Here is a 1,153,433-nt window from a genome sequence, read left to right as displayed (position 1 = left end):
CACCATCTGGGCCAGGCAACCGGGGCTTTGAGGTCTGACTGGAGTCTGGGAGAAGGAAGGCTGAATGCCTTCCCCACTGTTTACACCTGTGCCTGCCCGCTCCTCCCAGAGGGCCTCCTCCCTCCACTCCTGCCTTCCCCGGCCCTGCTCTTTTTCTTGAAAACTCAGAAATATTTCTCCTGCACCCTCCTCAGCTTCTAGGGGCCCAGAGAGCCAGCACATCAGGTTATTTCCATGTTATGAATATGCACATACAAATCTCACGCTAGTTTCTGAGAGAAATGGCAAATTTGAGCTGCAGAAGCCAGGCCGCTTTTCTGCCAGTGGGGAGAAGCCGCTAGGTCACCCAGGGCAGGCTGCTCTGTGCCCTCCGAGAGCATTTTGCCTTTGGGGAGCAGAACTCCTTTGTCAGGGTGCCAGCGCTGTGGGAAAAGTTGCTTTCCACTCCCCACGTAAGCAGATCAAACTGGGTTTGTGCCCTCCTCCAAAATAGGTAGGAGAGCGAGGTCCAGCCTCCTCGCCCAGAGGCATGTGAAGTGCGGGCTTCAGGAATCCGTCTCCCCCGAGCACCCGGACAGCACTCCTTCCTCCTGCTCAGTCCTCTCTGTGCAGCCGGAGAAAGCGCCACAGGGGACACTACATTTCAGGTCCCTGCAGCGCCTCTCTCCAACCTCCCCCCTCCATGCTTGTTTGAAGCACCATTGCACCAATAGGAGCATATGAAATAGACCGAGAGAAAATGGTGGGAATGGGCCATGGAATCGCTTTAAAGTTACATTTATGCCAGTTGAACTTTCTAGCAGCTGACTAAGGTAGGCCGGTATGAAGTCACTCATGTGACTGTTCTATGTGCCTTCCCTGCCTCTCCTAAGCAGAAAGACACCCTTACTTTTTACTTCTTTGCCCTCCCATTTCTCGACACAGTGCACATGGCAGCTCAGACTGCGGGCTCTGAGGACACACCTGGGTCTGGGCCTTCGTTCTGCCGTTTGTTAGCCGTAGGACTTCAGCTAAGTCCTGAACCTCACCCACTCTCAGCGCCCGCCTATGAGACCAGGAAAAGAACAGTCCGGTTGCAGAGGAAGTCTGTGGCTGTTGGATGAGCCAATGCAGGGAAAGCATTTAACACCATCCCTGAACCACAATGTTCAGCAGGGTCAGTGGTTCCTGCTAATTTCCATGCAGCTCTGAGAGCAGTGCCCAGGGGGAGAGCCACCTGGAGACGTATCCTCCCTCTGCCAATGGGAAATTTGTTCCAAATTTGATAGACACTTCCACTGTGTTTCTGCTTTTATGTATCCTGTGCCTTAATGCTTTCATTCCCAGGATTCTCTAGGCCTTTCCTTTATTGAGTGCTGCTGTATTCTAAAATGTTCTGCCTTTTCCTTAAAGCCACACACACACTGAAGTGTCAGCACATCTGATTGATGGCTAGAGCATCGTGGGTCTTCTCCATCCCAAACGGGAAAGGCCCCGACTGCTTTGGGGCACTGGCAGGTCTGCCTTGTTGTCGTTTTTGTTCCCAGCCCTGGCCCAGTGCCATGATGTCACCTGCATTTAAACAGTGGCTGCCTCACTTTTGACCTTAAATGACATCCCCCTTTCGTCTTCTATCTCACTGCTGCCTTGTCTCGAACTACATTCTAGTCATTCCTCTGTGTTGTCAGACAGTTTGTACAAGAAGCAGAACATAAATTTTTAATCTTAATGGTTAAATGTGCTGCTATTTTTTATTGAAATTATTCAGCACCTATTACTAAGGGCTGAGGGCTTTTTCTTTCTAATTTCTAGTTTATTGGTGCACTCAAAATATCCCTTAAAAATAGATGAAAATGAAAGGTCATTAAAAAGAACTTAAAATTCAAAGTAAGTGTTTTCAAAAGAGTGCTATATTTATAAAATATGTGTATGTAAAAAGAATAGTGATACACTTGATACCTGTACATCAACCAAGTTTATGGAAGGCAAAATAGAACCTTTGCTTTGAAATCCCATTAAGTGCCCATCCGGAAATCATCTCATTCTCTCTCTTTCAGAGATCATGCTGTCTACTAAATTTAATGTATCATTTGCATTTACTTTCATTGCAATGTGTAAATGAATATATTTTTGCATTATACTGTTGATGGACATTTGAGTTCTTTCCAGTGTTTTCTAAATTAAACGTTTTTGTTCTGAGATAATTGTAGACTAGCAAGAAGCTATAAGAAATAATACAGCCCTAACCGGTTTGGTTCAGTGGATAGAGTGTTGGCCTGTGGACTCAAGGGTCCCAGGTTTGATTCCGGTCAAGGGCATGTACCTTGATTGCGGGCACATCCCCAGTAGGGAGTGTGCAGGAGGCAGCTGATCAATGTTTCTCTCTCATCGATGTTTCTAACTCTCTATTCCTCTCCCTTCCACTCTGTAAAAAAAAATCAACAAAACATATTAAAAAAAGAAAGAAAGAAATAATACAGAGAGGTCCCACATAAACCCAATTTTCACTACCAGAATATCTTACAGAACTCTAGATATACGGCCAGGATATTGACATTAATGTAGATACAAAACATTTCCATCAGCCCAAGGATAGCCACATGCACTTCCCTCAGACCCCATCTCCATCCTTAATGCATGGGAGGCAGCCAGTAATCTGTTCTCCATTTTTATATTTCTCTTTTTAAGAAGGTTATGTAAACATAAACATATAGTATACAACCTTTGAGGACTTCTTTTTTACTCAGCATAATTTTTTGGAAACTTATCAGCTTGTTGCATGTAACAGTAGCTCATTATTATTTTTTTTAAGTGCTGAGCTATATTCCATGGTATGGATGTACCATAGTTTGTTTCACCATTTCCTGCTGAAGACATCAGGAATATAGTTTGAAACCTGGGCAGTTTTGCATTATTTTATGAGACTCTGGGTCTTGTTTAAACATCCTGTTTTAGCTGCTGTCTTGACACTCCTCCAGCAGGGGAAGGAGGAGGCATGGTCTTGTAATAACCGGGCAGAGGTAGAAGTCAAGGTTCTCCATGCAGCCTCTGTGCTCCCTGTGGTAGGCTTCCTCCTCTGTGAAGGGTGGTTTGCCTTCTCTCCACTGTTCAGATCGTGTATATCTCCCCCATGTCCCCACCAGAGTTTTAGTTACACTTAATGAGAGGAGTAGGAAAAACTACACCTTTTTTTCCCCTAGAAGTTTAACTCAGCTCTCCCCACTCCCCATCAGGCCTTGACACTAGCACATGTGGCTATTTCAATTGAAATAAAAATAAATTGAAATAAAATATGTCTTTATCACAGTAGCCACATTTCAAATGCTCAATAGCCACATATGGCAAGTGACTACTGTATTGGACAACCAGATTATGGAAAATTTCCATCATCATCAAAGTTCTATTGGAGAGCACTGGCCAAAAATATCTACCTAAGAGCAAAGTTGCTGGCTTGAAGATAATGAGCGTCTTAACCTTTATTAGGTAATGCTAAGATGTTTTCCAAAGTAGTCATATTGATTTATACTTCCATTAGCAGTGGGAGAGAATTCCTATCGTTCTACATTTGTATTAACACAGGGTAGTGTGAGGCTTTAAAGTTTGCCATATTGATGGGAGTGAAAATGATGAGGTACCATTTTTCCCCATTTGCTAAAGAGAATGGATACCTTTTTATGTCATTATTGGCCATTATGAAATAGGCTGTTCAAATCTTTTGCCCATTTTCTATTGGGATATTTATCTTTTTCTTATTAATTTAGAGGAGCTTTAAAAGATATTGGATAGTAATCTTTATCAATTAGATATACCGAAAATGTCTTCTCTACTTTGTAGCTGCCATGTTTGCTCTGGAGTCTATTAGACAGTATACGATAGACTAAACTCGGGGTAACAAATAAATATTGAATCTTAGTGGAATAACAGAGTCTGATGCTAGTTCTCCATCTTGAGGCTGTGCTTAGAAAGCCCATGGCTGGGTAAGGGGAGGAGAACTGGAGAACGGCATGGGAAGTCTTCACACTGTAGGCCTGGAGGTGGCTTCTGCCACTGCTGTGCAAATTGCATCTGTTTATGAGGCCCCGAGGGAGGATGAGAAGTGTAGAGAAGCACAAGAACAGTTGGGCTTACTCAGAGTCTCAACTATATGGTAGTTCAATGTAGTTGAGCTTAACTCTCTTTATAGGTTCTGCTTCTATTAAGAAATCCTTCCCCACTCCAAGATCAGCTCCAACAATTGGAGAGTTCCTTGAGTGGAATGATGAAGACTGATAACAATATACCTTTTGTGTTCATATTTAGATTTTTAACTCATGTGCAATTATCTTGTTTAAGTTAGGTATCAATTTTATTTTTTACCGCTGTTTATAGAAAAATCAATATTTCCCACTAATTTGTCAATGAAACTTTCATGTGTATGGATATATTTCTGGGTCTTGATATTGTTCCACTAGTCTATTCATATATCCCAGGACCAATACCCCCTTACCTTAAATATTAGGTTTTTATAACTTTTGAAACCTGATAAGGCAAATATCTCCACTGTGTACTTTCTGTTAGAGGCTGCTTTGACTATCCTTGGTCTTTGTTCTGCTATTTAAACTTCACATTCTTTTGTCAAGCTTCAAAGTAAAACCCATATATAGATCAATTTGGGGAGAAGCGACATCTTTACAATTTTGAGTCATCCTATATGAACCATGGTAAATCCTGACATTTATTTAGCTCTTATTTGATATGTTTCAATAAAGTTTCAAGGGTTTTTGATGTTGTCAAGGTCTTGTACATTTTTGGTTAGATTCATTTGTTAGTATTCTTGCAAACGCTATCTTTCAAAAATTACATATTTCAACTGTCATATATGGAAATCATATTTCTTTGTATATGTGTGCTCTTTACTTTTTAGGTATTTCCTCCTGGCTTCCATCCAGAAACAAGATGTAGATAGTTAGTTTTATTTCTTAACCCTACAAGGTACAATTTTATTTCTTATTTGCTTGCTTAGGATATAATTTTTTTTAAGTCATGTATAGGTTTAGAATCTCCTTTTAGGCTTTCCACTCTGAAAGATTTTTCTCAGCTCTTCACTTTCTACAAGGCGCCATGAAAAGTGAAGCCCAAAGTTAGCTGCTCCCAGATGTTCTCAGGGTGAGAGTTAGCTCTGGTCTTCTGCTTACCATGTGGGCTCCTGTTTTCCTTATCATTTCTGGAGAATCCTTACCTGCTTGCCAGTTTGTCAATGCAGTAAAATAGATTTTCATGTTTTATTTAGTTTTAGTCAGTAGAGTATTTAGTCTGCCATGCTACCAACAACTGAAATTGAGATAGATGTATTAATACATATATAATTTTAAACATCTTCAAAACAATTAAGTGTAAATATACATCTCTGTAATTATAAAGAGATAATTCTAAAGATATCTCTATAATTATTTTTATAATTATGTTAAGGCTTTATTTAAATGACTTAGTCCATTTGAATTACAAATCTTGGTAGCAAAATTAGTCACTCAACCCTCTTTCACTCATTACTCCCCTCCCACCCCATTTTTTTTTTTCTTATTTGACTGTTAAGTCAATAAAGTGCTCTAAGGCTTGTGGTCAACCATATTATCCTTCTTGTTAGATGAATTGACATTTAAAAGATTCCATTCAGCCTCCTGCCACTTCAGCCTTTATTCTGTGCATTGGGAGAGGGAGAGTTGATGCCAACCTCACTGGATCTTGCCAAGTCAAGTTGTCTCTGATGTAAACTCTCCTTCCTTTCTTGCCAATTAATCAACCTGTAGCTATTGAGTTTCTACCACAAATCTGTTATGTGATAATGGCAAGCTTGTTCTGATAGCCATGGGTATTCAACCAGATTTCCCCACGGGCAGAATCTGATTGTACAGACATTTTTTTTAATCACCCTATTCCTGCCTCCTTTTTTTACAGAAATGCTTTAGAAATTTCTTAGGGAGACTAAAGGGTAGAATTAATTGCTTTTTGAGACTCTTCCTCTGTGGATGATCAAGCCAACACATCAAATATAGAGATGATGATTTAAGCTCTAAAGAAAATTCTGCCAATTGAGTTACAGAGAATTCAAAATTATCAGTTTATTTGGTGCTTTATCATTATAATTAGTATTAAAATACTTAAAGCAATATCCCAATTTATTAATTTTCTCTTTCTTTTTAAATAATTTTTATCTTTATTGTTGAAAGTATTACAGATGTTCCCATTTTTCCCCCCGTTGACTACCTCCACCCCATCCCTGCCCCCAACTCCCTGCCCCTAGTTCACAGAACTATTATCTGTGTCCATGGACTATGCATAGGCTTTTTTGTTAATCTCTTGCCCTCCTTCTCCCCATTCTCCCTTTGAAATGTGTCAGTCTGTTGCAGGCTTTCATGTCTCTGGATCAATTTTGTTTGTCAGTTTATTTTGTTCATTAGATTCCACATATGAGTGAGATCATGTGATACTTGTCTTTCTCTGACTGGCGTATTTAGCTTAGCATAATGCTCTCCAGGCCCCTCCATGCTGTCTCAAAGGGAAAGAGATCCTTCTTCTATATGGCTGCATAGTATTCCATGGTGTACATGTCCCACAGCTTTTATCCACTCATCTACTGATGGGCACTTGGGCTGTTTCCAGATCTTAGCCATTGTAAATAATGCTGCTATGAACATAGAGGTGCCTATATTCTTTCTGATTGGTGTTTCTGATTTCTTAGGATATATTCCTAGAAGTGGGATCACTGGGTTAAATGGAAGTTTCATTTTTAATTTTTTGAGGAAACTATACTTTTTCAAAGTGGCTGCACCAGTCTGCATTCCCACCAGCAGTGTACTAGGGTTCTTTTTAAATAATCTTTTTATTTTTCAATTACAGTTGGCATACTATTATATTGGTTTCAGTGAACCCTGGCCCATAACATATCATATGTGGGATTATATTCTCATCATTTAAAATCTGTCTATAATTTTTAAAAATCTGATAAATATTACACATAAAATTAGTCTTTGCCCAGATAATTAAAACACCTCCCTTTTGAGTGGTTGATAGGCTGACATATTTTCTTATTAAAAAATACTTATATTTTAACATAATTGATCACTGTTTCCCATTGAAAAGAAAATAGAGATAAGGAGATAGGAAAAATTTCATTACTTTATTATTCCACTATTATACTATACTGTAAAATTTACTGTATTATACCACTATAATATTTTAAAAAATGTTTTATTATAATGTAATTTCAAATTTACAGAAAGTTTGTAAAAATAACACAGAGGACTCCCATGTAACTCTCACTCCAATTTTATATGTATACTAGATGTCTGGAGCACAGATTCATGCACTGGTGGGGTCCCTAGGTCTGGCCTGCAGGAATCGGGTTGAAACCAGCTCTCCAACATCCCCCGAGGGGTCCCAGATTGCGAGAGGGTGCAGACCAGGCTGAGGGACCCCACTGGTGCATGATTGGGGTCAGTGCACATCATAGTGACTGGTCAAAAGGTTGAATGAATGGTCGGACACTTCACATATTAGGCTATTTTTTGTGTTCTTCATGTATATATTTTATATGCATAGTTATTGTTTCATATACATATATATGTATGTATATGTACGTTTCTTCTGAATCATTTGAGTGACAGTTGCATCCATCAGAATCTTTTACCCCTATATGCTTCAGAAAATGTTTGCAAAGAACAAGGGCATTTCAATTATATAACCACAGTTCAGTGATCCAATTTGGGAAGTTTAGCATTGATACAATATCTTCATTTAAACTTTGGTCCATATTCAAATTTTACCAATTTTTTCAATAATGTTTCTTTTCTTTTCTTTTTTTTAAGCATATTAGACTTTTATTATATAGGATACCAAATGGACATTTGATTTATTTTCAGGTTTTGGCTATAACAAATAGAACTGCAAATATAAGTCTCTTTGTATTTATATGCTTTCATTTTTTTTGGGTAAATATCCAGGATTTGAACTGCTGAGTCATATGCTGGATCTATTTTAACTTTTTTTTTTATTGCTTAAAGTATTACAAAGGGTATTACATATGTGTCCATTTTCCCCCCCCGCCCTAGACAGTCCCCTAGCCTCCCCTATCCCCCGGTGTCTTATGTCCATTGGTTATGCTTATATGCATGCATACAAGTCCTTTGGTTGATCTCTTACCCCCCTACCTCCTGCCCCCCAACCTTCCCCGGCCTTCCCGCTGCAGTTTGACAATCTGTTTGAGGCAGCTCTGCCTCTGTATCTATTATTGCTCAAAAGTTTATAATGGTCTCTATTATGCATGAATGAGTGAGATCATGTGGTATTTTTCCTTCATTGACTGGCTTATTTCACTTAGCATAATGCTCTCCAGTTCCATCCATGCCGTTGCAAATGGTAAGAGTTCCTTCCTTTTTAGAGCAGCATAGTATTCCATCGTGTAGCTGTACCACAGTTTTCTAATCCATTCATCTACTGATGGGCACTTAGGCTGTTTCCAGATCTTAGCTATGGTGAATTGTGCTGCTATGAACATAGGGGTGCATATATCCTTTCTGATTGGTGTTTCTGGTTTCTTGGGATATATTCCTAGAAGTGGGATCACAGGGTCAAATGGGAGTTCCATTTTCAGTTTTTTGAGGAAACTCCATACTGTCTTCCATAGTGGCTGCACCAGTCTGCATTCCCGCCAGCAGTGCACAAGTGTTCCTTTTTCTCCACATCCTCTCCAGCACTTGTCGTTTGTTGATTTGTTGATGATAGCCATTCTGACAGGTGTGGGATGGTACCTCATTGTTGTTTTGATTTGCATCTCTCGGATGATTAGTGACTTTGAGCATGTTTTCATATGTCTCTTGGCTTTCTGAATGTCCTCTTTTGAAAGGTGTCTATTTAGGTCCTTTGCCCATTTTTTGATTGGATTGTTTATCTTCCTTTTGTTAAGTTGTATGAGTTCCCTATAAATTTTGGAGATTAGGCCTTTATCAGATATGTCATTAGCAAATATGTTTTCCCACACAGTGGGTTTTCTCGTTGTTTTGTTGATGGTTTCTTTTGCTGTGCAGAAGCTTTTTATTTTGATGTAGTCCCATTTGTTCATTTTCTCTTTCGTTTCAAGTGCCCTAGGAGCTGTATCAGTGAAGAAATTGCTTCGGCATATGTCTGAGATTTTGTTGCCTTTGGATTCTTCTAGAATTTTTATGTTTTCCTGTCGTACATTTAAGTCCTTTATCCATTTTGAGTTTATTTTTGTGTATGGTGTAAGTTGGTGGTCTAGTTTCATTTTCTTGCATATATCTGTCCAATTTTCCCAACACCATTTATTGAAGAGACTATCTTGGCTCCATTGTATGTTCTTGCCTCCTTTGTCAAATATTAATTGAGCATATTGGTTCGGGCCGATTTCTGGGCTCTCTATTCTATTCCATTGATCTATATGCCTATTCTTGTGCCAGTACCAGGCAGTTTTGAGAACAGTGGCTTTGTAATACATCTTGATATCTGGTATTGAGATCCCACCTACTTTGTTCTTTTTCAGGCTTGCTGCAGCTATTCGGGGTCTTTTTTTATTCCAGATGAAATTTTGGAAAGTTCGTTCTAGATCTCTGAAGTATGCTGTTGGTATTTTAATGGGAAGTGCGTTGAATTTATAGATTGCTTTGGGTTGTATGGACATTTTAATGATGTTGATTCTACCAATCCATGAACACGGTATGTTCTTCCATCTGTTTATGTCTTCCTCTATATCTTTTTTCAACGTCCTGTAGTTTTCTGAGTAGAGGTCTTTTACCTCTTTAGTTAAGTTTATTCAATAATGTTTCTTATAACATTTTTTCCCTTATCCAGGGTTCAATCAAGAATCAGGTATAGAATTTACTAATCAAGTCTCTTTAATCTCTTTAATCTGGAACAATTGGAACAATTTCTCAGCTTTTTTAAAAAAAATCATTTACTACATTGATGCTTTCATCTGGAGTCCATCTCAATTTGTTGTTATTTCTTAATGTTTAAAAGGCTTTGAGAGGGTTGTACAATCCTACTGCCAGCCCTGCCAATTCATTGCATCCTTATTCTTCTAAGACTGCTTTTATTCAGGTCACCAGTTACCTTCATGTCACTAAGCTCAATGGTCAATTCTCAGTCCAACTCTTAGTCAACTTTTTGGTAGAATTTGAGAGCATTTCCCTGGTGCTCCTCATTGGGAGTGCCCAGCTCTGTTCACAAGGCTCTCTTCACCTCACTCTCTCTTGTTCCTCTCTCCTCAGCTATCCTTTCTAAGCTTTGCAGACTCTCCAGTTTTCCAGACCCATAAATGATGGAAGGCCACATGGCTCAGTCCTCAGACCTCTTTGCCTTCTACATTCGCTTTCAGAGTAATCTTAACTACCTAGAAAATAGATTTTAATACCATTTATATTCCAAATTTATAATACTGGCCTAACCTTTACTCCTGAACTCTAGATCATGTATTCAACCGTCTTCCTCCCATTTGGAGCTCTGACAGGCTTCTCAACATATCCATTGCCAAACTCTTATTTTTTCCTAAAGTCTGACAGTCATCTTGTTCTATGCAGCATGGTTTCCCACTAGTTCTCTGATTTTATCTCCTCCCGCCCCTCCTTCTACTTACTCTATCCCCCCACACCAAGTACACTTGCACTTCAGGACTTTGACACTTGCTGTTCCCTCTCCCTGGAATCCTCGTCCCCAGGTAACTGTGTGATGTATGTTACTGGGGAAATAACTGCTCATATAGAAGTGGTTCATGATTACTTTTGTAATACAGAAATGTTCCCCACACCAGCCCTATCACTTCATTCAGTTTTCCTACTTTATTTCTTTTTGTTACACTTATTGTCCTACATATGGTTTTGTCTCTACCCCTTCCCCACTAGGATGTTAGCTCCATGTTCATTGCGACTTTGCTTTGTTTAATTCTGTGTGTACAGCCCTCGGAGTGGACCTGGGCTCAGAGTAAGCATCAGTAAACCTCTTCTCAGACCTTTTCTCTACACAGAAATGTCTCCCTACAAATTGTTTGGATAATGCTCCTTCCACGGTTCTGCCAACTGCTCTCTTAGTAATGTGTCCTGGACATCTTTCTACATCATCAAATAGTTTAATAGTCTCAGAGTACTCCGTTGTATGGATGAGCCATAATTGATTTATTCAAACTCAGCTGATGAACAGCTGGATTGTTTTCAAATTTTTGCTATGTCAAACAACGCTGCAATGAATAATTTTATATTGAAGTCTTTTTGTAATCAAATTCGTCAACCAACTATTGAGTATCTGCTACATGCAATTCACTAGTCTGAGCAATGGATGGCAAAGCAGAAACTAATGGGACATGGTTCTTGTATTCAGGGAGCTCCTCACCTGCTGAGGGAGACAGATCATAATAAGTAAGAATGATGTATGGAATTATGAATACTGCAAGGACAGAAGAGGGGTAATGTACAAGTAGAATTCAGGGATAGGGACCATGGAAGTGATAGAAGAAGATACAGAGAAGCCTTCTGGAAGGTCTACATATTTAAACTGGAATTTGATAAAGTTTTTATTCAACTGGAAGAAGGGCTGGAGTGTCACATATTCAGAGGATGGAGGCAACTATTGCTGGATAAGTTAGCTCTCCAGTTGGCTAGAACAGGAGGTGGGTCAGTGAAAAGGCCAAAAATGAGTAGGAGCAGATGGCAGGTCCATAACCACTGTAGATTCATTGTGAAGACCGCATCATAAGCTTTGTGTGATCGTCACCTTTTCTGGTTACTAAGAAACACAAATGATTTTAGTTATCTTGGAATTAAATGTAGCCTAGAACATTCAATATTTGTCAGGTTGTGTTGCAAATGAGCTTCTGTATTCATAATGGATGTGCTACCATCATAAATATGACAAAAGGACATTTCAGAAATATGATTATCTACACTGATGGGAAAGAAATACAAGCTGAAGAAATTAACATTCTCCCCACACTCTGGCCTATCTTTGCTTTGCATTGTTTAGGGATCTTTGGTGACTTGATTGAAGTCACCCCTCCCCCCCTCAAACGAAGAGCTTCTGAAATATACCCCACCCTGATATCAAAGGAAGGACCTTTTATCTCTGGGTTAATGGGAAGACTGGTATTCAAAGCCACCTTCGTCTCAGTGGGAGCACTGTAGACATCTTTGGTATTGATTTATATAGGTAGCAAGTACATCCTGTATCAAAGCAGATGAGAGAGTGAGAAAGAAGCCAGATGCAGAGTAGATCCAGGGGAAGAACTAAAATACAGAATGTTCTACTTCTCTGTTTAGCTAAGCTGTGCAATAATAGCTGGCCAACATTTATAATTTATTATTATATTATTTACTATAACATTTATTATTCATTGTTATTATTTATTATTGAGCACTCACTGAGCAGAGGAACAGTGATCCCCCAACCCTCTTGTTCACTTGAATCCCATGTGGGGGGGTTTTTGAAACTGTTGTTCTGGCCTCACCCCCAAAGACTCTGGTTTCATTGGTCATGGTGGGGTCCAGGCAATGGCTCCCAGGTGATTCAATGTGCAGCGAGGATTGAGAACCAACTGTTAGCTGCTGTTTTAAATCTTTGAAATTAGTGGCTCAAGCAGTCCTCATAATCCATATACGTAAACAGGTAATATGCAAATTAGCCAGGCATCACGACCCGCTCGAGGAGGCTGCATCACGACTGCTCAGGAGGAGCTGCGCGTGCAGATGGGCAGGAGGGGACTGCGTGCTGCCCCCAGGCCCAGTGGACACACACACACACACACACACACACATACACACACACAGCAGGACTCCAGCGGCATGCACTCAAGTGCAAGGGGAGCAGGGTGGGATGGGGGCAACGAGAGAAAACAGCAATATTCTGAAGACAATCCTTTCATCTTTCTAAGTAATAACTGTTAACATTTATGAAGTGCTTTCTGATTCTAAGCACTGTTTTATGGGTCTACATGCATTGTTTTCTTTAATTTTCACCACTTTAGGATATAAATACTGTTATCTTATCACCTTTTTATAAATCAGGGAAATGAGACATAGAGAGGTGAAGTAACTTAGCCAAGGTCACAGAAGGTTCTAGAAAAGGAGGAACTGAGGTTTTATTTATTTATTTATTTATTTACTTATTTATTTTTATTTTTGCAACTGAGGTTTTAACCAGAGTCCTTCCCCACTGCTCTTGGGACATGATGGGCCTGAGCTTCTGACCATTTCACTCTCCAGAGTCCTGACCAGCCTCCTCATGGTAATTCCTGTATGTGGAGCAGGGCAGGTGTCACAGGCAAAATTAAGAAAAGATCAGGAGTTAGGAGACCCAAGTTCTTGTTCAGTTCCTTCTCTGCTGCTTCCTAGTCAGACGACTCTACCCACATTATCTATTAACTCATTTATTTTTGCCCCATAATCACCCATTCAATATTCATGGGGCACCTTTAACTCCTTACTTGACTCAATAGTAAATAAGAACAGGTCTCTTTCCTGTGAGAACACACCTCATTTTGAAAATAGATACGAAGTACTTAACTACCGGCCTAAGTTTCCCTGTTTGTTAAAAAGCAGGCATAAGTGAGTCAGGTTAAAGATGGGGGTGAGGGAAGTTAATAGCTATTTAAATTTTAAATAGAAGGGTTTAATAAGATGATGTGCAAATATATTTTCTTATTACATATCCCCCCTTATCCAGTGTGGGCTATTTACTGAGTTCCTAAGTTTGACTTGTGATTACATTGCCAATTTGAAGACAGACCAAATTTCATCTACTTTGATTGACTTATTTTTCTGGGATTTTGTAAAATGGAATCATACTGAGAATGGTGATTCTAAGACTAACTAGCCTTTATGGAACACTTACGATATTCCAGACGTAGTGACAGCCCTTATCTGCACCAGCTCATGCAATTTAACTCTTACAGCAACCCAATGAGAGAAGTACATTTTACAGGTAAGGCACTAAAGTGAGGGGAGGAGTAATAAATTATTAAGTATCACTCATACTTAATAATTTTAGATTCTAATCCTAAAGCAAGGATTCAAACTGTGCTCTGCAGAGCTCTAATGCACAGGCTCTTAAAAACACTGCTGCAATGAACCAATTATTTAGCATTTCTATTATTATGTATACATATTTGCATTACACACAAATATTAATATTTAACTTATACTGTTATTTCATGTTGATACAGCTCCACTTATATAGCACCAACATACATTGTTATTGAATGTTGCTCTAGAACACGTCACGAGTTAGCCTCCAAGCTCTTGGATGAAACTATACTTTTGACTTAATGTCTTAGAAAGCATTTTATTTTATTTTATTCTTTAAAATATATTTATTGATTTCAGAGAGGAACAGAGAGGGAGGGAGAAAGAAAAACATCAATGATGAGAGAGAATCATTGATTGGCTGCCTCCTTCATGCCTCCTACTTGAGATTGAGCTGCAACCTGGGCAGGTGCCCTTGACTGGAATCAAACTTGGGACCCTTCAGTCCATAGGTCAATGCTCTATCCACTGAGCCAAATCAGCTAGGGCTTAGAAAGCTATTTAAATTGTGTGTCTCATGGTGCAGATACTAAAACATTGACCAAAGTCTAACTAGAATTTTTTTTACTCTCAGGTCAAGTAAAAAAATCTACAAAATACTTTATATGAGCCCATGTTTTCTCTTGGTTTGACATAAATTCTTTGTTGCCCAAGCTTCTAGAATTTTATTTAGAAAAATAGATTAGTTTGTTTTAGTCCCAACGAAAGAATGGTTAGTGTTCTTGAGTATTTTTGTATATCCCAGACATTGTCTGAGTGCTCCATCTGCCTTAGCCATTTACTCTGTATAAATGTAGTGGGCATACTGCCCCTTCCTGCCTGACTTACTCTTTGGTATTTACATGTCCTCCTTGGAACCCCACCCGTGTTCCAGGGGTAGCAGGACCATCTCCAGCTCCCACATGAGTCTGATTTGTCTCCTATCTCTTTGACAGTGGTTGGCATAGGAATTTAGGCCTAAGACAACCAACCATTCCTGGATACAGTAGGTCCTCGGGTTACATCGGAGGTCTGTTCCTACGGGCGACGTAACGCGGTTTTCACTGTAAGTCGGAACCCACCCAGGTAAGGACCTACGTCACTCACATGGAGCACATACACAGCAGTAATGAAGTGAAACAGTAAAAAACATTTAAAAGAAAGGTAACAATTCCTGACCTTTACTTGTGGTAAATACAGTAAGTAATAAAAAACATTAAGCACATATGTACATATGTCGAAATGACGGAACATTTTTTTATAAATAAATGGGAGATGGCGATGTAACCATGAAACGATGTTCATCGAGTCCAACGGAACCCGAGGACTGTCTGTAACGGGTTCAGAAGTGGCATGTGACTCAGTGCATGTGAAGGACTGGTTGGCATGTTTGCTGGGGTCATTTGGAAAAGAGAAAGCCTTGGAAAGATGGACTCCCTTAGCTGTGGACACGGTCATGGTTATGGCCTTTGTGGAACACAGTAAGTGCTCCACAAAGGCCATAAAGATACAGGTAGCTCCTTCAAATATGGTAGCACTGTGGAGAAGGTCACAGCCTTCTCACTACCAGCTCACAGATAATGCCAACAGTGACAAAAGGGAGAGGCAAGAGAGTCACAAAGAAACAGCCTGGGCCCTGATCAGTCTGCCCTACCTGGGGGACTTTTCTCATATGTGAGTCAGTAAATTCTCTCTATACTCTGAGGTGGGTGACATGGATTTTTTGTTCTTGCCTTCAAGAACAAAACTACTTGAAGAACTACTGTTTGTTATATTATGTACAGTATTAATGTATGAGGATACACCGAGAATAAAAGTATGAGAATAAAAATACTTATATATCACATTTGCATGGTTCTTGATATTTTTAAGTGCCTATTATACATTTTAATCTCAGTGAATTTCTATAAGCTTAAGGAGTTAGGTTACACAAATATGATTGCAGTGGAATTATATTTTTCTCAGGAGATGGGTTCTAAATATACAGAGTGAAAACTGTGTAGTCAAAATTATTCTTTGGAATCCCGTGTTCCCATATGTCAGTCCCCCCCCCCCTTTCTCTCTCTCTCTCTCTCTCTCTCTCTCTCTCTCTCTCTCTCTCTTCCACCATTCATTCCATTCGTCAAAAATGGTTATTGAGCAACTTCTACGTGTTACAAACACAGTATGGAGTAATGGCAAGATCTCTGATCTCATAAAATTTACTTTCTAGTGGGTGAGAGAATGATTAAAAAGGTAATTGAGCTCATTATATACTGGGGTAGTTTCTAGAAAGGTTGAGATTATTGAGATTAATAAGGAGCAGGAGACTTGTTGAAGGTAGTCAGGGGAAGCTTCTCTGAGAAGTGACTGAGCTCTGAAGGATGAGAATGAGCTAATCTGTTGATCAGTGGCCAGGGAGCCTTTTAGGCAGAAGGAAGGTCAATAGTGACAAAGACCTCAGTTGGAAAACTGTATGGTGTGTTTGGGGAACAGAAGAGCTGTCTATTTGAACAATAGTGAGTGATGGGAGAGGGTAGGAGATGAAGTCACAGAAGTAAGTGACCCTTAGAATATGGGAAATATTTCTTAGGGCATGGTATGGATGTTTTGATTTTATATTAACAGGAATGAAAGGAAAACAATTAAAAGGCTGATTTGAGGTTGTAAAGTAATTATTGTGACAAGGGATAAGAGAGGAAAACTAACTAGTTAAGTGGTTTTGTAGTTCAAAAAAAGTTATAGTGGTGTGTGGTTGGGTGATGGTAGTGAATATTGAGAGAAGCTTTTAGAAATGAAATGTATTTTGAAAGAAGAACCTACAGAACTCAGTGATCTTTGGATGTTGGGAGCAGGTAAAGGAAAGGAAGGCATAAATGACTCCTAAGTTTTTGTCTGAATTACCTGGGGGTAGAGAGATGCCATATACATGGATAGGACAGCAGTATGAGCATTAGTGTGAGAGCTGCAGAGTTCTATTTATGACCTATTAAGATTGAGATTCATGATAGACATGTTATTTTATTGTTGAGGAAGAAGGCACAGGGAGGGTAAATGACCTATTCAAACTCATAGGACAAATAAGTAGAGAACTTCTACTTGATCTTAGATCTGCCCAAAGATACAGGTAGCTCCTTTAAATATCAGCCCACTCTATTTTTTAGCATTGACTGACCAATTGAGTTGTCATTAGATTACAAAACACCTCACAAATAGTAATGAATGCAGGCTTAGAAGTTTAACAATGGTAGCAACAGCTTTTAATTGTTTGTGAGCATGTCTATTGACAAGCCCCACAGAACCAAGATGGGAATGTCAATAGAGCTACAAGGCTAAGGTGGTTGATGGAATGAGTAGCTGGTACTCCTTAGTCAGCGAATTTTCCTATCCCTTGGGTATCATCATCTAGCAGTTCAACTGTAGAAACTCCTTTTGCCAGGCAACTATAGGAACTATGCACAGTAGTTGTTATGTGCCAGAGTTCCATATAAAAGGATATACTCGTAGTGAAGTCAGAAAATGATTTAAATTATTTTACCTGGCATTTTCATACTACAACACTGTTATGCTGAATGCCAGTCTATATTTTAATCTTACTTAGTTTTATGAACCTAGTGCAAGCATCGTTACAATTATTATTACAGCAGAGTTGCATCTTACTTGGCAGCTGTGTTCTAAAGTACATAAGCAGAAATTGTTTATGTTGCCAAAATTACCCCCTGAGGATTCTCTTTCAAAGGTTCAACACAGCTACTTTTCATGCAAGTATTAGGGTTCATTGCTCTTTGTTCCACTCACACCTAGTAAAGTAAATGACTTCTCTTTGGGGTCATGTCATATAAAAAAACAGACTCACCCAATACAACAAGATCCTATTTTCTCTTCCTTCCTTTTTACTTCCCTTCTCCCTCCCACAAATATTTATGGACTTCTACATGTCAAGTGTTATTCTAGAGACTGAGAATACAGTGACTAGCTGAGACATGAGTTCTTGACCTCATACATGTGAGAGGGACATGGACACAGGAAGAAGTTTGCAGCCTCCAGAGCACCCAGCACAGCACTAAAGGCTGGCAGAACCCGTGAGCTAATTAGATTGTTTCTCTCTCTCTCTCTCTCTCTTTGCTGAGCAGTTATATTTAAATTTGCATAATATATACTATTAGATACAATTCTGTATTCTCATTATACATATGAAGAAACAAGCTATAAGAGATGACTTCCCAATAGTCTTCTGATTGTAGTAGAATTAGGTTTTGAATTTAGGTTTTTGTTTTGTTTTGTTTTGTTTTTAATATATTTTATTGATTTTTTACAGAGAGGAAGAGAGAGAGATAGAGAGTTAGAAACATCGATGAGAGAGAAACATCGATCAGCTGCCTCCTGCACATCCCCCACTGGGGAAGTGCCCACAACCCAGGTACATGCCCTTGACCGGAATCGAACCCGGGACCCTTTAGTCCGCAAGCCGACGCTCTATCCATTGAGCCAAACCGGTTTCGGCTTGAATTTAGTTTTAAATTTAAAGTCTTAATTCCCCCCTCCTCCACCCTCATAAGCATCTTTCTCTCTCCTCTGGCTTGGTCAGTATTTTAGGTCTCAAGCCTATGCTTCCCCTTGTCCATCCTAAATTTGACCTCTGGTGTCCCTGCTCTTGCCTTTTGTTTACTGGCATCTCCCCTGCCCAGATGTACGTTTCTATGCTTCTGCCCTGGTCTTAGCCTTACAAAGTGTGGGGTGGGGGTCGCTCCTAATGCCTCTATTGCTTAATGTTTGCTTTTGAGATCTTTAACTCTTGGTCAGGATTGGCTTAAGAATGGCTATTTAACAGGGAGGACCTGGATTCACTCTACTGACATTGCACCTTTCCAGCTTCCCCGGAGATTCCATTAGATTCGTATATCCCTGTAAAACATTGCCATTGTTACTGAGGCTAAACCTATTTAGGTGAATGTCCCTCTGCAGAACCATTTATCTTCCATTCCAATTTATAGTGGAGACATGGCTCAGATCCAAAACACAGTGATTTATTAGGGTTTCTATTTAGGATTGTGTTTAAAGACACTATGCCCTACATTGCGGGCTTGTTAAAGTAAGAAATACCCATATAATTTAATTTAGAGCAGAACAATTGGTAGGGGAGGAAAGAGTTACCTGAAGTACATAGAACTCCTACTGTTGGGGCTGTGGAAACCTCTGACTGTCATGTCAGGCTATTCTATTACTGGGTAACAGTGGAAAGTTTAAGCAGTGTTATCTCATTTATCTTAATGTGCTATATTATAGATCTGCTTCAATGTTTTGGAGTAGTTGCCACTGTAATTTTATGTAATGACTTGATTTAATGTCCTGACGTTTGGTACAATTTTTACCTTTACCTAAGGTAAGCTATGAGAGGGAACAAATATTACTTGCAAATTGGTTTTTAAAAATAAGAGAATAAAGTGGTGAAGTGTCCTCCAAATAAAGCTGTATTTTTGGTAGAAAGAATACAGGACTGCTGTGCCCTTGTTCACCGTGGAACCTTGGGCATGCTCTTACACTTCTGGGCCTCAGTTTTCTCAGTGTCAGTCACACTAGCTCAATAACAGCAACCTCAGCATTTCAGTGGTTTAGCGCTAAATTTCCGGAGTTTCTTTCTCACTCACTTCAGTCTAAGGAGTGCATGTGGGGAGGGAGTTCTGGCCTCTCCATGTTGTGGCTTCACAGTCTTTAGCACGTAGTCTCAAATCAATACCTTTGGGAAGTTTCTAAATGGCTGACATCACTGCCCCAATGAGGAAATCAGCTTTCATACTGTCTTATCTTCCTCCTACTCCAATAGGTGACTACAGCTTTAACTTGGATACTAATGAATCTTATCTTTGGTACTAAATTATTAGTTTCCAAAAAAAATGCATAGTAGTAGCTTACCACAAATTACATAATATTTTAGTCTTCTTAATTATTTAAGTATTTAAAAGAATGTAATAACTTTATAATTCTGGAAGTGTTCTTCACAAAACCTCAGCAATGAAAACAAAGATCTCTGCTTACTTTAAAGAAAAAAGTTATTTTTTCCAAAAAATGTTTTCCCCAAACAGTTACTTTATGGAATTACAATATATACTTTTTAAAATTTCAAATTACTTGCTCTTTTGTTTCTCCTCTTCTTTTGTTTCTCCTCTAAGAAAAAAACAACAACCCTACAATACCAAGCCTTTTTTATTTTGTTTAAATATAATAGCTATTAACATTTCAAGAAGCACATTTTATTTATTTATTTATTTTTTACTTTTGAAATGTTCCATTTAATAGTCTTGTACCACAGTTGACCAGAGGTAACTGAAACTGTGGAAAGCAAAACTGTGTATAAAGAGGGACTTCTGTAGTATAAAACCTCTATTGTATACACACTTATTTGGGTGGCATTTTTTTAAATGAAATCTTTATTGTTCAGATTATGACAGTTGTTCCTCTTTTTCCCCCCCATAGCTCCCCTCCACTCAGTTCCCACCCTACCCTTTGCCCTTACCCCCTCCCCCACTGTCCTCATCCATAGGTGAACGATTTTTGCCCAGACTCTTCCCGCATCCCCCCACCCCTTCCCTGCCCCCGAGAATAGTCAGTCCACTCCGTTTCTATGCCCCTGATTCTATTATATTTACCAGTTTATTATGTTCATCAGATTATTTATTCACTTGATTTTTAGATTCACTTGTTGATAGATGTGTATTTGTTTTTTTTTGCATATTTATAATATTTATTCCTTTCTTTGTTTTTTTTTTCAACTTTGTTTGTCTTTTCTTTTCTTTTTTTAATTAAATCTTTATTGTTCAGATTATTACATTTGTTCCTTTTTTTCCCCCCCCATAACTCCCCTCCTCCCAGTTCCCGCCCCACCCTCCGCCCTCACTCCCCACCCACTGTCCTCATCCATAGGTGTAAGATTTTTGTCCAGTCTCTTCCCACATCTCCCACACCCCTTTCCCCCCCAAGAATAGTCAGTCCATTCCCTTTCTATGTCCCTGATTCTATTATAATCACCAGTTCATTCTGTTCATCAGATTATTTATTCACTTGATTCTTAGATTCACTTGTTGATAGATGCATATTTGTTGTTCATAATTTGTATCTTTACCTTTTTCTTCCTCTTCCTCTTCTTAAAGGATACCTTTCAGCATTTCATATAATCCTGGTTTGGTGGTGATGAACTCCTTTAGCTTTTCCTTATCTGTGAAGCTCTTTATCTGACCTTCAATTCTGAATGATAGCTTTGCTGGATAAAGTAATCTTGGTTGTAGGTTCTTGCTATTCATCACTTTGAATATTTGTTGCCACTCCCTTCTGGCCTGCAAAGTTTCTGTTGAGAAATCAGCTGACAGTCATATGGGTATTCCCTTGTAGGTAACTGAGTTTCTTTCTCTTGCTGTTTTTAAGATTCTCTCTTTATCTTTTGCTCTTGGCATTTTAATTATGATGTGTCTTGGTGTGGTCCTCTTTGGATTCCTTTTGTTTGGGGTTCTCCGCGCTTCTTGGACCTGTAAGTCCATTTCTTTCACCAGGTGGGGGAAGTTTTCTGTCATTATTTCTTCAAATAGGTTTTCAATATCTTGCTCTCTCTCATCTTCTGGCACCCCTATAATTCTGATGTTGGTACGCTTGAAGCTGTCCCAGAGGCTCCTTACACTATCCTCGCATTTTTGGATTCTTTTTTCATTTTGCTTTTCCGGTTGGATGTTTTTTGCTTCCTCGCATTTCAAATCATTGACTTGATTCTTGCGCTCCTCTGGTCTGCTGTCGGGCGTCTGTATAATATTCGTTATTTCAGTCTGTGTGTGCTTAATTTCTAGTTGGTTCCCCAATATAAGATCGAGGGTCTTATTAGTTTTCGTGTAGATCTCATTAAGTTTATCGGCAGCTTCTAAACAGTTCTTGAGAGACCTTAAAAGTGTGGTTCTGAACTCTATTTCTTCCATTGACAATTTTGTCCTGTTTCTTTGTCTCCGCATTTTGTTATGCTTCCTTGGTGCACCCCCTAGTGGTCTTTGTTCGCAGTCTTATAGATAAATCTTGATTGTTGTAGCTAATTCCAGGGAGGGTTTGACCTCCAGGCCAAGTGGCTATGAGAATCAGCTGTGTCAGCAGTGAGAGAACTTCTGTCCTCTAGGGAGGTGCTAATCTAGCCTTTGCCTGAGGCTATCCGGCAAATGCCTTTGCCTGAGGCTATCCGGCAAATGCCTCTGTGCAGGGCTTGGGCGGGGCGGGTCACACAGGATCAACAGGGTGGGCCGGAGAGAGCAGTTATGGCGGCTCTCAGTCCTGTCCCAAGGGGCTCTGCCTCTCTGAGTCTCAGCACCCGCTGCAAAGCTCGGAGAGAAAGCTGCACTCGCTCTGACCGAAGCCAGACAGTCCCGCTTCTCCCGTTTGAGTCTGGGTCCCTAAAGACTCGCCCGGATCTGGTGCTCAGAGTCTGCGACTCCCTCCCGATTGAAAACAACAACCGCGCCCTCCGCACCTCAGAATTTGACTTCAGCACTGCGCCTCCTCTGAGTGTCCGTATGCGTTTCTCTTTCCTCCTAGTTGTAGGACTTCCACTCAGCCAGCGTTCCTGTGGTTCTGGGTGATGTCCCTTCCGTTTTTTGGTTTCACTTTTGAAGTAGTTGTTCAAAGCAGCAAACTCCGGCGTTAACCTATGTCGCCATCTTGGTTCCTTCTCGATAGATGTGTATTTGTTGTTCATATTTTGTATTTTACCTTTTTCTTCTTCTTCATCTTCTTAAAGGGTACCTTTCAGCATTTCATATAATACTGGTTTGGTGGTGATGAACTCCTTTAGCGTTTTCTTATCTGTGAAGCTCTTTATCTGGCCTTCAATTCTGAATGATAGCTTTGCTGGGTAAAGTAATCTTGGTTGTAGGTTCTTGCTATTCATCACTTTGAATATTTCTTGCCACTGAGAAATATTCAGCTGACAGTCATATTGATACTCTCTTGTAGGTAACCTTGTAGGTAACTGACTGTTTTTCTCTTGCTGCTTTTAAGATTCTCTCTTTGTCTTTTGCTCTTGGCATTTTAATTATGACGTGTCTTTGTGTGGTCCTCTTTGGATTCCTTTTGTTTGGGGTTCTCTGCACTTCCTGGACTTGTAAGTCTATTTCTTTCACCAGGTAGGGGAAATTTTCTGTCATTATTTCTTCAAATAGGTTTTCAATATCTTTCTCTCTCTCTTCTTCTGGCATCCCTATAATTCGGATATTGGTACACTTGAAGTTGTCCCAGAGGCTCCTTACACTATCTTCATATTTTTGGATTCTTTTTTTCTTTTTGTTTTTCCGGTTAGGTATTTTTTGCTTCTTTGTATTTCAAATCTTTGACTTGATTCTTGCAATCCTCTAGTCTGCTGTTGAAAGTCTGTGTAATATTCTTTATTTCAATCAGTGTATGCTTAATTTCTAGTTGGTCTTTTTTCATATTCTTGAAGGTCTCACTAGATTTATTGAGGGTCTCACTAAATTTATCAGTGGTTTCTAGAAAATGCTTGAAAAACCTTATAACTGTGGTTTTGAACTCTATATTCAGTAGTTTTCTTTCCTCCATTTCTGTCATTTATAGCCTGCTTCTTTGTCTCTGCATTTTGGCTGCTTCCCTGTGTTGATAGAGTGGCTTTCTGTGCTGGGTGTCCTATAGGGCCCAGTGGCTCAGCCTCCCCATTTACCTGAGGTGGACACTCTTGGTGCACCCCTGTGTGGGCTGTGTGAACAGTCTTGTTGTAGTTAAGCCTGGACTGTTGTAGGTATCACTGGGAGGAATTGACCTCCAGGCCAGTTGGGTGAGAATCAGCTGTGTCTATGGTGGGAGAACTTCTGTGCTGGAGACACCGTTATGGGGCAAGACTTGCTTCAGTTGGGCTTTGGTGCTCACTGAGTCTGCCTCCTGAGTGTGTCCCTTATGGATCTGAGGAGTTGTAATCTGGATGGTCCCACTCTGACTACTGGGTAAAGTGGCTCTTGGATCTCTAAGGAGGTGCTAATTTAGCCTCTGCCTGAGCCTAGCCAGCAGAAGCTATGGAGAGATCTGCAGATTCCTCTTCTTTGTTTGTGGTTTGGAGGTGCCCACATGAGGCCCAGCTGTGAAGCAATGCAAGCTGCTGTGGAGCCTTGGGCCTTCTTTTGGATGTTTTGGGTCTCTCTGACCCACCTGCAGTTTGTTAGATAATTTCAGATTGCAAAGGGCCAGGCCATTCATATGCAAAAACCTCTGTGTACAGCTTGGGTGGGGCAGGGTCTCAGGGAATTGACAGGGCGGGGCAAACAGCTATGGCTGATCCTCAATCCTGCCCTAAGAGTCCCCGGAGTCTCAGTGTAATATAATGGGGTGACCTGCGGAGTTGACCACCAGGGACTCAGATCAAAATTTAGGAGCCTTTATTAAACTGGCCAGCGACTACAGTTACAGCACCCTGCCGAAGCAGAGGCTGAACTGCAGTGCTGACTACAGGAGTTACATTTTATTATTAAATTCTGTGGAGGCCAAGAGAAAAATGTGTCTTTCAAATTCTGGGCCCCCAATATGGAGGAAACTCTCTTTATTTATACTTTTTTCCAGTCCTTTGTCTCCCTAATTTGGAATGAGACTTCCAGGCCTTCTGAGAAAGAAGGCTTGCATGCTGGGAAGGGGCCATGAGACCATATCTCAAGGCCTGGTTTGATGTCAGCACTGACAACTCTGTCTGGGGCATAGTTTATGGCCTCTCTGGAATGGGAGTTGTCTTATTTTCCTTATTATTTAAGACAGAAGCCAGAATAGTAGGGTTAAAATTTCAAACAGCAGTTTTTATATAAGATGGATAGTTCATTCCCCACTGGTTTTATGTACATGAGTCAAATCATTGACTCTTTTGGGACATTGTTGGGGAGGGAGTTATATTAATTGACCACTCAGGACTATAAGCTTGATAGAATTAATTCTTCCCTGAATAAAGTCAGTGGGCCTGTTTATAAGATAAGGGCCTGGAAGGAGGGTCCAATGAGTAATCTTTAAAGGGTTCAAAGAGTCCTGGACTCTCTATTTTGCCTGGTTGTCTTGAGGCGGGCGTGATGAAGACACGTCAGGATCCTGTCAACCTTGACTGCCATGGGGGTGGTCCTTTCCAGGTGGGAGTCAGTCCTTGGGTGGCAAATTTCTTTACCCAAACAGCGTCACCAGGTTGGAAGGGATGAACTGGATACAGGCAGAGCATCTCAGACGTGCTTCTGGTCTGCTTTCTAGGTAGGCTGTAAAGCCTGAAAGAACTTGAGTAAAGATTGGTTATGGATTTCAGCTTTTCTAGATTGGGTTTATTGTAAGTTGGTGAGATGGGTAGTTCAGGGTCTGGAAGAGTCACGAGAATCTGTAGAGGTCCCACTCACTGGTTTTAGGGCAGCCTCCTGGGCTGCTTCGTCTGCAGCCTAGTTCCCTCTTGCTTCTGGGGAGTCCCCTTGTCTTACATACATAGAGGTGGAAAGACTTAGTTACATCTGGCAGTGCCAATTGGCCCATCATCCTTGCTCTGCTCATGTCTGTCTAACTGCCTACTATATTAAAAAAAAATAAATCGCTGTAAGCTCCTCTGAGAGAAAGCCGCCCTCAAGTTCTGCCTGATGCCAGACAGTCCAGTTGCTCCTTGTATGAGTCTGGGTCCCCAGAGACTTGCCTGGAACTGGAGTTCAGAGCAGTCGGGAGCTTGAGACTCCTTCCCGATTGAAAAAGACAACCACATCCTTAGTTGCCAGCCCTTTCGGCGTGTGCCTCCGTACCTCTGCACTTTACTTCTGCACCTCCTCCTAGTCTCAGTGTGCTCTTCTCTTTCCTTCTAGTTGTAGAATTTCCACTCAGCCAGACTTCCTGTGGTTCTGGATGATGTCCGTTTTGTCTTTTAGTTGTATTTTTGAAGTGGTTGTATGAGACAGCAATTTCTGGTGTTTACCTATGATACCATCTTGGTTTCTCCTCAAGAAGCACATTTTAGATAATGCCATTATAGAAAGTAAGGAGAATTAGGAGATTATAAAAAAAGGAAAAGATGAAAAAATTGTATTAAGGGTAGATTAATTTTATAGGTATGTTTAAAAGATTCATGGAGGGTGGGCAAATATATTTGGAGTCTTTAGTTAAAAGCAGAAAATAAAATAACCAAATAAAAGTAAAAAAAATAAATAAAAATCAAGGGACTGTTGCATATGCTATTTTTAAAAAATCAAAAGAAAAGAGTAAGTGATAATTCACAGTGATTAAAAGGAGGAAACTATATAAAATGATAGAGAGGAGAAGAGCAGAATGGTTAGTTAATGGTGTTGAGTAAAACATACAATGAAAAGATGTGAAATATGACATCAAAACCACAAAATGTTGGGGGAATGTAAAAATCTGGAGTTTTAGAATTTCTTCAAACAAAATTTGTTATCCACAAAAGAAACTGTTATAAGTATAAGTTGTGATAGGTAAACCTTATGGTAACCACAAATAAAAAAAAAACCTATAGTTAATATGCAACAGATTGTGAGAAAAGAATCTAAGCCCATCACTAGAAAAAGTCATTGAGCCACAAGGGAAGAAAACAAGAGAAGAAGAAAGGAACAGAGAGAAACTACACAACTGCCAGAAAACAATGAACAAAATGCCAATGGTACACACCTATCAATAATTACTATAATGTATTGGATTTAAATTCTCTCATCAAAAGACATGAAGTTGTTCAATCGATAAAAAACAAACAAACAAACAAGACCTATCTACATAATGTCTACAAGAAATTCACTTCAGATATCAGGACACACAGACTGAAAGCAAAGGAATGGAAAAAAATATCCCATTCAAATGGAAACCAGAAGAAAACTGGGTAGCTATACTTATATTGCTACAGTAGGCAGCTAGTCAGGTATTAACAAAAGAGAAGGGAGCAAACCTGGCTAAGAGTAATTAAGTGTGGAATCTACAGCTTCTGGGCACTCCAGGGTTCAGCTGCATTGCCCAGCCAAGGGGATCAGCATCCCTTCCCCCAGGGGCAGGAAGGACCAGCTTTGCAATCTCTGGGAGACAAGCACAGACAGCAAGGGAAATCCCTCTGCTGAGACATGCACAGCAGAAGCCAGAGGATGAAACAAAATGATGAGACATGTTTAACCAAGATGATGACTAAAAGGGAAGAGTCTAGCCTGGGAAAAATCTGGGAAAAAGACTGAATAGGATAAGGTCACAAGACCTAGAAGACCCCAATGCAAGCTCATGAAGAATTAGGAGAAGATTGGTTAGTTTGAAAGAAATATTTCTGTTTCCCCAAACCAAGGAATTATAGGGAAAGCTTAACAAGGCCTGAGGTTGGTTGGTGTGCTCTCTCTTCATAGAAGCTGTGTGGACCCAGCCTGGGCTGAAGCATGGCGCCGTTGGGGCCGGAGCGTAGGGTGGGCACAGACTATGCTGGACTATCTGAGCCCAGTGGGATGGTGCTACACTTCTGGATCCTGGCCCTCCTGCTGGGCCCTTGTGCTCACCAGGCTCTGGACATCCATCCACGAGCTACCTGGTCATGGGTGAGACACTGGCATCTTGGGGCAGTCCTTAATTTTTGTTCCAATAAATCTTACCACTGCACCTCACATCTTCCTATGTGTGAGCCCCGAAATGCTTCTCTGGCAACTCCGTGGAAGAATCCTATTTCCACCTTCAACACAGATGATGATGCTTTGGGGGTTCCAGCCTTTCTCTACTTTGGAAGCATCAGCTAACAGCCTCTGTCCCAGTCTCAGATCCCCGTCCCTTTCCCCCTAGGTCAGGCAGGGAGAGGCTTCCACACCCTGTGTAGGCATGAACCACAGCCCTTGTCCACAGGAAGCTGTTACTGAAGACCTACCATTCTGTCTCATCACCCCTAAAAGATGTCAGGGGTGGAAGTCTCTGAGGGGGGAAATGAGACAGGCCAGTAAGCCAGGACAAGAGGGATAGAGAAGCTGAGACAGATAGTTAAATAGCCAAGCAGTTTACAGCCATCTAGTAAATCACAAAATCCTATCTTCCCTAATCAAGGACACTTAAGAGTAAGAACTTGTATATATATATATGCATAACCCATGGACATAGACAATAGTGTGGTGAAGGCCTAGGGGAGGGGGCTGGGGGAGAGGTGAAGAGGCCAATGTGGGAAATATTTTCAACAATAAAGATACGTTTAAAAAATAACAAAAAAATAAAAATATTAAAACACCAAAAGAAAAGAGTAAATAGTTTACACTTCTCCCAAACCATAGTGTAAATAGCTTAAATCATCCTACTGGGGAGATGAATAGCAGAAATCTAATTAGTGCCACCATTTGTGCCAAACACACTCAAGGACAGATGAAATTAAGGGAATAATCTCATTTTGGTGCATCGCAAGAAGCTGATGAATATTGTATTAAGATCTCCCATAAGACCTTCCCTAAACTCTCAGCCTTTAAAAACCCTCAAAATGAAGGGCCCAACATACACCCTCCTTCCCAGGATCATGCCTGTGCCTTTCTCTTCCCCTTCTCTTCCCCAACATGCGTGCATCTCCTAAACTCTAAGGGATCCCATGAGACTTGCAACCAGGGGAGCAATGGGTAGCAGCAGCTCGTCCAGGGCTTGCTCCCAAGCCTGTCTCCAAGTCCCCCTTTGTCTCTGACCTGCTCTCAGGACTGGTCCCTTTCTGGTAATATGTCTATTAAAGACAAAAATGACTTTAAAACAAAGACTATAATAAAAGACAAAGAGAGCATTATATCATGATAAAGGGGTCAATCCAACAAAAGGATATAAGATTTATAAATACTTATGCACCCAACATAAGAGCACCTAAATATATAAAGCAAATATTAACAGACTTAAAGGAAGAGATAGACAGTCTTACAGTATTATTAGGGGATGTTAATAACTCACTTGCACCCATGGGTAGGTCATTCAGACAGAAAATCAATAAGGAAATATCAGCTTTAAACAACAGATTAGGCCAGAGGTACCTAAAAGATATATATAGAACATTCTATCGAAAAGCAACAGAATACACATTCTTCTCAAGTAAACATGGTACATTCTCCAGGATAGATCACATATTAGGCCATAAAATAAGTCTTAGTAAATTAGAGAAGATTGAAATCATATCAGTCATGTTTTCTGACCACAATGGCAATAAAAGCAAAAATAAGCAACTATGACAATATCAAACTAAAAAGCTTCTGCACAACAAAGAAAACCATCAACAGAATGAAAGCCAAATTACTGAATTGGAGAAGATATTTGCAAATCATTTATCTGACAAGGGATCAATTAACTAACTAAATAAAGAACTCATACAACTTAATAACAAAAATACAATTGAAGTATGAACAGAAGATCTAAATAGACATTTTTTTCTAAAGAAATATAGATGGCCAAAAAGCACATAAAAAATGCTCAACATCACTAATAATCAGAAAAACTCAATGAGATATTACCTCACACCTGTCAGAATAGATATTATCAAAAAGACAAGAAATAACACGAGTTGGTAAGAATGTGGATCAAGGGAGCCCTTCTGCACTGTTGGTGGGAATTTAAATTGGTGCAACCATTATGGAAAACAGTATGGAAGTCTGTACAAAATTTAAAAATAGAACTACCATATGATCCTGCATCTCCACTTAGGGTATACCTGAAAAAAGAGAAAACAATCATTCCAAAAGAGATATGCACTCTTATGTTTATTGCAGCATTTATGCAATAGCCAAGACATGGAAACAGCCTAAGTGTCCATTAATGGATGGATGGATACAGAGTTTCTTTCACACATACATTTATCCACTTCCTTTATCTTCTTGCTTCATCATTCATTTATTCCTCTGATAATTATTGAGCATCATTAAATGGCATGTGTTCAGTGAGCCACTAGGGATATTGAGAATGAATAAGTCCCAATACCTGCCTTGCAAAATTACAATAAATATTATGGAACTAAATTTTTATTAGGAATAATTAAAACAAATTCTAACCGGTAGTCAGGTATATTGCTCATTCACTCTCTCTCCTCTGTAGCACTTGGAATTCAGATTTTTCATTTGTTTTGTTCTAGATGCTTCACATTGGATAGGATATGTTTATTTGTCTCTGCCTAGATGTGGTCTATTATGTAATTAATGCCCTTCTTTGTTTTTTATTATGATATTTGTTGTAAATTTTATCTTATATTGGTCCAGCTACACCAGCTTTCTTTTCTATTTGCATGGATTTTTTGCTATCCCCTTACTTTTAGTCTGTGTGTCTATCTTTCTGAAGTGAGCCACTTGTAGAAAGCACGTAGATGCATCTTGTTATTTTTATACATTGAGCCACTTATGCTTTTTGATTGGAAATTTTCTCTAATACATTAAAGTAATTACCAACAGGGGTGTACTTATTGACATTTTGTTCATTGTTTTCTGGTTGTTTTTGTAGTTCCTCTCTGTCCTTTTCTTCTTCTAATTCTCTCTTCCTTCTGGTTTGATGACTATTTAGTGGTATGTTTATATTCCATTCTCATTTTCTTTTGCATATTTACTGTAAGTATTTGCTTTGTGGTTACCATGAGGTTGCATACAACTTTCTGTGAATATAAGAGTCTATTTCAAATTTATAGCAACTTGAATATGAACATAGTCCAAAGCTATATTTTAATTCTCCCAATTTTGTTTTTTGATGTCACATTTAACATCTTTTAATTGTATGTATCTCTTAACTATTTGCTGTAGCTTTACTAGTTTTGTCTTTTGACCTTTTTACTAACTTTATAATTTATTAATACCCTACCTTTATTACATTTCCTTTACACTCATATGATTTCTTGTTATTAAGTAGTACCATTTCTTTTCAGTTTAAAAAGACCCTTCAACATTTCTTGTAAGGCCAGTATAGTGGTGATGAAGTCTTAGCTTTGCTTATCGGGATGACTATTTCCCCTTTAATTCTTTTTTAAAAAACAAATGTTTTATTGATTTCAGAGAGGTAGGGAGAGGGATAGAGAGAGAGAGAGAGAGAGAGAGAGAGAGAGAGAGAGAGAGAGAAAGAGAGACATCAATGATGAGAGAGAATCATCAACTGGCTGCCTCCTGCATGCCCTCTACTGGGGATTGAGTCTGCAACTTCTGGAATGTGCCCTGACTGGGAATTGAACCATAACCTCCTGATTCCTGGGTGGATGCTCAACCACTGAGCTACATTAGCCAGGATCTCCTTTAGTTCTTAGTAATAACCTTGCCAGGTAGAGTATGGTTGGTTGTAGGTTTTCCCCTTTCATCACTTTGAATGTATTGTACCACTACCTTCTGGCCTGCAAGATTTCTGCTGAAAAATCTGCTGATACCCTTATGGGGTTTTCCTTGTGTGTAATAAGTTGTTTTTCTCTTGCTGCTTTTGGAATTCTTTCTTTAGTTTTAACTTTTGACATCCTATCTAATAAAAGAGTAATATGCAAATTAACCATCACTCCACAACAAAGATGGTGGCGGCCATAGCAGCCAGGGCAGGACACTGGCGGTGTCACCCCGGCAATGTGAGCCCAGCAGGCAAGTGCACCAGTGCCATGACCCGGGAGCAGGCAAGCACGGCCCGCAGGCAGCACCCAGCAGGGCTTGCGTGGCTATTGCTGTGGCCACCCGCGAGCAAGCAAGCGCGCCCACAGATAGCACCCAGCAGGGCCTGCTTGCCTGTCACTGTGGTGTGGAGCAGGCAGGCCCTGCAGAGAGCAGAGAACCATGGGGCATAGGCCCAAGCCATCAGTAGGACATCCCCTGAGGGCTCCTGGGTTGGAGATGGTGCAGGTTGGGCTGAGGGACCACCCTCCATCCCCCCCCCCCCCCCCGTGCACTAATTTCATGCACCAGGCCTCTAGTTTTGATTATAATGTGTCTTGGTGTGGATCTGAGTTTTTCTTATTTGGGCTAATGGACTTAATGTTTGTTTCCTTCCCCAGATTAGGAAAGCTTTAGTCATTATATCTCCAGATAAGTTCCCTGGTCCTTTCTCTTTTCTCTTCCTGGGACTCCTATAATACAAATTTTATTCTGCTTAATGATGTCCCATAGATCTTATGATGTGTCTTCACTTTTAATTTTTCTTATTTTTTTCTGATCTGTCTAGATGAGTTTCCATGCTTTGTCCTTCAGTTCACTGCTTTGTTCTTCTGTTGCATCCAGTCTGACATTGAATCCCTCTAGTTACTTTTCAGTTCACTACTCTTCAGCTTTGTTTGTGACTTCTGTTAGGTGCTTTTTCTTTTTTACATTTTCTCTCTCTTTGTTGAAGTTCTCACTGTGGTTATCCACTCCTCTCCTAAGTTCAGTGAGCATTTTTATGATCACTACTTTGAATTCTTTGTCAGGCAGATTACTTATCTCTGCTTTACAGAGTCTTTTTTTTTTGTTGAGGTTCTATACTGTTTTGTTTTGAACATATTTCTGTCCAGTTTTGCTTGATTCTACACGTTAAATGAATCAGCTACCTCTCCCAGTCTTGAAGGAGATGCCTGTGTAGGAGATGATATGTGGGGATTATAAGCACAATCCCCCTGGCCAACAGAGCCAGAGTCCCATGGGTGTCCTTGTGTAGGCTGCATGCCCACCTGCTGTGGTGGGGTGGAGGATGCTGTGTGGGTGCAGGTGGGCCGCTTGCCCAGCTGGCTGGGACATGATTGTGGCATGCAGGTTGCTGGGGCACTCTCACAGCTGCTAGGGAGGTGAGAGGAAGAATTCTAAAATGGTGCCAGGCAGCCAGGACTAGCAAGATAGGATCAGGTTGCAGAAATGGTGCCCATTAGTGTCTCTGTCCCTGGAGAGGATCCCAACAGGTTCCCGCTTCTCTGAAGAAGCTTTAAGATTATCAATTGTGTCTCTTTCACATGTATTTAGGTGCTTTTCAAACTGCTGCCTTTGTGCTAGGTCAACAGGACAAGCTAGTCTGCATGCACTCCCGTTAAAGTGACTCTCCATTCCTTAGAGTTCCATGATTTTCCTGGATGTAATCCCCACTGGTTTTCAAAGCAAAATATTTTGGCAGCTTGTCTCTGTAGAGCAGAACCCAGGATTTGGGGGTGCTTGATGTGGGGCACGAACCCTTGCTTCTTCTTCTTCTTCTTCTTCTTTTTTTTTTGTACTTGGGCCTTTTATTACAAGCACTCTCTATTAACACAGGAAGAGAGTAGAATGCATCAAACAGATTACACGGCAGTTCATCATTCATCTTTGACTATATGCATTGCAAGTGATTTTGTAAAAAGTCCTATGCAGAAATAGGGCAGAAGTTTTACTGTAAACCTTTCACTGAAAGTATACAAATGTGATCTAGTTCTCAAATTATAAAATGAAACTTCTCCCAACTCATAGTCCAGAAAAATGCCTATCCGTTCCCAGTTGCCTGGATCCCATGTGTCAGATGTATTTTTCCAGAAGTGAAGCTGCCAGCAGCCATTTCTTGGGAATGGTGGCATAGGAGCATTCTTGGGGAAAGATTCCTTACACACGCCTAAGGACCATGCCCCTGTGCCTCTTACTTCTACCTGCCAAAAATGCCTGCCAGTATCAAATCCCTTAGAACTCAGGACAGCTGGGTAAGAAGTACGTGCCTGAAGATTATGAAGACCAAATGATGTCCTATAGGTCACACTTTTTCTATCTCTTGAGATAATGAGACTTGGATGGGCTGTTTCAGGATCCAGTGTCAAATCTACCTGAAACGTGTGGATCATTTTATGCAGGCCCAAATAATGTGGGGGGAGAGAGCAACTCTTCTCCTTTAATTCATATAAAAAGGTGGCCGGGGTCTCTAGGTTATCATACCTGTTGTGGATACTTTCAATACCAGTGAGTAAATCCACGTGTGTCTGCAAACACTTACTGATAATATCACTAAGCTGACTGTTCAATATGGAGCTGTGGTTTGATATTTGGTTTTTCTCTTCCATTAATTTTTCTTCAACAGTTGTTGTTTCAGTTAGCAAATTGCTAAGCATTGCATTCTGTTCCTTTTCCAAAAAATGTTTAAGTTGTTTAACTTCAGAGTGCAATTCATCCTTTTGATGTTCGATTCTCTGTCTCAATTCAAAACATTTCGACACTTGCATTTCTGACCAATTTTCAGTATCTTTAATCTGCTCGGTCAAGGACTCAATATAGCTCTTGAGCTTCCTCCTGTGAGTAGCTGCAGCTTCTTCAATGGGCATCAGGGGGTGATCCCCATGATCAGAGGAGACACTGCACTGGGCGCACAACAGCTGCAGGTCCTTCTCACAGAACAGGGACAGACCCTCATGGTGCTTCTTACACAGGGGTTCCTCTTGCCTTTTCCTCTTTCCCCTCATGCTGGGAATCTGCTGAACAATCTCAGTCATGTGACACAATTGGGCGTTCCTCTTCAAGCTCCTGTCAGGGCAGTGGTGGAGGCAGACAGGGCAGGGAAAGGTGCCCTGTAGACCTTGCCAGCGCTGGTGGATGCAGGAGGAACAGAAGTTGTGCCCACACTCAGTGGTCACTGGGTCTCTCAGGTAATCCAGGCAGATGGGACAGCTGGCCATTGTGCAGTGAGGGTGTCTGTCCCAAGATAGTCTCGTCAGTCCGTGTGATCCTCCAGGAGTGAGGAAAAGTGAGAAGCTGAGGTCTGCTCAGGCTTCCCTCCCTGTGGAAGCCACTAGGAGTTTCCAAGAAGAGTTCCAGCCACCAGCTGTAGTCCAGTCTTCTTGTCGCCCTCTCCTGTATTTAACACCACTTTGCACAAGGGATGTAGAGTGCTCCTGGTCAAAAACCAAGCGCAATCCAAGTCATATGTCGTTTCTAGAGCCTGCTCCTTTGAGTGAGTCCCTGAAGTGTGTCTCCAAGAAGAGTCTCCGAAGCCAGTCTCCTACCCGTTAAATGCTTAGTAATGTGAGCCTGGCCTATATATACCACTAGGAGGATTAATCTCTTTAAGACCTCACCCACCAAAGGCTCCTCCTTGGAGGTGGGACTTGTGGGAAAGGGTGGTACTAGGATGATCTTGAGAAGTATGGTTGATGGGATCTCCTCTTATTCCTGCAGGCAAAGAGGGACTGACCTTGTTAATATGCATAATCTAATTTGTACCTTTATAATCCTCCCTTGAATACTTCAACACCCTTTAATCCCATTTGGCTGAGGAGCAAACTAAAATGAACAGTAAAATCTTGCCGTAGCTTAAGGGATCAACCCTTGCTCCTTGGTGACAAGTTCTGTGTTTCTGAGGTCCCTCCCAATTGTGGATTGCCCCACGTGGAGCAAGAGCGTATCTCTGCCTCTCCTGGCTGTCTCAATGTGGTTCTTTTATCCCATGTTGTAGATTTACTGTTCATCTAGTTTTCAGCTCTCTTTCCAAGAACATTACTCCGTATGCAGCTGCAGATGTGCTGTGTTCGTGGGAGGAGGTGAGTTCAGGCTTTTCCTGCACTGTCATCTTGAATCCCTTTGCCTCTTTACATGACAATTTGTATGTAATTTTTTTAGCACCTCCATGATATAGATCTGGGATTGGCAAACTTTTTCTGTAGGGACCATATTATAAATATGTTAGGCTTTGAGAACCATACAATCCCTGTTACAAAAACTCAACTCTGCTTCTGTAGAGGAAAAACAGTCCTAGATGATACAGAAATGAACGGGAATGGCTTCATCCCAACAAACTTTATGGCACAGGCCAGACTTGCCAACCCTGGATGCAGATGATCATTCCCATTTATTGTCTTTTTATCTACAGAGGCAAGCCTTCAATGCAACTCTGTCTGTGCCAGAGCCCGCCCTCTTAAACACGCCATTATATTACCTGCAATCAGGCTTCAGGAAGGTAGCATAGGCAGAGGGTTAATGGCTGGCTGGGAAGGAAAAACTGAGTGTGAGAAGGGAGACCAGATGGCAAAAACCCAAAGACAATCCATAAATATCTAAAATTAGGGTGGAAAGGCAGCAATGGCAGGGAGAGGATGGGTAGAGGGTCACTGTAGGAATAGATTGCAGATGAGTTTGTAACTGATTGATACACGACAGGGCACTCAATCTGGGGATGCACATATAAGGTTGCCCAAGCATTATGTAACCCAGCTCCTGGTGGGGTGTGCATAACCTATGGTACTGAAAAGAGAAAAGTCCAAGGTGAGGCAGCCTGCCTTGGGAACCATACAGCTGCCCCACCCCAAGGATGAGAGACACAAGGGTTTGGCCGTCAGTGAAAACCCCCTGAGTAAACAGCCCCTTTCCAGAGCCATGGCAGTGAGTCAGGTACCGGCCGCCTTCTGACTGGGATGGTGCTGACCCTGCACTTAATCAGCGATGTAACTTGGGTAGCCATTCAGCGCGGTTGTCCACAGTTGTGCCCTGTAAACTCATACCCAGCTCGCAGCTGCAGGTTTCCTGCAGAACCTAAACATTTGTTTTGCATGTTTTCAGATTAGTGCTTATGCTTTTGTTGGCCCTGTTACCTATCTCTGATGCACAAGCTTTTTCTGATGTTCTGATCAAAAGAAATCCATTCTTTTCCCAGTTTCCTGCCCTTTGTACCTATGTTATAGCACTAGAGTCATTCTTTTTTAAGAAAAAAAAAATATATATATATATATATTTTACTGATTTTTTACAGAGAGGAAGGTAGAGGGATAGAGAGTTAGAAACATCCATGAGAGAGAAACATCCATCAGCTGTCTCCTGCACACCCCCTACTAGGGATGTGCCCGCAACCAAGGTACATGCCCTTGACTGGAATCGAACCTGGGACTCTTCAGTCCACAGGCCGACACTGGCCACTGAGCCTAACTGGTCAGGGCTAGAGTCGCTCTTAAATATAAATATTTTTATGCACATAGTTGTCTCCAAAATTTGATTGCAGGCAAGTTGAGGGTGTAAGTCAATGTCTCCGTTTTTCTTCCAGCCTATGGGTTAGCGAAAGTGGGTCTGCTGGCTGAATCCAACATCCGGTCAAAAGGCCCAGGAGTCTCATGAGGACCAGGGAGTGGACCATAAGCACATTCAGAACCACAGCAGCGGAGGCAGTGGTGCTTCCAGCTTCCCGGCACATTTCTATGCCAGAGAACATGCATTCAGGGGTACTTTTTTTTTTTCTGTTGATAAAAGAAATATTGGGTAGCAGGTGTTTGTTAATTTTAATGTATACATTTAAAAAGGTGTCAGCTGCTAAGTGAAATAAGCCAGTCAATGAAGGAAAAATACCACATGATCTCACTCATTCATGGACAATAGAGACCATTATAAACTTTTGAACAATAATAGATACAGAGGCAGAGCTGCCTCAAACAGATTGTCAAACTGCAGCGGGAAGGCCGGGGAGGGTTGGGGGGCAGGAGGTAGGGGGGTAAGAGATCAACTAAAGGACTTGTATGCATGCATATAAGCATAACCAATGGACATAAGACACTGGGGGATAGGGGAGGCTAGGGGACTGTCTAGGGCGGGGGGATAAAATGGACACATATGTAATACCCTTTGTAATACTTTAAGCAATAAAAAAAAATAAAAATAAAAATAAAAAGGTGTCAGCTGCTTAAAGAATATAGAAAATCAGGATGCTGCAGAGGTGGAGCTGACATGATTGCTCTCACGTGCGAACTGAAACCGCCAGCCACTTGAGTTTCCAGTCCCAGACAGCGGACAATGACGGCAAAGGCCGGTAAGTCAGGCACGACCACCTGGACTCTGCGGTTCTTGGTGTGGGATCTTCCGACAACAACCCTTGACATGTGGTTTGTTTATTTGGGAAGTAAATCCCAGCTTCTGAGGAGATCTCATTCAATCCTCACTACAGCTCCTTCATAGTGGGTGGGAGGAAACAGCCCTAGGGAGGAAAACTAACTTGGTCAAGGTCATGCAACTAACTTGGTCAAGATCGTCAACAAAGAGTGGCTGTTGTTAATATTCGGAGATTGAGAATGCTGTAATAATAGCAACAATCCAGTCCTGTCTTGGTAGAGCACGTCAAGGTGCTTTCTCAGACGCTGGCTTATCTCGCTGCATTCACGAGAGGAAGCTGTGGAGTTGATTGCAATCCCAGGGCCCTTGTCTGAGTCTCTTCCCCACGGGCTCCCCACCTCCTTGGAGGCCTCAGGGACCAGTATGCGGTGCCAACTGGCAGTTCGGCTCCCTTCTGGGTGTGGCTGCTTGTGTTTAATTCCCAGAAAACATTGCAGGAGGTTAAAGTATCTGTTTGCAGAAGTTTGGAAAATCTCACTGTTGCTAAGGTAAACACCAAACCTTCATGCGTGTTCCAGTCTCCCTCTTGCAGGATGGAGTTAGCAAACAGTCCACGTAACCACTGCCATTCTCTGGAGAGAAGGAAGATTCAGAGGGGCCACGAGGTCTGGAGAAACAGCCGCTACAGGATTAAGACTTTGAAAATCAGCCTCTGGTGTTACACTGACATCTATGCGTTTTCCTCAGGGGTTAAAGGGGAACAGAACCAGGTTTTACAGAACCTTACACAGGACAGTTTGCTGACTGGTACATGAGGGCCCTGTGTCCTTCCTCTCACTTTGGGAAGACTACTGGTAGAAATGAGTGCATCACAGAGAAAGCGCCAGAAATCTTCACTGTCCACAGTTGTCCCCTTAACCGACAGACATGTGAGTTTCTCCAGGCAGGAGACAGCACGGCCGGACGGTGAATGGCTCACTGTGGAGTCAGTTCTTTTTGTCACTAGTCCCCAGTGCACTGAGGTACACACAGTTTTAAATGCACACAAAACCATCGGGATAATTAGGTCATCACTTTTGTATATTTGACCAGTTTTTTTCTGATGCTCTTATGATGAACATGAATGTGAGACATAATTAATTGCCAGGTCTAGATTATTGGACTGTCAGAATCTAATAATAATAAAAATATTCCTCTTGGGTTTCTTCCTGATATAAAAATCAACCCCAAAGGGGTGAGAACAGAAGAGTGCAAGAAGGCTGCGATCGGAAACGTATCAAATAACGTGTGTTTCCCACGGCACTGCCGGCGGCCTTGGCTCGTTAAGGCTGCATCCAGATGCACACTGCACACCATCCTCGGCCGATCCATGCTGGCTATTCTTTGAGTTACTCTCCCGGTTATCTGTTGCTGCTTAATAAGACCCGGCAGCCTCAGCAGCTAGACAAGAGCCACTGTACTTGCTCCCAAATTGCAGCTGGGGTTGCTGACTGAGGCTGGAGATTCCACTCTAGGATGGCCTCAGTCACCAGCTGGCAGGTAGGTGTGGCTGCCGCTGGGAGGCTGACGGGCCCCTGGCTGGGGCCTGGGTTCTCTTCCACATGTGCTTGTCCACGTGATGAGGTTGGACGTCTCTCAGCATGGCGGTGTAGGGTAGCCCGATCGCACATGAGAGCAGGCGCAAAAGCAGAATCCACAGACACACCAGCATCCCTGCCTGGTCCTGCTGGTCACAGAGCTGGCCCCGCTTCAGGGGGGTGGGCTACAGGTGAGCATAAATGCCCGAGGGTCACTCACTAGGGCCAGGACAGTCTGCCGCACCACTCCGTGTGCTATGCTTAGGACACCTTATCGCTTCCCTTTTGGGAAATAGTTTTGTGTGCAAAGACGTGAAGTCGAGGCCATGCCACAGGGACCTGGGACGGGTGTGCCCCCGTGCTTGCAGGCTGGGGCAGGGTGCGAGTCCACAAGAGGTGTGGGATGGGACATTGGCAAGATGCTGAACTGGCACTGGGTGACAAACTGTTTCTAAAAATCATAGCACTATGGAGAACGTAGGGTAGTCAAGCTTCTAAAAATCATAGCACTACCTGTTCACTTGCATAAAATGCCAGGGACAACATGAGCCCTAGTAACAGTTGCAATGAATGCTTAATTTCCCCTTATGCTTTCACAGGGGCAAGCCATGGAGACTTTAGACATTCCATGTCACTGGAAGAATTGTGGAAACGAGTAAAATTTCAGCATACTCTTGCCATTTTACATGTCCACAGGTCCTTTCTTCCAGCTGGGGAACAAATGGAACCCAGGGATGGAGAAAACCCTTTTATTAAAATTCAGACTTAAGTATTGCTGAATATACTGCCGTCAGACATAGTTATCCTTGCCAGCATCATTAAAATTTGATGTTGTTACTTAACTCTCTGTAAATGGATCACAGTTAGGTCACTACCCTCGCTAATGGGCTTGTACCGCAGGACTTGGAAGTTCATATCCTAGAGCAGTACACCCGCTGATCACAGTTTCAGGGCCGGCGAGCTCCACGATCACTCCCATAATTAAGCGTTCCCGGGGACCACAGGCTTCTCAGAAGCGCTATTTCCTAATTTATGATGCCGTGTTAGGGAGGCGCTGTAGCATCGAGGAAGACTGCTAAGCACGGTCACCTGCATCAGGACAAAATGAGGGTGCCAACTACTGCAACTCTGCCACACACTGTGACGTTATCACCATCATCATCCCTGTTTTTTCAAAAGAAAAACATTGAAATATAAAGGAAGTAAGTGTGTAAATTGGCAGAGCCAGGAGTCAAAGCTGTGCGGCTTTATTTGCAGGTCGAGTGCCTACCTGCTGTAGGACCATCCGCAACTGCACGGCCTTCTGGTGGCCACTTCTCAAGTGCGGTCCCTGGAGCAGGACTTGTGCAAACACAGAATGGAGACTTCACTCCAGATCTGTTGAATCAGAAACTAAGCAGGGGAGGGGAGGGAAGGGGAAGGGAGGGGAGGGGAGGGGAGGCTTGGGGTGCTGCCCTGACGGGTGCTCTCTCCCTCCTGGTAATTCTGATGCAGGTTCAAGTGTGAGAATCACTTGTTTGGACTTTCACTTCAAGAACAATGCTATAAATCACAGGGTTCACTGATGAATGATCAAGAGCCATGGGTTTCTCAAGGCACCTACTTGCAGAGATCAAGGCACTTCAGAGAAGGGATCCACATCCAGCAAACATGCAGCCACAGCTTCCCTTAACGATCACGCCTTCACATTTCGCTGGACCTGAATTTGCTCTGCATCCCAACTCTCCAGTGGGTCCTATGCTTCCATTTCCTCGTATTAAAAAGTAGATACTGATGCTTGCTTTCGTCCCTTCAGAAATAGTCCAAGAATTAATGGCCTGTATTAAACTCTTTTAGTTCCTGGAAAAAGGGCAATATACAAGCAGTATATTAATATTTTAAGCAGGTTAACTTTTTCTATTTGTCTTTTTGGATGATCAGACATATTGCCTTTTTCCAAAATGATTATTTTATTTTAAAAAATTGTCTTCTTTAAAGGCCTTGCCCAGACAGAAGCCTGTCTTTGTAAGAGCTGAAGCTTTAAGATGGCTGGTTTGGCCTGTGGTAAGAGGCACTGCAGTGCCGAGCAGGAGTGCGGGGTGAGAGATAGTAATGCCAAGTTTAAGCTCTCAATGTTACTTTCAGCCATGCAAATTTGGTGGCCTCTTCCTGCTTCTTGGCTTCAGTTTATTAAATTATAAAAGGTGACATTACAGCACAGAGTCACACATGACAGGCCCTGGCTTCACAGAGCTGGGTGTGAGTCCTGACCTGCTGTTCACCAGCTGTGTGACCTCAGGGTAGTTAGTTACCCTCTCTGACCTTCCATCTCCTTGTATGTAATGAGGTAGTGATAGGATTAAATGAGGTATTAAAGCTAACGTGCCTGGCACTTCCCAGTAAGTGCTGGCTATTGTCATTATTCACAAACATTCAGGGTAGTCAGGATGATTCCAAAGAGGCCTTGCTGGTTTGGATTTTTAGGACATGACTTCCGGAAGTTTCTCCCAGAACTTCCAGTTGTTTTCTTTCCTAAGAGCTCAACATTCATCCTTATTCATGATTGAGCACCTACTATGTGCCAGGACCATTGGCAGCACTAGGGCTCCACTGAGCATAGATATAACTCCTCGTCCTTCAGGAGTTCACATGCTGAGGGCTGGCCTGTCTTGAGCGGTTCTAGGTGCATGGAAGTTCTCAACACATCTTTGTCCCATTGAATGGAATCCCCTTCTGGACTGAAAAGCCTTCAGCACCGACAGGAAGCTGTTTTTCTTAGCCTCACCTGTTCAGATACATTTCCCCTGGGGAGTGCTCTGCGCGGTTACTTTTGTGAAGGGACGGCTCACCTGGCAGCACGTGTAGAGAACCGTGGGAAGGAGGTGGGTGTCTCCACTTCATCTCGCCTGAGGGACTGAGGGGAGACTTGACAAATTGGGTGGGTGGGAAGGCGGCACCGCAGCTTGATTAACAGGAAGCAAAGGACATTTTGAAAGCCACCTGCTTAGCTGTCAATCGCTGTTTGCTGGCTAAGGGAAAAGGGGTGGAGACCACGCCTCCTGTGTGCCTGGGGGCATCGCTCCAGGGGGAGGTCTGCGGAACTGAGTGCCACTGCTCCCACCTTCGGGGAGGAGGTGTGTGAAACCCTTTTGGATCCAGACAGCAAGCCTTCCTCCTGGCACTTGGTCTCCCCGGCCTCAGGCCAGCAGTGCCAGCAAGCGTCTGAGGCAGGATGAGTGTACGCCTTCCTCTTCTTACAGCATAAATGAAACATCACACAGGCGTCGGCTGGAACAGTGACAGGAATGAAGGGAGCTCCAGTGCATTAATGCAGCATGGCCAATGGGTCCCAGGGCAGCGAGAGCACCAGCAGGTCAGAGCCCTGGAGGTATCAGCCAGGCCACAAGCAGGTGGGGCCGGAGAGCCGTGGGCCTGGCCCCTATCCCACAGCACCTCAGCCCACTCGGGTCTGGAGTCAGGCCCGAGAGCCTTATCAGCCGCTCACAGCCGCACTGCTGTGCCCGGAACAGGCCAGAACGCTCAGGACCACAGGCCAGGCTGGCCCTGTGAGGGAAGCCGTGCCCAGGCAGAGCGGAGGCTGAGCCAGGGCACTTGTCCACCTGGAAGGGTGTGCAGTTACGATGAGGCCTGCTGGCAAGGTAAGGTCAACTCCAGATTGCTGGGCCAAACTGGAGCCCAGTTCAGTGTCCAAGGAGACATCGGGCTCTGGTGTCTGTACTACTTTCCCAGCGCAGCCATAACAAGTGATCACAGCCTGGCTGGATGGCTGCAGAGTTCTAATCCCTCCCAGCCTGGAAGGTGGAGGTATGAGATGGAGGTGTGGTGGGGCTGCTTCCTTCCAGGCCTGAGGGCAGCTCTGGTGGCAGTCAGCAGTCCGTGGTGCTCTCGGCTTGTAGCTGCATCACCCCAGTCTCGGCCACCACCTGCACATCACCTTCTCCTCTTTGGAGAAGGACACTGTCATTGGGTTAGGGCAGTGGTTGGCAAACTGCGGCTCGCGAGCCACATGCGGCTCTTTGGCTCCTTGAGTGTGGCTCTTCCACAAAATACCAACTTCTGTGCATGGGCCATGAAATTTCAATCGCACTGTACATGCGTGCCTGCACATGGTATTTTGTGGAAGAGCCACACTCAAGGGGCCAAAGAGCCGCATGTGGCTCATGAGCCGCAGTTTGCTGACCACTGGATTAGGGCCACCCCAAATTCAGGATGGTTTCATCTGGAGATTCTCAATTACATCCACCTTTACAAGCCTGCGGGTTAGGTCCTATCTTTTTTTAGGGTCACTGTTGAACCCGTACAGTAGATATAAAGTAAAAAACTTGGATTTTAATCCCAACTAATAATAGGATAACAGCTACACTTTAAGTTTTACCATTTGTCAGGCACTCAGTCATGATCACCAAACATTTGTGGAACTTCTACTATATGCCAGGTTCCAGTCTAGATTCTGGGGCTTTTAGTAATAAACTAAACTTGTGTATATCTCGTTCTCACGAAGTCCACACTCTAAAAGGGGAGAGGGTGGATACAGACAGACAATGAACTGAAGGGCCTGGTGTGGGAGGTGCTGAGCACTACAGAGACTGTGGATTAGGGGAGGTGGTGAGAAAGTGCTGGGTGCAGGGAGGGCTGCAATGTTACATAGGATGGTCCAGGACAGCCTCAGTGAAAACTCTCATGGGAGCAAGGTCTCTAAGGAGGGGAGGCAATGAGCCTGGGAGCCACCTGGAGAAAACGTCTCCCAGGTGGAAGGCAGGGCAAGAACGAAGGATCCTAGGCTGGATGTGAGTAGCGAGTCCAGCAAGGCAGAAGGGGAGCAGGAGGGGAACAGAGAAGCAGCAGAGGTCAGAGAGCTAACAGAGGCCAGGCCCTGTGCACACGGCTGGCTGTGCTTTGGCATTTGCTCAGAGTGGAAGGAGGAGCCATTGGGATTGTGAGAGGAGGTGTGAAGAGACTGCAAGGTCACTTCTGTGTCTGTATTGAACATAGGGTCATGGGAAGGCAAGGGCAGGCCAGGGAGACCACGGGTACTGCTGTGCCTACTAGTATGTAGGCTGGTCACTCAGCCTCCAGCTCCAGGATGCTGGGCTCACACTGGATGAGGTTTCACATGTATTGTGGAGCTGTAACTACTAGAATATGCTGATGGTTGGATCTGAGGCATGATGGAAAGGAGTCAAGGATACTGCCAAGGTCCTGGGCCTGAAAACTGGAAGCATGTACTGAGATGGGCTAGTAATAATTACTTCACATGCATTCAACAGCCCACTGCTCAGCCCTGCAAGGCTCATAATAGTATTGTACCCATTTTCTAGATGAACTAGAGGCCCAATGCATGAAGATTCGTCCAAGAATGGGCCTTCCTTCCCCTGGCTGCCAGCACCACCTTTGCTCCAGCTCAGAGCCGCCTTTCCGCCTTCCCACGCTGCCCAGAGGCCCAGAGCAGCTGGGGCGGTGTGGCAACAACCCAAGAGTCCTGCCCCGCCCCCAGCCGCTCAGTGCCTGCATATGCAAATTAATCCACCATCTTTGTTGGGTTAATTTGCATACTCACGCCTGATTGGCTGGTGGACGGCACAAAGTTATGGTCAATTTGCATCTTTCTCTTTTATTAGTGTAGATAAACTGAATCTTTCAAAATTTAAGTGAACTGTCTAAGATCATGTAACTAGTAAGTGCTTCAAATGGGATTTAGATCCAGGTCTCTGATATTTATAATCCCAGACTCCCAACTCCCAGAGCCTCAGTTTTTGCCTCTCTAAAAGGAATATTATCTTATTATTATGCCTTATTATCTTATTATGTGCCTTATCTATACCCACAGGGTTGTAACTATTATATGAGAATGAAAATAAAAATGCTTTATAAATTACAATGTACTGCACGATTGTGTACAATATCTATAATTATGTAATAAAATACCCCAAACTTTGTGATGTAAATTAACAATGATATATTATTCCCTCTCATGGTTCTAGAGGCTGACTGGGCTTGACATGGTGGTTCTGGCTTGGGTCTCATACAATGTGGGTCAGATAGTGCGGGGCTGGGGTCATCCAAAGACTTCCTCATTCTCATGCCTGGTTGGTGATGCTGGCTGTTGGTTGGGACGTCAGCTGGGAATGTTGTCTGGAACACCTACGCATGGTCTCTCCATGGCCTGGGCTTCCTCACAGCATGGCGGCTGGGCTCTAAGAGCAAGCATCCCTAAGAGGGAGAACCAGGGAGAAGCTCTTCTGTTTCCTGGAAAGTCATGTAGAATCACTTCTGCCACACTCTTTGGACCGAGAGAATCACAGAGTTCCACCAGATTCAAAGGAAGGGGGTAGACACCACTGCTTAATGGGAGAGTAGAAAGTCACATGTGAGTCACATGTCAGGAAAAGCATCGGGGTGAGAGACAGTTATGGCCATCTTTGGAAAATACAGGCCACAGCAAAGTAGAAGATATTATTCCAAGGGACGTTCAATCAAGGAAAGAAGGCCTGACAGAGTTAGACAGACTGGGCCGCAGGTTTACGCAGGCAGAAGTGGAGAGACAGGCAGGGCAGGAGCTAGACACGGCCCCCGGGGGTGCAGCAGTAAGCAGACAGCTTCGCTTGGCCACACGATGATGGATGTCTGGGCCCAGATCAGAAAATTCTGCTCATTGTTATATTTTTTTCCTTTATGATTTGTTCCTAAACTTATAAAAAGATCTGTAGGTAACAATGTAGAAAACAAATGGAAGCTATAGGGAAATATAACAGGAAAACAGTTACCCACCATCCCTGCACACAACCAGAGGAAGGAAAACGTGCTGAGGCTGGGTCCGGTAGTCTGCCTGCGGGGGCCCAGTGCAGAACACAAGGGCTTTGCGTTTAGGAATCTCGCAACCTGGGTTTAAATTCTCTTAAAGCTGGATAATCTTGGGCAAGTTTCTTCACCTCTCTGTCCTCAATTTCCAGGATAGAAAATGGTGGTAATTATAAAATAATCCTATAAGGTTTCCCAGGGGCTGGAAATAGTAAGTTCTCAATGCATGTGAGCTTGCAAAATCACCATTAAGTAGATATATGGTGTGTTGTTTTGTTTTTGTTTTTTTTAACAAAAATGGCATTATTTACAAAAAAAGCATACATTTTACATATTTTTTTCACATGATTTCATCTTCAACACTTTTCTGTATGACTTTAGAAAGGGACTCCTATATCATTCTTCATGAGATGCATACCTTCCCACCGCAGGCATGAACTACAATTTGTTTCTTAGCTTCTAGTAGTTGGATATTTAGCTTTTTTAAAAATTAATTTTCACCTATTATCTATCACACTGTGACAATCAACTTAAATACTTGCCGAATTATTTTCTTTCTGCTTGACACTTTTGTTCACCAAACAAATAAATATTGACACATTTCTAGATGTGGATATGATAGGCCCAAACTGTCCTATTTAAGTTTTGAAAAATATACTTTTTATTATGAAAAATTGCAAGCCAACGTAAAATTAGAACACCAATATATGGTTAGCAGCAATACTTAGCCTTTTAACATTTTGCCATATTTGCTTAACCTATGTTTTTATGTATTTGAAAATAAAACACATTTATAATGACATTTTGCCCTAATACTGCAGTGTGTCTCATAAAAATGAGGTCATTCTCCTATATAACCATCATTATCATACACAACAAAATTAAGTATAATTCCCTAATATCGTCTAACACACTGTATTTAAACATTTTCTAATTTTCCAAAATTATTTGTACATCTTTTACAGTTCAGTATATTTTCCAAATAAGGACCCAATTAAGAACCCACATGACCTTTGGTTGTTACAGACTCTTAAGGTCTTTGAATCTAAAGTATCATCTTTGTTTTTCCCTTTTGACCTTGACCTACTGAAGAGCCCAAACTGATTGATCTTGTCATCTTATGAGCATTAAAAATCCTGCCTCGGAAGGAAATTCCCCAAAGTGAAACTGTTGGACCAAAAGGCGATCCTGGCTGTCGGCAGCCCTGGTGTGAGCACCTAAGGGACCCCGGTACCTAGGCTGCTCCAAGCCAGGTCCTACCCACCACCGCTGGGGACGCCCCTCCCTCCCAGCAGGGGCTCAGGTGTCTGCCCTTCAGTACTAAGTTTCCTAAGGGTAAGGGGACCCTGCTAATTAGTCCAGAAGTGGCACTCTGGTTTAATGGAGAAAGTGTCCTGAAATCAAGCGTGAGATGCTTTGAGAGAGCTCGCTCTGCTCTGTATTCAGAGGTGAGCATCTTCCGGACACATTTCTGTCCCTGTTGGTGGAGAGGCTGAGAGCCCACCGGAACGTCACAGATGTGTTTTGAAATTCTGGTTCTGCCTGTTACTAGGGTAACTTGTCATCTTGGAAAAACCACTTGAGATTCCGTTCTATTTGGCACTCTGGTAGGTCAAGGAACTGCGTCCTTTCTGAGGGACCTGCCTGTCTTACCGGCTGCTGCGCGCAGATACCGCCTCGCGGCCACTCATGTAAGTGAGGATCGCCGGGGCAGGCAGGGCTTGCAGTTACCACAGATCCCCTGAGACCCGGTTCAGCAATGGAGGCCTGGGAATCTCCTTTCCTACCAGACATCGGAGTAAGATTGACTCTGGTGGTCCCGGGACCACATTTGAATAAATCTTATCTGGGAACCTCAGTTCACTTATCAGGAATAAGTAACACTTTATAGCAATTATTATGTGCCTTAGAACCCTCCCAACTACACACATTAACTCAATTCTTTTCTTTCTTTAAAAATCTTTATTGTTGAAAGTATTACATAGATACTCCTTTTCCGCCATTAACCTCTTCCAGCGCACTCCTGTCCCTCCCCCCATCCCCCACACACACTCCCAGGCCTTCACCACCCCATTGTCTGTATCCATGGGATGGATATATCTACACTAATAAAAGAGAAAAATGGTAATTGGCGTACGATGATACCCTTTTCATTGGCTAATCAGGGCTATATGCAAATTAACTGCCAACTAAGATTGGCAGTTAACTGCCAACAAGATGGTGGTTAATTTGCATATGTAGGCACAATGCAGGGAGGCGAAAGGGAAAGCAGGAAGAAGCCCCCTGCCACTGACAGTGATCGGAAACCCAGGGGGGAGCTAAGAGCTGGGGGGCAGGGCAAAGGCGGCCCTGGGGTCGCCTTTTCCCTTCCCCCCAGCCATGATCGGAGAATCAGGTGCCTTTTCCGCCCTGGCCAGTGATAGTAGGAAGTAGGGGTGGAGCCAGCGATGGGAGCTGGGCACGGTCGAAGCTGGCAGTCCCAGGAGCTAGGGGTCCCTTGCCTGGGCCTAAAGCGGAGCCCATGATCGTGGGGCCGCTGCAACTGCGGGTCCCCGCTGCCCGGGCCGGATACCTTATCCAGAGGCATCCTGCAGGGGCAGGGGTGGAGCCTGCGTGATCGCGGCGCCCCCCACTGCCACTGCGGGTCCCCGCTGCCCGGGCCAGACGCCTAGTCCGGAGGCGTCAGGCCTGAGCAAGGGGCCGATCCTGCGATTGGAGGGTGATGGGGGTCAACGCCTGAGGGCTCCCAGTATATGAGAGGGGGCAGGCTGGGCTGAGGGACACTCCCCCCCCGCCCCACACCCAGTGCACGAATTTCATGCACCGGGCCCCTAGTATATATATATATATATATATATATATACTAGAGGCCCAGTGCACAAAAATTTGTGCACTCGGGTGGGGGGGATCCCTCAGCCCGGCCTGTGCCCTCTCGCAGTCTGGGACCCCTCGGGGGATGACCACCTGCTGGCTTAGGTCTGCTCCCTGCGGGATCGGGCCTAAGCTGGCAGTCAGACATCCCTCTGGCAGCCCGGCAGCCCTCGGGGGATGTTCACTTGCCAGCGGGGAGCAGACCTAAGCTGCAGTTGGACATCCTTAGCGCTGCTGAGGAGGCAGGAGAGGCTCCCACCACCACCACTGTATTGGCAGCCGTCAGCCTGGCTTGTGGCTGAGCAGAGCTCCCCCTGTGGGAATGCACTGACCACCAGGAGGCAGCTCCTGCATTGAGCGTCTGCCCCCTGGTGGTCAGTGTGTGTCATAGTGACTAGTCATTCCCAGACATTCTGCTGTTAGGGTCAGTTTGCATATTACTCTTTTATTATATAGGATAGAGGCCTGGTGCATGGGTGGGGGCTGGCTGGTTTGCCCTGAAGGGTGTCCTGGATCAGGGTAGGGGTCCCGCTGGGGTGCCTGGCCAGCCTGGGTGAGGGGCTGTTGGGTGTTTGCAGAATGGTCACACCCCCTTCAGGGTGGGGGTCCCCACTGGGTGCCTGGCCAGTCTGAGTGAGGGGCTGAGGGCCGTTTTCAGGCTGGCCAAGCCCCATGGCGACAGAAGCTCCCAGCCTCTCCTTTCTTTTTTTTTTTTTATCCTGAGATTTATTTACCTTCTATAATTGAAACTTTGTTGGCTTCAGTGGAGTTCAGAGCCAGCCAGGACGGGCGGGAAGCTTGGCTTCCTCCATCACTGGAGCAACCAAGCCTCCTGCTGACTCCAGCTCTGTGGGCAAGGCCGGCTGATAGCAGGTATCTGGGTTGTTGCCTTCAGCGGAGCTCAGAGCCAGCTGTGGCAGGCGGAAAGCTTGGCTTCCTCCATCACTGGGGCAACCAAGCCTCCTGCTCGCTCCAGCTCCGTGGCTGCTGGCTGCCATCTTGGTTGGGTTAATTTGCATACAGTCGCTCTGATTGGCTGGTGGGTGTGGCTTAAGGCATAGCAAAGGTACAATTTGCATGTTTGTCTTTTATTAGATTATATATATATATATATATATATATATATATATATATATATATACAAGTACATTGGTTGATCTCCCCCTCCCTGAGTCTCAACAGTCTCTTCATGCTTCTATGACTCTGGGTCTCTATTTTAAAAATGTTTATTTGTTTTCTGGGTTTATTTTTTTTTTAAATTAAATCTTTATTGTTCAGATAATTACATTTGTTCCTCTTTTTTCCCCCCATAACTCCTCTCCTCCCAGTTCCCACCCCACCCTCCGCCCTCACTCCCCACCCACTGTCCTCATCCATAGGTGCACGATTTTTGTCCAGTCTCTTCCTGCCGGGAGCCGGTCCATCCTTGCTGTTTCAAAGGACCTGGCATATATGGCATACTGTTCTTAAAATGTTTGCTCACCTTCTTGGCACTATGTGTTTTAACCAAGGTCTCCTCTCTGAGAAAGGTTGTTTCCCCAGGTAGGGATTTTCCCCTGAAGTTAGGGAGGGAATAAAACCCCTCAACTAAGTGCCAGGCAGGTAATTAATCACTTTAACTACGAACAATCATGCTTAAGCTACATAATCTTTACTCCCTGGAATGGAGATAAGAAACGCCCTAACCTTTGTAATAGAGATTGATAGGATTGAATCAACTGTTATAAATATAGATGTAACAAGACAGCAAGACACAGGACTTAGAAGACAGAACCAAGAGGCACAGGACCTAGACCAGAACCTACACAGAACCTAGAGACAGAACATGGCAAAAGATCCTGGACAGAAACTGGCCTCAGAACCTAGAGACAGAACCTAGCGAGAGAACATGGCAAAAGATCCTGGATTGAACCTGACTACAGAAATTGGCAAGAGAACCTGACTAGAACCTGGTGACTGAACCTGGCTGGAGAACCTGGACAGAACATGGCTGGAGAACCTAGAGAGGGAACATGGCTACAGAACCTGGCTGGAGAACCTAACAAGACAACAGGACACAGAACTTAGATGAAGATCCTAGAGACAGAACTTAGAAGACAGAACTTAGAAGACAGAACCTACACAGAACCTACACACAGAGCCTAGAGACAAAACCTAGGGAGAGAACATGGCAAAAGATCCTGGACAGAAACTGGAGACCGAACCTAGAGACAGAACCTAGCGAGAGAACCTGGCTGAAGAACCTAGAGACAGAACCTGGATAGAACATGGCAAGAGAACCTGACAGAACCTGGCGACCGAACCTGGCTGGAGAACCTAGCGAGAGAACATGGCTACAGAACCTGGCTGGAGAACCTGGAGAACCTGGCTGGAGAACCTAGCAAGAGAACATGGACACAGAACCTGGCTGGAGATCCTAACCAGAACTTTGCTGGAGATCCTGACCAGAACTTGGCTAGAGATCCTGGCTAGGCTGCTGATCAACTGAACACTGTCTCCATGTCATTCCTTCTTCGCCGACTCCGTCTATACCTTTGGGAACCCCTGGACCTGCTGGGGTTGGACCCCAGCATCTGGCGCCCAAACAGGGACCCTTAGGTAAGTCCCCCCGTACTTGGGACGGATAGGACTGCACCGTAGGGTGCTGCAGACCCCCCCCCCCCCCCCCCGTATAGAGGATAAGTAGGGTAAGCGGGTAGTTAGTACAGAACTTAGATTGACAGGATGGGTCATACTGAGTCTAAAGAAAAAAGACTCTGTATTAATCTTTTAATGCATATGCTTGCTAGCAGAGGAATTAAGGTTACTCCCAGTCTGACAGAAAGTTTTATAGAAGACTTATGTCAATGGCTTCCTGAGGATGGAACTGTTAATTTAGAAACTTGGACTAAAGTAGGAGAGCAATTAAAGAACTATTACAGCTACCATGGATCTGAGAAGGTCCCGGCAGATACCTTTTCTCTCTGGAATTCAATTTGTGAAACCTTGGCACCAGAGGCAAAAATGGTTGAACTTTCTCAAAATTTAAATAGTCCCTCGGCTCCACCCAGAGAGGATACATCATTATTGTCTTCAGCTCAATCTAAAAGCAATTTAGCTATGCCTACTGATCGGGAGGAGAATAAATATCATAAACATGACCATTGGTCCTTTCCAGTCAGTAGAGAGGAGAGAGGCCCTCCCATTCAAAACACAGAACCTAGAGACAGAACATGGCAAAAGATCCTGGACAGAAACTGGCCTCAGAATCTAGAGACAGAACCTAGCTAGAGAACATGGCAAAAGATCCTGGACTGAACCTGACTACAGAAATTGGCAAGAGAACCTGACTAGAACCTGGTGACTGAACCTGGCTGGAGAACCTGGACAGAACCTGGCTGGAGAACCTAGTGAGGGAACATGGCTACAGAACCTGGCTGGAGAACCTAGCAAGAGAACATGGACACAGAACCTGGATGGAGATCCTAACCAGAACTTCGCTGGAGATCCAGACCAGAACTTGGCTGGAGATCCTGGCTAGAGATCCTGGCTAGGCTTCTGATCAACTGAACGCTATCTCCATGTCATTCTTTCTTCGCCGACTCCATCCACACCTTTGGGGACCCCTGGACCTGCTGGGGTTGGACCCCAGCATCTTCCCGCATCTCCCACACCCCTTTCCCCCCAAGAATAGTCAGTCCATTCCTTTTCTATGTCCCTGATTCTATTATAATCACCAGTTCATTCTGTTCATCAGATTATTTATTCACTTGATTCTTAGATTCACTTGTTGATAGATGCGTATCTGTTGTTCATAATTTGTATCTTTATCTTTTTCTTCTTCTTCCTCTTCTTAAAGGATACCTTTCAGCATTTCATATAATACTGGTTTGGTGGTGATGAACTCTTTTAGCTTTTCCTTATCTGTGAAGCTCTTTATCTGACCTTCAATTCTGAATGATAGCTTTGCTGGATAAAGTAATCTTGGTTGTAGGTTCTTGCTATTCATCACTTTGAATATTTCTTGCCACTCCCTTCTGGCCTGCAAAGTTTCTGTTGAGAAATCAGCTGACAGTCATATGGGTATTCCCTTGTAGGTAACAGAGTTTCTTTCTCTTGCTGCTTTTAAGATTCTCTCTTTGTCTTTTGCTCTTGGCATTTTAATTATGATGTGTCTTGGTGTGGTCCTCTTTGGATTCCTTTTGTTTGGGGTTCTCTGCGCTTCCTGGACTTGTAAGTCTATTTCTTTCACCAGGTAGGGGAAGTTTTCTGTCATTATTTCTTCAAATAGGTTTTCAATATCTTTCTCTCTCTCTTCTTCTGGTACCCTAATAATTCGGATGTTGATAAGCTTGAAGCTGTCCCAGAGGCTCATTACACTATCTTCGTATTTTTGGATTCTTTTTTCATTTTGCTTTTCTGCTTTTTCATTTTGCTTTTCATTTTGGGTGTTTTTTGCTTCTTCTCATTTCAAATCTTTGATTGATTCTTGTGCTCCACTGGTCTGCTGTTGGGAGTCTGTATAATATTCTTTATTTCAGTCAGTGTATGCTTAATTTCTAGTTGGTTCTTTATCACAACATCAAGGGTCTCATTCGATTTCTTGAGGATCTCACTATATTTATCGGCCGTCTCACCAGTCTTTTCAAGGGCCTTACTAAATTTATCGGCGGCTTCTAGACAGTTCTTGAGAGACCTTAAAAGTGTGGTTTTGAACTCTATATCCAACATTCTGCTTTCCTCCATTTCTGTCATTTGTGTCCTGTTTCTTTGTCTCCGCATTTTTTATGCTTTCTTGGTGCACCACCTAGTGGTCTTTGTTCGCGGTCTTGTTGTAGTTATTCCTTGATTGTTGTAGGTAATACTGGGTGGGATTTGACCTCCAGGCCAACTGGCTGTGAGAATCAGCTGTGTCTGCAGTGGGAGAACTTCTGTCCTCTAGGGAGGTACTAATCTAGCCTCTGCCTGAGGCTATCCCGCAAATGCCTCTGTGCAAGGCTTGGGCAGGGCGGGTCCCAGGGAATCAACAGGGAGGGTGGAGTGAGCAGTTATGGCTGCTCTCAGTCCGACCCCAGAGGCTCCGCCTCTCAGTGTCCCAGCAACCACTGCAAACCTCGGAGAGAAAGCTGCCCTGGAGTTCTGACCGATGCCAGAACTGCTTCTCCCGTTTGAGTCTGGGTCCCCAGAGACTCACCTGGAACTGGAGCCCAGAGCCTGAGGCTCCCTCCAGATTGAAACAGACAACCGGGCCTTCAGGTGCCAGCCCGCTCTTCAAGCACCTCCGCACCTTAGTAATTTTCTTCCACACTGCGCCTCCTCTGAGTCTCTGTATGCTTTTCTCTTTCCTTCTAGTTGTAGAATTTCCCCTCAGCCAGCCTTCCTTTGGTTCTGGGTGATGTCTGTTCTGTCTTCTAGTTGTATTTTTGAAGTGGTTGTGCGAGGAAGCAATCTCCTGTGTTTACCTATGCCGCCATCTTGGTTTCTCTCTGGGTTTATTTTTGATAATCAGTTTATTTGGTTCATTAGATTCCATATACAAGTGAGATCATGTGATACTTATTTTTCTCTGATTGGATTATTTCAGTCAGCATAATATTCTCCAGGTCCATCCATACTGTTGTGAATGGTAAGAGTTCTTTCTTTTTTACAGCAGTGTAGTATTCCATTGTGTAGATGTACCACAGATTTTTTTTTATCCACTCATCTGCTGCTGGGCACTTAGGCTGTTTCCAAGCCTTAGCTATTGTGAATTTCACTGCTACGAACATAGGGGTGCATATGTCCTTTCTGATGAGTGTTCCGGGTTTCTTAGGATATATTGCTAGAAGTGCGAATACTGAGTCAAATGGAAGTTCCAAATTTAATTTTTTGAGGACGCTCCATACTGTTTTCCACAGTGGCTGCTCCAGTCTGCATTCCTACCGGCAGTGTACTAGCGTTCCTTTTTCTCCACAACCTTGCCAACACTTGTTGTGGGTTGATTTGAACTAACTGAATTCTGGCAGCCACCCTCTGAGCTAGGTAGTTTGTGTCTGTACCCATATTTTATAGATGAGGAAACTGAGATTCAGAGAGGCTAAGTAACTTGCCCAAGGTTTATACTATTAGTAAAGTCAAGATATTATAATACATAATATTTGAGTGCTGTAAAACTCAAATTGATTTGGAATTCAATAATTCTTAGAGCAAGAGGTTACTTTTATTTATTTTAAAAATATTTTTATTGATTTCAGAGTGGAAGGGAGGGGAAGAGAGATAGAAACATCAATGATGAGAGAGAATCATTGATAGGCTGCCTCCTGCATGGCCCACACTGGGATTAAGCCCACAACCCGGGGCATGTGCCCTGACCGGGAATCAAACTGTGCCCTCTTGGTTCATGGGTTGATGCTCTACCACGAAGCCATGCCAGTGGGCTAAGATGTTACTTTTATTTGGTTTGTAAGAAATATTTGCCATTATGGTCAAAGTGGTTTGTATACGAACTATTTGTCATTTTATTGAAACTGAGCTAGACTCTCTAGAGTAGTGGTTCTTAACCTTCCTAATGCCATGACCCTTTAATACAGTTCCTCATATTGTGGTGACCCTCAATTTCATTGTTACAAATTGAACATAATTAAAGCATAGTGATTAATCACAAAAACAATATGTAATTATATACGTGTTTTCCGTTGGTCTTAGGTGACCCCTGTGAAAGGGTCGTTCGACTCCCAAAGGGGTCGCGACCCACAGGTTGAGAACCGCTGCTTTAGAGAGTAGATGAATTCGTGGAAAATAGATAGCACTCAATGCATGCTTGTTGAATGAATGAATGAATTTGTTGTTATTGTTAATCCTTACCCAAGGATATTTTTTCGTTGATTTTTAGAGAGTGGAAGGGGCGGGGGGGAAGAAAGAAAAACATCGATGTGAGAGAGACACATGATTGGTTGTCTCCCACACACACTCTGACTCGGGCCGGGATCAAATCCGCAACCCAGATATGTGCCCTTGACTGGAAATTGAACCTGCTATCCTTATTTTGTGTGGGCTGATGCTCTAACCACTTAGAAACACCGGCTAAGGCTAAACATTTCTTCATATATTATGCTGCAAATATTAGTCCTTGAATCCTTCCACTGAGAACACCTGCTTTTTCTTACTGGTCCAGGTCTGCTATATCCACATCATCAACTGGAGGCCAGCTGATCAGTCATGGCAGGCGGGACTGCTGCCTTCATTTTTTCCTATCCATGTTGATAGAGAGGGTGCACATTTGACTGGAGTTCTTCAATGCAGAGTTCTAATACTGACAGAGCTGCTGGTCATTCTGAAGCTAGAGTCTGGTCCCTTAGTCACTTAAGGCTTCTAATTTGCTCACATAAAAGATGGTGTTTAAAAGCACAGGCCTGAGTTCAAATTTCACTTCTGGCATGAGGGAAATGGATTAAGTTCTTTAACTATGAGTTGCCTACTCTATCCTCAAGTGAGGAGAAATTGTCAGTAATTAGTAGTGAGATTTTGGGGATGTTTTGCCTGTGTTTCAAGCTCAACTCAATTGTTTATCAGTTCTGTAAACTTGGAAAGATAACTTGCCTTATCTGTAAAACAGGGACAATAATAATATTTACTTTAAAGGATTAGTGTGAGGACAGAATGAGTCAATGTAACAAAGCACCTTAGCACAGTGCCCAGTGAGTAATCACTAACATTAGCCATGTTATTGCTGTGAAATTAAGGTCAGCATACCTTCTCTTTTGGGAGTTTGAAAGAACACTTGTAAATTATTCTGATGTTTTATAACTACTCTATAAACAGCAATTGTTATGACTCCTATCACTATACCATGAGGTTAAATTCAGAGATTTACAATGATTTTTTCAGTGCTAACATTCTGTGATTTTAAGAAAATACAGTAAGTGACCTGCCATTTTAACCTGGAGAGCTAGGGCACCACTACAAGAAATAATCACTCGATGTTTTTGAGGCTGTTTGGGCGACCAGGAACTCTGAAATCAGGGCTGCCTTCCAGAAAACAAGCTGTCGGCTTTAAGGGTAAGGATTGATATAGATGTTTCCAGTGAGAAATCTCAGTACCTGAAGATTAGACAAGATCACTGAGATTTCCTATTCTTTCCACTAATGGAAATGTCATTCCTTTTGAGTGTTGTTACATTATTCAATTTGGGGATAAGAAACACAATCCTGAAGGATGCTTTCAGAAGCCGCAGCTGAGTCTTTGACTAGCCTATCCTGACTTCATTCTGGTGAACTGATCCAGTTCCCTGCTGTACCTGGAAGAGGCCACTGTGGCAGGGTTGCCAGATAAAATACAAGAGGCCCAGGTAAATTTGAATTCCAGGGAAACCATAAATATGTTTTTCTATGACTAGATCTACTGATGTATGTATGTATGTATGTATAAAAAAGTATGTCCCAACAATTATTGCAAATATTTATTAGCTAAATATAGGGATGCCAGACTTTAATGCATGACGAGTGCTTCTCCAATTTTGCTGTGCGTAAAGGTCACCAGGGAACTTAGTTAAAATGCTGATTGTGGCTCAGTGGCTGTGATGTTGAGGCTGCTGCTTGGAGGATCACATCTGAGTGGAAGGGTGAAGGGAAGTTCTTAGACTTGCTGCAGTGGAGGAGTCACCTGCGGTGCCAACTGAAAATACAGATACTTTGTCATAGCAGCATACCAGACAGGCTGGTTCAAACAACAGGAAGTCTGGGAATCCAAGAGCGAGGTACTAGTGGGGTTTGGTTTCTTATGTGGCTGCTCTCCTTGGCTTGTAAATGGCTCTCTGCTTGCTGCATTCCACATGACCTTTCTCGTACCCTGTGGGACCCTGGCGTCTCTGTGTGTGTCCTGTTATCCTCCACCTTAAAGGGCACCAATCAGGTTGGACTACTACCCGCTGTAAAAGCTTCATTTTAACTTAATGATCTATTCAAATTACTTTCTTTTTTTCCAAATAAAGTCATATTCTGAGGAACTGGGGATTTAGACTTCAACTTATGAATTTGTGGGGAGAGGTGGTGGACACAATTCAGTTCATAACACTATGTGAGACCCGCTGAGAAAATGTCTGTGGGAGGTGTTTTCACAAGCTTATCAATCACACCAGCTGGAAGCTCTGGTTGAAGAATAATGTCCCAGGTGAGTTTCATCAGGCAAATTAAAGAACTCTGGTCTGGAGAAATGAATCTTAAACTTGAGCATGAATCAGAATCACCTGAATAACTTGTTGAAACCCCCAAGTTTCTGATTCTAGAGATTGGGGTGAAGCTCCAGATTCCGCTTTTCTAACGAGCTGCCGCTCTTAAGAAACACCACCTTAGACAAAGCCACAGACCTCGCTGAAAATTGAGGGCAGTAGTAACATGCTCCTTATATGGCTGCAGGGTGAGTTGTCTGAGATTAGGAGGCAAAAGCTCTTGGGAACCTTAGAGCCCTATATGAGATGAAAGTGAGTTACAATGATGCATTTTCTACAATTTTGGTGACATAGGACACAAAGTCAATATATTTTCATAAACAACAATAAAAAATGAGTTTTTTTAAAACTTTTGTAAATGTTTATTGTATTTTTGAAAGTCAGTGAACTGTATGTCATTCTTGCCACTATAGTGGTCTTTATTAATTAACGCCTTAAAAGGTTCCATGGGCCAGGCTGCGGTGGCTCAGTGGTTGAGCATCAACCTAAGAACCAGGAGGTCACAGTTCGAGTCCCAGTCAGGGCACAGGCCTGGAAGTGGGCTCAATTCCCAGTGAGGGATGTGCAGGAGGCAGTCGATCAATGATTCTTTCTTATCATTGATGTTTTTATCTCTCCTTCCCCCTTCCTCTCTGAAATCAATAAAAATATATTTTAAAAAAGATCCCATGAGGCCATTTTCCCAGATGTGATAGGAGGTTGACGATCAAATCTACTGGCCCTAGAAATCCAACATGGCTACAGAGTAGCTGGAAGCTGTACCCACTTGCTCCCAGCCCCAAATGGGATTTACAGCTAAATTACAGCGCAATCAACCTGAAAAACCACCTGAAGACTAGCTGATCTGAAATATTGTAATGAAGGAGTTCAGATGAAACCACATAGAAACTGGTAAGAAGGGTGGAGACATGGGGAGGTATAGGCCCCTCATGCAAGTACGGCAGCTGAGAAGCTGGAGGAATACCATGGCTGAGGAACTCCTTCCCTCTAGGACAGGGGTGGGGAACCTTTTTTTCTGCAAAGGTGGATATTTATAACACCATTCACGGGCCATACAAAATTATCAACTAAAAAATTAGCCTGCTATATTTGGTCAAACATTTAATTAACTCACCATTAATGCCTTGGCAGGGCCAGACCAAATGATTTCATGGGCCTTATATGGCCCTTGGGTCAGGTGTTCCCCACCCCTACCCTAGGAGCATAGCATCTGGTGGTGGCAATAAGTGGGGATTGTCGGGGTTCAGTCTACCTGGGAGACTCAGACCATACCCTCTTCAGCGGTTCTCAACCTGTGGGTTGTGAACAATGAAAATACATCCTGCATATCAGATAATTACATTATGATTCATAACAGTAGCAAAATTACAGTTATGAAGTAGCAACGAAAATAATTTTATGATTGGGGGTCACCACAACATGAGGAACTGTATTAAAGGGTCGCGGCATTAGGAAGGCTGAGAACCACTGCAAGGGAAAGAGCACTCCTAAAGTTATAGCATCAGCCTGGGGAGTTCATTCAGGACTCCAACTCCTGGAAAGGTCACACTGCCATACTAAGGTCCTGTGGAGGGGTCTTCTGGCTACACCTAGCAGTGACTTTAAGGGGCTCTCTATTTGGGGAGAGGTTTTTAGTGGAGACCAGACAGTTGTGTGGCTTGGAAAAGAGGGATGCAGGGTGGGGACATTCAAAGTGTGAGATACTTGGATAGTATTGTCTGGGACGGGGACAAAATGCTTAGCCCTCTCCTGTGGGCTGGGCGTCATCCTCAATGGGATACTCTTTTGATCTATTATCTAAGTGGAGGGCAGCTGAGCTTGCTCCTGCAGAGGGGATGGCTGTCTGTACCCAACCTAAACCTGCAGTGAGACCCCCTAGGGCAGTGGTTCTCAACCTCCTGGTCCTTTAAATATAGTTCCTCATGTTGTGACCCAACCATAAAATTATTTTCGTTGCTACTTCGTAACTATAATGTTGCTACTGTTATGAATCGTAATGTAAATATCTGATATGCAAGATGGTCTTAGGTGACCCCTGTGAAAGGGTCGTTCGACCGCCAAAGGGGTTGCGACCCACAGGTTGAGAACCGCTGCCCTAGAGAGAACTGGAATTGGAGACCGGCAGAGACTGAAGGGTTTAACTTTTAGGTAGGGAGTACTTTCACCTCAATGAGTACTGACTGCATGATCCCCAAGCAGGGGGCCCACTAGCCCTATCTTGGCTAGCCTGGGCTCATCCTACAGTTTCTCATTGGAAGGTTCTTGAGAAAGACCAGGCAACCTCAAGGGGAGAAAAAGTAGCTGACAGATGGAAGTGGACTTCAGGGAGCCTGGGTCCTTTAAAAGATCTGCCCCCAGCTCTAAGGAAGCCAATCCTTTTATACAGGTTGCCCCCTCCCATGCACACAGGTCCAGTAGATGCAAACAAAACACATTTGCGATAGCATGAATGGACCTGGAGATTATTATACTAAGTGAAATAAGCCAGTCAGCAAAAGACAATAGCATATGATCTCACTTATATGTGGAACCTAATGAACAAAATAAACTGACAGACAACATCGTTCCAGACATGGATGCATGGTACAGCCTGACAGCTGTCAGAGGGGATGGGAGTGGGGAAGACTGGATGCATGAAGGTGCAGAGATTAGCCAAAGAACATACATGCATAACCCACAGGCACAGATATCAGTGTGGTGATGGCCAGAGGAAAGTGGGGGGGGGGGGTTGGGTGGAGGTGGGCAAAGGGAGGGAAAATGGAGACATCTGTAATAGTGTCAATAGTAAAAATAAAGTAAAAAAAGAGAGAGAGAGAGAATCTACTTACTTTGGGGATGGAAAAGAGTTATAAGGACCCCAAGTCATGCGGTTAAAACTTTCAGAGTTCTGAGAGAGTGCTTTCTTGTTACAAGTAGAATTCCTGATATTCGAGTTACTTTGATGTCAGTTGCGGTAATAAACATGTAAACAAAGACTTGCAAAAAGAAAAATCAACAGCTTTTTATTGTTTTCTGTTTTATTGAATTTATTGGGGCAACACTGGCTAATAAAATTATACAGGTTTCAGGTGCACAATTCTATAGCACATCATCTGTACACTGTATTGTGTGTTCACGACACCAAGACAAGTTTCCATCCATCACCATTTATCTCCCCTTTATCCTCCTCCACCTCCCTGTCCCTAGGCAATCACCACATTGTTGTCTGTACCCATGGAAATTAATAGCTTTTTAAATGAATCACTAAAACAGTTATGAGACTGGCCCTTTCTGGAATATTAGAAATCTAGAATGTAGCCAATCCAGAGGCCTTAAGAAAACGTACCTTTCTCTATATGGTAGTTTCATATGGGTCTGTCATTAAAAACAAATAGCCTCTCATGTCTTCTTTTTTAATGAAGTCAGATGTAAGTGATTGGTTGGTAAGCAGTTTTAAAGGTGGTGTTTATAATATCGGGACCATAAATAGATGGTTGTACTGTCATAAGTTGCGGGTAGAACATCTGTCTAAGGGTAATGCTTTAGTTCTCCGATGAAAAAATTCTGAGACGTTTAGGGCAGTGACTGTGGGTATGTATCCATTTGAGAGTCTGGGTTCCTAAATATCTCTATTTCTTTGGATAATCAATAAAAATGCTGTTAGTGGTACAAAGACAAATTCTCTGCACCAAGTTTTTAAAATTTTTTTGTAAGAGCTGTAAAGGTTAAAATTAGAGGTTTGAATGAAGATGCCAGCTATTCTTAATCAATGGTATGCATCATAATTGTCTGCAATTTTCCTAAAATTCCTGTGCCTGGGGTCATATTGCTATGATTTTGATTTAGTAAAAGTGGAATTGTTTCTGGAATCTGTGTTTCTGTGAGTCTTCCCTACATGCATCTGATCTTTGATATATTAGATATCGTCTATTTTACCCTCCAGTATATATATCAACACTTTTGGGGACCATGCTCTATTCCCAGGCCAGGTTCTGTGGATTGCCTTTATTAACTCCCTTAATAAAGCTTTCTGGCTTCCTGTTGGGAACTGCCAATGGGCAACCCTAGGATACAGGAGGGCGGGAGGAGAGGAAGACTGGGAACACTATTTTCCTGGCTCCCCCTACAGGGGTCACTTTGGACTGGGTGTCACTTTGACCAAAAGTCATAGCTCCTTGGAAGGTGACCTCTCCATATTTTTCTCTCCAAGTTCTGATAACTCCTCATGCCCCTTCCAGCTCAGGGGTGGGCACAGCTCTGTTGGCACTAACATCAGGGCACTGTTACGGCTTTTCTGGTTTGCTCACACTCTTTGTAAATAATTCCTTTATTAAAAGTCCTCGCTGCCAAAACCGCTCTATCCACTGAGCCAAACCGGTGCTGGCGAGCTGTCTTATTATCAACACTTATGTTCATGCCCAGCAGATCATTAAAAAGTGTTTCCATGCCCTAACCGGTTTGGCTCAGTGGATAGAGCGTCGGCCTGCTGACTGAAAGGTCCCAGGTTCGATTCCGGTCAAGGGCATGTACCTGGGTTGCGGGCACATCCGCAGTAGGAGATGTGCAGGAGGCGACTGATTGATGTTTCTCTCTCATTGATGTTTCTAACTCTCTATCTCTCTCCCTTCCTCTCTGTAAAAAAAATCAATAAAATATATTTTTTAAAAAAAGTCCTTGCTATTTGATTTCACTGTGCCACTGTCCTCCTGCTGGACCCCTGTCTAGTAGACTGCCCTATTCGCTTCCCCAGCCTTTCACTGGACTTTCTAGTAGAAGATCTTCAAGAAAATTTCCATGACCAAGTTCAGTGAATAAAGGGCCAGCCTTTAGGGGCAGGATTTTCACCTGTATCCGACACACAGTGGGCAACTATGCAGGGTTTAACATCATAATTACCATTTTAACCTCCTTCTTGCCCCTTTGTGTGGCAGGGCTGCAGCAGGGCAAGGGTGGAGGATGGTCCAGGTGAGAGAACATGGGCTTAATTCTTACCATGACCCTGTGAGGTACATACTTACATCCCCATTAGCAGATGAGAAAACAGACTCAGGAAGCCTGATGACTTGGGAAAAGGTCCAATTGTTAGCAGTGGTAGAACCAGAATTCAAACCCAGGCAGCCCATTACCAAAAGCCAACATCAGTTCTTCCTATGAGCACACATAGACCTCTGTACCTGAGCCTCTTCAGCTTCAAATTGAGTATGTGTCACCTGGGATCCTGGTAAAATGCAGCTTCTGGGGCTTGGGATGGGGCCCCAGTTCTGCCGGTTCATGGACTCCACTTTGAGTAGCAATAGAGCATGATTGGCATTTAGTGAATATTTATTCAAAAAATAGTGAATAAAACAATTCAAGGAAAGACATTGCTAAGATGGGTCTATTAGTGATTTCTTTCTCTGGAGATCCTGTTGCAGCCTGACACCTATGGTTCTCTGAAATAACTTCTCAGTGAAGTACTGATGGAGCGGCCACAATGAGTGGGGTACCACGGGAGATGCAGGGACAAGTGCGAGAGGACCTCTCTTCTGGGCCGGAGGCCGAAGGGCATCGCCAGGCAGGCGAGGTCTCCGGCTCAGCAGTGAGACCCCGGGATGCAGTCACCCACCAGCCTCTTTCCCGAGCCCTAGTCATCAGGACAACTACCAGGGCCAATCTCAGTGCTCAGTGTCTTACATGCACCATTTTATTTGTCCCCTTCAACATCCCTACACTGTGGGTACTATTGTTTCCCCCCTTACACCTGCCACCGTGGCAGAGAGAGGTTAAATCAGCCCAGGCACCTGGCGAGGCGACGTTGGAATCAAAGTGCTTTACCATGATGCTTCCGCCAGTCCAGAGTCATGAAGTACAGACTGGGGAAGAGAGAGAGGAAGTTGCAAGCATAGAGAGGAGGTATTGTTTCTTTTTAAAATTTTGAGAGATATCTATAATAATAAAAGGGTATTATGCAAATTAGACTGGACATCTCCCAGGCTTCATTCCGAACGTCTTTCCTGACAAAACCAGGGCCCAAGGGAAGCAGCCCGGGTCCCAGGTGCCAGAGGGAAGTCAGTGCTGGCAGCTGGGGGAGGGAAGGCCTATTCTTGCATGAATTTTCATGCATCAGGCCTCTAGTAGAAAAATAAAATATAGAAAATTATGTAACAATCACTGGGATTTTCACATTAATAAAAAATTACTTTTTGTTAGTGTTTCATATTTTTTAATATAAAAGAAACAAAATGTAACATGCATTACTGACATTCCTGTTATCCCTCCCTATTCCATTTCCTCTCCTACTTGTGCCTTAGTTGGGGAGATGAGATTTTTTATTTCTAGAAAATATTTTTCTATTTTCCAGAAAATTTTTACTGATATAAAATATATAATTATGGGGGGGCGGAGGGGGAGGTTGGGGGTTAATGGGGGGGATGAGGACACATTTGTAATACCTTAAATAATAATAAAAAATATATATAATTATATACACATAGATATATAATTATATATGTATACATATACTATTGTTTGAGCATTTAAAATATTTAGAAGTTGTAATATGCCATATGTAACCAGCTACAATGTACATTTTATTTGGCATTATGTTTTGACATCTGTCCAGACTGAACCACACTGGCATAGCTTTTTTATTTTAATTTTGTGGCATTCCGTATAATTATCAATCTTACTGTCGATGGATTTTTAGGGTGTTTATTATACCACTTTGTGAATGCTGGTGTAAACATTCTGAAGCAGTCTTCTGGGACACAAGTGCAAGAATTTCCACAGGGTGTACAGGTAGGGATGGGATTGTTGGGTGTGAATTATGTTCTCTTTAAAAATGTCTAAGATGGCGCCAAACTATTCCCCAAAGCGGTCGCAGCAGCCAGTTCCTTCCAGAAGCAGACTCTACTTTATACTTTAAAACTCCACCCCTCCCCCCCCCCCCCATGCACACTGCTTTGTGAGGTCACCTCGCCTTATTTGAGGAGTATGAAATGGCATGCTATTGTTACTTTAATTTGCAGTAATTAGGCTGCCAGATAATTTTTAGGGGGCATTGGGTTTGTATTTTGCCTATTCATATCATTGCCTTCTTTTTCTACCTCATTTATAGAAATTCTTATCTGTTCTGAAGAGTGTCTCCCATGTGTACCAGTATATGCATGTATAACCACTTGTCTGCTGTTGCTTGTTTCTATCATCTTATATTATCCATAAATTGATACATTTCATCTGGGTAAATCTTGGTTTTTCTTGTGTGAATTTTACTTTTTCTTTATAAAGCCCTCTTTGCTGAGAGGCAACAAAGCAGGATGGTTAGAAGCCTTGGCTCTGGAGAGAAAAAGACTGATACAGGAGCTGGGCTGTCATTTGATTATATCGTGTCCTATCTTCTCCTATTCTGCCCAGTTCTGGCCTGTGCTGCCCTGTCCTGTCCTGTCCTATGTTGTCCTGTGCTGTCCTGTCATATGTTGCCCTGTGCAGACCTGTCCTATGTTGTCCTGTCCTATGTTGTCCTGTCCTATGTTGACCTGTGCTGTCCTGTCCTATGTTGTCCTGTGCTGTCCTGTCCTATGTTGACCTGTGCTGTCCTGTCCTATGTTGTCCTGTGCTGTCCTGTCCTATGTTGTCCTGTGCTGTCCTGACCTATGTTGTCCTGTGCTGCCCTGTCCTATGTTGTCCTGTGCTGTCCTGACCTATGTTGTCCTGTGCTGTCCTGACCTATGTTGTCCTGTCCTATGTTGTCCTGTGCTGTCCTGTCCTATGTTGTCCTGTGCTGTCCTGTCCTATGTTGTCCTGTCCTATGTTGTCCTGTGCTGTCCTGCCCTATGTTGTCCTGTGCTGTCCTGACCTATGTTGTCCTGTGCTGTCCTGTCCTGTGCTGTGCTGTCCTGTCCTGTGCTGTGCTGTCCTGTCCTGTCCTGTCCTGTGCTGTCCTGTCCTGTCCTGTGCTCTCCTGTGCTGTGCTGTCCTGTCCTGTGCTGTGCTGTCCTGTCCTGTCTTGTGCTATCCTGTCCTATGTTGTCCTGTGCTGTCCTGTCCTATGTTGCCTGTGCTGTCCTGTCTTGTGCTGTCCCATGCTGTCCTGTCCTGTGCTCTCCTGTGCTGTGCTGTCCTGTCCTGTCTTGTGCTATCCTGTCCTATGTTGCCTGTGCTGTCCTGTCTTGTGCTGTGCTGTGCTGTCCTATCCTGTGCTGTCCCGTGCTGTGCTGTCCTGTCCTGTCCTGTCCTGTGCTGTCCTGTGCTGTGCTGTCCTGTCCTGTCCTGTGCTGTCCTCTGCTGTGCTGTGCTGCCCTGTTCTGTCCTGTCCTATGTTGTCCTGTGCTGTCCTGTCTTATGTTGTCCTGTGCTGTCCTGTCCTGTGTTGTGCTGTGCTACCCTGTCCTGTCCTGTCCTATGTTTTCCTGTGCTGTGCTTTCCTGTCCTAGCATCTTATTGTATCACATTGCATTCATGAATACATTCACTGCAATGTTGGACAGTGGAGGAGGTTGGCAGAGGTGGCGTCAGTGGGGTTCTTTGTGAAGTAGCAGCATTGTCTCCACTGGGACTATAGCATTCCTTTCTAGGCCTGTCCTGTGTAGACTCTGACATGAGGATAACTTTTGTTGGTTGTGCCTAAAAACGGGGTTTGGATCACATGACTGTTAGCATATTTGAAGAGAGCAGACTCAAGTCAGAAATGCTGAAAACTATTTTGGGTCCATCACTAATTTGCTGTTTGACTTCATATATTTTTTAGTTGCCATTTTATTTATTGATATCCTTCACTAGACTCATAAAGATAATACCCAGGTCAATGTAATTGTTCTAAAAGTGCTATAGGTGGATACTTATTAACATATATCTGGCATAATATCTGGCATTTTATATGTAGACGTTTATTGAATGATTAAATTCTTGCTCTCACTTTACCTTTCTGTTCAGTAATATTTGTGAAATGGGGTCAGTGGACTTGTTCTACCTCTCACAATGAGTTGGGGAGATTAAATCAGATCATGTGCCTGAGGCTTTATGATGATCTTAGGTCATGCTGGATAGCAGCAGGCAAAGAAGCACAAGTAGTGGTGCATTTATCTGTCTCCCCCACCAGAGTGTGAATTCCATGAGAACAGGAATCTTATTTGACTTGTTTATGGCTTTGATCCAAGTGCCTAAAATAATGCCCACAACTCAAATATTTGTTGGATAAATGGAGTAGAGTGGAATTTAATCAAGGACTTTATTTGACTCAGAGAAAATAAAATAGAACATTAAATTGAATTCAAGCATCTGACATGAGAACAGATATATGAATGAGAGTGTATATGAGAAGAGCAGAAAAGTAGAAGGCAGAAGGAAAAAAATGAATGAGACAATCATTTATGAGAATGAAGAAGACATGGTCTAGGAAAAGTCCTAGACTAGAAAGATCAATTTAAAGTTTGGGGTCATCTTTTTCACGGAAAAGAATCAATTGAATGACCAATTTGATTGCATTAAACTGGTCATTAAGTGTAACTATAAATGCTAGATTTCGTAATTCTAAGTCTATGAAGAGAGACAAGAGTCTGCAGAACTCTGACCTTTGCACTTTGCAGTGTTTTATGAGTTTGGACAGTTGCCTGTGCTTTGAAAACAGTAATGGTATATCCTGAAGAACTTTGAATTCATATTTGGGTTTCGTCCATAGCAGCATTCTCGCTATTCTCATAAAAGCAGTTTTGGTAGACATCTGCTGATTTTGGTTGCCCTGAATCTATTTCCTCTTTTTCCTCCTAAAAGTATCTCAATTTGGACTGCTCTTTCATCTCCAGGGGTGGCCACTTACCCAGCCCAGGCCAATCAACATTGACTATTTTTCTGATCACAGTGCTTGACTTAGAGATGGAGCACAAAGTCCAGCACAGGCAAAGACTCTCAATCTTGGAATTTTGGGTCTAATTGTTATAGAGAGAAGTCATCCTTCAACAAAGGCTGCTGCATTGACTATTACCCAAAAGAGAGAACCTACTTCAAAGAGGCCAACCCACAGGAAATGAAACTAATATAGAGAAATTGAGTCCTGATGATAATGCTTGAGTATCTGAATTTGTTTGAAGCTCTTCTATCTTAGCCATTTCAGTTAGGTCAGCCAGTAAATTCTCTATGTCATTTAATATGAATGAGTATTCACTTGCAATTCAACTCAGGATCACCTGGATTAAAATCTGCTCTGGAGGGGAACAATAGCGGTCTCAGGTGATGATGAGCACTGCTTAGATAACTTAGCTGCTTAAATATATGATGCAACTTTACGTAAAAGCCTTGAATCGTATATACAATATTGTCAGGTTCTATCTAGAATTCAGACTCTTCTCTTAATGTAGTTATTGACAGATGGAAAAAGCTAAAATTCTAAAATGGCTTTATGTGTGAAAGACTGGAGGATGCTATTCAGAGACGTGGAGACCAAGGTAAAGACCATGCTTGCTCCTGCTAGGTCCTGCTCCTACTCCACACTTGATGTGTCATGGAATTGAAGATTGTTCTTTCTCAAATTTGCTTTTTCTTCACTACTTTCTATAACATGGGAAAGGGAATTACTGTTAAGATTAAAAGATAAGCCCGGCCGGCGTGGCTCAGCAGTTGAGTGTCAACCTATGAACCTGGAGGTCATAGTTCCATTCCTGGTCAGGGCACATGCCCGGGTTGTGGGCTTGATCCCCAGGGTGGGGTGTGCAGGAGGCAGCTGATCAACAATTCTTTCTCATCATTGATGTTTCTATCTCTCTCTCCCTCTCCCTTCCTCTCTGAAATCAATAAAAATATTTTTTTTAAAAGAGAAAATTACCACTTAGCTCTGAGGTTGATACATAGTAGGCTCTTAATAAATCGTGGCTTAGAGTTACAGTGATTACTATACACCGCTTTAATCTTTCAAAGGAGCTTATGAAGTCAGTACCACTATTACCTACATATTTAGATGAGAAAATTGAGTGTCAGAAGTTAGTGGTTGAGCAAAGACAATGTAGACATCGGAGCAGGAGGAAAACAGGCCTCTGACCTTAGAGAAAGCTTATACCGTCAACCAATCCTCTGGACCTCTGCTCTGCATGTCATACGCCAGGGTAACGCCTCTGGAGAGCGGTTATAACTCCATTTCCTTGTAACTTGTTCTGAACGACCTGCTGCTTCACTCTGGGTCCTTCAAGCACCCAGCGCCGCACTTTCATACTGAGAAGGTTCTTCTCAACTAGATACAGACCTGCACTAGCTCTTGATTTAACTTTTTAGCACTTCACAGACAAAGTATAGTTTAATGGTGTTTTCATTGTCACTGGAATGAAAAGTTGAGTGCCACTGAGTGCTGGTGTTTGCCCCACTTCGGCTGATAGTTAGAGAAGCAATTATTCCACTTGAGGCTTGCTAGGATGTGTGTTCTGTGAAACCAACAATAAGATCGACCTCTTGAGGTGGCCATGGATTAGTTATCATTAATATCACTTACTGGGAACAACTTATTGCCTACATTTTTGACCCACTATAACATTTTCCTTAATAGAAAGGTAAAGAGACCTTAGATCTACCATCACTAAATCACACAATAAATAACAACAAAAAGCCCACTTCTAGTCCTTGAAGTTGCCAACACAGGAGTGAAAGCAGACTTAGCTATTGTCAGACGCTGATGAACCACCCAAAGAGGTCATTGCCCAAAGAGGCTGGGCTGACTCGCAGCGGCCCAGTGAGGAATGCACATCCTTGTGTCTCCCCCCGCCTTTACCAAGGGGGAGACATCTTTTCCCTGCTTACATTTTCCAAGCAGTTGTGCCTTGTATTTTGCAGTTGGGTTTTCTCTCCCAGTTAGAGCAGCAGGTCTTCTTGCTTTCCTCCATCTGGGAAATGCTTAATAGCTAGTTGTTAACTTGATATGCTTAAAGACAAGGTAAGAAGGTGGTGAAGCTCTGATTTTGTCCCAGCAATAACTACTGGAGGCTTTCTGAATCCAAGCCACCTGTGGTCTACTGATCAGGCTCAGCAGGAGTGTAACCCATTCAAAGTCAGGATTCTGGCTGTGTTCTGGGAGCTAGGCACCAGATAGGTGATAAATGGGTGAAGGGAACTGAGCTTTAAGCTAGGAAGAGTTGTGGGGTTTGTGAGAACTGATTTGGTCAGTTATTAAAAGTATCCAAATCAAATCTCTAAAACAAAAGGGAAAAAAGTCCACACACCTGTAGGCTGCTAGGCCTCTGATTACAGAGAAACTGGGGCAAGTTAAGAGGAAAGCATCAAGGATGTCAGAGGTTCAACTGTGTCTTTTGAGGCACAGTTCGAGCTGGATACTGCACCCTACAGAAGAGAGAATCAGATGGTGCTTTCTTCAGATAGCTGAGAGACCGATCAGAGTGGGATATGTCTAAGACCAGTATTTGGGAGGGAGAAAGGGAAGGAGGGAGGATAGGAAAGAAGGAGAGAGAGAGGGAGGGAGAGAGGAAAGAGAGAGAAGAGAGAGAATTTTTCTTGAATAAATTTGCTTGAAATTTTAAATGAATTATGATGAGTAATGAGTTCCTGTCACCAAAAGCATCAAGCTTAGCATGAAGAACTTATAGCTGGTATGTTGAAGAGGAGTTGAATTTGAGGCTATTTATAGTCTTTTACAAGTTTTACTACTTTATGAATCCTTGAAGGTCAAGGTGCAGAGAGACATTCTAGGTTCATGGATAGGTGTGAGCTTCTTTTACAGTTTCTTGCAGATGGACTAGATCGGTTATTTGTCATTTGCCAAAGTGTCCTAGGAATGGGTATGTACAGAAAGGAGTTGCAAATGCCTTCAGTCTCAGGAATCTGCCAGATCCCAAATGTTAGATACATAGACCATTGAAAGAATATTATGGGATTTGTATCTTAATAGTCAGCAACATTGATGGATATTTAAAACAATAGTCACCCTATTATTAAATAAATAATAGTTTACAGTCTAGAAATAAAGAAATTAATAGGTCATTTGTCTAGTGAATTATCTAGGTTTATTACCTGTCATTACATAACAAATTATCCCAATCATAATAGTTTTAAACAGCAATAATAATTTATTATCTCGTGGCTTCTGTGGCTCTGGAATCCATGAGTAACTTAGCTGGGTAGTTCTGGCTCTGGGTCTCACGAGGCCATGATCAAGCCTTTGGCCAGGGCTGTAGCTGTCCGTAGGCTTCCAAAGTGCTTTGCTCAATGGCTGGCAAGTTGGTGGCAGCTACAGATGAAAAGCTTCAGTTCCTTCCCACGTGGCCTTCTCCTGGGGGCTGCATGAGTGTCCTCACAGTATGGAAGTTAACTTTTCCTTGAGTGACTGATCCAAGAGAAAGCAGAAGCCACAACATCAGTCTGACCTCAGAAGTCACACTCCTTTATTTTTGTATCCTTTTGGTTTCACAGGCCAGTCCTTTCATAGTGGGAAGGGACTGACTACACAGGACATAACTACCAGGAGCCAAGAATCGCTGGGGGTGGTTTTGGAGACTGGCTACCACATCTGATCAATCCTACCCTTGTGGATTCATCTCTCAAATATTTCTCCAAGTTTGAAATATCTCAAAAAGAGCTTCATCATAATTCTGTGTTTTAGATTTCTTTTTAATTTTTAAGTCACTATAAGGGTGTTTTGAAGGACAGCTTGACAATATTTCATTGTGGATCTCTTAGAGCGCAATTCCTTACAAAATCTTTTCTACTTAGCTACCAAAAGGCAAATGGATTGGGAAAAACTCCTCTGACCAGATATTGAGCAATCTAATATTGATCCTTCATTTGACATTTTTTGTAAGGTTTGAAAATGTCCAGTTCTTATAAATTCTGGCATGTAATTAATGTGTATATATAAAATACATGGAAATTTATGATGTCCTTTATTGGTTACTGATATTTAACCTACTGCTTCAAGCCTGACCAACTCTGCTATTTTCTCAGTAAAAGAGCCATAAAAGGAAGGTTTTATTGAGTCCATTCTATTAGCCTTTTGATGGGTTTACTAAAACTATCAAACATTTGCTGTGTCAGCATATATCACTTTAAAAAATGGGCACTTGGATGAGATATTTTTGTTTTCCTGGGTACAATTTTATAGCATGTCAGTTGCTGAATTTTTCCCCTCTACCACAGATTGTGATAGTATTTAACGTTTATGTGTTCTCTCTCAGTACCAACTGGAGCCATGGCCAAAATTCTGATTGGGAGCGGGTGGTGGGTTGGAAGCTAGATATATGGTGGCTGAACAGCTGTGATAATCTATGTTTTTTGAGGCAATAATCATGAATAATGTAAATTTAGCTATTAAAATAGAATGAAGAAATGATATCTTACTGGGTGGGAATTTTAAGGAAAAGCAAAAGTTTTAGAGTTATAGAGATAATACCTATGGCTAAGTGTCAACATTATTGACTCATTGCTCTCAGATTGAAATGAAAATGAAGCATCTTTGATTTAATCCCTAAAGAACAGGTGACATTGTCTTCTGTGAGAAGTCTTCCCCTGTTGGACTCTCTGAATTGGGTCAAGTTGAGTGCTCCCATAGCCCTCTGTAGTTATTCACTGTAAGAAGTTTATTATGATGTTGACTCAATGAGTTGGTATCACTGCTGAATGTTCAGCACTGAGCATACTGTAGGTACATTAACAGTAGACTTCTAGTAGCAAGTGAGGGAAAAGAAACTCAAGCAGGCTGAAGCATAAAGGATAATTTATTGCTCAATATAACTGAAAAGTTTCTTGGTACATGGCTGCGAGCATGACTGTATTTAAGCACTCAAAGAGGTGTCTCCATCTCTTAAACCTTTTCCCCTCAATGCTAGTGTGAATTTTAGTTGCCAGTACGGCTACTAGGAAGCCCCAGGCTTACTGAGAAAAGGGTTTTACTCCCCATTATTTCTAGATGAGTGTCAGGTGCTAAAACACTTCGCTTTAATGAGACTATCTGGGGTCACATATTCTCTTGAGTGATTCACTGTCATTGGAATGATAGAAATACAATTGAGAAGAGTTGTCTATAGATAAAGGGACCTAGAACTTGAAGGCATTGCCTAATCACTTGGCTTAGGTGAGAGGAGAGAAGGGGGATTTCATTCAAGCCAGGCAAACTCCATGGGCAAAGACAAAGAAAGGACCATAGATATGGAGAAACTAAAGAGGCAAGTAACTGGTGGAAGTACAATTTGAACTGGTTTTCTGAACATGAATAACATCTATCATTATGCCACATTGTTCGCTTGGAAAAGCTCTATTATAAATGGTATTTTATGCTGATCTTTAAACCTTTCTAAAGTAAGGCAATTTTAAACACTGGGTAGGGTAAGACATCTCCAAACCATCTGGAGAAGGCAGAAGGAATTGATGGTTTTAGCATTCTGCATCTTTGTTGAGCAGATTTTACCACCTGGGTGATAAAGTTAGGTATAACTCTAAAGCTGCTCAAATAACAAAGGAAAGATAACAAGTGAGTCAGTGTAATTTCTGAAAATAGAAAGCAGATATATTAATCTATAAAGACAATGATTTTCCTCAAATGAATCTCAAAGCAAAAACTAACTTATAATTCTTACACAAAAGACACTGAGACAAAATAGTATGTCATTGCTTAATCCATAGTTTAAAGATTTAAATGTTATTGGTTCATTTGCTATACTGTTTCCACAAAGGAGGTAAGTGATGGGTATTTCATATTTCAATTTTACCCCCTTACCTCCATAGTTGTTGATGCTGTATCTGTCCTCCCCCAAAACATATCCATGTAATGTTCCTACATGTGCAGAAGCAGAATACCTGATGTCCCCAGATGTGTAAAAGATTACATGATGACTGATGTGTTTACAAAGAGCACTTTGGGTTGATGTGTTTGCACTGGGGTCATCTTCTCTGTTGGAATGTTAAATACATGCAAAATATGATCGAATTATTTAGAATATGATCTATTATTAATTGTCATTAAGATTTACTGGAAGCCTTACCATGTGTTAGGCCCTGGTGCCAAGCACTTTAGAAGTGTAATCTAATTTAATTGACCAGTATTTGTATAGATTAATCGTGGTCTGGACAGAGTAGAGGAAATTTATTTAGCTCCTTCTTTGGAATTTACATTAGGAGCAAGGTTATTACTTCCTTATCTCCTTTTGATTTAAAGTAAGTGCCCAGGACATTGGTGTGTGTTTCCTCCCCAAACCTGTATTAATTAGGATCTGTCTGCAACCATGAGCAAGGTAGCTGTGAGTTCTGTCCCAGCCAGATGTTTCAGGCCACACTCAGAGGCAGACAAATGTGTCCAGTGGAGCAGTCACCACTTGTACAGGTGACCTTCACAGGACAAAATAGTTTCACTGAGTAGTTAGGAAAAGACTGAGCTGCTCTTTGTTTCTGATAGGGGGCAGGGCCCTCTCTTAAAACAATGCATTTTGTTCCCATTTTGGTGCCAAGAAAAAAACAAATACACAAAGTTTCTAAATCCTAAATATTTAGGTAATGTGTGCTAAATGAATTCCCTGGTGTGACCAGAGACTGTTGTCAAGCTTGGAACACTAAGTTCCCACTTAGTGAATAATTCTTATACTAAAACAAAAGTTCTGATTTTCCAACTGCCAATGTTCATCAAATAAAAGAAATTTAAAGAAGAAGTCCGAAGAATATCCGTTCTGGGATTTTTACAGAATGATCTACTTCTGTAGTTACAGAATGATCTACTTCTATGACTTGACTTGCTTCACAGGAAGGGAGAATCACTCCTAGCCAGCTTTGCTACTGAAGGATCTTAGCTGTCTCTGACAGGAGGGAATGTCTTTCCTTCCTTGAGGCAGAAAATAATTTGGAGTTTTGGGAAGCACTGAGGAAAAAATCAAGTCTGACAGGAAAAGGCATGTGAAACAGCTGGTGAAGGCTACTTTTGCTCTTATGAATCACTGGTTATTTGATACTAGAGGCCTGGTGCATGGATTTGTGCACTGGTGGGGTCCCTGGGTCTGGCCTGCAGGGATTGGGCTGAAACCAGCTCTCCGACATCCCCTGAGGGGTCCTGGATTGCAAGAGGGTGCAGGTCAGGCCGAGGGACCACACTGGTGCATGATTGGGGCCAGGGAGGGACTGCGGGAGGGCTCCAGGGTGTGTCCAGCCCATCTCACCCGGTCCTGATTGGCTGGACCCCAGCAACAGAGTGTCTGCCCCCTGGTGGTCAGTGTGCATCATAGCGACTGCTCGAATGGTCAAATGAATGGTCAGACACTTAGCATATTAGGCTTTTATTATATAGGTTATTAGAAAACACCTATAAAAATCTCTGAAACTTACATAAAAGTATTGGTCTTTGTTATTCAAAATTCAGATTATAAAGTTTGTACTGGTGAACTTAAAGTTTCATAATGATAATCATTTTCAACTTTCTTAGGTAAAGTAAAATAATGAATCACTTAGCTAGTGAGTGAACTTAGCTCATTGCTCAGCGTCAAGATCTCAATGAGGCTTTGATATCTTTGACCGTTTCTTATATTTAGTAACATTTATCAACTGATTAAAACAATAATAGCAGAAGCTGTGTTTCTTTGGGAAAATGGCTACCAACTGAAGGTGAATTTGAGTAAAAGTTGGAAGGGTTGAAGTCATACAGAGAAAATATGTTTTCCTGGATGTGATTGGTCAAACTCAACCTGTATTTATCAGTCTGAGCATTTGTGATGGTCTCATTATGTATCACCTTTCAATGCCAAAACATCAATCTCATTTAATGTGTGTGCTTTAGTAGATAGTTTTCTTTTAGTGCAAATAACAACACAGTTAGTAGAATAATCATCAGTTGGTATGAGACAAAATGAATAAAAAATGACTTAGCCTGAAATGATTCTGATCTTCTTAACCCTGACCAAACTTGACACTGGTGTCTTTATCCAACTCTAACACTTTGTGTTTTCCAGAAATAAAATAAGGGGGACAATTAAAAAGAAAACAATAAAGAAGAATCAGCACAGCAAGCCAACACTCAGTTCGTAGATGAAGAAAGAAGGACACATGACTACAGACGATAGACTACGGGCTCCCAAAAGTTCTCTCCTCCTTAAAAATAATGAGAAAATTGGCAAAAATTGTCTGAATGTCTGAATCAACTTTTCAGAGCTGTGGAAATTAACAGACTTTCAGCAATCTGGGGAGTATTTATTCAAGAAAAATGGGTAAATCTTTTTTCCTTTTTATTGAATTTATTGGGGTGACACTGGTTGATGAAATTATACCTGTTTAAGGTGCACAATTCTACAACACATCATCTACATTGTATTGTGTGTTCACCAACCCCAATATGCCCAAGCAGGCTAATCTTCATAAGAAGAATAAGCTTTGTTGTATTTTAACTTACTCTGATATTCTTCTCTACAGCTCCACAAGGAAAGCTGAAAGCAAGAGATCCGAATCATGCTGAAAACCATCCGGCTGGCCCCTGCTGAAGGGGCAGCTTGTAGCTGGAGCTTCTTTGAAGCCACATTCCCAGAGAATTACCAATATTTGACCTATTCAGTGTTTTCCAAGAAGACCTTACTTGCAAAGATGTCTTTATTCAACCTGACTTACACCTTATCCAGTAAAGCAAGCCTCAGTGAAGCCTGGGGACATTTGTTTAAAATATGTAGAGGCCAATGTTTAACTTGCCGCCTGAGGCAATGGACAACATTTGGAAAAAAGCTGGGAAGTTCATAAAGCCTTTGAAAAACTTCAACACATTTCTGAGACTTTAGAAAACCATGCACAGGTGTAGGATTATACACATGCTCAGGGCTCTGTGCATGCTCAGGAAATACCTGGGATACATCGCCTAAGCTTTCACCTTTAGCTGATATTGAGGCGCTATGCAAGCATTAAGTAAAAACTTAGGTAGAGTTGTCAACAGGCTGGCTAAGCGTTATGGTGTGCCCCAATATGCATACAGAGCCCCTCAGCAAAGATGAGGACACCTGTTGGTTTCAAGTGCTTAAATAAATGTCTGTTTAATAATTAACAACCACTAAGATAACTGAGCAGATATTTCATTGACCAAATAAGACAAAGACTACAGATTTTACAGAGTTAGTTCAGAAAAGTCACTAAGCGAACAAATAACTATCAGCAATAACAACAAACCCTGGAAAGGGGAGAAAAATCATTTTTCAGAGTCTCCACATTATGTTATTTAAATGTCTAGTTTTCAACAAAAATGAGGAGATATGAAAAGAAATAAGGATGTATAGCCCAAACATGGGAAATAAGCAATTTACAGGAACTGTCCCTGAGGAAGCCCAAATGTTAAACAAAGTAGATGAAGACTTTAAATCAGCTATTTTACCATGTTCAGAAAATTAAGGAAACCATGTTTATGAAACTAAAAGAAATATGAGAATAATTTCTCACCAAACAGAGATTCCCAATACAGATATAGGAATTATAAAAAAAGAACTAAATAGAAATTCTGGAGTTAAAAAGCATAATAACTGAAATAACAAACTCATTAGAAGGGCTCAGTGTAAGATTTGAGTGGGTGGAAGAACCATTGAACTTGACAATAGGTCAATTGAAATTATCCAGTCTAAGGCACAGGAAAAAAAAAAAAAAAGGGAAGGAAGAAAAATGAACAGAGCCTCAGAGACCAGTGAGACTCTCAATACATTAACATACACATAATGGAATCCCCAAAGGGAGAGAAAGTAGAAAGAATATTTGAAGAAATAATGGCTGACACATCCCAAAGTTGCAGAAAATGCTTATCTATACATCTAAGGAGCTTAATGAGCTCTGAGTAGGATAAACTCTAAGAGATTAAACCTGGGCAAATAATAATTGAACTGTTGAAAGGCAAAAATAAAGAAAAAATCTTGAAAGCGGCAACAGAGAAGTGACTTATCACTTACAAAGGATCATAAGATTAACAACTGATTTCTCATTGGATATCATAGAGGTCAAAGGCAGTAAGATGGTTTGTTTAACATGTTCAGAGAAAAAGAGTGTTAACCAATAAATTCATCAAAACTATCTTTCAAAAAAATTTCAGAAAAATTAAGACACTCTGATATAAAGAAAAATGGAGACTGCTATACGTGAAAACAAGCTCAGGATGGATCAAATACCTAAATGTAAGATCTAAAACTATAAAACACTAGAAGGCATAGATCTAAAGCTTCCTGACCTTGTGTTGGGCAATGGCTTTTTAGGTATGACACCTAAAGCACAAACAAACCAAAGAAAAAATAGATTGAAGAACACTATCAAGGAAGTTAAAAGACAACCCCAGAATAGAAGAAAATATTGGTGTGTGCACACACACAAGGTAATATACCCTTTTCCAATATATGATGAGTTCATTTATGTATATGGTATGAGTTGTTTTGCATGTAGATATTCAGCTGACATAGTACAATTTGTTGAAAATACTACTATTTTCTAATTGAATTATTCTGGCACCCTTGTGGTAAACCAATTGGCCACACACGAATGGGTCCTTTTCTGGATCCCCACTTTTATCCCATTGATCTCTATGCGTATCCTTTGCCATTACCACATAGTTCTGATTACTGTGGCTTTACAGTAAGCCTTGGAATTGAGCTCTGGAGACATTCAAAGAGTTGATTTGAGGGAAATGATCATCAATTTAACAAGCAGCTGCCATGAAGACACATTATAATCTTAGTTCATGCCCCATCTGAGGAATTTCCCAAACTGTACTTTGAAAATTGGATCCATGTCAAGACATATAGCAATAATAATAGTTTGTGTGACAGGATGAACAAAAAAAATCATGTGGGCAGGTATTATTTCTGAAACTTGATCACGCAAGTATGACTGCAGGATTTTTTTGCTATAGCCATTTACTAACTCTTTTCTCTTTCTCTTTTTATTGATTGTTTCAGCTAAGTACTTAATTGTTTTAAATGGCAGCTTTATATTAAGCATATCCTAAGTGTTATCTATGAAATCATGGTCACTAACACATATTAAAGTAAATACATAATTATTAAAAATAAAGATTGTCTACTTAACACCTAAAAAATATTTAGGAGCCATAATGCACATATATACCATATTTTGGGAGACACTGCTATACAGAAAGAATCTTCCTCCTATGAGGGATTATTTGACCATAATTCTAATTTCCATTATATTAATTTTGTGATTGGTGAGCAAGGCAAATTCAATGGCCTTATCTGAAAACTGTGAACAAAATAGGTCATCCCCCATTATTTATTGAGGGCCTCCTGGAAGCAATGATATTGGGATGGCCTTTCAAACATTACCCACTGTTGTGGGATGAATTGTATCCCCTCCAAAAATAATTTGAAGTCCTAACCTCTGGTATGTGTGAATGTGACCTTATTTGGAAATCAAGTCTTTTAAATGGATCCTCCCCTTGCGACAAGTCCTAGTTCAGCATTTTGCAGCCCAGGAGCCCTCCTTTCATGGCCTACACCCTGAGGTGTATTCCTCATGGGCACCACTCCTCTGGCACTTCTCTACTTTGGCAGGTACCTTGTGTACTAGAGCCACACCCTTAGCCTCCCGAGCTTGCACCCGGCAGGTACATAATCAAGGTGGCCTGAGTTGGTGATATAAATGACGCAAAAAAGGTTTTGCATGGACACATGAGACACATTTTCCAGATTTCCCAGGATGACCACATTCTGAACATGTTCAAACTACCATGTTGCCTCCGACCTTCTCAAAGTTTTTAATCACTTGCAGTAGAATCCCTTAGGGCGCTTTTTAACCCCGGGCTTATTGAATCAGAATATCTCAGGGTGGAATCTTCCCAAATTCAGCCTATGTTGTTCAAAGTGTTTTCACTTCACTGGAAAAATTCTCTTTGTGTTTCAGGTGTTAGCTTAGAAGTCTCAGTGTCTATGAATAATTCCTTCTGCCCCGGGCTAGAGGTGAAATGCTCCTCTTTGCTTTCTGTGCTCTCATTGAGCTCATTGGTGTTTAGCATCTGCAATACACTTACATCTTTACTTGTAATTCTCCCTTTGACATTCCTATGAGCTCCTTGGAACCAGTCTCTCCAAGTTTCTGTCACAATCCCTGGTGTATAGCAGGTGGTCAATAATAAAACAAAAGGAGCTAATGGAATTAATGAGAAGTTAGGAACACGTCATTTCTACTCAGATTTCTGCCAAGAATGCAAAAGGAAACAACATGTAGTCCTTTATGTTAGCGTGGAGATCCACACTGCCCTTGCCCCACCCCCAGCCATTTTCTCCATTGCAGGATTCAAGTTAGAATGAATAGTCACAGGAAAGCAGACGGAAACCACCAGAGTTGATGGGATTGTTTGTCTTACTCATCTAGTTTGAGAAGGACACAGATGCAGTAAATTTAGATGTTAATGGGCCAACAGCACTAAATAGCTCCTGGGCAAGCGTGGCGTGGCTGCTGTGGAAATGTATAATGAAACCAGTAATGACAAACACATAATTTTGCAAATCACAGTATTTCAAACAAAACACACCCCTTTGGCAATCCAGGCTAACTACAACCGAAGGGAGCCAACATCCTTTTCTCTTAAAACGGAGGTTTTCATTTCCTGATTCCATGTGGCAGGTGCTCCATTCATTATGCAGGTGCTTCATAAACGCTTATGCACTGGACCTAAGTAGCTCGCAGCCTTCATACTCATCTATGTGGCAAAGACAAAATGCCTTTGGGATTCCTTTCCTTTGTGTCTTACACGTTTACACAGAGCTGTCTTTGGAGAGGAGAGGAAATCCACTTTGTTCAACTAATCAGTGAGCCGGTGGTTTTAGAAAGATTCTTGCAGCATGATAGAAAATATGCTTCGGTTTGGTCTAGAGTTCGTTTCTAGGCAGCCAAGTGGTCTCAGATAAGACATTTGACTTCTCTTATTTTTTTAAATATATTTTATTGATTTTTTACAGAGAGGAAGGGAGCGGGATAGACAGTTAGAAACATCGATCAGCTGGTACATGCCCTTGACCAGAGTCGAACCTGGGACCTTTCAGTCTGCAGGCCCAATGCTCTATCCACTGAGCCAAACCGGTTAGGGCTCTCTTATTTTTTTTAATTCTAACTTGTCAGAGGAGGAAAATTCCAGACCTTTAGTTAACTCATTTATTTTGAGGATTTAATAGACAATGTGCTAATAAGAGTTTATCTTGTTAATAAGCAGTCATGTAATAAATCTAAAAAATAACTAAGTAACTCAAAAATGTGTATGAAAGAACTTTAGAGGTATAGAATTACCCAGGAATATAAAACTTGCATAAAGATCAGAAATTTCCAAAGAAAATTATTTCTGAAGGATTCAGGCTTCTTCCTACTTAGACAAAACCAGTCAATCATCATCTGAGCAACTGGCTATATAGGCCACGATTGGATAAGTTTCAATAGAAAGAGACACAATAAAGACTGAAAGAAGGAAAGCTCAGAGCCCAAGTGGGATGGTTCAGGGTGAGGCCATGGATTGCCAAGCCTTGGGGCCTGAGGCCACTAAGAAAAGGTGGTAGGCCGGGGAGAGCGGAGGAGCCCCACTGAAAAGCCAGCTTCTGGGCTTCTGGTGGGAAAGTTCCCCAATTAGGTACAGAGTTCTGTGCATTGGGCATGAGGTCATAAGCAGTTGTGTGCTGGTTACTGTTTAATAATGAATTCTTTTTTTTTTAAAGCCTTACTTGAAACATTAACTGGTTTCCATGGTGTAAGTACACCCACTACAACAGATTTTTAAAATTTATCTTTATTGTTGAAAGTATTACAGATGTCCCCTTGGTTTTTTTTTTTTTCCAATTGACCCCCCTGTACCCCACACCCACCCTTCCCAGGCCTTCACCACACTATTGTCTATGTCCATGGGCTATGCATGTCAGTATATAAGTTACCCAGTTAATCATTCCCTACCCACCCCAAAATGAAACTGCACCACCAACTTACACCATACACAAGAATAAACTCAAAATGGATAACGGACTTAAATGTAAGTTGTGAAACCATAAAAACCTTGGAAGAAACCATAGGGAGCAAAATCTCAGACATCTTTCGTAGCAATGTTTACTGATAGATCTCCTACCTAGGGCAGAGGAAACTAAGGAGAAAATAAACAAATGGGACTATATCAGAATAAAAAGCTTCTGTATACGGGCTGTTTCCAGATGTTAGCTATTGTCAATTGCATTGCTATGAACATAGGGATACCCAAGGGCCCATCAGTAGATGAGTGGATAAAAAATCATCTGAGCACTGTGTTTTATAGAGTAGGCCGTGAAAGCCACTGATCGGATAAGTTTCAGTAGAAAGAGACACAGTAAAGACTGAAGGAAGGAAAGCTCAGAGCCCAAGTGGGACGGTTCAGGGTGAGGTACATTTACACCATGGAATACTATGCAGCAGTAAAAAAGAAGGATCTCTTACCCTTTGAGACAGCATGGAGAGACCTGGAGAATGTTATGCTAAGTGAAATAAGCCAGTCAGAGAAAGACAGGTATCAAATGATCTCACTCATACGTGGAATCTAATGAACAAAATAAACTGATTAACAAAATAGATCCAGAGACATGGAAGCAGGGAACAGACTGCAGAATCTCAGAGTGAAGGCGGGGGAGGGTGGGAGGGTGGGAAGAGATCAACCAAAGAACTTGTATGCATATATGCATAACCCGTGGACACAGACAGTAGGGTGGTGAAGGCTTGGTGCAAGGGGATATATGTAATACTTTCAACAATAAAGATTTAAAAAATAGTTTACAACAAAACTGGAAAACAAAAGTTTCTGCACAGCAAAAGAAACCATCAACAAAGTGAAAAGGAAGACCACTGTATGGGAGAAGATATTTGCAATGATACATCTGATAAGGGGTTAATATTCAAAATATATAAAGGACTCATACAATTTAACAAAAGTAAGACAAACAAAATCAATTAAAAAATGGGCAAAGGACCTAAATAGACACTGTGGATGATTTTAAGCTACCAATGGTTTAACAATAGGTATGTAAAACTTCTAAAGATTTAATGATCAGCTCTCATGAGCCAGTGTAAGCCAACTCCAGTGAAACACTGGGTAAGTTAACTATGAAGTTATAAAAAGTTATTACAGAATATTTCAAAGCATAGAGAGAATTGGCTAACAGACCCCCGTTTTCCCATTACCTTGTTTCGGTAATTATCAAACAAGGCAACATTTTGTTCCATCTGTGCCCCACCTGTTCCTTCCATCCCCAGATGGATTATTTTGAAGCCTGTACTTCAATTTACATCTCTGAAATATAAAGACTCTTTAAAAATATAACCACAATACAAAAAAACTAACAATAATTCCACAGCACTATCAACTATTCACTCAGTGTTGAAATTTGCCTGATTGCCTATTTGCATATATATACTAGTATATATTAGGGAGGGGTGTACATTTGGTTTATTCAAATCCTGATGGATCTACACTTAGCATTTAGTTGATAAATCCTTTGTCTATTTTAATCTATAGGTTCCCTTCTCATTTCCCCACCCCGTTTATTGTCTTTGTAATTTGTGTGCTGGGGAAATCAGGTCACATGTCTTGTAGTTTTCCAGTATGGATTTGCTGTTGCACTTCATGGTGTCACTAATGTGTTCTCCTGCCCCTTGTTTTTGTCTACAGAGCAGTAATTAGATATAAAGGCTATCTAATTTATGTTTGGTGTGTGTGTGTGTGTGTGTGTGTGTGTGCATGCACACACACGCATAAGGGTCTTTCAGGGAAGGGTATAACTTCCCCATTGCCTCATATTGGGGGGCACATTGGGCCTGGTTGTCTCTCTTTTAGTGACATTAAGATTGATCAGTGGGTTGAGTATAAAATGAATGACATTCAATGTTGCCAAAAGAAACACCCAAAATCTGAGATATAAATATTTTCTTAGTCTTGAAGATGGCTTTTTATCACAAACACATACATCAATATACAAGTATAAACAGCTACTATATCAACCCATCTATTTTATTTCATGATCACTCCACATTTGAAAACTCTTGCTGTGTTTATTTTCTTTGAACTGAATTTGAGGCTTTGACTAGGAAGCCATAAATCCAGTTTTTGATGGAATACGACTTCATTAGCACTGGCAGACTGGAAAGCGTTCCTGCAGAATTTTCTTGTTAGCAAGATCTGATAAGTCGTGAGCACCCACTTGCATTCCTTTCAGGGCAAACACACTACCAGTTTGGCTTCAACCTTCTGTTTTTGATGGGCAACCTATTACTGGGGACATTTGAACCTGCCAGGCTGTGCAGGCAGAATGCGAAGGGAGCCTAAGGTGTGGGCAGGTGAGCAGGTTCTATCACCTGGACTTTGGCGGCTGCTTCTCACAGGCTAAGCCACTAGGTAGGCCTCATGCACTTCGAGGTTGCGCTTCTAATTTGAACTGTGAGAGGCACTGGCTGGAGGGTAGTTCTGTGTCCCAGGGATAAAAGAACACACAAAACAGCCCAGTGCCTGATCGTTCTCTCTGGCTGTGGGAGAATCATGTCTAATAGCATCTCCATGCAGTTTGCGCCAATTTGCCTGCAATGGTATCCTTTTCCGTGGGCTTGCTGCTCAGCAGGCCCCGAAGCAATCTATGAATAACTTCCCAACAGATGCTGTTTATGAATTGAAGCAAATGGCTTCCCTGTTTCTCTTTTTTCTCACTTCAATAATTTTCAGTTACATTACGATGAATATTTATAGTCCTGTAGCCGTGCATAAAAATGGAGAACAAGCCGACCTGGGCATTGTTTCATACGTGAGTGCCGTTCTAATGGGCTTTGGCTGACTGGTTTAATAATGTTCTCTTGATGGACTGAAAACAGGATGCAAATTGTAGATCAGTCATTTTCATTCACTGTTTTCGCAGGTTGGGCGTTGATGGGGCGCGGGCTGCATGCCCCCACACACGGCCCCTACCTGGCCTAAACAACCCTGTGTGTAGTATGTCTGTCTCCTCTTTAGGCTTCTTTTGAGTAATTTCAAATATTTGACTTCAGAAGAGACTGGCACTAATATAAGGGCTCATTAGGTTTATGGTTAGCACTCTACAGGTATCACTGTTTGTAATTCAAGTGACTAACTGCATTGAAACTGCAGCCCAACTAACACATTCCCAGGAATTAAAATGTAAAAGCCCAAGGAACATGTTGGTTTTGATTTGCTGGCTTCTTTTATAGAAAGGTATTGGGCCATATCTTACTCTAAAATATCTTTCTCAAAATGTTTCATAATTCCATGTTCTCTTAAGTATAGCAAATATAAGAGGCCTTATATATAAACGTATCGCCTAAATTTGATTCCAAGGTAACTACTCTGTCTTCAGTGGCTTATGTTTCAAATAGCTGATATACCTTACTTGCATTTTCTATTTACAATAATGAGTTACTTAACTAGGCTATATTTTCCAAACCATTGACTGTATCATATTGGCCCACAGACAAATAATTGCCTGTTTTGCTACTTGCTTATAAATAAGAGTGATGAAAATTATATGTAAATATGTATATGCCTGCACCGTGAATATATATTGAAGCCTCCCAAAATATTAAAATTCTCCCATTTTCTACTCTTGCATTATGAACTACTCACCAACTGCTGAAATAAAACCATATTCATTATGCATGCACACCTCCAATACGGTGACCATCTCGCATTGGTATGCTGTACACAGCAGGTTGTACTGTAACACAATAAAAAGTAAAAACGGCAATTTGAGGAGGAGTATGCTTCTTGCTCTGACTGCAAAAGATGTAAAGAGAGATTTTCCTTTGAAAAAAGGAAGTTTGACCCACAGTCCTGATATATTCTAAAGATTCATGAAAAGCCGAAGAATTTAATATTTGATAGAGCGATGTTATTTTTAAAGAAACAAATATACAGCATAATGTCTCAAAGTTATTATCCTGCCACAAAAATATAAAAATAAGGAACTCTGGAAAGATTTCCTGAAGCAAAAGGACTAAGAATAGACTGAGGTCCCTACTTTTGCAGAACAATTCACCCTGGTACTTTTCCATTTGTTTTCAATAAGAATAATATATTGTAAAAGAAACAAATGCAAGCAGCACCTGGAGCTAATGTGAGAATTGTTCCCCTCACTAGGATCACTATAGGTGAGAGCGATTTGTATGTAATTTAGATGGTTAGTGAATATGTAGCATTCACATAGGAATGCTTTTCTTCATATGCCATATTTTCTTCCACTATTGGAAAATTTTAGATCTTTATTTCCTTTTGCCTCTATGTCTGTGATCAACAACTGTTCTGATTTCTAGGTAGGCAAGCCTTTCATTCAATTTGGTTCCTTCCAGATTACTCCTTCGCCCTAGAGTAACTTAAAGCTTCATTTTAAGTGTGATTTTTAAAAAGCAGGAGGCCCAGCCAGTGTGACTCAGTGGTTGAGCACAGTCCATGAACTGGGAGGTCACAGTTCAATTCCAGGTCAGGGCACATGCCTGGGTTGCAGGCTCGATTCTCAGTAGGGGGCATGCAGGATGCAGCCAATCGATTCTCTCTCATCACTGATGTGTGTATCGCTCTCTTGCTCTCCCTTCTTCTCTCTGAAATCAATAAAAACATATTAAAAAAATAAAAAGCAAGGGGAGGCTTTGGGGAAAATCATGATTTGCTGATGGTCCTTTTTATAGTGGACACAACATGAGGGAATGAGTTCACTTCGCAGTGAGTGGGTGCTGCAAACTGCCATTTGGGTATGAAGAGTGGTGTGTGAGAAACTGAGGCCTAGAATGTTCCAAGGTCATGCTGGCTCTGCTGGGCCTTGAATGTAGGTCTGTGTGACACCAAAGACTATCCTCTCGACCAGGGTGCTCCACCAGCCTGTCTGGAACTCCCCAGAGGCTGGAGTGGGAAGAACACATGGTATAAGAGGCCATCCCATGGTAGCATGCTCCAGATGAATGAACAGAACAGTCTGGATCAACCTGCTCCTATCAACTAATCCTCCCTTACCCTGACTCAGAGGGCTGCACGTGTCCCCACATTAGGCAAGAATTGGGGCAGCATAATTGTGAAAATCATCTGCATAATGCCTGGGTGTCCCCAAAGTCTAGAAACCTACTGGTAAGCAAATGTTTCACTGTTATTATGTAATGTCATCAAAGAAATCTCCACATTATAGAAAATAAAATATTATCTGTGTTTCCAGACTTTATGGAAATCCTTTCGAGATAATATGAAGAAATAGATATTTTTTTCTTAAAAGTATGCTTTGCTACATTATGAAATTAAATGTGTTATTCTTTGATTTCCTAATCTAAAGTGACTCAACTGCTTTGTCAGGTTTTCCATATCTATCCTTTCTTATCTGTCCTGTCAGATTCTCCCCAGTAATCCATTTATCCATTCATCTTTCAACTTATTTGACAAATAATATTTGTTGGCCAATCACTGGCAGGCAGTGGAGCAAGCACTAGGGATTCCTAGTAAATAAGATAGACCATGAGCCCACCCTAAAGAAATCGCACCTCTGATGGGGTTTATAGTGACACCTCAAGCTTATTATGATACAGTGGGATAAATGTTAGAATAAGTAAGGGGAACACTATATAAATATGCCTGGGTAGCTGGGCCTGGGGTGGGGAGGCTGGTATCTAAACAGAGACCTGAAGGATAGGTAAGAGTTGGCAGTGAAATGAGATAAAAATGAGATAAGAATGAGATAAAAATGTTCCATGCAGAGGAACCAGGGTATCCAAAGGCCAAGTGGGAGAAAAGAACATGGTCTTGGGAAGAAATGAAAGAAGGCCGTGTGTCTGGTGTCAGCGTGTGATGGCTGGAGATGGAGTCAGAGGAAAGACATCATTAGAAATGAAGACTTAGGTAAGGAGGTGTGATTGGGCCTGTATTTCGAAGCCTGAGGAAGCCCTGGTAAATATCTTGGGTTCCCTTACCCTCAATATTGGGAAGTCAAGATGGGTTTCATGCAGAATAATGACATACATTCTCATTCTGGATGGAGCACTGTGATGGCAGGTAAGTTGGGAAGTGATGCCTGAAGGCACAGAGACCACTTAGGATGCTATTGTGGTCCAGTTGGCAGGTGATGGTGGTCAGAACTGAGGGTTTCAGAAACCATATCATTGCTTGCAGCATTTTCCTCAACCTGACGTTCAAGATGCTACCCACGAAGAAGCTCGCTCGCTCAGGTAAACCTGAAACACAACAGAAACACACAGCTGGGTCTATAGGAATTCTTTAGAGTCTCCTGAAAAATTCCCCTTTGTCTTCCTGCCTTTTCATATTGTTCTTCTCTCCCTTGTTTGTGTTATCTATGTTCTCTTTCATTCTTCACATAAATTTGTAAATATCATGTACGTTTGGTATACCTTCAAGCACTGTGGGGAAGGGTATAGACTGTGATGTTGGGCACCCAGGGGTTTAAGTTCTGGGCCTGTTACTAAATATCTAAGTGACATAGGACAAGTTTCTTAATCTTCTGAGCCTCAGTCTACTTTTAAAATGGACATTGTCATCATTATCATCACTACCTCCATCATATTTGTCTTCCAGCTTTAAAACCACACATACTCCATCACAATAACCTTTATAGTGTCTGGTTCATTTGTCCTGGAGAGGGGCCTGTGATTTACAACAAGCTCACCCAGGGAATTTCAGGTCATGGGAGAGAAATGGAACATTAGGCCGTGTTTCTTTTTCATCAGATACACATACTAACTTAAATATTTTGACATAATATGAATGAAAAATTCCATTATTGGGAAAATCAGTTAGACTTTGCAAAACATCAATGCCAATTAACTAATATAGGTTTTAAATTATTTTAGAAATTACATGGAAATCTTATATTATTTTACCCACATAACCCATTAAGTAGAAGTTAGATAGTTAAAAATTATTATTGCCCCAGTCATCATAAAAGCATACATTTTTTAAAAAACATATTTTAAATAGCACTTTCTGTAACTAATGGCAATTTCTCATAAAAATTACTTTTTGTTCCTGGACAAAGAGTTCAGAGCCAATCAAAACCAATCAATATAAATGATAATTTAAACCATAATTAAGGATGGCAAATAGGTTCTTGGATGATGGTAAGTAATGTATTTATAAAAATAAATATCTAAACAACAATTAAAAAGCCAAACCATCAAAGTCTAAAGGATGCATGCTGGTAACATTCCTGCCAATTTCTATATAAACTTTTATGGATACCAGCAACTATTATGGGATTGCAAATGCTGGTAGTGAGTCCTGCGATATTTTAAAGGTAGTCTAGGTTTTCATATACAGATGAATCATTTTAGCCAACTCTTGAGATTCACTTACTGTACTGACAGTGCCATGTGGACGGGCAGGGAGACCTCCGCTGTGTGTGGGGCTCTGAGAACCTGGAGTGCTGGTGGGCATCGCTCATGTGTTAGCTGAAGTCAACACCTGAAAGAACTGACACACAAAACATTCTGTCCACTTCAAAACAAGGGTTTCTAGGAAAAAATAAAACAGGCAACCAAAGCTTGGAGTAAATTTGGATAGTATGTCTAAAAGGAAGCCATCATTTGGCCTCAAATAGGACTGTCATACTGCACACCTACAGGGGGCACCAGTTCCATTGTGCTCCAACAAACACCATTCACACTGGGAAGTGATTATTCTCATCGTATACAGTACAGAAAGTGGAGGTGAAACAGCATGCATTCAGACCTGAGAGAGGTGACATGCAGATCAATGTGCTGGTAAAGGGGCTGAGCATTTGTGAAAAAAGTTATGAGTTTATTACACCGTTATATCGGGTAGTTTGTATTTAAGTAGGAGTCATGTACTAGCAGTACAACAACCCTTCTAAGCTTTCAGTATTTCTAATGAGTTAATGTCTTATACCTCTAAATGGGCTGTCTGATCAATAAAGTGGAGAGAAAGGTACTATACAAAGTTACAGCTTTGCACACACATTTAAGTTGATGACTCTAGTTTGTATTACTTAAAAGTAAATTTCTGTTTCGAGTCACCAGCTGTTTATTTTGTATTTCCCTGTTGGAAGGTAATGTTCAAAGGGCTCTGCTCACCCAGTGGAGGCTGTGTACACTGAGTTCGTTTCCTTTAAAACATTTTATCTATGGCTCTGACTGCATTTGCCTGTGAGAAAGCCTTTTGGGATTTGGTCTCTTTGCTTTTGCTAGGGCGTGTGGGGAGGTTGAGGCCATTTGTGAATCAGATCTCCTGAACGCAGAGTGGAGCTGTGCCAAGCCAGCTGGCAAGATTTTGCTGGTCAGGAATAGATTACAAATACTTTGTTCCTCTCTCCCACAGAGAGTTAGGCGGCAGGATCATCCCGTCCATCTAGTTAGCTCTTTGCACGCTGTCCATCCTCAGTCAGGTTATGTTTGCTTTGTTCTTTGCATTACTCGGGTTGGAAGATGTTGTTAAGTAACGTGTGATTGAAATAGACTTGGGTGTATTGCTAACCCTCTGAAGCACATGCTTCTCATGGGATTGGAAGCTATACCTGGGAAAACTGATGGTTTCAAATCTATACTTCTTTCATTTTCTTTCTCTCTTTACTCTACATGCAGAAATAACGACATGGTGAACTGTGGGTCCTACTTTTTCCCTCGAGCTGATAAGAACTATGTATTGAGTATCTGCTGTGAGCAGAGTGCTGTGCCCTCACTCGAATATATTGCCTGGTTTATTCTATTCAAGAACATTTTGAGAAAACTCTGTAATGTTTTCCCCTTTTATAGACAAAGAAACTGAAGCTCAGAATGATTGAGTAGTTTGTTGAAGAACACACATTCAATGTTTAAATCCAGGTATGTTGTTCCTCAAAGTTTTTCTGTAACTGACGGCCCCTTTCTAACTGGTAGGCTTGGTGGGTGGTTTCATTCCTGGGCATGTCTATCACCAAAGTCCTAACAGAGTAACAGTAAGTTATTCGAAAGCTTCTTCCAACGATCCAGAATCTGGATTTCATTTATTCCATATTCTCCAATAGGAGGTAATTCACTGTAATGAGCGTCTTTATTCAAGGGGGCTAGTTAATAAATTACTAAGCGCCTCATTAGTATTTGTTATGGAGGGAGTTTTGCCTATTAGGTAAGCTTCCTCATGGCACGTACCTGGAAAACAGCATTATTGCGTGTTTCTGATTTTTTGGGGGAAAAAATCCTCCCCCAAACTAGAAATTTAGAGGCAGATTTATATAATTACAATACTTTAGGTGCTCATGTTTTAGTCTAGGAATTGGAAGGACAAAAATAAATTAAGTTGGTTGTAAGGCCTAATTTTCACTGAACTGTAACAAGCAGTTACATTTTTTTTTTTTTGACACCTGTGGCATCTGGGAAGATAAAACCAGCCCTTTCTCAGCTCAGCTCAGAGCAGTGCAAGCGGCTCTCCATTCCCTGTTTTCTCCCGGCAAGAGATGACTCAGCCACACGCAGCGCCACACAGCGCAGATGTTCCCTTGCTCGGCTAACCGGTTATTGCTTATCTAGGCGATATTTTAATACAAACACACAACTGTTCATCCTGTTTTATGGCTGTCAGATTTTTGCTTCATATTTAACAAATGGAAGTTTATGAGCACATGCATTATGGAGTCGGACTGACTTTTCCCCTCCTTGCGTTGCCTGGAAAAGCTAAACGCTGGCCGGAGGGCTCGCCAGTCCCTGACGGTGGGAGGCGGGCCATTCCTCCGCCTGGCAGTTCCTGCGGCTCCAAAGCCCCATGAGCTTTACTCTCCACTGTTCAGATCCAAAGATCAAAAATCGATTCCGTGATCCTAAGCAAAAGTCTCGTCCATTCGCGACCGTGACCTGTGCTTGCTGCACCACCTCTCCCTCTGCATCGGGTACAACTTGACAGAAACGCCCAGCAGTTGCCTCCACCATCGCCGCGTGTCAAGTGATGCCCAGTGAGCAGGACTGGGTGGGCCCACGCGGCTTCGGGGGTCCCCTCCTGCTGACCTGGGGGCCTGGCTGTGGTCCACTCGCTCACGCTGGTCTGCCCCTGCCTGTCCTCCGGCCTCATCCGGGCTGTCCTCGGGTCTCCCCGTCACACTGTCCTTAACCGCCTGATGGAAGAGAGCCGCCAGGATGCGTGTTCGCTGGAAAGGCCCTGACAGGCCTGCGCAGGACTGGGCTGTGGACCGTGACTTCCACCTGCTGGAGCCAGTCTTCAGCGGAGAGGCCGGAGGTTATTAAACAAACAACCAGCAAAAAGAGCGAGACCATCAAATAGAGACCCTGGCAGGTGCTGGCCTGCCATTCTTGCCCCCAAGCACAATCTGATCAGAGCTGGGAAACGCCAGGGGGACGATTTAAGCCAAAAACACTTATAGCGCTGGCAGCGGTTCTCAACCTGTGGGTCGCGACCCCTTTGGGGGTCGAACGACCCTTTCACAGGAGTCGCCTAAGACCATCAGAAAACACATATATAATTACATATTGTTTTTGTGATTAATCACTATGCTTTAATTATGTTCAATTTGTAACAATGAAATTGGGGGTCACCACAACATGGGGAACTGTATAAAAGGGTCGGCATTAGGAAGGTTGAGAACCACTGGCTGACAGGATCCTGGAAGTCTGGTTCTAGGCCAGCATTCTCGGGGTGACCTTTCAGACCCCACCGCAGGCAACCACGGGGTCCCAGGCTAGGGGAGTAGGTCCCCCGCGGACCTGTGCGCTCGCTGAGCACACTGTGCGCGGGTTCAGCAAGGAGCTGCCTTCCAGGCGGCGCTGGGCCCTGCCGTGCTGTCTGCATGCCTATCCCCCGGCCCCTGCGCTGAAACCTCCTGACCAGGGGCCACGGCTGAGTCACTCCTCTCCACTTGGACTTGGTACCTTTCCACTCCCACCCTTTCTCCCCTCTCCTCCCTTGCTCCTCCCCCATGGGCCCAGCCACATTCAGGAGCCTCTGTGGTCTTCTGGGCGGGAGGTGAGGAGGTCCCCAGTCTGCATGTCCCTGAGCCTCGCCCAGGACAGTTCCAGGGGGAAATGGAGCAGCTGGGAGCCAGCCCTCTCTGCTGCATCTGCCTCGCTGGCCATAGTGATTGAGGGCTTGGTTGTGACTGTCTCTTTAAGGGCTCATGTTCTAGTTGGCTCAGCAGATATGCGAGTGCTTCCTGTTCTGTGCGCTTTGGTAATAGCAGAAGGGACCCCAATCTTCCCCGAGCATGGTGAATTGAGTACTAGGCACCATCTCAGTGCTTCACGAAAATGGGCTCAGGTTCCACAGTTCTAAGGTAACTATCATTTCTATTGCCATTTTGTGATGGAGACAGCAGACCAGAGGTTAGATAAATTGCCTTATCTCTTGTACAGATAGTAAGTAAGTGGGACAGACAATGAGGATTTCAATTCAGCAATGCAGGCTCAGAGCCTGTCCCCTAACCCCAGGCTACGTGACTGCCCTCTATGTCCCTTAAAGGAACGCACGTCCTCTGCCTGTGACTGCAGACCTGTCGCCACCCATCCCTCCTATGACTGCTGCTGGGAACCCAGCAACGTGTCATTTCCCCTCAGGCCATTTGCACATAAAGTCCTCCATACACTCATCCTGGCTCCCGTCCTACTACTGAAAGTAAACTGTGCCCTGGCCAGTGTGGCTCGGTTGGTTGGGCGTCATCCTATGCACCAAAAGGCTGCTGATTCAATTCTGGTCAGGGAACATAACCCGGTTTCAGGCTTGATCCCCGGTTGGGGTGTGTGCAGGAGGCAGCCAATCATTTCACTCACATCAATGTTTCTCTCTTTCCCTCTCCCTTCCTCAATTTAAAAAATATTTTTAAAAGTAAACTGTAATTGAAAAAAATTTAAATTATTTTCTCAGAGAAACTTTCCTTGACTTGTTCGAGAATTTATTCACATAGCATCCTATACCTCTTTGTTGAGGACTTGTCACAAAGGGAATGAAATAATTGTTTGTTATCTTCTCCTGTGCTAACCTCAGGTGCCCTGTGGTAAAGGCCATAACTCTCCTGGTCATCAATGTCCCTCTACAGTGAGGTGCAATGCAATGCCCATCACAGAGTTGACTGTACAAACTGTGGTTGAATTAATCACACTTTTCTGTGTATAAGCTTCCTTACTTTAGAGAAGATACAAAAACAACTGTCTTATAGGGATTTGCAGATCATGAGATATAGTGTGTCTAATAGCATATAAAGTATGGCCTGACATATAGTAGTTGCTCAATAAATACTGGTTATTATTAGGTATGGTAGCAATAGGATTGTTCTTCAAATGTCTTCCACTCTTCCCTGTGGGATGATAATGCCTTCCTGAACCACTGAATTTAAGCTGGGCCTCGTGACTTGTTTTAACAAGCAAAATTCAAGTGGAAGTGATTTGTGTTGCTTTCAAGTCGAAACGGGAAAGGTCATTGAGTGATTCCTCAGGGCTCCCTTTCCTCCTTTGCCAGCCAAGGCCTGGACGCGGGCTGCTCATTCAAAGATGCAGCGTGCCTGGAGCGATGTGCAGCCCAGCTCCAGTTGTACTGACACAGATGGGCAGCGCTATCCACAAATTAAACGTTGTCATTGCAAGCCAAGGAGATTTGGGGATTGTTTTATACAACAGTAAAAAGTTGCCCTACCTAACTAATATCTCAGACCTATGCCAGTGCTCATCAGTTAGAGGGTATATAGTGATTCTTTTTGGGAGTAATTTTCTAAGGGTACGTTTTGAAAGTATAAAATACTCCCTTAACAATTTGAGGCACATCCCTGAACTTATATACAACATAAAAACAATAGCTAACATTTATCAATCATTTATAATAATTGAAGAACTTTAATAAGCATTTTGCGAGCACTAACCAGTTAGTCCTCAAAAACACTGTGAAACCAAGTAGGGAAGGTGACACTCTTTTCACAGGTGAGGACACTAAGTCACAGAGTACCTAGATTACCTCCTTCCAGGCCACACCACTGGTGAGGGGCAGAGCCCGAATCTGAACTCCATTGCTATGAGTTCAGAGCCTGGGTTTAACCACTGTGCTCAATTGTGGGAAGAGCTCAGGAGATTTATCTCAGTGCAGTGGCAGATGCAATGGCGTGAGCACACTCCGCCTGTACAAGCTTCCTCGGCACACCGGGAAGTGGCAGCGCCCGCCTGAGCAAACCTCTTAGAGCCCCTACATAGTACCCTGATCTTTCCTACTATTGGCTGCCCTAAGGATAGTGTAAACTTCTGATTGGTCCAGAATGTTATATATGTTGCTGCACTTACACAATAAACTTAGATCTGTGTCACTGAACCTGGTCTCCGGAATCGGGCATGCTTCGTTAGGGCTCCGTCGGACTCACCCCCGCAGGACCCCCTACTTCACTCAATTGTGTCACAGGTATAGGTGCTCAATGTGCAGACCCAAAACACCTGCAGAAGGCTAAGAAGAATGCACATCATTGGTTGAACATGATTATGCTTCTTCACATGGAAATGAAAGGATGGACTGCATTGAGAATGTCCCCAGATCTCAAGTTCTGTCATTTAACTTTATTTTCTTCTATAAGAAGAGTGTGATGTAGGAAAGAGAAGGACCAGTCCCACTCGTCATCTGCTCTCACCTGCTGCCCTACAAGAGAGTGGGGGGCACCAATGGTTCAAGCCTGCAGGTGCTTGGAAAGCCAGCATTCACCAGCATCGTTGCCAAAGGGAGTATTCCACACTTTCCCTTTATTTACCGACTTAACAATGTACCGAGGTGTCCACAGTGAACATCCAAACAACTACCCTGGAATGGGTCAGACGGCCCAGGGATTTAAGAGAGCCGACCCTCAGCTGATAAGTTCTCTACGATAACTCACAGAAAGATCTGTGCTTTCATTTTGTTGAAAGTGTAATATATGAATATACACACATTTTGAATCATTTAGGAGCTAAATGGAAAGTTGAGAAAAAGCCAAATGTTAGAGGTGTTGGAAGCAATACGTTCTGAGTCATCAAATCTGGTCTCAGATCCTGGCTCTGTCTGTATGAGTCTGCAGCCTGCAAGCTTCATGCTCCTTATCTCTAAAGTGAGCGCGCTGAATTCCTAAACCAGACGGCTGCTGTGAAAAATAAATGTAATTTTGTCATTACCTAGCATGTAACAAATGCCCAATAAAGTAATAAAGTAGCTATTACTTATAATTAATTATTAATTAAGGAACACATTTATTAAAAGAATAATTCTACATTGTAATATGGTGGCTAGGTCCTTATTAACCCAGATCTCTCCCAAAGGACTTTTCCACAGAGGGGTAATGTCATGCATGTTACTGCAGGAAACCGGCTTTCTTTTAAAGGTGTTAGTGCTATTTGGCAACCAGCTCAAGTCCAGCGTGCCCAGCTATGACTGAGCTTCGACACAGGGCCTGAAAAACAGATAAACCAAGGCAGACACTGTCTTAGCTTAACAACAGAATCAGGTAAAGCAGGGACACTGTGATAGAGCAAAACAACAGGCTTTATAAAGATTAACTGAAAAAACAAACCACCCTGGCAATTATGGCTTTCATGTGATTTATGCCCTTGATTTGTCTATATCAGTGACCCATGAGGTACTGGCATAAAAATGTCAAATTCGGCAAGAACCTAAATCACTATAAGGAAACACCAAATTTGTATTAGTTATCTTCCTGTCATTGACTCCTTCCAAGCGAAATGCATTCTTCCTGGAGTGAGGTGCATGAAGCATTATGCTTTACTAAGATGGTATGGATCTGTGATTGTGAGCACCCAAAACGTCATGGAAACCCAGAAACGTGACTTGGCCGTGAACTCCACAGAGCAGAATCACTATTTAAAGCATGTCCCCCTTTGCTCCTGTTTCATATTAACACCAGCTATCACATTTATTTGGCAGAAAGCAACAGAAATGGACTCTGGCTAAGTTGGGTTAAAAAAAACACAACTTGGAAGGATAAGGCTCAGAGAGTGAAGAGGCCTCAGCAGGGACAGACATCAGTGCCTGCGATCTGGTCGCACAAATGAGTGACCAGCCCTTGCAGGTGCTCTCAGATGAGATGAAATAGCTCCAATAGGTTCCAGCCTTGACTGTCTCCATTTAAAACGTAAACACTTGGGGGACACTAGTTGTCCTTCATTGGCCAGAGGAGGACAAGGCGCCTTGATTAACTGTCTGCTCGAAGGAGATGTTTGCCACATTGGGGATCCCCACCAGCCTCCAAAATGATGGCACCCCTGTCAGCTAAAATCTTCATTTTACCCCAGTGGGACCCAGGTTGGAGTCCTAACCTTCACAGCTGTGAGATAATAAATGCCTGTTGCATTAAGCCTCTATATTGTTGGTAACTTGTTATGGCAGCCACAGAAAACTAGCACAGCCATTTTTTAGTATAAAAATTATTGCATGTGACACACCTATATTAAAAAAGACAACAGACACTGAGTGCCCTCACCGCGGATCACGAGCCACATGTGGCTCTTTGGCCCCTTGAGTGTGACTCTTCTACAAAATACCACGTGCGGGCGTGCATGTACAGTGCGATTGAAACTTCGTGGCCCATGCGCAGAAGTCGGTTTTCAGCCTGGGCGAGTCTATTTTGAAGTGGCGTTAGAAGAAGTGCGGGGTGTCGGTCGGTCCTGCGACTGGAGAAGAGGAGCAGGCAGGATACGCAGTGCGGGGGAGGTACATTGCTTTGAGGTACATTCGCTGAGGTCGACCCCTCCAACTCTCCCATCCACACTCGTCTATCTGAAACAAGTAAACAAGACGAGTGTGGATGGGAGAGTTGGAAGGGGTCGACCTCAGCGAACCTACCTCAATCAGACTGAGGACGTTTTTTAGCAAAGGCCAGCTTAGGAGTACCCTAATTAAGTTAATAACAATGTACCTACCTATATAGTTTAAGTTTAAAAAAATTTGGCTCTCAAAAGAAATTTCAATCCTTGTACTGTTGATATTTGGCTCTGTTGACTAATGAGTTTGCCGACTAATGCTCTACATGGAACCCATCCATCACAGGGCCAATAAATGAACTATATTTTCTTTCTTTCTGTATTCTTAATGCTTTGGCATCTGGGGTCCTGGGGAGAGATGCCCACCGCCCAGGGATAGGCGATTCTTAGAGATGGCAAAGACTCCACCAGGAGCAAGGCTCTCTTATGCAAACCATCCAATCCCAAGTGTGCAGCCCCAACCACCTCCTCATCCAACCCTCACACACAGAGCTGACATTTCTGGCCCTAAATCATTCCAGGGCCAGACAATGAGGGATGGTCCCTGCGCCTCAAAGCCCGCTGGGATGATCCAAATCCTGATCTGTTCATGCTGCCCTCCCTGGCCCTTTCCACTGAAACCTCAGGAAGGGCTAAGGGCCCTGGCCTGGATGTCCCCTCAGCCCTGTCTTCTGCCTCCTGAGCATCCTGCTGCTCCCCCTGTGGTCCTGTGTGGCATAGTGTGTCCCCGTCTCTTGAGAAATACAGATAATACATCCTTCTTTCCCTGACATTGGCCTCACCATACTGTTACTCAGTCAGATCACTAGACATTAAATATCAGCTATAATTTTAGAACAATGGCAAACCTGATTCTGCCAGGTTTTGAAAAAAGAAGGGGCATAGTCTTGGGTTGGGAGGAAAGTTAAAAGTGTCAGGGGAGCTGTAGTCAGAAGCTCCCCATAGGAGGGTGTCCCAGGCTTGACTCCTAAACCACATCTCCCTGCTTAGATTCTTCAGGCCTCAGAGCCCCTCTGGGGAGGGAGTGGTGGGAGGGTGGGCTGGTTACCACGCCAAGCCAGCCCTTTGCTAACTACAGACCTCTCTGCCTGAAACCTATCTGAACCTGGGGGGGGGAGGGGGGAACAGTTTAAAATTTAGAGTTAGACTGGACATTTTAGTCCCTGAACTAAGACAGCTCTTGTGACTTGAAAGGGATGGGAGAGGCTATAGAACTTGTCCAACTTTTTAAATATGAACAAGATAGGATTAGCACATAGGACAGGTCAGAGAGACAGAGGGAGGAAATATACCAATTTTTTCATGATTGCATCTTGTTGAATCCAGCTTTCTTCATAATCAGTTAAACAATAGAGTAATTAGCAGACCCAAGGAAACAAATTTGTTTTAGGAAACAATGTCATTATAGGACAGAGACATAATTCCCAATACTAAGTAAGAGAATCAACATTGAAGGTTAAATTATTATATATTATTGACATAGAAGGTAAAGTAGATAAAGTCATAATGAATTCTGATGAGATTAAAACAATGCAAGTGTTATCAGATATAAATAAGGCTAAGACAACCAGCAGAAGAATAGCTGATCTAAGGTAGCTAGCTATTCCTCCAGGAGCAAAAGAAAAAAATTGTATTCAAAGATATATCACAAGAGAATTTTCCTGAAATAAAGAAAGAACCACATCTACAGATCAGCGAGCACACAATGACTCAGCAGCACATTCCATTCTCCAGGTTTCTGGGCAGAAAGAGAAAACCAGGTCCTGGAGGAAGGACTCTGGCGGCCTCAGACCGCCCCATAGAACACCCAACGTGAAGACGCAAAGGAATGTCTCTAGTTTTGACGGGGAGAGTATAATACCACCCAAGGAAATATTACCTGGCAAAGTGGCTTTTATTCCTGATGGTTACAGAGAGACAGTATCAAGCATAAATCAGGATGAAGCCCTTGTTGGAGGAAAAATACCTTGAAAACCAAAGTCAGCCAGTTGAGAGACTAAGAATTCAGCAATGACAGAGTCAGGAATGATAAAGTTCCCACAGGGAGCACTGGTTGCATTAGACCTAAAAAGAATCTCTCTTAGATCGAGGAGAGTATTCAGCCCACATCCAGCCCAAGTATCCTCCTGTGAGAGTGCACAACTGTGGGGTGAGGCCTTCCCCTCCCGGCATCCCTTGGTCGAGGTTGTGCTAACTCCAGAGGGAGGTTCAGAAAGCAGATGAGAGGTATAGGCACACTTTCCTGAGTCCTGCTCTTCTGTCCACGGGCCCTAAAGAGGAAGCCTGGACTTGCCTGTCAGCATCCTCAGTGAGTAATCCTGAGACTGGTTTCAGGCGGGGTGAGGGCGCTCCGTCTGTCTTCTTAGCAATGTGCATCTAGGAGGCAGGTGAGGCCCTGAGGCCCATGGCTGGGCTGCAGTGATTTTCTGCTGTCTGTATCTGGCCCTGCCTGGAGTTGGCCATTCCAGTGCAGTTTCCCAGTATCCCACTCTCCTGACCTGTTCTTTCCTATTCTTAAATAGTGTTTCTCAGCCTCATTATTGCTGACATTTTGAGTGGAGTCATCTGTTCTGAGGCTGTACTGTTCTTTGTGGCCTGTTGCGCCTCTACTCATTAGATGCCCACAGCACCTGCCCCCTGCCCAGCTGTAACAAGCAAAAAGGTTTCTAGATCTTGCCATATGTCCCCTGGGGTTCAAATGAAGGCCTACGGAAAACCCTTCGTTTAAAATTATACAGGAGAAGATTTGACTTTGGGTGGTGAGCACATGGTACAATAAACAGATCTTGAAACATAGAAACCCACACCTGAAACTTATATGTTCATGTTGACCAATGTCACCCCAATACATTTAATAAAAAACAAAAATCACAGAGCCTGCACAGCAGCCCTTCAGATGCCCTTGTTTGGTTTTGTGTTGTGTAAGATTTAAAGAATGGGAGAAGGTTCCAAATGCTTTTACAGAGCAGGAATGTGGAATGGGGCGCACAGCATAGCCTGTGTCCCCGGGACAGCAGGCTCGGTGTCAGGAGACGGAATTAATCTCTAGCTGGTGCGCAGCCTGGGACGTGGCTGTGCCTACGATTCCCCCGAATCCTCCTGGCCCCACCCCTCAGGGGTCTCTCCCAGGCCCACCAAGCTGGTGGGCAGGTCTTGAGAGTTAGAGCGCCACACAGAGCCATACAGCAGGGGCATCTCCACGCAAGGGGTGGACTCTGCCGCAGCCTGGACAGTATTTTATAAAGTTTATCATTAGCAGTGGTACCCTAAGAGGTGCAGTTCTTATATTTTGTTAAATTCTAAAAGGATTATTTCTTATTCTACTCCCCTTCCCTCTATTGAATTTTGGGCAGACTTTTTCTAGCATTACTTTTCAAGTTATAAATTATAATACATGTTTATTTTAGAAAAGCTGAAAAATAAACAGAATACAACAAAAATTACCTGTAAGCTAACTGGCCACAGATGCCTACTGTTCATGTTTTGCTGCCTTTGCTTTAAGGGCTTTCCTTCACATGGTTCTACATGTGTCCTTGCATAGGTTTGTGATTATCAGCTTTTCAAAACAAAATGGCCATGTTGGCATGTTGGTGGGTTTCATCCTGCTTATTCACATACCTGTCTCTTATGTAATCGTCCACACATTATAAAAGTATGAGTTTCCTTCCCCTAGCCTAAGTTTGTGCTTTTGGGGCCAGTCTCCATCTTGTCTGTGCCACTCATTATTCAGCAGCTATTTATGGCGTTTTCGGTGTGGGGACCGGGATCCAGAGCTGCTCGGGAAATAGCTGTGCCCTTGAGGAGACACTCGCAGAAAGAAACAACTTCAATGCCATTTTCGTTGCTGCCACTGCCAGCAAAGCAGCTCTGTTGCCATTTAAAAAAATAAGCATTGAGCTCCGGATTGCACAAAGGACTGATTCAGGCAGGAAGCGGGAAACAGGCGGACGTGCGGGTGCAGAAGGACGGACATCTGCAAGTCAGTGAGCTGCTCGCATCCCTGGGAGGCTGAGGAGGAGCGCGTCCCAGCAGGAGGCAGGGCCGTGCTACCCGGGGGGCCGCTGGGCGAGTGGATGCAGGCACCTGCCCGGCCAGTCACGCACAGCCAGACCCAGGAGGCTGGGAGCGGAGGGCTGTCAGGAGAAACACCAATGAGCGGCACCCACTGGGGAAGCTATTGCATGCAGAATGCTACTTGTTGCTTTAGACTTCCCTTAAAATAGAAAAGCAGCAAAAGTCATTTGCATCCATCGCCCCCTCCCCTCCCCCGCTCCAGAGTCCCTCAGCCGTCCCAGCAGAAATGCCCGCCTGGGCCGCAGCAGATGTGTAGAAGGAGACATTCAAAATACAGAATTCAAGTGGTTGAAACTCATTGTGATTCTCTGTTTCTGGGACTTAGATGGGCTCATCAGCAGTGTAACTGGTCCCACTGCGTGTGATCATGACATTTTGTTGCTCGATGGTATCTTCAAAATTGTCCTTGACTGGAGTCTTCCATGCGAGGAAGAACCGCGTGTCCTCTCTGTGGACCCAGGGGCCATGTGACCCAGGGACATGCCTCCTCCTACCTGCTCAGCCTGCTGCAGACCTGTAGGTGTGGGCTGCTTGCCCAGCTTCCGTGAGAACGGCCCCAGTGGAGGCTCCTGTTCTGTGGACACAGGCCAGACTCCGGCATGTGCCCGTCCTGCTGGCTGTGTGAGAGCACAGCAGTCCCAGTGCCCAGGGCTGGGCCCCCAGCTGCCTGGAAGGGGGTCGCACCTTGACCCAAAGGGTCAGGGGACAGGGTGCCCCAGGGGAGAATGCTGGCCAGTAAGTGACCAGGGAGGGAAAAAAGCCAGCAGATGGTGCAGCCACTCGTGGCCTTGCTGACTGTTCTCTGAAACAGCTGTCCCTGCGGTGGTGACGGGTCTCCCTGGTCCTGGAGGGGAGCTGAGGCCGGTGGTCACATCCGCTCAGCCCTGGTTTCCTGCTCCCCTGCCTCACTCCCCCTCTCAGCCACTGGCTTCCCTAGGACCAGGCACCTCTCCAAAAGGTTGGAAACACTTTTAAAAACATGTCCCATCAATCCTGGTTGGATAGTTAGAGATACTTCTTCATTTTGAATTTTAATTAATTTCAAAAACGTAAATAAGGAATGTACAGTATATTTTCCTGAACATTATTGCAAAAACAACGATTTCACCTCAAACCCGCAATGATACTGTAACAGAACACCCAGTGGCAGCACTTTGCCCACAAGGTCACCGTGCCAGTGGGAAGGGACGCCCGGAATAAAGAGCCTCCATCTGTAGCTGCAGGCTCTGTAGGGGGGGTGTCGGGGGATGCTAGCATGAGGTCAGTGGCTCACTGCTGGGCATGAACATAAGTGCTGATAATGAGACAGCTCAATACACCACAACATACATTCTTTGATAGAAGTGAGCTTTGTGCATTCCAATTCTTAGCATCTGTCCCTGCAAAATGAGTCATTAAAAGATGAAGACCAGTGCATCATAAGGGTGCATACCATTTTCTAAACAGCCATCTGGGCATTTCTATCAAGCTTTCTCATATACCTGTTAACTATATGTTCCAACAGGGAAATGGCACCAAGAGGAAAAGTCCTCAGGCATAAACTCATCACCTCATAAATGTTCAATACTCAATGGGATGTTTTCAAATTAAAATAATGTCCTACATCACAAACTAGCATTTTACCAGATGAAGTAAGTTGAGGATATTAGCTGCGGAGAAATCTTGGAGAGACTGGCCGAGGTATGTGATATCAGTATAACCGCATTGCCAAATTTCACTCCTGTTGAACGACTTAAAATGCTTTTCAGAAGCTGTAGGTTAAATCCCTAGCTTGCATCCACTGTGGACTTGGGAAGCAAATCAGAGCTCCCGTGCCTGTCCAGCCACTGCTCTATCTGCTGGGGGCAGACTTTTAATTTAAATACTAGAGGCCCAGTGCATGAAATTCCTGCATGGGGGTGGGGGGTCCCCTCCACCCAGCCTGCACCCTCTCCAATCTGGGACCCCTCATGGGAATGTCCCACTGCCGCTTTAGGCCCAATCCTGGCAGTCGGACATCCCTCTCACAATCCTGGACCACTGGCTCCTAATTGCTCACCTGCCTGCCTTCCTGGTTGTCCCTAACTGCCCCACCCCCACCCCCCGCTGGCCTGACCATCCCTCACTGCCTCTGTGGGCTGGCCTGATCGCCACTAACTGCCTCCCATGCCGGCCTGGTCTCCCCTAACTGCCCCCCACTGCCAGCCATGTTGCCCCCAACTGCCCCTCCCTGCTGGTCTGGTCATCCCTTACTGCCCCCCTGCTGGCCTGGTCGCTCCCAACTGCTCTTCTCTGCTGGCCTGGTTGTCCCCATCTGCTCCCCTTGCTGGCCTGGTCACTCCTCATGGCCCCCCCACACTGGCCTGGTCACCCCATGCAGCCTGCTGTTCAGTTGTTTGGTCTTCCCTCACTGACCCCCATGCTGGCCTGGTTATAGGCAGCCATCTTGTGAAGGCGTGAGGGTTAATTTGCATATCACCTCTTTATTATATAGGACATATTTTATTGATTTCAGAGATGAAGGGAGAGGGAGAGAGATAGAAACATCAATGATGAGAGAGAATCATTAATTGGCTGCCTCCTGCATGCCCCCTACAGGGGATCCAGACTCAACCTGCTCATGTGCCCTGACTGGGAATTGAACTGCGATTTCCTGGTTCATAGCTTGACGTTCAACTACTAAGCCACACCTGCTGCATATGGGGGCAGACTTTTAAGCACTAATAACAAATTTTCTTATTCCCCTATTTAGTCCCAGTCCCAAGATTACTTTACTGTAACTTTTCTTTGGCAGCTTATTTCCTTTGAGTAGTTGTCTGTTATAAGAGACCAATGGGAAATGAATAATATATAAAATTTTAAACCTAACCTTTTCAACTCACTCATCATGGCCCACTGTGTTTTTAGGAGCATATCTGCTAGTGGAGTGTTTGTAGGATTCATGACTTGAACTTCTAATTTATGAGCACTTAAAGGTGCACTTAATCATCAGCTCACTAACTGTTAATATTGTACTTGAGGATTTTCTCTCCAATTCTTATTCCAGACAAAAAGAAAACTCTTAAAAGTCATATCCAACAACTTCAATAAACAGGCAGGTCGGGTTGGAACATGGGCCACTGTCATTGACATGTGGATGATAGTGTTCTAAAAAGGTTTTTACGACATGAAATGCCAACCTTGCCAATTTTTAAATGTTAACAGCCTTATGGTGCAGACAAAATTTTATGCACTCCACCAAGGGATTGCAGAATTTGTAATCTTGGTCTGAGAATGGCTTTTTTTTTTTTTTTACTTCATAGGTCATTTTTACTTCTTTTTAAATTATAGGTGTTTATGAACTTTTATAAATTTAAAAGCAAAACTTTCTGGAATGTTTTATATAAGAATTGAGTCTAAAAGACAATTTAATATACTAGATTTACAGATTGGGGGGGAAAGACTGATTTCTTTGTTGGTCCTGGAGGAAAAATGGGCCAAAATAAATTTTAAATGGATTATGTGTAGCTCTTTAAGCAAAGCCAGAATGTTCCGCTGCATTTGCAGGCAGTTCTATATGACTCACTATAATGTGAATGCGTCATCTTTAGCAAAGTAGAATGAGTTGTCTAGGGCCCAGCTTATCTGGAGAAACTTTGCCTAAATGCCTATAAGCGTATAGTTCATTACTTAGCTATTATTTATTCTATTGTATGTGGAATTCTTTTGAAAATGTTCCACTAAAATATACTTCATATTTGGATAACATTCCATAGATGAATTTTATCTTAAATTATTGCATATGAATTTACATATTTTAGGAGGCTAACCTTAAATTTCTTATTTGAAGATATGGTTAAAACTTGCTGAAATTATTCATGACACATTATTATCATTAATATGTTATGTATATGTTATGTGTATGAATGAAATTACTAAATCTCTTAGAACTCATTATCTGAACACTTCCTTAATAATAGAAACATTATGTGCTCTCCTCTGAAGTTCCTTGTGGTTTCAGGAGGTTTAGGAAAATATGTACTAGGGATCAGGTAGAAAACCCTGTATCTAAGCAAAGCATTCAAGCTGTAATTTTTGTTAACCTCTTTGAGAAACACATTTTCAGCAATGATTAAATTGTAATTCATAAAAGTGATGAAATAATTTTGTAATTATAGTGGATAACTTTCTAACTACCCACTAACATACACCAAAAAATAGAGAGACAAATATGACTCAAGTTAGTGTCATCAAAGATAATCATTGTATCTTTTAATATATTTGTTTTTAGCTTTTATTTACACAGAGATTGTGTTTTTAGTAGTGCTATGTTCAAATCTATATATATAAAAGCCTGATTGTATATGACAGTTGCTATGATGAGCACTGACCACCAGGGGGCAGTCGCTTAATGCAGCAGCTGCCCCCTGGTGGTCAGTGCACTCCCACAGCCAACTTCCCATGGCTGGCCAACCTTCCATGTCCCTCTCCACCCCCGCTTCCTCCACTGGCCACCCCAATCAGCCCTGATCTCCTGCCAGGCCGAGGGACCCCACTCATGAATGAATTTGTGCACTGGGCCTCTAGTATAAAATAAAATTCCATTCTTCCATTCTACATTATACTTATGCTATCCATGTATTTCTATGTAATTCAGCAATGATGGCCTAAAGATGTCAGATAATTCCTCATGCAGAAAAAAAAGTTTAAAAAGAATAATCTCTAGAATTTGCCATCTGTATATCCTCTCCAGTGAAAAGTCTTTCATGTCTTTTGCCCATTTCCTAGCTGAGTATTTGTCAAGGTTATCTGTATAGTCTAGATCAGGGAAGTGCAAATCAAAACCCTAGGAATCTGTCACTGCACACCTAAAGGAATGGCTCAAATCAGAAGAGTATGACACCAAATGTAGGTGAGGACATGAAGAAACTGGATCGCTCATGCTGATGGAAATGAGAAATGGTGCAGTCACTCTGGAAGAAAGTTGGCAGCTTGTTTTGAAACAAAACAGGAAATTACCATATGGCCCCATAATTATTCTCTTGGGCATTTATCCTGGAGAAATGAAAACCTGTGTTCACACACACCACCATGCCACCTCCACCACCACCACCACCACCTTACCTCCAGCACGATCAGATTAGCTAAAGAATGGAAACATCCCAGGTGTTTTTCAACAGGTGAATGCTTACATAAACAGTAAGCAGTGTGTTTATTTTATGGAATATGACTATATAATAAGAAGGAAATAACTACTGAATCTATGCTACAACTTGGGCAAATCTCAGAAATTATGTTAAGTGAAAGAAGCCAATCCTAGATTACATAATGTATGAGTCCATTTTGAAATAACAATATTCTAGAAATGGAATACAGATCAGTGGATGTCAAGGGTTAAGAAGGAATGGGGGTGAGAAGGAGGTGGATGGAGTCACAAAAGGGCAACAGAAGACATCTTTGTGGCGGTGGAGCTGTTGCGTGTCGACTGTGGCAGTAGATACAAAGCCTTACACGTGTGATAAATTTTATAGGATGAAATACACACACACGTAAAACTGAGGAAATGTGAGTAGAACAGTGTGTGCATCAGTGTCAACAATACCTTCCCCTGCAACGGCCAAGTGCAGCGCTCCTACAAAACCTTCTATCGGTCAGAGGGCACGGAAGTGAAGAAGCCCCTACCCGAGGCCAATGTTGGTAACAGATGCAGAAAACAAACCGGACACAGCCAGGTGCTCACAGATAGCTCCCCGCTCTGGAGCCCGGGTGCTGCGACCTGGGGGCCAGGTGCTGACCTGGGGGCCGGGTGCTGAGACCTGGGGGCCGGGTGCTGACCTGGGGGCCGGATGCTGGGACCTGGAGGCCGGGTGCTGCGACCTGGGGGCCGGGTGCTGACCTGGGGGCCGGGTGCTGAGACCTGGGGGCCAGGTGCTGACCTGGGGGCCGGGTGCTGCGACCTGGGGGCCGGGTGCTGACCTGGGGGCCGGGTGCTGAGACCTGGGGGCCGGGTGCTGACCTGGGGGCCGGATGCTGGGACCTGGAGGCCGGGTGCTGCGACCTGGGGGCCGGGTGCTGACCTGGGGGCCGGATGCTGGGACCTGGAGGCCGGGTGCTGAGACCTGGGGGCCAGGTGCTGACCTGGGGGCCGGGTGCTGACCTGGGGGCCGGGTGCTGAGACCTGGGGGCCAGGTGCTGACCTGGGGGCCGGGTGCTGCGACCTGGGGGCCGGGTGCTGACCTGGGGGCCGGGTGCTGAGACCTGGGGGCCAGGTGCTGACCTGGGGGCCGGGTGCTGCGACCTGGGGGCCGGGTGCTGCGACCTGGGGGCCGGGTGCTGGGCCCTGGGGGCCGGGTGCTGGGACATGGAGGCCGGGTGCTGACCTGGAGGCCAGGTACTGACCTGGAGGCCGGGTGCTGGGACATGGAGGCCGGGTACTGACCTGGAGGCCGGGTACTGACCTGGAGGCCGGGTGCTGGGACCTGGAGGCCGGGTGCTGACCTGGAGGCCAGGTGCTGGGACATGGAGGCCGGGTACTGACCTGGAGGCCGGGTGCTGGGACATGGAGGCCGGGTACTGACCTGGAGGCCGGGTGCTGGGACATGGAGGCCGGGTACTGACCTGGAGGCCGAGTGCTGGGACATAGAGGCCGGGTGCTGACGTGGAGGCCAGGTGCTGGGACATGGAGGCCGGGTGCTGGGACATGGAGGCCGGGTACTGACCTGGAGGCCGGGTGCTGGGACATGGAGGCCGGGTGCTGGGACATGGAGGCCGGGTACTGACCTGGAGGCCGGGTGCTGGGACATGGAGGCCGGGTACTGACCTGGAGGCCGAGTGCTGGGACATAGAGGCCGGGTGCTGACCTGGAGGCCGGGTGCTGGGACCTGGAGGCCGGGTGCTGGGACCTGGAGGCCGAGTGCTGGGACCTGGAGGCCGGGTGCTGGGACCTGGAGGCCGAGTGCTGGGACATGGAGGCCGGGTGCTGACCTGGAGGCCGGGTGCTGGGACATGGAGGCCGGGTACTGACCTGGAGGCCGAGTGCTGGGACATAGAGGCCGGGTGCTGACCTGGAGGCCGGGTGCTGGGACCTGGAGGCCGGGTGCTGGGACATGGAGGCCGGGTGCTGGGACATGGAGGCCGAGTGCTGGGACATGGAGGCCAGGTGCTGGGACCTGGAGGCTGGGTGCTGGGACCTGGAGGCCAGGTGCTGGGACCTGGAGGCTGGGTGCTGGGACATGGAGGCCGGGTGCTGGGACATGGAGGCCGGGTGCTGACCTGGAGGCCGGGTCCTGGGACCTGGAGGCCGGGTGCTGGGACATGGAGGCCGGGTGCTGACCTGGAGGCCGGGTGCTGGGACCTGGAGGCCGGGTGCTGGGACATGGAGGCCGGGTGCTGACCTGGAGGCCGGGTGCTGGGACCTGGAGGCCGAGTGCTGGGACATGGAGGCCAGGTGCTGGGACATGGAGGCCAGGTGCTGGGACATGGAGGCCGGGTGCTGGGACCTGGAGGCCAGGTGCTGGGACATGGAGGCCGGGTGCTGACCTGGAGGCCGGGTGCTGGGACATGGAGGCCGGGTGCTGGGACCTGGAGGCCGGGTGCTGGGACCTGGAGGCCGGGTGCTGACCTGGAGGCCGGGTGCTGGGACATGGAGGCCGGGTGCTGACCTGGAGGCCGGGTGCTGGGACATGGAGGCCGGATGCTGGGACCTGGAGGCCGGGTGCTGACCAGGAGGCCAGGTGCTGGGACATGGAGGCCGGGTGCTGGGACATGGAGGCCGGATGCTGGGACCTGGAGGCCGGGTGCTGACCTGGAGGCCGGGTGCTGGGACATGGAGGCCAGGTGCTGGGACATGGAGGCCGGGTGCTGACCTGGAGGCCGGGTGCTGGGACATGGAGGCCGGGTGCTGGGACCTGGATGCCGGGTGCTGGGACCTGGAGGCCGGGTGCTGACCTGGAGGCCGGGTGCTGGGACATGGAGGCCGGATGCTGGGACCTGGAGGCCGGGTGCTGACCTGGAGGCCAGGTGCTGGGACATGGAGGCCGGGTGCTGGGACATGGAGGCCGGATGCTGGGACCTGGAGGCCGGGTGCTGACCTGGAGGCCGGGTGCTGGGACATGGAGGCCAGGTGCTGGGACATGGAGGCCGGGTGCTGGGACATGGAGGCCGGGTGCTGGGACCTGGAGGCCGAGTGCTGGGAATTGGAGGCCGGGTGCTGGGACCTGGAGGCCGGGTGCTGGGACCTGGAGGCCGGGTGCTGACCTGGAGGCCGGATGCTGGGACCTGGAGGCCGGGTGCTGACCTGGAGGCTGGGTGCTGACCTGGAGGCCGGATGCTGGGACCTGGAGGCCGGGTGCTGGGACCTGGAGGCCGGGTGCTGGGACATGGAGGCCGAGTGCTGGGACATGGAGGCCAGGTGCTGGGACCTGGAGGCTGGGTGCTGACCTGGAGGCCGGATGCTGGGACCTGGAGGCCGGGTGCTGGGACATGGAGGCCGGGTGCTGACCTGGAGGCCGGGTGCTGGGACCTGGAGGCAGGGCGCTGCGACGCTGAGTGTGGCTCCTGGGGCAGGAGGTGGCGGTCACGCCCGGGCCGCACCTGCCTCTGTGACAGCTTGTGCAATGCAAGTGCCGAACGTGTTTTCACTTTCACCTTCCTTCCTAAAAGCAAAAATCCTTTTTGGATTTCTGTGAGTGAAGACAGCAACTCGTAGGTCATTCATAAAATGGAAGCGGTGGTGTAAAGTGCACTTTTGAAAGGCGGGGGAACACCTGTGCCCTGTTGTGATCGCGTACCACAGTTTTAGAAAAGTCATGGGGGACACTGAGTATGCATGTCTACAACTTCCTACAAATTCCTTACAACTTCACAGAAACTGGAATTATCCCATGAGAACTCCCCGAACCTTCCCAGTGAGAGTCTAAGGGTTAGAAGGCACAGACATAGAGCTCAGGGAACAGGAAAGGTGGGCCTTGAAAGGGACACCGTGGGAGGGAAGGAGCTGTGGAGGCCCCCAGCCCTAATCTGAGTCCACACTCTTCCCAAACCCCTCGCCGAGCACAGCGCTGCACATGCTTGGCGCCAGGGGGCCCGGGGCAGATGCAATGGGCTCTCGAGGGTCAGCGACCACTAACATTCAGAGCTGCTGCTGCTACTGAGGTTGGTGCGTTTGCTGCATTTTGACTGAGTGTGTTTCCCAAATCACATCAAGTGCCAGAAAGTAGAATCCTTCCTCATCTTAGGTATCAGAGGTAGGAAGTAGAGCCTGGAAATATATTGGAAATTTAGAGAAAAACCCCTAGAAACAAGAGAACCTCAAAGAGAGTGAGCCCTAAATTCTGAATGTGAAGTTTTCCCAAATCTCCGGCTGGAAGCTAAACTCTGCAGGCACAGGGGCCACTCAAGGGCCAAGCCAAAAAGCAGGAGGGCTGGAAGCCAACGCTAACGGGCCCTACACCAGCCGCTGGGCATAGCAGGGGGGACGCCTTCATAGCTCCTCTCTGGGCAGGTCAATTGCCTTCTACTACAGCAACAACAGCAAAATGAAACAAGCAAACCAACAATCCTCAGAGGATCCCAGAATCACTACAAGGTATAACCAACATGTAGCTTCAAACCCCAAATTACTAGATATGCAAAGAAGCAGGAAGGTTCCGTGACAATGGCATACAGACTTGATATAGAGCTTCTCGTAAGTTTTTCTCACAGTTGGGGCTCCAGGCAGCAGTGGCGACTGTTTTATGTTTCCATAAATGCGGCTGTGCTTTCAGAGGGGCCTGCACCCAGGGGGCCAGTCACCGCCTTCACCATGAGGATGAGCTAAGACAGGGGTGGGCAAACTTTTTGACTTGAGGGCCACAATGGGTTCTTCTTTTTTTTTTTAATTTTTTTTAAAAATATATTTTATTGATTTTTTTACAGAGAGGAAGGGAGAGAGATAGAGAGTTAGAAACATCGATGAGAGAGAAACATCGATCAGCTGCTTCCTGCACATCTCCTACTGGGGATATGCCCAAAACCCAGGTACATGCCCTTGACCGGAATCAAACCTGGGACCTTTCAGTCAGCAGGCTGACGCTCTATCCACTGAGCCAAACCGGTTTCGGCCACAATGGGTTCTTAAACTGGACTCAGAAGAAGGAGCTGTTGCCATGTTAACACTGCTGCTGGTGAAGGAGCGGAGGGGAGAGCAAGAGAACCCTCCGCTCTTTTGGCTCCGAGGGCCGGATAGAACAGCCGAAGGGGCCGGATCCGGCCCGCGGGCCATAGTTTGCCCACGGCTGAGCTAAGGGGTCTGTGCGTGTCTCCTCGGCCACACATTGTCATTTGCCGTTAGTGGAGATGAGGCTAGTTACCAGGGGAGAGGAGAGTCTAAGTTATAGTCTGTTCTACAAGCGTCATGAGCAGACCTCCATCAACACTGGGATGCACGAGGGCAACTCTTTCAATGTGGAGATAAAAATGTGTCCCTCTAGTGCAGGGTTATGTTTTATCCATGACTGAATAATCTCGACTCAAGTGGCCTATATTGAGAAATAGATTTAATAGTGGAGAGACTGTGGGTGGATGGGTCCCCGCTGGGCAGGAGCAGAAAGCTCAGAGCCTCCACAGTCCCAGAGGAATGTAGGACATGATATTATTTCCAAAATTATCAGAAGAGAAAATATAATAGAGGGAAAAAATAGCGAAGCTGTTTCCCACGCCCACCTTCCGGATGCTTCCTTGGATGCAGTTTTTGTTTCAGATTTCTCTTTGGAAACTCTCAGTGTTTTATAGGTTCCTGTCTATTGAGAAATCAACCTGAAGCTTTTGTTATTTTTGTAGCAATCACCTTGTCCTCAGTATGTAATTCTCGGAAGCCCATCTGCTGGTGTCTAAGGAAATGTGCTGCCTTATCTGTGACAAAACCAGCATCCACAGCCATCGTCCAATTCAGTGCAGATGAGGGTGTCCACCTGTGCGTGGGAGCAAGCTGAGGCGCTCTCTCCAACGCACTTGCTTCGTCCTGGGGTTACTAGTTTGGGGAGTAAAATATCTTGATTCTCTTCTGCCCTCCCTCTCCCCCTTCCATCTCACCCTCCTGCTGCCTCCTGCTTCCTGTACCCCCCTTCTTCCCCCTCCTTCCGTCTTCCCTTCTTCCTTTCCACATTAGTTCCTGTAACATTGCTAAAAAAATCTGTCCCAGATATCAAACACTTGGAAAATGTACCCAGAATTTAATCTGATTATTTAAAAAAAGAACTGAAGATTCAATTTCTTATAATAACTTGCTACTGTTTTATTGACTTTACTAGAGGCCTGGTGCACAAATTCGTGCATGGGGATGGTGAGTGGGGGAACCAAGGGAGGTTGGTCAGCAGGCCCCAGTCTGGTTGTGCAGATGTGCTAAGGTAGCGGCAAGCGAAGACCACAGGCAGAGCACCCCAAAGTGGTCTGAACACCAGCTATGCTCTGAGGTGGAATTACAGCTCTACTCCATTGCCCATGCTCTCAGGCTGCCTCACTCTCCCTGGGGTGGAGTTGCTGACAGACAGACAGGTCATCTCTCCTACCTCAGTTGCACACTTTCTCAGGGCTCCACTTCCAAGCATGATAGGTAGTTGACTTTAGCCAATGGTGGCACACCACCATAGGAGCGCTAGCCAATCAGTGATTGGGAGCCTGGAAAGGTGCGGGGCTGAGCTAGAAGTGGCTGATGGGGGCAGGAGGGCAAGTGGCGCGTGGCGAGGTGGCAAAGGTAATATGGTGGTGGTGCTTATTTACATCTTTGCAGTTGGGCTGCTGCCTTGCCTCTTCTGCCCACTCTGAGCTGCTACTCTGTCTCAATCAGTGTCAGGGTCGCTCTCCTCCCACAGGCTTCCTGGACCCAGATTCTCTGGTGCCAGAGCCTTAGCCCGGGGGGGAGGGACCAGCTGGAAGGAGGGAGCACAGGAGGTTGGCTGGCTGCTGGCCATGGGAGGTTGGCTGTGGGAGCACACTGACCACCAGGGGGCAGCTCCTGCATTGAGTGTCTGCCCCTTGGTGGTCATTGCATGTTATAGCAACTGGTCGTTCAGTCTTAATGGTCATTTAGGCTTTTATATATATCGATGTTTTTAGGAATTAGCTAGCATCATCTGAAGTAGGTGGTGAAATGAAGACAAACCAACAAGCAAAAAACAAAAAACAAAAAATGAAACAAAACAAAACAAAACAAAACAAAACAAAAAAAACAGCCTGAATTTTTTCAATGTCACAGACTGTTTCTAAAATTTAGGAACTGTATTACTAATTTTTTTCTATACTGGGTGCTAAAAGAACTTAGATGCATTTATGGTGCATTACACTATCTTTAAGGATAATTTTGAGAAGGGCCATCATCAAGCCGCAAACCTTCCTGGCAGGATACAGGGTCCCCCGCTGTATGAACTTGGCTTCTGAAGAACCAAGACTGGCACCAGCACCGGCGTGATCTGCGTCTGGGCTTTGGGTCTACACCTGAGACTCTGCCAGTCACCAGCACAGCTGCTCCCTGAGCACCTAGTTTTCTTGTAAGGGTGCAGTCTGATTCAGCATATAAGCATTCTTAGAAATGACAAGACTGGCTAATATTGTTATAGCAATAAAAAGCTTTTTAAAAAAGGAATTGTGCCTTTAAAGGATTTGATCTAAATTCAAGTCCCATTCTCTCTGTCCTGTCAAATTTGGGGCTGATTTTATTTAAGTCAGTGACTCCTGCATGGCTAAGCATCATATGAGGTCATCAAATATTGGTTGAATAGAGGGGGAGAAAATTAACCCTGACTTTCGGCAATCATACCCTGTCTCTTCTGCAGTGAAGGGAATAAAAAGAGTGAAGGTTGAATAGAAGACTGTGCTTTACCACGTTCCAGACACCACAGCGGCTCAATGGCATTGGCCTCTGTGCACTTGACTGGCTCTCTTCCTTTCAGGTTCCGCCTTAAATCTGTATATGCTGGCATGATGTGATTTCCAAATAAACTAATGCGAAATGCACAGGAGCGAGGAGGTGGGGCAAATACACACACATGCACACAAACACACAGATGTTTACTTTTGTGTGTACCTATTATGTATACAAGCAGATTCAGTATCTCTGAAAGGCTAGATAAGAAATAAACTGAAATTGCCTTTAGAATGAGACAGAGCAAGAATCTGAAATTAATTTTCATTATATGTGCCTATTTAAATTTTAAAATATTACTTGTAATTTGAAGTTCAGATACAGCATTGCTACAGATTATGTACTATGTTCAGGCATTCCATTTTAAAAAGGAGGTTAAAGCTGATCTCAATTAGGTGTCTCCTAATTATACATCAAGACTGAAATAAGGTGCTTACCCCAATACCTTCACAAGAATCTCTTCTACTTATGTCAATGAGATGATTTATTTATAACATGACAGAGAGACAATGACCAGATCAAATGCTGTTGGCTTTGTCACAGTAGGTCTACAGGAGCTTCATTGAGAAATAGATGTAAAAGATTCAAGTCAATGACAGGCAGTTTTATAAAACCAAGTTCAGGTTTGTGTGTACATACATCTCACTGGAATATTATGGAATGCCTGAACATATTACGTAATCTGTAACAATGCTGTATCTGAGCCTCAAATTACAAGTAATATTTTTAGGGCTAAAAGAAAATTTTGAAGAACTGATGACAGACTACCTGGTCTGCATCGGGTAGGTATGACTATAAAAACACCCCAGCGTGGTGACTTAGAATAACAAGCACTGCTTGGCTCACGGTTCGGCCGGACGGTGAGTGTGCTGGCCTCCCTCATGTCTCTGTGGTCAGCCGGGAGTGACCACAATGGAGCCGCAGGCTGGCTGTGCTCATTAGTTTGGGGTTTCGCACATGTGTGGGAGTGCAATGGGCACAATTAGGCTGACTGGTCACTGACCCACACTGCCCGTATCTCCTGCAGGCTGGCCCGAGGTGGTTCTCTGGCAGGCAGGACCCACAGACACAGAGTGACAGCTTACACAGCCACTTGAGGCCCAAGCCAGGAACACAGCCCCTGCCCCAATGTCTGCTTTCTGCTGCCCAAACGCGCCCCAAGCCAGCCTGGGCCCAAGGGGCTGGGGACAGACTCACCCTTCCTGGAGGCCTCCCAAGCGTGCGTCAGGGGTGGATCCGGAAAGAAGCCCGCTGGACACGTGGCCTTGAACTTTAGGAGAAGGATCCTGAATTGGGGGAAATGTATATAATTAAAATTTAAAAAACTTTCCCCCAAACAGTTGAAAAAGAGTAATTAATTTTAAATGAGCTTTATAATAATAATTCTGTCTTTTATTTATTTTCTTATTCTCCCATTGTAATAATGGTTGTAATTTACTGAGTACTCCATTGTGCCAGAGACTATCCAATCCATAAGGTATTTCATATACATTTCTCTCTCATATTTAGCACTACATGGAAGGTATTCTTTCCATTTTTCAGACAAGCAAACCAAAGTTCATCAATAAATGCTAAGTGGCAGGTCCAGCCATTGGTTTCAGATCTGCTTGGCTATAAAGTTTGAGTCTTCTCAAAGCACAGTAGAGTTCTATATCTGGGCTAATTTTTGTAAATTCGACTGTGGGTGCACCACATTGGAGCCAGGGATGGGGACTGGAAGAGAATGAAAGAGGAAATAATTTAAATAAGAAAGATAATCCAGCCACGGCATCCAATGAGTGTGAGTGTGTGTCTGGGGAACTCTGAGTTGGACACTTTAGACCTGCTGTTATTCAGGTAAAATCAGCTCCCAGGTGCTTCTGAGGCTGGTGTGATTCTGATAATTTTGTTTCCTTTTAATAATATGACTCTAAATGCATGCCAACTCCTTTATCTCATGTTTAATTAGAGAAAAATGATCAAATTAGTGTTAGAGGAAAAATCTTCTCGTGTATAGAATGTGAGTTTAAATTCAATGTCTGCTGTGCCACATTTTTGGTGAATTTTCAAGAATAATTTTGATCCTACATACTTTTTGTTTTAAGGGCCGAGTTCTGGCCTTGAACTTTAATAAGATGCAAATTCAGTTAGTTGTGTCATATTCTCTGGAGGAATGGATTGTGACTTTTATGTATACAATGCCTTTGTAACGGGGTGCATAGGGTTTATTCTGCCCTCGTCAGGTGTGTCCATCTAGGTCAGCCTATCAGAACCAGTGACGTCACTAAGGCAGAAACCCCTCTGTGGTCCTCGACTTTGCCTCCTGCTTTAGGAATTGGTCAGTAGTTAATTTATAAAAAGTCTTCTGCAAGGAAGATGATGGCTTTGTTATTAAGTACATGTAACTGCTAATTATCATAAAGTTTACATGAAAACAGTATATAAAGTGAAGGGAGCAAACAAAATCACCTTACCAGAAGCATTTTATTTTATAATGCTAATTTAAAAATATTCTTACCAGAGGATATGTTTTTTTATTGATTTGAGAGAAGGAAACATCGATCCATTGACTCCTATAGTCACTCTGATCAAGGTTTGAACCTGCAACTTAGGTATGTTCCCTGACTTGGGGAATCAAACCCCTAACCTTTTGGTGTAAGGAATGGCACTTCAACCAACTAGCCACCTGGCCAGGGTTATAATGCTAAATTTTTATTTTTTTATTGGAATATAATTAACATAGAGACATGCACATAAACTTATACAACTCAATATATCTTCACACAGTGTGCACCTACCTGTAAACAGCTCCTACAAACAAGCATATTAGAAACCTCTTCATTGTTCATTCTAGGCAGCACTCCTCCTCCTACCCTCAGAGAAACCACTATTCTGACCTTTGACTGTAAGAATACATTCATCTTGTCTACATTGCATTTTAATTCGTGAAATCATATGGAATGTACTTTTTTGTGTGTCTGACTATTTTATTCAGCACTGAGTTTGTCAGTTGATGCGTGAAGCTGCACACCATTGAAGATGGCTCATTCCCATTGCTGAGGAGCGAATAATCCACTGGAATGAACATTTGGGTAGTTCCCAGTTTGGGGCTATTAAAAATTATGTTGCCCACTTCTGGGAATTTATCCAAAGAGACCCAAAACACTAGTTCGAAACAATATATGCGTCCCTATGTTCACAGCAGTGTTATTTACTAGGGCCAAGATTTGGAAGCAGCCCCAGAGTCCATCACTAGATGAATGGATAAAGCAGCTGTGGTACATTTACACAATGGACTACTGCTCAGCCATAAGAAGGAAGAAAATCCTACCCCTTGCGACAGCATGGATGGACCTGGAGAACATTATGCTAAGTGAAACAAGCCAGTCAGAGAAAGACAAGTACCATAGGATTTCACTCAGATGTGGAGTTTAATGAACAAACTGAATTAATAAGCAAAATAGAGACAGACACATAGAGAGCAGGCGGACAGCTCTGGTGTGGGTCTGGGATGCTGTGGGGGTGGGGGGTTTGAGCAAAAAGAAGAAAAGAAGAGCCCTGCTGGCGTGGCTCAGTTGATTGGGTCAAGGCACATGCCTGGGTTTCTGGGTTGATCCCATGGTACGGGCTTGATCCCAGCTGATAGATGATTGATGTTTCACTTTCACATCAATGTTTTCTCTTTCCCTCTCCCTTCCCCTCTCTCTCAAAACCAATTTAAAAAATCTTAATTTTTTTCCTTACAATTTAACCCAATTTGCAAAAAAATAAAGAAAGAAAGCGAGAGAGAGAGAGAGAGAGAGAGAGAGAGAGAGAGAGAGAGAGAGAGAAGAAAGGAAGAAGGAAGGAAGGAAGGAAGGAAGGAAGGAAGGAAGGAAGGAAGGAAGGAAGGAAGGAAAGAAAGAAAGAAAGAAAGAAAGAAAGAAAGAAAGAAAGAAAGAAAGAAAGAAAGAAAGAAAGAAAGGAAGGAAGAAAAAAAGAAAGAACTCATGGATGTGGACAACAGCGTGATTTCGGGAAGGAGTGGGTGGGTGGAGTTAGAAGAGGGTATGGGGATAAATGGGGAGGGCAATAAAATAAAGAAAAAATTAATGTTGCCTTGAACATGACCTTTATGAACACATGAGCACTTTATTATTGTGAATGCACCCAGGGATGAAATTTTGGGGTAATCTCAAGATTCCAAGTTAGCAAGTCTAAGAAAATAATAATAAAAAAAACCCTTTGATTTTTAGAGGAAAGATATTGTTGACAGAGTTACACTGAAACTAACCTTCAGGAAAACAGAACCCAGAATGTTTATAGATTTAACTGAAGTGATGGTAGCTGGTTTGTATTTATTTTGGGCCTTCTCCCTTATCTTATAAAACTGCTAGCAATGACTAACCCATGCTTTATAGTATTAATTTTTTTAAAAACAGACTTTTAATGCAACAATCTTTTTTTTTTCTCGTGTCCAGTGACTTTTGGTTTTATTTCCTCAATATGATTGAGGTCTGATTAGAGTTAGAGAACAATGCTTTCAAAGCAGTCTCCTGCATTACAATCCTAAGACAAAATTCTATGTAAAAGAAAAACCTGTGCTACATTTTCTTAGTACTGTATGTGCTTAAAGAAGACCCTTTATTACACAAGTTTCCCTTTTGCATCTCAAAACAAGTATTTCTCTAAGTAGTAAGTCTCTAGAGAGCATGCACTTTTCAAAGAATTAAATTTTTTATAAGTATTTGGTTAGGGAGCTATGACTTATAAAGTCAATAATAGCATTTTTATGAGTTTCTCAATAAACTATAAATAGATAATAAAAGCTTAAAATAATAAGAATTATAGAAGACATTATCACTCTACAAAATCAATGGTGATAGAACTTGGAAAGTTGGTGTTTTCCAATTGTAAGTTTTATGTTTCCAAAGGCTTTATATAGCCATTTGCAAATGTTATTAACTGTTTTGACTTGATTGTATGAATTAGTTCATTTCTGGTAACTGTAATGGAAAGGACACAAGAAGTAATGGGTTGTGTACAGTTTAATCACTAATTATTTTAATTGTTCCTCATAAAAGAGACTATTCATAGTCATATGCAGGTAATAAGTTTTCTGAACAGTGTACTTACAACTTATGAATGAGCCCCACTGGTGTGACTCAGTAGTTGAGCGTAGACCTATGAACCAGGAGGTTATGGTCCGATTCCAGTCATGGCACATTCCCAGGTTGTGAGTTTGATCCCCAGTAGGGAGCGTGCAGGAGGCAGCTGATCAATGATGTTTCTATCTCTCCCTCCCTCTTCCTCTCCAAAATAATAATAATAAAATATTAAAATACACACAAAACAAACCAAACAAAAAAAACTCATGAATGAATGACAACTGGTATGAGCAGAGTTCAAATTATTAAACAATAGAAATGCCATCTTTGAACCTAGTTAGATGTGCAGTAAGAGGAACTTAGTGAAGGCCAACTAATCAACATAAACGAGGAAAGTGTGACAAAAGTATGAAAATGTCCAAAAGGAAGTGACATTAGAAAAACAACTCATATTAAAAGAACTCTTGGAGATATTTAATGCCATTAAAGCTTAAAAAATGTTGAAAGGTGATTCACACTTAGAAAGGAGTATGATAATTTGCCAAGGCATGGAAAAGATGCTGGCTCAGTATCATAGTCTATGATGAGAAGAGGAAGGCAAAGACTGTTTAAACTATTCTTAATACGATTATTTTTAAATATGTTTTTATTGATTTCAGAGAGGAAGGGAGAGAGAAAGAGAGATAGAAACATCAATGATGAGAGAGAATCATCAATCAGCTGCCTCCTGCATTCCCCCTGAGGATCAAGCCCACAACCTGGGCATGTGCCCTGATCTGGAATCAAATCATGACCTCCTGGTTCATGGGTCAATGCTCAACCACTGAGCCACACTGGCTGGGCACTGTGATTATTTTTTATGAAGATATAGAAAACATCTTATTTTATTAACTTTGGACTCCCATTTCAAAATACCGTATACTGTGTGGTTTAAACAACAGAAACTTATTGCTCGCAGTTCCGGAGGCTGGAAACTCTAAGACCAAGGTGCTGGCAAGGTTGGGTTCATTCTGGTGCCTCTTTCTTGTTTTGTAGGTGACCACTATCTCCCTGTATGGGCACTGGACCTCCCGTCTGTGTCCTTGCACTTGGACAAACGGTATCTCTCTCTTCCTCTTCTAAAGATGAAGGCCCCACCAAAGCTATCTATCTTAAGAATGGGGACGCATTTATCCATCTGCTCCCAGTCCCAGTGGTCAGAAGTAGCCCCGTGAACATTAACGACCTCACACTTGCAGGCTTGTTGTAGGCACCCAATGCCACGCTATCGTACAAGTATCATGGGCTAGAAAGCAAGAGGGACATGGAGTGTGGTAAATCTTCACAATAAAGGGACTCCTGGAGCTGGTCATGACAATGAAGTGCCAAAGATAAAATGTTGGAAATGGATTCAACTTTAGAAACGAGTGAGTCACTGTGAGGTTGCACCAGCACAAAACTGGTCAAAACTTAGAAGAAGCCATCCTTGTGTGAGTGGCTGGGGTGGGCGGTGGAACAGGGTTTAGAAGTGCTGTGGAGCAGGTCAGATACACTGTCAGGATTATGCATGTATGCACTTGCGTAGTGTTTATCTCCACATTTCACAAGAAGCGACTGTCCAGGGTAATTAGGTGACCAGAACCGGAGCTTCCTGAATTAAGCCTGTGGCCTCTGAAAGGCCTAAAGTTATCTCAGGTGGTAGCATCCCTGGTTCTCAGCAGCTTCTCAGTGGTGACCTTCCTAGTAAGCAGAGAAATGCAAGTTAATATCACAATAAATGTTATTTTGCTTCCTCTAAATTATGGGCCTGACAATACCCATGCTGGCAAGGATGTAGCATAGCAGGAACTCCTACATTACCGGTGAGATTGTTTATACAAGCATTATTTTTAATAGCAGAACATTAGAAGCAGCCCAATATTTGTTGGTGGAATAATTGATATATTGTGATATATTTACTAAATGCACTATTATACAACAATAAAACATGAATTGACTACAGATTTATGTGACAGCACAATTGAAGGTTCAACCAAGCAAAACTATATGAATAATCAATATTTTGAAAAGCAAGAGAATAATAAACATAAAAATCAAACTAGTGGGTTACCTTAGGAGGGATACAGAAGTTGATACAGAGAAAGAGCACACAAAGACACTGGTAATATTCATTTTATCAGGCATCATATGGCAGGTGAATGCTATAGATGCAAATATTTTGTCATGTAAATAAAACAAAACGCGTGTATTTTTGAAGCGTCATGGTATGAAAACCCAGGTATGTTCAACGCTTTGAAACCAGCCCCATTTTAATCGCAGTGCTGGGCGACTAGGATGTCAGCTGTCGATAGGATGTAGTGGCAACTCTACCATCCCCGGAGTCCCACTGCCTGTGTTGGAACCTGACTGCCATTTACTATCAAAATTATACCTGATTTTTTGTAATTTCAGCAAAAAATATGACATATATTTTATGTGCTGGGAAAGTTTCTCACCTTCTTCACCCCCATTTCCTCGCCTTTAAAATGAGGAATAAAATGGGCCCAGCTTCACAGGGAGATTGTGAAGATCATGTGAAAGAATGTAGGTAAAGCTCTTAGGGTGTGGTTGCTTAGCGCATGGTCAGTGCCTAGCGAATATGACCCACATAGGTCAGATTGGAGGCCTGGAATGTGATCACATACATGGTCTCTTGCACGCCTGCCACTGCCCTACACGGGCCTGGCCCCAGGTACCACAGTGAGAAGCCAGGGCCAATGGACCTGCAGCCTGAGGCCAGGCTGCCTATGTGCGCCCTGCCTGGACGAACGGGTTCCCACCCAGCCTGGACGACCCAGTTCCCAGCCCAGTGCAGTTAGTTGATAATAATACAGGGTGTCCCCAAAAATCTATACACAATTTGAAAAATTATAAAGGCAGTGTTTATTAAAATACATTTCATTTTCAAAATGTAATAGAATCCGCTGTTAGACTGTGCACACATTTTTTGGGGGACACCCTGTAATTGTTTTCAAGGCTATGATTCATAGAGTATTTTGTTTGCAAAAATAGTTGACTTATACATGAGATGCTATTATTATTGTTCTTATTGTTATTAGTATTAAAGATTTGAAAGACGGTTGCTCCTGGGTTTCAAAATTTATCTCACTCAAGTTGAACCTAGACGGGTTGAAGTAGTGCCTTAAGACAGCGAATTTCAATCTTTTCCATCACTTGACACACATAAACTAATTACCAAAATTCTGCAGCACATAAAATATATGTCATATTTTTTGCTGAAATTACAAAAAATCAGGTAAAATTTTGATTCATTCACACTGGATGGCTTTTGTTGTGTTGGCGGTTGTTATTTTTTTGACAATCTAAGGGAAAAGTACCAGTGCCCTGACTAGATATTCAGGTATTGCATGTTTTAAAAATTCTTGGGGCGCACCAGCACATGCAGCACACCGGCTGAAAATAGTTGCCTGGCGCTGGCAGGTTCGGCTCAGTTGGTTGGATGTCCTCCAGTGCTCCGAAAGGTTGCCATGCATGCAGGAGGCAGAGGATCAATGTTTCGCTCTCACATCAATGTTTCTTTCTCTCCCTCTCCCTTTCTCTCTCTCTAAAAATCAATAATTAAATAAAGAAAAGAAAATCACTGCCTTAAAACACTGAGGATTTTCAGTTTTCATCTTGAGTAGCTGACTCCGGCATAAACATCTGACTCCCATTGGCCTCCTCCTCTAGCACCAGAACACACAGGCTAGCACAAGCGCTGCTTCAGCACACGTCGCTGTCTAAAGACCTGAGGACAGAGAAGAGGCACGCTATCCCTGGGTCAGTAAACAGTCAGCTTGGTAACCAGCTGTTTGACATCGCCATGGCAATGTCTCCTTTGCTGTCAGAGCGTAGTACAGTCCACAGACCCCCCGGCACAGATGGTTTTGTTGATGTGCACTGCAGCCTGCCTGGTCGCCAGGGTCAAGGTGATGTTTCCTCCTGTGCAGTGAAGAGCCCTAGTCTCAGAGCGTGATGTCACTTGCCCAAGGCAACAAAGCTTGTAAAGATACAACTGGACCCAAACTGGAAACTTCTGATGGTAAACGCTGGTTTTCTTTCATAGATGCCTTTTATTTATTTACTAGAGACCTGGTGCACAAAAAGAGACCGAGAGCACTCGGGCGGGGAGGGGGATCCCTCAGCCTGGCCTGTGACCTCTCGCAGTCTGGGACCCCTCAGGGGATGATCACCTGCTGGCTTAGGCCCGCTCCCCGGGGGTTGGGCCTAAGATGGCAATCAGACATCCCTCTGGCAGCCCGGCAGCCCTCAGGGGATGTCCACTTGCCAGCGGGGAGCAGGCCTAAACTGCAGTTGGACATCCTTAGCGCTGCTGAGGAGGCAGGAGAGGCTCCTATCACCACTGCTGTATTGGCAGCCATCAGCCTGGCTTGTGGCTGAGCAGAGCTCCTCCCATGTGAGAGCTCCCTGACCACCAGAGGGCAGCTCCTGCATTGTGTGTCTGCCCCCTGGTGGTCAGTGTGTGTCATAGTGACCAGTCATTCCCAGTCCTTCTGCTGTTAGGGTCAGTTTGCATATTACCCTTTTACTATATAGGATAGAGGCCTGGTGCACGGGTGGGGGCTGGCTGGTTTGCCTGAAGGGTGTCCCGGATCAGGGTGGGGGTCCCGCTTGGGTGCCTGGCCAGCCTGGATGAGGGGCTGATGGCTGTTTTCAGCTGGTCACACCCCCTTCAGGGTGGGGGTCCCCACTGGGGTGCCTGGCCAGTCTGGGTGAGGGGCTGAGGGCCGTTTTCAGGCTGGTGGGTGACTGAAGCTCCCAACCTCTTTTTTTTTTTCTTTTTTCTTTTTTTTATTCTGGGATTTATTTACCTTCTATGGCTGTCACTGGAACTGAGAGCCAGCTTTAGCTCTGAGGCTTGGCTCCAGCTCTGAGACCTCGACTGCTGAAAGCAGGTATCTGGGTTTGTTTGCCTTCTATAATTGAAACACTGTTGCAGCTCCACCTCTGAGGCCCAGCTGGCTGAAAGCAGGTATCTGGGGATTGTTTAGCATCTATAATTGCAACATTGTTTCTTAGAGTGCAGCTCAGAGGCCGGCAGCAGCAGGTGGGGAACCTTGGCTTACTCCATCACTGGAGCAACCCAGCCTCCTGTTCGCTTTAGCTGCCTGGCTGCCGGCTGCCATCTTGGTTGGCAGTTAATTTGCATATCGCCCTGATTAGCCAATGGAAAGTGTGTCGGAGGTACGGTTAATTACCATGTTTGTCTATTATTAGATAGGATTTTCTATTTATTGAGGTTGTTAAGAGTATTACAGATGTCTCCAATTTCTCCCCCTCTGCCTAGCTTCCACCCCACCCCAGGCCTGTGCTGGACTATTGTCTTTGTTTATGGGCTATGCATATATGCATGTAAGTTCTTTGGTTAATCTCTTCACCCCTGCACCCCTTCGCCTGAGATCTGTCAGTCTGTTCATGCATCCATGCCTCTGGACCTATCTGTTCATCAGTTTATTTTGTTTATTAGGTTCCACATATAAGTGAGATCATGTGATACTTGTCTTTCTCTGACTTGCTTATTTCATTTAGCATAGTAATACTCTCCAGGTCCCTCCATGCTGTTTCAGAGGATAAGAGATCCCTCTTTTTTATTGCTGCATAGTATTCTATGGTGTAAATGTCCCACAGTTCTTTTATCCACTCATCTACTGATGGGCACTTGGGCTGTTTCCAGATCTTAGGTATTGTAAATAATGCTGCTATGAACATATATTCTTTCTGATTACTGTTTCTGGATTCTTAGAATATATTCTCAGAAGTAGTATTACTGGGTCATTTTTAGTTTTTTGAGTAGTCCCCATACTTTCATTGAGTAGTTCCCCATAATGGTTTTGTCAGTCTGCATTCCTACCAGCAGGGATGCAAAGGATTGTAAGAAAATACTATGAACATCTATTTGCCAAAGAATCTGGAAGAAATGGATACATTCCTGGAAATATACAATCTTCCAAAAATCAATCAGGAAGAATCAGAAAACATGAACAGGCCAATAACAACTGATAAAATTGAAGCAGTAATCAGAACACTCCCAGCAAAGATAAGTCCTGGACTGGATGGAATCACAGGGGAGTTTTATCAAACATTTAAAGAAGAGCCAACACCCATCCCCCTCAAATTATTTCAAAAAATTCAAGAGGCAGGAAGACTTCCAAGCTCTTTTTACAAAGCCAGCATTATCCTAATTCTAAAACAAGATAAAGACACTACAAAGAAAGAGAATTACAGGCCAATACCCCTGATGAACAAAGATGCTAAACTCCTCAACAAAATATTAGCAAATCAGATCCAGCAATACATTAAAAAGATCATACACCATGACCAAGTGGGATTTATTCAGTGGATGCAAGGCTGGTACAATATTTGAAAATATTGTATACATCATATAAATAAAATGAAGGATAAAAATCACATGATCATATCAATAGGTGCAGAAAAAGCATTTAACAAAATCCAGCACCCATTTTTTATAAAAATTCTCAGAAAAGTGGAATTAGAGGGAACACACCTCAACATAATAAAGGCCATTTATAATAAACCTACAGCCAACATCATACTCAATGGGCAAAAACTAAGTGTTTTCCTTAAAAGCAGGAACAAGACAGGGATGTCTGCTTTCACCACTCTTATCCAACATAGTACTGGAAGTCCTTGCCATAGTAGTCAGACAAGAAGAAGAAATCAAAGGCATCCAAATTGGAAAGAAGGAAGTAAAACTCTCATTATTTGCGGTTAATATGATATCGTAGATAGAAAACCCTGAAGACTCCACCAAAAAAAAACACACCTACTCAATTTAATAAATGAATTCAGCAAAGTAACAGGATACAAAATTAAAATCCAGAAATCAATGGCATTTTTATATAACAACTAGAGGCCCGGTGCATGAAATTTGTGCATTGGCGGGAGGTCCCTCAGCCCAGCCTGCTCCTTCTCACAGTCCGGGACTCCTTGGGGGATGTCCACCTGCTGGTGGGGAGCAGGCCTAAGCCAGCAGTCGGACATCCCTCTCACAGTCAAGGACCCCTGGATCCTTACCACCTGCCTGCTTGCTGCTCCTTAGCACTGCCACGGAGGTGGGAGAGGCTCCTGCCACTGCCACTGTGCTCACCAACCATGAGCTCGGCTTCTGGCTGAGTGGCGCTCCCCCTGTGGGAGTGCATTGACCACCAGGGGGCAGCTCCTGCATTAAATGTCTGTCCCCTGGTGGTCAGTGCACATCATAGCGACCTGTCATTCTGGTGGTTCTGCCGTAACAGTTGTTTAGGCTTTTATTATATAGATAATGAACTCTCAGAAAGAGAAACTAAAAAAATAAAAAATAAAAAATCCCATTTAGCATTGCAATGAAAAAAAAAAAGAAAGATACCTAGGAATAAACAACCAAAGAAAACTCAGAAAACTATAGGACATTGAAAAAAGAAATAGAGGAAGACACAGACAGTGGAAGAATATACTGTGTTCATAGATAGGAAGAATCAACATCATTAAATGTTCATATTACCCAATGCAATCTATAGATTCAATGCAATCCCTATTAAAATACCATCAGCATATTTCACAGATCTAGAAAAAATATTCCAAAAATTTATATGGAACAAAAAAACAACAGCAACACAAAAACCTAATAGCCACACCAATATTGAGAAAGAAGAACAAAGTTGGAGGGATCATAATACCAGATATCAAACTATACTGCAAAGCCACTATAATCAAAACAGCCTGATACTGGCACAATAACAGGCATATAGATCAATGGAACAGAACAGAGAGTCCCGAAATCAACCCAGGTCTTTATGGTCAATTAATATTTGACAAGGGAGGCAAGAGCACACACTGGAGGAAAGACAGTCTCTTCCATAAATGGTATTGGGAGAATTGGACAGGTACATGCAAAATACAAAACTAGACCACAAACTTACACCATGCACAAGAATAAACTCAAAATAGATAAAATACATAAATGTTAGTCACAAAATCATAAAAACTCTACAAGGAAACATAGGCAGTAAAATCTCAGACATCTCACATAGCTGAATTTTTGCTGACACACCTCCTAGTGCAAGAGAAACAAGGAAAAAATAAACAAAAGGGACTACATCAAACTATAAAGTTTCTGCGTAGCAAAAGAAACCATCACAAAATGAAGAGGGAACACATTATGGGAGAACATATTTGCCAATGACATATCTGACAAGGGGTTAATTTCCAAAATATATAAAGAACTTATAGAACTCAAAAAAAGGAAGGCAAACAGTCCAATTAAAAAATGGGCAGAAGACCTGAACAGACCAAAGAGGACATACAGGAGGCCAAGAGACATGTGAAAAAATGCTCAGCGTCACCAGGCATGAGAGAGATATAAATTAAAACAACAATGAGGTATCACCTCACACCTGTCAGATTGGCTACCATATATAAATCAACAGACAACAAGTGCTGGTGAGGATGTGGAGAAAAGTGAAACATAGATGCCTTTGGTGACTCCAATTTTCATGAGAATACACACCTTTCAACAAATTGTGTCACTAACAGCTTGTTCCAATTGTTCACATCGAACTGGGGCCATGAAGTGTGCCAACACAGGTACCAGCAGTGTGTCATTCCTATGTCACGGGAATGCCGACAGATACACAGATTCCAAAACAGTAGCTTCTGGAACTCTAGATCTGTTCTGATTTTTCAAATGTGTCTGATTAGAAGACCGGTAGGTGCGGGTGCAGGTAGGGTAGGAAATATCCTTTACCTAAAGGAACTTGGAAAGATCTGAACTTATTAACTATCCTCTGCATGAACAAGAGATTACACAATCAACAACCACATCCTCTTTTTATATATTTAATTGAAAATTAACATAACATGTGAAATAGATTGATACATTAATTTGTTTTATTTTTAAAAAGAAATTTCTGCACAAACAGAAACAAAACAATGGAGGCTTCCCAAGGGATTGCCTCTGTTTAGAACATTATCAGATACTAGAGGCCTGGTGCATGAATTTGTGCATGGGTGGGGTCCCTTGGGGTAGTCTGTGGTGATGGGGCCTAAACCCGCAGTCCAACGCTGCCGGCTGCTCCTGCCTGCCACTTCTGCTCATCCCGGCCCCACTGTACCTGTTGCGGGCTCGCGCCCAGGCAGTCCTGATTGGGAGAGGCTTGCACTGTCACAGCAGTGTTCGCCAGCCTTGAGCCCCATGTCTGGTGCCCATCCTGAGGGGGCTGGAGGATGGCCAGGATGTGATCAGCCCTCTGGGAAGGTGGTGGGATGCCCTTGCCAGGCCAGAATCTGGATCTGTCCTGCTGACATTCATGCCGGTTGTCGGGAAGCTGCCTGGCAGCCACTTTTATGTTGTTTCTTCCTTGTGGAGCCTCTAGGGAGGGGAAGCGGCCATGGTGCCTGAGGCCGACTTCCAGGAGGCTGGCAGAGCTGGCACGGTCAGAATCATGCTGGTGGAATAGGTTCATCATGCTGGCAGTGCCTGGTCCCATTCTCTAGAGATTGAATTTGCAGGACTACTGAAGTAGTGAGTGGCTGCCACCAAGCTGGTGGGCCACCGGGACAGGTCGGTCAGCTGAGTGGCGCTCCTGCTGTGGGGTGCACTGACCACCAGGGGGCAGCTCCTGCATTGAGCGGCTGTCCCCTGGTGGTCAGTGCGCATCATAATGACCGGTCGTTAGGTCGTTTGATCGCTTAGGCTTTTATATATATAGACTAGAGACCCGGTGCACAAAAATTTGTGCACTCAGGGGTTCTCTCAGCCCAGCCTATGCCCTCTTGCAGCGTGGGACCCCTCGAAGGATGTCCACCTGCTGGCTTAGGCCCGCTTTCTGGGGGATTGGGCCCAAGCTGGCAGTCAGACACCCCTCTGGCAGCCCTCAGGGAATGTCCACTTACCAGCAGGGAGCAGACCTAAGCTGCAGTCAGACATCCTTAGTTCTGCTGAGGAGGTGGGAGAGGCTCCTGCCACCAACGCTGTGCTGGCAGCCATCAGCCGGGCTTGTGGCTGAGCAGAGTTCCCCCTGTGGGAGCGCCTGACCACCAGGGGACAGCTCCTGCATTGAGCATCTGCCCCCTGGTGGTCAGTGTGTGTCATAGTGACCAGTCATTCCCAGTCGTTCTGCTGTTAGGGTCAATTTGCATATTACCCTTTTATTATATAGGATAGAGGCCTGGTGCATGGGTGGGGGCCAGCTGGTTTGCCCTGAAGGGTGTCCCAGATCAGGGTGGGGGTCCCACTGGGGTGCCTGGGTGAGGAGCTGATGAGTGTTTGCAGGCTGGTCACACCCCCTTCATGGTGGGTGTCCCCACTGGGGTGCCTGGCCAGCCTGTTGAGGGCTGATGGCTATTTGCAGCTGGTCACACCCCCTTCAGGGTGGGGGTCCCCACTGGGGTGCCTGGCCAGCCTGGGTGAGGGGCTGATGGCTGTTTGCAGGCTGGTTAAGCCCCCTCCGCCCCCGGTTGGGACCCTCACCCCATGGAGGTTTGGCCAGCCTGGGTGAGGGGCTGAGGGCCATTTTCAGGCTTGCCAACCCCCCTGGTGATGGAAGCTCCCAGCCTCTCCTTTTATTCTTTCTTTCTTTTCTTTTATCCTGGGATTTATTTACCTTCTATAATTGAAACTTTGTAGCCTTGAGTGGAGCTCAGAGCCAGCCAGGGCGGGGTGGGAAGCTTGGCTTCCTCCATCACCAGGGGCAACCCAAGCCTCCTGCTCACTCCAGTTCTGTGGCCATGGCCTGCTGAAAGCAGGTATCTGGGGTTTATTTATCTTCTATAATTGAAACTTTACTGCCTTGAGTGGAGCTCAGAGCTGGCTGCAGCAGGCGGGAAGCTTGGCTTCCTCCATCACTGGGGCAACCAAGCCTTCTGCTTGCTCCAGCTCCATGGCTGCCTGCCATGCCACCCTCTTGGTTGGGTTAATTTGCATATAGTCGCTGTGATTGGCTGGTGGGTGTGGCTTAAGGCATAGTGAAGGTATGGTCAATTTGCATGTTTGTCTTTTTTTAAAATTTTTTTTATTATTATTTTTTTTTATTGCTTAAAGTATTACAAAGGGTATTAGATATGTATCCATTTTATCCCCCCGCCCTAGACAGTCCCCTTTCCTCCCCTATCCCCCAGTGTCTTATGTCCATTGGTTATGCTTATATGCATGCATACAAGTCCTTTAGTTGATCTCTTACCCCCCTACCTCCTGCCCCCCAACCCTCCCCGGCCTTCCCGCTGCAGTTTGACAATCTGTTTGAGGCAGCTCTGCCTCTGTATCTATTATTGTTCAAAAGTTTATAATGGTCTCTATTGTCCATGAATGAGTGAGATCATGTGGTATTTTTCCTTCATTGACTGGCTTATTTCACTTAGCATAATGCTCTCCAGTTCCATCCATGCCGTTGCAAATGGTAAGAGTTCCTTCCTTTTTAGAGCAGCATAGTATTCCATCGTGTAGATGTACCACAGTTTTCTAATCCATTCATCTACTGATGGGCACTTAGGCTGTTTCCAGATCTTAGCTATGGTGAATTGTGCTGCTATGTACATAGGGGTGTAGATACTTCTTTGTAAAATTCTTCAAATTATTTCATATGATTTTAAATAATACATCTTATTTTTACCAAATAAGATTAAAAGAGTTTCTAAAAGAGTTCCTTGTTGTTGGAAGAGAGCTGGTTCTATTATTTAGTGTTAGGAGTGAAGGTCTGCACATTTGAATGCTAAATTACAACCTTAATTCTACCACTTGCAGGTTCTATGACTTTGGAAAAGTTACTTAAGATCTCTAGCCTTTGGGCTTCTCATCTATAAAATGAGACAACTAGTCAGACATTTCTCACAGGTTTAATCCTGAAGATTAAACAGGAGAATTCATGTGCAGTGCTTAGAAAAATCACTGGCACTAGTAGGTGTTCAGGCCTAGCAATTTATTACCGGTTGTTCCTCAAACAGGCATTGGTTGGATGTGACCTTTGGCAAGTGATTTCATCTTTGTCAGTTCCTTCACCTGAGCAGTGCATGGAATTGATTGCTTTATCTGATTGTTATATGGTGGGTAAGAGATTAGACTTAAGACAGACTGTTTAAGTTTCAGGTTCCACCAGCAAGCAACACATCTCTAGGTTCCAGTGCCCTTTAAAAAAAAAATAAAAGGCTGAATATAAGATAATCTATCTTACAGGATTGGTCAGAAGGTTGGATGAGGAAATGAATGCAAAATGCTTAGGACAAGGCCTTACACTTGCCAGTAGTTAAAGACTGGTTGCAGTGACGAGGGAGTTGGAATAAAGAGCCCCAGGTTATACCCTTGTCTCCAAAGGTCTCAAAGGGTTGCCTCTGCAAACCTCTAACAAGAATATTTTAGAATCAAGTCATTGACATCTCTGTGCTGTTAGTCACCTGCTCCTGGGTTGTTGGTCTCTGGCTCCTGTTGGGTAGCTCGTCCTGCACTTGGCTTCAGGCCCACCTTCCCTATGGGGCACGTTGGAGGCTGAGCCAGAGTCCACACGCTCGCAGTGGGTCCCACAGATCGCAGCTGCTGGCAATCTGTTCCTAGAACACACTCTCCTTGAGAGAGCTCCTGTGGTTGGAGGCAAGATGTCCCTCCAAAGCTCCTTGTGCCTGCCTTGGATCCCACAGGTCTGACACTTCTGGAATAGCACTCCTGTGCAGCCAGGCTCCACCATCTGTGATCCCTTATCTGTCCCAGGAATACTCTGTCTTCATCTCAGACTGTGAAATCTAGGTCTCTCCACCTTTAAAGGCCCAGCTAGAGACAGTTTGTCCTCCACAACTAATCAGATACTCTCCACCGAAACTTTTTATAGCATTAGCAAAACACAACTAAACGCTCTACTATGGCCTGTCAGTCTTATGTGATCTTATGATCTGTTCTTGTCTGCTTCTCTGATACCTTCTCTTACTCTATACTTTAGTCACAAAAGCCACCTGTCTGTTCCTTTAGGACTCCAATTTTATTATCACCTTTCACCTATTACTTACTGTTCAACTCTGCCTGGAAAGCTTTCTACAAAATCATTTCCTGGTTGGATTTTTCCCCCTTTTACTTTTAAGCCCTCAAAGAGGTCTTTCCTGAACATCCAATTAAAGAAATTCTTGCCCTGCCAGTGTGGCACAGTGATGGAGTGTCGACCCAGGAACCAAGAAGGGCACATGTCCGGGTTGTGGGCTCAATCCCCAGTAGGGGTGTGTGCAGGAGGCAGCCGAACCACGATGCTCCTCGCTCATCAACGTGTCCATCTCTCTATCCCCCTCCTTTCCTCTCTCTCTAAAAATAAATAAAACCATGTTAAAAAAATTCTCATCCCTTTGCTCTGGTCACTTGCATAGCAGTTCTCAACCGGGAGTGATTTTGCCCCCCAGCGGGCATTTGGCAATATCTGGAGATGGTGTCAGTTGTCATAACTGAGAAGGTCTTACTCTTGGAATGTAGTGTGTGGGCTGCTATAAGTATCCTACAATGCCCAGCACAGCCCTCACAGTATAGACTTTCTGGCACAATGTGTTAGTCGTGCTGAAGTTGCAAAATTGCATGCAGCATATAGTCTTGACTTACATTCACCAGTGAATTGGGCACTCATTGGAACTACCTCACCCACTTATTCCTTTCTTGGTTTTGCTTGAATCCCAAATTAGATGGAAGCGCCACAAGCGCAGGCATCTTGCCTGTCCGGGTCAGGGCTACATTCCAGTGTCTTTCACGGCACCTGGCGCTTGTAGAAGCATCAAAACTATTACTCGAATCAATAAACCACTCAGTGAATAAATTTTGGTAGAAACCTTTACTGAACACATTGAGTACCGAACCACATAGGGTCCTGCCTGGTGTGCGTGTGCTGGTTCGTGGGCATGTTCTTGGATTATGTCCTTGGTGGCAGCAGTGTGAGCCCACAGGGCCCAGCATGACGACTAAACACATCATGGCTGAAATGAACTCAATAGCAGGAACTACCACTGCAAGGGCATGTTGCTTCCCCCGTGTCCGCAGAGCCATGGAGCAATGCTGTGTCCGCCGGGCGGTTTTCTTAACTGTGCTCTGCTGACAGTGCCTTAGGGCTCTTGGTGCACTTAATTCTGATTTTATTTTGAGCTATATTTTTAACTACTTAAAAATTAATTAAATTCAACACTCAGAATGCTTGTGAACCAGTTTTGAACACATTGGAATTGCTAACACTGAACTTTTGTGACCAGGTTCACGTATTCTTTTTGTGTAGGTTTTGAAAGACCCCTGACACACGCGCCTTATTTCTGTGCATATGCATTGTTGGAAAACCTTGAGAATATTTTAATGATTAGGGATCACTTAACTCTGTTCAGTGCCATTGGACTCAAATTCAGAAGTGAACTGTCTGCTTATTTAAAACTAGAGGCCCGATGCACGAAATTCATGGAAGGGGCTCCGAGGGCTGAGACAGCAGCCCCAGCCACCGCCCCGGCCCTCACAGAAGCAGCCCGGGAAAGACGTCTGGCCTAATTGGTGTATTACACTTTTATTATTATAGACCAGGCAGGTGAGAGCGACCTCAGTGAAATGCCGGTGACGTCGCTTTGGCATAGGTCTCCTAAGGACAGACTAGCACACTGAGCGGTGGTAAGAATGTGTGCAATGTGCACTGGCACTGTCCTGTTCACGATAGTTCCAGCAGTTATTTGAAGCAAGATAGAATGTGGAATTGGACTTTAGTTGTTGTCATGGGATTGGGGCACTCTGCACCCCTCTTTTCATAGGGAGCCAGCCGGGGGATCCATGCGAGGCTGCTAAGTCCTGGCCATACCCTCGCATTGCCACACCACTGCAGGCTATGCAGGTGGAAGATTGGACGTTCATGGAAACAGCGCTGGGCTGTGGGTTCTCCCCTCACTCTGGGAGGGAGGGAAGGAACTTCAAGAAGATCATGAAGAAATTGGGGATATTAGATCAAGCTTGCTAATTGTATTGTGTAAGTTTTCTGTCTCTGCTCTGTCTTTCTCTGCTGCAAAAGGTACATCATCCTTTCACTCTAAAGATGAACTTGCCTATCCTTCATTTTGTAGTTGTTATTTTTTACTTTATGGGTTTTGAAGTTAGGTTTTTAGGTTTATACTAGTTTAGAATTGTTTATCTTCTTAGTGAATTAAATTTTTATTACTTAGTATTAAACTACTACTATTTGTATGAATTATTTCTGTCTTGAACTCTATTGTGTCATATTATTTTTTCTATACCCATTTTCTTTCAGTTATTGTTCACCTGATATGTCCTTTGTCTTTCAATCCCCTAAATGTTTAAATTTAGATGTATCTCCTATAATAGCAGATAGTTGCTGGATTTTAAAAAATCAGTAGAATAATTTTTAAAAACTAGACGGGAGAGCTTACCAAAGAGCTTAGCCCATTTACATTTGTATGATTTCTAAAAATTAGCATTAATTGCTGTCATTTATGTGCAGTAGGTCTTATTATTTTTACTATTTTTTCTTCTCTTATTTTAGATTCATAAAGAATATTTTCTCGTTCCATTTTATCCCTTTATTTTTTGGGAACATCTGTGTCATAAATCCATTATTTTAGTAAGCGGTAGTAACATGCTTCCCTGTCTTAATGACATCTGAAGTTAATCAGTATCTTTATCATACTGCAGAATAATACAGGACCTTAAATATTACCACTACCCAGTGCTTTGGTTATAATTTCTTCCAAATTAGACAATATTATATTTTATATTGTTACTGATTTTTTAATTTACCCATATATTTGCCAGTATGTTTTGTCACATTGTTTCTTGCAACCCAGCCCTTTTGTGTGAGGTATACATCCTTCTGCTTGATATACATCCTTTAGAGTTTTTCTTAGTGAGTGTCAGAACCTTCAATAAAACACTAAGTTTTAGTTGTATGACACTACTCTTATTTTTTTTAATTAAATCTTTATTGTTCAGATTATTACATTTGTTCCTCTTTTTTCCCCCCATAACTCCCCTCCTCCCAGTTCCCGCCCCACCCTCCGCCCTCACTCCCCACCCTCTGTCCTCTTCCATAGGTGCACGATTTTTGTCCAGTCTCTTTCCATATCTCCCACACCCCTTTCCCCCCCAAGAATAGTCAGTCCATTCCCTTTCTATGTCCCTGATTCTATTATGATCACCAGATTATTTATTCACTTGATTCTTAGATTCACTTGTTGATAGATGCATATTTGTTGTTCATAATTTGTATCTTTACCTTTTTCTTCTTCTTCCTCTTCTTAAAGAATACCTTTCAGCATTTCATATAATACTGGTTTGGTGGTGATGAACTCCTTTAGCTTTTCCTTATCTGTGAAGCTCTTTATCTGACCTTCCGTTCTGAATGATAGCTTTGCTGGATAAAGTAATCTTGGTTGTAGGTTCTTGGTATTCATCACTTCGAATATTTCTTGCCATTCCCTTCTGGCCTGCAAAGTTTCTGTTGAGAAATCAGCTGACAGTCGTATGGGTATTCCCTTGTAGGTAACTGGGTTTCTTTCTCTTGCTGCTTTTAAGATTCTCTTTGTCTTTTGCTCTTGGCATTTTAATTATGATGTGTCTTGGTGTGGTCCTCTTTGGATTCCTTTTGTTTGGGGTTCTCTGCGCTTCCTGGACCTGTAAGTCTATTTCTTTCACCAGGTGGGGGAAGTTTTCTGTCATTATTTCTTCAAATAGGTTTTCAATATCTTGCTCTCTCTCATCTTCTGGCACCCCTATAATTCTTATGTTGGTACGCTTGAAGCTGTTCCAGAGGCTCCTTACACTATCTTCGTATTTTCGGATTCTTTTTGCAGTTTGCTTTTCCAGTTGGGTGTTTTTTGCTTCTTCGCGTTTTGAATCTTTGACTTGATTCTTGCGCTCCTCTGGTCTGCTGTTGGGTGTCTGTATAATATTCTTTATTTCAGTCAGTGTATGCTTAATTTCTAGTTGGTTCTTTATCACAACATCGAGGGTCTCATTAGATTTCTTGAGGATCTCACTACATTTATCGGCGGTCTCACCAGTCTTTTTGAGGGCCTTACCAAGTTTATCGGCAGCTACTAGACAGTTCTTGAGAGACCTTAAAAGTGTGGTTTTGAGCTCTATATCTTCCATTTCTGACATTTGCGTCCTATTTCTTTGTCTCCGCATTTTTTTTATCTTTTCTTGGTGCACCCCCTAGTGGTCTTTGTGCACAGTCTTATAGTTAAGCCTTGATTGTTGTCGGTAATACCAGGGGTGATTTGACCTCCAGGCTAACTGGCTATGAGAGTCGGCTGTGTCTGCGGTGGGAGAGCTTCTGTGCTGGCTCTCTAGGGCGGTGCTAATCTAGCCTTTGCCTGAGGCTATCCGGCAAATGGTTCTGTGCAGGGCTTGGGTGGGGCGGGTCCCAGGGGATCAACAGGGCGGGCAGGAGCGAGCAGTTATGGCTGCTCTCAGTTCCGTCCCTAGGGGCTCTGCCTCTCAGAGTCCCAGCAACTGCTGCAAACCTTGGAGAGAAAGCTGCCTTCGAGTTCCGACCGAAGCCAGACAGTCCCGCTTCTCCTGTTTGAGTCTGGGTCCCCAGAGACTCGCCCGGATCTGGAGCTCAGAGTCTGAAACTCCCTCCTGATTGAAAACAACAACCGCGTCCTCCGCCGCCAGCCCGCTCCGCACACGCACTCCGCACCTGAGTATTTCACTTCAGCACTGCGCCTCCTCTGAGTCTGGCTATGATATTCTCTTTCCTCCTAGTTGTAGAATTTCCACTCAGCCAGCCTTCCTGTGGTTCTGGATGATGTCTGTTCTGTCCTTTAGTTATATCTCTGAAGTGGTTGTTCGAGGCAGCAATCTCCGGCATTAACCTATGCCGCCATCTTGGTTTCTCGACACTACTCTTATGTTAGTGTGAGAATATTCTTGATATAGTTAATGATTAAACTTTGAAACAAATTTTTACCATATTTCTAATTTCTGGATACTGTAAATCAAAGAGAATGGAAAGATCACAGGTGGATACAGGTAAGAAACATAAACAAACACAACTATTACTGTTAGTTAAAATACATGATGTTGTGCTTTTTGGTCAATATTGGGAATTTTATATTATTTACCCTAGTATTTATAGTTATTCACATGTAAAATTACGGAGAGAATGAGATGCCAAAATTGAAAATAATCTTAAACGTACTAAATATTTTAATTTAGCAAACCTGCCTTCTAATTAATGGACATTAATAACAAAATATAAATATGAACATAAAATTAACTTACATTAAAAAATATTACTTCAGTTTGTTTTACATCTTAGAGTTATTCAAAATATTTCATTTGAGAAGACAACTCCTGTAAACCAAACCAAGGGGGAAGGATGTATTTTGTTCTTAGATACATTATCCTTTACCTGTTTATTATCCTACTAGTGACCTGGTGCACGAATTCATGCACCAGTGGGGTCTGTCAGCCTGGCCTGCGGGATTGGCTGAAACTGGCTCTCCGACATCCCTGAGGGGTCCTGGGTTGCGAGGGGGTGCGGGCCAGGCCAAGGGACCCTACAGTGCATGATCAGGGCTGGGGGGAGATGTGGGAGGTTGGCCAGCTGGGGAAGGACCTTGGGAGGGCTCCAGGGTGTGTCCAGCTCATCTTGCTCAGTCCCAATCGGCTGGACCCCAGCAGCAAGCTCACCTACCAGTCAGAACATCTGCCCCCTGTTGGTCAGTGCTCATCATAGCGACTGGTCGACCAGTTGACTGTCTGCCCCCTGGTGGTCATTGCATGCCATAGCGAGTGGTTGAGCAGCCTTAGCATATCATTAGTACATTATGCTTTGATTGGTTGAAACAGACACCAGACAACCAGGCACTTAGCATATTAGGCTTTTATTTTATAGGTTATAGAATCTTAATATATACTGTTTGTTTCTTTTTAAATGAGAGTAAACGTTCTCTGTTTTACTTTAACTAGTAGATCTAAAGCTTTTAAAAATCCTCTATCAAAATGTGAGTTAATTCAGACTTTTTTTCTCATGAATCTATGTCTAACACTTCTCTCACCAAAGTGGAGGTTAAATATAATTTACAACTTAAAACCCATGCTTTCCCTAAAATTACTTAACTACTTCTAGCATACAATTATGTACTCTTGCTTACAAGAGGATTTGTAGTTTGTGATAAAGCAGTCTAGAATAAATAGTTATCAATCCAGCTGACAGTAATGACTTAATTAAACTGTTTCTTCTTAAAAGTTCATGCTTTCTGGTAAAATATAATCTCTCTCTAGTTTATTTCATTGACACAAATGTTGACATCATTATTCATTATATTAACATAGTCAAAATAACATTTTCCTTGCCTATAGTATTCTTCCAAATATAAATTACCATTTCCAATATGGTCTGCATGCCTATCTCCTTTATCTCTTGACATATTTTTAGAGCTAAATATTTAATTTTGGTGAATAAATGAAATAAAGGCAACTGTTAAGAAAATTCGATAATTATAAAACTGGTTGGTAATTTTAGTTTTACTAAGTTAATAATTTATTATTTAAGTAAAGCTCTATTTTTTAGAATTATGTTTCTTTGGAAGGATGATTTGATCTAGGTTATAAGGGACAGCAATGCTGACATCATCATCATCACCATCATCAACAACAGCAATCACAGTTACTGTTTTACATTGTAGTATTCTCTACAAGTTCACTTAAGTTTTTTATTCAGTCCTCAAAACAATGCAGGGCGGGAGGAAAAGCATGCAACATTCCACAATTGAGAGATGAGGACAATGAGCTGCATGAATTGTGATTTAGTCCAGCCACAGCTGGATTCCAGGCCTCCCATCTCTGCCTCATGTTCTTTCCCCTCCCTCGTGCAATCCCAATACTTGTGAAAGCCCAAACCATCACCTGTAACAAGCAGCGGTTTATATAGAAGCTTATTAAAGCAATTCTTAAATCTCAAAATATAAGTGAATATATAATTTTCATAGATTAACACATTGTTACCCCTTGGACATTAGCCACAGTTTGGAGAGACCTAAAACTATATTGTCCATCACTAGTTAGTACATGTAGCTGTTGAGCTCACGACATGAAGATAATCTGAACTGAGATGTTCTATAAGAATTAAAAACACACCAGATTTCAAGGCTTACTATGACAAAAAGAATCTAATATATCTCATTAATAATTTTAATATTAATTATACATTGAAATGAAAATAGTTCAGATGTAATGTTTAACATATTATTATAATTAATTTCACCTGTTTTAAAAAACTATTTTAATGTGGTTACTAGATAATGTAAAGTAATATATGTGGCCCATGTATGCCTCACTTTGTATTTTTATTGGACAACGTTGTTTTAGAATTTTCATTTGTCTTGGGCATATTTCCCTGATTTCACTCTTTAGTTAGCATACTTTCCTCTTTAAAATGATTGAAACTTTTATGCCAGCATGTAAGCCTCATTTTAACACAGTCATCTGTTTATGTCCTGAATCTGGTTCTCTACTCTTTAATCTCTAGACTCTCACGTTTCTTAAAAATTTATTAAACCTTCTTGTTTTTTTTTTAATTAAATCTTTATTGTTCAGATTATTACATTTGTTCCTCTTTTTTTTCCCCCCATAACTCCCCTCCTCCCAGTTCCCGCCCCACCCTCCGCCCTCACTCCCCACCCACTGTCCTTATCCATAGGTGCACGATTTTTGTCCAGTCTCTTTCCACATCTCCCACACCCCTTTCCCCCCCAAGAATAGTCAGTCCATTCCCTTTCTATGTCCCTGATTCTATTATAATCAACAGTTCATTCTGTTCATCAGATTATTTATTCACTTGATTCTTAGATTCACTTGTTGATAGATGCATATTTGTTGTTCATAATTTGTATCTTTACCTTTTTCTTCCTCTTCCTCTTCTTAAAGGATACCTTTCAGCATTTCATATAATCCTGGTTTGGTGGTGATGAACTCCTTTAGCTTTTCCTTATCTGTGAAGCTCTTTATCTGACCTTCCGTTCTGAATGATAGCTTTGCTGGATAAAGTAATCTTGGTTGTAGGTTCTTGGTATTCATCACTTTGAATATTTCTTGCCACTCCCTTCTGGCCTGCAAAGTTTCTGTTGAGAAATCAGCTGACAGTCGTATGGGTATTCCCTTGTAGGTAACTGAGTTTCTTTCTCTTGCTGTTTTTAAGATTCTCTCTTTATCTTTTGCTCTTGGCATTTTAATTATGATGTGTCTTGGTGTGGTCCTCTTTGGATTCCTTTTGTTTGGGGTTCTCCGCGCTTCTTGGACCTGTAAGTCCATTTCTTTCACCAGGTGGGGGAAGTTTTCTGTCATTATTTCTTCAAATAGGTTTTCAATATCTTGGTCTCTCTCATCTTCTGGCACCCCTATAATTCTGATGTTGGTACACTTGAAGCTGTCCCAGAGGCTCCTTACACTATCCTCACATTTTTGGATTCTTTTTTCATTTTGCTTTTCCGGTTGAATGTTTTTTGCTTCCTCGCATTTCAAATCATTGACTTGATTCTTGCGCTCCTCTGGTCTGCTGTCGGGCGTCTGTATAATATTCGTTATTTCAGTCCGTGTATGCTTAATTTCTAGTTGGTTCCCCAATATAAGATCCAGGGTCTTATTAGTTTTCGTGTAGATCTCATTAAGTTTATCGGCAGCTTCTAAACAGTTCTTGAGAGACCTTAAAAGTGTGGTTCTGAACTCTATATCTTCCACTGACAATTTTGTCCTGTTTCTTTGTCTCCGCATTTTGTTATGCTTCCTTGGTGCACCCCCTAGTGGTCTTTGTTCGCAGTCTTATAGTTAAATCTTGATTGTTGTAGCTAATTCCAGGGAGGGTTTGACCTCCAGGCCAAGTGGCTATGAGAATCAGCTGTGTCAGCTGTGAGAGAACTTCTGTCCTCTAGGGAGGTGCTAATCTAGCCTTTGCCTGAGGCTATCCGGCAAATGCCTCTGTGCAGGGCTTGGGCAGGGCGGGTCGCACAGGATCAACAGGGTGGGCCGGAGAGAGCAGTTATGGCGACTCTCAGTCCTGTCCCCAGGGGCTCTGCCTCTCTGAGTCCCAGCACCAGCTGCAAAGCTGGGAGAGAAAGCTGCACTCGCTCTGACCGAAGCCAGACCGTCCCGCTTCTCCCGTTTGAGTCTGGGTCCCTAAAGACTCGCCCGGATCTGGAGCTCAGAGTCTGCAACTCCCTCCGGATTGAAAACGCCAACCGCGCCCTCTGCCGCCAGCCCGCTCTGCGCACTCCGCACCTCAGAATTTGACTTCAGCACTGCGCCTCCTCTGAGTGTCCGTGTGCGTTTCTCTTTCCTCCTAGTTGTAGGACTTCCACTCAGCCAGCGTTCCTGTGGTTCTGGATGATGTCCCTTCCGTTTTTTGGTTTCACTTTTGAAGTAGTTGTTCAAAGCAGCAAACTCCGGCGTTAACCTATGCCGCCATCTTGGTTCTCCTAAACCTTCTTGTTATTTGAAATGACATTCAAATGAGAATTTCAAGTATATTAAAAAAAAACAAAGATGGAGAGATTTTGATTATAAATCATAATTTTATCCTGCAAAAACTAAACTTAAAGTAACATTTTATTGAATAACTAGAGGCCCAGTGCATGAATTTGTGCACCAGTGGGGTCCCTTGGCCTGGCCTGCGGGACCAGGCTGAAACTGGCTCTCCAACATCCCCTGAGGGGTTCCGGATTCCGAGAGGGTGCAGGCCAGGCTGAGGAACCCCACCAGTGCACAATCAGGCCAGGGAGAGATGCAAGAGGTTGGCCAGCTGGGGAGGGACTGCGGGAGGGCTCCAGGTGTGTCTGGCCTGTGTCGCTCAGTCCCAATCAGCCGGACCCCAGCAGCAAGCTAACCTACTGGTCAGAGCATCTTCCCCCTGGTGGTCAGTACAAGTTATAATGACTGGTCAACCGGTCGACTGTTGCCCCCTGGTGGTCAGTATATGTCATAGCAACTAGTTGACTGGTTGACTGTCTGCTCACTGGTGGTCAGTGTACATCAAAGTGAGCAGTTGAAAAGCCTTAGCATATCATTAGCATATTACGCTTTAATTGGTTGAATGGACGACCGGACGACCAGACACTTAGCATATTAGGCTTTTATTATATAGGGTTCCACTGAGAAAACTCTGCCTGAGTTATCTCATTCTCTCTCTGTGTGTGTCTCTCTCCATGAGTTAACACATATAAACCACCTAGAACAGTACCTGTCATCAACAATAAGTGCTAGATTTTATCCTATCTAATAAAAGAGAAAAATGGTAATTGGCGTACGACGATACCCTTTTCATTGGCTAATCAGGGCTATATGCAAATTAACTGCCAACTAAGATGGGCAGTTAACTGCCAACAAGATGGTGGCTAATTTGCATATGTAGGCACAATGCAGGGAGGCGAAAGGGAAAGCAGGAAGAAGCCCCCTGCCACTGACAGTGATCAGAAACCCAGGGGGGAGCTAAGAGCTGGGGGGCAGGGCAAAGGCGGCCCTGGGGCTGCCTTTGACCTGCCCCCCAGCCATGATCAGAGAATCAGGTGCCTTTTCTGCCCTGGCCAGTGATAGCAGGAAGTAGGGGTGGAGCCAGCGATGGGAGCTGGACACGGTCGAAGCTGGCAGTCCCAGGAGCTAGGGGTCCCTTGCCTGGGCCTAAAGCGAAGCCCACGATCATGGGGCCGCTGCAGCTGCAGGTCCCCGCTGCCCGGGACGGACGCCTAGGCCAGAGGCGTTAGGCCTGGGCAGGGGCGGAGCCTGCAACCGCGGGGAGCTGGGGGTCCCCTGCCCAGGCCTGACACCTCTGCCAGAGGCCTCAGGCCTGGTCAAGGGGCCGATCCGGTGATTGGTGATCGAAGGGTGATGAGGGTCAACTCCTCTGGCCTAGGCATCAGGCCTGGGTGGGGGGCGGAGCCGGGGATTGGGGGGATATGAAGGTCCCCTTGCCCAGGCCTGAAGCCTGGGTCAGAGGCATCAGGCTTGGGCGGGGGGTGGAGCAAGAGATCAGAGGGAGATGGGGGTCCCCTGCCCAGGCATGATTCCTGGGCCAGAGGCCTCCGGCCTGGGCGGGGGCCAGAGCCAGTGATCGGGGGAGATTGGGGTCCCCTGTCCAAGCCTGACACCTCTGGCGGAGGCGTCAGGCCTGGGCAAGGGGCCGATCAGGCGATTGGAGGGTGATGGGGGTCTACGCCTCTGGCCGAGGCATCAGGCCTGGGCAAGGGGCAGAGCCAGCAATTGAAGGGGTCTGGGTGTCCCCTGCCCAGGCCTGATGCCTGGGCCAGAGGCATCAGGCCTGGGCTGGGGGCAGAACCAGTGATGGGGGGAAATGAGATTGGAGGGTGATGGGGGTCAACGCCTGAGGGCTCCCGGTATGTGAGAGGGGGCAGTCTGGGCTGAGGGACACTCCCCCCCCACACTCCCCCACACCCAGTGCACGAATTTCGTGCACCAGGCCCCTAGTTTTATTATAAGTTTTGATTGAAGAAATGTCACAGATCAATATTCCCAAATGATCTATGGCACAACAGAACTTTAGAGCTATTATAGTACTGGTTTTAATAAAAGGCAGTTGTAGAAACACATCTAATTACATTATTGTCCTTCCATATTCTTTTGCCTAAATATCCTCTCACTTTTACAACTGTGCAGTTTATATTTCTAATATTTCAATTGTTCTTAGAATAGTAGAATTTCATTACTAAAGGATAAGTGATTATTACTGTAAATTTCCCTACTTAACTGAAGAAGGTTTCACCCAAAGAATTTAAGGAATTTGTCTTGCATCCAAATAGTTAAGAAATGCAAGAGTAAGAGTGGGACTTTATTGAGGAATAGCAGCAAGACTAAGTAAAAGCTTTGAAGATTGTATCTCATTTAATTCTCCTAACAAACAACTAAAATAAAGACTGTACTTCTCCTTTGTGAAGGTGAGAAAATGAGAGCTGAAGAGGTGGAGTTAGCTGCCCAAGTTCAGGGAGATCAGGGCCAGGGTGTAAACTCCGGTTTGATTTCAAATCTGTGCCCTCAACCTTGTGGTGTGCTGCTTTTCATGTTACTCTTGTTTGTTTGTTTTAAAATCAAAGTGACAATATAAGGGGAACACAAGCAAATGATCTCTTTCTGGTCAGTCTTGAATGAAGCTGAATTGAAGGTATTTGACAGATCTAGACTGTCATAGGGGACAAATGCCAACAGGGAGAGGAGGCAGCTCAAGTTTCACGGTTCTGGAGCCCTGGACACACAGCCTGGGAGGCTGTCTGTTCATTCTGTGGGAATAAATTTATAGGATGAGGAAATAACTGGGTTATAGATAAAACATACAGACACACTTCCTGGAGGGACATGTGAATGCATTTAAAGAGTGAGACAGAATGTGTAATAGGTGGTGAAAATGACATTTTGCTTTTCTGTTTAGAGACAGAGTTTAACTCTGATCAAACAGATCTCAGGAACTTTATGACAGACCCAGCATTAACGGATGAAAATAACTTTAAAATTGTGTAAAAGACAATTAAATTAATTTAATTGTTCATTAATTAAATAAAAAAATCAACTTCTCGCATTATTATTAAACTGTTTCAAAATTTATCTTAAGTAATTTATCTAAAGTCATTTGAGGTCTACTGGGTTTAATGATTTGAACAGCCACATTTGATTTGGAGATGAAATGATTCTTTGGATTCTTCTAGGTTGAAAAATATTCTCCACAAATAAATAAGTCTTTCAATCCTAAATTGAGGGGTGCAAGGAGGAATGAAAGCTGAAGAAAATTTATTCAGACAAAAATATTTGTCTAGTTTACTGGATTCAATGAGTACAACATAAGATAGTTCCAGAAAATTCACATGAAAAGTGGCAAGAATGGGCCTGTTGTTTTCTCTTGCTATTATAATAAACTGGAGGCCCAGTGCATGAAATTCTTGCACAGGTAAAGTACCCAGGGGCATCAGGGCTGATTGGGGCCTTCTGGTTGCTGGCCGGGGCCTTCCTTAGTTACACGCCGCCCCCTGGTGGTTGGTGCACATCATAGCAAGCAGTTGAACTCCTGGTTGGTTGAACTCCCGAGGGGACAATTTGCATATTATCCTTTTATTATATAGGACTAGAGGCCTGGTGCACAAAAATTTGTGCACTGTGGGGGAGGGGGGTCCCTCAGCCCAGCCTGTGCCCTCTCGCAGTCTGGGACCCCTCAGGGATGACCACCTGCTGGCTTAGGCCTGCTCCCGGGGAATTGGGCCTAAGCTGGCAATCAGACATCCCTCTGGCAGCCCGGCAGCCCTCGGGGGATGTCCACTTGCCAGCGGGGAGCAGACCTAAGCTGCAGTCGGACATCCTTAGTGCTGCTGAGGAGGCAGGAGAGGCTCCTATCACCACTGCTGTATTGGCAGCCATCAGCCTGGCTTGTGGCTGAGCAGAGCTCCCCCATGTGGGAGTGCACTGACCACCAGAGGGCAGCTCCTGCATTGAGCGTCTGCCCCCTGGTGGTCAGTGTGTGTCATAGTGACCAGTCATTCCTAGTCTTTCCCTGCTATTAGGATCAGTTTGCATATTATCCTTTTACTATATAGGACAGAGGCCTGGTGCATGGGTGGGGGCCGGCTGGTTTGCCCTGAAGGGTGTCCCAGATCAGGGTGGGGGTCCCGCTTGGGTGCCTGGCCAGCCTGGGTGAGGGGCTGATGGCTGTTTTCAGCTGGTCACACCCCCTTCAGGGTGGGGGTCCCCACTGGGGTGCCTGGCCAGCCTGGATGAGGAGCTTAGGGCCGTTTTCAGGCTGGACACACCCCTTTAGGGTGGGGGTCCCCACTTGGGTGCCTGGCCAGTTTGGTTGAGGGGCTGAGGGCCATTTTCTGGCTGGCCGGTGACTGAAGCTCCCAGCCTCTCCTTTTTTTCTTTTCCTTTTTTTTTTTTTTAATTCTGGGATTTATTTACCTTCTATAATTGAAACTTTGTTGCCATCACTGGAGCTGAGAGCCGGCTCCTACTTGCGTCAGCTCTGAGGCCACAGCCTGCTGAAAGCAGGTATCTGGGGTTTGTTTAGCTTCTATAATTGAAACTTTGTTGCTGTCACTGGAGCTGAGAGCCGGCTCCTACTCGCTCCAGCTCTGAGGCCATGGCCTGCTGAAAGCAGGTATCTGGGGTTTCTTTAGCTTCTATAATTGAAACTTTGTTGCTTTCAGAGCTCAGAGTCGGGCCACGGCAGGCGGGGAACCTTGACTTCCTCCATCACTGGAGCAAGCAAGCCTCTTGCTCAGTTCAGCTGCGTGGCTGCCCGCCGCCATCTTGGTTGGGTTAATTTGCATATTGTACTGATTAGCCTATGGGAGGCATAGCAAAGGAATGGTCAATTACCATGTTTGACTATTATTAGATAGGATTACCACAAAGTTCATAGCTTAAAACAATAAAATTTGCTACCTTATAGTTCTGTACTCCAGAACTCCCCCTGGGCTCCGAATCAAGGTGAGGGCAACTGGGATGCTCTGGATCTTTGGAGAAGACCCATTTCTCTCCTTTCCAGCTTCCAGATCCCACCTGGATTCCTGTGCTTGTGGCTCCATTCCTCCATCTGCAAGGCAAGCCAAGTAGCATCTTCAAATCTCTTTCTCTGGCTTTCACACTCACACTTTCTCTCCTTCCCCTCCCTTTTCCATATACTGGAACCCTCGCACAATCAGCCTTCACCACAGAGATACAGTCCATTTGTGCTGTCCCCGTCTCCCCATGACCGGCCTTCCCCATCTTTCTTTTTCCACTTCCGCTGTCCTCAAGTCATAGGAGTCCCAGAGGCTTTGTCCACAAGGAAACAGATTTATCCAAGATGGTGTTTCTTTGGTCCTCTGTCCTCATGGGACTTTTGGCTAACCTAGAATCTTGCAACAATGACTTTGAATTCTTTTTCTGATGGTTGTGTGTCACCACTGATATTTTTCATTCCATCCTCACCATATAATTCCTACTATTCATAGAGTTACCTGGTTAATCCTTGTTCTCCATTTCTGTTTTGCTGTGTGTACAGTCGCTTACAGTGTCTGTGTGTCCAGACCCACACAATATCTGAATATATATATATATATAATTTATGGACAAAAATTTTTGGCAAGAACATACTCACTTAAGAGAAGAATAATATCCAGCACTTATTCCATATATTTAGAAAGTTTGGAACCAGTTATGGTGAAATTATGTAAATAGTTTTCTCAAATGGCAATCATTGACAGAGGACCATTCTCTATGTATAAAGAGCTAACTTTGGTCTCTGGGACCCAGACAACTTTCATTGACAGGAGGTAAATCCTATCACAAGAATCTAGGAATAGTTAATCACCAGTGTGTCAGCTCAGAGAAGCAATGCAGTCCTATATTGACACAGGTCACTACTTGTGAATCAATGGTAGACACTAGATGTTATTCTGATAGGTGGACTTATAATCTGATAGAGCACCTGTATTAATCTGAAAAATAATCATATTATTTTAAATCTTAGAACACATGTACTTATGTGAATAGGGGGTTAAGTTTCTCATATGTGAATAGGGGGTTAAGTTTTTCTTAAGCAACCCTTTGAAGGCCTGTGCGAAGCGATTAGGGAGGTGATTCCTCTGTGAATCCAACAAGCAGAACCAATAAGCATGGGCAGGTCGACCCACCAGGAGTCAAAACATCATCTCATCAACATCATCTCATCAATATCATCTCATCGCCTGGCAGTTAAGGACAATAGCTGATGTCTGCAGACCCCCAGGACTGTACATAGCACCCTAGCCCCTTCCCCTTTCTAATCCTGTCCCCTGCACCTTGCTGGAAGACAGGATTTGAATGCTTGTAAGCACCCTGTTTTCTTGGTTGACTGGCCTTCTCAATAAACGCCTCATATGATGCAACCCTGTCTTTGTTATTGGACACAGTAACAAGCAGCCCGAGCCCAATCGGCGGTCTCCCAGTAACAATTCTACCATGTATGTTATCACTAAGTATAAAGCATTGTGTGAAAGAAATAAGCCTATAACTGTTATATTCAGATTCAATAAATGATCATTTTTTCCCTTTGAAGTTTGGTAAATAATTTAATAAATCTCCTACCAGAATTCCATGTATTTACAAATGAATCACCAGATTTTCAGTTTAGCTCTTTAGTACTCATAATGAATCCTTAATGTCTAACAGCATCCACTGTTTACATTTGCCTGGGGTCTCTAAAGCATTATGAGATGAAATGATTTTCTGGCTGTCTTAGATTTAAAGCGTTTCATGAATTTCATATTCGAGTGAATAACTTCCTCTCTCCGTCTCTTGCGGGAAAGGAGAAATGGGTGGAGCTGCATTGAATGGCGTGCTGTGTTGTGTAGATTGAATTTGTTATGAATTGCATGCTCTCAATTGTACTCTCATGCATCCTTAAAACAAACCACAAATTCTATGGGACACATATTTTGTTCTTTGCTGAACACTGAGAGTGTATAAATGATGATTTAAGTGCCGTGAAAGTGAAGCCGGTATAAGGCTACAAACAGCATGTTAATTTTCTTTAGAAACATAAAGGAAAGCTTGCTTTGAATAGCCTTAAAAGTTTCATAAGAGTTTCTCTCAAGGAACTATAGATGAGCAGCTCCACAGAAAAATAACTAGGTAGCCATTAGCCTTGGCGAAGATGTACCTGGATTTTCAATTATAAAATTCTCATAAAGCCAATGATTTCCTGTTTATAGAATCACTTAAAACAAGTCCTAAGACTTACATTGTTATTTAAGTAGGAAACATTCATGTATATAGAACAGTGATGGTGAACCTTTTGAGCTCCGCATGTCAGCATTTTGAAAAACCCTAACTTAACTCTGGTGCCGTGTCATATATAGAAATTTTTTTGATATTTGCAACCTTAGTAAAACAAAGATTTATATTTTTGATATTTATTTTATATATTTAAATGCCATTTAACAAAGAAAAATCAACCAAAAATATGAGTTCACGTGTCATAGGTTTGCCATCACTGATATAGAACATATTTCTGTCTAAAAGTAAGAGGTTGCAAGAATGAAACATGATTCTATTCGAATGCTTTGGAGAATTCATCAGGAGAAATCAAAACAGCATAGAGCGCTGAGTTAGCTGGCTGGGCTCTGGGAGTAATTGGTCACTAACCTTTTCCACAAACTCAGATAATTAAGTTCATGTAGACAATCTCCACTGAGGTCCTATCAGGGCTATACTTTGCCCCAGGTGCTGGGGATACCGTGCTGGACACATTAGGCAATGTCCCCCCTCGACAGCATTCACCTTCTATTGGGGTGACAGACAAAACCTCAACAAATCGGTATGTAATATACTGTCAAGTAGTTGTTTACAAGTGCTACACGCTAAAATAAAGCAAGGTTAGGTACAAAAAATGATGGAATGTGACCTAACTGCCCAGGTTTAACTTTCTCACAAGAATCTTATGCTTTGTATTTGCACAGGAGTCTAAAGCAACTTACAAAATACAAAAGGCACAGAATAATTGCACCAATATTCCAGGAAGTTGGCCATAAGGTTAGGGAAATGGTTACTTCCAGGGTTAAATTAGATCACAGAAATAAGGGTCTTAGGGCCTGGTCTAATTGCTGCACGTGAACCGCAAACTTGGCACTAAGCCTGTTGGCCAAAGCAAAGAGGAATATTCCAGCATTTTGTAAGACTGGCTATTTCCAAAACATAAACACTGGCAGGGCTTGCTGAGAAAAATGTTCTATTGAGTAGGGACCCAGGAGATTTTCTGGTATGGAACGAAGACCATGCCATAGAGTGGGTGGACTCTGATAGCCCTCAATGAAGGCCAGTGGTTCATCACTATGACCAGCTTGACAAAAGTAAAGATCACATTATTTTAGCATGCTTATTCATTTTCTTTTTTTGTTTTATTTTTATTGGGGGGGGGGCTGTATGTTGGGTTTTGTGTGCATGTGTGTGCATGTTTGTGCGTGTGTGTGTGTGTGTGTGTGTGTGTGTGTGTATGCTATGGAAAAATGTCTAAGACCCCTTTGAGATTTTAATGAAAGCTACAACACTGTTCCCAGATTATATCCATCTATAATTTGGCATACAGCATGATGGTGTTAAGGGGATTTTGAAGATTAAAAAAAAAATCCCAAGATGTCCATTTTCCCCTTATAATATCATTAAAGAGAGAGAGAGAGAGAGAGAGAGAGAGAGAGAGAGAGAGAGAGAGAGAAACATGCTCATTGTTGTATGCTCTGATTTAATATTTCTTATTTTTTAAATTTATTTCTCAATTACTATTGACATACAATATTATATTAGTTTCAAGTATATGACAGAGACTGGGCATTTATATTATAATATTACAAAGTGATCACTCTGATAGTATAGTACCCACCTAACACCATACATAGTTATTACAATACTAGAGGCCCAGTGCACAAAATTCAGGCATGGGTAGGGTCCCTAGGCCTGGCCGGCTATCAGGGCTGATCTGCAGGGCAACCAGCAGGGTGATCAGGGGGCCCACTGGCACCCACCTCGGCTGACCTGGCACCACCCGGCCAGGGCTTGTGGGTTGGGGGCAGCTCCTGCATTGAGCGTCTGCCCCCTGGTGGTCAGTGCACATCATAGTGACTGGTTGTTCAGTCGATTTGCATATTAGGCTTTTATTCTATAGGATTATTGACTGTATTCCCTATGCTGTACCTCACATTCCCATGACTATTGCATACTTGGCAATTTGTATTTCTTAATACCTTTCACCCTTCTCATCCATTTTCCCAACTTCTCTCTCATCTGGCAACTATCAATTTGGTCTCTATATCTGCAAGTTTGTTTCTGTTTTGTTTAATTTTTAGATTCTGCATATAATTGAAATATATGGTATTTACTTTTTATGTCTGACTTATTTCACTTAGTATAATACCCTCTAGGTCCATCCATATTGTTGCAAATGGTAATATTTCATTCTTTTTTATGGCCAACTAATACTTCATTGTATATGTACCACCTCTTCTTCTTTTTTTTTAAAAATATATTTTATTGATTTTTTACAGAGAGAAAGGGAGAGAGATAGAGAGTTAGAAACATCGATGAGAGAGAAACATCGATCAGCTTCCTCCTGCACATCTCCTACTGGGGATGTGCCCGCAACCCAGGTACATGCTCTTGACCGGAATCGAACCCGGGACCCTTCAGTCCGCAGTCCGATGCTCCATCCACTGAGCCAAACCGGTTTCGGCTGTACCACCTCTTCTTTTCCCAGTCATCTACCTACGGACACTTAGGTTGCTTCCATATGTTGGCTATTGTAAATGATGCTGCAAGGAACATAAGGTTGCATATCTCTTTTTGAATTAGTATTTTGGAATTCTTTGGATAAATACCCAGAAGTGAAATTTCTAGGTTTAATAGTAGTTTAATTTTTAATTCTTTGAGGAATCTCCATAATGTGTTCCATCTTGGCTGCACTATTTTACAATCTCATCAACAGTCCATAAGGATTCCCTGTTCTCCACATCCTCTTGAACATTTGTTGTTTGTTGATTTATTGATGGTAGCCATTCTGATGGGTGTAAGATGATACCTCATTGTGGTTTTAATGTGCATTTCCCTGATGATTAGTGATATTGGGAATCTTTTCAGTTGTATATTGGCCATCTCTATGTCCTCTTTGGAGGACTATAAGGTCCTTTGCCCATTTTTAAATCATGTTTGTGTGTGTTGAGTTGCATGAGTTCCTTATATATTTTGGATATTAACCCCTTATCAGATGTATCATTAATGAATATCTTTTCTCATTCAGTAGGTTGTCTTTTTGTTTTGTTGGTGATTTCCTTTGTTGTGCAAATCTTTTCAGTTTGATGTAGTCCCATTTATTTATTTTTCCTTTGTTTTCCTTGCCTGGGGAGACATATCCAAAAATATATTGCTAAGAGCAATGTCAAAGAGTTTACTGCCCATGCTTTCTTCTAGCAATCGTATGGTTTCAGGTCTTACATTTGTTTTTAATCCATTTTGAGTTAACTTTTGTGTATAGTGTAAGGAAATGGTCTCATTTTATTGTTTTGCATGTATCTGTTCAGTTTCCCAAACACCATTTATTTAAGATACTGTCTTAATTCATTTTATATTTGTGCCTCATTTGTCATAGACTAGTTGATCATAAAGGTATTGTGTTTATTTCTGGGCTCTCTAGTTTGTTCCATTGATCTATGTGCCTGTTTTTATGCCTGTACCATACTATTTTGATTCCTATGGCCTTGAGTAGTTTGATATCATGTGGCATGATACCTCCAGCTTTGTTCTTCTTTCTCAGTATTGCTTTGGTTATTCGGGCTCTTTTGTGGTTCTATATAAATATTAAAATTATTTTTTTCTAGTTCTGTGAAAATGCCACTGGTATTGTGATAGGGATTCCATTGAATCCATAGATTGCTCCTGGTAGTATGGACATTTTAATGATGTTAATTCTTCCTATCCTTTAGATCAGTATAGCCTCCACTTATTTGTATCTCAACAAAATGGCAGTGGTGCCTGCCAGGGCTTCCATCTCTGAGAGAGTTGCCTGACCCAGTCCCTCCAGTCCTCATGCTGAAGTTATTCAATGTAGTTTTGCCCCTCACATCCCTGGCCCTTTCTGAGCTATAGCCCTTACACTGGAGCTTAGCACGCATGAGTCTGTGAGTGAGTCTGTCCTCAGCCCTTTCAGAGCAGCACCTTGGTCTCTAGTAGCCCTTTGTCTTTCTCAGAAGCAATCCCTGCTGGTTTTCAAGGCCAGATGTTATGGGGCTGGGGGCCCTTGCCCCTCAGGAGGGACTTCTGCAGCTGAGATATCCCTCCAGTTTCTTAATTTCACACTGTGGCTGTGGGACCTGCCCATTCTGTGTCTCCACCCTTCCTATCAGTCTCCACATGGCTTCTCCTTACATCCTTCATTATAGGAATTCTCCAGCTAATCTTCAGCTGGTTTTCAACTATAGTTGCTCTATAATACAGTTGTAATTTTGATGTGATTATGGGAAGAGGCGAGCTCAGTTTACCTACTCTGCCATCTTGACTGGAAGACTCCTGTCTGCTCTGATATAAGAAAAAACTCACATGCATATATTATTTGGTGAGGTATTAATAGAACCAATGCTTTGAAATTAAGACCATCTGATTAAAATTAAGAAACCAAGTAAAAAACTAGTATCTGACAGTATGCTAATAGGTTGGACAAGACATCTCTCTCATACCAACTAAGTCTATCACCTCCTAAGTTCATTATGTCTTTACTGTCTAGTGCATTCTCTTTCTATTTTGTTCACTTTTTTATTTTTTAAGGGAGGTAGAAAGGATTTCTGTGACAGTCATATCCATACCTTGGTATGGATGAATTAACCTTCTAATATAATAAAATTGAATACAGTTTTTAGAAAATTCCTCTAGTTGAGCCAAAATTGAAACTCAAATCATTGAAAGATCTATCATGAACAGGGAAGAAAATTGTACCAATCTAGGTGGATAAATGTCTTAATTGTCAACCAAACTTTTGAACAGTTTCATTTCGGTATCATTAAAGGATTTCTAATGATTTCACCTCCTGAGGCTCATTCAACCAAGCCCACAACATTTACCCACTTTGCCTGCCTAAATAAAGTTAAATTAATCAAAATAAAAATGCTCATTGTAACATGATATAACTTTACCCATTATGTTTCAGCAGTTTATTTTCTATTTTCTCCATTTTCTTCCCGTTGGTATTCAAAACCTGTACTGAAAGCCAATAAAGCAGAGGGTGGGGGAGTCGTTAGTTAGTTACCATGAAAGAGAAGTACATCTCTGCGTGGGGCACACAGTCTTTGGTGCGCTGGTGGTGTGGTGGTGGTACCAAGCCATCAAATTGTAAACGCCTGCTTCATTTCAGAGCCCCACAATGGGCATACCCAGCAGGAGAGAAAAACACTTTTTTGTACATAATTCCTGTTAGTGTGGCTTTCTCTTCAGGTACACTTGCATAGCACTTGCTTTATATGAGTGAACCTTTTGTTATACAGTAGGTGTACTTCTTGAAAATTAGTGCCCACGAAATATTTTTAATTTGAATCCTGTTTTCCCAGAGAATTTGACTACATGTTCAGAAAACTTTTTATTCGTTACTTGCTTAGTGTGCTGATCATTGCTTAGAGAATCAGAAATTGTAATAAAAAATATCCTTACAGCCACTGGTTGGAGAATATTCTCTAGGGTTACCCACATGAAAAGCAGTTTGTAGCCAATCAGTGCCTGAGATTCAAGGTGTCTTCTCTTATGACTTTTGATTTGGGTGTTGGTTTTGAACTACAGTTAGTGTTTACTTCCCTTGGTATATTAAAATGCTGTGACATACTTTTCCTGATTATTAGTTTGCTTATTACAAAGTGGGATAAAAACAGTGCCGTGGCACAGAATTGTGGGAAGGATGAAATGAACTGACACCTGTGAGTCCCATGGAACAGTGCCCCACCTAGGAAGCACCCAGCAGAGCTGACAATCATGATCTGAGGATCGTAGCGTTTCTCCTTTGATTGGTAAACTCATGAATTTCTCTGCATACCTCAGTCCAGTTATAGCTGCGCTGGAGGACAGCATCCTATCTTTCTTATGGGTCCCACTGTTGCATATATAATTCAACAGTTCTCTATCTAGTGGTCTACCGGTAATTATAAGCGTAGATGTGACAGATGGTTTCTATGAGGCTGATGCCATCTTACAACAAATGCCCCTAGGATCTCTCTTCTCTACTGTCTTAAGACTTTTCCCAAAGCCATGAATAGTTGTCATATTCAGGGAAGATTATATTCATGGCAAATCTTAACCATGAGGATGAGAGTCTATGTGCAAATGTCCCCACCTCTCTGGTTTTGGGAAAGACCATTCTGAAACACATTCCACATGGTTCTCAGCTGTTCCCCACTAGGAATGAGGCCGGGTGCTTACATTAATCCCAAGTTCAATAATGTAGCTTAATTGGCTTTTTCTCCTTCCATCTTTCTGCTTCCTGGAATCATCTCTCAAGTAAATTACTTAATACTTTATCTTGGGCTCTTTTGTGGAGAAATCCAACTTTAGATGCAGAACATATTTTTATGCATATCATTGCAACTATATTCTCCAAAATTGGTGAAAATACATCCAGATTTTTTTGTGTGTGTAATTCAGTATTAAGGAGACAAACTGACAGAAATCTAATTTTGTTTACATAGAAAAATCCAAAAACCTAAGTACCTTTTCTTGAAACATTTCCTCATATTAAGTGAATTCTCAGTAAATAAACACTTACATATCTTAAAGATAGCCTACACAGCCTGCTTCTTAATTATTAATCTTTCTATAAAGCAATTCTATTTTAGTGTTAATTATGTGTTTACTTCTCTATTTTCTAGGTTTAGGTATTGGGCAGTTCTTGTGATTTACACCCAATGAGTAATTTCACTGAGGAGCTGAACATGAGTGGAGTGTGTGGGGGATATAAATTGGAGGTGGAAAAAATAAAAATAAATTTTCATTCTGTGGCCAGGTCGATTGATCAGTCAGCTCAACCATGACTTCTGCTGTTTACCACTTGGTCAATGGAACTGACCAATATTGATAATATCTTGCTTTAGGCCTAGATAGCTCAAATCTCAGTTGGCTAATGCTCCTCTGCAAAACCAGTTTGTGTTGCTCTGTAGGCATTTTACAGTTCCCTGTGTCTGCCTTATTGTTGGTCTATTTTTGTCTATTATGAATGCTTTATTTAACTTTTTCCCTGGAGGGGCATACATGAGATTAGCAGTTATTTTTTAGAGAGAAAATTAATAAAGATTAAGGACTCATGCAACCACAATCCCTTAAGGGATAAATGCTAACCAATATTGCTTTCATCATGCAAACTAATAACGCGTAGATTGGATTCTACTGGAAGACATGTTGGCTTGGCCCATACAGTGATAGTAATGTTTTTAAGTTGAATTACTTGTCATTTAAATATCAAGAAGTTTTATTTTATTTTATTTTATTTTAATATATTTTATTGATTTTTTACGGAGAGGAAGGGAGAGAGACAGAGAGCCAGAAACATCGATGAGAGAGAAACACCCATCAGCTGCCTCCTGCACATCCCTCACTGGGGAAGTGCCCGCAACCCAGGTACATGCCCTTGACCGGAATCGAACCTGGGACCTTTCAGTCCGCAGGCCGACGCTCTATCCACTGAGCCAAACCGGTTTCGGCTAAATATCAAGAAGTTTTAAACAAAAATGAATATTTCTAGCTTCTGACACATGGGAAGCTCTAACAAACCGCTGTCTCTTCCTGCAATGCACACATAGACTCAAGCTCAGAAAGGTGTCCTTCAGCCAGAGGTCACCATGTCCCCTCTTCGGTGGCCACTTCTTATTCTTGACTTTACATTCCTTGTCCCTCATCTGCTTCCCTCAGTTATATTACCAGCCTAGCCCCTTTAAGATTTGAATAGGATCTCAGTTTTAATATCAGAGAAGGCACAACTTAAAATAACTTTCCTATTTTAAAGCCCAAATAAATCTAGGATACAATGATACAATTTAAATGAAGTGACTTTAAAGCCTACTGGGGCTTTTATGACTTTGTCCAGACCTCATTAATTTACTGATATGACTCCTGAGGAACAGAGAAGTTAGTATCTGCGTTAGGGTCACACGGCTAATGACAAAGTATGTCAGCACTCAAGTGGTCTAAATGCATTTTGAAGAAGCTTCACTTTTGCTCTTGGAGTAGAAAGGTCACAGGCCATGTCCTCCTCCAAGATTTTGGTTATTTAAATAATTACCCTCTTAAAAATCAAGGTATTCATAAAACCCAAATTACAAAATCCAGAAAGTCTTCCAAACAGCCAAAAAATCAGACATTTAGGGTTTAAAGCAGTCTGGGCAGATGGTATGAGTATATTGTCAAGATGATGGGTCGACAGGAAAGTGAGAGCACTTACTGAGTTAAGAGAATGTGTTAATAGGAATCAGATGCTTTAAAAGGTGAAGTGCATTATTCTCTTCTAAATATTACTTTTTGGGTTATGATTAACCCTAGTATTTTGTTTTATTTTTCCCATTTGAACTTTTTTCCACTGTAAGATTTAGGCCTTATATAAAAATACAATGTATGTTCTAATATATTTTAGGACCTTCTTAAAGGTCATACTGAGAATGATCTGAGAGATTTAACAAAACCTGCGTACTAGAGTCCTCATTAGCTACTCAAACAAAAACTCTTACAACTCAAAGAATTCTGGGTTGATGTTAGGATGAGGTAAGGGACCCTTGTCTCTTTCAAAAACCATTCAAGAAATCAAAACTACAGTGGAGGCCCACGGAGCCCATTAATAATTTCAAGATGTGACGTGTGGAGAAGATGCCACACAGAGGTAGTATAACTCATTTTAAATAAGTACTGTTCTCTAAGAATTCCCAACTTTCAAGGCACTAAGTAATTCAAATTTCTTATTTTTTAAAATACTTTTTTATTGATTTTAGACAGGAGATAGAAACATTAATGATGAGAGAGAATCATTGATTGGCTGCCTCCTGCATACCGCCCCCTCCCGCCGTCCCCCCCCCCTCCCCCCCCCCCCCCAGTGGGGATTGAATCCAAAACCTGGGCATGTATCCTCACCAGGAATTTCACTGTGATGTCCGTGTTCATAGGTTGATGCTCAACCACTGAGCCACACCAGCTGGGATCAAATTTCTTATTTATAATCTTATTTTTTGTGAAGTAACCCACATGCTCTTCTCCCCTCCAAAAACACCCTGGGTCACATGTAGCATATACCAGCTCATGTATTCTTTTAAATAGGTGCTTCACATCATGCACTCTTTTTCCTGTAGTCTCACAACTGGTCTCTCTGCTTCTGCCTGTTGTCCCTTACAGACGAGTCTCAACCCAACAAGCTCAGTGTCCTGCTCAAACAGAAGAAATGCTGTGTCACTCCTCTGCTCTCACCCTCTATGAGCTTTTAGAGCTAACTCATTGTTATACCCTACAGCAATGGTTCTCAAAATGTGGTTCCTGGACCAACAATATCAGCATTAGAAACTTGTTAGACATGTGTATATACTCTCAGGTCCTACCCCAAATCTATTAAATCAGAAACTCTGAGGTTCTGGAGGTGACCCCAGCAGTCTGTTTTAATAAGTCCACCAAGTAATTAAGATGCCCAGCTAAAGTGTGAGCACTACTGCACTGTAACACCCCATGGTATATAGGTCACATTCCCCTTGGACTTCATGGACTACTCTCCCTGTCCCCAGACACTCTGGCCGCCTGGCAGCCACATGAATATGCAAAGACCAATCCTACTTCAGTGCCTTTGTGCTTACTGTTCCCTCCCCCCACAGACAGACACATGAGTGTCAACTTCATCAACGGTAGGTCTTTTGTCAGATGTCATACTCACAGTTGAGGCCTTCCCATACTTTACATTAGATTTGTAGGGCTGCAGTTGTACGATACAACAAACTGGTGGCTGAAAACAACAGATAGGGACTCTCCCTAGTTCTGGAGACTAGAGGTCCCACAGTCAGTGTTTCAGCAGGGCCATGTTCTCTCTGAAGCTCATTGGCTTTTCCTAGCTCCCGGTGATGGTCAGAAATCCTTGCTATTCTTTGGATGGTACCTGTATCTCTCTAGTCTTTTCCTCTGTCATCTCATGGCACTCTCCCTGGGTGTCTCCATACTATCTTTTTATAAGGACATCAGTCATATTGGATTAAAAGCCCACCTTACTCCAGCATGACATCATCTCAACTAATTACATCTGTAAAGGCTCTATTTCTAAATAAGGTCAAGTTCTGAAGTGCAGGGGGCTAGGACCTTTTGGAGGGTAACCCATAACACCCACCTATTTAAAATTGTTCCCTGTAAAACCAGGAAGAATCAGAGAATCTGAATAGACAGATTACAACTAGTGGAACTGAAGCAGTAATCAAACAATTCCCAACAAACAAAAGTCCTGGACTGGATGGCTTCACAGGTTAATATTATCAAGCATTCAAAGAAGAACTGACACCTATCCTTCTCAAACTGTTCCAAAAATGTCAAGAGGAAGGAACACTCCCAAGCTCATTTTAAGAGGCCAGCATTATCCTAATTCCAAAACCTGTTAAAGACACTACAAAGAAAGAAAATTATAGGCCAATATCCCTGATGAACATAGATGCTAGAACTCTTAACAAAATATTAGCAAACCAGATTCAGCAATACATTAAAAAGATCATACACCATGACCAAGTGAGATTTATTCTGGGTATACAAGGTTGGTACAATTTCCTCTAATCAATAAATGTGATATGCCACATACATAAAATAAAGGATAAAAACTACATGATCATATCAATAGATGAAAAAAAAAGCACTTGATAAAATACAGCACCCATTCACAATAAAACTCTCAGCAAAGGGGGAATATACCTGAATGTAATAAATACCACATATGACAAACCTACATTATATTCAATGGTCAAAAACTGGTAATGTTTCCTTTAAGATTGGGAACAAGGCAGGGATATACTCTTTCACCACTCTTAGTCAAGATAGTACCGGAAGTCCCACCCACAGCAATCCGACAAGAAGAAGACATAAAAGGCATCCAAATTGGAAAGCAAGAAGTAAAACAGTCATTATTTTCAGGTGACATGATTTTGTATATAGAGAACTCTACATATTCCACACAAAAAGACCTATTAGTACTGACAAATGAACTCAGTAAAGTAGCAGGATACAAAGTAAATATCCAGAAATCAGTTGCGTTTTTATGCACCAACAATGAACTATCAGAAAGGGAAACTAAGAAAACAATTTCATTTACAATTGCATGAAAAAAATCAACACACCTAGGAATATTCCAAAAATTTATTTGAAACCACAAAAGATCCTGAGTAGCCATCATAATCTTGACAAAAAAGAACAAATTTGGAGGAATCACGCTACCTGATATCATGTATATATCAATGGAACAAAATACAGAACCCAGAAACAAACCCACACCTATATGGTCAATTAATATTTGACAAAGGAGGCAAGAATATAAAATGGGGTAAAGATAGTTTATTCAATAAATGGTGTTGGGAAAATTGGACAGATAAGTGCAAAAAAAAAAAAAAAAGAAACTAGATCACCTTCTTACACTGCACACAAGACTAAACTCAAAATTGGTTAAAGACTTAAATGTAAGTCTTAAAATCATAAAAATCCTAGAAGAAAATATAGGCAGTAAACCTCAGACATTTCTTGTAGCAATATTTTTTCTCATATATCTCTTGGGGAAAGGGAAACAAACAAACAAAAAATAAACAAATGGGAGTACATCGAACTAAAAAGTTTTGAACAACAAAGGCAACCACCAACAAAATGAAAAGACAACCCACTGAATGGCAGAACATATTCGCTGATACATTTCATAAGGGGATAATATCCAAAATTTATAAAGCTCAACACATAAAAACCCAACCAATACAATAAAAAAATGGACAAAAGCCCTGAATAGACACTTTTACAAAGAGGATATAGAGATGGCCAATAGACATGAAAAGATGCTCAATATCACTAACCATCAGAAATGCAAATTGAAACCACAATGAAATACCTGTCAGAAGGGCTATTATCAATAAATCAACAAGCAAGTGTTGGCGAGGATGTGGAGAAAAAGAATCTATAATAATAAAAGGGTAATATGCTAATTAGTCCGGATGTCTTCCAGACGTCATTCCGGATGTCCTTCCTGATGAAGCCAGGGCCAGAGGGAAGCCAGCCCTAGTCCCGGGTGCCTGCTGGTGGCCAGAGGAGGGAAACCCGGGTCCCAGGTGCCAGAGGGAAGCCCAGGTCCTGGGTGCCTGAGGGAAGCCGGTGCCAGCAGCTGGGGGAAGGAAGGCCTACTCTTGCACAAATTTTCGTGCTTCGGGCCTCTAGTAATAAAAATAAAATTGCTCCCTGCACTCATCACTTTCTATTTCACTTCTGTTCTTTGTTTCTCTTTTGCTGTTTGTCACCTCCTAACACACCCTATGTTTTACTTATTTGGTTTACTTTCTGGCTTTTGCCTCTGCAATCTCAGTTCCATAAGGTCAAGAATTCTTTCCTGCTGTGTGTTCATCCACATAGTAGCTACAGCTCTTACAACATACCTGGAACATATTAGGAGCTCAATAAATATTTTCTGAATGAGTGAAAATGGTAGACCATTAAAAAAATTATTTCATTGCTAAAAAGTTTGATTACTTGTCTTTAATGTAAAGCATAAAATCTACTCCTGGCAGGCTCGGCATCGAGAGGTATATAAAGGTACCACATGAGAAAAGTTAAGTTCATTCTGAAACTTACGGTACTCTTGTGGGTGGGCAGGGCTTTTTATCAGGAAGAAAGAGTCAAGGGAAGCTTTGGAGCTGGGGATCCAATTGGTTTAATAACTAAACTGGCAAATGAGGACCAGGAATGGACTCATATATCAGCAGTGTCGTTGTTTAAAGCAACTGGGTCATGAAAACAATGCTCATTTATTCATTCACTTATTGAATAAATACTTGGATATCTAAATGCCAAGGTCTGGGCTCCAAACTTGGGATATAAAATTAGGTCTCTGGCTCAACCAGCATGGCTCAGTGGTTGAGTGTTGACCTATGCACCAGGATGTCATGGTTTCATTCCCGATCAGAACACGTGCCTGGGTTTTGGGCTCGATCTCCAGTTGGTGGTGTGCAGGAGGCAGCCAATCAATGATTCCCTCTCATCATTGATGTTTCTATCTCTCCTTCTCCCTTCCTCTCTGAAATCCATAAAATATATTTTTAAAAATTAGGTCTCTGAATTTATGGACCTTGGACTGTGGTAAGGGATTAAATATTAGTGAGTACATAGTTGTACCACATACCCCTTTTTTAAGGGGCAAGGCCTGCTTAAACTGTCTTTATATCCAACCAAAGGAAATCAATTTCTTTTCATCCAGGCAGGCACAAAGTAATATCAGTGTTTAGTCACCAGGTGGAAATTCACCAAAATAGAAGCCTGGATTGGAATGTCAAAGGTAAGGCTGCTGCTGCTCAGGCCTTGATTCTAAAATCGAAGTTCCAGCGTCCCCTGAATAATGGGATTAAAGGAGCTGAGTAGTAACCTAGGTGAGAATATGGGCGTTTTTTTTAAAAATATATATATTTTATTGCTTTCAGAGAGGAACAGAGAGGAAGAGAGAGATAGAAACATCAATGATGAGAGAGAATCATTGATCAGCTGCCTCCTGCACATCCCCTACTGGGGATCAAACCCAAAACTCTGGCATGTGCCCTTGACGAAATCAAACCCAGGACCCTTATCCACTGAGCCAAACTGGCTAGGGCAGAATATGGGTGTTTTAACTTTATACCCAAGTTTGACTTTATGATCGGCCATTTCTGAGCTGTGTAATTTTGGAAATGGTACCTAATCTATATGAGACTTGGTTTTCTTATCTATAAAATGGCATTGATCACTCAGTGTTGTGAGATTAACCCAGAGAAAGAATAAAGCATTTAGCACAGAGGCTGTTTCGCAATGAGCATGTAGTACACTTGTTAAAGCAGTAATGGCGAACCTATGACATGTGTGTCAGAGGTGACACGCGAACTCATTTTTTGGTTGATTTTTCTTTGTTAAATGGCATTTAAATATATAAAATAAATATCAAAAATATAAGTCTTTGTTTTACTATGGTTGCAAATATCAAAAAATTCCTATATGTGACACGGCACCAGAGTTAAGTTAGGGTTTTTCAAAATGCTGACGCGCCGAGCTCAAAAGGTTCGCCATCACTGTGTTAAAGGAACACACATCGAGATGTGGCCTAGTCAAGAGCATGACGGCTCTTTGCTTCTCTTCAGGGGCATCATGGGATAAAAGAGATGGAGCCCCTAGAACAATATGAGCTAGAGAGAGGAAAATGGGAAACACCTCCACAAATCAAGAGGCAGACAATTAGGTCAGGGACGGCACAGAAAACAAACTTCTCTTTTATTTTTCTTTAGCAGAGTGTCTGAACTTGAACAGTTATGAGTTTTTGATGACAAATTTAAGGCAAGTTTCATAAACACTACAGGAAGTTACCCAGGATACTAAAGCATGAGGTTTCATCCTAGTGTGAAAATTAGGCAAAATGGCTGTGGAACCTTCTCCTTAGCAGTGCGCTCCCCCGTGCTGCTTGCAGAAGACAGCAGTGAATGGGAGCTGAGCGGTAATCGCTGCTCCACCATCTGTCTAGGACGTGTGCCACAGGAGTGGCTGTCCTTCAGGCCGTTCGGGAAGGAACAGCATGTGTAAGTGTCCTGGCCTCGGATAGAAAGAACACTCAGTACAGAGTTGAAACCAGACAACTAAGCCTGCCTCCTAAGCTTATTTCCAGGACCTGCCCTTCAATGAGAATTCTTTGACAGTGAGTCAAGTCTCAGCTGTTCATTGGTAACTCAAATTACTTTATTAAACTGTGCTAATTAAAACACGAAAGGTTAGAAACCCCCGTTCATTCCCCGTCCTGTTTCTCCTTCAGATTTCTCCCAATTGATCACTAAAATTTGGATAGCTTATTGGGGGAGCCTCTAGTCATCAATAATGAACAACCGTGGTCTTTTGCTAATCTGGTAGCTTTTGAAAACGTCCATCGGTAGCCACAAGCAGGTTTGCAGCTATGCAAATGATAGCATATTTTTAAAAATTCTGGACCTAGCCAGACAGGTGTACTTCTTTAGTTAGAACAATGGTTCTCAACCTTCTGGCCCTTTAAATACAGTTCCTCATGTTGTGACCCAACCATAAAATTATTTTTGTTGCTACTTCGTAACTGTAATGTTGCTACTGTTATGAATCGTAATGTAAATATCTGATATGCAGGATGGTCTCTTTTTTAAAAATATATTTTATTGATTTTTTTGCAGAGAGGAAGAGAGAGGGATAGAGAGTTAGAAACATCGATGTGAGAGAAACAGCTGCCTCCTGCACACCCCCTACTGGGACGTGCCCGCAACCAAGGTACATGACCCTGGCCCGAATCGAACCTGGGACCTTTCAGTCCGCAGTCTGACGCTCTATCCACTGAGCCAAACTGGTTAGGGCTGCAGGATGGTCTTAGGCGACCCCTGTGAAAGGGTCGTTCCACTGCCAAAGGGGTTGCAGCCCACAGATTGAGAACCGCTGAGTTAGAATGTCATCTGTGTTTTAAGGACCAAGGCAGGGAATGACTAAGAGTCCACATCCCCCACCCTTTTTCCTAGATTCTGCAGCACGCTGTCAAGATAGCAGTTTGCTGGCCCACTTCTGACAGAACGCAAAGGTCTTTTCTTACAGGTAAGGTATTGATATCCATTTTTCTATTCTGGAAATATGAGCAGTGGCCTGTTTAGGTCAGATATATAGGTCTACATTATGGATGGCTCACCGCACCTGCTTTGATAAACTGATTGTTCTTCTCTCCTTGCTTACCCCAGAACAGAGATCTTTCTGCTAAATGCCCTCTGCTCAGTCTTCCTCTGGTTCTAACTTCTCGGCGTGTCTACAGCATTGCATTAAGCCAGGCTTGGTGTCTATTCAATACTTCCTTGAGCAGTGGATTTTTATTTAAAGCAACACAGAAGAACTCAGTTTTGTTGCCAGTACCATGGGGACAGTTTTATGAGGAGACATAATTTGACTTAGAATATTCCCACTTCTTATAACTGTGTGCTGTATTTTAATAAAGTTCCCATATATTATGCAAATGAAATGTTTTACAGACTTGTCACAGATGGCAGTTGGAAGTGACTACTGCACGATCACTCCTTACCAAACTCTTCCTAAAAACCAGGAGCTTGATTTGTGTCTCCATGATCCCTAAGTTGAGGAGCATAAGCCATAGAATTAAGAAACACTTCTAAGAGTTAAAGGGGATGGAAAACAGTGTTCTTTACAGAAGGACTAGGAGAAAATGCCTTCCTTTGTGGTTCCTGAAAGAATTGATGCCTCCACTGAAAGGACCCATTTTTTACTATCTATTACATATCGTGCTGGGGAGAAGGTGGGAGGAGGGGGAGACAAATAAATGTTTGAGAGCTTCGGGCTGTTGTTTTCCTACACTGTTAAGTGCTTCTCATTAGCATCATTGAAGATCAAATTCCCCATCCTGGTCATCTCTTGGGGTCCTCCCAGAGCAAATTGAGGTCATGTTTTCTGGAATCCACTTTCTGCTCAGGGCCATTCCCATCTCCCTGGGCTCATGGCCATCTGACCTCTGTTTCCTGAGGATGGGGCCTTTCCGCCATTTTTATTTATTGCTCTGATTTCTAAATCTGGTTACGTTAACATTCCCATGGAGATTAGCTTATTTATTGAATGAGCCACTTTTTAAAAAAATAAAATATGGCTGAAAGAAATCTAGTTAAGCTGGTTCAGGTAGAAATGGAGGCTGTTGACAGGACCCAGAAACATTGCACAGCGATGAGGATTGGAATGCTGGCAGGCTCACGGGAGCTAGAATGGGACAGTGGGTGTGGATCTGCACAGCTGGGAGCCTGCACCATCCCACCACAGTCACAGAGCCCTCAGGCTTCTCTCAAGTGCTCTGTTGTCATTATGCTCTGCACCAAGCCAACAAAGAGTCCCAACCCCCAAACCCAATTCTCTATAAGCAAATGGGTTGGCCTGGCTCTCCTGCTCTCCTTACTCCCCAGGTCAGTGACCAGCCTGTGGCTGATCCTTCTGGTCCATTCAGATGGAGCTGCCTTGGCGGCACTGGGGAGAGAGTCTGGATGGAGAGCTGCCTGCACTGGGAGTATAGGAGGCTATGGGGAGCAGCAGGTCCTTTGAGAGAGGATGTGGGTGTGTCCTCGAAGATAAGATGTCACATTTGTCCCCAGAGGTCTTTATGGAAAGGCTGACGTGGTATTTCAGCAAAGGCGGAGTTTTTGCAAGAGGTTAGATGTGGGCAAGGTGGCTTTCACCAATAGTGAAATTGTATTGAACAAGTACTTCTTATTTTGCAATGAGTTGATTCCTGACAACAATAGAAGACTTTTATATGTCCTGCGTGTGTGTTTGTGCACATGCTCATATGCACACACATGCAGTAGAAACAGGAGAGAAATCAGTATGAACTTTTAGTGCCAAGAGACTAGCGATCCTCTGGCCCAGCCCACACATTTCATAGAGAAATCGGACTCACCAATATTATGTGGCCAGCTTCAGGGCATACAGCTATTAAGTGGCAGAAAAGACACTCGGATCTCTTGAGTCCTCACTCAGTGAGCTTTCTAACTCAGCTCTACTATATTTTATCTCCAGAAAGAAAATCTTTATTAATTAAAAGGCCCAACTATATATCATACCTTATCATCATTACCTTATAGATCTATCTCAAAGGTACCCACTCCAAAGTGGTACCTGACCACTGCCTAAGGTCGGTCCTTCCTCGTCCCCAGATTTTCTATTACATCATCATTCTATCACCTATCCCTATCTTTAGTCACCTTGTTTGTTTGTTTGCTCATTTTCTCTAACACTAAAACAGGGGATTCCACAAAGGTAAAGATTGTTTTTCTTCTTCCTGTCTATACCCTCAGCTCCTGTAATCATGCCCAGCACATAGTAGGCACACATAAATATTAATCATGTTTGTGTGCATTTAAATATATAAACATTAAAGTAAATATTTGGGGGGAACACATGGACTTCTCTGGGCATACAGAGAATAATTTCCTAATTATTGAGGTCTTGCCAAGTTTAATATTCCTGTGATATTAAATTTCTCTAAAGTTCTCTCCATAGTTTTGTATGCCATGTCACAGTTAAGGCTAAAACCATACCTGGAATTCATAGCAAAGGGAGCCAGCGACATCTGAGTCAGACCGACTTCACCTGTGTGGGTGTCTGCCCCAGGAACTGAGCGAGTGCGCCCCTGACAGAGCCTCTTGGCGGAGAGACGCTGCACCCCAGCTCTCGTCTTTGTTTGTGGATGTTCCCGTGACTCACTGACAGTAAGAGCTGCTCATTCTTATTTCTGGCTCTTGGCAGCCTACAGATGCTTCCTGTTAGTGCTGCTGGCAGGTTACTGGTGAGGCCTGTTGTTTATTGCCCCATCTATCAAGTCCTATTTATTTTTAAAATAAACTTTGAGCGTACTGTAAACTCCCCTCACCAGCAGAGTTTTCCTCCTCTTTTATGCTTGACAAGCCTCTAAAAGGAACAGTAACTCTGTCTCATAAATATTTGAACTTGAGCCTTTTAGGAAAGAATTATATTTAAGATATTCAAGAACAGAAATGGCCTCAATCTAAAATCTCCCTTCCAACTATTCATTCACATTATCATTCTCTCTCTCTCTCTCTCTCTCTCTCTCTCTCTCTCTCTCTCTCTCTCTCCCAATGCCTCCTTTTCCTTTTAATTGCATTACCTTATTCCTGCCTCTATATGCCCTGCCTTTCCCCAAATTATCCCGTCTATGCCCATTTCCCTAGTCAAAACTTCCATCCATATCTTTATTACATCTGCTTACATAATATAAACATCCTTAACAAACGGTTTTAAAGCGTTTCCTATTTCAAGCTCATCAAGCCCAAATATTTTACAGCCCTTTCCCGGTCCCCTATCATGTGAACTTGCTAGTACTTCCCTCAGTAATCTGGACCATTTTCCAACACAAAGCTGAGGAGGAAGGGAATTGACATGGTCTGGCATAAAGAGCTTGGAATTTCGAGTTGTACTGACTTGGGTTCAATTCAAACACCACTGCTTATTAGCTTATGGCCCTGAGGTAGCCTCCTACATTCTCTTACTGTGTCTCCTCAGTGGAAAGGTGAAGATGAACACTGATTTGGGCAAACATTTCTGGTATCTCTAAATATTCAGTTTGTCTCCTTCTGAGCACTTGAACATGCAAGTGCTTTTTAATTTGGGCCTGGTTGTGTGATTCCTTTGGTTAATGACATATGAATGGGGACTGGTACGCTTCACCGTGGACAGAAGCTTTGAGAGGCAGTGAGTGATTTGCCAAGGTGCCTTCTCTCAATGAGGCAGATATGGGCACGTGTATTGAGAAGACTCCCTCATCCTGGGATCCTGGCTGTACAATAAGCAGAGCTTTTTACGGACCGACCATGAATATGTAGCATGAGATATTGCTGTGTGTTACTGCAGCAAAACTGAACTTATTTGGACTGATGTATTTATTTGGCAAGGTTATTTGTAGAATGAGTGACAAGATGTATAAGTAGAAACATAACATGTGATCAGTAATTGGTAGCTTCCACTACCGGGAGCATTGTTATCATTAGTATCGTTGCTATTTTATTAGGGTTATGTGTTCTTTCTAGTGCATATTTTATTTTTCCCCATTGTCTTATTGTGCCGTAAATATGTACTTGCCTTTCTGGCCCTCCAGTAAAGTGTACGATCTTTGAAGGGGACAAGGTACCTCATGTGTCCTCATCAGGCATACTCACTTAGGTATGGTGTCTGTACCAACTAAACTCTGCCGCTGCAGTATGAAAACAGATGCAGACAATATATAAACAATGGGTGTATTTGTGTTCCAATAAAACTTAATTTATGAAAACAAAAGGCAGACCATTAGCTTATGGATCCTGATTTAGATTCTATTCTTCTTTCCCTCCTTTGTTCTCTTTTTACATTTTGCAGCCCTAGTTTATCTGTGTCTTTTCCTGGTGTCCCTGTGTTCTCTGCTGCCACAGGCACATTATTTTTCCTCATGGCAGGTAGAAATGGCCACCAGGAACCCCAAGTCTATGTTATAATGGAAGTAAGTTCCTTTCTCCCTAGTGTTCCTCTTGCTTAATATGCCCACACCTGGGCCAGTCTCTGTTGACAGAACATGGAAATTCCTGATTGGTCAGCCCCTGTGATCAGAGAATGGTTGAAGCACTGTGATTAATGAGCACTTCACAACCACCAGGGGTGAGGGTAAGAGAAAGAAGGATACTTGGTAATACAACAGGATGCTCATTACAAAACTCCATTTCCTACATGTGCAGAGAAACAGCAAAGAACCTACTTCAGGGGCCATCCTTAACGACCCTCATTGTGTAGTAGACGTGTGCTTAATAGCCAGTCTCCCTGGTCATTTGTCAAAGACCTCCCTTGGGATCTGGAAACAAAAGCGTTGACTATGACTTCTGATGGGTTGCATGTGGGACGCAGGAAAAAGAACAACCTAGGAAGACTCTTAATTTCTGTCCTAAGCACTTGGGTGAGTAGAGTCACCCTGCTTTTAGGTGGTTAAAGTCATTTCCAGAACTGTAGAGGGAAGGCAGCAACATGGACAATCCCCAATTGGCTGGTAAGTATTTTTCTAATAATCTGAGAAAACTCACAAAACTTTGCAAAAGTTAATAAACAAAGCAATATGATGGCATATGAGTCAGGACTCCCTGGAAGCTCTCCAAATTCCTCTCTGCAATATGGGGAACACCTGCAAATTCCTAATATAAAATGCCATAAAAAGAAAAAAAACTTTTGTTATTCCTGGCCATATAAATTCTGCCTAAAGGGCACTGCTGGCTACCATGGCTATTGGGTGGGCACTCTAACATGAGTCATTCTGATATACCAGTACTTCCTCTATTTTTACTTGGCTCAGAAAATTTAATGAAATTATACAAATCCCCGAAATCTAATATTTTATGTGATAAGATTGTGTAAGAGGAGGGGGTGGAAGAGAAGTTTGGAGAATGTGGTGGCAGATGGCGAGTGGGCTCGGCACATAGCGTTCCTATATATAGGGGAGGGGGGACATTTTTAAATTTAGATTCAAGTATTTTATATATATTCAGCAACATCATTTACTGAAGCAGCCTAGCTGGATAGAACTTTTAAATATTTCTTTTGGTTGGGGGTGGGTTGTGATATATATTTTCAACAGTTTTACATATTCTTTCATTTAAAAATCAAATGATATCTATAGGCTTTGAGTATGTCTTTTGAGAGAGGGTTGAGAATATCTATTTCTAGAGAGAGTTTCTTCCAAGGAAATTTAATAACATTTTAAAAATTAGGGTTCTCACAGCTAATTTACCAACAATAGAAAATCAAAGTGAATGTTCACAATGAAGATGAGTACAGTTTAGTAGAATGAACAATGAGCTGGCAGTTAGGACAGTGGATATCAGTCCAGTTCTGGGTAACAGGAGGTCGGGTAGAAGGTGTTACCTTACACAAATCACTTCAGCTCTTTGGTCTTAGTCTTCTTTTTAAAACGAGAATTTGGAATAAATGATCTTTGGGGGTAGTTTTTGTTTTATATTTGATTGTTGTCTCTTAATGCTCTGTTAATTAGGATGCTTTTGGTTGCAAGTAACAGAAAGCCAACTCAAGCTGCCTGAACCTAACACAGGGAAAGCCTGGTGTTGAATGGATTTTAGGGTGGGTTTGAGTCAGAGAAAGACATCTCCCCACCTGTTCACTCTGCTTTCCACGGTGCCAGCCTCACGTAAGGTTGGCACTCCTTCAGGATCTCCAAATGCCTTTAATGGCTCCCGTCAATGACCTGGTTTCCTGTTCAGGTTTGGACAAAAAGGGGAAATCATTTCTCAAAGCTGTTTGAGATGGACAAGGAAGTGTCTTTCCATGAGCTCTTTGCAGACCTGTCCTCAGATATTGTTGGCACCAATTGGCTTTTGTGCTCATCTCTGATGATGGCCAGGGGACAGGGCTACCTTGATCTGAGAAAACTCTGGAACCAGCAGTTGGCTTGGCAAGGGGAAATGCGGCTAAATGACTGAAACTCAAGAAGGGGGCTGCAAGGAGGTACCATGTAGTCTACTAACCATTGCTTGGAACATTAGTGTTCCCATAATCTTATGCAGTTAAATTAATGAAATAGAGGTTTCGTATCATAACCATTATCATATCAAGCACATAGTAAGCATGCAATAAAGGCACCTACATTGGGCTACCTTAAATCTGTTAAACATAGAGAACACGCCTCTTAGTTGGCAACTAATTAACAAGAAATCACAGGTACTTTTGAGGTTGCCATAGTGACCAGAGGCCTATAGTAATTTTTTCTTTTTGTGCAGTGGTTCTCAAATGTGGATGCAAATTGGAACCACGTCGGGAGCTTTGAAAAATACTGTCACCTGCGCCCCACATCCAAAGACGCTTATTGGATTAATCTGGATGGGAGCCTTAGAGTTTTAAAACTCCTCAGGTGACTGTGACTCACAGCCAAGCTTGCGGACCTCGGGCATAGGGGAGCCCAGCATGGGCATGTCCCAGGGCAGCGGGCAGGCGTGTCCAGGGCTTCCCTGGAGCTCATTTTTATAATTCTCTTCTCTTCTGTTCCAAACTAGTAACTGCCAGATTCTTCCCTCTGTGCTGGGACTCCCAGAGGTACCACATCCTTTCCATTTCAGTATGAAAAAGAAAAAAAGAAAAAACGAAATGTGAGGGTGGAAGCCAAGAGCGGGGAAGGCCTACTGTCAATATGGTGTGTTAGGAGAAAGGGACAAAAGGGTGGTGAGAGAAAACACGAAGCAATGCAAGAGTCTTTCTCTTTGGCACTGGAATGTGGTTGGAGATGCACATTTAGGCTTTGCCTCAGACTCAGATTCCCACACAAACACCCATACACATACAGACACATCATCTGAAATGTCTTCCTAGCCTCCTCCCTGCTCAGCCCACTGCCAACCACTTGCTTAGAATATTGCTGCAACTTCCTAAGACGCCTAAAACATGAATAAAGGAGAAAGGCTATGTTTATGCATTCACTCACACTCCTTTATTCATCTATTCTATAAATATTGATTGAGCACCTACTATGTGCCAGATACACTGCCAGGTGGTAGAACAACAGTGAACAGAATAGGAGCTTATAGCTTGTATAAGGGCCCTGATCTGGAAAGTTTTTGAAGTGTGTGAGAGGGCAATGATTATCTTGTTCATGAGTTCTTGAGTTCCTTTCTCTCTACCTTGTTTTTTGAATGAATACTCACTGAATGAATTAATACCTGAGTATATTACCGAGAGAAGACCAGAGTAACTGGAGCATGGTAAATGTAGGAGTGAAATTATATTTAGGTTGGAAAAATGGGCAGATAGTTATCCTAAGCTTTGTGGTCTATGGTTGTTTTTTTTTGTTTTTTTAATGAGACATTATTTTCTGTGCATTAAAAAATGATTGCATGTCTTCAAACAGGGACTAAGGTCAGGGAAAGAATCTCTGAGACCAGAGGGATAAGGAAGAGCCATTTGGGCAAAGAATAGGCTGGAAGAATATTCTGGAAAGAGGAAACAAGATATGCAAAAGCTTGTAGTCAAGAAAGGCATGTTGGAAGAGTGAAAAGCACTGCGCTTTACCTGGAGATAGGAGTTGGAAGGTAGTCCAGTGCAGAGACAGGGGAATGGATATGGCACAGAGCAGTAGATGCTGCTGCAAGTACATTTGATGCTGAATCTTACAGGAAAGTAGAGGAGGGCTGTCTAACCCAGACTTGGGAGCCAAGAAAAGCTCCTTGGAGAATGAAACGGCTGAACCAAATCGAGAAAGTGGATTGATTTAGGAGAAAGCAGGTAGAGGCAAGGTAAGTGAAAATGGAAGGGGAAGCAAGGATGTGGCAAATAGAAAATGCTGAATCTACATAAGCATAAAGAAGTAAGAAAGCATCTTAAACTTTAGAGCTAAATCTTGGTTATGTCAGAGAAATCAAATTTAATTTTAAAAATTTATAGAGACTTACTTGCATAAGGTCACAATTAGTAAGTGATGTTGAAACAAGGCTCCACGCGGTCTGACTCCAGAGTCCATGCTCTTAGCTCTTGTGCTTCTGCCTCATCAACGTCACGGGATAAAGAAATAAAAGGAGGGAGGCCCACGAACATATGGATTCACATATATATGTATTTCTATTTTCCTACATCTTCTCTATTTCTGGGAATTATCTCTTTCCTGTAATTGAACTTCAAACAAGATAAAAGAGACCAGGTGATCAGCCATATTGATAATAAGACAAAAGCCAGAGGAAAAATTTACTGGAAGGCAAATCAGATATAAACATAGGGTGTCAAGAAAAGCTAATTGGATTGAAGCCTATACCAAGCAAAGGAGATTTATGTTTTTCTGTTGTAGTTAACACACAGAAACCTACAGAAAAAGAAAAAACGTTCTTGTTAATTTTCTGTCTTGCATTGTAGAAAATTTACTGCCAAAAAAGTAAGGTCACCACAATTTATAAGCAAATGTAAACTGTAGGATATTTAGAGAAGCAAAGTGCCATAAATTGGTTAAATATATTATGGTCCCCATTAGAGGAATAGTTACTGACATTGGAAAATGTGATATTTTTATTTAAAAAAGCAAATCAAAAATCATATTACATATTAAAGTATAATTTTTAGAGAAAGCAACAGAAACAAATAGGCATGTGTGGAAAAGTATTAGGGGTTTGTATACTTAAATGTGAATACTGTTAACTTTTTGTGGTTTTGATAACTTTAAAATTTTTCCTATTTAAATCTTGAGTTGTTTACCCATAAAAATATGAATATATTACTTTATCAGTATAAAAATTATGCAAATATCAGAGTACGTTAGTCAAAAAAGTACATATGAAAACATTTCTAGCTTTAGTCAACACTGACTATGTCTTTAATATGTGTTCCCTCTTTCTTGTTATGTGTCCTAATTTCTTTCACTCCGTGCATCTCTTTGAGGGGAAGCTAATTTCCCTCTTGATTACACATGAGCATGTGGTACAGCTCTCAGAAAAGCAATGTAAACTTTTCCCTTGACCAAGGTAACTGGCTCAAGTTGTAACCAAAGTGAAGCTAAGAAGACATGAGCAGTGGTTTGCTGGGGGAAGCTCTGAAAGAGTCTTCTTTGCTTATCTGAGAGAGCTTCTCAAAGCAATCCGTTCTCTTGCCATTATGTAGATAACGAAGCACGTAGTCCAGAGAGCTGTCGGCAGTCATGTTTCATCCATGGTGGGGAGCCTGCCTCAAGATAGGCACCTTGAAAGGCAAAGAGAGAGTTGCACATGAGCTGGACTTGATGGCTGAGTGGAGTTGCTGAATCCAACCCTCCTGGAGCTGAGCCCCACCTGTTGTCATCCTGTAAGAAACCATGCATCCTCTTCATTATTTACTCTAGTTTGAATTGTTTCTCTGTTTGTTTTTTCCTGTTAATTATAACCAAGCACAGTCTACCTTCTGGAACGTTACTAACAGGCCAGTTAAGATATTTCTTCTAGGTTACTAAAAATTATTGAAGTTTTTTATTTTTCTTGACCTAGCTGGTATATCCTAGAACTATGCTGTCCAATGCAGTATTCACTAACCACACGTGGTTATTTAAATTTAAATTAGTTAAAATAAAATAAAATAAAATAAAACATAAATTTCCTTAGTTGTACTAGCCACGTTTCAAACGTTTCATAGGCACATGCACACAGTGGCTGCTGTCTTGGCCAGGAGAGGTGGAGAGCATTTTCAGTGTCACAGGAAGGTCTACTCCCCAGTGCTTGGGAGAGCAGAGAGGGAGGCGGCAGGGAGTAGAGAGAAGACCCTCAGAGGAGGAGACTGGTACTCACTGGGGGATGGGGCTCTTCTATGTTCAATATAATGGAATTCTAAGTACTTTCATTTGATTTTGAATATTTGTAGAATTTTTATTTTTCAAGACTGAGCTGTGAGCTCTACCATCAGGTCATCTTTGGATATCAAATACTGAGAACCAGGGCTAAAAATTCAGGAAAGTTTACTTTTTTTTCTTCTAGCAAAAATACCCAACGTAAGTTTAGTAGCAGCTAGGTGTGGATTTAAACTAATGTATCGGCCAATTTCCTTTCCTTACTGACATAGCAATAATCTCTCACAGAACAAGGTGGTCACCTGCATAAGTGTCACACTTCACAAATGCATGCTACTGGCTAGCAAAAGAACCAGCAAAGGCTATTGGGGGTTGAGAGTGCACAAAAGCTACTGATTTCTAGAAAAACAGTTCATTATGCATGCCATCTTGATAGTGAACTCATATTTTCTTTTGATTCATTCATTATTCCTCATTTATTCACACAAACATTTGAATGTCTACTATATACCAGGTAGTATATAGTATATATTTGATTTTAAAGATACAGCAGCAAACAAGGTGCTGGTTCTCCTTGCCCATGGTGATTCTACTGAGGAGATAAAGCAGATATCAAACAGAGAATTCCAGAAGCAGTTAATCACAATGGCATTTAAGGCTACACAGATGATATTCTGAGAGCCATAGGAGTATAAACCGTATGATCTGGTTTAGAGCATTAGAGAAAGATATTGAGGGAAGTTTCCCTGTCTCATTTAAGGACTCTAGAAAAAAGTAGAGTAGGAACCAAGAGTGACAGTGTTTATAAGAGATGAGGCTAGAAAGTAGACAGGGGCCGCAGCTCATGCAACATACTGTAACTGTGGTCATAAATTTGGACTTTATTTGAAGCTTAGTAGGAAACCATTGAGAGGTTTTTAAATAACAGAAGTGGTATGATTGATATACATCTCAAACATATTCTGTGTGGCTGCAGAGATGGGTGGGAGACACAGCTGAGGGCAAGTGGACTAGTTAGGAAAGTACTGCTGTAGTTCAGGTGAAAGATGATGGGAGCCTAGGTGCTGAAGCTTGAATGGAGAGGGACAGAATGAGCAGATTTAAGGCATGTATAGGAAGTCAAATTAATAGGAAATGACATGGTATGTGGGAGTTCATGGAGAGGAGATGGCAAAGAGAGTCTTCATTTCTGGCTTGAATCAGTGAGTGGGTGAAGGGCCATGTCATAGAGTGACTTTGGGGGATGGTGACTATGAGTCCAGTGATGGTTCAGAGAGTTTTATAAACCATGTTATAAATCATGTTATTGCTTTTATTATCATCAAAGCAGTCATTTTCATGACCTTCATGTGCTTATATGTTTATACTCTTGTAATAAAGTGACCACTCAATGTCTAACATAACAATGTATTTATCACTTTTATTAGAGAGAAGTTGGTGAAGTTCTTATGGTTTCAACTCTCTGTTTTAAAAGAAGAATAAAGAGAGAAGTGGAAGAACAAAAGAAATTACCTTATTCTTTCTTTTTCTTCTGAGAGACAGACAAGATAAGCAATGAGGAATTATAATTGATAAAGTAATTGCAGAGATAGGCTGCTAGAGGTGAAAAATGAGTCTCCTAAATGAAGGTTATCTTTTCTTCCAGCCTAAGAAAAATCTTGTCTTCCATTTGCCCTTTTTCACAGTTACAGGAAATTCTGTTTTATATTTCAGATCCAAATTATATCATTGAATATCGCCAGCTTGATAGAAAATTATTTACTTTTGTTCATTTTGTCTTATTGTTAATGATTTTTATTTTTTCTTGACCAGCAATTAGGTTATTTGTTTGTTTTGTCTTGTTTGCTTTTGCTGTTTTTTTGTTTTGTTTTTTACCTTGTGGATTCTGTATAATTTAAAGAAATAATTGTTTCCTTCTTCACTTCTACCTGCCAGGAAGATTAGAGTTAAATAGTGCTTCCACTATATCAGTAGATGGTGTGTATTTTATGTTCAAACTTCACAGTAGGCTCATCTTTCTTTGCTTACTTGGCCTTTTATCTTTATCATGTAAAATTATTACTTATTTCTAATTTGTTTGCCTAGAATTTGGTTGCTTAGAGCTTAGAGCTCTGGGAATCAAAGATGAAAATGATTTATAGTTCTTCAACCTTATGACATTAGTTCAGTCTCTTCTCTGAAATTTAGGAATTCATCCACAAAACAGAAATAACTGTAATACAGACCCATTAGCACTTTTGTGAGTATTAAATGAGACACTGATGTATTGGCTCAACTGGTGCTTGGCACATAGAAAAAGGCCCCCCAAAGTAAGTATTAATAAATACAATCCTCCTCATTATTATATGATCATTAATCATCATCAATATTATATATTACTAGAGGCCTGGTGCACAAAAATTTGTGCACTCGAGGGGAGGGGGGGTCCCTCAGCCCAGTCTGTGCCCTCTCGCAGTCCGGGACCCCTCGGGGGATGACCACCTGCTAGCTTAGGCCTGCTCCCTAGGGGTTGGGCCTAAGCTGGCAATCAGACATCCCTCTGGAAGCCCGGCAGCCCTCGGGGGATGTCCACTTGCCAGCGGGGAGCAGGCTTAAGCTGCAGTCAGACATCCTCAGTGCTGCTGAGGAGGCAGGAGAGGCTCCCACCACCACTGCTGTACTGGCAGCCATCAGCCTGGCTTGTGGCTGAGCAGAGTTCCCCCTGTGGGAGCGCACTGACCACCAGAGGGCAGCTCCTGCATTGAGCGTCTGCCCCCTAGTGGTCAGTGTGTGTCATAGTGACCAGTCATTCCCAGTCTTTTTGCTGTTAGGGTCAGTTTGCATATTACCCTTTTACTATATAGGATAAAGGCCTGGTGCAGAGGTGGGGGCCGGCTGGTTTGCCCTGAAGGGTGTCCCAGATCATGGTGGGGGTCCTTCTTGGGTGCCTGGCCAGCCTGGGTGAGGGGCTGATGGCTGTTTGCAGCTGGTCACACCCCCTTCAGGGTGGGGGTCCAGGCTGGGGTGCCTGGCAAGCCTGGATGAGGGGCTGATGGCTGTTTTCAGGCTGGCCATACCCCCTTCAGGATGGGGGTCCCCACTGGGGTGCTTCGCCAGTCTAGGTGAGGGGCTGAGAGCTGTTTTCAGGCTGGCCGGCGACTGAAGCTCCCAGCCTCTCCTTTTTTTCTTTTCTTTTTTTATTCTGGGATTTATTTACCTTCTATAATTGAAACTTTGTTGCCGTCAGTGGCGCTCCCAGCTCTGAGGCTGAGCAGGTATCTGGGATTTGTTTAGCTTCTATAATTGAAACTTTGTTGTTTTCGGAGCTCAGAGCCGGGGCCACGGCAGGCGGGGAACCTTGGCTTCCTCCATCACTGGAGCAAGCAAGCCTCCTGCTCACTTCAGCTGCGTGGCTGCCGGCTGCCATCTTTGTTGGCAGTTAATTTGCATATCTCGCTGATTAGCCAATGGAAAGCGTAGCAGAGGTATGGTTAATTACCCTTTTTGTCTTTTATTTGATAGAATTATTATAATTCAGATTTTCTTGTTGTACTTCATCTGCTTTCTATTCATCATCCTTTTCCAATTCTTAGCTTAAATATATTTTGAAACAATGCATGGTACAGAATAACGCTGTAAATAAGGGAAGTATACTAGTTTGTACCATAGTTAGATCCCAAAGGGAAGACTGACAAGCTAGGGATGCTGCTGTGTACCTGGTATGGGGCACATGCTAGGTAGGATTCCATGAGAGATGGGAATATTTCAAGTGAGTTCTATAAAAGAGGTGATAACAGAATTGATTTATGCAGTTGAGCTATGGAAAAAAAATAGGGTAATATTAATACTTACCCAAGGGAAAAGATCTATTATCACCAGGGATTTAAAACAGACACACTGTCAACCAACTGATGGGTAGTCCCAGTTACTCAGAAAACAGAAGTTGGGCTTCAATGCTACAGCAAGCATAGAGATTAGAGGTCAGGTGCCATGACAATGGTCCTTTTATCCACGCCTCCATTCACATTAGTCAATTAAATGGAACAAGAGAAAACATCAGGGTTGTGAAAACCCAACCAAAATGTGTTTTCTCAAGAAATACTTAGAACTGGTTTAAGTGCTGTGCATATAAGGCACTTTAGTTTGACTGAAAGTTGGCATGTTTCTCAGTCCAGATGTAATTTATTTAAATTCCCTTACTTGCTTTTCAATTTAGAAATATGCACAAACATAAAATCTTGTACATCTCATTTTTTTCTGCACATTTGTGAATTAAAAATAGCCAAATTATTAAGTGGATTGTTCCTCAACTAAGCTAAAGATGCCAAGAAATGGGAAGTGTGGTAATCATGGGAATGAGGGAGTTTATGGTGGTACTTTGAGCCTTGATACAGAATTCAGGCCCTCCCATGGGTCCCCCCCCACACACACACACAACTTACTACTACAAAGTACATGTGAGGGTATTTCCCCTCCCCCCCAGGTTTTCATAATTATTTGGAGAGAGACAGGAAGGAGTCACATGCCACAGGATATCTTTTTCCACCAAAATATTCCCAGTGGAAACTCCTGCCCTCAGAGCTTTTATTTCTGCGCCTCTAATGTGTTTCTCTCTAGCTCTGTCTCTCTGCTCCTCACTTTTTTTTTCTTCCCTCCAGATTTCTACCCTATTACATACTGGAACCCCATCCCTCCTCCCCCTGCCTTTTACTATGCAGGCAATTTGCTGGATATTCTTGTTTCTTTAAGAATTCTGAGTGTGTCAGCTCCCCCACCCCCTTACTTTCACTGAGCCTTTCTTATGACAGAATGTGGATTCCTCCATAGGGAGGAGTTCTGGTGATTGGGATTTTCTTTCTGTAATGTATACACAAGTGTGCATTTACGCAGACACTGTATTTGAAAGGTGTATCTTTAGGGATTAAGCATTAGGTAGGACTCCATGAGAATTAAGCATTAGGGATGGGCTATGGTGCTCTGGTCTTTTGCCTTTTGAAATATTGTGCTGCATAACAAAATGGCTGAACAGAGCATGCTCATGGGCAACGTAAGTGATCAGCTTATAACTCTTGGTTTATGAGAACCCTTAGATACTCCAGCTGCAACAATCAATGCTTTGGAACTAACACTCCTCTAATAAAAGACCTCCAAAGTATTCCTATTGGGGAGGGCTCAGTGAAGGTAGGAACTTGGTGAGATGTAGACACTGCTATCTCCTCAGTGCTTAGAACAGTGGCTAGGACATAAAAATTGTTTAATGAAAAAATGTTATATGAATAATACTGGCTAAAATCTTCATCAGTCAGGATAGATTTGGATATGCTGTAATAACAAGTAGCCCCCAAGTCTCAATTGCTTAAAGAACAAACTATTGCTTATTCATTATGTACATGCATTATGGGTTGGTACGGGAATGGGAGGCCTCTTCTCTTTGTAGCCAGTCATGGATCCAGGCTGAGAGAGCAAAGAGAGACCTGGGGAGGGAGAGGTGCTTCAACCTTTAAATGTTCCAACTTTAAAGCGGTACCTCATTGGCTGAAAGTTTACAGTCCCCCCAACCATGAAGGATCAGGAAGTGCAAGCTTACAGTTGCAAAGGTAGAAAGGCCCACACTTCTTTGAGATGCGTGAAAGTAGTTCACTTTTAGTTGGGAGAATGGACTAAATTGTCTTAAATATCAATGTGTATGGATGCTTATATTATTAGGATAAATGATAATTGGCTGCAATATAATCAACTACAATGTATTTGATAGAAAAAAATGGAAGTGTTGATATTCTTGTTTTATTACATACATAGATAGAAATTCACTTAAACCTTAAAGGGCAAGTCTTTCTTCCAATCTTTTTATTTTTTTAAAAATTTTAATTATCAACAATTCTTATTTGAGTGGCTTGAACAGAATCCATAGAACATGTTTCAAGTTTGTTAAAATGAGTTGAATTCTAGATAAGGAACTATATTGAGCCTTAATTAAATCCATAGAAATGAAGGAAAGAATGGTTACAGATTTTCAAAATGGTAACCTTTATTAGCAAATGTAAACTTCCTTTTCATTTTAATTCATTAGCATAGCAAGAACAAAAACAAGAGCAATCATAGGGCAAAGACCAGTCTCCACACTGCTATTTTCCAAATGCCTGGAAGGGACTCAATATTTGCCTCTTAAAAAAGTGAGTAATTTTTTGAGAGTGTTTTAATGTTAATGTACACTAAATGGCCAGATTATTATGACCAGCCAGATTATTATGACCACCCCATCAGTACTTCATTGACACTTCCAAAAATACTGAATATTGAAAACTTCCTAAGCAAATACTCTCAAGGTTTTTATTATTATTATTATTATTTGCATAACTAATTCACTTCATTGTATTGATGGGGTGGTCATAATAATCTGGCCGGTCATAATAATCTGGCCACTCAGTGTATAATGTAATAATTAACTTCGTGTAGTTTGTTTTTCCCAGAAATTGTTTTATCCCGGTATTTAATAGATGGGCTCCTAACCTAATCACTGGGGTTTGCAACCTTCTTTATCACTTACTCGCTCTATTACCTTCAGCAAATTTCTTAATCTCTCTGTCCTTTCTCAAGTTCACCGTTCATGAAATGGAGATAATAGCAATATGTTCTGGGGTCAGTGAAAAGGATTGAATTACACCTTACAGGAAACATACTATTAGCTGCTGCTGTTATAACTGATGTTATTATTTTAGTCTTGATATTGCCCAGTCTGTGTCAACTTTCTATATATATTCACCAATACAACAATAATGAACCACAGAAAGGACACATACAATACCAAGTAGAACTCTGGTGTTTGACTTATTTTTAACTGTAAGATTAGTAGTCACTGTTATCTTGAAATTTGTTTATTGGTCTGATTCACTAAACAGTTAAGTTACAAAGAGCTATTATGCGTGCACGGTGCAATGAGGAAGACCAGTGGGAAAGACTGATGAGTCTGAGGGCCCGCACTCTCTCATTGTTTGTAAAACGGGAAGAGACAATGGCTTCCAGGTATCCATTGCAGCAGCAAACCTTCTTTATAATGCCTGCAAAAAGGCAAGAGAGTGTTCTGGAGCATTTCAAAAGGCTCCTGAGGAGGAAAATTATGAGAATTAACTTGATTTTCAAAACAACACGAAAGACTAGAATCTTTGACCATGGAGATCACGTCAATCGTGTTTTCTGCCTCGTCCCAATGCATCTGCACACACTAGGTGCTTTATAAGGGATTTGTGAAAGAATTGGATGAGTATTTCTGAGAATCATGGCTGGTGCAATGCCGTCTATAAGTGGCCTTACATTGTTGATATTTAGGTACAATCCAAACACAATAGATTTCCAAAGAAGAAAGTGTTCAAACCTTAGCACTAGAACAAAATATTGAACTTTTGAGTATTTCCTCTTCCCATCTCAGCATTTTATTTGAGAAGGAGGGACATTTAAAGATAGCGCTTTCGGTATATTTATTTGTCAAAACCCAGACTTCAATACTGGAAATGACATATTTCTATTTATTAAACATGTTAAAAAAAACTCAGAAGGTTTTTATGGGGCTTATGCAGATAAACATTATATTGTATTCCAGATATGCCATATTCCCAGATTTAGCTGTCAAAACATTTGAGAGACTTGAATGTATATGAACTTACCAACATTTTTTGTTAACTTATTGGTTATAAGAACATTAAGGGGTTAGAAATGGCTCATATTTCACTTTCCCATTTACTTTAGAAGTCTAATACCCATTAACGCTATCAATATTTTGCAGAATGCTTTTTGCTTTTGTTTCTCCTTCCTTCTTTATTCTTTTGGCAAATGAGTGTTATTGATACAATCTCTAACCTAACGTACCAGGCACTACAGTGTTACAGTGCTGCTCGAGTTGTGGAAGAGTTAGTGGGCAGGTAGTACAACCCACTGTAGCTGTAATAGAGGTAATGTCACTTTAAGACATGTGATACTTTACAGAGGAGGGATGTATTGAAACAGACTCCTGCTACTTACAGCACCGTGTAGCAGCCCAGCTCCTACATTTTGCTGCCTACTCTGCCCTGAATGCACCGGAGAGGGGATGGTCCGTCATTAATTATAAACTGATTCTCATCAGGAAACTGCACATTATCTCACCATCACTTCAAAGGTCTCGTCAGGCAGAGGTGACGCCAGGAGATGATTTAAAGGTGAAAATGACAAGGTTTCCAGCCTCAAACCTTGGCTCCTCTTTTGACAATACAGTCTGAATGAACCCGATGTCTCCTTTATTGTGGAAATAGCATCAGAAAAGAAGAAACATTTTTTTAAAAATCCTGATAAAGAAGACTATTGGAAGCTCTCTTTAAAAATATCTCGAATTGTGGCACAGATGGGTTTTAGAAAGTGGTAGAGCTTTCCAATGAACACTAACAGAGAGCTCTGCTCCTGGCTGGATTTCTCAGGTAAGAAGCCTCTTCTCAGGATTTAAGATTCAGAAAGCAGATTTGTAACCTATTCAGTCTTCTCTAGGGAACTCGGTAAGGCTGCATGCATTATCTGGGGGAAAGCACCTATCAACATAGAGAGTAAGCTATGGAGCGATATGTAGGGACCTTGAAAGTAATGCTGAGAATGAAAGAAAGTTAAATTTAAAAGAAAGGAAAAGAAAGAAAATCCTGTAAAGGTCAAGTCACAGTAATCTTTCTGAGTGCCAAGATCAAGTGGGTGATGAAATGAGCAAGAGGCACTGGACAACTGTGACATTTTGATTGTGGTAGGCTTTTCCAAGTTTAGATTAATTCCTGCTGCATTTTAGCTGAAATTCACAAGCAGTCAGTGCGTGCCACGGTCACCTCTGCTTTGTCTTTCTATAATTTTCAGGGTATTTTGCAAAGACCCCAAAATGCATTCATTCAGGATTCCCAGGAGGGGTGTTGCTATTTAACTGCTGAAGAGAATGAATCTATGTTACACTGATAGTTCTGGAGACAATGAGCTAAATCTGTTGTATACACAAGTAAACAGTGGGCAGTGAGACAACTAGAAAGTGGATGGTCCATCTGAATCCCAGACTGGGGCCGGAAAAGCACAAGCTGTTGAAAATAATGTTTTCCTACTTTGCACTTAATTATGGTTGTCACCATTTGTCTATTATAGTCCTAAAACCCTTCTTAAAGACATCTCTCTCTTAAAACCCATAAATTAGCTTGTACTATGTCTGTACACACACATATAATGCATATTTTTGCTTTCTAAAATTACAGTCTCTTGAAAGAGTACTAATTTTCCTGAGTAAAAAAGCCACAATGGGAGGTCACTAGCAGGTTTTAAATATATAGTTGGAATACTTGAAGTGTATGATTTGACAATGGGAAATTAAAAAAAGAAAAGAAAAAGAAAAAGAAACAAACTTGGTTCCGAAGCTCTCTCTACCTAAGAGAATAGCATACACTTCACTGTATTCCTGTGTAGAAAATGCTTCCCTATCACTGGCTGAGTGAGGATGATGTTCAAATTGATTAATCTGGCAAGATGAAGTGCGGCAGAAGGTGTTGTTTGAGAAATTGGACATTATGTAGCGTAGCTGAGCCTTTGCAGCTCTAAGGTCCGTATGGGTGCAGATAAGACTGTCAAAGTTTCGGTGCCTGTGAAAAGGTGTGTGCTCATCCATAAATGCATACACCACCTGTATATGCATATTCATCAGCACTGTACCTCAGATGCCACAACGGGATCCGAGGCGGCGAAGCAATATTGTAAATTACGGCTTGCTCTATGGCAGACGCACAGGTCTTGCATGTGAAACTCATTCTGGCTGAAGACAATTCCTTCTGATTTTAAGTCCAGCCAGAGAGACTGATTCTATCAGGAGATTACAACATGCCTCTGAGAAATGATTACTTAGTTTAGAAGATAGCATAGTGATTAAAAATTCATGACTGTAGAATTAAAAAAAAAAAAAAAGAATCCATTCTTTCCTTTCATTATGTCAGACTTGCAATGAAGTTAGAATGAGCAGGAGTGTGCAGCTTTCCAGTGCCTGGAAAAACTGTCACTTACAGATCAGTGTGTCAAGCAGGAAGGTTAGTTAGGATACTATGTTTCAAACTGCCTAAGCCATAGGCAAACTTTAATTTATTTTTGTCTTTTGGCAATTCCTGGAGTTTGGTTTTGCTGAATTTCACAAATGAATGCATGATCTTCTGGAGAGTACTTTTCTTCAGTCCTGCTGCGCAGCATGACCTCTGCTGGCCTTGTTTTCTAGCAGCAGAGGGGCATGAGCCCCAGGCCCCCTGCTCTCCTCAGTGGAGCTGAGTGGGCTGGGGCCTGGGAGCTGGGGCTGACCCTCCCTGTCTGCTGTCCCCTCCAGAGCATGGCGGTGGTCTCGGCGATGTCCTGGGCCCTGTACCTGTGGATAAGTGCCTGTGCCATGCTGCTCTGCCACGGAGCCCTCCAGCACACTTTCCAGCAGCCCCACCTGCACAGACCAGGTAAGCCGCTGGCTCCCTGCAGCCCCAGGCTCGCCGCTGTCTCCTTAACAGATGGTGAAGGCAGGCGACTCCTGTGCTGTGGTCTGGGCAGCTCGCCTCTGAATTCCAAGACATATTGTTGGCTAGAGGCCTTGGGAAAAGGGGGTCACTAAAATGGCTTGGCGGGGTTGTCTCTAAGAGCCTCTCTCTCTCTCTCTTTCTCTCTCTCTCTCTCTCTCTCACACACACACACACACACACTGAAAAGTCCTTTGTTTTGTGTACTTTGGCCAAAAATAGAATATTCTGTAAGAGGTGGGATAATTTTCAAGACTTGGAGATTGTTTTTAGGGGGACAAAATATGATCTTTGCAACTGACGAAATAATGTGTGTGTATTCTTGGATGCATTTTTATCTAGTGTAGATGCTATCATCTTGGTGTGTAAGGGGCTAAGAATTTTGTGGGAATATTCGTGCCCAAACTGACTTTGGAAATAGTTTGTCAATGAAAAAGAAATTAAAAAGTAACTTACTATTTCTTGTCTGGTATAATCTGTCTTCCCTCCTTTCTCCCTTTCTTCCCTTTCTGTTCACCAGTATCTCCGCGGCTTCTCTCGGCAGCTTCAGGGGCCAGTTCCCCCGAGCCTGGTTGGGTGTTTTCCCTGTATTGGATTTTGAGTTCTGGAAGCATTTTTGCTTTCTTGGTCTTTCTGTTCAGAATATGTTGTTTACCCTTTCGTGGCCTCGCTCTGAAATCTGGGGGTTTCTCGCCTCCTTTGCCTCGCCAGCTTTCTCATCACTGTTCCCCAGCTCGATCGTCCGCACCCGCCCAGCTTCTCAGAGAGATTTCCGTCCATTTTCGGTTTAGCTTCAGCCTCTGCGTCCATTTCCTGCACCCCCGCCTTCTCCCGCCGTCTCCGGGCGCCGCCCCCAGGTCAGAGCTCCGGGGACCAGTTGCGCCCGAGCTCGCGAGCCGCAGTTCTCATGGCTACCGGCCCCGCACCCCCCTCTCCAACCACCCCCCCCCCCCCCCCGGCCTCCCGCCTCCGCCGGCTTCCTCCGCCGCGTCCACGCCTCTGCCTCCCGGCTCCGCAGCCGCGCTCGGGTCCGGATCCCGGATCCCGGATCCCGGGTCCCGGCGGGTCCTGTCCTCCAGCATCACCTGCCGGCGCCCCTGCATCCGGCTGGGCGGCCGCCAGGAGCGGGTGCGGCAGGTCCTCCTGCGCGCCAGCTGCTCCCGCGGAGCCCGGGTCGCCCGGGAGGAGGGTCGGGGGCGGCCCGAGGTCCGGGCTGCGGCCGCCGGGGCTGCCTGGGGCCCAGCCACCCTCGCTCCCCACGCCCTGGAGGAGGAGGGAGGCGGGGGCCGGGGACCCCGCCGGTGGGCCTGGGTCGCGCTCCATCGCGGGGCGCGCCCGCCTTTCTGCCGCGTGGGTCCGGGGCCCGGAGCCGCACCGCCGGGCACCCGGGCTCCGGTGCCAGGCGGAGGAGCCGCAGACGTGGGTTTGGGAACCCGCACGTCGCCTCCAGTCAGTTAGTCACAGATCCGTTCTGGCAAAAATGGCTTTGACTTGTTACATAGTCATACAAATCGCGCGGGGAACCTGCATCCCTGATCCTTCTTAACCGCAGGGACACTTAACAAACGCAACTGCCGGAGTTTCAGTTACTCCCCAGGTTAATGCCGTGGCTCCGCTTGGCCCTTGTGCAAGTCTGTGCAAGCCCCTCCCCCTCCTCTGGCAGAGAGGGAAGCTCTGAGGGACGGGGTGGCTGAGACCACAGGGCAGTGACGGCCATTGGCGGCCAGGCCAGCCATTTCCCCGGAGCCTGGTCCCCAGGAGGCTGTAAGCAATGCCTCTCAGGGCAGAGAACAATGCCAAGTAGCCCCTGAGGAACTGGCAGTCCCTTGGCAAAATCTGTGAAAACTTTCAAGTTATGTCAATGCATGGACTCACTTGAACTGCAAAGCCATTGGAAAGGGGGCGTGGCGGACGGGCGGGGGAGGGGGGTTAGGGGGAGGGGGTGGCAAATAATGAGGCAGAGAGCAGAGCTGGCCATCGCCTTTTAACATTAGTGCCCTGACCTTGGGCAAGTCCCTTTTCTTCCTGGGCTCCATTTCCCTCCCCTCGAGGGATGTTTCGGGGTGTAGATGGAGCAATCTCCTCCGAAGTGCTTTGTAAGTTGTAAAGCTCTTCATTAATATCAGGAATTACTGACATCGTCCCACTTACCAGCTGAGGAGAGAAGGCCAGGGATGTTGGTGACCAACATTTGCTGTTCACACATCTAGTCCATCCACTGAGGTCAAAACTTCGTTTTCACTTTTGCTGTTGTGTTAAACTACATGGTACCTGGCTAGCATAGTCACCAAATATGATGTGTCTTGTTTCCCTCTCGATGCATACAGCCAGGAGAAACAGCGCAGTTTGCAATAAGCTCCACATACACTGTCTCTGGTAATCAGTTAATCTTCGAGGGTTTTTTTTTTTTTTTTTAATGAGGGGTTATGACTATGCTACGTAATAAACTCATGTCTTTATGAGGCTTATTATAAAAACGTTATAATTTTAAACTCAGAAACACACCATTAGGTTCTGGCTGAAGTGAAACCTCGTATTAGTTTTCTCATTGTCTACCCTCAGAAACTGCTTATGATCACCAATGCATAGTGTTATGTCATCAATCTGTGCTTCAAATACCCCAGGAAACCAGCACTGACACCAATTTCAACCCCAAGTGCTTTTATATCTGAGACTCATTTCAGATTCATTGATGAAATGAAGAAACTATAAATATTCTTTCCAGACACAGAAAGATTAAAACGATATTAAATTGAAAGTCCAATGTATGTAATATGTTTATTCAACTTCCTTGGGGTTTTAAGAATAGCTGAAAAGATTAAAGCAATAGATCTTGGACATGGCAATATTCTAGATTATTTCATTCAGAAATGCTCTTCTTTAATGTGGCCTTCTGTTTTGATTTTAAGAGTAAATCTATGCTTTTTGTGATGAGATCTGGGATGTTTCCCTTTGGGGTCTTAAATCTTCAGGGACACTAATGAAATGTGTATGAAAACAAGAGAGAAATCGGGCCAGTTCTCTGTGACAACCCACCTCTAAATGAGCAAATAAATAAACAAATAGCTGGATAAAGGAGAAAAGAGGAAAAACATAATCTCATTTTCTCAAATCCGTTCAAACCAGTGACATGATGAGGAAAAATGAGACCCCAGCAGACCCTGCGCTTTGCCACATTTGCCTAAGCTTGAAAAATCGCCTCTTTCCTGGAGCAGGAGCAGGCAGACACCGTGTGCATACCAAGCACCAGGAAATGGGAGAGATGACAGATCTTTCACTCAGCGCCCCGGAGGAGGGAGAGCGGGGCTTTAAGGCCCCCTCCTCCGTGCTGGACGGGCTGGCCCTCTTTCAGCCTCTTACAGGCCGCCCGGCCATCCCCTACCCGGTAAGATTGATGGCGCTCGGGTCCCAGGCAGCCAATCGCAGTCTCTCAAGAATGAGCCACTGCACTGACAGATGCGTGGAACTGTTCCCAGGCGCCCCTGTTCCGAGTGTGCGGCACCTGGACGGCACCAGCCAGGCTGGGTCTTCCGAGGAAATGGCTCGAGATGTGGGCCAATTTCTGCTGTCAACACATGGAGCCAGCGCGGTGCTTTGGTGAGACCGCGAGTTGAGGCTCTGCCTTCTCACTGCAGTGGGTTTGTACACACACAGAATGAGAATATGTAAACGAGAAAACGGACAGATTTTAATATATCCCCCTGCAGTCCCTAAGCACTTCCTATTTTTCGTCCTCGCAGTGCTAGGAACGAACCCTTTATTTTCAGTTACTCACTAGTTAAGGGAGATTAAAACAGTCAATCAAATGAAAGTGAATTTTAAAGTTACACAAATGAGTAAAATGTGCGCTAGATTAACAGATTTGTAATTGCAATAATTTAATATTTGGCTAAATCGCATTTTTATTGCGGGAATAATGTAGGAAATTGCTATCCCAACTTGAAGAACACTCACGCCTATTATATATGCAATACAGCGAGGAGGAGGGCACTCCATTGAGAAAGGCAGCCTAACCAAGGATCCTTGAAAGTGGATCTCGCTGTCCAGGGGGTTAAAATAGCTTCAAGTCCTTCTAATCACCAGTTGTTGGGTAACAGATAAAAAAGGATGAATGGTATGCTAAATGTAACTTTCTAATTTAGCATTAGTTTCCTCCCTTATGAATATATGAATTATGACAGCAATTTAAATGGTTACTTAATTTCAAATGTGAGGGTGTGTGGGTGTGTGTGTGAAGGGTTGTCCTTGAAACTTAATAAAATATGGATAATTTCAAAACACTTTAGTGAGAAAAGATCCTTGAGAGTCTCTAGTAATTTAAAATTATGTAGATAAATTACATGAGACAAGAAGTTATAAGAGCCTAATGAATCATTTATTCTGCAGTCACTGCTATTTTATTGACAGGGATGTAGGGAAATGATGTATAAAAAGATTGCTCTGAATAGAATCATCTGTGTAACTTGCACCTAGCCTGATTTAAAGCTATATTAAGCAAACTCTATATTTAGAGGTATGCATTTATGACTTAATTATTACACACTAAACATTACCATTCATTTTAAAGTGTTTTTTAAATTAAAATATTAAAAAGCATTGCTTCATACTTATTTTTACCTCATTGTTCCTTATTACTTTATTGAAAGCTGCCAGAGGCTTACGCATTAGAATGCCAAGGCATTGCAATGAAGAGTTCGTTTAGCAATTGTAATAGAAATAGAAATAGTGAGGACAACAGTGGCAGCATATTGCTTTTGAAGGATTTGGACTAGTACAAGGCTGCTGAGTGAGTGAATTGGTGTGAAGTTTAGAGCAGACAGGTTGATATTTGGTGTAAGCTGATGCTTGTGATAACCCATTGATCATCTGTTTGCTAATACTGACCTCATCCCAGAGTCAGAGGGCAGCTATGGACATTTGAGAAGACCCCAAATTTCAAAACCAAGTAAGAGATGCAAATAAATATTTTCTGTCAAACTCACGAACTTAGAATTATTTCAGTGCTATATAAACACTGTTACTCATGTGAACTCAACCCTATGCCCTCAATTCATAGGTAAGGGAAATAGATATTATACCATAATACAAACAAATATTTGGAAGTTGTACAAATGATCATTAGCTTTCATTTGTTAATTTCTTAAAGTAAAACCTCTTCCAATTTTAAATTTTGTATAAAATTCTCAAAGCTCCAGTGTATAAACTGGTACAACATTTTTAAAAAAACACAATTTGGCAGTGTCTCCCAAAATGTAAAATGTGCAAATCATAACAATTTCATTTCTAGACATTTATCCTAATAAAGTGATTGACAAATATGAAAAGATGTATGTTAAGGTTTAGTTATTACAACAATGATCTCAGTAGCAAAAAGTTAGAGGGGAGTCTCATTTCTCTCAGAAGCACATTGATCAAACAAATTCTGGAACATCTACGCAATGGGATTCACTGTGGCTACTGCAAACGATGACATGTTCATACTCCTGTGCACAAAAATGCCCATGATCTACTGTTGACTGAAGAAAACAAGGAACAGAAGACTCAGCATCGAAATAATTTTTGTGGAAAAAAATATTTGCACATGCATAAAAATGTCAAAAAGAACATGAGCATTCTTTATAAGTGTTCTCCGTAGTGGGAGAACTAAAATAAATGAGTTTTTTCTCTAATTCTCTAGTTTTTAGATTTGTTTTTAGTATGGGTATATATTGCTTTTTTAAATGAAAAGCTCAAAATATTTCCTACAGATAGTTTTATGGTTACATTAGAAATATTATCAAACAATATTTCCAATTTAAAGAACAGAAAGAAGGATAAGTAGGGAAATATCATGAAGCCCTTTTCTTTTCAAGAGCTTCCAATATTCAATATTGAGTGAAATGTCTAGGCTAACATTTCCCAGCTCACAAAACACTGTCTCCTCCAGATGCCCCTTGGAGACAGCTGCTGGGGGGCGGGGTGGGGGACGCTCACTTCCTGGCGTGTCCTCTCTTGGGGGCTGCAGTGTGTGTTGTGTGTAGAGGTTTTGGGAAGTTCGCCAGTAGGAAACCTGATTGTGTTTAACTTATATTTCCAAACATTTTTAATTTGGTCAACATCTACAGTGCCTATTCATACCACAGATGTGTGTTGAGGAGTGTGCGCCAAGGTAATTCTGGAATCCTGTGCTGCTCATCTTTTTATCTCTCACTTCTGGTAAGAAACTTGACATGTAATAGGTGCTCAGGAAATATGTGAAATAATAAAGGAAAGAAGGAATGACTGTTCTGGTAAAATCTTAAGCTTTTCCTTATTGGTTACTACCTGTAAGTGAATGTGTGTTTATAATTAGGAGCTACCTCCAATGAAGAGTGATGCAAACATTAAGTTGGCAGTAGAACTTGTGTGTATCTGTGCAATATCTTTGAGTAGATATTTGACTTTATTCCATATTTGACAGCCATTCCATTAATCAAAATAACCCAAAGAATATTCTTACAAATGTAGTAAAAAATTAAATCCTTATGGGTTTTCAGTCATGGCATGATTTTTTCCCTCTATCTAGACTCTAGAGTCTAGAGATTTAAAATCTTGGTCTTGGGGGACTGGAGAGAAAATTCACTTAGCAAATAGGGAAAGGATTTTTGCTTTCAAATTTTTTGATATCAAGAGAAAAATTCACTGTATCTTTGTAACAGTGAGAAAATAACTCTACACAAGCATTTTTTTTTCCTTCTTTAGGGTAAAATGAAGGTTAACGTTCTCCCGCCACAATATTTTTCTCATGGATTTTTAGAAAGAGTGGAAGGGAGGGAGGAGAGAAAAAGAGAGAGCGAGCGAGAGAGAGAGAGAGAGAGAGAGAGAGGAGAGACACATTGATTGTTTGTCTCCTGCTCGCCCCTGACTGGGGCCCAGGATAGAACCTGCAAGCCAGTAGGTGCCTTTGACCTGGAATCAGACCCTTTGGTGTGGGGCCAACGCTGTAACCACTGAGGAACACTGGCCAGGGCAAGATGATTTTTTTTTAAACGATTTGTGTAAACGAATAGAATTCTCAAAAGATAATGTCTTCAAGGCACTTAGGGGTCATCTTGGCCCACTATTTCTCCTTCTCTGTCTTTATATAATAAAGTTGCAGAGAAAGAAAGAGAAGTAATATTATTACAGTGACGCACGTTCTCTCAGAAGGTGGATAGGTATGCTGCAGCGGATTCTGCATCCATGTAGGGAAGCGGGCAAACCAGTCCTCACTGAGTATGGGAGGAGGAAGACCTCCTACGTCCTCAGCCAAGGTTGTTCTGCTGGTGCAATTACCTGCATTCATCTTATTATTCCTTATTAGACCATCTTTTCTAGGGATGCTCCATTTTACCCACAAATAAAACCATGCTGAGTCTGTTCACATCCATGGGATTTTCCTAATTTCCTCTTGCATGGATGGAGAAAGGACTAAGAGTCATGTGCTTTGAAGCGAAGACAGAATGCCAGGGTCCAGATTTAGATGAGCCACCACACACAGTGGCGGGAAAAGGCAGGTCAAGACTCTTGAAATTGATGGTATATCTTGGGTTGGGGTCAGTAGGCCAGCTGGTGATATGTCCCGCTGAATACATATTGAGTAAGTATTCAATAAATATATTCTGATCAGCAAGCAAGAATACTATATGCTTTCAGGATGACGTACTACCAGGCAAGCAGCACATTAAACTAAGCCGTTTGATTCCTAATGCCAATGAGGAGAGAGCACCGGAGTGAGGACGGGCTGCTGGAGCTCCTAGGTCTCCCTTAAGGAGTCAGTTGCAAGGCTCCAGATGAGAGGGCTGGACGGAATCAGGGATTTCACACGGAGCCTAGCAACTCCAAGAATATACCTCACCGAGCCGTAAGGTATATTCTGCCACATAGTGAAGCTCTGAGCTGCCCAAGGAACTGATTCATTGATTTTATCTATTTGACAGAGCAAGATTCAGGATAAAATCATCTTTGTATAATTTTCAAAACCTTCTGCTAAAACTATTTGAAAACGTTCTGGATGATTTCATCAATGAGCGAGCCAAATGCCTTCATAGACCAGTCAGTTAACAAACTGATTGGATCAGCTGGAGGACCAGACAGACAGAATGCTGGACTGTGCCTACTGAGAAGCATAGGCACCAGTAGGGGGCACATCTGAGATGGGCTCCGTGCGACCAGAGCACGCAATCTTTTCAGGTAGGATGGAAACCTAGACTTTTGGGTACAATTTCCTTATCTTTTAAACGCCAGGTGGGCCAAACAAAAGTTGACTCACTGCCGTATCCCACCTGAAGGCTGTCTGTGTGGGACAGACACGATTATCTCCAGCTCCAACTGTTCGATTCCTAAGAAATTTATCAAATCCTTTTTTGCAGGCAGGGTGGAGAGAGGTGAAGGCAATGGAGCCCGAAAAGGAACGTTTGTGCACATCTGTCTTGGCCTGCTTTACAGTGATGCTCACGGTCTAGTCCTAGCCTGAGTCACAGCCAGCATGCTGAAACCCTGGGTTTCTGCCCCCTTTGTCTGACACTGGGGATCTGAAAGCAGTGAGCATTTATCGAATGAAGGCAATGGGCTGAACAGAGGTCTCATTTAAATTTTTGCTAAAAGTCCATTAATTCTCCTCTAGATTAAGGTGTGGGGGAAATACTAATTTTCAAATGTAATAAGCCAGAGGGAAGCAGCAGGCCTCATAGTGATACCTGTATAACCCTTAATTGAACATTTTATTAAAATTTTCAACATCTTCTCTAAAGTCCACTAATAGGTTGTAATTTATCTTAAAACCCAAAGCTTTTTTTTGTGATTCTTTTGATCAGGTGATTTAAGATTTCATTTGTCTTGCCCTGCCGATGTGGCTCAGTGGCTGAGCATTGACCCATGAACCAGGAGGTCCCAGTTTGATTCCCTGTCAGGGCACATGCCTGGGTTTTGGGCTTGATCCCCAGCATGGGGGTGTAGGAGGCAGCCAATCGATGATTTTCTCTCATCACTGATGTTTCTATCTCTCTCTCCCTATTCCTTCCTCTCTTTGAAATCAATAAGAAAACATAAAATAAAAGATTTCATGTGTCTTCATTTTGTATATGAAAGTACAGACTACTTATTAGTACCCCAACTGAATTATGATTCTACTAGAAACGACATGTAACTAAGGCTGGCTGAGCTTCCTCAATTCAGTATTTTACTAGAAAAAATAGAATACTTTTCTCTTGGAAACATTGAAAATACCTGCGTGCAAATAGAATTCATGCAATTTGGGGAAGCACAATTTATCAGTGTATCCTGAGAGTTGTTTGAGTTGTTAGTGATTTTCAGTTATAGTGTGGGTCTAGTTTCATTATCAATTAAGTTTGCTGTGGGCTATTTGGTAGTCTGTAATGATGCATATTTACATATTTTGGATTTTAAATTTGTTGGAGACTGGACTTTAAGACATTCCTGAATTGTGGTATCCTTGTGTGAAACATGTATATCCAAACCAGTCTCACACTGATTTGTATGGGGACAAATCTGTACTGCCTAAGAGCCTATGCAAGCAACATAAGTCAAGGTAAGTAACATTTTATGTTTATTTTTATGTCTATCGGGCTCCATTTTATAAAATATGAGCATGTTAATAGGCTTATGTTATTTTATAAAGGTAATTAGTGATTCATAAATGTACCCTCTAGGTATTTATTACTAAGTATTTTTCCCCTGGGAAGTGGACTCTGGTAGGAGTTTGATATTCCACTTCCTCAATGTGCTGTGGTAAGGAACGTTTGAACACCACTGTTCTATGAGGAAACTGTAACTAGAGACAAGTCCATCATCGAACTCTGACAGGAGACCATGCTATTCGGAAGCCTCCCAGATGATGTCTTGTTAAATTCAATTGTCTTCGTGGCTTCTTATATCTCTGTATCTGATGAAAATGCAAGATGCCGCGCTCCGGACATGTGTTTGAGAATCTAGGTCACTGGGTGAACGTTTGTAGGACAGCAGTTCTGACAGCTCCTCCCGGGGTTGTTTGGAAGTGAAAGCAGATTGATGGCGTCTGTGCTGCCAGCCCCCTGCCCTCTCTCTATCCCAGGCCTCGACAATCAATCACAGTGACTGTTCCCACAGAGCCTCGATGTGGTGTCAGAATGCGTCTCAGCTCTTCTCCAGGCACCGCCTGTGAACCGACTGACGCTGGTGTGCAGGCGAGAGTCTATGACCAGCTCTGCTGTGACTTAACTTTCTCCAGAATCCTTCTCCTACCCCCAAAACGCTGCCATAAAACACTTCATTCGAAAACGGGAAAATGAACCAAACTGCGGTTAAATTTAAATAGCAACAGGTGTCTAGTGACTACTGTTTGAGAGTCTGGCATTAGACAATTCTGTCGCCTTCCGAGGGTCGCAAGGCATTCTTCTCATTACTTCACAATGAGCTCAACCCCAACAGCGTGCTGTGTGACCCTAAAGCAGGAGGCAGTCATTCCAAGTGGAGAAGGTTGGGGAAACCCCCATGAAGTGGGTAAATCTGTGTTGGGCTTCGGATGTGTGGGCTTAGAGACTGAGCTGGTAGTGAAGGATCAAGGGCGGTCTATTCCACTAAAGGGAACAGAACAAGGGAAGGTTAGAGGCAGGTGAGGGGAACAAGGGTGGAGGTGCAGGCAGACCTGAATTGCTATAGGCCCTAGACTATTAGAAAAACTTTATTATTCCAATGAAAGAGAAAGCAAGGTTGTTTTCTTTGTTACTGTTTTGTAATCTAATGTACACAAATGACCACAGATGTAGAGCTAGGTAAGATGAAAGGAAAGAGTCCCAGTATCCACAATTAGAGTTTCTATGAAAAGCAAGTCTGTTAATTAACAAAAATGCAGCAACAGCCAGACTCCGAGTCCCTGAGGTCTCCCACAATGCTCTCCTCCCAGATCTCCACTCCCTGCAGACCAGCAGTCGGCAATTCTGCAGCACATAGTCAGGGCCAAATAAATATTCACTGGGTGAATTAAAGAATGAATGCTCCTAAGTATTTAATGTTTCATTGAATCCTCCCAATAACCTTGTAGAATTTTTTTCCATTTTACTGATTAAAAATATCTTAAAGAAGAGATCATTGACTTTTTTGAGACATGGAGTTTGGGAGGGCAAGTTGAGAGCTTCCCATCTATATATATATAAAAGCCTAAGCGACCGAATGACCAGTCGACCAGTCAACCGGTTGACACTGGTCACTATGCCATGCACTGACCACCAGGGGCAGATGCTCAACACAGGAGCTGCCCCCTGGTGGTCAGTGTGCTCCCATAGCAGGACCTCCGCTCAGCTGACTGACCTGTCTTGGTGGCCCACCAGCCCAGTGGCAGCCACTCCCTCCCTCAGCAGTTCTGCAGGTCCAACCTATGGACCTGTGCTGCTGGCATGATCCTGACAGCACCTCCGGCCTCCTGTAAGTTGGCCTTGGGCACTGCAGCCACTTCCCCTCCCTAGACACTCCACAAGGAAGAAACTATATAAAAGCGGCTGCCAGGTGGCTCCCGACAACCAGTGTGAACATCAGCAGGATGGATCCGGACCCGCAAGGGTGTTCCACCGCCCACCAGGTGGGCTGATCGCATCCTGCCCTCCCCCCTCTCAGGACAGGCGCCAGATGCAGGACTCATGGCAGGCGAGCACCACTGTGGTGGCATGAGCCTCTCCTGATCGGGACTGACTGGCCGTGAGCCCCAGGCAGGCACAGCGGGGCTGGGATGAGATGGAGCAGCAGGTAATAGCAGCAGGCAGCATTGGACTGTGAGTTTTGGCCCGCAGGCCAACCCCAAGGGACCCCACCTGTGCACGAATTTGTGCACCGGGCCTCTGGTCTCTGAATAAGGTTCCGTTTATTGAGTCTGTGCTGTGTATTGACCCTAGTACAAGCTGTTTCTTAAGATAAGATGTTTGATCTGTACCGCAACCCTACATGGTTGGTACTGTGACCTCAGTGTACAAAACCCTGCAAAATGTGGGCAATAATGATAAAGCTGAGAGGGTCCCCAGCCGGCACTCCTTCCCTCACGGCCAAGTCTTGCTTTTAGGAGCATCAGCCAGCTGGTCGTGGTCAGTCTAACTCACACAGCGCATTTCTCTGTGAGGGCCTAGTTCTGTGTTCGCCAGCAACTGTCTTGGGCACTTAGCTCAGCATGTCCCGCAATAATTTTGAGCACTGTGGCTGAGTAATGCTTCAGTCTTAACTTTGTGTGCCCACAGGCCTGGCTGGAAGTGTGCTTTCTTTTCTTATTGGGTTAACAGAACCTCATTTTCAAGTATTTGTAATAGGCTATTGTCTCCCAACGCATTTTTTTTTAAGAGTCTGGGAGGCCCTTTTTGTGGTTCCAGGCAGAGAAGTAGCAGCAGAGGATGAATCTACATTTATTGGACTCATTTCCCCGGGAAGAAAATTCTCTATAACTGCAATTTAACTTTTTGATGAGATTGTTGGCATTTATCATGTGGAAACTTTATAAATTATCTAGGATATTGTAAAGTGGGCTGACCTTTCCAGTAAGTGGTTTGATCGTTTGCAACAGTGTCTTTTTGCAAACATATGAACTTGCTGCCTTTCAGAGAAAACTTTCTAGACCTGCAGCCCAGTAGCATGTTAGGTAGAAATTGCTTATGTAATCAGACCTGCGGTCTCCCTTTGAAAGTCCTCTTACCAGCAAAATACATTTCTTCCTCTGCCCTGCAATATCCCCACAGCCAGTGATGGCAGGTTCCTGACAGTTCACTCTTCCTAGGACTCCACTGCGGTCACTGCTGATCAACATGGCGCCCTTTGTATTTCAGTCGATTCAACCTCTGAGTCTTTCCAAGCAGTGCTCAGGCACTGAGCTGGTAAAGGAGAGAGGAATGATTTCAGGAAATTAACAACCACCACCCTCAGGACCGCTGGCCTGTGCTTATAGGTAACTGATTTCTCCTCAAAGTGGACCATGCTATTCATTTAAAAATAACGATTTAGCTCTAACAGGTTTGGCTTAGTGCATAGAGCATCGGCCTGTGGACTGAAGGATCCCAGGTTCGATACCAGTCAAGGGCATGTACCTTGGTTGCGGGCACATCCCTAGTGGGGGGTGTGCAGGAGGCAGCTGATTGGGGCAGCTGTTTCTCTCTCATCGATGTTTTTCACTATCTCTCTCCATACTCTCTGAAAAAAATAAATACAAATATATTTTAAAAAATAAATAAAAAATAAAAATACCAATTTATATGATTGAACATGTTGATACAAACAAAGTATTTAGAATGAGTCCTGAAACAGGGTAAGTACTCGTCGTTGTGTTGCATACCTCATCGGGAATTAAAGAATTGACTTGCTTGCAGGATTTTTACCTGACCTCACCCTCCTTGGCACCAGTGACCCTGGGCCAAGTGGTTGTAGGGCTAAGAGCAGATGGGTGTATAAGTAAAAACAGGAGTTCATATATCAGCTCTATTTTATCACGTTTTTAACTCTAAGTAAGTGTGGGCAATTCAATGCCACTCCCCCTGCCTCATCTATGAAATGGAGATTCCTGTTTATAAAATCTCTACCTTAAGTGAGAATAGAGAAGATGTCTGTTCTACACCTGAGTAGGTGTCTAGTATTTGGCATCTCTTTATATTGTTATATAAATATATGAATGTCAAAGCAAAGATGGTATAGAAGGACTACTTGATACTAACACATTCACCCATAATAGTTTATTGTATAAAGGGATGCACATAGAAATTTTACAACTTGGGCTTTTTTTACTCTCTTTATGAACCCATCCGAGTTTTCTGATACTTTTCCATGTACTCAGAAAAGACAATAGATAGGGATTTTATGGCTAATCTCTGTTCTGGAATCCGTAATGACTAGCCTTGAGTTCTAAGTCAATATAAACAGGCCAATACTTATAGCATCCTTCCTTCCAATAGCACTCTAATCAGTAAGTTTGGTAGAGTCTGTATGTTCCCAAGTAATAGGGAAGTTTGACTAATTAATTTAAACATCTGGCCAATAACTTATTAATAGGAAAAAGTCTAAAATTTAGCATCAGCCCGAAAGTCAGCATTGGTGCTTTATGATTCTCAAAATGGATCATACGTTTATTATAACTCTACTAAAAGAACTACTAGTCAAATGAAATATAATAAAATCCATCAATACTTCATCAGCTGCCTTTCAAATTAACTGTGTTGTTTTTATAATAACACATTAGCTCTTTATCAGAGGACCCAACTACTAAAGGAAGAAATACAGGTACATACTGATAAACACAATGTTACCTAAATGTCCATGGCTTGCATCCTAGGGTTCCATTTTTGTATACTCCTATGTCTACCCCATATTTTCTGCTTGCTCTGAATACAAAATGATATCTTTGTATATTAAGAGTTGCCTAGGAGTCATGGTGGCTAATATTTTGAACCTTAGCAAAAAAAAAAGTGCCAATGTTTCTTATGTTTTAAGCCTCCAGGTAATTTGTTTCAGCATGAGAGACTGGCCTATACAGAGAGAAGCATGGATTGAAGATATTAAAAATGATGATACATTTGCAATTAGTGTTTCAGCGTCTCCTGAGCACCATACCCAACAGGCAAGGGTGCTCCAGTGACGAGGTCAAAGCCTCACAGAAGCCTTGCAAGTTAGTTGATAAAACTCAATCTTTTTTACCGTCCTCATTAACACACTTCAAAATGCTCTTAAGTATTTGTGGTGAGCAGAGGATTGGAGTAATTTTACAGTAGTGTAAAGAATTTATTATAATCTTTTCATAAGTCTATTTTTATTCAATTTGACATTAATAGGTTGGCAAAACAAACCAGAGTTAATTGTATTTAATTAAACTGTTGAAAAGAAGGGTAGTTTGTTATTATAAACAGAAGGCTCTATGGGTGTACTTGTTTGTATGAATAAGATCGGGTGCAAAGTTCTTTCTTTTGGATGTGGCATTAGTTATCAACAGAAAGCAATATAAAAATGCTAATTCACGGAAGTTGTCATTGTAATAGAAGCTTCACATAGTGTTTGTAATATACATCCAGTGCTAGGTAAAGGCAGTGGGGTTCCTGCCGGAACAGACATCCCTGTTTTTCTCCTGTGCCTCCCGAGGAACTCCAAGACCATCTATCCACCCTTCTTTCCTTCTTTGGAGGGGCCGTTTGGGATGGTGGGGTAAGATCTTGGTCAAGGCTTTCATTAAAAATATGTATATTTCAAATGAGACCTGAAGAAGTAGGAAGGACTAAACAAGACCTAAGGCTGGATTTGGGGCAGCAAAGAATTCTAGGCAACATTGACAGCATTATGAAGACCTGGAAGCAGAAAGGAAGATACACTAGAAAAATCTGAGGAAGTCAGAAGCTCAGGGAAAAGGTACAACTATGTCACGGATTAATGAATGCAGGTAAAAAATGTTTGAAGACAGCGGGAGACAAGCAGTGGAAGCTGACACTGGAATAAAGAAATTAATTCGCACTCCTCCTCAGTTGTGTCTGAGATTTATATATACACTGAACACAGGTTTTTATTGAGTCTGTACTATATGCCTGGCATGTGTTAATTATTCAATATTATCTCATTAATCCTGACACTGACCATGCTAAGGCAGCTCCTCTTATTCTTTTCTTTCTGCTGGAAAAGAGGGAAGTAAGGTTCAGAGAGCTTGAATATCCGGCCCCAAATGCAGAGTTAAAAGAGGTAAAGCCAGGCTCTGAACTGCGGTGATTTGGTTCCAGAGCACATGCTCTTACTGGCTATAACACATAAATTCTTTGTCTCTGCCAGTACCATTAGTGTTAGTTGTGATGGACATTATTGAGATAGAAATAATAGGCGAGGTTAGCGATTTTCAACTGGTGTGCTACAAGAAATTTTAAAACCTGCAATACCTGACTGTTTAGTCAGGGGCACTGACCTCTTTTCCCTTAGATTGCCAAATAAAAAAAAATGACAACAGCCAACACAACAATAGACATCCAGTGTGAATGAATCAAAATTATACGTATTTTTGGTTAGATCAGCAAAAATATAATTTACTAGAGGCCCAGTGCATGAAATTTGTGCAGGGGACAGGGGTGGAGGGGGGTGGAGGGTGTCCCTCAGCCTGGCCTGTACCCTCTCCAATCTGGGATCCCTCTAGTAATCCAGAACCCTGGTACCTAAGCGCTTACCTGCCTGCCTGCCTGATGCCCCTAATTGCTCTCCTGCCTGCCTGCCCCTAACTGCTCCCCTGCTGGCCTGATGACCTTAACTGCTCTCCCCTCTTGGCCTGATCCCCCTAACTGCCTATCTGCTCTCCCCTCCTGGCCTAAACCCCCTAACTGCCCATCTGTTCTCCCTTCCTCTCCATGCCTTCAGACCCCAGCACAGGAGTGCTGAGAGCTCTCTGCTGAAGCCCTGCCCCCATCCTGACACCCCCCCCCCTCCAGGGCGGGTGGCCTGTGGGCCTGTGCATGCCTCTGTTGGGGGGGTGGGGGGCTGTCGTGGCCTGTCCTGATGCCCCTGGTGGCAGCCTCATGTCCTGGTGGTGCAAGTCCCCACCCCCATCCCCACCTACTAGCTCCTATGCATGCACAACCTGTTGAATGGCCATGACTGGGACACCGTTAGGACCAATTAGCATTAATACCTCTTTATATATATAGATTTTTTGGTGTGCCACAGAACTTTAGTAATTAGTTTATGTGTGCCATGAGATGAAAAATGTTGAAAATTGCTCGACTAGGTGATGCTGTGGTAACCTATCAGCTTCAAATCTCAATGGCTAAAGGCAGTAAGAGTTATTTCTTGCTCATGCCCCTGCCCACTGAGGCTGAATGGAGTATGTGCGCCACTCAGCCCACAATTAGGAGCAGCATCCATTTGAAATAGCATAGTTCATCATGGCAGAAAAAAAGAGAGTTTGAAGGGATAGAGGGATAGAGGAGGAACAGGAATTTCCTCCTACACTTCTGTGTTCTTCGGACTGGACTAATAATCACATTAACATGAGGAGACAGATTAATAGGAGAAACTGACCACATTTATTACATATGCATGTATGGGGGTTTCCTAAGAACATGGGTCCTGGGGCAGATGAGGCAATTCAGACCTCTAGGCCACCATGAGCCAAGGAGAAACGGGAGGTAGTGGTTTGGGACTTCAAAGACAGAAAGGCAATTCACATGGAGAAGGAAGAGCAGAATAAACGTTTGCTGGGCATCTTCAGCCCTGGGGCACAGTGGAGACGGATCACAGGGCCTCCCTGGGCCCTCTAACACACAGTCCCGGTTACACTGCTCCTCTGTGGCGACAGCTCCCCTCCTGGAGCAGCTCCTCAAGCTCCATTGTTTAGGCCAGGGGTCCTCAAACCTTTTAAACAGGGGGCCAGTTCACTGTCCCTCAGATCGTTGCAGGGCCGGACTACAGTTTAAAAAAGAAAACGATGAACAAATTCCTATGCACACTGCACATATCTTATTTTGAAGTAAAAAACAAAATGGGAACAAATACAATATTGTATTTGCATGTGGCCCGCGGGCCGTAGTTTGAGGACCCCTGGTTTAGGCAGTTGGGGGGAAAGTCAAAGTTTTCTGATGAGTCTTTTGTTTCTTGAAAATAACAAGTTTAAAACAATCAAGATCTTGAAAAGGCATATTTGTGGGTGGCAGATTCTGCTCTGCCTCAGTCCCACACTGAAACTTCAGATAAGAGGTTCCACAGTCCAAAAGCGAAGCTAGTAGTTTGCTCCATACCTTATTGAACCAGTGACTCAGCTCTGAGAATAGGTCGGTTGCATTAAACAGCTGTGTCTCTTCTCAGGAGGGTGATGCAGGTGGGCTCCCCAATCAGGCCTATAGGTGTAAGCGAGCACTCAGCCATTTAAGAAGAGGCATTTCTTATTATGGAAACAAACACATTGGAGAAGGTTATAGGCTGCGTCGGAGCCCTGAGAGCCCCAATGGGCAGGAGGTCTGGATGGCAGGCTCGCGTGGTATTTTGCAGTTTCCCATGTCCCTGGTGATGTCACTGAGTGTCAGGCAAACTTGTGAGTAGCTTATACAGCAGCAGGCCTGATTGTCTAAGGATGGGCACTGCAGCAATTTCTCTGAAGTTTATGTCAAAGTGAGCTGGTGTTTGCAGGGCTTTGGGAAATAGGCAGGTTTTAGTTTTCAATGATTCCAAGTCAAAAGTGAGAGAAAATTAGAAATGTTAGTTTAGAAAGTTGGAAACAAATACTTGAGAAAACTCGAAGAATTCAGGACCCAGTCCAGTATACAGCTAATAACAAAAACCTCAAGGAAGTTAATAAAACTAGAATTTAATATCCACAATTGTATGTTATAGTTTCTATTGAAACATAATTTTTCATTCTGAAACCCTCTCTATTGTACCAAAGATAGACAAATTGAGACTGATTTATTTGCAAAACTAGACTAGTTTTAATAAACCTGTCCTGGTGTTTGTATAAATACAACAAGAATAGCAATTGATGTTATAGGCTCTTTTAAGTCTGTCAGCCATCAAACTCGCCTACAGTACCTCTAGATTTGGGTGAATTCCTCTCTTTTCAAGGTTCCCCAAATATCCTGAGGTTTCTGAATCTGGCAGGAAGTAACTTTTCTGGAAACCCTGTAAGAAAGGTACCAGGCTGTTTTCCAGGGTTTTTCAGGGCTTTCATGAGTCCATCCTTGTTGCTTAAGGCTGTCTGGTCACATCCGGGTCTACGCATTCTCAGACATGACATTCCCGTCCAAACCTTGGGGATATGACCTGTTCCCAATTGTGCTCTGCTACAAAGACAACTTGTTCTTCTTAAACTTATGCAAATAACTATAATGCCATGAAAAATAAGGATACTCACTAAGAGTTTCCAGATTCTTCAGTGATCAGGTAGGGGAAAGGAGTTAAATGTTTTAATTCATTAAAAGGTGTAACTTGTTAAATTGTTCTAAATCATAGATAGCTTAAGAGAAAAAGTTTCCTTAAATCTGCCAAACAGAGATTTTAAAAATCAGTAATATTTCAAAGAAAAGTCATAAAAATTATAATCATCCTCATCAATTCATTCAGTCCCACATAATTAATTCTTGTTTATCTTGATATTTTATCAGTAGCTTTATGAAGCCATCATTTCCCCCCACTAGATTTCTGTAACTTTTTACCTGGTTCAATGTATGATCTGAAAGTGTATCAGAAACCTGTATTTTATAGTGTCAGAGTCTTGCCATAAGTCTCTCTGAAGATAAAATATATATGCAAAACCATCCCAGTAATACAATGGCTCTCTGTAAGTGACAATGACTGAAAATACCCAAGGTTAAAGATAATGCAATTGACAAGGGAATTTGTTTAAGACACAAAACATTTTAAGGAAATAACTAGAATTATCTCTCTCTATATAAAACCCTAAGCAACTGGCTGACCAGATGACTGGACGATGGCTGGTAGCTATGACACGCACTGACCACCAGGGGGCAGACACTCGATGCAGGAGCTGCCCTCTGGTGGTCAGTGCACTCCCATAGCAGGAACACCGCTCAGCTGACCTACAGGCGCCAGACACAAGCCTCTCCCGCAGATATTACCCCTGTGCGCTCCTCCCCTCCAAGGAGCTGGCCGGTAAGGCCCGGCTGCAGCAGCACAGAGATCCACTGATCCCCGCAGGCCAGGCCAAGGGACCCCACTGGTGCATGATTCTGTGCACTGGGCCTCTAGTAAGTGATAACATTATACCAGGCATTTGAGAATTTCAGAAATTTCATATAATTTTTGGAATATTTATATTAATATTACCCATATAATATACCCTAGAAGTTTATAATCTTGTATTTGAAAATGATTCAACATACCCAATAAAACTAATTAGTTTAACATTTCCCTTTCATAAGGAGAGAGAATAAATCTCTTGAAGTGTTCCAGGGGCCTCTGGAATACCTCAGAATTATTTCCAGGTCAAGAAAAATACCATTTAAAATTTGAATATTGGGAAGTAGGTTTTTTTTTTTTTTTTTTGGTCGAAATATGTTCAAAATCTTTGGACATTTAATGAAAAAGATCACAGATTATTATGAAACAATACTTAACTTAAAAAAGGTGGGGAACCTTTTTTTCTAAAAGGGCCAAATTATCAACTTAAAAATTAGTCTGATATATTTAGTCAAACATTTAATGAACTCCCCCTAATGCCTTGGCAGGGCCAGACCCAATGGTTTTGAGGACCTTATATGGCCCGCGCCAGATGTTCCCCACCCCTGATGTAAACAAAGTAACAAAAAAATATTCAAATGCAAATACATAAGGTTACATTATTGTTAGCAAAACTTTAGCTTTTACTATTGAGAATATTCAGTTCTTTAAGTAACCAAGGACCTGATTAAGACAACATAAACCATAGAAAATTATTTTGATAAAATACAGATACTTGCTTTCTAGGCAGAAAACTTTTCACAATATGCTATCAGTATGAAACCAATAGTCCAGAAAAACTTTGTCCTTTTTTTAAAAAGGAGAAAACCATTTAGATTCATGTGCTTAACTAAATTTGTTTAAATCACAAACCATCTACAACTTTCCTTATGGAATTTAGTTAGTCTTTTATTCAGAAATAACCAGCTTATTTTTTAGGACAAATCACTTCTAAATTCCCTTCCCAAAATGTATCTCTATAACTTATACCTTCCATTACTAAAAATATTATTTTTCTTTCATTTCAATTAGAGTTCTTAACACTTAGCAATCTTAATTCCTAAAGACAACTAAAAGTAAGCAATTATGAATCAGCCAGTATTCTATAAATTGGCAAATTCATGAATACATTTCATGATATTTAGACACATAGGCTTTTATTAATAGGCAAATGTTATATCATAATTTTTAGAAATATGTGCTTCCTCAATGAAAGTGCAAGATATTTTTATTAACAGATCCAAAATTTATCTTTTAATGTCTTTCTAATAAGAAGCCAAAAATAAACTTAGACTTATTTAACAATTAATGTTACTAAATAATCTTATTTGATAATGAGCTACATTAGTGATTTTTAACCTCTTTCATCTCATGGCTCACATGAACTAATTACTAAAATTCTGCAGCACACCAAAAAAATATGTTGTATTTTTTGCTGACTTAACAAAAAAAGTAAGTATAATTTTGATACATTCACATCAGACAGCTACTTGTCATTTTTTTTTTATTTGACAATCTCAGGGAAAAGAGCTCAGTACCCCTGACTAAATAGTCAGGCATTGCATGTTTTAAAAATTCTTGTTGCACGCCGGTTGGAATTTGCTGACCTAGATAGTCAATAAATTCCATCATTTAACTTAGTAAAATGCTATGTTTTCAAGTTACCAAAAGATTTTGGAAACTACTCTGAAGTACATATACTATGACATGTAATTATTGCTAAAATGTTTTTACTTTGAAAATCTTTTTATCCTACTTACACTGTTTAGTTTATTAATCCTGAACAATTTTGTTTAGATTACCCATGAAAACTCCATGAGACATCAAAATCATTTATTATTCCAAGCTTTTTCCTGCTGATATATTTTGTAAGAGATAATATGAACCTATTTTTGTAAACCTAGGTAAAATAAAAGTATAATACTTAAGTCTGATTCTAATGACATGCCTATTTTAATGAAACCAACAAATTATAAATTAAATTTTATTCTGAATATTTTCCCCAAATCACAGGAACCTGAAGAGCATTTTGGGTTAGTTTACATTATATATTTGGGAATTTTTATATAACTGTTTATCTGTTTAAGTGATTAAATAGTGCTATTTTACAAATTAGCAATATCATCCACAGGTAGAAAAATAGCACATCATACATAAAACATGCAGCGAAGCAAACACAGAGACCACAAGCACAAATAGTTACTAATATTTGTAGAGAAGACACTTAAGATTTTTATTTGCCTTTGAAAAACAATTTTTAAGGAGGCTGGAGGGGTAGATTTAAGCTAGGAAGACATTTTATAGTCACTTGTGCTATTAAAAATCTCCTGATCTCTCCCCGCCCCCCACACACACCTTTTGGGCAGTGTTTATATCCCCGATTATTCACAGGAGGGTCTGGGGAGTTGCTGAGGAGACTCTAAAGTTTTCCTATCAGACGTTGAAAAATCAGCTTCAAATTTTGCCAAACTTCTGATCACAGAGTTATTAAATCCTTTTAAAATATCTTGCTAAATATTTCATTGTAATCTCTGCCAACCAGTCTTTTAAATTTATCCAAACTGGGGTAAATAGGCAGTACTTGTTTGGGGCCCTGTGATTTAGGGGGACAAGTAGGGGCTCCCTTTGGCCCATCCAGCCTCTGGTAGTGCTGTTTTAAAATCTTTATTTTGACATTTATGTTCATTTTGTTTATCCAATTTTTTAATAGCTACCTAAATATTTCTCTCCTGCAGGGATTAGTTCTGTAACTATCCTTTTTATATTTCTTCTTTGTTCCATATTCCTATCTAATAAAAGAGAAAAATGGTAATTGGCGTACGACGCTACCCTTTTCATTGGCTAATCAGGGCTATATGCAAATTAACTGCCAACTATGATTGGCAGTTAACTGCCAACAAGATGGAGGCTAATTTGCATATGTAGGCACAATGCAGGGAGGCGAAAGGGAAAGCAGGAAGAAGCTCGCTGCCACTGACAGTGATCGGAAACCCAGGGGGGAGCTAAGAGCTGGGGGGCAGGGCAAAGGCGGCCTCAGGGCCCCTCCCCACACACACCTCAGGGCCCCTCCCCACACACACCTCAGGGCCTCCTTTGCCCTGCCCCCCAGCCATGATCGGAGAATCAGGTGCCTTTGCCGCCCTGGCCAGTGATAGCAGGAAGTAGGGGTGGAGCCAGCGATGGGAGCTGGGCACGGTCGAAGCTGGCAGTCCCGGGGGCTAGGGGTCCCTTGCCTGGGCCTAAAGCGAAGCCCACGATCGCGGGGCCGCTGCAGCTGCGGGTCCCCGCTGCCCGAGCCGGACGCCTAGGCCAGAGGTGTTAGGCCTGGGCAGGGGTAGAGCCTACAACCACGGGGAGCTGGGGGTCCCCTGCCCAGGCCTGACACCTCTGCCAGAGGCCTCAGGCCTGGTCAAGGGGCCGATCCGGTGATTGGTAATCAGAGGGTGGTGAGGGTCAACTCCTCTGGCCAGAGGCATCAGGCCTGGGCGGGGGGCTGAGCTGGGGATTGGGGGGATATGATGGTCCCCTTGCTCAGGCCTGAAGCCTGGGTCAGAGGTGTCAGGCTTGGGCGGGGTGTGGAGCAAGCGATCAGAGGGAGATGGGGGTCCCCTGCCCAGGCATGATTCCTGAGCCAGAGGCCTCAGGCCTGGGCGGGGGCCAGAGCCAGTGATCAGGGGGAGATGGGGGTCCCCTGTCCAAGCCTGACACCTCTGGCAGAGGCGTCAGGCCTGGGCAAGGGGCCGATCCTGCGATTGGAGGGTGATGGGGGTCAACGCCTGAGGGCTCCCAGTATGTGAGAGGGGGCAGGCTGGGCTGAGGGACACTCCCCTCCCCACACACCCAGTGCACGAATTTCGTGCACTGGGCCCCTAGTCTATTAATATTTGCCTTATACACCTTATTTTTTTCTTCTTAAATGACAAGCAATTATACTCTCCAAGTCCTGGAGAGTATAATTATTTATTTCCTGATTTATTTCTTTACAATATATGCAGATATCTGAAGGCCAATTGAAAGGGGTCTGAGCAGACTTTGATTTTAGTTCTAATTTCTGTCCTTTCATCTTGTTGAAGGAGTTTTAATGGCTATTCATTATACCAAATGAGGACTCTATGAACAGTTTTCAAGTTAGAAGTTTTTCTAGTTCAAAGAATCCATCACTTGGCCCCTGACAATGAGTAGGACTTTAAAAGAAATTCAGCCCAGCCGACGTGGCTCAGTGGTTAAGTGTCGGCCTATGAACCAGGAGGTCAAGGTTCGATTCCAGGTCAGGGCATGTGCCTGGGTTCTGGGCTTGATCCCCAGTGTGGGGTGTGCAGGAGGCAGCCGATCAACAATTCTCTCTCATCACTGATGTTTCTATTTCTCTCTCCCCCTCTCCCTTCCTCCCTGAAATAAAAAAATATATATATTTTTAAATGAAATTCAAACAAATAAGCCTTTTATGAGTTAACCAAGGAAGCAGGAGGTGTCCCCAAGAGAGTGCAGATGATGAAGTGCCACCAATCTATAAAAATTCCCGCCCGTGTTCTCTTAAGAAAGATGAAGTGTCCTGTCTTTCAGCAGCTGTTCCAAAGCCCGAGAAATCACGTTCCCCCTTTGAACAGAATAACATTTTATTTTTCCCGAGCTTGGACCCACAGCCCATTCAGCTGCCCGTGCCAGGGGCATATGCATTCTCCAGCTGGCCAACAGAGGAAGATGAAAGGATGCACAGAAAACAGAACTCAAAATCTTTACCAGGGCCACACTTCCCCAGTAGACTAGTTTCACCAGTACTTTCTCCAAATAATCTAAATTTAGAAATGTCGAGTATGACTCCCTCCACGTTCTGGGTGGAGTAGGGTTCGGTATCTGAAAGAGGAGCCACACAACAAATGAGAGAAAAAGACACGAGATAATTTTGCAATATTGGGGGACCAGGCGGGCAAGTCCCGAAGGACTTCCACCTAAGCTCAGGCCACTCCGATCTTTTATTGAGGTCGGGGTAGCCTTAGGGTAAGGAGGTCTGTCTGGGGTAGCCCGAAGGTAAGGTGGTTTGTTTGGGGTAGTCCTAGGTTAAGGAGGTTTCAATGACACACGGATTAGGTCATAACATCACCCTTAGGCAATTTACATGATTAAAGGTAGGGAGGTTGCTTCAGCTATCGTTATCTAGATTAACTGGGTGGTGCACAGTTCTGACCTTTGCTAGAACTTCAAAGGTTACTAGCTTTTGGGGGGTCTCTGTCTAAACTCAGCTAGTGAAGACAATGAATGGTTTCCGGCATAGAAAGATACAAAAGTTTTATTGCTCTCCCCCTCCCTCCTCCCTCCTCCTTCCCACTGTACCCACAGAGATCCCGGGAGACCAAAAAGGTGAGGAAAAGCTTACCTGTCGGCCAGTTCCATTGTCAGACACTCAGGTCCTCTCAGCTGCAGTGCCCTTAGGAAAGGCGGTTTTTCAGGGGGAAGTTCCCCTGCTGGCTCACCACACTGTCGGGGAGGAGAAACACATTTCTTCCCACCTTCTAAGTTCCCCTGGCTGCTCAAGTCAGCCTGAGACACAGTAACAGGAGAAAATGGCCAAGTATATAATGTATTTACAAAAGCGTTTCCCTAAGAATACAGGATCCAAGGGCAGATCAGGCAGACAGACTTCTATGCCTCCTTGAGCGAAGGAGAAGGAGAGGGCGTATTGGTTTGGGACTTCAAAGGGCAAGAGGCCATTCACACAGAGATGGAAAAGCTGGGCCATCTGTAACAATGGACCCAAAGAGGTCTGTGCTCAAAGGGGCCTTGCTAGGTTCCTCTCAGTCTCTTACACACGAGTTCATATTAAACTATAGTTATCTCTAATGATCCCTCCCTTCCTGGATCAGGTCTTTTACCTAAATTCTTTTAGGCAGTAAGGGGAAAGTTCTAAGATTTTTCTGAGTATTCACTTTCTTGAAAATAATATCTAGAAAAGGCATACTTTGGGATGGCACACTCGTTCCTCTACAGATAACAAAGCAAATAAGTGCTTCTGCTTAGAAGTAGCACATCTCACTTCTGCTCCCACTCATTGGCCAGGGGTCATAATACTCAACTCAATTGCAAGGGCCCAGGCAGAGCGATGCGGCCATGTGTCCGGAAGGCAGGCAGTGAGAGGCATTTGGTGAACAGCATTCACGGTAACCATAAAATGCCTTAGTGGTTAGGAAATGATATTTTCTTTATTACAGTAGTCTTCCTATTTTAGATATCCAAGTTTAGCGATCTTAGCTTATTTTAGTATTTGGTTTTTAAATTTTAAAGTTTTATTTTTTTATTTTTATTAAATTTGCTGGAGTGACATTGGTTAATAAGATTATATATGTTTTGGATGTACAATTCTATAATACATCTTCTGCATATTATACTGTGTTCATTACCCCAAGTCATGTCTCCTTCCATCACCATTTATTTTGCCTTTACCCTCTTCTACTTCCTCCTACCTCCCTTTCCCTCTGATAATCACCATACTGTTGTCTGTGTCTATGAGGTCTTTTTTGTGCTTAATCCCTTCACCTTTTTTTTTTTTTTTACCTAGCTCTAGCTCCTAGCCCCTAGCCCTGACAGCTGTCAGTCTGTTCTCTGAATCTATGAGTTTGTTTCTGATTTCTTAGTTTATTTTGTTCATTAGATTCCACATACGAGTGAAATCATGGCACTTTTCTTTCTCTGACTGACTTATTTCTCTTAGCATTATACTTTCCAAGTTGATACATGCTCTTGCAAAAGGTAAGATTCCCTTCTTTTATATGGCCAAGTAGTATTTCACTGTGTAAATGTGCAACAGCTTTTTAAAATCTATTCATCTACTGATGGGCACTTGGGCTGCTTCAAATCTTGACTTTTATAAATAACACTACAATGAACATAAGGGTGCATATATCCTTTAAATTAGAGTTTTAGATTTCTTTGGATATATTCTCAGAAGAGGAATTACTGGGTCATAAGCCAGTTCCATCTCTTTATTTTTTGAGGTAACTTTATACTGCTTTCCACGGTGGCTGCACGAGTCTGCATTCCCACCAACAGTGCACAAGGGTTTCCTTTTCTCCACATCTTCACCAACACTTGTTTGTTGATTTATTGATGATAGCCATTCTGACAGGTGTGAGGTGATATCTCACTGTGGTTTTAGTTTGCATTTCTCTGATGATTCGTGGCTTTGAGCATCTTTTCATATGTCTATTGGCCATTTGTATGTCCGCTTTGAAGAAATGTCTATTCAAGTCCTTTGCCCACTTCTTAATTAGTTCATTATAAATTTTGGATATTAAGCCCTTATAAGATGTATTGGTGAATATGTTCTCCCATTCAGTGGTTTGTGTTTTAACTTTGTTGATGATTTCCATTGCTGTGCAAACACTTTTTAGTTTGATGTAGTCCCATTTGTTTATTTTTGTTTGTTTGTTGCCCTTGCTCAAGGAGATATATCAGGAAAAAATATTGCTACAAGAAATGCCTGCTATTTTACTGCCTATTTTTCTTCTAGGATTTTTATGGTTTTGAGTCTAATATTTATGACTTTAATCTATGTTGAGTTAATTCTTGTGTATGGAGTACTAAGTGGTCTGGTATCATTTTTTTGCATGTGTCTGTCTAATTTTCCCCAAACCATTTCTTGAATAAACTATCTTTACCTCATTGTATATTTTTGCCTTGTTTGTCAAATATTAATTGACCATAAAGATGTGGGTTTACTTCTGGGCTGGAGACTGTGAAGATGTGGGTTTATTTCTGTTCCATTGATATATATGTCTGATTTCATGCCAGTACCATGCAGTTTTGATTACTGTGGCCTTGTAGCATAGTTTTGATATCAGGTAGCATGATTCCTCCAAATTTGTTCTTCTTTCTCAGGATTGCTGTGGTCATTCAGGGTCTTCTGTGGTCTGTATACATTTTTGGAATATTGGTTCTTGTTCTGTGAAATACCCCATTGGCATTTTCATAGGAATTTTATTGAATCTATAGATTGCTTCGGGTAGTATGGACATTTTGATGATGTTAATTCTTTCTATTCATGAACATAATATAGACTTCCACTTACTGGTATCTTCTTCAGTTTCTTTCTTTAGTGTCTTATAATTTTCCGAGTACAAGTCTTTTACAGCCTTGGTTAAATATATCCTAGGTTGTTGTGTTTTTTTTAATGCAATTGTAAATGGAATATTTTTTTTAGTTTCCCTTTCTGACAGTTCATTATTGGTGTATAAAAATGCAACTGATTCCTGGGTGTTTATTTTGTGGCCTGCTATGTTACTGAATTCATTCTTTAGTGTGTTTTGTGTGTGTGTGTGTGTGGAATCTTTAGGTTTCTCTATATACAGTATCATGTCATCTGCAAATAATGACAGTTTCACTTCTTCCTTCCTAATTTGTATGCCTTTTATTTTCATTCTTTTCTGATCACTGTGGCTAGGACTTCCTGTACTATGTTGAATAAGAGTGGTGGAAGCAGAAATCACTGTCTTGTTGCCAATTTTAAGGGAAATCTTCTAGGTTTTGTCCACTGAGTATGATGATGCCTGTGGGTTTGTCATACTAGTATATAGTCTTTGTTATGTTGAGGTGTGTTTTCCCTATTCCTACTTTGCTGAGAGTTTTTATCAAAAATGGGTGCTGGATTTTATCAAATGTTTTTTTCTGCATCTATTAACATGGTTATGTGATTTTTATACTTCCTTTTGTTCATGTGATATATCACATTTATTGACTTGTGAATAATGTACCAACCTTGCATCCCTGGAATAAACCTCGCCGATCATAGTGTGCGATATTTTTAATGTATTGCTGGATCCAGTTTGCTAATATTTTGTTGAGAATCTTAGCATCTATGTTCATCAGGGATATTGGCCTATAATTTTTTGTGTTTGTCATGTCTTTATCTAGTTTTGGAATTAGGATAATGCTGACCTCATATAATGAGTTTGCAAGTCATGTCTTGAATTTTTTGGAATAATTTGCGAAGGATAGGTGTTAATTCTTCGCATATTTGGTAAAAGTCACCTGTAGTGCTATCTAGTACAGGACTTTTGTTTGTTGGGAGTTTTTTCATTATTGCTTCAATTTCACTAGTTCTAATCTATCTATTCAGATTCTCTGATTATTCCTGATTCAGTTTTGAAGATTGTATGTTTCTATGAATTTACCCAATTTTTCCAAGTTGTCCAATTTGTTGGCATATAGTTAGGATCCTTTTTATTTCTTTGGTGTGAGTTGTTACTTCTATCTTTCATTTCTGGTTTCATTTATTTGGGCCTTCTGTTTTTCTCTTGACAAGTCTGGTTAAAGGTTTGTCAATCTTATTTATCTTTACAATAAAACAGCTCTTGGTTTCATTGATCTTTTGTATTTCTTTGACTCTATTGTTTATATCTGCTCTGATCTTTATTATTCCCTTCTTCTACTCACTTTAGGCTTTGTTTATTGTTCTTTTTCTAGTTCCTTTAAGTGTAAAATTAGATTTTTTATTTGCGATATTTTTTATTTCTTGAGGTAGCCGGTAATGCTATGAGTTTCTCTCTAGGATAGTATTCCAAAATTGTGGGGGGGTGTGTGTGATGGGTTGTTCTCATTTTCATTTGTTTCAAAGTATCTGTTGATTTCTTCCTTGATCTCATTATTAACCCAATTATTGTTCAGTAGCATGTTATTTAGCATACATATCTTTATGTTTTTGTGCACTTTGATGCTTTGTGGTGAAATGATCTGGTCTGGAGATATTAATTAAGTTTATCTGAGCTAGTGTGTCATTTAAGGCCACATTTCCTTGTTGATTTTATGCCTGGAAGATCTATGTATTGATGTCAGTAGGGTTGTAAAATTCCCTACTATGATTGAATTACTGTCAGTCTCTCCCTTTATGTCCATCACAATATGCTTTACATATTTAGGTGCTTCTATGTTGGGTGCATAAATGTTTACAAGGGTTATATCTTCTTGTTGGATTATTCCTGTTATCATTATGTAGTGTTCTTAATTGTCTCTTACTATAACCTTTGTTTTAAAGTCTATTTTGTAAGATTTAAGTATTGCTACCCCAACTATTTTTTTCATTTACATTTGCATAAAACATCTTTTTATATCCCTTTACTTTTAGTCTGTGTGTATCTTTCATTCTGAGATCGGCCTCTTGTAGACAGGATGCATATGGGTCTTGTGTTCTCATCCATTCAACTTCTGCATGTCTGTGACTGGAGCATTTAAACCATTTACTTTTAAAGTGATTATTGATAGGTATGTATTTATTGCCATTTTATTCTTTATAACTATTTTTTTTCTTAAAAAAGACCTTTTAACATTTCTTGTAATACTCATTTGGTGATAATGAACTCCTTTAGCTTTTTCTTGTCTAGGACGCTCTTTATTTCTCCTTCAATTTTATATAATGGCCTTTATGTGTAAAGCAGTCTTGGTTGTAGGTCCCTGCTTTTCATCACTTCTGTCCTGAAATGTTTCTGTTGAGATATCAGCTGACAGTCTTATGAGAGATGGGTTGTAGAGAACTGTCATTCTCATTTGTTTTTAAAATTCTCTTTTTCTCTTTAACCTTTGCCATTTTAATTAGGATGTGTCTTGGTTTGGACCTCTTTGGGTTAATCTTGTTTGGGACTCTCTGAGCTTCCTGGAATTGTGTCTTTTTCCTCACCAATTTAGGGAAATTTTCAGACATTATTTCTTCAAATAGGTTGTTAATCCCTTGCTCTTTCTCTTCTCCTTCTGGTACCAGTCTGATGTAGATGTCATTGTGCTTCATGTTGTCTCAAAGGTCCCTTAAGTTATCCTCATTTTTAAATTCTTTTTTCTTTTTGTTGCTCTGATTGGGTGTTTTTTTTCTACCGTGCCTTTGAAATCACTGACAACCTACTGTTTATTCCTTCTAGTGTACACTTTATTTCAGAAATTGTATTCTTCATTTCTGATTAGTTCTCTTTTATGGTTTCTAGGTCCCTTTTCATGCTACTGTAGTTCCACTAAGTTCCTTGAGCATCCCTATGACCATTGTTTTTTTCACTCTGTATCTGATACATTGCCTCCATTTCATTTAGCTTTTTTTCTGGAGTCTTCTATTTTCTTTTCATTTGGGGCATGTTTCTTTATCTTCCCATTTTGGCCACCTCTTTGTACTGGTTTCTATGTATTAGACAGATCTGCTGTGTATAACTCCGGGTCATGGTAGGCTGGCATAATGTAGTAGGTACCCTGTGGGATCCAGTGGTACAGTTTCCTTGATCATCTGAGCTGAATGCTCCAGGAATGTTCTTTGTGTGGGTTACATAGGGCTTCCTGTTTTAATTGAGTCTTGATTGCTATTGGCCAGTTCACGTGTGAAGTCCACCCTTAGGCTGGCTGAATGTGAGGATCAACCCTGACCACAGTGTATGAGCTGCTGTGCAGGTGCTGACCACCAGCTGTGGTGCCTGCTGAGATCTCCCTGTGAATATGCCACTTACATGAAGCTTATTGGATGCTGCTCTGATGCTGTATACGCTGGCCACCAGGTGCATTGATTCTGGGGCCTCTTTGCAGAGACTCTGGTGCAGGCCAATGTCAAATGCTGCCTGTGACCGGCCCTAGACAACCTGATTTGAACTACGTAGGGATCCATAGTTTGTGGCTGCCTCTGCTGGGCCTGGATGTGCACAGGAAGGACCAAGCTATGCACTAAGGCTGGCTTTTACCTCCACTGAGCTCAGGGAAGATCAGCAAAAGGCACAGGACACCCTGAGATCCACCTCTGCCTGTCTCTGCCTGCTGGCTGCCTATTAGGCTCAGTCACTGCAAGTGCCTCTGGCGGTACTTGACTTGCATGAGAGAGGTTCTCAGGAAGGGGCAAGTGGTGTTCACCAGGTTCATACAGGTTCGAGCTTGGTGCCAGTGCGTGGTTCGAGGCTACTTAGAAATGCCCCAGGGTATATATACCAAGTCTAGCTTCCACCACTGGGTTCTCACACGCATTTTCATGGGGGCAAGGTCTCAGGGAGTAGTCTGGAGGAGGCCAGCAAAGTTGATCAGGCCTCAAGAGACCAAGATTTGGCTGTGTGAAGGGAAGGTTCTGCATCGGTCAGGTGTTTCAGGGAAAAATGGCTCCCATCCTAGAGCTACATGACTTAGTCTGTCCTAGATTCTTCCCAGACCTTGACAGGATGGAACCACTAGGAGTCAGGAGCATGGGGCTGCCAGGAACCCTGAGCCGGGGAGAGTCTATCTCCTTTGAGGGGAAGCACCAGTTAGGTTCACAGGAAAGTTGGGAGAAAGCCACACAACTCAGTTACCAACACCCCCTGAGTCTGCCCAGAAGGCTACATTCTACTCAGGCAGCTTATGCCTCAACAGGTGTGAGCTCCCCAGGGTGGGGAGAAGGGAGTCCGGTAAAGCAATAGCTCCACCCCAGGCTGATGTGGTGCTGACAGGTGCGTTCCACCCAAAAAGATGACATCTGCAATAGGGAAGGATGACTCAGCACAGGGATCCTGGCAGTTGTTCCCCACCTTCTCTGAGACCCACAAACCCCAGACTCTCTTTAGTGACTTTAGTCCACTCCACCCTCCCTCTGCTGGAGTCCAGGGTGAATGGCTACAAATGAGATTTTGTGTGCTGGCCCCTTAAATGGGTTCCTTAGTTTCTAGCAGACTCTGTCTCTTCCTAGGGGGCAGAATTCCTACTATTTTCATAGCCAGATGTTATATGGGTGCCTCTTCCTGGCTCTGGTGTTCTGGGCTGGGGAGTGTGGCTTGGGGTTGAGTCCCCACACTCCTCAGGAGGGACCTTTGTATCTGAAATGTCCTTCCAGAATTTCATCCACTACCCACGGGGGCAGGGAGAGCCCTTTTTCCGTTCTCCTTCCTATCAGTCTCAATGTGGCTTCTTTTGTTATTTCAGTATTTGGAGAAAGCTCCAAAACTTCAGTTAATTGATAAAGAAGAGGATAATCCAGTTAGTGAATGCAAAAGCTTAAAGGAAACCAAAATAAAACAAAACAACAGGACACAAGACATTCAGTTTTATTTTGTTTTGTTCCCCGCCCCCCCCCCCCATTATCCCCAATGACACAGATGAATTTTGAATGAATGAGTGTCATAAGGTTCAACTCCACTTTTGAGTGAATGTGCAGCAAACCTGTGGGGCTATGGGAGTTCCTGCCCTTTTCTCCATTGAGTCTCTTTCCTATAGAAAACCCCCAGGGTCCTGCTTCCTCACTTTCCTTTCTGCATTCTATCCTCTCACTTGTGTGAATCTAATCTGTGAACGGATTTCCACTTTTAAGAATTGTCACCTATGAATTAAAGGTCAAAGCCGTCAATCTATACTATCTGGGATGCTGCTGTTTGCTTTAGAGCAGTGGTTCTCAACCTTCCTAGTGCAGTGACCCCTTAATACAGTTCATGTTGTGGTGACCCCCAATTTCATTGTTACAAATTGAACATAATTACAGCATAATGATTAATCACAAAAACAACATGTAATTATATATGTGTTTTACGATGGTCTTAGGCAACCCCTGTGAAAGGGTCGTTCGACCCCCAAAGGGATCGCGACCCACAGGTTGAGAACCGCTGCTTTAGAGGAAACTTTTACAGGGCATATTTAGTAAGTAGATAATATTTTTATATTATCCTAGGTATTTTTATTTTTTTAATTTTAATTTCCATAACTGTTTCTGTTTCTATTTGGCAGGCTAAGTAATTAGCTAAGGATCAAATGCACCCACTTGCCATGGATTAATGCTTATAAATGCCTTGATGACAGCAGGAGACAGAGGCTTGTAGGGTGGATGCTGACTTTGGAAGACAAAAATTAATTAAGTTAGGAAAACAGTGATAGCAGAAACTTTTCCGTTTTAAGTGCTAAATGAATTATTTTCAGACTTCAGGAGTATGCTGCTATGATTCCTCTCCGACTTTTTTTTTAATTAAGTGCCCTCATAATCCATAGTGATCTCAGCTGAAAAAAAGTTGGTTTAGGAAGAGTTAGGCTTCCTGAAAGCTGTTATTTAATGAACAGGGTTTTATCCTCATTAGCTGAGCAAGTCTGTGGTCATGAGAAGAAAAGGTTGTAATTCACCTTGTGAGTCTAAAGGAAGAGGAGGAAAATAGGGAGGTTAGCTTGGTCTGTCAACACTCCTCTCTGTCACAAATGCCATTAGCAGGTGTTGCTTCCCAATGGAGCATTCAGGAAGACAGTTCACATATCAGGCTTTGTCGTGTGAAACTTGGCTTTACTACCTAACCTCCCATTTCTTAGAGATGGACTAAGGCTGAAGAAACTATTTTGTTAAAATTTTACAGGACTCCAAAAATGAGCTCCTTCACACACACACACACACACACACACACACACACACACACACACACCATCATATATTGCTAAGATACTTGAAAATTATACGTAGATAATTTGAAAGTTAGAAATTTCCTTTGCAATCATCTAAACCAAGATTACATCAGACACTTACTTCATTTGCCTCAAAATATCCACTGTGGATTGAATTCTCTGGTCGGATCTTCCGCCATATTGTTTTGGGGCATGCTGAAATTGGACTCTTTTCTCTGGCCTAGATAAATTTCTTTAATCAAAACCTGATCTGCTCCTGCCCTAAAATCTCTTTCATTCATAGTTTTCTTTATCTCCGTTAATGGTGATTTCCTCCTTCTCATTCTTCACATCAAAACCTTAGTATTACCCTCAACTCCGCTCTTTCTCTCAGATTTCTACTCAACCTGTCAGTGAAGGTATTTCCCCCTACCTTCAGAATATACCCAGACTCCACGCTGCCCTGGGAGAAGCCCTTGCTTCCTCTCAGGAGGTTTATTACAGACACCTATGGTGGGTCTCCTGCCTTCACCTTTGCTCTCTGCAGTCTCTTCTCCACTGAACAGGCAGAATCATAGATGAAAGGTGAATCAGATCTTGCCACTCATTGGTCTAAACCCTCAGTGGTTTCATATTTCTCTCCAGGTAGCAGTCAAAGTGCTCACAATGGCTCTACACAAGTGCCTTCCCCTGACCCCCATTATCTCTGTGGCATCTTTGCCACCCTCTCCTTTGCTCATGCCCCTCCATCCATCCACACTGGCTTCCTTGCTGTCCCTTCAGAGACAAACACGCTTCTGTGCATATTGGCTCTTGCTCTGCCTGGAATGTTCTTCCCCAGATATCTACATGGTCCACTTCCGCACCCCACCCAATTTCTGCTCAACTATATCGTGTCCTCTGGGAGGACTCACCTGACCACTTATTCAGTTTCCCCCTCCTCGCTGCATGCAGATCTTCCTTGCCCTGCTCTGCTTTTCAATAGCATTTGTTGCCTTTGTTGCACCATATCATTTACTTATTTATTATATTTATTATTTTTTCTCCCAAATAAAATGTAAGTTCCACAGAGGCAGATATTTTCATCAGTTTTGGTTCCTAATGTATCATAGAGCACAAAGAAGGCTTTTAATGAAGATTTTTGACTGAATAAATAAATAAAACAATTTTAAGACCTCATGAGATACAGACCATTCTCTCCACTCCCCATCAAATGTAGTATAATAGGTGTTTTCATATCTCCACATGCTTGTAGACCTGCTGAAAATGAATTTTTTTTATCTTCAGTGGACTTGGCCCCCTGACATGGCATTGGCTCTGTTGGCTATGGGAGTGGGCCCGCCCATGGCCAAACCTTATAACAATAACCTGAGAAGGTAGGAACTTTAACTATCCTAATTGGTCAAGTGAGAAATTAGAAGTTCAGAGAGGGTAAATCCAATGCCACATAGCTATTAACTGACAGAGCTAGGATTCAAAACCAGGCAGTCTGAATCCACAGCTTATGCTCCTAAACACTGTCCTATAACCTCATTTGAGTGTATTTTCTTTCTAGAAAAAGGTACACAGTTATCTTGGGATATCACTCTTAAGGGAAATGAATTATATTCTCAGACCCCATAAAAGGCATTTTCTTCAATCTGTTCTAAGACATGGGAATTTATTTACTTTTTTGGCAGCCTGGTTCATGAATGGATAGCCAAAATTCTTAGATGCCACTCCCCCCGTCCCCACCCTTCCCTCCCCCATACTTAGCAGAATCCAGAGGGATTGGGCTGGAGAAGAACATCTGGAGTGTTTTTAGTTTGTGGCTGGTTACAGAGCCAGTTGGATGTCTTTTCTGTACAAGAGCCATTCAGATGTAAAGGCGATGTTTCTCCAGGTCATCCCCTTTCTGTCTAATTGATTTCGTAGGAAATGGTGCAGCCGTGGGCTAGGATGGCACCATCACTGTGGAACTCTGGTTTTTATTGAAACAGCCCAAGGTGACAATAACTCCCTTGGCAGCTCTACCACCCTGCCACTTCGGATTAGTTTATCATCAGCAAAAGCCCCCGGGCCTCTCTCACACATGCCACCTGAAGTCACAGCTCCCGAGATTTCTCACAGCTGGCTGTTGGTACCTCAGTGTGGACTTTAAATTTGTCTCTTTTCTAGCATGTTAGATTCCAACCTTCATTTCGTCTTTTTTGGAAACTTTCAAAATTATCTCGTTGATTATATTAACTAGATTTCCCAGCTTACTGTTTTTGAGTGAACAGAAAAATCTACAGATTAAATTATTTTGCAGTTTTATAACTTTATCATACAACCAACAGTTAGTTCTCATCCACATTACCTGTTCGTTGATTTTTGAAAATGCTGAGAGGGACGTAGGTGACCAACGTGTAGAAGTCATTTGGTGACTCATCACCCTCATTATGTTTCCTGGACGACCGTACCCAGATGTGGTCTCGGACAGTGCAATTCCTTTGGCCCAGGCAGCTTTGGTGACCTGGTGCCAATGAACTCATCTGGAGTTTCCATCTCCCTCGTGGCAGATTCCAGATCTCTGAGTGCCTGAGTGGTACCCTTCCTGGAACCCGCTCCCTGGACGCTCGTGTGCACGTAGGTGGCAATGTTTCCAAAAATTTCCAAATATTCCAAGAACAGTGTTAGCATGCCAACATGTTATCATTTGTAAATTGAGAAGGTTTTTAAGCTTCTTACATATGCGACCCAAAAGGTTCAAATTCCAGGAAAAACATGACTTGGAAAGGTAGGTAATCTCTGATATTTTATTCTAGAATAGTATGGTGTAATAAAAATATAAAGAGCCTATATTCTGTATATGTATGGCCTACATTCAGTATAAATAAGTAGTAGCCACAGTTAGAAAAGTTTAAAAAATATAAAATTAATAATTGTAACTCAGTATGTTCAAGATATTATTTTGTTCCCTGTTGCTGCTGTAACAAATTACCATACACTGGGTGGCTTAAAACAATAGTTTATTCTCCTATAGTTCTGGAGAACAGAAGTTCAAAGTCAAGGTGTAGGCAGGGCCCCAGTGCCGAGACTAGGCTCTAGGCAGAGTCCCTGCTTTTCCTCTTCCCTCTTCTCGTGGCTCTTTGCTTTGCTTCCATAGTCACATGATCCTCTTCTCTTCTGCCTGTCAAATCTCTCTTGGCATCACTCTTTTTACACAAAAGTTTAGTATAGTTGGTATACCATGTTACATTAGTTTCAGGTGTACAAGTAGTGAGTCAACATTTTTAGACCTGACAGTGTGATCACCACACTAATTCTAGTAATCATCTGTCACCATGCGAACATCACAACATTCTCCACCTTCTCACCCATCCTGCCACCTCGCCCCTCCACTCTGGCAACCATCTGATCTCTGTTTCTATGAGTCTACTTTTTCATTTTGTTTTTTTAATTTCACATATAAGTGAAACGATATAGTATTTGTCTTTCTCTGTCAGAGTTATTTCCCTTATTTTAATACCCTTTAGGTCCACCTATGTTGTTGTAAATGGCAAGATTTCATTCTTTTTTATTGCTGAGTAATATCCATTGATATATGCACTACATCTTTTTTTATCTACTCATCACTCTTAAAGGACACTCCTCATTGGACTGAGCCCACCTGGATAACCCAGGATAAGTGCCTCCTCTTGAGAACCACATTTGTTTTGCCATGGAAGGTGGCATGCATTCACCCATTTACTACGTAGGTAATATTCACAGATTCTGGGGGTTAGGACATGGACATATCTTTTTGGGGATCACCATTCAGCCCACTACAATGATCATGTCCATATGTAATCAATATAAAGAATTGTTAATGAGATACTTTGCATTCTTTTTTTTTCTGTACTAAGTTTTTGAAATCTAGTGTGTATTTAGATTTTATAAAATTTAAAGAAAAAAATCAATTCACATATTCAAGTTTCAATTATATTTTAAATTTTCTAGTAATAAATAAAATAATTGTTTTAAAATTTAAATTAGATAAATTAAAAAAAATTAAAATATATTTCCTTGGTTTCACTAGACATTTTTTAAGTGCTCAGTAGCCATATGTGGCTAGTGGCTACTGTCTCATATAATACAGTGCTAGAGCTCACTTTAATTATTAGATACTAGAGGCCCAGTGCACGAAATTCATGCACAGTGTGTGTGTGTGTGTGTGTGTGTGTGTGTGTGTGTGTGTTCCTCAGCCCAGCCTGCACCCTCTCCAATCTGGGATCCCTTGAGGGATGACTGACTGCCTGTTTAGCTGGACATCCCTAAACAGGCAGTTGGACATCCCTCTCACAATCCAGGACTGCTGGCTCCTAACTGCTCGCCTGCCTGCCTCTCTGATTGCCCCTAACTGCTTCTGCCTGCCAACCTGATCAACCCCTAACTACTCCCCTGCCAGCCTGATCGATGCCTAACTGCTCCCCTGCCAGCCTGATTGCCTCTAACTGCCTTCCCCTGCTGGTCTGGTTGCCCTTAACTGTCCTCCCCTGCAAGCCTGGTTGCCCCTAACTTTCCTTCCCTGCAGGCTTGCTAACCCGCAACTTCCCTCCCTTGCCATCCTGGTTGCCCCTAACTGCCCTCCCTTACCAGCCTGGTTGCCCCTAACTGCTCTCCCCTGCAGGCCTGGTCACTCCTAACTGCCCTCCCCTGCCAGCATGGTCACCCCTTACTGCTCTCCCCTACAGGCCTGGTCCCCCACAACTGCACTCCCCTGCTGGCCATCTTGTATCCACATGGGGGTGGCCATCTTTGACCACACCGGGGTGGCCATCTTGTGTGTTGGAGTGATGGTCAATTTGCATATTACCTCTTTATTATATAGGATTAATTAGAATGTAGAAGAGCTGATGCACTCTGGTATATAATGCTGGCATAAGTTTAAGTGGCATTAAGCTTTATTTACTCTATGAGTATTTTTGAGCACCTGCTGTGTGTCAGGACCTGGAGCTCTTGGTTTTATTTTGCCGATGCCTCAGTTATAAGAAGCTAGTATGGGATGATAGATAAGAAAATCAATGGGAAAAATACATCTGAGAATGTTTGACTAAGGTGCCAATGTAATCTAAAGAGAAGCTGTGCTTCTAATATGGTAAGACTCTGTTTCCACTTTTCATTGAGCATGATCAGAATGCCCTTCTAAGTTCCTCTAATGAACTGCTTTTCATGATGTTAAGTTGATTTTTTGTAAGGTGAAGAAATAAAAGAATATACTTAAATGTCATGAGAATAAATATAACTGGAAATAAAATGGATAGCATTATTAATAATGGCAAACAGTAAAGCCACATCAGTAAAACATGCTATAAAGATACAATAAATTCATGTTGTTGTTTTTTGTTTGCTTGTTTGTTTGTTGGTCTGTATGTAGCTTAGTGGAGTTGTAAGCCATCTATCTTTTACCCAGTGCATTCTGCCGGAGGTCCCCAGAGGAGATGCGACTGCTCCCAACAGCAATCCTGGGCTCACACGCACCTTCTTAGGAAGAGAAAAATGTCTCCTTTGCAGTGGTTTTAAAAATACCACTAGCCAGCTTCTATGTTACATTATAAGAGCTTAGATTCAATACTGGAAATTGCACCAACAAAAATATCATGGATTTAGAGATGATCGGGCTACAAAAACATGTTGCTTCTATGTGGCTGGCATGCATCCATTCCAAACTTGTTTTCTATCTCAACTCAGAAGTTCCTGTCCAGAATCAGTCCCCAGAAGAATTATAGGGTAAAAATGCTTATTAAAGATAGAAATTTGAAGGTCTCAGCTGGGAATATCCTATATAATAAAGAGCTAATGTGCTAATTAGACTGGATGGCGAAAGGACCTTCCGTAATGACCAGTGGGTGGGGTCATGGGGCTGTGAGGCAGCCAGAGCTGCAAGGCAGCCAGAACTGTGAAGGCCTACACTTGCACGAATTTCATGCATCGAGCCTCTAGTTTAATTATAATCACTATCAGAAAAGAATAAATAGTCAGTTCATCTTGGGGCCTGGAATTGTCTATCTTGAGAAACTGGTGTTGATGTAGTTTTCTTTTGGAATGGCTGGTCACCAATTTGATGTCCTACCCGGTTCCTGATGTAATGCGCATCATTGATGTGGTGCTGTGCTAACACTGTTAGGTGGCTGGGAGAGAATAAAAGTAGACCTTAACCCCAAAGCTCTCACGATGCAGCAGGCGATGCCTAAAGAATGAACGATGAATTGAGGTAAGGACAAGAAGTGCTGGATGAAGGTGTGAGGGAGAATGATTCCAACAGCGCCGGAGACCTCAGTCATGGAGGAGACGGCAGAGCTTTGGGCCCCGAAGAAAGAGGAAATAATCATTTGCACTTGCCGGTTGTTTCTATCTGAGGGGCCTGTATAAATCCCAGCGCCCAGAGTAGCTAATCATTTCAAAATGTGTTGAATAAATAAAATCATTTTTAATTAAAGTGATGTTCTAAGGATTCTTTCTTTTTAATATGCTTTTTACATAAATTGATTTTTAGAGATAGAGGAAGGCAGAGGAATAGATAGAAACATCCATGAGAGAGAAACATCATCAATTGGTTGCCGTCTGCATGCCACCTACTAGAGATTGAGCCTAGAACCCAGGCATGTGCCCAGACTAGGAATCAAACCAGAGACTTCTTGGTTCATGGGTTGACGCTTAACCACTGAGCCAGACCGGCTGGGCTTAAAAAACATGTTAACTTCACTGTGTAAGCATTAAAAATAATGCAGAGCCACTATTTCTGTGAGAGGGTGAGTTTCCATGACTTGTATTCTCCATTATATTTCCAGTGGCCTCCGGTTCTAATCCAAATACTGCTTGAATCCTATCCCGTTGTGATAAACAAGCCAGAATCGAGGGGACAGCGTTTTCATACCCAATCTCTAAATTATACCTGTTTGAATCTTCTTATAGAATTTCCTTCTCTGAGCCACAGGGTTTATTTACTTATTTGCTTACTGGATACACTGAAAATTGAGTCTTGGTATTTTTCTTTTCTCTGAGATTTCTTTGCATTTTTAATCTTTAGCCTCATGCAGGTGCCATCATGCTTTTAAGACTATTTTTGGGTTTGGGCTGCCTCATTTGCAGAACAAACCAAGAGCTTATCTGGTCTGCATCTGAGGCTCATTAGCTGAGGCTCTGAGAGACTTTGTATTGTTACCTCACTCTAGCAGGAGGCAGATCTCCATAGATGGGCACTGCACTGAGACACAGGGGAAATATGCAAGACATGCTACAATGAGCAACTGACTGCCTATTTGGTTTTCTCTCTCTTTTTTTCTGTTTGTTTGTTAATCCTCACCCAAGAATTTTTTTCATTGATTTTTAGAGAGAATAGACGGGAGGGGTAGAAGGGTAGGGGAGAGAGTGAGAGAGAGATGTGAGAGAGGTACATTGATTTGTTGCCTCCTGCATGTGCCCCAGCCAGGCCTGGGATTGAACCTGAAACCCAGGCAGGTGCCCTTGACCAGGAATTGAACCTGCGACCCTTTGGTGACAGGGTGGAAGCACTAACCACTGAGAACCCTGACCAGTTTTATCTCTTATTCCTCATCTCCTCCCTCCACTGTCCTTTGCCCAGTGGAAATCTAGCTCCCATCCAAAAGCCCATCCCATCCCACTAACACATCCAAATGACACAAATCAAGGGCAGACGTCTTAGAAGGAAATGCAGGCCTTTGCTGACAGCCTCCGGAAGTGATATCAAAGGAATTGCACTTATAACATGGAGGGAGACTTGGCTCCAGTCCTCCTTTCAGCCCAGTCCTCCCAGCAGTGGCCTTCATCCTTGTCCGTCTTTCTTCAAGCCCCAACCCACCCTTTCCCAGTCCCCTGGCTCACCTTTCCTTCCTGACCCTCTCTCCCCTCTACTAACTCTGCTTCTCCCCTTCTAGACTCTGTTTCCTCCTGGGAACCAATCCATTTTCAAGTACAGAAACCTGTTCCTCTTGAACGGAACACTCACACCCAGTAAAACAAAAGGGTTTCCCTTAGGACCCACATACCTCAGAACTTGGGGTATGTTAGTGTTTGTGAATGAATTGTTTGTTCTGTTACTCACCCTTCTTTACTTCCTCACCCTTACTCCTATCTCCCCTCCCAATTCTTCATTCTATTCCTGCCTTCCTGTGAAACAGCCTTTCATTTCTTCCAAAATTAAGTCAGAGGAAAGAATATATACTCAATGGTGACTTAGAGAGAATGCCTAGTTAGGAAGCACTTTTACAATAATGAAAATGTGACCAAATTGCCTTCCGTTTTCAACAAACATTGATAAGACATTTTGTAATCTTCCCGACTTTGTGCTGACCTAGTTGCTGTTGGCCTGCATGAATCGGGGACTCACATTGTCCTGTGTCTGAGCTTTCCTACTCACTTTCTCTTCTGCCAACTTGCTCAGCTCTTCCAATCGTCACCTTCTCCCTTCTCACAGTCGGGGACTGTACTTCTACTTCAACCCCTGACAGATCTGGAACAGGCTGTCTCAAAGTCCTTCTTCCAGGGGCATTGATTAACTGGGGGTTATTTTTAGTTTATTCTTTTGTATGTGTGATTTTAAATCCATTCACAACGCAAGTGTTTAGCTTCTGACATTTATACTGACTTTGTATTATATGTTCGGCATTTCTCTTTTAAACAAGCACATTCTCCATCCAATTTTAATACCCCCCATGACAGCATAGTACTTTTGTATGCATTTAAGCCAATATGATGTGGCAAATATTAGTTTATGACTTGCTGGATTAAATTGATGCTGAACACCTTTTTTACTAAGGCAATGAGTGGAATGCAAAAATTAGTACTTAAGGAATTTTTTAAGTAGGCAGTAATTATTCTCCTCTATAGAACGTGTAACAGGAATATATTTCTCTGTTTAAAAAGTCTTTCTTAGAGGACATCTTTATCTGTGTATAAATGCTGGAAATATAGTTTGCCGTCTCTGTTGAGTTAGACTAGGTGAACAAATAGGCACTATCTTTGGGTTTCTGATAACACCTTTCAGTTGGGGTTTGGTGAATTTTTAAATCAGTCCTTTTAATAACATGATGGATAGGTGACAGCATCACTGTAAAACCAGTGGAAACAGGAATAGACTAAAGAGGAGCAAAGCAAGCCAGGCAGGAGCGAGAAGAGTCATTGGCTGGTGTCCACTCACCTTTGACCTACGATCTTATCATGTTGCAGGCACTACTCAATCTCCTTGTGTAAATTCATTTAATCCACAAACCTGTAGGGCGATACTACTCACATTGCACTGAAGAGGATCCTGCAACACAGCTCTTCAGATCTTGCCCGGCAACCTCACACACTGTATGTGGGAGAGGAGTTTGAGCCCAAGCAGTCTGATTTCAGACCCAGACTCTTAAAGAGGGCCTCGGATCGACTCCACTCCTGCCTGGCCTGTGGCAGGAGGCCTAAACGGTTTTCCTTACGAAGCAATCCTTCCATCTTTAGTTCTCATCTTCCTTGGACTGGAGGGCTGGACAGCACTATTATCCTTTCACGGTCTCACTTGGTGCTGGGCGAGTGAAAGCACTTTCTGCCCCAGGACATGAGGCCAAGGCCCGGCAGTTCCCGTGGCAGATGGGAGGAGAGAGAAGCTGGGAGCACCGCAGGCTGGTGAGGACGGAATGCTGAGGCTAATGCTTGCTGAGCAGCGAATGCACAATATCCCGCACTTAGAAAGGGGGAAGTGCCCTCTAAAGCAGGGGTATTTTGTACTTATTGCTATTTGCACATCCAGCCTGATAGCGGTGCCAGGTGAGAGCCATCAGGGAGCTTACTCACCAATTCTCTCCTTTTCTACTTCAAGGTTTGCCTCCAAGCCACCCACCAACATGAATGGATCAGGCCGCTGAGCAAACCTCTAGTCCACCAGGACTCGAGCTTGCCTGTTTGCTTGTTTGTCTTTAATTGTGATTCCTTTCCAAGATCATGCCTCATCTTGGACAGTTTTTTAGAAACCAGCATCGCTCTGACTTATCGTCAGAAATCAGACCCCCTTCCCAGAAATGTGTGCTCTGGTCCCGCCTGTGCTTTCGTCAGCCCAGCAACGGCTCTTTCTCATGTGTAAGCCTCGGGCACCTCTCAGTAGCACAGGCTTCATGTCCCTATACTTATCTCCTCTGTCTCCGAGAACCCCAGACTCTCGATGTATATATCTCCTCACATGTTTCCTTGTAGTGATGAAATACTTAGCATACTTGGTAAAAAGAACACTCCCCATTGTTACTACCGTATTACTACTACTACCTTATTTTATCACATTATACATATTTTTGTTCCCCCTTTTAAAACTCCACCTTCTATTTCTAAAAATCCCACCTCAGAGATCCTCTGACTAGAATGGCGAAATCCACTCTATGAGGCTGGCAGTGCCAACTGCTGGTGAAGATGTGGGGCAACTCGCTGTCTGGGAATGGAAAATGGCATAATTTCTCCAGAAAACAGGTTGGCAGTTTTATAAAATTAAACATATACGTACTTTCTATATGACTCAGAAATGCCACTTCTAGGTATTTGCCCAAGAGCAATGAGACTTACCTTCACACACAAAAAACATATGTGAATACTTATAGAAGTTCTCTCCACAGTCACTCCGGAGGGAAAATGCCTCAACTGTCCTTTAGTGGGCCAGGGTGTGTGGACAGACCAGTGTTGCAACTGCAGGACGGAGCAGTGCTAAACAGAACAAACTGCTGGAATGCATCAACATGTGTCTCCACCGCATTAGACCAAGTGAGGCCTGGCACCTGCATGGCTCCGCCTGCAGCCATCCTGGAAAGGCAGCATGATAGAGACAAAGGGCTGGTACAGGGCTAGGGTTGGGAGTAGGGGTTGACTACAAGGGGGCAGCTTGAGGAAATGTGGGGGAGGAGGGTGATAAAATGCTCTATATTTGATAGTGGCATTGGTATGTGACTATGAATTTGTCAAAACTCATAGAACAGTTCACCAAAAAGAATGAGTTTAACAGTAAGTAAATTTCAAAATAGTGAATAAAATATAAAACAAAAAGATGCCTTGGCATCATTTGTAAGTGAATGTATGTGTTGTCTAAGTCAGGGATCCTGTCACTGATCTTGATTTTGATCTTCCATATTCTGAGTTGCATAAAGCTCTAAGAATCTACCAGTTCCTGGGTGTGTCACCATTTGGTTGTAGAAAGGTACAGTAAATCCCTGTGAGGTCTGGCTAGTTGCACAAATATTGGTGAAGGTGAACCACTTACTTTTTAAAAATAATGGGTGTCCCAAAATTCACGCAAGAAGTAATTTTGATGGAAAACACAGGTTTATAATTAAAAATTGTAAATTTTTTATTGATTCATAAAGTATAAAGTGTAGGGTTATATAAGGAATAGCATATAGGGTAAATGGCCTCCACAGCTTTGCTGGCACATACGCACTCTTCTGTTGAAATTTTCCATGACCGTTTTGCATAAATGTGGCTGAATTTCGTTGATACAGCTCTCAATTTCCTTCTTCAAGGCGTGGATGGTTGTGAGCTTGTTGGCGTAAACCTTAGATTTCAAAATACCCCAAAGAAAAAAGTCCAACAGCATTAAATCACATGATCTGGGCGGCCAATTCTGATCACTGAAACGGGAAATTACATGACCAGGAAATGACTCATGCAGTAATTGAATTGTTTCTCGGGCTGTATGGCATGTGGCACCATCTTGTTGAAACCACATATCATCCACATCCATATCTTGCAATTTAGGCACAAAAAACTGGATTATCATGTCAAGATAGTGAGCACCATTAAATTCAAATCTTGCGTGAATTTTGGGACACGCTTACATATTTTTATTGATTTTTTTTAGAGAGAGAGCCATAGAGAGGAAGAGAGAGAAACATGATGTGAGAGCAAAACGTCAGTGGGATCGAGCCTGCAATCCAGGAAGACGGGGACTGGAGTTGGAAACCTGTGGGTGCAGGGATGATGCCCAACTGAGCCCCCCGACCAAGGCTGAACCACTTAATTTTTCTCTCCTACTCATCTGCTCTGCTCCCAAATCTTAGCCCTTTTCTCCCTAGTAAGTGTTAGAGCATGAAGTCTACTTTATGGATCCCCCCAAAGATTTTGACTTCTAGAGCAATCCCTCCCGTGGCTTTGCTACTAAGCTTCTCAGAATTCCAGAAATAAAATTATTTCTTTAAATAAGAAGAACTTGGTCTCTGGTCACTTTGACATCAAGAGGATTCTGAATACTTTCCTGTCACATTGGGATTCTTTTTTCTATTCCATTTGTGCAATCATTCATTCACTGATCACTCATGGAGCACCCCTAAGTGCCCCATCCTGGGCCAGGCCCTCTGAAGCCCACAGCCGGTGGGGCAGCCAGACAGGCAATGCTCAGATGCAGCATAGTAACTGCAGGGAGTGCGGGGAACTAGGAGGAGGCAGTGAAGCCCTGGCGCGCCCCCCCCCCCCCGCCCCCGGGGGAGGTCAGGGAAGAATGAACAGAAATGATGGCAGCTGCAAAGTCTTGAAGGATGAGTACATCCTTCTCCAGGCAGAGAAAGGTGGAGGAGGGCACTCGGGTGGAGGGAAGAGCAGGTAGAGAAGCAGGGGGCGCGGACTGGCACTTCGTGTCCGTGTCCGGGAAGCGCGGTCCGCGGAACTGCTGGCAGGGGACGCAGCTGGAGATGGGGCCCAGGGCCCGAGGGCCAGCTGGGCAGGGCCCTGTGTGGGATGTCACGCGGAGGAATTCGTGCTTTTTATCACAGAGGTCTGTGAAGAGGACCCAGCCACAGGTCCACAGGATGCTACTGGGCGCGCAGCCTGGTTTCAGGGTGAAAGATTAGAAAGCTACCCTCTTTTGCCCACTTTTCAAAAGGTATTAACTCCTGTGTGTCAACTGCAGCGTCAATGTTTTCCAAGGACGTTTTTCTATTAAGTAACCTAGTAGTTCAGTTTCGGAGGAGTGTGCAGTGAATGCATGGGCTTCGGTAAAACCATTTTCCATTTTAGTGGAAAAAGCTTGTACATATTTTACTGTTTTCCTGTGGTAGGTGGAAGGGGGCCTTTGAAATGGTTTTAGCAGGAAGAGACACAGTGAGATTTGCATTTTAGAAAGATCACTCCAGAGGCATCGTGGAGGGGAAGATATATTTTATTGCTCAGAAGGCTCAATTTAAGCAAATCTTTGTAAGCATCTGATGGCCAGGCAGGACAACAGAGGAAGAAAACATATTCTCACTCTATTTCATTCTCTGCAACTGGAAATGCAATCCTAATAAAATTGTGTGGTCTCTCTCTCCCTCCTGAGACAGAGAAGGAAAGAAATACAAAGAAAACCACAAAGAACCTTTCCATGTAATTGCATAAAAGCCTGATGTCATTTGAATTATTATATTATACATGATTCTCAACTGATTGTACCATTAACAGACCACAGAAGAAGCATTATAAAAATTCCAGAACAATGCTGAATTTTGCCGACAGTAAATTTAGTTTAATGTATTCTTGTTTTGCTTGTAAAATACTTTACTATATTTATCATAATTTTAAAGACTATTATTGTCACATTTAAGAACTATAGAATCTGCAGAGTTTATATATATATACTAGAGGCCCAGTCCAGGAAATTTGTGCACTCAGGGGGGTTCCTCAGCCTGGGAGCCCTCAGGGGATGTCTGACTGACGGCTTAGGCCTGCTCCCCACCAGGAGTGGGTCTAAGCAATCAGTCAGACAACATCCTTAGCACTGCCACGGAGGTGAGAGAGGCTTCTGCCACTGCCGCTGTCCTCACCAGCTGTGAGCCCGGCTTCTGGCTGAGCGGTACTCCCCCTGTGGGAGCGTACTGACCACCAGGGGGCAGCTCCTGCATTGAGCGTCTGCCCCCTGGTGGTCAGTGCATGCATAGCAACTGGTTGTTCCACCATTCTGTCAATTTGCATATTAGCCTTTAATTACATAGGATGAATATACACACACACACACACACACACACACACACACACACACATACTTTCATTGATTTCAGAGAGGAAGGGAGAGGGAGAGAGAGATAGAAACATCAATGATGAGGGAGAATCATCCATGGGCTGCTTTCTGCATGCCTCTTCTTGTGATGGAGCCTGCATCCCAAGCATGTGTCCTGACCTGGAATTGAACTGTGACCTCCTGGTTCATAGGTCAATGCTCAGTCACTGAGCCACATGGGCCAGGCTTCCTTATATTTTTTTAATGAGTCACTTTGGGAAGGTAATGGGAAACAAAGGACTTAGAAAATTGACACAAGTAATTAAAAGCTTTTGAAAATTAAGTTTTTGTGTCACAGGAATCTTTAGCCAATGTTGTTGGGCAGGTCTAATTTCAGTATAACCAACACAAAGTTCTCTTTTGAGGTCAGTGTGCTAGTTTATGGAATGCTTTGCTTAATCAGACTTCTTTCTCAGACTACAATGTCTATGCAGCTAGAAGCCATGTCTCTCTCTGTTAGAACTGAATCCACAGCACATGGCATAGAGCACTGACTCCAGCAGAGATGCAGAAGTGCCCACTGCATGAATTAATGTCGCCTGGAGACAGCAGTATTTATCTAACCTCCAAGTGCTTTGAAACAATGCTGAGGTGAAGGAAGTATAAGCTCAAATCTGATATGAGGTGAGATGCAGGTTGGCCAAATCTTCTCAGCTACAATTGGCTTAAAGTAGAGGCCATCTTTAAAAAACAAAACAAAACATGTATAATCTACACAAGGGTCAATGCTTGTAGGAAACATTTACATTAAAGGTAGAAAAATAAACAACTCTATTTCCTTTTAGATGTTTGACCAAGATTGTTTTGAATGATTCTCAGTACCCAGAGGTCATTACTGTTACTCTCTCATTACATAATCTCCCATCTTCTTCATAATACATTAATATATTTATTTTGTAAATGGGATGCTTCTGTGCCTACTGTTTAATAGCCTGTTTCTTCCTACTGATCTATCACAAATATCTGAGTATTTAACTCAGAGGTAACTTGCAATGTGATCCTGTGTCATCCTCCCTCCACAACTGTTACCCCAGGTGCCGGGAGACATGCCTCCAGCCCTCAGGTCTGCGCCAGGCCCTGCATTCAGCACTGATTGATTGGTGGCGAGTGTTTTGTTCATTTTAGTTGCAGGTTTCTTATTTTCTAAATATACCATCATTCATTTGTTTACGCTTCTGTTGTTAAAATCTTAGACTTTTAATAAACGTTTTCCACAGGAGTAGCTGTGAGTGATTTCTCTCACATCAACATTAGGACTTATGCACACTTTAAATTATTTTAGTAGTTATGAGCTATGGAATAATACATGACTGCATTCACCATATAAAAATGGAAACATTACATATAAGGCCCAACCTCCTGTCCTTGCAGGGAATCATAGTTATCAGTTTAATTGTAATTTTCTAGATCATTTTCTCAGCTTCTATACAATACTAGAGGCACAGTGCACAAAATTTGTGCACTGGTAGGGCCCCTAGTGGCTTCTGGCTGCCAGCCGGGTACTCCCTCCCTTCCCCTGTCACCTGCCACCACTGGCCAGGGCCTCCCTCCCTTCCCCTGGCTGGCCCTGCCCCCTGGTCAAACTCCCAGACAACTTCCTGGTCAAGGGGACAATTTGCATACTACACTTATTATATAGGATAGCTGCAGTTATAAAAGTATATGCTATTGTCTATGTGTATTATTATTACACATTTTTATTATTTTTATAAATCATTACTTATTCTATAAATTTCTGCCCACTCAATGATTATGTTGGGTTTCATCTTACAGATATACCATAATGAATAATTCGTTTTTCTTTCTCAACAATGTAAACATTTCAGTGAAGAGCTGAGTTTCTTCAGCTACAGATCTTGAAGCAATAATTGAAGCATTTACTTGATCTCAGGGAGCACCAGCCGGCAGTAGGAAATGGGACAGGGAGGGAGGGAAGCCCATGCCTGTTTCTCCCATAAGTAGCTTGTTGCTTAGGACACCTGGGACTCCCTCCCACTAGGCCTCCTGCAGGGCTGTGCAGAACGTGCCTCAGATAAGTCCCCCTGGGGAGTGAATAAACAGGTATGAACCCACCAACTCCAGCTGGTCATTGGTGTGGGCTGCTGCCCTGGGCACTGACTCCTCCACACTCTGCCGCCCGGGGATATGCCCAGGAGTGTGCACGGGGCGTGTGGGGCGTGCGCTGCATGCAGGGCCGTGGAAAGTTCTCCCTCAGGTGGGCAGGAACCGAGCACCCATAACTTCTGCTGTGACATCCTTCTGCGCCTTTGTATGTGTTTGTGTCCAAATTTTAATAAGTATTCTAAGGAAAAAATTAAATAATTATTTTAACCTTCTTAACTGGACCCCATGCCTTTGCTTGTTTTGTTTCCATGGGAAAATGCAATTGTCAGGCACTCCTCCACGCCCGCTCCCCCGTTCAGCCCCTTCTGCTCCCTGCGCTTCGCCAGCTGACACAGCCATGCACGTGTCTTGAACACTCTCTGCCTCAACAATGTGACTCTGGAACTTTCTCCCGGGGAGCTCACTGCTCCCACAGGTGGGTTTCAAATGAACAGAGTCAGGAAACCCAGCCACAGCTTTAAAGACTTAGAACTTGAAAGCAGCATGTGTGTCCAAGGAAAGGGTTTTGTTAGTGCCAAGTAGCAGAGGTCCTTGCTGTAGGTGCTCCCAGGGCGAGGGAATGACTTACCCACAGCCCCTAGAGCTTCCCTCGAAAAGGGTGTCATGGTTTCCTTTAATCCAGTGGCTCAGGTGATGTGGACGCCAGCAGCATCAGTGTCACCTGGGAATTTGTTTGAGGTGCCCATTCGGGGGCCTCCTTCCTCCACGCCTACCGAGTCAGAACCTCTGGGCTGCGACTCAGCAGTCTGCTCTACCGAGCCCTTCAGGAGATTTTGATGTTCACTCAAGTTTGATAGCCACTGTTGTTGTCATTTTTAGTTTATATTTGCCCCAGTATTTATGGGAAATTGATATTTATTAAATAATCCTTTTTTTAATAAAACAGCAAACTCCCTCTTATTTTGAAAACTTATTTTCTCTTTAATAAAGCATCACAATGAAGATCGGATGTCCTCAACTTCTGCACATTTATAGATCACGCCACCACGAAAACAGAATGTCTTTTTGAAAATTGTATCAAGACAATGCCTGTTTCTTCCAGTACACCAAAGATTATTGCAATCATACAAATCAAGATAAGGTCATGATTATATCTTTCAAATTATTTTCATAGAATGACATGATAATATTTGCAAGTATCATGGCTAGTAATTAAAAGGCACGTATCTCACTATAAAGAAAACTGTATCCAAAACAAAAAAACTTATGTGATAGTTCACATTCCCAGTGGTTTCTTTGTTGAGGTTCCTTTACATAAAACATATCCTTCTTGTTTATAAAATGATCTGGTTAATGAATAATGAAGCAAACTGGTTTGTTTTACCGAAATTTAGTTTGCATGCTCTCCAAGAGTTTATACCTAGATTCATGTGAAGGAACACACTTATATGCCTTTGCGTTGTATGGAAACACTTTTGTTGAGAACATGAAGCTGCTCGTGTAGAGTATTTTGCATCTTTACTCTATTCTTGTGAAAAATACACTTTTTCTCTTCCATCTTCCCAATAGGAATAACTCGAATATGGAGCAGTTCAGAAAACGAACTTGGGTTGAAAGGTGTGGAACCTAACACTGCTCATTGCATCATTGCTGAGTGTCTCCTACATTGGGCATCTTGCTAGGTGCTGGGGCTGCATACGGAATTCCCAGTCCCAGATGGACAAAACCACGCTCCCTAGTACCTTCCCCTGGACACACCAATGTTTTCCCAACTTCTCACAAGAGTGGAACCTGCCCATTCAAAATGTTTCTTATGTAGAAGTTCAATATACAGAAGGTCCAATTTAAGTTACTCTGTGAAAGGGAGTAGAGAAGGACCCAGGGAGGTATGGACTGTTGAACAAGTCCTGGTTCCTGATCTTTCAATCTACTCTTGATGTGTCTGTAGTACGGTTTGAAAATATTTGACCCAGACTGTAAGTTGCAAGCATATCTTAGCGAGCGCTTTTGCTGGATACATTCAATGTTGTCATCAAACTAAGATTTTTTTGAATTATTTGCCAATATTTTAGAAACTCATAAAAATCCAGAGTTCCAGCTTTTCTGGAAACATGGGCAGATCTGGCCACAGTAAGCCTTCATTTTCCTATGATTGGCCAGGATCCACCATAGCCCCCACCATGCCCAGTTTCATGGCTGCTCTTCTTTTACCCAAATTTACCCCCTGCTTTGAGCCTGGAAGGCATTCTGTTTCTAGCCTTTACTTCCTATCTGGAACCTAAACAGCATGTAATCTCCCCAGTTGTTTGAGATCATTGTAATCCTTTACATTTGTTTTGTGATTACATTCCTGTGAGCTTTGCAGGGAAGACATTGTTTTCAGTTTGATGAATGGAACCATTGACATTTATCTCTTCGTCTTTAAATGGAACACCTGCTACAGCTGTGCACAACCCGCCTCTCGGAGCACACCCAGCCAAGCCTCACAGCACAAGGCAGAGAGCAGCACCGAGTCTGTTCACAGATGAGAGGCAGATGAGAGGTGCAGAGGCTGGTGACTGGTTGAAGTCCCCAGACGTCAGGTGCACATTCATTTCCATTTGCATGACCATTTCCATTGTGCTGTTCTGAGTGTATATGTTAACCAACGGAGACTGCCGCATTGTATGTACAAAAACAACAACTAGCAGCAGATTCTGCCTTTGCCTCACCATTTGCTGTGTGACTCTGGTACTCCTTGCTGGGAGGAAGGCCTGGTGAATTCAGAGGGAGAGAGACCTGTTAAAACTGCCTTCCCAACAATTTCCCATTTCTGTTTATTTGAAATCCACCTCAGTCCCATGAGCCTCTGAGTTCTTCTATTTGAGGTGGGAGAAGAATTGTTTTTAAAACTTGATTGAAAGAGAAACTTGCTAAATGGGTTTTCTTCACAAGTAAAGAACAATCCAGATAGAATAGGCAATGTTACTCATTTTCTAAGATATTACTCAGAAATTTTTATTTTTAGTGGAATATATATATATATATCAACACTAATAAAAGAGAAAAATGGTAATTGGTGTACGACGATACCCTTTTCATTGGCTAATCAGGGCTATATGCAAATTAACTGCCAACTATGATTGGCAGTTAACTGCCAACTAAGATTGACAGTTAACTGCCAACAAGATGGCGGTTAATTTGCATATGGAGGCACAATGCAGGGAGGCGAAAGGGAAAGCAGGAAGAAGCCCCCTGCCACTGACAGTGATCAGAAACCCAGGGGGGAGCTAAGAGCTGGGGGGCAGGGCAAAGGCGGCCCTGGGGCCGCCTTTGCCCTGCCCCCCAGCCATGATTGGAGAATCAGGCGCCTTTGCCGCCCTGGCCAGTGATAGCAGGAAGTAGGGGTGGAGCCAGAGATGGGAGCTGGACACGGTCGAAGCTGGCAGTCCCGGGAGCTAGGGGTCCCTTGCCTGGGCCTAAAGCGGAGCCCACGATCGCGGGGCCGCTGCAACTGCGGGTCCTCGCTGCCCGGGCCAGACGCCTCAGCCAGAGGCATTAGGCCTGGGCAGGGGTGGAGCCTGCAACCGCGGGGAGCTGTGGGTCCCCTGCCCAGGCCTGACACCTCTGCCGGAGGCCTCAGGCCTGGTCAAGGGGCCGATCCGGTGATTGGTGATCGGAGGGTGATGAGGGTCAACTCCTCTGGCTGAGGTATCAGGCCTGGGCGGGGGGCGGAGCCGGGGATTGGGGGGATATGATGGTCCCCTTGCCCAGGCCTGAAGCCTGGGTCAGAGGCGTCAGGCTTGGGCGGGCGGTGGAGCAAGCGATCAGAGGGAGATGGGGGTCCCCTGCTCAGGCATGATTCCTGGGCCAGAGGCCTCAGGCCTGGGCGGGGGCCAGAGCCAGTGATCGGGGGGAGATGGGGGTCCCCTGTCCAAGCCTGACACCTCTGGCGGAGATGTCAGGCCTGGACAAGGGGCCGATCAGGTGATCGGAGGGTGATGGGGGTCTACGCCTCTGGCTGAGGCATCAGGCCTGGGCAAGGGCAGAGCCAGCAATCGGAGGGGACTGGGTGTCCCCTGCCCAGGCCTAATGCCTGGGCCAGAGGCATCAGGCCTGGGCTGGGGGCAGAACCAGTGATGGGGGGAAATGAGGGTCCCCTGCCCAGGCCTGACGCCTCTGTCAGAGGCGTCAGGCCTGGGCAAGGGGCCGATCCTGCGATTGGAGGGTGATGGGGGTCAACGCCTGAGGGCTCCCAGTATGTGAGAGGGGGCAGGCTGGGCTGAGGGACACTCCCCTCCCCACACACCCAGTGCACGAATTTCGTGCACCGGGCCCCTAATATATATATATATATATATATATATATATATATATATATATATATATGCGGTTTTAAGAAAGATGATTAAAAGATTAGCCAAGTCAAAACACATATGCATTGTTTATTTTAGAAACTAAACACATTTCCCTTCACATGTATCAAAATTCTTCAAAGTAGGTTGATATTGCTTTTGCTGCTGAAGATAAAGCTGAATCTACAATATAAAACATAAAAATGTGAATTCATTATTCACAGAACTTCCCTTTCCATGAGTTCTTTTCCTCTGGCATCTAAGGTGAGCCTGGAGTTTGCTTTTTTCCTGCCTCGGAATCCTAGAAGAGGCCTGGCAACTTGTGCGATTGAGACATTTTTTGTCCCCCATCGTTCTCTTTTTCTGGTCATTCTACATAGGCTCCTGGGTGCTACTTGGCAGAGTCAAAGCCTGCCTGCACTGCTGCTGATGGCATTCATTCGGAAGTAAACCACCTCTGAGGGTTACCCAGGGGCTTCTTGAAACCAGGAAAACACACTCCTGGTTTCTGACCTGGTTTCTGACCTAGAGCCTCTTTCCATGATCCCAGACACCCTTTGTATCAGACCTACAGGTAAGAAAGTCCATCGCCCTCAATTTCAGGATTTTACTCTTTAAAGACCCACATTTAAAACCATGTATGACAAACATGGCACACCCTTAGGCCTGGATGGGAATCCTTTCTATTAGTTCCTTCATTCATTCAACTTCTTTATACTTTGAGTTCTCAAAGAATTATGTACTTCTCTCTTCTAGCACTTATGACAGTTATTTTTTTTTTTTTTTAGGTTTAATTTTGGTTCTTCAAGTACCATCTTGCTCTCATTCCCTGTGCTGTCAACTCAGTGATGGTAGGGACTTTTGTAATATTATTGATCACGATTGAAACCTTAGTGTCTGGCAAAGTGTTTCTTAAATACATGGGTGAACCCATGCTGTGTTCCTTACTTTGTGGCACTCCATTTGGCTCAGAGTAAAATCTGAATTTTCTCCAGTGACCTGGGAGGTCCTGGATGACCAGTCCCTCACCTCATGTCCTACTACTTTTCCCTTTGCGCACCTCACTCCAGCCTTCGGGATTAAGCTTTTATTATCTTCAAGGAAAATTTATTGTTTCACATTGATATATTGACATTGATAGGTAAATAGGAGATAAAGAGAAGGTGAGAGAGTAAGTGGGGTGTTTAAGAAAGAACATGGAATTTTGCTATTATACCAGAATTTAAAGCATAGACCAGCCACTTACTAGATGTTAGACCCTGGGCAACTTAAAACTTTTTGGGTCTCATTTCCCAGTCTCTACTGTGGGGGTAATAATACTATTTATTGAAGAAATGTTGTAAGGATTAGACATAAAATGGCAAAATGCATACCAGATAGAATTTATTTGAGATAGTAATAATCATTATCACATGCATCATAATTATATTAATCAGCTACTGCTGTGTAACAAATATTCACATCACCTCAGAAATATTAACATCTTCCCCCTCAGGCTTCTGTGGGTTGATTGGGGGCATCTTAATGACTAAAAGCTGACTTATTTATGTGACTGAGGAGTCAGCTGATCTTGGATGGGAAGAATTGTTTGAGCTGTGAGACCAGCCAACTTGGATTGATTGTCTGTCATAGGCACCGGGCAGGGGAGTGATGGCACTGATGTTTTGTATTTATTATCTTATTATGTAATATTTAGTATTCAACCTCTATTCATATATGATCTCTTAAGTCTTCAGCTCTTTAATCATTCATTGCATTATTCTTTCAAGTTTCATCCCATTTTCAAAATGAAGTGTCAAAATTAACAAAGGAGACTATTTTTATGGTGAGAACACCTTGTGTCCTAAAGAAAATTTCATTCATAAATGACCATAGCATGAAGTAGTATTCCAGTGATAAATTAATTACTAAAGTTTTGGGAATTAGCTTAGTGCATGTTTTAATTATCTGCCCCATTGGCAGCATACTTCCCCAATAGGATTACAGTAATTCCTTCATTTTTCTCCTATCTCTGTTATTTATATAAGCCCTATTCCCATTGAGGATACTCACTTTTGAAACTGCAGTGTTGGATAACGGTTACTTTGGAAGTAGTTTTCAAGATTTGAAACAATACATATCTTTATTTAGTTTCTATATTACATAAGAAATTGAAATGCTAGTCTAGATAAATATTTGTGTTGTTTTCTCTAACATAAGGTTATATTTAAGTGACTCTGATTGCAGAGTATAAAATAATTTATACTCAAAACAAAGACATGGTTAGGAAAACCCTTCAAAGTATTGTAGCTCCCTTAATTCTGGAATTTACTTAATTTTCACTTTATTTACATTTTTTTACATTATTAAAACCGTCTCCTATAACTGTTTCTGAATTTGTAATGGTACACTTTAAAATTTTTAAGTAATTGATTGGTTATAAATAAGCATTCTAGAAGTAAATTAGTAAAATTGCTGAAATTAGGGTCTAATTATCTTATTGCTAAGATCCATGTTGAGCATCTTTGATGATAATAAATATTGACTATGTTCAAGCATCATGCTAAGTGTGGTTTATGGTTTACCTCATTCAGTTCATACAACACTCTATATCGTGGGTCCACCTGTTGAATTCATAAGTAAACCAAGATTCAGGCAGGTTGACTGGCAGTGGGAGCTGAAGGCAGGTAGACAGAATCTGAGCTGTGCTGTAGATGCTGCTACTGTAGGTAGCATGACCATAACGTGAAAAACCCCAGGATAGGACTGTGTCCTTGGTAACGAGTATCACATATGGCATATTGATTTCTCAAAGGAAAACACAACTAAATGTGCACCACTTGCATGAGAAGCTGTTAGAAAGATTATGCAAGTGCTGTACTTAAAGGTTTGTGAAAAGCCTTTGCTCCTTAGTCATTCCAGCGTGATATCTGTAAAAAACTGTCTTAATATTGAAAATAGTTGAGTTTTATCTCTCCACCCTGATGCAGGTAATCCAGCTGTGGGTTTGCACACATCAGCTTCACAAAGTGCCTGCAGTCAGGGCAGCCTTCCTCCCCTTTAGAAAGTCCAGGATGTGGCACGGGCACTATCACATCCTTCAGCATAGGAAGCTCGTGACACGTTCAAAATGGCCCTCTTCAGATGGGGATAGAAAACCACATGACGGGCCCTAACCGGTTTGGCTCAGTGGATAGAGTGTCAGCCTGCAGACACAAGGGTCCCAGGTTCGATTCCAGTCAAGGGCATGTACCTTGGTTGTGGGCATATCCCTAGTGGGGAGTGTGCAGGAGGCAGCTGATCGATGTTTCTAACTCTCTATCCTTCTCCCTTCCTTTCTATAAAAAATAAAATAGAATATATTTTAAAAATAAATAAATAAAAGCACATAACTGGACCCAGGGATGAAATAGTTGTGAGGCAATCTTCCAGTTCAAATAAACACACAGAAAACATAAGAAAAAATAATAAATTTAAGGAGGGGCTCAACACAAAGGAATAACAGAAACCTACCAAATTTTCATAGATGATCACAAGGGAAAGTTTATTTTACATGGGTAGCAGTACTCTTAATGAGGACTGAAAGCCTTCACCTCTGGAATGCTAGAATGAATGGATTTTATTCTTCCTTTTGGAATGCCATTTAGTTTAAACTATAGTGGGAGAAACACCCCTTTCTGGTAGCTGACAACTGGATTGTTTTAGCATTTTGATTATATTAAGAATGGGGAATGGGGATACATTAGAGACACTTACATATACAGAACAAAGGAACACCTAAGCTTCAGGAAGATAACTATTGGGTGATTCTAGAATGGGATAACCTTACAAAACTCAGAAACTTCTGATGGTATTACTTTACTACAATAGAGGGTACTCAATTCCTGCAAGGATCATGTGAATTTGACCAGGTGTTTATGAAAGATGATGCTTAGAACTTGTGACCAAGAGTCAGAGACATGATAATTTCAGATAAATCAACCTGGAGCCTAGATCTAAGGTAACAGACCCCTAAATTACCCTGATACCTTTCTCCCTGCTTTACGAAACATAACTGCCATTGGTTGAGTACTCTTTACTGCCAAGAAGAAGTATTCTGATATTCTCTCAGAAAATCATTAATACTCAATAACATAATAGTTACAATTATAGGAATATCTTCGGAAGACAGATCCAAATGAGGTTCATGGGCCTTGGATATGAGTGTAAGGTAATGGTGGCATGTACAGTTGGACAAAATTTTCACTACAACTCTATATATTAACCCTGGATTAATTCCTCATTTTCTCTTACTGTGACAACTTATGTTATCAGAAATTTACTTTTTACAACACTTAGGCTTTTAGAAGAAAATAAACCCCAATTCTTTTCCTATAGTGTCTGCAGTAGGGACAAGTTAGGGTGGCTCTTGAAGGGACTTTTTCCTTGGAAAGCAGCTCTTACTCAGCCACGAGGCAGGATGTATGTGTGACGGGCAGCATGATTTTAATGCCTCTCATTACATGAGGACTGGGGGCTGTGGATGAGGAATTATGGTAGTAGTATATCAGTGAAATGTGTGCTTTTTTAATCCCTCAGAGAAAAGAGAAGGCTATTCTGTTTGTTTTCCCACCCTGAAGAGGACTAGAGCACACATGGATTCTGCATCTCAGTAATGGAATCCGGACAGAGTTTCATATCTATTATAAGGCCCAGGGAAATGGTAATCTTGATCGTTTACTTGGAGCTGGAGGGAATGTACTGGGTCAGGGATGGTAATGGAGCTCAAACAAAAGGAGTGTGTGGATGTTTCTTTCTAAGACTAGAAAGTTTGCCTCTGTCCCTCTCTCTCGGGTGTTGGTACAGAAATTGACTGCCCCTCCTAGTTAGGGAGGGGAAGAAGCAGAGAGAAGGCATTGGGCATGTGTTTGCCCGAAAGGACTGGCAGCACTTCCAGAATAAATTGAAATACATGCTTGGCTATCTGTTTTCTGCACAGTGAAGAAAGGAGAAGAAGAATATCCAGGTGCCTCATGATTGACTATTACTTAGCAGTGGTTTGGTGAAGAGTGTGGACTGTGGAGCCGGATGGCCTGGTTCAAATCCTGACACACCAATTACCAGTTGTGTGACTTTAGGTTAGTTATATAACCTCTCCAGGCCTTAGTTTTCTGCCTATAAAAATGACATATCTTGCCCTAGTTGGTTTGTCTCAGTGGTTTGTCCTTATGCATCAGCCTATGGACTGAAGGTTCGATTCTGGACAAGGGTTTCAGGCTCAATCCCCAGTAGGGTATTGCAGGAGGAAGCCAATCAATGAGTCTTTTTAATCATTGATGTTTCTATTTCTCTCTCCCTCTGCCTTTCTCTCTGAAATCAATAAAATTATATAATTTTTAAATATGACATATCTAGGTTTTAGTTCCCTCAGACACTGATTCTGAGATAAGAATTCAAGTACAGGTTGTTTATTAGGGAAATGTTTCTGGGAATCATAGGTTGCGAAACGGAAATGAGAGAGGGAAGGAAGAAAGCCAATAAAGGATGTGTTATCACACCAGTTACCACTGCAGGGGACTGGGACCTTGGGGAGTGTAGAAGAGACCTCGACTTTATCCCAATCCAACACCAAGACTGTGGAATTTGTCACTAAGCCTTTGAAGCTTCCTTATGTCACTCATTCTTTGGTACTTGCCATCTTCCCTCTCCTTGGGCCACATGTGCTTCCAAGGCAAGGGAGAAACGTCCTGATGGTGCAGATGGGAATACTGGGGGGATATGGGCTGGGAACCAACTACGTCATTTACACACACCCTGGCCCCTTATTGGGTTTTTCAGAAGATTAAATGAGTTCCCACATATGAATGCTTCGGGTGCCTGACACAGAGTGAGCTCTCGCTCAGTGCTGGTGCCATTCCTACTGTGCTCAGCAGAGCTCTGTGGATAAGAGTCTGGGTGAGCAATCGGGCTGGGTTCAAGTTCTGGCTCAACCAGTTACCATTTGAGGGGCCAGCTTCACAGCTTAAAACAGAGGTTGGCATAGACAAAGTGTTTATGCAAAAGACCAGAAAATGTTTTTTCATCTTTATGAGCCCTACAGTCTCTGTCTCCCCTACTCAATTGCCTTTCTTGAGTGAAAACATCTTCAGGCAAAATGTAAATGAATGGGCGTGGCTGTGATCCCATTAATCTTTACCTCTAAAACAGGAAATGGGGCTGGCTTTGACCTATGGATCATTGTCTGGCCCATGAGCCAAAGTATCTTTGTCCATAGCTGTCTACTGAGATAAAGACTGTACTTCATGGAGAAAATAGAAAATAGACATTGGAAATAGAATCTTTGGTTAATCTCTTCCTGCCCCACTCCTCTCCTCTGAGATTCATCATTCTGTTGCATGCTTCCATGTTTCCTGATCTATTGTTTTTTAAGGAGGACATTATAATACTTTCAACAATAAAGATAATTTTTTTAAAAGTAGAGTCTTTATCATCCCGCCTGGTTTTGAATCTCTGCTGGTACGCTTTCTACTTTGGTGATTTTAAGCATTTCTATAACCCTCCATTTTCTCATCTTCAGCATGGTCATGATAAGAATACTTGCCTCATAGAGTTGTTGTGGGGATTGGAGGAGTTAATCTATGTACTAGTCTTAGCATAGCATCTGGCACATAATCAGAACTCAATAAAGGTTTCTACTACAGTCCCTTTGATTTCTACTGTTCCTCTGTTTTTCATTAGAAGAAACACTGAGATTCTGTTGGAGAAAAGATAACAAGATAGTTCTTGATATCCTTGCTAAGATTGGGATCTGGTACAAATATGTACCAGTTAAATGTGACTAACTTATTAGAAATGCATGTGTTTTCAGTTAGTGGCTCTTAACGAGGGGTGCTTTCTGTCCCCCAGAAGTCATTTGGCCATGTCTGGAAATTTCCTTAGTGGTCCTAACTATGGGAGAGAGGACTACTGATACCTCATGGGTAGAGGCAAGGATGCTGCTAAACACTCTATAGGGCATGGATAATTCTCTACAAAAGACTTCTCTGGCCCAAAATATCACTCGTGCTGAGGTTGATAAGCCCTGGTTTAGATTGGATATGTCACTTCTGAACTTTTACCCTCTAACATTTGGCACTGGGTGCACTATGATATTTCAGATGATTTAAAACCATCCTCATGACTTGTCTGGTTTACCAGCTTCAGAAAGATGCATGAAAATATTTTGGCAAGATAAATAGGTTTAGGCATGGAATGTTATTTTTTTGAATAACCTATTATTTTTTTTTAAATGTACCAGGTTCCTAGTTGACAAAACCATTATTTTATTTTCTTCTAAAATAATTTTAACCATTGAAAATCTTTTAACAATACAAATGGTGCTCTTTACATTCCATATCTTTCTATCAATCTCTGACAGTTTGAGGTGACAGGAGACAGCCTACCAAATCCTTCATCTTTGTTGTGATCCAAGGAAGACTTTCTCCATAAATCACTGAAGTATCTGGCAATGAGAAGCACGCAAGGCTATGATTTATACCTGTTTAACTCTCAATATTATGACAGCATGATTTTTAAAATGGACTATTCCAATTCAAAATGCTTCCTGTTCTGAATCTCACCACAGTGAGTGATTGTTAATAGCTCTTCACTGTTGAGAAATCACCAGGACTTCCTCTTTCCCTTATTTTTAAGTGCTGAGTCTTCCTTCAACTTGAAAGATGACTTTTCTGGATAATTTTTATTTAAAAGGCCCTAAATAGTTCTCTCCATCAAAACATCCCTTCTCAATGACAGTCTGTTTTGTTTTGGTCCTGAATTTTCACCTAGATCTCCAGATTTCTATGGCCACTCTGGGTCTTCAGCATCCGCACAGTGTTCTCAAACCCTCCCCTAGTCCACGTGAGCCTTTGGGCTAATTGCAGAAAGGCATCCTTTACCTGAGAAAATACATCCCCATAAACCAGGACATAGACCTTGAGTTGGAAGCTCTCGGACAGTGAACAGCTTGGAATTTCTCCAGAGCAGTCCTGAAAGTCCTAAGCTTTCTCTCCTGGTATGCCATCTCCATTTATTTTAGTTATTCATTTATCTGATCATTCATTCATTTAGACAACAAGCATTTATTGAGTTTCTTCAATGTGCTTGGCACAACATCGAACATGACAATGTCCCCTATCTGGCTCTCTTTTGGATCTTGTGTCCAGTGTTAAAAGATGTTTCAAAAAGGTAAAACTATGAATCTGACAGAAGTACAAAGTGACCACATCAAAGATTTTATTTAACTTATTAATTTTGGAATTAACCAGCAATACTGCACATTTCATTCTAATGAAAATAGAACTTAAAAAGATTTATAATCTCTAACGGACAATATTTATTTGCATCGCTACAAGCAGGAATCATTTGCCTTGCTCTCTAAAGAAAACATTCATTTCACCAGCACTATCCTCAATTTAACTTTTTCTCCTTAGAGTTGCAAAATAGATTGGCAAAAGCAGTCAAAGGTGTCCACGCTGCACAATCAGAGGATCCCCAAAGACCCACTAGACATCACCCAGAATTCTACAGCAGCCATTTTGGGTTCCTGTCAACATCTTCACACCTTCTTCAGCATCAGCACGGGCAACTTTCAAATATACAAACGTTTCAGATGACTCTGAGTGCAACCACAGAGATAAAGCAGTGTGATTTGAAAGAAGGTGGTTGGGTGGGGATGGGACCTTCTTCAATGGAGAGCCAAGGATAATCCCACTGTGAATTGTTTAAAGTAATACTCCAGCAGAATTGCCTATTGAAAATGTAACACCTGTGATAAAGGCCGTATTGTACAGATGAAAATGTCAATATTTAAGGCCTAAGTACAGGCTACTGCTAGAGTCTGCTGGTATTTTTCCAAGTAGGAATAAAAACAAAATCAGGTTTATTTCATCTCTTTGCATTTTACCTCCCAAAATTTGGTGTCCACATTTTAATGTATGTGTTTATTTTACTTTTTAAAAAATACATTTTTATTGATTTGAGAAAAAGAGGAAGGGAGAGGGAGAGAGAATCATCCATCTGCTGTCTTCTGCATGCCCCGGGACAATTCCCATGTGTCCTGACTGGGAATTGAACCAGTGACCACCTGTGCATGGGACAACGCTCAACCAACTGAGCCACACTGGCCAGGGCAAGAAATCTGTACCTGGCTTTGATCAGTTAGTTGTGGACACCACTGTGCTTAGACCAGCCTATTTTATTTTTTGCAATGGAATCTGTCTCTGTTCTTCATTTTGTGATTTTTTTTTTATTTTACAGTAATTTGTGTGGTATAGAATTACCAAAGTAGCAAACTAACTTCTCCTCAGAGTTGCAAAATAGACTGGCAAAGGACAGTCAAAGCAAAGCAGGGCCATCAAAAATAAGTTTTTAAACATAATAATTTTATATTTCAAAAAGTATCAAATTAGCTATCAAAACTATTTAGTTAATATTGATAATATTATAAATACTATAAATATAGATAAATGATACAATTAATATTAATATAGTCATCAATAAATCAGATAATTGATATCAGTAAATCAGAACATTTTCTGTGCTTCCCTTCCCTTATTTGAAATTTTGGCATGGTTTTAATTTCGGTTTGCACCAGAGTTTGGCAAACTATGGCCCATGGGCCAAATCCGGCCTTCTGCCTTTTTGGTAAATAAAATGTTGTTGGAACACAGCGATGTTCATTTGTTTACATATTTTCTATGACTACTTTCACCTTTTAAGAGATGAGCTGCCTGGTAGTGGCTGATACTGTGTGACTGAAAGCCTGAAGGACTTAGAGTACTGTCCTGCCCTTCACATGCAACATTTTGTCACCTCCTCAATTACCTTGTTGGTGGTAGTTAATCTTTTCACTTATTCATTTGTTTATTCATTTATTGACTGCATACTTCATAAGGAGCAATTATGTGTCAGACAATTTCTAAGATCTGGGGTGATAGCATAATGGCAGAGAGTTTTATTACCTTCAAATTTGTAATCTGGTACTAAATATATTTCTCTGCTTCCTTTTAATTTTTGAGATGTTAGATTAAAGAATGTGCTTAAAGTTTTAATAATGAGATACTTGCCTCCATGCTCAGGTCTGGGTTCTCAGAGAAGCAGACTCTCAGGCAAAAATTTGGATGCAAGCATTTTACGTGGATGTAAAGGAAACACCCCAAGGTGTGGGAGGAAGGGAAGGGAAGGGAAGGGAGTCAATACAGGGACATTACTAAGCCACCTGCCATTGTGGATGACTGGAGCTTAATTCCATGGGGAAAAATGCAAAACACACACCGCAGAAATGGCCCATCAAATGGGCGTATTTATTTACCAATTCCAGGGCTCATTGAGAGAGAGAGAGAGAGAGAGAGAGAGAGAGAGAAGGGGGTGTTTTAATTTCTTAGCATCTCTGGCTTGTCTTGTATGGGAATGCCTTGATATCTGTCAAATCGCCTGCATCTGGGGCTTTATTTCACTCCCCTTCCCTGCCCCAGGTGCAGCACCCTCAAGGGCCTGACCAGGCATCTCGCCCGGTTCTGCAGTTGCCTATGGCGAGGTCCTGAAGCTCTGTGAGCAACTCCTTTCTTCCGGATGCCGGGTTAGCACTTCTCCCGTCAGGCCACCGGAAGCCCTCCTTCCTGGCCTCTGTGGGAAGCGCGGGCAGATCTTCAAGAAGGAGAGAGCTGCAAGGTCTCCTCCCAAGTGAAGCTTCTGCTTGGTCTGCAGACAAGGAGGGGATGTTGTCTTCTCACCCTGGGATGGTGGTGGCTTCTTCAGTCCCGGGGTGTTGGCAGGAAAGTGGGAGTTCCTGTGCCCAGAGATCGTTTACCAGATGGCCCATGCCTTAGGGTCCCCTGGTGTCTTCATCACGGCCCCACCTGCACCGTCAGGCTTGCTGAGCCCGTGACTTAAACACCCCCTTTCCTCTCCCCGCCAGGTCCCGGCCCTGATGCTGCAGGCTCTCCCAGCCTCCCAGTGCTGGCCCAGAGTCCTGGCGCCTGCTGCGCTTCAGCCGGTTGTTAGCTCCCTGGCGCCTGTTATTTCTTTTGTAAGCCGCTTGGTGGTACGTGACACCACAAGCCAAGTCCGCAGCCCTCACCCTGGTCATGCCAGTGTCTCTCTCTAGTGCTGGATGGCGCTTAAGCTGGGTGTCCTCCCCCAGCGCACCCTCCCACTCCACTCTCCGGGAGGTTTAGAACTTATGACACTATAGCCCCGCACCCCACTTGCTGCCAGCAAAGGTGATTGTGCCATTTTGCCCGTTTCTAGCAGCAGAAACCGATTCCAAAGATTTGTGAGGGCCAATCATCCCACTTTCCCCAGCACGTTCTCTGAGGCAGCCCTGCAGCTCCACATCCTGAGAGGCCTCGGCCCCAGGCCCCTGCGAGCTGGTGCCCAGGACTCTTTTAGTTTTAAAATGATAAGTCCCACCTGGCCAGTGTAGCTCAGCAGTTGAGCATCAACCTATGAACCAGGAGGTCATGGTTCGATTCTGATCACAGCACATGCCCGGGTTTCAGGCTCTATCTCCAGTGTGGGGAGTGCAGGAGGCAGCCGGTCAATGATTCTCTCTCATCATTGACGTTTCTCTCTTTCTCCCTCTCCTTTCCTCTCTGAAATCAATAAAAATATATATTTTTAAAAGTCCCATGTTCCAGGAACCCCTCAGTCCAGAGCAAACAGGGTGGTTGGTCACCTGCTTCCATGTCTTTTTACCTAGTGGTAGGTCCGGTAGGTCCCGAGGCGATCCAGGTTGGCCTGGGAGGTGCAGGAAACGTCATATGATACAGGAAAGGACAGACGACCAGTCAGACCACAGGATAAAGCCAGACACCATAGCGAGCCCTCAGACCTTAATCTCATGGAGACTGGGAAGTAGGGCAACCCCCGCACCACAGACTTGCCAGCAGAGAAGCAAGAGCGCTGCACAGTGTGCGCCCCAGTTCCATTCCTGCGAGACCGTGGGAAGAGCGACTCTGGAAGTCAACTCCAGGCACGTCCAGCCTGTTGACTTTGGTCAGGGGGCCCTGATCATAGTTCCAGAAGGAAAGGCTTTCAGGATCAAAGATGCAGAGATTGGCAACTAGAATTCACTGGAGACATGCACACATCTGGCAGGTGTGAGTAGGGTGATGCAACATGTGTTATCCCTCACCCTGGCCACACTCGGATCCACTGATGACCCATGTGAAGTTGACTTTGTCACAGGAAAGGGGTGGCTGGGCACGACTCGCAATGGGAGGTGGAATGGGGAGGAGCTACCATCCTGGCTGCTAGGCTTGAGCCACAAGCGAAGTTCATGATCCCACTCCTCTCCCACAGCTGTAGGCTCCTCTCACCTCGGCCAGCAGCTCTGCTGATCTCGGCGGTTTCCCCAGGGCTGGTGCAGGGTACTTACCTGGGTCAGAGCAGGCGTGTAGCCCACAACCTGAATTGGGAGCCTGGCATGGAGAGCTACTAACATAATGTGCAGATTTGCCGCTGTGATAACTCAAATAGTAGTTTCTCATGGTTCATTGCTAGAGATAGTACAGTTAGCCTTATCCAAGAGCCAAGCCTCGTCACCGGAAACAGAGCTCCCCTGCTCCCCCCAGCCAGCCTCCTCCCTTCTGTGCATTTGCCTCGCTGTTGCTACCACATCAATCATTTCACTAGGGTGGTGAGACAACATACATGTCCCGCCACATTGAAGCACGGATCTTTGTCACAGAAGAGATGCTGTTACTTCCTTTCCATTTTTATGTATTAGAAACAATTCTTTATTGTAATTTTATAACTTGGCCATCGCAGGGTGTGGTAGGTAGGATGATGGCTTCCCAAAGATGCTCCCATTCTAATCCCCACAACTGATGAATATGGTATTGGACCTGTCAAAGCAGACTTCACAGACATGATTAGATTATTCCGGATTATCTGGTCAGGCCTGAGGTAATCACAAGTGTCCTTGTAAGTGAAAGAGAAAGGCTCCAGGCAGCCTCAGGGAAGATGTGACAAAAGCAGGGGCGGTGTCCTGGGATTGCTGGCTTTGCAGACAAAGGAAGGAGCTAACAGCCCAGCAGTGGGTGGAGCCTGAAGCTGGAGAAGGAAAAGAATGCATTCTCCCCAGAATCTTCAGAAGGAATGCAGCCCCACTAACACCTCCATTTTAGCCTCCTAAGACCCATTTCAGACTTCTGACCTTGAGAAATTAAGATAATACATTTGTTTTGTTCTAAACCACTTAAGTCTGTGGTAGTTTGTTACAGCAGCAATAAGAACCTCATATATAGGGTATCACAGATGATAATCATTTCTGTATTTCTGGTGGAAGTATGGGTAATGCTGAAAACCTAGTGAGAGAATTCAAGTTCTAGCGCTCATGTGTAAACAGGAATCCTAATGGCATCTGATTTTGTTGTTCTGAGCATTGAATAAGACAATCTATATAAGGCATTTAAAAGAGTTCCTGGCACATAATAAGAACTAAAAAGCACTGACTATTATTGTTGTAACATGCCAATAATGGTCTGTATGCTTGTGTTGACTGCACAGCTCACAAAGTGTTTCCATATGTCTTAGTTGAAACTTAAATCAGTTCTGTGAGATTGTTTCCCCATTTTCTAGACAAACATGTAGAGTTTGGAGATTAATGGATATTGACAAGGTCTTCCAGTCTTTGCCAGGCATGGCTGAGACTGACCCCAAACCCAGCACTCTTTCCCTCCTGAATCGATATTGAGAATATAATCAAATGGGTCTTAAATCCCAGAGGGAAAGGAAAAACAAACATGCTTACACAATGGCACATCAGAGCCCACACTTAATAATGTCTCAGAACTCAATTCACTTCTCTTTGTTGAACAAAAGTATGTACTGATATCTAAGTTTTAGGACTTTGGGAAACTTTACCGTTTAATTATATATGTGTACCAGAGGCCCAGTGCATGGATTCGTGCACATTGAAAGGAAATTAATTAGAAGAAATATTGTAGAGGCAGGGGAGGACCGAGGGAGGGCTCCAGGGCGTGTCCGGGCCATCTCACCCAGTCCTGATTGGCCAGACCCCAGCAGCAAGCTAACCTACCAGTTGGAGCATCTACCACCTGGTGGTCAGTGCATGTCATAGTGACTGACCAGGGTCACTAGGGAGTGGTGAGGACTGCAGGGTCAGACGATTGGATGGATGATCAGACACTTAGCATATTAGGCTTTTATTATGTAGAATATATATACTTTATATATGTTAAATATGTATGATATTATCTGTGGCTGCTTATCATTCAGTTCAGTCACTGAGTATCTAGATTCTAGAAAGATGAATTCTGGTGGTAGAAAAGTATCATAAATTGAGAAGTTTCAAGATTGGAAGCCAACAGAGATTGTTGAAGATGGGGCCAAATAGTGGGGTGTTTGCCATTATGTATAAAATCCCACATGCTGAGTGAGTAAGAGGTAATTGTTCCCATCACTTTCAGGTTGTCAGTGACATCCAAGTGCCTCCTTTTCTGCAACTTCATATTTTCTACAGGAGCCGAGAAGAAGTATTGGGGAGCATTTGTGCTAGTGGCTTGAAGATGACAGTGTGGGAAGAAGAATATTGTACTAGATGACATTTATAAAAATGGAAGCTAATGCTTATTGAGGATTTGCAAATTGCCAGCACTGCTCTAATTGCACTAGGCATATAAATATTCGTATTTCTCCAACAACCCTGTTGTCTGACTTACACATGTAGAAACTGAGACGGAGGGCTGGATAACTTTCTCAAGGTCACAGAGTTAGCAATAGCAGAAGTGGGATTTGAGCTCAAGTGCCCTGGCCCCAGATCCTACATTCCTACCCACTAAGTTCCCTGGGAAGGTAAAGAAACATCTCTGCGAGAGCAGAGGACAGGCTAGGGGACTTCTGAGAGCAAGAAGGGAGAATGCGGGGTAGAGAGCACAGGCAGGTGAGGTTCCATCACAGGGTCCCTGATCACTGGGGTCAGCAAGAAGCACCCAATGATGTATTTTGTGCAATGAAAGAAGTGGCCTGGGATATATGGAAGCAGACTGAGAGAAGAGGCCCCATGCATAAGCTTGATCTATTCCCCAATCTAGCTGAGGGCCAGCTCTAACTAAATGAATTAAGGATTCAGAGGAAATAAGGTCTTTGTAAAAATAGGCTTGTTTGGTTTACTGACTCAGTTGGGAATTATTAACTCAACGCCATGGCAGAGTGAGTGTAATTGTTATTAACTTAGAAGGGCACCTGAGCTTAAGTGACTGGGTGCAAATAAATCTATTTCCGCGCGGCAGCGGCTCCACGGGCTTTTCCTGGCATCCTCAGCTGGGGCCTAAATGAACCCGCTCCTCTCGTCTCATTCAGGCAACTGAAGTGAGAACCTGCTCTGAATGCTCAAGAGGGCATGTTCCTTTGTGAGCAGGGCTTGCCAGGCGGACACATTGATCTTTGTTGCCTCTGTATTGTCCTTCAACCTACAGGCTCTCCTGCCTCAAAAGTCCACCACTGCAGCCCTAGCCAGTTTGCTCAGTGGATAGAGCATTGGCCTGTGGACCATGTACCGGTCAAGGGCATGTATCTTGGTTGCAGGTTCCTCCCCAGCTCAGGCCCTGGTTGGGGCTCATTCAGAAGGCAACCAATCAATGTGTTTCTCTCACATTGATGATGTTTCTCTCTGACTCTTCCGCCTCCATTCCACTCTCCTTAAAAATCAATGGAAAAATATCCTTGGGTGTGGAGAAAAAAAAAAAGCCCACCACTGCACCCGTGCCTGTGTCTGCCTGCATGTGTGTATGTGTGTGCGCACATACATACAGCAGCCCAAAGTGCTCCTGTCCTCGTCATGGCTGTCATACCCACTGGTGGGAATGCACATGGGCAGACACGTGTACAGATGATGAAAGCAACTTTATGTGACGCCCCAGGCAGGGTATTTCTATATCGAAAGCATCGTGAGGCCATGACACCATACTTTGCGGACTAAAGCCAGAGAAGTGGTATTTTAGCAGTGAAGTAGGTAGGTGGGGGGAACATTCTGGACATGTGGTCCCTTCAGGGGAAATCAGTGCATTGTTATAGTTCATGTACTTATTTTTATTTTGGCTAATGAATCACAGTCCCCTGGCCTCCGTGGATGTGGATGAGCTGGCTCGACTTCCAGCGCTCCTGGGCCAGTTCTGGGTTGAGCCATGAGCCCTCATCCTGGGCTCAGATGCATGTGCCTTAGAGGAAAGATAAAAGGGTGAGAGGCGGGCTTCAGGGAGGCTGGGTAATTTTATTGAGCAGTATTTCTTCTTTAAACAGGCTCCCGGGTAATCCAATTAGCTGGGCTTTGGTTGCTTGTCTTAGAGGGCAGGCCCTATTTAATGAAAGCCTGGATTCTTCAAGTCCCACTGTCGCTCACCATCTTGCTGAGATGGATGATGGAACTTGACCCCGTAGTGTGGTTGAACCAAGGTGCAGATTTGCACTGACTCTACACCCTCGCTCTCCTTGCTGTCTCTCTGGATGGTTTTAACTTTGTTTGGAGATGGAGCTAACAGTTGGAGAAAGTAACCGCTTACACCGCGTGAACAGTTGGTGAAGAGGCTGTGAACCCTTCCCCGGGGGCGGGGTCTGTGACAGGCGTGTGATGCCGGCCCTTCTCATCAATGCTGTGTGCACCTGGTGTGTGTCCGTAGCGGAATCGGAGGGTATTTATTAAGTCTCAGTTGCCTTAAGTTTTGCATCTTGATTATGAAGAAGACAGACGTATATTTTAAAAAATATGGTGCTTGATAAATTTCTGCTTTCCTTACCAAAGCCTCTACATTTAATTCCGTTTGTGTGCTTTAAGGAGACTCAGGTTCCCACTCGGATCCTCCGTCTGAGTAAGAATGGTACACCGTCCTAGGCATGGGCGTTAGAAAGGGGCCAGGGACGAAAAGTTCGCTTGTTCATCTCATCCCCCAAACTGAGGGTTTTGCTCGAAGCCTGAAAGCGATCACGTAAGACCAGAATCATGGATCGTTTGCACGGGCTGTAAGCTCTACTGACCTTGTGCAGCAGCTTGGACCTGGAGTGGGTTCCACCAGCAGGTGCATGAGTGAGGAGCAAAGCTGTGGCTGATGACGAAAGCTGCATGAGGGACATGTAGGAGCGTCTGTATTTCTGAAGATGAGGTCATCTTTCTCCCCAGATACCCCCAGGAAGGAGGGGAAGCTAAGCCACCAGCAAAGGGGAGTCTCTCGTTTTGTGTTCCCTGGATACATTACCTGTATTCCTCATCAAAATGGGATTTCCTTCCTTGTGGCAACGTAGACATGATGCCCAGATAATCTAGTCTGTGTTCTCCAAACCATGGCAAGTTTCCAAGCATCCGGCAAATGTATAGGCATAAGAAAGAGGTATTTTATTTTGAAATCTGTCAATCTATCTAGTGCTACCTCACTACTGACAGGGAACAGCTCTTAGTTGACTGTCACTTATGTGTGGACCAGGTGGTGTCAAACTGAGGTGCTTCCGCTGGGGTGGGCAGGCAAGTGAGGGGCTGCTGAGGTGAACTAGGGTCGCTAGGAGTGGTGAGGACTGCAGCAACCCGGAGGGCATGTTCCGGGCTCAGGAAGACTTGCTATTCAGTTTTAGCCAGTAGTTGCCATATGAGGCTTCAGGCCCACCGTCTGCCGGGGTCCAACCCCAGCAGGTCCAGGGGTTCCCAAAGGCGTAGACGGAGTCGGCGAAGAAGGAATGACACGGAGACAGCGTTCAGTTGATCAGCAGCCTAGCCAGGATCTCCAGCCAAGTTCTGGTCTAGATCTCCAGAGAGGTTCTGCTCTGGATCTCCAGTGAAGTTCTTGTCAGGATCTCTAGCCAATTTCTGTAGTCAGGTTCAGTCCAGGATCTTTTGCCATGTTCTCTCCAGTGAAGTTCTTCTGTCTCCAGGCTCCGTGTAGGTTCTGTCTTCTGAATTCTCTTCTAAGCTCTGTCTCTTTCTGTCTTGTTACATCTGTATTTATACCAGTTGATTCAATCCCATCAATCTCTATTCCAAAGGTTAGGGCGTTTCTTATCTCCATTCCAGGGAGTAAAGATTATGTAGCTTAAGCATGATTGTTCGTAGTTAAAGTGATTAATTACCTGCCTGGCACTTAGTTAAGGGGTTTTATTCCCTCCCTAACTTCAGGGGAAAATCCCTACCTGGGGAAACAACCTTTCTCAGAGGTGACCTTGGTTAAAACACATAGTGCCAAGAAGGTGAGCAAACATATTAAGAAAAGTATGCCATATATGCCAGGTCCCTTGAAACAGCAAGCATGGACCGGCTCCCGGCAACCGTCATGATTCTGTACAAATGTTTTTGAGAGATGCAGAAATATAGACAAAGAAACAAAATTCCCTGTCATTTAAAATGCCATCGAAGCCCTGAGACACTACACTGTGGCCTCTGGAGAAGGATCTGTCAAGGGTCTATTAACACCAAATAAACTAACAGCAATAACAAAGTATCAGCAAAACAAAACAGAAAAACAGGTTCTGGACCAAACCAATTCAAATAAAATCCACTAGTAATCCGTGTCTTCCTAGATGTGAGTGAGACCCTAGTGTTTATCTACGGAAAAAGCTAAACCATGAGCCCACATGGGTGCTTTCTGCCGGCTTCACTGGGAGCCTAGAGGAAACCATTCCAGTTTGCAGTGGGAAATGAGGGTTCACAGGGGAGGGAGTGGTGGAGTAATGACTTGAAATATAAACATGACCTGGTTAAGGGCTAAGACAGGGAAGCAGCAGCCCTGAGGAGTGGGATGTCGGGAAGAAAAGCTCCTTGGTCTGCCAAGCTTCCTTTCTTGGGTCAAAGGTAACATCACTTTGATTTTAGCAAAAACTTGTGAAACAATGAGTTGAAGTCAGTAGTTGAAGGCACTCGTTCAGAGTCTTACATGACAGGCTAAGGCAGTGGTCAGCAAACTGCGGGTCACAAGCCACATGCGGCTCTTTGACCCCTTGAGTGTGGCTCTTCCACAAAATACCACGTGCAGGCGCGCACATACAGTGCGATTGAAACTTCGTGGCCCATGCGCAGAAGTCGGTATTTTGTGGAAGAGCCACACTCAAGGGGCCAAAGAGCCGCATGTGGCTCGCAAGCCACAGTTTGCCGACCACTGGGCTAAGGAATCTGAGCTTCATGGCCCAGCAGTGGTTGCCCTCTCAGGTGTCCACAGAGCCAGGCAGGTGACCTAAAGGAGAACTGACTTTGGAGAGAGGGTTACTACGTGTAGGAAAAACCAGGCTAGCTGCAGTGGGTGGTTGCCATGGAGAAATGCAGATGCAACATTGCCCAGGAGAAGGGGGAAATCTGGGCTTTACACGTGGGCAGCAAACTCACATTCAAGAAGAACAGTGTGAATGGAAGCTCATTGGGAAGCCCGCGTGGGAAATAAACGCCAGCTGCTAGGGCGGGGTTAAGTGACCACGTCCAGTCCTGCGTTTGCGTCTTTCCCCTTGCTGAGCTGGTGGTGGGCTCGCCTCTGAGAGCATATTTTCAATATTACGGCCACTGGCAGTGGGAAAGCATGGACCTATGATAAGCTTGGCATGCACCACAGTTACAGGTACGTTAACATACGTGCACATGGACAAGAAGTGTAAATGAAAATACTTTTTGAGGGTAAAAAGATTTCTTTTCAAAGGTTATATTTCATAATGAAAGAGAGCAATATTAAATTAGGAAAGCATGAATTACAAATCTTTTTAGAAGTTTAGAAAAAACTGTCTTCCCAATCAGCAGGTATGTGAACCTGACCCAATGCATAATCACACCTTTAGTTTCATGATCCTCGAACAACGCGTATGGTCCTCTGGCTTCCACAGGCGCTTCAAGGGGCCCATGACCGTGGGGTGGGAACAGGTGAGCTCCGCTCTGATTGGCGTGGGAGCGGACAGGAAGCTGCCCCGCCTGGGGTGCCAGTGCGGGTTTCCCTCCTGCAAGCTGTCCCGCCTGGGACAGGGACAGGGACACCTTTCCCATCTAAGTTCCCCATCACTTACAGGAATTCAGGCGCCAGTGCGATCACTCATCATGCTGGGACAGAATAGAAATAAATGAGAAATGAAGTTTAATTCTGGGAAAACAGACAAGGGATGCTGTTGTGTGGTGTGTCTGTAGAGAGCTGAGGTGGAGACAGAACCACGACAACGTGGGCTCACGGCGTCAGGCTGGGTCATGTAAAAATCATGGAGGAGCACGTTTTCTGGCAAAAGCAAGCAGGGCGTTAATTTTTTCCCCCCCGAGTGGTGATTAAAGGACAGCTTCTTCTATCAGGGAAATGTACTGACTGTGACCACATTAGCTCAGAATTTGCTATTATTTAAATGCAGTCTCTTGTATTTATTAAAATAAAGTGACTATCATATTAAAATTGAAACCGAGCAGTTGCACATGCAAATTATTTCTAAAGTTCAACTGCTGCTAAATGAGACACAGTCTCCTAAACTTAGAAATGCTTAGCATAAATTATGACCTAATTAACATTTGCATGGTAATCCGGACTTCCTACAGCTTATTCTGCTAATTAACACATGACAAATGAGCACACATTAATATTTTATTGCGACATAACTTGTCAAAGAAAGCTTCCTAACTCCTTAGAAAACATCTTGTGTTTTTTTTTTTCCATTTTCTGCCTGAGAAGCATCCTGTTGTATCTGATGCTACTACAGTATATAATTTAGATGAAAAAAAATATTTCTCATTGTAAATTTAACAAGAGGCAAAGATGCAAGCTCTAGGAGTGTCTTTTTTCATCATTGAATTATTCCCCCTTACTCTTTCTGGGAAATACCTGCATGTACAGGATAGCTAATTACCACTTGTCATGGTAGGAGTCCGTTGTACCCGCTCAGTGTTGTCTCCCAGACCTGTGGGTCATGAGTCAATCCAGACCCATCACAGACAGAAACTTGTAAATGCTGTGGATTTGTACTCTGCAAATGACTTCCTGTTGGTCATGTGTTCAGCTAATTTGTGTTGTCTCTTATCCAAATTACAACTACCTTCAGATGAGTGAGGCCAGACCACTGCTCTCCCCAAGGCCAGGGAGCACCTCTCCCACCCCCTGTGACTCTGATTGTTGCTGGTGGCAGTTTTCAGTTTCGATTTGCTTTCTTAGCATGTGGTAGAATTTTTGGTTTAGTTTTTTTTATTTAGGACTTTCCAAGAATGATTGCAAGCTGGTTTCTTACATGATCGTGTAAATGTGAACGCCTGATCTTTGAGTTCTGGAGATTTTCTAAACTAGAATGAAACTAGTTGACTATGACTGGGGATGTATGGGGTGCTTTGGAAGCACAACGCAAGGGCGCCTCCTGAGCGCCTGAGAAGGTGCCTAGTGTCCTGCCCTCTATGTTTACAGTTACCATTGAGGAAATTGAGCAACCTGTCCTGCCTGGTGGTGGATCTTACTCACTGTCTCCCACACCTATTACTTTGGAAAGTGTTTTCACCTGCACTTCTGACACCAACTACGTGGGATATTTCCCCCCACATCAATCAACACTCCAAAATTTCGGCCACCACCTGGGCGTCCTACAATTCAATTCAATTCTGATTACCTGGAGTTAGTGCAGACTCGACAAGTTAAGGGCTCAGTCCCCCAAGACTGCCACCTATTTCACGTGCCAGTCCCAAGTCCCAGGCCTCCTGTGCTCTGACTGACTGTGTACATCAGGGGTGCCCACAACCCCATCCTTGGGCCGCACAATTTGCTGGAATTATTCACAGAACAACAACAACAACAAAAACTACACTTGCTAGTACCCGTTTATTATAAAGGCTATGATAAAGGACATTAATGGACAGCCAGAGGAAGAGGTAATAGACTGAGATCCATGGAATTAGGGTGTCCCGCTCTCCTGACACATGGATGCATTCACCATCCTGAAAGGTTTTTGAGCCCCATTGATTAAGGATTTTTATGGAGGTTTTATTATATTGGAATTGTTGACTAAACCATTGATTTTTGGTGATTGGATTCAACCTTCCGGTCTTCTCCACTCAGTGGAATTGGGGGTTGGGACTGAAGTTTTCAACCCAGTAATCTTGCCTTGGTCTTTGTGGTGTCCAGCTCACCCTCCATTCTGAAAGTATCTAGGGCCCCGAGCCACCAGTTATCTCAGTACAAAAAGATACCATCACCTTTGATAATCTAAGCATTTTAGGGACCAGGCCTGAAGACCAAGTATATATGTTTTATTATATCACAGTATCGCAACTGACAACTCTCTTCTACTTAGAACTCACAAAAGAGCCAGGTAGCGTGCTGGAGAGTGAAAATTGTGAGTGGAGACATAGACATGTCGCATTTAATCTGTTAATATGCGTGTAAATCTTTTTTTGTGCAGGTGGATAGACAACTACATACATACATGTGTAAATAGATAGATGTACATATATGTATATGCATCTGTCTATCATCTATCTATCTATCTATCTATCTATCTATCTATCTATCTATCTATCTACCTAGTGTTCATCTAACTGGAAACAACTCAAATGTCCATCAACAGGTGGATGGAGAAAAAAACTGTTTAATATCCATACAATAGGAAGCTACTCAGCAATAAAACGATGAACTATTGATACATGCAACACCACGGATGAATCACAAAATAATTATGACAGACAAAAATAAGTACATACTTTATGATTTCATTTATGTAAACTTCTAGAATATATAATGTGATATGTAATCAGGGTAAGGGATGCTATTATCCTGTTCTTTTTACTGACAGCATTTAGCAAAGTGTCTTGCACCTGCTGAATGCTCAAAAACATTTACCAAAAGAAGGGATTAGCAAGTTGTCATTGTCTTCTGGACACAAAATTGGACCCAATTCTTCAGATACGGACTCTCTTTTGAAAAAATGCTGATACCTTTCATTTGAGATTTTATATTTCTGTCAATGCAACCTAAGAACTTGCTAATTTTTTACATCACATTTTAAAATGTATGTCCAACTTACCAACTTACATTTATTGCCAATTTATATCTTGATTTTGTGGCCAACTTAAGTTCTTAAATATCTTCTAAATGAGCTTCTCTGAGCCATTTTCTTGTCTCATTCTCGAGCAGTGGAATTTGGAAACTAAAGTGTGTGATTAATAGATAATAGAAGCACTGGGGTTTAGCACATTACCTGGCACACAGTAGGCGTTTCCATTATTGTGGACATAATGGTTTTACAAAATTGTTTTTATTATGTTTTTATTGCAAGTCTAAATTTTACACCAACATTAATTATAAATTGCTAAGCATCAGGACCATACAGAAATAAACTTTTCCTTCCATTCCTTTCCTTTCCCTTCCTTCCTTCCTTTCCTTCCTTTCCTTCCTTCCTTCCTTCCTTCCTTCCTTCCTTCCTTCCTTCCTTCCTTCCTTCCTTCCTTCCTTCCTTCCTTCCTTCCTTCCTCCTGTCTTCCCTACTTCCCTTTTCTCATTCCACAAGCACTTGCTGATTGCCTGTTCTGTGTTAGATGTTAAGACACAAAGTTGAGACCTGACTTGCTGCCAAAGAACTGGCAGGAAGACAGATGCACAAGCAATGGCAGTGTCATCAGGAACGTAATTCTAAAAAGGAATTAGGAAATGCTTAAGGAAAAGTGTAAAGACACTAGTAAGCATGGTTACTCTTCTGTGACCACATCCTCCTCCCTTTTGCTTCCTGTGATATGCACCATCCTTGGGATTCTTCAGGCGGCAGCAAAGCCTTTGCTACCCAGGAGAAGCAACTCACAGGTCCTTGGCTCTACCACCAGGGACTGGAGGGGAAGAGCTAATCACATTGAGCAAAGACTCTGACTTAAATAATTCAAACAAACTGTTAGATACCAGACAAATTAAATAACTGGTTCCAATAAGTGATGTGCATAAAGTAAGAAATGCAACATGCAGCGAGATGTCCAGGCTGTGAACCACTCTGCTCAAGACGTCATTCAAGGGTTAACATTATTGTACATCTTCTCTTCTAGGATCAGACACTTATTTCTGGCTCAGACAGACTTGTCTTGGTGTTAGCTGGCTTTTCCTGCTGTCCTGAGGCTTGAGACATCATAGCATGACAATGCTGATGGCTCTAAGCTTTTAAATCTTTAATCACCCCAATTCCTGTACTTCAGGTCATGTTACTTAAGTAGGCGCCACTATGCTCAGGAATAGAGCTTCTAAAATAAAAACGTATCTGTGTCTTCTCTTCCCCTGTGGTTTACCTAAAACAAACCCCAAAAAACATAGAACTGGAAACCACAAACTTCTTATTTCCTCCAAAATTATTCTTTGTCTGATCAAGTAAGATCTTGTGTTATGGCTTTAGCAGCATGGCTTGCAGTCTGCCTTTTCCCACCCTATTTCTATTTTAGTAAGTAGAAAAGTGGTTCTAGCTTATTCTCCGTGGCTCAAACAATACTAAAAAAAATCATTGCAATAATAGTCGCTAACCTTTTGAGTAGTTGCTATGTGAGAAGCCATGGGCTGAGTTCCTCACATGCATTATGTGATTTAATCCCCAGGTAGGTTGTAGGTAATGCAGATTCCCAAGCCAAGCCCTTAGAAATTGCCAATCAGTAGCTCTGATGTGAGGTGGAGGACTGCAGTTTTGAATAGTTTTAAGAAAGGGAGTGACTCAACTCCACAGTTTTTAACTCACATGCTAGATTATTCTGATGAAAGACATGCTAGGACTACACTTTGAGAAACAATAGTGTATATGTACTATAATTGACAAATTGCTGGGATGGAAAAAAGAGCCTTGGTCTTCCAGTAACTATATCTTACCAGTGGGATGGGTGAGGTGATACTGGTAAATCAGGGGAGGCTTACTGGAGGAAGTGTGATGCAGTGGTTAAGAACAGAACTTGGGAGCCAGGCAGCCTCAGTTCCCATTTCAGCGCTGTCATTTGCCATTAGTTGTGTCACCTTAAGTCACTTAGTTTATCTGTTCCTCACTTTCCCCACATGTAAAGTGCGAATATAAATAGCACTTGACTTATATGGTCATTGGACAAATTGAATGGGTTAATATTGGTAATTTGCTTAGTACACTACCTGGTCCATTTTAAGTACTATTAATTATTTCTTCTCATTATATCTGAAGGTATATCTTTGAGCTAAAGCTTAAAGGCTGAGAAGTGCACCAGGTGAATTGTCCGATGTGGTAAAAGCAGTGGCATCCCCAGCAGACTGGATGTGCACAAAAGCCCAGAGAAGACAAGCTGCCCCATGTTGGGGAAACAATCTGGGATGTGAGCCTGGAGAGACGAGCAGGGGCAGGTTTGAAAGGCCCTGGGTTTGTACTGTGGGTTTTAAACTGATGGAGAACCTTCCCAGGAGTGCCCGAGAGCGGTGTTTTCTATGTCACTCCACAGGATCTGTGGAACTTGAGTGTGAGGAAAGTAGGAAGACCTGCAGGGATCCAGGTGACAGATGGTGAAGAGGTGGGACATGGACGAGGGGGCAGGGTCTATCTATATATCCTATCTAATAAAAGAGTAATATGAAAATTAACCGTAACTGTGACAAAGATGGCGGCACCCATAGCGGTGGGGCAGGACACTGGCAGTGTCACCCTGGCAATGTGAGCCCAGCAGGCATTGCCTCCACGACCCGCGAGCAGGTCGCCTGGCCCTGGAGCAGGCAAGTATGGCCACAGGCAGCCCCCACCAGGGCCTGCTCCCGGGTGGCCGAGGGGATCTGGGAGCAGGAAAGTGGGATGCACAGGCAACCCCCAGCAGAGCCTGCTTCCGGGTTGCCCCAGCGATCCGTGAGCAGGAAAGTGCTGCCCGCAGGCAGGCCCCAGCAGGCCACACCCAGCAGGGCCTGCTCACAGGTTGCTGTGGGGATCCGGGAGCAGGAAAGTGCAGCACAGGAAGCCCCCAACAGGCAGCTGCCAGCAGGGCCTGCTCCTGGGTCACTGTGGCGATCCGCAAGCAGAAAAGTGATCTGTGAGCAGGAAAGTGCTGCCTGCAGGCAGCACCCAGCAGGGCCCGCTCCCTGGTCACCGTGGCAATCTGCGAGCAGTAAAGCGTTGCCTGCAGGCAGCACCCCTCTCTGGCCACAGCTCAAGGGAGAGAACAACATGCAGGTAAGGCCAGGAGCCTGAGAGATCAACACAGAGGGGTGCCTGCTCCAAGCTTCCACAGTGTGGCTGGGGGCAGGCCCCAGCAGACACACACACACACACACACACACACAGGGCGCCTGCTCCGAGCCTCCTACGCAGCTGGGGGAAGGCCCCCAATGGACACACACACACACACACACACACACACATATACACACAGGATGACTGTTCTGAGCCTCCAACACAGCTGGGGGCAGGCACCCTGTGTGGACACACACAAACACGGGCACCTGCTCTGAGCCTCTGCTGCCAGACTGTGGCTGTCAGTAGAACATCCACTGAGGGCTCCTGGACTGTGAGAGGGGCAGGCTGGGTTGAGGGACCCCCCCCCCAGTGCACAAATTTTGTGCACCGGGCCTCTAGTGTATATATATATATATATATATATATATATATATATATATATATATCCCTAATATGCAAATAGACCACATGGTGGAACAACCGAACAACCTGTCACTATGACGTGCACTGACCACCAAGGGGGGTATGCAAAACATATCAGATATCAGGCATTGGCAGCAGGAGGCAGAGTGCAGAACATGGTGGGCATCAGCCATGGCAGGATGGTGGAGCAGGTGAGTGGGGGACAGAGGCCCAAGATGGGGCACTGGCCACTGTCATCAGGGAGAGCCTCTGGTGGTTACTGAAAATTCTTTGCTCCCGCACACCACAGTCCCACCCAGTGCTCGAACCTGCTGAAAGCACTGGCCTCATTCACAACCACTGCCACCGCCGGGGCCGCTGCTTGCACCCGCTGCCAGCGCCTGGCACCAGCCCTGATCGCTCAGCATCATCAGCAGGTGTGAGCAGCGGCTGCTGGTCCCGATCACCCCTGAGGGCTTCTCCACCTCCCCCTGCTCCTGAGAGGTGATCGGGGCAGCAGCTGCCACTCACACCCGTTGATGGTGCCAGCCCCAATCACTCTGTGCTGTCAGTGTGTGAGAGCAGCAGTGGTGGGAGTGGGGCTGCTGGCAGACAGGGGACTGGGCCTGGGTGGGGGCATCACAGTTCCTTTTAAGGTGCATGGATTTGTGCGCTGGGCCCCTAGTATAAATATAAAAGGATCTATATATATATAAGGCTAATATTCTAAGTGTCTAATGGTTTGGCTGTTCAACTGTTCAACCGGTAGCTATGATGTGCACTGACCACCGGGGGCAGACATTCGATGCACAGGCATGGAAACATGGAACAGACTGATGAATCTCAGAGGGCAGGGGGGAAGGAGGAGGGCAGGAAGAGATTAACTAAAGATCTTATATGCATACTAGAGGCCTGATGCATGGATTCGTGCACTGGTGGGGTCCCTCACCTGGCCTGCGGGGATTGGGCCAAAACCAGCCCAGTGCATGGATTCATGCACCAGGCCTTCAATATCTTTCAAGGGGTCCCAGATTGTGAGAGGGCACAGGACAGGCTGAGGGACCCCACCAGTGCACAAATCTGTACACCAGGCCTCTAGTATTTAATAAATGAAGGGAGATGAAGTAGACAGATCCAGTTTAATGAGAAGAAGAGAGGGACGAAAGTCAGGCTTCTGATTGGGGAATTGGTTGAACAGCAAGGCCACTAACTGAGCTAAAGCACCAGGGATTGTTTCCAGAGTCAGTGAGTTCAGTTTTGGACAGTGGAGTGGGTGGTGCCTGTGGGATGTCCACACAGAGATGCTTACAGGCAGTTGGACACTAGGGGTCCTAAGTTTGAGTCATTGGTGTAGTTTGAAGCTTGGACCACATAACCTAATATATATGAAAGCTCTGGCAAACTACAAAGACCACTGCAGGTCTAAGACATTCAGAGCAGAGTTATCCTATTCCTGCAGTTTTTAGCAATCATTAGTTTATGTTAAAATACAAAGAATTCCAATGAAATTTTTTTAACAAGAACAATATACTCAGCTCATTAGAAGGATTTCTGAAGAGAAAGCACTGTGTGAAGTGACATGCATTTAAATTCTAGGCTTCCAAAGGACATTTTCCGGCAGCCATACTCGTGTTTGGTTGATTATAAAACAAGGAGAGAAGCCAGCAGAAGAGCCCTCCTTTAGGTAGACTTCCATTTGCTGTGGGCTTCTGGAAGGCTTGCTTATACCTACGGCTTTATAGACATACAGAAGAAACCCATGGAAGAAGCCATTTGTTTATAGATTTGCATCTATATTAGAGTTAGAAGCCACCTGGTATATGCTATATGTGGGGAAAATACAGCAAAGACATGATGGGACCAGGCCCAGGAGTCAAGTTCACTGGGTTGCAGCAGCGGGCTTTGCCAGTGTTCAATTCTTTTCTTCTCTTTTACTACCTGCCTTACAGCGAAGGGCGACATAAACTATGAGTCCATGCAGCACTGCCAGGATGGACGTGTCAGCGTGGAAAGTCTCCTCAGTGAAACACAGCAGACTGGTTTCAAACCATCCAATGAAGTGTGGCTAGGAAGTTCTGTTGGATTAAAATGTTTCCATATTTAAAAGACAAATGTCACATCCTCCCTCACAACCCTTCTTTTCCCAAATGTGATTACTGACTGCGGTGCTGGCAGGACCAGCAGCAGGTGGTACAGGAGCCTAGAGTGACAATAGTAGGTGGTGGTAGTGGAGGTAATGATGACAGAGCATCGTCCGGTACACCAAAAGGCTGCAGGTTCAATTCCCAGTTAGAGCACATGCTTAGGTTGCGGGTTCAATTCTAAGTCGGGGTGCATTTGGGAGGCAACCAATCAATGTTTCTCTCCCCCTTCCTCTCTCTCTCTCAAATCAATAAGCATGTCTTTTGATATAATTTTTTTTAAAGTATAATTGAAAACTTTAATGCTCATGTTCAAATTTCTGGGAATGTATCTCAGTGCCAGCATTTTCTGGCTGCATGACTTTGAGCAAATATTCAAAGTCTTGAAGTCTCAATTTCCACATCAGTGAAAATAAGAAAAATAAAAGTGCTTTCATGAAAGAGATTTAGATTAAAATAAAATAAAAAGTGTAGCAAGCATCTGGCAAAGGTTATAATCTTGACTCTGTGAAAGAGGCTTTATTATTAATCCCATTTTCCGTATTTGGAAACTGACACTCAGGCAGGTGAAATAACCCACAAGGCTGTTTTCTGGTAGAGATGGGATTTCAATCAAAGTCTATTTGTCTCCTAAGTTTGTCTCAAAGCCACCATATACATTTTGTTTGAGTACATAACTTCAATCTTGAATCTTGAAAATTGCTTCTAAATCTTAAACAACATCTTACTCAGGCATATGTATTGGTCTTTGTTATCCAAGGACAGTTTTTATATAGAATGTTCCATTCTGAACCCTCTGGAATCCTTGCAGCGAGATGACTCTGCTGTAAACATGTGTCTCTTGGATCATGGGTGGTTGGCCTTTGCCAGGAAAATGACAGCTGACAAAAGGTGCACTTTAGCCTGTAAGACAGAGGACTAGACAAGGTGGAATAACATAGGATAGATCCAGGGTCAAAAATACTGCTGTTAGAATAGTGTAGACAACATACACTGACTGCTGCTTTGCATGCACTGTTGCATTGAGGTTGGCCACGGTGGGATCCTGCTTTCCAGGGATTGCAGTTACTGCCTTCCCTGCTAATGGACAATGGCAGGGGGCGGGGAGGGGGATTACCTGCCTTTTGGCATCCCTGCACCCCCTGCGGCTCTGACTCTTACTCCTGGGCTAACAGACGCTAGCCACCTTCACTGAGCTTTCTAACTCTCTATTATTTTTCCATAAGCTGATTTAGAAACCAACTTGTGGTTTGTGATAAAAGTATTGAAAACCGAACTAGAATGTTACATTTAACTCTATACATAAAAGATTGCCTCAGTAGAATTATAATGGATTGCTTTCATTTTATACCATTTTAAATCCCGAGGACTGTAACAAGGGGGTTGTTAAAAGTAAATGCTGTTCTGTTGCACATTGTGAAGAAGCAGCATTAGGATATTGTCTGTAACTTAAATCCTTAGACCTCGTCCAAGTGTCTCAAGTGGAGAGAAAACTGAAGCCGAGATCAACATTAATGCTGATGGACCATTCTTTTTTCTCTTTCACAGAAAAAAATCCCTCTCAGTCATCTGGGAAAAGCCTCCATCCGCAGAATTAAATGAGAATCACAGCAATGTTGTGAGATGTTTCTTTCTGTTAGCGGTCTACTGCCATTTAAAACGTCCCAGGAAAAGCTTGGTCTGACTCTTGGTCTCATTGTCTTTGGGGGCTCAGAGTTTGATAAGAGAAATCAAGACTCTATAAAAACCTAGAAGCGATAAGGCATCTTTGCATTGTTCCTATTTCCTCATTAACTTAGCCCTCATTTTTGTTCCTGAAGCAATGTATACGAGACTCAAATGGTATAACCACTCAGTACAGTGGTTATAGGTGTGAGCCAGATCCTAAAGCAGTGGTTCTCAACCTTGGCTGCACATTAGAATCACCTGGAATCTTTTTAAAATCCTGATTTCTGGGCCTCATCCTTCGGAAATTCTGTTTCTTTGTTATGGGGTGGGGCCACAACATTAGTAACAAAGAAACAGAATTTCCGGAGGATGAGGCCCAGGTGATTCTAAGGTTGAGAACCACAGTCCTAAAGCATGACATTGTTTAGCTTTGAGACATGAAATAAATTATTAACCTCTAAAAGTCTTGTTTCCTCACAGGGGTTTTTGATAGTGAAGAAAAAACTAGTTCCAAAGGGACTGCATGCTGTTGATTATGGCAATGATGATGATGATTTCCTGTGTATAGTGTGTTGGGATAATTTTTTAATGTATGCCTGTCCCATTAACCAGTGGACGAAAGTGGGAGTGAATTGTGTTCATGTTGTGTCATCGGAGGCTGATTGGTTTTGGCTGTCTTGGAGGCATCTTGTAGGTGTAGGACTAAACAGAATGAATGGAGCTTAAGAGCCATAAAGACTTACCTTATAAACTGCTGATTACGTGCTGTTTGACACCAGGGAAGTCACTGCCCCTCTTGGTTTATCCTTTTCCCATATAGAAGGAGGGGGTGCCTGTTCAGAGATGCTCTAAGAATGCATTTAACATTTAAGGCAACTTGTACCTTAATTTGTGAGAAATTAATATTCAACATGAATGAAGTTCATGGGCTCCATTTCATGCCTTTTGTAGTTGCAAAGTGCTTACCAGCATACAGGGGCCTAAATGAAAGAGAATGAAGGCCATGCTGTATGTCACGCTGAGTGAAAGTGCCTGTAAGCCAGAGGAGGCGCTAATGAGAAGGAAGGCATTGCGAGCAGTCAGAGAATGAACTGCAGCACGTAACTGCACCCAGCCCCCACCCCCACCTATTAGTTTCTACGTAAGTAAATATTTTAGGTGATAATCACTTTTATATTTGCTTGAATTATCTGGATTTTTAAAATCCTCACCCGAGGATATGTTTTTATTGATTTTTAGAGAGAGAGAGAGAAACATTGATGTGAGAGAAACATCGATTGGTACCTCCCATAAGTGCCCTGATCAGGGATCAAACCCACAACCTAGTACTGGGAATCAAATCTACAACCTTTTGGTATACAGGACAGTGATCCAACCAATGGGCCACCCAGTCGGGGTGAATTATCTGAATTTTAATGGCCCGTTTCCTATAGATTTTATGTGAAAATAATTTATAATAATATTATACATCAAAAAGTCTGGCTATAAATACACCAAAATGATCGTTATGTGTGAGCAGTGAGGTTATAAATGATTTCTTTGTTCTTTCCTATTCTAAACTTGCTTCAATGTAGGCTCCTGTAGTGGCATGGACCCGACTTACACAGAATGGGACGGTGCATGGGTGCTGGGCTCCCCGCAGACTGAGCAGCATCGTCATGCTGTGGTGCAGGGCGACGGGCCGAGGGACAGCCTCACCACACAGGGATGGGACAGCCTCACCGCACGGGGATGGGACAGCCTCACTGCATGGGGATAGGTCTAAGGGACAGCCTCACTGCAGAGGGATAGGACAGAGGGACAGCCTCACCACACAGGGATGGGACAGCCTCACCGCACGGGGATGGGACAGCCTCACTGCACGGGGATAGGACAGCCTCACCGCACGGGGATAGGACAGCCTCACCGCACGGGGATGGGACAGAGGGACAGCCTCACTGCACGGGGATGGGACAGCCTCACCGCACGGGGATGGGACAGGCTCACCGCACGGGGATGGGACAGAGGGACAGCCTCACTGCACGGGGATAGGACAGCCTCACTGCACGGGGATGGGACAGCCTCACCGCACGGGGATGGGACAGCCTCACCGCACGGGGATGGGACAGAGGGACAGCCTCACCGCACGGGGATAGGACAGCCTCACTGCATGGGGATGGGACAGCCTCACTGCACGGGGATAGGACAGCCTCACTGCACGGGGATGGGACAGCCTCACTGCACGGGGATAGGACAGCCTCACTGCACGGGGATAGGACAGCCTCACTGCACGGGGATGGGACAGCCTCACTGCACGGGGATAGGACAGAGGGACAGCCTCACTGCACGGGGATAGGACAGCCTCACTGCACGGGGATGGGACAGCCTCACTGCACGGGGATGGGACAACCTCACTGCACGGGGATGGGACAGCCTCACCGCACGGGGATGGGACAGAGGGACAGCCTCACTGCACGGGGATGGGACAGCCTCACTGCACGGGGATGGGACAGCCTCACTGCACGGGGATGGGACAGCCTCACTGCACGGGGATGGGACAGCCTCACTGCACGGGGATGGGACAGAGGGACAGCCTCACGGCACGGGGATGGGACAGAGGGACAGCCTCACTGCACGGGGATGGGACAGCCTCACTGCACGGGGATGGGACAGCCTCACCGCACGGGGATGGGACAGCCTCACCGCACGGGGATGGGACAGAGGGACAGCCTCACTGCACGGGGATGAGACAGAGGGACAGCCTCACTGCACGGGGATGGGACAGCCTCACTGCACGGGGATGGAACAGCCTCACTGCACGGGGATTGGACAGCCTCACTGCACGGGGATAGGACAGAGGGACAGCCTCACTGCACGGGGATGGGACAGCCTCACTGCACGGGGATGGGACAGCCTCACTGCACAGGGATGGGACAGCCTCACTGTACGGGGATAGGACAGAGGGATAGCCTCACTGCACGGGGATAGGACAGAGGGACAGCCTCACTGCATGGGGATAGGACAGCCTCACTGCACGGGGATGGGACAGAGGGACAGCCTCACTGCACGGGGATAGGACAGCCTCACTGCACGGGGATGGGACAGAGGGACAGCCTCACTGCACGGGGATAGGACAGCCTCACTGCACGGGGATGGGACAGAGGGACAGCCTCACTACTAGGCGCAGGGCCGTCCTCCCTGGGCCGCGGATGACGGGCTTCCCCTCCGTCTGCCTTGCTTTCTGTCCCTGTGCTTTCCTGCTCTGGCCCCTCATCAACTAGCCTTCATGCGATCTTCGTTCGATGTTTTCCTCCCTCGGCTTCTGTGTGGAGGGCGCCGCTTTTCCATAATGCAGCTCACTCCCCAGCACAGAGTCCGCAGCCCACTGTGAAACTTGGCCACTGACGGCCAAGGCCATCGCTGACCCCTTCAGCAACTGAAGAGCAAGCCCGTTGCTCTCTGCAGAGCACAGAAGCGCATTTTATTTGTTTTTATTGTTTTGCTTTTACCCATTCTAGAACGTGTATCTACCTGTTCCAACAATGCAAGTGTCTGTCGCAGGTTTAGAATTCCCTGGAATTCCTTGTCACTAAGTGACTAGGCGAAAGGAATATGACCCTTTGCGATATTCTGCGGTCGGAGCCGGTTTCAGTGAACTGCCCAGTGTGAGGACCGCTCTCCTGGGGAGCACTCCTCCAGAGGCGGGGTCCTCCACTTCTCTTTCCTCGGTTGACGGTTGACGTGTTGAAAAGGCAGCACATGCCTCCCGGAGCAGACTGCCCAGCGCGGCCAGCTCAGCGCGGGTCCTGACCTCCACGCGGAAGCTGAGCCCTTAGGGGGGAGGGAGAGAACCAGCCTGAGACTTTCTGAAGCGAGGTTCTCCCCGCGCCCCGAGGGGATTGCTCTGTCCACTAGAGGCACAGCCGGATTGTAAATACTAAAGCGGCCAGTCCTGAACCCTGACACGTGGAGGTGTAAGATCCCCTGCTGTTCTGTGATGAGTGGTGCAGAATGAAAACCTCCCGGAGTCGCTTCCTGTCCTGTCCCACAGCCTCTGTGGTCACAGACCCCTCACAGTGCGGGCCAGGTGGGCAGGAGAGGGCCTGACCGGCCAGGTGCCCATAGCTGGGGAGAGATCGGGGTATGTTTGGAGCTTCTTCTTGGAGACGCAGGTTATTTTGGGGGGTGGCCTATCATCACTGGCAGAGCCTCTTCTGTGCCCATTCATTTCAGCTGAGAGATCTCTTCTGCCATTGTGGTAGGTGTGGCTGATTGTTGTGTGTTAAAGCAGCATTCTTGCTTCTCATTTCCACTTATTCTTAAGTCATAAGATCAGCCAACTGCATAAAAAAGCATTTTGACTACTCTTCCCCTTCTGATTTCTAAATTCATATCTGAATTGTTGGTTTATTTTTTTAAAAAAATTCTTACCCAGTAACGAGAATGTGGGTAAGGCAAGATACACCACTATTCACTTTTAATTTAGCCTAAAGAGTGATGGCAGCTTATTGTCAATAATGATTTTGAAGCTGTTGGACTTGTGGCCACAGAGCCTATTGTGATATAAACACATTTTCCCAAACAGTGGCCTGTGAAGAGGAATTCTTTGATATTTTCAGACAACAAAAGGCTTTAGTTAGTGTACTGTTAAACGATTTACAAAAAAACAGGGCCATTAAGGTTAACATGAGATGTTTTATCAAAATAAAAAGGGTCTTCAACACGACACCCCACAAATCCCAAGACAATCATTACATTCTTGGAACTGGAAATCTTGGATGTTTGCAGACATTTTAGAGTTCGGCATTTGTGGCTTTTCGCACACTATCAAATATTTATGCATTGTTCAAACAGCCCTGCTTAGTTACCATTGGATACCTACTGTCAGACAGGAATTGCATTTACAAAGGGATTGAATCTAATTTGCAAAATACATAAAGCTCTCATTCCCAGATATTTTAGTGGAAAAAAAAATTTTTTTTGCAACAACAGTTGAAAGTGCTTGGAAACAGATGTTCAGTGTAGAGTGTTTTTGTTATTTGTGGTAATGAATAAAACAATTACTCATTTTATATTTCATGTAGATGACATTAGGTTGCCAATAAAATTTGTCCACCTATACTAATTTTTCTAAAACAGTATTTTGTAAAATTTATTTTTCAATTGCAGTTGACATACATTAGTTTGAGATGTATGACATGATTATTAGACATTTACTAGTGACCCAGCACACGAAATTGTGCGAGACCCCAGGCCAAGTCCCGCCACACCGCGAGACCCAGAGTCAAGTCCTTGCCCACCCGTACGCGTGCCTCGCCGCACACGCAGCCTCCTGGTGACCGGTCTTTGGTCGTTACGGCGTTAGGGCCACTGGGTTTTTATAATATAGATATATCTCACACAGTGATCACCCTGATAAGTTCAGTCCCTGTCTGATCCCCTACAGTTATTACAGTATCATTGACTGAATTCTCTATGCTATACTGTAGGTCCTCACGACTATTTTTATAACAAAAAATTTGTACTTCTTAATTTCTTTCATCTTTTTCACCCATGTGCCCTAAACCCCTCTCATCTGGCAATCATCAGTTTGTTCTCTATGAGATTGTTTCTGTCTCATTTGTTTGTTGATTTTCTTTTTTAGAATCCACATATAAGTGGAATCACCTGGTATTTATCTTTCTCTGTTTGACTTATTTCACTAAGCATAATTGCCTCTACCCATGTCATCACAATTGATCATGTTTTATTCTTTTTATGACTGAGTAATATTCCACTGTATAGATACCATCTCTTATTTTTATTTTCCAGGTAGCTATTGCTTTTATTTTTGTAAAAGAAATATTTATTGTTTTGAGCATTACAGACATCCCCCATTTTCCCCATTGCCCCCTCTACCCAGTTCCTGCCCAGCCCCAAACCTTCACTACCCTATTTTTTGTTTCCATAGGTAATATGCATAAGTTCTTTGGTTAATCTCTTCTCACCACCCTCCCCCCTTTCCCTCTGAGATTCTTCAGTCTGTTCCATCCTTCCATGCCTCTGGTTCTTATTTATTCATCAGTTTATTTTGTTCCTTAGATTCCTTTTGTTTATTTTGATTTTTAAATTTGATTGATAGATATGTATTTATTACCATTTTATTGTTCATATTTTTATCTCTCCTTCTCCTTCTCCTTCTCCTTCTCCTCCTCCTCCTCCTCCTCCTCCTCCTCCTCCTCCTCCTCCTCCTCCTCCTCCCTCCTCCTCCTCCTCCTCCTCCTCCTCCTCCTCCTCCTCCTCCTCCTCCTCCTCCTCCATCTTCTTAGAGAATACTCTTCAACATTTCATGTAATACTGGTCTGGTGGTGATGAACTCCTTTAGCTTTTTCTTTTCTGTGAAGTTCTTTATCTGACCTTCAATTCTAAATGATAGCTTTGCTGGGTAGAGTAATCTTGTTTGCAGGTCCTTGTCATTCATCACTTTGAATATTTCTTGCCATTCCCTTCTGGCCTACAAAATTTCTGTTGAGAAATCAGCTTACAGTCCTATGGGCACTCCCTTCTAGGTAACTAACTGCTTTTCTCTTGTAGCTTTTCAGATTCTTTCTTTATCTTTAACTCCTGGTATTTTAATTATGATGTGTCTTTGTGTGGGCCTCTTTGAATTCCTCTTGTTTGAGACTCTGTGCTTCCTGGACTTTTAAGTCTACTTCTTTTACCAGACAGGGGGATTTTTCTGTCATTATTTCTTCAAATTTCAATGTCTTGCTCTTTCTCTTCTTGTTCTGGCACCCCCATGATACGAATGTTGGTATGCTTCAAGTTTTTCTAGGTTCCTTACACTATCTTTATATTTTTTAATTCTTCTTTCTTTTTGCTCATCTGAATTTTTTTGCTTCCTCATATTTCAAATTGCTGATTTGATTCTCAGCATCCTCTACTCTACTGTTTTTTCCCTGTAAATTATTCTTTACTTCAGTTACTGTATCCTTAATTTCTGATTGGTCCTTTGTCATATCTTTGATATTCTCACTAATTTCCTTGACATTCCATGAAGTTCTTTGAAATTCTCACTAAGTCCCTTGGAGCTCTCATTAAAGTCCTTAAGCATCCTTATAACCATTGTTTTGAACTCTGTATCTAATAGTTTGCTTGCTTCTATTTCATATAGTTATTTTTCTGGAGATTTCTTCTGTTCTTTAATTGTGACATATTTCTTTGTCTCTGCATTTTGGCTGCTTCTTCTTTTTCGCCCCCCTCTATGTATTTGGTAGAGCTTCAATGTCTCCTGGAATTGGTAGAGTGGCCTTGTGTAGTAGGTGTCCTGTAGGTCCATGTGACTCAGCCTCCCCAGTCACCTGAGCTGGGCACTCCAGGTGCACCCCTGTGTGGGCTATGTACACAGTCTTATTGTAGTTGAACCTTGATTGCTGTTGGTGTTGGTTAAAGGAGTTGACCTCCTGGCCAATTGGCTGTGAGGACCAGCTGCAACTACAGTAGAAGAGTTGCTGTGCAGGAGACAGCTGTGTAGAGAAGGACTTGCTTCAGTGAAACTTTGGTGCTCACTGAGTCTGTACCTTGAGTATGTCACTTATGGAAGTGTAGACTTGTAATCTGGTGTGGTCTGAAGCTGTCCACTGGGTGCACTGGCTCTGCAGCCTCCTGGGAAGTGCAAAATCAGCCATTGCCTGTGTCCTGCTGGAGCTAACTGGCAGGAGCTACAGAGTGATCTGCAAATGGATGATACTTGTGTTAGGCTTGAAGGTGCTGAGGAGAGGCCAATTTGTAATAAATATAACCAAGGAGATAAAATACTTACACTTGGAAAATTATAAGGCATTAAAGAATGAAATTAAGAAGACACAAATAAATGGAAGCATACACTGTGCTCATGGATAGGAAGAATTAACATCATTAAAATGTCCATGCTACCTAAAGCAATTTTAGGTTCAATGCAACCCCTATCAAAATACCAATGGAATTTTTCACAGAATGAGAACAAATAATGCTAATGTTTATATGGAAACACAAAAAATCCTTAAGTGCCAAAGCAATATTGAGAAAGAAGAAACAGTTAGAGCAGTGGTTTTCAATCTTGGCTGCACATTAGAATCACCTGGGAATCTTTTTAAAATCCTGATTTCTGGGCCTCATCCTCCAGAAATTCTGTTTCTTTGTTACTAATGTTGTGGCCCCACCCCATAACAAAGAAACAGAATTTCTGGAGGATGAGGCCCAGAAATCAGGATTTAAAAAAGATTCCCAGGTGATTCTAATGTGCAGCCAAGGTTGCGAACTACTGAGTTAGAGGTAACACTAAGGAGGCTGCTGCTACTGCGGGGCCTGGAGCCTCTTATTGAGAGGTATGATGCCAGCTGCTGCTTGTTTGAAAGATTTTAGTAAAGTCTAAAGCCTGAGCCAGGACAGGCCATTCATATGGAAAAGCCACAGCAAGCAGCTTGGGTGGGGCTGCAAGTTGGAAGGGGCATAATCTCAAGGAATCCTACAGTGGAGCGAACCGTGTGAGCCAGGTTGATGGAGGTGAGCATGTGTAGGCATGGGTCTGTTTCTGAGTTCTCTCTATTCTGTTCCATTCATCTATGCACCTGTTTTTGTTTGTTTGCTTGTTTTTCTAACACCATGCTGATTTGATTAATACACTCTTGTAGTATAGTTTGATATCAGGTAGAATGATACCTCTAACTTTTTTCTTCTTTCTCAATATTGCTTTAGCTCTTAAGAACCTTTTGTGGTTCCATATAAACATTAAGATTATTTGTACTAGACATGTGAAATATGCCATTGGTATTTTGATAGGGGTTGCATTGAATCTCTAGATTGGTTTGGGTAACATGGACATTTTAATGATGTTAATTCTTCCTATCCATTAGCACAGTATATTCTTCTATTTACTTGTGTCTTCTTCAATTTTTTCTTCAAAGTCTTACAATTTTCTAAGTATAAGTATTTTACTTCTTTGGTTACATTTATTACTAGGCATTTTATTCTTTTTTGATGCAATTGTAAATGGGATTATTCTCTTTATTTCTCTTTCTGATAGTTGGCTATTAATATATAAAATGCAACTCATTTCTGAATATTAATTTTGTATCCTGATACTTTACTGAATTTATTTATTAGTTTTAATAGGTTTTTGGTTGAATCTTTAGTGTTCTTTCTCTTTAGTATCATGTCATCTGCAATAATGATAGTTTTACTTCTTCATGTCGAATATGGATGTCTTTTACTTTCTTTTTCTAACTGACTGCTGTGTCTAGAACTTCTAGTGCTGCATTGAATAGAAGTGGTAAAAGTGAACTTCCCTGTGTTGTTTCTGATATTAAAAAGCTTTCAGCTGTTTACTGTTAAGTATGATGTTAATTGTGGGTTTGTTGTATATTATTATGATTATTATGTTGAGGTATCTTCCCTCTATCCCCACTTTGCTGAGAGTATTTATCATAAATGGATGTTGGGTTTTGTCAAATGCTTTTTCTGCATCTATTGATATGATCATATGATATTTATCCTTCATTTTGTTTATGTGGTGTCATGTTAAATTATTTGTGAATATTGAACCAAACTTGTATACCAGGAATAAATCCCACTTGATCTTTTCACTGTATTATTGAATTTGGTTTGGTAATATTTTATTTAGGATTTTTCTATCTATGTCCATCATGGATATTAGCCTGTGATTTTTAAAAATTTTTTTCTTTTTGTTGAATTTATTTGGGTGACATTGGTTACTAAAATGATATAAATTTCAGGTATTGATTTCTACAATACATTTCTGTATATTGTATTGTGTGTTTACCACAGTGTACTTTTTTTTGTAGTGTCTTTTTTTTTTATTTTGGTGCCAAGATAATACTGGCCTTGTAAAATGAGTTTGGGAGCCACCAATTTCTTGAAATAGTTTAAGGAGGATAGGTATTAATTCTTTGAATGTTTGACAAAATTCATCTATAAAGACATCTGGTCCAGGATATTTGTTTGCTCAGAGTTTTTTATTTCTGATTTGATTTTGTTATTAATTATTAGTTTGTCCAGAATTCCTGTTTATTCCTAATTCAATCTTGAAAATTTGTATGTTTCTAGAAATTTATTCATTTTTTCCAGGTTGTCCAATTTATTACATATAATTGTTCATAGTATTTTATAATCCATTTTATTTCTGTGGTGTTAGTTGTTACTTCTCTTTTATTTCTGATTGTATTTATTTAGGGAGAGAGGTAGAAACATCAATGATGAGAGAGAATAATTTATTGGCTGCCTTCTGTATGCCCCCTACTGGAGATGTGCCCTGACTGGGAATCGAACTCTGACCTCCTGATTAATGGGTTGATGATCAAACACTGAGCCACATTGGCCAGGCTCCTCCTCTTTCTTAATTGCCACACCATGGGTGTGGGACCTGTCCATTCTGTGATTCTGCCTCTCCTACCAATCTCCATTTGGCTTTATATCCTTAGCATTGGGATTCTGTTCAGCTAGTCTTCAGATGGTTCTCAATGATGGTTGCTCTATAACTTACTAGTAGTTATAATTTTGATGTGGTTGTGGGAGAAGGTGAGCACAGAGTTTATGTATTCTGCTATCTTGACCAAAAGTCCTTAAAACAATCATTAATGTTATGCAAATGATCAATTTTAACACAAATAGAGAAACATCCATCAGGTTGCCTCCTGCATGCCCCCTGCAGGGAATTGAGCCTACACCCGTGTGCTAGGCCTGATCAAATGACTGAATCAACTTCCCTTCGGACCACTTCACAAAGGATGTTCCCTTTCACTTAGACGAGATTCCACTTGCTAAGATCACATTCCACTGGCTAAGACCATTATCCTTCTCCTCCAGAGCTTTCTAGGATCTGGACCTGCCCAGAGAATGATCCACCCAGAAAAAGCCCACCCAGATTCCCTTAAAACCTCTGATTCCCATCCTTGGGTGCTGGCGCCATTTGGGGCTCAGCCCATCTGGTATCCAGGTGACCTAATAAATTTATAATTCCTTACCACGTCGGCCTCAGGCATCCCTCCTTCCAATGCCCTGGCACCGGCATGTGCCCTGACTGGGAATCAAAGCACAACCTCCTCGTGCATGGGTCGTCACTTAACCAACTGAGCCGCACCAGCTAGGCCAGTCTGTATTATTAAACAGAAATATATTTAATGACATGGAATACCTTCAAACTATGTTGCTTCATGTCAGTAAATATATTTCTGGAAATTTCATTTCATTGTATAAGTTTTTCATAAATTATATATTCAAATTCTTATATTGGGTATTTATATTGTTTCTAATTTCAGTCTATTCTAAATATTTCTGTGATAAAGAGCATTCGTTTGTTCAATAAGTCATTATTGAGCTCATATTGTGTCCTAGCTCATAGAGACAACAATATCAGACACAGCTCATGGTTCTGTTTTCCTATGCTTCCATATTAAACAAATAAAAGAAGATAATTAAATTTACTTTAGAGTAAAATCATTCTTTTTTTGTTGAGACAGTCTTTATCATCATTTAAAATGTTAATACTTGTGGTTACTATTTCCCTAAGTCATTACACGATTTTATATAAGTAATACTCTAATACAGACTTGGGAATAACAATATTTACTCACAGGGCATGTGTAGCCTTATAGTAATTTAACAGAAAAACTACATAGCAATTATATACCTGATGCTCTCCACACCTGATGCTCTCCACAGCCAGAGTGAACTGCTAATATCAGCAAGCAGACAAAATTTATCTTTCCATCAATTTTTATTTGATTGATCATTTGTGCTTTTGACACATGTGTAAGTTTCTACTCATAGCCACTAGCGGATGAAGACTGGGTGCTCTCCTGTACGCAGCACTGGCCAGGAGCCAGGAGTCCTCAGTATAAAATTGAATTCAATTACCTACCGGCCACTTGAACTTTGAAAGTAATCAGATATTCCTGAGCTTCAGTTTCCTGATCTGTAAAATAAAAATATATTACTAGATAATTTCTCAGTTTCTATCATTCTAGCAATTCTGAACCTGTGGGATTTTCATTTTTTTCTGCTGGAAGTTACTACTGAAATAGTCTGGGACACTACTCAGAATATTGATTCAATATATCAGAGCTAAGCTGAGAGATGTGGATAACGAAATAATAAATACAATGAGAGCTTTGAGCCAAGAAGTAATTTGATATATAAAATTTTGAAAGATTAATATTATTATGTGTTTGAATAGACTATAGATAGCCAAATGTGGAAGTGGGAAGACCAGATGGGAAGCAATTGCAGTTGACAAGGTGAGGGATTATGATGGTATCACTGAAGAAGGGGTGAAAGAGTCACAGGCTGGCTCCATTTGGAGGTGGAGCTGATTGAACATGCTGACGGAGGTGAGAAGGAGAGACATTTAGGGTGACTCTACAGCCAAAGCCTGAACGACTAGATGGATGCTGGTTGTCAGCTACTGAGGTGGAGGACAGTGAGGGAGCAAAGGTTACCATGGAGGCGGAGGGGAGCATGTCCGCATTTGGCTTTGTACATGCTGTATTTCAGGTGCCTGTTGGACATGCAGCTGAAGCTGCTCAAGTGCAGAAATGGATATATTGGTCTAAAACTCAAGAGAGGGCAGAGCTGGCTATTTAAATTTGGAAACTGTCAGCATTGGATACATGACCTTAATCACAACAATTAATATTTCTATTTCTCAACTTATTTATTTTTATGTATTTTTATTTTTTAATTTTTTTTTAATTGTTGACAGTATTACAGATGTCTCCAATCTACCCCCCCCCCCCCCAACCCTCCTCCACCCACTGCCTCACTGCCCCAGGTCTTCAGGACCCTATTGTTTGTGTCCATTGGCTATGCATATAAGTATGTAAGAGGTATGTAAGTTCTTTGGTTTCTCTCTCCTCATCACCCCACCCTACATGGAGGTATGTCAGTCTGTTCCATGCCTCCCTGCTTTGGGTCATATTTTGTTGGTCAATTCATGTTGTTCATTAGATTCCACATATAAGTGAGATCATGTGATATTTGTTTTTCTCAGATCGGCTTATTTTGCTTAGCATAATTTTTTCCAGGTCCATCCATGCTGTCCCAAAGGGTAAGATCTCTCTCTCTCTCTCTCTCTCTCTCTCTCTCTCTCTCTTTCTCTCTCTTACAGCTGCATAGTATTCCATTGTGTAAATGTCCCATAGTTGTTTTATCCATTCATCTACTGATGGGCACTTGGGCTGTTTCCAAATCTTAGCCTTTGTAAATAATGCTGCTATGAGCATAGGAGTGCATATATTCTTTCTGATTGGTGTTTCGGGGTTTTTAGGATATATCCGAGAAGTGGGCTTGCTGGGGCAAATGGCACTTTCATTTTTATTTTTTTGAGGAAACTCCATACTCTTTCCAGAGAGACTGCACCAGTATGCATTCCCACAGCAGGGAACTAGGTTTCCCTTTTCTCCACATCCTCGCCAGCACTTCTTGTTTCTGAGAGGCATGAGGTGCTACTCATTGTGGTTTTCATTTCATTTCTCTGATGATTAGTGACTGAGCATTTTTTCATATGTCTATTAGCCATCTGTATGTTCTCTTTGGAGACGTGTCTATTCAGGTCCTTTGCCCATTTTTTAATTAGATTGTCTTCCTTCCTTATATATTTCAGAAATCAATCCTTTATCAGATGTATCATTGGCAAATATGTTCTCCCATACAGTGGGCTCCCTTTTCATTTTGATGGTGGTTTCTTTTGCTGCGCAGAAGCTTTTCAGTTTGATGTGGTCCCATTTGTTTATTTTTTCCCTTTGTTTCTCTTGCCCTAGGAAAGTATTTGCAAAAATTCTGCTACACGAGATACCTATGTTTTCTTCTAGGATTTTTATGACTTCATGGCTTACATTTAAGTCTTTTATCCACTTTGAGTTTATTCTTGGGTATAGTGTAAGTTTGTGGTCTAGTTTAATCATTATGCCTCAATTTAATCATCTATAAGATGTACATAATGCTTTTTGTAAAGATTAATGAGATAATATGAATTTTAAAAATTACAGCACACTGACTAATATTTATAGTAAGAGGGGAATAAACATTAGCTCTGCCTCCTCATTATGATGATGGAGGGATGGGTAAATGGATGGATGGATTGTTAATCAATTAATTAACATGAATACTTTTAAAACTCAATTCAGAGGCTTGGCCCATTTTGGAGAAGGAGAAAACATGTATTCATCTGGCTTCAGTGTAAGTCATGGAGAGCACAGGAGAAAAGGCAGGTCCTAAAGTTGATTTAGAGGTTGAATAAATATGGGTTATTAACTATACTTTCTAGGGAAACCAAGCTATGAATCCCCAGAGTCCATATTATCATGGTGGACTGTTTCACAATCATTGTGTGGAGCTGACAGCAGTCCTAACCCTCACTTGCTTAAATGGAAATGTTAACTAGAAAAGCCTGGTGCAGTCTCTGAGGTGCTCAGAGAGAAAACTTTTAGTGATTCAGTCAGCTGTATTTACATGGTCCTCGATGTCTGAGCTGGGCCTTGTTAGGCATAAAAGATAAAATATTAAAGAGAGATATATAAACATTCCTGGCTTGGATTATAATTTCTAGTTAAAAACATGTTCATGACTCACAGAAGCTACTGTATGTATGATCTCAAAAATGAAATTGTCTGGTTGACCTCAGGAGAGGCCCTCTTAAACACTAAGTGAGTGTTTCATTGTAATGACCAAGACTTTGCAATTGAGGTTAGCAGTCTGAGTCCATCTGCTCACTGAGAATCGCCTCATTCATTTAATCATGAGAGCTGTGAAGAGCAATTCATATGAGCCAGATATCACACTGGCTGAGAATTTCAGTGTTTTGGAGTGTGATGGTTGAATTGTCATTGGTTGATGACAACTCAAGAGTCTTCTCTCCAACCCAGTAAACAGACAAATCCCTGCATGATATAAGCTTCATTGTTTAAAAATTAAGTACTTTGAAATTTTTATAGATTCATATACAAAGAGATCCTGTGTACCCTTTACCCAGTTTCCCCCAATGGTAACACCTTGAAAAACTATAGTTAAGCCCTGGCTGGTTTGGCTCGGTGGATAGAGCATTGGCCTGCAGACTGAAGGGTCCCAGGTTCGATCTGGTCAAGGGCACATGCCCAGTAGGAGGGATGAGAAGGCAGCCAATCAATGATTCTCTTTCCTCATTGATGTTTTTATCTCTCTCTGCCTCTCCCTTCCTCTCTGAAATGAATTTTTTTTTAAAAAGGGAGAGAAACTAAAAAAAAAAAAAGCCCAACATTTACTCAATAAAATAAAATCTTGTCTCAATTAGACATGTGTTTCCTAAAACAAAACAAAACAAAACAAAACACACACACACACACACACACACACACAAACACGCACACCAAAAGAACTATAGTTAATATCACAGCCAGAATATTGACAACTCATTTTTGCCTTACATTTTGGAATCTTAAGATTACACTAAGATTTAAATCATTGAAGTTAGAAATGTAAGAGTTGAAACCATAACTTTAAAGATAGGCAAAGGCATCTATTTTCCATGTTTTGTGGCCTCTGCTGTTCCCTTCCAGCCATGACCCAGGGTCTGGATGGGCCGTCTGCAAGTGCTCCCATTGTCCTGGGTATGTCTACTTCCAATGCTCAGCTCACTTGTTCAGTGTCAGCTTTTCTTTGTGACTGTGACCTCAGAGGGCAAAAATTACATCTGCTCTTCACTACTGTTTCTATGGCATCTGGCTAATATCTGGCACCAAGAGTTGGATGAGCAAATCAATTAATCTACCTAGCACAGGTCATAGGTTCCTGGGACATTAGCGGTGGTGCTACTGAAAATCAATGTCAGCAAGACCTTTGCTTCTCAGAGCCCAAATATGTCCTCTTTAGAAAGACTACTTTCTGAAAAACAAGCAAAATACATGTGTTTCAACACATGGAGGGAAATTACTGTTTTTCTAAACAATCTAATCTGAGTTGAATATCCATTATCCAGCTACTGAAGTGTCTTGAAATCAAGCCTGCAAAAAAGCATCTATTTCAGAATAGTTTTTTTATATAAAGAATAATTTTTTGGTTCTCTAATGTTATTCTAATCAGCTGGACAATCTTAGCCGAGAAAGTTCCCCACTTAAATAACAATCTAAGTTAATGTTTTCTGAAACCTTCCCTCTGATCACTGGGACACCCACAGGTTCTCTCTAGGGATAATGGAACATTGATAATTGGGCATTTTAAATAGCTTGTCAGGTTATCTGAAATAAATAGTCTAATAAAGAAATATGCCGTCATGGCTACCTAAGAACATATGGCATATTTTAACAACTTTTTATTGAAAAGCTTGCTTTTTGGAATCTGAAAAAGCTGGCTGACTTTCTATCCACTCTCGTTTCTTCAATGCTCTGAGCTATAAGATTTAATGTAATTATTAGTGTCTGATTTGAAACCTTCCAAGATTTCTCAGTCTCCCAGGTGCTTTGTTCCTTGGACCGAGCAGTCACTTGGGATAAAATGATGAAGCAGATAGGCATGGTATCTGTCTTTGTAGAGATTACTTTTAATATAAGTAATAATAAAATATCAAGTAAAAACAATGAACTAAATAATTGTTAATTTTTATAAACTATTACAAATGAGTGAATGAATGAATACTGAGAAAGAGAAGAGCAGCCCTGAGGCCAGAGCTGCCTCAGACACACAGTTGCTCTTTGACTGGAAGGCATTGACGAATGAATGAAAGACGGAACTATTTGCTGGGTAAAGATTTTATCACTGATTAAATTGCTGACTCAGATTTGGAATAAAACCTACTAAAATGAAATACACATGAGGAGGAAAATAGCTTAGTCAACAGTAACTTGTTACAGAGAAAAAGTCAGAAAGGTCTAGAGGCCCAGGAGGTGCTCAGAGAGGAGGCTCTGAGCAGACGAGACCAGTGCATGTTTGGAAAGAGGTCTGCACATGTCTAGGGAGGTGCTGCGGAGAATAGAGACCTACACGAAGACAGATTTAAACTCATTCAAAGAAGCGTTTCAGACTGATGAGAAAGCTCTTGTGAGAAATGGGCAAGTAAAGAAAATGATCGAGCCAAGTTCTGCTCATCTGTCGAGTCAATCTTTCACGGGCTTCTGAGCAGTTTCCCTCAGAGTTTACAGGTGTATCAACAGGCAAGAGCACTTCCTCCTCCCGCACGCAGCTCTCAGAAGCCAGACAGAGCTGAGTACATGGACGCCCACCAGAGTAACCACTGCGCAGCCGGCGCCACTGGCAAACAGAACCAGGCGGGGGAAGTCCAACAGCTGGGCAGCAGCCCTCGGGCCCAGCGATCACCATTTATGCACTGCAACCCCGCTTTATTGTCTCTTCAGCGGTTCTCAACCTGTGGGTCTCAACCCTTTGGCGGTCAAACGACCCTTTCACAGGGGTCGCCTCAGACCATCCTGCCTATCAGATATTTACATTAGATTCATAACAGTAGCAACATTACAGTTATGAAGTAGCAAGGAAAATAATTTTATGGTTGGGTCACAACATGAGGAACTGTATTTAAAGGGCTAGAAGATTGAGAACCACTGCGCTGAACAGGTTGGCTGGGAATAGCTTAATTTTAGTCTTTCGCTTATTGCTAGTTTTAAATAGTTGCTCTCAGATTAGCTCACTCTCTTTGGGATAAATATTCATAAATGAATGGTTGATATTCACTTTTATGTAAATTATTTCCTCTCAAAAGTTTTCCCTGTCCTTCCTCCAAGTCCAAGATGTTGTTAGGGATAGTAAATAGTTTCTGTGTACTCATGGTGATGGAGGAAGGAGAGAGGGACTGTCACTGAGTTCTTATTGGTCTCCACTGAGGTCATTTTTGTCCAGTCTGGTTGCTGAACATCTTTCTTTATGTCTCTCACATTCACACTCGGAGAGACTGTTCCCTCCACACAGTGGGCCCCAGGGGCTCTCCGTTCCTCTGCCCCTTTCTCATCCTATAACTTGGTCTTGCTTGGTTTCTGTTGCTTAGAAGATCCTTTAGGGGCTCAGCTATGATCATGTTAAACTGATGCTCATCCCCATCATTTCAACTGTCAGACAGACTGGAAAACATCCTGGCAGATCCAAGGTGCTTCCTGGCTCTTAAAGCTCAGCTTGCATTTCTTGGGGTACTGGCAGACCGTTCCCATGCCCTGAGCATTTCACGAAGCTCCATGGTGGGGTCTGGGAGGGTGGGGCAGTCTGATGCAGTCACTTTCTGACCAACTTCCATTTATATTCTGTGGCAGCTGCCCCAGGTCTGAGGATGCACACGGCTAGCATCATTGTCCCAAGTTACAGAGGGAAAGTTGCTCATGACACCTCGTATCTGCAGATCTGTTGTTTTTATTAGCCCCTTAAGGCAGTGATGGCGAACCTCTGACAGGCGTGTCAGAGGTGACACGCGAACTCATTTTTTTGGTTGATTTTTCTTTGTTAAATGGCATTTAAATATATAAAATAAATATCAAAAATATAAGTCTTTGTTTTACTATGGTTGCAAAGATCAAAAAATTTCTATATGTGGCACAGTACCAGAGTTACGTTAGGGTTTTTCAAAATGCTGGCACGTTGAGCTCAAAAGGTTCGCCATCACTGCCTTAAGGACTGTTCTCCAAGAGTGATAATGGTCATGAAAAATAAGAACCCTAGTTCTGACCTCTCTGGAAGCATTCTCTATTTCCCCCTTAGATGACAACTTACAGTAGGTTCTATCCTGAGTTTTCTCTACCCATGGGGTATAGAGAAGCCTCATGAGTACAGACACTAAACTTGTCTCTTGAGACGGGAAAGGGAGAATTGAGATTTTTCTTTTCTCTTTTGACAAGGCCCAGCTGTCAAAAATATTATTGTTATGGAGTCACAATTAGTCTAATTTGACAGTCAACATGAAGCTTAGATTTTATTCCCCTAGAGGCCTAGATGATGCCTGCTCTTTCTCTGAGCCACTGAAGTCCATTAGGGTAAGGAGACCCCAGGGTATCGTGATGTAAGGTGAATGAAAAGTACTTCAGTTTAATATTTTAAAAATTATTGTGTCTATCAAAATTCTAATTCTGTCCAGTCACAATTTCCAACTTGGATGGGTTTGTGTGTGCTTACATCATTGATCTCCTCTGGGTCAATGAATCTTGACTATCCTAAGCTAGTTGTTTATTTATTGATATTAGTACTTATTTTCTCCCTCCCTCCTTTAGAATATAAGATACACAAGGGCAGGGATCTTTGTTTTATTCAGTGATATACCTCCAGTGCCTGGACCACAGTCAGGTCTTATAACAATTTGTCAAAAGAATGAATAATGATAAATAAAAGAAACAGACCCCACTTTTCTCATTTCACAACAGACTCCATTTTGCTCACTTCAGGTCTTGTTACAAGTGAGAAAGCAAGGTGTCTTAAAATATTCATTGAAGAATGCTAAGAAAGTGTCAAGTATTGAGGTTACAGTATAGAACAGACATGTGCCAGTTCTCACAGAAGGAGGAAAGAGAGAGATGCAGTCTAATCCTGGATCTGCCAGTTACTAGCTATGTGATACTGGGCAAGTTATTTAACCCTCTGAGCCTCAGTATTCTCATCTGTAAAATGGGGATAGGGTTACTGCTCCTATAGTGGTATGCCTGGCACAACACAGGTACTCAGTGGATGTTAGTTTTATACTTTCCCAGCTATGCGCCTGTAGGGTGATGTGAAACATTAGAGATAAAAAGGTAGAAAAAGGAAATTAAACATGGGCTCTGTTTCTCAGCCATAATTGGAGTTGCTTTAGCTCTCACGGGTCATTTTTCTCGGGTTAACGAGGAGTCGTCTTGTAGAATTACTGTTGGTAGTCCCAAAGAATTACTCCTTCAGCAGAGTGTGCAAGGCCACCCATCACCGGTAATGGGCCGTGACCCTCTCAGAGGTCCTTCAGCGTCTTGGCCTCAGGCAAGAGGCATTCTGGCCCCTTGACTTTAAGCACGAGCGATCTGATTGGCTGCTTTCCAATGTGTTTACAGCTCCCTGGACACTCCTGCACACACTTGATGTAGCTCTGAGGTTCTAAACTCTGCTGCTTACAGATTCTCTCCTTTCTGACCTTCTATGAGATGGGATTGCTGGATCTTAATCTTAGTTCAAATGGAAACAGGCCCGAGTTTCTTTTAAGTGGTATTGCCATTTTAAAAAGTTTTATTAATTCCAGGAGTACCATTCATAGATAATTTTACACTGAGATTCCTTTGCCTGGTGCTGTTCAAGCCTGTGCACTCAGACTGGAAAAGCCTTTTATATTAGCTGTGGCACTCGGAGCCCTTCAGGGTATGGGTTTAATGCCTGATTAGTTGATATCAGGGCCTTCCTTCCCTGGTTGCATGTCTTTATTCTGTAGAGATTTCACCCTCAAATTTTCACGACAACCATCCACAAATACTAAGCTATAGTTAGCTCCCAAAGATCTGGGCTGAGGAATGATCTGTAAGCCATGTTCCCCGCCCTCCAGCAGATGATCAGGTAATGATGATGGTGATGATGACGATGGTGATGATGATGCCGATAGTAATAGTACAACAGTAATAAGAGGTAACATTTATTGAGCATTTACTAGGTGTACCAGTTAATAATGCAGATTTTGTAATCAAAGAAAACACAAGAATTTCAGAGAAACATCAAAAATGCTTTATTCAAAGTAATGTCCATCGCTAGCTACACATTTCCCTCATCTTTCAGGTAATTTGTGGATACCGTCGCCATAGAAGTTTTCTTGTTTTGAGGCAAACCATTCAGAGACCCAGTTTTGGCTCAGAGAGGTGAGGTAACTTCCCCAAGGCCTCACAGCCTATAAACCACAGAGCTGGGATTTGGAACAACAAAGCCTGTACTCTTACATTTTAGTTTAAAGTTTAAACTTTAAAAGGAGCTTGATGTGTAACAATGACACCATCATTACCGTGGGGCGTGTGTAAGTGATGCGCAAACACATTCACATACCCCACGCCTGCAGAGAGTTGTAATCCCAAAGCACTTTCCCGTAGCTTAAGTGCGCGTTCCAGCGGGTTTTTTCTCCGAGATAATGGTGGAGGCTGTCAGATGGATTAGAGGGCTTTGAAAATAGCTGATTACCATAGCAGGTGTCCCCCGGGCACGCTCAGCAGGTGGGGCGGTGTCTGGGGACCTGGGTGAACCCCGCTTTCTGGAAGTGTGCCTTGCTGTCTGCACTGCATGGTGAGCCCAAGGATTTCCTTCTGACGCTGTTGCCATGGATGCGCTCCCCGCCCTGTGATCACCTCCCGAGAGAAATGAGGGTCTGACTCGGAGCACAGCAGCCATCACCCAGGAAGCATGGCCCAGGGGGGTTCTCGTGATGATAATTACCGTCTCAGCTTCATTAACCCGGAGTCTTACACACGACCCTCCTTCCCCATAATAACTCTCATTTGAAATAAACACCTTTCAGCCGCGGGGCCACAACAGTTACACTGAGGTGGAAGAGCAATTAGCTTCTACTTATGGCTGAGTAAACAAAATGCTTCTTGGTCTCCATTGGTTTACCTTCCCATCAGTGCTCCCCCGGGTCCTGGCACACCACTTCCCTCTTCTGTCCTGAAGGGAGGTGGGGTTCCAGCCTGCATCCCGCGGCCTGGGGACAGTCACTCGTGCTTCACCCCACATCCTCTCTCTGTATCTCATCCCTTTAGGAGTGATAGGCGAGGGAGAAAGGCAGGCATGTCCCTGTTCCTATGTGGCTTACAGTCTGACGGCAGGATAGACTGTCTTGTTACTGCTTGTGCCTGGCACTTAACAAATGCTCAGTAAGTACTTGCGTGAGTATATGCACAGTGGGATATAGCAAGGACTATGCCACAGGGACTGCCTGAGAGCCATGGAAATGTACAGAACTGGACCGATGGCCGGGGGAAGGGAACAGAGGCCAGGCGGGAGCGCTCGCTGCCAATCTTGACAGGCTGCTGGCAGAGCCCCGCATCGCTGGTCCAGAACATGCCTCCCTGTCTGATAATAGGGGCAGTTCTGGGCACGAAGGCCTCGGCATGTTATCCCTCCTGAGCCTCAGTGGCCTCGCATGGAAAACGGCAAATGATTTGTGGAGGCTGTCAGCGCAAGCCCGTCAGTCAGGGTCTGCCGTACCCACGGACTACAGAGGACTGGCGGGGTTCTCACACAGAGTATGTTCCCTTTTCTAATGAAACTTTGCAGGGGACTCCATGTCTTCACAGAATCCCAAACAAGTCAATAACTGACTGCATTAAATAGAAAGAAAAACCCGCACAACCATCCAACTCAAGACATTTTAAGGTGTGACTATTTCGTAAACATGCATCTATCCCATTATGAAATAGATAATAATCTACTCTAGTGCATGAATCCGCATGAATAGTGTTCTACCAAGAGGCGAACTTGTTGTTATGCTGAGATGAGAACCAGCGAGCCTGGTGCGGCTGCTGAGCTCTGTTGGGGTGGTTTCTCATGGGAATTCGGGGATATTAGCGGAGCCATTTCAGTCTCAACATCCATGCATCCAGGCAGGTGTTCCTTAGCACCAGACAGCTCCCCATGTGTGCGGCCAGTTCCTCCCCAAGTACCTTTCTGGGGACCCAAGTTAACACGGATCTCAAAGTGGATTGCTCTGATTGGAGGAACCTGCACAAGAAGTGCTAAGTGAGGGACCCAGATGCTTATTTTGGGGAAAGGGTAGGTCAGGCAATTTTAAAATCAAGTGCCTTGTTAAAGACAAAAATGAATCACAGACTCTGTTTTACTTTTTCAAGAAATATAGACAAGTGACTTTGATATTTCAACTCTGGACGTTATCCTGGCTTAGATTCAGTGGAAATGCTTCCTTTTCCCCTCTCTGTGCTAATTCATTTCAGATAGAAACATCAGGGTTGGCTTGCACTGTGAGGCTGAGGGATCTCTTAAAGTTTAGAAGACTGTAAACTCTCCCAAGATGAAAGTTCCAAGATGGCTTTCAAATTCTTTAATATCATGTGCTTAGGACTTAAAAGGCTGCTCTTTTGCTACCACTTAATTACCCACCTTTCAGGCAACTTTAATATTACAATTTTGCAGTATCCTGTAGCTCTGTCCAACCATTCAATTCAGTGTACAGCAGATTTCCCCACTACCCTAATTAGAAGAGGAACTGCATGGAGCCATTGTTCGTTAACTAGTAGCATGGCTTTTCCTGTACAGAATTGCTATGCAAGCACATGAAACTTTAGGTAGGGCTGTCTCGGCCCATCCATATATATATAAGACTAAGTGACTGTTATGGCAGAACGACTGAATGGCTAGAATGACCGGTCGCTATGACGCACACTGACCGCCACAATTGCCTGATCAGGGCCTGCTGGCTAACCTCCCAGTCCCTCCCCCCAGCTGGCAGGTGCCAGTCACTTGATGGGGAACAGGGATCTGGAGGTGGGTGGCAGCAGATGCAGGCAGTGCCAGGCCAAGGCGGTGTAGGTGGGGGGCGGGCCTGGCTGCCAGCAGCTGGGGGAAGGAAGGCCCTGGCCAGCCAACCTCCTGGTCACTGAAGGCTTTTGAAAAACCTTTTTCTGGGGAGGCTTTTCTTTTCCCCCCAGTGGCACACAATTCAAAGCTGCTAGCCCTGGAACTGCCCAATCTCTCCTTGCACCCAGTTGGATTGAGTCTGGCATGTGGTGGTGGGGGGGGGGGGGGCAGTGCAGAACACCCTGAGTCACTGCCCGCAGTTTGGAAGCTGGCAGGGTGGGGCATGGATACAGGGGCCTCAGAGCTGGACCACCCGGACCCCAGCATGCTCTCCACCTGGAGGCATCCAGCTGCAGACCCTGACCCCATTTACTGGATCAGTGGAGGGGTGAAAAGCGACACGTTATTGTGAGGAAATGAAACTTGGGGCGAGTGCCGCGGATGCAGTCCCAGTGACCTCCCCCTCCCAGGATAATGCTGTGATCCCTAACCTCCCACACACCAAGAGATAAATGTGGATTCGCAAAGAGGCAGGCCCCCGAGGAGCTTCAGCTGTGGGGGATGAGAGGAGGTACTCACTTCTGACACCCCCAACCTTTGCTTTAAGGCTGCATTCTCCTTTCCTAATACATGTTGCTTGAAGTACACAATGGTTTGTGTTTAGATATGTGATAAATGTGGGGAAAGCAAAGTTTGTGCTTTAGAACAAGAGTCTAGAGTCTTTGGGCTCTCTCTCTCTCTCACACACACACACACACACACACACACACACACACACACACACTCACCCCTTCCTCCCCTCTTCCCTGGCCTGGAAAATCTTCACACAGAAAGTTAACCCTAGCTCCTCAGAACCCACCCTCGATGGAGTGACCTCTGTTTTGTTTTGTTCTTTTTCTCTCCAAGGTTTTTTTCTTATCTCTAAACTAGCAGTCAGACATCCCTCGAGGGGTCCCAGATTGTAAGAGGGCACAGGCCGAACTGAGGGACCCCCCCCCCACCCCGCATGAATTTTGTGCACCAGGCCTCTCGTTCCATTATAATTCTCATTAAGTTCCTAATAATTCTCATTAGTTGCTTATGGTTCTCACTGAATTGCTTGAGCACCCTTATTACCATTACTCTGAATTCATCATTTGTCAAATTATTTGCCTCCAATTCATCTAGTTCCTTTTCTGGCCATTTTACCTTTCCTTTCATTTGGGGTTGTTTCCTTGTCCCCCCACTTTTGCTGTCCCTTTGTGTTTGTATTAGATCAAACTGCTATGCCTCCCAGTCTTCATGGGTGGCCTTATGCAGTTGGTGTCTTGTTGGACTCAGTGGTGCAGTCTCTTAGATCTCTTGAGCCGGGTGCTCTAGGAAAGTCTCTTGCTTTAATTATTTGGATTTTCCTGTTGTAGTTGGGTCTTGAGTGTTATTGTCCCATTCATGAATGAAATCTCTTCTCAGGCTCAATGGTTATGTGGCTCACCCCTGACCATGTTGTGTGATATGTTATGAAGGTGCTGACAGAACAGAAAAAAAATGCAACAGAACAAAATGACAAACAAAAGAAACAAAAATAAAACATATACAAGATTCCTACAACAACAAAAGCAACCACCAGAGAAAAGAGAAATAGAAAACAGAGAAGAGAACAATAATGACAGAGGAAAGAAAAAATATGAGGAGAAAAATAACAGAACAACCAAACAAACAAAAGAAACCCGCACAAACAAAAAACAAATAAAAAAAGACAAAAAGAAAGTGTTTTGGGGAAAGGAATATGTAGATGTAGATCTGAAATAATAAAAGTAAAAATAAAGAACTAGGGGAATAGGTGAAGGAAAAGTAATCCCATCTAATAAAAGAGTAATATGCAAATTAACCATCACTCTGTCACTCCGTCACAAAGATGGCGGTGCCCATAGCCACAAGATGGCAGCGCCTAGTCGCCTCAGCCCCACTGCTGAGGTGTCCAGGAATGTTGTCCAGGCAGGTGGCAAGGGAGGCGGGACGGGGGGTGAGCAGCGAGGCATGATCTTTCCACTCCGGAGGCCGATCCAGCCTCGCCGCTCGGCTGCCGATGGAGTGTCCTGAGTCAGCGGACACGGGAGGGAGTGAGGCAGCGGAGAAGGGCAGGCTTCGCTCCCTTCCCTGCTTCGCTCCAGCCGCAGGAAGCCCTATTCTTGCAGGAATCTTCCTGCAACGGGCCTCTAGTTTAAAATAGAGGAGGAAGAAAAGAAAAGCAAAATATTTTTGAAAAATTTGAAAAGGGAAATAGAGAAGAAAGCAGATAGACCCAAAATAAAAAAAGGAAAAAAAGATGAGTTTAGCAGGAGAAAAGGAAAGAGAAAAAGTGAAGAAAAAAAAGATTGAGTAGGAAAAGGTAAGAGGAAAATTAGATACGTGAATGAAACAATATAGACTAGAATAATAATACATACAGCAGATAGATAAAAAAGATAAGTTTAAAAAGAAAAAAAGAAAGGAAAGAGAAAACATTTATAAAGGAAGAGAAACACAAAAAAGGAAATAAAAGGGGAAAACAAGGTGAATTGAAGTTCCTTCCAGTTGAGTTTAGTGCCCCATGGGAGCTCCCTTGGATCCTACTTTTCTGATGACCAGCTGACTGTTCTGTTGGCAAATTCTGGGCTTTCTGTGAGATCTTTGGTGCTAACCCTTCAGACATTGTCTTCCTTCGGCTCTCAGCAACCTGCTTGAAGTTCAAGCGATCCACAGTTTGTGTCTGTCTCACAGGACTTGGCTGCACACAGGAGGGGCCCGATCTGCCCTCTAAAGCAGGTTTGCTAGCAGCCTGGGGCCCAGGGCTGGGTCAGCAAACTTCTCCTGGTTCCCTGGACTCCGCCTTTGCCAGCTGTCAATCTTAATCACTCAAAAGCCTGTTTCTGAAAGGGCTTTAGGCAGGGAGGTGCTGTTCAGATTTCAGGAATGTGGTTGGTGTGTTTCCCTGTCCCAGAGCTACTCCTGTGCAAGTGGCCAAAAATATTACTCTGCCCTCGGCCAGGCAGAGATCCTTGTATGCAGTCCCGTGGGATCCGCTGGAGACCTGGAGTTCCTATCAGCTCTCTCCTGCGGGGAAAGTGCCAGTCTGGTTTCCAGGATAGTGGGGCAGATGGCCCCTCCCCATCCAAGTCTCTGATGCTCCTGAGACTGCTCAACCCCATAGGCCTGGCCTCTGCTTTTGTTTCTGAAACGCTCACAGTGCAGGTGTCCAGGCAGGGCTCCCGAGGGTGGATTGGGCTGCATCACCTGTGGCTACTGGGAGTGACTAGCTCTTCTCAGGAAAAATGGCCTTTCAGTGTGGGGGCCTGTGACTAAATGCTCTGGCTGCTATTTTCCCAAGTCTTTCCGCAATGCATCCCACCCCAGCCTCTCCTTAGTCACCTCCAGTCGGCATCTCCCTCCCTGTACCAAATCCTCGGGTGAGTAGCTACAAATGAAAATTCCTGTGCTCTGAGTTTAAAAACAAAACAAAACAAAATACCTAAAGAAACTGTGGCTTTCTCTCCGACCAGCTCCAGTCTACTGGCTCTAGACTCCACATGGCCAGCAGCCCTGCCGCCTTTCACGGCTGGACGTTACAGGGCCTTGGGACTTAGCTCTGGTGCTCGGGCTGGGCAGCCCACCTGGGTCCTGGCCTCTATCTTCTGGGGGAACAGACACTCCTATAGCACAGCACTCCCTCTTCTCTCGGCCCCCGCTGGCCTGCTGCCCCTGGTAGCTGGGTCAGCTCCTCACTGGACCTCACCCTTCCTACCGGTCTCCAGATATTTTCTGTCTTTCTTGAATTTTAGAATGTTTTTATCACCCCAAAAGGAAGGAATAAAAATAATTCCAAAGGGAAACCCTACTGTCTTACTCCTATATGGTAAAAAATAGTAAAAGAATGCAGTAATAAGAATAAAATGGGGACTCTCTCATTTAAAAATAAAGCTACAAACATGAATTAAGCTAATATTTTACTTGGGACCTGAATCCATAATATTTTCTTCTAAGGTTTCACATTGCTCCAACTGTTAAGAGTGTGAAAGGTAATCCTGAATTACCACATAGATTATAGTTGCTGTTAATCCATCAAATGGGTTTTCAAAGATATGCCATATCTTACATCAGACTGAAGAGGTCAGAATTCTCCCTCCTGATCAAGTTCCTAGGAGTGGCTTATTTCAAATGGTTTCTGATACTTGGACAATAATATCAAATAACAAAGTCTAGTTTTACATACAAATGCAAAAAGGCTAAAGTTTTCTACCATATAATTTGATGTCTTTTCTACTTGCATTTTAAAAATCAGTTTTAGATGGTCTTGCCCTAGTTAATATTAGGGTATTAATTCCATTAAACACTTAAAAACTAAATTACCTATTTGAGTCTAACCCTGGTGGTTTGATGCTAAAATGTACGGGTGAAGAAATACAAAGATTAACAGGCTTGTTGGAATTTTTTCTAAAAATCTGTTCTAATATTTCACACCAAGTTTTTTTTAAATCATTTTGCATTAGTAAAAGTAAAATCATCCTTAGTAGATAATTATTGTATAATTCTATGGGATAGGTACAGCAAATCATGTATAATAGCTATTATTTCTCCTCTAAAGTGTTTGTCATGTCATAAAATGTAGAAACTTGCTCGAATAAGGTTTGTGGAGCTGTTTTAAAATATAGTATACAAGTTGAACTGAACTGTAATAAGTTTTTCTAATGCATCAATAGATTTCAGTCCAGAAAAAAAGGGAGACCAAAATATGTTGAAATTAGGTAACTTTTCTTTCTGGAATTTCCAGTGTGATGAAGCCATGATAGGTAGTGGGAAAGATGTCCCATTGAAGATTGTTTAATGCAGTGGAGTTAAGCACTCTGTATGCTCTGCTGCTGGCTGTCTTGTCTACCTCCTGGGCTTGTGACATCACAGCATTCGTTATTGAGTGGTGTTTCCTGGAAGAGCTTGCTAGACTAGACAGGAAGTGAAAACAAATTTATCTAGATAGCATAGAGCTTAAAAGTGCATTAGTAATTTTTGACACCTTGAGAATGGTATCATTACTGATTAGATAAACATATAAAAGTACAGCTAAATGAAATGATCAGCATTAAACAAGGTATGATTTTTAAAATTTCTAAGTAACTTTGTTGGTCTTTTGTTATTATAAAAAGAACTAGAGACCTAGTACATGAAAATTCATGCACTTGGGGGTGAGAGGGGCATCCCTCAGCCTCGCCTGCACCCTCTCACAGTCCAGGAGCCCTCAGGGGATGTCTGACTGATGACTTTAAGAGAGAGGTGATCAGGGGAGATGCCAGTGGCAGGCGGCCAGCCCGGCCCCCCATCACCCCACCACCACTGACACCACTGCCACCAGTGGCCTCCCTCTGCAAGAGGCAACCAGGCTGGTCCATCTGGGCCAAATGGCTGGCCCCGACCCGCGCCCTGATCACCTCTCCACTGCCACTTTTCGCTACCACCCCCCTGATTGCCATCCCCTCCCTCTGCTTGCTGGCATGCACCTTGGCTGGCCTGGCGCTGCCTGCTCGCCAACCAGTCGTTCCACCGTTTGATCACTTTACATATTATGCTTTTATTATATAAGATAATATATGTGAAATAAAATATTAACACAAGGCAAAGATATAAAAATAGAAAAATGATAGTCTTCTCTCAATGCCAATTTTCCTCTGTAAACATAACTGACTTATACGTGTATACATAGAAATATATTTTTAGAAAATATCATATTATTCATCTGCTTCTACAATTTCTTTAATAAAACAAATTTATTATTAACTTTTTCCATGAAAATGCCTACTGGTCTTCTTCAAGGTAGCATATAATTAGGCTCTTTGATACATTAGCCACTCCTCTCTTAAAGATTACTTAGATTTTCCACTTTCCCCTATTACAGTTCACATTTTTGTACCCAATTATTTGCTTACTTGTATGACTATTTCTTTGAATATGTTACTAGAAGCAGATTTTTTGGTTGAAAAAAACGCTGTTATCTTGAGAAGGAAAAAGATATATATTAAATGACAGATTTAAAATTAAGGATGAAAGGGAAGGAACTCAGATTGCTATATGAAGGATAAATTAATAAGAACATGATTGGATTAATGACTTATATGTGATATCCAGAGTTCTGTGTTCTCAGTTTTAGCAACTGTACTGTATTCAAAATACTTTCATGTACCAGCATTATGCCACATGCTTTTATGTGCTACTTGTTTCTTTTTGTTGACTTAGTTTTATAATTAATCCTGACATGTTCAAGCAGTCTTCTCTATATTGAAAAGAGATCTTTTCATATTATCTTTGACTGAGGCCTTTTGCACAGAATAAAAAGAATAATTTCAGAGACTAGTGAATTCTAAGAACAAAATTAAATGGAGTAATGCACAAGAGAGTTGCTGAAGGAGAACTTCAGCTGGGATGTGAGTGAGGGCCTGAAAGAGGTAACATTTGAGGATTGATTGAATGAGGAAGAGGAACCAGCCATGAGAAAGACAATGAAAACAAAGCAACAAAGGCAAGAATTAATTTGGATTATTCACATGATGAAAATTATTGTAGTATGTCTAGAGAAAAGTGCGGGAGCTAATCCATGGAATGCCTTGAAGGCCAGGGTAAGAAGTTTGGAAGGTAGAAAAACAAGGCACTCCAAGTTTAGTGGAAAGCTATTTGAGAGTTATAAACTAGGGGCATCATAATATAATTTATGCAATTGTGGGGCTAATTTTAAATGTTTGTTCAGTGGATGGGCTATGGAAGGCACGGGTGAACACAAGGAGACAAGGTAGGATGATATTGAGGTCATGAAGGTGAGAGATGGTGGTGGCATTGCAGATACAGACCAGGCATGGATTGAGTGTATATTTTGAAGGTAGAATACGAGAACTTGCTGATAAAGTGGATGTGTAGTGCAATTCAAAGAGAAAAATTGTGGCTGTCTTCCAATCGAGAAAATGAGGTTCTCGGAGATGTACTTCTAACTGCTCATAGTGCTGGGGAGATGGGAAAAGTTGGAGACCTACTGGCAATGGAGTCATTTATATGGCTGCACCTGCTTTATTTGGTTGCTGTTTTATGGCGCCATATACTTTTTATTACAATTCCTCATGAGCTGTATGATTGCTCAGTGAGTTCTGGTGAACAGTGGAACATTTCAACACCTCTTGCTCAGTAACTAATATAACAAACAGGGCAAAACTCAGCGAGGGGATAGAAGACTTGAAAACCTCAGTGCATATATTGAACACTATATCCAGTAATTGTAAGAAACACATTTTTAAGCACATATAGTACAGTTATAACATTTTACAGTATCTTATAATAAATCTCAACAAATTTCAAAAAGTTAAACTTATAGAGCAAATGTCCTCTGACCAGAGTTTAATTAGCCTAGAAATTAGACCAAAAAGATAACTAACCATTCCCCAAAATTAAAATTAAGCAATGCAGTTTGAAATAGTTCATTGGTCAGAGAAATAAATCAAAATGGTAATTGGGAAATAATTTTACTTGAATGATACTGAAACCAGCATCAGAAGTTGAAGGTGCAGCTGCAGCATGCATAGAGGAGTCCATGTGAGAAGGGAAGATTACTCAGTTTGTCTCAAAAATTAAAAATAAAGAACAGAATAAATTCAAAGAAAATAGAAGGAAAGAAATAATAAAGGTAACATAACACAAACAAAATAGAAAATAAACAACATAATGAACATTATTTAGTACAATCAAAAGTGAGTTCTTTGAAAAGATTAATTAAATTGATAAACTACAAGAGAGGTTAATTTTAAACTAAGGGAAATAATATCAGGAATAAAAACAGAGACCTCATTATAGATCCTACAGATATAGAAAAATTTAAGCTTTATGTCAGAAAACTTGACAATGTAAGTAAAATGAAAAAAATCCTATAGAAATACAATTCCTTAAAATGGACACAAAATATTTATACTAACTATGAATGGCCCTACAGCAATTAAAGAAATTCAGTTTTCAATAAAAATAAATCTTCCCAAAGGAAGAACGATACCCGTTTTGTCAAATAATTTAACCAAACATTTGGGGAAGAAGTAACAATAATCTTAAAATTTTCCACAAAATATAAAGATGGCAACAATCCCCAGTTTATTTTAGGATGCCGGCATAATCCCCCAAAATCCAAAAAGGGAATTATAGGAAAGGAGAATTGTAGGGCAATCTCATTCATAAGTATAATAAGTGCAGAAGTACTAATTAAATACTAGCAAACTGATTCCAGCCATATAGAGTTTATTCAGAAATTCAAAGTTATTTAAAGTTGATTGATTTTAAGTGTAATGTACCACATTATCAGATTAAAGGAGAAATTTAAATTTAATTAATGCAGAACAGTGACAAAAATTAAATGTAATTTCACAGTTTACAAATTTTTTAGGAGAGTGAAGGTGGAGGAGGATGGGTGGGTGGGAAGAGATCAACCAAGACCGTATATAAATATATGCATAACCCATGGACACAGACAATAGGGTGGTGAAGTCCTGGGGTAGGGGGTGAGGAGGCCTGGAGGAGGTCAATGGGGGAAATAGGGGACATATGTAACATTTTCAACAATAAAGATTTAAAACAAAATTTTAGGAAAAACAAAAAGAGAATTTATTTAATCTAATACAATTATATTGACCAAAAACACAAGTAGATGTTGTACTTAATGGTTAAATGCTGAAAACTTTCCCTTTGAGTTTCTTTTAAGTTACTAAATTGTGGAATAGTTTGTCACATAGTGAGTTAACTGATACAAATAGGCAATAGACTTCAACAGGTACTGTATAAAAGAGCGTGCATGAGCAACCAATGAGCATATTAGAAGATGTTCAACCTCATGAATCATTAGGGAAGCACAAAACTACGATAAGACTCCTGCCAGAATGGCGAAAATTAGAGTAACAATGCCAAGCAATGAGAAAGACATGGAGCAGATTTGATTTTCATGTGGTGCTGGTAGGGCTGTAACTTGGCACAAAACACTTTGACAAACCGATTGGCATCAGCTAACAACTGAAAATTCAAATATATTATAGATCAACACTTTAATTTTTAGATGTATATTTAAAAGAAACATGTATTTTTATACTAAAAAATACAGGAATTTTCACATCAGCATTATTTATAATAGTCTTAAGCTGTAAACAACTCAAATATCTGGCCATTTATAAATGTATAGTGATGTATTCTTACACTAGAATACAATTATGAAAAAGAAAAAAGTCACAGTTAAAAAGCAACAACATGTTGAATTACACATGTTGAATTAGTACGCAAAGAATTCAGGAATAAACTTTTATTATGAGAGGCCTGATGCACGAAATTCATGCAAGAGTAGGCCTTCCTTCCCCTGGCTGCCGGCACTGGCTTCCCTCTGGCATCTGGGACCCTTGCAGCCCTGACTTCATCCGTAAGGTTGTCCAGAAGGACGTCTGGAAGGACATCCAGTCTAATTAGCATATTATGCTTTTATTATTTTAGATAGATTATTTCAATTATGTAAAGGTCAAAAACAGGCAAAACTAAACTATACTGTAATTTATAGTTCACAGGAGATGAAAGCATAAAGAAAAGCCAGGAAGTGGAAACTATAAAATCCGAGTAGCGGTCACATTTATCAGGAAGGGAGAGCTTGTAATTGGCAGGGACAGCCAGGAGTCTTCTGGAATGCTGGCAAAGTTAATTTCTTGACCTGAAGGTGAAGGTTATATGAAGGTTTGCTGCATGATGATTTATTAATAGTTCAGTTATGTTTTATATACTTGCTGTGAGCATGTTATATGTCAATGAAATTCTTAAAAAAATAAGGAAACATCATGAAAGTTCAACAGCCTTCATCAGTCTGTTACTGCTCTCTGGCCTTCACCACCACCACTGCTATCTGTGAAGCAATAAGCTGGTTGACCAGATGGCTTCAAGCCATCCTTTAGCATTCCACACTATGTTAAAGTATAATGCTAGTACAGTGGTGCTGACTCATAATCCAGTAATAAGACCGATCATTAGTGAGAAATGACTTCTGAGGGGCCAGGTGGAGGTTTTGATGGGATCTGAGAAGCACCGAGTTAGTTCAAGGACCCCTTCGTTCCTTGCTCCTGGGTGGCTGCAGTCACCCAGGAGGTGTGTACCTGTCTCTCAGTTTTATAGACTGGTCAGCAGAAAACACAGCAGGTGCACATGAGGGGGAGCCTGGACCTTTTCACTTTGTTCCCTTGAGGGGCTCTACTATCTCGTGTGTGTGTGTGTGTGTGTGTGTGTGTGTGTGTGTGTGTGTGTCTGTGTATGTGACAAATAGTGTTTTTATTTAACTCGGAGCCAGCTCAGTATATCTAGGGGTGATTTAGAACTGCTTGTGTAACAGGTGTTCTATTGTCACCAAAAATCATTTTTGGTAAAGACAAATTTGAGGACGCACTACCCCCTGGTATTGGTGTGAAAAAGTAACTTCTTATAAAAATGTCAGTGTCAGAAATTCTTAAAGAGTAACTTGGAGTGAATATCATTCACATAATACAAATGTATTCAGATTTCTTAGGTAAGAGAAGTATAAGTATCCCAGTCAGCTGTGCTGTTTATATGTATGTGTTCTGCATTTATGTATTGAGGAAGCTGATTCATTAGTAGGCCATTGATTCAACTTTCCTATTTTCTGTTTCTCTGTCAATAAGATGAACAATAATTTTACAATTCTCAAATGAACTTACAAAAACAAAGGTTGTTTGACCAAAGGTCTCACCTAGAGAATTTTTTTAAAATAATGCCCTCTGGTCCCTATGCTGGGCCCACTCCATTCAAATGTGTCCTACAGCTGCCGCCCGGCTCCCTAGTGGATCCTCAGGTTGTGTTGCGTGGTGGTGAGGCTGTTAAAATTATTCACTAAAAAAGTGTTGACTTTTTCGGATGAAGCCCTGTAATCTGATATTTTACAAATCCTTCTGAAAATCTGTGGAATTGCCAGACCTGAAAGCCATTAATTAGTTTGGAAGATGTTGGGAACAGACTCTCTAAAAGGACATAACTCCATGCCACCTAATAGCATCTTTAATGAATTACTTAATTTCTGCTTTTCCGTTGCGTCTGCTGAATTATAAACTTCATGAAAACAAGTCCTCAGGCCCAGGCCACCACTGTCTTCCAATATATAGGACAGATGTTTGCAACTATGGCCTGTGGGCCAAACCCAGCCCATCTGCCAATTTTTATAAACAAAGTTCTGGAACACAGCATTGCCCAAGGATTTACATATTACCCATAGCTGCTTCCGGTCTGGCCTGCGGAGCTTGACATATGCACGCCTGCCCCTTTCCAGAAACCGTGTGCTGATCCCTGATCCAGAAGTGTAACTACAGTAGCGAGGGTTCTCAAACTTATTAAACAGTGAAGGAATGAAATAATCATTTATTAGTGTCTCTAAGCAGCTCTCTTTTGCCCAAGTACATTTCTTTTTGCATGTTACCCTTAATTGTTTTATTGTATTGTGGTTTTTCTCTGGAAACTTACCTTACTCATTGAGTGATTATGTGCCCTTCATTTTCCCTTGGGGTTTTGGTTATTCTAAAGTACAATAAGATGGGCATATGTGAAGCAGTTTCAGCATAACTTCTCAGGAGCACATTAATTACGTGCTATGAGGTGTGTTCCAGCGCCTTCATTCTCAGAAGAGTGGCAGCAGTGTGCCAGGTTAGGAGTTCAATGGCAAGCCACGGTAATGAGGATTGGTTGTGGTATATTAGAGTGGCCAGTGCGATTTGTTATAACCCCTAGTTGGATATAACAGGTTATCAGCACCCAGGGATGAAGTACCCTATCTTATGATAGTTAACAGGAAGTACGGTGCCCTGGTTTCTAGTTTTGTTATCCCATTAGCTATGTATAAACTTGAGCAGTAGACCACTTCTCCAAGTTAGTGTTCCTCAGTTTCTTCTTCAGTAATTAGAAAAATCTGGGCTAGTTAATGTTTATAGTTTTTTATAATTCTATTGCTTTATTCATAGAAACCTTCATAACAATTAGCAAGAAAATACAGTAGAATCACAGCTTAATGCAAGGGTTAGGTTCAAAGGTTTTCATTACTTCATAATGACTAATTTCATATTGTCAAAATCACCTATGATTTTTTTCTTAAGTGACCCATACATTTTTAATGGTAAGATACACATCACATAAAATTTGCCAACTTAACCATTTTTATGTATTGTTAAGTACTGGGCATTGTTAATTATTTTCACATGGTTGTGCAACCAATCTCCAGAGCCTTTTCCTCTGTAACAACAGAAACTCCATACCCTCAACAACAATTCCCCTCTCCTAGCTTTGCAAACACATTCTGCTTTCTGCTTCTATGAATTCTGTTTCCTGTGCCTTTGGTGTCATACTCAAGAGATTATTGCCAAGTCCAATGTCAAGAAGCCTTTTCTCTATGTTTTATTCTGTGTTTTATATTTTTAGCTCATACCTTGAGTTATGGTCCATTTTGAGTTAATTTTTGTGTATGGTATAAGGTTAGGATCAAACTTCATTCTTTTTCATTTGGATACCCAGTTTTTCAAACACTATTTGTTGAAAAGACTGTCCTACAATAATCTTGGCACCTTTGACAAAAATCATTTGACTATATATGCAAGGGTTTATTTCTGGGCCCTCAATTCTTTCCCATTGGTCTCTATGTCTGTTTTCATGCCAGGATCACACTGATTACTGTCGCTTTGTAATAAGTTTTGAAATCAGGAAGTGTAAGACCTTTATTCTTGTTTTTCAATATTATTTTGGTTATGTGGGGTCACCCATACAGTTTAATATGCATAGTTTGTTGCAGCCCTATGCAGTTATTCGGGCATATTACAGTTAGAGGACTATGGACCTGGGTTTAAAGAGTGGGGGGAAAGGAAGTCCATAGGCAAATGTTTGGTAGGAGATGCCAGTCCATTTTTCCTTTAAGCAAACTGTGAAACCCTTCCTACCGGTGGGGGTGGGAGATGGAGTGAAGAAAGTCAAGCAGCCCTTTTTGCCTACAAGGCTGTGCCAGTCAGATGTCATGGTAAGCCTGCATAGCCTTGACATTTGTGTCTAGGTCTCTTTACCCTAGTGAGGAATACGCAGGAGATACAGCCTCACTTTACCTAAGGTGAGGTTCATAATCTTGGGGTAAAGGACCATTTGAAGACACCATTATATACCTTCATGTTTCTATGCAACTGAAAGTCATTGTTCTTTTATAACTATTCATGCAGGAAGCTGGTTTTTCGCAAGTCTTTTGGGATCATTATTCTAGAACCTATTCTAGAATAAGAGTTATTCTCAGGGGACTGAGTTCTCCTAAGAGAATAAAAAGGACTATGAAGTACTAAAGGGTCAATGCACTTTCCCAAGTTCCTGTCACCTTTAATAATGTGAGGGTGTGGCCCCAATTTTATGGATATATGCCTGTAAATTAATTAAAGGTGATTTAAGAACTTTATCTGTAGTTGGGATTGAGAGCTACATGGAAAATCCAAAGCCTGCATTATGTCAATAGCCTCTTCCTTCTTCTGGTAGCTTTCTGTTTTGTCTCAGCTAATCTCCATTACCAAGTCAGCAGTAACAAGCCAAGAAATGCTTAAATTTCTCTAAGTATTAACAAAAAAGAGTATATTTTAGATCCCTTGGTAATAATGTTTCCATGTAGGCTGAACATGCTTTTTATAATACATTCCATTATTTTAGGACGTAATTTGATTTAAAATTTTTTAATGTTATACATGAATATATATATACAAATCTCCCTTATTACAACGAGGGCCTCATATGCATGAACTCAGGATATTCTGGCTCAATAGTTATTAAAGATAGAGAGGAAATAAGAATACTTCCCTCTGTTTTTAAAAAGCTTAAAAGAACTCATTATTCTGTCTGTGGATCTTGTACACATGCAGGCTTATTTTTGGTGTTCCAAGAAATCTGAAGTTCACTAGCAAGGTTTTTAAAAAACGCTCTTGAACTGAATGTACGGGCTGTACTTGAATAAGAACAGTACATATTTAGGGTGTGAATGAACCAGCTGGGATACCAAGTTCTCCATGGTGTCCCTAATTCAATTATCACATGTTTTCCAGTTCCTCCAAAATTAGGCAGTGTTTGTGTTGAAGATAAAAACACTAACAAAAAGGACACAATTTACTATTCTGTGTAATATCTTACCTTTGTCAACAAGATCAATTCAAATACAGCATATGCTATGATTTCTAACAACAAATGATAATGAGCTCAAAAGGGAGTATCCTTCCCTTCAGAAGCACTGGTATGAATCTTGATATGAGCCTGAAGTTTCTAGGGAGTCATCATTTGGAAGCACAGAGGAAAGATTAATTGCAGGGTGTTTATAACTATATTGAGTTCTTTGTGTTTATAGGTACCCACTCTGTGCCAGGCACTCTGCTCAGGCCTGTTCCTTTATGTTCACATCTATCTCATGAAGTGGCTATCATTTTTATCTCCATTTTACAAAGAAGGAAGCTGAGGTCTGCTAATAAGACATGGATCTGGGATTCAAACTGTATTTCATCCAACTCCAGAGTCAGGCTTTTATGACGTTCCTATTGTGCCTGGGCCTTGGATAGAACTCTTCTGTTATCACTTAGTTCTGATGTTTTCTAAATAATTAACTTTACTACTGACTTTGAGGATTTCCCACACAGTGTGCAGCTGGTCCTCCCCGCCTCCATGGCAGTGACGCCGATACTGGGAGGAGCGATCTGTTGTGGACAGACGTTGTAATGCTTACAAACACACTGGCCCAGAGGAGGGTGTGTCGTTTTTTCAAACTCTGATAAAAGATTAAATAATCACATATGTCCCGGGAGAAGAGCAGATTGGAAAAGAATCATAAACGAGATGGAGATAATAGAATGAACTGATGATATGGAGCTGAACATAATGTGCAGCTTAAGCAATCCGCATGACCCAACACTTGCTCCTGTGGGAGGAAAGAACATGAGTTAAATGTGAATTTAGAACCATGTTCTAATGAAAACCAATGTCAAGATAAACCTAGTCGTTTGCCGTTGCCATAGTTTATATGTTCATTGTAAAATGCAAAGCCTATAAAGAAAAAATTCCATATGCAGAACTTGAAATAAATAAGGAATTTATTTATTTTTATATTAAGACTTCAGTTGTGCTCATTCACCATAACTTAACTCCATGGTGCCTGTGTGTGTGTATTTTCATGACTCATTAAAATTCCTTTGGGTAGTGAGGACTGATTCACTGAAATAGAAGTAAAGAAAATAAGGTTTAGAATCTTTCAAAAATATTTCTGTAGATTGCTTCCTACTTCCCTTGCTTTCCTCCCCACCCCAGTCAGCTCTCCACATGTTTCTCCTGCTGTAGAAAAATGCATTGTTTCCCCACCTTGACATTCCTCCGTCAAGCTCATTTGCCGGGGTTCATGTCCCAGCACAAGAAGGGTTCAGGAATCTGGAAAAGGGTCTGTGCATAGATGACATAGGAATCCAGAGACTAATAAAGAGTCCGGAGATGAGATATAATTTTGAAAGGCATTGGGGGTCAGAGGACCTTCAGCCAAAGGAACTGAAGACTCCCTCCTTGTCTAAGACCCTTGCTTTTATTAACACAATTTGTCCTAAGGCAAGGTGGAGATAATACACTTCAAAGGGTAAGGTTTCAAAGGGCACAGAGTCCATTGTCAGAATGGGGGAATAGCCTACGGCTGTTCAGGTGTTTGGCCAGTAGGAGGCAATAACATGTAGATTAAGATGCCCTTTATCTGTCTGGCAGCCACAATCAGTTTCCTGTTCAGGTTTGGGGAAACACCTTTAGCCATTCCCCAGGTGACTACATGTGTGACTCAACCCTGTTGAGTCCCCAAGTTTCATCAACCTTTTGATGGAACTCTTAAAATTATGACCTGCTGGAATTGGTTTACGGCACTCATTCTCAAGTCCACCCCTTAGAGGCTCTTTTGGATCCTGACATGTCATGGCTGGGTAGTGACAAAGCTGGTTTATGGAACCTTTGTTCAATAAGGGACTAGAGGCTCAGACTCTGGTTCAGACTTCCTGGGTTCAAACACTAGTTCTCAAAGCATTGGCTCCCTTAGCTGCAACATGGGCATCACAATAGTGCCTGTGCATAAGGCACTATTTGTAAGTGTTATAGCATAGCGCCTTACACACGGAGAGCATTGGCATTTCGTTATTTCTCCATCGCCAAGCACCCTTTGTGGGAGGAGCCCATGATTTTAATTTAGAGGGTGGCCCTGTTTATGTGTTCATGATGTAATAGACAGGCTTCCCTCACAAATGCACACATACACCTGCTGTTACACACAGTCTCAGAGACAGAACAACCCACTAAGCAGACCCTCTGAAGATATCGCCCACATTACCTGGCCCCTAGGAATCTTACCAAAGGAAGTGCTGCAGTAAGTGCATGGGACCAAACACGGCAACAACTGCTAAGAGCAGTGGAAGCAGAAAGAAAAAAGAAGGTTTTCTCTTTTTTATAACCTCTACAATTATAAAACCTCTATTACCACTGAGTGGAAAAGCTTACAACCAGCTCAATTAAAATTTTAGTTAATTAAGTCAAAGGCAATATTAACTTACTCCACAACCCACCCGCCCCCAACATACGCTTTATACATGATTAAGATAGGTCAGAAAATTAGCAAATCATGCAAGAATGTCAACATTTAAGGTCTCCAGACCCTCACACATGACCTGACTTGTCCAATGATCAGACATAAGGATATTGTGACAAAAGCCAAGACTACAGTGATTCCCAACATTTCTGGGGAATCAAACACATTTTTTAAAGTATTGTTTTTATCCAAGTTTAAAAGCGATGTAAACATTCTCATAGCAAAGCAGGTTAAAAAACCAAAGGTAATACAAATATCAGTCTTTATTATGAATTCCACAACCAAATTTCAGGTGAATAGCTAACTGTATGGATTTAGAAATATTTCCAGTGGATAAATCATTAAACCAGTTAGTAATTAAACCAACTGCAGACCAAGCCACTGTGTTAATTGGGAAGCGATGAACCTATTCTGAATGAAATAGACTCAACCATTTAACAAAAACTATCACCAAGTACAGCCCATCCACCATTTCAGAGAAGTGAATGCTCTCACTGGACAATAGTGCCTGGCGCATGAGATACTGTTTGTAAGTTTTATAGCACTGCAACCATGCCTATCCACCACTCTCTCGGCATGCAACAGGGAAAGTTCTGCATTCTCTCAGGCAGGGCTCCTCACTTTCTTCCTCAGCATCCCTCCCATCTCTTCCTATGAGACTGCATCCCCCTGAGGCATCTAGGAAATATTGAACCTAAGTGGTGCCTTTGGCAAACCTTTAAGTGATACCCTAAGGCAGCAGCAGCCCACTCTTCCTAGGCTTCTTGTCAGTCCTGTTCCCCTTATGCACTCAAACCACATCTCAGCCTCTAAGGAGTGAGCCTGAGAATGGCTTGATGGAGGATTGTCAAGGTGGGGAAATAATACACTTTTCTACAGCAAGTGAAACACTTGTGGAGAGCTGTCTGGGGTGAGAGTGAAGCAAGGAAGGAAATTGGGATGTACTACAGAAATATTTTTGAAAGAGAAGGTTCTAAAGCCTTACTTCTATTTCAATGAATCAGTCCCTAATGAAATTTTAATGAGTCATGAAAACAAACACACACACACACACACACACACACACACACACACACACACACACACTCGCATGAAGTTAAGTTATGGTGAATGAGCACAACTGAAGTCTAAATATAAAAATACTAGAGGCCCGGTGAATTAAATTTGTGCACCAGGGCGAGGGGTCCCTCAGCCTGGCCTGCGCCCTCTTACACTCCAGGACCACTCAGGGGATGTCCACCTGCTGGCTTAGGACTGCTCCCCTTGGGGATTGGGCCTAAGCTGGCAGTCGGACTTCCCTCTCACAGTCTGGGACTCCTTGCTCCTTATCGCCTGCCTACTCACTGCTCCTTACTGCTTAGCTCACAGCTCCTTAGTGCTGCCATGGAGGCAGGAGAGGCTCCCACCACTGCCACTGAGCTCAACAGCCATGAGCCTGGCTTCTGGCTGAGTGGCGCTCCCCCTGTGGGAGCTCACTGACCACCAAGGGGCAGTTCCTGCACTGAGCGTCTGCCCCTTGGTGATCAGTGTGCGTCATAGCGACCAGTCGTTCTGGTTGTTCTGCCGTAACCTTTGCTTAGGCTTTTATAACATAGATTAACTAACTTTTGACTGGAGGTCCTGAGCAGATCCGTGACTCACTTGGCTGCTAAAGAGGAGGAGGTATTTGTAGATAAAGTTTTAAAAGAGAATGAGTCTTATTTAAGTGACTAATAATCTATATATATAAAAGCCCAGCAACCAGAACAGCAGAATGACCAGAACGACTGGTCACTATGACATGCACTGCAGCGGCCAACCGGCCCAATATGGGCCCCGATCGCCGCCTCCCCCGTCCTGCTGCAGACCCTCCCCCTGGATGTCCCTGCCCCCTGGGTGATCCCTCCTCCTCCCCCCCCAACCAGTCCATCCCTGATTGGTCCCCATCAGGGCTGGCCGGCCAGACCCCACCTGTGCACAAATTGGTGCACCGGGCCTCTAGTAAAATATAAAGGCCATTAACAATGAACCAAAAATATATTAGGTGCAGGACATTGGGATTAAGCTATTTAGAGGACACAAAGGGAAGTGTTAAAGTTCTCTGCTAGCTGCCACAATGACTTTTGCTTAAAGTCTTGTTAGCTTTAAAGCTGCTTTTAGTTGTGATATGGAAAACATGAGCATAGGTAAAATGGACTTTGAAAAAAAGAAAAATGTCTGGGTGCAAGAATAAGAGAGACATTAAATGTGTCTTAAAAAATTAGGGTAATGGATTTGGGTAGACCATGACCTTATTTTTTGCCACTGTTGCTGATGATAATGGTGGTGGTGATGGTGATGATGCTGCTGATGGTGGTGATGATGCTGGTGGTGGTGATGCTGATGGTGGTGATTATGATAATGATGGTGATGATGGTGGTGGTGATAGTGACAGCTTTAGTTATGATGTTGTTGGTGCCGATAGTGATAGAAATGGTGGTGGTGATGATGCTGATGGTGGTGCTGATGGTAGCAACAATAATGACAGTGAGTATTTATGGTCCAGGCTCTCTGCTTCTCCTATAATCCTCATAACCAGCCACTGATGTAGGGTAGGTATCATTATTATCATTTTCTTCAGATTTTAAAGTGGAAGAAACAGGCTTGGATAGGTTACGTAGTTCATAGTGGAGCCAAGACTCACACCCAGGCAGGCTGACTCCAGAGGCCGACACTTAATTCCACAGTCTTAATACTAATTTAACATCTTGTGTTTCAATTTAAATGCATCAAGATCAGAGACCATCCACATTCAATTCTAAGCAAGACCCTACACCCCACTGCTAAGGGACCAAGAGTGTAATGAATAGAAAAATGCACTCAGATCCTGAAGTTGATGGCTAAGAGTCAGGACCTCAATCACAGCTTTATTAACCAAGCAACAATTTTATTAAGTAGACAACCAGCTCGCAGGGGGACTGAAAGCAAGAGGATATTGTCTTCGAAAGGTCAAACGCTGGTTTCCTGTAGATTTCACTAAGGTGAGAATAAGGTGTGATTTGAACCAGAGTGTTTGTGTAGTCAAAACAGACCCCTCCTCACTGACACAGCAGGGCCATTCCTGTTGTCTCCTGCCTTGTCATGTTCTGCCTCCTGTTTCTGCCCCCCCTGATGGGACCTGGGCAGGCTGAATGAGAGGAAATCTGCGGTATGTGAGCAGCCCCTTGGGAACCATTCAGACATCAGCTAAAGTCTGTCTCACTAGGATTCTAATTTCCCTCAGATTTCTCAGTCTCCTGAGTTCACTCCAAACCCAGTGCTCTGAAAAGAGGAAGGAAGGAAGGAAGGAAGGAAGGAAGGAAGGAAGGAAGGAAGGAAGGAAGGAAGGAAGGAAGGAGGGAGGAAGGAAGGAAAGAAGGAAGGAAGGAAAGACCTTTTCTTTAAAACCGGTTTCTAGAAAAGATAGTCTCCCTGAATTAAATGACAATGGGCAGCTTTTGTCCTTTGTCATTTAGTTATGGACTTGTGGCATCAGAATAAATGATACTAATCAAAATGCTGAAAGGGGTGAAAACTTTTCCTCATCTTTTCGTACCCAACATCCCCTCAGGAGTTCACGGCTCCTCAAAAATCCCAAATTACACACGTAATATGCTACAAAATAATCAGCAAGCCTAAGCATTTAATTGGGCTCCCGATGTGCCAGGACCTGGGCTAAGTACTGGACTTGTAATTTCCTAGTTCACCCTCATGCCACGCCTTAGGGTGGGTGGATGGGGGCATTGTGTCATCTGTCCGATGCAGGTGAGTTAGTCAGGGCCCAGAGAGGGCAAGGGCTTTGCCTGTGTCACACAGCACACAGTTGGCAAGTGGCAAAGCCAGGGTTTAAATGCCTAGCCTGCTCTGCGCTCTGCTGCTCCTTGTGGTTAGAATTAGAACAGATGCCACACTAGCCCCGTTGGTGCTGCATCTAATCCTGGAGTTTAAAAAGAGCCCTCCAGTGCATTGGTGAGAAGTATCATGTTAGTTAGGCGCCAGCTGGGTGAATTTATGAAGGTTACTCAACCTTTTCAAACCCCAGTTTTCTCATCTGTTAAATGGGGATTGTAATGGCTACTTCACAGATTTCTTAGTGGATTAAGAGAAACTGCATTCCCAAGATGTCTCACCTACGCATCCCTTTTCATTCCATTCCGTAACCATGACCTAGGTAAGATGTGGGCTCCCTAACCTGGCCATTCTTCTCCAAAGCACTAATAATTATAAGTAAGTGTGCAATATATTTTCCCTGCTGCAATATATTGTCCCTTCTGAAATATTTTGAATTTTGAAAGGCTTACAATAGTCCTTGACATTTCTGTAATGCCATGTTGCCAAACTGGGTTCTACAGGGGTTGTAATCAGGTGGTCTGGTTACAAAAATGTCTTCTTGGAATAAGTTTGAGAAATATAGTATACTATTGGTGCTACCATACAAATTAGTTCGTTAAAGGCTCTGGTAAGTCCTGTAATATAAAAGCCTACATATGCATTGGACTGTGAAATGCTTATTTTCATATTTTTTTGAGCAAATATGTTTCCATTTGGGAACTATTGGCATGGAGCCTTAAAGGTTTTACTTCATTATTAGCTAATTTATCACAGCAGCCCTGCCAGGGAGCCGGGGCTAACAGTGCCCTGGCATCCGGAGCCCACTGAGATTAAAGAGTTGCCCTTTCGTTTAGAAAGTTGAAGCTGGAAGCAAAAGTACTTAAAATCCCTATCTTAAGCTCATTTTGAACATAGCCTATTACCTTCTCAATTCTTTAGTTCCAGAAACGTGAGGCGCGTGAGCCGTTGCTGCTGACACTGGGGGCGGTGAAGCCTTTGGGCGAAAGGCGCCGCGGTTCTTCCTCCGAGATGCAGCCCAAACCCCTCTCATCTATCTGCATTTCTTCTGCCAAAGTTGCCCGAACTACACAGGCCTCCACAGCAGCCCCCTAACTGTGTGTTTCTCTTCTTGTTCCATTGACTACGTCTCCCAACATACACCCCTGGCAGAGCCTGGTGCTCTTTCTGAAAACCCTGGAGGCCTCCCCTTAGAATAAACCCCACATGTATACCCGCCTACAGAGCTCTTCCTCTCGGGCTCCCCACTTCAGTCTCTTCACCTGGTTTCCTGGCCAGTCCTGTGTCTCTTCCTCCGCACATCAAGCCCTCTTCTGCCTCAGGGCCTTTGCACCTCTTGTCCCCTTCTCCCGAAAGGCTTCTCCACACCAGGTCTGCTGAGGTGGCTCCTTCCCACCCTCCCGTCTCAGCTCAGGCATTACCTCCCCATTCAGCCTTTCTCGTCGCCTTTTCTAGCTCATCGCACGCCTTCTCCTTCATGACACAGGGATTCATTTGCTCCTTTGTAGGCTGGCTCTTTTGCTGTCTGCCTCTCCCACAGGAAAGGCGAGCTCCGCCCAGGCAGAGACCCCTCTGGCCTCGCCGCTGTGTCATTAGGAGCTGGAATGCATGCCACAGACTGGGCTCTTCCTTCCTAGTTTAGGAAATAGATCCATCAGGAACGGATCCATTGGTGGATTGCGCTCTCCCACGGTGATCATTTGCATCGTGCGTGACTGGTCACGGAGGTGATTTTTGAAGCCATTGCTGAGGGGCAGTTATTGTATGGCTCGTCCGTGACTCTGCTGGAGCATCTCCTGGGGGACGCCACATTCTCCCGCACCCATGACGTGCAATGTGTGACCCACAGCCGTCGGTGACACGGGCACAGCCCGGCGACAGTCTGGCTGCAGCGTGGCCGTGGGAACTGTTCAGCTGACCCAGTGGCTGAGCTCTGTTCTCCCTGGAGGAAGAGCGTAGGGTAATCACCTTCAAGTCTCACCCTTCCTGCAGCCGAGTTTCACTCCCCGGCACCAAGCCCCAGGCCTCTCAGACCCGCTGCTATAGTTACTCCTGCTGCTCTGAGTGGAGTAAGCGAGCCTTTTAGCCGTGTCTGTGACTGTTCCATACAGGGGGTCAGTGCCGGTCTTAGCTACTGAGCAGGCTGAGCCGGCTGGTCTGTGAGTCCTGCTGCCTGGGCTGGGCCGCCCAGACCCTCAGCACCCCAGGTCCTGCCTTAGAATCACTGTGGTATGGTGTTCAGGGTTTAGTTTTCAGGGCTCACGGGCCTGGAAGGAAATCCTGGCTCTGCCATTTGTCAGATGTGGACCAGGGTCTGTTACTTAGGGTCTGTGCCTCAGTTTCTTTATCTGCGAAATGCGATCAATTGTAAACCTCCCATCTGTTGAGAGGCAGCAAACCTTTAACCCATTGTCTGTACATGGCATCTACAAAGCGCTGAAGTCTGACTTAGGAACTAGGAAACACTAACATTTCCTTGGATCAAATGTGTTTCTGCTTTCTACTCATAGAAGCTACTTCATTCCCAATTTCAAAGAAAATGAAATTCTGAAGCAAACAATCAAATTGCCCTTCTTTAACAGAAGCTTTTTGGGTACTGGGCCCTGTGTCGGCCAGTGGAAAGCGAAGAGGCAGAGGACACGGTTCTTGCTCCCAAAGTCTTGGAAACTTGCTGAAGAAACAGGATATTCACATGAGAAAGGGCAGTTCTAAGTAACGATGTGATTGCTTGGACGGAGAGCTAAGGTGTGGTGACATGGAGAAATGACGCTGGAGACATTTCTGAAGGGGTGGGACTGGCCTCGGACAGTGTGGGTTTGGGGCTGCTCCTCAGAAAAGCAGTGGGGCTTAGCTGAAATACCCAGCTCACTGATGACTTCACTGGCAGCTCCTGATTGATTGATTGATTGACTGATTGGAGTAAAGGGAGAGCTAAAATGGTTAACCCTGTGGAATGGACTTCTGATTGAGTCATACCACCAAGGCAACCCGTAATTACTGATAGAATACACCTCATAAAGCAGACACTGCTCCCAGCATGTTCATCTGGGACCTCACAGAATCTTCCCAGCAGCCAGATGAGGTGGTGTTCTTGGGGCCCCCTTCCCGCGGCGAGATGTGGCTGCAGAGGAAGCCTGTGGAGTGGCGCCTGCGCAGGGGAGAGGGAGCACGTGAGCCGGCACCTGTGGAGCCCGCACCTGTGGAGCCCGCTGACAGCAGCACAAACAGACCCCGGTGTCTGAAGGGGAACAAGGGCGCAGTGGGCTTCATGCAGGAAGGAGGCATTAACTCAGGGACCAGCACTCAAAGCGCATCTTAATGGGATGAGCTTCTGCAAGGTCCTCGGTGTGTGTGTGTGTGTGTGTGTGTGTGTGTGTGTGTGCGCGCGCGCGTGCGCTCTGGGGCCATGGCTCCTGCTGACCAGTTGCAGGCACTTTTCTGTGGTGACTCGTCTTCACCTGGCATAGCCTCTGCATGGCCACCCCGCTCACAGAGCTTCTCCTTCTAAAAGAACTCCTTGGGGGAAGGGGATGCAGGGAGGAGGGAGGGCGCACACAGCTGGGAAGACAGCAGAGGACTTTTTGTCGTTTTCTTCGTTTATCTCCTTCTTGGGTGGATGTGGGTCAAAAAGAAACGATTGAAAATTGCCTGGTTCCTTGGGTTCTCCCTTCCATCGGGGAGCTTACTGATGAGAAGTGGTTCGGATCAATTAATTGGTAAGTCCGTTGGTACTAAGTTTTGGCCCAGCAGTTTGCTGAGATTTCTCAGGATAGCTCAGTCTCCTTTTCACCTGTGCACTGGGGGCCACCACTAGCCCCTCAGACAGAGGATGTGGCTGAGGGGACCTCACAGTAATGTTTCCAAGGATGTGAGTTCCACCCACAGGAGCAGAGTGAGAGCACCAGGATACTTCCCCATTGTGTCAGGGAATATTGTTCTCTAAGCTCCTTTCGCAAGCTCTAGAAACAGGAGTACTTTGTAGGGAAATCTCTCTGTTCACATGGAATAACCGAAGAGATGCCTCTAAACAGAAAAACAAAACAAATACTTCAAACTATTTTATACAGATGCTCTTATTTTTTTCTTCACAAATCTTCTATTTTTATTATTCTTTCAACTTTATGATTAACTGGAAGAGGCGGCATTGACTAGGCATCGGCCTTCCTTCAAGGCTATGGCTTTCTGTTTCTGTTTCTTATATTTTAAAGAAATATATATATATATATATATCAGAGAGAAAGGGAGAGAGAGAGAGACAGATAGAAATATCAATGATGAGAGAGAATCATTGATCGGCTGCCTCCTGCACGCCCCCTACTGGAAGATTGAGCCCCGGGCCCTTCATTCTACAGGCCCTATCTATAGAGCCAAACCAGCTGGGGCCACTGTGGCTTTCTTAATTTACCCCATCAGACTATATCCAGCCAAGGTGAGTTTGTTTTTAAATCAAGAGAAGTATATTCCACATTGCAGCATGTCTGTAAGTGACAACAGCAGCAGATGGGACTGTGCATTACTACACCATAGAACGTCCTAGAAGCTTGATGGGTGCCCAGAGCAAACAAATAGCGAAAGAAACTAAGACCAGTGACTGTTTGGACGCAGAGGCTTCCTACTTTAAAACCTTGGGCCTGGGTGTGAGTGAAGTAGAGAAGGATACGGGGAAAGGACGCCTATCATACAAGCTATTGCCCCTGCTTGGATGCCTTTGGACGTGTCATCGTGTTGGTCAGCTGCATGTGCGGGCATGGACAGGAAATTGTGGTGGAAGGGGTGTACAGAAAGGTCCCGATAGGTCATTACATATGGCTGGCACCCATATTTATATTTTTCATAAAAACAGTTGGGAGAAAATAGAAGCTGTGATATTTAGCAAGAAATGGCAAAGTTGTTGTCTTGGCAGTAAGATACTAAAGATGTTCACACCCATTTCTTTCCACCCCATAGTTCCCTTTACTAAAGGTATGTCCTCAGAGCCAGACATACTCAGTGCCAATATATGACTAATCTTAGTTACTATTTAGAGTAAAAGATGTGGATTCAATGAACAGCTATTTACCTCCCCCAAATTAAGGAAAATTACTTAAAAATACCTAATGAAAGCCCTAGCTGGTTTGGCTCAGTGGATAGAGCGTCGGACTGTGGATTGAAGGGTCCCAGGTTTGGTTCCAGTCAATGGCACATGCCCGGGTTGTGGGCTCGATCCCCAGTTGGGGGTGTGCAGGAGGCAGCCGATCAATGATTCCCTCTCATTATTGATGTTTCTATCTCTTTCTCCTTCTCCTTTCCCCTCTAAAATCAATAAAAAATATATATTTTAAAAATACCTAATGAAATATTTTTGCAGTGCCTACAAGTCTTCTTATTTAGGAGTCATGGCGAGGGTTATGTGGTAGGGACAGTTGTTCTTCATCGAATGTCCATGTAACCTCCCACACTGTCCAACCTTCTTGCACTGGGCAGAGCCATGCTACTGGCAGTGGCCGATGGGCTCAAAGCAGAGCTGATGTTCATTTGGAAGCTGAACTGTCAAAGAGCCAGTGCAAGGTCCGAAAGCTTTACCTCCCTGGCCTTGGGAATCATGTTACATGGTGGCGCCAAAGGTACAAGTATGGAATACATCCTCAAAACACACACATAAAAGTACGGTCCAGGGAAGTTGTCTATCTTGTGGCTCTTGTTAAGTCAAAGATCATGGGAGTCGTCTGTTACTACAGCACAGCTTCTTCTGTCCTGACAAATAAACATGAATGTTTGTTACCAAGTTGGAATTTCTTCAACATTTTTTTAAAATATAAAACAGGTGATAGAACGATTAAGACTATAGATTGCAGAGTTATAAAAAGCAATGGGTTGGAGTCCTAACTCAAGCACTTATGAGCTGAAGGACCATGGGCAAGTTAGTACCTCAGTGCCTCAGTTTCTTCCTGTGGAAGAGAGAGACTGCTGCTCACAGATGAAATAACCAGAGTAAAGCATTAAGCACTTGGTGCTGACCACATGGTGTGTATTCAATACTATAAGTCAGCAATTTTCAACTGGTGTGCCCCGAGAATTTTTATCACATGCAAAACCTTACTATTTAGTTAGGGACACTGACCTGTTAGATTGTCAATTTAAAAAATGACAACAGCCAACACAACAATACTGTCCAGTGTGAATGAAGCAAAATTATACCTATTTTTTAATATTGGCAAAAATATATTTTTGGTGTGCTGCAGAATCTTAATAATTAATTTATGTGCCATGAGATGGAAAAGGTTGAAAATCGCTACTGTTGGTAGTTGTTACTGTGTCATTATCAATAGTTGGTCTCCATGATAGTGAGGTTGCATTTATTGTGAAAATGAATCATCGCAATTTTCTAGGGTAGAGCTGGGAGATGTTTGACATTGCTGGGAGTCTCCAGGATGGGTGGGACTGTGCCGCACTCAGCATGGCTAGGGGTGAACCTGAGGGGGGTGCGGTGAAGGATTAAAGAAGACAGACAAGAGAATAAAGCTGGGGCTAGGTGGGACACTGCTCTCGGATAGAGAGACAGTGACACAGCCTGCAAGCCAAGTCTTTATTTTATAGCCAGATTCCATGAGGCAAAGTAAGGGCATGGTCAGGATAGTTACAATGTTCTCACAGGTTTTGAATCTACTCAATTAATGCACCTGAACTCTATCAAGCCCACATCACTCAGCCATCTGGGACCATAGGTTCTGACCATAAGGTCAAGCTTACAACAATAGCCTTTGGCTATCATTGTGCTGGGAGGGCTTTGCCCTCCAAGTTGGGACTTGCACGTGGTTTTGCAACGGGAAGACTATGCCCTGTCATTAGTCTGAGGCTTGAACCTGTCCAAACACTGTAGCCGCTCTGTATGTGGGACTGGGGCTCTGAATGCCACTGCAAAGGAAGAAATGCCAAACGAATCAGGATGTGAGCACTCCTCTGCTCTGGGAATCACTGCCCTTGAGTGTGACCATGTAGAATCAGATTGTTCTTGTCCTATATTTTAGAGTTGCACTGAGGTACCCTTAGAATTCTGGGAACTAGCAACATGTTTTAATTGTTGATTTCCATTGAGAAATGAATTTTTACTGCACTGTTATATCCATCACTATACGTAATATTTACTTATGTTAACACATGCAAACATTGACATACCAAATACCAGGTCAATTAACCTTAGAAATTAATTGTGTATTTAAGGAGCAGAAAAGAGAAGAAATACGCACTATTGGAAATTAGAGTTGGGAATAGGTTCCATAAATTGAGTACTGTTTCGAAAATATGTAGGGATGAATAATTCCCCTTGAAACACCAAAGTAATAATGTACTGCAAGCATTGCTCTCCTCTGTGGATTTTGTGAGGAAATCTGTGGGAGACAAGTAACATTATGGAGAAATATTGATTCACTGTGGGCACAATGAGTCTTGTTATGAAAAAGACAGCCTGCGGCCATTTCTTTTTTCATTTTCTTCTTTTTAAAAAGTGAAATATCTGGAATTGCTTATTGTAACTGGAGTATTTATGTTGCTTCTTTTTATAGGATGAACTTGAAAATTTCTTGGGCCTTAAGAATTTTTACATGACCCGGACGGTCTTGAAAAAGTTGAGGTCATGCAATTACGACAGAGCAAACTTTTGTATTTCTCTGATGCCTGGTGTCTGGTTTAGGAATCTCTTCTAATCAATAGAAAGGCACATCTTTCTTATTTGAACTCATCTCCTGCTCTGCCTCAACCCATGTCAACATGGGAAACTGAGAATGTGGTGGTGAAGAGTAGAAGCTCTGCACCATAGGCTGGCTCCTCTGCTTACTCTACGTGACCTTGGACCAAGTCCCCCAGTGAGCTTTGTTTTTCCTGTCTTCAGAATGGGGTGGTTGAGTACATGTGAAATTGTAATAAGTCCTCCATAAGCACTAGGTGTCGTCCAACTTGACTTTCCTGCTACATTGGACTCAGTTTCACTCGTGCACCGGAAATTGCTGTGAATATTACATAATAGATATGAGTTAAAGCAATCTTGTCTTCCAGCCTGTCATGCCATCTGTCTAGACACAGCTTAGGTGAGAGGGCAATTTGGTGACAGCAACACTTGACATCAGTCATCAAAATTGATTCAGAAGATGCAGCCACTCCATGGCCCAGTGGCCCTCTTCGCTCATTGCATGTAATGGTTAGCTATTCCTACAGCTTTGAAGGGAGAGGCCTGGGTCTTTTTCAGAATTGCTCGGTATGATGCTCTGTTAGTAAAATATGAAAACAAATTTCCTCTTCCAAAATCTTCCAGATTAAACTACCACATTTCCCAATCAAGAATCACACCCTTTCCTCCTCAGTCATCTTCATGAGAAGCACTAGTTCTGGATTGTACCTTCCTAACGGAGAAGCTGCATGTGTCTCTAACTCTCCCCCCTCCATGAGCGGTTTTTGAGCTACTACTATGTGCAAAGCCCTGTGCTGAATGCTGTCCCGCCACTCCCAGAGGTGCAGCCTCGGTCAAGTTCTTGGCCCTCTAGAGCCACCATGTGAAAAGTGGAGACTGTGATGTCCTTACCCCATGGAGTTTGGCGTGAGGACTCAGAGCAATAAGGCACGTATTTAGAACTGCACGGGGCACATGGAAAGGCTCAGTGGGGAACAGCCAGGGTTACTGTGATCTTATTCCATTAGAGGCAATGGTCTCAGGACAGTTAAACAATTTTCTCAGGGTTTTGGAGCCCCATCTGCCTGCCTTTGGAGCCTCAGGCTTAGCTCCTCTCCTGCCCTCTCCTGGCATCCTCCTACCAGGCCACGAGTCCCGCTCCTCCCGTCCTTCAAAGCCACCTGGTGCTGGCTGCTGCAATCCCTGTGCGCTCCAGGAGAAACACTCCAAACCAGTTCTTGGAGAAAACGATGGCAGAAATGTTCTGGAATAAGTTCACATTTCTGCGTGCCTAGGGGGCTAGCAGACCATGGATTTATGCTGAGCATCTCACACCCACGCAAAGCCCCCCTTCTTGTTCTGATAGATCTTAGCTCTCTGGAGTCTTAGGATAAATAAAGGTCAGGTTGGCGGGAAATGAAGAATCTACTTTTCCCATGTGGCCAAACTGCTGTACAGAAGAAAGGCAACATGGCATGTGGCACCTGTTTCCAAGGAAGGCTTTTATTTTATTTTATTGAGACTTAAATAGCTCACAAGAAAATTCTCCCAGTCCAGCCGTGTATAATCTGCTCCCTCCTATCTGTGCTCGCTTCAGTTCCATCACCACCCACATAATGTAACAGGAGAGAAGGAGGGAGGGAGGCCCTGTATCGGGAAGGAGAACTTGGGTGGTCAGCAGGGGCAGCGGCTGCTTCCATTCTGCTGGAATAGCATCCGTTTCCCCTTTTCTGGTTTCTCCTCTGCCCGCCCAGTTGACCTGGTTCAGGTGCAGTGCCAGCTGCAGGAGTCTGCACGTGACCCAGGCCTGAGACTTTCCCCAGAGTGACTGGGACGGGTGCTTTTGGGTCTGTTGGCCTTGACAGTGAAAGGATGTGTGCTTGGAGCTCTTGGGAGCCACCGCTGCAGTGGCCTTGCTGCGAGTGAAGCCAGAACAAAAGAAAGCAAAGTGGAGAGATGGAAAGACAAGATTTCCCATGACCTCTTTCCATCAGCGGGCTCCTGCCTGGCCTGGATCTTCTCACTGGACTTCTTACGTATGAGAGTTGATAGGTGTCTTCCTGTTTGTTCCTTCACGCAGCTTTTAATCACCTGCCATTGAAAGAGACCAGGTTAGCAATTTCACCCTCATTCTGTGTTATCTGTGCTCCCGGGTCTCTTAGCTTCTTGCGAGCAGCTGACCTTAGGTGAGACTCCAGTTGTCTGGAAAGAATCTGAGGTCGCCCAGCTTCTGACTCTGGGGTTCCGCCCTCTCCGTCTACGTTAACAGAATGCCTAGATCCTGCAGGTTGTAGTAGGAAAGGTAAAAAGTCCTGTGGGACAAGGAGAACAGGTCCTCTTCAGGACAGTTCTGTTTCATGCACAAGGAAATACTAATAATTAATAGAAACTTGCTCTATATCTCATTAAAGCTCCTCAGAATTTCAAAAGGGAGATGGTAGTATCTCTATTGCATACAGGGAAAAGCAGAACGTGGAGAAGTTAAAGAAGTTGCCCTAGATCACACAGTTAATAGCTGGTGTCTCTGGGATTTGAAACCATATAGAATTATTTGCACATGACAAAGGCAATCTGGAAACCTGTAACCTTCCTCAGGCAAGGGCACCGTTAGTCCAGACCCCTTATGCTTTGGGACTGAGCCTGGAGCTCTCCCCTCAATCCTGTTTCCATGGTGCACCCCACATCTGCGTTCCAGAGCCTTCTTATATTTGCTGGGGGTGGGAAGCCTTTCTCCAGACCTCAGCTTCAGATGCTGCCCACCCAACCATCTGTGGCAACAGATTTGTGTGTTATCAATTAAAGTCAAAAAGGAAATTGGCAAAACCTCCTACTCTGAACAGGATTGGCTAAAGCAGTTCCTGTTAAAACAGAAATGGGTTGTGTCTGTGATATTGGTAGTTGGTAGCTTTCCAAGAGCACTTTCTATCCACCCAGGCCGTGACTTGCTCAGCTCTGATGCTCTCTAAGACATTCCTCTCAGAGGGGCTCGTGTCCACGGCGTGGACCAGTGCATAACCAATAGGGTTGTCGTCGTGGGAAGCAGAGCAACAGCCGCTATTTGGAGAATCTGTCCCTACAATGTTCTCATTGCATTTATTTTGGAAACCACAATTATTTTTAATCTACAAAATCTTCATACATATGGCATGCTATGCCCCATTTACAGTCACAAAAGCTCCTTGGTTTCAGCTACACTGGAAAGTCATCCATCTTCTTGGGATGCCTCCCCCAGAGACGGCCACAATTTCAAGTACTATACAAAGTAGCCTGTGCATCAGATAAACCATCTCCAGCACGTGCCCTGAATTTTGTGAAAATCCATCTAGTTGTTTGTACCCAGCTAGATGGTTTAAGTTTGTACATAGAGATTTGCAAAGCACATATGAAGCATCTGCTACATGCCATTCCCTGTGGTAGGCAGGCCCTGGAGGAGCAGAGATTAGCCATAGTGGCTTCTGCCCTCAGAAAGCGTACTGGCCAACAGCTAAGACTAGTTATTCAATGGAGAGTTAGGTAAGTCTGACTAAAAGAAAAATTCTACATTGTCTTATGAAGCAATGTGTTTCAGAACCATGGGACTTACTCCACTTAGGTAGGTTCTTGTAGTGACAAATATCACATTATCTGCCCTCCCACCAGCACTGACAGCAATATGCAAGGAATGTTGACCTCCCGGTTTGTTTCCCTGCTGTAGTTTCTCAACCTCTGCATATCCACTGTGGGGCAGCTGGTCTGGGCATTGTAGGGTGTTTACCAGGTGTCAGTAGGGACCTCCCTTCCAGTTTACATAACCAAAAAGATCTCCAGAACTTTTGTCAAATGTCCAATGTCCCCTGGATGGGTGAGTAGTGGGGAGGAGCGAGGGCAGACTCACTTCCAGGTTGAGAACCAGGCCCAGAGTAGGTGTGTAAGAATGGACAGGTATTTCCAGGTATTGATCCACAGAAAACCTTCCCAATGTTTCCAACAGGATGAATTTGTTCTATCGTGGCTCAAATTAATAGACAAAGGGGGGGGGGGTCATTCCTGGAGATGGAGGAAGGGACTGACTTCTCAAGATCCCTGCTGACCCTCAAATTCTAGGGCCACTCTAACCAGGAGCTGACCCCACCCCTCTCGCACCCTGTCCCTGTGAGCCTGGACTAATGACTGCATGCCAGGCGGCCCTATGTGCCACAGGAAGCACGGAGGAGTCTTTCTTTCATAATTTTGTTCTTTTTTAGAAAAGTTGGCAGGAACATTTTTTTTTTTTGAATAGAGAGAAAAAATAAACAAAAAATTAAGGGTTGTGGAAAAATAACTTTCTGTGCTCTTAGGTACCAGAATCAACCATTTGTTAGAATTGAACATCTGCTAAAGTGTGAAAAATTCTTGGAAGGCATTTTCTAAATTTTGTTATTGTTGTTTTATCGGTTCATTTCCATGAACCCTCTCATTCACTGTCTGTCAGCTGCCCAGGCCAGGCCAACACAGAAGTGTTTATCCTCTTTTATTCTGAAGGTCCTAGCTTTGATCTGGTGGTTGAGAAAGAGAGCTCATGGGCTGAACATTTTGAGCTGGTTTTGAATTTTACCACCATTACTTCTGTTCTTTGAGATCTTAGGAAAGATTCTTAAATTTCTATGCCTTATCTTATCCCTAAAAATGTAGAAGGGAAAACTTTCCATCAGACTGATGTGAGAATAAAACAAGAGAATATCTATTTGTCGATTTATGCAAATTATTTGTCAATATGATTGGACATTGTAACCATGTAGCAAATTTTTGTTTCACCATTGTTTACTTATGCAGGGTTCTTAATTTCAAATTGAGCAAAACCAAGACCATGTCTCCTAAAAATATATTCTGGCCACACTTTTTATATGAACCTCTCTCTTCAAATAAGATCTCTCAATTTTCCTGTAACTTTCTATCTCAATAGTATGTCTTACAAAATCTTTGAATTCAATTCTACATGTAGTGAAGGGCATGGTTTCTGGGGTTAGATTTAGGATCCAATCTCAACCCTGCTATTTTCAAACTCTTTGACCTTGTGTGTATCTTCAATCAACCCATAGAAACCTCCATTTCCTTATCAGAAAATGGGGATAATGAGAGATTGTATTTTAGAGCAGTATGGCCACAACAGAAAATAATGACTGTAAGCTGGCATCAAGATGACTGGACCTAGCCTGGCTGGGTGGCTCAGTTGGTTGGAGCAGTGTCCTGTACACCAAAGGTTACAGGGTCGATTCCTGTAAGGGCACATACCTAGGTTTCAGGTTCAATCCCCAGTCGGGGATATATGGGAGGCAACCAATGGATCTCTCTCTCTCTCTCTCTCTCTCTCTCTCTCTCTCTCTCTCTCCCCCTCTCTCTCTTCCTTCCTCTCAAAACAATGAAAACATACCCTCAGGTGAGGATTAAAACAATAGAGATGACCCTATTAAGTGCTCAAATGTAAGGACTGATAAACTTGAACTGATTAAACTCTTTGACAAAACTAATATGCAGGGGCTCTATCCTCCTTACGGCATAGTGTCCATTTTGAAAATATTCCTCTAGGGCAGTGGTCTCAACCTGTGGGTCGCGACCCCATTGGGGGTCGAACGACCCTTTCACAGGGGTCGCCTAAGACCATTGGAAAACACATATATAATTACATATTGTTTTTGTGATTAATCACTATGCTTTAATTATGTTCAATCTGTAACAATGAAAATACATCCTGCATATCAGATATTTACATTATGATTCATAACAGTAGCAAAATTACAGTTATGAAGTAGCAACGAAAATAATTTTATGGTTGGGGGTCACCACAACATGAGGAACTGTATTAAAGGGTCGCAGCATTAGGAAGGTTGAGAACCACTGCTCTAGGGGTTGCCATCCACATGAAGGCCTACGTGCCTGGAACTGCTGGACTTTAACAGCCATGACCGACTTCTCTTGCCTCCCGTGGGATGTTGAAGATGAGCTGCAGAAGCACCTGCTGTTGAGTGTTAAACTTCGGGAATGGTTTCCTCAAAGCCAAAATGATGAACCCCGGGAAAACGTTGAAAAAAAATAAGATGTATTAGAGCAAGGCTTCTTAATTTAACGTGAATGCCTCCCTTGGGATCCTATCAAAATGCAGACTCAGGTGTGACAGGTCTGGGATGGGACCTGAGATTCTGCATTGCTAACTAACACGCCCCTGTGATGCCGCTGGGGCTGTGGCAGGGCCCGCACTGCATAAGGAGCTCCAGACTGGGAAGGTTGTCTCCATGGCATCTTTCTTTGGATACAGTTCTCCTATGGCTCTTACTGAATACAGAGCCATCAAAACAACCCCTTCCTGTCCCAGAATTCTTTAGGTCAGCGTGGAACTAGAGCCCCAGAAGATGTTCAGCATGTAAAGGACTCTGGAGTGAAATAAATTTGCCAAACACTCCCGACTTCACTCCCCTTCTTGGAGAGCCATGTGATGCATCGGTGTATCACATAAAAAACAAACAAAACAAAACACCTAACAAATAAGAACATTTTAGGTGGCTTAGTGTAGAATTTCCTTTACATAGTCTACCGGTGTCTTTAGATCAGTTACATCACAGGCGTGGGTGGGGACCCAGGACCAGCAGTCTGAACGCCCCCAGGTGACCCCAGTGTGTAGAGGAGGCTGAGGATCACCGGGTGGGAGGAGCCTCTAACCCAGCGCTCACAGACAGCCCTGTAGATGCAATAGCTCACCTGATTTTCCGTTGATGCTCAGATGATAAAGAAGACAACTCCTGAAGTGGTAGGCCTACATGTATACAACAGGGTTCTTGTTTAAACGGACTTAACTGGCTTAAAGCAGGCTGGGAATTTGGGGGCCCTGGGGGTGACAGACTGGGCAGAGAAAGAGCACAAGGAGTGTTCGCCTCCCGCCCCCTCGCTGTTGAAGGCATGTCTCTGCTGTGCCTGTTGCAGGCTCTGAGCTGGGAATTCCTTTCCAATCCTTGAAATGTGTGAGAGAGAAATACTTTTCATGGCTGTCCTGGCCATGAGTTCCACTCCTGGCTCTTTCATCCACGTGAAGGTAGACTTTTCGCAGACATTTAGCCTCGTAGGTGTCATTTTCTTGAGTACACAATGCGGCTCACACCTGCCCTGCCTGCTTCTCAGGCCCACCGTGCAAATTAAATAGGACGCTGTGTAGAGAAAACACTCGGTACCCTGTTGTACCAAACACATGGACAAATGCGAGGACCTATTCTTCTCATGAAATAACTGCCCTTTCTGAGAATGAGGCACATTGTGTGGTGTCTCGGGTCGCATGCTGCAGAAATCAGAGAGAAAGCAGGCCCCGTGCTCTCCGCGGGAGAGGCCGAATCTGTTGCCTGGCATATCTAATTAATAGCTGCGGATAATTTGCTTACCATTTGCTTCTCTTATAGATTACCTGTTGTTTCTGATTAATGGGTCATGTCTGAAGATGGCTCCATATTGTGCCACAATTTTATCCTAACACTCATATACTCATTTATGCCTATTTAAAGTGCACAGTGGTCCAACCCTGCTGGAAGTCTTGTGTAATTAACTTCCCTTTCCCAAAGCATAGCATTTTCCACAAGCATTTTCTTTTTTTCAAAATGTATTTTTATTGATTTCAGAGACTGAGAGAGATAGAAACATCAATGATAAGAGAGAACCATTGATCGGCTGCCTCCTGCATGCCCCCTACTGGGAATCAAACCTGGGACCCTTCATTCTGCAGGCCAATGCTCTATCCATGGAGCCAAACCAGCTTGGGCTCTATGAGCATTGTCCCCTTAGGTCCTTCGGGCAGGAAACTTGCACAGATCAGCCTGTTCAGACCGGTCTAAGAAATTCTGCGCCGGCGATACTGTGGATTTGCGCTGTCTTGTCTCCACACTTCAGTTACAGGAACCGAAGTACTTAATATCGGCAGGCCCTCAAATTCTCACCTGTGACATGATGGGTGCTGAGAAGTCAGTCCTGGGACCATCACAGATATTTCAGACAATCATTTGCCCTGTGTCCCTGCAGCTTCCCGGCTCTGCCTCTGTCGCCCCTCGGCTGCGTTCAGCTTTCCTCCGACTCTGGCAGCGTCCTGAGCGGCCTCCAGCGGCCTCTGCCTCGGTGCGGAGGACTCCATGTGCAGGCCTGGTCGGCGTCTTTGAGGAGGTGGATGGATGGAGGGCCTCTTGGCAATGCACAGGGCATCCCTTCATACAGGGACTTTTACTGAAGGCCAAGCTGCTTTGTAAAAGCCTAGTCCCTAATGGTGTCTGCATCGGAATACCCGAGTGAAAAAGAAAATTCTAAATGAGCCCTGGCTGGTGTGGTTCAGAGGTTAGAGTGTCTGCCCGAGCACCAAAGGGTCTGGGGTTCAATTCCAGGTCAAGGGCACTACCTGGGTTGCTGGTTTGCTCCCCACCCACGGTGGGGGCACAGGTGGGAGGCAACCAGTCAATGCGTCTCTCTCACATTGATGTTTCTCTCTCCCTCCTTCCCTTCCACTATCTCTGAAAAAGAGATGGGGAAAATATCCTCAAGTGAGGATTTACAACAACAACAAAAGTATTTTAAATAAGTTATAAGCCCAAGACTTGGGATTTTCACATGAAAGAAACTTTTTAAATATTAGCAATATCGAGGTGTTGTGTCTATTATCGGCACGGCGGCTGCTGTTCCCGTCTGTTCCTGTGCCTGAAAGTCAACCAGGCGCTTCCCGCGCGTGATCTCACTCCCCTGTCCTGACAAACAGGCACTAGGCAATGCTTTTTATTGTTCTTTCTTTCCCCCCGACGGACTATGTTTTTCCCCCCACTTTATGGTTAAGAAAACGGCAGCTTGGAGATGCTAATGAACAATGACTAAGTGCTTACTCGGTGCCAGCCATCGCTCTGAGCACTTCACGTGCATCAACTCAACCTTAACTAACTCAGTTCCACTGAGGGATATGCAGCAGGCACTGGTATTCCCCCAGGTCACTGATCAAGACATTGAGGCCTACGGTTTTAAGAAACTCACCTCAGATTCCTCATTCAGGCAGCAATGTTGACATTGACTCAGCTTGTGTATTTCTAAAGCTCCTGTGTGAGTTCAGTTCTCTGTGGACAGGGATCCAGAAGTTAGATGGGGGAGGTGGGATGGGGCTGGGGTGTTGACAGCACTTTGGTCCTTTACCGTGAGGCCCAACTCCACCTGAAAACTGTCATTTATTGCATTGGAGATGCTGCATACAAGATGAAGCAAAATCTCTAGCGCTGAAAGGCAAACACTGTAATCATCTGCCTGACTTGATTCTTTATTCCAATAATATGAAAATTGTCAATTATGGGTGAATTATGGATGCGACGCAGGCCTATAATTTTCAGCTGCAGTTTTGTAAACACATGCAGCTGCCTTTAATTTCATTTTACCCGTCATGTAATTCATTCACACACACCTGCAGTTACCTAAGATCCAGAAACAAATGAAGCTGATTTTCGGTTTCTACCATTTGTTTCGTACACCTCTCTGTTTAATTACCACACTCAGGGACTGAGCTATCTGTTAAACACAGATGCATCGCAGGAAGGAGCCTAGCGATTATCCTTTAAGAATATACTCAAATTCCCTCTTCAGCTATTGACTTAAATCATTGCTTTATCAGCCAAAGCACAGGCATTTTGGGAAAGGAGAAAATTGTAAAATTGATTTTTCTGCAACCATTAAGCCAGCAGAGGCTAATCATTAACAAATGGATTTGAGAGATAGTACTGGAGACTCCTTAACATCAGAGGCATGGCCGGTGCTGGTGGGTCCTTGCTGCTCCACTGTGTCCTCAGCAAAGGTCGAGTCCTCACCAGGGAGGGAAGTCTTGTTTTAAGCCTCTCTCTCTCTTAAGAAAAATATTTTTATTGATTTTAGAGAGAGAGGAAGGGAGAGAGAGAGAGAACGTCTCTGTGAGAGCGTAACATCAGTCGGCTGCCTCCTGCATAACCCCTTACCAGGAATCGAACCAGCAACCTTTTGGTGCACGGGATGACACCAAACCAAGTGAGCCCCACAGGCCAGGACTGTTTGGCTTCATTCTTCAGTAGCCACTTCTTAACCTCCCACCACTTCTAAGCTGACATTCTCCAGGTTAGAATTTCCAATAGCAAGAGTATATCTTTCAACATAATTCCTTCAAAAGTCCTATGGATTTGGGTTTAGATTACTACCATAACCCCATGAACCAAGCAGAAGCCAAGGGAAGACATGCTATCCAAGGCTGGCCAAACTTTGGAAGGAAAGTTGGGGTTGAGCGTAATACTCCAATTAAGAGGAATGAATGCTGGGCAAGCAAATCAATGAATGTTCTCACCCATGAGTAGATAAAAGGAGCCTACATTCTTCGCTCATAGCTCAGCTGTAATGTTCTCCTGGGTAGTTACATGTAGCATAATTGCCTTAGAAAATATTTTAAATGTTATAAAATCTAATGGGATCTAGTGTTCTGACAGGTGTATCTTCCTATAGATCAGTGGTTCTAAACCTTGGCTGCACATTAGAATCACCTGGGAATCTTTTTAAAATCCTGATTTCTGGGCCTCATCCTCCGGAAATTCTGTTTCTTTGTTATGGGGTGAGGCCACAACATTAGTAACAAAGAAACAGAATTTCCGGAGGATGAGGCCCAGAAATCAGGATTTTAAAAAGATTCCCAGGTGATTCTAATGTGCAGCCAACGTTGAGAACCACTGCTATAGATCAACAGTGAATTATTCACATCAGATCTGATTAGTGTTCTGATGGAGTTTATTTCCCAAATGATTCAAGTCACTGATGGACAAAGTGGTTTATGACAGGTTCAGGACACTTCCTAGGAGCAGTTAGAACCTGCTGATGATTAGGAGAAGCAGATTGGTCATGATTAGAAGCTGAGAAGGTGGCAAACTGAGGGGCTGGAGAGAATGGGAACTGTGTTGGGAAAGCTGAAAGAGTGGGTAGAGATGAGGGTGTTTCTTAGACCTAAGTTGAAAAGCTCTCCTATAACTTTGAAGGGCTTTGGAATTGGGTTCACAAAAACAAGTTTATTTTTCTTACTTTAAACGTCCAGGTGTTAGCATCATGCATATTAGGAGAGAGGACTTGATGGTGGGTTGAGATTCAGACGCTGGTCTGACCAATCTGTGGTGCCCTCCTTGTGGTGAGATGGCTAAGACGTGCCACCCCAGCCTTGATGTTTCTGAGTGAGAGAATCCTGTCACACAGCTCTTCTGATTTAGTTATCAGAACAACCCATGGTGGAAAGTCCTTGCCTTTTGAAATTCCTATTGCCCACATGTTGCTTAGATTGCTGGGTGGAAAATCAATTTTTTAACAATAAAGCTATGAAAAAGCCTAGGTATGAGTCTTAGTATAGTCTTTATTTCCCTTAATTACTTTAACTCTGCTTTCCAATCTCCACCTTTTAGGGCTGATGAAAAAATTTATGCCAGGCATTTTATCAATCAGAGTAATTAATGCTAGCTATTTTAATAAACAGCATCCAATTCTTTATGGCTTAATATCATATAACTAGGGCCCCAGTGCACTAATTTGTGCACCTTGAAAGGAACTGTGGGCTGTGAGGCTGTGGTGGGCACAGGGGCGGGTCTTGGCCCATCCTCCGTGCCCTGGCTCAGCCCCTCCCCCTGTGGCCCCTTGTCCCATCTTGCCAGCAGCCCCACTCCCACTGCCACCATTCCCATATGCTGATAGCACTGACCCTGCTTGTACCCACTGACGGCATGAAGCAATTGGGGCCAGCACCAGCAGCAGGTGCGAGTGGGCCAGAGCTGTCAGTGGGTGTGAGTGGTGGCTGCTGCCTTAATCACCCCTCAGGAGCAGGGGGAGGTGGAAAAGCCCTGAGGGGCAATTGGGGCTGGTGCTGGTGCTGGCAGAGGGTGTGAGTGCCTGGTGGAACTGCTGTGCATGGGAGCAAAGAATTTTCAGTAACTACCAGAGGCTCTCCCCGATGACAGTGACCAGCGCCCTGCCTTGGTCTGGCGCCCCCGCTCACCTGCTCCACCATCCCACCGCGGCCGATGCCCACCATGTTCCATGCTCTGCTGCCTGCTGCTGACGCCCGCCATGTTCTGTGCATGCCCCCTGGTGGTCAGCGCATGTCATAGTGACCGTTGTTCGGTTGTTCCACCGTTCAATCTATTCAAGTATTATATATAGAGAGAGATTTTATTTCTCAATCCTATCAAAGTCGGATTATGTATTCAGCAACTGACTTTTCATGAGGTGGTTCAGAGGTTCTGGAAGCTTCCAACCATTTATAAGACATCCTTAGAGTCTCTGACTGGGTCTATATCTTCATTTAGCTAATGAGGAAAGAGAAAGAATGTGGCACGCACCTGAAGGGTGCTATAGGACTGGAAGTTGTGTACGCCACTTCTGCTCATATTTTATTGGTCAAGCTGCAAGGCCCCACCTTAATTACCAAGAAGCCTAGCAAAAGTAATTTCCGTGGGCACCCAAGAAAAGGAAATGGTTTAGTGAGTATTCAGCATTTCCTGATACAATCATTACTGGGTTTCCTTTGACTTCTAGATTATAGTAAAATCTAAGAAACTTAGCTGCCAAACGGGGCCTCTTTAGCCTAATCGGATTGCAGCTAGTAGGTCTCTTATCCTCTTACCCAAACCCGGGGCATTTCTTCTCTCGCTGTCCCACGGGGACGCACGCCGAGCTGGAAAGCAGGATGTCCTCAGGCCACTCTTTCCAGGGAGCCATCTAGCCACCTATGTAGTGTTGTTTCTACTTCCCTGGGCTTTTGGGCTCTACCCTAGAGACCCAAAGTGTCCTTTCTCTTTCTGGGGTAATTTTCATTCTCTCCTGGAACTTTTGTCATTTTCAAATAACTTCTCTTTCCCCAGCCTTCAGCTCAGGAGCGTGCAAGTGCAAGCACGCACGCACACACACACACACACACTTATATTGTCTCTCCACTGTACTTGAGACATTAGATTGACTTCTAATTTCTGCCCTACCTGAAGCCTTGAAGCAAGATGCATAGAAAGGCTTGGATGGGAAAAATACCAAGAGTAAATGATATAAATTATAATTCCAATAAAGTCATCATGTCATAAACAAATGTTAAAATGTATTGCCTATAACAGTTATGTACATCAGGCCCGTGTCTTATTGCATTTAATCATCAAAACAACCCAATGGCCCTAGCCAGTTTGGCTCAGTGGATAGAGCGTTGGCCTGTGGACTGAAAGATCCCAGGTTTGATTCTGGCCATGGGCACATGCCTGGGTTGCGGGCTCAATCCCCAGTAGGGAGCATGCAGGAGGCAGCCGATCAATGATTGATGTTTCTATCTCTCTATCCCTCTCCCTTCCTCTCTGAAATCAATAAAAATGTAAAAAAAAACCAAAAAAAAACACAACCCTATGAACTAGGTAACATTTCTCACCTTAGCTGTGGAAACTGAGACTTGAAGAAGTTACAGTAGTGGTTCCTGAACACTTATCTCTAGGAGACAAGAACCCACATACAGCAGGCTCCAAATCCGGAGTCATTAACAAGTAGATCACAGTGCCGTGCCTGGTCACGGGGGACTGGGACCGAGCCTCCATGGAGACTTACCCCTCCCTGAACCATGCAGACGTCAGCAGACAGTGGTGTTGCTCTAGTGCTGATCAAGCACTGACTGTGCCAGACATGTGTCAATCAATGTGTACACTCTGTTTCACTTACTTTTACCTGAATTAATATGATCCCTATTTTACAGAGGAGAAAATGGAGGCCAAGTAAGTCCATCACTTTCCAAGTTACTTAAGAGCAAAGTCAGGATTCAAACGCTATCCCTATGACCCTATAGACATAATCTCCTTCTGTCTCTCCTGTACCTCACTGAAGACCTATCACAGAGCTGCCTAGGGGAGAAGTCATTCTCCCTCATGGTCTATGAGAGGAATAGCCACACCTTTTTAGTCTTAGGCCACAAATTGAAAAATAACTAATTATTTAATTAATAATGGGTAAATACAACAAGCTGGGCTGCACATGATATATGAGAATTAAGTTTGATCCAAACCTGAAGAAAGTATTTACAGAAACCGTATTCATGACTGCTCTTCTTTATTTGCTGCAATATTCATTTCACGAAGTAATTTTGGGGGTAGTAAATGTGAACAGCTTAATGCAATATAATTAATTGCAGTGAGCTTCAGTTACTACTGCTAATTGATCCAACCTGCCAGCTTAGCACCTGGCAGCCATGGTGAGCACAGCAGTGATGGCAGGCAGGTGGTTGCAATAATTAACTTTTACTTCTTTTCCCCCTTCAAGTACCATGTGGTCCAACCCCAGGGCAAGGCAGGCTACAATTGGCCCAAGGTTACCGGTTCTGATTCTGGAGTTCTTTTGAAGAAACTAAAAGCAATGGCAGAACAGACTAGTCTATGAGTATAGGGTAAATAAGCGCACGTACCAAACTGCTTACTGAGGCAGAATCAGGAAGGGGAGCCAGGATCCTGAGGTAGGTCTGGAGAAAGGCAGAGACTGCTAGACCAGAGGCCATTGTACCTGAGCGTTGACTTTCGAGCTCCCTCCTAACCGGAGTCTCTGGGAAGCAAGGGAGGGTGGCAGCCCCAAGGGAGGCTCGGGCTCTGCATTATGGACAGGGGCTGCAGTGCTCATGAGCTTCGGCAGGGAATCAGGTGGAACGTTGTTTGTTTGCTCGATTGCCCCCCACCATCCTGGGACTTGCTTCTTAAGGTGAGACTTTAGGAAACGTATGTGACTTTAGGCCTCAGTTTCCTCATCTGAGGAAACGGATAAAATAGAAATGGATACTATGGCTGCAGTGCCCACTAGATGAGAAAATGCACTGCTTAGCACATTGTCTTCTGTGCAATAACCGATCCATTAAGACTAATCCGTTTTACCTGTATTACAACCAAGAAAGGAAACAGTTCGGTGACTGACATTTTGAGCTAGGATGATTCACAACTAATAAACTTTGAAATGCTAAACACTATCATCTTCATCTTCATAATAATAACAGCCACAGCTTATTGACTATAAATTATGTTCTGGGGAAACGTTAAGTCCCTGTTAGCTTTAATTTAAGCCATTCTTAACCTTGAGGTAGATAGTAACATCCCTATGTTATAGATTAAAATGGAGACGCAGAGAGGTGATGTTACTTCCCCAGTGCCATACCTACTTTTCGGTGGCAAATGTGGGAGTTGAATTACAACTCCGCTATTTCAATTCTGTCACCATTATCCACTGTGCTTTCCAACTTTATAAACCCTCAGGGAAATGTGAAAAGGTTCTTTTTATGCCATATTAACAAAGTTTTATCTTGGGGTGCCAGCCTAGCCTGTGGATTCAGAGTGAAGTCAGAGCAATTGGTATGGTTTTGAAAATATGTTTAGAGCATATTTAGAAAGGACCTGGAAAGTTATCATTTATATTTATTTATTACATTTATTTATTATTTATTAGCTTTTTTCTATTTTTGTTTGCTGTCTTTGCGCTTTAAAGCATGCTCTTGACCATGCCTTGTTGCAATCCATGCTGAGGTCAATGTTTAGCAGCAGGTAGAAAAACTTTGATAAGTCTGTGATCTTAAATCAGAAAGCCATTGCCACAAGATATTAAAAATAACTGCAATAAAGATGATTATCACTCTATCAAGAAAATAATAAATAAGCTTTTCTTTACTGGAAACAAATCTCTCCAACGGCTGTAGAGGAGGAAAAAAATAAAATAAAATTAGCTAGCCTTGCTTGCAAGGCACACAAACAAACAGGAAAATATACAGTTGTTTGTTTTTAAATAGTTTCAAGTCCTTTGGAGCTTCCTTCCAATCAATAGACATGACTAAGAAATCCTATTGTCTCATCTCCCAGGTTTTATGTTTCCATTTACTTAACCAGTATAATAAAAGCTCACCTGTGGGCTCTTAAGTCATTTCCAAATTGGACTGGCATCTTTAGTTTATCTCCAAATAGCTCGGGCTGCACATTTCATTGTAACACGTCTATGTGCTAATGACATGCTAGGTGGATAGCCAGAACTCCCCTCAGTTTCCTTAGTAATGAAAGTAAGGCTTTGTGGCTGGGAAGTCTTGGGTTGCAATAATAAAAAACTGTATCTTGTGTTTGCCCAAGAGGAGCCCCTGGAAGACCTGGGCAGCGGTCACATTTGAGTCCCTTCCCTCTCGGATGCATCCTCTCAACCTTAGATTTAACAGGTTCCGGAGCTCAATAGCTTCTGTAAGAATTGGCTAAAATTAAAAGCTGTGATAAGACTTCAACCAATTTCCTTGCGAAGTCGGCCCTGAAGAGCAGCCTGGATATCGCATCAAGGTCCTCGTCAAATGCTTTGCAGGACCTTGATGGTCCTGGCAGCCCGAGATTGATAGGAAATAGGCTTCAGATGTTAACAAATCTCTCACGCTGGCTTCGTCCTGCGGCCCGGCTCTGCGGCGGTGCTGGTTCAGTGACTGGCCCTCTCACGCATGGGCCGGGCGCTAGCTCCCGGCATGTCGTGGGAGTCCCTACTTTTCTGCCAACACTGAGCAGGTGACACCTTCAGAATAGTGAAATGTGTCTCTTCCAGGTGTTGATTTCAAATTCAGCTTGTGAAAACTGTAACTTGCTCAAAGGTGATTTAAATTTATTTTTATTGAATCTTGATATTAGATGTAATGTACTTAGATTGACCCAGGTAGGAGATAGGTATGAGGGGTTATCAATCAAGAAGTCCTACCCAGCCAATCATCAGGGCTAGGAAACCTCACTCTTCCTCGCATTGCATCTAAGGTAAGTCGTTGGCTTGCACAGAGGGCCATGTCATATGGAAAGTACGCCATGAAACCCTGGCGCATTGAGATGAGATGGCCTAAATCTCAGGAATTTGCAGCTGAATTATGTTATTTTTCCCCTCTTTTCCTCTCCCATCCGCACATTCCTTCTTTCTTTTTTACAAAGTAAATGCCTTTGATGTCATGCAATTTAAATAAATGTATGCTATAACTCTAGGTATACATATAACTGCATCAGGAGAAGGCATTTTGCATATATAGAGGTGAGGGGAGAATCTTGTAGTTTGAATGGGGAATATTCACGTCTTCGAAGTTCACCAAGACAGAGGTTGGATGAAAGAAGAGATTACAATCACTGCAGTGGTCCTGCTTCCCTCCACTGGCCCACTCATTCAACAAGCAGAACTGAGCGCTTCCGTGCTCTCAGCATTCCTCAGTTTGATGGGACAGAGATGAGAAGGCAGAAGCTCTGGTCTCAAATAGCTCACAGTCTTGACCGAGGGAGGAAATGGTTGGTAGGCAGCAAGGAAGCCACGTGACTGAAGGATCTGGATAAAGGGTGACAGCAGACAGGCAGGGGTGAGAGAGGAGCTCCTGGAGCTCACAGTCCTCTGGAGTCTGGGCAGCCACCGGCACCCTGCTGACCAGATCCGGGCCACCCCTGGTCTGTGTAAACAAAGATTTACCAGAACAACCACACCCGTTTGTGTTGTCTCTGAGCAGCTGCTTCCACACAACCACAGTAGAACTGAACAGTTGCAACATGGCGGAGTGGCCCACAGAGCAGAAATCCTTTACTATTTGACCTTTTGCAGAAAATGTGTGCCAATTGCTGGTGTAGAGACAACAGATGCCTCTCATGACTTTTGATTGAAAGTAGCAGAAGGGAGGGCCGTTAACATCAGCTTCCTAACGTCTCTACAGTAGCAGAGGTGCCTCAACGCTTCTGTGCGTGTTTCTCAGCCACCCTACTCGCGGAGGACCACATTTCCCACTTGAACCAGTTAACACAGTTTGTTTTCTCCTTCCCCTTTGGCTCAGTACTGTAGGCTGCATCAGTATTCTGACTCTTAACTGACCTCAATTAAGTATTTCCCAGTCATTCTCTGGAAGTCCCATTAACTGTGTGTGTACCAATCTGACACAGTGAAATTCTGGAAACAAAAAGAGTATTTTGAGCCAGGCAAGAATCAGAAGAGGAAATATAATATACTCTTGCCTCAAGGATTATGTTCTCTGAAAAACCTAAAGTGTTTTATAGTGAGCTCTGTGTCCAGACTCAGAATGAGGAATGACAAACTTGGAGATAAATTGGTTTGTGAAATATTTATGTGCGCTTTGTGGCACAGACAGGAGGTGATCTGTTTTGTATTGAATCGGCTCGGGACAGGAAAAAGGAGGCAGAGCCTTAATGAGATTTTTTAAAGCCGCTTTTGAATTCATGTTGGCAAAAGACAAATAGTCAAGACTTTTAATTTCTATAAACTTAATGGCTAGAGAACAAATAAAGCTTTATTAGCTCAAATAAACGTAGCTTTTATTTCAAGGGCATGCTGATGTATTTTTCTTTCTGTGTAATTTTCTGAAGGACTACTCTTGCCTATGTATTGCTCAGCCTTTTCTGGTATGTTTGGCTGAATTTTAACAAAATACTGTTGATTGAAAGAAAAGAAAAGCAATAAAGAATTTAGGGTGACTGCAGCTTGATACAGCGGGCAAGCCCTTGACCTGGGAGTTAGCCAACAGGCATGTTCATACCAGTTCTGTGATGGTTGGGCTGTAGAACCCTGGGTAGATTACATACCAGGTGGGGCTCACTTTCTTAATTACTAAAGTTAATGTATGAACACAATCAGTGGCAAGGAATATAAACATCTGCACCACAAACTTGATGCTTTCACTATGACAGACATTACTAGTCCATCTCTGTTCATTATTCTCCATCAAGCCAATCTCAAAATTTTCCTCAATTTCGTGTCCTGAGCAGCGAATATCAAGAAATAGGAGCTTTTGAATAAATCGAAACTATTTGTCAATAAACAAGTAGAGTGTCTATTGGGTTCTGTGATGGTGTGTAGCATCATCATGGCTTTTTTCCTATGTATGTTCTGTAGTGTCATCTTCTGCTAATGTACCTTTGTTTTAAAGACTGCACAAGAAGTGGATAGGACACAGAAGAATAAATAATTGCCCTTTGGTTACTTTGGGGACAAGAAAATTACAATGAAAGCTTTAACTTTGCCTCATCCTTAAATAATCCTGAGCGCTATGGGAGATATAGCAATTATAATTGTTAAAATACATTTGCCATTGATTATTGCCGAAGCATGATTCCTCCATGCCGCTCCGATTAAACATGATATACTCTGTTTGAAACCCAGTGCATAATATACTAGGATTAGAGAACCTTGTCTAAGGTTCAAAAAATGGCGAGGATAAAGAAATCGGCCCCGGGGTAATTGCTGTCTTGGTAAAATTGTTTTTCTTATTATATAAACCATATTCTGAGACAAATATTTATGTGCTTATTTAAAAATACTGTTTACTTTAAATCTTTATAAATATTTCTCTTTTCCATTCCCTGTTTTCTGCATGTGTAGTGTGGAGGAGATCCCTTCACATCAGGGACTGGAAAACCACAGCAGATGTCGGCAGAATAGAAGGTGCCCACAGAGACTCCTGAACTTACTAAATGATAAGACCCAGAGGTGAAAGGCATAGCTTCCATGTTTAAGGAATCAACACAAGTTTCATTTTAGTGCAAAAGCTTGCACTGAGCACAATATTGGCACTTTACCTGAGTACTACATGCTTCTCACTGGTTCATGCAGGCCATACAAAATTATCAACTTAAAAATCAGCCTGCTTTATTTGGTCAAACATTTAATTAACTCACCCTAATGCCTTGGCAGGGCCAGACCAGATGATTTCGGCCTGTGGGCAGGACAAAGTTTAAATAAAGGAGCAAACTGTGACCTGAAGGGAGAGGATTCTCCTTGTCTGCAGTGGCCCCACACAGGCCATTTTGGTGCGGGCTTGCTAACCTCCTCGACCCCATTATTTTTCTTGTTGATACTGTGATTCCACCTTTTGAGTCTTAAATATAACTTCTGCAGTGACTATGAGGCTAGTATTTTAATTCAACTCAATTGAGACCTAATGATTTCCTCTGACCCCTGGATTCCACAGCTGACGTTAACACCACTCCCTGGTCAGCATTAAGTAGATGATCAATTAATAGTCACTACAATTAGTATCCCCTTTTTAGGTTGAGGAAAAAAGGGCTGTTAGTGTTTTCCAGTTATCTCTAACTGTGCATTCTCATCACACTCACTCTTGCTTTTTTGGTTTCTGTTTTCATGCTTGCCTCCTCCACATGGTGTCCCTGCCTAACTCCACAGCACAGTGACCCTCCACATGTAACCTCTTCTGTACAAATTAATTCTTTATTGTTCACCCTTATACGAGTTTTTCTTTTATAATTATTGCATATGTCTTAACTAGGCTGCAAAACACCAATAGTTCCTTTAAAATAGAACACAGAACTTACACCTAAGTTCTGTTCTGCTTACAGTGCCTTGCATAGAGATACCCTCCAAGAAAATATATTTCATTTAACTAATAAGCTCAGGACCCTTCTACAAACCCCTGGCTGTGAAATCAAAACCATAGAGAAATAGCACAGTAGCTCTCAATATCTGCTTGCTTACGGTTCACCTGGGGTGTTGGTAAATATGCAAATCTCATCATTCTTCCAGATGAACTGGGCCAGCAGTATATGGGCATTTTTATGTCACAGAACTTCAATGTCCAATTCAGTAGCCAATAGCTACACATGGTTTGTCTTAATGTGTTTAGGCTTCTGTACCAAACGCCACAGGCTGGGTGGCTGATGAACCGCAGACATTTGCTACCTTTCTGGAGGCTGGAAGCGCATTCAGGAGAGGACCCGTTTGGGGTCGCAGACTTCTCATGGCATCCTCATGTAGCAGAGGGGCTAGGACTCTCCCTGGAACCTCTTTCATAAGGAGGACACTGATCTCACTTCAAGAGGGCTCTACCCTTATGACTTTCCACCGCCCAAAAGCCTCACCTCCTGAAATCATCATTGGGGCTCAGTGCCAACATATGAACTTGGGAGGGGCACAAACATTTGACACAGCATGATTATTTAAATTAACTAAAATCAAATAAAATTAAAAATTCAATTTCTCAGTCACAGTAGCCATCTTTCTAACCTTCAATAGCCTCATGTGGCCGGTGGCGACTAGATTATATAAATATTTTCATCACAACAAAGTTTGTTAGAAAGAACTGCCTGATACAATTTTGATGAACAGTGTCCTTCAATCATATATAAAAAAAAGAGGCAGAGCCATGAAAATTCTCCGTTAGCTGGTGGTTTCAACTTGCAGAACCTGAATCACTTATGTCCTCATACGTAGCCATTTATGAAATAAGTTGGCGGCTTGGGAAGCATAGCACCAGCAACAGCAGGAGCAATGTTGCAGTCACCTTCCCGTTGATCACAACCTGGGTGCCCTCTCTCAGTGCATCACACACACTCACTTCATTCAAATCTCAAAGAAGTCAGAAGAATTGGTGCTGGTGTTCCTAATCCATGGAACGCAAGGCTAAGACACTCAGTGAAGGTCATTCAGCTAGTAAAAGTGAACAAGCTTCAGCCCTGATGATTCTCAGGTCAATGCTTACTCCCTTCTTGTAATCAGCTGGTTCTACCCATGTATAGACATTAAATTGGTTTTAATGACTGAAGAAGTTAATGGTTCACACTGAACCTGCTAATCACTATAGGAAAGTGTGCTAAAGGCTGAGTTGGCCCTAAGATCTGTAGGCCAAGGTTTAAATCTTTAATTTCATTGACATTCCCCAACCTGGGGCAAATGTTTCATCTCTGTGTTCTGTTAGTCTGCTCTACTTATCTCCATTGTTACATAATTCACTGTGGGCTAAACTTATTTGCTGTGCTGGCTGCATTCCCCTTGTACACTATGACATTCTTGAAGGTTGGAGCTAGATCTTGATTATCAGGGTATCCCAAATACCTGAGGTATGGTGAATGCTAAACACATTTCTGATAGATGAGTGAATTAAAGAGGCAATTTTTACTGCAAAACTGAAAAATCAACGAGGAGGACGGAGATGACAGTGAAGTAATATCAAAATCTGCCAGGGACTATGTTAAAGGACATGCTGCCGGAACACAATAGGCGAAAAGAGACTGAATCCAACCTGGAGTTCTACAGTTCAGACAGTTAGGTCTGTAAACAACTTAATCCCTTTTATGTCTCCTGACCTAATCTCCCAATCTCCCCACCGACGCAAAAATTCCCTCTCTGCTGACCACTAGCAACATGCTTTAGCTGGGTTGCTGAATATTCTTATTTTAATGTTTAACAGATGTGCTAATCGCAGGAGTGATCCATGTCAACTCGGCCTCATTAAGGCAGTGCCCGTTCCCTTCCCATTCGCTGCTGAGTGAGCACCTCCACTGCAATCTCTAGGTCCAGCTTTCTAATTTGGCCATAAAAATTCACTCAGGGTAGAGACTTGTCACCAGAGGTCTTGCTTCTGAATAGTACATTTTCAAACAGGTCCTTAAAAGACATTGTTTAGTGTAAGTGGACTGTTTTGGAGTTGACAAACATTCGAGTGGAATTCTAGAAAGGGCCTTTAAGGCCTTGTAACTTCCCTGTTACCTGAAATGTTGACACTTCATCCTGGAGGTGGCCTCAGGTAAGTTTACAATGAATCCTTTTCTCACCTCTGGGTGATTGTCGTAGTTACATTTATAGAATATTCCCAGTTTTTATAAACTCAACAAATTCTCATTTTTGCAGTATCTCTTCTTTTTTATGACATCCTCTCTCCCCTTTCCATTGGCTTTTGCTCTTATTCAGCTTTTTCCTCACCATCTCATCCGCCAAGTTCATTCTCTTTGCAACACAAACATGTGTGTGTTTGTGTGTAGGTCCATGTGGAAAATTAAATTAATATTTAGTGTTTATGGTTAGCTCTGAAATTTTCACATATGCATACTCACTTTGGAAATTATCTGATACATTTGTCCTATAATTTTACTTTTCCATCCATTTAGATTTAACAGAATTGACTCTTCCCCATTATAATACACGTGGAGTTGAAATGGGAAAACTGAACTAGAACACGTGATGTTCCTCTGGGCAGGATGATTCTGGTTCTTGTCCAGTGGAGTCAAAGAATGAAACCAAGACAGAAGGTGGTACAGTAAAAGATGGAAATGTATTGAGAAACAAGCACAGACTCTCAGGTGGGGCGGGGGAGAGAGTCCCATTAAGTCCCTTTTTCCTACAGTTTATGAAGGCTGCAGATATTTGTGCCCTGACATCCCCTCTGATTGGACACCATCTTCTCTGATTTGGTCACTAGAGCAACTTCAGAGCTCAGACCTCACGTGAGGTACACGAGGTTCTCCTCTTCTTCTCCCTTATTGTTTTCCTATTCCTTTGGGCTTTCCTCTTCCCTCTCTGAATTCGGGTTTCCTTCCCTTTGTTCTGTAAATGTGTACCTTCTGCAGCTCTCAGCTCCCTTATCTTATGGAAATGTACCTTCTGCAGTTCTGTATCCCTGTGCTTTTTCCATGGATCCCTTAATTACTAAAATTCCCTAAAATCTGCCTATTTTACCCCTAAAAACTCCTTTCAGAGTGACTATAAAGTCCTTGTAGATCCTCCAAGGTATATCATTTTAGGAATATATTTTGTCCCCTAAACTCCATGAAATACGTTTAAAATTAATTTTTTTAAATGCTGCCATGTATATGCAACTACTATGTAGTATCTGGATCCCTTTCTTTTCACACTGTGAACAACAAAGGGCGGCTGTTTGTGCATGAACTCTTTGCACAAACTTTCATCATGGAGAATCAGGGGGATAAAGCTCAGGCCACATGCAATACCCAAAAGGGAAGTTGAAAATATGTAGATCTAGAGGGAATTGTGCTGCGTGAAATAAGTCAGACAGAGAAAGACAAATGCCATCTGATTACACTTACATGTGGAATCCAAAAAACAAAATACATGAACAAACAAACTCATAGATACAAAAAAACAAACTGATGGTTGCTAGATGGGAGGGAGGTTGGGGAGGTGGGTGAAAAGATGAAAGGGATTATGAATTAGAAGTTGCCAGTCAAGGAAATAACAAGAGTCAAGGAAATGTAAAGTACAGCATAGGGACTATCGTCAATATATACACTCACCTTATTGGGGTGATCACTTGGTCTAATTACTATGTTGTACACCTGAAATTAATATAATATTGTATGCCAACTGTAATTGAAAAATAAATTTAAGACAAAGAAAACAAGTAGATAACACACAAGTCTATATTGTTTTATGCAAGAACCGTGGACTGTTGGGATTTCAGAATCTCACCTTCTACCTGATGAGTGACGCCATGAATCAACCATCACCTCTAACGGTGCCTTTAAAGTGCTGGTAAACAAGCAGCAGCCTTGATGCTCATAAGGTGGGAACTTCCAAAGCCCTTTCTGCCTCTAGCAAAGCTGCCTAACCAGCAGTAATGAGACCACGCCCCCCCAACACACACACACACACACACACACACACAGATTCTGCCCACTCCTAAGTCTGTCTGAATGATGAGTAAGATCAAGGATGTGAACTGCACCTCTAGCAGATGCCTCAGCTGAGAGAGGATATTACTATCCTTAGCGGAGGTTTTGGGCTCACTAATGCGGCCTCTTCTGTCTTCACCACACAGGACAGGGGTGTTAACATGATGCAGAGGCGTCCAGGAGGGTTAGGGGGACTACCCAAGGGCACCTGGCCAGTCAGTGGTTGGGACGTGAACTTAGGTCAGCTGGATCACAATGTCGGCTGTTCCTTCTGTGCTCTGAGGGGACAGTGTCCCACGCAGCAGCTCTCTAATTCTCAGTGTGGCCTTGAATAACTGCTTTGAAATCAGCTTAGAGGAGGCAGAATGCAGATTCGGGGGACTCACCTAACCAGCCTTTCTGGAAGTAGGCTCCCAGGAATCTGCATTTCCGACAAGAGCACTAGAGAAATCTCACCACACAAAAGCTTAAGAACTGCTGTACCAAAGTACATCTAACCTAGGTTGAAATAGTTAATAAAACTATCTAAATCATTCCCAAGGTAGAGCTTAAAAATAAAGGAGAATCCACGTAAATATTTTTTCAAGAAACTGCAAAGCCAAACGTGGAGGTAGGTCTAAAGGTCACTTTCATTATCATTGGTCAAGGGACAATGTTCTCTATGTTTTTATTCAGTTCTTTTTCTTTTCTATTTTAGTTAAGTTTTCATTTTATTTTAGGAACAACTGACTACTACTATGAATTTAGAAATTTTTGTCTATTTATTGGTCCTAATATGCTTCTTTTCAGATACAAAAAATAGGCCTGATCTGTTTGGTTCAACAGCAAATCACAGGAACTACTATACCCTGTTTAGGTTCCATTCCTCCTCACCTAGCAGCATTTGCTGTAACTCTAGGTTCTTTGTTTTCAAAATATGATGAGTAAGTGCCTATGAATCAGGTTTCACAGACTTAACATTGTTAGAGCAAATTATTCCCTGAAATGAAGTCTTAGAATGTTAAAGCAGATAACAGAGTAATCACAGTTTCATTCACAGTATACATTTGCCAGTTTTCAAAGAAAGTAGTTAGACTACACTTCTGGAAAGAGTCACGGTTTAGATGATGATTGGTTATAAGCACATTTGACTAATCGCTATTCCAATCTATGAAGAATGAAATTAACAAGACCCTGGTTTTCTTCAGATCCTGGTGGGAGTTTATAACTATGGTCGTAAAGCCTGGTGTCAGTGGTTTAGCTAAAAATTATTCCTGGTATTTTGAAGTTGTCTCATTCATCATGAGGTTGAAAGGTGATTTTTTTTTTTTAATTTAACAAAAGTTTAGTTCAAGGAGTCTAAATCTGCTTCTGAATATATATATATATATATATATATATATATATATATATATATATATATATATATATATATTTCCCTGAAAAAGGAATTCATTGGTTCATTGGGACTAGAACATAGAAAATTGTTTTCTGACAGCTCACTCATAGCCAGGAGTCTCTTTTAGTTCACATCCCTATAATGGGTGCTAGATGCAATCCCTACCCTCTCTGAATTGTCAGAGTACATCATCTTTCACTTATGACACAACATTTACCTGTAGTAGTAGTGCTGTTACTGAAACATATACCTTTTTCTCTGCAAACAGGTTTGCACTTCTTTAAGGGATGGGTCATATTTATAAAAGTTTAATTCCTATACAGAGTCTTAAGCAAAATAGGTGCTGTAGTAGTTAGCCTCCATGGCATCTTCAAGTGGTCATGTGTCCATGTCTGTGGCCTTCCCTCATTGAATCGGAGTTGGCCTGTGTGACCAACCGACTATACCGATGTGCTGATGCATGACTTCCAAAGCGAGGCATCAGAGGCACTGGCTCTTCTTCCTCGTTTTCTTGGATCACTCACTGTGGACACCAGCTGCCATGTTACGATGCCATTTAAACAACCCTTTTATGATGCCCATGTGGAGGGGAAACTAGGCCCCTGGATATAAGCCAACACTAAGCTACCGGCCTTGCAATGAATCCCCTTGGAACTGACTCATGACAGACCCAGTCAACACTGATTGCAACATGGCAGGACCCAAACTGGAATCACCCAACTAAGTAGATTCTTTCATTTCCCACAGAAACTGTGCAGCAATAGCTACTTGTCCCCACAACCCTGAATAGTTGTTTAATAGATAGGATTTTATGACTAATACATGGTAATGATTGTTCTAAGCTAATGCATTTTGTGGTAATTAGTCAACAATAGATAACAAATACAAAAATTTTGTCATCAAAGACAAGAAAGAATTTCAAATTACTGGATGCATGCCAAACTCCATGATGATCATGACCTGTAGCTCACTCTGTTGGTTATGTCAAGGATTTTAGAGAAAAGTTAGTTGTTAGCTGGGTTTTAGAAGAAAAGATTGTGATGGTGAGGTAGAGAAAAGCAACTTATATTTCTGGCTGCCTTCAATGATTGGTCTGAAAGTTTAATGTCATATATATATATAAAGCCAGTGACCAGAGCAACCAGAACAACCAGTCGCTATGACACCCACTGTGGCCAGCAAACCAGCCCAATCTAGGGTGGGGCTGGCTGGCCAACCTCCTGGCATCCCTCTCCCTGGCCATCCCTGCCCCTGATGGGCCTTCCCCCACCCTGATTGGCCCATAGCCCTCCACTTCTGATCGCCCCCCTACACCCCAGTAGGGGGCAGGGCCAGCCACCCAACCTCCTGCAGCCTCTCCCCCCAGCCAGCCCTGCCCCAGATGGGCCCTCACCACCCTGATCAGGGCAGGGCCGGCCAACCAACCACCCATGGCCCCTTTCCCATGCTGCTGGTCCCCGATTGGCTCCCCCCACCCCATTTGGGAGAAGGGCCAGCTGGCCCACTGCCCACAGCCTCTCCCCATGGCTGGCCCCACCCTCGATCAGCCCCCACCACCCCAATTGGCCCACGGCCCCAACCCCAGCCAGCTCCACACCCAATCGTTCCCCCCAACACACCAATTGGAGGCAGGGCCCACTGGCCAATTGCCTGTGGCCCCTCCCTCAGCCAGCCCAGCCTTGATCATCCCCCATCAGGGTGGGCTGGCCAGCCAACCTCCTGCCATCTCCTCCTCTCCCCAACAGTCCAGATTGGGGCCGGGCCGCCAGACCCCACCTGTGCACGAATTTGTGCACTTGGCCTCTAGTAACAGATAATGTTAGTTGCAGAAAACATAGATTTTGAAAGTTAAGAAAACCTTTCAGAAGTTTCTTCCAGAACAACAGAGTAAGGACCTCCCAAATATGCTTCTTAGTAAAGGTGATGAGAGCCCTTGCAAAAACGCCTTACATCAAATTTTACAGAACTTTGGAGATAAACTGAAGGCTTGTTAACAATCCCAAGATCACTTACTCAAGAAAAGCAGCAGAAAATTGGTAAGAAAAGCAAGCTTTGTGGTATTTTAAATTGCCTCACTCCCTTCTCCCTGTCCCAGATCTGCAGTAGCCTTGACAACTAATCACCTTACAAACATGATTTTTGTGAAAACCAACAGTATATAAGCCACAAGAAGGGGTAAAAAAATAGTTTTGGAATTCCCTGAAAAGCCCCATCCCTAGAGAGTTTTCACTATTTTGGGGGGTGGGGGGTGGGGATAGAGGGGAGGCGAATGGCTTTTCTATAGCCTGAGTCTCTGTGCAAACAGCTCTATTCTCGAGGTGCATGTTGAAAACCTTCATCTGCATTTATTTAACACTGCAGCTCCTTGAGGCAGTGATACAAGTATTTGACCCAAAAACTTAAAAGGAAAAACTGGGGAAAGGGATAGACATATAGGCATCTCAAATGCTCCAACGTTTTAAAATGCTCTGACAAATGTCTAGATGGCAACACACATGTGTAAGACTGTGGTCATATCAGAAGTAAACTAGGAAGTCCCCAAGTTTTCATCTCTGGCTCATATTGGGGCTCAGCACAGACAGAGAGTAAAAGCGAAGGCAGACCTGTAAAAGCCAGAGCACTGGAAGCATGTCCCTAAAGCACACTATCCCTTGGCAAGACTGGGAGACTTGTTAGTTCAGGCCATTCAAGGAAATCTCTGTCTAATCACTAGCTGACAGCTAGGCAGATCAAGCAGAGACTAGTGGACACACACACACACACACACACACACACACACACACACACACACCAGACTTTAGGCAGTTAGATCAGGAAATTCATTGAACCAACCAACCAACAATAATAACAGCAAATACCAGGAAGTTGTGGTAGGCAGTGTAATGCCCCTTCCCCAAACATGTCTATCTCTTTTACCCCCGGGAATTGTTCATCTGTTTTGTGACCTTGCAAGGAGGAATTTGGGTTGCTAACAGATGGCTTTAAATTAAAGTGATTACCCTGAATTATATAGGTGGTCCAATGTTCTTTGAATGTGGAAGAGAGGAAAAACATTCAGTGTCAGAGTGATAAAATGTGAGAAAGACTCAAATAGCTACTAATAACTTTGAAGATGAAATAGAGCTAAGAATGAAAGAATTTGAGTCGTATCTAGAAGCTGAAAAAGCAAGGCAACAGATTCTACTGTAAAGCTTCCGGAAAGGAATGTAGCCCTGCCAACACCTTTGTTTTAGCCTAATCACACCCATTTTGGATTTATGACCTGCAGGAATGTAAATTTATATATGTAATATATAAATTTTAGTTTTAAGCTACTAAATTTGTGATAATTTATTTCAGTAGCAAGAGGAAAATAATATAGATAATTGGGAGACACATGATTTTCAGAGTTGCAAGATTATATATTTAAAATGTCCAATTATAAAAAAAATCAAAAGTATGGCCCTTAAACAGGTAAAAGGCCAGTCAATAAAAAATATTTCAGAGGAAGTACAAACATTGGAATTACTAGATGAAGAATTTAAGTAAGCTATTAAAATATGTTTAAATAAAATTATGTCTAGGTATATAAGCCAAACCAATGGACATGGACAACAGGGGGATGGGAGCATGAGTGTGCGGGGAGGCGGGGGAGGTTGGGGGTAAATGGGGGAGATGAGGACACATTTGTAATACCTTAACTAATAAAAAAAAATAATTAGTTAAAAGTATAAAAAAGTCTCACCAAATAGGTAATCAATAAAGAGATAGACATTATAAAAGAAAAAGCCAAATAAAAATCCCTAATTTGAAAAGTCCAAAAAAAAAAAAAAAAAGAAAAATTGACTAGAGGGATCAACAACAAATTTTATCTGGCAGAAAAAATAACAATCAAACTTGAATATAGGTCAGTCAAAAAGCATCCAGTTTGGCCAGTTAAAGAGAAAATAATAATTGAGTCAAGAAAGAAGATGGGGAAAAGCAGAAAGAATGTTGAAAACATCAGTCTCCATATTGAAGCAGTTCAATGAACTCCAAGTATGATAAACTCAAATAGACATATAGTTAAATTGCCTAAAGACAAATAAAAAGAGTAAATCTTAAGAGAAGCAGAGAAACAACTCACCATGTATAAGAGCTGCTCAAAAAGTTAATTTCTTATTAGAAATTATGGAGGCTAGAAAGCAGTATGATATATTCAAAGTGTTGAAGGAAAAGTTTTGTTAACTAAGAATTCTATATCCAGCAAAGTTATACTTCAAAAATGAAATTAAGACATTAAGAAAGTAAGACATTGCCCTGGCCAGTGTGGCCTGTGCACCAATGGCTCATGGATTTGATTGTGGTCAAGGGTACAAATCTGGGTTGCAGGTTCTTCCCTGGCCCCCAAGTAGGGGTGTATGCAGAAGACAACCAATCAATATGCTCAATTTAATCTCTCTCTCTCTCTCTCCCCCTTTTCTCTCTCCCCTCCTTCTCTCTTCACTATCTCTAAATATAAATGGAAAAAATATCCTCAGGTGGAATTAACAAACAAACAAAAAGACATTTCTAAATAAACAAACAGTGAGAAAAACTATGACTAGCAGACCTTTCCTATAAGAAATACTAAAAGGAGCACTTCAGACTGAAATAAAAAGACACAGACAGTAACTAGAAACCACATGGAAAATAAAGAACACTGATAGAGGTAACTATATAGGTAAATAAAAAATAGAGTATAAATGCTTTTTTTGTTTGTAACCTTTTTTTTCTATAAGATTCAAAAGAAATTTGTGTAAAATCAAATACTGTGCTGATGGGCTTATAATGAACTAAGATGTCTTTGTGATAATAGTAACACAAAAGAGTGGGAAGAGATTAGAGTAAGACTTTTCTACATTATTAAATTGATATTTATCCAGTATAGATTAAGTCAAGTTGTTAGTTGTAATCCCAGGACAACCACTTAGGAAGAAATTTTTAAAAAATGTGGTATAAGAAACAACAGGTTTTAAATTGTATACCAGAAAATACTTATTTAACATAAAAGAGGCAGAAATGAAAGACTAGAGAAAACAAAATGAAATGTCATTGAAAAAAAATAGCAAAATGGTAGACATAAATTTTACCTTATCAGTAAGTACATTACATACAAATGGAGGTAATATTCTCATCAAAAGGCAGAAATTGGCAAAGTGGATGAGAAAAATATAATTCAATTACATTATATTCACAAGGGATACACTATAGATTCAAGGTACACAAATAGGTTGAAGGTGATTGTATGGAAAAAGGTAAGTCATGCAAATATAAACAAAACAGAGCTGGAGCTGCTAGATCAGACAAAATAGGATTCAAGCAAAAATTGTTACCAGAGGCAGAAAAGATATTTTATACTGATGAAGATCCGTTAGGAAGACAGAACAATAATAAATACATATATACCTCTCAATGGAAGCCCAACCTACATGAAGCAAAAACTGACAAAATTGAAGGAAAAAATAGACAATTCAATAATAACAGTTGAAGATTGCAACCCCTCACTATCAATAATAGATAGAACAATAAGGAAATAGAAAACTTGAAAGGTTCAGTAAACCAGCTAGACCTAACAAACATCTATAGAACACTCCACCCAACAACAATAGAATACACTCTTCTCCCAAGTACAGTTGGTACATTCTCCAGGATAGTCCATATATTAGACCATAAAAGAAGCCTTCAAAATGTTAACAGGATAAAAATCATACAAAATATGTTCTCCAACAATATGAGAATAAACTTATAAATCAACAGCATTAGAAAATTTTGGAAATTCACAAATATGTGGAAATTAAACACCATAGTCCTAAGTAGTCAATGGATCAAAGAAGATATCACTAATAAAGTTTGAAAATACATTGAAATGGATCAAAATGAAGATGTAACACACAAAAAGGTGGAATGCCATGAAAGCAGAAGAAAAAATAAGATTTTAAATGCCACCTTTAGAAATAAGAAAAATAAGAGAAAAACTAAGTAAGCAAAAGGAAAAAAATAACTATATTATAAAAGGCCTATGGCCATAACACAGTAACGCTTAACGACTAATGACCAGACTCACCAGGTGGTGCATTGATCTGTCCTGTGGTGGCCACGGTGGGCGGGACTTCTGGGTCCCGTGGTGCCTGTGGTGGGCGGGACTCCGGGGTCCCAAGGCGGCAGCAGAAGGGAGTCTGGGGTCCTGCGACACAGGGGGGTGGGGGGTGGGGGAGCAGTCTGGGTCTCGCGTGATTTCATGCGCTGGGCCTGTAGTAGAATAAATAAATTAAATAGATTAGAAAAATAAGGAAAAAGAGTTGGTTCTTTGAAAAGTTAATAAAATGCACAAATCATTAGCTAGATTGACCAAGAGGAGAGAAGACACACATTACTAGGATCACTACCCTTATTATAAAACTAAAAAGGATAGTAAGAAAATAATATCAATAATTAATATGCAAACCAATTAGATAATTTTGATTAAATAAACAAATCCTAGAAGGACAAAGAAGTACTATAAGTGACTAAAGAAGAAATAGAAACTGTGAATATACCAATAAGAAGTAAGCATCTAATAATCAAATAACTCCCCAAAAATAAAATGCTAGGAAAAAATAATTTCACTGCTGATCTAGCACACTTTCAACAAAAGAACACCAGTCCTTCACAACATCTTCTAAAAAGAAAAAGAAAAAAATTTTTCCCAACTCATGCTATGAGACCAGTATCCTCTGATACCAAAACCAGATAAAAATCAATATCCTTTGTGAATAAGACACAAATATCCTGAATAAAAATACTAGTTAGCAGAAACTAGGAAAGTATAAAAAGGATTATATTCCACGATGATAAAGTGGGATTTATTCCTAGAATGCAAGATTGATTTAATATACAAAATTAATCAATATCATACTCCATATTTATAGAATAAATGATAAAAATCACATGATCGTCTCAATAGACACAGAAGAAAAGAACTGACAAAGTTAATGGCCTTTCATAACAGAAACACTCAAAAAACTAGAAATAGAAACTTCTCAACCTAATAAAGTTCTTCTTCAAAAACCCCATAGCTAACAGCATACTTGATAGCCAAAGACTGAATGCTTTCCCCTTTATCAAGTATAAGATAAGAATGTCTGTTCTCACCACTTCTATTCAATATTGTATTGGACCTTATAGCCAGATAAATTAGGCAAGAAAATGGAATGAGTCATCTAGATTGGAAAGGAGAAAGTAAAACTATTTCTAAATGCAGATGACATGATCTTGATAGAGAAAATCCTAAGTAATCATTAAAAACCCATTAGAACTAATAATGAGTTTGGCAAAGTTGCAGGATACAAGATCAATATAAAAAATCAATTTCATTTCTACATACTAGTAATGAGAACTCCAAAAATAAAATTAAGGAAGCAATTCCATTTATACAACCAACAAAAAGAATAAAACACTTAGAAATAAATTTTAATAAAGAAGTGCAAGACTTATATACTGAACATTACAGACTATCATTGAAAAAACTTAAATATCTAATATATTCATGATTGAAAGACTTAATATCATGAAGAGGAAAATACTCTCCAAATTGATCTATAGGTTCAATATAATCTCTATCAAAATTCCAGCAACTTTTTTTAAATCCTTACCCAAGGACATATTCATTGAATTTTAGATAAAGGGGGAGGGAGAAGAGGGAGAGAGAGAGAGACATTAATGTCAATCAATATGAGAGAGAAATATTGATTGGTTGCCTCCCCTATGAGCTCTGAGGGGTTGAACCCACAACCTAGGTATGTCCCTTGACTGGAAATAATTGCACCCTCAACCCTTCATTGTACAGGATGCCACTCCAACCAACCAAGTTACCCAGCCAAGGTCTAGCAACTCTTTTGCAGAATTTGAAAAGATGATCTTTAAATTTATATGGAAATGCAAAGAAGACATTGTGTTTCAAGTGTAAGGATGGAAATATGTATGTATATGTAATATAACATATAATAAAATATTACACACACACACACACACACACACACACACACACACTAGTAATGAGTCCAGAAATAACCCTTACTTTATGGTCAATTGATTTTTAGAAGGGTGCTAACTCAGTTCAATGGGGGAAAAGACCTTCTATTCAACAACTGTAATGCTTCATGCAAAAGAATGAAGTTGGACCCCTGCCTCACATCATGTAAAAATGTAACTCAGAGAGTATTATGCTAAGGGTAATAAGCCAGTCAGAGAAAGACAAGTATCACATGATCTCATTCATATGTGGAATCTAAAGAAAAAAATAAACTGATGAGCAAAAATAGATCCTGAGACATAAGAAACATCAAACAGACTGTCAAACCTTAGTGAGGGTGGGAAGAGATCAACCAAAGAACTCATATGCATCTATGCATAACCCTGGACTCAAGCAGTCATGTGAAGGCCTGGGGCAGGGGACAGGGACAGAAGAGGTTAATGAAAGGAAAATGGGACATATGTAACACTTTCAACAAAAAATATTTTTTAAAAAAGTAACTCATAATGAATAATAGAACTAAATGTAAGAACCAAAACTATAAAACTGTTATAACAAACATAGGAGTAAATCTTTGTGACGTTATGTTAGGCCTAGGGGTGGTGAATGTCCAGCCCTTGAGCCATATAAGGCCCTCAAAATCATTTGGTTTGACCAAATATAGAAGACTAATTTTTAAGTTGATAATTTTGTATGACCCATGAATGATGTTATAAATGTCCATATGGCCCTTGGCAGAAAAAAGGTTCCACATGCCTGTTAAGCAATAGTTTTTTAAAAATATTATATGAAAAATAGAAGCAAGAAAAGGAAAAAAATAGATGGGTTTGATTTTTATCAATTATTACTTATTTTTAGCAACACTTTTTGTGTTTCCAGGGATACCATCAAGTAAGTGAAAATAAACTTCATTATGGGTGAAAAAATTTTAAAATCATATACCTAATAAGCATCCAGAATATATAAAGAATTCTTACAATGCAATAATTAAAAGACAAATAATTCAATTTAAATATGGACAAAGGATTTAAATAGACATTTTTCCAAAGAATCTTTATAAATAGCCAATAAGCACATGGAAAGATGCTCAACATCATTAATCATTAAGGAAATGAAAATCAAAATGATGTCTACTTCATACCCACTAAAATAGTTAAACTTTTAAAAAATGACAATAGCAAGTGTTGGGAAGCATGTAAAGAAACTAGACCCCTCATGCACTTGTGCATTGATGGTTGGATTGTAAAATGGTGCAGACACTGTGGAAATAGTTAAGCAGTTACTAGGAATGCTAAACAGAGTTACCATGTGACCCAGCAACTCCCCTCCCTGTGTCCATCCAAGAGAACTAAAAACTTAAGTCCATATAAATTCGTGTTGTGGGAACCCTGTCAGAGTTCGCTGGATGCTCAAGGCTAATTGAAGTGTAGAGACATTTTTCAGAGTACACAGGATGTCCAAAGCCACTCTGAACATGGGAATCTTAATCAGGGTGTCCAAGGCTAAGATACTATACACAGGTCAAGGATGCAGCAAACTAGACTGCGAGAGTGCCCTTCTATAACCCAAAAGACTGAGGTTACTATTTGGCAAAAAGCCTCTTTTGTTTAAGTAGTATATAGTTGCCACTGACCAGCCAGTATGGGGCTAGCTGCATTATGAGGAAGATATGTTACTGACCAGCTGGCAGCACTCAGCTGCTCAGATAATGGCTGTCAGTACAGAGGCTGCTACTATGTAGGAAAGATGTATTGTTACCTAGCCAGTGTGCAACTACCTACTTATGGGAATTTACTTTGAAGCTGTTTTGTCTAGTGGCTCCTTGTTATCAATGGCTACCTGGCTACTGGCTCCTGCAATAAAGACCCCCTTATATACCTACAATTTCTCATGTCTTCCCCATCTACCACCCAACGTTCAAGAAGGTCCAGCCCCTGGCAGATAAGCTCGGACCTGTGTACTCACACTTGTACACAGATGTTTACATCAGCATTATTCATAAGACCAAGAAGTAAAGAAACCCAAATGTCCATCAACTGCTCTATGAATAAATAAAACGCAGTTTATACATAGAAGTGAATATTTGACCATAGAAAGGAATAAAGTTCTGCTACATACTATAACATGCATAAACCTTAAAAACATTATTTTTAGTGAACGAAGTCAGTCAAAAATGCCACATAATATTGCTAATCTGAAATGTCTAGAAGGGCAACTCCATAGAGCCAGAAAATAGATCAGTGGTTTCCAGGGGTTGGGGAGGAATAGGGAACAGCTGATATGAGTTGATATGGGGTATCCTTTGGGGTTGATGAAATATTTTAAATATGATAGCAGTGATGTTTGCACAACTCCATGCATACACTAAAAACCACTGAGTTTTATACTTTAAAATGGTGAATTTTTGCTATTTAAATATCTGAATAAAGCTATTTTTTCTGAAAACTCCTTTCAAATTCCTAATTAATATGTCTTTAAGTCATTGCCCTGGTGTGTACATTGGGAAAAATGCTTTCTCTAACCTTCTCAATAGAGCTAGCCAGCTGTGCTCTCAAGGGAGCGATGCGGTATTCTGGTACAGCACTGCTGCGGCCCAAGGAGAACCAGCTAAAATTCTAGTTGAAGTTCTCCCAGCAAGTACATGCGTGCTATTTGACAAATCATTTCACAGGTCTGGAGTAAAATGTGGGGGCGAGGGTTAGACCCATGGTGGAACAGTCTACTCCTGGGTGTCACCTTCAGGAGTTGTCACAGGTGTAGCAGGTGTCACACTGTGGGGGCAGGATGAGCAGCCCAGAGACCAGAGGGACCCCAACAGGAGAAATTTCAATTTTGTCTTTTTATATATTATAAACTCACCCAACTGGATGGTTCTGAACGTGTTCTTCAGTGGGTGGCTCTAAGGTCTCTACAGCACTGACTTTATTGAGGTGGTCTGGAACCCAGCCTGCACTACCTCGGAGCTGTGCCTGTGTAGGACTTCCTATTTCAATACACAGAGAACTGTATTGAAATCCTCTGTATTCAAATATCTTCCTTGAATCCTCTGCATTCCTCTTTTCCACAAGAAAATTGCACTCTTCCTGAAAGGTAAGAGTGCAATCACCACCAACTTTGAGTGCACAGAATTTCCATTAGTCTGCATGTTGCTTTATCACTAACATTTCATTTAATTTAATGTCAAAGTTATGAATCGCATATGTCATTCAAAAGCCACTTTGCAAATACTTGAGTGGCAGTTCATACCCAGAAATACATGTGATTGCTGACAAGTTGGAGATGTAATTCATCCAATAAATGTGACGAAACATATATTCATTTCTAAAGGGCCTCTTCACATTCCTGTGGTGGTTGATTTTTTATTCTCCCAGAGCATTTGAATAAAGGTACATATTTTGAGCAAACTCTCCTAGCTTAGTGGCATTGTTCTGTGTTTACTATTTTGGGATTTTGTTTCAGAGTAGAAATCTGAGGTCACATAATATGGCCTAATATTTCCTCTGCGATGCTTTAATATATATAAATATATATGTGTGTGTGTGTGTATTTCAGAGAGAAAGGGAGAAGGAGCGATAGATAGAAACATCAATGATGAGAGGTAATCATTTATCAGCTGCTTCCTGCCTGCCCCCTACTGGGGATGGAGCCCACAACCCAGTGTACCCTGACCAGGAATCGAACCATGACCTCTTGGTTCATAGGTCAATGCTCAACCATCTGAGCCACAGCAGCCTGACTGAATGCTTTTTCATACTGAGCCTAAGGACTGTAGCTTTGGAGCCAACCACCCCTTCTGACTTTCCTTGGAGGTAATGGAATTTCCTCAGGCTGCAAAAAAGCAAATGTGGTCATCTTGAGATGTCAGACTTGAAAGGGGAAGAAGAGAACCAGGGAATAGCATACTGTGAGGTGCCTTGTTTTCTCCTCAGCTTGCTTTTAAATATGGAAGGGTCCACATAATTATGCAGAGGTTATATTTTGAAAACCTCAACACTTCAGAAACTTACAGGATTTGAGACTCATTTTCCTATAAGAGTGCATTTGAGGAATGGGGCCTATCAACACTAATAAAAGAGACAAATGGTAATTGGCGTACGAGCTACCCTTTTCATTGGCTAATCAGGGCTATATGCAAATTAACTGTCAACTAAGATTGGCAGTTAACTGCCAACTAAGATTGGCAGTTAACTGCCAACAAGATGGTGGTTAATTTGCATATGTAGGCACAATGCAGGGAGGCGAAAGGGAAAGCAGGAAGAAGCCCCCTGCCACTGACAGTGATCGGAAACCCAGGGGGGAGCTAAGAGCTGGGGGGCAGGGCAAAGGCGGCCCTGGGGCCGCCTTTGCCCTGCCCCCCAGCCATGATCGGAGAATCAGGTGCCTTTTCCGCCCTGGCCAGTGATAGCAGGAAGTAGGGGTGGAGCCAGCGATGGGAGCTGGGCACGGTAGAAGCTGGCAATCCCAGGAGCTAGGGGTCCCTTGCCTGGGCCTAAAGCGAAGCCCACGATCATGGGGCCGCTGCAGCTGCGGGTCCCCGCTGCCCGGGCCGGACGCCTCAGCCAGAGGCGTCAGGCCTGGGCAAGGGACCGATCCTGTGATTGGAGGGTGATGGGGGTCAACGCCTGAGGGCTCCCAGTATGTGAGAGGGGGCAGGCTGGGCTGAGGGACACTCTCCCCCCACACACACCCAGTGCACGAATTTCGTGCACCGGGTCCCTAGTCTATATATATAAAAGCCTAAGAGACCATTTGACCATTCGACCGGTAGCCATGATGCGCAATGACCACCAGAGGGCTCTGGCCAGTAGGTTAGGTTGCTGCTGGGGCCCTGTCAGCCCCGAATCTGGTTCAACTGCACCAGATTCCCTTCCCTTTCAATGTGCATGAATCCATGCACCGGGCCACTAGTAAATCTATAAGTGTTTGCTTTTATGCTGCTTTTTGTCTTCTCAGCATTAACTTTGATATTTCTTAGGATCCTTTTCCTAAATTAGCAATGTGATGTATCACACTGGTTGTTTGCCTTTCCTCATGGTATTTTAAGCCATTCTTTTCACTTCCAAAGCCATTAATTTTCAGAAGCTTTTCAGTTTTATGAAACAGTACTAGAATGACTACTTAAAAATCTTTAGATAATAACTTAGAGAGATTTAACTTAAAAACAAATACCTTTTCTGACTTGCGATAAATATATATTTCTGGTATGAATCTCTCACCCAACATATTTTCAAAGTGATTTTTGAATGTTATTTTTAAAAGTACAGTGGTGACCCGAGTCTCCTGTAGAAATCCCATACCAAGCACCTGTGAGAAACGCACAATGCAAAGCTCCAGTCCAGGCATCCAGGATCCAGATCTGACATTTAAACGGCTTGTGCTGTGTGAACACATTACGTTTTGAAAAGCATTGGTTTGCAAGGAACTGGGAAGTGCCTGCTATTTCAGTTTGAAAGCCAAAATATTGCCGTTAATGCCAACAGAGGAAATGATCTATAATAATAAAAGGGTGATATGCTAATTAGACCAGACATCATTCTGGAAGTCATTCCAGATGACCTTCCGCACAAAGCCAGGGCTGGAGGGAAGCCCAGGTCCTGGGTGCCAGAGGGAAGCCAGTGCCGGAAGCCAGGGGAGGGAAGACCTACTCTTGCATGAATTCCATGCATCGGGCCTCTAGTGTAAATATAAATACCATTACAGAACATTTCATCTCCTTTTTCATTTTGATACATTTTTTACTCAGATTAGCATTATTTCAAGTGTATTTTTATAATAGTAACTGGTGTCACCATTTTTATTTTATACTCATTACAATTTACATAATTCACATTTGCACTAAAAGCTACACACACACAGACACACACACACAGACAGTCGCATGCACACAGTCACCAACACTCTATCCCCCAGATAGCCCACTACAGCCTGACCAGTGCGTTTGCACATTTAGACAACGCTCCTTCTGGGAGCCCAGCCTCATCAAGCAGCACAGGGTTCATTAGAACGGTGTCGCCAGCATAGCGATAATTAAAGTTGTATCAGCAATTTAGGGGCATATAACTCTGCTGTAAAGTTGTGCTCAGGGATAAAACTCAGCACAAAAGCTCAACCTGGGAGTAGGTTATTTGCCAGGTCTGGTAGGAATGTGAGGGGAAATTTATATGGTTGTTTATGATCTGCTATCCTGCTCATCTGACTCTTGAATTAAGATGTTTTATGGACTGGAGATCATTGAGAACTGGTATTTTCACTGATGGCTTCGCAGGCCTTTCTCAAACTGTAAATATTACAGTAACTCAGATGGTGCCACTGTTTATATTACATAAGTGAGGACAAATCTGCATAGGAATGCAATTTAAAAAGGAAAAAGAGTAATTCTAATTAGGCACAAATGGTAACATATTTCACTGGAGCAGGATGCAGGGAATTCCTCAGTTGCCAGTATATTTCTACCAAGAAGATGCCAAGGTATCTCCTGGGAAAGCTGCTATTTATGTTAGATTTCTCTTCGATGTAGGTACAGAGCTGGTGGTGAAAGGGGAAACCTCACTAAGGGGGAAAATCCGGAGGACCTGTGCTCCTAGACTGATCTTTTGCTCTTTTGAAGAGAGAAGCAGAGCATCCTGAACCCTCCAGCTGTAGAAATCAGGAATAGCCCAGGAGTGCGTTCCTATCAGAATTGATTTGTGATTAGGTGCATTGTCATCATAGGTACAAGTTCAAATGGGATTTTAGGCAGTTATCTAAAATGCAGTCCCAATCTACATAATCAGAAACTCCCGATTTTCAACAAGGGTCTCGATGTCAGTGGTGTGGACTGTTTATAAGCTGGAACTCTTGAGTAAGATGAACTGGGTTTAAACGATGTTCCTCCTCCCTTCACTCCCTGGGCTTTGGGCAAATAGCGGCAAGACTCGGAGCTTTGGTTTCTCTTTCTATAACATAATGGTGATAATAGCAGCTACTTCAGAAGATTGTTATCAGATGTAAAAAGGTAACCCTGCAAAGCACAAAGTACATGGTAGCTGCTATGATGTTAAGTTATTCAGTAGCCTAATCAAAATTGACTTGCAATTTGTCATTTATTCATTCAGTGACTCCACACACTTGCCATTGTTCCCATTATTTCAGACACACTGATGAGATGCTCAGTACAATGGTGAACTGGGTGGGCAGAGTGCCTTGCTCATTAAGCTAATAATCTGGTGGGAGGAAGTCATCAGGCAACTAACCATGAATTATGATAGGTGTTAGGAAGGGAGGAAGCAAGCCAGGGATTAATATAGAACACTGACAATGGAGAGAGGGGTGTGATAATTAATTCAGGGTGTTCCACAAAGGTTTTAAGGGGGCAGCATCTATAAAGCTGATAATTTAGGGACAAAGGGAGTTTGGAAGACGAGCTTGGAAAAAGCATTCCTTGACGGGTCAGCACCGTGTGCTCCTTGAGGCAGAAAGAGCGTGGTCTGCACAGGTTCTTAAGGCCAGCCGGCTGCACCAGAGGGAGGGGAGGCAGACTGATGGGATCGACGTGGAGCAGGAAACAAAGGCAGGTTAGCACAGGGCTCTGTTCCCCACTTACACAGAAGTTTAGATTGCACTTTGAATGTAGAGAGAAGCCCTAGAAGAAAAGATGTTATAAGGTTGATGTTGTAAGAAGGTGCTTCAAGCTACCCTTGGAGAATGGCTCGAAAGCCATTGAGTGTCGTGAGTTTTCCCCGTCCAGATTGCAGGGGACATCCCGGACTTCCATGTCGGGGACCCCTGTGTAGCTGACGAATTCTGAGATGGTAGATGTTTTCATTTTCCACATGTCAGGGAGGCGACGCTCAGAAGGCACTTACGTAGTAAGTGCACCTTTTTATAGCGGAATCACTTAAGATTGCACTTACTGTTGCTTTGAAACTCATCTCTTTATTCATAAGTTCATTAGGTCATAACTTATTTTCAGGGAAACTATATTTTACATCTCCCCACCTTCCTTGCTGGAAAACATGGTATTTTTAAAATTTAAGTACATGTAAAGATCAGCATTTCCTCTGGTGTTCTCCTCTCTGGGGGAGGGGGCGGGGGGGAGGTTTTTAGGCCTGTAATGACACTGTAGATTAAATGACCTTCAGGAGGTCATCTGGGGGCACCAGTGTCGCAGAGGGAAAGCGGAGGTCTCATTAGGAGCGGCTGGGGTGCACCAGGTCTTTTCTGCTTATTTTGTTTACCTTTCCTTTTGGCTCATTTTACTGAGGCTTGGGCGTACAGAGTAACTGAAGTTGTAAACATTGAACTGCGGGTTTTCTTTTTTGTACGCCACGTGTTGCTGAATTATTAAGTAATTATGTGATCACAAGCACTTATCTAGTGCTTTATTCAAGGACTTATTTACAACTCTCCCCTGAAGAACATGAAAATGCTTTCTCTGTCAAGTTTCCAAAGTAACATCAGCTAATCTGCAGCCCCGCAATGCTAGACTTTTCCATTTATTAGTTTTCAAATGAATGAGCTTGATGACAGGCATCTGTGAAGTAGGAATTAGCTTCTCTTGAATTGGGTTTTAAGTTAAATAAGACAACTTTGCTTGAGCGTAGGCTCTTGCAATTTGGGAGGACAGCGTCCTGCATGCTCTTCCCCACCCCTTACCCACTCTGTGTGGCTTTAGGCTGTGAAATTTCAGAGTAATCTGTCATGCCGCAGCAGATAAATCATGTACCTTATTACTTCAGAGAAAGCTGGGTCACTGACTAGCACTTCCAAGCAACTTTCCTTGGGGTTGTATACATTGAGGCAGTGACCTTTCCTATTCCCAGGGCTGTAGGTTACTACAGTGGCTGACATTGGGGTGCAGTAACTATGAAATGAATAAAGCGTGACCAATGGTGGGGTGAGGTGAGGTGACTGTGGTGAGATACTGTGATACTAAAATGTTGCTTACATGAGTATTACTTTGTCAGTAATGTTTGAGTTTCTTTTTCTTACAACCTTTCAGATGTGTTTCCAAGTAGTCAGATGATCAAAAGTAGGTCTCATACACAAACATGTTGGACAGTATTAACATGGTAAGTTCATACCACACCTCCCCGAGGGGCCAGTTAATGACGTAGATCCTGGAGGTCTCCTTGGGAGCACTGGGAGAGGGGGTGCAGCTCCTAGGTCTGTAAAGTAGGGTGACATCTAGTCGGAAAGGGGCAGAGCAGGGCTACCACGTCCTCTAAGGTCCGGGTGTGATTCTGTACGATAAGCTATGGAATCCTTAGTGGGTTGCTCAATGTCCCCTTTTCAGCTGGAAACAGCATACTGTTCATTTCTGTGGTCAGCGAGCTCTGTGAAAGCACTGCATTGAGCCAGTTACTGTGCTTGGTTTGGAGATAAACACGAATAAGATATAGAGTGCTATGCATCATGTCTTAGCTTCCGAGGCTGTGATATATGAATTGTAAATGCTATATACAATGCAGTCATATTTTATTCAAAACTACTTTAACAGCTTAACATATTCAAATATCAAAATGGATATTAAGAATTATTAGTGTGAGGTTGTTGCTTAAACTTATACCTCTGTTATTAATTTCCCTGCTCCTACAGAATACTGAATCATCCAGATTAACCTGAACATACTTTTAAAGTGCTTAATGATATTTACACAGGCATACTTTAATGTGTTTCATAATGTAATGTCTAGTAGACTTTAAACCATTTCTTTGTATAAACTTTGCATTTCTGTAAGCCTTATAGAAGTACATTGCCTTATGCATTATGTACATTTATTTTGGCCAGTTCAATTTCTTGTTTAGTAATAAAGTTATATTTTATGAAATAGTTTACATTTAATGTATATGGTGGTGATAAATATGGGTTGGAACTCATTGAAAATAAAAAGAAATGTAATTTGCATCTAGATTTAGTTTACAGATGAACTGCTAAAAACATAAGTCATCAAAATGTTATTTCTGTATTATCTGTTGGTTCCACAAACCCTCTCAAATAATTATTCTGTCATCAAATTCTTGCAATTTTCAATACATTTGACCTGAGGGGTGTGTATGTAATTTTATCATCAATCAGTATTATCACCTGGCCCTTGTTTTAGGTGAAAATGGTGGTTTGAGAGAGCTTTCACTCTTCAAAAAAAATCCGTTGACTAATTTTGCCCAATTTCACCTTTTAAAGTTTTTCCAAGACCACTGATTGTCTGTGAAGTATGCAGAGTAGATCAAAGGTTAATGATTCTTAATTGGACTTCATTAAGTGATAATACAGGATCTCGAGCTCCTCATTACGCTCTGGGACTGGACAGTAATGTCATAACATCAGGAAATAATGAACCAGGAGGCAAGCATCACCATGCATTAGAGCACTCCAGCAAGTCATTAGGTTTCAGATGCATTGTCTCAAGTGAGGTATTAAGTGAGGTGCATATTAATAGCCTGGTCCAATTCCCATTTTGAGAATGAACTGTATTTTTGGCATAAGGACGACTTGCTGATTTGAACTGTTATAATTTGGAAGACTCTATTGGATGCTGTTTATCCTTTATTACTATTCATTAGCTGCCCTCAACCATGACAGACAAGGTGATACGATCATTGCACAGCTTCTGCAGTCACCTGAAACAGCCCCTTGGTCATGCATCACTTTTGAATTTAGGGCCTGTCCTTTCCTTCATTTTCTACGTGGTGATTTCAAACCTCACTTTGGTAACACAGGGGATTAAGATAGCATGTTTGCTACTAAGCAATTCTATTATTCTACTTAGAGCAAAGTCAGTTCTATAGTTTTCATTTTTCTCTGAGAACGGGAATCTGTGCAGGCAGAACAGTCATAACTGTAGTTAACATGTCAGGGAAAATGAATGCACAATTGTATAGTATAATGCCATGTGCTTTAGAGATAACCACAATGAGGGATAATGAGCTAATCTTGGTCTTCTGTATTGCAAAGCTAATATACTCAAAAAGATATTGCCTTTCATCACAGTTTAATGTAATTGCTTCTAATCCATTACCTGAACAATAAACTTAAATATCTTATTCAAACACTAACATTAAGCTGCTTTTCTCCAGGATGTCAATATGACATTTTGCATTCATCTGCCTCAAGAGGAACTGGACAGTAAAATGTGCCTTACGTGTTTGTTCTTCCTGAACTTTTCTATCAATTGCTGTGAATAAGGAACCAAACGACAGAGTCGACACTAACGTTTATAACTCCGATGATTTATGAAAGATGGGTTGCCAATGGAATAGATTGCCTCCACAAGACACATGACAGCGTTCTCACCCTAAATCCTGCCTGAAAGCAGATATGAGAGCAGATATCAAGTGCGATGGGCCTTGCAGAGCTAGAGGCTTGGAAACTGATTAGGGTTCATATTTTAAAAACACATTCGCTGGAAGGAATACCAACATATTCTTCACATCTAAGATGTTAAGCTCTGTGTGTGTACACATGACTGTGTGTGTGTGTGTGCATATGTGTATAAGAGAAACAGAATGAGAGTTGATTTTATACTTTTTAAATATAAAAATTATTTTCTACTCCAAGAAAATAATCCCAAAATGCTCCAAAGGTGTTTGGGGGGAGGAGGGGAGGAAAGAAACACCTCTTTTTTCTATCCCTAAGTCAAAACTATTGATTAACTCCATCGAAGTTCCCCTTTGCTAACAAAGCAGGTGTTGAATAAATACTAGATTTGAGTAAATGAACAAAGATTAACTACTTACTCATGTGGGATTGCTCTGGGAAAAGAAAGGTAACAGGCCCAAAGGATATTGGCTGTTATATGAATAGTCAATATTTCTCAGAGTGGTGCATGGACCACCATTTTACCCTTAAAAAACATTGGCCCCTGAACCCAACATAGTAATGTAGGTTCTCAGGGGCAGAGGCCCGGGAAAGGGCCTTCTACAGCAGCACCCAGGAAGGCGTCTGCACCCTCCAAGTGAAAACCATTGCTATAAACTCCATTGCCCACTTGGGATGCTGTTTTGCCCCCATTCGATTCAAATCAATAAATCTGTAACTCTGCTGAGTGACAGAGACTCTGCCCGGATAGCTGTCTCACAGGCCCCATCCTCATGCAGCCCCCAGGCCGTCAGGGAGACACACCTGCACGGGCCCTGCCATGCACACGCCCTATTGGCATCGGGACAGCGGGAAGGGTGGCTCTGAGCTGTGACACCGGAGGGCTCTGTGGGGAATGAATCGGAGCTGAGCAAGGGAAGTCAAGGAGAGGAAGAGGGAGAAGGGACATTTCCAAACAGCAACACTCATCGTTGGGCCAGAGTCAATAAAGCAAGTGATTTGAATCCTGGGAAACCTTAATGGCTGGGAAAGCGGTAGGAGACATTTGTGGCTGAAAGGGGTTTGTTGGGGGTGAAAATTACAGCAGATTCTAAACTTGTGTTCACCCGTCTTTGGAGTTTTCATACAATTTTCCTGGTTTTGTCCCACTTTAATAGCACTTGTACTATTATTTCCTTAATATGTTGCTTTTCCTCTATTTGGCTTTTTTCTTAAATGAATTTATTTTAAAAGAAAACTTCATATCACTATATAAATGCAACACCAGTATCGTCTAACATGAAGAGAAGAGCACTTTCTTATTGTGGCAAGTTTGGTATACACATTACATACATTTTCAGGTACAACACTATAAGTAGGTATTTGTATACATTATATAGTGATCACCAATGTAAATCTAGTTATCATCCATCACCACTTCACCCACTTCATCCTCTCCAACCCTCTTCTCCTCTAGTGACCATCAATATGTTCTCTATGAGTTTGTTTTAGTTTTAGATTCCACATATAAGGGACATCATATGGTATTTGTCTTTCTCCATTTGAATTTTTTCACTTAGCATAATATCCTCAAGTATACCCATGTTGTCTCAAATGGCAGGACTTGATTCTTTTTTAGGGCTGAAACATATTCTATTGTATTTATCCATTCATCTAGAAATGGGTACTTAATTTGTTTCCATTTCGTGGCTATTTTAAATTATGCTATAATGAGCATGAGGGTACATATATCTTTTAGAATTAGTGTTTTAGTAGTATTTGAATAAATACACAGAAGTTGAATGGCTGGGTCATATGTTAATTATATTCTTAATTTTTGGAGGAATCTCCATACTATTTTCCATAGTGGCTAAGAGTTTACATTCCCACCAGAATAGTTCTCTTTTCTTTATATTCTGTGTGTGTTTTTCACCTTTTTGATAGTAGCAAGTCTAACAAGTGTGAAGTGACAGTTCTTTGTGGTTTTTTTAATTTATATTTCTCTATAATTAGAGCTGTTGAACATTTTCCCATGTGCCTTTTGGCCATCTGTACATCCTCTTTGTAAAAATGTCTATTCAGATCCTCTTCCCATTTTTTAAATTGTTTGTTTTAGGTTGTTGAGTTATGTGTTTCTTTATATATACTTTATATTAACCTCTTGTTGAATGTATAAATTTTAAATATTTTCTCTTATTTAGTAGGTTGCCTTTTTATTTTAATGACTAGAGGCCTGATGCACAAAATTTGTGCAAGTGGCTCGGCCCTCACAGCCACGGCAGCTTGCCTAGGCCCTCACAGCCCTGGCTTAGTCTGGAAGGTCATTCAGAAGGACGTCTGGAAGGTAGTCCGGAAGGTTATTTGGCTGTCCAGTCTAATTAGCATATTACACTATTATTATAGATGGTTTCATTCTTGATACAGAAGCTTTTAAATTTGATGTAGTCCCATTTGTTTGTTTTTGCCTTTGTTTTCCTTACCTTTAAAGTCATATCCTGAAAAAAAAAGAAAAGAAACATTGCTAGACCAATGTCAGCGAGTGTACTGCCCTTGCTTTTTTCTGGAAATTTTATAATTTCATATCTTACATTCAAATTTTTAATCCATTTTAAGTTTCTTTTGTGTATAACTTAAGATAGTTTTATTTTTATTTTTTGCATATGCTGTTCCATTTTACCAGGACCATTTATTAAAGAGACTAACCCCGTTGTGTGTTCTTGGTTTCTTTGTCAATAATTAATTGTCAATATATGTCGATATATATCTGGATTTATTCTTGGGCTCCCTATTCTGTTCCACTGATCTATGTGGCTATTATGCGAATATCATATTATTTTGATTACGATGGTTCATAGTATGGTTTGAAATCAGAGAGTGTGATACCTCCAGGTAAGTTCTTCTTGCTCAATATTGCTTTAGCTAATCAGGTGTTTTGTGGCATTATACAAATTTTAGAATCACTAGTCTAGGTCTGTGAAAAATGCCATTGAATGTTTGATAAGGATTGCATCTAATCTTTAAATTGGGTTAGTGTGGACATATTAACAATGTTAATTCTTCCAATCCATAAACATGAGCTATATTTTCATCTAATTGTGTCTTCTTCAATTTCTTTCATCGTGTTTTTAGTGTTTAGGTCTTTTGCCTCCTTGATTCAATTTATTCCTAGATATATTATTCTTTTTGATGCAATTGTAAGTGAAATTGTTTTCTTAATTGCTCTTCCTGATAGTTTGTTATTAGTATACTAGAGGCCCTATGCACGAAAATTCATGCAAGAGTAGGCATTCCTTCCCTGTGCTGCCGGCACCAGCTTTCCTCTGGCACCTGGGACCTGGGCCTCCCTCCTCCGGCTGCCGGCAAGCACCCGGGACCTGGGCTGGCTTCCCCTGGGCTGCCTGCAGGCACCTGGGACCCAGGCTGGCTTCCCCTGGGCTGCCCACAGGCACCTGGGACCCAGGCTGGCTTCCCCTGGGCTGCCCGCAGGCACCTGGGACCCAGGCTGGCTTCCCCTGGGCTGACTGCAGGCACCTGGGACCCAGGCTGGCTTCCCCTGGGCTGCCCACAGGCACCTGGGACCCGGGCTGGCTTCCCCTGGGCTGCCCTCAGGCACCTGGGACCCAGGCTGGCTTCCCCTTGGCCCCAGCTTCCTCAGGAATGACATCCGGTCTAATTAGCATATTACCCTTTTATTATTATAGATACAAATTCCATAGATATTGATATATTGATATTGTATTCCTCAACTTTATAATTGATTTCTTAGTTCTAACAATTATTTTGGTAGCATCTTTGGGTTTCTACACATAGTATTATGTCATCTGCAAATAGTGACATTTTTAGTCCTTTCTTCCTGATTTTAATGCTTTTACTTCTTTTTCTTTCCTAATTGCTGTGGCTAGCACTTACAATACTATGTACAATAAAAGCGGTGAGAGTGGGCATCCTTGTCTTGTTCCTGATCGTAGTGAAAAAGCTTTCATCTTTTCACCTTTGAGTGTGATGTTTGCTGTGGGTTTGTCATAAATAGCCTTCGTTATGTTGAGGTGCATTCCCTTTACAGCCACTTTGTTGATTTTTTATTATTATAAACAGATGTCAAATGCTGTTTCTGCTGCCTTGCTTGCCTGACCATAGGTAAGAACAAGTTGGCAATGTTGATTCCCCACCTCACCGGATACATTAATTATTGTTTAGTCATTTGGCTTTAATAAAATATTTTAAAATGCATTATTTTCCCTTTACACCTATTCTGCATGTTTTATTTTAAAGTTCTTTCCTATTTTCAAGCAATCTCTCTAAATAGTTTCTGTGTAACCACTTGAAAACAGCACGTCGTATACTGTGTTAATATGTACAGTTGCAGCCCTGACCCTTGCAACCCGTCTTTGTGTTCCCATCAATTGTTGAGTGGTTGGCAGGGAAAGCACAGTAGGTTTCATTAACTCTGAATTCCATCCTTTTTTTCCCCCAATGATAACAGACCCATGATGGGGAGGGAATGATGGCTTTTTAACACTGGCCACCATTTTCTGCGATGCTGCTCTTGGTTAAATTGTATTATTCATGATAATCTTGGTCAGGAATATTTCTCTTCCCTGAGGATGTGGGGCCTGGTGTGTGTCACGAGACGGGAAAGCTGGTGACCACGATCAGGTCTTCCCGGGCCCAGGCTGTAGTCCATGTTAGACACTCAGATCTGCAAGTGGGATCACCACTAGAGATCAAGTTCTCAGGGGCTGGTTTACACCAAATAAAATCCTTGGAGAGGGACCTAAAATATTGGATGGTAAACTTACAGAGTGGACGTTCTATGAAGGTGGGGCCTCTATCCTGTTATCATCATATTCACAAAGGCAGGTGCTCAATCACAGTTCGCTAATGACAGCAAGGAGGAACAATGTGCAGACACAGTAAGTAGTAGGCCTGTCCCTCCCGGCCTTTCCAATCCCACACACGTACACATGTCGCTGTTATCTGGCAAAGGAAATACAGCCCCACACAGCAACTTCTGTTTTAAATGCTGCTTCATCCTGACCTGTGATAACATTCAAACCTGCCCTCGTTGTTACTATCTGTCTCCTCGATTCCGGACTCTGTCCTCCCAGTTTATATATCAGCTCTGGGTTGGCACCCATTTCAGTCACCCTCATGCATATCAGCCCGGCTGCCACTCAGAGCTCTGCCCAGCTCGCTGGTTTCATGGCCTCTGTGCGAGCTTCCACTCCCAGCACTGGCCCTTCCGACAGTCACCAAGTGGGCCAGCAGCAGGTGCTCAGGGGAGGGGAAAAGCTGCAAATCACAGGAAGTGAATTCTATGATCAGATTGAACAGCCTGAAGGGACCTTCATGCAAATCACTCCTTTACTCTGAGCCTCAGTTTCTTCATCTCTAAAATGTAGATAATAATTACATCTCCCTCAGAGGGCTGCTTGGAATATGAAATGGGACCGTGCAGGGTAAGGGCCTGGCATGAAGGGAGCTGCCATGCGCATGGCCCCGTCACTCCCATGACTCCAACGGCACCGCTGGCACTGTCAGTCTCTGCGCCAGGGAGCTGCTCCGGTCGTGTGAGCGAACTCTGAACACCCAGGGACAGAGGAGAAGGAGGCTGGTGAGCATAAGTTAGAACAGAGGCAGCTGGTGAGCGTCAGAGATATTCTATCAGCTACAGCGGGTTAAGGCTGTCTTTCTCCAGCTGAAGGAGCTTCTGTCAAGAGAACCGCTATTCATCATGTAGAGTCAGCCTGCTCTCGCCTTTGGATGGTGTCAGAAAGAGATGCCAATGGATTCCAGCATTTTGTCACTCTTTTGTTTTTCCCCTCCAGTATTCCTTGTCAGCTGCCAAAAGATTCTTTCGTGGCCACTTTGCCCGACAGGGAGAGGCGTGATTCATTCGATCGCAGGGTGTGAAGCCTGCAGCCGGTGCTGGCCACTGCGGGGCGTTGCCCGTGACACCAGCGCACTGCGAAAGCACTTCCAAGTATTTCCTGAAGCGCTTCCACTCATATTTTCAGAAATTGATTTTCATGAGTTTTTTTCCTGAAGATGAAATATTGATGCGAGGAAAGTCCCTCTCGGAGTCTGTCACCCTGTTGCTCCCTGTTTCTCAAAATCTGTTCTGCAGACCACGTGTGGCGGGGGCTGGGTGCGAGCAGCCATGCCAGGCTGTGGCTGTGCCCAGTGCCAGCTCTTCCTGTGGAGCCAGCGGCTGTGTCTTCAGCAGACAGCCATGGGCTCCTGCTGCATGTTCAACCTGGACCCCCGGCCTCCACCCCTGACTCTACTGCAGGGGTCTTCAAGCTTTTTAAACAGGGGGCCAGTTCACTGTCCCTCAGACCGTTGGAGGGCCGGACTATAGTTTAAAAAAAACTATGAACAAATTCCTATGCACACTGCACATATCTTATTTTGAAGTAAAAAAACAAAATGGAAACAAATACAATATTTGTATTTGCATGTGGCCCGTGGGCCGTAGTTTGAGGACCCCTGCTCTACTGCATGAATGTATGTGCGTTGGGGGGAGTTTGTGAGAGCAAAGAGGAAATTCACCAGTGGGCTGTTAATATTTTTAATACATCTTTATGAACCAGGGAAACATAAATTTTCCATTTATTCCCAATTTAATATGTTTCTGGGTCTTCCTCAAACAAAATAATATGAACTTCCACTGAGACCAGAGTGCGAGTGAAATAAAGTACCGGAACCCAGGTACAATCTTAACAAATGACTCTCACCTCACATTGACATCCTAGTGATTTCAGGTACTGCCTGTCCAGGGTGGGGCACAAGTAAGTTTATAGTTGTGAGTACACGGCACTCAGAGTTTATTCTTGTATTATTATTTCTTAACTAGAGGCCTGATACACAAAATTTGTGCACGGGGCGGGGAGGGGAAATTCCTCAGCCCTGCCTGTGCCCTCTCACAGTCCGGGAGCCCTCGGGGGATGTCCGACCACCTGCAGGCCTAAGCTGGCAGTAGGACATCCTTAGTGCTGCTGTGGAAGCAGGAGAGGCTTCCGCCACTACCACTGCTCTCGCTAGCGTGAGTGCAGCTTCTGGCTGAGCAGTGCTCTCCCTGTGGGAGCACACTGGCCATCAGGGGACAGCTCTTGTGTTGAGCATCTGCCCCCTGGAGGTCAGTGCGCATCATAGCGACAAGTCGTTCCACCATTTGGTCTATTTGCATATTAGCCTTTTATTATATAGGATTTTTGTATTATTTTTCATACAAACAATGTAAACTTACTTTTGCTCCACGCTGTACTATAGTTCTTATAATTTATAAAAACGTAAAAGCTCATCAGCACAGCTGGTTTAATTCAGAGATTTGGCTCAGCTCACCTGTGGGGGGACTTCAAACACACCCTAGAGGAAGGCCCAGGTGCACGGTCCTCAGGCTGCACACAGAGGAGGGAAGAATGATGCTGTGTTATAATGAGTCTCTAGAGTGCCCATCTTGCTTCTGTTTTGTTTTGTTCTGTTTTTTTTTTTATTTTTAAAAAAATCAGTGGCAAACACAATGTAACAACACATTTTATTTGTATGGGTAGTTTCTCTTCTAATATCCCTCCCCTAGAATCCCCAATAACAAAGGGATGAGTGTGTACTCTATGTAGCATCTTTTAGAGTTTGAAAATATTTCCCACAGGACATGTAGAACTATCATCACAGAAGCATTTAGTAAGCCTGTTCAAGCAGCGGAAAAGCATGAATAGAGTCAAAATAAAGTGAATCATTGAGGCTGAAACTTGTGGTTTTACTAAAGTTGCTAAGCTGAAGTTGTATCCAATTATTTTTCCCTTTCTTTGTGTCTCTATTGGTTTGGGTTTAGTGTGTTTACCTGCAGAACTGATGGAGTGAAATATCTGAGGAAAGGCATATGGATAGGTCAGGTTTCAAACTATAAATTAGACTTTACTCATCAGCTAAGTCCAAACTATAGTTGCCACAAAAAATTTTAATTACAGCAAATATAGTAGAATCAAGAAATAGAAGAGACACCTTTTACAGTAGGGCCACTGCTTGGCTTAATGTGACAACATGATCGGTAAATTGCGTTTATTGTAGGTTTGGTATAAATACTCTGGGGACCATAAGCAGTGCAGTAATGGGCACTTGCTTCTTTCCCTGGGGCATTTTAGGAGGCCTGATGATGTCGTCATTACCTGGGATGTAAGCTGATGGATGGTGTTCTATTCATCTCCTCAGTGTCACAAGAGCTGTTGAATGAATTGCGCACGTCCTTTGCTTCAACTGTTGTAAGGTGAATTCTCATTGCGGGACTCCTTCCATGTTCTCATTTCTGTGCTTTCGCTTTTGCTTCCCTTTCCTTTTCAAAGTCTTAATTCCTAACTATTGGCCTTCTGAGCTACGAGAGTTCTCTTTACTGTAGCCCAACTAGTTATTGAGTGACTACTATGTACCACGGAGATCACTGTGATTAAAAATAAACAACAATCATTTAGTTATAAGACGAATAAGTTCTGAGCATCTAAAGTACAGAATGGTGACTCTAGTTAATAATATTGTATTGTATGCTCTTCCATTTGCTCAGAGAGTAGATCTTAAACATTCTTTTTTAAAAAGGCAACTATGTGAGATGATGGATATGTCAATTAACTTGATTATGGGAATCATTCATAATGTGTATGTATATCAGATCATCACATTGTATAATTTAAATATATTATAGTTTTATTTGTCAATTATACCACCATAAAGTTGGAGGCAAAAGTACACAAGTATGATTAAAATTATAATGAATATTTTAGTAAAGAAATAAAGGATACCCTAAGAGAGTATAGCAAGGAATTATAACTGGTCTTAGAATGTAAAATATGTGGTGCTGAAGGCTGTGATAGATTATCTGAAAACTGCAACTTTACTAGGAGTTACCTCAGGAAGACAGGGATGCACCCAAGAGGTCCGGTGGGGGCAGGGGGAGTGTGCAAAGCAAATAGGATGAAGTGAAATAGAGCATATCTGGGGAGGAGCCCAGATGGTAGCTGAGGCAGTTCATTCAGGGCTTCTTAAACCTTATGAGAGACGCTGAGCTTTATCCTGTGGGGATGAGGAGCCATTCAAGTAGTCTAAGCTTGAGAAATGAGTCACAGTGCCTGCCGCACTCTGCTAAATACAACAGAAACCTCAGTGTACATCAGAATAACAAAAGATTTGGAAGTCTTTTTAAAATTTTGACATTTTATTTATTTTTCATTTATAACTGGTGTGCAATATTATCTTAGTTCCAGGTATACAACCCAGTGATTAGATATTTATATAACTTATGAAGTGATAATCTTAGTCAAATTAGTACCAACCTGACACCATACATAATTATCACAATATTATTAACTATATTGCCTATGCTATAACTTATATCACCATAACTATTCTGTAATTACCAATTTGTACTTTTTAATCCTTTCACCTTTTTCACTCATCCTCCAACCTCCTATCCACCTGGCAACCATCAAAATGTTCTTTGTGTCTTTGAGTCTCTTTCTATTCTGCTTGTTCATTTATCTTATTTTTTAGATTCACATATAAGTGAAATCTATGGCATTTGTCTTTCTCTGTTTGACTTATTTTACTCAGCACAATACTCTCTAGGACTAGGTCCACCGTGTTGTTGCAGATGGCAATATTTCATTCATTTCTTTTAAGGCTGAGTCATATTCCATTATATATTGGCATCTCTTCTTCTTTATCCATTCATTTATTGATGGACACTTAAGTTGATTGCATATTTTGACTATTGTAAATAATGCTTCAATGAATATATGAATGCATGTGTTTTGTTTTTTTTTCAATTTAGTGTTTCGGGTTTTTTCAGATAAATACCCTGAAATGAAACTCTTGGGTCCTTCTTTCTCTTTCTCTCTCTCTCTCTCTTCCTCTCTCTCTCTCTCTCTCTCTCTCTCTCTCTCTCTCTCTTCCTCTCTCTCTCTCTCTGTTAATCATCATTGGATGATATTGTCCCCGTTGATGTTTAGAGAGAGTGGAAGGAAGAGAGGGAGGGACAGAAAGAGAGAGAGCGAGAGAGAGAGAAATATTGATGTGGGAGAGACACATCAATTGGTTGATTCCTGTATGCACCCCAACCGAGTCCAGGGATTGAACCTGCACATGTCTCTTGTTATAGCCTTTGTTTTAAAGTCTATTTTGTCTGATATAAGTATTGCTACCCCAGTTTTTGTTTATTTGTTTCCATTTTCATGAAATATCTTTTTCTATCTCTTAACTTTTGGTTTGTGTGTGTGTCTTTTGACCTGAAATAAATCTTTTGTAGACAGCATATATAAAGGCCTTGTTTTCGTATCCATTCAGTCACCTTATGTCTTTTCACTGGAATATTTAATCAATTTGAATTTAAAGTAATTGTTGATATATATATATTTCTTGCCATTTTATTATTCATATTATTATATCATTTTCCCCTTATTCTTAAAGAAGATGCTTTAACATTTCTTGCAGTACTGGATTGGTGGTGATAAATTCCTTTAGCTTTTTCTTGTCTGAAAAGCTTTTTATCTGTCCTTTAATTCTAAATGATAACTTCACTAGGTAAACTTGGTTGTAGGTTTGTGCTTCTGATCATTTTTCTAACATTTTGGGCCACTCGCTTCTGGCCTGCAGAGTTCTTGTTGAAAAATCAGCTGACAGTCCTATGGGAGCTCTTTTGTAGGTAACTGACTGCTTTTCTCTTGCTGCTTTTAAGAACTCTTTGTCTTCAGCCTTTGCCATTTAATTATGATGCGTGTGTGTTTTGGTGTGGGCTTCTTTGGGTTTATCTTGTTTGGAACTCTCTGTACTTCCTGGTCTTGTATGCCTTTTCACTTCACCAGGTTAGGGAAATTTTCAGTCATTATTTCTTCAAATCGGTTCTCTAGCCATTGATCTTTCTCTTCTCCTTCTGATTTACCTATGGTGCAGATGTGGCTATGTTTGATGTTGTCCCAGAGATCCCTTAAACTATCCTCATTTTTTAAAAAAAAATATTTCTTCTCTTTGCTACTCTATTGGGTGTTTTCTATTACCTTGTCTTCCAAATTGCTAATTAAATTATCTGCTTCATTTAATCTGCTCTTGAATCCTTTTAGTGTATTCTTCATTTCAGTTATTATATTCATCATTTTCAACTGGTTCTTTTTATGGTTTCTATGTCCATCTTTATGCTGTTAAAGTTCTCAATAAATTCCTTGAGTCTCCTTGTAACCATGGTTTTGAACTCTGTATCCTGTAGTTTGTTTGCCTCCATTTCATTTAGTTCTTTTTCTGAATTTCTCCTGTTCTTTTACTTTGGAGATTATTTCTTTGTCTCCCCTTTTTGGCTGCCTCTTTGTATTTGTTTCTATGTATTAGGTAAGTCTTCTATGTCTACCAGTCTTGGTAAGGTGACTTATGTAGGGGTCATGGAGAACCCTTTGCACAGCCTTCCCAATTACTCTAGCTGGGTACTCCATGGGCACGGCCTGTGTAGACTGTGTGAACCCCCTGTTGTGGCTGAGCCTTGATTACTGCTGGTACTTCAATAGGAGACATTGACTCCAAAGCAGATCAGCTATGAGGACTCTCCACAAATACAGCAGAGGATCTGCTGTGCAGGGGATGACTTCATGGAGAAGAACCTGCTTCAGCAGAGAACTGGTGACTGCCAAGTCCACTTCCTTGAATGTATTGCTTGTGGAAGGAGACTGAGTGGTGCTTCCGTGTTGTCTGAAGCTGGTTACCTGGTGTGCTGGCTCTGAGGTCTCCCAGGAGGTGCCAGCTAAGGGCAGCCACTGACTGTTTCCTGCCAGGGCCTCTCAGCACAAGCTACAACGTTATGGACAGATGGTTGCTACTGGTGCTGTATTTGAGGCTGCATGAGAGAGGCCAGGCTGAAAACCACATTTGGGTGCCACTAGTGCTGGGCCTGGGGCCACTTAGCATGTCTAAGCCAGATATTCCTTGTTTGGGGTTTGAAAGCTGCTCAGAGAACTTAGGAAAATCCAAAGAATAAGCCAAGACAGGCCATTCATCTGGGAAAGCCACTGGAAGTGGCGTGAGTGGGCCTGCAATTTGGGTGGGGCAGGTCTCATGGAATCATCAGAGCAGGGCAAACAGTGACAACCAGGCTGGTGGATATTAAGATATGGTGCCTGCCTGCCTGTTCCATGTGGTGAGGGGATCTCAGAACAGCAACAATAACCTCTGTGAGCACTTCTGTTTGGCAGCTCTTGCCCCAAAGCCAGACAATTCAGTTCCTCTCTATATGTCTCTGGAGCCTTTTCAGCTGCTGCCCCAGCGCTGGAGCTCAGAGGGAGTAAGTCTAAATAAGTCCATGTGCAGGCCCTTTATGAGGAACTGCCTGGGACTCTAGTGGCTTCTGTCTCCGTCAACCATAATTCTTGCCTTGTTTTATAGCCAAAAGTTATAGGGACTTCTCCTCCTGGTCCTGGAATCCAGGGTTGGGTACCTGGTGTGGGGCTGGGACCCCTCACTCCTCAGGGATCCTCCGAAGCCAAAATATCCCTCTCATTTATTAACAACCACATGTGGGTGTGGGACCAGTTTGTTCTGCATCTCTGTGCCTCTACCAGTCTCAAAGTGGCTTCTCCTGTATATCCTTAGTTGTAGGACTTCAATTCAGCTAGATTCCAGTAATTTTGATGTGGTTGTGGGAGGATGCAAGTACCATGTTTACCTATACTACCATCTTGACCAGAAGCCTGAAAAAGTCTTAATTCTATATGTCATGTTATTAACTGTGGTGCTTGGGGGATGGGATCTGATAGTAGACAGATATCTTATTTTTATTTTGGGTATTTCCCTGTCATTTAAACACATAAAGCCATAATGCCTTTGCATTAAAAAATGTTTTTTAGCCCTGGTAGGTTTGGCTCAGTGGTTAGAGTGTCTGCCTGAGAACCTACTGGTTGCAGATTCAATTCCCAGTCAAGGGAATGTACCTCTGCTGCAAGCTCAATCCCCAACCCCAGTTGGTGTGCAAACTGGAGGCAACCAAGCAATGTGTCTCTCTCACATTGATGTTTTTCTTTCCCCCCTCATTCCTCCTCTTTACTTTGTCTAAAAAAAATCAATGGGAAAAATATCCTCAGGCCTGGCTGGTGTGGCTCAATAGTTGAGTGCTGACTTATGAACTAGGAGGTCATGGTTTGATTCCCAGTCAGGGCACATGTCAGGCTTGTGGGCTTAATTCCCAGTGGGGGGTTTGCAGGATGCAGCTGATCAATGATTTTTACCATTGATGTTTCTATCTCTCCCTCTCCCTTCCTCTCTGAAATCAATAAAAACATATTTTAAAAATAATCTATCCTCAAGTGAGGATTTAAAACAAAACAAAACAAAGCAAAGCAAAAAATGTGTTTTAAATGTCAAGTAAAAGAAATAGTAAAGCACTGTGCTCTGGTTTCAATATTTTTACCAAAAATGTCAAGAAAGGGACCCACAAGTTAAATAGAATTTACAGAAAGAAAACTTGTCTAAAGCAGCTACCTTTGAAACTTAAAACAAACAAAAATACAGAAAACACAAAAGCCAGACTACATCTTCTTCCAATGAACCTTCTTACCTCAGCACGTATTGAAGCTCAACAATTTCTTGCAGTCAAGATCAGGATCCAGGCAGAGTTTTGTTTGTTGAGTCCACTGCATTCTTCAGAGTGTGGCTTTCATTATCATTTTGGAGGCAAAAACATCTCTGAAATGATGATTTAAGTCAGTAGGAAAGATAATTTTATTTACAGAAATTCTGTTTTCTCCAAGTTTTTTAGTTTACATAGGTTACCGATGTTTAAAGCTAGGTTGTAAAAAATGAACAGTTCTCTTCTATATCTACTAGAAATGGTGGCTGGTTTAGGCAGGTTTCTGCTACTCTAATGCTGTGTAACAAGCAATCCCCAAATCCCAGTTTCTAACAACTGTAAGCATTGGTTTACAGGTTTAGGGGCTTGCAGTTCAGTTGTGGTTCAGCTGATCTTGGCTGAATTTGTCTGGGCTAGGCTGTCAGGCTTTGAGTCAAGTTTAGGCCATTTTAATGTCTTCATTAAGACTCGGGCTGAAAGATCTGAATTATGGTTTTCCTGTGGCAAAGGCTGGTGGAATCTTGCGGTGCCTCCTAAAACCATGGTTTGGAACGAGAAGACTGTCACTTCTTCTCACTGGTTAAAGCAAGCAACATGGCCTAGCTCAAAGTCAATGGGACAGGGATGCTTACTCTGCCTCAGTAAAGGGAGTCACTACCATGTCACATGACAAAGGGTATGTGAGTTCTATCATGGGAGAAAGTTAGGCATTGGGAGCAATATTCCAGTCCCTTGATGACTAAAATAGCCTTAAAATGAGAGTCTCCATTGCCTACTCCACTTAGATTTATACTAATGTACAAATTAGAACTCTTTAACCACCATAAAAAATTAAAAGGATTTTACTAAGGTAATTTCTTTTACAGAGAATTAACTTTATAGATGTGCTAATGGAAAAGAAGATGGCTATTGATTAAACAGAAAATGTTGGGTTATGATTACCAAAAATATACTGTGCTCAAAAATTCTATCAAAATCATATGATCAAGCAATATAATTTTATTTTACCACATAATGTCCATTCAAGAAAAAATGTTATTTCAGGGATTAAGAATATTTGTATGCAGTAAATCATTTAGAAATATGAAATGAGAAATAAATTATTTTCAGAAATACTATAAACCAAGAACCTACTGAATATAACAGGCTTGTCATTTTTAACTAATATGGGCCTTATACCAGGATTGAATTGAGTTAGGCTTTCCACAGAATAATAAACAAGGCTAAGAACATTATTTTTGGATGAGCAAACATGGGTAGACTCTAGGTGTACTCAATAAATGCACTCCTCAAATGCTTAAGAGAGGGATACTGCTTTTTAAAATGGTAATGGAGTGATCAGGACTAAATGTGACTTTATGGGCTAGCTGAGCTAACAAAACAAAAAGAATTAAGGGTTTTGATATAAATCTTGTATCTTATGCACCTAGACACTCTTTTATTGCACTCACAGATATATTTTTAACCTGGAGTAACTCCCAATTATATCAGATGCTTCAACTGTAATTTAGAATTCAGCGTGCAAATTGGGAAGTCAGGATTGTGGAATGAGTAAGGGCCAGACTCGGGATACCTTTGCTGAATTCTGTAGTTCTCTGTGCCTCAGGCATCTCCTGTGAACACTGGGGATAATGATAGTGCCTGAGGCTCAGGCATGTGAGATTAGCAGAATGACTACTTAGAACCCACTTAGGAAATTTGTTAGCATAGGGTTAGTGTTTCTTAATAAATAAGCACTTGCTAAGTAATCGGGAGACCTGGTTCTGCCTTTTACTTGCTGTTGTGGGTTGAATTGTGTCCCTCCCAAAATATGTTGAAGGCCGTACTCCCAGTACCTTAATTGGAAATCTTATTTGGAAATAGGATCTTTAGATGTTAGGAAGTTAAGAGGAGGTCATATTGGTTAGGGGTGGGCCCTAAATCCAGTGACTCAAAGGGGACTGGTGTCTTTATAAGGGGAGGAAAGTTTGGAGTTAGACACACAGGGCAGAAGGCCGTGTGAAGATGGGGGCAGGCCTTGGGGTGCTGCCGCCACAAGCCGAGGAATGCCAGGCATTGCTGGCACCACCAGCAGGCAGGAAGAGGCAGGGAGGATGGGAGGATTCTTGCCTGCATGCTTCAGAGGGAACATGGTCCTACCAACTTGATTTTAGACTTCTAGCCTCCAGAACTGTGAGAAACAAATTTGTTGTTATAAGCCACTGAGTTTGTGGTAACAGCAGACCTGGGAAACTAGCAGGCTAGCTGTGCAACTTGGGACAAAGTACTTCAATGTTTGAAACCTTAGTTTCCTCTTTTTTGAAGTGACAATGACACCAGTACTTGTCCCTCGTGAGGTTCTGTACTGAGAGTGCATAGCACAGAGATTGGCACCTAGGAAGTATTCAGTACCCATGAGGCTTTGCCATCATTGTCCTCCTTGCCATCGTCGTCGTCATCATCATCATCATCGGATCGTCCTCGTGGAGTGGTCCTTGCCTTCTCCCGGTTTCTCTGCAGTAGTCACTCTTCAAATACAGCCCTTTCATGTGCTAAAGTCCTGTGTAAAGTGCAGGGTCTCCTGGGTGCTAGTCACCTCTGGGTCCTCCTGGGCTTCCTCTGTCCTCATGATGGAAGGGAAGGTGAACGTGTGCTCGAAGGGGTTGGGACAGAGCTCCAAGAACAGCCCACAGCATTTGGAAGTCTCCTTTCAAGCTCCCACTTCATTTGGGTTCCCCTGTGACATGTACATTTGCTTAAATATAAACATGGTGGTCTGATTACTACCCAAACTGCTATTTTCCTCCTGATCCTCGAAGGGAGCCAAGCCCTGGGAAGACACACCATAAGGCTCCTGTTCCTTTATTCTGCTCTATCCCCCGGGCACCGCGACTGGGCTTCTCTACATCCGAGTTTAATAATCATTTTGAGAACTTCCTGTGTATAGATGCTTATTACTGTGTCTTATCTGGAACGATAGGCTATAACATTTCCATTTCTAAACATCATAGGCCAGTGGTTCTCAACCAGGCTGATTTGCTCCCGGCTCACGGGCAATGACTGGAGGCCTTTTGGTTGTTGTAACTGAGGATGCTGCTGGCACATGGTAGGTGGGGGACAGGGATGCTGCACAGCATCTTACAACGCACAAGACTGTCCCACACAGCAAAAGCCATCTGGCCAAGATGGCAGCAGTGCTGAAGTTAGGAGGCCTGAACTCATGCTTACGCCCCAGTGTAACTGCTGAGTATGTATGAGTGTGTACTGATTAATAGGGTAGGTGTTGCCACACGCCTGTTTATTTAGCATGAGGCGCCAGCACAGGGCATGAAAAATTCCCTAGCCCTTAAAGAGAACATTTATGCTCTGCTGAGAAAGTTTTCCCTAACATACTGGATTGCTTTTCTTAACAATAACGTGATGAAGTTTAAGAGAAATAAATGAGAATGGTATGGCGCATGTGCTTTCGTTGGATCAGGTGTATCTTTTGGAATTACCTGACTGTTGCCTGGGAGGCTTATAACAGAGGTTCGGAACATGCATGGAGCATCGCACCAGGCGACAACCGAAATTCAGGACAGTGTCTTCATTCAGGGGCAACAACAAATTATAGAGAAGAAAATGTGGTTTCTTTTTTAAAATTCTTTGCTGGCAGTGAACTAACTTTAGTTCACAGGGGCTACACAAAATTAGCCTACAGAAATGTGTTATCGGACAAGGCATGAAGATATCTTTGTCAAAATAGCAAGCAGGAGCTCTTATTCAAAACTTAACTTGTTACCAAATTTGCTGGTAAGAGAAAAGCCTTTGGGAAGTTGAGGCCCATAAGTTACACGGTGTTATTTTGCACCCTGCGTCTAATTGTTCCTGAATATAAGTGGACTGAATGTTTCTAAGACTTGAATCAGATGTAATTAAGTATAAGGTAACTCAGGGCTTGCTAGAATCTTGGCTCAGTGGTGAAGACATTTTTGTCTGTTTTGTTCGGTACTGCATCCTCAGGGCTTAGCATGGAAAACTGTCCAGTCAGTACTCAGTGAATGAGTAAAGGAATGGTGAGTAGTCGTTAAACATGAAAGTCTTCAGGTCTTCCTTAATAATGTAATTCCATGTAATAATGTAAATATGTAAATGCAATTAATGCAAATATTTTAATATAGTAAATATTAGACATACATATATTTCCTAGCATCATAGAAACATTCATAGCATATATCAATATATTCAATTTACCAGCACCTATTTAATGAGCAATTACTTTGTTGCAGCATCACACTCCATTCTAGTGATTAAATACCATAATTTCTGGATGTACTAATCAAAATTCAATCAGTAACAAATGACTAAAACCCAATTCAAATGATCTCAAGTGGTAAAAGGAAGCTTGTGTGGTTATGTTTGTGAAGTCTAGGGGAATAAACCTGACCTTGGGTATAGCTGGCTCCAGATCCTAATGATATTACCTGGATTCTGCCTCTCTCTTTCCATTTTTTTAAATGTTTTTATTGATCTTTAGAGAGAGAGGACGTGAGAGGATAAAGATAGAAATATCGATGGGGATCAAGCCTGCAACCCTGGCATGTGTCCTGACCGGGACTTGAAACAGTGACCCCTTGGTTCATGGGTCGATGCCCAACCACTGGGCCACACTGGCCCGGCTCTCTTTTCATTTTCATCTCTGTTTTTCTCTGTGTTGGTTTAATTCTTAGAACCTTATCATCTGGTAGTAAATATGGTCATTAGAAGACCTTAGAGCTAGTGGTCCTCCCAAAATTAGTCCAATTCTCCATCCCCTATATCTATATGAATTTCCGGAAGTGACTTTGACTGGCTCTTTTGTGATATTGTTTACCTCTGAAGCACTAACAGTGTCCAGAGGGAGGGAAGGAGAGATACTTGGATAGGTCAGCCTGGTTCCCATGCCACCACTGGGGCAGGGAAGAGGTACCTGGGACTGGGAGCCCACGGGACCTACTTGGAGTAGAAGAGGCAGAGCCCAGAGGAAAGCCAAATAAAAGCAAGAAGCACAGATGCTCCTTGCATTCCTCTAAAAGCTTCCTGCATAGCGTTTTATTTGATTTCAGTGATAAACCTTTCCAACTCGCTTAGAGCAAACAGATTCGTAAGATGGAAGTGATTCGCTCAAGGCCGTGCAGTGAGGGGATGACCAGTCCCTGGGATAACTCGGATCTGGCTTCCTGGGCGAGAGCCTGTTCCCACTGTATTATCTGGCCGCCAAGATGCCCTACAAACCCAACTCCTTGTCCCTTCCCTTCTAGCCTAACTTTATCCATCTCGTAATCCTACCCTGCCCCAGAATTACAAGTAGATTGGCTATCGCGGCTCCACATCCAGTACAGAGCTGGCCTTGTATGGAATGCGCGGACATGGCATAATTGGGCCGGCCCAAGGCTAACCAGGACTTACTAACCAGGAGTGCAAAGTATGAGACAGAAATTCCCTTTTACCAGATCCTACAAGACATGGGTGACTTCCGGGCGCAACACTCTTCCTGAGATGATTAAACCAGCTCGGTAACAGGGGTCTGTGCTTTATGAACTGAAACTCTTAGTCGATAAACCCAGTGGAAATCCTGGTGGGACGAGGCCCCAGCTGTGTTCCCTTCATGGCCTCTCATCACAACCAGGCCCCGCTGAGAGGAGGCGGGTGACTGCGAGGGAGCCCGGGGCCTAGGATGCTCCCCTCCAACTCCGGGCAGAGCATTCTCTCCCTGTGGTGTAAAGGGAGGAATTCAGAGCAGCGTGCCGGCTGGTTTTGTCTGTGTTGGTAGCTAAGTAACTATTACCGGGCCAGGGTGACCGTAGCCTTGACATTGGACTCATGGAGATTGGAAAAGGTCCCAAGATAATATTTTCTTCAAACCACCGCATTTGTGTGTAGCTGATGTGAATTTCCACAGGAACAGATTATAAGTGAAATATAAATTATTACAAGCTGTATCCTGGAAAAACAAAATTGCTGTTCACCTAAGGAGGGATGCAATAAAAAGAACAATTAATTAGTCACAGACTTGGTCCTCCCCACACTCATAAGAAAACCTGTGACGCAGTGAAGCATGAACCCTGAGGAAGGCCAAAACAGAGTATTGTACAGCTTCTCTTTGCAGCTGACCTGAGTTTCAGGGACACCCCAACGCATTCTGGGGTCCTACTGCCTGGAATCTTCTGCAGGGGAAGAGAGAACAGCTACCCTGCCCAGCAAGCCTGTGGTTAAGGACATGGTCTGAGATTTCTTCTTCATCTCATGTGTCAAATGGAGATTCAAGTGATTTTAAGTGCCTTAATCTTTTGTTATTTGTTTTATTTTAAAATCACAGGTTTACACATAAATAACCAGCAGTCCTTGGTGAGTAGTAAAGAAATTGTGGGTAGTTTTAAACCATGTCTTACATTACGACACAAAAAAGAAATGCATGCTGTGTTTCTTAAGGTAGTAGGATAATGGCGGATTCGAACTTACTTCTCTATTAATGTAGAAAATACAATACTTTCTCAGGAAATAAAAAAGTAATACAACAACCAATAGCCAGTGGACAGCTTTAAAATAAATAAATGTCTTTTTCTCTTTAATATGTCTGTGTTTTGTCATGAAATGCTACAAAATATTATCAACTATGTGCTAATATTAAGTTAGTCATGCTCTATAAAAATACAACAATTTCCATATGATGTTATTCAGGGTTCTGTCAATCCCACATAGAAAAAAATCAGCTTATGCAAAACAAGAGGATTTATTCACTCTATGATATGAATCAAATGATATCACAGCCTGAGGCAGCACTGGACCCAGTTGTCCATCATGGCCCTTGGTCAGGCTCTATTTCTGAGCTCTGCTGTGCCCTGGGCCGCTCCTGCTGCCTGGCGAGGTCTCTCTCCCCAGCTCCTGACTCACTTCGAGCCCAAGAAAACTTTTTAGAGTGGTCCCAACCCAAGTGCTGGTAATGTATCTTATCAGACCGACTTGGGTTTGTGCCCATACCAGAACCTGTCCTTGTAGTCAGGAGAATGGAGTTCACTGATTGGTCAGCCCCAGGTCACATGGTCCCCACAGATGCTGGGAGCTGGGGTCAGTCACATCCATAGCACATTGACAAACGATAGGGGTACTTTTCCCAAAAAGGCCAAGTAGTTTGACATCAATAAAACCCAGGAATGTTATATATGTAGTATGTACGGAACTAAAGGTTTGAGGTCAAGGTTAATAATAAGTTGCCTGGAAAGGACTACCCTGAGTGACGAAACTGTAAGATTAATCATTTTTAGAAAGCAGATATTTTTTCAGACCCAAATTAGCAAAAAAAAAAAAAAAAAAGAGGATACTGCCCACTATTGACTAAACGTGGTTACTTTTTGGTAACCAAGATCCATAAATTTGTTCTTGTTATTCTAAAAATGATCTTTATTGTTGACAGTATTACACAGATTCCCTTTTTTCCACATTGGCTCCCTCCCCCATGTACTCCCCCCTCCAAGGCCTTCCCCACACTATTGTCTGTGTTGATGGGTTATGTATATCTATACTAATAAAAGGGTAATATGCTAGACCGGATAGACTGGACATCTTTTGGACATCCTTCCAGACAAAGCCACGGTGGCTGGAGCCGAGGCAGAGATGGTTAGGGGCGATCAGGCAGGCAGGGAAGAGTGGTTAGGGGCCATCAGGCAGGCAGGCAGAGTGGTTAGGGGCCTTCAGTCAGGCAGGCAGAGTGGTTAGGGGTGATCAGGTAGCAGTTAGAAGCCCACGGTCCTGGATTGCAAGAGGGATGTCCGACTGCCGGCAGTCGGACATCCCTCAAGGGGTCCCAAATTGAAGAGGGTGCAGGCCGGGCTGAGGGACTCCCCTCCCACCCATGCACGAATTTTGTACACCGGGACTCCAGTTTGCAATAAAGTTCTTTGGTTAAACTCTCTCAACCACCCTCCAACCCCCACCTTCCCTCTGAAATTCATCAGTCTGTACCATGCTTCTATGTCTCTGGATCTATTTTGTTCATCAGTTTATTTTTCTCATTAGATTCCACATATGAATGAGATCTTGGGATACTTGTCTTTCTCTGACTGACTTATTTCGCCATAAATTTATTATTGTTGAAGCATAACTTCAAGATCCTGCATACTACACTTTCTGTGTGTTTTCCAAATTTAATTATATTCAAATGTCACGGTTAATTAAAACTGGTACTGTTTCTGTAGACCATCACTTAGACTCAACTAAGTGAAAAGATGATCCATTTGAAAGGGTTACCTGAGCAGTAAAATATCACACAACCACTTGGAGTGACTAGTTTTCTGACCACTTAGTGAGATGATGAACTTCGCAGAGTAGACTGGGACATGAGCATGTCGCCTCAGCGCTCGGGTTCCGGCCCCAGACTCCCCACTGAATCCCAAACTCCGGACGTGGAGCCCAGCAGTTGTGTTGACTCGAGCCATCGGGGACTCTGTGCCGCAGGCGTGAGAACCGCCCACTGAGCATCACAAGTAATTTGTTGTCCATGACTTTACAGCCATCCACATCCCCTCACATTTCATGCTGATCGCACTAGCAGTGCCCCCCACAGCAGCAGTCGTGCCTGATACTCGCCGAGCTCTCGCTGTAACCTAGGCACCATGGATGCGTATCTCATGTGATGATCACAGCTCTAGGAGTTAGGTACTCTCATCATCCTGATTTTACATATGAATTTCTTATTCTAGGTCACCCAGCTGGTAACTGACACTCCTTCGGCACCCAGCCCATAATGTGGGCACTTGGAAAGGTCTCTCTAGCCAGAGACTAACAAGAAATGGAAGGATTTTTATAAACAGACAGGCCTTTTCTGTTTGGCTCCATATTCACATTAATGTAAACCTTGTCAGTTTTTATTGTTATTTTTAGGTAAAAAGAAAAGATCGAGTTCGTGGTTTGTTTGTTTTTTAACTCTTTGAGGGACAGTTTGCCAAACACTGCCTTATAGAGGACACAGAGGTAGGGAGCTCCTCTCCATCTGCCCGTGACCCAGCCCCATACAGAGCTGGTCCTTTCAGGGGGGTGACCTGCGGCCTCAGGAGGCATTTATTTGTGACACTGGAGCTCACCCCGGGGACTGGATGGTGACTTCAGCCTTCCTTTCGGCAAGGCGGTCACAGCAAGTGGAGTGGGCACAGTGTCTGAGGACACAGCTGTTCTCCGGCCCCAAGTCTGCTCCGGGGCACGTAGATTCAGAGAACTCTTTCTGGACAGCTAGGGCCCTGCCAGGTCTGGGAAAAAACCAGAATCCTCTCTGAGTCGCTGCCCTTTTGTAGTCACTCATATGTCACCAATTGGGAGGAATGACTCAAAAGATTTAGATTCCTTCTTGAGCTGAACTCTGTCCCAACAGTGCCTAATTCTCATCCTGAGAAGAGAGCAGTGTCAGTGGTCCTGAACAGTATTAGAACCTCCATGTTTTCAGTGTCCCAGGAAGCTCATCGCCCTGCAGCAAATAAAGGACCAAGCCAGCTCTCTTGGTTGCACTTACGTGCCTTAGCCCAAGCCACCCTTCTGCACAAAATGTTCTCCTACTGCATGGCTGTGTGGTAGGCATAGTTCCAGATGGCCCGCAAGATTCCCACTCTCCAGTGTGCATGCCCGGAACAACCCCCTTCTCTGGGGGCATTGGTGGGCCTTACCTCATCAGGTCAGAGACAGAGATTCCTAAGAAATTCAAAGCTATGAAGACACCTCCTGTTTTTTTTTTAATACTATTTAATAAATAGGGCCACGTGGAAAGGACCTGAGAGTGACCTGTAGGTGCTGAGGTCCCCACCTGACATCAACAAAAATATGGGAAGCTCAGTCATGCCGCTGCCAGCAGGGGAGCTTGGGAGATCTGTGCGGTGCCGCCTCCAAACAAAGCCATAGCCAGCCAACACCTTGACTACATCGTGTGAGACTGCGAGCAGAGGACCGGCGGGAAGATGCCAGCCCTAAACAGTCTGTGGGGTGACACATGGGCATGGTTTAAACTGCAAAATTTGCGGCAATTTGTTGGCAGCAACAGAAAACTAATACAGCCAGGAACACACTTGGCCACCAGCTGGAATGTGACTTGTGTAGCAGTAATTTTCAAGACTCCTACACCATTACACATGCAAAGCCCAGAAATGCTGCGATTCTCATGTGCAAATAAGTCCAGAGGGTGGCACATCGTGTTATCACGACCTGCCCCTTCTTGCTTCATAACCAGTCATTTGCCTCCTCCGTGTGCAGCGTTGTGTCAGCTGTCTCTTCCCTGCCCTTCCAGTCCGTGACTGGACGATGATTCACAATTGCAGTATTTTTTTGCCTTTTGAATTGCTGAAACACTATCTTTCTATTAACAGCGACTGTAACATCTCTAAAATTTTTCTTTATACTGTTCATGTTATATTGTTGCTGTGCTAGAGAATTTAATGTTTTGTTTTATAATACAGATATAGCTATAATGCAAAGTATAAAGGCCAACACAATTTATATATAATATTCTGTCTCAGATTGAAATTCAAAAATACATAGTTCAAACATTAGACAGAAAACCCACAGTAGCTGAAATTCTGGGTTGATCTTTTAAACGCAGCAACATCAGTTTTAATTTTGTCTTAAGCATGTTTAAACATGATTTGTAACCAGCAAAGTCTATCACAGATCTATTTCTTTTCTTTTTATTGCCCTGGGTTTGTAATGAGCTTGTGTCTGAGAGAAAGAAAACAGGAGAAAATGATTGGAACTATCTGTCCTATTACAACCAAGTCCTATATTTGAAGATTTTTCTATTATTTAATACCTTCAACTTGTTTTACCTTTGAAGTATAATTCAGTTATCAAAAACTGAAGAAACTGAATTTAATTTAGAGGTTGCATCACAGATATCCTGACTCCAGTCTGAAAATCAAGCGGCCATACGCCCACTTCGTAGGGTCTTCCCTCTAAAATGAAAGTTGCCTGTAGAGACATCACTTGGAGGCCCATCCTGAGAGGCCGGGCATTGTCTCCATGACCCCCGCATTAAACACATTCCTTAGGCACAAGGCGGACGACTGATGAGTCGTCTTGGGACTTGCTCCCCAGGCGACAGTGTCTCATGGGGCAACCCCAGCTCACAGAGCCTGAACCACCTGGACGTTCCGCGGTGCCAGCTTCAGTCAGCCTCGCTTGGCACAGTGAGGGAGCCAGTTCTGACGTCCAGCCACACTGCCCAGCTGACCAGGCCTGAGCAGGACTATAACAGCCCAGCGTCCTTTCCTGTCCCATGCCCCCCTCCTTCCCAGCCCCACTCTGGGGGCCACCCTGCCGTTGCTGCCACTGTGCATGCCATATACTATGTTCCGGATACCATGAGGTAGTTCACTGGTTACTGTTGCTGTGTGACAAGGCACCCTGAAGCTTCACAGCTGAAGCAATAACAAACATTTATTACCTCACACAGTCTCTGTTGTTCAAAACTCTGAGACTGGCTTAGCCGTGTGGCTGCAGCTCAGGTGCTGCAGGAGGTTGCAGTCAAGATAGTGCCTGGGCTGCAGTTATCTGAAGGCTTGATGAGGCTAGGATCTGATTCTAAGATAATTTACACACCTGGCTGGTGAGGTGCTGCTGGCAGGAGAAGAAAGCCTTCGTCCCCACACCTGGGCCTCTCCAGGGGCTGCGGGAGTCCTAGCAACACAGCCCCTGGCTTCCCTCAGAGTGCGTGCCCCAGGGCAGCGCCGGCAGCCAGAGCTCTGTCTGTGATCACCTCACCTTGGAAACCATGCTTCACCATCTCCGCAGTTTCTTACTGGTTATGCCATTCAGTCTTACAGGGGCATGAATAACAGGTGGCGAGAATCATGCGGCCATCTTGGAACATGATCATCAGATGGAGAGATATCGTTTCAGTTTACAAAGTATATTTTCTGTGTTTATTCTCAACTGTTAGATCACCTTCCTGGCTCGAAGGATGTGACCAAGAGTAGATTCTGAACTGATATTAATCAGTTCATATCACATTCAGATTCTACCTGCTTGCATATGAATCAGCTTGAATCTGTATATTTTAAAGTATTTGCTGATGTTCTACTATTTGCTGGTTATCATTCTGTCATTTACCAAAAATGCTGTGGTAACCGAAACAGACAGAGCAAAGCTCTCGTGATGCTTCTAATCGAGGCGGAGAGACTCTAACAGGTAAAAGGACATTGCAAAGACCGTCTTATTGAAAATATCACTGACATAGCAAATCACTACATAGAATCAGGCAATCACAGAGGAGGAGAGAACTTTTAACCCAAGACCAAAAGCATGATTAAGGAACCTGAGCTATAAAGATGGGGACCTGGGCTGGGGGGAGGGAGAAAGTGAGATGAAAGAGCAAAGGCATGAACCATTAAGGGTGTAGCTTGGCCTGTTTAAGAGCTGATAGAAAGATTGGAGTGGCTGAGTGCAGTGAGCGGGAGGAGAGGTGCAAGAGCGTAGACTGGAGGGAGGAAAAAGCCAGGGCACATAGGGCGCCTGGGTCACTTCCAGATGCTATGGGAGCCATTAAGAAGTTTTTAGTAGGGGGGTAAGAGATCAACTAAAGGACTTGTATACATGCATATAAACATAACCAATGGACATAAGACACTGGGGAATAGGGGAGGCTAGGGGACTGTCTAGGGCGGGGGGAAAAATGGACACATATGTAATACCCTTTGTAATACTTTAAGCAATAAATAAAAAAAATAAAAAAAATAAAAATTAAAAAAAAAGAAGTTTTCAGTAGAAAAGCAACATGCTGTTCTTTATGTTTTGGGTTGATTAGCCTTACCACCAGGTAGCAAATGGACGTTCAGTCTCAACTGTTGTTACCTTCATTTCTCTTTTTGTCTTTTTATAGGTCCACATGTCTTTCACTATTCTTTCCTCCTGCTAGTAGAACATTTAGAAAACACAAATCACTTACATGATATGATACATGTGTGTCCATTTATTCAGGTATCACAGTTTCTTAGACTTACTCCGTTTCAGAGTTGTGCTGGAGCTGGAGCTCCTTTTCTTAGTGTTATTCATATGACATGTCAGCCACTTTTTAAAAATATGTCTCACTGAGGCCAGCCAAAGTGAGAGGCGGAGGCAATGGTGGGAAGGTGGAGAAGGTGGTAACTGCATGGAGCGGTTTACCCCTCACGCAGGGAGCATCTTCCCTTGGTTGTGCCTGTGCACACTCAGCGCCGTGGCTGAATTAGACACTGAGCAGCTAGATGGGGTTGCAGCACAACAGCCCAGCCAGAGGGGGCACTGTCATCTGTAGCAGCTCATTCCACATTCTTTCTCAGTAACCTTCCTTGGGGTTAGCAGCCTTAGCTTACAAATGGTGGTATTTATGAAACCATTTTTGCCCCGACCCGCGGGACAACAACAGGGGAACGCAGAGACACCCTAGGAGAATGAAACAAACAAGGGACACGAAGGAATGGAGGCAAGACAAGTCCTGATCAAGCCCCTTACTTTATTCTCACAATGGCAGGATATATACTGTTTTAGGGATGGGGGGTGGGTGGAGAAGCCTATTAGCTTATCAGCAGGGTTGTAGCAGGCTCAGGTTGTGGCGGTAGTTGCTTCAGGGTATAGGATGGTTATCTTTAGCTGTTGACCAAACCTCAGGACATACGTAGTTTCTGGTAATTAGGAGTTTCTGGAGGAACCAGAAACTTATCATTCTTAAGATGGCTTTGTCTAAGCCAATATCTCTAATGGCTCCCAACACATTTTAGGCAGGAAAAAAAGCTGACATAAACCTGCACTCAACCGAAATTGATAGCTGATTCTGTTGGGTGATATGATCAGTTATACTTTGTTGTCTAAAAAAGAAAGCAACTCCAGCTAATATAAATAGAGAATGAATGTGTTGGATGACTGACTACCTGGAGACTTGGAAAGTTAAAGGGAATATTGGAAAAACAACTTTCAGGAAGGAGAGAAAAAACAGAAACCAGCAAGTGTCCATGATGTAAGATGCAGCATGTAGCTCACACTCTCTCCCAGTCATCACTTCTGGGATGAAGGGCTTCACCACTTGTTGCTTCTTCCTGTTTGCATCATTCTGTTTAATATTAAACAATCTCAACTGAGAACTTACTGATCTAGCTTGGCACTGTGTAATTTGGAGAAGTAATATTCCAGAAGGAAATCAGGGTGTTGTTATCAAAAGTGATATTTCCTCTTTCCTTTCTTCTCCCCAAGTTCTTACAAGGCAAGAGAGTAGGTTACTGGGTCCATAAAAGATTGAAATTTTAGGGGAAATGCCATCAAGCCTGTAGATTCTATTAATCCCACACCCAGCCAAGAAGATGCCCAACTTACATGTTCAGGGTAATTTGATTGATAAATTATGAAAAGTCACATGCCATATTTTTCTGTATAATAACCTTTAGTTTAGGAATTATAGCCACAATAAGTGTTTGAAATCAAAGAGTGTGGCAGCTTAAATCTTTTTATTATTAGAACCATCTGGAAAGTTCTGCTTAGCACATTCTACCAATATTGAGTAAATTCAACCTTGACTTTAATTTTGTAAGAGAAGTATTTGAATTTTTCCTGTCTTCACCTTAGGTAGATGGGCATTATTATACAGAAAAAAATGTGACTATATAAAAAAGAAAGGACTTCAAACTGGCAACGTCCCAGTATCAGCTGTGCATATACGTGTCTGCTCGTCTACCATTGGCTTGCATGAAGCTATTTCTCAACCAAGTCTGACTGTCCCAGTCAAACATATTAGCACTGATTTCTCAGATTAGCTTGTTAGAAAGAATAGATTAGCTAGGGCTATTGGTCTATTCCTTGACATACATTGACAACTCAGCATTCAACGATCCAGACACTTCTGTGTCCCTCTTATTCCAGTTTGTAGAACACAATAATTTCTTTAACCTGCCATGCATCTTTGGGACACGATAGCTTATTTGCTAAACTGATTAGGCATTGAGCTCTGCGTATAGAGGCTACGATTCTTTGTTGTTCTCCTGGCCATGTGGCCTAGGTAACATTTTGGGGGTCATCTTCCAAAATCCTTCCATTCCATTCCCGAGTTGCTCTGCAGTCTTTTCCTTTGCAAGAAAGCTGGCGTGGAGGAGGACTGGCCTTCTAGCCACACGGCTGCGGGGGCAGGAGAGCAGTGTTCCAGAGCACAGACAGAGAGAGCAGAACTCAAATCCTCGCACCGTTTCTTTCTCACCTGGCAAGTTATTTAATTTCTCCGGGCCTCTTGTTTCCTGGTTTTCAAATAAGCATATTAACAGTAACTGAGGTTAAGTATGTAACATGTGTTAAGTAAATCCTTGTTACTGTGCCTAGCACACAGCAAGAGGTACAGAAATGATTGAAGTTCTCGTCAGCTGCTTCAGTTTGCCCTTAAAACACGCTCCGCAAGATGTTCCCAGCCTGCTCTTACAGACCGTCTTTGACTATTTATGGCACTCATAAGAGAACCCATGGCCTCTGCCTTTTCAATAATAAATGCCACACGTTTCCCTTTGAAGGAGGTAAGGGGAGAGGGAGCTCAGGGGGCAGGCGGGGCTTCTGCAACCTCAGCTAAGGCATCTGATAAAAGAAGAAAGTGAGAGTTTTGCTCCCAGGTTGTATGCACTGTTGCTGATCTGTGACATGAAGGGCACTCAGATTTCTGCATTATTTAATCACATCAGTATAAAGCTCCATAAAACTACTTTACCTTCAGTGGCGCATCGCTAGTCCACTGTGCCAAGGAGGGTTCTCTGGGAGCTGTCACTGAAATCCACACCTGAGGTCATGTGCACACCTAAGAGGAGCTACAACACCAAAAACAAATCAGCATTGGTAATAGAGGAAAGTGGATTGTACTGTACTCAACATGCCTGAGTGATTTCCACGAAGTATCTTCTTACTAAACAACATGGTCCTCAAGAGACACACAGGGTTTGGAGGTCAGACCACCTGAGTTGAAATTCATGCGATGTTAGCTCAGCCCAGTTACTCTTCACATTCACCTGTTGCCACCTGAGAAAAAGTAATATGTAATTCCTGTGAAATGGGGGCTGGAGAAAATCTGGGTGGAGTTGAGTTTGGTGGTAAGTTTTTAGATATAACACTAAAAGCACGATCCATGAAAGAAAATACTGACAAACTAGACTTTATTGAGATGAAAGCTTCTGCTCAGTGAAAGACTTTATTGAAAGAATGGAAAGACAAACCACAGGCCAGGAGAAAATGTGTGAAAGACAAAGAGCCAATAAATGACAACAAGCCATAGAGTGGCTAGAACCCTGGCACCGGACCATAGCAACTGCTGACCAGGCGCGGAGGCACCAGAACTCTCTGCTGCTGTGGGCTGAGGCCCGGTGCGGCCACTGTGGGAGCCGGTTTGGCAGTTTCTTATGAAGCTAAACATATTATACCATGTTATTTGGCAATCACACTCCCAACGGATGTGAAAGTGTATATTCACACAAAAACCTGCCCACAAATGTTTATAGCAGCTTTATTCATAATCACCCCCAAACTGGAAGCAACCAAGATGTTCTTTAACAAGTGAATGTATAAACAAATGGTGTTATATCCACACAAAGGGATATTGTTCAGCTATAAAAAAAAATGAGCTCTCAAGTCATTCAAAGACACAGAGGGAACTTAAATGCATATTGTTCAGCGAGAGAAAGCAGTCTGAAAGGGCTACGTACTGCATGCTGCCAACCACACGGTATTTTAGAAAAGGTAAAACTTGAACAGCAAAGAGATCAGTGCTTTCCAGTGATTCAGGTGGGCGCCAGGTTGACAAGTCAAGCACAAGGGATTTTTTTTAAGGCAGTGAGACTATTCTGTATGATACTGTAATTGTAGATACATTTCACCATGCATTTGTCAAAACCCATTGAACTTTACAGAAACAAAGAGTAAATCTTAATGTATGCAAATAAAAAAATAATTTTAGAGCTGGGAGATATTGAATGAATGCAGAATGTGACAAAAATAAAAACCCACAAAAAGCAAACCCATCATTAACCATATTAAAATATATGAAACAGTCTCATTGGATGGAATTGGGGAAAACAACTCTGACAAGTCATTTTAGAATTAAGTAGAGTTTGTAAAACAAATGGTAAAAAAACACACACAAAACAAACAAACAAACAAACACCTGTACGTTAACACTGTCTCTGGTTGATGAAGGTGTGCCCCACAGGAGTGTGGGTAAGTGTGCATGTGTGCGGGCTGCTCTGCACAGATCTGTTTTCCTGCAGGAGCAGTGAGCCCATCTTGGGCCCAGTTCTTGGTTCCTAATGTCTTTATCTAATTAAAAGGACCCAGGGCTCTTGAGAAACAGCTCATCCAAGGACTGGGGCAGAGAACACACAAGCTGAGCCTGGATCACCTTGCAGTTCCAGAAAGTCAGCATGTGCACACAGCAAGAAGACACCCCACATTGCCGGAGTCAGACCCTGGCACCCACCGAGAGCTTCCAGTGACCAGAACTAGATAAACAAAAACAAACAAACAGGAAAGCTTGAGCAACAAAATAAATTAGTAGGGATTGTAACCCAAAGTTTAAAATACGTAGCCATGACTCCATATTGATATAAACAAATAACTGAATACATAGATAAATGGAAGAGAATAGACAAAACTACCATGTAGAAAAATGTCAAATAATTTTTGTAGCGATTCCATCCTCTTTAAGTGTGGGCTGTGCGCAGTGACTTCCTTCTAAGTGAACAATGGGAATGGGGGGGAGAGTAACTTGCAGGGGAGGAGGCTGACAGGCACGACCTCAGCAGGCGGCTGGGGGAGGCATGAACAGTGATGCCATGCTGACGGTAGGCACCGATATAATGAGAGGACAATGACTTGCTCTCTGTGGTCTTCCTCTTTAAAACCCATAATCTCAGTCTAATCAGGAGAAAAAGATCAAATAAGTGTAAAATGAGGGATATTCTACAAATCATATGACTAGCACCCCTCAAAACTATCAAAGTCATCAAAAACAAGGATGAAGTCTGGGAAACTGCCCCAGCCAAGAGGAGCCTAAGAAGATATAACAACTAAGTATCCTGGATGGCATCCTGGAACAGGGAAAAGACACTGGAAGAAAAAAAACACATTAAGAATATCTGAGTAAGGTCTGGACTTCTGTTAATAGCCTGCATCAATATTGAAGAATTACTTATAACGAGTGTGCCATACTGATGTGAGGTATTTATAATAGAGGAAATTGGGTGTGGAGTACGTAAGAATCTGTATTATCTTCATTATTTTTCTGTAAATCTAATACTGTTAAAAAGTTAGTTTTGTTAAAAAAATGGTTAGTTGGTATGATCAGATTATGTATATTCCAAACATCGTCATGCATTGATTTATTTCATTCTGACAATTACCTGAGATCAGTGCATTTATTATCTCATGTGACCTTTACCATAACCCTCTGCATTGCCTGATGGGTTACCTTTTATTATCATGATCACTTTTGTTTTGAAGGGGATCTAGATGTAAGAAAATGAACCTTCCAGGGGATGGGTGAGCCTCTCCCGTTATATGCCAGGGCTCTGCTCCGACGCGGCTTTTGGGGAAGAGCGCCAGGCACTCACCACATGCTCAGGTCTTTCTGTGGATGGGTGTTTAGACAGTATTTTCCTGGGGGGTTAATCAGCCTCCTACAGGATGTGATATTTCAATTTGCCAACACTATCTCCATGTAAAAAATCTGGCCTTCAGGTCACAACTGTCGAATCTCAATGAAGGGTCCCAAGATTTGCATTTCTGTGTATTTAAATAAACATAGATTTCAGATTATGTCCTCAACATCGAATGACACATGGCTTTAAGATATAAATGTTGCTCTAAAGTCTTAGTTGCAGCATGCTTTGATGTAATGACGTGTTTAGGGGGATCCAATGTGACTTCTGTGTATATTGGTTAATGAATCACAGTTTTCAAAGGAGAGAGTATTATTTTTGGTTCGTTGTGATTAATTCCCCAGTTACCACGTGTGGGTGGGGCGTGAGGAGCCGCTGGAGGCTGTTTGCCGCAGTGCGCATCTCTCTCACTGTCTCAAAGCTTCGTACCTGTGTCTTTATGCCTTTGTTAAATTTCATGCTTGACTCTACTGGTATCCAGTTTCAGATATTGGAAGTGCATCCAGGTAGAAGGGAGATGCGGCTTCCCCTCTGGATTGTCTGAGAGCAAAGTTTACGTAGTTCAGCAGGCACATTGAGCCGGTTTCGCTCCATTAACCTGAGGAGTGGCTGCCCGAGACCAGGGAGGTCCCTGTGCAGCAGCCTGTGTGTGGGGCTCCCTGGCTGGGGCGGCACAGAGTGAGGGCCCTGCGTTCTCTCCAGCTTTGAGCGTGTGCAGCCATGAGCTCCGGCAACTGCGTTCTAACTGCCCACGACCATCACAAGCACAACTTCATTTGAGCTTCTCCACCCCGGGTGTAACATCCTTCTGAGGGGCCTTGGTATCGCTGAAGGATTGCTGATAGTACTGCTGAATTCCTAAGCTGCTTCTTTTTTCTGACGTTATTTTATATCGAGGTGTTCTCTAAAGGATTTGTAACTTACTGTTGGAAAGCCTCTTCCTTGCATGTTAGCCCATTAGGATTTCATAGGGATTACTGGGGGGATTTCTTTTTATCACCAGGGAAGTAGGCTGTAGCTATGATATCTTTAAAAAATAAATCTTAAGCACAGCCTGAAGAAATGAATTATACTCCTTTCCAGTTTTCCTCAGAAAGACACTTTTAAAGTATTTTAATTTGACAAGAACTATACTCAAATGAAATCTAAATGAGTGAAATCCACCGGTGACTGTAGTTTACTAATACAGCCTTTATTGAGTATCAAAACATAATCTAGAAAGCATGGTATTTAGGAAGAAGTAATAGTGCAGTGCCTCTCACACTTCTTTCAGCCCTGCCCATGGCAGCTGTGCACAAACATGGTGCCTTTATAAGCTCTCCCTAGTCCTGCGACCCGCTCCTCGCTGGTTGCCAGCCAGGGGCTGCTCTCAGCTCACAGGAGGCCCCTCTTCTCCCGCGTGAGGCTGGCTCTCTGGGGCTTCCAGAGAGCGCCTCTGATGCACCTGATTCACTCCAATTCCTCCAGGACAATCTCCCTGGCAATGATCTCACGGTCACCGGGTTAGTAACCTAATCAAGGGAATACTATCTCTGTATTTGCGGACCCTGCGCCCACTCAGAGAAGATTGCTCAGGTGTGTACACCAGAGTGGGCACCTTGGGGCCACTTTCAGTTCTGCCCATCACAGGTGGGTACCAGTGTGGCTCAGCACTGGTTATGAGTCTGGACATTAGCGTTTGTTACCAGAACAAAAAGGAGCCCTTGTGCATAACTAGGCAAACAGAAAACAAGAGGTACCATAGGTAGCAAAGCATAAGAAGACTTTCCTCTCCGATTATTTGTGGATGTGATGTGCTAAATTGATTTGTAAGTGTTACTTGGCCCACTTAATTATGCAAGTCACCAATTAGACCTTTGAAACAAGACATTCTTAATTGGAAAAGAATGCCATAAGGTTCTAAATTCAGTGACATATTATCTCAATAAGACAAAATATTATATGATCACTGGGCTAGGTACTCTCAAGGAGCTTATGATTTTCTGACTTAGCTACATAAATGTTGTCTGCAATGCAGGGTTGAATGAAGTCAGTGCTGGAGGAAAGTGATCCTGTGACCACCAGATGAGGAAGTGGTTAATGGGAGTGGTTCATTCTCCCAGGTGTGGGCATTTGTGCTGAGGCTGGGAGCAGAGCAGAGTAACAGATTTAATTCTCACAACTGAAATGTGAGGAGAAGGTGTAATTTCTTTAACTCATCTATAATTAGCAGAGTCTTCTTCCTAAATCCTTTACCCACTCATCAGTGAAGTGAAAAAACCAACCTTAGTGGAATGTCCACTCAGGTCTAAGGCCTGTCTGATCCGTTAGTTGAAACAGTATTTCTAGGGAGAGTTACTGGCTAACTCGGCCTCCCTTTCCCCACAGGCTGGCTGTGACCTCCATCGAGATGGGTTTCAATGGTTTGCTTTAGAGCCTAGCCATAGAGCTGCCTTCCTTCCTCCTGCTACAGCACCTGTCAGAAAGCTCCCCTCACCTCCTTAGTGGCTTCTAATCTGGCCTCTCCCACACGAGGGTCAAGTGTGGCTCAGGAATTCTAAGCCCCAGGACTTCACTCCACCTGCCCTCTTGCTACTCGATGTCCTCACACGGGTGTGGGGAATGGTCCAGATGACCATCTTGTTCCAGTGCCCCATGCCCTTTCTCCTTTGCTCCCCCGGGTAGCTGCATGCCCCTGGCTTTGGCCATGAGTGAAGATCACTGGGGCCGATTTGCTCTCCTCTGGTCTATTCTCCTTCCCAGTGTTTCCTGGGGCCTATTCCCTTCCTTGTCCAGATCTGTCTTAGATAAAAACCTAACACAAAGAGACTAGATTGCCTTTGGATATGTTAAAGGAGGAATAAAATAATTTTCAGTTCTATTTTCTCCAGAAAATAACCTGGCTTGTAAGGCAATTGTTTTGTAACAGCATCATTTTTTTTTTTCTTTCACATTAGAAGCAAAGCATCACCTTTCTCCTTATCTTGCTTCTGTCTACACACCTACTACCCTCCTTCTCTTCCTCCAGGAGACAGATCCCTGGAGCAACAGGGGTGGGGGGGGGGGGGGTTAAGAAGAGTCTCAGTGAAAGAGGAAAAGCATATTCAGGTTTTTGAAAATCATTTCACAGAATGTTAAATAGTATTTCCAGTAGCCGGGTATCTACATAGAAAAAATAGAATGAGCAAACATACAGTGGGGAGATTCAATGAATCTGACACACAAATACAATGTGATTGAGCTGTTTTGTTTTAATTCCTTAAGATGCACCAATAAAAATCATAGTATTTCCCATATAATTTGAACACAGACATTGTTACTTATGCCCTAGCCGGTGTGGCTAAGTTGGTTGGAGCATCATCCCACACACTGAAGGGTCAAGGGTTCCATTCCCAGTCAGGGCACTTACCTAGGGTGTGGCCTCAGTCCCTGGGCAGGTGTGAATGGCAGGCAGCAAATCGATGTGTCTCTCTCATATCAATGTTTCTCTCTCTCCCTCTCTCTCTAAAAAAAGTTACTTATTTGTCTAGAAGAATGAGATTTCGTGGTGTATTTTTTGAACACTAAAATATAATAGGGAATGGCACCTGGAAGTGCTCTGGGAGCTACTGTGGAGAGCTTATTCTCTCCAGATGAATAATTGTTGGTCCTGAGGAAGCCAAAACTCCTCTAACTCCTTCATTTTACTTTCATGATTTTATTGAGACTGAAAGGAATGCAAGAGAAAACCTGGCTTATTTAAGTTTGTAGTTCTGTTTTACAAGCGAAAAGGTAACGCATGCAATGCTCTGTGTTTTTAGAGCAACTGCAACAAGCTGAAGAGATACAGGCTGACGTAGTTTATCTTGTCCTTTAAAGAACCTTTATCTGATGTCATTGAGAAAAAAGTGTGCCTTTAGATAATGGTTCTTTTCACAAGATAAATTCAGGGCCAGGTAGAACAGCACTAACGTGTCCTTCCCACCTCCTCTCCTGCTAGCTCTTTACTTGCAGAGTTTAAAGTGAGGCCATGAGAGTTGGTCTCTTACTTGATAGTCTCCTCCGGCCGCTGCTGAGTTTTCTGAAAGGTCGGGCTGCTTTGCTCCGTATTTCCGTGCCCTCTCGCCCTCCAGCCTGTGGGGTATTCAGCACCTATTTATTCATTGGTTTACTAATTTTCCAGAGTTTACCTGTGAAGGATCTTTGTTTCCTCACAATGGAGTGAAGTAAATCCTCATTGTGATGAAGGGATCATTGCTCTAAGTCACACCTTAGGAATTCTCTTTCTAAGGAGTGGGGAGTATGGCCTTTTAAAATACGACTCACATGCTATGGAGCATCCTTCATTTTGGCATTTTTTATTCTTTGAGGCTTGATATCCCTTTTGGAAGACCGGAGGTGAGGGCTCGAATAGGTGATCAGGGTGGGTGGGCCTTCCCATGGAAAAGAGTCCAGGGCCTCTGGAATAATCTTCAGGCACCTCCAAAGTGCTTCCTGGTGAGGTAGCTTACCAGCCCTCTCAATATCTCCACGTACACCGCGCAGGAACTCCCTGCCAATAGCAAGCTGGACTCCCACTCACAGTGTTCTTTCAATAAATGGCTGTTATGTCCCAAACGCTGCGCTAAGTGCTATATACCCACGGTGCTATTCGATAGTGTCAAGCAATCTTTGCAATCAGGATAGCTGGGCCATAGAAATAGGCAAATTTAAAGCCATTTCTGATTTTTTTGTTATTGTTTTTAATCCTTACTCAAGGAGATTTTTTCCATTGACTTTTTTTTTTTTTTTTTTTTGTAGAGAAAGTAGAAGAAAGGGGAGAAACAGAGAGAGAGAGAGAGACAGAGAGAGAGAGAGAGAGAGAGAGAGATTGATGTGAGAGAGACACATGGATTGGTTGCCTCCCACACACCTCCTGACTAGGGCCAGGGATTGGATTGAGCCTGCAACCAAGGTACGTGCCCTTGACCAGAACTGAGCCCGCCACACTTCAATTTGTGAGCCAATTCTCTAACCACTGAGCAACCAGCTAGGGCATCATTCCTAATTTTCTTCAAGGGATGTGTATGTGTAGATAAATTTATATGCACATAAGACTCATGAACATTTCCTATCATCACCATGCCCTCATCATAAAAACCTAGGTCTTCCAGATTTTACTTACAAAGACATAGATGACTTGCATTTTTTGACTCCTCCAGGCTTCCTAAGTGATGTCTTAAACATGTACTCATCTAAGGGTTTCCCTGAGGCCTACTGATGGGATAGGGGACTTAGACAAATGGCAGGGTCTCATAAATATTTAGCCCGGACCATGACGCTGCCAGTCAGAGCAAATGTAATTCATGGCACATCTGAAATTATTAGTGATCTTGGGCTGAGACCTGAGATTGATCAAAGTTTTGTGGATTTCATCTGCTTTATTTTAACTTCTGTATTTAAAACTGAATACAAGCCCATAGCACCATGCAGATGTGAATGCCTCAGTATCCAATATATTAATTTGACTAAACCTAATCCATTGTTTTCTTTGTCCAGAATGAGTTAATAAGAATAAAATTCACTAAACACTAACTGCATAGTCATCCACCATGTGAGCCTTGGCAAGCAGCCAGGGTTTAGGATGCTCTGTGTCTCCCGCCCAGAACAATGCTTTCTGGTTTGCTGCTCACATTCAACATATAATCTGAACCCTCTGAGGAAGGTTTCAATGCATATCTGAACCGCCTTAGTGAGCAAAGGTAGATGTAGGCAAATCAAAGAACTCCACTAAGACCAGCACTGCTGCTCAGTCCCACGGGCTCTTTCTTCCCGCGGCTGTGACCCCACTCGCTCAGCCAGCGTTAGACCTTAGGGAGGGCACTCTGGTCTGCCCAGGCTCGGACAGAGGAAATCATAGTAATTCACATTTTAATCCTCTTTTTTTTTTTTTTTAAAAAAGTGTAATCTAAGTTGAGGAGGATGGTAATGTATATTGAGTTTCTGTGGCAAACCCTTTGGCATTCTCAGAATCCAGAATGAGAGCGGTAGTGAGATGTGTGCTGCTGTCTTGAAAACGCTGTGGCCTGTGGCTGTCATTACCAGCGACATCACATGGTGGGGGGAAGACGGGCCACCAGTCACCACCTGGCCAAGGTTTGCAGGTTGTCATTTTTGTCATTTTTGGAAATTCCCTTCATTGTTCTGGGCCTCAGTTTCCTCTAGAATGAGACATTTAGCCCAAGTGATTTTAGAAAGACAGTAGCTCAGGTTAATAGTCAACAATAGACATAAGGGATCTTGGACTTGCGGTGGGGGAGGTGGTAGAAGACAGGAGCGAGTGGGCCTGTGATTTGCTCCCTGGTGTTTGCATTTTGGAAACCTTGAGGTGGCGCTACATCAAGTTTTGGGGTGGCAGTTATGTCACTGGGTTTAACCCATTGTAGTCTCATGTGCAAGAGGAGGTATGAGGAGGAAGTTTCAACAACCTGTAATACATTCACACAGGTAGATCCTATGCCCATATATTCATAATAAATAATAGGAGATCATCTGTTTAAAATAAACTTCTTCACATTAGAGGAATCCATTGAAAGCCACAGTCAAAATAGATGCCCTTGTAATTCCTACCTGTGGTGGCAATATGGTGCCAGAGAAGGAAGGCCAGCTGGTGACCTTGACGAGATCACATCTCTAAGTATATCTGCTCTCTCTGCTTTAGGGCATGGATGCCTATAGTGATAGGAAATACATGTTTCTGAGCACCTACTATGTGACAGGCCCTGTACCAGGCATCCATCCTACAGGGTAAGAGAGGGTGCGGAACCAGTGTCTCTAGGTTCCAGTCTTGTGTCTATGAGGCCTAGGCAGTCTGTTTCACTTCGCTAAGCCTGACGTTCTCATCCTAAATTCTTCTTTGTTTGCGTTCTTACTTTGCAACTACGGATCTTGAGCAAGTTTCCTAATGTCTCTGAACCTCAGATAACCCCTCTGTCAAAGGAGAGCAGCAATGAGACCTGCATTTCTCAGGGCTGCTGTAGCATCAAACAAACATAATCCACATGGAAATATTTTGCAAACCATCTAGCAATATGAAGAGAACATATATGATTATGTATAAATTTGTGGCATAGAATAGAGTCATGACTAAGAAAGTCATTTCACAAAAAGGCGTGTTTATATCAAAACGCTCACTTGGCATGCCATCACTAGGAGAATTGAAATTGAGCCCCGTTTTCGGAGTTCAACTTTATGTTCAAAGATGGAAAAATGTGGTGATTTTTTGTCCCAAGTGGTCTGCCTTTCCCCGTGTCCCTCAGTGCTTCTCGGCCATACCACTGAACACAAGAGTTGGGCGGTAGCTCAAAACGAAATCATTACGTGGCATGTGCAGTGCTTTTGCTCACCGCAAGCCAATGTGCTCAGAGGAGCTCAGTGGGTTTTCACGCCCATCAAACAGAGAGGGACAACCGTGTTATCACAGCCTTAGTTTCCCTGTCCCTCTGTTTCATGTTCAAATGAGTGGCTCTCGTGCTTCTCAGGGACATGATTTTATGTGGCCATATGTATATAATTTCAAAATGTGCTCTTGCCCTCCCACACCGCACCCCTGCCATTTAATCCAATCACTATCTGCCTTTCTGTGAGTCCCATATAAGGGACACAAGGGCAAACAACCATCAAACTTGAGATGTATCCTCCTTGACCTTAAAGACTTTGTGATTTAAGTGGGAGAGGAGGCCGACTCTTCTTCCCTCTGCCTTGCCCTCCTCTTCTTCCCATTAACTTCCATTGTACAGTACACTTTACAAGACATCTTCATGTATATAAAAATGTGTATTATATTATGTAAGACTTTCAACTGAGATGTAGGCAGAGTATGAATTATTATCTTTTAAAGTCTGAAAACACAAAGCTCAAAAGTGATTTGGCCAGTTTGGTCTGAGTTACAGACCCATACTGGCCCCTCCCAGCTCAGCTCCCTCCCGGTGCCAGTGTTTTTCATTCTATCGCACCCCTTCACACACTTGAGAAAACTATTCTTGAAAAAGGCAGCGACCACCAATGAGTGCCACCAGACAGTGAGTAGAAGTTCCGAGGAGCAAAGGGCATCCAGCCCTGTCCTAGATAGTGCAGAGCAGATAAGAAAAGCTGGCCTGGCCTCTGCCATTTGGAGAATGATTATTACTATGGGGGCTTCAAGATGCATACACATGGCCCAGCCAGTGTGGCTCAGTGGTTGAGCGTCAACCTATGAACCAGAGGTCACGGTTTGATTCCTGGTCAGGCCACATGACTAGATTGTGGGCTCAATCCCAGGTGAGGGGGCATGTAGGAAGAAGCCGATTGATTGATGATTCTCGTTATTGATGTTTCTATCTCTCTCTCCCTCTCCCTTCCTCCCTCTGAAATCAATAGAGTGAAATTTTAAAAATGCATACACATGAGACAATGAGCTGCTGCCAGTTGGAGTCGGGTCATTCACTGCTGAGGCTCAGTGTTTAAATATGTCAATATTTTTTAAACAGAGCCAAACATTTCTAGTAGGTATAACTTATATGCAAATATTGCGTATAACATATAATATTTACCTTATATGTAATTTTCCTGTATTTCATATAAAATATTTTTAATGTGGATTAGCTTGTGTCCTACAACTCTTCGTTTAGGTTTCATCAAACAGGAGTAGAACTAAAAATAAATCACATGTTATCAGACAATTTCACAGTACCTCCATTAATTTCCCTTCCTGCTAAAAAGCAAAGAATTTTGTGGTTTAAACTGTGTTAAGAGCAGTACATGAAAAATGAGTAGAGGGGATAAAGACAGGTTAGAAGATAATTACTGGGCCTGGGATTTGGCCAGGTCCTGTGAGCCTTGCCAAGGAGGGGACAGCCCCTCCTGGTGAACCCGGAGGAAGAACTCTTCCAACTCAGAATGCCACCTCCCACACAGCAAGGCCCTGAGTAGCAATTCGGCGAAATATTGAATAATAAAGGATCACCAAATGCAATGGGAGAAATTAAGTGAAAGACTGAATGAAAAAAATTAATAATGCTGGTCACTTCTGTGTTATACAAGAAAGTGTTGTGTTGGTTTTTCTCCCAACTTTGGTCAGAAATATCAACTTTTCTCTCTCTAGATCTGGCTCAAATCTTTGGTGCATTTCCAAATAGGGTGTGAATTTATCACTCAGTATTGGAACATCTGGGATTTTTCACTTTATTAAAATGATCCCTTTTCCCCTCCACATAGGCTCCATGGGGCAAGGTCTGTGCACTGTAAGTGAAAAGTGATTCCCCAGAAGGAAATGCTTGTCATTGGCTGTAACTTAGAGTTGAGCACATCTTTAGTTTAGAGGCTGCCTTTTGGAGGAAACAGCGAAGGGTTAAACTTGGAGCTGGGCTGACAAGTGCATAGCATCCACTTCGCAGCTGGGCCTCCCTGCGGGATGGGAGGAAGAACAGAGCCCAATTCAGCAGGTGTATCTGAGGTTTGCTCCTCTGTGGAAATGAAGACCATAGAAGGAGCGACCTGCCTGGCTAACTGTGAAAGTGAATTGAGATCCTGCACTTAAAGCATCACACCACCTGATGGGTGGTAAACCCTAGAAAAATATTAACTAGTAGTGTATCAAGCTTACCTAATAACCAGACTCAAGGATCTTCCTATAGGAAATAAATACATTCCTATATCTTCTTTGTCCTGCGGAGCAGTAACATGTGGCTCTGTACTTTTACTTCTTTCATTTGCTCTGGCTGGACTGTTTGGTAAGTGACTTGTTTACCTGCCCATCTCTCCTATTATCCTGTTAATGTATCAAGAGCAAAGGTTATTCCCATGGTCTCTCCTAGTCTCTCCAGTCCCACTGCCTAGAGACAACATTTGCTAGTTCTCAGGATACACAAAAGTCATTGACGAAAGCAGCATTTCTTTGCTTCTTAGTAACACCTCCTTTGGGAAATACACCAAGACTGATGTCAAACTTGCAAGGGAAACAGATGCGGTGGCACCCTTCCTCCACCTATATGGAGTCTTATTCAAAGACCTGAGGTTAAGTGAAGGTCAAAGAAGGGGAAGGATTGGGAGAAAGAAAAAGGAAAAAGGGCCAGTGAGGGGGTAAAAGTAAAAGGATGGCCCCAGAAGAGTACATTTTACCCCAGGCAGTTTCCCACTCATTTCTCCTGTTCTAAACCCATGACCCCTATACTTCCAGCCCCCTCCAAATATGGCAACTCACTCAACTTTTGATAAGCCAGTAGATTAATATTCATTAAATTCAAGAAATATTGGCTACCTTTTTGATAATCCTTACCTGAGGATATTTATTTATTTATGTATTTATTATTTTTTTTAGAGAGAGAGAGTGGAAAGGAAGGAGCAAGGGGGAGAGAGAGACATCAATTGGTTGCTAACTACTGAGCCACACCAGCCAGGGCTTGGCTATTAACTTTAGGATTTCTGAACCAAATAGTCTTAGAACATTTTGTGTTATAGATTTGGAGTCATACTAAATGTTTTCTCACTTGCTTTCTTCATTGGCAACCAAGCACATGAATAAGATTTTCAATTGCTCTTTCTTATCTCTTTCAGGGTTCAAAAACAACAGTTTTCCTTCTATATAATAAACATGTATAATAAATCCTTATATGCTAACTTAAAAAAAGTAAATTCTTGCTCAAATATCTTATTCTAAAACATAGAAGACATACCTGCTGCTCTACAGTCTACCCTTCTCTTTGATTTGTGACTGAGGTAGAGGGAGATACCCCACAGTATCTAAGTAGAGGCACAAAACACCATAGTGTGTGTGTGTGTGTGTGTGTGTGTGTGTGTGTGTGTGTTTTAATGATGCAAAAATACTTCTCTAACATAGAAAATGTAGAATCTTAGACTGGAACTACAATATGGCCAAAGTAATCATATCACAGGTAGTTGAGTTTTGGTTTTTACATTGTTAATTATACTTCTTGGTGGGTGGGGAAGTACTAATAAAATGTGATCCGTGTCCTGTGAGCAGCTTGCAATGTATATTCTTTCAGGTCAGATGTTTTAGATTCTAACTCCTCCACTTACTCTATATTTTAATCCCCTTGAGCCTCAGCGTCCTCCTCTATGTAATGGAGATATTTATAGTGCCTGCCTAGATCACTGAACGTGAAGATGTCTGTACAGTCCTTAGAACAGCGTGGGAGATGTAGTCCTGGCCTAGCCGTAACTGTTTAAGTATCATTCACTCACTATTTCCTGAGTGCACACCATTTCTAATCACAAGTATCTCACCACATTGTGTATTTTCTCTCAAAGACAGTAAGGGTTTGTTCACATTCTTATTTATTTAAATATACGTTTTTGTATATTTACACAGAAATGTAGAAAGTGGAGGGCTCAATTCTTTCCAACAAGCCCACAGATACCAATTTTATTTTTAATCTTCACCGGAGGGTATGTATTTTTTATTGATCTTTATTTACAGAGAGGAAGGGAGTGGAGAGGGGGAGAGAGAGAGAGAGAGAGAGAGAGAGGTGGATGTGAGAGAGATACATTGATTGGTTGCCTTTGGAACCCTCCCCAACTGGGGATCGAACCCACAACCCAGATTTGTGCCCTGACAGGGAATTGAACCATACAACCTTTTTGTGTATGGGACGACCCTCCAACCAAGCCACCTGGCCAGGGCTCAGATACCAATTTTTTGTACACATGTATTTTATCTGGCATTTTATAAATATTTTAAATGGCCATAAAACTACAAAATTCTAGAATGAACATTCATGACCAATACCTAGCTTGCACAATTAATATTTTATTATACAATCCATCCATCCCTTAATCCATTTTATTTTTGCTAACAGTTTTATTGAGATATAATGTACACACCATAAAATCCACTTGTTTTAAGTGTACAATTTAGTGGTTGTTAGTCAATTCACAGAGTGTGCCACCATCACCCCTCTCCAACTTTAGAACATTACTATCGTGATCACCAAAAGGTTCCTGGGACTCTCTGAAGTCCTCTCTCTTCTCACGCTCAGCTCAGGCAACGATACTCTATGCTCTGCCACTCTGCGTTTGAAAGGCTGCACGTCTTAACCAATATAACAAGGGTTCACGGGGTTCTCCATGCTTCAACTCCCAGGATGACAAAACAGAAGTTACAAGGCACAGAAAAATCTCCCTGGAATTTTTTATCATTGTACTCACTCTAATTCCTTATGCCTAGAGCACGAAATCATTCCCATTTTTCTGATAAGAAACACACGGGGCAGGCAAGAGGCGGAGGAAAGGCCGAGAGTGGCTGGAAAGCCCGGGTAGTGGTGGAGTCAAGCAGCAGGCCCTGGCTGCTGGCCACTTGGCTCGCTGCTCAGGGCCAGGCTGGCCTCCCTGAGGAGCGCCATCCCTCTGCACACCAGCGCCAGTGGGGGAATATACACAGATTAACCGGCAGCGGAGGCTTCTGAGGTTGCCGGCCGGTGGTGATTGCTTACACACATTCCCCACTATGGCATCCGGAGAGGGAAATCAAAGAACAGCAGTGGCAAGTGTTTGTTAACTGCATTTGGAGTTGGCCTCGGACAGGAGGGAGCTAGAGGCAGACTCCCCAGCGATGAGGGAAGTTGAAAGACGTCTCCGAGGGAAGCTCCTCCCAGGGCAGGTTTCCAAGCAGAGGGTTTAGGTTTCTCCCCATTAAAGTTCCCTGAGGACGCATGGGAGGGGGGATGGAGAAGCCACATGCTGTGTACCTTCTCCTTTGGAGATAAAACTGTCAGTGCTAACTCAAAGGAGAGCAGGCAGGGTCCAGCCACTCTGGTGTGATTAAAGTACAAAAAAGCACCAGTCCTTCCAACAAGCTGTGAAGCCATAGTTACCATTTTTTTTACTTCCAAAATGACTGGCTCCTGACTCATTCACTGTTCTGGATTCTCTATTTACGACTTCACTCGGCCAGCCATAGCTCTGCGCGGCTTCCCCAGACGGAATCATCCTTGACTACATTTTTCACTGACAGTTAGCTTCTCCCACATTTTATTTTCAGCCTTAGAACTCCCCCCCACACACCCTCCCCCCCACACACACCAACCCTCTCTCCCCCAATCCCTGCCAAGAAAAACAGCATAATTGGTATTAGCAATAAATGTACTTGGATTTCCTCTGACCACCAGTATTCAGCCCCTGAAAATCACATGCTTAAAGGGAAAGCAGCAGAGCAGGTCATGTTTATTGCAAGTAATGTAGATTTTGTGTCTATTTGGTTCAACTTGCTTCGAATTCCCAGTGTAGTGTCCATGCCCAGTAAACACACTGGAATGAATGGATGAGGAGTACAGATGAAGATTCAGTTGTCTTGGATAAACATTTGAATCTTTCCTGACTCTCTATCCCACCTTGTGTGTGCGCATATGTACAGTACATGCTTGTGTGCATGCGCGCGCGCACACACACACACACACACACACACACACACACACACACACCCTGAAGTTTTGAAGGTCTTACTCTTAGAGGCCAATGTGCATTTTCATCATATCAGTTCAAGGTGAAGAGTATTTACTCCTTCTGTAAGAGTCTTAAGTATTTTATTGCCGACAATAAGGCAACTTTGTAGAGAGACTTTGAGTTCAGCTAGTTAGGTAGAAATCTTATTTTATTTAAATCAAGCTAAGTGAAGCATTTTGAATCAATCACCTTTCCCTCCTATATCCCAGCACATTAGTCATGAAAAGCATTTGGGAGATCATATCTCAATGAACCGGGTCTGCATGAGTAATTGCTTTGTCTCTATTATATTGACAGCAACTAAGGGTATGTTGATAGCAGCTCTGACACCTGCCAGCTTTAAAATCCTAGGCATGTTATTTAATTTTTTTGATCCCCAACTGTCTTGTCTGTATATCACAAGAAAAAGGTGGTACTGTGAGGATGAAATATTATTTATAGGTTAGTTCTTAGCTAAAATAAATAGCAATTGTTATAAACGGAGAACTTTTATGTCTGTCCAACACCTATTTCCATTTTCCCCAGAGATTCTGGGGGTCATTATGATCTGGTTGTTGCTGCCCCTACCGGCCTACCCTATGCTTTGGCATGACTGGCCAATCAAGTTTCCTGTGACCCATAGTAGCCCTGTGAGGCTCAGACCTGGGAACTGTCTCTTAGCTGCACTGCACGCTGCGAGAGTATAAACGTGGAGATTTCAAGAACCACCACACACATTGAAAATTCTTGAGAGTCAAGAAAAAGCTGAGCAAAGTAGAACTGAGATATGGCCAGAGCTGGAGTCCTTATCACATGGGTTGGGTATCTTACAGCGTTTCTTTCTTTCTTTCTTTCTTTCTTTCTTTCTTTCTTTCTTTCTTTCTTTCTTTCTTTCTTTCTTTCTTTCTTTTTTATTTCAGAAAGGAAGAGAGAGGGAGAGAGAGAGAAACATCAATGATGAGAGAGAATCATTGACTGGCTGCCTCTTGCATGCCCCCTACTGGGAATCGAATCCTCAACCTGGGCATGTGCCCTTGACAGGAATTGAACCTGGGACCTTTCAGTCCACAGGCCAACACTCTATCCACTGAGCCAAACCGGCTAGGGCTCTTATAGCCATTTCTAAAACTAGAACCACCGCAGGACTTTTCCAATAAAACAACTATGAATTTCCCTTATTTGTTTAAGTTGGCTTGAATTGGGTGTTTGGCATCTGCAATTGGGAAGCTGATTAACGTACAACTCTAGTTATTAACAGTAAAACCAGCACAACACAGCCGCCTTTGCCAACCATCCTTTGTATGAGGTTGGTGCTCTCTAAAGCCCGAATGCCTGAAAGCTCAGCATGAAGCAGAACCAAGGGGTGGTGGGGGGGGGTCATTTTACAAGAAAGTGGGAGTTCTGGAGCTGCTTGATTAGGCACACCTCTAATTCCTCAAGGCATGCAGGATAATATTCTAAGATTCTTATTTAAAAAATATGGCAAGGTTGTTTTGGCTATAGGTTAATTTCAATAATTTATAGTTTTAAAAACATATTTTCACAAATTAGTTCATTCAGAATGAAATTATAAATTACTATCATTACTGGAATTAGAAAATAGATTTCTTACCAAAATCAAAGTACTGGGTAAAGACCAATTAAACTAGCTCCTTTTCATTATTGGTTGATGAGCTCTGTGACAGGGTTATAGCAACAACAAGATGGGCCAAAAGGAGATGTTAATGGACTCAACCTACTCAGGAGACTGACATTAGCTCACCAAGTGCATGATGGGGAGAATGACAGAATGCAGTTGCAGATGCATCTCTATTGCACCAAGTATTTCAGTTGCAGTCTGTCATATGCAGAATGAGTTAAAATTATTCACAAGAAAATGTACATCTTAAAGTGGATTTTAACTATTTCTGAAACTAAGTGAGCATTAGACTATCCCTGTCTGGTCACATAGTATGGTTTCATGGAAGAAGGCGATCATGTCATCACTTTAACCTGCTTCCTTGGACCTCCTAGAGGAGTTATGTTGAGAATGTAGCATCTTCTCATGAGGTCATGATCATGGGAGCCGGTCCATCCTTGCTGTTTCAAGGGACCTGGCATATATGGCATACGGTTCTTAATATGTTTGCTCACCTTCTTGGCGCTGTGTTTTAACCAAGGTCACCTCTCCGAGAAAGGTTGATTCCCCAGGTAGGGATTTTCCCCTGAAGTTAGGGAGGGAATAAAACCCCTCAACTAAGTGCCAGGCGGGTAATTAATCCCTTTAACAATCATGCTTAAACTACATAATCTTTTCTCCCTGGAATGGAGATAAGAAACGCCCTAACCTTTGTAATAGAGATTGATAGGATTGAATCAACTGGTATAAATACAGTTGTAACAAGACAGAAACACTCAGAACTTAGAACAGAATCAAGAAGACAGAACCTACACGGAGCCTAGAGACAGAAGAACTTTGCTGGAGAGAGCATGCCGGAGGATCCTGGAGAGGGACTGGCCTCGGAGCCTAGAGACAGAGCCTAGCAGGAGAACATGGCAAGGGATCCTGGACTGAACCTGACTACAGAGATTGGCAGGAGAACCTGACTGGAACCTGGACACTGAACCTGACTGGAGTACCTGGACAGAACCTCTCTGGAGATCCTAAGCAGAGCCTCTCTGGAGATCAAGACCAGAACTTGGCTGGAGATCCTGGCTAGGCTGCTGATCAACTGAACGCTGTCTCCGTGTCCTTCCTTCTTCGCCGACTCCGTCCACACCTTTGGGGACCCCTGGACCTGCTGGGGTTGGACCCCGGCATCTGGCGCCCGAACAGGGACCCCTAAGTAAGCGCCCCACACTCTGGACGGATCAGACTCCACCGTAGGAAGAGGGTGGATAGTCTTCGCTGACTCCGTCCACACCTGTGGGAACCCCTGGAACAGGATTCCCTTAGGTAAGCCGCCCCATTGAGAACCTCCACACTCAGGATGGATCAGACTCCACCGTAGGAAGAGGGTGGATAGTCTTCGCCGACTCCGTCCACACCTTTGGGAACCCCTGGAACAGGATTCCCTTAGGTAAGCCCCCCCCCCATTGAGAACCCCACACTCGGGACGGATAGGACTCCACCAGGGTGCTACAGACCCCCCTATAGAGGATAAGTAGGGTAAGAAGGTGGATAGTACAGAACTTAGATTGAGAAGATGTGCCATACTGAGTCCAAAGAAAGAAGACTCTGTATTGATTCTTAGATTGAGAAGATGTGCCATACTGAGTCCAAAGAAAGAAGACTCTGTATTGATCTTTAGATTAAGAAGATGTGCCATACTGAGTCTAAAGAAAAAAGACTCCGTATTGATCTTTTAACATATATGCTTGTTAGCAGAGGAATTAAGGTTACTCCCAGTCAGACAGAACATTTTATACAAGAAATACGTCCATGCTTTTCTGAGGAAGGAAAGGTGCCGGAAAGGTAAATGTAGAGGCATGGGAGAAGGTAGGCCCAAGGAGCCTTATCCTTAACCCCACTGCAGCCTTTCCACCCCGGGAAAGTGCAGGATTGGCAAGCTCTCCCTGGGGTGATAGATCAGGACTCAGGTAATAGCAGAAAGCGGCAATCCTACTCTTAAAATGGATACAAGAGAGCATTTCAGGTTTTTCTTTTTAATGCTTGCTTTTAAAAAATAAAAAAGGGGGAATTTGCCGGGAGCCGGTCCATCCTTGCTGTTTCAAGGGACCTGGCATATATGGCATACGGTTCTTAATATGTTTGCTCACCTTCTTGGCGCTGTGTTTTAACCAAGGTCACCTCTCCGAGAAAGGTTGATTCCCCAGGTAGGGATTTTCCCCTGAAGTTAGGGAGGGAATAAAACCCCTCAACTAAGTGCCAGGCGGGTAATTAATCCCTTTAACAATCATGCTTAAACTACATAATCTTTTCTCCCTGGAATGGAGATAAGAAACGCCCTAACCTTTGTAATAGAGATTGATAGGATTGAATCAACTGGTATAAATACAGTTGTAACAAGACAGAAACACTCAGAACTTAGAACAGAATCAAGAAGACAGAACCTACACGGAGCCTAGAGACAGAAGAACTTTGCTGGAGAGAGCATGCCGGAGGATCCTGGAGAGGGACTGGCCTCGGAGCCTAGAGACAGAGCCTAGCAGGAGAACATGGCAAGGGATCCTGGACTGAACCTGACTACAGAGATTGGCAGGAGAACCTGACTGGAACCTGGACACTGAACCTGACTGGAGTACCTGGACAGAACCTCTCTGGAGATCCTAAGCAGAGCCTCTCTGGAGATCAAGACCAGAACTTGGCTGGAGATCCTGGCTAGGCTGCTGATCAACTGAACGCTGTCTCCGTGTCCTTCCTTCTTCGCCGACTCCGTCCACACCTTTGGGGACCCCTGGACCTGCTGGGGTTGGACCCCGGCATCTGGCGCCCGAACAGGGACCCCTAAGTAAGCGCCCCACACTCTGGACGGATCAGACTCCACCGTAGGAAGAGGGTGGATAGTCTTCGCTGACTCCGTCCACACCTGTGGGAACCCCTGGAACAGGATTCCCTTAGGTAAGCCGCCCCATTGAGAACCTCCACACTCAGGATGGATCAGACTCCACCGTAGGAAGAGGGTGGATAGTCTTCGCCGACTCCGTCCACACCTTTGGGAACCCCTGGAACAGGATTCCCTTAGGTAAGCCCCCCCCCCATTGAGAACCCCACACTCGGGACGGATAGGACTCCACCAGGGTGCTACAGACCCCCCTATAGAGGATAAGTAGGGTAAGAAGGTGGATAGTACAGAACTTAGATTGAGAAGATGTGCCATACTGAGTCCAAAGAAAGAAGACTCTGTATTGATTCTTAGATTGAGAAGATGTGCCATACTGAGTCCAAAGAAAGAAGACTCTGTATTGATCTTTAGATTAAGAAGATGTGCCATACTGAGTCTAAAGAAAAAAGACTCCGTATTGATCTTTTAACATATATGCTTGTTAGCAGAGGAATTAAGGTTACTCCCAGTCAGACAGAACATTTTATACAAGAAATACGTCCATGCTTTTCTGAGGAAGGAAAGGTGCCGGAAAGGTAAATGTAGAGGCATGGGAGAAGGTAGGCCCAAGGAGCCTTATCCTTAACCCCACTGCAGCCTTTCCACCCCGGGAAAGTGCAGGATTGGCAAGCTCTCCCTGGGGTGATAGATCAGGACTCAGGTAATAGCAGAAAGCGGCAATCCTACTCTTAAAATGGATACAAGAGAGCATTTCAGGTTTTTCTTTTTAATGCTTGCTTTTAAAAAATAAAAAAGGGGGAATTTGCCGGGAGCCGGTCCATCCTTGCTGTTTCAAGGGACCTGGCATATATGGCATACGGTTCTTAATATGTTTGCTCACCTTCTTGGCGCTGTGTTTTAACCAAGGTCACCTCTCCGAGAAAGGTTGATTCCCCAGGTAGGGATTTTCCCCTGAAGTTAGGGAGGGAATAAAACCCCTCAACTAAGTGCCAGGCGGGTAATTAATCCCTTTAACAATCATGCTTAAACTACATAATCTTTTCTCCCTGGAATGGAGATAAGAAACGCCCTAACCTTTGTAATAGAGATTGATAGGATTGAATCAACTGGTATAAATACAGTTGTAACAAGACAGAAACACTCAGAACTTAGAACAGAATCAAGAAGACAGAACCTACACGGAGCCTAGAGACAGAAGAACTTTGCTGGAGAGAGCATGCCGGAGGATCCTGGAGAGGGACTGGCCTCGGAGCCTAGAGACAGAGCCTAGCAGGAGAACATGGCAAGGGATCCTGGACTGAACCTGACTACAGAGATTGGCAGGAGAACCTGACTGGAACCTGGACACTGAACCTGACTGGAGTACCTGGACAGAACCTCTCTGGAGATCCTAAGCAGAGCCTCTCTGGAGATCAAGACCAGAACTTGGCTGGAGATCCTGGCTAGGCTGCTGATCAACTGAACGCTGTCTCCGTGTCCTTCCTTCTTCGCCGACTCCATCCACACCTTTGGGGACCCCTGGACCTGCTGGGGTTGGACCCCGGCAGAACCCTTTGCAGAGGATTGTTAATAGCACCTCAATAGGAGCTCATAAAACATGTGCTGAATTTAATGTGGCCTCAACAGAAGTCTCAGAGATGAATTTGCTGCTCTAATCAAAGTTAGAGTGTGTTCACTAGACAGTAAATCACTGAATAATATCACAGGGGATATGTTAGCGTTGTAAGACAGGATACATAACATAGACTATTGATCCTCGGGTACCTAGTAGACCCCCAGTTGGTTTGTTTGGAATGTTACCCACACATCAGATGCACATGGATAACTAGGGATGTATATATGAATTCCTGTGGTCATGAGTAAGACCCATGACTTTCTGGGGAATGACATTCTAGAGGCAAACTATCTCATAAAAATAAACAAATAATTGTCATGTGTTTATCCTACCTACACATGTTTTTGGCTTTAAAATTTTGCTTTGCAGTTTTTTTTCAATCATAAATATATTCCTTACTCATTGTAAGGATAAAAGTATAGCCAAATATATTGTATTAATCAGGATCCAGTTAGAAAAGAGAAATTACACAGTAACTGGGACAGGCATGAAGTCCATAATATAAAGATTTTTGAACTTCAATAGTAGATTGGGGTGTCAAGGTGTTAATGGCAAACAGCACCACATGTAACTGGCGAAGTTAGACCTCGGTCCTTGAATTTTTCAGTATGTTATTGGAACACGAGACAATTCCTAAGAGATATATTTTATAACTAAGGTGCTTAAGTTTCTATTTCTCAGTTAGTTGTGCTGAATTTCCAATTTATAGTAAAACAAATAATATTATTTCTTCCCTAATGTTTGGTAAGAAGATATTTTTCCAATCTTCAACTCTTTCCCCAGGAGAGGCGTCTAAATTCCGTGTGCATTGCAGTCCTCCTCTCCCCAGCCCCAAATAACAACAGTAACCATGAAGACCACATTACTCGTACTTGAAAATTGGCCCAGGCCTTAGTTCTCAAGTCGCACATAGAGGAGTTCGAGTAGTGTTTAGTGTAACTTCTAATCTCTCAGAGACTAGTCAGCAGGTTTAGTCAAGGCGAAGGAACCAGTCCATCCCCTTCCTTTGTGCCACTAAGAGCCACTGGCCCAGGGATCAACTGAATCCCAGTGGCTCAGCACCATTCGCAGCCCCATGTCCAGTGACACCTCATCGGCACATTCCTAGATAGAAGTAGATGGTTTCATTGGGGATGAACCTGTCTTTTAAATATATGATAGCACCTTACAAATAAATGGTGCTTTACCACTGAAAGGCTTCCGTATGCATTCTGAACGCTGATGCTCACAGCAGCTCTTTTGTAAAATGGGTGATTTTACCAATGAAGCAACAGAGTGTTACAGAGATGAAGTGGTTGCTCAGGTCTGCATCTGAGCTGGGATTAGAATGTCGCGTCTTTTGACTGCCAGCTCAGCACTCTCTCTGCTATGCTTTTACAAATGATGAAGGCAATGGAGTGCTCATGTATATGTTATGCCAAAGGATCTTGAAATACTCCTATTGTCTCTTCAATTATCCCACCCCACTTTATGGCGCCCCCTCATGAGACAGATGAACAGGCAAAGTTGCTTAAGAACATGGTAGCAAGCCGAGGCCGGTTTGGCTTAGTGGATAGAGCGTCGGCCTGCGGACTGAAAGGTCCCAGGTTCGATTCCGGTCAAGGGCATGTACCTGGGTTGTGCGCACATCCCCAGTAGGAGATGTGCAGGAGGCGGCTGATCGATGTTTCTCTCTCATCAATGTTTCTAACTCTCTATCTCTCTCCCTTTCTCTCTGTAAAAAATCAATAAAATATATTTTAAAAAAAAGAACATGGTAGCAAAACAGCAAGGCAGGACTCTTACTAATTAGGGTCCCAGGGATTCTCCCTATCTCTTAAATGCCAACACAAGTCTCAGGCTATTTCCACTGGTCCACTTTGTGAGAGCAGAGAAACAGAACAGAAAGCCAGAGACGTCTGATTCAGAACATCACAGGGCCCTGTGGTTTCACTCCAGCCGCACACACTGTGTCTCTGTACATGGCCTTTGACTACAGAGCAGCTCTGCCCTCTGGCCAGCGAGGTCCACCCTGTGACCTAGACATGTATGTCCTAGAATCTGAGCCTCCAGTGCTTAACCCTGTCCTGAGGAAAGGAGCAAGGAAGACCGAGGCCAGGGGAGGGCAAGTCTTGGCTGTATCCTTCCTTTAGCCTCCACGTGCTTTCTGAAGCTGCTGTGCACCTTTACAAAGCTTTTCCCAGAGGACTTGCAAACAGTCTCATACTAATTATACCTCCAAGAGAAAAAGTGGACATGTTCCTGTTTCTTAGTCTAGGCTTTGTTACAGAGACAGAGCTCAACTGAGCCAGGAACACAGAACTGTAAGAGGCATTAAATACCTGAGCTTTGGCTACACCTACCTCTGCCAAAGAAAGCTTTGAGGCTCTGAAATCAGCTCTGGTGTGGAGAGTCTCATGCCTTCCTCTGATTGAGAGGGGAAAAGGTCTCCGCAGCTATACACCATCACAGAACAGTTGCCGCTTGTCTGAGTATGAAATTTTATGTCTTCACGATGATTAGGTCAGTTATCAGCTGTAAGGAAAAAGTTGGGGTTGTGAAATAAGTATGTGTATTCTTCATAAAATTGCCAATTTCATATAAAAAGTTTTGATACTTAATCCTACCAGAAAGAGCACAAAATAAGGAAAAAGAATAGAGCAGTTGCTTGGTGATCTTTGGTGTCATTTTTCTGCATACCCTGATATGGTACAATTATATTCTGGCGATGTGTTTGGACAAATTATATGATTTCCGTGTGATTTTGTTTTGAAAGCTCTCTGGACAATACAAACTAGGGGAAGAAACTATGCTGGACAGTCCATCTCTTTATGACTTTTAAGAAAACTGTTTAAACGCTGGCAAGATAGCTCAGTTGGTTAGAGCGTTATCCCAATGGGCCAAGGATGTGGGCTTGATCCCAAGTCAGGACACATACCATGTACAAGAATCAACCCAATGAATGCATAAATAGGTGGATCAACAAATCGATGTTTTTTTTCTCTCTCACTCTCCGTCCTCTCTCTCAAAAATCAATAAATTAAAAAAAAATTTTCCAGCTTAAAAGTGAATTAGTGCAAAGAGAGATAGTACTTTAGAGTGAAACAAAGAACACAACCCTAAACTCCAAATGAATGTGCTTTTCCATGGGTGTGCTTTTCCCGTCACTACTTTGGGTGTGATAGTGTCGCATATTAACTTCCTGTGAACTGGTTGTTATACTTCTTTAAGATTCCTTTTAGAAGCACAATGGCTAGGTGAATGCATAGAGGAAAGAGTGTGGTAAGCACACGGGCATCAGACTCAAAGCAATGCTTGATTCGAAGGTTTTATTTTCTCCTCCCCACTAGAATGCCAAGCCCAAAGAGTCCAATTGATTTTGGAGCCAAAGTGAAAAGCAAGACTAACAGGATGCATGGAGTGTGAAAAAGACATTTAAAAATTGGTAATGGAAACTTCCACAGCTTTGCAAATGTTCTGAGTAGTGTTCCATAAAAATTTGGGTCCAGAAAGTTTGTTTTGTCATTTTGTCATGTCAATTTGTTTTTATCCTGTTGGGGCCTGGGTTTTGGCCTGACTACCCCTTGCTCAGTCTGAATGTGCAGTAATACAGCTGAGGGCCAGGCTCATAGATTGGCCAACTGGAGACACTTTCCAGGGTAGCAGGTGGGAGCTAGTAGGGGCTTCCCTTGGCATAAATGGGCTGAGGGGAATCTCCTGTAAAGGTTTAGTTCCTGCTCCAGCACCACCCTAAGTTCCCCAGGACTCGATGGACGAATAAGAAGGATTTCCAATAAACCCCTCCCTTGCACACAAATGAGAGCTTGTCAAGTTCATTGTTTATATTTTTCTTAGACACTGCTTTCCACAATTTGTTTATGTTGAAAATTCTTCTTTTCTTAAACATTAAAAGTAGTGATATATAAAGCAACCACCCTAAGCTGCTACATGTTCTAAATTAGTGGAGCCTAAATAAATGAGGTTTTACTGTACATTAAATATAGTATTTCTCTAGTACTTGATTGATTTTCATTTCTAGTTATTTAATGATAGTTAGAATCTGTAATATTACCTAGTTTAATTGCCATGTTGAAAACTATTCTGAAAGTTGAAGTGATTTGCAGAACATCACAAATGTAGTTATAGAACTGAAAATGTGCTTTCTTTTTTCCTATTTCAATGTTATTGGTGAGAATTGAGTGCAGGCATATATTGTTACATAAACTGCAATTTTGATGTAGGCTACATAAAATATCTCTTGATGTGTGTGTTGTGTGTAACACAGCATATGGTGACTCTTAAGTAACCATGTGTGTAATGGGAGAAATGTGATGAAACAACCCCATTTCTGTCTCCTATTTCCTGGGAAGCATTTTAAGTTGATATTTCTTCTGCAGAACAGCACAGGTTTTATGCTGGAATTTTACATGACATGAAGGGCTTTAAAAGTACTTACCTAAAGTACTAAAGTCAGCATAGTTTTTAAGTTTTTACTTTGAAATAATTATAGATTCACAGGAAGTTGTAATAAAATATACAAGGATGCCCCATGCTCCCTTCACCCAGCCTCTCCCTGTGTTAACCTTGTACATGTTTGTAGTACAGTATCAATACCAGGAAATCAGCATAGTATGATTCACAGAACTGTGTGTGAGTGGACCAATGCAGCTTCATCATGTGTAACTTCACTCCTGCTCCCATCCCCAGCCCTCACACTGCTAACTGTGTTCTGTTCTATAATTATGGCATTCCACAAATATAAGTGAAATCATACAGTATTTAACTTTTTGAGATTGACTTTTTCCACTCAGCATAATTTCCTCAAGGCTTGTCCAGGGTGCTGTATATATCACTAGTTCACACCTTTATATTGCTGAGTAAATATTTCATGGTATGGATATACCACATGTGTTTAACCATTGACCTATTAAGAAACATTTTGGTAGTTTCCAGTTATTGGTTATTATGAATAATGATGAGATGCACATTCTGAAGAAATAGCTTTTTATTTCTCTGGGAAAAATACCCAAGTGTGCAATTTCTAAGTCCATTTTTTTAGTTTTTAAAGAAACAGCCAAGCTATTTTCCAAGTGGCTGTACCATTTAACATTCCCAAAAGATGTATGAGTGATCCAATTTCTCCGAATCCTCACTAGCATTTTTATCTGATCACTATTGTTCATTTTAGCCATTATGATAGGTGTCTAGTTATATCTTGTTATGGTTTTAATTTGCATTTCCCTAATGACTCATAATGTTGGACATCTTTTCAGTTGCTTATTTTGCCATCAATATATCCACCGTAGTTGCTGTTGTTCTGTTTGTGTTGGGCTCAGTCCTCAGGCTTGTTCACTATGATTCTTGACTCTGACCAGGTCAAGCCAACTATTTAGTATTCAGGTGCTGACAGAACAAAACAAAGATAAAGCCATACCAAACCAAAAAGAACAGCGAAGGAAAAAAAGAATAAAACAAAAATCAAAAATGTGCAAAAATACACCAACAGTAATAAAACAACAGCCTCAATAAAAAGACTAAAAATCAGCCGAAACCGGTTTGGCTCAGTGGACAGAGCGTCGGCCTGCGGACTGAAAGGTCCCAGGTTCGATTCCGGTCAAGGGCATGTACCTGGGTTGCGGGCACATCCCCAGTAGGAGATGTGCAGGAGGCAGCTGATCGATGTTTCTCTCTCATCGATGTTTCTAACTCTCTAGCTCTCTCCCTTCCTCTCTGTAAAAAATCAATAAAATATATTTTTTAAAAAAAGACTAAAAATCAAACAAAGAAAAACCAGACTTAAAAAAAAAGAATACAAGAAGACTTGAGACCAGAAGAATTAAGAGAGAAAAGAGAAAGAAAACTAAAATTAATAAATAAAAGAGAATATGAAAGCAAAGGAGGAAGAGACCAGAAAAAGGGTAAGTATAAAAAATATAAGACAGAATATAACAAATGAAATAATAATAAGTTGAAAAAGTAAAAATTGTAAATAAAATAAAATATAGAAAAGGAAAAGAAAAATGAGAAGAGAAAATAAGGAAAATTGAATTAAAAATAAGAATTAACAAAAAGTAAAGAGAATGTGAAAGAAAACAATTAGACTAAAATAAGCAATAGCATTTAGAGAATATGGAGGAAAAAGAGAGAAGTGAGAGACAATGTTCAAACCCAACAAAAACAAAACAAACAAAGAAAACCTGACCAGCTGGTGTGCTCAGGGTCACAGCTGGACTCCAAGTCAAGGAACTTGTCTGGGTTTCAGGTTGATCCCCATTCGGGGGCTTGCAGGCGGCAGCTGATGCATGATTCTCTTCCATCATTGATGTTTCTAACTCTCCCTTCCCTTCCTTGCTCTGAAGTCAATAAAAACATACTTAAAAAACAAACAAATAAACAAACATCCCCTTTGGGTCTGCTGTTTTTGAAGCTTGTTGGATTTTGCTTCTATGCTGTTGTACCTGGTCCCTTGGGGTGTGGGTCTCGGGTTTCCTGGCTGTTCTCTGGTGCAGAGGGACGGGAGTTGCTGTCTGTGCCTGGCCCTGGCTGAAGCCCTGCAGGGTGGATCCCCAAGTAGTCTGGAGGCATGGCCTTCCTAGCCCCGAGGCTGTGTCTGCTTCAGGGCTCACCCCTTGAATTTACTTGCTCGGGGCTGCTTTCCCTTCCCCCTGGACTGGGCTGTATGGGGCATCTGGTCCCAGTCAGGGTGGTTTCAACAGATTTGCCCTCGGGGTGGCACCTGTAGCCTGTAGGAAGGGCACACAGGCACTTCCTCTCCTTCCAGTGCCTCAGCTTGTCTGGGTCACTGGTACCCCCTGTCGCCACCTCTACTCCGTGTCTTCTCCTGTCCTCTTTCCACGATCCCCTCTTGCAGTATTTCCTCTCAGTTTTTCTTTCCGCTGGTTTTTCAGGTGGAATGTTCTACAGAATAGCCACAGTCCAGTCCAGTGTTGGGAGCAAGCAGACGGAACTTCCTTAGAGTGTAGCCATCTTACCCCCTCCCCCACCCCAACAGACTCAATTTTTTAACATTATTCTTTGTCATGCAATAGTCACAAACAGAACATCTCATGTATTTTTGTCCTTTTTTATTCCATTTTTATTTAACAGAACTTCTTCTGGAGCTTTGTTGATTTTTAACAAAGTTCATGTAGCTAAGGATGCCTTTCCTTATCTAATTGCTTGTAAGAGTCTTGATAGGCTATTTTCTCGGACATTACCCTGCAGTAATGATTTCTTTGTGATTTACATGTTACCCTCAATTTACATATATTTCTAATGTGCTACTTTCCATTTCATGGAGGATTGCTTAGATGTTGCTTATTAAAGCAAAGTGAACGAAAGGGTCACCTAGTGCTACACATTGCTTAGAAGGAAATTGGTAGGGGATTGTTTTTAACCATAGTTCTACTTTCTTTCACAAACATTTAATATTTAGTCACTGTTGGCAAATAGAAAATCTAGGGGATACAGCACCATCAGAAGATAAATTGCTTTGCTTCCGCATCTGATTACTTGCTGAATGACCCTCAGCAGCTTCCCAGTCTCACCCTGCCATCTTGTGAGTGCAGAACACAGAGAAAACAAATGCTTTGCTCTTGAGGGTTAGGCTCTATTGCTTTTTGTTTGTTTTTGTGTGTGAATTGTATGGGCTGGTCTTTTAGAAGCAAGAGTAAATACGTGGGTGTTTTATAAAAACCCACAGCGGGCCCATTTACGGCAGGTGGCAAGATAGAGGCATGGATTAAAACTAGCATGACACAGAATTGTCTACGTAATAGAAGCCCTCTGAGAACAGGGGGTCTGTGTGTTTTATTGCTCTATCTCCAGAGACAACAACTGTTTCTGGCACTCTCCTCTGCTGTCCTGGTTTCTGTTTCCATACCTTGCTGTGGAGCCTATAAGATAATGAAATTGGCCAGGTGTGCCTTGGAACCTCACACTCCATCCTAAGGCAATGCTCCTGATCCCCAGGCAGCTCTTGCCTCCAAAGTAGTCCCGACCTTCTTGAGGAAATGAAATTGAACCAAGAAAAAGAGTCTCGGATACCCTTGGCCGCTGTTTTCCCACCCTTGCTATCAATGCTCTTTTTGTAGAATAAGGTATAGCTCTGACCTCACTGATCTGTTGTCAATATGAAATTCGACTCCACAGTGAAAGAATTCCCAAATGACAGAGCACTATCTCTGATGTAAGGAGGATTGTCACTGTTGCATAACAATGAAGTGGTGCCACAGCTTTGTTTCTGCTCAGTTTGGCTGGAAACTTAGCTATAATGCCAGAAATCAAAACTTTGAAAATGAGCAAAACCTTGTTTATCCCATATGTAAAATGGGGTAAGTTTAGGTAACTGAGGATTCAGAAGGATGGTAAATGGAATTAAGCTGCTGGGGTTCAACTACTGGCACTGATATTATTGAGATTTCTGTTTTCTCAGTTTCTTTGCCAGTTATGTGCCATATGATAATGACTCTTACCTCATGGTGTAAGAATCCAATGAAATTACATAAAATGATTATAAAAATGCTTGCCATATAATAAATATAAGTTGTTATATTACCATTATTAAAACCTCCAATTACCCTACTTACCTCTTACCTTTATCTCTCCTTCATTTCTTACCCTTCCCTGGATTTTGAAAGATGGGAGTGATTCAAAGCAAATAAAATTTTGTTGTGTATCTTCCTGAAGAAAGTCCCCTTGGAATATCCGCTCAGATTCTAAGTCTCTTTCTTTCATGTGTATTCTGAGAAGGAGCTTCACTCTCTTTACATTAGGAATGCTCTAATTTCTTCATAGGCTTTAAGGACAAAAACAAAAACAAAAAAGACATGTTCAATAATGATTATTTTTTCTTGTCTCAGAATGTCACCAGAGCTATCACCTTTCCTAGATCCAGATTCCTGAGATCCAGGTGACCTCCTCAGATGGAATACACTTAGAACCTTGTTGATTTCATGACAATCTTTGCCTGAAGCCACCTGAAGTTGCTCATGCTACAGATTCTGGTGGGCACCTTAGGCTCTGAGCTCTGCAGTGTTCTACACTAAGCCCTAATCATCTGGTCTGATCATTTTTTCTCTTCATTGGTGTGTGGGGGGAAAGAATATCTGTCCTTATTAAGAAATGCAGTATAACTTTGGGGAAATGACTAATTCTCAGGCTGTGGTTTATATTCTTTATAAACTGAAGATAATTGGAATATCAAACCACTATTGGCTAAAGGGCAGAATTAAGGATGACCCTTATCAGCAGTACTTGGTTGCAAAACTATTGGGGAGAAAATCTAAGTCTAATTCTAGGATCCTTTTAGGACCTGCATAAAAAACTAGGGTGAATATGAGCCTTTAGAACATAACTGATTTTTAATGCATGAAAAACTAAGAGAAGAACTAAAATTATTGTAAAATATTAAAATATTTATTACAATAATTTTTAATAACTTATGCAGTGACAATATCATGTACTAGTAAAGATTTATTTGTAACATCTGAGGGTGGGCTGTTTTATAAATCTAAGAATTTCCAGTTTGGTTAATACAAAACCCTAAAACGACCCAATCATTGAAAACACTGGATAAAACGACTTGATTGAGATAATTAGTGGGAGAAGATTTCAATTTGCCTGAGGCTTGATGTTTCTATAAATACAATTATATTATTGAGAAAAGATTAAGGATGCCATCATTCTCTTGGAAAGAAAAAGTTTATCACATGACTGAATCCAGACATCAGAGTAAACATCTTCCTGAAGTTGGCATGCCATCGGAAGATACCCCACACACAACCACCTGCCTTAAAAACCCAACTCAAACTGGCTAAGCGCCACAAGAAATGTAGTAATGCACCTACTAAACTCATCCAGAAACAATGCAGATGCAGGAGCTCCATGACCTTGTCAGGACTTGATCTCTCCCAGGCCCTGATGAAACGGAATTTTTGGACTGGCACCCAGATTCTTTGTCCGCCACAGTCAAAGATTGAATCCAGGGACAGAGGGTAGTATAGCAAAGGTGGAGATTTATTGAAGAACAAGTACAGACTCTCACGTGGGAGAGGGAAAGAGTCCCACAGAATAGACACCCAGGTGGGGAGGGGGAAAGGGTCCCACCGACGACTTCCTGTTTCCATGGTTTATAAAGGCTACAGTTCCTGTGTCCTGATATCCCTTCTGATTGGCTACTATCCTCCTTTTTATTTGGTCTCTATGGCAACTCCTGAACTCACAGGTCAAACAGCAGGTGGGACATGCAATGCCCTCCTCCCTCATTGTTCTTTTCTTTCTGGGCTTCCTTCTTCTTTATTTTGTAAATATAGACCTTTTAGGCTACTTCCAGCTCCCTTGTCTTATGCAAATGCAACTGTTACTGCTCCCTGCACCTGGCTTCCTTGTGTTATGGAGATGTACCTCCTCCCAATCTGTAGCCCTATGTTTTTCCATGGACCCCAATTCCAAAAATTCCCTAAACCTGCCGATATCCCCCTAAAATTCCTGTTTCACTGTCTGTGGGTTTCACTATTGGGCAGAACCTTCCCACCAAGTCAGCAGTTCTACTGGGGAGAATGAGACTGAGGCTCAGTTACCTGGTTTGGGGGGAATTACAGTTGCCAGGGCTTGATTTCCATGCCGTTTGTCCCCTGTATGAACACTGGAGTGTTTCCTCTGAGGTCATTGTGGTTCTGTCAATGGAAAAGGGGAAATGGCTGCTCAGCAGAGAAATCTACACCACCCACCCTCCAAGGCTGGAGTTGACAGGCACAAGGGTCGGAGGAGGTAGGACTACGAGCAAGAAGGGACCAGAAAGAAAAAGAAAGTTGAAAAGGGAAAGCCCTCCCGAGGTCCATGCACCCACTCAGACATGAAGAAGCAGAAAGCACAGCACTAGCCCACGTGGAGCCCTGCCTAGGAGATTTGTTGGGTATTTTGTGAGTATCTTCCAGGATGGACTTTGGTAGGATGCATGGATGTGTCTCAATCACAGACCCTCCAAAGGCCACCTACCCGAATAACATCAAACAGTGAAAAATAGCTCTCTAAGCATGTATTGTTCTTTCAGCTTTCTGTCTCCCAAATGCACATCAAAGTTATTTTATTAATGTTAAAGCACAAATTCATTTGGGGAAAAAGTATTTCTGTGAATAACTATACACTTTCCTCACCTGTAGTCACCTTCCTGCCTCGTTGCCTAGTGTAATGATTCTAATCTAAACATCTACACCTGCTATCTGTGTAACCCTGGGCAAAACTGGCTCTCAGCTCGCTTATCTGTCCAACGTGGAGAACAATGATACACCTGCAGAGGCTTGCTGCCACAGGACCTGGCAGCGGGGAAGCACATGTTGTCTGTAATTGTTGTTCGGGCATTTTGGCTTCATTTGAAAATGATCTTGGAACTAATCAGACATACTTGCTTACAGTATTCCAAAAAGGTACAATTGGCCAGCGCACGAGGAGTTCCATTTCTAGTCCCCCTGGGCCGCCCTGGTGCCTATTTTATCCCGAGGGCAGCCCCACCTTACCTGTCCAGGCTTCCTAGGAATAACCCACAGCACTGCCTTTTCTCTGAAGACTAATTCTGTTCCCAAAACATCCAGGGACTCAGCTGCAAGATACCTTGTATACTTTAAATTCCCACCTACTGTTTCTTTTGCAGGCAAGCAGCCCCTAAGGCAAAATGAAAATTGCTTGAGTGGGGATTCAGATAGAAATTCTGAGAAGAAAAGGAATTTTCTAGCTAAATTGGGCAAATCTAAATGATCCTTTTGTCATTTTTTTTTCTAGCAATTTCCTTCTTCCCTGGAGCCTGACCCTGTAGGACAAGGATCTATTTTCAAGCCAATTACTATTCATAAAGGGTGTAATTACATAAAAATCAGAAAAGGAACCCTATTTATCTTATTATGGTAATGCAATGGTAATTTCTGGAAGAATCACAGTACATTTGATAGAATGACATTTGCTTTCTTTAGACTTCCCATTGCTTTTAGTTTAATGCCATACCATTCTCAAACCTCCAATTTATCAGCAAAGCAGCAACAAGTGGTAGTTTATAGATTATCTTTAAGAAAGAAAACATATTATTTGCATATGACACACTGTCATGACCCATCAACTTCTCATTGGATAACATTCAAAAGTCTCCCCAAGTCAGATGATAGACCAGTGAGAGTCTATGTGGTGACAGGGTGTAGGGGGCACAGGTTAAGCTGTTCAGAAGCCTGTTCACAATCTCAGAGTATAAACTCCAAGGCTCATCTCCAGTTCCCTGCCCCCATCTTAATATTTCCTATCATTTTCAGCTACTTTTTAAGATGCTTGCTATGGCTTTGTGCTAGGTGTTTTACACGTATTATATGTGTCATTTAACCTACATACCACTTCTCTGGTAGAAGTTGTATTGTTCCCTTCTTTTGGCATTTTTTGCTCATTCATTCATACCCTTCAGTGAATATTCATTGAATGCCCACTCAAGGCCAGGCAGTATTCTAGGTGCTATCAAAATAGCAATGAAGAAAATAAAGGCTTTCTTTTGGTGGGAAAGAAAGACAGGAAGTGAAAGAAGAAGCAGTTGGTGATGGAGAAGACACCAGGTAGATGATATCTGAGCAGAGACCTAAATGAAGCCATGGTGTCAGCACAGGGGAAAGTGTTCTAGGCCTAGAAACCATCATGTGCAAAGGTCCTGAGGAGGAAATGGTATTTGTGAAGAACAGAGCCTGGCCTCTGTGAAAGGCCTGTGCTGAGAGGGTAGGGGGACATGAGCTAGGGTAGGTGGCCAGGGACTTGTAGGCCAAGTCAAGACTCTGGATTTCTTTATAAGGGTAATAGGAAGCCATGCATGAGTGGCAGCAGGGGAGTGACATGACTCATCTGCTAGGAAAAGGAAATTAAAGAGATGTGAAATAGCTCATTGATATAACACATTTGGAGCCTTAATTATTTTTAACCACAGCATAGCTTCTCAGTTACTCAGTAGATAATTTCATGTAGTATATGTGCTCTGTTATTGCTTTTATTATTAAGCTTAGCCCTTGAAACTACATCTATTGAGATCCCCACCCTCAAAATCTCAGCTGGATTTATTTCTCATCTTATTTCTTAATCCAACTTTCCCTAAATCTCCCCCTTCTGTCATAGATCCAATTAATTATCTATAATAATAAAAAGGTAATATGCTAATTAGACCAGATGTCCTTCCAGATGAAGCTGGGGCTATGAGGGAAGCCTGGGTCCTGGGTGCCTGCCGGTGGCCAGGAGAAGGAAGGCCTACTCTTGCATGAATTTCGTGCACTGGGCCCCTAGTCTCTTATAAAATCCATGGACTATATTCTTTCTTTTCCATTGGTCCTATTTGAGCTTCAAGCTGTGCCCACTTTATCTTCTCCAGATTTCTGAACCCTTAGTAATTGGGTACCAACCTACCTTTTCAATCTCATCCCTCCTATTCCTCCACATCTCTAGCTGGTCACCTGCATGCTACATTTTGACCATTTGTTTCTTAAAAGAAAACACATATGGATTAGAGGCTGGACTTGCTTTTTAAAAAATCAGATCTTAGCCATAACCAGTTTGGCTCAGTGGATAGAGCATCAGCCTGCGGACTGAAAGGTCCCAGGTTCTATTCCGGTCAAGGGCATGTACTATGGTTGCAGGCACATCCCCAGTAGGGGGTGTGCAGGAGGCAGCTGATCGATGTTTCTGACTCTCTGTCCCTCTCCCTTCCTCTCTATGAAAAATCAATAAAATATATATTTAAAAAAATCAGATCTGAGAATACTGGCCCCATGTTCCCAAGAGGCTGAAGCAGAGCAGCATCTGCCCTTTCTCTATGGGGCATGAGCTCCAGGACAGTCTTCACCAATCTCCATGGTCAGATGTCCACAGGTGTCATGGTTAACCTGTCGGTCCTCGCAGGCTGTGACACATATTTTGGCAATAGTTAAGAATAGTGGGTATTGAGGAATTGAAATTACTGGGATTGAAAATCCCGCTCTACCACTTACTAACCTTATAATGCTGACTGCGTACTTAATATCTCTATGGCTTCCTGTAAAGTATAGGGAATAATGATTATTTCATATCCCTGGGGTGTTGATTAAATGAATTAATATATGTAAAAACATTTAGAGCAGTGTCTGGACATAGAAAGCACTTAGTAAAGGTTAATTTTGAGGTTGCCATTTATAAGTTGTGCCCTGTATCAGTTAAATTGCTATACTTGTCAGATCAACATGTCATTTATAATCCTGTCTCCCTGATCTTATGTGCCTTAATCCTCCTTCCAAAATGTCCTGTCCAGTCTTCTGTGATGACCAAATTCTTGAGATCTGCCTCCAATCTCACCCTTTTAGGAAGCCTTTACTGACTATTCTGGCTCAACATCATTTCTTACTGCTCTCCATCCCTCTAGCTCTGATTTTATTCTATACTTACTTATTCATTTGCATTGACATTGAACTTGCTTGGGCTGATGTTTTCTCTTTCACCGACTGGAGAAGCATGGCAGGTGATGATTAAGTTTGCTTCAACTTCCTGGCAGAGTTGGCACAAATGCTATACTGTACAAAATGCAGTTTCTGAAACCCCGGGTGAAAAGTTTTATATGACACTTTTCTTGGCCAACAATATCAAGTTCGAAGGTCAGGTTCTGTCTAATCAGTTATAAATAACAGAGTATGAGGCTGAACCTCTTTATTCAGCCCTTCTAACATGGGTTGATGTAGATTGAAGGCCATTACTGTGTGACGCTAGTTCCAAAATGAAGTTCATTTTCCTATGGCAACTGTGATATGATTTAGTTCTTCTTACCTTATAGAAGCTATACACCTATTAGACACATTTTTAAAAATCCTAAGGAGCTCTGACAGTTATATAAGAAATTGTATATCTATATCATCTATATCTATATATGTATTCTGTATATAAATGAGTGTGATTCATATCAGGCCTTGGTCATCAAAATGGATAAAAGACAAAATGTGAAAATTCAACATACATTGGGTTATGCTATGGAGATAATGAAAATAGTTACGGGAAAGTATGAAAATCAATTACATCAACATTGATGTAATTGTTAGTGGAGATGAAAGGTTTAAAGTGTACTTTTCCATTAATATAAGTTAGTGCCTATCAAAATTTCAGTCAAATCTCTAAAGACCTTTTTAAAGCCATCATTTGCATAAATTCCTTAAGTAAAACACTTTCCCTATGCCATCACAATGAGGAGAGGGGCTACATTTACTGAGGCCACTTTCTGAATATACTCCTGCTAAAATCCAACCACATGGGAACCAAAGGAATCCTCTGATGGATAGCTATTACCTTTGTGAATGAAAGCTAAAGATATGTAGGGATATTACAAATAACCCTAGATTTTATCAATGGGTCTACCACAACTAGTCCCAGTTTTCTGAAAGTGACCTTCTGCAACGTTAGGTCTGACTCAACTCTACCAAGGCTCATGGTTTCATGGAGGCAGAAGGAAGTAATGGGATATTTTGATGGGTCAGAGATGCTAAATTAACCTTGTTTGCAGCAAGCCAAATCCACAATGCTAGCCTACATAGTGCATTAAATAGGAATATTGCCCTAGCTGGTTTTGCTCAGTGGATAGAGCTTTGGCCTGTGGACTGAAGGGTCTCAGGTTCGATTCTGACCAAGTGCAGATGCCCAGGTTGCAGGTTCAATCCCCAGTAGGGGACATGCCAATCAATGATTCTTTCTTGTCATTGATGTTTCTATCTCTCTCTCTCTCCCTCTCCCTTCCTCTCTGAAATAATATATATATATATTATCTAATAAAAGACAAAGATGCTAATTGACTGTACCTTTGCTACGCCCATCAGCCAATCAGAGCGATATGGATATTAACCACCAACAAAGATGGCGGCTAATTTGCAGGGCTTAGGCAGTGCAATCGCACCACCTAAGCCCCGCCCCCAGCCGGGACCGCCGTATGCTGCCTAAGCCCTGCCGCCAGCCAGGAACCCCGTGTGCCGCGTAAGCCCCACTGCCAGCCGGGACCCCCATGTGCCGCCTAAGCCCCACCGCCAGCCGGGACCCCGTGGGGATCCACGAGCAGGAAAACACAGCCCGCAGGCAGCACCCCGCAGGGCCTACTCCCCGCTCGCCGTGGTGATCGGCAAGCAGGAAAGTGCCACCCACAGGCAGCCCCCAACAGGCAGCACCCAGCAGGGCCTGCACTCTAGTCGCTGTGGCGATCTGAGAGCAAGAAAGTGCAGTCCACAGGCAGCCCCCAGGAGGGCCTGCTCCTGCGGTGGTGATCCATGAGCAGGAAAGCGCAGCCTGCAGGCAGCACCCCACCCTGGCCACAGCTCAAGGGAGAGAAAAACACTCAGTGGAGGCCAGGAGCCTGAGAGATCAACACAGAGGGGCGCCTGCTCCAAGCCTCCATGGTGTGGATGGGGGAAGGCTCCCAGCAGACTCACACACACACACACACACACACACACACACACACACACACACAGCGCCTGCTTCGAGCCTCTGATGCGGCTGGTGGCAGGCCCCCAGTGGGGACACACACACACACACACACACACACACACACACACACACACGGGACAACTGCTCCGAGCCTCTGCTGCCAGACTGTGGCCATCAGTAGGACATCCACTGAGGGCTCCCGGACTGTGAGAGGGGCAGGCTGGGCTGAGGGAACCCCACCCCCCAGTGCACGAATTTCATGCACTGGGCCCTCTAGTGTATATAAATTTGATCCTCTCACTAAAAGTAACCCTGGAACTGGCAATCACTTGGCCTTATTGAAAAAGTGGGGAGAAAATAAATTTTGTAATGAATTACTTGTCACTAAAAAGATATTTGGTTTTACAATCAGAATCTATTAAAATAAAGTAGGGTGATTCCATCTGAGAAAATGTGACTCGGTTAAGAAGGAACAAAGAGAATCCATTAGTTCTCAAGTGACCTTCTATGAAATATTATTATCTTTTTTACGAGCTGCTATTTATAAACTTATATTTTGTAAATCTGATCTATGTCTAATAGAGAAAAACATAATCTGTTTACATTTATTGGCTTGGTTCTGATTGCAAGTAATCATTAAATCTGGACAGTGCCCTAATCGGTTTGGCTCAGTGGATAGAGCGTTGGCCTGTGGACTGACAGGTCCCAGGTTCGATTCTGGCCAAGGGCATGTACCTTGGTTGCAGGCACATCCCCAGTAGGAGGGGTGCAGGAGGCAGCTGATCGATGTTTCTCTCTCATCGATGTTTCTAACTCTCTATCCCTCTCCCTTCCTCTCGTAAAAAATCAATAAAATATATTTTTAAAAAAAATCTGGATAGTAAAAAACACTTGCCAACTCTTCAGAGTATAAGAGAAGTATTTAGAATTGAATCGAATTAAGGTCTCAATGTAAGATCAACAATTACCAGTATTTTTCCTTAGTTGTGACATTTATTGGAAAGGGACCTATATACCCCTCTTTATTTCTGGTAATGTGAGCTAACTATTGTCTATATGTTCATTCAGCACAGAGGATCACTAAAGTAAAACTAAAGCCATGCTATAGATCTCTGTAGTTTGTTGTTGTTTTATGTCTGTTCTGTGAGGGATAATAACGTACCTGTTAAAGGGACCTGGAGATGCTTAGCATTTTCTTTTTCTCACATGTCTGCAGGGGGGATGGTTGGAGGCAAGCTGATAGGAAGTGAAAAGCTAGTCCACTTTCTGTGGCTGACAAGCAGTAAATCTGCAAAAACCTGAGATTGCAATTTTAACAAACATGATTTAAGTTAACAGAAGAGGAATTAATAAATCCATTTACTAGTGATTCAATTTGTTAATGAGTCCACTTGCTAACTTTGTTTTCTTTCAGTATAGTAGTCTATCTGCCACAGTACACACTACTTATCAAAGCCAGAAAATCGCATGGAAACATTTTCCAAATATTAGATTCTACTATCAGGCCAGATAGCTGCTCTGGCTACATGTAAATAGGAGCATTATAACAATCCTTTTAAATGTGGAATAAAATACAAGACTTTTTATTCTCACTTGGTCTTAGATGACCTCTGGCAGGAGTTCCTAAAGCCCAGTTGCTAAAGAGTTTCCACATTTTCTAAATATTCTTCTTCAACCTCAACTATCTTCCTTTAGCCACAGGAAAAATGCCAGTAGTCCTCTCAAACCAAAACTTCCTGAGCACTGAAATATGTCACACTGGTTCAGAGCACGTAGACTGACTGTGCGTTGCCTGATCTGTTTGCACCTCAGTTATCACATTGGCAGTGGGGGTGATGTGATAACTATACCTATCTCCTATGTAGAGTCACATTTTACCTCCTGCTGACCAGTGCCATCATTTATGTGTTGCTACTGTCTTTTTGAGAGAGTAATTTCTCTGTCAGATAATTAATAGCCCTCTCTGTTAAAAGACTCGGGTGTCTACCCTAAGACATAAAGACATAACTGAAAGCATTGTATTTAAAATTTTAAAAAATTTAATGTGCATAGTGTTGTGTGTAGTTTAATGTACATGCCCTTATATTTGTGAAGAATGTTATTTGGAGACTGTGGAACAGGAGGATGGCAAATTCAATGGTAGGTTGCAAGCTTGGGGAGTTAATTAGAATATAAATCAAGCTAGGTAATGTGGGGAAAGAAGATTGGAGATTGGATGTGAGTTATGTTTATCAGTGGGTACATCCCCTCTCCCTCTCCCCAATAGACAGTTAACTCCGTAAGTGTAGGGACTGTGTCTATTTTGTTTTGTTTTTTGTTTTTTGAATCCAGATTCCCAGGATAATGCCTCAGACAAGGTTACATGGTTGGTGTTTGAGAAATAGCTGTGGAATCAATGAATGTGTGGACAAATGAACCTTTCCATGCGCCAAGCACTGAGCTAAGTGCACAATACTCATGATTCTATTTCATCCTCACAATAACCTTTTGAGTTAATTACAATTAGAATCACCATTTTACAAACGTGGAAATGATCTATCATCACACAGTGGACATAAAAAGGGACTGTTTGATCTCTCTAAAAAGTGGCTACCCTCCCTCCTGGAGTATGGACTAAAGGTAGTGACTTGAAAATGGAAAAATGGTAGAAACTGCTTTACAGTGGATGAAACTAGAAGACCCTACCTGAACCAGGTAATCAGGTTAAATAACTAATGATAGAAGGTTGATGACATGATGTGGTAAGAAAGGCAACTCACTTGGAGGATATTCTTCCCAGCCTCCTCATGAGGAAAAATCAGACAAACCCCATTGCAAGGTCACTTTACAAAATGCCTCTTCTAACTCTCCAGATCATAAAAAGCAAGGAATGACAAGCACACTGCAAATCCCTGCATACCTGAAAATCACTCAACCACATTCCAATCCAGTGAGCAAACAGTCTGGGATCACATCCCCACTTCTGAGGTGAATAAGCTATTTTATACACTTGAGGAGTGTACTAGTATATGCATGTGTGAGTACACACACACACACACACACACACACACACGTGTGGAGTAAAATCTAATATGGGAAGTGATGAAACACAGGCAGGTGTTGTCTGAATGTTTCCCCTCCCCATCGTCTGAACTACTTGCTCTTTGGAAGCTACAAAGCATTTGCCCATAACACCTTGTTTGGGAATGCTGCCCCTCTTTGCTGCAAAGCCTTGGACATTCCATCTGTAAAGGAATATGCCACCTGTAGTTCCTTTTGGATCTTAGACATCAATTGTTCTCCCTACCCATAATTCATTCCTCTTCTTGGAATAACACCCGATTCTGCGAGGAAGTCACCTCTGTTGCCTTCTCAGTCATGGGCTCACAGGGCCCTGGGCCTGGCCAAGGAGAGGGCGGCAGTGCCATTCCTGGACCACACACATGGCGCCAAGCTGAGCGGGTGGCCGAGCTGGGCCTGAGGAACTGGGTCCCAGGACTTCTGTGGCTCCACCTGGGAAGCAGGACTCTGCCTCTCAGTGGAATTTGATGACACGGTGGGAAACAGACCTGGAGTGGCTAGTGGCCGTGTCACTACCTCGCAGAGAGCTCTTTTCTGAAATGGAAACCGATTCAGAAAAAGCCACACCAAGAGACAGAGAGGGAGAGAAAGAGAAAAGGAGGGGAGCGGGTGGGGGAGTATGACATTGACCCCTTCGGCTTGCCATGCCCCAAACCAGCCACATCCTGCAAACTTCAGTTCTTTAACCCAACAATTGCTATTTCCTCCTCCTTTCCTTTTGATCCTGAAAAGGATAAAAGTGAAAAACCTGATGAGATCTAAATAAAGTGTGTAGTTTAGTTAATAGTATTATACCAATGTTAATTTCTTAGTTCTGACAAATGCACTGTGGTTATATAGGATGCTAACATCATGGCAAGCCGAGTAAAGGATATACAAGAGCTCTCTTATGTTGGCACCTTTCTATAAATCCAAAGTATTCTGAACCAAAACAATGTTTGAAGTGGCTAAGCTGGTTCAGAAAGCAGGCTGGCCTTGGTTAGTGCACGCGGATCACTCAGGTAGCAGGGATTCTGCGTGCCACCCCCCCCCCCCCCCCCCACCACCACACCGCCCCCCCCCCCCCGAGCTAGTTCCCACGGCCAGGCTCAGGCACACATGCTGTTGACTGTTCCGAATATACTGAGCATGCTAGCCTGTCTCTTTCTACCCACTAGAGTATTTCAATACTCTTAAATAATTTCAAACTACCTTTTAAATGTTTTTTCAGAGGAATGAACTGTTTGTAGTCATTGTGTTTAACTGGTTGTCATGGTGAATCTAAGTGTTCAGGGAATATTTTCCCATCAAAACTGCAGATAATGCTAAGGCCACAGCACAGGAGAGTCAGTGTTCATAGTGTGGCCCTAAAGTCACACAACTATGGAGATTGGTTTCTTCATTGGAAGCCTTGTCCATTTGGTCTCTTTGGAATAACCTCAAAGGTGTCCTAGCACCTTCCCATGTGAAATGCTGCCCAGAGACCACCGGCAGCTCCTGGGAGCTCCTTAGAAATCAAGACTCTCAGCCCCGGCCCACTCCCTGAGGCAGAGTTTCCAACTTCTCAGCAGCAGAGGGTGGGCTGTACACCAAGGTGACTGGTGTTGATAACAGTGCTTGTGTCATTGTCACAGGCCGTTCCTTCACAATGTGTATATATCCATCAAACCATCATGTTGTTGAATATTTCAAGTATCTTACAATTTGCTAGTTATACCACAAAAACACTGAAAAAAGATGTTAAGATTTTATTGATAATTATTAAGATCTGCTATAATAACACGTCTTTCCATATAAAATTGGCATATTTGTATGAAAATGTAATACAAAATTGGAACATTTTGATGTAATATTGAAGTGAGAAAATCATATGCTGCTTAGCTAGCAATGCATATAATTCCCATAATCCCAATTTTTATTTTCACCTCATCATGGATCTATTTAACTCGGAAGGTCTTTTTAAAAGAGTGTCATCAAAAACCCTTCCCAAGGCTCTGATCACATAGATTTAACGTTCCTCAGCCACTGTTAACACTGCCGACTGCATGTTCTTTGTCTCACTCATTTCTTACAAGGAATCTAACCGGCTTCTCACTCTCCTCGCTGCGCACTCCCTGCGGCTCCCAACTCCCAGCTGGTTTGGGAGCTCCTGTCCTGAAAGTGATTCTCCCTCACCAGGGGGATCCCTGGTTAATTAAAGATGGTTTTGCACACTGCCAGCCTTCCACCAAAGCCATCCTCCTTGCCCCTGACAAGGTTCGGCCCCCTGGCACTCCCTGTGCCCCGTGGGAATTTCTGTGAATCCCAAAGCCTCAGAAAGATGTTCTGATCGGTCTGGCCAGGGAGAGGAACTTTTCTGGGGCGCAGATGCAGGTGAAGCCTGGTCTAACTGGGTTCACCGCTGGGCCTGAGGAAAGTCACAGGAACAGAAGAGAGGTCTCTGCAGCCAGCTAGCAGAAGCCGTCTGCGGGGCTGGTTCCTGAACTGGCCCAGGAGACCCATGTCCCCTCTCAGCCCGAGCGCTGTGAGCCCTGCTCCCGCCTCCAGGCTGCTTCTTGGGCCTGGCACAGCTCCATGTGTCCCTTAAAGGTGTGCGCCTGGAAGTCAAAGTTCTGAATAGTAAAGGGAAATGTATATGGTCGGTGGCACACTAGCGTCTTGAGCTCCTGCACTGAAGGGTGCGGTTAGATTAGGCTCATTCCTTTTGCAGGGCCCAGGCTGCTGCGCTTCAGGACAGAACACATCTCCTTTGCGGGGGGAAGCAAGCATCCGTGATACAGCAGGCCTCACAGACAAGTGGTCCCATCGGGGCTGAGCTGAGACAGTGGGCTGTCACCTTTCTCATGCTGTGCAACCTGACAGCCGGGTGGCGCTTAAACCTTTACACCCTGTGATGACGGTGCCCCTCAGCCAGTGGGAAGTGCAGTTTGATCTCTGGCTTAGCAGAATGAGACGGGACATAAAAAAGTCTCTAATTGAAAAGGCCTGTGCCCTGTGCTGGGAGTTGAGGGTTTGGTCCTGTTGTACCAGAAGGCTGCCTGAGTTCAGTGTCATCGTCGGTGATGCTGACATTTGGCTTGTATCTCACAAACAGAAACTCATTTAACCTCTCCATCTCTCAGTGTGCACAGTAATGCTGTTCTCCCTTCACTAAGACCTGTTTTGAGTTTGAAACTGCATTTCTAGCACATAGGGCTGCTAACTATTGCATGTGGACTGGGAGCGGGCCCAGCCCAAGACATGCAGAGTGGGGTCCACGCCAGAGCCTGGAAGGCTCAGCTCCCAGGTGCTGGGGATGGGACGTGCAGAGGGCGGGGAAAGGGACGCCACAATCCGCTGCCCTGGCTGGCAGGTGTCTGTCCTCTGCAGCCCCCTCTCTCGGCATGCTGCCCAGTCCCAGGGGGAAGTGTGTGGCTTTAATCAGCTTGTTCCCATCGTCTGAAGCTCTGCCTGGTCCTGCCTGGCTGGCGTTGATGAGGCACGTTGGCTCTTGGGCTCAGTCAAGCAAAAGCAGCTTCTGTGGATGAATATACTCGCGTTATCCGTGAATATGCCAGAGGTGCGAGGCTTTGGGTGCCAGTAAAAACCAGTACTCAGGGACAGACTCCAGCATGCAAATCACCCTCCTTCCCTGAGGCCTTAAGGAGAGAAAGCTGAGTTTCCCATCGCAATGAATGGCACAGGTTTTCCCACCCATTATGCAAACTGGGCCATCAGAACACAGCAATTCGGACTGACTGAACGCTTGCACACATATATACTGAACACATAACACATGTGATTTTATTCAAATAATGCGGTATAAATAATGTGGGCATCTTTCATATGAGGAAACCAAGCTCCCAAAGCTCACGTGACTCACGCAAGTGACACAGAAAATCAGGTGTGAAGCCAGGGTGTGAAGTGCAGCCCTGGGACCTGGACCGGGGTACCCAGTGGCCCCAGAACTGCCCCCCTCCAGAGGCAGGCTTCCCACCAGCCCTGGCTCAGTGGTTTGGGAGCATGCTGGTGGGCACTGTCCCTCACGGAGGGACCACTGGTTCTGGTAAGACTTCTGTATTGACTCCTGGAAATTGTGTTCCGCCTGCGCTGGTTGTGGAAGGGATTTCTTTTTTTCTATTTAAGGGATTAGGTGGGGAGGTCCAAGCTTCATATTCCTCTCTGTGGATGTAGCTTTTCAATTCTACCTTTTCTTTCCCTCTGAGTGCTTTTTCTGTGACTCCTCTTATGTCTGCGATGGAAAAGCCGTTAGCAGGAGATAAATGTCTGCTAGACAATTGTCACATATGATTAAAGTTGCCCCGAACACGAGCCAGCAAAGGTAACTTCCTTCCAGAGCCCTCCAGCTCCTGAGCTCATTAGGAGAGCAGGCCTGTTGGCTTGGGCCCAGCAGACAATGCCCTGCGCTGTCCTCGGTGCTGAAGCTTCCCCCTGCAGGGGTGCTGGGAGGGAGGCCTGATCCCAGGCTCTGCCAGGCTTCTCTTTTGTAGCGCCAGCTCCCAAAATAAAGTGCTAAGGTATCCAACTGCCATTATGGGCCCTGCTTATTCTGAGAAGATGCCTGAAGTTTCGGCTCCAAAAGATAATATTCTAAAAACGGTCAGCCAGGTCAGGAGAGAGGAAAACAAAGGCGAGACCGCAGCATTTCGGTTTCCACAAGGAAATATGTTTTAAGGTGTCGCCTAAACTTTGACATTTTGAGGTTTAGCAGATCCAAACCAGAAATCAAAATTGCTTGGCCCCAGGACTCAATGCACTGTGGGTACTGAGTGGAGTGGGGGGGGGGGGGGGAGGGCAGTTCAATTGTCAGCTAAACATTAGAGTCCTTGAGATATTTTCTCCCTGTGCTACCTGACCTCTCTTTGATGGGCATTGTCATCACCTCCCGCCCCCTGGCCCACCCCCCACATTCACTAGGAGAAAATCTGGCAAAGGAAATGAAAGGCAAAGGAAATAGAAGGAGAAGAATGGATGAAATAGGAGAGGCCACACACCCTGACCCCGGGAGAAGAGGGTCAAATGAAGCCCTTTGGTTTTCTTTCAGAAACCTAAAAATATCCCCTTGCCTCATGGCATTTCCACCTGCTCTCCTATGCGTGTGCTGCGGGGCTGCGAGGGCTGCTTACCCCCAGCTGTTGGAAAGAAACCAGTCAGCTGGCTAATCATGATAATTAAAAAAGATGTAAGCTTCCAGAGCGGCTGACATGAACTCATTACACTAAGCTGTCTTGCCTGACTGAACTAACATTAATTCCAATGCCCACTGCATCAGGCCCATAAGAGTTTCCACCTAATGCAGATATTTCTTCCACTCCTCCCTTCCTTACACTCTTCCCTCCCTTCCTCCCTCCCTTCTCTCTCTCCTTCTCTCTCTCCCTCCCTCCCTCCTTCCTTCCATCTCTCCCTCCCTCCCTCATACCCTTCTTCTACCTCTGGACTGTGCTCCCATTGGTATGAACGCTGCTGACCAAGGATCAGGCTTTGAAAGCCGGTTGCAGAACAGTCACTCCCAAAACTGAATGCCCACCTGCATCACTCAGGGGTCTTCCTGAAATGCAGGTTCTGATTTAGCAAGTCCAGGGCGACGCTTGGGGACCTGCCTTTCTGTCAGTGTTCCAAGAGATGATGATGGTGGTGGCCCAAGGATCACGCTTTGAGAAGTCTCAAGACAATGACTACTCATTCCTGGTGCTGTTAGACATAACCAATTTTAACAAAGCCAAAGGCCCTGTTGGAAATGGTGCTCAGATCCTCATTGATGAAATAATCCCGTGCCAACCCTAGGCAGGCTGTGGTCTCTCCCCACGGCTGGAACCACATCCAATCCTAGCTGCTGTGATGTAGAATGGAGGGCTAAGACCTCTGGATGCGGGGAGAAGTGGGTCAATCTCTGCTCCATAACTTCCTTATGTAACCTCACTAGACCCGTTTATAATGGGGATAAAGTCAGTAATTACCTAATGGCATTGTGGAAGGGCCTCAGTGAAGGGTTAGCAAGCATCAGAATATAGTTAGGAGTTTCAAACATGAGCTGTTAATATTTTGAAGTGATTTTTGTCACATGTGGCATGGTTGTGTCCAGTAAGAAGATGAGCAAACATTCCAAAATCTCTCGCATTGCCTACACTTGGAATTAGAAATATGACTGTTATCTTATGTGAACCAAAGTTAGTTTTCTTTTTTTTTTATTGCTTAAAGTATTACAAAGGGTATTACATATGTGTCCATTTTATCCCCCCGCCCTAGACAGTCCCAAAGTTAGTTTTCAATGTATTCAGAAGTCCCTCGATGTTTCTAGGTGGCATTGATTCCCCTGTCAGTACAATGCTTTGGAATTTGCTTCCTGTAGATATCAATGATATTTCTAGAGGTCCAGGTGTCTGCACGCCATGTACAAAAGTATCAGCTGGACTTGCAATGGTTCTCTCCTCCCAAACTGTCCTTCCTTTTGGCCTTGAGCCTCTCTCACATGAAGGCACCAAAGGAAAGGTCAAAAGTACTTTTATTTCTGGGAGGTGTGGTCAACTAGCCCACCAACAATTATGGGACATGTTATGGACTTAATAGTAGAGGAAAATTGACCTTCAACTTACAGTTGATCAGAGAAGCACATGGGAACCATTTCGTATATATAGTGTTTTAGAAATTGAGCTCACAGAGTGATGAAAAGGGAAAAATTATTGTTCCTATTGAAGACTTCTTAAAAATATTGATATTCAATCTATATTAGTCAAGATTTTTTGTTAAAAATGATAGAAACCCAAACAAAATTCCTTAACCCAAAAGAAAAGGAAAAGGTAGAAATTGTTGGGTTAAAGAACTGACGTTTGCAGGATGTGGCTGGTTTGGGGCATGGTAAGCTGAAGGGGTCAATGTCATACCCCCCACCCGCTCCCCTCCTTTTCTCTTTCTCTCCCTCTCCGTCTCTTGGTGTGGCTTTTTCTGAATCCGTTTCCATTTCAGAAAAGAGCTCTCTGCGAGGTAGTGACAATGGCCACTAGCCACTCCAGGTTTGTTTCCCACCGTGTCATCAAGTTCCACTGAAAGTCAGAGTCCTGCTTCCCAGGTGGAGCCACAGAAGTCCTGGGACCCAGTTCCTCAGGCCCAGCTCGGCCACCCACTCAGCTTGGTGCCATGTGTGTGGTCCAGGAATGGCACTGCCGCCCTCTCCTTGGCCAGGCCCGGGGCCCTGTGAGCCCATGACTGAGAAGGCAACAGAGGTGAGGTGACTTCCTCGCAGAATCGGGTGTTATTCCAAGAAGAGGAATGAATTATGGGTAGGGAGAACAATTGATGTCTAAGATCCAAAAGGAACTACAGGTGGCATATTCCTTTACAGATGGAATGTCCAAGGCTTTGCAGCAAAGAGGGGCAGCATTCCCAAACAAGGTGTTATGGGCAAATGCTTTATACCTTCCAAAGAGCAAGTAGTTCAGAAGATGGGGAAGGGAAACGTTCAGACAACACCTGCCTGTGTTCCATCACTTCCCATATTAGATTTTACTCCACACCTGTGTGTGTGTGTTTGTATGCGCGTGTGCACACACACACTTTTTGAATATATAGAATAGCTTATCCACCTCAAAAAATGGATGCGATGTCAGCCAGAGGGTTTTACCCGCAGGATTGGAATGCGGTTGAGTGGTTTTCAGGTACATAGCCGTTTGTGCTGTATGACTATAATGGATGCTCAGGGAAAAGTCTCTCTCACCAGTCCTATTGACTATGGAGATGTACAGGGAGATCCAAGCTCGGAACAGAGTGAAATCTGACTTTGTAATGCAGTTGCTTTCTGCCAGAGATAAAAATCACTTTACATAAAAGAGCCTATTCTCACTGGGTAAAAAGCAGCCTTTTTTGTAATAAAGCACAATACTTTGAAAAACTACGCTGCTCCTGTGGGCACTGGAGCACCGTTCAAGGAGGCAGCGCATGGGGCTTTAAAACCATCTAGGGCAGTGCCAACCTGCCCCCAGTTTGTACTCCTGCCTGACCAGGTCTTACCTGGGGTCCGGATTCACTTGCTAAACCTCAGTTTCCTCATCCCTTCAGTGACTAAGACAAGTGATCTAAAGCAGGAGGAGTTAGGACAAAATAAGTTAAAATCCATAAAACATGTAATTGGAATCTAATGAGCCAAATAGACTGATAATCAAAAATAGACCCAGAGACATAGAAGCATGAACAGACTGTTGAAACTCAGAGGGAAGGCGGGGGGCGGGGGAGGGGGGGAGGTGTGTGGCAAGAGATCAACCAATGAACTTGTATGCATATATGCATAACCCGTGGACACAGACAATGGTGGTGAGGGCCTGGGGGGATGGGGGCGGGGAGAGGACTGGAATGGGCTGGAAGAGGTTTATGGGGGGAAAGGGAGAACCTATGTAATACTTTCAACAATAAAGATGAAAAACAAACACACATGGAATTCTGGACCTGGCATATTATGAGGCTACAACTGGTGATGAGTCAGTGTGTGGCTAGTTGGTATGTGTCGGGAATGTAGTGAATGGAATAACTCAGTGTAAGTCAGAAGTGGTATTTTTATTCTGTTTTTGAGAAACTAGATTTAAAAAGCGGACTAGGTGTTAGGTTAGGACAGTGGTCGGCAAACTGCGGCTCGCGAGCCACATGCGGCTCTTTGGCCCCTTGAGTGTGGCACGAAGTTTCAATCTCACTGTACGTGTGCGCCAGCACATGGTATTTTGTGGAAGAGCCACACTCAAGGGCCGCAGTTTGCCGACCACTGGGTTAGGAGAAGAAGCAGTGTCCGTGGCACTTATGGGAATTCATCTGTCTGGGCTAATGTCATTTCTTCAACTTGAAACAAGATTCAGACAAGATCTTGAGGATGCTCTTAGACTTCAAAACTTACCGTAAAGCATTTCGGTAGCTTTTGTTTTTCTGTACTGTAAGAAGTTGCTGCATGTTTTGAAGCAGAGCTAACCTTTATGTTAGGCTGAGCACTGATTTGGTAGTGGCTGAATTGGTAAAATATTGAAATTGCACTTTTAATATCTTCATCTTCATGCAGTTGGCTATGCATTATATTCAAGTCACATTTATTATTTTATTCTGCAAGGATGAACTGAGTGCCACTCTGTCCCTTGCTCTGTTCTACACAAAGCACTTATATGTTAACTGGGGGAAGGGAGTTAAAAATGTATCACAAAAATAATTACAATCTGCTACCTGTTATGAAGTAAAGAAAGAAATCAAGAGAAACAGAAGTAACACTAATGAGGGCAGTCTGGTTTTCATATGGCAAGGACTATAAAGCAGGTAATGAGTGAAATTAGCAATGTAAGCTGAGATATATAATGAAAATAATTTCACCATGTGCAGGAGAGAAAGAGGAACGTTCCAAACAGAGGGGAAAGCAAGTGAGTTAGATATGAATGTATTTGAAGAACTGACCTATTTTTAAAATTTTATTTATTAAATTGATTGGAGGGACATTGGTCAACATGAACATTTAGGTTTCATGGGTGGGTTTCTATGTTACAAGATCTGTATATTGCATCGTATTCTCACCACCCAGAGTCAAATCTCCTCCCGTCACCTAATGTTAAGACCCTCTTCTCCCCCACCCCTTTTCCTCTGGCAACCACGACACTGCTGTTTGTGTTCATAAGTTTCAGTTTTATATCCCACATATGAGGGAAATCAAATGGTTCTTAGCTTTTTCTGTCTGATTTATTTCACTTAGCATAATATTCTCAAAGTCCATCAATGTTGTTGCAAATGGTGCCATTTCATCCTTCTTATGGCTGACTAGTATTCAATGTTGTATACTACGTATCACATCTTCTTTATGCAGTCCTCTATAGCAGGAGCTTTGGTTGATTCCATGTCTTGGCCACTGTGGATAATGCTGCAATGAACATAGGGGTGCATATATCTTTGTGAATACCTAGGAGTGGGATTGCTGGGTCATATGGTAACTCTATTCCTAATTTTTTGAGGAGACGCCAGATTGCTTTCCATAGTGGTTGTGCCAATCCACATTCCCATCAGCAGTGAATGAGGGTTCCCTTTTTTCCACAACCTCCCCAGCACTTGTTACTTGTCTTGTTGATAATGGCCATGCTCACAGGTATCTCATTGTAGTTTTGATTTGCATTTCCAGAATTGCCAGTGAGATTGAACATCTTTTCATATCTATACTGGCTATTTGTATGTCTTCTTGGGCGAGGTGTATTTTCAGGTCCTCTACCCACTTTCTGATTGGATTGTTTGGTGTTAGAGTAACTGCACAATAATGTAACTGAAGAATCGTGAGTGGGAGAAAGTAATATGATATGTGATTGGAGAAAGGAAGGGAGATCTTACATGACTTTGTAGTGTTGTTAAAAGCTTGTATTATTTCTTTGTGCCTTGAGGCACTATTGCAAGGGCCTAGAGTGATATCTATATATATATAAAAGCCTGAGTGACCATTTGTTTGACTGGTAGCTATGATGCTCACTGACTACCAGGGGGCAGACACTCAATGCACAGGCATAGAAACATGGAACAGACTGATGAATCTCAGAGGGAAGGGGGAAGGAAGAGGGTGGGAAGAAATTAACCAAAGATCTTATATGCATACTAGAGGCCCAGTGCATGGATTCATGCACCGATGGGGTCCCTCGGCCTGGCCTGTGGGAATCAGGCCAAAACTGCCAGTCCAAAATCCCCCGAGGGGTCCCGGATTGCGAGAGGCTGTAGGCCAGGCCAAAGGACCCCCCACCAGTGCACAAATCTGTGCACCGGGCCTCTAGTAAGTTATAATTTAAAACCACTCTTACTACTGTGGAGACATAGGTGGGAAAAAAAAATAAAAGTAGAAGCAGAGAAACCACTTAGAAAGGAACTAGAAAAATCCAGAGAAGAGATGCTAGTGGGATAACCTAGGTGGTAACAGTCTAATGCACAGTAAGTGTTTCAGCCTTACCCGTCTATGCGATGTGCTTACACTTCGTTCCGTCTCTGAGACTCAGCTTCACTGTAACACGAGCATGTAGAATGTGGTCTCTAGGACTCTCCTGAGTCAACATTTTAGTCTAGTGTATAAATATCCCAGAGCCACACCAAACTTTCCATCCCCTCCACTGGCTTGGGTAGGATTCTCTGACCAGTTTCCCAGCCCTTCTCCAAGGCAGAAATGTGGGAATATTGATAGACCAAAGAAATGAGAAAGCAATGTAGGTCTTACAGAGAACTCTTGGAGTTGGCTGGCTTTGAAATGGTGTTATCTTCTCTATTTTACATTCAGAATGGCTTTCAAATGGTTCATTCAGTCAGGTATATAAATGAAATGTCAATTCCAAATCCAGACTATGAATTTCCTAAATCCAGATCATGAATGCTAAGTTTCACTCTGCGGTGTTTAGGCTGATGGTTTTCATAAAGTGAAAAAGATTACAAAGAAATATGATGCAAGTTTTGTTAAGTGAGGGATTAGAAAGAGAAAATTCTCCAAACTTCCTTCAACATTTTTCTTTCTGGTGTTCAGATAAAAATGGTGAATTTATAGAGGAACAACAGTGTGGGATGCCAAGTCATCCGAGAAAAAACCCAAGTTCATGTCTGTCTGCAGATTCAATGCCAGCAGGTCAACAAGAGCTTCACAGTGTGGTTTGCAAAATTCCTCCTGCAACTAATATTCTCAAGGGCAAGCCCTGCCTGTTGGGCTGCACAGGAGTTTGCCTGGATCACTATGGGAGGCAACCTTTCCCACTGGGAGGACTTGGGGGAATAAATGGTCACAGGGTTCATGAATCCTATCGTCGGGCCTCACAAGTAGAGAGGGGCTTGGGGTTTGCATCTTGCTCACATGTAACTGCAGGTGCGTGGGTATGTCACCACCTTAGCCAGAAGTTCCATTGTGGACTCTCTCAGTTTAATGAGCCTATGACTGCTCTCTCTCTCTCTCTCTCTCTCTCTCTCTCTCTCTCTCTCTCTCTCATTTAGTTATATCCTCTAGAAATTATTCTATTAGCAAAGGACCTTGTTTGCATTTTTATTGTTATTGTTGCAATAGTCCAAATGCAATTTGCAGAAACATAGTAGAGGTGGGTCCGTAAAGTTAGTATTTCTTCAGAAAAGCAGACAAGATAAAATTGTTAGTTAAGATTTTACTTTTTAAAAACCAGTTTCAGGTCTGTAGGATGGAATAAGCCAATCTTGTTTTTGTTGTTGTTTGTTTGTTTTTAATTTTTTCCTCACCTGAGGACATGCTTTTTATTGGTTTTTAGAGAGAGGAAAGGAGAGAGCGAGAGAGCGAGAGAGAGAGAGAAACATTGATGTGAGATAGAAAAAACCAATCCGTTGCCTCCTGTATGTGCCCTGACCCGGTTTTGAACCCACGACCTTTCAGTGTAGGGGAGGATGCTTCAACCAACTGAGCCACACCAGCCAAGGCAAGTAAGTGAATCTTAGGCGGGCCCTGGAGCGGTAGCAGGGAGCCAGGAAACTAGGGCCTCCTTCACAGGAGCACAGCCCAGAGGAAAGGCAGGCCAGGGGAGCCCACACCTGAAATGGAATCCACAGGCTGGCGAGAAGCATGGTGGCCACGTGGGTGGTGGAGGAAAGGCTTAGATGATGCTGAGGGGCGCAGAGCTGTCAGCCCGCGTGGGCAGAGCCAGTGCCAGGCCAAGAGGAGTCAGAGGCCCAGAGTCAGCTGCAGAGGGCGGAGCAGAGCCACCCAGTGCGGCTGGAAAGCAGGGGGGGGGGCACCCCCTCCTCAGAAGCCGCTGCAGCCAAAGCGTGGAAGAGCTGTGAAGAGTCATTGTTGTGAGAGGAACACAGCAAGTACACGCGATGGTTTCGGAGAAGGACTAGGAAGCAGGACAGGGGGCAGAGGCAGCCTGGAGGGGACAGCCGCTGGGAGGTCAGCAGCGTCCTCTCGAAGGTGGCCTTGAGCAGAGCCCGGAACTGAAAGGAGCGAAGACCCCGCAGAGGGATTTCTCACGCAGAGCGCGGGGCGCAGAGTGCGGGGCGCCCGGGGTTTGCTCAGTGAGCAGGAGAAGGTGCACTGGGATTGGGTCCTGGCTGGAGCTCCGGGAGTGCCGCACACCCACACCCATCATGGTCAGGGCCTGCTGCTGCCTGAAGTCGGGGGCATTTCTGTTTCAGGGCAATGCGGGCCCTGGGCGCGGGGTCACCCACCGCTGTGCCGCCCCGCCTGGGCGATGTCCGGGAGCTACTAGACACCAGGCAAAATGTGTCGTATGAAGGGATCCCTAAGACACAGTAGCCACGTGTGGAGTGTCAAAGCCCTGTGACTACAAACAAACAAACAAAACGCACACAAAAGAAACACAGTGAAGATGCTGAAATTCAATTAGCTGATGAGTAAGCTACTAACTAACCCAATAAAAAGTCCAGAAAGTGAAAGCAGTCCAATTTCTCCTGGGGGTGGGTACACCCCAAAAATTACAAGACAGAGAAAACAAGGGGAAAGCAGAGGTTTCTCAAAGAAAACAGGGAGAAAAATAAAGTAACATAAAATAAAGCAGAGGTTTCTCAGCCTCATCACCTGGCATTTGGGCCGAATGATTCTTGGCGGAGGGACTGGGCCTTGCTGGGCGGCGCTGCCCGCCCACTGGTGCCAGGCGGGGGCAGGACCCACAAGGCAAATGGCCCAGGTGCGGCCATGCGGCCCGGCCCGGACTCTGCTACCCGGATTAACCCAGGACACTCTAGGATGGTGCGGAAGCCTGCCGCCCCGAGGCATTCAGCTGATTTGTGTGCAAGGTTTTCCCGAGAGGAATGATAAATGCGTCCCCAGGATTGAAGTTCTGTACATCATATATGCGTTTGTAGCAGCAGCAAAACAAAGATGCTTAATTTTTTATTATTTTTTATGGTTCGTGTTGAGACATCCATCAATGTAAAAGAAACCACTTTCAAAATTTTTCTTCATAAATATGTAATATAATTGTAGAGTAAACCTCCTTTATCATCCTGATGGGTGATCAGACTAATACTCATCTTGTATATTGAGTTTTATCAGGATTTTATTCTATTTTTTAAGTAGTTTGTAGCGGGAAAGGGGAGGAGAGAAATGCTTTATTTGCAATATGTTGAGATCTGTTCAGTAACACAGTCCCACTTTGTCATTCAGCTTTACCACACAGCTTTCCTATAGAGTTTTAAGAAGTTTTAAAAAGAGTTTTTTTTTCCTGATTTTAAATATTCAGAAATACAGGCAAGTACACGAAAGGAAATTAAGAACATCCATAATCCCACAACCTGGAGGTAGCCCTGTACATTACTCCCTTATGGATGCATTTCTCCTTTGTGAGACCATGTGCAGGGCCTGGGCTGCAGCTGGGGGACCAGATGGCCAGGGCGTCTTCAGGCGAGCCTGATGCAGATATGTACTGTGTATCCCACAGGTGTACCTCAGCACCTGCAGAGCTAGGACATGCTTTGGTCATGAATTGTTTGGCTACGAGTGACAGAAACCTGAAAAGCATTAACTTAAGCAAATTAACAACTTTTTCTTAAGAAGTTTTCGAGAGAACCAGTCCTGGCCTCTGCAGGAATCTGCAGTTCTCACCAACCCCTCTGCCTTCTGGCTTTCCATCGCGCCCTCTTAGAAGGAGCCCACTGGCCCAGTGCTTGCAGAACAGAAGGCATTCCTCACCCAGGTTCAGAAATGGAGGACGGTGGGAAGGGGGAGAGCAAAAGGCAGAGGCCACCAGCATGTGCCCTCACAAACCAGCTTTCCCAGTGACACTATCTCATTGACTGGACTGTGCCACATGTGCCAAGAGACAAAAGTTGAAACTGGTCCAAAATCGTACAGTTGAAAATGATAGACAACCTCCTAAAAGCAGGCATACTCCTTCCTGAAGGTAACCATTAACCACTTAGTATTAGGCTCCCAGATGTTTGCCTACGCACATGCAGAGAGAACCACATGTACGAGCATTGATTGCTTTTCTCTTTCTTTAAAAGGGTATGTTATAGACATTTTCTTCTTCTCAACAGTCTATCATTGACATCTTTCCAGATCAATATTTAGATGTGTCATTTAGAAATAACAAAGTGTACAGTAATAAAGTGTACAAGTAATAATTATACAATGGACCACACTATGAGCATATTATATTTATTAAACTGTCCCATCTTTGTAAATACATGGACTTTCTCCAATTTAAGGTTTTTATAAACTACAGTGTACATCTTTGTACTGTATCCATACACAAAGGGGTGACTTCTGTAGATAAGCTTTCTAGAAATGGAATTACTGGATCAATACATGTGAAACATTTTAAAACATTCTAATAGTTAATGTGAAATCGCCTTTTAAAAGTTCATAATCATTTACACGCTCACCAACAGTGTATGAGAATCTTCTTTCCCACTTTCATCAACAGTGGATGTTATCAATCTATTAATGTATTCTAACTACATAGGCAATACTGTATCTCTGGATGGATTTATCTTTCAATTTTTATAAAGAATTTCACAAACATAAGATAAGAATGAATAGTGTAATAAATTCCCATTACCCATCATCTAGCTTCAACAATTACCAATATATTGCCACACGTTTTTTATCCGCATGGGGTTTAGTTATTTTCTTATTTTTCCTGCCATCCCCTAACACTCAACTTGTATATTGAGTTTTATCAGAGTTTGATTCTATATTTTAAGTAGTTTGTGGAGAGAGGAAGGAGGAGGAAAAAGGTTTGATTGTTCTTTTATATTACTTTTTTGGTGGTTGTTTTTTAAATTATCATCTTAGTATCAACGTTGATTTTTCCCCCCAAATCTATTTGGGCTTAAAGCTCCATCTCCATGAGTCAAGTTTTTTTTGATCTAGAGAAGAGATAATGAGTAGGTGGGATGGATCTCATCACGCTTCCCCCCCCCCCCCCCCGCACCTGGGTAGATGCTATTAATTGATCAATACATCTTTGTGCAGTTAGCTCTGGTGTATCCGTACAACACTTCTTAGCATGGTGCTTTAGACCACTGCTTCTCGAACTGTAGCATGAAAGCATCACCTAGAACGCTGTGAAAACACATCCCTGGATCCTTCCCATAGCTTCCCTCTCATTCCGTGGGTCTGAGATGGCTATGATTCTGGTCTCTAACAAGCTGTCAGGTGATGCTGATGGTGCCAGCCTCCATGTCCTACTTTGCTGTGGTCGTTCTAGACCAGTGCTCCCGAAAGTTAGTGTGCCTGTGGGTCAGTGGCTCAGGGTGAAGTGCAGATGTGATCCATTCATGCTGGACAGCCCGAGATGCAGCTTTCCTAACAAGCTTTCAGGTGACACTGCCGGTCCAGGACCAAATTTGAGTATCTAGGTCCCCAGCGGTCACTGCCAGAGATGGCTTGTGAAGTGGAATTAACTGGCCATGTCTGATCTAGAAACAAGGGGTCCCTTGAGCTCAAAATATTGAACTGAGAAGCTTTTCCTAAAATTCACATTTCAAGGTCCTATATTGAGAAATTCTAATCACTGAGTTTTCAGGGAACCTTTTTCAGACAACTTTTGCATCAATTCTTGTGTCAATAAGTAAGTGTTGAAGTCACTAGATTACATGTCATAGATGTGATGTACGGTATTCTTTCTTGGACTCATCTCATCCCTCCTCAGAACACCCATGTTATCAAGGCAGGCTTTGCACTGACTTTTTACATGGCTGCGCCGGTGCTGTGGCCATGAAGAAGTGAGTCAGGAATTGGAGATGACCCTGTTTCTCTAGACCTGATAAACTGGTCAAAGATGTAGAGAATAAAGCACTATCAACACCTATATGAAGTCAGAGAAAAACATATTTTCTTCTCTTTCTCTATTTTCTCCTTTTGGGAAGTTAAATTAAAAATCTTTACTTAATAGAAAATATCCCATTTCAAAACAAATCTCACTAAAGCATATAAATGGCAAGGTGGTGTTTTGCTAAGTAACCTCTATAATAATAAACGTGTAGTGTAATATGCTAATTAGACTGGACAGCCAAATGACCTTCTGGATGAAGCTGGGGCTGCAAGGGCCCAGGCAGCTGCCGCTGCTGCGAGGACCAAGCCCCTTGCACGAATTTCGTGCATAGGGCCTCTAGTTAGGTCATGCTATGGGACTTGGACGTGGGTTGTATTCCTGATTATTAGCTAAATTTGTAAGTATAACATAACATGCTCATTACACAGTACATGTGACAGTGGGGAAATGAACACCACCCGGAGAAGCATAACTTTCTTCATTCTTGACTTTGGGGGAATTTCGATGGTAGTCTTAATGATGTACAACTTAGCATTTGCATGTTAAGTAATGTGCCAACTGCAGTCTGGCACAGCATTCATGCTTTCCCAACCCCTCATTCTATTCGGCTTACTATAGAGGTTGTGAAAATCACAAAATGCTCATAATGTAGTGATATGTTCAGTCTGCTGGAGGGTGCTATCCACTGTCCTTAATATTCTGAAAGAACCACATGAGAAAACAGAATCATGGAGAGGAAGAGGAAATGTAATCAAGCATAAAAGGGCTTTTAAAAGGGGGAACTGAGACTGTTTTTCAGCAGTGACCTTTATAACACTGGTATTGGACGAGACGGTAATTGTCCATCACTCTTTTCAATGGTCAATATGGGGCTCACCACAGCTCTTTCTTTCAATACCATTGATCCCTTTAACAGCGCCGGCGGGCAATCGCTCTTTGTAAGTTACAAAGTTAGTGGCATTCCTGCTGCCCTGCTTTGTGGTTCACTGTTAGGCAGCCTCAACCTTCTATGTCTTGATGAATGCAGCCTTGTACATGAATTAGGAGAGTCCTCAGGTGGAAAGAGTGAGCTTAAGCAGGAAATTATGTTTTTAAAGGGACTCAGGGGTACAAACTGACAGCCGCACATCATTACGAAAGAACTCCACCTCCACTTCGACGGAGTGGCCATACTTTGTCTTTCCCTGGCGCTCAGTGGCATGGTGAGGTATATTTTCATGCTGTTATGCAACTTATTTCTTAGTATTTTGTAGTATTATTATGGAACAAGAAACCCACACAATTTCTAATAAAGTATTTTATAAGATGTCAGTATTTTAAAGTTTATATACATTACCAGCTTATGATAGACACTATATGATAGACATAATAAATGTTTTATTTGAGGTTTTACAGATGAGAAAATTGAAGCTTAAAGAAATTGGCAGGTTTACTAGTATACATTACAAAACAACTTAAACTTACACAAAAATGAATGATGTTATGAGAATAAAACCTCCATTTTCTAACTTAGTGCATTTTCCACTACACCCTTTGCCCTTGATATTACCTGTATACCCTATTAAGGTTATATTTTTAGTGTTTTTCAAATCAGACATGAGAAAAACATGCTGTGACATCAAGCTCCAGAACCAGTGATTTAAGATGTTTGAATTTTTTCTGGGCACCAACGTATACATTAACCATTCTAATGAAGCATATAGTGATTGTTGGAGAATGAAGACCAAGGGAATACAATTATAATATTTAATTTTATTTATTTATAGCACAACAGTGTTTAGGTGATTTGCAACCAACTTAGAATTTACATTTTGAATCTTCAGCTATCTGGGCTATTGTTCATATAGAGTCTGCCATCAGCTTTAAAATTCAGTTAAAGGCATGGAGGTCCTCTATTTGATGTGATTTATCTGTTGGAGTGTTTGTATTTTTTCTTCCAGGGGAAGGTTTTTTATTGCTTAGGAAAGTAAAAGAGTGGGTACATTTGTAGCACCATTATTCTGCCTCTTTGATTTCCATTAGAATAAGATATCACTGTTTCTGATCCCCAGAAGGGAATGCAATCATTTTTCCCTCTTTCCTTTCCTCTTCCTTATGGTGATGATCATGGACAACTGGGACTGAGAACTTGAATCAGGCACCATCCTGTGTACTTTGTGCATAATTCTGCCAACTGCCTTATGAGGTAGTTACAGTTATTAATCTCCATTTAGCAGATAAGAAAACTGAGAAGCAGAGATAGTTAGGTGACTTGCCCAAGTTTACACAGCAAGTAAATTGTAGGACTGGAACTCATGCCATTTCTCAGTCCCAACACCTATTCTCACAGAGAGAAGGTGATGCTGCTTCTTCTAATATGATATAAAGCAAAGGTATGCATGTCCCATACTTATAGAAGAAATCTCTTCTGACCCAAGTATGCAGCTGTGAGACCTTATAATCATGTCTGATGTTACCTCCTTTTCTTCTCATCAAAATGATTCTAAGCACACCTTTGTGCATCAGGGTAATAAAACTACTTTAAGAGCATGTCAATGCATGGGCGACCTCTTTAATGCTGAAATTTGCTGTCTCTTAATGGTATATATTGGCAGGTTATACCCCCATGTTCTTCTTACTTCTCTAATTGCTTTTGTCCATCTTCTATTTCTTACACATCACATATTTTATTCTTTCTTTCTTTTAAATTAAATGTATTGGGATGACATTGGTTAATAACATTATATAAGTTACAAGTGTATAATTCTATGATACATCATCTATATGTTTCATTTTGCGCTCACCACTCCAAATCCTTCTGTCACCATATATTTGACCCCCTTTACCCTTTCCTACCTCTCCTTCCCTGTGGTAACCACCACACTGTTGTCTGTGTTTATAAATTGTTGTTTGTTTTTCTGGTTTATTTGTTGTTTTTAATTATATAGCCCCCGTATGGGTGAAATCACATGGTTCTTAACCTTTTCTGTCTGACATAGATGATTCTTGAGAATATTATCCTAAGTGAAGTAGTCATCAGATTTAATAACATGTGCTAAGTGCTCTAAACAGGTTATGTATATTCTTATTCTCTTCACCGTAACCTCATTAAGTAGGCATGACTTTCATCCTCATTTTACAAGATGAGACAACTGTGACTTAGACCTAAGTTTCCCAAGGTCTAACAGGCAACTAAAAACAGACTGGGATTTAAACCTAAGAAGTCCAACATTCTTCTCTCTTCTTTAGCTTATCCTCAAAGGATTCGCGTTGGCCCACTTAAAGCCCATATAGAAATCTCATTGTCACAGAATTTATGTGTGTGTCACAAAAAATCATCTCTAATAGTAGTTAAAAGACAGCTGTCTGTGAAGGACTCACTTCTTAATCCAAACTGAGAACTTTCAAGCTTTCCTAACTGATGCTATTTTAACTACCTGGAGTTCTGATGTGCCGCTTGAGTGGGAGGAAAGGGGGTGCAGTTAGAACAAACTCATGGAATCCACACCTGAGTACAACCGAGTGAGCGCATCCTGCTCTCTTAGAGCACCATCTGTTATGACCATCATCGTGGGATTGAGGCTGGAAAGAGCATTCTCAAAGCATCTTGTCTGTAAATAGGAGAATTGCTGGCCTTCATTCTCTAACCAGTCAAGAGTTTGCACAATAATTTTAGGGATGAGCTCCCCCACCTTTTTAATGAGACTGTCTGCCAAATTCCAGGTGAATTGATTCCAGGTCTGCTTTGGCTAAAGCACTGGCCACCTGATCATGGAAAGGGTCTTCAACTCTGAGCTTATGCTAGATGAACTGGGTTCACTTCCTTGTCTGGCATATACTAGAGCTTTGGGCACACATTTAATCTCTTGGAACCTCAGTTTCATTAATAGCACAGGAGGAATACAAAGAAATGGCATTGCATACACATTTTACATTTTGGTTGATTTTGTACAATGACTGTTTTCCCTGCAGCTGTGAGTGATTTCACTATTTTGTAAAATTCTCAGAACAAACATATATAGAGGGTTTTATGATTATGGAGGATTATTGCTTAAACCTAATGAGTAAACCCTGCACACAAACAGAAGTGGCATTTCACCACTAGAGGCTTTATAACCATCTTAAAATGTAGAAGGACAGAGAGCCCCAAAACTGTATATGATACCTTTTGTTCTCTCTTTTAGCCTAACTTAATGATACTCAAACTTTGGTATCCATAAGTATTATTATTTACTAGATGCCTGGTGCACAAAAATTTGTGCACTTGGGGGGGTGGTGCCTCAGCCTGGCCTGTGCCCTCTCACAGTCTGGGACCCCTTGGGGGATGACCACCTGCTGGCTTAGGCCTGCTCCCTGGGGGATTGGGCCTAAGCTGGCAGTCAGACATCCCTCTGGCAGCCTGGGAGCCCTCAGGGAATGTCCACTTACCAGCAGGAAGCATGCCTAAGCTGCAGTCGGACATCCTTAGTGCTCCTGAGGAGGCAGGAAAGGCTCCCACCACCACCGCTATACTGGCAGCTGTCAGCCTGGCTTGTGGCTGAGCAGAGCTTCCCCTGTGGGAGCGCACTGACCACCAGGGGGCAGCTCCTGCATTGGGCGTCTGCCCCCTGGTGGTCAGTGTGTGTCATAGTGACCAGTCTTTCCCAGTTGTTCTGCTGTTAGGGTCAATTTGCATATTGCCCTTTTATTATATAGGATAGAGGCCTGGTGCATGGGTGGGGGCCAGCTGGTTTGCCCTGAAGGGTGTCCCGGATCAGGTTTGGGGTCCCGCTGGGGTGTCTGGCCAGTCTGGGTGAGGGGCTGAGGGCTGTTTTCAGGCTGGCCACGCCCCCTTCAGGGTGGGGGTCCCCACTGGGTTGCCTGGCCAGCCTGTGTGAGGGGCTGATGGCTGTTTGCAGGCTGGCCATGGCCCCCAGCCACCCAAGCTTCCAGTGGAGGCTGGCTGGAAGCAGGTATCTGGGATTTATTTATCTTCTATAATTGAAATTTTGTTGCCTTGAGCGGAGGCCACAACCAGCCAGGGAAGGTGGGAAGCTTGGCTTCCTACATCGCTGGGGCAACCAAGCCTCCTGCTTGCTCCAGCTCCGTGGCTGCCAGCCCCCATCTTGGTTGGGTTAATTTGCATATAGTCGCTCTGATTGGCTGGTAGGCATGTCTTGAGGCATAGCAGAGGTGCAGTCAATTTGCATGTTTCTCTTTTATTAGATTAGATTATTATATGTAAAAAACTACTTTGCCCTATTTTGTGGGCAATTCAAAGGATTTTCTAGATTCAATTATACACAATTTTTATATTATCTCTAAATTTAATATGTTCTCCATCCTCCTTGTGCTAAAACTCCCTGATTATTACATTCATGGGTGCATCTTGGCTTGAGCACTTACAGTGAAAACTCCTAGGTGCCTCTGAGCCTCAGTTTTATTTTCAGTAACTGGCAGTAATGGAAGCCACCTTGAAGTACTTTAGTGAGGACCTAGTTAGATTTGGGTCTCTGTCTATGTAAAAGGTCTTGCATGATGCCTGGCGCATTGCAATTACTTAGCACATATTACTTCTCTTCCCTAAGCTCATCTCACACCACAAATTAGAAAACCATTCCTGGGATTAAGAGCAGACAGCTATTTTCATTTGCCTTTAACTTGCTTTTATATATTATGTAGTTGCATAAGTTTTGAAATGCTCATTGATTAGTTGGATCTCTTGGAGAAATGGTTGTGCAGTTTGCACATATTGCCAAGTTAGGTAAAAGCCATAGGGGAAAAGATGGAATCATCAATTTTAACCAGAAGCCAAGACCTGAGATTCTCCTGGGAGAATATCTGCTACTCTGTGTGATGTTATCTACAACTGGCCAGGATGGCATTATGTTTTTGATGTTGGATCTGTACAGAAGCCCCCTTCAGCCAAAGAATTTTGAAAGAGGAAAGAATTAGATGAGCTTGAGTCTTTCTCTTTTTTTCAGCCCCACCAACCTTAATTGCACTTTTACTAATGTCAGATGACATGACTTGCAAGAGTGTGTTTCTGCTAGTGCCAACACTTATGAAAGTTGTAGGGTTATTCTTAAACTTTCTCAGAACTTTGGGAATTAAAAGTAAGTGCTAGCACTGTTCTTCCATCAAGCACTGAACATTCTTCAGAATGGCCAAAATTTAAAAGATTGTTAATTTTAAGTGTCGGTGAGAATGTGGAATAACTGGAACTTTCATAACTTTCCTGATAAGAATATCAAATGATGAACCACTTTGGTAAACTAGCACTCTTTAATCAAATACATGCCTTATTCATTATAGCCAAAATTGGAAACTATTCCAAAGTCCATCAATAGGAGAATGGATAACTGAATTGTGCTTGTTCATATGATAGAAAACTACACTGCAATAGGAAAGAACAAAGTATAATACACTCAACAACATGGACAAAACAAAAATATGTTGAATGAAAGAAGCAAGGTAATGTAGAGTTCAGAATGTATAATTTCGTTAACACAAAGTCCAAAAATAGGCAAAAACAATCCATACTTAAGGCAGTCAGAATGCTGTCTGCCTCGGGGAATAGCTGTTGACTGGGAAGAGGCCAGGGAGCGTTCTGGGGGAGCTCTGACATTATGTATGCATAGGTAAAGGCATGGAAACCTGCTTTGGAGATTTGTGGACTTTACTATATTCACACCATACCTCAAAAATTCCAAATAACCTAGAGACTGTATTGGAAGAGATTTATTAAGATAAGGCATGTCACAAAAGATTGGTAATTTTCTATGAAAACCCTTCTAAATACGCAGTTTTAAAAATAAATATGTGGCATCAAAAAGGGGGTGAGAGATAACTAGTATAGACTAAGAGTTTTTAATATTTCAATCAAATGCAAACTAGGTGGATTTTGTTTGGGCCTGATTTTTTTAAAAATTTATGGAGATATTTTTGAGTCACTGGAGGAAAATTGAACATGGGCTAGTTGGTAAATAATATTAAGGATTTGCATTAAATTTCTCAACCAATAAACTGAGAACAAAGAGATGAAACAAGAATGGCCAGATACTGAATTGCAGGAAGGAAGCCCAGTTTGATAACTCCGGGGACGGAAATATGTAGCACGGCAACCACAACTCCTTTAGAGTCGGGTGAGGGGAGGGCTTCTGCCCCAATGAGCCGTTCAAGAAGAGCCTGTGGACTGCGGGCCAAGAGCTCCGCCCTGACCTGGGTCTGGACTGGAGAGAATGATGTGAGGGTCTCCAGTCACACACGTTGCTGCTCTGAGTTTCAGAGAGATGCATAAAGAGAATATTTGGAGTGAACTAGAGCCTCCAGAAGCTGAAGACCTTTAATGCTCTCAGAGACAGAGGGGACAGACCCCGTTGGACATGCTGAGGGGGATTCATACGGAGAACCAGGAGGGAAGAGGCAGAAAGTCCAGGAGAATCGGGAACTGCAAAAAGCACCTGGTGAGTTTCGTTCAGCAAAGATTTTCTGAGCACCTGCTTCGTGGGCATTAGAATTGGCCTGTTGAGCGGTCATCTTCCTAGGGCTGTCCCAGTGGCGTGTAGGGACGAGGGACAAGCACAGTTGCAGTAAGGTGGGGCAATCGGACACTGGCTCTTAACTCTCACCGAGGGTCGGAGAAAGAGAAGAGCGAGCCGATGAGGAAGCTGGACAGAGCCCCTCTCACTGTGCTGATCGAACAGGGGCGGCCATCTTACTTGGAGGGACGGGGCGTCCGGGGTGCTCCCCAGACAGACAGAGGCTCATTGCGCTTCTAGCAGGGGCCTCGGCAGTCCAGGGCCCCTCAGTAGGCCACGCTGCAAAGAAAAACACCAGCAAACAGCCATTTCTCCTCCTTCACACGGCCTTGAGCTCTGCATGCCCAAGTGGGGACCCTGTTGGCTACGCCTCAGCCCCCAGTCATTTAGTTCATTTCTTTTTCCTTACTCCGGAGGTGAGCTATCTCCTCCTTGCACAGCGCACCTGTGGTGGAAAAGCTGCCAGCAGCCCAGGTGGAGTGCAGCAGCCCGAATGCGGCGGCCATCACCGCCATCACAGGAGGAGCAGGCGCCCCTCTGTCCTTCATGCGTCACCCGCTGGCTCTGCAAACCTCCCCGAGCCACTGTGTTTGATGGCAGCTGTCCTGCCCTGACCAGCGGCCCCCCTTGCTGCTCCAGGTGCAAACAGATGAGCTTCATTTGGAGTTGAAGTTATTGGCATGCAAGTCACAGTCGGGGGCATGGAGCACCTTCCTGGGGCAGGGAGCACTGCACACTGCTCTGGCCCTTGAATTCCAGCGCCTGACACCCGGCTCGTCAGACCCAGGACCTCAGCTTTGCTTTGTCCCTCCTTCTAAAGGCTTTAAAGACCCCTTCTGATGCTCCACATATATCGCAAGTGCGTTACAAATATATTCAAGGAATGATCTTACTCGCGGATGTTTGGTGGCGCACTATATGCAGTTCCCCTCAGAACTATCTGTCCCTCGCTCCGCCCGCCCTGAGGCGAGGCATTTGTGAAATCTAGTTACACCTGCTTATTTCCTTGGAATGAAGGGCATTGTAGATCTTGCCTCCCTTCTCCTACCTGGGAGGTCTTTGTTTGGTGGTGGATTTCGGATTTGCGGAATTTTTTTTCTTAGAGGCCCCTAATGATCGGAGGCCTTAGGATGATTGTTTATTTCACACGAGGTTCCCGGGACCCTGCGCTGGAGCCCGTGTGTGCAGACGCCAGTGAGGCCGGTGCTGGGTCCGCAGGCGGCTTTGCTCAGTTCCCAGACCCTTCCCTCTGGTCAGGATGGCCCCCTCCCACAGGGGCCAGTCCCTGGCTGTTTCTAGTGTGTAATCAGCAGAGGCGAAAACCAGCTCCTCCAGGGAATCCTGCTCCTGCATTGCTGCTCCCTGTCACCCTGCCAAGTGGAGCCTGGGCCAGCGGCTCTCAACCTGTGGGTCGCGACCCCTGAAAATACATCCTGCATATCAGATATTTACATTACAATTCATAATAGTAGCAAAATTACAGTTAGGAAGTAGCAACGAAAATAATTTTATGGTTGGGGGTCACCACAACATGAGGAACTGTATTAAAGGGTCGCGGCATTAGGAAGGCTGAGAACCACTGCTAGGCCCACGTGTGAGCCCTGGCATTGCCACAGGCCCCCCAGCCATTAGCTCTTAAGCAGCTTTGCCAAGACGGAGCGATCCTTGGGTTTGTTGGCAAACGCAGACATTAGGCCATTAAAATTCAGATTGGCTCCAGAAACTTCTATCCCGTGCTCAGCTCAGTGGAGAACTGGCCCACGGAAGACCACATCACCCTGGCACTGAGCTAGGGGCTGTTCGACAAGGGAGGCTAGAATCCTTTGTCCTTGTATTCTTACCTAGCCCACGTTTTTATGATGCCTCTTCTCCATTTTTCATGCAGACATTTTCCCTATCTGCTTTCAATGCTAATGTCTCCCATCCTGCTTCTCAAATTAAATACCGCACTTAAATATTAATGCCCCTTGTTCTTTGATTCTTTGTTTATTCATCTTATGCAAAACACAACAGCGAGCCCTCCATCTGTATTAAATGCTACTGTAGGTGCAGATGCAATGACTTATTAATGACTGCTCTGTGATATGGAGAGCTAGGGCTTTACATAATGATGCGATTCTCATTCCAAAAGGCTCTGCTAGCACTGCCCCACACAAAAAATGAAATATGCCTTACCTGTTTCAAGAAAAGAATGACTTGCTGTGTAAAGACCATTGCAGGGATAACTAAGTATTAAAACTAGGTCAAGTTACTTCAGTCTCCAAGTACATTAGCTCATGTCTTGACCTATTTGGATATGTAAATTTTTGTCACATATATTGAAGTGGAAACTACATTCCATAAGTGTACAGCTCAATGAAATATCGAAAAGTGTATAACCACTGACATGGCCAAGGCATAGGATATTTTTAAGGTGCCTTGTTCATGCCTTTAGCCTTTATTCTATTGGGGTGTTTCCATTTTTATAAGATTTATAGGTGTTGTTTATATGCATTCTTTATAAGCAGTAGATATGAATACACTGTCTAATGTATATGTTGATAAAAGCCTATTGTGCAGACTGCATTTTCACTCTTTTAATATATCTTTTGATGAATAGAAGTTATTAATTGTAATGTAGTCAATTTATCAAACTTTTCTGCTGTGATGGTTTTGTTAATCCTATTTTTAAAATTTCTCCCTGTCCCAAAGTCAGGGCCATAGCCTGCACTACTACTTCCTAGAACATTTACAGCTTGTCCTTCATTGTTAGCACCACATGCACCCAGGATTTCGTTTTGGTGATGGTGTGGAGCCATTGGGATCCACTGGAATGTTCTTAGGAGAGGCTTGGCATGGGCTGGTTCATACTTTATTGAGACCTCTCTGGCTGCTATGTGGAGATAGATAGACGTTGAGGCAGGGAAAGCATTTTGAAAGTTCTGCCTCAATATTTCAGGTGAGAAATGATTATGGCTAAGATTTCAGCAGTAGCAGTGAAAATAGAGGGGAGTGGTTGGGTTTAAGATATGTTTCAGAAGTTGAACTTCAAATTTTATTGATGGGAGGTGAGAGAAAAAGATCAATTATGGATGTCCTTTAATTTTTGATGAGCGTCTGGGTGAGTGATAGTATTGAGTGTGATTGACTCATCTAAGTGAAAATGAATGAATGAACCAATGGACTATCTTTTAATAAATATGTCAGTGTCAGAATTAGAGCTCCTGGGTGCTTTCGCCCCAAGTTCAGGATTTTCACTCATTAAACCAAACCCAGAGAATATTCCATTTAACTCTAGTTTCAAAGCATTATAGAAAAATAAAGTAAGGATCCTCCTATCAAGTAATTTGGAATATTTTATATACTGACTCCCCTGATGATTTACTATATACATTACTTAAATCTCAGATGTTCTGAAGTAAATACTTCTTTGGCTTTATTTAACCCAGTATATAACAAGTTTATTATTTTTTTTAATATATTTTTATTGATTTCAGAGAGGAAAGGGGTGAGGGAGAGAGAGAGAGAGAGAGAGAGAGAGAGAGAGAGAGAGAGAGAAACAACAATGATGAGAGAGAATAATTGATCAGATGCCTCCTGCATGCCCCCCCACTGGGGATTAAGCCCAAAACCCAGGCATGTGCCCTTTACCAGAATCAAACCCGGGACCCTTCAGTCTGCAGGCCGATGCTCTATCCACTGAACCAAACCAGCCAGGGCTCAAGTTTATTATTTCATAAAAAATCTTTTCTCAAAGTCAGACCTGTTTCGATTGCACAAGTTCATTAATGTTCTATTAAATAAACTTTAGGAAAAGTGGGTCTTTAATTTACCATATTAATATGTTAAAACACACACACACATACACACTGAAGACTTTACTGCAACACTCAAAAACATGAACAAGTAAACATTATTTGTTCTTCAAATTTGTCTATTTATGCAATCTTATGTGCATGAAAAAATGTCTTTTCACAGCTCTTTCTAAAGGGCAGTTACCACCATGTCATAATAATTGAAAATTAAAAAGTTACAGAGTCAAAATTAAATTGTCCCCTTTGAACCTTTGTTGATTGAAGCTGAACATTAACCTCATCCCATTCAGACAGGAGCAGCCGGAACTATTCTGAACACCAATTGCTACAAGACACCTGCCAGGCTTTGCCAGGCTCCTAATTACCTGCCTCTCCAGGAGTCAAAACTCTTTCTTATGGCAGCAATTCTCTTCTGTGCACATAAGTCAGAAGCATGCCTAATGTGCTACTTAATTGACATCTATATTGCTCCTTCATGAAGAATGCACCCTTTCCCAGTATGTTTAACTATTAATGTGTAACCTATGACCTGCATGTGAGAAATAATTACAGAAAATTACATTATCAACTATGGTGTCAAGAACAGATAAATCTAAAACTGCAACTCAAAATGAACCTCTCTTTTAAAAACAAACACTCCTTTTTCCTCAAGGTCTAGCCCACTTTTCCTTTCATAAATGTATATTCTTGCAAACTTTATTTGTCTCACCTGTAGAATGGGGAAAACGTAACTAGGAACAATCTAGCAGGCGCTTTGGATGACAGTATTGCAGCTTCCACACAGGAAGTACTTTCACTTGCCTAGTGGTGCGCTAAGGCCCATCACCTTCACCGTGGCTTCAGGAAGTGCGCAATGTTGTGGACCCCATTTTACCACCACAACAAATTAGCCCTATAGAGTCCAAGTAAGATGTCCAAGAACCAAACCGCTATGAAGTATTGGAGGTAGGTTCTGACTGAAGTCTGTCTGGCTGCGGAGCCCGTTCTCTCACCCACCCTAAGTGCTGGTATTGAAAGGGTCTCTGAAAAGAAGTCATTGCATGAAAGGAGTGAAGGCAGAGGAGGATTTACACCTAAGGAGGTGCAAGTTCACACAACACGGCCATTCCCCACAGAAAGAACGTGGGTCCTGCTCAAGGAATTCTAACGTCTTAGAAACCAAAATGCTGTTTATCTCCCTAAAGCCATAAGTTACACAGTCTAAGTACTTCCTCACCGTAAACATAAGTTTACTTAGAGAATCCTGGGTCAACTGCCATACAAGAAATAACAGAAATAAAGTGCATTTCTTCACGTTAAAATCTAATTTTCCAGTGGGGAGATAAATAGAGTCATGCATATAGTATTTTCTTCACATATATATGGGAGTGGTTGCATAAATGAGATAATTTTAATCCAATGCAGACCAAGTTAGAGGTAAAATGTGAGGTAGCAGAACCATTGCTCAGGGAGGTGAGCAAAGAGAATTGGAGCATTTGCTGAAGGTATTTTAGAAGAGATGGTTTTTCATGTGTTTGGGATTAGACTAGCTAAGTTTATTGTATAGTTTAGCTACATTTGTACACAAGAGGATGCATACAGCATGTACTCATCGTCTGTTTTGAGGGAAATCGAGGTAGCCAGTCGGCTGGAGGTAGATCCACCAGGAAATAATAGAGTCAAGTTCCCTGGATAGGGGGCTCATACTCAATAAACAGGCTCTTTGAGATTCTGGAAAATGTGTCTGATTCTCTTGCATTGTAACTTTGTAAAGACTCTAATAATGACTTCAGCAAAACTTCAGGGAAATTTATCCTTCAAAATCTTGAGAATGTTATTTCTGTATTGGTACAAATATGGTTTTCATTTTCATCCATGTCATGTACTCTCATATTTATTTTCTCTCCCAGTCCAAAGCAACCTAGGTATCAGCTGTGGTTGTTGTTGTTTGTCACACATATTGCATGTTTACATATTGTAAATGTTATATATTCTAAACATGAAATTAAGCAATGCAAGACCACATCTAGTTGACCTATGTACATATAGTGCTTAGTAGCTATGTGGAGTTAGTTACTCTTGCCTACCTAGTGGTTTAAAGAAGGGCCAGACATCTGTCCGTGTTTCCCGTACCATCTTCTCTATGGCTCTTCCCCAGTCTTCTTTTGCTCTTTTACTGTACATCTTCCAAGTATTTAAAAACTTTTGAGAGTCTCATATGCATGTAGTTTGAGTTATATGTAAGGATTTGCATAATCTTTTGTATCTTGTGAGCACTCCTAGGAAAAAATAATTACCTCCTCATTCCCGTCCACAGGTGAGATTAAGAAGCATTTCATTGATTAATTCCCTCCCACTCCCTCATGAATTCAAAGAGCTGCATATTCAATCTTGTACCTTTGTAAGCTATTAGTATATTAGGATGACTTTATTAATACCTTCGTTTTGTACTAACAACTAACTGAAAGTTAGAAAAGTTCCCCGAAAGATTCACTGCTCTGTAGACCAAAGGTGCATAAGCCCTCCTGGTTGATTGAGTAATTTCACAGTGCATGAAGGTACAGATCCGCTCCCAGGGGACAAGCACGCTGACAAATGGAGCTACAGCGTCAGGAGTTTCGTGTCCTGCCTGACATTCATCTGAGGACCGATTAAAAACCCCTGTGTTATCCTGTGGACTGACCGAGTGCAGTGGTTCACAGAATATACTCATAGCAGGTGAACAAGGGCTCAAACCCACCCCTGCCTCTTTCTGGATATATGATCACAGCGAACTGTCTGTTCCCAGCCCTGCGGTTGGTGTTCGCAGGTAGGTCTCCGAAAGAACTAAATGAGATATTGCACATGACAGGACATAGCATTGTGCCTGGCGCGTGGGCTAGCGATGTGAGCTATTACTCCCTTCATAAAGCTTTGTATTTATTAAGTGGTTCGGGCCTTTCAGTGGGAATGGGAGCAAAGGCAAAGGAGCTGATCTTTGGAGACTTTGGGGGAATCTGAAGAGCAATTTCCAGGTCGAGGACTGTAATGGGAAAGGCCCTTTCATTTCATTTCGAGGCCCACGGAGGGACTGCTCCCTCCAGCCCGCTTATGAACAAGGTCAGGGAGAAAAGCGCATCTTGTCAAAAAAAGCAGAGAAGCAGAACTTGATCAAAGCACCGAGGATCGATCTGCAAAGCTGTCGATTAAGATTTAGGATTTGTGTTCCTTTGCAGTGAAACACATTCAGAGGAGCATTACCAAGATCCTCCAGAGTTAGGGAAACTGCCTCTGACTTGACTCTGGCTGGGGTCTCCCCCGCTTTAGGGAACACTTAGCACAGCTGTAATTGTGGAAGGATGCCCTAAATAGCAAGAACACACATTTCAATATCCTATACACGATTGCCCCCGTGGTCAAGAAATTGACAGGACAGTGTAATTTAGAGCAACATTACCCAAAATAAGTAAAATGCAAGCCACATGGTTAATATTACAGTTCTATGTCATCAAATATCTAGAGATTAAACAAAGGGAAAGTAATTGTAATCACATAGCTAACCCAGTATATCCAAAACGTTATTTCAACCTGTAATCAGTATAAAATTGTATTAATGAGATTCTGGACTATAAGTCTTAAAATCCAGTGGGTCTATGACACAATACATCTATGTTCTAATGCTAAATTTTTAATGGTAAAAGTAAAATGCAGTTTTGCCAAAACAATTAAGTTGCATTTAGAGGAAATCTATTTTATACTAGAGGCCCAGTGCATGAAATCATGCATGGTTGGGGTCTAGCCAGCCCACTCCCATGGGGGCTGATCAGGCCCAGTCAGTTGGGGGGGGGCAGGGAACATGGGAGGTTGGCAGGCTGGCTCTGCCCCCGATTGAGATCTGGGCCAGGGCTGACCAGGAGGAGGGGCCATGGGAGGTTGTCGGGGAGGGGGAGGGAGTGCATTTATAGGGGTCCTGATCCAGCTGGTTGGCTGCCACAGTGTGCGTCATAGTGACTGGTTGTTCTAGTGTTCCGGTCGCTTGGCGTTTATATATAGAGATTTTCATTTAAAATTTTACATTTAAATTAAATAAAATTAAAAATTTAGTTCCTGGGTGACAAAGCTTCCACATTTCAAGTGCACAGTAGCCACATGTGGCTAGAGGCTGTCATGTTAGACAGTCCAGGTTCATGGGAAAGAATGTGAATTTTGAGTCAGTGAAATTTATTGTGAAATTTAAATGAGATAATGTAGGTGAAAGGGCTGTAAAATAAGCCTAACATATGTATAATTTAATAATATGGTGAGAGTCAATTATTTAGTGATTTTTGAATCAGGTTCCACATTTGTAGAGGCAGAAAATCATCTCTACCGCCACTGATGGCTATAAATTCCAAAGCGAGGATTTAGTGGGTTGCTACCTTCTTTTTCTTTTACTTTATTTTTATTGTTGACCCTATTACAGATTTTCCCACTTTGCTCACCTTCACCCAGTCTCCAGCCCCCCTGCCCTCCGGCCGTGACCACACTGATGTCTGTTCTATGAGTTACACATGCATATTCTTTGGCTAATCTCTTCATCTTCTTTCATCCAGTCCCCCTCCCTCTCTCCCCTCTGACAGCTGTCAGTCTGTTCCCTGTATCCATGCCTCTGGATCTATTTTGTTCATCAGTTTATTTTGTTCATTAGATTCCACAAATAAGTGAGATCACATGATATTTTTCTTTCTCTGACTGGCTTATTTCACTCAGCATAATATTCTCCAGGTCCTTCTATGCTGTCTTAAAAGGCCAGAAATAGTTTTTTTCTTTTTTTGTTTTTGTTTTTTACAGCTGCGCAGTATTTTATGGTGTAAATGTCCCACAGCTTTTTTTATCCATTCATCTACTGATGGGCACTTAGGCTGTTCCTTAAAGAAGTCTTTTTAAGACTTTCTGTTAGAAAAATCTATGCTTTCATTTTGATTATTAAGTTCTCAAGATGTATCTTAAAATAAAAATAGACTTTAAAATGTTTTGAAGAAGAGATTAAGTGAAATGGACACAGTGGAAAGTGAGATTGTGTGTGTGAGTGTGAGTGTGAGTGTGTGTGCGTGTCTGTATGTTTGGAAAAGGTACACATCAAATTGTTGAAACTGCCCCCACAAAGAGGGATGGAAAGAAGAGAAACTTCCCTGCTTCATTTCAAAGGCTTCCCTAGTATTTCAGTTTTGAACAAAGAACATGTATTATTTTTATAATAAAAATCAATACACGTGAAAAGATCATCCGATACAAGGCAAAGGGTTCTGGGAATTAATATGGAGAAATCAACAAATCATAGCCACTTCACATCACCGCACCCAGCTCCCTCCAGGGCCGGTGTTAGCTGGGGCCAGTACCAGTCAGCACCGGTGGTTTGGATTGCCGGCCCTCATAACGTTTTGTTTGGATTCATATGTGACATCCATGGTTGTTGCTCCCTTCTATGGCTTTTACACCAAGACATGGCTCTCCACATGTGCATCTTCTTGTATTTCAGTTTCAGCCTCTCTGGTGATTGCTCCCAAGAGCCCCCTAAATGAATTTCTGTTGTATTTTTATAATCTCTATTTAGAGCACATAATCCCAAACATTACCTTGTACTGTAATGAAAATCATGTGGGTGCTTTCACACTCAACGACAACAGGAAGATAGAGTCCACTTTATGGACTCAGGTTACCCTTGAAAGGAGCTCAGCAGCACGCGATGGCTAAGGCTCATAAAGACACCCTCTCAAACCTCCTGCCCTGGCTCTCAGCCAGCCTGCCCCGAGGTCTCTCTGAACCGATGGCCCAGTTGGAAGCTCTTCCTGCTTCCACATAAAAGTGCCCACCTGTGAGCCTCCACATGAAGGTGCCTAAGAGTCACCGAATGTCTGCGGTCAGGGTGTGGGCTGCTGTTACAGAAGCTCTGGAATGGGTGGCTGAAAGGACAGGATTTGTTTTCACAGCTCTGGGGACTGAAGCCTGAGGTTGGGGTACAAGCAAGGTCAAGTTCCTGGAGAAGCCCCTCTTCCAGGCTTGTAGATGGCTGTGTTCTCATGGTCTCCCCAGGGGGCAGGGAGCAGTGAGCGCAGTCATCTCTCATGTCGCTTCTTACAAGAGCACTTCTCCCGCATGAGGGCTCTGCCCTGTGGCCTCATCACCTCCCACAGGCCCCGCCTCTGGGTGCCAGCACATGAGAGACTCAGGCTCCCACATGTGAGTTCCCAGGGGACGCAAACAATGGGTCCATAGGACACGGTGCGAGGAGCTCACGATACAAAGATGAACAAACACGCGTGGCTGCTGCCCTTAGGGAGCTTGCTGTCACCGGGGAGACCTGTCCATCAAATACTGAAATGGGAACAGGTGAGCACAGTAAGTCGAATGTGCGGGGAGGAAGGCAGTGGTGTGGGGAGCTTAGAGAGGAAGTCAGGAAGGCTTGGGCTGAGCTGAGACCCACAGAACGACGTACTGCTAACTAGGCCGCAGGAGCGAGAAGGGAGCCGGGCCTTCCAGGTGGAACAGCATGTGCTGGAGTTTTGAGACAGAAGGTACCGTGGCGCACTCAGATAAGTCAAAGTACAGCCATGTAGCTGGCACTCAGAGGGCAAGCAGGCATGTAGCAGGGCAAAGCAGCAGGGCAGCAGGGGCCAGACCTGCAGGCCTCGGCAGGCTCTGCCACAAATGTGCACCTTTTACTCTTTATGCTAAGTCTTTAATGGAAATCTGATCTGGTCTTTATTCCAACACCCATCCTAAAAGGGTATTCCTTTTCATTAACTGCGGTTGTGGCACTACTCAGACCTTCAGTTCTCTTAAGAAAGCCAAGAATTAGGGTGGGGTCTCCTCCTTAGGTCTCTAGAACAGTCTCCGTCTGAATCTTCACCCCGAACCCCTGGTGAAATTTAAAACAAATCTGAGAATGAGGCCTCCTCCCCCGGTTCCTGAAGGTCCGATCCACAGAGCTAGGGTGGGCACAGCCACCTTTATCTTTCACACCTTCTGTTCCCCTTTCTGATGGACAGTAAAGTCTGGGCGCTATTGCATTGGAAATTTAGTTTTGTGCGCCACCCTTTTATTCTCGCTGACTCCTCCTCAGTGGGATAGATGATATTGCCAGTCCCTTTGAGCAATGATCTAATGGAAAAGAACGTTTATAGAGAGATCTTCCTGAACTCAATGGGCTTTGTGATATCTTATTTCTTGAAGTTTCTGAGTCTTCAACTATATTATTTAAAATGTTTCTAGCCCTAGCCAGTTTGGTTCAGTGGATAGAGTGTTGGCCTGCAGACTGAAGGGTCCTGGGTTTGATTCCAGTCAAGGGCACATGCCTGGGTTTCGGGCTCGATCCCCAGTAGGGGTGTGCAGGAGGCAGCCAATCAATGATTCTCTCTCATCATTGATGTTTCTCTTTCTCTCCCTCTCCCTTCCTCTCTGAAATCAATAAAAAAATATTTTAAAAAATGTTTCTAGAAGCTTATGCCCCTTCTTTTGCTTTCCTCCTTGCAAAGTTTTTATTCTTTGTAAATGGTGTTTCTATTTATTCTGAAACTTAATTGAATCAATTACAAGATCAGTTAAGTCTAGCATTTCAGATATTGCTATAATACAAATACTTTCTTGCAATCCTATTATTTACACTTTCTGAACAGTTTAAAAGTAAGAAAGAGGTTTCCTCCCAGACAAAATGAGACCTGGAGAACACCCCCCTGTCTCTCTGTGAGTCCTTTCCAACTGCCAGGCAAGGTGTCTGCTCTAGCTGTGCCCGTCCCCCGAGAGCCTGGGCCCACTGTCCCTGACATGCATAGAGCGAGACAAAAACACAACTATCTCAGCAGCCAGAGGTGGGTGCGAGTCTAGCAGCCACTCAGATGCTTCTTGCAGGAACTTTAAGTGAGACCCAACATATCCCATTAGTGAGAGGCCACGTGGATGTAGGATGGGACTGGAGGGGCTGTTAGGAGTGTGGACAAATGGCTTTGGATGTCACATGCTGAGAAGCACTGTGGAGAGGGGAGGCCAAGCAAGTGAAACCCAATGGAAAAGACAGGAAGAAAGAGCCAGGACGAAATGGGAGGGATTGTGCGGGGATGAAATTCCTGTAGCGCGGTGGCTAACGGAGAGGCAGGAGGGACAAAATCACAGAGATGAAAACAGAAAAAAACAGGAGGCTGAAGAGAGAAGGCAGAGACCATGGGGCAGAGAGACACTGGCGGGAAGAAATAATAATGCAAAGAGAGAGGTGGAGAAGAGAGAGGGCCCCCAGGAGAAAGGGCAGAGCTCTGGGCTCTCTCTGAGGACACCCCATGCCGGGCTCTCTTCCTGCCTCTGAGTTCTCTACTGAATTCCTATTTAAATCCCCCTTTCTTGCACATATTAGTTAGATATTAGTTAGTACCTATTTTTTTTCTTACCTATTGTATTAGAAGTCTGTTTTATTTCATGTCTCAATAATGCCAATTCCTTGAAATTCTGAGCTAACTCTGTAACTTCTGGCTTTTTATTTTTTTTAAATTATTTATTGTTGAAAGTATTACATATGTCCCCTTCCCCCCCCCCCCATTGTCCTCTCCCAGCCTGCCCCTGCCCCCCACCCCGCCCCCCAGCCTTCACCCCACCCCCACCCCCACCCCACCCCCATTGTCTGTGTCCATTGGTTATGCTTATATCCATATACGTTCTTTGGTTGATCTCTTAATCCACTCCCCTCCCCTGCCTTCCCTCTAAGGTTTGACAATCTGTTCAATGATTCTATTCTGGGTCTATTTTTGTTCATCAGTTCTTCATTAGATTCCACAAATGAGTGAGATCATGTGATCTTCTCTTTCTCCAACAGGCTTATTTTGCTTAGCATAATGCTCTCCAGGTCTATTTGCTATTGCAAATGGTAAGAATTCTTTCTTTTTTACAGCAGCATAGTATTCCATTGTGTAGATGTACCACAGCTTTTTAATCCACTGACGGGCACTTAGGCTGTTTCCAAATCTTAGCTATTGTAAAATGGCTTTTTACCTTTCTGTTTTGAGATAATATGAGACTCACATCGTTCCCTTGTACCCCTGACCTAACTTCTCCCAATGAAATCTTTTTACCCCAACATAGCACAGTGCTCAAAAGCAGGAAGTGGACATTGGTGAGACACTGTTAACTGAACTGCAGACTGGACTTAAATTGCAGCAATTCCACACACACGCATTTCTTTCTTTAATGGACAGACTCATGGAATCTCACTACATGCACAGATTCATGTAACCTCCACCAAGATCTGTTATCCTTTAAAGAGATAATGCATTCATATGGTTAAAAAACCAAAACCTCTTAAAACCCACTCATTGAGACATTTCTACCCCTACTCCCCAAATACTCTTGTTCCCCACCCCATAAATAGTCACTTTTATTATTTTCTTGCTTTCCTTTCATTTATTCTTCTTCAAAATACAAGCAACTTTAAAATCAATTTTTCCTCCTCGAATAAAAGTTAGCTCACTTATATAAACTCCTTTGCCTCTCACTACTTTCACTTAATAGATGTTGAGTTCCCCTTCCTTTCACAGGCACATAGTAGCCCGTCGTATAAAGGCTGCAGCTTTAATTTACTTGCACCATCTTTGAGCAGCTTTCTGCGCCAAGACAAACAAGACAATGTATTTCATAAAACGGGCATCTGGGAAAGCCTGGGAGAAGCTGTCCAAATCGCACAGCAGCCTGGGGCGATGCTATCGGATGCGGGGAGCAGACTGGCCACCTGGCTGGGAGCAGGGAAACCACAGCCGAGTCCAGGCGGGAGTCCACCTCACCATGGAAAGAGGAAGTTATTTATTTAAGTCCAAGAGAGCATCACCTGAACGATTTAGGTTAGGATCATGGGGTCACAGCAATTAAAAGCGGGCATTGGAGACTCAGCCAACACTGGAAACTGGCAGGAGCCCGTTAGGTGACTGGCCGTGGCGCTTACATGGAAAAGCAAGACCATAACGTCACTGTCCCGGCCAAGCTGAAAAAGAGAGTATGTTTCCGAATGACAGGATTAATTACAAGGCCGTATTTTAGAAATTTTTTTTGGTAAGTTTATTCAGCTTTGTATTTTTAGTTCATTTTATATGAATCCACTTTTTATTAATTACTCATTTTTGTTTTGTTATTCTTTCTGTTGTGATAAACAAAATGTATTCAGAATTTATTCTATAATTTTCTTGAAAAAATATATTCAACACAAACCTAAATTCATTTAAGATACTTTTGATGGCCATTACCAACGAGTAGATGTTTTCTTTTATCCTCATTGAAAGGAAGAAATAAATATTCTCCGTTGGAGTTCAAAAGGCCAACATAATAATTCCATTAAACCTCAACTCAATAAACCATTAGAAACACACAGGTGTTTGTTCTCAGGCCAGCCATGGTCTTACTGCTTTGGCGATGGCACAGTTGCCCCGCAAGGCAGTGAAGTTCAGTGCATATCTTTTGAGCATCTCCCAGGAGGCACATGCCCAAGAGGGACTTTCTACTCAAGATGCCCTGGTCCCTCCCATCCGAGGCAGTCATGACCTCTTTATGCAGAACAAGTAACAGCTAGCTACTCTGGAAAGTGAGCGGAGTTCCTGTGCTGGCGTGGGTGACCATGGCAATACATTCCCCCAGACACTTACACATCACCCTCTCCACTTCCCTCATAGCTTTCTTAGAATCTCTGGTTTTCTTGTTCATCCATTTGCTTATCATTTACTCCCACACATGAACATAAACTTCAAGAATGCAGGGTTCTTGTCTGCCGTCTTCACTGTCACATGCCCACATCTAGGATGTTGTCTGGGACATAGGAGTATTCTGTAAACCCTTTTTTAAAAAAAGCTCGAGTCTTTTATTATTTTAAAATATGTTTTAATTTATTTTAGAGAGAGGAAGGGAGAGGGAGGAAAACATTGACATGAAAGAGAAAGATCGATCACTGCCTTCCATATGCAGACGGAACCCCCAACCTGTGCATGTGCCCTGAGGGGAACTGAACCATGACCTTTTGGGGCACAGGATGATGCCCAACCAACTGGGCCGCACTGGCCAGGGCCCCATAAACCTTTTTGAATGAATGGGACAGAGGCGGCAATCTAGGCTACAGGAAAGGCCACGAGACCAGAAGCCAGGGAGACCGGAATTCCCATCTCCCCTTGGAAGTTTGCTAGCCATATAACCCTGCAGGGAAAATGATATTCTCTAGCTACAGTTTATAAAATAGGACTAAGGACTCAGGCCCCAAATGCAGGCTCTAGTCAGCGAGTTATCTGAGCTCTACTGCTTACTGGGCAAGCTACTTAACCACGAACCTCAGCTTTCTCATTTTTAAAGTGAGGAACTATTAATAGCCTACCTCAAGGATTGTTGGGAGAGATGCCATTGTAACACCTGGTTATTATTTATTTATTTATTTTTATTATTATTTTTTTTGCTAATCCTCACCCGAGGATATTTTTTCTTTTCTTTTCTTTCTTTTTTTTTCTTATTGCTTAAAGTATTACAAAGGGTATTACATATGTGTCCTTTTTTTCCCCCCGCCCTTGACAGTCCCCTAGCCTCCCCTACCCCCCAGTGTCTTATGGCCATTGGTTATGCTTATATGCATGCATACAAGTCCTTCGGTTGATCTCTTACCCCCCTCCCTCCTGCCCCCCAACCCTCCCCGGCCTTCCCACTGCAGTTTGACAATCTGTTTGAGGCAGCTCTGCCTCTGTATCTATTATTGTTCAAAAGTTTATAATGGTCTCTATTATCCATGAATGAGTGAGATCATGTGGTATTTTTCCTTCATTGACTGGCTTATTTCACTTAGCATAATGCTCTCCAAGTTCCATCCATGCCGTTGCAAATGGTAAGAGTTCCTTCCTTTTTAGAGCAGCATAGTATTCCATCATGTAGATGTACCACAGTTTTCTAATCCATTCATCTACTGATGGGCACTTAGGCTGTTTCCAGATCTTAGCTATGGTGAATTGTGCTGCTATGAACATAGGGGTGCATATATCCTTTCTGATTGGTGTTTCTGGTTTCTTGGGATATATTCCTAGAAGTGGGATCACAGGGTCAAATTGGGAGTTCCATTTTCAGTTTTTTGAGGAAACTCCATACTGTCTTCCATAGTGGCTGCACCAGTCTGCATTCCCACCAGCAGTGCACGAGTGTTCCTTTTTCTCCACACCGAGGATATTTTTTCCATTGATTTTTTTTAGGGAGAATGTAAGAGAGAGGAAAGACAGAGAGAAACATCAATGTGAGAGAAACACATGGATTGGTTGCCCCCTGCACGAGCCCCGACCAGGGCCTGGGCTGGGGAGGAGCCTGCAACCCAGGTATGTGCCCTTGACTGGACTTGACCCCTGGACCCTTTGGTCTGCAGGCTGATGCTTTATCCGCTGAGCCAACTGGCTAGGGCTGACCTGGTTATTATTTAGCAGGAAAGGAGTGAAAGGGTTCCCTCCCTGTTCCTGGCTCTGCTGAAACCTCAGCGGCACCTTTTCCAGGACTGGCTTCGGGGCAGGGTCCTTTGGAGCCTGGCATGGAACTCCATGCCAATAAAGCCGCCTTCCACATCCCGCCCTCCTGTGCAAGTCTCAGGAAATTCATTTCCTGAAAATATTTCAACTACCTCCCCCCAGGAGGGACCCGGAGTTTGATTCTCCAGTAACAGGAGGACTGCCTGTTTCCTTCATAGTAGGCAGCGAAGTGCCTGGTACCTAGTAGCTACTCACTAAAATGTAGCCACTTCTGTCACCAGCATGATCGTGAGACTCAAATGAGACAGTGAGGAAGAGGTGTTGGCTTCAGGACGAGCTCACGGGGTAGGTTTCCATACTGGTGCCCCCCTCTCAAGGACACACATTCGCCTTCTATCAGGAAGCTTCTAGAACCACAAATGCTGCCATCCTGATGGAGTGAGATTTGGGGGGGAATGCCTTTTAATTGGCCCTCACATCATCCTTCAAAGTTAGCCACTTACGCTGTCTAAAGAGAGATAAAGAAGGTATCTTTTGGTCCAATTCTCCTGGCGATGGAAATTCTTAAGAAGAATTCAAAAACATGTCACAAAGAGGAAGTTTGAAGACATGTATTTGAAAAACAGAGAACCACAGTCCTCCTTATAAAAAATTTTTTAAGAAAAAAAATAATAAAAGCTTTTTCATTTCTTTGTGTTACCCTGGAAACACACCCATTAGAATTTCAAATATTAGGCTGCACCCGCAATATACTGTGTGCTTAACAAACATAGACATTGCATTCGTGAAAAATTGAAGTGTGTGGTAACAGTTTTACCCACAAAGAGTAAGGCAGAGCTATTAAAATGTAGAAATCTGAAATGGGATATTTAAACATGGCAAAATGAAGGTTTCTAAAAGCACATGGAAACTTTCGAACCCTGTTTTCATCCTGTCGCCTATTAAAGTAGAAAGTGTTCAATTGCTGTGTGACTTAAATGATAGATGCCTGATGTGAGCATATGTTGAGAAGTTTGCATTTAGAATAAGCTATACAAAATTCAAATGCTGTACGTAGCGTTTTATTTGTTAAAGCCCAAGTCAATACAAGCAAATACCTATCCACAGTGAGAAATCTTTTTGAAGTTTCCTTTACATCTTAACTGAGCTAAAGTACCTTTGTACTCCTGGTTATCATTTTACTAGAGGCCCGATGCACAAAATCCGTACAAGAGTAGGACTTTGCAGCCCCGGCTTTGCCTAGAAGGTCGTTCCGCTGTTCAGCTGTTCAGTTGACTTGCATATTACACTTTTATTATTATAGATCTTTGGTTGCTGCTAGTTTTTCAGTATGTAACTTTTCTAAATAATGTGAGTGAAGGTTGGGAGGTGGGCCTGCCGCCTGCCCTGTGCTCCCTCCACACATCAGGATGTACGTGAAATTGGAGGAAAACACCTCGTATCAGGGTTTGTACTAACAATGGAGTGGTAACCACGGGAGTGAGGGGAGCCTGGTATAACATTGTTACAGTGTGTTCCATTCAAACAGCCACTGAGACATGACAGCGCACACTTCACTCCTTAAAGAAGTTGATGAGTGATTTGGGAAGGTCACGGCTTTACAATGGAGAACCAGGAACCTACATTTACTTTGGATGCTAATGCATTATTGGGTCAGTTCACACGAGGAGGTAAAGTGGAGTCACTGGGGGAAATGATTGCTAAGGAAGGTTTGTTTGGTTGGTTGGTTAGGTGTTTTCATCCGTGTGTGTTTTGGCTGAATAGGCAGAACCTCACAAGAGCAGACCCCATCACTGCATGGGGGTCCCATCAGGCCTCGTGTCATGCACCCTGGGGTAGAAGTAAAAGACGAAAGGCTGCGTTCCCTTCTTGGGACTGCGAAGCACAGCACCGTAAACTGAGTGCTCGGCACGAGAGACGGCCACCCTCCCACAGTTCCGGAGGCTGAAGGAGGAAGCCCGCTCTCCCAGGGCCCTTCCCCTCTGGGACCCAGGGAGCCTCGCCCCTCCCCAGCCTCTGGCGGCGGCCGTCCAGTTCGGCATCCTTGGCCTGCAGCTGCACGCTCCTGCCTCCGCCTCTGCTATCACAAGCAGGTTCTCCTGTGCGTCTTTCTCCGGTGTTTCCTGTTTGCATAAGGACACAGGCATAGTGGGCGAGAGCCCACCCAGTGACCTCATCTTCCCGGATTACTCCTGCAGAGACCTGATTTCCAAGGGAAGTCAGGCTTACAAGCTCCAGGCTCAGGACTTCAACGCATCTTGAGGGGGTGGGGGTACCATCCCACCTACAATAAAGACTTGGGGAAAAGGAAGATTCCTTGAAAGAGTCAATTTCTTCAAGGAAGTCATGGGCACTCTAGGTCCCTGGGGGTTATAGCAATACACTGATACATTTTCTTACGAGAGCAAATCATTACAATGATTCTCATGTGGGAGGTGGGGTACAGGGGTCCAAGACTTGCACACTACCCATGTTGGCCTGACAAACATCCGTGTGTGTGTGTGTGTGTGTGTGTGTGAGTGTGTGAGAGAGAGAGAGAGAGAGAGAGAGAGAGAGAGAATTTGCATGCTATCAAAAATATATTTTGACTAGACAGTTTAAATTCGATCTCTTACAAATTCATTGAGTCTTGTCACTGGAGGGATACAGACCTCAGGGGAGCTACAGCTGGTCTCTGGAACGACATCATTTGAAAAGCCATCCCGACTACAGTGTTATATATCTGCAGCATCTGATCTGAGTTTCAGGCTTCTGTGGGCCAGGCTGCGACACCCCTTGGGTTGCTATTCTAATTCTGGGTCTTCACTGTGCAAGAGAAGGGGTTTTTCTCATATCCACACTCTAGCACCAGCCTCACCCCATGCTCCCCATGAGACCAATTATGGCTTATTTCACATATTTTCAACAACTTTCTACCCAATAGTTGCATACCTTTTTCTGTAAATATTTGGTGACATTTTAAGGCAGCATTACGTAGTGGTTAAGAACATGATCTTTGCTTGGCCAGTGTGGCTCAGTGGTTGAGTGTTAATGCATGAACCAGGAGATCATGGTTAGATTCCCAGTCAGGGCACATGCCCTGTTTCAGGCTCAATACCCAGAAGGGGCATGCAGGAGGCAGCTGGTTGATGATTCTTATCATTGATGTCTCTTTCTCTCTCTCTCTTTCCCTCCCACTCTGAAATCAATAAAAATCTATATATTTTAAAAATTAACATGACCTTTAGAACCAGCCAGGACTGCTCAAATGCCAGCTGCACCAAATGACTTTGGAAAGCCATGAACCTCGATGGACTTCTGTTTCTTCATTTGTAAAATGCTAGTAATAATAGTGTAATTGGCATAACATGTGTTAAAAATTTAATACATTGCCCAGCACATCACAATGTGCTTAATTAACATTGATAACTTTAGCTATTATTTCTCATCTCACATTTTCTAAGACTCAAGTCCATTTTAAAATACAATGAAGAAAGCAAATTACATAGTATATTTATTTGTATCTTATTATGCAAAAGTTAGGAATGATTTGAGTTAGCTTGGTAGAAATATATGCCTAGTCTTGGAATTCAAAATGAGAACAAAGGTGGGCAGTTTGGGTAACTTTTCTGGTGTCTCATTGCTTATCTAGAATGGTCTCTGGGTAAGGTCATCTCTGGGTATGTAAAGACGGGATAGCTGCAAGTTCTACAGTTTCCACGGTAGGTGCTCAGATTGGTATCATCTGCTACACGCAGTGGTAACATTCAACCACACGTGGCAACATGACTAACTTTCTCAGAGGTCCTGGATGGATGGCTGTGTCCAGTTCTCATTAGTGGCTTTAATTGGAAACCTGCCTCCACTTTTCCTTGGAATAATTTTTGCATTTTAACTTTAGTATCTAATTCTTACCTCATTTAGCTGGCAGGGCAAACATTTTAAAGGAACGGAAATGTGAAGTGTGCCCTGGGCATTTCCCTTGACTGAGCCCGCCAGGTTTATCTGGGCAGTTGAAGAATTCATGAGCCAGTGCTTCCCCAACCTGGAAGGATGCCATGAGGAGATGTGAGAAGCTGAGCGTGAGGTTCGAGTTAGGAATATGTAAGGACGAATAAGAAGTGGCTAGTCATTGTACCAGAGACTCATAACTGCCCTTGTCAATTGAGTGGTGTCTAATATGACTATGGTAGCCTTCTAGAATGTTCAAAAAAAATTTAAGAGGAAATGCTCATTTTTAATATTACCAATGCTAAATGAAGATGTGCAATCCATCCCCAAAATACCAAGTATGGTAATCAATTAGGTGATCTGAATGGAATATTCAATACTTAATTTGAAAATGAGCTAATTGAAATAAGCCAGAGAAAGACAAGTGCCATATGATTTCACTTATAGAATCTAATGAACAAAATGAACTGACAAACAAAAAAGAGGGAGACTCAGATATAGAGAACAGACTGGCAGCTGTCAGACGGGAGGGTAGTTGGGGGACTGGGTAAAAAGAAGGGGTTAAGCAAAAAACAAAACAAAACAAAACAAAACCCTCATAGATTCCCAGAAGGAAAGGGAGGTGGGGGAGGTAGAAGAGGGTAAAGGGCAGATAAATGGAGATGGATGGAGACTTGCCCTGGGATAGTGAATACAGAATACAATATACAAGTGATGTATTACGGAGTCGGACACATGAAACCTGTATAATTTTATTAACCAACCAGAGGCCCGGTGCACAAAAATTTGTTCTGGGGGGTCCCTCAGCCTGGCCTGTACTCTCTCGCAGTCTGGGACCCCTCAGGGGATATCCACCTGCTGGCTTAGGCCCGCTCCCCAGGGGAACAGGCCTAAGCTGGCAGTCAGACATCCCTCTGGCAGCCTGGGAGCCCTCGGGGGATGTCCACTTGCCAGTGGGGAGCAGGCCTAAGCTGTAGTCAAACATCCTTAGTGCTGCTGAGGAGGCAGGAAAGGCTACCACCACCACCGCTGTGCTGGCAGCCATCAGCCTGGCTTTTGGCTGAGCAGAGCTCCCCCTGTGGGAGCACTGACCACCAGGGGGAAGCTCCTGCATTGAGCGTCTGCCCCCTGGTGGTCAGTGTGTGTCATAGTGACCAGTCATTCCCAGTTGTTATGCTGTTAGGGTCAATTTGCACATTACCCTTTTATTATATAGGTGGATATTGCCTCAATACATTCAATAAAAATAAAAAAATACAATCTGTAATTTATAGCCATTTTAAAATAAAATAAATGTCTGGTGTGCCTTTTTTTAAAAAAGAAAAGAAAATGAGTCTCAGAAGGACAGAACACTCGGGCTGAAAACCTAGGATTTACAAATCGGTACTGTCACGCGACTCAGAGGCTCGAGGGCGGCTCCTTACCTAAGGTGGTTGTCTCACGCGCATCGTTTGACATCCCACATTCCACTTCTCTGCTGCACTCTCTGCTCCTTAAAGTGCTGCCACCCCGCAAGTGGCCGTGCTCCATGTTTCTGCTTTTTTATTCTGTTTTTTTGAAAAGGTACTTATTTCATTTTGTAATAAAATAGAAGTACTTTTCCACCTTTTGTTTCTTTCCATGTACTCCCTCCTGCCTTTCCCAATGAATCTGCTATCTTCTGCGCAGACCACATAAAACGGATAGTGTTCTAAGTGGATGCCCTTATAACAATGCAGAAAAGAAAGGCTTCTAATGTGCCAGGTTGTTCATTAAACTGCGTGATGTATCCTGAGTTCAACAATTTCCATTACCCCCACTGTCGTGGGAAACTTCCACTGAATTATATGATCAGCGACACAGGAGAAACATGATGCTATTAGAAAGTAGTAAGTAGCCAGGCCACCTCTCTCTCTCTCTCTCTCTCTCTCTCTCTCTCTCTCTCTCTCTCTCTCTCTCACACACACACACACACACACACACACACACACACACACACCTCTGAAAGTAGCAGGTGATCAAAAAGCACTGGTAGTTCTAAAATCAAATCCAAATTTAGCACCTATCCTCCTTGACTTTAATGATCTTCTTCCTGAAACAACTCAAATCCGCATCACCTGGCTTCCTCAGTCGGACTGCCATGTCACTCTCCTCCTCTCCCTAGAATGTCAGGGCTGCTTCAGAGCCTTGAGTGTTCTCTGGAATGTTCTGGAATGCACTCTTCAAAGATCTTCACATGGCTAATCCTTCCTCGTCATTTATCTCTAAGCTCAAAAGTCTTCCCAGTTTAAGGTATGCCTTACCCCATACATCTGAATCCACAATCTTGTTTTATTATCTTTACAGTGCTTATCAATCTTTGAAGTTTGATTTGTTAATTTGCTTTTTTGTTCATTTTACCCACTTGAACATAAGCTATGTGAAAGTGGAAAATGAGCATTGTCCACCCTATTCACCAGGACAACCAATCCAACAGCTGGCACTCAAGGACTATTTGTCAAATGTAATAATTAATTTCAATTTCAATAGTAAAATAAGTAATCAATCATAATATGTACAAATATACCTACTATCTTGAAGAAGTATAAAATAAATAAACGCTAATAATGATAATCATTTACTGAACACCTACTGAATGCAAGGTATTCTGCCTAAATTTCTGTTGAATTTCTCACATGGACTTTGTGCCATAGCACTAGTGAGTAGCCAAGAGGGATTTGAAACTATGCCTGTCCTATAGCAGAACCATGTCATTAACCATCATCTATACACGTAGAAAGAAACCCAGGTTAACCACAATGGGGGATTCAAGTTAAACTCACCCCTTAACCCTCTCCCCGTTGACCATCCCTATGGTTGTTTGTGAATAAATACTCCCTGTGGGACTTGCATCCTTTATATTTTTTTTGTGAGCAGTGGCAGAAATTTCTGCTTAAATCTGCTTGAGTGAAAATATAAAATAGCATAATGAATGAATTAGCCCATAGAATTGAACAGATTAAGGGATGGCTTTAAAGAGGAGGGATCTAGTGCTCAAATGATGTCAACAGGTCCCCATTTTCCCTCAACTTCCACACTCCACTTCCTTGGCAGATGGGTCGCCTGGCAGCACCAACACTTGTATCGTCTTTTATGCCACTGGATGAGGAAGTTCGTGTCCCTAGTAGCCAAGGCTCCTGCCAGCTCATGTGGCACAGTCGTAAAATCAGACAAGGTAGCCCTTTCTCAAACAGATCACCAAAGTTTGTATGTGATTTAGCAAAAATACTTGGAACATACAGACAGCACTCTAAAAGGTAACACCAATAATGCTATTGAAAATTACATAGTAGAAAATGTAATTTTTTAATCACAAAAATTAAGAATCCAAAGACACTACTATGTATTAATTAGTATAAAACAATTACTTGTTTTCCTTTCAGAAAAACAAAATATGATATTGTCAAATCTTATCTGTGCCAACAATCTAATCATAGACATCACCATCCTTCTGGTGAGAGTGAAAACTCTAAGTTATTTTAATTTTGAGAAGTCAAGTTCTTAACTAGTGACCAATATTGACTAAGTGAAATATATCTTTTAAAATAAAAGCATTGGAAATTTTCAGGTGAATAATAACCATGAATATTTCAGTAAGGTTATGAGAGACATTCTAAATATTAGAAAACTATGTATAAATTTAGCTCCTCAGATACTCATGTCCCTTCAGAATCACATTTCTTACTATATTCTCAGGTCAATTTCAAGTTCATATTTTACATTTTCAGAGTAGTCATGTTCATTGTAATTTTTTAAATTATATCTCATCTAGCAATATCATAAATTATTATATATATATTTTAAATGTGATATAGTTAATGGAAAATATAGGGTAAGAAGTATTTTAAAATTAATTCTGGAACATAGATGGGTGTAATTGCAGTATTCACATTTGAAATGAGTCAAATATTTTCTATGCTGGAGGAGTCAATGTTAATGCTAAAGTATTTTTACATTTATGTATCTTTAATTGTACATATTTTTAAAACACATTGTTTTATTAAAAACACTAGAGGCCCAGTGCACGAAAATTTGTGCACTGGGGGAGGGGAGTGTCCCTCAGCCTGGCCTGTGCCCTCTCATAGTCCAGGAGCCCTCAGGGGATGTCCTACTGACAGCTTAGGCCCACTCTACCCTGGGGTGCGGGCCTAAGCTACAGTCTGGCCTCCCTCTGTGGGACGCAATCAGGTGGGTCAATCAGGGGATGGCGCCACCCCCATCATACCACCACTGTCACTGCCGCTGTCACTGCCACTGCCACTGCCACTGCCACTGACACTGCCAGCCTCCCTTTGTGGGAGGCGATCAGGATATGACGCCGCCATCATCACCCTGCTGCTGCTGCTGACCTCCCGCTGCAGGAGGTGACCGGTCAGCTGATTAGGGGGTTCCACCAGCTGGCACATCCCCACCCCCCCCATCGCCCCTCCACTGCCGCCTGTCACTGCCGTCCCCTCCCCCATCTCCATCCCCTCCCTCTGCCTGCTGGCATGAGCCTTGGCTGTCCTGGCACTGCCTGCTCACTGGCCCCGACCCCCACCGACTGGTCATTCCACAGTTGGGTCAATTTGCATATTATTCTTTTATTATATAGGATTTTTTATTCCTTTTATTGCTTTAAAATGCTTTTTGTATGCTGAAATTTGATTTCTTATAATGTTGCTTAGAACACTAATATTGTACAAAACATCACACCAAATTAATACTAAACGAATACATTTAAAAGTGAATAATTTTGGAAGTACACCATTGCCCTGCATTCCAGAATCTACCTACTTGTTAAGCTCCTTGCTTAGAATCACACACTATATTTGATGATGCTAAATTGGTGCAGTCTCCTAATTCTCAATACTGCTTATTCTTCATAAGCTGAAATATATATATACTGTTAGAACAACAGCCTTCGCTTTTGTCTATTGGAAAATTATCCTCATAATATTAATTTTCTTAGAACAACAAAACCTTGCATTATCTGCCAAAAAATGTAAGATAAACACACAAATCACTTATGCTGGAGTTAACAAAGTTATGATAACAACTAGAGGCCTGGTGCACAAAAATTTGTGCACTCGTGGTGGGGGGGGGTCCCTCAGCCCGGCCTGTGCCCTCTCACAGTCTGGGATCCCTCAGGGGATGACCACCTGCTGGCTTAGGCCCGCTCCCTGGGGGATTGGACCTAAGCTGGCAGTCAGACATCCCTCTGGCAGCCCGGCAGCCCTCGGGGGATGTCCACTTGCCAGCGGGGAGTAGGCCTAAGCTGCAGTTGGACATCCTTAGTGCTGCTGAGGAGGCGGGAGAGGTTCCCACCACCACCGCTGTACTGGCAGCCATCAGCCTGGCTTGTGGCTGAGCAGAGCTCTCCCTGTGGGAGCGCACTGACCACCAGGGGGCAGCTCCTGCATTGAGCGTCTGCCCCCTGGTGGTCAGTGTGTGTCATAGTGACCAGTCATTCCCAGTCATTCTGCTGTTAGGGTCAGTTTGCATATTACCCTTTTATTATATAGGATAGAGGCCTGGTGCACAGGTGGGGGCCCACCGGTTTGCCCTGAAGGATGTCCTGGATCAGGTTTGGAGTCCTGCTGTGGTGCCTGGCCAGCCTGGGTGAGGAGCTGATGGCTGTTTGCAGCTGGTCACACCCCCTTCAGGGTGGGGGTCCCCACTGGGGTGCCTGGCCAGCCTGGATGAGGGGCTAATGGCTGTTTGCAGGCTGGTCAAGTGCCGCCCCCCCCAGTAGGGACCCTCACCCCATGGAGGTTTGGCCAGCTTGGGTGAGGGGATGATGGCTGTTTTCATGCTGGTCACACCCCCTTTAGGGTGGGGGGTCCCCACTGGGGTGCCTTTCCAGTCTGGGTGAGGGGCTGAGGGCCGTTTTCAGGTTGGCCTAGCACCCCCCGCAACGGAAGCTCCCAGCCTCTCCTTTCTTTTCTTTTTTTTTTATTCTTGTATTTATTTACCTTCTATCATTGAAACTTTGTAGCCTTGAGAGGAGCTCAGAGCCAGCCAGGACGGATGGGAGGGAAGCCTCCTGCTCGCTCCATCTCTGTGGCCATGGCCGGCTGAAAGCAGGTATCTGGGGTTTATTTACCTTCTATAATTGAAACTTTGTTGCTTTGAGTGGAGCTCAGAGCTGGCCACGGCAGGCGGGAAGTTGGCTTCCTCCATCATTGGGGCAACCAAACCTCCTGCTTGCTCCATCTCCATGGCTGCCGGCTGCCAACTTTGTTGGGTTAATTTGCATATAGTTGCTCTGATTGGCTGGTGAGTGTGGCTTAAGGCATAGTGAAGGTATGGTCAATTTGCATGTTTGTCTTTTATTAGTGTAGATAAGAAATGTCAAAATAATGATAATATATCAATATGAATGGTACCTTTTCAGCTCTAATGCCATTTTTCAGTGTGCAACCTGGACCACTATATATAACTACTCTGAAAAAAGTGTAAAGAATGCCCCTGTACTCACTCTATTTGGCCCTAAATAGTCTGGCCTGGGTCATTTGCCTACATCAAGCATGTCAAACTCGTGGCCCATGGGCCAAATGCGTCATTTATTTGGCCGGTGTTAGGCTTTGAGTTTGACATGCTTGGCCTACATTGTTCAGTGTGGCTGGGTCATGCGCTGTCCTGGTGGGTCTTCCTTTACTCTAAGGGCCTGGGGCTAAGTCCGTTTCAATAGAAGCTTCTGGGATGGGGGTGTAGGAAGGCTCTTTTCTAAGAAAGGCTGTGAAGAGCAGCCTGCAGAAGTCTCCATCCTGCCTTGTTTGTGTGATTACAGAAATAAGTAGAAATGCAGGAAAGGATTTTTATCTGTTTTTCAACATTAAGCGAGAGTACAATTTTCACTGCATTGTGTCTGCATCCGATTAAAATCCAGGCCTCCTGTTTATGTTCCTAGGCACTGGGGGCTTGTCTAGTTTGGTGTTTGATCCCTGTCTTTCCTCTGATAACCATGGAAGCTCTTTAGGAAGAAACTTCCCTTGGTATTGAACACCTGGTCCAATTAGATAGCAATCATTGACAGGTGGGAGAGTAGGCGTGTGCCCGTTTCCTTAGAAAATTCAAATAGAACACCTGTTCCTGTCCATGGGGGAGTTGGTCAGATGCTGAAAGCTGAGCTTTATTTGGATGCTGATTCTAAAGGAAATGAACGCCTGCCTTTTTGCAGCAATTCCAGCAAAGTCCCACTGCCGACATCTAGTCATTCTTGTCTCTCCCTCAGTCCCCATGCTCTTATTCTCCTGCTGTTCAAGTTCACAAATAATTCTGTCTGAAAATAATTCTTCCAACATGCCATTGAATAAAATAAAAACAATTCACACATTTCTCTTTTGATGGGATTGATTTGCGAAAGAGAAATCATTATAGTATGCCTATGTGCGGGCTGGGCACACACAGCCCCTTCTAATGATGGCGACTAGTCATGGAATGAGAGTTCCATTTTACTGATATTAGAACTGCATCCATAAATGCATTTAACAGGTGCTTTTATATTGAGTCTTAAAAGTTCTTAAATACATGACGTATGAAAAGAGGTCAGCCTGGCCCCTGTACTTGAGTGAGATGGGAGGAGCTCAGCACAAAGATCACGTAAAGGCATGTTCAGGCCGTAGTTTGAAAGAATTGCTGAAACCTGACTTACTTGGTTATTCTTGGGTCTCAGAATAGTCATGTAGATAGTGATGATGATGATGGTGATATATGAACTCACTGAATAGGGAATAAAATATATTGAAAAACTAGTTAGACATAAAAAGTTTTTTTTATGTTAAAACTTGCCTCTGACAGTTTCCTGTGGAATGGGTTCTGCAGTTCCACAGATCTACTGGCCTATCACTTCAATCCGAAATCATAAAAACTAGTTGCGCAGTGGATCTGATAAGTGACGTGTGTTGGCATTTTCTCCTACAAGAAGAGTGGAACTCACTTTAAAAAAATGGTCAGAAAGTTTGATTTTCTTGATCTGGAGGGAAGAATAATCAATGATTTCTTACTTATTTAACAGCTGAAAGTGGTGCACCTGAGCCGTCCCACGACTCTGAGCTGGGCGTGGAAAGGAAGTGAGCTTTGCTGGGACAGAAACTGGGTTTGCCCTGAAGCCCTTTGGAATTGACAGAATAGTCAACTCTCACTCTACAAGCCTAATGATTTCTCCTGAAGATACAGTCCTTACCTCACTTTATTCTACGCCATGTGGGCACGGCTTCAAACTCAAAAATTTTGCCAAACTTCATTTTACGTACAAACTTTCAACTATTATAGCATCTAACAAATCAAGTCATTTTAATGAACCACAGCAATCAGCTCATGTTGAAACAGCTGTAAGCCCAGTATGCACATTGTGTATACTGGTAGCTTGGGCTCCAGAGGAAAAGCCTTGTGTGACTGCTTAATTATTCAGAGTATTTTGAAATTTAATTTTTGTCAACATTGACAGATGCCATCCATGTACTACTTGGACTGCTGTATATGGAAAAGGCTAAGCATACGCAGAGATCTCCTGTTTGTGAGCTGACAATGTGCTTGATGAATGGGCTTAACAATAGCTAGCCATCACTGAGCAGTTGAGGAAATCCCCCCAGGACTGTGGTCACAGTGAGGGAGGTCAGAGGAACATGAGTGAAGGAGGAGGAAGCCTGGCTCTGGTGTACAGTGAGGAATGAAGGCACCGAGAGTAGATTCATTATATTTCAGGGCCAGGTAATCCCCAGAGATAGGCGTGTGTGTAAGGATTTTCTAACCTCTCCCGTGTAATTAAATGAGGGATTCACTAATGTAAGCCGAATAGAGACTATTTTGTTCCATAACCCTACTAATGCACACATTGAAATAATTTACTTTACATATGCATTTTACTACTTGGCTAGTAAACCTGACAAAAGTGAAGAATACCTGGCAGTGAGGAGATGGAAATGATCAAAATGGCTACATAAAATTGTAGTGGCTTGGAAAGTTCACCTGCCCCAAGATATCTCAGCCTTCCCTGCAGGCTGGAAGCAAACAGAACTAATTCTTTATCAGTCCTGCTTCATGTTGCTTTAGATCTAAATCTCCCTCTGAATAATGGGTTGATAACGTTTGGGTTGTTCACACTGTTCTGCCTTTCAGGTTGCTAACGTGCAATGCCTGAGCTTTTTCTCCCTTTCCTGGCATTTTCTTTTAGAGAAGGGAAAGAAATGGGTCTAGAAAACATTTTGAAAACCATATAGGTTTTCTTAGGGGGGTGAGTACATACCAGAGTCACAAAGTTCCCATCTTTTTAAAAAACTAGTTATTGACTACTGATGCTACACTAGGTATTGGGGAATTCAATGTCTATAACAGCGTCTGGCAACATAGTAGGTCTCCGTAAACATTTGGAATGAATCTGGGAGGTAGAACTATGTGTCTGTATTGGAATTCAGTGGCTCAGTTCTTGCTCTGCTGTTTTGAGATATGGGGAAAAGTAGAGAATGTAGTTAATGAAGGAATATTTCTTACAAGTTTTGATTAATGAAAAAATTGCCTTATAACTCCAATCTTTCCTTCTTCATTTTTTCCATCACATTGTGATGGTGGCATGCAAAGGACAAAGCCAAGTCAACATTTTACATAGATGGTACCAGATAAGACATAAAATTCATCATATTAAACACACATTAGTAGAAGAGGCAATAATTTGGTGATGAGTGGTGGAGGGGATGGCTATAAGGATGATTGCTGGAAAGCCGATTATTAGGAAAAGGAATTTCAAACATCTGTTGAAAAGATCGTTGTTTCTGGATGTAGTACAGACATCATGTGTTTAGAGGTTCCATCTCTCATGCTAAATCACTGGGGGATTAAAGAGGGTTTCTTCTCCCCAGTGAGAGGCCATAGTTGGTAGATTAGTGAGAGTCGGTTAGATTCTGCTGCATCAACAGCCAACTCCTGTGTCTCAGTTACCTGCCACAGCTGAGGTTCATTTCTCAGGTGACGTGTCAGCTGCCACTTCACTCTATGTAGCTTCCCTCCCACCACCCAGGTTAAGGGGCCAACATCTCTTAAGGGCATGGCCAGCCACTGCAGCTAAGGGAAGGAGAACGGATGACAGATGACGTGTGCTGGCTGCTGAAGCCCCCCCAGTGACACACACACACACACACACACACACACACACACTTCTGCCCACATTCCATGGGTCAGAGCAAGCTGCAGGGCCCTCCCGAGTTCACCAGGAGAAGGATGTATGGCCCCGCCCCGCGTGGGACACCAGGGAGGACAATTAGAGTATTCTATAAGCTCGTGACTCAATCTAAAGAAGTGATTTTGATAATTCCTCACCAGAACACAGGGAATGTCTTTTGAAGGGATCTTGGCACATAGTGTCAGGGGTGGGGTGGCAGGGTAATCATGCCGCAGTCATTGAAAAACCAAAGGGCCGCGTGGTATGTCTTTGTTGATCATAGGGTCAGGTCAGCCCCGTTTGTGGAGCTTAGTGTAAAATGAAAATGCAAGACCCTGTGTTAAAGATAGGGGTAAAAGTTCCATCAGAGTTACAAAAACATAAAGGATTTCTCTCTCTCTCAATCTCTCTCTCTCTCTCTCTCTCTCTCTCTCTCTCTCTCTCTCTCTCTCTCTCTCTCTGTGTGTGTTTGTGTGTGTGTCATAATGTTTTTATTTGCTACTTAAATAGCAAATTCCCTGCTTGCTCAGTCACAGGGATTCTTGCTGGCAAGGGCAGACCTGCACCTGTGCCTGGGAGCCTCACTCCCAACCTACCAGCTGCCTCTCCCCAGTCTTCTAATCTGAGTGTCTTATCTGAAACGCTGATAAGAGGGGAGGCAGAGGAACTGAAGCCCATAGAAACAGTCATGTTTGTGGTCATACTACATTGGTACAGACTTGGCAAAAATCCAGCTCTCCTGACTGTCTCTGTAATATGATTAGATGTTTTAATTTATTATGGTTTTCTTCCTTCTTGAATGTTTAATCTGATTTTTCTTTCCTGTTTCCATGAGAAGTTATAGGAGAAGATAAAGGTTTTCTTTAACTGTTTGAGATATTTGTTTTACATGAAACTTACTTCTTTTCACATCTGGCTTGTACATCTTTCCTTATGATTGTGGAAAATTTCTAAGATAAGCTGGTCAAAGTGGGCTATTTACCTGAGAATAAATTGAATTTAATTGGTCTGAATTATGTCCTCTTCAATAAAGATGTACCATGTAATTGCCTACTATTAAAAAGAGCAGGTCCCAATATCTAAATTCATAGCTAGAAACAGAATTCATAGCATGAATAAATGCCCACTTTTTAAAGGAATTACTCTGATGCGGGTCGCTCAGAGCTGGCATTTTATTTGGACACTGTTCTTTCCTCCTCTCCCCACCCTGCTTGCTCGTTCTCAGCACATAGATCCTCTCCACTGTGTACTTGAGGTACCCTGGGTCCCATTAAGCATATTGAAACTAAAATTTTGGTTCACTTTAAAGACATAAAAGGTAGTTAGAAAACGATTTAATCCCACAGAAAGATTTGATCCTTGGGTATTACTTCTATACTGGTACAATCCAGTAAAATGTTTACAATTTTTAAAGCTAAAGGTTGAACTAATTCAACAAAACTAGCAAACAGTCAGAGCCAACAATAGCATAAGTGAAACAGAGAACTGTGCCTCTCCAGAGCAGTCATTCTCAGCGGGGCTATTTTGCCCCCCTCCCTCCTGTCCCAGGGACATTGGATGAAGTCTGGAGAAATGGTTGTCCTCACGGGGCAGGACAGCTGGCGGCATGTCCTGGACAGAGGCCAGGGTGCAGGAAGCACCCTATACTACAAAGGGCAGCACCCCACTCCGACACACAAATATCCGGCTCAAAAGGTTAATACTGTGAGTTTGAGAAGCCCTGACCTAGAGGCTCCGTGGCCTCAGGAAGGTGAGTGGCTTCTAGCAAAGCAGTCAAGTTTCGTCCAATCTATGACATGGACATGCATTGCTGGAGTCTATCCTTGTCACCATAAGGATTGTGACTGAGCTTAAATTTGTTCTGGGCGTTGTCCCTCAGGGAAAAATTATTTCTTCACATCCCCTTCCCCAAAGTAATTCATCATGCGTGAAACTGAGTGAGAAATAGCTTCTTTTCTTTATACTTCTAAAGACACGTTTCCACATTAAAAGGATTAAATCCTTCATTCTAGTTTAGTATTCCACAGATGGAAGGAACCAGCTAAGCCATTGTTTGGATCTAATTTATCCTACTGAGCTATTTAAAATCTTCATTATCATAAAAATAATTGGTATTTTCATAGCAACATTAGAATGGTTGTTCACTTTGATAAAGCAAGTAATGAGAATAGTGAGAATAGTATAAAACAGTGTTTCTTCTAAAGTGATGATTTCACCTGAATGTTTTGTGTCCAATTTTAATGTGTGTATGTCTCTGTGTGTGTGTGTATGTGTGTGTGTGTGTGTGTGTGTGTGTGTGTAAAAACAACACAAATCATTCAATGCTTACAATTTAACGATTCGTTTTACCATTTGGGTTGAAGATAGGGAATAATAATCAAGCTTTTCTTTCTTGTCCCCCAAATTCCAAGTCAGTTGAGAGATATCATACAAATGAAGGTTCTAACAGTATTTTAGCTTTATTAATGATAAAGCCAAGTTGAGAACAGGCTTGGGTATGTGGCCACCATCTGGCTTCTGTGCGTCTTTCCCTCTGAGGGGAATGTGCCCACCGCGTGGGTCCTAGTCTGCCCGCAGGGGCATCACTTCCTCCCTGCCTCTGCTCTGTGCAGTGTGGTCTGCCTCGGGTTGCGCCTCCCTCGCTCCTGGCCAGTAGGGTTCAGAGAGTGGAGCATGGAGACCAGTAGGAGGGCGATGGGCACTTCTCCCGCTGCCCCTGCACAGGCCCATCCCCTCCTGCTTCCAGACCCTGTGGACAGGCTGCCTGGTTCTGCCTTCCACCGACAGCCCCAGGAATGTGCCTCCTCTGGCTGCTCCGGACCTAGGGCCAGAGGTGGCCTCCTGCTACTGCCAGTCCCCACCTCCATTTTCCCTTCACACCTGGGCTCTCACCCCCGTGGCCAGCTTTCTGATGAAAGTCTGATCTGAAGGCGTCTCATGCTAACACTCACCCAGGTGGCTGGTGCGCAGGGGCAGGCCAGGCACAGCAGAGGAGGTGCGGCCTGAGAGGGAGCTGTGGTCCAGGAGCGAGAGTGCTCCTGCTCCTCCTCCCTCAGCCAGGTCTCCAGTCAGCTGGACGCCCTTCCCCGCAGGCACTAGGACAGAAGGGGCCAGGAGACCCCGTTTGCCTCCTCCCATTCTTCCACATTGGGGGCAATATAGACCGAGTGACAAGCATGGGCTCCAAAGCCACTCAGTCTGCGTTCAAACCTCTGACCTGCCCGTTGCTGCTGTGTTATGTGGGCAAGTCAGTTAGTCTCTCCTTACTTAGATCTCTTTCTACAAAATGCGGAATGATAAAATCTACCTCATTAGATCTGATGACATAGATGTATTCTAATATACAAAAGCAATTAGAGAGAGCATTGCTCGACACAGGGAAACCTCCTGTAACATTGGCTGGTATCATTACCATCCTCCTTGGTCATCCTACAAAATGGGGGATACAATGGCCCCTATTTCATAGGTTAGATGCAAGATTTGAATGCATGTGACTGCAAATAATGAGCGTTCAGTAAATTAGCTGTTATTCTTGTCATCTCATGTGGGAGTTTCTTTAATCAATATTCCCCTTGATGGTGGAGAGAAAAAAAATATTAAAATTATGCTAATAAATAAGTAAATTAAAATATTAAATGCACAAGAACCAAATATTTAATTGGTTTTACTCCTTACACTTTGCAGATGTAAGACATCAGTTCTGGTTTATCTAAGAATCATGAATAAACAATGGCATGTAAGAAAACAAGACTGAAATAAAAATTGCTAAGGATTTTCAGGAGGCTGCAACCTTTCTAAGTGTTTGTCTGAAAGGAAACCATTGATGCTCTTGTTTATCTATCCTTTCCTCTTCCCCTGACCTGGTCCCTGCTCCTCTGACAGGCCTCCACCCATCATTTGTCCATTCCTGTCGCCCCTCCCACTGTGCCTTCTGCATTTCATCACCTCTGTCCACCTGCTCTTGCCTTGGAGGCCATGAAAACCACAGGAAGACATTGTCTGCCATTTGAAAGGAAATAGCCAACTACAATCGTCAAGGTTCTCTGAAAGGCACTAATAACCACTTTTTTCTCTCTCTGGTGAATGTCAGTCATAAAAGATATATTTTCATCTTAAAATATGTTCCCATGCACTTCAGCTATATGCCCATTCCTAAAAGCAGAGATATCTTTATCTACAGTCACATATATAAATTAGGATTGTTCTAGAACAGCCGTGGGTAAACTATGGCCCATGGGCCGGATCCGGCCCGTTTGAAATGAATAAAACTAAAAAAAAAAAAGACCGTACCCTTTTATGTAATGATGTTTACTTTGAATTTATATTAGTTCACACAAACACTCCATCCATGCTTTTGTTCCGGCCCTCCGGTCCAGTTTAAGAACCCATTGTGGCCCTCGAGTCAAAAAGTTTGCCCACCCCTGTTCTAGAACCTCAGAGAGTACTTTATAAATTCAAAGGAATTTTCATGGGTCTGGAGCCATAAGCCAAAATTACGTATGTAAGTGGAAATTTTTTATGATCTTATATTATACTTTTATTGAAAGCATCCACTGTTTGCTTCAAACTTTATAATTGTTTTAATACAAAAATAATATTTTAATGTATTTCCTAATTAAATTACTTGAAGCTCAATCTTTAAGTGAAGTAAAATGAATGCTTCATGAAGATTTGCTGAGTTGGTGCCCATGTCTTCCTGTTCCTCTCACCAATATCATATGCTCTAGAAAGGCACATACTTTATCAAGAAATCCAGAGAGTCATTAAGTTAGCTCATTCTCACAATCCCAAAACATCAGGGGAAGAGTCTCTACTTTATTAGAGACCCCAAATTTAGAGGAGTTACATGGCTTACAATCAAGTTCATACAGTTACAGAATTTGAACAAGAGTTAAGAATCTGACCCTTAGTACCATGCCCTTCCCATTACACCACACAGCTCACCACCTCCAGGGAAATGAGGGCCATTTGGGGTTTGTAATCACCTTCATAATTCCTGGGTAAAGGTACCATTGCTTATATTGAAAGATGTTTTGAAAACTGAATCTTTTATAAAACCTTCATGCAGTTTTGTCGAGTATCATCTCACCTTAAACATTGGCTTCAGTATGACCAGGGCTGTCTGCCCGAGATCCAGGTGAACTAACTCTACACCAGGAGGAGATGCTGTCTCGTCCAAAAGAAATGAATCTGGATTTATGGAGCCACCTGCATAACACACTAGCTGCCCCCTGCAGACCTCCCCAGCTGTGTAAAATTCACTGAGATGAAGAGATGCAATTGGCCAAAACTTGAAAACCGGTTAAGAGTCAAGAAATAGGAGCCAGCACAAATGTAAAGAAAAACTGAGGGGATTTAGAAACTAAACCAAACAAAATAAAACATTGAGTTTTATAAAGAAAGGAAGCAAGAACATTGGAATTAATCACAGGCCAGTGTCTGACAATTCTCTGGACAAATTTTATTGAATTACCTGTCTTTGTATGTGTAACTAGGTAATTTGGGCCATCAAAACTATCATTTTTTCAAGGCCAACACACCCATAGGTGTCTTAAGCTAAAAGGAAAGGGGAAGCATCACCAAATGTCACCTAGTGAAGGTGAACCAAATGATACAAATGTTTGTTTAGTCCTTTACTCTGTGAGATCAGTTGGAATTCAGTTCTTGAAAAACAATTCTCAGAAGCTGCATGACGAAGGCAGTGCTTACCAGTGCCAGCACTTGGTGGATTTCCTATGAAACGTTAGCTTTGGGACCCCCATGTGCACACACCCCTACATTGTGTTCTGGATGGGAAGCCAGATTGCAACCAGCATCATTTCTACCGAAGCATTTCAGATAAAGCGTCTTCTAAAACGATACCAGGAGAAGGGCAACTAACTCTCCATGACTCTAGGAATTACTGTATTTCTTTTCTCATTCTTAGGAACCATCAACTTTTCTGCCTGCATTTTGTATTTTTTAAAAATAGCTTCCCAACCCCAAATAATATAAGCTTTAAGTTCCCCAAACCCACATCTCTTCTTGGCAGTGCTGGCCCATGGCAAAGATTTTGCTAGTCTAAAAGAAACTAGGAAAAATAAGAACAATTTAGACTTTTTCATAACACTAACCTAATAATATTGACTATGCAGTAGTCTTATGGGGCTTATTTGCCGGGAGAGGGAAAGTGCTGATAAATGCATATTTTTTTCAGGAAGTATGGCTATAGATAAATGATAGTAATTTTTTAAAACTATCCTCAATTCATAAAAAATTATTTGAAGACACTATCAACGAACACCAGGAACACCACAAGAATACCAGGAATATCAGAGGTCAATGGCCTTTTGCAGAGAAGACAGTGCTCCTTGTGGAAGTGTAAGGAGTTGCAACAAGATGGCATGAGGAAGGGCTTATTACAGGATTTGGCTTGTTAAGTGTCTGGGGAAGGTTTCATGGTTTTGCTCTAGATTGGGCACTTTCAGAAAGTAGAAGCAATCCTGTGGTTGGGTATCTTGACAATTTTTATAAGTAGGTGGGAACAACAAAGTGGGGCTAAAGCAGTAATTAGTAAAGAAATAACAGTCACTCATTAGGCAGGCAAAGGGGAGTCTGGGTCATGTTCTTGTTTTAGTCTGTGCTCAGATATGGTTAGACAGTGGTTTCTTTGTCTTTGTCTCCACCACGTCACAGAGCAGCCATATCTAATGCTGGTTGGTGTTCTATGAATCTAATAGTTAGGGCCAGGTCTGCTCCAAACTGACACCAGTACACCAGTCAGGGGTCTCTCCTCTCTTTCTCTCTCTCTCCTCTCAATATCACAGCTATTCATGAGATCCGAATGCTTGGGTATTATTGCAACAAAGGATAGAGGATTAGTTTTAGAAGACATGATTTTGAGTCCCTATTTGTCCCTGACAAGATGTGTGACCCTAGGAAAAACAACTTCATGGTTCCACATGTCAGTTTCATCAGTTGTAGGAGAAAGGTTGAGTTAAACATAGGCATTCCCTGGAAAGCCCTGTGGTTGAGAGTGTGGGTGAGAACCCATGATTTAGTTTGAATCTTGGCCCCCACATACTTTGTGACCCTTGAGCTAGTTATTCAACCTCTTCTTCATCTTTAAACTGAGGAAGATATTAGAATCTATTTCTAAGAATTGCTTTGATGATTCAATTAGGCGAAATATGTAAAGATTTTAGTGAAGCGCCTAGCACTGAATGTATGCTTAGTATGTAGTTGTGTCTACTAGTATGATGGTGATTATGAAGGTCACTATCATTATTAATTGTACACCTATTATGTTCCAAGTACTAGGCATCACAGACAATTTCCCACTTGAGCTGCAACCACAATAAACTTTGGGATAAAACAATTGCAGTTTTGAGATCCAGTTATATGAATCATGTGTAATAATTGGCATGTATTGATCTCTTCATCACCTTATTCAGTTCTCATAACCCCGTGAGGCTCCTAAAGTCTCTTTGGAGCTCCCTGTTTTGAGCGAGGAAACTGAGACTTGAGAAAGGTTAAGTGATCTGCCTAATGACACACACCTTGTTAGAGATGAGACAGACTCCCCCCCAGATCCCAAGCTCTCAATCACTCTTCTGGCCAGGATCCGCTGGGAGAAGGGCTCATTAGTGGGCAATAGAGGTCATAACTTTTTGTCTTAGCTATTGAAACAGGTCATTTAAAAACAGATGTAGAACACGTTAAAATGTCTGAGAATCCAAGAAAATGGAAATTCCAAAGAAAATATAAGTAAAGGGTTTAGTGAAATTTACTGTGTTCCCAAATCCCAAATGCTGTTTTCCTGAAGCAACTTATTTTCATATGACAAACAAGGAGTTGAAGGTCCTAGCTAACAGAGAACGCTGGAGATCCTATTTGCTGCTGCTAGTGTTGAGTAAAACCAAGTGTGCCATGTCCCTGGTAGCACGGTTGAGTTTAAAAGTATCTGCGGTTGTTTTAAGTGAGTGTTGGTTTCTTTCTGCAGCCTCAAGTCATTGATAATTAATTTGGAAATTAAGTCTCAAAAGGGAAGGTGGGAGGTATTACCAGAGAAAGACAGAATAAGAACCATTGCAAATCTGTTGGGCTCACTAATCATATCAGTACCAGATAGTTATTTCTCATTCAGATCATCTATCTATTCATACCAGTCCTGGGCACGGTTGCCTGAGAGCTTGCATTCAACACACCCGTGCTGCTACCCGGAATGAACCCACTCAGTCTGTGTCACCCTCAGCTACCAGCTGCATTCACATGGCCAGTGTATTATCAGAATCTGATGTTTGAAAAGATACATACACTTTTATTTTTCTCAGAATCTGCTTCTTCTTTTTTAATTTTATTTTTCAATTAAAGTTTACATTCAATGTCACTTTGTATTAGTTCCAGGTGTAAGGCACAGTGGTTAGACAATCATATACTTTGCAAAGTATCCCCTCCCCCCAGTATTTCTATTCCCCACTGGCACTGTACATAGTTATTACAGTATTACTGCCTATATTTCTTATGCTTGTGACTTATTTTGCATCCTTGTGGCTACTTTGTAATTACCAATTTGTACTTCATAACCCCTTTACTTTTCTCACCCAGTCCCCCAAACTCCTTCCTCTCTGGCAGCCATCAGTTTGGTCTCTATATCTCTGAATCTGTTTAAATTTTGTTTATTCATTTATTTTGTTCTTTAGATGCCACATGTAAGTAAAATCATCCTATATAATAAAGAGGTAATATACAAATTAACCCTCGCACCCTCACAAGATGGCTGCCTATGACCAGCCCAGCAGCGGGGTTAGTAAGGGACGACCAAACAACTGAACAAGCAGGCTGTGTGGGGCAACCAGGCCAGCAGGGGGTTAGTGAGGAATGACCAAACGACTGAACAGCAGGCTGCGTGGAGCGACCAGGCTAGTGAGGTGGCCGTGAGGGGTGACCAGGCCAGCAGGGGGGCCAGTTGGGGGCAATCAGGCTGGAGGAGGGGGGCAGTTAGAGGCAACCAAGGCTAGTAGGGGGGGGGAAGTTGGGGGCAACCAGGCCAGTGAGGGGGGCAATAAGAGGTGACCAGGCTGACGGGGGTGGGGCAGTTAGGGGTGACCAGCCAGCAGCGGGGTGTAGTTGGGGGCAATCGAGCTGGCAGGGGATGCAGTTGGGGGTGACCAGGCCAGCAGGGGGGCCAGTTGGGGGCAACCAGGCTGGTTGGGGGGGCAGTAAGAGGTGACCTGGCCAGTGGGGAGGCAGTTAGGGGCAACCAGGCCAGCAGGGGGTGCAGTTGTGGGCAATTAGGTGCCGGTAGCCGGTCCATCCTTGCTGTTTCAAGGGACCTGGCATATATGGCATATGGTTCTTAATATGTTTGTTCACCTTCTTGGCGCTGTGTTTTAACCAAGGTCACCTCTCCGAGAAAGGTTGAATCCCCAGGTAGGGATTTTCCCCTGAAGTTAGGGAGGGAATAAAACCCCTCAACTAAGTGCCAGGCGGGTAATTAATCACTTTAACTATGAACAATCATGCTTAAGCTACATAATCTTTACTCCCTGGAATGGAGATAAGAAACGCCCTAACCTTTGGAATAGAGATTGATAGGATTGAATCAACTGGTATAAATACAGATGTAACAAGACAGCAAGACACCAAACTTAGAAGTCAGAACTCAGAAGACAGAACCTACACAGAACCTACAGACAGAAGAACTTCGCTGGAGAGAACATGGCAAAAGATCCTGGACTGAACCTGACTACAGAAATATGGCAAGAGAACCTGACTAGAACCTGGTGACCAAACCTGGCTGGAGATCTCAGACAGAACCTGGCTGGAGAACCTAGCGAGGGAACATGGATACAGAACCTGGCTGGAGATCCTAAGCAGAACCTCTCTGGAGATCCAGACCAGAACTTGGCTGGAGATCCTGGCTAGAGATCCTGGCTAGGCTGCTGATCAACTGAACGCTGTCTCTGTGTCTTTCCTTCTTCGCCGACTCCGTCCACACCTTTGGGGACCCCTGGACCTGCTGGGGTTGGACCCCGGCAATTAGGCTGGCATGGGGGACAGATGGTGGGTGACCAGGCCAGCAGGGGGGCAGTTAGGGGTGATCAGGCCAACACACAGAGACAGTGAGGGGCGATCAGGCTGGCGGGGGCGGGGGGGCAGTTAGGAGCAACCAGGCAGGCAGGCAGGCAGGCGAGTGGTTGGAAGCCAGTGGTCCAGGATTGTGAGAGGGATGTCCGACTGGCAATTTAGGCCTGATCCCAGGGAGGGAGGTCCAACTGCCGGTTTAAGCCCTTAACCTGGCAATTGGACATCCCCCAAGGGGTCCCGGATTGGAGATGGTGCAAGCTGGGCTGAGGTGAATTCCCCACCCCCGTCCCCCCGCACAAATTTCATGCACCAGGCCTCTAGTGTGTGTGTGTGTGTGTGTGTACACACACACACACACACACACACACATTGTGGAGAAGCTGTTTGATATAATTTCAATGTTCTTAAATTTATCAAAACTTGTTTTCTGGCCTAACATGTGGTCTATTTTGGAAAATTTCCATGTGCGCTTGAAAAAATATATATATTTGCTGCTTTGAGATGATATGTTCTGAAAATTATAATTAAATCCATTTGGGCTTGTGTATCATTAAAGGTCACTGTGTCCTTGTTGATTTTCTATCTGGAAGATCTGTCCATTGATGTCAAGGGGGTTTTAATGTCCCCTACTATGACTGCATTACTGTTAATCTCTCCCTTTAGGTCCCTCAATATTTGCTTTATATATTTAGGTGTTCCTATGTTGGGTGTATAAATGATTAAAAGGTTATATCCTTTTGTTGGATTGATCCTTTTATCATTCATTATGTAATGTCTGTCTTTGTCTCTTATTATAGACTATGTTGCCCACACTGCTACCTCTTTCAAGGGTATTTACATATTAACAAGGTGACTATTTTAGGAATTTTATGCCTACCATGTAGAGTTTTATCAAGAAACAACTTTTACCAAAGTTTGAAACTAAGGTGAATGTATAACTGAGTAGAGGCAATATGAGTTAAGTATTAGCTCTGATATCAGACCAACTTGGGTTCAAGTATTGATTTAACCACTTATTAGCAACATTAAACTGTGGTAAAAAAATTAACATCAAACTATTTTAATTCCCTTATCAGTAAAGTGGAGATATTAATAATAACTTCATAGGCTTGTTGAGAAGATTAGATGGGTTAATTTTTATAAGTCCTTGGTACAATGCTGGACTCAAAAGGGAGTAAGGTTGGGCGTTATTATTGCTCTGTATACAGTTCCATATTATTTGTTTGCAATTAACTGAAATGCATGAAAACCTCTGACCTCTCATTACTGGTAGAAACTTTCATTGAAGAAGTCTTTCAAATGAATCATGTCATTTAAAGCAAGAGGTAGGGCTGCCTCACTCCACCATAGTCTCCATAAGGAGAAATAAGTAGACCAATCTACAAACTAGGCACTTTCCTAATTCTTGAGAATTATTACTATAGTTTTTTTTTATAATATAAGAAAAATTTTACATGGATGCATCTGGTATTAAAATAACTAATTGATTAGAGGGGTGCTAATTATTTAAATAGGGCATATTTTCAAGAACATGTTTGTTGCTCATTTTACCTAACATATGTTATTGAACTATAAATCCATTGATATAAAAATGTCACTCTCCACCCTGGATGGGTGACTAATTGTTGGAGCATTGTCCCATACACCAACAGGTTGTGGGTTCAATTCCAAATCATGGCACATACTAGGATGCAGCTTTGATCCTTGGTTGGGGCACTTCTGGGAGGCAACTGATCAATGTTTCTCTCTCACATTAAGGTTTCACACTCTTTCTCTTTTTCTCTCTCAAATCAATAGAAATTAAAAAAAGATATTAATCTTTGATGATGCCTAGAATCTGATTTTTTTCTCATCTGGCTCCACTGGAAATCTAGCCTCAACTGCTCTATTTCGTACCTGTCTGCAGTTCTCTTGAATCAGCTGGTTGGAGACCAACTGAGATTTTGTGCTACTCTCACAAATACATTTCTGTGTCTGGCCTGGGCTGTGTGGCGTGTTGAAATTACCAATTTCATAAAATTGCTTTTGATGTTGGGTAAGATGCTATTTTTATTGAACATGGCAATTTCTGCCCCAGTTTCAGAAGGACAGTCTCTTCTTGATGATCATATTTAGTCTCCGATTTGTGTTTGGGAAAAGTAGTTACTCTACTGCTTTGAAGCCCCTTGAGCTGAAATTGCTAGGGAAAGTATCTGCTAGTCTAACCATTTTGGCTGTTTTCTGAGAGGTATTAACAAACATTGTGTGGTTGCCCTGCACATATTTCAACTTCAGTGGATTATCACAAATTGTTTAGGGCATTTCCCAGGGACTTGCATGGACCAGCAAGTTGACATGAGGCCTGGCTCCAGTAGCCAGTGTTTATTGTGCTCTTTGCTTTGGAGTTCTCTCTGCCTGAGCACCAACTCACAGATAACCCTGGTTTCTGTACATTCTCTTTTTTGTTCATTTCAGAGAACAAGTTCTATATATAATGAATGTGTACATATCCTTACAGCTCCAAAGAGCAAAGAAAGAAAATGAAGTTGGACCAAATAAATAGAGTTAATGGTAGGAAACAAGGACAGAGAAGCAGAGAGGGGTGATAGCAAGTAGGAAGGCAAGAACAAAATGCAAGTTGGTTCCAGGTTTGTGCAAAATGGAAAAATATAACATAACCTTGATGTTGCTAAGCACTATGAGTTATCTCTGCCCTTAGTCACTTCTTTCAAGCCTCCTTGGAGGAGTAGAACATAATCTTGCTCGTGGCCACTCTTAAAGACTCTTCTACCATTTTGGGCCCTTCAGCCTCCACATTCTGCCCCTCATGCATAACTTGATCCAGCAAAGCCACTCAAAGCAAGTTCTGTCATAGGATAAATCTGCACTAAGTGGTGGTGGTTAATGACACCTTAGAGACTGGCTGTAAAGTTCAGGGTCGCAGTCCTTCACTACCAGGGCTTTTTTGCTGTATTCAAACAAAACTATTTCTTTCCCATTTGGTTTTGTATTTGATTCTTTCAGTCTCAGGTGTTGACCATGGTCTCTCTAGGACCCCCAGGCACACATCTTCAGGACTAGCTGCTGGGAAGGCCTATACTCTTTTGGAAGAACTTGATGTGTGTAACTTGGAAGTGGGAACCATAGACAGCATGTGGTAGTGTGTTTATGATGAGACTGAGCAGAGAGAAGGAGAAATAGCAGATTCTCATGCCTTGTGAGTCTAGAATTGTATAAACGAGTTAGTTTAACTGGTTCTGTGTTCAATTTTGCATTAGTCATGGCTTTTTAAGTTAAAAGTGACACAATCCCAATTCAAGTTTGCTTAAGCAAAATCAATACGTAGGTAAATACATACATATATGAACTCAAGTACTGGCGCATCATGAGTAGCTAACTGCAGGACAGGTGGGTCCAGAGGCTCACAGGATGGACATAGACTCCCTCTCCACCTTTCAGCTCGACTCATGTGTGGGTGCTGGCCTAATTCTTTCTGACTGCAACTGCCTTTGTTCCTACAGCATAGGTAAGATGAACAAGGAAGCTAATGGTACATCCTCCCATGGTTCCAGATGCTAAAGAAGCCTTCCTTTACCAATGGTCTTATAAGAACAAAATCATATTAGATTCCAGTTCAATTTGTGACACATGCCATTCTCTGAAGCAATCCCTTTGGCCCCAAGAAAGTCCTCAGGCTGACCAGGCTGGCTCTGGTGTCCATCCCAGTGACTGGCGAGGGAGTCTGCCTCACCAAACCTTAGAAAATGCATTACTTTACAGAGCAGAGAACACTAACCAAGGAAGGAAGGAGGCGGCTCTGCAGAAAGGAACACCCTGGGTCTCCTCCACATGTTGTCACTTCACCTTGTTTACATCTTACTTTTCTTTCAAGTGTATATAACAATGATGACCACTTACCGAGCCTTTCTAATGCTTTACATGTATTCTCACATTTAATCCCCCAAACAACCCTATGAAACGAGATATGTTCTCATTATTCCCAAATTTGCAAAGGAGGAGATTAAGCCTTGGAGGAGTTAGGTAAATTTGAGACAAAATATATTTGTCTCAAAGCTTTAGGCTCATACGCAGTGAGCCATAGCAATGGGATTGGAATCCGGTGTAAATCACTACCAAGCCTCCCAACTTTGCTTTATTTGTCTGTTTTATTTAACTTAGGAGATATTTAGCTCTGAGATATTTAACTGAAAGACTGCCTTAATGGTCTTAGTCTAAGTGACTGACATTTTCTATTTTTAATAGTTAAATATCTTTATCCCTTACTAGATTTGAATTTTTGAAGACAGGCAATTTCATCTGTATAGTTCTCACAGTTTAAAAATGTAGCTGACATACAATATTATATTAGTTACAGGTGTACAATATAGTGTTCCAAATGATACCAATACTGCTAATCATATACCACACTTTGGTGTTTTGCTATGGAAAGAAATTAACTCTAATCCCAGAAGTATGTCTTCCTCATGTTTTATATCTTACACATGTTATATGCCTGGTGCAAGTGCGCTGAGATATTCAGCTCCATGAGTCACTAGGGACCATGTCACTGGAGGATCTGCCATGTCATAGCTGAGCCATCCAAGGGTTAGGCAGTGAGAGGCTGGGACACTGAGTGCCATCAGTTAAGCAGCTTGATCACTTTAATCATATTCATCAGCCATAACTAGTCCCATGGGCATCCCTAACTTCAAGGGAGTGAACATGATATTGAATGTAACTGTAATAAAAAAGAATAATACTTTTTAAAAAGGAGGGAGTGGACATAGTTATTCACAAGTCTCCCACAAAATATATTTGTCTCAAAGCTTTAGTTACATGCTTTCTATCTACTAGAGAGTTCGGAGTGATATTTCTTTTTCTCCTGAGAGAATAAGCTAATAATTCTTAAATTGATTAGTTTTGAGCTAAAAAGATTGTGAAAGTTATTTCCAATCCTCTTATTTATAGTGGCATAAAACGAAGGTAATCACTTTCCTTCCAAAACAGGAATATCAAGTCTAGAACTCAGTTATTTTGGCTTCCACTTTGGGTTTTTACATGGCTGCCCATTTCTAACTCTAAGAAATGTCAAACAATGAAGGGATTATCCAAACAGACAGACTTTTCTGTACCTGTGGTTAGTGCACATAATCTTATAAAAAATTTGTGCACCATTTACTTTTAAAACAGTTGACTTAGGATGGAATTTAGGTACTAAATGACTAAAATTTCTAGGTCATTCCAATGGTTTATGGGCACAATGATACCAATTTTTTTTTTTAACTTAAGGGCATCCTACAAAGTTTAAGACATATGGTTTTACACACACATACGAACACACATAATAGCACTGGAAGACACATAAGTATATTCCAAATTTGTAAATAATTCCATTAATACTAAAAATTGCAGGATAAATAATAGATGGTATCGATAGCCAGAACAAACACCAAGTTGTCTTTTAATTATTTGCTCAAACAAAAATGCCCTTAAGAAGAAAGAAGAAAGTCACATACATATTGCTGGCAACAGAAAACATTTCTTAGTTGCTTTGTCAAATTAAGATTTGTAAACCTTCTTTACAATTACTGAGTCCTAGCCCACTGCTTTCAACATTTGTCCTGCACGTCTCTTCCTCCTTAATATACTGAGTCCCAAAAGCAATGGATCATTAAGGAAGGGAGCCCCGGAGCCAGGCAGACTTGGGCGTGTAGCCCAGCACCACCCTTGGCCAGCTATGTGCCTTAGGTAAACCGCTTCATTTCTCTGACCATTGACTGTCTAATCTATAATAATCAAAGTGTAATATGCTAATTAGACCAGACAGCGGGACGACCTTCTGGATGAAGCTGGGGCTGGGAGGGCTGAGGCAAGCCGCAGCAACTGCGAGGGCCAAGCCCCTCACACGAATTTCATGCATTGGGCCTCTAGTCTTACAATAAAGAACGTATCAGCTGTTTTTCAGGGTGGATGTTAGGATTAGAAACAATGTGTGTAAAGCATCTTGAAGAAGGTCTAGCTCATTGCATGCCTGCTTTAAACGTTGGCTATGATTATTATAATCCCGTGTGGCCTAGGCTTTTAGCCTCAAAGTCTTCACTTGGGCATCCTGCCCTAACAAGCCCATACCTTCGATCTCTCATTTTCATGCTTTTAGATCCTTCTAATTGACCTTCTTGCCACACTACTCACTTCTAGGATATTTCTGTCATGCAGAAACCTGATTCAGGAATTACCATGTCTACTTAACTTTAAAGAAAATTCAGAAATCTACTTATGTGAAATTTCCTACCTTTTGGCAACCACCAAATAAAACAAATCTGTGAGCCAAAGAAAACACATTTTTTGGCCCACGGACAGGTAGTTTCTGATTCCCACTAAGCTTAGTGCAATGTTCCTCCAAGTACACCCCTCAGGCTGTCTGCTTGACAACCACCTGCTACACACCGGGAAAGCACAGTCCCAGGCTCACTCCAGACCCCTGAGCCCCAGACCAGTAGGAGACCTGGCTGCTGAGCAGCATACGCATTTTAAATCAGCTTCTGAGTAAGTCTGTGTCCTCTAATGTCTGACAGCATGGACTAGTGGAGGTCCTGCCTTTTGAAAGTAATCATGAAATGGTATCGGGCACACAGGTGGGGACATGGTGGCTTCTGAGGGGATTCGCTACTATCTGAAGTGAGGTCTGCATCCACCTAAACTGTACATTCTTTATTCTCTACCATCTTCTCTCTTCCACCTAACAAAGGCATTAGGGTATGTCTGAGACAAGTCCCCAGTGATATCATTAATTCACTGAAGACAACACAGTTGAGTTTTCCGAATCACTTAGGGTGTCGCTGTCAAATTAGATTAGCCCAAATTCAAGCACAAGGCTTAAGGTCTTTGATTTGGAGTTCATTTAATGATATGGGCATTTGTTTTTGTTGTACATGCTCAGGTTGAAAACTCTCCTCCCTGGTGAGCTCTGGGCTACCTGTATGGATCTGTAGTGCCCGCTGTTCACAACACTCAGATAAGGCCATGAATTAATTTTATTTGTAGAATAGAATTCATCCATTAGATTTTGCACAGACTTTTTGATATGACCACTACCTAGTGGCATTTTAAAATTAAGTTTTTGTTCCAAACCTGTGTTTAATCCCAAAGCAATTGCCTTGGGTTGTTCTACGGTCAATAGTGAATATGCTGCCGTGCGAGGGATTTTGTTGTATTAGTGATTTCTGACTCCAAACCGAAAATATGCTTTTTGCTTCTCTATCAGATTTCAGTTAGTATTAGTGCTCTTGTCAATAGTACATGGTCAATAAATGCTGTTTAATAAAGACAATGCTTATAGCTTTCAACTTTTGAGTGTTTGCTGTGTGCCAGATTCCAGGTGAAGCCCTTTGCAATGGGTCATTTTATGATGAGGATTCTCAGTTCATCCTCGCCAGAAACCTGTGATGTTCACCTTCTTGTCCACTTTACGGATGACAAGTGGAGGTTAGTGTGTTGTAAATAATTGAACCAGGGCTCAAACCTTTGCTTCCTTATTCCAAAACCTGCTCAAGGCTGGTTCATGTAAACTGTCATAAAGAAAAGTTCAAATACTTCCTATTTCTGCCTGATGTATGATAACTATATTAATCAGCTACTGCTGCATAACAAAGTATGTCGAAACTCATGGGCTTGCCCTGACCATGTGACTCAGGGAGTTGGGCATCACCCTGGGCACCAGAAGGCTGCTGGTTCCATTCCCTAGGCAGGGAGCAAGCCCACTGCATTGCAGGCTGGGCCCCTGGTAGGGGGCATGCAGGAGGCAGCTGATCGATATTTCTCTCCCTCTCCATTCCTCTCTCTCTAATAATTAATAAAAATATTTAAAAAACAAACAAACAGAAGTCCAGAGCTCAAAATAAGTGTTTATTGTCCACTTCTGGGTAGGTGAGTTGGCTGATCTCAGCTAGCCTTGTCCGAGCTTGGGTCCAGGCCAGAGGTTGGATTCAAGCCTGTGCATGTTTCTCATTCTGGGGCTCAGGCTAAAGGATGGAGCCTTCCTAAGTCACAGCTTTCCACAGGCCGGTTCAGGATCAGAAGAGAAATTCACAAAGCTCTTGAAGTGCTGGGAAGCGTGGAGGCCAGTGTGAATCCTGGGAGAGGGGCAGGTGTGGGGTGCATCACAGCAATGATTAAATACATTAAAAAAGTCTTTTTTTCTCACTGTCAAAGACATGGGATTAGATTCCAATGAGCACAGCATTAAAAGAACTGAATTTGTCTACAAAAGGTAATAGGATTTTATTTGGTCATTCTTATTGAAGTTATTCTTTTACCATTTTATAGCATTTTTACCCTAGAAAAATTAGTCAACTTAGTCATAAAGAGATGGAGAATTGTATTATTAGAAACAGGGGCTCAGTCAATTACTGTTTAGAGATGATTATGACATTATGAATGATAATGTCCAACCAAATTTGACAGAGAAAGTAAATGTAAGGTTCATTCATTCTTTGGAGCTATTACATATACAACAAGAGAAAAAGAGGAAATTTGTGTATTAAATGCATTTTAGCCCAACCCGTGTGTTCAGTGGTTGAGCATTGCCTATTGATCAGGAGGTCATGGTTCAATTCCTGGTCAGGGCACATGCCTGGGTTTCGGGCTCTGTCCCTAGTGGGTGATGTGCAGGAAGCAGCCTATCAATGATTCTCTTTCATCATTAGTGTTTCTATCTCTCTCTCCCTTCTTCTCTGAAATCAATAAAAAAAAATTTTTTAAGTTTTTTTAAAAAGGCATTTTATTAAAAATATTTCTGATGCTTAATTTTGGCATAGCTGTGACTTGTAATCCTCTTGTCCTTAACAGAATCATACTTTTGCAATGTGTATAGGTCGGCTTAAAAATTATCAGTGTTTTTAAATATGTAGTCACCAATGTTGTTCTTAATGCAGCTATTTCAGGAAAAAATCATCAATAAAAATACCTATCTACATTTTTTCTTCACAAACTATGACTGTCCTGGCCTGTACTCAGTGGTGTATTGGTAAACCAGCTCTCAAAAAAAAAAAAAAAAAAAGAAAGAAAGAAAGAAAAGAAAGAAAGAAAAAAAGAAAAAGGCTTTGAAAGGCCTTGACTTGTAGTGTTTGCCAATTTCTATGGTATAAATATTCTCACCACGTCACTACTTTTAATTTACCAGTGGCTATCCAACCAGCTCACAAAATTCTGATATAAGCCAGCTCTCAGAAACCTCTCCTAATATAACAATAATATTTGTTCCATCAAGGAGTTTCTTTTTTCTTTCCATTTTTTTTTTGGTGATATTGAATTTCTTTCATTTTCTTTTTTTTAATTATTAAATCTTTATTGTTCAGATTATTACAGTTGTTCCACTTTTTCCACCCTATAGCTCCCCTCCACCCGGTTCCCACTCCACCTTCTGCCCTTACTCCTCCCCGCCACTGTTCTCATCCATAGACGTACGATTTTTGTCCAGTCTCTTACCACACCCCCACACCCCTTTCCCCCCAAGAAATGTCAGTTCACTCCCTTTCTATGCCCCTGATTCTATTATATTCACCAGTTTATTCTGTTCGTCAGATTTTTTATTCACTTGATTTTTAGATTCACTTGTTGATAGATATGTATTTGTTGTTCATAATTTTTATCTTTACCTTTTTCTTCTTCTTCCTCTTCTTAAAGGATACCTTTCAGCATTTCATATAATACTGGTTTGGTGGTGATGAACTCCTTTAGCTTTTTCTTATCTGTGAAGCTCTTTATCTGACCTTCAATTCTGAATGATAGCTTTGCTGGGTAAAGTAATCTTGGTTGTAGGTTCTTGCTATTCATCACTTTGAATATTTCTTGCCACTCCCTTCTGGCCTGCATAGTTTCTGTTGAGAAATCAGCTGACAGTCGTATTGGTACTCCCTTGTAGGTAACTAACTATTTTTCTCTTGCTGCTTTTAAGATTCTCTCTTTGTCTTTTGCTCTTGGCATTTTAATTATGATGTGTCTTCATGTGGTCCTCTTTGGATTCTTTTTATTTGGGGTTCTCTGCACTTCCTGGACTTGTAAGTCTATTTCTTTCACCAGGTAGGGGAAGTTTTCTATCATTATTTCTTCAAATAGGTTTTCAATATTTTGCCCTCTCTCTTCTTCTGGCACCCCCATAATTCAATTCGGATGTTATGTATGCTTGAAGTTGTCCCAGAGGCTCCTTACACTATCTTCATATTTTTGGATTCTTTTTTCTTTTTGCTTTTCCGGTTGAGTGTTTTTTGCTTTTTTGTAATTCAAATCTTTGACTTGATTCTTGCGATCCTCTAGTCTGCTGTTGGATCTCTGTATATTATTTTTTATTTCAGTCAGTGTATGCTTAATTTCTAGTTGGTCCTTTTTTATATCCTCCAGGATCACTAGATTTATCGAGGGTCTCACTAAATTTATCAGCAGTTTCTAGAAAATTCTTGAAAAACCTTATAAGTGTGTTATGAACTCTATATCCAGTAGTTTGCTTTCCTCCATTTCTGTAATTTGTGACCTATTTCTTTGTCTCCACATTTTGGCTGCTTCCCTGTGTTGATAGAGTGGCTTTCTGTGCTAGGTGTCCTATAGGGCCCAGTGGTTCAGCCTCCCCAATTACCTCAGGTGGACACTATTAGTGCACCCCTTTGTGGGCTTTGTGCACAGTCTTGTTGTACTTAAGCCTTGATTGTTGTTGGTATCACTGGGAAGAATTGACCCCCAGGTCAATTGGCTGTGAGAATCAGCTGTGTCTATGGTGGGAGAACTTCTGTGCTGGAGACACCCCTTTGGGGCAAGACTTGCTTCAGTGGGGCTTTGGTGCTCACTGAGACTGCCCCCTGAGTGTGTCCCTTATGCATCTGAGGAGTTGTAATCTGGATGGTCCCACTCTGACCACTGGGTACACTGGCTCTTGGATCTCTAAGGAGGTGCTAATTTAGGTGTGGTTTTGAAGCCTACAGAGGCCTGAGGCTACCCAGCAGGAGCTACAGAGAGATCTGCAGACTCCTCTTCTTTGTTTGGGGTTTGGAGGTGCCCAGATGAGGCCCAGCTCTGCACTTCACTTCCGCCCCTCCTCTGAGTCTCAGTGTGCTTTTCTCTTTCCTTCTAGTTGTAGAATTTCCACTCAACCAGCCTTCCTGTGGTTCTGGGTGATTGTGCGAGGCAGCAATTTCAGGTGTTTACCTATGTCGCCATCTTGGTTGAATCAAGGAGTTTCTTATTCCTTTTATTCTAATTATTCTTTCACTAGAGGCCCAGTGCATGAAATTTGTGCATGGGTGCAGTCCCTAGGCCTGGCCAGCAATTGAAACAAGAGCATCTGGTGTGGAAGGGCAGGTCCCAGCTGACCTCTGGACCCTGGGCAGCACCTGGGCCACTGGGACCCCATGTGCCCCCCCTCCACCTGAGTCATGGCACCCGAGTCCTCAGATGGAGATGCAGTGAGTGCAGCCAGACGCCGAGGGCCCAGGCACAGTGGGGTCTCTGGGCTGCCCAGCAGCCAGCCTTGCAGACAGGCTCCTGCATGAACACACAGGGGGCCCAACCAGCCCCTTTGGTCTCAGCAGCTGCGGCCTGGCTCACCTGGAAGAAGCAGAGTGGGTGCGGGGCGGGCTCCTCACTGGTACCCGGAACCTGAGTGTGGGGGCTTCCCCAGCATGGGAGCCCTGGCATCCTGGGGGAAGGAAATAGGGGGAGTGAGAATGAGCTTGGTGGACACCCCACATTTCCCACCACACCTCCATCCCCATCACCCCTGCCTCCAGGTAGCCGGCGAGAAGTTGCAGTGCATTGCTGACACCCACCATGTTCCGTGCCGCCCCCTGGTGATCAGCGCACATCATAGCAAGTGATCGAACTCCTGGTCTCCCGGTTGAACAACTGCCCGAGGGGACAATTTGCATATTAGGCTTTTATTTTTATTCTTTCATATCTCTTGAGTTTGTTCTCATATAGCATTAAAACAATGCTTCAGACTTAAGTGATTTCTGAGACCAATATGAAAATATTATACTTAAAGCCTTGAAAACAAGGCACTGGACACTGTTTTTGCTGGCCATGCAAATTACATATTCTACATGAGAAGTTGTCTAGAATGATATTACTACATATCACTGGTTACATGTTCCTCATGGTATAAGAAAGAAATGAATGTCCTTGTTGAACTTGCATAGCCAAGGTTTCAAGGGCCAGAGATGTCTCCTTTCTGCCTGCCACTTCCATCTGAGAGGGGCTACAGGCTACATGAAACCAGGAATCTGATTGTGCTGATTATATTAAGGAATGTGTTCAATTGGATACATAGCAATGGCTTCTTGCCTTTTTCATGTGAAATGATCAGAATTGGGTGGAGAAACAGGATCCCTTCTTTGTCAAGTGTTAAGCAAAGCAATTAAACAAGGTACAGTTTCCCGTAGAACTATCTCCCTGTTCTCCTCCCATAGCCACTGCCCCTGAGCTCAGGACTAAGTGGTGACCACATGCGCTGTGTTCTCTGCCTAGTCCTTTTCCTTATCATCCCCTTGCATAGAAACAGGAGCGCTCAATCATGCACACTTTAGACTCATTAGAGTTTTGGAAGGATTTCTAGGGTTAACTGCATATCAACTCTTTTCTCTAATTCATTAATTCATTTACTCTGCATTCATAGTGTGGTATGGGCCCTGTCTCATATGTTTAAAAGGATGCAAAGTGAAATTGATCTTTTGAAAAGTTGTAATCTAATGGGGCACACATAAGTCTGACCTATACCCATATTTCCATCCTATTAGGAGGAAAGTACTGGGCACATTGAGATCAGTGCTATGGGTCCAGATCCAAGACAACAGACACTTCTTCGGTGGGGGTGCCAGGGAGTCAGGGGAGCCTTCCTGGGAGAGAGGGCATTAATAATGAGTAAGATGTTAACATGTAGAAGTTGGGAAAGAGTGGGGTAGTTTTCAAGAGTAGAAGGAGTCACGGGGGTAAGGTCCAGAGATGGCGGACCAGAGTGTAAGAGCAAAAAATTCTGATTCACTTTGACTGGGGCTTAGAAGGGGCAAAGAGAAGCCACGAAGTGACAGTTTACCAGATAAATGGGCCTTTCGTCTCAAGGTGGTTTGGGAATGAATAGCATTGAGAGTTGAAAGTTGGGTGAAGGCATCTTGCTAAAGCAAATGCATTATTAGATGGTCACCACCTTCTCCTAAGGCTGCCATACTTGGGAGACCAGCTGAGCTATGAAGCATGGAATGTCTCCGTCCTTTTAACCAATTCTTCTGAAAGCAGGGGGCATTGGGGGACTCCAAAGAAATGACATCTGACCCTGGCAAAAATAAGATAAAGGTAGCAAACCCACAAAACAATGCTGCCTCTGGCCTCCAAGGCTTGATAACAATACGCCAGTGGAATTTGAGGTCCAGGACATTTGGGAAGTGAATATAAGAAGATTCCAGGAACCCAATGTTCGCTACCTCTGTGCAGAACGACTGAGTGGTGGCCTGTTGGCCTTTGTTTGTTTCTCCCTGCTGAGAGCTGATGTGAGCTTGGCAGAGTCTTTAATCAGCTCCAAAGGCTGCAAACTCGTTCATTCCTGGTTTATACAGCAAGATGGAGCTAGTGAAATTCAGCTAGAACATTAAGTACTATTTAAATATATGTTTTTCTTTTCTTAATATAGAAATCCCATAGAAAAGAAGATTTTCATGTCTTAATTGTGATATCGAAAATGTCTTTTATTCTCAGTATGCTTGAGATAGCAAAGTAATTTTTGAGCTGAGTCTGATTGTCTCAGACAGTTGTGATTCAAATATTTAATCTAAAGGGAAAATTCCCAGAGTGCTTCTCTCATCATCACTCAGTTCTGTGGAGAATAAAAGCCTCCCCTTCATCTGATCTGATTGTGCCCCCATTATTGGCATTTTGCTGCCGGCAAATATCCTTCGAGAGAGGCAAAGTCGACCTCCCTTGTGCCCAGTGCCCGGGCACTACAAAGGCCCAACCTCCCTTTACAGTCTGAGCTGCTGCTCCTTGTAATCTGTGGAGAATCTAATAACAATAATTTCACTGTATGCAGTGCAGCCTTTACAATTCAATAATAGATTCTTCACACACTCCAAGTATCATTTTTCCTTTCATGGGCTTTCTTTATTCATGGATCAGATTTCCTATAGGTTAGTTGTTTAAGTAAAGTGCCATCAGGTGGCCCATGTAGAAGCAGATGAGGATCTATACATTGATTACCCAGGAAACTGCATGAGAGGGATTTACTTACCCAGACACTGGAGTCATTCTGAGCTTTCTCATTACCCGTTAAGAAGAAACTGTCATAACTTAACTCTCTTCTCTAAATTGCTGGCATGAAACTCTTCTCTAAATTGCTGGCATTTTCATGCATCCCAAATAAATAAGTCAATCTTAGATTCCAAGCAGTTTTTCTACAAGTGTAGTCTTTAGATCACCTGTATATAACTCTTCTGGTGAGAATTAAAATGCAGACTCTGGGGAAGGCAATCCCCCAGCCTAATGAGACAGTTTCTGGGGAGAGAGAACCAATAATTCATTTTGAAAAGTGAACTCATGTGATTCTTATGCACACTGAAGGTTGAGTCCCACTGGTTTCTGTGCATGGAGTTTCACTATTTAATTCCATCCTCACATAGATAGTAGCCTCCCCATATTTGTAGGTAAAGACAATGAAGCTAAGAGTGTTTAAGTCCATGGTTCTCAAACTTGGTGCTGAGAGCTCCCTGGATCTTTTACATTTATTGGAAGATACAATGACACGCGACATCTCTTGAACAATAGGCCAACTGCTAGCTCAAGGTAGTTCAATTCAAACTACATATCTTTTGTAAATTTTGCTGCATTTTGATGATGTCTAATCTTTATACAGCTGGGCTGTCAGCAGCTGCTGAGATTAAAAGCACATTCCATGAGAAAATCAATGTGGAACAAGAAGTAAGAGTGATTGTGTCTTACCTGATACAAATGTCTAAACAGTTGTGCAGCAATATTATTTTGAAACTAGAGGCCCGGTGCATGAAAATTCATGCACTGGAGTGGGGACGTCACTCAGCTCGGTCTGCCTCCTCTCACAGTCCGGGAGCCCTCAGGAGCAGGTGGCGACCCGGTGATCAGGGGAAGGCGATGCCCCCAACACACCTCTGCTGCTGCCACTGACGGCAGTGCAAGGCTCTGCCAGCCCTGGTTACCTGAGCTTCGGGTAGCCCTGGGCAGCTGAGTAGCTGCCATCTGAGGCTTGCCTGCACTTTGGGCTGGCCCTGGGTGGCTGGGGGGCTGATGGAACTGGGGGATTCTGGAGGCAGACATGTGGAGCCCTGGAGGGGCTGAGGGGACTGGGTGCTGCCATCTTGTGGCTGTGGGTGCTACCATCTTTGAGGGCGGGGCAGTCAATTAGCATATCCCTCCTTATTGGCTGTGGGCGCCACCATCTTTGCGACAGCATGAGGGTCAATTAGCATATCCCCTCTTTATTAGATAGTATAAATTATATATTAAATGAATAATATGTATTAAAATATATTTAATACAAAAAATGTATATGATATACCTAAAATATATATTTTATATAATGATTTATATTGCCACTAGAGGCCTGGTTCACAAAAATTTGTGCACTCAGTGGGGGGAAGGGGGGGTCCCTAAGCCTGGCCTGTGCCCTCTCGCAGTCTGGGACCCCTCGGGGATGACCACCTGCTGGCTTAGGCCTGCTCCCTGGGGGTATTGGGCCTAAGCTGGCAATCAGACATCCCTCTGGCAGCCCGGCAGCCCTCGGGGGATGTCCTTGCCAGCGGGGAGCAGACCTAAGCTGCAGTCGGACATCCTTACCACTGCTGAGGAAGCAGGAGAGGCTCCCACCACCGGTGCTGTACTGGCAGCCATCAGCCTGGCTTGTGGCTGAGCAGAGCTCCCCCATGTGGGAGCGCACTGACCACCAGGGGGCAGCTCCTGCATTGAGCGTCTGCCCCCTGGTGGTCAGTGTGTGTCATAGTGACCAGTCATTCCCAGTCATTCTGCTGTTAGGGTCAGTTTGCATATTACCATTTTACTATATAGGATAGAGGTCTGGTGCACGGGTGGGGGCCAGCTGGTTTGCCCTGAAGGGTGTCCCGGATCAGGGTGGGGGGTCCCGCTTGGATGCCTGGCCAGCCTGGGTGAGGGGCTGATGGCTGTTTGCAGCTGGTCATACCCCCTTCAGGGTGGGGGTCCCCACTGGGGTGCCTGGCCAGCCTGGATGAAGGGCTGAGGGCTATTTTCAGGCTGGTCACACTCCCTTCAGGGTGGGGGTCCCCACTGGGGTGCCTGGCCAGTCTGGGTGAGTGGCTGAGGGCCATTTTCAGGCTGACCGGCGACTGAAGCTCCAGCCTCTCCTTTTTTTCTTTTCTTTTTGTTCTGGGATTTATTTACCTTCTATAATTGAAACTTCGTTGCCGTCATTGGTGCTCCCAGCTCTGAGTCTGAGGCTGAGGCTGGCTAAAAGCAGGTATCTGGGGTTTGTTTGGCTTCTATAATTGAAACTTTGTTGCTTTTGGAGCTGTTGCTTTCGGAGCTTAGAGCAGGCCACGGTAAGCGGGGAACCTTGGCTTCCTCCATCACTGGAGCAAGCAAGCCTCCTGCTTGCTTCAGCTGTGTGGCTGCCGGCCGCCATCTTTGTTGGCAGTTAATTTGCATATCTTGCTGATTAGCCAATGGGAAGCATAGCAGCTGTATGGTTAACTACTCTTTTGTCTTTTATTAGACAGGATTGTATTACGACATATACTATCAACACTAATAAAAGAGAAAAATGGTAATTGGCGTACGAGCTACCCTTTTCATTGGCTAATCAGGGCTATATGCAAATTAACTGCCAACTAAGATTGGCAGTTAACTGCCAACTAAGATTGGCAGTTAACTGCCAACAAGATGGCGGTTAATTTGCATATGTAGGCACAATGCAGGGAGGCGAAAGGGAAAGCAGGAAGAAGCCCCCTGCCACTGACAGTGATCGGAAACCCAGGGGGGAGCTAAGAGCTGGGGGGCAGGGCAAAGGCGGCCCTGGGGCTGCCTTTGCCCTGCCCCCCAGCCATGATCGGAGAATCAGGCGCCTTTGCCGCCCTGGCCAGTGATAGCAGGAAGTAGGGGTGGAGCCAGCGATGGGAGCTGGGCACGGTCGAAGCTGGCAGTCCCGGGAGCTAGGGGTCCCTTGCCTGGGCCGAAAGCGAAGCCCACGATCGCGGGGCCGCTGCAGCTGCGGGTCCCCGCTGCCCAGGCCGAACGCCTAGGCCAGAGGCATCAGGCCTGGGCAAGGGGCCGATCCTGCGATTGGAGGGTGATGGGGGTCAACGCCTGAGGGCTCCCAGTATGTGAGAGGGGGCAGGCTGGGCTGAGGGACACTCCCCCCCCACACACACACCCAGTGCACGAATTTCGTGCACCGGGCCCCTAGTAAATATATAATTGTACATATAATTTATTTATATATTGTATATATTTTTATAGCATGCTGGGGTAAGCCATGAAATCGGTAAAGGCATTGGGGGTTGGGGGGGGGGACAGTGATGACATTGATGTCATGACATAAGATCTGTGCAATGTAACTTCCCGTGTTCTGAGTTGAGGCTGTGAGAAAAATAAAAGAACTGGAAACATTTTAGTGTATATAGCCCTCCACAAAAATGATTAGACTGTAGGAAACAGGCAACAAATTGCAGTCGAACTCTCCAGATCTTCTGAGAGAAGGGGCCTGCCCTTACCCTGGGAGGACTAGCCTCAGGCGTGTGCTTCCCCTGAGCAGGGGCCTGCCTCTCATCCCCTGCATCTGCACGGAGGCATCCAGTTACTGCATCACGGCTGTCATTACACAACATCTTCACGGGGAGTGTTCCTAGTGCTATGCTTCTGCAGAAAGCACATCCTCACTGTGGTATCTGTGTACAAAGTTTTGCTTCCCTTTAACATGCTCTGCAAATTCTAGCTTCTGCTTTACCCTCAGTGGGCACCTTGAATGATGCCTCAGCCCCACACTCAGCCTGTCTCTCCTGCTCTCTCCCTCTCCATCCACGGAGGGGAGAGCTGTCCAGGTCCCCGGGGCGAGAGGGGGACTGTGTTCCTGTGAGCAGGGAGCTTGCTGCCCACTGGGCCATGCTGGGAGCGGTGCCTTGTGGCGCAGAGCCATGCCACTCTCCTGGGGGTCAGCATTGCCCCGGGAAGAGGCTTGGGAGCTTTATTCTATAATGGACCAGACAGGAAATACGTTAGATTTTGCAGGCCATAAGGTCTCTGTTGTACCTAACCACATGACTCTGTCAGTGCAGCATGAAAACAGCCACCGACACGTGTAAACGAATGACTGCAGCTGTGTTCCGATAAAACTTTATTTGCAGCAGCAGGTTTGAGGATGCATTTGGCCCATGGGGCTGGATTTGGCCCGTCAGACGACAGTTTGGTGATCCCTACACTCAAATCACTAGCTTTGGCCTTTTTTAGTCACATTCCATACCTTAGAACAGCGACCAGGCCCTGCCTTTGGGAGTGTCCGCTTCTCTCCTTCTCTGTGACTTGTTCCCTGGGAGCACCCCTGGCAGCTGCGCTCCTGCTGAGTGCTTCTGCATCTCTCTGCTTGGAATGGCTGGCTGGGACTTCCAGGTGAGGAATGGCGTGGCCTTACAGAGAGGGCACCGGAGTCTGGAGATCTGGGTTCGAGTCCCAGTGCTGCCAGGTATCCAGGATGCTCTTGCCAAAGAGCGTTCACACGCCATGTCTGTAAATCAGCCCCCCACGGGGCTCCTGGAAAACTGTATCATCTAGAACAAGCCACTTACCCCCTGCAGAGGTCGGTGCCATTGCCTAGAAGAGGGGCTAATCCCCTGTAAGAATTAATGCGATGATCTATGTGGAGTGCTCACCGCAGAGCTTTGTGCATAGGAAGTCTATGGAAACTGGTATGGTTTCTATTTACCCCTATACTTATGATGATGAAAGGCTTCATCAATTCTAAGTCAGACTAACTTCTAAGTCTCTCAAGTTACAAATTAGGGGCTGGAACACCACTTGAGGGTACTTGACACCTGTCTTGCAAATTTTATTACTTGGGTACATTTGAGAGGTTAGAAAAGGAAATGTAGGTTGTAAGACCCAAATCAGGCATTTTGTTCTGAACTATTGGTGAGGTTGAAATTTGGCTCCTGAAACATCAGTGGATACTTCAACCCAAGCTTCTTTATGACGCTCGCTTTCTTCCCAACAACTCAACGTGAAATGTGAGTGAATCGCAGCAATCCCAGCAGCACAGGGACCACGCACCTTGATGGAAGCAGCGAGGGTGGAAAACTGAATGCAAAGGATCAAGGGTGCATATAAAACAGAGGGTTGGGGTTTTAATAATTGTCAAACACAGGTGGTAAGAATTCTAGAAGACTTTGCTTCTGAAACGAACTGGATTTCTCATGTTAAAAACCTTATTAGAAGGTTGATGCCAACCTACTTCTTGTTCCTTTATAGAGGACTGATTGCTTTTCATGGGAACTTCCTGAATTAGTATCTATGTATTCAGGAAAGTTTGCTGGGTTTTTTTCCCCAGGGCATCATAAAAAATTGAGGTGGATTCTCCCACAGGCTCATTATCTAGATTGGACTTTTTTTTTAATTTTTTTAAAATTATTCTACTGTCTTCAAATTCAAAGTCCATTGTGCCTCCATTTTTTTTTTTTTTTTTTTTGCTTCTGCAAGCAAAATGATTTCTAGATGCTGCAAATGGCCAAGTATCACAGTACTCTGTGCTCATGTATTCCCTTATGAGAAGGTGTTACAGGAATAAGTAAACTCCCTCTGCTCAACCATAGAAAGTCATATCCCCAGCCAAGCAGACAAGAGGAAGTGGGCAGTAATGACTGCTTGTTCTTCAGCATCTGTTTTACTTGGACATGCAGTGTTTTTAAAATTTGAAATTTTAAAATTTCAGACAACTTGAACTGTAAAGAAAAAAGAAAGGAAATATGTAAGGCTCACCCTTATGCCAGTCGCAGATTCTTATCTCAGCCATAGTGGGCAGAAAGAAGTCACTGACAATATGTACAAAAAGGATGTAGCTGTGTTTCAATAAAACCTTATTTGCAGAAGCAAACGAGGGTTGCTTTGGCTCTCAGGTCTTAGTTTGTGGACCCTTCATTTAGATTGTCACCTTCTCTTGGGCGAGACCAGAATATAAACTCATACTGCCACTGCATCAGAAAGCCTGGTGCCGAACACCAGTTGTTCTTTCCAGACGCAGCATGAGCTAGCAATGTGCCAGGGTCCTCAGCGCAGCCTAGGAAACCCAACCTGGTCATGGATTCACTTGCAGAATTTCTCTGGCCTCTGTAGGATTTAGAGTCTATGACTGGTTTCATGAATGTAAACTGAATCACATGTATATACAAAAAATATTGGTACACGATTAGCAAACATTATTTGTGAACTCTGGTGCGCCAAAGTGTGGTTGGCAAGGCTGCAGTGAGGAAGGGTGTGTGTGTGCTCAGCCAGTGATGAGACTGCCTGACCGGGCATCACTGTAGAAGCTGTGGATCTTGTATTTGATCTAGAAGAGCTGAGAGTTTAATATTCGGACACACTGGGGAAAATGAATGTCAAATGTTGTGTTACATATGAAGAGAGCTAGATGCTGTTTCATTTTAAACGATTATTTGGAATCAAATGATAGGACAGGCCTTCTCAGAATTGTGGGGTGGGCGTGGCGCATGCTTATGATGGGGTAGGCCTGCAAATTCCTAGGCCACTGGATTTCCTGAACCAATCTTCCAGATCTGCATTCGTAACAAGTCCCAAGATATTTCCTTTGTGAGTAGAAGTTGCAAAACTGTTCCCATAAAACAAGAACAAGAATGGCTCCTTCTCTTTACTTATCGGATGTAATTTAAGCTCATTTTTAACAGAAAAGCAGCAGAGTGCCCCTTCAGAAAAGTCAATAAATGCAAGAACATTTATTCCAGACACAATTAAGCATTGATGAAGAGGCTGCTTATCTGTGCAGAAAGAACTCTGAGCTGGGCCTTCTAGTAACTACCTGGGTGTCTGTGGACCAGCCACCTAGCCCCTCTGGCCTCAGCATTCTAACCTCAGGGCAGAAATGAGGACGTTGCCAAATGACCACTGGCCCACGTAGTGCAGCACTGACTTTAGAATTCCTTAGAATTCCGTGCCGCGGCGCGTGGTGCCTGTCAGATTTGACTAGCGAGTCGGAAGAAAAGCATTCCTCCTCAGTAGATGGCTCACCCCTATGCCCGGAGAGCAGGGCTTCCCACTGTGGCTGCCCAGCCACACCACGCAGGCGCTTTTCAATCCTGATGTCCAGGCCATGGACCTGGCACCGGCACTGCATGGCTGTACAGTGGCGGAGCTCCCTGGTGGCAGGGGTCCACTCAGATGCTTATGAAAACGCTCCTCTACGAATATTACAACCCATGGGACCAGGGGGGCCCTGGGATCTGGGCCTTTAATAAGCAATCGCAGTGATTATTGTGATCAGGTAAATCGGAGGGAACCCACCCAGAGGATGGTTTAGCATATTAAGTGGAGTTCAGTGTGGACAGTGTTAAGGAAAAAGGACGTATAGTAGGCATAGGCGACACAGTTGGAGAAGCTGGCGACCTGTGGGCCAGAAGGAGTTGGAAGATGTGGGGAAAGTCACTAGCAGCCCCCATGAAGCTCCCGTGAAGGACAGGAGGCGCCTGCATGGAGGACGGGCAGGCAGATGCTGCCCCCCACCCAGGGCACCAGGGAAGGCTGCGGAGCCTGACACTGGGGAGCAGCACAGCCGGCAGTTGGGAAGACTTCCTGGAGGCAGCACAGGGGACCGTGAGGACCACCAGGGGCCACGTTTGCTTCTGACCATCGCCAACGAGGCAGCCTCGGAACCTCACTCAAAGGCCTGCTCCCAGGTCTGACGGGCACAGTGAAGGAGAGTCTGCAGGGGCAGCCCCCTGGGCCAGGGAGCAGCAGTGACCCGCACACTCGGAATCGGCTGGTTTGTCCGGAAAACCATGGCTTTTCTCAGTGCAGCCTGCACTGTGCCCAGTGGGAAGCAAAGCGCGCTGCAGGCCCCTCTCCTGGGCTGGAACTGCCCCTCACCGGCTCTGCCTTCTCCCTCAGCTCTGTCTCACTGCTAATGCAATGCACCTGAACATCTTGGTCCCTCTTTGGACAAACAGGACGTCTGGAGCTCTTCTCTTAAGTCCCCCAGGTCCCTCAGAACCACATTGTCAGGATGGGCTCACATGCCCGCATCATTTGTTTAAGTGAAGACACACATGTGGTCCTTGCCTGACCGTTTTCTGCTCTACTCGGAGGCACGAGCATGTGATGTGGCCAGTGTGGCATGAACACTCTAGGAACAGTTCCTATTTGGTGATTTGCGCATTGCTTGCTGCTTTAATGGAACTCTTTTTCTGGACTTGGTTTGTGGATAAGCACCTCATTTTGTATTCATAGCCACTGTCTGCCTCATTAGCTGGCTTCACATGCGGCCTTGGCAGCAGGGAGGTGGGGAGCAGTAAAAGAAAAGTGTAACTGTTCAGAAAAAGGCGTGCATGGGAGAACCAAGCCTGGGGCCGTGAGGGGAGGAAGGCCAGTGGGCAGGAGGAAACATCTTCACCATAGCCACGACACAACATGTTGGTCACGTAATGTCTTACCTCAGGGGATGAACTTCACAGGTGAAACCCATAGATTTACCTCATCCCACTGTGGACTGAAAAAGAGACAGGGCTCTTATAGTCCCAGAGTTAATCAGGCCGGGCCTGAGCAGGACAAAAATGGAAGTTCAAGATAAAACATGGCAACTGATTCATATGGCTTTGAGCAAAGTGTTTTTTATTATTATTATTTGTTTGTTTTTAATTCTCACCTTAGGGTATGTTTTTATTGAAGGGAGAGAGAGGAAAACATCAATATGAGAGAGAAATATCAATAAGTTGCCTCTCCTATGTGCTCCATCTTGGAATCAAACCTGAACCATTTGGTGTATGGGGTGATGCTCCAACCAACTGAGCCACCCGGCCAGGGAGAGCAAAGGTCTTTAGTCTCTGGGCCTCAGCTTCCCACTAAATGTGATCCTTGGGCCGGATTAGGTATGACAAACAGGCACCCATAGTCTACATGTGCATTAACTGACCCTAAAGTTGTGCCATTCTTTTTCTTTTTCAACTTTTTAAAAAACTAAATTCCAGACTTTATTCAGATGTTGGTTTTTGCTTTGTGTTTTTTTTGTGTGTGTGTCTTTTGTAGTGTTGTTTGTCTATCCCAAGATCTAATCTAGATACCATTGTGCATTTAGCACAGAGTAATTTTAATTAAATTAACTGTCAATATTTAAAACGGGAAATATTTCACATAAGACATCTGCATTTCACACTTCCCTGGAAAACTCAGGTGGCAAGCGCCATGTGTGTGCACAGCTGGCGAAGCTCGAGTGGGGGCACCGCTGTCCATCAGACAGGGCATGTGCCCTCCAGTTAGCCACAGGCTTCTCCACGTCCACTGTGTCCCAGCAAAGGGGCGAAGTGAAAATAGCCATTAGGTCTCCTGGCACCTCCAATAGCAATACCGTGAAGAGGCTATGGAACGTGTCATTGTGCTCATATCCCTGAAAAGTGAGAAAGCAAAAGCCCCTGAAAGGACAGCATGTTTCCAGGAAGAAAATAAGGGGCAGATCAAGATACATTTAAATAACCGACCACTTTACCCAGGTCCCTGGACTTCCGGCCTCTGGAGCCATTTTGCTTTGAAACCCCTGGACAAAGAGCCACTTCCCCAGGTCCTCTCACTGTGGTCATTAGAAGAAGTGGTGTTTGTGGTCAAGCCAGGATTGGGGGGGGACGTAAGGGACCTGCAGGCTGGGCCTATCATGCTTTCTTTTTAAACCCTCTCTTACTAAATGTAGGAGTTCTAAGCCCCATGTCCTCAAACAATGTAGTGTAATGTTCAAACCCTTTTGGTTCCTTGAAAAGCCAGCATTCAAACTACACAGTTTCAAATTCCAGCTTCACCCTTGAAGGGCAATGACTTCATTCAATTCACTCAACTTCCCTTTGTCTCAGTTCCTTTGTCTTCAAATTGGGCTCAGTAATAGGAACTAGTCTGTAAGGCTTCTCTAACAGATAAGCAGGCTAGTCTATGTAAAGGACTCAAAACAATGCCAGTAGGAAGAGTTTAGTACATGATAATACCTATTACCATCATTAGAACATCACCAGCCAGTATGCTGAATCCCCACCACAGCCTGAAAAAACAACCCTGAAGGTCTGACCATGGTGAAGAGTATCAGGGGATACTATTATATGAAAATGACTGAGCATACTTCATATAGCACTTGGGGAGGGAGGAGGAGCAGGATTAGACCAAGTAAGTAAAAGTTAGAGAGAAACCGATATTGGCTCAACATAATGAAGGCCTTTCTTACATCCAGAGATAGAAAACAATTGAACAGGCTACATGTCAGGTGAGGAGCTACCTGTCAGTTATGTTGTCCCAGCCAAGACTGGATGATTGTCCACTGGAGATACTGTAGATTGGCTGTCCGCATTGGTAGCCGTGAGCTTTGTGTCAGTACTTCACTCTGTTATTTAAAACTAGTGCCCTGGTGCACAGATTCATGCACATTGAAAGGAAATTAATTAGAAGGTGACCAGTGGGAAAGGACTGGGTGAGATGGGCCAGACATACCCTGGAGCCAACCCCCCTCGGTCCCTCCTCTGTTGGCTGCACCTGGGGTGGCACCAGGGCTCAAAGGCCATCTGCGGAGTGAGCAGGGTCCCTCTGGCAGGTGGGGTCCCTCAGCCTGGCCTCCGGAGATTCGGTCGAAACTGGCAATCTGACATCCCCTGAGGGGTCCCAGATTGCGAGAGGGTGGTTCTCGGGTGATGCACCCCAGAATTGTGCTCCCTCCTCTCTGGTTCTGGGGTGCATCACCCCAGAACTGCTACTGCCAAGTCACCGCAGCTTGGCAGCTCCTGCATTGAGCGTCTGCCCCTTGGTGGTCATTGTGCATCATAGCTACCAGTTGGACAGTCGGACTGTTGCTTAGCCTTTTATCTACTTATATAAAAACCCTGGGTGTAACGTAACGGCCAGAAGCGTGACCAACCGGAAGGAAGTCAGTCCGGCAAGGGTCATCTTGGAAACGGCTGCGCCCTCCCCAAGCTGTTTACCGGAGGGCAAGGTTTCAGGCAGGAACCCGCCCTTGGAGCAGACCGTGGAAGTACTGAGTCCGGCCTTCAAACCAGACACTGACAGTAAGGAGGAGGCAGCCCCATTCCTCACAGAATCTGCTGTTGGATAGCTTGCTGTCAGTGGCCTGCCAGCCAGGAACCCCATTCACCTGCACCCCGGACCTTGACAGGAGGGACGAGGGAGCCCCATTCCTCACAGAATCCACAGGTGGCCAGTTTGCTGTCAGGGGCCTGCCAGCTAGGAATCCTATTCACCTGCATATCTGTATAAAGTTTTAATACATTATATTAGAGGCCATGGTGGTACTGTTTTACCCACAGTGTCTACAGGAATTGCTGCAAATTTATTTCTCAGTGGGAGCACCTTTCATTCCCAATATAAAATTAAATTTCATTAAATGAAACTTCAATTTCTAGACTCAGTATAAAGAGTGAAGTTGCTAAAACTATTAAAAAGTCCCAACAGCCGAAACTGGTTTGGCTCAGTGGATAGAGCGTCAGCCTGCAGACTGAAAGGTCCCAGGTTTGATTCCGGTCAAGGGCATGTACCTTGGTTGTGGGCACATCCCCAGTAGGAGATGTGCAGGAGGGAGCTGATAGATGTGTTTCTCTCATCAATGTTTCTAACTCTCTATTTCTCTCCCTTCCTCTCTCTAAAAAATCAATAAAATATATTTTTTTAAAAATAAAAAGGCCCAACTTCTCATTATTGATGAATGCACCATGGCATCCAGTCATGCTATAAATGCAATAGACAGATTACTAAGAGAAATTTGAATGTTGTACTTGGTGGGAAAGTTCTCCTTCTTGGAGGAGATTTTCGACAATGTCTCAGTATTGTACCGCATGCTATGTGATCGGCCATAGTACAAACGAGTTCAAAGTACTGCAGTGTTTGGGGATGTTTCAGAAAGTTGTCTTTTACAACAAATATGAGATCAGAGTATTCTGCTTATAGTGGATGGTTAGTAAAACTTGGATATGGCAAACTTGATAGCAGTTTTCATTTAGGAATGGATATTATTGAAATCCCCTGTGAAATGATTTGTAATGGATCTATTATCTTTGGAAATACTATATCTATAGATAATATTAAAAATATATCTAATTCATTGTCCAAAAAATGAGCATGTTCAAAAATTAAATGAAGAAATTTTGGATATACTCAATGGAGATTTTCACACATATTTGAGTGATGATTCCATTGATTCTACAGATGATGCTGAAAAGGAAAATTTCCCCATCGAATTTCTTAACAGTATTACTCCTTTGGAAATGCCATGTTATAAATTAAAATTGAAAGTGGGTGCAATCATCATGCTATTGAGAAATCTCAATAGTAAATGGGGTCTTTGTAATGGTACCAGATTTATTATCAAAAGATTACAACCTAACATTATTGAAGCTGAAGTATTAACAGGATCTGCACAGGGAGAAGTTGTTCTGATTCCAAGAATTAATTTGTTCCCACCTGACACTGGCCTCCTAATTAAATTGATTTGATCACGGTTTCCGGTGATGCCAGCATTTGTGATGACTATTAATAAATCACAAGGACAAACTCTAGACCAGCCGTGGGCAAACTATGGCCCACAGGCCGGATCCGGCCCATTTGAAATGAATAAAACTAAAAAAAAAAAAAGACTATACCCTTTTATATAATGATGTTTACTTTGAATTTATATTAGTTCACACAAACACTCCATCCATGCTTTTGTTCCGGTCTCCGGTCCAGTTTAAGAACCCACTGTGGCCCTCGAGTCAAAAAGTTTGCCCACCCCTGCTGTAGACAGAGTAGGCATATTCCTACCTGAACCCGTTTTCGCACATGGTCAGTTATGTGTTGCTTTCTCTCGAGTTTGAAGAACATGTGACATTACAGTTAAAGTTCTAAATACTTCATCACAAGGGAAATTAGTCAAGCACTCTGAAAGTCTTTTCACTCTTAATATGGTGTACAGGGAGATATTAGAATAAGTTCAATCACTTTATCAGTCATTGTTTGCATCACTGTTTTTAAATCATGTTTTTGTTGTTTTCATATCATGTTTTTGTCATTTTTATATCATGCCTCTGTTGTTGTTATATCCTTTTGTTACTGTTTATTTATTAATAAATTTATATATTATTTTTATATACATTTTACTAATTTCCTTTCATCTCTCACACTTCTATTATAGAGAAAGGGCAAATAGCAATATTAAAATATCTCCGCTAATTAATTCCCTTTTAATGTGCATGAATTTCGTGCACTGGGCTACTAATATATATATATTAAATGCACTCAAAATTCAGCTCTTCAACCACAGTAGCTGCACTTCAAGTGCTAACAGCAATAGCCACGAGTGGCCAGTGGCTACTCTATTGGACAGCACATGTGTGGAACGTCCATCATCACAGAAAGCCCCATGACCAGCACATGGAAAGGGGTATTCCACACCGTGTTTCTGAATCTGGTTACTTGGGAAAGGTCAATCCTGGAAGCATGGAGCAGGAAACCCGAAGAAACTGCGATGTGAGTGGTATGAAGCTCACTTGCCAAGTCGCCTGGATTTCAGACTCATGCACAGCCCCAGGCAAAGCACTGTTCCTGAGGCTCAGTTTCCCCAGCTGTATCATTACAACTTGCCCCAGAGGGTGGCTGTGAGTGTAACTGAACAAAATCCAAGCTGAGTGTCTGGCACAAACCAGGACACGCAGGTGCTCGGGGCCATGCTTTAGCTGAGGGAGAGACGTGTGAGAGCCAGTGACACAGTCCAGCGAAGCAGCCGTGTTGTGCCCACCTTCCAAAGAGCAGCCTCTTCCCAATGCCAATAGCTGCCATCAGTGAGCACTTAGCCATGTACTGGGTTCGAGCTAAATGCCTTGCCTACAGTATCTCCCTCAGTTCCTACCTCCATCCTGCAGGGGAGGCTACTCACCCCGTCCTCAGCTGAGGAAACCAAAGCTGAGAGATTGTGTGAGCTGCCAAGGGTTGTACAGAGGATGCATACAGAGTTCCAATACAGGTTTGTTTGTTTGTTGTTGTTTTTTTTATTCAGATTGGTTGTAATTCATAACTCCTAATATATATGGACTAGTGGCCCAGTGCACAAAATTCATGCACTCGGGGGGGGGGGGGGGCGGTGGTGGTGTCCCTCAGCCTGGCCTGCACCCTCTCCAATCTGGGACCCCTCGGGGGATGTCAACTTCCAGTTTAGGCCCGATCCCACATCAGGCCTAAACCGGCAATCGGACATCCCTCTCACAATCCAGGACTGCTGGCTCCTAACTGCTCACCTGTCTGCCTGCCTAATTGCCCCTAACCACTCTGCCTGCCAGCCTGCTTGCCCCCAACTGCCCCCCTGCCAGCCTGCTCGCCCCCAACTGCCCCTCCACTGCCTGATCGCCCCCAACTGCCCCCATCCTACCGGCCTGCTCACCCCCAACTGCCCCCCCTGCTGGCCTAATTGCCCCCAACTGCTCCCCCTGCCGGCCTGCTCACCCCCAACTGCCCTCCCTTCCTGGCCTGATCACCCCTAACTGCCTCTGCCTCAGCCCCGCCACCATGGCTTTGTCTGGAAGGATGTCCAGAAGGTCTGCCAGGTGGTCTCCCAGCCTAATTAGCATATTACCCTTTTATTAGTATAGATTATTACATATGACAGATACTATGCTAAGAACATCAATGAACCATCTCATTGAACTCTTATAGCCATTTTTATTTTTACATAATTTTCTGTTTTGTTTCCCCCTTTTTATTGAGTTTACTAGGTTGAGCATTTTTTGAAGATTTAGTTAACCTGTTTAACAATTCTGATGTAAAAACTGGTGCATCCAGTATTGGAATTACACCTCCAGCACCAAGTGTTTGAAACTGTGCTCCCAGCCTAATCTCCTTGTTTATAAGACCAGTGAGCTGAATAGTTAAGGGTGGACATCACGATGGCCTTTGTCATGGTTGGGGGACAGCCCCAAAAGTCTAAATTCAGGATCAAGTCTGAAGAACTGACACGTAGCCTTCTCCAAATTCATAAGACCAACTTACACACGTGGGCAAGGCAGCTGCTCCCAGCGGTGGCCGGGCCTGAGGAGACCCCCACCCCTCCCTGACAGGCTCCCTTTTCTGTAGGGGTTAATAGTAAAAGCGTCTGGTGGGTGGTCACATGGACCACCAGAAAGAACAGTGTATTTCTAAGTTAACAGATAACGCCCGGCCATTATCCACACTCTATACCTCCTTCCTGGGCCTGATGTTTATCTTTGGGTGGCGTTCTGGCTTTCTGGGTGGTCAGCCAAACCTGAGGCTACAGAGAGTTCAACAGTCACAGAAAGTTAAACAGAGTCCAACGTTTCCCAGATGCCTTTGCTGCTGGAGCCATATTAAATCTCTCCACAGTCATATAGGATGAAGATGCTAAGTGTATCCCTTCCCAATGATACTGTCACTTCTTAGTAGATAAGAATTACAGCTATAACATTTGTTTCTTAATGTCTCCAAGAACACACAAGGATTAAATGAGGATTTGCCTAATTAAATTGAGTTAAATCTTCACAAAGTACAAATTGACCAAGAGCTTTTTGCCCCCTCAACTTACTTCAGTGGACCTTGTCCATCTTCATGCAGCAAAGCAAGTGCTCGTTGCGTACATGTTGGTTAGCACTCTAATTACTGCCAAGGTGGAAAAGGTGTTTGTTCTTTAAAAAGATAACTAAGATTCCATGTATGAAAGGTGGAGAACGCTTGGCTGATTTGGAACCTGACACTATTTTGTTTAATTTTGTGTTGTCATTTAATTCCTTTAGAAGCTGTGATAAGGTTTGCTTACTCTTAGGTCATTTCCACCCCTTCTATTCTGAAGATTGAGCTCCCCACAGCAGTCGCCGTAAGTGTCTCTGTTAAGCCAACCATGTAGGAAACTGTAATCAGCTGAACACTTGGTTAGTTAAAGATACGTTACCCAGACGAGCACCCGGGGAGGAAATGGCTGGTGGCAAGTGCATCCTTGCAAGCCTCTGATTCTTGTTTGGTGTGTGAAAAGCAGCCCGAGGGAGGAACGGCCTGCTGCAGATGTAAACGTTCCTTCTGCCTGTGCATTTTCAAACAATGGTTCAGATTCCCAAGGAATTAGGAGGAATATTCTCCATTTTATTTTAGGTTTTACATCTTTGAAACTGGGGAGAGGATTTCCCTTTGAAAGATGATAGGGCCTATCTGATTATGCAGGCTTGAAATATTACACAAATTACTTAGACACACTTTATGTGGTGGTTGGTGTGATTCGTTGTAGTTTTTACAGAAGCACCATGGTATTTGTTAAGTAAATTGTCTGATTAGCAGGTGGTTTTGGTGATATTTTCAGGGAGCCATCAACCAGCAAAGCTGTTTGTTCTTACCATGGTCAATCTTAAAGTCAGTCACATCTGTATATGATCCTACTGCCAGGATGATGATTACCAGGTGTGTTATTTTCAGACAGTCCCTATACTTACATCAACTCTGTATATAGAATTTTGAGCTGTTCTTACAAAATAAAATGGAATTGTTCTAGTTCTCCATCTTAATTTTTCTTATTTTTAAATCTTGGATATCATTCTGTATCTTTTTATTAAGTTGATAATGACATTCAAAATTATAAAGCCCCAAACAGCCAGTGATTTTTGAGGACATACCAAGTCTCAGATTCCATGTGAAGATATTTACATCAGTTATATCATTACCATCTCAATAAATCCGAGGCATTACCCTATTTTCAGGCAAGGAACCTGAAGCTTAGAGAGGTCGAGTAACTCACTCAAGGATGCGCAGCTGGTAACTGAGGGATTCTTTCAAACACCACAGGATACGGCTTCATTTAGAAAATGGTGAACATTATCCCATCGTATGGTATGTCATTATTCCCCCCAACGTGGACTGACCCCATTTCTGTCCTGATCTCCCTCATTCTCCACCCCCAACTCTGTCAATTCTCTGTCAGTTCCCATCCCTGCAGCCACCACAGCCCTCAGCTGCAGTTATTGCTGAAGAGTGAATGCTGTCAGAATCACAGTTCCTTTGGCACGATAGTGATTTGTTCTGGTTCTTGGGTATAGTTGTAGAAAGCTCGTGATAACATTATAGAGAAGACAATAACCCTGCCATAGCTGTTCATTGAAGGTGTTGGCACCCATTGACTAGTCTGCATTGTTTTTCCACTTCCAGACTCCCATTCACCTTTAATCCTGCCTAAAGCATAATTTGCTTTAACATATGGAACTATTAGGGGGTTCTATCAAAGTATGGCTCATCCACCACTGAAATATAACTGGGCCTCACCACTTTACCAAAAAGTCTTTTTCTGGCATGGCTCTGATTGATAACATAAATGTTATGGCTAATATACTATTACCTACACTTCGGCCAGATACATATCAATTATGGGATCCTTGTCCATGAGACATCTCCTTTTTTATTTTTCACACTTGGCGCTAGTATGCGAAATTCTTCTTGTATGTTCTTTGGCAAAGGGCAAATATTTCTAAAATTATATTTATCAGAAATTGCAGAACAGTTGCCAGTAGCTCTTGGGTCGCACTGTGGTAGGCAGAATAATGGCTCCCCAGATATGTCCGCCCCCAAATCCCCAGAACCTGTGACTATGTCACCTTACATATTAAAGGGAAACTAAGGTTACAGGTAAGGTTAAGGTTGCTAATCATCTGACTTAATTTTAATTTTTTTTTAAAAAAATTTAATTACTTTAGTTTCTTGTATACAGCATAGTGGTTAGACATTCATATAATTTACAAAGTGGTCCGGTGATGAGTCTCGTGCCCATCTGGCACAGTTATTAACACTATTATCGACTTTAGTCCCTATGCTGTGCTTTATAGCCACACATCTGTTTTGTAACTGCTCAGCTAACTTTAAAATGGTGGGTGGCGTTGTCTTAGATTATCCGGGTGGGCCCAGTGTAATCACAAGGGCCCTTAAAAACAGAAAAGGGGGCAGAAGAGTGAGGCAGGGGGTCCCGCAGGGGTGAGGCCGACGGAGTCCTAACGAAGCATGCCCGACTCCGGAGACCGGTTCAAGACACAGTCTGAGTTTTATTGTTTAAGTACAGCTACATATATAACATTCTGGACCAATTAGAAGTTTACACCATCCTTAGGGCAACCAATGGTAGGAAAGATAGGGTACTATGTAGGGGCTCTAGGGGGCTTACTCAGGCGGGCGCTGCCACTTCCTGATGTGCCGAGGAAGCTTGTATAGGCGGAGTGCGCTCACGGCATTGCATCTGCCACTGCACTGAGATAAATCTCCTGAGCTCTTCCCACAGAAGAGAAGATTGGAGAGATGTATTGTGAGAAGAATTCATACGCCCAGCTGGTTTTGAAGACAGAGGAAGGGGCCATGAGTCCAGGAGTCCAGGAGGCCTCTGGAACCCGGACAGGACAAGGAAATCATTCTCCCTGGAGGCTGCAGGAGGACACAGCCTGCCTGCCGCTTGATGTTGGCCTGTGAGACCCAGGTTGGATTTCTGGAGGATGATAAGTGTGTGTTGTTTTAAACCTCCAAGTCTGCAGAAATTTGTTACAACAGCAATAGGGAAGAAATACAGCCCCCAAATATGTCTTCATAGAGTACCAAATCATGGCTGGTGCTGAACTTTATTCAGTGTCATAGCAGAGGACTTGTTTTCATCAAAGGACAGCCTTTCTATGTTCATAATGAGCCATTGGGTAGACTCCATTAGAGGGGACTTAGATTGAGACATATAAACAAAACATGGATAAATTGAACAAGAAAATTCCATTCTCTGTGCCCATAAAATCTTACATTAAGAGGGCTCATGGGTTCAACATCCTTGTTGGTAGTTGGGTTTGTTTTTTAGACCCCAAATCATATTCAATCAGTGTCACTCTGTTATTCACAGTTATAATTGCAGAATTGATGTGGATTTGATCCCTCGAGCAGGAAGAGTAAATAACCAACTTCAAAGGCTCTTCAATCCCAGGCCTCTTAATGCTAAAAGCCATGGTGATTTGGCAGACAATGTTACTCAGCAGATCCCCATGGAAGCCTACAACACCCGGAGGCGAGTCCACTGACGGTACCAATAATAGCATCCTTTTGGAGCAACCACTTTAACAAACAGGACGCTTTTATGGCCAGCAATGTCCACGCTTCGTAAAGCACAGGTGCCTCTCCCCTGGGAGGGTGCTCGCCTGGCTGAAGCCACCACATGGGACATGATCTGTGTTAGGGCATCCCGGCAGTATTGTTGGCATAACAAAGTCAAGTTTTCCTCCCAGAACAGGGCGCCAACTGCACTTGTTACCCAACACACATGTACACACAAGGGGGCTGTGGGCAGAAACAAAAGGGAAAATTCACCTTGTTAGTTATTCAGTGGGTATGTCTTTTAATGTAGATTTTTTTTAAGTCACAAGTGTTCCTTCAGCTTGTTGAAAATTTCACAAAGTGGCACCAGTCCTATTCTAGCCGTTAGTCATTTGAAATGCTGTCTATACATGTAAGCATGACATATGCCACTATTTACATTCACAGCTTGGCCCCATGAAGACACAACCATGTTAAAATGACTGACTCATGGAAATGCTTTCATTTTATGCTACAACAGAAATCACTGTACCATACATTAGCATGTTGGCAACGTACTGCAACCATGGGAAAAGTTTTATAGTACTCTAATAAAAACTAAAATGTATTAATATCAGTTATTATTCACTGAATATTAGAGTTGGTAAGAGCCTTTAAAATTAATAAGTTTAATTTTCATAAGAAATAAATGTTGTTTGCAGTCTTTTCTATTATGATGATGGATAAAAATGTGGTAAAATTTTATGCTAAGAAAGTAATATGACATATTACAGTTTCACTGAAAACTCAAATTATTTACTAAGATCTGAAGAATGATCTCACAATAGTCTTCAGGTATTTAAATAAGTGTAGGTGGGTAGTCAGTACCCTTTGGTTGTCTGCAGTAAGTGTTGTGCAAGAATAAACAGTAACCCACCTGACTCGGGTGAGACACAAGCAAGAGAGCACAAGAACCAACATTTCTTGAGTGTGCGTTGTTGGTAACCTACTGTGTGGGTGACTTTTTTCCTTTATTGATTAAGGTATTACATATGTGTCCTTATCCCCCCATAGCCCCTCAACCCTGCACTCATGCCTTCACCCCCCTAGTGTCTGTGTCCATTGGTTAGGCTTATATGCATGCATACAAGTCCTTGGTGTTGGGTGATTTTGTACATCACTTCATTTATTTGTCATGCAAAAGCTCTCTGGGGTATGCCTGTTACACATGAAACCTGGTGTGCAAGAGGAGAGCAAACGTGAGTGCACAGAGAGAGTGAGATACAGATTGTGGATACAAATTCAAAATCAATTTATACTGTCTTATGAGGTTGATAGTATTGTTCCCCCTTGATAGATGGGGGAAAATCTCAGAGAAGCCGAGTGGCTTTTCTCATAATGGTCTCATAGCAAGGTCATGGACAAGGTCATGAACACATGGCTTGCTCCTGGCCTCTAGGCTATGTTGTCTCTATCCAGACCAAGTTTAAGAAATCCTAACTTCTCATAATTATTTCCTGAGAAAAAGCAATTGGAAGGAAACATCAACAAGAAAAATGTTTATAATTATAGAGTGCCTTTGCCAGGTTTTCTTTAGAACACCTACCTTGGTTCTTATCCTGGTTCTCTTTATTTATTTATTTTTAAATATGTTTTTATTAATTTCAAAGAAGAAGGGAGAGGGAGAGAGAGATAGAAAATCAATGATGAGAGAGAATCATTGATTGGCTGCCTCCTGCACACCCCCTACTGGGGATTGAGCCCGCAACCCAGGCATGTACCCTTTACCGGAATCGAACCTGGGACCCTTCAGTCTGCAGGCTGATACTCTTATCCACTGAGCCAAACCAGCTAGGACAATCTGGTTCTTTTTAAAGCATTGGCTGGTTTTTTTGTGGGGTTTTTTTTGCCTGGGATAACCAATAAAATCCTCCAATGGATCCAAACAGGAAAGGAAGTGCTGGTTTTTTTCCTTATGGTCACCCAAACTAAGACACAGGTGGCCTCGCTGCATTTTTCAAGGTTACAGAGATGGCAACACAAAATTTTTACCTATTTTCCTCCTCTCTGCAGTCTCTGGAGTCTCATTGCCTCCGTCTTGTTCAACAAGCCACGAAAACTGTTTCCAGCTGATGGATTTGGGGTGCTTGAAAACATGAGCTACTAGAGGTTAGGAATCTGAGAAATGAAGATTTCTCAGTGCGTTTGAGGATAATTGCTCACAGGAAATTGTCCCCTTGGGGCTGGGACTAGTAAGAACAGGAGCTGGAACATGTATGAAGTGTAACTGGAGGCCTTGTTGCTATCTCTCCTCAGCTCCAAGTCAGTTGTTGGGACAGAAGGAGACAGCAGGAAGAATACCCTGCACTGTTCCCTTAAAATTCAGATTCCTGGGCTCTGGCCCAACTTGCTGAGTTCAGATTTTCCAGGGAGAGGCTGGGTGACCTGAGTACTTTCCAGACACTTGTGGTGGTGTCAGCAGAGATCTTTGAGAAACAGAGATCCGTGGCAATTAACATGCACTTTGCAGTCTACATGTTGTATTTGATTCAAGAGGCGCGTCTCTAAAATTTCAGGAAATAAGTTACCAAATGATAAGAAGAACACCTTAAAGAGATATTTGGAACAAAAATTTAATAAAGAGGGTAAGGATAATGAGGAGATGAATGAATTTCAGGTGATACATATATTTCTAAGGAAATGTTTTATCTTTTAAACTAAGGCATATGAGTTTGTAACTTATAAACATAGAGTTTTCTAAGATAGCCTTTAATTCTGTATTGCTAGAATGAATATGCAGTGAAATTAAATGAAATAACAAAAGTAATACTGACATTCTGCTTAATGCAGGCGCTAACCGGAGGACTTCACAGATATTAATCTTCATATTAACTTTTGAATCTCCATAACCACCTTATGGTGTAAATATTATTTTTAATTTCATTTTGTAGATGAGAAAACTAAGGTACAGAAAATTAAAATATATATAAATATTTTATTGATTTTTTACAGAGAGGAAGGGAGAGAGATAGACAGTTAGAAACATCGATCAGCCGCCTCCTGCACATCTCCCACGGGGGATGTGCCCACAAACCAGGTACATGCCCCTGACCAGAATTGAACCTGGGACCTTTCAGTCCGCAGGCTGACGCTCTATCCACTGAGCCAAACCAGTTTCGGCAAATTTAAATAACTTTTCAAACGTCACGCAGAAAGAGCTGAGGCAGGACATTGGACCCAGACATCTGGCTGTGGAGTTTCTGCTACATAGAACCTTTATTTTGGATGACAATTGGCTTGTAATGCCCTTAACCATGCCATAAAGCTGACATGGGATAGGATGGAAAAGTAATAATAATTGCAGTTATTTGCATTGTAGCAGTTCTCATATACTAAGCAAGCACTACACTATCACTTCATATGTATTGTCTGAGGAATTACCCAGTGAAGTATGTATGGGCCCATTTTTCAGTTGGGGAAACTGAGATTCTTTCCTAAGATTCTTAACTTTCCTAGGATCACACACATAGTAATTACAGGTCCAGATTTTATTTCATTTTTTTAAATTCTTTATAATTGAAAGTATTACTAGTACATATGTCTCCTTTTTCTCCCATTGACCTCTCCCACCCTGCCCCCGCCACCCAGCACAAGACCTCACCCCCCTATTGTCTGTGTCCATTGGTTATGCTTATATACATGCATATAAGTCCTTTAGTTGACCTGTTACCCCTCAACCCACCCTCCCTTGCCTTTCCTCTGAGGTTTGATGGTCTGTTCGATGCTTCTATGTCTATTTTTGTTCATCAGTTTATTTTGCTCATTATATTCCACAAATGAGTGAGATCATGTGATACTCATCTTTCTCCAACTGGCTTATTTCACTTAGCATAATGCTCTCCAGATCCATCCATGCTGTTGCAAATGGTAAGAGTTCATTCTTTTTTAGCACAACATAGTATTCCATTTTGTAGATGTATCAGTTTTTAATCCACTCATCTGCTGATGGGTACTTAGGCTATTTCCAAATCTTAGCTATTGTAAATAGTGCCGCTATGAACATAGGGGTGCATATATCCTTTCTGATTGGTGTTTCAGATTTCTTGGGATATATTCCTAGAAGTGAGATCACAGGGTCAAATGGGAGTTCCATTTTTAGTTTTTTGAGGAAACTCCATACTGTCTTCCATAGTGACTGCACCAGTCTGCATTCCCACCAGCAGTGTACGAGGGTTCTTTCTTCTCCACATCCTGGCCAGCACTTGTCATTTGTTGATTTGTTGATGATAGCCATTCTGACAGGTGTGAGGTGGTACCTCATTGTCATTTTGATTTGCATCTCTCGGATGATTAGTGACTTTGAGCATTTTTTCATATGCCTCTTGGTTCTGTATGTCCACTTTTGAAAAGTGTTTATTTGGGTCCTTTGCCCATTATTTGATTGGATTGTTTATCTTCCCTTTGTTAAGTTGTATGAGTTCCCTACAAATTTTGTAGATTAATCTCTTATCAGATGTAACATTGGCAAATATGTTTTCCCCTGCAGTGGCTCTCTTGTTTTGTTGATGGTTTCATTGTATTACTTGATTTTAACTTCTGATATAAGAATATATTATGTGTGTTTCATTATGGCAAAGACTTTACTTCTCTAAAGGGGGTTTTGTAACTTCAATGCCACATGCCTAATCAGAGAAACACATTCTGGGACATCAGGCTATCATGCGCATGCGCAAACACACACACACACACACACACACACACACACACACACACACACACCAAATAAAAATAGAGCTAGAGTCTACTCTAGTATATAGTTGTTTTGTATATAAATTGTTTTGTTATGGAAGGCTGTTAGAACAGCAACCATTGTAACAGTTGGGATGAACTTTTGACAAATCCTTGGATCAGGATATCTCTCGTAGTGGATATTAAAAAGGTGATGTATCGGCTTGCATTACATGTCAATACATTAATGCTGAAGTTCAACTAATTGTACAAAAGTATAGTGATTTTTTTATCCTTTAATAAAAATCATGCCTGCAATGAAAGTATATGTATTTAAATAAATGGTTAAAATTGACAGAATGTTTAGGACCCAAATTTTAAAATTGGTAATGTCATCCACTTCATCCAATTGGTTATTAGCCAACAGTAGTCTCAGTTTAAAGGACTGTCCTATCTGCTTTCTGAATAATCTCTCTCCCTTACCAATTCTATTTTATAGCTCTTGTTCCATTTAAATCCTCCGTTTCTTAGGGATTTGCCATCATTCATTCTCACATTGTTTTCAATCTCAGTATAAATTGGTTCTGCCTCTAACATTGTTTCTCCAATACTTTTCATGTTAAACAAGAGCTCCCATTTCTAGATTTCTTATTAAGACAAAACCAGGTTCATTCTCAAAATATTTGCAGGTACCATACCTTCAAAGTACCAGAGAAATTCTCCCTTAAGACAATAAAAAAGAAAATAGGATAGCCCATATGTTTTAAAAACATTCAAGAGATTTAATAGCTTAATAAATACTTGTTTCAAATTACAAAGCATTGATTGAAAAGAAAGTTTTGCAGCCTGAATTTAACCAATGTTAAAAAAAGTAGTTGAACTTTTATTTCAAAAATCTAAATGAATTGTTGACTACTTAAAGAAGTACATGCCACAAATGGGATGGTGTGATTGTTTTTTTAAGAGTCTAGAAGGCAAGTGACGTCAAAGCCTTGCAAGAATTAAATGTTGTCTTCAGGAAATTATGTGTCCAACCCACCACAATATTATTAGAAAATTAGAGAATGGCTGTTCTTTTTGCTAAGCCTCCTTCCTTTTTTGTGTGTTTTAATTGTCTTGACTCCATAATCAGAGAGTAAGCAGTGGAGTGCCCGGGGGAAAGTTGGGAGCATTTAGAATTGATGCTTACACCATTCTCCTTACCTAGGTGCTAAGGTACCTGCCAGTCAGTTCAAATTCCGGGCCAATGGAGGAGCAAACAGCCCAGCCTGGTCTGGTAGAGAGAGAAAGTATTTATCAACTTAACTGACTGCCATTATGTGGTTGAATATTCTGGGTTAATTAAAGAAGATATTGAGAGGTATAATCTTCAGAACACCACTTTTCCTCCTTTAGCTTTTGGTTGTTTTTCCCTCTAAATAAAACACTAAAGTAGTATACTAATCTAGAAATCAGTGAAAAAAAGACATTAACGGGCCAAGGGAGCTAGAAACTCTATTTTTTTCTCATCCAGTCCTCTGTTAAGAGAAAATTAAGCACAAGTTCATTTGTAACTGAAACCAGACCTGAATCTTGTTTCCTCGTTGGTAAACTCCAAATAGTACTTAGTTTTCAGGGTTTTAATGAAAATGCTTAAAATCACCTAGTTCAGATATTGCAACCTCAAATGCATACAAGATGTAGAAAATTAAGAAGTAACCAAAGTGGACAAATTTTTACTTAAGATGGGGTTTGTAGTTAGCTTCAACACCAGTTAATTATTCCCCTTGGGGTATAGAGACCCATTGTTGACAAAAATTGCTATATTATTCAGAGATACTAGAAATTTAGATGCTTTTTTAAAAAAATTCTCACTGCAGGATATATTCATTGATTTTAGAGAGAGAGGAAATGAGACAGAAATATTATTCGGTTGCCTTCTGTACATGCCCCTAACAGAGGCTGAACCCACAACCAGACATGTGCCCTGACTTGCAATCGAACTACCAACCTTTCAGTGCACAGGATGACGCTCAGCCTACTGAGCCACTCCAGCCAAGCCAGTTATTTAGATTCTTATGTGAAATTAGATTGTCACTAATTCAAACTTTGTAAAACCTTGAGGCAAGGGAGGATCTGATGGGCTAATGCTTTGCAGGCAGTTTGAAATCTGTGGTCTAACATCTAGAAGACATTTCATAAACGTGTTATCTATTTCTCTAACTTTTATCTAATTATAAGATAATATTTAGGTTATTTAAGATGCCCCATAGGTTGAAGATAAGCCATCAAAAAAACACAAAAATTAGGTGTCATATGTTTGCTTTTGAAATATAAAAAAGACAGCGTTGGTAGTTTGGGGTCTGGAAAACCCATAAGAACAGAACTGTGCACTATTGGGGGCTCCTCTGGACGCTGGTGGCCCTGTGACGGTCAGGGACAACTGAAAATGTACATGTAAGTACAGAGAAGACTATCAGGGATGCTGATCTAATGAGGAAGACTCAATTCCAGAAACGGGGAGCAGGGAAGCCAAACTCTGAGTTAACGAGCACTGTGAGGAAGAGAACCAGGGTGGCTCTGGAGATGGACTACCAATCTTTGTGCTCCTCTGGGCATGTTCTCAAAATGCCATTTTTACTAATTGCTAATCACATGACAAATGGCCTAGTATAGAACCAGCACATGATCCAAAGTTGCAGAGTAAAGTCACTTCAGGGCATAATAGAGCATAGCCTTGTTGTCAGAGTGGCAAATGAAAGCTGAACTGGAAAAACACAATTTGGGGGAAAACTGTGAAGACCTGCATGCAGCAAAGGTTGAATTAATAAAATGAAATAGCACAACCAATCAGATGGAAAAATAAATCCAGCACTGAAGAAAATTGTGATTAAAACAAAGGGAACACACAAAGGAATAGCCTCAACAAGAAGCTATACCTAGGAATCTGTGGAAAAATACAAAACTTATTTGAAAAACCGTCCAGTTTTATAAAGGAAGCCAGTGTTCAAGGCCTCCAATCTGTCCTGGGGAAATCTCCCACTGGAGATGGTTTTGTTTGGCTTCAATCTCAGTAGGGAAAAAAAGGTCCCTCAAAATGTAAAGTTCACAGGTAATTTATCTTTCCAGTTTTGAATTATAAGTTTCCACTATCATTTGCTGAGTACCATGGTGCTGCCTACCAAAAAAAGGTACAGACCAGTGCCTGGCAAATCGTGGCCAAGAGAAAATGACCCAAATGACTAAACCCTCATACAGATGGTTTAAGAATGAGCATGAGAAGAAAAAAAGGTATGATTATACACATTGCATTTAAAATGAAGGCAAGCAGTTGCCACTGAGTGCTCAGATAGGACCTTGTGTTTATCTTATGGGGTCTCCAAAAACCAATAAGCTTGATCCTCCATTATGTTTATTTAATGTCTCTCCTACACACTGAATTATAAACACCATGAAGATATGGGCAACCAGCTGGCATGTCTCAGTGGTTGAGCGTCGATCTATGAACCAGGAGGTCACAATTTGATTCCAGGTCAGGCACATGCCCAGGTTGTGGGCTCAATCCCCAGGGGCGCTGTGCAGGGGGCAGCAGATTGATAATTCTCTCTCATCATTGATGCTTCTATCTCTCTCTCCCTCTCCCTTCCTCTCTGAAACCAATAAAAATATATTTTTTAAAAATAAAGACATGGGTGTCACTTTTGTTCACCGATGCAATTCCAGCCTTAACATAGAAAGCAATCTGTGGAATGAATGAATAAATACATGTATTACAAATGAATTAAATCCAGCAACTTCATCTGACCTAATAACAAACAGTAACTACTGTGTTCCCAGTAGTTACACAGCCTTTACAGTGTTACTTATGATAATTCTATAAGGGAGGAAAATAGAATAACTTTCATTTTACAGATGAGGAAACTGGAATTCAGAAATTGTGAGGAATGGAATTAAAGTCACATGACCAGTAAGTGGCAGAGGTGAGATTTGAACCAGTAACTAGTTCACTCAAAGAGCATATTCCTTTTTTAAAATTACCATTCTGTTTATTTTCATGCACATAAGCTTAGGAAGGGAGGCTCAAACTATTCAAAGAAACAGAAGCCTAAATCCAGGTAATCTACTCCAACCTGTTTGCCCTCATACCATAGCCCCCCTCCCTACTGGTCCCCCCCCCCCCCCCCCGCTCCCGCCTGCCTTGAAGCCCTGGCTAACAATACCTGTGGAGCACAGTTTAGCAGCAACCACCAGCACACTCTGGCTGAGTAATAAATCTGGGTGTCAGAGCTACCATAGCAGACAGAAATCATTTCATTTTATACCAAGACACAAATCACCGTCTGGAAGACCAGCTATGCCAATCTTCATTTGAGATCAGACTTTCAAATCTAACCACAATGTGAGGGAAACGCTTATCAGAATTCCAACTGCAAACCTGGGTCATGCTGCCTAGGAAACATTCATTTGTTAGGACTCTTTTTCATAAGTAAAAGTAAATGGATTCTGCAAACAGCTGAAGCCCATTTCTGTATTATTTCAGTCTTGTTTGCTAGGAATGGAAAGCCACTTGAGCAAGAGTAAAACACAAGAGGGAAATTTATTATAAAGATATACAGTGTCTCCTTGACCAGAGGGCAGAAATGCATCTAAGATTCAGAAATAGAACCAAGACAGACAGTCTCCCCTGCATCTCTCTACTCTGCAGACTAGCTTTCTCTGCTTCACACCCCACACAGTGAACATAGCCATCCACCATTTCTGTGATTAAATATTCAGGAGATCAACCAGAAAGGTAAAGATGGACCCTTTGGTCCAGCATGGATCAGTTGTCCAGTCCTGGACAATCAACTGAACTAGGGGGGCAGGGGTCAGATTCTAGGAATATGGCTGCTAACACTGTAAACATGTGAACAGAACAGAGCAGAAGGGACTTGTCTCTGTAAATAAGAAAGGAGTTAAAGGAGTGTGAGCTCTCAGCAGAGTAAACACTCTCCGTCGCACTATCCTATATAATAAAAGCCTAATATGCAAATCGACAGAACCATGGAATGGCCATTATTGGGGGTGGGGTGGGGCTGGTGAGCAGGCAACACTAGGCCAGTCAAGGTGGGTGCCAACAGACAGAGGGAGGTGACAGCGACCAGGGTGGGGGAGGCTGGAAGGGGGGGGGGGCGAGGTGACCAGAGGTGGTGGAGGGGCAATCAGGGTGTGGGGCCAGCCACTCACCAGCCAGTGCCGTCTCCCAATTGCCCCACGGGTTGCCTTCCACAGAGGGAGGCCACCAGCAGCAGCAGTGAGGCAATGGAGGACAGGGCCGGCTGGTGAGCAGGTCGCTTTTCACAGAGGGAAGCCATACTGCGGCTTAGGCCCACTCCCCCCCAGGGAGCAGGCATAAGCCATCAGTCAGACATCCCCCAAGGGCTCCTGGTCTGTGAGAGAGCACAGTCTGGGCTGAGAGCCTCTCCCTCCCCCCCAAATACACAAATTTTCATGCACCGGGCCTCTAGTGTACTTATAAAAAGAAAATTATCCCTGCTGTGTATAAGCAAATACCAAGTGGAATTTAGAGTACAAGGTCACTGATTGTAAAGGTCTTAACAGACTAATATTTATTACAATAAATTGACTCTGAGCACTCAATAATTCAGTATGCCTTTATGCATTAAATGACTTAATTCCTTATAACCATTCCATATTATATAGCTGCATCCCATCTATTTCCAAAATCACCTTGGCATGTCAGCATCATGTTCAGCATTCACCTTATGATTTTGTATTGATGAAAATCACTTACTTCCAGGTCTTCTGGTTAAGTTACTTATTATGCTTTCTTCTGAGATAAAAGTCCCCATTCCTGCTAAAAAGTTCTGCTTAGCCTTTTTTATTATCTCGGACATCTCAGGAGCTCTGTCTCTCTATTTTCTTTGTGGATCCCATTACTTTGAACACCCCTTATCTCTCTGCCTGTAAAATTATCCTCCAGTGGAAAAGTAAAAGGAATGCATTATCTCAACCATCTTTCTCTCTTGGCCATGGCATTGTTAACTCTCCTTAGGCTAATCACATTCCAGAATAGTTGTATTTGAGGATAAATTCATTTATTGCTGATCTTATCCAAACCAAATCTTTGTAGAAGATCCTCTTTTGACATGACCCTGTGGATTTTCTTTTTTCCAGTGCTCCCAACTGAACTCTAATCCTCCCAATCTGAACAGCCCCCTTGACTCCTGCTTCCCACCCTGCTGGCTCATCAGCCATTGCCATCGAATTCAAGAGCTTCCTCTTGCTCCAGACAGGCCTGGTTTCCACTGGGTACCCTACTCCAGACAGTGACGTTACCATATGATAGTGTCTGTCAGGACTTCCTATTTTCCTGTAAATAATTGCTAAAACTATTTTGATCAAAATATAGTTCACTAAGATCATAGGTTCTGTCTTATCTACATAAGGCACATTGGCAGTCAACCCAGTGAGTAAATATTGGTTACTTATTCTATACAAATCACTGAGCAAAAAGAAGATAAATTAGATGTTGTCCCTGACATTATGACATTAGGTAGTGTATATATATATATATTTTTTCTGTATATATAAATAAGCCCAATCAACTCTCATGGCTGGGAAAAGTCAACGTCAGAATAACTTGAAGACAACTTCCAAGGACCACTATGAATCATTTTCCTTGTTTAACTCAATTAAGTAAAACAGCTATGAAATCTGCTTTATCATTTTTAACATTCTTAGCTAACAATAACAGCTAATATTATTTTTAGTGCTCTCTATGTGTCAGGCTCTGTGTGAAATACTTTATAGACACAAGTGGTTCAAATGTATGGCCAGGTTTAAGACCTGCGCTGCAGTTCATTTTTTACATACTCATGTATAAAGATCCCCTGGTGATCCAATTTTGTTCTGGTGAGTGTGAAGTCTCTGCTTTTAGCACCATCCCAGTCCAAAAGGAATGAGAATCTCTGGACCTGCAGCCCAAGCATCTATAAATTTTTAAAGCCTTCTAAAGACACTTCCCAGTGAGTGTTTGAGAACTACTTTCCAAATTAGATGATGTGTCTCCCTGACCTTTCACTCCATTTCTCTTGTTTGTCTTCTTGTCTTAAGCAGGACATGCACCTTTAAGTCCCATGTTCTCAGTCTCTATCAATTATATGACGTGTGCAGAGTTTAGGTGTCTTCACATTTAAATTTGGAATCTAATATCTTAGGTTTGCTTCCTAATGCTAGTTAGTAATTTACTAACTATGTGAGCTTTGGCAAGTTAACCTCTCTGAACCCCACACTCCTCACTGGCAAATGGAATAATGGTGGAGCCTACCTTATCAGGGTTTCCCCCCTGAGAATGAAAGGAGCTAATATATGCGTAGACTGTTCTGAGGAACAGAAGAAGAACTGCCCTCTACATTGTTTCTTAAAGAAGGAAGAATCTTTTGCTTATTATTTTGAAAGCATTTCCAATGACTGTAAAAACTAGGGTGTTTCCTTAGGCTAAATCCCGGTCAAACAGTAAAGTCCTTTGTCAGTCAATTTAGTATGTGTTTTTAACTGAATCATCACTTACATTGTTTGTATACTCCATAACAAATTATTCTTAAAGTTCTCTTTCACCTAAATAATTTAGAGTAGCCTCATCCATCTTTATTAATGTTCCCATGAGTTAATTTTCTTAAATAACTTCACATCATTAAGAGAATCTACATGATGTCTTAGTGGTAGAACACATTCTCAAGAAAACTGCATAGTGATGGTAGAAATCAAAGATAAAGCTAAATTGAAATTCTTTTAAATTTGCTATCTGGCTAATCTTTATCATAATCCTAAATGTTGTATCTTTTCAAAATTGAAATACAGTAGTGTTTTATTTGAACTGTAATTACAAGCTGACACTTACCTGGCATTTCATTGCATTCTAATAGAGAAGCTGGTAGGTAATAGTCAACATCATAGCCAGTGGCTAAGAAGACAGACTCTGCAGCCTGGCCCTTTGGCTTTTTAGCTGTGGAACTGTGAGTGGGTTATCTAATGTCTCTGGGCCTGTTTCATCTGGTCAAAATGGAGACATAATAGTTTCTACCTTATGACAACTGAATAAGCTAGTTCACATGAAGCACTCAGCGTAGTATGTACCATACTGTAAGCAAATTCAAATATTTGGTGTCATTAGGGTCATTCATATATTATTATTAAGCATGTCTACAGGCCATTATATATGAGGGCCTCAGAGCCAAATCCAGTTCACCTAGTTTTGTAGATGTTCTGTTAAGACACAGCCACACCCATTCATTTTCAGGCTGTCTCCGGCTGCTATTGTGCTACAAGGCCCGGCTGAGTAGTGGTGAGGGGAACCCACAGCTGCTGAAGCTTAGCTGAAATATTTGTTGTTTCTGGTCCTTACAGAAAAAGTTTTCTGACCTCTGCTATAAGCAAGGCACTGTGCTAAATAGTATGTGGAGAATGCTAGGTAGTTCCTATTGTTGGCCCCCTTGTGCACCAGAAGAAGCAAAGGCTCATAGTTATTATGTAAAATTTCTAAATTCACACCATAACTGACAAAGCTGAACCTGGACCATTTTTATTAGGCTACACAGTATACATTTCTGATCATATTTCTCAGCTTAGGCTAGATAGTTCTTTGATGGTATATAGCAGTGATGGCGAAGCTATGACACGCGTGTCAGAGGTGACACGCAAACTCATTTTTTTGGTTGATTTTTCTTTGTTAAATGTCATTTAAATATATAAAATGAATAACAAAAATATAAGTCTTTGTTTTACTATGGTTGCAAATATAAAAAAATTTCTATATGTGACATGGCACCAGAGTTAAGTTAGGGTTTTTCAGAATGCTGACACACTGAGCTTAAAAGGTTCACCATCACTGGAATATAGTAACTGTGGTGGTTACTAGTTACTGTTGAAGTTTGTATCTAATATCATATGCAGATGGCACAAAGAATACATAACTGAAAAGTCCATATTCAGGCATATCAGTTCTATTTCGCCTGCATTGAGAACTCATGCAGGATGCTCTGCACTTGACCTAGCCCAACAAGCCCAGGTCAGGCTGACTTGGCTACAGGTATGTTTTCATACCTCCATCTTTTTTGACAACCATCCTCCTCTTCCCAAGACAGAACTATTTGCCTGCACCAGCAGTATCGTGTGCAGAAGGCCAGCTGTGTAGCTGATGAATTAGTGTTGTGGTCTGGCCTTCTGTCCTGTTGGCCTCTTTGATGTCTGCTCAGCTGCTAGTAGGTGTAGAGCCAGTTGAATGCCACATGTCTGAAGTTTAACTGCTAGAAGTTTATTGGGCTTTAGAAGGTACCATTTCTCTTTGGTTCACTTTTGAAATATATTATATGCATAAGAATTATATCCTAGGAAAATTCTCCCATGAGATCAATTTGCAAGATTCTTTAGTTTAGACAGAAAGATTTTTCTCTAGTGTATATGTTGGTTTGATATGGAAATACATACACTTACTTGCCCTGCATCTAGATTGCTAGTGTGCTCAGAATTTTCTTTGCAAAGTCAGAAATTAAATATAGACACTGTGCCTTGATGTTTCTTTCTTGCTGTCTGCATATAGACTCCATAAACTTTCTTACTGATGAGTCCCTTAAGCACAAGAAGAGTGGTGGAATGAATCTCAAATCTACAACTTCAAAAGCCATCTTTGTTGTTGGCTGAAAACAGGACTGAAAATTCTGGTGGCTATAAATCCAGACTTTGCACTTGCAGTGATAATTAGGTTCCTTACCGATCTGATGTTCTCTGTGCTAGAGAAACATTGTTTGACTGTCAAGTGGTTTTTGGAGTTTCCCAGTTACATAAAAGCATCTCCTTAAGGTTCTCTTTTAAATAAAATGTTTATAACACCTAATTTGTACCAACATGTATTTATATATGATTTCTTATGTTAAATAGTGCCCTTCAGGCAACTTTTGTGCATGATAACGTGGGCCAGCATGCCACAGAAATTGTCTCAATGGAGACTTTTTTTTAAATATTTTATTTATTTATTTTTATTTATTTATTTTTTATTGCTTAAAGTATTACAAAGGGTATTACAGACGTGTCCTTTTTTTTTCCGCCCTTGACAATCCCCTGGCCTCCCCTACCCCCCAGTGTCTTATGTCCATTGGTTATGCTTATATGCATGCATACAAGTCCTTCGGTTGATCTCAATGGAGACTCTTGACTTCACCTCATGTTCAGCCTTCAACAAACATTTATTCCACAGTGACTGTGCCTGGCATTATGATGGGTGCTGGTGAAAATAAGCATGAAGGTGCATGAAGATGATCTATTTCCCCAGATTTTCTGTTTTCTTTAGAGTCTTTCTCCTGCTCTCACTCAGAACATCATTTGTAGATTCTCTGCTGTAGTGAAGAGTTCCCATAGGGCAGTGGTTCTCAACCTTCTGGCCCTTTAAATACAGTTCCTCATGTTGTGACCCAACCATAAAATTATTTTCATTGCTAATTCATAAGTGTAATGTTGCTACTGTTATGAATTGTAATGTAAATATCTGATATGCAGGATGGTCTTAGGCGACCCTTGTGAAAGGGTCGTTCGACCTCCAAAGGGCTCGCAACCCACAGGTTGAGAATCACTGCCATAGGGGATCATTCGTAGTACCTGCAACTTCTGACAGTGACATGAAAAACTTTCCTTCTCTTTCTTTCTTTCTTTCATCTTTCTTTCTTCATTGTCCCTTCCTTCCTTCCTTCCTTCCTCCCTCCCTCTCTCCCTCCCTTCCTTCCTTCCTTCCTTCCTTCCTTCCTTCCTTCCTTCCCTCCCTCCCTTCCCTCCCTTCCTTCCTTCCTTCCTTCCTTCCTTCCTTCCTTCCTTCCTTCCTTCCTTCCCTCCCTCCCTCCCTCCCTCCCTCCTTCCCTTCCTTCCTTCCTTTCTTCCTTCCTTCGTTCCTTCCTTCCTTCCTTCCTTCCTTCCTTCCTTCCTTCCTTCCTTCCTTCTTTCCCTCCCTCCCTCCCTCCCTCCCTCCTTCCCTTCCTTCCTTCCTTCCTTCCTTCCTTCCTTCCTTCCTTTTTTTTAAGTGGAGGAGCTTGTGGTTGCTTTCTGAGACCACAGCAGCTTTGGAAGATTTTTAGTAATGTGGACTGCATTCAGGTCTAGGACAATTACCATCGTATTCATTAAAGTACCTAAAACCTTTCTGACTATCTCATTATCACTAATTTCTGAGAGTCAAGCTCACAATTTCCCATTCTACTAAAGGAACTTGTGTTATTTTATAAATAATTATCAATCATTAATCACATAATAAGCATATTCTCTATAGTTTGAAAAGGTATAGTCACTATTTCCATATAGTGTTATTTTTAGAAAGCAAATAAAATTCCTGGTATCTTAACTCACATTACAAAACATTAAGGTCAAAGAAATCTTGGCTGGAAGAGACAGGCAGAGAAAAATGATGCTGATCAGGGGTTGGGAGAGGGACACCCACTGAATGAATGCACATTACAATCTGGATTTCAACGTTGTATTTATAAAAAGGTAGTATGATTTAAAGAAAAAAAGGTTGGACTCATTAAGCTTGATATGAAACTTTTGTTAATCAAGCCCAAGAGCACGTTAGCAGTTTTAATAAACATGTCACACAGAGGCCTCATTCTGAATGCACTGTCAGTGTGAGACTCTTTTTTGTAAACAGTTGCTGCGGCTTAGCCTCTTCTCCACCTGCACTCCTGCACTTTTTTCTAATATGTCCTATCTAACATTTACCGCCATCACTAACTGCTTGCTAGATTCAGCTATTTTCTCAACTATGAATTTCTCCATAGATTGTAACCACCAGCATCCTATTTGTTTGCTCTCCCTTATAGATTTCCATCATCTTCAGATTTAGATAGCAGGCCTATATTCCAAAAAAATAGGAAACTGGCAAACAACTCAACAAACCAAATCATTCTTAATAAAGATGTGCTTCTTTTTAAAGAGTTCATGGCCATCTGCTTTTGTGTGGGAGGTAGGGGGTGGGGATATAAATTTAAGGGGCAAAAGGGGCCTTTGAAATAGTCTTTTAGCCAGCGGTTCTCAACCTGTGAGTCTCGACCCCTTTGGCGGTTGAACAACCCTTTCACAGGGGTCGCCTAAGACCATCGGAAAACACATATATAATTACATATTGTTTTTGTGATTAATCACTATGCTTTAATTATGTTCAATTTGTAACAATGAAAATGCATACCAGATATTTACATTACGATTCATAACAGTAGCTACATTACAGTTATGAAGTAGCAACGAAAATAATTTTATGGTTGGGTCACATGAGGAACTGTATTTAAAGGGCCAGAAGGTTGAGAACCACTACCTTAATAGTTAGCCTGCAATTCTATCACAACATAGTACAGATCTCGGTGTGACTAGCCATCAGTCTGTAGCTTTACTTCAAAAATCTGTTTTGTAGGAAATTAGGTTATAATTTTTTTCACTGTTAAGTGATACTTATCTGGGGAACTCCCCAAGTGTGTCATCGCATACTGGTGGTTTGGAAAAGGGTTTGCTTATTGTGAAGTTAATGAACCATGATACAGGTCACTTTATTTGTACTTTTTGTGAGAACTTATTTCTACAATGAAAATACGAGAACTGTTTTTGACCATAGGTCAAAGGATACAGGTCAATTTTTAATTAAAAATAAAATTGTTGGTCTGCTAATTAGCACATTTTATTGTTGATTAAGACAAGTCCATATTTTAAAAAATTATACTTGGAGGTAGCAATCCTGAAAAATCTACCTACACAATCTCTTCCTTAAATCAAGTAGATCTTATGTGCAGTTAGTTTTAAAACTATAATGTGGTTCACCTTGATTTTTCAATTATTCCAACAGCCTTAACTTAGTTTGAGTGGGAGGTAGGGGGTATGTAACAGGGTTTGTAAAGCTTATATTTTTTTACCAGAGGAAAACACTTTCATCAGGGTGGCTACTTTGGAACTAAAAATATTTTATTCATTTTTTATATCATCTTTAACAACTATTCCACTTTTTCTATCTATTATGAATAAGGCTGCTTTGAATATCTTTGTACAAAGAGTTTTGTTACACTTTACAAGAATATTGGTAGAAGAGACTTTTAGAATTGAATAATACTGGGTCAAAGGGAATCCATTTCAATATTGGTAAATACTGTCAAATTATATTCTTTTAAAAAACGGCTGTTAACATTTCCTCAATTTTCCATAGAAGTTTAAAAATTCTATTGAAACACTGCTCCCTTTATCTCGTTTTATTCAATGTCCTTAGAATAAACTGAGAGCATTTTACATGGATTCTAGTGGCTCTCACCAGGTTATCTTTTCAATGCTTCCCCAGTTCTCATATCTCTAACAGCACCTACCTTGACACTGTCCTCATCCCTCTAGTCTCCAACCATACCAATTGCTTGCCATTTTGCTCAGGACAAAACCTCTTTGAATCCTACCCTCGGGAAATCCTCAGCTCTCCTTTGCCCTCTCTGAGAACTATTGCTATTCTTTCAGTTCTCAAAGCATTTAGACGTCTTCTCCCAGCCACTAACTTGGAGTTAGATTCTTTTCAGCTGCACCTCAAGTTATATCATTCATATCATTGTACCGAATTTTTTTATTTGTCTGTCCTTCTGGCTAAATGGAAGAGATTTCATTGTTGCATTCTGCCTAACTCAGTGATGGCAAACAGTAATCATCAAACTATTTTTGGAAGGAAGCAACGATTGTTTAAAACACAGATGAAAGCCACATATATGCCTGGGTACCTAGAACTGCTGGCTGAGGACTAATAAAATCTTCATTCTTCTGTTTGAGTTTCTAGAAACTTCCACATAGCATGTCTCTTTCTATATATTCACTTCTACCTTAGTCTCCACTTCAAAGCGGCTTACTAACTATGCTCTGCAATTCCCCAAACTCTTCCCAGGACAACCAAACATGCCCGCCACAAAATGAGTGCTGACAAGTTCAGCCCAAAGCAGAGGATGGCTTTGTTCCACTTCACTGCCATCCTGGTTGTAGATGGAAGGCCTGCCTTTGGCCTCAGTTCCAGTTCTCACTAACTGTGCCCTAGAGTAAGTCTTGCTGAGCTTCAGCTGCCCTGGTCACATAAGGATGATAATAGTAACTAAGTCTTAGGTTGTTGTGGGACTGAAAGAACTGGAGTCTGGAAAAGTGAACCATTCTGATATCCAGTGTCAATGGTCACCATTGCTCCCATGGCTTCAGGCACCTTCTGAGGCAGAGGAAGGGTGGGACACATCAGGCTTTTTTTCACTTAGCAGCAAAAATGTTCATTTTCTTCTGTCTATCACCCCTTACCCAGTGCCTAAGGACAAAGTTCGATGTTGAGTTCAGAACAGAGATTGGCTAATTTTTTTTTCTGTAAAGGGCAAGATAGCAAGGATTTAGACTTTGTGGGTCAAAAGGCAAAATTAAGAATGTTATGTAGGTACTTTAAATAACATGTCAGAGAGAAAACAAAGTACCACAATTTTATTGCTGAAATTTAAAATATAATAGTAATAGAGTAAAATTGATTCTTTTCTAATCTCCGGACACAAGAACAAATATGTCTCTCTGCATGCACTGAACTTAATTTAAACACATATGGTTGGGAAGGAGGGAGCTAGAGCCAATAGCAAATGAGGGGCAGTTCACAGGGAGGGACCCCACCTTTCTTCTCAGGAATGCCCTGCAGTGAGCAAGGGGGCATCCTGTGTCTACCCTACACCACGGAGTCTTCAACCTCCTTGCCTCCTACACCGTCAGCATCTCTCCAGTCCAATGATAGAATTAGTGATTTTTTTTAGGCTAATTTTGATTAACTTTTTCTTTTCTCCCTATTTCTTTTTTTTCAATCCTCACTCGAGTATATTTTTCCATTGATTTTTAGAGAGAGTGGAAGAGAGAAAGACAAAGAGAAATATTGATGTGAGAGAAACACATCAATTAGTGGCCTCCTGCACGAGCCTGGCCAGGGCCTAGACCAGGAAGGAGCCTGCAACCGAGGTACATGACCTTGACCTGAATTGAACCTGGAACCTTTGGGTCCACAGGCCAACGCTTTAGCCACTGAGCCAAACTGGCTATTGCCCTCCCTATTCCTTTACATGCTTTTAAAAATCAACTTCATTTAACAGATAAGGGAAACTGAGGGGAAGTGTAATTATTTGAAGATTCTACTGTTAAATTTACCCCGGGACTCAGTGTGACACTGCATCCTGAACGATCAGATTCTGTTTTCTTGGCTGCTGTTTTATGTTGCTAGTGTAACTGCCCCAAAAAGGTGTGCTGAGTAAGGAAAGGGGAGCAGTGGGGTTAGAGGTGACAGACAAGAAGGGGAAGAGTGGTTGAGTAGGAAGGAAAACACTCTGGGCTGAGACAAAGCGAAACTATGGAGAACAAAGGAGAAAAAGGTTCCTTCCATAGGACTTTTCTGTGGAGACCTCACAGTGCTGCCTGGACCTAGCGCCCCAGTGTCTCCTGCGCCACTGACTGCAGCGGGAATGGGGTGCGAGCAGAGTGGCCTCCTGAAGCTTCCGTTCCCGTGCTGGCCCCATTGACCTGAAAATGATTTGCTGTGAAGAAGAAAACTTTGGCTTTTGGATGATATTTATGTACCTTTAGGCCAGCTTTTCCATAATGTTATTTCATCATTAACTTACATGGCTTTTTCTTCAGGGATTTTAAAACTTCACCAACCATATTCCACTTCTCAGATTATCATTCATAAAATGTTTGCTGACACATTGGCATCCAACCAAATTGGCATCTTTTTTTTTCTTATAGGGTTCTCAAGTGCAGGGTTATTCATTATATATGACTTTTCTAAAGGAGTAATTTAACATGTATCCTATAGACTTCATTCTTTTACATTAGGTATGAAAATTTATCTCAGTCTAAACTAATCTATTTTCATTTTACTTTTAATCTAAATTAATCTATTTCTACACATTGCTTCTACATTGCTCAAAAGACACAATTAATCAATATTGTTTGGCCAAAATGTGAAGGTCTAATTTACATCACTTTAGAGTTGGAAGAGTTTATTCATGTCAGTCAATATATTTAAAACATCAAAAGTGATGATGACTACACAGTCTTACGAGTTGAGTCAGGTTGTACTGAGCTGTTATTACTCCATTTGTTCTTTACAGTTACCTTATGAAGAAGCCGTTCCCTGTTTTACAAAGCTCAGAGGGATTAAGAAATGTATCCACTTTACATGTATAAGCAGTGGCGTTGGGATTTGAACCAATGTTTGGCAGATTACTAACCCAGGAGACTTCACTATAGTATTTTGCCAATCTTTTCATGGCTTTGCTGTTTGAGATTTCTCAACAACAGAGACATGGCCATCCAGTTGATGATGAGTCAATTCAACTGATTGTTTAACTATCCATTGATAGAAATCAATATGGTGAATAATTTGGACTTCACCTGCAGTAGATAGCTCAGAAAATCAGAATCTAATTGATCCTCCCAACTGCTGTCAGTAAATTTAGAGACATTCAACAATTCTTGCAGACCCATATGTGTATTAGAATAATAAAATTCCATTCACTTCATAATAAAGGATATGAGCAATATGATTTGTTATAGTAACAACAATGGTAACAAAAATGACTACCAGCTTGAGAACTTATTGTATTGTAGTTATTGCACAGATGCTTCTTTATGGGACTTTTTAATTGACTTATTTTAAAGAGGGAGGAAGGGAAAGAGAGAGAGAGACATAGATTTGTTACTCTACTTATTTATACAGTCATTGGTTTATTTCTATATGGGCCCTGACCAGTGATTGAACCCACAACCTTGGTGTACCGGGAGGACGCTCCAACCAACTGAACTACCCAGCTAGGGTCTATATGACTTTTTAAATTCAATCCTTGCTCTCCATGCTTTCAGTTACCTCCAGTCAACTGTGGTCTGAAAATGTTAAATGGAAAATTCCAACAATAAACAATTCATAAGTTTTAATTTGCAAGCCATTCTGAATACAGTGATGAAATCTTGTCCTATCTCTCTCCATCCTGGGTGAAATGTGAATCATCCCTTTGTCCGGTGCATCTATGCTATACACACATTATGTACAGTAAGATATTTTCAGAGAAAGCGAGACCACATTCATAGAACTTTTATTACAGTATATTGTTGTAATTGTTCTATTTTATTATTAGTTACTGTTCTTAATATCTGACTGTGACTAATGTGCAGATTAAACTTTATCATAGTTACATAGGTACAGGAGAAAACATGGTGTATATTGGGTCTGGTATATCTGAGGTTTCAAGCATCGTGGGGGTCTTGGAACATACCTCCCACAGATGAAGGGACACTACTATGCAATGTTAGAACACTAAAACTTAATTCCTATTGTATCTTAGAAAAATATTAGGTCTTTGTTTCTGGTTCCTGGAACAAAACTACTAAAATTCTTGGACTTTCCGAAGTAATAAGAGTATCTTTTCTATGCCAGTGAAATGACTGGTGGCCAGAGGTTCATAGAGAGTGTCAGGATAGGAGCTGGTCAGCAGCAAGACCAAGGCATAATTAAAAGTTTGGAAACATCAGCCTCACCTGCCCCCTCCGGAGAGGGGGTTAATCACCAATGATTCAATCAATCATGCTTACTAATGAAACCTCCATAAAATAACAGGATTTGGAGAGCTGGCGAGCTGCTGGGCTGGTGCATTGTGGTGCTGGGAGGGTGGCAGTACCTGGAGAGACAATGGAAGTTGCACTTAACTGCCCCCTCCACCTCCATGCCTTGTCCCATGCATCTCTGCCATTTGACTAGTCCCAAGATGTATCCTTTATAGTCAAGCAGAAGCATAAATAAACTTCCTATCTGAACTCTGTGAGCCATTATAGCAAATGGTTGATCCTGAGGAGGGCTCATGAGAACCCCAAGTTTATCACCAACTCAGATGTAGGTGTGGGTGGTTTGGGCACCCTGTTTGCAGCTGGCTTCTGAGGTGAGGTCAGTGTTGTGGGACTGAGCCTAACTCCAGGTGTCAGTGCCAGAATGGAAGCGAGACCTTGGATGCCAGTTGGTGTCAGGGAGGCGGAGAATGGCATGAGAAGAGAGCCACAGATTCTAAGTGGCTAAAGCAAACACAGTCAAAGGAACAGAAGGCACTGACACCTTCAGATAAGAAGTTCAGAGGTCCGGCCAGCAGTGTTAGAGCTGCCAGCTCGCATGTGTCAGAAGGGCTTTCTACTTCGAAGTATTGACTATTTTTCTCTCTCTGTCTCAACTCTCTGGCTAGATCTTTGAAGCCAAGGCCACTTCCTCCCTTTTATTTATTCACACATTTTAAAAGTATTTATTGAATGTCAAACATGTACCAATATATCCGACTGCTAGTACTAGAAACTCCAAGTGAATGGTGAGTTAAACAGATTGGCAGGCCGGTGTTTTCGTGTCTCACGCATAGAAAAGTTTGGAGGAATAAGCTTGGTGACTGACTCAGTGGCCCAACACTCTTAGGTAGAGGTTGCTCTGATCCTCTTGGCCTTTTTCTTCGACCTTCTTTTCTCCCATTGGCACAAGATGGCTACTGAGGTTCCAGCCACCGTGCCTGCATGCGAGGCAGGAAGAAGCAGGACATGGTAAATAGGAAGGAGCAGCTATTATGTAGGAAAGCAAAGTCTTCCTAGACGGCCTCAGCAGACTTCCATTCATGTCCCATGGACAAGGGTCACGTGTCCATCTGTAGCTGTAAGGGGAACAGAAACCTATTGTGCATGTGTGAACATAATGGCCACTCTGATCAACACGATTGTTCTGGATCTATGAAAAGAAGAAGGGAAGTGCTGAGTTGGCAGAAGTGACGCCCAAGTTAGGCACTGCACTCAGCAGTCAGGATAACACGGTCAATACAAACAAATACGGTCCCTGACTCATCGAGCTTTTTACTTAGTAGAAGAAGTAGACAATAATAAAAAATATTCGACAAACACATGTAAAATTACAGTCGTTAATGTGCTGAAGTGGAAAAGGCTCTGAGAGTCTAAATGGGAAGGAGGAGAAGTGAGTGACCTAATAAAGGATGTTAAGAAGGCCTCCGTGAAAGCGTGGCATGGAGACGGGCTTATCTGGTTTAATTTTGGCACCTACCATAGGGCCCTGCCTAAAACACAGTCCATAGAAAAGAAGAAAAGATAATTGCAGAGAATCTTCTTAAAACCTTAGTATAAGTGCACTGCATGATTCTTTTTATTTCAAGTGCAGAAAATCTAGTTCAAAGTCAATTAAACAAACAAAAGCATATGCTGGCTAAAGTTCCAGCCCAGCTTCAGGTGAAGTTGCATCAAGTAGCCCTACTCATGATGCCAGAAAGTGCTGCACGTCTTCACTTGGCTTCCCTCTTTGCTGGCGCTGTTCATCTGTAGCTCTTCTATCCTGGTATTATGATAATGGCAAGTTTCAGATTTATGTATTTTCATTAGAAACACTGCTAGAAAAATTACATTTTCCAGATAATAAATATTTTACTATGAGATCTCATTGTGCCTGACGTGAGCCAGATGCCAGCCCCAGTAGCAATCATGTGGCCACTGGAGAATGCATGATCCACTTAGCTAGTCTCGAGTCTTGTGTCCTCTCCTGCATCAGGGACAGCAACGTCAAAACGCCATGAGCTGAGAATGGGGACGAAGGTTCCCCAAAGGAATCCACAGTCACCAGTAGAAGTGGGAGTGCTTGCTAGGCAGGCAGAAAGAACAGAAGCCTCCTACAGAGTAGAAATGATTAATGGCATTAATGACTGCTGCAGCCAACAATAATAATAGCAACCGTAGTAAGAATTCACACTTATAAGTGTTTCTTACATTCTTACAAATTCTCATTCTTCATTCCTAGCGTGCTGAGAATTTATCCGGTCTGCTTTTCCAACCTAGAAGGCTGAATAGCACTTTGGTTTGAAATGAGTGAGCATGAGATTCCCAGAGAGCAGGGTTTCTAGAAGAATGAACACCCCTGCGTCAGCCCCCAGGTCCCAACAGAACGCCCAGTGCTCCTGAACTCATGCAAACACACCTCCACTGAGCCGACCTGTGCAGAGACTGTCCATTAAGTGAAGCTCATGCAAGCGCAGATGGTCCTGAGTGGCTCAGCGTCTGCCTGGTGGCCAGACTAAGTGCTAAGTTGTTTTGGTGGCCTTAGACTTCTGATCACATCCAGGCAGCCAGGGAGAAAATGAAACCTTGTTTATCATCTTGATAAACAGTCCCTTTCAGTGCCTCCGGACGCTTTCTGTTACTTGGTAGAGCCAAATACTATTAAATTGTCATCACTGTCAAAAAGAGAACTAATAAGTTTTTCTTGCCTGAGCCATAGTTAATGACTTCTACAGTGTGTAACACAAATCAGTTTCTGTTCCAGTTCTTTCCCCCTAACTGTGTGTTTTCTGATCTCCCTGGCTATGAGGCATAATCTCATGACATAAATAAATATATATTTTCATTATGACCTCTCTGCTAAGCCAATAAAATGCCAAGAGACAAGAGCCAGATACTTGGCTCGGTGAGGTGCATGCACGAAGGAGGAGGTTAAGCAGCTTCATTTCATTCTGCTTTTTCATGGAAAGCATAGGTTGGATAGACTGTATGTCATAGCTTTGGAGATGGTTCCTCCCTAGTTATTATTAAGCATATTAACAGAAGTTACTTAAACACTCATAAGGAGTCATTATACCTCTTTTGTTCTCATCATCTTAAAGAGTAATATGTTAGCCAGATTAGGCTGTGTTAAGCTGCAACAACAAACCACCCCAAATCTAATTGGCTTAAAACAACAAAGGTCTATTTTTTGAACATGCACCATGCCCGCTGTGGTTCAACAGTGGGGTTGTGTTTGTAGGAGTTAGTCTAGAACTGCTGGAGCAGAAGCCCCTAAAATGGAGGTGGCAAACTAGGGCCCATCAGCCAAATCTGCTCCCCATTGGCTTTGTACTGCTACGAGCTAAGAATGGTCTTTACTTTTTCAATGGCTGGCAAAAACTAAAGGAGAATATTTGTGACACATAATTACTTCAAGTTTCAGTTTCCAGAAATAAAATTTTATTGGCATACAGGCACACTCAGTGGTTTACATATTTTTTATGTCTGCTTTTAGGTTACAACTTTACAGTTTGGTAGTTACCACGAAGACCAGATGGCCAACAAAACCAAAAATACTTTCTGTCTGGACCTTTATAGAAGAAAAATTCTTGGCCTCTGATCTAAAATATGACTGGTTGCCTCACTAGCAGGAAGAGAGCCCTAGAGGGTCCTTGAATAGGGAATTCAAAGCTCAGTATGGAAGTGATACGTTACTACTGTTAACAATAATCATGTGGCCCAACATCCCTTAAGAGAACTAGGAAATGCCACAAGCCCAGAAAGAGGAGAGCCAGATATATAATTTATAAGCCCTAACTGCTACCCAGCTAAAATTAATAACAGCAAGAACATAAATAGCAAACGCATGTTTTTATACCTCAAGAATGTTCACTCACTGATCCCCATAACAACCTTATCATGGAAGTACTATTGTTTTCCCATTTTCCAGATGAGCAAACTAAGAATAGAAAACTTAAATGATTTTCATTAAGGATTTAATCCCAGTCAGTATGGCTCCAAAATCCAATCTCAAACATTATACTCAACCACTCTACATGTGGACTCTCTGGAACTTGGAAAATCCCAGCCATTGATACTGTAGAGACCTTCTTCACAAAACCCTTAATTATAGAATTCAGTAGCTATAAGCAAAATACTAATTTTAGTGTTTGCATAACCTATTTCCATAATGCTTAACAATTCACTTAGGAATTTGCAAGTAATTTAGCCCATAGATAGAAGGAAACTCTAACATCTATAAAATTTCATGCGGTTTGCCTATATGTGCCAAAGAAAGGACTTATAATTTGAGGTCAGTTTATGACTCAGCAATAGAAGATGATAGAAGAATCTCATTTTAAAAGAATTTTTTAAAATTTATAATTAGCCCTGATAGGTTTGGCTCAGTGGATAGAGCGTCAGCCTGCGGACTAAAGGGTCCCGGGTTAGATTCCGGTCAAGGGCATGTACCTTGGTTGTGGGCGCATTCCCAGTAGGGGGTGTGCAGGAGGCAGCTAATCGATGTTTCTCTCCCACCGATGTTTCTGACTCTCTGTCCCTCTCCCATCCTCTCAGTAAAAAATCAATAAAATATATTTTTTAAAAAATTTTTATAATTACTGTTGGGCTTCCTTCTTTTAGTGTATTCCTGCTCATATGCCATTACATAAATGTCATCAAGAAACATAGAACAAAAATGAATAAAGACATAGAGCAGATAAGGCAAGGATGCAATGTAGAAAGCATATTAGATGACCCATCATGGCATGAATAGTTCAGACATTTCACAGGCCCTGATGCCTTACAGAAAATTCCTCCATTGTCCAAGCTTTCAAAATTCAGTCCTTCCATCAAAATTCTTGTCAGACTGTAACTGCCTCCCATGTTGTCTTTGAAATTGAATTTCATTTTTATGCTAATAAGAATGTCAGCTCTTATTTATAGTATACCTACTATGTGCTACTCGATGTATTAATTATGTTTAATGCACAGTATCTAATGCTTAAAACATCCCTTAAGTTAGGCATTTTACTTACAAGAGACCAAAGCTCAGAGATTACAGATTTCTTCAAATCACCCAGCTAGCAACTCAAATGATATTGATTATTTGAAATACCATTTATATATTAATATATTTCACCTTTCATGGCAGTGCTTCAGATAATTTTAAAAAATTCTAACCTGAGGAATGGCTTATATAAAATAGGATGGTCTGCCTCTTTTCTAGAAAATGTTTCCACATTGTTCCCAGCCTTGAAGGCTAGCGACAAAGAAGTAAAGCTTGATAAACTATCACCAGCCGGACCAGTGATGTTGGTTGAAGCATAGAGGTGGGAGAGATCCAAGAGGGATGTAGACTGAGAATCTTGCACCTTAGAGGGGAATAATGGATGCAGAAATTTTATTAGCCCATTTCATTCCAACTTTTTCTATAATCACAATAAGAGAATACAGACTTATTTATTTTAGACAATGGCCCAAGGAAGCTGGAGGCACTGCTGTGATTTCATTTCCAGGGCTTACATCCAGGTAAATACTACACTTTGAGGTAGAGCTCCCCCTTCCATTGTTTCAGCCGCCACCAAGCCTTTGAGTGGCTTTTCTTACTGAGCAATAAGTCACTTCCGTGGTTGCATTGATTTGCAGTGTATTGAAGGCAAGTCTAGACCAGGCAAGCAAATTTGTGTGCAGAAAATAGCCAGATGAAGATGTTATGTTATTATTTTAACAAAATTCTCAGGCAGAGCTGAGAATAGCACAAAAGTAGTCTGATACTCAAACCACTACTTGGGTTCCCCTCCCTAATACTATCCAAGGCATCCTTACTGGAAAAGAGCAAATGTTCTAAAGTATTTAAAGATCAGACAAAAATCAAGGATATTCTTTTTTTAACCTCATTAGTGCATCTTTGAGTAAAAAATATTTCCATGTTGTTAGTGCAATTACTAAAAAGAGTTTCTGCAGTAAACTTTAATATATCCAATGTTTAAGCCATTTCCTTTTTCAAAAATATAAAGGAGAGATTTAGGGGTTGTGTGTTGAGTGTATTATGGTATACATTACTTTTAGCAATCTTATTTTAGAGGGATACTGAGGTCTAAATACAGTTCCCCAGCCATCGGCCTGGTGTGAGAGTAGGGAGATGGACATGAGAAAAAGTTCATGATCTACTAAAAAATGATGTTTCCAGTATTATTACTAACAGCAGAATATCTTTTGGTGCCTACTCTGAAGAAGGTGTTAATATAATCACTTGCCTATAGTTATTTAATTGTCATAGCTATTTAGTCCTCAAAACAACGCTGTGAAGCTAATGTTATCATCACCCACATTTGACCAACTGAGGAGATCCTTGAGGTGAAGAATGGGAAACAGTAGGAGGCAGCAGATCCAGTACTTGAATCTTGATGGCCTTGCTCTAGAACCTGTTATTTTCTTTCTTTATTGATGAAGTTTTGGTCACAGGCAAAGTCTCTCCAAATTCAAGAAGATTGAAATCATATCAAGCATCTTCTCAGACCACAATGGCATCATATTAGAAATAAACTACAATGAACACAATAAAAAAAAATTCAAACACTTGGAAGCTGAATAGCATGATATTAAACAATGATGGGTTACCAAGGAGATCATAGAACCTGTTATCTGATTCATTATGCTGTACTGCCTCCAGCATGGCTGTCCGACCCGGAATTTGTTCCTTTTTCTTACATTTGTCTGTCTTCTATGTACCCAGAGTCCTGGGAAGGAGAAGACGGTGATTTGTTTAATCTAGAGCATAAACAAGTCAAACAGCCATTTTTGCCTCCCTCGACCAAAACATGCTTAAAGATTCATTAGTGTCTCTCTTGCCAATGATTTACAAAGACACTTGGAGCTGCCTTCTAGTCCATTGGGTCAATAAAGCATTTTTAACACAGTCTTAAGTATGCATTTCTGACATCTGCTAGAATAGATTCTAAGAGAGCTATTTATAAGGCCTTGATCCAGAAGTCCCATAAAAGTGAATCTCAGAAATCTGTGCTTGTCTCACAGATAGTAGCTTTTAAAGGAAGGAACCACTGCAATAAAATGAAAATGCAAGGGTCTAAATAACTATGTCAGGCTTAACATTCCTTAGTCACATTCTATTCATTTCCTTGAAAAGTTGGTCTATGAGTAGATATGTTCTGGCTTAACTATTAATTAGGACTGAAAGGACTGCAGTCTCTTTATGATTTCTCTTAATTGCTATTTCCTTTTCAAGTCTTTTTTTTTTTATATAGAATAAAATGCTTTTATTTGTACTGTTGGCTCTACTCCAAACCAATGTTCAAGTTGATTTTTCTTGAAGGTGCAAAAATTTCATTCTAAAAGCTACATTTATTATTCAAGTTTGTTTTCTGAAAAGACTACATATGGATACTCAGGGAAAGTTCCAGCAAAATAATTAGTTGATGTTCAGTCTTTCTTCTTTTCTTTTTTTAAATAGTTTAAAAGTCTTTATTGTTGAAAGTATTGTTTACTCTCTTCCCCTCCCCCCATCCCTCCATTGATTCACTCTAGCCTGGCCCTGCCCCATCTCAGGCCTTCACCACACTATTATTTGTCTCCATGTGTTATGCATTTGTTCACACAAGTTATTTGGTTGATCTCTTCCCACAATATTTCTTTTTTTTTCATTTTATTTTTTTCTTGTTTTCCTCTTTCTTTCTCTCCTCACACTCCATTCCTTTCTTTTTATTTCTTTACAGATTTTAAAATTGATTTTTAGAGAAAGAGAAAAGAAGAGGGAGAGAGAGAAACATCCATGTGAGAGCAAAACATCCATAGGCTGCTTCCTGCACTGGGGATTAAGCCTGCCACCCAGGCATATGCCCTGACAGGAATCAAACCTGCAGCCTTTCATTGCATAGGACAACACCCAACCAACTAAGCCACACTGGCCAGTCCCCTTCCTCCTCTGACTTCTTTCTCCCTTTCTTTCTCCCTTTCTTTCTTTCTCCCTTTCTTTCTTTCTTTCTTTCTTTCTTTCTTTCTTTCTTTCTTTCTTTCTTTCTTTCTTTCTTTCTTCCTTCCTTCCTTCCTTCCTTCCTTCCTTCCTTCCTTCCTTCCTTCCTTCCTTTCTTTCTTTCTTTCTTTCTTTCTTTCTTCCTTTCTTTCTTTCATCAGTCAGTCATTTAATCATTTACAAATATGTGCCTGTCTACTATTATGCCAGTCACGAGGGATAAAGAAGTAAACAGGATGTGGTCTCTACTATCGTGAAGAGTCCAGCCCAACAGCACATGCAGACAGTGAACCAGTTATTCCAGGAAGCACACCACAAAAGGTCAGCTTGTTGAAAGCATACAATGGGGTCAAGAGATACTCTTTAGGAAATGGGTTCATTCAACAAAACTTGATAGAACAGACCTGGGACCAGTATTGGGATAAAGTGATGAAACAGAAACATTGCTGACTTTACCCTCTATAACAGGGGTCCTCAAACTTTTTAAACAGGGGGCCAGTTCACTGTCCCTCAGACCGCTGGAGGGCCAGACTATAGTTTAAAAAAAAAAACTATGAAAAAATTCCTGTGCACACTGCACATATCTTATTTTGAAGTAAAAAAACAAAATGGGAACAAATACAATATTTGTATTTGCATGTGGCCCATGGGCTGTAGTTTGAGGACCCCTGCTCTATACGAAAAGTAAAACATTATTTAAAATGCCAAAATAATGCATTGTGATTACTAATGTGGTATAATTATGAGAAGTTATAGGGTCATATAATGGGGGTTCAAGGTGACCACCTAAAGAAAACCTATATAGTGAATACAGGAGCCAAAAAAAATGTATAGACTTATGTTTAGACTTATGTTAGCCCTTTTTTAAAATATAATTTTCTTTGATTCAAACTTTACATTCTTCTCTAGCATCTTCTTTCCCAGAAAAGCTGGTGGTGTAATAATTTTGAATTGCTTGGCTATGCTGAGTCATAGACATGAAACCATCAACACCAAAATATACTACTGAATGTCAACTTCTTTGGCATTCAGAAAAGGATTAGACATTAGCAATTTCCCACAAGTGCTCATTCTTCAATGGCTGAGCCAGTTTGTAGCTCAGAGCAATTCAGTTGGCTGATATAAGCTATTTCTATTAGATGTTTATTTTGGGGGCAAACTCTATTTCATGATGCCAACCTTCAAGTTTTTAGCCATCTGCCTGCCAATTCCTAACCTCTTCTTTCTTTTCCATTATCCTATACAGTGGGGCCTTGACTTACGAGTTTAATTCGTTCCGTGACGGAGCTCGTAATTCAAATTACTCGTATGTCAAATCTTAAAGTGAACGAGTGAGACACGTGATGCTGGGCCAATGTTGTGGCGTTCACTGTGACGTTCGCTGCTCCAACTAGCAGTGGGGTATCTGAAGCTGGCTCATAACCCGAATTTTAGCTTGCAACTCAAAGCAAAAAATCATCTGAGAGATGGCTCGTATCTCGAAAAACTCATTAGTCGGGACACTCGTAAATCAAGGCCCCACTGTATAATAAAAGCCTAATATGCTAAGTGTCTGACTGTTCATTCAACAGTTCGACCAGTCACCGTGATGCACACTGACCACCAGGGGGCAGACATTCTGAGCTGTAGGTTAGCTTGCTGCTGGGGTCCGGCTAATCAGGACTGGGCCAGATGGGCTGGATATACCCTGAAGCTCTCCCACTGTCCTTCCCCAGCCCCAGCTGTGCACCAGTGCAGTCCCTTGGCCTGGCGTGTGCCCTCTCACAATCCAGGACCCCTAGGGGATGTTGGAGAGCTGGTTTTGGCCCGATCCCCACAGGCCAGGCCAAGGGATCCCACCAGTGCACAAATCTGTGAACCAGGCCTCTAGTGATATATAATTTTCATCAATGGGGACTCTTTATAGGAAATGGTATCCTTATTAATTCATCTTCTTTAGGTTTCCTCACTTGAATCGGTCAAGACAATGATGCATTGAGCTGGGAAGGAGGTATCACTGCTAGAAGCATATTGGGGTTGGCATTTTTTTAACTTTTCCAGCTCTGAGAGTTGATGCTGCCAGGAATAATCTTGAAATGCTGTCTTTTTCCCCCCTTTTTGGATATTAGAAACTTTCTTTCCTGTTAAAAATAGGTTTTAATAATGTACTCAGAGCTCTGACAAACCAAAGAGAAAGAAAGAAGGGGAAGTGGACAGATGCTTAGCAGAGCTACCCTGCTGGGGGCCTTCCCATCACCGCCTGGGGGAACATGGACAAAGGAGAAGCAAGACAATCATTCTGAAAATGTACGGTGGAGTTCACGTGAACTTGGAAACTGATGTCCATCCAACACATCTAATTTTTTCAGATAGCCTGCATTAGCCAGACAATTACTGTACTTACCTTCTAATCTGAAAGAACAATGGGACCCCTTATGAAGCTACTTTTAGGGTCTAAAGCTAATTTCTTATATTTTATCTTAGATGTGTTTTCTACAGACAAAGAAAGGTGAGGATAGAAACAATAATCTGAAAACTCTGAATAGTATGGACAACCTCCATACTGGCTTGTTCCTTGCGCCAAATTCTCTGCCATTAGCTTGTAGGTTACCTCACTGTCTTATTTGCTGGATCTATGGATGCTGGGTAAAATCCAGGAAGGAAGCCATTTTACTGATAATCCATAAGCAAAAACAGGAAGCTCAATTTCCTGAGCACTTAAATGATTTTTGTTTTGATGGCCACAGATCATCTTGAAATCATTTTGACTCAGATTGAAATAAAACTTGGGAATAGATTGATATTTGTGCCAAAGAAAAGTCTGAAATATTTCTACATGACAAATAACTTTATGATTTTAAAATGATCTTTACAGTTAGGTTTCAAAGAACAGTTACCTAGGTAATTTTTTGAATGCAGATAAAATATGTTTGAGGGACATTTTTCTAGTTCTCAGAAAGAGTTATGACAAAGCTAACTTTACTTTGTTTTTATTGGGACAAATCTACAGAATGTTTTGGTTTCTAGTCCCCCTTTTCAAACAGCCAGCAAATGAGGACAGTAGCAAGACTTAAAAGTCTGTTCCAGCCCTAGCTGGTTTTGCTCAGTGGATAGAGCATCAACCTGTGGACTGAAGGGTCCTTGATTTAATTCTGGTCAACGGTACATGCCCAGGTGGTGGGCTCAATCCCCAGGAGGGGGTGTGCAGGAGGCAGCCGATCAATGATTCTCTCTCATCAATGATGTTCATTCTCTCTCTCTCCTTCTCCCTTCCTCTCTGAAATCCATCTATATACATAAAAATCTAATATGCAAATTGTCCCCATGGGAGTTTGACCAGGAGACTGATTGCTTACTATGATGTGCGCTGACCACCAGGGGGTGGTGCAGAACAAAGGAAGGCCCTGGCCAGCAGCTGGAAGGCCCCGTTTGGCCCTGATCACCAGCTAGGCCTAGGGACCCTACTCATGCATAAATTTCATGCACTGGGCCTCTAGTGAAAATATATATATTTTTAAAAAAGTCTGTTCCAGAGTGTCTTTGAGAAATTATGTCCCTGTGATTATAATAGAAGTCCAGAATTTTATTTCTTTTTACAGAATTTGATTAGCTTCTCACTATGTCTTGGGTAGACAAAGTAAACATGGATTGTTGATATAGCCAAGAAGTAAAACTCAGATAGAATTTGGAGGAGGAATGTATCTTACAAAGTAATTCTACACTACTATACCAAAGACATTCAACCTTCTCAAGAAATAGTTCCATACTGTTTGAATGTGCAAAGATCCAGGACAGATTTGTAATTTATTTTTCATCTTGTTCAGCTATCCATCCATCCATCCATCCATCCATCCATCTATCCAACAAATACTTGTCAGTATGTGAGGGGGCTGAGCATCAGCTGTGTACAGTTGTTTTCACTTTCCTTAGTAGAGCAATCATAGAAGAATAGACTATTATACTGAAGGTCAACAATAAAATAACTAGAGCTGCTTTGTTCTTTCCTCCAGTGATGTAACTGGACCCTCTCAGATAATCTGTAGAGCCCCGCAAGCATAACTTGAAAGCTTCTTATCAAAGACCGCAGATGTGAGCCTTGTCCTGTTGAAATCCAGTATTTTTGTTTTGTCAACACAAATCAGTAGAACTGGATTTCACCATCAGAATAGGCTGAAAGATTAAATTTCTCTGATCAACTATGGCTATGCCAGTCACAAATGTAAACCTTGGGGGTCAGGAAATTTGAGTATGATGGCTCCAATCAGACTTTCTAAATGTTAGGGTCCCGTGGGCCTCTGAGTCCTGGTCTGGACTCCACATTGGCTTACCTGAGCAGTAGGTATAATTGAAGCCCCAATTTAACTTGGCAAGACCACATGAGCTTGTTATTTAGAGCAATACCTCTCCAGCTTCCAGTGGGCAGATCCATCATTCCCGGCCTGAGGAAAATGTGGTCTGGCATCACTGATTTTCTATGCAAAGTTTTAATGAAAACAGAGTACTTGTCAGTTCCCAGTCACTGGCAGCATGCGTGCCTGGGTGGGACTGGGAAAGAGCACCGGGTATGCGGTCAGAGGATCTGGGTTCCGGTCCAGATGCGGCCAGCCACCACCAGGTGAAATGTGGGCAACTGTTTAAGCTACACTTGATCTCAGTTGCCTCCTCTGTAAAATGAGGGGAATCATAACCTCATTGGGCTTGTGTGAGCGAAAACTGCATTGAGGGTTTGTAATGTGCCTACCATGATGTCAGACACGTAGTAAATATTCAATGGATGTTTAGTTCCTGTGATGTTATTATTATCATCATTATGTATATGGCCATGTCATTTGGCTGTTCTTAGCCTGCATCTTCACTAGAAAATGGGGTTAACAGGAGTCCCATTTCTGTCTTTGAATTATTTTGAAGATTAAATGAAATATGTATTAGAGGCACTTTTTAAACCCCAATAATATTATGCCAGACAATGTTTTATAAAGAAAACAGCAGTATCCCCTGTCCTTAAGGAGATTACATTCCAGGGGGAAAACACACAGATAATACGTATAATTAATAAATAAATTATACACTATATTTGAGAGTTACAGGTACCCTGGAGGGCAGTTGGGGCATAGTCCAACATGCTGCCTAAGGGAATTATGATTTCAATAGGGTGGTCAAATGTGCCTTTGATACTAAGGCATTTGGGCAAATATGTAGAAGTGAGAGAATGAGCCAGAGATCTGTGAGAAGGGTGCCCCAAGAGGTGCAGGGTTCAACTTGTCAAAACCAAAAATGCCTGCTATTTAGAGCAATACCTCATGGATTTAGAGCAACCCTCAAAAAGGATCATGCCCATCATGTTTAGGCCATAGCCTTCAAACAAACCCGTGTCCCCAGAGCAGAGAGAAGGGTGGTAGCAAATGAGGTCAAAACTTGATTGCGAGGTTGGGCAGGGCAGGTTGGTTAGTTAACCATGATCACCATTCTAAGCAAAGTGTCAGACTTCCCTTTGGAATGTTTCATCAGCAAAGACTTGATAGTTGTGATAAGATGCAAAAAAAGTATGAGTTTTAGAGTCAAACACATCTGGGTCACACGTGTGTGATGCTGAGCAGGTTTTTCAACCTCTTTGAGCATCAGGTTTTTGGCTGTAAAGTGGGACAATAGCTGTACAATTGTTATGAGGCTTATAAATAATGTAGGTCAAGAGCCAAGTGCAGTGCCCAGCACCCTCTGCTGAGCTCCCTAAATGGCAGTGAGCACTGAGATGACACAGAGCTGCCCCTTTTCTTCATTCACAACTGTGCTGGGAGGGACTGAGTTTTGGCTTCCTGGGGCCACCTTGTTCTTCATATTATTTAAGTCAGTGCAGTAAGTCAGACAGTCTGGCATGTCTATCACTGGGCCTTCTGGACTAACTGTAAACCAAATAAGATTCAAGATACGACCTGGACCTTTCATAAGCTTTGTGCTATTTTCAGTCATAAACATGCTTTAGTCTTGTATTAAAGTCAAATGGTTACTTTTAAATTAGTGGTATTTTCATGACAAAAAACCAGCTATTACTGACTTGACTGAGGGAACTTGCAGCTGACAATTATAAGCTAAAGGGACCTAATTGTAGGTGCCTGTGTTAAAGAGTGCAATGTGTGATTAACACTGTTGTTCCATTAACTCTAATCCCAATGATGGGCATGTGGTGAGACTGAGATTGTCTTTCAGCCATCCAGTTCAAGCCTCCTTACTTCCTGCTCAGAATCTTGCATCGATTGGCTTTTTGTTCCCTCCGTTTTGCACCTTGCACTTCGCTAACCACTACTGAAAACAGCAGCCTAGTTGATCACTCTAGAGCAATATTCAGATCACATCAGTTACTGGCTTTAAAATACCCATTTGCGCTGCATTGCAGCATAGAATAAGGTCTCTTTCTGGAGATGGAAGCCTGCTCAAATTAAATGCTATTTCAGGTATTCAGTTCCATCTACTCTAATGTTCTTATTGTTTTTTTAAATACCCTGACTGGGACTTCTGGTTAAGATGGCATACTACATAAACACTGGGTCCACCTCCTCCCATGACCACATCCAAATTATAACTAAATTATAGAACAACCACTTGAACACTAGATGAACAGAAATTCTATAACTAAGCATATAAAGGAGAAGCAACATGGAGCCTGGTAAGAGGAGTAAAGACATGAAAGCAACTGGTCCCACACCCACATGTGGCAGTTAAGAATCAGGAGGGATAGCTCAGCTGGGAAGATCCCAGTAGCCAAACACTGGGCTCCTCAGCTCAGAGCACCAGTGCCAAGAAGAGGAGTCCCCACATCAGTTAGATGTGAAAACCAAGGATTCCTTCCAGATGAGGCAGAGGGCTGCTATAGACCCAGGAGTCCTCTTAACGGGCCTGCACACAAACTCACCAGCTCACAAACACTGGTCCTAAGCTCCAGTGAAGGGAAAGCATCCGCAAAGCATCAGGGACATACAGGGAAGAACTGAATTGTCTGGTTTCAAGGAGAGGCTGGGAAGGGCAGTTTTCTCTAGGACTAAGGCTCAGGCAGGTACCATTGTTTCTCTGTTGAGCCCTCACCTCACACAACCTGCAGGTGCAGGCTTCCACCAAATCTGAGTCTGCATTAACCTGATTAACACTGTTCTTGCCCCACCCTGATAATTCTCTGAGTACCTGCCCCACCCAATCCACAGATCCTCTTTAAGAGGTAATCCAAACAAGCAACCAGCCTGAGTCTATACTGTGGACTTTCCTAAATTTCTCTAAGATACCAAAACCCAAACAAGCAGCAGCTGGCCTCGACATGCTCCATACCTCTGGCTAAGTGACCCCAAGCCCTGTACTGTGGCAGGTGGTCTCAGTTCATAGCATAGCCATTCCCAGGCACTTCCAAGCCCAGCATAGGCATCTAGCAAGTGCAGATCGCTTTGTAGCTCCTATCAGGTGACCCTGGACTGGACACAAGCAGTGGCTAAACTTGGCCTTAACCAGAGTCCCTACTCCAATACCCCAGAATCAATATACTTGGTGGCTAACTTCAGACCACATAAGAAGACCACCCAATTAATGCCACAAACATCACACCCAAAGGGCAGACTTGACACCTGAGCCTGCTAAAGTGAATCCCACTCCATGGGGTAAGCCCCACACAAAAGTTTGTCTGCTATAGTCATGGCCAGTTCTCACAGCCAGTCAACCTAAGGGTCAATCCCACCCACTGATATGCCAACAACAATCAAGTCTCAGGCACACAAGATACACTCCTGGAGCACTTCACTCAGGGGACTAGAGAGGCCGCAAAACTAGTCCCACAGGACACCTACTGCATGAGGCTACTCTGCTAATACTGGGACTCATAACAGATCTACTTAATACATAGAAACAAATACAGGGAGACAACCAAAATAAGACAAAAAAATGTGCCCTAAATGAAAGAGCAGGCCAAAACTCCAAAAAAAAGAAACTAAACAAACTGGAGACAATCTATCAGAGGTGGAGTTAAAAATACAGCTGATAAGGAGTGTCCATGAACTCAGAGGAAGGATAGGTGATCTTAGTGGGAACTTCAACAAAGAGATGGAAAGCATAAAAAGGGAGGTGGAAAGCATAAAAAAAGACTAGTCAGAAATGAAGAATGCAATAGCTAAAATTAAAAATATATCAGATGGGACCAATAGCAGATTAGACTAAATAGACAATCAAATCAGCAATTTGGTAGACAAGGTAGCAGAAAATACATTTAAATAAGGATAGCTTAAGGGACTTCTGGGACAACTCTAAGTGTAACAACATTCATATCATAGGGATCCCAGAGGAGAAGAGAGAGAGAGAGAGAGAGAGTAAGGATTGAAAACCTATGTGAAGAAATAATGACAAAAAATTTCACTAGCCAGGTAAAGGAAAAACACACAAATCAAGAAATCACAGAGTCCCAAATAAAATGAACACAGAGAGGCCCACACCAAGACAAATCATAATTAAAATGCCAAGGATTAAAGACAAAGAGAAAATCATAAAAGTAGCAAGAGAAAAGCAGTGACCTACAAGAGAGTTCCCATTAGGCTATCACCTGATTTCTCAACAGAAACTTAGCAGAACAGAAGGGATTGGCACAAAATATTCAGTCATAAAAAGCAAGGACCTACAACCAAGATAACTCCATCCAGCAAAACTATCATTTAGAATCAAAGAATATATAAAGAGCTACCCAGACAAGAAAAAGCTGAATGAGTTCATCACTACCAAACCAGTATTGTTAGAGGGACATTTTTAAGGAGAAAAAAAATTTAAAATATAAATGAGAAAATATCACACAAAAAAATAATTCTCACTGACAAAAGCAGTGGATCAACCAACACTAAAACTAGTATAAAGCTTAAAAGGAAAATGTAGGGTCCAGCTGGTATTGCCCAGTGGTTAAGCATCAACCCATGAACCAGGAAATCATGGTTCAATTCCCAGTCAGGGCACATGCCAGAGTTACAGGCTCGATCTCCAGTAGAGGGTATGCAGGAGAAGCCAATCAATGATGTTTCTCATCATTGATGTTTCCATCCCTCCCTTCCTCTCCCTCTCTCTTAAATCAATAAAAATATTGTTTTTAAACAGCAAATGTAAGAAGATCACATATAATTTTAACAGTAAATTAAAGAATTCACACAAATACACACACAAAAAAGAAATAAAAAATAATGACAAAACATAAACATAGAAGGGGTGAGTAAAAGTGGTAGTAATTTTAGAGTGATGATCAAGTTAAAATAGACTATTATAGATGTAGCTTAGTATACATGAAATACATGGAAACCAAAAACCAAAAGTCTACAAGAGATATTCAAGAAATAATGAGAAAGGAATCCAAATACAACACTACAAAAAGTCATCAACATGCAAGAGCAGAGAATCTATAACAATAAAAGCATAATATGCTAATTAGAACAGACATCTTTCTGGACGTCCTTCTGTCCTTCCAGATGCAGCCGGAGGGAAGCCCGAGTCCCAGGTGCCAGAGAGAAGCCAGTGCTGGCACCTGGGTCTACTCTGGCACAAATTTCTTCCATCAGGCCTCTAGTAAGCAATGGGGAAGAACTATAAAAACAGAGAACAATTAATAAAATGGCAGGAACTACATACCTATATATTACTTTAAATGTAAATGGATTACACATATCTCTATATAACTATATATTACCTTAAATATAAATGGATTTGCCGGGAGCCGGTCCATCCTTGCTGTTTCAAGGGACCTGGCATATATGGTATACGGTTCTTAATATGTTTGTTCACCTTCTTGGCGCTGTGTTTTAACCAAGGTCACCTCTCCGAGAAAGGTTGAATCCCCAGGTAGGGATTTTCCCCTGAAGTTAGGGAGGGAATAAAACCTCTTAACTAAGTGCCAGGCGGGTAATTAATCATTTTAACTACGAACAATCATGCTTAAGCTACATAATCTTTACTCCCTGGAATGGAGATAAGAAACGCCCTAACCTTTGTAATAGAGATTGATAGGATTGAATCAACTGGTATAAATACAGTTGTAACAAGACAGAAAGAGACAGAATTCAGAACACAGAACTTAGAACACAGGACTTAGAAGACAGGACCAAGAGAGACAGAACCTAGGCACAGAACCTACACAGAACATTCTCTAGAGACAGAAGAACTTCACTGGAGAGAACATGGCAAAAGATCCTGGACAGAAACTGGCCTCAGAACCTAGAGACAGAACCTAGCGAGAGAACATGGTAAAAGATCCTGGACTGAACCTGACTACAGAAATTGGCAAGAGAACCTGACTAGAACCTGGTGAACCTGGCTGGAGAACCTGAACAGAACCTACCTGGAGACCCTGACAAGAGAACCCGGCTATGCTGATCAACTGAACACTGTCTCCGTGTCGTTCCTTCTTCGCCGACTCCGTCCACACCTTTGGGGACCCCTGGACCTGCTGGGGTTGGACCCCGGCATGGATTAAATGCTCCAATTGAAAAAGGATTGGCTAAGAAGATGTAGTATATAGAGACAATGGAATTTTACTCAGTAATAAAAAAGAATGAAGTCTCACTATTTGTGACAACATAAATGGAATTAGTGGGTATTGTGCTAAATGAGATAAGTCAGATAGAGCAAGTCAGCTACCATATGATTTCACTTAATGTGGAATCTATAAAACATAATAAACAGACAAAACAGAAACAAACGCATAGATAGAATGAATAAACAGATGGTTGCCAGATGGGAAGGGGTTTGGGGAGCTGGGTGAAAAAGGTGAAGGGATTAAAAAGTAAAAATTGGCAGTTACAGAATAGTCATGGGGATGTAAATTACAGTGTAGCGAATATAATCAGTAGTATCTTAATAACTATATATGGTGTCAGGTGAGTGCAAGACCTACTGGGGGAGTCGCCTTGTAAATTATATAAATGTCTAATCACTATGCTACACACCTGAAATTAATCATAATAATAAACGTGTAATATGCTAATTAGACCAGACAGCTGAACCACCTTCTGGATGTCCTTCCAGACAGCAAGGGCAGAGCCCCTTGCACAAATTTCATGCATCAGGCCTCTAGTATAATAGTAAATGTCAACTTTAATTGAAAAATTATAAATCATTTTAATAATTTTAAATGAATAACATTATTTAATATTAATAATATATTAATAATATAATATATTATTTCATATCTGTAATAATAAAAGCATAATATGCTAATTTGACCGGGCAGCCAAACGACCTTCCGGACATCCTTCCGGATGACCTTCCAGATGAAGCTGGGGCTGCAAGGGCTGAGCCCCTTGCATGAATTTCGTGCATTGGGCCACTAGTTAATAATTTAATAATATAAACAATGTATTTAATATTATTAAATGACAGTCTCCTTAGAGAAATGGCTGATTCTAGGACCAGCATAGGACATAAATGAGGTAAATCTGGAGGGTCTTGTAGCACCAGAAAGTAAGGAAGTGCTCAAGAAAAGGGGAAAGGGGAATACACAGAAATCACCTGAAAGAGCTCACAGTGGCCAAAGTTGGAATATTTTGAGCAACATATTAAATGCAATAGTGATGTGCCCCGGCTGGTGTGGCTCCGTTGGTTGGAGCATCCACTGAAGGGTCACGGTTCGATTTCCAGGCAGGGCACATATCCAGGTTGTGGGTTCGATTCCTGGTCAGGGAATGTACAGGAGGCAACCGATGGAAAGTTTCATCCAGCTTTCACAGACATGATGATTAAAAATGTCTCCAGTTTTGTCAAATACCATTAGTGTGTAGGACAAATAGTCAGACCACCTCAGCCCCCACCCCTGCAGTGAGGAGCACTGATTACACTCTGCATTTTAGGACAGGATGGAGCTGCCTTCAGTCCTCGCTCCTTCCTCCCCGCCCCTCCTTTTATCAATGATTTTTTTCTTTCTCTTTTCTTAATTTCTTTTTTCCCCCTTTTTAAGTGCTCCCATACAGTTTATAACACAGTAACTTGTATATAGTGGTTGCTTAGCAAATGCGTGATGCATTTCTGCCAACTGAATCCTAAATGCCAAGAATCATAAATGTTATGGCTGATTCTTGTCAAAAGAAAAACAGTTTTTCTAAATGCAAAGCTTGATGTTGGGAAGATAATTTCTGGTTCTTGGTCACTTGGAGTGTCATTTATGTCCCCTGGGAATGGGATGCCCTGCAGGCAGCTCAGGCCCACCTGAATGCTCACCAAACCTCACAGTCAGGCAGTGCGCCCGGGAAGAACCCGGAGGAGAGGGACAGACATGAGTAGGTGCCATGGAACGCTGAGGAATGCATGGCTGGCCTGCAGCAACCAGCGAAGCCTTCTGCTTCGGTCTCTGGTTCGAGGTGCCATTTACAGCATAGACCTATTTCCCCAGCGGTTATTCCCATAATTTCTGGGATGGATCTGGATTGGGGAAATGACTCCCAGTTAGATGTTCTATGGAGCCCCCTTGAGAGAGGACAGGAGGCGGGAGGGAGAGAGAAATCCTGGGCAGTCCTCCCACCTCTGCAGGTGCTACATCGCTGGAGTAGCAGGTGCGTGCCATTAACGGGAGCGCAGAGAATTGCAAATCAAAGGTAACACAGGAGTGAGCTCCCATGTCTCAGGCACTCAAGTCAGGCTGCCCCTTTCTCTGTGGCAGCCCCAGGCGCTCACTGAGCTCGGCCTTTCAGTGCGTCAGCCCCAGTCGCCCTCCCCAGGCCTCTGTGTGGTGCCTTTGTTGCATTTGAAGTGTATTACAATGCCGTTGTCCTCCTCAAGATCACACAGACCTTGTACGTAATTGTGTCTACATGTATATGTACATGTTACATGGAGAGGGTGGGAAGAATCCCGTAGGAATTAGATCTCAGGGTGGCTGTTTCTATCATTTCTCTCCCTTACACCATTTCCCCAGCCTTCCCCTCGGATCCCCACAGGCATAAATGGCCGCTTGAATCCTCTCTCACCAGATGCCCTATTCTTTCTCTCTTGCCAGAAGGAGGGACGTGTGAAGTGATAGCCGCGCACAGATGCTGTAACAAGAACCGCATCGAGGAGCGGTCGCAGACGGTGAAGTGCTCCTGTCTACCTGGGAAAGTGGCCGGAACGACCAGGAACCGGCCTTCCTGTGTGGACGGTGAGTCACTGGTGTTACCTCTCTCTCCGGGTGCTCACCTGGGGTTGGGCTCACCGGGCATAACATGTATTTCTATTTCACCTAAATGTGGCCCAGGATAGTGAACACGGCGCATCCAGAGTAAATGCCAGCCCTCAGGGTAGAGTTTGAATTCTTGTTTCTCGGGCTATCACGTTTTAAGTAGCTCTATTTTAACAATTTTAGAGAAGAAATGTGAGAATCCAGTTCATTTGGGAAGTGATTTTGGATTGAGGTTGCATACAATGATGAGGGTGATAATGGTAGTAAAGAAAACAATTCCTAACATTCATTTAACACATATTTAATGAGCATTTACTATATGCTCGGTGCTTCACATACATTCATGATGGAGTGTGCCAAGCACTGTCCTAAACACTTCTCATGCACTAGATCATTTGCTCTGCAACAAATTACCCTCCACATTTAGCAGCTTTAAACAGCAGACATTATCTCAGTTTCTGTTGGTCAAGAATTCACCTTTGCTGGCTGGTTCTGGCTCAGGGTTTCTCCTGGAGTTGCAGTCACAGCCTGCCTGGTACTGGAAGAAGGCTCTAACACGGCTCACTCACCTGGCTGTGGGCAGGTGGCCCCAGCTCCTCGCCAGGGGACCTCTCTGTAGAAGCTTGGCGTCCTGACAACATGGCATCTGGCCTCCCCCATAGTGTGTGAGCCAAGAGAACAATACAGAAGCCAAAATGACCTTTTGACAATCTAAGCTCAGAAGTGACACGTCATTGTTTCCATGATAACCTATTGGTTATACACATTAGCCCTTGCATTCAGTGTGGAAATGGGCCAGGGCTTGAAGACCAGGAGACAGGGACCCCTGGCACAGGTACACTTGCCCTGCATTTAATTCATGAAGAAAGTGAGGCTTAGAAGGGTTAAGCAATTTTCAGTGTCTCATGGATGATAAGTCGTAGCTCAACTGACTCTTTTTCTTTTTAATATATGTTTATTGATTTCAAAGGGGAAGGGAGAGGGGGAGAGAGATAGAAATATCAATGATGATAGAGAATCATCCATCGGCTGCCTCTGCACACACCCCCACTCACACACACACACACACACACACACACACACACACACACACACACACACTGGGGATGGAGCCCAACCTGAGCATGTGCACTGACTGGAAATTGAACCCATGACCTCCTGGTTTATAGGTCAATGCTCAACCACTGAGCAGCACCAGCTGGGCTTAACTAACTCTTGATCCCTGAGTAACTGACCCAGTAATACTAGGTCTTGAGCACCATCTTTAAAGCAATTTTGTATGATCTATCAAACAGTGAGTCCACGGTTCAAAGGGACCACACATTTCTCTTGCCAGCTTCAGCTTTTATCATTTTAGAGCCACGTATGAGTTGACCTCCAAACTCCTCAGTAAGGAAATCAGGATTAAAGAAGCGAGTCACATGCTCAGGGTCACACGGCAGGAATGGAGCTTGGCTTTTCTGGCTCGGGGCTCATTCTTCTGGCTCTAGATATAGATGGTAAAAACCTTCCAGATTGGCTCCCGTTACGGATTTTCATTACGAATCACTGTGTAGTTGGTAAGAGAAACAGTCTCAACCTGGGCCAAGTAAAGATGAAGTTATTTTTTAAGAAAATAGAAAGAGTCTGGGCGAGCCGGTCACAGGAAATTCAGCCAAACCTCAGCTGCCTGGAGAATTCAAAAATTCTCCATCTGCTTTGCTTTGTTTCCGACCTGTTTCCTTCATTCTCCTTTGTGTGGACTGGCTCCCTCTTCGAGGATTTGAGCCTTTGCCTCCCTACAACTCAAGGACGGCATGAGGCTTTCATTTCCATTGTGCCTGCTCTGAACTCCCTCAACATCATGATATGTCCCAAATATATTTGACTCAGTTTATGTCTTAAATGCATTCTCTGAAAACACTAAATATGATTGGCCCAGCCTCGGTCACATGCCAACCTTTGCCCAATCAGCCAAAGGAACAAACTTACAAACTTATGTGGCATGCACAGGTGCCCATTCTCTTCTGTGGGCAGGTCAAGCTACTTTGTTAAGGATGTAAAAAAGTGAGGAGAGGAAACACACCGCGAACTAGAGTTCTCCATCAGGGTGATCCTCGGGGTTTATTTGTCAATGTCTGGAGACATTTCAGTCCAGACATTCGTTATAACTAAGGGGTGCTCCTGGCATGTGGTGGGTAGGTGCTGCTAAACATCCTACAATGCAGAGACCCCCCACCACAAACTGTCATTCAGCCCCAAATGTCAGTGGAGAAACCTGCATGTGGTTATTTCTAAATCCCAGTCAACACAACGAGGCACCACCAGTGCGGGGAAGGTAGGCGGCTAGACCAGAAAAGCTGCCTCACCCTCTCACCAGAGAAAACTCTTGGTCCTAGAAGCCAATAAACATAAAACCATGATGGTTTCTCCTGTTCTCGCCAAAGAAAGCCCTGAGTCTGTTAATGATAAATCCCATTTCGTTTCAGTTCATTTTTGTCTCTAATGATGGAGAGCTGTAACTGCCTTCAGGGTTTGGATGCCAGGCACCGAGAGGGATGCTGTGTCTGCTGGCAGAGGGGTGACAGCTGGCCCTCATTCTGGGAGAAGCTAAGCCATGTCATGGTAGCATTTGTCTCTCAGAGCAGGTCTGTTTGGCGTGGGAAACTCCGAACCCTTAGGGTGGTAGATTCGGGCACGAGGGTTATTAGTCTCTATCTTCCAAGTGAAAGTCAAAGAATAAAGTGTTCCAGAGTCTCCCGCTGGCTGGTTTCCTGGGATCCACTGCCATGGATGGCAAGTCTGTGTGTTGCTATGATCAAAATGGACTTAATGGCCTAGATCTCTACATGCAGATTAAATCTGAAGTGTGGATGTAAATTAATATTTCTAGTACAGTAATTAAGCCATGACCTTGGGCGAGTGACATTTCTTTTCTAACCTGCTTCCTGGTCTGTGCAATGGGGATAATAATTGTTTCTACTTCACGCAGTTAAGGGAGTCATGTGTACACTGTGTTCTGCATGATGGCCGGTTCCCATCCAGTGCTCGTTAAATGATGGCCTCTGTTTCCTGTTTCACAAATGCATGCTGGTCAGAGGAGGCATTGCTTCACGAAGTCCTGTTTTTATGTTAATTCAACACAGGGGCATTTTAGTCACCAACTTTTCTTGGAACTGCTTCTGACCATTTACCCTGGATATAGCGAATGCCATATTCAGGAATACATGCATGTTCATTTTAGGAATCTTGAAAACTTAAAAAAAAAAAAGCATCTTTACATTAAAATCACCCATAACATTGTTGCTCAAAGATTATCATTGCTTTATAAGGTAACATGTGCACCTCTTTCCAGCCTTACCCCTTATTAGAGAGAAACTCACATACTATGTATTTTATTAAACTAAAATATTGTAGTACTGTTTGATCAGCAGTTTGTTTCATTTGCTATATGGTGAGCATTTCCCAACTTAATACACACTCTTTGGACATCTCTGTCAGTAGCCACATAGATTCAGGGAGGATCACCATCATTTATCTAACTATGTCCCACTTTGGTGCATAGATGGGGCTTAGTGCACTTACCTTCCTCAGCCCAGGAAGCCTAGAACCAGCCCCTGCCCCTGACAGCACTTGTTGGTTCACGAAGCACATTTGTCCTAAATATAATCTGTCGCACCTGGTGCCTTTCCCATCACAAGGGTTCTGAGGGCTGTTACTCACTTTCCTCTGAAAGTGTGGGTCAGTGACAATTTCTACAGTACTTTCAAAAGCAGAGGAACAGAAGATTTTAAAATAAGCATGTATTGGATTATAATAATAAGCATATATTCCAAACCTGAAGCCAGATCATTTTAAACGGGACATAAATTCTGCAGTACAATCTTAGCAACTTATTTAAAAGTGTGATTTACGATATTTGGAGAAATTTTTAAGTAGTGAATTTTAGTTTTAAAATGATATTCTATTGGCTAGTGACTGAAAATGGCAAAAAGCATGCTCAACAACTTAAATTTGGGGGTACTCATTGTAAATATTATAAAAAGCAGGATACCTTGGACTTGGGTCTAGCACGATTCTGAAGGAATATGCCTTTATAGTTTAATCCACACCCTGAAGTGTTTTAATTAAATCCATAACCCAAAATGGGGGTGGGGACACCCTTACTCAATATCTCTGGTTGAGACCAACTCGGACTATAATGTACAACCTTCTATTAATCTCCAATGACAGTTCTTAATCTCCTTAAACGATGCTGGGGTTAGGGGTGCCACCCTCACCTCCCCACCCCCAGCCCCAAGTAGCTGAAAATCTGAGTATAACTCTACAGTGTGCCCTTCAATACTGTGGATTCAACCAACCAAGAACCAAAAGCTGTATTTCAAATTCATGGTTGGAACCCATGGTTGGAAATGCAAAACTGCTTTTTGGTCTGTGGTTCGTTGAATCCACAGATGCGAAGCTGACAGATATGAAAGGTTCACGTATAAGTGGACACGCACCGTTCAAACCCACGTTGTTCCCAGGTCAGTTGTACTTTCCAGGGACTAAACCTAAAATAAAATAAAAGCTCACAAACAAGAGATGGTGTTTCAAAACATAATTATTTACTTTAGGGAAGACCTTTTCCAAGCAGATATGGAAAACAAACAAACATAAAGGAGGCTTTTTAAAATATGCTTTATTATTCTAATTGATCTGCAATGGCATAGAATATCCAGCTCAACATTTTAAAATTAATGAAATATAATTAATAAAAATAATGATAACAATAATAAAAATAATGGCTAACATTTTCTTGAAGGCTTACCACTTTTCCACGCCCTTCAAGTCTGTACATTTATTTAATTCTACCTCCAAGCCCATGTGGTATTCCTTCCATTATTCCATTTTACCCACCAAGAAGCGAGCCACAGAGATTGGGAGGCTTGCTCAAAACCCCGCAGCCCGCACTGGCAGAGCAGGAGGTCGCCTGGCCTCCCTGACTCCAGGGCCTCTGACTGTCAATCACAACCGAACCAGGATCTAACACAGCACAGGTTCTATCCCAGGGGCTTTGAGAAAAGGAAGAAAGTCTAACCACGTGGACACTTCCGGGACTACCGTGCTTCACTTTGGGCAGTACCTGCCTCTTCCCTTCCTGTGTCTTAAGGATGGTTGATTGATTGCCCTATGTAAGAAGCAGCTTTGTAAATATGATTTCAGTTTTAGAGCATGACTAAAGCTTCAGTGCTTAAGGCATAGAGGATAAAATTACTTTCATGGGGAAACTTTCATTCAGTTTTTCTCTAGAGTTTATTCTCATGTAATTTATGTCTATTTCTAACTTAGAGAAATATGTGAAAAAATGATTATAACTACTGGTTAGTAGAGGATGTCTTTTTGTTCAATGGTGGATTTTAGTATCAATCTAATTAAGAGAAATCCTCATGATAAGTTCATAGGCCTTCCTTTCCCATCCAGTATAAATTATGACCATTTTAATGACTCTGATGGCTAGCAAACTTTACTTGGTATTCTTGTCTTTTTATACTGGGATACAAGCCAAAGGCAACAGCAAGAAGAGGTCAGCTTATAACATGTAACTTTCTAATTTTCAGTTATGGAAATCCCAGATTTCTGATGTTAACTATTAGAGTACAGTTAACATAATGAGAAAGCCATCCTACCTATTTCTGTGAAGAAAAACCCCCACAATATATCAAGACACAGCTCCTTGCTCATCATACTTAGCCTCCAGGATCAGAGCAAGAGAGACAGAAATAAAGATGCACAAGGCTAAACCCAGGAAGACAAACAGATACACAAGGAAGAAGACAGACAGGGACATGGGAAGGAAAGATCAGAAAGAACTGTAACAAAAGAGAGAAGTAAGAGACTCCACACCGAGAAGACATATTAAAGCATCTATCCATAGGACTGGGTCCTTCATCCGTCCAAACAACAGTTTGTACTCAGGGTCACAGCTTATAACTATTTTTAACTAAATAAAACTTATTTAGTAGATTGAGACTTCAACTTTTTTCAAGTACATTATATATAATTTAAGAACCAGAATCTCTGCAAAAAAAAAAAAAAAATGCTTCTGGAGATCAATCCTTACCATGGAAATACCCTGATAAAAGTTTCTTGACCACATACCATCATATTCCTTAGAGACAGATGTGGTGGAGAAAAAGGTCTGGGAATCGGAGGAAACTTGAAATTCAGCACCAGTTCTCTGTAGAAGACCATGGAATGTACATGACGAATGTGGCGTGAAATAGCCCCTCCTTAGCTTCCAAACCACGATAGCAAGTAAGGTCCTGAGACGTTTCACAGATAAGAAGCTTGAGGAGCTTGAACACAGTATTTTCAAACGTTTTCTTTTTTAAAAATTTCTTTCTTCATTTACAGTTTACATTATTTATTATGTTATGTTAGTTTCAGGGGTACAGCATGGTGGTTAGACAGTCAGATATCTTACAAAGTGATGCACCGATGTTTCAAGTACGCATGTTTGATGAGAGAGCCTTTCTCTGTAATGCATCCTGCAGACCCAGTGTCCTGTGCATTAGACTTTGGGCCATGCTGGTACCGACCAGATAGAGGACGTTCCGTTTTCGTCTCTCTAAGTGTTTTTGTAGGTCTTCCGGGCTGGCTGAGAACGGCTATGCCAAGAGCTCAGTGTTTTTCCCTCAGGCTGGCTGACCAGGCTCCTGTCTCAGTGACATGGCAGACTCAGCTGTAGCTTGGAACCATCTAGAGACCTTCCCCAGCAAAGACAATATGCAAAGCTTAAGCCCTTATTGTTAGTCACAGATTTGAAACATTGTAGGGAAGGGCAGAGGGCCTGCTTTGGTTCTGCCATTTGTTACTTGCCATCCCACACAATGAAATACCAAGGAATGAATTGTGGAGGTGGGTCTGGGACGGGCCACAGCAGTGCTCCTTGCTCCCTTCCTACGGTCTTCATTTAAAACTTGCTTTGTTCTATCAAGGAAGGTTCTAGCTTGTTATGAATGCCGAGCTCAGTTGGCTTTATCAGGAGGCATTTGTGAAAGGAGATCCAGTCATTTTTATTAGAAGACGGTGGCATTTTTCAGGTATAACTTCTGAATTACATATGAATTCTTGTGCTCCCCTACTTGACACTTAACACTGCTTGGGTAAGAGGAATTAGGAAGCCTGTGTTAGTAAGAGGAATGAGAGGAAGGACGTGCAAGCATGGACACAGTTTTTCATACTAAACATCAGTTTCTGTACCAGTTCCTTCGCATAATAAAGAGTATGAATTCCATCTTCAGCTGGTCCCCTACCTCTGATACTGGATGTCATTTCTTTGTAGTGTAGAGCAGCCATTGCCAGCTCACAGCCCAGGGGCAGACACCACCCTCAGGCCTTTTCCATAGGGCAGCAGAGTGATGGGAATGTGACATTGTGTGCCTCTCAGTTCCCACAGGCTCACCATGCCTATGATCATACCTGGCTCCGGCACATGCATGTTACCTGCCTGATTGCTGAAGACAGAAGAATGGATAGCTCTGGCTCAGAGTCCCCCCTACTATTCTCAAGTTAATAAGAAAATTAATTTTTTTGGAAAACAATTCTGTATAGTATAAAAATAATACACATAATTGGGTATAAGTAGAAATAAAAGCATGTATACAAAATAGCAAAGAAAATATAAAAATATCAGTAGACCCCTCTTTTTTCCTCCCCCATCAGTACTCTCATATCCTAATTATCAGAAGGAACAACTGTTCCCATATTTCTGTGTATATTACAGAAAATATCTATATACATGCAGGCCTACAGATGCCCACACATAAAACTTGATAAATGAAAATGGTGTCATTTTATATAAAATGGTCTGAATTTGTATTTTTTAAGTATAAGGAAATGTCTTATATATTTCACTCTTTCAGTGAAAGATTGGCTGGTAAACATGGGGAAATGCTCAACATCACTTAATTGAAGAAGTATAAATTAAACACTAATACACAATATTTCATCAATCAAATGGGCAGAGATAAAAAGGTTGGTAATACCCAGTATTAAGGAGGGAAGGGAGAAAAATTACATGGAAGTCATACTCAGTGATAAACAGCTTACAAACTCAGCTACTTTTCTTTATTTGATTCACTAAAATGATAGAAGAGAAATATCAAATTTTGTAATGAGACTGGATGTTTGGGGAACATAATACAAGTTATATGCATTACTAGGGGCCCGGTGCACGAAATTTGTGCACTGGGTGTGTGGGGGGGAGTGTCCCTCAGCCCAGCCTGCCCCCTCTCACATACTGGGAGCCCTCAGGCGTTGACCCCCATCACCCTCCAATCACAGGATCGGCCCCTTGCCCAGGCCTGACGCCTCTGCCAGAGGCGTCAAGCCTGGGCAGAGGACCCTCATTTCCCCCCATCACTGGTTCTGCCCCCAGCCCAGGCCTGATGCCTCTGGCCCAGGCGTCAGGCCTGGGCAGGGGACCCCCAGACCCCTCCGATTGCTGGCTCTGCCCCTTGCCCAGGCCTGACGCCTCTGCCAGAGGTGTCAGGCTTGGACAGGGGACCCCCATCGCCCCCGATCACTGGCTCTGGTCCCCGCCCAGGCCTGATGCCTCGGCCAGAGGAGTTGACCCTCATCACCCTCCGATCACCAATCACCGGATCAGCCCCTTGACCAGGCCTGAGGCCTCCGGCAGAGGTGTCAGGCCTGGGCAGAGGACTCCCAGCTCCCCAAGGTTGCAGGCTCCACCCCTGCCCAGGCCTAACGCCTCTGGCCTAGGCATCCGGCCCGGGCAGCGGGGACCCGCAGCTGCAGTGGCCCCACGATCATGGGCTTCGCTTTAGGCCCAGGCAAGGGACCCCTAGCTCCTGGGACTGCCAGCTTCTACCGTGCCCAGCTCCCATCGCTGGCTCCACCCCTACTTCCTGCTATCACTGGCCAGGGTGGAAAAGGCACCTGATTCTCCGATCATGGCTGGTGGGCAGGGCAAAGGCGGCCCCAGGGCCGCCTTTGCCCTGCCCCCCAGCTCTTGGCTACCCCCTGGGTTTCTGATCACTGTCAGTGGCAGGGGGCTTCTTCCTGCTTTCCCTTTCGCCTCCCTGCATTGTGCCTACATATGCAAATTAACCACCATCTTGTTGGCAGTTAACAGCCAATCTTAGTTGGCAGTTAACTGCCAATCTTAGTTGGCAGTTAACTGCCAATCTTAGTTGGCAGTTAATTTGCATATAGCCCTGATTAGCCAATGAAAAGGGTATCACCATACGCCAATTACCATTTTTCTCTTTTATTAGTGTAGATATCTATTGGTGGTAACTTTATTTAGCAACAATTATTGGATGTGTAATACTCTGCATTTCCTTAACAGGATCAAATTAATTAATCTTGATATTATCTAAGAAATATAAAGATTTTGATGTCACTTCAAACTATACATAAAAGTATATTTAGTGCATATACTTGGGCCTAAATACAGTATGTTCCATCATAAGTCCATCTTTATAGTCATTTGGGCGGTATAAAATTCTCTGCACAAATATTTGTCATTCACGTGTGTGTGTGTGTGTGTGTGTGTGTGTGTGTGTGTGTGTGTTTATGTATGTATGTGTAAGAGAGTGAGAGACAGAGAGACATCATGTCATGACACACACAAACCCTGTCATGTACATAGCTGCGATATACTGGGTTACAATAATATCAAATTCATCAACAAGAAAATTTCCCTAAAGTAGCCCCAAAGTCACTGGTTTCCATCCAAGGAACTCAGGTGTTTTCAAAGACCTGCTCTTGTCTGAAATGAGAGCACTTTATTCATTTTTTTTTTCTATTCAGAAAGGGCGGGGGGAATGTTGTTCTAAATCTAAGGAGTCAGCTCCCAGCCCTCTAGCTGGGCTCCAGCCTAGAGAAGTCCTGTGTTACTTATGTGCTTTCCATATGAATAACGAGTGCGGCTTGTTCTTTCACGGTTCTCGGGAAATTTATAGCCCTGTCCTTCTGCAGTAGCACTGGAAGCTGCTGAGAATATCAGTACATTTCTATGTGGAAGATGCCGGTCATTTCAGCTAAGGCTGTGTAGACACTAATGAGAATGGATACTATTTTGAAAATTAATGGTGTCTTCCTCCATCCTTTCCAGCTCCTTGAGTTTTTGAGGGTCTGTCCCAAGCCCAAACAATGAAACATTAGTTACCCACTAACCAAAGAACAGAGACCCAAATATTTGGTGATTAAGTTCAAAAGCCATTTAAATACTTAGACATAAATTGAAGAATTACTTTTTTTCTACCCCCAGACTATGATGGATGCTGTGAGCTGAGGGAGAGGGGACCACAGGGGGAGGAGAAGTGTGGTTCACTGGAGCAAAGGCTCTCTGCCACCGCCATCAGAGAGACGTGTCGCCCCTGGTAGACCACCTCTCCAGCTGCCCACCAGGAGAGCATTATGTATGATAGCTCAGCACTCCCTCTTCATATCCTTTTGGTTGTCTTCCAGTTAGAACATCCATGAATAGCATATAGCACATGGCGCACTGACTGTCCAACAGGAATCACCAGTGTCCTAAGCCCTCCTTCACATTTCATCCTGATAGGTGACCCCAGGACACTTACAAAACCAGGAAGCCAGAGGAGAGACCTGGGCTCCTATTGGGTGGGATGGACATGGAAAGGAAATTTCATGTACCACTTACACAAGGTTAGATAGAATTAAGATCTCCAATGGAGCTAGAACATTTGTGGAACATTCTCACTTTCCCCAAAATAACTATTTCACTTATAATCCCTAGTGTTATTTGACATTTTCATTATGGCATTATTTTAAAAAATTAATGGTAAGATTTAATGAACTAAATTTCAAAGTCAACTAATATTAGTTAGGCTGGTAAAATGATTGTATGGTTAACCAGCCACTCACTTAAAGGAAGGTCATTTCCTTTCAAGTGTAGAATTGCCTACATGTGCCAACTTAGAAGTTGTCATTCATGCTCTCCTTCTTACTATAAAATAATTTTGCTTTATGCTAATGCTGCTCTCATCAACATTCTCAGGATGCAAGAAACCTAAGCCTTCTTAGTAGTAGCTCAAATGAAAAGAGAGTTATTGTGAGAATGTATTAGGGCCTCAAAACTCAAGAGCAGATGTGTCTCATAGCAGGCCTCTAGGCAGCTGCAACTGGGTCAGGCATGTGTGTTCACCATGGCTCTGTCTCACTGATAATGTCACCTTTCCTCTTGGGTTCTCCTTAGTTATCTGCCTCGTTCTCTTTCTCTTTCCTCCAGAAACTAGGGAGATTAAGTCTGTCCAGGTCAGCTGGCATAGGTCTTCTCAACTATAGTTAAAGTACTAGTTTAAAAATACTAGTTGTACTGGGTTATAATTGAGCCCTTACTATGTGCTGACCTTGTGTATTGCTTGTATTATTACTTCAGGTCAATTTCACAACAGCAGCCTTCTAAGATCGGTACTATTAACACTCGGTTTTATAGAGAAGAAATCTGATGCCTTAGAGAGGTGTTATGTTATTTGATCCAGGATAAGGTAGCAGGAGTTCTGGGGCCCCGTATGAGGAACTTCCGCCCAAGATGGGTAGGAGAGAGCATCAGAAGCATGGCTAGGAAAGGTGCAGAGTACCTGTTCACTTCCTGTATTCCCCTCCTTGCAGAAGGACAGCACCGTGCAGGTATGCTAGACGTACTTAAGCACCCCCTTTAGCATATACACCATCATCACCCACGTCCCATATATCTCAAACCCATCGACCTCTCACCATTTTCTCACCATTCCCGAATTTAAATACTGCCATAATCTGGACTCTTATCTAATTAAAATGTGTCCTCAATTGACTCTGACTTCCCTTCCGAACTTGTATCACCAATTCCAGGGGTCCTCCCTCAACCCACCATGCCTAAAGCTAACAGATGCTCTCCTCTGCATAGCAACATCCTCCTGAACAACACTTATCTTAACTGACCATAAAGTACTGTAATAGTTTGTTGACTTGTCATCTTCTCTGCTAAAGAGATTTACCTATGTATTCATTTATTCAACTATTATCTTCAGGACATTGATTGTGTGCCAGAAGTTATGCCAAGCACTTGATCACATAACGATGAGCAGAGATAGCCCCTGGCACCTGTGGAGCCTACAGCTCAGCAGGACAGGCAGACTTTAATCTAATCAAACATAAAGATGCACAAGTAGAAACCGTACTTCAAAAGGAAAAGAACCCGGGCTTTGGAAAGGATGTAATAACAGGATGTGAAGGAGGCTGGAAAGCTGAGACTTCTGTGGAGAAGTGACGAGTCTGAGATGTGAGGGGTGACTCAAGATAGCTGGTGAAGATTCCAGGAAAGAGAACAGCGTCGGGGAAAGCCCTGGGTTTTGATAGAGACTTTGGGAGAAAGCCATGGTGGCTGAAACCCAAAGAACAATAAGATCATATTCAGGAGGAGGCTTCAGAGTCAGGGGCCAAGCAGTAGTGTTGTGACTGAGCTGTGTATCTCCAGTTCCTAATGTAGTTTTTAAAAGTGAGATAGTTTAGTAAAATACTTAGAAAAGACAGTGCTGGGATCTGCTGTGGGAAATGGGATGGTAAGTCAACTTGGATTGTATGTGTGATGAGGCAGCATTGAGAGTCCTCTACTGAGAAGACACTCTCCCCCTGTGGAGTCTGGAAGCAGATTTGAAAGCAGTACGCTAACACCGCAGACAGCGCCAACGCAGAGCAAAGTAGGTTGCCTCTTTGATAGCCCTACCTTCCACACACACTGTTCCCCACATGGTTGCTGTCGCCTGAACATCTCACGCTCTCAGTGAGATGCGCTTGTTTTCTATTCAAAAGTGAAGACATTAAAAACGAACATCATCTTCTAATGCCAGTCCTAGTAAGAGAAAACACTCATTTTTCAAGTGCCTGTTGGTGTGCACACAGCATCTCTGAGATTGAAAGATCTCATAGGGATGATGAATTTTAGAGTGGAACAAGAAGGGTACATTTCCTTCAAGATCAGGCACAAACTGGCGTACCTCTGGCTGCCATTTCTCTTACTATAGACACTCTCCGGAGGTGACTTCATTCATTTATTCTCACGGCTTCAGAGACCCAAACAGCTCCTGTCTAACCTAATCCATACGTCCAAAAACCAGGCCCTTCCTTCAGGTTATTATTGAACATCTCATTTTTTTCGGGGGGAGGCAGAAAAGGAAATGTAATTACTTTATTACAACATAGTTCAACTCTACATAGTTTTTACACTGAATACTAATCTCATCAAAGTTACGTATAGTTGTACTGAGGAATGGCCCACACATAGTGGGGATAGGAGATAGTGGGGACAGAAATAACTCCCATAGCAGGAAGTCAATATCATGCCTAAAATTGGAAAAAGAAACCAGGAAGTATATTATTTTTTTAAATATATGTTTATTGATTTCAGAGAGGAAGGGAGAGGGAGAGAGAGATAGGAACATCAATGATGACAGAGCGTCATTCATCGGCTGTCTCCTGCATACCCCCTACTGGGGACCAAACCTGCAACCCAGGCATGTGTCCTTGACCCAAATCAAACCTGGGACCCTTCAGTCCTCAGGCTCTCTGCACTGAGCCAAACCAGCTAGGTCAAGAAGTAAATTATTTAGAGATATGGAAGTGAATTCCACAAGAATAAGCTTGAAGAGGCAAAGGGATTTTTTCTGGAGAGGGGAGATGGAATAACACTTAGGGGGCTGCTTTATTTTATAACTGCTTAACTCATTGTGTGTAAGAATAAACTTTAGACAAATTTTGTTCAAGTTTACAATAATTTTTTTTAAATAATGGGTACTCTCTTTGGCAATATGACAGACCATATTCTCTGAATGGCCATCCTACTGTAAAATGGATACATTTCAACAAAAGTACTTTTCTTTTTCTTTTCTTTTTTCTTAGCATTATCTTTTTTTCTTCAATTTTTATTTATTTATGATTTTATTTTTATTTTATTTGGAGAGCATAAGCAGGATGGGTTGGAATTACAGCTCTTTCTGGAAATAGATTTATTTCTGGTCTTTTCATTTTCCACTTATAAACATTTCATAAATGCTGGCTTACATGGATACATCCCACACAGCAAGATAAAGATAACATGTAATATAGACACAAAAGGAATTTAGCTTTTATCTGACCTCAGTTTCCTCATCTGTAAAATGAAAAAAAATAATAATATCTAGCTGATAGGATCAGTGCAAGTAAAGGGATTTACAATACCTGGCAGACAAGTGCTCTTTAAATGTAAGCTATTGTTCTTAACCCAGATGCAGTTCACAGGAGAAACAAGCATAGAGATAAAAACCATAATGCATGTTTCAAGGGCACCAATTAGTTTGGCTGGTGCTTCAGGGAATAATGGGGAAAAACATTTAGAAAGACAAGTTGGGGCCAAATTGCTTTCTTGCCTTCCAGGCTAATGTTAAAATTTGAGCCAAGTTTTCATTAATTGATGATCTAATAGCATAGTCTCCAAATGTGAGGCAAGCAGGTGTTTAGTGTACAATATAGAATAAATTACAGAATTGTTCAGAGTACATTCCAAACGCGGGTTCTGATTTGAATTTAACACAGAGTTTGGAACAAATAGATATCTCTTTGAAAAGTTGAAATTAAATAATCATAAAGCTTCGACAATGAACAACAAAGCACTGGGTCTTACTAAATGCTGGGGCTCAGCAAGACCGGTCCTCATCTTTGCTACACCTGACCCCATGGCTCATTCACAGGGAGAGCCAAGACCACTTCATCAGGAAACTCTAAATAGTCCTGAAAATTGTTTCTGTTCTTTTCATTTTACACTTACAAATATTCCAGAAGAGATTAAAGGTAACTTACAAGGATGCAACCCTCGCGGCAAGGAAAGATGAAATGTTATCTATATATATAAAAAGCTAAGTCACCATCCTACTGGCCAACTGGCCGGTAGGAATGACGTGCACTGACCACCAGGGGGCAGACTCGCAATGCCAGGGCCGCCGAGCTGTGGTGACTTGGCAGCAGCAAGTCTTGAGTGATGCACCCCAGAACCAGAGAGGAAAGAGCCCGATTCCTCGCGGGGCCATGCAATTCCACCTTTGGCTGTGGGTTATGTTGTGGTTGGGGCACTGCTGACCCCGAATCTGGTTTACTGCTGAACTGTGCCCAGGTGTGGCTGGCTGGGGAGGGACCAGGGGAGGTTGGCTCTAGGGCCCATCCAGCCTGTCTCACCCAGTCCAGCCCCACCAGCCACCTTCTAATTAATTTCCTTTCAATGTGCACGAATACATGCACTGGACCACTAGTATAGATCTGAAAGGAGTGAGTACAGAGAAAATAGGGGAGGAAACAGAAGAAGAGGCTGAAGGGATGAGAACACACGGAGGCTGTGAATACTCCAGCAGTGGGCCGCAGGTTGGCTTTAAGCCTTGTAGTAGACAGGGAAACAAGGTTGGTTACAATATTTAGAAAGCTCTCAGCTTAATTCTGGCAACTGTTGAGGAGAGAGAGAATGCCAGAGAGAAGTCTCCCAAGTTGAAATAAAAAGGGCACTGCGTAAAATAGTAGCATCTTCATCACATCCCAGCACCCCAATAGCAGGCATGACACTATGGCAGCTAATGCATATTTAATGAGTAAGGAGAGGAAGGAAGAGGGGGCAGGGGAACCTATCTCACAAAATCCATGGGATACTTTGCCAACATTCCTCACAGTGGGCTGATAGCCTCCCACAATTCAGTAAAATAAATTCTATAGGCGGTATATGCAGAATGACTTAGTGCAGGAATCAGTACTCAGCTAGTCTGACTGAAACCAGCAATAGATTTTAGTGCCAATAGAAGGGAACAGATTAGGTATTTTATAGGCAATCTTTCCTAAAGACCTTCTCTCCACCAGACATCTGCTAAGGATGGAGGAGCACTAATTTGACGATATACTCCTGTAAACCCCAGCTGCTTGATTCAGTTACTGAACATAATAGAAATGTACGTCTTGCTCATATGCGAACTGGTTCCTGCATACTGAATGGCTGGTGGCTCTCCTTCATGTGGTGCTTCGGGAACCGTGATCCTTCCGTATTGTGGCTCTGTGGTGCACGGCTACGGGGGCATCCACGCCAAGTGGCAGGCAGGGGAGAAGGCCCATCTACCTCTTATCCACATGGGCCCAGGAATGACCCACATCACATCTTTTCACATCGCAGTGGTGAGTGGCCCCACTGTATTGCAAGGGAGCTGAAAATAGCCTGTGCAAGCAGCTGCTTCCCTGTCACTTTCTTTCTCTGTGAAATAAGAGCACTGTCTCTTCCACAGGACTTACCTCCAGCCACCAAATATCTCCCATGCACATCACACGCCTTCCCCTTCCCCCAAAACAGCCCAAAGGCCGGACTCTCCAGGTGGCAGATCATTTCTCCATCCATTGTAGCTGAGACTCCTCCTCATAACCTGCCCTCCTAGACACCAGAGCATGAGGAATCACCCCTCTCCCCATCCCACATACTAACTAGATCGGTGTTGGAGCAGGACAGTCAGTTTAAAAACTCCCATTCAGAGCAGAAAAGAAATAGTGGTCACCATTTCTTAACAATCCGAAATCCTGCCCAAAGGACACTGCACGGACTCCTGCCCTGTGCATGGGAGAAAGTCCAGGTCCATTCCCTCCACAGCGCTGCCTCTGCCCTCCAGTAGGGTTTGCTCATCCATCACCTCCTGGCTTCACCTGAAGGGAGGCTCAGGCCTGTGCCCTCCTCACCCTGTACCTTTCACAGCGTACCTTTCATTCATACTGAACTGGGAGCACAAGGGTAGTTTTAAGCTCTGACAGCTAAATCCTTTTTTTAAAAATCTGAGATTGTTGTCATTAGGGCAATACAGTTTCCTAAAACACTAAAGGCTCCTGACCTATTTTTCCCCTTAATTTTTACCCACCACTGATCTAGTTCAGTGTTATTTCCTAGAAGCTATTCTCAAGTCTGCTTTATTTCTTTGCTTTCACCCTCATGTGAAGCATCATTTCAGTTCACAAGGCGTATACCATAACTAGTCACATGACTGCCCAAAACCAAGGGAGCCTGGGAAATATGGTCCTTGTCTGGGTTTTCTAGTAACCATGCTATGCCATGGAAGGGAGCACCAATCTTCAGAGAAGAGCTGACCAATGAACCATATCTACCTGAGAATATTTGGAAGAATAGAAATATTTTGTTATGTATATCTAATCTAATACAAGAGAAACTTGCAAATTGACCATGCCTCCACTACACCCACAAGTCACGCCCACCAGCCAATCAGGAGCAAATTAACCCAAATAAGATGGTGGTGGCCACAGAGCTGGAGTGAGCAGCAGGCTTGCGTTGCCCCCAGCAATGGAGGAAGCCAAGCTTCCCGCCTGCCCTGCCAGCCCTGAGCTCCACTCAAGGCTACAAAGTTTCAATTATAGAAGATAAATAAATCCCAGATACCTGCTTCCAGCCCGCGGGTGTGGCCAGCCTGAAAATAACCCTCAGCCCCTCACTCAGGTTGGCCACACCCCCATCGGGTGAGGGTCCCCACTCGGGGGGTTGGCCAGTCTGCAAACAGCCATCAGCCCCTCACCCAGGCTGTCCAGGCACCCCAGCGGGACCCCCACCCTGATCCAGGACACCCTTCAGGGCAAACCAGCTGGCTCCCACTCGTGCACCAGGCTTCTATCTTATATAATAAAAGGGTAATATGCAAATTGACCCTAACAGCAGAAAGACTGGGAATGACTGGTCACTATGACACACACTGACCACCAGGGGGCTGATGCTCAATGGAGGAGCTGCCCCCTGGTGGTCAGTACACTCCCACAGGAGGAGCTCTGCTCAGTCTCAAGCCAGGCTGCCAGCTGCCAGCACAGCAGTGATGGCGGAAGCCTCTCCCGCCTCCTCAGCAGCACTAAGGATGTCCGACTGCAGTTTAGGCCTGCTCCCCGCTGGCAAGTGGACATCCCCCCAGGGCTCCCAGGCTGCCAGAGGGATGTCTGACTGCCAGCTTAGGCCTGATACCCCGGGGAGCGGGCCTAAGCCAGCAGGTGGACATCCCCCGAGGGGTCCCAGACTGTGAGAGGGCACAGCCTGGGCTGAGGGACCCCCCCCCAACCGAGTGCACAAATTTTTCTGCACTGGGCCTCTAGTATAGTATAAAATGCTACTGCTGTCAGCTCTTCTTTTTAATTAAGATGAATCTGGGTTCAGATTCCACCTTTAATATTTGCATCTCCTGTAATCTCAAACATTATTCTCCTTCTTTTCAATATCACACTTTGTTATTTTTAAGATATTGAGAAGCACCTTTTTAACAAAGTTGTTACATTGAATGATATATTTAAATAATGTATTTATCTAGCCAATAACTGTGCAGTAATTTAAAATGAGAGTTAAAATTTACTTTGATAATTATAGTCATTATCTGTGTCTAGTTTTTTTAGTCATTGAGTGATAATTAGACAAGACCTGGACATGCTGATATTTATATCTTTAAGGCATTTTATGCTTTATAAACTTAGCATTTGAGCATTTTATTTCTGTAAAAGTAGCTGATTTACTAAAATATATGTATAACGCATCATCTATTTCTGCCATTTTTAATTGTGCCTTTTGTGAAAGTAATAGCAACCACCCCAATCCATTTGGAAGAAAGCCTGACTGCACCAAACAGTGCATAATTTGATCTAAATTTATGGGCACCTTTGTGGAATGTAGCACTGAAGGATTATCTGCTTTACAAGATTATTGTTTTAATTAGTCAACAAATGAACAAGTGATCTATGCAATGAAGTATGGGCAAACTAATTTTCTCTGAGGAATTATCCATGGATAATTTATATTGAACAAATATATAAATGCTGATGCAGTTGCAGACATTAAAATTAGCATTCAGCATGAAAATCCTTTGAAATGAGTTTTAGCTGTAAACTGGGTTTGAGGGAGTTATATTTGGATCCAACATGTGGTCCTACAGGCTAAGCAGTGGTTCTCATGCATCTGACTCATGCTTCTTAGGACACAGCACTGGGCCTCCTCACTTAGGTTTGTGTTCTGTACACCTAGGCTTACAAGTGTGCATTTCTAGCAAAGTCTCCAAATGAGGCTGCTGCTCTGAGAACCCACTTTGAGATCCACTAGCCAAAAGCAGTGGCAGGCAAACTACAGCTTGCACCCCAGTCTGACTCAACATCTGTTTTTATAAATAAAGTTTTATTGGAACAAAGCTACTCTCATTTATTTATTCAATGTCTGTGGCTGCTTCCACACTACAGTGGCAGAGATGAATCATCCCAACAGAGACCATAAGGCCTGCGAAGCCAACAACATTTAATATCTGTTCCTTTACAGAAAAGAAATTTGCTGACCCCTGACTGAAGAACAGGGAAGTGAGTGGGAAACGGAACAGAAAGAGGCCTGGCCCCTTCCTTCCCATCTATACCTCCTAGAAGCTCCCTTCATTGCCTTGAGTTAGGGATTCGCCATCAGCTCACCAGCAGCACAATTATAAGGACAAATAATGTATATATCCCTGTCATTAAAGATTGAAAATTAAAGGGAATTGAATTACACACTTCAGTGTAATTTCCACTAGATGGATAGAAGACTTCTATTAAAAAAGAATCACAAAGTCAGTTTTTATCTTGAACCTTTTGAAAAGACACAGTGGTTAGCTTTCCCTTTTGCGATGACAAAGGGGCTCCACCAAGGCGATGAATGGTTGCCCAGCGGTTAGACATGCCGCTCATCTGCCGCAGAAGCTCAAGAAGGGACACAGGCGTCCTTTGCACAGAACAAAGTGTCTGAATGCAGTTGCTACTCGATTAGGTCCCTCTGGTGGAGAGAAGCCCTGGGGGCGAGGTCTGTGTGGTTCCGCTGACTTCTCGGCTTGATGATTGCACCTCACTCAGTGCCAGTCTATCGCATCTCTGAGCCAGTCCAAAAGGAAAGGGTGAGGAATCAGATTAGATTCTCGTTGGTGGTGTCGGTCATTTGCTGGCCCATTAAATGAGACGTTTGTAAAGGATGTATATGGTATTGGAATAATGTCCCCTACTTTAAAGGCGAGGTAAAGAAGAGGAAACGAGCATTTGCTGAGTATCCCTAAGTGTGCCAGTAGAGGGTCTTATGTTTATGGGTGCCACCTCCAGCTCATGGTGGCAGCCTGTGACAGCAACAGTAGGCGAATTTAATTCTATGGGAAGGAAAACTGAGCTTTCAAGAGCTAAGAGGACTTCCTTAAGTTCACCCACTCATGAATGCTTGAGCCAGGATTGAACTGTGGACTAAGGACCAAACTGCCGGTGGCTCTGCTCTGCCCACTGCAAAGGCCCCCAAAGTTTTCTGGGGGTGATCACTAGATTCAGTGATGATGCGTCACTGGCTCTGAGCACGTGTTCCCAGGGAGTCTGGTCTGCTCTTGCTCCTGGTGCCTGCAGCCAGCGCTCCTTAACGCTCTAGCTTCTGGTCTGAGCATTAACAGGCCAAAGTACACTTCAAAGATATAGGCAACAGGTAGATGAGTGTGGATGGTAGTTGAGAATAAAAACGTGTATGTTTGCATAGGGTGCTGCAACTCGAACGAAACATAGAAGCAGGCCCAGGCCCGCAAACTGAATGAAAACAAGACCTACGACCATTTCCTCCTCTCCAGCCACCTCTTTTCAGTGGCTGGCGGCTGTTGCAGGGCTGTTTTAACAGGATTCTGAAGCTACGCTTTGCCTCGGAATGAAAGAATGTTATAAATAGTAATCAGAAGAATCAACACACGTAGCACAACTTGCCAGGCACAGACCTAGACACACTAAATATATTAACTTGGCCGATTCTGCAACAGCCCTATGAGACAAGCGAAAATGAGGGAACGACAGCCACAGCGCTGTGACTTGCCCGGCTCACAGTCAGGACGGGAGTGGAGCAGGGTTGGCGGGAGCCCACGCAGCCTGCAGCCCAGTGTGGAGGGCAAGAGAGAAGGTGAGTGGGCCAGGCCTCGGCCTCCCCGGGGCAACCTCCTGGAGAAGGCACCGTAACAAGAAGTCTGGGGGCTGCCGAGTCTGTTTCGTGCAGGGGAGCCTTCGCAGTCTTGTAACACCCGCAGATCCCTTCTCAGAATAATGTTGTGAATGTTTAAACCAAAAGACTCGGGTAACTAGAAAGTCAAATATATTGAAATCCAGCGTTTAACATATATGAGTAGTAAATTTGTAAGAGAGTAAGATGCATGCTTCCTCTTTAATGAAGTAAATAACAAGATTCATCAGTGAGTCCAAGAGCAGCCATCGTTTTGAAATAATGAAGAGCATAAATACTATTTCAAAGACTCTGCATCAGCTTTTCCCAAGATACGAGAATCTTTGTGATTTCCATGGTGACAGTCACAGGTACTATTGATTCTACTGTGGTTTGTTGCCTTCCCACATAATTGAAAGAGATGCTAAATTTTAGTTAAAGGTTAATGAAAGTAAAGGTGTAATTTTTTTTCCCATTTAAGGTCACAGGCCCTCTGAATTCTACCCACTGAATCTTTGAATTATAGTACGAGTGGCTCTAATGTTGTAAAGGGAAAACTGGATGTGAAAGGCAGAAGTAGCATTTATTAACTTCTTTGTAATTGTATAACCTTAACAAGTCTTCTACCCTCCCTGCATTTTCATTTTCTCACTGCAAAATAGAAATGGACCTCTTACAGGGATGATATAAAGCAGCAGAAAAAAAATAACAGTGTTGGAAATGATTCTATAAGGTGTAAAAACCGTTATTAATTCTAGGAGAACGATTATTATTTGAAAACCTGTTGCAAGGTAGTGTAAAAATTTAAGTAGTTTTTAAAATTTAAAAACAATATTTTATTGATTGCCTACTATGTGCCTATACTGGGATAGGTTCCATACTAAGGTATAAATATGAAGGAGAGAGGACCCTACCTTCAAGAAGGTTGAAGTCTACTGTGGGAAAGACAAACATGTTACAAGATCATGAGGGAAGCACAGAGTGAGAGGGAAACGTACAGAGTAGATTCAGGGAGGCTTCCTGTAGGAGGTGATGCACCTGGCCCTTAGTGCTGAATAGAAGTTAGTCATGCAAAGAAAGAGTATGTGCGTTCCACTTAGAGGGGCAGCACAACAAGTAGCATAGAACTAAGATACAGGCTTATGTATGCAGAAATGAGACTCATGTTGCCATTGCCAAAGCATGATGTACTAGAAAGGAGAGAAATTTTTGAGAGATAAGAGGAGAGAGATAGGAGCCAGAACATGAAAATTCTTACCTGAAGTGCTAAGGATATTGGACCATATTTTATAGGAGATGGGAGACCCAAATATCTTCTGATTAGGTGACTTATATGTTCAAATTTATGTTTTAGAAAAATGTTACAAATTGGTGACTGTCTGGAAAAATCTAGGTTATATACGTTTGGCCATTATATTGAATTTTTAAAAATTCTTTCTATATTTAAAAAGCTGGTGACTACCTTTCCAAGAAAGAAAGAAAGAAAGAAAGAAAGAAAGAAAGAAAGAAAGAAAGAAAGAAAGAAAGAAACTCAATATCTCAGAGTTACAGTCCGCATGGCATCTATTGGCCTAGCTGGCTGACTGGACCTAGCTTTGGTTACCCTACTCTCTGTTTCCTTGCCAATGCCCAGTGAATTATAAGAGCGGGCCCATTTATCATCAGACTTCAGTACATTCTTCTCATAGGAAATAAATATTTCTCTGTACTCATATTTGTGTCAAAAGTGGGAAAGTGGCCTGGCCGGTGAGGCTCAGTGGTTGAGTGTCGACCTAAGAACCAGGAGGTCACAGTTTGATTCTTAGTCAGGGCACATGCCTAGGTTGTGGCTGGGATCCCCAGTGTAGGACATGCAGAAGGCAGCCAATCAATGATTCTCTCTCATCTTTGATGCTTCTATCTCTCTGTCTCTCCCTCTTCTTCTCTGCAATCAATAAAAATATATATTTTTAAAAGTGGGAAAGTAGAAGACATACCACATGTTTTGAGAAAAATGGTAGAAACAATATTGCATTTCTTTTTTTTTTAAATATATTTTATTGATTTTTTACAGAGAGGAAAGGAGAGAGAGAGAGAGAGAGAGAGAGAGAGAGAGAGAGAGAGAGAGAGTCAGAAACATCGATGAGAGAGAAACATCGATTAGCTGCCTCCTGCACATCTCCTACTGGGGATGTGCCCGCAAACCAGGTACATGCCCTTGACCGGAATCGAACCTGGGACCTTTCAGTCCGCAGGCCGATGCTCTATCCACTGAGCCAAACCGGTTTCGGCTGCATTTCTTATTCTAACCAGCTTCACTCACTCATAGTACGTACCTGAAGCTTGATATTTGAGTGTATAGCTCTTCTGGCCATGGACAGCATGGACTGGTGTACTCATGGAGACAGATTTCTTGGAGCAAAACTGGAGGAAGGGAGAACAGTTGAGTGATTACTATGATCCATGCAAGAAATAATTAGAGTGAGAGTTGAAACTATGATGCCCAAGCATTTCCACAGTCTGCCAGCGATGCAATAACAGGGTTCATGACCTATTGACTCTGAGGCTAAGAGAGGAAAAGGATGGTTTCCCTGCTCCTTAGTACTTGGAGGCTGCTGGTGGTTCAATCAGCTAAAGAAATAAGAAAGAAAAGACATATTTACGGTAAAGAAAATATCTGGTTTAGAAATGTTGAGTTGGAGGAAAATTTGGAACACAGAGTAGCAATATTGAGCAGAAAGTTGAGTATGTAAGTATGAAATCCACAGAGATCTGAGTGAAACCTCAGATTTAATGAGTCAGCAGCAGATGGTTGGTAGGTGAAGCCATGAGAGTGAATTCCATCACTCAGGGAGAGCCCGAGTTTCAAAAATGGTTCATGGGCAAAAGCCCAGGGAATGGCACATTTAAAGAGGAGAGCTCATGAAATGAAGCCAGGATAGAAACACAGAATGAATGGAGTCCAGAGATGAGAGTAGTATGGAAGTCAAAGAGACAATTTTTAAAAAGTATCAAATGCAGTAAGAAATGAAAGTCCATTCAACTGGGATATTTGGAGTTCATTGTTAATCTTACTGAAAGCAATCCCAGTATAATTATAAAGACAATGCCAGATAACAATAATGATTCCATATAACTTGCTATAGATAGGCAGAGCTTTAAGTGCTTTATGTTTTAATTTACTTAAAACAATAACCTTATGAAATAGGTACTATGGCCATCACCAGGTTACAATGAGGAAACTGAGGGCAGAGGGGTTATATGACTTTCCCAAGGAAACACTGCAAGTAAGTGATGGAGCCACAGTTTGATCTCAGTCTAGCTGCAGAGTCCAGGCTCCAGATTTCGTTGCTCTGAGACCATCATTCCAGATTGCAGTGGGTAGTAAATAGGAAGACTAAGATTATACCTGCTGTTCCAAATCCTGTCCCAGAAGCACTTCCTTTCCAGATTGAAATATAAATTCTATCTGATCACCCATTCATGCAATGAATGGATAGTCGGGAAATACCAATTGTGAGTCTAGATAGCTCTTTGAGCTACAGTGTCTCATTGTTCATAAGCTCTCAAGAAGCATTCTTTAAATGAATACATGAGAAATGTTACTCATGAAGGAGACTAGAAGCTGACTAGTACCTACAATGGTAAAGACTTGAACATATTAATAAGACTTAAAGGAAGTTTTCAGGAAAGGACAAAAGAGTTACACACTTTTCACGAGACAGACGTCAGAGCCAGCTGTCAAGAGAGTGGTGAGGGCCGAGGGAGAGAGGGGGAGGTATGGGATACGCAGCGACCACACCAAAAGGAGGCAGAGGCTGCTAACCGATAAAAGGATTGAAGGGCAGCTCTAACTGAGGTTGGAGAACAGGCATTTTATGGTGAAAGATGGGCTTCATGCTGTTTCTGCATTTAATGCGGCTTTCTGGCCACGCGTGATGGCAGAGAGAACTGTGAAGGAATCCGGGTGGCCTATGAGAGAGTATTTCTGACAGTCACCCAAGAAAGAATGAGAAGCCAGAGGAGGGACAAAGGGCTGGAAAGAATAAAGGGACAAAATGCTTGCACGCCCAGATGATGGTGGAGAGTCGGGAGGTAGAAGGAAGAGCGGAGAAAGCCCGAAAGACAAGAGGCTGCGGGCAGAGATTCAGAACTTAACCTCACGAAGCCAGTTCCTTTCTCTCACCCACTCTTAGTGGGATGCTCCTGCCACCATCGTCACGCAGCCAGAGGAGGCATCCTCAACATCCCATTTATTCAGCTCCACAGCACGTAGTTTGCTCTAGATAACGCCCCTATTGTGTGTCAGCAGCCATGGGAGTCTCGAGATACTGGCCCAGAATGAAGGCTTTGTGCCGGTGTGCCCGTCAGAAAGGACCTTTTTGTCTTCCATCAGGCGACATTCCTCGCAAGTGGGAAATTGATTGTAAATCACTTATGTTGTTTTCTAGATATCGAACATGTTCATTTAACATATTTAATGTGTTTCTGACATTTACACAGTGTTTCGCAAGCTTCAGACAAGTCATTATTTAAAGCGTTTTACTGAAAGTACCCCTGAGTAGTTGCTACACACTGCATTCTTTTTCAATCGATTCCAAATATCCCTAAGGAGGGAATTGTAAATGTCAAATACTGTAGTTGTCAATCATGGGCTCAGCTACTTGCCTTTTTGAATAATGTAATTCATCTGAAATACTACATGTAGCTGGATACTCCCTTTTTTCCCCTCGCTGCTATGGCATTGCTTTTTTCTCTACAATTGAAAAATTGCATTCATCTCTAGAGACATAAGTACTTGCTAACCTTGAGAGCTACCGGATTCAAGATTTTCAAAATCTTTTTAAGAATGCTGGGGTTTGAGTGGGTCAGAGGTGATGACCCAGGCCCTCTGCCTTGACAAGTAAGTCCTTGCAGATTCCTCTCAGAATTTCAGACCCTCACAGAATTTGTACCAAGTTCTATATTAGGATGTGAAAATGTCTCCAATCAAAAAATACAGCATGTTTCAAAAATGGCAAAAGTGGTGCCCATTATACAAGCAAGTCTTCTTCACGCCACTTTTCATTCCCGTCTGATCAAATGCAAGCTGCAGTCCTACACCCAGAGACTAGCACATTCTAATTCCCCAAATGAGAGGCTGCGGTGTACATGGGCTGGCTTGAACAGGCAAGTGAATGGAAGTGTAGGGTGGTAACAGGCATTGCGGGTGTAGAGAACACATACACCTCTTTGTCCTCTATTATACATGATGTATTCTCTGCACAGACTACCAATGCTAACCAGATAGTTAGCATGAGAAAAATGTGCTGCTAGGCCACTTGGCAATGGGCAACAGATTTTTAGGAAGCATCTGGCATAGGAATAATTTGACAAAAAGCAATATGCCAACATCGTGTTAGATAATATGTAATGAACTAGTTGTCAAAATGAATATTTGTTATTCCTGGGATGTTGTTTATAAACCCCATGATTTACATGATAATTAGTTACAAGGTTTACATTGCAGTTAAAGTGTTCACATTCCCCATAATCCTCTGGGGCTTATTCTTTATTGATAAAGATGCACTGACTCTGTGGCTCTTCACCTTGGCTCTCTGATGGAAACATGAAGTTCACTTTCAGGAGCCTCTGAGTAAATAAAGCTTCAGGAGAAATACTGAAATGAAAAATTAAGTCTGCCCATCTCATAGAAGTAAAGGCAGGTTAGCAGATATTCGGTACCAATGGGGCACCTATAGCAACTTGTAAATTTATAGCAGTGATTGCAATTGTGTTGGTAAGTGAATATTCTGCAGCTTCAGAATATGAGATCTGCTGTAGTTGACCCAGGAATTGCAAAGAATCGTGGCAGCTTTTCCAGGTGTCTAGCATTATATTACCTTTATAAGAAATAGGATTGCCATATGTACTTTGTCTCTTAAATGTTCTTGTCTGTCTTTAAACTTTTGTTCCTTGTATCTGCTTTGTCACTTCTGCTGAACTTGATTTTACCACCACTGTGACCCCTTTAGTCCCTCCCAATTCCCCTACCCGTTGTCAGCAAGCTGCGGCTCGCGAGCCACATGCGGCTCTTTGGCCCCTTGAGTGTGGCTCTTCCTAAGCCTTAGGAGTACCCTAATTAAGTTAATAACAATGTACCTACCTATATAGTTTAAATTTAAAAAATTTGGCTCTCAAAAGAAATTTCGATCATTATACTGTTGATATTTGGCTCTGCTGACTAATGAGTTTGCCGACCACTGTCCTAGTCTATCAGCTTCCAACTGGTCTCAGTGCTCTTCCTCCAGCTTTAGATCACAATGTGAGCTGTTTCATCACTGTGAACTTGGCAGCCAATACCTACATTCCTTCACTGGATCCTGATTGACACAGCCCCAGTTCTGAATGAATAGAGTTCATTACCTCCAAGCCCATTCCGGAGCTTCTAAGTATGGGGCTGTTCCCATGCTATGTACAACAGTTTGATCCATCCTCACAGGAGCCCTTCCTGGCAATTCTTTGTCATTGTTGGTAATCCAAACAGGTGGTCTTTCCTGCCTTCTTTTCCCTCCTTGAGCCCTGACACCCAGACTGTTCTGCAGCTCTCCAATGCAGGTGAGTGAGAATTACCAAGAAAGTTTACTGAACATGCTGGATCCCTAATGCCACCTCCCAGAGATTCAGATTCAGTAGGCACTTTTTAAAAAAATATTTTTATTTCAGAAAGGAAGGGAGAGAGAGAGAGAGAGAGAGAGAGAGAGAGAGAGAGAGAGAGAGAAACATCATTGATGAGAGAGAATCATTGACAGCTGCCTTCTGCACACCCCACACTGGGGATCAAGCCATCAACTGGGGCATGTGCCCTCACCAGGAATTGAACCATGACCTCCTGGTTCATAGGTCAACGCTCAACCACTGAGCCATGCCAGCCTGGCTCAGTAGGCACTTTTTAACAGGCAGGCCGAGTGATGTTTTCTTATGGACTGTGCTTTAAAGTAGTTTACCCTATCACTCTTGGGTAAGGAGAGGACTCCATGAAGCATTTAATGATCTGGTCTTATTCTACAACGGCAGCATGCTGTATGAATTGATAGATGGATATTTGTTTGGTAAGCCAAAGTTACAGCTCTGCTTTGCACAGAGATGCACTCACCTGCTCACAGTTTTATCATTTCCAAGATGACTCAGGGGAGTTGACTGGTTTGTCCCAAGTCATTAGCTCAGAATCCAACATTAGAAGTCAGGATTTTGATTCTAAGTTTATCATTCACCCCAGTCTTCCTAAGAGGATCTATAGATTTTTCAATTGGGAATAAATAATGTAATGGCAACTACTCTTATGACATTTCCAGGTGTCTTAGGTACCATCCCTCTATAGGTAGGTCACTTGTGTGAAAATATTATGTGACTGCAGTAGAGATATTTTTGAAGAGTGTTCTTTGCTTTTTAAAAACTTTCACTTCTACAGGAAAGGGTAAATCCTGATATTTAGTAATATATTGGGTGGGTTCCCTGGGAAACATACTCTAAGGCAATTTTGCTTTCAGGATGTCTAGGGGGTGATGTCCTCAGGATCCACACTGTGGGAGAGCTGGGGTCAGGTGGGCAGAGGGAGGAGCTGGCTGTGTACGGAAAGAACAGAGCCTTAACCATTCCACAAGGGGGCCCTTCAGGGTGGTTCTCCCTCAGGCAAGGAGTCAGGCCCACTCATCCCTACATTTGCCAGACACTGACTTTGGGCAAGGAAACTCTCTTCAGCGGAGGGCAATTCCCAGTAAGTTCCCCGTGAGCCCTTGGCCATCACAGACCTGGGAGTATGAGTGTGTTGGTCCTGAGGGGTATGGATGGCACATCAGAGCATTCACTACAAGAAATAAGTCTCCACCCTTTAGGACAACAATCGATAAGGATACACAAAAAATAATGGAATATTTGAGAATATTTAGAGCACTGGAAATTATTGGAAAATTTATGTATTACTATGCTTTGACTTTGGATTCAGAATCTATATTTTAGAGAGAAATAAATGAAAATTTTTAAACAGGGACTGAGTTCAAAGACATTACCTTTTTGTTCTCTTTATTTCTAAATGCACGCAAGAAAAGTAAGCAATGCTTCATCCTTGACTGTTCATTTTTACAAAATGCAAGTTCTGAGAATTGAATAAATATCTCGATTCTGAGGACAAAATAAATGGAACTAATACTAGTTTTATGGGAGCTAAATGAAAGTGTTTGCAGTGGATAGAAAATATTATTTCATCTTTTAAATGAGTGATAAGATCAATACAAAGAAATCTCATTGTTGCTCTTTCCCTAATTCTCTATTTGCTCATATAAGACTTTCATTTTAAGATGCCCCAGTCAAATTCTCAAGAACTAATATAATCCCCAATGAAATAAAAGAAAATTATAAGAAGGATCTCTTACCCTTTGAGACAGCATGGAGAGTGTTATGCTAAGCGAAGTAAGCCAGTCAGAGGAAGACAAGTATCACATGATCTCATTCATATGTGGAATCTAATAAACAAAATAAACTGATGAAAAAAATAGATCCAGAGACATAGAAGCATGGAACAGACTGTGGAATTCAGAGGGAAAGTGGGAGAGGGTGGGTAGGCGGGAAGAGATTACCTAAAGAACTTGTATGCATATAGGCATAACCCATGGACACAGACAATAGAGTGGTGGAGGCCAGGGGCAGGAGGCCGGGCAGGCTATACGGTGTCAATGAGGGATAAAAGGAGACATATGTAATACTTTCAACAAGAAAGATTTTAAAAAATAATAAAAATAAAAGAACATGATAAATAAAGGTGAACTTGTCATGTGTAATTAGAGATACTGAGAGCTCTAGAAAGCACAGAAAAGCGATGTTATCTTTGGGCTGTGTTTCCAATATTTGCTTCTTAAGATTCATACAACAATTAACCATAGGTATAAATAAATGCACTTAAGGCTCTCCTTTCTCCCCTTATGGAAGAACTCAGTGTGAGGTGGCTATATTTCCCCTCACCACTCTCTTCCTAGGGTGTGGTTTCTCCATGAATAAAGGAGTTTTATTTTTCAACTAGAGGCCCAGTGCACAAAATTTGTGCATGGGTAGGGTCCCTAGGCCTGGCCAGAGATCAGGGCCGATTTGTGAGACAACTAGTGGGATGATCAGGGGGCCCCTGCTGGCACCCATCTTGGCCGGCCTAAGTCCTGTGGCCTGGGGGCAGCTCCTGCAATGAGAATCTGCCCCCTAGTGGTCAGTACACATCATAGCAACCGATGGTTCTGCCAGTCATTCTGCAGTTCAGTCAATTTGCATATTAGGTTTTTATTATATAGGATACTGTCACCCTGGCCCAGAGAAGACACAGACCTTTAGCATAATAAGGGACAGGGTAGATAGCAGCAGGAGCTCACCCAGCCCAGGAAAGGAAGGCGACCTAGAGTTTTAGATATAACATTCAAAGGCAAGATCTCTGTGAGAATGTCTACTTCCTCCTCATGTTCTAGGTCCAAAGCATCCCCTGCTCTTTCCTGACCTGGAGCCCAGAAACAGAGAATCCATACTCACCCACACAGATGCCAGGGACAAGAGGAGGCAGCACCCTGAGTGGCTGGGAACACACAGGTTGTTGAGTCCACCGCCAGAATGCCTGACTCTGTCGAGAGGACTGGGCCTGAGAATGTGCATTTCCAACAGGTTCTCAGGTGATGTTGATGCTACTGGTCTGGGGACTACACCTGGAGAACCACCATACCAGAAACTTAACATTTTAATATAGATATTTAAAAGGAGGGAGATATCTTGAGATAAAATTTTTCTCTAACATCCAAGATATAAAACAAATAAAGATGAGTTGCTCCAAGGCCCAAAATAGAGAAGAGAAAGAGGACAAATACCCCGCCCAGGAAATCCTGAAGGGGTCCTGTTAGCAATGCTGCACTATGTACACATGCATGTGAAGATAAGAGCTAGGGGACCTGGCTGTGACCCAATTTGTTTTCCTATTAATTAAGTCTGCTCTCAGTTTCCCTGGCTGTCCCCACTCAAGGCTGAGTCTTGGTGGGGTGGCAGCATGAAGAAGGACTGAGGCCTTGATCCCCACACCCCCCTTTCGTAACAATGGCCCCTGTGGTTTTGTGGAACTCTAGTGCCAAACAGAGCACTCACCTACCACAGCATGTCATCGCAATGTCGTTAGGAACGAAGACCACTCTCAGTTATTCTGCTCATCTGTTCTCAAGCAGGAGGCAGTTGCCCTTGTGGCCCCATTTGCTTTTCTTCCCCTGGAAACATGGTGCTAATTCCAGGGTGTCGTCCTGTGGCTCAGGCAGGCAGGACACATGCACCCACTTCCGCTGGTTTTCTGGTTAATTTTGCTGTGACAGCCTGTTCTAGGAACACCTATGCTGTTCATGCATAATGGGCAAATGCCTTCGGAGGAAAGAGAGAACCACTCACTCCTCAAGCTGCTTTCTGGGTTGCAACAAGGAGATTCATGGCAGCAAAGGGGGGCAGATCACAGGGTGCAGCAGGAGGAGAGTCTGGGGTCGTGAGGCACTAATAACAGAATATGTCTCGGCTGTTAAAAGGGCACTTGCGAAGACTTTGGGAACACTCTCAGTACATTGGCAGGTAAAAAGGGAAACTTAAGGGAATAGAAGATTGTTGTTTTATTCTTTTCTTGGATTTTGGAATATGAATAAATGCATAGACATGCACAGAGTGTCCCCAAAATGTGTACACACTTTAACAGCTGATAGCTCCATCTTGAAAATGAATTTTATTTTAATAAACACTCCCTTTATAATTATTCAAAGTGTATGTATACATTTGGGGGGGCTCCCTATATACATAAATTTAATTTTAATAAAATATAATTTAAAAGAAAAGCTAGATAAACCTAGTAGATATCAGATCCCAGATACATTTTGTGAAAAGTAAGAGATTCTAGTTACTTATATCTAATTACCATTAGTTTTGTCTTGAGTTGTATCCTGGGGAAAGTTTATTGTCATAGAGTGAACTGTTTAAGCTTTGGGCTTATCTAATATGCTATCATCTTAGGGCAAATGAAATAATCTCCTTTTAGAGTAACCATGTATTTTTCAGGTTAAATCATGACATATACCCAGAACTTCTGTTCATTGCCTGACAAGCAAGTTGAAATTCTATAGCACATACCTACTTTAGCCCTCATGGGTCTAAAAACTTACCTTTTGTTATGAGTGTGGCTTATGTACCATTTAGTGAATTCCAAAATTGGCAAGTACTACGATAAACAAAACAACTAAGATTTGTAATTTTCCATTTAAGTGGCCTCTTTAAAAATATGGATTAAACTGTTGCAGGCAGTGGTAGTCACTCTCTCACATCTTTGTATGGTGCCTGCTTCTTAGGTCTTCGGTTTCTTGTGATTATTATAATTCTAGCTGGAAGGCCGTCGTAAAGCTTTCTATCGCATGGAAAGGAGCATAGATTTCCAGCCAGGGTGACGCATTGATTGAGTCAGCCACTAAATTCACAGCAGCAGAGCACCATTAAATTTTAAACTTAATTGCCTTCTCCTCTTAATTTCTATGGATATAATCAATAGATGCCAGAGAAAAGTTGAAGTTATTTAGCAAGAATCTATTTCCTGGAGCATAATGGAGAAACCACTGTTTCATCCTGGGGTTGATGTGAACAAGTTGCATTTTCAAATGCAGTCATTTACAAGGTTTCTATCAAAGGTTTAACTTTCCTTGGCTTTTTTATTAGCACTTTTTCTTGACAAACAAGTGGGAATTTTAGTTGTCTGATGACTTTGGTTTTGTCCCTGGATTTGTCCCCAACTACTCTTGCCAATTGAATTATATTGCTTATCTCCTCAATCTTTGTCACTTAAAACTCTTTTTCTATCTCCATGTTTCTATCTCCATTGCTTGCAGATTTATATAGAAGGAGTTCAATAAGAAACACTGAGCATGTCCTCATACCCAAGAGCAGGCCTTGCCAGGTGATGTTGGGGAACATGCTGAGTGAAGTTAAAATCTGATGACAATTTTTTTTTATTTGCAGGATTGATATTCAGTTTTTATTTCTTTGAGCCATGTCTGCTGAGTTATGCTCCACAGCTTAACAGGCAATTCCATAGCCTCTGGAATAGCCATCATGAGTAAGATACATATTGTTACCACCCCCCCCCCCAAAAAAAAAGGATATTGTCTTTAAGACAAATTCAGTGAGCCAAATGGATTCAAAATAGTAAATGGATAGGCTTATGCTTTTTACTTTATTTCAACAACTGTGCTTTGCCTGACTCATAAATTTGACCAGCACACTCTGGATGAGGTAGGATGTCATTTCATTTTCATGGGCAAAGGAAACAATTCCATGCCATTGCCTTTAGCCAGGCAGAGATGATCTTCAAATACCACGACCACCACCCAACTGTTTGTTCCCTTGTTGAGCCCGTACCCTGTGCCAGGCACTGGTCTATTTGCTGGAGCGATGTGGGTAAGGAAAATGGACAGCATCTGGCAGAGCAGTTATGAAGTATCCTTTCTCTCTAACTCCTCATGTGGTTCTATATACAAGAAGTCTTTGACATGGTTTTGTTCAAAGCCCTGCCATTACAGATGTCTAGGAACTTAGCTCTTGTTTATGTCAATTAGCCGATGGCAAATTGGTTTTGCTATATGTTGTTTCACCAGTTTCAAGAACCTATTGATGACAGTAAGTGAGGACTTGCTGTATTTAGACTAAACGTGGAGCTACACGACTTGCTGAGTGTAAAAGTCGAGTATAAATCAGAGTCGTGAACTGTGAGACAGACTCTGCTCCCCCTCTTCCTTCCTGTACAGGAGCCTAGCTTTACTTGGGCAGCAGTCTGCTCAGGGAAGGGCTACTCACTCCCTAGCCCCAGGAGGTGAGTAATGATGCCTACGCCAGGGTCATTCCAGTCTCTTTGTTAATTATTGGCTTAACGAAGGGCACATGGCTTTCTTCTAGACCAGCGGTTCTCAACCTGTGGGTCGCGACCCCTTTGGCGGTCGAACGACCCTTTCACAGGGGTCGCTTAATACCATCTTGCATATCAGATATTTACATTATGATTCATAACAGTAGCAACATTACAGTTATGAAGTAGCAACGAAAATAATTTATGGTTGGGTCACAACATGAGGATCTGTACTTAAAGGGCCAGAAGGTTGAGAACCACTGTCCTAGACACTAAAGAAAATTCCTTGTGGGATGGGGTGAGAGGGAGAGGAGCAGAGACCAGTGATAAACTTCTATAAAGGATAATGGTTTCTGATTTTTAAAAAAAGAGTCCTATATCCTCTCTATGCCTTGAGTACCATTAGGGGTAACTGGCATTGCTGCAGCCATCTAGTAACCATACCGTGACCAAATCCGAAATGATGAGGATCACAGATTTTTTAAAAAAGCATCAAAATTGATGTCTAGACGTCTCTAGGTGTCTTTTCTGTTAAAGTCACTATTAATTTGAGTGTTCAGTTACTTGCAGCCAAGTGCATTCTAATTTGATGCACGTGTGTGTAAATTTGCTAAGACTGGTCCAGTTCTTCATAATTGACAGTAAAAGGAACTCCCTCTCTTCCTCTCCTTTCCTCTCTCTCTAAAATCAATGAAAGCATGTCCTTGGGTGAGGATTTAAAAACAACACAGTTACCTTGTGAGAAAAAGGAACAGCTCCAGCCCCAGCCACCAGGGCTATAGTCCATCTGGCAGGAAAGAGGAAAGACAGGGAAGGATATGACCTTTTGTTTTAAGGACAACCATTTCCAACTGTATCCCATTTGCCCATAGTCAGATGAATACTCTAAGCTGCAAAGGAGGCTAGAAAATGTCTTTTGGCTAGGAAGCTATGTAGCTGATTAAGATGTGGAGAATCGGTTACCAAAAGAAGAGGAGGATAACCTATTTGGTGGAGGGGGAAATAGCAGGTAGTCTTTCTGCCATAGACAGCTATATCAAAAGACCAGCAATTATTAGTATACTAGAGGCCCGTTGCATGAAATTCATGCACAGGTAGGGTACTAGGCCAAGCTGGCTATCAGAGCCAATCTGTGGGGCAACCGATGAGGCAATCAGGGGGCCCCCGCTGGCACCCACCTGGTCAGCCTGGCACAGCCAGCTCACCAGCCCTGCCCCCACATCACCCCACAGTCACTGATGGTCTGGTCGCCTCCCTCTGCGGGGCGACCAGAAGGGCGATTGGGGGGCCCCTCCTGGCACCCGCCTTGGCTCTCCTGGGGACTGCAGGCTGGAGGCAGCTCCTGCATTGAGCGTCTGCCCCCTGGTGGTCAGTGTACATCATAGCGACCAGTCATTCCTCCATTTGGTCAATCTGCATATTAGGGTTTTATTATATACGACTGAGAATTGATTGTAGTGTGTATTGCTATGGTAATAGCTACCATTTGTTGAGTGTGTCAAGCTCTCCACTTGAAATGGCTACCAAATATTCCACTTCTTCCTCTGTTTCTGGGTATATAGGAGGTTTATGTACTTCCTGATATTCTCAAGGTGAGAAAGGTGTGATTGGAGTGACATGTTTCACTTTTCAGAAAAGCATTATTTACTGATAGGAAACCCTACAGAGAAGAGTGTCTCCTCTGCCACTGTGACTGGCACTGTTCCAGGTGGTAGCTGCCCTGTTGGTCTAATGCCCAATGAGATGGAGCAGGTACCTCAGCCACCTGCAGTGGACACATGAGGGAGAAAATTAACCTTTTTTTCAAGCCACTGGGATTTAGAGATTGTGTGTTTTTATGATGTAACCCAGGAATCCTCACTGATATAATACATGTATAGTCTCTTAAATTACAACCCTGAAATGTAAATATTACAGTCCCTACTTTTCATGTGGTCAGAGAAGGTAGATCACGTGGTAAAGGCCACACCTCTTGAAAAATTGGATCTTATTTAAATACTAAAAGCCTGGTGTACAATATTCAGGCACTGAGGGGGAGGGGGCCCCTCAGCCCAGCCTGTGCCCTCTCGCAGTCCAGGAACCCTAGGGGGATGTCTGCCTGCAGGCTTAGGCCCGCTCTAGGGAAGGGGCATAAGCCAGCAGGTGGACATCCCCCAAGGGGTCCTTAGCACTGCCTTGGAGGTGGGAAAGTGTCCCGCCACCGCTATGCTCACCAACCATGAGCCCAGCTTCTGGCTGAGCTCAGGGGAGTGCCGCTCAGCCAGAAGAGGAAGTGAGAAATATTCCACAATGCCTCAAATCAGAGCTATTTTCCAAGCAATTGTGAAGAATTGACCAAAGCTTAAGAAGTATTTTTATTTTAACACTATGTGTTTGACCATTAAACAACCATACTAATGCCTTGCTTATGGGTGGGTAAATATTTCAAAATCTAGAGATGTCCATAAACTTTATAGTCATTATAGTAAAGATTTAATGGGTATCCTCTATCTTTTGAAAAGTAAAAATAACTATATACCTCACTGTGATGTTAAGAAATGATTATCCAGTTCCTCATAAATTCTCTTACATTTTCTTCTAGCACCACAGGCCATTGTCACTTTTTGGTAGCCCTGATACATAAAAAAGTCAGGAGATACTAAAACAGGGTTTCAAATAGTTATAATAGCTTAAAGGCATATTTAACAAATTTTAGTTTTTAATGCAAAATGAAAGAAACAGTAAAATTGCATTATTCATATCATAACAATGTGAAATATAAAAAAATTTAATGCATGGTATCTAGATTAGGGAGATGGTGATTTAGAAATGGCATATAAGTGTAATTATGTATGTACAACATATTTTTCTTTCAATCCTACATTGTGCCTCTGTGACTATGTGTACACAACTTTATTTGGAGATGTTTTCATAAGTCTAAATTGAGGTTCTTTGTATTTATGAGATATGAGCCAAATTACACTCCCATCTTCTCAGTGACAGGCTCTGCTTCCTGAATTTTGCATTTTTCCAGGCTGGGTGCCTCCACTGCCAGCTGTGACAAGACAGGAAGAAAGAGATGAAACTCACATCTCTTGGTATCCATTCCTGTCAAGAGCTTGGCCCAAGAGGGCATTGAAACTATTGGATAAAATGAAGTTTTTAGATTATCAGTGGATTTCAATTACAGTATCTGTGCTCTCTAGACCCCTATTACTACCAATAGCTTGGAGTTGGCAATACTGTTGAGATTTATGAGGTTTCTTCACTGGTTAGCTACATCCAGCATGAGGCCACATAATCAGCACTTGCCTCTTAACTTCAGATCTGGTCTCTAAGAAAGACATATGTTTGCTGCCTACGTGACTTTAAAAACTGCCAACTCATCAACCACTACATCATTGTAGTAAGAAATTAATTCCACAAGATGTCAAATTATTGCTTTTCAAAGTGGTGGTTCATTAGAAAGCCACAGAAGAAAGAGGAAGTGAGAAATATTCCACAATGCCTCAAATCAGAGCTATTTTCCAAGCAATTGTGAAGAATTGACCAAAGCTTAAGAAGTCAGAGAGAAGAATGCATTTGGAGTGTTGACTTGTTCTAGTGTTATAGGATGTTAAAAGAAAAAAAAAATGGTAAGACATAGTCAGGAGACTCAATTGCTCTCCAAATGGAAAAGAAGCAGATTAACCGTGGTGAAGGATAATTCATCCACCATTTGTTGGCTGCCTTTGAAGGCTATTTCTGCTATTTTCTGTCTTGAAAAGGCAGAGACATTCAGCGAGGTACTAGAAGCTTCTCTGGCTGTCATACAGAGGCAGGTCCGCTCTCCTACTGGGCCAGCTATTAAAGAACTGGGATTCAAATTCTGGCCCTACTACTTACTAGTTACATAACCTTGGATCATTGACTTATGCTGCCCAAGCCTCAGCTTTCTTACCTAGAACATGCAGATAATAATAGCACCCATAGGTCCACTGTAAGGGTTGAACTTTAAAACTACATATAAAGTCTCTGTGGTGATGGAAATAACTGTTTTGTAGCCTGACTACTGTGGTGGATACATGAGCCTATAACATGCTGAAATGGTTGAGAACAAAATACACACACACACACACACACACACACACAGGGATACAAGTAAAATTGGGAAAATCTAAATAAGATCAATAGATTATATAAACATCAGTATCCTGGTTGTGATATTGTACTATAGTTTGGCAAAATGCTAAAAGGTACATGGGATCTCTCCATATTGTTTTTTACAACTGTATGTTAACATGTAATTATCTCAATTAAAAAATAATAAAGTGCATGTAAAGCAAGTAGCTCAATGCCTAGGGACATTGTACAGCCCCAGTGAGTGATAGCTACTTTTGAGCAAATGCCTACTTATCTGATAAATTGCTTTCAATAATAAAATTTGCTTATTTTATGGAAATTAACAACATAAAAAATGAGGAATGATATATCATTCAAGTTTTGAAAAGAAAAATAAAAGCCACTCTAGTATTTTGATTAGCTGCCCATGGTCAGCAAACTGCGGCTCCCCAGCCACATGCAGCACTTTGGCCCCTTGAGTGTGGCTCTTCCTAAGCCTTAGGAGTACCCTAATTAAGTTAATAGCAACGTACCTACTTATATAGTTTAAGTTTAAAAAATTTGGCTCTCAAAAGAAATTTCAATCGTTGTACTGTTGATATTTGGCTCTGTTGAGTAGTGAGTTTGCCGACCACTAAGCTAGTCATTTCATACAGGAATTACAGGCTCACATAACTGACAAGAGGGTTCATGTGGGAAAAGTGAGGAAATGGTTAGGAGACCGCTTTCAGGAAATTGTAAAGTAATTGCAAAAAAAAAAAAAAATAGGAGCCAATGATACCAGCTGCTTTGAAGACCAAAGTTGCTGATGTTCAGAAGAATCCACGGAAGATAAAGAAACCCACTGTCCATGATCTTGGCTGCTGGGACCCGCAGTATCCCAGGAAAGCTGTTGATCTGAAACTGCCATCAGAGAACCTTGGCTTCTATTTCTCTTCCACTTTCCCAACCTCTCTCAATGCTTCTCACTGACTGTACCTAACCAGGAAACACATGGGGAATGGGGTTCCAGGAAATACAACTCTCAGCTGTCTTCTCTTTATTTTCCCATCTATTTCCATGTAAAGCATTTATCACCTCATACTAACGACCCAGGGATCTTATTATGGGGTAGCATTGTTTCCATAATGAAACTTGCCACTGGCTGGTATCAGCCTCACTTGTTTGGTTTGCCTCCTTCTCAAGGAGGAGTGACCAAAGGTAGAGTGGTTACCTGAGACCAGGTCTGCCATCTGTCTGCCTTCGTAGGCTAGGGGAGCAAGTAACGCCAAGCAAAGAAAATGTTATTCTAAGTCTTGATCGCTTGGCTTCCAGTTTGCTACAGGCACAGAACAGGCTCTAGAAAGATCTTCCCTACTTGAGTTAGCATACTTGTTCTTCAACCCCAGTTACTCTATCAAAGAGTTTGTTATCATTGGTTTTTTTTTCTTCCTTGAGTTTATCATAATCTTCAGTCATTTCATTTATTTACCTGTGTGCTTATTTACTCCTCACCTCCCCCCCCCACTAGTTTCTAATTTGTTCTACTCTAAACCTCCAGACATAAAGCACCTGACACGTGGAAGGTGTGGGGTAAGTATTTGTTGAGTGAAGAACGGTTTCATGGAGAAGAAAGCCACCGTGGGCAAGTGGATTAGCTTAGAGCCTAAAAGGAAATGGTGCATTTTCAAGAAAACGTATCATCCTAAAGAAATCAAATGCCAATCTATCATTACAAGTCTGGGCTGCAATTCAAGTGCCAAACCATTTCCTAGGCACTTGACATAGGTGTTTTTTAACATAATAATGCTAATGTGGAGGTATTATTGATCTGCTATATAGACAATGAAACAAAGGCTAACGAGATTAAGTGAGAAAATTACTTAGGGTATAAATCTACCTAAGTTTCCCGAACCTGTATTTTCACCACTTTTCCAAGCTGCTTCACTTCTCTGATGGGACTAGGAACAGGGATTGTCTGCTCAACCATTTGAGGACCTGAGGCTTTGCCTCAGAGTTGTCCACATCCGTGCCTCATTACTGAGAATGATGGCAGCTTGGCTGCACCATCCATAGAATTGAGACAGGCTCTTCAGCTGTCAGAAGGCTATCCACATCTAGGTGCTTTAGAGCAGTGGTTCTCAACCTTCCTAATGCCGCGACCCTTTAATACAGTTCCTCATGTTGTGGTGACCCCCAACCATAAAATTATTTTTGTTGCTACTTCATAACTGTAATTTTGCTACTGTTATGAATTGTAATGTAAATATCTGATCTGCAGGATGCATTTTCATTGTTACAAATTGAACATAATTAAAGCGTAGTGATTAATCACAAAACAATATGTAATTATATATGTGTTTTCTGATGGTCTTAGGAGACCCCTTGAAAGGGTCATTCGACCCCCAAAGGGGTCGTGACCCAGGTTGGCGACCCACAGGTTGAGAACCGCTGCTTTAGAGGTTATTTGGCAGGAGCCACCAGAGTCACACTAAGTAAGGTTTGGACTCATTGTGCAGACTTGGTCTCTAGAACTAGAAATAGTTCAAGGCAGATTCTGGAAAGCAGTGGTTGTCAAGAGAACCAAGTTTACATAGATATAATGCAGCTTTGGCATCTTGGTTTCATAAATCCTTGAAAATTATTTCCCTAACTGTATTTCCAATCATTACTATGACTTTTTTATGGGGAAAAATTTAGAAAGAGGTCATAAATAGAAAGGCATGCAAGAGATTAAGACACGGGGAGCCAAATAAATCATCACTAAGACACCATCTCCAGCAGAGGGAAAATAGTACAAGAAAGAGAAGCATTGAAAGAGACAAAGATAACTTTGACTCCTGGACAAAGTTCTTGTTTATCACATTCGTGTGGCTTTGTTTTGTCAGTATGACTATATTTGTCCTGTTGAATATTAGGAATGTGGAGAGTTTCTTGCAGCTGGGATGAGTTCTGCTGAACTGACTAGCCAAGGTCTTGCTTTGTATCAAAGAGGTTCTGTTCCTTTGAGTTTACCATTGATGTTGGAATTGAAAATCCCCTTACTCAGAGTCAAATGTGGAAAGGTTCTAGTTAACCTTCTGCAGCGGTTCTCAACCTGTGGGTTGTGACCTCTGAAAATACATCCTGCATATCAGATATTTACATTACAATTCATAACAGTAGCAAAATTACAGTTATGAAGTAACAACAAAAATAATTTTATGGTTGGGGGTCACCACAACATGAGGAACTGTATTAAAGGGTCGCGGCATTAGGAAGGTTGAGAACCACTGCTAGAGCAACTTTTTAAGGTTGGCTTGTCATTTCTTATTTGTTTATTTATTTATTTTTAAATTTTAATCCCCACTTAAGGGCATGCTTAGAAAAAAGAAGGGAGAGAGAGAGAGAGAGAGAGAGAGAGAGAGAGAGAGAGAGAGAGAGAGAGAAACATTGATCAGTTGCCTTCCATAAATGCCCCAACCAGGGGTCAAACCTACAACCCAGGTATGTGCTCTGATATAGCCATGGTCTTCAGAAACCAAAAGCCATTCCACAGAGTGAGAAAGTGCTTGGAACTGGTCCTATTGGCACAAAAGTTATAAAAAGGGAGCATGTAATTCAACTAGACTTTAAAAATAAAGACCAGGCACTGGAGAAGTTGAGGTGATATGCAAATGTGTGAATAACTCAGGTTTAACCATTTTAAATTTTTATCTATTCCCCGTTCACTATATATCTGAAAGGGTGGTATAAGAATGAATATTTTCAAATAATTAATGAAACCCAATAAATGCAATTTTTCTAAGTTGGCTTAGGATAGCTTACATGCCTGATATTCATTGGATAGTTTAGGCTAAATACATGGTATAACCGGGGGCCCCACCTAAATTAGCTTTGAGTAAATTATTTCCTAATATCTGTCTTTTCAAATTCATAGGATTTTATTGGGAGGATCAGCATGTTTGCAAAAGAGGTGTAAAACATTTCTAACCTGGAAATTGTTATAGCTATTAGAATAGTTATAGTTTTTAGAATTTTAAATATTGGAAATATGATGAAATGAATAAATTCTATCACAATAGTTATTGTTTTATTGTTGTTTTGTGTTGTGTTGTTGTCATTAGTGTATAGCCTACATACTAAAAAGCTGCTGGAATTTGCAAAGTGCACACACCCACTTATGCAGCACTCACAGCAAGAAACATTATCAGCATCCCAGACGCCCTCTATGTCTCCTATCAACCTCTACTTATCCCCGAGGATATTTACTATTCTGACTGCCAACACCATATATTCATTTTTCACTCTTTTTTGAATTTTATATCAATGAATATTACACACTTTTCTATGTCTGCATTTTAAACTTAATTTGTTTGTGAGATCCATCCCTAGTGTTATGAATAATAATTTTTTTTCTTTATTCTTATTTATGTATAGTATTCCACAGGAACAGCATAGCATATTTTATTGATTTATTATAAGTTTGATGGGCACTCAAGTAGCTTCTAGTTTGGGACTATTACAAATCATACATTTATAGACATTCTTATACATGTCTTTTGGCAAACATACGTGAGTATTTCTGTTGGATATAAATCTAAGAGTGAAATTTCCAAGTAAAAGAATATGCATATTTTTAACTTTAGAAGACACTACCAGATAATTTTACAAAGAGGTTCTAGCAACTTATTCTCCTACCAGAAATGAATGAGAGTTCAAATTGCTCCACATAATATTATCAGGTTTGGAGTTTTTTTTTAATCCTGTTGATATATGATGGTGTTTATTTCTCATTTTAATTTGAGTTTTAACAGTTCTGCCTATGGCTTGGGGATTGTCTATTCATGAGCTTTGGATCTTATGCTTTATTCACCAGAAAAGGGGGTTTGGGGTTCAATCATAGAATGGAATTTAGAGCTAGAAGGGCTCTCATAGAAAGCAAGACTGAAGCTGCTCCTTGAGGTATGAGCACATCATTTTTGATTCTTGAATTCTCATAGACGACAGTAGCTATGAGAATTACATATATGGTAATTCATTACATATATGATAATTCCATATATGTTCCCAACTTTGTTGCTGTCTTGGTTTAACAAATCAGAATGCGGTGTGGCAAGTTGGCAGAAGAGTGGAGGCAAATTCTCAGCAATGAACATAGTGAGTTCAGGACACTTGTGAATATTTTTTTGTCTCATGCTCTTTGACCAGAAAGTCAGCTGCTCTTCCTGAAGGACGGATTGGCAAGGCTTTCAGTAATCTGTTTGAGGGGGGAAAATACCTAGTAATTTCTATGACATGAACGAAAGGGAAGTAAAAAGAAAGACAAGTGAAAATTATTTTCAGTGAGGTTTAGCTGCTGCAAAACATGGAATTCTTTCTCAATGAATATTTAATCACCTCCCATAAAATGCTGAAAGTTGAAGAAATAATTCTTCCTTCAAATTCTGTTATCATCTTTGTACCATAGTAGTTTATAAGCTATGATAAATGACTAATAAGTATAAGTTTATGTAGATTTTCCCTATCATTCTAAGACATTATTACAAGTGGTCCTCAACTTATGTTCCACTTTGAAGCAACTAGACGTTTTAAGGCCAGAAGGACAACCTGTAAGTATAACATGTAAGTATAGAGTAGTTTAAACATATCATTTAAGCGAGTGAATGATTTCCTGAAGGACACATACATGTCATGTATGCAAATACCAAAATCTGTATTTCTATATTATGAGCAAGTCCAAAAAAATAGTTTTATGAAGTATTTAAATATGCAACCACATACATTGTGTATGTATGTTTATATATAATATATAAAGAGATCTATATTACTAAACCCTACAAGAACACAGTGCAATACACACATGTATGCTTGTGTTATGTGTATATTTATGTGAATACAATTATTGTTGTACTCTTTATAAATGTCAGTTCTATGCATCGTGTTATATCTTGCTTTTTCTCACTTAGATATTATAGTTCTTTCAGCATCTGCAAGATTTTCAGGACTCAATGTCAGTTCATCTCTTGTTGTTTTTTAAAAAAAAGCTCCATAAAATTCCATCATGAGCATCTACCATAATTCAGCTAAACACTCCCTTCTTGATGAACGTTTTGGTTCTTTTCTGTTTTTTTGTATTAAAACAATGCTGGAATAGCCATCCATACTCAATATCTTTTAAATAACATGAGACTATATTTGTAGGATAGATTCTGAAAAATGTGCATGCTCAATCAGAGTGGCTACATAAATTCTGAAACTATTTCCAGCCTTTTTTACATGCTTGTCTCTGCAGGTGGGCATGATATCAACTCCACTCAAATCATGGGAACTAAGAGGAGGGGAAGCATTGTGGTGAAAAGGAGAAAAGGATGCTTCACAGGCCAAAAACAAATAAGCAAATGCATACTTACGTGCACACATAGACATTCACACACGTGCACACACATGAGCTCATACAGACTCTTGTCCACTTTAGAGAGGAACCCACAAATTACCATGTGCCTCATTTTCAGCTGTGACATTAGTTCATGTGGTTTGGGACAAGTTTTTTACTTCTCCTTTGCAAAAAGATACTCTCAAAGTGTGTTCCACATACCAGTGACAGCGGCATCACCTGGAAAGTTGTTATAAATGTAAATTCTCAGGGTCTGCTCAGGATCAACTGACTCAGAAACTCTAGAGTTAGGGTCCAGTAAACCATGTTTCAGCAAAGTCCTTCAGGTCTTTCTGAAGCAGACTGAGGTTTGAGAACATAACTTATCTGGAATGCCCCTTCCAGCTCTTATATTCTATGAACCTGTGAAATCCTCAAGATCCCAGGTATATCTTTTCTTCCTTTTACATAGTGAGCTTTTTGAGAACAATAAATGGGTCAGAAATCCAATCAATGTACAGTAGCTATTACGTCCTATGGCAAAGAATGAGTTCATAAGTATTACTAGTATAAGAATCCCTTATAAGCTGGTTCACCTTATAAACAGTTATATTTTTGAATCTTCATGATTGAGTTCTAATATCTCTTTGATTGCTGGACCTAATACTTCTTTTCATGTCCCATGACAATGAAGTAATGAGTTCTTTATTCAACTCATGACCATTATCTGCATTTGATTTTACTGGTTGCCATCAGGGAGATCTCCTGAGACATTAATATGACAACAGACCTTTTGTAGTCTATAAACAGTGTGTGTCTTAGTCAATTGGTTTTTCTGAAAAATATTACCAGAAACAAGTGATGTCTTACTCAAATGGTTAAAACTAGTATGGATCCTTAATCCCAAAGTCACTTATTTTGGGACCTAAAAGAGTTTAAGAAGAACTGGGTGACTACATATACATACTTCTTTTGGCTTTATCAACAGTGTAACCTTTGGAGACAGATATTCATTCAGATCTAGATTCTACTCGAACTCACTGCATAACTTTGGACAGCTTGCTTAATGCTGCTGAAACTCTTTCCTTATCTCTAAAATTAGGATAAACCTTACCTCAAGGGTATCAAGAGACTTTAATTTGTTAATTTACATAAAGCATATATCATAGTATCTAGCCCATAGGCAAGTTATCAATAAACAGTAGCATTTTACATTTAGTTTAAGCTTTTGATCAATGATTTAGAACATGTCTAGAAACTCTCTCTGTGTATCACTGATCTAGAACCTAACTTCTAAATTTATAGACATTGAGTTTCTTCATTTCTTTTCCTATTGTCATGACCCAATCCCTGCTCTCATCTTCTTCATTTCACACCAGAACATAGTAATGGCCTCCTAACTGCAATCTTCCCATATTTACCCTACACATCACTACCAGAGTAACCCTCCTAAAATAACACCTTTGCGTTATTCCTTACTCAAGAAAAGAGTGGCTAAAGTACAGATTTATAAACATTTGTTCAGCATTTATCAGACTTCTTTTAACCAAGCACTGTGTTTGGATATTGTGAATACAAAAAGAAAAGTCCTGTTTCAAGAAGCTGGAAGTTTGTGCAGGAGAAAAGCAAGTTGACCAGTTATTAACATGTAGTGTGAGCCGTCCTGACATAGAGGAAGTTCCAGGGCCATGGGAGACAAAAAAGGGTGTAGAACTCAGCAGCAATAGTGGTGACGAAATCAGTGAAGAACCCCAAAGAACATGATGACCTTTCCACTAAGACTTAGAGGACAAGGCAGTAGGTATCCATGAATCCTGTCACACAGATTTCATTTCCTGCTTCTCCTGGTTACAAAGCCTGACTTTCCTCAGGAAGATCACCTTCCCTACTCTCTGCCTCCTGGTAGAACCGCCTACACTCAGCTGGCTGACATTTAACCTAGTTCTGAGCCATTTAACCTAGTTCTTGGCGAGGGTGATGGGTTCAGGTATGGACATATAGTCCAACTGGAACCAATAAGTACAGTTTCCTTGGACTTCTAGACCAGCCGTGGGCAAACTACAGCCCGCGGACCGGATCCGGCCCGTTTGAAATGAATAAAACTAAAAAAAAAAAAGACCGTACCCTTTTATGTAATGATGTTTACTTTGAATTTATATTAGTTCACACAAACACTCCATCCATGCTTTTGTTCCGGCCCTCCGGTCCAGTTTAAGAACTCATTGTGGCCCTCTAGTCAAAAAGTTTGCCCACCCCTGTTCTAGAACCTCACAGCTTTGGGATGTCTTTGAAGCCTTTTTGCTTCAAGTGGAAAATCTACTTGAGGTTGGAGTCAACACAGAGGAAGAACACAGCAATGGAAAGAAAGAAACCAGATCTTGTTTACATAGTTTGAACCCTGGTCCTGGTGGTACCAAATATTAGTTCTACTTGCAAAGTTTTTAGTTAACGGAACCACTGAATTCAATTTTTCTCTTAAACTAGTTAGGTTCATTTCTGTTGTCTCTTGCAACCAGCATAGGACTTTGCCAGATGTAGGAGAGAAAAACATTTCCAGTGAAGGGAACATGGGAGAAGATGGTGAGTGCAGTCCTCAGCCTGGGACCTGGCTTGGCTGCAGCACAGAATGGGACAGAGGAAGTGACTTAAGCAGATATTGGTGAGACAATGTCCAGCTCATAAAGGATATTGTATATATATATATATATATATATATATATATATATATATATATTCAGCAAACTTTTTCTTAAAGGGCAAGATAGTAAATATTTTCAGCTTTATCAGCCAAGAGGCCACATATGGTCTCTCTCATAAATATTCAACTCCACTTTTGTAAGATGGAAGTAACCAATAAATAATATGTAAAGAAATAAGTATATCTGTTTGGGGGAGCCATACAAAATGGGTAGGTGGGGGCCATAGCTTGCCAACACCTGGTCTATGATGCTTCAGATTGGCCATTAATCTGTTCTACTAGTGCCTGTTGATCACTTGCTGCACAATCGTCTCTGATGTAGCCTCTAGATATGAAGCTAAGTTAGCACACACTGCCTTGTTTTCTGACTCAGTTGAGGTGGAGTGTGACCATATGGGGAAAGAAGACATAAAACAAATGACCAACAGGATAATTTGAGATGACGGTTGTTATGAAGAAGGGTAAGCAGGGGGGTGAGATTGGAGGAGTCAAGGGTTACTGTAGCTGGGATGGAAAATACTTCTCTAAAGGAAGTTCTCTGGGCCTGAGAGAGGTGAATGCCTGGGAGAGATGCCTTTTAAGAAGAAGGGATAGCAAGAGCAAAGACACTAAGACGAGCATGTCTTTCACCTACTGAAAACCCAAGTCAGAGGCTGGTGTGACTAGAGCCTCGCGCCTGTAGAGGAGAACAGGATGCGGGGATGGGTCACTTACACATCTATGGGCTGTAGTATGAAGCTTGGATTTCATGCCATGGAAAGCCATTAAAGGATTTTTAAATAACATCATCTGACATATTTTATAATAATGTTGTCCAATAGAAATATGCGAGTCATACCCAAGATCTTCAATTTTCTAGGAGCGAAAGAAATAAGCAAAAAGAAATGTGAAATTGAATAATATGCAGGGTGAGGCAGAAGTGGTTTACAGTTCAGAGTATGCAAAACACAGTTTATTATTGCATTATTATGGATTAATGATTATTTTTTCCATATAAACTATTGTAAACCTACTTTTGCTGCACCTTGTATTTTCTTTCTTCCAAACTCGTACATAATATTATAATGTCAACATGTAATTTGTATAAAAATTATTAATGAGACATTTCCCATTACTTTTTCTTTGCACTAAGTCTCTGAAATACCGTGGATAGTTTGCACTGACAGCACTTTTCATTTGGAACTAGACACGTTTCCATGACTAGGTCGTAGCTTATGTTTAGTGGCCACCATGCTGGACAGTGCAGTTGTAGAGAGAGCCTCTGATTACTGTGGAGGGAATGGCTGGTCAAAAGTAAGAGTGGAAGCAAGGGGACCAGGCAGGAGGCCATCGCAGGGATCTGGGTGGAAGGGCATGGCCCAGGGTCACAGCAGCAGCGAGATGAATCTAGGGGGATGTGTGGTGGAGAAAAGGTCTACTGGATTGGATAGGGGATGGTAAAATAACGAGGTTGTTGGTTTCATTTTCTGAGTGAGCAAAGCTGAGGAGAGAGTGAAGCTGGGCAGAAGCAGGAGGGAAGGGGAGGTTAGATATATTAAGTTCGAGATGCCTATTAGACATCCAGGAAAGCAGTTAAATAGCGCGGGTCTGTCCCGATGAACCATCATTAATCTTAAAGGCAAAGATAGTTTTTCATATTTCAAAATCTTTGAAGAAACAAGTTTTAATCTACATATACTTGGCCCTATTCTCCCCTTCTCCCTTCTCCTCCTCCTGTTTCTAAAGAGATTGATTTCACTTTGCAAGAGATGCTACAGGATTTTCAATTTAAATAGAAACCACAAATAAAATTGGATTTAAAATCTTCTCAGGGAAAGAGAAACAATTTGTTTGCTGGGGTTTCATTTCAAGGCAAAAATTATATCCCAAGTAATTGTAACCCCTCCCTTCATTACCTTCCCCGAGAACACATGCTCTTGCAAAGAGCCGGAGATTGTGGAAATTTCCAGGTGGAGGAGGCTCTATCTATACACTGAAGAAGCAGCAGTGAAAGGCTCACTGGTTGCAGCCCCAGCCTCCAGGGCTTCTAATCCACCCAGAACCAATAACTGTCCCCTCTCTTAATGATTTCCACAGGCTACAAAAGCTCTCTGGATAGTCAACTCCACTACCTTATCACACAGAAGCCAGCTGGAGAAGAACGTAAATGTTGTAACTCGCCAGCTGGCTCTACCAGATGTTTAACTTCATTCTAGACAGTTTTGGTTTTTTTTAGAAATAACCACTTGTCTGAATTAAGTTGCTCTATCCCAACCCACACTACATACTTAACAGTGGCCTCAATAAATCTGAATGTTTTTCCTACTTTGCCACTGGCTTCCTTAGAGAATTAGAAAAAGTCAGTAGATCCATTTTTCCCCAACTGACAAAGTCAGGTGTAAATAAAAAAGCTGGTTACCTGATGAAAATTACTGGACCATTCTTGGTTCTATGTTAAAACCCAGTCTGTATGCACCACATTCACCAGTTAATGTCTAAGATAATTTTATTCTTCTCTTCTCTTGACACTTCAATAAGGGTAGGCAAATGATAGCTATTATAAAAGGCCTTTGTGTTTACCTCATAAAGAATTGTATATCAAGTCAATTAAATTTTAATGCCCAATTGTTCATTCATTAGGTGATTCAGACCGCCACATTGGCCACTGGCCTAAGGGCAGTTCTTCACTGGTTAGCACCTTGAACTATAATTTCTAGGAAACTTTAAATACTGAGATGCACCTGTTCAGACAGTGCAAAGCTAGTGTAAGGATTTAAGAGGAGACAGTCACTGATTCCACTCCAGGCACCGCTTTAAAAAATTGAGCCTGTATTTCATTCCCATTCAGTAACCAGAAATCCTTCCTTCCTTCCTTCCTTCCTTCCTTCCTTCCTTCCTTCCTTCCTTCCTTCCTTCCTTCCTTCCTTCCTTTACTAAGTCCTTATTAATACAGATTTCAGCTGCCTACACAACTAGCTGCTAAATGAAAAGAGAAACCTCTATTTACGTTTCTTGCTCTGTTTTTATGTACATAGAGCAGCAAAGTAAAAAACTGGGAACAACAGGGGATTCTGTTTTGTTTTGCCTACACAGTGCTTTTTAGAATTTTGGATTTGAAAGCTGTCAGCCAAGGCACACAACCTCCAGCTCCTCACAGGTCTGGCCACGCCCTGTGGTTTGACAGAACGCAGTTCACAAATGCAAGCCATTGGCCTTACCCCTGGAAGTGTTCCCATTTACAGCCCCTGAGCCACACCAAAGCCTGGGCTTGGGAATCCAACAGACATGGGCTCAAATCTCAGCCTTGCCATTTACCAGCTCAGTGATTTGCAGAAACTTCCTTAATCTTTCTAAGCCTCCCTTTTCTCATATGTCAAATGAGGCTAGTAACTCACCTCTTTATAGGCTGTTTGTATGGTAGCTGTTGTCAGAGACAATGCATGGCACATAGCAAAGCACTTAACAATAGTGACCCCTCAAATCTGTGCACCAAACCCTTTTTTAATGTTGTTGACATAGCAACAACCCTTATGAAAGAAAGGTAAGCAGTGCATTAGTCACCCAGGTGTCTTGACATCTGGGCATTCGGACAACTGAGTTACCTGTGTCTCATCCGACTGCCATTTGGCATTACACAGCTTTGCAGAGGCAGCTTGGCATCACCTTATGTGTTGTTGGTATGCTTATTTTTGAATCCATTTAAAACTAAATATGAGTTTATTGTGGTGCTTTATTTCCAATAAATTTTGACAATAAGCCAGTGACAAAATGAAATAAAATACCAGAAAGCACAGCCCTTTGGTGTCCAATTAACCCAAGCAAGGTCATCCTTAAACTTATGAAAAGATGGAAATGTTATGATGACTTGAGAGTGTTTGAAAACTTCAGAATTTAATTGCAAATAAGAGAGAATGTCAATTGCCCAGAAATGTGACCTAAATCCCAAACATTATAATGTCAGGAAAGATTTTGGAAGCTTTCTAGTGCTCTACAGCAAAGTTCAGGTTATTCTAATTACAGTCAGAAACCAGCAAGATTTTTTTTAAACATACTGTGAATTTCTTTTATTATTTAAAACTTTTAAATATGACAAAAGAAAACATAGTTATGTCCATGGTTTTAATTTTTCACAGCCAAATAACTATGCATTCTTATAAATGGTTCATAAATTATGGCATATTTATGAAGATAGAAGTGATGTTTATTCCTTTATATGTTGACACTTTTCTCAATGTCAAGCTATTCTCTTTCTCTACCAAAAAAGGTGGCATTAGTGACAGAACTAATATGTATTATGCACTATGGATTTGACAGACTCTGAGAAAATTCTTTACTTTCCTAATCTCCTTTAATCCTCACAACTTTCATGTTATCATATTATCAACCCCATTTAGATGATAAGAAAACTGAGACTAAGAAAGACTGAGCTAACTTCACAAGTCACATGGCTAGCATGTAGAAAAGTTGAGTTCTTAATTCTTATATATCTAACCTCAAAGCCTTTGCTTTTCACCATGTTATCATAATGCCATGAGTTACAGACTCAGATTGCTTTGCACCTGGGGAGGTAAATGTAATAACTGAAATAAGCTGAGTGCAAATGATGGCACCTGGGAAGAGCCTGCCTCATGTAAAGGGGTAGCCAACACTCATTATCACCGTGAAGGAATGGGGAACCAATTGTGTTACCTATGTGTTATTTATGAAAAAAGGTCTAGAACCCAGATTTTAATAGGAAGCCTCCTGATTAGTAAATGTTTATAGCTAATTCAGTTTATTTTGAAATACTGTGATAGCCAAAGCCAATGTCTACAGGCCAAGTTCAATTTACAATGTCACCTCAATATTATTCTCGAGATCAGTGGTTCTCAGAGTGTGATCTGTAGATCCTTGATGGTCTCCGAAGACCCTTTCACGGTGACTACGTGTTTCTGCATGTTCAAAACTATCTTCACAATAACAATAAAATATGTTCTACGTTGTGTTGACATTTGCACCAATGATGCAAAAGCAGTGTTAGGTAGAAATGTTGATGCCTTACCATGAATTCAGGCAGTTTTTCCAAAATATATCACTAACTATTGTTTTATTCACTACCACATTCTCACAGTAAAATAAAACAATACCAGTTTTATTTTAAAATGCCATTAATAAAGCAGTAAAAATTATTCATTTGTTTAATCTAAACCTTTGAACATACATCTTTTAAGTGTGATTAAATGGTAAGTTTATACAAAATTCGTTCTCTAGGTGAAGGACTGAAGTAGCACCTTTTTTATGGAATGCCATTTTTACTTAAACAATAAGTTCACAAACCATGCTTATTCAGATTTGGTATTGGGCAGACATTTTCTCCAAAAAAAAAAAAAAAAAAAAAAAAAAAAAGTGAGCCTACCACACCCAAGGAAAACAACAGATAACACTCTGCTCATGACAAAGCTCAAGTTTCAAGTGAAAAATTAAGATTTTTTCAAACTTCAACTTGAGAGATTCCCAATACTAATAGATTTTATGGTATACTATATGAACAATTGTGCTTTTTAATATAGAATAGTGACATAATTCAACATTTATAAAATCTTCTTAACTCAGTGAACCAATATTTTCCAGTGAATGACTCATATTATTACAGAATCTTTCATGGAGAGGAGATCATTCAAAGTGAGACATTGAACAAATTCTCGAGTTCATTGACACGGTTTCACAGCTACATTGCAATTAAACTTTAGGAAACGACAACCTTTCGAGTTTTGGGCATCAAAGAATATCCACAATTACCTTAAAGACCCTATAATGCTGTAATATTATCAGATAATATTCCCTCTCTTTCCTATTACATATCTATGGGAAGCCAGATTTTCTTCACATACCTTAAGCTAAACAACATATCAAAACATATGAGTATGGAAGCAGATATGAAATAATTCATTTCTTCTATCAAGGCAGACATTAAAGAGTTTTACAAGCTATAACACAAGCCACTCTTCTTGCTAATTATTTTGCTTTAGAAAATAATTGTTATTTGTCATTTAAAATATGCTATTTATGTTAACATAGGGAGTTTATTATTATTATGTTTAAATGAATTAACAAATAAATATATTTTTAAATTTCTCAATTTTTAATTTCTAATTCAGTAAGTATCAATGGATCTTAGTAGAAATAAAGTTCTGGGGTTCCTCACCAATTTAAAAATATAAAAGAATCCTGAGAACAAACTCTATTAAAGCACTGTTCCAGAATCCTGCTATTCAGTGTTGTTTATGGATGAGCAGTGAGAATACCCCCTGAGAAACTGTTTAAAAGGTAATTCCGTGGGCCTCACCCTAGACCTCTCAAATCAGAATCTCTGGATATGGGTCCCAGAAATCTGCATTTTAACAAGCCTTCCAGGTGATTAGAATCTCCTCAAAGACAAAGCATTGTTCTATATCCAACTGAGTTGATCACCTACATCACAGTTAGAAAACTCGAGAGCACACCCTCAATTTACGTATACTTATTCATTTACTCAGTCTATATTTAGTAGTCTATATGCTTTGGTACTAATATTTTATGAACATTAGATTTAAAAAAAAAAAACGGGAACATGCACAAAAGATAAAATTGGAGGATGTTATGTTTCCTGTTCTATATATCGCACTGCTCTGTAGAGCCATGTGGGTTTCCTGTTATAGTTGCATTGCTCCCTAGAAAGGTGTAAAAACACCCTTTCCTCCAGTGACCGAGCCTCGATGAATTAAGTGCTGCCTCTTCCTCCCTCTTCTGTTGTGACCAGCAGCCTCCTTCTGCATGAAGCCTTTTCCAAACCCTCAGAGCGGGTGTCTGCCGCTGAGACTCTCATCAAAGTGAAGGCTGCGAGCCAGGGAAGCCAGGCTTCGGGGAGAGCTCCTGAGTGAACTGCTGCTCAAGTCTGCACTTCCTACTTTGTTCCCCTGGTTCTTCTGGTTTCTCTGTGACTGAAAGAAAAAACAATGAATGAGTCAGAAAAGAGGGTTTGCTCCAGTTTTCTGTTGTTTCTTTGTAGGTATTTATGTTTTACTTTATTCATGGATGGTTTTTAATCCTGAAGTTTCAACGTAAGTGACTTTGGAATTGGAACAATAGCTTGCTTGCGATGGTTCCACATTTATTTTGCTGGGAAAACAGTAGATCAAGAATAAGCAACAATGTGCTGTTGTTTTTGTTGGAAGGAAAGACATTAAAAAACACCTTCAAGCTCCCTGTGAACTCAGCACTAACGGAGACAGAATTTGATTAATCATGTAAATATTTCCCACATTAGCCTATCATAGGATAAACTGGGGAATTTTTTAAATACAGATTTCCCTACCCCAGATCTCCTGACTATAATCTCTAGGGGCGAAAACCTGGGAATTTATTTTTTGACAAATACTTCAGTGATTTTTATGATCAGACAAATTTGAATACTTAGTGACTAGAAAGCTTGAAAACAGGTTGAAGGGGAATGAGCCATATTGCTGATTGCATATTGTAAATGTGTAATAGTTGGGGCGCTGAACAACATTCCTGGGGGCCTCATGCACAGAAGGGGGAGGCTGTGTCTGGACTCTGTGTCCACTCTTCCCAAAAGCACCCAATGGAGCCAGAACAATATACTGATTTGGAGCTCCCACCTCGGGAACTGATAAACCAGGATTCCCTGATAGTGTCTGATCTTACTTGACATGTAATTGTTTGTGGGCTAACCTCTCTAAACTTGAGTCTCCTAAAAATTAGGACAGCTATGATCAACCTTGCTAGGTTGGTGGTAAGGGTTAGAACAACACCACACTTGGTCTCAATGTCAGATCTGTCACTACTCTGATGATCAAGATCTTACCTTGAGGAACCTCAGTTCCCTGCTCTACAAAACAGAGTCACCAGGACCACCTGGGTCCTTGTCTGTAGCTGATGCCCACTAAGCTTCTATGTCGAGTATCAAATTGCAGAGCTAAAAAATACACTAACTCCCTCACAGAAGGGTGGCTTTTGCAATGTAAGTTGCAGATCTTAGATAAGTCTCCCAGAGAACTTTCCTCCCTTTTACCATTTGCTGCCAGAAAACAGATGTGAAGACACCACTAGTCACCTTGGATCAGGCAATAATCTTGAAAAGGGAAGTCACACGTGATGGATGAACTCCTAATGATACCACCCAAACCCTGGGCTGTTTGATTTTATCATTTCCTTACAAGAAAACTAAATGTCTTTCTAAGCCCCTGTTACTCCTGCACAAGCAGCTTATTCATTTCCTAAACAATGCATGTCAGCCCTAGATGGTTTGGCTCAGTGGAGAGAGCATTGGCCTGTGGGCTGAAGGGTCCCAGGTTCGATTCCAGTCAAGGGCCCATGCCTGGGTTGCGGGCACCATCCCTCTCCAGTACGGGGTGTGCAGGAGGCAGCTGATCAATTATCCTCTCTTATCATTGATGTTTCTATCTCTCTCTCCCTCTCCCTTCCACTCTGAAATCAATAAAGATATTTTTTTTAAATAAAGCATGTCAAACACTCAGATCAGCGCCTGGCACATAGAATATGCTTTTAAAGTGATAATTTTTGTTTAAACTGGGTTTGGATTCCACAAGACATCACAAAAGGACCATGCTGGTTCCTTTCTGGGCTGTGGACACTGTGGTTTTCACTGAGGTTAAGTGACAGAGTGCAAAGCCAAAGCACAGGGAGCGGGTACTCTCCCTGCCCTCCACGAGCCCACTCCCCCCACATGAAGACCAGCCTTGCTCTCCAGGGAGCGGGCACTGCCCTTGCCCTCCACGAGCCCACTCCCACCCCCATGAAGGCCAGCCTTGCTCTCCAGGGAGCGGGCACTGTCCTTGCCCTCCACGAGCCCACTCCCCCCCCATGAAGACCAGCCTTGCTCTCCAGGGAGCAGGCACTGTCCTGTCCTCTATGAGCCCCGATGGAGACCAGCCCATAGACAGGCCTCTCACAAGTAGGCCACTTTCAGTGCAGCTGAGTACTTCTGTTCTCACCAACTGAATTGTATACTTAGCAAGATTGTGTCTAAGCCTGTTGCTGCTTGTTGTACATGTTATTGAAATACATAATTAATTGTATATAAAATGTGTAATTTAATATTTAGAAAAGCTAAATAAGAGAGAAGCATTATCTTTTGGCATGTGAGGAAAATCATTTAAAAACTTGAAAGTATTCTGTGCTTTGCCTTAAAATTCTCATTTTACTTTAAAATAAACAAAATTGCACACCAAGGATGATGCATAATAAATGTGGGTCATGAAAGATTGACTAATTGGAACCTCAAAATCTAAACTCTAAATCCAAGAAAAGTCCTTGGCCTTACATTTAAAAATTGGAAAATAATTGTACATCTACTTGTTTTAAGTTTCACTGAAATGTGTTTGCAGTGTGTGTATCAACTTCTCATTTATTGCTTTCACTGAATTTCTCAACTCACCAACTGCCATCCTCAACCTCTTTGGATTAGAGGGCACATTCTCAATGCCATCCGGAGTCCACATTGCTGCAGGCATAGCCGGAGGACAGATATCTAAAGCAACCCGGGGTTGATTGAGGGGGTGCAGAAAGACACATGCTCCCCTGGCTCCCAGGTGGATCCAGAAAGAAAGGAAACGGATGAAGAAATTTACATCAAAACAAGTTAGGCAACTTGGAACTTCCTGCACAGCCTTAAAGGGAAAGTGATCTCTGTGAACAGTGATTTAAGAGGCGCCCTTTGAAGTGCTCCTGTTTGTTCTGCAGGATTTTCCCACTTGCCTCTTGAAACAGAATGAGAGTGAATCTTCTTTCCCTCAAGCAAAAGAAAAAAAAGAAGAAAGAAAAAAAAAACAATAGATTTTCTCAAATCAAATATCACTCTGTCTGTGGTTTGTCTAAAGGATGCCTGAAGTTGATCTCCCTTGAGCCCTGGAAGGACGCAGGCAATGTACTGGGCACAATCAGTGTTAAAGATTATCAGCACCAAGGGTCATTAAGGAAAAGAGCATGTTGAGGCAGATGCTTGGTGAGCCGACCTTCATCCAGTCCTTCCCTCTCTGTGCACATCTGCTGCTCTCCATGTTGAGCTTAATTCCTCTCCTCTTCAACTTGGAGTATCCTTAGTGTTTGCTTGACCAGTAGAGTGTGAGAGAAGTCACATTCAGAACTTCTAAGACCAGGTCATAAGAAGCCCTGCAGGTTCCATGGTTCCATGGAAAGTTCCTGTTGGGATGATTCATATCAAAATCCAGCTTCAGTGCTGGGAGAAGCTCAAGCCACGTGGAGAGATTGTGTGTTGGTCTCAAAGAGCTCCCAGACAACAGTTATGTCAGACCTTGTACCTAAGCCATCTTGGTTATCCAGCCCAGCAAAGCTTTAGATGATTAGAGACCCCAATCTACTGCAATCACATGGGAATCCCCACTCAAGAGCTACACAGCTAAGGCCAGTCAACTCACAAAACTGAGTTATCTTGTTGTTTTCAGCTTCCAAATTTTGAACAATAGGAAACTGGAACAGATATTGTCAAGCACAGTGGTCAAGAGTGTGTGCTCTGATTGTCCATGGATTGATGTGGTGGTGGTGTCAGATGGGCACTAGACTTAATGGGGATCACTTTGTAAGTTGCATTAAGTGTCTAACCACTCTCCTGTACACATGAAACTAATATGTTGAATGTCAACTGTGATTGAAAAAATAAATTTAAAGAGTGGATTGATGTGAATCCTGACTCTGCCCTTATTATCTAAGTAACTGTAAGAAATTATTTAACCCTTCTGTTCCACAGTTTCTTCATCTCTGTGGTGTGGGTAACAATGTTAGCTATCTCTTAAAGTGGTCCTTAGAACCACATATGATTATGCTGCATCTGAAGAACATAACATACAGTAACCCACCACAACATGCCACTGTCACAACCATCATCATCACCATTATCTTTACAATTACCAGCGACAACACTGTCACTACTATTGAGAGCGTTGTTGATTCTTACCAGCTTTTAAAGTAGAAAGAGAAAGATCTCTGACTTGGTCATTGTGAAAAAGCCAATGAAAACCCAAAACAAAAATGGCCGCTTTGTACACTGCTTAGAACAATGCCTTTTACCTAGTATATGCTTAGCATAGATTAGCTATTATTATCAAACCATTTACGAATGTTCTTGGATACACTATTCCAATATGCTACCAACTATTTAGATTTTTACATAAGCTTCAGACTCATTATCATCTCTAAGGTAAAGGTCCTAGAAGTAATAAAAGTTTACTTATTTAACATATTTTCATTAATTCATTCAACACCTATTGGGTGTCAACAATATGACAGAACTTCTGATAGATACTGGGAATATGGAGAAGGCAGGCAGATAATCAATGAGTAATTTTAAGGATACAATGGGGGTTTTAAAAAGAGAAAAGCAAGACAAGGCTATGCTGTATAAATTAGAGGAATCTAATGTGACCTGAGACTGGAATGTGTCCAGAAAAGTCCTTTAGGGCTAAGCTGAGGCCAAAAGGAAGGATGAGTAGAAGTGTGCCAGCAGGTCAAAGTGACACAGCTGGGCAGTAGAAGCGTGGGGTGCTAGTGTGCCTGGCAGAAGACTCCACCTGAGCATCTGTCCTGAGCTAGGACAAAGTGTGCTTCCTCCAGGAAATGAAAGATTGTGCTGGACACAGGGAAGACACTTGAGAGAAGCCTGGATAAGTGAGCAGAGCCACTCGCAAAGGCCTTTCCACACTCAGGGGAGGATTTTGACATTTTCCTAAGGGCATGTAGAATACAGTGAAGGTTTTAGAATAAGGAAGTGACATAGAATGGTGTGTTTGTGTGTGTCTTGTTTAGATGGCTCTGACTGCTGTGTATAGAAAGGACTGGAGAGGTATGCATGTGAGCGGATATGGCTATGGTGCAGAAAGAGGATAATAGCTTGGGCTAGGGCAGTGATGGCGAACCTTTTGAGCTCGGAGTGTCAGCATTTTGAAAAACCCTAACTTAATTCTGGTGCCATGTCACATATAGAAATTTTTTGATCTTTGCAACCATAGTAAAACAAAGACTTATATTTTTGACATTTATTTTATATATTTAAATGCCATTTAACAAAGAAAAATCAACCAAAAAAATAAGTTCGTGTGTCACCTCTGACACGCGTGTCATAGGTTCGCCATCACTGGCTTAGGGTATGGTGCAGGGTGGAGAAATACTCAGGAGTCACCCACCATTGGATAATGATCCTCAATTGGTAGCAAATAGTTTAAGGATCTACCTGGGTCTGATGCTACTCTAGAGAGCATCATCTGTCGCTGACTCTGATCACCAGTCCCTTGCTTGGTAGTTAGTACACTTCCCTAACAGAGACGTGAGGGTCAGTCCTCGGTACAGTGAAATAGTTTAGAGATTCAGAGTCAGAGTTTGAATTTTGGTTCAGCAATTACTGGCAGTCATAGGACCTTGGAAAAATTAATCCTCTGTGCCTGTTCTCTCATCTGTAAAATGGGCATATGAATACGGTTTATTCATGGGGTTTAGAAGTATGAAAAGCACTTGTGACAACACCTGCAATGGAGAGAATATTCCATGATAATTCTTATTATTTTGTAATCCTTCATTGCACACATACTGAGCCAGGCACTGGGATTCAAGGGTGAATTAGTTCATGTCCCCACTCTCAAGGATACTTACAATCTACAAGGGTTAGATTATAAATCACAGAAATAAACAGGCGCCAGGGGCCCACCACAGACCTGTAGGTGCCAAATATGAGCGCCAAGTTAGAAACGGCACAGTGTGGCTCAGGGTTCCAAGTGGCTGCATCCCTCTAAAGCAGAGAAGTTTATTATTTTAAGAAAAAAGGGCCAAGGTGACCCCTGACTGAAAGCATGGCAGTTGCAGAGCCCAAGATGTCACTGAAAATGCAAGACAGCTTGAGGGCACCAGAGAGTTTTCCTTCAAAAGCACAACCCTAAAGGGAAAGGTGGTCTCTGTGGACAGTGATTTAAGAGGCACCTGATTCAAATGGAGGATTTTCCAAAGACTATTTGGATCATAGAAAGTATCTCCAAAGTTTTTTGGTGGCTTTTATTTTTTTATTAGAGAAAACTCTTCTAGTAGCCACCACACAGAGGGGACATTTGAAGCATTGCTGTGTCTGTGGGGCACACCGCCAGGGCGACTGACTTTGAAATGGGCTTCAGGGACTTTTATGAGTCCAGGAGGTATTTTTAACGCTCCCTGAGAAGCAGAGCCTAGGAAGCCTGTCTCTAGCAGACAGCATTTTGACGCACTGGTTGGAGCCTAGAAGTACCCTTTCTCTCTGCTTTTGCAACAATCTTTTCCCTTTATCCTGATAGAAACCACAGTGGCCAACTTCATGTCATTAAACTGGAAACTGGAAATCATCGAAGACATATATTTTCTCCCAAACCTCCTAGAGCAGCCTGGGTATTAAAATACCCTTTGAGATCCATGCAAATATTCGTATATACTAATTCTTTGTCAGGGTCAAACTGATAGGAATCAGGACTACCTGGGCAGTATTTTCCATGGAAACTGTGTTGATTTTGCAAACACTGTTTATTGAAGCATTCATATTTTAGGAACAACATGACAACCAAATCTTGAATTCTTAAGAGGGAGGATATTTTTTCTTTTTTTTCTTTATTATTCAGTGGTTCTTTCTTTCTTTTTTAGAATACACACAAACTAAAATTCTTTAATTCACATTTTAAATTTAGAACATAAATATATTCAATGTAACCATAAAAATGTGAGTGTAATAAAACAGTTTAACATTTTAATAGAACTAAGGTAGTATTTGGCAAAACCCCATGATTTATATATTTGGAGAAAAGAATATATGAATAAGGGAGGTGACTTTCCAATATCTTCCAGTGAGTTAATGGTAAGAAAAGGTGTACTTGTCAGGAATCTCTTGGTCACAAGTGACAGAGAACAATTGAAACTGGCTTTTTAAAAAGGGGGTAGGAGCCACCTGGCTTATATACAAGTAGAGTCAGGTGGTAAAACTTTGTTGGGAAAACAGACAAAACACAAGCCACCAGTCACCAGGTTCTATCAAGGCGGAGTGTCCACTGACATCATTGTGCACAGTCCGTGTCCACCGTGGGGTCGTGCCTTCCCATATGTTGCCTGCCTTCCAAGGCTCTTGGAGGTACTCGGGACAGCGCCCGGCTCACATTTCCTGGGTCTCCATGGGGGCGGGAAAGGAGTCTCTTTGTATAATTCTTTGGATCAGGTTGGTTTGGGCTGATGAATTTGGCTTCTCTTGTTATTGCCTATGCCAGTGCTTTTCAAATTCTCTTTCATGAAAGATTTTTTAATTATTTCTTAAAATAGCCAACCTGTCATGGACCAATAATTCTATAGAATACAATTAAGAATGAGTTAGCATAAAAGTGAAAGGGAGCTACACAATACAAGCCTAAATCATGATTAGATTTCACAGCACAAAATGACTGCCGAATTGGCATAAAATTATTTACCCAAAGTCTCTCCATCCCTGCACTTACCTGGTTGCAGAGCAATGCCAGTCCAACCAGTGGGCAGGGCTCTCAGCCAGGCCAGCGACTCCAGCTCACACAGGTATTTGGTCCACCACCAGGGGCCAGGAAAGCTGTACTGGGACTCAGCCACGCCCACTGTTTGCATATTGTCTAGGCTGCTTTTATGATATAATGATAAAATGGGGTGGCTGGACAGAGACTATGTGGCCTTTAAGGCATAAATGTTTACTATCTGTCCTTCTACAGAAAAAAAGTTTGCCAATTCCTACTCTGAGCAATCACTGTAACCCCAAGACTGTGACTGGTGATTGGCAAGGAGGAGCCACAGGTCCACTCCTGAAGCATATGGGTGAGGATAGAGATTGCATGATTCTCCAAAAGAAATGAGATTCAGCTATACAAAGAAAAGGGTATTATTTTAGGAAGCTAAGAACCTTCAAGTGTCTAGCACAGAATTTAGACCTTTTACTCTTAATTTCCTCTTTTCTTGACTCTACTTAAAATTGAATGACTATATAAAATGAACACTGCAAAGTGAAAACTCGCCTTAAGTGAATTCAGGCCATAACTGAGACTCAGTAGGACTCATATTTCAAATCCTTTGAAAAAGGAAGAGGAATAAAACATGCAAAGGAATACATAATAATTTTACAATGTTATTATAATATGAGTTAATGGCACCTACCGTAATAGTGTATAAAACATGATTGTGTGTAATTGTATTTATAAATACTTACATAACTCAATGGAAATGGATACTATTTGAAGGTTATATCTATTTAGAAAATATTTAATAAATATATATCATGATAGAAAAAGCAGTGAGCTAAACATCAGTTCTTTCCAGAGACTGATGGATGAACACACTGTAGTCCGCGGGGAGGTAAATGAAGTAAGTGCAGGTTATAATCAGGTTAGCATTTCACTGTGTAGCAAAGGGAGTGGAAATGGAAGTCAATAACGGAGGGTCTTCTATAGCAAGGAAGGCATCTACAAGCAAGTGATGCTGAAGCGAAGTTCCAGCGGGAGAGGAGCAAGCAGCCAGGGGAAGTGAGGATACAGTCCCACAGAGAGAAAAGCCCGCACCACGTCCCAGCGGCAGGGAAATCTTGGTCATTTCTAGGAAAAGAAACCCACGTGACTGGAGCAGAGTAAGCAAGAAGAAAAATACTCCGAAAATCTTTAGGAAATTAGAAGGCAAACTGATCAGGCAGGGCCTTGTACATGCCAATTCTTTGCTGAGTCAGTAAAGTAGAAAGACTTTGCAGGGATAACATGACCATCACTTTCACGGCTGTGCATTAATGAGTAATGATAACAATGACTGAGAAATATTTAAGACAATGTTCTAAACAATTTAAACATATTAAGTTACTCAATCCTCCCAGTAACCCTACTATTAACTCCATTTTACAGATAATAATTATAATTATTCCTTTGTCTGCTAGAAAAATAAATTTGGGTCTTCTTGTGGTTTAGAATACACAGAAATAAGAACTGTCTTTAAACACAAAATAGTTCTAATGGAATAGTTCTTAAGAGGGGAATGGAGGGAAATGGAAACCCATTGGTACAGGGTTTCCTTTTGGGATCATGAAAATGTTAGTTAATGGTGATAATTGTACATTGTGAATGCACTAAAATCCACTGATTTGTACATTTTAAAATGGCTAATATGGCCAGGCTGGTGTGGCTCAGTGGCTGAGCATCAACCAAAGAACCAAGAGGTCACAGGCTCGATTCCCAGTCAGGGCACATGCCTGGGTTTGGGGCTCAATCCCTGGGGGCGGGGGGAGGGGGGCATGCAGAAGGCAGCTGATCAGTATTTCTATCTCATCAATGTTTCTATCTCTCTATCTTTCTCCTTTCCTCTCTCTAAAATATTAATAAAAATATATTTAAAAAATAAAATGGCTAATATGGTATGTCTTAGTTATGTGAATATTACCATAACAATTTTTTAAAAATCATTCTTCATAGGGAGGCCTTTCTGGCAAAAAGCGAATGTGTGTCCATTTCCCCAGAAGGAAGCATCATTTTCTAATAATACATATTTTGGAAAGGAAGCCAGTGAAGTGGCACTGATGGGTTTGTTTTTGTATTTGAACTAAATGTTCAATGCTGCTCAAATGATTAAGTAAATAGTTGATGATGATGATAATGATGATGACATCATGTCAAAGATAGCCATGATCATTATTATAGCACTAGAGGCCCAGTGCACAAAATTTGTGCACTTAGGGGGTGTCCCTCAGCCCAGCCTGCACCCTCTCCAATCTGGGACCCCTTGAGGGATGTCTGACTGCCGATTTAGACCCAATCGATGCCTAACTGCTCCCCTGCAGGCCTGGTCCCCCCAACTGCCCTCCCCTGCAGGCCTGATCACCCACAACTGCCCTCTCCTGCTGCCCATTTTGTGGCTGTGGGTGCCGCCATCTTTGAGGGTGTGGCAGTAAATTAGCATATTCCCTCCCTATTGGCTGTGGGTGCTGCCATCTGTGATGGTGTGAGGGTCAATTAGCATATTCCCTTTTTATTAGATAGGAAAATAGTCATATAATCTGAATGAACTTGATAATTGCAGAAAAAATAATCTAATGCATAGCAAACTGAATTTTAGTGCATACATAATTGATTGCTGTCTTTTATGAAGGGTTATATTTGCATGTTTGTGGTAAAGGGACAAGGAAAAGATTTTAGCCTTATTTATGTGCAACCAAGCAAACAGCAGAGGGCGAACCTTTGCAAGTGGAGTTCAACTATCCCCTTAGTCTCATAGACATTTAATTTATTTATTTTTATTAAATGTATTAGGGTACACTGGTTAATGGGATCATGTTGGTTTCAAGTGTACATTTCTGTATAAAATCTGTATAATGCACTGTGTGCCCACTGCCCAAAGTCAAATCATCTTCCATCACCATTTATTAGGCCTTCTCCAACCCGTAAACTCCACCCCCACTTCCCTCTGGTAACCACCACATTGTTGTCTGTGTCCACGAGTTTCAGTTTTATATCCCACATATGGTGAAGTCATGGGATTCTTAGCTTTTTCTGCCTGACTTATTTCACTCAGCATGATATTCTCAAGGTCCATCCATGTTGTTGCAAATGGCAGTATTTGGTCCTTTCTTATGGTTGAGTAGTATTCCATTGTACCACATCTTCTTTATCCAATCATCACATCACAGAACACTTTTGTTGTCTCCATGTCTTGGCCACCATGAATAGTGCTGCAATGAACATAGGGGTGCATCTTTATGAAAACATTTTTGAGTTTTTAGGGTAGATACTCAGGAGAGGCATTATTGCTGGGTTGTATGGTAAAATTGTTAAGTTTTAGGGGGATCACCAGACTGCTCTCCATAGTGGTTCCAGTCTACATTCCCACCAGCAGTGAATGAGGGTTCCCTTTTCTCCAGAACATCTCCAACACTTTTTATTACTTGTCTTGTTGGAAATAGCCATTTTAACAGGTGTGAGGTGGTATCTCACTGTAGTTTTGATTTGCATTTCTTTAATAGCTACTGAAGTTGAACAACTTTTCACACAACTGTTGGTCATTTGTATATCTTCTTGGCAGAGGTGTCTGTTCAGGTTCTTTGCCCATTTTTCAATTGGGCTGTTTGGTGTTGAATTTTATTAATTATTTATATATTAACTTAAACCTTTGTTGGAGCTGTTGTTTGCAAATGTCATCTCCCATTCGATTGGTTGCCTTTTTGTTTTGTTCCTTTTGCTCTGCAGAAGCACTTTAGTTTTATATGGTCCCATTCATTTAATTTTGCCTTTACTTCCCTTGGCATGGGCATCTATATAATAAAGAGCCAGGGTCATAAAGACTGATTAAGGACTGAAGGCTCGACCAGACTGGAAGTCAGTGCTGGGTTGCTGTGGTGACCCAGCAGTGACTGGGGCTTTTGTGGCACCCCGACCCAGCACTGACTGCTTAGGGGGCTGCAGATCAGGCCCAGAGAGAAGCCTGCAGAGAGAGAGGCAGGTTCTGATCCGTAGCCTCTGTGGCTGCTGTTGATCAGAACTTGCCTCTCTTTCTCTCCCGACCTGGCCAACAGCCCTGTCTCCATTTCTCTCTAGGCCTCCACCGGGGCTGCTGATCAGACCCACCTTTCTGATCAGGCCCCATTGATAGGCCCAGAGACACTGACTGGCATAGAAACTGACCAATCAGAACTAAATTGGCCAGCAGAGGATGGCAGTTGGGGGCAAGATCAGACTGGCAGGAGAGGGCAGTTAGGGGCGATCAGGCAGGCAAAGGCAGTTGGGGGTGAAATCAGGCCAGCAGGGAAGGGTAGTTAGGAGTGATCAGGCAAGCAGGCAGAGAGGTTAGGGGCGATCAGGCAGGCAGGCAGAGGGGTTAGGGGCAATCAGGCAGGCAGGCAGGTGAGTAGTCCCAGATTGTAAGATTGGGCCTAAACCAGCAGTTGGACATCCCCCCGAGGGGTCCCTGATTGGAGCGGGTGGAGGCTGGGTTGAGGGAACCCCCACCCTCAGTGTGTGAATTTCGTGCACTGGACCTCTAGTCCTATATAATAAAAGCATAGTATGCAAATTATTCCCTCAACTGGGAGGTCATCCGGGAGTTCGACCAGGGGTCGGGCCTGCTGGGGGAAGGGAGGGAGGCTCCACTGGCAGCCGGCAGCTACTGGTAGGACTAGGGACCCTACCAGTGCACAAAAATTTCATGCACTGGGCCTCTAGTTTTTTAATAAGGATCTTTCCTGTGCAGCCATGAGTCCTTGCGGAGCTCACCACCTGAGCTGGAGGGAAGCCACTTGCTCAGCCTTGGTTTTGAACTCAGGCGGGCTCCTGCACTGCCATCCTACCCAGAGCTGCTCTAGGCATGAACTGTTCTCAGAGCAGCTGTCCTCATCAGCCTGCTGCAGCCCTGTGAGGCCATCCCTGCACTAGGGTGCATCCCTGAGCATCTTGACCAGGATTTTAATCGGATCCAAGCCTGGCAGACACTCTGCTCCTGCAGCACCGGCCACTGGGACTGCCCACGGACTTAAGTTCACCTGCTCCACACAAAGCAGTCACAGACCCGCAGCTTTCCCTGTCGGCTCATTATATTCCAAGTGTTCTCCCATCTGATCCTACAAAAAAGAAAGAAAGAAAGAAAGAAAGAAAGAAAGAAAGAAAGAAAGAAAGAAAGAAAGAAAGAAAGAAAGAAAGAAAGAAAGAAAGAAAGAAAATCCTCTACCAAATCAGAATTGTTGTTATCAATCCTTTCTTTACCCTTTTACCACAATTTGCCATCCAACCCTTAATGTTTAAGCTAATGAGCTTTAAAATGTCCCCCATCTGATCAACAAAGCTATCAATGGCCATTTAAAGTGAAAGTGTCTGCAAGGGTAGGAGGGGACAATGGTTTCAGACTTGTGCTACGCCACAGGGTGTACACAGTGCCTTCAAAGGATCAAAATGTGGCCAAGCCATACAAACGACTCCTGGTAAGACTGAACTTACCTACTCCAAAACAAAGCTTACACGAAAAGGCTGACAGGTTATAAAATGTGCGGGTTGGTGAAAAAAGTCACAGTGCATGTGGATGCAGCGAAAGGGCAGCAGCACTGCCTTCTGCCAAGCAGGCCACAAAGGCCAGGGTGTGCCCCTGAAATACGGCAGCGTTTCCTCTGCACATGTGCGAGAGGGAGCCCAGCAGGAAGTGATCTCCTCAAACAGCGAAGGGTTGGAGGATGCCGAGTGTACACGAGATAACTGCAGAAACCAAACAGTTCAATCCTTTCAAGCATTTAGCCAAAATGTCTAGTGTCTAAAAGTGTTCAGCAAACACAAAACATTAGAAAGCACTGCCCAGAGGACAGTCATACATGACATAGGCTGTATGTGTCCAATGTCTTCTGCTTGTGTTTTTTAGCGGTTTCTCTCACACTTGTTAATGTTTGAGGATGGCTATAACCTTATGATCACCTTATTCAAAATCAAAGGTCAGCTTTTAAATTCCTCTTCCTCGCCTTATATTCTTTTTCTATTTCTATTTGTGTAACGAATTACACAAATCTAGCAACTTAACAAACACTTGTTAACTCGAAGTCTCTGTGTGTCAGGCATTCAGGCTGACTCAGCTGGGTCCTCTGCTCAGTATCTTACCAGGCTGCGATCGAAGAGCCAGCTGGGCTGTGTTCTCATCTGGAGTCTTGACAAGGGAAAACCCACTTTCAAACTTATTCAGGCTGTTGGAGGGATTTAGTTCCTGGCAACCGTCTGGCAGAGGACCCTCGCCTCTTGCTGGATGCCAGATGAAAGCCACTTACAGGTCCTAGGAGCTGCCTGCAGTTCCTACCATATGTTCCTCTCCATGGGCTGTTCACAAAGCGGTGGCTTGCTTCTTTGAGACCAGCAGGAGACTCTCTCCCAGTCTACTGGAATGGAGTCTTATATAAAGAATCAATGTCATGTTTCTTTACATAAAGGGTTCTCCACCCCTTTTTCCATATCCTATTTCTTAAAACCAAGTCACAGTCCTGCTCGCACTCAAGCAGAGGAGGCTGTACAAGAACGTGAATCATTGGAGGTCACCTTAGGGTGTATCCCCATACACCATACATGTAGAAAACATGTTTCTCAATTTATACTCCAGGGTAATTTCCAATATCTGAGAGCTGGTTTAAACCCTCTTTGGACATAATCGAAGCAATACTGAGTTCTACTGGTCTGTGTTTGGTTGCCGTCTGATTGGTTCCTGATGGACTTACTAGTGCCCAAAAATTCAGGGTGAAATAACTGTCCTTACACTGAGAAAATGTAATATATTTTTGAAAAATTTTCATGGAAGTTAATTTTCCAGGGTGCTCATAGTACCTAAAAGTGACCATTTCATTGAATTTGGCAGATGAAACATTCCTGAAAATATCCTTACTTTTGAAATGACTGAAATATACCCACTGATTTCATTTGAATCATTCCTAAAGGCAGCCATACTGAAAATGAATTAGAAACATGTACTCCTATGGCCATAAATACTCTACATTGTTTTTCTGGACTGAAATGGTGTTTTCTATGGCTTCAGGCAAAGCCTAAGATACAGGAAGAATCTTGGACATTTGAGGTTCTAGGCCATGCACACCAAATCTAGAGCTCTCAGACTGCCATCCTGGCTTCTCATCCGTGGAAGACACTGATAATCAGTCACAGTTTTCATTCTCCTCGAGGTGAGACCGAGCTTTGAAATCTTAAACTCTACATCCCAGACAGTGACTGGATTAGAAATTGAGTTAAAGCCTGTTGACCATCTTTTGTCTGGACTTACCCTACCATCACTTATCTAATTTACCTCATCATAGCACCAACTCTTGGTCCCAAAATTGCACGAAAAATGAGATAATCTTCTCAAAAGCAAATAGCAAACATAGGCTGATGGAGAACAATGATGAGATAGTGTAGGGAAGAGATCCTTGCTACTGGTGTTACTGACATAAAAAGAAAGGTTTGTTGAAATAATATTTATATAGAAAAAAATGAGATCAGTAGTATTATTTGTAAATTATAATCTATGATTACCAGACAGTCACATCAGAGCAAACAAATTTGCTGAAAACTAGTAGCTAGAGCCTGGCCAGGTTGCTCAGTTGTTTGGAGCATCATCCCATGCACCAAAAGGTTTCAGGTTTGATTCTCAGTCAGGGCACACACCTAGGATTCAATTCCTGGTCAGAGTGCTTATGGGAGGAAACCAATCAATGTTTTTCTCTCACATTGATGTTTCTCTCTCTCTCCCTCTCCCTTCCTCTCTTTCTTCCATCCACTCTCTCTAAACTTAATAAATATATCCTCAGGTGAAGATAAAAACAAACAAACAAAACACTAGTAGCTAGAATTTTTCAGCTCTTCTCCCTTTATCATACCCTTTAAACTTACCATTCAGCTGAGCTGCAGTACCCATAAGGAGAAACAGACGTTGTTAGACTAAATTATTTTGGGCTCACACAGTGTGGAAAGGTGACAGATTTATTGGGCTCTACCAAAGAGTAAAGGGAAGAAATAGATACATTATTCTTTTTCTGGCTAACAGGTAAATGTAAGTTAAAATGTGTTCCTTGATGTAAACCAGCTCAGTACAGTTCTTAAGATTTTATACCTTTTGATTTCAATTTGTTCTTACTTATTCAGAACAAGAGAAAGGTCAGGTATCTATTGTATTGATTTTACACAATGTATATTAAGAATACTCAGATGTAAAGCATCTCTCCACTTTGCCTCTGAAAGGGAGAAAACTCATTAGATCTTTTGCAATCATATTTCATTTGCTTTTCATAGTCAATATTATATCCATTGCTATTTTTTAAATAAACATATAATGTAAATATCTGTTTACATTATAGCAAAATATATGGAAATAATGCTCAGCCTGTTGAGATGATAAATTTAAACATGAAGTAAAAAGTATGAAAACAAATGTGAAAATATTACTATTTGTTTTCACATTTGAAAACAAATGTGAAAATATTACTATTGCAAATGCAGTTACCATAAATGTTATTAATATAATTATCTTCATAGATTTAATAGAATTCTAATCATATATTTCTACTTATAGACAAGTTGAAATAACTTATTTACTCTAAAGCTCAGTTAGAAATACACTAGAAAAGGTAACCATTGTCCTTATATCTAAAGTTTAGATTCTAAACAATAAAACCTAAATTAATTGAATAGAGTCAATAGAGTGTGTGCTTGGCAAATATCAGGAGATCATTTTATGTTGTAAAATGATTCTGATGACTTCTTTAAATTTAAGAATGTTTGGATAATTTATTAAATGCAAATAATATTTATCAAACTTATCATCTTTCAACCTTTTTCTGATAGTTAGTTACCATAGATTAACAAATCATTTGTCTGCCTTTATTATTATCCATATAGTTTACTTATTCAAATTCAAATCAAATATGTCATTTTAGAATTACAGTAGATAATTTTAGTGTTAGTCAGTATTTAATTGAGCATTTGCTATATACCAGGAATAGTTCTAAGTAATATAAGTGATAATGATGGTCATCATCATCATCATCAATAACATGCATATAGCATTTTGTATGACAGGTCCTCTTTCCAATTCCTTCTGTACTGTTTAATATATAATCATCATAACAACTCTGAGGTAGGGACACTGTGGTTACCCCCATGTGATGAGAGAGGACACCAAGGTTAAGAAGTTACATACTTAGTCAAAGCCTCATCAATCCTACATTTCACTTCATAGGTGACTCTCACCCACATCACAGCACTGCTCAGAGCACAGCCATGGTGACCAGGCCTGTCCATTTGCTTACAAACTTCATTCTGCTTCTTTCATCATTTATTGCACTTAGATTTATCTTTCACAATATAGAACTGAGCACTTCCCAAAACTTACCTTTAAAAAACATCAGTCACTACCATTTTAAAAGTAGATACTATTTTTCCAACATGAAGAATAATGAGTAGCCAGGTTAAGAAAATGTCCTTTACAAAATTAGATACTAGTTCCATTAGCTCTTCACAATTTTCTTTACCCACTATCAGAAGTACAGTTTCACTCCCATGACCATCTTCCATATGGACTGACTGAAGACCATGCAGTGTCTCCTACGGAGATGGCTCAGGACTCCTAGAGAGGCATCCAAGGAGGTGGGTGGAAGCTGCAAGGCTTTTTATGACCTACTCTAAGGAATTCTAGATGTCACTTCTGCTGCATTCTTTTGGTCAAAGTACTAGGGCCATCGGAGGCGCAGCATGAGGGAAGTGAGACTTTATTTCTCAAGGGGACGAGTAGCTAACTTTTTGCAGCAAACTTTAATCTACCTGGAAATGGAGTGACCTGACTGGATAAGCCTCGTCATGAGCCATCTCTGTTTCAAGGGATGGGGTCAGCTCCATCTGAGGCATCTGACTAGCGTTGTGAGACCTCTAGCTCGCCAAAGGAAAATTAGGGTGTGATTGCCAGAAGACAAGGTAGCAGATAGTTGCTAGGTATCACCAAACCTTTGATTCAAATATGCATTATAGAATAAAATATACATCAAAATTTGTGGCCTGTATTTGTATTCTAACTCTGCCAATCAGTAACTTGAGCTAATTACATAAATTTGAACATTACCTTTCTTATCTGTAAAGTTTGGAGTAGCCCAGCGAGTTTCAAATGTTGAAACCAAGCATTGTTTACAAGCTACCCTGGCCATTCGTTTTCAAAATGCAATTCACATTATTCACTTTGATCAATAAAAGCAGATAGATACACTTTGGTCCCCGTTCATGTGAGAGGGTACCTCTGTGCATCTTTGCCATGATATACTATTTCCTATTTTATCTTCAAAATTCATTTCTCTTGAAATCCTAAGCACTCAAGGCCATCAGTCTTTTAAAGAATATTGGAGGTCACCCAAGCCATCTTAATAATGAAATTTAAGGCTGAAGTTAGCTTTCCTCTTTCATTGGTCATCACTGATAAAACTTGATTGCTTAATATTTTTCCTGGACATTCAAGTACTGGAAGCTGTCTTCCCAATTCATTGATTAAATGTGTCTTAAAATGCCAGAAAGATGTCTTCTCAGTCTGTGCTTTTTCATCATGGAGGCAGGGCTGAAACTGAGCTGTCCTTCAAGTAATGTTTGCCTTGCCTTACACATTTTATAATCTGAGTGCTAGCTGGGAAACTTAAGCTATTTATGTTGTAGCTCGTTCATATTTTACAATTTCGCTTACTTATATATTCAACTAATCTGTCTAGTTCTTTATCTCTTCAATTAATGTGTCTAGTTACGGAACCTAAGTAAAAGTGGTCTTAGATTGAAAGCAGCCAGGATATTCTGTGGTTTCTAAGGACATAACGAGTTCTCCCTCCTGCTCCTAGAAGAGATAATAACAGAGAAAGAGAGGAAGAGACTGAGATCAATTGAGATTATTCCATTGTGTTCTGTGTGTAGGAGTCACAGCACTGATGATAAATAAGATCATCTGAGGTGATTACAAATACAGCACTCAGTGACACTGAATCCTGTAATCAAGTGGTCTGCAATAGGAGGAGTGCTACAAACGCTGAGCAAGCCTTCTCCAGGCTACCTCTGATGGAGATGTAAACTGAAAGAAATGTCTGGTGAGGACAGACTACTTGTTTCTGCCAAAAGAATTAATTCATTCCCAGAGTCTACTAAATTGCACTTTCCAAACACAGAACCATGGCCCAGGAGGAGAAATTCATCTGATGGAGAAACAGCATTATTTTAGATGAGAGAGAACTTGCTCTCATCAAAAGTGATCATTTCCAGTATCTTCATTGCATCTTTGATTGGCTACAGCGAGCATGTCAAACTCTGGCCTGTGGGCTGCATGCCTTGTTTATTTGGGCCATGTTAGCCTTTGAGTTTGACATGCTTGGTACAGCAACTGCATTTACGTAAAGCCTAGTTAATGAAGAAGACTGAAAAATTCCACAATACCTAAAATATGCCAGCCTCACCTGCCCTCACTCACTCACAAACACACATGCACTTTCGCTCCAGAATGCCAAATCAGTAATAGTTCCCAGAATACAGCATTCCAGCCCACAGCTCAGGGCTGTGCATAGCTTTGCCTCCACTGAGATTACCCAACTCTACTTTGCATCCTTCACCACTTATCTCAGACATCAACCTCTAATAAGCTCTGGAGGGAGTTGCTTCTCTGATTCACAATTCTGCCCGTTGCCAGCTGTGTGAGCATGAGCAAGCTATACAGCCCTGTTTAATTCCCTCCAGCTGTGTGAGCATGAGCAAGCTATACAGCCCTGCTTAATTCCCTCCTCTCTAAAATGGGATAATAATAGTGCTCACATCCCAGGGCCATCACAGGATTAAATTAGAGAATCAATGCAATTCAAGGAGCACAGTGCCTGGCCCACAGTAAGAATTCCATAAATGTTTTATTTGATTATTAACTCTTGTTTGACAGTGTGGACTTCATACATGTCCATTATCAGTGCCATCAAAAACCAACTTTAAAAGTAAGCAGCAGCTTCTGCAAGTACAAAATTACACACTTATTACATAACATGTGGCATTAAAATTTGTCGAGATATATTATGCAACTCAAAGCATTTTAGATAAAGTAGCAGTCTAATATATTTTAGGTTAACAGAGTATAATAAAATGACATGTTCTTCACGTCATACAATATAATACTTACAGCAATATTAACAAACTATTCACATAAAGCATCGCAGGAGTATCTAAGGAAAACAGAGGGAAGTGGTTATTTAAGAACCTCAACATCTATGTTCTTCTATGCTTCAAACTGGGCGGTTGATTTTCTACTCATCAATATGAGGAAAAAAAGGAAGGTTCAAGCTATTATTTTGTTAAGTAGAGAAGAAATTTCTTCCAGAAAGGCCCTGCAAGCTGGAGAGCTTCATTCACAGCTCGTGGTCAGACCGCAGCATTGCCCTGAGGGTAGGGAAATCCCTGCTGCCTTTACACACCACACAAGACCCACACAGACACTCAGGAGCCTAACTACAGGAGTGGTAGGACACAAGTTGGCATCTACTTCACATCTGTGACTGAGACGGCCAGCGCCATGAAGGAGTTCTAAAAGCTAATTATAATGCTTAGCACAAACAGGGCCCTGTACACTAGAGGTAGGTATACTGGTAGCTAATACTGAAAAAACTGTTCATATCTTACTGAAAACATTACTTTTTTCCCCTATAACTGAAAAATACAACATTAGGACAATATGGAAAGACAACATGAGAGTTTCCTGGGGACTCAGAAAAATAATTCAGAATAAGCCAGCTTGTGGGAAAAGGTCCATCTGATGGTGGACTACAGAGATCCAAATGAAATCTAAGCGACTTCTTGTACGTTAAAATGAAGGAAGAGGCACATCCATTCCTGACTCTTCCCCTTCATTCTGGCTGGCAGAGTGATCATGCAGATGTACCAGTGTAACCTCTAAGGGTGAGAGAGGAGAATGTCCATGGACGTGAAATAAAGTATCTGTAAGTTATGAATCATTTAGAATGAATGTGTGTAAAAACTTCTGGGGGTGAGGAAATCCAAGTCCAGTGACAGAGGAGGACCCGACAGCCAAGATGTGTTCTCTCTTTGCTGGTAACACTACAATCACACGACAGGGAACATCCCATTCCTCCCAAACATGGAGGTGGGTGGTGCCATTTTTTCATCTAAACTTTTTTGCCAAATAGTCTCAATAAACAGAATCATTTTGTTGTTCTAAATATTAGCAATGATTATCTTCATGCTCCCTACCCCAGGTATTTTATACAAAAAATTATAATAATTTCTGTCTTGATGCCATTAGTATCCCAGGGTCTGTTCTTGTAGAAATAAGATTCTTGTGATTAAATGTCTCTGCTTGAATGTTTGACCCCAACATCATTGACTACTGTAGGCCCTGAGACTGAGCTGGACATATCATCCAGAAGCAAAGAGCTAGGTGAGGATCTCTCACAAGACAGGTTACCGGGAAAGCACTGCCCACTATTCTCTCCTTCCCCATGTGATTTCATAGAAAACTCGCATCTGTCTTCCACTATGCTGAATGGACAACTGCTGTGTTTCTCTGAGCCTTGGCTGGGATAAGAGCTATACTGCTGGGCTGTCTGCACAGCCCAAGTCCTTCTGTTGCCCTCAGGGGCATGTGTTCCTGTTTCTCTTGCAGTGAGTTGGCTTCTGGGACAACAGAGCATGGGGAGGTTGCTCCATGAGTACTTTTGAGAAGCTATTTTCTCTTCTTCTGATCTGGATGCCCATGCTTTCTTTTTGAGGGACCAGTTTTTCAAACTGGCTAAACCATTTCTCAACCATGTGCTGGCTTGAAGAGTAGCAGAATGCATTGGTGAGTGACTCTCTATGGTGTCATTTTTGTATAAGCCAGGTGGCTGCTGGCCTGCCCAGCGGAGGCAACAGGCATTCCAGAAATAAGACTGGAGCTGCAAAAGTCAGAAGAAAGTTTGTCCTGCACACTTTGAGCCTGAAAAGTGCAATCAAGGTCTTAAAAATGGCGGTGGAGTAAGTGATATCCGCACTGACACTCTCCCAGGACCAAACTGGAAATACAACTAAAATACAGAAAAACCATTCTGAATAATCAACTGGAGGCCAGCTGGAGAGAGCCCCAGTAACCAAGGATGGAAAGTGGTGACCGCATAGAGACCGGTAGGACGCATGAAGACATGAAAGGATTGGCCAGGCTCCCACAGACAGCAGCTGAAGGTCTGGAGGGGTATCTCAGCTGTGGGGGAGATTGCCACTGAGAACTCTGGGATTGAAACTCCATGTTGAGTTCCCAGCCCAGAGAATCAGAACTGAGAAAGATACCCACAGAACATTTGGCTAGGAGAAGCAGCAGGGGTGCTGTCTGCCAGCAAGAGATGTCTGGAAAAGCAGGCACCCACTTAAAGGGCCAATGCATAAACTTCATGTGCAGCCAGCCACTCACCTTAGGCTCTGGGAGGAAAAGGGGAGAGTGAACTGGAGCTGTGTGAGGAGAGGCCAGCATTGGGGGTTCTGGGCTTGGAGCTTGAAGGGCAGCCATTGGTTTCCTTTGTTGAGTCCTTCCCTCACGCTGGGGAGGACATCTTTCTCCTGCTGACTCTTGCTACCCAAGTGAGTTTTGTCTGGGGGGTTCATTCTGCCTCAGATGGTCCTTATCTTTTGGGGGGAGAATTGCATCACAGCTGGACTTGCATGGCTTTATCTTGTAAAACTGCCCGAAAAGGAAAGCCTTGAGTCTAGATAGTTGGTGTTGGGCTCCAAACAGCACCGGCATCGCCTCGGGCTTTTTGGAGCATCTTCTGCAGCTGTGGTCAGGGAGCCTGGTGTGGTGGTGCCAGGTGGCCCGAGTGCTCCTGCAGGTGGCCTCTGGTGCAGGGCTGGGACGGTAGCCGCCGAGGTTCCAGAGGCCGTTCCATTTGAATGTCTGCACGTTCAGAAAGGCCAAAGTCAAAGTCGCTCAGGGTGAAGACCACCCACTCAGGCTGGTCAGGGTCATGGTCACGGAGGGCGAAGAGGGAGTCCACGCTTCTGCTCCCCTGACCGAGGCTCTTCACCATGTCCCTGATGGAGTGTCACCGCCCGCACTCAGCTCAGGTTCTACGCTGCGGGAGAGAAGTCAGTCACCCCCAAGCAAGAGATCCTGGAGGAATTCTCGCTGGACACACCTCCTAAAGCTCTCCAAGGAGGGAAGTGGTCTCGTCTCCAAGTTCTCGGCAGCAGTTTTCAATCGGAAATTGAATAAGCAGAGCGACCTTTTGTATAACTTACTTTTCTGGTTCTGGGCTGGAGGAATAGAGGCCGCAGAATGCTTGGGGCGATGCACAGCGCTAAGGTAAATGTTGTCATCTGACTGGATGAGGGTGTTGCTCAAGGCTGTGAACTGCCCCAAAAAGGCCCTTGGAAGCTCATCTAGCAGCCACTGAATTGCATTTGTTTTCTCTTCATCATTTCTCTGACCCATCGCACAGACCCAGTGATGACAGATCTGATGACAACACGCTTCCAGGAGTATTCCCTACAACAGCCTTTCAAACAGATGCTATCACAGATACGGAGTCACAGTCCAGGTCATTCAATCCCGGGATTCAGTTTCCCCTTCAGCTCCCTGCGAGATTTCACACCAGCTGGCTGTCTGAAGATGCCCTTTGTGAGGGTCCTTTCTGATTAAGAAAACAAAGTGTACCTGAGATAGGTTTGGGCAGCTGGTCACTCACAGAGTTTCTTGTCAGAGACACTCCACAGAGCTGTCCTGGCACAGGAGAGGTTGGTGACATGGACAAGTTACCCAGGCGAGTGCTAGAGCCCCGCCAACAGGCCTGCTTTATGACAGACCTTCTCCTGGCCTGAATCGCTCAGCTGCGGGGCCACCGCCGGGCAGCTGGGCTGCGGGGTGAACTGGCACCGCATTTGCCGGGGCAGATATTAAGAGAGGAAGGGCTGCAGAGGGTGGAAGGATTGGCGAAGTCTGCGGATGCCTGTGGCAGGAATGCAGTGTCTGGAAGGCGGCTATTTTAATTCCGTGGGGACACTGGGGCCCAATAAGTGGACACGGTATCCCTTTGCCAGAATGAACCCATAACTGGTCGCCTCTCTCAAAGCCAGTAATTCTGGCATTGGTAGTGGCGTGTGGATAACTTCATCCACTGTGTCCCAATTCCCTCCCATCACAGTCTAGAATAGGCACAGTTCCCGTGTCCGTGGTGAAGACTTCGAGGGGAATGCTCTTCAGGTAGATGGCGCGTCTCTGGAGGAGGGAGAGCCACTGTCCTTCTGCTCTGGGAACTGAAAGTGGCCTCAAAGTTCGCCGCGGGCTAGCGCAGCACAAACGACCTCGTGGTGTCCGTATTGCTATCTCCCACTCCGTCCACACAGCTTGCTGTCCACGTGTCACTTCATTTAATTTTATTTTTTATCCTAAAGTTGTTATATTTGATTTTGACCACAACAAACAGAGCACTGACCCAGGAGGAGATGCGCTCCGCCTCTGCCGGCCTCTCTGAGCTGACCGGCCAGCAAGCTGCGGAGCCGCTGGCGCAGAGATGAGAGAAGCAAGGGCCACAGCAGCAGGCCCCTGTCCAGGCCCCAGGCCTTTCCTAGAGCCTTCTCCAGGGTGAGGGACGGAGTAAGGCAGGAAGTTCTAGAATTAGAACTAACACAGGGCCTGGGCCTCCAGCATTCAATCCCTGCTGTGATCAGTTGGCGTGCCCCTCAGAGGCGGGCAAGGAGGGCGCAGGGAAGCGGCGATGGTGTTGTGGATCCTGGGAGGGTGAGGGAGGAGGGCTCAATGTCCTCTCCTTCTTGGTGCCCAGGCCTCCCTGGTGTAGACACACCTGTCAGGGAGGAGGATGGTCCCAGCTGCCCACCTAGAGCCTCCTGCTTTGCGGCAGATGTTCAGAGTCTCTCGGCTGCAGCCATCTCCACAAGTCCCCAGGTCCCAGCCATTAATTCCACAGGGCCCGCTCTTCAATGTGAGGCAGAGGACAGGGACCCTGCCCGGCCAGCTCAGCAATGCAGGCAGGCGGGAATATAAATGCTATGATTTCAAAGCATTAACCACTGCACTGACCACACTGATTACAAGTAAATTATAATCACTTCTATTAGCCTAGGAGCTCCTTAGGGCATGGACTGAAATTTATTCAGTTGGTCCTTTGCCCCAGCACAGTACCAGGAGTGCAATACAGTTTTGTTTAGTTGAATTACATCTGGATGAGGTCAGCTGATGCTTACTTGTATAATAGCAACAAAAGTTAAGGTTTTTGTACTGGGCATTGGTCTTGGGCTTTATGTGTGTTAATCCCTCCAATTGTGCAATCCTTTAAGTGAGGTCCTAGTATTATTACCATCTTAGAGATTAGAAAACAGGTAGAAAGACATCAATCCTTTTTCCAAGGCCAAACAGTATCTGACTATGGATTTGAAGCAAGGGAATCTGACTCCAGAGAGTTCCCTCTTAACCTCACTGTAATGATTCACTGCTCAAGAAACTCATTAATAGGTATATGTCTGGGTGAGTATATATAATAAGATTGTTGTCAATTTATTTCAAATAAGCTTTTAAATAAAGCTCACAATACCCCCATTTTCTTCAAAACCATGTATACATCATGTTAATCTGTGTTCTTGACAGTTGTCAGTTACAGAGGCACCATTCAAACTAATTTAAGCAAAACAGAAGATGTAGTGGGCTCCTATCAAAAGTCCCAATGTCAAGTTAGCTGCAAATACACTTGGACACAGGCTATGGAAGAAAGCTCAAGGCTTGGTCTCTTGGTCACCATCTTCTGACTGTGATTTTGTGTATGTTGTCCCTATTCTCAAGCAGGACCACCCTATGTGAGAGACCTGGACACTCCAAATTTGACCAACCAGTTTAGCATTCTCATGAGAGAGCTTCCTTTTCTCAAAGGAGCCAATCAAATTCCTAGAATTAACACATTTGCTAGTTTTATTCACATTTGGACCAATCACTGAGGCAAAGAAGGGGAGAGGCAAAGAGGTTGGAACTAGGTCACAGGATCATATAAATTGAGAAGGTGAGAAAACGTTGCTTCTTTAAAGGTCAACCCAAGTATTACTATCAGGGGGGCGGGGAAGTAGAATTGTTGCTGGAGAGGCCAAATAACAGATGAGAACAACACTGGTTTCAGTTTAATTTTTGTCTATGAAGCCTGCTTCTTGGATCTTTACATGACAACAAGCTTAGCAATAGATACTATATAAGACTAAAAAATGGTTAAATATCAATTATTCTAGTCCCAAATAATGAGTTGATACATGTGTGTATATGTTTCATAAAATGGGGCTTTTTGCTCTAAAATACAATTTAGGAAGGGTCTCTTTAAAAGGTGACTTACAGCTGCCTCATCATTCGGCACCAACTACTTTACAGAACATCATGCATTTCAGAAATGAGCTGATACTAGGATATGTGTTCCCACGACTTGCATACTCTATATGATTTACCCTTTGCACAAAGGGGGACATGACTCAAGAAAAGGTGCGTACTCAAATTCATAATTAAAAGGAAGTAATTCTGATATATTTCTTTTTGTAGAAAGGGGGTTTTATGACCCAATAAAGTAGTATGGCTTTACAAAGAATTTCATATTAAGTCATATTGCATTGGTGATTTTTTTTTTCTTTTTGAGAAAAGTTGTCGTCTGGAGAGTGAACTGAGATGGTTTTTGAACTCAGCACTTAGGCTAGAGTCAACTTAAGAAAACTCAGAACAGAAAAAAAAATGTTCTTTAGACCTGTCTTCTTCCTAAATATTACCAACTCAAAAAGATTTTCAGATTTTCCCCATGGCTCATACTGAGGAAGAGAGACTTTTGGCTTCTACATGTAGGACAGACAATAATATTAAATAAACAATAAATAAATAAGTAGTAAAATCCTTTACTTTAGTTGCTATATATTCCTTTATGTTTTGATGGCCAATTTTTAGTCCTCTCCAAATTTCTTTCTTGTGCTACAGCAAGCCTCAGAAGACACTTCACCATGAGAGAGATTTCTACATGTTCTCCTCTTCTGACCCAATAGCACCAGATCTAAATGAATCTCAATAGTTTTGTAAAATTGAATTCAGCTTCTCTAGACCATAACAGTTGGTGTCACTCCACTGTGAGCATATCTGGATTGTAATTAAGGAACTCAACATTACCTCTGGCACTGAAGTGCTCCAGGAGATGCCTAACTCACATACAGCTGTGCCAGTTCTGTACCTTCTGCATCTGATGTGTTGTAAAGGATAGTGTGATTGTGCATGCAAAGTAGAGACACACAGAATGAGAGCAGAAAGCCACTCTCAGGATGGTCTACAGGCCATAGGTGATCTGAATTTTTTAGTTTGAATGCAAAAAAATAACCAAAAAACATTCTTTGGTCATAGTGAATATTTACAGAAGTCGATAGAAATGGCCGTGATCTGGCCTTGGGGCAGTCACGTATCTGAATCCATTTATCTATTCAGTCAATCTACAAATACATGTATTTAGCACCCCTGGTCTTATTTAGGTGGAAAGTTAGGCAAGCATCCTTCGGCTGCAGTACCTTCATTACTAGTAATTATTTTTTCTTGGATATAAGAAGTCTGGAGGCATTGGCTATTGACATTGGTTCAATGACATAAGTGCCAGCATTTCAGCAATTTTCCTGAACTTTCCTTTATGATAGTCACTGAAAGTGCAGCTGTCATTTAAGTATTTGAGACAGGAAGTGGGAGAATTGATGATTGAGGATCAGGCCAACATCGACTTTGTGGAGCTGGAGCCTCGGATGGCCCCAGTTACAGGTCTGATGATTGGCAAGTTATTAGTCCAGGAGAGCCTCAGATGGGATGGCTACTCTGTGCTCCATGCGACCTTCCATGGCAGCCAGTCCAGGGTTCCAAAGAGAAAAAAGCCCCCAGCACATGTTTGCTAATGTCTAATTGGCCAGATAAACCACATGGCCAAACCTAGATAAAAGAGGGAGGAAATAGTGTTCACTTCTTGATGGGGGAAAGACAAAGTCACTGTGCAAGGGGGTGTATATATAGAGAGGAAGAATTTGTGGCCATTTATATAGCCAAAAATGGGAAATTAGTATTACTGACATAAATAGAAGGTAAATACTAAAAATAAAAGTGAATCATCATAACTAAGTCACTAATGCTATTGCAGGAAGTTTTTCAAACCAACACCACAACTACAGCTCTCCTCACCTGTTCAGAGATCCTCAGCCCTCAGATTGGGAAGTACTGGCCAGTGTTGCTCATAGGTTGAGCATCGAGCTATGAACCAGGAGGTGGTCACTGTTCAATTCCTGGTTGGGGCACATGCTCAGGTTTCCGGCTCAATCCCCAGTGTGGGGTATACGGGGGACGGCCAATGGGTAACTCTCTCTTATCATTGATGTTTCTGTCTGTTTCTCCTCTCCCTTCTTCTCTGAAATAACAAATATATAATTTTCTTTAAAGAGAAGTATTGTTCAGGCAGAAAAGTAGAGGATGTGTAGCTCAAGGCAGTAGAACTAGAATTCTGAACTTTCTGCAAATGGATACATCTGAAACATTGCTGTGTTTATCTCCCTTGTCTCATTCGGTTCTCTAGCTCTCCAGATACCATTATTGACATAAACAACATAACTTTTGAAATGCCACTATTATGAGTTTTCTTTTCCCATCTATGTTGGCAGGTTTTCTTTTCTTTCTATATTTTAATTACAGTTGACATTTTAGAGTAACTTCAGGTTTAAGCATAGTGGTTAGACATTTGCATAATTTACAAAGTGATTCCCCCCAATATGTCTAGTGCCCACCTGGCACCATACACAGTTATTACAATATTATTGACTGTATTTTCTATGCTGTACTTTATATCCTCATTACTATTTTGTCACTGCCAATTTTTACTTTTTTTTGTAATCCTCATCTGAGGATATGTTTTTACTGACTTCTTTAAAGAGAGAGGAAGGGAGAGGTAGAAAGAGAAAGAAACATCAATATGAGAGAGAAACATCTATCAGTTACCTCCTGTACACATCTCAACCGGCGATTGAACCTGCAACCTGGATATGTGCCCTGATCCAGAATCAAACCCATGAACTTTTGGTTAAGGGACAATACTCCAACCAACTGAACCGCACTGGCCAGGGCCCAATTTTTAGTTCTTATCCCTTCATCTTTTCCACTCAGTCCCAACTTCTAACCTAGCATCCATCAACCTGTTCCTTGCATCTATATCTGTTTTGTTTGTTCATTTCATTCTTTATATTACACACATAAGTGAAATATTTAAAAATAAGGACCTTACATTATTTCTCATTTATTTATCTACTTTGAAATGCATATGTAAAAGCCCTGGCATGCTTTTATGTAGTTCATACTGCCTGTCGTAAGTGGTGCTAAACATAGAGAGATAGTCTATCAGTATTTTCTGATAAGCAAAGCTAAACTCTTCTAAACCATCTAGACAATTCCACAAAAATAACCATGCTAGTTGTGTTCCATTGTGTGAGGGAAAATAAAGAAAGCAGTAAATTGTGAGTCATTTCCTATTTCTCATTTTCTATTTCTCGGGTCATTGGTAGGTGAAGGCATATGCCAAGGAGCTATTGGGAAGTTCTTGTGAAATTACAAAAATAACAAATTATGAAGTTATATTGCCATTTCAAACATGTACACAAATAAATTAGATCCAAGCATGCTCTATGATCAAGATTTACACATTTCATCCTCACAAGATAGTCAGGTTGTTTTCTGAAGTTCAATTATTATAATAAACCTGAAGGCATCAAAGTCTCCCCAGAGACTGCATGAGTACAATGGCTTTAGAGCTGGCTGTTCTCTTATTTTATCAAACACCTGTGAGAGAGGCAGACAAAGCACTGAGAGCCATAAGCTTTTACCCAGGCCTCACCTCTCCTAAGATGCCCATGTTCTCAGTTGTAACTCAGTCAACCGCCCATGATATCCTAATAAAATAAGAGAAACAATTCCCTGCGATATGGCTTCTAAGGCAGTAGGTGAGCTCAGGGTTAGAGATACTTCTCTCCTACTTGCTAACAGTTTTTATAGATCTGAAGAGGCTTAAGAGGCTTCACAGGCCCTGTTCTTTCTCCCTGGTCTAAAGTCTCCATCAGTGCCAAGAGCATTTGGTGGGGAGTCTGAACTTTTCTTTAATCTAATCCATTTAGAAAATGACTCACAATTTATCGAATAAAGTAGAGAAAATTGATACTTCTTCATTAGGCTGAAAAAGTCCTTTTCACAGCTGGCATCTGAAATGCATTTTCTATTTAAATTTTATTAATGTCAATCTTCTCCAGCAGAAGTGAGATTAAAATGAAAGACCGCACAATCAGTGTACAACTTTCCCATTGCTGCTAGGACTGTGTAAGCACCGGTTTCACAAAGGAACCTGATTCCAAGAGTTTTCTGGGAGTAATTTAATTTGGGATCAGTTGCAAAGTGGGATCAACAAAAAGTGATATTTCAACATATCAATAACTATAAAAGTTATTAATTTATATATGAAAAGAAGGAAGCGTACTTAACTGACATCTGATTATAGTAAATCTCTAGCAATTATAGCAAAAATTATATTATAGAATCTAATGATCTTAGAAAGTACTTTTTTCAAACGGGGGAAATACTTGAATATAAATATATGCCTCTAAAGTTGTAAGAACACAGAGAGCTTAGCACCAAAACATATACAGAGGTTCATGGTGCTCAAACCTTCCTTGTAAATATCATTTTTTAAATCTGATCTTCCCTTTGATTTAAAATGCAAAGCCATTTTGGAGCTCTTCTTTACACCCACAATCAGGTTACTGGCTCCCCATATTGCTACCATGGATGTGACTGCATCAAATAGAAGTGACAGCCAAAGGGAAGATCCAAAACTGGCAGCACAGTAAGTGGAAGTTACACTGACACTCTCCCAAGACCAAACTAGAAATACAACTAAAACACAGAAGAACCACCCAGAAAAATCAACTTAGGACTAGCTGGAGAGAACCTGAACAACCAAGGACAGAAAGTGGAGACCCCATAGAGACTGCTAGGAAGTGTGAAGGCGCAAAAGGGATGGCCAGGCTCCCACAGACAGCAGCTTAAGTCCAGGGGGGATATCTCAGCTGTGGGGGTCCCCACTGAGAACTCTGGAGTCTAAACTCCAAGCTGGGTTCCCCAGCCCAGAGCACCAGAACTGAGAGTGTTTCCACATAACAGCTGGCTGTGAAAAGCAGCAGGGTTGCTGTCTTCCAGCAAGAGATGTCTGGAAATGCAGGAACCCTCTTAATGGGCCAATGCACACAATTTCATGTGCAGCCTCTCACCTTTGGCTCCAACAGAGGGAGGGCAGAGTAAACTGGAGCTGGGTGAGAAGAATCCAGGGTTGGGGGTTTTAGGGTTGGCTCTCGGAGGGCAGCCACCCTAGTTTCCTATGCTGAGCTATTCCCTCACTCTGCAGAAGTTATTCCCTCATCTATCCATGGAGGAACTTTGCTATCCATATCATTTTTGCTTGGGGAAAAGGCAGTTGACATATCCTATTAGAAGACCTCTCACCTCATCCTGTGATCTGTAGCCTGAGGCAAATCAAAGCTGATAACAATCAGATTACAGGCAGAGGGGTATCTCTGGAGGCTTTGAGTCTTTGTCTGATCTACTTCTGGGCCCTTGGCCAGGAAAACCAGACCCTGGTGCACACCTTGGTCCTTTCCAAAGAGACCCAGCCCCAGCAGAGGGAGCCATAAGCTATGGATTGTTGATAGCTCTGAACGGTACTCAGAACCAGTCAGAAACAGCATCTGACATTGTCCTGCACTAGAGATGGAGAGTCAGAGAAGACCTACCTGTTACATAGACACAAACCAAAACAGGCAGCCAAAATGGGGAGAGAAAAAAAACAAGCCCAAAATGAAAGAACAAGAAAATTCTCCAGAAGGAGAGGTAAATGAAATGGAGATAAGAAATTTATCAGATACAGACTTCATAATAATGATGCCAAAGATGCTCAACAGCATGAGAAAAGATATAGTAACTATGAAAAATGACATAGCACTAATAAAGAACACAGTGGAAGGAGCATTCAGCAGATTAAGGTACGCTGAGGATGGAAACAGTGAATTAGAAGATGGGGTGGGAAAAAATCACTCAATCAGAGAACCAACAAGAAAATAAAAACAATTAAAAAAAAACAGGAAGACAACTTAAGGGAGCTACAGGATAGCAGGGAATATAACAATATTTGCATAATAGGAGTACCAGAGGGAGAAGAAAGTGAGCAAGGGATAAAGAACATTTTTGAAGAAATAATGGCAGAAAACTATCCTAACCTAGTGAAGGAAAAAGTCAGACAAGTTCAGAAGGCACAGAGAGTCCCAAGCAAGAAGAACCCAAACAGACACATCATAATTAAAATGCCAAAAATTAAAGACAAAGAGAGATTCTTAAAGGCAGCCAGAGAAAAGCAAATTGTTTCCTACAAATGACCTCCCATAAGACAGCCAGCTGATTTCTCATCAGAAGCTCTATAGACCAAAAGGGCATGAAATATTCAAGGTAATGAAAAGCAAGGATCTGAAGCCAAGATTACTATATCCAGCAAGGCTCTCATTCAAAATAAAAAGGCTAAAGGAGTATATCAGCACCAAACCAGAACTGCAAGAAATGCTAATGGGACTGCATAATGAGAAGAAGAAATAGAAAGAGAGAAACAGAGGCATACAGAATTAAAATGGTAATAAGTACCTATCAATAATAACCTTAAATGTAAATGGACTAAATGCTCCAATCAAAAGACATCTGGTAGCTGGATGGATGCAAAAACATGACCAAATTATATGCTATCTACAAGACACCCACCTCAGAACAAAAGATTTACAAAAGATGAGAGTGAAAGGATGGAAAAATATTTTTCATGCAAATGGAAACAAAACAAAACAAAAAAAGCTGGGGTAATAATATTCATACCTGATAAAATAGACTTCAAAATGAAGGCCCTCACAAGAGACAACAAAGGTCACTACATAATACCAAATAGATCGATCCAACAAGAAGATATAATCCTGATGAACATATATGCACCCATTATAAGAGCACCTAAATATATATAAAAAAAAACTTCTAGAGGACTTTAAGGGAGATATCAACAGCAATACAGTCATGGTATGGGGACTTTAATTCCTCCAATGAATTCGCTGGATAGATCTTCCAGACAAAAAATTAACAAGGAAACAGTGACTCTAGATGACACCCTGGATCAGATAGTTTTAATTGACATTTATAGAACATTTCACCCCAACGATCCAGAATATACATTCTTTTCAAGTGCACATGGGTCATTCTCAATGATAGAGCACATGCTAGGATACGAAACTAGTCTCTACACATTCAGGAAAATTGAAATCATATCAAGCATCTTCTCAGATCACAATGAAATGAAATTAGATATCAACTACAGTAAAAATATTCAAAAACATAGAGGCTAAATAGCATGTTATTAAACAATGAATGGGTTACCATTAATATAAAAAAATCAAAAACTTCCTGGAAACAAATGAAAATGAACATACAACTACCCCAAATCTATGGGACACAGTGAAAACAGTTCTGAGAAAGAAATTCTTAGCACTACAGGCCTACCTCAAAAAATAAGAAAAATTAATAATAAACTATGTAAGTCCACAACTTAAAGAATTAAAAAGAGAATAACAAGAAAAGCACAGAGTAAGTAGGAGGAAGGAAATAATAAAGATTAGAGCAGAAATAAATGACATAGAGGTTGAATTTTCAGAAAGAGAAACTAAACACACAATCCCATTTACCATTGCAACAAAAAGGTAAGATACTTAGGAATAAACTTAACCAAGGAGTTAAAAGACTTGTACTCAGAAAACTACAGGATTTTGAAAAAAGAAATAGAGGAAGATATACTAGTAAGCAAGTCAAAGAATCTATAATAATAAAAGCATAATATGCTAATTAGACCAGACAGCTGAAGGAACTTCCGGACGTCCTTCTGGAAAACCTTCCAGATGAAGCTGGGGCTGCCATAGCTATGAGGGCCTAGCCCCTAGCATGAATTTCATGCATCAGGCCTCTAGTATACTATGTTCATGGATTGGTAGAATTAGCATCATTAAACATCCATATTACCCAAAGAAATCTACAGATTCAATGCAATCCCTATTAAAATACCAACAGCATATTTCACAGATCTAGAACAAATATTCCAAAAATTTATATGGAACCAAAAAAGACCCCAAATAGCCGCAGCAATCTTGAGAAAGAAGAACAAGGTTGGAGGGATCCCACTACCACAGTGGTTCTCAACCTTCTAGCCCTTTAAATACAGTTCCTCATGTTGTGACCCAACCATAAAATTATTTTCATTGCTACTTCATAACTGTAATGTTGCTACTGTTATGAATCGTAATGTAAATATCTGATATGCAGGATGGTCTTAGGGCACCCCTGTGAAAGGGGTAGTGACCCACAGGTTGAGAACAGCTGCACTACCATATATCAAGTTTTACTACAAAGATACCATAATCAAAACAGCCTGGTATTGGCACAGGAACAGGCATATAGATCAATGTGAAAAAAGAGAGACCCAGAAATTGACCAAAGCCATTATACTCAATTCATATTTGATAAAGGAGGCAAGAATATACAAAGCAGTCAAGACAGTCTCTTTAATAAATTGTGTTGGGAAAATTGGACAGATATATGCAACAAAATGAAACTAGACCACCAGCTTACACCATACTGAAGAGTACATTCAAAGTGGATAAAGACTTAAATGTGAGTCGTGAAACCATAAAAATCCTGGAAGAAACTATAGGCAGCAAAATCTCAGACATCTTTTGTAGCAATGTGTTTACCAATACATCTCCTAGAATACAGGAAACTCAGGAGAAAATAAACAAATAGGACCACATCAAAATAAAAAGCTTCTGCACTGCCAAAGGAACTATCAACAGAATGAAAAGGGAACCCACTGTATAGGAGAACATATTGGGAATTGACACATCTGATGAAAGGTTAATATCCAAAATCTATAAGGAACTCATATAACTTAACAAAAGGAAGACAAACAATCCAATTTAAAAAAATGGGCAAAGGACCTAAATGACACTTCTCCAAAGTGGACATACAGATGGCCAAGAGGCATATGAAAAAATGTTCAAAGTCACTGATCATCAGAAAGATGCAAATTAAAATGACAATGAAGTATCTCCGCAAAGCTATCAGAATGGCTATCATCAACAAATGACAAGTGCTGGCGAGATTGTGGAGAAAAGGAAACCCTAGTATATTGCTGGTGGGAATGCAGACTGGTGCAGCCATTATGGAAAACAGTATGGAGTTTCCACAAAATTAAATATGGAACTGCCATTTGACCCAGTGATTCCACTTCTAGGAATATATCTAAGAGACCCAAAACACCAATCAGAAAGCACAATTTACAATAGCTAAGATCTGGAAACTGCCCAAGTGCCCATCAGTAAATGAGTGGATAAGAAATACCTGGGACATTTACGCCAGAGAATACTATGCAGCAGTAAAAATGAAGCATCTCTTACCCTTTAAGACAGTATGGAAGGACCAGGAAAGTATTATGCTAAGCAAAATAAGCCAGTCTGAGAAAGACAAGTGTCACATCATCTTACTCATATGTGGAACCAAATGAACAAAATAAACTGATGAACAGAGTGGATCCAGAGACATGGAACAGAGTGCAGAATCTCAGAGGGAAGGCAGGGGAGAGTGAGTGGATGGGAAGTAATCAATCAAGGACCTTGTATGCAAATATGCATGGCTCATGGACACAGACAATGGAGCAGTGATGGCCTGAGGGAGAGTGGGCGGGGGGGGGGGTAGGGGGGGCGGGCAGGATGGGGTCAATGGGGCAAAAAGGGTTCATATGTAATATTTTCAACAATAAAGCTTTAATTTTTTTTTTTTTAAAGAAGTGACAACCACGATGATAGGAATTCCAGTTCTGTTCTGAAATTGCAAGTTTCTCCTCACTGAGCTGGCTAAACTTAAAAGATATGTGTACCATCAGAATAACAAGAAACACCCATTAACACAAAGGCATGAATTTGGCGTGTTTTAGTTAGTTGGTTGGCTTGTTGGTTTTGGCTTAGGCTTGAAGTCGGGAGGGTCCACCCGACAGGCCATTTAAGACCCACAAAATCAATTGGTCTGGCCCTGCCAAGGCATTAGGGGTGATTAAATTACGTGTTGGACCAAATATAGCTGGCTACTTTTTAAGTTATAATTTTGTATGGCCAGCGAATTATGTTATAAATAAACAAATGGCCCTTGGCAGAGAGAAGGTTCCCCACCCCTGGCTTAGAGCCTCCAGTAGGCTTGACCTCTTCATTCTCCCTTCATATCAGTTGAGTTTCTTTGAGAGGAAGTTATTCACAAAGAAATTGAGATTTTATTGCTATATTAGATCTGCTCTATATATAGTCCAGATGAACTCTGAGGGCTGGCAGTTGGCTGGGCTCACCAGCTGGCTAAGCCACATGTTTCCGTATCCCCAAAAGAAAAACCCACGCCTCACTAACACCATTAGGAATTCAGTGTTGATGAAGCTGTGCAGAGAAGTGGGTATTTGTGGCGAAAATAGCAGTTAGTACAATTTTTCTGTAGGATAATATGACTATATATATCAAGTACTAACCCCCTTTTTCCCCTTTAAGAAATTTCATTCCTTGTAATTCATCCTGAGAAAATAATTAAATACACTTGCAAAGAGTATATGTTTAAGAGTACTTATACAAACGTTCTTTCTACCAACAAACCTCCAACCATACACACAAACGTTAAATTTCCAATAGGAAAGGAGTGGTTAAATAAATTAGGTGGTTAAATAAATAAATCCACAGTCCTGCTATGGATATCATTCAGGTGTTAAAATAATGATGCATTTAATTCATTTATAGTCAAGGAAAAAATGTTTATGATTCTGTGGTTAAGTTTTAAATTAGAGTACAGTATGCTATATAATCTTACTTTTATAAAAAAAATTTATGTTACAAATTGTGTTGGTCTATGCATTTATTCAACTGTTTTAAAAAATAAATATTGATCACCTACTATGTGCCAGCACTGTTGTAGACACTTGGGAAGACAACGTTCAAGCCTCATGAATTTTACAATCAAGTGGGAGGGAAGGAAAAATACCCAAGAAAACTGAAAATGTGTGAATTCAGGGAGTAGTACTGTTATGAAGGAAGTCATAGCAGGTAGAAGGGGAAAATAGCAGGGTGAGGTGGGTGTGGATTATTTTAGGTAAATGATCAAGAAAGAACACTCTAAACAGGCACAACTGCATTTAGGCTAGGTCAGTGTCAACCCTGGGAGAACACGTCCAAGACAGAGGGTGAACCAAATAAGAAAAGAGATGGACAAACCTCTTTATCAAACAAAAAGTGATTTTGATTTTGCAATATTCTGCTTATGTTTTATCACTTGTTAAGGAATTTAATAAGGAAATGTGAAAAGGGAACAGGTTACTACTAGGTCTTATGAATTTAAAATTTACAAATTTTAAAAAGTTCCTCCTTTGCAAGGGGTGGAGAGATTGGAAAAAATGTGGAGTGGAGTGGGGATGGTAGAAAACATGACCTAAGAGATGGGAGGGTTCAAATAGCATGGATCTTTGAAAGGTATGTAGCAAGGTGTTTATAATTTATTCTATGTGATGGAACCCATTGGAGAGTTTAGGCAGAGGAGGAATATGAAATTATTTGCATTTTAAAAGATCATTCTGGATGCCGTGTCAAGAATAGTCAGAGAGAAAGTCTGAGGCAAAACATATGTAATGGTCTACCTCCACCCAATGGGATTATGGGTGATGTGTATTTTCCTTTTGATGATCAGTGTGCTTTGAATTCTAGAAAAGAAAATATACTACACTTAGAACTGTGGAGGGAAATGTAAAGATTTCTGTGGTTGAGAACATCAAAATGTTTGTATCTCAACAAAAAAACTATCTGTTATAAACTTCAAGGTCACACTTAAATATTTTAAATACAGACAGAATACTAAATACGAAAATACAGGGAATGTAAAGTAGGGTATTTACTTAATAAGCATAATATTTAACCATACGTTAAAGTTACGTACCTATACAAATGCAAGAAGACATGCTGAATTTATTCTAAAATAAAATCATCAATTTAGTGAAAGCAAGACAAGCATCCAGTGTTTGACTTATGAGTGGATGGAGCAATAGATTTGCATGTACAGACATCTCCCTTCCCCACAGGAATGCAATCCAAGACCCCAGTGATTCCTGCAACCACTACTAGTACCAAACCCTTCCTAGTCTGTTTCCTGTATATACATGCCTAGGATAAGTTGAATTTATAAATCAGGCACAGTAAGATATTAACAAAAATAACTAATAATAAAATACAGCAATTATAAGAATATATATTTGACCCTTGAACAACATGGGTTTGAACTGTGCAGGCTCACTTATATGTGTATTTTTCAATAAATACCATTCATGTATTTTCAACCACAGTTGATCCCAGGTAACTGAAATTATAAAAAGCAAAATCATGGATAAGGAGGGACTACTGTATTGACAATGCAGAATAAGCCAGGGGCTCCAGCCCTGGTGTGCAGTTTCAGAAGAAGAGTATTATTATTGGTAGGCATTAGGGGCACTTCCCTGATTTTGCAAAAAGTCCCTAAAAATTTCTTCTCACCAGAGGAGACAGCTTTTGTCAAAGAACAATGAACTGTATCCCTGCCTTCTGATAAAACAGGTTGGCACAACCCATGACAAGGAAAAGATTTCTTTTATGGTTTGCGTATTACTTCCAATTCCTGTGAAGTTAGCCTTTTTCCTTATTACATATACATATATGCTTTAATATAAGAATTATTTTGTTGATTACTTAGTTGTTAAATTATTTTATCAAGGAGAGCTTCTCTTACCACCATCACCCTGACAACCTAAATCACACCCACCTTTTAGTTTCCATTATAGCACATTGTAACTTTTTGTGTATCACTATTCCTCAGTATATATTATTGCATCATTACATTTAGTGTATATCTCCCATAAGAGACTGCATTCCACTTTAGAGTATAAACTGTCTTTATTCCCAGCACAGCAGCTAACAAATAACTTTTGAATGAATAAAAGATAACTTTTGTCTTTAAATACCTTTAAGAAAAACTACCATTCAATAAAATTATATCATATTTATCTTCTGGTTTTAAATACTGCCCAGTTTGCAATCCACACCCTCACCTGCAACCTCACCAACATAAAATTGCCCCAGTTTGAAAAGCATTGAATTTGTATAGGACAGTGGTTCTCAACCTTGCTGCACATTAGAATCACCTGGGAATCTTTTTTTTTTTTTTTAAACAGACGTTTCTTTTTTTTCTTTTTTTAAAAAATATATTTTATTGATTTTTTACAGAAAGGAGGGGAGAGAGATAGAGAGTTAGAAACATTGATGAGAGAGAAACATCAATCAGCTGCCTCCTGCACATCTCCTACTGGGGATGTGCCTGCAACCCAGGTACATGCCCTTGACCGGAATCGAACCTGGGACCCTCCAGTCCGCAAGCCGACGCTCTATCCACTGAGCCAAACCGGTTTCGGCACTTGGGAATCTTTTTAAAATCCTGTTTTCTGGGCCTCATCCTCCGGAAATTCTGTTTCTTTGTTACTAATGTTGTGGCCCCACCCCATAACAAAGAAATAGAATTTCCGGAGGATGAGGCCCAGAAATCAGGATTTTAAAAAGATTCCCAGGTGATTCTAATGTGCAGCCAAGGTTGAGAACCACTGGTATAGGTGAGCAATGCCAATAACCCCATCATCGGCTGTTATGACTTTGGGATATAGTGTAGGTAAAAGGGGGATAAATGGTGATGGAAGGAGACCAGACTTGGGTGGCAAACACAAAATACAATCTGCAGATGATGTAGAGTTGTACACCTGAAACCTACATGATTTTATTAACTAATGTCACCCCAATAAATTCAACAAAAAGAAATATATTGTAAATCCTACAAAGAAATACAGTCTAGTCAGTAAAAAAATAATATAGACATCCAAGAATCAGTATACGCTTCCATTAAAGATAAGGCATTAGCTCTCTAAAACAGTAATTGTATGGATGCATACTTAGCTGGTTAGAGAGTGCATGTGTTGAGTATAAAGCTTATTAGCTACTATGCTAAGTACTTTATCTCATCTAAAATTCACTATAAGCCGTAGTGATTTTTAACTCCATTTATAACTCTGGAACCTGAGACTAGAACTGGGGGATTTTCCCAAGGCACACCGCCAGGAAGTGGTAGGGCTAACTTCTAAACCCAGGTACTTCTATCACAGCCCAAGAGCTTACCTCCGTCTTTACACGTGCCTCTGTATAAACTCTGTCCTGAAATGTGGGCTCAGAGGAAAGAGGGGGTTTGGAATGACTGCAGGCATAGCATTCAAAGCCTTTAATTTTCTGAAGACAGTAACACACAGAGAGCCACTGCAGGTCTTTTGAAAAAGAGCATTGTAACACCTGTTCCAACCACCTGTGCAAAGGGGCGGCTAGAGAGCTAGCTGCCCAGTCCCTGCTGATGGAGTTCCAGCCACTGCTTTAAACTGTATGACAGGTTGCACAAAAATGAGCCTAAACTTGTTCTTGATTGATGTACTTAGAACCTACTTCTGGGAACATGAATGAAACGATATGTTCAACCATTTAATTTATGCTGAAACTTTCATAAGTCATAGAAGTGAGCTAAGAGTTTGGCATAATATCGAAGAACAGTGGTTTTCTCTCTAACTTTGTGATGAATGCCTTCTCTGCTTGGGAGTGATTTCATCCTTTGGAGTTATAAAAATGGGCGGCTGCTGCTGCTGTTGATGGTGATGATAGCTAGTATTTATTGTACATTTACGAACGCCAGATGCTCTGCTGGTGCTTCGCATGCATTTTTCATGTGATCCTCCCCATCCTTTGATACAGGCACTATGTTTTCTTTCTCATTTTGTTTCATTTTTTATTCATTTATAAGTTGCAAACCAGTTTTGACAAATTCTATGCCATTCAAAGATGAATGCAGCGTGATCCTCAAGGAATTCACTGCCTGGCGAGTAGGCAGGAGGCACACGGGCTAATGGCTGAGTCCAACACGGTTGGGGTTGAGTTACTGGCCATAATGTTTCCTCAGTTGCAGCTCTGCCGTTCTTCACAACTGCAGAGGAGGCATCCAAAAATCAAGCCCTTTCCCTTCTCTGTTTGACGCTGTGGTGCTCACTGACCTCTCAGTGGCTTGCTTCTGTCTTCTTCCATCTTGCACGTCACTGCCAAGGTGATGATGGTGATGGTAACATTTACAGTAAATATGCTAATGCCAGATGTTCTGCTAGTGCTTCCCCAACCACCCCTTTAATCACATCTTCCCTTTGCTCACCAAATACGAATCTTTACTGACTTACCATTCCTTTAAAAATTACAATTAAAAAAAATTTTAAAGCTCAAGCTCCTTGCTTTTGAGAGCTCTCCTGTTTAGGTTTTCTCGGGCTGCTGTCCACTGGGAGCCTGCGCTTCTGACACAATGCAGGGCTTGCTGCTGGCCCAGCACTTGGCTCGTTTATGCCTCCTACGGTAATGCAGGCCTCACAGCCAATAGCCCATGCTGAGACGCCTGAGCTGAAGTGTAAGCTCTGAGGGCAGGGCTAAGTCATGTGCCTTATTTTACAGTCTCCGCAAACTGGAGTGCTTTACATAAGGCAACTACTGAATTAAAAAGCGAACATTATTTCTATTGAAATTATAGAAAGGGACTACACTTCTTAGGCAATACCGTGTGTATTTGCCATGTTTATTAAGCCCACCGCTTATTAGTACCTTGTTCTGTTCCCACGGGGAAATGCCTGCAAGCGACCAACAATAAGATAGAAAGGATTTGTGCCTATTTAAGGTTTATCCCTGAAAGACAGATTGGTTCTCCGTTACAGTCTCATGTGACCCTGTGTAAGGGCGAAATCGAGACTCATGATTAACGTGGCTTTAGTGAGTTTGAGACCCTCAAGGAAAGCTGAGCATTCTTTAAAAAGTTGAAGATCAGCTATTTTTCTGAACCTGGCACAGTCATCGAGCAAATCCCAGAACCCTGGGGCTAAGGCACCTTTAAGACCCTCGTTTGTAATCGCCACAGATAAGCGAGAGGGTTTCCAGCTGATATTTCATTAACTTGGTTCTTCTCAGGGAGGGAAGTTTTTACAGAATTATGCATCTACCTCCAAAGTTTCTCTTGGCTTCCAAACATATTCACTAGCGGGAATTTTATTAAAATGCTGTAACTAATGAAATTAAGCCATGTGTAACTCAGACTAGGAAGAACTAAGCATAATATAAACTGCCTTCTTGTCTGAATTATTTTTAAATTAACTTAATTTTACAAGAAACCAAATGTATTTTTTTTCCACAAGTGTGTCAGCTTGAAATTTATTTTCCACAGTAATAGAGCAGAGAGCGCTCATTCCTCCACTCAGTGGTCAATAAATGCTTTGTTAACTTCTGTGAATCCTAAACACAAAACTAGGATGAGTGAGCCTTAGAAGGGTGACACCGGGAGCGCTGCGGTCAGGCCCGCCTGGATGCTAGTGTTGACTCCTGCACTCACTCCCTGTCAGCCAGGACACGGGCTCAGCTTGCTCATCTGCAGAATGGGTTCAGAGTACCCCCCACTTTCCGAGGTTGCTGTGAAGACTGATACAATTCTTTTAAAGTGCCTAACACAGACACATCTAAAAAGGTTACAAAAAAGTCAGTTATTTTTATTATCATTCAGGACATCTAAGACTTTTTAATACTAATTTTTTATGATGATAAATGTAGCCATAAGAGAAACATCACAAAAACGGTTAAATAGCATGGCTGTTGGCTCCTTTTTGTTAACCGGAGGTTTTATGCAGCTTCCAGTTGGGCGAAAAGGAGGCCGCTTTGAAATGCTCTCTTTGGGAAGTTTTTTAGAGACAGCGCAGGGTAGACGACTTATGAAAATAACCGGGATTGAAGACCGCAGCTTGGCCTGGAGCATGAAGAGACATACATACTCAGATGGCCCTGTCCTGTAGAAACCAGGCAGAACGTGTGGAAGGTATCTTGAGGGAAGCCAGAGCGAGCTGGGTGCTGTGGGCCAGAGGCAGGGCCAAAGCTGTGCAGAGCGCAGTAATGGGGGTTTCCTGCGGGCGTTCTCACTCTTAGAAAAGCCCTTCCTTCCCCCCTGAGCCCCTGGGTCTCCACAGCCTTGAGTTGAAGGGATACCTGTGCTTTGCCTATTCTTTTCCCCACGGTCACCATGGCCAGTGAGGCGACGGGTGTACTTCAGAGATAGAGGAACGGTTGGGTTAGCTTGCAGCGAAGCAGGTCGGCTCGGAGCGGGCGGGCGGGAGGGGGGGGGGCGGCCTCTGGCCAGTGTCGCTGCGCCTCTGCGGGAGCGGGTGGCGAAGGCTCCCCAAGGCGCTGGGTGAGGCAGTAAGATCCGGGGGTTCCATTGTCGACGGCGAGGACGCAGGGCAGGGATGCTGAATGTCAGATGGGCTCTCAGTGGACAGCGTGGGGGGACAGCCTGTGTGACCCGGCGCAGGAGGGGCTCCCCTGTGGCGCTGGGAACCCTGCCGGCAGGACTTCCAGCTGCCCCCGGGGCCTGGGCGAGGCGCTGTTCCTTTCGGACCTCATGCGTGTCCCCCGTTGCCAACACACATGCTTCTCTTACTTAGCATTGCCACCTGCTAAGTCCCATCAGTAAGAGCCCTTTCCCAGGCCGGTGGTCCCTGAGCCGTCCTGATGCGGGGCCTCCTGGGATCCGCGCCCGCTGCTGCTTGCGCTGCCGGGAGACCGAGAAGCAGTGGATGCGCAGGCAGGACTGTGCCCTCGGAGGGTCTGACTTCCTGGGCTGCCCCGTCTAATGGGTCGCATTTTACGTGGTTTGGTGTGACCCACAGATAAAGCACAAATCACAGACAAGCAAACTGCCCTGGGAAAGAGCGTCCCTGCCAGGTAAGGAGTGGACACACGTGGTCCTGCAGCCGTTTCACTCAAGGACTGAGGAAGGCTGGACGGGAGGAGGGAGCCTGACGGCGGGGACCTGAGTGCCTGCGGGGAGGAGGGCGCAGCCTCTGCGGGCGCACCTGGTCCTCTGATGACCTTGGGGACAGGGGTCAGGCGCCCGCCCCTCGCCGCGGGCTCTTCTCAGTCTCCTGTTACTGCTCTGCGGCCCTCGCAGGGGCCTCGTGCCTCTGTGTCTGTGAGAAGGAAGCACCATGATGGAGGCTCCCACGCGAGGAGTGAAGAGTGACGGTTAGGCCCCTGCCCCAAGGAGCCAGGCAAGAGACGCTGGAGGCTGTGAGCGGTTAAGAAATGTTATCACCTTCTCTCGCTGCCCGGGAGACCAGGGTGTGGTGTGAGCAGCAGGGGAGGGGGAGCAGATATTTATGTCTCTTCTAAAGGTCCCCCAGAGCAGCGGGTGGGACCAGGCGCAGGTGGGGGCAGGTGGGGGCAGGTGGGGGCGGTCACTGGAAACTGGGTGAGGCGGCTTACTGGGAGCCCAACGCCCTCAATCCTGAAACCTACAATGAGAATAACAGGAAAATCCCGGGAGGGACAAGAATGTGCCTAACAGTGATGATGTAAAGGTCTAGACTCCAGTCCTGCAAATCAATCAATCGGATGTTTTGAAGACTTTGAATGGAAAAGCTGAGCAGGCTGTGGCTGGTTTGGCTCAGTAGATAGAATAGTGGTTCTCAACCTTCCTAATGCCGCGACCCTTCAATACAGTTCCTCATGTTGTGGTGACCCCCAACCATAAAATTATTTTCGTTGCTACTTCATAACTGTAATTTTGCTACTGTTATGAATCGTAATGTAAATATCTGATATGCAGGATGTATTTTCATTGTTACAAATTGAACATAATTAAAGCATAGTGATTAATCACAAAAACAATATGCAATTATATATGTGTTTTCCTATGGTCTTAGGCGACCCCTGTGAAAGGGTCATTCGATCCCCAGAGGGGTCGCGACCCACAGGTTGAGAACCGCTGGGATAGAGCATTGGCCTCTAGGGTCCCAGGTTCGATTCCGGTCAAGGGCACATGCCTGGGTTGTGGGCTTGATCCCCAGTGGGGGGCGTGCCGGAGGCAGCCAGTCAATGGTTCTCTCTCATCATTGATGTTTCTATCTCTCTCTCCCTCTCCCTTCCTCCCTGAAATCAATATAAATAATTTTTTTAATTTAAAAAAAGAAAAGCGGAGCAGGATTTTGCCCACAGAGGGCTTTCACTCCGGGCACTAAGAAAAACGTGGAACTCCCACACTCGTGCTGAGTGAGTCAGCCTAGCGCTTGTGTAAAACCTCATTGTCAAGAACAGTGGGCTGTCAACATCCCCAAGTTCTCTGCCAGCTTCCCCCCCTCTCCCCCCCACCAACACCCCGATGTGGCCGGAAAGGTAGGGCTGTTCCATCAGGGACTCAGCTTTTGAAAGTTTCACCCACTTCAAGTCAAACATATTCAATAGAAAACACAGCCTGTATCAGATATACTTTTGACTGTAAACAATATTTTCATTTATTATTACTCCTTTTTTTTGCAGGTTTTCTTTTGTACTTTCCGTCGATTCATCTTTTCTTTTTGTAGGCCATTAAAATTCTCACCAGCCCTAGGCTGGGGAATAAACCCTAGGGCTGGATGGATGAACTGGTCTTTCTGAAAAAAAAAAAAAAAAATGGCTGTCATTCTGAACAGCAGTTGGCAATTTGTCCCCTTCACTGGAAAGAAATAGTACACGATTTTGATTTTACAAAAAAATAACAAGATAAAACTTCTTCCAAAAATTAAGCCTTTCCAGTCCATATCATTTCATACCAGGGGATTTTTGACCAAATGCTGTTTGATGAAACCAGACGACATAATTCCATTTGCATTGTAAGGCGTAAACTTAAATCTTACTCTTCTAAATAGAGTATTCTTAGCCAGCCGCGGAGGGTAAGGAAGACCTGCTGCTTCCGAGAGCGCTGTATCAGCGGAGCAGCCGCAGCAGCCGGGCTGTGTGAGTGAATCGCAAACACTTGTTTCCTGTTTTTGAACAGCCTCCATAGTGATTGGGAAATGGTGGTGTGAGATGGAGCCTTGTCTTGAGGGAGAAGAATGCAAGACGCTCCCTGACAATTCCGGCTGGATGTGCGCTACAGGCAATAAAATTAAGACCACAAGAGTAAGTTCATTATCTCAAATGTCTCGTGCATGTGACCAACTGTTCTGTTTTCCTCTGTGCTGTACAAGTATCATCCAGGGAAGCTTAAACAGGGGAGCAGGGGAAGCCTTTTCCCAACAGAAACCATTCTGACCAGTGTCCAGCCATCAGCGAGAAGCTAGAGATTGAACTGAACTTTTCTACTGAGTGTTTCTGCTTCTGGCTCATAAATTAAGTTAGGCTGCAGTAAGGCAATTATTTGGACAATTCGTCCAACACCTATGGTGCTCAGATAATGAAATGAGGATGTTTAATTTGTCCACATAGTGTGTTGAAAAGGTCTGCATTTAAAGTAGATCTTCGTTAAAGGAATTCTATGATAATTTTATAGAGAAAGGAAAGGTTTTGTGATGTGAATAATCATTCCTTGATTTCGCTGGTTAACTCAGAAGTTATCTTCAAAATATGTAACAACCTGCACGGAGGGGCGTACCCAACGGGTAAGAATCGGTGTCAGAATGTGGGAGCAGGAGGAGGCCCAGCTAGGCCAGCTGTTGCCCTTCCCTGTACTGGACCACAAGAAGACCGGGGAGTCCTGCAGGGGATAAGGGGAGGGTGGGCACTCAAAACATTTAAGGCAGTATCTATCTATTTACAGTACAAAGGTTTGTTACTATTTTAACAACCAGTATGGTCACATAGATCTGTGCCACGTGGCTATCAGCCCTGGTAGTTAGGTGTTTGTGTATTTTAATGTATTGGATTTTTTTTTAAAGGAAACTCCACCAATTATAAATCCCAAAATGCTGACCTTGCAATCTTCCAAAAGGGTGACTCGAATTTTAGAAAACACCTCTGATTCCAATTCCTGTATTATGAGTCTTACCTGATCTTTCTTCTCAGCATTATCTTTTCAAAAATAAAATTGGTTCTTGCAGCTTTGTGATGCAGAAAACAAAAGTAATTCTACAGGATACCATTTTAAACACTTATTTTTTCATATGTAAAGTAAGTGGAGATGCTTTGCCTGTCAAATTTAGTTGCCTGTACTGATCACATTAGCTAGTAAATGGCCATACCTCCCTGGCTTGCAGCCAGGAGAGATTTCTGAACCATCTTGGCTTTTTAACATACATTTTTTAGCACCAAAAAAGCTCAGCTTGGATTCTTGAATTTCATGTCAGTGAAACACCTATCCAAGAAACCTACAGAAAGAAACCTGGTTCATGCAAATTATCCATCGTAACCATTTTAATTACCTGGTGGAGAGTGGCTTTCAGGGTTGCCTTTGGTTACATTTTGCCTGAAAATGATTTTACCAAATAATTTGAAGATGTCCTTAGAGCAGTGTTGGCGAACCTATGACACGCATGTCAGAGGTGATATGCGAACTCATTTTTTTTTTGGTTGATTTTTCTTTGTTAAATGGCATTTAAATATGTAAAATAAATATCAAAAATATAAGTCTTTGTTTTACTATGGTTGCAAAGATAAAAAAATTTCTATATGTGACATGGCACCAGAATTAAGTTAGGGTTTTTCAAAATGCTGACATGCCGAGCTCAAAAGGTTCACCATCACTGCCTTAGAAGTTAGTTTTAAGCTACTCTGCATATGGCCGGTGTAATTCCAGAATTATGACTGGAATCCGATCACCATTATTTTTTAAATGTTGCTGATATACAGGGTTGGGGAAAAGGAGGTTTATAGTTGTGAGTACACAAAACACAGAGTTTATTCTTGTATTATTATTTATTAATTATTGTGTTCATTACTTTTATTTATTAATTATTGTGTTCATTACTTTTATTACAACTGTAAACCTACCTTTGCCCACCCTGTATTTTCTGAAATCTCTAGTCCCTATTCCGAATGATAACAGGTGACCCTTTACTGAAGATAAGCCCTGCTCTCATGATGCCTCCAGACTTGGAACTCAGTAAAGAGCAATAGCGCAAGTCATTTCAGGATTTAAATATGGGAAATTCCAAGAGTGCCAAGTAGGAGAGTCTTTGGAAGCTAGAGCATAAACAACAAACAAAACACAGAACTTGTGAATGCCACCTTCCTGTGACCATGGGCTTTCTCTCCTTCTGTGGAGTATGTGGGAAAAGCGCCAGGCCTGTTGTAAATACATCCTAGACATTCCGGGCATTAGGGTAGTAGGATGCAGAATCTTCATGGTAATAATGGAGGCTGGAGCGCACTGTGTCTGCTACCACCCCGGGTGGGCGCAGTGTAACCCAGACAGCTGAGTGTACGAGAGAAACAACTGCCCTTGCCCTGGGTCTGAAGCAGAACCATGGTATGAATCCATTTCCAGTGAGGAAATGAAATGCTGCTCTTCAGCCCTGTGAGTGGCACGCCAGTCAGCTGAGAATTCTCAGGTCTGTCTGGAGACAAGGAAAAAGAAGACACTAGAAAAAGGCTGCATTTCTTTTTCATTGATTTCAGAGAGAAGGGGAGAGGGAGAGAGAGACAGAAGATTAGTGATGAGTGAATCATTGATTGGCTGCCTCCCACATGCCCCCTCACTGGGGATCGAGCCCACAACCTGGGCATGTGCCTTGTCCAGGAATCGAACTGTGACCTCCTGGTTGATAGGGTCGATGTTCAACCACTAAGCCATGCTAGGCAGGCAAGACTGCACTTTATAAACATTGAGAGGACTCAGACATTCCTACTGACTTATAATTTCTCTCCCTTCCTTATCAAGAAATTCACAATGAAAAAAACACTTTTAAACACAAAGGCACCATTTAAGCCCAGACATGCCAACAAGAGTCCTCAGATTATCTGCTCTGGAAATAGGTTTTGTACCAATTTTTCTAATGGGGAATGTTCCCCATTAGAGAATGATATGTCTACAGACTTCAACTATGGACTCTAGCAATCTAACTTTTGAAAGAGTTAAATTCACAAATGTACTTTAATTTGAATCACATGTTTTATTTTCTGTTCTTAACTAAGAGGTGATCTTTATTGTATAAATTATTCAAGTTCTTCTTAAAGTGGAAGGGAAAATAAAGAAAAATCACCATTTTTGTTCTTATATGTAAGACTGATTCACAGAGGGTGCTCTTACAGGAAAAAAGATGAAGACACATACCCAGATTGTTAATGACAACTGAGAGTTTCCTTTATATGTAATTTTTAAAAGTAAATCCAATGTAAAGATATTTGCAAAAAAAGATTGCTGGTACCTCATTGCTTTTTCCTATATAGTTTTGTGTTTGTTTGTTTGTTTGTTTGTTTGTTTGTTTGTTTGTCAAAGTCTTCCTATTAGAGGGCTTACTTCCCAAATAAGCATCTAAGCCAAAAATCTCAGCAGTCTTTGAAATGCAGATGGATGCTTCAGAGTGTAATCTAATTTATATTTTTATGATGTTTCTTTTTAAAAGGGTAGAGAGTAGAAATTCACTGTTCCATTTAAACCTCTAAACCCCCGATTGACAATAGCCAGGATAACAGGCCACAACCTGAAGGAAAGCCTTGGGGAGATGAGATCAGGGTGACAATATGATGCAGAAGGAAGAGGGGTAGGGCTAGGTAAGGGTCCTCCTGTCAGGAGGTTTGAAAGAATAAATCTTAAGGGATGAGGAAGCTCCCTGAGGGAATGCCGCCTGTAGAAAACCTCCAGGAGGAGAAAGCTGGTGACAGACAACCTCCCGAAGAGTCAGGGTGAAGTCTCAGGGCTGAATGTCAACCCTATCCCTGCTTGATCTTTGCTTCAATTGCTTTATTAAAATTAACTTGTCGGCAGTTTACTGCAAGAATACCCAACTTAGATATCAACTAGAGATTTTGCCTATGGTTTCAGAGACCTGCTGGTTTATTCCTTTTCTTTAAACTCATATATCAAAAAATATAAGTTTGAAAGTTGGAAGGGCAATAGCTCATACATTGAGGAACAAATCTCTACACTGTGGATGCAGGAACAATGGCTTAGTTTAGAAAGACTGAGCTCTCCATAGAGGAAATCAGCCGTTTGGCAATGCTGCAATAATTCACAGGTGAAAAGTGAACACTGGGTGTTTGGGGATAGAAAGAGGAAGGAAAAGAAATGAGGAGAAAATCAAAGTCACTTGGAAAGAAAAATAAGCAGATTAAAACAGCAAAACATAATGTGGTATAATACCTTGGGAAGCGTCATGCAGCTTTGGCCTTCCTACAACCCCATATGTGAATGTCTTTCAAACACTGAGAAAATCAAGCTAGTCCGCAATGCAGAATCAAATTCCCTCCCCCAACTGGGCAAGTGAACAGAACTCAGATTGCACACCTAATTACAGTCGCCTTCTGGTCAAATGCCTGTTTTATGTGATCAGCCCAACACAAATCCGGCCCATCCTCCTAATGGCGCCTCTCCCACGGCATGCATATCTCCATGATGTTTTTATATTATTGAAAAGATAAAGTAGTAGCTTTGATATAGTTCATCTTCCTCTCTCAGAATTCCACCTGGTCTGAAGTGCTCTGAGAGCCTTTATAATCCTGTACAATCCTGATCTCCATTTCATTTGGTATTAAATATTTTAAAATTGAGGTAGCAAAAGAGAGGTGGGGAGGGAGGGAGGGAGAGAAAGAGAGAGAGAGAGAGAGAGAGAGAGAGAGAGAGAGAGATGTTCGGAGATTGCAGAAAGGAAGAATGAACCAATTTATCCCAACACAGTATCACAATAATCCCTAGGTCCAAGGGAACTCATTTATTTCTTTAGCCAATTGGTATATTTAAGCCTCCACTACCTGAAGTTAGTGTATGAAGGTCTTGAAGATGTGATGGTGCACATGGCAGAGCCCCTGGTCTTCCATGGAGGATAGGGACCAAGTTTGGGTGGTGGAGGTAAGGGTGATGGGTTGGTAGACACTAACAAACAAACAAAAAGGCTATTTTTGTGAATGTCACTTTTTCTCTCCTTTGATGAACAAAAAAAGACAGTGAAAAGAGAAAGTGATAAATGCCACTGGAATGTAGGAAACCAAGCTTTGAAAGGATCTGTTATTTATACGGAGAGGATGAAAAAGATAAATGTGTCATTTCTCGTAGATTCTACATTTGAATACAGTCTTTTATTGCTGTCCTGACCTAACTCAAAAGCTTCACGTGTACTGCCAAATATACTCCCTGTACTCAGACACTCAGTTTCTAATACTATAAAGAATTAAGAGATGATGAAGAAAAATGTATTATGTCCTAAAACCTTGGCAGTGACTTCACCTTATGCCACCCCTCTACATCTTTCAACAGGCCAACATGACAAGGACAAAAACCTACTCGGTTCAAATTCTAATCAGACACAGATTGACTGCATAGTGCAGTGGTTCTCAACCTGTGGGTCGCCACCCCTTTGGGAGTCAAAGAACCCGTTCACTGGGGCTGCCTAAATACATCCTGCATATCAGATATTTACATTAGGATTCATAACAGTAGCAACATTACAGTTATGAAGTAGCAACGAAAATAATTTTATGGTTGGGGGTCACCACAACATGAGGAACTGTATTAAAGGATCGCGGCATTAGGAAGGTTGAGAACCACTGGCATAGTGTGCAGAGTCCAGTCCAAAATGGGGACATAAGGCCCCTTTTCAAAAATTAATAATTTCAAGATGGCAGCAGAAGGTCATCAAAGGAAACGCAGGGCCCTGTCAGCACAGGGCACTATGCTATTGGGTAGTCTCACGCCCATAAAGCCAGTGCCAGTCAGACCTGGCTCAGAGAGTCTGTCTCCTTAGTTGCGGCAAAATCAATTTAATAAATTGATTTTTAAAAATATGGTGGTCTGTCAATGTACTCGGATCACCATTTGAGAACTATTGCTCTAAACACTAACATTTTGCACTTCAGATCACCTGAAAGAATCAACATCCTAAAAATTCAAGATGTTCTCAATCTTCTGCTTGGTCACTTTTCTTTGTACCTTCATTTTGTTCTTTTCTTCCTGAAATGTCTTTCTTTCTTTGGTTCCAGATTCACCCAAGAACCTAACAGAAGCATTGATTATAGTAATAAAGGAAACCAACTCTGCGGAAAATACCTTTTAAGAATTTAAAACATCTAGCACATTACAAGCCAAATGGATTTCTTACTTGCACTTTGACTGGTTACCAGATAATCACAGTGCTTTTTCTGTGTGTCATGAAGTATCCTATAATGGGAAGCCCTGGAGATTTGGCCAACACCATGCAAAGTGGGTTCCAGGAAAAAAAAAAGGGTTTTCTCAATGGAAATTATGGGGATTATGAAGAATGAGCAACTGTCTTCTAATATGGATCTATAGTTACTTTGTACCATTTGAAATATATGTATATATAATATTTTGAAATATTATATATTCTCTTCAAGAAATGAACAGTGCCACAGTTTGAGACGGCTGGTGTATCACTTTGAGTTTTAGATGCTTTGCTTTGTTGCTTTTTGTTGTCATTTCTTTTTCTACTGGCAAGGAAGACGTGCCCTTTTGAGAGTTCAACAGGGCACTCACACTGCAAGGCCAGCTCCCCGCGGACTCCTGGAATCTGAGCGTCACAATACTGAATCAAGAGCTTCCTTCCGTTTGTATCAGATGCCCAAGGAAGTATGCGTCCTGCTTTATTGCTTTCTGCCCTGTGCAATAGTAGCATGCAAGCTTGGCTTACATAACCATACTTTATATTCAACTGATATATAATAACAGTTTTAACCTCTTCCAGGAAAATATTTTCAGAATACTAGCGTTTACACAGATAAGAAAGAGAGGATGCTGGAGGCTGCTGCTCCACCACACTCTTAACACTGGCGGAGTTGTGGTAGGATATGGATCCCTGTATTAATAAGTCCTGTAAATACAGTGTCCTGAGGCTTTGTACAGCTGTCCTAGACTGCAGGGATGCCCTGATTAGTCCGAAGTCTGGCATCATTAAGTATAGTGCTGTAGCAACAAGTCTCATCATGGCATCTTTTTCTATGTTTGATTTGCTTTTTCTAAGAGTATTCGGATCTCTCTGGTTAGATAGGAAGACTATTAAAGCAATTGGGTTTCAGAATAATCTATGTGACCAAATGTTGGACAGCCCTATTAAAATGGTAAATAACTTCTTTCTAAACCTACTTGTCCTCTTTATTTGCCATTTATTTTTCCTGAATCCAGTTCAACCAAATCCAGAGAACACCCCACTTACAGACTTGTAGTCAGTCAGAATTTTTCCCATGAAATATTTGCAGCCATAAAAGCATACTTTCCAACCCTAACATTGGAAAGACCAGAAACCCATTATTGTAACTGCAGTGTCCTCAGCCAGCAAGATGAAAAGTCAAATATCATTTGGGGGCTTTCAAAGTGAGCAATTGAATGGTACATACGGGGCTCGCCTCCCCCAAAAGCAATTATTCCCCATCTCTTTGAGAGTTACTCAGCTGATGCTTATATGAAGGAAATACCTACTTAAGTTCTAGTTTACGAGGGTAGCATAATAGTACTATACACTCCTATTACTTACCATATACATACGCAAGTATATCTGGTTTTTTCTCCAAAGCCTTTTCTGCAACGCATGTTGTGAGAGCCTCGTATTAGATCAGCAGCACAGTGGGTCCCATCATCTGGACGTTTTAACGTTGAACCTCAGGTTAAATCCAGAAACTCCTTCATCTCTGCCATGTAGCTTGAGGTTTGATTGAATGTGAAAACATTCTAACTAGACGGGTTGACGCTACACCTTGAATGCTTACAAAATTGTCCAGAAATGCAAATGAAATCTTCCTTGCAAAATCTAAGCTTTCCAAATGCTTTCACAAATACTTGTCAGAAGATAGCATAAAATTGATACCAGAAAATAAGGATTATTTGAATTTAAATACCAAGTAATATAGTAGAAACTGACTTTCATCTGGACACTTTAAAGTATAAATTGAAACTAAAAACTCAAAGAATTGTCTAGAGCACCTACAGTCCAAAATATTACATAATCAAATGTACTTTGGGAAAATTGTACACAATATAAAATAAACATGTTTACTGAGGCAATCTTCAGAGCCTGTAATACACCAGAAGACATTGCGTGTCCTCAGGGAAGCCGGCACCAGAGGAGCCAAGCACGAATCTCCCAGAAGTGCGGAGTGGCCACTTGATGAATGGAGAGCTCATTTCTGCCTAATGAGAAGCTACAAGACATTATTTCTCTGTGAGGATAGATTAGCTGTATTATCATAGCTTTAATTTTTCAGGAGAACCATCAATGTGAATTTTTGCATAAAATCTCTTAATCTTCTTAAATAAGATTAACTGCTCCACCATGAAGATTATTTCTATTAAATAAAAACTCTGCAAGCATTATTATTGCCCCAAATTCCCTGACCAAGTGGCCTTTTCTATGATATGAGTTTCCTGGAATGCCCTTTTAGAAGTGTCGGTCCTAAATGAGCATCCAAGCAGAAGGAAAAGGATATTCTCTTCCCTGTGGCCTCACTCACACAGACCCTCCTCAAAACTCACACTCGGTGGAGTTCGCAGCGTTTCCTGTTCCGTAACCAGAGCCTGTAAGTCAGTGAAAGAGCTAACAGAGGTCCAAGGCTGTTAGTGCATTTCCTGTTGGTCACTGAGTGCAGTGTCACCCTTGAAAGACCTTCAGGAAGGGAGAAGCATAAAAAAGAGCACATCAGGATCAGGCAACCATCCAATAAAACAGTTCAAATATTTATAAATGTCATCAAATTCAATTCAGATTTATCCAAGTTTCTTACACAAATGTGTGAACCATCAACTTGTGTTTAAATTTAACTTGCGCCAGTTTGGGGAATTCAGTCGCTACCATCTGCCTATTGAATCTGAACATTTATGGTTTAAAAACTATGTATTTCTGGTAATAAAGAACTCAGTGTGGTATGACCGATGTTGACGTTGAGCTTGTGCATCAAATACTATGAATAATGTTATAACAAAATTAGAGCAAATGCAAAGGGTTTTATCCAGAGCACTTCTCTTGGGTAAAAGGAAAATATGGCTTATTTTCATAAGACAAAAACTTTTGAGTAAGATAAAGCTTATTTTTTTACTTTTTTGTGTGATTAGATTTATGTATTAATGGACTTGGCAAGCACGTTGAGAAGTTTTACTGCTTGGCTTTTTTCCATGATAAAACGATGAAGAATGTTTTCACTGATACACAATTCAACATCTTTTTCTGGTCAAATCTAATGTAACTTTCAGAAAGCAATATAGTGATTTTATAGTGCAGTATATTATGCCACCTCACCATTGTCACCGATACAGTAAGTTATGGAAGGTATAAAAAATGTTTATAAGATGATGCACATCCCTCACCTTCCTGGCATATGCATTCCTTCCTGGAAAGTTAAATATCATGTCAAAATATGAGTTTCCCTTTAAGCTTCACAGCCCCATTTCAGGACTATTAGGGCTTGATGGATAAAGAAGGGTGTCGCGTCTCCTTTTGTGAGCTTTTTACCTTCTAAATAAAGGAGTTAGTGTCTAGCAAATTCTAGGGCTCCAACCACATCCATCTAGTTTATAAATATCACAAAACAGGATAAAAGGCACTACTAAGGAATGTGGGGACTTGGGACTAGTAAGCTTCCATTTCTTTATTTTGGTAGCTAGTTACATTACTAAAAATAACTGATTGCCAAATATGAAAGCCAGGACCCTTACCATAACTGACTACATTTATAGACCACGTGATGTTTATCCCGTCCTATCTCCCACCTGCTTAGAGAGGCTGTAACCCAATAGCTCCACATGCCTGCCATGAGGGAGATCTGAGGCCAGACCTTCCTGAAGGCAGTCATTCTCAATGATTAGGCCATGACACATGGGTGTGTGCCAAATACCATGGAGTGAATTAGAAGTGTTTTTGAAGGGCTCATACTCGGTTAAGGGTAGTTCTCAAACAAAGCCTAAAAGGTGTACATGCCTGTCGGAGCCACCCAGGTGACACAAGTTAGTTAATGAGCTTCTCCTGGCAATGAATGCCTCAGCCCACATGCTGAGGGTTGAGATCAAGCTCTCTGCAGAGCTCCAGCTGCCACTGTCTGACCTGGCCCATTGTCGCCATGCAGCATTAGGAGCCTGTGTGGCCCAATTCTTCTGGGTCTTTTTTCTTTTCTTTTCTTTTCTTTTTCCTTTTCTTTTCTTTTTCTTTTTGGAAAATCAGAAACTTATGTTTATATGAAATATCCAAATTTTACAATTTATAACCCATTGAATTTTTGTTAAAAGATATGGCTAAACACTCTATTCTACTTACAAGACACCAGTTTGCAAACCAGGCCTAAAATTACATTATTCCCATGGATTTCATTTTTACATGCTTCCTCTGGTAGTAAAAAAAAAAAAATGATGGAGATGAAGCTGGATTGCAGGTCACTGAGAATGCTATGGTACAGCAGTGGACATTAGCTATCCTTGACCGGGGGCATGCTAAGGTTGCAATAAAGTGCCACCCACTGTACTGCAACAGACCATATGGATTACACTTCCACAGACTCTAACTCTGGGATCACCAAGCTACTGTGGGAGCAAAATGTAGGGAATGGAAGGAAGTGGATCCCACAGCAGGTACTAAAACATGTGAGAAGTGTGTATACTTAGTTCAAAGAATGCTTGGTACTGGTTGCCCAATCAAGATAGCCTCTTCTCTCTACTTCCACCTTCCACACACCCCTCCACATACACACACACACACACACACAGCACACACCCTTCCACACGTGTGAATTTCTGACTTCTCAGTCCCTGTCCTGGCTTCTCTTCAAGATGGCAAGTTCGAGAAGCTTGTGGGGTTTCTCTGAGTCACCCTGCCACTCACTCCACCTTCACATTTCCTCTCTTCCTCTCACAGTTCAGGACTGGACAGCTCTGTGGATCAGCTCTGTGGAAAAGAGCCCTACAATTATGAGCCAAAAGAGCCCCCTGCCACATATCCCAGTCTTTGCCCTCCACTTACAACCTACACTAGCTTGTAACCTCTCTCCCTGGGTTTCCATGTCTGTAAAATAGAGATCATTGTACAAAGTTTAAGGTTATGGGAGGACTAGGAGAATAGGAAAAAATGAAAATGTTTTATAAATAGAAAGCAGTGGGTAAACTATTGTTATTATTACTATTCTCAGACCACTCCTACTGTGTGTCACTTAAAGCTCCCTGTGTCATTGCTAGCCCCACTCAAGGAAAACAGAAAAACAAACTTAGGGGGAAAAAGCCAAAATATTATTTTATTGTCTCTTTATAGAAAGCTCAAAGACCAAACAGATCCTTGCTCAACTGTGTAGAAGTCCCCATTTGCCATCACCATTGCTAATGTATTTAAGCCACTGGAAAACGCCAGCATAACCCAGATTTAAGTAATATCATTGACGCAAGCAAGTAACTGCATGTTGGAGAAGGCACCCCACCCTGCTGGTGACCAGAATGTTTACCTGGAACCTGAATTGCTAATAGCTTGAGCCATCTGGTGTGTAAGATAATTTTCAGCAACTACACACAATGTCAACACCAGGCCACTCTTTCCCTACATCCAGCTCTCTTGTCATCCAGGCTAATCGTCCAACCAAATTCACAGATAACCCTGTTACTGCTGAGTTACGACCTTCCATGCCCCCTTTTACACCCAACTCTGGTTAAGTGGCCAAGAACAGTTTTGATTGTCAAGAAGAGGAAGTGGAGCCTAAAAACTGTAGACGAGCCACCCTGAAGTCAGACCAGGACAAGGTTCCAGAGCAGATTGTGTAAGAAATTTGAATAAATACTTAGGGAAACAGTAATCACCAGGAGCCAACCTGGGTTCACTGGGAAAAAATCACCCAGACACCTTTTTCATTAGCCTCACTGTCTTCTTTAACTAGTTTGAAGGATTTTAAAAAGTTGATTAATGTAAAATGACTAAACTTTAGCAATGTATTGGCAAACTGTGGCCTTTACACTAAATCTGGCCTGTGGCTTGTTTTTGTAAATGAATAAAGTGCTATTGTTTACAGGCTGGCCACAGCTGCTTTTACACACAACAACGCTGAATAGCTCAACAGAAATTTTATGCTCAGAAAACCCCAACTGTTTACTATCTGCCCTTTGTAAAGCTTGCTGACCCCTGGTCCGTTATGGAGAAGGTTGGATGATAGTAAAAAGCTCTGTGAGTTGTTTAGGCTCATAACCATAATGAATAGCCGTATTCAAATGTTTCTAATGCATGGAATAATTGTATCCTGGAGAAAGATTTCTAGTAGCAGAATCTTGGGTTCTGCCCCAGCCGTGACCTGTGCATTGTATTATTATCAACCATATGGGAGAGATATGGTATGCAGACCAATTCTTCAGATCATCTACAGTCAAATGATCACCAACTACCTTGCAAGGTTAAATCATTCAAACAAATACCAGTAGGCAGTAGAACACAGTTATGAGGGTTAGAAACTGTTGAAGGACATAAAGTTTAGATTCATAGAAAAATAATAAATGGATCAAGAATAAAAAGCTTCATTTAAATTAGTTTCTGAAGAGTGCATGCAATAATTAAACATATTTCAGTTTGATATAAGAACAATTTACCCAGTAGGCTTTTGTATTAGTTAGTGAGTTTCTTGTTATGAATGGTGTTCAAAGATAGACCAGAACTCTTAGTAGTGCTGTATGTAGAAGGATTCATGCCTAAGAATCTTATACTACTCAAAATGTGTGATTATCTGAGTCTGATTCCTTCTCAGTACAGTGAAAATAGAATTAGAGATATTCTGTAATGTCAGATTCTTGTGATACAACTAATTCTTAAATTCTGAAAAGCAACTCAAACTGCCTATATCCAGACCAGACATAGAGATGTCCCTTAAGTGCCACAGAAGCATTGATCACCAGCAAAAATAGGTCTTCCTTCCCAATTTCAGCAGCATTTGTACCTTCAGAGTATGTAGGCCACACCTGTAGCACACCAGCTCCATCGCTCATCAGCTAGGGATGGCAATCCTGGATGACGATGGAAATGACTTGGAGTCTCAGGAATTTTAGAATAAATATCAGCTTTTCATCATGGAGATTGGCCAAAAGACTTCAGGGATGTTCAGGCAGGAGTAACTATAACTGCAAGAATTAACCAGCAGGAAGTTTGCTAACAGGGAAGCAGATCAAAAACAAATAGGTAAAAACAAAAAGGTTGGAGGTAGAAATTGGCTCAAATTGTAACATTGAGCAAGTCACTGAGTATTTTAGCCAGGATGTCTCCACCTCCTTTACAATATTTTAACACATTATAGATGCCATTTAATTATATACTAGATTTTAAAAGACAATAACACGTATGGGTAGTGGAATAATCAATAAATGAAAATTCATCTAGACAAAAGTTTCTCAACTATATTTCATATTTCAGTTTTAACTTGCTGCTTATGATCTCAACACACCTTCCAATGATGTCTAAATAGAAGACCATCAGATGTTCCCTTGCTCTGTTGCAAGTTTTGTTTTCTGCCTGTGGGAGAAAATCATTAAATGAGAACAGTACTTGCTAAGCGAAAGGTTCCACGTCCTTTGGTAATTAATTTATGATTGCAGGAAGTTTACCTGAAGTCTGACAGCAAAATACAAATCACTTGTCCCAAATAAAGTAAGGTTCTGAAGAATGCCTGTATGAACACAAAATCTATAAAAAAAAAAAATAAAAAAAGTGTGGCCTACACAGAGGGACATCACTCCACAAGATAATCCTGCCCTAACAACAGTGATTACCAACCCTGAAAGATTCAATGCCCCCTTGCACAACACGTTACCTTTCTGAAACAAAATTCGTGAATGATATAACCACTCCATACCTGTAATTCCAAAAGATACACATAATTCACAAATAAACAGATAAAATAAATTTATAATAAAATAATACTTATTTTAATTTTAAATAAGAAAATGCTCTGGCACACAATGTCAGAAGATAAAATGAAATACTTAAAGGTTTGAGCATACTTACAATGACAAAGTTTAGATTTAATAGAAGTGAAATTTACCCCAATGCTTACAAATTATATTTTAAAATATGGACTAAGTAAAAGAATAGGCATGTATATTTAAAACAAAGGATGCAACATCTGTAAATAAAAACTGAAACATATTAGTTTTTGTTTACTCTACTCCACAATCATGTGATTTTTCTATAATGGTGACAAGTTCTTTGCAAAACTCAGAACAAAACAAAACAAAATGACACTCTTCCCCCATTCACATGATAGTTGCACTGCTGAGTGATTTTCATACAAATCAAAATCATACCAACACAACACGGCTGGATGAATGGGTGAAACAAAAGTGATGCTTACCCATACAATAGAATGTTCTATTTATAACCGTATAAAGGAATGAGTGCTGACAGGTGATGCAACACTGAAAACACTACGGTGAGTGGAAGAAACCACAGGGAACAGAGGGTAAAGTGTCTGGTTCCGTTATAGAAACTTCCTGAAACAGGCAGATCTATGAGACAGAGAATGAGTTCTTGGGGTTAGAGAGAAAAGGGACCAGGGTGGATGAAAACAGTCTGGAGTTAGGTAGTGGGGATGGTTGCACAACCTTGTGAATATACTAAAACCCTTTGACTTCTACACTACTTTAAAGGGGTGAATTTTATTGAATGTAAATTATGCCCCAATTTACAAAAAAAAAACATACAAAAATTTATTTTTGTATCAGTGTTTAGTTCTGGGCTCAGGTCATTATAAACAGTTTTTTGACTTATATTTATTGTCAGCACATCATTAATTATTCATTCTAAACAGTTTTTTGACTTATATTAGTATTCAGCACATCATTAATAATTCTCCCTGGAGCAGAACTATCTCACGCATTCCAGGACATACGGCATTGCTCCCAGCCCACCACCTGGTAGGAGCATCCCACAACCCTGTAACACGCAAGCAATCACTCCACATGTTTCCACATGGCCCTGGAGAGGAAGGCCTGGTCGCTGTGGAGAACTGTAGTCGTAAGTATTTGCAAACGTAATCTAAATGTGTCAATCCACCGCACTACAGCTTTACAGCTTTCCCAACTGACAATTAGCCACCACTCACCAGCAGTTCAAGGCTGATTCAAGCTCTATCAACTGGTTCTTTCTCCTGCCTCTCCCGCCCCATCCACCGACTTTATGACAGCAGTGCACAATGCTCTCCTGTCCATGGACCCAGGAAATATTTGAGGGATCCTGTTTGGGGGTTTTCTAAATAAATATTATTAAAATATGCAGTATTGTTCAGAATTCGCAGTATCCCTTGCGGTTCAATAATGAGGTTTCTCAAGAAGGACTTCAATGATGTTTTGAGGTAGAGGGTGAAAACAAACAAAGAAAACTTCCAAGCTATTTAGGATGTTTTCTGTCTCTAAAAGGTTTTTTATCCTCGTTTTTTTTTTTTTTATCAAAAACAGCAGTTAATGGAGCCTCAAAACAAAAAAAGGGCTTCAAAGGCGATACTGGGTAGCTGACTGCAGAGCTGAGGAGGCGCCATGGGCTGCTGGTGTCACCAAAACAGCAAAGAATCCTCCCAGTTTTTCTTTTCATGAACTGGCCCCTTCCAAACTCTAGGCTTAAAACCAGGATCCAAGTCAGTAATTTCTAACCCAAGTTTTGGCTCACACAAAGATGTCTCTAATGGTTCCCAGGAGGATCTGAAAGTCTCAAAATACTCCATTTGTATTTGCAATTTTTTTCAAAATAAAATATGTTCCCAGAGGAACTTAGAAGAGTGGTGCAACCCAACCTTTTGCAGAAGCGGTATTCCAGCCGCTGGTCATGGTGGCCTCAGGGCGAGAATGTTTTCTGAGCCCACTGGGAGCCATCGCCATTTGTGCAGTGGGATTTTTGATAAAACAATTATTTAGCTTAAATATTGACTATAAGAACAGAGAGAGGAGAAAATTAGGCATTTTATTTAAAAACTAGAATCCCGGTACAAGAATTCATGTACCAGTGGGGTCCCTCTGCCTGGCCTGTGGGATCAGTTGAAACTGGCTCTCCGACATCCCCTGTGGGGTCCTGGTTTGCAAGAGGGTGCAGGCCAGGCCCAGGGACCCCACTGGTGCACAGTTGGGGCTGGGGAGAGATGCAGGAGTTTGGCCAGCTGGGGAGGGACCACAGGAAGGCTCCTGGGCGTGTCTGGCCCATTTAGCTCAGTCCTCATTGGCCAGGCCCCAGCAGCAAGCTAACCTACCAGTTGGAGCTTCTGCCCGCTGGTGGTCAGTGCACATCATATGAAGCAGTTGAGCAGCTTTAGCATATCATTAGCATATTATACTTTGAATGGTTGAACAGCCAATCGGTCGACCTGACACTTAGCATATTTGGCTTTTATTATATAAGATGCCATTCTCTTCCTAAACACCATGGAAATTTTTAAATCCCATAGTAGGCCCTGTATTTTTCAACAATAATAATTCCATTTGACTTCTAACATAAGCACTGCAAAGTCTGCAACTGGAAAGAAAACTCTTTTTGTGAAATGTTTCAATCTGAAGATACAGTTCATCTCTTTGTATAAAGTGAAATCTAGTTTTCTAATTGACCACTCAGCATTTCACATTTGTTTAAGATAGCATCTAAAAGAACAATAAATGTGGGTCAGATCAGACACTGTTAGAGAAACTCAAGGAAGGCTAACAGTCCATCAGGAAGAGTCTTTCAATTTGTAAGGCAACAGTGGTCATTATGTTTTATATCTTCTGAGACACTTAACAGATTCTGCTGACATTGGAGATATGGGTGAGTATGAGAGACACGGGGATTTCGCAGGGGGAGTGAATTATATGGGTTTCAGAGTTGGCTTCTCAAAATCTAATTTAAATCTAACTTAAGCACTTGATAGGAAAGAGTCTTCCAGGCCCTCACCTGCCTTGTCTGCTCTTACAACTACCAGCTCTGAGGCCAAGCTCCCGAACACACATGAAGAGTCCTAGGTCTGTTCTTCTTCCAGGCTGGAGTTATTTTCCTTCTTTTTTATTTTTTTTTAACTTTTTATCATAAAAAATTTGAAGCATGAACAAAATTACTTACAATGGTGTAATAACCCTTGTTTAGGCATCACCCAGCTTTAACAAGTAGTATTACACAGCCCATCTTGCTTCATCCACATCCTCAACTACTCCTACCCCATATTATTTTGAAGTAAGTCATCACATTTCTTCTGTTAAAATATCAGACTGTAAACGACAATGCATATTTTTAAGACGTAATCATAATATGATTATCAAAACTAATAAACAATTAACAATTCACTGATATCAAGTCAGTAATATGTGTGCTCTTCTGATCATCTTACAATTTCTCAGTCAAAATCCAAATAAATTCTATACAATTTATTGATATGTCTCCTAAGTTTCTTTCCACTTAAATGTTTAATTTCTTTCCTTGAATTTTTTTGGAAGAAGTGGATGTCTCTGTCCTTTAGAATTTTCCCAAAGTCATCATTTTATGGATTACATCACTGTGGTATTTTTAAAAATGTTTCTCTGTCTCTTGAATTTTTTATGTTAGTAGTTAGATCAAGAGGCTTGATCAGATTCATGTTGCATTTTGCCATTAAGAGATATATAATGTCTGCTTGTGTGTTTTTATAATATTACTGATCATCAATGATTGATTATCAGTTGTCGATGATTAATGCTCAGATTCATTAATTTATTAGCATTTAAAAATAGTGATATTTTCAATCCCACCATTCCTTTTTTATTTATTAGCTGGAATACTTCTCTAAAGAGGAATTTTCCTCATCATTATCTACAGGAACAGATTTATAAGAAGGTGTGATAAATGCTTGTTTCTCTTAGTTTATCAGCTTTCATAATATTGAGGTGTTTAGCCAACATCCTCCAAAATGGCCAATGAGTTTTTATTATGACTTTGTGAAGTTACCTTTTGAACTGTTACATTTGAACTGTTTTAATTCTTTGCATGTATTTTCCTGATTTAAGCTCAAACTGCCCTTCAGCCAGTTGAAACTTACTGAGGTCTTGCCAAGGACTTTTAATGGCAAACTAGAGAGGAACTTCAGTAGGAATCCCAAGGGCTGCCTGAGCAGTAAGTCGAGAACTCTCTCTTATAGAGTGCTTTATGGAGTTCCAACACTCTTGCTTCTCATTTGGGCTCATCCAAAGTCACAGTAATGTTGGCGGTGAGCTCTCAGACAGCACAATAGAGGACACACAACCAGGTGAGTAAAGCATCAGGGTCACCAGTGCTTCGTGATGGTAGAGCTGGGATGAGGTATTAGGTCTTTTGGCTTCGTGGTTCTTAATACTGAGGTTTAATAAAGCTAACACAGATGTGGGATGGAATCAACAGAATATTTGCACAGAATGTTTTCATGGCATGAACGGACATGGATTATAGCTTGGTATATTTTCTCTTCATTCGAACTACACTATGTGAAGCTCACCAAAATTTCGATTCCCGGGGATGGAGGAAGTTTGTAAGGTATTGCAGAGTAAATGAAAACCTTATAGAGAACAAATCTTATTGTAACAAGCCCTTTTAGGTTGAGCAGGGGTAAGGTGAGGATAAAAAGGGAGACATTTAAAAAGTTTTTTCAGGTCAGACTAGCTTTTCCTGGGAGAGGATTAAGCCACATGATAGGTATCTTGCCACTGTCAAGCATTTTGCACTAACCCAATAAGCTAAATCTCTTTCCTGCTGACTGGAGACATAAAATAAGCATAGTATCTTAAGCATGTTCCAAATTAGCTGCAATTGTAGTGCTTGTGGTCTAATACCCTTCAGCCATGAGCTATTTTCATCTATCACAGTGCCTATTACACATATGGTTCCAGGAAGTTGGGGATAAGTGGGAATTTGCTGAAAACTCAAGCAATTATTTCATTCTTTGAATAAGGTAACATTTACATAAGAAGAGGAAGTAAAATGTTTCTTTTAATGACCCTTTGAAGAAACAACTGACTGAAAAAAGTGGCTGTGACTGGAATTAATATAAAGGAAAAGATATTCATTAAAAGAATAGCAATAGGTGCTAGTAACACACCTCTGCATGCGTTCCCCATTCCTGAGGCTGCACCTCCCAACAGATAGGCAGGGCCCTCTGGGTTGCTAATGGGCTGTAAATAGTATGAAACATTGGAATGAAAAGCTAAAAGTGAAATCATCCAGGTTTTAACAGGTGTATAGGTATACAAGTTTCTTAGACCAAACAGGTAAATCATGGGTTAGCAAACCTTTGCCTACAAAGTCAACCATTAAACTCTCCCATCACAGCGTGAAAGAAGGCAGAGACAACACATGAACATGGGCACAGGGTGTATCCCAATAGAATATACTTACAAAGGAACTCACAGATAGAAGCCGTGGGCCAGGTGTGGCGTGTGAGCCGCAGTCACAGGCCCTGACACAGGTGGCAGACACTCTCTCATGTGAGAAGCTGACCCTTAATTGTAAGTGTGAGAGGACAAGTGCAGGTTATAGAATAATTTTCTTAAAAAGTGGCTCGGGTAGGAGGTCAAAGCTCAGATTTCTACCTGGGGAAAACTTTTGGGTACAGAGATGCGTGGGTGTGTAAGTGTTTGGAAGTGGCCCGAATGCAGTTGAGCAGAAAGACCCTGCTGCCCAACGTGAGGGACCTTACTCAGCTCTCCCTGGCTGTCCCCACGTGGAGACGCCTGGTAACTCTTCCAACGGCTCAGGGAAATCTCCCCTTTTCAACACTGGAAAATAATTGAAAATTTTTAAGACAACACACAAGCAAAAAACAACAAACCCCAGGACATGGAGAAAAGTCTTAGTAGGCACACAGATTGTCGATAAATACAGGTTGGGCAAAAGTAGGTTTACAGTTGGTCTATGGAAAAAGATCTGCAGGCTATGATTAGGACAACGGCTTTACTAACTCTGTGTTTCGCACACTCTCATCTGTAAACCTACTTTTGCTCCTCCCTGTATATGTTGGGAGGGAATGAGGAAAGAAGGATGGAGGCAGAAGCTGAGAGAGAGCAAACATGAAATAGGAAAAGGCAGAAAAAAATGAAAAAGATAAATGGCCAAACCATTCCTTAAACCACCAGTTTTCAAACTCTGGGCAAGAGGCCCCACACCTTCCAGTCATTCATGTTTGGTACCTCACTGGCCCGGTGATGTGTGTTAGAAGAGAGATGCTTTATATTTATTTAACCAAAATGACATGTGCTATTTTAAACCTAAGAGAAATGAAATAAAGTGAAGACTAAGACCTTGTAGGTGTGAGAGGACAAGTGCTCTCCTCCTCTCCCCTCCCCCACCCCAACCCACTGTGAGACACACTGCATGATCAGCCTCAGCTTCAGCGCACGGGCACTAGCGTCCTCTCGCTGGCTGTACATGAGATCAGTGGGGAGCTTTGTAAAGGTGCCAGTGCGCAGACTCAGAGCCCAGAGATTCTGACTTAATGGGTCCCATGTGAGGCCCAGCCGCGGTATGTTTTTTAATGGTCCCCTCCCACGCACCATACTATTTATAAAAGTATGTAGAATAAGCACAGCCAGGGTAGAGAACCCTCCTCGAAACATTAAGGATGTGTGGTGTTAGGATGGTGTTTAGATTTATGAAGAATAGACAATGCAGAATAGCTTCAGATCGCCTGCCATTCAGGGATGTCTCCAGCGAGGCAAACATTGTTGACGTGATCCAGCTAGCTCAACAGTTAGCACAATTATACTTCCTAATCCTTCCAAAAGCAGCATGTGCCCCAGGTCTTGGATGAGGGTTGGCAAACTACAGCCCACTGCCTGCTTTTGTATGGCCCGTGAGCTAAGAATGGTTTTTACGTATTTAAATGGTTGGAAAAGTTTTAAAGAATCATGTTAGTGACATATCAAACTTATAATAAATTCAAATTCTATAAAGAAATTTTTAGTGGAACCCAGCCAGCCCCTTTATTTACAGATAGTCTGTGGTTACTTTCTCACAAGGACCGAGTTGAGTGATTGTGACAGGCGCTGTGCAGCCTGCAAAGCCCGAATATTTACTCACCGACCCTTTCCACAAAGCCTTTGCGCACTGATGTCTTGGACAGTGTAGACCCTTTTCTTTGCAGAGACTAACAAACATAACCAACACGTCAAAGTCTCAGTGGGTAACCCAAAAGCTGTTTCCTTCACCCTCCTGCCACAGGCTCCTTCCCAGTGGCGCTGAGACTTTTGTGTGCCTTGGACCCTGTGGGCATTCTGGTGCCATCTGTCAACACTTTTTCAGGATAATACATTTAAAAAGCAAACAATAAAATACAAAAGATTTAACGAAAGTTATATTAAAATTCACTAATCAAAATATTTTACATGTGATGTAGTAATATATGTGCCTCTTTATTAAAGCATTAATTCACAATATCTAGCAGCAGGTTTAATAACTATTGTAATTTCAAAGCAATGGTAGGTGTAAAAATATTTTAAATATGTGCAACAACTATAATGTGATTTGAAATATCTGTAATTTCTCTAGGTGACAAAGTCATAGGTAGTGCTTAAATTATTGTGGTTATTTGACTACATTCATAATACAAGGCAATGCTAAATTTAAGTTAGAGTTTCATGAAAATGTAGAGGTAAGGTTTTTCTAACCAGACTCATGGACTCCTTGAATTTTATCCATAGACCAAGGGTTTGGGGATTTGAGAGGCCCTGCCATGTCTGGCCAATGAAACCTTCCATTTGGGCCTCTAGTCCCACCAGCAGGCAGGGAAGAGAAAGTAAGCACTGAAATCTGGTCTGGAGGTGTTATGGGAAGTGACAGAAAATACAACAGCCCATATTCCATGAAGCAAAGTTCTATTTAAGTACCCACCTAATTGCAAGGGAGGCTGGGAAATGCAGTCCAGCTGGGTGCCTGGGGAGGAGAAGAGACCCACTTGGTGAGCCCCAGCTGGTCTCCACCACAGCTTCCTCTCCAGAGCACTACACAGAATACCTTCATGTTTGTCAGCATGGGCTGCCATAACCAAATACCACAGACTGAGAAGCTTCAATGACAGAACTTTATTTCTCACAGTTCTGGAGGCTGGATGTCCAAGATCAAGGTTCTCCCACTGCACTTCCTGGTGAGAGCCCACCTCCTAGCTTATAGACTGTCATCTTCTCATTGTGTCCTCACATGGCAAAGAGGGAGAGTGAGCTCTCTCGTGTCATTTCTCATGATACAAATTCTATAGAATCAGAGACCCACTCTTATGACTTTACTAGAGACCCAGTGCATGAATCTGTGCACAGGTGGGGTCCCTAGGCCTGGACGGTGATTGGGGCCAGCCGGGGGGAAGGACCATGGGAGGTTGGCCAGCCACAGGAGGTTGGCCGTGGGAGCACACTGACCACCAGGGGGTGGCTCCTGCATCGAGCGTCTGCCCCTGGTGGTCAGTGCACATCATAGCGACTAGTCCACAGGTAGTCCAGTCGTTCTGGTCATTCTGGTCATTCTAGTCGTTAGGTCCCAATGGTCGCTTAGGCTTTTATATATGGATATAAATGTAATCACCCCTTATAGTTCCTACCTCCAAATGAAGCCCTTCCACAAGTAACTTCAGGAAGAACACCATTATTCCACAGCAGAAGCCATGCTGAGTTCTTCTTTAAGACTAAGACAAAGAAGGATGTTTTGTTCAGTCTCCCTGGCTGCTCGATCCCAATTTGGTAAAGAGCCTCACATTTTTCCATTTTGTGTTTTATCCTGAAGCAACAGAGCATTGTATTAATTGACTTTTCCTATTAATTCAATAAGCTCCTTCCAGGATGAAATGCTCAGCTTGTTTTGGGTCTGATCTGGTTGTTGGGAGAAAGCTTCAAGGTTCAAACCATTCTTTTGCTTTTCACAATCACTGAAAAATTTTGTGCACTGAAGATTTGCCACATTTGAAATTCCTACAAACTGCTAGTTTCTCATTATAATTTAATTCACTCTTTGTGCTATGATAAGAAGTACTGATAAGTGCTGCAACATTGAAAACTCCATATTGTTTTCCATAATGGCTGCACCAGTCTGCATTCCCACCAGCAGTGCACTAGGGTTCCCTGTTTTCCACATCCTCGTCAGTACATATCATGTGTTAACTTGTTGATGGTAGCCATTCTGACAGGTTTCAGGTGATATCTCATTATCATTTTAATTTGCATCTCTCTGATGATCAGTGACTTTGAGCATTTATTCATATGTGTCTTGGCCATCTGTATGTCACTTTGGAGAAATGTCTATTTAGGTCCTTTGCCCATTTTTTAATTGGATTTTTTGTCTTTCTTTTGTAAAGTTGTATGAATTCCTTATATATTTTGGGTATTAACCCTTCATCAAATGTATCATTGCCAAATATGTTCTACCATACAGTGGGCTCATATTTCTTTCACTGATGGTTTCTTTTGCTGTGCAGAAGCTTTTTATTCTGATATAGTCCCATTTGTTTATTTTCTCCTTAGTTTCCTTTGCCCTAGGAGATGTATCTATAAACACATTGTTATGAGAGATATCTGAGATTTTGCTTCATATGGTTTCTTCTAGGATTTTTATGGTTTCCTGACTTACATTTAAGTCTTTAATCCATTTTGAGTTTATTCTTGTATATGGTGTAAGTTGATGGTCTAGTTTCATTATTTTGCATGTATCTGCCCAATTTTCCCAACACCATTTATTGAAGAGACTATCTTGACTCCATTGTATGCTCTTGCCTCTTTTGTCAAATATTAATTGAGCATAATGGCTTAGGCTGATTTCTGGGGTCTCTGCTCTGTTTCATTGATCTATATGCCTGTTCTTGTGCCAGTACCAGGCAGTTTTGATTACAGTGGCTTTGTTGTATAACTTTACATCTGACATTGTGATTCTTCCAATTTTGTTCTTCTTTCTCAAGATTGCTGCGGCTATTTGGGGTCTTTTTCGGTTCCATATAAACTTTGGAGTATTTGTTCTAGATCTGTAAAATATACTGTTGGTGTTTTAATAGGGATTGCATTGAATCTGTAGATTGCCTTGGGTAGTATGGACATTTTAATGATGTTGATTCTACCAACCCATGAACAAGGTAAATTCTTCCATTTGTTTATATCTTCTTCTATTTTTTTTCAATGTCCTGTAGTTTTTCCAAATACAGGCCTTTTATCGCCTTGGTTAAGTTTATTCCTAAATATTTTAATTTTTTGTTGCAGTGGTAAATGGGATTGCTTGTTTAGTTTCTCTTTCTGAATATTCAATATTGGTGTATAAAAAATTCATTGATCTTTGGGTTTTGATTTTGTATCCTGATACATTGTCAAATTCACTTACCAAATCTAGTAGTTTTTTGGTTGAGTCTTTAGGGTTTTCTATTATGATATCATGTCATCTGTGAATAATGAGTTTTACTTCCTCATTTCCAATTTGGATGCCTTTTATTTCTTCTTCTTATCTGATTCCATTGGCTAGGACTTCCAGTACTATGTTGAATAAGAGTGGTGAAATTGGATGTCCCTGTTTTGTTCCTGTTCTTAGGGGAAATGGTTTTAGTTTTTTCCCATTTAGTTTGATGTTTGCTGTGGATTTGTCATATATGGCCTTTATCATGTTGAGGTATGTTCCCTCTATTCCCACTTTGCCAAGAGGTTTTATAAAAAACAGGTGTCGGATTTTGTCGAATGCTTTTTTTGAGGGGGGCGGGGTGTCTATTGATATGATGATGTGATTTTTGTCTTTCAATATTTTTCCTGTAGCTGGAAGTCCACGAGTGGACACAGGCATAGAAGGTATTTACATGTTGGGAATTGTAGATTTTGGGGGCTCAGATGACAGTCAGTTGCCTTTATTTCTCCATGTCTAGTTCTATTTTCATATGTGTTGGCCTCATTTTCATTTTTTCCTGCCATATAATTGGATAGATGACAGTCAACACTCCCATGTGTATATCAGACTTTCTTACTTTCAAGTATAAGAGGATGCATATTCTCCAAAGTTCCAGCAGAAATGTCCAAGGAGAACTGTGAATGGCCTATTTGAGTTGAGTATCCAACCCCAGTCAGTGCAGCCAGAGAGAGGGGTACATTGTCCGGAACTGATTACATGCTCTTCTTGTGCTCAGAGAGCAGAGACAGCCATGCACAAATCATGTAGAAAATGAGAGGACTGGTCCCCCATAGAGTATGGAACTGAGATGCCAAAAGCTTATGTGTCCTTCATAACCATATTTCTTGATTCTATCAGAAACATATCTTCTTAGATTTCCCATGTTAAAATACCCACATTTTGATGTTGTAATACTTTGTATGTATATATTTCATGTGGAAACATCACTTTTTCCAGATGACATGCTTACCTTTTCATTGAAATGTCTTTCATAAGAGTACATCATATTAAATTATGTGCTACTATTTCATTTCTTCTCATAAGATTGACAAGTGTTTTCTCTGTTCAAAAATAGCTACGTAGGTTAGCCCAAAGGAGACAATAGTTTTAGAAATGTGTTGAGGAAATCTCCAAAAAGTTAGGGCCAAGGGGAGATGGAAGTGGGGACTAAATGTCTGCAACTCATGAACTGTCAGCTCTTGAAGGCAGGTAGGTCCTACAACTTCTTCAGCTTGGTTTTCCACCAGCTGGTTCTGACTTTATGTTTAGCTTATACATAACAGTAAAATCTTGCTCACCAAATATTTATTAAGACGAATTATTGGCTTAATAAGAGAGAAGCTTCAGATGGCTACATGATTTTCCACAAGTGAGATGCTTAACTACTCAATAGCTAAATCTCTGTCCTGGTGTTACCAATTTACCTATCTGGGGTACACCCAGCCCTTTTACTGCCCCAGGGACTCGGGAACTCTTTCTAATCATTAGACTGGACATTAAATTCCCATTACAATGTTGTCCATATCTCTCTGCCTCTATGTTTACTCTCCACCCTATCTCTTTTTCAACCTAGCCTACCTGTTTTGTATTAGGAACCACAAGTGTCATCCCTTGTCTTTGATGTCACTCTTCAACTTCTTTTGGCTTTAAATGTGCAAAATCAAATTTCAGACTTTCCTTTCTTGTCCTGATTATCTGGGGTTTGGTACATTTGCTGTTTAAGGACTATTACTGAATGTGGGCAAGTTCTGAATAATTCCTAATAAAGTATACCTCATACAATTCCCATAACTCAAGAACCTTTCACTAATATTTATCTCACCCATTCCACATTGGAAAGATCCCAAGTCATTATCACAACACCTTCTGCACCCAGCAAAGAAGATACTCCCTCTAATGCACTTTAATAAAGTGATTATTCTTTTATCTGCCAGACTCAGAGCAGGACAAAAATTTGCACCAGTAAAGATGTTCATTATTAAGTAGCCTCTAGCATATAGGTGTGCTGGACTCAATAATGAGCTCATAGAAATACAATTACACTGGATACTGGCTATTGTATGGATCTAGAACAGCCGTGGGCAAACTACGGCCCGCGGGCAGGATCCGGCCTGTTTGAAATGAATAAAACTGAAAAAAAAAAAAAGACCATACCCTTTTATGTAATGATGTTTACTTTGAATTTATATTAGTTCACACAAACACTCCATCCATGCTTTTGTTCCGGCCCTCCAGTCCAGTTTAAGAACCCATTGTGGCCCTGTAGTCAAAAAGTTTGCCCACCCCTGATCTAGAAAGAAAGGAATTGAATGGATAGAGTGAGGGTTCTTCATGGAGCCCTAATTTCTTTTAAGGACTTCATCAAAAGATAGTTTTATTCATAAATTGGCACTACAGAGACAGAAGCGAAAAATTGCACAGTAGGTAAAACAATAATCCTTAGCATCAGAAGGCTTGAACTTGAATTCTCTCTCTCCTCTTTGCTAGTCAAGTGACCTTGGACAAGTCATTTAACCTTTCTAAGTATGCATGTTCCCTTCTGTACATCAAAGGTAATATGTTATATGATTGTTGGGATCATTAAATTAGAGAACCTTCAGAAAACAACTAGCGCAATACTTAGCACAATGTAAGCACTCAAATCAGCATCACTTGTAAGACTCAGGGCATTTTACATTCTTATGTCCCTCAAACAAATCTCCATTCCTATACTCTGTACCCACAAAAGAACCATCTCTGTAAATATTCAAACTCATCTCAGCCCTCACTCTCTTAAAGATCACTCTTGGCTTCCTAATGAAGCAGGTGAGGTGGACACTTCACTCACAATCTGTTCCTCTCCCACCCTTTCAACCTCATATTTTGACTTCTCCCCACCCTGCATGTTTGACCACAGCTACAGCAAAGTTTTCACTGTAGCCTACCTGCTGTGATGTGATGCCCCACATGTACTCTTTTCTGGAATGTTCCTATGGAGGCCTCAGCACTTTAGTCAAGGATCGGCTTATTAGCTCATCTTTGTTAAGTACATGTTGCAAGCCCAGCATTTACTGACTGGCAGCCTATGACATGTGCTTTTATTAGGCATAAGAAGGCACCTGAGGCTTGGCAAAACAGAGCTCAGCCAAGTGATAAACATACATGATCAGGAAGAGGCAGAGGGAATTCAAACCAGGGCTTTCCGACTCCAAAGAAGCCGTGTCAGTTTCCTACTGTGGCATGTTACAACCAAACTTAGCAGCTTAAAACAATGCGACCTCATTATCTGACAGCTCTGGAGGTCAGGTGTCCAAAATACACTTTCCTGGGTAAAATCCAGGTGTCAGTGGTGACATTCACTCCGGAGGCTCCAGGGAAACTCTGCTCCCCTGACTTTTCCAGCCCCTGGAGACCGCCTGCAATCCTTGGCTCGGGGCTCCTCCCCCGCCTTCAGGCCACAGCACTGCAGCTCTGAGTCTCGGCCTGCCTCTCTCCCTCTCGCTCGCTCTGTTTCTCTCTCTGACTCTGCTTCTAGAGCTAACATCTCCGTCGCTGACGTGGGGGTCTGTAGAAGTCCTAAGTTACAGGTATCGATATACAGATTTTGATTCATATACCAGTATGTCATGTATATTAGATATAGATGTCTCATATGCTAGCATATCCTTTATGGCTGTGTCCATATTTATACAGAAGGGCGTGGCACTGCACTCAGGAAAGAAATACATAAATATGTTGGCTCCTAACCATACACGAAGAGTTAAATAAGAATATAATGAAAGTTCTCAGAGAAAAGTCGCCATGTCCTCGCGATCCCTCCTTCGCCCACCACATGCAAGCCCGTGAATATCTGCTCCCAGGAAGCACAGCGACCACGCAGCATTGCCCGGCAGACTCGGAACGGCTGTTCAACAAAAGAGACAAATGTCTATTCCTCATGGGACTCGTTTTTGTCCACAGTCTCTGTGCTTGAGGTTTACCTCTGTTCTGCTTCTTGCCACTCCTGCTTGCTAAATAGAATTAAAGGATGAGAGCTGAGATAGTCTGGACAAACAGAAGAGGATCAGAAGATAATAGACCAGGAAAAGGAATGTGGTCACTTCAGTGCAAGTCAAGGAGCCAGGGAGTAAGCAAGGAATGACACATGCTATGGAGCGGGAGAAGGATAAAAAAAAAAAGTTAAAAGAAAAGTTTTTAAATGCTCCAAGTGTACATTTGCCGTTTTTGTGTTTTCTGAGGAAATGAAATATGGTTTTCTCTATATGTATATATTTGTTCAGACTGCTATTTCATTCCGTGTGATTCAGTGCCCATCCGCACGTACATGGGCTAATTAACATATGAAGCCCTACTGAGTCTGTGACCATGTGGTTCAGGCTGCGGTATCTTATTCAGGAGACAAAGCTCAGCAGCCCAGGAAGAGATGAAGCTGGTTCCTTCGCTCATTCAGCATTTCTACTGGACATCTCTGCCCGCCCCTGCTCATGGCACTAGTGGTGTGACAGTGAAGACCAAAAGCACGTTCACATGGAGTTTACACTGAGTGGAGAAAAGGATATGAGCATCAAAATAAATAAAATGCTTGCTAACTTAGATGATGATAAGTGAGATGGGGGAAAGGGACAGCAGGAAAAGGGACTTGGGAACATTGGGAAGGGAAGGGCTCTCTGAGATGATGACTTTTGGCCAAAATCCTGAGGAAGGCTGGGGCAGGGGTGGGGGTGGGGGGATGGTATCATACAGGTGTCTGTGGGAGAGGCCTTCCAGGCAGAGAGAAGAGCAAGTGCCAAGGCCCTGAGGCGGGAGAGTGCTGCGCCTTTCTTAAAATGACAAGAAGCCAGCGTGAGACTAGAGCAGACTCAGCACACCTTTCCTGTAAAGGACCAGATAGTAAGATTTTCAGCTTTGAAAGCTGTACAGTCTTCATGTCAACCACTCAGCTCTCCCACCAGCCACTGTGGTGTGAAAGCAGCCACACACAACAGGCCTGTTGCTGACCATGCTCTCAAGGGCTGAGCAGCTGGTAGAGAGGCTGGTTGTGCAGGTCCTTATACATCGTGTGAAGCCCTACTGAGGGCTTTTACTGTGTGCATTATTCAGCATTCTAGAGAGAAATAGAAAAGACAGAACTAGCGGTGTGTGTGTGTGCGCGCGCGTGTGTGTGTGTGTGTGTGTGTGTGTGTGTAGAGGGAGAGAGAGAGAGAGAGAGAGAGAGAGAGAGAGAGAGAGAGAGAGATGATAAGGAACTGGCACATGTGATTATACAGACTAAGTGCCCAGACCTGCAGCTGACAAGCTGGACACCCAGGAGACCAGTGGTTCAGTTCCAGTCTCAAGACCAGCAGACTTGAGACCCAGGAAGAGCCAATATTTCAGTCTGAATCTGAAGGCAGGGAAGAGCCTGAGTGCTCACTCAGTCCGAAGGCAGTCCAGCAGGAGGACGTCTCTGTGATTCAGGGAAGGTCAGCTCTTTTGTTCTATTGAGGCCTTCAATGGATGGATGAGGACCCCTCCGTGAGGGATGAAGACCCACTTTACTCAGTCCACCAATACTAATGTTAACCCTACTCAAAAAGTACCCACAGAAGCATACCTACTTGTGTCTCACCAAATACCTGGGCACCCTGTGGCCCAGATGACCCGTAATATTAACCATCTTACTTTGCATGGTGGAGGGCTACTGAAGACTTTTAGCTGTGAAATGACATAACCTGACTTACATGCTGGACATATCACTCTAGTGTGTTGAGGCAGCCACAAGGAAACACGCTATGAGACTATTTTTTTATTCCAGGCAATGATGGTTCAGACAAAGGTGGTCACTGTGGAGGTGTGTGAAATAATCAGATTCTGATTATTCTGAGAAGTAATCTGGTTGGATTCTGACAGTAGAATGGACTGTCAAAATAAGTCCTGATTATGTGATATTAATGTGGGAGAAAGGTTACTGTGAAGTGGACTCTAAGACTTTGTCCTGGGAAATTCAGAGGATCAAGTTGCCCACTACTGATATAGGAAATCTTTCAGTAGTGAGGAAGGCTGGTTTGGGGGAAGATTCTGAATTCACTTCTAGATAGGTGATGTTAAAATGCTTATTAGACATCTGAGTGGCAAAGTAGATGCTGTGGCCTGAATGCTTGTGTCCCCCTCCATATTTCTATGTTGAGATCTGAACCCCCAATGTGATTGTGTTAGGAGGCAGGGCCTCTGGGTAGTGCTTAGGTCATGAGGGTTTAGCCCTCTTGAATGGGATTAGGGCCCTTTAAAATATTTTTTTTAATTTTTATTTATTGATTTGAAAGAAAGGAAGGAAGGGAGAGAGAGAGAGAGAGAAAGAGAGAGAGAGAGAGAGAGAGAGAGAGAGAGAGAGAGAGATTATTCCACTTATGTATGCATTCATTGGTTGTTTCCCATATATGCCCTGACTGGATATGGACCCACAATCTTGGCATACTGGATTGATGCTCTAACCAGCTGTGCTTCCTGGCCAGGACCCGGAATTAGAGCCCTTTAAAGGAAACTCCACAGAGTTCCCTCGCCCCTTCCACCATGGGGAGGCGCCAGCTATGAACCAGGAAGAGCGCTCTCACCAAAAAGTGATCAATACTGGCACCTTGATCTCCCAACCTCCATAACTGTAAGAACTGTTGCTGTTTATAAGAAACTCAGTCTGTTTGGAATCTAATGAACAAAGTAAACTTACAAACAAAATAGAAACAGAGTCATGGATACACGGAACAGACTGGCAGCTGTCAGAGGGCAGAGTGTGGGGGATGGATCAAAGAAGGTGAAGGGAATAGACAAAAAGTATCCTATATAATAAAAAGCTAATATGCAAATAGTCCCCTCGACTGGGCTTTCCACTGGGAGTTTGACCAGGAGGTGGGGCCAGCCGGCCAACTGCCCGCCACCCCTTCCCCTGGCCGTCCCCACCCCCGATTGGCCTCACACACCCCAATCGGGGCAGGGCAGCTAGACCCTACCTGTGCACGAATTTGTGCACTGGACCTCTAGTATATACATAACACATAGACACAGACAACAGTGTGGTGGTAGCCAGAAGGGAAGGGGATGGAGGCTGGGGCAAAGGGGGACAGAGAGAGACTTTTCTTGGGGCGATGGATGCATGATGCAGTGTGCAGATGTTTTGTTGAGTTGTACACTTGAAGCCTGTATGGTTTTGTGAACTAATGTCACTCCAACAAATTCAATTTAAAAAGAGAAAAAAGAAAAAAAATCATATGGCCAGAAGAGATTTATTGTTAAATGAAAAGAGTAAGTTGATGAACATTTGTGTAGTGTGATACTATTATGTGTGTGTGTGTACGTGTGAATGTATGTGTATAGATAAATATAGATTATAGATATAGATATAGATATAGATAGGTAGAGATAAAGATAGAGATAGAGATAGAGATAGAGATAGAGATAGAGATAGAGATAGAGATAGAGATAGAGATATTTTGTTGGAAAATCCACACCAAGCTATAACCATAATGATATTCTGAAAAATTTCATTTTCTAAGCTGTTTGAATTTTTTAAGCAGAAAAACTATGAAATTTAAAATTACACAAAAGCAAAAATAACTAACTCCAGTCTGTGGAATTTTGGTATAGCAGCCTGAACAGACTAAGACAGTAGAGCAAGCAGTTGCATCTTCTTGTTGGAAGTTCAAACTAAAGGTTCACCCTTTACCTAGATTCATAAGATAATGCAAGTGATCCAATTCAAAACTTTCAACATTTACTATATTCCCTTTTCTCTTCTCTCCACAAACTTGAAATTCCTTTGAGCTCTCATTTGCCTACTATCCACCCTCTCCCTACCTTCTGCACACCCAGCCTTCCATCTTCCCACATGGTTTCATTGTGGAGGTTCACTGAGCCTCTCACCAAGTCCGAGTCCTCCACCTGTGCTCACCTGGTCTGCTCTGCTCTGTCCTTTACCAGATCTGCATCCATAGGTCTCCTGGCTGGGGCAGGGCAAAGCAAGGAGTGACTTACAAAGAGGGGAGATTAAGAGAAAATTTGGGATGGAAATTGTGCATTCTCTTTTGGAGCTATGAGAATAGATAAGCTTTATGACCATCCTTATAATAAACAAGAGTACTAGCATATATGTATGTATGTATATCACTCATAAGTGCCTAATGTTCATCATTTAACTGCATATTTAATAGAATCAAAGGATTTTAGGATTTTAGCACCTCTGAAAGGTTAAAGATCATCTAGTCCTGCTCTATCTTTTATAAATAAAGACACCAAGATCAGTAGTCATGGACTAACTTGTCTGAGCTTGACCTTTTCTCAGAAATGTATTCCTCTATTACTCACCATATCAGTGCAATGTATGTAGAGAGGTATGTTTGATCAGTGTAACTTATGGGTCATCTATAACATGTATTATTATGAAAAGTGCTTTATATTCACATAGTTGCCATTTTATTGAATACTCACAACTCTATGAAGTAGCTAAATTAGCCCAGTTTACAAGTGAGTATTCAGAGAGCTCAGAGAGGTTAAGTGACTGGCTCTGGGTTACCCAGCTAGAAAATGACCTAGCCAAAACTAGAAACTGTCAAAGTCCAATCCCTGACCCAGCACAGAGTTTCCTCTTAATCATAAAGTATGGTTTGTGTTGGGGTGAGGGTGACTGGTAAGGTTGATTCACATTAGATGATAATTTGTTCTCTCTGAATCTGTTTTGATCTTCTAAGGACACGTTTGGTTTTCCAGAGATTGAATGGAATACTTCATAAGCTCTAACTTTCTCTGGATGATGTCACTTTATTCTCTTTTTTTTGGAAAAATTTTGCATGTTCTGTAGGTGGGAGTAATGGTGGGTGGAAATGGTTAAAGTACCCATCTTATTCTAAAGGGAGAACATGTGAGCTCTATTTGCTAGAAGTATCGTAACATGAAAATCAATTGCAAACAAATTTGACATGAGCAAGTGTTAGGAGCTTGCAATAAGCAAACATAGACAGTAATTGTTGCCTACTCTCAACTCACTGTGCTTAATCAAGAAAAGGAACAAACATGTCATGGCCTATCCCTCTTACCATGTATTGCATTTCACTTTCCAGCCATGTAATGTCTCCAGAGTGAATTCTAAAGTATCCTCCCACAGAGGAGGATTCTAAAGAAGTCTTACTTTGATTCAATTGTTGATAGATATGTATTTATTATCATTTTATTATTCATATTTTTTATCTTCTTAAAGAAGACCCTTTAACATTTCATGCAATACTGGTTTAGTGGTAATGAACTCCTTCGTTTTTTCTTTTCTGGGAATTGTTTTATATGTTCCTAAATTCTAAATGATAGCTTTGCTGGGTAGAGTAATCTTGGTTGTAGGTCCTTGCTTTTTATCACTTAGAATATTTTTTAAAATCTTTATTGTTGAGAGTATTGCAGATGTCCCCCTTTTATCCCTATTTACCCATTCTAGTCCTCATTCACCCCCTGGAATATTTCTTGCCAACTGTTTCTCGCCTGCATAGTTTCTGTTGAGAAATTAGCTGACAGTCTTATGGGAGCTTCCTTGTGGATAACTAACTGATTAAAAAAGTGAAACAGAAACTGACTCATAAATACAGAGAACATTTTGACGATTGCCAGATGAGAGGGGGGTTAGGGGGATGAATAAAAAATGTGAAGGGATTAAGAAGTACAAATTTGAAGCTACAGAATAGTCACAGGGGTGTAAAGTACACTTGGGAATATAGTCAATAATATTGTAGTAACAATGTATGATATCAGATGGGTACTAAATTTATTGGGGTGATCACTTAGTAAACTATATAATTTCTAATCACTGGGTTTTACACCTAAAACTAATATATGTTATATGCTAACTGTAATTGAAAATTAAAAAATAATTTAAAGGAAAAAAAAGTCTTACTTTGCCCTGGTCAGTGTGGCTCAGTGGATAGAGGATCAGCCCATACACAGAAGGGTTATGGGTTCAATTTCCAGTCAAGGGCACGTACCTGGGTTGCAGGCTTCATCCTGGGCCCTAGCCCCAGTCAGGGCACATGCAGGAGGCAACCACCAGGGTTTCTCAGCCTAAACATTGTTGACATTTTCAACCAGATAATTCTTTGCTGGGTGTGTGGAGTGGGGAGCTGTTCTGTGTATCACAAGTTGCTTAGCAGCTTCCCCCAGCTTCTACCCACTGCATGCCACTTGCGCCCTCCCTGAGTCATGACAAAAATATTTCCAGAGAAATGGCTGCATCTATAGCTGGGGAGGTAACACACAGGTGAGTCTAGGCATCACTTACTATAAAAAAGGGGAAGTTATCAACACACACACACACACACACACACACACACACACATCAAAATAGTGGGATGTTAAAAGGGCCAGGAGCCACTAAAGAGCTCTCCATGGTCAAAGGTGGAACAATTTAAGAAACAAAATAAAGTGGCATTGGGCTGGAACCCAAAGTATAAAATAAATACTCATGAGTCCAAGTTTATATAAATAAATAATTGAATAATTAAATAGATGGGGATAGTAGACACATATCCTCTGTAGAATAACTCCAAGAAACATATGTAGCTACCCAGCCCTCAAGGAGGTTTTGTAATCCTCACTCTTTGAGCCTGGGCTGTGCATGGCGACTTCCTTCCACAGAATATGGTCTGGAGAGGGGGTAGAAAGAGTCACCTGACAGTGGAGAAACCTGACAAACATGCCCAGCAGGTGGCAGAGGTCAACACCCACAGCGATGAGTCATTAGACCAGGGGTCCTCAAATTACGGCCCGCGGGCCACATGCAAACACAAATATTGTATTTGTTCCCAATTTGTTTTTTTACTTCAAAATAAGATATGTGCAGTGTGCACAGGAATTTGTTCATAGTTTTTTTTAAACTATAATCCGGCCCTCCAGCGGTCTGAGGGACAGTGAACTGGCCCCCTGTTTAAAAAGTTTGAGGACCCCTGCATTAGACAGTACCTGCCCTGAGACAATGTGATGAGAATGACACTTGCCCTTCGTGATCTTCTTTCCAAAACCCACAACCCCAGTCCGATCATGAGATAAACATAAACAAATCCAAACGTAAGAATGTTTCACAAAATGTCTGACCAGCACTCCTCAAAGCTGCGAAGGTCATCAAAAACAAGGGAAGTGTGAGGAACTGTCCCAGCAAGAGGGGCTTAAGGAGACGGAGAAGTGAATGTATTAGGCGTCCTGAGACAGAAAAGTAATGTCAGAGTAAAACAAAGGACAAGTGAGTAAAGTATATAATTTAATAATGATGTGTTCATATTGGCTCATTAATTATTACAAATGTACCATACTAATTACTGCACTGAGAGCTGTCATTAATAGGAGGAACTGGGCATGAATATATGGGAACTCTCTCAGTATCTTTGAAATCTATAAATATGAAACTTTTCTAAAATAAAACGGTAATCTAAAAAATGTTCCAAATATTGCCCAATGTCCCTGGGAAAGAAAATTGTCCCAGCTGAGATCCACTGCTGCAGAGTATCTGGACCAGGGGTGGGCAAACTTTTTGAATCGAGGGCCACAATGGGTTCTTAAACTGGACCGGAGGGCCGGAACAAAACCATGGATGGAGTGTTTGTGTGAACTAATATAAATTCAAAGTAAACATCATTACATAAAAGGGTACGGTCTTTTTATTTTTTAGTTTTATTCATTTCAAACGGGCCGGATCCGGCCCGCGGGCCGTAGTTTGCCCACGGCTGATGGACCCAGGTCCTACCTCTACCACTTTCTGCTGTGCGGCCTTGGGAAAATGCCTCGCATCTCTGAGTCTCTGGAAAATGGTGATAATAATCTATGTCAGGAGATTGAAGTGAGGAAGGAGTGAGGTGATATAAAGCGCACTCTGGCATTTAATAAGCACGTGGTAGAGGTCGGCAGTGATTATTACCAATTCACGTTCTGGAGCGGTGGCTCCTGACACAATCCTGTTTGTTCCTAGCTCATCAGGCTCCAGACGGAAGGAACTCAGGGGCTATCTGGGTTCAGACAAATCTCCCTTCCTGCCTTGAGAAACAGACTGTGCCTTTTAGAAAATTCCAGATGTCCCCTGGACCTGCAGCCTTTCTCAGCAAAAGCCCAGCAGTGATGGACAGTAGCATCCCCAGACCCGGGACCAAGCCAGCCTGGCGGCCTCCTCTGTCACTTTGCTCAGATTCAGTTGAAACTGGGGTGAGACAGGCGCAGGGGCCAGAAGTGGAGAAGAAGCCATCATCTGAGGGGACAGCGTAGGGGAGTGAGAACATTTCCAAATGACCATCTGACTATGCGATAGTGGGTGGGGCTTTTTCATCATCTAACCCCCAGTTCACAGTGTCCTGGCCTCAAAACTAGTCAGATATAATGACTGTGCTGTTAGGGAGCTTACGGCTAAACTGCAGCGGTTCTCAACCCGTGGGTCGCGAACAATGAAAATACATCCTAGATATCAGATATTTACATTAGGATTCATAACAGTAGCAAAATTACAGTTATGAAGTAGCAACGAAAATAATTTTATGGTTGGGGGTCACCACAACATGAGGAACTGTATTAAAGGGTCGCGGCATTAGGAAGGTTGAGAGCCACTGGCTAAAGGAAAAGGCAGAAATGACTGTGATGACGGCGTGAAAAGGACACAGACTGAAGCAGGCTGAAGACCGCCCTCTGCCCCTGGTCGCACCTGGGGCTGCAGTGAAGAGCTCAGCACCAGGCAGTGTGTAGCGGCTCATGGACGTGTCCACATGGAGAAGGATGATCCTTGACGTCTGATGGACTTGCATTCAAATTCCTCCAGTGCCACTTCCAGGCGGGGTGAGCATGGGCCAGGCTCTCCCACCTCTCTGGGCCTCCATGTTTTCTCCCTGTAAAATGGGGGTGATTGTAAGGAATACTTGAGAGGGTTTCATAAAAGGACACCAAAAGGTTCGGAATGGTAGCAGTGGTCAGAGAGAAGACGATGATGGTGGGTGGACTGATCCAAAGATCAACATGGGAGCAAGGCTGTATCTCCGAGAGGCTCAGTTCTGTCCAGCCAAGTCAGCTGGATCCTATCTCCTTTGACCTATGGTCAGGAGAGGTCGATGTTGAATCTGTCCCAGCACACCCCTGTGTTCACTTAGGGATTAATAATGTGAAAGGCCAAGGGATGGAAATAGTTCCGTCCAAGCAGTCTCGTGAGGAGGAGATGCTGGAGAGCAGGGTAACTTTCAAAGAGGGTTTGGGATGAGATACTAGACCCCAACTCCAAGCGGGACGAGTGTAGAGGCCTCAGGGGATCAGCCGTGTGCTGTTGTATTAATTAACCTTCAGCTTCTTAGACCTTGACCCTCCTCTTAGACTCTGACCTCTGAAATCCTGATTGGAACCCATTTTCTAGGATTTGTCCCCATTGACTCAAGATATAATTAAATGCCTACTGTGTGCGTAGGCCCTAGAGACAGTGGTGAAAACAAGCAGGTGCCAACTGGCTTTCTAAAGGTAGAAAACAAACAATACACAAGGAAGGAAATGAATGAGTAATCGGGACAGCCTGCTGATGAGTTCTATAGAAAATAAAGCAAGGTCAAGGGACAAAAAGTGACCAGATTTGAGGCAAACTCTAGGCCGGGTTGAGAAAGCAGCTCTGAGGACGTGGGATTGGAGATAAACTCTAAAGGGAAGGATTCAGCCAAATATGCAAAGATTTGTAGAATTATTGAGGCAGAGACAATAACCTGAACTAACAGTATTCTTGTTGCTTCTTGCTTTTGACCTTTATGTGCCTCAAAGCTGATCATCTAACTTCTCCCTACAGAGGAGAGTATTTTAGGCTGCTGTGTGCGCCATTGCTTGTTTGTTCATTCATTCACTTATGCTACCAATTATATATCAAACACCTAATCCTTGCCATATGCTGGGAATAACATGGTAAATAAAACAGACATGAGTATCATCGTGGGCATTAGGATGGCCCTCCCAGTATGTTGGTGCCCACTGCACCAAGCAGGAGTCCCTGAGAAGGATGCTGCAGGCCCTACCTCAGCAATGGCTTCTCTATTCAGGGAGCCAGCCCATTGCTGGTGGATAGGATCCCAGACCTTGATGGCAAGTGGATATCAGGAAAATATTGGGCTTCAGAGTCAGAAAGAACTTGGCTTCAAGTCCTAGTGCTGCTCCTGCCAGCAGTTAGATGTGGGCAAAATCACCCAGCTGTCTCATTTCTTAAAGGCCTTGACTTTGTGAGACTTCCCCATAATACCTAGTGCAGGACCCAGCACATGGCAGACTCATCATAAATAATTAGGGTGACATTTTGGTCTATTCTTGCTGTCTTTTTGTTTAAGTAAACTGTAGCTGTTTTTCTTGAAGAATAAATTACATAATCTACATCAGGAAGAAACAGAGCTTTTTAAATTAATATAGTTTAATCTGATTTATACAAAGAGAATATCATATCTCCTGAAATCTAAAGAGGATATTTTTCCCAAAGTTACCCATTCCATGTTCTAAATAGGCACATTCACTCTCAACGGAGATCTGGATTCTCCAGTTGCTTATGCAATAATGTTAGGTAAATAATGAGCTAACATTTACTTGAATGGGTGTAGAAAAAAGCGATTCTTCCCATGCTTTTGATATGACAGCAATAGGTTATTGAAGTTGAGTCCATGCAAATATCCTGAAAAAGTAAAATAAAGGCCATACCTTATCCTTTGGCAGTAACCATCTCACCTGGGAAAATGGAAGTGATCAGGGTGAATTATGCCTTACCCATATGCTCTATCCAATATGGAAACCAGAAACTACTGCATAATGTTACCCTCCAGCATTAAATGACTTCTCAAAGCTGTGCAGCTCTAATTATAAAAGGAAACAGATGTTTCCAGTTCCCATCTGTCACACATCCTACCTCTGCCAAGACCCTCCCCTCCATGGGATAGCAGGGGCAGACCCTCGAGGGAGAGTTAACTGTTGGGTCTCCCAATCACCTCTGGAATGAGCATCAGTTGTAGAAGTGGAGACGTGTGTATGAAGGTCAGTTTCCAGCTACGTCATGCACAGCCTAGCCCTGGCAGCAGGGAGCAACACTGATGATTTGTACCACAGCCCTGGGAGTTACTCAGCTGTATTAAACCATCAGGAGGAAGAATGAGCATTGAAATAGATCACATCTATTTAAGGTGGGCTATGCAAAAGGCGTTCAATGGGAGTGTAAAATTCAATGTAAATGACAAAGTCAGATGAGATCCATCTCACACTTCATTAGATTTACTTCTAACCCAAAACAATAACTGTTAAATCCCAAACTACATCTGAATCTTGGAGATCGTGCTGCAGAGATACATTAACCTTGGGGTGAGTCGCGGAGTGGGAATTGATTTGTCATATTCTAAAACTTTAGAAGTGGGTTTACAAAGTTGACACTCAGAAGACATATTCTGAATTCTGTGGTGGCTTGAACTTAGCTAGAGACTGTATAGTTCTGTGTCTAGCCAAAATCTCTGCAGCCTTTAAGATATTTTATTGGAATCACACTCGCAAATAAGATACTGCCCTTGATATTTAAGGTTGTTTACATGAAAATTATGTCTGCCTTGTGACCCTGTGGCCAAATTTGTCATCAGCTAGCTTTGACCAAAATCCATTTTACCAGCACGTTTTGAGATCATGAAGTTTAACCCGACCAGCAGGAATATAACCACAAATTTTCAGCCCTTTCAATTCTGTTTCAACTTCATCTTTTCACTCTCTTATTCTTACAGGCTGGGGTGTTATGTTCCTTGATCAATCTTGGGCTTTCTTAAAGTAACAACATTTTACCCAGACATTATTTTTCACCTCCCTAACCCTTCAAGGTGTAATCTATCTTCCAGACAGAAGAAATATTTTTAGGATTACAACCAGCACTCAGTCTTTGCGCCAGGGGATGAATTCATTTTTTTAAAAAAATTCGTTGAGTTCCTACTATGTGTCAGGCATTATTTTAGAACCTAAGGCTGCACTGATAATACTGAGGAAATCTAAAACTCTCATACTACTGGAAGTGAGAAACAATAAACAAGTAAACAGAACACCAAATTTCATACAGTGACTAACACTAAGGCAAAGAAATAAAACATAGAATTAGATATGGTGACCACTAAATGCCTTTATAAGAGGTGGCATTTGTGCAGAAAACAGGAAAGATTTGGGCATAGAGTATTCCAGACAGATGGCACAACAAATGCAAGCATGGCGCAGGAACAGGCTTGGTTGGTTAGAAAAACAGAAAGAAGCCAAAGCAAAAAAAGGTAAGGTGGGCAGGGGCCAGATCACGTGGAACTTTCTCGGCCCTGCTCAGCAGTTTGGATTTTATGATCTGAGTGATGAGAAAACCATCTTAGGACTTAAGTGGTAGAATGGCATGACCAGGTTTAACTTTTCCAAAGGTTAAATTTTGGCTTGATAGAATAGATTTTGATGATTGGGCATAATTTACTATCTTACCTTGAACAAGTTACTTAATTTCTGGCTTTATATCCTTAATGGCAAAATGGCCATAATACCTGCTTTCTTAAATAAGATTATATACATATATGATACATAATAAATCCACAATATATATGGTAAGGGTTATGCATTAACTAATTAATTCATTTGTTTGTCTATTCAACAAATATGTGTTCAACCACTGGTATTCTACCCCTCAAATCTGTGTGTAGCAGTTTTGTATTAGCTGCATATTATTCTTCGTTATTTTAGAGCATTTGATTTCTTATCACTTTTTTTTTTACAAAATATATTTTATTGATTTTTTACAGAGAGAAAGGGAGAAGTATAGAGAGTTAGAAACATCAATGAGAGAGAAACATCAATCAGCTGCCTCTTGCACACCCACTATTGGGGATGTGCCCGCAACCAAGGTACTTGACCGGAATAGAACCTGGGACCCGTTAATCCACAGGCCGACACTCTATCCACTGAGCCAAACCAGTTAGGGCCTTATAACTTTTTAATATAAGGAAGTTCCAAACTTGCCATTCTTCAGATATTTTTTGTACTTCATCAAATTTCAAAGCTCTCCTGAGAGTCTGGCCTATTTCCATGTGTAAGCACATAGGTCCTAGGTTCCCATTCATGGGGTAAACACTGAGTTTCTTTCCCTACAACTTTTAAAACACCAGGTTTTGTGGTGCTAACGTAGTGACTATCAACCTTTAAAGTATCAGAAATTTTAACCACATATGAAAGCAATCAAGAGATTCAAAGCAACAATAGATAAGTCTGTAATAAGGAGCACAATTCTATTAAAACAGGATCATGCTTTACAGTGTCTACAGAAATAACATTGGTTGCTCTTCAATCCCATGCTGACTGGTTTAGAGCAGTTTACTTCCCTGACTAAGGTCGCAAAGTATCCACAGGGCGAAGTTCTTGAGTGGAAGAGACCAAGCTTTTCCTTGATGCTGACTTGACACCAAGATCAGCCTCGTCTCACTGTCAGCAGATTTTCTCTGCTCCCCAGGCTCTTCTCTAAGTCTCAGTCAGCCCAACCTCACATCTGGCAGGAATCACCATCATGTCATGGACCCGCATTTGTGGCAACAATTAATCATACACACTGACCAAAATTTGAAGGGAAACATGTGAAGAGCACACCATACACTAGGAATATTGTGACATCCCTTTTGAGAACCACTGAAATAAAGAGTGTCAGTGGCTTGTTTTTATTCCCAACAGCAGTAATTGCTCCTGGACAATACCACCTGAGCGTTGATATTGTCACATACAAAACTCTCCACCTAGCATTTGATCAAAATTTCAGTCAAAGAAAGCTCTGATAGTTCCTGAGAGCCATGTATGTCCTAAGTTATTGCATCCAGACAGGTTTAGGACTCACAAAAAGATTTCCCGGAATGATACTTCTTACAGATCCAGGCTAATGAGCACATCCAGGTCCTCATGCTTGGAGCATGGCCAAGTCAAGGATGAGGTGAGAGGTCCCGTGAACAGAAATTCCGGATGGCACTTTGTTCCTCCAGTGACACCATGGTGGCCCATTCAACGTTTCTTAAAGTGACCGTGAGACCAACATGTGACCAAACAGTGCAAAGCAGAATTGAGGAACAGCCACAACGAACTGAGCCCCTGTAGTTTGATATCATTTTGTTCTATTTTCAAACAATATCACTTAAAAGTACCATTCGAGTTGTATCAACTTGAGAGCTTGATACAACCTGCTCTGAGGTGCCCTCTTTTGTCCATCTGGAGGATAATTGTTCTAACATTAGTAGCAAGAAAAGCATTTATTGCGAAACTAGAGGCCAAGTACACAAAATTCATGCATGGGGGAGGGGCATGGGGGTCCCCTCAGCCCAGCCTGCACCCTCTCCAATCCAGGACCCCTCAGGGGATCCTGGACCACTGGCTCCTAACCGCTCACCTGCCTGCCTGTCTGGTCACCCCTAACTGCCCCCCTAGCCTGCCTGATCACCACTCACTGCCTCTGCGTGCCAGCCTGATCACCTCTAACTGCCCCCCCTGCAGGCCAGGTTGCCCCCAACTGCCCCCTCCCTGCCAGCCTGGTAACTCCTAACTGCCCCGCCCCCACCAGCCTGGTCACCTCTTACTGCCCCCCATGCCAGTCTTGTCACCCTTCATGGCTCCTCCGCCGGTGTGGTCGCCCCACACAGCCTGCTTGTTCAGTCTTTTGGTCGTCCCTCACTAACGCCCCTGCTGGCCTGGCCATAGGCAGCCATCTTTGTGTGGGCATGATGGTCAATTTGCATATTGCCTCTTTATTATGTAGGATTATTGTAATAAGTGATTTACCTGCATCATCTTATTATTTCTTCTCAACAATCCTATTAAGTAGGTGCCATTATCATGTCTGTTTCCCAGTTTTATATCTTTCTGGTTACATAACTTTGAGTAAATCACTGAACGTCTCTTTAACTCCATTTCCTCACCTGTGATAATTGCACGTGGTTTTTGTAAGCAATAAGCAAGTTGATGTATGACTGATCTTCTATAGTAGCTGACACCTAGTAGGCATTCAGTTAAATGGTAGTCACTTTGTTATTGGTGTTGCTTCTATTTTCGCTGCTGTTCTTACTAATAAAATATCTGGTCCTTACCACTCCATGATAAAATACTAGTTGTTATTTGCCATGTCCCCTTACACAGCACCTTTCCCTTCTCTCATTTCCAGCCCACTCCATGAGGCAACCAGCAAGTTTCCTGGTGCAATATAGAAATAGTGAATATTGGAACCAGAGTGTTACTTAGCTTAGCCTTTGTTCCAGCTTTTCCACTTGCCTTCATTCTAGATAAACTGGAGTAGAAATAGGAGGCAATTTTCTTTCATCATACCACATACATAAGGATTTTTTAGTCTTTTGAGAACATTGAAATCCACCTCAAGCTCAAAGTAATTCTCAATGAAAGAAATTATTCGTGGAAAACATGGAAAATCTACTGATCATCAAACCAGAGCAAACTATGGTGGGTCCCCCTACAACTCTTTCAAGAATGGGAAAGCAAAAGTTGAAAAACCAGAGTGCTGGGATACAGGTGGGGACCAAAGCGAACCACCACCCTGGCATTTAAATAATAATAATATTGGCAGGTTGAAACCAAGCCACCATTTTACAGAAATCCCAACCTAAGACAAATATTCTGCAACAGAGGCAACTTTTCATATTTTAAACTACTTGTCATTCTCATATCAAACCTGCAAGTCCATGTTAGGAGGCGGTTGCCTGGAAATTGGAAATGTTAAAGATGATGAATCAAGTTACCTTACAGGGAAGTCTGAGCCAATGCTGGCTTTGTTTCTGTTTAGTTTATCTTGCAGTCATGTTAAGAATGGATTACTGGCTCTTAAATATAGCTTATTATTTGGCTGGTTATGCAGAAGTTGCTATTTTGGACTCCCTCTGAGTTTCTGGCTTTTTGATGGGAAGTTTAATAGCTCATTAACTGGCATACCCACTCATTTTTTCTAGCCTTACTTTCTGCTGTTGTAATGCATGCTGAGGAACTTGGAGATGTACCCTCATTTTGATAAATAATGCCGGATAAAGAGCCATACTCAGCCCCAGCCCACAACACAAGAAAGCTCATATATATGTATGAGTAATATATATATATATTACTTTGAGTTAATAATAAGTATATAAACTATTACTGAAACAGTGCTATATAGTTTCCACATTTCTTATCATGCCTGATCTCATTTAATTTTCACAGGATAGAAAGTAATCATCCATTGAAAAAATAGCTTTTAATTCTTCCTGAATTCCAGGCCTTGTGCTAAAATTGTGCTAGGCCTGCAATTCTAGAGAGCATCACTTATCTCTGTGTTTTCAGATGAGGAAACTGGTCACAGGTTAGTGGGCAGAAGTATCAGGTCCTCTGATTCCAAATCCCATGTTGATTTCCACAGAAGAAACTTACAGGTGAGTGGGGCTTTGGAGATTACACAATTCAATGTTTTTACCTTATACATGAGGAAAATAAGCATGCTACCCAAGGTTACAATTTACAAATAGTGAATGGGAATGGGAACTCAAGTCCCCCAACACCCAGTGTGTCGCCCTTGTCCAAAAGGATAACAAGATTTATTGCATAGATTTAGGTCATTTCTAAACCCCATGCTCTTCACTGGAGGACATGCTTTAAAATTCTTTCTCCAACTCACATCCCCTCAGAAGACCTGATCATAGAACATGGAGGAAAGCAGGAAATTGGTAATAATTAATAATAATAATAAACATTTATAGGAATTAACATTTATACCCCAGTGTAGTTGTTAATGACTAATGGATTTGATTCACCATGGGTTTGTGTAGTTAAGGGATCGCCATGCAAAGGAGTACTCACAAGCTCTTAATAGGCTGTGTAGCACACAGAACCACTTAACATTTTAGGGAAGGAGGGAGGGAAGGAAGGAAGGGAGGAAGGAAGGAAGGAGGGAGGGAAGGAAGGAAGGAAGGAAGGAAGGAAGGAAGGAAGGAAGGAAGGAAGGAAGGAAATGAGGGACCCCACTGGTGCATAATTGGGGTCAGGTAGCGACCGCGAGAGGGCTCCAAGGAGTGTCCAGCCCCACTCACCCAATCCCAATCTGCCAGATCCCAGCAGCAAGCTAACCTACTGGTCAGAGCATCTGCCCCCTAGTGGTCAGTTTGCATCATAGCTACCAGTCAAATGGTTGAATGGTTGCTTAGGCTTTTATATAGAGAGATTATCAAATGAATGAATGAAACATCTGACCACACTTGTGTCCAAGTTGACTTGCAGCACTTCAATGTTAAACTTCTTGAAGAAGATGAATATGACCCTGTTGACAACTCCTACGGGCCCCTCAGCCTTGCCTCTCTCCTGTCTGCAGTCACAGTCAGCATCTTCAGATGCAGAATGGGTCATGTGGTTCTCAATGCACCTAGAAGAAAATGCAGATCCATAGAAGGTCCTACAGGCGCTGGGTGCAAGCTGCCTCTGCCTATTTGCCCAGCCTCACTCGGCCGCTCTCTTCCTCTCCCTTGCAGCCCTGGTCCACTGGCCTGCCTTCAGTTCTAAGATATGACAGGTGTGCTCCAACCTGGGGGGCTCCGTACCTTCTCTCCTTTCTTCCTATTCTGCTCTTGCCCTCTCTTTACCCAGAAAACCCCTCACACTGCGGTCTCCGGAGAAAGAAGCGTCCCTTCCTCAGAGCAGCTCCCTGTGCCCCATTCCTCTTATTTCTTCCTTGAAGCCCATCTACCCTTCATGACATGTGAATTTGCCATCACATGTGTATTCCTGTGATTGGTTATCTAATAAGCTCAACTGAAGGAGGGACTATATTTATTGTTTTCACAATTTTTGCCTGGCACATGGTAGTGTTTTAATAAAAATTTATTAGATGAATACATTAAAGGCCAACTAAATTATTTAAAATCTCGTGGCATTAAATGAGTTAGTTCTGGCCTGCCTTAGATCTCTGGAATGTAGGCACTTGTCTTATTTATCTTTGTTACTCCCATAGGGTCTCTGACATGAAGCAACTCTTCAGTAACATTTATAGAAGAACTATCCTGTAACGGAACAGAACTCAGTATTATTACTGGTATCAAAGAACAGGAACTCAAGAGAGGCTGCTAATGTCCTCAGCCCAAGCGATATAATTCTCCATCGCCCTGCTTGCCTGAGGAAGCAGGCGAATGTGCTTCTGTAGTTTTGCTGAGTTCCCACTTGTGTTTAAAGCTGTGTTTGTGAGTGTTATTCTAATTCAGGTGTCATTAGTTTGAAAAAGCTCTTACCAGCCTCTGCACAGGAAGCTCCAAAAATATCAGCAACTGAATGATAATGGCTTCCATGGAGACTGGATGTCTTAAGAAACTTAAACAAAACTCAAGAAAAAAAGAAAAAGAAAAGTTACAGTGACACCTTTCTGGCCACTGGTCATCATCCTCTGGATAGTAAGTACTGCACTACTGCAGTGTTAAATCTAGAATATCAAATGGCATAGTGAAATACAAGAATAGTGGTAACATCCGAAGGTATCAATGTGGTATTTACAAGGAGATCCTACCTAGCTTTCCAATCATCCCTCCGAAAAAGAGCTTAAGGGAGTTATACATACAAAAGATGGAAGGAGAAGAAAGCAAAACATCGATTGGCTGTTAGGTGGGTCTGCGCCTGTGCTCCTGGCAAGGACTGCTCCTCAGGGACTGAGCTGAAACCCAGGGCTGCCTGTGTGGGGGGCACAGACCTGAGAGCCAGTGAGAAACTCAGATTCTCTGTCTCCCAAAAAAACTACTGAGTGAGAATATACATGTAAACAGATTCCTCCAGTGACGGTGTGTGCTTATCTTGGAAGTAAGATGAAGAAGAAAAGCAGAGAGAGTCGCACCCAACTGTATGGCTAATGAAACACATGTGCCACTCTTTTCTAGTCAGTGTCCTTTAGGAAGAGGCCATGGTGGGCGGGGGGCGGAGAGTGGGGGTGGGGGAGGAGGCAGAACGTGGCATTTTCTCTTCTCATGTGGCATAGCCCATGTCATAGAGTCCCAGTTGCAGTCCAACTCGGAGAGAAGGGCTTTCACAGGATTTTATAAAGTCCAAAATGATAAGTAACAGACTCACTAATTCCTTCAGCCAAAGACTGCAAATGCTGTGTCTCCACGACACAGTGGGAGAGGTTATCACTTTGTATTTTAGACCTTTTCAGCTATCCCTGCTTCCTGTGGGCTGTAACTGATCCTCAGAACTGAAAGTATGAACAAAGGAGAAACTCAAACCCAGCGTGGGAGGGGGCGGGGGGACCAATAGAATGTATTATGCCATCATCTGATTAGTAGAGGGGACCTAGTTTTATAGACACGAGACAGATATTAGAGGGAAATTCTAGAGTAAGAATCTGCTTTAGTTCAAAGTCCATTTTAACATTAAACTTCCTGAGTTGGATACTGTGCTCAATAACATGTGTATAACCTCTGAATTCACAGTGGCTCCATCCACTGGTAAATTTGTCCTAAAGTATCCTAGGATCTGACAATAAAATGAGTGCTACTTTTTCTCAGGAGGAGCAACAAAAAGGGTGATAAAGAGGGCGGGGGAGCTCTGGCTGAGATGCAGGGCATTGCCCATGCAGGCACGCTTAAAGGGGAAATGTGTCCTAAAGGGCATCGCAGAGGCGTGTGTGTGTGTTCACACACAGGAGAAAAGAAAGAACGACACAGGGACTGAAGGGCAGGGGACTGTCTATTGATATTGGTCCCGGATAAATCCTTCAGAGTCCTCAGCACAGCTTTCAATCTTCCCCAAGCAGAGGAGAAAGCCTTTATCACTCTCACGGTGCATTCTTCACTCCCACCTGAAGGAGGAGCTGTCCCAGGATCCTTACATTGAGATACAGAAACCCCCATTATTCTAATTAGCATCGTTTCTCTTTCACTTCCTAGTAAGGTTTTCAAAGCAAGATCTTAAATGCTAACTTGAGAAGTAGCCACATTAAACATGGAGTCGTTTTTCCTCTCAATTCACCTAAAAAAAGAAAAAAAGAACCTTTATACATTTTATTCTCATAGTATTGCCAGTACATAGGTAATCAGAAATAAGACAATGACTTATTTAAAAGAATTCTGATTTGTGGTAAATTTAAATACCCTCTGCCCACAATTACAGTTGCCTAGTGGGTTGGTTGGTCAGTCCATGCTGGGATCGAGATTGTTGTAACAAAAGTTATGGAATTTTGTTACTTTTTCAAAAAAAAAAGTTTAAACAACGTTTATACAGTGATCATACATAATATGCTTATTATATTACTAGAGGCCCAGTGCATGAATTCATGCACCTTGAAAGGAACTGTGGGCCATGAGGCTGCAGTGGGCACAGGGGTGGGTCTCAGTCCACCCTCCGTGCCCCCGCCTGGCTGCTCCTGCCATGGACCCCAGTCCCCTGTCTGCCAGCAGCCCCACTCCCGCTGCTGCTGCTCTCACACACTGACAGTGCCGGCCCCGCTCACAGCCACTGACAGCACAGAGCGATTGGGGCCAGTGCTGTCAGTGGGTGTGAGCGGTGGCTGCTGCCCCGATCACCCCTCAGGAGCAGGGGGAGGTGGAGAAGTCCTGGGGGTGATCAGGGCTGGCAGCCACCGCTTGCACCTGCTGATGGTGCCGAGCGATCTTGGCTGGCGCTGGGCACCAGCAGTGGGTGTGAGTGGCTGTTCTGGCACCTGCAGCTGGTGCAAGCAGGGCCAGCACTGGCAGCAGGTGCAAGCACTGGAAGGGCCGTGGCGTGTGGGAGCAAAGAATTTTCAGTAACCACCAGAGGCTCACCCCAATGACAGCGACCACGCCCCGCCTTGGTCTGATGCCCCCACTCACCTGTTCCACCATCCCGCTGCGGCCAACACCCGCTATGTTCCACACTCTGCCACCTGCTGCTGGTGCCCGCCATGTTCCACGCACACCCCCTGCTGGTCAGCGCATGTCCTTGTGACCAGTTGTTCGGTTGTTTAGTTGTTCTGCCATTCAGTCTATTTGCATATTAGGGTTTTATATATATAGATTGACAGAATAAGTAAGCAAAGAAAATATGATTATTTTACACATGAGGAAACTGAGACCAGTGAGTGACGTTGACTGTACAGAACAGCATAACTGGGATTACAACCCAGATCTCCTGACTCCGACGCCTGTGTGATTTCTCTTCTACAAAGCTGCCTCCTCTGTTGTGTGGAGAGGGCGTTTCTCTGAATTCCATGTCAGGCGTTGATGTGAGCTGTGACAGCCAAAGCATTGCTCAGTGCATCTGATGTTCTCAGTGGGTAAAAATCCCCAGCCTTGTGCTATATCTCTTATATTTTACCTGTACCTTCTTAGTAACAAGTGAGACCGTTTTTTAGAAGGGCATACCCAGTTGTCAAAGGGACGGAGCCCACGGCTCACACATGGTGAGGTTCTTAGCAGGCCTGGCCGCTCTCCGTGGTGCTGATCCGGGTGCTTGTTGATGTCCACAGAGCAGCTCTGGTTCCTATTTGTTCTAGCGCATAAAGTTGCAATCTACTTCCATAAATTTATTTTAAAGCCATGTTATAGGTGTATACTGTGCATCGTAGCAGTAAATCAGAAACAACCCTGGCTCCCAATGGCTTGTGTAAAGAGGTAACTACCTAATTTCCTGAGTAAAAATAAGATGGCTTCAAAGGAAAGAGGAACTTGTGTAGGTGTTGAAAAATATGTAGGATTTGGATTAAATGCCCATGCAAAGCATGGTGATAAGAAACCTGGAGAGGGAGAATATTCAGCTAGAGAGGTAAATAAAATAGAACACATAGTTGAAGATGTGGGTAAGATTTGAATGTATGCAGAACCTCTTTTGAAACTTTTTTCCAGTAATGGCATTATTATACAACGAGTTTTACAATGTGCTATATCTGTGTAATAACTTATTACTGTGAAGTGCTATAAATTTACTCCCTCATGCTGCCAGCGGAGCAGTGGGGTGTAGTGACAAGGACTTGGGAAGAGAAAGAGCCAGGCTCACACGATGGCTCTGTCATTTCCAGTTGTTTGACTTTGCACAAGTTATCTAAATTCACTACAATTGTTTCCCAACTGGTAAAAATAAAATTATAATAATTAACCTTCTTATGCTTATCAGCATATTGGGATAATATTACCTGCCTAATGAGGTTGTGATGAGAATTACACTAGAAATGTGCCTAAGGCACCTTGCCCACACATTGTCAGCATTCAATGTATGTAAGTGTCTGCACTTTCCTGAATTCCAGAGAAGTCGCCTCTCTGTGCCCCAGGATTTTCCCTTTGCATACTACATCCCTAATAATTTATACAACTTCATTTGGGTTATTCGCAATTACTTTAGTTCACAGTGTGAATTCTCTTTAGCCCACCAATTTGGTTTACCTGATTTAAGTATTCTTTAATCCCAATATTTAAGAAAACCTATACAAGGAAATGATAAAGATGAAACTGATACCTCAGCCCCCCTCACTTCTCCCACCCTGACCCAAGATAGAAGACCCTCAAAGTGGACGAGGCTCTGAGGCTCCTTCCCACAGGGCTTGGTTTGACCTATGGCAAATGCTATGTTCATTGTGCTCTCTGAACCACTTGGGCCCCCATATTTTCCATCCAGGGAGAGCCAACGAGGAAACATTGGTTTTTGGATCCTTGCTCTAATGGCAGGTTAGGCTGGCCATCAGCCACAATCTCTTCCAAAGCTCAGAACATTTAGGGCAGCGGTTCTCAACCTGTGGGTTGCGACCACTTTGGCAGTGAAATGACCCTTTCACAGGGGTCGCCTAAGACCATCCTGCATATCAGATATTTACATGACGATTCATAACAGTAGCAAAATTACAGTTATGAAGTAGCAACGAAAATAATTTTATGGTTGGGGGTCACCACACCATGAGGAACTGTATTAAAGGGTCGTGGCATTAGGAAGGTTGAGAACCACTGATTTAGAGTATTTCTTTCTTCTTCTCTCTACAAGAAAAGAACCAGCTTTTTTAAGTCCCTTTCCCAAGGCAATGTATTGGAATGGAGGTAAGGAGGGCTTACCTGGTATCTCTCACAGGGTTTCTTCTTAAGACTCAGGCAGCAGACATGGAAAATTCTAATGCATTCACTATTTTATCTTAAGGACACACATTTAATAAATCACAAAATTCACCCTGGCCAGTGTTGTTCAATGGTTAGAGTGTCAGCCCATGCACCAAAGGGTTATGGGTTCAATTGACAGTCAAGGGCATGTACCTGGATTGCACATCCGATCCCCATCTGGTTGGATGCGGGAGGCAACCTATCTAAGTCACATCGATATTTCTCTTTCTCACTCTCCCCCCTCCACCCTCTCTAAAAATCAATGGGGGGAAAATATCCTTGGGCGAGAAATAACTAAATAAATACATAAATAAATAATTCACAACATTCACCTGGCTGTTTTCTTGACCAGTACAAAGTTGTAGACTGATGTGCAATATTGAGCTAAAACATACGCACTGCCTCGACACTGCACATTGGCACCGAGTGGGCTATTATTCCAGCTGTCAGGTCCGATCCTCACAAACAACTGGAGGAGTTACCTGCTGCTCACCTTTCACCTGGTCAAGACTAGCTCCTTCCAGTGAGCTCTTCAGACAGTCCTGGTCCTGCAAGGGGACAGTGGAACTCATTGCTAAGGCACATTCTTTGTTTATGAAATTACCCACTGTGTGGCAAAAACAGCTTCTCTGTCACTCATTTAACAAACATGTGTTGTATGACTGCTCTCTACCAGGCACTGTTTCAGGATAAAGCAATAAACAAAGAAAATATAAAAATATCGTTATTGGGGGTGCTTACAGCCTAGCTAGAAAGAGAGATGAATATATCAATGTCCACTGTTATATTGGGTAAGAACAATGACAATTTAAATAAATACAGCAGTAAATGGAAGAGAGAAGTGTTAGGGAGTGAGGTAGGCAGTTGTAATATTATTTATGGTGGTGACCACAGATGGCCAAACAAACAGGGAAACCTGAATATAGATCTCAAGAAAGTGGGGAATGAGCCAGGGAGATATCCCAGGGAAGAGCAATAGGGTAGCAAAGGTCCTGGGGCAGAAGCAAGTTTGATGAGTTTGAGAAACAGGGGGAAGATTGTGCGGCTGGGGAAGATGGAGTGATTTGTAGAGTAAGAGAAGGTAGATGACTTTTGAGTGAGAGTCCAGGGTCACACTATGTCGGGCTTTGAAAATCATCAAAGGGAGTTTGAGTGTCTCTCTGGCTTAAGTGGGAGCAGAGGGGTAACATAAGAGGTCTTACATTTTAAGACTCTGGCTCCCTGTGTCCATTTATCACTTAGGGACCATATGCTCCAGTATCAAGCTTGAGGCCAAATATTGGGAACACAAAGTTGAACAGAATCTGGTCCCTTCTTTCAGTGCACAGACTTTGCAGTAGCTATTTATACAGGTTGCTATGAAAATGAATAAATGTCTTATTTAATTCAGTCCATGGGCAATGACCATGGGTTGTAAGTGAGGCTGTAATTTTGTTCCACTGCTGAGTGCCTCTACCATTCCTATATATTATTGCCTTGTGTTTGCTTGGTGGCAAACACATTTTTCACAGTCTTATCCATTACTTTCCCTAATCTGACTAATAACTCCTTTCTTATGGCTGAATCGAGGCTGGTATATATTCAACTAAAAGTGTGCTGTGGCAAGATACATTTAATCAGATCTCCAAAAGTCAGTTTCTCTCTAAAGAAAAAAATGCAAATTATCCAAAGGAGCTACCCCACTGCTTGCAACTATAGGTTGTTCTTTATTGAGAAGCGAGCATGTAAGGAGAACAAAAATCACTTCCTCTGCCCCCAACCTTCAAGTCAGCAGAATAAATGTTCTCAGGACAATCTGGGGGTAAATTATCTGGCACAGGAGCCAAAATCCAACCTCCCTAATAACTTCCAAGACACAAAGTCACTTCTTATTGTTTCTGTGTCTGTGACATAGTTTACAAATTCCCTTTCTCCAAAAGTAAAATCAGTGGGTGCATGTTGCATACCTGGTGTATTAGTCAGCCTTAGCTGCATAACAAGCTACCATAAATTCTCAGTGGCACACAAGAATCAGCATCACCTCTTGTTCCAGTTTCTGTAGATCAGCTGGTGTGCACTTATTCATGCTGTGAGTTGCGCCCACATATGGAGAACAGGGCATGTGCTTCTCACCAGAAGCTCCCAGAATATAGTAAGTTGAATATGACCCCCAACCCCAAATGACATGTGCATGCCCTAACCCCCTGAACCTATGAAAGTGCCTTATTTAAAAGGGTTTTTGCTAATATAATTAAGATCCAGCCCTAACTGGTTTGGCTCAGTGGATAGAGCGTCGGCCTGCGGACTGGAAGGTCCCAGGTTCGATTCCGGTCAAGGGCATGTACCTTGGTTGCGGGCACATCTCCAGTAGGAGATGTGCAGGAGGCAGCTGATCGATGTTTCTCTCTCATCGATGTTTCTAACTCTCTATCCCTCTCCCTTCCTCTCTGTAAAAAATCAATAAAAATATATTAAAAAAAAAAAAAGATCCAGATGAGGTTATGATTTGTAGTCCTGAAGTGCCTTAAACCCAGTGACCAAAAGTCCTTATGAGACAGAAGAGAAGACACATAGAGGAAGAGGCCATGTGCAGGTGAGAGAGATTAGGGCAATGCAGCTGCAAGTCAAGGAACGCCGGGGCCACAAGACTGGGAGAGGTAGGAAGGGTTCTCCCTTAGAAACTGGAGAGGGAGTACAGCCCTGCTGACGACACCTTGATTCCAGACTTCTGGCCTCTGGAACAGGGAAAGGAAATGTTGTTGTTTTAAGCCATTCATTTTGTGGTAATCTGTTACAGCAACCACAGAAAACTAAGCATGGAGTGATAAGTAGGAACATATAGGATCTTAGGGTATAGGCTCAGAATTCCCATGTTGTCCCATCTACCCACCTTACATAAGCTAAAGAAGGTCACCAGGTCAAACCCAACATTTATATGGCTGGGAAATATACTATTTCGAAGGAGGAGTGGAAGCAAGTGATTTTTTGCTTAATAATATTCTAATCTACCACACTCTGTTTTGTTTCTTCGCTAGCATTTGCACACTAGATTACAAAATTAGAATCCTTCTAATTCCAGAATTCCAAGAGATAACTCATTACTCACCTGTGGGTTACTGGATAGAGCAAACTGTTTTCCAAGATACACAGGACGATGAAGTAATCACAGAAAATGCAGTGGGTCTGAGCTAGGCTCCCGGGGAGGCGACGGCAAGGATCTCTAAGCCTCAACTAGCCTCCCATCACTGCACAGGTCTCCAGCGCTGGAGATACAAAAGATACGCCACGCAAATGCCTCTCTTTATTGTCACCTCTGGAGTTTGCACTAAATCCTGGTGCTCTCTGGTCCAGGAGAGTTCAGCTGAGATGTGCTGAGAGGCCTGCTTTTTAACTTTTTCCCTTTCACTCCATCTTTTTTAGAATGGGCCGTGGACCACTTGTATCAGAATTCCTTAGTATGCTTACTACCTCTGCAGATTCTTGGGTCTCACCTCTCACCCACTGAGTCAGAATCTCTGGGCAATTCAGCCCACGTTGCAGAAAAATTTGATGTCCAGTTAACTGTAAGCAGAACTGTTGCTTCTCCACTTATACGAAATTGCACCCTTCAACACCACCCATCAGCAGCCTTGAGCAGTCCTCTTCCAGGTCAAACCCAGGTCAAGGGACATGGGAGCATCATTCTAAGCCTTCATGGCAGGACATTTCTTTGTACTCTACTGTTTTCTTTCTAAAATTTATGAATAGTTAAATTCTATGTATTCTATTCCACAATACATTTGATCCAGTGAGGACAAATATTGTGCCCTAGTCTTTCAGTGAAATTGACAATTCTCTGCTATGCTGAGCTGCAGCTATGTGCCTGTCTTACCACTAGTCCTCACAGGCCCTTGCTCTTCATCTTGATAACTGAAGATGGGATGGGAGGTGGAGGGAGTTTATCACACTCTCTTTTCTAGAGAAATCTAGATATGTTTGTGCTGAAAGTATTTGGCCTTCACAGCCCTCATGAAGACTTTTGCAGGCTCCTGGTCTAAAGCTTGCAACACAGTAGATAAATGATTCATTTCCATAATAAAAACAACAATAACAGTGGCAACGACTAACATTTTTCTGAGCACTTGCCACATGCCAGTGCTACACTTTCTGAGCTACACTTCCTATCTGCCTTATCTCATTTTACTCTTGAACAGCCCTGAGGATTAGGTAATGTTATTGTCCCCTTTTTGCAGCTGAGATACATGGGCCTATAAGAGATTATGTAGCTCATGCCAGCTCAATAACTTCAGGGCTCAGTCTCCAAAGCCACATGCTCATTTTGCTCAGTCCTCCCAGAATTCCCCTTGCTGAGGACCAAGGTAAAATCACCTGGCTTATTGTCAGACCACGAATGTCACTGGAGTTTTCCTGCTGGGAAGAGGAGACTTTGGAGACAGAGTAAGACTCATTCCTTTGTCCCCTGGGCATCCCATTGCTTTGTCTTGCTTGTGCATTTTCCTCACATTATTTACCCATCCATTACATTGATATAAACTTGAATGCCTGGAGTCCAGTGGGGGAGCTCGACAGTATATAACATGCTGGTGGTGGTAAAATAATGAGGAAAGTTAAGTAGAATGAGAGTGGTGTGCATCAACTGTAATTGAAAAATTAAAGAATATAAAATTAATTGTTAAAAATGTGGCGGGGGGAGAGATCAACCAAAGGACTTGTATGCATGCATATAAGCATAACCAATGGACACACACTAGGAGGGGTGAGGGCACAAGCGGGGGAAGGGGGCAATAGGGGGATAAGGACACATTTGTAATACCTTAATCAATAAAGAAAAAAATGGGGTTGGAGATGTTATTTTAAATAATATAGTCAGGGAAGGACTCCCTGATAAAGGCATATTTGAGCAGAGACCTGAAGGAAGTAGGAAGGGAGTCATGAAAATACCAGGGGACAAGTTTCCACCCCAAGGAAAGAGCCAGTGCAAAGCAGAACCGAGAGATCTGTATGAAGATCTCAGAAACTGATGCTGAAAAAAAAATATATATATACACACACACATATATATACACATATGTGTGTGTGTATACATATCCCATATAATAAAACCCTAATATGCAAATCAACCGAACAGCAGAATGACCGGTCACTATGATGCGCACTGACCACCAGGGGGCAGACACTCAATGCAGAAGCTGCTCCTGGGTGGTTAGGGCGCTCTGACAGGGGAGGTACCGCTCTGCCAGAAGCTGGGCTCGCTGCTCCTTAGTGCTGCCTTGGAGGCAGGAGAGGCTCCTGACACCACCGTTGCACTCGCCACAGCTGTTGGGCAGCAGTGGTGACAGGAGCCTCTCCTGCCTCTGTGGCAGCGCTAAGGACCCCTCGGGGGAAGTCTGACTGTGGGGAGCGGGCCTAAGAATTCATGCATTGGGTCTGTAAAATATATATATGCATAATATGCTAATTAGACTGGACTGGACAACCGAACAGTGGAATGACCATCCAGACAACCATCCGGATGAAGCTGGGGCTGTGAGGGCTGAGCCCCTTGCACAAATTTCGTGCATCGGGCCTCTAGTTAAATAACTGAATCTCTTTGGATCCACTCTAATTTCAAAGATGTGGTGAGCACAAAGATTATTTCAAGATATTTTTAACATCTAAAATGTGTGAAAAGTTCTGTGATTTTTGTTGGGAACAAGTTACAGATTCTGCTTGAAGTATTGTGGTTTGCTACATACAGACATAATTGAAGGAAATGATCAAGTTCAATTAAAGGTTAGTAAAAATGGTCCACCCAGTGTGGCTCAGTGGTTGAGTGACAATCCATTAACCAAGAAGTCCTCAGTTCGATTCACTGATGTTGTCATCTCGGTCCCTCTCCCTTCCTCTCTTTTTAAAATCAATAAAAACATATTGGTGTGTGTGTTTTTTATATAAAACAGTGAGTAAAAGTGAAGGTGTATATTTTTCCATCAAAGTTTATGGATGACTCCCTTCACCTCCACGCCTGATTTCTACACACAAACCCAGGTTAAGAATCCATGAGTTAGGATGCTATTGCTTTGTTCCAGGTGGGAGATGATGATGGCTTAGATGACAGTAGGATTAGGGGCACATGAGGAAAACGCAAGTAATTCTGATGTAATCTAGCTACTTTTCTAAACCAAAATCCTAGGGCATAGCCTGTCTGTCCAAATCCTATTTGTTACTACAATTCACTGAGCATCTTTAAAGTCATGAACTAGGGCACTGTCCTCTAAACAGGCAGGGGATCTGGTCTAGTGAGCTAATGAGCATTGGGGTACTAACTTGATCTTCCCCACCATCTCCAGAATGCCTAGGACAGTTTTGAAACTGATTTGAAGTACAATTTAGACCTTGCTTCCAGTCCTGGTCATGTAACTTTAAAAAAAGAAATGGCTTGCCCTTCCTATAAAATGGAAGTAGCTGAGTGCATCCTCAAAGAACATCAGTGCAAGACAACTAACAAGGGGCGCTTATGTTTTGACCAAGCCAGGTTCAGCAGCAAAGAGGGGCACTGTGGTTGACTCATGCTGCCTATAGGAGCACCACATTTCCCATCCTAATAATAGGCAGCTCGAGGTGTTGGTAAAGGGGATGTTAGGAAATTCTCCTTAGAGAGAGTTTAAAGGGTAGATCTGACTCTGACATGGACAATGATCCTTATGAATGTGCAAAGGGTGGTGAGAGAGTAAGCTTGCTCAGGATTTTATTTGAGCATTCATCTTACCTTAAATCTTATAGAAAAGCATATTGTATTATTCTCCTTGATAATAAATTATTTTGGTTTTATTTTGAGAAAATATATGCTTATTCCAACTCCTTTGCCTCCAACCTTTGTGTGCCTGGGAATTTAAACATGACTGGGGAGAGGACAATTTTCTTTGCTATCTACTGAGACATTGGTATTTTTTTTTATATAAAATGTCATTCTTATCACCAAGTTTGCACTTATTATAATTTAAAATGGGCAAGCCATCCACACTCAGGAAGGAAAAAGGATAAAATCTATTGGAAAATCTGATAGACCCTTAACAATAGCATTGCTGCCAGACATTAGTGCTGTAGTTTATAAATAATTCATCAATCACATGGCCTTGAATAGTTCTATCAAACTCCACTAGAAGAGGTGGCAAATTATTCTTCAGCACAATCATTTGTTTCCTCCATGGAAAATAGTATGCATCAGTACCATGGCAAATAAGAATTGAAACTACAGCCAGGCAATCTGTTAGCAAAGTTTTATAGATCAAAATCTGTGGCATACTTTGTGAAATTGCCTCTTAGGCACCACCACTGCATGGAGGCACTGTTCTTGTTACTTTTTTTAATTTGTAGGTTTGGCAGTCAAGCTCAGAAGTGGTTATGAAATTTTGCATCACACTCAATAAAATGTTTTAACAAAAGCCTAACAAAAACATAGTTGAATCAGCCCTTGCCAATTCGGCTCAGTGGATAGAGCATTGGCCTGCAGACTGAAGGGCCCCGGGTTTGATTCTGGTCAAGGGCATATACCCTGGTTGCAGGCTCCTCCCACGCCCAGGCCCTGGTCAGGGCTCATGTAAGAGGCAACCAATCGATGTGTTTCTCTCACATAGATATTTCTCTCTCTGTCTTTCCCTAGCTCTTCCACTCTCTAAAAAAAATCAATGGAAAAACATCCTCCACTGAGTATTAAAAAAAATAATGTAGTTGAATCAAAGTGCACAGAAAGTCAATTATCTGTATATACAAAAGGTTAATATGCAAAGTGTCCCCTCAGGAATTCGACCAGGAAACTGGGAGTTTGATTGCTTGCTATGATGTGCACTGACCACCAGGGGATGGTGTGGAACATGGCAGGCAACCAGTGGCAGCAGCGGGGCACTGAGGGAGCAAGGGAAGGAGGAGATGGGAAGGCGGGGAGGTGGGGGGGAGCCACGTGGTGATGGCACATGGGTGGTGAGGGAAGGAGGAGGTGGGGAGGCAAGGTGGGGAGGAACCTGATTGGCCCTGATCACCGGCCAGGCCTAGGAACTCTACCCATGCATGAATTTTGTGCACCGGGCCTCTAGTCTGTATATATATATATATATATATATATATATATATATATATATATATATGGCTAATAAGCAAAGTGTCCCCTTGGGAGTGAGACCAGGAGACCAGGAGTTCGATCACTTGCTATGATGTGTGCTAACCACTAGGGGACAGTGTGGAACAAAGGAAGGCCCCAGTCAGCAGCTGGCAGCCAGGGAAGGAAGGCCCCGGCCGGCAGCCGGAAGGCCCCAATCAGCCCTGATCACCAGCCAGGACTAGGGACCCTACCCATGAATGAATTTCATGCACCAGGCCTCTAGTTAAGTCTATAAGACAAGCAATTCTTTTACCCCACTTGGTTTAGTGTTAGAATCTGTTTTCTTACCTGGCCATTACAGAAATGATAGATAGATGATAGATAGATGATAGAGATAGATAGATAGATAGATAGATAGATAGATAGATAGATAGATAGACAGATAGATGATAGATAATTATATAGAGAAGTGATGAAGCTTGGAGGGAGAAAATGTTTTACTTATCCTTGAAAAACTAGCATTCAAATGCCGCATGCAAAATATATCAAGAATTCATGTTAGTGACTATTGGTCTCTCTAATCAGGTATGATGGGTAGAGTTAGCAGGGGTGGGCAAACTTTTTGACTCGAGGGCCACAATGGGTTCTTAAACTGGACTGGAGGGCCGGAACAAAAGCATGGATGGAGTGTCTGTGTGAACTAATATAAATTCAAAGTAAACATCATTACATAAAAGGGTACGGTCTTTTTTTTTTTTAGTTTTATTCATTTCAAACGGGCCGGATCTGGCCCGCGGGCCATAGTTTGCCAACGGCTGAGTTAGTCAAGTCCTAGAAGATGAGATAAGTGAAATGGATTCTCTCCTAGTCATTCTCAAACATCCACAAAGACACCAAGTCAATGAAAGCATTTGATATGGGCATCACTGAAAGGTGCCAATTTAGCCTGACTGTGATGAATGAAAAGCAGCTGAAAAGTAACTGAAACTAAACAATCACTACTTTCTCTCCTAAGTGTCGGCATGTACATAGCACTACTACAATTTCAAGTCAGTGTTTGTTGAACCAAAGCCCGTGTGAGCTATTAGTCCCTTATTTCCTAGAATCCTAATTACATTGGAGGCAGCATCATAATGCACCCGAACCATCGAACTTAAGTGAGAAGGATCCAGGCCATGATCCTGGTCAACTATTCTGTAACCTCAGATGCATCACTCTGCCTCCCTGGTCAGCCATTGTGTTGTCCTGAAAACGAGGCGCCAGGAAGAGTGAATCTGCTGGGTGTATTCTAGCTTGAAACATGCAGAGGTCAAGAGTGTAAATTTGGCAGCTAGGTCAAGCCTTCCACTTAAATAGCTTTGTCTCTGAAATTCCTTAACTTCCTTAAGCCTCATTTCTTTATCTGGAAAATGGGCTTAATTATAGTATCCACTTCACAAAGTTAGTTTAGATACAGTACCCTGAAGCATAATATACAGTCAATAAATAGTTTATATTGTTTGGTTGTTTTGTAATAATGACTTGGGGGAGGGGAATAGTTTTTTAGCCAAACGATGTTAAGGAAGAGCAATAAAGTGGGGAGCAAGTCATGTGACAGGAGGCTGTGTGGTGGTGAGCCCCGCACGCCATGTGGTGGTCCATGTGCTGGGCCACGGGACCAGGCCATCCTGGGAGATCCTGGGAGAAAGATGAACTATCCTACCAATCCCATTTGTGATACGGCTTTCATTTAACTGTTCAGTAGGAGGCAGCAGAGTGCACCTGGGGAAAGATCAGGAAGGAAGCAGAAAACAATATCACTTTTGATACAAAGTTTAAAGGGTATAGAATGGCCTAAAATTTTTTCATTTGTTGAACTTTTTAAAAATAAAACTTACTAATTGGTATAATGCTTACTCTAACATGTGCACCTCTCAATTATATAGTCATATGTTTCTGAGGGTCTGACAAATTATGAGGTACCAGGATGCAGTGGCGGAAATATCCATAACTTCCCCTGGAAAGCAAACGCACATGCATGGGCACCCCCATCCTGCGTGGAGGGCCAGAGCCCCTGGGCCCTCTCAGTACTATTTCCTGACTCCAGAGGACAATGTGAATGCCCTGATAAGGAATGCAACCCCAAAATAGAGGAGGACAGGCCCAGTTTTCTAAGAGCAGGTGGTAAAATGTGAAACTGGTGATGTGCGCCCACCTATTGTAGAATCCTCAAGTCTGTGCCTTGAAATAAGGGTCTGTCACTTATTCCACGAGGTACTTGTTTTCAAGGGGAACTTTATGTGGAAAATGAAATAGAGCTGAAAGAGGAATGCAAGATTTTCTCAAGATGTGCTGCTTTGAAGCAAAGTGTTTTGTTGTTTGGGCCTGAGAAGAATTGCAGTGAGTACTATACAGGGTAGGGTTTCCTTCAACTGTTGTGACGGATCTACCTGGTTTTGCATAGTCTTAAATGACATGTGCCTGAATATAAGGAAGGTATTTTTCTCAAAACTCATCATTCAGAAAATAAGGAACCTCCTTATATACATGTCCTTACAAGTTTCTTAATTACTTTATTTTGAATAACCAAGTATAATTTGGGGGAAACCTAGCCTTGAAAGATCCTCAATCAATTCTAGTTTGTACATGTAAAGGCCCCTATGCAGAATTACTGCCTTACATTTAATGTCCACTTGTCTGTATACACAGATTGTTTATTTCTGCACATATGACCCTTATACCTGCAAGGCTTCCGTGTCATAAGTGGGCCTTTAAGAATACCTTTAGAATAAAATAGAGTAGATAGTGGCAGTGGGGAGATCACAAACACAACCAGTGCAGAGTGAGTGGAGAAAATGGTGTCCTAATGTTATACCGAGAACACTTGTAGCCTGGGTTAAAATATCTAAAATTAGCAAAATGCCTGGATTCCCAGGGGGCTCCATTAAGCTCAGACACAAAGGCGGCATGCTTTAGAAAACTGTTCGGTGGTGCAAAGTGGTTCTAGGGATGACAAAGACACTACGTCCGAGGTATACCAAGCTTTCGTGTCTTGCTCAGCACCCTTCTGCAGACAGCCCAAACCCAGTGACGGATAAAAGTCAGGCCCAAAGTGGGGCAACTCTAATGGGTCATGTGCACTCCAGAACTCCCCAAGGGGTATTCTCAATCCTGTTGCTCACTGCACTCCCCCTTCCCATCAACAGAGGTTGATCCCTAATAATCCCCCTGCTCCCCAAACTCCAGCTCAACATTTACTTCCAGAGGACCCAGACTGTATGAGCAGGTTTGAGGGCGGGGGACAGGGGGCGAGGGGAGAATGAAGGGTTGTGGGCAAGGTAAGGGAGACATCAAGGAAGCGATTCTATGTATGAACCTAGAGTTGGGGGGAAAGCTCAAGGCTAGAGATGCAGATTTGGGAGAAAACAACCTGCAGATGGAATTCAAAGCCATGGGATTAGATGAGGGCCCCAAGGGGGGAAGTACAAAGGTGAAGAGGAATGTTTCAAGGCTTAAGCCCTAGTTTTTCGAGGTCAGAGGAAAGAGAACCAGCAAAGAGGATTGAAAAGACGCAGCCAGTGCACAGAAGAAATACCAGTGGGGGCTGGGTGTTCTGGAAACCCGCAGAGAAAGCCGTCACAGAAGGATCAGTCATGGCAACATGCTGAGAGGTTGAGCAAGATGAAGACAGAGAAGAAATTGTTAGATTTGGCAAGACAGAGTATTGCCGGCTTGACAGGGATAATTCGGTGGAACGGTCTGGATCAAAAGCCCAGACCGCAGTGTTTTCAAGATAGATTGGACATAAGGAAATGGGAAAAGGGAGCATGAAGAATTCTTGTGCTAAAGGGGGAGAAGTGAAATGGGGTTCTGGCTAGGGGAGGGAGAGGGTTGAGGGAAAGCATTTTTAAGGACGACAATATTTTAGTTTGGTTATAATCTCCTTGGTGTGATCTTGTGAGGGTAAAATAATAATAATAATAATAATAATAATAATAATAACAATAATAATAATACAAAATGGAAGGAGGAAGGTGACAGGAGGAGAGTCCGGAGCGGGAGTGGGTGAGAAGGAAGGTGTCGGGGGCAGATGGAGGGACCACATGTGTGAGGGGATGGCTCCTCCCCCACATCAGGAGAAAAGGAAAGAACAGTGGGTGAGCTGCAGGCTGGGGTAGTTCTGGGTGAGACAGGAGGGTGTTGTTTTCTGGTTGCTCCCAGATTCTCAATGAAATAAGCAGCAAGAGAGCAGAGTGATCCTGACTTTCTAACACCAACAGCATAATCGTTTATTCCTTTGTCATCATCCCCATGTCACTCTCTGTGAAGAGTGGACTTTGAAATGCTTCTCTCTGGCCACATCTCAGTCTCCTTCCCTTTTCCCGCAGTCCATGCCCCTGGCTCGCTGCGGGTCTCCCTGATCCCTTTTGTGTTCATTTTTTAAAATGAGCTCCCTCTCTGGGCGACGTGGTGTGACTCACAATCGTGCCATTTCTTCACAGCTGAGTCCGTTTCTCTTCAGTGCTCGCGGCCCAGTTATTTAGCTCCTTCCATTTGCTGGGGCTGGTTTTATTCTTAGGCTTATGACAGGCTGTATTTGTCACTAACCAATGTGCTTCCCTGCTCAGAGCTCAAATCCTAATGGGAAGATCTAGCTATTAAAAAACTTGTCCAGCTCTCTACATGTCTGCCCGCTGGAGGCCATTGAGAAAGTAGTTTCCCAAGGGTCCTACACTGCTGAACCCTAACATATGCTCACGTTTGTCCAATGACAAGTCCCACTGAGCGGTCATCCTATGAATCTTCTGCACACCAAACCCTGCCCTCACCTTGGGAGATCACAGAGGCCCCCGGGGCCCCCTGACATGCAGGATAGGCCAGACCCTGGCCCCAGACTGCCAGGCTTTGAGTCTTGGCTTCATCACTCCTCACCAGTTATCTACGTCATCCAACCATTCTATGCCTCAGTTTCATCCTCTCTGAAGGGGGGACAGCAATATTCCTAATTCCTAGAGTTGCTGTGTCAGTCGAGTTAAAGAGCCTAACTTTTTTGACATACCTTCTGGGAAGAGAGAGTCAGTTGGAGCTGCTAATTTTATGTTAAAAGCCCTCAGAAATGTTATAGAGATTAATCTTTAACTTTGTTACTTCTTTTGTTAGTTATTTGGCCATAAATTTTTTTTAACCTAATGCATGTTAAAATGTTTTCCAACGGGATCCACTGTTGGTATATGTGTTGGTTCGCTAGGACTCTAGTGACAAAGTATCACAAACTGGTGTCAAAACAACAGAAAGTTATTCTCTGTGGTTCCAGAAGCTGGCAGTGTGGAATCTAGGTGTTGGCAGGACTCCCTCTGGAGGCGAGAGAGGAGGAGGGCCCTGCCCTGCCCCTTCCTGTGCTCTGGAGGCTGACAGCTTCCTTGGTGTCCTCTGCCTTGTAGCTCATAGCTCCCATTTCTGTCTCCTCGCGACCTTCGTCCCTGTGCCTCTTCTGGTCTTCAGAGCTCTCTCTCTCTCTCTCTCTCTCTCTCTCTCAGGACACAAGTCATTGGATTTCGGGCTCACTCTAATCCAGTATGACCACATCTTAACGTGACTACATCTGCAGAGGATACCTATTTCCAAATAAGATCATAGTCACAGGCACCAGGGGGTAGGACTTGAACATATCTTTCCAGGGATACAATTCAGCCCATAACATGTCCCCAGTATATATGAGTCAAAGAGGTCCAGCCATACTTTCTTTGGCCCAAACCCTACCCACCCACTTTCTGTGACCTAGCTCAATGTCATTCACTGTCTGGCGCGGTGATGGATGTCTTTTGTGAATTGTCTGACAGGTCTGGGCCATGATCAGTACCGAAGTGGCAAGTATGCTTTCAGAAACTTCCAGAGCAATTTGACATTGCCATGACATCCCAGCAGGTATTCACTGGACTTACCTTGTTCTAAAGGAAACGGGTGGGGTTGAAAGCTGTCTCACTTGCCTGGTGAGTCACATGTGGCATGAGCTGTATATTGGCCACAGCATGGGTAAGGAAGGTTTAAAAGCTTTGCTCACTACAGATCATTTGAGATGCACTGATGTGGCGAAAAGGCTGTGAATGGTCACAAATGGGGGAAAAAAGTTGACCATCTTCCACTTTTCCCCATGCATTTTATGTGAACCCCAGTCACCACTCCAACCCGTGGCTCCTAAACACAGAATTGTTGTCTAGAACTAATTGTTCTGGAAATTTAAAATTTTTCCCTTTTTCTTTTTTTAAAATATATTTGTATTGATTTCAGAGAGGAATGGAGCGGGAGAGGGAGAAACATCAATAAAGGGAATCATCCATCAGCTGCCTCCTATATGGCCCCTACTGGAGATTAAGCCCACGACCTGGCAGGTGCCCGGACCGGGAATCAAACAGTGGCCTCTGGTTCATTGGTCGACCCTCAATAACTGAGCCACGCCAGCTGGGCAAAATTTCCCTTTTTCCTTTTGAATAACACAATCTACATTAAACTTCCAGTAAAACTTTCCAGGAAACAGAGTGTGTTCATTGCTTGCAAACAACTTTGTGATTTTGTAGACATGGGCTGCTTTGTTTCAAGACACAGCATATCAGTTAGGAGCATTTCAAATGGCTTTAGTGGCATAAAAGAATGTTTACAAAAAGTGAGATATGGAGTTCGTTATGTTCCTTTGTTGTTTCCACCTGCTGGACACATTTGCTATTGATGATGCTATGGCTTTTCCTGCATTTCCAACTTCTACTTCCAAATATTTGTGCATTACAGCAAAGATATTAACTCCAAGGAAGTTGTCGCTTTGAAAAACTGCTTTTTACATAGAAAAATCATATTAGTTAACTTATAGTGAGTTATTAGTCTGAGGAGAATAAAGAATAACATCAAAATCTAATATTAGTTTGCTTTTTTAAGAATGGTTGTATGTTGCACTTAGGTTTGAATAGCAATTTTTGTTTGTTTTGTTATTTTATTTTGGTATTGTTTGACTTTTTACTAAACTGTGGCTACAAAGAAATATATACCAGTAGATCAAACTGTGAAAAAATGATATAAAGGTATTAGCCTTCAACTGCGCACCCCTAGTCTTCCAACAGCAACTCCAGAGACAGTTTGCTGGGTGTCCTTTCAGAAAGCGCGCGAGGTGCACGTGTGTGTGTGTCCAGGCATTATGTGTATATCGCCCAAAGCACAGCAAACGGCACAGCTGTGCCTGCCATCCACTCCCTACTTGCTCTGAGTTTATCTTGGAGATCGTTTCATGCCAGTGGTGGCACTCTTCTAAGGTGACCCCAGTGGACCCCTCCTATGTGCAGTCCCTCTCACATTGAGAAGAGCTGTCCTGTATACCAACAAGACATTGCAGAAATGAAGTATGATTTCCAAGACTAGCCCATAAAAGCATTGTGGTTTCTTCCTTGATATTTCTCAGATCACTCACCTTAGGGGAAGCCAACTGCCATGTTGGGAGCGCACTCAAGTAGCCCTAAGAAGAGGCAAGGAGTGGAAACATCCTGCCCATTACTATATGAGTGAGTCACTTTGGAAAGGGATCTTTCAGTCCCAAGAAGGTCTTCAGATAACTGCAGCCCCCGTCAACATCTTATCTACACCCTCAGGAGAGACTTTGAGTCAGAACCATCCAGCTAAGCTACTCCCAAATTCTGACCACAGATAATATAAGATAATGAATTACTCGTAGCTTTAAGTCACTACATTTGGGTAATTTTAGATAACTAATATATACCATAATATGTCATTTTTGTTAGTAATTGCAAAGGCTGGTAACAACAACAACACAACTATCCTAAAGCACAATGACTTAAATAAAGATTGTTTTCCTCCCATAAAATAGTTAGAGATGTGAGGCCCAGGCGGCAGGAAAGCTCTGTGCCACATTCTTTCAGGCCCAGGTTCCTCTGCCTGTTCTGCCCTCCCTACGGTTCTGTCATCATCTGTAAGATCAAAGCCAGCTGCTATCCCGTCTATAGCCCAGCTCACAGAAAGGGGAAAATAAGGATGTCCAAGGAAAGCAAGCTTCTTATAAAGAAAACTAGAGGCCTGTGTACAAAATTCTTGCCCTGGGGGTGGGGGGGATCCCCCAGCCTGGCCTGTGCCCTCTCACAGTGTGGGAACCCCGTGATCGATTGCCCCAAAGAGGTCAGCCCCACCCACTCATCCTGGGCTCCTTGATGGATTTCCCCAAAGAGGTAGGCTGGAGCCGGGGGTCCCGCCTCCACACTGCTCAGGACCCCCCAGGCCTCACCACACGGAGCCGCCAGGACCCACGTCTGCAAAGCGCACGCAGCATCAAGTCCCCACCCACCCGCGCATGCCTCCCCATGCATGTGGCCTCCTGGTGATGGATTGTGACAGCGTGAGGGCATCACAGCATGACGGCATGAGGGTGTGATGACCATTTGAATATTAGCTCTTTATTATCCTATCTAATAAAAGAGAAAGATGGTAATTAGCCATACGTCTGCTACCCTTCCCATTGGCTAATCAGGGCGATATGCAAATTAACTGCCAGCCAAGATGGCGGCCAGCAGACAGGCTACTGACACGAACAGGAGGCTTGCTTGCTTCAGTGATGGAGGACTCCAACGTTCCCCGCCTGCCGCTGCTGGGCTCTGAGCTGCCAAGAAACATTGTTACAAATATAGAAGCTAAACAAAACCCCAGAAACCTGTTTTCAGTCAGCCGGGATCTCAGAGCGGGAATCGCAACAAAGTTTCAAATACGGAAAGTAAACAAAGCCAGAAACCTGCTTTCAGCAGCGAGGTCTCACAGCTAAAGCCGGCTCTCAGCTCCAGTGACAGCCATAAATCCAAGAATAAAAAAAAAAAAAAAGGAAAAAAGGAGCGGTTTGGAGCTTCAGTCACCCGCCAGCCTGAAAACAGCCCTCAGCCCCTCACCCAGACTGGCCAGGCACCCCAGTGGGGACCCCCACCCTGATCCAGGACACCCTTCAGGGCAAACCAGCTGGCCCCCACCCATGCACCAGGCCTCTATCCTATATAGTAAAAGGGTAATATGCCTCCCAGCACCAGGATCAGCGGAGCCGCGAGGCCTCCTGGCTCCTGGAGCAGCATGACAGGGGACAGCGCCCAAACCCCCTGATTGCCCTGCGGCTCTGTGTGTGACAGGGGGGCGGGGCCACAACCTCCCTATCCGCCCTGCTCTGTTCGTGACAGGGGAAGGTGCCTCAACCCCCTGATCAGCCCTGCTCTGTGTGTGACAGGGTGTGGCCCCCCAACCCCCCCATGGGCCCTGCTCTGTGTGTGACAGGGTGCGGCCCCCCAAGCCCCCCATGGGCCCTGCTCTGTGTGTGACAGGGTGGAGATGCAACCTCCCCATTGGCCCTGCCCTGAGTGTGACAGGGGGGAGTGCCCCAACCCCCCAATTGGCCCTACCCTGAGTGTGACTGAGGGTGGCATCACAACCTCCTGATCGGCCCTGCTCTGTGCATGACAGGGGGGATCTCCCCAACCCCCTGATTGGCCCCGTTCTGTGCGTGACAGGGTACGGAGCCCCAACCCTCCTGATGGGCCCTGCTCTGTGTGTGACAGGGGGCAGCGCCCCAAACCCCTGATCGGCCGGCTCTGTATGTGACAGGGGTGGCACCACAACCCCCTGATCCACCCTGCTCTGTGCATGACAGGGGGCGGCACCCCAACTCCCCAATCGGCCCTGCTCTGAGCCCGACCAGGGGCTGCACCTAGGGATTGGGCCTGCCCTCTGCCACCCGGGAGCAGGCCTAAGCCAGCAGGTCGTTATCTCCCGAGGGGTCCCAGACTGTGAGAGGGTACAAGTGAGGCTGAGGGATACCACCCCCTTCCCCCGCCAGTGCACAAATTTTTGTGCACCGGGCCTCTAGTATAGGATAATATGAAAGCTGCACTCATCTCATCTGGGAAGCAGTTGATCACGTGGCCACCACACAAGCTGCAAAGAAAGCTGGGAAATTCTTTTTTAAATATATTTTTATTGTTGATAGTATTACAGATAACCTTTGTTTAGCTGCATGTACTTTTACTTAACCAGTCATGATTGATGACCACCAGAGATAAATCTCCTAGGCTTCTGTAACAAATTACTCTTGGAATGAATATTCTAGAAAGAAAAGTCAACATTGCATTACAGCTGTGAGAAATCTACACAAAGTGATCAGGGAGTGCAGTGCACAATTCGAATGCTTGTGGTCTTGGAGGTGTGAGAGAAAATGACCTGTATCTGGGCACAAACATGGGTTCTATGCCAGCAGTGCAAAGTGTAAAATTCAAATCAACACATGTCACAATTTCTCAATGAATATTCTTTTCACCTCAAATTTGTAACATGTGTAAACTCCAGAGCCTATCTACCTATGACCATGGTTCTCAAAGTGTGGCCCTTGGAAATCCATCAGCCCTGCCTGTAAATTTAGAACTACAAATCCCAGACTTACATGATCAGAGACACGGGGATAGGGCCTAACCATATGTGTGGTTAACACACATGCCAGGGGAATCTGTTGCCTGCTACAGTTTGAGAACTGCCAATGTGAGATGAGAGCAGCATATGCCACTTACTAGCTCTAGCTATGAGACTGTAGGCAAGTCACCAAAACTCTGCTTAACTGCTCATCTATGAAATAGGAATAGGAATAATATTTATCATTGTTATGGTGAACACTAAAAGTGCTAAAATGTATAAAGTATATAATCAGCAATCAAAAAATACTAAATATTATTGTTGTTCTTGTTATCTTTATTTTACTAAATTTTAATTTCACCAGTTTGTGGTCCAAATTGAGGTCATGACTTTTATTATACAAATAAAATGACTCTGAGACACAATATCTTTCTTCCATCCTTGGGGCCATTCCATCCTCCAGTCACTCAAATACTTTCTGACATTTGGTGGTCAATGACTCAGCAGCAACCAAATAAGCTGACTGAACACTTTATGTATAGAAATGAATGAATAACAAGTCTACAGGAGTGGTAAGTAGAAACCTAAGTCCAACCACAATGGACAAATATTCTAAAAGTGTTTTGTTTTGTTTTGTTTCATTTTTATCTCTCACTTTTATCAAGCAATATGTTAGGTCCTGGAGAATTAGGAATAATATCAAGAATTCCCAGCACTGGCATGGGTCCACCTAGGAGACCTGGAAACTGGGAGACATAACAGACAGAATGCTCTGCCCCCTGTGAAAAGCCACATATTCTAGTATAACCCTTTCAGCATGATCTGTGACCGTCAAGGCTGCCTCCCAAGAAGGTGACCTCAGGCGCAATGAACAGTGGAGGCTGGTTGCAATCTTCCCTTTACCAAACACTGTCTACGGTGAAGCATCTGTCCTTCTAGCTTTGACAGTGGGGTAGAGGTCTGCGGGTCCTTCTGAGCTGCATGATAATAAAGATACCTGTTGCCAAAAGTATTACCTGGATTTGAGAAATGAGTTATCTTTACACCCAATCACACCAGGGCTATGGCTACTGCTTTAAGGCTTTGAGTTTTGTATAGGCAATAAAATCTCTGACATTTCTCTAGGCATTATTTTTTCTGATATATCTCCTCAGGCAAGAAAAACAAATGAGAAATAAATAAAGGGACTACTTCAAACTAAAAAGTTTTTGCACAGCAAAGGAAACTATCAACAAAACAAAAGGTAACCACTGAATCGAAGAAAATATTCACCAATGACACATTTGATAAGGGGTTAGTATCCAAATTTTTTAAAGAACTCCTTAGAGAAAGACAAACATCGCATGATCTCACTTAGATGTGGAATCTTATCAACAAAATAAACTGATGCACAAAATAGATCTAATGACATTGAAGCATGCAACAAACTGGCTAATTTCAAAGGGAGAGGGGTCCTTGTAGGAAGAGATTAACCAAAGAACTTATATGCATAATGCATAACCCATAGACAGACAATAGTGGGGTAGAAGGGCTGAGGAGGGGACAAAAGTGGGCTTGAGGGAGTCAGTGGGGGAAAAACAGGGGACATGTGTGATACTTTCAACAATAAAGATAAATTTTAATAATAATTTTAAGCATAAAAAAGCATGTTTAAATTGAGTCTCATTCTAATAGAAAAAGACATGAGGTTAAAAAGAATTATTTTTGCCAGTGTTATCTACCCTTTTGATTTTTTACAATATTTTAAGGTAGTAATGTTTATTTGGGTTGGTTTTTTTTTTTTAATGCCTCTCCCCCTGTTTCCCTCCCTTTTGGCAACCATCAGCTTTTCTTTATACCTATGGGTCTGTTTCTGTTTTGTTTATTCATTTATGATTTTTTTATTCCACATATAAGTGAAATAATATGGTACTTGCCTTTCTCTGACTTATTTCACTGAGAATAATACCCTCTAGGTCCATCCATGTTGTCATAATGGCAAGATTTCTTTTTGTTATCACTGAGTAATGTTCCATTGTTCTATCTACCACATCTTCTTTATCCACCTGTCTACTGTTGGACATCTAGACACTTCTATATTTTCGCTATTACTAGTAATGCTATAATGAACATAGGGGTGCATAATAAGTTAATGTTTATAAATAAGTTACAAAAACGTTTATAAAGCATTACTAAGAATTTCTTTTTGTCAGACTTTATGCTGAGCACTTTACATTGAACAGCTAATTTTTTCCAACCATAAATCAATAACGTATAGTAATGTGATCGTAATAATAAATAATGATTTTATAATAATTGCAGCAAAATAATAATAGCATAGGCACTTGGCACTATAGTACTATGTCTAATCTCACAAAATCTTGTTATCGAGGTCCTACTATAATCTCCATTCCACAGATGGGTAAACTGAGGTGCAGAAAGGGGAACTATGTTGCCCAAAGCCACACAACTCGTCAGTGGCAGAGTTGGAACTCAGGCCCTCAATTTCTCACCAACTCAAACCCATATAGATATTGCATCATAAAATGAAGATGCCAATGTTCAGTTTCTCTAGAACCAGGGGGTGGATCAACAATGCTGATACCATTGTTTTCTCCAGGCAAAATGATACCAAATGGGAGGTGCCGGCCTGGAGTGGAGAGAGGTGGAAGCTCCCAGTGAGCTGTGTGGCCAGCCCCGTGGCTGTAGGAAAATGAGGGGCGTTTCCAAAGTGAAGAATGACTCCATTATAAGAGCTTTAAAAACTGCCATCAGCACCTTCCAGAAGACACTCAGTTGGGTAATAATTTTTTTTTAACTGGAGGCTTTTATGGCCTTCAATTATGTAACAAGTGAGTTATATTTAAAGGTATCGAAACATATTATTCCACATGTGAACTGAGGAGGCTGGCAGTCGTAACTGGTCTGCATATTAATATTTTTGAGCCCCTGGGGGAGAAATGCCTGTGAGCTGATTTCCAATGGGGTCAGTCACAGGTAAGCAGCTGTCTAATGACCTGAGGCAGGAGGGAGCGGGGGTGACAACTGTCACTAGCCCGCCACCCGCTAGGTGTCTGCTCCTGGGGAGTCTTTCCCAGCATTGGTCCTGGTCTTTACCGACGTGTTCTAGTTGAAACCCTATGAACCCCGTTTTATAAAAGAAAGTGAAACAGGGAGAGAGTAAAGGACATGTCCAAGGTCTGACTGCCTTTAGGTTAAGGGGCCAAACTCGGGTTCAAACTAAGGTCTGTGCTTTTGAGAGCCAGGGCATTTCCTTAAAAGGGAGCATAGGAGAAATCCTAGGGTTTGAAGGCTCAATTGCCGGGGAAATGACTATTTTCTTTGCACAATGTCATGTTTAGGTAGAGATGTAACTTTTTGTAGAAGGGAGACAAGTTGAAGGCTTGCTGTTCTGGGACTACCTATGCAAAGACAGACTAATGAGAAAGACTAAGGCAAACCTCTTCTGGGTACCAAGTCAGGAGAAGCATTTGTGTGTTTATCTTCATATCTTGGTGTTTTATGCCAAGGTGGTGTAGAGTACATGCTCCATAAATATTCACTCCATTGGCTTGAATTTTGTTCCAGTTCCCAAACTCCATAGATGGAGGCAAAGACATGGTAAGTTCCTTGACCCCTGGGAGAACGGCATGTCTTTGGTTCTCACTTTGCCCTCCAACGCATAATGGTGAACATGTAGCTGCTCATGTGTTAAATTAACACAGACCCCAAAGGGAAGCTGTTGTAGTGAGCTTGAAATTCAATGTCTGCGTTTTGGGAGGCCCTGAAGGACTGAGTTGGACATGGACACCAACCTAGACCAAAATGATAGCTGTTTTCCTGGAAATTTTGAGTAAGTAAGATTGAGGAGATAAAGACTACTAGAAATTCAATTTTTTAAAATAAGAATGTTCACTGCAAATCTACATACAGAAAGAAGAAATAATGGAAGCCAAAAACATTCCTTCTTGGAATCTTAAAATTATAATCATTGCTGTATTCACTCTCTTGTGCTTAGTAACGAACAAGTGACCAGAAACTTCTTTAGGAGATTCGTCTTTTGAGGGGAGGGGTTAGGGATGTGGTTTTGATTTGTTTTCCTAGAACTGCTTTTTTTGTGGTCACAGGATTCTAGTAATATAGGGAGTTTGGGGCAAAGGTGTCTCAGAAATCAGAGGGAGTCTGTAGATCATCTTAGCAGAGGAAGGGGACTGTGGGAAGCAAAACAATGGCTCCCCAAACATAACCATCTGCAAATCCCCCAAGTCTGTGACTGTGCTACCTTCCTATGGCGAAGGGATCTCACAGATGGTGTTAAATTAAGGGTCTTCAGACGGAAACGTTTTCCTGGATTATCCAGGTGGGCTCAGGGTAGTCACCAGGGTCCTTTAAGATGGAGTCAGGGATGTGATGATGGAGCAGAGGTCAGAGGGATGAGGTTGCTGACTCAGAAGGTGGAAGAGGCCAAAAGCTGAGGGATGCAGGCCGCTTGGAGGCTGAGAAAAACAAGGGACAGATTCTCCCCCGGAGCCTCCAGAGGGACTAGTGAGACTTCTGAGCAGAAGTGTCGCCTGATACCCTGTGTTGTTTAAGCCTAGTTTGTGGCCATTTGTTACAGCCGCCACTGGAAACTGACACGGGACTAAGCTCCTTGTCAGCAGCCTCTGCCAAAGAAAGGGGCATTTCCTGTGGGAGCTTAAGAAACGTTCCAGCCGATCAGAAGCACGTGTGGCATCCTTGACTACTTATGATTTACCTTAGGCTTCAGCACTGTTTCATTTTGGACAAGAAAGTCCTCGTTGGGATGGGGCTGTCCAGTGCATTGTCGGATGCTTAGCAGCATCCCTGGCCTCGGCCCAATAGATGCCAATGGTAATCCTTACCCTCCATCCTGGGGATCAATAATGTCTCCAGACATGATCAAAGGTCCCCTGGCGGGAGGAAGAGTGGCAACCTGCCCTCCGGATGAGAACCGCGCTCCAGCTCGATCCTGTTCTCCTTGACTATAAGATTTCTGGTGACAGTGAGCAAGCCAACCTTCTCCCATAATCCTAACTCATAAATTCAGCAAACCCTGAAACACACAAAATATGCATTAGTCAGAGTCGTTTTGCTGCACAACATTAAGGCAAAAAATCCTCGCCTCCAGACTAGATGGAGTAATCTCACGATTTGGACAGGATTTATTTCTGGCTGAAATTCCGCTGATAACCCAAGGCAAGTTATTAACCTGCTCAGCCTCTCCAGCAACACCTGAAGCCTGTTACTCTCAGTAGACACCAAATGAGGTGTTTTAGCAAATTGAGTAAGGAAGCTGTGTGCCCCTCCTCCTCACTGGGGAAAGAGCATTGGGAATCCAGCTCACAGCAATTTCTAGCTGAAATGTCCTGGGATGTGTTGGAATGAAGTATGTGGAAGCTGAGTGAGGAGAGCGTGAGCCCCATGCCTCTGACTCCCAGATGTGGGCGCTGCTGGACATGGAAGCAAAAGCCACCTCCACAAAGCCAGTGCTCCCTTCTCGGGGTTAACACGCCTGCCAAAGTGTGTGTGATGCCTGGGTTCAGGAGAGGTCAGATGAGAGCGAGAGACTAGGATCGAAGGGCAAGACAATGTTATAAACTGAATGCCTGTGTCCCCCCAAAATCCATATGTTGACGCCCTGACTCCCAGTGTGATGGTGTTTGGAGATGGGGCCTTTGGGAGGTAATTGGGTTGAGATGAGGCCAGGAGGGTGCCTCTGTTTAAGCCACCCAGGCTATGCCATCTTTTATAGGAGCCCGAGCAGACTAAAACAGATGAGCAATCAAACCACCGACATTTAATCAGGAACTAAAAATAGACCAAAATATATTCTGAGTCTCTGGGACAACACTCAGGTCTCCACCAAATAGGAGAGTCGTTTGAATTCTGTGCACATGAACAGGATCCTGATTCTCACCAGCTGTGTGACCGCGGGCAGGTGTCTTTGTTGCTCTACTCTTTTGTTTCCATGTTAGAGTCAGAGTAGTGACACCTGCCTCGGAAAGGCGTTTTGAGAAGAGAATGGGATGTGAGAGAAATGGCAGCGAATAGCTCAACCTGTCGCGCACCTCGCCCAGGGCCCGGCTGGAAATGCAAGGGAATTGGAGAGCATTCACCTGGGATTTCCAACTATGGTCCCGCTGAGGAGGTGCCTTCTAACAAGGAGGAACAGAAGGCACCTGGAGCCGGTAGGAAGGGCGAGGTCGCGAGGGGAGGGGAGCCGGGGAGGAGGGCACTGAGTTCAGGAGAACTGTTCCAGGAGCTCAGACAACTGCCCGACAGCGGCGACCCGACCAGGGCACTCAGGACCACTGGAGGCGCGACCCGACAGGACAGTGCCACCGCAGCACCCGCCCATATCGTCCGCTGGGAAAGGCAGCGACACTGCTGGTGGCGGGGTCTAGACCCGGCAGACCAGAGCCCTGGGGGAGGGCATCGCAGTTTCCATTGCCTTTTCCCTTCTGTCCCTTTTTTCTGTTTTTCATCTCTAAACCCAGAGCAGAGGCGTTTTCCTCTGAAGCTACACGCCGAGGCACTGGCGCAGGGAGGGAGGCGCAGACTGGAGGTGCCTGAGGACAGGTGGGGGGTGGGTGTGGGGAAGAGCAGGGCTGGGAGACTTGGAAAAGCAGTAGCCGGAGACCAGCATTGGGTCGTTCACGTGGTTCCAAACCCAAATGGCCATTTTCCCTGGGAGGAGCTACCTCCTCCCAACACCCAGAGGGCAGGTAAAGGAAACAGAAACCGGCCCTGATGACGCAGCCTGCCACGCCCTGCATTGTGCGCTTCCCGGGGAACAAAGGCCAAGGCCAAGCTCAGGGGTCTGAGCAGTCCCAAGGAGCCTCAGTGACTGGAGTGGAGGAGGGGCCATGCACCCCACTGTTCTAGGAACCACTCTGATAAAACTCCAGGGTCCCAGCTGGCCCCGCTGGTCTCCACGCAAGGATCTCTGTCCAGCCGAGGGCAGAGGAGAAGTTTGGGCCACTCGGACGAATAGCTCTGGGACAGGAAAAAACACCCCTCCTATTCCCTCAAAGCACAACAACACCAACCGCACCTGAAGCCCTGTCAGAAACAGATTGACAGCTGGCGGACGGGCAGTGAGGGCAGATTGGCCCCGCCTGCTTGCAGCCAGGGCCTGTGGAGGCAGACACAAGCAGAGGACCCGTGGATCGCTGGGAGCTCCAAGCAGGTGCTAAAAGCCAAAAGACAGTGCCTGACAGTGGTCAGCACCTAAGTTCCTAACAGGAAGCCCAGAATTGACAGAAGAGAAGAGTGGGGTTCTAAGCCAGCTCCCATGAGCATTAAAACTCGGCTGGTTTTATTTTTTATTTATTTATTTTTGCACCTTTTTCATCCTCAATTCTCTTTTTCCTCTTGTTTTTCTTCTGCTTTCTCCTTTTTCATTTTTCTTTTTTCTCTTTTTAAATTTTTTATTATTTAAACTATTACATGAGCCTCCTTTTTCCCCCATTGACCTCTCCCCTGCCACCACCAACCCCAAGCACAAGCCCTCACCCCTCTATGGTGCCCATTGGTTTTGGTCATATGCATGCATAAAAGTCCTTTGGTTGATCTCTTACCCCCTCACCCCAAGCCTTCCCCCATAGGTTGTACAGTCTGTTCGATGCTTCTATATCTCTGGTTCTATTTTTGTTCATCAGTTTATGTTGTTCATCATATTCCATAAATGAGTGAGGTCATGTGATATTTATCTTTCTCTGACTGGCTTACTTCGCTTAGCATAATGCTCTCTAGTTCCATCCATGCTGTTGCAAATTGTAAGAATTCCTTTTTCATAGCAGTGTAGTATTCGATTGTGTAGATATGTGACAGTTTTTTAATTCACTCAGCTGCTGATAGGCACTTAGGCTGTTTCCAAATCTTAGCTATTGTAAATTGGGCTTCGATAAACATAGGGGTGCATATTATCCTTTCTGCTGGGTGTTTCTGTTTTCTTGGGATACAGTTTTGAGGAAACACCATACTGTTCTCCACAGTGGCTGCACCAGTCTGCATTCCCACCAGCAGTGCACGAGTGTTCCTTTTTCTCCGAATCCTCTCCAGCACTTGTTTGTTGATTTGTTGATGATAGCCATTCTGACAGGTGTGAGATGGGACCTCATTGTTGTTTTGATTTGCATCTCTCAGATGATTAGTGACTTTGAGCATGTTTTCATATGTCTTTCGGCCTTCTGTATGTCCACTTTTGAAAAGTGTTTATTTGGGTCCTTTGCCCATTTTTTGATTGGATTGTTTATCTTCCTTTTGTTAAGTTTTATGAGTTCCCTATAAATGTTGGAGATTAAACCCTTATGGGTGATATCATTGGCAAATATGTTCTGCCATGCAGTGGGCTTTCTTGTTTTCTTTGCTGTGCAGAAGCTTTTATTTTGATGTAGTTCCATTTGTTATTTTCTCCTTAGTTTCTATTGCCCTAGGAGCAGTATCAGTAAAACTATTACTATGACATAGGTCTGCTATTTTGCTACTTATGGAGTCTTCTATGATTTTTATGGTTTCCCATCTTACGTTTAAGTCCTTTATCCATTTTGAGTTTATTTTTGTGTATGGTGTAAGTTGGTGGTCTAGTTTTATTTTTTTGCAACTATCTGTCCAATTTTCCCAACACCATTTATTGAAGAGACTGTCTTGACTCCATTGTATGCTCTTGCCTCCTTTGTCAAATATTAATTGAGCATAATGGCTTGGGCCAATCTCTGGGTTCTCTGTTCTGTCCCATTGGTCTATATGTCTGTTCTTGTACCAGTGCCAGGCAGTTTTGAGAACAGTGGCTTTGTAATATAGCTTGATATCTAGTATTGTGGTCTCTCCAACATTGTTCTTCTTTCTCAAGATTGCTGTAGCTATTCAGGGTCTTTTTTTTACTCCAGATGAATTTTTCTAAAGTTTGTTCTAGGTCTTTGAAATATGCCATTAGTATTTTAATGGGGACTGCATTGAATCTATAGATTGCTTTGGGTAGTATGGACATTTTAATGATGTTATTCTACTAATCCATGAACACAGTATATTCTTCCATTTGTTTATGTCTTCCTCTATCTCTTTTTTCAACATCCTGTAATTTTCTGAGTATAGGTCCTTTAACTCCTTGGCTAAATTTATTCCTAGCTATCTTAATTTTTTGTTGCAGTGGTAAATGGGATTTTTTTTAAAGTTTCTCTTTCTGTGAGTTCATTATTGGTGTATAAAAAACTCCATAGATTTCTGGGTGTTAATTTTGTATTCTGCTACATTGCCAAATTCATTTATTAATTCTAGTAGTTTTTTGATGGAATGTTTAGGGTTTTTGATGTACAATATCATGTCATCTATGAATAATGACAAATTTACTTCTTCTTTTCCAATTTGGATGCCTTTTATTTTTTCTTCTTGTCTGATCACTATGGCTAGCACTTCTAGTACTATGTCAAACAGGAGTGGTAAAAGAGGGCATCCCTGTCTTGGTTCTGTTCTTAGGGGAAATGGTTTTAGTTTTTGCCCATGGAGTATGATGTTGGCTATAGATTTGTCATATAAAGCTTTAATTATGTTGAGGTATGATCCCTCTATTCCTGCTTTGCTGAGAGTTTTTATCAGAAAAGGGTGTTGGATTTTGTCAAGTGCCTTTTCTGCATCAATTGATATGATTATGTGATTTTTGTCTTTCAATTTGTTTATGTAATGTATCGCATTAATTGATTTATGGATATTGTACCAGCCTTGTATCCCTGGAATAAATCCCACTTGGTTATGGTGTATGATCTTTCTAATGTAATGCTGGATCCCGTTTGCTAGAATTCTGTTGAGGATTTTAGCATCTATGTTCATGAGGGATATTGGCCTGTGATTTTCTTTCTTTGTAGTGTCTTTATCTGGTTTTGGGATTGGGGTAATGCTGGCTTCATAGAAAGAGCTTGGAACTGTGCCTTCCTCTTGAATTTTTTGGAATAATCTGAGAAGGATGGGTTTTAGTTATTCTTTGAATGTTTGGTAAAACTCCCCTGTGAAGCCATCCGGTCCAGGACTTTTGTTTGCTGGAAGCTTTTTGATTACTGTTTCAATTTCATTAGTAGTTATTGGCCTATTCAGGTTTTTTTTTATTCTTCCTGATTGAGTTTTGGAACCTTGTATTTTTCTAGGGATATGTCTATTTCGTCAAGATTGTCCAGTTTGTTGGAGTAGAGTTGTTCATAGTATTTTTTTTTTATAATCCTTTGTATGTCTGTGGGATCGGTTGTTACTTCACCTCTTTCATTTCTGATTTTGTTTATTTGTGGCTTCTCTCTTTGTTTCTTGGTGAGCCTGGCTAGAGGTTCATCCATCTTATTTATCCTTTCAAAGAATCAGATCTTGGTTTCATTGATCTCTTGTATTGTGTGTTGTTGTTTTTTTTAATGTTGTTTATTTCTGCTCTGATCTTTATTATTTCCTTCCTTCTGGTTACACTGGGATTTTCTTGTTGCTCTCTTCCTAATTCTTTAAGTTGCAGGGTTAGATAATTTATTACTATTTTTTCTTGTTTTTTGAGGTAGGACTGTGCAAAGGTATGAGCTTCCCTCTCAGGACTGCTTTCATAGATTTCGGATTGTTGTGTTTTCATTGTCATTTATTTCCAGGATGATTTTTATTTCTTCTTTGATCTTTTTGGTAACACAATCATTGTTTAATAGCATGCTATTTAGCCTCCAAGTGATTGATTTTTTTTCATTGTTTTTATTGTAGTTGACTTCTAATTTTATGCAATTGTGATCTGAGAAGATGCTTTGTATGATTTCTATCTTCTTAAATTTGAAGAGACTTTGCCTGTATCCTAATATGTGGTCTATCTTTGAAAATGTCTTGTGTGCACTTGAGAAGAACGTATATTCTGTAGTTTTGAGGTGAAATGTTCTGAAGATGTCAATTAAGGCCATCTGGTCTAGTGAGTCATTCAGGATTGCTATTTCTTTGTTGATTTTTTGTTTAGAGGATTTATCCAGTGGTGTCAGTGGGGTATTAAAGTCCCCTACCATGATTGTATTGCTGTCAATCTCTCTCTTGATATTTTCCAGAAGTTTTTTTATGTATTTGGGTGCTCCTGTATTGGGGGCATATATCTTTACCAGAGTTATATCCTCTTGTTGAATTGCTCCCTTTTTGAATTGCTCCCTTTAGTATTATGAAGTGGCCCTCCTTCTCTTTTGTTATGGCCTTTACTTCGAGGTCTATTTTGTCAGATATAAGTAGTGCTACCCAAGCTTTTTTCTCATTTCCATTTGCCTGAAAAAAATTGTTTCCATCCCTTCACTATCAGTCTGTGTGAATCCTTTGTTCTGAGGTGGGTCTCTTGTAGACAGCAAATATATGGGTCATGTTTTCTTATCCATTCAGCTACCCTATGTCTTTTCTTTTAAATATATTTTATTGATTTTTTACAGAGAGGAAGGGAGAGGATAGAAAGTTACAAACATCGATGAGAGAGAAACATCGATCAGCTGCCTCCTGCACACCACCTACTGGGAATATGCCCACAACCAAGGTACATGCCCTTGACTGGAATCAACCTGGGACCTTTCAGTCTGCAGGGCGACCCTCTATCCACTGAGCCAAACCAGTTAGGGCAACCCTATGTCTTTTGATTAGAGCGTTTAATCCATTTACATTTAATGTTATTATTGGTAAGTACTTGTTTGTCGCCATTTTTATTCTTTATGCTTGTGTTCCTTCTTGCCTTTCTATTTCTTCTTTTTACATCAGTCCCTTTAGCATTTCTTACATTGCTGGTTTGGTGGTAAAACTCTGTTAGACCTTTTTTGTCTGTGAAGTTCCTGATTCCACCTTCAATTTTGAATGATAGCCTTGCTGGATATAGTATTCTTGGATTCAGTCCCTTGCTTTGCACCACTTTGTATATTTCATTCCATTCCCTTCTGGCCTGGTGTGTTTATGTTGAGAAATCAGTTGATATTCTAATGGGAGATTCCTTGTAGGTAACTTTCTGTCTCTCTCTGGCAGCCTTTAAGATTCTTACTTTCTCGTTGATGTTTGCCAGTTTAATTATGATGTGTCTTGGTGTCAATCTTTTTGGGTTCATCTTCTTTGGGACTCTATGTGCTTCTTGGACTTGTGTGGTGTTTTTCTACCCAGCACCAGGGAAGTTTTCTATCATTATTTCTTCATTTTTTCTCTCTCTCTCTCTTTTTAAATTCATCTTCCTTATCTACTTTATTAATTTGTTGTTATTCTAATTTCTGTTGTTCATATTTCTGATGTAACCACAGGCAAAGGGGAACTGCTCTGGGCTGGAAGTCTGTGCTTCTATGGACTGTGCAGAGGACTCAGGCACTTGGCCTGCTGAGAAATTGGAGTGTCAAGTGGGGCTGATTTTTTATCCCCTTTTACTTGGTGTAATGGTGAGGGGTGCAAGGGAGCAAGGCAAAGCTAAGGCATTGTGATTATGTCTCAGGGGTGGGCTACTGTCTTAGAGACAGACAAGTGTGTCCTGGGACCTTTTGACTCCATAGGAAGAAAGAAAGCCCAGTTCTCCAATGAGTTCAGCCAGCACAACTCAGGAAAGGAGAGGAAGTGCCCATACCTCCTCCTACAAGCTATGGGCAGCACCTCAACACATGTTGGTGTAAACCGTTACCAGGTACAGCCAGAACCTGGATACCCCCACAGAGAAAAGTTCCATGGGGGAAGAAAGGGGTGTGTTTTCAGGTCCTCTGCCCATTTTTTAATTGGGTTGTTTGTTTGGTGTTGATTTTTATGAGTTCTTTATATATTTTGGAAAGTAAATCTCTGTCAGAGCTACTATTTGCAAATATCATCTCCCACCTGGTTGGCTGCCTCTTTGTCTTGTCAGTTTCTTTTGCTATGCAGAAGCTTTTTAATTTAATATAGTCCCATTAATTTATTTTGCCTTTACTTCCCTTTCCATTGGGGTCAAGTTCATACAATGTTCTCTATGACCAAATCCATAAGTTTTGTACCTATAATTTCTTCTATGTCACTTATTGTTTCGGGCCTTATATTTAAGTCTTTGATCCATTTTGAATTAATTTTTGTAAATGGGGGACAAACTGTAATCCAGTTTCATTCATTTGTATGTGGCTTTCCAGTTTTCCCAGCACCATTTATTGAAGAGACTATCTTTACTCATTGTATGTTTCTGACACCTTTGCTGAAAATTATATGTCCATAAACAAGTGGTTTTATAGCTGGGCTCTCTATTCTGTTGTATTGATCTGTGTGTCTCTTTCTCTGCCAATACCGTGTTGTTTTGATTATTGTAGCTCTGTAGCATAATTTGAAGTCAGGTAGTGTGATACCTCCAGCTTTGATTTTTGTGTGTGTTTTTTTCAGCATTGCTTTGTCTATTAGGGTCTTTTGTGAGTCCATACAAATCTGATGATTTCTCATTTTATTTCTTTAAAAAATGACATAGGAATTTTGATAAGAATTGCATTAAGTCTGTATATTGCTTTGAGTAATATGGCCATTTTATTCTGTTGATTCTTCCAATCCATAAAAGTGGGATATTTGTCCATTTTGTTGTATCTTTTTCAATCTCTTTTAATAATGATTTGTAATTTTCAGTATATAGGTTTTTCACATTCTTTGTTATGTTTATTCCTAGGTATTTTATTCTCTATGTTGCAATTGCAAAAGGAATTGTGTGGTTTATTTCATTTCTTTTTATGAAGTTTTGTTGTTAGTATACAGAAGAGAAGAAAGTGAGCAAGGGATAGAGAACCTGCTTGAAGAAACAATGACAGAAAATATCCTAACCTGGTTAAGAAAAAAAAAATCACAGAAGTTCAGGAAGTACAGAGAATCCCCATCAAGATGAACCCTAAAAGACCCACACCAAGACATATCATAATTAAAATGTTGAGGTTAAAGACAATGAGAGAATTTTAAGGCAGGCAAGAAAGGGACAGTTAGTTACCTACAAGGGAAATCCCATAAGTCTGTCAGCTGATTAGTCAACAGAAAAACAGCAGGCCACAAGGAAATGGCATGAAGTATTCAAAGTAATGAAAAGCAAGGATCTGAAACCAAGACTACTCTATCCATTCAAAATTGAGGGTAAAATAAAGAGTTTCCCAGACAAAAAAGAAAGCTAGATTGTATCACTACCAAACATGCATTTGCTAGAAATGCTAAAGGGACTGCTTTAAGAAGAAAAAGAAACATAGGCATAAAGAAAGAAAACAGCAAAAAATAAATACCTATCAATAATAACCTTAAATGTAAAGGGATTAAATGCTCCAAACAAAAGACATAGGATAGCTGAATGGATAAGAAAACATTACTCTATCTACAATAGACCCAACTCAGAACAAAAGACTCACATAGGATGAAAGCGAATGGGATGGGGGGGAAATTTCCATGCAAATGGAAATGAGAAAGCAAAACTGGCATAGCAATACTTATATCTGACAAAATAGACTTCAAAATAAAGGCTATGATAAGAGACAAAGAAGGTCACTACATAATACTAAAGGGATCAATCCGACAAGAGTATATAACCCTAGAAAATATATATTCACCCAATATAGGAGTACATAAATATATATTTAAAACATTGGAGGTCTTTAAGGGAGAGATGGACAGCAATATAGTCATAGTAGTGGTCTTTAATACCCGACTGACATCAATGGAAACAGCAACTTTAAATGACACACTAGATCAGAAGGATTTAATTGACATTTACAGGACATTAGACCCCAAAGCTATAGCTATACATTTTTCTCAAGTGCATCATGGAACACTCTTAAAGATAGACCACATGTTAGGACACAAATAAGTCTAAAAGTTCAAGGAGATTGAAATCATAGCATGCATTTTCTCAGATCACAATGGCATGAAACTAGAAATCAACTATAATAAAAATGTTCAAAAACATTCAAACACATAGAGGCTAAATAGCATGTTCTTAAACAGTGAATGGCTTAGAAATAAGATCAAGGAAGATATCAAAAACTTCTTGGAAATAAATGAAAATGAACACACAAAACCCCAAATCTGTGTGATCCAGCGAAAGCAGTCCTAAGAGGAAAGTTGCAGGCCTACCTAAAAAAAAAAAATCTGTAATAAACTATCTTCTACTACAACTAAAAGATCCAGAAAGAGAACTATAAGAAAAGCCCATGTAATTAGAAGGAAGGAAATAATGACGATTAGAGGGGAAATAAATGACATAGAGACTTAACAAACAAACAAACAAAAAAAAACACAACAATACAAAAGATCACTAAAACCAAGAGCTGGTTCTTTGAAAGATAAGCAAGATTAATGAACCACTAGCCAGACTCATCAAGAAACAGAGACAACCCAAATAAATAAATCGGAGGTGTAAAAGGTGAAGCAACAACTGACACCACAGAAATACAAAAGATTGTAAAAAAAAAAAATACTATGAACAACTCTGTGTCAATAAATTGTACAACCTGAGTGCAATGGACAAGTTGCTAGAATCTCAATCAAAAGGAATATGAAAACCAGAACAAACCAATAACAACTAATGAATTGAAGCAGTAATCAAAAAAAATCCCAGCAAACAAAAGTCCTGGACTGGTTGGCTTCACAGCCAAGTTTTACCAAACATTCAAAGAAGAATTAAGACCTATCCTCCTCAAACTATTCCAAAAAATTCAAGAGGAAGGAAGACTTCCAAGCTCTTTTAATGAAGCTATCAATATTCTAATTCCAAAACCAGACAAAGACACCACAAGGAAAGAAAATAACAGGCCAATATCCCTGATGAACACAGATGCTAAAATGCTTAACAAACTATTAACAAATCAAATGCAATATATTAAAAAGATCATATACTATGGCCACATGGGTTCTATTCCAGGGACGCAAGGCTGATACAATATTCACAAATCAATAAATGGGATACACCACATAAACAAAATGAAGGTTAAAAATCACATGATCATATCAATAGACACAGAAAAAGCATTTGACAAAATCCATCACCCAATTTTCCTAAAACTCTCAGCAAGTGGGAATAGAGAGAACATATCTCAACATAATAAAGGCCATATTAGACAAATTTAAAGCCAACATCATATTCCATGGCCAAAAACAAAAAGTGTTTTCCTTAAGAATAGGAACAAGACAGGGAAGTCCACTTTCACCACTCTTACTCAACATAGTACTGGAAGTCGTAGGCACAGCGATTAGACTAGAAGAAAAAATCAAAAGCATCAAGTTGGAAAGGAGGAGGTAAAATTTTCATTTCTTGCAGATGGCATAATATTGTACATAGAAAACCCTAAAGATTATACCAAAAAACTACTAGATTTATAAATGAATTAGGAAAAGTAGCAGGACATAAAATTAACATCTGAACATCAATAGCATTTTTATACACCAATAATGAACTTCCAGAAAAACTTAGAAAACAATCTAATTTACCATTCTAATAACATCAACATAAAAGATATCCTGGAATAAACTTAACCAAGGAGGTAAAAGACCTGTGCGTGGAAAAAAGAAACAGAAAAATACAAACAAGTAGAATCATATTCCATGTTCACAGATTATAAGAGTTAACATCATTAAAATGTCCATGACCCAAAGCAATCTATAGATTCAACACAATTCCTATTAAAATACCAATGGCATATTTCACAGATCTAGAACAAATATTACAAATATTTATATGGAACCCCCAAAGACCCTGAATAGACACAGAAATCTTGAGAAGGAGAGCAAAGTTGGAGGGATCACAGTACTGGATATCAAACTATATTACAAAGCCACTGTAATCAAAACAGTCTGGTAGTGGCAGAAGAACAGGCATATAGATCTATGGAACAGAACAGAGACCCCAGAAATTGACCCAAATCATTGCACTCAATGTTTTGCAAAGGAGGCAAGAGCATACAATGGAGTAAAGGCTACCAACTTACACCATATAAGAATAAACTCAAAATGGATAAAAGATTTAAATGTAAGGCATGAAACCATAAAAATCCTAGATGAAAACATAGGCAGTAAAATCTCACCAATGAATTATACGCATATATGGACAGCCCGTGGACAGACAATAATGGGGGAAAGGCCTGGGGAGAGGGCAGGATCTGGAAGAAGGGAATCTCAGACATCTCACATCTGGGATTTTGGCTGATACATATCCTAGGAAAAGAGAAACAAAAGAAGAAATAGTCAAATGGGACTATATCAAACTAAAAAGCTTCTGCACAGCAAAAGAAACCATTCTCAAAATGAAAAGGGAGCCCTCTGTATGGAAAAATATACTTGCCAAGGATACATTTGATTAGGGATTAATTTCCAAAATATAAAGAGCTCATACAATTCAACAAAAGGAAGACAGTCCAATTTTAAAATGGGTAAAGGACCCACTTCTCTAAAGGGGCATACAGATGGCCAATAGGCATATGAAAAATTTCTCATCACAAGTCATCAGAGATGCATGTTAAAACCTCGCAACTTCCAGAGTGGCCTCTGCCAGCACTTCTGTCTTGGAGAAAGCTGCCTCTCCAGCCCTCACCCTGCAGCCCAGTGGTTCTCAACCTTCCTAATGCCACGACCCTTTAATAGAGTTCCTCATGTTGTGGTGACCCCCAATTTCATTGTTACAAATTGAACATAACTAAAGCCTAGTGATTCATCACAAAAAACAATATGTAATTATATATGTGTTTTCCAATGTTCTTAGGCAACCCCTGTGAAAGGGTCGTTCGACCCCCAAAGAGGTCGCGACCCACAGGTTGAGAACCACTGCCAGTGTAGCCCGACAATCTAGTTTCTCCCCATATATCCCTGGGGCCTTTCAAGCTGCGGCCTGAGGGCTGGAGTTCAGAGTGAGTGAGCTCAGTTTTTGCGGGGGCTGTTAGAGGGAGGCTTGGGATGCCAGTAGCCCTTTGTCTCACTCAGTAACAATGTCTGCCGTTTCACAGCCAGGAGTTATGGGGACTTCTCTTCCTGGCATTGGAACCTTGGGCTGCGGGGCTTGTTATAGGGCCCCTCGCTCCTCAGAGGGGACCTCCACAGCCGAGATATCTCTCTTGGTTTTTAACACCACACGGGGGTGGGGAGCCTGCCCATTGCACGTCTCCACCGTCCTGCCGTTCTCAACCTGGCTTCTTCTGTGTGTCTTTGTAATAGGACTCCTGTCCAGCTGGACTTGGCTGTTCTCGGAGACGGTCACTCTGTGGTTTCATTCTAATGTTGATGTGGTCGTGGGAGGAGGCGAGCACAGCCTCTGCTGCCTCTGCCATCGATCAGAAGCCTCCAGACGTCCTTTTCATGGTTGTGCAGCAGTGCGTGTAAGAGGTTTCATAATTAATGTAACCAGCCCCCTCCTGATGGGTGTGGCATCCAACGTTTTCCTATTATAAACAACACTAGGAGGAATATTGCTGTCATTCACAATTCTGTTCTTTACGAACAGGCTTGATCCTGTCCTTCTGGGCTCTAATCCTCCGTAAGCTTTCTTCCTGAGGCACGTGTTTTTCAACAATGTCTATTTTATGGGGGTTCCATAGTCATCACTTTTTTAATAATTTTTTTATAACTTTCTTTTTTAAAATATATTGATTTTTTTACAGAGAGGAAGGGAGAGGGATACAGAGTTAGAAACATTGATGAGAGAGAAAAATCGATTCAGCTGCCTCTTGCACGCCCCCTACTGGGGATGTGCCCGCAACCCAGGTACATGCCCTTGACCAGAATCGAACCTGGGACCCTTCAGTCCGCAGGCCGACGCTCTATCTGCTGAGCCAAACCGGTTAAGGCATAGTCGTCACTTTTTAAAACTCAAACAAAATGGCTTATCACCAGCCTTGGTGTGGACACTGGGGATCCTGATCTCAACACTGTCCTATTGGCCAGAAAGGACAAATTTAATTAGCAACTGTTGGCTTGAGTCATAGACATAGCCAAGTTGTCCCCACGTAAACCCAGAGAGCACATTTGAACATTCAGTTATAAGTCACTGAAATACCATGCTGCTCCGAGCTCACATCATGCAGTGAAAGTCAATCTGAGAAGGAATAGAGGGAACTCCTTACCCATCATCTGATTGTCTTCTGCATTCAGTAAACAAGAGATCAAGTTGCAGACAGGCGATGCCCTAGTGGTGTATAGCAGTGCATCATTGAACCGGAGATCCAGAATCACACCTTGAGTGGAGTACGTGGGACCCTCGTTAACTGCATTCACTGAGCACACTAGTCAAACTCTAAGCCTCAGTTTTGGAAACTGGAGTTATAATGCCTACATCATAGGATTGTTTTAAGTCCAGGGAATGTAGTGGTTTCTCAATACAGGCTTTCAACAGAAGTAAGATAGTAGAAATAATAGTAGAGTTGTTATTGTCCTTGTAGCTATTGCTATTGTGTCTGTGCAGTAGTAATAGTGCTTATTGTGTATGTGTAGTAATAGCAGTTTAGAGCAGAAGTTTGTAGTGGTCATTATTGTAGTAGAGATGGGTGTTTTGTGGTCTTGTGGCTATTGTTGATGTTAACTGCTGTTAATGCTGTTACGTTAGGAGTTGTTGTGGTAGAATTAGGGCAAAACTCAAGTTAGATTCTCTATTTAGTATTTCTCTATAACTATCATACTAAAGTCCCCAACTCATTATTTTGAATACCAGGTAAAAGTCAGAATTCTGCTTTAGAATTTGAACTGGAGATCCATGTGCTTCTATGAGGATATTAATCATATGAAGGAGGAGAGTACGAAGTCACATTTACTTGTAGTTCAAATCTAACCTTTGCTGTCAGTTGCTCCTGACCTCAGAGAAAGTCTAATGTTAGGTTGAAACTATAGAAGTAAAACCCTGGCCGGTTTGGCTCAGTGGATGGAGTGTCAGCCTGCGACTGAAGGGTCCCAGGTTCAATTCCGGTCAGGAGCATGTACCTTGGTTGAAGGCACATCCCCAGCGGGGGGTGGGCAGGAGGCAGCTGATTGATGTTTATCTCTCATCGATGTTTCTGACTCTCTGTCCCTCTCCCTTCCTCTCTAAAAAATCAATAAGATATATTTTTAAAAAAAGAATGAAGTGAAAATGTTTATGGCACTAATCCTTTATATTTCATTTTTCTTTTTTATTTCTTGACAAAGTGATTTCCTTTTGCAAAACATGTGTGACTTTAACTTTTTAAAGAAGAGGGAGAAGTTAGTATGTGCATACACAGGCAATCTAATTCTAATTCTCATGAATATAACAAGTGGATCACATCCGAGTTTACATTTTCAAGTCCTGTGTATGGATTTATTCATCGACTCCCCCACTGATTTAATAGGAATCACACTGATAAATTACAACACATAACATTTTTTAAATTAAGGATCAGACACCCACCAGGGATGCTCAAAATCAAATTAATTTTATGACCATTCTCAGATAACCATTCTAAAGGAGAAAATAATTATCAAACTTTGCAGAACGACCATATAACCCTTTCATTTGGAAAGTTTAAACATGAGCTTCCTCCAATTTATCTGCAGTGACTCAACATCCAAAGCAGTACACGCAATGGCACCAGTGTGTGTTCCATGCGGAAGGGGCACACACTGTGCGAGGGCTTTTCTCTCCTGCTGTTGCATCACCTACGGTCGTGGTTTTAACCTGGGCATGATTTGGCCCCAAGAAGATATGTGGCAATGCCCGGTGACATTTTTGGTTGTTACGACTGGAGGGGGGGCACTGACATTTAGTGAGTACAAGTCATGGATGTTCCTAAGCACCCTACTATGCTCAAGACAACCATCACTACAAAGAATTATGTGACTCAAGATGTCAATACCACTAAGGCTGAGAGCTCTGATTTGGATTAATATCCCTTTTCACTCAACTGTTCATCCTTTTAGTCATTCATCAAAGGTTTACTGAGCAACTACTATGTGATATGCTCTATACTAGCCACTGAGGACATCCAGAAGAGAAAGGTACTTTCTTTGCAGTAAGGAATGTGGAATATATACACTGGTTCTCAACAGTTAGCTCAGGCATCATCTATGTTGTAAGCCTGGAGCATTTCCAAACTGCAGGTTCCTGGGTACATATTGCAACTCCTGATCTAGAATATCTCAGGATAAGGCACAAGAATTTACATTCACTTCTTCCCTTTTTAAATTTTTTAAAAATATATTGAAAATGCTACCTATGTATTGCATGTAAGCATTATTAATGATACAATGAAATATAAACAATGATATGGGATATTAGAAAATTTAAAAGTAAACTGAATACACAAAATCTAATTGACTTTCATTCTATTCCACCTATTTAACATATACAGCAACCGTTCTGAGTAAATGTTGCTCATATTGACACTGATCTCAGGTCAGCAGTACTAATAACCCGTTCTCTCAGGAACTGACATCCAGAAAGCAGAGGACCTCGCGCAGGCTCACACGGCTGGGATGTGGCAGAGTCAGGACTTGAGCCCCACAGAGACTACAGTGTTCGCACTTCCCACCATAAATTGGTCCCATCCAATTTCCCTGACCCGTCCCCCGCTCTCCCTGACCCAGCTGTCCAGTTAATGACACACCTGCTCCTCCTCTTCTCAACAGCAACCCATCAGAGACCCTTACACAGCTATCCTAAGTGAACCACCCAGAGTCAGGACCTGTATCTGAATAATAGATTTCTAGCTAATTTGTTGTAAGTAGAGATAAATTAATATTTCTGAAGATAAACTGCTATTATTTACAATTCCTGCCTATCTTCTTAAGACGATATAACTCAAGGAAAGGCTCATCCCTGGTTCTGAAGGTGACAAGCACATAAATAGCTGACAGCACCCCAAACTACTTCTAGGACAGTCCCCACTTGTATAGGCTGGGAGAAGGACATGTAACCAGGTAAATTAAGGTGTAACTAGCCAAATGTTAAAATAAGTACATAAATAAAATGCTTATCTAGATTTTATTTAGCTTTCTAAGGTCAATTCCTCACACTCCATGAAATATTTTTTGGCTGCCCTAGAATGCAATGATCTTCTAAAATATTCATGAAACAGTTGTTCTCTAATTGTTTTCTAAGCATAAAACTTTTCCTTTTGCATCTAGATTGAATCTGTAGGGGTTCATGATTTTGTATTCCTTGGAGTGACTAGGCTAGTCTACTAAAGGCTCAGTCAGCCAGTAATTGTGAACCAGCTGACCATTTAATAAAATAAGCTTTCTGCTTCTGTTAAGGTACAGGCAGAAAACAATAAAGATAGAATCACATTGAAACAAAAATAAAAGTGTATTTTCTGAACACCAAGATAAATAGTAGGTTGTTGTCTGCATCTAAAACATGAGTCCACCTGGTCCAGTCGCTTTAAGGTGATTAGCCCAAACTCAGTATTTAAGAAGTCCTTTCACTACAATGGCTTTTTCTCCTTTTGAGGGTTTGCTAAAGCAAACATAGCAGAATCAATCATCATTTTCTTCAACAGGAGAATTATTACCAATCCATCAATCTTTATCTCATCTGTCATGGTGAAGATCACAGCTCTCAGGGCTCACCCTCTCTGTCACCATGATCTATGGTTGAATTGGACACCTGAAGCTTATATAATGTTATTAACCAATGTCACCCCAATACCTTCAATAAAAAATTTAAAATGCATACTTAAAAAAGTAATAAAAAGAACATAAAACTAATGAACTTTCCTGAGCTGTCCCCTAGAAGCCGAGGAGACCAGTGCCTGCCCCAGGTGACTGGGGTCCGTTTCTTTGTGTAAGACAGTTTCTGAGAATTGGCTCCTGCCCTCCCAGAACTGCCTTCCCCTAACCGTCCACAGCATGATGATCTGGGAACTGGCAATGCAGTCTCATCTTTACTCCCCTGTAGGTGATGGGGGGCAGGGGGAAGTTCACTTCAAGGGGAGCGTTAGAGGTTGGCACAGCTGAGGTTGACCGAAGCCCTGGCTAGCTTTGTTACATGACAATCAGCATAGAAACTAAGAAGGTGTCATGGGTTTGAGGTCAAGGAACAGAGACCACGGGAATACATCGTGTCCTGAGACCCTGCTCCATAATCACTTGGGATTTATAAGCGATTGTTCTAAATGTAGGTCCTCTTATTAGTGTGCAAGTCAGGGTGAACACTCTACCCTGAGCCTCAGGACAGCGAATGCCGAAGCTTGTGTTTGGATATGTGGGTGTTAGTCATTTTAGCAGTCTGCAGGCCTGTCTCATATAGGAGATAACAGATCGTGTAGATATCAAGAGGATAACCTGCCACCTCACAGAGAAACCTTTGTCAAGAACACACCTTGTGCTAAGAGCAAGCTGGGCAAGTCGTGTGGTGGGGAGAGCTCTGACAGAGAAAAACTGAACTGTGTTGGAGTTGCCACCATGATTTGCACAGATCAATTTCACCTTGATCAGTTTTGCTTTTCACACAGACACTTCAAATAGGTGATTAGGCAATGATTCTATCTCGTCCATACAGGGAGAGAATTCACCTGGTGCAGCCCTTAGAGTGAATTTGGAAGGTCGAATATAAGCACCAGTGATGTCGGAAAAGGACATGTGTCACAAGAAAAAAATTTTGTCACTTTGTAGAATGATGAATGTTAACTAGACATTGTGGTGGTCATTTCACAACATATATACATATCGAGCCATTACGTTATACACCTGAAACTAATACAATGTTATAGGTCAATTACACCTCAAAAAAGTAAAATAGTGTTTTTTAATAATTTAATATTTTGCAATGCTGTAGTTTATTTTACCTATTGCATAAGCAATCTCACACTAACTCTCAAACTATTTCAAAACAACTCCTTCCACCACCATCTACTGACACCCCCACTCCCAGCCCAGTGCACATGTATAAGATTTGAGCACAAAATGGACAGAGTCCATGCAAATTGAACAATTGTGGGTGTGGTACACATGCAAATAAGGAGTCCAACCAGGAAGCAATTTGCATTTTATGAACTGCCTACGGCTACCGTTCTCAGACGGATGAGGTGTTTGGACTAACATTTTTTTCTCATAGTAATGAGGCAAATATGGGAAGCAGTACAAAAGGCAGGCTTTTATTGCAACTTTCCAGAAGTTGGATCAGGCTTAGGAATGTTTTGTTAAAACATGCGCAACCAGAGTCCATAATTTGGAAAAGGGTAGATGATTTTCCAAAGCAAATAGTATATGCTATTATTTCCCTTCCTTGTCCACCATAGGACTCAAATACCAGCATTTCTGCCTGTAGGTGGCTGGTCAGCACAATGGGCGTGACAAACTGGAAATTACTCCATTTGGTATTTTGTGATTGCTAGTGAGTGGTGTTCGAAGTGGTTGTTTAGATGGCTGAAATAAATGTTTAGGGTGAGCAAGTTAGGAGGGGACATGATACATGCACACGCCAGGAGAAGCCACAGGAGGAACGTGGACTTGGACCTTGTTCAGGTTTTGCTGGAAATGAGGTAATGCTAAGACAAAGCATAATCCTTTAAGGCAAACTTTGGGTTTAGTGGACAAATGTTTATTTCAATTTTCCAAGTACTGCCCAGATGTCCATGTTGCTATACTAGGTAAAAACCTTGCTTGAAACTATCAGGCAGACATATATGTATATCTTCTTGAGGTTCCTCCTAGGGGGCTGAGAGCTCAGGGTGAAGGTCTCAGGAGTGGCTACTGGTCTTTTGAAGCAGCAAGAAGAATTGAAGTAACCATCACTCAAGCTTGTACAGAAAAGTCCCCTCGCCTCGCCTTTGATCGCCTGATATTTCTCAGTTTTACCACATTATCTTATTTGCTGTTTATACTCGTGAGGTTCCAGGTAATCCCTGAATAACTGCCACGTGAGAGGAGATGAACCTTGGAAATGATCACCTGGGGGCTACCCGGTAAGAATGGCATTTCTGAATAAAATGTGGGAAACTGGCACACAGATGGAACATGACTTTTTATGCATCAAGACATCAACCAAATCAGGATCAAGTGGCAGAAAATGTCTTTGAAATAGCAGTATTTGTGATTTATTCTCTTCTCCTATATTTCAAGCTAATTATTTTGAGATGAAAAGCTAAAAAGACTTCATCTGTTTTTGAAGTTCAGCCCTCTCAAATTAGGCAGATTATAGATGTCGCTTCTTGCTAATGGAACTGAGATCCAGCAATTATTTAAAAATTAATAGCAACTGCCTTTGTAATATTTTACTTTTTGACAAACTTTACCATTTACGGATTCCTTAGAGGCTTATAATTGTTCTCTGTACGGAACCAGCTTTACCCGCCACCGAACGAGTCACCTCAGCATAAGATCAGAAAAGAAAAATCGAGACTTTTTTTAATGGTGTCCTTTTTACACTAAATGTGTAATGTATGCAAAACGTCTTACATATGTCGATAATTATTAAGGTATTAAATTATAGTTGCTGCCCTGACCGGTTTGGCTCAGTGGAGATAGAGCATCGGCCTGCGGACTGAAGGGTCTCAGGTTTGAATCTGGTCCAGGGCATGTACATTGGTTGCGGGCACATCCCCAGTAGGAGGTGTGCAGGAGGCAGCTGATGAATGTTTCTCTCCCATCGATGTTTCTAGCTCTCTATCCCTCTCCTTTCCTCTCTGTAAAAAATCAATAAAATATATATTTTTAAAAATTATAGTTGCTTAAAGTTGAGCTCTAGTATAAGTTAAACATGAGATATAATAGAAGCTTTGTGCTGCTATTTACTATTTGAGCAAGTTTCTTATCTCCTCCATCCTTTTTCCTGATCAGTAAATTTAGGATAATAACACCTAATTGTACCAATCCATGAACACAGTATATGCTTCCATTTGTTTGTAGCTGCTTCTATTTCTTTTTAAAATATCTTGTGGTTTTCTGAGTACTGGTATTTTACCTCCTTAATTAAGTTTATCCCTAGGTATGGTAACTTTTTGTTGCAATGGTAAATGGGATTTTTTATTTTTAGTTTCTTTTTGAGAGTTCATTATTTGGTGTATAAAAATGCCATCAATTTGTGGATGTTAATTTTGTATCCTATTACTTTTCCAAATTCATTTATTAAATCTAGCATTTTTTTGGTGGAGTCTTTAGGGTTTTCTACATATGCTGTCATGTCATCTGTGAATAATGACAGTTTCACTTTCTCCTTTCTAATTTTGATGCCTTTGATTTTTTTCTTCTTGTCTGATCACTGTGGCTAAGACTTCACTACTATGTTGAATAAGAGAGGTGAAAGCAGACTTCCCTGTCTTATTCCTGTTCTTTTCTTTTGCTTTAAATTTACATCTTTATTGTTGAGAGTATTATAGACAGTCCCCTTTTTTCCCCATTGACTCCTAGCCTGCACCAGCCCCTGGCCCCAGGCCTTCCCCACACTATTGTCTGTGTCCATGGTTATGCATATATGCGTACAAGTTCTTTGGTTACTCTCTTCTCACCCACCCCTCCTTCCCTCTGAGATTTGATAGTCTTTTTCTTGTTTTTTTTGTCTCTTGATCTATTTTATTCATCCATTTATTTTGTTCATTAGATTTCACATATAAGCGAGATCATGTGATATTTGTTTTTCTCTAACTAGCTTATTTTGCGTAGCATAATAATGTCCAGGTCCATCCATGCTGTCACAAAGGATAAGAGCTCTTTTTTTTTTTACAGCCACGTAGTATTCCATTTATACATTTTTAAAATAATTCTTTATTGTTGTAAGTATTACATATGTCCCCTTTTTCCCCCCATTGACCCCCTCCAGCCCACTCCCACCTCCTAGGCCCAGGCCCTCACTGCCACATTGTCTGTGTCCATGGACCATGCATATTTGCATACTAGGTCTTTGGTTATTTATCTCCCACCCACCCACCTTCCCCTGCATTCCCTCTGAGATTCAGAACTCTGTTCCATGCTTCCACGTCTCTGGATCCATTCCATTCATCAGTTTATTTTATTACTTTGATTCCACATATGAGTAAGGTCATGTGATACTTGTCTTTGTTCAACTGACTTATTTCACTTAGCATGATACTCTCCAGGTCCCTCCATGCTCTCTCAAAGATAAGAGATTCTTCTTTTTTTACTATTGTATAGCATTCCATTGTGTAAATGTGCCACAGCTTTTTTATCCCCTCACCTACTGGTGGGCACTTGGGCTGTTTCCAGATGTTAGTTATTGTAAATTGTGCTGCTAAGGACATAGGGGTGCATACATTCTTTCTGAGATTGGTATCTTGGATTTCTTAGGATATATTCCTAGAAATGGGATTACTGGGTCAAATGGCAGTTCTATATTTAATTTCTTGAAGAAACTCCATACTGTTTTCCATAATGGTTGCATCAGTCAGCATTCCCACCTGCAGTGTACTAGGGTTCCCTTTTTTCCACATCCTTGCCTGAACTTGTCATTTATTGACTTGTTGTGCCGTTCTGACAGGTGTGAGGTGATACCTCATTGTTGTTTTAATTTGCATCTCTCTGATGATCAGTGACTTTGAGCATTTTTTCATATGTCTCTTGGCTTTCTGTATGTCCTCTTTTGAGAAGTGTCTATTTAGGTCCTTTGCCTATTTTTTAATTGGATTATTTGTCTTCTTCTGTTAAGTTGTATGAGTTCCTTATATATTTTGGATATTAACCCTTTATCAGATGTGTCATTGCCAAATATGTTCTCCCATACAGTGGGCTCTCTTTACATTTTGTTTATAGATTTTTTTTTTTGCTGGGCAGAAACTTTTTATTTTGATGTAGTCCCATTTGTTTATGTTCTCCTTAGTTTCCTTTGCCCTAGGACAGTGGTTGGCAAACTGCGGCCCCTTGAGTGTCGCTCTTCCACAAAATACCACATTCAGGCACGCACGTACAGTGCGATTGAAACTTTGTGGCCACACTCAAGGTGCCAAAGAGCCACATGTGGCTTGCGAGCCGCAGTTTGCCGACCACTGCCCTAGGAGATGTATTCGTAAATATATTGCCATGAGAGATGTCTGAGATTTTTATCCCTATTGTTTCTTTAGAATTTTTATGGTTTTACAACTTACATATAAGTCTTTTATCCATTTTGAGTTTATTCTTGTGTATGGTGTAAGTTGATGGTGTAGTTTCATTTTTTGCATGTATCTGTCCAATTTTCCCCATGCCATTTACTGAAGAACTGGTCTTGACTGCAATGCATCTCTTGCCTCCTTTGTCAAATATTAATTAAGCATAATGGATTGGGTAGATTTCTGGGGTCTCTGTTCTGTTCCATTGATCTATATGCCTGCTGTTGTGTCAGCACCAGGCTGTTTTGATTATAATGGCTTTGTAGTATAACTTGAAATCTGGTATTGTGATTCCTCCAACTTTGTTATTCTTTCTCAAGATTGCTATGGCTATTCTGGGTCTTTTTTGGTTCCATATAAATTTTTGGAGTATTTGTTCTAGAACCGTGAAATATGCCATTGGTATTTTAATAGGGATTGCATTGAGTCCGTAGATTGCCTTGGGTAATATGGACATATTAATGATATTGACTCTAAAAATCCATGAACACAGTATATTCTTCCACTTATTTATATCTTCTTCTCTCTCTTTTTTCAATGTCCTATAGTTTAACAAATACAGGTCTTTTGCTTCCTTGGTTAAGATTATTCCCAAATATTTTAATCTTTTGTTTCAAATGGTAAATGGGATTGCTTGTTTCATTTCTCTTTCTGAGAATTCATTATTGATGTATAAAAAAAGCCATCAATTTTGGGGTATCGATTTTGTAAATTCACATATTAAATCTAGTCGTTTTTTGGTGGAGTCTTTGGGATTTTCTATGTACAATATCATGTCATCTGCAAATAATCAGAGTTTACATTACTCCTTTACAATTTGGATGCCTTTTAGTTTTTCTTCTTGTCTCATCACTGAGGACATCCAGTACTATCTCTCTATATAAAACCCTAATATGCAAATAGACCGAACAGCAGAACAATCAAACAACCAGTCGCTATGACGTGTGCTGACCACCAGGGGAAGCCCGCTAAGCCCTTTCAGGCCTCCGCCCTTACTACCAGTCTCTATGCCAGTGATGGCGAACCTATGACACGCGTGTCAGAGGTGACACACGAACATATTTTTTTGGTTGATTTTTCTTTGTTAAATGGCATTTAAATATATAAAATAAATATCAAAAATATAAGTCTTTGTTTTACTATGGTTGCAAATATCAAAAAATTTCTATATGTGACACGGCACCAGAGTTAAGTTAGGGTTTTTCAAAATGCTGACACGCCGAGCTCAAAAGTTTCGCCATCACTGCTCTATGCAGTCTCCACGTTCAGTCCTCAGTTATCAGGGTTCTGTCCCGTGTGTCTTCTGTTGATTATTCAGGAAGTTTTTCTGTATTTTAGCTGTAATTCCAGCTTGGTTCTGGTAGCATGTCCATGCAACATCCAGTTACTCCACTGCCATTTCATATTCCATTTACATTTAACATTGTTCATTAGTACTTATTTATTGCCATATTTTCTTTATACTTATATTCCTCTCTTTCTCTCTCTCCTGATTTCTTCTTCTTAAAGCAATCCCTTTCACATTTCTTACTATGCTGGTTTGGTAGTAATGTACTCCTTTAGCCTTTTTTTTTTTTCCTCTGGGAAAGTCTTTATTTTGCCTTCAAGTTTAAATGATTGCCTTGCTGGATATAGTAGTCTTGCCTTCAGATCCTTGCTTTTCATTACTTTGAGTACTTCATCTCAATCCCTTCTTCCCTGAGTGTTTCTCTTGAGAAATCAGCTGGCAGTCTAATGGGAACTCTCTCTTGCTGCTTTTAAGATTCTTTGTCTTTAACATTTGCCGTTTTAATTATGATGTGTCCTGGTGTGGGTCTCTTTGGGTACATCTTGATTGGGACTCTCTGAACTTGTGCTTCCTGAACTTGTGTGACATTTTCCTTTGCCAGGTTATGACAGTTTTCTGTCATTATTTCTTTAAACAGGTTCTAGACTCCTTGCTCTCTTTCTTCTCCTTCTGGTTCCCCTATGATGGAGATGATGTTACATTTCTTGTTCTCCCAATCTTCCCTTAAACTATCCTTATGCTTTTTAATTCCTTTTCTCTTTTGCTGCTATAATTGGGTGTTTTCCTACCTTGTCTTCCAAGTAAGTCATTGATTCAATCCTCTGCTTTGTTCAATCTACTTTTAATTCCTTTCAGTGTATTCTTGATGTCAAATATGGTATTCTTTATTTCCAACTGATTTTTGTTCACGGTTCTTATTTCCTTTTTCATGCTGCTGTAGTTCCCACTAAGTTACTTGTAAGTCTCACTACATTCCTTGAGCCTCCTTATAACCATTATTTTGAACTCTATATCTGATAAATTGCTTGCCTCAATTTCATTTAGCTCTTTTTCTAGAGATTCCACCTTTTGTTTCATTTTGGGTTTTTTTTTTATCTCTCCATTTTACTGTCTCTGTGTTTGTTTCTATGTATTAGATAGAACTTCTGTGCCTCCCAGTCTTCATGGGGTGGCCTTATATAGTGTCTTGTAGGACCCAGTGGTGCAGTCTCTTTGACCTGAGCTGAGTGTTCTTGGAATGTCCCTTGTGTGAGTTTTTGGGCTCTCCTGTTGTAACTGGGTCTTGATATTTTGTCTGGTTCATGCATGGGATCTCCTCTCAGGCTGTCTGTCTGTGAGGCTCAACCCCAACCACATCATGTGAGCTGCTGTGCCACAGCTGACAGAACTAAATAAAATACAACAAAATAAAACAAGAAATAAGTAAAATTTATAAAAGAAAACACCCCAACAACAACAACAACCACAAAAGAAAAGAGAATTAGGAAAGAGAAAGAAGAACTAGAATAAATAGAAAAGAATAAAATACAAAATGAAGAAGTGGGGGAAGAAAAAATATAAATGGAAACACAGAAGAGCACAAATAAAAATAAAAGTAAAATGTATAAAAGAAAAGAGGAAGGAAAAAAAGAGAAATAAGAAAGAAAGAATTTAATAAAGGAAAAAAAGCAAAAGAATGAGAAAAAATAGAGTAAGAAAAGGAAATGAAAAAATAAGAGATATGGAAGAAAAAAAGAGAAAAATAATAAAGCAATAAGAAAAAGAAAATAATGTCAAAAAATGAAGTGGAGTTTATCTTGGCAGAGTTATTGCCTGCTGGGGGCTCTCTTTAGATCTTGCTCTTATGTGGACTCAGTCTCACTGTTTCGTATGCCAGCTCTGGGTCTCTTGGGAGGGACTTTGCTGCTAGCCACTCTCAGAAGCTGTCCACATTTGGCTCTTGGCAGCCTGTTCTAAACTTCAAGCGACCCACAGTTTGTAGCTGCCTCCACAGGACTTAACTATACATGGGAGGAGCTAAGCTGAGTTGTAAGGCTGGCTTGTTAATAGCATGTGGTCCACAGGCATGGCAGCACACATTCCATGGCAGCACACATTCCATGGCATCTCACGATCTGCCTCTGCCCGCCTCCACCTGCAGGCCAGCTGTCAGACTTTGTCACTAAAAAAGACTTTTTCTAGAAGGACTTTTGGCAGAATCAGGAGGATGAGATCTCTGGGTCTCCCATGAGGGGTAGGTGCTGATCAGATGTTGTGGAAGGGAAGGATATGTTCCCCTGTCCAAGAGCCACATGTCTGAGTCTGTTCCAGAATATTTTCCTGACTTTGGCAGGACAGAGCCCCTTATATTCAGTCCAGTGGGGTCTGCTGGGAGCCAGGAGTTTCTCTTAGCTCTCATGTGAGGGGGAAGCACGCATCAGGTTCACAGAAAGGCCCCATACCAAAACCAGTCACTGACACCCCCTGTGAGTGCCCTGACCTGTAGGCTTGGCCTCTGCTGTTTTCCCCTCAGCAGGGGTGAGATGCATGGTTGGGTGAGCAGGATTCCTGAGGGTGGAGTGAGCTGTATCCCTGAAGGTGATATATTTATCTTTCCTCAGCTGTTCCTGCTGGAAGCAGTTTGTGCCTCTCCAAAAAATGGCTACTGTGATAAGGGGATGACCAATTGCAAGCTCCCAGCCACTGATGTTCCATGTCTCCCCCAGCGCCTCCCACCGCAGAGTCTACTCAGGAGACTCCAGTCTGCACCACCACCCTCCCTCCACTGAAGCCTCAGGTAGGTGGCTGCAAACGAAAATCCTGCACTCTGTTTTTGTTTGTTTGGTTGGTTGGTTGGTTTGGTTTTTTAAAGTGGCTTTATCTCCATCAGTCTCCTCTCCCTGGAGAGAGAAGCCCTGGCGCCTTCCATGGCTAGATGTTACATGGGATGCTGTTCTCAGCTTTGGTGCCAACCTGGGGTCCAGGCCTCACTCCTCTCAGGGATAACAACCCCCACACACGAGATAGATCCTCCTCACCCTTGGCCTGCCACCCCTGGGTGCTGATCCAGCCCCTCTTGCAACACCACCCTTCCTACCAGTCTGGAGGTGGTTTCTGCCCTTCCTGTTAAAAGTCTCCTCTTCAGTTAATCTTCAGTTGGTCATTCAGGATGAATGCTCCCCAATTTAGTCTTATTTCCAGGTTGATTCTGGAAGGAGGTGCAAGAAAGATCCACCTACTCTGCCGCCATCTCCATAACTGCTTCTCTTTTATTATCTTTTCAATGGCTGAGGGATCTTCAGTGGTATCTGCTACTTCGTTTTTGTATATTCTCCTTGTATCATCTCTCCTTTTACTTTTGTTAATCTTTCTAGAGGCTATCAATTACATTAATTTTTTTAAAAAACCATCGTTTTGTTACATTGACTTTTTTCTGTTTACCTTTCTCTGTTCTTATCTTTAGTATTTCCTTTGTTTTGCTCCTCTTCTAGTTTTTGAGGTGTAAAGTGAGATTATTTTGTGAGGCCTTTCCTCATTTCCTGTGTAAGCACTTAGTGTTCCTTTTAGCACTGCTTTAGCTTTATCCACATATTTTGATATGTTGCATTTTATATTCATCCATTTCTATGTAATTTTTAATTGCTTTTGAAACTTTCTATTTGACCCATGGATTATGTAATAGTGTTTCTACACTCTTTAGTGTTTACCATTTTCATTCTGTTAATGATCCCATTATGGTCAGAGAGCACACTCTGTAATTTCAACTTTTTCAAATTTATAGAGGTTTGTTTATGGCTCGGGACATTAAGTGAGTGCTCCATGATACTGAAAAAGAATGTATAGCCCCGCTGGCTTGGCTTAGTGGTTGCGTGTTGACCTAAGAACCAGGAGGTTACAGTTCGATTCCAGGTCAGGGCACATGCCTGGGTTGTGAGCAGGAGGCAGCCGATCAATGATTCTCTCTCATCATTGATGTTTCTATCTCTCTCTCCCTCTCCCTTCCTCCCCGAAGTCAATACAAATATATTTTTAAATGAATGTATATTCTGCTGATGTTGTGTGCATTAGATCATTTTGTCGAGTAAGCTGTTCAAATTTTCTATATCCTTGCAGATTTCCTGTCTAGTAGTTCTATCAAATGCTGAGAGGGGAGTGTTAAAGTCTCCTGGGAATTTCTCTCTCTTCCTCAATCCTTTCAGTTTTGAATCGGGTATTTTTAGGCTCTGGCATCTGGTCATACCAAATGTTGTTGAAGATTCTAATAGGCACTGTAATGTAATGATGAAGAGTCATTTCCTCTGGGCCAGACTGTATGAGTTAAACCCTATCCCTGTCACTTAGCCCCTGGATAACTTTAAGCAAGTTACTTAACGCCGATTTCTCCAGTATAACATAAAGGCTACAGTTATACTTACCGCATTTATTGTTGTGAGGATTAAATAGGATGCCATTAACTTTAGGAACTGTTTTGAACAATGTCTGGCACATTTTAAGTACATGTAAGTATTATGTTATTATTACCAATGTCTTCTAGTTAGTACCAGTCAAGCAGAGAAGACAGACACTGGACAAGTGACTATACTAGTAATTATGCTAAGTGTCATGAAATCTCTGAGAGATACACTAATCAATAAGATGTGTTCAATGCCCTCAAGTAATTCACCATCGGGTAGGGGAGAAAGACATGGAAACAAATAATAATGCCATTGGTTAAGTATTAAGAAGAGTTATGTTCAAATAGCTACAGCACAAGGAAGAGTGGATTCACTGGCAGGTGGTTTATAGGGGCCATGTTCTCTCAGCTAAACCTGGGAGAAGGACTAGTTTTAACTCATCATTTGATCATTGTAAGATTCACATTAACATGAGTCAGCAAAACAAAACACCCACCATTGTCCCCAGTTTATTAGCAGCAGCTGACTGGGACTAGCTGGCTGTGTTTTCTAAAGAAGGCAAGTCCGTCAGTATCTTCATCAACTGACAGTTGGAATAAAGGCATGGGCGATACTTCAGCAAACAGGGGCTTGACTTTTCCAATAGAAGTATGAGCAGAGCACCAATTTAGTGTAGAATTGCTTGGTGTAGGTGCCTGATTAGCAAGCAAAATAATAAAATGCATTAACAAAACAGTCTAAAAATTTATCCCCTGAAGTACAAATCCTTTCCTTACAATGAAAAAGAACTGAAGACTTCAACTGTGAGTGCAAGAGAGCTGGTGGAAGTTTGCAAATGCATCTAACTTGGAGAGATAATGACCCTGCTTTAGAATGGGAAAGATAAATATAATGATGGAATTTCATAAAAGGACTACTTACTCAAATTATCCAATCTAAGTATAATGTTGAGGTGACTGAGTTTCTAAGCCTATTTTTCTAGTGATAAGAACTATATTTAAAGCAACCTTTATTCAGGCCTAGTTCTGCCAAATTAACAGCCAATTTACCTGGCAAGAACAATTTGACTGAAGGCTTGTCTTTTGTCAGGAGAAATTACATCAGTGAACTGGGACACTTCTTGACCACTTTGGCCATCTTTGTCCTCTTTTCACATCCTATCTATCTAACGCGTTAATGAGTAGCCAACACGGAAACAAATTGAAGAAATGCCTGGCAATGAAAGGGGTGAAGATTTTGATAGAAAGCTTATCAAATAGTACATCTTTGACATTGCTTTGTCATTCAATTAATGATGATAAGGATTTCATTTATTTATTTTTCACCTTTTCATTGGAAAGTCAAGATGTTTACAAATCCAGATTAATGACAATAGCCGTTAGCCACACCAGCTCATAAATTTATTTGTGCTTGTGTATTTTGACAGGTGAATGTATTGAATATACAACTCCCACCGTATGCATTTCTCTTTTTTTCCAATTTATAATAATAAAAACGGATGTGGTAAGGGACATACTCATTTTATAATTTTTGTGTTCTCATTTATTTTGTAGACTCATTTCCAATTTATGCTGCAAGCTTTGCCATGATTTATAGTTATAACTTCCTTGTGTTTGAATATATATTTCTATCTGCATGAAAATGCTCTGATTGATGTCAGCTGATATGTTTCAAAATTAAAATCTTATGTTATTTGCAAGTATTTAATACACTAAAGACATTTTAAATACAATTGTTTGGGACAGATACAAATTTCTCTTAAGGCAATGCCAGAGTGATAAAATACCAGGTATGCAATCTGCCAAGCCATGTCACCAAGCCGTCCTGTGTTGATTTGATGTCTCTCTCACCCCCAGATAAAAGAGAAAGGACAGGTCCAGTGGTTCAGGGACAGTTAGCAATATCTGGAGACACTTTTGTTTATCACTTAGAAGGGGTGGGTACTACCCGCATCTAGTGGGTAGAGAGGCCAGGGATGCTGCTCAACATTCTACAATACACAAGGCAGCCCCATTCTAACAAAGAATGATCTGCCCCAGACGGTCAATGGCGCCAAGGATGAGAAACCCTGATCTAGTCTGAAGAATGTAAATGCCTTCATGCCCTTAGGTGTGAACATCAACATTTCTCTAGCCATTCGCCCTGTCAGAGCTGCCCAAACAACATCTCGGTCATTAATTTGATGTCTGCATGCCTCTCTGAGAAAAGAAGATAAGGAAACTGAGCTGATCCCATCTGCACCTTCACTGTACACATACACATACATACACACACTCACTCACTTACTTTGTGAACCCCAGCCTAGCGCCTCTCTCTCTCTCTCTCTCTCTCTCTCTCTCTCTCTCTCTCTCTCTCTCTCTCTCTCTCTCTCTGACATCCGGCAGCCTGAAAGTTGCCACAGTTATTCTGACCTGACAGCTTGGCCCTGTCCTGTTGGTTCATTGTGGCTTTTAATGACCTCAAGGAGAGAAGCGATGGGGAGCAGGGCAGGTGCAATGGCACCTGTGAGGAGTGGCTGCGATCTTGCCACGCGGAGCTGTGAGCCCCGGCTTTCCCAGTTTGTGGTGCATCCTCGTGTAGATGAGGGTGTGCACTCCCTTTCAGGACGCCTGCCTTTCTCTGGCCTCCCTTCCCTTTCAGGGCAGAGACCATTAAACGGAACAAGACTGACTCAGTGATTCTGTGTTCTGGAGACTAATTCCACAACCTGAGGCAGGCTCCTCTTCTCCTCCCCACACGGGGCATACATGTGTGTCTTCCTTTGAAAAGCACCAGGGGAGCTGGGGAGGTTTCACACTCTGCGTGTTTAGAGAGAAAAAAATTCTAGAGGAAACGAAGCGTTGTCCTGTGGCTGCCTATACTCCCTCAAAACACCTTAATTTCTGCTCCTGGGTGTCAGTCACTCAACATACAAATTCTTCCAGCATGTGAGGCATTCCTGTGGGACTGTTACTAAAAGAGAGACAAAATCCTTCTTCAGTGAATTCCTCAGAAAGTTTGAGTGACAGTTGAAATGATTTTACACAAGAGTGAACTCATGAAGGATGGAACTCACAACTAGCTACAGTGATGACACGGACGGTGACGGTCCAGAGAGGGACAGCGGTGCCTGGCAATCCTGCCCCTACTCCCCTCCCACGCTTCAGACAGACTCAACACATGCCACGTCTGAGTCTAGACACAGACTCAGAAATCTTCTCCACATAGAAATGCAGGTGACCGTCACCACTCCAGGGGAGTCGGTATCTGAGTCAGACTCTATTTTTCATCCTTGGACTGTGGATTCTAAGAAGTCACAGTGATTTGGAGAGAATAGACTAATTGGTAGGTGGGATTTTGATAGCGAGAAAGATGTTTTGGGTCTAGCAGTGACACTGTTAAAATCATGGTGATAGGAAATTATTCGGAGCTTTCAAAAGCATGTGAGCAGGATTCTGGGGCCTCATTAAAATAAGTGGAACAGTCATTAGAGAAGCTGCTGGTTTGAGGGAAAAGATAAGAATGTAGTTTTAAAATTACATACCCCTTCTTTCTCCTTCCCTACATCTTGGAATTCCCCTTCCATTTATTTCATCTTCTCACTGTTTCATTTTTTCCACTTTTCCTCCCATTTGTCTTACCCTCTCTCTCTGACATCACCCATCCCTGACACTAACACTACTGAAAAGAGAAGTATAACATGAAGAAAGAGGCCTCTCCTTGTCTTCCTGAAAGAGTTTTTTAATTTGTTACCAAAATTAGCTTGAGTAATTTCATGTCTCAATTCACTGATAATTATAATGATAGTAAGTATTCATAGCTAACTTTTGACTCCCCCAAAACTCAACTACGAATAGCCTACTGTTTACTGGAAGCCTCACCAACAACGTAAACACTCGATTAACCGTTGATTTGTATGTTATGTGTATTATATCCTGTATCCTTGCACTAAATAAGCTAGAGAAAAGAAAATTTTATTGAGGAAATCTTAAGGATGATGAAATACATTTGTAGTATGCGATAGTATTCCACATGCTAGACATACATACATGACTTCATTCCATCTTCAGAACCACTCTTTGAGAAGAGATACTATTGACCTCCCCCTTTTGCAAAAACAATTTAGTGATGTGACTTGCCCAAGGTCACCTGGCTAGGACCTAGCACGCATGGGCTTCCTGGCTCTGAGTCCATGCTGTTACTAATAACACTGCTCACCCTAATAGAGAAAAGTAATAAGACAATGATTTATCAGGATGGGAAATACAGATGTATTTAAGGAACAGTGAGAAAGTCTGCTGTGCGTGTGTATGGGATGTATGGACTATGCATGAGAGTGTGTGTGTTTTCCTGTTCTTGTCCTGCTCAGAGTTTGGAAGGAAAAAGGAGGCTATAAATCTGCTGCATGAAGGACCCACTCATGGGTCCGTGTGGGGAAGACCTCGCTGACAATCAGGAGGGCGACGAATATCAGAAGTGAGCTTGTGTAGCAGCACCATCAATCACTTGGTTACATTATTGTTTCTGAAAACTTCTATTCCAGACGTGATCCACTCGGCATGGCCCCCATCCTTTATCTCCCAGGATTAGGAAAGTACACTTGTCTGTTTTTCTATCACAATTGTGACTCATTAAATTCCTCCTACAGGAGACCTACACATACCTTCATTTCCTCTGTGCAAGGATGAACTCAATTAGGGTTGACCCTGAAAAACACAGGCTTGAATTGCACAGGTCCAGTGATATGCAGGTCTTTTTCAATAAACATGTGCAATATTACAAATGTATTTTATCCTCCTTAAGATTTCCTCAATAAAATGTGTTTTTCGGTAGCTTATTTATTGCAAGAATGCAGCATGCGATACACATAACATGCAAATCAACTGTTAATCGAGTGATTATGTTGTTGGTGAGGCTCCCTGTAAGTAGTAGGCTATTCATAGTTGAGTTTTGGGGGATCAAAAGTGGTATGTAACTGTGCTCCTAAACCCCACCACCCATCCCCGCCCTTCAAGGGTCAGCTGGGACATCATGGGGCTCTTTCCCCAGCAAACAGGGAGCTCTGAGACGTGGCCTCCCTTCTAGCACACGCGTCACAGTTGCACTTACTCTGTGAGCCCTCCTGAAGCCTGGATGGGGCCACCCCAACTTTTTACTTTGACAACAGGACAACTACCATCTGAAGTCTAATCACACACATAAAAAATTGAAAATGTCCACCTATCAAGCTGAAAATAAAAGTCAAAGTGTAATAGAAAAGGGAGGCTTTTAATTAAATGCTGTCAGCTTCCATTTGCTGTCCGCTCATGGTTTAATTCAAGCGCTCTCATCATGAGAACCCTGGGTCAAGAATTCTTCCTCAGGAGTCCTGGGGGACACCGTCACTCTTGTCCAGCACCAGTCAGCTTTTGTTTGGGGCCATTCCTGTTGCTTTAATTAGGAGACAAAACTTAATGTTGTAAATTCATAGAGAGTCACTCTTAATTTCTGTATAATCCATCACACTCTGAGCCTGCGTCTGGCAGCTCTTTTTAATAAAGGATTTTGCAGAGCACCTGCTGTGGCTAAAACACTTTATCATCTTTGCTAGCTCCAAGAGTTTTAGCATTATGTCATGTTTGACTCAAAAAAAAATAGTATTATTATAAGCCCTGAAATTAGAAACCCAACAATGGAACTAGCTGATTTCAATTGCCCGTGAAGCTATCATGTACTGAGGAATAAAACTTGGTAAGTTTTCATTTTAATAAAAAACTATAACAGGACCAAGGATGCTTGTCTGAAACGAATAATTCCCACATTTCTGGATGCTATTGAATAATGGTCTCTCATCCATGAATTAATTATAAAACCAGGAATACTCTAAGAATATCAAAATGCATCCCCCACACTCGCTTTTAATGATAACTTTAGTTTCATCAACTCTGAGCTTAAAGGATGGAAGCAAAGAGTATTCAATATCCAATTTTTAAAACACCTCACCAGCTGCAGCACCTGGGAAGACCATTGGGGCGCGCTACATCCCAAGCATCGTCCTGGTGGGACAGCTTAATTAAAGAGTCAAGTTTAGGGAAAAATCTTTTCCTAATAATACTCTTTCAAGGAGCATATGTAAAACTCCCCCACCCATTCCCAGCTAAGTAACATTTCCTTGAGTCTCTCAGCCCAATTCCATGAGTTTTAGATGTTTTTCTACTTAACCCAATGGTCATTTTTGGATTTGTATTGCAATTCAATCCTGGTTGTATTGTTTTTAAATGTCATTCTGGTCATTTTTCCTCTTTGCCCCATTAGTGTCCAGTCCTGAATCTCATCAACATTAAGAGATCATCTCTTGTCTCCAACCTGTACCCAACTCAGGAGCAAAGTGGTCCTGTCATTCTCCAGCTTTAGAAGTGACTTTTCTTGACTCCAAGGAGAGGGACTGCCTCTCGTCACATACCCCTGGGGGAAGTCAAGGCAGACCTGTTCTTTCTGAACTTCTCTTGTTAGCGGGTGGTAAGGCTGAGTCCAGGAGGAGGCTGGTTCTTCTGCAGCAGGGCCTTGAGGAAGTGCTGTAGGGAGGTAGGGCCCTCTTCCCCCTGATCTTAGCACATAGTCTCCATCCAGATAGCTCTTCAGCTGCGGCCTTAGCCACAACTCCTGAGCAACAAGGACAGCCTCCTGTGCACCAGGCATCATTCAGGCTCTTTGTACTATCTGCTCTTCTCAGCAAACAATAACAGTCTGTCCATACACACTGGGAGGGCATTTCACAGGGTGTGTACATGGGGGACAGGGATCTGTGCAGTTTGGGGGACATTTTAGAATTCTGCCGAGCACAGTTATTTTGGTTTTCTGAGCTCATACAGCGGTTAGCCTCCCCGAACCTCCCACAGCAACGATCGTCTATACTCAGGGGTCAGGGGGCAAGAAGCAAGGAGGCATTGCTCCCCCCCAACAACCAGTAATTCATGTGGTCAAAGAAGCCACAGTCTCTCATTTTTGGCAACTTAATATGATCATCCATTCAGTTCTGAGAGCATCATTCAGGCTGCCCAGGTTCCCAAGAGACTGGTCAGTAGCCAGATGCATCACTAGCATTCGACACACAGTATAACTTCCAGGCAAACCAAAACAGTGGTATTGGCGGAGGAAATTGCAAAAAGTATTTAAAGAAGAGTTTTTGAATCAAAGAAAGAATGTTCAATTTGTTCAAGTTCTTTAACTGCTCAAAGCCTCAGTTTCTTAATATTTAAAACAGGGATAATTCCAATCACTACATGGTATCATTTCTGAGGAATAAATACAATAACATAGGTCAAAACTTTTACACAGGACCTGGAACCAGATAAGCTTACAACAACATTTCTTGGTAATACAACAATACTGCACAATCTAACATTCCTTACATTATAGCTGGGATTTGATTATTTATTCACTAGAGGCCCATTGCAGGAAGATTCCTGCAAGAATAGGGCTTCCTGAGACTGGAGCGAAGCAGAGAAGTGAGTGAAGCCCACCAAGGCGGGCTTCGCTCCCTTCTCCGCTGCCTCCCTCACTCCCTTCGTCGCTTCGCCCTCAGCTCCCTCCCATCTCTGCCGCCTCGGCTCTCTCCCTTCTCTGCCGATTCGCTTCCTCCCTTCTCCACTGCCTCGGCTCCCTCCATTCTCTGCTGCCTCGCTCCCTTCTCCACTGCCTCACTCCCTTCCTTTTCCACTGCTTCACTCCCTCCCATCTCCACCACCTCAGCTCCCTCCCGTGTCCTCTGCTTCGCCTCCCTCCCATGTCCGCCACCTCACTCCCTCCCTTCTCTGCCACTTTGCTCTCTCCCGTGTCTGCTGCCTCAGCTCTGCTCCCGTCTCTGCTACCTCTGATCCATTCCCTTCTCTGCCACTTGGCTCCCTTCTGCAGTGCTTGGCTTCCTTCTACACTGTCTTCAGTCTTCACTGGGCTCCTGTGTATGCAAGTTAAGTGCCATCTTTGTTGGGTTAATTTGCATACTCTTCTGATTGGCTGGTGGGTGTAGCGAAGGTACAGTCAATTAGCATCTTTGTCTTTTATTAGTGTAGATTTGGACTCTACTACAGACTGCTTCATACCATGAGCAGCAAGTAATCAACACCCAGTTTTCCTGTTATGAGACCTGTCTGTTGGAATGGGCCCAGTTTCCCTGCCCTGTACTCTGTGACCTCAGGAGTAATTTTAGAATCTTGAAAGCTCAATACTTGTCAAATATTTTATAACACATAGTTTCATGCCTCAGCTAAATATGATACATCTTAGGATGCTCTTTTGTAATTGACTTGCAGGGATTTACTCCACTCATAAATATATGTTTTTGTTTTGTTGGTTAATCCACACCTGAGAATATTTTTTCCATTGATTTTTAGAGAGAGTGGAATGGCGAGAAAGAGAGGGAGAGCATGCGTCACATCGATTGGTTGCCTCTCACATGCATCCAGACCGGGGCTAGGGATTTAACCTGCAACCCAGGTATGTGCCCTTGACTGGGAATCCTATTCTTTGGTGTGCGGTTCAAAGCTCCAAACACCGGCCAGGGCTTATAAATATATTAATTTTGGATGAGAATATTATATTGTCTTGGATTTATTATTTGTCAGATACCAATATTCAAGTTTCCAGTCATGCAGACATGCCTGGTGATGAAAATAGGAATCGTATCTGTGCTTCAGTGAGGGAAATAATAGCCTTTTCACAAAATAGTGCTGAGACAACTAGATATCCACATGCAAAAACAGTGTTTAATTCTACGGTGGTAGCCTGGATAATGTCCTGCTCTCTAGAGCCTGTAGGTGTTATTACTTCATTAGGAAAAAGGCTCTTTGCAGATGTGATTGAGGATTTGATATGTGGAGATTATTTTGAATTATCAGGGTGGGCCCAAAATCTAATCACAAGTGACTTTATAAGGGGGAGGCAGAGGGAGACTTGACACAGTCCGAAGACTTAAGGCCTGTGAACACTGAGGTGGAGTGTGAAGTGGTGTGATCATAAGCCAAGGAGTGCCAGCAGCATTCCAGAATCTGGAAGAGGGAAGAAATGGATTCTCCCTTTGCACCTCCAGAGGGACCACAACCCGGTCACACCTTGATCACCTCAGAACAAAAGACTCACACAGGATGAGAGGGAAGGTATGAAAAAATATATTTCATGCAGATGAAACGGGAAAAAAGCTGGAATAGCAATACTCATATCTGACAAAATAACTTCAAAACAAAGGCCATAACAAGAGACAATAAAGGCCACTTCATAATATTAAAGCGGTCGATATAACAAAAGGATATAACCCTGGTAAACATATATATATACCCAATATAGGAGCATCTAAACATATTTTTTTGAAAAACTTCTGGAGGACTTTAAGGGAGAGATCAACAGTAATACAGTCTTAGTAGGGGACTTTAACACCCTGCTGAGTTCACTGGATAAATCTTCCAGATAAAAAATTAAGAAAATGGAGACTCTAGGTCAGTGATGGCGAACCTTTTGAGTTCGGCGTGTCAGCATTTTGAAAAACCCTAACTTAACTCTGGTGCTGTGTCACATATAGAAATTTTTTGATATTTGAAACCATAGTGAAACAAAGACTTATATTTTTGATATTTATTTTATATATTTAACTGCCATTTAACAAAGAAAAATCAACCAAAAAAATGAGTTCACATGTCACCTCTGACACGCGTGTCATAGGTTCGCCATCACTGCTGTAGGTGATACTCTAGACCAGATGGATTTATTTGACATTTACAGAGCATTTCATCACAAAGCTGTAGAATATGCATTCTTCTCAAGTGCACATGGGACACACTCAAAGATAGACTACATGTTAGGACACAAAACAAGTCTCTACAAGGTCATGAAGATGGAAATATATCAAGCATCTTGTCAGATCACAATGAAATTAGAAATCAACTACAGTAAAAACACTCAAATACATGGAGGCTAAATAGCATGTTATTAAATAATGAATGGGATACCAATTAAATAAAGGAAGAAGGAAAAAACACTTCCTGGAAACAAATGAAAATGAACACACAAAAACCCAAAATATATGAAACAAAGGGAAAGTAGTCCTGAGAGGGAGGTTTATAGCACTACAGGCCTATCTCAAAAAATAAAAGATTTTAATAAACTTAGCCCTACAACTTAAAGAATTAGACAACAACAAGAAAAACCCAGAATAAGTAGAAGAAAGGAAATAATAAAGATAATAGGAGAAAAGTGACATGGAGACTAAAACAAAACAAAACAAAAATCAATGAAACCAAGAACTGGTTTTTTGAAAAGATAAATAAGATTGATAAACCTTTAGCCAGATTTATCAAGACACAAAGAGAGAGAAAGCAAATAAATAAAATCAGAAACAAAAGAGGGGAAGTAACAACTGATACCACAGAAATACAAATGATTATAAAAAAATACTATGGGCAACTATATGCCAACAAGCTGCACAATGTGGATGAAATGGACAAATTTCTAGAAAAATACAGTCTTCCAAAATTGAATCAGGAAGAATCAGGAAACCTGAATAGGCTGATGACAACTAATGAAATTGAAGCAGCAATAAAATACTCCCTGAGACCTCTAGCTGTTTTTGCTCAGTGGTTAGATTGTTGGCCTACAGATTGAAGATTTGCAGGTTCGATTCCCATTAAAGACATGTACCGTGGTTGCAGGCTTGATCTCTGGCCCCAGTCCAGGTGTATGTGTGAGGCAGCCAGTCGATATGTCTCCCTTGCATCAATGTTTCTCTCTATCTCCCACCCTCCCTTCCATTCTCTAAAAAAATCAATGGAAAAAATATCAAGTGAATATTAACAGCAACAAAAGCCCTCATCAGTATGGCTTCACAGTTTACCAAGCATTCAGAGAGGTAGTAACATCTTTCCTCCTCACACTATTCCAAAATTCCAAGAGGAAGGGCTACTTCCAACCTCTTTTTACAAGGCCAGCATTATCCTAACTCCAAAACCTGATAACGACACAACAAAGAAAGAGAATTACAGGCCAATATCCCTGATGAGCATAGATGCTAAAATCCTCGACAAAATATTACCAAATCAGATCCAGGAATATATTAAAAAGATCATACACCATAGCAAAGTGGGATTTACTTAGGAATAAACTTAACCAAAGAGGTAAGAGACTTATACTCAGAAAACTATAGGACATTGAAAAAAGAGATAGAGGAAGATATAAACAAGTGAAAGAATACACCAAGTTCATGGATTGGTAGAATTAACATCATTAAAATATACATACTACCCAAAGCAATCTATAGATTCAATACAATCCCTTTTAAAATACCAACAACATATTTCACAGATCTAAAACAAATACTCCAAACATTTATATGGAACCAAAAAGACCATGAATAGCTGCAGCAATCTTGAGAAAGAAGAACAAAGTTGGAGGATCCCAATACCAGATATCAAGTTATACTACAAAGCCAGTGTGTTCAAAACAGCCTGGTACTGGCACAAGAACAGGCATATAAGTTGATGGAACAGAATAGAGACCCCAGAAATCAACCTAAGCCATTATGCTCAATTAATATTTGGCAAAAGAGGCAAGAGCATACAATAAAGACAGTCTCTTCAATAAATGGTGCTGGGAAAACTAGACAGGTACATGCAATGGTAGCTAGACTACCAACTTAGACCATACACAAGAATAATCTCAAAATGGATAAAATATTTAAATGTAAGTCATGAAACCATAAAAATCCTAGAATAAACCATAGGTATAAAATTCTCAGACATCTCTATAGCAATATGTTTACCAATGCATCTCCTAGGTCAAAGAAAACAAAGAATAAACAAACGGGACTACATCAAAATTAAAAAAAAACTTCTGCACAGTTAAAGAAATCATCAAAATGAAAAGGGCGCCCACTTTATGGGAGACCATATTTGGCAATGATATACCTGATAAAGGGGTAATATCTAAAATATATAAGGAACTCATGCAACTTAACTAAAGGAAGACAAACAATCCCATTAAAAAATAGGCAAAGGACCTAAAGTGGACATACAGATGGCCAAGAGACTTATGAAAAACTGCCCAAAGTCACTGGTCATCAGAGAGATTAAAATAAAAATGACAATTAGGTATCAACTCACAACTGCCAGAATGGCTGCCATCAATGACAAGTGCTGGTGAGGATGTGGAGAAAAGGAAACCATGGTACACTGCGAGTGTGCTATGCAGACTGGTGCAGCCACTATGGAAAACAGTATGGAGTTTTCTCAAAAAAATTAAAAATGGCAATTTGACCCAGTGAACCCACTTCTAGAAATATATCCTAAGAATCCTGAAATACCAATCAGAAAGAATATTTGCACTTGACCAGTGTGGCTCCGTGGTTGAGCATTGACTTAAGAACCAGGAGGTCGTGGCTCAATTTCCAGTCAGGGCACAAGCCTGGGTTGTGGGCTCAATCCCCAGATTGGGGCATGCAGGAGGCAGCTGAACAATGATTCTCTCTCATCATTGATGTTTCTATATCTCTCTCCCTCTCTCTTCTATAAAATCAATAAACACACACACACACACACACACACATGAATGCATGCACCCTGATATTCATAGCAGTGCAATTTATAAAACTTAAGATCTGAAAACAGCCCTAGTTCCCATCAGTAGATGAGTGGATAAAGAAACTGTGGTACATTTACACAATGGAATACTATGCAGCTGTATAAAAGAAGGATCCCTTACCCTTTGAGACAGCCTGGAGGGACCTGGAGAGTATTACACTAAGTGAAATAAGCCAGTCAGAGCAAGACAAGTGTCACATGATCTCACTCATATGTGGAATCTAATGAACAAAATAGTTCCAGAGACATAGAAGCAAGAAACAGAATGATGAATCTCAGAGGAAAGGTGGAGGTGGGTGGGTCTGGGGGGAGAGATTAACCAAATAACTTACTTGCATGTATGCATAACCCATGGGCACAGACAATTGAGATGTCCCAGGGGAGGGCGGGGGGAGTGGAGGGAAAGGTGGACATCTGTAACACTTTCAACAATAAAGATAAATTTTAAAAAAGAAAGGAAAATAAAATTTGCTATCTTGTCCCCTTTCTCCTAAACATTTTCCTTCTTGGCTACCCACCAGCTTAAATTCATTTGGAGACTCCCCCTTTTTGTATTATGGAATATAGGTACTTTTCCTTACTGATCCCTATCGGGACAAATAAAAACTCTGGACAAACATGGCAAAAGTATGACATAAAGAAGGCCAACCAGCTAAGGAGCTTGTGATCCAGGGAACACGGCAGTGAGTTCCGGACTTTTCTTCCTGTCTCATCTGTGTCTTAGACTGCATGCTGGAGAAAGCAATACTTGGAAACTCCAGTGGGTGTGCGCAAGGAAATCCAAGGCCCACATGTTTTCATTAGAGAACTCCACAGTACACTTAAAGGAGAATTAACACCAACTCTAAATAATCTCTCCCAGCAACCAGAAGATGAGGGAACACTTTCCTATTTATTTTATGAAGTTAGTATTATTCTAATACCAAGCTGACAAAAGCAATAGAAAAAGGTGGACCTACACATCATCATTCATGAATGCAAACATAGAAGTCCTTTAAAAATATTTACGAATGGAATTCAGTAATATGTGAAAAGAACTATTTACCATGACCAAGTGGGGTTTATTCCAGGAACTTAAGATGGTTATAGTATTCAAATATCAATCAACATAATTCACCCTATTACAGGTTAAAGAAGAAACAGGACAAAATTATATCAATCATAGTGGGGAAAGCATTTGACAATATTCAATACCTATAAAAACCTTGTGATAAAAACCCTCAGAAAAACTCTCTCAATTTGATAAAGAGCACCTACAAAAAACCTGCAAATATCATTATTCTATGTGGTGAACGACTAAAAATGTGTCCCCTAACATCAGAACAAAGCAAGGAACCTGCTGGGGTCCAACCCCAGCAGGTCCAGGGTTCCCAAAGGTGTGGACGGAGTCGGCGAAGAAGGAATGACACGGAAACAGCGTTCGCTTGATCAGCAGCCTAGCCAGGATCTCCAGCCAAGTTCTGGTCTGGATCTCCAGAGAGGTTCTGCTCTTTATTGTCTTGTTACATCCGTATTTATACCAGTTGATTTTAATCCTGTCAATTTCTATTACAAAGGTTAGGGCATTTCTTATCTCCATTCCAGGGAGTAAAGATTATGTAGCTTAAGCATGATTGTTTGTAGTTAAAGTGATTAACTACCCGCCCGGCACTTAGTTAAGGAGTTTCATCCCCTCCCTAACTTCAGGGAAAAATCCCTACCTGGGGAAACAACCTTTCTCAGAGAGGTGACCTTGGTTAAAACACACAGCGCTAAAGGGAGCAAACATATTAAGAATAGTATGCTATATACGCCAGGTCCCTTGAAACATACGCTGTGCAGATGTTTCTATCCTGCAGCGACTGTGTCAAGCAGCAAGAATGGACCAGCTTCCAGCAGGAACCAAGCCCTCATCATTCTATTCAGCATAGTACTGGAAATTTTAGCCAGCACAATAAAGAAAGAAAATAAAAGGAAGGACAAGTATCAGAAAGGAAGAAGTAAGATTGCTTCTTTTTGCAGATGACATGATGTTCTACATAGAAAATCCCAAAGAACGCATAAAAAACAAACTCCTAGAACATAGAACTTCCAAGTGGGTTCAGTAAGGTCTCAGAATGCTCAATCAACATAACAAAAAATTATATTTCTATATACCAGCAATAGACACATGGAAAATAAAATTTGAAATATAATACCATTTAAAATTATTCCAAAAACATGAAATACTTAAATGTGAATCTATCAAAACCTGTATAGGATATGAATGATGAAAATTATACAGTGTTGACAAAGGAAATAAAAAACAACTAAACAAGTGGAGAGATATTCCATGTTCACAGATTTGAAGACACCAATTAGTAAAAGTCAATTTTTCTAAAATTAGTATAGGGTGTCCCCCAAAAATGTATACACACTTTACAGCAGATAGCTCAATTGATGTTTCTTTCTTTTCAGATTTAACTCCTGGGAATTAATTATTCAAAATGTATATACATATTTTGGGACACCCTATATATAGGCTTAACACAATCATATTTTTGTAGATAGACAAGAATATTCCAAAATACATATGGGAAGGCAATGGAATTAGAATAGTTAAAAATAATTCTGATAAAGTAGAGGGAATCATTCCAAAAATTTTAAGATTTTTTGTATAGTAATCATGACTATATATTTGGTGGAGGGATAGGCACATAGATAGATGGAATAAAACAGCAAATCCAGAAATAGACTCCCACATACATGGCCAACTGATTTTTTACAATGTGCAAATACAAGTCAATGGAGAAGGGTCGTCTTCTCAACACATAGTTTGCATCATAGGCAAAAAAATAACTTTGACTTAAACCTCACACATTATAGAAAAAATAATTCAGAATGGATCATTGATTTAAATGGAAAGTACAAAAGTATAAAACTTACAGAAGACAGCCTGGGACAAATGAAATGGTTTAATGAAAGGTTGTCAGACATGACACAAAAAGCATGACCTAGTCAAGAAAACAGTAATAAATTGGACCTCATCAAAATTTAGAACTTTTACTCTGTGAAAGATCCAGTTAAGAGATTAGCTACAGACTAGGAGAAAATATTTATAAACCATATATCTGACAAAGGATTCTCATATTTAGAATATATAAAGAACTCTCAAAACTCAACATTAAAAACAAATGCTGGTAAAGTACTGAAGAGGTCACTGGATTTCACATGCATTACCTGTGGAATGTAAAATGGCACAGCCACTCTCAAAAAATAATTTGTCAGTTTCTAAAAAAAAAATCACATTCATTTACCATATTCCCTGGGCATTTGTACCATAGAAATGAAAACCTAAGGGTCACACAAAAATTTATATATGATTGTTCATAGCTACTTTATTTGTAGTAGCTGAAAACTGGAAACATATGTACCTTCAGAGGGGAATGGCTAAACAAACTGCGGTCCACTCATACCATGGCATACTACTCAGCAATAAAAGGAAAAAACCATTGACACATGAACTTGGGTGCATCTCAAGGGCTTCATGCTGAATTTTTGTAGAGATGGAAAGTACATCAGTGGTTGCCAAGGGTTAAGAATGATGGATATCTGGGGTAGTGATGTCATTAAAAAGAATAACATGAAGAAGATCCTTGTGGTAATGTCATAGTTTATATCTAAAACTATACATGCAAACATTGTACCAAGGCTATGTTCTCTTGGTGTGAGATTGTGCTGTAATTATGTAAAACAGAACCAGCAGGTGATCTGGGTAAAAGGAACATATTTCTCTGTGTTATGTTTGCAAGCCCTGTAATTATCTATATGTATAAAAGCCTAAGCAACTGTTACAACCAGATGACCAGATGACCAGACGACTGGCCGATAGCTGTGACATGCACTGACCACCAGGGAGCAGATGCTCAATGCAGGAACTGCCCCCTGGTGGTTAGTGTGCTCCCACAGTCTACCTCCTCTGGCCAGCCAACCTCCCGCGGTCCCTCTCCCCTGACTATGCAAGATGGCCCCTATTGGCCCTGGTCACTGGCCAGGCCAAGGGACCTCATCCATGCACGAATTCATGCACCAGGCCTCTAGTCCTATATAATAAAAGCATCATATGCAAATCGACCGAACAGTGGGACAACTGGTCACTATGACAAGCACTGACAGCAGACGCTCAATACAGGAGCTGCCCCCTAGTGGTCAGTGCACTCCCACAGGGGGAGCAACATTCAGCCAGAAGCCAGGCTCAAGGCTGGCAAGTGCAGTGGTGGTGGTGGGAGCCTCTCCCACCTCCGCTGCAGGGGGGCAGTAAGGAGCGATGGGCCCAGACTGCAAGAGCCCCAGACTGTGAGAGGAATGTCTGACTGCTGGCTTAGGCCCAAGGGGATTGGGCCTAAGTCAGCAGGCGGATATCCCCCAAGGGGTCCCGGACTGTGACAGGGTGCAGGCCAGGCTAAGGGACTCCCCACCCCCCCACCCACCCCCAGTGCACAAATCTCATGCACTGGGCCTCTAGTTTCTAAATAAAATGTTTAAAAAGCAAATCCAAGGTGAACCATTCACCCAGGTGGGACTGGATTTTCAATATACCATTATCACATAGTTAAAAATAATTCTGATAAATAAGAATAAAGTAGAAGGAATAATGATATCAAATTTTTATATGTTTTATTGATTTTTTTTTTTGAACGAGAGAGAGGAAGGAAGGGAGAGAAACATCAATTGGCTGCCTCCTACATGCTCCCTACTAGGGATGAGCCAGCAACCTAGGCCTGTGTCCTGACCAGGAATCGAACCTGTGACCTTTCGATGCAAGAGATTCCGCTCAACCAACTGAGCCACACTGGCCAGGGCTCCAAATGCTTCTCTTTTTTTTTAATGTCCTGTCATCATTTCCCTTTTTTTAATTTCCCTTTATTGATTAAGATATTACAAATGTGTCCCTATTCCCCCAGTGTCCTCTCATCCCCCCAATCCTGCCCTCACCCTCACCCCCAGTTGTCCACATCCATCGCTTATGCTTATATGCATGCATACAAGTCTTTTGGTTGATCTCTCCCCCTCACCCCCACCCACCCCTACCTTCCCTCTGAGTTTTGAGCATTTGGTCGATGCTTCTCTGTCTCTACATCTGTTTTTGTTCATCAGTTTATGTTGTTCATTATAATCCACAAATGAGTGAGAGCATGTGATATTTATCATTCTCTGAATGACTTATTTGACTTAGCATAATGCTCTCCAGCTCCATCCATGCTGCTGCAAATGGTAGGAGTCCCTTCCTTTTTATAGCAGCATAGTATTCCATTGTGTAGATGTGCCAAAGTTTTTTAATCCATTCATCTGCTGATGGGCACTTAGGCTGATTCCAAATCTTAGCTATTATAAATTGTGCTGCTATGAACATAGGGGTGCATATATCTTTTCTGATTGGTGTTTCTGGTTTCTTGGGAATGATATCAATTTTAAGATTTATTGTATAGTAATCATGACTATATGTTTGGTGGAGGGATAAACACATAGATAGTTGGAATAAAACAGAGAATCCAGAAATAGACTCCCACATACATGGTCACTGTCATTTAAGAGTTAAGTTTTGTGGGAATGATCTTCCTCTCCTTCAAAACATCTTAGATTCTAACATCTTCTTTAGTATCTTGGGACTGTCTGGACAACTGAATTTCAGATACAATTGAAAGATAAAAACGGCAGGAAAATTGAAGCTGATGTGCAGTAGTACCTTAACCTCCAATTAGATGCACACAGAATTATTCTGAATGACTGAATCAATGTACCTACGGAACACATCTGATGTAGAAAGGCAACTCTAGCAATTAATCTGTGCCACAGCACAGATATTCCAAAAGTCAGAAGAAAATAAAGGTTCTGGGTTTTGTTTGTTTTAAAATATAGTTTTATTGATCTGTTTTTTAACTGTGAACCAGAGTTACTATTTTTTTACACATTCACTGAAAAATTTAAAAAAGACTCAAACATTACATATGATCAAATGTCCGTCCAATTTTGTCATTAGGTACTGTTACCTACAAAGACTTGACTCTGATCCAGTAAATCAACATCCGTTAGGATCCTTTCATGGGGATGACATTTGGTTTATTTGTCCTGCCGATACTTTCATTCCAAATGCAGTCATTAGAACTGATTTGATATTACTCATGATAGCACAATACTTCCTACCTTTTTTAAAAGACCTTTTCAGATAGAAACTTAAAGGAAATTATCCTTTGTTAGAGAAAGATTGTGAGAAAGTAGAATGAAAATATTTATTGAAAAAAAAAATGGCTTCCAGATTCTTAGAGATATACCTCTTTTTCTCCCAGGCCTTGATTTGGTCTTTTTTTTCTTTCTTTCTTTCTTTCATTTTTCTGAACCGTTGCCAGGAACAGTGGCCCAGCTTTAAGGGATGTCTTTCTCCCCCCCTGAAGAAACCTCGGACTGGCCAAGGAAATCCTGTGTTTGGCAGTCAGATCAGAAGGCAATGGGTCATCACTTGCATCGGTGCAAAACCAGAAGCCATTTCCCCCAGGGCCCCGCCAGCTTCTCCTTTTAGCCATGAAAAACAAACTCCTTCTGTCTAATAGCATCCTGCTGGTTCCTATTTTCTGCTAGAGACAGCGTCTTGGCAATTGGGATAATGCTCCATTAAACGCTGAGACACGTACTTCTTTGTTTTATCAGTCTTGCTGACTGTACTTCACATAATGTCTTTTTTTACTAAAATCAATTAGTAGCTTATCAAATTTCCAGTTAAGTAACTCTCATTTAAATTTATTTACTTTCTAAGAACTCAAACTCCCAATTTTGGACAGTCTTACATAATTACAAAGTTGATTATAGCACCAGGTGTCAAATCTGTCTCCTTTTCACTTCTAACATAACCACCCTGATATGGCTTTACCTTTACAATGGCTTCCCTGGGGGTCGGGGTCTGCTCAAGCTTTAAGGCCTTGAGAATGATGTGTGCTTTCTGCATTAACATTTACTAATATTCACTCTCAAATTGCAAACTTCTGAGAAAGACAAGGGAGGTATAATGAGGTGTGAATCTCAGCTCTCACACTGATTGTGAGTGTTAGAGATGGTTGTTCAGTTTTCCTAAGACTCAGTATTTCCATCTGGAAAATACGGGCACGTTATTATGTTGTCCCTTACATATAGTGGGTGCTCAATAACTATCAGTTCCCTTAATCTCTAGCAATTCCTACACAGTAGAGTCATAAATATCTCAGGCTTGCACCAAAACCTAGAATATGGGGATCCCTTAGAAAATAGGTCCATTTTGGTGGCTACACAAATCTCTTCCCAAACATTCTGATACATGACATCTCTGGGTTGGCAGTACTTATATTTGAAAAACCTAGTTAATAGAGTAATTATTCCAAAGAGTTTTAATTTTCAAACAGAATGTCATTCCTAGCTATCTGGATTGTTCTTCCTACCCTGGAATAACTCAGTTTAGGTTAAAATGACTACATAAGTCAAGGAATGTCTGAAGGGAGCCCAGTAAGAGATTATATATATACTAGAGGCCCAGTGCACGAATTCGTGCACCCGGGGGGGGGCCCTCGGCCTGGCCTGCAGGATCGGGCCAAAACTGGCTCTCTGACATCTCCCAAGGGGTCTTGGATTGAGAGAGCGCACCCAGCAGCAAACTAACCTACAGGTTGGAGCGTCTGCCCCCTGGTGGTCAGTGCACATCATAGTGAGTGGTAGAGCAGCCTTAGCATATCATTAGCATATTATGCTTCGATTGGTTGAATGGACAACTGGACACTTAGCATATTAGGCTTTTAAGATAGATGATAGATAGATAGATAGATAGATAGATAGATAGATAGATAGATAGATAGTAGATAGATAGATATAGATATAGAAATATAGAAATATGTATATGTATATGTATATTAGTGAACTTGTCTCAAAGGACATTGTAAAAAAGGAACTTAAAATCCCACATCATCCTCCCCTTTCATATATGAGATCTATACATGTATTTTATTAAAATGGGGTTATACTAGATAGTTTCAATATAAACCAATACAATTTCAATGTCTCTATAACAATAAGCCTGGAGATACAATAACATATTTATCCACCCCCTCTTTTATACGATTTTATATTTTTATATTTTGAAATAGTTTGACTCACAGAAATTACAATAATAGTAGCATTTATTTATATGTAACTTTTGCCCCAATTTTCCAATAATATCTTACATCACAGTGTTGGCATCTGTTAAACCTCCTCATTTAAGTTTAGATTTTCCTTTTTCTTGTTTTCCTTTTTTTTGTTATGGTGAGCAATTTTGGACTGTATCCTGGACATAATGAATATTATTTTATCATATTCTGGTTCCTATTTAAAACTTCTACTTAATCTGCTAGTCAACCTATTAGGTTCAAAATGCATATCCTGGCTCATTGTTGTATGTCATGGTTCAAATGTCGGTTTATAAAGCCTGGCAGTGCCCTTCTCTCTGCCCCAGTGTGTGTCACAGAGATGACAGCAGTCAACCCTCAGCGGTGGTTGGGGTGGGCAGGAAGGGGAAAACACACCTGGTGATTGCAGAATGGGGGCGGAAGATGGGGTTTCTGCACTAACACACCTGGAGGTGTCACCTTCTTCCTGCAGAGGGGATGAAGCCCAAGTTCACCCACAGGCCCTGCAAGGGTGGCCAGACTCACTGTGTGAGAGGAGCATGACCTCCCGGCTACAGTACCCACTGGGGTAAAGGGTGGCTGCAGATGGTGTTCACGGTGTTCTCTCAAACAGGCAGATATGGTTAAAGGTTTATGCACTCTTGGGTTGCCCCTCTTTTAGTAATTCGTGCAAAAGAAAGCAGCTTTTTAGGGAACCTGTTTTTTGGTTTGCAACCTTTGGCATTCCTGGGTTGCAGGCTTCTTAAACACCCCAGCTGGGTACACAGGACACACACACACACACACACACACACACACACACACACACACACAAACACACACACCAAAAACAAAAACCAGGACCTCGTGCTGGTTCTTTAAGTCTTAAGGTCCCAGCTAGTCTGCCTTCACCACCTTCGAGGCTTCTGCAGCGACTGATGTGCTGTGCCCAGGGATCAGGTGATTGACAGCAGTGAATGGGATGCACCTTGCCCAGAACCTAGGTACAGCCCCTTTGGATGGTTATGTGGGATTTCTAATGTTTTGGTCTTATGAACAATTCTGTGATTCATATTCTTGCCCATGCCACTTGGCCTCTTAGTTCCTAAATTCTTATAAGTACTAATCTTGAGTTAAGAAACAATATACTCCTACGGCTCTTGATATGCAATACACGCAGTGTACCCCTAACCCTGCCACTGCTGTTTAGTGTTCTCTTTCATTTTAATATCAGCCACACTGATACACAGGAGACCGTTCAAGCCCAACTAGCCATCAAAAACTGCAACACTGGCCTTTCTGTGTTTATTATTTTGTGAATGATTATACCTTTTGTTCACTTTTCTGTTGAGATGTTCATCTTTTGATGACTGGTTTGTAAAAGCTTAGTTTAGGTGGTTATTGATGTTTTGCCTGCCATGAAAGCTGTAAATATGGTTTCCAGATTGACCTTTAGTTTGGTTTGTGTGATTTTGCCATGTACAGGTTTTGCTTTTTATATAGTCAAATCTATTAATTTTTTGAAATATTTTTCTGTTGAGTAGATTGGCCTTCCAGGCCATACTCTCAGCTCGAGCAGAATGCTCCCCACTTTGTGCCCCTTTTGGCATCTGAGACACATGTCTCTTCAAACCACAGGAAGATGAATGGACGAACAAGTAGGGGAAACCTGCCACCCTAGTCTTCTACCTAATCAGAGTGAAATAAGAGCCTCCAAAATCACACTGAAATCTCATTCTACTTCCCACTCTCGGACTGCAGCCCAGTGTGCACATCACCAAATGAGAGCCATCTGCATTGCTTTTCTGCAGGCAAAGTCCCTTTCCCTTGAGTATATCAGACATAGCATCTTAAAGATCCCTTCCCATCCCTGCTCTTCAGCTGCGCTCAAGTAGCGAATCAGAAAGACAGTGGTTGAAATAGCATATGGCAGCATCAAATACCATTTTTTTCTGACTTGGACAGTTGCAAGAGTTGTCACTAACTTGTTCTCAAGCTGAGACTTAGTGGTTCCACTGCAGTGTCTCTACTGTGGCATTAAGGATCAGTTTCAGTCTTCCGTCAGATAGATGGCACTCATAAATATTTAAATATCCCAAAGTATTATCCTGATTCTTATTTCAGCCATGCCACTGACCCGACCTGAGCAGTCCACTCGATTGATCTGTGTGAGGAGGGTGTTCAAGAGGGAAACTATGGATTATTTTTTATGTTTTCTTTCCAGTTACTGCAATGCTAAAATAGTAAGGGTGTGATATTTTTTTCTATGATGGTCTCTGAATGGCTATAAAATACTAGATGTCGGACAAAGCAAAGGTGAAGATGAAATTCAAAAAGAGGGCAGGGAAGTTCAGACCCAAACTGAACTACGGAGACTGGGATTTCAGGTTTGGAAGTAGAAGACCAAAGTTCACTTGATTTCTCCCATTCCCTGATCATTAATTGCAGTCATTTAATTATTCAGTGTCTTAAACTATTTTGATAACTCCTCATTAAGAGAATCAATGCTGATAATTAAAGGATAGGTCAGGGACCCTATTCACAGAGAGCAGGGGCCCAAATGAACAACATGAAGACAGTAGTTCTCATTCCTAACATATAACCAGGCTAGGATTGTCCACAGCACCAGACAGAAAAGGAAAAGACAAAAGCATGAGCTTGCAGAGCCCCTCATAGTGATTAGACATTTGTATTCACAGCCCAAAATCAATATTACCAAGGCTGCCCACCATGCTTCAGTAGCTGTTCATCCATTATTTAAGGGCTCTTTTGTTCAAAGCTTCTCTTTACAACATCACTTTGTAACTTGAAATGATCACTTCCTTGCATGTGACTGCAGGATGGGGCTTACTTTACAAGACAGACTTGAACGAAGGGTGTTTGGGGGGATGTGCTGCTTTTCTCATCCCAGGTCAGAGGCAGGTCAGGAGGCCTGCATGCTGTTCATCTTTTGAGTGCGACTCCAGCTTCCCTGATGGGTACCATGGGCCAGGACACCCACTTGTCCATGAAGTGAGTGCAGCATCTGCAACACCCTACCGCACCGACAGCCAAGGCCAAGGGGAGGCTATGCTCCTTGAGTTGCTTGCTGAGCTTGGCCTAGCTCTGCTTTGTCAGAGTTCTTGCTGAGTTGGGAACAAAGAGACGATATTAAGATCCAATCCTATGTGGCCCCAATTTTCTGTCAGTTGTGTCCACTTAAAATTTATGTTCAAGTTTTGAGGCAATGCTCCACTGTGTGGTTCTCTTTCTGTATGAGGTGACTTCGCAGACTACAAATTCTCATAAGAGGCACAACTTTATCAAGAGCTTATTAACTTCCAGTCACCAGGCCAAGATGTTTTGTTTTTGTTTTTTTTGACACAAAATTCTTTTAAAAACTTTTGTAAGGAATATGGACATTTTAATGATACTGATCCTACCAATCCATGAATATGGTATATCCTTCCATTTGTTTATATCTATATTTTTTCAACGTCCTATAGTTTTCAGAGCACAGGTCTTTTACCTCCTTGGTTAAGTTTATTCCTAAGTATCTAAATTTTCTGTTGTTGCAATGATAAGTGGGATTTTTTTTTTTAATTTCTCTTTCTGGGAGATCACTGTTGGAATATAAAAATGCTATGGATTTTTGGGTGTTCATTTTGTATCCTGCTATGTTTCCAAATTAATTTGTTAAATCTAGTCGTTTTTTGATGGAATCCTTAGGGTTTTCTATGTACAATATCATGTCATTTGTGAATAATGAGAATTTTACTTCCTTCTTTCCAATTTGGATGCCTTTTATTTCTTCTTCTTGTCTGATCACTATGGCTAGGACTTCCAGTACTATGTTGAACAAGAGTGGTGAAAGAGGGCATCCCTGTCTTATTCCTGTTCTTAGGGGAAATGGTTTTAGTTTTTGCCCATTGAGTATGATGTTGGCTGTAGGTTTGTCATATAAAGCTTTTATTATGTTGAGGTATGTTCCCTCTATTCCCACTTTGCTGAGAGGTTTCATAAAAAATGGGTATTGGATATTGTCAAATGCTTTTTCTGCATCAATTGATATGCTCATGTGATTTTTGTCTTGCAATCTGTTTATGTGCTGTATCACATTTATTGATTTGCAAATAATGGACCATGCTTGCATCCCTGGAATAAATTCCAATTAGTCAAGATGTATGATCTTTTTAATGTATTGCTGAACTCGATTTGCTAAAATTTTGTTGAGGATTTTAGCATCTGTTCATCAGGGATATTGACCTGTAGTTCTCTTTCTTTGTTGTGTCTTTATTTGGTTTTGGAATTAGGGTAATACTAGCCTCATAGAAATAGTTTGGAAGTGTTCCTTCCTCTTAAATTTTTTGGAATAGTGTAAGGAGGATGGGGTTTAGTTCTTTTTTTAATATTTAGTAAAACTCTTCTGTGAATCTGTCTGGGCCAGGGCTTTTGTTTGCTGGGAGTTTTTATATTACTGCTCCAATTTCATCAGTAGTTATCAGGTTAATCAGGTTTTCTGATTCTTCCTAATTGAGTTTTAGGTGGTTGTATTTTTCTAGGAATATTTCCATTTCATCCAGGTCATCCCATTTGTTGGAATAAAGTCATTCATAGTATTTTTTTTACAATCCTTTGTATTTCTATGGTGCCTGTTGTTACTTCACCTCTTTCATTTCTGATTTTTTTTTTAATTTGGGTCCTCTCTCTTTATTTCCTGGTGAGTCTGGCTAGCGGTTCATCAATCCTGTTTATCCTTTCGAAGAACTAGCTCTTGGTTTTATTTATCTTTTGTATATTTTCTTGGATCTATGTCATTTATTTCTGCTGTGATCTTTATTATTTCATTATTTCCTTCTGCTTTTTCTGGGATTTTCCAGTTGATCTCTTTCTAATTCTTTAAGTTGTAGTGTTAGATAACTTATTACTAGTTTTGTTTTTTTGAGGTAGGTCTGTAGTGCTATGCAGTCCATATTACTGAAAGCAATCTATAGACTCAATGCAATCCCTATTAAAATACCAATGGCATATTTCACAGACCTAGAACAAACACTCCAAATATTTAGATGGGACCAAAAAAGACCCCGAATAGCTGCATCAATCTTTAGAAAGAAGAACAAAGTTGGGGGAATCATCATTTCAGATATAAAGTTATACTACAAAGCCACTGTGCTCAAAAACTGCCTGGTACTGGCACAAGAACAGGCATATAGACCAATGGAACAGAACAGAGAACCCAGAAATCAATCCAAGCCACTATGCTCAATTAATATTTAACAAAGGAGGCAAGAGCATACAGAGGAGTAGAGACCGTCTCTTCAATAAATGGTATTGGGAAAATTGGACAGGTACATGCAAAAAAATGAAACTAGACCACCAACTTACACCATTCACAAGAATAAATTCAAAATGGATAAAAGATTTAAATGTAAGACATGAAACCATAAAAGTCCTAGAAGAAACCATAGGCACCAAAATCTCAGACATCTCTTGTAGCAATATGTTTACTGATACATCTCCTAGGACAATAGAAATTAAGGAGAATATAAACAAATGTGACCACATGAAAATATAAAGCTTCTGCACAGCAAAAGAAACCATCAGAAAAATAATAAGAGAGCCCACTGCATGGGAGAACATATTTGCCAATGATACATCCGATAAGGGATTAATCTCCAAAATATATAGGGAACTCATACAACTTAACAAAAGGAAGACAATCCAATTTAAAAATGGGCAAAGGACCTAAATAGACACTTTTCCAGAGTGTACATACAGAAGGCCAAGAGACATATGAAAAACTGCTCAAAGTCACTAATCATCCGAGAGATGCAAATCAAAATGAGAAACTAACCTCTCGAACGCAGGGGAGGATGGGTGAGAAGAGATCAACTAATGAACTTGTATGTATCTATGCATATCCTGTGGACATGGACAATGGGTGGTGAGGGCCTAGCGGGGTGGGCTGAAGAAGTTAATGGGGGGAAAAGGAGGACCTATGTCAGCGGTTCTCAACGTGTGGGTCGCGACCCCTTTGGGGGTCGAGCGACCCTTTCACAGGGGTCGCCTAAGACCATCAGAAAACACATATATAGTTACATATTGTTTTTGTGATTAATCACTATGCTTTAATTATGTTCAATTTGTAACAATGAAATTGGGGGTCACCACAACATGAGGAACTGTATTAAAGGGTTGCGGCATTAGGAAGGTTGAGAACCACTGACCTATGTAATACTTTCAACAATAAAGATTTTTTTAAATGATATCCATGAAAAAGAAAAACTCCTGTGAGGTATATATAATTATGCCCATTTCATAAAGCTCTGGAGGGTGTTTTACCTCGGCACCTGAACTCAGTCACTATCTGGCAGTGCTCCCAGGAACTCATGAAGACCTCCATGTCCTGTCACCATTGGAACAGGGATTAGCAGACCTCTCTGTAAAATATCAGAGTATTTAGGCCTGGAGGACCATGTGGCTCTGCCACAGAGAGCTCACCTGCTGGTGTACTACCAAAGCGGCAGAGACGACCTATGAGCAAAGCATGGCTGAGTCCCTATAACCTGTCTGCAGAAACAGCAGGATCGTCCGGACCTGTGGTCTGGCATCCCCCGATGCAGTGCTTACTAATGATTTGTCTGTTTCAGAGAGACCCGAAGTGGTGAAGTCAGCATTGGACTCATCCTTGGTCAGTGAGTCCCTAACAGCCTATCACAAAGAATTCTGTGCATACACTTTTCCAATCCTTGGGAATTTATGTAGGAAATAGGTCATTCCCACTGACACTTTCAGGAGTCAATTATCACCCTTGAGCACCAACACATTCCTTCCAAAAAGTGCACAGTGTGGGCAAAGTTTCATGAGGGAGCTGGCCCAGTGGTCATCCTGTTGGCCTGGGAGTTCAGGCCCGTGGAGGGCTGCTGGCTCCTTTCCCTCTGATGGTGTCGCCTGGGGAACAGGGCTCACTGTTTCTGCAGCGTTTCCTCAGAAGACCTCGGACACCCGTGTGGCATGCTGGGCTGTCTGGCCGTGCGGGCTCTGAGCAGAGGCTCCACAGAGCAGGGCCGGGTTCTGCCCACACTCAGCGGTGCATCCAACCTGAGAGCTGCTTCTGGTCTAAGTCCCGCTGCTGAGCAGTTCAATTCTTTTTCATTTTACCCCAGGCCAATATTCTCCTTTAATGAATAAAAAGTACAGCTACGCTTTAAATTCGTGTTGAAATTCAATAGTGTGTATTTTACTCAATTTTAAAATACTGTCAGCGTGATTTTCCTCCTGGGTGGACTGGCAAAGAGTTCAGGTGCGGGACAGACACAGAGCGACCTGGGAAGCAGGGCAGACACTGCCCAACCCTGACGCTAGCCTGTTGTCCTGACACAGAGAACACAGGGCAGTGTATGTCATTTAAGAAATGCTCGAAGGAAGGTAAATCTACAACTTTCTTTTTGCATGATTCCTCATTGTGTAACTTCCAGTAGTAACTGTCTGTGTGAGTAGGGGCAGGTTTCATTTTACTGGCTCTTAAAATTCTCTTCTGTACAATAGGGATATTCATAAGCCCTCCCAGGTTGAGAAGAAAATTGGACTCATGTGTATGAGGGTAGACAACTTCCCCAACAACTTAGCGGGGTCTTGGGAAGGTTCATGAAGTGTTTATTGATTTGATGTGTGAACAGAGTTCCACCTCTCCGAGGACAGGCATTAGGCGAGTGTCCTTGGGGAAGAGCCGCAAACCTGGACTGAGGGGCAGCTGAGATCTGGGAGGCCCCAGTCCTTTGGGGAGACCCGGCTGAGCCGACAGCTCACTGGGCAGCTCAGGCCTGCAAGTGTAACAATGGAAGCCTCTGGTGTCTTGAGACCACATGGGCCCTAGTTAGAGGGCCTAATGCCAGCAGGACTGAAAGCCTCCTGACTCCCTTGGTATCTTTGCTTTAAATTGTGGAAAACATAGAAGAGTGTCCTCTACTTCCCAAGAGAAAAGGCTGGAATGATAACATGAACTGCTCCCGGGAAAGCCCTGTTTCAGCGCAAACAGCCTGCTGCGGAGCAATAATGGAGGCAACGGCCGCTTTGACACCTGCTGTTTTCCCAAATGGACCACTTATCCCCTGGAAGTAGTTTCCACCCTAGACGTGTGCCTCAAGGCAAGGCGGTGTCATTTTTGCTTGCTTTTATTTGGGGCACAGGATCTGATGTGTGGGCAAGGACGAAGACGTTGTTTCATGTGCTATAAAATGTAGTTATTTTTTAACTCTTCTTGCAATGGGTGGGGGGGGGGCGGGGTGGTCTTATACTGAAGACAGCAGAGTATGCATAAAACATCCTAAATGTGCCTAAACTTAATTAATCTCCCTAGATTGTATCTCCTTAATGCTACATAGGTTTGGAGAAGAAATAAAATAGTAATCTATATTTAAGTCTGAAGTTTTCCATATAGTTCACAGCCCCAACATTAAATGTTATTTTTAAAGTTATTTTTCACTTCTGCATTTGAAATTTGCAAGTCTATGATGTTAACACCAGGCAATAAAATAATCACAGAAACTTATATGCCAGAAGCCATCAGCAGAATGATTGTTTACTTACTAATACCAGCGTAACAAGCTGGTAAGCATCCAGTCAGTCAAATTCAAACAAAACTTAGTGAACAAATGGATGTCATCTATTTTGATTCCTTTTGCAAGAATATAATTAAATATATGCAACTGTTACTATTATAAACATTATAGTGATATTCTCCCATAATTGTGTGAATACAGGGATCACTAATAGTACAGAAAGTATGTTTTTGGCATTTCTCAATATATAAAACCTATCCCATCCTATATAATAACTAGAGGCCCAGTGCACGAAATTTGTGCACTCGGGGGAGGGTGGCCACCCAGCCTGGCCTGTGCCTTCTCACAGTGCAGGAGCCCCGCGATCGATCATCCCAAAGAAGTAGGCCCGCCCACCCATCCAGGGCTCCTTGATGGATTGCCCCAAAGAGGTAGGCTGGAGCCAGGGTCCCACCTCTGCGCCGTGCAGAGCCACAGGACCCCCGGCATTGCCGTGCGGAGCCCCCACCCACCTGCACACACCTCACCGCACACGCAGCTCCGCCCACCCATGCACACCCACTGCGCAGGCAGCCTCCTGGTGATCGTTACAGCATGAGGGCATCACAGCATGAGGGCGTCACAACCACATAGGTTTTTATTATATAGGAAAAGGCCAGGCAGGACTGGGGACTGGCAAGTGGGTTGAACGGCTGAACTCTTGGTCCCTCCCACGGCCCGCAGGCTCCGATGGATCAGCAATGGTGAACGGGGGAACCCGGGTGGGTAGCGGGAGGACCAGGGTGGCTGTCAGGCCGTTGGGATCCCCAGCGCACCCCCGCTGCTCAGGGGCTCAGGCCGGTGGCAAAGCAGGCACCAGCGACTTCACCTCCATGTGCATATGGCTGCTCAGGGACTCAGACCAGCAGGAAAGCGGACGCCAGCAACTTCACCTCCATGCACGTGCTCCGGGCAGGCCGCTAATGGAACATGCTGCCCACTTGGGGTCGCTCACACAGGCACCACCACCGCCGCCATTGCTGCCACCACTGGGGCTTACAGCGCTGACAGAGCTGTGGGGCACGCCCGCGACCTACCCGCCAAGGCAGCGGAGGCGGCGTTAGGCCTGGGGACTGGCAAATGGGCAGAAGATGGCCCTGATCATAGGTTAGGCCTGGGGACCCTACCCACACGATTTCGTGCGCTTGGCCTCTAGTGTTATTACAGTAGTATGTGTTCTTATAACACTATGCATTTAAAATCTGGGTCAGTTCTTTTATCTGCAGTCTGTTTCCACACAACAGCTTCTGGGAATATGTGGGGACACGACTGCTGCAAAATCATCAAACCAGAAAAAAATGAATCAGATTTTACTTCCAATTAAAGAAATAAAATTACTAACAAGGAAGGGAAGAGCTATGTTAAGAGTAAATCGCTTAAAGTCTAAAAATTCAGCATTTCAAGATGCCTGTCTAGGAGTTAAAATAGTTTAATATGAATGACAAGTTGGATCTCAGAAGTCACTCTGGATCTAAACAGAGACTATTTCACATTTTATTTTATTTTTTGAAATATATTTTTATTAATTTCAAAGAAGGGAGAGGGATAGAGTAATAGAAACACTGATTAGCTGCCTCCTGCACGCTCCCCACTGGGGTTCGAGCCCAAAACCTGGGCATGTGCCCTGACCGGGGATCGAATTGTTACCTCCTGGTTCATAGGTCGATGCTCAACCACTGAGCCACACCGGTTTAAATGGTTTACCTCTGTGACTACACATTAGCCATACAAAGCCCGGGAGGTTTTCTTTCTTTTGTGAATATGTCACAATAAAGCTTTGGCAATAAAACATCAGAGTAGCTATGCTTCCTTAGCACTCAGCACAATGGTGCATTGAAGTTAAAGTACCCACATTTCAGTTCTGCTGATCTAACTTAAAATAGAAAACATTTCAATCATCAAAAGTGAAAATAAAATGCACACACAATAACCCCAGCAAGCCCTGCTATTCTTCAAGGTTTATAAAATAAGTCTCCGTCACTAGTGAATCAGTGTTCATTAACCTACATCTGCAAATAGCTTTTGCTACCTAGATCCCTTTCAAACCACTTTAATGCAACGCTAACAGAACAGGTCAAAGAGGAAAGAGGAGGCCGAGCGGAACCTATGTCCACATTCCTTTGTAAAGGCCGCTAGTCCTCCCGGGCCGGCCCATTCCGCGGCTGGTGCATTCCTCGTTTCCCCGGGCTCCATGGAGGTGCGTTCCGGAGCTCCAGCGGGCTGTCACGTGCAGCAGCCCCTGTCACTATTCCATGTAACAAAATGATGAAGCAGAGAGGGGACAGGGGCAGGAAACGGAGTGCACTCCTCACAGCACACATAGGCCCAGATGAAGCTGCTGAAATCCAAGACAGTTTCCCACAACGAGGCCGGATGGTGATCCAAGCAAGAAGCTCTGCTGGCTGTTGCTCCTCCAGATGGACGCACACCTCCCTTTGCTACCGGGTGACCTAAAACAAATTAAACAGTGAGCATGCAATGCCCCATTCCACCCCCCCCCAACATAGTCCTTCCTGTCCACACCTCCACGCCCACCTGTGTCACTGTGTGCAGGTTAGCAGGTTGCACCTTCACATAACCAACCTCCCCAAATCAGCTCTTCAGATTCTGCTTTGCACTTCCTGTGTGTAGGTTGCAAGACAACATGCACAAAGGTCCCACACGTGCTATTATGTGTCCTCGCTTTGTATTTGTGGAGACACAGAAATCCCATTCAAGGCCCCTTGGGCTAATGCGCACGTGCTGAGCGTGCTCTGTTAACGGTGCTGGAATTCTGTGTAATGAATGCCGATGAAAATCAGCAGATGTCAGGACCGAAATGTTGCCTTTGTTATTGTTTAATGTAGTTAACTTGCATTTTTAAAGAAGAAGTTATTTTATGAAACTGCTGTAATTACTGGAAAGATACACCCATTCAAAAGGTTGTTGTTTTTTTCATTTGAAACACCCCAGGCTCATTACTTGAAATCTAAAAAAATAGACCAGCAGTTTCTATAGTTTGATAAGAAATTTTACAGGTTGATCAATACACCAGCTAGAAGGAAAAAGCAAAAGCCTTAGGACTTTAATAGGTCTCCACCAGAAATATTTTCAAAGTAAATTATGTTATTTGATAGCACAGTCACCAAGGCTGGTCTTTGGACCCAATCAGGTTTTAGTCAAACCGCAGGTTCCCCACTAACTGGCAGAGAGGGCTTTACTCATGCATCTGCAGTAGAACGGGGCTCATGTTCGCGCTGGAACACTGCAGCGGACTGAGCCAACACCGGCCGTCCTCACGGGGCCGCCCTGGGGCAGGGCTGGCGCACTTTTCCACGTGGGCCTGCCGGTGAGCATGCTTCCTGCGCAGGCTTCGCAGTCACTGTCACACATTCTCAACGCCACCTTCACACACAAAAGCAGCATAGACAATGCGATATCGACTAAGGGCCATGGCTTTGTACCAATAAAACGTTATTATGGACCCGGAAATTTGGATTTCATAGAATTTTCATGTGTTGTGAAATATTATTTTCCTTCTTTCCTACTTTTTCAACAAATAAAAAATGTGCAACCCATTTTTAGCTCAGAGGCCATACAAGAAGAGGCCAGGGCTGGTTTGGGCTGGCAAGCCATAGCTTGCTGGCTTCTTTTCTGGAGGAAAGTACTACACAAACAGGCAAATAGATGGTCCATCAGAAGGTGACGTGCTATGGCGGACAGTCATCGGTATGAGGAGACACTGGGCAGGTGGTGGGAGGCTCCTGTGTGCAGAGCAGTGTGAGGGAAGACGTCAGGAGACACTTGCAGGAGGGGCGGGAGCGCCGACTCTCCAGGAAGAGCCTTCCAAGGGGAGAGGGGGGTGACTGCAAGGAGCCCCGGGCCATGCACGGGATGTGGCCTCTCCCTGACTGTGGTCCAAAGATGGCACAGGAGCGCACGGCCAGATGCAACTTAAAGGAATCGCTGTGACTGAGATGAGGAAAGGCAACGCCAGCAGGACTTCTGACAAATAGGACGAAGGATGTGAGAGAAAGAGGAATCAGTCCTTGGCTAGAAAATCCTGACTGAGTCGGTCATTTCCCGAGATGGGGAGGACTGTCTTTCTTCGCTTCTTCGTCTGCTAAGTGTGAGACAGCACCTGCTCGCCTCCGCTGCAGGGAAGAGTGAATGAGACAGTGGCCTGAGGAGTGTGGCCCAGTGCCGGGCATGCGGCTGACACTCAGGAAACAGCTCTTTCCGGACCCCATCATCTGTATATCCCTAACAGTGTTTACAGCCAAGTGCTGACCTACATCTAGGATGTCACTCTCAAAGGCATCCTCCCTCGGGAAGCTCATTCGCAGGCACAGCGCATTTTGGAGCCCTTCTACACTGAAGGGTGGAGAAGATTCTTTAGGATTTATTTTCCCGTAAATCTGTGGCTTTGCTGATTGTATAAGGAAGGTCCATGTTACTTCGGAATGTGGGTGGATAAGGCTGCTGGCATGCCAATATCAGCTCCACTGTCCTGTGACAGAGGACCGCGTGTTGTACGCTCTGGCCGTAGGGATGAGGGAAGACCAACCCCAGGAGGAAGAAGCCTCCTCGGCTGGACCTGGAAAGACAAGAGGAATTTTGGAAGCAGGGGTGGGGGGTGTGAAGAAAAAACAATGGGCATGGGAACACAGCCTCTTGGGTGGGTGGCAATGAAGGCTCCTCCCAAAATGCTTATACTTTGTATTTTCCACCTGTTACCTGGGGACCCATTGATGGTCTCTCATCAAGGAAGAATCTGGGCAGGGAGGTAACTCGGGTGGCACAGAAAGCAGAGAAGCCAAATAAAGGGAGAACAGGGGCAGGTGGGGAGCTCGGAGAAACAGCGCGTCCTGCATCCAGCTTCCTCATCAGAATCACCCCAACTCTGCTAGTGTGGTTTCCTAAGCCCGACCCAGGCTGACTGTCCCAGAATATCCTCGGGGTGGGGCTCAAAGCAGGGCACTTCTAACAAGTTCCCATGATGATTTTTCTATAGCAATTGATACCAAAACTCTTATAGCATGGTAGCAGAAGAGGATGAAGATGGCCCACGGTGACAGCCCAGGAGACAGAGAGAAAGGGATCCACCCCTTAAAGGGCCACTGAGGACAATACCAGGAGGACCTGGTCATCTTAGAAGGTGAGGTTGACAGATGCTGAAGAATGCCCCTGTTGTTTAAATTCCTAACTCCTACTCTGGTTGTCCAATGTAAAATACTGGAAACATTTAGACACTTAGCAGAAACCTTAAAGATCAAAATGAAGTAGGAGAATCAGGTAGGATGCTTGCAAAGAGCTACTGAAAATATAGCCTGTTCTCTAATGCAGAAGGCATCAATCTCAGCACTGATGACTCTGGGACCAGACGACTCTTGGTCAGATAGCCCCTTGAAGGCAAAACTGCTCCTGGTTGAGAACTACTGCTCTAAAGATACAGTTCTTCACCCTTAGGAGATGTTGTAAAATCTGAAAATTCTTCAGATTCAATATGTTTTACTTCTATTTTCAAATAACAGAAAGTCCTGGCAAATGGCCGGCTTTGGTGCTAAGCGGACATCGGGCACTTAATATGGCACCGAGAAGACAGTGCAACTCAGAATTAAGAAAAGGACAATGGAGGTGGGATTGCAGAGCCAGTTACATTTTCCCACAAGAAGAAATCACCACACCATCTCTCGGGACCCTGAAAACCGCACGGGTGGAATAAACTCAATGCCAACCTTTTACACTCGGGAAAGACCAGGGACTGCTTCCAGAACCATCCCTTCTCATTTCATACCATCACCTAAGGCTGCTAATGTCTCGTTAACTGCTTACTCTTTTCTTATTTACATTTAAAGGAAAATAAAATTCTGACATAGGCGGCTTACTGCCGACAAGCCTACTTTTTCGCCCTTCCTTGTTTTGACGCTATAGTGCAGCGGTTCTCAACCTGTGGTTCGCGACCCCTTTGGCGGTCGAACGACCCTTTCACAGGGGTCACCTAAGACCATCCTGCATAGCAGATATTTACATGACGACTCATAACAGTAGCAATATGACAGTTATGAAGTAGCAACGAAAATAATTTTATGGTTGGGTCACAACATGAGGAACTGTATTTAAAGGGCCAGGAGGCTGAGAACCACTGCTGTAGGGATGAACCGCCTAAGGAAAGTGGGAACTATTTTGTTAGGTAGCTGATAGCCCTCCTCCAGGGAGGCCACAGCTCTGCCTTCACGGGAGCCCTGTCTCACTGCGGTGTAACGTCAGCACTGATCTCAAGACACAGAAATCGTTTCTGTGGGTGCCGCGCTCTGCACAGAAGCTGGTCACAGCTCCACAAATGAATTACTGCACCTGCATCAGATCCATAAAAGACATAAAATGTCTTATGCGGCCCAAGTCACACCGACTTGGATTAATAAAGGAAACAAAGTTTTACAACTTTGAGATTATTCTCAGGTGGCATATCACTAAAAAAAAAAAAAGGCAGCTAAGTAGCATGATAGCTCAGGGAACTGTATTACGTTTCTGCCACTTTTCGAAGTGCCAAATGAAATGTCACTTCCGTTGAGGATTTCACAAGAGCAAACTCATCTCCCCCACACACAGCCAAAATGCCCTGAAGGTTTGCTTCCTGCAAATGCCCTCCCTGACTGCACATAAACAGAGAGGGAGTGCTGTGGCAAGAGGCTACTTAGAAACCTTCTTTTCTGGAACATGCTTGTGCTCATGGTCTTGTTTCATATTATATGTAAAAATCAATACAAGTATAATCTTCTGAAATGTCATTTCTTAGTCTACAGGAAATACAGTGAAGGAAAAAAAAATTATCATTGATGGATGTATGACCCTAGGTCATCAGTAACTCCAAAATTTCTATTTAGGAAGAGGTTAGGGAAATGGCTGGAAGGCGCCACTGGGAAAAGGACAATGAAATGCTTGTAAGATGAGGTTTGCTTAGCAAGCACACTGAGTTTACATAGGTTGGAAGTGGATTGGGATTGACTTAGAGGTGGAGCCCATAGAAATGATGGGAGTGTTAACCTTCCTCCACCAACAATGACTCCATGACCTCCCACTGACCTGGATATAAAATATTACATCAGCTTATCTGTCATAGTCACTGTTCAATATAATTTTTATATATATATAGCTAAAAGTGTCCCCCCAGGAGTTCGACCAGAGACTGGGAGTTGGATCACTCGCAATGATGTGTGCTGACTACCAGGGGGCAGAACGAAGGAAGGCCCTGGCTGGCAGCCAGCAGTTGGGGAAGGGAAGGCCCAGCCAGCAGCTGGAAGGCCCTGATCAGCCCTGATTGCCAGCCAGGCCTAGAGACCCTACCCGTACAGGAATTTCATGCACTGGGCCTCTAGTGTGACATAAAGAGTTATGCTGGGGAAAGGACATTCCAGAAAGGCCAAAGTCACAGATGGGGTGGCATTGCCCACGCAATATTGCCAATCTAATCAGTGGCCAGATAACACCAAAGGGGACCATGGCTACTAGTGCTGAGGTTGCACCATGCGGCTACTTTGTCTATACTTGCCTTTGTAGTTTTGACTTTATTGCCACTGCTACAGGCCCAACCTGAGTCATCTGGCAGCACTTTGCAATCCTCTCCTTCCAAACAGGGATCCATGTGGCACCACCACTTCTGAACCACGATGGAAGCTGGAAAACAAAGGCCAAATACTGCGGGTGACACTGCTTCTTCCTGCCAGTGTGGACAACGTGAAGCTCAGCACAGAGGAGCACGCTGACCTCACTGACATAGCGGAGTTAGTGAGATCTCACGCTTCAGGGCAGGCCTGCCTCGGTCCGAATCTGGCTGTGACACTTTTTACAAGTGACATTGAATTCATTATTTTACTGCTCTCCACCTCATTTTGTTCATCTGTAAAATGGGGGTAAAAATAGAACCTCGCCACAAGATATGAAGGATAAAGAAAATTCATGTGAAAGTCTTGGCTGACTTTGGGGCAGTCACTTCGGTTCTCGGAAAGCGTTAGCTATTACTGTGGTCCTCATCTTTGGTGGTAGGCTGTATGTGGATGGTGCAAAGTTATGTTTAATGGTTTTTGTTGTCAATAGCAAAGACTAACAGCAGTCAACATTTCCAACCCACGCGGTGCTCATGTCCTCATCCTTTCCAGCCGGTGCTGAGCACTGCAACACGGGGCCCCAATGGCCCCTCAATGCCACATTCTAGACTTGCCAGCTCACCTGTGAATTCACTTCCTTTTACCTCAGCATGCCTGCAGGGGGCGACCAGTAAAAGCATTTGTGTTTTAAGCCCATGGAGCAGGAAGTAGCAACCCTCTGAGTCCTCTGGGTTTAGAAGCACAAGAAGTGAAGAAAGCACCATCATCTTGGCTGGTTATTCCCACAGAATCAAAGGACAAAAGGATCGTGACTGATTTTTAAGGGTGAGCCCCGCCAATAGGCTGGTGCAGGACAGGGTGCTGGGGCCGGGGTGCTGGGAGGGTAGGGGGAGAAATAGAGAGGATCTTAGCCCTGTTTTTCTTGTTGAAACAGCAACGCTAATAGAAAACATCCCCCATTGGATTTCACTTAAACTACTACCGCCTGAGAAGTTTGAAATTCAAGTTCAAGAAAATCTTTATAAATCCTTTTCTTGAGGGCCTGGCATGCTAATTGGCTTCCCTGCATTTTCTAATTTCAATATAGCTGTACCTCTGAGGTTAAAAATTATCTTCTTGCATTCTACAAAGAGAAAACTGAGGCCCTGAGGTATTGACTTGTCCAAAGTCACATAGTTTGAAAAGAGTCAAGCAACATTGAATGGGGGCAGTCTGACCCTGCATCCATGCTCCAACCTGGAAATACAGGTGGGCGAAAGCAGGTCTACAGTTGTGAGTACACAAAACAGACCTTATTCTTGTATTATTATTTATTAATTACTGTATTATTTCCCATATGAACTATATGCTTCCCTTTGCCCACCGCTGTATACAGCTGCTCCCTCACACCAGGGATCTCTAGTGAAACAAGCCCTTGTATAGAACCAGGGATGAAAGTAGGTGACACAGCGAGCCAGTGCATGCAGACTCCTCTGTCAGGCAACTGAGGTGCAGCATGATGAGGGCACAGCACGGTTTCATTATCAGCTTCGGCGGCCGGACACTGCGTCTACCCTGATGCAGAAAAGTGGCCACCATTCTCGATTCTGGCCAAATCCTGAGCTTCTATGCCATCAGTTCCACAAAACCAATAACCTGAGTAGGGTGTTTTGCGATCTGGGATAACCACTTGCTAGTTAAATCAGACGGCGCTGACACTGAGAGGGAAAGTAGCTGAATGGGTTATTTTTTCTGAGAGAGACACTCCACTGGATACATTGGGGGAACCTGAGAACGTGTATTCCTTTCAGCCCCAGATATCACAATACTCTCATCTTCAAACTAGATGGAGTTTTGTCATTTTCAAAGCGCTTTTACCTACTGTCCCTCTTTTGATTGTCCCAACAACACTCAGAAGCAGGAAATGGAAGCAGAAGATTCCAGGAATAAACACCAGAGCTTTCGGTAACATGAGTTAAATGAGAGAGGAGGTATTAGATTCTAGTGCTCTCTCTCCACCCATCTGCCTCCTATGCCACACTGTACAACAGCTAGATTAACAAGTGCTCCCCAGCGTCTGGCCATGTTTATAGAGCTGCCACTGAGTCATTATTCCTGAACACCCTGGTTGGTCCCAAGTGGAGATAAAGACAAGAGATGGTTCTCAACCCCCAACTTAAAATACCATCCACAGGACTGGAGAAGTTTCATAAATGTTGACAGAGCTTGGTTATATTTATACAGCGTTAAAGCTGAATCTAAAATACTTTATCTTATCTTTAAAGCTGTTCCCTAGACCCTGGCTTTCACTCAGCAGGGGACTCTATACTCTTCAGAGGAATCAGAGCCACGTGGACGAGTCAGAAGAAGCCTTGATGGGCACATAGTCAGAGACCTGTCCTCATGGGGGCAGGAGAAGCGGTGGGACAGTGAGTGGCCACCCTGGAAGCCAGCAGACCATGCAGCCGAAGGGGGGTCAGCAGGCCGCCCAGGCACTCAGCCGAGGAGGACGGTATAGAAAGCAATCTCCAGGGGCTCCGAGGCTGTGTTTAGACTAAACCGGGCTCTCTAAGCAGGAGGGAGCCATGGATAGTGCGTGAGGAAGGCAGGGCAGGGAGCCAGGGACACCTGCACCAGGCAGAGTCCACCTGGCAGGGCAGTAGGAAAGGCTGGGGCAGAAAGGAGTATGAAAGAGAAGAACAAGTGAGGCGTGAGTCTTAGAAGGGGCAGCAGGCAGAGGACTGTAGAGCACTGTAAAGGGGTCCAAAAGGTGTGAGTGCAGGGAGAGATCTGGGAATCAATTCTCTGCAGAGAAAACAGAGCGCATCACATTTTCTCCGCTTCACGGCAGGGAAATGTCAGTGCTTCCCTACTGACTCGGGGACCAAGAACACTCTCGTGCCAACCCCGAGGAAAGGCGCTGGAGGAAAAGAAATGATGGGTTGATTCAGGCATTCATCATAGAAAAAAAATGCCAGTTCTTAACTACAGAGAAGAATATTGTTTTTCTAGTATTTTCTTTAAAGATTTACATTGAATTTATCTAAATAAATAAAAGAAGGAAGTATATACGGTCAATCTCTTGTGAAATTACTCACCAGTTTTCTTTTATTTACTTGGAAAACATGAAGTGCCTGTCCAGAGACAGACTCGCAGAGCCTCCGTAAAGAGCAAGCTGCCCTGGGCGGGAAGTGCTTCCACTGTGGAGCCCGGCCTGCGGCTAGAAGGGTGCACAGGGCGGTGCCCTGAGCAGGCGCCTGCTCCCTGGGGCTTCACTGGGCAAGACTCAGAGCAAATATTCTCTCAGAAGAGACAGACATCAGAGCCACCACAGGAGCCAAAATGAAAGCTGCAAATTCCTTTATGAATTAAAGATTGACTAACAAGCTCACAACGAGGTGCGAACCAACCAAGAGTGTGCCCTGCGGGTGAGCAGGTGATTCAAGGGCCTGGGCACTGAAGCTCTGCGTGCACACTGCGCAGGGCCAGGCTGAGGCAGGGACGCGAGTGGGGTTCTCCTAAAATAACCGCAGAGCGCCGCCCCCTGACCTGAACCTGTCCCCACAGGAAATAAACCTGTAGGAGGCATACTTTTATTTTCCTCATGATACCATAACATACTTTCAATGAGAATGTCTTGTCGATTCTATTTTTTTTTAATTATTTTAAAAGCCTCATGCCTTCCTTACTTATGAAAAGATAAAGATGCCAATCTGTAATAAATTTCACATTTTATGCAGAAAGGAAGAAAAAGACAGTGAAATCCTGGTTGTGCGGAAGTGAGTAGTACTTTCTATAAATGTTCCAGGGGGAAAAGGAATGTGTCCAATCAGCTAATCTGCTTCTGGTGCATTTTCTTTACTCCCTGATGTATAAAATACATGGAGGGTTTGGCTTGTTTTCTATCCCTTATCTTAAATAAATATCATCCCACTAAACACAACTTACAATATGTGTTTATATAGCTACTTCGATAAGCCCACCTTTGAGTAAGACTAACAGCGAACAGGCTCACTTTTCAAGGTCTGGCCTCCCATTTGTTGACTTAGCTCAGTTGTACTTACACGGAGTTAAGGCTTCTCTAAAGGAAGATGCATTTTCACACTGACACATGGACAGGAAGGTGGAGAAAACATCTTCCCGGAATATATAGCATCTGGAAAATGGACGTAGCCACCAGAACACTCTCTGAGATTCTGTGTTTTAGCTTCAGCTATTTTGCTGTCACCATTGTTATTTCAAGACACTTACAATCTTCTTCAAAATAACTAAGCCATTTATTAATTTTTAAGATTGCTAGGTGGCAAGCCCTGCCAATGTATATTTCTCTCTTTTTTTAAGACAAAAAGCCATTCCAACCTGACAGGTAACAAACATAAAAGCAGTCATGACAGCACTACAATGTTGCTTCGGGAATCCCACTTCTTCCCACTCCACACTCGCAGTGTTGTCATCCCACACTGTGCACGGAGCGCTGGGTGGGCTGCACAGAGCGCTGGGTGGGCTGCACGGAGCGCTGAGGGGGCTGCACGGAGCACTGAGGGGGCTGCACGGGGCGCTGGGTGGGCTGCACGGGGCGCTGGGTGGGCTGCACGGAGCGCTGAGGGGGCTGCACGGAGCGCTGAGGGGGCTGCACGGAGCACTGGGTGGGCGTGGTGGGATGCAGAGCTGGACCCTTTGTGACCAGGTCTGTCCTCGGCCAAGTGCCCCCTCACACAAGTACATACCCCTGGAGTGAGGACCTCAATGGTAGGGTTTCTTGACCTTGGCACTATTGACATTGGGGCCAATAATCCCTTATTGCGAGAGTCCATCCTGTGCCTTGTTAGATGTTGAGCAGCCTGCCTGGCCCCCACCTCCCCAACGACAGTAGCACCCTCTACCCCAGGGTAACAACCCAAAGTGTCTGGAGACATTGTCGGATGTCTACCCTGGTTGAGAAACATTATTTGTGGTTATTGGATACTAGAGGTCGAGTGCACGACATTCGTGCACTCAGGCGGAGGGGGCTGGGGGGGCGGGGGCGCAGGGTGTACAGGGGTCCCTCAGCCCGGCCTGCACCCTTTCGCAGTCCAGGAGCCCTCAAGGGATGTCTGACTGAGGGCTTAGGCCCGCTCTCCGCAGGGAGCGGGCCTAAGCTGGCACTTGGACATCCTTAGCGCTGCCACAGATGCTGTAGAGCCTCCCGCCACTGCTGCACGTACCAGCCATGAGCCCAGCTTCTGGCTGAGCGGCACTCCCCTGTGGGAGCACACTGACCACCAGAGGCATCTTCTGTGTTGAGCATCTACCCCCTGGTGGTCAGTGCACGTCATAGTGACCGGTCATTCCACCGTTTGCTCAATTTGCATATTAGCCTTTTATTATATAGGCTACTCAGACCAAATGAGAGGCTTAGCTGTTCATCAGACCTCATTAAACTAGGGCTCATTAAAAGACTCCTACTCCACAGTAGACACCAAGCCCCACAGCCCCTGGTCTGCCTCCATGCCCCCATCGTGGGCAATGCCACAAGCCTAACGCTTGGAAACCTATGCTCAGAAATCTTGGGGTGTTTTAATGAACTTCCTTCACAGTACTTCATGCCCTTTCTTATTGGCACCCCCTGCTTCATCCAATCCAGAATACAAATTCCCAGCAGGTGGCAATTAAATTCTAAAATGTGATTGTATCTAAGGCCTCTAACCCCCACGGCTCTGTTTACACCTCCAGGCTGGTCCCCTGCCATGTCCAAGCCAGACTGTGCTTCTTCCACCTCCCAAGGTGGCCCACTTGTTCGCATGTGCTTCACGTGGCTGCGCTGCCCAGTTCCCTCCGGCCTGGTGAAGTCTCACCACTGCTCCCCTTCTCTGCTCTGCCCAGAGCCCTTCACCGACTAGAATTTAATTGTCCATCTTCTGAGTAAGGTTTGGGCTCCTTGAAAGCGGGACCTATGTCTAATTACCTTCCTTCCCTGGCACCTAGGACACGCCAGGCACCAAGTTGCTAAATTAAAAGTTGATAAATGAACTCACACATGCAAGACACATTCATCCAGCTCACCAAGTGCTTTTGCAAAGTACACCTTGCTGGCATTCACCTGATGACCGGAGAAGCCCAGAGCCCTGCTTCATCGTAAGTGGCAGGAAACCACACGCAATGAGAAACCCCTGGGAAATCACAGCTGTAAGACAGACCTGGATCTCACACAGCTGGAGCTACAGACATCGCCTTCGGTGTGAACAGTCACCCTCATCCCAAAGCCAGCGAGTTCCGACATCTGAGAAAAAAAATTCAGGAATCATCAAAAGAAAGAAAAAAGTTGCCCTAACTGGTTTGGCTCAGCAGATAGAGCATCAGCCTGTGGGCAGAAAGGTCCCAGGTTCGATTACAGTCAAGGACACATAGCCGGGTTGTGGGCTCGATTCCCAGTAGGGGGCATGCAAGAGGCAGCCAATCAATGATTCTCCCTCGTCATTGATATTTCTATCTCTCTCTCTTCCTTCCTCTCAGAAATCAATAAAAATATTTTTTGAAAGGAAAAAGGTTTATAAAGTAACTGCCTCCCATTCTTAAGCCTGTCTTATTCATCTTTTTAAACTCAGTTTAGGAAGCATTCCCTTTGACAAAATAAATTAAGTTTCATTGTAGTAGTCATTTATCTCATTTTATCATAAAACCACTCAGCATGATCTCTATAGAGCTATTTTTTGATAAATGTGTAGAATGCAGTTCCCGCCACTAAACAGCCTATGTATGCCTGGAGAAGATTCAAATGGGAAAATGCTGGCCCGCTAAACAGTTGTCTGTTTCAGGACCCAAGTAAGCATAACCTCAATCAAGTAATTCCCAGACCTTCTCCCAAATCCCAAATGTGTATTAAAGACACATTTCAATAATTCAGGGAGACTCATAAATTCATTATAACAAAGAAGCTCGATGAGGGAAATGGGGGGGGGGGGGATAGCTAATTGTTCTCCCTGTTTAACTTGTAAAAGCTATAATTTTATGTAAAAGCGATGAAAAAAATGATGTGTGGATTAATAAAAATGCATGAGGCTGTTCCACTTTCTATGCCAACATTAATTAGTGCCTGCTCCAACATTTTCTCACCTTTGTTTTAATTTAAATGTAAATTGAAATGAATTTTATATTTCAGATCCTCTCTGTTCTTATTGACAAATAAGGGAAGAGGAATGTATCAGCAGAGACCAGGTCTTCCCACAAACCAATTAGCAGCATGATACTGCATAATTATTATGGGATAAAGATTAAGCAGGTAAAACTAAAAAGCCCTAATGGAAATATATTCAGATAAGGACTAGAAGATTAGGGGGAAATATATTCAGATAAGGACTAGAAGATTAGGGGGATGTGAAAAAAGTAATATATCCTAACTAAAGCCTGAACTACAACATTCCTATCTCCTCTGTGACTTTGATCCAGTAAACATTTATTGAGCACCCATTGTTTGCCAGACAATGCCAGGTGCAGGGAACACAAATACACAGACAAAATCACAACCCATCTTTCAGAGTTTGGGTGTTCTCTGGCCACAAATGTTGCTCTGAAGTTATGTATTTACACAAAACTTATCCTGCACGAGGCACATCTAGTCAAAAGTTTCCATTTAAATTGGTACTAGTCATATTTCAAATGCTCAGTTCGAATTAGTCACACACTTCAAATAATCGGTAGCCACATGTGGTTAGTCACTACCAATCGTCCTGGACCCACCCGCATCATGACATGTGGGTGCAGAGATGCAAGGAGAACGTGTGCATCGTCACAGAAGGTTCTGCTGCACACACTCTACTCAGACCACAAATAATCGGTCCCCACCGCCTCCTGACCTATGACGTCAGGGAAATCAGCCAGTTAGCCTGTGAGGCTGTTGATTTGCCATAGACACAACCAAAACGTCCCTTCAGTAGAAGAACGGCTGTATACATTATGGCCTATCCGTTGACTAAAGCAGGTTAGATTAAGAAGTATCCAATGTGATACCATTTGTGTACAACACACATTCATATCAAAATCTACTGCATTTTCCACAAATCTATCTTAAACACACAAACATACAGAAAAATATATTGTCCAAACAGATAAATGTAGCCCTAGGGTGGTGGCCAAAGGGCATTTTGCCCAAATATAAAACAAGCTAGTTTAGGGTAAGGTATTAATGTTCCCTTTACTAAGAGAAAGATGCTAATAGTAATTGCTACCCCATTCCTATTCTCCAGGTACCAATACTTTGAGTATTGCCCTGGCCAGGTGGCTCCGTTAATTGGAGCGTTGCCCATACACCAACAGGAGGTAGGTTCGATTCCCGGTTAGGGCACAGACCTAGATTGTAGGTTCAATACCCTGCTGGAGTGCGTATGGGAGGCAACAGATCCACGTTGCTCTCTCACATCGATGTTTCTCTCTCACTCTCTCTCCCCTCTTCCTCTCTCTCTAAAATCAATAAACATATCCTCAAGTGAGGATTAAAGTAAAAACACTTTGATAATTGTAAAACATGATTTAGATATATAACACTTAATAGCCAAAGATAGATTTATTCTTCAAACAGCTGGAAGTCACCAAACTGGTTTCAAGAATAACAGTGACATGATCAGTTCTGTTTATTAGAAGCATCTTTCTTGCTACAGGGCGGGGAATGGAACCCGGCAGTAAGCTCAGCAGGATGTGGTGCTGGCCCCTACACTGGGGGGGGAGGGGGGTGACAGTGGGGCGGAGAAAGGTAGACTGACCTGAGAGAGAAGGAGACAGAATGGCTATGACTTGGCTTCAGTTGATGGAGAAAATACATAATACACTGTCCCAGTTGGGGATGCAGGAATTTAGAAAATTTCTTTTAAATGCATTTTTAGTGTTAAAGATCTTTACCTTTTTTTACAGGTACACAATCCTTTACCTATAATACCCAAATCCAAAAAGCTCTGAAAATGAAAAGGATTTCTGTAAGATGGCAGCAAAACCTGACTTGAATTAGCATGAGGCTCTTCATCCTACCTGCCCCTTCTGCATGACTATCCATATACCTCACTGTAGAAATTTTAACAGCTGTGATTATGGGGTGCCACTGGAGAAGACAGAGGGTTTGTTATGTGGTAGATGGTATATGCACTATGTTACCTTCATAAATATCTGACGACACCTGAATTTGGCAACACATTTGGCCCTCAGGGATTTTGACAAGGAAACGTAGAAGGGAAATTGTCCATGTTCCCTCTCCAGCTTTAGAGTAACTGAGATTACGCTGATACAACACCACTGGTGGGCAAACAGCCCGTAAAGAGGTGCCTGGAGGAGAGAGGGGAGGGAGTCAGCTATTATTTTCGATTGTGCAATAGATCTGCAGTTAAGAATATGTTTGTGTGCATGTGTCTGTGTGTGTGGGCATGTGTGTGTGTCTGTGTGCGTGTGTGTCTGTGTGTGTGGGTGCATGTGTGCTTTAACTGCCGGCCTTTACATGTGCATCAGATGAGACTGGAAGAGTTCATTTTCTGGGAGGTTCATGCCACTGTAGAGAAACTCTACAAGACTTAACCTCCTAGCTGATCTCCCGGGAACTAATGTTTCTAACAAGGTGTCTCCTGGGAAAAGGCAGGACATCAAAAGGAATCAATCCCAGGCCTCCACCTACAAACATCAACATTCACTCTGCTGGGCAGAGTACTCTGCTAGGATTTGGAGACGACAAATGAATAATACTACACAATCCCAAATTGTTCTCTGAGAAGTTGCACCAAAGAAGATGCTTTATAATGTTTGTTAAAATAATCATAAACTAGAAATTAAGAAAATATTTGTCTATAACATTAACATAAGGTGAGAAAACCAGGCTGAGTCCAGAGTTTGAGAGCAGGAAGAAGAGTGTCTAAGGAAGCAGATGGGATAGTGGGTCAGAAGAAATCAAAGCACGTCTTCCTGACTGTCCAGTAATGGAACTCCCCACTGGTCCCTCTTAAGGGACATCATTATTAACCGACCTTACTGATTATGAAATTTGTGGAGTTACATTTATGTCCGCTTTTGGGGTAACACTGACCGAATAAACCTAGTTTTCTTTGCATTGCAGACAGTAAAGCTGGGAGATTCTTGGTAGTTGTAGGCCCTTCCTGCAATATTAGAGACACAGACCGGAACGGTCTTACCTTCAACACAGGAAGGCTGAGCCCGAGTGGTGCCAGCAACCTGTCCTGGGAAGCAGGAGCACTTGACTGTTTGTGATCGCTCTTCTATGTGGTTTTTGTTACAGCACCTGTGCACAGCAACCACCTCACAGGTCCCCTGCTTGACATGATGCTGACCTGGTAGGTAACGGGGGAGAAAAACAGACCCAGGGCTGTTATGAGGAAAGGACACCACCAAGAACAAGAATGATGCCATGGCTACATTTTCCAACTTCCTGGGCTGCCTAAGAATCTTTGCAATTTTTATTTTGATGCAATTTCACATGCAAACTAGAGGCCCGGTGCACGAAATTCTTGCATGGGTGGGGTCCCTAGGCCGGCGTGCAATCAGGACTGATCAGGGCCAGGCCAATTGGGGCCCGAAGGCCCTGGCAGGGTCGGGAGAGGAGGTTGCGGTTGCTGGGTCAGGTGCGGAAGGAACAGACCCCGACGCTGCCCTCGGTGCCCTGCCACCCCACAGTTCCCCGCCTCCCCCCTCCCCTCCTTTCCTCAGTGCCACACTGCCACAACCCCGGGGGCCTGCTGGCCAGGGGGAGGGATATGGGAAGGGGCCAGGGGAGATTTCAATCCCCAGTTTGGAACTTGCAGGAGGCAGCCAATCAATGATTCTCTATCACTGATATTTCTATTTCCATGTCCAAAATCAATCAAATATATATTCTTAAAATACAAGGTTTTTAGAGGAAGAAAGGTAGGGCAAGGGAGCTATTGACAGGGGGGCATTTGAGATCTTGCTCACATTTCAAATAGGATATCATAAGGTGGTCCTCAGGGGGTGACAGGTGAGGAGTGGCAGTGGGTAGAGCAGGGCACTGCGGGCTAAGGAATGGGCTGTAATGACTGGGAATGTCTGTGACAGTGACACCAAGCATATGTTGGGGACATCGCCGGGATCATTCATCCCCAAGAGGTTTTGATTCCGGAGGGGAGGAGAAACACGGAGATCAGCGGACCTTTCTTAGCCTGAAGGTGAGGCGGGCAGCAGGAGTCTACAATGTAAACACACAGTGTAACTTGCTGTCAGTCAGCGGCCAAATCAATGCCCCGCCAGCCCTGGTGGCTGTGTCCTGCCACTCTCCGGCTGTGCTGAGGTGCTATTGGCCGGGGAGGCCGAAGCCATGCCCCCAAGCACACGTAGTATACAAAGGGGCGGGCAGGAGGCCAGAAGTTGGAAGCTGGAGCTGAGGCGGCCTGGCAGTGCTGCATCCACCATGGAGCTGGACAGGAAGCCGCTGTTGGTGTGACCGGCTTTGGAGTCGGAGGGGCTGCGCTTCCTGCACGTCACTGGCGGGGCCTCAGGAGGCCTTTCCCTCCTGGAGCCGTTCTTCCCAGGGTGGTGGCCTCAGCCACTTTTTTTTTTCCAATTTATTTTTTTTATTGGAAAGCAAGCTCTGGGATCCCTGGGCCATAGAGTGTGCCTCCAGGCCTCACTTCACCCCACTCCCCCTCCTCCTGTGTTGAGCATCTGGCCCCTGGTGGTCAGTGTGCATCATAGCGACTGGTTGACTGGTCGTTCTGGTCGTTCCACCATAATGATCACTGGGCTTTTATTATATAGGATGTATATAACAATGTCAGAGGGGAGAGGTGGGGTCAAGAGGACAGAGCAGGAAGATCCTGGGCTCACCTCCTCCCACCAACACATCAAAACTAACTGCAGAACAAATTCTCTACAACCGAGAATGTAGAGAAAAAGCCACATCGAGATGGGTAAGGGGTCAGCAGAGGGGCATTCCACAGTGGGAGGGATATCACAGCCTTGAGGCCGCCTGGAGGAGTGAGGCGTCTGACCCACCTCAGGCTCTCCAGCGTGGACCTGCTCCAGGAAGAGAAGCCCCTAACACCTGGTTGTGAGAACCAGCAGGGCTTGTGTTCTAGAAACTGAGGGCTCTGGGATAGCGAGCACCCTCCCTCCCGGGTCTGTGCACAAGAAACTCATTCTGAATCAAAGCACATGGGTCATTCGTGAAAGAGATATATTGATTATTTTTAGGGTATCCGCTGGAGGGATTTGGTGGGCTCTCTTTGGGAACGGAGGCAATAGTGAGTGCCTTTCTCCCCTTGTTTGTTTTGTTTGCTCTCCTGCTCTCCAGCCTGCCTGACACTCTCCATTATGCTGCTAACCATTCCACCCACCTGGCATTCCCCTGAGGACCTACCCAGCCAACCACCTTCCAAAGCAGCACTCTGCTCCCCACCCTAGAACTCAGTGGCAGCCCAGGAGGCCTAGAAAGTGGGGGCTCTGTTCCCACCACCTGAAGATGGCCAGAAACATCCCCAAAGTGGGGTTGAGGGGCCAGACCCTACACACCAATGTATCCACAGTAGTAGTGACCAGGCCTCAGCCATCCACCCTGGAGGCTGCTCTGTACACCAGCAACAGTGGCAGCAGGCCAGGCCAGAGGCCAGCTCAACCCCCCACTACCCCTCAGCAGGCCAGGCCATCAGACAAATGAGCTGCAGACCAGCCCACCCAACATAGTGCCCTCACAGTTGCAGCCCAAGCACAAGAGCATACACAGCCCACATAGGGGATGCCCTGGAAAACCAGGCCCTGGTGACCAGGGTGTTGTGCTACTGGCCCCATGGGACACCTTCTACATGAGGTCACTCTTCCAATACCATGAGACACACCTAATACACAGAAACAGAGTCTTAGGCCAAATGAGGAGACACAAAATTTCTTCCAAATTAGAAAGACAAAACCCTAAAAAAAGAACTAAATAGAGACAGGCAATCAACCAGATAAAAAATTCAAATGGTCATAAGAGTGCTCACCAAACTTGAGAGATGAGTGGATAAACACAGGGAGAACTTCAACAAAGAGATAAAAATATCAGAACTAAATAATACAATAATTAAAGGAAAATATACTAGAGAATATCAATAGCAAATATGAGGCAGAAGAACAGGTCAGCGACATGGTAGACAAAATAGTGGAAATCACCAAATTGGAAAACCAAAAATAAATAAATTTTCAAAATGAGGAGAGTGTAAGGAACCTCTGAGACAAAATTAGGCATTCTACCTTTTGCATTATAGAGTCCCAGGAGAAGAGAGGGAAAGGGACAGAAAACCTATTCAAAGAAATAATAAACAAAAACTTCCCTAACCTGGCAAAGGAAATAGGCATCCAAGTCCAGGAAGCACTGGAACATTCTCCAAGATAGACCATATATATATATATATATGGCTAATATGCTAAGTGTCCCTCCTACCATCCAGCTGGTCACTATGATGAGCGCTGACCACCGGGGGCACACACACAATGCAGAAGCGGCCAAGCTGCAGTGATGGCAGCAGCAGCTCTTGGGTGATGCACCTCAAAACGAGAGAGGAGGCAGCCTGATTCCTCACAGGGCCGCGTGATTCCATCTTCGGCCATGGGTTATGTTGTTGCTGGGGCACTGTCGGCCCTCAATCTGGTTTACTGCGCACTTGAATTCACGTTCTACACCCTGTACGACAGCAACTTTGCAGAGTGCCCTCTGGCATTCCAGGATCCCTCAGGGGATGTCGGAGAGCCAGTTTCGGCAGGCCAGGTGGAGTGCCCTGCCTGCTGGAGGGACCCTGCTCACTCCACAGGCGCCAGGGAGGGGCCGCAGGAGGTTGGCTCCAGGGCGTGTCCGGCTCATTTCGCCCAGTCCCACCCTGCCAGCCACCTTCTAATTAATTTCCTTTCAATGTGCATGAATCCATGCACCAGGTCACTGGTTTAAGAATAAAATAATATCAAGCTTCTTCTCAGACCACAATGGTATGAAACTAGAAACCAATTATAAGAAAAAAATGAAAAAGCACAAACACATGGGACTAAACAATATGCTACTTAATGATTAATGGGTTAACAAAGAAATCAAAGGAAAAGAAAAATATCTTAAGACAAATGAAAGTGAAAACACAACATTCTAAAATCTATGGGACATAGCAAAAGCAGTTCTAAGATTGAAGTTCATAGTGATACAGACCAACCTCAAGAAATAAGAAAAATCTCAAATAACAAATGTAACTTTACACCTAAGGCAACTAGAAAAGAAAGGAAAAACAAAGCCAAAAGTTAATAGAAGAAGGATATAATAAAGAAATAAATGTAATACAGCTTTAGAAAACAATAGAAAGGATCAATGAAACTAGAGCTGGTTATTTTGAAAAGATTTTTTTAAATTGATAAACTTTTAGCCAGAATCATGGGGGGTGGGGGGGAGGACTCAAATAAATAAAATGGGAAATTAAAGTGGGGAAGTTTCAACTGACACCACTGAAATACAAGGAATCATAAGAGATTACTACAAATAATTATACTGTCACTATTTGCAGATGAAATAATACCATATATAGAAAACCATAAAAAAGTCACCAAAAAACTATGAGAACTAAAAAATGAATTCAGTAAAGTTTCAGAACACAACATTAATATAAGAGATCAGTTGTGGCCCTAGCCAGTTTGGCTCAGTGGATAGAACATCGGCCTGTGGACTGAAGGGCTGAAGGGTCCCAGGTTCGATTCCAGTCATGGGCACATGCCAGAGTTGCAGGCTTGATCCCCAGTGTAGGGTGTGCAGGAGGCAGCTGATCAATGATTCTTTCTCATCATTGATGTTTCTATCTCTCTCTCCCTCTCCCTTCCTCTCTCTAAAATCAATAAAAATATTTTTAAAAAAGAAATCAGTTGTGGCCTGGCCAGTGTGGCTCAATGATTGAGCATTGACTCATGAACCAAGAGGTCACTGTTCAATTCCAGTGGGGGATGTGTAGGAGGCAGCCAATTGATGTTTCTCTCTCATCGATATTTATATCTCTCTATCCTTCTTCCTTCTTCTCTAAAATCAATAAAAACATATTTTTAAAAAAGAAATCAGTTGTATTTTTATACACTAATAACAAACCATTGGGAAGAGCAATCAAGAAAAAAATCTCATTTATAATTACATCAAAAATAATAAAATACACAGGAATAAATTTAACCAAGCAGGTGAAAGACCTATACACTGGAAACCATAAGATATTGTAGAAAGAAACTAGGAACACAAATAAATGAAAAGATACACCATGCTTACAGTATTGTTAAATGTCTGCCCACAAAGCATTCATGGGGTCAATGCAATCCCTATCAAAATACCAATGGCATTTTTCACAGAACTAGAACAAATAATTTTAAAATTTATATGGAAACACAAAAGACCTCAAATAGCTAAAGCAATCTTGAAAAAGACGAACAAAGTTGGAGGTATCATACTCACTGATTTTATACTACAAAGCTATAATCATCAAAACAGTCTGATACTGGCAAAAAAAAAAGTAGACACATAAATCAATGGAACAAGATAAATAGCTCAGAAATGAACCCACTCCCACACGGTCAATTAATCTATGACAAAAGAGACAAGAGCATACAATGGGGAAAAGACAGTCTATTCAATAAATGGTGTGGAGAAAACTGGACAGCTACATGCAAAAACATGAAACTAGACCACTTTCTTACACTATATAAAAAAATAAACTCAAAATGGATTAAAGATTTAAATGCAAGACCAGACACCATAAAACTCCTGGAATAAAACATAAGTAGTAAATTCTTTGACATCAATCTTAGTAATAATTTTCTGTGTATGTCTCCCCAAGCAAGGGCAATGAAACCAACAGTAAACAAATGAGACTGCATTAAACTAAAGAGATTTTGCAAAGGAAAGGAAACTATCAACAGAATTAAAAGGCAACCCACTAAATGGCAGAATACATTCGCAATTTTGACGCATGCAACAAGGGTTTAATATCCAAAATATATAATGGCCTCATATAAGTCAACATAAAAAAAATCTGATTTAAAATTAGAGGACCTGAATAGACATTTTCCCAAAGAAGATATACAGATGGCCAACAGACACATGAAAAGATGCTCAACATCCCTAATCATCAGGAAATGCAAATCAAATCCCAATGAAATCACCTCACACCTGTCAGCTTGGCTATTATAAAGAAAAACGTGTTGTCGAGAATGTAGAGAAAAGGAAACCCGCATGCACTGTTGGGGGAATGCAGGTTGTTGCCGCCACTATGGAAAACAGTACAGAGGTTCCTCACATAGGGCTGCCATGTGACCCAGCAATTAAACTTCTTGATATCTATCAAATATAAAAAAAACTAACTCAAAAATACATGCACACTATGTTCATAGCAGCATTTAAAACTAGAGGCCCAGTGGACAAAATTCATGCATGGGGGTGGGGGTCCCTCAGCCCGGCCTGCAATAACGCTAGCATCCCTCACTCTGGCCTCTGGCCCGAGGCCCCTCCCCTCCCCTCCCTCCATGTGGCCGGGGCACGGATGCTGGGCTTGTGTTGCTGGGGTGACGCTGCCAATGTCCCGCCCTGGCCACTATGGGCCCCTCCATCTTTGTCACAGAGTGACAGTTAATTTACATATTACTCTTTTATTAGATAGGATAGCCAAGATATGGAAGCAACTTCAGTGGCCACTGATAGATGAATGGATAAAGAAGATGCAGTACACACACACACACACACACACACACACACACACACACACACACTGGAATATTACTCAGCCATAAAAAAGAATGAAATCTTATCATTTGTAACAACATGAATGGAGTATAGGCTAAGTGAATTAATTCAGAGAAATAGAAATACTATATGATCCCATTAATTTGTGGAATCCAAAAAATAAAAATAAGCAAACAAAACAAAAACACTCATAGACAGAGAACAGACTGATAGTTGCCAAGGGGAAGGGGACAGGGAGAAGCGTGAGAAACATGAAGGGGGTTAAAAGATACAAATTTCCAGTTATAAAATCATTGAGTCACAGAATGTAATGTGTGACATAGGGAATAGAGTCAATAATACAAAAATAACCTTGTAGGGTGTTGGGTGGTTACTAGACTTATTATGGTGATCACTTTATTAGGCATATAAATGCTGAATGAACATATTGTACAACTTAAATTTGTCCCATGCCAGCACAGTCAAGTGTGAACCTGAGTGGGGGCAGTGAAGGATTTAGAAAAGACAAGAGATGAAAGCTGGGTCTGGGTGGGACGCTGTCCTCTCTGATGGAGAGAGACAGTGCCACGGCCTGTAAACCATCTCTTTATTTTATAGCCAGATTCCACTAGGCAAAGTAAGGGTGTGGTTACAACGCTCTCGTGGGTTTCAAATCTACTCAATTACATGGACCTGAACTCTATCAAGCCCACATCACTCAGGCACATGGGGCCACGTGATCGGACCATAGGTTCAAGCTTACAACTATAGCTGTTGGCTACAATTGTCCTGCGAGGGCTTTGCCCTCCAAGCTGGGACTTGCAAGTGGCCATGAGAGGACTGTGCCCTCTCATTAGTCTGAGGCTTGAACCTGTCCAAACACTGTAGCCGCTCTCCACATAAACTAATGTAATATTGTATATTAACTATATTTTAATTTTGAAAACTTTTTAAAGAAAGAATTCACAGTGAGGAGGACGATACTTCAGTGATCATTTGATCATTTCTTCTTCCAGCATGCATTTTTCAGGATTGTTTGACAGTGGCTATGTTTTGTTTTTCATATAAAAACAACAAAGGTAAGTTTGAACATTTTTTAAAGCTCTCAAGAATAGTGCAAATAATTTCTCTGAGCCTGTGGTAGAAAGAAATTCGACCTCCAAAAGATTCAACCCATGGTTATGTTATATTACTTACATGGCATAGATTTTGCAGATATCATTAAGGTTACTAATTGATTTTAATAAAGAGAAATCAGTCAGACAGTGAAAGACACATACCATAAGATTTCACTTATATGCGGGATCTAAAAAACAAAATAAACGAAGGAAACAGAAACTCAGAAATGCAGAGAACAAATTGGCAGTTGCTAGATAGGAGTGAGTTGGGGCCTGGGTGAAAAGGGGGAGGGATTAAGAAGTACAATGACCAGTTATAAACAGAGGCAGGGGATGTAAAGCAGTGTGGAGAACACAGTCAATAATAGAGCAACAGCTGTATGTGTTGTCAGAGAGGTACTGAACTTTCAGGGCAATCATTTTGTAACAGGGAATAGGTTGTTTAATTTATACATTTTATTACTTACATTTTTTTACTTAGGGGTCTCTTGTTATAACAACAGAAACTGATCCGAGCCAAATTAATCCAAAGAGAATTTATTGGAAAAGTATCAGGAGACTGCAGAACCAAGAGAAAACTTATCTTATTAAGTGGAATGTTCCTTGTGGCTGACCCTGAATGAATCATTCCATTGTATGAGTCTGTCATACTGCTCAAGGCAAGGTCAACTGTGAAACCACCATCTCAGCCCCCAACCATCCCGCCTCCTAGTGTCCACAGCTTTGTGCAGTCCCTTCCCACATGGAAACAGCTCAGTCCTTATGACCAAGGGCAGGCAGTAGAAGTGATGGCACATCACTTCCAAGACTGGGTGGCCACTCAGTGCACCTCAGATCACACCCTCTGGGGTAAGCATGGCATGAGAGCCCCTGGAGAGAGGCCTGTGTGGCAAGAAACTGAGGTCTGCAGCCAACAGTCCCGGAAGTGAGCTGGTAAGCAGACTGCCTTCCCCACTGGCCGGTGCTGCTCTGTGGCACACAGAGCCGCCTAGTGGTGGCTGTCACTGCCACGTTAGGTTATAAAAGACAGCAGCGCACTCACTTGCATGCTCACCACTCACTCTGGGGAAACCATGTTGTGTGTAGCTCTATGAAGGGGCTGCTGGGCGCACAACTGAAGTCCACTGCCATCAGTCAGTCATCTGAGTGAATGGAGGTGCAAACTACCACTGTCCTCCACTGAGTCTTCAAAGACTGCAACACCAGCAACAGCTCAACTGGAATCCGACAAACGAGGCAGGCCCACCCCACTGAGCCACTCCCAGATTCCTGATGCTCACAGCCCATGTGAAATAGCTGGTGGATTGTTTTAAGCTTCTAACATTTCAGCTAATTGGTTGCATGACAACAAATAACTGCCAACTCTGGCTGCACCAAGATGCAGGGACTGAGCTTTGCTCCAATAAAAGCAACATAAACAGGAGTGCAGAGGAGGCGAGGTTTAGAAATGATTAATAAAAGGCAACCTTTTAGAGCACCCTCATGCTTCTCAGATACACCATTTACATATAAATGATTCTGTGAACCACAAGCAATCACATTACTCATTAGAAGAGGTTTCCGCAGGGTTTCCCACTGGGAAAGGCTTTCCTTGGCTCCTGCTGTTTGGAAATGTGCTTCACATAACCAGCTTAAAAATATTCCACACTTCTGACTTTTCATCCATAAAGACAGGCCTCCCACAAAATAAGCTTTATGTTATTCTGAATTTTTTCTGGCCCTTCCATGTCATACTATCTTAAATATTGGTGGGAGCAAAATTTAGTGACTGGTGAAAACAAATACTAAGGGGAAGTTCCGTTTGTAAAACATATAAAAGAAGAACCAATACCCAGAGAAGCAACCCCAGCATGAGAGGTTCAGCCTGCTACAGAAGAAAGCATAAATGTGAAAGAAGTAATCCTATATAATAAAAGCCTAATATGCTAAGTGTTCAGTCATCCTGTCATCTGTTCAACCAATCAAAGCGTAATATGCTAATGATATGCTAAGGCCACTCAACCGCTCACTATGACGTGCACTGACCACCAGGGGGCAGATGCTCTGACCAGTAGGTTAGCTTGCTGCTGGGGTCTGGCCAATCGGGACTGAGTGAGACAGGCCGGACATGCCCTGGAATACTCCCATGGTCCCTCCCCGGCTGGCCAACCTCTCGTGTTCCTCCCAGGCCTTGATTGTGCACCCGTGGGGTCCCTCGGCCTGGCCTGAACCCTCTTGCAATCCGGGACCCCTTGGGGGATGTCAGAGAGCCAGTTTTGGCATGATCCCACAGGCATAAAAGGCTAATATGCAAATCGACCAAATGGCGGAATGACCAGTCGCTATGACGCACACTGACCACCTGGGGGGAAGACACTCAACGCAGGAGCTGCCCCCTAGTGGTCAGTGCACTCCCACAGGGGGAGCGCATCTCAGCCAGAAGCTGGGCTCATGGCTGGTGAGCCCAGTGGCAGTGGCGAGAGCCTCTTCCACCTCCGTGGCAGTGCTAAGGATGTCCGACTGATGACTTAGGCCCGCACATCCCCTGAGGGCTCCCAGATGGCAAGAGGACTCAGGCCGGGCTGAGGGGCAGCCCTCCCCCCACCCCGCTGAGTGCATGAATTTTGTGCACTGGGCCTCTAGTTAAAATATAAACTTAATCAAATGTTCACAACAAGAGTGTGATTTCCCATAGGTAGTTGTATGCAATTGTAAAAGAAATGTAATAGTAATTCCAATGTCAGTAGTAACCCAGGCTTTAGATCTGAGTAAGCAGAAAAGCGAGGACTGGGAAGAGCTGATGGGAGATCCTTTTCTGGCCTCCAGTTGCAAATAAGCACATCAGGTAACATTCCTGACAGCTGACTAGCCACATGGGGGCAGCGGGAATTCATCCCAGGTCCTGTCTCACCGACAGTACTCCCTGCGGCCACTGTCTCAGTTTGCTCAAACTGCAATAACAAAATACAGACCAAGTGGCTCAAACGACAGGTAATTTCTCATCATTCTGGTGGGTGGATGTGAGATCAAGATACTGCCAATTCCGTTCCTGGTCAGGGGTCTGTTCCTGGCTCTCACTGCCACCTTCTAGCCTGTCTGCACAGGGATATAGTGCTCTGGGTCCCTTCCCCTTTTTGGTAAGGACACCGGCACTATCAGATTAGGCCCGTCTTCATGACCTCATTTAACCTTTATCACCTCCTCACAGACCCTGTCTCCAAATACAGTCATATTGGGGCAGGAGTAGGGACACAAACATTCAGTCCATAATTGCCATCATGCCTTAATTAGATTTTAAATGACCCCAGGGAGTCTGGAATGAAAGCAGCTTTAAACCTGGTTAAGAAAATAAATGTGCTTTAGAAACTTCTTAGAATAGTCAAGAAGTGATTGGGACACTTATTAATAATACTAGAGGCTCAGTGCATGAATTCATTCATGGGTGGGGTCCGGCTAGCCCGTCCTGATTGGGGCCCATGGGGGCGGGGCGGCCGGGGGGAGGGGACCAGGTGGTTGGCTGGTCAGTCCTGGTCCCTGGTTGAACTCCTGGTCGAGGAGACAATTTGCATATTAGCCTTTTATTATATAGGACAGTTTGCTTGGAATTTTGTTATCTAGATAACCATCGACAAATGCAAATTAAAGGGGTTTTTTTTCCTATTCAAACTTGTCTGAATAATCAGCTTGCCTGGTCTAGGGTTTTATTCATTTTACAGCACCCACTATTGTATTTTACTGATTTTAAGATACATATTTGTTCATTTTTTAACCTGTTGGGAGGTGTTACAACTGATACCATCTTACCACAATAATTGGCATTGCTTTTCTTTGTTAGAAATACACATAATAGCAGTTTGTGTATTTCTGACAGCATCTGGGATTTAATAAAATATGGTAACTTGCAGGCACTGTTCTAAATTCTTTACAAATATTATCCTGTGTAATCTTATTAAAGTGCTACGAGGTAGGTGCTAATTTTATTTGTTTTACATTTAACAAAATGTACAAAAATCAACTTACCTAAGGTCACACAACTAGAACTTAGAAAGAGGTGAGCTTTGAACCCAGACAGCGTCCGTATTCTCACAGAACGAGGGGCAGGAGGAGTGATGTAGCTAATATCACCCCAACTACAGCCAAAGTGGCGTCTTCCCCTCAGCAGGTCACAAGACATGGCTCAGCTTCCCACTGAAAACGCTCTCCCACTTGACAACAGTGTTTATGGGGCTCTGCATAGACGGCCTTTTCTAGATGTGTGTACTGTTGACACTGGACTATGATCTTTGAACACGCGTGTGCCTTACTTCTTTGTAGTCTACAGCTCCTGGCCTAGGAGATAGGAACTCAGAAACAAGTACTTAAAAATGCCCAAAGCATGATGGCAGAAGATAAGGATCCAGTACAGGTTACACACAGAAATCACTGATTATACTCGTCTGAGCAGCAAGTATTATAACATTGTATTAGAGTTCTGCAGATACAGAACCAATAGGCTATAAGTAGATATAAAGAGTGAGGGTGGAGAGAAGAGAGGAGAGGGGAGATTTGGAGAGGGGGGATGGGAAGAGAGAGAAGGAGATGGGAAGAGAGAAGAGAGGAGGAGAGATTGTGATTGATTGGTTACGGGTCTTGGCAAGACCCAAGATCCAAAGGATGAGTTGCAAGCTGGAGGCTTAGAAGACCTGACGGTTTAGCTCCAGTCTGAGCCCAAAGGTCTGAGACCAGGGAACTGCTGGTGTCATTGCAGCTGAAAAGCTGTCAGACTTGAGAACCAGCAAGAGCCTATTTGGGTTTGTATCCAAAGGCATAAAAAGACTGAATTCTCTCTTACTCAGGGGATAGTCAGGCTTTTTGTTCTATTCCCACCATCAACTGATTGGATGAGGCCCACCCACATTAGGGAGGGCAATCTGCTTTACTCAAAATACTTTCCGAAACACCCTCACAGAAATACCCAGAATAATGTTTGACCAAATATCTGGGCATTCCCATGCCCTAGTCAAGCAGACATACAAAATTAACCATCACAATTATCACAACTATGCAATATAGTGTTGCTGGATGGGAAAAAGTGAAAGCTGAGAACAGATAAAAGACTAGTGGCTTTGTGGCAAACTTAGTTATTTAACTAGGTTCAGGAGGGATGCCTTGTTCAACAGCTTAGCATCAAAGAGAGGCCATTTCCAGTTGAAACGAAGGTGTGTTTTCCATTTTAAACAGTGGGGAATATTTTTGTTGGAGCTCCGTCTTGAAAACTAAATCTATATACATGAGACCCATGCAATTAGTGGGAGGTTGTGGCTGAAACTTCCCTATGGAGTTTCTTTCAGGGTTTCAAGGTATGGGTTTGAGTAGATGAGACTGGGTTGCCCAGAGAGGAGCTGGCTAAGAGAGAAATGGGCCAGAGAGAAAAGCACACTCTGCCCCCAGGTGCTGTCTGTTCATCCTCGTCAGCTGCTGAGCCACTGCCTTTCCAGATGCCATTCTCAGTGCCCTGGAAACACGTTTCATAAGTGGGGAAACTTGAAACTGTTTCTTAATTCTTTTCTTCATTCTGAACATGCAATCAGGTGGCACACTTTCTTTTCAAAAAGATGACTTAAAATATTGGCGGGACTGGAAGGTGTTAGAGGCTGGCCTTGGGTCCTCACTTCCCCAATTCGTTCACGTGGACACGGTTCCAAGCGTTGTGGTAACCCTTCCCTAAAACAACTGATTGCCCTGGGATTGCCATAGAGCAGTGATGGCAAACCTTTTGAGCTCGGCGTGCCAGCATTTTGAAAAACCCTAACTTAACTCTGGTGCCGTGTCACAGATAGAAATTTTTTTATAGTTGCAACCATTATAAAACAAAGACTTATATTTTTGATATTTATTTTATATATTTAAATGCCATTTAACAAAGAAAAATCAACCAAAAAAATGAGTTCGCGTGTCACCTCTGACACGCGTGTCATAGGTTCGCCATCACTGCCATAGAGGATGAGTAACTTTATCTGGAGAGTGATTGTTTAAATGCACGTTTTTATTCTTATTCAAAATGCTTTTAAGAAAGTTGTAAACAACAGGGGACACGTCCAACCGGAGCCTTTCCATCATAAAAGGGATAGACTACAAGCACGTCTGCAATAGCTCTGCAGCTGAAACTCCTTGTCCCATAGAGAGACAGGCAGCAGATTGCAGTGACTTTCTTCCTGCTGTTACTTCCCGTGGATCCTTTTCCTTTTGTTCAGCTCCTTTCTTCCCTCCCTCCTCCTGCACAGCACAAAAAATAAAAATAAATAAAATACCCACCCTCAAAGGGAAGCCTCGCCCCCCGCACTCATTTCAGAAGGCATTGATTTCGTCCGCATGGCGTTCCCTATGGCATCCTCAGGCCTTTGCTGCACGGACACAGAACAGAGGGTGGAGAAGGCTGAAAACAAGATGTCATGAGATGAGAGCAGTCACCACCTTTGGAAAACATGCCCTGTATTCCTAGCATTTCCCTTAGAATTCCCTAGCCCTGCCCCAACGTGGCTTTTAGTCACCAATGGAGATGTCACAATATAGACATTAAGACCATTGTGGCCACGGGACATTCCGCTGGACAAACTTGGGACCTTAGTTGTGGAGACAAATATCTTCTGAGCCCCTACAAGGTGCCCAGCCCTCCGCTGGGGCTCGGGATAGAGCAGGAAAGGAGAGATGCCTCTGGGCTCGACAAGCAGAAAACACAAGATGGAAACTCTCACGATTCTCCTGGGAGGATCCGTCACCTGCTCCCTCACAAAGGGAGAACCTGGGCGTGGAGTGGGAATGGCTGAGCTGAGCGCCAGCTTCCAGACCTGAGTAATTTGACGGAGCCCCTCAATCTCACTTTTCTCAAATGTAAGTAGTCTACTGCCAACTTCACATGATGGTAATGAAGTTTAAATTAAAGTGCTTAATGAACATAGTGAGCTAGATGTCCATTAAGTGAGCTAAATGACTCTTCTGTTTAAATATTCATTCACATTTTGTTGAGCATGTACTCCGTGCCATTCGCATGTAAGCATAACACTGAACAAACAGGTAAAATAACCCTCTTCCTCAAGGACCTATCCCATTTCAGTGAAGAAAGAAACACAAAGCAGGGACACACTTAAGTCAGAGAGGGCCTACAAAGCTAGCATTGAGTAGGGCATTCAAGCAGGAATTAAAGAGCAAGACTTGCAGATACTCACGGGTGGGCAAGGGGCCCTTACAGCTGCAGCCATGTGAGGGCTTAGCAGGAGATGATGCCTGGAAGGTAATGGAGGGTGAATGGGCCCATGCTTCAGGCTGGTGGTCACTGTAGGGTCCCTGGAATTTCTCACAATGGGACATGAAGCCCCTGGACCTGTTGAACTTATGGTGACATGATCTGACAGATATTTTTAAAGGATCTATTGTGATGTGATCAAAACAGCCTAAAGAAGAGCCAGGATGGGGCAGAGACACAGTTCATGTCACAATAACCAAGGCGAGGTCATACTGTCCTGGACTGAAGTCACAGTAGGCAGATGGTGAAAGGTGGAATTCTGGGTGTAATGAGAAGTGGCAGTGACAGAATGTGCTGATGGGTTAAATGTCAGATGTGAGAGGAAGAGAGGAGTCAGTACTGACTCCAAAGTTGTAGCCTTGGTTGTCCCCTAAACAAATGAGGGGAACTGGGAGCTTGGTTAAGTATTAGTTGCCAAGTAGAGAGCTAACTGAGGAAGGTAATGCGGGTAGTTAGACATCTGAGCCTGCAGTTCGAGAGAGAAGTCTATTTTTAAGATGGACATTTGCTCACCACTGGAACCTGTGGACGGTATACAAAGCATGGGGCTGGATTAAAATCCCCAAAGGAATCATTGTAGCCAGAGGATAAAGAAAAGTATCACTTCAAACTTCAGAGTTTGGGAGAAGAGAAGGAGTGGCCAGTGGCCTGAAAAGAGAACCAAGAGCGAAGGTGCGGTATGGATGTGTTCTCGAAGCCCAGTGGACAAAGGTATCAAAGGGTGAATGGAGAATCATGGTAAATGCTGCTACGAATTCAAGTAACATGAGAACAACTAGATGTTGCAATATTAAGGTCACTGGTGCCTTAACAAGAAAAGTATCAGTAGAAAAATGGAGGTAAGTCATGATTGGAATGGGTTACAGAGGGGGAGAAAAGGGAGAAATTGGAGACAATAGTAAGAGCTGGAAATGGTGCTGTAGACGGAGAGATATGAGCATGTAACTGATGGCTGAGGAGTATTCCATTGTGTATACGGACCACGTCTTCTTTACCCAGTCCTCTATCACACACACTTTGGTTGTGTCCGTGTCTTGGCCATCATGAGTAATGCTGCAATGAACATTGGGGTGCATACATCTTTGGGAATACATGATTTTCAGGTTTTCAAGCATATACCTAGGAGAGGGACTGCTGGTAGCACTATTAATTTTTTGAGGACAATCGCCAGACTGCTTTCCACAGTGGCTGTACCAGTCTACATTCCCGCCAGCAGTGAATGAGGGTTCGCTTTTCTCCACAACCTCTCCAACCCTTGTTATTGCTTGTCTTGTTGATAATGGCCACGCTAACAGGTATAGGTGGTATGTCCTTGTAGTTTTGATTATTTGCGTTTCCCTGATTGCCAGTAAGATCAAACATCCTTTCATTTATCTATTGGCTGTTTCTGTCTCCTTGGGAGAGATGTATTTTCAGGTCCTCTGCCCACTTTTTGATTGGGTTGTTTGGTATTGAGTTTTTTATATATCTTGGAAATTAAACCTTTGTCAGAGCAAATACCATCTCCCATCTGGTTGGCTGCCTCTTTGTTTTATTTGTTGTCAGTATCTTTAGCTGTGCAGAAGCTTTTAAGTTTTATATTGTCCCATTCATTTATGTTTACATTCATTTCCCTTGTCTTTGGGATCAAGTTCATAAAATGTTCTCTACAACCAAAGTCCATAAGTTTGGTACCTATAATTTCTTCGATGTCACTTATTGTTTCGGGCCTTATATTTAAGTCTTTGATCCATTTTGAATTAATTTTTGTAGATGGGGACAAACTGTAGTCCAATTTCATTCATTTGCCTGGGGCTTTCCAGTTTTCCCAGCACCATTTATTGAAGAGACTATCTTTACTCCTGGTAGCTTTAGGAAAGATGCCCAAAGAAGAGTGATAGTGGGGTTACTGTGCTGTAAAGGACAGGAAAGTCTGCGGCCACCCAGGGCAAGTGGTGATAGAATGTTATGAAACGGCCAGGAAAAATCTAGTACAGCATTCTATTGCTAACAGCGACCATCTCTGAGAAATGAGACCTAGGAAAAGAATTTTTGGAATACACAGGGATTGGTTTTATAATTAAAGAAAATAAAGCAATTTAAACATGAAAGTGAAGCAGAAGCTCTGTTAACCAATGTACTGAAACAGGACTTTTCCAACTAGATTATGTGGACCCCTGGAAAACACAGACTTTCCAAGGGAATCACTTTCCAGATTATTCTCCATGCATTTTTTTTAACCTAAACATAGAGGATGTTCCTATGATAGAGGCACATGCATGCCTGCTCTCAGACCCAGCTCACCTTCCCCCACTTTATAAAGAGGAGTAACTTTTGTGCAGCCCAACATCTCACTGTGGCACTAGGAGAAACGTGGCTAGAGCAACACCTAACAAAAGGAAGTTTGAAATGTGGTGTCAATGAAAGGCCCCTCCCCAATATTCATCCCATTAAGAGATGAAATTCCAATAATGTTTTACGAATGAAGAAGAGTTTCAGATGTTATCTGAACTAAATGAAATCAAAGTGACTAGAATAAAAAGTCCCTGTTGACTTCAGCTCAGTCATTCCCAACCTGGATCTCCTGCTGCAGGAAAGGGGCCCCTGGAAGATCAGCTGCTCTGTTCCTACCCGCCTGGGGTGGCCTACAATGCAGTTCTGCCCCTAACTACCTAGAGTTAGTGCAGCCTCACGGTTAAGGGTCAAATTCTCCACGAGGCTGCCCCCACTTCAGACCCCAGGTCATCCATACTTACTAATCTGGCTCAGATTCCCAGGTTACCACAAGCCCCTCAGTTTGGTTAATTCACTAGAACAACTCATACAACTCAAGCCAGCACCAGACTTATGATCACCAAGAAAACTAGATGCGAGGTGATTTCACTACTGAAATTGTCCAAATATTTAGGAATAATTAGTACCAGCTCTACATAAACCATTCCAGGAAATGAAAAAGAAGAGGGGGGACATTTACTACCTCATTTTATTTACCCTGATGCTAAATCCAAACAAAAGCATTGCCAGCAAAGAAAGTTACCAACCACTATCTCTCATAAACATAGATATAAACATCTACTTAAAAACAAGCAAATCAGTAAGAGCTAAAATTATAAAACTTTTAGAAAAATATAGGGATACAGCTTAATGACATAGATCAAGCAATGAATTGAATTCTTAGATATGTATATGACAGGAAAAGTATAAACAAGAAAAAAATAGATAGACTGGACTTCATCAGAATTAAAAATATCTCCTCGGGGGCTTGCCTCGATAGCAACAGGCAGGAAGGCAGGGAGGGAGAGAGTGTGAGAGCGCAAGGGAGTGATAGAGGAGTGTGTGGACGTGTGTGGTGTGTGTGTGTATGAGCTAGGGACAGTTAGATTCTGCAGGTCTTCTAAGGGGCTGCCAAACAGGCAGTCTTAGATGGCGGAGCCCCGCTTCCAGCGTGGACACTCCTGGGCGGCCAGCGCAGGCACAGAGGCCATGCCATCTTGAGAAACAGAGCTGCTTGAGACTAGGATCCTGGCCTCAGCACCACCCAGTCAGGTCTCAGACGCAAACCAGGACCCTGCAGCCACTGGGGACAGAGACCTGAGACCACAGCTACAGACCCACGGACGCCAAGAGTCCAGAAATCCCCGTGTCAGATCCGTGAGTAACAGAGCCCATCCCCCTCCTCGCAGGCTCGCAGGCAGCGCCATAGTAACTGATAGACCCACCCCTTGCCTGGGCCTCAGTGCTGCTACAGGAACTTTAGCCTGGAAGTGCGCGGACCTGGAACTGGTCCTGCGCGGCCCAGGCTAAGGGAGCCTTGGCCTGGGAGCTAAAGCAAACACCGGGAATTGGTCCTGCGCAGTGCTGGCTACAAGTGCCCTGGCCTGGGAGCTAACACGCGAACACAGGGAACTTGTCCCATGTAGCGTGGGCCCCAGGACCCCGATTCTCCGGGTAGGAGGCAGCACCAAGCACCAGTGACTTGACTGTGTTTCTTATCACCTGCACCTGGGATCCCTGATTCCCTGTGCATTCATACTAAGAGCCAGTGACTCCAATTCTTGGTGCATGGGCACAAAGGGACCCTGATGCTCAATGCGAGGCCGCACGAAGCAACAGAGACTCTGATACTGGATTCCTGGGGAACTCTGACTCCTGGCGCATGCTAGGGGGCTCTGATTTTCAACACCCTCCAGGGGGGTCTCTGTTTCAGCACGGTGCAGGCAAGGTCCCTAATTCTAAGGGCACGCACAAGGCCACATTGAGCGCTGGTAACACTGACTCTGAGCGAGCCTGGTTACCACCATCCCACCACAACCACACATCTTAGTGTCAGAGCTCTTCAGTGACACTAGGGTGGTGTGAAGCTCCCACTGCACATGGCCCAGGCCCACGCAACTCGAAGTTTGAACCATCTGGAGATAATCAGAATGGGGAGACGACACAACCCCCAGAAGAAAGAAAATGAGGAGTCGCCAAGAAAGGAAATTAATGAAATTGAAGCATGCAACATGACAGAAAAATAATTTAGAGTAATGGTTGTACAATTCATTCACCGGATGGATGACAACATCAACAACATATGCAAGAATCAGGAAGAAATGAAAAGTGATATAGCTACAATCAAAAATACCATGGAAGGTTTCAATAGCAGACTAGAAGAAGCAGAGGACCGAATTAGTGAGTTAGAAGATAAGGTAGAGAAACAAGCTCAATCTGAACAGCAACTGGAGAAAAAAATTAAAAAGCAGGAGGAGAGCCTAAGGGAGCTTTGGGACAATATGAAATGAAGTAACATATGCATAATAGGGCTGCCAGAAGGACAAGAAGAGCAGCAAGGATTAGAAAATCTATTTGAAGGAATAATGACAGAAAATTTCCCAGATATGGGGAAGAAAAAAGTTACACAAGTACAGAGAGTCCCAAGCAAGATGAACCCCAAAAGACCCACACCAAGACTCGTCATAATAACGATGGCAAATGTACAAGACAAAGAGAGAATCTTAAAGGCTTCAAGAGAGAGACAGAGAGTTACCTACAAAGGATCCCCCATCAGATTATCAAATGATTTCTCAACAGAAGCACATCAAGCTAGAAGGGAATGGAAGGAGGTATACAAAGTGTTGCAAAGCAAAGGACTGAATCCAAGAATACTCTATCCAGCAAGACTATCAATCAAAAGGGAAGGGGGAATCAGGAGCTTTGCAGATAAAAAAAAGGCTAAGGGAGTTTATCACTACCAAGCCAGCAATGCAAGAAATGCTAAAGGAAAGGCTGTAAAAAGAAGAAACATAAAGGTAAGAAAGAACACAGGCACAAAAATAAAAATGACTACAAGCAAGTACCTTTCAATAATAACTTTAAATGTAAACGGACTAAATGCTCCAATCAAAAGACATCAAGTGGCGGAATGGATAAAAAGACATGACCCAACTATATGCTGTTTACAAGAGACCCACCTCAAAACAAGGGACACACACAGACTGAAAGTGAAGGGATGGAAAAATATCTTTCAGGCAAATAAAAATGAAAAAAAAGCTGGGGTAGCAATACTTGTATCGGACAAAATAGACCTCAAAGTGAAGGCCATAACAAGAGATGAGGAAGGCCACTTCATAATACTAAAGGGATCGATACAACAAGAGGATATAACCCTGATAAACATATATGCACCCAATGCAGGAGCACCCAATTACATAAAAAACCTCCTGGAAAATAACAAGGGAGAGATCAACAACAACACAATCATAGTAGGGGACTTAAACACACCACTGACATCACTGGATAAATCCTCTAGGAAAAAAAAATCAGCAAAGAAACAGCAATCCTAAATGACTCACTAGATCAGATGGACTTAATTGACATCTTCAAAACATGTCACCCTAAAGCCACAGAATGTACGTTCTTCTCAAGTGCACATGGGACATTTTCAAAAATAGACCACATATTGGGTCACAAAGTCTCCCCAAATTCAAGAAGATTGAAATCATACCAAGAATCTTCTCAGACCACAATGGCATAATATTAGAAATAAACCACAATAAAAACAATCCAAAAATCTCAAACACTTGGAAGCTGAATGTTACTAAATAATGATTGGGTTACCAGTGAGATCAAAGAAGAAATTAAAAACACCCTGGAAACTAATGACAATAACAGCACAACAATCCAAAATCTATGGGACACAATGAAAGCAGTCCTGAGAGGGAAGTTTATAGCACTGCAGGCCTACCTCAAAAAACAAGAAAAAATGGTAAAAAATCATCTAACTCTACAACTCAAAGAATTAGAAAGAGAACAACAAGAAAAGCCCAGAGTGAGCAGAAGGAAGGAGATAATAAAGATCAGAGTAGAAATAAATGACATAGAGACCAAAAAAACAATACAAAAGATCAATGAAACCAGGAGCTGGTTCTTTGAAATGATAAACAAGATCAATGAGCCTCTAGCCAGGCAGGCTCACGAAGAAGCAAAGATAGAGGGCTCAAATAAACAAAATTGGAAATGAAAGAGACGAAATAACAACAGACCCCTCAGAAATTCAAAGAATTATTTAAAAAAAAAATACTATGAACAACTCTACTCTAACAAATTAGACAACCTGGAGGAAATGGACATATTCCTAGAAAAATACAATTTTCCAAAACTCAATCGGAAGATTCTAAAAATCTCAATAGGCCAATAACTATGGAAGAAATTGAAGCAGTCATCAAAAAGCTCCCAGCAAACAAAAGCCTGGGGCCAGACAGCTTCACAGAGGAGTTTTACCAAACATTCAAGGAAGAACTAAAACCTATCCTCCTCAGACTATTGCAAAAATTCAAGAGGAAGGAACACTTCCAAGCTCATTCTATGAAGCCAGCATCACCCTAATACCAAAACCAGATAGAGACAACATAATGAAAGAGAATTATAGGCCACTATCCCTCATAAACATAGATGCCAAAATACTCAACAAAATTCTAGCAAATCGGATCCATAAATACATCAGAAAGATCATACACCATGACCAAGTAGGATGCAAGGATGGGACAATATCCGCAAATCAATAAACGTGATACATCACATTAAAAAATTGAGAGAAAAAATCACATAGTCATATGAATTGATGCAGAAAAAGCATTTGACAAAATCCAACACCCATTTTTGATAAAAACTCTCAGCAAGGTAGGAATAGAAGGATCATACCTCAGCATAATAAAAGCTATATATGACAATCCCACAGCCAACATCATAATCAATGGGCAAAAACTAAAACCATTTCCCCTAAGAACAGGAACAAGACAGGGATGCCCCCTCTCACCACTCCTGTTCAACATAGTACTGGAAGTACTAGCCATTGCGATCAGACAATAAGAAGAAATAAAAAGCATTTAAATTGGAAAAGAAGAAGTAAAACTGTCCTTATTTGCAGATGACATGATAGTGTACATAGAAAACCCTAAAGACTCCATCCCAAAATTAGTAGACTTAATAAATTAATTCGGCAATGTAGCAGGATACAAAATTAATGCCAAGAAATCTAAGGCATTTCTTTACACCAACAGTGAACTTACAGAAAGGGAGACTAAGAAAGCAATCCCATTTACCATTGCACCAAAAAATTTAAAATACCTAGGAATAAACTTAACTAAGGAGGTAAAAGACTTATATGCAAAAACTATAGGATACTGAAAAAAGAGATATAGGAAGACATAAACAGATGGAAGAACATACCGTGTTCATGGATTGGTAGAATCAACATCATGAAAATGTCCACACTACCCAAAGCAATCTATAGATTCAATGCAATCCCCATTAAATTACCAACGGCATATTTCACAGATCTAGAACAAACATTTCAAAAATTCATCTGGAATAAAAAAAGAACTTGAATAGCTGCAGCAATCCTGAGAAAGAAGAACAAAGTAAGTGGGATCTCAATACCAGATATCAAGCTGTATTACAAAGCCCTGTTCTTAAAACTGCCTGGTATTGGCACAAGAACAGACATATAGATCAATGGAATAGAATTGAGAACCCAGAAATCGCCCGAACCAATATGCCCAATTAATATTTGACAAAGGAGGCAAGAGCATATAATGGAGTCAAGACAGTCTCTTCAATAAATGGTGTTGGGAAAATTGGACAGATACATGCAAAAAGATGAAACTAGACCACCAACTCACACCATACACAAAAATAAACTCAAAATAGATAAAAGACTTAAATGTAAGACGGGAAACCATAAAAATACTAGAGGAATCCACAGGCAGTGAAATTGCAAACATATACCAAAGGAATTTCTTCTCTGATACTGCTCCTAGGGCAATGGAAACTAAATAGAAAATAAACAAATGGGACTACATCAAAATAAAAAGCTTTTGCACAGCAAAGGAAACCATCAACAAACCAACAAGAAAGCCCACTGCATTGGAGAACATATTTGCCAATGATACACAGATAAGGGTTTAATCTCCAACATTTACAGGGAACTCATGCAACTTTACAAAAGGAAGATAAACAATCCAATCAAAAAATGGGCAAAGGACCTAAATAGACACTTTTCAAAAGAGGACATACAGAAGGCCGAAAGACATACGAAAACATGGTCAAAGTCACTAATTATAAGAGAGATGCAAATCAAAACGACAACAAGGTACCATCTCACATCTGTCAGAATTGCTATCATCAACAAATCAACAAACAACAAGTGTTGGAGAGGATGTGGAGAAAAAGGAACTCTCATGCACTGCAGGTGGGAATGCAGACTGGTGCAGCCACTGTGGAAGACAGTATGGAGTTTCCTCAAAAAGTTAAAAATGGAACTCCCATTTGACCCAGTGATCCCACTTCTAGAAATATATCCCAAGAAATTAGAAACACCAATCATAAAGGATATATGCACCCCTATGTTCATAGCAGCACAATTCACCATAGCTAAGATCTGGAAACAGCCTAAGTGCCCATCAGCAGATGAATGGATTAGAAAACTGTGGTACATCTACACAATGGAATACTACGCTGCGGTAAAAAAGAAGGAATTCTTGCCATTTGCAACAGCATGGATGGAACTGGAGAGCATTATGCTAAGTGAAATAAGCCAGTCAGAGAAAGATAAATACCACATGATCTCACTCATTTGTGGCATATGATGAACAACATAGACTGATGAACAGGGACAGACCCAAAGACAGAGAAACAGCGATCAGACTATCCATCCCCAGAGGGAAAGTAGGAGAAGGTGGGGGTAAGGGGAAGAGATCAACCAAAGGACTTGTATGCATGCACATAAGCCAAACCAATGGACACAGACAACAGGGGGATGAGAGTATGAGTGCAGGGGGTGGGGGGAAGTTGGGGGTTAATGGGGGGATGAGGACACATTTGTAATACCTTAACTAATAAAGAAGTTTTAAAAAAATATCTCCTCATCAAAAGACACCTGAAAATGGAATTATAGCTGACTGGGAAAAATAAAACATATCTGATAAAGAACTTTTCTCTAGAATATATAAAGAACTCTTACAAATCAATAAATAATAAGGCAAAAAAAAAAAAAACCAACACCCCACACACTTGCTTCCCCTACCACAATGATAGGCACAAGATTTGAAGAGAAAATTTATGAATGGCCAACATAAACATAAAAATATGCTCATTATCAACAGTTATCAGAGAAATGCACATGAGAAGTGTGACAAGATGTTACTAGGTACTATGAGACTGGCTAGTCATAGATGTGACAAAACCAACTGCCGGTGAGAATGTGGACCAACTGTAATTCTCATACATCTTTAGTAGAAATCCAAAATAGCCACCTAGGAAAGCAAGCTTGCATTCATGACAAAGTTAACCATACACATGCCATACCACCCGGCAACCCGAGAGAAATAGAAGCAGATTTCCACACAAAGACTTCTATGTGCATGATTATAGCAGCTTTTCCCCTATTAGTGAGAAACTGGAAACATCCCAAATGTCTACCACCTGGTGAATAAACAGGTATATCCAGGCAATGGAATACTGCTCAACAATAAAAATTAATTACTGACACGCACAACAGTATGGATAAATCTTCAATACATTGCGCTAACTAAAGAAACCTGAGACACAAGTTTACATGATGAATGACATGTATATGTCAACCCAGACGTGAAATTATAGGAACAGCAATCAGATTGGTGGTGGCAAGAAGTAAACCTGCCTGAGGAAACTTTTGGGGATGATGAAAATGTTCTGTACCCTAAATATGATGATTACACTCACTGTACACATTTATCAAACTACATTTTAAAAGGGGGATTGTGTTTTTTAAATTATCTTAATAAACCTGACTGTAAAAAATGCAAGCTGAGATACTTTATAACTGATCCAGTAATTATACCCCAATAAAAAAAAAAAAAAGCAGACAATGTCAGAATCAGACAGACAAACACAGACAGAGGCGCTCCATCCAGCTTGGGAGCTTTAAAAACTGTGACCAAAAACTTGTTTGCAAGTAGAGGCCCACTTACCACCTTCCTAAAGTAAACTTAGAAGAACAAGAAAAGAAAAGGATCCTTTCAGGGACTTAAGGGTTTGCCCATTTAAAGAAAATGTAAAGAGGGAGATGATACAAACAAGTGCATGAATCAGTCTCAGAGCTTCCCACCTAGTTATTTGCCACTCCAGGTGGCTGCAGAAATGGCAATATAAGATAAACTTTGAAAAACAATTAACACACATACATGCACACACACACAGGAAAAAAACATGAAGAACATATCCTATATAATAAAAGGCTAATATGCAAATTGACCAAACAGCGGAATGACCAGTCACTATGATGCGCACTGACCATGAGGGGGAGGATGCTCAATGCAGCAGCTGCCCCCTGGTGGTCAGTGTGCTCCCACAGGGGGAGTGCCGCTCAGCCAGAAGCCAGGCTCATGGCTGGCAAGCACAGCAGCAGTAGCGGGAGCCTCTCCCCCCTCTGCAGCAGTTGGATATCTCCAGAGGGCTCCCAGACTGCAAGAGAGAGCAGGCCAAGCTGAAGGACACCTCCCCCCTCCAGTGCACAAATTTCATGCACCAGGCCTCTAGTATCAAAATAACAAAGTGGTTGTCACTAAATAACAGACAGGATTATGGAGATTTAAAATTTCTTCATTTTGTTTTTCAGACTTTCCCAAGTTCACTCTTGCAATTTTAAAAAAAATTGGTTTTAAATGAAAAAAAAAGATCAAAACACAAATGATTAATTGGGGGAAATATTTTCAACAGGACAGATGAAAATTAGTTCTTCAACATCTAGTAAGTTCTTAAAATCAATAAGAAAATACATGGAAAATGCAAACAATCGTGAATGAACAGAGAACTGAAATAAAATACAAATTGCTTATAAACATATGCAAAGATGTTCAACCTCACTAATAATTACCGAAATGCATATTAAAACAACTCAGATTGGCAATTAAAAAAACTTTATGATTTAAAGTTTTAGAGCAGTTGTGAGGGAAGGCACAATATTTCGTATACATTGTTATACTGTATATATAGTGTAATTAAGTATTAGGACACTTTTAAAAATAGTATCAATTTTAAATGTGTATATCTGATAACTCAGCAATTCTACTTCTAGTAATTTGCATATTTGTCTAAATCAAGAATATTTGCAAAACATACACATAGATCATGTACAAGGCTACTCAGGCCAGTACTCTTCCACAGCACCAAAAAATTGAAAGTCACCTAATTGTCTATCAATAGGGACTGTCCTAACTGTCCATCCATAGGTTAAATAATCTGTACAAGGTCCCCATGCCTTAGGAGGGAGACCTGCAAGGCCTGGCATCAGATATGTTCCATTTCCATCTGCAGGAATAAATAAATAAAGCAAGTTACAGGACAGAATGACAGCATTGTCCTCTGTGTTTAAAAAAAATGTAGATAGTTTGGATGTGCATAGGGAACTCATACAACTTAACAAGAGGAAGATAAACAATCCAATTTAAAAAAAAATAGAAAAAGAACTTAAATAGACACTTTTTGAAAGAGGACATACAGAAGGCCAAGAGATATATGAAAACATGCTCAAAGTCACTAATTATAAGAGAGATGCAAATCAAAACGACAATGAGGTGCCATCTCACACCTGTCAGAATGGCTATCATCAACAAATCAACAAACGACAAGTGCTGGCGAGAATGTGGAGAAAAAGGAACCCTCGTGCACTGCTGGTGGGAATGCAGACTGGTGCAGCCACTGTGGAGAACAGTATGGCGATTCCTCAAAAAACTAAAAATGGAATTCCCATTTGACTCAGTAACCCCACTTGTAGGACTATATCCCAGGAAACCAGAAACACCAATCAGAAAAGATACATGCATCCCTATGTTCATAGCAGCACAATTTACAATAGCTAAGACTTGGAAATATCCCAAGTGCTCATCAGCAGATGAATGGATTAAAAAACTGTAGTACACATATGTCATAGCAATATCTTTACCAGTACAGCTCCTAGGACAATGGAAACTAAGGAGAAAATAAATGGGACTACAATGGGACCTTGACTTACGAGTGTCCCGACTAACGGAGTTTTTCGAGATATGAGCCATCTCTTGGCCGATTTTTTGCTTTGAGTTGCGAGCTAAAATTCAGGTTACGAGCCAGCTTCAGATACCCCACCGCTAGTTGGCGCAGCGAACGTCACAGTGAATGCCACAATATCAGCCCAGCATCACATGTCTCACTCGTTCACTTTTTGATTAGACATACGAGTAATTTGAGTTATGAGCTCCGTCACGGAACGAATTAAACTCGTAAGTCAAGGTCCCACTGTATATCAAAACAAAAAGCAAAAGAAACCATCGACAAAACAACCAGAAAGCCCACTGCATGGGAGAACATATATGCCAATGTTATCTCTGATAAGGCTTTAATCTCCAAAATTTATAGGGGACTCATACAACTTAACAAAAAGAAGATAAACAATCCAATCAAAAAATGGGCAAAGGACTTAGACACTTTTCAAAAGAGGACATACAGAAGTCTGATAGACATATAAAAACATGCTCAAAGTCACTAATCATCCGAGAAATGCAAATCAAAACGACAATGAGGTACCATCTCATACCTGTCAGAATGGCTATCATCAACAAATCAACAAACGACAAGTGCTGGAGAGGATGCAGAGAAAAGGGAACACTTGTGCACTGCTGGTGGGAATGCAGACTGGTGCAACCACTGTGGAAGACAGTATGGGATTCCCTCAAAAAATTAAAAATGGAACTCCCATTTGACCCAGTGATCCCACTCCTAGGAATATATCCCAAGAAACCAGAAACACCAATCAGAAAGGATATATGCATCCCTATGTTCATAGCAGCACAATTTAAAATAGCTAAGATCTGGAAACAGCCTAAGTGCCCATCAGTAGATGAATGGATTAGAAAACCGTGGTACATCTACACAATGGAATACTACGCTGCTGTAAGAAAGAAGAAATTCTTACCATTTTCAACAGCATGGATGGAACTGGAGAGCATTATGCTAAGTGAAATAAGCCAGTCAGAGAAAGATAAATACCACATGATCTCACTCATTTGTGGAATATGATGAATAACATAGACTAATGAACAGGGACAGATCCAGAGACAGAGAAGCAGCGATCAGACTGTCAAACCTCAGAGGGAAAGTAGGGGAGGGTGGGGGTCAGGGGGAGAGATCAACCAAAGGACTTGTATGCATGTATAAAAGCCCAACCAATGGACACAGACAACAGGGGGATGAGAGCATGAGTGGGTGGGGGTTGGGGGTTAATGGGGGGATGAGGACACATATGTAATACCTAACCCAGTGGTCGGCAAACTGCGGCTCGTGAGCTACATGCAGCTCTTTGGCCCCTTGAGTGTGGCTCTTCCACAAAATACCAACTTCTGCGCATGGGCCACGAAGTTTCAATCACACTGTACATGCGTGCCCGCACGTGGTATTTTGTGGAAGAGCCACACTCAAGGGGCCAAAGAGCCGCATGTGGCTCGCGAGCCAGTTTGCCGACCACTGCCTTAACCAATAAAGAAATTAAAGATAAAAATAAAAAGTTTGTATGTACATGGAAAACTACTGGAAGAAATGCAGGTTAACTATGGTTAACCTCAGGTAGGGGAACTCTTGGATAACCTTTGTACGGTTTCAAATTTTACCATGTGCATGGATTAGCTCTTATCACCATTTCACCTTGACTAATAATATACTGTACCTTGGATTTCTACTGTGTAAGATGGTAATACTACTTGCCCGGCTCCCCTCCCCAGAGAATTGTGAATACTAAGTGAGAAAACACAGGCACATGAAAGTGATTTGTAAGCTCCATAGAGTGGTAATAAACTGTAACAGTTAGGCATTGTTGCTAATCATGATCTTTTTAGCAATAAGAAATCATTTTGTGACCCAGAATTTACAACAAATGTGTCTGAGGAAAATTTAATTTAGGGGGAAAAGGTAAATGAGAGATAAAAGCTAAGAACATTGCTATAAAATGTATTAGTGGAGGAAGGCTTTTGTCATATTTTTCCCTAGATCAAAGCAGAAAGAATAAAATGGGTCTAGAAAATATACAAAAGCTTGTGCAAATGCTTTTTTTTTACATTTCTGTGCTAAATAAGAATTTAATCTAACATTACATATTTTAAGGTTCTTAAAAATGAAGATAGAAACCTCACATGAAGTTCCACAGAGGCCTCCTAATTACAGGCGAGTCAGCTGAGGCCAAGGTGATCCAAAGAGAAAGATGTTCTCTCCATGCTGGGTGAGTTTTAAGCATGGTATCAATAAAGCTAATGTTAAGGGAAAATAGAAAAACAATGATTCCTCGGGGTATTCAGCAGAGACTAAAATTGCAACAAACTAACCCCCTACACTCACTATTAAAAGCTCATTAACTCCCAGCTGTTCATCCATTAGACTGAGAAGAAGAAAGAGCCAGCGCCCTCCCTGTCACATATTTCTACCAGAGGCTGCATCTCAGAACAGAGAGAGAGTCAAACGATAACTATCATAATTATATCACAGGCTGTGGAGAAGGCTGTGCAGAGTATAATAAACCTCTCCTGCAATGAAAGTCAGACTGCCCAAGGCCTGCGTGCAGGAGACACAGGGCGGAGGCTGCATGGCCAGCGACACGGCGGCTCGTCCTTGAGCCGCTTAGGAACTGGAGCCCATGCCTCACCCAGCAGGTCACAGCTCATCGACACCACAGGAGCCACACCTGCAAGTAGAATATTTTTTCACCAAGTGATTCACTGTGGCCCACAGTCCTTGGCTACAACATCAAATTAAACAAAAGAGCCAGAGGGGCACAAATCAATTTAAAGCGATCTGCACACAAACTACTATTTTCAATCCATGGCTGGGATCCGTGATATGGAAGGCAGATTGTAGTTATAGTAGAATTTTCTTTTTTTTAAAAAAAAAAAAGACAGTTTTTTTAAAATATATTTTATTGTTTTTTTTACAGAGAGGAAGGGAGAGGGATAGAGAGTTAGAAACATCGAAGAGAGAGAAACATCGATCAGCTGCCTCCTGCACACCCCCTACTGGGGATGTGCCCATAACACAGGTACATGCCCTTGACCGGAATCAAACCTGGGACCCTTCAGTCTGCAGGCGGATGCTCTATCCACTGAGCAAACGCTCCCCAGCCCCGTTCTTCAAGGGTCAAGTGCATTGTTTTCCTTAAAGAGTGATGGAGCGGAGCCACTTGGTGTATGATGAAGCTTCCGTGCTGTGCTCAGAAACTGGCAACTTATAACCTGATTCTGGCCCACTGGGGAGGGGGCGGGGGGAGGGGAGTTTGTTTGAAGCAGGGTGCCTTTAAAAGTTAATTTTTTAGTACTCAATATTTAAAAGTCAAAAGATGTAACTCATTGGTCTGTCTCAAGCTTATCTGACAGTGCTAGGTGGCATTTACAATTTCAATTAGAGACAGGTCCTAGGTATTTGAGACGTTTTGATCCCTGTTATGGCCCCAAAAGAGTGACAATTTGAAAATCAAACACAGCTTTCCCGACAGAAGTGCCCTGCAGAGGTGTAACACACAGCTGCTCTCCACCTCCCCATGGCAGCACCCCTGTGGCCCCAGACTCACCCATCTGCTGCCTTACTTCATTCCTTACCACCCTCTCCCTCACCACCACGGCCACCTGGCCTCTCCCTGCTGCTCCTCCACATGCAGCCTCCTTCTGCCTCAGCATCTGCTCCTGCTGTGGCCTCTCCTAGAACATTCCTCCCCCAGCTATCATCAGGGTAGGCTCCCTCTCCTGCCTTAAGTCTCTACTGAACATTCCCTTCTCAGAGAAGTCCTCCTGGAGTACACGCTTGCAAAGTCCATCTCTGACCCCTGCTCTGTTTCTCCGTAGAACTCATGACATCTGTCACACTCTGCCCTATTTGTTTACTTATTGGCTATCTCCCAACATACTTGATGTAGGCTTCGAGGGCAAAGATTTTTTTCTCTTTTGTTCACTGCTTTATCATCAATTATTTGATAGATAGCAGTGCCAGGCACATAGTAGGCACCAAAGAAATACCCATTGGAAAAATTAACTTTGTTTTTGATCAGGAAGCAAAAGAAACTCATATACTCAACACATACTCACACACCTCAGTGAAACTATGGTGGCCTCACACTTCTAGAATGAGATCACAGGCTATCTGCAGCAGACTGTCCCTACAAGAGATTCTTCAGGATGAAGGGAACTTATATTAGAGGGAAATTTGGAACTTTATCAATGAAAAGCAACATAAGGGGTGAATAACTGGGAAAATATAGCCTATTTTTCTCCACTTATATGTTTAAAAAATATGTATGAATGTTGAAAGCAAATAGAATATTAAAATGTGTCCAAATAACCCAAAAGAAGGCAAGAAAGGGGAACAAAGGAACAAAAAGCAGAAGTGACAAACAAAAAATCCTATATAATAAAAGGGTAATATGCAAATTGACTGAACGGCAGAACGACTGGTCCCTATGACGTGCACTGACTACCAGGGGGCAGATGCTCAACCCAGAAGCTGCCCCCTGGTGGTCAGTGCGCTCCCACAGGGAGGGTGCTGCTCAGCCACAAGCCAAGCTGACAGCTGGCGAGCGCAGTGGCCTGCCTCCATGGCAGCACTAACCTAAGCCGTCAGTTGGACATCCCCCGAGGGCTCCCAGACTGTGAATAGGTGCAGGCTTGGCTGAGGGACCACCCCCGCCAAGTGCACGAATGTCATGCACGAATATTGTGCACCAGGCCTCTAGTAAAAAAATTAAATGGTAGACCTAAATTCTAAATATATCAATAATTATATTAAATGTAAATGATCTAAACACACCAATTAAAAGAGATGATCAAGTTGGATAAAATGAGGAGAATGCTCATAATTTAACAAATAAGAATCCTTTGTGTGTTGAAAAAAAGGATCATGCCAAATCTACTTAAGTGACTCACAATAAAATATCAGGTGGAAGATCAGTGTCACATTCAGATAGACTTGGAATTCCCTGAGGTAATTGTGCGAATGACCTTAAATGGTACATAAGTGCAGAGCTTCAGAACCAGGAAGCATCTGTTACAGTGCCACAGCAATAAAGCAAAATAGCTGTAACCACTGACCTGAAAACTTGGGCAAAGTGGAAAAAGCATTGCCCAGGAGCAGTGAAAACCGGACAGCATCTCCCCACCTTGTGTACCAGCTCAGCACTAATGAAGGCATGAAGTGAGCCTCAGGAACCTGCTTTTGTAACTGTGGTTCTCTGGCATCTATGCCCACTTCCAACCAGCATAATGAGTTCCTTTTCAAGTACTTATGACCACCTCCAATGTGTTAGTGACTTAGTGGGAGGAGGGCAGATGTGTATGGATGGAAACACATAGAGCCATGTGACTGAAAGAGGAAGAAACCTGGTAAAGAACTAACACAGGGTCCCTTGGCTGGAGTCATCTTCTTAATATGGGTTGATCTTGGGCCACATGGTCCACAAAAGGGCTCCACCATAACCACCTGACCGCACATGGCCCAGGTGCCAATGGTCCCACTGGTCTTGCTCTATGTTCAATGCAAATGTTATGAGTTGAATCGTGCCCCTCAAAAAGATACGTTGAAGTCCTAAACCAGAGTGGCTATGAGTGTGACCTTGTTTGGGAGCAGATCTTTGCAGATATAATCAAGTTCAAATGAAGTCTAATCTTGTATGACTGGTGTCTTTGTAAATAAGAAGAGGAACGTGATGTGAAGACAGAGACAAACGGTGTGACAATGGAGGCAGGGACTGTGATGCTGCAGCCGCAAGCCCAGGAACCCTGGGCCAATCAGAAGCTGGGAGAGGGAAGGAAGGACCCTCCCCTAGAGCTTTGAAGGGGGAGCATGACCCTGTCAACTCCTCGATTTTGGACATCGAGCCTCCAGCCCTGGGAGAGAATGAATTTCTGCTGTTTTAAGCCACCTGTTTGTGGTACTTTGTTACGGCACCCCAAAGAAACTAATACAGTGAAGGACGACACTTCCCTTTGAACACACCATCGTTAGAGAGGGTGGTGGGGAGAAAAGATAAGGCTTATATCCATCAGGAGGACCTGACACCCAGGTAGTAAACCATATTCTGCCTCATTCCCTTGTATGAAGCAGGGATCTCACGCTCCAAAGGCAATAAAGTAAATAAGACAAGTGACCAGATGACCTAACCAGGCACAGAAACAAGAGCCCTATCTCTGTGTGCAGAGCAATAGCTTCTCAGCTGCCAGGATGCTAATCTGCTTTAGAAACCAAAACTGGGATTTTTGATGTGATATTCCCAGACACCACAACACTGTGCAGGCTGAGCACAGCACATCTGTGAGTCAAACATAACTCACAAGCCCTAGCTTACAATCCCTGCTGTCAATCACACCCCAGTACCCCAAGACAGAGATGCAGATTCTAACAAAACCCTACAACAGGGAGAAAAGCCATAGCACTTTCAACATTAATGGCCTACCAATGGATTTTGCTTGTCTGATTTTCTGAAATTATTAAACAATATTAATTTTTCTTAGAAATATGCCATCAACATCTATCCTTGCAAGTTCATTTTACTCATAAATGCTGAACCAATACCACACTATTAAATAGTACTTAATTATCAAGGAAAGAGCTTAATAAAGAAACCTTAATTCATCATCATCAATTATTAATCTTATTTGTAATTTTTAGTTGAGCACATAAGCTATCATTACTTATATGGGCTCACTCATTGGCAATCATTTTTTTCGTCAATGAATTAAGGAAACATTTTTAGAAGAGACAGAATTAAAGTCTGCAATTTGGTGACACACATCCTGAGTCGTGGTCTGGGGTGTGGCTGGACATCAGTTTTCAAAGCTCCCCTGGGGATTCTAGAATGCAGCAAAGTTTGAAAACCTGTACAGCAGCCAGTAGGATGAAGGACTTTTTCTAACACTAGTATTACTTTACTTCAAATTCAAAATATGACACTCATATCCCAAAAATAATCCCCTCTAAGCTTTCAGAGTTTCAGAAAAAAAAAATCAGACTGATTTATGCTCTCTTGACCTATTTTGGTTGATGAATATCGTCTAGATTCCTAAATTGGTCTAAAGTTGCCCATATCATTTTGTAATTATTTTTCTTTGTACAGCAATAATTTTCATCTAAGATGTTTTCAAATTAACTTGATTAAAAGAATGCCACTTACTGCGGCTAAAATGTGCTCTGAAGATAGATACAACTTTGCTTCTATTCCTAATGAAACTCAGACCTTTCATCTTGAATTCAAGCAGAATCTCAAACACTGAATAAGATGAGTTTGATACTTTCATATTTCTATTAAATTGATGGCCATCTACACACAGGGAAAAGCCTCCTCATTCTCTTCATTATCCCTGTACAGCTGCGCTATTGCTTCTGGGAGATCAAGGGGTTATATTGTCTCTTAATAGTGGGATTACATTTTCCCTATATTTCTGCTTTTATTATGCTTGACTTCACAAAGCATCTCAACGCTGGCAGGCAAATATAGGCAGTTAATAACTCTCTGATTGCACGAAAGGAGGAACCAACTTATCCAAATCCCACACCGGGAACTAGACCTTTGATGAGATCGTCTGATTCAATTCAGAAAAAGATGACCCCAACATTTACTAAATAGGACAATGGACTATTGTGGTTTTTTTTATTTTATTTTAATTATTATTTTTTATTTTGTTTTATTGCTTAAAGTATTACAAAGAGTAGTACATATGTCTCCTTTTTTCCCCCTTGACCTTCCCCCAGCCTCCCCTACCCCCCAATATCTTGCGTCCACTGGTTATGCTTATATGCATGCATACAAGTCCTTCGGTTGATCCCTTACCTCCCCCACGCCCCCCTCCCACCAACCCTCTCCAGCCTTCCCGCTATAGTTTGACCTTCTGTTTTTAAATTTGTTTGATGCTATTGTTTTTAAATTCAACTAAGCAGACTGCAGAATTAAGAGAACATAGGGCTGAGAACTGCACTCTGATGATCATTGCTCTACTGAAAAATGCCCTCTGTTGAAATTGCTTGCTTGTAGTTCAGTTCAAGGGTTGGGATTTGCAGAAAACTGTTTCAGATAAGCAACCCTATTTGATAGTTCGTAGTTACGCAGGTCAATTCGGAAATCCAATTCCACTTATGCAATGATTAGTCATAAAGCTAAATGGCAAAAGTGGCATTTTAATTTTGAGTTTTTATATGAGCAAGAGAACATTAAAAACATTTAGCATGAACCAATGCTTTCTGTCCTGTAACAGCAGAACTTCAGGAAAAACAATTACGACCTTTTAGAAAAGGTATGAGGGAGACTTTGGACCAGTTCTTTAAAAGGGGAGCTGCCGCTTTTATTGCTGTGCTTGAGTTATGGGTTTTTTAAATTGTCAATAAAAATAATAAAAGCAATTTGCTTCTTGAAAAGCAAATGAGATCCAATATGCTGGTCTGAACAAAAAAAAAAAAATTGCATCGCTCATGCAAGTTTAATTCACTCTGAAACAATGAGTCAAATGTAGGCACATAAAGAGGGATTCCAAATCAGATAACGTGAAATTCAGAAACCGTCATCTCTTCACCTGCCGAGCTATCAGGAAACTTGAGCTCAGCCGCAGTGTTTGACGGTGTCAACCACAGCCTGTCAGACCCGGGAACTTACAGCTGCCCCATGCACACCATCCCCAGCCACCATTTAAATGTGGATGGCAGCTGCCCTGGCAGGTGGCTCAGCTGGTTGGAGCATCCTCCCGTACACCAAAAGGCTGCAGGTTCGATTCTGGTCAGGACACATACCTAGGTTGCAGGTATGGGAGGCAACCGATTGATGTTTTTCTTTCTCTATCCCTTCCTCTCTCTCTAAAAATCAATGTTACATATCCTCAGGTGAGAATGTTTTAAAAGTTGTTTAAAAAAAAAAAGTGGGTGGTTGCCCTGACTGGTTGGGCTCAGTGGATAGAGCGTTGGCCTGCAGACTGGGGGGTCCCAGGTTCGATTCCGGTCAAGGGCATGTACCTTGGTTGCGGGCACATCCCCAGTAGGGAGTGTGCAGGAGGCAGCTGATCGATGTTTCTCTCTCATCGATGCTTCTAACTCTCTATCCCTCTCCCTTCCTCTCTGTAAAAAATCAATAAAATATATGTATTTTTTTTAAAAGTGGGTGGTTGTCAGAATCAATGGGACATAAGCACCTTTTAGTCACCGAGAGCTGCTAGGATCCTGACCAAACTCCTCTCTTTGGAACAAAAGGTTTTCTTGAAACTTTGTGTATCTTTTACTAAGCTTCGGTGGGCATGTGATGATTTATTTGGGCATTGATGAAAATGTGGAATTCATGTGATAAGGAGTCATGGTCCATGAACATGAGCTAAGGCAAGATGGCACCAAGTAATTCCCATCACTTCCCCTCCATCCCCACTTCCTGGAGTCAAATCATGAACAAAAGGGGCAGGTGTTTCTAACCCGGCTATTTTCAGTTCTTCTCTTGTAATTTATAAACCAGGTGGCATGAAAGATTTTATTGAAGTTAAATATACAAATGACTTTTAAACACCCTCATCCTCAATTAAATAAAAGCAACAGGGACAGCCCTGGCCTTTCAGATGACTTTATCTTCTTCCCTGACTGACCACAGGTCTGCTCTCCCCCCTCTGGAGCTCTTCCCTCCTCCCTGGCTCCCTCCTGTCCTCACATCCCTTCCAGAATTCTACACCGTGTGCGGATCTCACAGGTGGCAGCGGAGGCGCACCAGCAGATATCAGTGCCAGCAAGGGACACCAGATGTAGACGGGATAATACACCTTGCACATCTCGGGAAGCATGCTGTAACCCCATTCCTGAATGTGAACCAACGAGTAAATCAATACGGAATTATCTGCCTTAACTGACATATTAAAGCAAATGGACATATTGACAGTTACAGAGCCTTTCGTCCCAGAACACCAGATTCTACATTCTTCTCCAGCGCGCATGGAACATTCCCAAGGACAGACCATATGCTGGGGCACAAACCAGCCTTAACAAATTTAAGAAGAATGAAATCACACCAAGCATATTCTCCAACCACAATGCTTTGAAATGAGAAATCAACTGCAAAAAGAAGGCAGTGAAAACCACAAATACGTGGAGATTAAACAACATGCTACTGAAGAATGATGGAGTCAAAGAAGAAAAAAAAAAGATTGAAGATACATAGAGACAAAGGAGAATAGCAATACAACAGATCAAAACTTTTGGGATGCAGCAGAAGCAGTAAAAAGCAAGAAGTTTATATCATTGCAGGCCCATCTCAAGAAACAAGAAAAATCCCAAATAAACAACCTAACATCACATCTTAGAGACCTAAAAAAAGAAGACCAAAGCAGGCCAGGGTAAGTAGAAGGAAGAAAGAAATAAAATCAGAGCACAATTAAATGAAATAAAGAACAAAAGGATAATAGAAAAAATTAATGAAACTATGAACCCGTTCTGCGAAAAGATTAATAAAATTGACAAACCTTTGGCTAGACTTATTAAGAAAAAAAGAGAAAAGGCTAAAATAAACAAAATCAGAAATGAAAGAGGAGAAATTACCACAGATACCAGAGAAAAACCAAGAATACTATGAAAGACATGTCACCAAATATAATAACCTAGAAGAAATGGAAAAGCTCCTAGAAATATACAACCTTCCTAGATTGAATCATGAAAATCTGAATACACTGATCAACAGTGAGGAAACTGAAACAACCATCAAAAAACTCCGAAAAAGTAAAATTCCAGGACCAGATGGCCTCACTAATAAATTCTACCATTCAAAAAAGATTAATACCTATCCTTCTCAAACTCTTCCCAAAATATGAAGAAGAGGCAATACTTCCTAATACATTTTATGAGGCCAAAATTATCCTGATACCAAAAACTGGCAAGGATAACACAATAAAAGAAAAATACATACCAATATCCCTGGTGAATACAGATGCAACAATCCTAAACAAAATACCACAAAAACATTAAAAAAAAAAAAAAAAAACATGTCACAATCAAGTGAAGTTCATTTCAAGAGCACAGGATGGTTCCATAAACACAAATCAATCAATGTGATACACCACATTAATAAAACAAAGGACAAAATCATGTGATCATATCAATAGATGCAGAAAAAGCATTTGACAATATACAACATCCATTTATCATTAAAACACTCAATAAAAGGGTATAGAAGGAAAGTACCTCAACATAATAAAGGCCATATATGACAAACCCTCGGCTAATATCACACTCAATGGAGAAAAACTGAAAGCTTTTCCTCTAAGATCAGGAACAAGATGAGGATGCCCCCTTACCACTGTTATTCAACATAGTACTGGAAGTTCTAACTAGAACAATTGGCAGGAGAAAGAGATAAAAGGCATCCAAATTGGGAAGGAAGAGGTAAAACTGCAGATGACATGATTCTTTTATACAAAACCCTCCACCAAAAAACTAGAAACAATAAACAAATGTAGTAAAGTTGCAGAATACAAAATCAATATACAAAAATATATTGCATTCCTATTTACTAACAATAAAATTCAGAAAAAAATTTAAAAACAATTACTTTTGCAATTGTTACAAAAAGAATAAAACACTTAGGAATAAACTTAACAAAGAATGTAAAGGACCAACACATTGGAAACTATAAGACATTTTTAAAAGTACCTGAAGAACACACACAAAAAATGGAAAGATATTCTGTGTTCATGGATTGGAAGAATCAACATAGTTTAAATGGTCATATTACCCAAAGCAATACATGGAGTTAATCTATTCCCCATCAAAATACCAATGGCATTTTTGAAAGATATAGAACAAAAAATTATAGACAACCTGGAGGAAATGGACAAATTCCTAGAAAACTACAACATTCCAAAACTCAATCAGGAAGAATCTAAAAATCTCAATAGGCCAATAACTATGGAAGAAATTGAAGCAGTCATCAAAAAGCTTCCATCAAACAAAAGCCCAGGACCAGACGGCTTCACAGGGGAGTTTTACCAAACATTCAAGGAAGAACTAAAACCTATCCTCCTCAGACTACTACAAAAAATTCAAGAGTAAGGAACACTTCCAAGCTCATTCTATGAAGCCAGCATCACCCTAATACCAAAACCAGGTAAAGACAACACAATGAAAGAGAATTACAGGCCAATATCCCTCATGAACATAGATGCCAAAATACTCAACAAAATCTTAGCAAATCGGATCCAGCAGTACATCAGAAAGATCATACACCATGACCAAGTAGGATTTATCCCAGGAATACAAGGATGGTACAATATCCGCAAATCAATAAACGTGATACATCACATAAACAAATTGAAAGAAAAAAACCACATGGTCATATCAATTGATGCAGAAAAAGCATTTGACAAAATTCAACACCCATTTTTGATAAAAACTCTCAGCAAGGTGGGAATAGAAGGATCATACCTCAACATAATAAAAGCCATATATGACAGGCCCACAGCCAACATCATACTCAATGGACAAAAACTAACACCATTTCCCCTAAGAACAGGAACAAGACAGGGATGCCCCCTCTCACCACTCCTGTTCAACATAGTACTGGAAGTGTTGGCCATTGCAATTCGGCAAGAAGAAGAAATAAAAGGCATCCAAATTGGAAAAGAGGAAGTAAAACTGTCCTTATTTGCAGACGACATGATATTATACATACAAAACCCTAGAGATTCCATCAAAAAGCTACTAGACTTAATACATGAATTTGGCAATGTAGCAGGATACAAAATTAACCCCAAGAAATCTGAGGCATTTCTATACACCAATAGTGAACTTTCAGAAAGAGAGATTATAAAAACAATCCCGTTTACTATTGCACCAAAAAAAATTAAGCTACCTAGGAATAAACTTAACTAAAGAGGTAAAAGACCTCTACTCAGAAAACTACAGGACGTTGAAAAAGATATAGAGGAAGACATAAACAGATGGAAGAACATACCGTGTTCATGGATTGGTAGAATCAACAACATTAAAATGTCCATACTACCCAAAGCAATCTATAAATTCAACGCACTTCCCATTAAAATACCAACGGCATATTTCAGAGATCTAGAACGAACTTTCCAAAAATTTATCTGGAATAAAAAAAGACCCCGAATAGCTGCAGCAATCCTGAAAAAGAACAAAGTAGGTGGGATCTCAATACCAGATATCAAGTTGTATTACAAAGCCACTGTTCTCAAAACTGCCTGGTACTGGCACAAGAATAGGCATATAGATCAATGGAATAGAATAGAGAGCCCAGAAATCGGCCCGAACCAATATGCTCAATTAATATTTGACAAAGGAGGCAAGAACATACAATGGAGCCAAGATAGTCTCTTCAATAAATGGTGTTGGGAAAATTGGACAGATATATGCAAGAAAATGAAACTAGACCACCAACTTACACCATACACAAAAATAAACTCAAAATGGATAAAGGACTTAAATGTACGACAGGAAACCATAAAAATTCTAGAAGAATCCAAAGGCAACAAAATCTCAGACATATGCCGAAGCAATTTATTCACTGATACAGCTCCTAGGGCACTTGAAACTAAAGAGAAAATGAACAAATGGGACTACATCAAAATAAAAAGCTTCTGCACAGCAAAAGAAACCATCAACAAAACAACGAGAAAACCCACTATGTGGGAAAACATATTTGCCAATGTCATATCTGATAAGGGCCTAATCTCCAAAATTTATAGGGAACTCATACAACTTAACAAAAGGAAGATAAACAATCCAATCAAAAAATGGGCAAAGGACCTAAATAGACACCTTTCAAAAGAGGACTTTCAGAAAGCCAAGAGACATATGAAAACATGCTCAAAGTCACTAATCATCCGAGAGATGCAAATCAAAACAGCAATGAGGTACCATCTCACACCTGTCAGACTGGCTATCATCAACAAATCAACAAACGACAAGTGCTGGAGAGGATGTGGAGAAAAAGGAACACTTGTGCACTGCTGGTGGGAATGCAGACTGGTGCAGCCACTATGGAAGACAGTATGGAGTTTCTTTAAAAAACTGAAAATGGAACTCCCATTTGACCCTGTGATCCCACTTCTAGGAATATATCCTAAGAAACCAGAAACACCAATCAGAAAGGATATATGCACCCCTATGTTCATAGCAGCACAATTCACCATAGCTAAGATCTGGAAACAGCCTAAGTGCTCATCAGTAGATGAATAGATTAGAAAACTGTGGTACATCTACACGATGGAATACTATGCTGCTCTAAAAAGGAAGGAACTCTTACCATTTGCAACGGCATGGGTGGAACTGGAGAGCATTATGCTAAGTGAAATAAGCCAGTCAATAAAGGAAAAATACCACATGATCTCACTCATTCATGGACAATAGAGACCATTCTAAACTTTTGAACAATAATAGATACAGAGGCAGAGCTGCCTCAAACAGATTGTCAAACTGCAGCGGGAAGGCCGGGGAGGGTTCGGGGGCAGGAGGTAGGGGTGTAAAAGATCAACTAAAGGACTTGTATGCATGCATATAAGCATAACCAATGGACATAAGACACTGGGGGATAGGGGAGGCTAGGGGACTGTCTAGGGCGGGGGGATAAAATGGACACATATGTAATACCCTTTGTAATACTTTAAGTAATAAAAAAAAAAAAAAGAAAAGAAAAAAAAAAGAACAAAAAATTATCAAATTTGTATGGAACTATGAAAGACCCAGAAAGGCAAGTCAACCACGAGGAAAAAGAACAAAACCAGAAGTATCACACTACCTGGCTTAAAGTTTTACTATAAAGTTACAATAACCAAAATAGTATGATATTGACAAAACACACACACAGAGATGAATGGAATAGAAATGAGACCCCTGAAATAAATAAATCCACATTCATATGGGAAAATAATTTTAACAAAAGGAGCCAAAAACATACCATGGAGAAAAGAAAGCCTCTCCAATATATAGTACTGGAAAGTTGGAAAGCCACATGCAAAAGAATGAAACTAGACTGCAGTTTGTCACCATACACAATAATTAACTCAAAATGGAACAGAAACCTACATATAAGTCCTGAAATAAGAAATTACAAAGAAGAAAACATATGTCTGAACTTATGTATGGACCTTGGTCTTAGAGATGATTTTATTAATTTGACCCCAAAGGCAAAGGAAATAAAAACAAAAATAAATGAATGGGGCTATATCAAACTAAAAAGCTTCTGCATAGCAAAAGAAACCATCAATGAAACAAGAAAGCAACCAACAAAATGGGAAAAGATATTTGCAAACAATACCTCTGATGAGGGGTTAATATCCAAAATATATAAAGAACACATACAACTCAACAGCAAAAAAGCAAACAATCCAATTTAAAAATGGGCAGAGAAACTGAACAGACACTTCTCCCAAGAAGACAACAAATGGCCAACAGATATATGAAAAGATTAGAGGCTTGGTGCACAAATTCGAGCACCAGTGGGGTCCCTCATCCTAGCCTGCAGTATTGGGCCAAAACTAGCTCTCTGACATCCCCCAAGGGGTCGTGGATTGAAAGAGGGCACAGGCCAGGCCGAGGGACCCCACCTGTGCAAGATCAGGGCCAGGGAGGGACGCAGGAGGTTGGCCAGCCAGGGAGGGACCGCGGGAGGGCTCCAGGGCATGTCCGGCCCAGCTCTCAGTTCCAATCGGCTGGACCCCAGCAGCAAGCAAACCTACCAGGCAGAGTGTCTTCCCCCTGGTGGTCAGTACACATCATAGTGAGAGGTTGAGCAGCCTTAGCATATCATTAGCATATTATGCTTTGATTGGTTAATGGACAACTGGACACTTAGCATATTAAGCTTTTATTATACAGGATGTTCAACTTCACTAGCTATTAGAGAAATACAAATCAAAACTACAATGAGATTCCACCTCACTCCGTACAGAATGGCTATTATCAGTAAGACAAGTAATAACAAGTGTGGGAGAGGTTGTGGAGAAAAAGGAACCCTCCTTCACTGCTGGTGGGATGTTAACTGGTGCCACCACTTTTGAAAACAGTATGGAGCTTCCTCAAAAAGACTAGAGTTACCATATGACCTAACAATTCCTCTTCTGGTATCTACCCTAAATTTTTGAAAATATTTATTTGTAAAGATATATGGACCCCTTTGTTCATTGCAGCAATTTATACAATAGCCAACACATGGAAATGACCTAAGTATCTTTTGATGGATGATTGGATAAAGAAGATGTGGTACATATATACAAGGGAATACTACTCAGCCATAAAAAAGGATGACAGACTGCCATTTTCAACAACATAGATGGACCTAGAGGGTATTATGCTAAGAGAAATAAGCCAGACAGAGAAAGACAAATACCATATGAGTCCAATTACACATGGAATCTGAAGAACAAAAGAAATAAATAACCAAAACAGAAATAAATTCATAGATAAAGAGAACAAACTGATGGTTGCCAGAGGAAGGGGGGAATGGGTAACTGGGTGAGAAGAGTGAAGGGACCAAGTACAAACCGGTAGTTACAAAACAGTCAACAGGTGTAAAGTACAGCATAGGAAAAACAGTCAGCAAGGTGTATAGTGCCAGGTGGGCACCAGACTTAGAAAAAATCTATACTAATAAAAGGGTAATATGCTAATTAGACTGGACATCTTCCAGACAACCGTCCGGACGTCCTTCCAGACAAAGCCATGGTGGTGGGGCTGAGGCAGAGGCAGAGGCAGAGGCAGTTAGGGGGATCAGGCTGGCAGGGCAAAGCAATTATGGGAATCAGGCCAGCAGAGAAGAGCAGTTAGGAGGATCAGGCTGGCAGGGGAGAGCAGTTAGGAGGATCAGGCAGGCAGGCAGAGAGGTTAGGGGCATCCGGCAGGCAGGCAGAGTGGTTAGGGGTGATCAGGCTGACAGGCAGGTTAGGAGCCAGCAGTCCCAGATTGAGAGAGGAATGTCTCCTGAGGTGTCCCAGATTGGAGAGGGCACAGGCCGGGCTGAAGGTCATCTCCCCCCATGCACAAATTTCATGTACTGGGCCTCTAGTATATGAATAATAAAATGGCAGTAACTAAATACCTATCAATAATTACTTTAAATATAAATTAATTACATGCTCCAATAAAAAGACAGGGTAGCTGAATGGGTAAGAAAACAAGATCCACACATATTCTGCCTGAAACAGACCCACTTCAGATCAAAAGACAGATTGAAAGTAAAGGAATGGGAAAAGCTATTTCCTGCAAATGGAAATGAAAAAAATATGGGTAGCTATACTTATAATAGGCAAAGTAGACTTTAAAACAAAGGCTATAGGCAAGCAACAAAGAAAGGCCCAGCAATTCTACTTCTGGGTATTTATCTGAAGAAACCCAAAATGCTAATTTTAAAAAAACATATGCATCCCTATATTCACTGCAGCATTATTTACAACAGCCACGAAATGGAAGAAACCTTAGTGTTCCATTGATAAATGAACGGAAAAGAAGATATGGTGTATGTAAATAATGGAGTATTACATGACCATAAAAAAAGAATGCAATCTTGCCATTTTTGACAACATGGATGGACCTAGAGGATATTACGCTAAGTGAAATAACTCACACAGAGAAATACAAATGCCATATGATTTCTCTTATAGGTGGAATCTAAAAAAAAAAAAAAAATACACAAAACAGAAACAAGCTCATAGATACAGAGAACATTTTGATGGTTACCAGATAGGAGGGGTGTTGGGGGATGGGTAGAAAAGGGAAGGGATTAATATGTGCCCGTTGCCAGTTATAAACATAGTGACAGGCATGTAAAGTACAGCATGGGGAACTTAGTAATCTATACTAATAAAAGGGTAATATGCTAATTAGACCAGATAGACAGGACACCAGACAAAGCCGCAGCAGCTGCAAGGGCCGAGGGTCGGAGGCACGGGAGAGGCAGCAGCGCGGGAGAGGCGGCAGTGCGGGCTGGTCCAGCACTACAGCCCCTTCCACAGAGGTAGAAGGAGAGGGGGCTGCGTGGTCCCGGTCCCAGTGCTGCCCCTTCCACAAAGGCAACCACAGAGGCAGCAGCATGGCCCAGTCCCGGCACCATGCCTCCGCAGAGGCTGGACGTGGTGTGACCTGCTGTGCCTCAACCTCCCAAAGCCCCTTCCCCAGCCGGCCTGGCCCCAGATTGCCCCCCACCCACCAGTATGCAGGGGGCGGGGCCAGCGCCAAGAAGCGAGGGCCAAGGGCCAGCCGCCACTGTGGCAGCTGCAAGGGCTGAGGGCCAGCAGCCACAGTGGCCGGCAGTGGCAGCAGCAGTGGGGTGATGGGTGCGGTACCTTCCCCTGATTGATCCCGTCGCCTCCCACAGAGGGAGGTCAGACTGCAGCTTAGGCCCGCTCTCCACGGGGAGCGGGCCTAAGCCATCAGTAGGACATCCCCTGAGGGCTTCCGGACTGTAGAGGGGGCAGGCCAGGCTGAGGGACACCCCCCACCAGTGCACTAATTTTCATGCACCAGGCCTCTAATATTATAGTAACTATATAGGGTGCCAGGTGAGTATTAGACTCATTGAGGTGATCACCTTGTAAGTTATGCAAATATCCAATTGCTATGTTGCACACCTGAAACTAATATAATATTGTATGTCAACTATAATTAAAAAATAAAATTTTTGAAAAAATAAAATATGCACATTTAAATATCAACATGGTTACTGTTATTAAATTTAAACATGTCACTTGAGCTTGCTGATAATCAGGGTGAAAAGGGAACACAGTCTGTTTTATTGTAGTCCTTGTTTGTTTTCTTTTAAAGGAAGACAAATCTTGAAAATATTTCCTAGGCACAGGGAACCATCCAAGGGTTTTTGAACAGAACCATGTTAGGAGTGGTTGGCAGACAGGATAAAGCCACCTCTCCCCCCAACACCTCCCCAGATGTCCACCTCTGAACTCTCAGGACCTATGAATGTGTTGCCTCACCTGGCAAAGGGACTTGGCAGGTGTGATTAAACTCAGGATCTGGAAACAAAACAATTCTTCTGGATTATTCTGATGGGTTCAATGTAATCGCAAGGGTCCTTATATGAGGGAGGCAGTATGCTGAGTCAGAGAGTGGCAAGTGACCAAGGAAGCAGGGAAGACAAAGTCAGGAAATGAATCTTCCCTTAAAGGAACCAGTAGTGCAGACACCTCATTGCAGAACTTCTTGCCTCAAGAAATCTAAACTGGTCAATAGGTGTTTTTTTAAACAATTAAGTTTGTGGTGTAAAGCCAGTTTTCTTATCAATACTATCCTAGTATCACTTGTAGAATCAAACTTTTCAAAACAGATGGAAACATGGGGTGGATCCTCCTGCTCATATGAAAAAATTGAGCCACCCAGTGGCTGGGCAACGGCCCAGACTCAGAGCGTGTGCGCTCTGCCTCCCGCTCACACTCAGCTGACTTGCTTCTCAGCTCTCCAGGGCCTGGCCCCAGAATGCGGAGACTGCTTCTAAAGGCGTGTTTGAGAGTTCGTCAGAGGGTAAAGGAAGACAGGAAGGCGAGTTGTTCTGCCAGGTGCATGTTCCACACCTTTAACGAGAGCCAAAGCACGTGGAGAAATGAGTTGGAATCATCACTAATGAGACGTGGGATCGCGAGTGAGGCTACGGAGAAAGCAACGGCATGAGATCAAAATGATGGGACATCAGCTGTCACCACGGCCGTGGGTGTGTGGCAAGCCTGGAGGGACCGGAGCAGGTGCCACCCCTTCCACGGTGCAAAGCGAACTGGGTTTTCGAGTGTCTGATGGCCACAGCTGCCGGCTCTGAAGGATCCCATTAGCTGGCGTGGCCACACCCTTATTTGAGAGCCCGAGTTTCACAGCCAGACCTGCTCTGGGTTAAGTTCCGGAGAGGTGACTCGCCATGCCAGGAATACTCGTCTTATTTTTATGGAGACAGGAAATTTAATCCATCCTGTTCTCATGTACAGTAAATCCTCATGGAGTGTTGTTGGTAGATTCTGCAACTTTAAGAAAAACGACACATAATGAAACCAGTTTTACCAGTTTTATCACATAAACAAGAGTTATGTTCTGAAGGCTTCGCATCCACATCATGAAACGATTTTGAGAGCTTCTTGGGAGGTTCTAGCAGGGAGCGCAGCTGCCCGGAGACCCTGGGCTGAAGGAAAGGCCTCCCCTCTCAGGAAGGTGAGCATGCAGCCTCGCAGGGACCGAGGTGGGTCAGTGAGGGAGGAGGGGACACCCGCCTCACCAGCCAGACCAGCCCCGGTGATCAGTGGGTGACAGCTGTGGCGGCCAGATCACCCTCACATGCATATCAAACGATTCTGAAGGAAAGGGCATTATTCAAGGGCCTGCTGCTGTAGGGTCATTGGCATGTAGATTTCCAGGTGAAACTCCAAGCAGGCCCTCCGCTGGTCAGCAGAGTAGGAAGAATGACTGTTTTGCTGACGTATCCCTGTTGTGTTCTGTCTTTGCCTGATTGCCCATCACCTTGTAGCTCTGCATGAGGTGTGGAGTCCCTGCGCATTTTGCTGCAGCCTTGGCAGGAGACGGGGGGGGGGGGGGGGGGGGGCACCCGGGGAACATAAGGTCCAGGTTGGGAACCACTTGTATCTCTTTTCAGAGGCGTGTATGTGAAGCTGGATTGAGAAGCTTCTTAGTTCCTAAAGCTTCTCCACTCACAGCACAACGTGTGATGAACTGAATGGTGAATTTGGCTCAGCAGGCATTTTTAGCATCCACTTATCTATCCAGGCAATTCAGTTGGCAGTCTTATCACCATGATCTAGATCAGAGGGTGGTAAACTTTCCCTTAACAGACCAAACAGTAAATATGGTTGGCACTGAGGGCCAAGCAGCACGATCAAGGCTATTATATCCATGCTTAAATAATCACTTACAATGTGAACATTTGCTTGGCCAGTGTTCTCAGTGGTTAGAGCATCTGCCCATGCACCAAAGGATCGCAGGTTCGAATCCCAGTCAAGGGCACATACCTGGGTTGCAGGTTTGATCCCAAGCCCAGTCAGGAGCATGCATGAGGCAATCAATTGATGTGTCTCTCTCACACTGATCTCTCTCTCTCTTTCTCTCTCTCTCCCTCTTTCCCTTATCCTCCCTCCCTCCCTTCCACTCTCTCTAAAATCAATGGAAAATATCTTAAGGTGAGGATTAACAAAGCAAAAAAAAATGTGAACATTTAATTTTAAATTTTTATTTTATTGATTTGAGAGGGAGAGAGAGAGAAACATCGACTTTTTGTTCCACCCATCTATGCATTCATTGGCTGGCCTCTGTACATGCCCCGACCAGGGATGACCCTGCAACCCCTGCACATTGGAATGATGCTCTAACCAACTGAGCTACCTGGCCAGGGATAAAATGTGAACATTTAAAAATGTAAAGAATGTTCTTAACTCATGGGCCCTATGGAAAGATGCTATGAATTAGCCCAAGGGCCATACTTTGCAAACCTCTGATTAACATAATTAAGAAAACCATTTCATAAATCCATTTGTTTTTGAGCTATTAGCTAAACCCAATAGTTTGAACTATTCCCCAGTCATTCAAATTATTTACAAAAAAATCCCATGCACAGTCATGCACTGCATAACAACACTCTGGTGAAGAAGAAACCTCATATACGATGGTGGTCCCATAAGATCATAATGGAACTGAAGAATTCCCAGTGCCATAGCACAGCACAGTCCTCACGGGCTGGTGGTAATGCTGGTGTTCACACACCTCCGGCTCTGCCAGGCGTACAGAGGTACAGCACATACATCATCCTTGATCATGACAATACATGACTGTGTTACTGGTTTATGTGTTTACTATACTTTTACTGTTACTTTCTACTGTTAGAAACTGCGCTGTGTTGTGCAGGCAGCAGCCTCACACATCTCGTGCTGAGTCCAGATGGCATCATCTTCTCTTGACTTCATCTCGCGTGGTCTTGTACAGCAACATGCTGGACAGGCTGGTAGCCTAGGCTTGTGTAAGTGCCCTCTGTGATGTTCGCACGATGACGGAACCACCTAGCAGCACACTGCTCGGATGCACCCCCACTGCAAGTGGCACCCGACCGCAGCTGTTTGCCAGAGCCCGAACCTACCGTGTACAGGCAGGAGCCAAGCAGCCCTGGGATCTTCAGGGGTCTCTGCAGGGAAATGCATTAAGGAATATTGATACACGCCAACGTCCACAGAGTTCTTCAGAATAACAGGATGGAGATTCATTTCATTTTTACCCTGGTACAAAATGGTAATGGTGGTATTAAACAATAGTGAAAACTATGCTCATTGATATCACCCGTTAGCTAACTTTGATGTGCAGTTTTGCCTTCTCTAATTAACATTTTATAAATGCTATCTGCTTCTAAGTGTCCCATTTTGATTCATAGCAATCTGTTGGCATTACACATGAACTGGAAAAAATATGGAGCCTTCTGCTTCAAGTATCCTAATTTACATGCTAAATCAGAAGGTCAAAATGAATCTCTGTCATCTTTAGAGCCCTGTGCGTTGGCCAGAGTAAAAGGTAGCACGTTGTTTTTTTGTCGTGTGTGTGTGTGTGTGTGTGTGTGTGTGTGTAAGAATAATTTTTTTAAAGCAAGTAACAACTCAGTGTGAGTTTACAACTATAAAATCTAGTGCACTGGAAGACAAAGACTGCGAATGTTCTTTGGTGTGATAAGCTTCGTTTGAATTGAAAATTGGTCTTCATTCTGATAGCAGTGGAGCAGCAGATGGCTGGAGCCACCATAAATATAAGCTCTGCATTGAAGAGCAGCCAAAACACAAGTGCTGACCAACCCGGTCCAGAGGGAGAACCAGCTGACACACACAGGAGTGGGAACCCTTCTCCCACAGGGAGGGTGCTGAGCGCAGTGGGACATCACCCAGCTCCTGCACAGTAGTAACACACAGAGCACGGGGCCTTTCTTTCCAGTCAATGACCACATTCACAATAGAGGACTTGCAGGAGAATTTCAGGTGCGTTCTTCTTTGGAAACTTGCTGTCAAAAACCAAGCTCGCTGTTAGAATGAAGAGCTGTGCCATGCAGGCGGGAATGCTGAGGCGAAGGTTTGCTGAAGCCTAAATGTAACTTTCCACGATTCCCCCTGGTTCCCTGGTACCCATTTTTATACCTGAAATAGGTACATGTAAAAGGATAACATAATAAAGATCTTTAGCAACATAAAAATATCTTTATTCACAATCCCCCTCATTGTGAATTGCAAAGGTAGCTTATTTTGTATCTACTGCAGCCTGTCATCATATTTTGTACTTAACAGGTTTCAATAAATACGTATGTGTGAGCTCCATCCGTCTGGTGGCCATGCCATTATGTCCTGTGCTAGATGGCTAGAAACGCAGAGATGGGTAATCCAGAGAACAGCCTTCCTCTCCAGGTGCTTCTACAGAACTGGTTTGAAATGCTGCCTCCTCACAGTCACTCTTCCAAATGGGAGGAGAAGGGGTTGATTTGATGGTGAAATGATGAGAGTGCGGCATTCCTGTCCATAACTCTGTCCAGGGCAAAGCTGTGTTAGTCACAAAGATGTGGCCGTCCTGCCCTAGCCGGTTTGGCTCAGTGGATAGAGCGTCGGCCTTCGGACTGAAGGGTCCCAGGTTCAATTCCAGTCAAGGGACATGTACCTTGGCTGTGGGCACATCCCCAGTAGGGGGTGTGCAGGAGGCAGCTGATCGATGTTTCTCACTCACGGTGTTTCTAACTCTCTATCCCTCTCCCTTCCTCTCTGTAACAAATCAATAAAATATAAATTAAAAAAGATGTGGCCGTCCTGCACTCCAGGGGTAGGACAGAGGCCACCTTCTACCGTGGTAGGTCGGCAGTTAGTGGGTGACTGCCCTGCCGTGTGTGTGTCCCAGGGAAGACACTCGGGTGGCGAAGGGGGGTCAGAAGTCCATCTGGGCTGCAGGGCTGAGCCTCGTTCTCTTCTGCACCGACTTGCAGGTGACCCGGTGAAGTCCTTGTGTCCCCAGCACTGCCCTGCCCGAGTGTCTACACACTGAACTACAGAGCACTTTAGTACTGCCTTTTCGTTTCTGCCTTATAATAGGGCAAGGCATCATATCGGAGGGTTTTTTAATTATAGGTATAAGGAGATTATATTATCTGTGAATTTTGACTTCGAACAATATAGGAAGTACAGTCAAGTATTTATTAGAAAACAGGGGTTGGGTCTGACGGGTCTGGGGGAGGAAAGGAAGAGGTTCAGGAACATCACGGCGGAGAAGGAGCCTCCGTGCAGGGAGCAGAGCAGAGAACCGCCCACACCCACGAGCAAGCCCCTCAGAGAGGCCCCCATTGTTCTGAAGCCCCTCCATCCATCCTGCTGCTGCAGCAACCGCCCTAAATGCAACGGTGCTGATGGCTTCGCCCACTCAGAAGCCTTGCCGAGTCCCAGTTGCCTTCAAGTGCTCACAGTCCAGACCAACCTCCCAGAATAATGTATTGCGTACTGGAGCCCTCGGGGTGAGCCACCAAATCTACACTGTTCCCTAAACAGGTCATGAGCTGTCCCAGTCGCATCTCCACACCTCTGACTTCCCTATGGCAAAGCCCATTCTCATCTCTGTTTCCAAACTCTACATTTTCCCATACGGTACAGTTCCAATCCCATATGCACAAGCCCAAGTGATCATTTCTTCCTCTAAACACCTAGAGGGAGCACCTGAGTGTGGCTCCGCAGCGAGAACTGGAACATTCCACGGAAGGAAGCACACGGCCCAGGTGGGAGCGGCTTATAGCAAGGCTGTCCCTCTCCCGAGGCCACATGCCCAGGGAACATGGACAGTGCTTAGGGCTCGGTCACTTGCATTCCAGGACACACCGAGGGGCTGGCCTTTCTCTCAGCGTTGATCCTCACCAGACAGAGGAACAGAGAACACAATAACCCCCCTAACCTCAAGCTTTTGCTCAGGAGGCGCACGTGTCCATTCCACTCAGGCCAAAGCAAGCTGCATGCCCAGCAGGACGTCAGTGAGGCCGCGGGGAGGGGCAGCAAATCCTATCCTAATCTGCAATAACTGATCAACCCACATAGTTATGATCACTTCCCAGGATGCCCTCACCCTCGAGAACACAGGAACAAGCCGGAATGGGTATTTTACTCTAATACGGTAGTCGTCATATATTTGAACATTTTAAAGAACAAACTAAAACCTTGGAAACACAGCACTTTGGATCAGTATGAACCAGATCAGTTATGTTGTTTGAACTGCCAGTTCCGAATTTAGTTCGCCGCTGCAGTGAAATCTCAGAGCAGCAAAATGATTTGGACATGAATGTAAAGTTCACTGTAACAATATGCAGCTTATAGCTATTTGTCTAGAAATATCATTTGTCACCAATATCCTTTGGTTGCTTTTTTGTAGTTTGAAATATACAAATTTGAAATGAGATATGAAATATTATTGAAGTTCCACTTCATGTACAAAAGTAGAAACCATGTAAACCCTCCGTAATTAAACAAAACGTGTGGGATTTCACGTCAAAGTCAGTGAGCCGCGAGTATTACAAACTGCTCCGCCACGGCGAAGGGGCCCCGAGCTGGTATGAGGAACGCATGGGCTTCGTGAGCGTGTAGGAGCCGATAGTTTTCCTCACTATTGCGCTCTTGTTTTAACAGCCAATACTTAAAAATTGAAATATATTTTAAGTTCGGTAATAATGTCATTCATACATTCACTGATGGTAAAAAATGTGCCAAAAATCAATAACTGTTGAGCCACTGGCAAAATACCATGCTGTTAATTCAGGTGCAAAGTCAGAGCTATGAAAACAAATACTGAGGAAATAGATATAGTCTCAAGGCCACTATAAGACTGACAGTTGTAGATTTATGGGCCATGGGAACAACCCACTTAATTTCTTTTCCAGGGAGAGAAGTCGGGGGTGGTGGGCATTATGAACCACGTGAGGGCTTTAGCCAGCCCTGGCCACACTCCCAACTACACTTCATGAAGGAGTTTTTACCCAAATATAATTTTTTATCAAAAGAAAAATGAAAAACTATTGACATGTTTAAGCCATGTAAAGACCTAACAGCTCTCTGTCTTCTATTTAAAGACACAGCTGTCAAATCCATCATTACAAAGGTATTTGGAAGTTCCTTCTAGCAAATCTGCAGGGGACGCCGCCTGTAGACAGCTCTGCTGGTAATCTGCAATCCTATTGAGCCTCGTCTTAACAAATAAGCATGTATGATGCCCACTCTATGTATATGGCAGGTGAGGGCAGCTTTGAAAGCTACCTGTTGACTTGTGGCTGCCTTAGCTGTGTTTCTAAAGTATCCAGTGAAAACACTATTTACTTTTTAAAAAATGTAATCCACAAAGTGAATAGGATGCAAAATGTTATTGACTCAACTAATTTAACAAGCATTTGCATGCCTACTATGTGCAAGGCAACGTGTCATTTAAGTCTAACACCAAATAAGCCCTTGATATGCTATCAAGCTGCCGTCTATGGACTCTAATTGAAACTCACTGTCTATACTGCTCAGTGACAAAGGGCAGCCAATTTACTGCACCTTCTTACTCACTCTTAGGCAAGAAAACTTCCCTAACTACTGTTATTTATCCAAAATTATCTCCAAAGAGCAACTTCACTGGAATTCTCATAACACTACTTATTCCTTTCACTGTGTTTTAATGCTTTGCTTATGTGGAATTAATTTCACACTTACCACCCTACCCTAGCCTAAAACTGTTTATTTGCTACCGTCTCTCTCCTGGTCAGTTATCTTTGCAACTAATGTCAAAAACCATGAGGCCCACATCAGCTCAGTGGATTTACAAGAACGGCTTTGGCCCCTCCCAGAGGACGCCAAGCAGTCAGTTCCTCATCCACGGTCCACCTGAGGACTGACAGCGCGTGCATTGACTCCAAGAGTAAGTACTAAGGTCTTAAGGTGTCGCCATACTTCCCTGTGATCTTTCCACAATGTCCCTCCCAGGGAGTCAGACCTGAGGTCCTGGGGCCCCAAAGCGTCAGAATTGAGAGGCAGGGATGGGGGAGGGCGTGGTGAGTGGAACTTGGATGCAGAATAAGTTACATCTTCATTCCACTAACCTGGAGCTGAAACCCGGCACTTCCTGATGAACACAGGCAACAACACGTGACAGAACCAGCAGAGCCTGCAATGGGCACCAGGAGCCGCCGCAGACATCTCCTTCTCACATTCAGTGTCTGCAGGTCTGCTGAGATGCCATTTATGTGCATTATGACTGCAAGGTGATAGTGGTTACCAGGCCTGCCACAACATCATGCTTAATGTGTTACTAAAGTATCATTTTAACATAATTTTTAAAATATTTGATAAATGTTATTTCAATATAATGAGTTTCCTTTGCTGAAATACTGATTTTCTTTCATGAATTAAAAACGTAATTATGAGAACGGTCCACAAGCTTTATGTGACACCCCGCAACGGGGCGAGTGGCTGGGAAATGACTCCCTGCAGAGAGCGGGCCTGCCTCGTGGGAGGGAGACCAGCCCAGAGAGGCTACCTGGCTGCTCCAAATTACTCAAAAAATAACCACAATACCAATCACTTTTAAATACTTCCTGTGTGTGTTTCCTATTGCTGCTGTAATAAATCACCTCAAATCTGGTGGCTGAGAACATTACAATTACTATCTTACGTGCGGGTTTCAGGAGTCCACACGGCTCTAACCAGGTTAGAGTGCAGGTACCTCAGGGCTGTGCCCCTTCTCGAGGTTCTAGGACAGGGGTGGGCAACCCCTGGCACGCGTGCCAAACATGGCACACCAGTAACTTTTGCTGGCACACGAAACCCTCTCTTATAATCTTCCATTTACAATTTTTTTCTTAATATCGACTTTTTTATTTTTCAGATAAATTCAGTGTATGTGCATCTTAGACAAATAAATAATTTTACATAACAAGTTATCTTAAAGACCATAGACATGGATTGACGAGAGAGGGGAAGAGCAATTTCTATGCCTCTGCCTTAACTCTCCCTGCCTTCTTAGATCCGACCAGTGTTTTGGTTTCATCCACATACGCTTATGAATGTTTGTTCTCAGTGATGAATTTTGCTAAGTCTTGTAATAGGAGTAGCCTGACGGATGAAAGTAGTAGCTCATGCATATCTCTGAAGGTCACGAAATATAAACCTGATATAAAATCTGTCATCAGTGATGCAGCAGCAAAAGTCCCACTGATAATATCAAACAGAGTCATAAAGTTTTCTGTCAGACTATCAGTGTACATGTATACATTAAAAAATAAATGTATTTTTCATCATCATATACTGTGTTTTTGTCGCTCGAATGAATTTTATTATTTCTTCAAGGTTCTTCACATACGTACACCTTAAGAGATATCAAGTAGGTGTAACATGTTCTCAAAAAATTAGGGTTGGAATGCAGAAGAATTTTGAGTCAGAGATTTTGCTGGTTTTGGCACACACTCACAAAAAGGTTTCCCACCCCTGCTCTAGGAGAAGCCACCTCCTCGTCTGTGCCAGCTTCTCCAAGCTGCCCATGTGGCTTGGCTCCTGGTCCCCTGCCTCCTGCAAAGGCAGCGGTCTCACACTGCCAACCCTGTTCTGTCATGGCATCCCCAGGTCCTGACGCTCCCACCTCCCCTTTCACCCGCAAGGATCCTCGATTGCACTGGGCCCACCCGGATCATCTGGGACAGTCTCCCAGCTCAAGACCCTTAAGCTAATACCATCAGCGGAGTCCCTTTTGCCAGGCCAAATTCTTAGGTGCCAAGAATTAGGACGTGGAGCTGCCGCTTTGGGGAACCATGACTGTGCCCAGTCCATTAACCATACTGCCAACATGCTTTACTTGGCAAAACAATACGCTGAGTTTGAGAACATCATCTTCAGTGTAACAGATGAGAATTTTGAAGTAACAACTGACACCACAGAAATACAAAGGATTGTAAGAAAATACTATGAACAACTACAGTGGGGCCTTAATTTACAAGTGTCCCGACTAACAAGTTTTTTGAGATACCAGCTGTCTCTCAGCCGATTTTTTGCATTGAGTTGATAGAGTAATTTGAGTTAACGAGCTCCTTAATGAGCTCGGTCTCAGAACGAATTAAACTCCTAAGTCAAGGCCCCACTGTATATGTCAACAAGCTGGACAATATGGATGAAATGGAAATTCCCAGAAAAATATAATCTCCCAAAACTGAGTCAGGAAGAATCAGAAAATCTGAATAGGCCAATAACAACTGAGGAAATTGAAGCAGTAATCAAAAACTCACCAAAAAACAAACAAACAAAACAAAAACTCCCAGCAAACAAAAGCCCTGGTTTGGATGGCTTCCCAGGGTCCTTTTACCAAACATTCAAAGAAGAACTAACACCTATTCTCCTCAAACTATTCCAAAAAATCCAAGAAGAAGGAACACTTCCAAGCTCTTTTTAAGAGGCCAGCATTATTCTAATTCCAAATCCAGATAAAGACACTACAAATAAAGAGAATTACAGGTCAATATCCCTGATGAACATAGATGCTAAAATCCTCAACAAAATATTAGCAAATAGAATCCAGCAATACATTAAAAAGATCATACCATGACCAAGTGGGATTTATTCCAGGGATGCAAGGCTGGTACAGTATTTGCAAATCAATAAATGTGATACATCACATAAACAAATTTAAAGACAAACATCACATGATCATATCAATAAACGCAGAAAAAGCATTCAACAAAATGCAACACCCTTTTTTGATAAAATCTCTCAGCAAAGTGGGAATAGAAGGATCATACCTCAACATAATAAAAGCCGTATATGACAAACCTACAGCCAACATTATACTCAATGGGCAAAAACTAAAATCCTTTCCCCTAAGAACAAAACAAGACAGGGATGTCTGCTTTCACCACTTTTATTCAAGTCCTAGCCACAGCAATCAGACAAGAAGAAAAAATAAAAGGCATCTAAATTTGAATGGAGGAAGTAAAACTCTCATTATTCACAGATGACAGGATATTATACACAGAAAACCCTAACAACTCTACCCAAAAACTACTAGATCTAATAAATGAATTTGGCAATGTAGCAGGATACAAAATGAACACCGCCAAATCTATGGCATTTTTATATACCAATAATGAATTCTCAGAAAGAGAAACTAAACAAACAATCACATTTACCATTGCAACAAAAAAAAATAAGATGCTTAGGAATAAACTTAACAAAGGAGATAAAAGACTTGTATTCCAAAAACTATAGGATGTTGAAAAAAGAGATAGCGGAACATATAAACCAGTGAAAGAATATACTGTGTTCATGGATTGGTAGAATTAACATCATTAAAATGTCCATACTACCCAAAGCAATCTATAGATTCAATGCAATCCCTATTGAAATACCAACAGCGTATTTCACAGATCTAGAACAAATACCCCAAACAGCCACAGCAATCTTGAAAAAGAAGAACAAGGTTGGAGGGATCACAATACCAGATTTCAAGTTATACTACAAAGCCACCATAATCAAAACAGCCTGGTACTGGCACAAGAACAGGCATACAGATCAATGGAACAGAACAGAGATCCCCAGAAATCGACCCAAGATATTATGCTCAATTAATATTTGACAAAGGAGGCAAGAGCATTCAATGGAGTCAAGTTTATTAATATTTCCTTGAGGATTTTAGCATCTATCTTTATCAGGGACATTGGCCTATAATTTTATTTGTAGTGTCTTTATCTAGTTTTGTAATTGGATAAGGCAGGCCTTGAAAAATGATCTTGGATGTCTTTCCTCCTCTTGAATTTTTCTGGAATAGTTTGAGAAGGATATGTGTCAGTTCTTCTTTGAATGTTCGGTAAAATTGGCCTATGAAGCCATCCAGTCCAGGACTTTTGTTTGCTGGGAGTTTTTTTTTTTTTTATTCTGCTTTGATTCCACTAATTGGTCTATTCAGATTCTCTTATTCAATTTTGGAAGAGTACATGTTCCTAGAAATGTATCCATTTCTCCAGTTTGTCCAATTTGTAGGCATATAGTTGTTCATAACGTTTTGCAGTCGTTTACATTTCTTTGGTGCCAATTGTTACTTCTCACCTTACATTTCTCATTTTATTTATTTGGATTCTCTTTTTCTTGATGAGTCTGGTTAAAGTTTTGTCAATCTTGTTTATCTTTTCAAAGCAGCTCTTGGTTTCATTGATCATTTTATAATTTTTTTAGTTTCCATGTAATTTATTTCCACTCTAATCTTTATTATTTTTTTCCTTCTACTTACTCTTGACTTTGTTTGTTGTTATTTTTCTAGTTATTTTATGTGTAGGGGTAGATTTGAGAATTTTGATACTAGGGGCCCAGTGCACAAATTCGTGCACCTTGAAAGGAACTGTGGGCCGCAAGGCTGTGGTAGGCACAAGGGCAGGTTTTGGCCCATCCTTCGCACCCCCACTCGGCCCCTCCCACTGCGGCCCCTGGTCATCTGTCTTCCTGAAGCCCCACTCCCACCGCAGGCACTCCCATGTGCTGATGGTGCCGGCCCCACTCGCACCCACTGAAGGCACGAAGCAATTGGGGCCAGCGCCATCAGTGGGTGCAAGCAGCAGCTGCTGCCCCAATCAACCCTCAGAAGCAGGGGGAGATAGTGAAGCCCTCAGGGGTGATCAGGGCAGGCACCGCTGCTCACACCCACTGATGGCACCAAGCAATCTGGACCAGCACCAGGCACCAGCAGCAGGTACAAGCGATGGCTCTGGTGCCAGCTGCAGGTGTGAGTGGGGCCGGCGCTGGCAGTGGGTGCAAGCGGCAGCTCCAGCACCAGCAGTGGGTGCCAAGAGGCAGCTGCTGGCCCTGATCTCCCCTCAGGAGCAGGGGGAGGTGAAGAAGCCCTGAGGGGTGATTGGGGCCGGCAGCTGTCGCTCACACCCACTGACAGCACCGAGCGATCAGAGCCAGCACTGGGCACCAGCAGTGAGTGTGAGCAACAGCTTCAGCACCGGCAGTGGGTGTGAGCAGTGGTTTCAGCACTGGCAGTGGGTGCGAGGGCGGCCAGCGCCACCAGCAGGTGCAAGTGCCAGGCGGGACCGTGGAGCACAAAAGCAAAGAATTTTCAGTAACCACCAGAACCCACCTTGGTCTGGCACCCCCGCTTACCTGCTCCACCATCTCGCTGCGGCTGGTGCCCGCCATGTTCCGCGCACACCCCCTGGTGGTCAGCGCACATCATAGCAACTGGTTGTTCAGTTGTTCCACCATTCAGCCTATTTGCATATTAGCCTTTTATTATATAGGATTTTTATTGCTTCTTGAGGTAGGCCTGTAATGCCATGAACTTCCCTCTCAGGAAGGAAGCTGCATTGTGTGTTCATTTTTGTTTGTTTCCAGGTAACCTTTGATTTCTTCCTTTACCACATTGTTGAATGTATTCAGCCATTGTTTAATAATATGTTATTTAGCCTCCATATGTTTGAGTGTTTTTGAGGTTTTTTTATTGTAATTGATTTCTAGTTTCATACCATTGTGGTCAGGGAAAATGTTTGATAATTCAATCTTCTTGAACTTATTAAGGCGTTTTTTGTGTGTGTCCTAGCATGAGATCCATCTTATTGAATGTTCCATGTACATTTGAAAGGAATGTACATTCTACTACTTTTGGATGAAATGTTCTGTAAATATCAATTAAATTCATCCAGTCCAATGTGTCATTTAAGGTCACTGTTGCCTTGTTAACTATTTTGTCTGGAAGATCTATCCATTGATCTCAATGAGGTGATAAAATCCCCTACTATGACTATATTTCTGTCAATCTCTGAATTAATGTCCACCAAAATATTCTTTATATATTTAGGCCCTTCTGCATTGTGTGCATATATATTTACCAAGTGTTATATCCTCTTTTAGGATTAATCTCTTTAGTATTATACAGTGGGGCCTTGACTTACGAGTTTAATTCCTTCTGAGACCAAGCTCGTTAAGGAGCTCATTAAGGAGCTCATTAACTCAAATTACTCTATCAACTCAATGCAAAAAATCGGCTGAGAGACAGCTGGTATCTCAAAAAACTCGTTAGTCGGGACACTCGTAAGTCAAGGCCCCACTGTAGGCCTCTGGGATCCATCTCCAGCATAGTCTACTTTTTATGAAAATGGTTACTAAATTTCCCCAGGGAAAATAGAATGTAGGGAGGAGGAAAGAGGATATAAGAACAAAGAACTGTGGGCATGAGCCAGCATCATGGTGGATACCCACAACGTGCCTGCCTCAACTAGATAGGGGGAGGTGGAGACAACTAGAAAAGGCCTCAGCCCAATTTTTTTAAATGGCCCAATGGGAGGCAATAAGACCTAGGTGAAGTATAAGGAAACAGGTGACCCCATAGTACTCAGCCAATGAGGAACCGGAGGAGGGACTGAATAAATAGGCTTGGTCACTACTCCATGTGAGCCTGCACAACCGGATAGACACCCACTCTCAAGAACATATGAAAAGTCTCATTTTCACCATACTTCCGTCTCTGAGTTTGTTATTTAAATTCAGACAGGTGAGCATTTCTCACAATTATGTAATGTCCTTCTTTATCTGCTATAATAACCTTTGTTTTACAATTTATCTTGTCTGATATAAGTATTATTATCCCAGCTTTTATGTTCTTGTTGTTTCCACTTGCATGGAATATTTTTGTCATCCCTTCACTTTTGTCTGTGTGAATCATCTGTTCTGAGGTGAGTTTCCTGTAGACAGCATATATATATGGGTCATGTTTTCGTCATTTATTTGGAACATTTAATCTGCTCAGATTTAAAGTTATTATTGATAGATACCATTTTATTCTGTTTTTTTATTGTTTAAAGTATTACATATGTCTCCTTTTTTCCCCATTGACCCCTCTCTGGCCACTCCCACCCCCACCCCTCATTTTATTATTTATACCTATGTTCCTCCCTCTCTCTCTCTCTCTCTCTCTCTCTCTACACACACACACACACACACACACACACACACACACACACACTCACACACCCATGTATTTTTTTTCTTCTTCTTAAAAAAGGCCCTTTCACATTTGCAATACTGGTTTAATCAACTCCTTTGGCTTTGTCTGGGAAGCTCTTTATTTCACCTTTAGTTTTAAGTAATAGCCCTGCTGGTAGTCTTGGTTGTAGGTCCTTGCTCTTCATCACTTTGAATATTTCATGCCAATCCCTTCTGGCCTGAAATGTTTCTGTTGAGAAATCCACTGAAAGCTTAATGGGAGCTCTCTTGAAGGTAACTGTCTTTCTCTTGCAGCTTTAAGATTCTCTCTTTGCCATTTTAATTATAATGTGTCTTGGTGTGGGCCTCTTTGGGTTCATCTTGATAGGGACTCTGTGCTTCTTGAACTTGTGTGAATATTTATTTCATCAGGTTAGGGAAGTTTTCAGCCATTATTTCTTCAAACATATTATCGAGCCCTTGCTCACTTTCTTCTCCTTCTGGTATCCCTTTAATGTGGATGTTGTTATATTTGATGTCTCAGAGGTCTCTTAGATTTTCCAATTTTAAAAAAATCCTATTTTCTTTTTGTTGCTCTGCTTAGGTACTTACTGTTATCTTGTCCTCTAAATTAATGATTTGATCCTCTGCTTCATCTAAGCTGCTGTTGATTCCTTCTAGTGTATTCTTCATTTCAGATATTGCATTCTTCATTCTGACTGGTCCTTTTTTATGGTTTATTTATATATAAGTAATGCAATATATTAACTATATTATACACACACACACACACACACACACAATAGTTAAATGTCATTAATTTTCCTTGAGTTAAAGCTCCAGACACAAAAACTACTTAAACAACACTGAGTTTTAGCTCTAAATATCTTTGGAAGCCAACAACATATTTTTTAGAAAGGAGGGAGTGGAGAAAGCTGAAAAAACACAATATATTAACCTCTGATTCTAGTCAAAAGAGGATATAATGACTAGAGCAGGCCTATTTATCTCCATCGCATTCCATCATCCAGCAATTAAAATCTGATTTCTGGTTTGCCACCTGCTTATCAGACACCAAAAATCACCACACTATGCCATTTCTTCCCTCTGCAGATGGTCAGATCTCAGTCACTGATCAGTCAAAATGGCATGAGTTCCAGATCCTCAAGTGGAGTTTGGAGACCACCATGCAAAATGCTTCCTGGGAATACCTGGCATCCTGTATACAAGTACCATCCCCTCAAGTCCTAGTGCTTGGAAGGATATCAAGAACAGGATAACATCCACGAACTTTCAAATCTCCATGTTGTAGTTATGTGAAAATAGAATACTATCAACCTAGCTCTGCTCACACAGACTACATTCAAGATGGCTCCAAAAGTCAAGAATCCTAAGAGGACAACTTGGAAGTTTGGTTTGGACCTTACTCATCCAGTAGAAGATGGCATTTTTAATTATGGACATTTTGAACCCTTTCTATGGGAAATGGTTAAAGTCAATGGAAAAATTGGAAATCTTTGGAATGCTGTTTACACTGAATGCTTCAAGGATAAAATCAGTCCTAGCCAGTTTGGCACAGTGGATAGAGCATTGGGCTGAGGACTGAAGGGTCCCAGGTTTGAATCTGGTCAATAGCACATGCCCGGGTTGCAAGCTCGATCCACAGTAGGGGGCATGCAGGAGGCAACCAATCAATGATTCTCTCATCACTGATGTTTCTATCTCTCTTTCCCTTTCCCTTCCTCTCTGAAATCAATAGAAATATTTTTTAAAAGAACAAAATCACTGTTGTTTCTGAGAAACAGTTCTCTAAAAGGTATTTTAAATATCTTACCAAGAAATACCTTAAGTGCCCTAACCGGTTTGGCTCAGTGGATAGAGCATCGGTCTGCTGACTGAAGGGTCCCAGGTTCGATTCTGGTCAAGGGCATGTACCTTGGTTGCAGGCACATCCCCAGGAGGGAGTGTGCAGGAGGCAGCTGAATCAATATTTCTCTCTCATTGATGTTTCTAACTCTCTATTCCTCTCTCTCTCCCTTCCTCTCTGTAAAAAATCAATAAAATTTAAGAAGAAAAAAAAGAAAGAAAAATAAATACCTTAAGTACTTCTTGTATTTCTCAGCCAATGGGAAAGGGAAGAGAAATATCCTTTATTTACCAATTAAATTTTCTTTGTAAACCAACTTGTTTATAAAAATATTTGATGGGTTAGCATAAACAAGACACTATTCTAACTGGTATGTGTATGTTTGTGTGTTAGTATTTAACAGATACACATTCATACAGATGCAAATGGAATCCGTGCAATAACCTTATAAGGCAAATACAACTGCTAGTTAACTGATAAAACAAGTGTTCAGAGAGATTAAGTAACCTGCTTTAGGTCACACAACTAATCTGAAAGAAACCAGCACTTGTTTCCAGGAAATTTTGATTCCAGGGCCCAAACTGAACCGTTGTGCTATAAAATGACAAAGATCCACAAAATCTGAAATAAAATCTTCTAGTTCTTTTTAATCTTCATTCCAGAACATGTGAGTCAAGTCTCTCAAACTTAACTGCTTATACTGCATGGTCACGAGTGTCAACATAAAGGAGGGAAGCAGGTGACAGAATGAAAACCGCCTCATCTGCTGGGGGCGGCCAACACTCAGCTGCAGCAAACTGTTACAAAGTAGGCAGTGGGGGGAACAGTATTACCCCAAATCTGAATTTTTATGTAAAATTCTGTGATTTTTCAAACAAAGCAATCATATTTAAAGACACTTTTTAAACATAGTCTGGGCCAAACAAAACATGTCTGTGGATCTAAATTATCTGTGGACCACTACTTTGAGACCTCTGCCCTAAACCATACCTTACTCAAATTTTCCCTAGGGAAAAAAACCAAATCACTGGCAATAAGTAATTGGTAATATCCACAGTTCATTGCAAGTATCTGTTTGGTATTTGTTCGATTCTGATTCTGAAAAACTTGATTCCCTCGTGCCCCCTGAGATACTGAACTAAATCTCTTCCCAATGCCTGTCTTCTTCCTGCAAAGTTTCCCTTGGAGGGAAGAAAATGACCTTGCTGATTCTATTTATTATTTAATGGAACTCAGTCTCAAAATCCCTGTCAGAATCCATAATGAAACAGAGAGAGAAGACTTAATCAGCTGTAAATGTACTGTGTTAGCATTCACTGCAAAATGCTAATAATATTTCAAGAATGCCATTTCTCTTCCTGGCCTCTTGACCAACTTGTTTAATGGACTGAGACTTAAGAAATAATGAAAATAATTTTGGCTGAGAACTTCCCAACTACACACCAACGCTGAACTGCCTGGCTTCGCAGCAGTGGCAGGAGCACCAGCGCGGTGCCCACCACAGGTTTAGCAGGAGCACTCACCAACCAGGTGAACACTAACTCACAAAAAGAGAAGCGAGTATTTCAAGTGTAAGTGCAAATACCCACCTTTTAGGCCTCCTACATCAGGTTTTCTTAGAATGCTACAAAATTCCAATTGTATGCCTAACAGTACGCAGAACGCTTGAATCCCTGGCGGTAAAGCGCTTTAGGAAAGAACTCAAGTCCACAGCTCTCACTTAGCAGCGAGTCCCTCACCTGACGCTGACCACATACTCTAATCAAGCGACACACAGAAACCATTTTCCAAAATTTTTTTCTTCAAATTCCTTCTTTTCAAAGAAGGCATTTCACACAGCTCTGGGACTGTATGGAAGAAAGGCGGATGGCCGGAGCTGTTAGTTCCGTAATGTTACATACGCACCCTTCCCCCTACCACCTGCCACCCCTCCCGACATCCAGGGAAACTGCTGGCCAGGCCCATGCAGGGACACTGTCACGGCATCGCCAGTGCCTTCCTTTTGCTGCGTGTTTTGTTTCCGTTCTGGGATAGTGGACGGCTGAGCAGCCTGCGTGTCCAGTCCTCAGAATGGACTCCCTTGTGGTGAGTGTTCACTGTGGAATCTTCGACAGCAACTGGCATCTTGATGGTGTGTCCTTCACTATCCAGGAACTAACAGGAAAATCTTTCCCACTTGTATCCTGAAAAGCCAAGATGAAAGATCCTAGGAAATTTTTACTGTAGGAGAAAAAAATACTCTAACATTTCAGTCATTCAGTGTGTGTCTGCCTTTTTAATCATACTGTGCTGGGTCCTTAGGATACAAAAATAAGACACCTGTGCCTTCCTTTAGATTACAGTGGTTCTCAACCTTCCTAATGCCACGACCCTTTAATACATACAGTTCCTCATGTTGTGGTGACCCCCAATTTCATTGTTACAAATTGAACATAATTAAAGCATAGTGATTAATCACAAAAACAATATGTAATTATATATGTGTTTTCCAATGGTCTTAGGCGACCCCTGTGAAAGGGTCGATCGACCCCCAGAGGGGTAGCAACCCACAGGTTGAGAACCGCAGCTTTAGAAACTCTTACCTTGGAAGAAGGAGACACAAATCATTTTCTTACTCAATGGTAAAGGCTACAAAAGACATGCGCACCCAGTGAGGAGAGACTGATGCACAGGCTCCACGCAGGACCCGAACAGAAGAGAGGACCTGTGCCAGGACCCTCCCTGCAGGGCTCCGCCCACCTGCCCTGGGCCCAGCTCTATGCCCTCAGCCAAGACACCCCACCTGGAAGTTTCCAAGCACTCATTTACTCTTCTCTCCCAAGCGGGTGGGATTCGCCAGGAAATCATGGCATCTGTGACTGTCACCTGATTCCCACGTGCTGGAAGGGCAAATGGAGAAGACAAATGTGAGGAATGGAGATTGTTTACTGGGCACCTCATTGGGAGATGCTGCAACAAAAATGTCACTCATGTCCTCCAAACACATAAGCTCCATGTCCCAATACTGCAAGATGATGTAACTGACTCCACATCTGCCTGTTGCTGACCTACTTTTCCTCTGATCCCTGTCTCAGCGGCCACAGGTAAACTTATCTTTGTTGACACCTGAGGTCAAGGCAGACCAGCGTCCAGTCACTTCCCTGTGGGGAAACAGGCTCTGACTATGCCACCAGACGCCCGCCTTAGGAAGTTAGGGTACTTGTTTAGGGCAGGTTGGCTAAGGTGTAGTTGTAAACACTCACAGCAAATGTTCATCTTTTTATGTCACAGTGAAACCTACAAACTTCCTCTCAAAACTAATATTGTACAATAAATGCATAAAACAAAACTCAGAAACATTGCAGAAGACATCATTTACATTAGAACAGTCTAAGTTAAGAACCCAAGCAATCCGTAAATATCACTTATGGAGTGTGCACGTGTGTATGTAGACATAGAGCTCTTACTGAAAATAGGCCATAGCAGCTTACGGACCATGGCAGTCCTTACAGGAATGTTTCTTTTTGCCTAATCAACACGTTTATTAACACATTCCTGAGGGTTTCCAAGCTAGCACATATTACAGGATATTCATGGAGAAGGATTCCAGATCTACTCTTCAGGAGGGCCTGAGCTACAACTACATTCTAATAGTGACACCATCACTCTTCCACCGTGCCCCCTCCAAGCCATCAGCAGTGCAAACAGAGCAGAGTGAGGGACACTGTAGGAGCCATGGGGCAAAGGCCAGTCATTTAGTCATCTTGGGCTGGAACCATCGGAACAAACTGGCATCTGAGCAATGCTGAAACCCACTAGCCACAGTCAGACATCAAAGCTTGACCGAGCCTTAGCAGAAGCTCATCCAGCTGGAGGTTCCCCAGCGCACATGAGTAAGAAGACATTTTCCTAGTAAGAATAAAGTTCACAGTATATTTTCAACCAGACAGTGGTTGCACCATTGTACTCTTTGATTACAAAAATGCATAAATGACACAGCATTAATAGAAATCAAAGCCCTTTCAGTTAATTTATATTTTCTCCATCAAAATGCCATCAACAACACATGCTTGAAAAATGAGACAAATACAGATGAGGGACAATCTAGTCCATTGCTGGTACCAAGGTGGATATGAGGAACTGTAAGAATCTACCCACCCCTCATGGGCAGATCTACACATTGTGAACTTAAAAACTCATCTAAACCTCTGTGTTTTACTGCTGTACAAACTGAGGCTAAGACATTAAACAATTTATCACAGTAATCTGTCATGCTCTACAGAACTAGTTACTGTCTAAGTCTGAAGAAGAGCTGGTCTCCTGGCTTCCAGACTGGCATTCTTCTCATTATTTAGAGATGTACAAATGTGATCTGTTTAAAATAGTCTTATCTGAAAAGCTGTGTTGTTTAAATTAGCGAATACCTTGATTTTAACTCACTAACTCACACTAATTTGTGTGGAACTATCAGTCTGGCTTATTAAAATACCTAAGTTATTTAAAAGTAAATCTATGATTTTGTTATTTTCAAGTTCTCTCAGCAACTTCACCTAAATAACAAATGGAGAATTTATAACGGGCAATGTTTTTTACCTACTAAAAATGCATTAGTACATCATATATAAGAATTAACTCAAAATGAATCACAGACTTAAATGTAAAGCCTAAAACTAAAACAATTAATAGAAAATAACCTCTGTGACCTTGGGTTAGGGACAAAGAGTTCTAAGACATCTAAAGCACAATACCTAAAAAGAAGAAATTGGTAAACTGGATTTCACCAAAACAAAAAACTTCTGATCTTCAAAGGACTCTGCTAAGAGACCAAACAGACTAGGAAAATTTATTTGCAATTCATTTATCCAATAAAGAATTTTATCAAGAATATGTATATAAAGAACTCTCAAAATTCAGTATTAAGAAAATAACTCAACTTTTAAAATCCAGTCAAATAATTTGAATAGCCACTTCACCACAGACATACAGACGATCAAACAAAAAGATGTACAATGTCATTACTCACTAGGGAAATGCAAATTAAAACCAACATGTGTTATCACTAAACACCTATTGAAATGGCTGAAATTAAAAATACAGATCATACCAGGTGCTGGGAAGAATATGAAGGACTAGGTCGCATGCATGTCTGTGGTAGTGTGGGTTGATGTTACCACTTTGGAAAACAGTTTGACAGCTTCTTATAAAGTCAACATACACCTAACATATGAACAAGCCATTCTGCCCCATAGGTATTCTACTTAAGAGAAAGGAAAGCATGGGTCCATGTAAGCACCTACACGAAATGTTCACAACTGCTCTATTTGTAATACCCAACACTGGAAACACCCCATATGCCAGGTGAATGGATGAGTAGTGTGGCGCATGAAGGAATATTACTCAGCAATGAAAATAAGCTATTAATACATGTAATACCATGCATGAATCATAAAACAATTATGTGGAAAGGAATCAAACACAAGAAGAATACATACTATATGATTCCATTTAAACACAATTCTAGAAAACACAAACTCAATTATAATGACAGAAAGATCTGTAGTTGAACGTGAATAGGAGAAGGAGGGACAAAAAGGACTGATCACAAAAATGCACAGGAAATGTTAGGGAGTGATGGGTATACTCATTATTTTGATCATGGAGATGGTTTCATGGAGGCATATAATATATATGTGTGTATATCAATATATGTTAAACAACAAATTTTTCACTTATAAATATGTACAGTTTACTGTTTGTCAATTATACCATTTAAGAAAGTAAAATTATTCCTCCCACGAAAGCGACAATAGCATTCAGGACCCAATTACAATGGGAGAGCCCAAGTAATGCACACAAGGGATATTCCTGGAGCACCCAACTCAGGGGATTTAAGAGACTGCACCACTGGGTCCCACAAAACATTTACTATACAAGCCACTCCAAGAAGACTGAGAGGCATAGCAATTTGCTCTACTACATAGAAACAAATAAAATGGGACAACAAAAATGGGGATACAAATAAACAACCCCCAAAAAAAGGAAAAGGAGGAGACTCCAGAAAGAGCTAAATGAAATGGAGAGAAGCAACTTATCAGATATGGATTCAAAGTAATGGTTATAAGGATGCTCACATAATTTAGAATTTCAAGAAACTTGGTGGAAACTACAACAGTATGAAACAAAAAATAGAAACCATAAATAAGGATTAGATGGAAATGAAGAATGCATGTCTGACATCAAAAATACACTGGAAGGAATTAAAGTAGATAAAATGAGGCAAAGATCAAATCAGTGACTTGGAGGAGAAGGTAGAAAAAATACCCAATTAGATCAGCAAAAAGAAAAAAGAATTAAAAAGCAGGAGGAGCCCTAACCGGTTTGGCTCAGTGGATAGAGCGTCAGCCTGAGGACTGAAGGGTCCCAGGTTCGATTCCAGTCAGGGGCGTGTACCTTGGTTGCGGGCACATCCCCAGTAAGGGGGTGTGCGGAAGGCAGCTGATAGATGTTTCTCTCTCATCGATGTTTCTGACTCTCTATCCCTCTCCCTTCCTCTCTGTAAAAAATCAATAAAATATATTAAAAAAAAAAAAAAAAAAGCAGGAGGATAGTTTAAGGCAGTGGTTCTCAACCTTCCTAATGCCGTGACCCTTTAATACAGTTCCTCATGTTGTGGTGACCCCCAACCATAAAATTATTTTCATTGCTACTTCATAACTGTAATTTTGCTACTGTTATGAATCGTAATGTAAATATCTGATATGCAGGATGTATTTTCATTGTTACAAATTGAACATAATTAAAGCATAGTGATTAATCACAAAAACAATATGCAATTACATATGTGTTTTCCAATGGTCTTAGGCGACCCCTGTGAAAGGGTCATTCGACCCCCAAAGGGGTCGCGACCCACAGGTTGGCGACCCACAGGTTGAGAACCGCTGGTTTAAGGGAACTTTGGGGCAACATGAGACATAACAACATTCACATCAAAAGGGTCCCAGAAGGAAAAGAAAATGACCAAGGAATAGAGAACCAGTTTAAAAAAATAATGACAGAAAACTTCCCTAACCTGGTGAAGGAAAAAGTCACACAAATTCAGGAAGCACAGAGAGTTCCAATCAAGTTGAACCCAAAGAGACCCAATCCAAGGCATGTCATAATCAAAATGTCAAACACTAAAGACAAAGAAAAAATCTTAAAGGCAGCAAAAGAGTCAAAAGTTACCTACAAGGGAGTATCCATTAGAATGCCAGCTGATTTCACAACAGAAACACTTCAGGCCATAAGGGATTGGCATGAAGTATTCAAAGGAATGAAAAACCAGGACCTGAATCCAAGACTACTGTATCCAGCAAAGCAATAATTTGAAATTGAAGGGGAAATAAGGAGTTTCCCCCAACAAAAGGCTAAGAGTACATTACCACGAAACTAGCATTGCAGGAAAGATTAAAGGGAGTGCTTTAAGATGAAGAAGATATTGAGAGAGAGAAACACAGGTATAAAGGGGGAAAAGGCAATAAAAAGTAACTAGCAATATAACCTTAAATATAAATGGATTAAATGCTCCAATCAAAAGACGGAGTGTCTGAACGAATAGGAAAATATGATCCGTACATATGCTGTCTACATGAGACCTCAGAAAAAAGGAAGCACACAGACGAAAGTGAAGGAATGGAAAAATTTTTCCATGCAAATGGGAAAAAAAAGAAAACAGGAGTAGCAATACTTCTATCTGGCAAAATAGACTTCAAAGCAAAGGCCATAAAAAGACACAAAGATGGCCAGTACATAATACTAAAGGGATAGATAAAACAAAAGGATATAACCCTGGTAAACATATAAGTACCCAATATAGGAGGAGCACCTAAATAAATAAATAAATAAATAAATAAATAAACTCTTGGAGAACTTAAAGGGAGAGATTGACAGCAATACAGTCAAAGGGAAATTTAACACCCCACTGACATCACTGGATAGATCTTCCAGACAAAAAATAAACAAGGAAATAGAGACCTTAAATGACACACTAAACCAGATGGATTTAATTGACATTTGCAGTACATTTCACCCCAAAGCTGCAGAATATACATTCTCCATAAGTGCACATGGGACCTTCTCAAAAATAGACCACATATTAAGACACAAAATAAGACTCTACAAGTTCAAAAGGGTTGAACTTGGAGCATATCAAGCATCTTTTTGGATCACAATAGCATGAAACTAGATATTGATTACAATAAAACCACACAAAAACATATGGAGGCTAAATAGCATGTTATTAAATAATGAATGGGTTACTAATGAAATCAAGAAAGAAAGAAAAGACTTCCTGGAAATGAATGAAAATGAACACACACAACCCAAAGTCTATGGGACACAGCAAAAGCAATCCTGAGAGGGAAGTTCATAGCATTGCAGGCCTACCTCAAGAAATATGAAAAAGCTCTAATAAACTACTACTATACCTAAAAGAATTAGAAAAAGAACAAGAAAAACCCAAAGTAAGTAGAAGGCAGGAAATAATAATAAAGATCAGAGTGGAGCCCAGCAGGTGTGACTCGGGGTTGAGCGTCAACCTGTGAACCAGGAGGTCGCAGTTCAATTCCCAGTCAGGGCTGAATCCCCAGTGTGAGGCATGCAGTAGGCAACCAATCAATGACTCTCTCTCGTCATTGATGTTTCTATCTTTCTCTCCCTCTCCCTTCCTCTCGGAAATCAATAAAAATACATTTTTTAAAAAAGATCAGAGTGGAAATAAATGACATAGAGACTATAAAAAAAAAAATTAAAAAGATCACTGAATCCAAGAGCTGGTTCTTTGAAAAGATAAACAAGATTGGTGAACATTCAGCAATACTCATCAAGAAACAAAAAGAGAGGACCCATATAAATAAAATCAGAAACAAACGAGGTGAAGTAACAACTAACCACAGAAATACAAAGGATTGTAAGAAAATACTATGAACAACTATATACCAACAAGCTGGACAATGTAGATGAAATGGACAAATTCCTTGAAAAACACAATCTCCCAAAACTGAGTCAGGAAGAATCAGAAAACCTGAATAGGCCAATAACAACTGATGCAATTGAAGCAGTATTAAAAAAAAAAAAAAAAAAAAAAAAAAAAAAAAAAAAGCCGAAACCAGTTTGGCTCAGTGGATAGAGCGTCGGCCTGTGGACTGAAGGGTCCCAAGTTCGATTCCAGTCAAGGGCATGTACCTGGGTTGCAGGCACATCCCCAGTAGGGGGTGTGCAGGAGGCAGCTGATCGATGTTTCTCTCTCATTGATGTTTCTAACTCTCTATCTCTCTCCCTTCCTCTCTGTAAAAAATCAATAAAATATATATTTTTAAAAAAAAAAAAAAACCCTGACCAGACGGCTTCACAGAGGTCTTTTACCAAACATTCAAAGAAGAACTAACACCTATCCTCCTCAAATTATTCCAAGGAACACTTCCAACCTCTTTTTATGAGCATTATCCTAAGCCCAAAACCAAATAAAGACACTACAAAAGAAGATAATTACTGACCATTATCATTGATGAACATAGATACTAAAATCATCAACAAAATATCCAGAAATATATTAAAAAGATCAATACACCATGAACAAGTGGGATTTATTCCAAGGATGCAAGGCTGGTACAATATTCACAAATCAATAAATGTGATACATAACATAGACAAATTGAAAACCAAAAATAACATGATCATATCAATAGACACAGAAAAAGCATTCAATAAAATCCAACAAACACCCATTTTTTAAAAATATATTTTTATTTATTTCAGAGAGGAAAGGGGAGTGAGAGATAGAAACATCAATGATGAGAAAGAATCATTGATCGGCAGCCTCCTGCACGCCCCTGATTCAGGATCAAGCCTGTAACCCGGGCATGTGCCCTGACCAAGAATCGAACTGTGGCCTCCTGGTTCATAGGTCAATGCTCAACCACTGAGCACGCCAGCCAGGCCCAACACCCATTTTTGATAAAAACTCTCAGCAAAGGAGGCCTAGAGGGCTCATATCTCAACATAATAAAGGCCCTATATGATAAACCTACAGCAAACATCATACTCAATGGGCAAAAACTAAAAGCATTCCCCCTAAGAATAGGAACAAGACAGGGATGTCCACTTGCACCATTCTTATTGAACATAGTACTGGAAGTCTTAGCCACAACAATCAGACAAGAAAAAAACATAAAAGGCATCCAAATTGGAAAGGAGGAAGTAAACTTTTCATTATTTGCAGATGACATTATATTGTACAGAGAAAACCCTAAGGACTCTACCAAAACACTAGTAGAGATAATAAATGAATTAGACAATGTATCAGGATACAAAATTACACCCAGAAATCTTTGGTATTTTTATATACCAATGATGAGAATGATCTCTCAGAAAGAGAAACTAAAAACAATCCCATTTACCATTGCAACAAAAAAAAATTAAGATGCTTAGAAATAAACTTAACCAAGGAGGTAAAATACCCATACCCAGAAATACCCATACTACAGGACATTGAAAAAAATATATAAACAAGTGGAAGAATATGCCATGTTCATGGATTGGTAGAATTACCATCATTAAAATGTCCATGCTACCCAAAGCAATCTATAAATTCAATGCAATCCCAATTAAAATACCAATGTCATATTTCACAAATAGAGAACAAACACTCCAAAAAGTTGTGTTAGAACCATTAAAGACCCAGAAAAGTCACAGCAAACTGGAGAAAGAAGAACAAAGTTGGAGGGATCATAATACTAGATATCAAGTTATCCTACAAAGCCACTGTAATCAAAACAGCCTGATACTGGCACAAGAACAGGCATATAGATCAATGGAAAGGAACCAAGAACCTAGAAATCTACCAAAGCCATTATGCTCAATTAATATTTGACAATAAAGGCAAGACCATACAATGGAGTAAAGACAGTCTCTTCAATAAATGATGCTGGGAAAATTGGACAGGTACATGCAAAAAAATGAAACTAGACCACCAACTTATACCATACACAAGAATAAACTCAAAATAGATAAAAGACTTAAAATGTAAATCATGAAACCATAAATATCCTAAAAGAAAAATTAGGCAACAAATATCAGACATCTCACATAGCAGAATTTTCACAGATACATCACCTAGGACAGTGGTCGGCAAACCACGGCTCGCGAGCCACACGCGGCTCTTTGGCCCCTTGAGTGTGGCTCTTCCACAAAATACCACGTGCGGGCGCACACGTACAGTGTGATTGAAACTTCATAGCACATGTGCAGAAGTCGGTTTTCGGCCTGGGAGAGTCTATTTTGAAGAAGTGGCGTTAGAAGAAGTGGGGGGTGTTGGTTGGTCGGGCGACGGGAGACGCCGCTCAGGCGGGCCGCGGGATATGCAGTGAGGGGGAGGTACATTGTTTTGAGGTACGTTCGCTGAGGTTGACCCCTTCCAACTCTCCCATCCACACTCGTCTACCTGAAACAAGTGTACAAGATGAGTGTGGATGGGAGAGTTGGAATCAGATTGAGGACGTTTTTAGCAAAGGCCAGCTTAGGAGTACCCTAATTAAGTTAATAACAACGTACCTACCTATATAGTTTAAGTTTAAAAAATTTGGCTCTCAAAAGAAATTTCAATCGTTGTACTGTTGATATTTGGCTCTGTTGACTAATGAGTTTGCTGACCACTGACCTAGGACAAGAGAAACAATGGAAAAAAATAAACAAATGGGACTACATCAAGCTAAAAAGCTTCTGCACAGAAAAAAAAAAAAAACAGCATTTAAATGAACAGGGAACCTACTATATGGGAGAACATATTTGCCAATGAAACATCTGATAAAGGCTTAATTTCCAAAATATATAAAGCACTCATACAACTCAACAAAAGAAAGACAAACAATCAAATTTAAAAATGGGCAGAACACCTAAATACACTTCTCCAAAGATGACATACAAATGGACAAGAAACATATGAAAAAATGCTCAAAGTCACTAATCATAAGAGAGGTGCAAATTAAAACAACAATGAGGTATCACCTCACACCTGCCAGAATGGTGATTGTCAATAAATCAAGAAACAACAAATGCTGGCCAGGATGTGGAGAAAAAGGAACCCTAATACATTGCTGGTGGGAATGCAGACTGGTGCAACCACTATGGAAAACAGTGTGGATTTCCTAAAAAAATTAAAAATGGAACTGCCATTTGACCCAGTGATCCCACTTCTAGGAATATACCCTAAGAATCCTGAAACACCAATCAGAAAGAATACTTATACCCACCCCTGTATTCATAGAAGCATTATTTACAATAACTAAGATCTGGAAACAGCCCAAGTGTCCATCAGTACATAAGTGGATAAAAAAGCTGTGGTACATTTACACCATGGAATACTATGCAGCAGTAAAAATGAAGGATCTCTTACCCTTTGAGACAGCATGGAGGGACCTGGAGAGTATTATGCTAAGTGAAATAAGCTAGACAGAGAAAAACAAGTATCACCTGATGTCACTTATTTTTGGAATCTAATGAACAAAATAAGCTAAGAAAATAGAACCAGAGACATTGAAGCATGCAACAGACAGATGTATTTCAGAGGGAAGGTAGGAGCAGGAAGAGATTAACCAAAGAAGTGATATGCATATATGCATAACCCATGGACACAGACAATAGTGTGGTGAGGGCCTGGAGAGGGGGTGGGAGCAGGAGTGGAGGGGGTCAATGGGGGCAAAAAGGGGGCATCTGTAATACTTTTAATAATAAAGATAAAATTTTTAATTAGTTAATTAATTAAAATCAATGTATTAAGTCCCAAACATAACACCAAACTCTTCATGTAAACAATTTCATTTAAACCTCACAAAAACATTTTCAGATGTTTTTACACCACTAGGGGATGTTACACCAGTTTCCAGGATTAACAGACTGGGTTGGTGCCCAGAGAGCTTAAGTAATTTTGTTATTCACTAGCTCACACAGATAGGAATTCACAGAGCAAAGGCACAAGCATTTTAATTTCATGTTAAATAAATGCTTCCAAGGCACTTGACAATTTTTGAAGATAACTTAAACAGGTCCCAGGCAAACATATTTACACTGTTTATTTGCAAAGCAAGTCTCTTTTCACAGACAGCACATGGGTAAATGTCAGCCTATCATCTCAGGATCATCACAAATTCTAAAATTAATAGGGTTCAAATTAAGGTTTCAGCCACTTAGGAAACAGTCCAGTTCCACCGGGCAGCACGCAGAGTCAAAAGCCAGGCTCGCTGGAAACACGGTCAAGAGGCACAGGGCAGGGTAGAAGAGGCGGCTGATAGCCTCCTGCCCCACCCCCACCCCAGAGACCAAACAGATCTTTTCTCCAGGAAAAGACTGGCACACACACACACTCACACTCACACACGCACACACACACTCACACACACTCACACACACACTCACAAACACACACACTCACACACACACTCACACACACACTCACTCACACACACACACTCACACCCACACATACACACTCACACACACACTCACTCACACACACACATTCACACACACACACCAGGCGACCTAAATGCTGAAGTAGTCACACTGGGTATTTCAGGTTTCTACACGGTGCCCTAAAAGTACACACACTAGAAAAATGGTTAATGCTGCTCTCTCACTTTATATACGGTGATTGCTCCCTATCGGATGTGACTGACCAGCAACAGGTCAAACACATGCAACATCCCCAGTTAGAAGTCACTGCCCACCCCTGGTCCGCCTGTGAAAAAATAGCAACTTCTCTGGCTCAAATCCAACTAGGCTTCAAAGCCTGGCCAGTTGTGGCTCAGTGGTTGAGCATTGACCTAGGAACCAGGAGGTCACAGGTTCAATTCCCAGTCAGGGCATATGCCTGGGTTGCAGGTTCCATCCCCAGTGTGGGGCGTGCAGGAAGCAGTCCATCAATGATTATCTCTCATCATTGATGTTTCTAGCTCTCCCTCTCTTTTCCTCTCTGAAATCAATAAAAACATAATTTTTAAAAAAAAAAAAAAAAAAGCTCCTCTTGAAAGAAATGACTCCCACCATCCCTTGCAAATGTGTTCCAAAGAATGAAGTCTATACGTGTGTTTGATTTAGGGGGAGAAGACACAAACCTTAACCTTGCGCTCCATTCTCAACCTTTCAAGTTGTCCAAGTCCCCCACAGCCCTGCTTACTGTATTAATCGTCAGCCTTTTGCAGGTTGCTGTGCAAAGTGAGGGACAAACTACAGAGAAGTAAGCAACTCCTGACAACACTGTGGATCCATTCACTTATTTCATTTCATGCTCATATTCTTTTTCCTGCAACCACGTTCTCTACTGTCCCCTTGCCAGCTCTGGGGTCCCAGGCCTCTCTCCACAGCCGGTGAGAGATGGAGGAGTGCGCCCAGTGGAGAGGCCCACCACCCTTGCGCCCTCCCAGCCCACTTTAAATTGGTCCTGCGCTTATCTGATTGCAGACAGTCCCTAAAACATAAGCATGATGGCACACAGCACTAGGAGTGGGATTGTTTTTAACTTGTGCACAGTCTTCGCACAATCATTTCATCCTTTTTACTGGGTTTTTAAGTGCCGCTTCAATAATAATATCTCCAGTCCTAGCTGGTTTGGCTCAATGGATGGAGCATCGGCCTGTGGACCAAAGTGTCCCGGGTTCAATTCCTGTCAAGGGCATGTACCTCGATTGCAGGCTCTTCTCCCGCCGAGACCCTGGCCACGGCTCATGCAGGAGGCAACCAATTGATGTGTTTCTCTCACATCGATGTTTCTCTCTGTCTTTCTTTCTATCTTCCACTCTCTCTAAAAATTAATGGAGAAATTTTGGGGGGTGAGGAATAATAATAATGGAGGGGGAGGAGGAGGAGGAGGAGGAGGGGGAGGAGGAGAAAGAAGGGAGAAGGCGAAGAAGGGAGAGGAGGAGGAGGAGAAAGAAGGAAGGAGAAGAAGGAGGAGGAAGAGGAGGAAGAGGAGGAGGAGGAGGAGGAGGAGGAGGAGGAGGAGGAGGAGGAGGAGGAGGAGGAGGAAGAAAGAATTTGCAGGGTGCTGTTCGGAGACCACTATATGGGCCAAAATATTGTAAGCATCAAGGCAACACCTAAGACACCAAACCTCATTGCTCTTCCTCCGCACCATTTTGCCTATAAGTTTACTTCCCTGGCATGAGACAGAGGTTTGGTTTCCTTGTACTGCGCTGACATTCACATGTGATGTTGGCCATGGCTTTTTTATTTTTATATATTTTTATTGATTTTAGAGAGAGGAAGGGAGAGGGAGAGAGATATAGAAACACCAATGATGAGAGAGAATCATGGATTGGCTGCCTCCTGCATGCCCCCCTGTTGGGAATTGAGCCCACAACCCGGGCATGTGCCCTGACCAGGAATCGAACCGTGACCTCCTGGTTCATAGGTCGATGCTCAACCACTGAGTCATGCCGGCAGGGCTGGCCATGGCTTTTTAAAGCCCGAACTGTAGGCTCTGTTTACAGGAGTGGAAGTTTGTGGCTTGAGGGAAGAAAGAGGGAATGCTCTTCTCAAGGGGAAGGGCACCTTTTCCTAACTGCCCAGAGAACTCCCCAAGGCCTGCTCTCACTCGGTGATGGCGGAGCACATGGGCTTGCAGGACGGCTCAGGCTCAGGCTCAGGCTCAGGCTCAGGCTCAGGCTCAGGCTCAGGCTCAGGCGGTAACTGGGGTTCCTCATTCCCGCCGGGAAACCGCCTTTCTTCCCGGGAGAAAGCCACAGGGCCGCTCACTGTCAGATGCGCCGCCGCGCCCCGGCCTGGTCACAGCACCAGGCCTGAACTAGCAGCTGAGATGAGAAGCCAAGTATTAACACCTCGGATACTCTTTCCTTTCCCTTCTTGTTAAACATCGAGATTACACACACTATTTCAAGTTATTTTGCCATTTCTCTCTAAAAATATGTTTTTGCAAAAAATGATCGCATGGGCAATTCACTAGGAAACATCACCACAAACTCCACGTACCTGCACTTTCCCTAAATTTGTAAGTAGTCATTTAGTTTTTAAAAAGTAACCTTAAAAAATAAGTAAAATAAAGGGATATAAGACATTGTGCCCTATGACTGGCCCATGAATCAAATAACTCGTTCTAGTCTTACAGAAAGTAATGAGAAAACCCAATTGTTAGCTGGTGTTGCAGCCTCCAGCTGCATGGGCCTAGTGCCACACGCTCAAATATTTTGGATTAGGATAAATAAAATATATTAGTGAAATTAACTTCACCTGCTTCTTTTTCCTTTTGAATTGGTGATAGAACGCTTAAAATTACATATGTGGTGCCCAGGCTTCTTCCAGACACCCCTGCAATAGACCAGGGCCCTGCCTCTTGCTGTTTAGCTCTTCCAAGCCTTGCCCGTCCCCTGCTGGCAGAGCTCAGTCAATGCAGGCAGATAATTTTTCAAAACTATCTGTAACAGTACAATTCATTTTAGTCCGCTAAGTAAAAAGAGCAGCTTACACGTGCAGCTTTATTAGTTGAAGTTTTCACAAATAACACATCACATTTAAGCCTCACACAAACCTATAGAAGTTATGTTCCCCACCCAATTGTTGTCTTTGAAAGAAATAGAAGTTTCTTATGGAAAATTAGGGCTAAAATAATCATTCCAATCAAAAGTATCTACAGGATTCCTACAAAATTTTAGCCATTAGATGGGACAGAAACACCCTGAAGTTGGAGGCAAAGCCGCTCTACAAATAATTTGTCCTGTTCAAAATAACACAGTGCACCAAAACATAATCACAGCATTCATATTTTGCATTATCATTTATAATAGAGAAAATATAAAACCTAAGTGTCCATGAATTTAAACAGTACAGAACCTGCATAGAAATGAGCCTCTATCAAAAGGAGAAGGCAGAGCACATAAAGAGATTGTTTTTACAGATGAAGCAGGTTCAGAGAGGTTAATTGGCCTACACAAGGACACACAGTGGGATGTGCAGGAGCAGGATTATGTCTGTTTCTTGGGGTCCACTTCCTGATCCCATTTACTGCCTCATTCCCAAGTGTCTCCAGGTTTACAGGGCCTTTACACCTGGATAGAATACATTAAGTGGGAGACTTTACCCCAAAATAGATTATACCAAATAGTAGCGAGGCACCAGCGCATTTGGTGGAATTGAAGCATGCCAGACCAGGTCATATGAAGGCTCTTGGGAAGCTGAACTACTGAAAGGAACTTGTAAACCACAGCACCCAAGTCCCCAGCTCTCTCAGCCACATCAGAAAAGTAGCTTCGATTCTGTTGGGGGCGGGGAGAGGGGATTTTTGAAACGCCAATGTTCCCAGGGATAGATCTCAGGGGTGTGGGGTGCATCGTGTCCAAAACTCATCATGTCTCATCGTGAAGTTTTCAAACAGAGAGATCCCTAAATGACGGATTCCGCATGGCTCAAGGTTCTGAAATTGCCAGCATCTTTTCACTTCCTTATGTTTGCTGCCCTCTTGCGGGGAAATATTCTGGTTACAGGGGGAAGAAAGGGAGAAAAGGAATAAGGGGAAATTGCTAGTTGAGGAAATGAGTTAACTCTGGCTTCCTTTAAAAGAAATTAACCTACCAGCTGGCACCTTCACCTTATCGATAGTTTGAGGCTAAGAAGTCCATGTGGTCTCCAAACCAGTCATATGTCAAGTAGAATTTTAAAAACAACAGACTATTGTGTTTTCCCACTCCTCACAAATACTACCTCTGGACTCCTGGGCAGGTTCATCACTGCCATTTACCTTAAAGAACGACTCCCACCACCAACCTGTGAAACTGGGCAGGCTTTGCTTTTGTTTTGCCTTTTAATGCTTGAACTAGAGTGAAATCCATACCGAACACTCCATCTGCTCACACTGAGAGGGAACCCACCTTCTTCCCTTCTCTCCCTGTCTTAGAGGGTGGGTTGTAAAATAGCTCGTTTATGCACAACCATCAACAAGCCATTCCTCTACTCCAAGCATCCAACAAGCCTCCACCTAAGGCTCCTGGGCTAAGGTTCCTTTAACCGACCAGCACCGACCACAAGCCCTGGGGACAGTGGGGGACCTCTGCACACCACACACCAGCTTCCGCAGGTGGCTCTGCAGCTGGCTCCCTCAGAGACAACCACGGTGAAGTCAGAATCTGAGCTTCTCAGCGTCTCGCTACACGGCCCCCAATGGATTCTGACCCTTGAGCTTCCCAGCAGCTGAGCGCTGCACTAGGAAGAAAACCACCTGGCCACTGCGAGGGTCACGACTTTCTTCTCCCGAAGGTCATTAGAGAAAATGTATAGCACCCCTAACTCTCTCCCATCACACACATGCACACACACACAAGCACATGCATACACACACTCACACGCACGCACACACACACACAGGCGCGCGCGCACGCACACACATGCACACGCACATACACGTACACACACACTCAGCCTCCCTGGAATGGGAGTGGTGGGAGGAGGGGCAGGAAGGCACAAGAAGGGATGATCAAGGTACTCCCTGTCCTCCATTTACAGAGCTTTGGCCAGATGATACGTAAACAATGGATAGAGCAAGAGAAAAAAATGAATAAAGGATAAATAGCTCAAAGAAAAACAAACAGTTCACCAGCACATTAAAGGAGTCTTCAGTAAAAAAAAAAAAAAAAAATACAAATCAAACACTACTATATTGGCAAAAATAAATAAATAAACATGACAGCATCCAGAACTGATGGTGGGACCCGCATTGTACTTCAGGAAAACCTTGATGGAATGGGCTAATTCGGGTTAGGGGGTGTCCATTAAAGCTGAAAGTCCGTTATGTAATAAAGTAGGTTTTCCAAATGCATATGTTAAAAAATTAATAAATTAGTTTACCTGTTTTTATTTATGTTGACACGTTTGTGCAATTAAAATGATGTATGAAAAGTTTAATTTCACAAAAGTTTTCTATATGATTACAGTCATTTTAAATTTATACTGAATAGGTCTAGAAATTTGTGCACTCACCAATCACCGCGAGGAAACAAACGCACTCCCTGGGGCGTAGCGCACGTGGGAACCTCAGCAGCACGCATTACAACTGCTGCCGAACGCCACGCCACGTGACTACAGAACCAAGCGCCATGCACGTGATGTGGTGAGCTCACGTGCTGATCATTCACTGCACGTTGTTTACTAGTGGTGACGCTTGGGTTTAAATAGGCAGATATAGTTGTAGATATGTAAAATTTATTTATGTTGGTGAAATTATTAGTTTTTTCTAACATATGGCCTATTTGCTAAAATGTGTTAAAGAGTGAATTAAAAACAACCAAAAAAAAAAAACCCTGCTAATTTAATTAAACGCAAATCTTGATTAAAAGCATTTTAAAATTAACAGGGTATTAATTTTCACACATGACCTACAGACCAGAAATTTTGTCCATTAAATCCAAAGTCTGTTAAAGAGAGGTCCGCACAATTGAGGGTTTAGCGTACTACTGTTGGTGGAAGTATAAATAAGTTCAAAAGCACTCTGGCCCAGTAACAGGTTAACCTGCTATGTCAGAGGTGTTGGGATGCTCACCAACATTCATGCCCTCCCCTTCCCCTGGGCCCACAGCTGTGCTGTCCATCCGCCCCCATTCAGGTGTGGCCAGAGGCTCATTAACACTCCCAGGTGTGCCCTCCCTGCTCATTTCCCCCCCAGCTGGCTAGAATGGAGGCCACTTCAGGACAGCCATGGGCGCCACAGGTTGCAAATGAGCGAGCTTCCATCCACGTGGGCTCCCACCGCACTGCAGTCGAGGGGGACCTCCCAGGGGCCACACCCAGCACTCTAGCGTAAAAAATACAAGTTCTTCTGTTTGAGCCATTATGTGGATTTGGTCTGTTACAGCAATTCACCCTCTCGCACTAACACATTTCCACGCACCTGAACTCAGGGCTTCCCCTCTGAGACCTCACTGAAGTTAGGGAATAAATGTTTGTGCCACTCCAGCAACAAGCCGAATGTCCACCAAAATGAGGAGAGATCAAGTAATTTATGGCACATCCACACAACAGACAACTATGCCGTGTCAGAGAGTGACATAGATCTGTAAGTACTAACTGGGAAGATCCCCAAACTCCATTGCTAAATGCGGGGAGGGGAATCAAGGTACAAAACAGGGTGCAAGGAGACATGTATGTGCACACACACAGGTACACACATTCCTTTTCTCTAGCATAGTGGTGACGGTTAATTTTATGTGTCCACCTGACTCGGCATGGGATGCCCAGATATCTGCTTAATCAATATCTCCAGGTGTGTGGGGGGGTGTTTCTGAAAGAAGTGAGCATTTGCATTGTGGACAGAGTGAGCAGATGAGCCTCCCCGGTGTGGCTGGGCCTCATCCAATCCGCTGAGGACCTGGTGGAAGAAGGACGACCTCTTCTCTGACGGTGGAGCTTTGCGCTCCGACTCTCAGGCCTTCAGATTCCGACTGGAGTCTACACCATCCACTCCCAGCTCCCAGGCCCTGGGACCACATAGCTGGCTCTCCTGGGTCCTCAGCTTGCGACTGAAGATCATTAGGCTTCCCAGACTCCATAGTTGTGTGAGCCAGACTTACAATAAGTCTCTGCACACATACACATGTACACATACAAACATATACACATACACACATGCATGCAGAGACACACACAAACACACAATTACATGCAGAGACACACATTCACACACACATATACACATACATTCATACACACATGCATGTATGCATGCACATTCATGCAGTGCAAACATATATGTGTACATGCATGCATGCACAGTCATATATACACATGTGCACGTGCACATGCATGTGTGCATATGTGCATACACATGTGTGTACATATGTGCATACACATGTGTGTACATATGTGCATGCACATGTGTGTGTACATGCATGCATGGATACATTCTGTAGACATACATATATACATGTACACACGCATACACATACACTTATACACATATGCATGTACACGTTCACATGCATGTAAACATACATATACATGCATTCATACATACTCATAAACATGCACATGCATATGCACATTCATACACATACACATGCATGCACATGTATACATGCATGCATACACATGTCCATGCATGCATATATATAAGTATATGCATATGCGTATATTGCATGCATATACACATGCACATGCATATGTGTACATGTGCATGTGCGCATATACGCATATACACGTGCATGTGCATATGCACATACATATACGCCCGTGCCCACTGGCACACAGACATGCATATATGTCCACATGCATGCACATGTACACATGCATGCACATTCATGCAAACATATGCACATGGACATGTGTGTGCATATACTCATGCACATGCATGCACATGTACACACATATAAAATACATGCACGCATCCACACACACAGATTGCCTCATTTTATTGAGCTTCGCTTTACTGTGCTTCGCAGATAATGCATTTTTTCCTTCATACCCAAGCAAGACCCTCCAATAGCAAAAGGATTACAACCCACTGAAGGCTCAGATGATGGTTAGCATTTTGAGTCAGATATGTCCTGCTTCCTTAAACATGGTGTTATTACACACTTAACGGTGTATATCATTCTAATCGTCATTTGTATTTATCCCTATAGTCCTACCTTCCCCAAAGTCAAAGGGCTCTGGTATGAAACAAAGACTGCCACACACATACAACTCAAACCGTGTCCTCTGTTTCTTTCAAGTTGCAGCCACTCTCAGCACAATCTCTCGGGCCCAGTTCCTGGGCACCTGGGAGTCTGCCGTTGCTAACCTTTCCCCTGAAATGGCCTGTTCACCAGCCTGACCCTCAGCAGCACCAGGAAAAGAGACGTGCATTGAACAGGTCAGACTGAGGACACCCAGCACTCCATCCTGGAGAAGCAGCTCATCGAAACACGCAGCACAATACCAGCTAGGGGCGCCTCGCAGCAGCCAGCTGGTAGGGACTATATGCTGACTCCTTAAAATGTCCATCATTACTGTTCTTGTCTTCTTGAAACTGGAGCTTGAGGGGTGAAAATTGAGTCATGAGAGATTTTAAAAATCATTTTGAGCCTAAAAGTATGTCTTAACTTAAAATATAATAACTGTAGGAAATAGGCCTCTGGGATCCATCTCCAACAGAGTCAGCATCTAATGGAAACGGTTACTGCGTTTCCCCAGGGCAAACAGAATGTAGGGAGGAGGGAAGAGGATGTAAGAACAAAGAACGGTGGACAAGGGCCAGCAGCATGGTGGATATCTCCCCCACCCCCCACCTCAGGCGCCTGCCTCAACTAGACAGGAGGTGGAGGCAACTAGAAAAGGGCTCAGCCCATTTTTAAATGGCCCAATGGGAGACAGCAAGACCTAGGTGACATATGAGGAAACTGTTAACCCCGTAGTACTCAACCAATGAGGAACCAGAGGAGGGACTCTCGCACCTTGGGGATAAATAGGCTGTGATCACCGCCCCAGGTGTGCCTGTATCACTGGCCGACACCCACTCTCGAGAACTAATTTGGCTTTGTTCATTTTGTTCTTTAGTTCCCAAATATAAGTGAAATCATATGACACTTGTCTTTCTCTGTCCAACTTATTTCACTTAGCGTAATACCCTCTAGGTTCATCCACGTTGTCGCACATTCTTTTGTTATGGCCTAGGAACACTCCGTGTGTAAATGTACCACAGCTTTTTTATCCCCTCATCTACTAGTCCTCGCTTTAGTCATACTTCTGTCTCCAAGTCTGTTCTTTTAATTGGGATAGGTGAGCATTTCTCACAATAACTAAGAAAAAAGCTATGTTTGAGGGTAAGGATATCTAATAAACTCCATATTCAAGACCTTTTGAAGAAGGACTTTATAGCTTTGACACTTACATGGATTTTGGTTCAAGCTTCATTCTTTCACTAAGAAGTCAAAACATGCCTGGGACTGTCACCTCAAATAACCAAAGCAGAGACAATTAAGTGTCTGGCAGCGAGTCTACTGATAAATATAACTTACTCAGGAAAATGCAATTTATTAGGGCGTTTCCAAGTCGGTGTCACTTTAAACATATATGTAACGAGAAAAGGCAGAGAGAAACACAGAGAGAGCGATGCATAACTGATTAATCTTTCTTTAGAAATAAGCAAAGCATAAACATGGGTCTCACTAGAAATTTTCAGAATGAGTCTCTAAAATTTTAGACAATCCATTTAGGTCCCCTGCAAAAGAGGCAGTCCTTTTCTTTGCTTTTCTTTCTTTCTTCTTTTTTAAAAAACCATCCATCATCTTCTCCCCACATCTTGAAAGGGCCTTGAATTATCTGAAAGCTCCCTTGCTAGAGCCCCGTACACTTTAAGTTCATAACAAAGATGTTCTGCCTTCGAATGAGGCTGCGGGAACACATACACACCAATGAAGTGCTGCAAAGTGGCATTTACAGTGGCCAAGACATGGCCACAGCCCCAGTGCCCACCAGTAGATGAGGAGATAAAAAAAAAGCTGGTACATTTACACATGGAGTGTCCCTCAGCCATAACAAAAGAATGTGCGACAACATGGATGAACCTAGAGGGTATTACGCTAAGTGAAACAAGTTGGACAGACAAAGACAAATGTCATATGCTTTCACTTATATTTGGAAACTAAATAAAAGATAGAGAACAAACTATCTTTTGATGGCTGCCAGAGGAGAAGGGGGTTGGGGGACTGGGTGAAAAAGCTGAAGGAATTAAGAATAACAGATTGGTAATTACAAAATAGTCCCAGGAATGTGAAATAAAGCATAAAAAATGTAGTCAGTAATATTGCAACATTGTGTACGGGGTCAGGTGGGTACTAGACTCACCGGGGGAACCACTTCTTAAATTATTTAACTGTCTAACCTCTCTACTGTACACCTGAAACTCACATAATCTTGAGTGTCAACTGTAATTGAAAGAGTAAATTTTCTTAATTTTCTTAATTAAATTATTTTAGTAAGTAAATGAAATTCATCTTTATTTTTAAAACAACTCATAAGTTATGAGTTGTTTTAAAAATAAAGATGAATTTCATTTACTTACTAAAATAATAATAAAGTGCTGCTGCTTTTTTGGATTTCTTTTAAAAATCACTACAAAAATGGGACTATAGTCAGGAAAGGCAAAGAGAGAAGGAGAGCCTGGAAAGCAAAGGTGCCTGAACGACACTCCTTAAGCACCAAACCTTTAAATGCTTGACTCCGCTGGGCTTCGCGCTTCCTCTGGTGAGTCACATGCCACCAAGAGCTCCTGTCCATGACCTCGGCTAACATGAACTCTGACTCTGACAGGATTTTCTTAAGTGGCCTCATCAGAACATAATGGGTGTAAAGGGCCTACCTGCGAGTCCCCAGGGGTGCAGGCTGGAGGCGGACATCAACTCACAGCAGATGATCAACACGGAGGCCAGAAAGAGCCAGTGCGGTGGCCAGACTGCCTTCCCAGAAACTCTCATCCTAGGGAGAAGGACAGAGAGCAGGGCGAGCCCGTGAAGCAGGCTCTTTGGCAAGCACGGTCCAGGGGAGGTGGGCTGAGGGCTAATCACACCTTATCTGCGCTGTGCAGTAACCCAATTTTCAGTAAACACCTTTTATAATTAAGAGTTTTCCAGGTTAGCAACATGCCTGGGTGCGAAGTCTCTTTATGAATCCCCCTGGTGCAGCTCGGGTTGCCTGACAGAGCACGGGGGTCACGTACCGTTTTATATCATAGGATTTGAAAGCTACACAGCGAGGGGGAATTCAAATAATTATACAGGTTTCTGCACCTGAAAGAAACCACAGAAATGTTCACACCCAGCCCAAGAGCTTTGTCCTGGTTTCATTGACTATGAATCCTAGAAGACTGGCCTCGTAGCTGATTAAATGAATCTCAAAGTTTGATGGGAATATGGGCAAGTACAGGTGAACAGAAATGAACTTCATATGGACATCTCAGATGAATGGATAAAGAAGACAGAGTGTGTACATATGTATGAATATTGTTCAGCCCTGAGAGAAAAGGAAGGCCTCAATTTGGATGGACCTTAATGGCATTATGCTAAGTGAACACGTCAGACAGAGAAAGAGAAATACGCTTTGATACCACGTATATGTGGAATCTAAAAAAGACAAACCCACAGAAATAGAGAGCAGAGAGTGGTTACCAGGGCCTGGGTGAGGAAAGGGCAAGATGTAGGGATTAAAGTCCCAGTGATGAAATGAACAAGTTTTGGGATCTCATATGGAACATGAGGATTACAGCTAATGACACTGCATCATACAGGTGAACGTGGCTACAACAGGAGGTCGTCAGTGTCCTCACCACACACACACACACAGACACACACACACACAATAAAAGGGTCTGTGGGAGGGATGGAGGAGGCAGCTAATGCCACAGTGGCATCATTTTGTAGTTCACAGACATCAAGGCGACATGTTGTACACCTTAAACATACACAATGTTATGTGACAAATACATCTCAATAAACCTGACAAAATAAATACATAAACTTAATTAACTTCATCAAAACAGTTGTTCAAAGACAATTCAGTTCACAAATGTGGTTGTGTGGTCTATTCTAAAACAAACCCAGGAAAGTAAATAAAAAGAAATTATAAAAAAATGCACACCAAAAAACAACAACATTTAAACCAAGAGTTAAAAATAAACCCAATGGGGGGAAAATGCACACTACCCCCCAATTTCCTGCCCTTTTGTATAGTATAGGGAAATTAGAACTTGATTAGCTTTTTGTTTGCTCTTTTTTTAATTAACTTTTTCAAGCAAAAGTCAGGGCACTTGGGATTGGAGACTGCAGTGGTATTGGGCTCTGGCTGGCCCAGATGCCATGGGGTCCCTGATAATATAATCCACCCAGTGGATCCAAGGAACCCACTCCTCATATACAAGATGTATAAACTCAACCAAGACATGGCTCATGGGGTTGGACTCTGTTCAGGTAACCCTGGGGGCACGGTCCTGAGGGAGTCCTGGAAGGAAGGACGGGTCTAGGAACCGCCTGCTGGTACACAGAGCCTCAGCCAGGACCCTGATTCTGTGCTGCAGGGGACACAGCCTCGGGGGCCGGGGCCATCTACAGGAGCCTTCTCTGCCAAGCATTCGTCCGTTTTCTCTCTCTCTTTTCTCTCTCCTCTCCTCTCCTCTCCTCTCCTCTCCTCTCCTCTCCTCTCCTCTCCTCTCCTCTCCTCTCCCTGCCTCTCACAACTTAGTCAAATCGATCTTATTGAAAAGGTATCATATTGCTCACTGATTTGAGACTCAGTCTCCCTCTGAAGCAGCCTCTGTCTTGGGCAGGACCTAAGAGCTGGCCGTTTCTCCTCCATGTGCCAGATCCCACTGAAGGTCCCTTCCCCCAGGAGCCGCAAACACTTCCTTCCTGGTTCCTCCAGCCCCAGGATGGGAGCAGCTTCCTACTATTGCTAAGGTCGGGGCTGCCCCCTATCTGCAGACTGACCTCCCTGACTCTCCTGTCACATGTGCAACCAGTTCCCTGAGTTCAGTTCTCTCTGTCCCACATCCTCAGAATGGTTCTGTCTTCCCAGCAAGATCCTAACAACAAATTCCAAATCAAGTCTCATGAGCAGCCATTCCAGTCTCGGGCGATGTTCCCTGCTCCACCTTCCTATGTGGGTGACTCTTCCTGGTGAGTAGCAGCAAGGCCCCAGGGCCTAGAACAAGTATTGACTTAATAAAGCCATGATTCCTAGAGAGATGCTTGGGGATGAGGGGCCACAATTCAGCAATTCCTCGTTTCATTCAATAATCCAGGCCCCCAATAAAGGACTCCTAACCTCTCACCTACTGTGCTTCTTCAGCTTCAATTCTCTCCACTGAACGTTTTCTCCAAACGTGAAACAAAACTGGTTTATCTTAAAAATCGCACCCCACTGAACAGCCAGACACTGCTTTACAAACTGAAATAATTTCAAAGATGAGAACTAAAACTTAAAAAACTATAATTCCCCAAAGTCCCAAAAATTAAATGTAAAGGAAGGCTTTTATAAAGAATCATCAACTCTCGGCTACTCCATTTTGCTACATTCTTAGTGCTTCGTAACGATATCAGCTCTAAATAGTGTTAGAATTATTTTACCTTGGACACTTCATAAGTTCTGGTTCCAGGGAAACAATTATTTCAGGATGTATTTCGGAGTGACTACAATTCCCATTTGTAGAGAGGACCAACCATTTCTGCAGTTCCAGATAGTTATCTTAGCTTGGAAGACCTACTTCAAAAAAGAAAACAGGAAGCCATTAGCATTTTTATGTTGAAATGATACAAATTTCCAGTAGCAAAATAATGTTTTTTACAATTATGCCTGCAGTTTCAGGCAAGTGGTACACAGCCAAGCACATATACATCTGTGAAGTGTCCTAAGTATGCGGCGGTATACAAAATTCCACACTCATTAACTAGCCACATATTAGTTAACAGAATACAATTTTAAAGTAAAAGTTCCCTCAACAGCATTCAAAATTTGACCGAGACTCCAAAACCATTCATGATGCAAATTTCCCCTCTCTCGTTTCCTTAACCAAGGGTGGAAAACGGAATTGGGGATGATCCATTCCCAAGAGCTCGGCAACCTGCCACACTCACAGAGCAGTGGATGAGCCAGCAGGAAGATCTAACCTCCTAACGTTAGGAGACATAAACCCAGACGATGCTAAACCATCAGCAAGGACGCTTTTGGAAACATGTTGATGGGAGGCAGAGGGCAAAAGTGGTTCCAGTAGAAAACACCACAGCAAAGTCCAAAGGACATTGTCAATACCAGAACTGACACTCGACGCGCCCCCTTAGTGCCCAGACCTAACAGGCCTTTGCTATCCAGCAAAAACATTCTTACAAAGAGAACTCAGATGGTTCTAAACCAAAGGCATCTCAACAACAAATGGACCGTGAAACTATACCCCTTTTAACGTTGCTAAGTTAAATGCGTCCCTCCCATGGTGGAGATCAACGAGAAATAATCATGTGTGTCAGTAGATATTAAAGGTGCAAATACAATATAGAAATCATTCTTGCCACAAAGCCTACTTACTGTAGAATCCTGCCTAGCCCGTTCAAACCTGCCCCAAAGCACAGCTGAGATTTGTCTCTTCTGTAGACAGCCCTGAAGATAAATGCACGTGTGCCTAGAGAACACGTTCAGTAGCAGGCGTGTGGCCTGTGGGGCTGCAGGAGAGAGAGGCGGTGAGGGATCAGCTCAACCAGAGGAAAGTGGCTGTAACTGTATAAATATAAGGGATTCAAAAACACTGACAGTGCTCATCTCCCAGACACCGCAACTTTATTAAATATGTTTGTCCTGATGTCCACCCAAGAGCACAATGTGACCTTCTCTTATCGGAAAGAAATACACAGTATAATTCATCAGAACCCATAATGAACTCCCCACAATATTGGAAACCAAATTGACCTTTCCTAGCTAATATTTATCTTGTTTTCTTCACACAGAAAGAGCCACTGGGGATTCTTTTTTCAATTCATTAAAACATGGATCCATCAGTGAGAAGAAATGTGACCTAATGGTTCATATGCCAGACACAAAGCCAGGAGTTTAATTTTAGGCTGAGCAGTAACTCACTCAGTCAGATGTCCCACCATAGACCCTAGACACTTACAGGAAAGGAGTAACTCTTGTCACTTCCAAATGTTAGCACGTCCAATACCATCAAAAATGTTGTGCATGAAACCGAAAGCATTTCCTTCCCGTCATTTCATTTCTCTCTGCTGTGTCCCAGCAATAGCACCGCCCTTCCTCCCAGTCTGCTTCCAAAGTCACTTGTCTAATATTTTCAATGATGAGAGATACTGACCATATCGAGACTGAAAAAATTGTTAATGTGTCCACTGATTCTCAGAATGAATTAAAGAGGCTCAGCATTTGGAGACTGGGCTACCCTTTTCATCTCCCACCTTGTGTGGAGAGAGTCCCTCCGCTACAACAGGAGCGAATGCCCGTTCGTGTGTCCTGGCACCAAGTAACTGAGCTGCCGAGGCGGGGATCCTTCTTCGGGTGTTGAATCCATGTCTGCTGCCACAAGGAAGGGTGCTGCCCACACTGGTTTCTTACCAAGGAATGAATACAGAGGCTTCACCTTTCTTTTCTTTTTATCTACTTGCCTGCACTACCAGAGGGGACAACTCCCTATGTTCCTCTTTGGGAACACAGTTATTTACTCGTTACAGATAAACACCCTCAGAATCTCGCTCATGTCCATTTCCTTGCACCCACCTCCCTCCACACATGAATCTGTACCGCATCAAGTTCTCATTGTCGTTCTAAAAGCCTACAACGATGAAATATCCCAGTTCCTTTTGAAATTGTCCGACACAATCATCTTAAACCTGAATCTAATCATGAATTAAAATCAGACTAATTTAAATTTGAGAGCATTCGGCAACAGAATTGCTCTGTATTCTTAAAAAGTGTCAAATAGATATGTGTGTGTACACGTAAGATGCATGCATGTATATATATATGCAAACATACACACATACATGTGAGGAATATTCTCAAATAAAGGATAGACACATAAAAACTAAGTGCAATTGTGATCCTACATTGGATCTTGGGTGAAAAATACATACATACAGAGTTATCCTCAGAATGAACTGCACACACCACACACATACACCCATACATACACATACACACAAACACACATGTGAACATATACATAATCATACACATACATACATACAAACATAAGTACATACAACAAATAATACAGATATAGCTATAAAGGACATTATTGGGACAATTAACAAATTCTAAATATAGATGACAGATTAAATTAGTTTTGTGTCAACATTAAATTTCCTGATTTTGATCATTATTCTATAGTCAGGAAAGAAAATGTCCTTGTTATTTAAAAAAAATACAACCTGAAATATTTAATAATAAAGGGTCAAATATCTCCAACTTCCAAATGATTCTGAGAGAAAAGAGAGAGAAGGGAGGAAAGGGGAAAGAAAGGGAGGAAGAAAAATTAATTAATTAATGAGAAAACAAATGAGCAAAACGTAAGCAATTGGTAAAGCCAGGTGAAGGGTATATGAGAGTTATTTTTCTATTTTTTCAACTTTTCATTAAGTTGGAAATCATATCACAATAAGATATTAAATATTCTTATAAGGCGTCAGTTCATAAGATACTCTAAAATGATTATTAATTTCCGATGCTAAACAAGGAGGAGAGGTGATAGCTGGAGTGGTCTGGTTACTTCCTTCTCTGAGAATTCGCCCAAGCCCCAGAGCAGGCTTGTTTGTTTGCATTGATAAAGCATGCACATCATGCCTACTATGGGCCAAGCACTGCGTTAAGCACCGTAAAATATTAATTCACTTAAAATAGATTTACTTATATGCTGACATACAGACGAGGGAAGTAAGGCACAGAGCAGTGACCTGCCCAGCGTCGCTCAGGTAGCAAGGGCCTAAGTCAGGACTCACACTCCAGCCACCCAGCACAAGGCACTACTGTTTCAGTTGTAGAAATTATTTCCAAAGTCCCCTCTCATGCTTTAGCAAATAGACTGAAAATAAATCTATCTTTCTTCTGGAATGCAAGATGCTGATCATGTAGATGAAACTTCCGTCTGTGGACAAATGTGTATAGGCAACTGGGCTGAATTTGCTACCAGATTCTGGCTTGGAACCTAAGGTATTTTATATTAACCTCTAAATAAGTTTTGCCATCTCTGAAAAGCTGGTGAAAAATAGTGGTTCTGATTTGCTGCAGATTCATTAAAGGTTTACATCATTTTCCTAATTAAGACCAAACAAGCAAGAATTCTAGAGCCCTGGCCCATGTAGCTTGCTGGTTAGAGCATTGGCCCAAGCACTGTAGGACCCTGGGTTCAATTCCAGGTCAGCATGCAGGAGGCAACCAAGCGGTGTGTGACTGTCTCTCTCACCCTCCCTCCCTCTGACTCTAAACCAGTGGTTCTCAACCTTGGCTGCACATTAGAATCACCTGGGAATCTTTTTAAAATCCTGATTTCTGGGCCTCATCCTCTGGAAATTCTGTTTCTTTGTTATGGGGTGGGGCCACAACATTAGTAACAAAGAAACAGAATTTCCAGAGGATGAGGCCCAGAAATCAGGATTTTAAAAAGATTCCCAGGTGATGCTAATGTGCAGCCAAGGTTGAGAACCACTGCTCTAAACAATCAACAGAAGAAGTATCCCCAAGTGAAAACCCACCACCAGAGCGCAAGGCCGCCGAGCTCCGGGGAGGAATTCAGCACTGGAACAAATGAGGAAAGGGACTTTCCTCTGTGCCACTCACGCTCATTTCCCCAAACTCCCATTCAAAACAGCCAGCAGACTGGCTTGCAGGCAAAGCAGACAGACCTCACGCTGCTGAACAGCACTGCCCTCCAGCCGCCTCTGCTGGGCGGCTCCCAGGCCCAGTCCTCTCCCGGGAGGTCCCAGGCTCCGCTTGCATCACCGCTTCAGTGGGTCAATAATTAGCTCCTGCCAGACTCACCATCACTGCATCTGACCTCCGGGGAAGGGCCGACTGGGATGCCTGGTGACTTCAGGTCACAGCAGGAACAATTCTAACAGCTAATGATGTGGCAGTCACGCCCCTAAGAGTTTAGAGACTGTGGTAAGTCATTTCTCCACACTAATTTCTACTCAATCAAGACAAAGGTGCTAGACGTGAGCAATGTTTCATAAGCGAGCTCCTGCATTTGGGGAGTGGAAACGAGTTCTGTGAGTGGAAAGGGGTGAGACGAGGGTCTCACGGAGCCATGTGGTGTCCAACAACTGGAAGTTGCCTACGTAAGATAACGCACCATTTCTTCAGACGGAAATGAGAAAAGATGGGTCCATTTCCAGTTGCTTAAGTAACACAACCACAGTGAACTGTCTTCCAGAAATTTTCAGCTTTTCCGAGAAGTATACAAAATCCTCTACAATCTGTCTCAACCAACTTAATCTGAAATAAGACCAGTACCACCGACCTTCTTATACCTGAGAGTGTGCTGCTTCTGTGCCTGTCTGCCGAGCACTGATACGCGATTGGAGCCACACTCAACTCTCACATCACCCCAAGGCGCACGGATTGCTTTGTAATTTACAGCACAGTCACATCAGATGTTAAAGTATGCACGTTTTTCTGACAGAATAGGGTACATACATGTCATAAATTGCTCTTTTTAAAAAATATATCTTTATTGATTTCAGAGAGGGAGAGATAAAAAAACATCAATGATGAGAGAGAATCATTGATTGGCTGCCTGCTGCATGCCCCCTGCTGGAGATCAAGCCCACAACCTGGGCATGTTCCCTGACTGGGAATCATCCCTGACCTCCTGGTTCATAGGTTGATGCTCAGCCAACAAGCCACATCAAAAGGGCAATAAATTGCTTTTCTATTGCTTGCTTGAAAACATCTATGAAGAATTTACTACTGAACCACTTTACAACACGCTGTTATAAATGAGCCATTAAAGAAGATAAGCGTGTCTATTAGTATTAAAGAATTTTGTAAATGGCATCTCAGGTGTTACCAATGCCGTCTCATCTAAATTAGTGGTAGACAGTTCTTTTAAAAGGCTCTTCCAGTCGGCAATGATTTCCATAAAATAAAAAGCATACTGCATTTTTATAAGGTTCACACTCTTGTCGTTTTAAGAACTGTGAAAGTCCTAAAACTACCCTAGTTCAGTGCAGTGATGTATTGCTTTCTTTTGGAAGATGGGCAAACAGTGCATTTTGTTAATAAGGAAAAGCCCCGCCTCCCACTGACCATGAAGAGCCCAAAGCAATCCTCACTGAGTGATCATGGCTCGCTGAGAGCCTACATACAAAAGAGCAAGCTACACAAAGTAAAATGCACTCACCAACTCCAGGGCGCCCCGTGCGACTCCACAGCTTGTGTCCCAGGGGCACTGCCCAGTCTGGGCTGAACAAAGGTGAGCGGTAAAGGCAATTCAGCCATAAATCTCTCCAGGCCCAATTACCCTTACTGCAGAGGCTTTCTTTCTTTTCATTAGACCAGGTTTTAATTGGAAATTTTCCTCTCATTTCTCATTACTCAAATAATCAAAACACAGTGTTCAAGAATTTTATTTAACATAATAAATAGCCAACATATTTTGGAGGCTTCCCACAAGTTGCCAAGCACTTGAACTTTTATCTAAAAAGTTTTTATGTGATGACTTAATTCCGCATAAAGAATATTCAAAAGTCAGAGGGATGTTAAGCAAAGCAAAGGAAATAGAGTCACTAGTGTTGCGGTAACTCTGTATAGTCCCAGTTGAGGTACTGGGAATATTGAGGGGAACACTAGGCAAAGTATATGACTGTCTAACCCCTACACTGTACACCAAAACTAACACAAAATAAAATTGAAAGAAAAAAGAATATTCATAACAAATAAAGTAAGTTGTGCAGAAAAATCAGTAACAGCACGTCTACTGCTTTCATCATTTCGCTTGCGTAACCAGACCTCAGACAAACCTCTGGAGGGAGGGATGGTCCTGTATTTCTCCTGTGCCGTCACCTCCAGCACGACGCCCTGCACGCCGTGGCGTAAACGTGTTTGTTGAGTCGTCTCTGTTTCACTCCCATTTACCACAATGCTCGCCAAGTTCCTCCCTGTGAGCAAACATGGCTCGGCTACCTGCCCACCTTCCCGCTGTGACTCTCAGAGCATTTTAGGGAAAATACAGTGTGACTCAGCTATTAATGACATACAGCTCATGGACATACATACACAGTCAATTCAGCTTCCGCAGGATTAAATAAGAAGACAAGGCTCATTGCAGATAATATTGGCCATTTTAATCCATTAACTGGATAAATGATTCTTAAAAAGCTTAATTTAAACCTTTATTAAATTTTCAACTTAAAATCATCTTTTGTTTGACAACAGTGCCCCCCTGTGGCAAAAAAATAGTATTTTGACAGTACTAACATTACCTATGATGTTTTTATTATAAGTCTGTTTTAATTTTTTAATAAAGCCATATTTATAAATAGAATAAAAATATAACTATCCTTAAATAAACAAAAGATACTATATAATTAAATAAAAATATCACACTAAATGGCATTTAAATTTTTAAAATATACTCATAGCTTCTAAGTGAAATGGTAATTGTTTATATGAATACTACACTCCATAAACACAAGAGCATAACGTGATCCCATAATTGTTGGCTCTCCCTGTTACTTCTGTAGCACAAGTCCACGCTACAATCTATCAATGCTCCCCAGGCGATTTAGATGCTCAAAATACTCAGCCTGTATATACTGAAAGCATTTGGGCACTGGCGATATACCAGGACATGTTGGGGAGAATCAATACGACCAATTTATATCTATCAAGAAGTGACAATCTAACTGGAAAAGACAAACATACATGGAGCAACAAAGAAAGTCAGTCAATAAGATTTGGCACTGCCTTTTGGAATAATAGAAATAAAGACCTTTAACCATGTCAAGGAGAGTAAGATCTGCAAGGACCACTGTAACCCTGGAGAACTTCCTGGAAGAGACAACAACTCAGAAGAGTGAAAAAAGCAAAGGGGTGTTTGGGGAAAGGAGTAAAGGTGCTTTGGGATTTTTTTCTTTTGTTTTTGTCCACTTGTTTCATGGTTTGTTGTTGAAGGGCAAAGAGCTGTATGTGTGTGGGTTTGCTTTGTTTTGTTCTGATTTGATTTAGTGGAGGAGGTGGAAGAGCTACTGAAGGAACCCACAATAAACTTGGAGAAAGGTAGGAGGGAGAGGACAGAGGTAGGGGGGCTGCCCACACGTGGGAGTCACACAGAAGAGCCGAGCACAATCTTCCACGTTCTGTCTCCGTGTTCAATTGGTCACCACTACACCTTTCCCTCAACAACTATCCTTTCTGTAATTAAATTTTTATTATTGAAATATAACCTATGTCCCCTTTTCCCCCACTGACCCATTCTAGCTCATCCCCAACTCCAGCCCAGACCTTCACCATCCTGTGTGTCCATTGGTTACGCATATATGAATACAAGTTCTTTGGCTGATCTCTTCCCACCCACCCACCTTCTACCTTCCCTCTGAGATTCCGCACTCTGTTCCATGCTTCCATTGTCTCTGGATCCACTCCATTGATCAGTTTACTTTGTTCATTAGATTCCACATATGAGTGAGACTATGTGATACTTGTCTTTCTCTGACACTTATTTCACTTAGCATAATGCTCTCCAGGTCCCTCCATGCTGTCGCAAAGGGTAAGAGATCCTTCTTTTTACTGCTGCATAATATTCCATGGTGTAAATTACTTACAGCTTTTTTATCCACTCATCTACTGATGGGCAATTGGGCTGTTTCCAGATCTTAGCTATTGTAAAATGTGCTGTTATAAACATAGGGGTGCATGCATTCTTTCTGATTGGTATTTTGGGATTCTAAGGATATATTTCTAGAAGTGGGATCACTGGGTCAAATGGTTGTTCCATATTTAATTTTTTGAGGACACCCCATACTATTTTCTATTTTCCATAGTGGCTTCACCAGTCTGCATTTCCACCAGCAGTGTACTACAGTTCCCTTTTTTCCATCCTTGCCAGCACTTGTCATTTTTGATTTGATGATAGCCATTCTGACAGGTGTGAGGTTTTAATTTTTTTTAATTTGCATCTCTCTGATAAGTGACTCTGAGCATTTATTCATATGTATCCTGGCCATCTATATGCCCACTTTGAAGAAATGTCTATTTAAGGCCTTTGCCCATTTTAATTGGATTGTTTGTCTTCCTTTTGTTAAGTTGTATGAGTTCCATATATATTCTGGATATTAAACTTTTATCAGATGTGTCATTGCCAAATATGCTCTCCCATACAGTGGGCCCCCTTTTCATTTTGTTGATGGTTTCTTTTGATGTGCAGAAGCTTTTTATTTTTATGTGGTTCCATTTATTTATTTTTTCCTTAGTTCCCCTTGCCCTAGGACAGTGATCGGCAACTGCGAGCCACATGTGGCTCTTTGGCCCCTTGAGTGTGGCTCTTCCACAAAATACCACGTGCAGGCGCGCATGTACAGAGCGATTGAAACTTTGTGGCCCATGTGCAGAAGTCAGTTTTCAGCCTGGGTGAGTCTATTTTGAAGAAGTACTGTTGATATTTGGCTCTGTTGACTAATGAGTTTGCCGACCACTGCCCTAGGAGATGCATCTGGAAACATATTACTACAAGAGATGTCTCAGATTTTGTGGCTATGGTTTTTTCTATGGTTTGAATGGTTTTATGACATACATTTAAGTATTTTATCAATTTTGAGTTTATTGTGAATGGTGTAAGTTGGTGGTCTAGTTTCACTTTTGTGCATGTATCTGTCCAGTTTCTCAACACCATTTATTGAAGAGACTATCTTGGCTCCATTGTATGCTCTTGCCTCCTTTGTCAAATATTAATTAAGCATAATGGCTTTGTTCGATTTCTGGGGTCTTTGTTCTGTTCCATTGATCTATATACCTGCTCTTATGTCAGTACCAGGCTGTTTTTACAGTGGCTTTGTAGTATAACCTGATATCTGATATTGTGATCCCTCCAACTTTGTACTTGTTTCTCAAGATTCCTGCAGCTATTCTGGGTTTTTTTTTTGTTGTTCCATATAAATTTTTGGAGTATTTGTCCTACGTCTGTGAAACATGCTGTTGGTATTTTAATGGGGATTGCATTAAATCTGTATATTTGTTTGGGTAGTATGGACATTTTAATGATGTTAATTCTACCAATCTATGACCACAGTATAGACTTCCTCTATCTCTTATTTCAATGTTCTGTAGTTTTATGAGTACAAGTCTTTTACCTCCTTGGTTAAGTTTATTCCTAAGTATCTTAAACTTTTTGTTGCATTGGTAAATGGGATTATTGTTTGTTTAGTTTCTCTTCCTGAGAATTCATTATTGGTGTATAAAAATGCCATCAATTTTTGGGTGTTAATTTTGTATCCTGCTACATAGCCTAATTCATTTATTAAATCTAGTAGCTTTTTGGTGGAGTCTTTAGGATTTTCTATGTATAATATAATGTCATCTGTGAATAATGAGAATTTTACTTCCCTGTTTCCAATTCGGATGCCTTTTATTTCTCCTTCTTATCTGATCGCTGTGGCTAGGAGTTCCAATACTATGCTGAATAAGAGTGGTGAAAGCACACATCCCTGCCTTGTTCCTGTTCTTAGGGGAAATGCTTTTAATTTTTGATCATGATGTTGGCTGTAGGTTTGTCATATATGGCCTTTATTATGTTGAGATATGATCTATCTGTTCCCACTTTGCTGAGAGTTTTTATCAAAATAGGTGTTGAATTTTGTCTAATGCTTTTTCTGTGTGTGTTGATATGATCATATGATTTTTTTTATCTCTCAAATTGTTTATGTGATATATCACATTTATGGGTTTGTCACTATTGTACCAGCCTTGCATCCCTGGAATAAATCTCACTTGGTCATGGTATATGATCTTTTTAATATATTGCTGGATCCAATTTACTAATATTTTATTGAGGATTTTAGCATTTATATTCATCAGGGATATTGGCCTGCAATTCTCTTTCTTTGTAGTGTCTTTATCTGGTTTTGGAATTAGGATAATGCTGGCCTCTTAAAAAGAGCTTGGAAGTGGCCCTTCCTCTTGGATTGTTTGGAATAGTTTGAGGACTATAGATGTTTGAATGTTTGGTAAAAGTCCCCTGTGAAGCCATCCAGCCCAGGGCTTTTTTTTTTTTTTTTTGCTGGGGATTGTTTTATTATTGACTCTATTTCTTCTGTTGTTATTGGCCTATTCAGGTTTTCTAATTCTTCCTGATTCAGTTTTGGGAAATTGTATTTTGCTATGAATTTGTTCATTTCCTTCACATTGTCCAGCTTGTTGGCATATAGTTGTTCATATTATTTTCTTACAATCCTTTGTACTTCTGTGGTGTTGGGGGTAACTTCTCCACTTTCATTTCTGATTTTATTTATTTGGGTCCTCTCTCTTTATTTCTTGAGTAATCTGGCTAATGGTTCAACAATTTCTTTTATCTGTTCAAAGAAGCAACTCTTGGTTTTATTGATTTTTTGTACTGTATTTCTTTTAGTCTCTATGTCATTTACTTCTGCTCTAATCTTTATTATTCCCTTCTTTTCTACTTACTCTGGGCAACTCTGGGATTGTCCTCTTTCTAATTCTTGAAGTTGTAGGGTTAAACAGTTTATTATTAATTTTTTTGTGTTTTGAGGTAAGCCTGTAGTAGTATGGACTTTCTTCTCAGGACTGCATTCACTGTGTCCCAGAGATTTTGGGTTATTGTGTGTTCTTATTCATTTGTTTCCAGAAAGTTTTTTATTTCTTTCTTGGTCTCATTGGTAACCTATTAATTATTTAATAACATGCTATTTAGCCTCCATATGTTTTAATGTTTTTGTTTTTACTGTAGTTTATTTTTTTAATATATTTTATTGATTTTTTACAGAGAGGAAGGGAGAGGGATAGAGAGTTAGAAACATCGATGAGAGAGAAACATGGATGAACTGCCTCCTGCACGCCCGCTTCTGGGTATGTGCCCGCAACCAAGGTACATGCCCTTGACCAGAATTGAACCTGGGACCCTTGAGTCTGCAGGCCGACGCTCTATCCACTGGGCCAAACTGGTTAGGGCCCGTAGTTTATTTTTAATTTTATTGTGATCTGAGAAAATGCTTGATATGATTTCAATCTTCTGGAACTTTTAGAAACTTGTTTTGTACCCTAGCATGTGGTCTATCTTTGATAATGTTCTATGTGCACTTGAGAAGAATGTATATTGTGCAGCTTCGGGGTGAAATGTTCTATAAATGTCAATTAAACCCATCTGATCCCATGTGTAATTTAGAGTCACTATTTCCTTGTTAATTTTTTGTCTGAAGATCTATTTAGTGATGTCAGTGGGGTGTTAAAATCTCCTACTATGACTGTATTGCTGTTGATCTCTCCCTTAAAATCCTCCAGAAGATTTTTATATATTTAGGTGCTCCTATATAGGATGCATATGTTTACCAGAGTTAGAGTCTCTTGTTCGATCGATCCCTTTAGTTTTATGTAGTGGCCTTTCTTGTTTCTTATAATGGCCTGCATTTTGAAGTCTATTTTGTCATAAAGGCAGTCCTCGGGTTACGTCAGACTTGACGTACATCATTTCATGGTTACATCACCATCTATCATTTACAGTATTTATTAAAAAAAAGTTCCATCATTTCGATGTATGTACATATGCGCTTTATGTTTTTTATTGTTTATTTACCACAGTAAAGGTCAGGAATTGTTATCTTTCTTTCAAATTTTTTTACTCTTTCACTTCATTACTGCTGTGTATGTGCTCCATGTGAGTGACGTAGGTGTTTACGTAGGTGGGTTCCGACTTACGGTGAAAATCGCATTACGTCATGCCATAGGAATGGATCTCCGACGTAACCGAGGACCTACTGTATATGAGTATTGCTACTACAGCTTTTATTTGTGTCCATTTGCATGGAAAAATCTTTTCCATCCCTTCACTCTCATCCTGTGTGTGTCTTTTGTTCTGAGGTGGGTCTCTTGTAGACAGCATATAATTGGGTCATGTTCTTTTTTATCCATTCAGCTAACCTATGTCTTTTGATTGGTGCATTTAGTCCATTTACATTTAAGGTTATTATTGACAGGTACTTATTTATTGCCATTTTAATTCTGTATGCATATATTTCTCAATCTCTATTTCTTCTTCTCATTACAACAGTCCCTTTAACATTTTTTGCAGTGCTGATTTGGTGGTAATAAACTCCTTTAGCCTTTTTTTGTCTGGAAGCTCTTTATTTCACCATCTCTTTTGAATGATAGCCTTGCTGGATATAGTAATCTTGGTTTTAGATCCTTACTTATCATTACCTTGAATTCTTCATGCCATTTCCTTCTGGCCTATAGAGTTTCTGATGAAAAATCAAATGACAGCCTTATGGGAGCTCCTTTGTAGAAAACAATTTGCTTTTTCTCTTGCTGCCTTTAAGATTCTCTCTTTGGCCCTAACTGGTTTGGCTTGGTGGATAGAGCGTCGGCCTGCGGACTGAAGGGTCCCGGGTTCGATTCCGGTCAAGGGCATGTACCTGGGTTGCGGGCATATCCCCAGTAGGAGATGTGCAGGAGGCAGCTGATCGATGTTTCTCTCTCATCGATGTTTCTAACTCTCTATCCCTCTCCCTTCCTCTCTGTAAAAAATCAATAAAATATATTTTTAAAAAAAGATTCTCTCTTTGGCTTTAATTTTTGGCATTTTAATTATTATGTGTCTCAGTGTGGGCCTGACTAGGTTCTTCTTCCTTGGGACTCTCTGTGCCTCCTGGACTTGTGTGACTTTTTCCTTCACCAGGTTAGGGAAGTTTTCTTCCATTATCTCTTCAAACACGTTCTCTATCCCTTATTCACTTTCTTCTCCTTCTGGTACTCTTACAACACAAATATTGTTAAGTTCCATACTGTCCCACAGCTCCACTATGCTGTCCTCCTATTTTTTATTTTTATTTTTATTTTTTTGGTTCTCTGATTGAGAACCCCATCTTCTTTTTTAAATATATTTTTATTGATTTCAGAGAGGAAGGGAGAGGGAAAGAGATAGAAACATCAACGAAAAGAGAGAATCATTGGTCGGCTGCCTCCTGCATGCCCCACAGTGGGGATCAAGCCTGCAACCCAGGCAATTGCCCTTACTGAGAATTGAACCATGACCTCCTGGTTTATAGGTCGATGCTCAACCATTGAGCTATACCAGTTGGGCTCTACCCTATCTCCTAATTCACTGATCCGATCCTCAGCTTCCCCTAATCTGCTGTGTATTCCTACCAAAGTGTTCTTTATTAGTGCTATGTCATTCCTTATTTCTGACTGGTCTATTTTCGGAGTTAATATATCTTTCTCATGCTGTTAGAGCATCTTTGCAATCATTATTCTAAATTCTATATCTGATAAATTTCTTATCTCCACTTCATTTAGCTCTTCTTCTGTTTCATTTGGGGGTTGTTTTTTTGTCTTCCCATTTGGGCTACCTGTTTTGATTTGTGTCTATGCATTAGGTAGATCTGCTATGCCTCCCAATCTCTAGTGCAGGACAATGTCAGATGCTGTTTGTGACTGGCCCTGAGTAACCTGTTTGGAGCTAACAGCAATCCACAGTAGCAGCTCCCTCTACTGGGGCTGGGGGTCTTTGGAAAGGACCAAGATGTGCACCAAGTTCTGTTTTTCCTAGCCCTGGGCCCAGAAGGAGATCAGGCAAAGAATCAAAGCCTCCAGACACCCATCTGTACCTGCACTTTTTTTAAAAATATATTTTATTGATTTTTTACAGAGAAGAAGGGAGAGAGATAGTTAGAAACATCGATGAGAGAGAAACATCGATTAGCTGCCTCCTGCACACCCCCCACTGGGGATGTGCCCGCAACCCAGGTACATGCCCTTGACCGGAATCAAACCGGGACCTTTCAGTCTGCAGGCCGACGCTCTATCCACTTAGCCAAACCGGTTTCGGCACTGTACCTGCACTTTGATTGTATTCAGGCTTGATTTGCCTCAGGCTATAAGCCACAGGGTGGATCAACTGCCTCCCCCCCCCCCCCTAGGCAAAAACCACCTGGAGAGCAAAGGCCCACAGGAGAAAGATGTCCTCTGCAGCATGAGAAAGTGACTCAGCACAGGAAAACAGGGGAATTGGCCTCTGAATCTCAACCCCAGAGCCCTAACCCTGGACTTTCCAAACACAGCTCCAGTCCTCTCTGCACTCCTTCTGCCAGAGCTCAAGGTGAGTGGCTGCAAAAGTTCTTTGGTTAATCTCTTCCCACCCTTCCCTCTGAGATTCATCAGTCTATTTCATGCTTCCATGCCTCTGGTTCTATTTGATTCATCAGTTTATTTTGTTCATTAGATTCCTTGTTCATTTATTTTGATTTTTAGATTCAATTGTCAATAGATGTGTATTCATTTCCACTTTATTGTTCTATTTTTTATTTCTTCTTCTTCTTTCTTCTTCTTCTTCCTCCTCCTCCTCCTCTTTCTTCATATGCTTCTTAAAGAATACCCTTCTTAAAGAATACCCTTTTCTTGTCTGTGAAGATCTTTACCTGACCCTCATATCTAAATGATCGCATTGCTGGGTAAAGTAATCTTGGTTGGAGGTTCTTGCTATTCATCACCCTGAATATTTCTTGCCATCCCTGCTGGCCTACAAAGTTTCTTTTGAGAAATCAGCTGACAATCATATGGATGTTCCATTGTAGGTAACTAACTGTGTTTCCCCTGGTGCTTTTAAGATTCTCTCTTTGTCTTTAACCCTTGGCATTTTAATTATGACGTGTCTTGGTGTGGGCCCTTTTGGATTCCTCTTTTTGGGATTCCCTATGCTTTCTGGTATTTAAGTCTATTTCTTTCACCAGATAGGGGAAGTTTTCTGTCACTTATTCAAATAGGTTTTCAATATCTTGCTCTCTCTCTTCCCTTTCTGGTACCCCTATGATGCAAATGTTGGTATGCTTGAAGTTGTCCCAGAGCAGGGGTGGGCAAACTTTTTGACTCGAGGGCCACAATGGGTTCTTAAACTGGACCGGAGGGCCGGAACAAAAGCATGGATGGAGTGTTTGTGTGAACTAATATAAATTCAAAGTAAACATCATTACATAAAAGGGTATGGTCTTTTTTTTTTTTTTTTTTTAGTTTTATTCATTTCAAACGGGCCGGATCCGGCCCGCGGGCCGTAGTTTGCCCACGGCTGTCCCAGAGGCTCCTTAACTCTCTTCATATTTTTGGATTATTTTTTCTTTTTAGTCTTCTGATGGGTGTTTTTTGCTTTCTCATATTCCAACTCATTGATTTGATACTCAGAGCCCCTCTGCCCCTCCTACTAGTCTCAATGTAATTTCCTCTTTACTTCTCTAGTTGTAGGACTTTTCATTCAGTCACCTTTCGGGCAGTTCTGAATGATGGTTGGTCTGTATTTTAGTTGTAATTTTGAAGTGGTTGTGGGAGGCAGTGAGTACCGGCGTTTACCTATGCCACTGTCTTGGTTCTCCTTCTGTGTATTGTCTCTATGTACATGCCTTTTCATTTAAGGGAAGCATATCCCTCTTTGGCATATCCGAATTGTCAGCATTACTACACTTACACTTTGAGGCTGTTGTGAAGTAAAATAAAGGTGACTTGAACACAAGCACTACAATATCTCAACAGCCATCTGAAAACCAAGATGACTAATGCCAGCCAAGGAGCATATACACAGGACATGGATACACGGGACAGAGGAATGATTCACATCTTGGGCAGAATGGAGCAGGAAAGCATGAGATTTCATCACACCACTCAGAACAGCATGCAGTTTAAAATTTGGGAATTTCTATTTAATATTTTCACACCATATATGACTGTGGACAACTAAAACTGTGGAAAGCAAACTGCAGATAAGGGGACACTACCATATAATCACTTCCAAAGTATTTGTGGTAACCAAAACAATGAAATTCCAGTATTACCCAACTCTTTCTTTCTTCCAGTCCTTTATAACCTTCTTGCCACAGGGCCTTTGCACGTGCCATTCCTACTGTTCAGAGGCACACACATTCTTCTGATCTCCACTCAATAATTCTGGCTCAATCTTCTATCTCAAGAAAATGATCAGCTCTTCAAAGAAGCTCTCTTAATTACTAAGTAAAACCTCTAAGTTTTAGTATTTTTCTCTTGATTCTTCACAATTGCATTGTTACACATGTGTGGGTCTTCCCCATAACACCTGAAGCTCCATGAGGGTAAGGATTAGGTGTCTTCTCTCAGCACCTCATTTCATCTGTAGCCCTTAGCAGAGGACCTAGCACAGAGCCTACATGTACCAAGCATTCAATAGATACTAGTAGATATTGAATCAATTATTGATTCTGGGGGTGCCAGGAAGGCCTCTGCCAATGGCACCTCTGTGAATCTAAGCAGCTATCATGAATGCCAGCAGCACCCACCAGCACCTCCAGAGTCCATGCACATATCTGGCTCTGGACCGCATCACAGAGTTCATCCTGCCCACCTGCTCTGAGGCAGCTGCTGTCATTAACACACTCACAGAGGAGGAAGCTTGGATGCAGGGAAGTGATGCAACTTGCCCAGGTGGCAGAGCTGGACATAGACCCAGGCTCCAGGTCTGCCCCCCTAACCACTGCACAGCACCTCCTCCCCTCAGCTGAACATGGGCATTCACCTGCCCTCTCTTTTACCCCCACCACTTTATTTCAGACAATTCCTGTACCATGCACTTTGTGTACGCAAACTCTAGTTATAATCTTGTCTTTGGGGCTTTCTCTTCTAGGATTTTTACCTCATGTGCACATATATTTGTATATAGGAATGAGACCCTTACTGGACCCAAACACCTGATGTAAAGACAAAAAGCAGGCTTGTTCTTGTCACAACATTATGCAAAGGAATCATCCACAAACAGACTTGAGAAACCCAGCAAACCAAGTCAGTAAAATCACTTTCCAAAGTATTTGCAATTTAATAAGTAATTTCAGACATTGTTGCTTCTCCCAATCAATGGTCATTTCTATAACAGATGAAAGAACAAAAAAAAAAGCAGCGGCAGGACTCCTGAGAGACAATATCCCTGCATCCTCACTCCCATCCTTAACATTTATCTGGGGTGTGGTGATGGCAAGCACCGTGCTAGGAGCGCTTCCTCCAACCAGCACTGCCGAGCATCTCTCATGAGGCAAATGCTGGAGCAGAGGGTCCCCCCACCAATGAACAAGACCGTCAGCACCCCCCATAACAACTGCCACCTTGAGAACAGAAATTCCAAATCTGGGCCCCTGGACACATACACTCAGGAGTGCAGGCACTGGGATGAGCACAAAACTGGCATATTTATTTTCACCAACCTCTACGAGAAACCCATCCTTTCCTTCCATTATAAGTCTCAGCAACAAACCACAAGGGTGTTCTGGAGTTCCTGTGACTTGCTCAAAATTAGAAACCACTGGTATTTTCGGGTCACTGTACCATTTGTTGCAGATACTTCAGCCTCATAGTGATTCAGTTCATGGATCTGCAGTGTGTCGATACAGAAACACAGGTTCTACGCTGCAAACTGAATGATCTGATGGCTCCATCTCAGTAGCTGGCTTCCTCTGTCATCCTCTACACTTTGTCTTAGGTGTAGCGAAACATTATTCTGAGACAGGACCCACTAGCTCCACCGAAGGCACAGAAGAGGTTGAAGGAGCCACATGCTAGGAGCTGGCCTTCAGGTGCACCATCAGGTATGCCTTCTCCCTCTGCCCCTCCCACGCTGCGTAAGCCGGACCATTCGCCCATCAATTCTGCTGGTTCTGACACAGGCAGTTTGGAAGAGAACTGACAGATGATGCGATGACTTCTGTGTGAGGCATAGACCAATCACAAAAGCACCAGCAAATAGCTGCAGAACAATTTTGGAAGGCTAAAGAACAAACAAGACACAGAACCTAGAGACAGAACCTAGCAAGAGAACATGGCAAAAGATCCTGGACAGAACCTGGCTACAGAACTTGGCTGGAGAACCTAGACAGAACTTGGCAGGAGAACCTGGATAGAACCTGGCTGAAGAACCCAGCTACAGAACCTGGTGACTGAACCTGGCTGGAGAACCTAGTGAGAGATCATGGCTACAGAACCTGGCTAAAGAACCTAGAGACAGAACCTGGCTACAGAACCTGGATAGAACATGGCAAGAGAACCTGACTAGAACCTAGCGAGAGAACCTGGCTGGAGAACCTAGCAAGAGAACATGGACACAGAACCTGGCTGGAGATCCTGACCAGAACTTGGCTAGAGATCCTGGCTAGGCTGCTGATCAACTGGAAGAAAAAAAAAAAAAAAAAGAACAAACAAAACACAGGTTTCCCTATACAGAAAGCACCATTGCCTCCAGTCCTTCTCGCAGCCACTGCCTATCATGTATTCTGACTTGCAAGTGAGGAGGTGGCCTCATTGCCCCACAGACGTCCTTCAGAAAGTCTATCTCAAAGCCAGCACCTCTGAACGTTCCTGCAATCTGAGAGCCAGGGCTGTGAGTGCCCTCAACCTGGGAAAGCAACAGCAAGACGGGTTCCACGATCATGTCGGCAAGAGAGAGGCCGGAGGCTGGAGGCCGGCAATGGCTCAGCTGGAAAGGGGCATGCCTTTCAAAGACCTTTAGGATAACAGGGGTCAGAAGTCCAGGGCAAGAGTCCCTGGTCATCCCAAAAAAAAGATAGAATACATAAGCAGTCAACCGTTAATAAAGAGGTTCATAAAGGGCTCCCAAGTCATACCACACAGGTCCATGCAGGCTCTGACGAAGGGCAGGCAACAACCAGTGATGTGGTCTCCATGACCGGGGCTCCTGGGTGGGTCCTCCCGCAGCACAGCCAGAGACCAGGATGTCGGGGCGCCTGACCGAGGTCTGTGCCGTGAGCCACGGCCAAGGGGACCATGGGAATCCACTAGGGCCTCCCAAGAAACGTAGAGAGGGGCTCACAGAACTGTCCACCAAAGGGAAGGAGGGGAAAGCATGTACCCATCAGTTTCCAGCAAAGACAAGAAGCCCAGGTTCGCTGGGCTGCCCTTGCTCTACACCACTGCGCCTGGGGCAGACCTGGGCAGCTGGAGCTGCTGCCTCTGCTGGGCCCCCAGCCTCCCCGCCCCCAGGTTTACCCCGGGACTTGCTCAGAACAGTCCTTGCAGCTGCGGGGGACTGAGAGACAGGACTTGAGTAGCACAGGTACTGGCTACCCAGGGCAAACGAGAAATGTGAGCTTTTCTCTTCTTGAGGGGCTTGCCCTGAATTTTAAAATTCACTCACTCACCAACTATTCCTGGGCCCCAGCTCTGTGCTCGGCACTGGGACACAGCGATGAACAGGACGGCAAGGTCCCTGCCCGCCTGCACCTGACTGTAGCCAGCTGACAAACGCGTATTCCAGATGCTGAAAAAAGAACTAGCAGGAGAAAGAGGGGTGCGGAAAGGGAAGAGGGAGAGAGGATGACTTAGCAAGGGGCATGGGAAGTATTGCTTTAAATTGGCCCCTGAATGGTGAGAAGGGGCCGGCTGTGGGACAGGTGCAGGAAGAGCTTTAAAAGAGGGAACACACTTGCAAGGGCCCTGAGGGGCCAGAAGCCAGCTGGCCGTGCCGCGCCCCTGGGGCCGGGCAGCACTCAGTAGAACCAGAGCTCCCGTCAGCAGGGTCAGCGAACTGTGGGTTGGTTTCCAGATGGTGACAGGTTCTGCACCATCCATGGGGCCCTCGACTTCTAACTAAGTCAAAGGATCTCTTTCCTTTTTCCCACCACATTTTCATCCACAGATCATTGAACTTGGAGGTTAACAGTGTTAACCAAAGTAAAAACCCCAGCTGCCTGCAGTCCCGGGGCATTTCGAAAAGACAAAACAAGATTAACCACAGTGTCGTTCCGCGTCGGAGGAGGAGCTGAGGAGGGGCAGTGGCACAGGCACATGAGAGGTGAGGTGCTCAGTGAGCACCAGGCCAGTGTGAAACAGGGGCGGGCTCCATGCTCCACCAAAACCAGTGTCCTTCCTCAGAACGCCAGGGAGTTCTGCAGCTCCGTGCCTTTCTGCGTCCTGGGTGATGGTACATTGATTGGCGTAAGAGAAAAGCCGGTATTGATTTCACATGTCCCTCCCTGGGCGTTCGAATTGAAGATCTTGCCAGCTGACTGCCCTTTAATTTCAATTATCTGGGGCCTTTAGCCTGGAGAGACTCGGTATGCAAATAATAACCATGGCTATTAGAGAGCTTGTATTTAGCATCAACTATGCTGAACACTTGTTACATGAATTAACTCATTCAAGTCTTGCAACAGCTTTCTGAGGCAGGAACCTCTTAGTGGGAATTCAGACACAGGAAGGTTAACGACGTGGCCAAGGCCATAAAGCCAAAAAGCAGGGACACTGGGGTTTGAACCAGCAGGGCCAGATTCCAGAGTCCTCTTCGCCACAAGCTCCGGGGCTCTGTTAAATCCGTGTTAACGCCCAGCGGACTTCCGGCCACGGAGCCTGCAGAGAGGCCCCTGGATCTTGTTCAGAACCCGCTGGCATTTGAAAACCCGCTCCCACGGTGTGTTACACCTGCCATGAAAGGGTCGCGATAAAGCTGTGTTAGCCAAGAGAGAGGAGGCAAGGGAGAGAAGGGAGAGAAACTGATCCTCCTCTAAGACCCAAAGTCGTCAAAGAAACTGACTCGACCCTCCGAACCGAAGGTGGAGGCCAAGATAAGCACCAGGGGCCGCTCTCAGCGCAGCGGCTTCCTCTCCAGCGGCTCCTTCCCGGCCGGCTTCGCAGAGAGGATGCCTCCATCCTCAGATGCAGAGCCTTCAGCCTGACACGAGTGTCAGGAAGGCAAGGGCTAGACAGGGGTGGGCAAACTTTTTGACTCGAGGGCCACAATGGGTTCTTAAACTGGACTCAGAAGAAGGAGCTGCGGCCGTGTTTCCCGACGTTGCCATGTTAACACTGCTGCTGGTGAAGGAGCGGAGGGGAGAGAAGAGAACCCTCCGCTCTTTCGGCTCCGCGGGCCGGATAGAACAGCCGAATGGGCCGGATCCGGCCCGCGGGCCGTAGTTTGCCCACGGCTGGCTAGAATGAGCTGAGCCCGGCAGAAACCCGCAGAACTACAAAAGGCTATTTTTGTTGTGCTCAGGGCAAGGAGAACACGAAGACGAAGGTCTCCTGCTCAGAGAGGGTGCTGTGATGGACTGGTGCCAGCAAGCGGGATTACTCAGCCTCCGGCTGCGTCCCTGTTCTGTCCGCGGATGAGACACTTCCCAGGAAGGGTCAGGGAGCCACTGCGCAGCGGGAATTGAGACCCGCAATCCGTGCTCAGGTGCCAGGGCACTTGCCTCGAAATGAGTCCGAGGCTCCCGCCCGATGAGTGAAGCCCCTGCTACTGATGGCACGAGGTGAGGTGGCAGAAACGTTGTTAGCAAACTCTGAAAACTCCTGGAGAAGGGAGGAAAACAGAGGTTTTGCCCTCATAAATCAGGAAGCAACTGCCACGCTCGTTCGGAGGAAAATATCTTAGACTGTCATTATGAACATGGGGGCACAGTGAGTACTCGGAATCAGCATAAAGTCACCAAGATTAATCCATAGCAGGCAGTGCTCACTCCCTTTCTTCAGGCTCACTGAAGTGGGCCATTATGATCACAAAATCTGAAATTTAGCAAGATATTCTCAATTTTTCACAAAATTCTGATGCAAAAGTAAAAAGAAATATCAGCTGGCCATAATGAAAATAAGTAGGCTGAAATACCCAGTACAAGTTTTCTTTCCAACGTGCTAATTAATTTTGGTGATGTCCAATTAGAACAGTGGTTCTCAACCTTGGCTGCACATTAGAATCACCTGGGAATCTTTTTAAAATCCTGATTTCTGGGCCTCATCCTCCGGAAATTCTGTTTCTTTGTTATGGGATAGGACCACAACATTAGTAACAAAGAAACAGAATTTCCGGAGGATGAGGCCCAGAAATCAGGATTTAAAAAAGATTCCCAGGTGATTCTAATGTGCAGCCAAGGTTGAGAATGACTGATTTAGAGTGTAAGCCTCCAGTGGTGGGCACCAGGCTCCGTCCAGAGCCCCGCCTGTTCATCTTCTTACCAATAACTTAGATGCTGATGTTGCCAGCATTCCACTCAAATTTGGGGACAACCTGAAGCTAGAAAGGAAACGATTCTGACATGTCAGAAGCAAAATTGAAAAAGTTCCAATAAAGGGGCCAAATCCACTGAAAGGTAACAAAACGGAATTCTCTGGAGGTAAATGCAAAATATTAAGCTTTGGTCTATGAACAGGAGTGGGAGAGTGGAGGTTCGAAGAGTCACTGCTCTCTGGAAGCACACGGAGAAAAAATGCTTGTAAACATCTTAACTATCTTTGAATTTAAAAGAAGGAATACAATATGGCTGGGGAGCTACATTTCTAGATGTATTTCACTCTAATCCAGTGGTTCTCAACCTTCTGGCCCTTTAAATGCAGTTCCTCATGTTGTGACCCAACCATAAAATTATTTTTGTTGCTACTTCATAACTGTAATGTTGCTACTGTTATGAATCGTAATGTAAATATCTGATATGCAGGATGGTCTTAGGCGACCCCTGTGAAAGAGACGTTCGACCACCAAAGAGGTCGCGACCCACAGGTTGAGAACGCTGCTCTAATCAATTTAAACTTCTGTGGCCACTTCTGGCTACTGCACTAGGCAGGCAGCACATGCCAAATGGTGGAAGTAACTGGGATGATAGCAGCCTAAAGAGAAGACTCGGGGGCACAGCTGAAAGTGCTGTCTGGTGGAAACGGGATTAAACATGTTTTTTGAAGCCCATTGGGCAGAACTAGGAGTTGGAGAAATTACAGTAAAATACAAGTCATGACCGTAAAGAAATAATTATTTATAATTATGACAATGTCACCTCTATAGGCAGGACCCATGGCCATTGTAGTCACTGCCCAGCACCTACAGTGCCTGGCACCAAGGAGGCCTTGGGGAAGCACTTCTATCGAACAAGGAAATGAAATCGATCAATCAGTGAAACAGGAAGCTGTCCAAATGGCATACCAATGCTTCCAAAGACAGTGGACTCCCCAGTCTGGAGGAGTCCCGGGAGCTGGCTGCCTCCCCGTGGGGGATATTGTGGAAGATACGGGCATCCACCAAAAGGCTGCTGGACCAGTTGGCCTTTAAGGTCCTTCCAGATCTGCTAAGAGCCTTGCGTCCACCATCAGCTGGGACTGGGTTCAAATCGGACACTCACTAAAGTGTGACTATCTTAGCTATCTACGGCTGCATAATAGATCGCTGCGACTTCAAACAGCAGACACTTATTACCTCAGTTCCTGTGGGCCAGGAATCTGGACACGGCTTAGCTGGCTGCTCCACTTGGAGTCTCATGAGGCTGCAATCCAGGTGTCAGCTAGGGCTGGGTGCTCACCCGGAGGCTGGACTGGGCAGAGTGCGTGTCCCCACTGGCATGGCTGTTGGCCACACTCAGTCCTTCATCCTTGTGGTGGCAGCGCTGGGAGCTCTGGGGGTTGTGCTGGCTCTCAGCAGAGCTGGCCCAGTCCCTAGAGGTCACCTGCATCCCCTGCCACACCTGATTCCTCAGCATGCCCACTCATCTCCAAGCCTTTAAGAAGAGCCAGCCCCTAGCCCTAGCTGGTTTGGCTCAGTGGATAGAGCGTTGGCCCGAGGACTGAAGGGTCCTGGGCTCGATTCTGGTCAAGGGCACGTGCCTCAGTTGCAGGCTCCATCCTGACCCTGGTCAGAGCATGTGTGGAAGGCAACCAATCGAGGTGTCTCCCTCACATCAATGTTTCTCTCTCTCCCCCCCCCCCTTTCACTCTAAAAACCAATGGAAAAATATCCTCGGGTGAGGATTAACAAACAAACAAATCAAAAAAAAAAAAAAAGAAGAGTCCTAGCAAGCCTGCTAGCAAGTAGTGTTTACATAAGGAAGCGATCACACGTGACATGCCACCACCTTTGCTGTATTCCACTGGTCAGAAGCAGGTCAGATCCCACCCACACTCAGCCCACACTCAAGGGGAGACCATTCCACAGAGGTATGAACTCTAGGCGGTGGGGATCATGCAGAGCCACCCTGGTGTCTGTCTGTGACAGGGACCTTAGAAAGTCAGCACACTCCAGCTTCTCTTCTATGAAAACTAGAGGCCCAATGAATGAAATCCGTGCAAGAGTAGGCCTTCCTTTCCCCGGCTGCCAGCACCAGCTTCCCTCTGGCACCCAGGACCCAGGCTTCCCTCGAAGCCCCAGCTTCGTCCGGAAGGTCATCCAGAAGTAAAATTAACATATTATGCTTTTATTATTATAGATGAGGCCACTGATACTTCAATAGAGTCATTAGAGGCACATCTAACATACAAACTCACTTTAGAATGTAACCAGGACCCGGTTTGTCTCCACAATGGCGTTTAAACCTCGAATAACAAATCTAGTAGGGTAGATTTAGGTTAAAGAGGCTTAATATTAAAAGAGAAGCAAGCAACACTTTAAGCCAGAGAAATACTTAAGAATTCTCAACCTGTCATCCACTCTATAGAACGTGGACAGTTATCAGCAGAATTCATTCAACATTCATTTATTCAACAAATCTGAATGCCGGACTCCTGCATGTAAGCACTCCTTTGTTACTTCCTGTGGAGTAGCTCAGCAATGCCGAGGCCCTGAGGATTCTTTCACAGGGCTGTGCACACAAATACTTTTTGGGATCTTTCAGGGAGCAATTCTGACCATATATGATTTTTCTTTTACACGCTAATTCAGTCCCAAGTCATATGTGAATCAGATCCATCATCCCAACCTCAGAGGTTTGTCTTAAAAAGGCATCATTAAAAGAGTGACACCGTGCTTAGCACCTCTCGGGAGGTTGGCTGTTGGAGCGCACTGACCACCAGGGGGCAGCTCCTGGGTTGAGCATCTGGCCCCTGGTTTTCAGTGAGCATCATAGCAATCAGTCATAATGGTCACTTGGGCTTTTATATATATAGATATCAACTCTTACTTCCTATTAAATTGCTAAGCATGTAAAAATAATTTGAGGATTGTTTTTGTCTGAAATATTTGTCCGTTTTAATTTTGCATTCCCAACAAGAGGGTCAGACACTGTCTCTTTTTCCTCTACTGAATTCACATTTCAGTAACTGCAGCCCGAACAGGGTAAGGGCCCTGTTCCCATTCTGAGCAGCTTGCTGCTGAGTGCAGTTGCGGCTGATGTTCAAGAGGAGAGCAATTATGCCATACCAATCGATAATGTGAACCGTGAAGATTAATCCCCCATAATCCATTTCTCCCTATAGTAGACTGCATTGGGAGACTTCTCAACTGCTTTCCCCATCTCTATCATCTTTTCAAGACAAAACAAAAACACTTAAAAGATGCTGTCTAATTAGAGCCAAATGTTATTTTTTAAAAGATTTACATTCCCCGTGAACCTTGGTTGTGAAAAGAGAGAGACACTAACAGAGACATTGCATGGCAGGCACTGTGCTGGACAAGGTGCCCATGCTGGCTCACTTACACCAACAGCCACCCAGAGGGTCAACCCTGCTCTATAGATAGAGGAACAGAAGCTGGGACAGAGGCTAAACGGTTTGCCTAAAGCCCCCCCCCCACACACACACACATGCATACATGAGGACACATACACATACGAATGCATACACATGCACACATACACACATACAAATGCACACACACGCACACACAGAGATGCACACATTCACGTGCATACACACACACATACTCATGCACACACACCCAAACGAGAACTGGAAACTAGACCTTCAGAAAGGGATCGCCTAAGCAGAGCATGTCTCCAGCACAGCAGAATCCCCAAAACTAATTATTTGTTCAACAAATATGTGCTGAACACCACCAGCCACTGCATGGCTTATAAATACACCAGAAACCAATAAACAGAAGACACGCAAAATACAAGTTCACTTGTAATCTTGGGATAGCAGGTAGGACATAGAGAGGGGAGATTGCTTAATTTACCTCAGTAAACAGAAAAATGCAGCACCGCAGCCTGGGTGGGGGGGGGGTGTGTGCTAGGCTGCAGGTCAGCGGGTGGGCGGCCTCGGCTCAGGGCCCTATTAGCAGGAACATGCTTGTTACCAGGCAGAGGCTCTGTGCCCAGATTGCCAGCCCACGAGCGCTGTGTGGTCATTTCTATTCTCTGAGCCTCCCCTCTGAGGCCCCACCTCCTCCCCTAAGCCCCTTGGATCAATGTTCCAGCGAGTCGCTGATCCTTCGCTGTGGTTCTTTGGGCTCAGAGTTCCCCGCACCTTTAGCCCATTATTTGTCCTGTTGTCTATTTCCCACTCCCGGTGACGTTAAAGAGAAGCCCACTCCTAAAGAGCAGATGAGCCAATTTCCTTTCCTGCACCTGCCAGGGCCCCTTTCATCATGAAACGGGGAAAGACCTGCAAACCAACATCCCCTTCCACCTCCAGCAGCCCCATGGAATCTGGCTTTTTGTTTGCTGGCAGAATCGCACATCAAAAGAAAGAAGGGGGCGGGGACTGCTGTGATGAAGGGCAGCCAGAATGTTTGCTGCCTGGCCGACTGCTAGCCACTAATTAAATGCAAAACAGTAGCATGAATGCGAAGTGGGATGAGCAACACTATATTGGGTGGTTGGTTTTTTTCTGCACAATGAACACCCCTGGTTTTCCTCCTCCTCATCCGCTGCATTTTCAAAGCATTTGGGCCCAGCCAGCAAGCAGCATGCCCTTAATCCATTCTTACTCCTGTGCCTGCTCTGCACTCAGTGGATAACAGGGTCAGCTGGGAACCAGAGGACCCAGGTGTGGCTGGCTCTGGTTCAAGTGCTCTCAGACTCATAGCTGTTCTTTTCCTAAAAAGAGATCAAACTTGGCTGTTCTTCTGTTACAGCCTAAAAATTAGGGAGCCCTAAAAATACCCGCTCTGGGCTTCAGGAAGCCACTAGAGATGAACAAAATCAAAGGAAAATCCTGTGGGTTCTCCTATGTTTCTCTCTGGGTGGATGTAAACCACCGTGGATCTCACTTTGCAGGCTCCAGGTATTTGCATAGGTTCCTAACGCAGGAGGCTGCTGGGAAAGGCGAGATTGAGCTTAGAGAAGGAGCCTTGCCCCCAAAATATGTCCCCCGCCAGATTATACTTTTAGAGACCAGCACTTGGGTGATTAAGGAACTGTCTTGTCTGCCCTAGAAGAATTAACATGGGAAGACTTTCAGGTGCTCAGTGATTTTCCAATTGCCGAATGACACTCATTTTGAGTAACCACCACCAAAATCCTATACAATAAAAGCATAGCATGCAAATTGTCCCCTCAACCAGGAGTTTGTCCAGGAGTTCAACCAGGGGGCGGGGCCGGCCGAGGGTAGGAAAGAAGGCCCTGGCCAGCAGACCACAGCTGCTAGGGACCCTACCAGTGCACGAATTTTGAGCACTGGGCCTCCAGTAAGTAATAAATACAATGGCTGCTTGTATCTAATGGCAACTTCCTATACTGAGCACTGTGCTGTGTGCTGTACAGCATTTCCCGTCTAATTCTTACCTGGTAGTTTCTCACTTGCTGATGAGCACACCTGAAAGAGCCCCCATTATGGGCCCAGGGTTGCACAGAGTGAGGACTGAAGCCAAGATCAATGACTCCAGACCCCACTTTCTAAAAGCCACCCAGTTCTGCCTCCTCCTGGTGGCCTAAGGGAGCTGCAAAACAATGCTGGCCAGCAGGGACAAGAACAGAGGACACGGGGAAGCCAGCTAACCTATAACCTAAAAATGGTTTCTACATTTTTAAATGTTTGAGGGAAATCAAAAGGATAGTATTTCTTGATACATGAAAATTATATGAAATTCAAATTTCAATGCCCACAAACCACAGGCCATTGGAGCACACCCTGCACCTTCCTTTATGGGTTGTCTCTGGCTCTTTTCTCACGGCAGCAGCAGAGGTGAGTAGTTCTAAGAGAGACCATTAGGCCCGAAAAGCCTAAAATATTCACCACATGGCCATTTACAGAAAGAGTTTGCTAACTAGCTGTAGCAGATAAATCCCGTCTTGTCATAAAACTCTCCTAATCCTTTCTCACTGAGAGGCTCTTCTCAAATACCCACCATGATTAGCCCCTCAGCTGCAAATTCTGACTTTACAAAGCTCCGGTTCAAGTGCTCAGCATGTGTACAAGTTCTGCACACTGACCCCCTGGCAACTCGGCCTGATCAGGAGGTCCTTGCCACAGAAGACAACACAATCATGAACCATCATGAGCAAGCATCATGAGTTAGTTCCTGTATCACATGGTAAAATTGTCCATTTATTTTTTCTGGAATGTTTATACTGCCCTCAGGTTAGATCTTGCTTAAAATCAACCAATTGTATAGAGTCCTCCTCTATTTCAAACCACCGTTACCCTGGACAGTCAGTCGGGGCTCCCAGGAGTCTACCCCATTGGCCAAGATGGCACCAGGGAGTTTCATATACTGAATAGCCAAAAGCTAGAAAATGAATGGACGGACCCGGGTGCACCACAAGCTATCAAGGGGCCTGAGCACACTGGAAGCTAACAAGATAATTGGATAGAAAAAAAGCCCTCCCCTCTCTACCCCTATAAGAACCCAGGTTTGAGCAGGAAGAATGAGGGCCTTTGAGAGAGGAGACTACCATTCTCTTGTGGGAGCTGAATAAACCTCTTTCCTTTTGCACCATCACTGCCTCACGAGTTTGGCATTTGTTGTGGCAGGCAGCCAAACCTCCAGTGTTTTTGTTTTGTTTTTTGGTGTGTGTTTTTGGTTTGGTTACACCATTAGTATGTCTTTAAAAATAAACATTTAGGCTATTTTTGGAAATGTATCAGTAGAAAATAACTGGGGTTCTAATTAGCTAATAAGAAAGTTTAACTGTCAAGTGGGGATGGAAAATGAATTTCCCCACCTCTGAACTTTCAACAGGCTTATTTCCTCCACATGGAAATCCTTCCTCCTCTATCCATTGCAGCTAAGTCTCCCCTACTAGATAGAAAGCTCACTGAATATTAAATCCATATTAGAATCAAGAATCGTACACAGCCCACCGCCTCATGCAAAATAGGCACCTGAGAAATATATAGAGGAAGAAACTTATAAGAGAAAGTTCTAGTCACATTCAATAAATATTAAGTTGACCAAGATATACTGAATTTATCTGTTCATCTCCTTAGATTTTATGTAACTATTTCTCTATCTTCAAAAGCAATAACTATTTTTGACAGACAAGTTCAAAACCTACCAGGGAAAACGCGCACTTTTGGAAATTGGGTAAGTACGTTGCAATTATAAGAAATGCTTTCTTGTGGAAGGCTGCTTAAGAACAGCCGGGAGGCTTCTATTGGCTCGGTCTAATGTTAATCATTTATGAAACACTGTGGTTCAGAGCCCAGCAATTGGGGTCATTTCAGGCAGTAAATATACATTTCCTGTCAAATCACATCAAACGAAAAAGACTTCAATTTAGTTGAGAATAAGTTGCAACTAACTTCAATACTGGCAATTTGAAGAATTCTCTGATGGCTTTTACTAACCTTGGCAATTTTCTTCACTTCTTGCCCCTGAACCACAGAATACCTCTGTTGGAGCCTCCCCAGGAATGGCCCTCAGTATCTGTCTGTGTAGTAGTCATATCTCCAATTCCAAATGTGCTGTCGAGTTTGCTTCCCAACACTCAGGTTATGTCCACACATAACCCAAAGGAGCATTCCAACTGACAGGCTATAAATCCTTCTCCTGCAATAGCAACTCATTAAGGATAAGGTCCTAACCTCATTTGTCTCTGCATTCCACTTGTATCATTTCACCTCACTGCATGTAGCAATCACCTACAAAATAAAGGTGTCAACAGGAGTTGGCTTGCTCTTTTTAAAAAATTAAGTCTAGTGGTACGCAGGCAAAGAGGTACTTCAGCTCCACACAGTCATCAGGGCCTCAGGCTGCTTCCATCTTTCTGCTCTGCCTTCTTCCCATCTGCCTCTCATCCTCAGGGTCATGTCATAGTCCAATACAGCTGCTGAAGCACCAACTATCATGTCACATTCCAGGACTAAAGAGATCTAGAGAGGGCTCCACCCTCAATTTTAGGAAAACTCCCCAGAAATACTACCCAACACTTCTACATATATCTCACATGGCCACCCTAAGGCCAGAGAGGCTGTAAAACTCAGTCCTGATTCTGTGCAGTGTGTGCTTGGCTAGAATCGGGGTTCCGTTACAAATGAAGGGGGAAGGATCTCTAGCATCTCTCCCACAACCCTGTACTGTGTATATCCACTTTGTACAGAGATGGACCATCGAAGATGAAATAAATGAAAGAAAGGTAGATTCTCCAACATGGTGGCTTCCATCACCTCAGGAAACCTCCCAGAAGATTCCACTTCAACATCCTGGAAGGTAACATTCATCACTAAATGTACTTCTCAGATTGAACAGTTCTCAGATAGGTCAGTTAACATAATACTTCATCATGCTTCCTCATCATGGGAACATAACATATTTCAGATGTAAACAATACCTCAATGGCACTTATGAGACTGAGGTGTTCCATGCTTTTAGTTTTCATGTTTTGTTTTCTGTGGATTTTAATTATAAAACAACTAGAGGCCCGATGCATGAAAATTCATGCACTGGAGGGGGGTCCCTCAGCCCAGCCTGCTCACAGTCCAGGAGCCCTCCATCAGTGGAAGGTGATGCCCCCATCACACCTCTGCTGCTGCCACTGCCAGCAGCGCAAGCCTCAACCGGCCCTGGGCAGCTGGGCGGCCACCATCCGAGACTTGCCTGCACCTCGGGCCTACCCTGGGCAGCTGGGAAGCCAACATCTGAGGCTTGCCTGTGCCTCAGGCTGGCACTGGGCAACTGGGGGGCTAAGGGCGGGTCCAGACGCACCGCGGGCCTGCCACCCCCGGTAGGGCTGAAAGGACTGGGGGACTCTGGCGGGGCTGAGGGGTCTGGGCACCACCATCTTGTGGCTATGGGTGCCTCCATCTTTGTGACAGTGTGATGGTCAATTTGCATATTCCATCTTTATTAGATAGGATGGGTGTTTCTATCTCATCCAAACCCCAGAGCAGAATCAGAGCCTTCCATCCCTGTGTGTCAATGAGGGAGAGTGAAAGTTCAGAGAAAGGATGGCATTTTTCCTAGGATCATATGATAAGGCAGAAGCTCAAAATCCAAATTCCCACCTCTGTGTTTTCACACCAATGCCCAGCCTCATGGAAGATCACTACATGTTGGCAGAACCTCAGGAATGGTTGCAACACACACATATACACTGAGCTGCAGTTTTCAAAGCATTTCCACATTGTCAGCAATGGGAAACTCCCACCAGTGCTTCATAGGAGGCCAGATCACTGTTGGCCTGAGTAGATGAGGGATATATACACTCAAGGTAACATTTGAGACTTTAGGATGAGGAGAGGCAACCAAAAGAAAAAAGAAAAACCAAATAAACAGAGGACACATGCTCCAAGGAATGAAGCATCAAGTACACAGCCACTGATGAAGGAAGGGGTTTTGAGGGCTCTATGGAACCAGAGATGGCCAGTGTGATTGTGGGTGTAACAGCGGAGAGACTCAGAGGACATCGGGGAGAAAAATCCCATACCGGAAACCCTCCTCTAATACCACTTCTGCTTCTCCTACTACCCAACGCATTTCCAACATGGGAATTGTATGTCTTTAGCCTGCCTCCACATCCCCACTCAAACCACTTCTAAAACTGCATTTTGAAAAAAGAAAGAAAAGGTGTTATTTTAATGGCAAAGTGCACCTTTTAAAAATATAAACAAAATTCCAGAATTATAGAACATCATTTGCTTTAAAAGCAGATTTTCCCCAAACCCCTTTTAATCAGTGCTTTCAAAGTACAACTCCATTTGTATATTCTTTAAAATAAGATGCACCTCCAAATACACAGGATCCTGTTTCTGCTAATCAAGAGTGAACCTTCCAAATACCTCTGCACAAGAATGGGGGCCCAAAGCCCTGCCATAGTATTTACACCCTGGGGCCCTCAACTTCACTGGCTCCCTTGACCTGTAACTTGGAAGGTACATTTCTTCAATGAGTTAGAGGAAAAGAAAAAATCTTTTAATATCTTGGCATCCATCAACCAGCTTTTTCAAGGGCAAGAAAACTGCATCGCCCAAGGAGCTGTCTGAGGTGCTTCAGGTTAATGGCTATATTTACATAGTCATCAATTCACGTTACAAAGACGGGCCTGGGTCCTGTGCAGTCCCATCAGGCAGCCCGGCCAGGGCAGAGCACAGTCTATGATCAATCGTAAGGACGCTGTCTTGTTCTCATTAGATTATTTCTCTATTTTCAGTTAGAGACTCTTGGGCCTTTTACTGAACAAAACATACACTTTCAACTTTCCACGAGCCACTTTTTGAAACACTTTGGGACTGAAGTTAGGTAGCAGCTGTGCCTCTATGATGGTGTATACTTTCCACCCACAATGTCGGACATGGCAGCCACTATGCACACATGGCTATTTAAATTTAAAGCTAATTAATTAAAATTAAATAAAAGTTAAAATTCCTTGATCACTAACAGTTTCAACTGCTCAACCACAGATGGAACAGTAGCTACCACAGTGGACAGCGCACATTTTAGAATATTTCCCCCATGACAGAAAGTTCTGTTGGGACTCATAAGCTTGTTTACAATGTTCAGGGCTGGACCTGTTCTGGAGTTCGTATCTCTTGATTCCAAGAGAACATAATGTTGAAAGAGATTGTCAGCAGCTCCCCATTTTCTGGATGCATTGCTAAAGCAGCATGATACTCTAAAACATACCCTCTGACATATGAAAAGATGTTCAACATCACTAATCATCAGGGAGATGCAAATTGAAACCACAATGAGATACCACCTCAGACCTGTCAGAATCAACAAACAGCAAGTGCTGGAGAGGATGTGGAGTAAAAGGAACCCTCGTGCCAGCTGTGCTTCCTACTTCTGTCGATCAGAGAGCAATGACAAATCGCCTTCAAATGGTTAGAGGAGGTCCAGCAGACACCATCAATCCATTCTTCCCCTTTGGATTTCTTTGAGACATGTGTATATTAAGTATTTTAAATATGTGTGGAAGGAGAACAAAAATGGCGGAGTAGGTAAATGCTGATACTTGTCACCTCCCACAACCACATCAAAATTAAAACTAAAATACAGAACAATCATCATTCAGAACCACCTGAAATCTGGCTGAATGGAAGTCCTACAACTAGAAAAGTAAAGAGGAAAGTACATCGAGACTGGTAGGAGGGGTGGAGGCATAGAACGAGCTGGGCCAACACCCTCGTGTGGCATTTTTTTAATCGGGAGGAATATCTCAGCTGTGGAGACCTCATGTGAGGAACAAGGGGTCCTATCCCTACACCAGACCCCAAGCCCATGGTTCAAGAGCTGGGAAAATAAGTCCCTATAACTTCGGGCTGTAGAAACCAGCGGCGATTGTGGCTGAGTGACACTGAGGTTACTGGAGTCCCAGGCAGTTCCTTTTAAGGGCTGGTACACAAACTTACATGGTCCTGCTTCCTCTGAGCTCCAGCACCAGGTGGCATCTTTGGGGAATGCAGTGACATATGGGGAGGAACTGAAATGTCTGGCATTGGCCCAGGAACTTGCTGCATTCTCCCAGATGAGAGTGCTCACAGGGGTCATTGTTCCTATGCTGAGACATCCCACGTTGAAGAGCTGACTTGCAGCCATATCTGAGTTTCCATGGGTACAGCCCACACTGTTCACTCCGCCTGGCGATTCCCCAAAAATACAGCCCCATCCAATTTTCAGCCCCACCCAAGATGTTTGCAGCAGCTTTTCCATATGAATGGCCTGTCCTGGCTCCGGCTTCAGACATTCCTAAAATCTCTCAAACAAGCAGCAACTGGTGTCAGCATGCCCCAAACTTATCAATAAAAGGTTCAAGACATGGCACTAGCAGCAGCCTGCCTTGCTTCACATTGGGGCCTCACCTGGGCACTTCCAAGCCCAATACAAGTAGCAGACATCTGCATATCTCTCTGAAGCTCCTGCCTGGTGGCCCCAGGCAATGGCTGACTCTGTACCTCCCAGGAGGCCCCAGAGTCAGTGCACTCAGTGGACAGCTTCAGAATATACCAGATTACAACTCTATACATCCACAAGCAACACACTCAAGGAGAAGACTCAGTGAGCACCAATGCCTCACTGGAGCAATTCCTGTTCCTTAGAAGTGTCTCCTGCCCAGAAGCTCTTCCACTGTAGCCACAGCTGGTCCTCACAACCAACTGGCCTGGGGGTGAATTCATCCGAGGTACACCAATAGCAACCAAGGCTCAACTACAAGACTGTGCACACAGCCCACACCGGGGTGCAACTAGAATGCCCAGCTCAGGTGACTGGGGAGGGAGCGGGGGAGCTGAGTCACTGGGCCCTACAGGACACCTACTACACAAGGCCACTCTACCAATTCCAGGAGACATAGCAGCTCTACCTAATACATAGAAACAAACACATGGAAGCAGCCAAAATGTGGAGAAAAAGAAACATGCCACAAATGAAAGGACAGAAGAAATCTCCAGAAAATGGAAGTAAGCAAACTACTGGATACAAAGTTCAAAACAATGGTTATAAGGTTACTCAAGGATCTTAATGAAAGCTTCAAGGAACTTAAAGTGAGGCTTTCAAGAATTTTAGTGAGAATTTCAAAAACATGAAAAGGGACCGGTCAGAAATTAAGCATACATTAACTTAAATAAAGAATAATTTACAAGGATTCAACAATAGAGGATTCTGAGTATCAAATCAATGATTTGGAATATGAGGAAGCAAAAGATACCCAATCAGAAGACCAAAAAGAAAAAAGAATAAAAAAATATGAAGATAGTATAAGGAGCCTCTGGGACAACTGCAAGCATAGCAACATTTGCATGATGGGGGTGCCAGAAGGGGAAGACAGAGAGCAAGATATTGAAAACCTATCTGAAGAAATCATGACAGAAAACTTCCTCTACCTGGTGAAAAGAGGAACTCAAAGAGGCCCACACAAAGGCACATCATAATTAAAATGCCAAAGGTTAAGAGAACCTTAAAAGCATCAGAGGAAAAATAGTTAGTTACCTACAAGGGAGCACCCATACAATTGTCAGCTGATTTCTCAAAAGAAACTTTGCAGGCCAGAAGGGAGTGGCAAGTAATATTCAAAGTGATGAATAGCAAGGACCTACAAGAATACTTTACCCAGCAATGCTATCATTTAGATATGAAGGTCAGATAAAGAGCTTCACAGACAAGAAAAGGGTATTCTTTAAGAAGATTATTCTTTAAGAGTATTCATTAATATTCTTTAAGAAGAGGAGGAAGAGGAGGAGGAGGAGGAGGAGGGGGAAGAGAAGGCAAAGAAGGAGGAGGAGGAGGAGGAGGAAGAAGAAAAGAGATTTAAAACATGAATAATAAAATGGAAATGAATACAATATCTATCAACAATTGAATCTAAAAATCAAAATAAATGAACAAGAAATCTAATGAACAAAATAAACTGATGAATAAAATAGAACCAGAGGCACGGAAACATGGAACAGACTGATGAATCTCAGAGGGAAGGGGAATGGGGGGGACACTAAAAGAGATTAACCCAAGCTCTTATATGTATTACCTATGGACACAGACAATAGGGTGGTAAAGGTCTGGGGTGGGGTGGGAACCAGGTGGAGGGGGGCAATGGGGGGAAAATAAGGGGACATCTATAATACAATAAAGATTATTTTTTAAAAAAACTCATCAAAGGTACATAATAAAGGATAAAGAAATTAATTATGTATTGGGATGATATTAGCCAAACTCTTAATAATGTCTGGGGAGGGCGGGTTAGAAATGAGTTGGAAGTGGGAGGAATAGAGGACATCTGTAATATTGTCAACGATAAATATATATATGGGTTGGAAGGATAATTAAGGGGATCTTTACTTTTTATAACTCTGAATTTACTATTATTTTTACAACTTGCATATTACCAGTGGGGCTTCCACAAAGTTGCTGTGATCCTGTTCTGTGACTGGTGGCGTGTATGATACAATGCAAGCGGCTATAACAACACTGACCTGCCATTCCCAGCTGGCAGAGAACACCATCCATACACACCAGGCTCTGCTCTAAGTCAAATACTATGGGAGTTTTCTTAAGTCAATATTTGTTCTTTAAAAAAAAAAAAAAATTAGGGCAGCCCTGGCCAGTGTGGCTCAGTTGTTAGAGCATTGCCCATCCCAGCAATCCCTTGAACCAAAGGGTGATGGGTTCAATTCTGGTCAAGAGCACAAGGGCACATGCCTCAGTTGCAGGTTCCCTTCCACTCTCCCTAAAAATCAATGGGAAAAAATATCCCTTGTTGAGGATTAAAAATACATACATACATACATACATACATATATACATAATAAATAAAATTAGAGCAGTATTGCTGTTTGGATGCTTCTCTGTTCAGTCCTCCCTGTAAGCTCTCGCCTGTCCTGCCCTAGTCTGACTCTCAACATGGAAGCCTCATCTTCTAAGTGTCTGGAGTTGAGTGCTGGGGGGACAAAGGGCCAATGGAAGGCCGCGGGGAGGAGATCTGCAGCATCCTGACAGTTGGGCTGAGATGACCAAAGTGAGAACCTGCTGAAGGAACAACAGGGACAGATAGGTCCCAAGACAATGTTAGTGCAAACCTAGTCCTGCAAAACATGCCCCGCAAACCAGCCGTGTAATTAACACTCAGCTCTGGAGACTGCAGAGGTCCATGACGGACCATCGATTGCTCTTGGTAATTGGCAATTCCCACCTTCCTGCCAACACCCACACATTTCTATTAGTCATTCTATCTCTAAAAAATCTTGCAAACCTCAGTTTTTAAAAATGAGTAAAATTTTTTTTTAATCAAACTCTTTATATTTGCTTTTATTCCGAAGAGATTTTGGTTGGCAAACTTCACATGTTTTAATAGTGCAAGACAAACTAATATCCACTGAAAGCTTTTCATTTAAGCAAACACAGAAGATAATGTATCCGTTCATCCGTCAGGAGAATGCAACAAGCCAGGCATCTGTGCAAAAATGTACCATACCCCCTCAAGTCCTGTAATTCTATCTACAACTCCATCTTCTGGTCCTGACTAAATCTTCAGTTCTTCCCAGAATGGATGAAATCTTAAATCCACATCAGCTTTTAACATCTGCTGAGTCTTAACTCTACAGGAACAAAAACAAAATTCCTGTGTCACCTGCTGATCAGATTAAAATTTACATCAGACTCAAAAGTATATGGAAACAGAAGCCACGCTTTTTCCTAGTCAATACAGACATTAGCCGGACGACTGAAGAAGGCAATGCTGGTTATGTACTATGTGCAGCAAAACTGCCTCAATGTCCAATTAGTCAGCCGTATGATTCTTATTTTAAATGTCCTCAACTACAGAAAATGCGCCCTATGCTCTAAAAGAGACTTAGGGACATTTTCAAAATCAGTTTCTCATACATAACACTGAAGAAACCAATATCTAATTTGTATTTTTGGGTGAGTCATTTAAATTTATCTTCAAAATCATAGTATTTAGACAAGCATTCAGTATATTAGAAAATGAGAAACTCACATGCTACTCAAAACAATATTGTGTGCCGCGCCAGCACGGCCAAGAGTGACCCTGAGAAGGGGCGGTGAAAAATTTAGAAAAGACAGACAAGAGAATAAAGCTGGGTCTGAGGGGGACGCTGCCCTCTCTGATGGAGAGACAGCGCCACGGACTACAAGCTGTGTCTTTATTTTATAGCCAGATTCCACGAGGCAAAGTAAGGGTGTGGTCAAGATGTTTACAACATTCTCGTGGGTTTCGATCCTACTCAACCACATGCACCTGAACTCTATCAAACCCACATCACTCAGGCACGTGGGGCCACGTGTTCAGACCATAGGTTCAAGCTCACAACTAAAGCTGTCGGCTATAATTGTGCTGGGAGGGCTCTGCCTGTGGAGGGCTGCTGGTGAGCACATTCGGGTGTTTTTTAGATATCGTCAACTGAACTCAGGGCACAGGCAGAGCCACGCCCGGGGGGTGGGCCTAGTCAAGAGGCTAGGACACCACTCAGTCTGACTTTCCTGCCCAGGTGCTAAGGTGGATGGATCCTATTAACTCAAGGCCCACCCAGATGTGATGTAACTTCCTGTTACCTCTAATATATATTAAATTTACTTCCGGTGCTGCGCGTCTGTCTGTCCATCCATCAGAGGGCAGATGCCACACCCAGGCCCAGCTTTCCCTCTATTTCTGTCTCAGTCTTGTTTTTATCATTTTCCCCTAATCCTTACCGCATTCTAATCAAGATTCATCAACCCCTGCGTTCTCTCTGTGCTGGTTGCGGGAAGAGAGAACACCCCCCCCCCCAATATCTGCCCTCCAAGCTGGGACTTGCACGTGGCCATGAGAGGACTGTGCCCTCTCATTAGTCCGAGGCTTGAACCTGTCCAAACACTGTAGCTGCTCTCCACAATGTTGTTTTTAAAAATCTCCATATTAAAAATGTTTCTCTCTGAACAATGAACTACAGTTATGCAAGGTCTGTTCCAGGCTTGGCAGCCTGGGCATAGTGTGGGAACTTGTTGTAAATCCTCAGGCTCCATCCCTGACTTACTGAGCCAGGAGCTCTGAGGGAGGCCCCAGGTGATTCTTATGCGCTGGTCCAAGTGACAACATTAAGGATCGCAATGACACTGGAATTGGGGAACAAGCATGCCAAAGAAGGCTGACAATATGAAATAGATTTTAAAGATCCAGAATATGAGGAAGAAAAAAAATTGCAATCGGTATAAATCCTGTATCCCCTCTCCCCTTGTTACTTCTAATTAAATGAGGACTGTGAAATTCAAACATAGATGGAGTCAACTGCTTGTAAGTTCACGTCTAGTTACATTACGGGTCAGACATATTTGCACATCAAACCGGAATCTGAGTTTGCACTTGGGATCCTGAGTCCTTTGTAAACGCGAAGAGTAAGTTCAGGATAAAAATGTCTTGCAGGAGCAGTTTTCTAGGAATCACGCCCGTCCTTTTTCTCAGGGTGACCTTAACTTTCAGACTTGAGGAATATTTTCCTTCCTGATTAATACGTTTGTAGGATGATTCGTGTGCTTTGTTCATTTATAGATCTAGACAAGCCAAGTTGTTCCTGCTATCACAAACACCATGGGGGGGGGGGGGAAGAGGGCAAGGAAAGAAAAAAATTAAAAACCAAAAAAAAGAACACCAACGTAAAAGGGTGACCCACATGCTAGGCCGGTACCATTGGTGAGCCGACCTATATATATTCTCTGCTCCCCCTACTCACCCAGGAGGAACATGGCCTGATGTGTTCCGAACATTGGCCATTTTCCTCTAAATAACACAGAAGCCTTGCCAATGAGCTGCACACATCTGACAGGCAGATTGCAGGCTTACTGCCGGGCCTTCGGAATCAAATTAGAACACCCATCCGATACCTATTTGTGCGGACGTTAATTTCGAGTGTATTTACATGTCTTCACATCACGCTTTTGCGCTTCGCATCCAGCAGAGCCTCCTCCACTGTGTGATCACAGCAGTGAGTAAACACAGGGCACTCGCGAGGGGCTCAGGCACCACCAAATCGATCCGCTGTTCATGCTATAAAGTGACTAAACGTGTCACCCTCTGCAGTAACTCCACTGCTCTATGTGTTTGGTGGGAAAGATGCCCCCGGTCTCTGTGAAGTAAAAACGCAATCCTCACTCAGATCTCACCTAAGGCTGATCTTGAGCTTCATTATTTCTTTGAAATGTCTCAACCCCCCAACTCCAAAGAGAAGCAGAAATTGGCATGGCACTTTAAAAACCATGGGTTGCATGGCTATTAACACCAGAAGATTAGAGACAGAACTGGCATCAGCAGCCAAAACAACCACAATGTACATTTATTTTGATAAAATACCAATTTCACAATGAGCGTTTGACTCATAGGAACTCTAAGTCTTGATCAAATTCCTCAGTGTGGCAAGACGAGGACTTGTAGAGCTTCTCCTTGGGATAAACATGTTTGTTATTTATCTCTTATTCCCCACCCCCATACCTGAGCCAAATGCACGAGCAGTTCTAGGTCAGTATTTCTTGAACTGAAAGAATGAATGATCTAGTACAAACTTTGGCTCCGGACCACGCTGCCCGGGTTCAAATCATGGCTCTGCCACAGCTACCTGTGTGTCTCCATCCTGGTGCCTGACCCTCCGCACACACAGGAGAGGTGGCTGTGTCCACCCTGTAGGGCCGGGGGTGGGAGGGTAAATTAGACAGTACATAAAAATACGTACAATAATACAGCCACCATAGGAAGCAGTATGGTGGTTCCTCAAAAAAGTAATAATAGAATTACCATATGTAATTCTCACAGAAATTCCACTTGTGAGAATATTCCCAAGAGAACTGAAAACAGAGACTCAAACAGATATGTGTTCACCTGTGTGCATAGCCGCATTATTCACAATCGCCAAAAAGTAGCAGCAGCCCCTGTAGCCATGGATGGGTGAATGGATAAACAAAGTGTGATAAACAGACACACTGGAATGTGATCCAGCCTTAAAAAGGAAGGAAATTCTGACAGACACTACAGCATGGATGAATCCTGAAGCTCAGGGAAATACGCCAGAAGCAAAAGGACAACTATTGTGTGATTTCGCTTACATGAGGGGCCTAGAGCAGTTCAACCGGCAGAGACAGAGAGCAGAATGGTGGCTACAGGGCTGGCGTGAGAGGGAATGGGGAATTGTTTAATGGGAACAGAATTTTGGTTTTGCAAGATGAATGAGTCCTGGGCTGGAAGGCGGTGACGGTCACACTCAGCGTGCAGGTGCTTCCAGCCGCTGAGCTGTGTACTTGGCTCTGGTTAAGTAGACACATTTTTATGCCGCTTATATTTCACCACAGTTTCCTAAAGATGTTTATTGGTGCAGGACCCAACAATAACATTAGTCAACAGATGATAGCTATTGGTGCTACTATAATATTTGGCAAGGTCAATAAAGCAAATACTAACAAATATTCCCTAATGTAAAAACAGCAAATACCTGCAGAAAACTCTAGTGAGATAGACATTTGCTATCTAAGTTCCAATTCCATTTCAGTGTCTCCATGCCCACCCATGCTTCCCCCCTACCCTCCCCTGTTGGTACTACATGGCTTCACTGGGGGTATTAACCAGCTAGTTTCCCAAACCTCAGCTTCCAATCAGCACCTAGATCTCTGAGGTGGGTGGAAGTTCAGCACATGGAGAACAACATTGGTACCAAGAGACAAACTCACAGCCACGCACAGCTTTGATGGAGAGCCATGATCCTAGCAGATGGAGCACAGAGGGCAGGACAGAATGCCAACAAAATTTCAGTTTGATGCAGGGAGAACTGGGCCATGCTGACCAATTTTATGGCTCTTCTGGTTTGTGTCTGTCTGTGTGTGCGCATGTGCTGAGAAGGAATTAATCCAAAACTATAGAGGAAGAAAGCTGTGTGTCTCGCACGCGAAGCCGGCTGCATAATCAGTTCGGAAGCAGAGAAGAGGTGACAGATGTTCACATGACAGATGACTTCAACCATAGAGACCACAGTGGTGTGTTGCCCACTAAGACATGCGGGAATGCACCCCAGTCTCATTTCCTTGGGGTGGCCCTAACGCAGCGCCCACTGCATAAACTATCTGTGGCTTTCAAGCTACTTGGAAGTTTAAACTGCAGGCAGTGCAAAAGGGAGGGCTGAGGACCCACCCAACGCTGACGCTGGACACTGGCTGTCCTGGCACAGAGGGAAGCGTTAAAACAGCAGTTCTCAACCTGTGGGTCGCGACCCCTTTGGTGGTCGAACGACCCTTTCACAGGGGTCGCCTAAGACCATCCTGCATATCGGATATTTACATGACGATTCATAACAGTAGCAACATTACAGTTATGAAGTAGCAACAAAAATAATTTTATGGTTGGGTCACAACATGAGGAACTGTATTTAAAGGGCCAGAAGGTTGAAAACCACTGCGTTAAAAGGACTCACATCCCTTCTCACTTTTGATGTTTTATGACTAATATTGAGACAAATTTTTAACTAGAATGACACACAGCCGTGGAAAAGAATGGCATATAGCCCTTTCTACTAGTTACTCACCCTTTAGAGGATGGCTCAGAGCAGACCTGAGTCTCACAGAAATGCACGGAAAATGGTCCCCACTGCGCAGGCCGCCTGCGTGACCACGGGGCTCACCTGGCCACCGAGGGGCCTTGGCCCTGGCCGTGGCTGCACAACGGAAGCCTAGAGCGTTACAGGGCCTTGGCTTACGCATCGGAGGCCAGTTCCCTGCCAGAAACAAGGGCTGCCGACCCTGGAAAAGCCGCTTGGCTGGGCGCCTAACACGCTGCCCGGGGCAGCGCCTCAGCCACCGCACTCGGGACACTGTGGGCAGAACAGTCTTTGCTGCGGGGGCTGGGCCGTGCCCTGTAGGATGTTTAGCAGCATCTCTGGCTTCTGTCCACTGCAGAGCCACCCAGGGCCTCCCCACACCACGGGGCACCCTCAGGGGGCCCACTGCCCCGCTGAGAAGCCCCGCTGGAGATCCCCGGGTCATTTTACAAGCTGTCTCTAAGTCTCGAGTTTTAGACCCAAAGGTACCTACTATGGTATACCAAGGACTCACCAACATTGTCCTGATTGACTAAGCAAAGAATGGTATGAAAATGAGAATAAAGAAATAAAACCAGGGGTTTTCAGAGAAAACTTTCGGACATATGGCATAGATGTGAAGCTAAGAGAATTCAAGCAATCACAGTGGTCACTGAAAAACTAGTACTAATAACACTCACGCTTCTGACAGTTCCAGTTTTAGTTAAGACAGTTCAGATGCCACAGAATGTGCAACTGCCATCTAGTCTGGAATGAACTTACAGCACTAACAGCCAACACAGTTCGTTTCGTAGGCAATGCCATCTTTTTATTTTACTGTTTCCTCTTTATAAGAAATACAAGGGTATCTTCGTAGCTTCTAAATGGGGTACTTTATTCTTCTGCACTAACAATATTACAAACACTCTCATAAAAGGAGACAAATTAGCCACATCTTTACTACCTTCCTAAATACAATGTCTTTTTATTTGCCACTTTATTAAGAAGAACTCCCTAATATCTGACACTAGCATACTTCTGAATTAAAATTATTTATGCTCATGATAAATGTCATTAGCATGAGCTTAAATAATTTTGAATTTGGCATCTTTTGAATTTTAAAAACAAGTGACTTAAAAGGATCCAATGTGCTTTCAGATTCATGACCGGAAATCAGTATCTCATCCACATGGGGAGCGGCACCCAGTGACCAGGATGCTTCATTAACATCAACACCCTACACCTGGCACACACGCCGTGCTAAACAATGGAGGGCACCGTTCCTATTACAACCAGGCAGTAAGTAGGCTTTTATTCCCAATCACTGGTTTGGGTTAACAGCAACTAAAAAGCACAAATGTTAAAAAGGAGACTATCACACACTAAGTTAATATTCTGAGTTCTCTTTTCACAAGTAAATTAAATCACTGCCTAAAACTGCCTCCACATTATTTTAACATCTGTGTCTTTCCATGCGTTCAAAAGGTCCAAAGTGAGTCATTCCACCCAATCCTCCTCCAGAGCCGCCTCCCCTTTAAACGTCTCCTTTGTAACTGCAAAGGAGGCAGCGACTAGGAGGTGACTCAAGCGAACTGCGGCTGCGTACAATCCTCAAATCCTCAGCTGGTTCCCCTGAGCCTTGAGAGTGAAAGACGAGGAGGCTGTCGCCCTCTGCAGAGATGGCTGAAAGAGGTCCTGCCCATCACAAGTCTTTCTCCACAGGTCTCTACTGGAAAGGGCGCTCAGCTAGGACCCAGGACCCCAGGTTTCGAATCCCAGCTCATTTAAAACCTGCATCTCCTAAAACTCTAAGGGCCTTCCCAGATTTAAAATTCTGCAAGTCTTTGAGTCTTTCTTTAAACCAGATTATGCAATTAAATTCATGTTTAAAAACACACACACAAAAGAATCCCTGGCCGGGTAGCTCAGTTGTTAGAGCATTGTCCTGATATGCCAAGGTTGTAGGTTCGATCCCCAGTCATGGCACATACAAGAAGCAATCAATGAATGCCTAAAGAAGTGAAACAACAAGTCAATGTCTCTCTCTCTCTCTCTCTCTCTCTCTCTCTCTCTCTCTCTCCATGCGCACGCACTCTCTCACTCTAAGATCAATAAATAATTTTTTTTATTTTTTATTTAATTTTAAAAGAAACACAAAAGAGCCATTTTAACTGACTTTAGGAAGGAAAATAGATTTAATTTGTATGGCAACTGTAAAACAGGAAGGTACCTTTTTTTTCCCCACACAAATATCAAATAGATGGCGCCAAAGTCACTTACTGTGAGAGCCGGTTGCTGGGATCACCAGCTGCGTGGGTATCACTACAAAGCACAGCTCCGAGGGGCCAGCCGAGCCCACCGGCCACTAGGGCCTAGGCCCCGCTTGAGCTTTCTCATAGCAGTTTAAAAACAAGTAACTATAAAGTGGTTAATATGATCACTTCACCAACCCCTGTGGACACCTTTTTCCTGTTGCCTGACCCCCACTCTCACTCCTGAATCTTCTCAGCGCAGGACAAAGCACCGGCGTGACTGCCTGGTCGGTCTGACTGGCTTCAGGAGCTGAAGTCATTTTGCTAATCCCAGCAGCTTTATATCCAACACCTGACGGCACCCACAATGCACACAAACAAACTAGTCCATCCCCTCCATGTTCCATCCATTAAGGACAAAAAAGCCCAAAGGCTAGTCTATGCACTATGATAGCTCCTCGTGTACGTAAACAAATGGAGCCAGAATGCAGGGTGAAAACTCCCAACGAGGAGGAAGCCATGAGAGGGGAAATGTGTTTAAAAAACTGCAATCTGAGAATTTTATTATTAAGCTAAGCTTCTTAGCATAGAAACCCCCAAAACTCGCCCAACTGTTCAGCTAATTTAGGGTTTAGAAGAGCCAAAAAGACCTTTCCCTCCTGTTTTCATTCATCACAGGCAATGCAGAAACCCTGCTCAATACAATATGTGACTTTTGTCGATGCACTTCAAATCAGATAGAGGATTGGCTGGTGATGATGTCATGGCCTGGGAAATCCCCAGCGTATGTAGTGTTAATATCAGGCCTCCACTCATCGTTTCATAACAAAGTATGTTAAGTGTAACAAGGAATGAGCTGTGGAAAGGTAGTAATGAGATAAAGCAAAGCATCATGTGTGTATGTGTGTGTGTGTGTGTCAAAATATAACTAGGTCATCAAACAATACACATATCTAAAAAGACCAAATAAATGAGTACTGAAATTCAAGTGACCTAGAACATTCTAGTATTAGAAACTAGAGGCCCGATGCACGAAATTCGTGCAAGAGTAGACCTTCCTTCCCCCAGCTGCCGGCACCAGCTTCCCTCTGGCACCTGGGACCTGGGCTTCCCTCCGGGACCCAGGCTTCCCTAGCAGCCCTGGCTTCATCTGGAAGGTTGTCCGGAAGGACGTCCAGTCTAATTAGCATATTACGCTTTTATTATTATAGATATGGAGAGGTTACTTCTCATGAAAAATATTCAATAATCAAGAACTATTTGTAAGTTTTTGTATGTTGAGGGAAAAGAGAAAGAAAGAAAGAAAGAAAGAAAGAAAGAAAGAAAGAAAGAAAGAAAGAAAGAAAGAAAGAAAGAAAGAGCCACTAAAAAGAAAAAAAAAAGCAGTTACTGGGTAACTTTCTTCTCTTTAATGAGCAAAACTGGACAAGCCGAATCGTGACTTAAAAACTCAATAAATTTTCAAGTGTCAAAGGGTAATGAGGATAGTCTAGATCTAGACAGTGAAGTCAGGCAGCGCAGAACAATGAGACAGACCTGAGAAAGGAAATCAAACACAGCTTTCAACTATGAAAATACCAAGAAATGTCCACACAAATGAGGAGCCCTTTTCGCACAAATGCGCAATGCCAGCTCACGCGGCCAGTTTGGGAGGACAGTCATCGTTAGTCATGAGGACTCTGAGGCTGCTCTCCTGCGGCCTCGTTAGGGGCTGCATGGCCAATCCAAAGGGAATGCTGGGCTTGCGCACTGACTTATGACCCCAAACTTAGCAGAAACGCTTCTCCCTGTAAAACCCACACGAGCTGTGGAAGATTCTCCTAGTCATGCATACATCTGTTCTCCAATGACTCAGTGGAAATACTGATGTATTGCATTGTGAAATGGCTGTTCCTAAATTATTTCAGCGATTTTTTTTCTACTCCAGTCCCTGCCTGAACAGGGCTCAGACACATGGACAAAGTGCCCTCAGCCTGTCACCAGTCAGCAAGTGGTCCGAAAGCTGTGGACAGTCCTTGGGCCCAGGATTTAGAGGAAGAACCGGACCGAGGCTTTGAGCATGCCCATCCCCACGCTCCCGGGTGCGTGTCACACCACATTCACCTCGCTCGTCTTGGAGGGACAGCCATTGTAAAGTTCAAGGAAACAGATGCTTCATGGGTGGGAGTGGGGTCCCTCACATCCTGGTAGGGGATGTGCAGGCACACAGTAGGTCTCAGCAAGTCAATGAACCCGTGCCTACACATCGCGCTGGGGGAGTTGATTCATAGCTCGGAGAGGGTTCTCAGAGGGGTCCGTGTGCCCCAAGACGATAAATGATGCTGATTCAAGAGAACAGCCCAGCAGGGCCTGGCTTGGGCTGCCTCGCTAGGGGCGGGATATCGGACTTTCCACTTCCCATCTTCCCCGGGGGTGAGCGCATGGCTAGGGTAAGAAACGGGTTGGCAGGGCAAATGAGGCAAATAGGTTTGAAAAAGAGGGAAAGAAACACAGACACGCCGGATTGGCGGGCAAATCGGAAAGAGAACTTCCAGACGCGCTCCCGCTCTCCACCTGCCGCAGCGGTGCGCTCCCCGCGGAAGCGGTGCCCGCGGAGCCCTCCAGCGCGAGCCGGCGGCCGGGCCCGGCGAGGCTGACCTGCTAACCCCGCCGGTTCCTAGAGGACCCAAGGGTGGCGCCCCGCGGGGAGCAGCCCAAGGCGGCTTCTCCCGAGCAGGAGCTCACGGCGAGTTTGCCTTCCCTCTCCCACCAACCCCGCGGCGGCCGCCCCCGCCCCCGCGGAGCGCCCCGGGGTCGCCCAATGGCCGCGGGACCCCCGGGGTTGGAAGCAGCACCGCCCGTCCCCAGCCACACCTCCTCGTTTGGGGGCACCGCTTCCAAGTTTCGGGGTGCGCGCCGACTACGGCACAGCTCCCCGCGCTCCACGCACCGGGGTGCGGGGCTGCCCGGAGCCGAGCCGAGGCGGTACCGCTCCTAACGGCAGCTGCTGCCTAAGGGACAGCGTGGAGCGCGGGGTCCGAGCCCCCAGCCCCTCCTCTCGACGCTCCTCCCCCCGCCCGGCCCCTTCCTCGGCCAGACCCGGCAGCCAAGTCCGCGCTCTTGGCCGAGGCACTGACCTCCGCGCCGCCGCCGCCTCCCCGCGGCCGCCCCTCGCTCCGGGCTCGCTGGACGGAAAGTTCCCGCGTCTCTGGGAAGACACGTCCGAAACTGCCGAGTCAAAGCCAACGCGCGTCTCCCGAGGCGGCGGCAGCGATCCGCCCGGAGCCCGCAGGCAACCGCGCGGCGGGGCGCCCCGTCCAGGGCAGCGCGCGGCGAGCAGGGAAAGGGAGCGGCGAGGAGGGGCTGGGCCGGCCGCGGGCCGCGCTGATTGGCTGGATCCACGGGCCCTGCCCCCGCCCGGCCGGGGGTCTCCGGGGCCGGCCCTCCTCCCCGGCCCCCCCGCCCCCCCTGCGTCCCCACCCCAATCCCCCGCCCTGGGGCTGCGCACCCATCCTCCGCTCCGGCGCCTCTCCCGAGCGCCTCTCCGCGGCCGCCGCTTGGCAGGTGCCGCTGTTCCTCCTGAAAGCCTGCGAGCCGCGGGAGTCCCGCAGGAGGGAGACGAATTGACTCGCAATGGAAAGAAATCCCCACGCATCGTGTCTCCTCTGAGGACCCAAAGCCATTGACAAACAGGCTTCCTTAGCCGCCCTTGAGCGTGGCACCTGCGCCACTACTCTGGCTTTTATGTCATTTGCTTGCATGCAGAGGAGAAAGCCCGCACTCATCTGCACCTGAACATTTCGCCTTCCAGCAATTACAGAAATACAGCTACGACTTTTAGACTTGCACCTCATGCCAAACCCTCCTCCCTTCTTCTCCTCTCCCCAAGTGAAGTACTGCTAATCAGTGGCATTAAATCGTATTCACTTCAAAGAGAAAACCTCATCTGACCTCCGTCTTGTAGACAACAAAGCCGAGGGCAGAGAGGGGCCACGACTGACTGAGGACCTGAGGACCGCGCAATTAGCGGTCGCTGTGTGTGATTTGAACCCAGGAAGCATTTCTGCGGTATCCCCTGAGAACTTCCGAGGAATGCAGACCTACAGACCTCACCTGGAATCAGAATTTTCCTGTGACAAGATCCCCACGTAACTAGACATGCATGAAGTTCGAGAGGCCTTGCCCCGTACCACCTGCTATGCACTGTCCTTGGTTTGCCTTACAATCTTCACTCCGATTGACATAACATCCCGCCTCATCCTGCCCCAGTTGCACTCCAAGGTCAACTTGCCCTTCTCTGAGCTTCCTGCTTCAACAATCTATGGCAGGTCTCCCCTCTGTCTCCCTATTCACACACACACACACACACACACACACACACACACACACACACACACAAACACACACACCATCTTACTTTGTTTATCATTTAACATTTTCAATCCCTTCCTCTTTTATTATCAAAGTGGGACTCTGCAGCCAAACACAGGCCTGTTACAAAGTTGTCGCCAGTCTGAGAGGGAATGAAACCTCAGGGGCAGGGCATGGTCTGTGAGAGGCCTCAGTGTGGAGACTCTATGAAGGACAAGGGCAGATCCCAGGCAGGCCTGCCGCTGCCCGCAGGAGGTACAGAGCTCTCCTTGGACACCATTCACTCCATGAAACTGTGGACCTACTCTGTGTCAGGCACTGCAACAGAGGCTGGTGTACACGAGGTAAACAAAACAGGAAGAATTCCTGCCCCAGGGAGAAGCACAGAGTGTGGTCAGTGTGTCCCGGGGAGAAATAAAGTGCAGAAGGGAGGTGAGTGCAGGAGGCTGTGGTTTTACTGTAAACGTGGTGCCCAGGCTTTTTCTCACTGAGAAGGGAACATGTGAACAAAGATGGGAGGAGCTAAGGGAGCAGGTCATGCAGAACTCCACATTTTCATTCACCAAACATTTAGTGATCCAACACTGTGAGTCAGGTGCGGCTCTGGCTTGGTCTCTGTGCTTACTTGAGTTTTTTATCTCCAAGTTTTCCTGCTCTATAATTTTCTTGTCTTGATTGGGGGGAAAATACTGTATATATAAGCAATTTTGTGTGGCTCAACCTAATGCTATATTCTCCCATCCTGGATGTTAGGGGTTTAAATGTGTCCCTCAAAATCTATGTTGACTAGTGGCCTGGTGCACGAAATTCGTGCATGGGGGAGGGGGTGTTTCTCAGCCCAGCCTGCACCCTCTCCAATCTGGGACCCCTCAAAGGATGGCCTACTGCCGGTTTACAGGGATCGGGCCTAAACCAGCAGTCTGACATCCCTCTCGCAATCCAGGACTGCTGGCTCCTAACTGCTCAGCTGCCTGCCTGCCTGCCTGCCTGCCTGATTGCCTCTAACCACTCTGCCTGCCAGCCTGCTCACCCCCAACTGTCCCCCCCCCCCCGCCAGCCTGATCATTTCCAACTGCCCCCCCCCCCCCGTTGGCCTGCTCACCCCGACCTTCCCCACTGGCCTGCTCGCCCCCAACTGTCCCCCTGCTGGCCTGCTCATTCCAAACTGCCCCACTCTCTGTCCTGATCACCTCCAACTGACTCCCACTGATGGCCTGCCCCCAACTGGACCCCCTGCTGGTCTTCTCATCCCCAACAGCCCCCCACCAGCCTGATCACCCACAACTGCCATCCCATCCTGGCCTTATCAGCCACAACTGCCCTCCCCTCTTGGCCTCTAACCACCTCTACCTAAGCCCCACCACCATGGCTTTGTCCAGAAGAACGTCCAGAAGGTCTCCTGGAAGGTCTCCCTGTCTAATTAGCATATTACCCTTTTATTAGTATAGATAGAGGCCTGGTACATGGGTGGGGCTGGCTGGTTTGCCCTGAAGGGTGTCCCAGATCAGGGTGGGGGTTCTCTTGGGGCATGGGGCAGCCTGGGCGAGGGGCCTGTGGTTTGCAGGCTGGCCATGCACCCATGGGGTGAGGGTCCCCACTGGGGGGCATGGCCAGCCTGGGTGAGGGGCTGAGGGCTGTTTGCAGGCTGGTCAAGCCCCCCCAGTGGGGACCCTCACCCCATAAGTGTGTGGCCAGCCTGGGTGAGGGGCTGAGGGCTGTTTGCAGGCTGGCCACACCCCCTTCAGGGTGGGGGGTCCCCACTGGGGGGCATGGCCAGCCTGGGTGAGGAGCTGAGGGCTGTTTTCTGGCTGGCCACGACCCCCAGACCCTCCTTGAGTGGAGGCCACGCCAGCTGGAAACAGGTATCTGGGATTTATTTATCTTCTATAATTGAAACTTTGTAGCCTTGAGCAGAGCCCACAGCCAGCCAGGGCAGGCGGGAAGCTTGGCTTCCTCCATTGCCAGGGGCAACCCAAGCCTCCTGTTTGCTCCAGCTCTGTGGCCACCGCCATCATGGTTAGGTTTATTTGCATACTCACTCCTGATTGGCTTGTGGGCGTGGCTTGTGGGCATGGCTTGTGGGTGTAGCAGAGGTACAGTGAATTTGCATGTTTCTCTTTTATTAGATAAGACTAGAGGCCTGTTGCACGAAGAGATTAGTGCAATAGGCCTTCCCTTCTCCTGGCTGCCGGCACTGGTTTTCCTCTGGCACCCGGGACCCAGGCCTTGGCTCCTGCTGGAGCCGCCTTCCATCCTCTATCTTCACAGCCCCTGCTGGAGCCACCTTCCATCTTTGCGGCTCTGGCTCACCTTCAGTCTTCTCTCCACCGCTTGGAGCCTACATATGCAAATTAACTGCCATCTTTGTTGGCAGTTAATTTGCATATCATGCTGATTAGCCAACAGGAGGCATAGCGAAGGTATGGTCAATTACCCTGTTTGTCTGTTATTAAATAGGATATCTCAACCCCCAGTGCCGCAGAGCATGACTGTATTTTGAGAGGGAGTCTTTGTAGAGGTAAGCAAGTTAAAATGAGGTCTTTAGGGTGGGCCCTAATCCAATGTGACTGGTGTCCTTATAAAAAGGGGAAATTTGAAGCCAGACGCAGACAAAGGGAGAATGCCACATGAAGGTGAAGACAGAGATCAGGGAGCTGCTTCTACGGGCAAGGGATGCCAAAGGTTGCAGGCAAACCACAAGCAGAGGAGAGAGGCATGGAGTCGGTTCTCTCTCAGCCTCAGGAGGAACCAACCCTGCCTCCCCACCTTGATCTTGGACTTCCAGCTTCCAAAACTATGAGACAATACATTTCTGTAGTTTAAGGCACCCAGCTTGTGTTACTAGTCACAGAACCCATGCAGACTAACACAAGCATGTTTCTAAGGTAAGATGGTACAGTTAAGTGACTCATCTACACATTTCCAATGACCTGATGGCTTTTGTGCAATAGCAAGAAGCCAAAATGGTCTGATGAATTGAAATGTACTAACCTTTATTCACCACAAAAAAAAACCAAACCAAATTTGTACAAGAAAAAAAACTAATGAGCCCCAATTATTCAATTATTTCTTCATCAAGTATTTATCAAAAGTCTGCTGTGTGCCAGGCCCTGGGGTGTGGTGACACACAAGGCAGATGTGCTCCTGCTCCCATGAGACTTTCATGTGTCATTATGAGATAGTTGGACCGTAAACAAATCAGCGTATACGGGAACAAGATGATTTCAAAGCAGAACACATACTTAAAAGGGGAGACAAGAAAAGAAGAGGAGAGGAGAGGAGAGGAGAGGAGAGGAGAGGAGAGGAGAGGAGGGGAGGGGAGAGGAGAGGAGGAAAAGAAAAGAAGAAAAGAAAAGAAAAAAAAGAAAAGAAAAGAAAAGAAAAGAAAAGAAAAGAAAAGAAAAGAAAAGAAAAGAAAAGAAAAGAAAAGAAAAGAAAAGAAAAGAGGCTAGAGCAGGGGTGGGCAAACTTTTTGACTCGAGGGCCACAATGGGTTCTTAAACTGGACCGGAGGGCCGGAACAAAAGCATGGATGGAGTGTTTGTGTGAACTAATATAAATTCAAAGTAAACATCATTACATAAAAGGGTACGGTTTTTTTTTTTTTTAGTTTTATTCATTTCAAACGGGCTGGATCTGGCCCGCGGGCCGTAGTTTGCCCACGGCTGGGCTAGAGGATTAAAGGAATGGGAGGGGCCCAACTGGTGAGGCAGGACAACAATCTCTTGCAAGAAAATATTCCTGCCATTCATTCCATAACACCCTTTCTTTCTCTCTGTGCCGCCCATTTTACATCCTTTGAGGTTGTGCAAAATCAATCAATGTCTTTTTCATAAAAATGGGGTCGAATTATTTATCATCTTGTGTAAGAACCTGTGAAGGTCATGCCAACAGGATTTTGGACACACACACACACCACTCCTTGATGTGCTTCTGTATTTGAAAACAGTGACACCACGTGACTTGGACATCGTGTTTCTTGTGTAACACCCAGAACAGCCCTGGGCACGTCCGGAGCTTCGTCCGTACACTGATAACTGACACCAGCTCTCCTAGGCCTGGTGTAATTCCTCTTAGCAGGTGAGGCTTCAGTTTTGAAATCTTGCAGGGCTCCTGTACTGACTTTGCCTGAGCTTTTCACTTAAGAGACTAACAGGAAGAATAGCTAACTTTCACTGGGAGCTTGTGTGCGCTCACTATGCTCAGCGTTTCCCATGGACTATTATCCGGATAACCCGGCAAAATAAATGCTCTTATTATAATCTCCATTTTACAAATGAGAAAACTGGGTCTCAAAAGAGGTTAAGTAACATGCGCGGTTGAGACCACCAGCCAATGGCAAAACTATGCCGAGAGCCCATCTCGTTACCTGGAAGGCTTGGCGAGGGTCGGCGAGCAAAAGCAAAGAGCCTTGGTCTGTTCCTTGGCATCTGTCTTTGAAGTTTTCAGAGCACTGTTTTCTAACTGATTTTTCTTTGCCCCAGCCCTCTAGCTTTCAAGTTCACTTTTCTGCCCAGGTATTCATTGGGTTTTCCCTTGCTTCAAACTGGGAACTGGGAGAACTTGATAAATGACACAACAGATACACTTTTTTGTTCTTCAGTCTGTTCGGGCAGCCTCTGGGGAAATGTGCGTCAAGCGTGGGGCTCAGCCTACTTTGCCACACACCCAAAGCGCATCCCGGGCAGCTCCCGGCACAAGGCCCTCCCTGCCCTCAGATAGCAGGAAGGCGGCACCCCCCGCCAGCTGTTCACACTGGCACTCCCAGACCTCCCGCGGGAGGGGGCCCCTGCCAGTGGCTGCAGCTCGTCTTGGTGCCTCACTCTCCATCCTGGTGGCCCCCACAGCCTGGCCAGGGAGAAAGCTGGGAACTTGCCCTGGAGAAGGGACGGGAGGTAGCTCTCCTGGGACCCCGGATCCCCGCCTGCGGAGGAAGGGCAGCCTTCGCTGCTCCTGGCTTCCTGCCTGGGCGCGTGGCCGTGCTCGCTCTAAGCGCCTAGCGCTCAGACCAGGTGTCCGGCCACTCACTGTGGAAGGCTCAGTGGGTTTCACTGCGCTTCCCTTGCTGACCACCGCTGCCTCCATAGTGCATGACCGGAAAGGAACAGCCTTCATGCAAATGGGAAGGACCTGTGAAACCGCGGGCAGAGATCACACACAGAGCGGAGGGAGGAGCCGGCGCCACTCCAGACCAGCCTGGGACAACCACCCAGGGCAATGCTCCTCCCTCCCTCTGTCCCTCAACTCCCCAGCTACAGAAGACTGCTATTGTCATGTGTTAAATCATTCTGTCGTTGATTCTTTTATTAATTCATTGTAAAATTGTTGTCAAACAGATATTTTACATCTATGTTCATAGCAGCAGCAGCAGCATGCACAAAAGGTGGAAGAAACCCGTGTCCACTGACCTCACTGGGCTAACAAAATGTGGTGTGTGCATATAACGGAACAGAATAGAATGAAAAGGAAGTCCTGTCACATGCTACACCGGGGATGAGCCTTGAAGACATCGGGCTAAGTGAAATTAGCCAGTCTCTCTCTCTCTCTCTCTCTCTCTCTCTCTCTCTCTCTCTCTCTCACACACACACACACACACACACACACACACAGGATGATTCTTCTTATATGAAGTTCTGAAAAGAGCCAAATTCCTAGCTATAGAAGTAGAATGGTGGTTGCCAAAGGATGTGGGAAGGGATAGGAGGCAGAATGGGCAGTCACTGTTTAATGGGGCCAGAGTTTTGCTGGATGAGAAGAGTATGGCAAATGGATGATGGTGATGGCTGTACAGGACCGGGGATTTACTGAACTGTACAGTTAGGAAGGGTTAAGCCAGTAAATTTTATGTGTATTTTACCAAAATTTAAAATTCTGAAACAACAGAAGACCTTCTACTAGTAAATCAATTTCAAGTGGCAAAATTTTAAAGTTTAAAGTGTGAGATGTGATTCAATTTGTACAGAAATAACCATACTTAGACTTAACATGTTTTTGTATAAATAAAAAAAATTTTACATTCGGTTTATGTGTGCTAACACTGTACTAGGCGCTTGAGATTCAGTTTAAAAAGACATTCATAATCCCGGAACTCACAGAACTTGCGAAGAGCGCCTGGATGACCCAGACGGGATCTGATTCAGTTCACACTTCACTCCTCCAACGAACACTTACAAGTGTGTATGTGTGCCAGGCTCTCTGCGTCCTACTAGGATTCACTGAACAAGACAGATGCAGCCCAGCCCTCACAGGACTGCTGATCTAGCAGGGGAGAAAATACCAAGCAAGAACTTACTGTTTCTTAGCCCCTGTGCTCCACCAGCATTTACTGGTTCTCCCCTTCTAGACTCGGACACACGACCTTCTGACCTCTGCTAATGACATCCAGACATAGAGCTTCCACTGCAACCCTCCCATACTTGTGAAGTATTTGTGAGGCAACACAAGAAAGAATATGGTAACTCAGTCTTTTCCAAAACGTGGTTTGCATCCCACAGATGGTTTGCAACATAATTTTAGCTGAAACACAGAAGAATTTGCCTAATACTTGTAATTTATTTAATGTATATTGGGGGGGGTGAGTTAAACAACAACATCAAACCAGTGATTGCCTGGGTTCCAATTAAAGAAAAATATTACGGTTGGTAATAATTTCGGCCTATGGCACAATCAGGAAGGTGGGGAACAACAAAGTCAAGAAGGGACTGACGTTGTGGAAATAGAAGTGAGTGCACCGGCAGAAGTGCTGGCCCAGCGCTAGGATGATGAGAATGCCCTTGTGATGAGACACAGGGTTTGTAATCATTCTCATAACCCACCATGGCTCGCCTGGCTCCATTGTTAATTTTCTCTTCCCTCTAAACCCTGCAGCTCCTAGGGCAGCGCCTGACATCACAGTGACTGATGAGGTTCCTCCCCATTTACCAGCTCAGCTTCCCCGGAAAAAACTCAACCTGGAGAGCGATGTAGTGAAGAGAGGGAAACAGTCAACTGTCTTTGGACATGGGCTCTGAACATGCTGGGTTTGCATCATGCGAGTCGATATTGTGGCCAACCAGTGGTAGGAAAGCAGCCCTGCCTTCAGCCCGTGCCTGCCCCATTTCCTCCCTAGACCTCCAGTGCAGACCTTTGGCGAGAGCAGAAAATAAGTACTGGTTTTATTCCAACATTCTTTCCACCTGCCCTATTTAACGCAGGCAACAAAAACCACATGCCATTTGACCTTGACTTTTGGACTTGAATTTTTTGCCTCTACCTTGGAACAAGTTTATTTAGTCAAAGGTCATTAGTGTTCAAGTAGGATTTACGAGGCTTCACTTGGACATCTGACATTTGGAATACTCTTGATCAGGGACTTACGCACTAGGGAAGCCAAATCTATCAGTAGACTTCAAATCTCCTGGATTTCAAGAACGTTGCAGTACAAGACATTTGCCTGCCTGCCAAATACCCCCGTTTGGAAAAGTGTGCTAGCCAGAATCCTTGATTACAAGTGACAGAAACTCAACACAAACTGACATAGGCCAAAAGAGCTATCTGTCCATGTAACCAAGATGTTCCAGATGTGTAATTGGATACTGGTACTCAAGGGAGGGCATGTGTATGTATGCCTTCCCCAATTCTTAGCTTTTTTTTTTGATTGGCCTCGTTCTCTCTTACTAAGAGGAGAATTCTTCCATAAGGTAGGGAAGATGCCCTTCAAAAGCTGCAGGCTATATCCTCCTCCCATGTGACCCTAAGTGCAACAACAATTGTCCATCTTCTTGCTTCAAATTAAATAAATCTGTTTCCCTCTCCCTTCCACCTTCTCTAAAAATCAATGAAAAAATATCCTTGGGTGAGGATTAACAACAACAAAAATAAAAGAGAATGAAATCTTGCTATTTGCAATAACACGGATGGACTCTGAGGGTATTCTGCTAGTGAAATAGTCATACAGAGAAAGATAAATACCATATGATTTCGCTTATATGTGGAATCTAAAAAAAAATAAAAGTTCATAGAGAAAGGGCTAAAAGGTACAAAGAAAAAAAGCCATGTACATTTTGATTTACCACTGTATTTTCAGAAGTAAACTATGCTTTTCATATAGGTGAGCAAAACAAGATTTATTGAATGAATAAGCTAGTCAATTCTTGGTTAAAAAAAAAAAAAAAAAAAAAAAAAAAAAAAAAAAAAAAAAAAAAACACCTCGCCCTAGCCGGTTTGGCTCAGTGGAGAGAGCTTCAACCTGTGGACTGAAGGGTCCCAGGTTCGATTCTGGCCAAGGGCACATGCCTGGGTTGTGGGCTTGATCCCCACTAGGGGGCATGCAGGAGGCAGCCGATCAATGATTCTCTCTCATCATTGATATTTCTATCTCTCCATCACTCTCCCTCCTCTCTGAAATCAATAAAAATATATATATTTTAAAAACCTCTATACTTTACTTTGAATATGGGAAGTAGGAATTGAATGCTGAAAATATAACCTATAAAACCTACTTGTTTCAAAACTAAATAAAATTTATAATAAAAAAGTAAAGTATGATTCATCATTAGCACACACTGACATAAATTTTAAGGAACCAAAATATGTGCTGAGATGACTTTTTAAATATTCCCTTGTACTTACCTTTACTCCATGATCCTTCTCTCTATCCTTGCTCCCAACAACTCCAAGCATCTACACAGTATGCTTAAGCCCTAGGGGGAAATCTGCCAAAGCAAAGCTCAGAGAACAAAGAATAAAGCCCTGGCTTATGAGTTTCAAAACAGGCTGCTGAAACCCTTGCCAGAAACAGTAGTTTTCAGAAGTTTCTAAACCCCAGAAGCCAGATTTTTGAATGTCAAAAAGTCAGAGCACACCTTAAACGATAAATTGGGGGGAAATGGTCTCCTCTCTAGCTTTCAGGGGAGGAACAGATTCCATAGGTTGGATGGAAGAGAAGATAGTCTGGGGAAAAAGTAAGATGGGGTGAGCATTGCCTAGAGAGGCCAACGTGGACAGCTTCCCCACACTGTGCAGGGACAGCAAAAAGTCTGATCCATGGAAACACACAGGGCTTCTCAACCTCAGCGCTGCTGGCATTTTGATCAGATAATTCTTTGTGGTGGGGCTGCCCTGTGCACTGTAGAATGTTTAGTAGCATCCCTGGCCTCTACTCCCTCAATGCCGGTAGCACTGACAAATTATGGCGGCCAAAAAGAACTGCAGACGTTGCCATGTACCCACTGGGAGTGCGGAGAAGCGGTGGAGAGAGGGCAAAATTTTCCCCAGTTGAAAACCAATGAGATAAAGCAAGAGATAGAGATAGGTAGAGGTAGAGGTAAGGGTAGGGGTAGGGGTAGGGGTAGGGGTAGGGGTAGGGGTAGGGGTAGGGGTTGGGGTAGGGGTAGAGGAAGAAAGAGAGGGAGAGGGAGAGGGAGATAGAGGTAGAGACAGAGGTAGCGGTAGAGGTAGAGGTAGGGGTTGAGGTAGAAGTAGAGGTAGAGGTAGAGGTGTAGTTAGAGGTAGAGGTAGGGGTTGAGGTAGAGGGAGAGAGAGAGGGAGAAGGAAATAGAGGTAGAGAAAGAGATAGAGGTAGAGGTAGAGGTAGGGTTAGAGGTAGAGGTAGGGGGAGAGGGAGAGGGAGAGGGAAAGGGAGAGGGAGAGGGAGAGGGAAAGGGAGAGGGAGAGGGAGAGGGAGAGGGAGAGGGAGAGGGAGAGGGAGAGGGAGAGATAGAGTGAGAGGGAGAGGGAGAGGGAGAGGGAGAGGGAGAGGGAGAGGGAGAGGGAGAGGGAGAGGGAGAGACAGAGAAGGAGATTGAGATTACATACACTTACGCACACATATTTTTCTAATACAAATGTTCTGTGTTCTTAATGCAGAAAACTTTAAGAACACACACAAAATTTTCCTAAGAAATCATCGATACTCTACCCACGCAGAAATAATCATTGCTAATGTTTTATCTACACATAATTTTTCTAATATATGCATTTTATTTCCAGAAAACCAGAAAGTGGGGCCACATAACCATATGTTATCTTGTTTTATCTGCAATTTTTTTACTTACAAGTCAGGAATTTTCACAGAGGCATAGCATCCCTAACCATAGCCACACACCATCTATTTATCCATCCCTAATTGCTAACCGTTCAGGTTACTCTCAATATTTTCCCATCATCGTTAATGCTCTGGTGAACATCTTTATATATTCCTTTGACTGTTTTCTTAGGGTAAATTCCTAAGGAATGTTCTCAACATAGGAAACTGGTATTTGGGGTGTTATATCTAAAATATTTACTATCTCACTGGTTTAAGCCATAGTTTGATGACTTAGAGTATACCTTCTGCTTCACTAGTGCTTTCACCTTTCCACCGTGCTTCCCACGTTGTCAGGACGGCAGAGCAGCTTCCCATGGTCCCTTTTTACTGATGGAAGTCACATGACTTGCCCACGGCAACACAATTACTTAGCAACAGAATTAAAACCCACCTCTACTAAGTCCTAGGCTTTTTGCTATTAGTGCTCACACAATAGCATATATACTGCCCAAATTAAAAAAATCCAGAGTAAATTAGTATGTCTACTGCTCATGGATGACATGCACGTTAGTGAGCACTCAGATATTAGGGTAATTCTTTTTTTTTTTTTATTGCTTAAAGTATTACAAAGGGTATTACATATGTATCCATTTTATCCCCCCGCCCTAGACAGTCCCCTAGCCTCCCCTATCACCCAGTGTCTTATGTCCATTGGTTATGCTTATATGCATGCATACAAGTCCTTTAGTTGATCTCTTACCCCCCTACCTCCTGCCCCCCAACCCTCCCCGGCCTTCCCGCTGCAGTTTGACAATCTGTTTGAGGCAGCTCTGCCTCTGTATCTATTATTGTTCAAAAGTTTAGAATGGTCTCTATTGTCCATGAATGAGTGAGGTCATGTGGTATTTTTCCTTTATTGACTGGCTTATTTCACTTAGCATAATGCTCTCCAGTTCCATCCATGACGTTGCAAATGGTAAGAGTTCCTTCCTTTTTACAGCAGCATAGTATTCCATCGTGTAGATGTACCACAGTTTTCTAATCCATTCATCTACTGATGGGCACTTAGGCTGTTTCCAGATCTTAGCTATGGTGAATTGTGCTGCTATGAACATAGGGGTGCATATATCCTTTCTGATTGGTGTTTCTGGTTTCTTGGGATATATTCCTAGAAGTGGGATCACAGGGTCAAATGGGAGTTCCATTTTCAGTTTTTTAAGGAAACTCCATACTGTCTTCCATAGTGGCTGCACCAGTCTGCATTATTAGGGTAATTCTTGATTATCAGTTCTGTCTCTAAGAACAGTTTTGTGCAGATGCCAGAATTCCCAAAACATAGTCAAGGCTGAGCTCTTGCTTGAGCGAATCTGCTGCTTCCTGTGCAAAATTCCACAACCGTTCTCATCTCCAGATGCTGACTTAGTGAGTAATATTTAAAGATGCTAATTCCAGCAGCTGCTTTGTTTTTATCCCTGAAGACACATTAGGTTGGTACAGTTTGTTTTGACTCCCAGTTACATTCTAACACAGATTTATTACCAATTAATTTCTTATCACAGAAACACAACCCCATCTTCAGCGTTTTGGATAATGACACCTAAGTATTTCATATTGCCTGAGGCCTGAACAGTTGCAACAGAGAGTGCATCTAATGCCCATTACCTTGTAGCACTTGCATTATTTTTCCTGTTTTGATTCACATATACACAAAAATGCTACCCACTGCTTTGCCATATTTTAGGTTTAATGAGACTAAATTCTGAGGTGGAACGGAGTACAGCTTAATAATATTTTAAGTAGTTTGTAGTAACATCCCTTCTACCATGGGCATAATTTTAAACCAAAGCCAACTTCTGCAGCATTATCAAAGGCTAATGGGTGCCTTAATAATATGCACAGGAAGAAGCAATGAGTTGATTAGTTAAGAAATATCCTAGACCTCGGAAACTCAGCTAGGAAAACAACTCAACTGCACTCAGAGGCAACTCATTACAAAGAAGCATCCTGTCATCCCAGTGGTCCATTTCCTTACCCATCAAGAAAAAGGAATCTTTTGGGCAGCCTGTGGCAGGTAATTGATAATCACTAATTTAAGGGTTAGACTTTGAAGCTCCAGCTAAACCTTGAACCAGTTTCTCTCAGTTCTAATAATACCTAGAGAATAAACTCAATTTATTCATTTTATTTTTTTATTTTTAATCTTTACTGTTGAGATTATTACAGATGTCCACCATTTTCCTACATTGACCCATCCACCTGGTTCCCACCCCACCCCAGACCTTTACCACCCTATTGTCTGTGTCCATAGGTAACGCATATATGCATATAAGATCTTTAAACCTCTCCATGCCCCCTGCCTCCATTCCTCTGAGATTCGTCAGTCTGTTTCATGTTTCCATACCTCTGGTTCTATTTTATTCATCAGTTTATTTTGTTCATTAGATTCCTTGTTCGTTTATTTTGAGTTTTAGATTCAATTGTTGATAGATATGTATTTATTGCCATTTTATTGTTCATGTTTATTATCATTTTTTCTTATTCTTATTCTTATTCCTCTTCTTAAAGAATACCCTACAACCCTTCATGTAATACTGGTTTGGTAGTGATGAACTCCTTTAACTTTTCCTTATCTGTGAAGCTCTTTATCTGACCTTCAATTCTAAATGATAGCTTTGCTGGGTAAAGTAAACTTGGTTGTAGGTGCTTACTATTCATATTTCTTGCCCCTACCTTCTAGCCTACAAAGTTTCTGTTGAGAAATCAGCATACAGCCATATTGGTGCTCCCTTGTAGGTAACTAACTGCTTTTTACTTGCTGCTTTTAGGCTTCTCTCTTTGTCTTTAATCCTTGGCATTTTAATTATGATGTATCTTGGTGTGGTCCTCTTTGAGTTCCTCTTGTCTGGGACTCTCTGCACTTCCTGGACTTGTAAGTCTATTTCAATCACCAGGTAGGGGAACTTTTCTGTCATTATTTATTCAAATAGGTTTTCAATATCTTGCCGTCTCTCTTCTCTTTCTGGTACTCCTATGATGCAAATGTTGGTATACTTGAAGTGTCCCAGAGGCTCCTTAACTCTCTTCATATTTTTGGATTCTTTTTTCTTTTTGGTCTTCTGATTGGGTGTTTTTTGCTTTCTCCTATTCCAAATCATTGATTTGATACTCAGAATCCTCTACGGTTGAATCCCTGTAAATTATTCTTTATTTTAGTTAGTGTATGCTTAATTTCTGACTGGTCCTTTTTCATGTCTTTGAAACTCTCACTAAGATCCTTGAAAGTCTCACTAAGTCCCTTGAAGCTCTCATTGAGATCCTTGAGCAACCTTATAACCACTGTTTTGAACTCTTTATCCAATAGTTTGCTTGTTTTCATTTCATTTATTTCCCTTTCTAGAGATTTCTTCCATTCTTTCATTTGTGACATGTTTCTTAGTCTCTGCATTTTGGCTACTTCTGTGAGTTTATTCCTATACATTAGGTAGAACTGCTATATTTCCCAGCCTTGGTAGAGTGGCCTTGTGTAATAGTTGCCCTGTAGGATCCAGTGGCTCAGCCTCTCAGGGGGGACCTCTGCAGCCTCAATATCCCACCCCATTGTAAAAAATGCCACACGAGGGTGTCGGAACAGCTCATTCCATGTCTCCGCACCTCCTACCAGTCTTGATGTACTTTCCTCTTTACTTTTCTAGTTGTAGGACTTCCATTTAGCCAGATTTCAGGGGGTTCTGAATAATGGTGTTGCTGTATGTTAGTTATAATTTTGATGTGAGTGTGGAAGGTGGCAAGTACCAGCGTTTACCTACACCACCATCTTGGTGCACTCTAAGCTCAATTTAAAACATCACATAACTTCTGGGAAGCAGGCAGGAGTGGGAGAAGGGGATCACTGGGGGGCGGGGGAGGGGGCGGTGGACATCTGTAATATTTCAACAATAAAGATAAATTTTTAAAAATAAATAAAACAGCACATAACTTTTCTATTTCCTAGAACCCTTCCTCCAGTTACTTAAAATTATTTTGCAGGTTTGTACTTTTTTTAAGAAAGTGTACAACAGATTCATCTAGAAATTCTATTTTACTTCCCTGATTGCCTGACTCCCTTTGGAGCTGTTCTGTGTGTGCATGTATATGAATCTCTATGTGTAAGATTGTTACCTTCAACATACTTGCTTTCTAACTGTTAGACACTCAAGTATGTAAACGTGCATTACATAAACCTGAAATAAAGAGTTTTTGAGAGTAGGGCAAATTCGAAGATGATTGTAACTTCCTCCTGGAAGTTGTGAGCAAAGGGACACATTAGCTGTGACACGCTTAGTAAGGAGCAGGGGCCATCGAAGCACATGTAATGCACATGATGGAGCTCTGAAGAATGGGAAGAACTGGAGACACAGAAAGCCGGCAGAGCTGCAACAGAAAGGAATGGAACTCTGAGGCCTGTGGTAGCACCATGACCCTCGAGAACATTGTGTCATTTCATTATTAAATGATAGAAGCCAGTCACAAAAGACTGCATATAGTATAATTCCATGTATTGGAAATATCTAGAATGGGCAAATCCATAGACAAAGTAGGCTAGTGGCAAAGGGCTGGGGAAGGGTATGGGGAGACTGCTTAAGGGGTGTGGGGTTTCTCTTGGGGGTGATGAAAGTGTTCACAAGTAAGTAACGGTGGTGGTACAGCACTGTCCATCCACTAAAACCACTGAGATACATGTAGTGTGAATTATAGATCAATAAAGCTTTTCTTAAAAAAAAAAAAAGCAGAGACAGAAGGACCTCAGAGGGAGCCTGAGCTGTAGGAGCTCAGTCACTAATTAGAAATTTTTTAGAAGGAAGATAAAATCCATACCAGATCTGTGCTCAGGTCAACCCACTAAATTCAGCAGATACTGCCCAAGCACCTACTATGTGTCAACTACCTAAATTTAAAAAGATGCTACCCTTGTGGAGTTATGGTCTTTTACTAGAAAATAAAATATTTTTAAATAAACAGAGTACAAATATTAAGAATGATTCTTGTCATTATTAGTAGGTGACATGATATTGTACATAGAAAACTCTAAAGACTCCATCAGGAAACTATGAGACTTACTAAATAAATTTGGCAAGGTAGAAGGATACAAAATCAACATCCACAAATTGATGGCATTTTTATATACCAATAATGAACTCTCTGAAAGAGGAACTAAAACAGCAATCCCATTTACCATTTCAACAACAGAAAAATAGGATACCGAGGAATAAACTTAATCAAGGAGATAAAAGGCCTGTATTTGAAAAACTATAGGACATTGAAAACAGAAATAGAGGAAGATACAAACAAATGGAAGTATATACCATGTTCATGGATTGGAAGAATTAACAGCATTAAAATGTCCATACAATCCAAATCAATCTACAGATTCAACACAATCCCTACTAAAATACCAATGCCATACTTCACGGAGCTAGAACAAATACTTCAAAAATTTATATGGAACCAAAAAAGACCCAGAAAAGTTCCAGCAATCTTGAGAAACAAGTATAAAATTGGAGGGATCACAATACCAGATATCAAATTATATTCCAAAGTCATTGTAACCAAAACAGCCTGCTACTGGCACAAGAATAAGCAAATAGACCAATGGAACAGAATAAAGACACCAGAAATCGAACCAAACCATTACAGTCAATCAATATTTGACAAAGGGGGCAAGAGCATACAATGGACAGTCTCTTCAATAAATTGTATTGGGGAAATTGGACAGATACATACAAAAAAATGAAACTAGACCACCAACTTACACCATACACAAGAATAAACTCAAAATAAATAAAAGACCTAAATGTAAGTTGGGAAACAATAAAAATCCTAGAAGAAACCATAGGCAGCAAAATCTCAGACATCTCTCATAGCAATATGTTTACAGATACATCCCCTAGGGCAGTGGTCAGCAAACTCATTAGTCAACAGAGCCAAATATCAACAGTACAACGGTTGAAATTTCTTTTGAGAGCCAAATTTTTTAAACTTAAACTATATAGGTAGGTACATTGTTATTAACTTAATTAGGGTACTCCTAAGGCTTAGGAAGAGCCACACTCAAGGGGCTAAAGAGCCGCATGTGGCTCGCGAGCCACAGTTTGCCAACCATGGCCCTAGAGCAAAGGAAACCAAGAAAAAAATAAACAAATGGGACTATATAAAAATAAAATGCTTCTGCACAGCAAAAGAAACCATCAGCAAAATGAAAAGAGAGCCCACTGTATGGGAGAACATATTTGGCAATGATACATCTGATAAAGGCTTAATATCCAAAATATATAAGGAACTCATACAACTTAACAAAAGGAAGACAAACAATCCAATTAAAAATGGGCAAAGGACCTAAATAGACACTTCTCCCAAGTGTACATACAGATGGCTAAGAGACATATGAAAAAATGCTCAATATCACTGATCATCAGAGAGATACAAATTAGAACAACAATGAGGTATCACCTCACACCTGTCAGAATGGAGGTACCATCAACAAATGACAAGTGCTGGTGAGGATGTGGAGAAAAGGAAACCCTAGTACACAGCTGGTGGGAATGCAGACTGGTGCAGCCACTATGGAAAACAGTATGGTGTTTCCTCAAAAAATTAAAAATGGAACTTCCGTTTGAACCAGCGATCCCACTCCTGGGAACATATCCTAAAACCCCAAAACACTAATCAGAAAGAATATATGCACCCCTATGTTCATAGCAGCATTATTTATAATAGCCAAGACTTGGAAACAGCCCAAGTGCCCATCGGTAGATGAGTGGATAAAAGAGCTGTGGGACATGTACACTATAGAATACTATGCATGGATGGACCTGGAAAATATTATGATCTCACTTATTTGTGAAATCTAATGAACAAAATTAATTGACCAACAAAATAAGAACCAAAGCAGGGAGGCATGGAACAGACTGACGTACCTCGAGATGAGGTTGGGGGGCGAGAAGAGATAAACCGAAGAACTTACATACTTATATGCATAGGCCATGGACACGGACAATAGACTGGTGAAGACCTGTTTGTGGGGGGGCGGGCGTTGAAGCTGGGAGGAGGAGGGGAAAGGTGGAAAATGGAAGATGTCTGTAATCTATCAATAAAAAATATTTTAAAAAGAAAAAAAAGTATGATTCTTGCCCTGGCCGGTGTGGCTCAGTTGGTTGGAGCGTCATCCAAAGAATGTGGGTTTGTTTCCCAGTCAGAGCACACACCTAGGTTGTGGGTTTGAACCTGAGTCAAGGTGCTACAGAAGGCAATCAATGTTTCTCTCTCTCTCTCTCTCTCTCTCTCTCTCTCTCTCTCTCTCTTCATCCCTCCCTCCCTCCTTCTCTCCCTCCCTTCCCCTCTCTCTAAAATCAATAAGCATTTCCCCAGGTGAGAATTTTTTTAAAAAATTATGAGTATTTTCTTACTTCCAGGAGTCTAGAATATAATGACATTATATTATAAAGAGGGAAATACTTTCTAAAGTATTAGAGAAAGATATAATGAGTGTTCTGTGAAAGCTGTGGAAGCCGACAGGACACAGAAAGCAGTTGGGCCTGAGGAAGGTCAGAAAGAGGGTCACAGGGAATCATCTGATATTTGCCCCAAGGGATGGGGATCTTGGCTTGACAAGGTCTGAGGGTGTTCCTTCATTCTTCATTCCTGATTTGAAGGGCCTGTGAAAGGCTGAATTGAAGGCAGAATCCTTCAGAGTCTGGAGCCTGCATGAGTGGCTTCTGGACTCATCGGCCCCACTCCTGTCCCAGGCCCACCCTGGGAGGAGCCAGAGACTGTAGGCTCCGGGCCCTGGAAGTACCATCTACTCCCCCCTCCCTGTCTACCCACCTGCACCTACCACTAGGACCTGCCTTTTCTTCCCATAAGGGCAGGAAGAGTGTTAACAAACTGGAATCATTAAAAAGAGGGATTCGCTTCTAGATTTGGACCTGTGGGCCCCACTTCTATTGCTGCCAAAGCACATAACATAGTAAGACAATTACTCTGTCAGTTTCCACAGAAGTAAATGCGGAAAGCTTTGCTGCAAATGCACACAGTGTGGCAGCCTGTGGAGGAAAGCCTCCGGGTTCGGTCATCTGTAGGAGAGACGGTTGCCTTTTCAAAGCTGATGCATGGAGCTCACTTATGATTATGAGCTGTGTTCATCGCCACAGTTCTGACCTCATCATCCTTTGCATTCCAGCAGTTACCCCAACCTCCTATGAAATAAAAGAGGGCGGTGAAAACCACACTGGCTCAAGCCCAGGGTCCACCCATCCCTGCACTCTGAGAATGACAAGCAGAGGAAACCTATTGGGTTCGAGCCCTAGCTCACTCAGCCATCAGCTAAGTGCCTGGGAAAGTTACCCCAGCTCTCTGGACCTTCCCATCCTCCTCCATTAAGTGGGCATAGTACTAACAAGTTGTAATGGAAGATTCTCTGAAGAAGCATCCCCAAAAGTTCAGAGAAATTGCCTATGCATTCTATAACTTTCCTTGATGTATTTAGCCAATGAATGTATATTTATGCATATGTAAATATATACAATGTGCACACATGTGTGTACATATACATATCTATATCATCACTTTATTGAAACTGTCTTGGTTGCAAGTGGCAGAAATTTAATTTAACTGGCTAAGACCCCTCAAAAATTAAGGAATATTTATTGACTCACAGATATGAACGATCCACTGGCAGTTTAGTGTCAAGCACAGCCATATGCAGATTCTCAAATACCATCTTTTTTTGTCTTTCTTTGTGTTTTCATCTTTGCTTTTCTCTGTGCAGTTAAATGGGTCAACATACATGACGCACTTAGAATGGTGCTTAGCTCATAATAAGCACTGTATAAATGTTTTTTCATTCAATCTATTATTTCATTTAATCTTCCCACCATCCTATGAAGCATGGCCTACTATTGTCCTACCTTTACAGACAAAGTAACTGAGGCACAGGGACTCAATAGCTAATCAATAACCAATCTGGGCCAGGCAGTCTGATTTGAAAGGCTTTTCTTGACCAGTTCTCCAGCCTGTCCCCTCATTGGACTAGAACAGGAGACTGAACCCTGATTGTGAAAGGAATAGGAAACCTAAATCCTCGAAGACAGATGCTTTCTGAATAAAGCCAATGGGCAAAAGAGGCTGAGACACTTGCCACCTGATGGGGTACTATCCTTTCGAAATCTGGTGTGGGGTATATATATTTTTTTCATTTTGAAACAGAAAATAAGTTCCTCCTTCTATAATCCATGCCTAGACCCTATGAAAGGCAGGAGTTACACCCACTTGAAAACTCTAGAAACAGGGAGTGGTGAGAATCTGAGTCCAGTACTGGTTATTCTGTGTTCATGACCCCAGGCGCCAGATGTTGGGGTCCAACCCTAACAGGTCCAGGGGTTCCCAAAGGTGTGGATGGAGTCGGCGAAGAAGGAATGACATGGAGACAGTGCTCAGTTGATCAGCAGCCTAGCCACATTCTCCAGCCAGGTTCGGTCTTTATTGTCCTGTTACATCTGTATTTATACCAGTTGATTTTAATCCTATCCATTCTATTCCAAAGGTTAGGGCGTTTGTTATCTCCATTCCAAAGTCACTACTCTATTGTTCTGTTAAGCTACAAGGAAGTAACTGAAGGAGATTATCCTAAGTGATTGTTCATAGTTAAAGTGATTAATTACCCGCCTGGCACTTAGTTAAGGGGTTTTATTCCCTTCCTTAGTCCTGTTAATCCCTAACTCCAGGGAAAAATCCCACCTGGGGAAACAACCTTTCTTGGAGACGTGACCTTGGTTAAAACACATAGCGCAAAGAAGGGGAGCAAACATATTAAGAACAGTATGCCATATACGCCAAGTCCCTTGAAACATATGCTGTGCAGATGTTTCTTCCCTGCAGTGACTGTGTCAAGCAGCAAGGATGAACCAGCTTCCGGCACACCCCTTTTAGTTTTTGCTCTTGTCTGCCCTGCTCTGTGCCCCACAAGTCCGGCCTATATGGACTGAGCCTCTGGGCTACCTTCCATGCTGACTGTTGGTTGGGTTTGGCCAGTGGTCCCTGCCCTTGTCGATTCAGGCCCCACAGTGATGATGGATCCCATGGTTGCTGGGCCCTGGGCATTTCACTACTTCTTATTGTTTTTTCTTAACCCAACCACACCTTTGCAAAGAGCCCCTTTGATTTATTCTCTTCAGTTAAAGTCTTTGAGTTGCCATCCGTTTCCAGATTCACATGATGAGTTTTGTGACCACTCAGCATTTCTACCTCCATGAACTCCTTCCTGCACAAAAAATTATTAAAAATTACACTTGTGACTATGTTGATATAAAGATGAATATAATCCAGGCAGGATTGTACCCATGGTTTTCTTCTGATTTTGAAAGAAATTAAAACATTTTTGCCCTGGTCACTGTGGCTCAGTTGGTTGGGTGCTGTCCTATGCACGAGAGGTTGCCAATTCGATTCTGGGTCAGAGCACATGCCTGGGTCAGGGGCTCAGTCCCCGGGAGGGGGCATGCAGGAGGCAGCTGATTGATGCTTCTCTCACACATCAATGTTTCTCTCTCCCTCTTCCTTCCTCTCTCTCTAAAATCAATAAAAAACATATTTAAAAAGACATTAAAACACTTTCATGTGCTCCTCAATGTATCAGGGGCCTAGGCACTGAGCCTACTGCCATGCATAATGGCGTAGATGGCCCTGATTGTTTTTGGCCAGCGCCCTGACCGAGGCCCCCATCTCTTCTACCTGCATACCTGAAAGACAGGAATGGACAGGAGGTCACTGTCAAGTTAAAATCATGATCATTGGGTCAGATTTCCCAAAGAGCCTGTTTCAATATTAATGAACGCAGCGCCCTTGTCCCTAAGCAGATCCTATTTCAAAGTCACAGCTAAGATGACAAGATAATAGCAGGGAAGCACTAGACCAGTGATGGCGAACCTTTTGAGCTTGGCGTGTCAGCATTTTGAAAAACCCTAACTTAACTCTGGTGCCGTGTCACATATAGAAATTTTTTGATATTTGCAACCATAGTAAAACAAAGACTTATATTTTTGATATTTATTTTATATATTTAAATGCCATTTAACAAAGAAAAATCAACCAAAAAAAATGAGTTCGCGTGTCACCTCTGACACACGTGTCATAGGTTCGCCATCACTGCACTAGAGTATCGAGTGCAGGATTGATGCCTGACTCATTGACTGTCACACTCCGTTACTAACCATCACCTTCCTCCGTGTAAACCCCACTTGGCGCCTGTGAAGGAGAGAACATGTTTCCTATGTTCTCATGAGGATTGCATTCTGGCTCCCAGTATTGAAAAGCAAGGCTGGAATTTGTTTTGTTTTGTTTTATTTTGTTTTTATAAGAGAAATGAGAATTTTTCATGATGAATCCTGCCTTTAATTGGCAGTGTGTTAAGTATTGATGATATTCAAGGACATAGTTAGGGTTCTATGTGCTCAGCCAGCTCTCAGTCTATAACTCATGGTCTGGAACGTGTGGGTTCTTGGCCTAACGTAGGAAAGGTTTCACGGCCCGAGTCCAGGTGATTCTGAGGGCACATTATTAAAGATGGGGACAGTGAAACAAAGAAAAGGCTTAAGATAGAAGAGGCAAGATCCCAGCAACAGGAGTGAGCACAGAGCGGACCACCCAACGCACGAAGGAGCCACGGGAACAGGAGGGAGCCACGCTCTCTTTCTCCTCTGGTCCCAGGCGCTTTGGGAGCCGCAGGCTTCCATGCAGACATGGCCGAGTACAAGAACCACACAACACACAACCAGTCCCGAAAATGGCACAGAAATGGCAACAAGAAACCCCGACCGCAAAGATACAAATCTCTGAAAGGGGTAGACCCCAAGTTCCTGGGGAGCATGCGCTCTGCCAGGAAGCACAGAAAGAAGAGCCTGAAGATGCAGGCCAACAATGCCAAGGCCATGAGTGCACATCCTGACGCTATCCAGGCTCTCGTGCAGCCCAAGGAGGTCAAGCCCAAGATCCCAAAGGGTGACAACCACAAGCTCCGTCGACCTGCCTACATTGCTCACCAAGCCTGGGAAATGTGCTCGGGTCCACATCACCAAGGGCCTCAGGCTCTGCCAGCCAAAGTCCAAGGCCAACGCTGACACCAAGCCCCAGGCTTTGACTGCGGCTCAGGCTCAGGCTCCCGAAGATATCCAGGCCCCCATGCAGGCTCCACAGTAGAGGCCGCTGTCTGCTGATGTGAGGATGGATCACATGGATCCCGGGGCTGCTGTCTACATAGAACTGGTGTCCTTCTGTGCTATTGGTACAAATAAGCCTGAGGAAGTGAGCCACGCTGGGCTGCCTGGACTCAAGAAACAAGTTACAGCAGATAAAGGAGGGCCCTTGAAGACAGCTTCAGAGGGTTAACCTGGGATGAGCGGCCACTGCCCGCTGCTCCCCTGGTTGCAAGTCTCATGGGGACCCTTAAAGCTTAGGAGAAAGAAAGCAAAACTACATGCCTGAGGAAAGGAGGGGTCTCTGGTGCTTGAGAAAGAGCACCGACTGGGGCATCTTTTGTCTTACATTCTTACCTGTTTTCTAAAGGCAGGAATTTCACAGGAGGTTTCAGGGAAGGGTCTCAACAGAATATTCAGCAGCTTTCCAGGTGTGTTCGTTAACATGCTAATGCATCAAGATGAGGGTAGCCCTAGCCAGGTTTGCTCAGTGGACAGAGCCTCGGCCTGCGCACTGAAGGGTCCCGGGTTCAATTCCGGTCAAGGGCACGTACTTCGGTTGCAGGCTTGATCCCCAGCCCTGGCTGGGGCGTGTGCAGGAGACAACCAATTGATATGTCTCTCTCACATCGATGTTTTTCTCTGTCTCTCCCCCTCCCTTCCACTCTCTCTAAAAAAATCAATGGAAAAATATCCTCAGGTGAGGACTAACCACAACAACAAAAAGATGTTGCAATTTGAGGAGAACCAAGATGGCGGCATAGGTTAACGCCAGAGTTTGCTGCTTTGAACAACTACTTTAAAAGTGAAACTAAAACACGGAACGGACATCACCCAGAACCACAGGAACGCTGGCTGAGTGGAAATCCTACAACTAGGAGGAAAGAGAAACGCATACGGACACTCAGAGGAGGCGCAGTGCTGAAGTCAAATTCTGAGGTGCGGAGTGCGCGGAGCGGGCTGGCGGCGGAGGGCGCGGTTGTTGTTTTCAATCGGGAGGGAGTCGCAGACTCTGAGCTCCAGATCCAGGCGAGTCTTTAGGGACCCAGACTCAAACGGGAGAAGCGGGACTGTCTGGCTTCGGTCAGAGTGAGTGCAGCTTTCTCTCCCAGCTTTGCAGCGGGTGCTGGGACTCAGAGAGGCAGAGCCCCTGGGGACAGGACTGAGAGCCGCCATAACTGCTCTCTCCGGCCCACCCTGTTGATCCTGTGCGACCCGCCCTGCCCACGCCCTGCACAGAGGCATTTGCCGGATAGCCTCAGGCAAAGGCTAGATTAGCACCTCCCTAGAGGACAGAAGTTCTCTCACTGCTGACACAGCTGATTCTCATAGCCACTTGGCCTGGAGGTCAAACCCTCCCTGGAATTAGCTACAACAATCAAGATTTATCTATAAGACTGCGAACAAAGACCACTAGGGGGTGCACCAAGGAAGCATAACAAAATGCGGAGACAAAGAAACAGGACAAAATTGTCAATGGAAGAAATAGAGTTCAGAACCACACTTTTAAGGTCTCTCAAGAACTGTTTAGAAGCTGCCGATAAACTTAATGAGATCTACACGAAAACTAATAAGACCCTCGATCTTATATTGGGGAACCAACTAGAAATTAAGCACACACGGACTGAAATAACGAATATTATACAGACGCCCGACAGCAGACCAGAGGAGCGCAAGAATCAAGTCAATGATTTGAAATGCGAGGAAGCAAAAAACATCCAACCGGAAAAGCAAAATGAAAAAAGAATCCAAAAATGCGAGGATAGTGTAAGGAGCCTCTGGGACAGCTTCAAGCGTACCAACATCAGAATTATAGGGGTGCCAGAAGATGAGAGAGAGCAAGATATTGAAAACCTATTTGAAGAAATAATGACAGAAAACTTCCCCCACCTGGTGAAAGAAATGGACTTACAGGTCCAAGAAGCTCGGAGAACCCCAAACAAAAGGAATCCAAAGAGGACCACACCAAGACACATCATCATTAAAATGCCAAGAGCAAAAGATAAAGACAGAATCTTAAAAACAGCAAGAGAAAGAAACTCAGTTACCTACAAGGGAATACCCATACGACTGTCAGCTGATTTCTCAACAGAAACTTTGCAGGCCAGAAGGGAGTGGCAAGAAATATTCAAAGTGATGAATACCAAGAACCTACAACCAAGATTACTTTATCCAGCAAAGCTATCATTCAGAATTGAAGGTCAGATAAAGAGCTTCACAGATAAGGAAAAGCTAAAGGAGTTCATCACCACCAAACCAGGATTATATGAAATGCTGAAAGGTATCCTTTAAGAAGAGGAAGAGGAAGAAAAAGGTAAAGATACAAATTATGAACAACAAATATGCATCTATCAACAAGTGAATCTAAGAATCAAGTGAATAAATAATCTGATGAAAAGAATGAACTGTTGATTATAATAGAATCAGGGACATAGAAAGGGAATGGACTGACTATTCTTGGGGGGGAAAGGGGTGTGGGAGATGTGGGAAGAGACTGGACAAAAATCGTGCACCTATGGATGAGGACAGTGGGTGGGGAGTGAGGGCGGAGGGTGGGGCGGGAACTGGGAGGAGGGGAGTTATGGGGGGAAAAAAAAAGGGAACAAATGTAATAATCTGAACAATAAAGATTTAATTTAAAAAAAAAAAGATGTTGCAATTTATTAGCAGGCGATTAACTATTTTGTCTCAGTTTCCCTCATTCCACTTGCCAAGGAATTTCTCCAGCTTCTTATTATCTTTCCTCACGACCATCTCCTGACCGGGCAGAATGAAATGGGCACCGTAAATTATGCTGGGAAGAAGGCACCACCAGACAGAAGTATTCTTAACCCTAAAACAAGCAGTTATTGGTTTTCTGTTGGAGGTAAATACTTCATACCCTAGCAAGTGTGAGGCCAATGTCACTCAGATATTTTATTTTGGCCTTTCTTTAATCTTCAGTTCTAATTTCAGGTTAATGCCAAATTTAAATCTCTACGCCTCTGGATCTCTCTGCGCCCCCTACACAGCTGGACCTTTGACAGATGGGAGGAGGGAGGAGTCCCGCAGAGGACAGGGGAAGCTGAGAACTTGCCCCTCAGTGCCCTAAATATCAACCATAAAACTGATGAACTGTGGCAACTGGGTTGTCTGAGTTCATTCCAAATTACGTCTTGGTAAAGTTCATCTTTGTTTTCAATTATCACCCTGAAATCATACTTGTTGAACCTGAGGTTCAGCCTCCCAGCTCTCTGAATCTTCTTTGCATTCCTCTTACTGCTGCCCCCCATCAGGTGTGATGCCCACTTCACTGGATACCTAGGGCAATGGGTCCTCTCTTGGGGGGAAAAATACAAAAAAAATATTTTATTCTTTAAGGGATTAAATCTAAAAAGATTGTCCTGATTCAATGAATCCAAATTTTGATGTGTTGTGTTAAGTGTATCCCCCTTTAACTATTCACAACCCAGTTATAAACTCGTGTTTATTGTATATTTTTTGTCTCCATCCTCTTATGACTTTATAACATTTACCCTGACAAGTTTATAAAGAATATTGAAGTTGATACTTGCTGGTCTTAGTAGAAATTAATCAAAATCCATCTGTTCCTTTCTCAGCCTGAACAATTTCATTACCACTAAACCAGGGATTATAGGATTCTTACATCTTTTTTTTCCAACACAGCTCAGCTGATTGAGAAACAATGATTAAAGCTACTTTACTTAAGGAAGATTGTTTCCAATCTTCTCTTCTTGCAAGGCAGAGAGAGATGAAAGCATCTGATCCTGAAATATTTATATCCAAGGCTAGAAATCTGTATTGGAGACATGATGCATGATTGAACCAAAAACTTTTTATTTTAAAGTCATAGTTCTTATCTTTACACTTACTCTCCCCACAAGCAGGAGGAAATAGGCCCTAAATAAATTCACTGCCCTTATCCCAGGTAGATTTTTCTATCTTTATCTATAATAATAAAAGCATAATATGCAAATCGACTGAATGACCGAACAGCAGAACGACTGTCCAGATGATCACGCTATGACACCCACTGGCGCCAGGCCAGCCAAGAAGGGTGCGATGCAATTGGTCACGGGCCCAGCCATCGCCCCATGATCGCCCTGCAGAGGAAGGCCCAGGCCACCAGCAGGCGGGGCAATCAATTGGGGGGCTCCAAGATCGCCCCAACCAGTGGCCACCAACCAGTGGTGCTGTGGCAGGTAGCCTGGGCCTCCCTCTGCGGGGGCAATGCATCGCGGAGCCCTGGCCAGGTGGGCGAGGCCTACCTCTTTGGGGCAATCAATCGCGGGGCTATCAAACTGTGAGAGGCACAGGCCAGGCTGAGGGTCACCTCCCTGTCAGTGCACGAATTTCATGCACCAGGCCTCTAGTTTAATTATAAATTCAGTGTGGCATAATACAGAGACTCAAAGATGAAGCCTCCCTTTCTGACACTGACTATTCACAGGGATAAGTATCCGTTATCCTTATGTGGCCTTAGAATGCCTGCTTTCAAATAAATGCAGAATACAAAGTAGAGGAAATAAGTCTAAGCCTCCCACAAGGTGGTACCTTGATCTGGGATTCAAGAAATCTAAAGGATCAGAAGTGATTACTAAAGAGTAATCTGGATTTAACCAGCCTCAGACAGGTGCCATAGTAACTATTCTGACTTTTTTTAAACCTAGTTTTCATGCATTTTCCTCTAATGCTCAGATCTCAAGCATACAGTTGGATGAGCTTTGACAAATGTATACACTCATAGACCATTACTCCAATCAAGGTCTAGAGCATTCCATATGCTTAAGTTTTTCATGTGGCTGCTTAAAAAAAGAAAGCGAGATCAACCGGTGTGGCTCAGTGGTGAGCGTCAACCTATAAACCAGGAGGTCACGGTTCAATTCCCAGCCAGGGCATAGTTTCAGACTTGATCCCCATTAGGGGGCGTGCAAGAGGCATCCAATCAATGATTCTCTCCCATCATTGATGTTCCTATCTCTCTCTCCCTCTCCCTTCCTCTCTGAAATGAATAAAAATATATATATTTTTTTAAAGTAAGAGAATTATTATGTAGCCTTCTGCTACAGGAATGAACTCCCCTCTAAATTCCAAAAGGAATAAACTAAAACCTGTGAGCCAGTTCCCTGGGGAGACAAATCTCATTGGAAACCAGTTAATGTCCAGGGCCTTTTAACAACACAACACAGGAAGGAACTGATCCTGATGGGCAGACAGAGGGATGGCATCACGGCCCAAACTCCGATTAGAAACACGATGATTCCCTGGGACCGACGCTGGAGCCTGGCAGCTGGTGCCACTCGTCCTCTGAAAGGGAAATTGAATGAGGCAAGGCCGGTCTGGGCCAGCCTGTTGGATGAGATTGCTTGGGGGTTGTTAGAGGCCCCAAATTCTACACAGCCATTAAAATTTCAGTGTCAGCAGCCCCAGAACTTGCCTCTGTGCTGGACACCAGGTCCTGTGCAGCAGGAAGGCAGGTACCAGCCTTTATTCCCAGCCCACAGGACACAGAGCCTCAGATGGCTTCCCATGTGGCAAAAGTCTTATTGCATAAAAGGAGAATTATAAATACTCATCCTTAGAAATTACGAAGGGCATATAGAGAAAGCCAAAGAAGTGGAAATTTCTCTTCATTCAGTAACTGCTGCTCGGGGACAGTACAGAACTAAGTGAGAGGCGTATGTGCTGACTGTAAAGTATAATGGAAAGAGTTGAGCCCTGGCCAGAGGCTCAGTTGGTTAGAGTATCACCCTGTGCACCAAAGGGTCGTGGGTTCAATTCCCGGTCAGGGCACATACCTAGGTTGCGGATTTGATCTCTGGGTTGGGGTGTGTGCAGGAGGCACCAATTGCTGTTTCTCTCACATAGCTGTTTTCCTCTCACATAGATGTTTCTCTCTTTCTCTCTCTCCCTCTCCCTCACCTTCTCTCTCCCCCTCTCTCCCTTCTTCTGTCTCTCAAATCAATGAAAATATATCCTCAGGTGAGGATTGAAAAAAAGAGCTGAATTATGGAGGTTGTTTCTCCCGGTTTGTTTGTGTAACTACGAGTTCTATACTCGCAAGTTTTATCATCCCTCTATTGTGCAGCACCACAGCGGAGTCAAGGCACCAAACCTAGCCGAGTTCAAACACCAGTTCTGCCACATGTTGAGGGTGACTTTGAATAAGACTTGCTTCTCTGTACTTCTGATACCATTGTAATTAGCTAGTTATTAATAATAGGAAAAGAGCAAAGGGAAGGCCAGACATTATAGGCATGTCATTTGGGCAGCTTCACCAGGAAGCTGCATTTTCACAGTCGCTGCAGATCCCTGGGGGGAAGGGTTCAACAAAGGGGGGATAGATGCATGTCCTGTGACATTGGGGTGGCATAGGAAAGGTACTTGCCTATCAGTTACATTTAGCAGCGTAGGGGCAGCGAGCGCTCTGTGTAAGAGCCAGACACCACATACTTCAGGCTTCGACGGCCAGGTCCCTGAGATGTGAAAGCAGCCACAGAAAGTATGCAATGAATGGGCATGGCTGTTATTTATTTGTGGACACTGAACTTTGAATCTCATATAATTTTTAAGACTATTTTTTAGAGCAGTTTTAGGTTTATAACAAAATCGCAAGGAAGGTAGAGAGATGTTCCATGTACGCCCTGCCCCCAGACATGCACAGCCTCCCCCACTACCAACATCACTCACCAGATGGTACATTTGTTACGAAGGTTGAACCTACATGGACGCATCATATCAGCCGAATCCATAGTTTACCTCCCGTTTCACTCGTGGGGCTGCACTTCTATGGGTTTGGAGAAATGTGTAATGATAAATAGCCACCATTATAGGTCACACAGCGTATTTCACTCCCCTGAACCTCCTCTGTGCTCTGCCTGTTTATCCCGCCTCCCCATCCCCCGGGAACCACTGATCTTTCCACTGTCTTCACAGTTTTGCCTTTCCCAGAGTGTCACCTAGGTGGAAGCATACAGCATGCAGCCTTTTCAGATTGGCTTCTGTCACTCAGTCATATGCATTCAAGGCTCCTCCTGTCTCCTTGCGGCTCGATAGCTCACTTCTTTTCGGTGCTGAGTAATATTCCATTGTCTGGAGGTACTACAGTGCATTTAACCATTCACCTACTGAAGGATATCTTGGTTCCAAGTTGTGGCAATGAAAAATAAAGCAGCTGTAAACATCTTGTGCAGATTTGGGGTACACCTAAGTTTTCAACTCCTTTGGGTAAATATAAAAAAGCACCATGGCTGGGTCACCAGGTAAGACTGTTAGTTTGTAAGAAGCACCCAAACTACCTCTCAACGTGGCTGCGCCGTGTTGCGTTTCCCAGCGTATGAGTCAGTTGCTCCTCATCGGCCCCAACATGAGGTGCTGTCAGTGCTCTGACTTTGGCAGGTGTGCAGCAGTATCGCATGGCCGTTCTAACCTGCATTTCCCTCGTGACATATGATGTGGAGCTGCTTTTCCTACACTTGTTTGCCTTCTGTAGATTCTCTTCGGTGAGGCGTTCACTGAGGCCTTTGACCCATTTTTAATTGGGCTGCTTGTCTCCCTTATTGCTGACCTTTAAGTTCTTCGGATATGATGGTTAACAGTCCTGTATCAGATATCTTTTGCTGAATCTCATATAATTTCCAGGTGTCAAAAAATGTTCTTCTTTTGATATTTTTCAACCACTTGAAAACAATAAACAACATTCTTAGCTCACAGGTTGCATAAAAACAGGCGGTGGCCAGATTTGGCCCACAGGCCAGAGTTTGCCAACTCCTCAGTCAGCGCACAGGGTTGCGTATTAACTCATGCAAAGCCCTCAGACCAGGGCCTGGCACAGCATCAGCACCCCTTTCCTGCTCGGATTTACTGTCATTATCTAGTGGAACGTGATGAATGCTACGCTCTTCAAGGTTCTGGTACCAGTAGTATTTCCAGAAAGTTAACCTTATGGGCTTCTAGTTTTCAGAAAAATATAGGGGCCTTCCAAGAGAAAGTGATCTTCGTGTCCTCCTCCGATGTCTAGGAAAGGTGGCGAACACTGCCTCCAGATGTGGGTCCAACATACAAAGTGCGGCACTGGCTAGATCCCATCACTTCAGGAACGATTTTTTAAAGCCAGTGCTGTCCATTTTGTACATTAAATCCCACAACGAGATTCATTTACAACATTAAATCATTTCCTTGCTGCATGGCTCTATTTTTAACTATTAAAATATTCATCACACACTCTGAGAACCTAACACCAAGTGTTTTATGACCTCTTAAAGGATGGCTTCTTTCAAAAAGTCACTTTCAAATGGGGATGTCAGTCTCCACGTGGGCCGAATAAAGAGTGATCCATTGTCAGATATCAAAGGAAATAAAGAAGATACCATTGCTCCGGGAAAGACCACCAGACATGGATTGATCAAACATAAATGTATGTGATGAGCAAAGCTGTGGGAGGGGGAGGGGGGACGACAAGTGGGGAGGAATCTGGGGCAAAATGTGTTTGTTTCCCTAGTGCACAGTCTATCGGCTAAGACAATGGTTCTCAGCAGGAGGCAACCTGGGCCCCCGCCAGGCAGGTGGCAGTCCTGTAGACATTTCTGGTTGTCACAACTGAGTTGCGGGGTGGGAGCTGCTACTGGCATCTAGTAGGTAGAGACCAGAGATGATGCTAAATTTCCTACAATGCACAGCACAGCCCCCCACAACAAGGAACATTAACCCAAAACAGCCAATATTGCAAAGATTGAGGAACCCTACTCTTTGGGAACCCACTTCACATCTGACTGTGTCTTGTTTTCACTTTGAATTGGCCATTACAAGCACATGGCAAACAAAACTGGAAAGTGTCCCTTCCCATGATTCTATTAAGGATCACAATTCAATTTGATCTCTCCATCCATCACTTTTTCAAAGGCGTTGTGATAGAAAAATTAAAAGTTTAGTGTTCATTTAAATTACACAAATTAATTCAATTGCCCTGAAGAGAACTGGTACCAGATCACCAGAAGATGGCTGAGCAGCTCATGCTAACTGGTGATTCAGTTTACCACAGAGGTAACCTGACCAATGTTTGGAAGCTAGTCGGCTAGGACACCTGTACCTACTGTATTAATTTGGATCCTATTGTACTCCTTGTTCTCAACCAAAATAAATCTGCTCAAGAACATGAGGCTCTTTTTAGACCAACACAAGGTGAAAGAAGAGGAGAAAATTAAATTCCATCTTTTTACAAAGAATCAAAACACTAACTAAGCAGGAGAACTGATAAAAAGCTTCCAAATTAATGTATGGAGAGTCAGAGTAATTCTAATTGATCTTAATGTAATTTAAATTGTAGGTATACTAATTAACATTGTATATTTAACACTGTTTTTAAAATTAAAATTGAAATATCAGTTTAAAACTTTTTTACAATAAAATTCTCTTTAAACTGTATTTGTAGAGTGCTTTGCAATTCTGTTTAAATGCATCTATATCTGTGGAGATTTCTAGAGTGCTTTATAATTTATGAAGTACACTCACATATACTATCTCACTTGAGCCCTAAAATAATTCTGAGAAGAAGGCATGGCAGGATATCATCGCCGACTTAACGATGAAGACACAGGCTTCAGTCCCCAGTATAAGTCCCTTGGGCTTAACAGAACACTCAAGCGAAAACATCGTGTTTTACAAAGTTGGGTTGGGGCAGGAGGTGGCACAAACAACTGTTCCAATTCTCTCCTGCTGAATCAACAACCCTATGACTCAGTGACTTCAGACAACAAACATTTCATTGTCTCTCACAAAATAGTGGAGCTCAGCTGAGCGGTTCTCCTGTTCCATGTGGTGCTGGCTGGGGCCATAGGGGTCACACTGGGGCCATAGGGGTCACGCTGGGGCCATAGGGGTCATGCTGGGGCCATAGGGAAAACCCTGGGGCCATAGGGGTCATACTGGGGTCCTTGGTTGGTGGCTGCTTTGGAGGGTGTGCGGCAGCTGCACTCACATGGCCCTGGTGGGACCGCGGGGGGGCCGGGCCAGTCGGTCTCTGTCCTGCTGCCTGGGGGCCTCTCCAAGGTCTGTCCAGCAGGGTAGTCAGACCTTCCATGGAAGCCAAGAGCACATCCTTGGAGAGACAGAGATCAGAAGCTGCCGCTCTTCCAATGCCTGGATGTGGTCCCTTCCACATACTGGGTTGGCGGGCAGTCACGGAGCCCACTGAGATGTAAGAAGTGAGGGGAAGGGGGGACCCCACCTCTAGATGAGAGGACAGTTTGGCATCTTTAATCCGCATGAGATCCAGCTGAGATGTGGGCATGTGGCCCGATGACTGACCGCTTTCCCGGCATTAGGAGTGGTTCTCCTAAGAAACTAAATAGATCAGGGAAGCTGCAAACCAGAGAGCTGACGTCAGCAGGGCTCAGCCGGTGTGTCCACCTGCATCCTCTGCTGCCTGCCTGCTGTTGCTGATCCTATTGATTCCCGTGGCTTCAACCACGACTTCTATGGTGGGGATGTCTCTAAGAGAAGTGACATCTCTTCTCCCACGCTCCAAGACTCCTGCACCTTCCAGATGGGTACCTCAAAGCACCTCAAACCCCGTACATCCAAAATGGAGCTTGTCATCTTTCCTCCAAAACCTGCCTCTCTCCCTGCCTTTGCTATTGTGAGGGATACAATCAGCCACCCTGCTTTCCAGATCTGCATCCTGAGTGTCATCCTCGACTTCGCCTTCCCCCTCACCCACTGCATTAAGTTGCTATTGTGGCCTATGGATTCTAACTCCTAAACCCGCCTCCTCCCTCTGTCCTCATTGCCTCTGTCTTGCTCTTGGACTTCTGCACCCCTCCTACTTCCCCTGCCTCCTGTCCCGCTTCCATACAATCCAGAGTGACCTTTCTAAAATTCAAATATGATTATGTCACTTCACATTTCAGTTGGGAGGCACACCATTGAGGATAAAATCCAAACTCTTTAATGTAATTTTGTTCTTGTGTGATTTGACTTGAAGACACCAAATGCCCTCCTGGCCTCAACATATTGCTCTCACTGGCATTACCAATAAAATGTCCATGGTTTCCACTCCTTCCAGTCAAGGCATCTATAGTTTCTGTTGTTGTTTCTTGTGTGTGTGTTAAGATTTTTAAATTGATTTTTAGAGAGAGAGGAAGTATCTCTGTGGCTATTTAATCCTTTGGGATGAGTCACAGGATAGATAAGTTACAGGAGGCGGGGGGTGGGGGGGAGGCCAGGATATCTAAGTCAGTACTGAGAGCCATTTCTGATGCATAAAAATTAAAATAATTGACTGATGTATATAGAATATTCAAGGATCTAGAGAGATTCTATATAGTGAAATTATCCTGTATGTCATTTTTTGGATGGATTAGATACCTGCATTAGAAAGGAAATAAAGAAAGTACCCAATGAATGGGATGATGGATACAGCCACTTTAGATCCAAAATTTCAAAATCACCTGGGAATCATCTAACCATCTTCGTTTGATAAGATGTACATAGCTGAGAAGATGGCAGCATAGGTAAACGCCTGTACTTGCTGCCTCCCACAACCACATCAAAATTACAACTAAAATACAGAACAACTATTATCCAGAACCACAGGAAAGCTGGCTGAGTGGAAGTACTACAACTAGAGAGGTAAAGAAGAAAGCTCATTGAGACTGGTGGGAGGTGTGGAGGCGCAGAACAGGCTGGTCCAGCACCTGGATGTGCCACTTTTTTAATCAGGAGGGAGATCGCCTTTTTGGAGGCCACCTGGAGGAGTAAGGAGTGCCAGCCCCACACCAGACCCCCAGTCCAGGTGAGGCTCTGGGGGACCTAGATACATACAGGAAGAAACTGGACTGTCTGGCATCAGGGCAGGAATTGTGGGCAGCTTTCTTTCAGATGGAGGTGCTCGCAGTGGTCATTGTTCCTGTGCTAGGACCTCCCAGTCGCAGGGCTAACTGGCAGCCATTTCTGTTTGCTCCTCCCTGGTGATTCCCTGAGACCCAATCTCATCCAATTTACAACCCCACCCAAGCTGTGCACATCAGCTTTTGCATATGAATGCTCTGTCCTTTCTCAGGCTAAAACTCTGTCAAACAAGCTGCAGCTGGGTCAGGGAGCCCCAAACCTATCAATAAAAAGCCCAAGAACTGTCGCCAGCACTACCCTGCCTTGCTTCACAGCTGGGTCTCATCTGGGCACTTCCAAACCCCATACAAAGAGGAGGAATCTGCAGGTGTCTCTGTAGCTCCTGCTGGGTGGCCTCAGGCAGTGGCTGACTTTGCACCTCCCTGGAGACCCAAGAGCCGTGTACCCAGTGGTCAGTGTGAGACCACACCAGATTACAACTCTACACATCCATAAGTGACACACTCAAGGGGCAGACTGAGTGAGCACCAAAGCCCCACTGAAGCAAGTCCTTCTCCATAAGGGTGTCTCCTGCACAGTAGCCTTCTCACTGTAGTCACAGCTGGTCCCTACAGCCAATTGGCCTGGAGGTCAATTCTTCCCAGTGACACCAACAGCAATCAAGGCTCAACTACAATAAAACTGTGCATACAGCCCACAAAAGGGTACACCAAGGGTGGCCACCTCAGGTGACTGGGGAGGCTGAGCCACTGGTCCCTAGAGGACACCTACTACACAAGGCCACTCTATCAACTCAAGGAGACTTAGCAACTACCCAATACATATAAACAAACACAGGGGAGCAGCCAAAATGCAGAGACAAAGAAACATGTCACAAATGAAAGAAGTGGAAGAAAGCAAACTACTGGATATAGATTTCAAAACCACATTTATAAGGTTACTTAAGAATCTTCTAGAAACCTCTGAGGAACTTAGTGAGACTTTCAAGGATCTTAGTGAGAATGCCAAAAAAAAAAAAAAAATGGAAAAGGACCAGTCAGAAATTAAGCATACACTGATTGAAATAAAGAATAATATACAGAGATTCAACAGTGGACCAGAGGATCCTGAGAATCAAATCAATTATTTGAAATACAAGGAAGCAAAAAACACCCAACCAGAAGAGCAAAAAGAAAAAATAATTCAAAAATATCTTCACTGATACAGCTCCTAGGGCACTTGAAACTAAAGAAAAAATGAACAAATGGGACTACATCAAAATAAAAGGCTTCTGCACAGCAAAAGAAACCATCAACAAAACAACGAGAAAACCCACTGTGTGGTAAAACATATTTGCCAATGACATATCTGATAAGGGCCTAATCTCCAAAATTTATAGGGAACTCATACAACTTAACAAAAGGAAGATAAACAATCCAATCAAAAAATGGGCAAAGGACCTAAATAGACACCTTTCAAAAGAGGACATTCAGAAAGCCAAGAGACATATGAAAACATGCTCAAAGTCACTAATCATCTGAGAGATGCAAATCAAAACAACAATGAGGTACCATCTCACACCTGTCAGACTGGCTATCATCAACAAATCAACAAACGACAAGTGCTGGAGAGGATGTGGAGAAAAAGGAACACTTGTGCACTGCTGGTGGGAATGCAGACTGGTGCAACCACTATGGAAGACAGTATGGAGTTTCCTCAAAAAACTGAAAATGGAACTCCCATTTGACCCTGTGATCCCACTTCTAGGAATATATCCCAAGAAACCAGAAACACCAATCAGAAAGGATATATGCACCCCTATGTTCATAGCAGCACAATTCACCATAGCTAAGATCTGGAAACAGCCTAAGTGCCCATCAGTAGATGAATGGATTAGAAAACTGTGGTACATCTACACGATGGAATACTATGCTGCTCTAAAAAGGAAGGAACTCTTACCATTTGCAACGGCATGGGTGGAACTGGAGAGCATTATGCTAAGTGAAATAAGCCAGTCAATGAAGGAAAAATACCACATGATCTCACTCATTCATGGACAATAGAGACCATTCTAAACTTTTGAACAATAATAGATACAGAGGCAGAGCTGCCTCAAACAGATTGTCAAACTGCAGCGGGAAGGCCAGGGAGGGTGGGTGCAGGAGGTAGGGGGGTAAGAGATCAACCAAAGGACTTGTATGCATGCATATAAGCATAACCAGTGGACATAAGACACCGGGGGATAGGGGAGGCTAGGGGACTGTGTAAGGCGGGGGGGGGGGGGAAATGGACACATATGTAATACCCTTTGTAAGACTTTAAGCAATAAAAAAATAAATAAATAAACAGCAAGATGAGGAGATCAAGAAAAAAAAATGAAGATAGTGTAAGGAGCCTCTGGGACAACTTCAAGCATACCAACATCCGAATTATGGGGGTGCCAGTAGAAGAGAGAGAGCAAGATATTAAAAACCTATTTGAAGAAATAATGACAGAAAACTTCCCCTACCTGGTGAAAGAAATAGACTTACAAGTCCAGGAAGCACAGTGAACCCCAAACAAGAGGAATCCAAAGAGGATCCCACCAGACACATCATAATTAAAATGCCAAGGGCAAAAGACAAAGAGAGAATCTTATTTTTTTTTTTTTTTTGCCTTTAAAATTGTCTTTATTTCTGATCATTCCTTTACAATCATCCACCTCAGGATTAACTCCCACACATGCAGCTGGAGCCCGAATGCCCCTCCACCTCCCCATGCCAATCAGATTCATAGTTCTGATTCTAGGACACTTGCCCCCTGAGGTCCCACAAACTCCCCACATTTGCCCCTGTAATCGTGGACCTGGGCTTGGTCCCTTCCTTCCCCCATTCACAGGAGCATGAATCTGGAACGTGGGCGCCCCCCCATAATGCACCCCGGTTCTATATTACAGCCTCCAGGGGCCAGAAGAAAGCTTTTGCTGAGTGTTCCCACTGGGCAGGGTCAGTACAGGGCACAGCACGGCTACACGTCATGAAAACTCCACCTCATAAACTTTACTGTTGCCACATTTGTGACAGTACTTGGTGCCAAGAAAGATGATCCTGGGCTGTCCTAACTCCCTCAGTATCCCCACGAGCTCAGCCCGAATCAGGGCAAGTCTCTCCTGGTTGACAGTCCCTTGGATCCTGTAACACTCCAGCGGGACGGGGTACAGCTCGAGCTCCAAACTGCGCAGCCCGGCTGTGTGGCGCAGCAGCTTCCCCACGGTGGCCACAGAAAAGTTGTTCTCGGGGATGGTGAAGTCCCTGAGCTGGTGACAGCGGCTCAGGGCAGGCAGGATGGCCTCCACTTGGGAGTCCACCATTGCACAGTTATCCAGGCCCAGGTCCTGGAGGGTGGGTGCCACTGCCTCCAGCAGAGCTCGGAGGGGCTCGGGACTAAAATCCATGAGGCTGAGACCAAATAGATGCAGGGACTTCAGCTGCCTGAGGTTCGGGCACTGGAACAGGTGTGTCAGGTCTGAATGGGTCAGCCGCTGGCAATTTGTTATGGAGAGTTTGTCCAAGGGATTCTGCAGGCACCTGAGCATCTGGTCCATACGGCCTTGGAGGAAGGAAGGAGAATCCATTTTGAGGTCCCGGAGGTGCTGCAGCCTGAGCATCTGAGAGAGGAATTGGGAAAAGAATCGCTGCTCCTCCTGCTTTCTGTCCCAATCCTCTTCCTCCTCCCCCTCCTGCTCCTCCTCCTCCTCCTCCTCTACCTCTACCTCCTGCTTCATCTCCTCCTCCTCGTCCTCCTCTTCTTCCTCGTCCTCCTCTTCTTCCTCATCCTCCTCCTCCTCCTCCTCCTCCTCCTCCTCCTCCTCTTCCTCCTCCTCCTCCTCCTCCTCCTCCTCCTCCTCTTCCTCCTCCTCCTCCTCCACCTCCTCCTCTTCCACATCCTCCTCCTCCCTATCCTCCTCCTCTGTCAACACGTGGATGTGGGAGAGAGAGAGTCTCTGCAGGTTACGCATCTGACCCAGGTAAATAGCAAACGTCCCCAGGGTGGGCAGGTCCCACGTGTAGTTCACTTCCACCTCCTGGATGTAGTCCAGCTGCACCCCATCCAGGACCTTCCCGACCCTCTGGAAGGGCACCTCAGAAATCCTCAGCGTCTTGCAGCACAGGTGTAGCAACCCTTCCCTCTGCTGGGCCCATTGGATGATGAACTTGAGAAACTCATCCCCATCCCTTTCATTGAAGTTAAGGTCTAGGAACACCTCCAAGGGAGCCAAGGGGTGCTCAGTGTTGGGGCTGGAGCTGTGCACAGTCACTGGTCCCGCAGGTGAGCAATTCCGGGTGCTGTCTCCACACCACATTCTCCAGAAGTTGGCACCTGTGTTCCTTAAATCCAACACCCGCAGTTTCCACCTCCTGGGGCGAACTTCCTGGGCAAGCAGAACATCCAGCCCATCCAACACGGCTTTTAAGACCTGGTCCAGTGACAGCTGTGACAGGCAGCCCAGAGGGAGGACAGTGAAGGGCCAGGCGTGCACCATCGCCTTCAGGGGCTCCCGAATTCTCCTACGGTAGGCCTGAATGAACAGCAGCGGGAAGAGCTCAGAGGGCAGGCACTCCAGAGCTGTGATGACTGCGGCCTGGTCCCTCAGCAGGCTCTCTCCTGCCAGCCGCAGGAGTGTGGGTGGGGTCCGGATACTCATCTTCAAGGTGCTCAGAAAGGAATCCTTCAGAAACGTCTGCTGTGATCCGGTTGGCTGGGGCTCAGATCTCAGACCTGGTGGAGAACCACCGTACTGACTGCAGAGCTGGAGGACTCTGAATCTCTCGTCTGGTGCCTGAGGTTTTTATACACCTTCTCAAATGCTACCATCCAATCAGAAACCCCAGTCCCCATCCCTTAATCTTATTGGGATTATTTCCTCTCTCCAGATTAATGGATTGAGAGAAAGTTAGGGAGGGGCAAGGTTGAGGCCTGGATCATGGATTCCTTCCACAGACACTGACTGAGGTTGACTGATGGCCCCCAGCTGTCATCCTCAGTTTGAGACAGTGAAGGTGTAATGGTTTCCTGTTGTTAAATAGAAAAAAACAAAACCTGAGAGCATGGTGGCTGGGGGTCTTTGGCCACAGTAGACTAATCCAAATGTATCCACAGTTAAAACAGCCAAGGCCCACAGCTGACACCATTTGGTGTCATCAACAAAGAAAATAATTGAAATGTGTCCATGCTTCAAGTGAGGTTTTACGTCAGTTGACATAACAGATCATGAGCTCCACAGGGATCAAGGGGTGGGAAATTGAGCACGTGAGTGGCCGTGTAGACCCCAAGGCTTCTCTGAGGGATCTCAGGTAAGAATCACCATGAGAAGCAGGGTCAGGGCTGGGCAGGGTCGGGGTGGGCCCTCCTAATGGAACCCTGTGAATGACCCAGGGCCAGGTAAACCATGGGTATTTTTTTCTTGGAAAGAAGAGAGATGGAAAGACTCTTCTCTGAGTTAATTTAAGATTTAAAATGAAACAAGCTGAAGGGGAGACAGTGCCATCCTAGAGGGCAAAGGGAGAGATTGCATCCTCCGTCCCTCCCAGGAGGAAAGGGTGGTTCTCCACTGGGAAAGATGGGATTAGCTCAGCAACTGGGTGGAGAAGATTAAATCTAAGAGTGTGATTAGACGGAAAGAAGCCAGACCTGGGAGTCAGACATTTTCAAGCCTGAAAAGCACTGAAGGCAGATGCATGGGCTCTTTGAAAGAGAGAATCTTAAAAGCAGCAAGAGAAAAACAGTCAGTTACCTACAAGGGCGTACCCAGACGACTGTCAGCTGATTTCTCCACAGAAACCATGCAGGCGGGAAGGGAATGGCAAGAAATATTCAAAGTGATGAATAGCAAGAACCTACAACCAAGATTACTCTACCCAGCCCAAAGCTATCATTTAGAATTGAAGGTCAGATAAAGAGCTCCACAGATAAGAAAAAGCTGAAGGAGTTCATCACCACCAAACCAGTATTACATAAATGCTGAAGGATATTCTTTAAGAAGAGGAAGAAGAAGAAAAAGGTAAAGTTAAAAAACATATATGAACAACAAAGTGACAACAAATACATATCTATCAACAAGTGAATCTAAAAATCAAATGAATAAAAAATCTGATGAACAGAATAAACTGGTGAATGGAATAGAATCAGGGGCATGGAAATGGAACAGACTGGAGATTCTCAGAGGGAAAGAGGTATGGGAGATGTGGGAAGAGATTAGACAAAGAGCTTATATGCATGTATGCATTACTTATGGACACAGACAACAGGGTGGCGAGGGTTGGGGTGGGAACCAGGTGGAGAGGAGCTATGGGGAGAAAAATGAAGGACATCTGTAATAATCTCAACAATAAAGATTAATTTTTAAAAAATGAACATAGCTAGAGACCCAATCAAGTTCCCAAAAATTACACTTCAAGGAATGATTTACACGCATTAATCACATAGATTTGCTTTATTGATCATTTTGGCAATTAGGAACCCATCAGGCAAGGCTTAAAATTGCTTCTAGTCCTGGACAGTGTGCTCGGTGGTCAGAGCATTGGCCCTGGGACCCAAGGGTCTCAGGTTTGATTCCCAGTCAAGGGCATGTACCTGGGTTGCTGGTTCCATCTCCACTGATGTTCCACTTCTCCGGTTCTGATCCTGTCGCGGAGAAATGGAGCACCAACTCGAGGCCACCACCTTCCCAACCCCCGGTCCCCCTCTCCCTCAGCCCATTGCTGGCGTTTCCGCTGGCGCTCCTTCTTCATGAATCTTCTGTGTCACTCATCTCTTTCTGACACACCTGCCGCATTTTCCATCTTCTTTCCCGGCAGCCTCTCAATCCCTGCACATTATCTTCAGCTCTCCAAAGCTCCCACATGTCATTGGCCTATAAGACCTGAATTCCAGTAGTGATAATGGCAATGATGGTGAGCTAACATTTTCTTCACTTCCATGCTGTTACCTTGAATCCTCACAATCCACTGCAGTGTCTACTACCTATTATTAACCTTTTACAGAACAGGAAACCGAAGCTCAGGGAGGTCAAATAATTTTGCTGAATTTGTACAATTAATCAATATTTTACAAAGATATTCTAATAATGCTGAATCTGAAAATTAAATTCATTAGGACCACTCAAAATCACTTCTATATGCTAAAAAGTTCATGAGTAAAACGATACAGTGCCAAAGATTTGCTTAAGGGAAGGCTGGCGCTCATTGTACTGCTTGCTCTGCTTTTGTGTATACAGTGGGGCCTTGACTTACGAGTGTCCCGACTAACGAGTTTTTTGAGATACCAGCTGTCTCTCGGCCGATTTTTTGCATTGAGTTGATAGAGTAATTTGAGTTAACAAGCTCCTTAACGAGCTCGGTCTTGGAACGAATTAAACTCGTAAGTCAAGGCCCCACTGTAATTGAAACTTGCCAAATAACAATGTGGAGGTTTTAACGTCATTTTAAATACAATTACAAACAACCTACCTACGCCTACTGATCAGGAAAGCCAGTCAGAGTTTGCAGATAATTTCAAAATGTTCCATTATTCGTTCAGACTTAAAAACACCCAATATGGGGATTCGAGAACACACATGAGCTTTAGACAAAATGTCTCATCTTTGTCAAACAAGTTTTGTTTTGTTCCGACCTTTGCAATATGCACTGCACACTTGTCACCGTGGCAGGAACAATTACCCAGGTGCTGTGTTCAACCACACGCTGCTACCTTTTAATTAACCCGCACAGCCTCTCTTATTTAACCTTGTTTGAGAAGTGACAGCCACGTGGGCCTCTAAATAATGTCTGTCAGTGTCCCTTTAGCCGCGGATCTATTCAATCAGAACAATAGTCAGGTGCATGGTCCAGCCTCCACCCTTGTCACAAGTGTGAGTGTCCCAACCACCGTGCGGAGCTCTCTCGTGTGTGAGCAGCCTGGACAGCGTGTCCTCTTCCCCGTGTCTCCTGCACAAGCTCCCACAGCTCTGCCTGAAACCCTAGGCACTCACACGGCCAGGTGTGACCAGGGCGCTGGCCACTCGCATGTCAGCAAAGGGCTTAGGTGAAAGGGCCACATTTCTGGGTGGAAGTTCATCAGTATATCATCAAATCTCTAAAAATGTGCTTGCCCTGGGGTCCAGCAGTCAGATCTAGGATATTATCCTCAAAAAGTAATTGGGCAGATGCACCAAGATGTATGCACAAGGATACCCAAGGCAGTGGGTTATTTTTTAAATAATATTAAGTCATTAGAGTCTAACTGCCCAAGATCATGAGATTAGCTCAATGAAATGATCGGCAGACACTAAGAAGGTTAATGTAATACTTTTTACGATAAATCGAGAGGTTCCATTACATCCAGTTAGCAATCAGCAGGTTACCCAGAAATGTGCTTAGTATAAATATGTACATAGTCTAGCAGGTAAAAAGTTCTGGACTGATAAACGCTGAGGTTTCCTTCAAGTGTTTTTTTCCCTCTCTGTATTTTCATGTATTTCTACAATGAACATAAGAAATAAAAATTGCTGGAAGCCGGTCCATCCTTGCTGCTTGACACAGTCGCTGCAGGGAAGAAACATCTGCACAGCTTATGTTTCAAGGGACCTGGCGTATATGGCATACTGTTCTTAATATGTTTGCTCACCTTCTTGGCGCTATGTGTTTTAACCAAGGTCACCTCTCCGAGAAAGGTTGTTTCCCCAGGTAGGGATTTTTCCCTGAAGTTAGGGAGGGAATAAAACCCCTTAACTAAATGCCAGGCGGGTAGTTAATCACTTTAACTATGAACAATCACCCTTAAGCTACATAATCTTTACTCCCTGGAATGGAGATAAGAAACGCCCTAACCTTTGAAATAGAAATTGACAGGATTAAAATCAACTGGTATAAATACAGATGTAACAAGACAATGAAAAACAGAACTTGGCTGGAGATCCTGGCTAGAGATCCTGGCTAGGCTGCTGATCAACTGAACACTGTCTCCATGTCATTCCTTCTTCGCTGACTCCATCCACACCTTTGGAGACCCCTGGACCTGCTGGGGTTGGACCCCAACAAAAAATAAAAAAGTAACAGATAAAACCTACTGTTTCTAAATGTGGTTTAAGTGCTCAGATACAAGACAAAGGCATAACCTGGCGGAGATGTGGAAACCCTGGGGGCACCGTTTCCATAAAGAGAATCTCTGGGTATTAACTATGGAGCAGAAGTGATGGGCAAGGTCAAGGGGAGGAGCAGAGAGGGGGAGAGGAGTCACCTGTGATTGGAAACAACATCCCAAGTGCAGGCTGGGAGCTCTGAGTGACACATGCCCCCAAACCAGCGAGACACCAGAGCTTCTGGAACTTCTATAACTGCCGACCCTTACAGCAAGCCCTCAAGATAGGTCTTCGCAAAGGGTGGTCTGGGGTCCCACTCCTTGCCCACGGTTCTAGCTGGTGGACTCGAGCTGAGATTGGAACCAGATGTGCCCGTTCCCCTATGCGTGAGGCTCTCATAACTAAGAGAAGAGGGAGCCAGGCAGCTCAGCCCCGAGAGAGGCACCGTCACATGACGCTGATGAGAGGGCCCCTGGCGGGGCACAGTAGCACTCCCTGAAGAATGGGTCTCGCAGCTGGTGGTGGCAGCAATGAGGGGCTCTTCAGGAACAGAAATGAGCTCCTGTGGCTGTCAGTTATTCAGGCAAGATGCTTACAGTGAGCGGCTTAGCTCCAGGCCAATAGTAACTTCCATCCCTGTTACTATCAGAGTAATTGCATTTTGCTGCTTTTTCTAAATACACTGCAGGTCAGGAATCTGTAATTCCGCAGTCAGTCATACAGTAGCAGGGTCTGCAGCTGCGTCACCCGGGCTCCGCCACAGAACAAAACAAACATCGGGTCTGTTTCTTAGTGTGATAATTAGAGCACTAATAATAAGTAATAAGCATATTGTTTTCAAGCTGAAAATGTCTAAATTGAAAAATTCTTCAGATAACAAAAAAAATCAAGGCAGACAAAGAGGATTGCACAAACATGGGTAAATGTGCATTTTAAATAAGGAATCTATGGGATATATAGAAAATATCATTACAAAAACTGTCATTTCAAGGTTAAGCAAACCATAACATATATAAATATTGTATATGCCAGTATGTTCATGTACAAAAAATAAGATGGGCTTAAGGGGAGTTAGTATTATCTGACAAATTTCAAATACTAAAGTACTAAGAAGTCATATTTTCAATGCACTTCAGACAATAAATATACGTGTGTGTGTATCTGTGTGTCTATATAATAGTCCTCATTTCTCATCACTCCCATGATCACATGTCTTCACAGGCATCATGTCAAGGACTGTTCCGCGGCTGATCAGTAAACCATGGTTTACATCAAATGACCAGCGAGTCAATTTTTTAAAATCGCAGCCTCTCTGTGGATCGCTAACTTCAAAGACTTGCATCGAGATTATGAAGCAAGTGATGACTGATTTATGACATAACATTAAGAAACTTTTCACCCTAGCTGGTTTGGCTCACTGGATAGAACGTCAGCCTGGGGACTGAAGGGTCTCAGGTTCGATTCTGGTCAAGGGCATGTACCTTGGTTGCAGGCTCATCCCCAGTAGGGGGTGTGCAGGAGGCAGCTGATTGATGCTTCTCTCTTATCGATGTTTCTAACTCTCTATCCCTCTCCCTTCCTCTCTGTAAAAAATTAATAATTTTTTTTAAAAAAAGAAAGGTTTTCTTTGAAGCACAAACTGAAAGGTCATGGGGGCCCAGAGTTTGCTCAGCTGGTCGTGGGAAATGCAGAATGGGTCATTTTGCTGCTGCCAAGGGCACGTGAAGGGTGTGAAGTTACTCGTTCCTGGCAACATTCCAATGAGAAACGTAAGCGTCTGCAGTGGGTTCATGAGGCTGTTCCCATCTTCAAACTATGGCAAGCAATTGAGATCCAGTCCCGAGAACAAACTGGTGCTGCGGTCATGTGGGGATGATGTTTAAAATGACCCCCGCCATAACCAGGGGGCATTGTTTAACAGGACTTAAAACAAGCATTTACGCCTCGCAGTCAGCAAAGATATCTGAGAGACAAAAAATGCATGTGGCAGGTGCTGGCATAGAACAAAGCTAACATTTTAGGGTGAAACACTTAGACCTACGCAGCTGAAACCTGGGCGTGCTTGTGCCATGCTCAGAAGGCACCCCGAATGCAGGCATGACACATAGTTTATTCTCACGGCCACCTGCAGCACCACACCCCATGCAGCCAGAGAGCTGCACGATTTCTCACCCTGTTTTCTGAACACTCAGGGGAGAAAAGGCGGGTGCAGATCTGTAAAGAGGCCAGGCTGGAGAAGGAGTGGACTCAATCAGCCACGTGAATACAAGGAAAACTGTACATCAAGGGTAGGACAATAATCTGCACATGGGAGTTGCCTGGGAAAACTGACCTTCCCATTAAACTCCAGGCCCCCAGTGACTGCCCCCCACACTGTGCTGGGTGCTCAGGACCTCTTGCCCTGCAGGCTGCACCGACATGCACACAGAGTCACGCATCTGCCCTGCGCGTGGGTGTGGACAAGAAGGATGAAACTGGTGCCATTCTGCAGGTGGCCGTGAGAATAGACTATGTTTCATGCCTAAGGGTCCTATAAAACCGGGGAACTTCTCCTATGATTCTGTGAATATAAGTGCTGGTTGCAAAGTTCTTTTGCTTGCTATTTTAGGTAACTTCTGTAATTCAGTCCTGCTCCTCCCGCCTCCCCAAAAGAAAAGTCTATATGGCCAAACTGATGCGATAAAATGATAGGTTTAAAGAGTAATTCATTAGACTATCAAGATCTTGGCATGCCAATCCTGAGGGGACTATTTTGAGCTGTCACTTCTCGAGCATATATTTTGACTGACATGCCAAGTGCCTGATGGAATAATGAATTGCCCCCATTGACATCACCCGCGGGCTCTGCGCAGCGTTGTGCGGGGTGAGAAATAACGCCGCTGCTCTTTCCAGACATGTGAACCCGGCAGGGTGAGGCCGGGGCCGGGCGGGCTGAGGAAGGGGTGGCGGGAGAGTGGGTGGGTGAAGGTCGGGGCTGATGAAGATCAGCCACCCCCGTGGTGTGTATCAGACATTCACAACAGGAAGTATCCCGAGTCCACATTTTGACACGATTGCAACGCAGCCCTCCTCCCATGGATTCTTCTTTCTGGCTTGGGAAAGGTGTTGTGTTTTGTGGGGTTGTTCTTTCACTTGAAAGATAGTTGCTACTATCTATTCCACCAGAAACCCAAGTCCTCTGCCTCGGAGACCAACAAAGATCCAAGCCACCGGCACTGTCCGTAGCCCAGTCGTCGACACACTTCCAGGCTACACTCTGCCCCTCGGCCCCCCGTCCAACCTTGGGTCTCTCTGGGGGGCGGAATCCAAACCATCCCGGCCAGGAGGGGGCCTTCTGGAGGCCGAAGACCCACAGAGCAACCTCGTCCCAGCGCTTGGTAATACTAAGGGTGGGACCGACGAAATGCTGAGAACTGACAAGGGTCGCCGTCCACAGAGGCCTTCAGGCGTGAGGCCCTTCTTTTCTGTGTGCAGGGGGCTTGGCTGCCTCAGAGACCACCTCTGGCTCCGGCCAGGGCCTCTGGACCACGACCCCCGCAAGGCGCATGAGTAGTAACGCCTGCCCCAGGAGCCCCCTCCCCAAGCAGCAGTCGATTCATTTCTTTTTCACAAACGCCAGCCTGGGTTTTCCCTCCCGGAGGTCACTTGCCTACTTACAATGGACAACTCAGGGCTGTGCAGGGCTTTAAGTCTCCGCCCGGCCTAACCGCTCAGCAAGGGCATGCAGCCCGGCCCTGGGCCCAGAGCAGACACTGCAAGGGGATGAGAGGGGCCCAGCCCACCGCCCATGAGCACAGCTGCCCGCCCCCTGGACGTGAGCTCACAGAGGTGCGTGTCTGCGCACACCTCCACGGACAGCTGGCCGCACTCAGACTCAGCCAGGGGGCAGCTTAGATGCTGGTGCCACCTGGGCCTCCACCAGCTGGAAGCGCTGAGCTGGGAGGGGAGTGGGTGATGCTGGAGAAGACGCTCAGTGGGAGCCAAGTTCAAGTCCCACTGTCTGGAGGCCACGCCTCGTCTGTCTGGGCCTTCTGGTCTCCCCAGGTCTCCCTGAGGCTGTCCCCCTCTTAGCCGGCCAGTCTGTCACTGAGCGAACACCTGGAGTTACAGGCCTGGGCGCCTGTGGGGTTAAAGGTGGCACCTACACAGAGGCTTCTCCAGTGCTCAGAGTGACCCTGCTTCCTACTGTCTCCTTCCTGCTTCTCAGCACCTCCTTCCTCCTGGCCGCCCCCCCCCCCCCAGCCCCCCGCCCCTGCTGTGGAGGCCTCTGTGTGTGGTGTTAGGTGTGATCTGCGGTCCCCTGGCTAACCGCCCCCTCCCGGCCCCTGGGTCACAGCACACCCTTCCCTCCAGGGGACCAGGTCGTGTATCGCGTGCCCACCTGCGTGGCTGTCTGATCAGCCCGTCTCCCGGCCCTCACCGCTGCTTCCCAGCACATGGGATGACCAAGTACATCGCACAACACTGAGGCGGATTCCCTCATAGCCCATGTACAGACGGGAAAACTGAGGCTCCGGGCATGGGGCCACGCGGGCAGTGCGGGGCCTGTGTGAGGCCGGAGGCTGGGAGCCCAGCCACCAGGAGGCCTCCATCACCTCCCTATCCCAGCACCTGCACCGCCTCCAGTGGACCTGGTGGGGGGGGGGGGCAAGTCTAGTGGAAGGAGTGCATTGCCCCAGGCCAGTGGTTGGCAAACTGAGGCTCTCGAGCCACATGCGGCTCTTTGGCCCCTTGAGTGTGGCTCTTCCTAAGCCTTAGGAGTACCCTAATTAAGTTAATAACAATGTACCTACCTATATAGTTTAAGTTTAAAAAATTTGGCTCTCAAAAGAAATGTCAACCGTTGTCCTGTTGGTATTTGGCTCTGTTGACTGATGAGTTTGCCAACCACTGCCCAGGCGGCCAGGTCCTCAGCGGGCAGCTGCAGCCAACGGGAACTCCAAACGGTCTGCAGAGTCTGGGCCACGCTGACCAGAATGGCTGCAGGAGCCGGGACACCACCACCCTCTCCGCAGGCTCTGCCCGGGGCTGCTTCCCTCCATCCACAAAGCACCCTTAAATGCTGACCTTGGAAAGCGGGGATGAGGGGGGAGTTGTTGGTGGAGGAGGAAAAGGACAAAGAAAAGCAAAATACAATGTCTTTCCCAGCGTTGCTTTCCACCAATTTAAAAGCAAAGCCACAAAAGAAAGGTGCCTTTCCTGCCGGCACCTCTGTTCCATCCTCCAGGCTCACCGCGACCCCAGCGGCCTCAGCCGGAAGCTCTCCTCCATGGAGGCTGTTCCCGGGCAGAAGCCAGGCTGCCGGAGAGCGTAGGGCCCAGTGGGTGAACAGGAAGGCTCGGGAAGCTGCATCTGGCAGGCGGATCTGCACGGGGACCCCTGGCAGGCGGGACCCCTGGCAGGCGGGACCCCTGGCAGGTGGGACCCCCGGCAGGCGAGCCCAAGGCCAGCTCGGCGCTCCGTGTGGGGCCGCACGTCTGCGCTCTGCCCTGCACCCTCCTGCTCATGGCACAGAAAAGCAGGCCCGTGACAGCTGAACTGGCAGCGGGAAACTGTCCCATCCCCACAAACACTTGGAAGCACCGTGTAAGTGCTCTCCGGGAAGTTGCTGGATATCGCCGGCTTTTTTTCTTTAATGACTCGTGGGCGAAGGCCTTTCGCTCAGGACTCCCCTTCCTCTTGCTGTGAACCAGGCGCTCTCGCTCTCGCCCGCACCCCCTGCCCTGAGTGGGAAGGGCCGCTCCAGGGCGCATCGCTGCCTTAGATTCACCATCGCGCCCTCTGCACTGTCCCGCGGGCCTCTCCCTGCCTGAGACCTGTGCCTCCTGGGCTGCCCTCCCTTCACCCCTGCCCTGGGCTTGGTTTGCCGGCACCACCTTCGCGGGGCCTCTTCTGGGACTTGCCACCTTCGCTCCCCCCCATCTCACCAGCTGCCTCAGGTCACCTGGCCTGTTGCTCTGGCACCTTCGTTGGCCCCTACACAGTGCAGGTTCCGCCCCCGGCTGCGGGCACTTCAACGGAATTGTGTCCTTGCCATTTATTTTCCAGATTTTTCTGGAAACGACAATTACTTTTTACCTACCTGCTGGTTGGCTGGATGGCATTAACTGGAGAAAATCTGGCGGGGAGTGGGCCTGGCTGCCTGGGGCGGTGCAGCCAGGCGAGGGAGGCCGGTTCGTGCACACGTGTTCGCATGGAAAACTGGAAAGTGGCTGCCAGCCGTCCCGTCCCAGCGGGAGCTCAGCCTGGGAGCCAGGGACCCGGCGCTCCCCGTCTTACCTCCTGTCCCGGCAGAAGGGGTCTGGGTGGGTCTTTTATGTTTACCTCGCAGCCGCCTGATTGGATAACTTTGGCTCAGCTATTGATCTCTGGTCCAATCAACGGTGACCACGGGGCACAGTTGATCTAACTCACAAACAGGTGCATCTGGCTGAGCCTCTTTCCGGGAAAGCACTACCCCCTCCCCCCCACCACCCCCACCCCCCCACCCCCAAACAAGCTGGGGCTCCAGCAACGCTGCGGGCACCTCCTGCGGCTCCTGGAGAAGAAGTCCAGCGGGAAGCGAGTCAGGAAGGAGCGCAGGCGACCCGCACACACGGAGACGCGCAGGCACAGCCGGGAAAGGGGCCGAGGAGCCGCCACAAACAGCGCCCGCTCGCCCCAGGCGGGTCCCCAAGTAAATGTCTTCCACGCGGCATCTTAGCGGGACCCAGTGCGAGAGACTGGACACGCGCCGACTTAGACCTACACCGGTTCCGGCTCCCCTGCCGGGCGGGAGCCCCCGGGTGGCTGACTCCCCAGAGACTGCGATGTACTGGTCTGGGGAGAGGCGGAGGGACCAGAATTTAAATAGCAATATTCTCTGCTCCCCGTGCCTATGTAATAACGCATTTCCTGAACATTCCCTGTGTGCCAGGCCCTGAGCAAGTGGGACTCCATTCCTTTTGTTTTATCTTTAACCTGTTCTGCCGGGGAGATAACGCTCCCACCGCTTACCAGGAGGTACCCCGCTGCTGCGGGAGGCTGTCAGGCCTCTCTGGCCTCTGCGCCTGAACTGCTTCGTCCGGCTCTCCCAGGAGCCTCCTCCCTCGGTCTGGAAGTGCCCTTCTCCTGGGCAGTCAGCAAGCCCTGAGGATGAACAAAGGCCCCAAGGGACCTCCAGGGCCCTTTCAGCAAAACACCTAAAATTCTGCAACTGAGGCTGTGAGGGAAGAGCGATACCACGCTCTGAGGGCAGCACCAGGTCCTACCCAGCAGACTGGACACTGAGCCTCCTCACGTGGAAAGCGCTCCTGGCTGACGCTGCACCACCGGGGTCTACCCCTCCGGGGATCCTCTGCGTACAGTTTGGTTCTGCTCAACTAAAGGATAGCAGCCCTGCGTTTGCAATCACCTATAAAGCCAACACAAGAGGGAAATGAGCCCCTAAACGTGACTGAGGAGCTAATGTGCTATGTCTGACCCTAAAATGCAGCTCCCGTCGCAAGGAAATGTCTGCACTTTGGTGAAACGCACCCACGGAGCCGCTGCTGCCCCTGAAAACCAGCCTGGGGGTCACCTTCTCTGCTCCAGGCCTGCATGTCCTACAAGGACCCAGGCGTTGGCTGCAGCTAAGAAATGTCACACTTCAATGGGAAACTTTCCGAGATAATCTTCCTACTTTCCCTCACAGCAGGCATGACAGAATCCTTCACACAGAAGCAGGGCCTCGCTCCGGTCCCTGGAATCTGCCATGGGGGTCATTACACCAGGTTCAGGCCACAGAGGCCATTTGGAAGGGCTTGGCTGCCACCTCGTGGTCACCATGTGCATTGCCGTCCAGAGCAGGGGCCCACACAGTCTGGGCGCTGCCTGGGCCACTTGCTTTCTGACAGGAAGGTGTAGGGCATTTTTTGATTTGCCCCAATAAGCTCAAACAGAAGAAAGATGTCCAAGTGCTGGCAGTCGCCTTGGTTGGGAATAGGTTAATTTAAACAACCGGCTTCTCTGAGGCGATCGCACCCGCGCTGATTTCTTACCTGCGCCTCCTTTCGGAAAAGCGAGTCTTCATGGGCTGTTTTGAAGAAAGCTGTTTGTAACACCAAGAAGGGGCCTAACTCCAGGACTATTGGCTCTGCTGCCTATTCCCAACTAACGTCTCTCCTCTCTTTCCTTCTCCTCCTTCCTATGTCGCCTGCAAACTTCCGTTTAACTTTAAATTACTTGACAAAGAAATTCTCTCCACTCCATCTGTTACCTTCTAGCTGTGCGGCTTTGGGAAAGTTCCTTGGTCTCTTCTCTATTTAAACGTCTAGTAGAAGAATAGATTTTATGTGTTTATTTTTTTTTATTGACTTCAGAGAGGAAGGGAGAGGGAGAGATAGAGACATCAATAATGTGAGAGAATCATTGATCAGCTGCCTCATGCAGGCCCCACTGAGGATTGAGCCCGAAACCTGGGCATGTGCCCTGACCAGGATTGAACCGTGACCTAATTCATAAGTCAACACTCAACTACTGAGCCACGCTGGCCAGGCAGACTTTATATTTTTAAAGATAGGGAGCAATAAATAACATGAGAGAGAGAGCACGTGGCCCACCAAGCCAGCTCTAACCCTCTTCAGCATGAATGAGGCTCACTGAGGGTCTCTAGTGAAGCCCACCCATCTAACTGCCAGGTGGCAGGCTGTGGGTGGCAGACTGTGGGTGGCAGGCTGTGGGTGGCAGGCTGTGGTGGCAGGCTGTGGGTGGCAGGCTGTGGGTAGTGGCAGGCTGTGGGTGGCAGGCTGTGGGTAGTGGCAGGCTGTGGGTAGGTGGCATGCTGTGGGTAGTGGCAGGCTGTGGGTAGGTGGCAGGCTGTGGGTAGTGGCAGGCTATGGGTGGCAGGCTGTGGGTAGCAGGCTGTGGTGGCAGACTGTGGGTAGTGGCAGGCTATGGGTGGCAGGCTGTGGGTAGCAGGCTGTGGTGGCAGACTGTGGGTGGCAGGCTGTGGGTGGCAGGCTATGGGTGGCAGGCTGTAGGTGGCAGGCTATGGGTGGTAGGCTGTGGGTGGCAGGCTGTAGTAGGTGGCAAGCTGTGGGTAGGTGGCAGGCTGTGGGTAGTGGCAGGCTATGGGTGGCAGGCTGTGGGTAGTGGCAGGCTGTGGGTAGTGGCAGGCTGTGGGTAGTGGCAGGCTATGAGTGGCATGCTGTGGGTAGTGGCAGGCTATGGGTGGCAGGCTGAGGGTAGTGGCAGGCTGTGGATGGCAAAGGCAGCAGCTGGATGGCACCGCCCTGCCCTGGAGGGCGCTGCAGCGGGCCCCCAGGATGCCCTCCAGACCCATCATTGGGTGCGGGGTGCTGGCTGCTGGAGGCTCACAGCCAGCTCCTCGCAGGAATCGCATCGCCCTCAGGTTACCACCCTCCATGGGGATGGCTCTGTTTGATTCATTGATATGAGGATCCCTGCCTCATTTGGGGGCCCCTCTGAAGAACCACCGGCTCTACCCTCCCCTGAGGAGGCCTCCCCTGCTACTGCCTGCAGTTCAAGTCCTCCCTTGGCCCACGCCCGGCCCCTTCCCATCTCACAGGTGTGGATCGTGAGCCCCCAATAAACCTGCACACACAGCTCCGTCCCAGAGGCAGCCTTCCAGAGAGCTGGACCGAAGACATCCCTCTGGTTATCCCACCATAGCGCTCGAGTGCCGTCCAGTCAGATTACCCTCGAGGGCAAGCGCGGGACAGTGAGGGCCTTCCCCTCCTCTCCCAGCCCGGAGCCCAGCACAGCAGGGCCCTCAGGAGCTGCTCGTCTGCACTGAGTGAGCACGTGGGGGGCGGAATGCAAGGCGTGGACTCAGCCTGGGGTCTTCAGGGAAGTCCCTTGAACAGCTTCCGCTTTTCTTCCACAGGAAAATGGCAACAATTCTTAGGTCATCCTTGCAAGGATTATGCAATACAACATTTGTGAAAGCATCCTATAATAAGCGGCTAAATAAATGTGAGGTATAATTTTTATTTAAACTGAATTCTCCATCAGCAAGCTACTTAATTTTTATAATCTAGACCTGGTGGATTGCCAAAAAGCAAGCATGTAACATTCAGACACAGAAGACCTTGAAAATGGTCTGCTACTGAAATAAAATATATGAAAATTTATTCCAAAGCCATACCCCAAATCCCCAAATGTATAAACTATGAAATGCATCTCTTTTAAAGACTTAGTAAAAAGAGCAGTCTTGACATTGTAAATTTTATAACATTTGAAAGCTTCTTTTGCTACCGTAAAAGTCTGATAAAAGTTATTCCATAGTGTCAAATGTACTTTGTTTATATAAAACATACTCTTTAAATATAGAATATTCAAATATTATAGTTTTATTATAAAATTGTTCTCAATTTCTGAAATTCTCACGTCTATTACTAGCAAATAAATAGCATCACATTTCCACACGCTTCTTAAAATGAGGTAAGAAGATAACTTTCCCGATGTTTATGTCTCTGACTAAAAGTGCGACCCTGCCAACTTGGGACCCTGCAGAAACCACAGCAGCAATTCCCTCACTGAAAACTCATGTTGTCATTCTTTTCACACAATCTCAAGAGCCAAATCAAAGCTACTGCTACAGCCGCGCACCGTTTGCAGATGTTTTAATAAATATTCCTAACCTCTAGGAGACTGTTCCTAAGCCTTTAAAGCGGGGGCAGCAGGCTCGCTCTTAGCTGGTTTGGGTCGCTCGGTCACGCCCTGTGGCGCGTTTTCCTTTTCTTCAATAACTCTAAAATGTAAAAGAGTTCTTAGCTCTGCTGGAATCTGCTAATTTTTAAAAGTCGACTTTAAAAAACAGAAGTCACCAGCCTCTAAATTAGGCAAGTCAGTTGCTAATAAAATGTAAACACCACATTTTGCAGTAAGAGAAGCCCATGATTGTTTACTGCAAAAGCAAGCGATAAACAGTCAGAAATGAGTCCCATTCCGATGGGCTGCACTTCAGACATGCTCTTCCTTCGACAGCACTTCCCAAGGCTTCTTGGCATTTGAAATGGACGATGCACACGTGTCTTTTTATAGGAAAGACTCTCCATGGGGCTCATCGGAAGTTTGCACTAATACTGGACACGGTTTCTCCCGGGAGAGGGTGGGGCACGCACACAGGCCTGCGGCTGCAATGCCCACGCCAGAGGCCAGGGCTGGACAGACCAGGGCTGGACAGACGTGCTCCCCAGCAAGGAGCCGTGCGAGCCCGCTGGAGGTCCCAGGCAGTCCTAGAGAACCTGCTGATGTGCGTTCATCACAGGCAGTGCGTCGTGGGAAGCCTGATTTGCATGAAATATGTGACTAGAAATTAGCACAGCCGCAGGATTCATCCAGGCCCTTGGCGCCTATGACCTGCAGGCGACCGAAGAGAGACAGCAGGGAACCAGTGCGGGCGCTGGGCTCGGACAGAGTGAAGAGACAGCAGGGAACCCGTGCGGGCGCTGGGCTCGGACAGAGTGAAGAGACAGCAGGGAACCAGTGCGGGCGCTGGGCTCGGACAGAGTGAAGAGACAGCAGGGAACCCGTGCGGGCGCTGGGCTCGGACAGAGTGAAGAGACAGCAGGGAACCAGTGCGGGCGCTGGGCTCGGACAGAGTGAAGAGACAGCAGGGAACCAGTGCGGGCGCTGGGCTCGGACAGAGTGAAGAGACAGCAGGGAACCCATGCGGGCGCTGGGCTCGGACAGAGTGAAGAGACAGCAGGGAACCCGTGCGGGCGCTGGGCTCGGACAGAGTGAAGAGACAGCAGGGAACCCGTGCGGGCGCTGGGCTCGGACAGAGTGAAGCTGATCTGCTTACAGCACATTCATCTGCAGGTGCATCCTATGGCCCAGCACTGAGACTCGTGCCTGTGTGGGGAGGGCTGTAAGGAGTGTGAGTGTGAATGTGTGTGAGTGGAGTGTGGGGGGTGTGTGTGCATGTGGGGGTGTAAGTGTGGGTGTGTGAGTGTGTGTAGGTGTGTGTGAGAGTGGGTGTATGGGTGTGTGTAGGTGTGTGTGAGTAGGTGTGTGTGGGTGTGCATGTGTGTGTATGTGGTTGTGAGTGGGGATGTGTGTGAGTGCATGGGGTGTGGGTGTGTGTATGAATGCAACTATGTGTGAGTGGTGGGTGTGAGTGTAGGTGTAAGTGTGGGTGTGAGTAGGTGTGTGGGTGTATGTGTGTGTGTGTAGGTGTGTGGGTGTATGTGTGGGTGTGAGGGTGGATGTGTGTAAGTGTGTCTGTGAGTAGGTGTGTGGGTGTATGTGTGGGTGTGAGGGTGCATGTGTGTAAGTGTGTGTGTAAGTATGTGGGTGTATGTGTGGGTGTGAGGGGTGGATGTGTGTGGGTGCTGCATGCTTCCCTTTCCTACCACAAGCAGTGCTATGAATAAATTATGACAAATAAAGGCCATGGTGAATTTACTCCGACATCATAACCAAGTGGAGCCTCTAGAATGAACCACCCTGAGGTGGCCCACAGAACCAGTTAGAGATTCTGACGCTGAGAAGTTGAGTGCTTGGATCCCCGAAGAAGACAGCTCAATCCCTCAGCGAGCCATGGCCAGTTTTTGAACTCAAAAAGTCATTTCAGTACAAAAAGAGGATCTTGACAAAGAGCAGTGACACAAGTGTCACAGGAAACAGCGGAAAGCCCACAGGCAGAGCCCTGAGGCTGGTCTGAGAGGCTGGAGGGGCTGGAGGGCGCCCCCTGCAGACAGCCGCAGTCACAGCTCGTCTCGTCTGCTCCTCCATGGCCACTTCGGGTGTCGCGATACGTGCTCTGCAGCCTGCAGGACAAGGTCCATAAACTCTTCGACGTCGAAGGAGTAGTTGGTAAACTTCGGATGTTCCCCCAGAGTGGGGTGGTGGCCCTGGAAAACCAAACCAAAACACAGGTCTGTAAGTCAGAGGATGTGGTTTTCTGAACAGGAAAAATTACTTTACTTTGGCCGAAGCAACTGTGTTAATTCGCGCTCTCCCTCGGAAGTCAGCAAATAGTTTGTGGTAAAGTCCACAGAACACACATTTCAGCTCTGTGGACCGCAGCCTCAGTCACGGTGACTCCACTCTGCCATGGAAGGGCACAAGCAGCCAGACAGCACATACACAGAGGGCACGCTGTGTCCCAATAAAACTGTATTCGTAAAAACAGGTGGGGGGCCAGATTTGGCCTGCTGGTCTCCGGTCCACTGATCCCTCTGAGATGCAACTGTATAGCCCTTTCTAGGCCCCAATTTCATGAAATTTTCTTATTAACATTAAAGATACCAAGTGAATACCCTCTTCCTCCGATTTGCAAATATGAGATACAACTCAGTATTCCAGAGAACAACTTTCCTTTGAAGCTCAGCGATAGCTTTTCACATTCATAACTACACACTTCACACGAACTGAAAAGCAAAAGCAGGGGAGCTTCGCCGTTGCACTTGCCTTGTCCTGAGGAAAGACTTTGTTCTGCCTGCGCCAGGTGACGTAGTGGACGCCGCGGAGCCGGGCCAGGTCCAGGTAGCAGCGCTGGTCTCCACAGTTGTACCTGAGCCGGGCAGCCACACGTGAGGCTTGGCTGCAGTGGTGCCCGGCCCACAGTTCTCTGGGAAAAAACGCACCTCCAAACAGGTTCTCGCAAAGGTCATGTGCACCGTGAACAAGACTGAGGGAGGCTACAGTGGGCAGCCCAGGCGTACAGGGGTCAGCACGTGAAACAGTTTATTCTGTATTCTCATTTATTAATTATTATATTCATTGCCATATGAACAACAGTAAACCTACTTTTGCCCCACCCTGTACTTTTAAAATATTCTCATAACTAGATTACCTTAACTTTTAAAAAACAGAATGGAATGGAGACAGACTTTTATCAACAGGGCTGACCAAGAATTCCATATTCTCATAATACCCGTCTCTGCAGGCATGGCCGTGGCCTTGGGGCAGGTAACACTTCCAAGGTCACAGAGCCAGCGAAGCCAGGGCAAGTCCAAGGCCTGGGCTGCCTCAGTGACCCTCTCTTTCCTCCCGTCCCCTCCTCTTCCCTCCCCCCTCTGTCTCTAAGAGAAACGAAGACAGATCAAATCCACAATCATCTGGCTGTTTCTCTAATGTGTGTATTTTTTACGTCTTGCGTGGTGTGGAAGTTCCTGGCACCTTTCTAAACAGTCATCTGTTTAAATAGTGAGTCAGCTCATTTTTATAGTGAAACCACACAATCAGGACAGGAGACGGACAGATGAGGCGGGTGTGGAACTCTCCTGGGAGAGACGGCATGTCTCCACACCAGCTGCAGGGGCAGAGCACAGGGACCAGAATGTCCACCCTGACCCTCAAGGTCTGTGCGAGCAGTGAGCCTGTGGGAGGCAGGGAGCACACAGGAGCAGGAAACCCGCAGGAGGCAGGGAGCACACAGGAGCACGGAGCAGGGAGCACACAGGAGCAGGAAACCCGCAGGAGGCAGAGAGCACACAGGAGCACGGAGCAGGGAGCACAAAGGAGCAGGAAACCCGCAGGAGGCAGGGAGCACATGGAAACAGGAAGCAGGGAGCAGGGAGCACACAGGAGCAGGGAACACATGGGAGCAGGGAGCACACAGGAGACAGGGCACAGGGAACGTGCAGAAGCAGGGAGCACATGGGAGCAGGAAGCAGGGAGCACACAAGAGTCAGGGAGCAGGGAACCTGCAGGAGCAGGGAACACATGGGAACAGGGAGCAGGGAGCACATGGGAACAGGGAGCAGGGAGCACATGGGAGCAGGAAGCAGGGAGCACACAAGAGTCAGGGAACAGGGAACCTGCAGAAGCAGGGAGCACATGCGAACAGGGAGCAGGGAGCACATGGGAACAGGGAGCAGGGAACCTGCAGGAGCAGGGAGCACATGGGAACAGGGAGCAGGGAGCCCATGGGAGCAGGGAGCACATGGGAGCAGGGAGCACATGGGAGCAGGGAGCACACAGGAGGCAGGGCACAGGGAACCTGCAGGAGCAGGGAGCACATGGGAACAGGGAGCAGGGAACCTGCAGAAGAGGGAGCACGTGGGGGCAGGAAACACATGGGAGCACATGGGAACAGGGAACCTACAGGAGCAGGGAACACATGGGAACAGGGAGCACATGGGAGCTCGCAGGAGCAGGGCTTGTGCTGGAGCTGATTCTTCATGAGATGCACAGGCTTTCACACTCTCATGCTTTAAAAATCGTGGTAGGAAACACATACATAAAATGTATCACTTTAGCCATTCAGGTGTGCAGTTCAGTAGCAGTAAGGACATTCACATTATTGTGTAAGCAACTTCCAGAACTTCCAGCTTCAAACGCACACGATTTAACACTGACTCCTCCTGGGCCCCAGCCCTTGGCACCCACCTACTTTCTGTCTCTGCGAATATGACCCTCTAGGGACCTCATGTAAGTGAAGTCAGTATCTGTCCTCCTGTGACTGGCTTACTTCACTTCAGATAATGTCCTCCAGGTCCAGCCATGTGGGCATGTGATGAGATTTCCTTCCTTGTCAGGATGAGTCATATTCCACTGCGTGCCCAGCCCACATTCTGTAACCCACCCATCCCCTGGTGGACGTGTGGGTGGCTTCCACATCTGGGCTCCTGTGCACATGGGTGTGCAACACACAGCTTCTCTCGCAGCACACTGATCACGCCCAGTGTCAGCAACGCCCAGTTGGAGAGGCACAGGGGAGTGAACCCCGAGAAAGAAACCATATTCAACAATAAATGGGATTGTTTTTTTACTTTCTCTTTCCAAGAGTCCATTATTAGTGTATAAAAATGCCACCCATTTCTGGATATTCATTTTGTATCCTGCTACTCTGCCATATTCATTTATTAGATGCAGTAGTTTTTTGGTGGAATTTTTGGGATTTTCTATGTATAATATCATGTCATCTGTGAATAAGGACAGTTTTACTTCCTCCTTTCCAATTTGGATGCCTTTTATGTCTTCTTGTCTGATTGCTGTGACAGGACTTCCTATATTACGTTGAATCAGAGTGGTAAAAGCAGACATCCCTGTCTTGTTCCTGATCTTAAGGGAAATGGTTTTAGTTTTTGCCCATTGAGTATAATGTTGGCTGTAGGTTTTTCTTAACCAAAAAGGTAAAAGACCTGTTCCTATTAAACTACCAATGGCATCTTTTACAGATTAAGAACAAATATTCCAAAACTGTATATGGAACCCCAAAAGACACCGAATAGCTTTAGCAATCTTGAGAAAGAAGAACAAAGTAGGAGGGATCAAAATACAGAATATCAAGTTATACTACACAGTCACTGTAATCAAAACAGCCTGGTACTGGCACAAGAACAGGCATAGAGGTCAATGGAACAGAACAGAGTCCAGAATTCAACTCATGGCAATATGGGCAATTAATATTTGGCAAAAGACCACTGGAATCCCATTTCTAAGAATATATCCCAAGAAGTCAGAAACCCCCATCAGAAAGGGTATATGCATATGTTCATAGCAGCACAATTTACAATAGCTAGGATTTGGAAACAGCCTAAGTGCCATCAGCAGATGAGTGGATTAAAAAATGGTGGTACATCTACACAATGGAATACTACACTGCTGTAAAAAAGAAAGAACTCTTACCTTTCGCAACAGCATGGATGGACCAGAGAGCATTATGCTAAGTGAAATAAGCCAGTCGGAGAAAGATACATATCATATGACCTCACTCATTTGTGGAATATAATGAACAAAAGTAGATCCAAAGACACAGAAGCATCAAACAGACTGTCGAATCTCAGAGGGAAGACAGGGGAGGGGGAGTGTCTAAGAGATCAACCAAAGCACTTGTATGCATGCATATAAGCAATACCAATGGACACAGATAGTAGAGGGATAAGGGCATGTGCTGGGGGTTGGGAGTAGCTGGGGAGAGGTCAATGGGGGGAAAAGGAGACATATGTAATACTTTAAACAATAAAGAATTTAAATTAAAAAATATATATTTGGCAAAAGAAGCAACAGCATACAATGGAGTAAATGGTGCTGGGAAAATTGGACAGATACATGCAAAAAAAATGCAACTAGACCACCAACTTACACCATACACAAAAATAAACTCAAAGTGGATAAAAGACTTAAATATAAGTCACAAAACCATAAAAATCCCTTACCCTTTGAGACAGCATGGAGGGACCTGGAGAGTGTTATGCTAAGTGAAATAAGTCAACCAGAGAAAAACGAGTATCATATGATCTCACTCGCATGTGGAGTCTAATGAACACAATAAACTGAAGAACACAGATCCAGAGACATAGAAGCATGGGACAGACTGACGATTCTCAGAGGGAAGGGGCAGGGCGGGAAGAGGTGGTTTGCTTGCTAAGTGAAATGGCAGGCTGCAGCCTTCTCATTTTTAGTATTAGGTCTTTTTTCTTTCCAAATGCCGATAGGGTGTGACTTCCCTGGAAGGATTAAGTGCTTAGCCTTTGGGTGCGCTGAGCGGAAGTCTCGGCACGCATAAAGAGTATCATGAGCCGCGGCAATGTAAAACCGCGCCAAGTACTTACAGTTCAAATACAGCAGCCCAGTCCGGAAGGAAAAGCAAATGGGTAAGACCAGCTCCATGCATTCCAATAAATATATCCGTGTTATGGGTGATCCTTAGCTGATCTAAAAACCCAAGTTCCCTGTGAACATACAGAAGACAGATGGAAAGAACAAAGTATTAAGTCCAGCTGAGCTCATGACCCATAGTAACAATTTTTATACAAGTGTCTTTCCCAATTTAATTCACATTCCACCGTGATCTTTTTGCCAATTTCAAGCCTTACTCCAGTATTTAATAACTTAATGAGTCAATAATTTTACATTTTTCCCAAGTAAACACTCTTTAAAAACTTAAATGCATTTTTCTTAGAAGGAACCTTTTATAGCTGTCGTGAGGGGAAAACTAATAACACAGGCCATAAGCAAAATTGTAAAAATAGATATAATCAGCCCTAGCTGGTTTGGCTCAGTGGATAGAGCATTGGCCTGCGGACTGAAGGGTCCTGGGTTTGATTCCAGTCAAGGGCACATGTCCAAGTTGCAGGCTCGATCCCCAGTAGGGGGAGTGCAGGAGGCAGCTGGTCAATGATTCTCTCTCATCATTGATGTTTCTATATCTCTCTTCCTCTCTGAAATAAAAATATATTTTAAAAAAAATAGATATAATCAAACTAAAAAGCATTATTCAAAGCAAGGTAGTTATCATTGCAAGGCAACCCTCTAAGCCCATCTGCCTGCTCTCGATGAAAAAGAGAAATTAAGGAAGGTTGAAGAGATGTCTGGGACACCAGCACAAACTGAATGAAGACTATTCCCTGGTGATAAAGGAGTTTTAGCAGGAAAGTGATTCCTCCTGAGTGAGCTGACTTATTCTAAAGAACTAAAATGGTCCCAATACCACTGAGCATTTTCTTGCCTTTGCAACAGACAAATCCACAATTTTACGCACGTTAGGGCTGTAAAAGTGTCCTTTGAATTCAAGACGCTGCAAGATACAAAACTCTGAACTAAAAGCAATGCCAAGAGATTAAAAATGGCTGCGGAGTAAGTGGATGCTGCATGGACATGCTCCCAGGACCAAACTGGAATTACAGCTAAAATACAGAAAAACTTCCTGAATAATCAATGGAAGACTCGCTAGAGAGAACCCTGATAACTGAGAACAGAAAGCGGAGACCACATAGAGACTGGTAGGAGGGGCGGAGGCACAAAAAGGATGGCCAGGCTCCCACAGACAGCAACTGAAGTTCCGGAGAGATATCTCAGCTGTGGGGGATTCCCACTGAGAACTCTGGGATCTAATCCCCAAGTTGGCCCCCCATCAGAGAGCACCAGATCTGAGAAGGGTACCCACATAACATCTGGCTGTGAAAAGCAGGATTGCTGCCTACCAGCAGGGAGAGACAGCTGGAAATCCAGGCACCTTCTTAAAGGGCCAATGCACAAAATTTCCTGTGGAGCCACCCACCTTGTGCTCCGGCAGAGGGAGGGCAGAGTGGACTGTAGCTGCATGAGTAGAATCCAAGATTGGGGGTTGTAGGGTTAAAGCTCAGAAGGCAGACACCCCAGTTTCCTTTGCTGAGTCATTCCCTCACATTGCAGAGGTCATCTTTCTCACACAGACATTTTCTATAGAGGCGACCTTGCCTGAGGGGAAGACAGCTGATCCACCCTATTGGAAAACACCTTGTCCCGCCATACTGGAGGTTCTGATGCCCATTAAGAGACTGAGAATAACAATTAGCCTCCAGGGAGAAGCAATTGCCCCACCCTGTTGAAAAAAACTCTCACCACACCTGTGGACAACTGCTTGAGGGCAATTCAAGACGGAACCCTATCAGTCTGTAGGCAGTCTGTCTCAGGAAACTTTGAGTCTTTGCCTGGTCTAATCAGTAGAAATAGCATTTGACACTATCCTGCACTAGTAATGCAGAGGTGTAGCAGATCTACCTAAAACATAGTCACAAACTGAAACGAGCAGCCAAAATGAGAAGACAAAGAAACAACCCCCAAATGAAAGAACAAGAGAATTCTCCAGAAGAAGAGATAAATGAAATGGAGATAAGAAATTTATCTGGGCCCTAACCATTGTGGCTCAGTGGATAGAGCATCAGCCTGCAGACTGAAGAGTGCCACGTTTGATTCCGGTCAAGGGCATGTACCTTGGTTGCGGGCACATCCCCAGTAGGGGGTGCACAGGAGGCAGCTGATCGATTTTTCTCTCTCATAGATGTTTCTAACTCTCTATCCCTCTACCTTCTTCTCTGTAAAAAAAAAAAAAAAAAAAAAAAAAAAAAAAAAAAAAAAAAAATCAATAAAATACATTTTTTTAAAAAGAAATTAATTTATCTAGGCCTAGCTGGTTTGGCTCAGTGGATAGAGTGTCAGCCTGTGGACTGAAGGGTACCAGGTTCAATTCTGGTCAAGGGCATATGCCTGGTGTGCTGGCTCAATCCCCAGTAGGGGGCATTCAGGAGGCAGCTGATCAATGATTCTCTCTCATCATTGATGTTTGTCTCTCTCTCTCTCTCCCTTTCTCTCTGAAATCAATAAAAATGTATTTATTAAAAAAAAGAAATGTATCTGATATAGAGTTCAGAATAATGATGGTAAAATACTCAACAGCATGAGAAAAGATATAGTAACTATGAAAACAGAAATAAAGAATGACATAGCACAAGCTGATCCATGATTCTCTTTCATCATGTCTCTATCTCTTTCCCCCTTTCCCTTCCTCTCTGAAATCAATAAAAATATATATTTTTAAAAAAGAATGACATAGCACAAATAAAGAACACATTGGAAGGAGATTAGGGGAAGCTGAGAATCGAATCAGTAAATTATAAGACAAGGTTGGCCCTAGCTGGTGTGGCTCAGTGAATAGAATGTCAGCCTGCAGACCAAAGGGTCTCAGGTTCGATTCTGGTCAAGGGCACGTACCTTGGTTGCAGGCTCCACCCCGGCCCAGGCCCTGGTCAGGGCACAACCAATCAATGTGTTTCTCTCACATCAATGTTTCTTTCTGTCTTTCCCTCTCTCTTCCACTCTCTCTAAAAGATCAATGGAAAAATATCCTCAGGTGGATTAACAGCAACAATAAAAAAGAAGAAGAGAGGGTTGAAAAACATCACTCAATCAGAAAACCAAAAAGAAAAAACAATTACAAAAAAGGAGGACAGCTTAAGGGAGCTGTGGGACAATGTGAAACATAACAATATTTGAATAGCAGGTATGCTAGAAGAGGCAGAAAGAGAGAAAGGAAGAGAGAGCATGTTTGAAGAAAGAATGGCAAAAAATTTCCCTAACCTGGTAAAAGAAAAAGTCACACAAGTCCAAAAGGCACAGAACCCCAAGCAAAAAGAACCCAGACAGGCCCACACCCAGACACATCATAATTAAAAATGCCAAAAATTAAAGACAAAGAGAGAATCTTAAAGGCAGCAAGAGAAAAGCAAACTCTTACTTACAAAAGAGCTCCCATAAGGCTGACAACTGATTACTTATCAGAAACTCTACTAGCCAGAAGGGAATGGCATGAAGTACTCAAGGTAATGGAAAACAAGGATCTGAAGCCAAGATTACTATATCCAGCAAGGCTATCATTCAAAATAGACGGTCAAATAAAGAGCTTCCCAGACAAAAAAAAAAAAGGCTAAAGGAGTACATCACCACCAAGCCAGCATTACAAGAAATACTAAAGGGACTGCTGTAATGAGAAGAAGAAAAAGAGAGAGAAACCTAGGCATACAGAATTAAAATGCCAATAAATAAGTACCTATCAATAATAACCTTAAATGTAAATGAATTAAATGCTCCAATCAAAAGACAGAGGGTAGCTGAATGGATACAAAAACATGACCTAACTATATGCTGTCTATAAAAGACCCACCTCAGAACAAAAGACACAAACAGGATGAGAGTGAAGGGATGAAAAACACTTTCCATGTAAATGGAAAAGAAAAAAAAGCTGGAATAGCAATACTCATATCTGACAAAATAGATTTCAAAATGAAGGCCATCACAAGAGATAACAAAGGTAACTACATAATACTATAAGGATCGATCCAACAAGAGGATATAACCCTGGTAAACTTTAATGCACCCAATATAGGAGCATCCAAATATATTTTAAAAAGCTTCTAGAGATGTCAAGGGAGAGATTGACAGCAATATAATCATAGCAGGGGACTTTAATACCCTACTGATATCATTGATAAATCTTCTAGACAAAAAATCAAGAAGGAAACAGCAATCCTAAATAACACTCTAGATCAGATGGAACTAATTGACATCTTCAGAACATTTTACCCCAAAGCTATGGAATATACATTCTTGAGTGCACATGGGACATTTTCAAACACAGACTATATGTCAGGACACAAGCTAAGTCTCTACAAATTCAAGAAGATTGCAATCATATCAAGCATCCTCTCAGACCACAATAGCATAAAATTAGAAGTCATCTACAATAAAAATGCTCAAAAACAATCAAATACATGGAGACTAAATAGCATGCTATTAAACAATGAATGGTTTACCAAAGAGATCAAAGGAGAAAAAATAAAATCCTTGAAAAAAATGAAAATGAACACACAACAATCCAAAAATCCATGGGACACAGTAAAAGCAGTTCTGAGAGGGAAGTTTGTAGCACTACAGGCCTACAAGAAAGGAGAGGAGAGGGGAGGGGAGGGGAGGGGAGGAAGAAAGGTAATAAGTTATCTAACACTACAACTTAAAGAATTAGAAAGAGGGAGAACCAAGATGGCGGCATGGGTTAACGCCGGGGTTTGCTGCTTTGAACAACTACTTCAAAAGTGAAACCAGGGGGCGGAAGGGACATCACCCAGAACCACGGGAACACTGGCTGAGTGGAAGTCCTACAGCTGGGAGGAAGGAGAAACGCACACGGACACTCAGAGGAGGTGCAGTGCTGAAGTCAAATTCTGAGGTGCGGAGTGCGCGGAGCGGGCTGGCGGCGGAGGGCGTGGTTGTTGTTTTCAATCGGGAGGGAGTCGCAGACTCTGAGCACCAGACCCGGGCGAGTCTTTGGGGACCCAGACTCAAACGGGAGAAGCGGGACTGTCTGGCTTCGGTCAGAGCGAGTGCAGCTTTCTCTCCCAGCTTTGCAGCGGGTGCTGGGACTCAGAGAGGCAGAGCCCCTGGGGACAGGACTGAGAGCCGCCATAACTGCTCTCTCCTGCCCACCCTGTTGATCCTGTGCGACCCGCCCTGCCCAAGCCCTGCACAGAGGCATTTGCCGGATAGCTTCAGGCAAAGGCTAGATTAGCACCTCCCTAGAGGACAGAAGTTCTCTCACTGCTGACACAGCTGATTCTCATAGCCACTTGGCCTGGAGGTCAAACCCTCCCTGGAATTAGCTACAACAATCAAGATTTAACTATAAGGCTGCGAACAAAGACCACTAGGGGGTGCACCAAGGAAGCATAACAAAATGCGGAGACAAAGAAACAGGACAAAATTGTCAATGGAAGATATAGAGTTCAGAACCACACTTTTAAGGTCTCTCAAGAACTGTTTAGAAGCTGCCGATAAACTTAATGAGATCTACACGAAAACTAATAAGACCCTCGATCTTATATTGGGGAACCAACTAGAAATTAAGCACACACGGACTGAAATAACGAATATTATACAGACGCCCGACAGCAGACCAGAGGAGCGCAAGAATCAAGTCAATGATTTGAAATGCGAGGAAGCAAAAAACATCCAACCGGAAAAGCAAAATGAAAAAAGAATCCAAAAATGCGAGGATAGTGTAAGGAGCCTCTGGGACAGCTTCAAGCGTACCAACATCAGAATTATAGGGGTGCCAGAAGATGAGAGAGAGCAAGATATTGAAAACCTATTTGAAGAAATAATGACAGAAAACTTCCCCCACCTGGTGAAAGAAATGGACTTACAGGTCCAAGAAGCGCGGAGAACCCCAAACAAAAGGAATCCAGGGAGGACCACACCAAGACACATCATAATTAAAATGCCAAGAGCAAAAGATAAAGACAGAATCTTAAAAACAGCAAGAGAAAGAAACTCAGTTACCTGCAAGGGAGTGCCCATACGACTGTCAGCTGATTTCTCAACAGAAACTTTGCAGGCCAGAAGGGAGTGGCAAGAAATATTCAAAGTGATGAATACCAAGAACCTACAACCAAGATTACTTTATCCAGCAAAGCTATCATTCAGAATTGAAGGTCAGATAAAGAGCTTCACAGATAAGGAAAAGCTAAAGGAGTTCATCACCACCAAACCAGGATTATATGAAATGCTGAAAGGTATCCTTTAAGAAGAGGAGGAGGAAGAAAAAGGTAAAGATACAAATTATGAACAACAAATATGCATCTATCAACAAGTGAATCTAAGAATCAAGTGAATAAATAATCTGATGAACAGAATGAACTGTTGATTATAATAGAATCAGGGACATAGAAAGGGAATGGACTGACTATTCTTGGGGGGGAAAGGGGTGTGGGAGATGTGGGAAGAGACTGGACAAAAATTGTGCACCTATGGATGAGGACAGTGGGTGGGGAGTGAGGGCGGAGGGTGGGGCGGGAACTGGGAGGAGGGGAGTTATGGGGGGAAAAAAAAGAGGAACAAATGTAATAATCTGAACAATAAAGATTTAATTTAAAAAAAAAGAATTAGAAAGAGAACAATAAGAAAAGCCCAGAGTAAGTAGAAAGATCAGTGAGGAAATAAATGACACAGAGTCTGAAAAAAAAAGAAAAAATATAAAAGGTCAATAAAACCAAGAGCTGGTTCTTCAAAAGGATAAACAAGATTGATAAACGTCTAGCCAGGCTTACCAGGAAACAAAGAAAGGACCCAAATAAACAAAATACAAAAGAGGTGAAGTAACAACTGACCCCACAGAAATACAAAAGATCGTAAAAAAAATACTATGAATGACTTTATTCCAACAAATGGGACAACCTAGAGGAAATGGAAAGAATCCTAGAAAAATACAACCTTCCAAAACTCAATCAGGAAGAACCAGAAAACCTGAATAGGCCAAAAACTACTGATGAAATTGAAGCAGTAATAAAAATAATTCCCAACAAACAAAAGCCTTAGTCCAAACAGTTTCACAGGAGAGTTTTACCAAATATTAAAAGAACTAACACCTATCCTCCTCAAACTATTCCAAAAATTCAAGAGTAAGGAATACTTCCAAATTCTTTCAGTGAGGCTAGCATTACCTTAATTCCCAAACCAGATAAAGACATGACAAAGAAAGAGAACTACAGGCCAATATCCCTCATGAACACAGACACTAATATCCTCAACAAAATATTAGCAAATCAGATCTAGCAATATATTAAAAAGATCGTATACCATGACCAAGTGGGATTTATTCTGGGGATGCAAGGCTGGTACAATATCTACAAATCAAGAAATGTGATACAGCACATAAACAGATTGCAGGACAAAAATCATATGATCATATCAATTGATGCAGAAAAAGCATTTGACAAAATCCAACACCCTTTCTTGATAAAAACTCTTAGCAAAGTGGGAAGAGAGGGATCAGAGCTCAACCTAATAAAAGTCATATATGACAAACCTATAGCCAACATCATATTCAATGGGCAAAAACTAAAACCATTTCCCCTAAGAACGGGAACAAGACAGGGATGCCCACTCTCACTACTCTGTGCAACATAGTACTGGAAGTCCTAGCCATAGCAATCAGACGAGAAGAAATAAAAGGCATCCAAATTGGAAAAGAGGAAGTAAAACTCTCAGTCACAGATGTCATGATACTGTACATAAAAAACCCTAAAGACTCCATAAAAAAATACTAGATTTAATAAATGAATTCAGAACAAATGAAAATATAGCAGGACACAAAATTAACACCCAGAAATCATAGCATTTTTATATACCAACTAGAGGCCCAGTGCACAAAATTCGTGCGGGGGGGGGGGGGGACGTCCCTCAGCCCGGCCTTCACCCCCTCACAATCTGGGACCCCTCAGCAGATGTCCAACTGCTGGTTTAGGCCCAATCCCGCAGATCGGGCTTAAACCAGCAGTCAGACATCCCTCTCGCAATCTGGGACCGTTGGCTCCTAACCGCTCACCTGCCTGACTGCCTGATTGCCCCTAACCCCTCTACCTGGCTGCCTGATCACCCCTAACCACTCACCTGCCTGCCTGATCACCCCTAACCAATTGCCTGCCTGCCTGATAGCCCCTAACCACCCTGCCTGCCTGCCTGATCACCCCTAACTGCTCACCTGCCTGCCTGATCGCCCCTAACCACTTGCCTGCCTGCCTGATAGCCCCTAACCACCCTGCCTGTTTTCTGATCGCCCCAACTGCTCGTCTGCCTGCCTGTCTGATCGCCCCAACTGCTCATCTGACTGCCTGCCTGATCGCCCCTAACCACTCACCTGCCTGCCTGATTTCCCCTAACTGCTCACGTGCCTGCCTGATCACCCCTAACTGCTCACCTGCCTGCCTGATCACACCTAACCGCCTCTGCCTCAGTCCCTGCCGCCATGATGTCTGGAATGACATCTGGAAGGTTGTTCAGCTGGCTGGTCTAATTAGCATATTATGCTTTTATTATTATAATGAACGCTAAGAAAGAGAAACTAAAAAGAACATCCCATTTGCCATTGCAACAAAAAAATTAAGATACTTAGGAATAACGTTAACCAAGGAGGTAAACAACCTGTACTCGGAAAACTACAGAAAGTTGAAAAAAGAGATAGAGAAAGATATAAACAAGTGGAAGAATATACCATCTTCATTGACTGGAAGAATTAACATCAATATAATGTCCATACTACCCAAAGCAATCTACAAATTTACTGCAATCCCCATTAAAATACCAATGGCATATTTCACAGACCTAGTACAAACTCTCCAAAAGTTCATATGGAACCATAAAAGACCCTGAATAGCTGCAGCAATCTTTAGAAAGAAGAACAAAGTTGGAGAGATCACAATACCAGATATCAAGCTATATTATAAAGCCACTGTGCTCATAACAGCCTGGTACTCGTATAAGAACAGGCATATAGATCACTGGAAAAGAACAGAGAACCCAGAAATCGACCCAAGCCACTAGTCTCAATTAATCTTTGACAAAGGAGGCAAGAGCATACAATGCAGTCAAAACAGTCTCTTCAATAAATGGTGTTGGGAAAATTGGACAGATACATACAAAAAAATGAAACTAGACCACCAACTTATACCATATACAAGAATAAACTCAAAATGGATAAAGGACTTAACCGTAAGACGGGAAACCATAAAAATCTTAGAAGAATCCACAGGCAGCAAAATATCTTTACCGATACAGCTCCTAGGACAATGGAAACTAAGGAGAAAATAAACAAATGGGACTACATCAAAATAAAAAGCTTCTGCACAGCAAAAGAAACCATCAACAGAACAACAAGAAAGCCCACTGCATGGGAGAACATATTTGCCAATGTTATAGCTGATAAGGGCCTAATCTCCAAAATTTATAGGGAACTAATACAACTTAGCAAAAGGAAGTTAAACAATCCAATAAAAAAAATGGGCAAAGGACCTAAATTGACACTTTTCGAAAGTGGACACACAGAAGGCCAAGAGACATATGAAAACATGCTCAAAGTCACTAATCATCCGATAGATGCAAATCTGAATGATGAGATACCATCGCAACCTGTCAAATGGCCATCATCAACAAATCAACAAATGACAAGTGCTGGGGGGGATGCGGAGAAAAAGGAACCCTCATGCACTGCTGGTGGGAATACAGGCTGGTGCAGCCACTGTGGAAAACAGTATGGAGTTTCCTCAAAAAATTAAAAATGGAACTCCCATTTGACCCAGTAATCCCACTTCTAGGAATATATCCCAATAAATCAGAAACACCAATCAGAAAGGACATATGCACCCCTATGTTCATAGCAGCACAATTTACAATAGCTAAGATTTGGAAACAGCCTAAGTGCCCATCAGCAGATGAGTGGATTAAGGAACTGTGGTACATCTACACAATGGAATACTACGCTGCTGTAAAAAAGAACTGTTACCATTCACCACAGCATGGATGGACATGGAGAGCCTTATGCTAAGCAAAATAAGCCAGGCAGAGAAAGAGAAATGTCACATGATCTCACTCATATATGGAATCTAATGAACCACATAAACTGATGAATAAAAATAAACCTAGTGCCCTGGCTGGTTTAGCTCAGTGGATAGAGCATTGACCTGTGGCCTGAAGGGTCCCAGGTTTGATTTCGGTCTAAGGGCACGTGCCTAGGTTGTTGGCTCGATCCCCAGTAGGGGGTACACAGGAGGCAGTCAATCAATGATTCTCTCTCATCATTGATGTTTCTCTCTCTCTCTCCCTCTCCTTTCCTCTCTGAAATCAATAAAAATATATTTTTTAAAAAAATAGACCCAGAGACACAGAAGCATGAACAGACTGTTGAAAATCAGAGGGAAGGTGGGGTCAGTGGGTGGAAAGAGCTCAACCAATGAACTTGTTTGCATATATTCATAACCCATGGACACAGACAATTTGGTGGTGAGGGCCTTGGGCGGGGGGGACGGGAGTGGGCTGCAAGAGGATAATGGGGGGGAAAGGGAGGCCTATGTAATACTTTCAACAATAAAGATTTTTAAAAAGAAAGAAAGAGAAATGAGATAGTAAGGTAGCAATATGAGGCCCGGAACAGCGCAGAGCACTCGTCCTGTGCCCATCTCACCTGCCCACCTCACTCCCTGCTGGCCTCTGCTGCCCCTACCAGCCTAGAGGCCAGCACTCCAGTCTGAAACCCTCCTCTCCCCCCGACGCATCCAAGCAGACACCAGCTCTGCCCAGGGTGCTGGTCACTTACTTATATTTGTAATCGACAATCTGGACTTCAAATGTGGAGACTGTTTTCAGTGCGTTCACGAGCTGCGAAAGCAACAGAAACATGTGAAATTTCTTTTCCTTCCACAGTTTTACTTATATTTGAGTCCTCAATTTCTTCTTTCCCGTATAAAATATTTTTCAGGTACTAAACAGCCTTAGGTCTATTGCTCTAACCTTCACTGAGTTCCTGTGCGGGCTGTGCCCCTGGACACATGACCTCCCTGAGTTCACAGTGGCTGGTTCTGAGGCTGCTCGGACCCGTTCGGGTCAGAGTGCTCGGAGGGAGGCTGGCTGCGTGCCAGCTCTCACTACTACCATTTGCTAGTTTTTCCCTCCAGTTTCAGCCCATAGTTCCTGGGCCCTTACTGGTTCCAGACCTTATGTTAAGAAATTTCTTTCTGAAGATGGCGGCATAGATAAACACCGGGAAATTGTCGCCTCACACAACAATTGAAGAATGCCGCAAGGGTCAGAGCAAACATCGTCCAGAACAACAGGAAGGCTGGCTGAGTGTAATTTCTACAACTAGAAGAAAACAGGGGCACGCTGAGAGCCAGAGGAGCTGCAGAGGTGAAGTGCAGAGGTACGGCGGCGGCTCGCGCGCGCGGAAAGGGGGTGGCGCCTGAGGACGCGGCTGTCTTTTTGAATCACAAGCTCCCAACTGCTCTGAACTCCGGTTCCAGTGGGTCTCTGGGGACCCAGGGCTCATACGGGGAGAGGCTGGTCTGTCAGGCGGCAGCGGGCAAACTTGAGGGCGGCTTTCCCTCAGAGGTGCTTGCAGCCATTACCGGGACACTGAGACGCGCGGCTCCGGGCGCGGAGAATCACCATAGCTGCTTTCACCGCCCTTTGACTCCCTGAGACCCCGCCCCACCCAGGCTGCGGCAGAGGCTTTTGCATGTGAATGTACCTAACTACAGCCCAGCCAGGCAGACCCGGAACTTCCAAGAGAAGGCCCAAGGCCCCGCAGCGGCTTGCATTGCTTCACAGCTGAGCCTCTTCATGGCTCCTGCTGTGTGGCCTCAGGCAGGGGCTGAATTAGCACCTCCTTAGATCCAGGAGCCACTGTACCCAGTGGTCAGAGGGGGACCATTCTTCCGCTTCAGACACAGCTGATTCCCACAGCCAATTGGCCTGGAGGTCAATTCCTCCCAGTGATCCTACAACAACCAAGGCACCAAGAGTGCACCAAGAGTGTCTACCCCAGGTAACTGGGGAGGCTGAGCCACTGGGCCCTACAGGACACCTGGCGCGCAGGGCCACTCTATCAATACAGGGAAGCAGCCAAAATGCGGAGACAAAGAAAAAGGTCACAAATGGCAGAAACGGAGGAAAGCAAACAACTGGATATAGAGTTCAAGGCCACGTTTATAAGGTTTTTCAAGAATTTTATGGAAACCGCCGATAAATTTAATGAATCCCTCAAGGAGTATAGTGAGACCATGGAGGACATGAAAAAGGACCAACTAGAAATTAAGCATACACTGACTGAAATAAAGAATAATTTACAGAGATCCAACAGCAGACAAGAGGATCCCAAGAATCAAGTCAAAGATTTGAAATACAAAGAGACAAAAAATACCCAACCGAAAAAGAAAAAAGAAAAGAGATTCAAAAAATATGAAGATAGTGTAAGGAACCTCTGGGACAACTTCAAGCGTACCAACATCAGAATTATAGGGGTACCAGAAGGACAGAGAGGGCAAGATATTGAAAACCTTTTTGAAGAAATAATGACAGAAAACTTCCCCTACCTGGTGAAAGAAATGGACTTACAAGTCCAGGAAGCGCAGAGAACCCCAAACAAAAGGAATCCAAAGAGGACCACACCAAGACACATCATAATTAAAATGCCAAGAGCAAAAGATAAAGAGAGAATCTTAAAAGCAGCAAGAGAAAGACAGTCAGTTACCTACAAGGGAGTACCCATTCGACTGTCAGCTGATTTCTCAGCAGAAACCATGCAGGCCAGAAGAGAGTGGCAAGAAATATTCCAAGAGATGAATAGCAAGAACCTGCAACCAAGATTACGTTATCCAGCAAAGCTATCATTCAGAATGGAAGATCAGATAAAGAGCTTCACGGATAAGAAAAAGCTAAAGGAGTTCATCACCACCAAACCAGCATTATATGAAATGCTGAAAGGTATTCTTTAAGAAGAGGAAGAAGAAAAAGGAACTCTTACCATTTGCCACAGCATGGATGGAACTGGAGAGCGGATAAATACCACAGGATCTCACTCATTTGTGGAATATAATGAACAACATAAACTGATGAACAAGGACTGATCCAGAGACGGAGAGGCATTGATTGGACTGTCGGGCCTTGGAGGGAAGGTAGGGGAGGGTGGGGGCAAGGGGGAAAGATCAACCAAAGACTTACATGCAGGCATATAGGCCTAACCAATGGACACGGACAACGGGGGGGTGAGGGGATGAGCGGGGGGGGTAGAGGGTACACATATGTAATATCTTAATCAATAAAAAATATTAAAAAAAAAAAAAAGAAATTTCTTTCTATCCGCCTTCACTCCTCCCCAGAGCCTGACTGCTCTGTGCACCTGTACGTGATGCCCCGGAGGCTCAGTGCAGGACGGACTGCGCAGCCCTGCACATCCTTTCCCAGGTCTCACAAGTCCCAGATCCAAAGTTTAAGCCTGGAGTAGGCGGCTCCCCAGAACACGCGTGAACCCTTCACTGTCCCCACGGCACCATTCCAAGGGCCCACATGCCCGGAACCTGAACTCGGGGACCTTTCAGAAGCAAAAGTCCATTTTCCAGGAAGAATCGGTGCTGACACCCCCAAAGTCCCACCGGGCCTGGGTCAGGGACTCAGACCTGAGCCTCACCTCCCGCCTCCTCGCCCAAAGATCTGCCAAAAAGCTTCCATTTTCTCCACAGCTGATGTCATAGCATTGGCTTCTGTGTGGGCGACGGCCCCTCTCGGTGACCATTCAGGTGGCGGCCCCGCTCGGTGACCATTCAGGCGGCAGCCCCGCTCGGTGACCATTCAGGCGGCGGCCCCTCTCGGTGACCATTCAGGCGGCCCCTCTCGGTGACCATTCAGGCGGCCCCGCTCGGTGACCATTCAGGCGGCGGCCCCGCTCGGTGACCTTTTGGGTGGCGGCCCCGCTCGGTGATGGCTTGGGTGGCAGGAGGGGACTGTGGCCTGTGGCCGCCTGCCTGAGGCCCTAGACCCAGCTGGTGGCGCTGGAGGCTGTCTGCCCCGACACTTGCCTCCTCCGTGCTACTTTCTAGTGTCACTTTCGGGAAAAGAAGCAGTGGGTGTCCCCTGGTTGTCTAACGCCTGTCAGGCCTGCGGGTCAGAGCCCTGCCCTTGGGGGGCTCTGAGGCGCTCTAGGGAGCCGAGGGGGCTGCGTCCCCAGCCCTGCGGGCCGTCCTCCCCAAGAGCCTCCACCGGCAGGTGTCTGCGCCAGCGTCTGTGAAGGTGGAGCTCTGCAGCCAGCTCCAGCCGACCACGCGGGCAGGGAGGCGCCCGCAGCAGCCCTCCGTCACCGCCCCGAGCGAGCACGTGCGTGGCCACCCAGGTCGGCCTCCCACTTCGTGGGTGCTGATCCTGGTGGGCAGCAGTGAGTGTGTGTGTGAGTGTATGTGTGTTTCTGTGAGTGTGTGTCTGTGTGTCTAGCTGCGTCACTGTGTGTCTGTGTGTCTATATCTGTATATCTATGACTTTGTGTGTCTGTGTGTGACTGTGTGTCTGTATGGGACTGTGTCTTTGTGTGTGACTGTGTGTCTGTGTATGTGTCTGTGTGTATCTATCTGCGTCACTGTGTGTATGTCTGTGTCTGTATCTGTGTGTCTGTGACTGTGTGTCTGTGTGTGACTATCTGTGTCTTTGTGTGAGACTATGTGTCTGTGTGTGACTGTATGTATGTCTATGTATGTGGATGTATGTTTGTCTCTGTGACTGTATGTGTGCCTGTGTGTGACTGTGTCTGTTTGTATCTATGTGTCACTGTGTCTGTCTGTGTGTCTGTGTGTTTGTGACTGTGTGTGACTGTGTCTCTGTGTCTGTGACTGTATGCATATCTGTATGTGACTGTGTGTCTGTGTCTGTGTGTCTGTGACTGTATGCATATCTGTATGTGACTGTGTGTCTGTCTGTGTCTGTGACTGTAGGTGTGTGTGTGTGTGTGTGTGTGTGTGTCTGTGACTGTAGGTGTGTCTCTGTGTCTGTGTGTGTCTGTCTGTGTGTCTGTGTGTTTGTGACTGTGTGTGTGACTGTGTCTCTGTGTCTGTGACTGTATGCCTATCTGTATGTGACTGTGTGTCTGTCTGTGTCTGTGACTGTATGTGTGTCTCTGTGTCTGTGTGTGTGCACATGTCCCCATCCCCCGCTGAGAAGCATCTCACTCAGCCTGAAGCTCTGCAGTCCTTCAGAAATGGGAGCCCCACATGAATCACCTTGCGAGTGAGATGTTAGCCCTTAGCCTAAGCTACCGACAGTCTGAGGTCTTTTATTGTCACTTTGAGTAAACGGGTAATTTCATATTGTGTCACAGTGATATGTGATCTTTTTGGTCATGTTTGACAGTATTCCCGGGGTCCAGGTTTTTAAAGGAGACTTTTTTTAACCTGGAAATGGCTTTAGGTTATTCCCTATAATGCCTCAAACATTTGTTCTCTCTCCCTATAAAAGAGAAGTTTTAAACTAATTTGGCCTACTTAACATACTAAAATTACATGGGAAGATTTGTCAAATGAAATAATTCTAGTTGCTATCTTGAAACACTAAGTATTACTGTATACATGTTCAAATCTCAGTGGAGGCACGACTCAGGCAATTGAGTGTCCACAAGAAGGGGCTGTGAGGAGCCGCCAGGTGGACACCACAGCAGGCAGCGTGCTCAGCCAGCGCGGGCTGGGCACCGCCTCGGTCCCTCGCCCTGGCCCCTGCCTGGCTCACTGCTGCCAAGCTCCACGCAGGGACCCGAGCTCCACGCAGGGACCCGAGCTCCACACAGGCACCCGAGCTCCACGCAGGCGCCCGAGCTCCACGCAGGCGCCCGAGCTCCACGCAGGGACCCGAGCTCCACACAGGGACCCGAGCTCCACGCAGGCGCCCGAGCTCCACGCAGGGACCCGAGCTCCACGCAGGCGCCCGAGCTCCACGCAGGGACCCGAGCTCCACGCAGGCGCCCGAGCTCCACGCAGGGACCCGAGCTCCACGCAGGGACCCGAGCTCCACGCAGGCGCCCGAGCTCCACGCAGGCGCCCAAGCTCCACACAGGCACCCAAGCTCCACGCAGGGACCCGAGCTCCACACAGGCACCCAAGCTCCACGCAGGCGCCCGAGCTCCACGCAGGTGCCCGAGCTCCACGCAGATGCGGGAGGACAAGAAGGCCCACAGCACCAGGTCCCCAAGGTGCACTATCTGGGCCCTGAGGAAGTGGACACCTGGCACCGGGGCTTTACAAAGGGGCCCAAACCAGGAGCACTGTCCCCTTCCCAGACAGGGTGTTTGCGCTCACAGGCTGACATGAGACAGCAAGCTGCTCAGCTCGGCACCCGCCAGCATCCCTCAGGCCCAGCAAGGCGCTGGCTGGAGCCGGCAAACACCCGAGGGCCAGGCCTGGCGCCCCGACTGCGAGGGCTGCCCCTTTACGGCAGCGACAACATGCATGTGAAACAAGAGGGTAACGACCAGGCATGACAGGCCCTGGGCGGCCCCGAGATCCTATGACCTGGACATTTCCCTGGTGACAACTGCTGTGGGAAAGAGATGCGCAGACTTTCCAATAGACACGGTGGCTACATATTCTGTCCTAAATGCCAGACAAGGCCCTCTCCCCTAAAACCATGGCTACCATAGCTGGGGGAGCCCCCCCAGGCCCTTCCTCCGGGCACTCACATCACATCGGGAAACCTTTAAGACACAGCCTTCCGTGTGCACCCCAATGCCCCATTCCGTCAGGATGAGATCCACTAACAAAATTAAATGCTCAAGTGACTGTCTCACCAGAAAAAGATCAAGCCCGCGCCCTCCAAGGTGCTGTTACAGTCCTAAGACAACCTTGAGCCAGAAACCCCTGAACAAAGTCTACAAAAGGTGACCGTGGAGGCTGGGCTGACCGCAGCCAGCAAGAGCACAACGCTGAAGGGCACAGCTTCGTCCAGGCACTCACATCCAAACTTGAGATGATACCCTTCGGAGCCCTGCGAGCCAGAGGGCCAGTGAGCGCGACCCCGTCGATCGCCGTGGAACACTAGCGGCCACGGCAGGAGCCTGGGACGGAGAGGATCGCTTTGTATGGGATTTGAGAGCCATCACACTGCAGGGGACAGACGTCTGGTGGTGCCAGGTCCTTTTTCTGTGCTGACCACCTCATCTGAGGCCGTCGCTGTTTACAGTGCTAGACTTAGAAGAAGCCTTTTACCACATACCCTGGGTCCTGAGTCCCAGGAACTGTGCCTTTGAATGGGACGACCCAGAGACTAACGGGAAACACCAGTGTTGCTGGATGGTGCTCCCACCAGGCGTAGCCAGGAAAGGCGGGAAAGGTGCGAGGCCTTCGGAATTATATGCTTCACGGAGAACTCAGTCTAAGGCTAGACCGAAAGGATGACTATGTCATGAAACCAACTTAACTCGGGATGAGGTCTCATCAGTTGCCCTAGAGCAAGCTCCAGTGGAGGCCCTATGGAAGCTTAAGCATTCTGCAAAAACATTCGACACCATACAATGTGTGCAGTCTCCCGGTGCTGCTTCATCTGGCCTCAAGACTTGGGGAAAGCCACAGTGAGGTCAGCTACAACCTAAGCGGGAGGGACCCTGTGCCGTCCCTCTAGTGAGTCCCCTTTCAAATAAAACAGGACGACGGACCCCACCTGGCCAAGAAGAGAAGACAGGCATCTCAAAAGAGGACTGCTTCTGCCCAGGATACGGACCAGCCTGTAGAGACCTGAGTTACCTGTCTTAACTTGCTACTGAGTGAACATAAACAATGGTTTCCTTTCCTGGTTGTGATATTCGCTTGTCCAGTCCTAGTATTCAAGTATTCTAAGCACATTTCTTGTGCTTTCTTGCACTCTTCCGGACTCACTGTCCCCTCTTGGCAGGAAGTGGCTAGAGCAGTCATCCCCCCCGTTCCCCAAGACTGAGGAATGAACTACAGAAAGCGGGGGTTGTAGCCTAGTCCTCCCCTGTTTCTCACCTGACCCAGAACCAGAACCAGAACCCAGCACATGGCAGGTGCTCAGTGCCTGTTTGGGCAGCAAATCTCACTGCTGCGAGTACATCTGCAGCCATGCTATGCAGGCATAGCTTCAGGCGAGGTGAAATACAGTCTGTGAGTTGATGCAGTTGAAATGAGTTTGGGAGTCTAACAAGTGGTTTGGCGCCGTTCAGTAAAAATCCAATAAATGAACTGGGCGTAGCCATCAAACTTGTCTAAAGGCTAATAAGTTCAATCAAAACAGTGAATGCAATGTGAAAAATAAAACACACTAGTTAGAGGAAGTTAAGTTCAACGTGGTGACGTTAAAAATGCATGCCCCACACTCACCTCATTTTGGTTGAGTATTTTCCGGTACTCTGTGCTCCGCGCAAGAATGGTGACTCTGATTTTTCCATCCTGTAATCAGAAGGCAAGGCCAAATAAATGCTGTCTGTGCCTGGACAGGTGAGTGAACACCTAAACCTAAAATGTGATTTTCACAAAGAGATGAAACGCAATAAGGACACATTTATGGAACTTTTAAAAAAAAAATTTAAGCCTAATTCCTTCACAGTTCTCTCAGGGAATAAAAAATGCATCTCCTTTGGCCACAGAAGACAAACCAGTTCATTACACTTCTGTGTGGGTGGGTGGGTAGATCTTTTAGCAGAAGCTGTGTGGCTCAGGTGGGGATTTAGGTTGTATGGGGAAACATGGCAAAAGGAAGAGAAAGAGAAGAAAGTGCATTCGTCCACTCTCCCTAGTTTATCTTTCATAAATTGTACACATCTGATTTCTAACACTCAGGTTCAGAAACTAGCACAGAAAACATTGTCTTCTGAGTATTTCTTTTCTGCAAAGGTGGTATTGGTTTTTTATTCAGGGTAAAAGTCAAGCCCACCCAGAACCCAAAACGCAGTAAGTCCTCACTTATCATCTTTAAGCTACACGACACATAACAAAACCAATGCTACCACAGGCTAATGAAGTTCCTAGGCGTCTTATCAACGGTATAAGGAAAGGGCTCTGAGCGAAGCGGCATGACTCTAGGCCAGGGGTGGGCAAACTTTCTGACTCGAGGGCCACATGGGTTCTTAAACTGGACCGGAGGGCCGGAACAAAAGCATGGATGGAGTGTTTGTGTGAACTAATATAAATTCAAAGTAATCATCATTACATAAAAGGGTACCGTCTTTTTTTTTTTTTTAGTTTTATTCATTTCAAACGGGCCGGATCCGGCCTGCGGGCCGTCGTTTGCCCACGGCTGCTCTAGGACCTGCTGTGGACCCATTACCTTGGGTCCCTCCTGTGTGACGTTCAGTCTGTGTAGCACATGCTGGGAAAACGCCCGGAACAGCCCGGTGCTGTGGCAGCCAGAAATCTAAAATAAAAGAAGAGTTGATATGACAATGAATATTTCAAAGGTTCTCAAGTTATATACAAATGTTATCTTAGAATAGATCAAGAATAAGTTTTATAAATATGAATGCTCACAACAGATAACATTCTTACCAGAGGGGTGTTATAGAAGAGCCCATATCTCATCCGGGGGAGCAGGGAAAAGATCGCTTCTTTAAAACACACCTGACAATAAAGACATTTTAAAAGGTAAGAAGAGACAGACTGTACCCTTCAGACCAAAACAGCACTTATAATTACAGAAAATAAATTTTAACTAACCTCTATTTTACATTAAAATATTTTTGAATAGCAAACTATTTCATTCAAGTGAAATCTGTGTTTTTGGAAAAGCTATGAAAAAATGTTTTCAAAGCTACAGAGTTTAACAATGAGGATTCCAGTTACCAAAAAGGAAACTAAAAAGTAAGAAATCAATGGTAACAGCTACTAGAAACCCATATTCGGCATATACGTGATGAGTGAGTCACTGCAATGACAAGTAACATAGACATTTCGGCGGTTTCCAGTACCCTTTTGGAGTCATAGGTTTTCAGGTGAATCACGTCATAATCCGTAAATGCCTTCCACGTGTCAGAGAAGAGGTCCCCGTAGCCATAGGTGCTCTGAAAGAGGAAACAAAATAAGTCAGGGCAATAAAATCGCTCAGTGTGGCTCTCCGAGAATGTAAAACACATCAGCACTGGACACACCAGCACTGGCCTGAGTGTGAAGAAGGAACGATCCTAGGCAAGCTATGAAGTGCAGGTAAGAAAACCAGCTTCCACCGTGGGCCTCACTGATGTGCTGTCATCAGAAAGAATCACCACAGCCCTGACCAGTTTGGCTCAGTGGGTAGAGCGTCGGCCTGCGGACTGAAGAGTCCCAGGTTCGATTCTGGTCAAGGGCATGTACCTTGGTTGCGGGCACATCCCCAGTAGGGGGTGTGCAGGAGGCAGCTGATGGATGTTTCTCTCTCATAGATGTTTCTAACTCTCTATCCCTCTCCCTTCCTCTCTGTAAAAACTCAATACAATATATTTTAAAAATAATAATAATCACCACAATTTCAGCCTTAGTCTCCTCAGAGCGGTTTGTTTCTCCACCCCAACCCTTAGTATTTGCATGTCTGCAACGTCAGCTGTTGTGGGCTTTTTTCCTGTGAGTTTTCTATCCACAGTACAAGTGCACACAACACATACACACATCACCATTTGCACACACTCTGATATGCTCAGTGAACAAAACCATTCGGGTAAATATCTTTGGAAATAAATTTCAGAGCAAGAAAAATGCTTTGAAAAGTTTTAACATTAAAAACATAATGTGGCCGAAACCGGTTTGGCTCAGTGGATAGAGCGTCGGCCTGTGGACTGAAGGGTCCCAGGTTCGATTCCGGTCAGGGGCATGTACCTGGGTTGCGGGCACATCCCCAGTGGGAGATGTGCAGGAGGCAGCTGATCGATGTTTCTCTCTCATCGATGTTTCTAACTCTCTATCTCTCTCCCTTCCTCTCTGTAAAAAATCAATAAAATATATTTAAAAAATAAATAAATAAATAAAAATAAAATAAAAATAAAAACATAATGTGAGAACCAAGATGGCGGCATAGGTTAATGCCGGAGTTTGCTGCTTTGAACAACTACTTCAAAAGTGAAACTAAAAGACGGAAGGGACATCACCCAGAACCACAGGAACGCTGGCTGAGTGGAAGTCCTACAACTAGGAGGAAAGAGAAACGCACACGGACACTCAGAGGAGGCGCAGTGCTGAAGTCAAATCCTGAGGTGCGGAGTGCGAGGAGCGGGCTGGCGGCGGAGGGCGCGGTTGGCGTTTTCAATGGGGAGGGAGTCGCAGACTCTGAGCTCCAGATCCGGGCGAGTCTTTAGGGACCCAGACTCAAACGGGAGAAGCGGGACTGTCTGGCTTCGGTCAGAGCGAGTGCAGCTTTCTCTCCCAGCTTTGCAGCGGGTGCTGGGACTCAGAGAGGCAGAGCCCCTGGGGACAGGACTGAGAGCCGCCATAACTGCTCTCTCCAGCCCACCCTGTTGATCCTGTGCGACCCGCCCTACCCCGCCCAAGCCCTGCACAGAGGCATTTGCCGGATAGCCTCAGGCAAAGGCTAGATTAGCACCTCCCTAGAGGACAGAAGTTCTCTCACTGCTGACACAGCTGATTCTCATAGCCACTTGGCCTGGAGGTCAAACCCTCCCTGGTATTAGCTACAACAATCAAAGTTTAACTATAAGACTGCAAACAAAGACCACTAGGGGGTGCACCAAGGAAGCATAACAAAATGCGGAGACAAAGAAACAGGACAAAATTGTCAAAGGAAGATATAGAGTTCAGAACCACACTTTTAAGGTCTCTCAAGAACTGTTTAGAAGCTGCCGATAAACTTAATGAGATCTACACGAAAACTAATAAGACCCTCGATCTTATATTGGGGAACCAACTAGAAACTAAGCATACACGGACTGAAATAACGAATATTATACAGACGCCCGACAGCAGACCAGAGAAGCGCAAGAATCAAGTCAATGATTTGAAATGCGAGGAAGCAAAAAACATCCAACCGGAAAAGCAAAATGAAAAAAGAATCCAAAAATGCGAGGATAGTGTAAGGAGCCTCTGGGACAGCTTCAAGCGTACCAACATCAGAATTATAGGGGTGCCAGAATATGAGAGAGAGCAAGATATTGAAAACCTATTTGAAGAAATAATGACAGAAAACTTCCCCCACCTGGTGAAAGAAATGGACTTACAGGTAGGTCCAAGAAGCGCGGAGAACCCCAAACAAAAGGAATCCAAAGAGGACCACACCAAGACACATCATAATTAAAATGCCAAGAGCAAAAGATAAAGAAAGAATCTTAAAAACAGCAAGAGAAAGAAACTCAATTACCTACAAGGGAATACCCATACGACTGTCAGCTGATTTCTCAACAGAAACTTTGCAGGCCAGAAGGGAGTGGCAAGAAATATTCAAAGTGATGAATACCAAGAACCTACAACTAAGATTACTTTATCCAGCAAAGCTATCATTCAGAATTGAAGGTCAGATAAAGAGCTTCACAGATAAGGAAAAGCTAAAGGAGTTCATCACCACCAAACCAGGATTATATGAAATGCTGAAAGGTATCCTTTAAGAAGAGGAAGAGGAAGAAAAAGGTAAAGATACAAATTATGAACAACAAATATGCATCTATCAACAAGTGAATCTAAGAATCAAGTGAATAAATAATCTGATGAAAAGAATGAACTGTTGATTATAATAGAATCAGGGACATTGAAAGGGAATGGACTGACTATTCTTGGGGGGGAAAGGGGTGTGGGAGATGTGGGAAGAGACTGGACAAAAATCGTGCACCTATGGATGAGGACAGTGGGTGGGGAGTGAGGGCGGAGGGTGGGGCGGGAACTGGGAGGAGGGGAGTTATGGGGGGGAAAAAAAAAGAGGAACAAATGTAATAATCTGAACAATAAAGATTTAATTTAAAAAAAAAAAACATAATGTGTGTAACTCTAAAATGATCTACCCATTGACTAATGAGTAATATGATAACATTCCATTAACATTAATAATAAGAGAAGTAATAATAGCATCTTGCACGTTCCTATGTCTCAGGCACTGTTCTAAGCATTTGATATTATTAACACACTAGAGGCCCAGTGCACAAAAATTTGTGCACTCGGGGGAGTCCCTCAGCCCGGCCTGTGCCCTGTCTCAGTCTGGGACCCCTCGGGGGATGTCCACCTGCTGGCTTAGGCCTGCTCCCCTTATGTTCATATGTTCATTGACCAGCACACAGACATCCCTCTGGCAGCCCGGGAGCCCTCGGGGGATGTCCACCTGCCGGCTTAGGCCCGCTCCCCTTATGTTCATATGTTCATTGACCAGCACACAGACATCCCTCTGGCAGCCCGGGAGCCCTCGGGGGATGTCCACTTGCCAGCAGGGAGCAGGCCTAAGCTGCAGTCGGACATCCTTACCGTTGCTGAGGAGGCGGGAGAGGCTCCTGCCACCACTGCTGTGCTGGCAGCCGTCAGCCTGGCTTGTGGCTGAGCAGAGCTCCCCCTATGGGAGCTCACTGACCACTAGAGGGCAGCTCCTGCATTGAGCGTCTGCCCCTGGTGGTCAGTGTGTGTCATAGTGACTAGTCATTCCCAGTCATTCTGCTGTTAGGGTCAGTTTGCATATTACCCTTTTATTATATAGGATAGAAGCCTGGTGCACAGGTGGGGACCGGCTGGTTTGCCCTGAAGGATGTCCCAGATCAGGGTGGGAATCCCACTGGGGTGCCTGACCAGCTTGGGTGAGGGGCTGAGGGCCGTTTTCAGGCTCACCACAGCGCCTTCAGAGTGGGGGTCCCCACTGGGGTGCCTGGCCAGCCTGGGTGAGCGGCTGATGGCTGTTTGCAGGCTGGTCAAGACCCCCAGTGGGAACCCTCACCCCATGGGGGTGTGGCCAGCCTGGGTGAAGGGCTGAGGGCTGTTTTCAGGCTGGCCACAGCCCCTTCAGGGTGGGGGGGGGGGGGGTCCCACTGGGGTGCCTGGCCAGCCCGGGTGAGGAGCTCAGGGCTGGACAAGCCCCCCAGCGGGGACCCTCACCCATGGGAGTGTGGCCAGCCTGGGTGAGGAGCTGATGGTCGTTTTCAGGCTGGCCACAGCCGCAGGCTGGAAGCAGGTATCTGGGATTTATTTATCTTCTATAATTGAAACTTTGTAGCCTTGAGCGGAGCTCAGGGCCGGCCAGGGCAGGCGGGAAGCTTGGCTTCCTCCATTACCGGGGGCAACCCAAGCCTCCTGCTCACTCCATGGCCGCCGCCATATTTGTGACGGAGTGAGGGAGTGATGGTTAATTTGCATATTACTCTTTTATTAGATAGGATTAAACCAGCCCACAAACTTAATGAGCTATGTGACATCATTATCCCCTTTTTACAGATGAGAAAACTGAGACACAATTTCCCTAAATTGTAGAGCTGGTGTTTGCAGGGCTGGGACGAGCCCAGTCTGCTTGGTTCCAGACTCCATGTTCGCAACCTGTGAACATGCAGAAACTAGTACTTTCCAGTACATTTACCAAATGCATTAGATTTTTGAAAAGTAGAAATTAATTACATGATCCATCAGCTAAAGGAGGCAGATTAATTTATTTTATTTTAAAATTGTATAACTTAGATTGAAAATCAGCCAATAGAAATAAGAAATATCAAAGTGTCAGTTGGTTATATATTATGTTCATATCATTTTATCTTTATAGCACTTTTTCAGATTATGAAATTTTTATGTTGCACATTTTAGAGGTATTTTAGAATTATCAAGAACTGTTGCCTTGGCTGGTGTTCACAGTGGTTAGAGCATTGACCAGCACACCAAAGAGTTTTTGGATTCAATTCCTTATCAATGGCACGTACCTGGGTTGCAGGGAGGCAACCAATCAACATTTCAATATCTCTCTCATATCAATGTTGCTCTCTCTCTCTCTCTCTCTCTCTCTCTCTCTCTCCCCCCCCCGCCCCGCCCTTCCACTCTCTCTAAAAAAAAAAATCAATGGAAAAATATCAGGTGAGGATTAACAACCACAACAAAAATATTGAGAACTGTTAAATGTGGTGATAAAAAAGTAATTCCTTCCTTCAATGTCTCTCCAATGCCAGTCTAAGAAAGGCCCTTCTCGACACCACCAAAAGTGAAATGTCCCAGTTCTGGCTCAATCCTATATAATAAAAGGCTAATATGCAAACTGACCAAACTGCTGAATGACCGGTTGCTATGATGCACACTGACCACCAGGGAGCAGATCGTAAAGGTCAGCAAGCTCTGACCTGCGGCCTGGCCACGTCCCTGCTCCTGCCCTGGGCACCGGCGCGTGGAGGCCCTCGGGACCGGCACTGAGGCAGCACGTCCACTGGCAGGGCTGCAGGTCACAGCCGGCCCATCACAGCGCTGCTTCCTTCAAGGCCTCACCAGCAAGAGAAGGCGGCAGTGGCCCCACGCGGCCTTGCCGCTGTCCCGGTGCAGCCGTCAGCCTTGGGTGGGCCTCCATTCCGAGCGACCCAGCAGACCTGGCGGCCTGAGAATAGGCGTGAGCAGCAGGCAAAGGCCTCTCTGCCCCAGTTGGCAGAGTTGAAATGGATGCAGAGAGCAGCCAGGAGGGAGGTAACATCAGGGTGTCTGCCCGCTGGACGACTCCCACCTGCCTGCCCGACAGCCCCAGCCCCTCTGCCTGACACACATGCCAGGAAACAGCCGGTGGCTGAGCAGCACGCTCCCCTAGCAGCCCAGGGGGTGAAGCCAGCCCCGCAGGGCTCGGTGCCCGAGAGGGAGACAGGGACAAACACGCAGCAAGAGTCCAGGAAGCTCTGGGAAGGAAGGGAAGTGTCTGGAGAACCTCCATCCACGTCCCAGCTTCTGCAGGGACCGCTCGGAGGGATACAGCACTGTGGCTTCAGGCACAGATCTGGGTCAGCGGCCGCACGGGAACCTGACTCCACCTCCATGGCTGTTCTCGGAGGGCAGCCCGCTGCTCGGACCTCGGCTTCCCCTCCTGTGAAACAGGCTGCTCAGCCCTGGTCCACTGATGCTGTGAGTATGAAAGGAGATGACACCAGGTGTCATTTTTAAAAAGCCACCACCACACTGAGTAACCTCAGGGCTGCCGATGACGAGCGATCGCGGCCTAGAAGCCCTCACACAGAACGATAGAAAGAAAGAGACAGTGTGCCCTTTGCTCACAGAAACATTTCCAAGAAATGAAACTGGTGGCAGCAAAACTGGAGGACAAGGAAAATGTAAAGCCATGACGCACCCACACCAGACTCAGAGAACCAGGGACGCACCCACAGCCGGACTCAGAGAACCAGGGACACACCCCGAGCTGGACTCAGAGAACCAGGGATGCACCCCGAGCCGGACTCAGAGAACCAGGGACACACCCACAGCCAGACTCAGAGAACCAGGGACACACCCTGAGCCGGACTCAGAGAACCAGGGACGCACCCCGAGCCGGACTCAGAGAACCAGGGATGCACCCCGAGCCGGACTCAGAGAACCAGGGACACAGTCACAGCCGGGCTCAGAGAACCAGGGACACACCCCGAGCCGGGCTCAGAGAACCAGGGACACACCCCAAGCCGGACTCAGAGAACCAGGGATGCACCCCGAGCCGGACTCAGAGAACCAGGGACACACCCACAGCCAGACTCAGAGAACCAGGGACACAGTCACAGCCAGACTCAGAGAACCAGGGATACAGTCACAGCCGGACTCAGAGAACCAGGGACACGGTCACAGCCGGACTCAGAGAACCAGGGACACAGTCACAGCCGGACTCAGAGAACCAGGGACGCACCCACAGCCGGACGCAGAGAACCAGGGACGCACCCACAGCTGGACTCAGAGAACCAGGAATGCACCCCGAACCGGACTCAGAGAACCAGGGATGCAGTCACGGCCAAGACTTAGGGAACCGAGTCCCATCAGACTTCAGGGAAACCAAGGGCCTCAGGAGTGGGGAAAATGAAAACCTGCCTACGTAGCCTGACCACGAGCTCCCTGTAAGTGAAAAAAATGTTAGCAAAAAGACTGCCCCTTCTGCACAAGAATTGGACCTGCAGTCCGCTGTCTCGCTCTGCTCCCTGGCGTGTGTCACCTGTGCTTCGAGCTAACACTGCTTATGATTTAAAAGATGCTTTCTCGGTAAACTGTACCTGGACCGGGAAACCAGGTAATGACTCCTGGAACTGGCCGTCTCTCCATGGGGAACCTGGAGGCAATGCCAATCAGCTGTCCCAGGACATACGGGGGTCATCCTGTAGGACCCGAGCCCAGGCCTGCCCCCGGGCGTCCGCCTCCTTGCACCCGAGCTGTGCTGTGCGGGCGGCTAGAAAGACGCCTTCCAGCAGTGGCGATGCGCCCTGCCAGCAAGCTGAGCTCGCCTGCACCACCGTCTGAATGGACTCATGCCACGAGGGAGCCAGAGCGTCCTGTGAGTGAATGCTCAGTCAGACCTGAGGTCACTTCCCGGTGAGCATTCCAACTTCCCAGGCTAGGCAGCCTCGCCTGTGTGTGTCATAAACCATGTGTCCTCACCACTGTCTTTGTCAGAGGGACATTCGGAGCCCAGGTGCTGTGTTGGGCATTGTGACTGTTCATACACCACATGGTTTATTCTCAAAATGACACTTGGGTAGAGATGACAACTGTCCTATTTCACAGCCGGGTGCACGGGAGCAACTCTTGGGGGGTGACCTTGGCAGGTGGAGGGGTCAGCATTGAAAGAATAAAGGCAGGAAAAGGGAGAGAAGAAAGAAAAAAGACAGCAGTAAAAAAACAGCAAAAAGCAGGTGCAGTGCTGATGTGCAGGCCTAGGGCCCGCCCTGTAGTGAGCTCATCCACTCAGCACAGCTGCACGCAGGGGCAGCTCTCCCCGGGGCGCGGGGCACCAAGGTCAGGGAGAGCCAGGCTTTGGTCTGCGGAGCACCCCCTACCCACACAGGGAGGGAACTCTTCCACTGCCTCCCTCTCAAGTTCCCAGAACGAAATGTAAGCCTACCTATGTGTCCGCCCATCTGAACATGTGTATACACACACAGACACGCCCCCGCTCACCTGCACGCCTGTGGACGTGTGTGCATGCGTGTATATTTGAATGTGGTGTCTTAGAAAGTCCCGTTCACCACGCGGAGCCACAGATGTGAGGAGCAAGGCCAGAGCGGAAGCGAGGCAGCCTACGCACCGTGTCCCACATCACGACGTACACGTCGGTGCTGAAGGAGTTGTTCACGTGCTGAGTGAGGTACAGGTTCAGGAAGTCGCAGAAGTGGTGATACATGTTAACACCTAGCGTCGGAGAAAGAAGCCTGCGTTAGCTAACCCCGAGAGCACATGAGCAGACATTTTACTCCACCCCTTCTGATTATCACATGATGGACTTTTAGCTGAAATAAATGAGAGAGAAAGGAGTTTTTCCAAACATGACATGATCTATACTCAGGCAATCCTCAATTTACAGACTGATTGGGTTCAAAAATTCACTCTAAAATTGATTATTTAGAAATCAGGAATGCATTTTCCCATATAAACTAAGTAATAAATAATCATTAAGTTCCCGGGGGGCGAGGGGAGTGAATAATACAAGTCTATTTAGCTCAGAATTGGATAAAACTATAGGACCATGAATTTATTTTTAGGATCATTTATTTTTAAAAATAAATTAGGCTACACCTGTTCATCATAGGATTGAAAAGGACGGCAACTATTAGCATTTGAGTATTTTTTCATTCCTGTCTCTTTTCTTCACACTTACTACTTACAACATTGCTCCTTGGGGAAATACTAGCCGACTATTGTTTAAAAGGGCTGGATGTCTCGTGTTCTAGTTGAAGGAGCCTGAACTTTGGAATCAGAAGAACTGGGCTGAATCCCAGCTCAGCCATTCACGAGCCACGTTCTCAGACAAGTTCCTGAGTCCCTAAGCTCCTCAACTAGAAACAGGAAATCCCTACACTGAGGTGCCAGCTTTGTTAGAAATTACCCACAACTGCCCAGCCAGGGCCTGGCAGCATGAAACAACGGCAACTAGCTGGGTCGGGCTGGATCAGATGGGTGGAGAGGAATGAGGGTCCCAGGCCCAAGTACGCCCCACCCAGGCTCAGCGCACAGGATCCAGGACTCAACCTGGAAATGTGCGACTCTGAACAGGATGCAATTCCAGGAACTGGCATTTAAAACATGTACTTTAAAGGAGGAAAAATATTTATTAAAAGAAAAAGTGACTCTTAAGAGCAGAAATCATGAACTATTCTGACTTCATTCCCACAGTGAATAACTACATTGTGTGCCAGAAAATGAGTTAAAAAAAAAATCAGTTCTTTTTTTTTAATCCTCACCCAAGGATATTTTTTCCATTGATTTCTAGAGAGAGTGGAAGGGAGGGAGAGAGAGACAGAGACAGAGAGAGAGAAATATTGACTGGCTGCCTGCTGCACGCACCCCAACCAGGGCTGGGGAACCTGCAAGCGAGGTATGCGCCCTTGACAGGGAATCGAAACTGGGACCCTTCAGTCTAGAGGCCGGTGCTCCAACCACTGAGACACACTGGTCCTGGCAACACTCAGTTCTTTCTAGACAAGTAATTCAGATGGATGTTTGGAGGGACTCCCTTTTCACCCAGAGAAAGGTTGGCAAAGAGTATATTTTCAAATAAACAAGAAAAAGAGAATTCTATTCCAGCACAGCCCTTTGCCCAGGCCAGCCCCGGCGCACGTGCGTCACCCAGCAGGTTCGCAGCACAGCACACAGAACAGCGCGCGGGGCCAGGAGGGTTCTAAGCCGGGGACGATCACAGGCTCCGTCCTCAGACACGTGAGTCCTGCTTCCTCCCAGCATCTCATTCTCCCCGGGAAGACTGTGCCCATGACAGGGAGACAGGACGGAGATGGGACGTGGGGTGGGAACACAGTACAGTGTGCATTGTGCACCTGATTTTGTTAACCAGTTACCCCAATAACTTCAATAAAAAGGAAAAAAAGAAAATAAATGGATCAGCAAATGAAAAAATAAATAACTTCACTGAAACTCTATATTACAAAAGAAGGAAAATGGGAAGACAGCATAAGTTAGAAGAAAAATGTAGAATAGGAAAGAACTGGCCGATCACTCCCCCTCAACATACGCTATTGCACAGGTATCTCAGTGCACACATTCAACCCTTTTACAGGCAAATCAGTGTTTTCTTGGCCCCTTTTAATTGGCATATTTTTTAAATGAGTCAGGACATCAAACATAGCATTTTTACTTGCTCTTATTTTTAAAAATGTAAACTTGTCTGATTCCTGAACTTAATACTTTGTAATGTAAGAATTATGACGTCAGAAAGCAGAACACATTAAAAATATGAGCAATAAATCATCGTAATGCTGAAACAGCCAGGAAGGAGAGCTCTGTTTCGCCGAAGGCCGGCGCTCATGAGCGTGATGTGCGGCAGCGTGACCCTCGCCTCCCACAGCGAGCGAGCCAGTGAGCGAGCACAGCGCGACCCACGTTGCTATGCAAGACAAGCAGCTCACGAAGTGAAGCGTGCTTACAAGTTGAGAGTTAGAAGGTTTATGCATAAATGGGAAAATCACTGTAATTTCAACTTTTCCCCCAAGAATATACTGCAAACCCAACTTCCAGAGGAATCTGAAATGTACTCCATCATGGGAACAATGTCAGAAAGTTTGCAGAAGAGGTCACGGGCCCTTTCCTGCCCGCAGTGCACACACGCTTCTACTCGGAGGAAAGTCCCAACGAAGCTCAACCTACATCGAGTGCTTTGGGAAAGGTGATGGGGCACATCTAGTGTCAAAGGTATTCATACACCTCTTCTCTCGCCTTTTGATTCTGATTGAGTCATCTGATACAAATATGCAGGTTTCTTCTAAAGGTATTGAATGAAGGGAAATTCAAACCAGTTCACTGCTTCAGAGAAGAAAGCAGAAAGCAAACCCACTGTTCAATGTCATACTGCTTCCCAAAAGTTACCGGAAATCACATAATGTATCAGAGAAGGAACACTGCCCTGGCTGGGTGCCCAGGTGGTTAGAGTATCGTCCCAGTGAGACACGTTTCAGGATCAACCCCCGGTCAGGGCACATGCAAGAATCAACCAACCGATGCACAGATAAATAGAACAACAAACCTCTCTCTCTCTCTCTCTCTCTCTCTCTCTCTCTCTAAAAATCAATAAATAAAATTTATTTAAAAGGAACAAAGCCTCATTAACTAATAAATTACAAATTAACTTCTCACCTGCATCCAATTTCATGAAGTAGGCTGGTTTCTCAACCACAATGTCACACTTAGCATCTTCTATTGGTCTGAAGTTGAGCTGAGTGTAGCTCTGGAGCTCAGCGAACCTGGAATTATGAATTGGGAGACGCTTTCAAAGTGATTCTCCTGAATCTCCTGCTGCAACACTGTAACTTGAGCTCTGTTCATCAGGGTGACTTCATTCCGGAGCAGCCGCCTAGGAAGACATGTGGACCTTCCCACTTACTAACCTTACGTAACTCACGGTCGATTTTAACATGAGACCAGGAACAGAAACGATTTTACATCTCAGTGCGATATACACTGATAACCTTCCAGACAAAAGAAAATTTGCACAGTGAATGGGCTAAATAATCCACCAGCAGGCGGGAGGAGCCACAGGTTTCTGCAGTCTGAGGAGGCTGGGCATCACCCTGACCCTGAGGCTCCTGGGCACGGGCTTCCTGGATCCCTGGAAAGACGGCATTCCAAGAATTATCGGTGTCTCGGAGAGCCAGCACACAGCTAAGCTTCCCAGCAGAAAGGAAAGTCTTTGTCTTGGAAGCCACAGGGCACAGGTCTCTCCCATAGAGAGGAAGGCAATCACCCGCAGGGGACCAGAGACATTTAGCGTTAACCTGAGATCCTTTGCAGCACGTCAGCTTTGAAACCACGTCTGATGTAAAACAAATATTCAATAGGTCCTTTTAAAATACATAGGGGTGTGGTTTCAGAAATATGTCCACAATTCTTTGAAACTTTTCCCTCCCCTGAGTGTGGGCTGGACTTAGTGATTCACTCCTAAGGAACAAAGTGAAGCAGCGTGTCATTCCCTTTCTTTCTCTCTTTCTCTCTCTCTCTCTCTCTCTCTTTCTCTCTCTCTCTCTCTCCTCTCGGGGAACCTGGCTGCCATGCTATGATTACAAAGAGACCCACATGACAAAGAAATGACGCCCCCTACAATAGCCAGAGAGAAACTGAAACTTATGTGAAGATTAGTCAACAGAAGGCTCATGTACTGTAAAGTGGAGTTCAGAGGGCCTGCAGAGGGAGCTCTGCTACCCCACCAAACAGGAAGAAAACCTCTACAGGAAAATGACTGCCCCAGGACTGCAACAGTAAGAAGGAGAATCTTTTCACTTAGGAACCCAACCAACCAATGAAAGACAACCACAGCTCAGCCAATGAAAAGCTGCTGCATTCCAACTCCCAGTTCCCTCCAATGGGGTCTTTGTTTACAACAGTTTACAACAACCCTCTAAACTTCCCCTTCCTATTAATAAAAGGCTAATATGCAAACAGACCAAATGGCAAAACAACCGAACAACCGGCCGCTATGACGCGCACTGACCACCAGGGGTGTGCGCAGAACATGGCAGGCATCGGCCGCGGCAGGATGGTGGAGCAGGTGAGCGGGGGCACCAGACCAAGACGGGGTGCTGGTTGCTGTCATCGGGGTAAGCCTTTGGTGGTTACTGAAAATTCTTTGCTCCCATGCACCGCAGTCCCACCCAGTGCTTGCACCTGCTGCCGGCGCTGACTCTCCAGCCCTGATCGTCCCTCAGGGCTTCTCCTCCTCCCCCTGCTCCTGAGGGGCAATCAGGGCAGCAGCCACCGCACACACCCACTGACAGCACTGACCCCACTCACACCCACTGCTAGCTCTGGTCCCAATTGCTCCGCTCTGTCAGCGGATGCGAGCAGGGCCAGCGCCATCAGCACGTGGGAGCGGGGCTGCCGGCAGACAGGGAACCAGGGGCCATGGAGGGAGGGGCTGGGCAGGGGTGCTGAGGATGGGCCAAGACCCGCCCCTGTGCCCACAGCAGCCTCACTCGCAGTCCACAGTTCCTTTCAAGGTGCATGAATTCGTGCACTGGGCCCCTAGTTTCTCTATAAAATAATGTTCTTCTCTTTGTTCTCTAGACTTGGGCATGGCTCACCATGAGCGTGTGTGGCCGTAATTGCAATTCTTTGATATACCCAAATAAGCATATTTTGCTAGAGGAATATCAAGCTGCCTACTTGTTTAAGGTCAACTGACAACAACATGCGTGAGCTCAGAAGCAACCTCCAGGCTGCTGAATCTAGAGATGACTGCAGCTCCTGTCAACAACTGAACTGGGGCCCCATGAGAGACCCCCAGCGTGGCTGCCTCCAAATCCTGACCACCAGAAACCTCATGAGATAATGAATGTTTGCTGTCTTAAACTGCCCAATTTTGGAGTAATTTGTCACACAGCAATAGATAATGAATGCAAATATACTCCAGAGTATATTTTGGAGTAATCTGTTCCATAGAAATGAACAACTAATACAAACATACCCTAGGCAACTACCATGTGAAATCAGATAACAAAATATACAGGACTAAGAACGCCCATTGGCACACAGGAGCTCCTACTGCAGAACTCTGTTAAGTCAAAGAAGATACCGCACTGCCGACTATAAAATGTCATACAGATGCACGGTAGATTATTATCCTGAAGGATTTTCTCAGAATGAGTGTTTGACTTCAAAAATTAGCATAAGAGTATCCTATGTGACGTGCTATTGTGATTTAAATAGTCATATTACATTAGGTCTTCACCCCCTTTTCTGGCACAGAGCTCCTAAAACCCTTAGGATTGCTGAGGTCATGAGAATCATAAACGTGTCTTCCGTTGTGTTAGCGGGGTAGCTTTTGGCTCACCCTTAAAGTTGGGAGCTGGTTGCCAGAAGAACCAGTCATGTGATGAGAGGTTTGGAATGTTCAGTCCCACCTGCTGACCTCTGGGAAAGGAAGACAGGCTAGAGGCTGAACCCATCAGTGGCCAGTGATTTCATCAGCAATGCCTACCCAATGAAGCCTCCATAGAAAACGAAACGGAGAGCTTCCGGGGTGGGGAACGCTTGGAGATTTGGAGACTGGTGAGCCTGGAGAGAACACAGAAGGCTGGCACCCCTTCCCCACATGTTCCCTGCGCATCTTGTACACTCTGGTGTTCCTGAGTCACATGCTTTCAACATAAACCACTTAATAACTAAAATGTTCTTCAAAGCTCTGCCAAACTAAACCCAACCTATAGTCAAAGGACATGTGACAACCTGGCCTGGAGGGACTGAACCCTTAACCTTGGGACATAGCATCAGAATTGAGTTGAAAGGCAGGACCCACGCGGGGTTCTGGAGAATTGCGTGGTGGTGGGGAGCCACCCATGCACACTGGAACCAGGTGCCCGGGACCTCCAGCTGTAAAGAGGTGGTGAAAGCATCTCTCTGGGATGCTGGAATAGGTCTGCCCCCTGAAACTTCAGAAATATGCATCCCAAAAAATGAAAGTATATAAGCAAATACTTAAATCCAAATGTGTTCATTATTAATATTGAACCAGTGTCCAGTTCCTGGTTTTGGTCATTGTGCTATGGTTATGTAAGATGTCACCATTTGAGCAAGCCAGGATAAGGCTACAATGGGAACTCCTTGTATCTTTAAACTTCTATGAGTCTAAAAGTATTTTAAAATAAAATAAAAATTTAAATTACCCTAATTCCTTCATTTCTAGAGATGGTAACTTTCTTAGTAAACACAGAACTAGTTTAATTTTTAAAATGTTTTAAGTCAAAATGTATTCCCCAATTTATATAAAGTTCAAAAAGCTGATCAATGGTGTTGAAAGTCAGGATAGCGTTTACCTTTGGAGAGGAGGACGGGGGTTGGGACTGGGAGAGAGTCGGGTGCTGGTGATGGTCTATATTTTTTTTTAATTTATCTTTATTTTTGAAAGTATTACAAATGTCCCCTGATGATGGTCTATTTCTGACTTGGGTCAGAGTCACACAGGTAGGTTCACTCGTTCATAATCCAAACTATATACTTTTCTCTATGCTTGTTACAGACTTCAATAAATTGTGTTTCTTTTTCAAATGTATTCCCCAAAACACAGAAATTACAAGTTAATAAAAATTCATTATTTCTTAACTCATTTTTTTCTTTCATTAGCAAAATGTATGTACTGTATCATACTTCCTAATATTTTATAAACATATGTAATTCAATTATAACTGGTGGATTTGCTCTGTAGCCATCAATTCCTGAAAGCTCATGCCAAATTATTCACAAATGAAGTAAAACTTTCCATTTGAGATTCCCTACCAAAATCTGCAAGTTCCAGAAATAAAGGCAAATATTTTACAAACACAGTAAAAAAAAAAAAAATCTCACCAAGACTGCAAGGGGCTTTTGCGCTGACCTTCAGACATCAATGTATGCACATCAAGCTTACAGTGTCCTCCAATTTCACCAGTCTGGAAAACATCCTCCTGAAACCTGGTCGATAACAAAAATTAAATTACACTGGAAAATTTTTTCAGGACTCAAGCACATGAGCTGTCACCAAAGTGGTTTACCAAAATCAGTTTTTCATCAGAACTGAACTCTTTATAATAGAACTAGAGGCCCGGTGCACAAAAATTTGTGCACTCAGAGGGGTCCCTCAGCCTGGCCTGTGCCCTCTCGCAGTCTGGGACCCCTTGGTGGATGACCACCTGCTGGTTTAGGCCCACTCCCTGGGGAATTGGGCCTAAGCTGGAAGTCAGACATCACTCTGGCAGCTGGGGAGCCCTCGGGGGATGTCCACTTGCCAGCAGGGAGCAGGCCTAAGCTACAGTCGGACATCCTTACCGCTGCTAAGGAGGCGGGAGAGGCTCCTACCACCACCGCTGTACTGGCAGCCGGCAGCCTGGCTTGTGGCTGAGCAGAGCTCCCCCTGTGGGAGCGCACTGACCACCAGGGGCCAGTTCCTGCATTGAGCGTCTGCCCCCTGGTGATCAGTGTGTGTCATAGCGACCAGTCATTCCCAGTCGTTCTGCTGTTAGGGTCAATTTGCATATTACCCTTTTATTATATAGGATAGAGGCCTGGTGCATGGGTGGGGCCCGGCTGGTTTGCCCTGAAGGGTGTCCTGGATCAGGGTGGGGGTCCCGCTGGGGTGCTTGGCCAGCCTGGGTGAGAGGCTGATGGCTGTTTGCTGGCTGGTCAAGCCTCCCCCCGCAGTGGGGACCCTCACCCCATGGAGGTTTGGACAGCTGGGTGAGGGGCTGAGGGCCGTTTACAGGCTGGCCAAGCCCCCCAGCGACGGAAGCTCCCAGCCTCTCCTTTTATTCTTTTTTTTTTTTTTTATTCTGGGGTTTATTTACCTTCTATAATTAAAACTTTGTTGCCTTCAGTGGAGCTCAGGGCCAGACGGGAAGCTTGGCTTCCTCCATCACTGGAGCAACCAAGCCTCCTGCTTGCTTCAGCTCCGTGGCTGCCAGCCGCCATCTTGGTTGGGTTAATTTGCATATAGCCGCTCTGACTGGCTGGTGGGCGTGGCTTAAGGTGTAGCGAAGGTACATTCAATTTGCATGGTTGTCTTTTATTAGATTAGATATTTCAAATGTATACAAAAGCGGCAGAATCGTATAGGAAGGAAGCTGATGGACCCAAAACCTGGCTTCACAACAATCAACTCGTGGCCAACCTCCACCTGTCCCAGCCTCATCGCCATGTCTTTATGAAGCAAACCCAAGGTATATCCCTGGGCCTGAAAATATTTCAGAATTTCCATTGGATTTTTAACATCAATCACTTAAGTACCTGTCATGGTTTCTCTTGATGTTTCTTAAGTCAAGGTAGAGATTGGTTGCTCTGCAATACTGAAGGTAGCGGGAACATACCAGACTCGAGTCACTCTGAAATAAGGTTGAGAAAACAACTCTGAGTATTAACATTCCAGGGACACCCCCAGACGTGCTAGACGTGTGACAGCATGTACACCTTGAGATCGAGCCACACGGTGTGACGCGGCACGCTCCCAAAGGCTGCTTCTGTTTAGGACATTTCCCTCCCACACAGGTTTTGGCCACACATAGTTTTGCCCATTTTCACATTTTTCAGTGACTAAGAACTCCCAATGTTCTATTTATATCACCTCTTGTTAAGGCAAGAGCGGAATGTGTGGTTCAGTCCTCTAAGTAGAAAAGCTCTCAGAACCATCACCACCACAGTGTGTGAAAAGCATCTTTCAAAGACGAGCCAAATGAAACAAGAAGAATGCACACAAGACATTAAAATGCAAGGCTGAAGGGCAGTGTGCCAATTCCATAAGAGGTACTGTCTGCAAACAGAAAGCTGGTGGAGGTCCCTGTCTCAACGGTGACACAGGGCAATGTTTTCTAAATCACTGACATAAGCGAGCTGGCGAGGCGGCCACGAGAGCCGGCTCCTGTCTCTTCCAGTCTGGTTTGTGCGGGAAGAGGGAGTGTCAAGAACTTACTAGTATCTTCTCTGGATTTTACTTATAGATGAAATGCCATTTGTTTTTCCTGTAACTCCCATGAACACAAGGCCTTGACCGGCACGGTGTTCTGGAGTCCACAGTTGGTAAGGGGTCGGACTCTGAGAGCACAAAGCACACGGAGGTAGTTCTTGGCCAGGAGAGCATTCTACGAACCACCCCGGAGGAGTGTGCCAGGTGGGCCGTGGCTCCTGCCTGCCCTGTGCACAGACAGCAGACTCAGGCCAGAGGACGGCAGGTGAGACGGCGTCTGCTGCAGGCACGAGCACAGTGTGGGTCCTGCCCTGCCTCCTGCGAGAAGTGCCTCAAGTCCTATTATGTGACAGCCTCCAAAAGCTACAGAGCGCCTGCAAGTGCATTAATAAAATCTTCCTTTAATTTCCTGATTGCCTGAAGACCATGGAGAAGCCTGCGATGTCCGAGACTCGGCCAGAGTTCAAGCACATGGGAAGAAAACAGACCCTACAACGCCCTGGACCTGTAAAAACAAACACGGAGCCCTTTGCTTGGACTGGGGCCCTGCACTGAGCATTTTTATACACAGACTCTCACTTCATCCTTACCACAAGCTCTGAAATAGGCATGGCTTAAAAGCAGAAGAAATTGCCCGGCCAATGTGGTTCAGTGGTTGAGCATCAACCTATGAACCAGGAGGTCTTGGTTCAATTCCCAGTCAGGGCACACGCCCAGGTGGTGGGCTTGATCCCCAGTAGGGAGCAGGCAGGAGGCAGCCAATCAGTGATTCTCATCGACATTTCTCCCTCTCCTTTCCTTCTGAAATCAATTATTTTTTAAAAAGTTTAAAAAGCAGAAGAAATTGAAAAACAGACCGGTGGGTGCCTGTCCAGGAATCAGGATTTGAACCCTGCAGTGGGGGCCCTGTCCTTCTTCTGACTGACCGTGGCTGCCTCTGGCAAAGGTGCGTTTACCAGCTGAGTGCATGCGGCGAGGGTGACAACGCACAGACCAGCGTTCTAATTCTAGGCGCACAGTCCCCGTAGCATCTGTTGGTCTCACCGAAGCTGCTTACTGTCGCTGAGGACCCGGGGCCTTTCTGCCCGCCTTCTGCTGTGCCTGCGAGAACCCAACCAGCTCACATATTCAGAACAGCTGTCTGCACGCTGTGAGGTCCTAAGCAAACATGAGCAGCATGGTGAGTGTATCCTCTGTCCCAAAGTACTTAGAAGCAAATGTGTAAAGATGCATTTTATCAATTTATCTTCTTTAGCACATGCTTAAGGGAAATGCTAATCCTAGTGATATTTTAACTACCTCACAATATGGCCACCTGATGTATGTGTGAAACTAGGACACGGTTTCCAAAGGACACGGAACAACTTGTTTTTAGAAGTTAAAAAAGAGTCTAAGCCAATGAACACACAGGAGCAAGGAGTCCTTTCTCAAGGCCGTCCACCGTGTTTCCATGATATAAACACAGGAGCATATTAAATAAACTGCCTGCTGACCGCCAGCCCACCGCTGACCACCAGCCCACCGCTGACCGCCAGCCCACCGCCAGCCCACCGCTGACCGCCAGCCCACTGCCAGCCCACCGCTGACCGCCAGCCCACCACTGACCGCCAGCCCACCGCTGACCGCCAGCCCACCACTGACCGCCAGCCCACCGCTGACCGCCAGCCCACTGCCAGCCCACCACTGATCACCAGCCCACCGCCAGCCCACCGCTGACCGCCAGCCCACCGTCTGCTGGGGCCGGCAGAGCTCCCGCAGCTCCCGCCTCCGTGCGCCCGCGTAGCCGAAGTCCGCTTGCTCCCAGAACGTGTCCCGGGCTGATTCCAAGGTATCCGTCCTATTTGCAAACAAAGACTTTCATCACTTTTTTTCTTTTTCTTTTTTCTGAGACTTGAGTCTTCTTTCGAAAGGTTACATTGCTGTAAGTTTTTCATTAATTTTTTTAAGTAAACTATCATAATTTTCTTAAAACGATCCCTGGCTACATGAATAAGTTACCAAAATACATTATTTACAGACATACTCACTTATAATACAAATGCACACATATATGTGTTAAATTAGGGTCATCCGGAACTAGAGAATGGACTGCTAATTATTGTATTTTACTTACTCCATTAACCTGGCATGATTTTTATGTATTTTATTTTTCCATCGCCATTTATCCCCTCTATGCCTCTTCCACCTCCACCCACACTCCTCCCGCACCGTGAATGTACTGATTGTAGTAACTGTGGTGGGGACTCTAGGTGTTAAAATGTTTAGCTTTAGACACAGTTACTAGGCTTGGTCATCAATGCATGTGGAAGGCTACTGTTCTGGGGAGAGGAACAGCCTTTTAAAGGGCTGCCTCCTGCCTGCTCCCTACTGGGGATCAAGCCCACCACCTGGGCATATGCCCTGACTAGGAATTGAATCAAGACCTCCTGGTTCATAGGTTGATGCTCAACCACTGAACCACATGTATGGCCCGCGTTGACCCGAGGAGACCAGCCAGCAACCCGACCCCGTGGCCCAGGAGCACTGCGAGTGGCCAAGACAAGCCCGAGCCACTGTGCTCCAGGGAGGGAACGCCCACCGCCCGCGCAGATACCCATCAGCAGGTGAGAGGATGCTGGGAAATCACAGACGCAGCTTTGGCCTGGCTAACCTTTCCTGCTGAATTCCAAACCCCTGACCTCCTTGCTCCTGAATTCCAAACCCTTTACCTACACCTTTCTTCTCCTTTTAAAGGGCTGGCTTGAGATGACAGGTAAAACAGTCTTTTTGGGGTACACAACCCGCAGTCTTCTCAGATCGCAGGCCATCTGAATAAAGCGCCCGTAAAGACTCAATCCTCACCTCTGCTTACTGGTTCTGGTGGTGACCAGCCCCACAAACACCGGCTTTTCCAGTTTCAATTACACATGACTTTCCCTCCAGAATCACCAGGAAAACATCAGTTTATCTTCCTAGCGTCTGCCGGGGGCAATATTTTCTGTGATCTATACCGTTTCTCCCCGACAGAGGAAATGACAGCTATTCCTGGGGGCAGTCAAGTTGAATCCATGACCATGTGAGCAAACTGATATCTAAAGGAGTTACTATCTAAAACCAGAGAGCCTCACTGCGAACGGGGATCAGCATCCCCGGCCATGAAGGTCAGCTTAAAGGGGAGGCATTACTTACCATCCCATGTCCACGTAGGTGCAGACCGGGTAGCTGAACCGGAACTCGGGTCTGCAGGATTCCTCATAGCCCCAGCAGTACTTCAGGTTTTCTAAGTGTTTCTAGAACATAAATCATGTGTGTTGGGTCTGATCAAATAATTGAGTCAATACCCCCTTCTCTGGCAGACTGACCTTCAGGCCACTTCACAACTAACATTCCCTTTCGCTTAGACCACCTTCCACTTGCTAAGACCATTCTCCTTCCCCTCTGGACCTTTCCAGGATCCAGATCTGCCCAGAGAGTTCTCTGACCAGAAAAAGCCCGCCTGGATTCCTTTAAAACCTCGGACTCCCAGTCCCTGGTGCTGGCACCATTTGGGGGCTCAGCCCATCTGGTTTTCAGGAGGACCCAATAAATCATAATTCTTTACCCCTTTTGGCCTCGTGCGTTCCTCCTTCGGTGACCCTACCAATGTGCATGTAGATGAGGCTCCCTTCTTCTGACATTTAGAGAGGACTCTTAGATTTTTCCATGAAGAAACAAAGCATTATAGGACTTTCACTTTTACATGTTACGATACATACTCATGCAATAAAAATTACAAGAGTAAATTCTAAGACTAGGAGTCTTCAGGTTCTTAACAACAACTATCTTTAATTACCAGCCCCTCCCCCTGTCTGTCCCCTGACCAAAAGCCTAGGCTTTGCCTGGACAACCAGAGACCACTTGCATTGAAACTTCTGGAAGCAGCCTCCTGAAACAGCCTTCCTTTCTCAGAGAGCAAACTGACTCCAAAACCAGACCCTAAAATGGAATTTGTCACCAAAACAATCAGCTAAATTAAAAGGATCAGCAACTTTACTCATGCTCCAGATCAGCAGAGATCCCACAGACATGAAAAGCTATGCAGCCCGTGGGCCACAGCAGCTGCTGGTAGCCAGAGAGCCCCACAGGCTCTTACCGGTTCCCAGGCCTCCTGTCAGCGGGCTCCTGTGCCAGCACCGTGGGAAAGGAAGTGCTCCACAGGCCCAGCTTTGATCTCAGGGCCTCCCAAGCTGCCTTAACGGGCTCCAATTTGAGGCCTTTCCAACAGCTCTACACCAGAAGGACAGCCTCAGTATCAACCTTAATTATGTGGAGACAGGGCCAGAGGTGTTATTATCGAAATGAAGTGCTAAGGGACAGACCCTCAGTGCAGCTGAAGGAGGAAGAGGTGTCAAATTCTTTAGTTATTTTTAACTACATACTCTTTTGTGTATAAAATCTAATTTGATTCACTTATGGAGTATACAAATAGTACGGGGTTCCTATTTACTGTAGTACTAGTGATTTAGATTTTAAATCTCACTGCTGTGAGTGGGACAGAGTTTTAAACAAAGTTTGGTCGTTAGAAGCCTTATATGAAATACAATGATCAACTCACCTTACAATCAAAAGATAAAATGCCACCTTCAAGTTCAAGCTATAAAGCAGAATTTGTAAGCTAGTCTAAACTGCATGCTTTTAATAAACAAGAGAAGTAACCTACCTTATAAGGGCAGTGTGGGTCTTTCTTACAGACGCTGGCAACATGCCCATTGTTGTGCAAAAAGAAGGGGAGGTGCTCCTCGGGCAGGCGGATGCTGGCGTAGTCAAACCCAGGCCCGCCCTGGGCGCCCTCGGCCCCCACCTGGGGCGAAGCCTCCTGGGGGCGACTCAGTGGGAGGTCATGAAGCAACACTCCAAAGACAAGCAGCATTATCATCGCAGCCTCCAAACCTAGAGATCAAATTGCAAACACGTTCTTCAAGACATATCCTTCAACAGTCTCAGGGGGCCAGCGCTAAGCATAATTACAATGAACTTTGCTACATCCGGGCATAACGTTCCTTTAGTCCATAAATACAGCGTTTACTGTGCACCTGTTATGTGCCAGGCACTGTGTTAGGAGCTGTTACACTAAAACTTTTTGATTTCCATGGCTGCAAATCTTTTTACTTTTTAAAAAATTTATCTTTATTGTTGAAGGTATTACAGATGTCCCCTTTTTTACAAGTCTTTTTAAAAGTAAGGTTTTATTGAGCCAAAGATGCTAGCCAAAATGAAGATGGGTCTTGGGGCACGGAGTCTAAACCCCCAGCAGCATGGCAAGAAGATAAAGCATGTCTGTCATCCTGGACTTTTGCAAGCATCGTTATACATCCAGTCGGGGCAGGGAAAGAAGGAAGTGGTCGGGAAGAATTTACAGGAGCTACAGGCAAAGCAGTGGGGGCGGCGACGCCCCTGCAAGAGGCAGCAGCGTCTGCAGGAGAACGCCAGCTCCCATGGGCTGCTGGGAGAAGCAGGGCTTCCTGGGATTAGATGGTGGCTGGCTAAAATAATCTGCAGAATATCCACCTGGAAATTAATCCGAAATCCCAACAGGTAAAACAAGAATGTGACTAGTTTTTTGCTAGCAGGCCCATAACCATTCTCAGACTAACAGCTCGCTTTCTCTTGCTCTCCAGCTGCTGCAATTTAATTGAGAACATTTCAGAATATTTTTTTTCTTATCAGAGCTAAGAATACAGGGGAGAACAAAGCAAGAAAACCCCTGCTCTCCTGGAGCTTGTAACCTAGTGCAAGAGACATAAAATAAACACACAACTTCAGAAGATGACAAGGGCTGTGACTCAAGTAACTCAGGGGCCGGTGACCTTTTCTGCAAAGGGCCAATTCTACTTCGCATTTGCAGGCTGTACAGTCTCTGTGACAACTACTCCACGGTGCCTTTGTCAGGAAAGCAGCTGAAGGAGGGGGTATGGCTGTTCTAATAAAATTTTATTTACCAAAATGGGAGGAAGTCCTTAATATGACTCAGTTTGCTGCTGCCTGAAATAAAAGTAATATGACAGACAACGTAGTATAATGTAGTTAAGAATTTGGACTTTTAAAACTGTACCAACTAGGTTTGAATCCAGATGCAGATTCCTAAGCTGTATGACCTTAGCAAGTTATTTAACTTTTCTGTACCTCAGCTTTTCCATCTATAAAATGGAAATTATAATAAGCCTTCCTCATAAGGCTGTGCATTAAATATTGGTAAAGTGTTTAGATGTACCTGGTGTGTTACATGTTGTATGTTTATTAAATGTTTAGCCCAGCTGGCGTGGCTCAGTGGTTGAGTCTCAACCTATGAACCAGGAGGTCATAATTCAATGCCCACTCAGAGCACATGCCTAGGGTTGGGGGCTCAACCCCCAATCCCTGATCCCCAGTGTGGGGCATGCAGGAGGCAGCCAATCAATGATTCTCTCTCATCATTGATGTTTCTTTCTCTCTGAAATCAATAAAAAGATTTTTTTAAAATATATATTTTATTGATTTTTTACAGAGAGGAAGGGAGAGGGATAGAGAGTCAGAAACATCAATCAGCTGCCTCCTGCACACTCCCTACTAGGGATGTGCCCGCAACCAAGGTACATGCCCTTGGCCAGAATCAAACCCGGGACCCTTGAGTCCGCAGGCCGACGCTCTATCCACTGAGCCAAACTGGTCAGGGCAATAAAAAGATACTTTAAAAATAATAAAACAAATGTTTAAAGCCATGTTGGATGGGGTGCAGGGTACTCAATGACATCTGAGCAGAGACCTGAATGATGAGGAGCAGGGACACATGCCAGAGAGACAGAGGAAAAGAAGTGCCATGGCTCAGGGCCAGTGTGTCTGCTGAGTGAGATAACAATACAACCAGCATGAGCAAGTACCATGCGCCAGGGTCTCGGTACCGAGGTGCAGCAACAAGCACGCAGTCAGGAACTGACTCCCTGCCCTTGTGTATGACAATTGATGGTGGTAGTAAGAGCTGAGACTTGGAAAACTTCAGGAGTGAAATCCAAGCGGTCTGCCTCCGAGACAGACCCTGAGGCTCTCCCTGTCCTGCTTTAGAATTGCGAAGAGATAATGGTTACAGACCTCAGTGCCTTTTTAACTCTCCCCATCTACATCTCTTGGACCAGATTTCCCTATTTATCATCTATCTATAATAATAAAAGCATAATATGCTAATTAGACCAGACAGCCGAACTACCTTCTGGACGACCTTCCAGATGACCACACTATGATACCCACTGGCGCCAGGCCAGCCAAGGAAGGTGCGATGTGATTGCTTGGGGGCCCAGCCATCGCCCCATGATTGCCCAGGCCACAGGCCAGCGGAGCGATCGATCAATTGGGGGTCCATGATTGCCCCAAAGAGAGAGGCCCAGGCCATGGACTGGCAGGCTGTGGCGGGTGGGCAGGGCCTCCCTCTGCTGGGGGGCAATCCATCGTGGAGCCCCGGCCAGGTGGGCAGGGCCCACCTCTTTGGGGCAACTGATCATGGGGCTCCCGGACTGTGAGAGGGCACAGGCTGGGCTGAGGGAACCCCCACCCCAGTGCACGATTTCCGTGCACCAGGCCTCTAGTATACTGGTATATATAAAAGCCTAAGTGACCTGACGACGGAACGACCGGAACAACCAGAATGACCGGTCGCTATGACATGCACTGACCACCAGGGGGCAGATGCTCAACACAGGAGCTTCCCCCAGGTGCTCAGTGTGCTCTCACAGCGGGAGCGCGGCTCAGCTGACAGACCCCTCCCATGGCCCACCAGCCCGGCAGCAGCCACTCACTCCCTCAGTAGTCCTACAGTTCCAATCTCTGGAGAACGGGCCAGGCACTGATGAACCAGCGCTGCGGGCACGATCCTGACAGTGCTGCCAGCCTCCTGGAAATCGGCCTCAGGCACCACGCCGCTTCCCCTCCCTAGATGCTCCACAAGGAAGAAACAATATAAAAGCGGCTGCCAGGTGGCTCCCGACAACCAGTGCAAATGTCAGAGGGACGGATTGGATCCCAGGCCAGTAAGGCCATCCTTCCGCCCGCCCAGAGGGCCAATCGGTTCCCAACTCCTCCTACCCCCTGCGGCCCCCACCCATGCACAAATTCGTGCACCGCACCTCTAGTAGACAATAATCAGTATCATAGACAACATATCATAGACAATAATCTTTCCGGTTCACTTTAGTGGTATCTTTTCTCTATTTAAAAAAAGTGCTCTTTCCACAAGGTGATCGAGCTGTATACACCTTAGCTACTCCCGGCTAGGTCTGCTGTCACCAGGGCACACTGGGAAACTCAACTTTCAAAATCAGTTCGTTCACTGTGGGCGATAAAGCAGGGGCTTTCAGAAGCAGACTGCTGTGCCCCAGTAGCCCCAACTTCCAAGGCCAGCAGGTCACCTCTGGACAGGGGGGACACCAAGGAGAGACAGGGGGGACACCAAGGAGAGACGGGGGGACACCAAGGAGAGACAGGGGGAACACCAAGGAGAGACAGGGGGGACACCAAGGAGAGTGGTAAACTCTGATTTTCTTTTGGGTGGAGCTAGAGTATACTGTTATCTGTTTTAAGGGTGATCTGAATTAATCTTTTTGGTTAGGACTTTTATCAAACAGGAAGTTGATTACAATTTTATAAAATTTAAAAGTATAAATTCGCCCTGGCCAGTGTGCAGTGTGGCTCAGTTAGTTAGGCATGCCCTGTGCACCCAAAGGTTGTGGGTTCGATTCTACATCAGGGCACATGCCCAGGTTGCAGGCTTGATCCCCAGTAGGGGGCATGCAGGAGGCAGCTAAGGGTTTCACCCTCATATTGATGTTTCTCTTTCTCCCTCTCCCTTCCTCTCTCTCTAAAAATCAATTTAAAAATCTTTATAAGCCCTAACCAGTTTGGCTCAGTGGATAGAGCGTAAGCCTGCGGACTCAAGGGTCCCAGGTTCAATTCCAGTCAAGGGCATGTACCTTGGTTGTGGGCACATCCCCAGTAGGGAGTGTGCAGGAGGCAGCTGATTGATGTTTCTAACTCTCTATCCCTCTCCCTTCCTCTCTGTAAAAAGTCAATAAAATATATTAAAAAATAAAAATCTTTGTAAAAAGTACATATTAATAGTAACAGTATCACCCGACCCGCGTGGCTCAGTGGTTGAGCACTGACCTATGAACCAGGAGGTCACGATTCAATTCCCAGTCAGAGCATTTGCCCAGGTTGAGGGCTTGATCCCCAGTGTGGAGTGTGCAGAAGGCAGCTGATCAATGGTTCTCTCTCACTATTGAATTTTTTCTCTCTCTCTCTTCCTTCTTCTCTGAAATCAATAAAAATGTATTTTTAAAAAACAGTAATAGTATCTTATAATGAAAATATTTACCACTTTAATCCTCAAAACCCCCCTGCAGCTGTTATAATGTTTCAGATGTATAAAGCTGTCAGAAATGAAACACATTACCTAAAAAGATGCAGAAGTAGTTTTTACTACCCAGGTGATATTTTGAGTCAATGGAAATAATAAGAGGGGAAAAAATTGATGAGATAACCTGTAAGCAAAGGGTCTGGCACTTAGTGAGCTAAGGCCTAACTAAATAAAAGGCCTGGTTGCTGGTGCTCTCTCTCTGCCTTAATGAAACCACACTCAGAGTTACAGGTACCAACCTCGAGCTGAGCAGGAAGGAGATGCCCGCTGTAGGCAGGCAGCAACTGGTACAGGCGGATAAGCATTCCTAGCAGCAAACAACTTGCCGGCTCTCAGCCTGGTAACCCCACTCACTGAGTCACACTAGGACTGGACTGGAGCCTCCCTGTGCAAGAGACCGGACATCCTATCCTTTGACTCATCCTCCCCAGAAATAAAGTCATTGTTGTGACCAAGTCCTCCTGCCCTTTGGTTATCCACGTGTATTGTCCTGGACCGAGCTCTAGCCATAACTACCCCATGATCACAGATCAGAAGCCTGGTTTTTGCAGAGGGCACGCACCCACTTGCATAAGCTAGAGGCAGGTGGCTGCTGGTGCAGGAGGCACACCCGGGCCGGTGGAGGCCTTTGGGTGTGGAGTCCTGCCGCAAGGCCCCCGGGGAGGGGTGGCGGCCCTTCTTGGGCAGATGGAAGCTTTAGCAGCTGAGGTACTTTTCCTTCAGCACAAAGCGGCCGGCTCCCTCCACTCCTGCAGCCCGAGTGGGTTTCCAAAGGCCTAAGAGGAGGCAAGAGAAAACGGAAAAGCCTAAGAGACGATGAGAGAGGAAACACGGCCGCGGCCGGGGCGCAGTGGGTGGGCTGGGGCTGTGCTCCGAGCAGACGGGAAAGCGTGCAGGATGCAGTGGACCAACCGGCAGCTACACGCAGCTGAACAGTGACCCCCGAGCGCTCGCCCCGCGGTGCCCGAAGCCTGGCGGCGGCAGATGGCCGGGGAGCGGCCTGGCTGCCCGACGGAGAGGCCGCCAGCTTGGCTGGAACGTCAGCGGGGACCAGCGCGGAGGAGTCGGCGCGAGCGCCCTGCCGCGCTCGGCTCCACACCCGGCCCCGCGGGGCTGCCCCGGGGACTCCGGGATCCTGGGCCGCCCGCACCTGCCCCGCACGCCGCCCCCGCCGACTGGTCCCCCGCGCGCCCAGGGCCACGCGGCGCCGCCCGCGCCCAGATGGGGCCAAGCGCCCGGGGCCGGGAGCCGGGAGCCGGGAGCCAGGAGCCGCGCCGGGAGACCAGGCGCTGAGGCCGGGGACGCGCAGCCCGGCCGCCGAGGGAAGGGAGGGAAGGAAGGGGAGGGGGTGGGAAGGCGCCGCGAGTCCCGGGGAGAGTCCCACCTGAGCCGGGGAGTCGGGGCTCAGCCGGAGGAGAAGCCGCTGCTCAGGAGGAGGGAGTCAGCGCTCGCCACTGCGGCTCAGCGGAAACCCGCCGCCCGGGCCAGGGGGCGCCAGGGAGCCCCGCTCCGCCAGCCCACGCGGGCACGGAGGCGGGGAGGCGGGGCGGGAGGCGGGGAGGCGGGGAGGCGGGGCGGGAGGCGAGGAGGCGGGGCGGGAGGCGGGGAGGCGGGGCGGGAGGCGGGGTCGGGCTGCGGGCTCCGCAGAGCTGGGAGAGCGTGGGAAACCGGCTCTCTTCACCGGGCTGCGTGGCACGGAGGCGGGTTTGCTGTTCCCTGGATCAGACCGAAGTGCCCCCTGGCTGTCAGAGCTGGCCCTTTCTGGTGGTGAGATTTCTGGGGTCCACTCACACTGTATGCAGTACAGTTGCCTCTCTCCTACTATCAGAAACTCGCCAAGTTCAAATGCTGCCTGTGGAGTTTAATCTTTACCAGTTTGTTATTTTATAATTATTTTAACTTTTATTGTATCATTTTTTGAACCCCCATCTACCCCACTGGTATAGAGCATACTAGAGTTGATCAATACTGACTCAACTTGAACGGATTGCGGGTTACATGAAGGCTGACACAAAGTAACCTTATGCACAGAAAGTCACCAGTGTTAATACGATTACAGGAAACAAAACAGTTTATTTCTGTTGTGGGCAGCGGAAGGGCACCGGGTGTTAGACTGGTGGGGTCTGACCGGACCTGGGTTCAGCAACCTCGTCCAGCAACCTCGGTAACCTGAATTCTGGCTAAGAAAGAAATCAGAGCCAAGACCCAAAGTAGAGAAACATTTATTTGATAAATCACAGAGGTGGAAAAAGTAATTCCTAGAAGAGATGGGCTTAGGAAACCAGTTACTGAGATAAAGGAAGGGGCCTTGGAGCTTGGGAGTGAGGAAGGTGATGGTAAGGCGCCTGCTAGGGGGGGTTGGAGGAGGGGGCCTGGGGGGGACAGGCTCCCTGTGCTCCTGGGAGGGAGAGGCACCGAGCCCTCCATCCTAAGGGTTCTAAGGGTGAGAGATTTTAGGGGCGGTCCCAGGAAGATCTCAGTGGCATATTCAGCAGCTTTCCAGGGGTGTCCTTTCAGGGTCGGGGTCTCCACTGATGAATGGGTCCGAACCTGGAGAGGGGTCATTATTTAATGCAGCTGGTCCTGAGGTCAGCCCTGGAGTCACTTGTCTGGTTTGGCTGCTTTCCTGAGCCTGGAGCTGCAATGTAACTGAGGCCTAAATGTTATCTCTAGGGAGGAAAGGTCAGGGGTCCAAAAAGCATGACCAGCAAATGCTAGGGGAGAAGAGTCACCCTGAGGGCCAGGTCCCACCCTAGCATTGTCCTTTGCTAGGCGCCCAGGGCTTTCCACCGGTGACCTGTACCTGGCCCATCATCCTTGCTCTGCTCATGTCTATCTAATTGCCGACCACATCTCCAAAGACTTACATGCTTTCAAAATAAGTTTTTAGGTGCTACAAGTTCCATTAATAACCTGCTAAATTAGGAATGTTATCTGGACTTTTTTCAAATAACACAAAAACACATGGTATTTGACATGGGCCAGTAATTGTTCTGAATCACTTTACAGTATTAACTCATTTACTCTTCATGTAAAGGACTTGGCCTATTTCATACTTTGCCCACCCCTTACCAATAAGGACAGTAATTTTAATATTTTTATTGATTTCAGAGAGGAAGGGAGAGGGAGAGATAGAAACATCAATGATGAGAATCAATTGGTGTCCTCCTGCACGCCCTACACTGGGGATCGAACCCGCACCATGACCTCCTGGGTCATAAGTTGATGCTCAACCACTGAGCCACGCTTGCCAGGCAGGATAGTAATTTTTGAAAATGCTTTTCTGAGCTTACTTGCCACCATCCTATTTTTGTTATGCACAGGAAGTGTAGCTTTCCTGTTAGTTGATTCAAATGAATTGCAGCCATTTAAAATAATTTTTTTAACAAGCTGGTTTGTCACAATAAAGAAATATATATAACCCTAGCTCAGTGGTTCTCAACCTTCTGGCCATTTAAATACAGTTCCTCATGTTGTGACCCAACCATAACATTATTTTCGTTGCTACTTCATAACTGTAATGTTGCTACTGTTATGAATCATAATGTAAATATCTGATATGCAGGATGGTCTTAGGCGACCCTGTGAAAGGGTCGTTCGACCACCAAAGGGGTCGCGACCCACAGGTTGAGAACCACTGCCTGGTTTGGTTCAGTGGATAGAGCATCAGCCTGTGGACTGGGTTCAATTCCAGTCAAGGGCACATGCCCGGGTTGCAGACTTGGTCCCCAGAAGGGAGTGTGCAGGAGGGAGCCGATCAATGATTCTATCTCATCATTGATGTTTTTCTCTCTCTCTCCCTCTCCCTTCCTCTCTGAAATCAATAAAAATAAAAGAAGCCGATAATGGCATCAACTTCAAAATATTGATTTAAAGATTAAGTGCAGGTATACAATCCCTTTTCAGATTCCCTGGGATTGGTCATGTATTCCTGAATTTTTTATGGAATAGGGTAATATGCAAACCATTTACTAACCAACCCCCTCAATGTGCCCTGGGTCAGCAACAAACAAAACAAACTCATAGACACAACAGTATGGTAGTTACCAGAGAGGAAGGCAGTGAGGAGAGGATGAAGAGGCCAAATGGGTCAACTATATGGTAATTCAAGTTGAGTACACAATATACAGATAATGTATTACAAACATGTACACCTGAAACTTATATTAACCAATGTTATCCCAACTAATTCAATTTAAAAAACACCAAAGCACAGGGCTCACTTAAGGCAAAGATAACACCTTTGCTAAGGAAACTATAGGCATGACTGCCATTATGACCTACCCAGTTAGGAATTTATGACCACACCACCATGTGGTTACTTTTTCACTGGGCTCATCAGGCATACCAAGTAGCCCGAGCTTGTCCAGTTTTCTATATAGTCCCCTTTTTCGTTCACACCTCGTATTTACTACTAGAGGCCCGGTGCACAAATTCGTGCACAGGTGGGGGGTCCCTTGTCCTGGCCAGCGATTTGGGCTGACAGGGGTGGGAGGGGTACGGGGGGGGGGAGTGGGGAGGTTAGCTGTGGAGCTGTCAGAGTGCACTAACCACCAAGGGACAGCTCCTGCATTGAGTGTCTGCCTCCTGGTGGTCGGTGCACATCATAGTGACTGGTCATTCGGTTGCTTAGGCTTTTATGTAGATAGATTACTTGAGGATTCTAAAATTAAATGTATCTTACTAGGGAGTGGGGCAGTATGATGAATAAATTCTGGACAGCACTAGAAGAAATTCTCTGCATTGCAATCGGAATACTGAAGCATTTGGGGTTTTTGTGTGTGTTCTGATTGTTTTGGAAAAAAAGTAAGTATTAAGAAGATACTTTTAATTTCCATCATATCTTGTTAAAAGATCTTTGTTTGCTAAAAGGTAACATGGATATGTATAAAAACAATAGCTTACAAGTACCTTAAGGGATTAAGTTGCAAAGTTCAAGAGTATAAGCCCCAATATAAACTCAAAAACAGAGGGTAGCATATCTGTTATCTGAATATAGAAATATTGTAAGACATTTAAGATATATTTTGATACTGTTTAAGATTTTTTTAAAAATATATTTTATTGATTTTTTATAGAGAGGAAGGGAGAGAGATAGAAACATCGGTGAGAGAAACATCGATGAGAGAGAAACATTGATCAGTTGCCTTCTGCACACCCCCCACTGGGGATGTGCCCACAACCAAGGTAATGCCCTTGACCAGAATCAAACCTGGGACCTTTTAGTTTGCAGGCCAATGATCTATCCACTGAGCCAAACCAGTTAGGGCTGTTTAAGATTTTAAAAGACACAAAAATCATCCTTACAGTAATTGCCAGTTATAATCAGTAAGTCTTAAAATTGTTTTCCAAAAATACATCCTAATTAGAAAACTATGCTTAATACTAATAGTCTTAATAATGCCTACTAAAATTAGGGCTTATCCTCATTTTCTTAAAGTATGAATTCCAAACTTATACAAGTTATATTATCTTCATAAAACAGTACCAGCTCCATTCATTGGTATTGGCCACTTTAAATTAAGTCAAAAATGAAATACATTATTACTATTTTAAAAATTTTATTCAAATTAGATCCATGCTTATTATTTACATTTCATTTAAAATTAAAATATTTATCAATTTGTAGTTTAAATCATACTTTCAGCCCTTTACAAAATTTTATAACTTAAAATTGAATAGTGAAAATTAATTTTTTAAATAAAAATGAAAAATTACGGTATTATAGTACAAATGTATACATACTAAACAAACAAGTAAAACAAGATAAAGTGTCTACAGTCATTTTGTTTTCTTATGGCTACTTTCTAAATACTATAAATCATATACTTCTAATATTCATTATTAATTCAATTAATAAATCAAATGCCAATTGAGGGATCATGAGAACAAATTTTTCCTGAACATTCTTTTTCTTTTAATGTATTTAATTGATTTCAGAGAGGAAGAGAGAGATGGAAACATCAATGATGAGCATCATTGATCAGCTGCCTGCTGCAAGCCCCACACTGGCAATCAAGCCCGCAACCCGGGCATATGCCCTAATCGGGAATTGAATCATGACCTCCTGGATCATATAGGTCGACTGCTCAACCACTAAACCACACCGACTAGGCTGAACATTCTTTTCATTTAACTACAAAAACTAATGTTTCCTTAAGTCAGGAATTATCCATACTTAGAATATCTTAAATCGCAATATAGATACATTCCTCCCTGTGCTAAATACTGTTAACACTGGAAGTTCGCAAAACAGAAGCAAAGAGGGAAAAGGAATGGTATTCTCAATTTAGTTTCCCCAGAGTTGGAAGGATGCCTAGCATCTGTGCTTAGATGTTTATACATAAAAAACAATGTTCATACCTCTTTTACTCTTCTTTCATATTCTTGAAATTAAGATTTATAGTATCTTTCTGTTTTCTTCCAAGAATAGAAACATCTAATTGCAAACTATATTCTTATCCATTAAAATATTATTTTTTTAGAATATAGATAGACAAACCTTAATGACAAAGTAAAATATGGCAACCAATATTCAATACATATTCTTTTATTTAGTGGAGTCTTTCAAGAAATTGATTTAGTATACTTTTCAACTTAAAAATGTATTGAGATATCTAAAAGTTTACAATAAAATAGGATTAGTATGAATATCAACTATTCACTTGCAGATAAAGAACAACATATGGTAATATACAGCCAGAGATGAAATTAGCTGCTTTGAATTTTTTAATTAAATAAATTGAAAACTCTTTAAAGTTTCAAGTTGAACTGGATTTATTAATGTTAAGAAGGATTAAGAGAAGAGAATGTTTAATATGAAAATAGATCATATCGTTTTATTTCAATTTTTCCCCACAACTAAAGTGTTTTTTCCTCTCACTAATGAATATTTTAAAAACAATTTCATAATTCCTAAACTTCTAATTTCAAACATTTGTCAGAATTTTGCAACTTAAGTTTCCTGTATCTTCTAATTCTGAATATTTCTTATTGCTATCAGTCTTGCCATTCCCTGTCAGTCCCTGAATTAAAAAAAAAAAAAAAAAATCAAGGTGACAAAAAGCAATTACACTGATCTTACCACTAAAATATAGAAAGTTAATTTTATGAATTTGGCTCACTTTGAAAGAATATTTACTAATGCTAAATAAACATCAGAAATCCAGTGCCAGGAATACGGTCTGGAATACAAAAAGAAAAGAAAAAGAATGTCACTTGAATTGCCCTGAAAAGCATTCCATTCCTTAACACGGCTTACTTATAGTTATGCTCCAAAGTTCTAGTGTTTAAAATTTAACTCACAATTGAGAGTTTTTATTTTGTAAGTAAAGGCAGCTACATGACTTTCAGTAATAAAAGGTATTAAATATTTCATAAGTATACAACACAGACTGGTTAACTTCTGAATAAAATAACATTTGGAAGAAGGCATAGCTATTTTTAAAAGCTATTTTGCCCTATTTTTGTGTTTAAAAGTTCAAGAAAAAAAATTAAATTACACAGAATTGCAAATGCCAAATTTAAATTGATTCCTACATTTTGTTATGAATGTTCTATAACATTCACTTTTAATGTGCTAAAAATAAGGTTTTACAAAATGTGAAAGTATTTTCAAGAGAAAATGATATTAACAATTTTATTATGTTGATTCATTTCATAGGGTAATACAAACAAAACCTCTTCAAAATCGCTTACATGTTACTGATTCCATCACAAATCATTCTGAGCACATTTTCCCCATTATCCAACCATGCCTAGATAACGGCACAGCTTAGCTTGCTCCAGACAGTAACACAATTTGTACAGACTTAATTGTGGAATCTGGGTAAAATAAATCTTGAGCACAAAAATGTTTTAGTTTTTTTTGTTGTTGTTGTTAATCTTCACTCGAGGATATTTTTTATTGATTTTTAGGGAGAGTGGAAGAGAGAGGGAAAGACAGAGAGAAACATTGATGTGAGAGAAACACATCAATTGGTTGCCTCCTGCAGGAGCCCCAACCCAGGGCCTGGGCCAGGAGGAACCTGCAATCAATGTATGTGACCTTGACTGGAAATCGAACCCAGGACCCTTTACAGGTTCTATCCGCCGAGACACAAACCGGCCAGGGCCACAAAAATGTTTTTAACTTAAATTATTCATCCTTTAATCTCCTGTGTCAGTGTGACTTCTAATTTAAAGGAAAAATATTAAGTTCAAAATTTAGTAACAGGAAGTTTAATGTTTTTTTAAAATTGGACACTTAATGTCCATTTTCATGAGCAGTAAATAGAAATGTTGAAGATTTAAGTGTGAAAGATTTCAAAGTTTCAATATGTCAACATCACTCATTAAATGTTCTCAATATATACAAACATATAAATTATAGATATAATTAGTTTTTACCTATAATACAATGTATGAACACCATTCTTCTTCCCCAACCATACTGACATAAGGATAAAGTAATAAATCTCGGTGCTATTCATGGAAAAAAAAAAAAAAGATGCTTTAAAAAATAAATCTTTAAAGATAGTTTCAAAAATAAAGTTCAAATATTGCACAAAATAATTTAACTGCAAATATTACTATATACTATAAAACTTTTTCCAATGTTTTATCTCTATAATAAATTCCACTTTCTAATTCTACAAGAGAATTTATTGAAAGTCTGCATTTAGTTATTAAATGATTACATTCAGTTTGATGGGAATGTAATTTTCAGAAGTTAACTGAGCCTCTGTCTTAAAAGTTCGTCTATTTGAGTCTTATACATATTTTTTACATCTTCAAGATCTAATCGAAGTTCTTCCGCCTCTTCTGCTTTTTCTCCATACATCTGCAAAATAGTGTTGTATCTCTGATCCAAATCCTACAAAACAGATTTGTTTACAATTTGTAAAGTAACTGTACAGGACATCTTGATTATATTTATATTATCATAAGTCACCAATAAATACATTACAATCTAAATAAAAGTATATAGTCAGCTCTTATGAAAATTAAATTCATACTCTAGTCTGTTGGAATAAACAGCAAGTAAAGGAACTTAAAGAAACCCCATCAACATGGCAAACACTCTTCTGTCCCCCTACAGACTTATTTTTCATATTTGTCAGGCCATATTTCTTTACTTTATAGGAAAACACTTAGTTCTATAGAAACTTCAAAGATTACCTTCGAAAGAAACTTTAAAGTGCCCTGGGAGGATAGGGATAGATTAAAATAATTTCTGGCTAGCATTTTTGAGCTGCTCCCAACATCTTATTAAAATACCTGTAAAGACCATCTTAAAGGTAAAATAGCCACTTTCAACAAAATTATGACTCATAGCTGGTCAGCTTATGGTTTAGGTCTAGCAAGAATTTCTGCTAAGAAAAAGGCAAATCTGAAAAGAATTAGAATGTAGCATTCACTACTACGTATGTCCCCCACACATACAAACATACATTCAAGCATTGTCAACCCAAAAGAAGGTGTGAGAACACCAGGTCATTCACACCCTGTGTCCTGACTCAAAGAAGCATCTGGTATGGAAAAACATTTCTCCAGGTGCATCAAGCAAAAGCACATGCAGGCCCAGTAACCCTGGTTTTAGGAGCCATGCCTAAAGAAAGAGCCAGATGGAGATTTATGTATAAAGTTGTTTATAGCACTTTTAAAAATATATTTTATTGATTTTTTACAGAGAAGAAGGGAGAGGGATAGAGAGCCAGAAACATCGATGAGAGAGATCGATCAGCTGCCTCTTGCACGCCCCCCACTGGGGATGTGCCCGCAACCAAGGTACATGCCCTTGACCGGAATTGAACCTGGGACCCTTCAGTCCACAGGCCAATGCTCTATCCACTGAGCCAAACCAGTTCGGCTGTTTATAGCACTTTTTAAAAATCAAGTTAAAAAATTCACAACCACCTGAACAGCCAGCCACCAGCAAGGGAATTAAATAAATTATGATATAGAGAGAAACCAAGATGGCGGCATAGGTAAATACCTGAAATTGCTGCCTTGCACAACAACTTCAAAAATACAACTAAAAGACAAAACAGACATCATCCAGAACCACAGGAAGGCTGGCTGAGTGGAATTTCTACAACTAGAAGGAAAGAGAAAAGCACACTGAGACTCAGAGGAGGTGCGGAAGTAGAGTGCAGAGATACAGAGGCTCACGGGGAAAGGGCTGGCAACTGAGGACACGGTTGTCTTTTTGAATCGGGAGGGAGACACAAGCTCCCGACTGCTCTGAACTCCAGTTCCGGGAGAGTCTCTAGGGACCCAGACTCATACGGGGAGAAACTGGACTGTCTGGCATCAGGCGGAACTTGAGGGCGGCTTCTCTCAGAGGTGCCTGCAGCAATTACCGGGACACTGTGACCCGGAGCCTCTTAGGGCAGGGCTGAGGATCCGCCATAGCTGTTTGCTCCGCCCTGTTGATCCCCTGAGACCCCGCCCCACCCCACCCAAGCTGGGGCAGAGGCTTTTGCATATGAATGGCCTGGCCCTTTGCAATCTAAAATTACCTAACGAACTGCAGCTGGGTCAGAGAGACCCAGAACATCCAAAAGAAGGCCCAAGGCCCCATAGCAGCTTGCATTGCTTCACAGCTAGGCCTCATCTGGGCACCTCCAAACCCCAAACAAAGAAGAGGAATCTGCAGATCTCTCCTTAGCTCCTGCTGGGTAGCCTGCGGCAAAGGCTAAATTAGCACCTCCTTAGAGATCCAAGAGCCAGTTTACCCAGTAGTCAGAGTGGGACCATCCAGATTACAACTCCTCAGATCTATAAGGGACACACTCAGGGGGCAGACTCAGTGAGCACCAAAGCCCCACTGAAGCAAGTCTTGCCCCAGAAGGGTGTTTCCAGCACAGAAGTTCTCCCACTGTAGACACAGCTGATTCTCACAGCCAACTGGCCTGGAGTTCAATTCCTCCCAGTGATATCAACTACAATCAAGGCTTAACTACAACAAGACTTAGCACACAGCCCACAAAGGGGTGCACCAAGAGTGTCCACCTCAGGTAATTGGGGAGGCTGAGCCACTGGGCCCTATAGGACACCTAGTACACAAAGCCACTCTATCAACACAGGGAAGCAGCCAAAATGCGGAGGCAAAGAAACAGGTCACAAATGACAGAAATGGAGGAAAGCAAACTACTGGATAGAGTTCAAAATCACGGTTATAGGGTTTTTCAAGAATTTTCTAGAAACCACCAATAAATTTAGTAAGACCCTCAATAAGTCTAGTGAGACCCTCAAGGATATGAAAAAAGGACCAACTAGAAATTAAGCATACACTGACTGAAATAAAGAATATTATACAGAGATCCAACAGTAGACTAAAGGATCACAAGAATCAACTCAAAGATTTGAAGTACAAAAAAGTAAAAAACACCCAACCGGAAAAGGAAAAAGAAAAAAGAATCCAAAAATACGAAGATAGTGTAAGGAGCCTCTGATGATCTGAGCTTAAAAGGAACAATTTAATTAAAATAACAAATGTTAAGTGTAAAATCAATTCTAGCACAAAGTAGGCATGAACAAATGCTAGCCAAATCTGAATACGTGCCATGGAAGTAGTGATTTTTCAAAATAAATAAATTAGTCCATTGCAGATCAGTATTTCAACTGCTGCTTCAGCACAGGCATGGGGACTGTGCCCCCCCACCATTTGGAAGGTGTTTCCAAATCCAGGAAACAACCCTCTCTTTGATGGATGCCAGACAGCATGGAAAGCATTGGAGCAGAGCCAGAAAAAACACAAGATTATACAGAAATGAAAATAATGGAAGACCTAATTCCTATTAATAAAAGCCTAATATCCTAAGTGTCTGGTTGACCCTTCGGCCATTCAACAAATCAAAGCATAATATGCTAATGATATGCTAAGGTTGCTCAACTGCCCACTATGATGACATACACTGACCATCAGGGGGCAGATGCTCCAAACGGTAGGTTAGCTTGCTGCTGGGGTCTGGCTGATCGGGACTGGGCAAGACGTGCTGGACACGCTCTGGAGCCCTTCCGTGGTCCTTTCCTGGCAGGCCAACTCCCTGAATCCCTCTCCGGCCCCAATCGTGCACAGGTGGGGTTCCTTGGCCTGACCTGTTGCCCTCTCGCAATCTGGGACCCCTTGGGGGATGTCAGAGAGCTGGTTTTGGACTGATCCCTCAGGCCAGGCCAAGGGACCCCACTGGTGCACGAATTCGTGCACTGGGCTTCTAGTACAGGAATAAACCACCCCATTCCTAATTCCATAGCAAATTCTCCCATCAGTGCCTGGGGATCAATTCACAGCTTCTTGTTAAAACTGTGTTTTCATGTCCCACAAGGACGTGGAGTAGATTACCCTAAGACAAAAGCATCAGTGTGTCAAATGTACATAGAGATGTCCTAAGGCAATGAGAAATACATTTTCATTTCATTCTGTTAATTTTTTATCTGAATTGCATTTCTTGTTGTCTGGTGTTCTATGATCACCCAGGGCTGTTATTTCTAGTCAGAATGGTACTTGGCCTCTCATATTTATTCTTCATTGTCTCCAAATAAAATTGTAAAGCTTTATCCAGGAACTAGAGGCCCGATGCACAAGATTCATGCAAGAATAGGCCTTCCTGCCGAACCGGTTTGGCTCAATGGATAGAGCGTCAGCCTGCGGACTGAAGGGTCCCGGGTTCGATTCCGGTCAGGGGCATGTACCTTGTTGAGGGCACATCCCCCGTAAGGGGCGTGCAGGAGGCAGCTGATGGATTTCTCTCATTGATGTTTCTAACTCTCTATCCCTCTCCCTTCTTCTCTGTAAAAAATCAATAAAATATATTTAAAAAAAAAAAAAATAGGCCTTCTTTTCCCTGGCTGCCAGCACCGCCTTCACTCTGACCCAAAGCTGCCTTCGGCCTTCACGTGCTGCCCAGAGGGCCGGAGCGGCAAGGGCGGGGTGGAATGCCTGTGTCGTTGCCATGGCGACGACGCAAGCATCCTGGTCCGGCTGCCGACATCTTTGTCGCATCAATTTGCATATTCCCTCTTTATTGGCTGTGGGCACCGCCATCTTTGTCACAAAGTGACAGTCAATTTGCATAGTCCGTCTTTATTAGATAGGATAACAGCACAAACTTAAAGATCTTTAGATTTTTAGAATAAATCATTATCCATCCAGAAAAGGAACATATAGAGTACTCAAATTTTGTCAGTGAAATCAACCTTTTTTTTTAAAAGTATTTTAATTGATTTCCGAGAGGAAAAGAGAGGGAGACATGAATAGAAACACCGATGATGAGAGAGAATCACTGATCAGCTAACTCCTGCATGCCCCCCACTGGGGATTCAGCCCACCACATGGGCATGTGCCCTGAGCAGGAATTGAACTGTAACCTCCTGCTTCATAGGTCAACTACTGAGATACGCTGGCTGGGCAAACGGCTATCAATCTTACCACATCGCTCCACTACACCTACAATTTCCCCCATATATAGCCTAATCAGTGATTTCTCCAATTAATTGAAGCACATCTGATGGTATTTTAGTCTCTTTGGTTCAATGTGGTTTAAATATTACCTGGCATTTACCCAAATTAAATATGGCTTAATAGTGACTACTAATACCAAATATGCTAATTATGATATATATAATATCAATAATCAAGTAGTATGGAGATAATACAAAAGTGTTTTATAAATGGTCCTTGGCCAAATAAAATCTAGTTATTTTCCAAATGAGATTAAACATGATTGTGTAAAATGCTTTGACTGTATAATGAGACAAGCAAGATAAAAGATTTATCTTTCAAGTTATTTACTGAAATATTAATACTCTAATTCTCAAATAAATCATTAACACATATGCATTTTACATAAATTAAAAATGTGAGATTTAATGTAACTGGATTAAAATATCTGAGGTTCACCTTAAGTGAAGAATACTTACTCTTAGCTGAGTTCGAAGTTTGGGTATCTCCTTCACTTTCTCTTCAAGTTCATCATTTTGATTTGTTAATTTAACTAGCTCTTCAGCCATTATGGAGCGTGTTTTTTCTAGACTGCCAATTTCTACCTGAGAAACATTATCACAAAGAAATTTAGACAAAAATATATCTCGTTTAATGTTTCTACTAATGTAAACATATTTAATGTGTTATTTTTAAAGAAAAATATAACAGCATATAACCATGAGGTAGCTCTTAAGTAAAAGGAAATAGTGACCAAAAAAAGGTTTCAACTTTCTTCAGAGGTGTACCACTGATAGGGTGTACCATGAAAGACAAAGAACTAAAGAGAATTCAATCATCTGTTTGAACTATGCAACCTTATATTTTTCTCTAATTTAAGGAAATAGCATATATTTCAGTTATTCTAAATTACTACAAAATCCCTGAGAAATAAAACCATACTTTAGTGTATCTCCAACTGTGTTGATCATATTGACAGACTACCAAAAATGTTCATTTGGTCCCTCAAGCATAGCATTCTGGGCTACATAAACATAAGTATTAAGATTATTCTAACCTATTTTTTCCCAATTCAAGATCTTCTTTAATAGAGTAATATTTTCAACTTATTAAAGTCATACAAAGGGAATAAATGAGCAAAGTTTTACTTATGAGTGTATCAAGTTTAACAAAAAATAGTTTAAACGTTTTAACATTTCTCACTACATTATATTTAAAAAGGCAAGATATGATGAGCGGCTCCTCCCTTCCCACTTACAATGTTTACTTTCATGTGCACAAGGTTGTAGTTCTAATCTCTCTACTCCAGCGGTTCTCAACCTGTGGGTCGCGACCCCTTTGGCGGTCAAACGACCCTTTCACAGGGGTCGCCTAAGACCATCCTGCATATCAGATATTTACATTATGATTCATAACAGTAGTAACATTACAGTTATGAAGTAGCAATGAAAATAATTTTATGGTTGGGTCACAACATGAGGAACTGTCTTTAAAGGGCCAGAAGGTTGAAAACCACTGCTCTATTCATTCCTCACGGGAAGTCAGAGCAACTTATATGAGTGGTAAATCCAGGAAGAATAAAATGGGTATGCTTGGATCGGAAGCTTCCTTTTTTTAAAACTATGTTTTATTTATTGATTTTTTAAAGAGGGCAGAAGCGAGAGGGAGAGAGAGAGAAACATCAATGATGAGAAAGAACCACTGACAGGCTGCCTCCTGAACACCCCACCCCTACTGGGGATCGAGCCCACAACCGGGGCCTGGGCCCTGACCAGTAATCAGAACGGTGACCTCTAGGTCCCTGATGGACGATCAATCACTAAGCCACGCCAGCTGGGCAACAGCTTTTTTTTTTTTTTTTTTAACGTGTGGAAAAGCTGCTTGAAGGGAGCGCTCTGCTCCCAGATGCCTAAGTCTTACCTGGGCAGCTACCACACCTGGGAGCCCACTCCAGCCCAGCATTTCCCGTGATGGAGGTAAGTCAGTCTCCCCAGTTCTGGCCCTCAGCAGGCTCACTTGGCTCTTATCCTTGGTGAATTTCTCCAACCAGCCCTTATCATTAACATAGGATACATTTTGGTCTTCACATGCCACTATTTCATCTTATTTCTAAACTTGCTCAGAATTCAGGTGAATATAAATTCAAGTATATTTATTGGCCCTCAAATTTCCACCTACTTCTATAGCATATTTAATTTTTCCAATACCTGTAAATGAGTAATTTCTCCTTCCCTTAGTTGTAGCTGGGACTGTAGATTTTCGATAATGCTGGATCCTGCCCCCATCCTTACAGCCTCATAAAGATTGCTTCCACTTGCTGATACAGACATTGGTCCAAGTGAGAGATCATGAGGCTCATCCTATGTTAAGAAAACACACAGTTATTCAGATAGTACAGACTGTATGCCCTTATAAGGTTCAAACAAAAGATCTGTCAATGCTTGCTTTAAAATGTCTAACTCTCAAAGGAAGAAAATCACCTATACTTCCTCAGTTTTACAAATATTCAGATGACTTGCCTATGGAATGGCAAGATCATGATGATAGGCTAACTGCTACCTGCATATTCCTTTTATCATTATTCAGCTTAGGAATAAGCACATATCCTACATAATAAAGAGGTAATATGCAAATTGACCATCACACCAACAAACAAGATGGCCGCCACAAGATGGCCAGCAGGGGAGGGCAGTTGTGGGTGATCAGGCCAGCAGGGGAGGGCAGTTGGGAGGAACCAGGCCTGCAAGGGAGGGAAGTTGGGGGTGATCAGGCCTGCAGGGGAGGGCAGTTAGGGGCAATCGGGCCGGCAGGGGAGGGCAGTTGGAAGGGACCAGGCCGGCAAGGGAGGGCAGTTAGGGGTGACCAGGCCAGCAGGGGAGGGCAGTTGGGGGCAACCAGGCCTGTAGGGGAGGGCAGTTGGGGGCGACCAGGCCTGTAGGGGAGGGTAGTTGGGGGTGACCAGGCCTGTAGGGGAGGGCAGTTGGGGGCGACCAGGCCTGTAGGGGAGGGTAGTTGGGGGCGACCAGGCCTGCTGGCGAGGGCAGTTGGGGGCAGTGAGGCTGGCAGGGAAGGGCAGTTAGGGGCAACCAGGCTGGCAGGGGAGGACAGTTGGGGCAATTGGGCCAGCAGGGGAGGGCAATTGGGAGGGACCAGGCCTGCAAGGGAGGGCAGTTGAGGACAATCAGGCCTGCAGGGGAGGGCAGTTAGGAGTGACCGGGCTGGCAAGGGGAAGGCAGTTAGGGGCAATCAGGCTAGCAGGGAAGGGCAGTTAGGGGCAACTAGGCCTGCAGGGGACGGCAGTTGGGGGCAACCAGGCCTACAGGGGAGAGTAGTTAGGGGCAAATAGGCCGGCAGGGGAGGGTTGTTAGGGGCAAACAGGCCTGCAGGGGAAGGCAAGTCAGGGGTGACCGGGCCGGCAGGGGAAGGCAGTTGGGGGCAACCAGGCCAGCACGGGAAGGCAGTTAGGGGTGACTGGGCTGGCAGGGGAGGGCAGTTCAGGGCACCAGGCCTGCAGAGGAGGGCAGTTGGGAGTGACCAGGCAGAGGCTGTTAGGGGCAACCAGGCTGGCAGGGGAGGGCAGTTAAGGGTGATCAGGCTGGCAGGCAGAGGCAGTTAGGAGCCAGTGGTCCAAGATTGTGAGAGAGATGTCTGACTGCCGGTTTAGGCCCGATCCCTGTAGGATTGGGCCTAAACCAGCAGTCGGACATCCCCCATGTGGTCCCCAGCTGGAGATGGTGCAGGCTGGGCTGAGGGAACCACCCCCACCCCCGTGCACGAATTTCATGCACCAGGCCACTAGTATGAAATAAAACATCACCTGAGATAGGAAAGATGTTTGCAGCCCTGCCATCTCAACTCCACTTATTGAACTTGATCGTGACATTGTGGGCGTGCTAGAAACAGAAAATGGTTTCCGTTCCTTTAAGAAGTAAGAAAAAAATTCGGTTAGGATTAAGAGCGAAGTGGTAAATAAAAAAACAAGAAACTTTTCTAGGATTAATGACAACAAAGACTCATTCTAACTTCCTCATAAAATGTTACAGATATAACTCTTCTTTTTCTTTTCTTTTTTTTAAAAATATATTTTATTGATGTTTTACAGAGAGGAAGGGAGAGAGACAGAGAGTTAGAAACATCGATGAGAGAGAAACATCGATCAGCAGCCTCCTGCACATCTCCTACTGGGGATGTGCCCGCAACCAAAGTACATGCCCTTGACCGGAATCGAACCTGGGACCTTTCAGTCCCCAGGCCGACGCTCTATCCACTGAGCCAAACCGGTTTCAGCAAGATATAACTTCTGAAGTCTTATCCTTGCAAGGCACAATATTTGGCAATCTGAAAGTATAGGCAGACTTGGTCAAATCATCTAGGGCAGTGGTTCTCAGCCTTCCTAATGCCGTGACCCTTTAATACAGTTCCTCATGTTATGGTGACCCCCAATTTCATTGTTACAAATTGAACATAATTAAAGCATAGTGATTAATCACAAAAACAATATGCAATTATATATGTGTTTTCCGATGGTCTTAGGCGACCTCTGTGAAAGGGTCATTCGACCCCCAAAGGGGTCGCGACCCACAGGTTGAGAACCGCTGATCTAGGGACATATGTATATTGAAACAACATAACCTGATTTATTTTTAATGGAATGAAAATGTATTTTTTAAAACGTATTTCTTTTATTGATTTCAGAGAGGAAGGGAGAGGGAGAAATAGAAACATCAATGATGGGAGAGAATCATTGATCAGTTGCCTCCTGCATGCCCCCCACTGGGGATTGAACCCGCAACCCAGGCATGTGCCTTTGGCTGGAATTGAACCCAGGACCCTTCAGTCCGCAGGCCGACGCCCTATCCACTGAGCCAAACCAGCTAGGGCGAAAATGTTCTTGTTAAAACAATTATATGAACTCACTGCTTCCTATTATATAACCTATTTCTTCCTTTGTTGTTGTTCTTAATCCTCACCCGAGGATATTTTTTCCATTGATTTTTTGAGAGAGTAGAAGGGAGGGAGGAAGGGGGAGAGGGAGAGAATGAAAGAGACAGAGAAACATTGATGTGAGAGAGACACATCAATTGGCTGCCCCAGCACACAGCCCAATTAGGGCTAGGGATTTAACCTGCAACCCAGGTACATGCCCTTGACTGGGAATTGAACCTTCAGTGCATGAGCTGATGCTATAACCACTGAGACACAACAGCCAGGGCATACTAAACCTCTTTCTTTCTTTTCTTTTTTTTAAAAATTGATTTCAGAGAGGAAGGGAAAGGGAGGAGAGGGAGAGAGGGAGAGAGACATCAATGATGAGAGAGAATCATTGATCGGCTGCTCCTGCATGCCCCAAACACCAGGGATTGAGCCCGCAACCTGGGCCTGTGTCCTGTCCGGGAATCGAACTGTGACCTCCTGGTTCATAGGTTGAGCCTCAACCACTGAGCCATGCTAGTGGGGGTAAACCTGTTTCCTCAGAATAAGATTACCAATGAGTTTTATAAACCATAAAAAGTTTCTGGCTTATCTACTTTATTTTTAGTGTATTTTTTAAATTCCAAATAAATTTAAAAGGTAATTTCAATGTTGATACAGGTAGTTTCTATATATTATGCTAACTACCGAGTACATGCCAATACTTTAAATATAGGAAACTCACTTTTAAAAAGAGGTTCTACAATTCAAATCCTAGAAATCACAGATCTGTTTGGATAAACTCAAAATATTTTGGATCTACTCTGAACAAGACACTGATTACATTATTAGGGTTCATCATCCTACTGATTTTAGACATTAGAAATGTTATTTATAAAGTGCAACTAAAATTACAAAACAATGATTAATCACAACAGCTACTAACCGGTTACACCAAAAAATTCAATACCTTTTCTTTTATTGCTTCTTGAGTAAAAATGGCTTTCTTCCGTTCTTGTTCAACTTTCATTTTCTCCATTTCTAACTGACTGTTCAACAGTGTCTAATAGACAAAAATACAGTTAGATAATTCCTATGATACTAAATCATCCCCAAAAGTCAATCCAAAATTAGGAGCATAAAGTATATACCTAGTTGTCTTACTACTAAAGAGCAAGTCCCAAAAGCAGTAAGTTCCTTCATTTCATCTTGTCATTACTTTGCTACCATCCCCTAGCCCAGCCGTGGGCAAACTACGGCCCGTTTGAAATGAATAAAACTAAAAAAAAAAAAAAAAAGACCGTACCCCTTTATGTAATGATGTTTACTTTGAGTTTATATTAGTTCACACAAACACTCCATCCATGCTTTTGTTCCGGCCCTCCGGTCCAGTTTAAAAACCCATTGTGGCCCTCGAGTCAAAAAGTTTGCCCACCCCTTCCCTAGCCCTAAGAGATGAGTGAACAACTAACAGAAATACCTTTTCTTTCCTTGTCTCTTCCAGTGTTCTCACATAATCATCTTTTAGGTTTTCTAATTCAACCTGGTACCTATTAAGCAGAAGGAAATGAAACAAAAAGATGACAGAACAGAATATTAAAAACTCACTACTTTATTAACTCCAGCTACATATATATAGTCATTTTTATTACCAGTCTGATTTTCCTACTGTTGCTTTTTTCCAGACGACTTGGGTTTTACTCAGAAGCCAAACTACTACTTTTGTGCATTGTATTTATTGGTGCTTTGGGTTAAGATTTCATTTAAAAAGAAATTTCCTAAAGAATTTTGAATGCAACCATCCCATATGTTCAGATTCTGCAAAAGGTTGTTAGGGGGTCCAATGAAAATGTTTGCAAAAGTTCAGGTATTTTACTTTATAAAGCATTTTTACTTGACTACATTTTTAAAAGTAAAATTTCCAAGAAAGGGGCGGCGCGGTGTGGTCGATATGGCGACCGAGGGGGATGTGGAGCTGGAGTTGGAGACCGAGACCAGCGGCCCGGACCGGCCTCCCGAGAAGCCACGGAAGCATGACAGTGGTGTGGCGGACCTGGAGAGAGTGACCGACTATGCGGAGGAGAAGGAGATCCAGAGCTCCAACCTGGAGACGGCCATGTCCGTGATTGGAGACAGACGTTCCCGGGAGCAGAAAGCCAAACAAGAGCGGGAGAAGGAATTGGCAAAAGTCACCATCAAGAAGGAAGATCTGGAGCTGATAATGACAGAGATGGAGATCTCAAGAGCAGCCGCAGAGCGGAGCTTGAGGGAGCACATGGGCAATGTGGTAGAGGCTCTTATTGCCCTGACCAATTGATTTGTGCTTTCTCAGACCTATCCACTGGATTAACTTATTGCAATAAAGATGCCTCCTTTTTTGTGCAAAAAAAAAAAAAAATTTCCAAGAAAGAACTGAGGGTAAAAATGCACTAATCATAGCCTTTATATAAAGATAGCCCTATATAATTTCAGGTGGATGTATTTTATAGCTTGTGGTTTCCAAAGAACCAATACATTTATTTAGAAAGACTGAAACACTGCTAAAACCCTTGTAATATAAAAATAACTCCAATGAAATAACTCCAATATGTTTCCAAACTATTTTCTGGTTACAGACTCCTTTAACAAATCTGATTAAAGCAATGAATCTTTTCTTTAGAAAATGCACATATAGAACATGCAACACAATTTCCAGAATACATGTAAGATTCAATGAATCCCAGTACTATGTCTTGATGTAATATCCTATTACTAATGGCCCTAACTTTAAACACTAAGAGTATGTATTTTCAGTTCTCAGGGCCATGTAGCTAAAAGCCAACGGCACATGTTTTTAAGTGCTTTAAAATGTCATCAAGTACCAAAAATAACTCAAGAAATATGCTCACCTATTTTTTTCATCTTCCAGTTTTATTAGCCTATTTTTCTCTGATTCTAGCTGGGCCTGAAATCTACTGTTTTCCTGTCTTAAGAGAGAATTCTGTGACTCCATGGAAGACAGCTGAATTTTGTTGGCAAGGAGTTCTTCCGTAGCCGCACGTTCTCTTTCAACGGCTGCTGCCAACAAGGTCTGAGATTCACCTGCATGGAGGATAAAAAGAGAAAATTCACATATACAGATACCCAAGAGGCCAAGACACCAAGTAGTTCTGACTTTCAATGATGCAAGTAGCCACACTTAAAACTCTTAACTGCTTACTGCCCAAGGCAGGACTTTTTCCAAATTTTAAACTTTTGCTCTATGTGAACAGGATGAAAAGGCAAGCCACAGACTTGCAGAAAACAAATGCAAACCACACTATCTATCGAAGACCAGTATCTACAATATATACAGAAGTTTCAAATCTCAGCAGTGAAAATACAAACAATCCAATTAGAAAATGGGCAAAAGACGTGAACAGACATTTCACTGAAGAGAATGCACAAATAGAAAATAAATATCTCAGCAATAAAAATAAATTAAAAATAAAAGCGGCACATGAAATAATGTTTAACATGACTAGTCATCAGGGAAATGCACATTAAAATCATAATAGATATCACTGCACACCTGTGTGGACGACTATATAAAAAACAAGGCCCTGGCCAGTGAGGCTCAGTTGGTTGAGCATTGTCCCAGCACTAAAAGGTCAGTGGTTCCATACCTGGTCAGGGCACATACCCAGGTTGCAGGCTCAATCCCCAGTAGGAACCATGTAGGAGGCGGCTGGTCAATGTTTCTCTCTCACATCGATGTTTCTCTTTCTCTCTCTCTCCCCCCCTCCACTCTCTCTAAAATAAATAAAAACATATGAAAAATAAAAAACAGGGAGACACAAAATCCTGGCAAAGATATGGAAAAACTGCCCATGGACACAGATCATAGTGTGGTGAAGGCCTGGGAGGGGCAAGTGCAAGTTAAAGGGGGTCAATGGGGGAAAAAGGGAGGGCGCACATCTGTAATACTTTCAACAATAAAGACAAATTTTAAAATAAGATATGAAGAAACTGAATTACTCACATACAGCCATTCTGGAAAATAGTTTGGCATTTTCTTTAAAAACTAAACATATACCCCAGAGGGAAAGTAGGGGAGGGTGGGGGTAAGGGGAAGAGATCAACCAAAGGACTTGTATGCATGCACATAAGCCAAACCAATGGACATGGACACCAGGGGAATGAGAGCATGAGTGGGGGGGAGGAGGGAGGGTGGGGGTTAATGAGGACACATTTGTAATTCCTTAACTAATAAAGAATTTAAAGATAAATAAATAAATAAATGTAAACAGGACCAAAAAAAAAGAATGTATCCTGGAAAAGTATTCATTGTTGTTTTGTATTTTTATATTTATGATTTCGATTTACATAAATGCTGTTGTCTTCTTAAAAAAAAAAAACAAAAAAAAAACTAAACATACAACTACCCAAACAACTCAGCAATTGCATACTTGGGCATATATCCAGAGAAATAAAAAACGTATGTTCACACTAAAACTTGTATGTGAATGTTCATCATAGCAGCTTATCTGTACAGACAAAATCTAGAATCAGCCCATACAGCCATCATCAGGTAAACAAAACGTGGTACATATATATGAAAAAACACCTAGTAATAAAAAACCTAATCATTGACACACACAATAACTTGGATACATCTCCAAGGAATTATGCTGAGCAAAAAAGCCAATCCCCAAATGTCAGCTTGATATCTTTATTATAGTGATGAAAACATGAACCCGCACCAAGTGGTAAAATTGTGCAGAGCTTAATATACACACAGAAGCGCACACACACAAACAAGTACCAGCAAAACTGGGAAAATCTGAATAAAATCAGTAAACTGTATCAGTGTCAATACCCTGGTTGTAATATTGTAATTCTGCAAAATGTTAGCATTTGGATATACTGGAGAAAGTGAGAATTATTACTGCATGTCTATCTACAATTACCTCAATAAAGTGTTTCAATTATACTGCATCTATGGTCCTATTAATAGCATCACAGGCTATGTGTGTCCTGTGGCTCTGCCTATATTCCACCACATACCCCCGAGAGTATGCAGACCCCAGTGTAAAAACCACCAACGCTGGGCTTCTAGCCTCCACTTACTGCTAGATAGGTATTGGTTTCAGGGGTCATTTTCAGATACCTCACATTTCCTAACAAATTGGTCTCAAACTGACAGAGATAAATGACAGATCTAAAATGTATACATATAAATTAAACAATATATGAAGAGTCATCTAGTTCAGTGATTTTCTTTTTAACCAGGTAAGTCTTTTCTGAGACAAAATCCAACATGGGCCGAAACCGGTTTGGCTCAGTGGATAGAGCGTCGGCCTGCGGACTGAGAGGTCCCAGGTTCGATTCCGGTCAAGGGCATGTACCTGGGTTGCGGGCACATTCCCAGTAGGAGATGTGCAGGAGGCAGCTGATCAATGATTCTCTCTCATCGATGTTTCTAACTCTCTATCTCTCTCCCTTCCTCTCTGTAAAAAATCAATAAAATATATATATTAAAAAAAAAAAATCCAACATGGGACTCAAAAAAAGATAGACAGCGGAGGCACTACTTCCACTGTGGCAGCTGGCGGGCCCAGCACATGACTGAGGAGCTTCCCCGGCACAGTGACAGCCCTGAGGAGCCTGCCGAGGGCCGTCTGAAAGCCACTAACTTACTTTACTGCTCAGGACTTCCAGTGAGTAGCCCGGGAAAGGGAAGTGACTTGTCAGCCGTGGGCAAACTAGGGCCGTATCCGGCCGTTTGAAATGAATAAAACTAAAAAAAAAAAAAAAAGGACCGTACCCTTTTATGTAATGATGTTTACTTTGAATTTATATTAGTTCACACAAACACTCCATCCATGCTTTTGTTCTGGCCCTCTCCGGTCCAGTTTAAGAACCCATTGTGGCCCTCGAGTCAAAAAGTTTGCCCAGCCCTGGAGCTGGATGACTCAAAACAAAACAAAGCAAAGCCTTGAGTCCAGGTCTGCTCTGATCACTACACCATGATGTCCCTCAAATTCCATGGACTTTTCATGAATTTGCTAGCTGCTGGGATATCTAGTATATACATATATCACCTGTCTGTGCTTGAATAAACATCCTGGAAAAACAATTTTCTTTTTATTAACAGCACAGAAGGGCAAATTGGGACATTCCTATAAAGAAACAGAATATGAAATCTTAGGACTATATAGCACCTGAATACTGGATTTATTTAACCTTGATCCTCCACAGACCTGGCTCTGCTCTTGGAGTTCCTCCACTGACTACAACATATCTACCCTGTACCTTCCACACAATCGCAGACAAGCTAGAAAAAGGTCAGATTTAGCAACAAACAAGGGGGAAACCGAGTGCAGTCTGTAAAAATGAATGAAAAAATGACATGACAGTAATTAGACAGGATCTGATAGGTTGTGTTAGGGAAAACAAATGATCTGGGAATCAATTAAGATATTAGAAAATAAATGTAAAACAGAAAAAGAGGTGAAAATCTACCAGTTAGACACAAAATACAACTATCAGATCAAGTGAATTTCAATTTCAGACCATTACCCCAATTCCATAGACAAGATGGAAGGGCTTCTGCATTGAGCTTAAGAACTAAAACAGTTACCCAGCCTGTCAGAGAGATTCTTCTCTAACTTCTCCCACGACGATGTCTGGGACCCTAGTGTTGCCTGCAAATTTTCTATCTGTCGAAGCAATGGTCTTGTCGTTGACGAAACACTTTGACTCAGTTCCTGGTTTCGATTTTCTGCTTCCTGGAGTCTCTGAATCATGAAATTCTTAAGTTATTACCACTGACAACAATAAAAACACTAGCAAACAAACTTTATTGGATTTATGGAAAAAATTATTTCTCCAAGATAGAATTACTTTTTGAATTAAATTATTTTATAATTATTCAATCCTAAAGTTAGTTATGTTGCATGATTATCTAAGTAAGTGCTCTTTTAGAAAGCATTTTCTAAGATAGAGCCTTTGACCATCATAAGGTAAGCACAAGTATCGTCCAAACCTCCCTGTAGTAACCTCCCCATCCAAATTTCTAAGTATTTATTAAGACAGGCAAGTTGATTGGAATTGCACTGCCTCTCCCTCTTCCTATGCATGCTCACTGACTGGAACTGAATAGCGGGTAACATAAAATCCGGGCAGTGCTCAGACTGATAATAATGAATAAAACAGCTATTACAAATGAAAACAATACTGAATAAATTTTTCATAAAATGATTTGCTCTAAAACAGAATTAGGGCTTTTCTTATATATTTTTAAGGTTCCAACTCTGATATTATTCACACAAGCCACAAAAAAATAGCAAACGATACATATGGGAGTAATCCTCCCAATTCCACGAACATTACCCGCTGAGTCACTTTTTATTTCTAAAAGAACTGTGGCAGCACCTGCTGGAGTTCACTGATCTCATGGCGCAAATAATCCTCTTTTCTGGCAGCTGTTTGTTCTGCACGCTGCAGGGCCAGCCTCAGGTCCCCCACCTGCATGAGGAAAACCAATACACTATCACCGTCTCGAACATTGCCTGCTAACTACATATTCTGTGTTCTGTTGACTTACTGTTCATGTATAATACTGTATACTAGCCAATGAGCTTTAACGTATGATTATCACACATCCCATTCATCAAGCAATTCCGAAACTATATGTATGTTCACTTTGTACTAAGAAAAGTACTGTTAGGCTGTTAGGCAAAAAAAACTGTACATGTGTGTATACAAGGCACAGCCACTGCCCCATAAGATAAGAGATGACGTATCCATATATGTCTGCAGTGCAGGCTGCATGTGACAGCTACATGAGCTATGAGAGCTAGTCCTGAGAATCCGCTCTATGGAAGCAGATCTCTATAAACACAGACATGTTTCCTATACTGTCAGCTACATCAACAATAACACACAAATCATGAAATATTGTAAATATCCATCAGTAGTCATCTATTTTTACAAGTCTCAATACAACATAAGCATACTCATTAAAAATTATGGTACATGTAAAAATGTATGATTTAATCGTAAATGAAAAAAACTGTAAAATAATATATAAAGTATAAAAATATGTACATGGAAATAAGAACAAGAAGGTAACACACAAAATTGACAGTACGCCTAAAGGTGATGATTTTATGAATGATAGTGCCCTACACTCTAATTCCCATTCCTCCAATTTTTCTTTATTACATTATTTTTCTAGTGTATTTTTAATGTAAATCATTAATAATTTCTCTATCCTAGTGATAGAGTTGCAGAAACACAAGGGGAGTATGGACTATCGCATGACTTAAACAACCCAAATATCCATTATTAAGAACTGACTGAATACAATGAAGCGTTATAACTGTAAAAATAATTTTTTTAAAAAGCTTTAGGTTAAAACAAAAGTTCTATGTTCTAGTATGGAATGATCACAAAGATACTTTATTTTGTAAATAAAGCAAGCTGTCAACAGTATAAACAGTAAACTATATATATTTTTTCTTTTTATCTTCCTTGCCTCTTTACTTCATCAAAATTAAAAACTTTTGTGCATCAAAGGACACTATCAAGAAAGTGAGACAACCTATATAAAATGGGATAAAATATTTGCAAATCCTGTGTCTGACAGGGGTCTAGTATGTAGAATATATAAAGATTAATAAAAAGACAACCCAATTTAAAAATGGGCAAAGGATTTAAATATTTGAAAAAACTTCTCCAAAGAGGATACATCATGGCCAAAAAGTACATTAAAAGATGCTCAACATCACTAGTCATTGACACCACAATCAGATATTACTTCACACCCACTAAAAGGGTTACATTGAAAAAAAATAGACAATAAGGAATACTGGGAAGGATGTAGAGAGATTAAAACGCTCATATATGGCTGGTGGGAATGTAAAATGATGCACGTTTGCAGAAAAGTTTGGCAATTCCTCAAAAAAGTTAAATATACGGCTACCATATGACTCGAGGGTACATATCTAAGAGAAATTAAAATATATGTTCACACAAAAAAATTATAAATGAAGGTTTAAAACAGCACTTTTCATATTAACGAAGAGTGTAAAAAATCCAAATATCCATCAACTGTTGATTTTATAAGACAAAATCTGCCAAATTGGGGGGGTTCCTTATTCATCTGAGTTTCATGGAGTTACACAGATTCTCCTTAAATTATATGAATGTTTAGTATTTTTCTGAATACATGCATTTCTCTGGTAAGAGGTCCTTAGCTTTCATAATATTTTCAAATAAGCCTGAAATTCACAAAAAATTAAGCAATACTTGCATAATTTAAGCATCACTTTAATAACAGTTAAAAAAAACACACAATTAAGTTAGCCTAACAGCATTATAAAGGAAATATAACAATAAGGTCTGACTCTAACGGATTTTTTAGTTCACAGAAGCACCAGGATCTAGAAAGCGGATGTAATTCATCCTCCACCGCGTACCTGAATGGCCAATGCTTCTTGCTGCTGACGGGCTTCTTCTTGGACCTTCTCTAGAGCTGCAGAAAGTTCTTCCTTAGCTTTCATTTCGTGACTCAGAGCAGCTTCCTGTGCCTCACTAGCCTTTGCAGCATTGGCTTTGTGGAGATCAGTAAGTTCTCTTAAAAAAATTAGATTGATTTAAAATAATAAAAATTTAAATAAAATTTGTTTTATTTAAAATATTATGCAGTAGCCCTGGCCGGTTTGCTCAGTGATTAGAGTGTCAGCCCACAGACCAAAGGGTCTCGGGTTCGATTTCAGACAAGGGCATGTACCTTGGTTGCAGGCTCGATCCCTGGCCCCAGTCAGGGCACATGTGTAAGGCAGTCAATCGATGTGTCTCACATCGGTATTTCTCTCTCTCCCCTTCCTCCTTCCCACTCTCTCTAAAAATGGATCCTAGCAAGTGTGGCTCAGCGATTGTGCATCGATCCAGGAACCAAGAGGTCATAGGTTTGATTCCCAGGCAGGGCACATGCCCGGGTTATAGGCTCGAACCCCATTAGGCGTTCAGGAAGCAACCTATCAATGATGTTTCTTTCTCATCAATGTTTCTCTCTCTCGGGTGAGGATTAAGGAAAAAGATAAATTAAGTAAAATAATTTACAGTAATTACATGGCCAAGGATATGAAGGTTCCATGTAGATTTCCATCAGATTTACAGAATGAGGGAGAGTTCACCACATAATAAACAGTGACTGCAGTTAAGTACTCTCTGTTGAATTTGCTTTGAAAAGTTTCAAATTCATTTATAGCTAAATTTATGCGTTGTCAGTGATCAGATAATAGAAAAAGGATTTCTTCAACATCCTGCATTTAACAGATTGTGAATGAGTTGTATATTTATTCATTTTCTTACTTGTATGCACTGTCAAGAGCAGCCTGAATACTTCGGTTCTTTTCTTCAAGTTCATTCATAGCTACTTGAAGTTGGCCAAGATCTTTCTCTTGACGTTCAACCACAGAATTTAGTTTTTTAATATTTTCTCTATGTTGTTTCTCAACTTCTTCTTTACCATCAAGGACCTATATTATAAAAACAGGCAAAAGTATTCTTCAATAAATAACACTATGGTAAATAAGTGTATTCCAGGAATCTCAAGTATTATAACAACAAATAATAATCTTAACATTTGTCTATTAAATTGTTGAAAAATACTTCCCATGTGATATATCCCAATAAATCATTCCAAATATTTTATAAGCCACAGTGAACTGTTCATATAGTAAGTAATAACAATTTATATAGAAAACAATTAACATTCACCTGTTTCAAATGTTGCAACTCTTCTTCTAGCTCTTTAACTTTTTTCTTCAGCTTTGCAATAATATTTTCATTTTCTTTGTCTTTAGCTCTTAATTTCTTAATGATGTTAGAACTCTGCAACTGCTGTTTTGAAAGTTTTTCTCCTGGCAATGGCAAAAATGTATAAGTTCAAATAACAATGATTCCCTAAGAATCTAAATTGAATATTTCTCTAACCAGTGATAAAAAAAAAAAAAAGATAGGATGTTTTTAAAAATCACAATACTGTAAGCACCAATGTTTTGGATAAGAATTATTAATGAAGCCGAAGCCGGTTTGGCTCAGTGGATGGAGCGTCGGCCTGCGGACTGAAGGGTCCCGGGTTCGATTCCGGTCGGGGGCATGTACCTGGGTTGCGGGCACATCCCCGGTGGGGGATGTGCAGGAGGCGGCTGATCGATGTTTCTCTCTCATCGATGTTTCTAACTATCTCTCTCCCTTCTTCTCTGTAAAAAATCAATAAAATATATTTTTTAAAAAAAAGAATTATTAATGGAAAAAAAAAAGAATTATTAATGAATGCTAGAATTAGGAGGTGGAAGCATGGTGGGAAACAGGATATATACAGTCTTAAAGAAGCATTCCCACATATTTCTTCTGAGTTCCAAAAGCAAAGATGTGCTTTTACAATGGAAAACTATGGCAGTCACTACCATAACGAAACATTATCAATGCCTGTGGTACAGCCTGACATTATGTGTCTACTGATGGGATAAAGTGGCAGGTGCACAATATCACTTATAATATTTCTTATTAGAAATTTGATTTGAATATAATCATGACGTGAAAAATTCCTAAACCTGGGGCACTCTGTAAGACAACTGGCCGGGACTCTACACAGTCTTCAATGTCATGAAGAAGATAGAGCTATCCTAGATTGATGAAGTCATGGCCAAATGCAATGTACAAACTTTGAATGGATCTTGAGGCAGGACAAATGACCAGCTATAAAGGTCATTTTTAGAGGCAACTGGGATAAATGATGAAATATATACTGGAATACACTTCTGATTTTCTTATATGTGATTATGATGTGCTTGTGGGGGAAAATTAATTGCCCTTAGGAGATGCAGATGGAAGAATTCAGGAGTGGACTACAGATTCAATGCAATCCTATCAAAATTCCAAGGGCATACTTCATACACACACACAAAAATAAATAAATCCTAAAATTCATCTGAAACCACAAAAGACCTCAAATAGCAAAAGCAATCCTGGATAAGTACAAAGTCAGAGGTGTCACAACATATTACAAAGCTACAGCAATCCAAACAATATGGTACATACATAAAACCAGACATATAGACCAAATGAACAGAATAGAGAGCTTAGAAATAAATCCACACATTTATAGCCCATTCATCTTTAACAAGGATGCCGAGGACACACAGTGGGGAAAGGATAGTCTGATAATAAATGTTACTGGGAAGTTGAATTTCCATATGCAGAAGGATGAAATTGGACTTTATCATATACCAAATATAAAAATAATTTGAAAACAGATTAAAAACTTAAATGTTAAGGCCTAAAACTGTAAAACTACTAGAAGAAAGCACAGGAAAAAAGCTTGACAGTGGTCTTGGCAATGATTTTTTGGATATGATACCAAAAGCATAGACTACAAAAGCAATAATAAACAAATGTGATTGCATCCAAGTAAAAACTACTGCACAGCAAAGACAACCATCAACAGAATAAAAAGACAATCTACATATTAAAATATTTGTCCTTTTGTGTCTGGCTTCTTGTTTTCAAAATTCATCCATGTTACAGAATGTATCAGAATGTCATTCTTCTTTTGGCTCAGTAATATTCCACTGCATGGATATACCACATTTGGTTTATCCATTCATTTGTTGATGAACATTCGAGGTTGTTTACACCTATTGGCTATTATGAGTAATGTTTTAGTGAACACTGGTGTACAAGTATCTGACTAGGGACAATTCCTTTGGGTATATACTTAGGAGTAGAATTGCTGAATCAGGAACCTCCAAATCTTTCCATAGTGGCTACACCAGCAATGTTATGAGGGTTCCAATTTTTCCATATACTCCCCAATACTTATTTTCTGGTTTTTAACTTTTTTTTTAATTGAACGTATTGGGGGTGACATTGGTTGATAAAATTATATAGGTTTCAAGTATACAATTCTATAACACATCATCTGTATATTGTATTGTATGTTTACCACCCCAAGTCATGTCTTCTTTCATCACCATTTATCGCTTCTTTACCATCTTCTACCTCCCTCACCTGTTCCCCCTTTCCATCTAGTAATCGCCATACTTTTGTCTGAGTCTCTGAGGTTGTTTTTTTCTTAATCCCTTCATCCTTTCCACCCAGCCCCACAACCCTCTCCCCTCTGACAGCTAGCTGTCAGTCTATTCTCTGTATCTGTAGGTCTGTTTCTATGTTATTTGTTAGTTTATTTTGTTCATTAGATTCTACACATAAGTGAAATTAATATTTCAATATCTAGAATATACAAATTATTAGACACACAAAATAGATTAGAGGTTACCAGGGACTAGAGGGAAGAAAAAATGGGGATGTATTGCTTAATGATTACAGAGTTTCTGTTTGAGGTGATGAAAAAGTTTTGGAAATAGTGATGGTTGCACAACATGGTGAATGTAATTAATGCCACTGAACTGTACACCTAAAAATCATTAAAATGGCAAATTTTGATATACTTTATCACTACTAAAAATAATATAACATACCAAAACCTCTGAACTGTACACTTTAAATGGGCAAACTATATATTGTAGTAACTATGCATGGTTTCAGGTGGGTATTAGATTTACTGCGGGAATCACATCACAAATTACATCAATGTCTAACCACTATGATATCCACCTAAAACCAATATAATATTGAATGTCAAATGTAATGAAAAATAAAAGGCAATCTACAGAATGGAAAAAAATAGTTATAAGTCATATATCTGATAAGAGATTAATATCCAAAATATATGAAGAACTCATACAACTCAACAACAATAACAAAATTTAAAAATGGGCAAAACGTATTAATAGACATTTCTTGAAAGACAAAAATGGCCAGCAGGTATATGAAAAAGTGATCAACACCATTAATCATCAGGGAAATGCAAATCAAAACTACAATGAAATATCATCTCAGACCTGTTAGAATAGTTATTATCAAAAAGACAAAAAAAAAATAGCCTAGCTGGTGTTGCTCAGTGGTTGAGCATTGACCTATGAACCAGGAGGTCACCATTCGATTCCTGGTCAGGGCACATGTCCAGGTTGCAGTCTTGATCCCCAGTAGGGGGCATGCAGGAGGCAGCCAATCAATGTTTCTCTCTCATCAATGTTTCTCTCCCTTCTTCTCTGAAATCAACAAAGAAATATATTTTTTGAAAGACAAAAAATACGTATTGGCAAGAATGTAAAAAAAAGGAAACCCTTGTACATTACTAATGGGAATGTAAATTGGTGCAGCCATTATGGGAAACAATATGGAGATTCCTCAAAAAATTAAAAGTAGAACTACCTTATAATCTAGCAATCCCACTTCTAAGTATATAACCAAAGAAAATGAAATCACCATCTCAAAGAGATGTCTGCATTCCCATGTTCACTGTAATATTATTCACAATAGCCAAGATATGGAAACAACCCAGTGTCTGTCTGTCAATGGATGAATGCATGTGGTGTATAAAGGAAATGTGTTTGATCCCTAGCTGAAGTCCCTAGTTGGGATGTTTACAGGAGGCAACCAATCGATGTTTCTTTCTCTTTCTCAAATCAATAAGCATGTCCTCAAATAAAGATTTTTTTAAAAAGGAAGTGTGGCGTGTGTGTGTGTGTGTGTGTGTGTGTGTGTAAATGTAATATTATTTAGCCTTAAAAAATAAGGAAATCCTGCCATTTACAACAACATGGATAAACCTAGAGGAAGAAATAAAATAAGCCAGGCACAGATACTGCATGATATCACTTATATCTAGAACCTAAAAAGTTGAATTCATAGCCCTAGCTGGTTTGGCTCACTGGGTAGAGTGTCAGCCTGCAGACTGAAGGGCCCCAGGTTCAATTCTGGACAAGGGCACATGACCGGGTTGCGGGCTCGATCCCCAGTGTGGGGTGTGCAGGAGGCAGCCGATCAGTGATTCTCTCTCATCATTGATATTTCTGTCTCCCTCTCCCCCTCCCTTCCTCTCTGAACTAAATAAATAAATAAATCTCATCAGACAGTAAAAAAAAAGTTGAACTCATAGAAGCAGAGAATAGAATGGTGGTTAGCAGGAGGGGGCGGGAGGATGGGGAGATGTTGGTCAAAGGGTATACAAAGATTCAGTTTTGCAGAATGAGTAAGTTCTGGAGATCCTATGTATAGCATGAAAACCGAAATTAAAAATACTACATTGTACACTTGAAATTTGCTAGAAGAATACACCTTAACCACACACAAAAAAGGGTGATTATATAGGTGAGTGATAGGTTAATTAACTGTGTAATCATTTCACAATATATACATATATCAAAAATCATGATGTATACCTTAAATATATACAATTTTTCTCAATTATACTTCAATAAAGCTGAAAAAAAAGAATTTAGGAATGAAATGTTATGTTATGTCACCTACTTTCAAATGCTTGGCAAGCCCTAGCAGGTTTGGCTCAGTGGATAGAGGGCTTGCAGACTGAAGGGTCCCAGGTTTGATTCCATTCAAGGGCACATGCCCAGGTTACTGGCTCCATCCCCACTGGGGGGCATGCAGGAAGCAGCCAATCAGTGATTCTCTCTCATAATTGATGTTTCTATCTCTCTCTCCCTCTCTCAAATCAACCAAAATGTATTAAAAAAAAAACACACCACAAACAAACAAAAAAATGCTTGGCAAAAAGTGTAGTTAGTGTATACAGAAAGATATGGAGGTGTTGCTAAATCTTAATAGTTGATGAATCAAGGTAATCCACTGTAGCATGCTTTCAGCTTTCAGTCTTTTAGTTTTTCAACTGTGAATTTAAAAATACCTCTGGGGGATACAGAAGCAGTATGTAAGTACTCCCATAAAAAAATCGTGCTAGCCCAGCCAGTGTGGCTCAGTGGTTGAGCAGTGACCTATGAACCAGGAAGTCACAATTCGATTCCAGGTCAGGGCACATGCCCAGGTTGGAGGCTTGATCCCCAGTAGGGGGCATGTAGGAGGCAGCTCATAAATGATTCTCTCTCATCATTAGACATTAAAGTTTTTTTGTTAATCCTCACCCAATATTTTTCCATTAATTTTTAGAAAGAGTGGAAGGGAGGAGGAGAGACAGAGAGAGAAACATTGATGAGAGAGAGAGAGAGAGAGAGAGAGAGAGAGACATCGATTGGTTGCCTCCTGCATCAGCCCTGACCAGGACCAGGGATCTTGCCTTTGATTGGAATCAAACCCAAGACCCTTCAGACCGTGGGCCAACACTCTATCCACTGAGCAAAACTGGCTAGGGCGATATTAGTATTTTTAATAATAAAACCGTGTACTTAGCCTTCCCCTCAATCTCTAACGTTGTAGCATAAGGCAGTTAGTGACTTCAAGGTGTTTTAATAAACTCTTCCTTCATTTTTCTGTTTCAGTGCTTAGACTGTGTTTGATAATTATGTTTGTACCTATATTTCACTCTTCTAAAGGACACCAGGGTGTATTGTATTTATTACTATATCAAACATAACATCTGATATGCTGTTAAATAATAGCATAACAAAATAATCAGAAAGAGAACAAAAAAAGCCCAGAGTAAGTAAAAGGAAGGAAATAATAATGGTCAGAGCAGAAATAAACAATAGAAATGATCAATGAAACCAAGAGCTGGCTCGTTGAAAAGATAAACAAGATTGATGGAACTTTAGCCAGGCTCATCAAGAAACAAAGAGAGAGGACCCAAATAAATAAAATCAGAAATGAAAGAGGCAAGAACACAACTAAGATCATAGAAACACAATGAATTGTAAGAAAATACTTTGGAGATCTATATGCCAACAAACTGGACAACCTGGGTGAAATGGACAAATTCCTAGAAACATATAATCTTCCAAAACTCAATCAGGAAGAATCAGAAAACCTCAATAGGCAATAACAACTGATGAAATTGAAGCAGTAATCAAAACACTCCCAGCAAACAAAAGCCCTGGATCAGATGGCTTCATGGTAAGTTTTACCAAACTTTTAAAGAAGAATTAACACTAATCCTCCTCAAACTATTCCAAAAAATTCAAGAGGAGGGAAGACATCCAAGCTCTTTTTATGAGGCCAGCATTCTCCTAATCCCAAAACCAGATAAAGACACTATAAAGAAAGAAAATTATAGGCCAATTATCGCTGATGAACACAGATGCTAAAATCCTCAAAAAAATATTAGCAAATAGGATAAAGCAATACCTTAAAAAGATCACACACCATGACCAAGTGGGATTTATTCCAGGGATGCAAGGATGGTTCAATATTTGAAAATCAATAAACGTGATACACCACATAAATAAAAATGAAGGATAAAAATCATATGATCATATCAATAGACACAGAAAAAGCATCTGATAAAATCCAGTATCCATTTATGATAAAAACTCTCAGCAAAGTGGGAATAGAGGGATCATACCTCAACATAATAAAGGTCATATGACAAACCTACAGCCAACATAATACTCAATGGGCAAAAACTAAAAGCATTTCCCTTAAGATTAGGAACAAACAGGGATATCACTTTCACCACTCTTATTCAACACTAGAGGCCCGGTGCACGACATTCATGCACTGTGGGAGGGGAGGGGGGAAGGAGCCGGGGGAGGTCCTTCAGCCCGGCCTGCACCCTTTCGAAGTCCAGGAGCCCTCCAGGGATGTCTGACTGACTGCGGGGAGCGGGCCTAAAATGCAGGCGGACACCATTAGCGCTGCCACTGAGGCAGGTTGTGGTGTTCACCAGCCGTCAGTCTGGCTTGTAGCTGAGTGGCGCTCCCTCTGTGGGAGTGCAGACCACCAGGGGCAGCTCCTGCGTTGAGCGTCTTGGTTTAAATGATAGGCTGTGCCCAACTGGCATGGCTCAGTGGCTGAGCGTCAACCTATGAACCAGGAGGTCACAGTTCAATTCCAGGTCAGGGGACATGCCTGGGTTGCAGGCTCGATCCCCATTGGGGGGCGTGCAGGAGGCAACTGATCAATGATTCTCTCTCATCATTAATGTTTCTTTCTCTCTCTCCCTCACCTCTCCTCTCTGAAATACAATGGGGAACCTAGCCCGCAACCCAAACATGTGCCCTTAACCCTTTGAGTGCCAACCAATATCCTAGGAACTATGCTAAAATTGCCAAGGCATTTTGAGGTTAAGGTTTTTAAATTTTTTTTCCCACATAAAGAGTGAACTACTAGCATCTAATAGTGACACTGCAGGAGGAGCGTGACAGCGCTCCTGGCACTTTTGGTGAAAGACAGAAGGAGCGCGATTGCGCTCCCTGGCACTCTAGGGGTTAACTAGAATCGAACCCAGGACCCTTCAGTCCACAGGCTGACACTCTATCCACTGAGCCAAACCAACCAGGACAATAAAAATATTTTTTAAAAAATAAAGAAATAAATGACAGGCTGTAAGACCTGTTACAAGCTTGCTTCAGGAAGCACAAACTTCTATTTTTCAGAGAATTATTAATTTCCATCTCTAGAAAAAAAAAAGCTACATTATGTATATATCTGCCTCTGTACATCTTGCTCCTCATTCTTCCATAAATTATAACCTACCATTTCTGAGATTTAAGTGCAAACCTTACTTGCTTCCAATGTTTTTTTATTAGGAAGCAGCAGCTAGTTATGTTGCAAAGTATTTTTCCTATCTTTACCAGATTTTTCATAATCAATTAAATACGCACCTTCTTCCAATAATCCTCGGATCTGCTCATCTTTCTCTTTCAAAAGGTCTGAAGTTTCACTACAATTTAATCTAGTCGCAAGTTCTTCTTTCATAGTTTTGATTTCCTAATTAAAAAAATAATAATGTAAATACCATAAAGAATTACTTTCATTCTGGGCATATTTTTCAATTATCTTCCATATTCCCAAAAGTCATCAATAATCACATTCTTGATAAGAATTCATAAGTTTTGTTCTGTTACCCTGAATTTATTACCTTGGTTAATTAAGACTAAGAAAACAGCTTTGAAAATGATATAGAAAACCTGAATTCAGATATAAACAGGTTTTAATATGGAAATGGAAATGAGAATAAGTTAAATTTCAATACTCAATTCTTGAGTTTCTCTACCTACATTTTCTACAAGCATTATAACTGGAACAACATTTCAAACAGTACATGTCTCCATTTCTCACTGTACTTCTTTTCCTTATTAAAACTCACTCACACTACTAGCGTGTTGTGAAATGAAAGGAAAACCATGATTATATAAAGTTTGATCTACTTTAATAAAGCAGAGATTCAGCAGAAATATGTCAAGATAGTTTATCTTTAAAAGCTACAATGGAGAAGTACGATGAGATGGAAAGTCTTCTATAATTTAAAATTTGGTTTTAAGAGATGCTCTGGAATTAAAAATAGCTAAAAACAACTAACATTTATTAGATATGTAAAGCATACTTTGTATCCATTATCTTTTAATCCTGACAGCAATCCTATGAGGGAGGCAAGTACTGTATGATTCAACTACAAAAACAAGAAAACTGAGACTCAGAAAGACTGAGTAAACTTTCAAGGTCAGAAAGCTATTAAATTGGTAGAGTTAAGACTTGAAACCAGGGCTGTGGAACCCCAAAGCCCATGCTCTGAACCACCCATAACACTGCTATCCATTTCCAATTGTCAACATGTTGATTCACACATGAAGGTCCAGTAGGAACGTCATGTCTTCCGTGAAACCTTCCTCAATTACCCTGGTCGGAATCCACCCTCCATCATACCATTCCGAACTGCTTATTCACCTGTATAACCTATTTAATTCTGCCTAGTACTTTACAGTTGTTGACATTGTCTTCTATCACTAGAAAAGCAAATCTGTCACTTAAGGTAATTCAATCTGCCTTTGAATGAATGGCCTATGGCTCTTAAGCCGGTCATACGTGGCAATACATATAAAAGCGTGTTAAAATTTAGGGCCCAAGTTTTTTCCTTTACAGTGGTTTCAATCTATTTTAGATCTATAATTCAAAGTGCACTATAGGAAACAAACATTACTTAAAATCCAATTTCTTCATTAAACTGGACCAGATGAAATACAGTAGGGACAAGAAGAGGTAACTTGGTTAGGTAGTCTCAGGTTATTACTAGTGTCTGAAATGAACTAGCTAGTTAAAACAACCACGCAAATGGAGGTATATGACATATTTCTTTTCTGTAAGAGTATATGCAGAAAAATTATATTAACATTAACAGTGGTCAAGAAGGGGAAAGGCAACCTAACTGAGAATGGCAAATGCTAAGAAATATGATTACTCACAGTTGGATTAGAAGCAATAATGACTAACCTTAGTTGGTTACCAATTTCTGAAATAACCAACTGTTCCAAATGATAAGACTCAGAACAATGGTCCCCAACTAGGAGTGATTTGACTCCAAGGGGAACATTTGGCAATGTCTGCTAACATTTTCAATTAGCGCAGCTGAGGGGAAGAGGAGGACGGCAATAGGGAAGGGAGATACTGTCATCTGGTATGTAGGGCCTGGGATGCTGGTCAGCACCCTACCATGCACAGGACAGCTCTATACAACATAAAATTATATACCACAAAATGTCAACAGTGCTAAGGTTGAGAAATCCTACATTAGAATAAATAAATGTTATGCCCCCCAAGAGTTAATATATTTTAAAATTACTTTGACTTGAAGAAGTATGTATGTTTGAAGTGGTAGAAAATTAACAAACCAGAGTAATGATAAATTTTATTTAGAGGGACCATTTAGACTTGTATTATTTACTTTCATGAAATTATCATTTACAAAAATTAGTCTAGTGATCCTTGCTATATATTTTGCAAGGATTTATAAATTACACAGACAAGTATTTGCTTAGAATTTTTTAAAGTATCAAAATTTATCATTTTAAAGGTATTGAAAAATTTACAAATTAAGTGTTAATATTCTATAGTATCCCTTTACTCTTACCTCTCTTTTTTCCAAAACCAAAATACAATGAAGGCACTGCTCAAAAATCTATGTCCCTATAGAGTTTAATTAATATTATTTTAAACTTCCATTACCTTTTTAGCAGCATCCCTCTCTTTGCAGGCTAGCTGAACTTTCTTTTCTGCTTCTGCAATTCTTTGAGCAAACTCATCTTTCAAGGAAGAAATGCTGCTGCTTTCTTCTTTCACTCTGAACATTTCACTAAATTTAAAATAATACTGAGACTGAGGATACGTGTTTAAATATTCCCAAGTTAACAAAATGAGTTCAGTTTGCAAAAGGAAAATGACATTGTCTTCAACACATGCTATAATAAAGTAGATTAGTTTTAGTCCTGTCAACTTTTCAGAGAAAAATTACCCGCTTAATTTATTTTAAAACACCTGAAAGAAAACCCATTAATAACTGAAAATGTCAACAATGTTTGATATGTAAAAATAAAAGTAAATGAAATTTTTCATTTTGAATCTTATGTCACATTTTACCAATCACCTTCATAAAGCAAGTCAATACTCAGTATATTTTTAAAAACTGTAATATCACTGTTTTAAATCTCTAATACTAAAATATTATCTACACTAATAAAAGAGAAAAATGGTAATTGGCATACGATGATACCCTTTTCATTGGCTAATCAGGGCTATATGCAAATTAACTGCCAACTAAGATTGGCAGTTAACTGCCAACAAGATGGCGGTTAATTTGCATATGTAGGCACAATGCAGGGAGGCGAAAGGGAAAGCAGGAAGAAGCCCCCTGCCACTGACAGTGATCGGAAACCCAGGGGGGAGCTAAGAGCTGGGGGGCAGGGCAAAGGCGGCCCTGGGGCCGCCTTTGCCCTGCCCCCCAGCCATGATCGGAGAATCAGGCGCCTTTGCCACCCTGGCCAGTGATAGCAGGAAGTAGGGGTGGAGCCAGCGATGGGAGCTGGGCACGGTCGAAGCTGGCAGTCCCGGGAGCTAGGGGTCCCTGGCCTGGGCCTAAAGCGAAGCCCACGATCACGGGGCCGCTGCAGCTGTGGGTCCCCGCTGCCCGGCTGGATGCCTAGGCCAGAGGCGTTAGGCCTGGGCAGGGGCGGAGCCTGCAACCGCGGGGAGCTGGGGGTCCCCTGCCCAGGCCTGACACCTCTGCCAGAGGCCTCAGGCCTGGTCAAGGGGCCGATCCGGTGATTGGTGATCAGAGGGTGATGAGGGTCAACTCCTCTGGCCGAGGCATCAGGCCTGGGCGGGGGGCTGAGCCGGGGATTGGGGGGATATGATGGTCCCCTTGCCCAGGCCTGAAGCCTGGGTCAGAGGCGTCAGGCTTGGGCAGGGGGTGGAGCAAGCGATCAGAGGGAGATGGGGGTCCCCTGCCCAGGCATGATTCCTGGGCCAGAGGCCTCAGGCCTGGGTGGGGGCCAGAGCCTGTGATCGGGGGGAGATGGGGGTCCCCTGTCCAAGCCTGACACCTCTGGCGGAGGCGTCAGGCCTGGGCAAGGGGCCGATCAGGCGATTGGAGGGTGATGGGGGTCTACGCCTCTGGCTGAGGCATCAGGCCTGGGCAAGGGGCAGAGCCAGCAATCGGAGGGGTCTGGGGGTCCCCTGCCCAGGCCTGATGCCTGGACCAGAGGCATCAGGCCTGGGCTGGGGGCAGAACCAGTGATGGGGGGAAATGAGGGTCCCCTGCCCAGGCCTGACACCTCTGTCAGAGGCATCAGGCCTGGGCAAGGGGCCGATCCTCGATTGGAGGGTGATGGGGGTCAACGCCTGAGGGCTCCCAGTATGTGAGAGGGGGCTGGCTGGGCTGAGGGACACTCTCCCCTCCCCCCCCCCCCCACACACACACCCAGTGCACGAATTTCGTGCACCGGGCCCCTAGTTAATAATAAGTGAAAAAAGGTTGGTGGGTTTTTTTTTTTGCAGAATACCTCTCTTCAATGCCAAAGGTAATATGGTCAAGATAATGTGAGGAGAAAAGTAATATCTAAGGTTAGAATTGAAATGCTATTCAAATTTTAATAATTATAAACAAGTTAAATTATAAACCATTTTAATTTAAATAATTATAAACAAGTTAAATTATAAATCATTTTCTTAAGTAATATCCAAATGTATGGGCTTCTATGAAATGTAAAAAATGACTCACATTTGTAAAATACTTACTCTTTCAGATTATCATAAGCTTCTTCTAGAAGTGCTTTTTCTTTACTAAGAGATAATAACTGAGCCTCCCTTTTGTCCAGTTTCTCGTTCAGAAATGCAACTTTCTAGACAAGGAGCATGACAAAAGTCAAACATTTAACATGCAGTGACGAGCTGAAAAGTAACTAACCAATATAATCAATAAAACAGCATTATCTCATAAAAAGAATCAAATACTGAGAACAAAATGAATACAGCACAAGAATTCATACACAGCTTGTAGGAGAGTATAAAGTAGTACAAGCACTTAGCAGGTGGGAGTATAAATTAGTAAACCACTTAGAAAAACTATCAGGCAATATGTAACTAAAGATGTAGAAAATTCTACTTTTAGGTCTACCTTAGAGGAAAAACTTGCTGCATGTGTTATACAAGAATACCTACAGTAGTTAGTAACAGCAAAACTTGGAAAGAGTGTGCATATTTCACCAAGAGAGGAAGAGAGAGAGAGAGATGTGATAAAAAATCCTATATAATAAAAGCCTAATATGCTAAGTGTCCAGTCGTCCAGTCCTCTGTTCAACCAATCAAAGCGTGATATGCTAATGATATGCTAAGGCTGCACAACCGCTCACTATGACATGCACTGACCACCAGGGGACAGATGCTCCAACCGGTAGATTAGCTTGCTGCTGGGTTCCGGCCGATAGGGACTGAGCGAGATGGGCCAGTCATGCCCTGGAGTCCTCCCACGGTCCCTCCCCAGCTGGCCAACCTTCCACGTCCCTCCCCGGCCCTGATTGTGCACTGGTGGGGTCCCTCAGCCTGGCCTAATCCCTCTCGCAATCCAGGACCCCTCGGGGCTGTCAGAGAGCCGGTTTCGGCCTGATCCCGCAGGCCAGGCCGAGGGACCCCACTGGAGCACAAATTCGTGCACCAGGCCTCTAGTAAATAAATAAACGAAGGGCTTCAAAGCCTCTAATAATGTTCTATATCTTACCAGGGCAGTGGGTATACAAGTGTCTGATTTTCCATATTATTCTTTAATCCAAACATATAACATATAACCTCTTAAATATAATACACTACATTTAAAAAGTAACTTTAGAAAATCCACAGGCATGCAATTTTAAAATCTCCAGAATATATTGGAATAAAATAAGCTAAGCCAAAAGAAATGGTTATTAGATCCTGCTGGAGCAGTGATACACTTATTGAAGGGGAAAAAATGGTGCCATTTGTACTAAAAAAAATTAACTTACTTGATTTAAGTCTAGATTAATCTAGGAATCACTTATCTTCTTAAAATAGTACAAAAATATCTTATTGAAATAAATAGTATTGTTTTCTAGGAATTCAAACTGCTAGTAAAACTGCAGCAAGGCATTTCATTTGTGAATATTAGACCCAGGTAAGAGAGGCTGGCACTGTTTTACATAAGTAATTCAGCACATGGCATTTACAGGGCAGTTCTTCAAACATCCTATATTTCTCAGAGGAGGCTATCAAAGATGCCACATGCGACCTGGCTGGCGTACCTCAGTGGTTGAGTGCCGACCTATGAACCAGGTCATGGTTCAATTCCTGGTCAGGGCACATGCTGGGTTGCGGGCTCAATCCCTAGTGTTTTTTGTACAGGAGACAGCCAATCAATGATTCTCTTTCATCATTGATGTTTCTATCTCTCTCCCTCTCCTTTCCTCTCTGAAGTCAATAAAAATACATTAAATAAATAAATAAAATAAACACATGATTAATCTCTGAAGAGTATCCAAAAACCCTCTTGCACTTTCTAGAGTTACCTTGCAAATGTCCTCCTCCCCAGAAAGTGCTTCTGGCTGACTTCCTGCAGCTTCGCAGTGCTCAGCCACCTTGTCTAAGACAGTGTGTCCTTCATTTATTGGTGGAGAAGAAACCAAGCTATCAGGCTGCTCACAGTTCACAGGAGTTGCACTCCGTCCACTTTCTTCCATTTCTGTTTCCTCAGTGGGTACAGCTGTTTCACTTACTTCTTCCTCAGATTTTCCTTCAACAGGTTCAACTACGTTAGTCTTTGGGGTTGAAGGATTAACTGTAATAGGTCCTAAAGCATAACCCTTGCCTGACAATTCGTCGTCTGAATTGATTTCACTTACACTTCGGCTATCTAATGACTGTACACTAAACGAGTCTATTCTTTCAAAAGCATCAGATGAGCAGCAACTCTCAGTGAGTTTGGGGAAGTCGTCTAAACGATTATACTCAGGACAAGCAGATGCTGAGAGAAGCTGAAAAGATGTCTGCATCAAGTGAAGACTTGATTTTGCATCTGTAGTCTCTTGTCTCGAACTTGCTGAGCTCTCGCTTATTACACTTTCATGATCTAGAACTTCAATATCACTGGTAGTAGAAGTACCTGAGGAGAAGGTACTAACGGGAGGAGAAGGTGTATTGCTCTGTCTGTCTTCGTGTTTCTGTTCCTTTGCTTCTGAAGCTATGTCCTTTGTTTCTGCTGTGGGAGACTGCGTAGACATGTTAGATACACTTTCCCTAGTTGTTTTAACATTAATTACACTCTCAGATACTTTCAAACTTGTGGTGGACACCTTCATATCAGAATCTTTATTAACGGTTTCTCCATGCTCGCCTTCAGTTTTAGGTGACAGAGTGGCGACTGCCCGATTTTCCCCAGGGGATACACAGGGAAAAGAGTCAGTCCCTTTTGGCTCAGTTGTTTCAGGTGTTCTTGACCCTCCAGTGTGCACGGTCTCCTGTAAGGTGCTTTTCACTTCTTCTTCTGGTCTCTGTGACTTAGCCGGCGGTTTGGATACCACTGGACTCTTCTGAATGGTCTGGACATCCGCTGGCGAGAGAAAGGCACTGAAGAAATTTTCAGATTCATCTACCACTGTTCTCCGAACTGGCTTTGTAATTGCTTTGGGAGAGGCTGCTGGTTGACTCTGCGGCTCTGCGTTTGATTTTATTCCCCAGGTTGAAGTATCCCATCCTCCACTGACAGGGGGACTTATTCCTTTGACAAAAAATATATATATACATATTTAAAAATAAAAATTATATATATTATACAACAATCATTATTGTTAGTCAATATAAATATGTTAAAAAAAGAAAGTCAATGGAATATAATCTATAATTTGTCCCTGCCAAACTCCTTGCCTACTATATAATTAATTAGTTAGTGGGTTAACTTTGGACCTTAAAGAGGAAAACTGGTATGCATCTGTCCAAAAGAAACTAAAAACAAAGATAAAAACTGGACGAGGCCTGGACTATCAAAGCAAGTATATTATTCCCTCCCACAACAAATCAAGAAAATAATGGTATGTTCTAAAACATGCTAAGCCCAAGATACAATTGATATTACCTTCTATTAAGTTAGCTTCATATTAATTTTATCCTTATAATATCAAGAATAAAACATAGTTATGAGCTAGACAAGAGAGCAACACTAAAAAACTGAACCAAAATACTGGTGACAAATGTCCTTTTTTCAAAAGATCAAAGTAAACTGATGGGGACAGTAACCTGAAATTCATTTTCAGTCACTTAATAGCAAGCTCATTCTCCAAGTCCCACTTTCCAAATCCACTCCATGAGAAAGTTTTGTTCTAATTGCTAAATTATGTCAGCAGTTAGTAGGTCATATGAATTTCATAAATGTGCATTTTTATTAAAATTACTGCTCTTTGATATAGATGGTAACTTACACTAGAATTTTTTAAAAACAGGAAAAATATCGCTGGGTAAAAAAAAGGTAATTGTATTAGTCATGGACATGTATGCTACTAAAAAAACCCAATGATAAACCAAAAATGGCATATTCCCTAAAATGTTTAAAGAATTCATTTTTTTAAATTATGCCTTTTCTATATTTAAAAGTGGCTGAGAATTATCACAAATTATGCACAATTAGAAGTTGGTGGCCAGAACACAAATACCTAAAAACTCCTACAAACTGCCAAGCCCTATATTAAAGTCTATCCTTTAATATGACTTTGGCGGCATATAGAAAACTTCAGTTTAAGGACAGAGTTTATATCCACTTGTTCAGCATATTAAAACAATGTAAAAAGGTGAAAACCAAAATTTAAGATGCAAATGAACAAGCAAGAATAAGTCTGCTAATTAATTTAGTTTAAGTCATCTTAATGAATTATAGAAGTCAAATTTGCCTCTTGGAAAATGTTTTATATAAAGCCCAGGTTATCTGATATCCACTTAAAATACTCCTTTCTGGCCCGGCCAGCATGGCTCACGGTTCGATTCCAGCCAGGGGCACATGCCCAGGTTGCAGCTCAAACCCCAGTGTGGAGCCTGCGGGAGGCAGCAGATCAATGATTCTCTCTTCATTGATGTCTGTCTGTCTGTCTGTCTGTCTCTCTCTCTCCTTCTCCCCTTCTCTCTGAAATGAATAAAAATATATTTTTAAAAAATACTACTTTCGGAAGATTGGTCATGTTGTAATCATGGCAATGTAAAATAAAAATAGGTGATCAATAAATATTAATGGCATTTCACTAAAATCCGAGTCTATGCTGGGTAACATTTTAAAAAATGATTATAAAGCCCTGGCTGGTGTAGCTCCCTGGGTTGGGCTGCATCCCGTGCACCAAGAGATTGCCAGTTCCAATCCCGGTCAGGGCACGTGCCCAAGTTGCAGGTTCGATCCCTGGTCCGGTGTGTGTACGAGGCAAACGATCAATTGTTTTTCCTCTCACATGGATGTTTTTCTCTCCCTTCCTTTCTCTCTAAAACTCAATAAAAAATATTTTAAAAACAATAAAAATTTAAAACGAATTATACAGCACAATTCAAGCCCCGGGTTTCATAGAAAGAGTATTCTTATATTTAAAACTTACTGTCTCCTTTAAAGTTCAGTAATTAAAAATGTGGGGTACCTATGGAAAGGGCAGTTGAGCTACTCCAACAAGGTCTGACATCCTGTAATAGAGTAATCGGATCCTGACAGTAGACATGGGCCAGAAAGTCTCAAAATGTGGAACCTCAAATTCAGGTCCTGACTTTTCAGCGACGTGAAATTAGGAACAAAACCGGGAAAGGAGTCGCTAAGAATAACTTGCTCCTTCCCAGGGGCCACACAGCCAGACCCGCACGCCTTTACCCCCACAAAAGGCTAACGTTTCGGACGCGCAGAGCCAAGCGCGGCCCGAGACCCTGCGAGGGTGGGCGGCCCCCGGACAGACCCACGTCGGCCGCGCACACGCCCCGCGCCCGGCGCCTGGATGAGCCTCGGTTTCCCGCGGGAAACACTGACCACGCGACCCTCCCTGGGGAGGGGCGCCCGCCCGCGGACTGGGGCGCCCCCCTTTTCCCGGAGGCCGAGCTCGGGGCGCGGGGCCCAGGCCGCGGCGGGGAGGACCGCGGGGCGCTGCCGCGGGAAGGGGCCGCGCAGACCCGCCCCGCCCGCCGGCCCCGCCGTACCCGGATCCCCGTAGGGGATGGTCTGGGCCCAGGCGCCCGGCTCCTCCTCCTGGATGTCCAGGACCCTGTCGATGGACTTCTGCGCCTGGGACAGGGCCTGCTTGGCGAAGCTGGAGAGCTGCGACGCGTTGAACCAGCTCATCCTCCCGTCGGGCCGGCCAGCCCGCAGCCGCGGGCCCGGGAGCGTGCGGGACCGGCCTCGCCCCTCCTGCTCTCGGCGGGCCTTCAGCGGGCGCCCATGACCGTCTCCGAGCCGCGGGCTACCCCCAGCCCTTCCCACCCCAGACGACTGGACGCACTGCGCATGCGTCGGCTACTTCCACGTCCACAACAACCAGAGCTCGGAGTTCCGACGGTGGGCGGAAGCCGAAGCACGCTGACGTCACATCCGGAGCCCAGAGTTGCCATTAGTTACCGGAGAACGCGGAACGGTTTCCCTTGATAGTGAATTCAGGGGTAGAGCAGGAGTTCTCAGCAGTTTTCCCGTGAGTTCCTAGAAATTTGCTCGCTATACTAAGAACTAGCGCCTTGCCAACAATAATGGCAAACAAATGAAGTTTGGGAAGCGCACTTCTACTTAGCGCTTTGCCTCAAATATTTACTTATGTGCTACGTGGTGGCAAGAAGAAACCCTGGGTTTGGGGATATACCTAGAAATACTGGACTTTGTATTAAAAAACCTGACCCAGCCCACCTGAGAGAAAAGGCCATCTTCCACGAGTTTACAGGCTGGAACAAGGGTGTAGAAGGCACCAGCTCTCCCTTACAATAGAGGTCCTCCCTCTGCCCCTGTCAAAACAAACCTGGGAAGCACGAAGCTTATCCCTCTCCTAATGTGCACTGTGCATATTATTTAAAATACCACTGTTTCTGCATGCAGTCCTCAAACATCTAGCTATATGAAGAAATCTAATTGGTGCCCTTCCTAATCTAATCAGAGGCTGTTTGGTTTGGCCCTATAGTGTTAAAGGTAAAATTCTACCAACATTTAAAAGCCAGATTTCATACAAAAATCCAAATTTCCAGTTGATTTTGAAAAAATAAGGATTCCAACATGGAAAACACAGATAAAGTGATTGCCCCTTTTAACAAGTGCTTTTCATTCCAAGGTTGGGGGAAGGTGAGAGAGGGTGAAGGGGAGGGAGGAGGCAGGACGTGTTGATGTAAGGAAACTTGACTTGGGGCGATGCACAATACAATATACAGATGATGTATTATAGAATGTACCAGAGGCCCAGTGCATGAAATTTGTGCACTCGGGGGGCGGGGGCGGGGGGGCAGGGGAGGTCCCTCAGCCTGGCCTGCGCCCTCTTGCAGTCTGGGAGCCCTTGGGGGAGCAGGCCTAAGTCGTCAGTCGGACATCCTTAGTGCTGCTGTGGAGGCAGGAAAGGTTCCCTCCACACCACTGCGCAGGCCGGCTGTGAGCCCGGCTTCTGGTTGAGCACACTGACCACCAGGGGGCAGCTCCTGTGTTGAGTGTCTGCCAACTGGTCATTCTGCCATTTGGTTGATTTGCATATTAGCCTTTTATTCTATTAGGATTATGGAAAATACTTTTCACTCCAGTTTGCCACAGACCCTAACTAATCTTATTGTATTCTTATTATACCCTCCCTTGCTGTGGTTATTTACCTTACCTGTCCCCCATATTTGAGGATTTTACCCCACTGCAAGGAACTATTTTTCTTTTAAAATCCCTTCCAATACCTCTAATTGTACATTTTTGGATAAATGACCTAAACTCTCTAAAACTATTCAGCTCTTAGATGAAGATATTGTCAACTTCTTACAAGTCTACTTTTTTTTCTGTAAGGACATGTATTTGCAAGTTATGGAGGTAAAGGAAGGGCCATTGGAGCTTGGGAATGAGGAGGCTAATGGTGTGGTGCCTGGGGCAGGGAGGAGGTGGGGGAAGGGAAAGGAAAAGGGAGGGGCATGCTCTCAGGAGAGCCCTTACAAGTCTACTTTGAGAATGATTATAAAAGTGCTAGATGTTAGTTCCTTCACTTTCAAAAATTTATACTAACTCTGTCACTTTTTAAGTAAAGAAGTCTATCCCATATGATTATATAATGAAACAAATTATTTGTCAATGTGGAGCTTAAAAAAAAAAAGTGAATATGTAGCCCAGTGATAATTAGTCACAAAGCTTATGAATAGAAGATTGCCATCTAAGTCAAAGACATAGTGAGATCATGTACATGTTTCCACACTGAGATACTAAAACTCATTTTTCAGAACTTATGCTTGACTTTGTTTTAAACCTCAGTGTTTTTTGGGGGGGAGGAGAGGGATTTTAAGAAACTTTAATATAAAAGTATAGTTATTCTACTTCAGTACAATATTTATGCGAGAGCAAATTAAATTAAAACAGTAGATATTTACTGTGGCAAAAATATTAATGCAGGTGCCATAAAAATTCTGTATTACTAATTCTGCTATACATTTAAAAATTATTCCTACACTACAGAACTACTTATTACCCTTAATATTTTGTTTGTTTATTTTTAATATTTTTTTTATTGATTTCAGAGAGAAAGGGAGAGGAAGAGAGATGGAAACATCAATGATGAGAGAGAATCAGTGATCAGCTGCCTCCTGCACGCCCCCTACTGGGGATCGAGCTCGCAACCTGGGTATGTGCCCCTGACTGGAATTGAACCTGGGACCCTTCAGTCCACAGGCAGATGCTCTATCCACTGAGCAAACCAGCCAGGGCACCCTTAATATATTTTTAAAAGATTCAGTGAGGAAAGTAGATAATATATGATTTTATTAATAAATAGTGTGAAAGCATCAATGATAACTTTTCTTTTAAACAACCATGTCTTGACTTTAATGTGCATACTGGCCTCTATGGCACTGCAAGTAAACACATGAAAATATTTCTCATTTCCATGCACAGGTATTCAGCTCTAACACCATTTACAAATTATCATGGGCAAAGTAACCTTTGCAAAAGTTGTTATTCATTTGAACAGCCACAATTAAATATTAAAACAAGCAAGGTACAGATTATGTTCAATATGCACCAGATGTCAAATTATAACATTTAATGTTTAGAACTTAATTTTCTTATTTTCTTTATAGGGACATCTTTTGTATGTGTGGGTGCTCAAATGAAAACTGAGGAATGCACTATTTGACCATAATAACAAAATTCACACACAAGAGGGTGTTTGTCTCCTCCAAAAGAAGTAACACATTTTTTGCTCATACTCTCTCTCTAAGCATTATTTCTCATACTAGAGGCCCGGTGCACGAATTCGTGCATGAGTGGAGTTCCTCGGCCTGGCCGGCAATCAGGGCCACGGGAGGTTGCCTGCGGGGGTGGGGGGGAGGAGCTGTGGGAGGTTGGCAAGCTGGAGGGAGGGGCCACAGAAGGTTGGCTGTGGGAGTGCACTGACCACCAGGGTGCAGCTCCTGTGTTGAGCATCTGCCCCCTGGTGGTCAGTGCATATCATAGCAATCGGTTGACAAGTCGGGTTGTTCAGTCGCTTAGGCTTTTATATATACAGATTATTAATGAAAATACTTACAAGCACCAACCCCAAATTTTGTCTTCAAGGGACAGTTATTAAAAAAGAGTGGCTCATTACATTTAAAAAAAAAAAAGGTCAAATTTCAGCAATACTAGTGCTAAAAATAAATCAAATTTCTTAGCATCCACAAAGTATAGTATTTCCATAAATTTTCTATTATGTGTAGATTTATTTTCCTTAAGAAGTAAAATGAAGTTTGAATAGTACTGTCTGTGGTGTGGTGACATCAGCAACTGCCAGTTCTTGTCCATCAACAAGTCCCAATTCTAAAACAGAAAAAGCATAATTAACCCAAGGGGAAAATAAAAACTCAACAAAAACGATAATGACACACAGATACACAAACTATAGAATATTATGGTTAAGATAAACATCAGTAAAATATATTGATTAAAGGCAGTAATATGTTTGATTTCTTTAGATATTTTTGTGTATTCTACTAAAAGACCAATTAAATCTATTATTTCTAAAGATGTAAGTATTTAAGATGAAATCATTATTTGAAGGTATTAACAGCAAATCTAAAAGGAATTGTTACTTTTACCAAAAAAAGAAGTTGACTATGAAATATACTCATTTAAAATACCTTTCAATGTCTTGGAGAGATTTGGCCTTGTTCGTTCTTCAATAGAGGTTACTGACTAGAAAACAAAATTATTTTAATGTAAAACACATTAAATGAAATTAGACTTTTAATGTAATTGTGAAAGAAATAAAAACTGAACACTTCTCACCTGTAAGTAAAGGGTTCTATTTTTTCCCTCTAATGTTGCTGTGATGGCTGGAGATTTCATCTGCCTAAATATAAGTATGAGGGGAAAAATCAAAACTCACTTTTTAAAAAACAATTCTAGTTTTTAAAGTTTTAAAATATCAAAAAATATTTCTACAACATAACAGAGGTCCAGAACACTTACAGAGAAGCACTATTGGTTAGATAATCCAAAACCTCCTGTAGTTTTGCTGATGGAGAAAACTGAATATTTTGCGGAAGCTGGCTACAAGCTGGACAGTTTTCCTACATATATGAAACACAATAAATCACAGCAGCACATGCACCAATAATAGTCACCTTATAATAATGAAATAAAAATGAAGCTGTGTTATAACCATGCATGTTTCCTATGAATGAATGTTTATGCTTGAAAAATCTATGCTTTTCATAATCAGCCATTTTTCCTAAATTACTTTGCTACATGGTATTTCTTTCAGGCTACACTATAAAAGATATATAGTATAGTAACTAAGGTTCTGAAAGCTAGATAATACTTAGGCTATGGCAGTGGTTCTCAACCTTGGCTGCACATTAGAATCACCTGGGAATCTTTTTAAAATCCTGATTTCTGGGCCTCATCCTCCGGAAATTCTGTTTCTTTGTTACTAATGTTGTGGCCCCACCCCATAACAAAGACACAGAATTTCCGGAGGATGAGGCCCAGAAATCAGGATTTTAAAAAGATTCCCAGGTGATTCTAATGTGCAGCCAAGGTTGAGAACCACTGGGCTATGGGCAATTTCATTTATTAACATTTAAAAATCAAAGTATGCATGATCAAAAAAAGTTCCCATTAGTATAATACTACTAACCTTTCTCTCTGCTTCAAATGTGTATGTGTACAGTCCATCTACATCATTGAATACCAAGTAATTATTAAGGGGAATATATGCGCTGTAATGAAAAAATGTCCACATTTACATAACTGAACCAGATCAAAACAGAAACTTAACTCCATATTAAAAATAAAACTCATTACCTGGTGGCTATTTTAAAAACTTCAGTGGCACACACAGCTGAAAAGGGGAGAAAATAAACATGCTCTAACTCAATGAAAATTAAACATTTAAAATTGGACGTTTTTTAGAAAGTCAGTAGTAAATCAGAACAGATAAATTTACAAGGCTATTGATTAAAAATAGATTAAAATTTATATACTCTTATTTTATTTTATTTTATTTTATTTTTTTTTTATATACTCTTATTTTAAAACACTGAAAAAGTAACATTTTATATTTGTTTTGGGCAGTCCAAGTAATAGAGTATGTTTTCCTTCCTCTTCAGATTAATGAGCAGCCTGTTATAAAGATTAAACAGAAATGGTATGAAAATATCTGCTTCCTACAGAGCACTATGTGATATAATGTAAAACAAATTATATACAAGGCCTAATAGCTAATTCTTTTTTGGACAGCTTAATTACACCATCCACCTAAAAGATATCACATTCCTATTGCAACAGTTTTCTGAGATCAAGAAGCTGCAGAAATGTCAATTTAGATATCGAATCAAAAACTAAAGGAAAGAGAGCGTCAAGTGATGGCCTTTTTTCCTCACCTGCAATGACGGCATTTGTGGAAGCTACTGCAGGGATGATTCGTTTTACTACCCCTGAAAAACATACTGATTAAAACACGAGCATTTCTTTCAAAAAGTAGGTATCTTAAGTTAGGCAGTATGATTTATTAAATAACACTTTCCACAACTTGATTTGTCAGGCTTTCAAGTGACAAAATAGACTTAAGTTGAACCATGAAGCAATCTTCTTCCACATTCCCATCATTTTGTAGCATGTTCAGATTCTTAAGGAAGTTACAGTAGCAAAGAAAAGTAAACTCTTCACTAAGCTTCATAGATGAGACCATGAATAATAGCTAACAATTAGGGTGTTTATTGTGTTCCAAGAACATCGTGAAAATTAAATAGATGTTACTGAATTTTCCTAACATCCTTATGTTAGTCGTCTTACTCTGATTTTAAGGACAAGGAAAATGAGGTTGAGAGAAATTGTACCACATCCACAGCTATATACCTAGTAAGTGATGGGGTGGTATATGAAACCCAGATCACCCCAAAGTGCATAACCTTAACTGATACGTGATATAATACTATACTCAGTAAGGGTTGGGTAAACTATAATGAACAAGAATTACCTTATCTTCATTTCACTCTACAGCTTGCACTCCTCTATTACATAGTTCTCCATTTCTACCCTACTTTTTATATCAGTACTCAGATTAGCAATGAACATAGCTCTACCTTAAACAATTTTTTAAGTAGAAAATACTCTATTTTATGACTACATTTGAATTGTTCACCTTAGAAAAAAAACTACAAAGGCAATACCTATGTTAATTATATTGAAGTGTGAGGGAGCACTGAAAAATGGGACTTCTGGTGTAGGCAGGATTCAAAAACTTCAGAAAAAAGGCAAATTTCTTAGAAGACATGAAGTCAGTTAAGTCTGGAAAGCTGTTTTTAAAAAGTTAATTCTGATCATATGATTACGTATAATTCCAGAGCAGGAGAAGTAGGGAGGAGCTAATCTGATGACAGTTAAACTGGATGTTCTCCAGTGAGCCACATATAGTAGGACGTAGTGAAAGGAGGAGCAGGTAGTCACAAAGAGTAAGGAGTAGAAGACACTGCCCAGCAAGAACCAGAATGGCAGCATAGGTAAACGCCAGTACTTGCTGCCTCCCATAACCACATCAAAATTACAACTAAAATGCAGAACAACCATCACTCAGAACCACCTGAAATCTGGCTAGATGGAAGTCCTACAACTAGAGAAATAAAGAAAGTCTATCAAGACTAGTAGGAGGGGCAGAGGCGCAGAACTGGCTGGTCCAACACCAATGTGTGGCGTGTTTTGTTGTCGTTTTAAAATATATTTATTGATTTCAGAACGGAAGGGGGAGGGAGAAAGAAACATCAATGATGAGCGAGAATCATTGATTGGCTGCCTCCTGCACGCCCCACCCTGGGGATCAAGCCCACAACCCAGGCATGTGCCCTGACCGGGAATCAAACCCATGACCTCCTGGTTCATAGGTCAGTGCTCAACCCCTGAGCCACACCAGCTGGGCAGTGTGGCGTATTTTTAATTTGGATATCTCCCCTGCGGAGGCATTACATGAGAAGCCATGGTTCCCAGCCCAGGGTTCCAGAGATGGGAAGAGAAGTCTCTAAAACTTTGAACTGCAAAAACCAGCTGGGATTGTTGCTGAGTAACAGGGAGGATACTGGATACCCAGGCAGTTCCTCTTAAAAGGCCACCACACAGCCCTGACCGGTTTGGCTCAGTGGATAGAGCGTCAGCCTATGGACTGAAGGGTCCCAGGTTCGATTCCAGTCAAGGGCATGTACCTTGGTTGCGAGCACATCCCCAGTGGAGGGTGTGCAGGACGCAGCTGATCGATGTTTCTCTCTCATCGATGTTTCTAACTCTCTGTCCCTCTCTCCTCCTCTCTGTAAAAAAATCAATAAAATATATTTTTTAAAAAAAGAAAAGCCACCACACAAATTTACACGGTTCCACTTCCTCTGAGCTCCAGCCCTGGGGCAACGACTCAGGAGGGATTCAGGGACATATAGGGAGGAACTGGATTGTCTGGCATTGGAGCAAGAACTCAGGGGCGGCTTTCTCCCAGGCAGGGGTACTCAAAGGGGTCATTGTTCCTATGCTGAGACCTCCCTCCCCTGCCCCTGTCACAGAGCTGACTGGCAGCCGTATCTGAGTTCCCATCAGCATGGCTCATATTGTTGGCTCCATCCTGGTGATTTCCTGAGACCCCACCTCAACCAAATCGCAGGCCCACCCAGGCTGTTTGCAGTGGCTTTTCCATATGAATAGCCTGTCCTGGCTCAGGCTTCAGACTTTCCTAAAATCTCTCAAACAAGCAGCAACTGCCATCAGCGTGCCCCAAACCTATTAATAAGAGGCATAAGACCCAGCACTAGCAACAGCCTGCCTTCCTTCACAGCTTGGCCTCACCGGGGCACCTCCAAGCCCAATACAAATAGGAGAAATCTGCAGATCTCTCTGTAATTCCTGCCGGGCAGCCCCAGGCAGTGGATGACTTTGCACCTCCTGGGAGGCCCCAGAGCCACTGCACCTGGTGGAGAGCTTCAGACTATACCAGATTACAACTCTATACATTCACAAGCAACACACTCAAGGAGCAGACCCAGTGAGAACAAATGCCCCACTTAAGCAAGTCCTGCTCCACAGGGGTGTTTCCTGCAAAGCAGCTCACACTGTAGTTGTAGCTGGTCCTCACAGCAAATTGGCCTGGAGGTCAATTCCTCTCAGTGATGCCAACAGCAATCAAGGTTCAACTACAACAAGACTATGCACATAGCCCACACAGGGGCACACCTAAATTGTCCAGCTCAGGTGACTGGGGAGGCTGAGTCACTGGCCCTACAGGACACCTACTATACAAGGCTACTCTACCAATTCGAGGAGACATACCAGCTTTACTAATATATAGAAACAAATACAGGAAAGCAGCCAAAATGCAGACACAAAAGAAACATGTCACAAATGAAAGAACAGAAGAAATCTCCAGAAAAAAGACCTAAATGAAATGGAAGCAAGCAAACTATTATATACAAAGTTCAAAACAATGGTTACATAACATTGCTTAATGACTTAATGAGAACTTCAATGGACTTAGTGAGACTTTCAAGGATGTTATTGAGAATTTCAAAGACATGAAAAAGGTCCAGTCAGAAATAAAGGATAAACTAACTGAAATAAAGAATAATTTACAGGAACTCAACAGTAGAGTAGAAGATGCTAAGAATCAAATCAATGATTTGGAATAGGAGGAAGCAAAAAAACCCAATCAGAAGAGCAAAAAAAAAAAAAAAAAGAATCCAAAAATATGAAGATAGTGTAAGGAGCCTCTCAGACAACTTCAAGGGCACCAACATTTGCATTATGGGGGTGACAGAAGGAGAAGAGAGCAAGATATTGAAAATCTATTTGAAGAAATAATGACAGAAAACTTCCTTTACCTGGTGAAAGAAATAAATTTACAAGTACAGGAAGTGCAGAGTCCCAAACAAGAGGAACCCAAAGAGGCCCAAACCAAGACACACCATAATTAAAATACCAAAGGTTAGAGACAAAGAGAGAATCTTAAAAGCAGCAAGAGAAAAGCAATTACCTACAAGGGGGCGCCCATACGACTGTCAGCTGATTTCTCAACAGAAACTCTGCAGGCCAGAAAGGAGTGACAAGAAATATTCAAAGTGATGAACAGCAAGGACCTACAACCAAGATTACTCTGCCCAGCAAATCTATCATTTAGAATTGAAAGTCAGATAAAGAGCTTCACAGACAAGAAAAAGCTAAATGAGTTCATCACCACCAAACCAGTATTACATGAAATGTTGAAGGATTTTCTTTAAGAAGAGGAAGAAGAAAAGAAAAAAAAAGGCCAAAAATATGAACAGTAAAATGGCAATAAATACATATCTATCAACAATTGCATCTAAAAATAAAAATAAATGAACAAGGAACCTAATGAACAAAATAAGCTGATGAATAAAATAGAACCTGAGGCATGGAAACATGGAACAGACAAATCTCACAGGGTAGGAGGGAAGGGGGGCCAAGAAGAGATTAACCAAAAATCTTATATGCATATATGCATTACCTACAGACAATAGGGTGGTGAAGACCTGGGATGGGGTGGGAACCTGGTAGAGGGGGGACATCTGTAATACTGTCAACAATAAAGATTTTTTTGAAAAATAAATTAATTTTAAAATAATTTTTTTAAAAAAAGAGCACTGCCAAAATGATAAGGACTCCCCGTATCCTCCACCCCTCAAAAAAGCTGGACTTCACTTCTCATTTTGCTTTGTACTCCTTGTGAAGGCCCTTCATCACCAGGCTGCAAAGCCTGCACCTGCTCAAAGGTCCAGAGGGATGAATGAGAATACATATGAAAAAGAGTTTCCAGTTCCTGATCAGGACAAACTGAATTCATTTATTAATTCAGACCATTACCAAACGTGTACCATATGCCAGACACTGTTCTAGGTGTTACACAAGTCACCTGCTCTCATAGAGCTTTCATGCTGACGTGGGGGATAACACTCAGGTCAGTACAGGAGGAATTTCAGGTACTGAAGAGTTCTGTGAAGAAGAGTAAAATGAGGTCTATATTACAGTTGGATGATCAGGGAAGACCTTTTTCAGGAAGTGATAGTTTGAGCTGAAATCTAAACCCTGAGAAAGACCTGGCCATACAATGACCGAGGGAAAGAGCATTTCTGCAGAGTAAACAGCAAGGGCAAAGGCCCCGGAGCAGGGATGTATACGAGTGTGCAAGTATGCACTATTCCTTGCAGAGAAAAATGAGACTAGCATTAGTTCTGAGCAATTATAAAAAGGTAAAATACTTGAATGGTTAAGAAGTCATTTTCAGTTGAATGATCAGGAGAACTGGTTAATACCCGAGGGATAAGCAGCCAGGCTTGTGGGGTCCAAGGAAGAACAGTGCAGGCATAAGGATCAGGAGGATATTAGAGCTCAAAAATAGGAATGAGCTTGGTGTGGTCAAGGAACACAAAGCAGGTCAGAATAGGGGAGTTCAGGAAGCAAAAAGCAGTGTGTAACAACGGAATTTTCAAATGATATTACTACGACATCATTATGCTGTATATAAGGAAATAATCACAGAAGAGAAATGGCAGATTTTCAAAAAGAAGACAAAGTTCTTTCTTGGGAACTTGACAATGACCTTGGAAAAATTCTATAAAGGATGAACTGTGAGTTCCTAGACCAGGAAGCATTGATCCCTAAGACTGAGCACTATGATTGTTCACTGAGACAAGTCCTCTTGGACTAGTCTCATTTAGTCACTCTGACTAGCTTAGAACATCTGGAAAGGTCTTTCATGACATCCTTATGAACAAGACAAAGAAATACAAAGTACTCAAGAAGGCCTGATCAATAGAATGAGATAAAACCTAAAATCTAGGGCCAGATCAGAAGTATGATTCAGACATCAATTCTCTGCCAATTCAGTCTTACAGATGAGGCTTAGCAACTGCATATATAGAAGAACTTCTACATTTTAGTGGGCAATTACATCAAAAAGTTGAAAATATAGGATCAATGTTAGCAACAAACAACAAAAAACCCTCCTCTCCTCTAAGGCTACATCAATGATCAGAATTATCAGAAGGCTGTTATCTAAAATAAGAATATTTTAGATATTCTATGTAGATTCTAACCTAGCTAAGAGAATTATGGATAACTGAAATATGGTTATAAAAAAACAACATGACGGGGACTTAAAAGTCAGGCACATGTCAAAGGGTTAAAGGAACTAGGGAGGTTCGTGGCAGTGATAAAGATTTGGAGGGAATGTGACCACGTTCTCAATGTGTTAAGTGCTATTACTTAAGGGAGTTAGGTTTATACATATATGGTATACCCTGGGACAATACTCAGACCAAACTAAAGATGGAAATTTCTGCTCAATAGATAGAGTAATTTTCTAACAGTCTTGTCCAAGTGTGAAACAGACTGCCCCAGGTGGTGATAAATTGCTCTTCATTGAATGATAAAGTGAATGAGTCAATTTCCAATACTAAGTAAATAAGATTCAATGATTTTATCAAAGTCCTTCTAGCTAAGTAGTAGTATGGATTCTGCTGCTCATTTCCAACTTTGGGGCATCTGAAAACTATTATTTCCATGGTACTTTTACTGAACTTCAAATGGATGGTAGTGTCTAAAATCACTTATCATTTATTTCCTCCAAAGTATCCCAAGCCAGTAAAAAAAAGGATCGTCCCAAGATCATTATTCATGGCAATTTGCTAACTTACCTTGTGTGAGTCTGTATGTAACACCCCTAATATTATAGTGTGATGCTCTCTCTAGAGATTTTTGGAAAATCCACTGAATATGATCAGGATCATCTCCATCTAATGGAACCCCTTCTGTTAGGGGAAAAAAGAGGAGAGAAAAACAGAAACAGAAACATGAATCAACTTGTTTTTGATGTAATTATCCAAATGAGTAATGTAGACGAATAAATACTGTAACTCTGGATTATAAAATTAGGTTCCTTACCTCCAAAAGGGTGCTCCTTAGGCCACTGCAATAGCCTTACATACTCAATACAGTGTTCTGGTAGCCTGGGCATAGATGCAATGGTGCACATGGGAAAATTAACCTAAAAACCAAGCCCTTTTTAGTGGATTTAAAACAATGACTTATTTTAAAAATGTAATTTCTAGTTATGATTTAATTTGTAACAGTTCGTTATAATTCACCTTAGCCCTCCACTTATAGAAACAACTTTTAAACCATTAAGATTTCTAAAAGTATCTGAGTCACTTCACTCAGGTTTTCCCTATGTAAATTTAACTTTGTTAAACTGTGTAAAAAATATGCTGAATAAATTCTCAAATTTGTTATGTTTACCTGATCTAAATCTGAAGGTATGAAACAAAAGCAAATTCACAGAGTGAAATTAATTCCAAGTGAATACTCATAAATAGATCAAAATTCTAACTGTCCTCTAAAGTGGATATATAGATGAAAGAGCCTCATCTTTGGAAAGATCATTCTCATCCTTGGTATCTTTATTTCCCAAAAACAATCACAGACAAGGAAAACAGATGGTAGCTCTACCCAACATACAATTTTAAAACTGATCCCTTAATCCCTACTCCCAAATAAATTAATACAAGTAAATTATGAAAACAATAGTATCAAAACTATATTTTTTCCTCAAATAGAGCAAATTTCATATTTTATCATTTTTTCTTCTCAGCATTTTAAAAATCTTGTTACCCCTAATTAAAAATTCTAAATATTGAATAGATTTAATATTTCAACCGTAATTCCATCCCAAGATACTGTAAAATAAATGCAGGTGCTTTTTAGGGTTACCTGTGGTGGATACAGCTCCAGAGTGCATTCAATACAAGCAGTCATTCCAGGCAAAATTACCCGGGCATTTCCTTTAAAACCTTCTGTCCCCCCATCTATCAAAGGGACAATGGAGCTTGGATCTAATACACCATCTTCATAATTGAGAAGAGATATCTAGGAAAATTATTTTAAGGGTTTAAAAGGAGAAGGGGATAAGAATTCAAAAGACCAAGCATGCTGTCAAGTAATTCCACAAATCAATAACATGACTGCATATTAATATATCAAATCAAGGGATATTAGCAACATTGGTCCTCACCTAAAAATTAATGATAGCAATAAACAAGTACATGAACTTGAATGAAATTAAACTCTGATTTTTAAAAAATATGATATGCAATTCTAATTTTCAGTGTGTTAAGAGCAACAGCAAGAACTTCAGAGAACTGTAACACTAAAGTCTTTACCAGCATGCCATTTATCCATCTTCTGGCTATGATAGAGTCCAATCCACATACAATTATATGAAATTCTATAAGAAAAAAAATGCAAGCTTAGTTTTTAAAGGTGCCATGGTACAACATAATTTACACCTTCTAAGAAAACACACACACACACACCACATCACATTTAGCCCTGGCTGGGGTTCTCAGTGGTTAGAGCATACGCCTGAGGGCAGGTTCCATTCCAGTCAGGGGCACATACCTTGGTTGTAGGCTCAATCCCCAGCCCTGGTTGGGGCACATGTAGGAGGCAACCAATCGATGTGTCTCTTTTCACATCAATGTTTCTCTGTCTCTCCCCTTTCCTTCCACTCTATCTAAAAAAATCAATGGAAAAAACATCCTCAGGTGAGGATTAACAACAAAAACAAAACCCACTTTTTATTATAACACACACATATACAAACATCTCCTAATCCTTACTCAAGTCAATGCAGAAAAATGCAGTTAATGTGTCAAGTAAGAATTAAAACAATGGCACTGTGCTCTTTTCAACCCGTCAACAACCTTATTGAAAAGCAACACCACCAGATGAAAACAACTAAATAGCCTTCAACTAGCTACCAACCAAGTAATCGTTAGAATTTAGTGGGAGATGAATTTCAAGAGAACAACTTACGTCGATAGAAAGTGTCATTAAAATCCTGGATCTTGTTGAAATGTCTGAATATAAGTAAAGGAACTTGAACAGCTAAGCTTGTAATTTATAAAGTGAATTTGATAATACCATAAGGAAAAACTTATAAATGTATTTTTAAAACAAGAAATAGATCATAAATGTTCAAAGTAGTGGAATTCAAGGAACATGACAAAATGAACACAAGCCACTTCCTGACCAAACCACTTTTATAACACTCCTCTCCCGAACTACTTAATCTCCCTCTCATCCCTGAACCTCTATATCATTTAATTATATTTATGACTCTAATATTTTCTACTTGTTTTTATATCAAATCCTGAGCCCTGGGAAAGCAGAATGTGTGTATCCTCAACCATCAGCATCAAGCCAAGAGACAATAAGCATTTAGCGATGGGATCAAGTATATCCTAGTTCCTATTTAGCTGGGTGATTTTAAGAGTTACTGCAAAACTAATTAAAAACAAACACACACCCTGGCTGGTGTGGCTCTGTGGTTGAGTGTCAACCTATGAATCAGGAGGTCATGGTTTGTCCCAGTCAGGGCACATTCCTGGCTCGGTCTCCAATGAGGGGTGTGCAGGAGGCAGCTGATCAATGATTCTCTCATCATTGATGTTTTTATCTCTCTCCCCCTTCCTCTCTGAAATTAAAAAAAAAATATTTTTAAAAAACACACAGAAGATCCCAAAAAACAACTTTTTCAGTTGTCAATGACTTATTGGTTTTTTGGGGAGTGGAGGTGGGGGTAGAGAGAAAGATGAATTCTTTCTTCCTCTCTCAGTTTACTAGTTTTCTAAGTCTCTTTCTTTTATCCAACAAAACCCTACCAGCAGTCTCCCCCTGCCTGGGGGTGCAAAAAGAACCCCATTCAAAACTGGCTTGGCATGAACCAATCATAGCACTTACCACTGTAACAACCCATATGCATGCAAAGCGTTTAACTTTCTAATGGAGCAATTTTGTTTAATAATATATGTTATACTTCTCTAAAATTACAATAAATAATCCATTATTCATGTTTTTAAAGCAAAATCGAAAAAAAGGAATAAAAATTTGACCTACAAACAAAGCTATAAAAAATAAATTCAATACAAGCCCTCACCCATTCAGATCTGTTTCTTGAAGCTAGGCAAACAGGGGACATAAGTGACAACTAGAACAGAAAGATCAAGAGAACCCGACCAAACACTGGAGGAGCAGCCATGGGGGGGGGGGGGGGGGGGGCGGGCCAAGGAGCCAGACCCAAAAATCCCATCTCCTGGATTTCTATAAAATGCCCGTTTCCCAGATCTAAATAATGGGGACAGACAAGGTGTACATGTTTGTTTCTTCCTCAACAGGGGCCTGTATTTGCATCTTTATACCTTTTATTTCGAAGTAATAGATTCACAGGGAGTTGTAAAGAGAGTACAGAGAGGTCCTGTATCTTTCACCAGGTTTCCCCCACCCGTTACATCTTACATTAGTACAATCTCAAAACCGTGACTAGGACATTGGTACAAGTGTGTATCATTCTGTCATGTGTACTGTGTAACCACCAGCCTAGACATACAATCGATCAGCACCAAGATCTCCCTCCTGCTACCTGCTCTGAGTCACACCTTCCCTACCCACACCATGCCTAACCTGACAATCACCGATTTATTACCATCTCTATAGTTTTGTCATTTGAAGAGTGTTATATAAATAGAATCATACAATAGATGACCTTTTGAGATTGGCATTTTTCATACTGCATAATGGCCTTGATATACATCCAAACTATTATGTTTCATAGTTGGTATATTTTTATATTGAGTATTATTCCATAGTATGGCTGTATCACATTAAACAATTCATTTATTGACGGATGTTTGGGTTGTTTACAGTTTTGGGCTACTACAAATAAAGCTGTTCTGAACAATCGAGAACAAGTTTTTATGCAGACTCAAGTATTCATTTCTCAGGGATAAATGCCCAGGAATGAAACTGCTGGGTGATATGGAAAGTGTATGTTTAGATTTTTCAGAAACAAACTACTTTCCAGATGGCTATAGTATTTTACATTGAAGCATAGTGGTCCCTCCTTTGGAAAAACTGCTGTTTGAAACTGCTGTTTGAACTACTTTGTTATTCTTAGTCTCTTATTCTGTAGGTCAACTCTATTATTTTTAGACTGTAAAAATAACTGTTTTTTGCTTGAATAGAAAAGATAAACTTAATTGCCTGACCTTGCAAGCTAGCCATCTAACATAAGGGACTAATACAATAATACTGATGCCAGATGTCTATATAAATATGTACCTAAGGTTACAAATGTCTATATAAATACTCAAAATTACAAAATTGTCTATATAAATATGATAAATATTAAACATAATATATACTCAAAATTACAAACTGTCTACAAAAGTAACTTACACAAAAAACTAATATATATATATATATATATATATATATATTAAAAAAAACTCCCTCCTGTATTTGTTCAAGAATTTGACAGAGGTAATCCGCTCTGAACCTGCACGCAATAAAGATGACTCCTAACTAATTGGCTCATTAGGCGTCTTGTCCAGCTCGATGATTTGCAGTACATTTCCCACCAGTAATGAGCAATCCAGTTCTTCTGTACTTTTGCCAGCATTTTAAAAATTATTAAATATTTAAATAATTAAAATTATTATAATTCTTAATTTTAGATAGTCTTATAGTTGAGTGATTATATTTCAATGTGGCCATAATTTAGATTTGTCATAGCTAGTGATGTTGAACATCTTTTCATGTGCTTTTTACCATCTTTAGTGAAACATCTTTCTTTGTTGTCCATTTTCTAATTGCATTATTTTTACTGTTGAGTTCTGAAACTTCATTATATATTCTGAGTCCTTAGTCAGACACCTGCTTCCTAAGGATCTTCCAATCTGTAGCTTGTCTTTTCATCCTCCTTCACAAAGTAAAAGTTTTTAATTTTGATATTCAATTTATCAAATTTTTTATATATCATGCCTTTAATGTGGTCAAAGAACACTCCACCAAACCCTAGATCCCAAATATTTTCTCCTGTTATCTTCCAAAGTTTCTGCAGTTTTACGTTTGACACTTAAACCTTTAATCCATTTTGAGTTACTTTTGGAGGTTAGGTCGAGATTCATTTTTTTTCTATGGCTATCCACTGGCCTCACCACAATTTGTTAAAGCAATTATCCTTCTTCTGTTAAATTGGTTTTGACCCTTTGTCAAGTATCAATTGGCCATACTTGCATGGGGCTATTTCTGTCTTGTCTGTTTGACTGATCTGTGTGTCTCTCTCTGGCAATCCCACACAGTCTTGATTATTATAACTACGTAAGTCTTGAAATTAGATAGTAATCCCTCCTATTTTTTTTCCCCAGCATTTAGGTATTCCTTTGTCTTTCTATATCAATTTTAGAATAATCTGGTTTGTACTGACAAAGATTTTCCTGGGATTTTGGCAGATTGTGTTAAACTTAGATACAAATTTGGGGATAAGTGACATCTTTACTATGTTGAACTGTCCAATTCCTCAACATGAACTCTCTATTTATTTAGATCTTCTTTGATTTCTTTCATCAGCATTTCACTGTTTTCAGCATATAAATCATATACTTATTTTATTCACACCTAAGGTGTTTTTTTTAACGTGGTTATAAATGGCATTGTATTTTAAATTTCAGTTTCCACGTGTTAACCGCTAGCACACAGAAATATAATTGACTTTTGTATGCTGACTTTGTATCCAGTAGGATTTTCTATACAGCAAATCCCCTCTCCCAAATTTCTATAAATACTAAAAATTCCCCTGATCTACAGGTATGAAAACCAAGAAAGTGAATACTTTTTAAAAAACATACTCCTTATATAAATAAATTGACTCTGACACACTTCCATTTGGTTAATAATATATTGACTCTCTATTTTATCTGCTACTTTAAGGAGACACAAAGATTAATTGGATCCAACCTAGGGGCTTAGAGTCTAGTAGAGGAGATATGCAACTGATACTGAACGTAAGGGCAATAATGCAGAATAAACAACAGTACTAGTTAAAGGCAGCTTAATTAGTGCAGCCCTGACCGGTTTGGCTCAGTGGATAGAGCATCAGCCTGAGGACTCAAGGGTCCAGTGTTCGATGCCGGTCAAGGGCATGTACCTTGGTTGCGGGCACATCCCCAGTGGGGAGTGTGCAGAAGGCAGCTGATCGATGTTTCTCTCTCATCGATGTTTCTAACTCTCTATCCCTCTCACTTCCTCTCTGTAAAAAATCAATAAAATATTTGAAAAAATAAATAAATAAAAATAAAAATAAAAATTAGTGCAAAAAAATGTATACAACCTTACAGAAAACACTGGAAGATAGAGCAAAGTGTTATCAGCAGATAGCTCGGTAATAACTTACTGCTACTGATCTTTTTCTTTTTGCTTATCTGTATTCTCTGTGTTAAACATGTCTTTCATAGTACAGAAAAACGCACAAAAGCTTCATAAAATCAAGTAATTTTTGTGTGTGTGGAAAGGATACGGAACTACAGTGCAGTTAGGAACTCTGTCATTTAGAAATTCTGCAGCAACTTCAGCCTTAGGTCTTCCAACGTCTTTAGGCCTACAGGAAAAATCATATTTCAGTCACTGTTCATGGTATAAATCTAGATGAGCTGCATAATTTCAAACATAAAAATATCTGTGTTGAGTTTAATTAGAGGACATTTAGAAGGAATATTTATATCTAAGTATTTGGGATGAACAATCAAAATGTCAACTCTTATTAATCTTCCAAATTAAGTACTGACAAGTCTAAGTATTTAGATGAAAGAGAGAAGTTTTATTCCTTTAGAGAAAGCATAATAATGGCATGTTTCATGGTCATTTCTCATTGTAGCATTTCTCAATGTAAAAAAACAATTATCCCAGGCCTAGGGCCTTCCAAGTATCTACCCTGAATCCCAGAACTTAAAGATGTTACTATGCAGGTCTCGGCTGAAATATACATAATGAAATTCATTCTAGGGATGCAGGAGCCTTCACTTATCACAAGTAATAAATTTTGTGTCCTGTAGTAAGTCGGAATCCCATTTTTGTAAAAGGAATAATTCCAAGGGCATTATCTAAAATTCAAATGTCACTAATATTTTCATGAAGCTAAAAATACAAGGCCTTAAAAGATCATTCCTTGGTAATAACCATAGCTATAAGTAAGAAATGACAGGAATTCTCTCTTCTCATCTCAGTGCAGATGACATATTCTTTCCTAGTACTTCCTCATTCTCCTCACAGAAATCATTCCCAAATAGTATATACATAGTAAGTACTTCATTACTACTTTTTTACAGCATATTTTTGTTATATATATATAGGTCTATCATACCCACTGGACTGAACACCTGGGAAAAAATGACCATATTCTTATCTCCTTCATATGTAAGTACAGGATAAACACTTTAAAAATAATAACAATTTTAAAAAATCAATGTGACTATTTTATTTAAAATTGGAATATTAGCCGAAACCGGTTTGGCTCAGTGGATAGAGCGTCGGCCTGCGGACTGAAAGGTCCCAGGTTCGATTCCGGTCAAGGGCATGTACCTGGGTTGCGGGCATATCCCCAGTAGGAGATGTGCAGGAGGCAGCTGATTGATGTTTCTCTCTCATCGATGTTTCTAACTCTCTATCTCTCTCCCTTCCTCTCTGTAAAAAAATCAATACAATATATTTAAAAAAAATAAAAATAAAAATAAAAATAAAATTGGAATATTAAAGAGCCCCACCAGCGAGCTCAGTGGTTGAGTGTTGACCTGTAACTAGGAGGTCATGGTTTAATTCCCGGTCAGGGTACATGCCCAGGTTACAGCTCGATCCCCAGTGTACGGCATGCAGGAGGCAGCTGATCAATGAATCTTTCTCATCATTGATGTTTCTCTCACATATACGTTTTTAAAATCTTCATTCGTTATTTTAGCCAAAAAATTGAAGGGCATGGCCATTATTATGATAACCAATTAACTCGATAGTGGTTTTTTTGAGAACATTTACACACCAAAGTTAGTTAGACTGGCAAGGACACCAAAACTTTTCTATAGAGAAGGGAAACTTCAAGGGTTAAAATATAAAGAAATAAATAGAAGTTAAATGAAGAGTTCACATTGTAACAACATTTCAATAACTTGACTTAGTTTAACCCATTCTTCAATCTCTTTAAGAACTTCCACAAAGGTAAGTTAGAGGTTTTATGCCTATCCTAAATCTTTTATCTTTTCTGCTAACCTAACCTCACCCTGCATATCCAGGACCAACTGATTGCTTTCTGTCAGTAACCTAATCACTAAAGAAAGAAAAGTATTTCATTATCCCTCCACATCTATAATTCTTTAATTAACAGACACTTTTATCTAGCCACTCAAATCCCTAAATGTTACATACTAAAATTCATTAATGAACTTTTCCTCAGAACTACATATGTGTGCCACTTCCAGTTCTCAAAATTATCTCTAACAAGCCATTCCCAGAGGACTCTATTTCATGTATGTCTAAGGTAATTATCCCTTTCTTCCATTTCAATTGCTCCTGGCTTTTTCTACTTCATTCTTCATCTCTTTTCCCCTCTGTAAAAAGCTCAAATTCCATCACAACTTCATTGTCCCAGAGTCACCACTCAGAGTTTGGCTCATGTGTCCCCACCTATGCACCTCACTAAGGCCTAATATTCCAGCTGCTGCTCTCTTATGAAATCACCAGGAGGAGGAGGCTGAACTTTGTTTCTTCAGAGCACAATCACCCCCAAATCACATAAACCTGTTGGAAATTTCTGTTAGGAAATTAAAACTTACCTAAATAAAAACTGCCTATTTAAATTGGAAACATCTATAGTGTCCATGTCTATAACATGAATCTGTCTAAAACCAGACAAAGCCTGTGGGAATAAAAAAAATCCAATTAAGCAGAAATTCCCTCACATTTGAAAAATTTGACATTTATTTTCAATGTAGTCCTAAATCTACAAATTCTCAATAATAAATTCTGCATAATCGTATTCAATTGTTGAAGAGACTTACAAAGTATACATAACATTTATGTTCCTGGAAAGGTCAAAATGTGTAACTGCTCAGTTTTAGTTTGTAACCAAAAGAGAACAATTCAAAATTTCTACAGTTGTTTTATAATCTCATAAATACATCTGTAAAGTTTATTGCTTTGCTACTGCTGGATACTTTAATTTTACTAATCTTACTAATTAATTGCACTTACTAGTCTTTTTTCAGAATATTATTATAAGCAATTCATACAAGCTTTATCTTAGTTTATATAACATTAAGCATGCACCATTCAGAAATAACTATTCTAAGGTACATATGTCACAAACACACACACACAGAGATACACTGCACATGTAAAAGAAATATCTTAAAAGTATTGAGTCAAGCCCTGGCCACTGTGGCTCCGTGGTTAGAGGGTCAGCCCGCACACCAAAGGGTCTCGGGCTCTATTCCTGATCAAAGGCATGTACCTGAATTGCAGGTTTGATCTTCTGCCCTGCTTGGGTGTGGGAGGCAACCAATCAATGTTTCTCTCTCTCCCCACCCCTTGTTCTCTCCCTTCCCCTCTCTCTAAAATTCAATGGAAAAAAAAAAAATCCTTGGGTGAGGATTAACAACAAAAGTATTGAGTCAAGAATAAGCAATCAGGCCTGACTGGTTTGGCTCAGTGGATAGAGCATCGGCCTGCGGACCAAGAGGTCCCAGGTTCGATTCTGGTCAAGGGCATGTACCTTGGTTGCAGGCATATCCCCAGTAGGAGGTGTGCAGGAGGCAGCTGATGCACGTTTCTCTCTCATCGATGTTTCTAACTATCCCTCTCCCTTCCTCTCTGTAACAAAAAATCAATAAAATATATTAAAAAAAAAAAAAAGAATAAGCAATCAGCCCTAGCTGGTTTGGCTCAGTGGATAGAGCGTTGGCCTACGGACTGAAGGGTCCTGGGTTCAATTCCAGCCAAGGGCACATGCCTGGGTTGCAGGTTCGATCCCCGGTGTGGGGCGTGCAGGAAGCAGCCAGTCAATGATTCTCTCTCATCATTGATGTTTCTGTCTCTCTCTCTCCCTTTCCCTTCCTCTCTGAAATCAATAAAAATATATTTAAAAAATTAGCCTGCTGTATTTGATCAAACATTTAATTAATTCATCCCTAATGCCTTGGCAGGACCAGACCAAATGATTTCGTGGGCCTTATACAGCCCAAGCCTGCTCTAAACAAATGTTCCCTCTCACACTCCACTGAAAACAGCACTTGTCTAGGTCACCAGTGAACTCCATGTTGCCATCTCCAGTGACCTGACCCGTCTGAAGTACTAGTATCTGGCACTGTGTGGATCAATTCCTAAGAACACATTCTTCACTTGGTCACTACATGCATGAGAATTTTTACACTTTACCACATTCGGTTTTCCTCCTGCTTTACTGGCTAGATTCTTGAGAGCCCTTATGCTTAATTCTGGTGATCTCAGACAATCTTTTTTTTTTCCAGACAATTTTATAAGCATACCCAACAGACATCTCAACAGTTTCCAAATCCAAACTCAAGCATCTTTTTCACCAACCCCGCCAAATCTGTCCTTCTCCCAGCCTCATGTCCGTGAATGCTAAACCCATCTTTCCAGGTGCTCAGGGCAAAAACCTTATCATCCTTGACTCCTTTCTCTCCTGTCCCACAACCAACCCATTAGCAAATCCTGTTGACTTCATCCTCTGACTGCCTCTCACTACCTCCAACACTACCACCCTGTCCTCAGTCAGTCATCTCTAGCTAGATGACTGCAACAACCTTCCACCTCACCTCTCAGCTTCCTCCTCTATTTTTCTTTAGTCGTTTCTAAATACATCAGCCACAGTGATCCAGGTTAAAAGTCAGATCAAGTCAAGTCATCTGCCTAAATCTCTCTCCAATGACATTCTGACTCAGAGAAAAAGGCTAAATTCTTACAGTAACCTCCTATGCCTTTTGTGGTATTAATTTCAAACATCTCCATCTCCCATTGCCTCCGATATCCTCTCCGAAAATACTTCCCTTACCTACTTCTGCTTTAGCTGTAAGGACCTCCTTGCTATCCTTGAACAGGACAGTCATGCTCCCACTTCACAGCGATTGCACCTGCTGTTCCCTCTGTCTAGAATGTTCTTGCTCACCTCTTTGCTCAAATAGCACCTCATAAACCCATTCCCTTTCGACCAGGCTACCTATATTTCATCTTTCCTTGCTCCAAAACATCTGACATACTATGTATTTTACTTATCTTTTTCCTTTCACTAAAATGTAAGCCCCACAAATACCTATCTTGTTCAATGCTATACATGCCTGGTTTGTGGGCTTGATCCCGGTAGGCGGCATGCAGGAGGCAGCAGACTGATGTTTCACTCTCACATAGATGTTTCTCTCTCTCCCCCTTCCTCTCTAAATATCAATTAAATAATAATAATGTCATACTCTTTTTTTAACAATGAGCCTTGGGGGGCATACAAGCAATTTATAAAAAGATGTGTATCTCTTATGTACTGAAATAAGCAAAGTAACAAGTGGTACAATTAAAAACCCTATTTTCTCCTTCTGTGTAAGAGGGTACTGCAATGCAATAAATAACATGGCCACCTAAAGCTGCTTGATGGCTACTCTTCAGATCTAATCTCCAATTACTTTACATTTAAAATGCGTATCTACCTCCTTTGCAAATAACAGCTTCAAAATGGAAATGGTTAAGCAATAGGGAATATGTACATGCAATGACTATCAAAACCACTACCCACCCTTCCCTCCTAGAACTCTGGTTCTCACACTGCTCGAGTATTTATATCTGATAAGGTACTGACATTTGGGTACCCCCCAGAGTACATCATACATATTGCTATTTACTTTGTGTGAGTTGTCTCCCCAAAGAAACTTCATATTCATTAAGGACAGAGAACATGATGATCTACAATCCCCATGGAACCCAGCACAGCACTAAGTATCATGAAGTGTATTAAGTTTTTGCAGTTTCACCAGGAGTGATGTTGTGCTTCCTAGCAAAATTAACATGGTTGTTTATATTTAAACTTTAGCAACATGGCTGACTTTTTAGGTATTTTATCTGGTTCTTTTACTTCATTTTCTAAGGAGTCTACTCTAGCATTTCCACTTTTCTACACATCAGTAGAAGCCTAGAATATATCAGCTCTCAATCAATTCTCCTCCTATCCATCTTTGTTAAATAAACTGATATTTGTTAAAAAAAAAAAAAGAAAAAAAAAGCTTCTTTGTGGTTATCAGAAGTCAATGAAACGAATTAATTAAATCACAAATTATGGATTTCAAACCAGTATACGAAATAGTTTCACTAAATAGTACCCTCTCTTAAAATGATAGTCGTTAAAAACAAATTAACACATGGTTCAGTGAACACTTGACTAAGAACTGATCATCTGGATTCGATTCCAGGCCCATCACTGTCATCCAAAACAGCGAGGTAAGCCATGTAACCTCTCAGAACCACATCTCCATCTACTAGTACATAACATGAGCCAATGCCCTATCTATCTAAGTGGGTTATCTTAAGGAGCAAAAGAAATAATCAATACTTGCAAATTGCATGTTAAAATATGAATTTCCAGTTTTGTTATTTGAAATTAATGAGTGCTTTGCGAGAGGATGCACAAAGATTTCTTTGCTAAAGAGCAGAGAAGAAAACTGAAGAATGTCTATCAATGATTTATGTTGAGCACTTTACAATTTAAGACTGTCTGGAAGCTGACCTGCTAAACTTATCTAACAAAGGCTCAAAACAGAGGTTAATAATCATAATAAAGAAATTTCCTAATATGACAGAAAAGGAAAATTACCACAAAGGAGAAAAACACATATTATATATACATGCATGTATATATATTTTTACATATATATATTACCAGATTTTTCAGGAGCTCACATCCTAAGCCGCCAGCTCCAATGACTAGAACTTTACATGTATCTAACAAAAACTGGAGAGACTGTAAAGAATGAAAAGGCATATTAAAACCTAGTTATAAAAAACACAAGTACCATTAATACAACAAGCCATAGTTTCTGATGTTTCCATGAAAAATGCAAATGAGGATCAAGAGCAGACTTTCTATTTAATAAACTCTTTTAAATTTATGAACAAGGTAGAATCAGAAATTCTATAACCCTAATGATTTCAGAGCATTTCAATTTCAATGTGTTTACATTGACTCTTATTGTATGAAATTAAAGGTTATTTCTAAAAACAAAAACTATGGCTAATTAAAGGTTATCTTTTTTTAATCTTGAGAGGGGATGGAACGCATCAAATTCATTATTTAACTGGCTTCCTAAGAAGAGAAAAGTATAAAAATCTTAAGAACTGGGGATCAAACACTGCACAAGGTGTTTAAAGGTCTTCAGGAAGAAAAAAAAAAAACAGATAAAATTCTTAGAAAGTTGTTTATCAACAGAAATACAATTCAAAACAATCACTTAACAAAAGTATCTTAAATAATCAGGCAAAAAAAAAATTCAAAAGCACAGGAAAATAAGACAGAGACAAAGAAAGGCAGAACACTGTCAATTCTGTCCAAAGGCTAAAGGAGAGAAAAGTAATTCAGGTGAGACCCTGGTCAAATCCAAGAGTTTGTACTTTAATTCTAGGGGTAGCTCAATATTTTTATTTCAAAACAGTATCTCTTCACAAACATCAAATGACATAAAAGTTTACTAAAAAGGATACTTTTTCTACCTTGTAATAAAAAAATAAGTCTTATCTAATTGAACATTTGCTTTAAGTCAGACACTATCCAAAATTCCATTCGTTTTACAGAACTCATATAATTTTTAACATGCAATTAGTTATACTCAATCCTAAGATGCTCAGTTGAATTAAATTCCAAGATTTAAACAAGCATACCTATCTTCCTATCAAAAGTAATTTCTAAGAGCAAAACTAAAAGGGGAGTGTGTCTCAGAAATCACTTTAAACTAAAATTTAAAGTGAAGTATAAGTTAGAATTTTAAATGAGATTATAAAGTTATTTTACTAAAAAAAAGTCAACATATTACATGAGAAATGCAAAAATGACTTAAATATTAGCCATTCAAATAAAATCAGTTGCAAATATTCAACTTAGTATTTCAAGATAACTTACACAATTTTATTAGTATTTTTACTATAAGAGCAAGTGAAAAAGAAAGCATCTTATTTTTGAAACAAAACTATTAGAGGAGTTACTTAAAAATAAAAATAAATGTTTCTCACTTCAGTGCTCGGTTCGAAATCAGGGTGTGTGAAGGGTCCAGATCGCTCGAGGAACTTCTTTACATGGTTCCAGCGACCGTCCCAGTCTCCAGTGTCCCCACACCCACCATCAACAGCCATTCTGCACAGAACACAGTAAATTCAGCTGCAAAGGTCAGTATGAAAAAAACCGCACCTACAACTACCCAAAAGTAAAGGTGACACCAGACCTGCTCAATAAAAAAGGAATTATTTAATGTGGTCATGCTCACGCTTTTAATTATTTTTCTTGGCTATTATAATTTATCTAAAGGTAAGAACTCCATGTGTTTGATTAAATAAATCAGTCTACCTGTTTCTGGGTTCCTAAAGCAAGCCAAAATCAAACTTAGGATATTGTTTAGTCAGTGAGGAATGGGCTTTTATACATTTGGAATTTATAAAAGGTCATTGCAAACTTCCCCAATCTGTTCCTTCAACACACTTGGGTCAGGCAATATGTTATAAGAGGAAAGTAAATATGTAACTCCACTGTCAGAATTGTGATGGTTCACATCTAATATAACTCGGTGTCCTTTCCAAGTGTGAAAGATGTGACTTAAAGATCTTTGATGAAAGGAACTTTCACACATTTGTCTCTGAAACAGAGGTCCCAATTTTTCAAAAAAGAATCTCTTTAATAGTATGAGATGGTTTTTGCTGCCACTGAACACAAAATGTTTTAGGTTAGAATCTTTCATATCACACAACTGAGCGTGTTCTAAGACTGGACTCCTCTATCTACTTAGTAATGATTTTTAGTTCTCAAATTTCCTATAACCTCACAACTTCTACATCCAAATATATTAGTAATATCCAATTTTAACAAAAGGGACCAATAAGTATGGCCTGGCAATAAAGGCCTTGGGTTTTGATAGTATAGCTCACTTGGTTCCACAATTAATAGCACTGTGACCGTAACAGCCATAAAACTCCTCTACAGGCTTTTATAGCTGCTCGGGGTAAGAATGAGGCCCTGGTACAAGGCTTGGCATATAACAGGGTAAGGATCCACGCTTTATTTATCACGTTAAGCAAACGTGGGGAGGAAGGGCGGGGAGAAACGTGAAAAGCAGCTGCCAGGCCGGCCCCCTGCATTGCCATCTCCTGCGGGGGCGACACCTGCAGCCTAAGCGCCGCCGGGACCCGGCTCCGGAGAGACCGAGCGCCACACCCCCCGCCCCGCGGGCCGGAGCGGGACCCTGCGGCGGCCGGCGGGGGCTGCCGACACCGGCCCCACCGCGCAAAACCAAGCCCCTGACCAGCGGCAGGACGGGGGGTAAATGCGCACAACACGTTCTTGGCGTCAACACTCCTTTAGGAGCCAATTGCTCTGCAAAAGTGGCCGAAGCGCTCGGTCCGACACCATGGAAAGTTCCCAGAGTCTGCAATTAAGACTGTCTCCGTGTGTACGAGCGGCCAGTACTCGCTTCGTGTGCAAGTCAGAGCCCTTCCCAAGGTCACGTCTCTGACGCGGGGGCGCTGGGAGCGGGGCGCCAGGCGGTCCCCCGACCTGCGGCCAAGCACCGGCCGGGCCCGGGCGGGGACCGAGACCGCGCGGCCTGTGCTCCGGGTGCCCCCTCCCAGCCCCCCGGGCCCGCTGCGGCTGGTCCCCTAGGCCTGGGGAGGGGAGGCGGGGGTCCCCGAAGAGGGCCCCGGCCTCCCGGCAGCACTAACTTCTCAGCCAGCAGCTCCTCTATTCTCCTTCTTTTCTTCTCCCTAAAAGAAAGAGAGAATAAAAGAAGGGTCAGCATCACGCTACACACTGGGCGCCGCGAGAGGATGGGGGGCGGGGAGACGGGGCGGGAGGTGGGGGGACCCCGAGTGGCGACGGCGACCCCCCACCGCCGCACTCGGTCACAACCCAGCCCGGCCGGTGCCCGAATTGCCCGGGTACTTACGGCTCCTCGCCATCCGCCATATTGTTCTCCGCCTCTTCCCAGGTGCCCCCACGGCGGGCGGGGCCAGGCTCGGGGGCGGGGCCGGAGGGCGGGGCCTGTGTGACAGAGGCAGGCAATGCGTGGGGGCGGGGGAAGGAGGGCGGGGTTGGCGGGTCCGGAGGGCGGGGCCTGTGTGACAGAGGCGGGCAATGCGTGGGGGCGGGGGAAGGAGGGCGGGGTTGGCGGGTCCGGAAGGCGAGGCCTGTGTGACAGAGGCGGGCAATAAGTGTGGGCGGGGGGAAGGAGGGCGGGGTTGGAAGGGGCGGGATTGGCGGGGCCGGAGGTCGGAGTGGGCGGGGCCTAGGGAGGCTGGGCGGGGCCGGAGGGCGGAGTTGGCGGGGCGAACGGGGCCGACGTCGCTGATACTCCAGTGGGCTTTGTAATGATAATCTTGATAAACTACACTTAATTACATAAATCTTATCCAGTGTATAATGTTATGCTGCTTTAAAATATAGACGCAATACGTTATATGTTTATACAACTTATATGCTAAATAATTATATAAAATGGTATACTCTATGAAAAAAATGGAAGAGCCACCGTAATATGCCAGAGCTTCCATCTGAGGCAAAGAATCGGGGATTTTCTGGACAGTTCCAACATCTTTGCATGAAGGCACTGGCTTTAAGAGTGAAATTTCACAAATCAGTTTATAGGGGTTGGATAAAGATATTTTCTTTCTTTGTTAATATTAATATATTTTTATTGATTGATTTCAGAGAAAAAGAGGAAGAGAGAGAGAAACATCGATTTGTTGTTCCTCTTATTTATACATTCATTGGTTGCTTCTTCTTTGTGCCCTTACCAGGGATCAAACTCTGGTGTTAATATGTTAATATAGTGTCACATTATTTTGTCAGATAAGAAATTCAGTGGCAATGGAACAATTAAAGAAACATTTTCCTCTGAGAAAAATGTAATATTTAAATAAAAGAAAATATGAGAAAAATAAAAGAATAATTTAGAACACCCATGATCTCATTGTTTAAAGATAAATGATGATACAATTTTGGACTAGGTATTTTCTTCCAGAGTCAGAAACTGATAGATAAATAGATAAATAGATAGATGT

General features: G+C 42.9%; 8 protein-coding genes, 1 long non-coding RNA gene and 2 pseudogenes across 16 annotated transcripts; 4 read left to right on the top strand and 7 right to left on the bottom strand.

The window, feature by feature from the left end:
• Nucleotides 1-33,210: 33,210 nt before the first annotated feature.
• Nucleotides 33,211-34,779, bottom strand: LOC132215352 (tripartite motif-containing protein 60-like). The gene has a single exon (XM_059663414.1). It carries the CDS (start codon nt 34,546-34,548, stop codon nt 33,211-33,213), a length of 1,338 nt encoding a protein of 445 aa, XP_059519397.1. The 5' UTR covers nt 34,549-34,779.
• A 150,788-nt stretch (nt 34,780-185,567) lies between these two features.
• Nucleotides 185,568-685,324, top strand: TAFA1 (TAFA chemokine like family member 1). Its single transcript, XM_059663020.1, has 4 exons — nt 185,568-185,685; nt 579,437-579,577; nt 679,233-679,357; nt 685,307-685,324. Exons 1-4 carry the CDS (start codon nt 185,568-185,570, stop codon nt 685,322-685,324), a joined length of 402 nt encoding a protein of 133 aa, XP_059519003.1.
• Nucleotides 654,436-663,933, bottom strand: LOC132215319 (rho GTPase-activating protein 20-like; annotated as a pseudogene).
• Nucleotides 685,325-813,070: 127,746 nt separating the features above from the next.
• TAFA4 (TAFA chemokine like family member 4) lies at nt 813,071-968,325 on the bottom strand. 2 transcript variants are annotated; one of them, XM_059663019.1, is made up of 6 exons: nt 968,131-968,325; nt 920,099-920,231; nt 917,341-917,456; nt 829,759-829,914; nt 819,583-819,707; nt 813,071-814,501 (listed from the first exon to the last, which is right to left on the bottom strand). In XM_059663019.1, the coding sequence occupies exons 2-6, from the start codon at nt 920,110-920,112 to the stop codon at nt 814,490-814,492; spliced, it is 423 nt and encodes a 140-aa protein (XP_059519002.1). In that variant the 5' UTR covers nt 920,113-920,231; nt 968,131-968,325; the 3' UTR covers nt 813,071-814,489. The 2 variants fall into 2 exon arrangements, with proteins under 2 accessions (XP_059519002.1, XP_059519001.1); XM_059663018.1 differs by lacking the exon at nt 819,583-819,707.
• Nucleotides 968,326-991,114: 22,789 nt separating this feature from the next.
• On the top strand, nt 991,115-991,595 carry LOC132215110 (large ribosomal subunit protein eL29-like; annotated as a pseudogene).
• A 14,835-nt stretch (nt 991,596-1,006,430) lies between these two features.
• Nucleotides 1,006,431-1,008,108, bottom strand: LOC132215349 (PRAME family member 12-like). Its single transcript, XM_059663408.1, has 2 exons — nt 1,007,340-1,008,108; nt 1,006,431-1,007,099 (listed from the first exon to the last, which is right to left on the bottom strand). The coding sequence occupies exons 1-2, from the start codon at nt 1,008,099-1,008,101 to the stop codon at nt 1,006,431-1,006,433; spliced, it is 1,431 nt and encodes a 476-aa protein (XP_059519391.1). The 5' UTR covers nt 1,008,102-1,008,108.
• A 14,355-nt stretch (nt 1,008,109-1,022,463) lies between these two features.
• On the bottom strand, nt 1,022,464-1,078,450 carry EOGT (EGF domain specific O-linked N-acetylglucosamine transferase). 4 transcript variants are annotated; one of them, XM_059663013.1, is made up of 16 exons: nt 1,078,316-1,078,450; nt 1,072,210-1,072,439; nt 1,070,700-1,070,800; nt 1,069,260-1,069,368; nt 1,066,859-1,066,953; nt 1,065,446-1,065,550; nt 1,061,246-1,061,352; nt 1,058,190-1,058,293; nt 1,049,980-1,050,072; nt 1,049,561-1,049,632; nt 1,049,343-1,049,429; nt 1,048,397-1,048,465; nt 1,040,851-1,040,912; nt 1,030,004-1,030,123; nt 1,025,913-1,026,015; nt 1,022,464-1,025,353 (listed from the first exon to the last, which is right to left on the bottom strand). In XM_059663013.1, exons 2-16 carry the CDS (start codon nt 1,072,423-1,072,425, stop codon nt 1,025,207-1,025,209), a joined length of 1,590 nt encoding a protein of 529 aa, XP_059518996.1. In that variant the 5' UTR covers nt 1,072,426-1,072,439; nt 1,078,316-1,078,450; the 3' UTR covers nt 1,022,464-1,025,206. The 4 variants fall into 4 exon arrangements, with proteins under 4 accessions (XP_059518996.1, XP_059518997.1, XP_059518998.1 ...); XM_059663014.1 differs by lacking the exon at nt 1,078,316-1,078,450 and adding an exon at nt 1,077,171-1,077,191; XM_059663015.1 differs by lacking the exon at nt 1,030,004-1,030,123.
• A 4,406-nt stretch (nt 1,078,451-1,082,856) lies between these two features.
• On the bottom strand, nt 1,082,857-1,124,083 carry TMF1 (TATA element modulatory factor 1). Of its 3 annotated transcripts, XM_059663008.1 has the most exons (17): nt 1,123,763-1,124,081; nt 1,120,123-1,121,330; nt 1,118,342-1,118,445; nt 1,116,275-1,116,401; nt 1,113,937-1,114,042; nt 1,106,018-1,106,160; nt 1,105,610-1,105,776; nt 1,104,712-1,104,868; nt 1,102,664-1,102,756; nt 1,101,870-1,102,026; nt 1,098,157-1,098,349; nt 1,096,749-1,096,818; nt 1,096,239-1,096,331; nt 1,094,175-1,094,276; nt 1,092,565-1,092,717; nt 1,090,837-1,090,962; nt 1,082,857-1,085,785 (listed from the first exon to the last, which is right to left on the bottom strand). In XM_059663008.1, exons 1-17 carry the CDS (start codon nt 1,123,902-1,123,904, stop codon nt 1,085,642-1,085,644), a joined length of 3,285 nt encoding a protein of 1,094 aa, XP_059518991.1. In that variant the 5' UTR covers nt 1,123,905-1,124,081; the 3' UTR covers nt 1,082,857-1,085,641. The 3 variants fall into 3 exon arrangements, with proteins under 3 accessions (XP_059518991.1, XP_059518992.1, XP_059518993.1); XM_059663009.1 differs by lacking the exon at nt 1,102,664-1,102,756 and having other exon boundaries at nt 1,123,763-1,124,082; XM_059663010.1 differs by lacking the exons at nt 1,090,837-1,090,962; nt 1,092,565-1,092,717; nt 1,094,175-1,094,276; nt 1,096,239-1,096,331 and having other exon boundaries at nt 1,123,763-1,124,083.
• Nucleotides 1,096,394-1,096,847, top strand: LOC132215212 (uncharacterized). The gene is made up of 2 exons (XR_009448475.1): nt 1,096,394-1,096,512; nt 1,096,722-1,096,847. It is a non-coding gene; the product is annotated as an uncharacterized LOC132215212 (long non-coding RNA).
• LOC132215211 (huntingtin-interacting protein K) lies at nt 1,097,198-1,097,646 on the top strand. Its single transcript, XM_059663012.1, has one exon. It carries the CDS (start codon nt 1,097,220-1,097,222, stop codon nt 1,097,583-1,097,585), a length of 366 nt encoding a protein of 121 aa, XP_059518995.1. The 5' UTR covers nt 1,097,198-1,097,219; the 3' UTR covers nt 1,097,586-1,097,646.
• A 2,435-nt stretch (nt 1,124,084-1,126,518) lies between the features above and the next one.
• Nucleotides 1,126,519-1,152,414, bottom strand: UBA3 (ubiquitin like modifier activating enzyme 3). Of its 2 annotated transcripts, XM_059663004.1 has the most exons (18): nt 1,152,320-1,152,414; nt 1,152,096-1,152,137; nt 1,150,401-1,150,521; nt 1,149,058-1,149,138; nt 1,144,955-1,145,037; nt 1,142,653-1,142,733; nt 1,138,113-1,138,156; nt 1,137,458-1,137,522; nt 1,137,009-1,137,164; nt 1,136,184-1,136,286; nt 1,135,937-1,136,050; nt 1,129,637-1,129,690; nt 1,129,059-1,129,095; nt 1,128,892-1,128,973; nt 1,128,222-1,128,322; nt 1,128,039-1,128,102; nt 1,127,891-1,127,945; nt 1,126,519-1,127,570 (listed from the first exon to the last, which is right to left on the bottom strand). In XM_059663004.1, exons 1-18 carry the CDS (start codon nt 1,152,337-1,152,339, stop codon nt 1,127,482-1,127,484), a joined length of 1,392 nt encoding a protein of 463 aa, XP_059518987.1. In that variant the 5' UTR covers nt 1,152,340-1,152,414; the 3' UTR covers nt 1,126,519-1,127,481. The 2 variants fall into 2 exon arrangements, with proteins under 2 accessions (XP_059518987.1, XP_059518988.1); XM_059663005.1 differs by lacking the exon at nt 1,152,096-1,152,137.
• Nucleotides 1,152,415-1,153,433: the final 1,019 nt, after the last annotated feature.

The sequence above is a fragment of the Myotis daubentonii genome, chromosome 14 (genome assembly GCF_963259705.1).
Source record: "Myotis daubentonii chromosome 14, mMyoDau2.1, whole genome shotgun sequence".
In the NCBI taxonomy this organism is placed as follows: domain Eukaryota; kingdom Metazoa; phylum Chordata; class Mammalia; order Chiroptera; family Vespertilionidae; genus Myotis; species Myotis daubentonii.
Note: the sequence above shows the minus strand (reverse complement) of the source record. Positions and strands in the feature narration are given on the sequence as shown.

Coding starts and splice junctions, on each gene's coding strand:
- LOC132215211 (XM_059663012.1), top strand. CDS start 1,097,220: ATGGCGACCGAGGGGGATGTGGAGCTGGAGTTGGAGACCGAGACCAGC.
- EOGT (XM_059663013.1), bottom strand. CDS start 1,072,425: ATGATAATGCTGCTTGTCTTTGGAGTGTTGCTTCATGACCTCCCACTG. Junction 1,070,801..1,072,209: donor ACCCACACTGCCCTTATAAG/GTAGGTTACTTC, acceptor TTTATGTTCTAG/AAACACTTAGAAAACCTGAA. Junction 1,040,913..1,048,396: donor AAATACTCAACCAAAATGAG/GTGAGTGTGGGG, acceptor TTGCTTTCGCAG/CTCGTGAACGCACTGAAAAC.
- LOC132215352 (XM_059663414.1), bottom strand. CDS start 34,548: ATGGCCAGCTGTCCCATCTGCCTGGATTACCTGAGAGACCCAGTGACC.
- LOC132215349 (XM_059663408.1), bottom strand. CDS start 1,008,101: ATGAGTATCCGGACCCCACCCACACTCCTGCGGCTGGCAGGAGAGAGC. Junction 1,007,100..1,007,339: donor AGGATAGGGAGGAGGAGGAT/GTGGAAGAGGAG, acceptor GACAGAAAGCAG/GAGGAGCAGCGATTCTTTTC.
- TAFA4 (XM_059663018.1), bottom strand. Junction 829,915..917,340: donor GCACCCCTGGGGACTCGCAG/GTAGGCCCTTTA, acceptor GTTACCTACCAG/GTCAGCATCATGTCAAGCAG. Junction 814,502..829,758: donor TCAGCCTTCCTGTGTTGAAG/GTAAGACCGTTC, acceptor AATTTGTTTTAG/GTCACCCGGTAGCAAAGGGA.
- UBA3 (XM_059663004.1), bottom strand. CDS start 1,152,339: ATGGCGGATGGCGAGGAGCC. Junction 1,137,523..1,138,112: donor TAATGACACTTTCTATCGAC/GTAAGTTGTTCT, acceptor TTTTTCTTATAG/AATTTCATATAATTGTATGT. Junction 1,136,051..1,136,183: donor TAAGGAGCACCCTTTTGGAG/GTAAGGAACCTA, acceptor TTCCCCTAACAG/AAGGGGTTCCATTAGATGGA.
- TMF1 (XM_059663008.1), bottom strand. CDS start 1,123,904: ATGAGCTGGTTCAACGCGTCGCAGCTCTCCAGCTTCGCCAAGCAGGCC. Junction 1,118,446..1,120,122: donor GGGAGGAGGACATTTGCAAG/GTAACTCTAGAA, acceptor CTCCTTGTCTAG/AAAGTTGCATTTCTGAACGA. Junction 1,116,402..1,118,341: donor GCTTATGATAATCTGAAAGA/GTAAGTATTTTA, acceptor TTTTAAATTTAG/TGAAATGTTCAGAGTGAAAG.
- TAFA1 (XM_059663020.1), top strand. CDS start 185,568: ATGGCGGTGGTCTCGGCGATGTCCTGGGCCCTGTACCTGTGGATAAGT. Junction 185,686..579,436: donor GCCCCACCTGCACAGACCAG/GTAAGCCGCTGG, acceptor CTCTCTTGCCAG/AAGGAGGGACGTGTGAAGTG. Junction 579,578..679,232: donor CCGGCCTTCCTGTGTGGACG/GTGAGTCACTGG, acceptor GTTTTTGAACAG/CCTCCATAGTGATTGGGAAA.